The 1,073,616-nt window shown below is 40.7% G+C and overlaps 9 protein-coding genes, 8 long non-coding RNA genes and 1 other non-coding gene across 37 annotated transcripts; 4 read left to right on the top strand and 14 right to left on the bottom strand.

Annotated features, from left to right (window-relative positions):
- Nucleotides 1-12,351: 12,351 nt before the first annotated feature.
- LOC115337241 lies at nt 12,352-13,563 on the bottom strand. Its single transcript, XR_003922058.1, has 3 exons — nt 13,438-13,563; nt 12,984-13,073; nt 12,352-12,426 (listed from the first exon to the last, which is right to left on the bottom strand). It is a non-coding gene; the product is annotated as an uncharacterized LOC115337241 (long non-coding RNA).
- A 7,555-nt stretch (nt 13,564-21,118) lies between these two features.
- On the top strand, nt 21,119-45,944 carry LOC121232714. Its single transcript, XM_041121084.1, has 6 exons — nt 21,119-22,043; nt 38,563-38,620; nt 41,275-41,312; nt 42,172-42,371; nt 44,615-44,846; nt 45,553-45,944. The coding sequence occupies exons 1-6, from the start codon at nt 21,119-21,121 to the stop codon at nt 45,942-45,944; spliced, it is 1,845 nt and encodes a 614-aa protein (XP_040977018.1).
- Nucleotides 28,932-30,141, bottom strand: LOC115337312. The gene is made up of 3 exons (XR_003922084.1): nt 30,016-30,141; nt 29,562-29,651; nt 28,932-29,006 (listed from the first exon to the last, which is right to left on the bottom strand). It is a non-coding gene; the product is annotated as an uncharacterized LOC115337312 (long non-coding RNA).
- A 6,687-nt stretch (nt 45,945-52,631) lies between the features above and the next one.
- On the bottom strand, nt 52,632-53,843 carry LOC115336645. Its single transcript, XR_003921856.1, has 3 exons — nt 53,718-53,843; nt 53,264-53,353; nt 52,632-52,706 (listed from the first exon to the last, which is right to left on the bottom strand). It is a non-coding gene; the product is annotated as an uncharacterized LOC115336645 (long non-coding RNA).
- Nucleotides 53,844-59,729: 5,886 nt separating this feature from the next.
- On the bottom strand, nt 59,730-60,942 carry LOC115336639. Its single transcript, XR_003921852.1, has 3 exons — nt 60,817-60,942; nt 60,363-60,452; nt 59,730-59,804 (listed from the first exon to the last, which is right to left on the bottom strand). It is a non-coding gene; the product is annotated as an uncharacterized LOC115336639 (long non-coding RNA).
- A 41,434-nt stretch (nt 60,943-102,376) lies between these two features.
- Nucleotides 102,377-591,907, top strand: ADAMTSL1 (ADAMTS like 1). Of its 4 annotated transcripts, none has more exons than XM_030004255.2 (30): nt 102,377-102,481; nt 227,456-227,575; nt 414,269-414,396; nt 429,069-429,114; nt 439,913-440,149; nt 458,795-458,921; nt 464,965-465,039; nt 468,048-468,205; nt 480,059-480,170; nt 480,788-480,926; nt 491,769-491,819; nt 495,892-496,096; nt 497,363-497,510; nt 501,506-501,590; nt 513,352-513,653; nt 518,586-518,715; nt 535,843-536,053; nt 542,533-542,712; nt 544,663-544,816; nt 546,133-547,270; nt 552,970-553,097; nt 556,565-556,693; nt 563,616-563,795; nt 565,635-565,769; nt 577,578-577,778; nt 578,833-579,013; nt 581,724-581,931; nt 584,993-585,102; nt 586,083-586,303; nt 587,898-591,907. In XM_030004255.2, the coding sequence occupies exons 1-30, from the start codon at nt 102,401-102,403 to the stop codon at nt 587,999-588,001; spliced, it is 5,424 nt and encodes a 1,807-aa protein (XP_029860115.1). In that variant the 5' UTR covers nt 102,377-102,400; the 3' UTR covers nt 588,002-591,907. The 4 variants fall into 4 exon arrangements, with proteins under 4 accessions (XP_029860115.1, XP_029860114.1, XP_029860117.1 ...); XM_030004254.2 differs by having other exon boundaries at nt 587,895-591,907; XM_030004257.2 differs by lacking the exons at nt 102,377-102,481; nt 227,456-227,575 and adding an exon at nt 396,713-397,192 and having other exon boundaries at nt 587,895-591,907.
- LOC121232680 lies at nt 274,325-278,523 on the bottom strand. The gene is made up of 3 exons (XR_005931581.1): nt 278,512-278,523; nt 277,611-277,612; nt 274,325-274,443 (listed from the first exon to the last, which is right to left on the bottom strand). It is a non-coding gene; the product is annotated as an uncharacterized LOC121232680 (long non-coding RNA).
- LOC115336754 lies at nt 514,835-553,825 on the bottom strand. 2 transcript variants are annotated; one of them, XR_003921901.2, is made up of 5 exons: nt 553,729-553,825; nt 526,017-526,092; nt 523,672-523,753; nt 522,043-522,112; nt 514,835-515,613 (listed from the first exon to the last, which is right to left on the bottom strand). It is a non-coding gene; the product is annotated as an uncharacterized LOC115336754 (long non-coding RNA). The 2 variants fall into 2 exon arrangements; XR_003921900.1 differs by lacking the exon at nt 514,835-515,613 and having other exon boundaries at nt 521,842-522,112.
- Nucleotides 591,908-601,232: 9,325 nt separating the features above from the next.
- Nucleotides 601,233-610,008, bottom strand: SAXO1 (stabilizer of axonemal microtubules 1). The gene is made up of 3 exons (XM_030004779.2): nt 609,841-610,008; nt 606,513-606,715; nt 601,233-602,321 (listed from the first exon to the last, which is right to left on the bottom strand). Exons 1-3 carry the CDS (start codon nt 609,960-609,962, stop codon nt 601,369-601,371), a joined length of 1,278 nt encoding a protein of 425 aa, XP_029860639.1. The 5' UTR covers nt 609,963-610,008; the 3' UTR covers nt 601,233-601,368.
- A 30,061-nt stretch (nt 610,009-640,069) lies between these two features.
- On the bottom strand, nt 640,070-659,687 carry HAUS6 (HAUS augmin like complex subunit 6). Of its 4 annotated transcripts, none has more exons than XM_030004858.2 (17): nt 659,520-659,687; nt 658,890-658,985; nt 658,046-658,124; nt 656,902-657,031; nt 656,178-656,325; nt 652,648-652,713; nt 652,477-652,528; nt 652,097-652,270; nt 651,284-651,465; nt 649,999-650,128; nt 649,303-649,405; nt 647,403-647,493; nt 645,360-645,423; nt 644,517-644,702; nt 643,492-643,627; nt 641,558-642,571; nt 640,070-640,891 (listed from the first exon to the last, which is right to left on the bottom strand). In XM_030004858.2, the coding sequence occupies exons 1-17, from the start codon at nt 659,612-659,614 to the stop codon at nt 640,839-640,841; spliced, it is 2,799 nt and encodes a 932-aa protein (XP_029860718.1). In that variant the 5' UTR covers nt 659,615-659,687; the 3' UTR covers nt 640,070-640,838. The 4 variants fall into 4 exon arrangements, with proteins under 4 accessions (XP_029860718.1, XP_029860717.1, XP_029860719.1 ...); XM_030004857.2 differs by having other exon boundaries at nt 658,890-659,330; nt 659,520-659,632; XM_030004859.2 differs by lacking the exon at nt 659,520-659,687 and adding an exon at nt 659,156-659,471.
- LOC115337534 lies at nt 645,520-645,649 on the bottom strand. Its single transcript, XR_003922186.1, has one exon.
- A 545-nt stretch (nt 659,688-660,232) lies between the features above and the next one.
- On the bottom strand, nt 660,233-674,650 carry PLIN2 (perilipin 2). Of its 2 annotated transcripts, XM_030005709.1 has the most exons (9): nt 674,509-674,649; nt 672,187-672,242; nt 671,911-672,106; nt 671,167-671,249; nt 670,354-670,639; nt 669,903-670,087; nt 669,014-669,148; nt 668,017-668,307; nt 660,233-661,566 (listed from the first exon to the last, which is right to left on the bottom strand). In XM_030005709.1, exons 2-9 carry the CDS (start codon nt 672,214-672,216, stop codon nt 661,432-661,434), a joined length of 1,341 nt encoding a protein of 446 aa, XP_029861569.1. In that variant the 5' UTR covers nt 672,217-672,242; nt 674,509-674,649; the 3' UTR covers nt 660,233-661,431. The 2 variants fall into 2 exon arrangements, with proteins under 2 accessions (XP_029861569.1, XP_029861570.1); XM_030005710.2 differs by lacking the exon at nt 660,233-661,566 and having other exon boundaries at nt 666,960-668,307; nt 674,509-674,650.
- A 1,356-nt stretch (nt 674,651-676,006) lies between these two features.
- LOC115337435 lies at nt 676,007-678,363 on the bottom strand. Its single transcript, XR_003922146.2, has 3 exons — nt 678,052-678,363; nt 677,270-677,343; nt 676,007-677,088 (listed from the first exon to the last, which is right to left on the bottom strand). It is a non-coding gene; the product is annotated as an uncharacterized LOC115337435 (long non-coding RNA).
- A 23,203-nt stretch (nt 678,364-701,566) lies between these two features.
- Nucleotides 701,567-706,217, bottom strand: LOC115337434. 2 transcript variants are annotated; one of them, XR_003922144.2, is made up of 3 exons: nt 706,107-706,217; nt 702,862-702,987; nt 701,567-701,671 (listed from the first exon to the last, which is right to left on the bottom strand). It is a non-coding gene; the product is annotated as an uncharacterized LOC115337434 (long non-coding RNA). The 2 variants fall into 2 exon arrangements; XR_003922145.2 differs by having other exon boundaries at nt 702,862-702,984.
- DENND4C (DENN domain containing 4C) lies at nt 705,754-784,629 on the top strand. 5 transcript variants are annotated; one of them, XM_041120648.1, is made up of 33 exons: nt 705,754-705,935; nt 730,669-730,996; nt 738,252-738,504; nt 739,503-739,572; nt 740,838-741,007; nt 742,577-742,818; nt 743,706-743,772; nt 744,441-744,499; nt 745,872-746,016; nt 746,373-746,548; nt 749,800-749,900; nt 751,373-751,591; nt 752,599-752,744; nt 753,950-753,985; nt 754,225-754,355; nt 755,186-755,318; nt 755,789-755,995; nt 756,678-756,806; nt 757,560-757,704; nt 758,037-758,183; nt 760,437-760,562; nt 761,372-761,509; nt 762,638-763,785; nt 765,321-765,501; nt 767,144-767,253; nt 770,120-770,295; nt 771,352-771,534; nt 773,102-773,291; nt 774,198-774,443; nt 775,780-775,897; nt 777,563-777,716; nt 778,815-778,879; nt 779,564-784,629. In XM_041120648.1, exons 2-33 carry the CDS (start codon nt 730,686-730,688, stop codon nt 779,698-779,700), a joined length of 5,859 nt encoding a protein of 1,952 aa, XP_040976582.1. In that variant the 5' UTR covers nt 705,754-705,935; nt 730,669-730,685; the 3' UTR covers nt 779,701-784,629. The 5 variants fall into 5 exon arrangements, with proteins under 5 accessions (XP_040976582.1, XP_029861561.1, XP_029861562.1 ...); XM_030005701.2 differs by having other exon boundaries at nt 761,372-761,512; XM_030005702.2 differs by lacking the exon at nt 758,037-758,183 and having other exon boundaries at nt 761,372-761,512.
- An 11,953-nt stretch (nt 784,630-796,582) lies between these two features.
- RPS6 (ribosomal protein S6) lies at nt 796,583-802,806 on the bottom strand. 2 transcript variants are annotated; one of them, XM_041120649.1, is made up of 7 exons: nt 802,682-802,806; nt 801,733-801,864; nt 800,588-800,798; nt 800,058-800,204; nt 798,695-798,852; nt 797,761-797,896; nt 796,583-797,581 (listed from the first exon to the last, which is right to left on the bottom strand). In XM_041120649.1, exons 1-6 carry the CDS (start codon nt 802,685-802,687, stop codon nt 797,801-797,803), a joined length of 750 nt encoding a protein of 249 aa, XP_040976583.1. In that variant the 5' UTR covers nt 802,688-802,806; the 3' UTR covers nt 796,583-797,581; nt 797,761-797,800. The 2 variants fall into 2 exon arrangements, with proteins under 2 accessions (XP_040976583.1, XP_029861575.1); XM_030005715.2 differs by lacking the exon at nt 796,583-797,581 and having other exon boundaries at nt 797,754-797,896.
- A 107-nt stretch (nt 802,807-802,913) lies between these two features.
- Nucleotides 802,914-823,099, top strand: ACER2 (alkaline ceramidase 2). Of its 4 annotated transcripts, none has more exons than XM_030005714.2 (6): nt 802,914-803,158; nt 806,566-806,680; nt 807,583-807,724; nt 810,313-810,450; nt 818,975-819,112; nt 819,796-823,099. In XM_030005714.2, exons 2-6 carry the CDS (start codon nt 806,605-806,607, stop codon nt 819,980-819,982), a joined length of 681 nt encoding a protein of 226 aa, XP_029861574.1. In that variant the 5' UTR covers nt 802,914-803,158; nt 806,566-806,604; the 3' UTR covers nt 819,983-823,099. The 4 variants fall into 4 exon arrangements, with proteins under 4 accessions (XP_029861574.1, XP_029861572.1, XP_029861571.1 ...); XM_030005712.2 differs by having other exon boundaries at nt 802,914-803,211; XM_030005711.2 differs by lacking the exon at nt 802,914-803,158 and adding an exon at nt 803,913-804,089.
- A 27,988-nt stretch (nt 823,100-851,087) lies between these two features.
- On the bottom strand, nt 851,088-964,177 carry SLC24A2 (solute carrier family 24 member 2). 3 transcript variants are annotated; one of them, XM_030005705.2, is made up of 11 exons: nt 964,066-964,176; nt 961,069-962,146; nt 904,088-904,126; nt 902,905-903,013; nt 885,281-885,331; nt 879,065-879,160; nt 877,291-877,379; nt 860,764-860,892; nt 854,092-854,181; nt 853,486-853,652; nt 851,088-851,418 (listed from the first exon to the last, which is right to left on the bottom strand). In XM_030005705.2, exons 2-11 carry the CDS (start codon nt 962,002-962,004, stop codon nt 851,169-851,171), a joined length of 1,956 nt encoding a protein of 651 aa, XP_029861565.1. In that variant the 5' UTR covers nt 962,005-962,146; nt 964,066-964,176; the 3' UTR covers nt 851,088-851,168. The 3 variants fall into 3 exon arrangements, with proteins under 3 accessions (XP_029861565.1, XP_029861566.1, XP_029861568.1); XM_030005706.2 differs by lacking the exon at nt 904,088-904,126 and having other exon boundaries at nt 964,066-964,177; XM_030005708.2 differs by lacking the exon at nt 885,281-885,331 and having other exon boundaries at nt 964,066-964,173.
- Between the last annotated feature and the right edge of the window lie 109,439 nt (nt 964,178-1,073,616).

The following is a 1,073,616-nucleotide window of genomic DNA, read 5'->3' as shown; positions in this document are numbered from 1 at the left end:
CAGGACCGAAATCCTGTAGTGACTGAATAGATGACCTCTTCCACCTCGAGAAGCTTTAACAGGAGGAATTGTGTACTGGTAGTGAAGTGCTTGAAACACACTTAAAAACATCTGAAAAATAATCTTCCAGAATTTGCCAGTCAAAATCCTCTTTAATCTGCTTATAGTCTTTCATCCCGGTTAGGCACAAGCTCAAAGAAGTGAAATAAAATTCCACATGCTTCAGCAAACATAATGAGGAAAAAACTTTTTACTTCCTGTGTTTCTTTTCCGACCTGATAGAAAAACTCTTCCCAGTTGTTGTATTTCAGGAGATAATAGATTATGAAATTCTTCTAATATTTATTTTTGCTGCTTATCTTCAGCCTAAGATTTTGCAACCCTATGCAAATAGTTTAGCTTGCAGATACTCTTCACTTCATTTTTGGCAAATTTGTCCTACCGTGTGTTGGGTTAAGAGTTTGCAGGAGCACATGTGCCAAACAGAGAGGGAGGGGCAAAACTAGGCAATTTATCTAATGTCAGAACTACAGACTAGAAATCTATCTGATTAGGTTAACAGACATTTGCCATGTGAAAATGCCTTGAAATACTGCAGAATGAAATCCTGGGTTCTTGCAGTTCTCTTCTTACCAAGGGACCAGTATTTTTCCCCTGTTTTTTTTTTTCCCCCTTCTCATCGTTTCAAATTGCCTTTCAGCAAAGTTGTATAATAGTAGATAAATACATGGGTTGAGAGTCTTTTTTTTTCCCTTCCTTTTCCTTTGGCCTGGGACGTACATATGCATAGGTCACTCCTGTTCAGCTTTAGCATAAGATTACTGATAAAATTGCTCATCCATAAAATGCTTCAAGATGGAAAACTGCCACTTCACCAACCTCAGCAAACGTGCTTGTTCCTAGGCAATAATCAGTGTGTACTGCACCTAGTGAATAGGGTCACTTAATAATAATCCCATTTTTGTGCTTCCCATGTCTCCACCAATACAAATGAAAATATCACATGAAAAATCCTTATTTTTGGAGGATCGTGGGATGTACAGACCATTTGAAAGAAGCTAGGCAGGAGCTATACTTCAGATATTGCTCTGAAAAAGAAACTTCATTTACAGGGCTTTCCTGGAGTGAGAAGCAACAAGGTAAACACAGGAAAGATGAGATAAACTAGACTGATACTAACAGTCTCAGTGCTCTGGTATGCCACTTCCTTTGGAAAAAAAAGAGGTCAGTTCATTCCAAAGACTTTCAGAAAAGCCCCTGAAATCAATGGAGAGTGTTTCAATGAGGAATATTGCATCTAGTGATGCAATGTCTTGCAAAATATTTAAGGCAAATCTCACACTTGTATAGGTACTTCCCATGCTTTATATGTATGTCTGTGTAAATGTATCTGGTGAATTTGTTTTTCACAAATCATTAGGATATAACTGATTAATGTTGGTATGACTTTGCACACTTAGCTAACGATAATGCAATGTTTCAGATCCTTTTAACCCACATCTAATATCAGGTCATCACCAAGTAAGAATTAGAGCATTTCAAATTAACACACATTTTGGCAAACAGGAAATGCTCTTGGTATGAATTCCTAGATGTAAACAACTTTGACTAACCCTGGCTAGTAACAGTTAGAAAAATATCTCAACATGCTATAATTATTTCAGAAGTGATTAGGGACTGCAGAGCACATGATAGGGTACAACTTTCTTTCGGAAATTCCGTAGCATGTTTACCAGACATTTTGTTGGCAATGGGATATAGATTTTAACACACGGTTCAATGAAAAGATCTCCCCAATTTGTTCCATACTATAGTGCTACAAGCAAAACACAAACAGATTTTATTTTATTCATAGAAAACTCTGTGTTGCTTATACTCATGCTGAAAATGCCCTGCCTTTCAAATTTTCTTGCAGATTTGGATAGAACTATTCAGAAAATAATATGCCACTTATCACTGTAAAGTCAGCAAACTTCAGTCCCTAATAAGATCTATTTCTATTTTCCCTTTATATCCCCTGCAAATAAAGTGTTTTATTCTGCCCCTCTATTTTTTGGTTCCTAAGTTCTTCCTTCAAATCTAGGAAAATGTAAATGTTTTCAACTCTAGTACTCTTTCAGTCTGACTATTTTACATTTTTCACTTTGGCTTTCTTTCACTCATCTAACAGCTGCATAGTCGTGCTATCTCCCTAGGAGTCCCACATTCGTTCAGGTGCATACCCCGCACCCCACCAGACAATACATGGCTAAATGTGGTAGAATTTCTGGATCCCTGGGCTCCAAGAACCCACTGTTGTCTGGATTCTGCCTTTTTAAAATCATGAAGAGTTTGTGCCATGGGATGAAGTCTGTAAAACAGGAGGAATAGGGCCTAACTTACAAATTTTTGAAGTTCAAGGACAAATATATGTACAACCTTGCCAAACGTTTCTTGGAAGAGTTCTTGCCCTATTCACCTATTACTGCACTTAAAAAGCTTTCCTCTTTTCCAGTTTATAACATCCTCCAATTTGATGCACCACCGTAAGTCATAATAATGCTACATTTGTGACACTGTGTTCGTTTCTACGGCAACATAATGCCAAATCACAAATATAGGATTATGGCTGTCACCAAATTATTCTTATCCAAGCACAAATATGCCATATAATAAATAGCAAAGGAAATATAGAAAATGGTGGGCCTGCTAAGTTGTTCTGCATAGAAATATAAAAGAATCAGTCTTAAGAGACTACTCAAGAGACCAGCAAAAATTGGTTGCCTAGTGTTGATTTTCATTAGAGGTCAAATAAAATTACATTAGAAAATTTAGGGATGCTCTCAAGTGTCACTAAAGGCAGGAAGTTTCCTGCTGGAAATGGGATCCTTGGTACCAACGTTATTATATTCTATTAAGGGGTCTTGGTGTGGAATAGGCTTTAATAGGAAGACTTCCAGTAGGAATTTTCTGACTGTTCTTGACAAACAATTTACCTCTTGATAGGATCATAGAATCATAGAATGGTTTGGGTTGAAAGGGACCTTTAAAGGTCATCTAGTCCAACCCCCCTGCAATGAGCAGGGACACCTTCCACTAGACCAGGTTGCTCAGAGCCCCGTCCAACTTGACCTTGAATGTTTCCAGGGATGGGACATCTACAACCTCTCTGGGCAACCTGTTCCAGTGTCTCACCACCCTCATCATAAAAAATTTCTTCCTTGTATCTAGTCTGAAACTACCTTCTTTTAGTTTAAAACCATTACACCTTGTCCTGTCACAACAGGCCCTGCTAAAAAGTCTTTAGTCCCCATCTTTCTTATTTTAAGTATTTTAAGCCCCTTTTAAGTATTGAAAAACTGGAGCCTTCTCTTCTCCAGGCTGAACAACCCTGACTCTCTCAGCCTTTCCTCATACGAGAGGTGTTCCAGCCCGCTGATCATCTTCATGGCCCTCGTCTGGACCCACTCCAACAGGTCCATGTCTTTCCTGTGCTGAGGACTCCAGAGCTGGACACATGTCCTGGTTTCAGCTGGGGTAGAGTTAATTTTCTTCTTAATAGCTGGTACAGTGTGTTTTGGATTTAGTGGTAACACACTGATGTTTTAGTTGTGGCTAGGTAGCGCTTATCCTAAGTTTTTTGTTTCCCATGATCTGCCAGCAAGAAGGTGTACAAGAAGCTGGGAGGGAGCATAGCCAGGACAGCCAACCTGAACTAGCTGAGGGGAAGAACTTAGAACTGACCATAGAACTTCATGGTCAGTATATAAACTGGGGGGAGTTGGTCAGGAAGGGCGGATCACTGCTCAGGCTTCAGTCAGCAGGTGGTAAGCAAATGCATTGTGCATCACTTGTCTTTTCTTGGTTTGGTTTTTTTTTATTATATTCCTTTTTCATTACAATTATTATATTTTTTATTATTATTGTATTACATTTTATTTTACTTTAGTTATTAAATTGTTCTTATCTCAACCCACAAGTTTTACTTTTTTTTCCGATTCTCCTCCCCATCCCACTGGGAGCAGGGGCAGTGAGTGAGCAGCTGTGTGGTGCCTAGCTGCAGGCTGAGCTTAAACCATAACAATGCAGTATGACAGCTGGGGTTTCACCAGAGCGGAGTAGAGGGGCAGAATCACCTCCCTTGACCTGCTGGCCATGCTTCGCTTGATGCAGCCCAAGATACGGTTGGCTTTCTGGGCTGCGAGTGCACATTGCCAGCTCATGTCCAGCTTTTCATCCACCAGTACCCCCAAGTCCTTCTCTGTAGGGCTGCTCTCAATCTCTTCATCCCCCAGCTGATATTGATAATAGGGGTTGACCTGACCCAGGTGCAGGACCTTACACTTGGTCTTGTTGAACCTCATGAGGTTTACATGGGCCCACTTCTTGAGCTTGTCCAGGTCCCTCTGGAGGGCATCCTGTCCCTCAGGCATGTAAATCACACCACTCAGGGTCATCTGCAAATTTGCTGAGGGTGCACTCAATCCCATTGTCTATGTCACTGATGAAGACATTAAAGAGTACTGGTCCCAGTACAGACCCCTGAGGGACACCGCTTGTCACTGATCTCTGTCTGGACATTGAGCTGTTGGTCACTACTCTCTCGATGCGACCATCCAGCCAAGTCCTTATCCACCAAAAAGTCCATCCATCAAATCCATATCTCTCCAATTAAAGAGAAGGATGTTATGGGGGAATGTGTCAAAGGCCTTACAGAAGTCCAGAGAGATGACATCTGTAGCTCTTCCCTTGTCCTCTGATGTAGTCACTACATCATAGAAGGCCACTAAGTTGGTGAGGCAAGACTTGCCCTTAGTGAAATCATGCTGGCGGTCTCGAATCACCTCCCTGTCCTCCATCAGTCAGCGGCGAGGCCAGCAGAGGCAACGGTAAGTCAGCGGCTAAGCGCTAGATTGAGGCAGACTGGGAGGTTCCCGAGGCCCAGGAGCGCCGGGGAAGAGCGGAGGGACCCGGCTGGAGCCGGCGGCTCTCGCGAGAAAGGCTGACGCGGCGTGGGCATTGCCAGGGGCAACCGCAGGAGATTTGAACGGCCCTGAGGAGCGCCCGCGACCAGGAGCGCGGCGACAGGCAGTTTGCGCAGCCCCCATCTTCCTCTTCCCAGCTCGAGAAGGCTACTCAAGCGGTGGGTGTCGGCCCGGAGGGAGACCCAGCTATGGCTGCCACTCAGGTGAAAGCCATTGTTAGGAAAAATGTGGCAACGCAGATGGAGCTCCCATGTAAACATGCAGCTGTCCAGGTCTCTGGCTGCAGGGAGTGCCTGAGTCTATGACTGATGACGGAGGGCAGCGGGGACACCTCTTACGTGAGGTGTGACCAGATGAATGATCTGCTCAGCCTGGTGGTAGAGCTGAAGGAGGCAGTGGAAAGGTTGAGGAGTATCAGGGAGTGTGAGAGGGAGATAGATTGGTGGGCCCACACACTACCATCCCTGAGGCAGAGGCAGCAGATGGAGGCTCCGCAAGAAGCCGAGGTTCCCCTGCCCTCCTGCCACCAGGCAGGAGGGGACCTACGAGATAGAGGGGAATGGATACAGGTCCCTGCTTGGGGAGGCAGGTGAGTCCCCTCCCGGTCTCCCTCACCTTCCCAGTTGCCCCTACGCAACAGGTATGGGGCTCTGGAACTTGAGGACCAGGCCAGTGAAGGTCAGGGTGTAGATGAAGTCCTATCTAGGGAGGTGCCTAGGCCCAGTCGGGCAGCCCCACGCATTCTCACATCCTCTGGAAAAAGAAAAAGGAGGGTAATTGTCGTAGGCGACTCCCTTCTGAGGGGGACAGAGGGCCCAATATGCAGACCTGACCCATCGCACAGGGAAGTCTGCTGCCTCCCTGGGGCCCGGGTAAAAGACATTACCGGGAAACTCCCTGGTCTGGTTCGGACCTCTGATTATTACCCATTGCTGGTTGTGCAGGTTGGCAGTGATGAGATTGCAGGGAGAAATCCAAAGGCAATCAAAAGGGACTTCAGGGCACTGGGATGATTAGTGGAAGGATTGGGAGCACAAGTAGTATTTTCCTCAATCCCTTCAGTGGCAGGGAAATACACTGAAAGGAACAGGAAAACACACCTGGTTAATACGTGGCTCAGAGGCTGGTGCCATCGGTGGAATTTTGGTTTTTTTGATCATGGGGAGGTTTACACTGCACCGGGCTTGCTAGCGACAGATGGTTTCCAGCTGTCTCAAAAGGGTAAAAGAATCCTCGCTCATGAGATGGCAGGGCTCAGAGAAAGGGCTTTAAACTAGGCTTGAAGGGGGTAAAGGATAAAACTAGGTGCACCAGAGATGAGCCTGAGGGCAGCATGCCAATGTTAGGGGTGGATTCGATAGCCCAGCTCAAATGCATCTATGCCAATGCACGCAGCATGGGCAATAAACAGGAGGAGCTGGAAGCCATCGTGCACCAGGATAGATATGACTTAGTCGCCATCACGGAAACATGGTGGGATGACTCCCATGACTGGAGTGCTGCAATGGATGGCTACAAGCTCTTCAGAAGGGATAGGCAAGGTAGAAGAGGTGGTGGGGTGGCTGTCTATGTTAGTGTATTGGCTTTGTGTGGCAAGGTTTTGGTAGCGGGGGGGGGGTGTTACAGGGGTGGCTTCTGTAAGAAGTTGCTGGAAGCTTCCCCTGTGTTCGAGAGAGAGCCAATACCAGCCGGCTCTAAGACAGACCCGCCGCTGGCCAAGGCTGAGCCAATCAGTGATAGTGGTAACGCCTCTGTGATAACATTTTTAAGAAGGAAAAAGTTGGGACAGGCAGTAAACGGCAGCCGGAGAGAGGAGTGAGAACATGTAAGAGAAACAACCCTGCAGACACCAAGGTCAGTGAAGAAGGTGGGGGAGGAGGTGCTCCAGGCGCCGGAGCAGAGATTCCCCTGCAGCCCGTGGGGAAGACCATGGTGAGGCAGGCTGACCCCCTGCAGTCCATGGAGGTCCACGGTGGAGCAGATATCCACCTGTAGCCCATGGAGGACCCCACACCGGAGCAGGTGGGTGCCCGAAGGAGGCTGTGACCCTGTGGGAACCCTGCGCTGGAGCAGGTTCCTGGCAGGACCTGCAGATCTGTGGAGAGAGGAGCCCACGGAGCAGGTTTTCTGGCAGGACTTGTGACCCCGTGGGGGACCCACGCTGGAGCAGTGTGCTCCTGAAGGACTGCACACCATGGAAAGGACCCATGCTGGAGCAGTTCGTGAAGAACTGCAGCCCTTGGGAAGGACCCACGTTGGAGAAGTTCGTGGAGGACTGTCTCCCGTGGGTGGGACCCCACGCTGGAGCAGGGGAAGAGTGTGATGAGTCCTCCCCCTGAGGAGGATGAAGTGGCAGAAAATAACATGTGATGAACTGACCGTAAACCCCATTCCCCCTCCCCCTGTGCCACTGCGGGGGTTGGTAGAGAAGCCGGGAGTGAAGTTGTGCCTGGGAAGAAGGGAGGGGTGGAGGGAAGGTGTTCTGAGATTTGGTTTTATTTCTCATTACTCTGCTCTGGTTGACTTGTAATAAAGTGAGTTAGTTTTCCCCAAGTTGAGTCTGTTTTGCCCGTGACGGTAATTGGTGAGTGATCTCTCTCCTGTCCTTATCTCGACCCACAAGCTCTTTGTTATATTTTCTCTCCCCTGTCCAGCTGAGGAGGGGGAGTGATAGAATGGCTTTGGTGGGCACCTGGCAACCAGCCAGGGTCAACCCATCACAGTTAGGGAATGTTTTGACTGTACAGAGCTACACGATTCTGATGACAAGGTGGAGTGCTTATGGGTGAGGATGAGAGGGAAAGCCAATAAGGCAGATATTGTGTTGGGAGTCTGTTATAGACCACCTGACCAGGTTGAAGAGATGGATGAATCATTCTACAAGTGGCTGGCAGTAGTCTCAGAATCGTGTGCCCTTGTCCTCGTGGGGGACTTTAACTTTCCAGACATCTGCTGGAAATACAACACAGCAGTGAGTAAACAATCTAGGAGGTTCCTGGAGTGTGTGGAAGATAACTTCCTGACACAGCTGGTAGGTGAGCCAACCAGGGGAGGAGCCTTGCTAGATCTATGTTTACGAATAGGGAAGGACTGGTGGGAGGTGTGATGGTTGGAGGCCGTCTTGGGCTTAGCGACCACGAAATGATAGAATTTTCAATTCTTGGTGAGGCAAGGAAGGTGGTCAGCAAAACCACCGCTATGGACTTCTGGAGGGCAAACTTTGGCCTCTTCAAGGCACTGGTTGAAGGAGTCCCTTGGGAGACAGTCCTGCAGGGCAAAGGGGTCCAGGAGGGATGGACATTCTTTAAGAAGGAAATCTTAATGGCTCAGGACCAGGCTATTCCCATGTGCTGTAAGTCGAACTGCTGAGGAAAACGACCGGCCTGGATGAATGGGGAGCTTTTGCTGGGAGTCAAAAAAAAAAGGACAGTTTATCATCTCTGGAGGAAAGGGTGGCCAACTTGGGAGGAGTACAGGGATCTTGTTAGATCATACAGAGAGAAAATTAGAAAGGCAAAAGCTCAGCTAGAACTTAATCTGGCCACTATTGTAAGGGACAACAAAAAATTTTTTACAAATATGTTAACAGTAAAAAGAATCCCAAGGAGAATATCTATCCTTTAATGGATACAGAAGGGAATGTAGCAACCAGAGATGATGAAAAGGCCGAGGTACTTAATGCCTTCTTTGCCTCAGTCTTTAACAGGGAGACCAGTTATCCTCAGGGCACTCCACCCCTTGAGCTGGAAGGTAAGGATGAAGAACAGAACATACCCCCCTTAATCCAGGAGGAAACAGTTAGTGACCTACTACGCCATCTGGACACTCACAAATCTATGGGACCTGATGGGATCCATCCAAGAGTACTGAGGGAACTGGCAGACGTCCTTGCCAAGCCACTCTCTATCATGTACCAGCGATCCTGGTCAACAGGGGAGGTCCCAGAGGACTGGAGGCTTGTCAATGTGCCTCCCATTTACAAGAAGGGTCGGAGGAAGGATCCGGGGAACTACAGGCCTGTCAGCCTGACCTCGGTACCGGGGAAGATTATGGAACGGTTTGTCTTGAGACCATTCACATGGCAAGTCCAGGATGAAAAGGGGCTCAGGCCCAGTCAGCATGGGTTTACGAAAGGCAGGTCCTGCTTGACCAACCTGATCTCCTTCTATGACCAGATGACCCACCTAGTGGATGAGGGAAAGGCTGTAGGTTATCCTCCTTGACTTCAGCAAGGCCTTTGACACTGTCTCTCATGGCATACTCCTTGAGAAGCTGGCGTCTCATGGCTTGGATAAGTTTACTCTTCACTGGGTGAAAAACTGGTTGGATGGACAAGGGTAGTGGTGAATGGGGTGAAATCCAGTTGGCAGCAGGTCACAAGTGGTGTTCCTCAGGGCTCGGTGTTGGGCCCTGTTCTGTTTAATATCTTTATCAATGATTTGGATGAGGGGATTGAGTGCACCCCCAGCAAGTTTGCAGATGACACCAAGTTGAGAGGCAGGGTCGATCTGCTTGAGGGTAGGGAGGCTCTACAAAGAGATCTGGACAGGCTGGATCGATGGGCTGAGGCCAATCGTATGAAGTTCAACAAGGCCAAGTGCCGGGTCCTGCACTTTGGTCACGGCAACCCCGTGCAGCGCTACAGGCTTGGGGAAGAGTGGCTGGAAAGCTGCCCGGCAGAGAAAGACCTGGGCGTGCTGGTTGACAGCCGGCTGAATATGAGCCAGCAGTGTGCCCAGGTGGCCAAGAAGGCCAACAGCATCCTAGCCTGTATCAGAAATGGAGTGGCCAGCAGGAGCAGGGAGGTGATTGTTCCCCTGCACTCGGCACTGGTGAGGCCGCGCCTCGAGTACCGTGTTCAGTTTTGGGCCCCTCACTACAAGAAAGACATTGAGGTGCTGGAGCGTGTTCAGAGAAGGGCAAACAAGTTGGTGAGGGGCCTGGAGCATAAGTCTTATGAAGAGCGGCTGAGGCAGCTGGGGCTGTTTAGTCTAGAGAAGAAGAGGCTGAGAGGACCTTATAGCTCTCTACAACTACCTGAAGGGGGGTTGTAGTGAGGTGGGTGCTGGTCTCTTCTGTCAGGTGGCTGGAGATAGGACAAGAGGAAATGGCCTCAAGTTGAGGCAAGGGAGATTTAGGTTAGATATTAGGAAAAATTTTTTTACTGAGAGGGTTGTCAGACATTGGAATAGGCTGCCCAGGGAAGTGGTTGAGTCACCATCCCCAGAGGTATTCAAAAAGCAAGTAGACACGGTGCTTCAGGACATGGTTTAGTGGGCATGGTTGATGGTTGGACTCGATGATCTTGAAGGTCTTTTCCAACCTAAATGATTCTATGATTCTATGATTCTATGTGCAAAGTCTGTTTAGAGGCCTGTAACTAGCAGTGTACCCCAGGGGTCAATACTGGGTCCAGTCCTGTTTAACATCTTCATTAATGATCTGGATGATGGGGCAGAGTGTAACCTTAGCAAGGGTACACAAAACTAGGAAGAGTGGCAGATACACCGGAGAGTCATGCTGCCATCCAGATGGACCTTGACAGGCTGGAGGAATGGGCTGACGGGAACCTTATGAAGTTCAACAATGAGAAGTGCACAGTCCTGCACCTTGGCAGGAGAAGCCCGAAGCACCAATATATGCTGTGGGTTACCCAGCTGGAAAGCAGCTTGGCAGAAAAGGACTTAGGGGTCCTAGTGGACACCAACTTGACCATGAGCCACCAATGTGCCCTTGTGGTAAAGGAAACAAATGGCATCCTGGGCTGCATTTAAAAAAGGATTGCCAGCAGGTTGAGGGAGGTGATCCTTCCCCTCTACTCAGCACTAGTGAAGACACGCCTGGAGTCCTGTGTCCAGTTCTGGGATTCTTGGTACAAGAAAGAAATGGATATACTACAGAGAGTTCAAAAAGGGCCACAAAGATGATGAGGGGACTGGATCATCTCTCTTATGAGGAAAGACTGAGAGGGACTGTTCAGCCTGGAGAAAAGCAGGCTCAGGGGGATCTTACTAATGTATATAAATATCTGAACGGAGGGTGCAAAGAGTACAAAGCCAGGCTCTTCTCAGTGGTGCCCAGTGACAGGACCAGAGGCAAAGGGCAGACTGGTACCCTCTGAACATTAGGAAACACTTTTTTACTGTGAGAGTGACTGAGCCCTGGCACAGGTTGCCCAGGGAGGTTGTAGAGTGTCCCACCTTGGAGATACTAAAAAGCTGTCTGGACATGGTCCTGAGCAACCAGCTTTGGGTGGCCCTGCTGGAGCAGGGGCATTGGACTGGATGACCTGCAGAGGTCCCTTCCAACCTCAGTCACTGTGTGATTCTAAGCTTACAGCTGTCCTTTTGCAGACAGTTGAACAAATGGTTTTCTGCCAAGCATTTCTGACAGAGCATTCCACGGAAAATTAAGCTCACACCAATGTGGTCTAATTTCCCTGCCAACAGAGGACAGTAGCAGTGGAACTCTTGGGCAGCACCCCACTAAACACTCCCACCCTGACCTGCGAATTACCTTGATGACAATGTAATTGGCCACCTGAATTTGCCTATTCCCACATTAAACTCAAAGTCAAATGAGTAAAGCAATATGGAATGAGAGCGCACGTGCCAAGCTTTCCCTGCAAAGCTGCACCCACTGGAGTGAGATGGAGAATACACTTTTTCAGGCCTCTTACACTTAGCAGAGTAGCTGGGATGACAGTAGAAATGTTGGCTTTAAGCTTTGGAGTTTACATCAGTCTGAGATGAATGAGTGGGTGTAGGTCCATACCATTGTGTTCATACATGTGTGTACTTGCTATTCAAAATGTAGAGCTGAACTGGGCATTGTCCCCATGACAAAGACAGACGTTAGTGTTACAGCTGGAAACTGACTATGTTTTAGTGTTTCAGGGTGGTGGAATGGTGGCTTAATTAAAGACAAGCAGAAGGCAGAAGCGGAGGGCTGTGCCTAGGAGAGAACATAGGCATGGGGGAGCTGAGGAAGGATTGCGTCCCTCCGCCAATGTGGTCAGGCTGCTCAGGCGTCGTCACATATCTCAGACACCACTCATGGGTACCACACATGGCAGCACCCCATGTACGCCCACACTAGACCAGGTACTTAAAAGGAGTGTTGTCTCCTTTTTGCTCGGTTAGGCAACATCCCCGTGGCGGAGGGAAAGCGGAAAGCCCGAGGAAGGCCTCAGCCCGCGAAAGGCAGAAGTTGGCAGCTTTGAGAGGGGCTCCGAAACGACATTGCTCTACGCCAGACTAAGCGACATCCCTCTGGTCCGTTTCTTCTCCATTTTCCTCTTTAATTCCTATTGAGGGAAGCTCTCCGCAAGCATCTGGCTGATGGCAGTTGTTCCCACGGTCTTCCCGTACACCTGCACTCGATAAATGCAGGTGTATCCTGGTTTTCCCCAGTTGCTCTCTATGACAAGCTTCAAAAACCGGAAGGCTCTGGAGTCGCCATTCTGCAAAGAAACGGTAGCAAAAAGCAGCGTCACTCCTGGGGTGTAAAGAGTGCCAGCAGGCTCCGCGCATCTTCCTCCGCCAGCCCGGCCCCTGCTCCGGGACCAGCTCCCGGCCTGGCTGAGGCGGCAGCTTCTCCCTCCTTCCCTTCTCCCACCCAGGCGGCAAAGGACCCCTGCGGCCCCGCAGACCAAACGCCCGGCCTCGGAGAGGGTGGTGGGCAGCTGTGGAAACCTGAGGCTCGCTGGTCCCAGGGAAATGGGGCCTGGGGAAAGTCCTGCTGCTGGGGCAAGGTGCTGGGCATCCTCCCCGCCACCGCCTGCCTGGCGGGTACAGCCAGGTAGCTCTGGGGACCCAGAGGGCTGTGGGGCCAACGTGGCCTTTGTTCTGCTCTTGCCACCCTGCCGGATGCCACTCTCCCTCCCGATGCCGCCAGCGTTTCTCTCGGCCAGGGTCGGCCCCCTGCCCTGGCAGGGACCATCCACACTCCCTCTGCAAGCAACTTGCTGGCAAACTGGCATTTCTGCCCGGGCCTCTTGCCCACACGCACTCACTCTACCTGCAGAGGGAAGGTCTGGGTCGACTCTTTCTGCACGGCATAGGTGAATGTCCCGAGCAGAGTTTCGTCCTCGCCTTCCTCATCCAGTCCCTTGGAGATAAAGCACAGGGGAGCAGGTCAGGCTCGACGCGACCACAGGGAAACGCTCATGCCAGATCCGGGCCCGTGACCCCCACCCAGCTGCTGCAGCTGCAGCCCAGTCTGGCGCAGGAAGCGGTGGGGCCGAGTCTCGTCCTTGTGTGTTGCTCAAGGGCCCAGAGGTGCTGGGCCAAAATGTGCTAAGCAAGTCTGAGGAGGGGTGACGCCACCCCACGTGTCCCTTGAAGCGTCCCCTCGGGGAGCAGCAGTGCTTGGGAGCACACACATCTCGGCAGATGCGCAGAGAGCAGCAAGTCCCTGTTAGAGCTTTCCCCCGCGGCCAGGTCCCAGCCCCCAGTGCCCGGCAGAGACTTACGGAGACAGTGAAGTCTCTGGGGGCACTACTGACAGTCCCCGGCGGAGAGGCTATCTTTGAGGCGTGCTGTATGGTGACGGCCGTCGGTCGTATTTGTGTGGGCAACCGGATTAGCACCTCGCTCCGAGACCCTTGGAAAGGCCAGCAGTATCCTGGGGAGGCATCCGGCTGAAAGCAGAGGGCAAGAGCAATGAACGCGAGGGTGTGATGGGGCCTGCTGCGCTGCCCAGCAGCCAGGAGCACAGGCGGCACTGCGCCTGTGGGCTGCACTTGCGCTCAAAATGAATGGCGTGCTGGGAAGCGGGCAGAAGCGCCCAGCCATCTTCCCGGCCCGGGAAAGAGCAGGAGAACAGCCAGCCGGTGGGAAACATCCGATACCCTGCACCTGAGTCAGGGCTTTCAGGAAACCTCCCTTTTTGCCCAGCAGCTCTGCAGCCTCCCTGCACCCTCCACTGCCCCACTGGGAGAGGCACAGCCAGAGCTGTGGCAGGGAAATGGTGTCCCTACGGAGAAGCTCCTTCACCCAGCAGCGACCAGGGATGGCGGGCAGGAAGCTCGGCTCAGCTCAGCCCCGTTCTGAGGGCAACTGGCGTTTCGCAGGGAGCCAAGCCCTGCGCGGGACCTCAGGTGTCAGGCACCGGGCCGCTGCCGTGGCCTTGAGCAGTACCACTGGCCTGAGGGGAGATGCCCCAGGGCTTGCCCCCAACTTTGCAAGAGGCAAGAGAAGCAGCACTGACACTTTCTGCTGCTCTACCTGCGCAAAGGTATCCAGAAGGGGTGGAGCACACAGGAACCAAAACAGCCTGCAGGGCCACGCAGAGCTGCTGGACGATCTCTGCAGGTCGATGGCAGCCCCTGAAGGGAGACGAGAGCAGCTGAGTGCAAGAGGCCCCAGGCTCGGAGGACCTGGTGGCTGCAGGCTATTTCTAAGGCTGCCCGCCAGCCCCGCACGCAGCACCGCACCCTCGGAGGTGCCCCAGGAAAAGGAGGGGATCCCCGTGCCCGGCGACTGCGTTTCTCTCCCAGCCACACAAAGGGAAGGTCTGCGGGTGCTGGGAGACAGCAAGCTCCCACGGGAAGGGCAGCAGAGCCAGGCCAAGGCCCCGCTGCCTGGACAGCAAAGGAGGACCCGGCCACTCCTTTGTGCTCCCCAGGAAAGCTCCGTGGAGCGGGAGAGGGCGGAAATGCTGTCGCGGCGTGCCAGCGGCACCAGCGAGGGGTCTGACGGCAGCGCTGGGGTGAGCCCAAGGCAGCCGCTCAGCCACAGTCATGCTCTTGGGCCCCATGGTTTTGCCCCGTGTCCCGATGCCTCGGCGAGCAGTCTGCCGCGCAGCCTCCTTTTGGGAGTGCTAAGCGGGAGCCCAGTGCAATGACAGCCCTGCCTGCCGGTGTCCGCCCGTACCCGTGCTTTTCAGAGCCCAGTCAGACGTCCACGTGGTTGCAGACATTGCCTCTCTCATTTGACGAATTTCCTGGGAAAGAAAGACACAAATGAACAGGAGAAACAACCACCTCAGACCTGGCCAGGAGAAGGGGCTTTACAGCGGAGAAGCTCAACGAGCAGCCCCTGGCAAGGGACGGGTGCGTGGGCTGAGCAGGAAAAGCCCACCAGCTGGCCCAGGAAGTGCCTTGTGCGGGGCCCTGCTCGTCCCAGCCCTCTTTCCCAGAGTGCAGGATCACCTTCGTCACCGTGCCCATCTCTGCAGCCAGGCTCGCCACCTCATCTCTTAGCTCTTGCATCTCTTGCGATTGCTTCCTCAACAGAGTGAGCGTGTTCCTGCAGTCACCGGGAAAGCAGGTCTTGTCGGAGAGCTGCCCAGCCCCTCCCGGGGCCTCCAGGCTCGGGAGGAGCCGAGACACGGGTGCTCGAGCCCCCTTTTCTTTCCCTGGTTTGCGAGCGCTTCCCTTCCCCTCCAAGTTTCGCAAAAGGCCCAGGCAGGAGGGAAAGGCAGGAGCCCTGGGCGCCGTGCGAGGAAGGGAGTGCAAATAGCACGGGCTCGTCTGCCGCTACCCCACCAAATGTGCTGCAGGTCGGGAGAGAGGAGAGGGCTCTTACCTCAGGGACCTCAGGTTGGCTGCGGGCTGCCCCGGCCGCACCTGAAAGCGAAAGGCTCTGCGTTTGAGTCCCAGAGCTGCCGGGGCTTTCCAGAGCCGGCAGCTCTAGGAAGGCACGGCAGCAGCTGCCGCTGCTGATTCTCTGGGTCATTGCCTGGAACTGGAGGGGCTGGGCGATTTACCCACCCACCTCCAGCAGTGCTCCTTTGTGGGACTTTCCTGTCCCACAACAGCAGTCACTGACCTGTGGCACATCCTGTGTCCTCAGCATCCGCTTCAGCATGAAGGTCCCGCAGCAGGCACCAGCTGTAATTCCCGGCACCGAGAGAGAGAGTTAATTTGGGGGGGTTTCTAATGACCCCCGTAGTCGCGTGGTCTCCGCTCACATCAGGGTGGCAAGAGGTTGGCTGAGGACACGGCGAAGGGGTGCAGAGAGAGGCTGCAGCTCCCTCCAAGCGGGGACCCTCTCCCTGAGCCTCGGGGCTCTGCACAGCCCCCGTTTCCGTGCACGCTTGGCGCCCCACAGCTACGCCCCATTTCCCCTCCCTGCTGCAGTGAGCACCAACACCAGGCTCCACGGGGCTGCGCACGCCTTTCCTCTGTTGGCTCTGGGGCCGGGTGGGCTCTGCAGAGAGCGAGCATCTTGGGAGCTCCCTGAGCTGCAGACGCGGGAGGTCGGAAGGGCCCCACCAGCGCCACTCCCTCGCGCGGAAGCTCGCACTCCGTGCCTCCGTGCCTCTGCTGGCAGCGGGCAAATACTCACCGAGAGCAGCTAGGCTCATCAGGAAGAGCATCGTGAAGAGCCTCTTCTTCTTCAAGGTGATGACCTCTTTCCTGAAAAAGAGGGAGTCCCGGTGTTAGCAGTGCTCAAGGGCAGAGCCAGCCTCCCCATGCTCCCCGTCGGCCACCGGCACGCCTCGTCTCCGTGTCCGCGCTGGACACGTGTTGTACTTACACAGTGGAGATGTCTAGGCTGAGGCATCTCGGAAGGGAGTCGGTGGCTACTGCCACGCTGAAGACCGATCCTGGGCAAAGAAACCAGAGAAGAGCCTGAGGACCCATCCTGAGGACACCGGTGCAGTGCGTGCCAGATGCCTGCAGGGAGGTGGGCGCTGGTCCTACACGCTCCCTCCCTGGGGCAGGGGCAGGGGCAGGGGCAGGGGCAGGGGCAGGGGCAGAGCCGTGGTTATGCCCTATAGAGGGGGGCAGCTGGGAGCGGGAGGCGGAGAGCTGGGCAGGATCCCCTGGCAGGCAGGGCACTGACGGCGTGCCTGGGGAAGGAGGGTGGCACGAGTCCTGGGGTAGCCCACAAAGACATGGACATGGTAGCCAGCTCTGCCATCGGCACGTAGCCGAGGTGGCCCCAGGCCTCCCTTGCGGCACGACGACGCTGGTTCTGCAGGGCTGTCGGGCCCGGCCAAGGCAGGCAGGCTTGGTGCCAACACGGGGTGAAAGGCAGCCCTGAACTAACCTTCATTTCCTGCAGCACTGCAGCGTGCAGGCCGTTGCCGGCTGGTGCCCTTGGCCTCCCGAGATCTTGCCGGGCTGCTCCTGGCTCCTCTCCTTGGCAGGGCAGCCTCTGGTGCTCTTGGAGAAGCCCTTCTCCTCCTCATCCTGGTGAGAAATGAAGCTCTCCTGAAAGCTTATGTGCCTGCCTTTGGCCGCAGGAGTGTTGCCTGTCTGGGCAGATCTCCTCCTGGCGATACCCGGCAGGAGAGCGCCTGCCCCAGGCACACAGCCACCAGCGCTCGCCACCAGCAAGCACACTGCGAGCTCCTTCCAGGCCCACAGCTTATGGCCCACAGCGCCTGACCTCACAGAGGCCTGGCCCCGCACGGTGTGAGGGGTGTGTCACGTGGCTGTGACATCACAGGCGGAGGGGAGCTCCGGGGGGGGCGTGGAGAGAGACCCCGCAGCCCATGTGGGGCTGTGTTTTGCGCTTGTGACGAGACCGTCTTGAAGGCACGCTGGTGTTTTAGCTGCTGCTGAGCAGTGCTTGCAGAGCGCCAAGGCTTCCTCTGCTTCTCTCGCCTGTGTGTCCCCAGGCGAGCAGGCTGAGGCTGGGCGAGAGGCTGGGAGGGGACACAGCTGGGACGGCCAGCCCAAACGGGAGTACCGAAGGGGTACTCCATGCCACGTAACGTCACGCCCCGCTCCGCCCCGCTCCGCTCTGCTCCGCAGTAAAGCCTGGGCCTTCTCTCTTTCCAAAGCAGCCGTTGCTTGGGGACTGGCTGGGCTCGGTCCCTCTGGCTCCACATCGTCATGGGGAGCTTCAGCCACTAGAGTGGCCCCAGGCAAGTGCCAAGGGGCTGCTGCGTGCCTCCGTCCTCAGCAAGACGCACGAGCGCCCGGGACACCGCAACGGCTCCTTCTGGGGCGAGCCAGCTTGCAGGGCCTTGCTGGGTGGTGATGAGAGTGAGCACCTGCAAGAGGACAAAGACGGAGCCCTGCGCTGCACTGTCTCCATGCCGTGCGAGCAAAGAGAGGGGGGAGCCGCTGACGCGGAGGCCCCGGCCAGAAGGCAGGCCTTGGAAAGCCTCTCGGCAGATGTCGCTGCCGCAGCTCCTCTGCCGGCCACAGAGCCTCCACCTAGTCTGCTGCCTGTCCTTGCCCAGGCACCCGCGCTGCTCCGGACACCCTCTCCCAGTGTATTGGTGTATTGGGTGTCCGTGTCCAGGTGTTAGCAGCGGGGGGATGTGACGGTCTGACAAACTATAGTTAATGTCTCAAACATTCGTTAAAGAACTTTGGTGGAGAAAACGGCCTCTGTAAAAATGCTGGAGTTTTGTGAATAGGACAATGTGGCCGGAGGAGAGGGCCCCCCGGAGGGTGGGACCGTGCTTCTCCAAAGCCGCAATTCCTTATCTTAAGTGACCAGGAGAAGGAGCACTGCATATGCGCCTGGAGGAGGAGGCCCCACGGAGGATGGGACTGTGCTTCTATCTTAAGCGGTCATGCCAGCAGAAACAGAGAGACAACTCTGCGATGAACCTCCCCCAAAGCTCTCCGACCGATTCCAGGGAACCCCGGGAATGGGACTGCGCATGTCGAGAGCATCGACTAACACGCTATAAAAGAAGGGAGAACGAGTTCTCAGCGCGCGCCCTCCGGAACTGGATCTCTAGGCTGGCTGGACCAACGCTGGACCCAGGACTGGTGAAACCCTTTCCTTCTCTCTCTCTCTCCACCCCACCCCCCCACCCCTTTTCCTTCTCTCTTTTCCACAGTCCCTACACCTCATCCTTTTAAACATAAACTGTTGACCAAGTCTGAGACTAGGAGTGGATCTAGCCGCCCCGGGCTCCTCTCTGAGAAGGAGTGCAGAAAGCAAGGGGGTCTGCTCTGAACCTCGTGACTCAACGGGAGGGCTCTCCTTCTGACACAGTTTCATGTTCCTTTTTCCATTTCATTTTTCTATACTTCCCTCCTCTTCTCAAACAGTGGCTTAACGACATGTTGCAAGGTTCATATTGATAAGTTCACTTGTACTTGGGCAAGGTTATCTAGGTTGAATAAATGTTGATTATTGTTTGAACTCCCCTGGTGTCGTTTCACCTTAGTTCTGACAAAGGAAATCCACAAACCTGAGTCGCTCCAACTTTGGAACACGCCATCTCAATTGGCGTCACGGACAGGATTTCCCTTGTTGGAACGGAGTTTCTAATGGGATACCAGACCTCCACTCAGAGAACGAGCGGGGAGGATCTGGGAAGGATCTCTCAACAATAAGTTGGGAGGGATCCGAGCAGTGGCAGACACAGGGGCCCGGGAAATATCTGTGTCTGACTGTTCCCCTGTTTTAGAGAGGCTAACTGCCTATAGGAGATTTCCCTTGTTGGAAGGGAGATTCTAACGGGATACCGGACCTCCACCCGGAGAACGGGCGGGGAGCATCTGGGAAGGATCTCTCAACAATAAGTCGGGAGAGATCCGAGCAGTGGCAGGCATGGTGACCCGGGAAATATCTGCGTCTGACTGTTCCCCTGTTTTAGAGAAGCTAATTGCACATAAAGCCCGCCCTTCCCCACAAGGAGTAGCCTGGGCACGAGACCACTGGCATGACTCAAAAGCCATTGTAGGAGGAATTGAGAAGCTAGCAAAAGAAGGCAGGTTTCGCCCGGGAAAAGGGAAGGCTGTCGTGTGTGCAGTTTTAGGGGCTGCACTCGTAGCAGCCCAGGAAGACAGACAGGAAACAATGAGAGCTGAGCAGGCAGATAAGGAGAAGATTCAGTCCCTGCAGGATTTAGTTAAAGTCCTGCAAGAGCAATTAACTGCGGAGCGTAATACAACACAGCGGCTTCACGCTGCCTTGTCTGATGCATTAGATCGGGAAAGAATTTTACGAGCCGAGGTGGATGAACAATCTGACCCGGACTTAGACCTGCAAGGTCTAGAGGTAGTTCAGGTGAAACAGCAAAAATCTTTATACCCAAATCAAGAGTTAGAAGGTACCAGAAAAGTTTTTTTACCCTGAGGATGAAGAGGTAGCAATGAGGCCATTAATTAAAACAGAAACCATAGACAATGGCCAAAATGGCGGAGCACCACACGTGACCATTAAGACGATACCATATTCCGCCACTGAATTATCTAAAATTCAGGAAAAGTATATCCGACTAGCAAAGGAGACCGAAACAGAATATGTGTGGAGGGTGTCATTAACCGGTGGCGACTGGATTTTATTGTCAGAAGATGAAGCCCAAGGATATTGGGGGCCTGGAGTGTTCCTAACTACCGATGATCCTAGGGAACCATGGTCTCTGACGCAGCAGGCAGCTTACTGGGCAGGGGGAATAGACCAAATGGAACGAGGAGAACCAACACGGATAGACACCCCTTCTATAAATCAGTTGACTGAGAGCTTACGGAAAACTGCTTGTCTCCAATTAATGCATGATAGGCGATTAGTGCCACAACAGCCCTCTCCGATGTTGTTAAATGCCAATCCTGATAGAATGACTCCTCTAATCCGAGGTTTACCAGATTCTTTGAAATTATATGCTGTCCAGCTGCAGGATAGATTACGTGATGCGATAGCACCTAGAGGAGGCAGGCGGAATGCAGGAGGGGCCCTGACCTGGGGAGAAGTGGCATGGGGATTGATTAACTACGGCCGGAGAATGGGTCTCACAAGGGAAGAAAGCAGGGCTAAGCCTGCTATCCGCCGAATAGAAGGACCTGGCCGACCTCCCCCATCTAAGGCTGTGAACACCAAAAAGCCGTATGGGGGTCAGCGGAACTTGTTGTGGGCAGAAGGGATAGAAAATGGAATTCCCTGGGATGTGATGGATGGCTTGCCCACCTCTGTCCTAGAAAAGTTGGTCCTAGGGTGGAAAGACAAGAACAAGGAGCCTCCCCATACTGAGTTAGACATCCGAGGCTATAAAGGGGCGAATCCACAGTTGCTGGCAACTCCCACTCCCCAAACGCCTACTGCCCCAGAGGAAGGTATTACTGTCCGCAGGACGGGAAACTAGACAGGCCGTCCCCAGTAAGTGAGCCGGGGGACGGCCAGTGGGTTTATTTAAGGAGGCTCACTGAAAATAAGACAGGAGACCTGTTGATTACTTTTCCCCTTGGTCCCTTTAAGACCCCAGTAACTTTTTTAGTTGACACGGGTGCTCAGATGTCAGCACTCCGGGCGGATGTTGCTAACCGCCATGGAATAATTGCAGATAAGAAGCAGATATGGGTCACAGACGTTTTCGGAAGCTCCCAACCGCAGCCGACAGCTAAAGTTAAATGCTGGCTGCCAGGGGATTCGTCCCCTGTTGAGGTTACCATGATACTAGGTCCTCTACCCACCAATATTCTAGGACTCGACCTCTTAAAGGGCCGGTCATGGGTAGACTCTAAGGGAAGAGAATGGAAATTTGGGTGTCCCGCAATCTCTGTGAGGCTTTTGCAGTCTGCACCAACTCTCCCCTCTTCAAAGATAGTTAATGTCAAACCTTATGCTTTGCCTTTGGGAGCAAGGGAAGGGATCACTTCAGTGATAACTGAGTCACGGGAACAGGGGATAGTTATTCCTACGCACTCACCCTATAATTCCCCAGTATGGCCGGTCCGCAAGCCAAATGGGAAGTGGCGACCGACAATTGACTATCGACGCTTGAACGCCAATACTGGCCCATTAACAGCTGCAGTCCCCAATATAGCAGAATTAATTGCAACCATACAAGAACAGGGTCACCAGATTTTAGCAACCATTGATGTGAAAGACATGTTCTTTATGGTTCCCTTGCAAGAAGCAGATAGGGACCGCTTCGCCTTTACCTGGGAAGGTGTACAATATACATTTACACGGCTTCCCCAAGGCTATTGCCACTCACCAACCATTGCTCACTATGCATTAGCCCAGGAACTAAATCAGATCACTCCTAAAGACGGAGTAAAAGTATATCAGTATATTGATGATGTGCTAATTGGAGGACCAGATACCACTGTGGTGGGGCAAACCCAGAGAGGAATCATTAGTCACTTAGAGAATTTAGGGCTCCAAATTCCTGCCGAAAAGGTGCAACTCCCATCACCTGAAGTAAAATTTTTAGGTAACTGGTGGAAAGGAGGGACTGTGTGTATACCTTCCGAAACCTTGTCCGCCCTTGAACAAGTAAAAATGCCTGAAAATAAGAAAGAATTGCAGCATGCCCTAGGCTTGCTAGTGTTTTGGAGAAAACACATCCCTGACTTTTCTATCATAGCTCGCCCTTTACATGATTTAACCCGTAAAAGAACTGCTTGCGACTGGACACCTGTCCATGAAGAGGCTCTGAAATTATTACTTTTTGAAGCAGGGATTTACCAGGCCTTAGGGCCGATACATCCAACAGACCCACTCCACATAGAATGGGGTTTTGCAATTTACGGGTTATCTATACATATGTGGCAACGTGGACCTGAAGGTCCTACTCGTCCTATAGGGTTTTTCTCATGTAGCTTTAAGGATGCTGAAAAACGGTATTCAGTTTGGGAGAAAGGACTCTTTGTGGTTAACCTAGCCTTACAGGAAGCCGAGAGAATTATACGACAGCAGCCCATCCTCTTACGAGGACCCTTTAAGACCCTGAAACCAATATTGGCTGGAACTCCTCCCCCTGTAGGAGTAGCTCAACGAGAAACAGTAAGGAAGTGGTATGCCCAGTTAGACCACTACCGTCACACTAGACAGATAGAGGAGGGAATACCCAAAATGCTCCAAATACAGGATCCCCCTTCTGATCACCCAGATACAGAACCCCCTCCATCGTACATCAAAGTGGCTCCTCATTTTAAACCCCATTTAACAAATGTGTGGTTCACTGATGCTTCCGCAGAAAGGGAAGGAAAGACGTGGAAGTATCGAGCAGTAGCATTACATACTGATTCAGGGGAGCATATGATAACTGAGGGAGAGGGTAGTGCCCAAGTAGGGGAGTTAGTTGCTGTGTGGAGCGTAGTCATTAAGGAAGCTGAGACAACAGAACCAGTATACATTTATACTGACTCTTATGCGGTGTTTAAGGGATGTACTGAATGGTTACCGTTTTGGGAACGAAACCAATGGGAAGTAAATCAAATGCCAGTGTGGCAACGAGACAAATGGGAAGAAATACTGAACATCGCCAAGCAGAGATCTTTCTTGGTAGGCTGGGCTGCTGCACACCAGGCAGGAGATAACCCGGCTCACCTCCTAAATAACCAAGTAGATTCCTTAACACGTCTAGCCAGTCTTGCCATCGATGGTGAAGCAGAGAAATGGGAACACCTTCTGGAGTGGCTGCACGTGAAGCGTGGCCATTCAGGAAGTAAAGACCTGTACAAAGAGGCTACTAGTAGAGGATGGGCCGTTACACGAGAATTATGTAATACTGTTATTTCTGCATGCGGTCAATGTCGAGTTCGTTTGGAAAAATATAACCCTTTAAAAGAGCAACCCCTACATTTAAGGACAAGCAAAGGTTTATGGCAAACGTGGCCAATTGACTATATTGGCCCCTTTCGGGTATCAGAGGGAAAACGACATGTGTTAGTAGGAGTAGAGGTGGTATCAGGACTAACACAAGCTGAAGCTGTATCCAGAGCCACAGGAGAAAATACAGTGAAAAGTCTCAAAGTATGGTTTAGCTGCTTACCCAAGCCTCAATCAATTCAATCTGATAATGGGAGCCATTTCACTGCTGGAGTGGTGCAAGAATGGCCTAAGGGTGAGGAAATCCAGTGGGTTTTTCACACCCCTTACTACCCTCAAGCTAATGGTATTGTGGAGAGAACAAACGGACTTCTAAAACGAGCTCTGAGGCCCCATGACCCAGGGTGGGCCTTGCGAGTACCAGAAGCAGTATACCGAATCAATAGCCGGTGGGGGGCAAGTGGCTGCCCCCGACTCCTAGCGTTCTGTCCCTCACCTCCTCCTATTGTTCCAGGGACGAAAGGTGGCAAAGACCCTGCACGCTTGCTCCACTATGCTGGACAACCAGTATTAGTGGAACTGCCCACTGTGGGGCAAGTGCCCCTAACCCTAAAGACGCCCCTTAACCTTTATTCCTGGGTGGCCACAGATGCCCATGGGAAAGAGCATCGTATCAATACCCGATGGATTGTCCCATCCTTCTAAGTGGACCTTCATGTTCTGAATTAAAGTTCTTCCGATGTTAAATGGCTGATAAGAATATGTTTTTTCTGTATCCCACTGGCTGGATTCTAACACGCATATCAGTTAAGATGCACAATATAACCCCAGCCCTCTGCTATAGTACTAAAACCATAGCTGCTTGATGGCCTGCTTATGTTTTTGTTACTCTGACTAGTGACGCCGTGTTGACTTCTCAGAATTCCTGAGTTGGGGGGAGGACACAGAGAGCTTGGCAGCAGACCATGTTGGAGTTCTTGCAGCGGCCACCTACGCCACGTAAACCTATTAGCCTTTTTACGCACAATGAACACATTCTGCTGATCTGCGGATACTTTAATCAGAGCAATTCCAGTCAAGAGAGCTTGAAGTTTAAGGCTAGTTTGTATGGATCTATAATAAGTAACAGATCCTGCACATGGCCTGTATGAGGTTGTTTTACAGAAGCCGCATGAGCGCCTTGGAGAGTGCACCTCAGCCTCTCGGATGGATCCCAACAACTAGCAACACTGCTTGACATCTCCTCCAATCCTATCCCTCTAATGATTGTTTATTTTTGTATATATTTTGCAGGTTATCAGAAGCCCACGGCAGGACTTATGTTTGCACTTGGTGAGTGGGCCATTACCTGTATTGTTTGTTTGATTTTGGTTGTGATATTCTTATGGTACAACAGGGAAAGATGGTTTGGAACTCCTTCCTCCTTGCCTTTCTTTTCTTACCTTTGGTGCATCCGGACAAGGAGAAAGGGCCTCCAATTTGGCTTGGGAAGTGATACAAGGATTCATACATGTCTGGAATAGAACAGATCAGGGGATCTGTATTCAGATTCCTACCTCTGCCGAGCAGGGGATTAGATTCGGTTTGATACCCATGAGGCTCAATATTGGAAAATATAATATGAGCAATGGCATTATAGGGTTAGTAGATGCTCCGTTTGAGTATCAACATCGAAGTGATTATACCTCCTCTGGCAGATGGTGGCGAGATGAAGCAGCCTTCTATGAGATCCCTCGGGACACGGGGTGGCCTGACTTAATAAACAAAATTGTAAGCGATGGAGATTGGAGGTCAGTCGTGAAATTGGTATTAGTCATAGCCCGCCGTGTCCTCCAGGATTCAAGGAAGCCTATTCCAGATGATTCCCACCTTCTCCATCCTGGTGGAGAATAACAGGATGCCCTTCCTATCATAATATATCTTGTAATTTAGTGCCCTTTTGGCCTGCTTCCCCGGAAATTACCCCTTTTGAATTACAATATAATGTAAGATGGGATTCAGCTTGGTGTGTTCACATACCTGACAGGAAGGGACAATATCCTTCAATGAATAGCGCCCACACTGCTTGGGGATGGTCAGTGAAACACATGTTAAAAAACCAACCTCTTCACTTATTAAAGAAAGAATTTGTGGGCACGCCCAACCCCAGTGATGCCCATTTGTTAAACTGTACCCACATTATAGATTGTACCACAGGCGCTGGCAATCCCATCGAAACATGGATCAGTTTGGAAGTTAGAACCTTAATGCGAGACATGTGCACCTGTTGGGGATATCCTAATTTTGGATACCGAAACCGGGACAACCAATGTAATCAGATCACCAATAATGTTAATATCTGGCTAAAATGTGGAATTCCCATTAACCACTTCCCAAGACATAAGGTGGGAGAGGATAATCAAATACCTCGGGGAGACGCAGCTACTTGTCAAGACGCTTTGTATGCCGCCCCTGAGGGGACCGTCTGGGGGTGTTCAGATCGGAAAATGTACTCGCACTTGAATGTTATCAAACAGGCTGGATTGCGGTGTGGTTTGGGAATTCCTACTACGTGTCCCAGGCGAATCTTTGAATATACCACACCACCTATTCACAGGAAAAAACGAGAACTTGATGACCCAAGTAGCACCCAGAAGTGGATTCAAAGCATTCTAAAACCTGATTATTATACCTGGGGACAGAAAGTATCGTTAGAGCTAGAAGCATTCTTTGCACCGTCTGGGTATATTGTTCGGCACCAATGGGTGCTAGAAAACCTAACTTGGCAAGTACATGTATTAAGTAATTGGACTCGATATGCCTTTGGGGAACTAAATCTGCAAGTGCAACAAGTATCAAAAATGGCGTTACAGAATCGTTTAGCCTTAGATATGTTGTTGTTAGAAGAACAAGGTGTGTGTGGTATGTTAAACTTGACTGAATCCGAATGTTGTATTACCATTCATAATGCCACGACCTCAATTGAAGAAGCCCGGGCAAAGATGAAGGAGATTGCCGACCAGACGGGGGAACTCTTCCTTGCAATGCAACCAGCTGACTGGTTTGGTGGCTGGAGTCCAAATTCATGGCTACATGCCATTTTGGGATCCTTGGGACTGACGGGATGGGGAAAATGGCTTGTAAATATTGGACTTATGATATTAATTGGATTTACATGTTTAATAGCAGGCCTTGCCATAGCAAGATGTATGATTAGCCGCTTGCTATCCTCAGCTGCCTCTCTCTCTTCTACTGTCCGCTATATTAAAATCACCACAGAAGAAGATGATATGAATGAGAATCGAAGTCCAGCGACTGTTTGAGCCACGGGGTGGTGTGACGGTCTGACAAATTATAGTTAATGTCTCAAACATTCGTTAAAGAACTTTGGTGGAGAAAACGGCCTCTGTAAAAATGCTGGAGTTTTGTGAATAGGACAATGTGGCCGGAGGAGAGGGCCCCCCGGAGGGTGGGACCGTGCTTCTCCAAAGCCGCAATTCCTTATCTTAAGTGACCAGGAGAAGGAGCACTGCATATGCGCCTGGAGGAGGAGGCCCCACGGAGGATGGGACTGTGCTTCTATCTTAAGCGGTCATGCCAGCAGAAACAGAGAGACAACTCTGCGATGAACCTCCCCCAAAGCTCTCCGACCGATTCCAGGGAACCCCGGGAATGGGACTGCGCATGTCGAGAGCATCGACTAACACGCTATAAAAGAAGGGAGAACGAGTTCTCAGCGCGCGCCCTCCGGAACTGGATCTCTAGGCTGGCTGGACCAACGCTGGACCCAGGACTGGTGAAACCCTTTCCTTCTCTCTCTCTCTCTTTCTCTCTTTCTTTCTCTCTTTCTCTCTCTCTCCTTCTTTTCCTTCTCTCTTTTCCACAGTCCCTACACCTCATCCTTTTAAACATAAACTGTTGACCAAGTCTGAGACTAGGAGTGGATCTAGCCGCCCCGGGCTCCTCTCTGAGAAGGAGTGCAGAAAGCAAGGGGGTCTGCTCTGAACCTCGTGACTCAACGGGAGGGCTCTCCTTCTGACACAGTTTCATGTTCCTTTTTCCATTTCATTTTTCTATACTTCCCTCCTCTTCTCAAACAGCGGCTTAACGACATGTTGCAAGGTTCATATTGATAAGTTCACTTGTACTTGGGCAAGGTTATCTAGGCTGAATAAATGTTGATTCATGTTTGAACTCCCCTGGTGTTGTTTCACCTTAATTCTGACAAAGGAAATCCACGAACCTGAGTCGCTCCAACTTTGGGACGCGACAGGGGACTGCCGAGGGAGCCTCTGTGAGGAGAGGCCACGGCTGCCCCGCGCCGGGCAGACAGGGCCGGTCCCAGCCGGCTCCAACGGACCCACCACAGGACACAGCTGAGCACATCCTACGCCTTCCTGGGGCGAGACGAGTCGTGGGCCCAGCCTTGTTCGACAGGATTCCTGCCGCACCTGGAGTACTGTGTCCAGTTCTGGGCTCCCCAGTACAAGAGAGATGCGGAGCTACTGGAAAGAGCCCAGTGACGGGCCGGTAGGATGGTGAAGGGACTGGAGCACCTCCCACATGAGGAAAGGCTGAGAGAGCTGGGAAAGGCTGAAAGGCCTGGAGAAGAGAAGGCGCAGGGGGCATCTTACTAATGCTTGTGAATACCTGAAGGGAGAATGCAAGGAGCACAGAGCCAGGCTCCTTTCAGTAGTGCCCGCTGACTGGGCCAGAGGCAAGGGGCGCAAACTGCGACACAGGGGGCTCCGTCTGAACATCAGGAAACACTTGTTGACTGTGAGGGTGACTGAGCACTGGCACAGGTTGCCCGGGGATGTTGTGGAGCCTGCGTCCCTGGAGATCTTCAAAAGCCTGGACGTGGACCTGGGCAACCAGGTAGCTCTAGGTGACGCTGCTTGACCAGGGTGTTGGACCAGATGACCTCCAGAGGTCCTTTCCAACCTCAACCAGTCTGTGATTGCATGGATTATTTCAAAGACAGTTTTCCACCAGGAACTGCCTGTCAACATCTTCCTTTGTTTTCAACTTACAGTGTAGGAGCTAAGGTCGCTATTTTAAAACACTGCAAAGTTTCACACCCAATCTGTAGGTCGCCCAAGTTTCCAGTCTGCTGGGTTGGTGTGGTAAAAAAGAGATTTTAATTAGCATCCGTGAATGGAATGGGCCAGTGCCGTGGGGATCATGACCCCGAAGCACTGCCAGGCTCTGATGACGCCTTCCTGGGGCGAGGTGGGGCGGGGGGCGCCCCTCATGCCAAAGGGTTTTGTCAAGGAACTTAGGCAAGGAACGGCTACAGGAGCGTCGTCTCCTTTTTGCTCGGTTAGGCAACATCCCCGTGGCGGAGGGAAAGCGGAAAGCCCGAGGAAGGCCTCAGCCCGCGAAAGGCAGAAGTTGGCAGCTTTGAGAGGGGCTCCGAAACGACATTGCTCTACGCCAGACTAAGCGACATCCCTCTGGTCCGTTTCTCCATTTTCCTCTTTAATTCTTATTGAGGGAAGCTCTCCGCAGGCATCTGGCTGATGGCAGTTGTTCCCACGGTCTTCCCGTACACCTGCACTCGATAAATGCAGGTGTATCCTGGTTTTCCCCAGTTGCTCTCTATGACAAGCTTCAAAAACCGGAAGGCTCTGGAGTCGCCATTCTGCAAAGAAACGGTAGCAAAAGCAGCGTCACTCCTGGGGTGTAAAGAGTGCCAGCAGGCTCCGCGCATCTTCCTCCGCCAGCCCGGCCCCTGCTCCGGGACCAGCTCCCGGCCTGGCTGAGGCGGCAAGCTTCTCCCTCCTTCCCTTCTCCCACCCAGGCGGCAAGGACCCCTGCGGCCCCGCAGACCAACGCCCGGCCTCGGAGAGGGTGGTGGGCAGCTGTGGAAACCTGAGGCTCGCTGGTCCCAGGGAAATGGGGCCTGGGGAAAGTCCTGCTGCTGGGGCAAGGTGCTGGGCATCCTCCCCGCCACCGCCTGCCTGGCGGGTACAGCCAGGTAGCTCTGGGGACCCAGAGGGCTGTGGGGCCAACGTGGCCTTTGTTCTGCTCTTGCCACCCTGCCGGATGCCACTCTCCCTCCCGATGCCGCCAGCGTTTCTCTCGGCCAGGGTCGGCCCCCTGCCCTGGCAGGGACCATCCACACTCCCTCTGCAAGCAACTTGCTGGCAAACTGGCATTTCTGCCCGGGCCTCTTGCCCACACGCACTCACTCTACCTGCAGAGGGAAGGTCTGGGTCGACTCTTTCTGCACGGCATAGGTGAATGTCCCGAGCAGAGTTTCGTCCTCGCCTTCCTCATCCAGTCCCTTGGAGATAAAGCACAGGGGAGCAGGTCAGGCTCGACGCGACCACAGGGAAACGCTCATGCCAGATCCGGGCCCGTGACCCCCACCCAGCTGCTGCAGCTGCAGCCCAGTCTGGCGCAGGAAGCGGTGGGGCCGAGTCTCGTCCTTGTGTGTTGCTCAAAGGCCCAGAGGTGCTGGGCCAAAATGTGCTAAGCAAGTCTGAGGAGGGGTGACGCCACCCCACGTGTCCCTTGAAGCGTCCCCTCGGGGAGCAGCAGTGCTTGGGAGCACACAGATCTCGGCAGATGCGCAGAGAGCAGCAAGTCCCTGTTAGAGCTTTCCCCCGCGGCCAGGTCCCAGCCCCCAGTGCCCGGCAGAGACTTACGGAGACAGTGAAGTCTCTGGGGGCACTACTGACAGTCCCCGGCGGAGAGGCTATCTTTGAGGCGTGCTGTATGGTGACGGCCGTCGGTCGTATTTGTGTGGGCAACCGGATTAGCACCTCGCTCCGAGACCCTTGGAAAGGCCAGCAGTATCCTGGGGAGGCATCCGGCTGAAAGCAGAGGGCAAGAGCAATGAACGCGAGGGTGTGATGGGGCCTGCTGCGCTGCCCTGCAGCCAGGAGCACAGGCGGCACTGCGCCTGTGGGCTGCACTTGCGCTCAAAATGAATGGCGTGCTGGGAAGCGGGCAGAAGCGCCCAGCCATCTTCCCGGCCCGGGAAAGAGCAGGAGAACAGCCAGCCGGTGGGAAACATCCGATACCCTGCACCTGAGTCAGGGCTTTCAGGAAACCTCCCTTTTTTGCCCAGCAGCTCTGCAGCCTCCCCGCACCCTCCACTGCCCCACTGGGAGAGGCACAGCCAGAGCTGTGGCAGGGAAATGGTGTCCCTACGGAGAAGCTCCTTCACCCAGCAGCGACCAGGGATGGCGGGCAGGAAGCTCGGCTCAGCTCAGCCCCGTTCTGAGGGCAACTGGCGTTTCGCAGGGAGCCAAGCCCTGCGCGGGACCTCAGGTGTCAGGCACCGGGCCGCTGCCGTGGCCTTGAGCAGTACCACTGGCCTGAGGGGAGATGCCCCAGGGCTTGCCCCAACTTTGCAAGAGGCAAGAGAAGCAGCACTGACACTTTCTGCTGCTCTACCTGCGCAAAGGTATCCAGAAGGGGTGGAGCACACAGGAACCAAAACAGCCTGCAGGGCCACGCAGAGCTGCTGGACGATCTCTGCAGGTCGATGGCAGCCCCTGAAGGGAGACGAGAGCAGCTGAGTGCAAGAGGCCCCAGGCTCGGAGGACCTGGTGGCTGCAGGCTATTTCTAAGGCTGCCCGCCAGCCCCGCACGCAGCACCGCACCCTCGGAGGTGCCCCAGGAAAAGGAGGGGATCCCCGTGCCCGGCGACTGCGTTTCTCTCCCAGCCACACAAAGGGAAGGTCTGCGGGTGCTGGGAGACCGCAAGATCCCACGGGAAGGGCAGCAGAGCCAGGCCAAGGCCCCGCTGCCTGGACAGCAAAGGAGGACCCGGCCACTCCTTTGTGCTCCCCAGGAAAGCTCCGTGGAGCGGGAGAGGGCGGAAATGCTGTCGCGGCGTGCCAGCGGCACCAGCGAGGGGTCTGACGGCAGCGCTGGGGTGAGCCCAAGGCAGCCGCTCAGCCACAGTCATGCTCTTGGGCCCCATGGTTTTGCCCCCGTGTCCCGATGCCTCGGCGAGCAGTCTGCCGCGCAGCCTCCTTTTGGGAGTGCTAAGCGGGAGCCCAGTGCAATGACAGCCCTGCCTGCCGGTGTCCGCCCGTACCCGTGCTTTTCAGAGCCCAGTCAGACGTCCACGTGGTTGCAGACATTGCCTCTCTCATTTGACGAATTTCCTGGGAAAGAAAGACACAAATGAACAGGAGAAACAACCACCTCAGACCTGGCCAGGAGAAGGGGCTTTACAGCGGAGAAGCTCAACGAGCAGCCCCTGGCAAGGGACGGGTGCGTGGGCTGAGCAGGAAAAGCCCACCAGCTGGCCCAGGAAGTGCCTTGTGCGGGGCCCTGCTCATCCCAGCCCTCTTTCCCAGAGTGCAGGATCACCTTCGTCACCGTGCCCATCTCTGCAGCCAGGCTCGCCACCTCATCTCTTAGCTCTTGCATCTCTTGCGATTGCTTCCTCAACAGAGTGAGCGTGTTCCTGCAGTCACCGGGAAAGCAGGTCTTGTCGGAGAGCTGCCCAGCCCCTCCCGGGGCCTCCAGGCTCGGGAGGAGCCGAGACACGGGTGCTCGAGCCCCCTTTTCTTTCCCTGGTTTGCGAGCGCTTCCCTTCCCCTCCAAGTTTCGCAAAAGGCCCAGGCAGGAGGGAAAGGCAGGAGCGCTGGGCGCCGTGCGAGGAAGGGAGTGCAAATAGCACGGGCTCGTCTGCCGCTACCCCCACCAAATGTGCTGCAGGTCGGGAGAGAGGAGAGGGCTCTTACCTCAGGGACCTCAGGTTGGCTGCGGGCTGCCCCGGCCGCACCTGAAAGCGAAAGGCTCTGCGTTTGAGTCCCAGAGCTGCCGGGGCTTTCCAGAGCCGGCAGCTCTAGGAAGGCACGGCAGCAGCTGCCGCTGCTGATTCTCTGGGTCATTGCCTGGAACTGGAGGGGCTGGGCGATTTACCCACCCACCTCCAGCAGTGCTCCTTTGTGGGACTTTCCTGTCCCACAACAGCAGTCACTGACCTGTGGCACATCCTGTGTCCTCAGCATCCGCTTCAGCATGAAGGTCCCGCAGCAGGCACCAGCTGTAATTCCCGGCACCGAGAGAGAGAGTTAATTTGGGGGGGTTTCTAATGACCCCCGTAGTCGCATGGTCTCCGCTCACATCAGGGTGGCAAGAGGTTGGCTGAGGACACGGCGAAGGGGTGCAGAGAGAGGCTGCAGCTCCCTCCAAGCGGGGACCCTCTCCCTGAGCCTCGGGGCTCTGCACAGCCCCCGTTTCCGTGCACGCTTGGCGCCCCACAGCTACGCCCCATTTCCCCTCCCTGCTGCAGTGAGCACCAACACCAGGCTCCACGGGGCTGCGCAACGCCTTTCCTCTGTTGGCTCTGGGGCCGGGTGGGCTCTGCAGAGAGCGAGCATCTTGGGAGCTCCCTGAGCTGCAGACGCGGGAGGTCGGAAGGGCCCCACCAGCGCCACTCCCTCGCGCGGAAGCTCGCACTCCGTGCCTCCCTGCCTCTGCTGGCAGCGGGCAAATACTCACCGAGAGCAGCTAGGCTCATCAGGAAGAGCATCGTGAAGAGCCTCTTCTTCTTCAAGGTGATGACCTCTTTCCTGAAAAAGAGGGAGTCCCGGTGTTAGCAGTGCTCAAGGGCAGAGCCAGCCTCCCCATGCTCCCCGTCGGCCACCGGCATGCCTCGTCTCCGTGTCCGCGCTGGACACGTGTTGTACTTACACAGTGGAGATGTCTAGGCTGAGGCATCTCGGAAGGGAGTCGGTGGCTACTGCCACGCTGAAGACCGATCCTGGGCAAAGAAACCAGAGAAGAGCCTGAGGACCCATCCTGAGGACACCGGTGCAGTGCGTGCCAGATGCCTGCAGGGAGGTGGGCGCTGGTCCTACACGCTCCCTCCCTGGGGCAGGGGCAGGGGCAGGGGCAGGGGCAGGGGCAGAGCCGTGGTTGTGCCCTATAGAGGGGGGCAGCTGGGAGCGGGAGGCAGAGAGCTGGGCAGGATCCCCTGGCAGGCAGGGCACTGACGGCGTGCCTGGGGGGAAGGAGGGTGGCACGAGTCCTGGGGTAGCCCACAAAGACATGGACATGGTAGCCAGCTCTGCCATCGGCACGTAGCCGAGGTGGCCCCAGGCCTCCCTTGCGGCACGACGACGCTGGTTCTGCAGGGCTGTCGGGCCCGGCCAAGGCAGGCAGGCTTGGTGCCAACACGGGGTGAAAGGCAGCCCTGAACTAACCTTCATTTCCTGCAGCACTGCAGCGTGCAGGCCGTTGCCGGCTGGTGCCCTTGGCCTCCCGAGATCTTGCCGGGCTGCTCCTGGCTCCTCTCCTTGGCAGGGCAGCCTCTGGTGCTCTTGGAGAAGCCCTTCTCCTCCTCATCCTGGTGAGAAATGAAGCTCTCCTGAAAGCTTATGTGCCTGCCTTTGGCCGCAGGAGTGTTGCCTGTCTGGGCAGATCTCCTCCTGGCGATACCCGGCAGGAGAGCGCCTGCCCCAGGCACACAGCCACCAGCGCTCGCCACCAGCAAGCACACTGCGAGCTCCTTCCAGGCCCACAGCTTATGGCCCACAGCGCCTGACCTCACAGAGGCCTGGCCCCGCACGGTGTGAGGGGTGTGTCACGTGGCTGTGACATCACAGGCGGAGGGGAGCTCCGGGGGGGGCGTGGAGAGAGACCCCGCAGCCCATGTGGGGCTGTGTTTTGCGCTTGTGACGAGACCGTCTTGAAGGCACGCTGGTGTTTTAGCTGCTGCTGAGCAGTGCTTGCAGAGCGCCAAGGCTTCCTCTGCTTCTCTCGCCTGTGTGTCCCCAGGCGAGCAGGCTGAGGCTGGGCGAGAGGCTGGGAGGGGACACAGCTGGGACGGCCAGCCCAAACGGGAGTACCGAAGGGGTACTCCATGCCACGTAACGTCACGCCCCGCTCCGCCCCGCTCCGCTCTGCTCCGCAGTAAAGCCTGGGCCTTCTCTCTTTCCAAAGCAGCCGTTGCTTGGGGACTGGCTGGGCTCGGTCCCTCTGGCTCCACATCGTCATGGGGAGCTTCAGCCACTAGAGTGGCCCCAGGCAAGTGCCAAGGGGCTGCTGCGTGCCTCCGTCCTCAGCAAGACGCACGAGCGCCCGGGACACCGCAACGGCTCCTTCTGGGGCGAGCCAGCTTGCAGGGCCTTGCTGGGTGGTGATGAGAGTGAGCACCTGCAAGAGGACAAAGACGGAGCCCTGCGCTGCACTGTCTCCATGCCGCGCGAGCAAAGAGAGGGGGGAGCCGCTGACGCGGAGGCCCCGGCCAGAAGGCAGGCCTTGGAAAGCCTCTCGGCAGATGTCCCTGCCGCAGCTCCTCCGCCGGCCACAGAGCCTCCACCTAGTCTGCTGCCTGTCCTTGCCCAGGCACCCGCGCTGCTCCGGACACCCTCTCCCGGTGTATTGGTGTATTGGGTGTCCGTGTCCAGGTGTTAGCAGCGGGGGGATGTGACGGTCTGACAAACTATAGTTAATGTCTCAAACATTCGTTAAAGAACTTTGGTGGAGAAAACGGCCTCTGTAAAAATGCTGGAGTTTTGTGAATAGGACAATGTGGCCGGAGGAGAGGGCCCCCCGGAGGGTGGGACCGTGCTTCTCCAAAGCCGCAATTCCTTATCTTAAGTGACCAGGAGAAGGAGCACTGCATATGCGCCTGGAGGAGGAGGCCCCACGGAGGATGGGACTGTGCTTCTATCTTAAGCGGTCATGCCAGCAGAAAAAGAGAGGCAACTCTGCGATGAACCCCCCCCAAAGCTCTCCGACCGATTCCAGGGAACCCCGGGAATGGGACTGCGCATGTCGAGAGCATCGACTAACACGCTATAAAAGAAGGGAGAACGAGTTCTCAGCGCGCGCCCTCCGGAACTGGATCTCTAGGCTGGCTGGACCAACGCTGGACCCAGGACTGGTGAAACCCTTTCCTTCTCTCTCTCTCCCCCCCCCCCCCCCCCCCCCCCTCTTTTCCTTCTCTCTTTTCCACAGTCCCTACACCTCATCCTTTTAAACATAAACTGTTGACCAAGTCTGAGACTAGGAGTGGATCTAGCCGCCCCGGGCTCCTCTCTGAGAAGGAGTGCAGAAAGCAAGGGGGTCTGCTCTGAACCTCGTGACTCAACGGGAGGGCTCTCCTTCTGACACAGTTTCATGTTCCTTTTTCCATTTCATTTTTCTATACTTCCCTCCTCTTCTCAAACAGTGGCTTAACGACATGTTGCAAGGTTCATATTGATAAGTTCACTTGTACTTGGGCAAGGTTATCTAGGTTGAATAAATGTTGATTATTGTTTGAACTCCCCTGGTGTCGTTTCACCTTAGTTCTGACAAAGGAAATCCACAAACCTGAGTCACTCCAACTTTGGAACACGCCATCTCAATTGGCGTCACGGACAGGATTTCCCTTGTTGGAACGGAGTTTCTAATGGGATACCAGACCTCCACTCAGAGAACGAGCGGGGAGGATCTGGGAAGGATCTCTCAACAATAAGTTGGGAGGGATCCGAGCAGTGGCAGACACAGGGGCCCGGGAAATATCTGTGTCTGACTGTTCCCCTGTTTTAGAGAGGCTAACTGCCTATAGGAGATTTCCCTTGTTGGAAGGGAGATTCTAACGGGATACCGGACCTCCACCCGGAGAACGGGCGGGGAGCATCTGGGAAGGATCTCTCAACAATAAGTCGGGAGAGATCCGAGCAGTGGCAGGCATGGTGACCCGGGAAATATCTGCGTCTGACTGTTCCCCTGTTTTAGAGAAGCTAATTGCACATAAAGCCCGCCCTTCCCCACAAGGAGTAGCCTGGGCACGAGACCACTGGCATGACTCAAAGCCATTGTAGGAGGAATTGAGAAGCTAGCAAAAGAAGGCAGGTTTCGCCCGGGAAAAGGGAAGGCTGTCGTGTGTGCAGTTTTAGGGGCTGCACTCGTAGCAGCCCAGGAAGACAGACAGGAAACAATGAGAGCTGAGCAGGCAGATAAGGAGAAGATTCAGTCCCTGCAGGATTTAGTTAAAGTCCTGCAAGAGCAATTAACTGCGGAGCGTAATACAACACAGCGGCTTCACGCTGCCTTGTCTGATGCATTAGATCGGGAAAGAATTTTACGAGCCGAGGTGGATGAACAATCTGACCCGGACTTAGACCTGCAAGGTCTAGAGGTAGTTTCAGGTGAAACAGCAAAAATCTTTATACCCAAATCAAGAGTTAGAAGGTACCAGAAAAGTTTTTTTACCCTGAGGATGAAGAGGTAGCAATGAGGCCATTAATTAAAACAGAAACCATAGACAATGGCCAAAATGGCGGAGCACCACACGTGACCATTAAGACGATACCATATTCCGCCACTGAATTATCTAAAATTCAGGAAAAGTATATCCGACTAGCAAAGGAGACCGAAACAGAATATGTGTGGAGGGTGTCATTAACCGGTGGCGACTGGATTTTATTGTCAGAAGATGAAGCCCAAGGATATTGGGGGCCTGGAGTGTTCCTAACTACCGATGATCCTAGGGAACCATGGTCTCTGACGCAGCAGGCAGCTTACTGGGCAGGGGAATAGACCAAATGGAACGAGGAGAACCAACACGGATAGACACCCCTTCTATAAATCAGTTGACTGAGAGCTTACGGAAAACTGCTTGTCTCCAATTAATGCATGATAGGCGATTAGTGCCACAACAGCCCTCTCCGATGTTGTTAAATGCCAATCCTGATAGAATGACTCCTCTAATCCGAGGTTTACCAGATTCTTTGAAATTATATGCTGTCCAGCTGCAGGATAGATTACGTGATGCGATAGCACCTAGAGGAGGCAGGCGGAATGCAGGAGGGGCCCTGACCTGGGGAGAAGTGGCATGGGGATTGATTAACTACGGCCGGAGAATGGGTCTCACAAGGGAGAAAGCAGGGCTAAGCCTGCTATCCGCCGAATAGAAGGACCTGGCCGACCTCCCCCATCTAAGGCTGTGAACACCAAAAAGCCGTATGGGGGTCAGCGGAACTTGTTGTGGGCAGAAGGGATAGAAAATGGAATTCCCTGGGATGTGATGGATGGCTTGCCCACCTCTGTCCTAGAAAAGTTGGTCCTAGGGTGGAAAGACAAGAACAAGGAGCCTCCCCATACTGAGTTAGACATCCGAGGCTATAAAGGGGCGAATCCACAGTTGCTGGCAACTCCCACTCCCCAAACGCCTACTGCCCCAGAGGAAGGTATTACTGTCCGCAGGACGGGAAACTAGACAGGCCGTCCCCAGTAAGTGAGCCGGGGGACGGCCAGTGGGTTTATTTAAGGAGGCTCACTGAAATAAGACAGGAGACCTGTTGATTACTTTTCCCCTTGGTCCCTTTAAGACCCCAGTAACTTTTTTAGTTGACACGGGTGCTCAGATGTCAGCACTCCGGGCGGATGTTGCTAACCGCCATGGAATAATTGCAGATAAGAAGCAGATATGGGTCACAGACGTTTTTCGGAAGCTCCCAACCGCAGCCGACAGCTAAAGTTAATGCTGGCTGCCAGGGGATTCGTCCCCTGTTGAGGTTACCATGATACTAGGTCCTCTACCCACCAATATTCTAGGACTCGACCTCTTAAAGGGCCGGTCATGGGTAGACTCTAAGGGAAGAGAATGGAAATTTGGGTGTCCCGCAATCTCTGTGAGGCTTTTGCAGTCTGCACCAACTCTCCCCCTCTTCAAAGATAGTTAATGTCAAACCTTATGCTTGCCTTTGGGAGCAAGGGAAGGGATCACTTCAGTGATAACTGAGTCACGGGAACAGGGGATAGTTACTCCTACGCACTCATCCTATAATTCCCCGGTATGGCCGTTCCGGAAGCCAAATAGAAAGTGGCGACTGACAATTGACTATCGACACTTGAATGCCAATAGTGGCCCATTAACATCTGCAGTGCCAATATAGCAGAATTAATTGCAACCATACAAGAACAGGGTCACCAAATTTTAGCAACCATTGATGTGAAAGACATGTTCTTTATGGTTCCCTTGCAAGAAGCAAATAGGGACCGCTTTGCCTTTACCTGGGAAGGTGTACAATATACATTTACACGGCTTCCCCAAGGCTATTGCCACTCACCAACCATTGCTCACTATGCATTAGCCCAGGAACTAAATCAGATCACTCCTAAAGACGGAGTAAAAGTATATCAGTATATTGATGATGTGCTAATTGGAGGACCAGATACCACTGTGGTGGGGCAAACCCAGAGAGGAATCATTAGTCACTTAGAGAATTTAGGGCTCCAAATTCCTGCCGAAAAGGTGCAACTCCCATCACCTGAAGTAAAAATTTTTAGGTAACTGGTGGAAAGGAGGGACTGTGTGTATACCTCCCGAAACCTTGGTCCACCCTCGAACAAGTAAAAATGCCTGAAAATAAGAAAGAATTGCAGCATGCCCTAGGCTTGCTAGTGTTTTGGAGAAAACACAATCCCTGACTTTTCTATCATAGCTCGCCCTTTACATGATTTAACCCGTAAAAGAACTGCTTGCGACTGGACAACCTGTCCATGAAGAGGCTCTGAAATTATTACTTTTTGAAGCAGGGATTTACCAGGCCTTAGGCCGATACATCCAACAGACCCACTCCACATAGAATGGGGTTTTGCAATTCATGGGTTATCTATACATATGTGGCAGCGTGGACCTGAAAGGTCCTACTCGTCCTATAGGGTTTTTCTCGCGTAGCTTTAAGGATGCTGAAAAACGTATTCAGTTTGGAGAAAAGGACTCTTTGTGGTTAACCTAGCCTTACAGGAAGCCGAGAGAATTATACGACAGCAGCCATCCTCTTACGAGGACCCTTTAAGACCCTGAAACCAATATTGGCTGGAACTCCTCCCCCTGTAGGAGTAGCTCAACGAGAACAGTAAGGAAGTGGTATGCCCAGTTAGACCACTACCGTCACACTAGACAGATAGAGGAGGGAATACCCAAAATGCTCCAAATACAGGAATCCCCCTTCTGATCACCCAGATACAGAACCCCCTCCATCGTACATCAAAGTGGCTCCTCATTTTAAACCCCATTTAACAAATGTGTGGTTCACTGATGCTTCCGCAGAAAGGGAAGGAAAGACGTGGAAGTATCGAGCAGTAGCATTACATACTGATTCAGGGGAGCATATGATAACTGAGGGAGAGGGTAGTGCCCAAGTAGGGGAGGTAGTTGCCTGTGTGGAGCGTAGTCATTAAGAAGCTGAGACAACAGAACCAGTATACATTTATACTGACTCTTATGCGGTGTTTAAGGGATGTACTGAATGGTTACCGTTTTGGGAACGAAACCAATGGGAAGTAAATCAAATGCCAGTGTGGCAACGAGACAAATGGGAAGAAATACTGAACATCGCCAAGCAGAGATCTTTCTTGGTAGGCTGGGCTGCTGCACACCAGGCAGGAGATAACCCGGCTCACCTCCTAAATAACCAAGTAGATTCCTTAACACGTCTAGCCAGTCTTGCCATCGATGGTGAAGCAGAGAAATGGGAACACCTTCTGGAGTGGCTGCACGTGAAGCGTGGCCATTCAGGAAGTAAAGACCTGTACAAAGAGGCTATTAGTAGAGGATGGGCTGTTACACGAGAATTATGTAATACTGTTATTTCTGCATGCGGTCAATGTCGAGTTCGTTTGGAAAAATATAACCCTTTAAAAGAGCAACCCCTACATTTAAGGACAAGCAAGGTTTATGGCAAACGTGGCCAATTGACTATATTGGGCCCCTTTCGGGTATCAGAGGGAAAACGACATGTGTTAGTAGGAGTAGAGGTGGTATCAGGACTAACACAAGCTGAAGCTGTATCCAGGAGCCACAGGAGAAAATACAGTGAAAAGTCTCAAAGTATGGTTTAGCTGCTTACCCAAGCCTCAATCAATTCAAATCTGATAATGGGAGCCATTTCACTGCTGGAGTGGTGCAAGAATGGCCTAAGGGTGAGGAAATCCAGTGGGTTTTCACACCCCCTTACTACCCTCAAGCTAATGGTATTGTGGATGAGAACAAACGGACTTCTAAAACGAGCTCTGAGGACCCATGACCCAGGGTGGGCCTTGCGAGTACCAGAAGCAGTATACCGAATCAATAGCCGGTGGGGGGCAAGTGGCTGCCCCCGACTCCTAGCGTTCTGTCCCTCACCTCCTCCTATTGTTCCAGGGACGAAAGGTGGCAAAAGACCCTGCACGCTTGCTCCACTATGCTGGACAACCAGTATTAGTGGAACTGCCCACTGTGGGGCAAGTGCCCCTAACCCTAAAGACGCCCCTTAACCTTTATTCCTGGGTGGCCACAGATGCCCATGGGAAAGAGCATCGTATCAATACCCGATGGATTGTCCCATCCTTCTAAGTGGACCTTCATGTTCTGAATTAAAGTTCTTCCGATGTTAAATGGCTGATAAGAATATGTTTTTTCTGTATCCCACTGGCTGGATTCAACACGCATATCAGTTAAGATGCACAATATAACCCCAGCCCTCTGCTATAGTACTAAAACCATAGCTGTTGATGGCCTGCTTATGTTTTTGTTACTCGACTAGTGACGCCGTGTTGACTTCTCAGAATTCCTGAGTTGGGGGGAGGACACAGAGAGCTTGGCAGCAGACCATGTTGGAGTTCTTGCAGCGGCCACCTACGCCACGTAAGAGCAAGAGGTCGCTATAAACCTATTAGCCTTTTTACGCACAATGAACACATTCTGCTGATCTGCGGATACTTTAATCAGAGCAATTCCAGTCAAGAGAGCTTGAAGTTTAAGGCTAGTTTGTATGGATCTATAATAAGTAACAGATCCTGCACATGGCCTGTATGAGGTTGTTTTACAGAAGCCGCATGAGCGCCTTGGAGAGTGCACCTCAGCCTCTCGGATGGATCCCAACAACTAGCAACACTGCTTGACATCTCCTCCAATCCTATCCCTCTAATGATTGTTTATTTTTGTATATATTTTGCAGGTTATCAGAAAGCCCACGGCAGACTTATGTTTGCACTGGTGAGTGGGCCATTACCTGTATTGTTTGTTTGATTTGGTCTGTGATATTCTTATGGTACAACAGGGAAAGATGGTTTGGAACTCCTTCCTCCTTGCCTTTCTTTTCTTACCTTTGGTGCATCCGGACAAGGAGGAAAGGGCCTCCAATTTGGCTTGGGAAGTGATACAAGGATTCATTACATGTCTGGAATAGAAACAGATCAGGGGATCTGTATTCAGATTCCTAACCTCTGCCGAGCAGGGATTAGATTCGGTTTGATACCCATGAGCTCAATATTGGAAAATATAATATGAGCAATGGCATTATAGGGTTAGTAGATGCCTCCGTTTGAGTATCAACATCGAAAGTGATTATACCTCCTCTGGCAGATGGTGGCGAGATGAAGCAGCCTTCTATGAGATCCCTCGGGACACGGGGTGGCCTGACTTAATAACCAAAATTGTAAGCGATGGAGATTGGAGGTCAGTCGTGAAATTGGTATTAGTCATAGCCCGCCGTGTCCTCCAGGATTCAAGGAAGCCTATTCCAGACGATTCCCACCTTCTCCATCCTGGTGGAGAATAACAGGATGCCCTTCCTATCACAATATATCTTGTAATTTAGTGCCCTTTTTGGCCTGCTTCCCCGGAAATTACCCCTTTTGAATTACAAGTATAATGTAAGATGGGATTCAGCTTGGTGTGTTCACATACCTGACAGGAAGGGACAATATCCTTCAGTGAATAGCGCCCACACTGCTTGGGGATGGTCAGTGAAACACATGTTAAAAAAACCAACCTCTTCACTTATTAAAGAAAGAATTTGTGGGCACGCCCAACCCCAATGATGCCCATTTGTTAAACTGTACCCACATTATAGATTGTACCACAGGCGCTGGCAATCCCATCGAAACATGGATCAGTTTGGAAGTTAGAACCTTAATTCGAGATATGTGCACCTGTTGGGGATATCCTAATTTTGGATACCGAAACCGGGACAACCAATGTAATCAGATCACCAATAATGTTAATATCTGGCTAAAATGTGGAATTCCCATTAACCACTTCCCAAGACATAAGGTGGGAGAGGATAATCAAATACCCTCGGGGAGACGCAGCTACTTGTCAAAACGCTTTGTATGCCGCCCCTGAGGGGACCGTCTGGGGGTGCTCAGATGGGAAAATGTACTCGCACTTGAATGTTATCAAACAGGCTGGATTGCGGTGTGGTTTGGGAATTCCTACTACGTGTCCCAGGCGAATCTTTGAATATACCACACCACCTATTCACAGGAAAAAAACGAGAACTTGATGACCCAAGTAGCACCCAGAAGTGGATTCAAAGCATTCTAAAACCTGATTATTATACCTGGGGACAGAAAGTATCGTTAGAGCTAGAAGCATTCTTTGCACCATCTGGGTATATTGTTCGGCACCAATGGGTGCTAGAAAACCTAACTTGGCAAGTACATGTATTAAGTAATTGGACTCGATATGCCTTTGGGGAACTAAATCTGCAAGTGCAACAAGTATCAAAAATGGCGTTACAGAATCGTTTAGCCTTAGATATGTTATTGTTAAAAGAACAAGGTGTGTGTGGTATGTTAAACTTGACTGAATCCGAATGTTGTATTACCATTCATAATGCCACGACCTCAATTGAAGAAGCCGGGCAAAGATGAAGGAGATTGCCGACCAGACGGGGGAACTCTTCCTTGCAATGCAACCAGCTGACTGGTTTGGTGGCTGGAGTCCAAATTCATGGCTACATGCCATTTTGGGATCCTTGGGACTGACGGGATGGGGAAAATGGCTTGTAAATATTGGACTTATGATATAATTGGATTTACATGTTTAATAGCAGGCCTTGCCATAGCAAGATGTATGATTAGCCGCTTGCTATCCTCAGCTGCCTCTCTCTCTTCTACTGTCCGCTATATTAAAATCACCACAGAAGAAGATGATATGAATGAGAATCGAAGTCCAGCGACTGTTTGAGCCACGGGGTGGTGTGACGGTCTGACAAATTATAGTTAATGTCTCAAACATTCGTTAAAGAACTTTGGTGGAGAAAACGGCCTCTGTAAAAATGCTGGAGTTTTGTGAATAGGACAATGTGGCCGGAGGAGAGGGCCCCCCGGAGGGTGGGACTGCGCTTCTCCAAAGCCGCAATTCCTTATCTTAAGTGACCAGGAGAAGGAGCACTGCATATGCGCCTGGAGGAGGAGGCCCCACGGAGGATGGGACTGTGCTTCTATCTTAAGCGGTCATGCCAGCAGAAAAAGAGAGGCAACTCTGCGATGAACCCCCCCCAAAGCTCTCCGACCGATTCCAGGGAACCCCGGGAATGGGACTGCGCATGTCGAGAGCATCGACTAACACGCTATAAAAGAAGGGAGAACGAGTTCTCAGCGTGCGCCCTCCGGAACTGGATCTCTAGGCTGGCTGGACCAACGCTGGACCCAGGACTGGTGAAACCCTTTCCTTCTCTCTCTCTCTCTTTCTCTCTTTCTTTCTCTCTTTCTCTCTCTCCCTCTTTTCCTTCTCTCTTTTCCACAGTCCCTACACCTCATCCTTTTAAACATAAACTGTTGACCAAGTCTGAGACTAGGAGTGGATCTAGCCACCCCTGGGCTCCTCTCTGAGAAGGAGTGCAGAAAGCAAGGGGGTCTGCTCTGAACCTCGTGACTCAACGGGAGGGCTCTCCTTCTGACACAGTTTCATGTTCCTTTTTCCATTTCATTTTTCTATACTTCCCTTCTCTTCTCAAACAGCGGCTTAACGACATGTTGCAAGGTTCATATTGATAAGTTCACTTGTACTTGGGCAAGGTTATCTAGGCTGAATAAATGTTGATTGATGTTTGAACTCCCCTGGTGTCGTTTCACCTTAATTCTGACAAAGGAAATCCACGAACCTGAGTCGCTCCAACTTTGGGACGCGACAGGGGACTGCCGAGGGAGCCTCTGTGAGGAGAGGCCACGGCTGCCCCGCGCCGGGCAGACAGGGCCGGTCCCAGCCGGCTCCAACGGACCCACCACAGGACACAGCTGAGCACATCCTACGCCTTCCTTGGGGCGAGACGAGTCGTGGGCCCAGCCTTGTTCGACAGGATTCCTGCCGCACCTGGAGTACTGTGTCCAGTTCTGGGCTCCCCAGTACAAGAGAGATGCGGAGCTACTGGAAAGAGCCCAGTGACGGGCCGGTAGGATGGTGAAGGGACTGGAGCACCTCCCACATGAGGAAAGGCTGAGAGAGCTGGGAAAGGCCTGGAGAAGAGAAGGCGCAGGGGGCATCTTACTAATGCTTGTGAATACCTGAAGGGAGAATGCAAGGAGCACAGAGCCAGGCTCCTTTCAGTAGTGCCCGCTGACTGGGCCAGAGGCAAGGGGCGCAAACTGCGACACAGGGGGCTCCGTCTGAACATCAGGAAACACTTGTCGACGGTGAGGGTGACTGAGCACTGGCACAGGTTGCCCGGGGATGTTGTGGAGCCTGCGTCCCTGGAGATCTTCAAAAGCCTGGACGTGGTCCGGGGCAACCAGGTAGCTCTAGGTGACGCTGCTTGACCAGGGTGTTGGACCAGATGACCTCCAGAGGTCCTTTCCAACCTCAACCAGTCTGAGATTGCATGGATTATTTCAAAGACAGTTTTCCACCAGGAACTGCCTGTCAACATCTTCCTTTGTTTTCAACTTACAGTGTAGGAGCTAAGGTCGCTATTTTAAAACACTGCAAAGTTTCACACCCAATCTGTAGGTCACCCAAGTTTCCAGTCTGCTGGGTTGGTGTGGTAAAAAAGAGATTTTAATTAGCATCCGTGAATGGAATGGGCCAGTGCCGTGGGGATCATGACCCCGAAGCACTGCCAGGCTCTGATGACGCCTTCCTGGGGCGAGGTGGGGCGGGGGGCGCCCCTCATGCCAAAGGGTTTTGTCAAGGAACTTAGGCAAGGAACGGCTACAGGAGCGTCGTCTCCTTTTTGCTCGGTTAGGCAACATCCCCGTGGCGGAGGGAAAGCGGAAAGCCCGAGGAAGGCCTCAGCCCGCGAAAGGCAGAAGTTGGCAGCTTTGAGAGGGGCTCCGAAACGACATTGCTCTACGCCAGACTAAGCGACATCCCTCTGGTCCGTTTCTCCATTTTCCTCTTTAATTCTTATTGAGGGAAGCTCTCCGCAGGCATCTGGCTGATGGCAGTTGTTCCCACGGTCTTCCCGTACACCTGCACTCGATAAATGCAGGTGTATCCTGGTTTTCCCCAGTTGCTCTCTATGACAAGCTTCAAAAACCAGAAGGCTCTGGAGTCGCCATTCTGCAAAGAAACGGTAGCAAAAAGCAGCGTCACTCCTGGGGTGTAAAGAGTGCCAGCAGGCTCTGCGCGTCTTCCTCCGCCAGCCCGGCCCCTGCTCCGGGACCAGCTCCCGCCCTGGCTGAGGCGGCAGCTTCTCCCTCCTTCCCTTCTCCCACCCAGGCGGCAAAGGACCCCTGCGGCCCCGCAGACCAAACGCCCGGCCTCGGAGAGGGTGGTGGGCAGCTGTGGAAACCTGAGGCTCGCTGGTCCCAGGGAAATGGGGCCTGGGGAAAGTCCTGCTGCTGGGGCAAGGTGCTGGGCACCCTCCCCGCCACCGCCTGCCTGGCGGGTACAGCCAGGTAGCTCTGGGGACCCAGAGGGCTGTGGGGCCAACGTGGCCTTTGTTCTGCTCTTGCCACCCTGCCGGATGCCACTCTCCCTCCCGATGCCGCCAGCGTTTCTCTCGGCCAGGGTCGGCCCCCTGCCCTGGCAGGGACCATCCACACTCCCTCTGCAAGCAACTTGCTGGCAGCCCGGGCCTCTTGCCCACACGCACTCACTCTACCTGCAGAGGGAAGGTCTGGGTCGACTCTTTCTGCACGGCATAGGTGAATGTCCCGAGCAGAGTTTCGTCCTCGCCTTCCTCATCCAGTCCCTTGGAGATAAAGCACAGGGGAGCAGGTCAGGCTCGACGCGACCACAGGGAAACGCTCATGCCAGATCCGGGCCCGTGACCCCCACCCAGCTGCTGCAGCTGCAGCCCAGTCTGGCGCAGGAAGCGGTGGGGCCGAGTCTCGTCCTTGTGTGTTGCTCAAGGGCCCAGAGGTGCTGGGCCAAAATGTGCTAAGCAAGTCTGAGGAGGGGTGACGCCACCCCACGTGTCCCTTGAAGCGTCCCCTCGGGGAGCAGCAGTGCTTGGGAGCACACACATCTCGGCAGATGCGCAGAGAGCAGCAAGTCCCTGTTAGAGCTTTCCCCCGCGGCCAGGTCCCAGCCCCCAGTGCCCGGCAGAGACTTACGGAGACAGTGAAGTCTCTGGGGGCACTACTGACAGTCCCCGGCGGAGAGGCTATCTTTGAGGCGTGCTGTATGGTGACGGCCGTCGGTCGTATTTGTGTGGGCAACCGGATTAGCACCTCGCTCCGAGACCCTTGGAAAGGCCAGCAGTATCCTGGGGAGGCATCCGGCTGAAAGCAGAGGGCAAGAGCAATGAACGCGAGGGTGTGATGGGGCCTGCTGCGCTGCCCTGCAGCCAGGAGCACAGGCGGCACTGCGCCTGTGGGCTGCACTTGCGCTCAAAATGAATGGCGTGCTGGGAAGCGGGCAGAAGCGCCCAGCCATCTTCCCGGCCCGGGAAAGAGCAGGAGAACAGCCAGCCGGTGGGAAACATCCGATACCCTGCACCTGAGTCAGGGCTTTCAGGAAACCTCCCTTTTTGCCCAGCAGCTCTGCAGCCTCCCCGCACCCTCCACTGCCCCACTGGGAGAGGCACAGCCAGAGCTGTGGCAGGGAATGGTGTCCCTACGGAGAAGCTCCTTCACCCAGCAGCGACCAGGGATGGCGGGCAGGAAGCTCGGCTCAGCTCAGCCCCGTTCTGAGGGCAACTGGCGTTTCGCAGGGAGCCAAGCCCTGCGCGGGACCTCAGGTGTCAGGCACCGGGCCGCTGCCGTGGCCTTGAGCAGTACCACTGGCCTGAGGGGAGATGCCCCAGGGCTTGCCCCCAACTTTGCAAGAGGCAAGAGAAGCAGCACTGACACTTTCTGCTGCTCTACCTGCGCAAAGGTATCCAGAAGGGGTGGAGCACACAGGAACCAAAACAGCCTGCAGGGCCACGCAGAGCTGCTGGACGATCTCTGCAGGTCGATGGCAGCCCCTGAAGGGAGACGAGAGCAGCTGAGTGCAAGAGGCCCCAGGCTCGGAGGACCTGGTGGCTGCAGGCTATTTCTAAGGCTGCCCGCCAGCCCCGCACGCAGCACCGCACCCTCGGAGGTGCCCCAGGAAAAGGAGGGGATCCCCGTGCCCGGCGACTGCGTTTCTCTCCCAGCCACACAAAGGGAAGGTCTGCGGGTGCTGGGAGACCGCAAGATCCCACGGGAAGGGCAGCAGAGCCAGGCCAAGGCCCCGCTGCCTGGACAGCAAAGGAGGACCCGGCCACTCCTTTGTGCTCCCCAGGAAAGCTCCGTGGAGCGGGAGAGGGCGGAAATGCTGTCGCGGCGTGCCAGCGGCACCAGCGAGGGGTCTGACGGCAGCGCTGGGGTGAGCCCAAGGCAGCCGCTCAGCCACAGTCATGCTCTTGGGCCCCATGGTTTTGCCCCGTGTCCCGATGCCTCGGCGAGCAGTCTGCCGCGCAGCCTCCTTTTGGGAGTGCTAAGCGGGAGCCCAGTGCAATGACAGCCCTGCCTGCCGGTGTCCGCCCGTACCCGTGCTTTTCAGAGCCCAGTCAGACGTCCACGTGGTTGCAGACATTGCCTCTCTCATTTGACGAATTTCCTGGGAAAGAAAGACACAAATGAACAGGAGAAACAACCACCTCAGACCTGGCCAGGAGAAGGGGCTTTACAGCGGAGAAGCTCAACGAGCAGCCCCTGGCAAGGGACGGGTGCGTGGGCTGAGCAGGAAAAGCCCACCAGCTGGCCCAGGAAGTGCCTTGTGCGGGGCCCTGCTCGTCCCAGCCCTCTTTCCCAGAGTGCAGGATCACCTTCGTCACCGTGCCCATCTCTGCAGCCAGGCTCGCCACCTCATCTCTTAGCTCTTGCATCTCTTGCGATTGCTTCCTCAACAGAGTGAGCGTGTTCCTGCAGTCACCGGGAAAGCAGGTCTTGTCGGAGAGCTGCCCAGCCCCTCCCGGGGCCTCCAGGCTCGGGAGGAGCCGAGACACGGGTGCTCGAGCCCCCTTTTCTTTCCCTGGTTTGCGAGCGCTTCCCTTCCCCTCCAAGTTTCGCAAAAGGCCCAGGCAGGAGGGAAAGGCAGGAGCCCTGGGCGCCGTGCGAGGAAGGGAGTGCAAATAGCACGGGCTCGTCTGCCGCTACCCCACCAAATGTGCTGCAGGTCGGGAGAGAGGAGAGGGCTCTTACCTCAGGGACCTCAGGTTGGCTGCGGGCTGCCCCGGCCGCACCTGAAAGCGAAAGGCTCTGCGTTTGAGTCCCAGAGCTGCCGGGGCTTTCCAGAGCCGGCAGCTCTAGGAAGGCACGGCAGCAGCTGCCGCTGCTGATTCTCTGGGTCATTGCCTGGAACTGGAGGGGCTGGGCGATTTACCCACCCACCTCCAGCAGTGCTCCTTTGTGGGACTTTCCTGTCCCACAACAGCAGTCACTGACCTGTGGCACATCCTGTGTCCTCAGCATCCGCTTCAGCATGAAGGTCCCGCAGCAGGCACCAGCTGTAATTCCCGGCACCGAGAGAGAGAGTTAATTTGGGGGGGTTTCTAATGACCCCCGTAGTCGCGTGGTCTCCGCTCACATCAGGGTGGCAAGAGGTTGGCTGAGGACACGGCGAAGGGGTGCAGAGAGAGGCTGCAGCTCCCTCCAAGCGGGGACCCTCTCCCTGAGCCTCGGGGCTCTGCACAGCCCCCGTTTCCGTGCACGCTTGGCGCCCCACAGCTACGCCCCATTTCCCCTCCCTGCTGCAGTGAGCACCAACACCAGGCTCCACGGGGCTGCGCACGCCTTTCCTCTGTTGGCTCTGGGGCCGGGTGGGCTCTGCAGAGAGCGAGCATCTTGGGAGCTCCCTGAGCTGCAGACGCGGGAGGTCGGAAGGGCCCCACCAGCGCCACTCCCTCGCGCGGAAGCTCGCACTCCGTGCCTCCGTGCCTCTGCTGGCAGCGGGCAAATACTCACCGAGAGCAGCTAGGCTCATCAGGAAGAGCATCGTGAAGAGCCTCTTCTTCTTCAAGGTGATGACCTCTTTCCTGAAAAAGAGGGAGTCCCGGTGTTAGCAGTGCTCAAGGGCAGAGCCAGCCTCCCCATGCTCCCCGTCGGCCACCGGCACGCCTCGTCTCCGTGTCCGCGCTGGACACGTGTTGTACTTACACAGTGGAGATGTCTAGGCTGAGGCATCTCGGAAGGGAGACGGCTACTGCCACGCTGAAGACCGATCCTGGGCAAAGAAACCAGAGAAGAGCCTGAGGACCCATCCTGAGGACACCGGTGCAGTGCGTGCCAGATGCCTGCAGGGAGGTGGGCGCTGGTCCTACACGCTCCCTCCCTGGGGCAGGGGCAGGGGCAGGGGCAGGGGCAGAGCCGTGGTTATGCCCTATAGAGGGGGGCAGCTGGGAGCGGGAGGCGGAGAGCTGGGCAGGATCCCCTGGCAGGCAGGGCACTGACGGCGTGCCTGGGGGGAAGGAGGGTGGCACGAGTCCTGGGGTAGCCCACAAAGACATGGACATGGTAGCCAGCTCTGCCATCGGCACGTAGCCGAGGTGGCCCCAGGCCTCCCTTGCGGCACGACGACGCTGGTTCTGCAGGGCTGTCGGGCCCGGCCAAGGCAGGCAGGCTTGGTGCCAACACGGGGTGAAAGGCAGCCCTGAACTAACCTTCATTTCCTGCAGCACTGCAGCGTGCAGGCCGTTGCCGGCTGGTGCCCTTGGCCTCCCGAGATCTTGCCGGGCTGCTCCTGGCTCCTCTCCTTGGCAGGGCAGCCTCTGGTGCTCTTGGAGAAGCCCTTCTCCTCCTCATCCTGGTGAGAAATGAAGCTCTCCTGAAAGCTTATGTGCCTGCCTTTGGCCGCAGGAGTGTTGCCTGTCTGGGCAGATCTCCTCCTGGCGATACCCGGCAGGAGAGCGCCTGCCCCAGGCACACAGCCACCAGCGCTCGCCACCAGCAAGCACACTGCGAGCTCCTTCCAGGCCCACAGCTTATGGCCCACAGCGCCTGACCTCACAGAGGCCTGGCCCCGCACGGTGTGAGGGGTGTGTCACGTGGCTGTGACATCACAGGCGGAGGGGAGCTCCGGGGGGGGCGTGGAGAGAGACCCCGCAGCCCATGTGGGGCTGTGTTTTGCGCTTGTGACGAGACCGTCTTGAAGGCACGCTGGTGTTTTAGCTGCTGCTGAGCAGTGCTTGCAGAGCGCCAAGGCTTCCTCTGCTTCTCTCGCCTGTGTGTCCCCAGGCGAGCAGGCTGAGGCTGGGCGAGAGGCTGGGAGGGGACACAGCTGGGACGGCCAGCCCAAACGGGAGTACCGAAGGGGTACTCCATGCCACGTAACGTCACGCCCCGCTCCGCCCCGCTCCGCCCCGCTCCGCTCTGCTCCGCAGTAAAGCCTGGGCCTTCTCTCTTTCCAAAGCAGCCGTTGCTTGGGGACTGGCTGGGCTCGGTCCCTCTGGCTCCACATCGTCATGGGGAGCTTCAGCCACTAGAGTGGCCCCAGGCAAGTGCCAAGGGGCTGCTGCGTGCCTCCGTCCTCAGCAAGACGCACGAGCGCCCGGGACACCGCAACGGCTCCTTCTGGGGCGAGCCAGCTTGCAGGGCCTTGCTGGGTGGTGATGAGAGTGAGCACCTGCAAGAGGACAAAGACGGAGCCCTGCGCTGCACTGTCTCCATGCCGCGCGAGCAAAGAGAGGGGGGAGCCGCTGACGCGGAGGCCCCGGCCAGAAGGCAGGCCTTGGAAAGCCTCTCGGCAGATGTCCCTGCCGCAGCTCCTCCGCCGGCCACAGAGCCTCCACCTAGTCTGCTGCCTGTCCTTGCCCAGGCACCCGCGCTGCTCCGGACACCCTCTCCCGGTGTATTGGTGTATTGGGTGTCCGTGTCCAGGTGTTAGCAGCGGGGGGACTGCCGAGGGAGCCTCTGTGAGGAGAGGCCACGGCTGCCCCGCGCCGGGCAGACAGGGCCGGTCCCAGCCGGCTCCAACGGACCCACCACAGGACACAGCTGAGCACATCCTACGCCTTCCTTGGGGCGAGACGAGTCGTGGGCCCAGCCTTGTTCGACAGGATTCCTGCCGCACCTGGAGTACTGTGTCCAGTTCTGGGCTCCCCAGTACAAGAGAGATGCGGAGCTACTGGAAAGAGCCCAGTGACGGGCCGGTAGGATGGTGAAGGGACTGGAGCACCTCCCACATGAGGAAAGGCTGAGAGAGCTGGGAAAGGCCTGGAGAAGAGAAGGCGCAGGGGGCATCTTACTAATGCTTGTGAATACCTGAAGGGAGAATGCAAGGAGCACAGAGCCAGGCTCCTTTCAGTAGTGCCCGCTGACTGGGCCAGAGGCAAGGGGCGCAAACTGCGACACAGGGGGCTCCGTCTGAACATCAGGAAACACTTGTCGACGGTGAGGGTGACTGAGCACTGGCACAGGTTGCCCGGGGATGTTGTGGAGCCTGCGTCCCTGGAGATCTTCAAAAGCCTGGACGTGGTCCGGGGCAACCAGGTAGCTCTAGGTGACGCTGCTTGACCAGGGTGTTGGACCAGATGACCTCCAGAGGTCCTTTCCAACCTCAACCAGTCTGAGATTGCATGGATTATTTCAAAGACAGTTTTCCACCAGGAACTGCCTGTCAACATCTTCCTTTGTTTTCAACTTACAGTGTAGGAGCTAAGGTCGCTATTTTAAAACACTGCAAAGTTTCACACCCAATCTGTAGGTCACCCAAGTTTCCAGTCTGCTGGGTTGGTGTGGTAAAAAAGAGATTTTAATTAGCATCCGTGAATGGAATGGGCCAGTGCCGTGGGGATCATGACCCCGAAGCACTGCCAGGCTCTGATGACGCCTTCCTGGGGCGAGGTGGGGCGGGGGGCGCCCCTCATGCCAAAGGGTTTTGTCAAGGAACTTAGGCAAGGAACGGCTACAGGAGCGTCGTCTCCTTTTTGCTCGGTTAGGCAACATCCCCGTGGCGGAGGGAAAGCGGAAAGCCCGAGGAAGGCCTCAGCCCGCGAAAGGCAGAAGTTGGCAGCTTTGAGAGGGGCTCCGAAACGACATTGCTCTACGCCAGACTAAGCGACATCCCTCTGGTCCGTTTCTCCATTTTCCTCTTTAATTCTTATTGAGGGAAGCTCTCCGCAGGCATCTGGCTGATGGCAGTTGTTCCCACGGTCTTCCCGTACACCTGCACTCGATAAATGCAGGTGTATCCTGGTTTTCCCCAGTTGCTCTCTATGACAAGCTTCAAAAACCGGAAGGCTCTGGAGTCGCCATTCTGCAAAGAAACGGTAGCAAAAAGCAGCGTCACTCCTGGGGTGTAAAGAGTGCCAGCAGGCTCCGCGCATCTTCCTCTGCCAGCCCGGCCCCTGCTCCGGGACCAGCTCCCGCCCTGGCTGAGGCGGCAGCTTCTCCCTCCTTCCCTTCTCCCAGCCAGGCGGCAAAGGACCCCTGCGGCCCCGCAGACCAAACGCCCGGCCTCGGAGAGGGTGGTGGGCAGCTGTGGAAACCTGAGGCTCGCTGGTCCCAGGGAAATGGGGCCTGGGGAAAGTCCTGCTGCTGGGGCAAGGTGCTGGGCATCCTCCCCGCCACCGCCTGCCTGGCGGGTACAGCCAGGTAGCTCTGGGGACCCAGAGGGCTGTGGGGCCAACGTGGCCTTTGTTCTGCTCTTGCCACCCTGCCGGATGCCACTCTCCCTCCCGATGCCGCCAGCGTTTCTCTCGGCCAGGGTCGGCCCCCTGCCCTGGCAGGGACCATCCACACTCCCTCTGCAAGCAACTTGCTGGCAAACTGGCACTTCTGCCCGGGCCTCTTGCCCACACGCACTCACTCTACCTGCAGAGGGAAGGTCTGGGTCGACTCTTTCTGCACGGCATAGGTGAATGTCCCGAGCAGAGTTTCGTCCTCGCCTTCCTCATCCAGTCCCTTGGAGATAAAGCACAGGGGAGCAGGTCAGGCTCGACGCGACCACAGGGAAACGCTCATGCCAGATCCGGGCCCGTGACCCCCACCCAGCTGCTGCAGCTGCAGCCCAGTCTGGCGCAGGAAGCGGTGGGGCCGAGTCTCGTCCTTGTGTGTTGCTCAAGGGCCCAGAGGTGCTGGGCCAAAATGTGCTAAGCAAGTCTGAGGAGGGGTGACGCCACCCCACGTGTCCCTTGAAGCGTCCCCTCGGGGAGCAGCAGTGCTTGGGAGCACACACATCTCGGCAGATGCGCAGAGAGCAGCAAGTCCCTGTTAGAGCTTTCCCCCGCGGCCAGGTCCCAGCCCCCAGTGCCCGGCAGAGACTTACGGAGACAGTGAAGTCTCTGGGGGCACTACTGACAGTCCCCGGCGGAGAGGCTATCTTTGAGGCGTGCTGTATGGTGACGGCCGTCGGTCGTATTTGTGTGGGCAACCGGATTAGCACCTCGCTCCGAGACCCTTGGAAAGGCCAGCAGTATCCTGGGGAGGCATCCGGCTGAAAGCAGAGGGCAAGAGCAATGAACGCGAGGGTGTGATGGGGCCTGCTGCGCTGCCCTGCAGCCAGGAGCACAGGCGGCACTGCGCCTGTGGGCTGCACTTGCGCTCAAAATGAATGGCGTGCTGGGAAGCGGGCAGAAGCGCCCAGCCATCTTCCCGGCCCGGGAAAGAGCAGGAGAACAGCCAGCCGGTGGGAAACATCCGATACCCTGCACCTGAGTCAGGGCTTTCAGGAAACCTCCCTTTTTGCCCAGCAGCTCTGCAGCCTCCCCGCACCCTCCACTGCCCCACTGGGAGAGGCACAGCCAGAGCTGTGGCAGGGAAATGGTGTCCCTACGGAGAAGCTCCTTCACCCAGCAGCGACCAGGGATGGCGGGCAGGAAGCTCGGCTCAGCTCAGCCCCGTTCTGAGGGCAACTGGCGTTTCGCAGGGAGCCAAGCCCTGCGCGGGACCTCAGGTGTCAGGCACCGGGCCGCTGCCGTGGCCTTGAGCAGTACCACTGGCCTGAGGGGAGATGCCCCAGGGCTTGCCCCCAACTTTGCAAGAGGCAAGAGAAGCAGCACTGACACTTTCTGCTGCTCTACCTGCGCAAAGGTATCCAGAAGGGGTGGAGCACACAGGAACCAAAACAGCCTGCAGGGCCACGCAGAGCTGCTGGACGATCTCTGCAGGTCGATGGCAGCCCCTGAAGGGAGACGAGAGCAGCTGAGTGCAAGAGGCCCCAGGCTCGGAGGACCTGGTGGCTGCAGGCTATTTCTAAGGCTGCCCGCCAGCCCCGCACGCAGCACCGCACCCTCGGAGGTGCCCCAGGAAAAGGAGGGGATCCCCGTGCCCGGCGACTGCGTTTCTCTCCCAGCCACACAAAGGGAAGGTCTGCGGGTGCTGGGAGACCGCAAGATCCCACGGGAAGGGCAGCAGAGCCAGGCCAAGGCCCGGACCCGGCCACTCCTTTGCGCTCCCCAGGAAAGCTCCGTGGAGCGGGAGAGGGCGGAAATGCTGTCGCGGCGTGCCAGCGGCACCAGCGAGGGGTCTGACGGCAGCGCTGGGGTGAGCCCAAGGCAGCCGCTCAGCCACAGTCATGCTCTTGGGCCCCATGGTTTTGCCCCGTGTCCCGATGCCTCGGCGAGCAGTCTGCCGCGCAGCCTCCTTTTGGGAGTGCTAAGCGGGAGCCCAGTGCAATGACAGCCCTGCCTGCCGGTGTCCGCCCGTACCCGTGCTTTTCAGAGCCCAGTCAGACGTCCACGTGGTTGCAGACATTGCCTCTCTCATTTGACGAATTTCCTGGGAAAGAAAGACACAAATGAACAGGAGAAACAACCACCTCAGACCTGGCCAGGAGAAGGGGCTTTACAGCGGAGAAGCTCAACGAGCAGCCCCTGGCAAGGGACGGGTGCGTGGGCTGAGCAGGAAAAGCCCACCAGCTGGCCCAGGAAGTGCCTTGTGCGGGGCCCTGCTCGTCCCAGCCCTCTTTCCCAGAGTGCAGGATCACCTTCGTCACCGTGCCCATCTCTGCAGCCAGGCTCGCCACCTCATCTCTTAGCTCTTGCATCTCTTGCGATTGCTTTCCTCAACAGAGTGAGCGTGTTCCTGCAGTCACCGGGAAAGCAGGTCTTGTCGGAGAGCTGCCCAGCCCCTCCCGGGGCCTCCAGGCTCGGGAGGAGCCGAGACACGGGTGCTCGAGCCCCCTTTTCTTTCCCTGGTTTGCGAGCGCTTCCCTTCCCCTCCAAGTTTCGCAAAAGGCCCAGGCAGGAGGGAAAGGCAGGAGCCCTGGGCGCCGTGCGAGGAAGGGAGTGCAAATAGCACGGGCTCGTCTGCCGCTACCCCACCAAATGTGCTGCAGGTCGGGAGAGAGGAGAGGGCTCTTACCTCAGGGACCTCAGGTTGGCTGCGGGCTGCCCCGGCCGCACCTGAAAGCGAAAGGCTCTGCGTTTGAGTCCCAGAGCTGCCGGGGCTTTCCAGAGCCGGCAGCTCTAGGAAGGCACGGCAGCAGCTGCCGCTGCTGATTCTCTGGGTCATTGCCTGGAACTGGAGGGGCTGGGCGATTTACCCACCCACCTCCAGCAGTGCTCCTTTGTGGGACTTTCCTGTCCCACAACAGCAGTCACTGACCTGTGGCACATCCTGTGTCCTCAGCATCCGCTTCAGCATGAAGGTCCCGCAGCAGGCACCAGCTGTAATTCCCGGCACCGAGAGAGAGAGTTAATTTGGGGGGGTTTCTAATGACCCCCGTAGTCGCGTGGTCTCCGCTCACATCAGGGTGGCAAGAGGTTGGCTGAGGACACGGCGAAGGGGTGCAGAGAGAGGCTGCAGCTCCCTCCAAGCGGGGACCCTCTCCCTGAGCCTCGGGGCTCTGCACAGCCCCCGTTTCCGTGCACGCTTGGCGCCCCACAGCTACGCCCCATTTCCCCTCCCTGCTGCAGTGAGCACCAACACCAGGCTCCACGGGGCTGCGCACGCCTTTCCTCTGTTGGCTCTGGGGCCGGGTGGGCTCTGCAGAGAGCGAGCATCTTGGGAGCTCCCTGAGCTGCAGACGCGGGAGGTCGGAAGGGCCCCACCAGCGCCACTCCCTCGCGCGGAAGCTCGCACTCCGTGCCTCCGTGCCTCTGCTGGCAGCGGGCAAATACTCACCGAGAGCAGCTAGGCTCATCAGGAAGAGCATCGTGAAGAGCCTCTTCTTCTTCAAGGTGATGACCTCTTTCCTGAAAAAGAGGGAGTCCCGGTGTTAGCAGTGCTCAAGGGCAGAGCCAGCCTCCCCATGCTCCCCGTCGGCCACCGGCACGCCTCGTCTCCGTGTCCGCGCTGGACACGTGTTGTACTTACACAGTGGAGATGTCTAGGCTGAGGCATCTCGGAAGGGAGACGGCTACTGCCACGCTGAAGACCGATCCTGGGCAAAGAAACCAGAGAAGAGCCTGAGGACCCATCCTGAGGACACCGGTGCAGTGCGTGCCAGATGCCTGCAGGGAGGTGGGCGCTGGTCCTACACGCTCCCTCCCTGGGGCAGGGGCAGGGGCAGGGGCAGGGGCAGAGCCGTGGTTATGCCCTATAGAGGGGGGCAGCTGGGAGCGGGAGGCGGAGAGCTGGGCAGGATCCCCTGGCAGGCAGGGCACTGACGGCGTGCCTGGGGGGAAGGAGGGTGGCACGAGTCCTGGGGTAGCCCACAAAGACATGGACATGGTAGCCAGCTCTGCCATCGGCACGTAGCCGAGGTGGCCCCAGGCCTCCCTTGCGGCACGACGACGCTGGTTCTGCAGGGCTGTCGGGCCCGGCCAAGGCAGGCAGGCTTGGTGCCAACACGGGGTGAAAGGCAGCCCTGAACTAACCTTCATTTCCTGCAGCACTGCAGCGTGCAGGCCGTTGCCGGCTGGTGCCCTTGGCCTCCCGAGATCTTGCCGGGCTGCTCCTGGCTCCTCTCCTTGGCAGGGCAGCCTCTGGTGCTCTTGGAGAAGCCCTTCTCCTCCTCATCCTGGTGAGAAATGAAGCTCTCCTGAAAGCTTATGTGCCTGCCTTTGGCCGCAGGAGTGTTGCCTGTCTGGGCAGATCTCCTCCTGGCGATACCCGGCAGGAGAGCGCCTGCCCCAGGCACACAGCCACCAGCGCTCGCCACCAGCAAGCACACTGCGAGCTCCTTCCAGGCCCACAGCTTATGGCCCACAGCGCCTGACCTCACAGAGGCCTGGCCCCGCACGGTGTGAGGGGTGTGTCACGTGGCTGTGACATCACAGGCGGAGGGGAGCTCCGGGGGGGGCGTGGAGAGAGACCCCGCAGCCCATGTGGGGCTGTGTTTTGCGCTTGTGACGAGACCGTCTTGAAGGCACGCTGGTGTTTTAGCTGCTGCTGAGCAGTGCTTGCAGAGCGCCAAGGCTTCCTCTGCTTCTCTCGCCTGTGTGTCCCCAGGCGAGCAGGCTGAGGCTGGGCGAGAGGCTGGGAGGGGACACAGCTGGGACGGCCAGCCCAAACGGGAGTACCGAAGGGGTACTCCATGCCACGTAACGTCACGCCCCGCTCCGCCCCGCTCCGCCCCGCTCCGCTCTGCTCCGCAGTAAAGCCTGGGCCTTCTCTCTTTCCAAAGCAGCCGTTGCTTGGGGACTGGCTGGGCTCGGTCCCTCTGGCTCCACATCGTCATGGGGAGCTTCAGCCACTAGAGTGGCCCCAGGCAAGTGCCAAGGGGCTGCTGCGTGCCTCCGTCCTCAGCAAGACGCACGAGCGCCCGGGACACCGCAACGGCTCCTTCTGGGGCGAGCCAGCTTGCAGGGCCTTGCTGGGTGGTGATGAGAGTGAGCACCTGCAAGAGGACAAAGACGGAGCCCTGCGCTGCACTGTCTCCATGCCGCGCGAGCAAAGAGAGGGGGGAGCCGCTGACGCGGAGGCCCCGGCCAGAAGGCAGGCCTTGGAAAGCCTCTCGGCAGATGTCCCTGCCGCAGCTCCTCCGCCGGCCACAGAGCCTCCACCTAGTCTGCTGCCTGTCCTTGCCCAGGCACCCGCGCTGCTCCGGACACCCTCTCCCGGTGTATTGGTGTATTGGGTGTCCGTGTCCAGGTGTTAGCAGCGGGGGGACTGCCGAGGGAGCCTCTGTGAGGAGAGGCCACGGCTGCCCCGCGCCGGGCAGACAGGGCCGGTCCCAGCCGGCTCCAACGGACCCACCACAGGACACAGCTGAGCACATCCTACGCCTTCCTTGGGGCGAGACGAGTCGTGGGCCCAGCCTTGTTCGACAGGATTCCTGCCGCACCTGGAGTACTGTGTCCAGTTCTGGGCTCCCCAGTACAAGAGAGATGCGGAGCTACTGGAAAGAGCCCAGTGACGGGCCGGTAGGATGGTGAAGGGACTGGAGCACCTCCCACATGAGGAAAGGCTGAGAGAGCTGGGAAAGGCCTGGAGAAGAGAAGGCGCAGGGGGCATCTTACTAATGCTTGTGAATACCTGAAGGGAGAATGCAAGGAGCACAGAGCCAGGCTCCTTTCAGTAGTGCCCGCTGACTGGGCCAGAGGCAAGGGGCGCAAACTGCGACACAGGGGGCTCCGTCTGAACATCAGGAAACACTTGTCGACGGTGAGGGTGACTGAGCACTGGCACAGGTTGCCCGGGGATGTTGTGGAGCCTGCGTCCCTGGAGATCTTCAAAAGCCTGGACGTGGTCCGGGGCAACCAGGTAGCTCTAGGTGACGCTGCTTGACCAGGGTGTTGGACCAGATGACCTCCAGAGGTCCTTTCCAACCTCAACCAGTCTGAGATTGCATGGATTATTTCAAAGACAGTTTTCCACCAGGAACTGCCTGTCAACATCTTCCTTTGTTTTCAACTTACAGTGTAGGAGCTAAGGTCGCTATTTTAAAACACTGCAAAGTTTCACACCCAATCTGTAGGTCACCCAAGTTTCCAGTCTGCTGGGTTGGTGTGGTAAAAAAGAGATTTTAATTAGCATCCGTGAATGGAATGGGCCAGTGCCGTGGGGATCATGACCCCGAAGCACTGCCAGGCTCTGATGACGCCTTCCTGGGGCGAGGTGGGGTGGGGGGCGCCCCTCATGCCAAAGGGTTTTGTCAAGGAACTTAGGCAAGGAACGGCTACAGGAGCGTCGTCTCCTTTTTGCTCGGTTAGGCAACATCCCCGTGGCGGAGGGAAAGCGGAAAGCCCGAGGAAGGCCTCAGCCCGCGAAAGGCAGAAGTTGGCAGCTTTGAGAGGGGCTCCGAAACGACATTGCTCTACGCCAGACTAAGCGACATCCCTCTGGTCCGTTTCTCCATTTTCCTCTTTAATTCTTATTGAGGGAAGCTCTCCGCAGGCATCTGGCTGATGGCAGTTGTTCCCACGGTCTTCCCGTACACCTGCACTCGATAAATGCAGGTGTATCCTGGTTTTCCCCAGTTGCTCTCTATGACAAGCTTCAAAAACCGGAAGGCTCTGGAGTCGCCATTCTGCAAAGAAACGGTAGCAAAAAGCAGCGTCACTCCTGGGGTGTAAAGAGTGCCAGCAGGCTCCGCGCATCTTCCTCCGCCAGCCCGGCCCCTGCTCCGGGACCAGCTCCCGCCCTGGCTGAGGCGGCAGCTTCTCCCTCCTTCCCTTCTCCCAGCCAGGCGGCAAAGGACCCCTGCGGCCCCGCAGACCAAACGCCCGGCCTCGGAGAGGGTGGTGGGCAGCTGTGGAAACCTGAGGCTCGCTGGTCCCAGGGAAATGGGGCCTGGGGAAAGTCCTGCTGCTGGGGCAAGGTGCTGGGCATCCTCCCCGCCACCGCCTGCCTGGCGGGTACAGCCAGGTAGCTCTGGGGACCCAGAGGGCTGTGGGGCCAACGTGGCCTTTGTTCTGCTCTTGCCACCCTGCCGGATGCCACTCTCCCTCCCGATGCCGCCAGCGTTTCTCTCGGCCAGGGTCGGCCCCCTGCCCTGGCAGGGACCATCCACACTCCCTCTGCAAGCAACTTGCTGGCAAACTGGCAATTTCTGCCCGGGCCTCTTGCCCACACGCACTCACTCTACCTGCAGAGGGAAGGTCTGGGTCGACTCTTTCTGCACGGCATAGGTGAATGTCCCGAGCAGAGTTTCGTCCTCGCCTTCCTCATCCAGTCCCTTGGAGATAAAGCACAGGGGAGCAGGTCAGGCTCGACGCGACCACAGGGAAACGCTCATGCCAGATCCGGGCCCGTGACCCCCACCCAGCTGCTGCAGCTGCAGCCCAGTCTGGCGCAGGAAGCGGTGGGGCCGAGTCTCGTCCTTGTGTGTTGCTCAAGGGCCCAGAGGTGCTGGGCCAAAATGTGCTAAGCAAGTCTGAGGAGGGGTGACGCCACCCCACGTGTCCCTTGAAGCGTCCCCTCGGGGAGCAGCAGTGCTTGGGAGCACACACATCTCGGCAGATGCGCAGAGAGCAGCAAGTCCCTGTTAGAGCTTTCCCCCGCGGCCAGGTCCCAGCCCCCAGTGCCCGGCAGAGACTTACGGAGACAGTGAAGTCTCTGGGGGCACTACTGACAGTCCCCGGCGGAGAGGCTATCTTTGAGGCGTGCTGTATGGTGACGGCCGTCGGTCGTATTTGTGTGGGCAACCGGATTAGCACCTCGCTCCGAGACCCTTGGAAAGGCCAGCAGTATCCTGGGGAGGCATCCGGCTGAAAGCAGAGGGCAAGAGCAATGAACGCGAGGGTGTGATGGGGCCTGCTGCGCTGCCCTGCAGCCAGGAGCACAGGCGGCACTGCGCCTGTGGGCTGCACTTGCGCTCAAAATGAATGGCGTGCTGGGAAGCGGGCAGAAGCGCCCAGCCATCTTCCCGGCCCGGGAAAGAGCAGGAGAACAGCCAGCCGGTGGGAAACATCCGATACCCTGCACCTGAGTCAGGGCTTTCAGGAAACCTCCCTTTTTGCCCAGCAGCTCTGCAGCCTCCCCGCACCCTCCACTGCCCCACTGGGAGAGGCACAGCCAGAGCTGTGGCAGGGAAATGGTGTCCCTACGGAGAAGCTCCTTCACCCAGCAGCGACCAGGGATGGCGGGCAGGAAGCTCGGCTCAGCTCAGCCCCGTTCTGAGGGCAACTGGCGTTTCGCAGGGAGCCAAGCCCTGCGCGGGACCTCAGGTGTCAGGCACCGGGCCGCTGCCGTGGCCTTGAGCAGTACCACTGGCCTGAGGGGAGATGCCCCAGGGCTTGCCCCCAACTTTGCAAGAGGCAAGAGAAGCAGCACTGACACTTTCTGCTGCTCTACCTGCGCAAAGGTATCCAGAAGGGGTGGAGCACACAGGAACCAAAACAGCCTGCAGGGCCACGCAGAGCTGCTGGACGATCTCTGCAGGTCGATGGCAGCCCCTGAAGGGAGACGAGAGCAGCTGAGTGCAAGAGGCCCCAGGCTCGGAGGACCTGGTGGCTGCAGGCTATTTCTAAGGCTGCCCGCCAGCCCCGCACGCAGCACCGCACCCTCGGAGGTGCCCCAGGAAAAGGAGGGGATCCCCGTGCCCGGCGACTGCGTTTCTCTCCCAGCCACACAAAGGGAAGGTCTGCGGGTGCTGGGAGACCGCAAGATCCCACGGGAAGGGCAGCAGAGCCAGGCCAAGGCCCCGCTGCCTGGACAGCAAAGGAGGACCCGGCCACTCCTTTGTGCTCCCCAGGAAAGCTCCGTGGAGCGGGAGAGGGCGGAAATGCTGTCGCGGCGTGCCAGCGGCACCAGCGAGGGGTCTGACGGCAGCGCTGGGGTGAGCCCAAGGCAGCCGCTCAGCCACAGTCATGCTCTTGGGCCCCATGGTTTTGCCCCGTGTCCCGATGCCTCGGCGAGCAGTCTGCCGCGCAGCCTCCTTTTGGGAGTGCTAAGCGGGGAGCCCAGTGCAATGACAGCCCTGCCTGCCGGTGTCCGCCCGTACCCGTGCTTTTCAGAGCCCAGTCAGACGTCCACGTGGTTGCAGACATTGCCTCTCTCATTTGACGAATTTCCTGGGAAAGAAAGACACAAATGAACAGGAGAAACAACCACCTCAGACCTGGCCAGGAGAAGGGGCTTTACAGCGGAGAAGCTCAACGAGCAGCCCCTGGCAAGGGACGGGTGCGTGGGCTGAGCAGGAAAAGCCCACCAGCTGGCCCAGGAAGTGCCTTGTGCGGGGCCCTGCTCGTCCCAGCCCTCTTTCCCAGAGTGCAGGATCACCTTCGTCACCGTGCCCATCTCTGCAGCCAGGCTCGCCACCTCATCTCTTAGCTCTTGCATCTCTTGCGATTGCTTCCTCAACAGAGTGAGCGTGTTCCTGCAGTCACCGGGAAAGCGGGTCTTGTCGGAGAGCTGCCCAGCCCCTCCCGGGGCCTCCAGGCTCGGGAGGAGCCGAGACACGGGTGCTCGAGCCCCCTTTTCTTTCCCTGGTTTGCGAGCGCTTCCCTTCCCCTCCAAGTTTCGCAAAAGGCCCAGGCAGGAGGGAAAGGCAGGAGCGCTGGGCGCCGTGCGAGGAAGGGAGTGCAAATAGCACGGGCTCGTCTGCCGCTACCCCACCAAATGTGCTGCAGGTCGGGAGAGAGGAGAGGGCTCTTACCTCAGGGACCTCAGGTTGGCTGCGGGCTGCCCCGGCCGCACCTGAAAGCGAAAGGCTCTGCGTTTGAGTCCCAGAGCTGCCGGGGCTTTCCAGAGCCGGCAGCTCTAGGAAGGCACGGCAGCAGCTGCCGCTGCTGATTCTCTGGGTCATTGCCTGGAACTGGAGGGGCTGGGCGATTTACCCACCCACCTCCAGCAGTGCTCCTTTGTGGGACTTTCCTGTCCCACAACAGCAGTCACTGACCTGTGGCACATCCTGTGTCCTCAGCATCCGCTTCAGCATGAAGGTCCCGCAGCAGGCACCAGCTGTAATTCCCGGCACCGAGAGAGAGAGTTAATTTGGGGGGGTTTCTAATGACCCCCGTAGTCGCGTGGTCTCCGCTCACATCAGGGTGGCAAGAGGTTGGCTGAGGACACGGCGAAGGGGTGCAGAGAGAGGCTGCAGCTCCCTCCAAGCGGGGACCCTCTCCCTGAGCCTCGGGGCTCTGCACAGCCCCCGTTTCCGTGCACGCTTGGCGCCCCACAGCTACGCCCCATTTCCCCTCCCTGCTGCAGTGAGCACCAACACCAGGCTCCACGGGGCTGCGCACGCCTTTCCTCTGTTGGCTCTGGGGCCGGGTGGGCTCTGCAGAGAGCGAGCATCTTGGGAGCTCCCTGAGCTGCAGACGCGGGAGGTCGGAAGGGCCCCACCAGCGCCACTCCCTCGCGCGGAAGCTCGCACTCCGTGCCTCCGTGCCTCTGCTGGCAGCGGGCAAATACTCACCGAGAGCAGCTAGGCTCATCAGGAAGAGCATCGTGAAGAGCCTCTTCTTCTTCAAGGTGATGACCTCTTTCCTGAAAAAGAGGGAGTCCCGGTGTTAGCAGTGCTCAAGGGCAGAGCCAGCCTCCCCATGCTCCCCGTCGGCCACCGGCACGCCTCGTCTCCGTGTCCGCGCTGGACACGTGTTGTACTTACACAGTGGAGATGTCTAGGCTGAGGCATCTCGGAAGGGAGACGGCTACTGCCACGCTGAAGACCGATCCTGGGCAAAGAAACCAGAGAAGAGCCTGAGGACCCATCCTGAGGACACCGGTGCAGTGCGTGCCAGATGCCTGCAGGGAGGTGGGCGCTGGTCCTACACGCTCCCTCCCTGGGGCAGGGGCAGGGGCAGGGGCAGGGGCAGGGGCAGAGCCGTGGTTATGCCCTATAGAGGGGGGCAGCTGGGAGCGGGAGGCAGAGAGCTGGGCAGGATCCCCTGGCAGGCAGGGCACTGACGGCGTGCCTGGGGGGGAAGGAGGGTGGCACGAGTCCTGGGGTAGCCCACAAAGACATGGACATGGTAGCCAGCTCTGCCATCGGCACGTAGCCGAGGTGGCCCCAGGCCTCCCTTGCGGCACGACGACGCTGGTTCTGCAGGGCTGTCGGGCCCGGCCAAGGCAGGCAGGCTTGGTGCCAACACGGGGTGAAAGGCAGCCCTGAACTAACCTTCATTTCCTGCAGCACTGCAGCGTGCAGGCCGTTGCCGGCTGGTGCCCTTGGCCTCCCGAGATCTTGCCGGGCTGCTCCTGGCTCCTCTCCTTGGCAGGGCAGCCTCTGGTGCTCTTGGAGAAGCCCTTCTCCTCCTCATCCTGGTGAGAAATGAAGCTCTCCTGAAAGCTTATGTGCCTGCCTTTGGCCGCAGGAGTGTTGCCTGTCTGGGCAGATCTCCTCCTGGCGATACCCGGCAGGAGAGCGCCTGCCCCAGGCACACAGCCACCAGCGCTCGCCACCAGCAAGCACACTGCGAGCTCCTTCCAGGCCCACAGCTTATGGCCCACAGCGCCTGACCTCACAGAGGCCTGGCCCCGCACGGTGTGAGGGGTGTGTCACGTGGCTGTGACATCACAGGCGGAGGGGAGCTCCGGGGGGGGCGTGGAGAGAGACCCCGCAGCCCATGTGGGGCTGTGTTTTGCGCTTGTGACGAGACCGTCTTGAAGGCACGCTGGTGTTTTAGCTGCTGCTGAGCAGTGCTTGCAGAGCGCCAAGGCTTCCTCTGCTTCTCTCGCCTGTGTGTCCCCAGGCGAGCAGGCTGAGGCTGGGCGAGAGGCTGGGAGGGGACACAGCTGGGACGGCCAGCCCAAACGGGAGTACCGAAGGGGTACTCCATGCCACGTAACGTCACGCCCCGCTCCGCCCCGCTCCGCCCCGCTCCGCTCTGCTCCGCAGTAAAGCCTGGGCCTTCTCTCTTTCCAAAGCAGCCGTTGCTTGGGGACTGGCTGGGCTCGGTCCCTCTGGCTCCACATCGTCATGGGGAGCTTCAGCCACTAGAGTGGCCCCAGGCAAGTGCCAAGGGGCTGCTGCGTGCCTCCGTCCTCAGCAAGACGCACGAGCGCCCGGGACACCGCAACGGCTCCTTCTGGGGCGAGCCAGCTTGCAGGGCCTTGCTGGGTGGTGATGAGAGTGAGCACCTGCAAGAGGACAAAGACGGAGCCCTGCGCTGCACTGTCTCCATGCCGCGCGAGCAAAGAGAGGGGGGAGCCGCTGACGCGGAGGCCCCGGCCAGAAGGCAGGCCTTGGAAAGCCTCTCGGCAGATGTCCCTGCCGCAGCTCCTCCGCCGGCCACAGAGCCTCCACCTAGTCTGCTGCCTGTCCTTGCCCAGGCACCCGCGCTGCTCCGGACACCCTCTCCCGGTGTATTGGTGTATTGGGTGTCCGTGTCCAGGTGTTAGCAGCGGGGGGACTGCCGAGGGAGCCTCTGTGAGGAGAGGCCACGGCTGCCCCGCGCCGGGCAGACAGGGCCGGTCCCAGCCGGCTCCAACGGACCCACCACAGGACACAGCTGAGCACATCCTACGCCTTCCTTGGGGCGAGACGAGTCGTGGGCCCAGCCTTGTTCGACAGGATTCCTGCCGCACCTGGAGTACTGTGTCCAGTTCTGGGCTCCCCAGTACAAGAGAGATGCGGAGCTACTGGAAAGAGCCCAGTGACGGGCCGGTAGGATGGTGAAGGGACTGGAGCACCTCCCACATGAGGAAAGGCTGAGAGAGCTGGGAAAGGCCTGGAGAAGAGAAGGCGCAGGGGGCATCTTACTAATGCTTGTGAATACCTGAAGGGAGAATGCAAGGAGCACAGAGCCAGGCTCTTTTCAGTAGTGCCCGCTGACTGGGCCAGAGGCAAGGGGCGCAAACTGCGACACAGGGGGCTCCGTCTGAACATCAGGAAACACTTGTCGACGGTGAGGGTGACTGAGCACTGGCACAGGTTGCCCGGGGATGTTGTGGAGCCTGCGTCCCTGGAGATCTTCAAAAGCCTGGACGTGGTCCGGGGCAACCAGGTAGCTCTAGGTGACGCTGCTTGACCAGGGTGTTGGACCAGATGACCTCCAGAGGTCCTTTCCAACCTCAACCAGTCTGAGATTGCATGGATTATTTCAAAGACAGTTTTCCACCAGGAACTGCCTGTCAACATCTTCCTTTGTTTTCAACTTACAGTGTAGGAGCTAAGGTCGCTATTTTAAAACACTGCAAAGTTTCACACCCAATCTGTAGGTCACCCAAGTTTCCAGTCTGCTGGGTTGGTGTGGTAAAAAAGAGATTTCAGGTAGTATACATGGGAATTTCTCTATCATTAACTCCATCGTGTTCCTTCTCAGTCAGTTAGAAATGTTTACTGACTTGTGCAAGGTCTGTGTATTTCTAACATTCCTTTTCACAGCAGGTATCATAGGTATATCATACAGATTTTTATAATCTTGAGTCTGGCACATTGCTGATCTGTCCCTTCAAGTGTTAAACAACCTGAGACAAAACCTGTACTTGTCTTTACTATCTGAGGAAGTTGGAAAATCTCTTGGGGGCACCTAGCTCTGGAATCCACACAGGCTTCATAAAGCCACTTTTTAGATTTTCTTGTACAATTTGGGTAGTGCTTTAGAAGTGTTTTAACCCAGTAATAAATATTAAACATTATAATAAATGTGGTACCCGCTTTGAACAACCTCACATGTAGCATGCTAGTTACGTGCTACTGGGGGACCATGAACGTCTAAGAGACTTTTTCATGTTGGTCATACAGTTGCTTCTCCAGTAATGAAACTCCAGTGACTTCCCAGAGAGAGAGCAGAGCTTCAGATGGGGAACTGGAAGTTTGTTGTGGGGTTTGACTCACCAAAAGTGTTCAGCACTGTGGTGGATGTGCAGAGACCAGAACCTGACCTCCAAGCCCTACTCAGCCAAGCTCTATCATGAATCTGACTGAAATATCTGAATGAGAGCTGACCTTGGGTTTCCATCTGGAATTGCATTTTTATTGTTTTGTCTCATTCCTTTATGTTTGCTAGGGCAAATGTCTAACAACCAAGGGAGTGTTCGTGGTATTTGTCCCCAAGCATAGATTAGAAGATGTTAATTGCTTCTGTTGACAGTGATGAGAGTGGTATAAAATAAGAGTTAATAGTATAACTATGGAATCCTATGCTAGAAATAATGATGTGGTGCAAGTGGGAAACCCAATAACTCTAGACACACGAAGAAGAAAGTGATCATGGTGTTCTGGTCAATAGGATCTTGCTTTTGAGAGGCCTATGTATCATAGCTGCAAAAAAACCTTACAATTGTATCGAAAGATATTTTTAGAAAATCAGGGAAGAACCAGTAGTATTTTATATCATACAGTTGTCATCATGTATGTTGAAGAAAGATGAACTGAAATTGGAACAGGTACACAGAAAGGCTACTATGAAGATTTTCAAAATAGAGTATCTAAGGAAGATGAAATGCTTTTTAAGTTAAAGGATAACAAGAGTGCATATTCAAATGGTTATACATTAGTTATGGAGAAATTAATTGTAACTGAACACTAAAATACTAACCCAAATACTGTTACAATAGTACTTCCAACCATCTAAGGAGAAGTCCTGTAATATTCTTGGAAATAAGATAGAAGGTCAATAAATTTGAATTGTTTTAATATGAAGCTTGAAAAACTTAGAAGTGGGGGTTTATGTTTAAAATATCATTCCTAGGAGATCAGGAATGAAGTTTTTGATATATGAGTTCATCATATTCCAAAAGGAGTTTGAAAAGAGCCAGGATTACTGTTTGTTTGCAGTCTGGCTTTGCTATATTAATATGCGATTTGAGTCTTCTTCTAGTTGCTACGGAGGCTTATTTCCTTGCCAAGAAAAGAAGACTCTCTTCTCCTTCTCACTCTTCCTCCCTCCCTTGCCCCCCTCGGTGAGCACTTAAAAAATTGGCTGCTGGGCATTGTCATCTTTCTCTGAAGCACTGGGCTGAAGCTAAAGTAAATATAGATAAAGTGTGATTACTGATATTTATTTTTATCTGGTATTTGCCTGACCAATTAATATGCTCAGCATTTAACCAACTACCAGATTTGGCATAAAGAAGGAATTTTCTTTTAGATCAAATTGGAAAAAAAATTAGAAAGTTTTTCTTTCTCTTCAGTAATGTAAGGTATGGTTTCCTGTTAAGGATCAGCTGGGAGATTCATCAAAGGGGGTTCCTGCTAGATCAGGTAGCTAGAAGATTTGTGAGACCTTTTGTCCTTTCTCCTCACTTCCTATGTTTCTTTATAGTTGTGGATTTTCTTCCTTTGGGTTTAACTTTTCTGTAGGCTATTGAGAAGTGCTGTGGATTCTGTGATGACACAGAGAATAGAAATCCTATAGACAGTTATCTAAGCTGAGCCTTTTTTACAGTGCTTTTTTTCATTGCAGGAAATGGACCTGGCTATCCTCTGATGCTCTCCAATCTTCCTTTTCTAAAACAGCCTTATTATTGTCTTACTGACTTGCTGCAACCACGGACTCTAGGGTTATACCTAAGAGTATCATAAAATCCTCAGTTACTCGTCTTAAATTTCCAGTAAGAGTGTTGATTAATTTTGATTGTTATAATAGCTTCAGAACAGCACTTTTGTTTAGCTAGAGAAAGCACTGTATCTTATTACCAGGCCTATGAGATTTGAGTCTTTCATTTGACGTGAATTGTAGAATTTATTTCTGCTTTCTTAAAGGTTTCCTGTGATTCCCTTTAACAGCATTTATTCCTCTTGTAAATTAAATGCCTGCAGAAATGACAGACATTCACCCCCTCACCATCCTTTTTCTTCCTGTGTCTCCCATGAAGCAAAGTTAGGTAGAATTGTAGAGCAATTTAATGGCTGGTTATAGCATGGTAGCTATCTGTTTTACCTACTGCTTCAGTCGGTAAATGAGAGGTGATCTCTGCCAGTGTAGATGCCTGATGTCCTCTTACTTTGATCATGATCACTGATGATCTGGATTTCACTTATCTAACTAACACTTCAGAGCAATAAGTACAAGGGATGTCCCATTTCCATTTCAGTGTGGATATCACTCAGTCTCTTTGTGCCGACTGACTGAAAATCCTTGGAAGCTAAATAGCTGGTTCATTGCTCTTTCTTAAGTCCCAGGACTGTGATTTCATTTACTCACCTTGGCTCACACCAAAACTTCAGTCTATATAAGAAGTCTGTGTTTATACAGAACTCCTTAGTGGTGTTAAATATAATTCACAAATGGGTAAGGAAGGATGTATAAACATAGAGAAGGTAGTAGTGTGTTTAGGATCTGATTTTGAATTGCTGGTCAAGACTTGATCTCTGTGTAATTACTCTGATAGTAGACACAGAAGAGTGAAAACAAGAAATGAATTATATTCATGGCTCATTACATGGCATTGTTTTAGCTCTCTTGACAAGTGCAGTCAAAAAGCAAAGTTCATTATAAGTATTTCTTTCAATATCTCCAGTTTTATTTAAAAAGCTGTAACATGTAGACATGACTGGATACCTGAGAAACATTTTGTTTCTTGCTCCCATGGAAGTAAAAATACTTATAAAATTTCCAAATACTTTCTAGAGTCTCAAAAAAATAAAAAGAATAAAAAAATACAATAATGGGGACAGCTAAAAAGGGCATTTACAATAACTTGAATCTAATGATTTTTAAGAACCATCTATTTTTGAATGGTAGTTTTGACTGTAATCTTCATGGTATTAGAAGTGCAGTTTGATACATGTCTCTGAAAAGTCAGGAAAGACAAAAGTATATCTTGAAAGAAAAGGAAATTCTACTTCCCCAAATTTTCCACTGAGAGAAAAATTTTGTTTCAAAGGTGGTTTTGTTATCCTGCTACTGTTTTAACCTTCTGGGTGCAGAACTCTGTAACAGGCACTCCGGGCTTTTAACTGCAGCTGACTAGGCTTTGCAATTGATCTCCTCAGTGAAGGTGTAATTCAGTCCCCTGCAGAGCAGCAGATAAAGGCACAGTTTCACTTCTATTTCTGCTAGGCTTTCAAGCATATTACTTCTGAAACCAAACTTCTGGCTGAGGTGAGGTGCTTATACAATGTGAGCAGTATCTAAGGAAAGAGGACAGGGCCCCTGCAGCCCAGGGGAATACCAAGCATCTTCCAGACACCAGAAGTACTTGGCAGATCTCCAGGTTTTGAGAGACTTTTTTTTCTTTACAGAGAGACTGAAGCAGGGAATGGATAACTCAGGCAGATTTCTTGGTGGTAGGGGTGGACATGGATGGGAAAAAAGAGAGAAACATCAAGTATTAGTATCAGCAGATGCTGAGCCACAGTTTTGTGGCAGAAGCTTAAGCTTTTCAAACAGTCATTTTCCTGGCCAGGTATTTAGGTCAACTCTCTTAACTGTGTGTATCTACAAGTACCACATTTACTGCAGTGGGGGTCAGACTTTGTATATCTCTGGTTCGCAGTAGTTATTTTCTGAAAAACTGCTGTCAGGTGCTTTTCATCTAAGTCTTTCTATCTCACACGATTTATATGAAATAAATAAAATAACTATCTTTAAAAGCAATAGCATTTGAAGAAGAGAATTCATCTCTCTATGGTACAAAATGAATTAATCTGTGTGATGGCAAACAAGGAAATAAAGAAGTGTTATTTACTCATATTTCTATTCAAACAAAAAAAGCTTCTTATCTTGCAAGTGAAAATATTCTGATGAATATCAAAGATCTTCAAGATTTCTACATGACCTATGAAAAATGTTAAGAATTTTGACTGATATGTGAGAAACCATGCTATAAAGAAGTGAGCAATTCAATAGATGGTGCTTTGTGCTTACCAAGCTAAGTAATACTGTATGCAAACAAAACCGATAAAAAGCATTTAGTTGCCTCTTAAATGTCCAGTACTTCTTTGAAATGTAAAAGGTGGAACTTACGGACATATAATGCATGTACATTCCGTGGGACTAGTAGGGTGTGCACAGTTAAAATTTTATCTAAGTGAATATGTGAATAAGTTCTAAATAAGAAAAAAATAAAATTAATTTATCCAGTTTCTTAATACCGTAAAGCATCTCAACATGTATTTCAAAATGTTTTGGGTTTTACAAAGCTTAATCATTTTAGTAGTTCAGAAATATCTAAAATGCTTGTATTGTAACTGGGCCAGAGCTGCAAACTAAGGTCCAAATCCAAACATCTTTAAAACTCAGATATGATCAGATCCAAGGTTTTGGTTCAGCTCGTTACAAGACAGCTGCAAAATCTGGATTCTGATGCAGTAACTTCCTCAGAGTTTGCAGTGTCCAGATGTTTGGTGGGGAGTGTTGCTTGCTTGGGCCATTCTATCTGTTTGGGTTTTGTCTTACTTTTTTTTTTTATATTCTTACATTTTTATTGTCATCTTATATCTGACATATATCTTTTGAGACAGTAAGTTTTATGCTGACTGTATTTGAAACCCTGAAATTCCTTTAATACTGCTTTTTTTAATGCAGTAGAAACAGAGGATAAGCATGATACCGTACAGAGACTATTCTGCATGAATTCATTGTGGGATTCTACTACTGGCCACTATCTTCAATTCAGTTTTGGAGTGATCCAATGTATCAGTTCAGGGGCTGGTAATCTTCAAGACATTCCTACTGCCTTGTAAGACCAGTTAAGCTAACCATTGCAAATTTAAAAAATGGAGCAAAAATATTTTTCAAATGTGAGTTTTAAATTAAAAAGTTTATCTCACTAACACAACTGTGTCATGTTCATACTCAGTTAAAAAGGTATCATTTGGATTAAAAAGGCAAAATAAGTTGTTTTCAAAACCAGAACCATATAGATAATGAAGACCACACAGTTTGTAATATGCTGGCAGATCTAGCATTTTCATTTATTGTTACGAAGTTTCTGTTCCTCTGTTTGGAATTGCTTAACTCCAACATGTCAGCTCCACTCCCCATTTGTTACTGATTTGTTGCTTCCTTTACACATGACAATTATTCCAATGAGTTGAAAAGTGCCATTGTTCTTGAATGACCATACCTTCTCCAAACTGTTCGTAGAAATTAACCTGGCAGAGTAATTATGCTTTAAGCTAATGATATCACTGAAGTAAGTACCTTAACCATAGCAGACTACACTTCGAGAAATTTTGGTTTGCTTTCTTATTAAATTAAGCCCAGAGGCCAAAACCAGGGATGGACTTCTAGGTCAATTTACCCAATTTAGAAAACAAGTACACTGTGACGGTATGTACCTTCCATGAAAAACAGTGAATATTTTACTGACTGTATTGTAGGCTGTGCAGGGTGCAAACAAAACCTTCATCTAGGAAGGGCTGTATTTGAAAATAATTTGTTCTGTGGCATCTAGACAAAAAGAGAAAATGAATTCCCTGCCTCATAAACATACTTCTGTTCTGCAGAATTGGACTGCAGGTGGTGACCATCCGGAGGCAAAGCTGGGAGCACTTCTCAGCAGAGAGCTGGAAGATGTGACACTTCTGCATTCTCTCCCTGCTAGAAAGCCATGGGCTGTAAAATGGTGCGTGTTGGGGTGGGGCAGGGCCATTCTTTGTGTGTCTCCCGTGCCCTACGATCAGTGTTCACTTGGACGATACTACGTTCAGTCAGTATGACTTCATTAACAGGGGACAGTTTCCACATGTGAGGCAAGGAGGAGCAGTGCCTTCTAAGTCACAGGGATGTTGACAAAGCTGAGCCTGAGCTGCACAGGAACAGTGTGCAGACAAATGTTTGGCATCAGAAATACACTTGGGCTCCAGCAGTTTAGCTGCTCAAGTCCGGTGAGGCTCCACAGCCAAAATCACAATCCTCTGACTTCTCACTTCATAGAGACCAGTTTTATATTAGGCATCAATCTCTCCTCAGTTTAACCTACTTCACAGTGTACTAGGAGCAACTACTTGCAGCACCTGCAAAGGTGTAAATATTGACTTACAAAGACAGCATGAGTTGTGTATTTTTGTTTGAAAAGGAATGACAAAATTACTGTATCAGGAGCTGAGCAGGACTTTCAGCTTCTGCAACTCAGGATAGTCTGAAAGTATGTATACTGGCTAAACTCCTACTGAGCTGTCTAATAACAAGAATTTTAAAAGGAGGGCTCAGGGGGTATTTTGTGCACCATCTTTACTAGCAATGGAATATTATTTTATTTCATAAGTAGCCTTATTGATCTCTGAGTGAATACTTGGATGGTAAATTACTGTTTAAAATGTATAAGAAAGGCAAAATTAGACCACAAAGCAGAGCTACCTTTACAATATTGGGGAATCCAAAGCAAGTGGCCTTACAGTGGGCCAAGGAATTGCTGGCCTTTTTTTAGAGCTCTGCTCATCTAATCCATCTCAACAAGCAGGGCTCAATCTGGCATTTAGCAGCAGTGTCAAGGAGTGTACAGAGTGTACTTCCAGCACCAGAGGATAAGTAGGAGGCTCCTCATTTGCTTTCTTTATGGTTCCCCTTTAAAGAGTGCCTCTGGTGCATCTGGCAATCTCCATTCACCTACATGTAGAGGCAGAAGCATGTTGTACTTCTTCACGTACTTTTTCCTGGCAACCTGCTCAATAAGAATTTTTGTACTTTTAGCACATAAGCAAGATCAACATTTTGCTTATTTCTTAATTTTTAACTCTTGTAATAGTAAATGTTGAACAATTTGCAGAACAATTGGATATCCTTAAGTTAGTGCTGTGAAAAGAGGATCCTTTTCCTGAAACACGATAGTTACACACAAAGAAAGGATGGAGAATTGCTTTGGGTGGTACCATGGAGTAGAGCTGGGAGTACTGGAGTCAGAGGGTAATAAAGAGAAATCAGCATAGACTGAGCAATCAGAAAAAGTTCTTAATGAGTTAGCATCCCAAAAGGCATAGGGAAAATCCTGTCATCGGGAATGCTTAACATTTCATGTTTAACCTTAGACTGCAAAATGCATTGAATGAGGGAATAATCCTGCTCTGGCAGAGAAAGGTACTTATAATGCAACTAATAATTTCAGGGCCAAATTCTCTGCTAGCATAAATAAGCCAAACTCTGCTGAAGTCAAAGGAGACCCACCCTTTCATGCCAACAAAGGATATAGTCTTCTCCGCTACTCTGAATGTAGCACAGTTTTGAATGGGGATCATTAATCCCCATGAAGCAGAGGTCTGTGTGAGTACTTGGCTCTCCAGGAGGGTTTCTTTTTTTTTTTTTTTTCCTTTCTTTCTTTTTTTCTTTCTTTTTTTTTCCCCCACTATGATGAAAGCCTGAATAAGAAAAAGTGAACTGTGGCATGCTTTCTTTAACCACCAATGTGTGGTGTTGACCCTCATAGCAGTCTTTGTCCTAGATGTGTCTCATGAGGCTTCTCATAATTTTTTCAAATCAGGTACTGCCAAGAAGAATTGCATTGAACTAAATCTTTAATTTTTTAATGACTATGCTTGACGCAGCTAAGGGCATAAAACCAAAAAAACAGAATTCTAACTGCATGCATGCTACTAAAATCCCTTTGGGGTTTTTTTGTGGTCCTTCTCCCTTACTACCTACACTTAGTTTAAACAGCTAAATCTCTCTTCCCTCTCTCTTCCCTCTGCTTCCACCAGCTTCATTCCAAAAAATAATAGGCTCAAATGTGGGCTTAAGATGTATCCTGGGAGATCATCTAACCTTGCACTTTCAGACCTCCAAGTTTCACATGCCTAGCAGCAATTCACAATTTACTTGTTCTTCTTGCTAGCTCCTTTGCAAGGCTTGAGGGAATTATCAAGACTTACTAGCAATTGCAGTGGAGAACTTTTCAGCCAGGAATGAAAGTTGCTGTCATCAGGTAAACAAAATCTGATGAGATTTAGTCAAAAATAAAAATTAAGCCAGCATAAACCTGCTGGACTCTGACCCCCATCTATTCACAACATCCATAAGAATTTGGTTGAGTAGGCCCAGGCAGAACATTGCTTGAAACCCCAAAGGGAAAGAGCTAAGTGTGATTCAGTGCATTATGCAGGCAGAGGCAGCACACAATTTTTACAAGCATATTAGAATATCTTTAACTCCAGGTTTGGGATCTGAATGGGCTTTACTCTTCTGTCTGTTTCCCTGCACTTTGGGCGGGATCACTGCATTTAAGAAATTAAGAGAAATCTTGCCACCGATACCAGTAGAAACAGGTGGAAGTGCCCTGCAGAGATAGCATCCCAGTTGATCTGGTCTGATCCTTATCCTGACTGATTGTATGCCTATGCCACTTTGACATGACTAGTATTTATTGATTGATTGATTATAGGAAAAAGTGTTTTGCTGGCTCTTCAGCAGGTTTACGAAAAAACTTTTGCTTCTAGGGAGTGTGGGGAAGAAAGACAAATTGTAAGTAAGTCCATAGTGCTTTCTATCTACCTTATATACCAAAACGATGCAATAATGCCAAAATAGCAATATATTGAAAGGATGCTTTGCTACAAAGCACTTTGCATCCATTCAACCTACCCGGAACCCACCCATCCTACTAAACTAAAGCTTCCTTTCTGATTTCAGCTTGAGGTTTGATAGACTGTAGGTTTTACTCCAAATTGGATCAGGGTGGAAATGCTTTATCCAGTGCTGTCTTTTCAGTAGGCACTGTTGTGATGTGTAGGCTTGAATGGAAACATGCCTATGGTAGCCTTGCAGGAAACAGGAGTGTTCCCTGGACACGCTTTTACTACTCAGACTTTTAATGAATCTGCAAACCTTTTTCAGCATGTGTATCTCTTGGGGTGTTAATGCAATGCTCCCCTTCAACAAATCCTGGGCAATTTCAGAAATGGCCTTTATCAGGCCATCAGAAGCAGTGTAGAATATTGTTTTCCTCTGCCAGGGGGAGGACTGATCAACAGCTCCAGGAGCGACAGACATTGAGACATTGTGTTTCTGAGTCTGCACTGATAGTAATGCAATATGTCCGTCCAGATCCTCTCTCTTTAGTGTTGAACACCAGTCTTTTTTATTTTCAATGTGTAAAGAGCCACTCTTGCTGGAAAAGACCAGTTCTTAGCCTAAAAGCCTCTGCAGTAGAAGCATTTAAATGAGCAACTAGACACCCATGTGGTACTTAGGAACATCTTTTAAAGGTCCTAAAAACAACAGGGCCTTGCAGGATACATCTGCCTGGCTAGGGATACAACCTGGAGGTTGTCTCTGGCATTCTCTAATAACACCATATATTTTGTGTTGAGAGTGACTGTGCAGCTCTTTTTGCACATACTTAGTAAAAGCTTCCTCAGTTTTGTTGCTGTCACAAGCAGAGTTCATCAAATCATTGATCATGACCATATTTACTTTATTTGAAGGAAATAAATGGCTATGACTACGACTTTCAGATGAGTCCCCCACAAATTTGATAAAAGAATATTTACAGAGCAGTTCCTGCCAACAACAGTCAGACCACATATTATTCTCAGGCATAACAGAGAGGTAGTGGTTGGCATTCTCCAAAAGACCTTTTACAAAATAAACTTTCCCACAGTTGCTAGGCCATGCCAGAATAGCAGAAGAGGGGTGCTTCCAGCACATGCCCATAATCAAAAGCTGTACAGGAGGCTTTTAAAATTTTGGTCAGTACTCTTTGTCATAGACTACCTTCTACATCTTCTGAAGGGTCTTGGTTTCTATTGCCCACTTCTCCTCACTCCTGATGATAGAGCACTGCTCTGTCACACTCTTAAGGTCATCACTGGCTAGATTTATGATACAGTCCAACACGAGACCCCTCAGTGCCTCAAAATTGATATTTTTGTCTGTTTGTTGCATTCAAAGTGATACCTTTAACCTTTAAACACTTGCCTCCATACTGCAAGTAGCCATAGGATTTGGGGCCTGATGACGCAAACTCCATAATGTGCTCATCTGGCAGCAAATTGCCTGTCAACTCACCTAAATAGTCCCCAAACAGCGGCATCCAGTCCCCTGGATGACTCACAAATATCACAGAGTCTGTATCATGATAAAGGCAATGGTCTTGCAGGGCATGTAAAAGATTGTAAAGTTCGAGGCCTGCGTATGCCATGGTGAAGCACACTATGAAAATGTTAGTGTTACACTCCAGGGCCACAAATCATTTAGCATGCTTCCATGAGACAGTGGCCGCATCCTTATCAATACAATCACAGGAGGGCACATCGTAAGCCAGAGAAAAGAGGTAACCCTACAACTCATCTGGTTCTCTTACAATGGCAGTGTTGGGTAGGTTGGATCTCTGTTTCAATTTTCCCCATGGGGAGTTTAAAAACGATTTTGTAATTTGGCATTTGACAAGGTTTTTCTTAATATGTTCAGGCCACAAAATGACATCTGTCTGTAATCTTCAACATGTCAGCTTTTCTGTCATCATCTGTGTACCAGGCTGGGTAGCCTGAATCTTCCTGCTTCTGGCAGAGCTGAAGTTTTGTATAATCTGGGAAAAGACTGCTAACCCCTGTTCAAAACGTCAAACCTCATAAGATTCACAGACCCTGTAACCCTTCTCCAGAGCCTTGTTCGGTTCCAGGGAATACCAGGAACCCACAAGGGCTCCTTCTTCATTGCTCTGGATGCAGAGGGCCTGGCAGCTTTCTGCAGAAGTGTGGCACAAGGGAAACAGTAGCTTGCCATTTACCCTCATGGGAAGCACAGGGAGAAGGAGCCCATGAGGTGCGTAGACCTATACTTTGAACAACCCAAAGTAGGCTGTCAGGGTGTAAAAACTCTCAAAAATAACTCCAGGGGTGTCCAAGAGGGTAATGTTCTGTTGATGAAAGGATAGAGGCTAGCAAAATCATACTAATGTATTTTTCTGTGAGTGGCTGGTTTGTAATACTCACCAATAGCATTTGTCCTGCCACATGTCTAGGGACCAGCAGCGTGAGCCATTTTGTCTGCAAGTTCCATGTCTGATTTTGTCAGAGTAACGCACTCATGCACCTGTTTAGATCTGATGTTAAAACCTGCTGTCTTCAGGTGGTCCATCTTTTGTTGTGTTGTGTAATACACATATCCAAAGCTAGGCCCTGCCAGAGGGTTCCAGTGATTTTCATGGTAGCATTCAATACAGCCATGGAAAAAGCACCCATTAAATTAAAAAGCTGTTGGCACCCTATCAATGACTGCATGGCCGTCTAGGAAGTAGGATCCTACTTGATATTCACCATCTCGTAACACATGACAGATTTGATTATTTTCATTTTTGGCCACATACATAAGCCATTGAATAGAAAAGGTTGAATATCTCTTTTTCCTCTGATGATAGCTGTCTGGAAGGAGGATAGTGTAACTGTGCTAAGTTTAAGGAACATAAACTGGTACATGGACATGGAAGTAGAGGCCAGCGTAATGCTGGGGATCTCTGCAGCAATAAACCTTCACCTTTCACTGTCCTTCTTCTCAGAACCTGTGATGGGTCATCGCTATAATCTCATTCTTGTATGATCTGCAGGCCTCCCTCAACTTTTTTACATCTTGTTGGCAATAGTAACTCTGTTCATTTTGCAAGTCAAAAGTCTCCTGATTAGTTTTGTGCCATGCCAAGACCTTGATTTTTTTATTCAAGCATCATGCTGTCCACCCCATAATATTCCTGTGCTGGAAGAGTGCCCAACTAACTTTGATTTTCAGCAGTGCTGGAAAAAAATGGGGGAAATAAATAACTTTTGCAGATTTTGATATTCAAAGCTTGGGGAAGGCTGCTTAGTTTCATGTGTAAAAAATTTAAAGAGTCTATGAAATGTATACTCAGGCTGGGTACTTCTATGCATATGAGTTTACCACCTTGGGTGATTAATTGCACACGCATTTTTTCATTTAGAAGCTGACTAACAATGAAGTAGCCATCATAGCCTTCGGCATTATGTGCTAGGAAAGTGTAGCCCCAAAACTTTGTGTCCATAAACAACTGAATGAAGTCCATGAGACATGTGTCCCCTTTAAACTCCCATTCTCCTTCAGTTTTCCTTTCTGCTCCTTCTTCTTCATCCCAAGGGGCATCCAGTGATAACTCCATGGCAAAAATGTGGTTTGGGATATGTGTAGCAGTCTCCTGCATACATTCCATGTGACAGACAATACAGTTTTGACCTTCTTCTGGATTTTTGGTCATGGGCATGAAACATTGGTGCTGGTTTATGTTACAGACCTGTGTATAGCACATTCAGCACTTCCAGCTTTTACATTCATGCTGTTTCTCTACATAGACATCACACTTTTCACAAAAAATCACAGCCAAACAATCAATTATTTTTTTTTAATAGCCAGAGTTTTGTGCCTCTCTGTAAGCATTCCCCAGAACTGCACAAGAGGTTGCAGCTGGGGCACCTTATACTTTTCCCCAAGGTAAATGCATGGTCATGAGACAAGCAGAGCTGGCAGTAATAATAAGAGCTCTGGCCACGGTTATACAGTGTATGACAAAGCTTACAAAAGTTTCTCACCCCAAATATCTTCCTGACCTCCTTAACACCATAATAACGTTCATCTCATAAAAGAAAGAAACGGGTCTTGGGGTATTTAAGACTGTTGTTTGGCTTAAAAATCCCCCAACCTGTTAACCGTTCAGATAGGAGGATTATATGTAAATCAACATGTAGCAGATTCTCATGCAAGGCTATGTCACTCAACATGACCTTTCCATGCACAGACAACCACACTTTGTCATGTAGCTCTTTTGCTCTGCTTAACAGTTCTACATCTGTCAAGTGTCTCTTGGCTGTGAGTGCTGCAAGACTTACAGCAAAACAAAGATTATTGTCACTGTTACTTAAAGCAAATAAATAGTTCTGCTTTTTGTCTATAATTTTGGATTAGGGGATAGGGTGCAGGGTTCTGCAAACCCTGCACCCTATGGCTTTCACAATAATGACAGCTAGAATGAAAATTTGATGAAAACATAGCGTGCTCTTACATTGCAGGAGAGTATCAACCCAATCTAAAAATTCTGTTGCATTCACATTGTTAAATGAATAGAGGGAGAATATAAGAAGTCATGCAAGCTGACAGCTTCAAGGTGGAGCTGAGCATAATCACCAGCTTCAAACAGCTGGCATAAATGAACAAAAATTTGCTCTATACCCTGATCAAATGTTTCATAAACTTCAAGCAAGGATACTGGACCTAAAGTAACAAATCTGTATTCTTCTACATATCACCCAGCTCTGAACCTCTGCACTGGCCAGTCCCACTGCCTAGCATGCTCCATGGCAGCCATGGGGAGGAGTGCTGCCTCCTCCACCTCTGCTGCAATAACTGGTAAGTCTTTTCCAGGGGGTCATCTTCTACCCTATTGGGAGACTTGTTCACTGGCCCGCATGTTCAGAAAAGCAGTTTGCACCTAAGGGCTCTGGCTGTTCCCCCTTGCCAATAAGACACTTGCAGTGATGCAAAATCTGTTTGGCTTTCCTGATTAGCAGTCTTAGTTCTGACATTTTTTTCTGTTTTGCTGGCCTGTAAGCCAAGACCCCAGAACTAGCAGCCCCACCAGCCCTTTTATCACCACCAAACTGCTTGCTGTTCCTCTGTGCATGAAAATAAATAATCATGGTTTGTGAGTGCTAAAACCTTTCTTACTGTTTATTGTTGGACCCCCAAAAACTGGCTTAGCTGTACTAATTAATGGCCTTGTTCATAACACTGTGTTTTGCTTTGATGTCCTGTGAACAATAGCCACAGCCTTATAAGAACAGCTAGCACTTGTACGACCATCCTCTTGACTTCTTCAGCCTCTGTCATAGCACCACTGCCTGCCCTTTTATCAGCAGCATCCTGCTGATGTTCTCCAAGAGCATGGGGCTGCAGTCTGTGTCCCAAAGTCTGGGTCTTGCTGCTTTTGCAGTTATCAGGATGCTCTAACAGGACAGTCTTGATGGCATGCTCAGTCGTCCACCTCTTATTTGCAGCTTCAACCTAAGGATATGGAGACACACATAGCACCAACCTGCACCCCGTAATGGTGTTACAGGTAGCTAGCTGTAAGATCCCCCACAACCACAGAAGAAGGGAGCTTCTCATCACTACCCATCCTCTTTGTATGATGCTGACCTTGAAATCCAGTTTGCAGTTCATGGGCCCATTGGCCAGTTCTTCTGGCTCACCTGGTCTTTTTCGGGATCTGCTTTGGGTCTTTTCCTTATTGCCCCCACGTGCATGTTCTTCTGAAGTTGGCATTTTGCTCTGGTTTTGCACTTTTGCAGACAGCATTGCCTGTGTCTTGCAGCACTAAGCAAAGCCCCAAGCCTGTCCCAGTTTCCCTGGGTGGCCATCCTGCTGGGCTGACTGCAGGCGTGGAGGCCTCTTCGTCCGGCTCACGGGATCAGTCTCTTCTTTGCACACAGCAGGGTCTGCATCACAGGCCCCTTGGTGGGCCTCCTAGGAGGAGTCCATAGCCCTTGGGCATGTTCCCCCACCCTTTTGGCACCCCTCAGCCCTCTTAAAGTCATCTTCCTTCAACATGTTGGGCTTGTTCTGTAGCCTGGTGAAGTGGGGGACCTCAACCTGGCCCCAACTTCTGTTTAATTGTTTTCTATTCACATTTAAACATTAATTACTCATCCAATTAGCTCTTATTAAATAATGCTTTATCCATTTTATACCTATGCTTTCATGGATTATATAGATTTAATTTCTATATTTTTATAAATGCACATATATAATTTTCATATATATAATACTGTATCTATGTATATATAAATATATATGTATATATACATATTTTACCCTCCTTTTTATATATATTCTATATATGTATATATTAGTTACAAATATATATATTTTTATATCTGAGCTTTTCCTGGCCCAAAGGACACAGGTACCCAGTCGCAGGGCTTTCTGAAAACATATGGGTATGACGGTGTCAAGGAATGGCCATTAGCCAATCCTAGTACAGTATGAAAACATGCAGGTTACTGTGTTTAACTAAAGGTGCCATAAAATGTATGAAAAAACCACGATTTTCCTTTAACTGTTTGAGTACTGTCAGGTCCCTTTATGCTATGTGGTGTCCATATCCCAGCTCCCTGAACTAGGTGTTGATTTTGTGGAATTTGCCAGACACACAGATGTCCTCACCTTTTTTTTTTTTTTAAATAATTTCTCTTTTCATTTGTTTTTTTTATGTTTGGAACAAGCAAAAAAAAAAGGAGAGGAGTTGACACAAACAAGCAAGTAACATCTCTCTCAAATGTTCTACAGCCTTAGAAAAAATGAGGTGTAGAGGTTGAAACTGCCTTCAGGCAGCTTCAAGTTTTAGGACTGGTACTTACATAACTGATCATACTAGGCCTTACTGAATTTGGCAGCCAAGTAGCAGTTATGTTTTTCACATGGATGAACTGTTTTTGAACAATTTCTCCAATGTATTGAGCACAAACAGGCTTTTCTTCAACATCAAGCACGCAGGTGTCCCCTCTCTCCTTCTCACCCTTTCTTTGTCCCTCCCCTCCTCCTAACAACAAATGAAGTTATTGTGGTCATGGTGGTGGCGGAGTGGATTCTGTCTAACAAAAAAAAATATATCTGATAGCATGCTGCTATTAAGAATGGGGAAATAGAAAGAAGTAAAATCACTTTGGGCTGGGTCGCAACCCACACAATTGTGCCAGAGAGGGAGCATACAAGGATATTGCCTCTGTGGTCACACACTCTGCAGATCAGCAATAACCACAGTCCCTGAGGATTAGCAATGCTCCAGCACAAACAGCTGAAATCCCTGACAGGTTGGAGGGAATACTGCAGGGCCCCCGCCTGCTGTGCATGGCCCCTGCCAGCAGAAACTGCTGCTCCGTGTCTGGGAGCAGGGGGACATGCGGCTCTGACCTCCCTGCACAGCGGTATGGTTCAAGCCTTCAGACCAGGATGGAAAACCTTTCCTTTTCCTTACATCCCAGCGTCCAACAGCCACAGAGAGGTGGGGGTAAAATACCCATGATGTGTGGTGACTGGCTGTGTACACTCAACTCACCTGTTGTCCACCTTTTGGGTTGTTTTCTAAGTAGTTTCTGTAGTGCTTACTATATGAGCAGTCCAGGAATAAACAAGGGCTTTCTGAAATTCTGAGAAAACAGAAACCATAATTACTGTTACAGTTTGAGAGAGAAAACTTTTGCTAAAAATTATGCTATATAGCTATTGTAGGAGGAATAGGGAAACTGGTACATTCATTTTCCAAAACAATGGCATCCAAACGAATATTCCAATATACATTTCCATCTTTTTTTTTAATTTGAGATACTATCAGGAATAGGGAGAGCAATCATATGTAAGTTAGTCACTCTTTCAGAATTAGTCTGTGAGCTAATAAAAGCTAACAAAACCCATATATTATATGAAAGTTAACACAAACTGTGAAAACCTCATAGACCCATGTTGAATCTTCTCTCAGATTTTTTGATTCTATTGTTTCACTACCCAAGCGTGCATGAATGAAATTTTGGACCTATGGATGTTTAATTTTGATTATAGTCAATCTGATTTTTCTCATTTATTAAATTTTTATATTCCCTGCTAGATTTCTCATGGCTGCTTTTGTTAACCTCATAGTTAAATATAACATCTGTTTAAATGTGATGATTTTACTTCATGCATTCATGCTAACAGCAGTATTTACTTTGAAGGCACATGTTGCCCATGTTTTCTGATTCTGGGAGATTAAGGCATCAAACTACTTTTTAACATATGGAGAATCTATTTTACTAAATATTGCAATCATTTTACATGACTCTGGTTTCTCAGCTTCCCTAAAATGCTGGAGAATGGAGACTGCAACTGTTTATTAATTACAGATGAACTAGGGACTATCTGTGAGGAGGAACATAAATAATGGGACAAGTCTTACACTGTGCCATCTGCTATTCTAAAATCAGTCTCCAAACAGACCTTAAAGTGCTATAGGACCTGGCACATTCAAACCCCAGCCTTGCCTGCCTTCAAACCCCCAACTTAGCTTGTGTGCTACCACAATGATAGCCCTGTAGTAAACTGTGTCTTCCAGGAAATCAATATTGTGCTTTAACTCTGTACCGAAGTAATGAGAGAGATTCAAAAAGTAACAGCAGTGAAACAGTGGTGAATTAATTAGTTGATTATCAGAGATGTTAGGCTAGCCAAGCTACTTACAACAAGAGCAGCAGGTGTTTCTGTATATTTGAAAATCAGACTATAAATGGGGAAGAAATGAAGCAGAGCAGCTTTAAAGAACATCTGAATGCAAAACGAATGCAGGGAGACACTTCCTAAAAAAGCCCCGTGCAGTTGTGCTTAAATAAAATTGTTCCTTGTTGAATAGTGGATATTCCCCATAGGACATTCTAGCAGGATGATGTAAAGTAGTTCGGGTGTGGGAGGCCATACCATGAAGCACAGGAAATAGTTGAAATCTTTTGATATGTTTATAATGCTAAGTAAATGGGAAATGGCTACAGCTGAGGCTGTCAACCACTTCACAGTCATTTTTTCTGGCAGATGGTCACTTTTCACTGTCAACATTTCTCTGAAATTGCATACACAAGCAAGGTATAAGGGCACTTTCTGCAGCTAGCACTCAGGATATGCTCTTAAAGCAAGTTGCTTTCAATTTAAAAGTTTTGCTTTGTTATTCCTCATCTCCTCTGTGAGGCTTCTGAATACTCCACGCGCACATCAAATGTTTAAATAGGGTGGCCATTTCTTTTTACTGGTGGGGTTTGAATGCTCTTTACTGTACAGCACATGCTTTTAAAACAGCCTGCAACACCAGCCATTACAATCTTGGAGGGCACTTCTGTCCCTTTTTCTGCTGTTGTAAAGCTGATTTCCAAACCACTGAAAACATAGCAGAAGATTTTTTTCTTTTCATCCCGTTCTCTGTCCCTCTCTCCTTCCCTCCCTCTCTCCCTCTTCCTTCCTTCCTTCCTTAGAATCATAGAATCATTTAGGTTGGAAAAGACCTTTAAGATCATCAAGTCCAACCTAAAGTAAACCTAACACTGCCAAGTCCACCACTAAACCATGTCCCTAAGTGCCACATCTACACAGCTTTTAAATACCTCCAGGGATGGTGACTCAACCTGTTCCCTGGGCAGCCTGTTCCAATGCTTGACAACCCTTTCGGTGAAGACATTTTTCTTCATATCCAATCTAAACCTCCCCTGGCACAACTTGAAGTTATTTCTTCTCATCCTATCACTTGCTACTCGGGAGAAGAGACCGACGCCCACCTCACTACAACCTCCTTTCAGGCAGCTGTAGACAGCGATAAGGTCTCCCCTCAGCATCCCCTTCTCCAGACTAAACAACTCCAGTTCCCTCAGCTGCTCCTCATAAGACTTTTTCTCTAGACCCTTCATCAGCTTCGTTGCTCTTCTTTGGACGTGCTCCAGCACCCCAATGTCTTTCTTGTAGTGAGGGGCCCAAAACTGAACACAGTACTCGAGGTACGGCCTCACCAGTGCCGAGTGCAGGGGAAAAATCACTTCCCAAGACTTGCTGGCCACACTATTTCTGATACAAGCCAGGATGCTGTTGGCCTCCTTGGCCACCTGGACATGCTGCCAGCTCATATTCAGGCAGCTATTGACTAACACCTCCAGGTCCTTTCCTTCCTTCCTTCCCTCCTGCCTTCCTTCCTGTCTCCCCTTCTCTCCTTCTTTCTTTCTCTCTGTCTCTTCCTTTTTTATTTTTCCTATAAAAAGATAGCATTCCCTTTTAGGATGCCTCAGTGCAGGTAGGTTTGTGCCTACCTCTCCTGTATGCTTAATAATTTGGTTGCCAAAGAGGCTCTGGAGCTTTTAGTAGGGAGAGTATTTTAGAGCTGTTTAGAAAGGCTCAGTATGAGGGGACACTACAACAGAAAATTAAAAGTATTGAGACCCTGATCCAGGACAATGTATTCATTCAGTGCACTTTTATCTACTCCTGAAACCTCTAAGCCTGAATCCAAAGCTTAAAGTTAGGGGTTTAGAATTCATACTTCAAACTGAAGCAAGTTTGGTTTGTTGGGGATTTTTTTTTTTCAAACATCGCATAATACCACCTCATTTTTGACTGATCATAAAGAGGAAAAAAAATTAAAATCAAAAAGCGCTGACCAAAAGGAAAGCCTGACCAAAAAGGAAGGTTTTTAGCACAGTTATGTTTTTTTCAATTTCACTGTTAACATGTACTGTTTTCATATAGGGGACTGACAATTCCTATTCCTATTCCTGTACTGAATGGGTGGTGTGCTCCACAGTTCTGTTCCCCTGAGTCTCTGAAAGTGCAAAACAGCCTGTCTCCGCCCGCCTCTGCAGCCTTCTTTCTAAGGGAAATGAAGGCAAGGAGGGGGATAATACACATGCTGGTCTTAGCAGCAGCTGGGAAATGGGCCCAGTATGTATGTGGATCTAGGAGCCTTATTCCTTGGTTTAGCTGAAAATGTATTGAGTGCTCTTCAATCACTAGCCAGAACCCAGAACTACATCTGTCCTAAGAGAATAAATACATAATGGGCATTAAGGCAACTGCATATAAAACTGTAAATACTAATAACCTATTTGATAAATGTTAGTTTGAGAGATCGTGCAACACACAGTTTAAGCTTAAAGCTGGTGTTGAATACACAGGAAGAGTTCTTAGGCTGAATGACATATAATGTCTTTTATATCAAACCAGTGTTTTGATATCCCAAATCATCCATATCTGTAAAGGTCTCTGCTACCTGTAGTTTATCATCTTCCTTGTCCCTTCCTAAACTTAACTTCGAAGCAAGCCACTCCTCATTGCTTCCAACAAATATGATTGTGGTGGCTGGGAAATCAAAATAAGAATGTTTTGTGAACAAGAGAAAGAAGTAGTCTATTCCATGAGATTTTGTTCTTTAAACTTCAGGGACTTTAGACGTTGCTTAATCCTACAGGTACAATACAAAAAGCAGCACTGCAAGGTTCAGTGTAAGTGTATTTAAGCCCTGAACTGCACGGGTTATCCTCTATGTCCCTTCTGTATAAATGAACTAAGTGGTTTATTCTCGTTTTGCTGTAGTTTTCATCCCGTCAAAATTGAACACCCACTTAGCTTGGAACAAATTATTGGAATTGGTAAGAATACGTTCAGCATAATCAGAGCCTTGGCACTGAAATTATGCCTGAAATTTTTATCTGTAATACAACACTTGCTTGTAAGATAGAATGCGGAGAAAGGGTCCTACCTCGGGACTTTAAAATCCAGGAAAAGAGGTGGTTATTCAAAAATTCTCATAGAAAACTGTAAAATTATATATATATATATCTTTAAATCTGTGGTGGGTCTTTTTCAAGGCATTAAGGGAACACTACTTACTGCCCACAAAATATACATTCTTTGGCCCAAAAGCTAGACATGAAAATGTTCACTGTTTACTAGAAAAAGTAAACAACAAAACCTGCTTTTCTCCATTCAAGTAGTTTAATATACATGAATCTATAATCCCACCTAAGGTAGGGTAAATGCCATATATATAATAGAAAAATCTCATACAGAGCCTCTTATATCAAGAACATCTTTCTTGTCATAGAGTTCATAAAATGGCTGTAAGCTTGCCCATAACACATAGCAGCCTTCAGTATGAGTGTAGCAGGCAGTCACCTATTTAGGCAATGAAATTAATACTTCATTCTGACCTCTATGGATTACTTACTACCAATGACACTATAAGGAAGAGGGATAATTCATATCTGAATGATCATTATGTATCACAGGTCTTCATTTTGACTAGGTTCTGGTTTTCTGTATCACATGCAGAGGTGCGCCTTAGATGAAGGTAGTTCCAGTCCCACTTGACTACACATTATAGAAGAATTATTTCTCTGAGAAAATGTATGTGTGCTTTGGAAGAATGCATATCACAGCTGAAACAATGTGACATAAAAGTAATTTTTTTTTTAATAATTAGATCTGACTTGCTGAAAACAAAACAAAATAAGAATTTTAACTAGTTTACTATATTCTAAAACCACTGTTCCAAACTTTTAAAAATAGAATCCAGGCCCTCCAGAGGTAAAACTATTGTAGAGTTACTGGAATGAAAGCTTTGCAACAGACAGGATCTGGTCTTACAAGTAGCAGCACTCCATTTTACACTGGCTGGTGTTTAACTCCCCTAACCCTATTATTTGTGACAGTTTCCACCTTATAAGCAAATTACCGTATCTCTGTGTTCATTTCTTTCCCAATCTGTGAAACAGAAATCTTTATACTTTGGTTTGAAAGGCATGTTGAAAATTACTAATGGAAGAACAGTGTCTAAAACAATATTTTGGTTTTGGTCCATATGAATGTATTTTTCACACTTTTTTTTTACAGCATCTGATTATTGCCAAATCACTATTAACAAATGCTTATCTTATTACCTGCTCTTTTTTCTGCTTATTTTTGAAGAAAGGTTATGAATTTATTGGGTCAAGTTATTTTCCTCATCATAATATGAACAGCCAGACTAATATTGGGAATACTAAACACTGTTCATGGCAGATGCCATTTCAACAGCACTGGAAGATACCACATCCACAGAGGAATGGGTAGAAGCAGTGCCTACAACTGTACAGTTCTTGAACCAAACCCAATCTACATGCACCAGCATCCTCAAAACAACACATCTTAGCTTCTGTTCTTACTTAGTCTCTTCTAAGACTATCAAAGAGAGATGGTTCATATTAAACTTTTTTGTAATAGTAGACACTATTTTCTTAAAACTGTCCCAAACTGTTTAAAAAATTACCTACTGTGCAGCTGTGAATTGCTAATGTATTCCATGCTGGACAGATTCAAACATGGTCTTCTGATGTTTCGGAAGTAGAGTCTGAAGTCAGATTAGTGTATTAGAATAGTTTAGATTCCTGGTATTATATCAGTGGTGAAGTATTTCTATACTTTTCTGGAGTGAAACTGTTGAATAATAAATGACCAAAAAAATGTTAATATTTAACTATTACATCTATAGTCTTTTTTCTTACCCCAAAAGCCTAGCATTGAATGAAAATTAACTGAAACTGACTATTGCTGTGATAGTTTGAAATCTTGTGTTCTGCGTTTGAGTTGTGTCTGGAAAACACTTTAGGAATAAACAGGTTTGACTGCATTTTTTCCCTTTTTTTCCCATTCTTTACTATTGGAAAAATCTTCTTAAGATTTTTTTCTGTAACAAATGCAAATTCCTAGGGATATCAAATTAATATTGGTGAATATGTAATACCCAATACAGCCCAAACACATAACACTCTCTTTGTTCCCTTACATGTAAAAGATACAATTTCTGGCAAATAAGTTAGCCATAATTGATAAAACCCAAAGAGAAAAAGGCAGTTGAGGCTTTCAAATTGTTTTCTTTTAGACTGATGGGCTGTAGGCTTTTAATATATTTTGAAGTTAATATTGCTTGGCAATATAATTAAACATGTCTGTCTTTATTCACTCAGTCTGAATGCTAATTTTGATTTAGCCCTGAAGGGATCAGTTCAGGAAGAATTTATGCACCTTTTGCAATATTCGTAGCCTTTTTTAGGAAAGTGTGGAATGCTGCACAAACAAGTAGAGTCACAGAGACTCCTTATCTATTTATATTAACCCTCCAAGCAAACTCTGCTCTCATCAACCCACCAATAAAATATGGAATTCACTTAAGGTGGATAGTAGTTCCATTGTAGTGAAGTGTGAAATGCTTGTTTTAAGCATATGTTAGCTTTTGTGGATACATGTAAATTCCCTGGGGTAAATTTTCTATGAAACAATTTTAATTTTCAAAGCTAACAGAATTTTGCAAATAAGGTTCAGTGTCCAGTTTCATTACCTACCAATATATTCACATGCAAAGATTTATATCTTGTGCTGATGCACAGAGTTTTACAGGGTAACTTTTGCAGATCCATTACATGTGTCAATAATTTGTCCATGGTTTTTACATATATCTTTGTACATGAAGTTGCAGTTTTCTATGTGGCATATTTGTGGTTAGGTAACTGCAAAGCATTGGCCAATTCCAGCTCTAGAAAGAGCTTGCTTTCCAAACGCAACTCTCATTGATCCTCTTCGGCAATTCTTGTTAGATAGCAGCAGTTAGATGGCAGCATTGTAGGTTGGAAGTGATGTCACTGAGAGCGGAGGAAAGTAAAAAAGACCAAATTATTCCTTGTGCTATTGGTCCACTGTCTGAAAGCACCCTAAATTTAATAAATAACATCTCTACTTGTCATCCAAAAGTTTGAACTGGGGTGGGTGGGGGGGTGTGTGTAGTTATTGAAAGTGTGTGATTTTTTAATTTCTGCTTAAAAAAGGCAGAATTCCTATTTTCCCTGTATAAGGTCCATGTTCACTCTTGCTTCACAAAGGAAGTCTGACGTGGGCATTCTGGAAGTCCACAGTTTGTTTGTAAAGGCAAAGGAGCTAATTTATAATTGTGGTTAAGGTTGAAATGTTCATGTGCCTTCAGTTATTCACATTAACCTTAATGCTGTTATGATGTGGTTTCCTGGTGCAAATCTTGTTCCAAATGGGCAAATGTCCACAAGAAAGAGACTGGCACTATGAACAAATGATCTTAATCAAGAGGCAAAAGGCTACTTTCTTCTTCCAGCAGAAGGTATTTCTTAAGTAAAACTGAATACTAGCAGTATCCATGCTTTACTTTATGGTTCTTATCAGAAAGCAGTTTGCTGCTATATAAACAAAACAAAACCAACAAAAAAACTCATATGTAGAAATCAGCATTATAGTATGTAACAGCTTTTTAATGTTTGATAACACTTTCTGTTATTACTTAAAAGAATTAATGTCATGTAGAATGCAAGGATGATGACACTTCTCTAACATCTAGTGAAGAACTGATTAAAACTCTCCTTTAAGAAACTGGTAATGGCCCTACGATGCAGCCTAACTCTACCTGTCCTTCTGTCCTCCAGACAGGCATGATAAAGGAGTAGATAGCTGCGTAGATACTACCTCAAAGGAAGGTGATAGGTTTTAATTATTGGATTTCTTTAAACACTAATCAAATCAATTTATTTTTATTTGAAATTTTGAACAGCTTTTAAGACAGTTTTTAATTCTTCTGTGAAGCAGTATTCAAAACATATATACAGATCATTAAGTAAAGATTTTTATGTAACAAAATCAGGGATTTGCATTTTGGAATCTGATTTTCTGCAGTGTCAGATCTTTGAGTATTTGCTTCAGTGAAACCGAGAATCTTTCTTCATTTGAGTGTTCTTTACAGCATTGTTCTTCATATTTTTTTCAGCAGGCAACATAGTTGGCATAAACCAGACCTATGCTTTTATGATATGAACAGCTATTTTAAATGGTGTTCAGATGTCTGTGTTTATGGAATGTGCTATATCACAATCTGCAGACTCAGAATAGACGGTACCATGGTGCCCCACAACATATTTTCACCTTGGCCTGGAAGGGAATGAAAGAGTACACTACTGGTGCTTAGTGTACTGATTCCTTGGCATTTTTTGTGGAGACTCTTAAACAGTGGCAGAGACAGCTTCTGTAATGTGAATCCTTTTAGGCTCAAAACAGCTCAAAATAGAGCTCTGAAAACTGGCAGCAATTTTATTTTATTTTATTAGTGATGTGTGAAGATTTTTTAAGTTAGTTATTCTTTCTCTCATTTTTTAACTGCAAGCTGGAAAAAAGGATAGAACCTGCAAAATGCAGATCTAAAGCCACACCTTCCCTAAACTGGGTGATTTGGCTTTATATTTTGATAAAGAATGCAACAGACACTAGCACCTATGTTCAGGTCCACTAAAACTGAACGCAAATCACTAAAATCTGGGAGTTCTTGGAAGCATGATTTTAGTCTGTAGTCAGCTGTGATTTGCGCCAAGGTAACCAAGATATATTTACCATAAACACTGGAGGTTCTTTTCTTTTTTTTTTCTTCTTTTTTTATTTTTAACCAAATGTTTAACTTCTCATAAACTTTTGATGCACTGCATTTCCCAAAGCTTGAAGGGTTTTATTAAAAGATGTAAAATTTAGTTAGACATTAGTACAAGATCATAAATCAGTAATCAGATTTGACTACTAGTAGCTCTTCATCTTATCCGGTTTGATAGCATGTATTAGCGAAAAAGCTATATTGGATTGTGTATTCCTCATGTTCTGCCCTTCACTTTTCTTCTCCTCTTTGTTACACATGGATGAACAAAAATCGGCTGCAGAGCAATTTTGGAGTAAGTGTTGATGCTCCTATTTGCATAACATCAAAGATATCTTGAGAAATTCTAAGGCAAAAGGCAAAATTCAAGGTAGTATGTAATTGAAGTGCCTGGAAATGATTGTTAGGGCAGAGTATAGTTTGTAAAGTGGAAGTCTTAAAAGGAACTTATATTCTAGAAATATCTTTTCTTTTTCTTTTTTTTTTCTTTTTTTTTTTTTTTTTTTTTTCTGGTAAAGAAAGGAAAAAAGTTTGTGAAGCATTTATACATGCAGGTAGCAGTCTAGTTCTGTAGTGCCCATGAAAGCAGCGGGCTCTTCAGACTGGAGAGCAGCTATTGATCCCTTAGGGTGTCCCTGGTGAGTTATGGAGCAGGCTGCAGAGTGTTAAAATCAGTGCCAACTGTCTAGATGCTCTGCACGGGCATCTTCTACTCTATTTCAAAAAAGGCATAAGTAGAACTAGAAGGTGAGTTCTTACCTTCCTTCATACTGTGAGATCTTATCCTGACTGATGGGACTCCTGTAGCAGAGGAGGAGGAAGCCTGGTCCACTGTATACCTTCTCCAGGGCAGGAGTTAGTCTCCAGAGTTACTGGAATATAAATCTGTGGAGCCCTGGGAAAAGCCACTGCTGAGCTCATCTTTCCTGCTCCTTGTTTTTAACTATTTATGCAGGAGCTGCCATATTAGGGGAAATCAGTAGCCTCCTTGGCTGAGGTTGTGCCTGACAGTGTTGGACAGACATCAACTGTGCCATGCATGCTAGAATTTAGTCAACTGTGTGCCAGGACAGTGCACGTTTGTGCCTAGTCATCATCAGATAGCTGGAGACTGACAATGTAACCTGTTCCTGATACTTTCTGTACACCATGTTTTAGAACTAGTTATTTTCCTTGCAATAGATCTAGCCCACTTTGCCTTATAGTGATTTTTTAGCCTCAGTGACATCTTGTGGCTGTAACATGCTCATCTTTCAATTTTCAAAAAATTAATTTTTTCATCTTGTAAGGGTTCCACTTTGAAAACTTTGTGAGAGAAGGTGAAGAAGATGTGATATGGAGTTGTAGACTTGCTCTCTGAGTATCAACAAGTTGATTAAAAGTCTTTAAATAAAAACATTATCTGGGGTTTTATAATGAGTTTTAGCCTGTGGTAAAATGGAATGAAACGTGGTAAGAGCTTTACACAGGTATACACAAAAAAATGAACACAAGCTAGGACTTAACACAGCTGGGCATGACTTTTTACATCACAGATAAGAAGGTATCACTGGCTTTCTTGTCAGGCACCAATTACTTCCCCACCAGTAGGACTGAACTTTTCTGACTTCTGAAATGGTATTTCAGAAGACTGCATCTGATCCACAGCTTATCAATAGGCTTCAAGGGCCACGGGATTAACCTGTTAACATTTGTCTTACTTCTTCTTTGCTTTCCATCTGAAATACATCTCTATTCAGTTCTACCAGTTGCTGGCTTTCCTGTCCTCATTTACGTCAATGTTGTACAGAAGCTGTTGTAACAGCAGTGATATTCTGTTCAAATGCCATCTGACTAGTATTTGCTGACTCTTCCAAGGTAGGAGGACCCTTGCTTTAGGCTAGATAGGGAAGGAGAATGCAATCCAAAAGAAACAGCTGTCCTAAATGCAAAGAAAGGTGAGCTTTTAAACTACGACGTTTTAAAATACTTAACACTTCAATTACTTGTTCATGAAACAAAATTTCAGATAAATGAATATCAGTCAGTAGAAAGGGAGATAAATTTGCTTTATGGCTAAGCTGCTGACCAAATGCCTGGTTCAGAGCTTGTTCTTCACTGAATCATCTCCAGATCACTGGTGCGGAGTTACTGCTGTTACTCTAAAAAGGAAAGAACATTTTTTTCCACGCATGGGTCCAGCAAGTCCAGTGTGCACCTGCCAAATTTCATAATGTTCTGCTTCAAACTGTCAGGATATAATGTGCATTATTGTTGGCTACTGTTTCCGTTTGGTGCAGAACATGAACAGGATTTCTATTTTATTTTACAGTTGCACTTTAACACTGAGATGTGACGTTTCTTGATGCTAAAGGAGAAGATAAGACTGCCTAAACTTTTCAGGTTGCTTTTGTCTTCATGAGCACATGGGCTGTTCTCTCTTCATTACTAGGAAGGAGAAAAGTAGTTTGGTTATGTGTGCATGCCACTGGTGAATGTAAATGTTTTTACTATGCATACACTGTATATGTTAGGTTAAAAGAAGATATTCTATGTTGGCAATTTTTCCACGGAACAGTTGCCTCCCTTTCACACAGACAGCCTAGGCTCATCAAAGATTTTGGGCCTAATTCTGCTTTCACCCAACTGCTTGATCAGATGTAACTCTGCAAAAATTGGTCAAAGTGTTCTGGCAGGAGAGAATATTTGGGCTCATGAGTAGTTCTCATGGGCCCAATTTTCAAAAAAGTGGATTGTTTATGTGGCCTTTTAACTTGAGGAATTGTGGGTGATCTGCTCCCCTATACCTCAGACTGATATATGAAAGTGAATTCACTGCTGGGAGAGAGCGAGTTGGAATAAAATGAAAAAGAAAAAAAAAATGCTGCAACTGGATGGCTTATGTCACTAAAACATTTTGGTTTTCAATAACTCTTTCAAAAGACAATGGTGCACAGAATACCTTAGAGCTTAGATTTTTGGAGGATGCAAGAGAAAAAAGATTAAGTCATCCTCTTGAAAAAATCTTCCTGTGCTGTAAGCAAATGAAGCCAGATTATGGCTATAAAGAGCTGACAAGGAATAAAGTAAATAGTTCTGCTTTTGTGGAAAGTTGATCCATCTTCTGCGGAGAAAGAAGGAATACACAATGAAAAGAGGAACAACCCTTCCAAAATGGCTGCTACTCTATGCACCTGAAGTCAACACGTCAGGAAGGAACTTGATCATTCAATAAAAACATGCAAATAACCCCCAAATGCTGGGAATTACATTGACTTGATTTATATAATAATAGGCTCTGAGTAATAGAGAATGATTTGGACTTTTTGTGAAGTGGGTTAGGTAGAAATGGACTATGTATATTTTGTTAAATCAAATGTGTTCCTACCTGTGCCTCCAAAGAAACACAACTAGTATTATAGGACAGAAGACTCTACCTAGGAAACAGACACTCTGGAAAAGATTTGTAGGTTATAGTTGATACTATGAGCCAGTGATACAGTGGCCAAAAGGTTTTATGCAACCATTGGATGCGTAAAAAATGAAAACTAACTAGTGGTGAATAGCTGATATTACCAGCGTATCTAGCACAGATGCAAGTATTGCTGATCATTTTCTTACATCCATAACTCATGCAGGATGCTAAACTAGAGAAGGCTCTGAGAAGAGCCAAATGAATGATTAAGAAAAGACTCAGGGAATCAAACCTACCTAAGTTTGTCAAAGGATAAAATTGATAAGGCCATAGTTCACATTAGTTCAGGAAGTCCTATGGCCTGTCTTATAGAGTAAGTCAGCATATGTTATCAAAATGGTGCCTTTTGCTTTTCAGTCTGGAAAAATGAAGTCTTGGAACAGACCTTTAAATATAGAATTGCTTCAGGTTGCTAGCTTTCAGGCTGACACAGTAAAAGTGGCATGTGGCTCCAATCTTCAGTTTATCATCTTATGTAAATAAGTACTGTTTCATGCTGAGAAATGCAGTGACAATGTTGTCCAGTCAACTTCTTGACTATGACATTTGGTGCTCTGTACCAAACACTGAATGATATTAGCTCAGAAATATTTTTACCCTGGAGAGTTAAGTGTTTGAAGTGATGCAGGAGCAAGGGATCAAGTTTAGATTCAAGTAAAACAATAGATACTGACCTAAAATTTCAGTAACATAGTGCTTTGGAAAGATAATCTGATGGCGATTTGCCAGTATCTGAACAGTGCAAATGAAACAATTGTATGAAATTGCTTATGGATTTATTTTTTTTTAATCAAACCTTTGGAATTCAAAGGGCTTGGATGTTTACTTCTTGCATTTTCATTCTCTGCTGTTATAAATCTTTCCATTAGATTGTATGTCCCAAAAGACTGGATTTTGCTCCAAAACAGGGCCAAAGCAACAGGTTAATAGAAGCCATTGTTATGTTTGGTACTTCAGAAGCGGTCTGCGGATGACAATCTAATTTAGAGGGAGAAAGCCTATTTTTATTTTTATTACAATTAATATCACTAAGGATGAGAGCATCATGAGCAAAAGCTCATACTAATGAAAAGTTCCTTAGGAGGCAAATAAGACTGCTTATTTTTATTATCAGATAAGACAAATAAGAAATACTTAATAAACTCCAAAAGTCATATTGCTAAAGCATTATGACAGAATGTAGGAATTGCCATTATTTGTTTTGGAATAAATACCAAACCTCAGGAAAGAGTTTTCCAGGTATGCTGTAAGTACACAAAAGTAACAGAAAAATGCCCTGGTTCTATGCTAGCATGATGTTTTAATGAGGAAAAAAAAGCACCAAAATATGCAAACAAATACTTAAGCCATGTCAGAGATTGCCATTCTACTGCAGCAGAGAATGGTTTCTGGGGATGGAACATGTAACTGCCTGACAGCTCCTATATCAACAGAGCATTTGCTATGCCACTTCATCTTCCCTGAGGGGGTAAATACACCGTGCTGAAATACTGAAGTCTACACCACAAATGGTCATTTACAGGTCAACAAAAAGGTGAATCTCTTTCTCCACAGCTCCTTACATAGCATATTCAAATGCTGATGACTGTATTCTACTCCCATCCCCTTTTCTGAGTGATTAAATCACTTGAAAAGAGTTGAGGAAGAGGAAGGAGGGGACAGAGTTTAGCTACTACCTGTCTCTTCCTCTACCACTTGAGAAGAGACCAAGGATTGCAGGTGCAGGATGAAGAACAGGATTCATCTTAACAGATAAGAGATTTTAAACAGATCTGGGAGAGGCTTTCTTCCTTGAGATGTTGCAGCACTTTTCCTGGGACGGATCTACCTTGCCCTGTGTAAAAGGATACTAGCAAGTAACTTTGAGACCTGCTGGATTCTGTCCACCAATTTGGGTTTATACACTGTTTGACATCACTAACTGCATCCACAAGTCAAGAAAGTTGCTTTTTTTTTTTTTGCTATTGTCATCCCTTTTCCCTAAATGACGATGGAGAACTGCTAGAGGAGGCTGTCTCAGAACCGCCCTGCACTGATGCACTTCTTACTGTAGACATGACCACATATTTTGGCAGCATTGTTGACTTCCAATTCTGGGGCTTCCTTATTTGGATAAAGGAAATATCTTAAAAACCCTGTACATTCTTGAAAAATCATGGTCCTACTAAATGGAGTTCGAAACTAAATTCAGTACATTATATGTGACTGTTTCCTGATTACATCCTAAGTATAGAGACTTCTAAGCTACAGGTGAGGTGCTAAGGGAATCAGAAATAACTTCTGCATCAGTCTGCCTCTTCCACAAATGTTACGTATCTTAGTGTTTTATCCTTGGGGAACAGCAGATGGTAAGTGCTTTGGGAAGGTTTTAAACACTCTATGACAATTTCAACAACTTTTTATTGTTATTAATCCTAGATCTTGTATAGCTAGTTAAGCCTCACCCAGAAAGCCTCACCCAACAGAGTTTATATGTGTTATTATACTTTGGAATGTTAAGTGTTTTAGATGCGGTCTCTGCTGGGAGCTCTTATATTAAATAACAGGTTTTCTTCCATGAAACAAGCAAGTATTCAAAACACACACACCAAAAAAAAAAAAAAATAATCCTGAAATTGTGCTGTATTGTTTAACTTCTTAAGAGTTTGTGATGTCATTTTTTATAAGTTAAGAAAAAAAAATGCTGCCACATTCTGAGTTTTGAATAAGCCAAAATAAAGAGATTAAGTGTTCCAAACACGTAAACATTTCATCCAATTAGTTAGTTCAGTCTGGCTTCTCTATCTCTGAACTGCTTCCAATAAACTTTAAATATAGAAAGATAAACCCATTGATAAGTTTCTACTACTGTACAGAAATAATGTTGCTTTTCATAAAAAGTAGTTTTAGTATTGAAATTTGTGTATGAATTATTTGTTCTTTTTCTGTGGTGATTCCTGAATTTCTGTGACTTTTTTACTAATTCACTATATTCTGTTGCTCTGAAACAATTCTGAAGGGGTCTGATTCTGAATACTCTGAAAGACCATCTCTGGAATAATCAGATGTTTGCTGGCTGAGTGTCTCCAAAGACAGATGACAGTAGACAAAGATCACAGAGAAGTAGAGCAGCTAAAGTTAAAAAGTGATTGCTCAGATGCCAACAGATGAAATCTGATTGGTGCAAGCATATAGCCAGCAAAATGCTAGATTTTTTTGGTTTAGGAAATGGAAAATGGCAAAGGAAAAATGGAAAGGAGAGGAGAGGAGAGGAGAGGAGCTGTAGATAGTCTGCTTCACTGTTTTTAGCATTGGTAGTAAGGCATATTTCTAGAGGTTGAATCCCTTTCAGTTTCACCATCTGGGGTGGAACTACACTATCAAAACTGCATGCTCTAAGGAAAATGATTAACTTTTCAAGAATAAAAACTTTAGCTCACTAAGAAATTTAGTATTTCAAACATTGCTGTTTTCTGCATAAAATGCTTCCGCCACTGGTTATCATTTATTTAACTTCTAAGATTCAAGTCAAAGTCATGCCAGATATTAACTATAAAGAAAAATCACGTTTGGTACTTCTAACTGATTTTGAATAATGTGTAGTTAAAAATGCAGAAGAAAAGGAATCTGAAGATACTTATACAATGTACTTCATCCACCCCGTACCTGAGCGAACTCTACCTATGGAATGGAAACTGCCAAACAAGCTGAAAATCATTGTATCACTGGCAAGCAGTGGAGGAAAAGAAAGGAAAACTTATACACACATATGGTATATTCTTTGAAAAGTGCTGGGGCTCTTCACTGCCTACACTGAGCAGCAGGTGACATACAAGAATGAAGGGCCTACCCACCCTGTGAGACACCTGAGGGCTCCCACATTCAGAATCCCCCAACCATTGAAGCAGGACCAAAGTATCACAACAACTTTCTACATTTACAAAAGGATTGTGTATTTACTCCTGCTCACTGATGCAAGTTCTATTCATGCAAGCACCTAAGTGGGAACTGTGAATATCTAAATGGAAATGCATCTCCCATTGTAGCTTCTGAGCTGCTGGAAAACCTGGGCCCCTGGAATTAATCCTGCAGAAATACTGAGAGCGATGGGACATCACTATTGTAGTGCAGAGGGGGCATTTCGCCCAAACATGCTGTGTAATTCTGAGAATGATGTAGGAAAATGCCTAAAGCCTCAGATATTTAATTTAACATTGACCTACCATGTATTATGCCTGCTTGGAGGCTCTACCTGAATTTAGAGCTGCAAGTCTGTGTTTAAAAATGCATTGCATTTTCTGCAGGATATAATGAAGTTGTATAGGAAACAGAAAGAGACACAGAACAATCCTATCTTGTAATACCAAGGCAATGTTGCTGGGAGGAAAAGATTAAGAAAAGGTTAGATTTTCTAAGAGCGTACCCTGCCTGCATTCTAAATGTGGAGAAAAGCATATTCTTGCTAAGCATATTATTTGCCTTCTTCCGGCTAATGCTAAAACCTACTGCAAAGTTGTTAACCTGTCTCTTTTTCTGAACAAGGACAGTCATTCCTTAGGAAATCTCCTTACATACAGTCACTCCCTACACATAAAGCCTTGATCTTTTCTTAGATCTTAAAAGATCTTAAATCTTCCTAAGTCTTCTCAGATCCTTGGGCTGAAGACTGTATAACTTTGATATCTTGTGCCTGGCAATATTGTTGTGAGTCTCACAAAAGAATAAGAAGCATACTTCTGTAAGTTCTGTTAAGTTCTTCTCTGGTTAAAAATAGCATTGTCAAATGTCTTCATGTCCATTTAATTGGGAAGACACTTTCAGAAAGCTCTTTTTTTCTCGGAATCATTAATGCATAACTCTACTGTTCTTCTAGACACAACTGCAAGAAAAATAACTTTTTTTTTTTTGTTATATCACTGTTAGACAACAATAGTACACTTTCAATACCAAAGGAGTGTAAAATCACCTGCAGCTAGAAAGTCGGTGTGAGAATAGAGGAATCTTACATTTTATACGCTAATAACACAGAATTCATAACGTAAATAGTAACAATTGTCAATAAAACATTTCCTGACAATTAACAGATAGCTTGGTTTTACACTGAACCCTCAGGCCCTTCAAACTGTTGTAAATGCCAGGAAATGTCCTCCTTATTTCTTAAAAGATAAGCATAGTTTGCAACATGAAACTTGTAAACAGCTCATTCCTGACAAATTGGATGTCATGTTTTCTTCAGCCAAATTGTGTTTCTTGGATTATGCAGCATTTATGACATATTTTAGACCACACTACTCCATGCATACAGGAGCCTTAACCTCTATAATTACATGCTTATAAAACCAAGAACCACAGAATGTTTACATCTTTGCCCAACCAAATGTCTTTAGAAAGAAACAAAAATTCCAGAAGTTCATCTGTCATGCATATTCATAGATTATTACTGGGTGTACTTGAGTAAGCAAGCATTTTTTAATTTAAGCTACTGTGCTTTACGTAGCTGTACTTGAAAGAACATTTCTAAAATGTTAACCATGGCACTTCTGTTTGTTGTATAAATACTAGGTTGTAGAGAGTTATCAGATGAAATACATTGTAAATCTCAATGTAGAAGAGCTGTTATGATTTCATGTGCAGATCTGAGCCTTAAACCCAACATGCCTTCTCTGCACAGGGCAAAGACTTTCTCAACAATGGCTGACATAACGCATAAAAGATGAAGAGAAATGTGGCAGTCTTTAGTCCATGCACATGCTGCTTCATCAACATATAGTTTTATTTAGGATTCCCATATGATTTATTTGGCTCTTCAATGAGGTGTGCATTTTCCAGGGATAATCCAAGTATGTAAACACATGTGCCCAGACGCTATGGGAGCATTCGAATAGGATCATGGTGGGAGCTTTAGAAATGTGTGTAATAACAATACATTTTCTTGTGGTTTTGCAAGAGACTTATAGGAGCTGCCACGAACCTTTCACAAGCGGCCAACACAAATTTGGCCAGGTTGATGTTCTCATCTGATTGCCACAGCTTGCATTTTGACTGTTCTATTAGCAGACACTGGAGTTGCAGATACTAGCCAACAAGTTTAAGTGAAGGCTTGAAGGCAGCTAAGAGAGGCGTATGAAGGGGCTTTGCTCCCCAGGCCAAGCACCTGCAGCCTTTACCTCCAGACAGACGGGAGCAGCAAGCGTTACAGGCAACAGCATTTCAGCTTATGTGTCCTAGAAACGCTCAAAGCTTTACTAGGCAAGCACATCAAAGGAAGCAGACCAGTGCACCAGGGCAGGAGGGAGCCCATCCCTGGATCTGCACACCCTGCGCCTGCACGACTGGCTGCGCCTGCCTGCCTTGCGCTGGCCACCGCCTCCCACCCTTGCCCATGTGCCCTGTTCCTGCTTCAGCCATCCCTCCCCGCGTGCCCCATCCTGACGGGCCCTCACCCCACGGGGCCCACCGCTGCCCGCACGCCCTCTGCCTGCCTGCGCGCCCCATCCCTCCCCACACACCCGACCCTCGCCCGCACCCCGTCCCTCTCTGTGCGCCCCACCGCTGCCCGCACGCTCCGTCCCTGCCCGTGCGCTTTGCCCTCGCTCGGGCGCCCCGTCCCCGCGCACCCCGAGCCTGCCCGTGCGCCCGTCCGCGCACGCCCCACGCCCGCCTGCGCGCCGCGCACCCTCCCCGGTGTCCGCTCCGTCCGAGCCCCGGGGGATCCCCGGGGGAGGCGGGGGAGGCGGCGGCGGGGCGGACCGGCGGCGGCGGCGGCTCTCCGCCTCCCTCCCCGCCGCCCGGCAGCGGGGGGCCGCGCCCCCGCGCACCTCCCTGCCCTGCGGGGCCCGGAGGCGCCGCGCACCCCGCGCCGCTCGCAGAGGCGCGCAGGGGCGGCCGCGAGGCGGGCGCGGAGCGGCGGAGCGAGCGGCCGCCGGTGCGCCACGCCGGAGCGCCGCGGGAGCAGGATGGCCGCGGCGGCGGGGCAGCGCCGGGGCACTGCCGCCTCCCTGCTCGCCCTCGCCCTGGGGCTCCTCGCCGCCGCGCAGGTAAGGGGGTCCGGCGGCTCGCCCCGGGGGAAGGGGGGGTGGGCAGCGCCGGGCCGGGGCTCCCCTGCTCCGGGGGAAGGGCGGGGGGGCGCGGCGGCGGGACCTCCGCGGGGCGCGGCGGCGCGCTCCGCACCTGCGGGCGCCGGGATGCTCCCGTCCCCGGGCTGGGGGAGCGCTGCCCCGGCCGGCGGCGGGGCTCCTCCTCAGCCGACAGGTAGCTGCCGCGGCTGCCCGCAGCCCCTGCCCTGCACGGGGGGCTGGCGGGAGGCTCTGCCTGCAGCTGTGTTTGCCGAGCGGACGTCGGCGGGAGTCTGCGCCAGGCTGGTTTTACAGCTCTCTGGAAGGGAGGATGGGAGGGTCGTTATTACAAGAGTTACGATACTGCCGAGCTTTGCCGGGTGTTGGGGGGGTGGTGGTGGTGGTGAGGTTCTCAGCCTCCTTCGGTGGGGGAAGATACTCTCCAACATGCAGAGCAAGTTTGGGAGTCCCCCGCCTGCGTTTCTCGGACGGATATGTCGTTTTGAAAGCAGAGCGCAGAGCTGGGCCATGTCACTGCATTTCCCTTGGGTGTAATTTACATCCTCGAACATGCTCTACAGGTAGTTTGCTTTGCTTAGTCATCAATTTGCCATTGCCCAGCTTTTATTTCAGACTCTAGCAAAGGCAAGAAAAAGAAAAAAAGAAGGAAAGAAAAAAAGAAAAAAAGAAAAATAGCCTCTCTGATGATGCCCCAGCCAGCCCTCTGGAGACAATAAATGAACTCACTTTCAGCTTTGTATGTGCCCTAAAGAAAAGCAAGTGTGAACATGGCTCTCCTAAATCATTCCCATTTGTTTTTGTTCTTAAATTTTGAAGCTGAGTTTTAAATAAGTAATAGCACATTTGCAGTAAAGATGACGATCTTTTTGTGTTTAGGGCATTAGCTTAACTTAACCCTCTCAAGGAAAAAAAGCCCAACTTAATTAAAAAAAAGTACAGGGTCACTTGAAGTAAACTTAGAAACATTATTCTCCGTATAACTTCAAGCTGCTGCTGAATGGGACATTTCACGTCTCCTCCTGTGCTCCTGACCATGTATTTTCTCCTCCCTTGAACCTCAGTGGTAACTGTACATCCATGAGCAGGTTAGCCTAGTGATCTGACTAAAGTTCTTAATTTTGATAGAGAAACTTTGCCTTCTGTTGCACTACCACTGGATCCCATGCGAAGGAGATGATTCAAAAGCACAGTGGGGGGCTGTGGACGATGAGGTGTGATGCCAACCTACGGCTGCAGGCTTGTGGTCAGGACTGGATCATGACTGCGTCACCGGAAAAGTTGCTGACGAAACGCGACAGGGTGCATTGGTAGCACTGATGTGCCTCAGGAATGCACAGATTGTCCCATAGAGGCCAATGTATAATGGGATCTGGTATCTGTTTCTGATAAAGGCCACTAGAGCCATAATAGCAGTGGTCTGCAGTGGAAACCTCATCTGCCACATCCTTTAACCCTGACACCAACTCTGTTCCCAAAACAGAGATTGAGCTGATCTCCCCTGGCACTCAGCTCCGTCCCTGCTTATCCTGTCCCTGTGCACCTGCTTGCCCTCTTTCTTGCAAGCAGCTCCTCTTTGTGGGGAATTAAAATAGCTCCTTACTTCTTTTTTACATGCAAATACAGAATATTCAGGCTTACTTTGAAAAAGTGTGGAGTGAATGAGATGCAGTGCAGTGGCCTGGGAGCTGGAACAGACAGGCAGTTTAGTTTCCTTTGGGTAGTTAGTTACATGAATTTCATTTTACAGTTACTGAGATAGTGTTACTCTTGAAATAGCAGTTTGGCGCTGCCTCCTGCCTCTAGTCTCAAATTTACACAGTGATATTGTGAATAAAATCAGTTGTCCTCAGGGACAGCATTTCCTAGGGCCAAGAACATAATCAGCCCGGGAAGCCTGCTGTTGTTTTTCTAGCATTTGTAATGCGAGATAGTGGAATAAGTGGGGATTAAAGTTATGCTTTACTAAGCAGTCACAGGTATGTGCATGCATCACAAAGAAGATATTAAAAATGACTGTAATTCTGTGATGCTGCATTGTATTAATCTAAATTTTAGATTAAATTAAGATGAAAAATGATTGTTCTCATGTAGTAAGTATGACCATGAATTTAGGATTTGGATGATATTGCCATACCATATTATGATAAAAAGGAGCATACAAAACATTTGTATTTTTTTGGAAGGAGAAGTAAACTGAATCTTCAAATTGGGTGTTGTTATTATTATTTTATAAGTCCTTCAGGAACTAGGCCTTGGGTCTTTTAATTAGTAGTTAATAGGATCTATTAATAATTATAGGTCCGAACTCTATTTTCAAGCTGTATTTTGGAATTAAGTACTAGTGTGCTGGGGATGACATGCATTCCTACTGCATCCTCAGTTCGGTGTTCCTGTGGAATTTCAATTTCCTATTCTTTTTGCATATTTTTGACAAAGAATGGCTATCACGATTTTTTATAGTTTTGTCCTCCTTTAGGTCTATAAACCAATAGATATTGAGTTTTAGTGGAACTTCTCTTCTTTAGAGTGATTCTTCTCACAGTGATTTTTTTTTTTTTATATACTTGCTGTGGCAAATTTTAAAAATGTGGAAGAGATTACAGTAGATATCCCAACGAAAAAAAACTAAATTGGCTTTTTTAATTTCATTGTGACACAATAGTTATTGTAGTAGACTAAGCTTTTAGCTCTGCTGAAGACCTCATGTGTGAGCTTCATGGGTAAGTGCAGGCATTTTCAAATGTGTTTTATGGGCTGACTGGATATGAGCAGGTTTTGGTCTGGAAGGGGTATAGGGAAATGTAGACCATTGGTAAATTGAATTTTCATTGTACTCCTAGACTTTTTGTGCCTCATGTTTGTTTTTATGTTTAAATAGTGTGGTTGTTACAATGTTCCCTTTTTTATATCCATGACATGTATTACAGGGTGGGAGGGAGTGAAGTGGGTGTATTTTGTGTGTTAAGAAATAGTTCTTATGGAGAAGAAGGCATCCTTCTAAAATACTTGCATGTAGTGACATAATAGTAAATTATATTAAGCATCTACCTTTATCTTTTCTCCAACAAAATACTTACCAAGTAAAAATCCACCGAGTTTTGTTCCACTGTCCAGAGAAGACTATAACTTTCTCTTCTATTGAATGAAGTCAGAAACAAGGCCGGTCAAAGCTACTGAAAACAGGAATACACTCACAATCCCTACATTTGAAAAACAGGCCATGTTACAGTTAGAAGGTCAAAATACTTAAGTCTGGAAGCAGCTTAGATGAGACTGTAGGAAAAAAATGAGATGAGGACAAAATATTAGAATACAAATAGTAAATTTATATAGTTCAACTAGTCAAGCCAGCACTGAAATATCAGCATGCCCCTGCTTGTTCCATATAGAATCATTGAAAGCAGTTTGTACACATCAAAATAATTTTGTAGTGTGTTTCTTGTGGATATTGGTAGTATTACGACCAAAATTACATCAATGAACATAATTATGGCTGGTAATGTTAAAGTTGAGCAGACTCAAAGAAATTCACCTTGTCGTAGAAGGCTTACATAAACTTCTGTTACTTTAATGACTGGAGCTGTCTTTTGAGCTTTGTAGTACATAAAATGGGTTCTTGTTTATATTGTCAGCTGAAGGCATGAAGACACAGGAAGGTATATTCTTTTTACATCACCATCTGTCATATCATTGAAGTTCCCATTGTTTCAAATAATAAGACTCCCTCTCCCCTTCTAATTAGAAACACAGGATCACAGACTGGTTGAGGTTGGCAGGGACCTCTGGAGATCATCTTGTCCAATCCCCCTGCTCAGTCAGGGTCACCCAGAGCCAGTGGCCCATGACTATGTCCAGATGGCTTTTGAATATCTTCAGGGATGGAGACTCCACCATTTCTCTGGGCAACCTGTGCCAGTGCTCAGTCACCCCCACAGTAAAAGAGTGTTTCCTGATGTTCAGAGGGAACCTCCCGTGTGTCAGTCTACAGCCTTTGCCTCTTGTCCTGTTGCTGGGCACCACTGAAAAGAGCCTGGCTCCATCTTCACTGTGCTCTCACTTCAGATATTTCTGTACAGTAGTAAGATCCCCCTAAGCCTGCTTTTCTCCAGGCTGAACAGTCCTTCTCAGCCTTTCCTCATAAGAGAGATGATCCAGTCTCCTCATCATCTTTGTGGCCCTTTGTTGGACTCTCTATGGTATGTCCATCTCTCCCTTGTACTTGGGAGCCCAGAGCTGGACACAGGACTCCAGGTGTGGCTTCATCAGTGCTGAGTAGAGCAGAAGGATCAGCTCCCTCGACCTCCGGGCAGTACTATGTCTACTGTAGCCCAGGATACCATTTGCCTTCTTTACCACAAGGCAACACTGCTGGCTCATGGTCAACTTTTTGTCTACCAGCCCTGCCCCTGCCCCATCCTTTTCTGCAGAGCTGCTGTTTACTTAAAAATTTGATGAGGGGAAGACTTTGGGCTAGCTTTTTCCTGTGGTGGGCACCTGACTTTAACCAAATGTTTTTAGGAAAGTTTCATGCAAAATCGTAGAGCCATTTCTGAGAATTCAGGTGGATGGGGAAAAATGTAACTTAAAGCAGTTCTAATGACCTTTCTTTCATGAAAGCCTTAAGACCCCTTAGTTTCTTTGTGAAGAAGTGTTGAAAATTTAGCAAGAGGAAGGCTTTGCACTGGAGATGTCTGTTGCTAAAATTGTGAATGTGAGACTAAATTTGCTTAAGTTACAGGTTTCTGAGCATTCATAGCCTGCAGCTCACTAAAGATCTAGGCCGTCAGCATTTTCACATGTTTTCACAGGCCATATGTGAATATGTGCATATGTCAGTGAAGAAGCTGTACTTCCTTTTCTCTTGTTGCACCAGGCAAAGTCAGATTATTCACAAACTGATATTACATCTGGATCCTACAGTCATGTTTTCATCTGGACATACTGTGCAAAGGTGGGGTGGATGAAGGATTTGTGACATCCAAATGCAGACGAAACAAGAGCTACAACAGGTCAAGAGATAAACACAGGGAATGGGAATATTTTAGCACTGGCCTGATTGTACAGCTTCTGTTATATGACATCTGACAATATTAGTTGTTGCTCTCTTGTGTGACTCCAATACACAACTCTTCTGTAATAGCTTTTGCCTCCTTAAGCTCAAGAGAAAAGAGTGAATCAAACTATACTTTCATGACATCTATCTGATTTAAAATTTTATCTCATTCCTCTTTTACATCTATATGCCAAATGTCACAGAGTTAAAAATATTGCCCTGTTTGTGGGTATTTCAAGCAATAATTGGGTTGATAATGCAACCAAATGTACAGTTAGGTACAGATATGAAATACTCTGTTATCTTATCATTAATGAGTGATGGCAGGATTGATTGATGAACATATCCTTCAAACAGTGGAGGTATAATTTTTGATAATCTAGATTAGATTACTAGTATCATGTTCCAGTCTCATGTCCCTGTAAATTACTTCTCTTAACAAAAACGTAACCTGTGCAGTAAAATGCATCTCTGTTCTTGGTGTAGAAGTTCATATGGGGTGCATGAAGTGGGCACTGCTACAGCTTTATGGAAACATCAGAGGATGTAAATCATTGCTGCTAGGTGTCCCAAGGATTAAGGAATTTTGTGTGTCTCTTGGATAAGTATGTGTTTTGTACTAGGAGTTTTGAAAATCTTGGTTAGAAATTGAATCTTTTCCTTAGATTTTGAGGTCACTTAACATGAGGGAAAAAAAAAAAAAAAAAAAAAAAAAAGAGCCCTGGTATGCTTTTAGTCCTCTTTCACTGCAATCCATACTTCAATACTTTTACTCTCCGATGTCTTCTAAATCTTTTTTTCCTACAAAATGTAATACAGTATGCCTTGCCTGTGATCAAAAAGATGATCAAACATGATGAAGTCTGCTAATGGGATGATGTATGGTGAGTAGACTAGCAAGTCATTAGCTGGATTTAGCAACCACAGTATTCCCTGTATGCTTCTGTTCCTGGATTTTAAATCTTCCCATAACAGCTCAATGTTACCATTGTGGACCTTAAGGCCCTTTGCACCCTAAAAATGCAGTTGTGTCTCAGCTGCAAACAAGGCATTTCTGTTTTAGTAAGCAATGTAATAGCAGTGTAACATGTCATTTACAAGACTTGGTGAATAATGCCATGTGCATCTGAGTCACGCCCCTATTAAATTTAATTAAACTCTTTAGACCCTTCTCAGTCTTAAGGGTATGTCTTTTGTATGCCTTTTGAGAGAAATGTGCAGTCAGCATAATTGTTGAATATGTATTTGCAAGGAAACTTACCAAGAGGGGGAGAAATGGAAAGAAAAAAGACAATTCAAGGCCTTTGGGAAATACATTAAGTGGAGCTGCAGTAGGTACCTTGGAATAAATTATGGGATGAATAGATCACTAGTGTTGTTTGACACGCAGTTATATTTTCTACAAATAGGAGAAAAAAACAAAGGAAAGAAAAAAAGAAATTGCATAATTTGGAATGAACATATAGAGGAAATGAGATTACAACAATGAGTTCTGCTGGATAACAGAAAGCCTGGTTCTTTAAGCACGTTGTTCTACTGAGTGGACAAGAGCAGTATTGTATGTGCTGCTTACACGCCAGTTCGGGACTGGTGTGGGAATGGAGTGAGTGATCTAGCAGAATTGTCCCATCTCAGCCAATAATATCCATCAGAGGAATTAAACAAACCCTATTCTTGCATCCGTGCTTCAGTTTGTTCATAGTCCTATGTGGCTAGGTGCCATAAATAATGACTGCATTACATCAGTCCCAGATATGGCTTGTGGAGTGTTGTTTGATACTGTTACTTTTGACTTAACCAAGTGTTTCCAGAATTTTCATCTGTACAAATATATTTTTTTAAACTGACCCTATATATGTTAGTTCTTTCAATGAGGCATTTAATAATGGAAGAGTGGATTTATACAAAACTGCCAGTAATTGTTTCATTTAGTTTTGTTTTGACGGATTAAACAGACATATGTATTGCATTGAAAGGAGAGACCTGCCTGTGGATTTTGACATAGTTGTAATAATACTGCGACTCTCTGTGTAGCTCAGGTGGGCTGCAGAAACCAGTTTATCTTTGGGCTGCACATGTTTTTTGATTCTGTGAAGAGTTGATATGAAGGAAAGACTTCATATATGAGTGACACTACTATGTAAGATAATAGCCAAAAACTAGTCCTGTGTGGCTGCGTGTTTTCTTTTCTTTTCTTTTCTTTGTCTCAGTGTTTTTTAGAGGAAATAGAGGGTACCTAGGTTCATCCTGACTTATGCTAACTCCCAAAGAAATGACTGACCAACTGCTGCACTGGAAAACACTCCTTCCTTTTTGCCATGGGCTTGGCTGAGCTATGTCGTGGTAGGGACAGGGAAATGAAGAACGGAAGATTTTTTTAACAGATGAATGACATTTCAAGCTTTCTTTTCAATTTCAGAAAATTTGATATTTAAGTGTTTGAAATTTTTCAGTTGGCTGGAGAATTAAGAAGGCAGAAAAGATTGGAGCTGAATGTCTCAGTGATCATTTTGCTTAACTAATGTTTGGAAAAATGGTACATTTGTAAAACTTTTTTCAAGAAAGAATAACTGCTTAATTGTAATAGGCAGTGTCAGTAATTTCATGGCAATGTACTATGGTAGACTGGTGCAGAGAGTGGTACATGGGACCATTTTGAAGTGAAAACAGTTTAATTTTTCTCTGAAGTTTAATTAGAAAATTCTCTTTTTGATATCTGACATTTTAAACATCTGTATGTTTCAATGAGAAAAAGCTCCCTTTGCAAAATCTCTCAAAGAAGTAAAGGTGTGCCAATGTAAAAGACAGAAATTAATTTCCAAATATTTTTGTCTTCCCCCCTTACTTCTCCCTGGCTTTCTGAATCCTCTTGCTACAGCCGTGCTCCTGCTAAAATGTGTGTATGTTTTGTGTTTGTAACTGCAGTTGTAAGTGATCCCAGTGAACCTAGGAAATCAGTCATATGAATCAACTTAGGTGTTTGCAGATTTGGAGGCTGTGTCTGAACAGACCTTAGAAAGGCAACAAGACCTCTACGTTTGGTATGTTCTCCCCCATTGCCTTTTACTTCTAACCTTTAACTCACAAATAATGGCACTGGATATTGCATCCAAAGGCTTATTATGAGCACTGTCACTGAAGCATAATGCTTCACCTGCAATTTGTGCAGTGGCTTTTCAAATTCTGTTTAGTGGAAGACTGCTGTCAAGAGGTAAACTCTTGAAATCCACTTGGAGTTTAACTGAAGTACCTACAAGCTTCTGTGCTGTACTGCAATGATTAATTGAAGGTGGTGTTTATCCTGGAGGTGAGTCATCTTCAAACTTTAAATATAACCTTTTTTCCTTTTTTTTAAAAGATGCTCTTCAGCTATGAGTCAGCATTATATTTAATGACCTGTCTACAAACATGTTTTTGTAGAAATTGTCCTGTTTAGGGTTAAATTCTATGATATACTAACCAACCTTTGCTTAGTCTTTATGAAGGAGTATTTCAGAAGATTAAAGAGCAGTTGCTAGATAGGTCAGAACCTTTGGCTTTCATTGGAATATTTATGTTGGTATTTAGGTTCCTACTGAAGTTCATTTTATGACTAAGCAAGCTCTCTCTTTGTTTTTTAAATTCCATATTTTCATATTGCATAGTTGATAAACGCTTAAGCATTTTCATTTACTAAGAAAATGTACACTTATCCTGTAGTCCCTTACAAGAATAAGCTGTTATTACAGTCTAGCACCTATACACCTGTATATGCATATGTGGGGCAAAGGTAGAAGTCATTAAAAAAAGATCCCTTCTACATTTGAAAGCTACTTGCCCTCATTACCTTAGCATTCAATTACAGAGGGTAGAGAGAAGATCTTTTAATGGGTGATTTTGAATATGAATTATGCCCTACATAAACTGTGCTTAATTTATAGTAAGCAAAACTAAGATACAGAACAAATAGACGTTGCACGCAGACAGGAAAGAACTCTGTTTTTCTTTTAACCTAAAAGCTTGTGCTGTATTCATATTTTTATTAGAAAAGTGTTTCTTTCCTCTCCCTTCCGTATTCAGTCTCTGATACTTTTGGCGACAGTGTCATAACATTGTTATGATGTTTTGCATTTAAAAGTAAATGAGCATACTGAAATGAGGACTATGTAGTTTTGGGGTTTGAACCAAAGACCAGGAAATGGCTTTATCTTTGCATTGTTTTATTTATTCAATTTTCCTGATTTAAAACAGTTTGAAGCAGTGTGGTTGTAGAACGTATGCATCTTCAGTGGCAAATTTTAAACATATCTGGCCTGCGTTAATCACAGTGAGGTTGTAGTGTAGAAAGGATTTATTATCTGGTGGCTGGCTTTTTCAAGGAGGTTGAGTGTAGGGGTTACTTGACTGCCATTAACTTTTAATACAATTTGGAAGCCTAACTTAATCTTCTTATTACGACAACTGAGGAATCTACTACACACTGAACAGCCACACAGTGAAGAATGTTTTTACCTGCTAGAAAAGACACATAGGGGAAAGAAGCAGGAACAGCTTGGTTGCTGTTCGGAGGGAGAAATACAACAGAATTCATCTGACAGGCGGTAGTTTCTGCACTTCCCTTGACTGACTGACCTGCGGCAGTCAGTGGATAGCAAGCTGAAAAGTGATGTGCTTAACATTTCAGGTAGATAATATAAAAGCGATTGCACCCAGTGGGAAAATGACCTTACTAGTTGCGTATGTGAATATGAACTGCACAAAATTATTAGACATGTTGCTAAAAGACAATTTTGGGAAAGGATTTTAAAGCTATAGCTGAACATTTTTTAAAGAAATGTCTCCTCATCAGAAGAAAATTCTTCTTAGGAAAAGCTTACTTCTAGACCTTTCAGAAATTTTAGAAACTATTCTTATTTTTTCTAAAAGCTTTATTTGAATTATATTTAAAGTAAAAAAAATTTGACTCTGTCAGGCTCAAATTTTTTTTTTTCTGTAATTATCTGAAACTTCATACCTGGTCAAAGTGGACCATTCTGAAATTAGTTTAACTAGTGAAACCTGCAAGCTGTTAAGAGGGTTTTGGCAGGGGTAGGTGGTGTTTGACTGTTTGTTTTCTCTCCAGATTTTTAAGATTTCTTGGGGTGTAGGGGTCTGCTTGTGATTTTTTTTTCTTCTTTTGTTCTTAAAGTGTAGCAAGGACATTTCTGATATATCAAATTTCTGTAAGAGAGGCACATGGATTTCCGCTCAGGTTTAAAATACTAAAATTAGCTTGCACCATGTCCTTATTTCCCTCCCTCCTGAAATTTAGGTGATGGAGCAGTATTTGAACATGTTGATGTAAATTAAATTTTTGCATTGAATCTGGGATATTTTTCAAAAAATTGTAACAGGGTTCTTCTCTTTTTTTTGTGGCAGTGCTTTTTATTTTAATTTTAATTTCCTTAAACTTAAACCTCAACTTTCAGAAGAAATTTTTACCTAGAACAACTTTTGTTCAGTATGGCAATTGTAAAGCAGTGGTCTGGGGAAAATGAAGAGAGGCCTATATAGCATCAAAACTACCTTCACCTGTAATGAATAACTGTAATTCCAGAGTCTTGCCATATGTCTAGCACTGGCATACTGCTATTAATTGGTTGCTGATGAAAAGGAAGGAGAACTGATATTTTAACAGGATCCCTGAAACATTCTGGGTTGTGGAACAACCCTTTTCCTGGTCTTGGAGACTGCATGTTTTCATGTCAGATCACACATAAAGAATTCTGGATGTTGGAGTGCAGTTAAAATGAGTATTTACTGGGTCCCTTTCAAACTGGTTTACTACCAAGAAAAATATTACAGCTATAAGTTATGCCATTTATGTAACATCAAACCTCCAACAAGGTGAAAATACAGAGGAAAGCCCAAGAGTTCATTAAAATAATTTGAAATGTTTATATGAGAATGATGAAGGAAAGAACCTGTGCAGTAAAGGACGGGCTAGTTTTGTTTTAAAGGGAATATTCCTCTGTAGCTGATTCTATCCTTGATATAATTTGACACTGTATTGAGACTATGTCAATACTAGGAGGAAAACAGGTGTATTTTTAAAAATATGCTAAACACCTTATATGTACTTTATGCTAGTGGTTTGAAATTAACTGCTGCCTATGTTGGATTTTACTGCTGATGTGATGTATTTTTGAAAGCTTACCTCTCTTCTATCTATACAAAGCCAAAGTGTCTGTTTTCATATGAAACATCAGTTTGACTTAGATGATAGTTACATGCAGAGTTTCAGTGCTGGTCTGTGTTTACTTCTGTGCAGAACAGATTCTGGCTTTGTGAACCCGAGAGCTTGGATCATGAAAACATGGAAGAGGGCTAAGTATGTAGCTCCTCCCCAGGCTTTTTATAAGAGTATATTTAGAGCCTTGTCAGGCTCCTGTAATATCCTTACAGGATTTTAACTATAATAGAACATGTTCTGAAATAGTGACCATAGCTACAGAAGAAAGCTGACACATCACAGGGTCACTGTGGGCACATAATATGATTAAATGCAATAGTTCATCAACCTACTTAGAAAAAAAGCCATAGTTTTGTAGATTGTTAGTCAGCATTCCATATGATCCAAAATATTTCATCATGTAATGACCATTTTAAGATTGCAGCAGGTATGATTATCTGACTGCAGTGGTTAATAAAAGTACAAGTACAAAGGTACTACTGGCATAGCTACTTACTGGCATAGCTACTGTTGTATTTTTGTTTGTTTGTTGGGGTTTTTTTGGTATTGGATTTGGGTTGGGTTTTTTTTTTTTTTTTTGGAAAAGAGCTCTTGGGATTAATGTGGGAGTCAAAATATTTTTGCATATTGTGAAACCAACCTTAGGATGCTTTTCGTGTTCCTGTGGTCAAATTGTATCCAACACTCAGTGAATGAATTTCAGTTAAAGAAGAGGGGATGGAAAGGTATATTTTTGCATTTATTTTGTTATCTTTTACTCTCTGCAAGGCTTTAATCCATCCCACACAATAAAATAGGGATCTATTACAAGTGGGGAAGCAATTTTGCAGAAATATAATTTTCAAAATACTTATATTTAATACTCTGTTATTAAGGTGTCCTTGTGATCATGCAGCTGAAAGTTGAGGTTTGTTTCATTCCTCTTGTAAGTTTTGCAGTCATGGCCTTCTCTGATGGGGTTACAGCATTGATGGATAAGGGAAGAGTGACTGACGTCATCTACTTGGACTTGTGCAAAGCATTTGATACTGTCCCGCACAACATTTTTGTCTCTAAAATGGAGAAAGATGGATTTGACAGGTGGAACACTTGGTGGATAAGGAATTGACTGGATGGTTGCACTCAAAGAGTTGCGGTCAATGGCTCAATGTCTGCGTGGAGACCAGTGACAAGTGGCATGCCTCAGGGGTTGGTATTGGGACCAGTGTTATTTAGCCTCTTTGTCAGGGACATAGTGGGATTGAGTGCACCCTCAGCAAGTTTGTGGATGACACCAAGTTGAGTGCTGTGGGCTTGTATCCCCTGGTGAGTCTTGACTTCGGCAGCTTCGAAAAGAGACCTAGCTCCTTCCAGTGTAGGGGGAAGAGGAGTGGCTGTTTTTCACCTGCTTGATAACTCCAGTATAACTGACTCGTATAGAGTACCAGGTGCTATTACAATTTTTGCTTATGGATTTGCTTATGGATTTGCTAAACAGATTTTTAAGTATCTAAAATACATTGAAAAAGTTTGAGTTGAAAAATTTTAAGTGTTTGGCAAAATGTATATGAGTATATAAATACTATTTATTGCATCAGGCTTATATGTGCATGAATAGATATTTTCCAAATGTCCATAGGTTCTTGGATGGAAATCAGTTTCCTGCAGTTCAGAGAAAGGGACAATTGTACATTTAAATGGTAAAAATATCCAGGATTTTCAAATATTCATGAAAAACAGGAAACAGCAAAGCAGGTAAGCAAAGATATTACTTTAAATTTTTTCGCCAGGATGGAGGAAGCCTGTTCTTAGAATCAGATGTTTGAATGCTTTTTTTCAGATTGTGATACAGGAGGGCAATTATGTTTTCAGTCAGTGAGTTTTACCCAGCTATAAACCCCCAAATTTACTATTTTGAAAGTCCTCCACACAGTTACCTGATTTTCTTTACCTTTTATTGTGATATAGCCTAGATTTTGAGGGAGAGAAGATCATTTAATATAACTTAGCATTGCATCCTGTCAAATGTAACTTTGTTCAAGTTTTTATGTGTATTTTGTGTTGTAAGAGTGGTGTTGACTGGCAGTCATACTCCCACTACTTTAAAAAAATACACCTGTGAAAATCAAATTGTTTTTTGGACTTGAAAAATGATCAAACAATTTAGAATTAAATATCCAAAAGAAAAAAAATCATTCATATGGATGAATGGATTTTGAACATGCAAAGTCAGATGCTCTGGGCCACATACATGCATTTAACACTGTTAAATATCATGTACATGCAGCAATCTATAAATATAGCTGATGAATTGCTGTATGCTGTGAGCACAAGAAAAACAAGTGGGTTTTTCAGGGGTCCTTACAGTTGTTGTCATTACAGAAAGAAAAAATTAACCTCTGGAGGACACAGATATGAAACCTTCAATTTGAGAGAGAAACAAATGCTAAACAAAAGAAAAAATATCCAAATTTTAATCAAAGACTCGTGGGGGGGGGGTGTGTGTGTTTTGTTTTGTTTTGTTTTTTAAGGGTCCATAGGTAAAATGAAAGGTAAAATGGTAAAGCTCCATGTGGAAGTTTGTACAACATTTGTGGCCTGCGGTTGAGCAATTGCAATTCTTGAAAACTGAACAGATGTGTAAGAGTTCCTGGCTGCGAGGAGACTGCATCACAATACTAAGTGGGCAATTATTGCCAATAGAGGCTTTGTAATGAATCACTGCTTTAGTTTGTTGTAGTTTTTCTTCTGTAAAGTGTAGAATAAAAATGTGTCTTTGAAATTATAAGTTAAATAATACTGAAAATTGCCCAAGAACTCTAGTTAACTCCACGTGGTTAACTAAGTCAGTTTTGAAGGACTGGATTTAAAAACAAAGGTCCAAGTGAGAAGAAACTGAATGCAACTAATGAGCTGACCTAGACTGCCTCGCCAAGGCTAAGTCTAGGCTGGGTATCTAGTTTGGGAAGTGGGGCAGGAAAAGCTGATTTAATCAGTTGATCTCTACAATTGAGAGTTCAGGCAAGAGCTGGTTTGAGACCACATTGCCTTTTTCTTTACTGCTCTGTTGCCCAAGTCTCTGGTCATGCCAGAGATCAAGCTGCAATTAGGTTTAGGGAAAATGGTGGTAACTGAGCTAATCTGATTCATAGGCTTTTTCAAGATAAAGTGGAGACAAGGGGATGGGGGCTGCACTGGATGGAAGGTATTGGTGTGGGGTTTAGCAGCAGATAGAACTGACCAGATATCACTGGGTCTAGGATTTGTGTTTCAGAATGGCTCGAGAACAGGGAGAATTAAAAAGCTGATTTTGTGTGTGCTGTAACAGTCTAGAGTGATTAATTCAGTATGTTGTTTAAATGAATTTTTTTTGTTAGAAAGAAAGCAATATATGTTGAAACAAGTAGAATCAGCCACTAAGAGAAGCATGCTACTGCTGACACATCTTACTGCAGCTCAATTCTGCACATCAGACATGAACAGTATTTCTGAAAATATCACTGCAAGCGGTTCATCATCAGTGATACTGCAAAAGTAGAAGAAAGAAACATTTTTCGTTATTTCACCTGTGTGAACGCAATAGTGCAGTATATATAGATTTTGCTATAAGTTGGTTTTTGTCATTTTGTTTCAAGACGTTTTTAAAGAAGCTGAGAGAACTGTAGTTGAGATCTTTGAATTTCTGAACTGACTTTTAATGGTTTGACATGTTCCTTTCATCTACCATTTGGTTTGTACAAGATATCTGCTTTTCTTTTTCAAGTTACTTTCTGAAGATAGGTAATGGTGTAACATGAGAGCCTTATGAAACCAGTTTGCTTCATGATTAAGCGTCCATAGGTTTTGCCAAGTCAGATACAATAAGATGTAAATTGAAATCAGCTGTGGATAGATCAGGTATGCGTAAATAGATTACTTATAAAGTGATGTCTCCTGTAGATTGTCCTGTTACAGGTTTGTTCTCTGAACTGTTTGGGTGTATAAAGGTATAGGAGTATAGAATGTATAAAAGTGCATTTCAATATATGCTACTTCTTTCCATCTGTTCTTTACAAGGCATGTTTGTGTTTCTATACATAGTGGATTCTAATTCAGTCTTCGGGACTCAAAGGTTTACAGATGGCATATCTATTTGTGATAGCATCTATTACTTACTACAACTGTATTTTATAGTAGGTATATTTATTGCTGATTTTGTCTTCATTGCAGTCAAGACCAGTGTTTATTCAAAGGATGTTAATCCACCATAGGTTACCACTTTGCTTTGAAGTCTATATGCCCTGTTGTATAAGGTAAGTAATTTATTAGTATAAATTTACATGTCTCTGACTGGTTCGCAATTACCCCAGGAAAGAGTCCAAGAAAATAAAACAGTAGTTCTATCAAACCTATCAAAAAAACCCAGTAGTTCTATAAAAAAAAATGACAATGTGTGATCTGAGAAGGAAGGAATGACATTTATATGAAATTAAAATGCTGAATGCAATCTGCAGGCTAATATAGAGAGGAAGAGATAAAGTCCTGGTATTTACCATTAAATGACAGATGATAGAGGCTTGAATTCACTGCCAGCTACACCACAAAGCCTCCTTGGCCTTTGGCTAAGCCATCTTAGGACTGTGCTTGTCTTACGGTGATTATACTTCCCCTACCTGAGGAAGAAGAGGGTTAGGAGAAGGAACAAATTTGTAAAGTGTATTGAAAATGAAATGTCCTTTCTTTTTAAATTCTTATTGTTAGAAATAAAAGACATTTTTGAAGGGCACACTGGCATTTGAAAGATTATTTTATCACAGAAATGTCAGTGATTGAGCAGTGTTATGGAGATGAAGAGTTGGAGAGACCTGGGAGGATGCTACTGCCAGTGTTTCAAACAAAGCTGCTTCCTTCAGGTGGTGTACAGTTTCTCAGCCATTATTTCCCCCTTAATAAAGAAGATGTAATGAAAGGATGCTTATGCAGGCAGTTACTGGGGAGGCAGGAATCCCAAACTGTTGGTGTAATTTGGGTGTTTTTTCCTCTAATCAAATGTGAGGGAACTGATTAAATTCTTATTTTTCGTCCTAGAAAAAAGGTCGTCCTAGAGCACAGAGGTGCCTAGTTATTTTTAAACTAAATTTAAGAGTTAACCACAAAGACAGCACCAAGTTTTTAAATTACTATACTTACTGGCAATGTTGCTGAAGTATAGGCAAAATATTTTGAATAACAGTAAGACAAGTATGTAGTAAAAATGGACTAAAAAAATTTTGATATAGCTCTTGCACAGTCAAATTACAGAATAGACCTACTGGATGCTACACCAGAAACAAACAGGTTTGTAAGTTTCCAATTTAAGGGAAAATTTAGCTCGTATTGTATAGTTATATTAGTTAATTGTCTATTTAAAGTTGTTCTTGAAGAGCCAGAGTTCAATGTTTTGCGTGTGTGCCGGTGTTCAATAATGAGAATGGAGTGAGACACACCATTATGTATCATGTGTAGTAGGGGAAAGCTGAATTTTCCATTTGAACTGGTTCTTTGATTTTTGGGGGGTTGAGAAGAGAGAGTCACTTGCAGAAAAATCTCACTGTGTTGTTTTTAGGCCAGTGGGATAGGAGGCAAAGGTTCACCTCTTTGAGTGCTATATCCTGCAACAAGGAGACAGGGTTGAGATGGACTATTTAGAAAAGAATACAAGCAACAAAACAAGTTGACTGTAGTTAAAAAGAAGAAATGGATTAGTGTTAACCTCAAAGAAGAAAATAATGTAAGTGAAAAGGAATACAGTACATGTATTTACATCTCAAAGAAAAGAGGCAGATTTTTTTTTGGTTTGTTTTCATAAACTTAAACTCTGGTATCACATTTAAGATTTTATCCTCAAATTCAAATGTTTATCTGTCTGTCTGATGAACAAGACATCATTCTGTATATTGCCCAGTTCTGTGTCAGGAGGGAGAAACCCTTTCGACAGCAAGACAGGAAGAAAGATTGCTGCTTGTCTTTTGCATACCCCTTAAACACTGGTGAATGGAGAAATGTGAGAATGCAAGGAGGGTGTTGGACCTGCATCTTACTAGTGTTTTCCTTTGGGCTGTGAACTGGAGCCTCCTAAAAACCTTTTACCTCCAGACTTTTCTTTCTGCCCCCATACAACTCTACATTCAGAGCATGATATTTTGTTCATAGATCCTGCCACAGGATCAAGCTGAGGTCTTGAATTCCTAACATCTCTTAAGTACCCTATATTTTACACTCTTTATACAACTTTCCCAGTTGTAAAACAGAATTTATATTTTCTTGTGTCTTTTATATTTTTGGTTGGTTTCAAAGCAGGGATTTGTATATTCTTTAGGCAGTGCACAGCACAACACAACCTAGTTCTTTGCAAAGTTCTTCAGAAAACCTTGCAATTTAAATAACAACTCTGAAAACCACAAGCTTTAATGGCAGAACCTTTGCTAGCTGCGTTCTTGCCAGCTGAATGTTTTTGGATTACAGGATTAACACCTGAAAATGGTGTTTAAAATAGTTAAAGTTAGATTTTTGCACGTCAGCTCTGAAATTCAGCTTAGGATCTGCTGGGAGCATTTTTCTTACTTGTAATAACAAGATTACATGTCTCCTCCCCGAAGTCTGCATTGTGTAAAGAATAAGTTATGAGCACATATCCTTCAAACTCCTTCTCAGTGCTCTTTCCATCACTATCCCTGCTTTAGTCAAGATATCCAGCTTTTTCCAGGATTACAGCTGCTGATAAATTTGTCTGTAATACTGGGTAAAATCATGGTCTGGAAAGCAATTTGTAAAACAGAATTAGGAAGAAACTTCCACTTTTTTAATGCTGTGCTTTAATGCTTTTGTCAACATTTTGTAGCATAGCTGAAATACAGGAGACAGAAGCCAAAGAACTGACAATACATCTTTTCCTCTGGAGACACCACCTTCATGAAAAATTCCATCTACAGTTCTGCATATTGGTGTATGTGTCTAGCTGGTTGTCTTTGTAATACAGAAACCTTATAGTAAGCAAAATTGGCAGTGGGGATATTGAACTTGACAGCTCTACTTCATTTCTTGAACATGAGTTTTTGGCACATTTACAATTCTTGCAGTAGGCAGTGTTTGTCTGAACAGTGGCATCTATTATGAACTCAGAATATAGAATAGATTCTTGATTGCATAAAAAGCACAAAATGTCAAATATCCTAAGGCCAAAATAATGTTTACAGCAATTACTTTTTTCTACTACATCCTATTTTAACAAAGTAGGAGGATTTTTTTTTTTTTTTTAACTTTTTAGGAGTACTTTGGAAGCACTTCATGCTGTTCATTTAGTTTGGTTTCTAGAGCTTCTAACTCTTTACTTTTTCTAAATATTTCAAAATGTCCAGACGAAAGACTGGATTTGTAAAATGGCCTGAGTTAGAAAGATGTAGGTGGTTCTATGAGATGAAGACAACATGGAACTTAATTCAACCTGATAGAAGTTTTCCCACTTAATCTGAAATCTAAAGCCTATGGATCCAAAGATTCCTAGTTTCTTAAAAGCTCTGGAATGTATACTTGTAACTCTGAGAGGGACAAATAATTTATACTGGATTTTAAAAGTTAAGAAATTTTAAATCACTTTCAGTGTGTGCTAGAATGACTAGGAGTATATGGTCATGTGGCAACTTGGGTATACTTTCCACGTCATTGGTAAGACCTGGTTTTCTGTGCCTTTAGTCTAAAAGGCTGGATTCTAGAATTGTCAAATTTTGAAGATTTTTTTTGGTTCATGTTAAACAGCAGCTTCTTCACTTGATGCTAAATTTTCAAAGTTGTGAAAGAGTTAGCAAGAGAGATCTGAAGAACTCTTTTGAAGCTAGGAACCTAACTAGAGCTTTTTTTCAGTGTTTCAGAGGTAAGCCTTGCCCTTTGCAGTATGACTTGTTTCTTAGGAATCACAGATCAGTAGGTTCAGAAATTGTAAGGATTCTCCCCTATAGCAATGGGGAGAGAATGAGATTACTGGGATTATAGCTTCAAATCACTTCAGCTGGTTTCATGTCACTGAGGACTGCAGCAAGAGATGTGTTCATGTCAGGGTTGTTTTTTGGTTTTCCTTTTTTTAAATAGAGGGGAGCAAACCATCTATGGAGCCTCGAACAGTAGTGTTTGGAACTGGTCCTTTCCGGTTGTGTCTGATTGGTTTAGATGAACATGTCACTGATCTTACTGAGGTCAAGAACACGTAGAACATCTTTAACTTTCTAATAGTTGAGCTGAAGGAACATGTCTTCCGTCTTTAACACAATCTGACAGTAGGAAATCACTGCAGGGCATTGAAAGCTGAGGACTTACAGTGTTTGCTGTGGGTTATTGGATGCCAGAATAAAAGTGATTGAGTTACAGAAGAAGGAAGAATGAATTTTTAGGCAGAATTAATTTGAAAGTATTTTTAAATAATTAAGTACAATATAGTCAAACAATATGAAATTTGAGATTGTGTTTGTCTTTAGTAGCAACAAGTAGCTTGACTTCTCAGGTTATAATGATTAACCATACAGTTACTATTTTTAAGTAGTTGGTCAGAAAGAATAGATTTACCCTTGGAAAGCTTGTTTACATAATTCAAAGGATTAAATGAACACAGATAGTATGTGTTTATTATTCTTAACTGCAGTGGTAAACTACTTAACAGAACCAAACCAGCATTGTTCTTTTGTGTTTGAGCACTATGAGAACAAAGAAAGCAAAGAAAATAAAAGTTATTCTATGCCATTTCCTGATTAGAGTGTGTAGGTACTGCTTGAAACAGTTTCCTTAAATATGGTGTCTTCTTCACATTACGCCATGATTTTTGTTATACCACTACCAATTATAAATGCTTGTAAAACCAGGCATCTAGCAAGGATATCTTCAGACCAGAGTAGTTTGGGAAAATACTGTTTAATTTCCAAGAAAGAGAAAATTCTAAAAATGAGAAAAAAGATGGTTCACAGGATGTTAAGAAAACAGAATAGAGGATGACCCTGGATTTTCACTTAATGAATTCCTCTAGCAACATTCACTAGCAGGCACAGGAATCTCACTGGAAATGTTTTGAATAGTTATATGCAGTAATACACTGCACAGTGGTAAATGGTTTAGAGGAAAGTATGGACAGAAACAATTAAACAGTTAACTCCTCATGTTCGTTACTCTTTTGGGGTAGGTATTTGCTTTTTTAAGAAGCCTTTAACTAATCATTTATTTGTTCTTTAGAGTTGGACTTCTCTTGGCTAACAGTTCGTCCATTAAATTTAAAAAGTAAGAAAGAAGGAAGGGAAGGAAGGAAGAAAGAAAGAAAGAAAGAAAAAGAAAGAAAGAGATAAGAAAGAAAAGAAAGAAAGAAAGAAGTGATTGGTTTAAAGTTGGCAGTAGCTTATTTTAACATAATTGCTATAACCATTGCATTCTGTATGGACACACGGCTTTTCTCACGTTTATCTCTCTTCTTCCTCTCCTACCTCTTCAAGTCTTCCAGCAAAAGTAAACAGTTTTCCCCACAATAACATACCATGTCTTGTTGAAAGCAAAGTTTAATACAAAGATTTAATGATACTAATTACACAAAACCAGTGATCATAGAAACAGGACTTTGTTCCTTCTTAATCTTGAATAACAGGATGACATGCTAGTTATCTCCAGAATCTTGGAAGAATTATTTACATCCTCTCCTGATGCAGATTATTTGTTTCACCCTCCCCCTCTTCCCCCACCCACATTCCTCTGAAGCTCTGGATGTTTGCCATGGCTCGAAGGATGTTGAGCTGCATGTGCAAGTGTTGCTGTTTACTTGAGAAACTTCCCTAGTGCTTGGTTGTGTTATTTTGCTCACTCTTAATCCACTTGCCAGATTTTTAGGTCAGCATCCCTACGCTTTTCTCAAGATCATCTGGGAAGTTTAATTTAACAAATTCTTTGTTGTAGGGGTGCCAATGATGTGTTCAATTTTTCCCTTCCTCGTGAAGTGCACCGATTTGTGACCTTAGGTACTTTGTACAAAAGAGATGTGTCTAACTGTCATTCCCGGGGGTGGTTGGTTGTATGTGTGTGGTAAGCATGCTATGGAGCTTTCTGAAGTTGGCTTCTTATGTGAAATTAGTGACCCACGTGATTCTATCTAGCCCTGTTCTCATAACTTTACAAAAAAGAAGTACTGCCAATTGGGTCTCTTCTCTCTGTCAGGTAACTGCTTTTTGTAAATAATTCATTATCAGCTTTTGTATTATGCATTGTCACGGGCTCTCCAAACTGCCTGTCTTGATTAGTATGGTAATAAAATTTCACAACGTGATGAATCCTGTTAATCAGTCTTTTTCATTTTCTTTAGGATGGTTTGGATAATTAAATCTGTGTTCTCTGTAGCTGTATTTTGTTTAATGGAAAAAACTATGACAAAACCAGAAAATTAATCCTTTTCAAGTCTTCCATTAAACTTTTGTTTTCTAATCAAAGCAAATTGCCAGTGCATGCATTTATGTTTGAAAACATATTTTTGTTCTCTTCATCAGGAACTGTGATAGTACTGTTCAAGGATTTCAGTGTTTTCTTACTATATTAGAAGCTAGAAAATACAAATTATCTAAAGACAACTGGATTAATAATCATAAGCTGGAATTAATTAATTGGTACTGAAGAACTAAGAACCACATTTATCCTTGATTTATCTAGGTATGAATGCAGTGCCATTTTAATGCAATAATGCTTAGGCACTGTTGAATTAAAAACTCAAACTCTGTAATGCTGACATTATTTTTTCTGCTGATGGTTTTTCCTATTACCATCCCCACTCTCACCCCAAATCCTGCACGTGCACTAGCACATTTTCACAGAAAAGTTTAGAGGGGGTTGTTTTGATTTTTTTTTAGTGTCCTGCCCTGGAGACCTAAATATTAGGAGGTAGTGTCTTGTCTATCTTTGAAGTCCTGTCACTAGAAGAGGAAAAAGAAGCATGTTGTGGATCAAAGTCACCAGCATGCAAGCAATAGCGAGGGAAACATAGATATATGTCTGTATACGAAAGGAGCAGTGATGAGCAAATGTGATAGTAGAGCAGAGTAGATACAGTAGAATGGCATGTAAGTGAGCCACAAACACAGAAAATCTAGAGGGACACAAAACAAGAGAAGCAAAAACTTATAAGCAAAATGATACTATGTGACCAGTGGGTATTTTTATGCGCTTTTTTTTGCATGTCTGAGGCAAAATAAATGAAAATTATATTAATACCAGTCAGATCTTTTGTAGACTTGCTACATATACATGTAGATTTGTAACATGCTTTTGTAGACAATTGCTACATATAATGAAAATGGGACTCTGTAATTAGGAACCACACTGTTTTATTATCTTAATCTCACCTTCTGCTTTATCTACACTGTAGAATTTTACCCAAAGAATCTGTAGCTAGACAGTGACTTGTGTTGAAATTTGTTAGCTACGCAAGATACTGATATATTGACTCAAAATTATTTATTTTTAATTACATAGTAATAGCATTGTTGCGCAAAACCAATACTATCTACGCCTTACAGAAGGCACATTTTGCATGGTACAAGAGATGGGTTTTGTTGTGCAATAAGGCTGTTTGAACTGGGAGATGGAAGTGGCAGCCTCACTAACTCGGGGTTCTATGATAAACTCTTGATGTAACTATGAGCCACAAACAGATCCCAGACACCTTGGTGAGCAGAGCTCAGAGGCAAGGGAGTGTGTGGCTCCTCAGGGACCCTGTCCTGGGGACAGTTGCTGGGACTGGGAGCCTGCTGGGTCCTGCGGTTTCTTTGCAGCTCCTTCCACCCTATCTGGGAATTTGAATTATATATTAGCCCCCATGTTAGCAGAGGTCTTCAGCTGCTCATGTGAATTAGCTGGTAGCACTGCAAGAGGGTTGTTCATAAGCCACATATTGGTTGCCCATACATTAAGTATATGAGCATATAAGGAATTCTGTACTGCCATTTGTATGATGGTCTGTATCAGCAGGAGATAAATATAACCACAAAGGGATAAATTCGATAGAACTAATGAAGCACACATTCCAGAATGTGGGCAATTAGCCAAAGATGCATATTTTGACTCTGTAAGGTATGTGATGCCATTTTAAGTAGGTGGGAAAGCAGAAAAGCAGGTTTGCACATGTTACTTCTGCTTGGGAACCATCCTGTATTGTATAGGAACACTGTTTAGATCAGATAATCTAGGAGATAACAATATTTAGTAAGATCAACACTTCATTCAAGGAAATTGAGACTTTTGAATCCAGTGCTGCAGAATATTTTTCTGTTTTTCCTGACACTGTGCTGCAAGAAATTGAAGAGCACTGAATGATTTGAACAGTAGTAGGCTAGATTAGACCTGCGGTGAATATAACCACTATAAGAATTTATTATTTGGATTTGTTAGTTTTTCCTTAACGCTTTGAGAATGCTTCATTTAATTTTTTGTGAAAAGGTTTTCTATTTATTGGAATGTTAGCTGGGAGCAACAACCATTAGCCTTTGCTTTTCTAAGAGTTGACTGAGCCAACATGCCAAAATCACCATGTATGGTATGGCGGGTACGTTCAGGTCCTGAGCAGCACGTACTGCATGTCTTGTGATCTTACTGGTTCAGGATTTAGCACAGATGCCTTTTTCAAGTAAAATAAATAAGTCAAACTGCACACCCTTCATAACAACACACTTTAAAGGAATGTGCATCTATATATCTCTATATGTAAATTTATATTTATATCTATATACATACAAAAATTCAGATAAGCACAGAGTGAGTCTTAAGAATCTTTTTTATATAAATTTATATATGTGGTATGCAAACTTAGACAGAACAAACTATTTTATTTCTATCACAAATAGCATGATACTGAAGGATATGCAAAATAAAGCTTGGTTATAACAGGAAATAAGCATTTTTCTTAATAAATTTTAGATACAACTTTTGTTTTCCTGCCTCTAGCTGGGAGAAAAAATGATGTAATTAACTGACCATTTAAAAATGTTAAACTAAGTCATGATTTCAAAGTGTCAAAGTTATCTAACACTGTATAAGTACTCATTTTAATACTAGTTAATAATATGGTGGCCAGCAGTCACTTTTTTGGAAGACTTATGGGATTAAGGAAATACAGTTTTATTTGAAAACTGGTAAGCAGTGCTTTTAATTGGTCTGGCAGTAACAATATGTGATTCTGGTATTTTCTTCTTTGGGACATTATAGAGACAATCTATAAAAAGGTATATCAAGGCTATTTAATTTTCATATATCCTATATTCCCAAAAGGATAGGGCTGCAAAAAATGGTGGATAGGATAGTTCTTGTAATACTAGATTTTCCTGAATTTGTTCTACATGTGCTCTGGATTGCTTCTTTTGAAGACTTCAAAGGGCCCTCCTGATCCTCATGTGAACTAAATGCTGTCTGGGGGTTGAAGGGATTGAGAGCAGCCCTGCAGGGAAGGACTTGGTACTGGTGGGTGAAAAGCTGGATGTGAGCCAGCAATGTGTGCTCACAGCCCAGAATGCCAGCCGTATCCTGGGCTGCATCAAAAGAAGCGTGGCCAGCAGGTTCAGGGAGATGATTCTTCCCCTCTACTCTGCTCTGGTGAGATCCCACCTGGAGTACTGTGTCCAGCTCTGGAGTCCTCAGCACAGGAAAGACATGGACCTGTTGGAGCGGGTCCAGAGGAGAGCCACAAAAATCATCAGAGGGATGGACCACCTTTCCTGTGAGGAAAGGCTGAGAGAGTTGGGGTTGTTCAGCCCAGAGAAGAGAAGGTTCCAGGTAGACCTTATTCCAGCCTTTCAATACTTAACGGGAGCTTATAAGAAAGACTTTTTAGTAGGGCCTGTAGTGATAGGACAAGGGGTAATGGTTTTAAACTAAAAGAGGATAGATTCAGACTAGATATCAGGAAGAAATTTTTTATGATGAAGGTGATGAAACAGTGGAACAGGTTGCCCAGAGAGGTTGTAGATGGCCCATCCTTGGAAGCATTCAAGGTCAGGTTGGATGGGGCTCTGAGCAACCTGGTCTAGTTGAAGATGTCCCTGGTCAATCCAGGGGGCTGGACTAGATGACCTTTAAAGGTCCCTTCCAACCCAAACTATTCTATGATTCTAAATACAAAATAGAAGGAAAACAGAATTATTTGTCCAATGCAAATAGATAGAGGACATGTGACTGGAGTTAGCAGAAGGAAGGAATAATGGTTAAAAACTGCCAGACATCAGTTGAAAGTCACTATCCAACTGAACATAAGGAGTGGTGAGAGAGGGGTGGTGTTGTCAACTGACCACATGTAAATCCTTTCCATGTATTTGTGGAGAGTTCAGTGAACCATAAGGTAACTTAATGAGGAATGCCTTTTGGTTTAGATAAAATGGTGAAGAAGAGCTATTTTAATATCATCAGATTTGTGTGGTGAAGAAGAGCTATTAAAAATATCAGGTTTGTGTTCAAGTCTGTCTGTTGACAAAGATGAGTGGAAGGCTTTTCAGTGAGATTTCCTCCATTACTTTTCCAATGCAAGCAAATGATAATTAATTCGTAGGTTGTCATAAAGATACAGTACAATGGATTTGTTCAAGGACCAGGTGTGGAAGCAGCACTGCTATTTGACTTTTTCCTTTGACAGATGACTGGAATTGAAGATTTGTCTGGGGCAAACATTACCTCATAACATATTTGGCACCAGCACAACTAGAAAGATTATAAAAGAAAATAGTAAAGTGCTAAAATATGAAAAAAAAAAGAGTGTCTTTTCCTCCATGCAAAATTCACAATTTGTCCATTAATACAGCATAGATTGTCTGAGAGTATCTTATTTCGCTATTTTGTGTATGGAAACAGGTGATGCTTGCTGGGTAAGGTATGTCTGGACATCTCTAACCATTTGAATGAACAATTTCTTCTTACATGGTGATAGGCAGACAGTCTTATTTATCATGCTTGAGGAAGGTTAACAAGGTGGTCATGCTGTTATTTTGTGTACTAGCATACCAAGCTGCCAGTTTCTCCCTATTTCGTCAGGCCTAATTACCTGTGAGCTACTAGCGAGCTAGTAGCAAGCTATGTTTAGAGTCATTTCTGTAGTAACACCTGGTAAGAGGGGGGCCTACCAGCTCCAAGATCCCTGGCAGTTGAGTCCACCCAGCAATCTGCTTTCAATTTTCTCACAAGCATTCCTGGTTTTGCTTTTCAGCCTTTGGGAACTTTATGGACCAGTTTTCCTTTTCCTCTCTGAAACAAATGTCAGCAGAGTCAAGATCCATAAACTCACTGTTGAAAAGTGAAAACAAAGTGCTGACTCAGCCACAGGGAGTTGGAACCAGGTTGCTCCCATAACAGGTTTGCATAGAAATGGCTGCTATGATAGTTGGGAGGGTCTTGTAAGTTTGTTTTTTATTGATATTTCCATATGGGCATCTGGCATTGTGCTTTTGCATCATTGTTTGAATTACATGGGCTGCACAAACTGTTTTGGGACACTGGGCCAGTAACTCTTGTTGAGACTGTTCACTTATTTGTGTGGGTTTGAATTGGTATTGTCTGGTGTTAATCAATGTCTCCCTCTGCTCTGAAATGTGGTGGTGTTCACCTCTGGGAACTGTGCTGATATAACTACGAACTGGCAGGTGCAGGCAAAGTGTGAGCGCTTTCTGGCTTGTATTTTATTTCTCCTGATTACATTCTGAAGGTGAAATCAAAACTATTCTTTGCTTTTAGAGAGTTGTATCTCTGAATTAGGTAGGGTTTGCTCCCTTGAAGACTTGCCATGTGCTGCTATCCATTTACATCATCTCTGCAGTGAGAAATAAATCTGGCAAACAAAACTGGTTTCATTAGCCTTAACTTTATAAATTTTCCACACTAGGCAGTTATCTAGTTAACATATGGATTGTACAATAGATGATCCCAGTGTGACTATGCTGTAAGCCACTCAAGGGGTTCTGCTGCTGTGATCGATCACAAGAGCATTTGCTCTAGGGCCATGTGTTATTATTTATAATATATACTGTTTATACTTCATAAAACTCCCTTATCACTCCTTATTTCATAAAATCAATTTATTGAAATAAAGAGCCAGAAGATTCATCATTTTTACAATAAAATATCTGACTTCACCTGCCAGAAGTAGCCAAATTGATTTTTAACGTCTGTTAATGATTCAACTTTCCCTTTTTACTGACGTCAATAAAAGGGTGTTACCACTCCCAGTCCTCAGTGAAAGGGTATTTTCAGTTTACAGAAGAATATACTGCTTGTCTCTGCATTTATATATGCGTAATGTACACTACGCTTTCATTGCTTACCTGTAAAATGTTGAAAATTTAATTAGAGCCTAGATAATCAGAAATGTAGAGACTCTGAATGTGGTGCTGGGCAGGAGGGCATAGAGGAGGGTTTCTTGATGATTCATATCTTACATTTACTCTTCTTCTATTTATTATGAATACATAAAGTAAGACATCACTTTGATTTGCTTATTTATCAATACCCCTGGTTAGCATTCAGAGATCTTCAGATCAAGTATTGATTAAGTTAAGTCCTGAGGAGTGTGTGTGCACATGCGTTTTTAGAAAGAAAATCCATTTCAAAAGGAACTGAAGTCATTAATTCAATCAATGCTGTCTTATGCTTCATGGTATATAACATAAACACAGATACTATTTTCCTCATTTCACAGTAAAAAACATCTTAAAGCTATCATTAACATCATGTGCTGTGTAAGGCTAGGGTGAATTTCAGCCTTCATTGTGCTTGTGTGATAGGTTTTCTTTCTTCAAATGGATCTTCCACTCTTATTAAAAGGTTGATATAAATGCCTAACTTGATCATAAAGGGATGTGATTACTTTGTATGTAAGATCTTACCAGTTAAACAAAATACATCTTTGTTTACATGTTCTTCCTAAAAACGAGTTAGTCAGAGGTTCCTATCTAACATATTTTCAACTGTTGCCTGATGTTTGTCAAAACATTTTGTAGAAATTTAACAATTTCAATTTACCAAGACTTCTCTTCTGAGGGTTTTGCACATCCAGGATGGTTTTCTTGTTTCACAGTACAAAAAAGAAAAAGAAGAGCACCCATTACAGAGTAGCCAGAAAGATGAGAAACATGCCTGCGCAGTGAGGAGTTTGAGTCTGTTTCTGCTGCACTTCATTTGTAAGTTGTCACTGGTAATTATTATTACAAAGTCTTATGATATGGCTCCTCTTTGTTGAAGAAGGAAGCTGGGATGGAAGGGTCATTCACTCTGCTTAATTCTCAAACAGGGGAAGAATATTTTAGGCTCCCTGTTCTGTCAAAAGCAGGCAGGTTTTTGCACCTTCTGGAAGATGTGATTTTTTTTTTTTTTTCTGAAAGTGCCAGTGTTTCTCTATTCAGTATACAGTAAGCTTAGGAGGACTGCCTTCCTAATTCGGCACATGTAGGTTAACTTCTGGTATCTCGGTGATTAACCACTCTAAATCTGTGGCCCAGTGACAGCCTGGAAGGCCACAGCCTGATGGAGAGGGCACTGAGCTGCTTTGCAAAAGTCACTGGAATCTGAATCCGAGTACTGAGTCCCATGTGCTTTGTCTGAACTTGCTGCGCTTAAATTTCAAATGATCATGGTTTGGTTTTTTTTTTTTCCCTGATAGAAAAAAAAAAGATTCTGAAATTTTTGAAATAACGGTTGGCATGAGCTATAATCATGAATACATTTTACCTGTTGTCTTAATTCCTTAGAAGTGAAAGGTTCTTAACTCTCACTGCTTTTGAAGTCTCAAATCAGATCCAGTCAGTAAAAAAGAAAAAAATTACTATGTCTATATTCTGAATAATAATCAGTTCTCACTAACACTTATTTAAGATCGTATTTTTACCTGTTAAAATTGTATTATCAGAATTATTAATTTTTAAAGGTCTGTCTGAAGAGCCCAGTCTTGGCTACTTTGCTTTGAGCAACAGTGAAATGTTGCATTTTTCTTAAAATCCACTTGCTATGGCTTGAACAGTGGGTAAGCAGAACTGGGTCAAGACAATCATGATATTTCAAAATTATTTTAAGTTATATTCAAATGAAGTACAGACCTCTTTCTTTTCTTTCCCCTCTCCACCCTCTGAGAAGACCACTCTCCAAACAGAAGGAATCAGTTTTGAGATTATCATCAGGAGACTGACCATTTCAGTAGTCCATTTACGCAGATGGATGTCTGTGTTAATGGTGATACTAATTTTTCAGCCTCAAGAGGAGAAGATTATTCTTATTTTCGAAAAGTCTTGCTTACACTCAGGTTAGTAATAGCAGAAGTAGTTTGTTGCCTACTCTAACAAGAGCATGGATATTTATAGCTATACAATTGCATTTTACTCTGATAGAAACTTCATTCCGTGGGCTGAGCTATTTTGGACAACAGAGTATATGACTGAGCTTGTGTGTGCCGAGATTACTGACCATGGCAGGAGCTTAATTATACCAGAGGGAAAGAAATTCCAAGGACAGTAGCAGTTCATAAAAACATGGTGTGTAGACCATGTCTAAGAGATTTCAAACCTGGTGGGAAGCACCAAAAGGTAATCGGGAGCCTTTACATGTGGGAATAGGTATGACAGATGCATGAAGATATTTTTCTCCTCATTAGCAAGTCAGCTAACTCTGGCAGGAATTACAGGACAAGGGAAGCTTGGCAAAGACAGGTCACAGGCAGTTAAATAATTATCAGGCTTTTCCAGTGCTTTGCAGGACACAATAAATTGCAGCAACTTCAGCTACTGGGTAGTCCAGTGTTACTGACTGAAACGCCATTTCTTCAGTGAGACACCCAGGAGCCAGTTAACTGTTACCTGATATGAGTGAAAATGTAGTTCCCTGAGTTTTGTTACTGGTTTCCCGAGAGTAGGGAAGGTCTGTTAAATCTCTTCTTTGAAAGGCCTGGCTATAGCTGGGGACTGTGTTTTGGCTTTATGTGGAGAAGCAACTTCAAACTGGCAGGACAAATATCTCTTACAGTGATGAATGTATGGTTCAGTCAATTAAATGCTAAAGTTTCCTTATCCCTTGGGATCCGTACAGCTACTTTTTGATTACATAGCTAACATATGCCATTTTTCATCAAGAAGCGTGATTGCCCATATGGTGAGCAAATCCATGCAATGTAACTATATCACTCCAGAAAATTAATTTAAAAGCTGTCTATAGATGGGAGAAACACTTTGAAATTATGTTTGGGGGCCCACTGATGTACTGTTGTGAGTCTAGGCTAGCAATGTAGCAGCTTCTCCATTTGTTTGCCTAATTGGATAAATATTCTTTCAGGGAGGTAACACAACTGACAACAGGAAGCTTAGCATCATGGGAAAAATTGCAGAGAAAAAGGACTTGGTTTAATCATTGACACGGGATTGAAAATGTATGGTTCACGTTAGATCATAGTACAAAGAATGCACTGCAACAAGTTATCTGTGAAATAGTTGTATTCTGCTTACAATAAGTTCTGTACATAAAATGGCTTTCATAAAAGACAACTAAAATTTAATAATGGATGTGAGGAACTTAAGATGAGGTTATCTAAAAAAGGGTTTTGGGGGTTGGGGCAAAAGAAAACAAAAGCGAAGGACTGTTAATACAAGTTAACAAAATTCATGATTCAAATCAGAACTGTGCCCTCAGGTTTCTGCTAGCAATTAGCTATTAGGTAAAATGTGAATGGAGCATCTGTGTAATCCACTGCAAGTGCAAAAACTGGACCTATAAAGACTGACTTGTCAGTCTCATATATAGACTGACTTGTTGTGTTACTCTTTGTTTAATCTGGTACTTGATTGAAATTTCTTGCTATATAAACCACAAATAGTACTTATCACTGATAGTGGAAAAACAATTCACATGCCTTAGCCTTCTCTGGCATGTAAGGTGTACTGTGTGTTATACTTCAAATGAACAGAGCATGTAATCTCCATTGGCAAAAGAGAGACAAGCCAGTACAAGCAGGAGTCAGAAAGTTAAGAATGCAGTGATCTTTTAACACAGAGTAGTAATAATACATACTGTGTTTTCTTACCTGAGGTAATTAACCATTTGTTGCAATATTTTGACAGGGGTTCCAGTTGCTTTCACCGCATGCGTGTCTTATAGTTGAAAATGGAAGCAAAAGTTAAATTAAGCACAGATCTTTTATTTTTTTATGTAGAACTTTTTAACATCCATGTACACAGTGAAATCACAAAAATAGCAATATAAATGTTTTTTACTCAGAGATTTGATCCAAGGTCTGAAGAAGCCTGACTGTTTTGAAGACCTAAATAGAATTTGACCTCCAAGGTAAGTTCTGTAACAACCTACGTTGCAAACTGCAATTAATAACCCCACACAAACAATTGGATAAGCCAGAATAGGCTTGGGATACATGGACAAGACAAAAACTTTGAAAAAAATTAAAAATTTGCAAAATATCAAAATTTTATTTTCAGAGGTGAAAATTTATTACTAAGAATCAATGAGATCTGGGAGCATAGGTGTAAGTGAGCATTTTACAAAACAACTTTTTTGTTAGGTTAAGGACTTTAAAGCTATATGGATAGGACTCTGAAATGTTTATATAGTGGAAATATTTTTTTCAGGCTAATCTCACTTTTTTATTTTTTCTTTAGAAACTTATCAGTTATTTCATTGAATCATGCCAAAGTCCTCAATCCAGCATTTCCTTAACTTTTCCTCATATTACACTCACCTTGTCCCATTCAGTTCAGTAGCTAACCAAAAATAGCTTGGCAAAGTGTGGCATTGCTTAATGGCAATGATACGGTGTGACTGTTTTGTTTTTTCTAACATAATCTACTAGAGTCAGGAATGCCGCACCGTAAAATTAAAAGTATTTCCTTTTCACCGGAGGTAACTGCATTCTTAATTAAACTTCTTTGCCTTTCAGATGCAAAGGAAAACGACTTCCATTTACACAGGCAGTTTGCTTAACTTTGAGCTATTGATAGAGAAGTTCCTAGCCCACTGCTGCATTCCACAAGTGTCTTTAGTTCCTAGTGAGTATTAAAGGGTATGGTGTGGCACTGGGTTTGTCCCAATCAGATTAGAGTATAACTCAAACTCAAATAGACATTGAAACAGGAATACATATTTAAAAGATACTATCCTGCCAAAAGCAAGCTCTTAATTAATTTATCTTAACTGGCTGCATCTTATAGAAGTCTGATCTCTATTCTGTGTGACCTGAGTACTCTGCTTCAGTTCTTAAGCTCTATACCTCACTGTGAGCTTGTCAAACCCTGGTACTTATTCAAAAGGAAAGATGCTGTAGTTAATTTAGGGCAGTGGACAGGACATGTCCCAGGTTGACGCCTTGTTGTTTTGATGCATGTACATCTTGTTGTTTTGAAGTATGTGTTGTCCTTTCCCTTTTTTTTTAATGCACCTTTTAATTTTCGTCAAGATCTGTCTCCAGCTATAGAGTGAATACAGTATTAAGGTTGTTGTTCAGAAACATTCTAGGCTTTGCAGACTTAAATGTTTCTAGGTAAAACTGCTACCAACCGTGGTAAAAAACGACTTTGATTCCTGTCTCCCTGTTCTGTAGATGAGGATCCTTATATTTTGCAAAATAATTTATAGGAATGGAATAAGCAGAAGGAAAAGTACTTGGGGACTGGGAAGGCATTACTGAGAGCAAATTCTTCAATAGTCACATGGGACAGGATTGTTTGGCGGTATGTCCTCTCTCACTGCCTTTGTCCGCCTTCCTCTTGGGACACAGATCAGTGGGATGTGCTATCTGTCAAATGCTGTAGGACAGAACATGCATCCTATGAATTCAGCATTCTTTCAGACCTTTACTTTGATAACATATGCAGAAAACTCTCCAGAATGAGATAGTTTGGAACAAAGTCAGATAGTTTGTGGAAGCATTACAAACTCCATAAATTAGCTGTTTTGTGTTTGGGTTTTTTTTGTAAGTGGTGACAGTGACAGGTTACATGCTACGTCTGATAAATTCCATTGACTAATTCCCTTCACAAGACTTGAAAAAGACTGTGACTGAAGTATCAGCTTCAGGGACTTTCCTTGATTACCCATGTGGATCATGAAAATTGCAAAGAATGACTAATATAGAAATTAGGAAATGTAGTATGAAAGAGAGGATCCAGCAAAGATTTTTATTTAAAAAGCTGAGTAATATTAACTATTATTTTTAAAATGAGAGTTGTAGATTTTCAGGGTTTTTTAAAAAAAAACTTTGTTTCGGTAGCTTTGTGATTTATTCTTTGTCAGTGTTGTGACTGGTAACATTAGTGCCAAGATCTAGTCGTTAGGTGCTAATAAAGGGGCAATATTCACAGCTTAAAATACCATTGATCCATTGTGAAATAGGTCTAAAAAAGGAAACCTATGGCAAACAGAAAATATAATTTGATGACAAACAAAAAAAGCAGGTTCTGTTTCTTACTCTTTTCCCCGTTCTCTTACAATTTTAAACTGTATCACATGCCCTCTTGGTTAATTAAGATACGATATTCCCATGCTTCAAGAATAAGCTTTCAGCTTTCTCTATCACCAAGAGAATCACACGTGCTAGAGTTTTAAATAAGTTAGTTCTCATCTGGTAACAGAATACATTGCAGATTGGTCTGCATCTTTGCTCCTGGATGAAGGGAGCTGGTGGGCACTCAAACAATCACCTTGATTTTGTCAGTTCTGAACCCGTTCTGTACCAGTGGAGTTTGCAGTATAAGTCACAGCAAGCTGCTGTGAAGCTGGCTGGCTGCCATTTGCTCCAGAGACCTAGTAAGGAATTTGGGGATTATTAAAACATATGAAAGCCCTACCTGTGCCACTTCTTCCCTAGTTATACTCACTAGACCAGGAAGTAGTAGGACTATATTGTGTTTGACATTACATCGTTTTTGTACCATTTGAAAGCTTTACTTTCATGTTCCATCTTAAAACCAATCTGTACATGTTTTAGCAAGATGGATAAAAATTATGGAGGAAAAGAGTAAAACTGAATAGACCGTAGTAGGTATGGTGCCAGAGAACTGTTATTTATACATGTCCTGGTGATATATTCCTCAATAACTGGATTACACTCAAAATTAAAAAATCGTGTAGGACATATTAAAAAGTGGTTCATTTCACTAGCTGCAACAAATGCAGTCAATCTTTGATGAAGCATTTAGTTTTAGATGTAGAGCACAGTTCTGATCAGCTCCATAATTTACTGTGTACAGCTAGTTCTCAATAAGTAATAACAACAGGGCATTTTAAATTGAATTACACTTTTCAGCCAAATAGTAACTGATAGTCATCTGGTAGTAAGAAATGGATTCTCCAGCTTCTAAATCAGTGTGTCCAAAATGTTTGCATTTATTATGTCCTTCTAGTTAGCTGAACATAAATTTTAAATTATATACAACGAGATTTCAGCTATTTTTGAGAAGATTAATGTAAAAGTAGGTAAGGAAAATAATAACAGATTATTGAAAATGAAAATTTATTCCTTTTTGGAATTTTTAAGATTAGCTTAAAATTTGCTTTTAGAAAGAGTATACTAAGAATCTAAATGAGTTATTTAAGATTTAGCTTCAGAGTAATTTATAACACAGGCTGTCATTAAAAAAGGAATATGGAGAAATGCTAGTTCTAGCACTAGCATTTTAAAAAAAATGCTGTGACTATACATAAGGGATCCTGTCCCAACATTATTATGGACTTATTTTAGCCTGCTCAGCAGAATGTTTAATACTTCCATTACCTCTGACCAGCTGCTGTTTAGTGATTCCTCATCTGCAGAGAGATCCCAGTGATGCAGAGGAAAGTGTATTAATTCAAGAACTGAGATGAAGTCCCCTAATTCATAATCTGTTAAACTCAATTTGAGACCATTTTTTCCTTCCAGCTGAACCCATTTTAGAAATGACCTCTTGTTTCTGCATCCTTTAATGGCTCCTGTATCCAAATATAAATAAGGCCCTATAATGTCTACAGTATGTTCTTATATTTATACATATAAAATAAGTAAGAAAAAGTAATGAATTTATATTACATAAATATACAAACCAATACTGTAATTTTTTATATTTTCAGTCTCCAGTAAAGCAGCCATGTAAATATAAATATACTATCTTATATTAAATTATCTACCTTCTATGCACTATTACTAGTGTTACTTTGAAATTATATAAGCAGAGATGAGAGTAAAAGAAATACCCTTTTCAGTTAATTGCCTTTGCTACACATGTCTTAGCGTGTCCATTTAAAGCATCCAAATTCACATGTAATAATTTCATGGAGTTTCCTTTGAACTGAGCCATACTTGTGCTTGAACAGCGCTAGTAGTTTGGGAACAAGTTGCCATCTGAAAATACCTTTTTTATTTTCTGATCATAAGTGTTTAAGAAAAGTAATAAAACACCTGGCATTATCCTTATTATAACTTACTGCGAGAAAATAATATATTTATGATCTATCATTATATATACTGTGGTAGTGCTCAGGTGACACTTTATGCTTGACCTTTTTTAAAGAAAAAAACCTTCAAGTCTGACAAGTATAGCAAAGGTTAATAGCTTTTTTCCCCTACCGTTTTTGCTTTACTAGGCAGTGACTTCATGTTCATATTCCAGAATTTTTCCCTCGGGTAAATACAGAGGCCTGAAATTATCAAGTGCTTCAGTAAGGTGGCTGTATAAAGCTTCAGAGGTGGCCATTTTTGCCTACCACAGCAGCACCTCTCAGCAGAAGTTTTGAGGAAGCATTTACCTGAGAAACAAGCAGTCCTTCAGTAAGACAAGCAGGGCCAGAAGGAACAACAGCTGAAGCAGGCTGTAGAGGTGTGGATTTGGACAGTGCTATGCTGAGAGGAGCAACCTAACCCAGGCCGAAGGCATGGATGCCCAACCTCATTGAAACCAGAGGTCTTGTAATCTCTAGTCTTTGAAATAAGATGCAAATATGGTGGTGTAACCATGTTGGAAGCAGTCTGGTACCTGCTTTTTAGGAATGGGTCTTACCTTAAAACTGCTAAAAGGCTGAAGAAGTTGCACCTCTGTCTGCAGACCTGCCTGACCTTTGAAAATACCTCTCTTGAGTAGGACGTGGCCCCTACCCAGTGCCACTGGGTCCACCACCCAATGCTGCAGGGACCTTCTCCTCGTACTCTTGGGAATGGGTGACGGGGGGTAGAAAGGTCGGGCTGTAAGTGCCCAGGAAAGGCTAGGCTAAAGTAGTCTCCTGGTAACTCTGTTACTGGCAAAATTGTAGGAATCAGTGATACAGGAGGACAAACTAAATGGATGGTAAAATTTGGCAACAAGAAGTAGGTGTTTCACAGTAAACACTGGAGTAGGTGGGCTTCTAAACTGTGAACGTACCATTAGAGGACACTACCCAGATTGCAGGATCGTGATCACTAGGGGGACTCAGTAAAAACACTCTGCCTGCAATACACTACACTACCACATGAAGTGTGCTACAGGTCCCTTTCTACTTGTAAGAAATTCTGTATTTTCTTACTGTACTGCAACAGGCTTTGTCAGTCTGTTATGTAAATTAAACCTGTAAATATTTCTGTTTGTTTAAGCCTTTAAACTACAAGAACATATTTTCAGTAGAACTTGTTTTCTTTTGTTTGATGGGGATTTTTCTATTAGCTCCCTGTGAGTTTCTGTGATATTAATACTTTGAGACTTTTGGATGACTGTCTCTGGCTTCTTTTCACTTTTTCACTAATCTACAAGTTTGAGTTTATTTTCTCAGTCCCGTGACTGGACAAATGAAGCTAAGACTTAATTAAAAAAGGAAGCTCTGAGCAAAGAGAAATCAAATTGATATAAAAATTTTTCTACTTTCAGTTTTACTTGTGCTACCACTGCAGTGTCTAGTGAGGCTGACACTGGTGCTGCTCAGGAGGCGCAGAATTTTGTCCTAACAGCCCCCTGTAGCCTCAAGGGGGTTCACTTACCTCTTTTTCACTTTTTTTTGCAAAGTTGAGTCTTACAGAAGACCCTTCTTCTGCCCTGTAATCCTATCATGAAAGGCAAGATTAATCTGAAATATTCTGAATGTCAGTGCTGAAATACATCTCTCAGACATGCCATGAGACATCAAAGAAAGGTCACAATGTGATACAACATTTGAAGGAGTCCCATCAGATCTGCTACCAGATCCCTATTAAAACTTTTATTTTCAAGGAACTAACTACACTAACCTCCAATCTACATTCCCTGTGGTCAGCTTTTCAGTTACCTCCAGAAGTGCTGAATTATAATCCAGACATAACTGAGATGTTGATGAGGGAGAGTGATGGTGTGAACAAATAGGCTATGCACAGATGTGAAGCATTTTTCAAGTCAGCTGATGTAGCTCACCCTTGCAACACAAAGCAAAACATATTTAGATGCTTCATATTCCCTTTACATATATAATGACCTCTTTAAGGTAGAGGAATCTTATGGGGCTTTCATCATGGCAATCCATGTTAAAATTTTTGAAGTCAGATGGACAGAGAAGCCAGAAGGTGTCTGCCACCCTGAAATTCCCCTGTGAAAAGTAACGCTGAGCTTAGTAGCTCTGAAGAATATATACCTGTTATGCTCTACTTATCTTTCAGAAAGTAGTTGACCATAGTCTAGCTTCCTGGTTTAGTTATGTCATCCAAGCATACTTCTCAAAAGGTTCTGTTAAGTATAAAACATAGAACTCTTCCCTCTTCAAGCAAAGATATTGAAAGCTGAATTTAAAAATTCTATATCTAATTCTGAAAAGTTTTAATATTATTTTAGATCTATTCCACTGTAAATAGTTACTGGTTTTGAGAAAACTGATTCTAGAGTGAAGACAAGAGTATGAGCAGCTATGTGATAATGGATAGCACATGTGGCAATTAAAACCAGACTCAGTAACTAACATGCTGGAATGCATTTCAGTATTAGCTCCACTGTTTTGATACCCAGAATCGGGTCTCCACCAGATTCACTGAGTAGGAAAACCTAGTTCCTTACTGAAGGCAAATAAGCTGTGAGGGTTTGAACTTCTCTGTGAATCAATGGGTTCTTGTCTCCTCTCTTTTTCCCAAGCTGTGCCTTTCACTTTAATATCTTGCCTCTGTAAGGTCCTCTTCTTTTTATAGCACAAGGCAGTGGTCTAGAAAGACTACATTTTAATAGTTTTTTATTGTTGTCCAGAGTTATTCTAATCATATTCAGCGCTTTTCTGTGAGGAGAGAATTTATATGCTCCTGTATGTTTATCAATAGCAATCCACCTCCTAAAGTTGCTCCACCATTTTTGTGATAGCCTTGTTGACAACAGTATGAGAGTAAGGCAGATTGTTTTAAATCATGCTGACAGTGACTTTTTATGTAAGGTCCACATATTGCTTTACATTTATTGAAAGTTTGAGGAAAGTTAGTGATCGGCGATATTAGCAGATCTGAATCTTAATTTTTTAGAGATATAGCTCCCCTGGTAATGCCCACAGTCTTCTAAGCCCACTGTGGTGTTCTCATTTGGTCATATAGGTGTAAAGGCTAGTTACAGACAAAGTTACTTCTGGGGTTGTTTGTCAGTGTAGTGAATGAAGCAGGTTATCCTGCGGATAAGCACATAGTCTGACTAAAGACTGCATCTTAATGAATTCTCAAAAGGTCACAGGTTAAGAATGCATCAACAATTCTAAGTTTTGAGTGACCTGATTTCTGGATTGATGAGACTGTGGCCAGATACAGTCAGTGCTGGGTCTTACCTCAGGACCAGAGACTTTCCTAGGCTAAGTACAGAGTGTGGCCCTTTGGTTTTGCAAAGTTTTCAGGAGAACATTAGCCAAAATATATCCTACAAATGTAAAATATTTCTGTCTTGATATATTTCAGCTTTGCAGTCCATCACAATTTAAACATCTTGTTTTTATTTTTGAATAATTACCACCAAGGTAGAGGCTTGCTGTCAAATCCCAATGTAAATACCAATACCATCTAAAAATAACATTTATGGGGAGTGCACAAAAGATGAAAAAAAGTAAGCTGTCATTTTCAAGTGCTAATGCAGAGTTGAGCTAATCCTTTTATGCTGTGGTGATGCGATGGTAAATAATGTGTGACAGCATCTGCCAATAAATTGATAGTATCTTTGACTAATTCAACCGTAATTCTCCTTGTTTCACTACATGCAATGTCATGACATGGTTGAAGTCCCACTTTGCTTATTTTATGTGTATACCATCCCTGCATTTCACATGTCACCATGCAAAGTGTGGAGGGCAGTCCCAGGCTGGTGGTGTTACATGGATAGGTGTCACTTTGTCTGTATAACCGGTAGATTAAAAACACCTGTTGGCTGATAATGTGTTGAGGTTTAATTGCAGCAGATATTAATGAACAAAGTGGTCGTATTAATGGCTACAGTTAGCCTGCTAAGCTGTGGGCTTTCATGCTTGCGGGCCAGGAGGGTATAAAAGCAGAAAGAAGCATTCAGGTTCTTGAGAAGCAGGCTTTTTGAGAACACCAGCAATAGGATCTTTTGATCTTAGAGCCTTGCTTTGCATTTTCCTCAATTTAGCAACCATTAGTAAGATGAACTGAAGTAATTTCTGAGGTCAAATTGTAGATCCCATTGTGTTGATTTTGTTTTTTCAACATCCTCATTCTGGAACATGTTTGTTAAGTTTGGGGTACTTTTAATTACTATTTTATTTTATTCTTATTTTAATACAATTTTTGTCCAAGTAGCTGAAATATTTAAACAGTGAGAAATACCCCAATATCTAGGATTATTGTTACAGCTGTCCTTCCTTTCAGTCCTGCACCCCTTCACCCCATGCCAATTCAAAATATGTCTAGAATGAATTGAAAGCATTCAGCTTCAGTGAGAAGTGTTAGAAAGTTGGCTTATTGTAATATTTGTGTGTCCATGGTATGACACTTAAGTTTTCAAAGCTAGATAGCCTAAATAGAAATGTTGTGGTAGTCTTCTAAGCTATTGAGGTGTCTCACCTTTCGTGGTTAGGACAGTGGAATTATAAAAGTAACATGACGGAATAGAGCATATTAACAAGCATCTTGATTTTCAAAAATAGTAGTGACAGTTAGAATAATGACCTTCCCAACTGTAAAGCTGGTAAATTTGATGTGGTCCTTGAGGTAAACACTTTGTGATGCCATTTTCACTGCCACTTGAACAAATTCAGTGTTGTGTACTTTTAAAATACCAAAAGTATTCTAGAGTTCCTCATGTATGTGGTCACCAGCCACACATATTTTAAATGATCTGTTTTGGAAGAAAAAAAAATCATATAGTTTGAGATGAAGTACAATTTCAGGGGAATATAAAAACCTACTAAAATACATGAGCTGATAATAAAGGAAAATATATAGGTGGAGAGAGTGGTTTTATTGTTTAAAATCCTGGGATTAGATTGGAAATGAGAGTCCATTCTTATCTCTAACAGAGACTTTCCATGCAGCTTAGGCTTCTTTGTCTTCCCCTTTGTTCTGCCATTTATCCATCTGTAAAATCAGGTTGGTACTTAAAAAAGAGCTTGGCTTTCTGACCTCTACTGTGTGTATGTATAGTGGAAAGCACAACAGAATCCTGACCGTATGAGAAGGTCACCATCTTGATGTAGTCATTCTCAAACTTGGAAATAACCATGAAAGAAAAAACCCCATTACAACTCAGAAGAATTTGTGCTGAGAGAAAGAGCAGCCAATGACTTCATCAGTTATGAATCACCTTTAAAACTGAATTATCTTAACAAAAAATTGTAAATTGTGTATATATTTTGCAACAACACATTTGAGATTTTAATTTTTCCTTTTTTTGTGTGTTGTTTTTGGCTGATTAGTTTGTGTGACAGCCTGATCCTGTGAATATTTATGGCAAAATCCTTGACCATTTGAGTGAGAGTAGACTTTCAGTCAGGGTCCCATCTCACTAGGACATAAGAATCTAAAGACTGGTGAAAACAACAATCCATAAACCCCAGAGTTTTGATCTTTGACATTATGCAATAATGAGTGCCAAGATATCTGAGGCATGCAATGCAAGTATACAATGATATTTTTCACTACAAGGCTTCTAGCACTTTGTGTCTGTGGTTCTCCCTGTCCCTTACTGGCAAATTATCTTATGAATATGACTAACAATTCTTTGAATCTGTCTGTGTGTCTGACATCCATAGCATCTCTGCAGTGGTGGTAGCAGCATTTTTAGTTAAGAGTAAAGTAAAAGTGAAATACATGTGCATGTGTATAGGTATATTTGTTTCTTGAGAATAGATGATCGTTGTAGTCAGTCTTCAGCAGTGTGTAGTTCCCTTGCAAGCTTCCAAGATGTGTTAGAAACTCTTAAAAGCATTCCTAGAAGCTTCAGCTGGTCTGTAGTCAGCCTCCCCACCTCACCCTCCAGAACAACCAGCAAAGGAAGGGCTCCCCAAAACTTGAACTCACAGAGCAACTTATACATTGCTCACACAAACACAGGAACAAGCAATCACACCAAAGCTGTGGAGGGCCATTTATTTTAAGTAATGCATTGGTCATTTATGGTTTGTTCCACATAAGGTCTTTAAAGAAAATCGGGGACATTTACAGGAATTAAAGGCTAAAGAAAAGAAGCAAACTATGTTCTCTTCCTACACAGCTACACAGGGAGCAGAATTTGATCTCTTACTGAAACTCATTACCTTAGGGCTTCTTGCTTGCTCTGCCTGCAGTGTTGGTGTGTGGCAATTTTATGCGACAATACTGCCAGAGGTGGAGGAGACCTGTGAAATGAGCAGATTGAGTGATGGTGAAGTAATTGTCAACCCAAGCCATTAAGGGTTTTTAATTCTACCCAAGCACCACGGATCCTTGGTTGTATGACTAACATACAGGAATTTGACACTTAAACCAGAAAAGTAATTTAAAAAATTACCTTTTCTTAAATCTTCATGCAGTTTTATGGCTGCTGCCTTATATATTATTATGTTATTTCCTTGTTATAATGTTATAGTTAAACTTCAGTTGTAAGCATACCCACACAAATTTGCACCTAATCAACAGGGATAGTATCAAAGGTATGTTAACACATTTTTATCTGCACAGGTCAGAGTAAAGTTAAGTGCTGGCAAGATGCCTGGTGTGGCAGTTTTGCTGTCATTGACAATATATACCTATGCTGGGCTGGGCTGGCTGTAAATTCAAAATAGGAAGTTTTACAATAGAACCGGTGATTCTAGTTGGGTCTGGGCACAGAGATGCAGAAATTGAATTTACATATATCTTTGTCAGCTTTTTTTGAAGTGCTTTGAAGTTCCAGAAAGTGAAACCACAGTTTACATAGCATCTTCTGTATAAATAGCACATCCTGTTTATAGAAGTGCAGTCTGTGGGCTCCTGTTACTTAATGTGTATGGGACTATGCGTGGTCATACATGATGGATTTTACGAAAGCGCAAGTTAAATGCATAAAGCTAACGACTGTAGTGTGGTCTTTTATACATGAATATGTGTATATTAGGAAGCATAATTAAGATTGTAGGAGTCTTAGCTTTGGTACATATCTGACTCTAGAAGCTTGATAGCATAATTCTAATGTTTGTTTTATGTAGTTTGTTTCACGTGGGATAGATGGATCACGGGTAGTCTCCATGCAGTCCTCTCAGGAAGGAAAATAAAATGAGGTTATGGTTTAAAAAAATTATAATGACTTCAATGCAAGGCATTTGGAGAGGAAGGAAGAATTAATGATTACATCATCTGCTAGTGATAATGCAGCGTTAGTGAAAAGATTTATTAATGTTTATGGCATTGTAACAGAATATCTTAGAAAATATCTCTGATAACTCTCTGTCTGAAGCTGTGAATTTTGGTTTGTTTTTAGTTTATATGGGTATGTTCCTTTAATGACCTCAAGGGCAGGATAGATGCAAACATTCAAAGCTTTGAAATTTTTCTTCTGCTTTTTATGTAAGAAAAACAGCATCTATCTGCTCTGTGGATAGCGATATCTGTTTAACAGTATGTAGTCATGATACTGCAAACAATAAGGAGGTAATCTTTCTTCCTGAAAATACAGCAGTATTGTCAGTTATCATGATTTTTGTCACAATTCTCTTGGGATTTGGTGGTGTTCTTTTCCCTTTTTTTTTTTTTTTTTTAAGCCCCCCTTGTGGAAGTGTGAGAATGTGAGATTCTCACCTTCCCCTTGGAAAAAAGCAGTTTCCAGTTGTATTGATTATGGAGAAAATATAAAATATATGAATTCCAGTGATTTCAATGAAGGTGAGCAAATAAAAAAAAATCTCATAATAATTTTACATCATCACTCCTGGAGACCTGGCATGTAATTTTGGAAGACTTGGGGTGACCGATACTGAGATCTGGTTTGTTGCATCTGTCTACATTGGAAATTAAACAGGATGCTGCTGCTAACATTGACTTTTGTGTGAAGCATTACAGGCCTTTCTATGTGTAAAATGTGTGGGCAGATCTCTGCTACATTTCCTAGGAAGGGTGGACAGCAGTCATAAGAAAGATATGATACTGTTGAGAGTTTCTTGAATGAAATAGAAATTGACGTAGAATACCCAGAATGTCTGGTTGACATCTAGAGACTGTGTTTAAGTCTTTCTGAAAACTTTATGGCTATTCCAACTTGGTTGGCTAGACTAAAGCTTTAATGACTGACCATCAATCCATGGAACCATGCTTTCTTCAGGTGGAGGCACAGCGAGTTACCTCTTCCTGTTAAACGTATAGGTCACCCAAGGCAATTCCTTCTCATCAGGCACTAATTCTTCTTTTTCCATCAATTCTATAGCAATTGTGAGAGATAAAACCAGACTACTGTAACAGATTTCTAACACATTTGGATAAAACACTACAGAAGCCTGTCATTCAGAGTTACTCACAGTTATGCTCCCATGGAGCACTCCTCTGGAGTGCAGTCATGAGGTTATATTGGTATAAAGCATGCTTGAATATGCACCAATGTTTCTGTCAATGGAGAATTTTCTTCCATATTGTAGGTACCATAGAGTTCAGTGGTGTGGCCCAGCCAGGGGAGTCTTTGCTGAGCTGATGCTTTCATCTTGTTTCTGCCTGGTTTGCAGCAAAGAAGACAGAACCTTTGCTTCTGAATGTTTTTTTCAGATGCTCATCACGAGAAAACACCACGTTTTCTCATTTTGAGTTGTCGTGGTTATAAGTGTTTGGGAATTTTTGAACATTATATATGGTGTGCTTTTTTTTCTTGTGAGAAAATGTAGATTCATCAAAACTGAAGCAAGAAAAAAATCAGTTTCTATAAACTTTTGATCAAGTTCTAAGCATATTTCAAAATTTTCAGAACAAATGTGATTGTTCTGTTTTACAACAGCCTTTTGGTTTGAAACGTCAGTTACTTAAAAAAATGTAACAAAATAAAAATTAAAATTAAAATTTTTGAGGTTATACTAATGAAAAGTGATAACCTCAACCTTATTTTTAAAAGTTATTCACTATGTTACATATTTAGGTAATAAATTATAATAATCAATTAGATTTATAAAATAATAATGAATATTCTCTGGTAATTTCCAGTGCACAGTGGCCAGGCTTCTGTTTATGGGTATTAGATATTGTTATGACTTTGTCAGTTTAGAGAGCTACCTACTGTTGAAACTTTGGCAGACATTTATAATTGAATTTAAACAGTATATTTTGATTTCACTTATTAAACTAAGTTCCTGAAAGCATTTGTCATGAGGCAAAATGTTTCCTTAATTCTTCACATTATTTTTGTAATTCGGTCAGAATTTTTTCAAACTTTCCATAACTATTTTGAAGTACAGATGCCAAAACTGAGTTAAGTGGTCTCATCAGTGCTCTAAATGTATGATATTACAACAAACACCTTTAAACTGTTATCCTGGTTTTGGCTGGGGTAAAGTTAATTTTCTTCCTAGTAGCTGGTATAATGCTATGTTTTGGGTTCAGTATGAGAATAATGTTAATAACACTGATGTTTTCAGTTGTTGCTGAGCAGTGTTTATACTAAGTCAAGGATTTTTCAGCTTCTGATGCCCAGCCCGCAAGAAGGCTGGAGGGGCACAAGAAGTTGGGAGGGGACACAGCCAGGGCAGCTGACGCAAACTGGCCAGTGGGGTATTCCATACCATGTGACACCATGCCCAGTATAGAAACTGGAGGCAGTTGGATGGGGTGGGTGGATCGCTGCTAGGGAACTAACTGGGCATCGGTCAGCGAGTGATGAGCAATTGCATTGCACATCACTTGTTTTGTATATTCCAATTCTTTTACTATTATTGTAATTTTATTGTTGTTATTATTATTATTATTATTAGTTTCTTCCTTTCTGTTCTGTTAAACTGTTCTTATCTCAACCCACAAGTTTTACTTTTTTTTTTTTCCAATTCTCTCCTCCATCCCACTGCTGGGGGGGGTGGGGAGTGAGTGAGCAGCTGCGTGGTGCTTAGTTGCTGGCTGGGGTTAAACCACAACAACTGTTGAGACATCCTCTGCAGGGGAAGGTGTCTTTGGTATTTCTAGTACTTTTAAAATGGAAAGGAGCATGTATGTGTGCAAACATCTTGATTAACAAGTAACAAGTAACAGTGATAGTGACGAATTCACATATATAGGCTCTCCTACCTAGAGAACAAAATCCCTCCAACTGCTTATGAATGTGGAGAACTTATTCTGTCTGGTAGGTAAAATATGTGTAAGTCAGGTAGCATTTAAAAAATACATTAGCTTTTGTACTTGCAGACATTCACTATTGTGGGATACAGTCTAAATATCAATAGAGGTTCAAGCTAATACTAAGCTTGGGTGTTTCTTTAATTTGAATGATGCTGATTGCATGCATTAAATAGTGTTATTGCTTTAGATCACTGATGATGAGCTGTAAGGTATATCTGTACATACACAATGCAGTTCAAGTACAACTTAAGCTAATTACATTTGTTCAGCATTTGGAATTCTGCCAGGTGAGATCTATGGCAAATTTAATAAGCTAATGGCCATTCTCGCCCATCATAGGCCATTCTAGCCCATCATAGCTTGTGGCTACTGTTCTTCTGTTGGGGTATGTTTCATCTGCTATGTGCTTTTAACTACACTGTTTGGTATAAATATGATGGAGTATCTGCTAAAGAGTTTTACACAGTTCCCAGAAAATGCTGAGCCTAGTGAATTAATGGTGACTTTCTCAGTGCCAGATTAAGTTAAAGAAACTGCTGAATAAACTGCTTAATTATGAGGCTGATTCATCTCCTAGTTTTTCCTTTCCTGGTGTTCCTTCCTGGAGAACACCATAATTCAGCTCTCATGCAAGGATGGAATCTGGACCTGTGGAAATTTTCAGTTAAATGTGAGCAAAGATAGAATAAAATAATAAAATTACTTATTTTATTTAAATTGCAGTGCTAGTGGAGTGGGGTCATTAATTAATTTCACAGATTTTGTGACATCCTTTGGATTGTACCATAAATTCTTTGCAATATCAAAATTCTTCTATGGTCATGGGTCTTTTTTTAGTTAAAGGTGGCAAAAGTAATTTCTAGTCTGCTGTCCTTAAATAATGAGCTCTCAGTTCAGCTGACAGGACCTTTCTTGTCTTATGGTCTGCATGAAGTCAAAGTGTATGTTAGCAGATCTAAATGATGCTTAAAAAAAAGGAGGGGGGGGGGAATGCAGGAATATGTATAATAAGAAAAACACATATCTACTGGATGAAGTTTGAGCTTTGAGTGTTTTACTGGGTTGTGGCTAAATGCACCTTTGCTCTCCTGACTTGGCTGTACATAAGCAGTACTTCTCCCCAGTGAACTCTTTACCCGAAAAAATTAGAAACGTTCACAAAGTGCCTAGTGCTGTAAGAATTTGAGATTTTTCGGCATGTAACAGTAACTAACCTGCAAATGTTCACTGCATAATTTTGTTCGTGTGAACTGGGAAATATCTCTCCTTGTATATCCGTGCATATCCGTGTAACTTTTTTGTTGTGTAATTACCTCTGAGGTGGCAGTCAAAAATAACCCCAAGCCAATCAGATTGAATTTCCCTGAGCTTAAGCATGACAGTCAGGTTCGTAGCTGTGGAGAAACAAGAGCTTGGCACTGTTGCTGTTTCACCAAGCTTGAGGACAAAGATAAAAAGGAACACCAAGCCAGGAGACAACTGTCATCTCCTCTTCCCCTCCAAGCCTAAATAAGGGATGTGTTTGGCATCACTGAAAGCTGCTAGGGGGATTTTCTGCACAAAGGCAGAATTTGTGCTGCAAGCAGGATATTTTTACTTCAGCCAGGGAAGGGCCAAGGGGAATTTATAGAAGCTGGCATTAGAAGTTAAGGGCTGAAGAGAACACATGGATAGTGGCCGAATGGTCATTTTTATCCTTGGCTCAACTTGCTTTGTGCATTTACGGAAATTAAGACGTATGATTTATTTTTTGAGACTTTTTTTTTTATAGCGTGCTTTAATCAAAGGTCCCAGGAGTGAAAGCATAGGTGGGTGTCAAAAAATGTTGCTATTCTCAAATCAACATCAACGGTAAAGTCAGAGGTGGCCTTGCTGCCAATGGGCAGAAACCCAGTATGAACGGTGGAACCAACTGCCAACCCTGAGCAAAAATCAGAAGACTATATTGTGCCTGAAAGAGATTGAGAAAAACAAAGGTAGAGTTTCTCCTGCAGTGGTGCCAGTAGGCAAAGGTATCCATTTTAAAAGTTATCTTAAAAATTTCGATCTATCAGTTCATCCTGCTATCTTATTAGCCCATTTCTCAAAATCTTTTCATTGGTTTAGATGCTGAGAATTAGATAACTTAATGATTTTTTTTTGCTCTTTACCGGTATAGCAGTGATAAATCTATGGTGGACCAAGTTTTCTTGCACTTCTTAATGTTTTTTGCAGAGTGACATGCTTCACAGGAGATGCTTCTCAAGAGATGAGCCTTAGTAGCCTAATAGATAGGTCTACATGAATACATGAATAACACCCTGAATATTGTTTGTATTTCCTCCATGGTTCAGTTGAAAGTCTTTGATAGTTGTTTCAGAAGATGTTGATATTTGGTCAGCTCCCTCAAAACATCTTGATCCATTAATATTGTATCAAGGAATTGGAATTTTTCAGTTGCAATTCAGAATGGGTACATTCATAATTAAGCTGCCTAGTATTAGGATAAGGGCATACCTTATCATCAGAGAATTGAGTGCATAGCTTTGTTATTGTATGGATGTCACCACTTTGAATTGGCTGAACCATTATCTTATCACAGAATCACAGAGTCACAGAATGGTTGAAGTTGGAAGGTACCTCAGGAGGTCATCTTGTCCAACTCTGCCTGCTCAAGCAGGGTCACCTAGAGCCTGTTACTCTGGACCATGTCCAGATGGCTTTTGCATATCTCCAAGGATGGAGATTTGTGGTGGGTTGACCCTGGCTGAATGCCAGGTGCCCACCAAAGCCATTCTATTACTCCCCCCTCCTCAGCTGGACAGGGGAGAGAAAATATAACAAAGGGCTCATGGGTCGAGATAAGGACAGGAGAGATCACTCACCAATTACCATCACAGGCAAAACAGACTCAACATGGGATAAATTAATTCAATTTATTACCAATCAACCAGAGTAGGGTAATGAGAAACAAAACCAAATCTCAGAACACCTTCCCTCCACCCCTCACTTCTTCCTGGGCACAGCTTCACTCCTCTACTTACCCCCACAGTGGCACAGGGGGACGGGGAATGGGGTTTACGGTCAGTTCATCACATGTTATTTCTTCATCCTCTTCAGGGACAGGACTCATCACACTCTTCCCCTGCTCCAGCGTGGCATCCCTCCCACAGGAGACAGTCCTCCACAAACTTCTCCAATGTGAGTCCTTCCCACGGGCTGCAGTTCTTCACAAACTGGGTGGGTCCCCTCCATGGCGTGCAGTCCTTCAGGCACAGACTGCTCCAGTGTGGGTCCCCCACGGGGTCACAAGTCCTGCCAGAAAACCTGCTCCAGCGTGGGCTCCTCTCTCCACAGATCCGCAGGTCCTGCCAGGAGCCTGCTCCAGCACGGGCTTCCCACAGGGTCACAGCCTCCTTCGGGCACCCACCTGCTCTGGTGTGGGGTCCTCCACAGACTGCAGGTGGATACCTGCTCCACCGTGGACCTCCATGGGTGCAGGGGGACAGCCTGCCTCACCATGGTCTTCCCCACGGGCTGCAGGGGAATCTCTGCTCTGGCGCCTGGAGCATCTCCTCCCCCTCCTTCTTCACTGACCTGGGTGTCTGCAGGGTTGTTTCTCTTACATGTTCTCACTCCTCTCTCCGGCTGCTGTTTCTGTCTCAGCAACTTTTTCCCTTCTCAAATATGTTATCACAGAGGCACTACCACTATCGCTGATGGGCTTGGCCTTGGCTGGCGGTGGGTCGGTCTTGGAGCCGGCTGGCACTGGCTCTGTCAGACACAGGGGAAGCTTCCAGCAGCTTCTCACAGAAGCCAGCCCTGTAACACCCTGCCCGCCCCCCCCCCCCCCCCCCCAAACCTTGCAACACAAAGCCAATACAAGATTCCACAACCTCTCTGGGCAACCTGTGCCAGTGCTCAGTCACCCTCACAGTTGTCCTAGTTTCAGCTGGGATAGAGTTAACTGTCTTCCTAGTAGCTGGTACGGTGCTATGTTTTGAGTTCAGTATGAGAAGAATGTTGATAACACTGATGTTTTCAGTTGCTGCTAGTAGTGTTTAGACTAATGTCAAGGATTTTTCAGCTTCTCATGCCCAGCCAGCGAGAAAGCTGGAGGGGCACAAGAAGTTGGCACAGGACACAGCCAGGGCACCTGACCCAAACTGGCCAACAGGGTATTCCATACCATATGACGTCCCATCTAGTATAGGAACTGGGAAGTGGGGGCGGGGAATCGCCGCTCGGGGGACTAGCTGGGTGCCGGTCGGCGGGTGGTGAGCAATTGCACTGCGCATCATTTGTACATTCCAATCCTTTCATTATTGCTGTTGTCATTTTATTAGTGTTATCATTATCATTATCCGTTTCTTCTTTTCTGTTCTATTAAACTGTTCTTATCTCAACCCGTGGGTTTTGCTTCTTTTTCCCGATTTTCTCCCCCATCCCACTGGGTGGGGGGGGGAGTGAGTGAGCGGCTGCGTGGTGCTTAGTTGCTGGCTGGGGTTAAACCACGACAACAGTGAAAAAGTGTTTCCTGATGTTCACACAGAGCCTCTTCTGTTTCAGTTTTTGCCCATTGCCTCTAGTCCTGTCACTGGCCCCCATGGGAAAGAGCATCCCTTCAGGTATTTATATGCATTGATGAGATCCCCTATGAGCCTTTTCTGCTCTAGGCTGAGCAGTCCCAGCTGCCTCAGCCTTTCCTGCAGTCACTTCATGATCTCAGTGGCCCATCATTGAACTCTCTTCAGTATGTCCATATCTCTCTTGTACCCAGAACTGGACACAGTACTCCAGGTGTGGCCTGACGAGTGCTGAGTAGAGGGGAAGGATTGCCTCCATTGATTGCTGGCAACATTCCTCCTCATGCATCCTAGGACACCACTTGCCTTATGTGCCACATGGACACTTTACTGGCTTGTGTTTAACTTGGTGTCCACCAGGACCTCCATGTCCTTTTCTGCAAAGCTGGTTTCCAGCCAGTCATTCTCTGGCATACACTGATGCATGGGATTATTCCTCCCAAGATGCAGGACTTTGCACTTCCATTTGTTAAATTGTGTGAAGTTTCTGTCAGCCCATTTCTCCAGTCTGTTGTGGTCCCTCTCATGAGCCATGACTTAAGTATTGTATAAATCATTAACTCAGCTGACACTGCAATATATTGCTATTCATGTATTAACTGCAATTAAACACTTGCTTTACCACAAATGTTGCCTAACTGCTACAGCATTAATCAACCATACCTAAATATAGGACTTACTTATTTTCGCTAACTGTAAAATAAACAGTCAAAGCTCAGTTTACTTATTCTGGAATAGAATCCAAGTTTAATTTTGTTTGTTTGTTTGTTCTGGTGGTTTCTTGGGTGGTTTGTTTGCTTTGTTTTTGTTGTAGTTGTTGTTTTTTTAGTGCTATTTGGTTTTGGGGTTCATTTTGTAGGGAAGCTCCATGAACAGTATGATACAAATCGATAAGTAAGTCTTTTTTTGTCTGTCTCATAGCTTCTCTTCTTGACTTACCTGACCTTTCTTCAGATTTTCCTGTATCATTTGCATTAGGAAAAGAACTACGTTGTACAGTATTTCTTCCCCTTTCTTCTGTGATTTCATCTTTGACCAAAATTTCTTCTTGGTCTTCTTACTGTGGTCTACAAGGTATAGCACATAAACAACTAAGCATGCTGGCCGAGATTTCATAGCCTAAGAGTAGAATCACTGTCAGGACATAGTTACGGTGTGTGAATAAATGCCAAGTGAATAATACTATTGTAGGGATCACAGCTGTTGAATTTTACAGAAAATGAGTTTTTGGATTTAACTCTTTGTCGTGTTTTAACCCCAGCCAGGAACTAAGCACCATGCAGCCGCTCACTCACTTCCCCTCACCCACCCAGTGGGATGGGGGAGAGAATCAGGAAAAGAAGTAAAAGCTCATGGGTTGAGATAAGAACAGTTTAATAGAACAGAAAAGAAGAAACTAATAATGATAATGATAACACTAATAAAATTACAACAGTAATAATAAAAGGATTGGAATATACAAATGATGTGCAATGCAATTGCTCACCACCTGCCAACCAACGCCCAGTTAGCTCCCGAGCAGCGATCCTCCCCCTCCCACCCACCCCAGTTTATATACTAGACGTGACGTCACATGATACAGAATGCCCTGTTGGCCACGTTGGGTCAGGTGCCCTGGCTGTGTCCCCTCCCAACTTCTTGTGCCCCTCCAGCCTTCTTGCTGGCTGGGCATCAGAAGCTGAAAAATCCTTGAGTTCAGTCTAAACATTACTTAGCAACAACTGAAAACATCAGTGTGTTATCAACATTCTTCTCATACCGAACTCAAAAACATAGCACTGTACCAGCTACTAGGAAGACAATTACCTCTATCCCAGTCCACAGTGCTTGCAATCAGAGATAAGCTTGGGAGGGCTTTCCTACGCAGAAGACAGGGCTGCAGGCACCCTTCTGGGAAGTGTGTGCGTGTACATACAGAAGAACACTGTAGAAGGATGGGAGCTGCTGATATTGAACAATCTGGCCGAAAAAATATTTCTTACCTCAGCTGTTAGAGATGGCATTACAGCATGTGGCATAAACATATGCAGTTTATCTGAAACTTCTTCCATTAAAGACAACAGTCAGATTTCCACATATTTACTTGGTGTAAATTGTCCTCTGAGTAGTAAATTTCTGTTAATTTGTTGAAGAAGAAATATTTATTCTTACATATTTTTATGTTAAAGTTGATACAGTCATATCTCAGCAAATGGGTTAAATGGTGACAAATGGCTAAGCTGAAATATGGCTAGCCAATTCCAGATACGTGTCCTGGATAAAAAAAAGAACCGGAGACTGGATTCTTACCTTTTTGCAAAAACAAATTGAAAACTCTTACCTGATAATGTATTGGTTTGAGCCAAACTCAAACATCCAAAGAAATTGTAAGCATGTTCTGAAAAGCTTTACTTTAAAGTATTTTTCTTTTTCTTTGAAATTCCAATAGGCAGGTTTTGACCAATCCTACTTAGATACCTTAAAAGACACTATGGCTTTGCACACAAATATTTTAATGTTTTGTTCCAGTTCTGTTCTCTGAAAAATAGAAGCTATGTACTAAAATGGGTCATTTACTCTCACTTGAATTCTTTCTCATCTCGGGGAAGGAGCTGGGACTGGGGGGGAGAAATAAATAAATAATGAGTTGAAATAAAGACATTCATGATAGGGGAGATAACTTGAATTTGATACTATGCTACCAGCTGTGTCTGTGTCTTACTGCTGTCATTTTGATGATAATATTAAGAGTGATATGGTCACCAAGACTATTTAGAAGAACTGAGAAATACCAGAATTATGACAGCTACAGGAGGATCTCTCAAAGGAGGAAGCTGGAGGACCTTTCCTTGACTGTCTCTCTTGCCTCTCCGTCAGGAAAGGGAAACTCATCATTGTTTTCCCAGGTCCTACCAACTGATACTGTTGGAGCATATAATTTCCCACATTTTTCTATCTATATCACTCCATTATGGAAAATGCATTATTGTAGGATAGGGTATGTGACTGACAGAGAAAGACATTCCTCTGCACAATTTTATGTTCTGCTTGCAAGTATACATATGGCAGGGAATGGATGAAAAAAAAAAAAAATTAAGTGAAGTTTAAATCATGTGCCTTTTAGACCAATAAGCAGAGGAGCTAGATCTGTTGTGATGGCACTTAGACTTCAGGACTGAGTCTTCACATTGATTTGCAATATAGTCTGAGCAGTTCTATCATCTATTCAGTGTACCTAAGAAATGGAAATCAATGAGCTGATATTGTGATGTCTTAATGAGGAAAAATATTAAGCAAATGATCTCACATTCTTTAAGAAAAAAGTAAGAAATGAAATAGTGTGTAAGGGTCTTGTTTCTATTTCGTCTACAATTAAGATCAACAATTGAAGGCATGTCCCTCTTTCTTCTCTAGTTAGTCCTAAATCCTGCTGAAATGCCTGCTGGGATCTACATTTGTGTGTTCTCAAGCTGAGCTATATGTGTAAGTTAATTATATTTTTTTCCAAAAGTATATTAAAAAGTTATTAAAACCCTCTAAATCTGAGGGAGGCCCAAACATATGTGTATGGAAATGCAGAGAACAACATATTTCTTCTTCATGTGACTGGTAGCAAGTTAATTTAAACAAAAATACATAGTGCAAAGTGAGAGACTCTTGTTTTCGGAACTGCTTCTTGAACTATCTCTAGCACAGAGAAATCAGAGGAATTAAAGTCTCAGAGGGCATATAATTCTTAGTGAACCTGGAGAAGTATTTGTTGGCAAAGTATTTGTTTCACTATGGAAAACAGTATTCAGCCTCTGTGGCTGGATGATGAATGTTCTTCTCCAAATAAGTTAAAAGGACAAGATGGCATGCTCACTCATCAGCTTCAGTTCTTTTCTCAAGTAGTGAAATTTCCAGGCATGGGATAAGTCTTTTCATTAAAATGCTATGACTATCTCAATCAAAAATGTAAAAAATATGACAATGAATTTGTATTCTATGAGAGGGGAGAAAATTACCATTGATATGAAAAGATATTTTGAATGAGATCAAGGCAGTATGTGAAGCGATACACTACTCTCAAAAGGGGTCTACCACTGAATAATAATTACTATATAGGCATGGTCATTTTGGACCATATAGGCATCGTGGAAATCACCAGAGACTTTTACTCATGTTTGGATATAATGTGACTCTTACATAAATATATGGTTAATACACAATAGTAAAGAAAAAACATACAGCAGCATTTCATAGTCAGTCATTTACAAGTTCTTTGTTTTGAGTAATTTCTTCTGTTTTGCCATGTCCGTGTGCATTCTCTGCCTCTAAGTGTCCAGAAAGACTGAGATTTAAAACACTGATTTATGGAAGTTCTTTTATATATGAAAATCTACAGTGTTTTTTAAAAACCACTTCTTTCCATTGATGGTTCAAAGAATTTCAACTGCTTTGTCCAAAAGTTGCCTTCCTGCATGTGGAAGTATAAAATAACTTTAATGGGCAAAAATAAGCAATGCTAATACTTATCTTCATAAAGAAGAAACAAGTTTACTGTATGTTGCTTAACTGTTCACTTGAACAACTACCAAGTATAAAGCACCCACCTTTCCAGTGAAATTCTGCCCTTTGTGTCTTGACACCTTGTTCCCTACGTAGCAAAAAATTGCCCTGAAAAGATATTTGATTCTTGATAAAAAGTGTATTTTTTTACACTTACACTTAATAACTGCAAATTTAACTAAAATTTTGCATAAATGAAAGTGTTTAAGGCTATGGGTTAATACCATGTGATTTCCCAGGATAATGAGTTCAGCAAATGCTTGATGAGGAAATGAAGAGTTAGGTATACGAGCGCATAACTTTAACTCTGTTTTCTTGGAACTGGCAGAAGCCACTGGAAATTATCTGTAAGAGTTCCTGTTGCATGCATTATGTTCTTCTTGTGTCCTCCTACTGTAACTATGTTTTTCCAAAGTGAGGAACATGCTGTGGTGCAATTTGTAGTCCCAGCTTGGAAGCCACTTGTGCTTTCAGTTGGCCAACAGTTGCAAAGTATTCTTGTAGGGGATGCTTCTACATCCTCGTTCTGCCTGACCACTCTGCATGTCCAGGCAAACATATAGATTGTTCTCAATAAGTCTAAGGCATCTGCTAATGTTTATTGCTAATGCCTTAGCAGTATATTCTCTCAAAACAGTGTATAGCATTTTTATATATGTACCTTTCTCACATCAGGCATAAATAGGACTGGCACAAGCATACAACCTTGTGGCAACCCCTTATTTTTCTCTGTGTGTGCCTGCTTTTGCAGGTTTTTCTAAGGAATACTATTTGTATGAAGAATTTCTCTTGGACTGTGGTGTCATATCCTGCTGATAGATTTGGTTTGGAAGGCACGTGGAATAATGAAAGAGGAAAGCTTTTGTGGTGAAACAAGGTGATCTGACATACATTACTCTCCTCTTCCTCAAGATTGAGAATGATCAAAAGGTATGTGCAGCTTAAAATACATGGCATACTTGTCCTTAGTGCAACTGAAGATAATGTTTTATTTTATAAATAGAGGAGTCTTAAAATGAAGTAGAAAACATTTTCAGGGAGCTAGCTCATTGTCTTCGTTCTGATTTTTTTCAGCTGAGTCAGAAAGCACAATTTGAAAGGGAACCCCTGGGAAAGGTGCATGCCTTTATTCCTCACAGTGTCTATTCTCCTTCCTCTGACCTATCCCTTCTTATATCCCTGAAAGCTGTGATGTACATAAAGATGTCCCTTAACAATTCCTCAGCACTGTGTGCTTGAGGTGTGTGCCCACCCTAGTACTTCTTAGCTCTCCATTCAGAGGGCTGGCATTCCCTGTGTGTTCTCTCTGATGGCTGATGGGAAAAAAATTACATGCAGCTAAGTACATGTAGAGGGAAAAAGTGGAGGAGTTCAGGAAAGCTCAACTCCTTTTGTCTTTTCATCTAATAATTACAAGGAGTAAGGTGGGTTGAGTAAAAAGAAAGAAAGCGGGAGCAAGGAAGAGGTAAGAAGGACACATCTGGAGGGGTAGAAACCTTTCAAAACCTGGACTTCTGTGGTTTAAATTATGGATGCAGAAGAAAATGCATGAGGAGAAGGGCACCTCGGATGGTGGCAAATTGCTGCTGTAATTGTAAAATGGGATGAAACATGTTCATTAAATCATTCTGTGTTGGAAGATTTTGAGGGAGTATACCTTTTGGCCATTCTGTGTATATTTGGTTTGTGCACATATTTCATCTGCACAATTTGGTTTGTGATGCTGGCACCTGCCTGAAGAGGAATTTTGACTTTGTTGTTATAGCTTTTGGTTTTGTTCTTCCCAATGAGAAAGAAATGTCCTGCAGTATAAGATAATGGTCAAATGAGGCATGCAGATATAGCAAAATGACCAATCACTGTTTGTTCAATGAAAAAAACCTGTTAGAACCTATCAGCATATTTTGGGCTTTTTTTTTGGTGAGGAGGTGGGGACTTGCAGGCTGTATCTCTGCTCATTACTCTGAGAGGCTGATGAAGTTGATGAAATCATGAATGGAATGGAGAGCACATGAATAGAGAAGAGTTGGTTACTATCCCTTCCAATCCAAGAACTGGAGATCCTCAAATTACAGCAATAGATGTTAAATTAAAAGGAAAAAAATGGCCATATTTCTTCAAAATGTACATAATTAAGCTGTAGGAAGACACAGATTCAAAGAGCTGAGATCATAGCTGAGATGAAAATAGGCTTATACTTGCTCTGTTCTTATACTCCCCCTTAAGTGACTGCTTTGGCCATGGTAGAAGCAGGGAGCTGCTAGGGAATTTCACTGAAATCAATGCAAATTCTCTATCTGAAAAAGAAAAAATATTAATTTCTATTGAGAGGGAAAAATAAAAACCCAAACCCTGCAGGCAAACATCTCCTTTCCTGATGGATCAATTTTAAATTAGCATAATCATAACCAGAAAACATTTCCTATAGCAATACTGGTCTTGCCTGACTGAGCATGAATATTCTGACTTGTATGAATATTCTAAAATGATTATCTTAGATTGTGCACAGCACCTGTTTTTGAAAACAGTCTAGAATTACTAAAGAGAAAACTCATTTAACTGAAACATTAGTATTTACAAAAGTTGACTATATCATAATTTTTAAAGAGCAAATTTTGTACAGATGTTCATCTGTACACAAATAAATTTTTAAAAAACCCAACACGAGTAAACCCAAAACAGGTTTGCCTGGACATCTGTGGTATTTGTGTTGTTTTGTTTTTATGAATAAGTGAGGGAAGAATGTTTGTATCTCATAAATACTTTTGCAGCAGGAGAAATCACAGATGTAACTGCCAGTCTTAAGTTTCTGACAAATTACTCTGCCAGTCCCATGTGAGTTTTTAATTGAAAATCTCTGTTGCACTGAAATTTAATGTGTTAGTTGTTCGGATTATTTGCTTCTCTTGGAATCAAAAGGTTTTTTTCATTTTTATTTTGCATTTCTTTACTTCTTCCTTTCATTTTGAGAATCACAATTTAAAATATTTCCTTCAAATGGATTTTGTCCATGTCCTGCTCTTCTGTTACTCCAAATATAAAGTAGGCTTCACCCTTGCATTTCTATATTACTGTTAAATATAATTAAATGTAGCAAGAAACCTACCTGAAAGGATGTGGCTTGCAAGCTCTACACTACATTAACCTGAAGGAAACAGTAATCTAAACTGAATAATCCCAATGTTAACAAAGCTTATGCATTCTTGGCAGAAATAGAGGGAGGGGAAAGAAAGATAACTTGCTGCTCTACAGAATAATTTCAGCTGTCTGAATCTCTTGATATTCTAAATCTCTCTCCTATCCTGCCTGCACATTCCACCATGGAAATCTGTAGTAGCTAAATACCTAGATTAGGAGTTTGTGCAGTGGCTGCAGCCCTGCTTGTAAATCTCTGTCTGACATTTGAGCCCACTTAACACTGCTGTTTCAGTGCTGACTATTCATTTGCAATTTTATTCACTGCTATTAAAAAAGATAGAATGTGTCTGCTGCTGTTTCTGGAATACATGAAGGATTGAGCAGAAATACTGATTTCTTTGGGTTGTGCAGGCTTCCAGACTCCCTCACATACATGTAGAAAGAATGCCTGTCCCCCACACCTCTTTGTCATAAACGCCATGATCCCGATGTGGATCCTGAGTGGTTTCAACTGACCTTAAATAAATTATTAAAAGTGTAAATGTAAAAGATTAATATGGAAGTAAAATTTAGAGGAACAGTTAAAGCTGATACTTCAAATGTGCATAACTGAGACATACCACATAGAGAGACATACCACTGGCATTTTATCTGATCTCTCTGTAGATCTCTCCTTGCAGTTGAAAATAGTTTATATTAAAAGTTCACTAAACAGGAGCCGCTGCTCTGGTCCAAAAATGTTTTTTTGTGTGTCTTTGTAAGGTGAATTGCTCAGGTGCCTCTATAATCTTAAATGGTTAGATGTCCTGTATAAAATGTAAAAAATGCCATTTCTTATCACCATCTCTACTCTATTGAGTTTCAAAGTTAATCTCAATGACACTTAATCGCTAGCAATAAAGATTTTGTATGCCTGGCTGTTGCCTTCAGTAATATTAGTGCAGTGGTGTTACCCGGAATGTCTTTATTTGTCCTCTAAGGGAAAATTAGCAAATTGCTTTCTTTCAGAATATGAAAGAAGCAAAAGCCTATTTCCTCTCCACCTTTTCAAGGCTAATGGGAGTAAACGGTGGTAAACAGTATGTTAGCTCAGGGGCACTGACAATGTGAGGTATCAACTAAATGTTACTATAGCATTTGCCCAGAAAAGAGAAATATTGCACTTCTTTGCTGTACTGTACTGAAGTACAGGGTTAATGTCTGATGTGTGGTAGAGAATATTTTAATAGGAAGCTTTTCAATGGAGGTATTACTGTAGAACTGTTGGGCCAAATCCTCAAGGACTACTTGTTGTTTCCACTGTTTTAATACCATTGGAGAGCATGACAGGATGTCATGTCGGTATTAACTAGCTCTAAGGACTTCTTTTAGCATCAGTTGTATCTTAGTACTGCTTTACAATTACATTAAACAAATTTAGGAAGGTGAGTGATTTTAATTGGTCTCATCTTTTATATATCTAAAGTGAAATAAATTTTACTTTGGGAAATGCATGTTAATGTTTTTAATTAAAACTGGTTTAATATCTTTAAAAGTTGTTTAGCCTCTTAGAGAAAAGATACTTTGGAATCCTCTCCAGCATGTGCCCTTGGTTAAAAGCTATTTTGCTGAAAAGCTTGGCTGTCACATAACACAAACTCCTCTTTTACAACATGCCTCTTGCTGTTAGGCAGATTGTTTGGCTGTTGTAAACCTCTTTTGTCAAGTGGGTGTTCTGAGTACGAACCAGGCTGTACTCTAATTTCCATCCAGGTTCTGAAAGGCAAACCCAAACTATTCACATGCACTTCTGTTACAGTATCTCCTGGGCTTTGGCTTTTGTTTGGTTTTTTTTTTTTTTGTTTTGTTTTGTTTTTTAAAATTATTTTTATTTTACCATTTTATTTTGGCTTTTTAAAAATAAAATGAGATAGGTATTATGTACAAGCACCACATTTATGGTCAGTGTCTGGCAACATACCCTTTTCCATTGTATGCTAGGCAAACTGTACAAAAAATGAAAATAACTATATTGATCTCCATGTTCTTGGGACTGTGCAGCTGGATGCAAAACTTTGCTTTCTTAAAAGCAAAGAGAAATGAGGAGAAAAGTGAACTGGCTGCCACATTCTTTTCAAGAAACAGATCTGTGGATCCTCATTTCATTGCAGACAACCTAACTCATCAGAAGCCAATCTCAATAGTCTCCATGGGTTTACAAGTCTTTTGTGAATATGTTACTTTTAAGAAATTTCAGATGAGGTTTTGGATGATAACTGGGTCTGATTTGTTTGGTGATGCTGTTATGCTACCACGTATTATATCATTTTTATTGAAAAAAACCCTTTTCTTGGGGAATAATAATTTTGGTGCAATTCTAAAAATCTAACTGAAGGATTTACAATATTGTTCTTCGTCCATCCGTGGTGAAGACTTGCTCATGAATGCTCTTATTCAGCATAAGAAAATCAGGTAAATTAACTCAGTGATTCCTGATCACTACCAATACAGTAATATTTGTCCTCTAGGGACAATTACCATGTATAGACTACTTCCATCTGCCCTTTCCGTGCCTGTGAGTGGTCATACCACTTTCCTTGTTTCCTGTACTATTAGCCCTTCTCTCTCTTTAGCAGTTAAGCTGTGTGTTGCTCTAGGGACACTTATGTTAAGGGTTTGTGGCCTTTGGCTGAAATTAGCTTCTATAAGGTATAAAGGTTACTACTGGTTGATGTGGCAATCTTGTGGCTGTGCTGAGCTGACTTTGACTTTCATAACAAGAATTGTTGTTATGACTTTCGTAAGCAATTTCTGCAGCAAGCATTTGTGTGGGAGAAAAAATGAAATATTATTAAATGTATTTGGAGTGGCTCAATATTTTGGTGGTGGAGGGAGGAGTATTTCAAAACAGTGCTTTTCAACAGCTGGAAAAGCAACTACATGTAAAACTGACTTCCCAGTTTAACCCCCAAAAGGGAAGGTGCTGAATCATGCAGGCTGCTCTCATGCATCTATTTTCCCTTTGAGCATGTTTTCTCTGCAAAGCAGACCAGGAGCTTTGTCAGTTGTTATTTGAAGTATTATACTGCTTTGTAGAAAATATACCTTAATATTTATTGCCTTTGGAAAGAATCACATTCAGCTCATCTGGTTTTTCTGTAATAATCACCATGATAAAAAAAAAGGTCTTTATCCGTGAACTTGATGTAATCTGAAAGCACCTAAAGCCAGCTTTCTTGCTGATTTGCCTGTGTTTGAGATCATCTTCTAGTAGTGGTAGCCTGGTGCTTTTGTTTCTGGAGGTCAGTATCCCATTTTAGACTCTGTGACTTGTGCATTTAAAAGAGAGCAGGTTGAAGGAAAAGTTTGTCTTGTCTGCTACCTACTCTAGCTAAGCAGGCCTTTGAAAACAGCAGCCAAGGGTGTATTTTCCTCCTTTCTGTTTCTGTATCAGTCTGGAGGCAGAGGCAGCCTCCTTAGTGCTAATTTTCATCTGTGAAATGGGAGCTCCAATAGAACTGGAGTTTGCTGCAGAGAAATAATTTCCTACGGTATTGTTGAAATGACACAGTTGAACAAATAGTTCCCCCATGTTAATTTTATATGATGGGTAAATCCTTTGATGATAAGTTCTTTTGTAACAAACAAGGATGGGTTAATGTACTATAACACATTTTTAGTGCTCTCTGTACCACCAAAACAATAAGAGGACAGAGAGTCTAGTGCTGAAGTGCTCTAAGGGCTGGCTGATGCCACCTTTCGTGTTTTGAGCTTCAAGGCTGTAAGTTTAACCCAGATAATTGAAACATCCCCATATATGCCCTTACCATCCTAAGAGATGAGCAATGAAATTCAAATATCTCTGCATGTCCATAATCCCATTACAGTTTAGAAAAAATTCTGCAAGAATGGCTGAAACATTGTATTTGTTTGGAATAGGAGAAAAAAATGGAGTTTTGCCTTAGCTTACTCTAGTTTCCTAGAATATATTCTATTCCTTGACTGGTAAGCACATGCAAACCACACATCTGGACTAAAAAAATGAGTTTGGGGTATCTAACACAAATGTGGAGGTAGCACAACTGTCTGGTTATTGCTCATTAAACATTTCCTGCTCTTGTGATTACGTCAAATCTTTCTGCTTGAAATCCCTTTTTGTAACAGAAAGTTATCCCCAGCTGAGTAACAATTCTGTTGACACTTGGCAAGGCAGTTTGGCTCTTGACGCATGTTTCTGTGACCTTTGTTCATGTCCAATTTTACCTGAATGCTTTTTTTTTCCCCCCCAACTTTTTTTATTATTTTTATAAAGAGCTCAAAAGTTACTTTTAAACCAGCTCTCCTTTTCAATGTTGTTGCAGTGGTTGCCATTAAAAGGTAATCTTTCACTCCCAGTTAACATTTACAGTGTTTGAAATAGGATTATCCAGGTTTAGAATAGGAAGTTAGCTCAGTTTCGTACAGCGAATGCTCTAATATAGAAACTAATGCACAAAAAATTGGATCTGCAAGAAGGGACTTCTGTATTTCAGAGAAAAGAAGAGTAGAGAGCAGTGAATACTTTTGAGTAAATCAAAGATTGAATGCTTGTGGCATTAAAAAAAAAAAGGATTAGGGGATTAGGTGATATTTGGAAAGGGAATATTTGTCTAGGATACTCTGTTGCAAACAGCTATACTGCATTACCTGTCTAATGAATTGTCACTGAGACCGATTCAGCCTCTCCACTAACAGAGATTGACTTACTCTAGTTCAGCTTACTTTCGAGAGTCACGAATGTTTATGCCTTGATTAGAACATGCAACAAGTAAGAAATTATAAAGCCTCCTAAAGGTACAGCTACAGCCAAACTCCTTCACCTTTATTCATGTCGATTTTTTTTTTCCCCACAAGTAATCTCATCAATGGTACTGTTCAGTCTGAATAAATAAGGGAAAACAGCCCTTTGGAATCACTTTTTATCAGATATTGGTCTTCAAAAATGGATTTCTGTGCAGCATTGTAATTCTTACTGTGCTACTGATTTGGACTTTGTTCTCTTGATTTACTGGTAAAATACCCATAATCGCACTCATATCGTTGAAGAACAGCCACTGTGATCCATGTGATCCATGTTGTACAGCTGTAGCTGTTTGGGGCAGGGATTCCTTGAACAATTTTTATACAATGGCTTCCAAGTACTTTTCCATTTCATATTTCTATTTTCAAAATATGGTGGGAATGTGGGAGAGTATGACCTGTTGAATACAGGTAATGTTTTCTACAGACATTGCTGAATCCTTTGAACTGGAAGCCTCATCTAGTGGCTTGAACACTGGAGAGAGATGCAAAGGATAATGTTTCTGTCCACTGTTTTACCTAAGAATTCTTGAGTAAGGAGGGAAAAAGGCATAAATCTGGTGAGGCACTTGTGACATAACACGCTTGTGAAGTTGAAATGAACATTCAGTTAGCTAAAATTGGTCTGGTTCTTTGACATTTTTAATTGAATGCTTGCAGAGTTGACTCTATACACACATAATTTTCATGCCTTCGAATGTCTTAACTACCCTTCAGTGAGGACATAAGAATGTTTTTGCTGTATGAAATTTGGTAAGTTTGGCTGATATTGGTTGTAAACTTAAACATATGGTCAAGCCCATTTGCTTTTCCTCAGGGGAGTTAGTAATTCTGAGCTCATATGAAAACCAAAACAAACAAAATAAAATAACCCCTTTTGATTTTGGTGACTATCTACAAGCAAAGAGCAGTTTTTTATTCATCAGTAGCCAACAACCAGAGCTGCTGATTAACAGTCAGTTTTGCTGATGTACTGGAGCATGATATTGGGGAAGGCAGCTTTGAATGAAGAATGTGCATTTTCATATAAACTACTGTTACAGTTATTTAGTTTGTCTTCTCACATGACAGGTCTGGAAAGAAGTTGTCTATCCAAACTTTCTCTCATGGAGAAAGAAGGTGGTAGAAGTTGTACATCTGCAAAATCATCTTTAGGGAGATGACACAGGATGTCATAGAATAGGTTCAGAAGTCACAGACTGTAAGTCATAGACACATCTCCAAATGACAACAGACATTTAAGGGAGAGTTCCTGAAGCCCCTGGAAGAATTGTGCAGTCTTTGTGTCTTTCAGGTAGCGAAAATGCAGCCTAGGCAAACTACATGCAATTTTTAAAATAAGTTTCTCAGAGCTCTTTCTAGTATAGGCTATTTTTGCAACAGTTTGCAGATGTTCAGTTCAGGCTTCCTCTAGAGAATTGTTCATTTAGTACTCTGGAACTGATGCAAGGGAAACTGAGATCATTTTAAATTGTCCCAAGTTTGTATACATAATCTGTAATAAAAACTGAGAAAAAGGAGGAAAGAGGGATGTCAGCTGGCAAACTAAAAAGTGGTTTGTTTTCTAATCCATAATTTTAGGAGTGTATAGAGTTTGGTTTTCATTATTATTTTTATTTGGGTATTTTAAAATGAAGGACCATACTGTTTTGGGGGGGGGACAATTAAATCTTGTGTAACCAATTAACTTGGCTGTTTGCAGACCTCGTGGAATTCTTTTGGGAAAGCATTAACGTATGAAGTAGTTGCTTTCTAAAATGTGTTGTCATGGTTCTTTCAAAAGAGTTTTCTACAACTTTTAAGAACCATGGGTTCAAAATCAGTTTAAAAAATCTTTTCTTCATTGTAAAATAGCCTGAGATGAAGAAAATATAGTGTCTCTGAAACCTGTTGGAGTTCTTTGTGAGAACTCCACTTTCTACCCAAGCATGTAGATACAGAATGTTTGGTTGATATCACAGAATCACAGAGTGGCTGAGATTGGAAGGGACCTCTGGATGTCACCTCATCCAACACCCCTGTCACCTGGAGCTGGTTGCCCAGGACCATGTCCAGATGGCTTTTGAATATCTCCAGGGAAGGAGACTCCACAACAACTCTGGGCAACTTGTGCCAGTGCTCAGTCACCCTCACAGTAAAAAGTGTCTCCTTACATTCAGAGGGATCCTCCTGTGTTTCAGTTTGTGCCTATTGCCTCTTGTCCTGTAACTGGGCACCACTAAAAAGAGCCTGGCTCCATCCTCTTTGCACCCTTCCTTCAGGTACTTTCATATACTAATGAGATCACCCATGAGTCGAGTCTTCTCTGGGCTGAACAGTCCCAGCTCTCTCAGCCTTTACTCAGAGGAGAGATGCTCTAGTCCCTTCATCATCTTAGTGGCCCTTTGTTGGAATCTTTCCAGTACATCCATGTCTCTCTTGTACTGGACAGCCCAGAACTGGACACGGGACTCCAGGCATGGCCTTACCAGTGCTGAGTAGATATATATCCTCTTTCATTTCCACAGAAGTCATTTGACAAGATCCCTCACCACTAAGTATTTGAGTATTAAAGAAGATAGGTCCTTGTATAGCCAGGTAGTTGGCTGAAAAACAAATAAAAAAATGGCCAGATTAACTGGCCAGTTTTCACAGCATAGCAAGATCACCCATAGAGTTTTTCAGGGACTCTGCAACTCTGCAGGTGCAGGCAGCTCTGGACATTCATCAATGATCTTGGAAAGGAGTATGTATCATTAGGTAGGAAAGTAAGTTGGCTATACTAAGTTATTTCAGGTGGGAGCAGATATGAAGAACTGGAAAAACACTATGTGAAACTGAAAGACAGGACAATAAAATGGCAAATGAAGTTAAATATGGGTAAATGTGAAGTGACATTTTATGGGAGAAAGGAGGTACCTTAGGACAGAGCCTGTAATTTTGTAAGTGAAGGAACATCACCCAGGAATAATAACTGAAATATGAGGTTCTATGGAAATGATAATGCCTAGCAGTAGTCAAAAAATGCTGAAAATTATTAGGAAAAGAATAGAGGAAAAAAAAAAAAAAGAGAGCATTACTGTGTCCCTGTATAAATCTATGGGGCCTGTTATTTTGATTGATATGCAGAGTACTGATCCAAGCGATCTCAGAAAATAAAATAACCCAACAACTGAAAAAGCTGTAGAGAAGGGTGACAAGGATAATCAAAAGTATGGATGGCTTCTCTACCAGGAAGAATGAATAGCATAAATCTATATCTATAAAACCACCAGTTACAAAGGGAAGATATGTAGAAAATGGTTTCTTCTTTTTCCACCCAGTATAAGAACTAGGGGGCATCAGATAAAACTAGCCCATGGCAAAGCAAATCAAAGGAGGTTGTTCTTCAGTCAGGGTGTAGTGGAGCTACAGAGTTCATTGTTGCAAGCTGCTGTGGACACTAAAATTTTGTGTAGATAGTAAGATAACTGGATATTCTCATTGAAAAGGAAGTCCGGTAGAGGCTATCTTAAAAATCCTGTAAAAATGCCATTTTTGGCCAAGGATGTTCTTTCCAAATTGTTGGAATCAGTGACAGTATTGTAGGGAAAAGCTGTGTTTTTACATTCTTCTAGAGGCATACACTGTTGGAGACAAGGTAGGGCCTCAGTGGAAGTGTGATTTCACCGACTACAGTTGTCCTCATAATTTTATTGTCCTTTGTATATTGTATAAGCCAAAGTAACAGTGATATCTGCTCATCATTTTCCTGTGGACTATTGGGTAAAATTAATACTTGCTAAGATTTGAACTTCAAGGAAATTAACTTTAAGCTGGTGTCCCCACAGAAGCTAGTTCAAAGAGCTGGTATTTGCAGAGGAAGTTTATGTACAGCTAAGGTGTTCTGTAGCATCTAGGAAATTGGTCTTCACTGCTTTGCTTCTGCAAGATGAGACTGTCAGTAGCTGAAGCTCTATACTCACAGCTCCAAAGCTCCTGCAACTACATATGAGCTTATTTGGGTTGAGCATGGGAATGTTTGGAATAAGCAGAGTGAAAAAGAGGGAAATAAATGTATGGAGTTCAGAGTGGTGATAGAACTGAAGCAGTAATTCTCATGTCCTGGCACCAGCTTTCTGCATCAGGAATAATTTTCTTCTGTGATTAATTTGTCTCAAATTGTTGTGGCATTAATAATCTTAAATGTGAATTTAAAGTAAAGCAGTCAGGATCTGGGGAACGTGTATTGTTATTTTTAGTGCAGAATTTTAAAATTGATAATATATTTTTGTTATAAAGAAGACGAATCTTCCCAGACTGAGATATGAAGCCAATAGCAGGAAAAGTTTACTTCTAAATTTGAAACAAGAATTGATAATGGAAATGGAGCATCCTGCGTCTGTAGCTATAACTTTCCACAAAGGCCATCAAAATAAAAATGCTGTATGTTATACATAACTGATATTATAAATGTTGTATAACCACTATAACGACTCACCAATCCCCAAATATTCAAGAGGCCCTATGAAAACAAAAGTGGTTGGACACTATATTTTAGGCGGTAAAGGACTTTATCTTGAAAATACAGATATTGTTCCTTTCAGCATACTAGCTGCAAACAAATGTAAACAAAAGCATAAATTAAAAGTTTATTTCTGCAATATCCTAGCTGAAAGAAATGCATGATGTATAAGGAAAGAACACACAGACAACAACCTTTTAAGAAAAATTTTAAATTCAAAGTATTTCTAATTTTTGCTATCTAAGTAACAGTCATCAACATACTGGATAACATCATTTGTATCAAAATTATGACTTTGTAAGAAAAAGGGAAAGAAGAACAGAAAATCTGGAGAAACAAAGAATCTGTGCTTAAGAAAATAATAGTTGAACAGTCCTTTAGACTCAATAGTCTTCACTGGTCCTATCCCTTTACTAGGTGATCTGGTTGGTGGGAACATTCTCCAGCCTGTCAGTCACTGAGCCAAAACCTAAAAATATAGGAAATCTCCCAGCTATTTTTATTCTCCCAGATTGTGCATAATTCCTTTCAGGTCACTCCTCAAATACATCAATAACATCATGTGCTTATAACCAGTCTATGATCATGTTTTCCAACAAGTGTGTAGCGTATTGTTTCAAGTATGCTGGGCTTCTACAGAACAGTTTGTCATGTGGAGCCGGTGTAACCTATCCTCATCCTAGCTGTCATCTGGTCACTTTCATGAAGTGAAAGGGTTAAACCTGCCAGCTGAATGCCATGGCAAGAAAATATATGCTGTCAGCTCAGCAGAGGGTCACCTGTACTGGGCTGAGTGTGGCTCATTCCAACTAGTTATGATTGCTGGACATTGCTGCATACTCAGGGCAGGAATGATGAAAAATTGTAGTTGCGGGATGGCTGAATTTTACAGTGGCAATGAACTAGCTGAAGCATTTAGTATGAATAGTATTCACTGGGATAAAACTTTTGGCGCTAACCCTTTGCTCTAGAATATGTAATTTAAAAAAAACCCGGCAAGGTGTCATGTCAGTGCAGAGGCCTGCAGTTTTGAATTTGTTTAGCAGAGCTATACCGAACAAAGCAGAAAAGACTGCCTGTTTAAATGATGAGGAGACAAAAGCTAGAACAGTCGTTCACTGAAGACCTTGCCAATTGATCAGAATAACACCAGTTTTGATTGGCAACTAGTTATAATTTCACCTGCTTACATAAGGTTCTTGGAATACCTGGAGGAAACTAGAGTAACTAAAATAAAGGGTCAGCTCCTATTGTCTGGGGAAAAAAAAGTGATAAATATAGTAAAAGAAAGCAAAAATAGGATCTTATAAGATATACATAAAACTTAGAGGTGGGAAAGTTGTTCTGTTACTAAATGATAAAAAAAGCTAATTCACTGCCAGAAAGCACTGCTAAATCCTTGTGATTGTTTTCCCACCTTTTTATTAATCTTGCTGGAAATTTAGAAGTAGAAAAAACATTTTTTTCTACTTGGCTACTAGTTGCTTAGTAACAGATTTAAAGCCTATTGAAGTTCTTAAAGAGGTTCCCAGTGTCTACTGTGAGACTTTGGTCTGGGTTTTATTTCTCAGTTTCATTTGGTCAAAAGCTCCTTAAATGCCTTTCGAGTCATGTAAAAACACAGATCTGTCAGTGAGTTCCCTGCACATTCAGAGTTTAGTTTGTGTATGTCAAGGTTCATAGGGCTTTATGTCAGCAGTAGCAGTAGCAGAATTTCTGAACTTGCCTACGTGACTTAAAGTATATTTACACAAGCAGCTGATATGCAAAATGGGGGTGCCTGAAATAATTAAGATTGTAAATTGTTAGGCTGGATCACCATGCTGCCCTGGTTACCAGACCAGCTTGAGTGTGAATATAGCACTGGAATTGCCCTAAGGGTAATAGATCACAGGTCTGAATTTCCTTAGTCCTGTAAGCAGTTAAGAAACTTTTTCTTGCTCTTCAGCTTGGAATGCAGTAAGGAAAAGCTATTAAAAAAGTAATGTAGATTCTATACCTTTTCAGTTTCTCTGTCAGTTTTTGACACTTCTCATTAGTTTGCCTTATGTTAAAATAAGTATCCTTCAAATGAAAAGAAAAAATAATATGTTGGGGAACAAACATCCTCTGCAGTCTGCCCTCTCCCCTTTCATATTTTTTTAGGTAGATTTATTTTTTTCTTTCCCTGTGGGGAAGGAGCAACAAAATATCACTGCAAATTGCTGGGACATGTGAGGTTGCTTTTTGCTTTCCTATGGAGTAATTTATAAAAGTCCTGTTTAATTTTAAGGGTTGCATAACCTATTCTGGTTTAATTGTTTATGTGGTATTGTTATAAACCTTTTAAAATGGGGATTGAATATTTTACTTCATGTTAGTCTCGCATTTTATCTAGTGCACATAGGTATAAACACTGACTGAAATACTATGACCTGTTTTTCAGATGTCAGATTACCTGGTTACACTTTCTGGATTTATAATAAATTGATTTTTCTACTACCATTATAGTCAAGGACCTTCATTTGAAATACTTGCATCCTTTTCAACATGGAGAAAGATGAACCATGTTTATAGCCCTAAATTATACTGAACTCTTGCACAAGCAAGTCACATTGATAAATTGAACATGATATGTGCTCATCACTGGTCACCTGAATAAAAATTTGAACAGAGAATTGCACTTTAACAGCACTTTAATACCAGTCCCTGGTATCCAGTTACAGCATGCTTCAGAATGGTTCAAAGCTGCCTCAGGGAAGGTTCAGACTTGGCATTAGGAAGCATTTCTTTACTGAGAGGGTGGTCAAACAATGGAGCAGGCTTCCTAGAGAGGTGGTCGATGCCCCATGCCTGTTAGTGTTTAAGAGGCATTTGGACAATGCCCTTAATAACATGTTCTAAGTTTTGGTCAGCCCTGAAGTGGTCAGGCAGTTGAACTAGATTGTTGCAGGTTCCTTCCAGCTTAAACATCCTCTCCCCTCCCCTCCCCTCCCCTCCCCTCCCCTCCCCTCCCCTCCCCTCCCCTCCCCTCTCCTCTCCTCTCCTCTCTTTTTTAATGTGTATTTGCCTACATAACACTTGCCATCTGTGATTACTTGAAGAGCACATCAGCCATTTTTATCAATGTCACCAAACCACAAATGAATGCTGAGCTATACTTTTCCCATGGCTAATTATTTTCTGATCTTCCATTTGCAAAATGGTTGCTGCTCCTTGACCTGAAAAATGAAATTCCATGCTAGTCTGTAATTTTTAAGTAATGTTAGTATGTAAAGAATTTATATTAAACTTAACTATTGTAGCGTTGCTACATATCAAGGTGCCGTGATTAGATCACTGGTCGGCCCGGACCAGGGAAGAGACAGATAACACACACGGTGTGAGTGTCAACTTCCTCTTTTATTGAGCAGTTAATTCCTTTTATACTAACAACGGTAGGTGGGATCACTGATACGTCATAGGGAGGCGACGACTAGCCTTCTACCTTTCTGTGACATCGCGAGATCTTCCGAACGCCGTACCCTACATCTCCCCCTCCCCATGTCTAGCTAGCTTCTATTGGTTACACACATTATTCACACATTATTCATGCACTGTCCACGCATCCAGTTACACTTGATGATTGGTTATATCAACACTGTACACACGCATAAACATAAAACATAATTGGTTATACTAACTAAAACATACGAGACTTGTCTCAGTCTAATTGGTCAAGATAAACTGCCAAATTGAGGTTGTTTGTGCCAAGTTCTCTTTATCGTGGAATGTGCACCTGTGTTTTTCTAATTGGTATCTTTCTTATTTTTGTCTTCTTATTTATTCTGTTCAAGGCCTTCTAAAGGCGTCTGGAATGCTCTTGTGACCGTTAGCTAAATATGTTCCCACAACAATTCCCCCTCCCTTTTTCTTTAAAAAGAGCATTAACAGATCTAGTCACCACCATCCGCGAACTCAGCCCAGCAATCGGTAGGTGCCACCTTTACGTGGGCGTCCCCACAGAGCCAACGATGGCCTTACCGTACACCAGCCCGATGCTCTTCGGAAAATCCCGGTATTTGTACATTTGCAGAGGAATGGATTTCAGCACACGTGGCCAGTGGGTGCCAAAATTCGCCTCAGTTGAAACATGGGGAGCCTATGGCGCATGCGCTCGCTGGCCAGGCGCTCTGCACGAGTCATAGCCATCCTGTCTATTGGTTCATGGGCTTTGTGATGTGGTTGCAGTGCACAGAGAATCTTGACCTATTATGTCGGCTAAGGTGACCTATAAGATCTATGAACACAATTAATTAAACACAGTAAAAGCAACATTATACCTAATAAAATACACAAGAATAAAAGAAACCCCGATTTTTAACAAAGATACAAACCAACTCCTAAGTCCCCATCCCGCAGCTAAATGCTCTAAGCCGAAATGACAGCTCGGTTAATTGCGATAAAGCTCTTGCAGCTCCTTCTTGCCTCTGCAGTTCTGTTATCTTGTTTATTAATTGCTCCACTGTCAGAAATTCGTAGCAGATACCCAAGACGTCACAAGCCAGGAAAGGATGACAGCGATCTGTAAAGAAAAACACTCAAACACTACGAGGTTAGGGCAGGACAAACCATACGACTAGGGACCCATTTCAGTAGCCCTTTAGGCGTCTGTACACAGGCGTACCCCGCCCGAGGGAACGCAGCTCAAACAGTCCGTCCCATTGGCGTGTCTGGGGATCACGCACACGGACCAACGGGTAGGGGCCTTTCTCTTCCGTACTCGTAAAATGTCGTTGCGCCGCCGTCTGGTCCAGGTCCCCCCGAATTGTCTGATTTAATGAAGTTAACGCAGTTAACAGGAGACGCTGTGTACGGAGAACAGGTGAATTATCCCGTAACCAGGAGGGCTCCGCCTGCTCCCCCTCCCTAAGCCGATCTAGCAGGGTCTTTAAGGTTCGATGTGCTCGTTCTACAATGGCCTGGCCGGTGCTGTTATAAGGAATGCCATGTACAAGGGCAATACCCCAGGTTGCACAAAATCACTTCACCTTTTCCGCAGTATAAGCTGCACCATTATCCGTCTTGGTCTGTTGTGGAATCCCCAGTTGGGCTATGCAAGCACGCCAGTGTTGTACAACCGCCAAGCTATTCTGCTTCCTGTGCGCTGTAGCGAGAATATATTTACTATAGGTGTCTACGGTAACATGCAAATACTGTAGTGGCTTAAAGGGAGCGTACTCTGTAATATCTGTTTGCCAGATCTGATTTGGTCATAAGCCACGAGGGTTGACCCTGGCTTCCCAAAGAGGTCCTTGGGCACAATGGGGACAGGCCGCGACAATCTCTCTAGCTTCGGCACGGGAAATACCTGTTAGTACTGCCAAACCTCGGGGACCGCAATGCAAGAGGCGGTGTAACATTATCGCGCGTGCCCTCGCTGGCGTGCTGTTATCATTACCGACAGCAGCTAACAACGCTCGTGCCGCGTGGTCGGCACGGCTGTTCCCTTCGGCTAGCGGTCCAGGGAGACCAGAATGACTGGTGACATGAATAGGGAAAACAGGTTGCACTACGCAACTGTAAGGCATTCAACAGCATACCGGCTATCTCCGTAGAAGAAGCTAGGGTCCATTCCCCCGCAACTAAGAGTTTATACACATACAGTGAATCCATGACCACATTCAAGGGCTCAGTTGGCCAATGTAACAATGCCATGGTCACTGCTTTGGCCTCCAAAAACTGCACTAAGCGACTTGGCTCAGTATATACTATTTGATGCCATGCCCCATCTTCCGTCCAAACACAGACGGCCTTGCTAGTCTTGGAGGACGCGTCAGTAAAGATTGTGCGGCCGTCATTAGGGTGTTTAGCCAATTGCTGTGCTGGGAGGATGGGTAAGGCATGTAAGACCTCCCACAGGGATGGACCTCATGTCCTGCTACTGTCCCGGCAAACTCTGCCAACGCACCCTGCAAAATGGACACCTGCAGATAAACTAAATTCCATTGCGTTAGGGAGCAGGGCAAGACAATGCGGTCCGGGTCTTTGCTGATAAAATGTTGACAAGCCCTCCGGCAATGCATGATCATGGCGGCTACCAACAGCGGCCAACTAATGAAGGCTGTGTGCACTTTGCCCTGATGCAGCCATGCAAAGGGCCACTCCGGGCCCTCCGCGGTCTGCATCAACACACTGTGGCAACTTTGCTTGGCTGCAAAGAGTCGCGCAACAACTGGGCGTGTGGGTTGAAACCTCTGCAGGCCCCATTGCTGAGCCCGTTGGGCTATGTTTTCTAGCATCTCACGTTGTGCTGGTTGCAACACATGTGGCGCCTGCAAAGGTTCTCCTCCCCGGAGTAGTTGGTATAAGAGATTCAGTTCATCTTCAGCAATGGGAACGAAGTTCCTTAGCCACAATAGTTTGCCCACTAACTTTTGGGCATCATGTAAGGTATACACTTGGTCGAGGACTGTGAAACTCTGAGCGGTGATTGTGCGGGGGGTTAACTGAATGCCTAGATAACTAACAGAAGATCCTATTTGTGTTTTGTTGGGGGATATGTGTAGCCCATATTCACTTAGTTGCCGGACCGTCTGATCATAGAGGCGTTGCAACACAGACTCGTCCCGGTGGGACAGCAGAATGTCATCCATGTAATGTATAATGATGGCCTCTGGGTGGTCTTCTCGCAGAGACCGTAAGGCCTTACCTACCGCGATTTGACAGAGAGTCGGCGAATTTTTCATGCCTTGAGGGAGCACTTTCCACCGATACTGCTGCACGGGTGCTTGATGGTTTGGCTCCGGGATTGAAAAGGCAAACCTTTCACGATCTCCTGGGTACAAGGGAATACTGAAAAAACAGTCTTTTATATCAATCACAATGACACCGTGTCCTTTCGGCACGATGGCTGGAGAGGGCAGTCCTGGCTGTAAAGTCCCCATGTCCTGTAAGCAGGCATTGACTGCTCGCAAGTCATGGAGGAGCTGCCACGCCCCTGATTTCTTTTTTATGACAAATATAGGAGTGTTCCAGGGACTGGTGGAGGGTTCAAGATGGTCCATTTGCACTTCCCTTCGCACCAATTCTACTACTGCCGCCTGCTTCTCCTCAGTCATCAGCCACTGCTCCACCCACACCGGCCTGTCCGTAAGCCAGGTGAGCTTCAAGGGACAGCAGACGGCAGTGGCCTGCATTAAAAATCCGTGGAAAGGTGACATCCCCAAAGATGTAGGCAGCAGCGCCCAAGAATGGCTGTTGGGACTGTTGCCACCATCGGGTTGCACCACGCCACTCTGTCAGAGTCTGCAGCAGTTGTAGGCTGGGCAAGAGTGATTTTTACTGGGGCCTTACTCATCCTCGACTCCTGTGGTCCCCCCACTCCTATCAATTGACCGTGTACTGTGGTGGGCCACTCTGGGGGCCAGACATGAACTGGAATCATGGTAACATCTGCTCCGGTATCTAACAGGGCTAGCAGAGTAATGCGGGGTGGAAAAAGGGGTAGTCCCACCTCTAGAACGATCACCCTTTCCAGACGGGTTTTCATGCCCATGGTCAATGCTGTTTGGGCAGTAGGAGGAACTGTAGAAACCGTTGTCACATTGCCCTGTTCATGCCCCTCCTCTTCAGTGGTCAGTTCCACAGGAGCACTGTTTGATCCTGGGTTGTTGTCACTGGGCCCTGTACAAAAACCGAAGGGGAGGGCCCGGCCCCCATCCCTCCCCTCGTACCATTTCCCGACATCGGTCCCTGTTGTGTTGCATACCCCGGAGCCCCCTGCTGGGCCCCGGTGCGGCATTCTCGAGCTCTGTGCCCAAGCTTGCCACATTTCCAACAACGCAGTTTGCCCGCCCCCACCTCCTGGGCCGACCCTCCAGGTTTGGTTGCGCAATCCCTCGCTATATGGCCTCTACCCGCACATTGGTAACAAGCACCTGCACCCACCTGCAAAACTTGTTGCAAGGCCGCCACTACTGGATGTGCTTCCTGTTGTTGCTCTCTCTCCAGTACATGGCGTATCATGTTGCCTAGCGACGAACCCGCTGGCAAATGAGAGAGAAGCGCTGCAGTCTGTGGGTTAGCTTGAGCCTTAGCACATTCAACCACAATCACTTCTTTAGCCGCCTCCAGAAGGTTTGCCACTTGCACAGCAAGCTGAAGCTGATCTAAAAAGGCAGTAAACCTCTCGGCAATCCCCTGCCAAACTTTCACCCAAGGGGGGTCCGCTCTATCCATGGCTGCAACACGCCTAAGTGCGGCCAAGGCAGTTGTTGCGACTGCCGTAAAGTCACGTCCGCGCATGCCCTGTGCCTGTGCCTGAGGCATTGCGAACTGTCCCTCCCCCATAAGCTGCTCTATGGTCACCCCCACCAGGTGATGACCAGGAGCCTGAGCGTCGGCCACTATCTTAACGCATTGAGCCTGCCATTCCTCCTTGAACAACAACAGCAATGACGGGGGCAATACTCCCCTCATTAGCTGCATCACATCAAAAGGTGCAACAGGTGTTGAGAGCAGACATTCAAACAAAGTGAGCGCCTGCGAAGAATTCGCTCCATGTGCCTGCACAGTACTCGCGAGCTCCCGAATGGTTTTTATATCAAAAGGTGTCCACTCATACCCTCCCCTCGCTGCTGCCCGAATAGGGAGAACGACCGGTTGAAACTGAACCCCTGAGAGGCAACATTCTTTGGCCACCAGTTGCCAGTCTGTGCCCCTCTGGGTGTTCCCTTCCTGGCCATCCCCCGCCCCCGGCATCAGAGGCATCAACGGCACCGCACGCTCCGCATTCTGTATAGCCCCGTCAAGCCTCCGCAACAAGCCCTGTAGTCTCTGCAAGGCATCCTGCCCCGCTTCTGTCTGCACCGGTGGCGCAGGTTTCAGTGGCCTCCTTACTGCATTATCCGCCTTCCCTTTGTCAGAACTATCGGAACTGACCTGAGGTGGCACCTCGCGCCACCTCCGGAAGGACCCAGACGAGGGTTTAATCTGCTCCGGCAAGGGCGCAGGTGATGGCTCAGCAGGCGTAGGCTCGGGTAAAGGTTCAGGAGGCTCAGTCGGCTCTCCCGGCAAGGGCGTCTGATTTTCCCCCTGGGGAGGCGCCTTCCCCGCCCCCATAGCTTCCAGCCCCTGCAGCCTCGCAATTATCTCCTCTGCGGGTGGCCGTTCCTCCCACTCTCTCAATTGGCGGTATAAATCGCCCTTGACATCCATGCCTGGGACCCAGTCTAAAAGGCGTTCTTCCAAGTCCCTCCGAACCGCCCGCCGCAACTCCTCCCACGGATACTGGGGGGCGGGGGGCGCATCAGGTCCCGCTGGTGCCTCCTCTACAGGAAAAACCTCCATCTCCGCCGCACCCTCCGTGCCCATGTCCGCAATTAAGGATGGACCACTCTGTGAACCGCGCTCCACGGTCGTCCACTCCGTTTGAGTCTGACTCACCGTCCCCGAGGGCACTGTCTCCCGCTGTTCCGGAGGCGGCTCTTTATCCGCGGGCACAGCAGCTCGCGTCGCCAACAAGCACACCGTAGTCTGCTGTACTGCCGTGATCACCTTCTCTATCTTCCCCCAACTCTCCAATCGTTTAGCAGCTCCGTGCTCGCCTTGGAGCAAGGACTCCTGAATATCCCCCCATTTTGGGGGGCTCAAAGCTTCTCTAGGAGACCCAATGTCTCCCTGGCGCAGCAACCATTGGATGCATTCGCCCATGGGGCCCTTCTTAATTGAACCGCGGGCACCCACCTCATCGGCTAACGCCTTTAATACCTTAATCGCTTGCGCAAGCTCCATAGTCGCCCGTGCGACCGATCACGTCGGGGTCACCACTATGTAGCATTGCTACATATCAAGGTGCCGTGATTAGATCACTGGTCGGCCCAGACCAGGGAAGAGACAGATAACACACACGGTGTGAGCGTCAACTTCCTCTTTTATTGCGCAGTTAATTCCTTTTATAATAACAACGGTAGGTGGGATCACTGATATGTCATAGGGAGGTGACGACTAGCCTTCTACCTTTCCGTGACATCGCGAGATCTTCTGAACGCTGTACCCTACAACTATCACCTAAAACTGTGATAAATGTGTGGTTGATTTACTAGAGGCCAAGTTATATTTTCATTAGGAGTAGAATGAACCCAAATGACATTATGGAATCCCTTAAGCTAAACCTGGGTGATGAAGTCAAATCTGGCTTTAGTCTCCTGTTTATCAGCAGAAAAGAACATCAGTGTGGTGGGTTGACCTTGGCTGGCTGCCAGGTGCCCACCAAGATGCTCTATCACTCCCCCTCTATTAACAGGACAGGGGGAGAAGATATGACAAAAAAACTCATGGGCTGAGATAAGGACAGAGATTACTTACTAATTACCATCATGGGCAAAACAGACTCAACTTGGGGAAATTAATTTAATTTATTGCCAATTAATTGTAACAGAGTAGGAGAATGAGAAATAAGAACAAAACTAAAAACACTTTCCCCCAACTCCTCCTTTCTTTCCAGGCTCAACTTCATGCCTGACTTTTCTACATCCTCCTCCCAAGTGGTACAGGGGGATGGGGAATAGGTGTTAGGGTCAGTTCATAATCCTTTGTCTCTGCCAATCTTTCCCTGTCATGTTCTTCCCCTTCTCAAGCATGGGGTCCCTCCCACAGGATACAGTCCTTCACTACCTTCTACAATGTAGGTCCTTCCCACAGACTGCAGTTCTTCAAAAACTGTACCAGTATGGGTCCTTCCCACATGGTGCAGTCCCTCAGGAATGGACTGCTCCAGTGTGGCTTCCCCACGGGGTCAGGTCCTGTCAGAAAACATGCTCCTGCATGGTTTCCTCTCCAAAAAGCCTTGGACAGAGATGTGACTTTCTCAGAATCATGACTGCCTAAACTACAGTCTGATAATTGGCCATTTACTTTTCAGAAGAAGATAGCATGACATATTTGAGTTTCATGACCTCATTTTCCCACTTTCTTCAGACAGATTGGTCTACATTAATTTGTGAAATGCTATGAAAGTCAAAGGATGACGTGAAGGATTGATTTGTCCCAGGAATAAAAATGAATTGCATTGATATGTAGGAGTGACTCATCTGAGCTTTTGATGCAACAAATGATGGTTTTAGAGCATGATATCCACAGCCTTTCATGACATTAATGTCATCAAATTCCCCATCATTAGTGCATAAGTAAAATTACTAGATTCTCCTTAAAAACTCTTTTCCTATAACTTCCAAGTTGACAGTGGTCATGTTTTGGAAAAGAAGGTTTCTAACAAGTAATATAAGAAGCTTTTCTTGACTGCAGCTAAGGTATAGGTTTCACCGGGGAAAATGCTTAGTCATGCAGCCCTTGATAGGAAGTCTAAGGGGGTGGCACATGTAAAGGCATTCCAGGACATGTTTTATGAGGAGAAAAACGTGTTTCAAGTTCAAGTGAAACTTGAAATGTAGTTGTTGGAACTTGAAGATAATAGACCTGACAAAATTAAAACTTTTGGAGAATAAACCCAGGATGCTTTATGCATCCTGCTGCTCTGCTAGAGGTGTATGTTGTTAGACCAACCCTCTGTAAACATCTTGAACACAGTGAGCTAGATGCTTCTCTGAGCCCCTTTGCTATTTCTGAACTGCACCAATAAATTCAATTAAGTTTGACAGTTGCATAAGTGATTTAAAGTGTCAGGACCTAGCAAGCTCTGCTTTCAACATGTTCAGATGTCTCCTGGCAAACAGACAGAGCGGAGGCTTTTTCTTCATTCTTGACAGCAAATCTGTTGACTAATCCCGTGGATTTCAAAGGGAGTTGATTATTGTCCTGGAGCTGTTCAAGGTACTAACCCTCGCTGCCTTTGACCGCTGTGGCCTACCTGTGTTAATCCACCAGTTTTAAGTACTGATTATTCCTATCAACAGGCAAGTGATGTAGTAAAGATATAGAGAAACAGGATTTCAAAATTTTAAAAAAAAATATTACCTTTTGCTTAGCCATTGCCAGACAGAAATGTATATATATTGTGTTCACGTGCTGACTTAAGACCTACTTATTTTGACCAGATGTAGTCGGTGCTGCTGTAAAAGGTGAATGAATTAGACATATTTGGCACAAACATCTGTTTCCTTTTCTCTCAGGGCTAGACAGCCAGCTCCATACAGCAATGATCTTGTCTTCATGCTTTGCTTTGTGCTTAATACTGTGAGTTCCTGTTCTTTGAGTGCCCTAAAATAATACTGAAATCCATGGAAACAGGAGCTTTGAAAGCAAGGCTGAGGGAGAGATAGAAAGGAGAACTGACGGAAAGAATATCTATCAAAATGAGGCCAATATTCATCCTGGAGGAGAGTAATTAATAATTCTAAAAGGAATTATTTCAGGGCTGCTAAAATAAAGGTGGTGTTATTACAATGGAAATCACAAAAATCAGCAGTTACATGCAAACTTAGAAATATAGATATCATCTTTACTACAACATCGGAAGCATGCACTTTTTATTGTGTGTGATTTTGCTATGATCTTAGTTTCCAAAGTAGTCATGGAAGAGGAAATGCAAAGCTTTCAGTAGGTTATATAGTGCTGCTAGTGCTGGCCAATGTGGACCTCCATGAAAGGAAATAAAAACATCAGCTTCCTGTGAGGAAGGAAAGGTGGATGATTACTATCCAAGGGAGAGTCTGCATGCAGCTGATGTGCTTTCCCATAAGACTCCACAAGGGAAATGGAAGTTCATGCTGTGAGAGGATGTGGGAACAAAAGACGGTAAAAGGTGATGAACTGAAGTGATCACCTTCTGTCTGATTGGGTGAGGCATAGGAAAAGATGTTGAAAGAAGTGGAGAAGGGGCACACACCTGCTATAAAGCAAAGACCAGCCTGTTCAACAACACAGTAAGAGGAAGCAACAGCACTGACATATGGTGATAATCAGTGGACTGGTAACATTGATAAAAGCATGAGAAGGACAACGTGGAGAAAGGAGCAGTGCTTTAAAAATCTTCTCTGCTATAAGGACAAGCAACTTTCTTTAAGGTTCTGCATCTGGTGCCTCAAGAAAATGTGCTTTTTTTTCAGGTGCCTAACATAGCTTTCATTTTTTTCAGAGGTTCCAGATATAGAAAAGGAGTATCAAAACAGTTCATCTATTCACCAGCAAGGCACATCTGCCAATCCAGGAAAAAAAAACTACCTAGCATATATTTGCATATCTCATTACACTATAAATATATCATTCCAGATAAAGGTTGCATGTTTGGTGCAGTTTACTTCCATTGCCTTTATTTTAAATATTCTGGTTTTGTAGTTGACTATTTTCCAGCTGACATGTATTTGATGGGAATATTTGCATTTATAGAAATCTATGGGACAAATCTTCCCTGTCCCAACATATTGACAGTTTTAGAGAGAAGTTGGCCATAAGTCTCTAACTCTCAGGTTCTGATGAAGCCTTAGGGTAACTTAAAGTACACAGGAGACCTGATAAATTAAGAAAGCCATTCAGAGTCCGTAAGCACTCAGAAGTACTGGGAGCAGAGACGAGTTCCTCAGTGTCCTTGGTAATGGATTCCTGTGGGTTGAGTGCTGGGACAATATGAATGTCAGCTCCCTGGTCTGAGAATTTTTCAGATGTCTTAATGGAGAAGAACTGAAACCTGTTTGAAATTTCAAGATAATAAATAATACAGATATTGAAGCCTCACTCTCTGATATATTTTGAATCACAAGATTTAAAGACTACATAGGTTGTCCGGGTAGATGATAATTTTTTTTGTCTTCTTTTTTCTAACAACAAAAAAGTTGATTTATAAATGCAACCAATTTACAAATACATTTATAAATACAACCAATAAATTGGTTGTAGGTACTATCTTTATGCAGAATGAACACAGGGCTTGAATGAGGGTAAAATTTTCACGCAATACAGGGAGTCACAGCTTGTAACATTTGGACAATAAAATTACTTCATTGAACTGTTTTAATTGTAGGACAGGGTAAGTGTATTTATCCCGTGTATGGTGTCTTCAGGCAAAAGGATCATTCTTGCACCATACAGTTGAACAAGTGTTTCAAGGACATAATGTAGAAAGAGAAACCAATCTTAACTCCCAAGGAAGGAAAAGGCATGCCAGAGATTTAAGCAGATCAGTCAATACCTAAAGTATTTCTGGCAAAGGTTCCTGATTCAATCTGAACTAGAGACATTACAGACATTATCTTTGTACAAATTAACATTTTGCTCAATGGTAGTCCAATGAGTTATTGATCCTAAATTCCATATACAGACTGAATTTCCAAGATGTTACCCATTTGGTTTAGGAAATACCTCTCTACCTATGGCCTTTATGGAATATTCCCATTAAAGCTTTCACTACAGAATTACAGCGAATGTTTAAAGCACAACTTTATGATGTCTAACCTACTTTCCTCTTCCTAGCAGCAGGAATTGTATTTGCAGAGGCTGAAACACAAGTATGGCAATAGTCCTAATTTAATTCTAGATTGTTTGTAAACTACTTTAAAAGCCTTATTGGAAAATCCTTTGCAGCTGTTTTTTTGTCAAAGATTTCTACTGAAATGCATAATTGGGCTACCCCACCCCTGGAATGGTCACAGCAGCACGTGCATGCAATTAAGTAGAGTGGACAGGATCATCTTTTCCATACCTGCTGAAAATCATCTGAAAATGCTGGTGGTTCTTTGTGGATCAGTCAGACACAGAACATAAAATCATCATGTTTAATGTGGAGAACTAGTAAGGTGTGGCTTTTTGGATTTAAAATGTTATTCTTGCAAGGATGAGCAAAATATCAAGGGTATAAATATCAGTCAGACAGGGGTCTGCATACCAGTAAGATGTTCAGAGTTGTTGAGGGATTTGTATTTCAATTTTTAGCATTTATATCTTTGTTTGAGAGAAAGAGTGAATCAGGCCCAAACATGATGTTTAAGTAAGTCCTTCTCATTTTGTCCACTGCCTTCTGTTACTCTCCCTTTATAGAATGTTCTCAATCTTTAGAAGCAGCAAGCCTACATCTGACTTTATATATCATGGCGCTCCAAAGTCCTATTAAATATTTAACAAGGCTTACAAAAATTGCAGGCAGGTAGGTTATGGTGAAAGATCTTTAAAATACAGCGTATTTTATACTGCGATAAGTTGCACGCCATTCCTTCACGATCACTTGTAATAACTAGTGCAGAAGCTGTCTTTGAATCATTTTCTATTTATTCAGCTTTTCAAAATCCTTTACAGAGAACACATGGTAGTCTTTACAGTAAACTGTTTGTCATGCTTCTGATTGAGAAAAAAATTCTAACCTGTAAAACAAATGCTTATATTTTTTAAATATACAGATCCACCTTCTGAATTGTAAATGCTATGGTGTGTAACTCCTTACACAGTCAAATGTAAGAAAAAAAAAATTCTTTATTAGTCAAGGAAAACACTAAAACAGAAGCAACCAGGGCTAACTGCAGACTATGACACTAGTGCTGGCAAATCCTTCCAGCTGACTATTTGTTTTGGTTCTGTAGACTGCTAATCTGCTATTACTGTGTTAGCAATCCTTCCTTCTGGTTTTCAGAAAATGCTAATTATCTCCAGTAGACCAACTGCCGTTGCAGTGTGTTTGTAAAATTTGTGTTAGATAGGGTTTTTTTGTTTACAGCAGCAGCACAGCTATTCTAATACAGGTGAAGAGGGTGTGAGAATTGAAACTGGCTTTAGATACACCAAGGCTCCAGACAGGCTGAAGCATGATCCCCTCCCTGCTCCCACCCATACATTAGATGACGCGTAGTACTAATTAGCTTGGCTTCCTGGGGTGCTTTCTTCTGGTCCCTGAGGTCCCAGGCAATTGCCCTGCTGGTTCATCCGTAAAACTCTGTCTGAATCATGTTTGTGACGTGCATTACATCAATCTGGTAAAGCTATGAATAATGAAGACCTGCGTGTTGGCAAGTGTGTGTGATTTTAAGTACTAATGTGAACTTTTCATGCCCCCCCTCCCCAATATTACTATTCTTAATCTTTTAGTGTAAAAAGGTTTCCTTTTAAACAGACATGGTTTAGTTCTTACAGTACTTCAGTTGTTGGCCTTATGCCCAAGAAATAAGTGAGGCGTTTTTAAAAAGGGAGTTTGTGTCTCTTTTACGGGCAAGTTTGTGTGTGAATTCAGGCGAAACGAGTTCGCCTCACTGCAGTTAGCTCTCAGCTTCTCTGTGTAATGTGTGATGTGATGCTTCTCTGTGAAAAGTAGCCCTGTCTGATTCAAGCATCTAAAAATGAAAGTACCAGTAAGTAGCATGAAGACACTGAGTTTTAGCCTTGTGGTTCAAATTCTTCTGACAGAAGCCAAGGATGACAATGTGTTAGCCTCCTAGCCCTGAAACAGACAACTGCTTTTTGAGTTCCCTCAGCTGGAGATGAAACAAAGTGAAACAGCTATTTAGTATGTAGGATGGCCAGCATTAATTAAGCATAAAGTGCTTATATTATGGATGTAAATTTCTCTGTATCCAGTACAAAGATTTTTAGATTTTCCCAATTGCCCTAGAAATGTAAATATCACACCAATGAATTGAACTGAGTAATTGTAGCTTGGGAAGACGCTATTTAATATGTGGGAAAGGTCATTCTTCAGTGTGAATAATATGTGATTAGGAATGCCATATTAAATTTCAGGAAGGAATTGTCTTTCAAGGAGGAGTCTCAGAGAATTCCCCTCCATTTTCAGTCTCACTGTTTGCATCTTGTTCTTCAGTTTCCTGAAATGAATCTGTAGCGCAACTGGTCATGGACCTAGTGTGCCAGAAGCATAGTAGGTATAGTTAGTATCCTTCTTATAGTCTATCTTGACAGCGAAAAACATATGAGAACATTAATGCTCAACAGGATTAGACCAGCGCTGGGTACATCCACCAACAGTGGTCTGTTTCCAGCAGAGACAAAAGCAGATGCTGCTTCAGGAAAGTGCACAAACCTAACAGTTTCTTCAGTCCCATCCCCTTGTACTCCTCCAGCCTATGGAAGAGGAGAGCACAAGGTGGCAGCGGACATCCCTCCTTACTTCTTTTCAGTAGCTGCTTACAGATTTCCTGCCTGTGCATCCATCTGACCACTTTTTGCACCCATTGTCACTGCCTGCTTCCACAGCCTGGAAACAAATTCAAGAAGTTCACCACCCACCATATGACACCATACATGGCTTTATTTGTTTTCTGTATGACACTGTACACGGCTTTATTTGTTTTAACCTGATCTCCTGCTACTTTCATCAAGTGAACCTTATGCTCATACCATGGCATCTGCTGAGGCACAGTCTCCCATTCAGGTTACCTGCAGCCTTTAGCAGGTTACAAATCTCAGTCACAGTCCTCTTCAGCCTTTTCCTTTCCAAACTGAAGAACTACTCAGCCTTTTAAATCTCTGCTTGTAAGGCAGCCAGTCCACCTCCTGGACCATTTTAGCTGCTTTTCTTTTTATGTCCTCTAATTCTCCTACCTTCCCTTTGAGATGCAAAGACTGGAATGACATACAGCACTCAAGATGTGGGCATATCAATGTTTGTTACAGGAACAAACAGATGACCTTGTCTTCAGTGACCTTCCTGATGCAGCCAAACTTTTTCTTGGCTTCTCGGATGCCCTTGCACTCTGAGCTGATGATTTCAGAGAACTGCCAAGTTTGATCCCAAGATCTTGTTTCTGAGTTGAAACTGCCAGTTCTGCGTTGTTTTTCCTCAGCACGACCTTACACTGATGCTCACCTACCACATCCCTGAGGCCCTTCTACAGTTCCTGGCCATGGGCACAGCATTTGACTACCCATAAAGTATGGGTATCAGCTCAGTATCACCTGCAAGCTTGGAGGTTTCACAATTGCCTCTCCTTTCCAGGTCACGGAAAGGGAGGTGATATAAAGCTGTTCCCAGCACCAACTCATGAGGGAGGGACCCTGCTCTTGGCATTTTTCCATCCTGAAAGTGACACCTAAACACTACCTTTTGTTTCCCCTGCTTTAACTGGCTTCCTCTTGCTAAAAGGACCTCTTCTCCAATCCTGCAGCAATGGAATTTCTTTGTAACATTTCATGTGATGCTTTGTCAAAGGCCATTTGAAAATCCAGGTCAGATTTTATCCACATGGTTATTATTATCCTTCTGCAATTCCAACAGGTTAATGAAGCAGTATTTCCCTTTACAGAAGCCACACTGATGCTTCCCCAACAAGACGTGTGCATATTAAGTAATCTTTTTTTTCACTCTTTTTTTTTTTCCTTTTCTTTTTTCTTTTTTAAAGACAGATTGCCATCTTCCCATGGATGGGAGCAGTCAGGCTCACTGGTCTGTAGTTTGGAGGATTTGCTCTGGAGCCCTTTTTGTAGGTGTGAGTTATAATGGCAACCTGCCAGTCCACTGGCACAGTGGCTGTTTATAATGGTAGGTTACATACCTTGGCCAGTAGTTCTGTAATTTCATATTTGAGTGCTGAAGGAACTCTCCAAATTCATCTCAAAGAAGTAGGAAAGCTGTCTTTTCCTTCTCAATTTTAATGTAAAACCACTTAATCCTTTTGGTAGTATGGTGTTTTGCTACAGAGAAGGGAAGGAGTCATTGTATTTCACACTTTGCCAGATTGTTTTGTTTAGTCATGCTAACATTTGATCTGACTTAAATCAAAAGTCCCCAAAAACTCCAAAAATCCCCTTCAAATCATGTTTTTTAATTTTGATATTAGTGTATGTACTTACTTGGTTTGCAAAGGGCTACTTAAGAAGGATTGTAAGTAAAAATGTTTACAAATAAAGAATTGAAACTAAGAGCTTTGCATTATTATTTTTAGTGATTTTTTTCATGTAACACTCAGTAGACTGTTATAATTCATAGTGTATTTGAAGAATTTGGATACTTTACAGACAATAAATTGACATGTGAAATTCACAAGTGAGATGAGTATTTCTTTTTTTGGATGGAGTGCATAGGAAATCTCTGGCAGAACATGCGTATCTTGACAATCAGCTGAGTGCTTTATTGTTAAATATTTCTTCTCTGGATAAATAATGTTTTTGGAATTTATTGCATTTGTCTAAGAAAAAAAAATCTGTCTCAAATACAGTCATGCAGGAGATTCAAGGAGATTAGATTCACAAATCTTAGATTTCAGTTTTATGATAAAACCCTCTGAGTTTCATGGAGGTTAAGTCCTCCTTGAAAGAACATGGCTATGACAAGATACTGTAGTTGCTTTCCTTTTGCAGATCTCAAGAGGGATCTTTCAACCAGCAGACTTTTTTTCTCTATGCAGCCCTCCTGAGTTGTGTTGCAGGGGGCTCTGGAAACCTTCACAGTTGTAGGAATAGGATGAATCTCTGGAAATTTTGGAGGTGGGAGGTTGAGAGAGCGTAAGATGTTGATGACTCTGAGAAAATCTTCTCCCCATGGCGAGACTTCAAGGTTTGTAGTGGGGCTTCCAATGCCTTTCTTCCTCTATTTCATGGATTAGGGTGCACCACACATCCCCTTCCTTGCGCCCCTGCAAACACACATGATCTGCCCTATACACATCTACCTGTTTCCTCTTTGGAAAGCAGTCTGTGCGTCAAGTAATTGACTATGGCTTATGCCTTGAATATGCTCTTAAACTTTGAAATCATAGATTTTTGTGCACTGCAGGAGACTTAGTGAGACTAAAGATGGATACTAGCTAGGTCTGACAGGTAACTGAAGGATCTTAGTTAAAATGACCACACAACTTTTAAAAGGTTATGAAGACGTTGAAGGAAACCTATGAAGAGGTTGAAGGAACCCTGTCCCCAGTATGTGAGTTAACATCTATTCCCATTATTAGCATGAGAAAAAAGTCACCTCTCTTTGTGGGTTTTCTAAAGCTCTTTTTGATCCTTGGATAAATGAATACAAGTTTTCAACCTTTTACTTTTAAGTAACATCTGAATTTCTATTTCTGTCTGACCTTGCAGCTGCTTAGGTACTCGCACACTGCAAATTCATGCTCTAGGGTGATCCTTGTAGTTATTAGCTCATCTGCTACAGCTTCCTCACCGGAGCTGGTGCTGCCTCCCACCAGGATAGTCTAGTCAGGATACTTTTGGGCCACCAACAGAATAGGGAGTTGCCAAAATAAATGTTTTCCAGCAAGATTTCACACTCATGCCTAATGAAATAGACATTTTTCTAACTGTTGCTTTAGAGCTTAGATTTTCTTCAAGGTTTGTAATGAAAATATTTCATGACCTGTTGACATATTCATATGGTGATTTTCAAAAGAGAGATTTCGTTTACAAAATGGTCTTGGCAACAAACTGGAATATCTGGGAAGCTGAACAAGACTGTTGACAGGCAAAATTAGGGCTGAATCATAACTGACATTAGCTTTGCAGCTGAGCCATTTTTAAAACTGACCGATAGGATTTGCTTTAGTGTTTTTGAGAGTACAGAAGTGAGATGGGTAATCAGTGCATACTCACAGTGGTGACTGTGGTTGTGGAGATAGTTACATGAATGGCAGGTTTTGACAGAATTGGCTAGCTCTTACCTCCTGTGGCTGTGCACACTACAAGAATGGCACAAAGAAAATGCTTGACTTTTAAGAAATAACTAACAGTGAGAAAAACTTTTTTCATTGCCAGTAAAACAATAAAAAAACCCCCAAACTTCTAGGTTCCCCTCTTCTGTATGTTTTTCCTTTATATCCAACATTTATTTTCTCATCACAATGGAGAAATTCCAGGTTTTGTCTTACTGTCCAAATTCCCAAGTGCATCAGGAGTTGGCGATTCATTTCTGCTGGTTCTAAAGCTTGCAAGTACCCCAATAATTCTTTGTATTTGTTCAAGAAATGAGCACAATCGTTTATGTCAGATTGAACTGTGAATTCACTCCTGTTAGAGGGTCATGTTTTTGTGTGATGCAGAGGACCTTAGAAATTCTGAGGTTTTAATTACAGTTGCAGTCATTCAACATTATATAAATGCAGCCCTTATCTTTGAGGAGGCATATCATTCACTGCAAGAGGGTGAACAATGTTCTTTATAGTAGTGGAAACAATAGTTCAGCCTTTTAATAGTATCACTCTCAGGGAAACAATACATATTCCATGCAAGCAGTTGCAATGTAAAACTTAGGAATCTATTGATGAAAATTATGCTAATCACTGCAGTGATTACTTTTTTCTGTTGGAGTAGTTCACAGAAGTGTGATAACCTTAAGCGTACACTGTGATGTAAATTTGAAAACACAGATGACTTTTAGATGACAATTCAGGACAAAAATGTTGATCCAATACAGTATAATTGTGATTTTTCTAAAATTTAATATATCTTGTAAATTGATTTTACTGACTCAGTGCAAAATAGAGGCTCATATCTGTGCCAAACAGGGAGTTTACAAATTGTATCTAATGTACCTGAGCAACTGCTAGGCCTAAAATCTGAGTACTTCCTTCAGATAATATAATGACACTTTGATAGTACCCAGCAGGGTAACTGGGGATGTCTGTAAAGTAGACTTGATAGAAATGGTAGAATTTATAGAAATGAATAGCAGTTTCATGTACTAAGCATTTTAAATACATATGCTTACACAGGCATAGAAATTAAATTACAGCCATGCATTTTAATTTTCTGTTGAAGTTTTAAATGTGCAAAAGTAAACTTTTCTAACTGAAAATACAATGCTGTGCTCTAGCAAAGCTCATTTTACCTCGCTACATATAGTACCTCTAATAAATAAAAGCAAAAGTTTAGGGTTTGCATTTAATAAAGGGTAAAAATAGAAAATATTTGGCATAGTAAGTGTGATATGCTTATAAAAGAAATGCCAGCCATCTTTTACATCATCCACATTTATCAAAAAACAGAGTAGGCTATTTGTTTATAAGGTCTGGACCACCTCAAAAAAAATTTTTGGCAAATAAAGAAAGTCGTATTAATGGAGGACCTTGACTTTGCACAGATGTAGAGCTTCACTGCTTAACATTTTATTGCTGCGTTTTGTGGTACCAGCACTTGCGCAAACCTTCTAAGCAATAGGCTGTGAAGCAAAAAGTTGCAATTATATTTTCTGCTAGTGAAGCATGCTTATACATATAACTATTTGCTAAAAAAAAAAAAAAAAAAAAAAAAGTGGTGGGATGGATTAAAAAAACCCATAATGAATCATAAATCCATACTTTTCAACTTTCCTTCAAACACAGAGCACCAGTGGGAACAGAAGTGTGAAAGTATAGAAACTGCTGATTTTTTGGAGACTGTTGCTAGTCCCAGGTCTAGTATTATCAATGTTACAAGTGTAACAAGTTATAAACTTTGAGGACTAAAATATTTTGACAAATATAGTTCATGCTTCTTACTTCCACAGTGTATTTACAACCATATTTTGATACTTTCACAGATCACAAGTTTAAAAGTGTTAATTTCTTACTACATAAAGTCAGAAATTTCCTAAAAATTAATATGTTGCATAAAAAGCTGCATGTACTCATTCATCTGCATTCTTTCATCTGTTCTAGACTAAAGCAACTGAGGTTGGGTAGTAACCCAACTTTCGTTTTATAAGAATTTTATTCATGCTAAAAGGTAAAATTTCAGTCTTCACAAAACTTAGTAGTAAATCTGTCAAATTGCTTTGGATGTAAGTTGAAATATTTTGGATTTTGTTTCATTTTTTGTTTCATAAACAGAAATTTTGGAGGAAGAAAATTGTTTTGCACTGTTCCAAAGAACAACTAGTGAGGGGAAAGATTAATCTGGAGAGTTTTTCTGAACTGAGGTTTTTTTGCAGCTTTGGGTTTGACAAAGTTTTGCAACTTTGAATTTTCCAGTGTGAGACTATCTTAAAACAATATACAATATTAGCTCTAGTCATTACTCAGGGATGACATTAGGAGACATTGCAATATGTCTTGCCTCACCTTTAAAAAACAGGTTCTCACAGATGCTGGTCATATGGTATAATTTATTTAGCCTCATTTTAGCATTCTTTGAACAAGCAGAATGTCTTAATCAGGGTTATGTACTGCTGCAAAATAATTTAGAGTGATAGTACTTACGACCTGCCTTCACTGAACTTGGTAAGGTAAAACCAGAGGTAAAGATGGTTCATGAGCAATTTTTTGTATTTCTTAGACTGTGATGCCACAGACTATGGCTTGTCCAAAGTAAGAAAGCACTATGCTAAATAAAGGACATAGTGCAGTACCTAGCCTCTCAAGCTATGGTTTGAATCTTTCTATTGTTTAGATTAAGCACAGTAATAATTCTTGCAGTCACCTCTGTGGTGTTAAACGGAGGACCGTATGCTTTGGTTTGGTTAAAGCCATTCCGGTACAATAGAGAAATTACTTCAAGGAAATACTTCATTTTCAATTAGTTCAATATTCAGGTTAATTTAGCTAATAATGATGTATTCTCCCTTGCTTGAGTTTATTCCCTGTAATAAGCTGCAGTGTCTCATTCCTATAGAATAAGGAGGAGGAGAAATAGAAGTGTGTTGTGAACATTCTTGGTTTGTTTTTGGCAAGTCCACACAAAAAAGCATGAGTTACTCAAACTCAGCCTCACAGGATGCAATGATCTGAATTTTTCAGTTTGGGTCTTTTTTATACTTGTAAATTTCTTAGAGCAAGATCAGTCTCTTGGTTTTGGTTTGCATGCCATGTAATTGTTCAAAGACACTAAGGATTATCACAACATAAACAGTAAATTGCAAAAAAAAGTTTGAGATAAAAAAAATATTTATTTATAAATCATGGAGTAGAGGGAAATTTCCCTACTCAGTTTTGTATTTGATGGAAGAGGCACTCCTGGTCAAAATGACACAGCCACCTCCAACAAGTTTTTGAGTGCTCCAGGAAGAATGATGTGGTATTAACATGAATTATTTTTTTAACAAGAAAATTAAAAACAGTAAGTACTGAATAAATCAGCCTTCTCTTAAAAAAGCCCTGCACATTTTACCTGGTTGAAAAGAGAAAAGATCCCTCGGAAGCTCTAAAATAAATTTATATTGATAGAATCAGTGGCATTGTGAAGGGTTTTCTTTTATTGATTATTTTTTAAGTTTCAGTTGTTCAGTAACAAAGAAGATATCTAACAGTTGAAAAAAACTGAGTTTTGAATTGTTGGAAACTCCTGAACAGATTTCACTCCATTTAAAGACATTAGAACTTTTAATTTATGTATTTTTTTTACTTCAGCTGGAGTTCTGGTTATTCATGAAGCCTTATCTGATATATTTTTTGCATTATTTCAGTGGTATTTTAAAGTGATGTTAAGGTGATGAAATATACACTAAAGCTTACTTGGCTGTGTTTTGAAGTCCTGGAAAGCATCCAACTATTTTCCTTTAGGCAGTCTCTTGGCGTCAAAGCAAGAAGATGATATACCACTATAATATTGATATAGAATGAACTCAGAGAACACTGTTTTTCCTCATATTTACTGAACCCAAAGTATTTTCAAATAAATTCTCTTTGTTTTGTTTTGTTTTGTTTTGTTTTTTAAGCATATCATCAGTAAAGGATGATGGAAAGAGAAGAATTGTGACTACATGAGATTATCATGTAGCATATGTAAAATAGGTTGTTGGATTCAGCCCGTTTCAAGGCAAACAGGTGTGTCTATTACAAAAACAACATTGCTACATCTAATACTAATTGAAACTCATGTTGCTGGGTGTTTAAGAACAAATGCCAAGGATTAAGCTGGCATGAAGCCTAAACTAACCTTTCCCTCTGTAATAGGTGCTGTTCCAGTTTCATGAAAGAGCTGAATTTCTTTATAATAATACTTGTTGAAGTATTATATTTATGTGCACACAGAAAGCAAAACAAGAAGCCTAAGTAAATAATTACTTCTCATTGTTTTCTGTAAATTCATGTGTAGGACCTAAATGCAACTCAAGCTCAGCATTGCTTTTTAAAATTTAAGTGTAACTTGTTGTTTTAGAAAATAATTTTCATTTCACATATGGAAAATTATTTTAGCTGCATTAGATGATCATGAAGCTTTTATGTTGGCCCCTGCATACATACCTAAAGTTTTTTAAGTCATGTCTTTGGTAGATAATAAATGAAAATAATTTTCATTATATAAAATGCAGTGCAGAGAAAGTATTGTTTGAGGTGATTGAAGCTGTTCTTTTCCCTGATTAGAGAAAATAACAAACATCTATTTCCTTCATAAAAGTGAGAAAGAACAGCACTAATGAAGAAACAATTAAATGGCAGTAATGAGAGGTAGATTCAGTGAGAGCTTTCAAGTGGGTATGCTTAAATTTTCTCCTATAATGAATTCCCCAAAAGGCTTTTTAAACTTACAAAAAGCAATTAAAAATAAAACCAATAAATTCAGCTTTTTAAATTGAGAAAAAGTCATCTTAGTAGGAAATACTTCAGTAAGAGTAGAAATAAACAGAAGATTTATAATAGCAGTTCTTTCTCTGTTATTTCCATCCTTACAGAACTTAACTTGTTTCCAGCCAACTCAGTGGTAGCAAACTCATACATTTCTCCCTGGTTCCAAGGAAATGCTTCTTTCTACCACCTCAGAGATACCATGCCATCTCTCGAACTTTCTTCTCTTTCAGCATACTTAGCCTCTCTCCATGTGAAAGAGAAATAACCTTTTTTCCTCTGGGGGAATCTTTCTTACTTTTTCTTTTCAGAATAATGTAAGCTTAGAAAGAGCTTCCAGTGGACATGGATAAAACAGAGGTACTCAGTGCTGCCTTTGCCTCAGTCTTCTCCAACATGGTCTGCCTGATCCACCTGACTGCCTTTCATGAAGGATAAAAAGGCTGGATTTGTGAATTATGTGAGGGCACTGGATGTCATTTACATTGCCTCTAGCAAAGCTTTGGACATTGTCTACCACAATATTCTTGTATTCATTTTAGGACAATGAAGCTTGGGTAGGTGGATGAGCAGAACGTTGTTTGGATGGTCACGTTGCTGTTTGGATGCTCATGTTGAGAGGGTTGTACTCTGTCTGAGGGCCAGCAACAAGGGGGCATTCAACAGGGTCTGTCCTGGGACCTGTTCTGTTTCACATCTCTCTCAGTAATGGGGAGGAGGGGACGGAGAGGACACTTGTCAGATTTGCAGATGACTCCAAACTGTGGTGACCACCCCTCCATCAAATTTTGTGTGCTTTCCTACAATAGTTCTCATAATTTTTGAAACGCATATAAGCAAAGAATAGAAAATAGCAACGTTTGTGAGCTCAAAATGCCATAACATCTATTTCTTAACTGCTTCTAATTCAGGGATATAGGTTAGAATATCAAAATTAAAGTAAGTTGATTGTATAAAACACATAATGTTTAGCTTAGTGTGTTTACCTTGGCTTCATCCATTCAGTTTGTGAACTTGTGAGCTACAACCATGATGAGTGAAAATTTGGAAAAGCAAGATGTCTATTGGTTTTGCCCTGATTAATTTTTATGTGTTTTTTTTCTTTCTTTTTTTCCCCCTCAACTTCTTTTGCCAGGCTAGTGTAAAGCAGTGATGTGATTTTGCCAATGCTTCACATATTGATTAACTCATTCCTTGGGAAACTTTCTTGCCTGCCCCAGAGGAGTGTTTTGAGGAAAATTTAATATTCGTTAATCCTAAACTAGGATTAAATGCTAGGATTAAGTTGATTTTAAAGTTAATGCCTTATTGTTTCTGGTAATTTGAGAAATCTCATAAACTTGGAAAATCTTGGAACTTTGTTTTGGTGTTACAATGCTGCTATTTGCTGTTCTTGTTGAAGCTGGAATGAAACAGCAAGAGGGTTATCAGACCAGCTAGCAGTTATTATTGAGGACAACAAAGAAAGTGCAAAATGATTAAAACACTCTCTTTGGAGTTGTGTGTTAGAAATCTAGTACATAGTGTTAAGTATATTTCTATTTTTGCTTAAGAATGTTTTAGCAATAAACAGTCTCTTGTGCTAATAACTTTCCAGGGAGACTTGCCTAACATTAACCTACCTTGTTTTAACATTCAGTTAACAGACACATGGCAGTTGGACAGGGTCCCGTTGTTAGGAACACCCCTAAATGAAATGCCCCTCATTACTCATGATCCAAGTGGTATGTGCAAAAAGGCAAAGCAGCCAACTCTCAATCTGTGATCGCCTTTAATGGGGGCGAAGGGGGATACTCTGGAGCCACAGAAGTCGAAAACAGAGACAAACATAGAAACAGCATGGTCAGGGACTGTTTTAATCACATAATGGGGACATGATGATTTGATCCAGCTCCACTCAGCATTAGGGATAGATGGGGCTTCTGAAAGCTGAGTGTATTCCAAAGTGTAATAGTTTGAGGTTCAAATGAGTTGGACTGCTTTCAACTGAATAATCAAATATCTTTCTCTCATTCTTGTGTGTTTATTACTCAGATAAAAGAAAGCGTTGAACAGCAAATTATCACAGGCTGCCTTCTAACTATAGTACAAACTATGCTAATAGAGAGAGCTGCAGAAGTTGGCACTACTGTATTTTGGGGATAGAATCTGCATTGTTCTGCACAGTGATAATTAGATGGCATAGATTTAGCATTAGATGTTCCACAGCCTCGCAGAGAGGAGGCATAAATACTCCTCGTCTGCTGCTTAGCTACTGTTTTCAGAAAACAGAAACAAAATGTCTTCCAAAGTCTTGAACTCATTCTGCTCTTATTTTTGTGGTAGCACTAGGGCAGCCATATCTGGAGGGAGTCCTTTTAAAAGTAATTCTTTTTTTTTGGCAGTGTCTTTTCTGGTGGTGTATAGCTCATAATTCTAATGTGAGACTATTACAAGCAAAGTCATTGTTCCTATTCAATGCTACCTGCTTTTATTAAAAGAATGAGTAACTTCCATAAATTCCTTAGCTGTTACTAGAGATTCTGATCTGAATTTCTGATATAATCACCATGAATTTGTGAAATATTAAATTTATTGTGAATATAGGCATATGTTTATGCTGTCCTATTAAAGGTTGTACGCTCAGTGAAGAAGAATGCCTGTCCTATTGCTTCTCTTCCCTAAGTGGCTGCTAGTGGCCACTGTTCTAAATTACCAACTGGACCACATAAAGCTTTGGCCTGATGTAATATAGTTGTTTGTATGTGAATACCACTGTAAAGGAGAACATTTCAGGTTTTATATGCTGCATTGTTGTAGCTTGAATTGCTTATCTTCAATTCATATACTTTTAACTGACTTGAAGCTGAGGTGGTTTGAGCAAAATACTGTATTAGCAGTGAGCCTGGTCCAGATGTCAGCAGGGTCTCCACTAGGAGGTAGTACAGTTTGCTCAGTAAGCTAGGCTTCTGACCAAGTACAAGCATGAAAAGTCGGGGTGAAATGTGTACTTTTACACACTCTGAAACTGTGACTTTAAATCTCAGTTCTCATTAGTTTGAAGATAATCTTCATAATATGAACTGTGTTTAGGCAAGTCTGATTGCTTCTACATGAAGTCCTAAGAAGCAGTGTTAGGAACCTGGCAGCTATCCTAATTTCCTCCAAAGACTTACAAATTCTCTTCTGCTAGGTACCATAGTGTTTTCATTTGCCATATAACACTGAGTTTCCTACATGATTGTTTTCAGCATACTAAACACCTACGGCTTGAGCTGAGGGGCTTGAGAGTTGAGCTGAGATAGTGAAGAGAGTATCACCACACTTTAAAGTAACCTTAACCCTAAGGAGTGTATGAAGACAGTTTCCTGTGAAAGTAAAATTTCTTCTCACACTTGGCATTAAGTAGTATTTGAATAAACTGTTATTCTCAAGTACTGTTTTATCACTCTCATTCATTGTGAATATAAGTTTTAAAGGTGAGGAATGCTTCATTTTGCACTGTTTTTCCTGGTTTGACTTCAGTGCGCTAGAGACTCTCAGCCTTGACTCACAACATTTGAGTGGATGTTTTGGTCTCCCTCCTCATCCTCATGGGAATTACAAGACAAAACCAGAGATGGCCCTAGTTTTAAAACAAGTAAATAAATATGTATCACCGTAGGAAATAAGGAATGATAATTTTGATAACGGATTAATAAATGAATATAATGTTTTGTTGTTTGTTAATTACATATACCTAGCGTTTCTATGTTTCTCATATGTAGTGGAGCCAGTTATGTGCATGAATCACCAGGTTTGGAGCTTCTTTAATATTTACCCAACATGCTGCTGATTTTTACTGTTAAACAATGGAACCAGTAAAATTTATCTGTGGGAGAAGGAACTTGACAAAATGGAGTGCAGCTACTTTGAAATGCTACCATGACTGCTGAATTAAGCACACTGAAACTTTGCGCTAATAACATGTAGCTTCAGCGTACTGATGTTTTTCAAGTAGATGCTCCAAGCAATACATTTAATCTACAAAATGCATTGGTATTATGACAACTAAATATTTTGTATGGTTTTTAAAAGTGATTTTCCTGTAAAATCTGGGCCATTACCTCCTCTGTGGGATAATCTGAAGGTGCACTAGGGTATAAGCACATCCATGTAGCCAGTGGCAGATGTCCTGCACAACTGTCAGCTGATAATACTTGGGCTCAGCTGAAGTTGCTGCTCAGCGTTTCCCTTAGTTGGCCTGCAGTATATAAAGGATTTTAAGCAACCAAATAACATGTTAGTCTGACAAAACCAGCAAGAAATAGAGTGAAGGTTTGAGTAAATTTAAATCTTAAAAACCCAATTTTAACACACCACTGGTAGAAGAGGCCTGAAATACCAAGGAATACTATAACCTTTAGAAAAATAGTGTCTATATAAATGTTTTTCTTATTGGCACAATTTCAATAACCAAGTAGTTGAATCTACATGACTGCGTTTTGTGCTTGTAGTTCACAAGCCTGGCTTGGGGTGGGGGAGGAGTTGAGTGGGGAGGGGGAACCTGAGGCTAAAGGTCCTTAGTGCTTTGGAGTTTCTTATAGTCGTGTTTTGAAAAGATGTTGGGAGTTCCCAAACAAGAAGGTTGGTTTTTATTGTTCACTAATACCTCTGTTGCCAGACAAGGGGGCAGGGCTGGTCTCCCAAACTGTCTGTCATCCTTGTAGAATGTGGGGAGTGGAGACTTGGGGAGCGCAAAATGAAATTTCATCGTGTAACCAGGGACTCATTGTTAACACTGTCAAGCATATGGCACAGCTGTGAAATTTTTGTGCCAGGCCTGGTGAGCTAGTGGGAAAGCTCGCAAAGCCAAGCAAGCCATTTGGATCGATGGTGTTGTTAGTAGGAAGAAGCAGATGATAAAACAATTTTATTTAAAACCTTAGAAAAATAGTCCTGTGATTTATTACCTAAGCCACCAGATGTACTGTACTATACTGTACTACATCATTGAGACAGCATTCTCTGATGTAATAAAGATATAAAATGTGTGTGGGTGTGTGGAGGAGAAAGGAGTAGTGGAATTGAGGGTAAGTTGAATAAACTGTTGGAGATTTGTTGTTGGCTTTTTTTTCTCTCATTGCAGAGTGTAAAATCCTAATATGCCGCATAACCAGAAGGCTCTTAAAAATAATGGTAGGCTCAGAAGGGCTGATTTTTGCCACAGATCAAATCCCTGGCAAGCCATTCCCTGTGTATGGAAAGATGGTTCAGATTTTGTCATTCTTTTTCAGAGTCGCTGTTGTCAGCGCTGGGAAGGTTAGTGACCTAGGGATTGGGTGTGGAGAGGGGAGAGGTTCGAGCTACTTTGGCAGACTTCAGATTATTAGCAGGAAGCAGCCAGGAGGAAACGTGCTGTTTCTGGAGCCCCGTTCAATGCTCCTAGAGCAACGAGAAACACGCAGGGGTTTTGGTAGCACAAATGGCCATGCTGGACACAGAGTTTGTACTCTGCTCAGATGGTTCCCTCAGACTACAAGATTTTTATGTTGCCTCCAAGCCACAATTTGAGAAGTCCTCTGTAGCTGTATGTGAAAGGCATTGCCCAGATGGTGGAGCTGGGAATATAGGTCAGCTGTAGAGAAGGCAGGAAGTTAAGAGCCGTGGTCAGTGCTGGCAGATATCCACCATGTCAGAAATACATTTGAAACCTGCTAAATGTTAATCAGTACCTGTAGATGTCACCTGTTTTGCGTTATAATTGCACAAGAACCAAAAGCCTTGCAAGAACTCTGACAAAAGCAATTTAGTTTGTAAAACTGAAAAGCTGTTTGAGATACCAGTTTTAACAAAGAAATCAGAATACTTCACTGCTGTGCTAAATGTATTCTTTTCATAGCAGGGATTCAGGTAGTAGAGATAACTGCAAAAAGGAAAGGATGAGGGGAGAATCAATGTCTGTACAATTTCTGTGAACCTTCACCCAGACGAGTTTTTCTAGACCTAAATTCTGGATGTCATATGTCTCTTTATAACAGAGCTAGCAATGTACAGGTGCACAGTATTTTTTGTCTTCAAAGAAGAGAAACTGTGAGGTTTCAAATAAGACTCATTATTTATCAAAAGGGAAAGGGAAAAGGAAAAGAAAAAAGCACTGTTATATCAATAGATTTTTTTACTACTTGGATTTTGACTTTGTACAACAAAATTTCTAATGATTTTTTTCTGTTTCTAAAACAGTGCAGTTTTACTGTACCTGCTTAATGCAGAACCATCAAAAAAGGTAAAGTTATAAGTGAGTAGCAGTTCAGTAAAGGAAGAAATGAAGCCATTTCCCTACTCTCACCTCAACTCAGAAACTAAAAAGTATAAGAAATTGTAAGATACATCTGGGAAAATTTCTCACAAAAATGTGGTTTTGTCTGAAAACAAGCAAATTCCTGAACAGAGAAAGTGTTGATTTTGCTGGAAATTTTTATGTAAACACAAATTCAGACTTTATAGAAATCTGTTACATTCAAATATTTAATTCTGAATAAAGGAATAGTTTGATAAAGCAGAATTTGCTGATAAAAAATATATTTGTTCCAGCACATTTGTTTCATGATTTGGGGAAAAAGCTTGTAAGGGAAAAGTGCAGACCTGTCCACAAAGACAGATATAAGTCTGTCTTAAGGAATAGATAATGAAGCCTTTATCTGAGCAGCAAGGAGAAGACAAATATGAATGTGGGCATTTAAGACTGGAAGTTAGGTCTTGTAATATATCAGAGGCAAAAAGGCTAGTTTTTAGCCCTTAAAAGATATCCTGATCTATTGTACTCATATGTTATATTTCAGGTTCTGACTTGTGCAATTATTATAATTTATTGGATTCAAGTCAGTTTGACACTACCCCTTCCTAAAATAACACAACCTTTTTGATGTCTGATTTCTTCTGTAAATCAGAATTCCTTGATGGAACAAGTCTCAATAAGTGTCTGAAGTGTATGAGGCTATGTGGGTCATGTAGTCTGACAGTGACTCAATTATTATAGAAGAATGGAGGCTAGATATTGTTTTTAAGACATACAAATAATTTTAAAATACTAATTTTCCATTATATTTGTAATGGGAAATGTCAAAGTATTTTTTTTTTTTTCTGTTTGTTTGTTTCCCAGTACTTTGAATTTTTTTTTTTTTTACTGTTTTCTTAACATTAGACAAAAGGAAAGGTTGAAATTCGATTTTCCAGTCAGGCCTAACGTTATTAAAAACCATTATAAAGCCTGTGGAAGAAATTACTATTGGCATTTCCTGGTACTTGCAGAATTAAAATCCTTTTAAGTTTTATTTTCATTGTGTTAAATTTAGGCCATTATCACACATGATGCCTTCTTTAATTTTGCAAGGAAAAAGTACATACCGTGAAAAGAAGGTGGCTTATGATAGTGACTGATGAAGTAATAATTTTGTTCTGTTTATATTACAAAAGGCAGTTTTGTAAAAAAGGAGAAGTTTTACACAGTTTGCTCAAAAAAATCTTTTCAGAAAATGGGTTGTATACGAAATGTGTGTTTGTATTCTATAATATTTTTATCTTTTTGAAGTGATAGCATATTCTCATAAATAAAATTTGGCACAGCAAAAGATGCTTTCTTGCTTACATTATTAATCTTAATTAAATGATGTGAAATAATTTTCATCATGTCAGGGAGATGGGACATTCTGTCCATCAGCACATGACCTCTAATTTGTGACATCCTAAAGAGAAAGACTGTGTGATGTTGCTATGGATCTAACCTTTGAACAAATTTTCTAGAATATTTTGGCAAAGGAATTTTTGTGCAACTCAGCTACAGGAATTATACTTTTACTGTGAACCTTTCAATATTCTGGGGGCTGGCTTTTCTTTAAAATTCTCACATATTTCTGATTTATGCATTTTTAGGAAATGTTGCCCTAAATCAAAATAAGTACTACCTCCCTACCCTTTTCAGTAAAGACACCTTTTCAGTAAAGGCATCCAGGAGCTGTGCATGGACCTCCTCATCTACTTATCTTTACCAAAGCAACCACCTTCTGGCTTTGAAGAGTTATTATCTGACCTTTCTACAGAAAGGTTATTGTGTCAAAGGCCAAGAAGGAGACTGCACTGATTCCTGGAAAAGGACTATGTTACATGCCCAAAATTTTCAGTCAGCATGTTTTTCAGTCACCAAAAAGGGGTGCCATAACTTTTCTCTATCCTGAGACTTTACATGTTGCGCAGTAACGTTTGCCTTGTCTCCCAGGACCTGTGCTGAAGGTACTCCTGCATGTTGCAGCCTGTATTGCAGGCTTTCAGGTGGTGAGGGGTGGGAGCTTTGCATTTTTTTGTGTGAGATTTGTCAGGCCTGAAAAGTAGGGAAAACTCCTGGAGAGTAGGAGACCCATTTGTTTCTACTGACAAAAAAAGATGAGGTGATAGAATACTATGGGAGAGAAAAAAATGAGTACAGCATGAAGCAAGAGCATGAGCTGAAGGTGTTGCATATCTTGTGTAGGTAAGGTGTCAAATCAGACAAGAAAGGTTTTGGATCTAGGTCGTCTCTTTTCCACAGAGCTGTTTTATATACAGTGTCAGTTACTGTACTGAGTATAGGGTTAATCAGAAGTTGAATTCACTGCAAAGTACGTAAGAAGCCACAGTAAAGCTTATTTTTAAAGTTTTAATGAAATGGAATTCAGTTTTTTTTAGGCAGCCCTAGTTTTTTGACATAGGATGCTTGCAAAATGGACTGGGAGAGAGTAGTTGCCCCAGAGTAACAACATAAAAATATCTAAGTTAAATGAAAAAAACCCTTATGGGTTTTTATAGCACTTCTGTAGCTTATGATTTTTAAAGCAGTCATCAGTGTTTTAGGCCTGATTTAAAGCTCCTGGGCTATGAAGGTTTCTCAGGATAAGAAGTATCCAGTTTAAATATCCCTTTTCTACTATATCTATGAAGCCTAGGGTTCTGTATTAGCTCTTTTCTTTGTAGGGTCAGAAGTTCTCATTAATAGGATTCTACACTGTGAATTTTGTGGAATAGGGTACCTGTGTGTGATTTTCACTTCATATTACCCAATGTAATTTATTTTCTATCCCTTTGTTTCTCAAGGTCACATAATGGTTCTTTGTGTTGACAATATGTCATCATCATATTTTGTTTTTTGTGCCAAGATCATGAGTAAAGTATCATAAAATATTGAATATGAGGCCCTTAGAAGCCTTCTCAGATTCCTGTCCTCTCTCATTCGGTCTTAACTTGCTGTTTTTTCACCATTTACTGCAGAAGAACTATGAAATGCTAGACATTTGATGTGATAAATACCAACTTGTTCTTATCTTCACATAGAACTTATTCACTCTCTCTTGCCTTCCTTACCTTCCCCTTACAATATTGTAAGTTTTTGAATTACATTTCAACATTTGCTATGGCAGTTACCTTTACACATTCTCTACTTCATAATACTCATTCTGTGCCTTTGTCCATATGGTCAATGCAACTAATCCTGTTTAAGATTTGTAACAAAACTTCACTTGTGTTTCTAGGCTGAAATTCCCTATCTTCAACCTTGATTCCTGTTTCACCCAGTAGCATTTCTCCTTTTTTCCCATCTCGTGATCATTATTATTTTCTTCCCCAGGGTTATATCCAGTTTGGCTTTTAGTGAATGTTGGTTTATCCTCACAGTGCTAAAGCCCAGCTTCCTTTCAAGTTGAGTCTCTCTGGTTTTTTTTTCTTCATTTTTTGCAGGCACACATATATTACTGATAGCCCTTTATATACAACGATTCATTACATTGTTCTGGATGCTTTTCTTACTTGTGTGGGATTTGTGTTCCAAGTAGGGCTTTTATGTAGTTTTGACTTGGTAAAATTTAAACCCCTATATAGTTTGAGACTTTGAACTCTTTAGTTTAACTGAATTTGCTTACCAGAGGCCTTAATTCATCACAGACTGACACTTTTGCAATAAAAGCCTATTCAGCCAACTTATTTTTTATCTTTCCATCTGTTTATTTAAATAAATAAACATACAGCTACTTCATCCAAGTGTATTTTCCATTATTTCATTCCTGCTTACCAAAATTACGTCTAAAGTAGATAAGTAGTTCCTTTTTTTTTTTTTTTTTTGGTTAGTTGATTAAATGTTTTTCGTTCATTTTAAAGTTCTCCTAGCTACTGCATCTAGAAATTACTGGGCCTACAATTGTTTGTAGTCCTTTCTTTTCCAAAGTATGTTTGGGATATTAGTTTTCCATAACGACACAATTCTTCCAGTAGTTTCCTCTCCAATAATAATACTGAGATCTTTGCCTATATCCAAATGGGACTGTAGTTGTGATTGGCAGACTTATTCTACAGTCCCATTAGAACCTTTTTTTTTTAATAATTATTTCCCAAAATAATTTTCTTCCAGATAATTTTTAAATACATGAAAGCTTACCCAACAGTTTTATTTCCACTGTTATTGAACAATTCTTCCCGCACAGTACCTATATTCAGAAGTTTGGGGTTTTTATGTTACACTAAGCTTTACGTCTTATACATGTCAGTCTAGTTTGTTCAGTGTGTTGATCAGCCTTCTTGCATAATTCTACAAAAATCTTGCTTATTTCTCATTGATTTCATTCATTATCCAAGCCAAGTTTGATAGCTTTTTCACCCTCTGCATTTCCTATTTTATTTTTTTCTCTCCACTTCTTGATGTTTTCTCTCATTTTTGTGTTTTCTCTAACTTTTCTGTAGATCTTTAAAATCTATTTTTGTATTTTTTTTACCTGATTTTCTACATTCTCTAAGGTAGAGTTATGAAAACAAGCCTTTCCTCTCTCTGTGTTTAACTCTTTCCAGTCTCCCACTCACCCTGGCCTGAGAAAGCTATTATTTTACATTTTTGGACTATATACATTCAGACTCCTTTTTCCATTTCTGTCTTCTGACAGCTAAAGGCAGTCTAGTACACCAGTTCTTGCTTTTTGTCATTACATAATTCAGTTTTTCTAATAAGCAAAAGAATTCCACTACAAGTCACCTGAATGTCTGTTTCTGTGAAATCTCTTCCCCAACATGGCAGATTTATATTTTGCCTGGAAACATCCTTTCTCAAGGATGGCTTAGCTTGATCAATGACAATCTCCCACTACCACCACTTTAGGATACTTTTCAGGATTTAGAATGCATTTTGTAGCATTATTTGGGCAGATAGATTGATATTCTGATTTTGGTCTCTTTGGCGTCAAGCATAGACCCTCTTTGCAAAGGCCCTGAGTTATTTAGTTATTTAGGCGGTTGGACTAGATGATAATTGTAGGTCCCTTCCAACTATTCTATTCTATTTCTATTCTATTCTATTCTATTCTATTCTATTCTATTCTATTCTATCTACCTGTTCTTTTTTTTGTTACTGATCTGAAAGTATGAAATATATGTATTTGTGAAATACATTGCATGTATTTCTGTTCTCCAGAAGCTTGCTTCTTGTGTTGCCTCTGATTGTGGCTACATGCTTCACTGGTCACTTTCTTTAGCTAGTGGCCTGCTATTGCACAGACACTGATAGGCAGAAAATTTGTTTAAAAAAAGTGCCCCAATTTACTGGGATCCTGGCATAGGATAGAGCTCTCATAAATTCTTTCAAATGGGATGATTGGTTACTGTCCAAATAGTGATAGCAAGGGTCCTTGCTGACTTCAGCAGGATCAGGTGAAACTCTCTGAACCACTTTTTACGCTCACCTGGTCCTATGTCACTACTCCAGAACATGCATGATCCTTCATTATTGGTTGGCTTGGATTACATACAAAATATCTCCTAACCATATTAACCATGTGCAAAGGACTGTTGTACGTGACAATGTCTGCATCTGCAGGAAGAGTTTCTACTGACTATTTATAACTGTCCTATTTCTGCACTCTTTATTCAGTTCTGAAGAGGAATCTCCTAGGGAGTATCTGGAAGGAAGGGTGGGATTTCTCCACCCAGGATGTTAATCACCATGTCGAAACATACAAACTGGTCAATGAACTTTGACCATGTTTCAGGAGGCATCTTCAAGACAGTCCAAAATTCCCACCCAAAGCACTCCTGGACCAAGTAGTCAGGCACTTTGTTCTGAAGGTGGCTTGGATTTCAGTGAATCACCTTTGTTGTAGTCAACTCACTGTTTCAAATCAATCCATTTTCTCACCTATGCAGATGGCTGTCTGGGGAGTTCCTGGATTGTGCAGGGAATTCATGACTTGAGTTCACTGGATGCACACACAGGCACAGCTCTGATACTAGACTATATCACATTAATAGCTATAGGACAAACTTGAATTTCATCCTTATATCTTAGCTATTAGCTAAGTTGTGTAGCTCTTGGTACATTACCCTCGTGTTGTGCAGGTTTCTGAAATCTGATTTTCTGTGCAGCTTCCCTATCTTCAAATGCGTCTAGATTCCTACTGTATTTATTTCTTGTCAGTTGTCATTTTTTCCATGAATTCATTTTTTGAAATAATTCAGACGTAATTAACTTCTAGCAGATAACTATTCAAAGAAGAGAGAGCTTTGCATCTATTAAGGAAATTTTGCTGCGTGCTGAAGTTTACAAGTGAGCAAGAATTTGTTGAAGCCATATTACTATTATACCATTGAAGAAGAGGAAAAAATACCAGTTGCCAACTTTTGAAAGGTTTTTAGCAGTCCTGGGTTTCAGAATGTCTTGCCTTTTCATTTCCAGATGAACTGAAAGGACACGGAGAACATTAGAATTGAAGATGAGAATCTGCATAGATGAGAATCAGAGAAACAAGAGGCACGGGTGGTTGCATTGCGTAAAGAGTCATCACTCTGTTAACCTGCAGAGTAGGGATACAAAGGTGTATAAGAGGTACAGTCTTAAATTCAGAGGGAGAAAGGAACAAAAAGAAGTGACTAGGCCTAGGGTGAAAGAAAGCATGAGTTTGTATTTTCCTTTCAAATTTAATTGACTTTTCCTTAGTTTATTTTTGTTCTTGAAAAAAATCCTTGGTTTGATCTTCACTAGAATGTCCCTCAGGAGAGTGGGAGACAAAGGGCACACATTGAAATGAGAAATCCACTAGCTTTCTTATGAAATGAGGGGAGCTGGTCAGCAGTTTCCTGACATTATTTTTCCAGCATCTTTTCAACTTATTTGTTGTATCTTGTTTTTCTGAATTGCTAGCCCTTTCTTCTGAAGGACTAATGTTACCCCTTTTTGCAGACTTTATGCTTGATTTTACAGTGTAATCTGTTTGTATCACTGCTCAAAAAATTGATTGGTATCTGGAGGCTGGAGACTTTGAACAGCATTTTCAAATGTTTTGCTTGTTTTAGCACTTACATTCCTTAAGTTTTCACCTGCATGTCCTAATACTTCGGGATTACTTTGTTTAATGGCCCTTGTCTCATTGAGGCTGGATGTCAGCCATACCAGTGACCCATTGCGGTTCTCTGTAATCTCCTCCTTTCCTGTGTCTTTCTTTGGGGAAGACAGAAGTAACAGCTACAGGATGCTTTCATGCATGTGGCCAATCTTCTCCCGAGTAAAGGCTATAGATTGCACAGCTGCAATTCCTTAGTGGAAGCAGATGAACCGTGACCTACTGCCGACGGCCACTTTGGGTTACATCATCCCACTAGTCACCACCCACTGCTGCAGCCAGCCAGCCAGAGGGACGCAGCAAACAGGCGGCCTTTCATTGACACTTCATGAATTAACGACTAGGGGCTGCTCAAGAGGAGCACAGTTGGCATCTCTTCCTCCTCAGAGACCCAGTGTTTCAGATCCCTGTGGCAGAAATTCAGGGAAAAGAGGATAGATTACAAGTGTCTCCTTGCTGTTTTGGAATATGTTGTTCTTTTGGCAACAGTGCTTTTTTTGTTTTGGGTTTCTCCTTCTGTGCTACTAGGTTAGTATATTACCTAAAAAGATAACCCTCTTCATGCAGAATGCTTGAGGGAATGTGCTGAAGATGAATTCCCATTCTTCTCGCATGACATCCTTTTGGTTCTTATTAAAAGATGACTGCATGTCTCTGTTTCTTATCATCCATGTTTCATACTTTAGCTCTCAAAACTAGTGATGGGCACAGTGGTGAGCAAACAGTTCCTCTTTCTGAATTGCTGATTTGAGATCTGCTCCTGTGAAGTGATCTGTCAGGCTGCCTTCAGTTAGAGTGTGGTTTTACTTTCAGATTAGATATCGAATGAACAGATCAAACAAAAGGTAGCTAAACAATGGCTTGCTGTTGGATGTCAGACCAGCAAAAACTACTTGTTAATTCCCTGGAAATAAAGTAGTATTCAATATAGTGAGACAAAAGCTGTTGAAAAGTCAAGTCACTTCTGAGTGGCATTTATCCTCAATCACAGCTAATCTGATGTAATGACCTCTTAATACAGAAGCAAAGAAATTCTCCAGGGCAAAAGATTTTTTAACCTGAAGCAGGGTCTCTCAAAATTTTTCAGCATCAATGCACTATCTAGAGTGAAGGGTAAAGAAGAGGTGTTAGGCAGGCAGGATAAGTACATACAATTGGTAGCCTGATCCTAGTTACTAGTATATAGTTTTGCATAAATTACTTTATACAGATGATTTTTCATGTCAGTAAAACTGCATTTAATATTTGAATCTGACTTTGTGATTTTTTGTTCCACAGAGATACTTATGACTGTGAAAAGAAAATAGAGGCTTTGAAAATTCAAAATGTACTGAAAGGCATCAATCTTATTTGAAGGATAACTAATAGCAGCTGCATATCTGTTGTGTCTTTAAAAAGTGATGCAAGTACTTATTAATCTATGCTCATTTATTTTGAAGTGTAGTAGACGAAGATCTATCTACCTACTTTACTTTTGAAAATGGCTACCAAACTGGACATTTACAAGTTTTTATCCAGTAGTAACTATTTCCATGACTTCATTTCCTTATTTATTTTGATAGAATTGTATTTGCAAATAAAATAGGGAAAGGAAATCCATTGATCAGTAGAATTTTTTTCAAAATTCAAATGTGCTTCAAGTGAAGTAAAACATGAAAGATGACAGCTTGAAATAAAATAAGTGGTTTTAGTTTATATTGACTTCAGTTTATTTTTGTTCAACAACATTCATAGCAGTTTTCTGTATGATATTAGACAGTCTCAGACAGGAGTTAATTAAATAAGCTTATTTCTAAAAGAAAATTGAAGTAGCACTGAAGATAAAATTAATGCAGCCTCTGTCTGTATTTTATCTGGGAAGTTAATTCTACAAAGACCTGCATGCTCCCAATTCAGAGAGCCCTGGCTGGGTATGTTTATATGGATAAGGAGAAAATCTTGGAAGATACAGATTCTAGATTTAGTTTGCCTGAGTCCCTTAAAGTTTTCTGACATCTACCTCAAATTTTGTCTGAGCCACCAGAATCTGCAAGATTTAGCTGGCAATCGCTTGAAAATTTACAGTAAGGCTGCTAGTATTTCCTGCCCCTTCTTGATCTGGGATGGCTGTAAGAGCAGTTTGTCTGTCTTAATGGAGTTTTAGCACTTTTCTCTCCTGGGAGAAATTAAACTGATTGGAAAAACAGGAAACCAAATATCTGAGCAACTTCAAAACCATTTGTGGTTTTGGTTTTAGAAATATGAAGCTTTTTGTAGGTGGAGCCACACATTTATTTTTCTGAAGCAATTTACAAGCCCATAAAAAGTTCATCAAACCAATGACCGTTAGTTGCTCCCTTCTTATCCATACATTGTGGTGTTTAGATTATATAAGTGCTGCAGTAATATAGGTAAAAATGATTTGAATAAAACTGAAGTGATCCATTTTCTTGAGAACTAAACATTAAGCAACAGTTGAACAATCTTTAAAACTTTTCCTGCTGTCACTTGGATAAATATAACAGCTCTGGAACTGGGTCATTGTCAGGCAAGAGAGAAGTAGGGAAATCCATTTAATGGAACAGTGCGACTGGGAACTGAGTTCTTATTGGAAAACACCTGGTTCTTCCATTATTTCAATAATATGAATATACTCTAGTGATCAAATTTCCCATTTTGTAAAATTAAAGTTATAGGAAGAGAGCCCTCTTTACTTTTGCTGAATCCTGGAAGAGCACTCACAGATGGCTGAGAGTGTGTAAAAGCTGAGAAAATACGTACTGTAGAGAGGACTTATGATTATCTGAGATGAGTCAAGTGGTGATATCCGTGCTTCATGATATCCTGTAAATTCCTGCTATAGTTTAGATAAACTAGTTCATAGAAACACATTTTGGGGATTATAAGGAGGTACCATTAATATTCATGTGCTGGATAAGATGCCTGAAGCATGCCAAGATTTTTTTTTTTTTTAATTATCCTTAAATAATCCTTTTATAAAGTTTGCCAAAATGTTTTCTGAGTTTAGCCCTGTTCTTCAAAATACACAATAAAGGAAAGTAATATATAATAAACTGTACATTTGAAGTGATTTCTGCTTGTGTCTGATTAAAACTTTTACCTGAAGAAGAAAAAAGTTTGTCTGAACCAAGGCAAATTCAAGGCCTCGTGTCTAGTAAAAGATGGAGTGTTTTGCCCTTTTTTTTCTCAAATAAATGTGGCTCGTATGCTGAGTTACATTTATCAAAAGAAGGAAGTGCCCCAGAACAGGTGTTGAAAAAGAAATAATTTTTTTTTCTGCTGTGTGAATCAATTTTCCTGCATATGAAAATAGAACTAGGAGGTGTTTCCAGGACCGCCATCTAATACTAAAATAGGAGTGTGAAACATAATTTCATGTGTCAAGACAAGAACTGTTTTTTCAATTCCTTGATTTCCTACTGGAATGAAATTAGTTTCTATCTTTAATGTAACATACGCTCAAACGAGACAGAAGCAAATGTCAATAGGTTATGCATTGTGTTGCACAAAGTATGAACAACTTTGAGAAGTAAGAAAGATCCAAATACCTAATGTGTGTAATGAAAGGTGCTAATACATAGAAATAAAGGAGAAGAGGAGAGGGCAATTGAAATCTAGGGTACATATTAATTTCCATATCACGTCTGGATTTTCTGTTTGGGCAGATGTATTTATGTACTGAATAGACAGCTTTAAATGACTTATCATGACCACTCTTCTACTTAAGCTTATATTGGTGAAGTTTAAGTGTAAAACACAAACTCCTCATAATTTGCAATTCTAATAAGAATAACAAAGGTGGCTTTATTTTATACTAGTTAAAAATGCAAAATAATGAGGTCTAATACAACTATACTCATTAAAACATCTCATTTATCTGTGATTCAGAGAAGTATATAAACAAACGGGCTACATGATGAAGTACTGCTCCATCTCTAGTCCCACTTAGCTGTAGTCTTACTCACTAGTGAACCAAATAGGAAGGTAATTATTATGATCAGTACCCCTGTTTTTTAGAAAAAAAAAAAAGTGAGACAATTACTTCATTTTACACAAACTGCTTAACTGTATTTTAGAAACTGTCATTGCTGAGCAAGTTTTTGTTCACTAAATGATTTGTTAAATGCTTAGCTGTCTGTTTGCAGATTATCCATAAGCAGATCTGTTCAAGGGTGATTCTGTCTCTTGCTGTACTGATTTATAAGGTATTGAGGAGCAAACCAGAAATCAAGGTTTGACTAATCTATAATTAGAGATTGTTAAAGATCGCTAACAGATTGTTAAAACTAAGTTGAACTTACCTGGGAGAAGAAAGCAAAGGCTCATACATGACCACTGGAAGTTTATAGAAAGACTTTTCTTAATTAACTTTAAACAATAAAGCACTGCTGTGAATGCTAGTAGAGTTAGAATAAACAGGATTGTAAGGATATAAAATCAAATTGGCAGAATTTATTTTAGGGAATATATTATGAGTGTTTGCTCAGCTGCTATAATTACCAATCAACTGCATTTCAATAGTCAATGTAAAAATTAAATTTTTGTCAACCCTTTCAGCCAGTCAGTAACTTTCATATAAATGAAGTTTTGCACTGGGTTTCATTAAGGGGGGAAAAATGATTCTTCTATTAAATGAGCAGATGAGTAAAAACTGTGAGCAATTTTGAACTTAGTAAGTGGTCTCTTGTAAATTCTCTGCCTACTCTGTGCTTTATCTACAGCTTTTATGATAAGCATTTGTGCAGAATATTAATTAAAGATATTTTTAGCATAGCACCAGTTTGGGTGGGAGGCAGCTGTGTGTACCTCGTGGCAGATGACTTTGTTTTTTTTAAGTTTACTGACACAGAAGAAGCCATAAACATGTAAAAAAGTAAGAAGATTTCAAATTGGGAAATCAGCAACAGAGCATAGATACTTTTTTAAACAAATAATTTTGTGCGTAGCTTTCAGGCCAAATGGGAAAAACAGTGTGGTGTATTAGACTTTTAAAGGAATTTTTTCCTATGTCATCAAGTCAGTGAATCAAATTTTTGTTTAGCACTGCCTGTTATTCATTTTCTACCACTGAAATACACTGTTATGTCTAATTCAGTGTGATGCATGTTGTATTCTTCTTTTCCAAATCTATTGACTGTAACAATATCCTCTAATAATACTGTGTTTACTTCCTCTTACTGCCTTCCTGTCCCTCTTTTTCCTTATTCTCTCAATATATGGCACCTACATCATAAATTAAATACTGTTTTTCTTAGTACATAGATTCTATTTATCTTTCTTGTCTTTGAGAGGATTGTAGAACTATACTGGTCATTTCTTAGCTACTTGCAGTAACTTCATTTGAATTCATTGTTTTTACTGACTCCTGCTCTGTTTCAGAATTTCTGGATTCTGAGACCAGAAGAAGAGTAAGCTTCTCAGCTCCTGTGGGAATCACTTATCCATGTGTTCTCATCCATCATTTCCACTACCATTGTGTGAGAGTTCATTTTTCCTGCTTTCCTTGCTGCTGTGTGTTACCAAAGTGCCAAGGAGATGGATGATAGTGGCATTAGACTAAGGAAGTAGTGAGAACTCTTTGGCATCTATTATGTGTAACGTCTCAATTTGCTGCACTAAGATTTGGAGTATATTAGTTCTTACAAGATTTTTCATTGCCATTCATAACATCAGCTGCTTTTTTCTGGAGTGTAAACTTCTTTACCCCAGGAATTACTTACATGGAATTTAAAGTCCTTCATCAAGATGTGCCTGTGAATGAAATCACTACAGGAGATACTCCTAAACTTCCTTGGGAACCATTTCAGTTTTCTGTGGGCTGTAGACATTCAAGATGCCCATACTAGTTTTCTCCCTAGACTTGAAGACAATGAGAAGGGTGTAAGACACTGTCTTGTGGGAGCCAGAAAATACCACTCTGTTTCCATTCTTCAGATGTGAGAAGAATCGCAGGCTGTGTAGAAGAAAGTAAGCTCAGCTCAGAGGGTTTGCTTTGCTGCTAAAGGTATCAAGGCAGGTGAAAAATCATTTTTCAGCCTGTCTAAAGTTAGTTTTAAATAATCTTACTGATTGTTAACAAAAAATAGATTCCTACATTATTTCTTGGAAACCGTAGATTGCTGCTGTCTTCCAGGATCATGATGGCTTGGCAAGATTAAATCCAGTGGTGTAAAGCATGTGACATTTAAAGACATTTTTGTTCTTTTTATCATAGTGGCTGTTTCACAGCTGTTGAAACAACACCTCATTTTTTTTCCTAACCTTTCTTTGAATATACTGTGACTCAATGCATTCTGTTGGAAATTTGAGAGAAAGAATCTTTTCTTCATTCCTTATAATAGCCTGGATCTGGGCTTCTGGACAGGAGGCAATGTCATGTTTTGTATACTGTTATTTTTGCCAGATATTCTACTACAAATTGGCACTGAATGTTGATATGCATCTACAACATTTAAGTTCTTTGATAGCTATCTTCAGGGGGTCTACAGCTGAGTGTGAATAAACAAACATGGAAAAGAATGTACTCCACCTGTTAGTAGATGATGTTCTTCCAGTTTAAAACTCAAATTTGAAAATCCAGGAGCTTTTAACTGCGTAGCTTTATCCACTTCTGCTTAGTGATGGAGTCTTCCAGACCTTCATGATGAAGGTCATGAGTACATTACTTGATTGCATTCTTAAAGGAAGATGTTCTATATAAAAACTTATTTCTGAATAAAGTCAGTCTAGTTTCTGTTTCCTTGTTTTGCTAACATAACTGTAAAACTTGCAGATTAAGACCCCCAAAATTATCCACTTGATGTTTAGAACTTCTTGTTGATGTACCAGATGATTGTGGAAAGACTAGTCTGTTTCTTTTTAGGAATACCTCACTTTATGTGAAACAAGGTCCAGTCACTAGACCAAATTGGAAGTTCTAATTTAGAAAAGTATACAATAAATTCTGTAGAATGTATTGCAACATGAATATCAGATATCATCAAAAGCTTATTTTCTAGTGTGCCAGCACTGATATCCTGAATCAGACTGGTGTTCATCTGGTCCTGTGGTACATACCCAGCTTGTGAAATTAGAGACTTCAGTCAAAAGTACAAACACAGTGAGCAGATATAGTATAATCTTCCTTTTTCAAATGGAACGTATAGACGTCTCTGATTTTCTTGTTCCCTGAATCCTAATAGGTACTACACATTCCAGTGTATGTTATCATTCACTGTGGTAACCCTTCATACTCTTCATATCAATTTATATGTCTGATTCTGTTCTAATGTATTTCAATTTCAATCCTACTATATTGAGTTCATCCTTTGCTAGTAAGTTTCACAGCTCAGTTATCTTAGGTGAGTGTGATCACAATACCACCCTGTTTTCAGCTGTACAGCTTCTGGGCAGCTTGGACGATTGGACAGTGGCATCTGAATTTTGAGTTGATAGACCCATAGTATCAATAAAATGAGACACGACATTTGGCAGGATGCTCATTTACTTGTATATTAGTGGGATATTCCCTTAAACTAGTAAAAAATCCAGAATTAACTTATTAAGAAGGTAATTTGTCTAAAAAGTGCAGCAGTAAGGACTGCTAGTGAAAGTTGTCAAGAGGTTGAGATCAACTGGAAGATTCTTTCCACCTGGATTTTTGATGCATTGCACGCTTTTATTTGGAAACTCCTCTGCATCTTTTCTTTCTTTTAGAGTTCATCCATGCAAGGAGTGCTGCATTTTACTCTGGGTTGTGATAAACAGAAAAGAGCTGAAAGTAAAAATTATCTTTTAGAATTCTAGATCAAGGTATTTTACTCTCTTTACAAATGAAGACCTAAACAAACAGGATAAATTTTCCTGTTTTTCGTGGATGCCATACCAATGCCAGTATCTTCAGGCTGAGAAAGAGTCAATTTCAAATTCCTTGATGCCAAGGAGGCCCTCAGAGCAGCCTCATTGCAGGCATTTGGGAGCTTACTGAGAGGCTGTTTGATTCTCTGCTCTGTCTGCCTCTGTGCAGACGCTCTTGGCTGCTGGATTCTGCCTCTGTCTATGCCTCAACCTTAAATACATGCAGTAATCTTCTAGCAGCTCTGAGTAGCTGCTGGTTGCTATACATTCTATAGTTGGTATTTCTTTCACTCGCATATACCACAATTGGTTTTTAGTTACGCTGTACTGTGTTTTAAACAGAAAGATGTGACAAACTGCACTGAAAAGCATTTCAGGAGGGAATTCAGGTGTAATACAATGTACTTATGCTAGTACAGGATGTTATTTCATGCTCCCTAATCATCAAGCAATGAGATGCATTTTGAGACTGGGTGCTTTTTCTAAAAGATGTATTTTCCTTCATCCGAAAGTTATTGATGAGTAATGCAGAGTACATTGATGGCTTAATGCAGGAATTATATGTCTGAAACTGTATAACCTGATAATGGATGTGGCCTCTGGCCTTCAATACTATGAAACTCTGAAAATGCTGTGAAACACCATCTGGCGAGACTAAGAGGTGTATCTAACACAAAACAAGCTTCAGATAACTCTGCCACAAAAGGTATATGACTCATGTTCTAGGAAATTCTCTCATTACTGACTGTAGGAATACAGGACAGTGTAAAAGGGGTACTCTGTTGTATGTGCAGATAGGGAGACACCCTGTAGTACAGGTGGTGAAGGGGACCTTGGTTGTGCTCCGGAGAGGCAGTGGGATTTATCGGGAGCTGGGAAGGGTGCAGGGAAGGTGTTCTCCGGCTGGATGCATGAGCTCATAACATTGGGCAGCTGCTGTGTCACTGTCCACTGCACTCGGACAACAGGGACTCAAATATTCTGAAAAGTGAATTAGAAATAGCATCTTGCTAAACAGTACAGCCAGAAAGATGTATGGAAAGATGAATAAATAATTAGAAAGTCCTGCTGTGATGTAAAAAAAAAAGTATTTTTGTTAAAGCAGGTATAATTCTTCAGCTGGTATAAATCAATAGCTTAAATGAAGCTGTGCTAATTTACTCCAGCTGAATATCTGGTCTGTTACTTGCTAGTTTGTGTCAAATACCCAGCCCTGCTATCATCATCTCCAGAAATCATTCAGCTCCTTATTTAGAGCATAAAGATCTGAGAGAAGTTAGAAATTCTGATTGCAAGAGTCTGACCCAACTGACTTCATTGATAACACATGTGACAGAGGTTTGGTATACTAAATATGGAGAGATAAAAAAGGAAAACTACAACTCTATAAAGACAAAGCTGCTTTTTTTTTTTTTCCCCCAAGGGAAAAAAAAAAGCCCAACTCCTATATCCACATACTGTTCAGAATTAAAAGGACTCTAAAGTTATTAAAACCAGTCTTACCATTGGCAGAAAGCATTACAAATCTCATCAAACGTATTTTTAAACTAAAATACAGGATGTAAAATCCAATGTGAAGAAAAAGGTTCCTCAGAGTCTATGAATCAAGTCTTCTAATGCAAGGACAATCACAGTGGAAAGATTTACACAAAGTCTCATTCCATGAAGCTACTCATTCTGATACTTTTCTTACTGGATATTACTTAATATTTCACAAGCATGAGAAAATCCTGGCTTCTATTTCAGCATTGTGCAAGCTGTCACAACAGCTTATGAATCTGATCACAAAATACAAACAAAGCCAATCATTGCGTTGATGGAAACAAGGGCAGTTTAGCTACCCAGCCAAGAAAAACCATACTCACCTCAACTGAATAGAATTTGCAATGCTTCATTATAAAGAAATGAGGTAACTGAAACCTATCTGATTGAATTGCAGGTCATAAAGATAGCGTTACTACTGTTTTCTAATGTCTATGTCGGCTATTTGAAGTATCTAGCTTGCTGTAAATACTGTATGATTTGATGAGCAGAAAAAAGTATAAACGTAATAAATACCCATCAGCGGTCTGCCGGGACATTATTGTCTCTAATAAAGCAGAGAGATGGTCAGAGGCCCAACAATATGACAAGACTGTAATGAACAAACTATGGTTTGCATAAAGAACCCCACCTTGCAAAGAATTATGTTGCGATAATTGCCTTTTTTTGCATTAATATGGTAGAGATACAATAAACAGGACCTTCCACCACCAATACTTTAACTCCATGTAACTAGGGTTTGAGCCAAAGTCCATAATGTCAGCTCAGTGAATTTTCTAGACAGTTCATTATTCTGCAATATAATAAAGTTTAACAGTAGAAAAGAAGCAGAATCAGTAGTTTGATTACTTTGTTTAAAAGTTGTTTGGTGTCCACTGGTCTTGGGTCACAAAAGCCCAAGATTCAAGTACTGAAGAACATGTGAAGGTTATCATTATGAAATGTTATTTTCATGATGAAAATATTGTTCTCAGAGTGCCCAGGAAGTTTGATGAAGTGATTCTGGAGAACTTGCCAGTTTCCTCTTCCAAAACTCAGTCAAAATTGAAGAAGGAAGCCTAGACGATTCTGTAGTTCAGCTGAAATAAAAAACCTCTGAGCAATGGGATTCAATGAAGAGGAACACAATGACTTCTTTAAATTATGTGGTCTCTAGATTAAATCAGATTATCTAATTTAATTATTTTCCTGGGTGCACATTTGTCTTTTGTTATTTCTTTACTACAGGAAATTTGTCTTAGTAACATTTTTTCTAACATGCACAAAAATACCAAGTGCAATAAATTGTGATAGCCCAAGTACAGCTAATTATGGTGTATGTTGCAAAACAGTGGTAAATCTGATTTTCTGCTTTTTTTCATGCTAATAATAATTTGAAATCATGTATTGCTGATTAGATAATATTTGGAAATGGCTGATCTTGCTAATCCCAGATGATTTTTTGTCCATTCAATTTGGCATAGTTTGTTGTCTATTCTGGCCTCTAGGAGGGTATTGCAGGTCAGCGACAAGGTGCATTGGTAAATGAACATACTGAAGCTTGCAGAACGATTTCTAAGGCTGTTACTTGCTCCAGTTTCTCACATGGCACATACTGATTCTGACCATTTTAAAACTGATTTGTCTTTTGAAAAATGACAGTGGAGTTAACCATTCCTTACCTGTTGGTGGTCAACCAAGTGGGGTAATGAAACAAGTGGTAGAAAGTGAGTTCTCCAGACTGTATGTCTTGGTTTCCTTTAATTGTGTGTCACATAACAATTCATGTGTCTGCTTTCAAATATTTTGAACAACAGTATTTGTTTGGCATGTTTTGGAAGACAAATCTGCCTTGAACTTAGACACAATCTTGCTTAAACCACAGTAGTTTTTTGATTTTTTTAAAAAATAACTTGCTTGAGGAACAGAAGTCATACCCATCTAAATATCTCTTGTGTATCCAGTAAATGAGAAACTTGATAGTATTCTCAAATATAATTCTATCTCTTGTTCATGAAGCTTTGTAATGTCTGTGCATTTTGTGTTAAACTCAACTAGAAAGAAGGTTCTAATCAGCAGGATTTAAAAGGAATTGTATAACTTTGATTTGTTTGCTTCCATGTGACTTCACATTTTTCCCCACAGTCTGCTCTTCTTTTTTTTTTTTTTTCTTTTTTCCCTTGTTCTTTTTCCGCTTCCTCCCTCCTGCCTTCTTTTTTGGCTAAGGTTGCTTGGCAGCAGGAGAATTGCTGTGGTTTTGTGCATTCTGCATTTTTGCCACTCCATTTAATGGGCTCATATTGGCTTCCTCCCTTGTTGGTACACTGTGGGTCAAGTGTAGGCGTGTGCATGCTTTACAAATTTATCCCCATCATTGCTAATGTCTGTCCAAGATGTTAGTAGCTGGTAGTTTTGTTTGAGGGACACTTCATGCTGTAATTCTTGAGTGCAAATCACTTTTTGTTTCTTTTGTTCATTTATAATGAGAGACTGAAATGGAGCTTAAATAATTCCTTCAATGAATACATTAACCAGACCCTTCTATTGTGGCTGTTTAAGAACTGAAAACAATTAGCACAAAGCCACATTTCCTTCACAGAGCTTTAAAAGAAGTCAGGGCATTACCATTAAGATAATCATGAATTCAGTCTCTGTGGAAAGGCAGGGAGGAAAGAAAAAAAGATTAAATATATTTCAAGACAAGCAAAAAGATTTCTGGTGGGAACATTTCACCGTTGAATAAAACATTCCCTTGGGAAATAAATTGCTATTTGGGTTTGTATTTTGAAGCACTTTGTGAGTACCTTCAGCGAAGCCAAATAAGAACGTCCTTCTCTAAAAATTCTAAACCTACAAACCCACTACAAACAGTAGCCAGTTTCCCAAGAGACAGGCTGTTAATTTAGAAACAATAATATCATCACTGTTTGGAAAGACTGGAATCAGAAAGCAATGTTGTTGATATTCAGGTCTCAGGAAAAATTTGTTTTCCACAGGGCTAAAATTTTGTTTATTTGTTTCTGTCATATAACTTATCCTTCCCAGGACATGCAGTCCTATTTTGTGACATCAGAAGAAGATACACAGTAGTGAAAAATGCTAGCTTAGGATTGATTTAATTTGTAAACCTGGACAACCCTTCCTCCCATTTAGAAGAAAGTTAGTGAGCTGAGAATCAAAGCCATAAATTGTAAGGGTTGTAAGGCAAGAAATAGCTACTAACTATCCATGCCAAGGAAAGCTGGGAATCTAACCTCTAAAGGTTACCTTCAAAAAAAAATTCTGCATGAACAAAGAGAACTCCCCTTCAAAATATACTGACAGGAAAGCTAGGAAGAAATCCTGCTGATAGTAGTTAGCTTAGACCTGGAACAGTCTCTTCTACCTTCAGTAGAGATGCTGAACTTCTTCCAAGGGTAATAAAGAATTGAAGGTGAGAGGAAAACACAGAGAACATCCCGAGAATCTAACTACTTTCTTATAAGCTTTCTACTTGCTGTGACTGCATGAGAGTTGTGTGTACAATCCCCTGAATTTTCGTCTGCCTTCTGACGTGGTGTTAAATATTTTCTATATAGTGATACCACTCCAGTAGGTGGCTTTCCAGCATGCTAATAATGGAGATGCTCATGTGAAAGAAAGCTATCTACACCCCCATGAGCACATTTGTCATTGGCTATGGCGTCACTAGGAACCTAACCTCATCACCTGCGGAAGATTTATTACAATAGCCCACAGTTCCCTTTAATTTTGTTACAGTGGCCTAGAAATGAAACAAATCATCTTGTCTGACCTCACAAAAATTAAAGAAAAAAGAGCTTTTTTGTTTTGTTCTTGTTGTTGTTTTGGCAAGAAAACCATTTATTTGGACTGAATCCAAACAGAATTACATTTTATAGGTGGGAAGGGAGTTTTCATGAGGAGAACAGTCACCTTCACAGACCTAGTTCGATCTGTGGGAATGCAATGGTAAAAGAGGAAGAAAAATCTAAGCTGGAGGTATTACTACTTCTGCCTAAAAATCAGATTTTTTGGTTTGGAGTCTACTTTATTTCTTGATTCACATTAGACATGGATTCTTCTATTGTTTGGTTTAAAGCAAAAGCTGACTTCATGACAGTAAAGGTTTCAAGTTGTCAACCCTATTACAAATGCATTGACACAGCCTCTCTGATTACCTGGGCCTGCGTATTTCCCTACGGGGACCTAGAAAATCTGTTTGGAAAATCCTGAACATTTCTGAAGGACCAGAGTATAATGTGTAGCACAGAAACATAGCATTTGGAGAGTGATGTCCTTAATTAAATAGGGTAGTATTCCTTTTGTATGTATTCCTCTGAAAAACATAGCGTGCTCATACCCAAGAAATTCCCAGAAGGAAACATACAGAATAGAGTTTAAATTGTGCATAGCTTTCTGGCTCTCCATGGAGGAAAGAAAAGTGTTCAGAATGATTAACAGTGGCAGAATCAGGCTGTAAAATCTCTGCATATTTTCAGTTCTTACATGTTCTTACATGGACTTTGGTAAAGACAAACAGCTTTCAGAATTCAGATCTGGAGGCAGACTATAATTGCTTCTCAGTTTGGGACCTAGTGTTGTGCTTGTACCCCTCTCTACCCACCCTAATTCCATTTTGGAGAATAAAGAAAAAGAAAATTTGGATCAGGGCTGCAACACAAAACCATGGAAGATTAAAAGCAACAATAATTTTCTTATTTCAGAACTCCCTATGAGATTTTGTTAAACATTTGCTTGAGGCACCAATGGTACTACTCAAGTTCATTTGGCAGCTAGCAGCTGCTTGGACACACCTGTGAGTCCACTAGGATGCCTTTCCTTCTTACGTGATTGTGTCTTGCAGGGCTGAGGGATGCAGTAAAGCTCTTGTCACCCACATAAAAGTGTGGTGCTCTTTCTCTTGGAAGTGTGCAGGCAATAAAGTGGAATGTTGTTGTTAGCTTTTACGGAGAGTAATTCAGAGTTGAAATACATGTGCAAGTTGCTGTGCTGTTTAGAGTGGAGTTTAAACCAAACAGGGTGTTGCACGATAACTTGGCTTATTAAAAGCCTGCATTCCTCATCCCACACTATAAATGTCATTGCTACCTTTCTGGTATTTAATACCTTAATTTCTGTCATATGCTTCATGTTCTAATTTGTTTCTGTCATAAAATCCAAGAGATTCATGCCTGAGAATACTACTAATAAGGAAAAGTAACCCTTCTTATCATTGTCAAGACACTCAAAGCCTCTCAAAAACCCCAGTAAGCTTAAAGAAACTGATTTTTAAAATCATAATGTTAGAAGAAGCGTTTTTAATAAACCAGTACATATTTTTTTGCCTTAAATTTTGATGTTAGTAATAATTTTCCGGGTGCTTTGGGCTTTGAATATTCAAAATTAAAAAAGCTTCGACTGAGCAACCGTCACCTTGAAACTACTCCTGGGATGTCCCCAAATATTTAATTATAAATATTTGAGGCCACATTTGATATTTGTGCTTTGTGAGTGAGATACTTTGGCCTCTGTGCTGTAAAGGGTGCTGTCGAAGGTACCATGATTATTTGCGTCAGATTTTTGGCCTGTATTGTTATTTCTGTGCCTCCTGAATTCAGCAAAGTATCACTATTACACCTTGGTAACAAAGAATTAGTACTAGTTTATTTTTATTGCTGGTCACAGCAAAATTAACGAAGCTACTTCCACAGTGAGACAGTACTCAAGTGCAAGAAAACTTAGACTCTGTTGGCTGGGATGCATCCTTCCACCCTCTGGTTTATGTTAAGTTTTTTATTCCTAATTCTGTATTTGTCTGCCTGACTCCAAAGATTTCTGCCCCATGGACTCACACCACTGGATCTAATGGAACAACTCATGTTTTTGCACTGTTCTAAGAGATAGGAACTGAGCTAAAATGAGAAAAACATTATTGCTTAGATATTTTCTGGAATTTTCTCTCACCTCAGTTTCATAACAGTCTCCTTTGTAACATCAGTTGGGCATCTGAATACCCAGATAGCTTCCTTGTGCTGAGAAACTTCGGTGCTCTGCTGTTGACCTTCAGGTATGCATTAGTGAAACCTCCTTTCCAATGTTGTTTGTAGATTCTTGAAAAGCCACATATTGCTGCAGATGATTGCTGCTGCTAAGGGTCAGATTTCTGCCAGGCTGCTCTTTCTTCATATGGTTTGCTCACTGCTTAAGAAGGGCTCAGTTGCCTTATTTTTGGAGACTGTTTTCTAAGCTCATCTGATCATAAACTGAAGGAACAGAGATGAGAGATGTGGTGGCTGTGTTACAATGATAATAGGTTTCCTGAGAGAATGAAATGGTGATATATTTGTAGCCAAGACTTTAAGGGAACTTGAAAAATGGAAAACAGTCTTTCCGGATATTAATCCAATTTACTGACACTCATCTGAAATGGATTGATTCCAGCTCTCTCAGTAAGGATGGCCATACTCTACTAGGACTAAGTTTCATCAGCAGATGTATAAATTACAGTGAACCCAGGAGGAGCTACTACTCAAAGCAGAAAAGTGTACAATATAAATCAAGAGGAGAATAACCTTTTTTTAGATAACTGCATGCTTTTCAGTTCTTTCCTTTTTTTCAAGATTTTATCATTCAGGTTTGCTGAGTTAAAAGAAAAAAAAAAGCTTTCAATACTGCTTTTCTTGTTTTTTTATTTCTCATCTTCCTTCATCCTCAGTTTCCCAAAGTCTTTTTCAACTCTCTTGGACTGTCTGGTCTTCCTGAATAGTGCCTCTGGCATCTGCTTCTCTCCCATGTAATTATCAGCAGTTAGACCATTAATATTGATATGGTAAATAGTTAAGTTTTGAAAGGTAGCAATACTTTGTTAAGATTATTGATACTGCAAATGCATTCTTTATGAAGTCTTTATTTTAAGTATTGATAGCTTAGGAAGATGACACAATACTTTACTAGGTTTGGTTTCTTTTTGAAAACCAGTTAGAAATTGTAATAACAGGAAGCTGACTGCTCTTATAAAGAAAAGTTTTTGCAGAATCTGGGTATATTTGTATAGGAGCAGAATAAGCAAAGTAGGAAGGTGAATCATGGGTGAGGAAATTACTTTTTTACACTGTCTGTAATTTGACTTCTGAAATTAGAAGCACAAAATTGTAAGAAAACCTAATTAATCATAATTTTATCATTACATTTGCTGACCATAAGTGCTTAAAATCACAAGTAGAGAGTGTTACTTAAAAATAAAATAAAACTACAGATTTCCTTTCTTGAAATAAGTTTTATTGTTGAACATTTTTTGCCACTCCTGGGATGAAACATTTTTATGAAATATGAGCTATTTCAGGGACATTTTTATTTGTAAGGTAGTGATTTGTCCATAATTTTTATTAGAAAAAAGAATATGTGTTAGTAGCAGGGCTTCTTTTTCTTTTGGACATATGCATGCTTGGTCCTCTGACACCCCTGAGGATTCTTCATTGCCCTGACTCAATAATAGAAGAGTAGTATCAGTGGGTGTATCTCTCAATGTTATCCACAAGACAGAAAGCTAAGTATAAATTTTAAAATCCCACACTTGTAAAATTCTGTACCTTTTATGGAAAGTGTGAGGGTTTAGGCTTGTTTTTAAACTTAAATTTTACAGTAGAGGAGATCAAAGCAACCAAGAAAATTAGGTGCCCTGTATTTTACTACTAGAGACAAGAGTCTTACATCAAAGAAGAAGTCTGTTATGTTAACCAGCATAAAGATTGGATTCAGGGACTCTTACTTCTTCCCATTACCCACTTCATATTAAGATATTCCCATCCCCCACTTTAATTTTATCAGCTCATCTCCTTCTAGTCACCCCATTATTGCTGCACTAGCTTTGCAACAGCTCTGATCTCACTTCGCAGCTGGCAGGGAGAACTGCTCCTCCCAAACATCAATACCAACTCACTTGTAGGGAGTGGCAAGGCAAATCTATACTTCATCCTCCCCCTGGACACTACACATCATATTCATGGTACTCTCAGGCCCTTCTTTTTCTCTGAACTTCTCAGCTAGGATAAGTAGAGCCAGGATAACTATGGCATCTGGCTATGCAGAAGGATGAATGCAAGAAATAGTCATAATAAAAGCAGCAGAGCATTGACTTTCTTCTTAGTAAAATAAATTTAGTAATACAGCAGTTTTGAGTAGTAACAACAGTCCATTTATTAGTCCTGTGCTTATCTTAAACACATGAGAAATACTGTATTTACCATGCCTGATTATAGTATCTTGTCCTTCAGATGGAGAAACAGAAAAAGATAACCAGAAACTCCAAACTCCACAATTACCATGCATGTGTATCTCACATACGTTTATAGGAAGATAAACCTGTGTCTCATGGAAATAAGTTATTTACAATTGTTACACTTGCCTAATTCATACTAGAGTTACAGTCGCTGTTGTCAAATACTAAAGTACAAAATATTCTCGCTTAACCATTTTGATAAAACATACTTTTCTCTCAAACTGAGTCACCTTCAAAATATGTTGTTAAGTGCTGAAAACCAAAAAATCAACTAGATTTCCAGCTGATAATACACTCAAAATTTCTGGTTGTTAACCTTTATGGATATTTCACCTGCAGTGGAATTCTTTATAGTCAGTCTAATGAAAAGCAACATATTCCATTAATATGTAAAAAATCCTCCCTGATATTTCACTGCTTTCCAACATTTAAAATTTACTTTATATGTAAAAAAAAAAATCATTCTTTGGCTTGGATAACCAAAGAAAAAAAGGATGTGGGAGCATGAAGAATGATGTGGAATTGTTTTAATTATTTATTTCCAAAAACTGTAACAATGCCATATTAGTACCTAAGACATTTTGATAGGTATTGGTTAGACAGTTACTGAAGAAACAATCCCTTTCTCAAGTAGCTTATCTATCTTCCTAAACTTGAAACCAATAGGTGTAAATGATTTTGAATGCATGTGCATATTTAAGTTTGCTAGCTAAAGTACTTACATATAAATTTTTTCTGGTCCTCAGAAGTTTTAAGCTCTAACTTCTTGTGATAGACCAGTCAAAATACTGGACAAATATGATCTGTTCCAAAAAGTAAAAGCACACTCTAAATATTATTTCATTTCACAAAAGAGGTTATAACTGTTAACTGCCTTATAGACCATAGCTTTAAGTAACAGCACAGAAACTTATTTTACAACAGAATCTCATGTAAATGGCAGTTTTATTCATTAACTTACTGACTTTCTTTAAATGCATGTCTGTTTTCATTAATGGCAATGCTGAATGGTTAGAACAAGTTTAGTAATGGAAGACAAAGGACCATTAATGGACATTTTAATCTTCCAGTCTGATTTATCTGGATATTATGATTGTGTCTATGACAGAATTAAAATTTTGCTTTTCCTAATATCATGTTTTCCTCCTAGGTTTGTGGAGACCAAAATCAAGGAGCAGTTTTCCTACGTGAATTTACACTGATTCGGAGAGAAAGTCTTCATGATGATTTCCTATCTGATCTGCTGAATAACCACAAACCAGAAGATCTGGTAGGAATCTTCTATTATTCTAAAATATTTGATCAGAAATGTTTGCAGAAGTATAGATATTTGTGATAGGTCTTTCATTCTGCTTCATCAATTTGTGGAAAGTTACAAAATTAGATTTGCTACATAAAAATGTCACCCTAAAAATATTGGAAATTCCATGTAAATAAAGACTGTTCATAGGGTGGGTGTCAAATGCATACGAGGTTTCATTATTATTTTAAGGACAGACCTTTTCTTAAGCACCAAGAAACAGAGATTTGTCTTTTGCTTTCTAACGAATATTTTTCTCATTCAGAATTTTGGCATTCTAATTTGCTACCATTGTTTGATTAGCACATGCAAAGGGCATTTATTTTTTATTGAATAAGAATGAGTAAAGTTAAATTCACAGGTTATCTAAAAATAAATAATGCTTTGAAAAGAATAGTTTTATAAAATGTACCAAGGAATGTAACAAATGGGGAAAAAAGTTTTATGAAAAATATATTTTCACTCTCTTCTGTATGTGCCTGGCAAGGTATTTTTTTCAGGTTTGAAGGATTTCATGTCCTTCAGGCAGTTAATTGTCTGATGTTTTTGAAGAAAAGAATGTCAAAGTAAAGAACTTGGGAGTCATGCTTAATTGTGATTTAATATGAAATAAAGCAAGCCAACTGATTTTAAACTGCAGTAGATTTAGAGGTCTGATATTTTCAAGGGCTGATATATTACAATGTCCAACACATTGTGGTTTAACAGAAGTGGTGGTACATTAATGTCTGATATCACCATGAACTGGTGATGTATTTTAGGGATTAAAGTTCAAAATAAAGACTGTAGGATAGGAAAAGAAAAGGAAAGTGATTCTAGAATAATTAAGTGTTGGCACAGCCATGCTTACCACCTGTTTAATCAACTTTTTCTCATAGCCTCAGAGGGCAATGCCTGAAGTTACCTTTCTTAGTGCATGAGTGAATGTTAGCCAATTATCATTGGTGGGAGCATGTAGAGCTAGGACTTTGGAAGGATGGGGTGGATGTCTTTTGATAAGTCTTGTTGCTCAGGATAAAGAATCCAGTTAACGAAGGAGTGAAGGTATTAAACAATCCACTGTGTGTGTGCTAATCCATCTGCTCTCAGACAAGTTACCCTCAGTGCTTTACAACTGCTAAAAGAGATTTCAGATAGGCAAAACCAACACTTTATTCTACCACTGTGCGTAATTTTATGGCAGTTCATGATTGTATGAAGCAATGGCTTTACTGCCAGGACAATAAAGATTCATTGAACAGAGAATGCTGGTCTTCCGCTACCCCCATCCACTCATTGAGGAGATATGGCTGAAATTCTTATTCATTAAAACCATTTATTCTCTGTGGTCCAGAGAAGCAAGCAGCATTTTATTACCATTTTGTCAGTACTGATGAACTGATTTGTTGTTTTTCTGAGTTGTGCTGGTCTTATGCCTGTTTGTAAGTGTATCGTGATTGTGTTCACATAAGCAGAAAGTACTCTGCAAATTATTCATAGATTTGACTTCAAGGTAGTGTTCTTTTTTTATTATTATTTCACAAGGATGCTGTGTCATTCCTGTGATCTCCTTTCTGTGCAACTATGTGTGCATGAAAACACAGCTACACTAAAAGAATATCACACAGGAAATATGACTTCGAAATCTTCATTTAGATGACTTAAGGAACTTTTATTCCAACTTAATCTCTCTGTGATACCATCTTCAACTACAGAAGCACATACTCTTTTCTCTGCATGACTGGTTCAGTAGGGAACAGGTGGGATGGAAGAGCTTGAAGTAACTTTACTGTATGTAGCCTGAAATATTTAAATGTATATGTGGTGTCATGACTTGTTTACTGTGTGCTATGCAGACTCTATTTCAAATGCAAGCATTAATTGCAAAAAGGGCTTTTCTCTCGAATTTATTCTAAGTTTCTATTTCTTAAATATTAGTGAATTTGTTTTCCTAAATTTCTGTGGCACAGGATATTGTTCCTATTTTATGGATGTAGACTCAAAGGCTCACAGACATTAATGTCAAAAGCATCTACCTTTCTTGAGTGCTCTGAGACACAAGGATCTGTTTTTTTCAATTCACCTCGCATGACATAGCAATAAGTTCAGAGGGGAACTATTGACCTCAGGTGCAATCATGAGTGTTCAGCATCTTTGTCTATCAAGCTGAAGATAACGGGTAAGGCATCTACAAGAACAAAGAGTACATGGTTTCTAATGTATCAGAAAAAATGCTACGAGTGGCCTGGCTGGAGTGATACAAAAAGTGTTGCAGAGGCAGAGATTTAGATATAACTTTCCAGAATAGAAAGCACAAGCTATATTTCAGGACCAATCTTTCTCAATTCATCCTTTTTTTCCCTGTAATTTCCACTGTGAACATGGTGTATCTAATGGCAAAATCTGCTGCAAAGATGTTTTCCTAACAAATAAGACACAGACAAAACAGCCTCTTTTATCATACTTCCCCAGTAAATGTCCCACTTTGGTTCTTTTTAGGAGTCCTGTGACTAACATAGGGTAGGCTTATCTGTTTGCAACTTTTCAAAATCAGTGTGCAAACAAAGCCTCAAGGAAAGCTGTGCAGCTAGTGTCTTAATTATAATTTATAAAAATCTTTAACGTTTGTATTTTCCCCGGAAGATGACATGAGCTGATTTGATGCTTTCTGGGAAAATTCAGGCTGCTGATCCTGATTTAGAAGTTACTGTCTGAGGAATGTGTCTACACTCTTAAAAAAAAGACAATGTATGACTATTTCTGTGGGTAGCTGAGATCATCTAAAAAGGTTGATTCACTTCTGAAGTTGAAAAGTAATAGCCCTATAACTCCATAGCCATTTGGAGAAGAGATACATTTCCAGAGGTGCCAGATAAGTCTCTTATGGTATAAATGAGAGAACGGCCACAGTCAGCAAGTGGATATGTATAGCTTTCCGGTCCTATGCCTTAAAGCTGTTAGCAATGGTGCTATAATAATTCATTGCAATTCCCAGCAAAAGTTGGAGAGATCAAAAGAACTTGTGTTTTTTGTAACCAGTTACTACAGCACATATGCTTAAACGGGAAATACTCACACTACGTGCTTGTGAGGCAGTTTTAAGCAATTGTTTGCAAGCTTGTGTGTTAAAAAGTGTAAGTTAGCCCAATTATCTTAGCTTGCGATGGCCAGCGTCCAATGAAGATTACAGAACAGCGTGTCACCTTTTTTGCTGTACCATAGCGGATGTCCTGTTTCTACAATCTGTAGGCTTTATCTTGGTCATTGAAATGGCTCACAGAGATGCTTTTCTTATCTTTAAATTATATTTCCATCCTTGCAAATAGTGTGATTTAGCCTCTTAATACTGTAGCCATTAGGTCTTAGAGGTTCCATTTCAACATAAGCACTAAACCCCAAGTCTATTGGTGTAGCTCTACCATCATTAACTTCAGAGGGGAAAATACTAGAAGCCAGAGACTATTTATATTTTTATCATTTTCTGTCTTGTGCAAAGCCAATAGCTGAGATTACACTAACAAAATTATTCAAAGGAAGCCACTGAGGTATGAAACTCTCAATTCCTAAATTACAGTATTTTTCTTTCTTTTTTCTGGAGAAAATATTGAAAATAATTGAAGAACTAGGGCAAAATAATTAAAGTATAATGGAGCACATGGATTTAGAATGTTTAGTGGAAACAAAACTTAGGGTTAAAAAAATGCCTAAAGAACAGCCCAAAGATTATTCTCCTACAATTTTCTGAAAGTTCCTATTTGTGTGTTCATGAAAGTCAGGGATAATACTATTTCGGATTCATGAATCCTGAGGCAACTCTATAAGAAGTAACTGTTGTACCTAGAAATTATTTTTAAAACTTAGTTAAAAATCCAGAGTTTTCTGTGCTGAGGTCTTATTCTGAGATAAAGTTATTAAATAGAATTTCTCTACATCATTATGAAGTAAGAATGAAAGAAAGTCCTGTATACAGTGAAGAAAATCTAAGATGGGTGTCTAAACTTTGGGTTTTTTTTCCCGTGTAACAGTTGATTCTGGTATTTACAGTGTATTGCTTATGCATTTCAGATGGAGGGGATAATTTTCAGAATGTAAATATCATGAAAATTTTATTTATGCTGTTTTTTGAGCAGCACTTTTTTTTTCCTTTGTACTCCAAATTATTTGATGTATAACAGTAGAGGATGTTAAGCCCATTGACTAAGGAATTTCCAAGCTTCTTAGCTAAAGATCACATATTTCTAAATGGTTATAAAACGTTGCTGCAGTATCCAGCTATGAGCTCCTTAGGGATGGGAAATCACCAGACTGCAGGAATTACAGGGCCTGCCCCATGCAACTGCTGACATGACAGATAAAGAAAAATGCTTTGATGGTAGGAGGGACTCTTTTCTGACTAGCCTTACCTTGTATTTGCTCTTTGTGGAGAGCAGATCTCCCTAGTGCAAGTTAAGACAGTCCTATGTACATTGCTGCCAACCCAATTATTTGAAAATCAAGTCTGTTGTGCAAAACCACGAGATTGACCTCAATATTTTGGGGTGTAAAGCAGATCTGCCTGAATTTCTATTTGCACCCAGAGACCAGGAATCGTTTAAGAGTTCCCTGGAAAAGAATGCCCTCAGACTGATCCAAATCAAACTGGGGCTTTGTCTGGGTTGGTAAGGAAAGCAGTGGGAAACAATTAGGGCACAGACTTCTCACAGGCCACCTGTAGCAGCTGCATGGCATGGCAGAACATGGTTTGTGAAGCTCACTTTCATGCCATAACTGCTTGGTTTCTTTAGAACAACAGCATGCCTGTAGGCCACAGGTTAAACATCATTGCTGTAGGAGAATCTCATACTTTTACAGATGAGAGCAGTCTTCTCAGTTTTTCAGTGACATGGAAACTTGACTGCAGATAGTGGAATTCTCTTCTTCCATATAACCTGGCTCAGCTGTTCCATCAGTTCAGCAAAATCAGTTGGCCACTGGCTGATGAATTGTGTTCTGATTTTACTGAGTAACGTCATCCTTTGTGTTACTCTTCTCACAACTGATAATTGTCAAGTTCTTTAATATATTGTAGTAATCTTTAAAAAAATTATTTTGTTAAACTTCTGTCTCATGAGTCAACCCACATTCATGACTGCTCCTTATCCACTTGCTGTTTTGAGCATGGACTGTTTTCAGTGAAAATAATTTCCTGCCACTAATGTTCTGAAATGTTTTTCAGTCTATAATTTAAAAAATTGTTACTTGTTTCCTCCAGACTAAATTGCTCTAAGCTTATCAAGGTTTTTATCCTAAAGGTTCACCTGCTTTAAAAACAGAAAGTATTAAATATCTTTAGAGATCTGTGGATCATCGAAAACAAAAAATAGGATTGACCATTGGCATCTCCCACTTGCCTTAATTCTCAATGTCTACAAGGACTTAGATACCAAAAGGTTCTAATGCTTTCATGTCCATTTTTCTGATTGCTTTTTAATGATATTATTTACATCCCTTTAAAAATAGAAGTATGATGATTGAATGTTTTGGATCCCTAACTGTTCCTATATTTTTCTTCTTCTGTTAGAAAGCCAATCAAGACACTACTGCTCAGGGGAAAAAAAAAAAAAAAAAAGAGAGAGAGATTACATTCCAAAGCTTTGAATCCAGGTCCCACAGCTGCCAAAACTGTACCATGACTGTATCTAGTGCTAGAGTTGACACAGGAGGAAAGGAGACTGTTTTTACAAAGACTGAGTTATTACCCTTGCCCACATTAGGAAAATGAAAAACTGAAACTCAACTAAGCCATTGTTTGTGTAATGATATAGAACACTGTTTGGTCTACCACAGTACTTAAACAGAGTTAAATTTATTCATATCTGTTCCGGATAACTCTTCCCTACAGCTGAAAATTTCCCTAGTTTCTATGAGATTAAGCAGCTTTTCTGCTTTCTTCACTGAAATACTGGAAACTCTTTTTTCATCACAATTACCACTCTACATGAGCTTAATTCAAATAACTACTAGCTTATTTTGCACTAATATGATATGTGTGCAAGTCTTGCTTCTGTGCATTTTATTAAAGGTCTTTTAAAACTGTAAATTGCAACTGTAGTGTAAATAGTTCATGAAGGAAATCAGTTAAGAAGAGTTATTACACTTGAAATATGTATAGATCTAGCTTTTCAATGCAAACGCCTAATATCACCATTTTATAATGTCTTACCTCATTAAAATGAGCGATTCCTCTTTTTTATATCATTGGCAAAATTCATACAATAATTTTTATGGAATTTATTAATTAAGGTACAATGGGTGAAAGGTAAGCATGAAGTAGATGAAAGAATAATATAAAAAGTCCCTAGCAAGGAAGACAGGATACTGACCTGAGGTATTCCAGACTTCCTCCTCTACCTGAGGTCATGAATTTCACCTTGAATTGTTATATAGAAGGCAAAGCATGAATGAAAAGAGCCGTAATCTTTTAACAACTAGTGATGATGACATGAGTAGCTCATTTAAATGTTTTGGAGGAAAGTTCTCCTTTTTGTTGGACTTAGATTACCTCCTTGATTAAGAATACTTTTTTCTACTGCTAGGAAAATGTTTGCTGATTTTCTATTTTACAAATATTAACTGATCATGCTAGTGAAAAATGTGGTTGCATAGCTTTAACTGCTTGTAAGTTTACCATTCCTCATACCTTCATATTTCTGTGTTAGGCTGGTGTTTCTTTGAAGTTCTGTCAGTTTTCTTTCTTTCTTTGTATGTGTATATATAATACATATATGCCATATATAGCTAATTGCAGATATAGGTACACACACATACCCCTTTATAATGTGCATATGCCTATCTAGATGTCATGTATGCAGCATGAGTCTCAGAAGTCTGAAGTCATGTAGACATTTTAGCAAATGCTCATTACTAAGTTGTCTGAAACAGACTAGAGGAACAAGTCGCAGCTTATTCTTTCAGTTTTGCTTTTCTGGTAAAAAGACTTCTGAACTAAGGCCTGTGGTGCTTTAGCAACAGAGGCTTTTCAAGAACACTTGCTTCCCAGTTGTACAGAGCTTTCTTAGCTGCACTGAATACAGGCATAGAGACTTTGGGATTAACGCTGCCTCTTACAGTTAATAGAGACTCTGTCTGCTGTCCTCCACCCTTGGTCAATGCCTCTCAGCATCACTGCAAATGAGAGGGGGATTATTTTTTTCCATTCCCTGTTCACACAGGCCCAGGCTGCCTCCTGAGGATGAGGGCTGGAGAATCCAGCCTAGGGAGCTTTGGCTATCTAAGGAAGAGGTAGCACATTGGAGGGACTAGAGAATGTTAGAAGTGCTTAAACTTTTTCCTTTTTGGGGCACACTAAGCTATGCCAGGGCATTATTCCTAGAAAAATTACACTACTGAAAAATCACTGGCAGGGTTCAGAGTCTAAATTTAGTTTTCTGACCTAAAAGTAAGTCTGTATGCCTGCATATTTCCTAGCTGTCATGTGTGCCATCATATCCTGGCCTGATTTATTGAATTGCCTCTGGTCTAGGACACTGATGAAGGGTTTTGGAAACTCCTGCTCCTGAATTGCGTTAAGTAGGACACTGCCAATTTCAGTATAAGGAAAAAGCACCAGTGGATGAGCATATAATTTACACCAATGATCAGAAGTCTTGGATTCTAACATCTTCACTGTCAGTGCCAGAAAGTCTGTTTCCCTTTCCCTAGGTCTCTTTCCTTTCCTTTTTGTTTTGTTTGGGTTTTGTTTGGTTTTGTCTGGTTTTGGGTTTTTGTGTGTGTGTTGGTTTTTTGTTGTTGTTGTCTTTTAAGGATGTTAATGTGATCCTTATCTCATGGTTGCCACAAAGCTTACAGTGATGGTATTCAAGAGATAAACTTTTAGAAGTAACTTTGTAGAAGCATACCTATAGACAAAACTCATATGTTTCTATGTTCAGACAAAGAAATCAGCAAGTGGGTTTGTAGACCTGGCTAAAGCCCGTACATGGTCAGAATCAAGTGGCTGCTTGCAGAACAGTTTTGTAGCATTTACTCTGCTCCTAATATCTAGATTTAGAATGGTAATTACTTAAAAAGCTATGAATGGATGACCACAGAATCAGAATAAATCCTAAATTGCTCATCCTCAATTGCAGTACCATTATGCACAATGTGGTTTCAATAATCAGTTGCCACATACTGAATTGTTAAAGCATGATGAATGTGTTTAATCTGTTGGCATTTTTAATTAACATTCCATAATTGTCTTATTAAATCCTTATTTGAAGATTACATTCAAGTCAGCTTCAATTTTATTCTTGTATGCTTTCCATGGCTTCGCTTCTTTACTTGTAGCTTTCAGATTAGTAGTGCAAGCCTGTATCCAAATATGTTGGCAGCACTCCATTATTCCTTATAACAAGATGTTTGTCAGTCTGATCATACCAGATTTTTTGCAGACTTTTGGGAAAGCAAGCAGCAAAAGATTATTTGTAGAGTCTAAACAGTGGGTTTATCAGAAAAATTCTGCTACAAGATATAGGACATATAATATCTAGCCTTGAAATGACAATGCACTCTAATACTTTCTCTGCTACACAGAGACTTTACTGGAGTGTGCTTTCAAAATAAACATATTGAATTTTTGCATCATTTTGTACAACCTTTTGTGCCTAAAATATCTTATCCAAAGAGTATTAGTTATTTATCATTCTACAGACAGATTACTATTTGAGTGGGAAGCTTATTTGTGTTCCATGTACGTTTTTGCTCTGTGTCACTCCTACCTGATCTTCTTCAGTAACAACGATATTTGTTCTTCCCCCTTCCTCAGGTGGAATAGTGGGGGCACTGGAACAATCTTCTTTTTTGAATATGAATGTACTATGATAGGTATTTATTATCATTCCTATTTATGATGAAGGTAGGAATGAATCTGCATTAGGACCAGAAGATAGTGAGGTTTGGATGAGAAGGAAGGATGGAGTGTCATTACTCCAGGAATTCATTTTGCAGTATAGTACTCACCCCTAAAAAAGTTCTTTTTATGCAGAGGTTTCCCTATGCTATAATGGACCACAGAACTAAATCTGTTAACCACTCCCTGTATACTGAGTTCAGTTTTCAGATGCTGTATACCTTGCCCATCATGCAGCTTCTGGACTAAGACCTGGACCAAGAATTTTACTGAGAATTTATGGGGAGAAAAAGATGGGTTTCACGTGGTCTAAGGACTCAGAGCCAGTTCCTTCACTCATCACTGAAAATTCTACACACAATCCTCTACATGATGAGAATTTTAATTCTTTCGCATCCTGTGCAAAAAAATTCTGTGGCATTTTTGTGTTGCAAGAAAGGTATGATGTGACTTTTACTCCTGCATGCATTGCTGACCAGTTGTGTTATCTTCATTAGAGATAAACTTTTTTTGCCTTCAGTTTTCACCTTTTTACATTAATCTCGATGAAGCACTTTAGTTTCCATATATGAATCTAAAATAATCAAATAGATTATTTTTTAAATATATTAAGAAATGTGCCTAAGGACCTGCAGGTATATTGGATACTCTGTGTCTATTTAGAAACTACAGTGCTTGGTGTATAATGAAGTTGGATCCACAGAGTTTGGAATATGCGTGTATGAATTTTTCTCTCTTTGGATTTAACGTACAGAGAAGAAAATATGGGAGTGATTTATTCCAGAAGCAGCAATACAAGCTTTTTATTTCTCCATTCCCCTTCCTCCCCACCAAAAAAATTCAGCCTATTCCACCTCTTTGTCTTAAGCTGGTGGATTTGTTGGAAACCTGATATCCAAAATAGAACTTATGTATAGTATTGTCAGTAATAGAGGGTGAATTTTTAATGATTAATTCAAAACCACTTGCTTTTCTTGGTTTCAAAATCCAACAAGATGAATTAGTGGTCTGCTTTGATGAAATTGCCTGAAAAAGAGCAATGAAGGGAGAGGGAAAGAAAAACTGTAAGGACAAAATAATGTATGTTGGTCAACTATTTGCTCTGTCCCCTTGCTTCTGAACTGATAGTCTGCTAAGCTTAGTGCATAGCATAGGCTTTTTTGAGCTTCAGAAAACAGAGGTTCATTTTAATTTAAATTGCTACTTTAACAAAAATTATGAATTTACAGTATAGGAATATGTCTTAGCTGACTTATGCAGACATTTACTTCTTTTTTTCAAAAAACTGTTTTAAATATGTTAACAAATGTGCTTGCTTGGTGTTGTATTTAACCAAATCCACATTTCAACATATTGCTGGAAATTCCCACTATTATCATATGCAGATAGCTCAGTCATTTAGTTTCCTTCAGTATCTCTGCGTGCTTAAATGTTCATGAGAAGCTATGCAAAATAATGTTAGCAAAATTATTTTGTACTATATCCTTTGTATCAGCCTTGGCATACAGAATGGAAGAAAAATCACTTTAGCAAGCTCCACTGACTTTGCACAGTCTATAGCAGAGGGAAAATTGTGTGGTTAAATTCTTATAGACTGTTTCATGAGTGTAAAATGACCTTTATGGTAGTTTGTAGTCGCTCGATTTGCATTCACTTGGTGGTGGAGATATAAATAATGATATACTAGCAATTGACTTCATGTTCAGGTCTCTTCGGCAGCATTTTCTGGGTCTTCATTTTCTATGTTTTTCTCAGTCTTTGTGATGATATATGGGCATTATGAAATTAGGTAGTCACAGGAAACAGTAAAAAGAGATAGGAGATTCAGAAGGTGTAGGGAACAGACAATGTTCTTTGTAATAGAAAATAATAAACAAGGCATAAATTGATTGAACTGATGAACTGATGAGTGGAAATGCATTAAGGATTGAGTGGAAAGAGGCAGTGAGTCTGATGCCACAAAAAAAAAAATAGGTGAGCATGTGAGGATTTGGGGCAGACACTTGCATCAAGGCAAGTTCTGCTACATGAGGAAAGTGGACAAGTACCTCAGGAAAGATACAGAGGGGCAGGATCCCTCTAATTCTAGATGCTATAAACCATCCCAAAGCAAGCCCACTTACTGGTTGTTCTCAACAAGAATCACAGACCCATATACTCACATAGGCTGGCAGGGACCTGGTGAGGTCTCCAGTCCCAGCCCCTGCCCAGAGCAGCCTTAGCCAGAGGGTCAAACCAGGCTACTCAGGGCTTCACACAGTTGGGGCATGAAAGTCTGCAGGCAGGAGACATCCCAATTTCCCCAGGCCCCGGCTCCACCGGTGGGCTGTCCTCCTGGGGAAAAGGCTCCTCCTTATCTCCAGGCTGTACCTCTCCTGTTTCACCTTGCGCCGCTGCCTCTCACCCTCCCTCCTCCACACACTGCTATGAAGACCCTGGCTGCATCTCTCTCCTCCATCCCCTCCCATCAGTGCTGGCGATGCCGTTGGGTGGCCCTGAAGCCATCCCTCCTCCTGGCTGAACCAGCCCTGGCCCTGCAGCCTCTCCTCGCAGGGCAAGGGCTCCAGTCCCACTGCCTTGGTGGCTTCCTCTCACCTCGAGCCAGTTTGTTGATGTCTTTCCTGCATGCAGGGTGATATTCCTGATGAGGTCTGATGAACACAGTGTAGAGGGGACAATCCCTTCCCTGGTTCTTGGGGCTGTCTTGTGCTTACATCCCCAGGCAATGCTGTCCCTGGTTGCTGCCCAGCAGGGTGGCCTCTGGTCAGCTCACTGCCTGTCAGGGTCATCCCCCAGAGCTGCTCCATGGCCCTGCTGGCCCTGGACTGCACCCCACAGGGTTCTGCCTTCCCAGGGAAGATGTCCTTGTTGGCGAATTTCTGTCAAGGTCCCCCTAGATGGCAGCCATGCCCTCAAGAATATATGCTGTTCAAACAAAATAGTTTTGGAATGTAAATAACAGTGTCCAAGATAGTCACATGAACATAACTTTGCTGTCCACAGAAGGTCCAATAGGAACAGGTATGAAAGTATAGGGAGGAATAACAGATAATTAATTGTCTAGTTATAAATTGCTTAAAATCACAAGACTGCATCATGAGTTTAGTTAGTCTCACAGTCTGTCATTCTGTGTTCATCAGCAGCTACAAACCAAAGACTTCAGTATATTAGTATTTCAGGAGACCTGCAATACAAGCAAAAGGAATCACTGCCGGTGGTTCCATACTAACTTACTGGTTGCATGCGGAAATGACAAATACAAATAAGGTAGGGACTCCAGAATCGGGGACCATCTGATTTAGTTAAAGAAATATTTTAATCATGAATATGCATAAGCCCAGGGAACATTACAGTATCATTAACACGAAATATGTATCTTTTATATTAATGGATCATGAAAAGAACGGCTAATTAACAAATGTGTACAGAAACTGGACTTTCTTTTTCATTTCAGTTTCCTTGTTTAGGCCCCAGTGGTGGTACCTGTGTTTTGGGGGGTTTTTTGTCTTTTTTTTACTTGGTTTTACTTCAAAATTTGTTGTGAAAAGTAAGGCTAAGATTTCTGGGTTTACTTCTGGTATTGAGGTCTTTGACAGTAACTTTTCTACTGCAGAATGTAATCTGTAGGCTAAATCAGAGCATAATTATTCCAACAAATTGCCTTATAGAATTAATGCAAAGTACACATTGGGCTGCAAAGGATCGCAGAAGTACAGGCACATGCTGAAGCCTTTTATTGCTTTTAGCTTTGAGCATAAGGGATGTTGTTTCTTAGTGACAAGAACTACACACCACTAGGGAACATGTGCCATTGCTCTTAATTAGAAGATGTAGTGCTGACATCTGAAGTCACATCCCGAATATCAAATTTAAATGTAATTTGATAGTTAATGGTTCATACCTTTCTGTCTTCTGTTCCACACAGATAATCTCCTATATAGCTGTGTGGTCATAACCTTCTGTTTAAATGGACAGAGGTATGGGTTTGCTTCTTTTAATAGAAAAAGATGAAAGTTAGAAGAGGAATATTTCTATCTGCTCAGCTATGCATGTTTCTTTGAGATATGTAATATAAATACATGCTCTTAATTGTTCTTAGCTCTTTCATTGATTTTATGGCTCTTCATACAGTTAATGTTGGTTATATTACATTTACAAAGAACAGAGTAATTTTAAATTTCCTAAATGGTTAAACTAATAGTTTAAAAGCATAGATATAAATAATCATATTTATATTTGTTGATTTTAAGTATCTATATAGACATAAATTTATTTAGCAGTAAATATGTGTTTATACTGCTAGACACAAATGTAATATAAAGATAAATATTGCCATTATCTATCCCTAATCTGTGTTTTCAGATAAATTTTAAGTGTACTTAGCTACAGGAAAGAGAATAATATGGAGATAGAACATACTAGTGGCTTAGTGAAGCAAATTCCAAATTAAAAAACAATTCCAAAAGCACATGTCTATTACATTAACCAATGAGTAGATGTCCTGGAACTTACCATTATGGCTTTGTCAGTATCCCAATTATTTAAAAAAAAAAACAAACAAAACCCCAAAAATACCACAAAATCCAAACAACAAAAAAACCCCAAAAAACAAACCCACGAGATTTTTTTAAAACATGGATTAAAATCTGCAATGGAAAATGTCCTGATATATTAGATTAGCCACCTGCAATATTTTTTGCCCTCATTAACTGTGGTGGGTTGACCCTGGCTGGATGGCAGGTGCCCACCAAGCCACTCTATCACTCCCCCTCCTCAACTGGACAGGGGAGAGAAAATATAACAAAAAGCTCATGGGTCCAGATAAGGACAGTTTAATAAAGTAAAACCAAAGGTTGAGCGCAAAAGCAAAGGAAAACAAAAGATTTTATTCTCTACTTCCCATCAGCAGGCGATGTCTGGCCACTTCCTGGGAAGCAGGGCTTCAGTATGCGTAGTGGTTGCTCCAGAAGACAAATGTAAATAATGAATGCCCCCCCACTTCCTCCTCCTTTTACTTAGCTTTTATTACTGAGTAGATGTCGTATGGTATAGAATATCCTTTTGGTCACTTTGGGTCAGCTGTCCTGGTTATGTCCCCTCCCAAGATCTTGCCCACCCCCAGCCTACAGGTGAGGGGGGCAAATGTTGGAGAGACAGCCTTGATGCTGTGCAAGCACTGCTCAGCAGTAGCCAAAACACTGGTGTGTTATCACCTTTCTAGTTACCAATACAGAGCACAGCGCTATGAGGGCTGCTATGGGGAAAATTAACTCCACCTCAGCCAGATCCAATACATTACCATAATTAATACATTAACCAACTAAAAATCAGAAGATTACCATTAGCAATAATATTTATGGGCAATCTTTTGCTTTCTTTTTTTTGTAGTTTTTATAGATGTAGTTAAGCAGCTTGTGTATCTTTAATATTATTTTAGCTGAAACACATTGCTTATGGTAACAACAAGAGCGTCTGATACCATCCTCATTGAGGCCTGCAGTAAAATACGTTGCCCATTGGCTGGTAAAAGTTACAGAGCACCATCAGGTTGACATCATTCCAGTTAAGAGATGTGTTTGAGGAAGAGGAATTTGTCCTTGACTTTCACCTGAGTTCTGCAGAAAATAAAAGCTATCTTATTCTCTTGTGAAATTCTGTATAAATGTATGGTTATGAACCTATTGTTCCTAATCATTACATGAATCATAATACTAAAGTATTGTGAATACAGATAGAAATTATCCCCTCTTGATTTTTTAATGTTGATATTAGTTAGACATAGGTTGAAATAAATAAACAGTAAAGAAAACCAAGCAATTGTATTATTTACCTCTCTATCAATCATTTCTTCTTCCTTATTTTACACCAATTCTTAAGTCTTTCCTAAAAATTTCAGATTATTTTATCCTTTTTTTCCTCTGGATATGCCTGGACTCTCTTCGGCTGCTATTTCTTCCTTTTGCCTTCTTAAGATACCGTCTAGTTCTATGGGATATGAATAGGGTGGGATCTGTGTTAACCAAGTCTTGCCAGTTTCCACATCTGGTTTTTTTTCAACCATTTCTGTGTTAAATTTTATTTCCTAAATGCCAATCCTATAGTTCATCTCTGAAAACTCTGTATAAGACCCAAGTAAAGTTAAGGATATTTGAGTATAATCTTCTGTGAGGCTTTTGCATGCCAGAAGTACCTATCACTTCCTTTTGAACAAACTATCTTCAAATTTAATGCATGAAGATAACAAGGGAGAAAGACAAAAAGAAATATATGAATGGTATATACCCTCTGTGGCAGGAAACACCATCCTGTAATTCATTTTATAAACCTCTCAGGACTCATCAAAATTCTATTTAAGTTGTTTGCTCTGCTGGTTTTAGTGCAAGGTTATTCCAAAGCCCTATTACTTTGATAGTTAGAAATATTATTTCCAACTTTGCTTATGTTGTGTTTTACATTTATCTTACAGAAGAAATCTGATAAGACTATGCTGCCAGATTTTTTTTTATATATTCTTTAAACTTCTTGATGTTGTGTGATGGATGGATAGCTTTCTGCCTTCTGACTTGTGTGCCTTAAACTACTGACTTCTTCCTTACATGGTTGCTTTCCTTTCCATGTCATGAGCCCTGTTTCCAATTTTAACCTTGTCCTCATATTCTATATTATCTTTCTTCATGGGAGAAAAAAAATCTTTACGTGATTTCCCAGCTGTATATAAACATTCATTCACCACAGTTCCCTCCTCACTGCAGACAGGACTATCTTTTTTTTTTTTTTCTTTTTATGTTGCCTATTTCACTGTATTTAGTCACATTATATTTATTAGTTATAGGCTGAAGGACATCTTCAGATTTTGTTCACAAAGTCTAATGGGAAGGTCACAATTGTCTATTTTTTCATGAGACTATTTTCTATGACAAGTTCTATAATTTCTCTATCTAAATTACCAGATTTAAAATAGCACTTCCTCTTACAGGTTTAGTGACTCATTGGTGAAGAACTCTCTGAGCTGCTGCATCCAGAAATCTCAGTATCCTGTTGTTAGTAACTATCCATATTTGGAAAGCCAGCCTCCCATAGTGACACAATTCCTATTAATATCAATTCCTCCAGTAACATTGCAGAACGCCATATCCAAAGCGAATCCCTGATTGTCCCTACCTGAGAACATTTTGATCTGAGCTAAGTATGTTTTTTAAAACACTATGTCCCTTCATACTCTTTTACAGGCTATCATGACCAAGTGATGTTATGGGTGAATAATCTTAACCAATTTGAACAAATTTTAGCAAAAGGAAGTGTTCCAGGGTAAGATTTGTAGGTGACAGTGACCTGAAAGTGGGAGAAGGCAGTTGGATATCATTGATATATTGTGTATACACCTTTGCTTTTGTTCTTGTCTTTGCAGCATGTATAATACTTCTCAGCAGCTATATTCTAGTCATAATTGCAGGTCCCCAGGGTGGGAACCTGCAATTTTAGGGATTTCTCCACTGTTAAAATTCTGTTTTTCTTGTGCATCAGAAATTATCTCCTGTCTGTTGTGCAGCCTGGGATCCTTGCTCAAGTGCATGTTTCCTCTTTCCACATCCAGGCTACAGTCTTATGTGGTCATGTGACTTCTGCTCCCACCCATATTGGTACACTTTTATTCTTTGTTATTCTTTGTCCATTATTGTGTTGCCATTTGCCTATTTCCTTTATCCTCCTCTGTACCACAGTCAGGTGAGGAACATGTGTGTCAAATGTCCCACATCATGATAGAGTTTATCCCTAGACCTGATGGATGGTTTGCCTTGTGATGAGGACCAAAATAGTGTGACCAACACTATCTATCACTCCAGCACAGAGATTTTATCTCTACAGTGGAAATGCTTGGCTTAATGGAAGGAGCAGAAATCAGAAAGCGGGAAAAAATCATAAAGACTTATTTCAACCTCTAAAGTCATATTGCTAACACAAGATTATGTTGATCCAGTTCTACGTAACTATGGTTGTTTTTCCACGTGTGTCATCTTTAGGATAAACAGTGCAATAAAAATCAAACTGGTTCATGTCGTTCACAGTGTTTATTACAACAATTTGTCAGGTTCACAGTGTTTATTACAATAACATGTCAGGTGATTTTATAAACAAAAGAATGAACAGCACAACATTCATAACTGAAGTATCCATTCAAGTGCATAATTTCTTAAAGAATAACGCCTATCAATTGCCATCTGCAATGTTCAATAGGCTTTTTCAGAAAATACAAAACATGTCACAAGATCAAAAAGTACAGGTTATGTTGTCTAGAAGACATTGTCTTTACAACTTTATCAATAGTATATGCATTTTCCTAATGAGTATTGTTATAGATAAAATGATAGAAGATATTAAACATTAAAGAGTCAATGGAGAAGCAAGTTTGGGGGTTGTAGAAGCGTGCTTGAAAGAAGTTTTAGAGTAATCTTTAAAAGAAAAGAAAATTATAATTTTTTCAAAGTTTCAAAATTTAACATCAAGTATCTTTTAAAAAGATTATATGACACTGGTTTTGTTTTCAACTGTAATTTTATTATCTTCATTGGGGTTTTTTGTTTGTTTTATATAAAAAATATGCATTTGTGAATACAGTCTGTGCAAAGTCTGACTCCCAGATACCGGATTTACTGTCGGCTTGTTGCTGTTGCATATCCAGGAAGGACTACAAGTGAGAACTTCATAATCCACCTGCTTTTGTGGACCAGAATAATTGCAGGATAAGTAAAGAAAAAGGTGAGATGTATTCTACATATCCAACTGTATTGGGTTTGTGTGGCAAGCTTTTGGTAGCAGGGGGGTTACAGGGCTGGCTTCTGTGAGAAGCTGCTGGAAGCTTCCCCCATGTCCGACAGACCCAATGCCAGCCAACTCCAAGACGGACCCACCACCAGCCAGGGCCGAGCCCATCAGCGACAGCAGTAGCACCTCTGTGATAACATACTTACAAAGGGGAAAAAACTGCTGCACAACTGTAGCCGGAGAGAGGAGTGAGAACATGTGAGAGAAACAGGCCTGCAGACACCAAGGTTGGTGAAGAAGGAGGGGGAGGAGATGCTCCAGGCGCCGGAGCAGAGATTCCCCTGCAGCCCGTGGGGAAGACCATGGTGAGGCAGGCTGTCCCCCTGCACCCATGGAGGTCCACGGTGGAGCAGGTATCCACCTGCAGTCCATGGAGGACCCCACGCCAGAGCAGGTGGGTGCCCAAAGGAGGCTGTGACCCTGTGGGAAGCCCGCGCTGGAGCAGGCTCCTGGCAGGACCTGCGGACCCCTGGAGAGAGGAGCCCACGCTGGAGCAGGTTTTTTGACAGGACTTGTGACCACGCGGGGGACCCACACTGGAGCAGTCTGTGCCTGAAGGACTGCACTCCATGGAAGGGACCCACGCTGGAGCAGTTTGTGAAGACCTGTAGCCTGTGGGAAGGACTCACATTGGAGCAGTTCACGGAGGACTGTCTCCCGTGGGAAGGACCCCACGCTGGAGCAGGGGAAAAGTGAGGAGTCCTGCCCCTGATGAGGAAGGAACAGAAGAGACAACGTGTGATGAACTGACCCCAACCCCCATTCCCTGTCCCCCTGTGCCGCTGCGGGGGAGGAGATAGATAAAATCAGGAGTGAAGTTAAGCCCAGGAATAAGGGAGGAGCGGGGAGAAGGTGTTTTAAGATTTAGGTTTTATTTCTCATTTTCCTACTCTGATTTGATTGGTAATAAATTCAACTAATTTCCCCAAGTTGAGTCTGTTTTGCCCTTGACAGTAATTGGTGCATGATCTCTCCCTATCCTTATCTTGACCCACAAGCCTTTCATTATATTTTCTCCCCCTGTCCACCCAGTGAGGGGGAGTGATAGAGCAGCTTTGGTGGGCACCTGGCATCCAGCCAGGGTCAACCTACCACACCAATATATGATCTTGTATGGAAAGACCATATCAAAAACATTAGCAGTGCTTTTCTTTGTGCCCTGTCTCATTCTCTGTGAAAAGGACAAGAGGAATCTCTCCCATGGTGAGTTCTCACTAGAAGTGAATTTTCCATTTTCAGACCCTTAGAGAACAGTGATTCCAGTGGAGCCAGCTGGTGAGATTACGTCTAGCACAAATACATTGACCATCTAGCTATACTGTGGCCCTTCATTTACTAACAGATTTTCCAGAAGAATTGCTTGAAGATAACAGGAATGGGTCTAACTGTCTTGAGATCTAAAGGTTCCTTTAATTTAGCAGACCAAAGTAGCATGTCCCAAAACTTTCACATTCTGCATCATCTATAAATTTGTAATTCTTGAAAAGACCATTTATGTGTGCACAGAAATGATCTGCTTAACTCTTGTAAAATAAGTGTCATGAAAGTGTACCAGCATTTTTTGTTGGAATGGGACCATGACATTATCTGCAGCAAAGGTATTTTACATATTTATTTATTCAGTTTTAGACATCTTTTTTTTTTCCCCTTTACAATAAAGATAACCAGATACCATTTTTTTTTCTCCTGCATTTGCCTTTGCAGTCTTTTTTTGTGTAAGTACTCTTAGACAGGCTGATTTATTTTTTACTTGTACAAGACTAGCTGGTATGAAATGTCTTCAACATTTTTTTTGCCCCAAAATGCATGATAAGTGGAGGAGAAAGTAATTAAAAGTATATACAGTTGGGTCTTACCCAGAAGTATCATCATATATCATGACTGAGCCTAGCTACCAGGTTTCATACCAAATAGCTCACTGCTATTTCACCTAGAGTACTGGATGCTCATTGAACCTTTTTCTCCTACCATCTCAGTTCTTTTCTCAAGAAATACCTTTTGAATTTTCTTTTCCTATAACAGTGTCATAAAAGTCCCTTTTGCAACTTCTGGATGACATCTAGAAATAGCATTTTCCCCATAAGCTTCTTAATCACCATTCTTGAACTCTTAATTCTTTCTCCATAGTTGTTTTGACTATTATTTTTTCATCTGTTCTTCCAGAAAAGTCCATTTGATTCAGCTTGATGTAATCATCTGGAATCTAGAGGTAGTTTGAATAATATCCTTGTTCTTTAAAGACACAATACACCAAATTTCTCATTAACAAAATTACATTGGATTGTGGCATCTGTTGGTGTCGTTGTGTGTAGAAGTAAATTTTGATTACTTAAGTGTTGTGCTTAGGAATAAAAATACATAGATAAAATATTAGGTTTACTTACAGGTAGGAAAAGATGATATTATGAACCATTCAAGGATTTCTGCTCTGCAGCATTTGCAAGATATCTGATTTTAAATGGATTTCATAAATCAATTACGTGAACTATTCTTGCAAGATGTCTCTTACAGTGGAATTTAACAGTGATATAGGAAAAAAAGGAATCCATCATCTGGCTGAAATGAAATAAAAGATCAGGTTGAGTGTAGAAAGTACTTCACAGTTTTTTGAGGGATAAAATTATGTTTCTTCCAGGAATGTTGGCCCCATTTTTGATTTATCACATTTTTGTCCTTTACATATTAAACATGCTAGGCCAAATTTCTTCCTAATACAGTTCTGCTAACATAAGCTGAATTTACAGCAGTAGTTTAATGTTTTATTTCTTATAACTTTACCAAACTTAGTAAGTCTAAATTTTATGTGGTTATTTTGCTGTGTACTTATATGCAACAACCATCTCCCTTCTCCGGCATTACCTTACTTTCACTTAGAAAAGAACGTATAACAAAGGAAAATTTCCTATGAATCCATCCAAATGTATCTTTTTCAGGAACATCCCATTTCTCCCTGTTTTATCAGATCAGTTATCAGCTGACTTCCCAAAATAAACAACACCAAATATGACTCTCAAAATCTGAAAAGTTAGTCTTCATGTGCAGGGAGAGGATTTATGTAAAGGCCTTAGGAGGTGAAGATAAATCAGTCCTCCTTAAAAGCACACTCCTTTTTTATTTAACTGGAGTTCATCTGAGTTCCTTCTTCCATCAGGGTGCATTAGCTCAGACTCTTCATTTTGTTTTCCCATGTCTTCCTGTCATTAACATTCTGGGCATCTTAAGCACTGATTGCTGTTCAGTTTCATAAAGAACCCCTCAATTCCTACTTTTGTCCTTCAGATGAATTTCTCTGAATTGCAACCAATCAACCCTATTACTGAATAACTAAAGAATTTAGTTGTAATTTGTAAAAGTTCATTAATTATTTTTCTTTTGGCCACGTTTCCTTCCTCTTTTTACTGCATAATGTGAGTTTTGTAAACTTTAGAGAATGTTATCTTCTTTTCCATTCTCTTCTCTTTCTTTGATTTATTTTCTAACGTTAATTTTATTTGGATAAGCTATCTTGTCCTTCTAGCTTTGTTTCAGATTTGTTTTCGCTGTCCCCATCTACATAGTACAGAATACTTGTTAATAAAATTTTTGCAAGTGTTGTTGTAGGCTTTATTTGGAACTCATCCATAACTATGTGTTTTTACTGTTCACAAAAACACAGCTGATAAGCTATCAGTTGACCTATCCATTTTCTAATGAGTTAGCAAGAGTCTTGATTACTGCGTTAACTTACATGGTGAAGAAATAAAATGGCATGTAAGTAATACTCTCAGGAACTTTGCAAGGCTGATGTATTTCATATTTTTAATTTTATATAGCTATAAATAATTTGCAGGTTGTTTGCGGGAAGGTCATATCCGACTGATGGACGTGCTTAAAATGGAACTGTTGAAACAGATTATGATATATTGCAGGACTCAGTTTGAAATCCAACTCCAAGTAAGGAGAAATAATTGTCATAGTTTGAACACGACATGCTATGCTTAATATTTTATTGCATTTATATTCAAAATCCTGCTTAAATATATGCCAGTTTCCATGAAAACTGGTTATTTCATATGACTTTTTTTGGTATGTCTGCCTTCAAGCTTATCATCCTTGTTCTTCACCTAGCATATGCTGAAGATGGGAATATTCTTTCTGTACAAATAACAAATCAACAGCCTGTGATATAATGTAGCAGTTGAGCCACTCTGTCTGCTACTGAAACCCCAAGGATGTGATAGTTCCTTTTTGTGGGGTACCATTGCCTTTGGCCTTGGTCATGCATGAGTTCACTGGTTTTCCTACCACCCACATGTACTTCAGCCACCAATTCAGTTGCTGAAATTTCTGTGGCAGACAGAAATAGCAAGTGAGTTTTTCTTCATTTTCTGGCTTAATGGAGTCAGAACTATTTTTCTATGATAGCTAAGGCTACCTGTAGCTGTCACAGAAAGGCAAAACTTTATCTTTGTAGAGTTTTAAGCAGTTACACAGAGGTGGTGTAGGGTTTTTTACTTATTTCACAAGTTGCTTGTAAAAATGTATAAATGTACATTTTGGAATTAGTTTAAACAACTTTTTCTACATGTTGGCTTTGGCTTCTAAGCATGGTAAAACAAGTGTACATTTTTTCAGATTTTAAATCTCTATTTCCAAATGGATGTGTTCATTCTCAAAGTGGCATGGCAAGAAATTTCTCCAAGACAGACAACTTGACAACATGTTCCAAACTATTAAAAAATTATGGCACAGATTTGAAAAGGTACCTTTTTCTGCTTTCTTAGGTTACCTAATTACAGATGTATTGCTAAGACACAACTGAACAGTTTATAGTGGCTATTCCTAATTATGTTTTAGCTTGTCTTATTCTCTAGTGAGTTTCAATGTGTCATATTGATGTTAAATGTCATACCTCAGCGCAAACTTCTTTAAACCGTTAAATGCTTTAAATTTCTGTAAAAAAGTGGCTTTGCCTCAGGTGCATATGATATTGTCTACAGAGCCCACCCATGAGCCTGTGTTGATTTTTTCTGGTGGGCAGGAAGTAAAGAGTCAGGAAAAAGCAGCTTTTGAATCTTTTATTATGAAGGGTTATAAATAAATATATAAATAAACCAATAGCCCAAAACAATGAGTGGCTGGTGAAAAAAAGATGGTATGGGCTTTCTGTGAAATTATCAGTTGAATGCCAAATTGAATTCCTTTTCTGCGATGTGTGCTAAACATATATGGTGTGAGCTAAATACTTTCTGTAATGTATGGTTACCTATATGCTTTACTGCCAGGCACTTTAAACGTATTGCAGATTAATGTGAGTCTATTCCATTTTTTTGTGTGATACTGGACTTTCTTATAAGGTCTAGTGTGTCTGTCCATACAAATGAAGTCAAATAGTGTGTGGTTGAGTTGCAAGTTGTGGGAAGTGAATCTAGCCTTTATATCTAGACGGAGTGCATAGAAATTTTTTTTTGTAAATTATTAATCCTCTTATAAAAAATAATTACTATTGTTGGGATGGAAAAAAATTGAAGTAGCTTAATATGACTTGGGTTTGGGAAGTGTCAGAAAGCCTTGATGCATTCAAGCCCTGGCAATTCTTTGCATTCAACCCTCAGTTATTAAATTCACAGAATTTAAAGAAGGGAGTAGAAATTGTACCTAGTGTCTAAATTATTTTCCCCTGAATGCTGAATTGGATAGTTGGGCTGAGGTCAACTTTAATATATACTACATCAAGAAGCTTCATACTTCTTTGAGGACTCTTTACATGCTAAGTGGAAAAAACCTAACTTTTTCAATTTTTTGTTCCCTAAACTGACATAAGTTAAAAGTGGCTTGCATATATTAGTACAGGTATTAATGGTGTAGTATTTGTTAAAGGTATCCCTATGGTTACTCTGAGTAAAACTGTCTGTCATCTGCATATCAAGTGATTCTGAGACAAACAACGTTTTTTAATGTTGTTTGCCTAAAAAGCTCACAGGCCATATAACAGTGGGTGATTAGGCTTGTGATGAATTTATGAGATTAAGGAACACTATATACAAGCAATATCATTTGCCACACGCCTCATTTGTAACTAGTACAGCTGTTGTTGGTTATTCATGAAAAACTCTTTCAAGCTAGTTTGGTTTTTCCTCTGTATGTGAACTTTCTTTCACGAATTTCAAACCGTTTCCAACTTCTGGGCTTTTAAGAAGGTTGTATTTGGTTTCATGAGTTAAATGTGCATCTGCAGTGAGCCCTCTGTACCAAGATCCTCCAAGACTAAGTGAAAGGTCCTTGAGTTTTTGGATGGCATTTTTTCTGCTCACTTTCAACCACAGGTAACTACATGTATGTTTTTCTCATAATGTTTTCTCAGTTTGGCTTATTCAATAGTGGCAACAGCAGTACCATTAGTAGGAGGATTAGTAAAAAGTCTTTTAAAGTCTAATTCTTTGGTCATGAGATTTGGCAGTAGGCTTGCACGTGGTACAACCATGCTTGTGTACAAGTCACATATACTATGTGGCTGAAAAATGCACTTCTCTCTGCTCTCCCTTTCTACCTCATTTATCAGAATGAGACAGCTTTTCCATGTTTGGAAAGAGAGTTCGTGGAATAGGATTCCTCTGACTTTTTTTATAGGAGCCTTCTTACACTGGAGTGTTTTCCTGTTCAGTGTTGTGGTTCAGCACGTGTTCTGCACAATGATCTGTAGCTGGACCATTCTTGCAGGTCATTGTATACTGCTCAGTACACTAAACATCCAAACCTGAATGAAGTCCGAGAGAAAGTGGGAAAAAGTGAAAAAGCAATAACATGATACTGGTTTCACAGCACTGCCAACTGTCATGAGATTTTTTTAAAGTCTTAATCTTTTAACGCTTGGCTTTTACACTGTTCATGAAATACAGCTGACCCATTGCAAGTTAGTCTTGTGGCTTGTTTGTTTTGTTTGTTTGTTTGTTTTCCAAAGCCACAGATGTAGGAACACTGGATCACAGTCACAGAGTAGCAATGTTCCCTCTCCATGTTATGACGTCCCTGGCTTCTGAAGTTTCACTGGCAGATTGAACGATGTGTTAACATCAAAAAAAGCTGTGATAATTATAAGCCTTCTGTTGTGCTTTCTGTTTAAGTCCTTATAGGAGATTCTGCTCTGCTTATGATTAAAAAATACTTAGTGTGGTATTTACTTCACATTTTTCATCAAGGATGGCTTGAACACTGATATTACCTGAAACAACTCCCAGACATTTCAACACAGTCTACGTGATTTTGTATTTACCTGAAGTAACCATCAAATACATCTCTATAAATCTGTCATACCTGCTAATGCTTAGGCACAATTCTGTAACATTCACCTGAGACTAGACTTTTGCCTTGCCATCTTTTTCTCCAGACAATGTAGAATATTTGTGATTTATATCCAGCTGCAGATAGCATTTGAATTTTTGGAGAAAGAGGAAGAGTTGATATACTGCTTATGTTTTCAGGGAGAATGTGAAAAGGGATCTGGTGGTTGCTTCTTCAAAATTCCTAACCAAGATTTGGGACAGCAATCAAAAAAATGGCCAACAACTAGTGGAAATTAGGAGGACTTGCAAGTTTGTAAAAATGATGAGACTCATTAGAAATTGAATTAAGTTTTTGGTTACAGACACACCTGTAAATACATAGCATAACCCTAAACACTTCAACTGAGTTTGAAACTGCTCTGTGCTAGCAACTGTTTACATGCACAGAAATCAAAGACAGTTCTTGCCTCAGGGAGCTGACAATCCAAAGTAAATCAGGAAGAGGAATATTAATGCAGTGAATTGAAAGACACCTCTGGGTCAGACAGAGCTGAGAACAGAACTTCTGTTTTCCCACTGCTCATCTGAGCACATGAAGGAGCCTGAAGCCTAATGTGATCTAAATAATATATAAATGTAAATATAAATATAAATGCTCAAATAAATTTTGCTATACCTTATATTTTTCATCATTCATAGTGCTAGCATCCATCTACTGCTACCACTAGAGGCTGTTTCAGGCTTGTGAAGAGGAAACAAATGTACTTGTTAATTGCAGTGGTCATGAACTCCCTCAAATGGTCTCCCCATTATTTGCCAAATAATTGCGCTATCATCTCTCAAAAAGTACGCTGACTTCAGGTTTATTAGGATTAGTTTGCTGAGATGCTTCTTTATTTGTATGCTCTGACCTGTCTTCTCCCAGAATCTTAAGGAAGTCTTGTCTCTCCAAACAGGACCCCAAGGTCAAATAGAATATTTCAAGATAATATGAGATGAAGAAAGTGGTGGTATTCTCACTGGGTTTTTTTCCCCTTTGTGGTACTTTTTAGCATTGTGTTGAAGAGCATACTTGTGGTAACAACTACATTTAAATTTTTTTCTTCTAATACAAAATTCCCCAAATTTTCACTTTTCATTCTAAGCATAGATAGATATTTGTTTAATTTGACATCAAATTAAACTATTCGTGAGTTACAGTATACTGGACCAGTCTGATTTTAATTTGTGATTTCTAAACCTTGTTTCCTATAAATGAATAATGGCTATAATATGAAAACAAATCTTGGTTTCTTCAATCCAGCTTAGAATTTCATTTTGGATTGAACTGAATTTGAGCAACCTGCCAAAAGCAAAATAAAATGGTCTTCCTCCTCAAGTCCCTTCTGAATTTTATGCATGGGAAAAAGAATTTTTTAATGCTTCTGTGCTATGTCCTTGTTTCACTCTAATGTTATTGTCCCTTGGACTTCAGCAAAACACAGGTGAAATTTAACTGTAAAGAAAAGGATGTTTGCTTAAAAGGAAAATTAACTAAAAGGATTTCCAACAAAGAAGCATTATCCTGGTAGTTAACAAAAGCTAATGAAAGCTATGAAGTGCTTATAAGAAAGAACATACTACATGTCCAAAAGTTAGTGAGAAGAGTTCTAACCAGGCTGTAAATAGTGCAAAACCATTTGGTAAATCATACAGTTCTTGGCTCTGGTAACCTCCTCTAGGGCTAAAATCTCTACATACATCTACCTCTGAAAACCTTATCCACATTTAATCCCATCATTTAGGAGTACTGTGGATTATATTGTGAGTCATCTTAACTTCTTAATTAGAACATACTTTGACTTTTATTAGCTGTAGGGCAATGGGTATTTCTGCCTACTCTTTGGTATGCTTTACCTGCAGGGAACAAAAGTCAGCTTTTAAAAATCATGGGACATGTAAACTAAATAATAAGTAAAAGTGCTTACAAGTTGCAGGATGTGAAACAATTTTAAATTGATTGTTCAGATAAAATAATTTATTTATTCATGACTATCCTACAAAATGTTTTACTTTGATTCAAAGCCTGAAGCAAGCTGAGGCATAGTTAAAAGACTCTTGTGCCCTGAAGACTCTCCTTTTCCTTATTTATTTTTCTCTTCCTTTTCCCTTTAATTCTTGTGTAGGTGCTTCGCAACATGTTTTAAAAACAGATGGGTGTAGAGCTAGTATAATGAGATGCTGGATGCTGAAAAATACAGGCTTATCTTCTCCTTTTGTTATTTAAAGCTATCTACAGGTTGAAGTCTGGTATAGAACAGTATGAGATCACATTATTTCTATTTCATTTATGTATTTGTGTATCTTGGTCAAACTTTTCATTCCCGTAAGAGTAGTGTGCTGTTTGGAAATATTTTGGGGTTTGACCCCAGAAAACTCAGCAGTGTTAGTTATTGGAGTATTCTCAAAATATCCTTCTCTGTCTCAAAAAGTACAATTTAGAAAAGTTGTTCTGTATCTGAGATAAGAAATTTCTTCTGGTAGAAGTACAAAAAGGAAAATATCACATCTACTTTGCATAAGCAAATGTCTGGATCTAGTCATATTTGCATGGAAAATTGTTATCTGCAGAAAGGTAATTCTGGTAAAAGATTTAATTTATGGCTAAAAGTGATGTTCCATTAAAAAAAAGGACAGTCTTTAAGACGTGTCTTTCCTTTGCCTCCAAATACTTCTATAGCTGATATTGTCACTGAAGTTTTCTGCGTATTACTTGCTGAAGGAGGTCTGAGCCATTGAATATTTGCTTTTCTCTATTCCTTATGTTTTACATGTGAATACAAATGTTAACATAAAATAAGACTTTTTCTGATGAGAAGATTCTTTAAATATAAAACCAGTTTGATGACTGCCTTTTTAAAGAGTATAGAAAAATACCTAGGAGGTATTCCTGATTCCTAGCTGAAAAGACTTCTAAAAATTCAGATAGATGTCTACTGTTCAAGGTTTTTTTGAGTTTCTGCTTTTCTAACTTAATTCAGTTGCATCTTTGTTTTTTTCATTTCTCTCCACACTCTTATCTCTTTTTCCAATATAACATAAAAATTCAGGCAATTACAGTTTATTCATTCTCCTTTTTGAGGCAGCAAAATCATTAAGAAAGCCAACTAATCTTTCTTTCAGAGGGATATCCCCCATACCTCTGCCTTCAGAAAGCAGTGAGAAAGAGTGACTCTTTCATCAGCCCAAGCCTTTAAAACTTTTGAGGGATTGTCTGGACAAAGAGACTTCATTTAGAAATATCCATGGTTTTTTTAACCATATATTTTTCCACCCCAAAGGCAGAAAAGAAACTCAGAGTACCCCTTTGGTCAGTTTGGGTCAGCTGTCCCAGCCATGTCCCCTCCCAACCTTTGACCCACCCCCAGGCTACTGGCTTTTGGGGATGCAGGTGTTTGGAGAGAAATCCTTGATACTGTGGGAGGATTGCTCAGCCATAGCAAAAACCTTGGTGTGTTATCAACACTGTTCTGTCCACAAATGCAAAGCACACTACCATGTGAGGTGCTGTGAAGAAAGTTAACTCCATCCCAGCCAGACTCAGTACAATACGGAAATTGCTCAACCTGTCGGTGTACTGACTGTTTTATTAAAATGCTCATAGAGAGGCTATAGGTGCATCTGCAGGCTGAAAAGCATAAAGGCACAAGTCAACATCTTTGTCACAGAGAAAGAGAAAGAGATCATGTGTTTGCAACTGCACTGTAAAGAAATCTGAACCTATTTCACTCATTTAGTTAGAGAGTTAGCCATGTAAGGGCGATTATGTTATACTCACCCAAATTAATTTTCAGCTATGTGAAGCATTTACTTCTGCTTCCTGCCCTAAGCTCTTTCATTAAATTTCCAAGTGGTATTAAGCATGACCATGTATCAGTAGAAATGTTTGGTGTTACAGGAGGTAGCTGTGTGGGGAAAATTAAGTGACAGTATTCTGCTTAATTAACAATTGTGTATCTGAAGGGAATTCTGGAGTGCTTTATCCAATTAGACAGTTGCATTAATCCATTTAACCACAAATGTTGTTGCCAAGTATTAGACTGATCACAGGTCACCAGTCAGGATTCCCAGCATGTTATAAATAAATAAATAAACTTTTCTTTTTGCACTGTATGAACATGCTCCTGAGAGCTGAGAGCTGTTGTGAGTACCTCTTTGCCAGTCTGCAGGATCACAAAAAGATTGGACACAAAGGGAGAGCTCTTTTCTTCACCCTGGATCCACCTACCTGAAACATCTACTTGCTCCCGCATTTCAGAAGACTGACTAATAAGCAAGTTTTGTCATATCCCAGACTGAGTTTTTCATCTGTCTTCCTGAACTAGTTTCACCCTGTACAAAAAGTGTACAGTCACAGGAACAGAGAAATGCTACCTGACCTGCCCACATTTTACAGAGCTATCTTAATGCAGATTCAGTTTCCCTTTTCCTGGACGAAGAAATATTTATTTGCTTAAGGAGGAGCAACTTAAAAAAGGAAGACACGGAGAGAATTTTCTCTTCTCCAGTGACCTAATGGGCTATGGTGCCTTGCTGGGTTACGACAACCACAGTTCAGGTTCTTGCTGTTGATCAGGCAGAACAGAGATTCAATGGGCATCCAAAGTGGCCTTCCCCAAAACACCCTGTTCCCATGCTTGTTCTTCTCTCCCCAAAAAAGATTCTGGGAAAATGTCTGGCTTTAAGAATGCCACTGGTGTTTAATAGTAAGACCTTGGGATTATACATTTATTAGATTTACTTAAATTATTAAATTTTGATGAAATACCGTTTTAAAACACTGCTGTACATTCTGGTGGTGAGAAAAGCCTAAGAAATATGAGTGAAATCATGAGCCAGAGGTATTCATAAATCTGAATGTAGGTTTTAAATACATTGAGAATCTGTGTGTAACAATATGAGAAAGCAGTGACTCACCTTGAGATCAGCAGTGGGGCGCAAGGCCAGCTTTACTCAGCACCTGAGGCAAGCAGTTATCTTTTAATAACCTTTCATGTTGTTTCACAGATAGACCAGAGATTATTAAATTAAACTGAAACACAATTAAGCAATTGTTAGTTGTCAAATGTCTACCTCTTCCAGAGCACATTTTATCAGTAGATTCCAAAGGGATATAAAAGGAGTTGGAGTATATATTTAATTACATGACTTCATTTTAATCCATTCACAATTTAATTTTGGAAAATGTTATTGAGTTCTGGATCCTAAAATATCCAAAGTCAACTTCAGTCCCAGCCACTGCGTCTGCACTTTGAAGCCTTTTGAAGTAGCTTTGGATTGGACCAAAGCTGACAGATAAGTCAAAACTTGGCTGTGAGCAGAGGATTTTTTTCTCCTTCAAACCACTGGTTCCTCCCTTGAGTTGCTGAGGGCAGTGTCAGCTCAATCTGTAGATACATCAAAGGTTTCAGATAGCAGACACTGTGGCTGGGGCTGAAGCTGAAACAGACAGTTTGAGGGAACCAAATGATCATGGGGCCTCCCAGTGCTTTTCAGTGCATTTTAAAGTAGATTAAAATTGCTATAAAATGGAAAGAAAAACGTATAAATCTTTCTCCCATTTTCTTTGTGTGTGATCTGGATTTTACAAGGAAGAATGGCTGTCTACCTTCAGATCTAAGTGAAGCTCTTCCCCCGTAAAAAGAATGAAAAAAACTTTAGCCAATCAGCTTTACAAAGCCAAATGTCCAGTCCCACTGCTCACTTGGTTCTGCCAATTTTATTGGTTTACTATTCAAGTTTCTGGTGATGGTGGAAAGCAGTTCACTTAAAGGCTGAAAGCTTTAAATATAAGCAAAAGGAACTGAAAAATACTCTGCACGTGAAAGAAAAAATACAACAAAATAGTTATTATATTTATATCTTATATTTCATAACTTCCAACCAGAACCAATTAAAATATTTTAAACTTGTTTTCAATGTCTATTTCTGTTTCTCACTCAGACATGGGATGAAGTCAATGACAGCTGGAAATTAAACTAGGCCTTGAAAATGTGAATTTTAGTCATTGGGCTGTTATACCTGTACACTTTAGGCTTTATTTTAAAGTATTACTCCTTGCTTACACCTTATAGAGAAGATATGCTGCTTACTCCTATCTGTGTGGGTTTACCTACACTTTACTCATATATAGTAAAAGCTGATTTACAAGTTAGTGGCAAAGTTGCATGTTTATCATAATATAAACCTTGACTGAAAAATAACTAGATGGATATAAAAGAATAATAAGAAAGGTAGGATATTGATCTGCTCGGTATAGAGTCTTCTGTTTTAGCTGATTTCCGTAGACACCACAGCATCTTTCAAAGAGAATAACTTTTCACCTCCATTAAACTAGTCTATAATTACGTTGTTAAACTATAGGTGAAAATGTCAGCAAGTCATTAGCAATAGCAGGAATTATTTAGTTCTATGGTAAGTATTAGTGCAGTTCATTTGAAAATGAGTTTACTTTTTGGATAGATATGTTTATTAAACCTGGTTTTGGCCTTTCTTAAGCTTACCGCTGCAGGCCAGGTAAGTCATTCACACAGTGGGTGCAGAAGCGTGCTTTATTCAAGTGCTCTGTCCAAAATAGCCCCACTAACACAGGACCTCAAGTTGCAGACCTTTGCCAATAAGAACTTCCTTTATTTAAAATAAAAGTGTCCAGGATCAAGGCGGGGGAGTTTCACCTCAGTCCCTGGGAAATTTATATCTACATTTTTCAGCAATGACTTTCAGTCCCAGGGAGTCTGGAGCGCGGGTCTCATGGCATCCCTGCGGAGAGTCTGGAAGTGTGCTGGACCCTAGGCTCAGTGGCGTGAGAACCCAGGTCTGCCCTCCGTGGGAGGGTAGGTCCAGGAGGAAAACCTTCCCTCCAGGGAACAGGCATTGATGCAACTGTGCCTAGCCCAGAGGGAACAGCACACTAGGCTCTGGCCGGTGCTTCAGAGGTGCTGCGCTATTGTGAACTGAACGTCAGTGACAGAAGGTAAGACACTGAAACTCGCTGAGGAAACTGTAGCAACAGCAGCACTGATAGCCAGATGATTGCTCCATGTCTCACAGCAGGAATGCAGCCGAGGGAGCACTCAGTGCCCCCCCTGGGCAGCTCTACCTGTCCACTGCTGCTCCGGTGGTGGTTCCTGCAAGCAAAGCAGCACAAGCTCATTTCATTAGGCATCACAAAATGTCACCGAAAGGGTTGTATTTGTCTACCTGGAAATTGTACCGTTATTACCTTCCAAAGGCCTGATGCAAGGCACTTGGTATTCCATTAATGTCGGTCACCTCTACATTAAACTCTTGTTGCCTGCCAGGCACAGGGATTTGGTGCTTACTGATTGAACTCTTTGTGTGGTCATGAGTGGATTACCTCAGGTCTGAAAATGGTACAGTACACATTATAAAATACACCAGATTCATTGTACAGGAGGGAGTGTATGCAAAGGTGACTTTTCTCAGCTTTAAGTGTAGACAGCTGAACAGCTTGTGCTGTGGTCACAGTGCCCAAAACTCACATTGGTTGTCACTCCTATTCTGAACAAAAAGGACAGAGAGACCTTGTTCTTTATGAGCTCACAAAGCTAGAGGAAAAGATTACCTTTTTAGTTTAACGTGTACATTTGGGGCCTTACTAAATAAAACATGCCATATATTATTAAGCTTGTGTTTTTACTCACTCTTTTATTGCCAGGGACTAGACACATCATAGTGCAAAATTATCTCTTGCTGAATAATCCTAGCAATGGAAATAGACATTTGCTAGTCAAATAACCAAAACATAGGTTTTACCAAGTTACTTAATTTTAAAATACTGTTCATAAGAACAAGTGACTGTTAATTATCCAGAGTGCATGAATCAATACAAAACAAACATCTTGACAAATGAAAAGTTAAATTAATGTAATTAAATGATTCAGTACTGATAGTGCTGGAAGTAGCTCAAGTTTGTGGGAAAAAAACTATCTAAAAAAACCCTAAATCTATTAGCTAGATCTTCAGTGTGTTGAATTGTAGTATTATGATACCTTGATACCAAAGAAATTTAAAATGTTGTTAATTGCATGTATCAGATCTTTGGGCAGGCTTGACAACAGGCCAGGTAGAGTTGGAAGAATGAATAGAAAGAAATACATTCAGCATGTAAGCTTAGATAACGAATAGGCAGATTCAGACATCTGCAAATGATAATTTAGGTCTTTTACTGTTTATTTTTTATACCTTTTGTAAAAAAGTGTCTGCTCTGCATAGCAACCTGAATGTTGAGGTTTTATTATAGTGAAATCTTGATTCTTGATATTGAACAGCCTTTTGAAACATCAACTGAATGTGGCTTAGATGATAATGTAAAACTTCACCACTGAAAAGGTTTCCAGATGTAACTGGATGTCAGATGTACTGGCAAAGACTTTGCATTGGGGATAAATGCATTGAAAGGTATGACCAGAGGCAAAAATTCCACATTAAAGAGGCTTCTATCTACATGCTGTATTCTCTCATTTTTCTTAGCTTCTGGGTTGGATCAGCATTCAAGAAAGAAACATATTTTTGGGTGAGGAGAAAACAGCTACAGAAAATAATTTCTTAATAGGCTGTCATGGCATAGATACTGGATACATTTCACCGTTTGCTAAGATGGTCATATCGCCGGTCAGCAGGCTTGAATCATACTAACTTGGTGGTGTCACAGACAAGGCTGGTCAGAGCTGCTTGATACAAAGCTTTTGATGAAATCATCCTGTTTATATGGCTTCTAAGCTCCATGGACAAACAAAAATAGACAACAGGAGAGTCATGAGCATCATTTTACAGTTGAAAAAAGCAGATTACCTTCTTTCAGGTGTGTACCTGGTTGTTTATTTACAAAAACAAAACAAGAACAGGCCATACACATGTTCAGGTAGCACAAAAGAGGTTTACCCTAAATTTCCCTCTTACCTATTACCTATCTCTAATTCTACTTAGTTTCTTGATGTTTATCCCCCCCCGCCTTTTTTTTTAATAAATAAATGAGAATTTATTTTCAAAGAACAGTACTGCAAAATGATGCAGGTTATATGTGTTGATAGTCACATCGGTGAAGTTATAGTAAGAGACTTGCCCAAGGCCACCAGGTCCGTCTCACACATGAGGAGGAACTTAATTTCAGGCTTTGTTTTTGTCTGGGACTAAGCTAAAATGCCACATTTCTCATGCCCAAGTCACTCTCACATACTTCACAGATCACATTTATACCCAGCTGTGAGTTTCTCTGAGCTACAAGTAACTGAGGAAAAGCCAATGCAGTTGGTGTGACTCTCTTGGGAAGGACAGCAGGCTGAGGTGGCCTATAGCTGGAGGTAGCAGGGCTGTGTGTACATCCTCCTGGTGTGGTTGCTCCACCCTTGAGGAGCTGCAAGATGAGTCATTGCTATTTTCCCTGAGGTGCCAGGGACCACACACACCTCTGCTCAGTGTAACTATGCTAGGACTGAGCAACAGCATCCAGTGACCCATCTGTTGTGAAGTGGCAATGCAAGAGGAAATTATTCTGGTTTCAGTGAAGCTCAGGAGTAGTTTGCTTTGCTCTGGTTTGACTGGATTCAGTACCAGTGAATGGTGCTTGCAGTCGTTTTTGGGGACAGGCTTGGTTCCAGGTTACAAGCTCACCTCAGGACACAATCCTCTGTCTGGAACTAGTATAGGAAACAATGGATGGTGGCAATGTGGATTATGCTGACACTGCCAATTTAACCCTTTTCATTAGCCCAAGTAACCACCTTTTTCCTTTTCCTGAAACAAGAAATAGCTGAATTAGCAGGTGTGGTTCCTGTGTACTAATGTTTCCTGAGGACAAAATAAATATCTTTTTCTCTTCTCACTAGTTCTTACTAAGAATTTCCACAGATAAAGTTATTAAGTGGAAAAGCAATGATTATGAAAAATTACATAGCTGCACTGGTGGTGTGGAGAAAGGGTTTCAATAAGCAGAGATGATGGTGCAGAATTATGCGTGAAAAGACACAGAAATAACAAGGAGAAGGCAGGAATACTGCCACTGCGTGGGTGATGAGAGGTGAACTTTTCCCCACCTGACTATAGCAAAAAATATAAATATTTTAAAAAAAGAGAGAGCTCCCACTTCTACTACTTAGTAGACTCTAGAGAAAGAGCTGGGTTTTGGTGTCTCCCCTTTGCAGTGTGTTACAAGTTTGTTCCACAGTAAAGCCTGTAGTGAGCAGTGAGAATAAGTTTTAAAGATCAGGAACAGATAGAATAAAGAATGTTTAACCCAAGTGTTCTGAGTTTTCCTGTTCCCAGGTTGATTTTCTGAGAAAGCACATATGTAGCAGAAAAAGACCCGATTGCTGTCCTTACTCAAGGGAAGTCTACAGGTTGGGCTGAAATGTTACTATCACCAGAGAAACTACACAGGGAAGTTCTAGTATGAACTATCACTACCATGGGAAGAGGATGGGGTAATATACAGCCCTCATTCAATTCCAAGGGACTCACCAAGACACAAAAGGATACTAGACGCCAAGCTGCAATCAACTTCACCAAGAATTAATAGGGTGCTCCTTGGTCTGGGACCGAGATATCTGAAGGCCAGTATGTCTTCACGTTGTCTATATTCCTTTAGAAAAGTGAAGAAGCAGATGACAGCGTTAAGAGAGTTAGAACATATGTCAAGTATATGTGTTATTTTCTGCACAGTATGAGCATATCTGTTTGCACTGGACATTATTTCTGGTGTGGACGTGCACCATGTAGGTATTCATATGATTGCAACTTTAATAAGCACTAAACAAATTAAATAGTGTTTAAAAGTCCAGTCTGGGTGATGTGTTGATGCATGAAAGAGAACTGACTGCCCTTCTGCTAATCCATTTGCAGCCAGAAAAAGGGCAAACCTTTCCTCCTCTTGTTCCAGTGTTGCAGGCTGGATGGAAAGCATCAGTCCTCTGCTGAGGTGGGAGACTGATTTTATGTTCTTCCTCATCAAGTCCTTAACCTTGTTGAGACAAAAGCTGTAATGACAGCAAAGCATAATGTGGGTTTTTGTTGAAACTACAATTCCCCGCAGAAATAAGGTGGAAGTATAGTTAAACTCTCCACTCAGGGACCTTAGTATTTACAGTTATCAGATCAGAAGAATATTTTACTGAGTGTTACAAATATTATGGGAGAGCTCCATCAATGGCAGATGACTGCTAGGGTTAGTAAATAATGACTTGATTTGAATGTGATTCTTAAATAACAGCATTAAAATGTTCCAGTGTGTTTTACTTTCCTTATTTGGTCCTGAGGTTCTTTGCCTTCCTGATCAAACTGTCTGCTAGGCCTAATGCATGAGGTGTCTGGCTTTGCAGTGGACAGTCATGGTATGAGTTGCGTTTGTGGCTGATGTTTTATTTCTAGGCAGATACTTGGATGACTGGCACTTTCTGAATACCAGAGAGAGGAATTCTTCCTTTTCCACCGCATTGTACTGCTCGTGCTACTCATCCCTCCTGCCTTTCGAGGTCTGTCATCATTACTGCTAATAGTGGTTGCAGAGAAGAATTTTCAAAGCCTGTCCTTACTAATATGGCCATTGGCAGAGAGGTCAGAGCACTCCTTTGAAACAAATACAATACCCCTTAGCCCACTGACTCGTAAACATCTGGTGGTGAGAGGAGGGTTGAGATCTATAAGAGAAATCCAGTATACTACTGATTACCATCAAGTGTCCTAGATATTGTCAGGCAACACAATTATTGTCATAAATCTTGTACTGAATTTTTGCAGTGTGATACTGTAGGTCTTCTGAATAGTCTCGTCACATCCTGACAACTAAATTACCTGAAGTACAGTATTAATACAGTTATGATATTCTGTAAAAGCTACAGACTGACAGTTCTTTCAGTTATGCCTCAGTAATTTCGTACAAGTTAGAAATTAACACTCTGAGTATGACTGGCTCCAGCCAGTAGCACATTGCTTAACCCCATTTGTTTGACCTTGTTTTAGTTTCATTGCTGGCCACTATTGCTGTGGATTCTTGGTTGGGGGAACCAAATGCAGTTAACTCTTTTCTGATTTGAAGCAATCCTCAATTTTCTCTTTCACCTTTATACTAATTTTATTCACAAGGAATGAAGTTGTTAAGTATGTATTGTGGTAGCCTTGCCTTCCTCTCTCCCATTCACTGAGTTATTCCTAACAGCATTTGGTTTTCAGCAGAAATTAACTCTTTTCTGAATCAACTTATTTTCCTCAGATGAAATTTACTCTGTCCTGGCTGACAGCTGAAGGAATACTACCTGCCCACTTGGGCATGAACTCTTCCATGGAAGCACCACCTAAGGATAGGTTGCTGAGATCCTACTGTCCATGCTGCACTGGCAGCTGATGTCCCGCTCTCTCCCTGGCCAGCACAGGGCTCTCCTGAGCCCAGGGTAAGCTGATTCAGGCAGCTGTGCTGGACGGACACTTGTCGTTCCTGGAGTGTTATTGCAGGATCAGAAAAGTGCCAGCACCAGCACAAGGAAAGGCGGCATGCTTTCATAAAATGTGGTGCAAAGAACTTATTCATACTTCTCCAGTGAAAGTCCATTGGCCATTTGTTTGACAAGTTGATGAGACTTGACAAGTTGTGTTACTATGAAGGCAACTTAGAATTACATTTAAAGGAAAACAAAAAGAATACAGATACTTCTGCCCTAAGAAGAGGAGTTAGCTTTCTGCTAAATGAAATTACTCTTGCATGTATGCTAATTGTTTCCCAATAAATAATTTTTTTGCTGCCTTTCATCAGATAGTGCTAGACAAATTTGCATAAACTGGTGGCAAAGATCAGTAAATACTCATTTTCTTAAATATTTGTGCAGATAGCTATTGTTACATTTAAGAGTTTTTTGTTTTCTTTTTAAATTTAGTCTAGTATCTCAAGTATTAGTTTTGTATAAATATATGAGTTCTGAGGGGAATTTAATGTCTGTGCCATATGTTTCAAAACTGAAAATACAGTTTGCCAATTATATGCAGTACTTAAGGAGTTTTGTCAAATACGAGTGTATTCAAATCTCAAGGATAGCCTGGCCAATGACTGATACATCCTGATGGATAAATTAAATCTGGGCTAATTATGGTTTAAAACCCCTGTAATTACAGAGCACCAACTTAATGTGATTTTTGCAGAAGATACCTTAACTGTATTTGTAAAGCAGGAGAAATGTGTATTGTACACACATTGTATGTTGTTCATTTTATACTCTGTCCCTACAGCAAGATCCTACAGAAGAAACAGCTGTGTGTCTGATTACCTGTTCATTGTGAGAATGGTGTGAACCTCATTTCTACCTGTTTGTCTTTACTCCTGATCTCAGCTGACCAGATGATATTTGCAACTCAGTCAAACCCAACAAACAGTATTTTCATGCTTCAAAGAATGAAACAAAGCAGGCCAACATTAAATTCCCCATTAAAATGTGTAGTCTGTAACAAAGGCCACCTTGTTCACAGCATTAGTAGCATCCTCCATGAGGAAGAAGAGTGGGCCTGAGATGTGCCTGAGTCATAGAGCTGATTTTAACTGTTCTCTCACTCAGTAAAATACAACCATTAATACAGATTGCCAACCTACAACAAAAATCAAATGGTTGATACAATTAAAAAAAAAAAATTAAACAAATAGCACTTTGTAAACTCCATTCTTATGGGTACACTTTCATTAGTGCTCATGTCACGTTGGACTTTTCCAAAGCCTAGGTTAAGTGGATTTCATCATTCAGTTGTAGAATTTGGAGGTAGTTGTCCTGATTATGGGCTAAGTTAAGTTTTAGCACTTCAGAGATGAGGAGAGCTTTGGAGAAACAAGTGTATAATTTACCAGAGGGATTCACCCTGCAGGAGAGCAAGTGATGTTATTGCCACGTGGCCTTTCCTTGTTATTTTGATAGGGTTGGAAATTTCCCATTGTCACCAGAGTGTGTGAAGGAATGTGTGAGGGACCAAGAGACTGTGAGAGACTGGAGACAATTTTGTCTCAAACAACCAAGCAGGTAGCCATAAGCAGATGAAACAGGACTTGCCATGCGGAGGTGGGGTAGGGAACTGTTTCTGGGAGGCTTTCTAGCGGTTGTGCCTCGAAGAGGCTTCCTGGCAATTGTCTTTATGGGAATTTTTCTAGGAGTAGCACTTCAGATGTTTTGTCACAGATTCAGAGTTTTGCCACGAGCCCTTACCACGGCAGTTGTGCAAACAAGTTAAGTGGGATAAGGGGGCATCAGCGACACCCCCCCCTCCCTCCTCAAGAACTTTCAAGAAAACCCCACAACGCATGTGCGAAGGCCAGGCACGCGCCCACTGCATGAGGAATCCAGACAGTTACTACCGAGACTCTTTCCTCACTGGATCCAAGGGTGGTAATACTTACCTCTCCTTTTTTCTCTTTCTTCTCTGTCTCTGTCTTATCTCTTCTCTTCCTCCTACCTTGTTGTTAGGAATAGTTTGCTACGGCTGTTAGGCATCAAGCTTTTTATTCAAAATATCTGCTATGCCAAATTTAGCAACACTTGTGTTATAAGTCAATGTTAAATAAAACATATTTCAAGCATTTAAGAGCCATTGTCGTGACTCCTGCCCTGGGATTCACCAGGCGAAACAAGGTGTTGAAATTTTCCCTGTCCTTCCTCAGTCATTGTCATGACTCCTGTGTGCAGCAACAGACTATCTAAAAGATCATCTTCCCCAAGCCCACCAAGTGGAGTTCGACAGAATGTCTTCAGATATGTCTGCTGGATGGATTTGATGAATAATGATCATTAGAATACAGCCTTTCATCTGTACACCTCAGCGGACTTCACAGTGGTTGATGGAGTCATGAAGTGACTTACCCTTTATCACATGGTGAACTGGTCACAAATTTGGGAGAAAAAAACAGTTAGCATTATTTTCAGCTAGCTAGTCCATACTGTTTCCCTCACTGTCCAGTGTGTCTTAGTGGAATCCTTCCTCAAAACAATGTTGCACATTTTTGTAGTCTGTGCTAGCCTATAGGCCACTTTTATTTTTCTCTGCTGAAGACTCAATCAATAGAAATTGGGATAATGTCAGTGGTTAGTAGGAGAAAATTTCTTGTGTGTTCTTTGAGCAGTGAAGAACAGAAGCTTCACCTACTTACTGTAATTTATCTACCAGATTTTGTCAAGTGTAATCGTCTTACATTTGTAGTGATTTCTTCATGACAAAGAAAAAAGAGCATGAAATGTAAAGGGATTTGACAGAAATATGTCTGCAGCTAATATACATCAGGTTTTGAGCATTAGCAACGTCAACATATGCCTCTGACAAGTGAGGCCCTGGAGCTACTGGAAAGAAATCCCTCAATTTCTGCAGTTGCAGGTTACGGGTTATATAATTAATGCAGGCGTACAGCAGTAACATGCTGGCTTCCTCTTACTTTGGCAGTATAGCATGCCATTAGGTGTTTCTTTCTCTAAAAGCAAGCATTTTCCTCTTCTTCTCCATCTTTTCTCCCCTCCTTTTCTGTCTCCAGACACTGAGTAAATGTTGAACAATTTCCAAAACATTTTTCCCTCCCTCTTCTCCATTAGATCTGTCCCTTGTCACAGCCAGGAGTGAGATTTTTATTTTCTAATAGACAGATTTTTCTCATGACTGAGATTGTACATGTGCGCGTGAGAAATGCCTCAATTGCATTCCCCATCTATCAACAGTTCCCTTGATTTGTGACTGCGTCACCATTTTAAGCAGAGCTGAAAGCGTTGGAAGTTTAGACATCATGTGTCACAGTGATGATATGCTGCAATGGGGAATATAATTCATATGGTGTTGCATCCTGCTTTATTATTAGGTTTCACTCCTAATGCTACAGGCATTCGTTTGAATATTCCCTCATTGTTAATCAAGACTCCCAGCTAGAGGTTGCCATTGGGTTTTGTATTTTTCTACTAGATTTTTCACTTTCTGCTGAGATCATCATGGATTACTGTTACCCCAAGAACTAAGATTTGCACAGAGCATGATTTTATTTCAGTGCTACAACATACACTATGACTGTTGAATGCTGAAGAGAGTTTTACTTCCTATCATAAGTTATGGGAACTGAAGTGTACTCAACATGAGATCTGACCCTGCTCTTCAGTATGTGCAGTTCTGTTAAATCCATGGGTATCTGGGGGCATCCACCAAATTTTAGTGCCAGTTCTCTCTAGGTAGCCCTATAAACACTTGTCTGCTGTGATTTTTCCACTTCTTTCATAACATTTGCACCATACACTGCTATCTCTCTATTTGCAGAAGATGGAAGAGGACAGGAGAAGGTTTGTTGGCTACATTTATTTGCTGTTCTCATTCTGTGCAGTGTTTCAATGAGAAATGTGTATTGAAATGGGTACAGTTGGAATTTTTTTCTGGTCAGCAAGTCATTAGGCTTTTGACCCCCAGCTAGGAGCAGGACTGGTCTCAAAATGCACCACAGAGCTTGTGTAAGTTTTCATTAGTCATCTTAATAACTCTAGATTTAATTTAATTCAATGAAAGGGATTTAGAACAGAATCCTTCTCCTGCTGCTGTTAGGCAATTGGCAGAACATGGTGTTGTTACAGCATGACTCTCCTGTCTTGGCACCTTCCACTCACGATTAGCAGAGTGCCTGCATGACCTTTCAGATATTTTCACTAAGCAGTCTCACGGACGAGAAAGAATTAACACCTTACTGCTCACTTTTGCATTCTGCTACCATGCAACTGCTGCCATTCTCCATCTAAACAGCTGCTTGGAAATTTGTTTTTTGTTTGCTTTGACTATCCTTTACTGGGTTATTACCATTCCTGTCAGGATGCTTAATAACAGCTGGTCATTTAGAAAACTCTATGGCTTGTGGTAGCAGGAACAGAGATAAGACCTTTATTTCCTTACCTACCTGATATTTTTAGAAAGTCTTGAACATCAAGGGAGGAATTCAGCACTTGACAAATACTGCAGGAATCTTCCCAAAATCCCTTCTGAGTTCCCTGATGGAGGAAATGGGATGATCTGGATTACCTTTCTGGTATAGGAGCAGGGCCTCACTATCACATTTTTAGATCATGTTTGCAATTGGTCTAGACAGGATTAGATAGTCCAGACCTCGCTGAGACCTGTGTAGGTGTATTGGGTCTGGCTGAGATGGAGTTAATAGTCCCCATAGCAGCCCTCATAGAACTGTGCTCTGCATCAGTAGCTAGAAAGGTGTTGATAACACACCAGTGTTTTGGCTACTGCTGAGCAGCGCTGGCACAGCACCAAGGCTGTCTCTCCAACATTTTTGCCCCCCCTCAATGGCAGGCTGGGGCAGGGCAAGATCTTGGGAGGGGACATAACCAGGACAGCTGACCCAAAGTGACCAAAAGGATATTCTATACCATACGACATCTACTCAGTAATAAAAGCTAAGTAAAGGGAGATGGAAGAGGGGGCTTTTTTGTCTTCCAGAGCGACCACTACACGTACTGAAGCCCTGCTTCCCAGGAAGTGGCCAGACATCGCCTGCTGATGGGAAGTAGAGAATAACATCATTTGTTTTTCTTTGCTTTTGTGCGCGACCTTTGCTTTCACTTTATTAAACTGTCCTTATCTTGACCCACGAGCCTTTTGTTATATTTTCTCCCCCCTGTCCAGCTGAGAAGGGGGAGTGATAAAGCGGCTTTGGTGGGCACCTGGCACCCAGTCAGGGTCAACCCACCACAGTAGGTCACTCACCAAGCAGCCCTTAGTATGAGATAGGCCTCCATGGTCCAACTGCCTACAACCCTGTTCAAAGAGTGATTAGTTCCCACAGTTTTGCTCAGCTGATGCCTGTCTCTCCACATGGCACTCGCATTTTTTTTGTGTTATCTGATTGCCACAGACATCACAGAGCCATATTTTTGTGTGTGACAAAGTGCAGAACTGCAGTATTTTCTTGCAAATAGTAGTGAAACAAAGGGTCAGGAAAACTCTTTAAAGGAACTTCTTAAACAGCTGTTCTTTACTGGCAGACATAATATGAAAGAAAGATCTGTGGAATAGTTAAAAAATACTGTACAGAAAACTGTCTCTCCAAAAGTCCTTTTCTGCTCCCCAGTTACTTCCTTTTTTATCTTCTTACTTAGTCTTCCCTTCTTCTCTGCTTTCTTATGTCAAAAATATGGGAATAGAGTTTTCTTGACATAAATTCAAGCTTGCATCTATCAGTTGACTCCCCTCAATGACTTCAGAGACTAGTTTGCACTCATTGTAATTATGAAAAAAAATGAAATTGTGGTTGGATTCAGACATGTACCAGCATTTGTCTGACTCAGTAGGTCATTAGCAACATCATTTTTTTTCCTTGTGAGAAAGAAAGTAGAGTAATTGGACAGCTTTACATAGTATAACTGAATTGGTAAAATCTCATCAATGTAAGTTAGTTGTAATGGTGGCAGGAGCTGAATGTGATGTTTTCTAGGACTGTGGGAAAAAAACAACGATTCCACAGAGATCCTTTTCCCATTCAGAGCCTGCTGTTTGTCATCTCTCTTGTGTAATACTGGCATTTTAATGATATCCATCCTCCTCCAAGAGAGTAAAATTAATGGGACACATATATTACCCTAGTTATCTTGTAACAGTATTAGGTGGGATGACTCAGTCATAAGAGTTTCAAAAATGAAATGTAGTAGTAGCTGAATTAGCAAATATAATAAGAAAGCTGATCTTTGTTCTTATATTTAATTTCAAAATAAAACCTTAATTACAGCAAGCAAGTGGGAGATTATATTCTCTGTTAAGAAGACTTTCAAAGCATATCTGAGAAGGCAAATTTAATGAAAGAGCGAAACAAAAGAAATAAAACCATTTTATTCCCTTGCTCTTTCATCTTTTCCTCTATTTCTCAAGTGCTGCACTGAATAAAGGGAAGCACACAAATTTAAAAGTACTGTTATTGACTCAGAGAAACATTGTCCAACTATTTGATGGTGAGATAAACAGCCCTTTTTCTGTGTTGTCCCTTCAGATCCATCTCAGACAAATTCTTCACTGAGTTTAAGGAAAGTTTTGCTTTCAGTAGAGGTGCATTATACTGGCCTCCTTTTCTCCTTGTTTCACCACCACATCCCCCTCTTTTTCATTGCCAGAAAGAGGAAGAGAAAGTACTCCTGATGGGACACAGATTTGTTGGAACAGAATATGTTGCAATTAGAGCAGGACAGTACAGTTAGAATTAAAAAAACAGATATTACATAGAAAATTTCTGCTGTGCCCTCTGTCACTGACAGAGAGCACCATCCTGAAAACAGTGGCTCTCAGGCTGCAGGATAGAGGGCAGGTACAGAAATCTCTTTACTGGCCACCACTGGTAATTATGTCTGATTGATGCTTACAGTGTCTTTAAGCAAATCTCAGAATGTGTGTTTGTAAGAAGATAAAGGGAAGGGTACATGGTCCTCAAATTTGTAAACAAGTGATGAAGAAACAGGGAGGATAGTTTGTGGTCTGTGTCCATAAGACAAGAAGTAGTGGGTTTAAATTATATTAAGGAAGATTCAGGCTACATATCCAGGAAAAAATTCATTCCAGTAGGGACAGAGAAGTAGTTGACACGTCTGACGAGTCTGTGAATTCTGTATCACAGAATGTCTTTATGAGTATATATCATGGTTTAATCCCAGCTGGCAACTAAGCACCATGCAGCCACTCGCTCACTTCCCCCCTGCCAGCGGGATGGGGCAGAGAATCGGGAAAAAAGAAGCAAAACTTGTGGGTTGAGATAAAGACAGTTTAATAGGACAGAAAAGGAAGGGGAAAAAAATAATAGTTATAGAATATACAAAAGAAGTGATGCACAATACAATTGCTCACCACCCGCAGACTGACACCCAGCCAGTCCCCAAGCTGCAGTGCCCCCTGGCCAACTGCGCACAGTTTATATGCTGGGCATGGTATAATATGGTATGGAATACCCCTTTGGTTCATTTGGGTCAGCTGTCTTTGCTGTGTCCCCTCCCAGCTTCTTCTGCACTCTCAGCCTCCACTGGCAGGGCAGTATGAAAAGCTGAAAAGTCCTTGGCTTAGTATAAACAGTGCTTAGCAACAACTAAAACACCAGTGTGTTATCAACATTATTCTCATCCTAAATCCCAAACACAGCACTGTAACAGATACTAGAAAGAAAATTATATTTCTTCCAGCTGAAACCAGGGCAATATCCACCCCTTATTCTATACCATCTACATCATGTCCAGGTCCCAGACTTTCCAATACATTTTCAATTAATCACCACCACTTCTCCTGTCATTTGATATATATACACACAGATATCATTCCCACAGTCTATGAGCCTTTAAAAAGTCCATTGAGTTCATTTAGTCCCCAGCGTTGGGCTCCATCTGTCATACCAGTCTTTCTGGGCAGGAGGAATGGCACAAAGTCCGCTCGGTTGGCAGAACAGGATCGGGCTTTGGTGCAGTGTGGCAGGCGGCTGACATTGGACACAGCAGGAGGATGGTGTGTAAAGTTGGATTGTTGCACGCTGAAGTCAGTTCTGGTTCCATCACTACTGCGCTTTGCTTAGTTTTATCGAAGTTCATTCTTGCTTAATGTAAGTGATTCTTACTGTAATACCATTGATATAGCATATACCCGTTATAGTAATGATAACATACAGTGGCAGGGTTATATAGCAACTAACATCACACAATTTAATTCATTGGCTATTCTCACCTAAAATCAAATCCCCTTGAGGCACACATCAGACTTCCCCATCCTTTCACATGACCCACCAAGTGCACCGAGGTCCTTGAGCAAAAGCAATCCCATGGATGGGTCTGCCTTGCCTGAGGCGGGAGTAACCCAGACTGTCTTCCCTAACATATTTTTTATGTGCACTACAGGGAATTTATCCCCTCGTACAGTATGTAAAAGTTCTGACTGGGCAGCACCAGCCCGATTGGTAGATCCTCTGGTGTTGACTAACCAGGTGGCTTTTGCTAAACCTGTATCGCAGTGTTTGAAGGTTCCACCCCCCCATTGCTCTCAATGTAGTCTTTAACAGTCCATTGTATCATTCGATTTTGCCAGAGGCTGGTGCATGATAAGGGGTGTGATATACTCACTCAATGCCACGGTCTTTGGCCCAGGTGTCTATGAGGTCATTTCGGAAGTGAGTCCCGTTGTCTGACTCAATTCTTTTGGGGGTGACATGTCGCCATGAGACTTGCGTCTCAAGGCCCAGAATAGTGTTCCTGGCAGTGGCGTGGGGCACAGGATATGTTTCCAGCCAGCTGGTGGTTGCTTCCACCATAGTAAGCACATGGCACTTGTCTTGGCAGGTTCCTGGGAGTGTGATATAGTCGATCTGCCAGGCCTCCCCATATTAATATTTCAGCCATCGCCCTCCATACCACAGAGGCTTTAACCACTTGGCTTGCTTAATTGCAGCAGATGTTTCACGTGCATGGATAGCTTGTGCAACAGTGTTCATGGTCAAGTCCACCCCTCAATTGTGAGTCCATCTATATGTTGCATCTCTTCCCTGATGGCCTGAGGGGTCATGGGCCCACCAAGCCATAAATAGTTCACGCTTATGTTGCCAGCCCACATCCACCTAAGCCACTTCAACCTTGGCAGCCTGATCCAGCTGCTGGTTGTTTTGATGTTCTTCAGTGGCCCAGCTCTTGGGTACGTGAGCATCTACGTGACGTACTTTTACAACGGGTTCTCTAGCCGGGACGCAGTATCTTGACACAGTGCAGCAGCCCGAATGGGTTTACCTCTGCGCTGCCAGTTGCTCTGCTTCCATTGCTGTAACCACCCCCACAGGGCATTTGCCACCACCCATGAGTCACTATAGAGGTAGAGCACTGGCCGCTTTTCTCATTGTTACAGATGCACACACACTCAAATCCAACAGGTGTTAAAGCTCAGATTTATTCTTCAGTAAAAGTTACTTAGAACTCCAGTAACAGTAGTGAACTACAGGCTCAATGTTGTAAGGGGAATTAGTACTACACAGGCGACTTAAGAATCCTTGAGATTTAAAAGTGATGACTCAAAATGCACATATCACTCACCTAAAAGATGAGGGCTCTCTCCCTTGAGGAGTTACCTCGAGCGGTGCCCTGACCCAAGGGGGAGTCCCTGACTGCAGACCCGCTGCTCCGAGGAGGACTGATTCCAACGTGTCCTCCGGTGGGACCCCGTTTATACCCTTGTCGAATCTGATCTGTGGTCATTTTAATCCCTATTGGCCAAGAAGGTCACCTCGGTGTACCTGGCATGTCTCGATTGGCCAGTTCAATTTTCAACCTGCAGCCTCCAGGGTTAAGGGGTTTTTTTTTCCTTCCCCTTCTCCCTGCCTGGAGAAGTTTTGTTTCCTGCCAGTGGGATGGGGCGGGGGGGGGGGGGGGGGGCGCGGGAAGTGTACTGCCACACTCATTCAACAATTTCTTAAAGCCAGTTGGATGGCTTTCACCTCTGCAAACTGACTCGATTCCCCTTCTCCTTCAGGAGTTTCTGCAACATGTCATATAGGACTCCATACAGAAGCCTTCACCTCCAGTGTTTTCCCACAATGCAGCAGGACCCATCGGTAAACAGGGCATGTTGCCTCTCATTTTCTGACAGTTTATTATACAGTGGGGCCTCTTCAGCACACGTCACCTCCTCCTCTGGCAATAGTCCAGAACCTTTGGAAATCTTTGGGCCAGTCCGTGATCACTTCCAAAATTCCTGGGTGACTGGGGTTTCCCATTCGAGTTCGTTGTGTGATCAGTGCAACCACTTACTCCACGTAGCATTAGTTGCATGATGTGTAGAGGAGACCCTCCCTTTGAACATCCAGCTCAGCACCGGCAGTCAGGGTGCTAAGAAGAGCTGTGTTTCGGTACCAACCATTTCTGAGGCGGCTTGAACTCCTTTATATGCTGCCAATATCTCTTTTTCAGTTGGAGTATAGGAGGCCTCGGATCCTCAATATCCCTGACTCCAAAACCCCAGGGCTTGGCCTCTGGTCTCCCCTGGTGCTTTCTGCCAGAAACTCCTGGCTCCAAGTGGGGCCATTCTCCCCAGCTGTGGTATAGAGCACATTTTTAACATCTTGTCCTGCCTGCATTGGCCCAAGGGCTACTGCATGAACAATCTCCTGCTTAATTTCTTCAAAGGCTTGTTGTTGCCTAGGGCCCCACTTCAAATTGTTCTTCTTCCGAGTCACTTGATAGAGAGGGCTTACAATCAGACTATAATTTGGAACATGCATTCTCCAAAACCCCACAATACCTAAGAAAGCCTGTGTTTCCTTTTTATTAGTCAGTGAAGACACAGCTGCTACTTTGTTGATCGTCGACATCCGTCTTACCATTTTATTCCTAAAAACTGGATCTCCTGTGCAGGTCCCTGGACCTTACTTTGTTTTATGGCAAAACCAGCTTTCAGAAGAATTTGGATTATTTTCTTCCCTTTCTCAAAACCCTCTTCTGCTGTGTTGCCCCATACGACGATGTCATCAATGTACTGCGGGTGTTCTGGAGCTTCACCCTGTTCCAGTGCAGTCTGGATTAGTCCATGGCAAATGGTGGGGCTGTGTTTCCACCCCTGGGGCAGTCGATTCCAGGTTTACTGCATGCCCCTCCAAGTAAAAGCAAACCGTGGCCGGCACTCTGCGGCCTGAGGGATTGAGAAAAACGCATTAGTGATGTCAGTCGTGGCATACCACTCAGCTGCTTTTGACTCCAGTTCATGTTAAAAGTTCTAGCACGTCCAGCACGGAAGCATTCAGCAGCAACATGTCTTCGCTCAGGCCATGATAGTCAACTGGTAGTCTCCCCTATCCATTAGACATTCCCACTGGCCATACGGGACTATTAAAGGGTGAGCGAGATTTGCTGATGACTCCTTGCCTCTCCAGTCGATGAGTCAGCTTATCAGGGAGTCTCGGTTGGTGCGATATTGCCGCCAGTGCACCACTGTGGTAGCAATTGACACTTGTTGTTCTTCAACACTCAGCAACCCCACAATCGAAGGGTCTTGAGAGAGACCAGCCAGGGTAGATAGCTGTTTAATTGCCTCTGTCTCCAAGGCAGCTATACAAAAAGCCCACCGATACCCCTTTGGGTCCTTAAAATACCCTCTCCTGAGGTAGCCTATGCCAAGGATGCACGGAGACTCTGACCCTGTCTGTCTCATCTCATGTGGTGGGTTACGACGGGGGGGTGAATCTTGGGATTTCCCAAGAGCCTGCGTACTGTCAGAAAAGTTGGCCTCTGCTCAGCAGAGTTGTGGGGCGGGTCGACCCACGACAATGACTCAGAGGAACAATTTGCTGGTAACTTTATTAACTGACAACTTTAGTGAATGAACGAGGACAATTTGGCAATCATTAACTGATACATTTCAGCGAGTGATTAAGGGCACTTTGGCAAAGAGGCCACTTTCCTAACAACCCGTCACAATTGGTACAAAACTTATATACATGAATATATATGAGAAGGAGAGAGCAGGTAGAGAAAAAGAAAGAGAGAGAGAAGAGGAGGGGATAGAGAAAGGGGAAGTATCACCACCCTTGCATCCCGCATTTTCGTAGAGTAGCAAGCTTGGTCCATAAGTGATGGGTTGACAAAGACACAGGTGTGCTGTTGGCTTTATATACCCTTTCTTATGCCTGCGCAGTTTGTTGTTCCAGAAGGTTCTCAGCTTCTCTGGCTTGCCCTGCATAGTCAGGCAAGTTCTGTCTCCGGGCAACAACAGGAGGAAGTAAGAGAGAAGCATCCCACTGCCCCACCTCCACAGAGCTCGTTCTGTCTCTCTCCCAGTCTCACAAGGCATTCCACTTGAGTTGTTTGAGACATCCTTTTTAGAACAGTTTGTGACACAGTCACAATGGGGTGCTTTTGCTACTTGTTCCCCATTAGACTCACTTAGTCTTCCAATACAGTTAGCTGTTGGGATTCGTCTGCCACTGCAGAAATAACAGATGGGTTCTGCCCCTTTATAACTTGATGGCATTAGAGTACACTGTGCACCGGAGTCCACTAGAGCCTTGTACTCCTGTGGGTCTGACATGCCAGGCCTTCGAATCCACACAGTCCAATAGACCCAGTTGTCCCCTTCCTCTACATGGCTGGAGGCAGGGCCCCTCTAATCCTGCTCGGAGTATTCATTACTCACTTTTTGTAAAACTGACTTAGAAGTCCCTTCAAGAGGATTGGAAGTAAGATCAGCCCTTCTCTGTCTGGCGAATTGCCTGCTGGAAACTGGAGCTGCATTTTTCCTGGGAGAATCCCCTTTTGAGGTTGTTTTTCGTCACAACTCATGTACCATGCATCTAGGGTCAAGGTAGGTTTTCCCTCCCACTTCCTCATGTCCTCTCCATGGTCACACAGATAAAACTACAGGGTACCAGCCCTGGCCAGAGTCCAGGACATTGCAGTAAGTTGTGCATCTTTGGAATAGACACAGCATTTTGCTTTTAAATATTCTATCACTTTATCAGGGTCCTGTAGTTGTTCAGGAGTGAAGTTCCAAACCCTTGGAGGTGAGAAGTTCTCTAGACACCTGCCCATATTCTCCTACATGCCATGCCACCCTGATTATCCAGCCTCGGGGCAGATCTCTGGGTGATATTCTTAAACAGTTGTTTAACCTTAAACAAGACCTGGAACACTTTCAGGAGACATACCAATAGGAACATGCTGGTTTGAACATCCCAAGGATATTCAAAATTCTCAAGAGCTATTGTAATTTGCCTGGAGGAGAAGGGAAGAATGAAGGGAGGTGTCTCCCCCATGAATTGGCTCTCCAAGGAGAAAAGATAAAAGGTGTAATTATTAATATTTTCTGATAGATGGCTCCCAAAGTACAGAGGTGACAGCAGTGCTGAATACAAATACCAGATTAGTTTCATGACTAGCAATTCTATCATGTCTTAAGCCAGTGTTACAAAGTACAGCAATATATAATCAGCCCAGTTCCCACAGGTGATAAACAGCACAACAGGGAGCATGTACTGCAAGTAAAGTATTACATAACACAACTTTAAGAACAAGCGCACTGACTTTGAGAGCAAATAAATCAACACTCTGACTGTGACTGTTGAACTAATTTAATGAATCCTTATAACAAATTGATGGTAATTCATTTCAGTCAGATTTGTCCTTATCTCAACCCGCTGAGCCCCACGTTGGGCATCAAAAAGGACTGTTGTGGTTTAATTCCGGCTGGCAACTAAGCACCACACAGCTGCTTGCTCACTCCCCGCCTGCCAGTCAGATGGGGGAGAGAATCGGGGAAAAAACCCCAAAAACCCATGGGTTAAGATAAAGACAGTTTAATAGGACAGAAAAGGAAGGGATAATAATAATAATAATAATAATAATAATAATAATAATAATAACAGTAAGAATAGAATATACAAAAGAAGTGATGCACAATACAATTGCTCACCACCTGCAGACTGACACCCAGCCAATCCCCCAGCTGTGGTGTCCCCCCACCAACTGCGCACAGTTTATATACTGGGCATGGTATGATATGGTATGGAATACCCCTTTGGCTCATTTGGGTCAGCTGTCTTTGCTGTGTCCCCTCCCAGCTTCTTCTGCACTCTCAGCCTCCACTGGCAGGGCAGCATGAAAAGCTGAAAAGTCCTTGGCTTAGTATAAACAGTGCTTAGCAACAACTAAAACACCAGTGTGTTATCAACATTATTCTCATCCTAAATCCCAAACACAGCACTATACCAGCTACTAAGAAGAAAATTAAATTTATTCCAGCCAAAACTAGGACAAAATGTTAGACGAAGGTCTGTCAAAAATGTTAAAATTATAATTGTTCTATGGGAGAAAAGTGAAAAGACTGGAAGACATCTTTTAGTCTTTTCCAATTTATGATTCTACCATTTTGGCTACAGTTAATAGCATTCAGTTTTACAGGACTTAGTCAACTATTGAAGGTTGGAAATGTAGAAAGACAGAAAGAGCCACCAGGCTTCATTGGGGTGGCATTTTTTTAAATGTTGACTGAAAAATAGCTGAGAAAGCCAAGTGATGGGATACATTTTGGTCACATAATACCTGGAGAATTTTTCTGAAATAGAACTATTGATTTTTATACATAAATACTGAAGAATCAGATTTTTGCTATTATGTTTATTTATGTTGTAATACAAGTACCATAAAATCTTGGAAATTTTGTGTAGGTACTAATGCTTTTCATTGATTTTTTTAAAGTACTTTAGTTTTTTAAATATTCCATATGATTTCTGTAGTGGTTTTACATATTATGAAATATTTTTGTAGTAATCTAGTTCAGCTGTTTTTTACTTTGGTTAATGCTTTTATAAAGAGGACTTAAAAGGAAAAAGCTCTGGATTCTCTTTCACTGACAATTTAAGGAACTGATCTTTAAAAAACCCTGGAGAGTAAATGATACTTGTGCATCACTTGCTATTACAAAAATTTCAGTAGAGTCAGATTCTGGGTGATATATCTGTTGCTGGTAATTCTCTCAATTATGAACAGTCTTTATGAATTCTTTATTGGACTTTCATTAGATGAATTCTGATTAAGTGAAAAATACTGAGTTTTATGTATTGCTATTTGCTACTTTTTTGCCCTGATGACCAATATGTATCTAGGTTTCTCTGTAAAACTTGAAAAACATAATGAACAGATTAGATAATATTCTTTGAAAAAGAAAACAGCTTTCTGAATACTGTTTTGATCTTCTCCTTAAAAACACTGAAGATTTCAGAGAATGATTTTTTTCTCAAATTAATCTTTTTACTCAGTTGAAACTTTCAGTGAAATGAAAATTTACAATTATGGTCTGGCTGGGAAAGCTGGAGAGGGCTCTTTGCCCTCCATTTGCCCCTTTATACAATCACTTGCTGTGCCACTAGCAGGTCCTCACTCTTGGCTGTGGCTCTGAGCTACCCCTCTCCCAGTTCCTCCAAAACCAGCTAGCGACCTGTCTCATTCCCATACTGCAACAGCCATGCAAACTATGGTATGTATTCCTAGCCCTGACTTCCCATGGTGTCTGCATGTCAGGCTGCATTTGCTCCTCTTGCATTGCAAAAAGTGCTAAGCCCAGCAAAAACACAGCTCCAAAATTCTCTCATTCCTCACTTCCAACGGAAAAACTGAATTCATTCAAAAACCCCTGTTAAGCCCAAAAGCTTTTGTTAAGACTTGAGTACTGCCTGCCTTAAGAGGATAAACTGTGTACATAAGGCTGAAAATGAGGCATGAAGATTCCAAAAAATGCCTGTAATAGTGAGGAAATTTGATTAGCCATTTTCGGTTGTCCACAGATGATAGTCATTCTCATATAGTATAGTACGTAATTCAGGTTGAATTCACTTACAGGTTTGCAGCACCCAAGGCATAAGTCAAGAACCACATCTTAAAATCTGCTTACAACCTGTCCTGGGTATCCATTCTGGCCTATCTTGACTCAGGCTTATTTTGGTTTTGCTTTATAGTTAAAGTTCTAATTTCAAATTTTTCTCAGCCGCTCTCTCTGTCCTGCTCATGGTATCAAACCTAAGACATTAAAAGGTAAAGGCATTTAGCCAGAGTTTTAAAATAAATATTCCAGTTACGTTTGATGAAGGTATTATATATACTCTGAACATGTGATCGGCACTCTACCCCAGACAAACGTCACCATAGAGCCATCTGGTGCATTTTTCTTGCAACTGCACTGAAATGTACTGATGCTGCACAAAATAAAGAATCCATTACAAAAAAAAGGATTAATTTTTAACAGCAGTGAATAGCACAGAAAACAGCTACTTCATGTTGTAGTTAGACAATGAAAGAGAAAAAGGCAAAATTATTTACTAGCTTTTAGATGTTAAGAAACAAATATATGAGGAATCATTGCTCCAAAAAGTCTGACCTATGATTCTTCCCATACATTTCTCAGCTATTGCAGCTGTTGCTGTTCTTAGGAGTTTGGGAGCTAATTCAGCTAGTACCACATAATTTGTGAGAATTCATGACACAAGAGTTATATAATTCAGGCGGTGGTTGGTTGTTGTTTTTTTTTAAATAGAGCACCTGGTGATGAGTGGGAGTGCTCGTGTGTTGAGAAGGCAAGAAAAGACAACATGAGCACAGAGATTAATACAAAGTACTGGCATCAATGTCAGCAGTTCTTACTGCCTATTTGTTTCTTTTCTGGATTGTAATTTGTTGTAAATTAGGTCACTGTCTTGAGGAAAAGAGTAGTGCACAGAAACAAAACTACAAGGGTTAGAGATTCAGAAAACATAAATCATACAAGCAGTTGTGCAGATGATCCACGCAGTCATTGCAGAGGCAGTGTCACTTGTACTATTTCCCCAAATCCACAGAGAGAATGAAATGAGAAAAGAGTGGCAAAAAAAATACACTAGAGAAGACGGGCTGATGGGGGAAAGCTGAAAGAAAGATTTTTGTGTCATTAACAATGGTTTTTGATTAACGCTCTAGTTTAAGTGTAAAATTATGTGAAGAGTATGTTTCTTCTAATACCTCAGATACCAGCTCTGGACAATTTTGTTACTGTAACAAAACACGGGATGTTTCTCTTTAGTCTAATTGGAGTCAGCTGCTGCTGTGCTCAGCTTTAGGAAGTTCATGCCATTCGGTATGAACCTCTTTTGCCATCTGCTGAAAATACTAGAGAAGATCAGTTGCCTGCAGTTTATTTTTGGATAGGTCATGTTAGGCAAGTGGGCTGATGCTCCTTGTGTGCCAAGGAATAAGTGTAATGCAAAAAATAGGACAGGGGAATGGGAAGAATATACTAAAATAATGCAGTCCTCATTGTTTGAGCACTGTGCAATGAAACAGAGCCATTTGGGCAATGCCTTGTGCTAAGCTGCTTCACTGGCAGGGCTGCAGCAGCTGACATGCCATATCTGGATTTCAGGTTTCAGTGCATTTATTCTGATGTTAGCTGAAGGACGTATGTGACTTGTCTGTGACAAAAGTGATGTTACTGTACTTGAACAACATGGAATGGCAAGTGATGTCACTGCATATTTTTTTTCTTTAATTTTTAACAGAGGCTGGAAAGCAAATATGTTCTTTTTCCACTTACACTGTACATTCCTTGCCTTTCAAAGATGAATATAAACTCAATTCAGTTTGACCTTACATTTCATAACCATCTCAGGGACAGGTGAAGAATGAGCAATTTGGTATCTGAAGAAGTGGTTAGCACACTTATCTCTTTAAAATTTCCTGGATTTTCCACTGCTGAAAACTATTTCCTTGTCAGTTCTTCCAACACTGTCAATCTTAAGAGCTTCTGGAATCTAAAATCACGATTTAAGAAAGTAAGTAGGGTTATTTACATGTTTACAATAACAATTTTCAAATGCCCAGTTTTCAGAGGAAGATCAAATATCTTTATCAGTCACGTCTTTTTTCATTGCATTTAAGGTTAGACGCTCAAAGTCAATCATCACTTTTGAAAATCCAGAAAATTGTATGGAAAACTAGCTTGAAGCATAGAAGCTAGAAATAATCAGAAGGCTCTAAGTAACCTGGGAATCTAACTGTCATTTAAAAATTAGTCCAGGCACTTTAGAGAGAAGGATTCACCACTGGGGCTAAAGGCCCAAGTGTGACTGGGGGATATAGCTTCTAAATTGCTTTTCAGATGTGGGACTTGCACTTACTTCTGAGAGGTTTACTTAACTAGAAAAGTGGACTTTTTGTTACTTCCAGCTTCAGTTATTTGTCTCCTTAAGCACCATAAACATTATGATTATGATTATTTATTTTTCCTTTTTGAAAATTTCCATATAGCTTAAAAGCTCATGAATTAAAAGACATTAGAGAGCTAATAATAGACTGCAAACATGATTGTAGCAACACATTGGTAAAGATCAGCATGATTTATGTTGGCATATATTTTTTAAATAAGTTTAATATTTTTGCCAGATTAACAAACATAAAATGTGAAGTAGTCTTATTATCCATGAAACTGATGCAGTATGAACAGCAGCAGTGGAAGCATCTTCACAACCGCCTGCCAATGCTCCTCAGTCCTGAACTGGGCCCCCCTGCAGGAGGGGAGCACAGGTGGCCAATTCACTTATGATCATTTATAATATGGGCCATGCGTGTGGGGTGTAATATCTCCTGTGGTAGTGCTTTAGTTAGTTAGTTAGTGGCTAAGTAATGTGTGACAGCTGTGGAATGCTATTCCTCATATCTAGTTCTCTTTGGTTTCTGAAAAGGAGCAAGTGGCTGAGTAGAGGAAACTCACAGGTGAAGCATAATTATGAGACCTGCCCAACTTCATACAGGCATAAATTCTGCAAAGGTCTTATCCACTCTTCACAAAGGACAGGAAGACCAGAACAATATCGATAAATCCTTTTGATATTAGGTGTTGGAAATTCTGATGAAAAAAATAGTTTTGATCACTGCCGTGCTGGCCTAGATTTTAGTTGTCAGCTTCCAGTTGAAAGGCTAGCTAATCTTAAGGAGTATTCAAGTATAGAGAGTATTCATGTACACTGCAGGATGGACTTTCATTTTTTTTCCCTGTTTTAAAGGAGCTACTTGAAAGTTAACAGAATGATTAAATTTCTTGTTCTCATTGTGTTTGTGCAAGCAGAAATGCAAACTAGAGGTGTGCAGGAGCTTTCTGTAGGATTAATCCCTCTGGGAGAGCAAGCACAAGCACAGAGGGAAGGTTTAAGAATTGAAATCTTGATGCTGAGCAACCAAGAAGTAGAAAAATTTTTTCCACACCTTGTTTAAACAGAGACCTTAAGTATTGAATTTGACTCTTACTTGCCCATCCTTATCCAAGTTTATTTTGTGGGTGTTTGGGGTTTTTTTCTTTTTCCTTTTTCTTTTTCTTTCTCTTGTGCTTTTGCTTTTGCTTTTGCTTTTTGAGTTTGGATTAGGTGACTTACTCAGTTTGTGACTGAAAATCATCAGATGAATTCCATGTTGTATCTCTTATTTCTCCACTTCCCACTTTCCGTATTTCACTCCTCTTTGGAAATTGATTTTATTCAATTAAACAAGAGTCTTCTCTAGATGGATTGGTAATGCAGCAGATGAAGTACCAACCTACGTGCTTTCAGCTGGGAAATGAAAAATTATACTCGCTCCCACAGTGTTACTAAAGGACAAAACACCACCTCCTTTCAGTAAAAAAAACAACCCAAATATGTTAGAGAGAAGCACTGGCTAAACGGGCATGGAAGTCTATTTATCACGACCTCTCCTTAGCAATCTCAGAGAAATGACAAATTCTTCACATTTTCTTTCTTCATCTTTCTTGGAGAAGATTCATATTGCTAGAAAATATTACTCAAATCATTAAGCACCTGGAATAGTAAAGACCTGATAGAAAAAGAAGGGAAGGAGAAGGAGAACTTGTGGAAGACACATGCTGCCTGATCTTTTTATGTTATTGAGGGGATCATAAGTGTAGAATTGGAGACAAGCTTCATTTTTGTTGCAGGTTTATCATCCAAATGTATATATTCAACAACCTAGAGAAAGCCCTGTATTGTTCTCCAACTATAAAATGGAACAATTTCTCAAGTAAAAATTTCCAGGAGATATGGGGAAAAAATTGCTGCAGATAATACATACTCTCTAACAGCAGTGATTATGTGAGACTGTGAAAACATTCAGGCACAAAAAGGCAAGATTGCATGTCTTTTCTATCCTTCAGATGCCACTGACAACTCCAGTATCTTTCAATCTATTGTGATTTCCTTAATGGGACCTATTAGCAAAACAATACCTTTTGATAGGATCTGGAAAACACTCAATGAAGAATGCATTTTAAGAAAGTATGAAGTTATTCTTTTGTAAAAGCAGGAATGTGATCCAAGTCATACATTGTGTTGCAATAATTTCCTACAGGTATTGCAAAAAGGACTGATGTATTTTTGCAAGATTTGTGAAAACACATCAGTCGCTTCTTAGCATCTCAAGGCATGCTCATGCTAGTCCTCTTAAAGCCATTTACACCACTATTCCAAAATGGTGAGAGATCCAATAAGCTGAGGCACACAATACATAGTATTGGCCCCCCAGGCTTAAAAGAAGCTTGACTCCAGATACAAATTTGGCACCATCATCCTATCTCTAAACAGACCTCATTATGGCAAGACCTAGGAAGTGGATTTTGTGTCATCTAGTTATTAAGCACTTGCATTCAACTGGAGATGTTTATTCCTGCTAAAAGTTGTGTGAACTTGCTAACAAAAAGATGAAAGTCAGACAGTGGTTTGCTGTAGGTGTTTAGGCTGCTTCCTCAAGCATTTTCCAGATTTCATTTATCAACATGTAAGATTTATAAGATAGCAAACCCACTACACACAGTACTAAATTTATAGTTGTTTTGAAAACCTAATGAAATCTTTTTAAAAAAAAATTCAGATATTTATGATCTTTTTCCATGAACTTATGTGCTGAGAAATTCTGCCAGAAGAATTTGTACTCTGGCAAGTTCTTAGCTATAGTGCTGCAGATTACAAGGTCCACCATTAGAGGGTCCCATAACACCAGTTTAAGCAGAATATGGTACTGCTGGTAAAATTGCAAAAAAGACCATTAAAGTGCAGTATAAAGTTCATCTGGGATGAACATTGGTATTTTGATTGTAATATGTAAGAGCAGATGAGAAGAAACACGTACACATTAGAAAGCAATGTGGTGAAGTGACACAACACAGATCTAAATTCAAAGTAGTCATGGGTAATCATAAATGAGGAAATTTTGCTTTTGTTTTATTGTAGTTACTTCCTTCTAGCACAAGTTATTGTTCAGCATGCCTTTGAGACTGTAAACTTCACATCAGATCTCCATATTAATATCATATTTTTATGATCCTTTCTTTGAGTCTTATCATCTGTATTTCACCATTTGTTTCAGGCCCTGGAATGCCCTCCTCTTCATTATGTAATATAATCTTGAGTTTTTTGAAAACAGCACTTTTTACTCATCTGGTGATCTCTCATTCTTCATAACATATTTGTTTCCTTTGGGAATGCTAATATGGTATTATAAAATGTTTCTGCAGACTTAAAAATTGATTCCACTTTTTCAATCAAAGGACAGCATAATTTGTATAATGCAAGGTAAATTTATACAATATAGATAAATTTTGAATTTGTGCCATAGTTTCACTAGAAAGTAGACCATAGTCAAGGAATTCATAGTATTCAAGTTAGTTCTTGTCTTCTCTGTGTTTAGAAGAATTATAGTGCTTAAGAGAGGTTCAATAAGAATTAGTTGTTCATATAACTTATATGGTATCTAGATAATGATTTTATATATTGTTACTGAAACAAAACTCTTTTCTAAGAGTTACGCTCTAAAGACTGTAATGTCTATGTTTCAGCAGTGAAAATTTCAATCAGGATAAATATTTTATCCATAAAACTACTTCAATGAAAACTTTCACCTGGAAAGTGCCTTGGAAATAATCTGAGGATTAGAAGGTTATATTTTCTTTTAGCTTGATTCAAAGACTTCTGTGAATAGGATTCTGCTAGCTAACTGCAATAAGCTTTTGTTCAAGCTCTGTAAATCTTAAGGTAGTTAGAGCATTACATCACTTTTCCTGTGGAAAGGCAAAATTCCACTTTTATTACTTTGTACAGTCTCTAATGCAGCTCTAGGACTTATACTTGCTCAATTGTCCATATCTTTTAGAAATGCCATTGTAACTGAATATTGATTATATGAACAAAGGAATTTTTTTTGTTTGATTCATGAATTTAGTTCTTGTAAAGTAAGCCCTTATCACTTAGTTGCCAATACTTCCAGGCACTGGAGCAGGAGAGAGGATACTGTAAAGTCTGAAAGATTTAGAAACTGAATTTCTTGAAAGAAATAAAATTGGAAATTATTATCAATAACTTGAAATATTCGTTGGTCAGGATGCAATATTCCTACTGGACGACTTAGTAAGGATTTTTCACTGAAGGTTTTTCAGTAGAACTGGCTGAAAAATGAGAAAGCTGTTTCAAAATTTATACCGAAAAGCCGGTTGAAGAAACTCTCTAAGACTCGTTTTGGAGTTTTAGAAAGCAGGCATTCTTTATTGCAGCACTGGATGCATGGAGCATAATTCCACTTAGCGTGCATGCCACAGCTTCAGCACAAACAGGTTATATGGAGTAACAATTACATATTAATCAGATTAGTATACATACACATAAAAAATATTGTAACTGATTATCACAGTACTGCCTACATCCGATCGTGCACAATGAAGAATTCATTTGAGTTGAAGGGCTGCTTTTACAACCACCGATCCATTTGAGATTCTGTTGGCTGTCCTTGAAGTCTTTGTTCTTGTCCTTGCTCTTTGATCTTGAAGCTTAATGCAGTTTCAATCACATGTGGTCAGTTTCAACATTGTTCTCATCTACTGTAATGGAACATCTAGTTATAAGAGCAAAGAATTGCAAAACTTATGAGTAACTACCTCTACTAGTTAATTACTTGGCTATACTTTTGTCTATTGTTTCAATCATAGTGTTCTAATAATTATTTACCAAATCTCACTTTTACAGTCATCTAGCAGCAAACCAGTTTCCACGGCTGGTACAAAATATTAAAACCATCAAAATATTTAGACATACCCTACAGAATGTGTGGAAATATGCTATCAATCCCCCCCTTTCTGTTTGAGGCTACTAATTCTTTTAGTAGTCTCACTTGAACACAGATCGTGTCACAGCTCGTTTAAGACAGCTAAAATCGACGCAGATTGTAACAATGATAACTACTTCCTTTGCTTTGTTGGTGCGACAAGGGAAAGCCTCAGGCCACCCAGTAAAGGTATCAACTAGAACTAGGATATATCAATATCCTTCTTTTCAAGGCAATTCTGTAAAATCAATTTGCCAGTATTTTCCTGGAGAATTTCCTTGCTTAGTAGTTCAAAAAATGTTTTTATTATTGGTTTGGGGATTATTATGTATACAAATTTCATATCTACTTGTAATTGTTGGAATAATTTTTGTCATATCTCTATGCAAAATACATTTTTGTAAATGTTTAAGAAGGTTTTCTCTTCCCCGATGTACTTTGTTATGTTCAGCTCAGGCAATTTCTCTCATTATTGTGGGTGGGACTATTATTTGACCTGTCAGTGTTACAGCCCATCCTGTTTCATTTTTGTTAGCCTGCAATTTAATAATTAAGTCTTCATCTTTTTCATTATAATTTGGAGCTGCTTTAGGCAAATTTACACTTTTCTCTGGAACTAGTGCTAGGATGCCTTTTTCTGCAGCCTCTTTAGCAGCTCTATCAGCCAATCAGTTACTTGTTTCAGGCACAGTCTTACCTGACTGATGTGCTTTACAGTGCATTATCACGACAGATGTTTGCTTTTGAATGGCTTCTAACAATTTCAGTATTTGTTCTGCATGCTGAGTAGTGGTTCCTTGTGCAGATAACAGTCCTCTTTCTTTCCATATCATTCCATGTTCATGTACTACTCCAAACACATACTTTGAGTCTGTCCAGATGTTGACTCGCTTTCCTTGACTTAGTTCCAGTGCTCAAATAAGAGCTATCGATTCAGCCTTTTGGGCAGATACATTAGAAGGGAAAGCTCATGATTCAGTTACCTTCTCAGTAGTAGTTACTGCATATCCTGATAGATGTTTTCCTTCACAGATGAAACTGCTTCCATTGGTATATAGTTCCCAATCTGTTTCTTCTGGTGGCGCATCTCGGAGATCCAGTTGGCTGGAGTAAACTTCTTCGATTGTCTGCAAGCAGTCATGTTCCGGTTCTCCTTCAACTTGATCAGTTGTTGAAAACACAGCAGGGTTAGCGATGGTAGTAGTTTTTAAGTAAACATCATCTTGCTCCAGCAACACCACTTGGCATTTCAGCATTCTACTAGGGGATAACCAAATGCCCCCCTTTCTGTTCTAGCACAGTAATTACCATGTGGGGAACATACACAGTAATTCTTTGTCCTAAGGCGAACTTACAAGCTTCTAGGATCAGTAGCACAGTTGCAGTGACGGCTCTCAGACAACCAGGCTATCCCAGACTCACATTGTCTAAATGCTTTGAGAAGTAGGCCGCAGCTCACCAACTTGGTCCCAGATATTGGGCCAGGACACCCAGAGCTATACCTTTTCTTTCATGAGTAAAAAGTTCAAATGTCTTTGTGAGATCTGGCAGACCTAGGGCTGGTGCCCCCATTAAGCCTGTTTCAATTCTTTGAAAGCAGCTTTCCCGGCATCAGTTCAATCTATAAATCCATTGTTTGAGGTTTTGAACTGCTCGTATTAAAGGTCGGACCAGGAAGCCATAATTTGCAATCCACAGGCGACACCACCCAACCATTCCCAGAAAGGCTTGCAATTCTGTTAGAGTCTTAGGTTCAGGGAGAGGACAAATTGTCTCTTTTCTCTCAGTTCCTAATTGTCTCTGTCCTTTAGGATTTCAAAACTCAGATAAGTTACTTCTTTCTGGGTTACTTGGGCTCACTCCTTTGACACTCGATATCCACTGATTCCCAAAAAGTTCAAAAAGCTAATAGTTAACTTTGTGCATTGTTCTTCTGTCTCAGCTGCAATTAACAGATCATCCACATATTGTAACAAGATTCCTTGATTATTTTCTTTCTTCCAAATCTCTAATTCTCATGCCAATTGATTTCCAAAAATGGTAGGGCTGTTTTTAAAGCCTTGAGGCAAGACTGTCCATGTATATTGTGTTTTTCTCCCAGTCTCAGGATTTTCTGGACTCAATCCTGACTTTAAATCAATTCTCACAGGCTCTGCTCTTTTGGATTTACCGGGAACTTCCCCAGCCCAGACGATTGGAATTACAGCATTATTTACTTCAACTGGTATGATCCTCTGCTCTCAGTAACCGTCCTGTAACAACAAAGCCACTGCTTCGATATGTTTAGTTTCTGGAATTAAAATTCTAATCTTACCATTTAAAAATTCAATTTATGCCTCCAATTTTTCAAGTAGGTCTCTCCCTACCAGGGGTTTAGGAGAATTTGGCAAATACAGAAACTGATGAGTGACCCATTGCTTTCCTAATTTCATTGCCAAAAGGTTTAAAGAAGGGTCTAGTCTCTCGCACCAACAACACTAATTTCTTCAGAACTTAACTCCCCCTCTAAGGTGTTTAAAACTGAAAAGGTGGCTCCAGTGTCAACTAAAAATTTGATTTTCTGTTCTCCCAGGTTAGCTGTAACCACAGGTTCTGCTGGGAGACTCCCCTCCGGTTCCCGTCAGATACTTTCACTCAACTTTCCCAAGAAAGGGGGAACTTGCTGAGATTGTGTGGTCAAAATTGGGATCACTTGTGACCTTGTAGGTCTCAGGGGACACTCCCCTTTCCAGTGTCCTTCTTGTTTACAGTATGCACACTGATTTGGTCCCAGGGGCTGGTTTAATCCCACTGGTGACCCCAATCCAGTTCCTCTCCCTCATCCCATTCCTCGACCGTGTCCCCTTCCTTGGAGGATAACTCCTCTGCCTCATCCCATGCCAGCTCCTACTTCTAAAGCAGCCACTAACCTTGCATTCATTTTACTCTGTCATTCATCTCTATTTCTATATATCACCCAAGGAACTTCTAATAATTTTCCCCAATCTCAAGAACCTGCTCCTTGTAATTTTTGTAAGTTTCTTCTGATATCATCAGAGGATTGTCTTATAAATAAAGGAGCCAATTGAGCTTTTCCTTCTTCAGACTCAGGATCCAGATTAGTATCTTTCCTAGCAGCATCTTTTAATCTGCTTAGAAATTCAGTAGGAGATTCTTTTCTATCTTGTTTAATTTCATACAATTTAGACATGTTAATCGCCTTAGGCATAGCAGTTCTAATTCCAAATAGAACCCATTTTTGATACTGATCTAACAGTCTTCTCTGAGCCAAATTATTAGATTCCCATCTGGGATCAGTAGATGGAAAATTTTGTTCCACCATTCCCTGTAATACTCCAGAAGCTACTTGTGCTTCTGCCTGGGTTCTAGCAGCCCTCTGGATCATATCTCTTTCTGCATTATCAAAAAGTACATCCATTATTACTTGTATGTCTTTCCAATCAGGGTCCTGAGTCTGAATCATTGTTTCAAAAGCATGAAAATATGATATCAAAATACATAAGAACCCTAATGTTTTATACTAAATCTAAGTTTTACTTGGCAAAACCTTAGCTGCAGAACCTCAGCAGCAGAACCTCGAAGCCTCAAACCATCAAATTTGAGGGTTTAACTTATGATAAACTGTAAATTTTGTCTGCCCAGGTGTATAAGCATACTAATAGACTGTCTACAAGTGTTAAGGACAGACTTGTATTATCTAGTTCAATTTTCAGCATTCTTTCATCATCATTCTTTGTCTTCAGCAGTGCTTCCAATGTCAGGCTATGTATATAATACCGTTTTCCTATTATCTCTACGTTTGAGAAATAAACATTTGAAATAAACAGTTTTGCTTCCTCGAAACTTCTATAGCATCTGTTTGTTCATTACCATAGTACTGACCAGATGTTAATCTCTGAAAATACTGGTAAATGAAGCTTTTAAAATTACTATTGCACTATATTTTACAGATATTTTTTAAAAGATTAATTACATAGGATAATAGAGGGCTCTAAGGGTTCCGGCTTGCCAAATTTCCTACCCTGCATATTTTCAGCTGTAAAAAAGGCACACAGATGACAGTAAACTGCATCTATAAATCTTTATATCTAGTGTATAAGTAATTTAAGTACTGAAGTATCAATTAATAAGGTATGTTGCACTTCCTCATTTTAGCAATGTTACCTGCCTGAATTGCGAGGTAGGAAAGCAAGTCCATAATTATTTATAGTTTCAAATTGCAAATGGAAACATAGCAAATAGCCTGAAAGCTTGGTCCATGAAAGATTAAAAAAAAAAACACACAAGAGCAAAGAGAAGACAGTGGAGGATAATGGACAGTCAGCACTTCTGAAAATCTGGTCACAATTCTAGATGGTCCATCATACAGTTTTACAGGTATAAATTTATATATCCATCTTTGAAAGCCTTAGTTTAGAGGTACAAGTTATGACTGTTGCTTGAGGACCTTTAGCTACCAGCTGTAACCTGGTCTCCTCCCAATTAGTTTCATGGAAATTGTGGGCATGTGCTTGCAATGATTTGGTGATCACAGCTTTCATCATATTTTCTTTAGGTTTTTTACATCAATTAAAAATGAATTAATTTTTAAGGAATTAAATAAGTCAAATTGAAAAGGTTCAGTCTGAAGGTTTAGGACATCTGTTTATCTAATAGTTTGTCAAGTGAGGTGGGAAGATCAACACGTCAAAACACATTTGGCAAAGTCTAGCATTAGCAAAACTTGTGAAATTTTCTGCCAACAAATGCTGCCTTTGATTCTCATTAAATGAATTTTTAAGTCTGGGAGAAGGATCTTCTGCTGCTTTGACACAGGAAAAATAATTCTGCATGTTTTTCAGATTCTAATCTTTTTCTCTGGGCTTCAACATCTAACTGAGAGCTCAGAAATAAAAAGATTTTTTACAGGAACCACTTTCTTCTCTGTAATAGCTGGAGGCACAACGCAACCTTTCTACATGGGGGTATAACCATATCACCCTGACTTGTAGATTCTGGGGAGACAAAGCATGTTTGCATGTCTGATTGAAATATTGAGATAATTCTCTGAACTTGCAGTTTGGAGTCCATATCATATCAATTAGGTTCAGAGATGATCATAATATATACCTATCTGAGATTCAATAACAGCTCTCATATGTTTTCAGTAAGAGCTCTTTAACCTGCCCAGAGACCAGTTACAACATTAGCACTGTTTAGGAGGAGGAAAAAAAAGCTAAGTACAGTATAGCATTGCTTTGAAAGCAGAGCTGCTATGTATCCACAGCTTGAGTACATCTTTTGTTTTGCAGTATCTCATTCTGAGCTTGAGAGTACATGATACTGGTTTTTTCCTAAGCCAGGAAAAAAAAAAACTGATGCAGTTCATGGAGTAAAATTCTCATTACCTTAATTAGTTTTTGTAATTTAGGCAGTTACCTCCTTCATTTTATATTTTGTTGAGAATAAATTCTGAAAGAAATACACAAAAACTGATTTATATAACAATATTGTTGAAATATTTGTTAAAGCTTACCTTTCAAGACATACAGAATAGGGATGGGAATGAAGGGTCACACATACCACATAGATTCCAGAAACATGAGGGATTAAACTTGACCTGTTTTCTTCTCAGAACTGAAAAGCTTTTATGTAGATTTGTCTGTATATTCATTTTTGCATCCTGAATCAGATCAAAATTCTTAGGAAAAAAGCCTATTCATTATCATTTTATGAAGAAATACTTCAACATTTTTGATGAATACTTACAGAATTTGATGCAAAAGGTTAGTTCAGTAGTTTAGCAATCTCAGCAATTATGTTTTGAGGGGTATTGAAACTCTGAACTCTGCATGGTTCTAGGCCATCTGAAATAAGGGAATGACTATTCTCAGTATCTTGGGATATACATGGGCTTACATATGCTACAAGTCAGTATTGTATTACTTCCAAAGGCAGTGCACATTGCAGAACTGCATTGTGCTAGCTGGTGTTAAGAAAAAACCTGTATTTTTCAAATGTCACAGGTGATCGTGACAAATAGTAGAAGGGAGATGCTAAGTGTAGTAAGAGAATGTAATTTACCCCTGGTCTCAGTTACGTACTTCTGAGAACATTAAATATGGTCTTTCATAGAAAAAAAACCCCAAAACTAAACCCAAAACAAAACCCAGAACAAACCCTGGAAATATCAGCCAAGATGGACCGTTTCTGAGCTTGTCTATTATTATCTGGTGGTTTTCTGTATGCATTTTAGCTGAAAGCTATGGTAGAATAAAGGTTAGCTCTTAGAATTGGAAGCTCATGAAATTATTTCCTACATAACAAGGAGACCAGCATGCCTCCTTCTCAACATAATCATATGGGTTCTGGGAAAGTGTTTAATGGGATGATATATTCTCACCCTGATGTGTTCTTCTAGCCTCTCTGTTGCTTTTCCTAGCTGATGTGTTTCGTTCAGTTTGGACAAAGAGAAAGAAACTTTCACGTGCATCTGTGGGCTACTGTCATGCTTGGGCTGCAACTGCTTGCTGCTCTTCAGGCTGGGACCAATCTAAGTGGCATGATAGAAAAATCAGAACTTCTTCTTCAGGCCACGCAATACCTAGTCCTGTCCCTTCATTTCCTCCTAGTTCTGTTTCCACTCCCTACTGCACAAATTTTACCTTCAGTGGCCTAAAGAAGATGCTGAAGAAGTAAGTTTTAAGTGTTATATTTTTAAGATCTAGATTAACGGTTAATGTTAGCATATGGTTTGTGTATCTTAAGTGCTCTGTTCAAAAGGTATACCCTAGGAGGGTCAGAGGTCCAGTGGCCTTAGAGACACATTGTGGAGGAACCCATGGGAAGGGAACATTTGCCAATTGGTAGGCAACAAATTTCTATTTTGGATGGTTCTCAGTTTTAACAATTAAAAAATCAGATAACAATTCTGCTCAAAAACTCTGTTTTGTGTAAGTTATTCCTGCATTTATATGTTCCTTTGGCCTAGTTTTACAGCACTAATTCTAACACATTTCTCTTATTCTCATGAAAAAGCATTTGACTAGAATTTTGTATGCTTTAGGTTTGCAGCCTACATTTATGAAAAGATCTGGTTTAAAAAAATGACATTGTTTGTCAGCCCAAAATAACCAGAATTCATGAAAGGTCCTTGGAAAAGTTCTTTTTCATATTTTTAAACTTATTTTTAACACTTTGTTGCCTCTTATGCTCACTAACTATTAAATGAAATATTTTTCCTGAACATAAATTAGTCTGAAAACATCTAAATCTTGACATAGGTATCATACCAATCTGGTATCCTTGCTGAGGGCAGAGGAAGCTGATTTTATTCACCACATTGAGAATCCAGTTCATAGAATATAAAGTCATCTGCTAACTGAGCATTGCAGTCAGGAATGTACTTAAAACTGATGTTCCTGATGCTAAGATTTGGTCTTTCTAACATCCCGCTCTGGGAAGTAGTCCACAAATAGGTGGAGCTTCCCTGACAGAAGTTTTCTTTGATGTTAGCCTAAATTGTAAGAAAATAACTTTCACCAGCATCTATCTCCTTTGAGAAGCTTTCACATTTTCCTTTGACACTACCTCCCTTTGTATAGTCCCACCATATTTTTCTTAACATTTTATAGACAACAGCAGTATTCTGTTTGTATGTAGGTCCAGTAGGTATAGTTGAAAAGCTTGTGCTTTCTTACTGTTTTTTTGTATGATAGCATTGATTTTAAAAGAAGTTTGTTTTCAGAGGCTTTGATAAATTCAAATCTGCTTATTTTTTAATGTTTCTTTTTTTAACGGTTTTAACGGTGCAACTGATCCAACTGGACACTAAGGGGTGCTGTTTCATATTCTTTTTGTGCAATCTGCCTCTCACCTACACGTACACGTACACGCATTCGGCTGCGCTCTGCGCTAATTTAGTGTCTGTACAACTTTATCTCCAAGTTAAAAAAGACAACATGAAGTACAACCAGGTAAACTTTTTGGATCTGATATGTAAAACCTGATTAGCACAGAGTGAGGAAAATCATTGTTGCTTTCAGCTCTGCAACAGAGTCATGGTAGTAGTAAAGATATTCAGCAAGTAACAAAGGCTAAATAGAGCTCCGGTACAGCATGATGAAGGGGATGCGCTAACACTAGAAATCCAAAACTGCCTGTATATAATGACAGGGCAAAAGTATTTGAAATGAGGATCAGCGATCTAATTTCACTTTAAAAACAACCAACTAAACAGGCCATGGAGGAAAGCTTTGATCAACAATACCTAAAACCGGTGTAGAATCAGGACTGCAAAAATATATGTCAGCTTGTGATGGAGCATGTGATTGGTGTGGTTGTAACTAACATAACTTTAAAAACTTCAGCTAACTAAAAAAGATTATCCCATCGTGTGCATTAAGTACTTTTGTTAAACTGTGGAAGAAAAGTATATTGACAAATTTTTTCAGAAATAATATGACAATATCTTTTTCTTGAAAAATAGCATGGCCAAATTTTTTTTGTGTTTTGCACAGCTTCAACAGTAGTTAAGGTGAATGCATAAACCTATGATTCGTCAGGTGAGATAAACTACAGTACAGGAATTTAGTATGAAAGTTAGGTATTGGATACATTTTAGTAGAAGCAGCACATATTTTGTGTTTCCTATTTATGTGTTAAGGCTCACAAAGGCATGTGTTTTCCCTATTTTGATGTTCTTTACATTAATCACATTCCCTAGCTAACAATACATCATGGGGTTTTGGCTTCACCCAAAGTGAGTCAAGTTTTGTTCTGTAGAACCGTTCTAAGTTTTGAATTTACCACCTCTCTGAAAATGGAATGCTGGTGTACATGTGTGTAGTAATTGATCATCAGAGCATTCTTACTGCCTCCTCCTTTTCTAGCCCTTCAGGAAATCCTGGCCCTGATTCTAAAACTGACAGTGAATCACAAATTACATATAACTTTTCCAGCTTGCATCTGACTTGGAATTCTTTAACTAAAATAAATATGTCTTGCCACTCATTTGAACTTAAATAACCATTCATGTGATTAACAGAATTTCAAATTGACATCCACTTTCTATGCCAGTTTTAAAAAGGAAAAATTGTGCACTTGTACCAAGGAATGATTTAATAAGATACTGAGGCCCAGTCTGATGAACTCACAGCTCCAGTCTTCTTCTGCTCTTGTATTTTCTCTCTCCACGAAGTTTAGCAGTGATGAGCATGGGACTTCCAGCCAAAGGAAACAAAGCTTCTGAAGGCATTCTGTACTGCAGGTATGCTCATCAAATTGCCACATATGATAAGCTGGACAGTAAAGAAGAAAGTAGGTCTTACCAGCCAATAATTGTGGCCAGAGTGAAGAGTGATTTCACTGGCAGTTCCAGAGGTGACTAGTGCCTAACTAGATATTCAGGTTTTGGTTGCTCAACTTTAAGACAATGGTTTTTGTGTTAGGGCTTATGTTAAGTTTTCTCCTCAAGGAGTCTGGGTTTACTATCTTCAAATCAGGTTTCTTCAAGGCATCTTAAGTAATGCCCCTAAAAACATTAGTGAAATTAGAAAAACATTAGCAGAAAAGTGTGTATTTTAGTTGCTGTTCATCTTTTAAAGCCAACTGAAAATCCGTCTTTGAAGAAAGGAACGGAATATTGGGATAACAAAGATGACCCTGTGAAGGATGAATTGGAAAAAACAGTAAGCATATAATTTAGGATGAGGGCTTATTCATGAAGCTATCACATGAATAAAAATCTGCCCAGTAAAGTACAGACTGGAAACATGCATATAAATGCTACCTTTATAGGGCAGAAACAAATAAATAAACTATACAGCTTGCAGTCATCCTGGAGTTTACTTCCCCACCTATGGAGTATACTCCTGCAACTTTCTCTTGCAGCCTTGTTCACACTGATATTTCAGCTTTCTTTCAGAAAAGATTAAGAATGTCTTATGCTGCAGTAGTCATCATGGGACAAGACATCTTATATTCACCAGAATTCCATGCTCATTTAATGAAAGATGAAAACTATATTGAACCTGTATTAACAGCTCTGTACCTGAATGCACCTAGATGGTCCGTGCCCTGGTGGTAACTGGTGGTATCCAGAAAAGTTGCATGTACTAGCAAATAAGCATTGCACAATTCTTTCATTCAGCAGCACTCAGAAAGAATGACAGAATTATGTTTATTGATGGGTCTCCACCATGTTCACACAATCTCAGAACCACACAGTGGCTGAAGCTGGCAGGTACCTCTGGAGGTCTCCTAGTCCCACCTCTGCTCAAGCAGGTTGCAGCAGGTTGCTCAGGGCCATGACCAGACTGGTTTCAGTATCTCCAAGGAGGGAGACTCCACAGCCTCCTTGGGCAACCTGTGCCAGTGTTTGATCACACTCACAGTAGAAATGGTTTGGGGTTTTTTTCTCCCTTATGTTTAAATGGAATTTCCAGTATTTCAATCTGTGCCCATTGCCTGATATTCTGCAGCTGGGCACCACCAAGAAGAGTCTGCTGCTGTGGTCTTTCCACACCCCCACGTATGATATTAGCAAACACTTGCAAAGTCCCTCTGAGTCTTCTCTTCTTGAGGCCAAACACCCCCAGTACCTTCACCCCCTCCTTTTATGACAGGTGCTCCAAGACCATCATCTTCTTCATGGCCCTTCGCCCTTTGTCCAGTGGTGCTATCGAGTATGTCCATGCCTCTCCTGCACTGGGGAGCCCAGCAGCCAGGTGGGTCTCACCAGTGCTGAGTGGAGGGGAAGGATCACCTCTCTCAGCCTGCTGGCAATGCTCTGCCTAATGCAGCCCAGGAGGCTGTTGGCATTCTTTGCCACAGGGGCACTTTGCTGGTTCGTGGTCAGCTTGGATCCCCAGAACATTTTCTCACAAGGTGCTCTTCAACCAGTCAGCCTCCAGACTGTGCTGGTGCATGGGCTTATTGTTCCCCAGGAGAACAGCTTGCTGCTTCCCTTTTGTTGAACTTCTTCAAGTTGCTGTTGGCCCATTTCTCCAGCCTGTCCAGGTCCCTCTGGATGGCAGCAAATCTATCTGGTGTATCAACCACTTCTCCCAATTTTGTATCACCTGCAAACTTGCTGAGAGTGTACTCTGGCCCACTATCTGGGTCATTCAGGAAGATATGAAATACTGTTGGCCCCAGTATCCATCCCTGGGGTACGGCACTGCAGACTCCAGACTCTAGCTGGAGTTGATCACAACCCTTTGAGCCCAGCAATTTAGTAGTTTTCAGTTCACCTCACTGTCCACTTATCCAGCCGATAGTTCGTCATTTTTTTCTATGAGGATGTTCCAGAAGAAGAACGTGACTGAATTAAAGAGAGGCTTCATGCTGCTGGTAGTGATGTGTTTTGCTTTAGGCTTGATAAGATTGTGCTATATATCATCTATTTTAGCACCATCTTCTGAAACATGGAGGCTAGAAACAATTACTTTGTCATTTAAACTCTGAATCTGCTAATACAGGAATCCAATTTCTGTACTATCCAAGAAATTGACATTCCCATGTTCTTTGATATGGGAAATATGTAAAAGATGACCAGTTAAGTCTGGATAAATTTTCAGTTTCCAACAAAGTTAAGATATAAAAACTCTCGGTCCTTCTTAACCACTTGTTTCATCAACAGTTGTTAATTTTCTTTTCTTAAATTATTGGACTGAAACAGCAAGCCAACAGAAGAGTAAGAAAACTCACACTGAAAGGGGAAAAGCGGTATTTTAAAACAGATGTTTATGGAAGCCGCAGTGCCTGTAGGCTCCAGAGATATCCGCAACAAAAAAAATCCCGCCTACAGCGCAGTTTATCACATGGCACAAGGGAATATGCTTAAAATATGAGTTTTTTGGCAATCATTGAGATGAAAAGAGGATTCCACGTATGGCAAAATAGCTTCCAGGATACAGGCTGAATAGACATAACAATCCATACTCTGCCTTACTTTCACATGCAAAGATGTTTTGCACAGCTGTCTTAGGTTTCAATGAACACTGTAAAAATATTATTTTCAACATGTAGAAGTATATGTAAACCTCCTATCTTGTTTGTTATGTAGGTGCTAGAAGAGGAGGTCATCCATGCTTAAAATGCTTCCTTCTGTTATCTGATGGTTACTTTACTTTCTCCCATCTGTTGGTCACTGGGTCTGACTGTCCTGTGGACAGATGAGCCATTTCAGATGCCTGCCTTCATCTTCACCAAGGCCAAGCACTGGCATGGTCTAATTGCCAGTCTGGTTGCTTTCTTGTTGCCTTTGGAAGGCTGTGCTCTCACTGCGGCTTTTGTGGTTGTTTCCATCAGGCAGTGTGGTCCCTCTCAGAGGCACAAGCATGCCAGACCAGCCTTTCTGAATCAGTGCCAGCCCTCTTACTTGGGAGGTGAAGCCAAATATCATATATTTAAAACTGTTATGCTTTGCTTGTCCACCTAGCTCCTGTCTCCTAAAGTCATTAGTTGTGGTTTTACTTCACTGTTAAAATACTCTTCAGTTTTTTCCCTCTCAGGTCTAGCTATTTTCAACTCTGTTTAGCAAGCTGTGTGTCGGTAAAATGGAGACATTCTGCTGTTCTACTTAAGACCTTTTATTTTTTATTCTTTTTGTGTCCTAAGGAAGTAGAATGTGTTTCTTATTAAATGTGAAACTCTGTTTAAATAATATTTAGGATCTGCCTTAAATCAACTAAAGCCAGGCTACTTAAACTTATTTTTGACATTCTATCTCTAGCAAGTGACTGTACACCGTACTGGAAAATGAAGGCTAAACAGTGCTGGTTAAGATATTTCTTCATATGTTAAATTAATGTTGCTTTCAAGATTTTGATACTAATTTGCATACAGTGTCTCCCTAATAAGGTACACATCTCAACAATGGGTGATCCAGGAAGGCATGGCTTTCCCAACATCAAAACTGCTTGTGTGAGACCTGAGTCCTGACTCTCAGCACCCACACCCTAAATCCCTGCAAAGTGCAATTCTTACTTACATGGCTTGCTCTGTCAAGAGATACTCAGACTCATTGTTAAATACCTAGTCAGTTAAAGGTCTTGTTCTTGCTATTCAAGATTCACAGTCATAAAGGCTATGTTGTCTTCTCACACGACAGGTATAAAATACTCATGGTCCAGAGAGGACAACTCCAAGTCTTTCTCCATTTTCTCCTCAGTCTTTCTGCTCACCTTGCAGTAAATTGTCAGTCAGACTGCAGTGAGACACTTCTGTTATTTGACAGCAAGCCCCAGAAAGATAGATTTATACTGGTCTCATATAGCACACTAGATATCCAGCAGAAATATACTACTTCAGTTTAACTCCAAATATAGTTACTAAAGTAATCTTGATTGTCAAGACTGAAGTATTGAAACAGCTATAGCAGAAGAAATGCCTTCAATTACAATGAATCAACATTGTTTCTTGTAATACTGTGAAATTATTTTATTTCAGCAAGTCTGGTTGTAGGACAAGAAATGAAATCTCTTACAATCTTCTCAAATCTTCTGGTTATCTTAACAAGGAAATCTGAGATAAGCAAATAATTTATCATATTTATGTAATAGGTTAATCAGAATAATTTATTTCAGTTTGTCTTTTGAATGCTTATGTAATGGATATTTTCTTTTGGTTTGGGTTTCTTTTTCTCACAATTCACAGGTTGAATAAAAGGGAACAGGCTTTTCTGATGGTATACTAAGTGTGACACAGTTGGGTAATACCAAAGAGTGTCATGATTCATTATCTGAATTTGTTGGTCATAAAGAACTCTGGCAGAAAAATCTGTGTACCAGCAGCACTCTTAGATATTTCATAACATTTGGGCCTAGTTTAATTTCTTTTTTTAATTACCAATGTCTATCTTATTCTAACAACTAAAAAATATTCACCTGCAGTATCTAGATATTCTCATATATACCATGTACTCTTGTAGTAAACTACCACGATAAATGAAAAGTTACTGAGACACTCAATAGACACAGAAGCAAAGACTATTGAAGGGGTTAAGAAAAAGTTAGCATAGTGTGTTGATAAAATCCATTATATGGGATTTATGTTTCACCATTGGAGAATACACAGAGGTCTGGTATCAAGATAGTAAGGTCACCATTCCTGCACTTCTATCAGCATTGAATAACTTAAAATAAGAGAAATTGAAAGATTAGTCTGTGACTAGGACTGCTGTTAAACTAGTGGTGAAGAGAAAAGCAGAAAAGAAAGTACCAAATTCACCTCAAATAATTGTTATTGAAAAAAATAATGGTAGACAAATCTGGAGCACAGGGTGCCATCAGTGCTATATAATTAAAGACTTAGATGTAGTTTACTCTTTTCATCTTACATTTAATGATTGAAAAATTTCTGCTTAAAAGGAAGCTAGATTCTTGAATCCTTCTGGAATAGGGCCTGGAATTGCTTTTCTTGTTCTGAAATCTGGACAAAGAGAAAAATCATGGACATTTTAAAAGATAAATATTTTCCTAACTACTAGAATTACATGACTTTTGAAAACTCCAGAATAGTATTATTTATAAGGAGTTTATTTTAACTTGGAGGTTTGATTTATGCTGGGAATTTATTCTATTTTTCTCTTTCATAGCAAAATAAAAATAGTAAACTATTTGTAATAAAACACATTTTGTTATTGTTTAGCAAAGGTTTTGTTAGGAATCTGAGACATTACAACCTCAAGTCTGTAATTTCTGTCCTTTTTAGCTTCCTCCCTAAGTTCTTGGCCCTCACCTGTCTATAATTCAATTCAGAAACTTGAGAGATCTAGAAATTGTATAAGACTTCTAGGGTGGTTTTTATATAATGAAATCTCTCTAATTCAATGAGTTTGTGAGAGACTGACCCTTCCAATAATGTCAGAATTACACAGATAGCAAGGGAAAGCAAAACAGTAATAAGCTGTAAACTAAAAAGGTATGCTTTTTTTAACCTAGGAAAAGTAATAAGCTGTCAGGTTTGTGAAAAAAACTGCTGTGTTGGAAAATTTTACTACATTTAGTGTGATAATGGGATCCACTGTGAACTGAATACTGGCTAAGTGGTATGCCAGATGTATCACTGATGGCCAGTTTTGAACAATGGCAACAACAAATAGGTGATAGGAACTACGAGAGCAATACAGGTTAAGAAAAAGTGTCTACTAGACAAGTAAAAAATTAACAGTCTGGAAAAAGATGCCTCAGGCCATTCACATTTTACAGATTTACAGATTATGTAGTACAAGAAGAAAAATAAGAGCAAGACAGTTCCAGCAAGCAGTTGTGAGTCTGAACCAATGAAGGAAATAGAGTGCAAAGAGCTGATGTATGAAGTGCGGCTTTCTTATCAGCTCACATTTCCTCAGATTTGTTCTTTCCACAGCTACATATCCAAATCAATGAAGATTTGTTACTCCAACAAATTACTTTCTACTGCTTTTAGGCAGCAACAGGAGAGACAAATACAGGGCTGGGATGCAGTTTGCCTACCAATAACTCCTTAAAACAGAGCAAAGAAATGTGATAATGCGTAGCCCTACTCCTTAGTAACTTTAGCCCAGCTAATCCCTAGAGAACAACCATTATGAGTTGTCTAAGGGAACTGCAAGTTATCATCAAATTAATTTTACATGTATATAAAAAAGGCCATTATTCTTCCTACATTTCCTTTTGAGCAAGGGACTGGCTGGTTTCTTCTAAGTTAAATGCTTTTTCTGTACCTATGACCTAAACTATGAAGCTTGTAAATGACTTGGTTTAGGACAACATGCTGCTGTTAATGGCACTTTGAAATCATTAAGATAATAAGTTAAGAATGTTGAGATCAGAAAAAATTAATGATGCTATTTCAGCATGGTGTTATTTTATAGTGAACAGTTAAAACTGCAGGAGAATGCTTTGAACATACAAAATCTCACTTTGATTAATGGTGTCACATAACATTTGCTTATTCTCAAAGAAGAAAAAAAACCTGTGAAATGGCAGACAAAGGATAAAGGATAAAGATAAAGGATTTACCATTATATTTAGTTTTATTAAGGAAATTCTATTTCAAAGAGCTGAAGGGCTTACTTATATCGGTTACATTCCTTTTTGGAGGAAATGTATAACACTTCTCTAGTCAGTCTTCTACACTGTCTATTTGAGCAATCTGATTGTTTGATTTATTGATTTACTCTTCATTTTTCCTAGTTTTCATACAGTTGAATTGGTATTTTAAAAGAAAATATTCTTTTCAACTTCACAGTCTGGAACAAAGCTAACGAGTGTTTTCAACTTTATTAATTTTTCTCCTCCTGACATCTGGCTTGAAGGCCTTCCATTCAGTGAATCTTTACACTGTCCTCCCATTTTCTCTTCCTTCTCTCTTAGTATCAGAACTGTTTCTTACTGACCTTGTACATGAGGAAAAAAGAGAAGGTGGTAGCTGCGGAGCTGTATTACACTAATTCAAAAGCATTTTTTTAATTGTAATGGGTACTTTTGATTATCAAGCATCTGCACAGTGTTTAAATTGTTAGTCTGTATTAGTTTGTATTAAACTTTTAATGTGTGTATGGGAAATAAGTGAAAGCTAAAGTATGTCACTCTGCTTAGGTGATCTGGTGTACCTCTGAAAAGGCAAGGACTTTATTTTTAAACTCAGTGTAGCCTTGTAACCAGTGGAATATTTGTGCCCATTCCAACTTTAAGGAGTCCTCTTCGCTGTCTTACACTCTTATGAAACTAAATTCTGAGCACAGAGCACTCAGCTTAAGGACACTTGCTCATACATGCAAATTTACATCACTTTATATACTTACTATAAGGCAGTTGGATGTTAAGCACTTACATTGTGATGTTCAATGAAAAACCTTACAGAAGATTAGGAAAGTACTTCAATAATAAAAATAATATATGGTATATTAAACTCCATGGCAATATGCCCTATTCAAGTGGTTAGCATCCTTGTGGCTAAGATTTTTTTTTCCTGGGGCTACTTACCATCCTATTTGAATGTGTTTCTCATCTTGTCTTATCCATGTGGTGATGCTTTTGTAGATACATGACTTGCAAGAACATCAGTGCCAAATGTGTTCTTTATTGCATTCATATCAAAGGGCAACCACAAGTTTGAGAAGTCAGACTATCTGCACAACTCATTTGGGGATCTACTGTATAGTCTTTCATATGCAGTTTGGGTAAGATAGATAAGATTCTAAGAAAGAGAGGCTCTGGCACTGGGGGGTGATGTTTCAGTATTAGTCAGGTATATTTAAGTCTGTTGGATCCTCCTGGGTGTGAAAAGTAGATGGAAAATTATCAGAAGACAGTGATGCCTCTCTGAGGCCAATGTTTGGACAGTAAGTGTTGCAGTCTGTAAAGACAAAAGAGATGCATGAACACTTATGTCCTTCATTTATCAAATAGCCCCTCCAGGTTTGCAGTCCACCAGCCTTTATTCCTGATGAGAACTTACTTCATGGTCAGTTGTATTAGAGGCTTCTATGGATCACGAGGTGCCTTATTCCTCAAAGAGCCTGTATTTGCTCATTTATGTGGCCAGGAGGAAGGAAGGCAACACCCCTGTCTGTAATAAAGGCTAGTTTTGTCTGTAAACAGAATAACTTTTTGATGTCAGTAATCAGTATCTTCCAAACTACTATAATTTTTCATGGTGACCATACCGGACCACCTTGGCCTCTTCTGGATGGATGCAGAGCCCTCCATATTTCCCAATTTTTAGAAGCTCTATAATTTTAGCCACCCTACTAACCCTGTCCTCCTTTGACTTTGAGTTTACTTCTGTAGTTTCCGGCTTCCCTTAAGTGACTGGAAGCTCTGTCCTCTGCCTTCCAAGACTCAGCTCATGTGTTTTCCTGTCTTTCAGGTTTTCCATGCTTCTATACAGAGTAATTTCAAAGACCCAGGATAATGAGATGTCTAATGAGTCTTTGCCCTTCACATAGGGTTTGTAATTCAGCTGTATCTGTTTGGCTACTTAATTTGTAATAAGCACATTAATCAGTCTCCATGAGTGTTCTAATCATACTAATATTTATTATTTTGTATTATAAGAATGCGAAGGATATCAGGTTCCCATTGTCAAAGACCCTATAATATTTCAAAGTGACCACAGAAATATTTTCTTCCTTTAAATTGCAATATGAGATTTACCCTTGCAATTATAGTAATATATGGATTGAGTTAACCTAAATTACTTTTAGAATTGCAACATTTGCATATTAAAACACTATTTAAAGGTCTGTTAAGGAAGGGTTGGAATTCTTATATTTCAAGCCTTTTTGAGTAACATATTAGATTTGATATTAGAAACAGAGCAACATGCAAGATAATCTCACTCATTCTTACTTGATAAATTCTAAATTATGCCTGAATTGTTTTCCTGTATAACATGACTTGTAAAGAACAAGCGCATAAAGATTTTATTGTTTCTTCTTTGGGATCACCTGCACAGTCAGCTCATGACTTGACTCTTGGGAGTTCTTGTGGGCTTTTCCAACTCATGCTGTGCCACCATGTGCCTCTCTGTAATGTTTATTTTTGGTATTTTTTACTCTTGCATAAAGAACCTGCCAAAGAAAATCTGACCCACTGCCGTATGTGGTTGCCTAACTGCCATGAATTAGTGTCACTAGCTTCTCCAGGGAGAGCTATCTAACTCTGATGAACTTGAAACATTAGTTCAGAACATGCTTCTTATGTCATCCAGTGTGAACTTTCTGTTATCTCATGTCCAAGGTGCTCCTCAGTCTCTTGCATCCTGAGCTGAGCTGTAAGAATTTTGAGTGTAGCTCTCATGCAAGCCTTCCATCAGGTTTGTTTTCACAGCCTTCTGGGTAATCCTGGGTCTCAGGCATTCCTGCAGGACTTTGCTTTTCTTCAGTTTATTGTGTGCTGTAAACTGGCAGATCACTGAACACAGTGTAAAGCATGTCCTCTGGAAGGCAGCTCTTCATTGTCATTGATCCTTAGAGGACTCAAATGCTCAGAAGACAGGTTTGTAAAGTGAATGAATAAAATTCGTATTGCTATACGGCTAGCTTCTTATTAGAAATGCACATGACATCAGTGAAAGCAAGGCAAACATCAGGGAGTTTTAAAAGCATGGTTTTTCCATGCTTAAGTGCGTGACTTGCAAAATCTCAGTCTCTTTAAACCCAGAGGCATTCCTGTTTAGGAGCCAAATTTGCTTTCCAACCCCAAACCCAAACATTCAAGGCTGAAAATACTTTTCTCAAGGCATTGAAGGTCTCTATCTCATCTGAATGAATGTATTGCCTAATTAAAAAAACAGTGGAACTGTAGCAGGGCACTGGGGAAATAGTATTATGTAGACAGCATTATTTCAGTGTAGATGTAGTAATCTATTTTTTCCCTTTTCCAGAAGGCACAAAAACATTTTAAAATTTTGGTGAATTTTTCAGACCTTTTTCTGCCTAAAAGCTGAGGAATACTGGGAGGAAGATGGACAATTTTCTTTGAATAATTACATCTCTCTGTTAACTTTCTACTTTTCTTCCACCCTGCCTGAGTAACATAACTCAAGTTTGCAACTTTACTGCTATGATCTGCCCATGCTCCTGGGAAAGCCTGTCAGTTGCCTGGCGTCTTATGTGTGTTTCACAGAACAGCTTACCTGGGTAGGAGGGTGTGGGTAGCACAAAGCTGTCTAACCTGGTGCCTCAAGGCATGCACTGGTCCACGGGCAGCAGCCGTTTTCTAGGCAGTTCACGTGCAATTTGCAAAGTCAAGTCTCTTGCAACTGCTTACCAAGAACCAAGCGGGCCACAAGGTGACCTGCCTTTCTCTAGCATTTTATCCTTTTCCCTTGGTAAAGTCTTTTCTGCCTAGGAATATTAATTCTTGCATCTAGGCCAGAGTCCTGTCATCTGTAGAGTCAGACTGCTTGGAACAGGGTCACAGGGGCCTGTCAACAGCAGCTACATGCCAGGCAAGATATCATAACTAAAATCCTGCCTTGTAGGTGCAGATGACAGGAGCATAATTATGTTTGACATGCTACTAAAAGAGGAGGGAAGCAAGCCACAGAACACTACTTTTCCTTCTCTCAGTGCTTTATTCACCTCCTCACTGCTGCTAACGCGCTCTGTTAACTGATCATTTTAGGTTGCCGACATAATGGGAGCCCTGGGTAATTAGTCTACATCAGATGTAAGAAGCCGCTTCTTGGTAATGTATTAGTCATTTCAAAATGCTTTAATGAGGAAGCAGAAAAAAATGACAAGCTAATTCTCTGATATATTTCAGAGGTATTCAGGCCCCCGTGAGAACAATACCTCTATTCATGCCTTGGCACTGTTGGAAATTTGTTTTTCCTTCATTCAAGAGAGTGGCCTGACCAGAAGAAAAAGGAGAGAGGCAACGTGCTCTTCCCTAAGCCATGATTTCTGCAACTATCAGAGTGAATGACTGACAGTGTTCATTGACTATATTAGGAGACAAAGGCCGAATACTTTACAAAGTATTCTGCATGCAGTCTTTCCTCTGGAAATCTTCCTTGCCTTGATGTAGCGCACGCAGGAATCAGGCAAATCTGACAGCTTGCTTTCTTCTGATACCTACATTTTCATATGTAGGGCAGTAAGTTTATAAGGACTGTGTAACATTTGATTTATTGGGAAAGTGCATAAAACAGGATCATCTAGCTGCCCATTCTATGAAGGAAATGGCAGTCAAATGAAACAAGCTAAATAATATCATAGCATGCTATGGGGATAAGGGTTGGCTGTTTTCCCAGCTCTGTGTTAGCTTGTTCAACTCTAATGGATATAGGTAAAGGCAATCATCGCTTGATGGACTAGGGCATGATAAATAGAACTGTGAGTAGCTTGGCATTAATTAATTAGAATGATAGCCATTTTCAAAATTAGGTGTTGTGACTTACTGATAAAAATTCTGGGAGCGTTACAACACTTTGTTTCAGTGTATATGATTATTGAACAGTGGGAGTGCAATTTTCATCTTCAGCCAGTTGTACCCATGTACAGACCTATTTCAGTTTACAACCAATCAGCTTCAAAGAGTAGTAAGCTGTATAAACACCATCTTTCTCAATAAGGGTGTAGACAAGGCTCTCAAAATTTGGGTTGGGCTTCTTTCAAAACCCAGGCCTTCTAAACCTTTCCCAGAACTTGTTACCACAAACCAAAGTAGGAAACTCCACTGAGAGATAATTTCCTCTTTTTCTTTGTCTATTATTATGCAACTCAACTATATATTTACCTCATTCTATTTTCACATGCTCTATGTTACATCCCTATCTTGTGACTTGGGAAACTCTCTTGCGAGTGGCAAAGACATTGTAGAGTATGCTTTATTGCTTAGGGTTATGTCTCTTCTGGATGTTACTTCCCAGCTTTGCAAACCAGGGAAGTTAATGGAGTTATTAAAAGCTATAGCTATGTCTTCCCCAGAGTTTCGCCAAAATGATTCAACAAAGTATTTAAACAGTTATCACCAAAAATAAGTGTTCAAATGCTTTGGTAAGTGTGCATAAAAAATGTGCCTCTTCTTGAACTGAATATTCTCCTGGACATAGAAAACTTGCCTGAGAAAATAAGTGCTAATAAGAAAGCCTCTTAGAATGCACATATTCTCTAAACAGATTTGAATCAGCAGCTACAAATAACTAAAATTATATTTCTGAATACCAAATAATTCAGTGAGTTTTAATGAATTGTATGGAGAATACTAGAATCTTTTTCTAGTGACACAGCAAGCACAGCAGGAGCAACAGTATAAAACTTACTTGGTGTGAACCTGAATGTTCAATCCCCAGAGATGCTGACCAGCCTCAGCCACCCTGTGGTTCTGTGATTTCATGATTTGGTGAGAATACTGATATATTCCACTCAGTACACTGAAAACCTGTGGGATGTAAAACACCTTTGGTGGCCTTTAAGTTGGACTGATGTTGTATTGCAACAGGAAATAAGAAAGCCTTCAGTCATTTAATTGTAATGGATATAATGCTTCTGCATATGCAATGTTAAGTATTATTACTGTACAGAAACCATAGCAGAGCAAGCATTAAAACATTATGTAATTTTTACAAACCAAAATGCCATACTGGCAGGGTCTGCATGTATTGAATTAGATTTGCAGAGTGGTTTACTCACCCATTACAACACATGGTACAGAGCAGAACACATGTCTGTAGTGGCTTTGTTTCTGCAATTTCAAGGTGTCTACATGGTGCTGTGGTGGTGGAAGTTACAGCAGAATGAGAACTGACAGAGCCAATTTCCAGTTCTAGCACCAGAGCTGAAAAATAAGGAAAGGTAAGGGTTTTCTTAATAACAACAAAAGTGCAGAGGAATAGGCCAATTTCTATTTCAAATGGCATTTTTGTGATGAAGAATCAGAATTTATATATAATTTATCTTGCTCACTTTCTGTCACGGGACTCTGGAATTTTAAAAAGGCAAGTGTGAAAGCCTATGTATAAAGAAATAGTAAACATGCATTTAAATTCTCATTCAGAATTATTTCAGTAGAATCCAGTAGATTTCTGTAATGAATGGTACCTAGGGTGATCCTTTCCTTTTGATAGTCTTATCTCATGTGCAGTTTCACAGGTTTTTTTTTTAACTCGTCTTTTATGTTTTGGTATTTATTTAGGATCTGAAGCAATATTCACTTTGCTGTTATAACTAAAAGATATTAATATTTAACAGATTCTTGACTTTTTCCATGCATATCATTACTTTCTTACTGAAAAATACAAAAGATGTTGCTAGTTTCCTCAACAGTGCTTTCTGAGATGTGAAGCTTCCAAGCATCTTTTCCAGCACTGCACATTGAATCACTTCTTTCCTAGAGTATGTCTCTAACTATTTGGGTGTTGTATAGGACCTTGAATGTTAACATTTAAATTGCACTCTCTGAAGTATTTGCCACTATTTATTTAAAGCATTCTCACTTCAGCCTATGTGAGACATCCCATTCTGCAGATACCCAAAAGGCACAGAAAGACTGTAAACCAGATCCAAAAAAGGACATGGGATTCTCTTGCCTTAAACAGAGTCTTAAATTACAGAGCTGTACTGCCTACCCTCTACATGAAAGATCCATCTGGGATCCAAAATCATGAGTTTACCAACCAAGGGGGTAGGCATCCCCCTAGCCTAAAGGCTTAAAATTAAGGTGTTTGGAATATCTGTTACTGACCACATACAATGACAAAAGGGTATGTCTTCAATGTCATCTCAATGACAGGCTGCTATGAGAAACTCCCATCCATTCAAGACAGTTTATATATCCTATTCTTAAATGCAAGTGCCTATGGCCTTCTTTTAAGGAGCTGAGAAAAACTCTTTTTTTTTTTTTCTTTTCTTTTATAACTGGAAAACTCAAAGGAATTTGAGCCTCTGTTGCCTGCCACCTGAATGAACATTACAAATATTGAAGTGTCACTCTATTCAGAGTGGAGACACTTTCAACTTCTGTTGTGATTCAGTGCAAAAAAATGGGGATAGGACTCCTTAGCACTAATTTAGCATAGAGGGAGGCTGGAATCCTCCTCCAAGGAACACTTCAAATTTTTTTTTTTTAATTACTTTAGAATTTAAAAGTCTGGGTAGTTTAAGAGGAGTCACTGAGCTCCTAGGCTGCAAGGCTGTTGTGCTGTATGGTATGCTCAGTGCCTGCGTTCCCAGCAGCAATTTCTGTCTGCACACACAGTTGGCTTCAGACCCATTCCTTCTGTCCAGTGTGGGGAAGTCTTGCTGATACCAATATGGTCCTCGTGCAGCAGAGGTAATCATACTTGACTTCAGACAACCTTCTCATCTCATGACTCCACTGGCAGTTTTCATTTTAAAGCAGGAGAAGACACTGAGCACAGACAGGTAATTTTCATCCCTCCCTTTGTACTGAATCTGATGACATTCATACGGAACCCTTGTTTTTGCCAGTTTCTTTTAAATGAACACGCACTGATTCTCCAATGCAAGGAATTTTGCCCTTCTTGATGTTTCTTTTTCTCCTGTTCTTTAAGAAATATGGTTAGTGATGATGGCTTGCAGAGATGTAGGCGTTGCAAGAGGGAGAAATGAAAGAAGAAGCAAGGAAAGAGGGAGAGAGAGGGGACAGCAGTTCGTCTAGGATCACAGAGCAATTTTAATCCAAAGGTAAGAAGAAAAATGTGGCACCATTCCCATAAAACATTTCTTTTTAAAAAGCACCAAAGGGTTGAGTGCCTGTGCTTGAATAGATGAAATTCAGTTAATTTTGCCAGTTACCTGATCTGTGTGTCAAGATTTCATTTTCAGTCCTGTTTAATGAATTCATTTTCACAGTGGACAAGTCAGTGAAGTGCATATCAAAAAACTAAAACCTGAGACATTTTCTCCCATCTAACAGGGCTTTTCTGTTAAATAATATCATGGAATACTTAAGAGCATTTAAGTCCTGGAGCTAATAAGAAGTAATAATAAAAATCTTTTATTTGAATTATGTTAGTGACCTCATCCTTACAATAACAAAAAATAATACGCATGTCCTACTCAAAACATGTTCTGAAGTAAGCAGCACTGTACAGATATAAGGCCCCAGTGTGGGATGAACTGTGAAGTAAAATGTCAGAAAAGTGATGTAAAATTAGTGCAAGAGAAACCAGGGTCAGGTTTTGTCCAATACTGAGAGCAGCTAAGTGACTAGTTTGATATAGCAAAGATAGGGATTTTGAGTGTTTATCTGAATTCCTCTCTCTTTCACATTAATCCTGAGAAACTCTGGAAAAGTTAGAAATGGAGACTAGATGTTTAGTGGAATATTTTTTAAATAATGGAGAAAGATTAAAAGCGATTTCTAGTTCTTTGCAGATAATTTCTTTCAACCAGGAAAGTTTCCTGTAAATGTTCTGTGAAAACCCCACAAAATATTGGAGGGAGATTTTTCAAACAGAGGCATTCTACCATCAGGTCAAGTTATTGAGACCTAAAAAAAATTGATGTTTTCTACTGTCCTAAATAATTTTTAAATTTCATGTGCAGTCAGCAATTTTTTTTTGGAACAATGTGACTTCTTATATGAAGTTTGCTAAAAAAGACAATAAATGTTACCTATTCGAAGACCAGTGTTTGAAGAACTATATTGATGTCTATCAAACACTGTGGCTTTCTTTTAGGCCTGGACCATTTTATATGCTATACTAATATAGCATCAAACTGAAATTATCCATTTAAGCATACTATAACAAGGAGGAATAATAATTTTTGGATATTACACATATATATTTTTAGATGAAGGCAAGACATGCTGTGTTTGGACTAGAAAGTTAAATTGCTCTAACCATAGAGAATAAATAAATGTCTCTGTGTTACAACTCCCTGTCGACCTGAAAACTTCTTAAACATTTTGGAAACACATCACTGTAAATTCTGTGCTATGTCTGAGTAAAATGGTTGGCCAAAGGCTTTACTGATAGTAGGAAGTTTGCCTTTGCTTGCACTGCAATAAATACAGAACTGTATTTGTTTATTGCAAAGAGTGTAATTTCTCAACACCTATATTCTTTGACATTTTATCTTATACTCAGTAATGTTGTATTTACTAAATAATTAAATAAATAAATAAAATGTCATGGTTTAACCTCAGCTGGCAACTAAGCACCATGCAGCTGCTCACTCACTCCCACAGACACCGTGGGGTAGGGGAGAGAATCGGGAAAAAAAGTAAAGCTCATGGGTTGAGATAAGAACAGTTTAATAGAACAGAAAGGAAGAAACTAATAAGGATAATAATAACAATAATAAAATTACAATAATAATAATAATAGGATTGGAATATATAAAACAGGTGATGCACAATGCAGTTGCTCACCACTAGCCGACTGATGCGCAGTTAGTTCCCAAGCAGCGATCCCCCCAGGGCAGCTCCCCCCAGTTTATATACTGGGCATGACATCACATGTTATGGAATACCCCTTTGGCCAGTTTGGGTCAGCTGTCCCGGCTGTGTCGCCTCCGAACTTCTTGTGCTCCTCCAGCCTTCTTGCTGACTGGCCATGAGAAGCTGAAAAATCCTTGATTTTTCTAAACATTACTTGGCAAAAAGTGAAAACATCAATGTGTTATCAACATTCTTCTCATACTGAACCCAAACCATAACAGTATACCAGCAACTAGAAAGAAAATTAACTCTATCCTGGCTGAAACCAGGACATTATCCAGCCCTTATTCTATACCATTTATGTTATGCTGAGGTCCTATACTTTCCAATACTTCCTAATTAATCACATCAACCTTCCTGTCCTTTGAGATATAGATATATATAGGTGTATATATATACACACACACACACACACACAGAGATATCACTCCCTTAGTCTATGGACCACCCCTATAAAAAGTCCATTGAGTTCATTTAGTCCCCAGCATTGGGTATCTGTCATACCAGTCTTTCTGGGCAGGAGGAATGGCACAAAGTCCGCTCGGTTGGCAGAACAGGATCGGGCTTTGGTGCAGTGTGGCAGGCGGCTGACATTGGACACAGCAGGAGGATGGTGTGTAAAGTTGGATTGTTGCACGCTGAAGTCAGTTCTGGTTCCATCACTACTGCGCTTTGCTTAGTTTTATCGAAGTTCATTCTTGCTTAATGTAAGTGATTCTTACTGTAATACCATTGATATAGCATATACCCGTTATAGTAATGATAACATACAGTGGCAGGGTTATATAGCAACTAACATCACACAATTTAATTCATTGGCTATTCTCACCTAAAATCAAATCCCCTTGAGGCACACATCAGACTTCCCCATCCTTTCACATGACCCACCAAGTGCACCGAGGTCCTTGAGCAAAAGCAATCCCATGGATGGGTCTGCCTTGCCTGAGGCGGGAGTAACCCAGACTGTCTTCCCTAACATATTTTTATGTGCACTACAGGGAATTTATCCCCTCGTACAGTATGTAAAAGTTCTGACTGGGCAGCACCAGCCCGATTGGTAGATCCTCTGGTGTTGACTAACCAGGTGGCTTTTGCTAAACCTGTATCGCAGTGTTTGAAGGTTCCACCCCCCCATTGCTCTCAATGTAGTCTTTAACAGTCCATTGTATCATTCGATTTTGCCAGAGGCTGGTGCATGATAAGGGGTGTGATATACTCACTCAATGCCACGGTCTTTGGCCCAGGTGTCTATGAGGTCATTTCGGAAGTGAGTCCCGTTGTCTGACTCAATTCTTTTGGGGGTGACATGTCGCCATGAGACTTGCGTCTCAAGGCCCAGAATAGTGTTCCTGGCAGTGGCGTGGGGCACAGGATATGTTTCCAGCCAGCTGGTGGTTGCTTCCACCATAGTAAGCACATGGCACTTGTCTTGGCAGGTTCCTGGGAGTGTGATATAGTCGATCTGCCAGGCCTCCCCATATTAATATTTCAGCCATCGCCCTCCATACCACAGAGGCTTTAACCACTTGGCTTGCTTAATTGCAGCAGATGTTTCACGTGCATGGATAGCTTGTGCAACAGTGTTCATGGTCAAGTCCACCCCTCAATTGTGAGTCCATCTATATGTTGCATCTCTTCCCTGATGGCCTGAGGGGTCATGGGCCCACCAAGCCATAAATAGTTCACGCTTATGTTGCCAGCCCACATCCACCTAAGCCACTTCAACCTTGGCAGCCTGATCCAGCTGCTGGTTGTTTTGATGTTCTTCAGTGGCCCAGCTCTTGGGTACGTGAGCATCTACGTGACGTACTTTTACAACGGGTTCTCTAGCCGGGACGCAGTATCTTGACACAGTGCGGCAGCCCGAATGGGTTTACCTCTGCGCTGCCAGTTGCTCTGCTTCCATTGCTGTAACCACCCCCACAGGGCATTTGCCACCACCCATGAGTCACTATAGAGGTAGAGCACTGGCCGCTTTTCTCATTGTTACAGATGCACACACACTCAAATCCAACAGGTGTTAAAGCTCAGATTTATTCTTCAGTAAAAGTTACTTAGAACTCCAGTAACAGTAGTGAACTACAGGCTCAATGTTGTAAGGGGAATTAGGCGACTACACAGGCTACTTAAGAATCCTTGAGATTTAAAAGTGATGACTCAAAATGCACATATCACTCACCTAAAAGATGAGGGCTCTCTCCCTTGAGGAGTTACCTCGAGCGGTGCCCTGACCCAAGGGGGAGTCCCTGACTGCAGACCCGCTGCTCCGAGGAGGACTGATTCCAACGTGTCCTCCGGTGGGACCCCGTTTATACCCTTGTCGAATCTGATCTGTGGTCATTTTAATCCCTATTGGCCAAGAAGGTCACCTCGGTGTACCTGGCATGTCTCGATTGGCCAGTTCAATTTTCAACCTGCAGCCTCCAGGGTTAAGGGGTTTTTTTTTCCTTCCCCTTCTCCCTGCCTGGAGAAGTTTTGTTTCCTGCCAGTGGGATGGGGCGGGGGGGGGGGGGGGTGGCGCGGGAAGTGTACTGCCACACTCATTCAACAATTTCTTAAAGCCAGTTGGATGGCTTTCACCTCTGCAAACTGACTCGATTCCCCTTCTCCTTCAGGAGTTTTCTGCAACATGTCATATAGGACTCCATACAGAAGCCTTCACCTCCAGTGTTTTCCCACAATGCAGCAGGACCCATCGGTAAACAGGGCATGTTGCCTCTCATTTTCTGACAGTTTATTATACAGTGGGGCCTCTTCAGCACACGTCACCTCCTCCTCTGGCAATAGTCCAGAACCTTTGGAAATCTTTGGGCCAGTCCGTGATCACTTCCAAAATTCCTGGGTGACTGGGGTTTCCCATTCGAGTTCGTTGTGTGATCAGTGCAACCACTTACTCCACGTAGCATTAGTTGCATGATGTGTAGAGGAGACCCTCCCTTTGAACATCCAGCTCAGCACCGGCAGTCAGGGTGCTAAGAAGAGCTGTGTTTCGGTACCAACCATTTCTGAGGCGGCTTGAACTCCTTTATATGCTGCCAATATCTCTTTTTCAGTTGGAGTATAGGAGGCCTCGGATCCTCAATATCCCTGACTCCAAAACCCCAGGGCTTGGCCTCTGGTCTCCCCTGGTGCTTTCTGCCAGAAACTCCTGGCTCCAAGTGGGGCCATTCTCCCCAGCTGTGGTATAGAGCACATTTTTAACATCTTGTCCTGCCTGCATTGGCCCAAGGGCTACTGCATGAACAATCTCCTGCTTAATTTCTTCAAAGGCTTGTTGTTGCTCAGGGCCCCACTTCAAATTGTTCTTCTTCCGAGTCACTTGATAGAGAGGGCTTACAATCAGACTATAATTTGGAACATGCATTCTCCAAAACCCCACAATACCTAAGAAAGCCTGTGTTTCCTTTTTATTAGTCAGTGAAGACACAGCTGCTACTTTGTTGATCGTCGACGTCCGTCTTACCATTTTATTCCTAAAAACTGGATCTCCTGTGCAGGTCCCTGGACCTTACTTTGTTTTATGGCAAAACCAGCTTTCAGAAGAATTTGGATTATTTTCTTCCCTTTCTCAAAACCCTCTTCTGCTGTGTTGCCCCATACGACGATGTCATCAATGTACTGCGGGTGTTCTGGAGCTTCACCCTGTTCCAGTGCAGTCTGGATTAGTCCATGGCAAATGGTGGGGCTGTGTTTCCACCCCTGGGGCAGTCGATTCCAGGTTTACTGCATGCCCCTCCAAGTAAAAGCAAACCGTGGCCGGCACTCTGCGGCCTGAGGGATTGAGAAAAACGCATTAGTGATGTCAGTCGTGGCATACCACTCAGCTGCTTTTGACTCCAGTTCATGTTAAAAGTTCTAGCACGTCCAGCACGGAAGCATTCAGCAGCAACATGTCTTCGCTCAGGCCATGATAGTCAACTGGTAGTCTCCCCTATCCATTAGACATTCCCACTGGCCATACGGGACTATTAAAGGGTGAGCGAGATTTGCTGATGACTCCTTGCCTCTCCAGTCGATGAGTCAGCTTATCAGGGAGTCTCGGTTGGTGCGATATTGCCGCCAGTGCACCACTGTGGTAGCAATTGACACTTGTTGTTCTTCAACACTCAGCAACCCCACAATCGAAGGGTCTTGAGAGAGACCAGCCAGGGTAGATAGCTGTTTAATTGCCTCTGTCTCCAAGGCAGCTATACAAAAAGCCCACCGATACCCCTTTGGGTCCTTAAAATACCCTCTCCTGAGGTAGCCTATGCCAAGGATGCACGGAGACTCTGGGCCAATCACAATGGGGTGTTTCTGCTATTCATTCCCATTTAGGCTTACTTCAGCCTCTAATACAGTTAATTCTTGGGATCCCCCTGTCACAGCAGAAATACAGATGGGTTCTGCCCCTTTATGACTTGATGGCATTAGAGTACACTGTGCGCTGATGTCTGCTAGAGCCTTGTGCTCCTGTGGGTCTAACATGTCAGGCCATCAAATCCACACAGTCTAATAGACTCAGTTATCCCTTTCCTCCCCCTGGCTGGCTGCAGGGCCTCTCTAATTCTGGTCAGAGTATCCATTACCTACTTCTTGTAAAATTGACTTAGAAGTCACTTCAAGAGGATCAGAATAAGATCTAGCCCTTCTACTCTGTTTGGAAACTGGAGCAGCATTTTTTCCTGGAAGAATCCTCTTTTGTAGTTGTTTTTCCTCGTATCTCACGTACCCGTGCATCTAGGACCAAGGTAGGTTTTCCATCCCACTTCTTCATGTCCTCTCCGTGGCCACACAGGTAAAACCACAGGGTATCTCGTGGTGGGTAGCTTCTATATTCTCTTTCTTGGGCAGAGGAACACTCACTCCTAATAGCTGAGACACTGGTCCAAACATGTGGGGAGTGGGACATATCCTCTTTGAATTGCTGGAAGTCCCAGGACAGCTTCTCCACAGCTGAGATGCAGGCTTGTAGGGAGGAAGAGAGATTTTCTTTGTATTGCCAGAGTTTGTGAGCCATTTCACCCACCATTGGTGCCTCTTCATCTTTCCAGGTCAGTATTGCCAGTGGGTTAACATATGACAATGATGTGCTTCATACAAACTTCTGCCACACAGGTCGTGTGCATTGGACTTCATCTGGACCTTTGGGTAATTGTGCCTTGACTGGGTTGTAATAAATAATCTTTAGCACAGCTAATTCCCTCAGGTACTGGATATGTGTCTCCATGGTGGTCCACTTGCCTGATTGACATATAACATCTTCCTTGAAGGGGTACCTTTCCTTTCCCCTTGACAGGAGTCACCTCCAGAGGCTGAGGGCTTGTGTCCCTTTTCCAATTGCCTTGTCAATGCCACCTTCTCTACCTTCTAATTCCAGGCTACTAGCCCCATTGTCCCAGCATCAGAGCAGCCAGGTGATAATGTGCTCACCTGGACGATGACTGAAATCTTTTTGCATATCCCACAGCTCACTCAGGGATAGGGATCAGGTGATGACCTCTGGTTCTGCCTCTTCCTCCTGTTCCCATGATGACCCTCGTTCATCTTCATCCTTCGCTAAGCAAACTGATTTTTTTGTATATTTCTTCTGTATGGGGGCAACTGATACTGGTACGGGTTGGTTCACTGGTTCAGGTGCATTGCCTGTCGCTGGGGTTGGAGTGGCCACAGTGCCTGTTGCAGGGGTTGGAGTGGCCGCAGTACCTGTTGTCTTGTTGTTAGATCCAGAGACCTTCTCTTCCCCTTGCGGGTACTCAGTAGTGTTGAACAGGGCTCGATAGGCATGGGCCAGGCCCCAGCATGTTACGGTAATTTCTGTCTCCCTGGAATTGTGGGGTGACAGCATACTTCTTCCAAATGTTCTACTAGTTTTTCAGGATTCTGCACTTGTTCAAAGGTGAAGTTCCAAAAGCCTGGAGGTGCTCACCGCCCTAGGCATTTGCCCATACTACCCCACACATCTTGCCACTCATAATCATCCAGCTTTGGGGCAGATCTCTGGGTGATCTTCTTAAATAGTTGTTTAGCCCTAAACAAGACCTGAACCACATTCAGGAACATGCTACTTCCTAGCCATAGGACCATGCTGGTTTCAACATCCCAAGGATATTCAAATCTTTCAAAACTCTCAAACGCCATTGTAACTAGACTGGAGGAGAAGGGAAAGGTGTAGAAAGGTGTCTCGCCCATAGACTGGCTCTCCAAGGAGGAAAGGTAAAGGGTGTAATTATTAATAGTTTCCCACATATCGCTCCTGAAGTATAGAGGTGATGACAATGGCGAGTGCAAATACCGGATTAGTCCCACAACCGATAATTTTATCATACCATAAGCCACTATTACACAATACATCAAAGTGAAAACCTTTATCCACCTCCCACCAATGACAAGCAGCAGCACAGGGACTACACACACCAAGTGAGGTGATACATAACAGAACTCCAAAAATGAATGCCACAACTCTAAGACCTCATAAATCAACATTGTGACCAGCAACTATTAAATAAATATAATGAATGCTTATAACAAATTTGTTTTAACATGCTCTGGTCAGGTCTGTTGTTATCTCAACCCTTCATTCCCCACATTGGGTGAGTAAAATGGACTGTTGTGATTTAACCCTGTCACATCCCAAAGTTGGAGCGACTCAGGTTCCTGGATTTCCTTTGTCAGAATTAAGGTGAAACGACACCAGGGGAGTTCAAACAACAATCAACATTTATTCAACCTAGCTAACCTTGCCCAAGTACAAGTGAACTTATCAATATGAACCTTGCATTATGTCATTAGGCTGCTGTTTGAAAAGAGAAAGGAGGTGTAGAAAAAGAAGTGGAAAAAGGAACATGAAACTGTGTCAGAAGGAGAGCCCTCCTGTTGAGTCATGAGGTTCAGAGCAGACGCCCTTGCTTTCCAGACTCCTTCTCAAAGAGGAGCCCAGGGACAGCTGGACCCACTCCTAGTCTCAGACTTGGTCAACGGTTTATGATTAAAAGGATGAGGTGTAGGGACTGTGGAAAAGAGAGAAGAAAAAAGGGGGGGACGGGGAGAGAAAGAAAGAAAGAAAGAAAGAGGAGGAAAGACAGAAAGACAGAAAGAAAGAAAGGAAGAAAGGAAGAAAGGAAGAAAGGAAGAAAGAAAGAAGAAAAGGGTTTCACTAGTCCTGGGTCCAGCATTCGTCCAGCCAGTGTAGAGATCCAGTCCAGAGGGCATGCCCTGAGAACTTGTTCTCCCTTCTTTTATAGTGTGTTAGTCGGTGGTCTCAACATGACAGTTCATGTTCCTGGGGTTCTCTGGAATTGGTCGGTGAGCTTTTGGGGGGTGCACTGAGGAGTTGCCTCTCTTTACCTGCTGGCATGACCACTTAAAATAGAAGCACAGTCCCATCCTCCGTGAGGCCCCCTCCTCCAGGCACTTAAGCTGTGCTCCTTCTCCTGGTCACTTAAGATAAGGAATTGTGACTTTGGAGAAGCACAATACCACCCTCCATGGGGCCATCTCCTCCGGCCACATTATCCTGTTCACACAACCCCAGCGTTTTTACAGAGGCTGTCTTCTCCACCAGAGTTCTTTAATGAATGTTTGAGATATTGGCTATAATTTGTCAGACCATCACAAACCCCAGCTGGTAACTAAGCACCATGCAGTCACTCACTCACTCACACACACACAGTTGGATGGGGGAGAGAATCGGGAAGAAAAAAGTAAAACTCGTGGGTTGAGATAAGAACAGTTTAATAGAAAAGAATGGAAGAAACTAATAATGATAATAATAATAATAATAAAATGACAATAACAATAATAGGATTGGAATATACAAAACAAGTGATGCACAATGGAGTTCCTCACTGCTCGCCAACTGATGTCCAGCTAGTTCCCAAGCTGCAATCCCCCCAGTTTATGTACTAGGCATGATGTCACATGGTATGGAATACTCCTTTGGCCAGTTTGGGTCAGCTGCCCTGGCTGTGTCCCCTCTGAATTTCTTGTGCCCCTCCAGCCTTCTTGCTAGCTGGGCATGAGAAGCTGAAAAATCCTTGACTTATTCTAAACATTACTTGGCAACAAGTGAAAACATCAATGTGTTATCAATATTCTTCTTATACTGAACCCAAAACATAACACTATACCAGCAACTAGAAAGAAAATTAACTCTATCCTGGCTGAAGTCAGGACAAAATTTAATCCCCAGTTCTACTGATGTGCATAGGGGCTGGTTTTGCTCATTTCACTAGGATTAAATCAGACATTATCTGTCACAGAGGAAGAAAATTTGAAGTTTTATCTTAGTGAAAGATGTTGTTCTTTGAAGATCTTTAAACAGACTTTTACAAAACTAAAAAAATGAAAGCCCATGAATAATGCTATCATGAGACTACTAGTCTTATTATTCTAGGGAACTTGTCCTTTAAAGACAGATAAACCATCTCTTTTTAAATAGTAGAAGGATATTGAAAAGCCAAAATTGCTTTAATTAAGCAGATAAATTTTTGGAGTAATTTTAAAAAAATTACTAAAAAGATTAATTCAGTGAACCATTTCTTATGTAATGTGATGCACTGCATGAAAATAGCAATTACATAATTGTATTTAGAGTCTGTGGGATGTTCTGCATTTCAGAAACCCATGAAGCATGTGTATTCACACACTGGTGATGGGTTTTCTCCGAGTGAGTTGAAGGAGTATGAGAGAAAATAGCATTCTGAAGATTTAATGGTTTCAGAATTCCCATGGATTCACAATTTCCTCTGTGCTTACTTGACATTAATGCTTCATAATAGCTATGTATGCTGAATAAACCAACCAAGTTTAAATTGCTTGCTGTGACTTTCTTGGTGGAACAACAGTAGCTGCAAAATGCACTGAATCTGGTGAGATCTATAGCATAGATGTTGGGCAGAATCCTTATAGTCCTTCAGTAATGCTGTATGCTTTTCTACATTTGTCCAAGGACTGTTTCAGTGAATTATAAAATACTTGTTACCAGAAACAATCAGAAGGAGCTTGATTTTGTTACTTTGATAGTTACAAAATTATGCATTAAAAATGAAAAGATAAGTTAAAAGGCATCTGAAGATTTTCTTTCCAGTAACTTAGATTGTCTAGATGTATGTTGTGTGTGCACTTATTCTGTGAGGTACCAAACTCAGTTCCTGCTGAATTGTTTGAAATACAGAAAGCAATATAAACATTTTAAAATTTTAAAACAGAGGATTTGGTGTTTGTTAAGTATGTAAAATTCTACTTAAAATACTTCTGTTATTTAGGGAAAGTGGTGTTATTTCAAGAGCTGTATGCTGTCAATTATTATGCAAGGTTCTGCATACTCATATAATATAATTTTAAAATATTTATTTCCTGATAATGACTCAATGGCAAAACAGGGAGTAAAGAAAGCAATTTTAAAAAATAATCTTAATAAAGTTCTGCACAGCATTCTGCTTATAGCACGCCATGCTACTGTGTATATACACACATGCAATATCTGTTACTTTGTGCTTATTCACAAACACAGTCTAAGCAAACAATTATTTGCCTTTTTAAGGTGTTTTGCTCAAAACTGTAATAACTCAGAAATTAATCAGTAACAGTGGGTAGTGATATGACTCAACGTTGCTGCGAATCTGTGATCATAAAGTAAATAAATGCATCTAGTTTGTTTTTACAGTCCTATTAATTTATAATCATGCATGCAGAGTCATCTGTCTCTGTCAGCTGCTCTCTATGAGGCCTTCTTCTATCAATAAAAGCCCCTACATTTGTTAATACCATTCATGTCTGTACTAAATCAGGTTGTGTGAGGGATTTGGGCTTTCCATTTGAACCTCCTGAAAGTTGGCTCTAAGTTCTTTCAAATGAGAATGCAGTGTTCTCTTTTGGAAAATGCAAACCATAAGTGAAAATAAGCTGCATTTGGGGCTTTTTGGGGTTTTTGTTTTATCAGGTTTCAGATGTTAACTCCAGTATGAAGTCCTTTGATATGTTTTGATTCAAATAATTGTAATGTCCAATCAGATACAGTCTTTCCATTTTTTTTAAAACTACCTCTGTATATTACTGGTGTAGCAAGTTTGGCCAAATGCTTCATGAGAGGTTTTTTCACTGACATTTCTGTGGTATTCCCTGACAAAGGATTTGATGCTTTGCATTGCCCTGTTCAGAGAGAGTGCTGCACTACTGTTGCCTTTACATAAAGGTGAATACTGAGACAAAGTGAAATAAGTGATTTACCAAAGGTTGCATGGACAGGAAGAGAACAGAACCCCAATGTCAGGATTCTCAGCCCTGTTCTTTAAGTGTACACCCATGTTACTCCTATAAATGATCTATGCCTAACATAATAACAAGGAATCCTCTGTGCTTCGGTTTAGCTGAAGGAGAAAAGAAGAGAGACTGCTGGAAGACGGAAGCTGGTGTTGTCAAGAATTTGAAAAATGCAATTCTTTTTGATTAGGGTTATGAGTAATGATCAGCTCTTTTCTGAGTAAGAATATATCAAATGTCAAAAGGATATCAATCCTGTGTATGCAATTTTCTTCATAAACCAGGTTTTCAAAAAATAATTTTTATATGGTGTTCTTCAAAATTTAATCTGCAATTAGTTACCAATAGTGTTCCACACCTTAATTTTCATATACTTTTGACTCTGTTCTTTGTCATTTTTAACTAAGAAACTAAAAGGCTTAGAATAACTTTTTCAGAAGTTAACAGCCTCAAAGATTGTCTTGATAATTTACCACAGAACAGTATAAATAAGTGTCCTTTTGAAGACTGGGGAATCAAGTAACAGCTAAGTGAATTATAATAAAATGTAATTCTGTGGTACATTCCTTCCATGAAGCAGTCAATGTAAAATTTCTTATAAATAGACTCAAGATAGTATCAACATGGCTTTAAGTCTCAAGGAGGGTAAGAATTAAGAGTTGTGACAGTGTGTACAAAGAACTCTACTAGCCCATACATCTTTGTTATTTAGGAATTTGATTTTGGAGTAAGCTATTCTAAACAGCCCTATAAAGTGCAGTTCAGCCCAAATTAGCATATATCTGGATTACTGTGCTAATTTGTTTATGAGACCTAGAAGCCTAAACTGAGGCTGGACAACCAGGGCATTAAGGCTGTAAACAATGAGTTTGTACTCAGCTAGGTTTTTTGTATAATGGAACTGACACCCATATCAATTTAGAAATCAAGAAGAAATGATAAGATTTATTCCAACCAAGACATCTGTAGTAAGCTAGCAACTAGGAGTCACTGGGGAGTTAATGGTTAAAGGGAACAACTACAAATTAATGTAACTTTTTGTTACAAAAATTCTTTTCTTTGTTAGCTCTAGGCCTAAAGCAGTCATCTCTGGCTAGAGAGCTATGTTATGTTTGCAATGTGAGGGTATTTACTGCATAAGAAATAATTGCTTGCTCATGCTGTGAGGCACTTTTTGGTAATGTACCCCCTACTATCACAGAATAGGTGAGATGAATAGAGTACGTGTTTAGTTTTATGCTTATTCACAATGGTATAGCCTGTGAATTTTATTCATGGGACTCATTTTACCATTAAATTTCATAGCAACTTTAAATTTCCTAACCCCATATTTTAATAGCCAGGTTCAACCCAAGCGTACGGTATAAGGTGCTAGAAATGTTTCACAACATCAGTTGAGGAAGAAATCCAGGATGTCTTAACTCAGTTTTTCCTTTCATATATTTTTCTCTTACACTGTAGGTTATAGGGTAAGACAAATGGCTTGAATCTGGTACCCTTTGTCCGAGCTCTTGTTTTTCCTCCCCTTCTTTCCCTTATTTTGTGTTTTATTGTCCCCTGGGTAACTGAGAAAAGGGCAGGCTGTAATACTGAGAACAAGAAGGAGAAGAGAGAATGGGAAATGCTTGCTCCTGTAAGGGTGGAGTAAATATAGGGATGACAGTTATGAAAATTTAGAAGGGAAATATGATCTGGACTAGCTCTTTGGAAAATACTGCTGTAACTTTGAAGAAAGTCCCCTTTTCCTTAGACTCTTAAGTTTTGTTTTCTCTTCTCTTCCTATTGTTCTTAATTTCTAACCCATGAACCCTTCCTGAGAAATCCCAAGAGCAGCCCAATGTGCTCCCCTCACACTTTTGCTGTTCTAAACCACTTATTGCCCATCATAGTGGTATTTGAATGCCTGACAGAGTCACAGGCATCATTAATAATTGCCATCATCAAAATAGTTTCCTTTCCACACTTCGTCTGTTCAGTGTTTCCTCATCTTGTAGAGTGTACACTCAGGGGAAAGACTTGCTTTCCAACAGCTCCTCAGCTGTTCTGGATGGCTGAGCAGGCCCTGAGAACTTCCAATAAATTTTTAAGTAGTCAAGTAGCATTGAATACACAGTAAATTAAAAAGAAAACTTTGCAAAATGGTTTATTTCTGCCATTTTCTTTAATTTCTTTAATTATTTCCATATTTTCATCTGAAATCTGAATGATTATCAGTAGTGGTACAGAACACTGCAATTTCTATGATAAAAATGTCTTTTTCTATTCCAAATTCTTTCAAGTCTTTCCCTTCTTCAGCTTCCAAATCAGGAACTTTCACTTAGTACCTACAAAATGGAGCTGTCTGTCACTTTGTAAACAAAATATGGTCTTGTTCTTCCATCTTTTATTAAATATTATTATTTTCTTCTCTATTGAGCAAATCCCACTATGCTGAATATGTGGCACGGCACTGCTAGTCTGAAGTGAGCCCTGAAGGAAGAACTTTTGTGTAGAAGGAAAGAAGGAAATGTGAGATTCCTAGCATTTCCTACCACTGGAGAAAACAATAGAAGCACAATAGGAAAGGAAAGGTGGAAGAAAATTAACTTCCTCATATGCTTCCTCCTTGTTGCCGCTTCTGTTACGATACAGGAAAGACCGGTAGAAAAACAGAACACACACATATCATGCAAAGACCATTTAGGATTTTAAATCTGAGTAGTATGGGCTTGCATTATCATGAAGAGCACAAAAATAGATTAAGGATGAAAGAATAGAATAGAATGGCATTGTCCAACAGGCTTGGTTTAAAGAATGATCTTGGTAAGCCTCCAGTTTGGTCCTTCTTAGCACATTTGTCCCAGGGTTGAGTATGGCTCCAACAGAAAAATTCAGAATGGAGTGTTCATTCTCAGCTGACAGCAACACAGGGCAGAGTAGTGGCAATGTTAGGTTAAAAACCTGCTCATTAAAGGCAATTTCTGGTCATGCTCTACACCATAAACCATGCTCTACTCCCCGTTGCCAAGTTTATTACACAGTTAAATAATTTGGCTTCTGGAACTCAGGCTTCGTGATTATGAAACTGAAAAAGTACCCTTTTCACCTATCAAATTTGCACACATATGCTGCTGGAAAGGAAAATACTGGAGAAGCATTTGGGCATTACCCAAACTTATTTAGTAATAGGTGAGATGTAAAGATATTTTTTAAAAATTTAATTGTTTGGAAAAGTTAAAGAATTGAGGGAGGGGAAGCAGCAAGATAGTTGCAGCTTAAATTGAGCATAATAAATCCTGGACTGTACATTTCATGCTCTGAATAAAATAGAAGTCATTGAGCTGTGAGTCAGCGCTTTCATGTCAACATCCTGGTGCCTGTATAAACTGTTTGAACATGATTCTTGTGGGTTATGGAGGCATCAGAAACCTAAAATGATATTACAGCACTATAATTCATATTTGCTTTTTGTTCATTTTCTGTGCAGAGTTACATAATTTATTTCTTTTACCTAAACTGTGCCGTAAAATGTAAAGCAAACAGAAATCATTTGGCAATGTGATTTTTCTACTGCATTGGACACTACATGATTGCAAATGACAACCATTTAAAAATCTTCTAATGCAAGCATGACTATCATCAGCTTTAGATGTGAAGCAAGAAAAGTAGTATGTATACTTAACTTCAACACAGATGAGTTCTAATATAGGTGAAATAATAGATAGCACAGTAACTGTAATGCAGCTGTGAACCAACGTCAGATATCCAGTTCTTGCAGCAAACTAGTGAGACAACTCAGCCATATTATGGAAACATAGCACCACTGAGGTCTATTCTCTCCTTATTTTGTGCTTACAATTCCCATTGCAAGTAACTAGAGATGCATCTGTTGATGGGAGGATGCCATGCCATTACCTATGGCAGAGCAATTATTTCTGCAAGTTCCCCAGAAATGTTAATGAATATTTCCTTTGCATATTTGCTTATAGACTTCAGGAACATACAAGTGTGTTTATGGCAACACTGCATATCTTTTAATAGAGATGAAATATTTCTTTTTCATACTTGAATATGAAAGGACAAAGGCTTCTCCTTGCCTCTAGAAATACTGGGATGGAAGGCAGGAGCTGTGGTATCAAAGGGCTGTAATATTCCTACACTCCTTGGAAAGCCCTTGGTACATGACAATGCCAGCTTAGTGAGCTACAAGCAAGTATGCACAGAGAGACACATTCAGTTCTGCCATTATTTACAAGAAATGTGCCCAGTCATCCCCTTTGTAGAAATCATGTATTTCTGAGTGAGCACTTCACATTCAGAACCATTGATTAAAGTTTTAAGAGACATAGAGACAAATGCATATCTGCAGATGTTGAACAGTGAAACTAGGGAGGGAAATAGGGAAATATTCTTGCTCTACACAGTATTTCAAGACTAGCAGTAGTGTAATTGTTTTGACCATCTGCTTCATACCTGCAAAGAAAGGCTGTAAAAAATACTGTAGACTTTTTTGATTATTATAATTATAATTCTTTATAGTATCTTGCATCTAGAAGAAAGTTATTTTTTCTTTTACCTTAGAACAAAATCAGTACAAAACTATCAGCTAGCCTTGAAGTAGCCATGGGACCTGCTTTCAGTTGTACTTCTCTCCACTACAGTTCACAGTTGTCTCCCCATACAACTTCAACTGTTAGAATTGGACCTTTACACATGGTTGCACCTGAAATAATTTTACCAGTGCTATAGCAGGACAAAAAGCATAGTTAAATCACAGTAGCTGCTGGGTGTTTTCTTACATTACAGCTATTAAGAGTGGTATTTAATAACAGTATTGGGCTGTATCTGTGTGTCTTGTAGTAAAAGACAATAGACTCCAGCTACAAAAATACATCAAGTGCTAATGCCACTTTCTATGTGCATAATACAGATAATATATAATATAAAGCACAGAGAGCACAATGTATCTCTCCTGTGAGGAAAGGCTGAGAGAGCTGGGACTGTTCAGTCTGGAGAAAAGCGGGCTCAGGAGGATCTTATCAATGTATATAAACACCTGAAGGGAGGGTGCAAAGAAGACAAAGCCAGGCTCTTTTCAGTGGTGCCCAGTGACAGGACAAGAGGCAAAGGGTGCAGACTGAAACATGGGAGGCTCCATCTGAACATCAGGAAACACTTTTTCACTGTGAGGGTGACTGAGCACTGGCACAGGTTGCCCAAGGAGGTTGTGGAGTCTCCATCCTTGAAGCAACCAGCTCTAGGTGACCCTGCTTGAACAGGAGACTTGGACAAGATGACTTCCAGAGGTCCCTTGCAACACTAGCTATACTGTGAAATTGTTTATGATCAGTTATGTCTTTCATGGGAAATAGAATTAAAATCTTTTTATAGACATATTTTGAATTGATCACTACTAGGTGGAGGAAGAAGGAAATGCAAAGGTAAAATTAACTGCAGAGCCTCTGTAGCTGTCCTCTGTAACAGGTTTGTGACAAAAACAGCTTCCTTTACAGGACATTTTAGTTCATTAGCTGTATAAAATATGCAACTAAATAGTACTAAATCAGATGGCATTGTGCTAAAGCAGTTGAGTGTCAATAGCTCCAGCATCGCCTGGAGCCTTCAGGAAAGTTGAACTGAAATGAAAATAAGATTAAAGATTTCATATCTCATAACACTTTTCCTATATTAGTTGCCTAGACAGAAGGGGAGTGTATAGTAGCATCAACTTGCAATAGTATCACTTGTAGTTTTATTTTTTATAAGACATTGGCAAGCAGCCCAAGAAAATATTGATGTAAAATCTGATCTGCCAGCACTGTGGAATTTCTTCTGTGTTGGAATTGAGATGGGAGGTTTGAAAGTGTTTGGCAGCTGTTGTAAATTCAGGAGCTGGAGGCAAGGAACAATTCTTCTAGAGCAAACCAGAAGTTAATATATTGTATAGCTTTGGAAACTGTCCTATGTTCTGCATATGCATGCATGTATGACCAGTATCTTCTCCTCACTGGTTCAGACACACATTCATTTCATTCTGCTGCTTTAAGTCAATAAAGTTCACTTTTCTTCTGCTAATTTTTAATGAAACTTTGCAGGAATGACATTTTATATCCCAAAATAAAATGAACCAGTAAGAAACAAAATTGTACTGTTAAATCCAATTATTCACCACTTCTCCCAAAGAAGTGCACTAGCACAGGCAGATTTACCATATGTTGTAGTCATTAGCACCTTCAGTCTCTAGCAAATCACTTGAATACATAACTTACAAAGCATGAGATGCATCTCTGCAGTACTGTGCCAACACCTTCCTTTTCAGCAAGAGGGACAGTAGGCTGATATGGTTCATCTGAACTCAACTGTTATGTTGTCATGTGGAAGAATAACTTTTGAAGCAAAGAGTTCTCAAAATGTACAACTTCTGAAGTTATAAATCTTGTATCCTCACTTGCTGGAGGCAGTGCTTAGCCTTCAGAAGTGTATAGCGTGTTGTCTGCAAGAGCCACTCCATAAGACACAAGTTGCAAAAGCACTGAACTCTGCATTTATTTAAAAGGACCCTAAAAAAAAGATTGCATACAGAAGTTCAGTCATCCATCAGCAGTTGTAGAGACTTCCCCAAAATTTAAAAAAGTCACTTGATTCCATTAAATCCAATCCATACTGCCTGACAGCAGGTAGCATCTGTACAGGCTAATAGTGTTAATCATTATCTACATAACATACTAGACAGCAGAATCTAGTAGACCTGAGTGAAGTCCAGCACAACTGTCCTATAGCTTTTTCTAGTGTAAAGGGAGACTTGAGGTGGGGCAACACATGGTAATACTCTCCATGATCAGAATAAAAGCTTAGCAATCACTTCCTTATGGAAAACAGCAACATTGCTTTCCTAGAAAGGGACAGGAGATTTTCATCCAGGCACTGACAAGATACCAACTATCATGTATTCCTTCAGTCACCTAAAAAGCCTTGTTTTGTGATGCTACCTGGAGGGGTATTTAACTCTCTAGAAACTTGTCTAGTGCTAGCTGCTAAAAACTTGATTTAGCCTGAGCAGTTTTCAGGTCTATCGTTCAGAAAAAAACATCTGTTACTTGAAGGGTTTATCAGCAGACCCTTTATGTAGATGAGGTTTGCACTAAAACTCTGCTTTGATTTCTGAAGAAGCATCAATTAAAATTTCAATTATAATAATATAGGAGGGAAGCTACTAATGTTCAATAACCATCTGCTTAGTGGGATTGTATGCCTACAGTCAGTGAAACCATCACTAAACTGTGGAAATCTTTGCAGAAAAGAAGCAAAAGGATTCCTCTCTTTGTTGTGCTTCACCACCCCCCCTCCCCCCCCCCCCCCCCGCTCCATTTTTTCTGGAGTTCATTTACATTGGAAACACTACGACTGATCTGGGTGGCAATGAGTGATGTTTGTACATTCAGTAAAGTCTTATGATGTGCTATGAATTACCAGCAAGAATTGTGATATCTGGATAATGAATTCTTAAAGATACGCATTTCATTGCCTGGGGTTCTGTACAAAAAGTATGTTGATCAATAATTTCAGTGTAGAAAGGCAGTACTTTCATTTTTCTGATAATAGCTAAGTATATTCAGTTGTAAGCATAAAAAATCAAAGTTAAATGAATTGCATCATGTCACACTGATGAATTCATGTTAAAAGAAATCTGTCTGTATACTGTCTCCACTGTATCACCAATTAAAGGTAGACTCTGTCCTGCTTGTCTGAAATATCAGTAGTATATTCTCTTTCACTTTTGCTTAGGTTTTTTCTTTTGTACAAACTAGGTTTCCCATTTAGCTCCATCTGCCACAACTTGATCCCAAAATGGTTATTGTAAAAAACTGTGTGGACTCCCCAGCAAACTCACTATAAATGTCTGATGTCTAGAAGGGTATTTTATAGGATGTAACCAGAGTCTTTGACATACAGAAGATAGCTGGAGATCAGTGGGAAAATAGGAGATTTAAATAAAAGAGACAATGAAGCAGAAAACAAAAAAAGGAGGGATTTTTTTTCTGAGAGGTGGTCCATCTGTGCTTCATTTTATACACTTAATATATTTGCTTGCAGTTTTAGCTGCCTCTATAAATTGTTGTTCCTGAAATTGAAAAGATGATGCTCTATCTAAGAGACTGTGGGAAATTTTGCACTATGTTCTTGATTATGCTATCCACTTTTTATCCTGTGTAGTTCAAATAAGATGCAAGCCATGTGTTAGATTCTTCATTCAGCAAATCATTGATTGATTTTCAGAATTTTCTATGCAAATTTGAATTTAAAGGTATTTTATTGTACTAGCTAGACATTATTAATAGACTGGTTGGAAAATTTGTTTTGTTTTTAAATAATAGTACTTACTTTAGATAATACAGTAAAGCTACTAACTTTTTATCAGAATCTGTTTAAATTAGAAGTTTTAGTGACATCGTGGATATTGCTTTTAGCATCTTATTCAGTGATTTGCACCTGCAATTGAATAGAGTGCAAGTGCAGTTCTTGATTTGTTTGACTTCCTTTAAATGGCGGTACTGTCAAAGATGAAAGTATCTTAATATATCTGGAGGCCATAATAAAGTGATTGATGCAAACATTTGCTCTGGGCTGATGAGCTGCCTGCTTAGATCTACAGAATATGTCACAACAGTTCTACTCTCAAAGAAACGTGCTCTGTGTTAACAAAGTTGGCAAATACAGGAGGTTAGAGAAGTTGTCACTGCTGCCATAACATGAGATCTTCACTGTATGTTACTTTCAACCTTGTGGGTGATTTTAATGTCCAGTGTTGAAGAGGTCTGCCAACACTAAAAACTCTGCCTAAGATGGGACAACCTCTTACTAATTATGTTGATCATCCTGTAAGAACAGTAACTGTAGATAAAAAAATCTTATTTTGTTGCTAAAAGGTAGGTTATATGGTTCTGAATTTGTCAGCAGGTCTGTTTATTTTTGTTGCACTGTTGGGTTTGATTGATAGTTTCTTGGGATTGAAGTTTCAGAATACTGTGCTATTTTAAACTTCACCAAGATTGTGTTTCAGAAGGACATCATGAAACTTAGCAATTTAAATGAAAATATCTCCACAGGCTCCAATCTGACAGCCAAACACTTCACAAAGCCTAATAATTTGAGCCTCTTCTGGTTTTGACTGATTTCAAAGCATCAGGGAAGAAAAGTTTTCCGGTGGTATTTTGGTTTTAGCAGGAAGCCTAAGGAATACATTTAAAGACTTAACTTTTATTTTAAGGACTCATTTAATGCTATGTGTGAAAAGGTTGTGCTTTTTTCTAGATTTTTAATCAAGCAATGCACTCTTGCAGCAAGAAAGGCCAAGAGCCTCCTGGGCATCATTAGTGGAATGTTGCCAGCAGGGCGATGGAGATGATCCTTCCCCTGTACTCAGCCCTGGTGAGAGACATCAGTGTGCTGGATCTATTTCTGGGCTCCTCAGTGCAGGAGAGACATGGATATACTGGAGCAAATCCAGCAGATGGTGAGATGATAGCACATGGGCACAAACTGAAGCACATGAAATTCCATCTGAACATAGGAAAACATTTTTTTTGCCATGAGGGTTGTTGAACACTGGCACAGGCTGTCCAGAGAGGTTGTGGAGTCTCCACCTGTGGAGATTCTCAAACCCAACCAGACACAATCCTGATCAATCTGCTGTAGCTGACCCTGCTTGCGCAGAGGCTGCAGGGCTGCACTAGGTGATCTCAGGAGGTCCCTTCCAAACTCAACGATTCTGTGATTCTACGATTCTGTAATCTTCCCATGTGAATCCTATGGTCTAAACCATTATTACAACACATTTGCAAATTAGTGACTGAAGCTATGCACCTAAATCTTCATCTAAGTACTACAAGAAAGTTTAATGAATATTATGATTTTCAGAACTTCTGACATTTAGGCTATCTATTAAAATTTTCTTGATGCAGCTTGTCCTGCTTTAACATTCAGATTCAATCAGATGTGTAACCTAGCTCATTATTTTTATATGAAGGAGGGTATGTCGGTATGCATGTGCTATACTCCCATGTAGGCCACATGGTATAAGACATACGCAAACCTGCAGAATGGTGACCATGGTGGGGATTAGACTGGTATAACTACTTAAAAAAATCTCTTAACTGTAGGTCTAACAGCACTCCTGTTTTTAAAATAATTTTAAGAATCTGAGTATGCACATAGTGCTGGGCAGCTAAATGTGGATTTTATTTGCCAGACCAGAGTGCGTGAAAAGTTGCTTGCACTCACTGAGATTACCTTGTAATGTATGAATGTTTTGCTATTGGTTTTAGATGGGTTAAGCAACCAACTTCTCAGATGCCTGTCTCCAAACTGTTATCCAAACAATCAACAGATTTTTGATTAAACAGGTATAGAATGGCCACTACAGTTTTCACATTAGAGTCTTACCTGGCACGACATGCAGCACCAGAGCATTTTCAAGACTCTAGTAGAGTTTAGACACATTTCTACTATCTGTCTGTGGGAAGCCTGCACAGCAATACTCCAAGTTCTGTCTCACATGTATGTCAGGATGTTTTACTGTTGCAGCAGCATGCCACTTATTCCAAAGCTGTTCTGTAATATTAAATTTTTTTGCCTCTCACCCTATCCAAAACTAGGAACTCAAGATGTGTGTCAAAGTAATGAAACATGAACAAAGTGTTTAGAATTTTTGAAGAAGTTTGTTCAGCTTAATCTTTGAACCAAACTTTTGGATGTTATTTCCCTTTTACCCAAGATGGTTTGTGGGTGGTTGGCATGTTTTATAGGAAAGTACCAAAGCTTTCTATATGTTTCTATATGTTCTATATTCTATTTCTAACATAGCTAGTTGTGTATGAATATCCATTTGACTGATCTGTAGTTTCTTCAAGTTAAGCATCTTATAGCACAACTTTACAATTTCATGCACCATGGCCCAAACCAATTGGGATGATTGTTTAAATGTTAGGTAGCTCTTATCTTGAATCAGGAGTGAGATAACAATTTCCTTGCATCCCTTACTTCAAGTGCATCCTTTCCTTACCTACATTCACATCCTGTAGATGAGTTTATGGCTCTTAGCACATAAAGTAATATATACTATTGCACTGAATGACAGGGTCAATTGTTATTGGATAGGGGTAAGCAATTAGGCTATAGAAATTGTCCTTTGTTCACTGTTCCATGGGCAAGCCCATGGAGAAGCAGTTAGTTCAGTCACTTGCAGAATATGAATCTGAGTTTTGTTTTCCTTTGCATATCAAATGGTGCAGGATTTTCCCTGTTCTCTCTTCTGATTTCCCTTGTTATGTACCAACAGTTTGAATCAGTTTCATATACAGAGCTTAGAACCATATTTACAGGAAGCGTGCAAAGAAAATTAGTGTTACCAATGAGTAAATGTGTCAGTGATTTATGAATGCACATTTCTATCTGAATCTATCTGTGTATTCAATTTGCTTTTTTACTATTCAGATAAAATTTGCACTGTACATTAAAAAAAAAGTTATACGCTCATTCAGTTTCATACATAATTGCTTTATTGACTTTAATGACAGGAATATTACTTTCACTAACACCTGTATTCAAGTATCTTTGTCTAGGATGTGGTCATAGTAAGAATCTTTTAAACTGTTTTTCCATTTTATATCCAGTTCTGATTGGTTTGACGTATTTCACTGGATTGCTTCTATCATTAAATCTCTCACTGTGTCTGAGAGTTGAAGAAAAACACCTTGAAATATGAAAGAGAATCTGATATTTTTAATAAATATGCTTATTCTTAATTTTCAAGGTTTTCAAGGAGTGAAATATAAGCCAAGCTGAACATGATCTTTAAAAAAAAAAAAAAGGCCATGAAAAAACTGTTGCTGTGTTGAATATCTGCAGGAATTTGCACTTATCAGCTGATTCATCTACATGGAGGAAGACACCTATCACATCCTAGAAATTAAAAACTGAAAGATATTTTTGTTGTCCTGAGGATAATTAGGGAGTGGAAACAAAAGCATATAAGAACACAAATCTTTAGCATCAAATATGAAGCTAGTTCTGTTATAAAAAGTAGCAGCTGAGGAAACAGTATTATGAAAGGAATTCAGATCTTCATGAATTAGTGATAAACTCAGAGTTTAGCTGTCAAGTGACCTGAATGGATAACAACTGAGATGCTACAAAGTACTGCTGGATTAAAACTTATTTAAGGCAGTATTTCAGGAAATCAAATCAAAATGTAGCAAAAAAGCCCAAAGTGAAGCCTTGAAGGAATTGCAGGGGATAGGTGATCAAAAAAGTCTTGGCGAAGAAGTCATGAAGAAACGTCATATGATCTAAAGATCTATTAGCTACAGAAAGACGAATCCAAACATAAACCAAAGACAGCATTGAATACATTAACGTTATACTTTGAATTGTGGTAGTTATTAACATTCATTGTCTTCAATAGTTCGTACTAATGCTAGAAGGGTTAATCTGGTGCTGAAATTAGAAATTTGTTTTATGGAAAAGTAAGTCATAGCTATGCATAACCTCCAGCTTTTTTTTCCCTTATTATAAAGCAGCCTTGCTGTTGCAGAAAGGAGGAAAACATACAAGCAAGACTGTTTAATCGGGGAATGAATCATAAGTGGTGTAAGACAGAAATAAGCACAGTGACGAGAATAATATTCAAATTAGAGGATATAGAACCAAGTTTGAAGTTTCTCAGATAAAGTCTTTCAATTTGGCATACTGAGCAAGCAACAGGTTGGAACTGTGAACTGCTTTAGAGGGCTTAGGTTCAGCTTAATATCCAGCATGAATGCATCTTTTGGAGTCTTATTGCACTCCAATACCCATTCCCGAAGTTATTTTGTTAGATTTAAGAACCATTCTTCTCTCACTATCCTTAGTTCACTCTCTCCCCTGCCCCCAATTACATTACTTGAAATGATATTTCCTTTTCCCAGATCCTTGCCTCAGCAGTGATAAATGAAGTGACCGTTAATTGTAAGTTGTAGCCCAACAGGAGCCAGTTTGGCTTCAAGTCAACCTCCCTTGGCAAACCAGGGAAATATATAATTCTGACTGATTACTCCCAGAGAATATTTTTGTCATTTTCAGTGCATGTGTTTGAATTTCAGCTGTTCATTTTCCCCGAAGGTTTTCTCCCTTAACATTGCAAAAGGGAGGGAAAAAGAGGCAGAGATGAAAGCTTGGATTGTAGTCATGCACAGCAGTAGGAAAACACCACCATTCAGGCTGTGGATGGAGACGAGCCTAGCTTTTATTTTATATGGACTAGTAAGCTGTGATGGATGTCACATGGCAACTTGGCCCAAAGCATTTATACTTTGTATGCACCAGTTGTTTTGCTCTTTGGGAGGCAGATGCTGTTTACTAAATAACCAATGAGACAATGCTTCAGGTACTGGGAAAACTAGCGTTCATCAGGGTCACTGTTCTATCAGCAATGAATAGTGAATTTTCATTTTGAAAAGTGTTCCCTTTTATATAAATTCTATTAATTAATATAAAACTATATAGCAATTATATGAATCTTATAATATATTTTATATAATCCCATATATTTCTATAACCCTATGTAGCTAATAACATAACACAATGTAATATACTATAATACTATAATATAGTATAATATAATATAATAGCTATTAATTAATATAATTCTACCCAAAAGGCCAGACTAGCTGCTCTTCAACCTGGGGAGCCTGCCACAGCACAAGTGCATCACAAGCAGCAGTAGTGCCAGTGGTAATACCAGACTGCAGCCTTTGAATTTGACACACTGCTGCTGACATCTGGTATTTAGGTAAAGAACCATGCTAAAGGAGTCCTGTTACAATACGTCAGCTATAGCAAGAGCTAAACACAAGGGCTGGATCCGAGTATGATCTTCTTCAAAGCTGAGGACCGTGCTGCAAATTTCAGGTGAAGGCAATCCCTGTGCAATTTTAAAGTGTCATTAACCAATTTTTGTGCTGATCCCTCAATTAAAAATTAGAAAACCAAGAGCATGATGATAAGCAGAATTGGTCTGTGTTTCTTCATGAAATTAAGAAACTCCCATGCTTATTTTCTTCCAAATATGGATGGATATTAATGAAGTTGGTGAAGTTATTGAGAGGAAAGTTAATGCATGACTCTAGAAGTGCTGTTGCCTATGTATTCTTTTCCACAAAATCTTTCCCAGCTGCTTTCCCACTGTAGGACTTGAAGAAATCTGCCCAGATCCAGATATTTTCCTAAGTAGGAGATCCTTTCTTATATACTTCTCAGTTCTTTTACACAGTTCTAAGATAAAATGCTTCAGAAGATTAAATTAAATACTACAGAACTGACAATACAGTTAAATAACAAAAAAATGGAGCAAAAAGCTAGAAATATTTACAAATAGAGTTGATTTGTGGAAGGGGAAGGAAAGAAAACAGTACAAGAGAAGTACACCAGAATACCCTTTCTTTAAAATGAAAGTCACTTTTTTACCACTGTCCTGTGCAATATATATCTTCTACTTGATCCAGGTGACCATCATCTGCCTGCCCTGAGGCTAATGACATGCCTCAGAAGACCTCCACAGTTTTTCTCAACATGAAAGCATTTGACCTCATATAAGAGTTAATCATTCAGGTACTTTGTAAGTTCTACCAAAAAAACCCCGTGGCTGACTAGTAAATTAATCATTCTTTGCAAACCTCTTATGCTACTACCTGTGTTTAAAAGGGGGGGGGGGGGGAAGGTAAAAACAATATTTATTTTCTCTATTTCTGCCTCTTATTTAGTCATTATGACTGAACATAAGCAAGACACGTGACACATCGATGCTTTCTGACATTTTTAATATGGACATTTCAGCCATTTGATTCACTGTAGTCTGTTAAGTACTTTTGGGGGGGGGGGAGTAAAATATGCATTAAAATCTCAGAAAGTGTACTTCTGACTGTGAATTGCAGTTTAAGTAAGAAAATTATTTTTGTTATTATTGAAAACATACTTTTAGGGGAATGTGTGCTTGAAATAGTACCATACTATTCTGTTGTCACAGCATATTTTCGGTATTTTATATGCACCCTTCTTTTATGTCTTTGAGGAGATTTTCATATGTTTTGGGCTTTCCAAGTGTTTCTTTGACATGAGACATGGCAGGAATTCTTTCTGGGTTTTGTTTTGTTTGCCAAGACTACTCTATACAGTTTTATTTGGCAGTCATATTGCCCATCCATACAACTGAACATGGGCTCCTCCCTGTGCAGGTGGGCATGTGACCTCCAGACTGTCAAGCTGCCTTCCTTATAGAAAGGGAAAACTGTTAACTGTGTTAAAAACTTAACTCCTAACTTCTGTTACTGAAGTAACAGTACTGTTCTGTTTATGAACACTGGCAGGTGCTGACTACGAGGCAGTGCACCATTTTCTAAAAATAGGCAAACGAGTTGTTGGGAGCAGCTTCTGCATGCTACATTCACATTATGGTTTGCTGCCTAATAAAATCATACTGCAGACAAAACCCAGATCTGTCGGTGGTAGAATGACTTATTGTGTGAAAAAGTCATATATTGTCAGTGTCATGTGACTGTAGCACATGAAGACTTTATCTGTTTTCAGTGGAGTAATGGCTTGCATCAGCTTTTACTTTCCCCCCTTTCTTTTTTGTATAGAGAATTTCCATATCTCATGATTTGGAAAAAGGGTCAAAAGGCAAGGTGTGCTGACAGCCTCCTAAAGGGATGTATGTTGTTGGAGTTCATTGTCATGCTGTAAAGAGAACAGTGTACATTTCTTAGTGGTATCAGGGTGGTTGTTAACAGAAAATACTTTTCAGTATGGATGGACTTCACTGGACACACTTACAGAGTTCCACTGGCACTATCTTCTGCCACATCATGTTCCTTGTAGGCATTTTCATCTTGGTTTTAACATGTGTTCTAAAAACGTGAAAGTTCACTTGTTTGGGTTTTTTTTCTTGTGATGTATGAAAGACCACAGAAAGTGGGGCATCACTTTAAGAAGCCACTGTTCTTATTCAGGTCTTTCGTTACTTGTCATGTAAGCAGAATATGTGTAGTGGAAGTGCCAAAACAAGGGTTCAGGTGTGAAATTAATTGAGAGCCCAGGGAGAGTGCCTGCTTCCTACATTCTCACTGAGCACCAGATATCAAGAACAAAACTCTGGCCTGCTGGAAGCTGCTGGGAAACTCTTACTGACCTTGGCAGGGCTAAACTTTCACCTTTGGGAACTGCCTTGCCAATGTATAGACTCTATCCACTGAAAGCTGTAGTAGCTTTGCCTGAGCAGGCTGGTTTTTGCCTTGCCAATTTACCAGAAAGCCTAGGGCAATATTATCAAATGGTTTCCTTCTGCAGATCACAAAACAATTTCCAAAAATGGCTAAGTATTTTTTAGGCAGGGACCAGCTAAATGACTGTTCCATGTTCACTGTCGTGGTTTAACCCCAGCCAGCAACTAAGCACCACGCAGCCGCTCACTCACTCCCCCTCCACCCCGTGGGATGGGGAAGAAAATTGGGAAAAAGAAGCAAAACCCACGGGTTGAGATAAGAACGGTTTAATAGAACAGAAAAGAAGAAACTAATAATGATAATGATAACACTAATAAAATGACAACAGCAATAATGAAAGGATTGGAATGTACAAATGATGCGCAGTGCAATTGCTCACCACCCGCCAACCGACACCCAGCTAGTCCCTGAGCGGCAATTCCCCGCCCCCACTTCCCAGTTTCTGTACTAGATGTGACGTCCCATGGTATGGAATACCCTGTTGGCCAGTTTGGGTCAGGTGCCCTGGCTGTGTCCTGTGCCAACTTCTTGTGCCCCTCCAGCTTTCTCGCTGGCTGGGCATGAGAAGCTGAAAAATCCTTGACATTAGTCTAACCACTACTTAGCAACAACTGAAAACATCAGTGTTATCAACATTCTTCACATACTGAACTCAAAACATAGCACCGTACCAGCTACTAGGAAGACAGTTAACTCTATCCCAGCCGAAACTAAGACATTCACAAAGCAGGTAACCTGAAACAACCAGAAAAAGGTCTTCCACTACAACTACAGTTGTTCCAAGTGAAAAACCAAAACCAAACCAAACAAAACAAAAAAGCCCACCCCAACTTCCTGACTGAACCTGCATTTTGTTTCTGTTGAGTCATGCCATCAATACTGATATTTTGGGGTTGCCAACCTTTCATTATTCTTAAGTACTTTTAGTAAATATGTTTGGGAAGATGGGGGTACAAAAAGAAAAGAAGTATTAATAAAATTGAAATGAAGGACCTAAATCAGCATTAGAATTTTTAATTGTAACATATCTGGCATGACTGTAATTCCCTGGATATTGTTACCCAATTCACAAGGTGCTTCTGACTACAGAAAGGCTTGCTGCAGGAAAGATCAGTCATTGATACAGTACTATTTGCATTCATCTCATACACCACTTGGACTCCAAGACAGATCCATTATAGTATGAAATAAGGTGCCTGATGAAACTGACTTTTGTTCTTTGTGGAGCAAATGTGGTTGGAATCTGTCCCTGAAGTGACTTAGGAACAAGGTTTGCCAGTCTTTTCCTTAAGGATTAGCAAGGGGATGGGGGAATGAACAGGGGGAGAGGAAAGCGAACAGCCTTCCCAGCCTGTTTGCTGTCATCAGTGTGATTCTGTATTTTCCTGTCTAAAAGGATCCTGTATTTTCTTTTCTGTCTTTGCAGTTTTTAATTGACTGTACTTACAATTTTTAATTGCTTATGCTGCTGAATCAGCCTGAGGGAGGAAGCCTGGAAGTTCATATAAATGGATATTTTGAATCAACTTTATAACAGATACTGGAGAAACTCCCCAGTAAATACCACAAACGTAACATATATGATTCAAGGTTTTAGCAGTTTACACTGGAGTTACATATGGTTTCTGAAAGGACTTTTTTTCTCCTTTTCCATATTGTATTCTGCTTTGTGTCTTCTTTTATTCTTTAACTTACAAGAAGAACTTGGGAATCTTTAGTTTGTCAAAACCTTCTGGTTTGTTTTTTAAACCATAATCTCTCTTCCTTGGGTTCTTTTCTTTGGTTGGTTTGGTTTGGTTTTGTTTTGTTTTGTTTTGTTTTGTTTTGTTTTGTTTTCCCAGCCAGCTCCTGATTCATTTGCAGGCTGTTTTCAGGTGATCAGTTCACTGCTGTCAGCATCAGTTCTCTGTGTGGCTCAGGATGTGGGTGCAGGTCAGGATCAGACACTTGTGTACTATTCTCTGCAAAGTAAACTTAGTGTTCAGATTTAGACTTTTCTGCACTGAGAAGTATCAGCCATCTTTTTGTTTTGTTTAAAAATAAGAATTAGAATGTGGATACCGGTAATATTGGAAGTTCCAGTTTTCATTTTTAGAATTTGTCTGGGGAAAAAATATGTTAGGAGAAAGCTTAACAGAGTTGCTTCTGATTTAGTATCACTGCTATTTCTAGCACTGAAGTGGTCACAGAGGAAGTTACATGCCCCAGAGTTTATGCAGTTTAAGGATCCAGTTTTAGAGTTTGGTTTAAGCATTATACTGAGAGAATATATGACTGGGGGCTTTGTGCCCTTGCAGAGTGAAGAAAGGCATGGGACTTGTGCAAAAAGCAGATAGAGTGCTGACCAGCCACTCTCTCAGTAAGATTTAAAAAGCATGCTACTTTTCTCCCAGAACTGAGGTACAGGCGCTCAGCGCAGTACAAGGTTTTTGCCTGCATTCCACAGAGCCTCAGGTCAGCTGAGGTCATGTCTCAGTCCTGGTGGATCTAGGCTTCTTTGTCCCATTCTTGTGCCCTCTGAAGTGGCGTACCCTGCATTATTTACTGAGCCAAAAGGAGGGAGAAGGAAACAGCTGGTGCCAGGGCAGAGAGGGATCCTTTTTACCTGGTGTTGTGGTTTAAACCCAGCCAGACGCTCACTCACTTCCCTTCCCCCCGCCCCAGTGGGATGGGGGAGAAAATCAGGAAAAGAAGTAAAACTCGTGGGCTGAGATAAGAACAGTTTAATAGAACAGAAAAGAAGAAACTAATAATTATAATGATAACACTAATACAATGACAATAGTAATAATAAAAGGATTGGAATATACAAGTGATGCACAATGCAATTGCTCACCACCCGCTGATCGATGCCGAGTTAGTGCCCGAGCGGCGATTCTCCTGCCCCCAGTCCCCCCAGTATATATACTAGGCGTGACGTCACATGATATGGAATACCCCGTTGGCCATTTTGGGTCAGCTGTCCTGGCTGTGTCCTGTGCCAACTTCTTGTGCCCCTCCAGCCTTCTTGTTGGCTGGGCATGAGAAGCTGAAAAATCCTTGACTTTAGTCTAAACATTACTTACTAACAATTGAAAACATCAGTGTGTTATCAGCATTCTTCTCATACCTAACTCAAAAACATAGCACTGTACCAGCTACTAGGAAGACAATTAACTCTATCCCAGCTAAAGCCGGGACACTTGGCTTTGCCATCAGACCATGACAAGCATCAGACTCTGGCACTGAAACTTGAGTCCATGGCAAAGCAGTGTAAAGGCTTTCAGAAGATATACTAAGTCCCAGGAGGTCTGAGGAAATTCTATGTGTTAATCTAGATGTTTTACATGACTGCACCAGTGGAAATCCTTCTCTTACCTCCTCAACACCAATCAGTCCCTCAGAGTACAGGATGTGTTAGTCCTTTCTTAACAGATTGATATTTCTATTAAACATCTGACTAACATTTTCTCACCTGCCTTCGTACTCCTTGCTGCCCTTTTCACAGCCTCACTGGTTTTGTGATACTTAGTCATTCCTATTTCATGATCTCAGAAAGAGCTTTGCACCCTAGCTAATCTGGCTGTTGTATCTAATAACTTCAGAGAAAATTAAGGAGACTGCTAGTGCTCCAGAATGTGAATGTGACAGTGATATTAAAGAATTAAAGGCAGTAGCTAACCTTGCAGACTTGGGCAGTTACCCTACAAAACAAGCAGACAAAGAGAAACATACCATAAGGAGGCCAAATGGGTACTGGAAAATAATATTTTACATTTGAACAACCTTCAATCTGAAGCCTTGCAGCAACCTAGTTGAATCATCCTGTAGTTCTATTTTCTATGATGCAGTTTTCAGTATAAATGAAGAAAAAGTAAAAAGAGAATTAAAAATAAAGGTTTTTTTTTCCCCGGGATTCTTTCCTGAACAAAAATTTATCAATTACGTAGTTTGCTACTGTGGCATGAAGATAAAGGGGAAAAGAAACACAGGTCTGTTGTTATTTTTGAATTAAGTAATAGGTTATTTTGGTTTTCTTTCTTCTTCAAAACAATTTTAGAGCCATGTAGCAATTCATGTTACCCAGACAGATGATGGTGTGATTTCACGGCATATCACAAAGCCTTGTCCCACTGACTGCCCCAAATGGGAGGGACAAAGCAAGAAGCATAAAACTGATTCCATTCATTGTGTGGAAGGTTCTGGTTTGGGATTCAGATATTTTGAGAGTGGAAAAAACAAACAAACAAACAAAAAAACCCAAACAACAAAACCCCAAACTAAAATCTCCAAAGAGTTTGTAGTTTAGTGAGTAAAATACTGGACACAAGCCAAACCAAACTTAAATAAGTATGGTGGTCTCAGCTGAGTTCCTAGCAAACTCTAGCCTACAGGCAAATTCATCATGAACAATTATATGTAATTTGGTACAATTGCCAGCTCCTGCTTAGACGCCCTTTATATTGAGCTACAGAATAGACTGAATTACTTCCTATACCTAATGGGAGCATTACTCCTTGCTCAAGGGCCTATCATGAATACAGGCACTGCTGTCATATCCTCACTGAGCAAATACCAACCCTCATGCTGGACTGTGGGCAGAAAGTCTGTGCTGATATTCAAGAGCCAGAGTAGGTTCCTCACAGCAGGCACATTTTCTTGGCTTTGATGGCTGGCTGTAATGCCCAGATGCAGTCCTAAGAGCTTATGTTGAAGATGTATGCATATATATACACATTGTCCTGAAAATCTTTGACATTTCTAGATTGGAGTTTTCAGAGGAGTAAAGGGCAATTAGGTGTCTAAAAGTCAATGAAAATCCATTAGGGTCTTAGCCTTAATGTTTAAAACTACCCATGTAGCAGCCACAATAAAGTGAAGTTAAAGTTGGCATTGGTTGGCATTACCTGGGAAGACCAGGACTCAGGGAAATATAAGGCTTTGGAAAGATACAAGTATATAATTCTGTCTACAACGTAAATGTGGTATTATCTCAGGAAGGTGGGTGTACTCAGCTGAAACAGAATTTCAACTTTACTTCTTTGAACATTAAGTTCTTATTTTATGAATAGAGGGTGTCTTGTGAAGTTTGTCCTCTGAGGTCCTTCAATGCTGTATAAATGTAATAAGCTTTAAGAGATAAGACAATAGGCTAAGTTTCTGAGTGAAATAAGTCCACTGAATTTCGAATAATCCTTTTAGAGAAGATAAGGCCACAAATTTGAGGCTTATATGTAGCCTGCTTCTTGCTAATTCATTTTCTATGCCTTTTTAGCTGGATTGTTATTCCACGCAGATTCATTGTATTTTGTTCTATCTTTACATTGTTACTCCTTGAAATCCAGGGTACTCTTCTCTGGTTACCTGCAGGACTGCAGGTAGCAGCATGCTTGGAAAACTATACCTTGTTTACACATTTATGGTTATGCCCACAAAGAAAAGAGAGGATGGTAAACCTGCAATCAGATCTTCATGCTACTGTATGTTTCAAGAAGTTCCAGTCTCATGCATATATATGCAAAACATTAATATAAATATCAACAAGATACTCTTTAGAATTTATGATACATGTAGATATGAGGAAAATATGTTGAAACATATCATTAACTGTGAGTACATTTATTGACTTATAAAAGGACTAAAACATTCTGCATACTTTGGGAGCCAGACTGCCTCATTCCTCTTGTTTCTGCTTTGGTTTTTATTGCAACATTTCTAAGGATGAGAAGGATTTATACTGAGAAAGACAAAATGCATCTTTAAGGTGCCCTGGGCTGGCCATGCTGTCAACCCAAACATCCTGGCTGACAAAATGCTTCTGCATGCTCCCCATGGTATCTTTCACTGCACCAATAAAAACTGTCTTCATGTCATGAAATAACAGGCCAGATCACTGTAATAGGTTTTCCTTTGTATCCCACCTCTTTCTTTTCTGCAGCTTTACGTTATTGGCTGCTTCTCTGTTACTTAAAGAAATGTATATTGTTGTAGTGGCCTAATAGATGTGGTCATCAAAAGAACTAGGGATTCCTGTGTCACAAAACATTAAGATGTCTCAGAAGTTGATGTGTTTCTGCCCCAAATAGGCTTTTTGATATGGCATGCTTGTGTAATTTCTTTGTTTGTGCTCTGTGCTCCCACATGACCTGTACTTGTCTACCTTCTGTGTATGCAGTCCAGTGCACTCTTCTCTCCTGAATGTGTTAGGTCTGCTTAGTAGTTAGAAAGTGCACTGCTCTGCCCAACAGGATTAGGAGGTCTGAAAGCAGATAAATATAAGAGCATCAGAAACACATGATGACAAATCACAGAGGAGTAGCAAGACTTATATAAGGAGACCAAAGAAATTTGAACTGTTTAATGTTGTAGCAGAAAAACTACAGAGGAAGTTGGAAGAGGCTGTAAAGTGGCTGCCATAAAAATATGCTAAAGAAAGTAGATTAGGTTAATTTACTATTTCTTATTAGACTGTCACATAAAACTCTCTCAGTTGTAAATGTGTTTCAAGGCTCTAATAAATACTTCTTTTCCATGGTGTGTAATTAACAACAAAAGTGTGCTGTGATAAGACATAAATATGAATAGCCACTGTCAGAAAGCAGCAAGTGGTGCTCCCGTGAGGCAATCTGACCTGGGAGGTGATGGCGACTCCAGCACAGGCCATGCTTCACTGACAGGCACAGTCCTGCAGGGTCTGACCGCAGTGGGCAGCTGGGTGCTGATAACAGGGTCCATCAACATCCCAGGCCTACCAAGGGGATGAGTCAAGGCCAGGGTACAACCAGAGGCTCCTAGATGTAACACAGCTCAAATCTTAAATAGCAGATTTGATGTTGCTATACCACTAAGTTCAACTCCTGACAGGTAGTGGGAGAACTTGCAATAGCTTGTGGTAGGCTTACAAGTGTCAGTAGATGAGGGATTTATCATGTAAATATTCTTGAGTCCTGTAAAGATGTATGTAGCACATCTGTGCTGTAGTCAGTTCTGCATTGCCTTTTTGTAGTTCGAGAAACACAATTGAACTCATTTCATTGCTCCACTCAAGCTCCCTAAAGCTTGTTGTCATGTCAGCTGTAAAAGTTGAGCAACCATAAGAATTCATTTGGAGGAAATTTGAAAAAATAGTTGTTGGAACAGGACAGTCCATAACATGCCTGATCTACGAGAAGACAGGCTGCAGAGGCTTCAGTCATCAAGCCAACAAAAGGCAAGAGGCACTGTGCACCAGCTTATGGTGCAACAAGATCAAATAAACAATGCAAGGTTACCTCAAGTATAGCTGGAAGAATCAATGGAAGCTGTGGCAGAAGGGAGGAGGACTCCTGAGAGTAAGGCTCCTGTCTCCTAGCACTCCAGTGGCTTGTAAAGCAGCTACAAAATTATTGTTGGTGGGTTGGGAACCATCAGGTTAGTACAAGGGTTTGGCAGCATCCTGCCTCTGCCAGCTCCATTGTCATGAAGCATTGACACTGCTTTCCAGACTGTGACTGATGTCTGCACATCCATAAAAAAGTGGCAGTGATATTCTTTGTATATGATTAATGTTAATTTGCCATTGTCATTACAAATAAAAATTTCCCAATAGAAGAAGAAATGTATTCCAATAGTGAATCTGACCAGTTATGTGCAGTAAAAGCCAATAACTGCAGACTAAATATGGCTCTACCATGTTTCTACTCTAAGCCAAAACTGGACGTTCAAGTCAGAACTATTTGGCAACACCAGGCATAAGAGAGAGGCAAACTAAGCCCCTGTCATTTGGTTTCATTAACTAATACTGAAGATCATTGCAAACAATTATGTTTTATTTTGTGGTTACTGTTTGGGTTTTATTTTAAATCACAGTGGTAATTATTTAATACAAGATGGTGAAGTAAGGCAGAAAGCTGAACTATGTTCATTTAATATTCTATCAAGCAAATGCTTTAGATCTGCCCATTCAATCACTTTAGACACTTTTCTTACTATGAGGGTTTAATATTCTTTATTATATCTAGAGGATGTGCTTGTAATTCTAAACTTAACTATTGAAGGTCATTAAACATGCACTGCCCATTGAATCATAACCTTTATGAAGGAAATCAACACAACTTTGCAAATGCCTTGCACAGCAGGTCTGTTAGACAAGGCTTCTGGTAAAATCTCTGAGGAATGTGGTCTGCAATGAGATGAAGTATCTATTTTTAAACACAGGAAGAACATTAAAAGGTAGATGAGAATTGACAGGCTATGCATGAGCTGGAAACCTGAGCTGTCCAAAAAAAAAACCCAAAACCAACTTTGGTTATCTCAAGAGGTACAAAGAGATAGATGAAATTTACCAAATTATCCTTTACTTTGGGTTTGTTAAAGCCAGGGAGTTCAAATAACCACAGGGTAATAGAAAGTTGTGCAATGATCAGCAAGATGAATGTCAGAAAACATTTTGTGAGTAGTTTATTTTCTGCTTGTTGTTCCATTGGCTGAGCTATAATGACATCGTTTGGCCAAGTGTCCAGTTTTCGGGATGCAGCACCACACACCAGCATCCTATTGAAAGAAATTCCAATTTCAGATTATTTTTTTTTTCTGGTTTCTTTTTTTTTCTTCTCCTAATTTTGACTGTGCAGTTACTACTATGCCATGCAGAACTTTTTTGTTCAGTCTTGCCTTCTACTGAATAACAAGGCAAAACTCTCAAAATCCTTGACCAGGTTCCCATACCCAATTAGACTTTAAAAATAGTAAGTCAGATCCTTAGGTTCTTGTGGTGGGTTGACCCTGGCTGGGTGCCAGGTGCCCACCAAAGCCGCTCTATCACTCCCCCTTCTTAGCTGGACAGGGGGGAGAAAATATAACAAAAGGCTCGTGGGTCAAGATAAGGACAGTTTAATAAAGTGAAAGCAAAGGTCGCGCACGAAAGCAAAGAAAAACAAATGATGTTATTCTCTACTTCCCATCAGCAGGCGATGTCTGGCCACTTCCTGGGAAGCAGGGCTTCAGTACGCGTGGTGGTTGCTCCGGAAGACAAAAATGCCTTCCCTTCCGTCTCCCTTTACTTAGCTTTTATATCTGAGCTGATGTCATATGGTATGGAATATCTGTTTGGTTAGTTTAGGTCAGCTGTCCTGGTTATGTCCCCTCCCAAGATCTTGCCCTGCCCCAGCCTGCCATTGAGGGAGGGGGCAAAAATGTTGGGGAGACAGCCTTGATGCTGTTGCCAGCGCTGCTCAGCAGTAGCCAAAACACTGGTGTGTTATCAACACCTCTCTAGCTACTAATGCAGAGCACAGTTCTATGAGGGCTGCTATGGGGACTATTAACTCCATCTCAGCCAGACCCAATACAGTTCTGTTTTATTTTTTACGCTGACATTTATGTTTTATTTATCTTCATTGCTCAGGCTTATAGCATAGGATAAGTAAGAGAGTAAGGAAAGATGCAAGATTTGGTGTTGAAGTACTACGGCCACTCAGTTCCCCTAAATCATTTTGGTATCGGTTATTTGCGTAGCCACTAGCATTTCAGCTGGTGCCCTTTCGTCGAAGGGAGGGGAAAGTCTCTCCTGAACTGCTGAAGCATGGGACTTATGACCCAGTGTCAGGGAAGGTAAGGATGAGTTTAATGATTTTGTGCCTCCTGATTCTGGACCATGTGTGGAGTGATGAAACTTTGTTAGCTATGCGTGTTCTGCAGTGTCTCTCCCAGGATGATCTCCTCCAATTTATGTGGCACACCCCTTGTGTAAAAGATAATGAAAAACCTTTAGGCTATTCCTGATGTTTAAACCAGGAGTAATCTTTCCTGGCCCAACCCAGAGCTTTTCAATGCCCTTTATCTGGCTTTATCCTATGTGAAACATTGGTAAAAAGGGAGAGGACTTCATGAGTACCCATAATATATTGTGTTGAGAAACTGTATTGTAATCAGCATGCTGGACCTCATTATTTCCTTTTTGGGAACTGCAGCTACTACCCTGTGCTGTCTTCTGTAATAACACTGGCCCTTTGCTTCTTGTATATTTCATGGAGCTGTGATTTGGCATTACTTTGCCATCTCATCTCATACTTTCATGGTATATCCAGCACAGTAAAAAATGCAGGGTTTCTGCTTTAGTATGCTGTTTGTATACTAAAAGCAATAATTTTATTTTTTTTTTATTCAGGCAGGTTTTGATTTGACTGATACACTTGGCTCTTACCTTAATAAAAACATATTAATGTATAAAAATAAGCTCCTCATTTATGTAGTATGGTTTGTTGTTGACTTAAGCATATTTTAAGAGGTGTTTGCATTTTGGGGGTGAGTACTGTTGCTTCTTTGATCCATGACCAGGCCCAATTTAAGCCATGATGTTTTCCCACTTGCTTTGAAACTGATGCATTTTGGGAATGAAGAAAATAATTTTCTAGCACTTTGTTTTCTCCCCTTTAAATTTAGCCAGAGTTAATCTTGGCTCCAGAATTTAAATGAAATGTTTTAGATGTTGTTTTCTAAAGCAGGAGCAGCTTTGGTCCAAAGACACATCAGTTTCAAAGTGAACAGGGAAATATTACAGATTGAGGGGAGGATCAAAAGACCAAGTTTAACTGCACTTCTTCTGTATGCAATCTCTTCTTGAAAACAGAATGAATTCATTCTGATTACTGTAATTTGCTTCATTATTTACTGGTATTGCCAGCAATCAATTTACAGTACTATTCACAAATGATAAAATCAAAACAAAACAGAACAGCAGTTAATTCATTCACTGTGCATGAGACCAGAAGCAAGAAAATACTCTTCAAAAGCTTACAACTTTCCCATTCCACAGCTATCCTAAGGAACACCCAGTTTGGTACAAACCTGCCATCAAACTTAATGTACTGGGAGGTTGTAACAGCTTTTGGCTGACTTGTACCTCATTAGCACTGGAGATTTTCACTTCCCTTCCCCATGTTTTGGCCAGCTGGTGGAAAAATACACCTCTTGGTATATGCCAAGTCCTAAACCCAGCTATGTGTTCAGTGCAGTAAGTATTGCAATGTGTTTGGGCCATCAACAAGTTCATGTATTGCAGGACAAGAGTGAAAGGAGATTGCCAGATGCAAGGACAGGAGTTTCTCCAGGAGAATGCCATGCTGTCAACCTCTTTCCTCTCTACTGAAAAGAGCCATGAAAAGAGCATGAAAAGGCTGTGGGCTGCTGGGGAAGAGTTTATCACATGTAGCAGTATCAGAGAACTTAAATTTTAAATAAACATAATGAAGTACTAGAAAATATTCTCCCCCAAATTTACTTGCTAATAATCTGCTCTGCTACTTACAGAATTTGTTTTCTGAGTGGATGCAAACTGCATTGCTGCCCACTAGTCCTGATAGCTAAAATAGGGATGTTTCTGTCCAGAGAGAGATGATCACATGCTGTTGATGTAAAAAAATTGATTGATTTTCTTTGGTGGCTGACAATCTATCTAGTTTGAAATCTTTTCACAAATAACAGGTATGGGAAAACCGTGTCGGATATGAGGTTTTTGCAGATTCTGTCACACACTGTAATCACATCATCCTAGGCTTCAGCCATGTTGCTGTCATTTATGTCCCCATATTGCCCAATCTTTGGACTGGGCAAGTCTTTGATATGCAGTGAAGACATAAGAACCCAGAGCAAGTGAAACATAGCAGTTTTCCAGAACTACTTTTTGGCTCTTCACACAAAAAAAGACACAATCACATATCTCCTAGCATGTTGTTGTGGTTTAAACCCAGCTGATAACAAAGCACCACGAAGCCGCTCACTCACTGCCTATCCCCCAGCCCCAGTGGGATGAGGAGAAAATATAAAGAAAAGCTCATGGGTGAAGACAAGGACAGGGAGGGATCACTCACCACTTATGGTCATGGGCAAAAACCAGACTCAACTTGGGGAAAAAACAAAATCATTTTCATTTACTACAACTCAAATCAAAACAAGGATAATGAGAAGTAAAACCACATCTTAAAACACCTTCCCCCCACCCCTCCCTCCTTCCCGGCTCAACTCCACTCCCGGTTCTCTCTACCTCCTCCCCTCAGCAGCACAGGGGGACGGGGAATGGGGGCTGGGGTCAGTTCATCACACCTTGTCTCTGCTGCTCCTTCCTCCTCAGGGGGAGAACTCCTCACTCTTCTTCCAGCAGCTTCTCACAGAAGCCACCCCTGCAGCCCCCTCCCCCACTACCAAAATCCTACCACATAAACCCAAAGCACATGTGAAGCCACACTATGCATGACATCTGCCAAAACTCAGATTGGTGTTAAGACTCCTCTATCGAGTCCTCTCTTTTCCCGTGGCTTAGCTTGTCTTTAAACTCATCATAATAACTTGATTTTTTTACCTAACATATATCAACTGAAAACAGTTCGGGCATAATGGCCTGTCATTCTCTACCTGTCTCCAAGTTTCAAAACAGATTATCTATTTGCCTGGTTCACAGCTGATGGAAGAAATTTCTTTACTGATGTTTGCTACTTAGGAGTGTAAGACCACACACTGTCTTCCTTCTTGCTTCATCTGTTATGGGTTATTTTACGGCTTATCTGGATACTTCCTACCCTTTTAATAGTTTCTGGTTTGCACAGTATCTCCACCATGGCTGGACAAATCTAGGAAAAGGGTGAGTTGGTGCTACTCACAACTTTTCCTTTCTGTGTTGCATCATTTTGGTACATGCTAAATTCAGCTTTCTCTGGCTTTCTCTGCAATGCTTATTTATGCTCTGAGATACCTGATTCTGTGGTGACAGGCTGAAACAGAGCTTGTGAACAAAGTCAGACAAGATTGGATCTGTAGCTGAGCATGTTGTAATTTTCAGAAATTCATGTCTATTGTGACAAACTATGATTTTTATTTTTAATACTACTAAAGCTAAGGAAATAGAAGGATTGGGTAGTTTTGTTTAAAATTTTTCCTAAAAAGATGGAAAAATCCACATTCTGGAAGGGGGGGGTGTGTGTGTCTTTTTTTCTTTTTTTTATTTTTTTAAATAATAACATTTCCATCACTCTGTACTCAATTTTTTCAGATAAAGCTCATTTACAAGCTAATGGTTTGTATAATCTCTCACACATCCATGCTCTTCCTTCATGGTGAAGCAGTCTCTGTTGGAGTATGCTGCTTCTTGTAGAGCTCCAGTGCACCTATCATACATACCATCATTAGAAAAATATGGCTTAAAAATGCCTGTTTCCTGAAGCTGGTGTTTTAACAAGGGTGGCATGCATCTGTAATTTATATCACGCTGCAAACAACTTATTACATGAAACGTTAAATGCAAACTAGAGCTACTAGACAATTTATTTTGCAACATAAATGGGTAGTTTAGTTGTTCATGTGATCTTAGCTTTGTTTTGTATTTTTGTTCATTCAGATACACTTGTTAAAACAAAGCATTCTTGATGTGTTTCAACAAATCTGCAAATTAAAACTGTGCTTGGATACAAAACAATAAATAAGAACAGAGTACATATAACTTTTTATACATCATGGTCAAGATCCACAATCTGAAATGTATTATTCTTTACTATATGTCAGAATCAAGATTACAGAATTCCATGCTAATTTGTGATGAGAATTTGCTTATCACAGGTGAAGAAAACATCCTTTTGTGTTTGAGATACATTTGTGGAAACAGATTTGCTTAGCATCAAGACTGAATTTGCCAGGACAAAAATGTACATGCTCAGCTTCAGGTAAATGTTCATGGACTGGTTAACGTTAGAATACGTGGATAAAACGTAAAGACCGAGAACAGCAATCAAATTACTCCTGCACTTGAAAGGAAGTTTACCTGAGTATTTTTGGTGGTTTTTTTTCCATGAGGACCTGACAAAACACACTTCACTATTTAAAGCCAAAATTGCTCCTGACATGTTTAAGCGGAGTTGGTTTTTTAGCTACAATCCCACTTCTGTTTCAAAACAGCCGTGAAAGCACCACTGCTTTTTGAAATAGACATGGAGATAATTTCTAGGCATTTGGATGACAGCATATTAAGTGTACCTGGGTCTGAAAGTTGAAACTCTTTGTTTTTGTTGGGCTAGTTAGGAAGACTGAATGTTCATTAGCTTTCAGCCTGATCTGCAGACACAGAAATCACTCCTAACTAAATATGCAGTGATTTCGCTGTAAAGATTTGTAATAGGAAAAAAACATCCATTTCTTTAAAACTTCACTTATATTTTGCATCAGATTTGTCTCAGTGAAGATTCTCTCCTAATATCCTGGTTAATCAACAGAAACCTCAGTCTGAACAGACTGAGCTTCAGAAACTGCTCCAAGGTCTACTGAAATGCTACAAGTCCAGTCTCTGTTACAGACCAAATACCCTATTTGCACTAAAAAATTAGTATATTATCCTTAAAAGTATTACCATTTGTAGGTTAAAACATTCTGTTCCAAAAGTAACTTTCTCCTGAGGGACTAGTGCAGTAGTCTCAGTTTTATCCTGAGTTGGAAAAAAGCTGTGCTTTATAGAAGAGAAAAGAATGGTTTAGTTTTCATAATTTTTGACAGTAGCAGAAAAAGAGGTTTTTAGTGTAGGAAATATATCAACCTATACGCTTGCTCAAGATATCACACAGCTGTAACTTGATCTCAGGAAAGCTATCTCATTGTCACTGTTTTCTGAAGTGGATTATTAGAACTGAGCCAGCTGTAGGAAGTATACTTTCTATTTCTTTGAAAGCAGTATACCAGACTTGTGGTGTGCCTAGGGGATCAAGGGAACAGAGCCTGGGGATTCTGGGAGGATATGAGGGAAGAGGCAATGAAAAGGGTAGGGGAAGTTTTGGAGGGCAGATGAGGGGATATCTCTCCTTACCAAGCACTTCACTGTTGCTGATGCTTAAGGAGTGTGATACCTATGTCTTGTTCCCTCCTGATACTCTACTATCAGCTCAAGGTGCACTGCACATTTTCCTTTTTGCTGAGTGGTTGCTGATGGCTTCACATGCAAAGATTTCTGAGGGCTACAACGCCTGAACTTATACATGGATCATGTGTTTCAGAATATTACCTTTCCATTTCATTTTGTACAGGAAATTCCAAGGGTCTAAAGTGTTCTATTTTTCATGTGAGTTTGGGCTGAAATAAGTGTAGGGAAAACATCAGATGAGAATTTACTGCTCAACCAATTCCCCAAACCAGAAATATAACATAGGTTTATTTTAGTCAAAACATGTGCAACCTCCCATGCATGGAATCACACTCACTACAGTTGTGTTGTACCAGGGGTTGCACGGCAGAAATTACACTTCTTACAGTATTTATTATTCAGCTGCTGCTTTTCAGTGTAGGTTTGCTTCAGAGACAAGTTCCAGGTTTCTAGGTTTCTACCTCTTTTGTCCTTTACTCCATAAAAGAAGGAAAATCAAGTGAAACCAAGGATATAACATCAAATCAATTATAAGAAGTATGCAGCACAGGAGAGTAGTGAGAATTACATATTGTTTCTTCCCCAAGGTCTGTGTATATGTAGTCAAAGACAATGTTTTGCACACTGTTTGAAGCTGTGTAAAGATTTCCTTTCTATTTCAAGCAATTTTTAATGCATTGACAGTCCTGCTTTGCCACCCTTCGGGATGAATAGAAGTTGCCTGATAAGATTTTTGCAGGAGTTGTGATTAATCTGTAGAATGTTGTACCTTATGCCTGTGGTTGTGGTCTGAGTACCTCCAGCTTGGTAGGCTAACTTGCCTAGCGAAGACTGTGGAAGGTGATTTAATGGGACTTTGTGACAGAGGTAGAACAGGTGAAGTTTTGTAGCAAAAATAAGGGGACAGAAGAGAAATGATTTTTCACTCTACTTCTATAAATTTGGTAGTGACTGAAACAGAGCAAAGGTTTCACCTCACTGACAAAAGGGAATGTTCAAATGTCATGCATATAGTGTCCTGTTCTCTGAAGCATTTTCGCCTTTCAAACCAATACAGGAATAAGCTTTCTGGCTGATTTTTACCTATTTGTTCTTTTTGGAGCTGACTTCTCAGCTTTCTGAGAACTCTATGATGCCTTTGCAAATTGGAATGATGCTGTCATTATAGGATCTCTCCCCTCAGCTATTAGTTTTATGTTATATATGCTAATTAAGTGTTGCTTATTTTACTATTTTTTGGTAGCATGTGCACATCCTTTCTCCACCCCTTTCTTTTCTTTAAATCCTGATGTGGGTAATTGCTGACAGTGAGCTCCCAGCTTTCTTCACCGTTGGCAGGTGTTGAAGAGTTAGTTCTTCACCACAGGAGTGAGGGGGGTTATTGAAAAGTCTGGCATTTGGCAGCTCTGTTTGCTGCCAACACTCAAGAGCTGATCAGTGTTACCTTTAAAAGCCAGAGGATCTGTTGTGGCTATGGGAATATTTTCTGGGTTATCGTGGATGTAAAGAAGGGCCACTGGTTTAGAGGTATGAGAGTGCTTAAAGGCTGAATAAAGAAAACAATCACCCTGAACTATGAGGTATTAACATTGCCATTTGCCAAACCCATTGCTACACACTGCATGGAACACACACTCTCTTCATTACCCTCCCCTCCAATTCTTTTCAAAATTAGCATCAATTTGAGAATCTAAATTCCAGCTTGGGGGTAGAGGTGGAATGGGATCTGCACCCAAAATTCACACCAGATCTGAATTATTCTATCTTTACTTACCCCTGGGCACTTATAGCTCCACTGTCCCTTGACTAAAACAAATTCAGCTATTTCTACTTGTGGTTTTGTTTTTGTTGAAAGTGAACACAAACATATTAGGCAGGTGTTTCTGTGGGGTTTTTTTGCAGGAGGAGAAGGCTGACTTATGAATGCAAGCCTGACTCTTTGTTTCCACTCACACAGGGAAAAAAATGAATCAGAGTATGTATAAAAATAAGAGACAATCTAGAGCACATGGAGCCTTTACAGTACTGTAATCAATGACAACTGTTTCACTGACTTGAATGATACAACATGAAGTCCCAAGCAAATGAACCTTCTTTTATGTCAGAGGACCAGTAATCTTCATTGGTCAATATATCCTGTGGAACAAAAGTGTAATTTATGGCACTTCCAAATCAAAGTTTCAGTAAGAACAGTTTTGTTTCATATTTATGAAAATGTTTGGAGTCCAAACATTCTTGTACTGTAAGTATCTATTATGGAGTTAAGATCAAGAGGAGCAGTTTAAAATGGAAATTAGAACAAATGAATGTCCTCATATCAAGTTCAAATTTATGATATATTTTTAACAGATGAAGCACAGAAATAGTTTCAATAAACCAAAACAGAATTAGTAAACCTGGGTTGTTTTTAAATCTCTTTTTCTCCTTGTATGAGTTCCTCTTGCTCTTCTGCTTTTTTTTTTAACTTGCTTTTTTGTTTTGGCATGGATAACATAGGATCTCTTAAAAAAATCAGTGTCTGACATCATCTTAGTAGCAATGATTGGGAAGTATTTGAACCAATACCCAGGAGGAAGGACCTTACAGTGTAACAGAGCACATCTTGTTCTGTGGTTCCCATTATGCAAGAACAGTATCATGTTATGTTAGGCAAAAGCATAATTTCATTGATTGAATGGGATTATTGAAGCTGATTTTTTAATAAGTACGATAGGGAAATTTTTTAATTTGTTTTTATTTCTGTTTGTTTGGATGGCAATTTCAAGTGGTGTTTTGAAATGGTGTTTTGAGTAACTTTTATGCTGACCTGTATTTGTAAAGCATAGTACACTTCTGCATTTATTCTATGTGTTTGTAATTTTATACCCCATGCTTGTCAAGGTCCAGGTTTGTTTGCAACTTAGACACAACTTTTTTACCAGCTAAGATTTTCCTAGTGTAATTCATGCGTACTATACCATGTTTTAAATATTGCAGAAAACAGCAGGTGCAATTTTTAGAGGCCTTTAAGCTCATTTGGAGAGTTTGATTTTGTATTGTGTAAAGAACTTGATGTTTCCTTTGTTAAAGTTTTAACAGAATTAAGTAATTCAATCCTCTAAACCCAAGATCAGACTCCTAGTTGCCTTAATGAAATTAATAGGTGTTGCATAAGCCATACCCAGAAAATAAGTCTCTTGTGGGTGGCAAGAGCAATTTTGCCTGAGTAAAAGCCAGAAGATTAGCCCTTATAGACTTTGCTCCATTTTTAGTATAATAAAAGCAAGAAAGACATAATACCATTCGTATGTATAACAGCTTCTTTACTGAAGCACCTCAGGATACTTCAGAAGCAAAGATGAATTGCTAACAAATGATTGTAATGAAAATGGATCTAGGGTTGTCAGTCCTTTTAAAGAAACATAACTTCTTTAATCACTGACTGCAGTTCTTGCAGTAAGCAGAAAACTATTAATTACATTTAAAACAAGCAAACAAACAAAAAAAGGTTCCTAGCTTCTAAGAATGCCATTTTGGCTCTTGTTTTGACTTTACCACTATGCAGAACTTGGCTGACATTTTGCTTTTTCTCACACTTGCCACATGCAGAGCTGCTAACTAGCAACACATGGCATGAGAGAGGAGTCCTAAGAAAAGAGTGGCAGGGCTTTTGTCTTAATGATTTGGAAATGTCTGTCACTTCACTAACCTTTGATCTTAACATTTTCTGTTAGTCCTCCCACATCTTTCTCTCCCACAAATGTGCATACTCCTGTGCTGAAATAAAGGCACTCGCATTCTCTGAGTTACAAATAGGTGTACTTGCATAAAATACCAGAGCACTAATATAGTGCCTGATTCTTAATGAGGCAACCAGCCTGCTTCCTAGTCCAGCAGAGGACTGATACCTATATGAAGCCCCACCTTATATGGACATGGTGGATCTGAATCAATCTAATTGCAGTTCTGGGACTAATGAGAATGAACCCAGAATGAAGGACTGCAATATCAGACTGAAGAAATTAGCACTAATCTTACAGATTCAGATAATATTGGATGTGCCTTTGCTTGAAAAAAGTAGTTTCATCGGCATTTCAGTACTGCTGCCACCTCCATGCTGTAGTTCCATGCTCTTCTAAGTTTTGACAGGAGACACTGGAATTTATTATCAGCATGGTAAATATACCATACAGTTATTCTTAGACATCATTTTTCTTAGATGTGCTGGAGGGACACTGCACAAATTTGGGATGACTAATTTTTAGACAGGAGATGAGTGTGTAATTACTATGAGTTACTTTGGCTAAAGAAGGCATTCACCAAGTTCCTGTCCTTCAGATTCCTTCTGCAAGATGAAAAAGTAAATATTTTTCTGCAGTATGTCAGCTTTTCGGTGTCTACAAAAAAGCATTTTTGCAGTAAATGCTCTAAAGGCTTCTACTGTATTTCCCTCAGAGGCGTGTGTTGAACTGAGTTCCCAGCAACCTTGACTAGGTGATACCTGGTGTGGTATGAGTTAAGTCAGAAGACATCTCCCTGCTGGTGGGTCTGGAGTATAAAGATACATGTTCTATTTAAGACACTACATGTTTTCTTAGACATGGACTTATTACTTTAGGATGTGTTGCTACTAAGTATTAGTTTCTTCTGCTACAAGTTGGAGGCAAAGAAAGTGCAATCTTGAGGTGATCAAAATATATAAGGTACCAATTATTCCTACTCAGCCTGTTTTTTAAAACCAGACACTGAGTGAGGTAGCACCATTACAATGAAGAGCACCAACTCACTTTTAAAGTTATGTTCTCAGTGACACTAATGATTCTCAAACTGGTTTTTTCCTTGTTTTGTTTACACTAAGTTAGTATTGTTGAAATATAAAACAAAATATTATATTAAAAACCCTTTGAAATATAGCTTTAGTTACACACAAGTTCATGTTCTCAAAATGAGAATACATCGTGCCCTGTTTTGAAGTTGACATCATAGAAGTTAAGGAATAACAGCACCTGTGTACTAGTTATATAACTTTTTAACTTTATAGGCAAACTGATCTTCACTTCTGCCACTCAGAGCTTAGCCATGCTACCTATTTACTTGGATTCCAAACCCATAAACCTCTGTGTAAAAGTTCATTCAGTGAATGTACAGTTTACACAGAAGTTAGAAAAGAACTGAATCCTGCAAGATACCTAGTTTGTTAAATCAAGCAGAGAAGAGTGACCAGAGAATGGTCAGTAAATATTACTTTGTGTAAGGTGCTGTACTGCACTTCATCGTATTGTGTGTTTGGGCAGGATTCATAGTATGAGGATGAAGGAGAGGCAAGAAAATCTACGTGTCTGTGTACACGTGTGCATGTGTGTGCTTGCTGTGAGGCATGTGCAGAAGGTGGAGTGGAACAGGGAAATATTTCTGATTTACTTGTGCATTCACCACCCTCATCTCTGTCAGTAATTTACTAAGCTATTGTAAATGAATATAGAAAACTGACAAATTCATCCTCTTCCTAACTAATTCATGCTAATGATAGGTTCTCTTGCCTTATCCAGGAGGGAAGAAGGAACTGGAAGTAGAGGGAATATGAGAAGGAAAACTTCCCATGAAACATGAGAATTTGAGGATTTCCAGACTGAACAAACTTTCCATCAGATAGTCATGTTCCCTTTACTAGTAAAAGGCTCTGAAATTTGTGTAAACCTGAAATCAAGCACCTGCTTCTTCTTCTGTTCCCACCTGAGATTCTTTTATCTTGAACCTTCATGAATCTTTATTTCAGTGGTCAGTGAAGATACGGGAGCATTTTAAAAAAGTTATGCTGTCCCCAGTGTTAGAGGGTGGATGTAGAGTTTGATCTCTCCATTTTCTTCACATAGCTACTGCTGAGCATTCCTGGATGGAAAAATAACAGGCCTCTCCGAGCTCATTGACTTAGCAGTTCTCAATTGCTGGGCTGATGCCAAGGTACAGGCTTTTTGTGTGGTTATTCTGTAAATACAACTACCTTACTGTGATAATGCTAAGGCACAAACCCCGTTTAAATTCTTGGCTCAGAAACACCATCTTGTTTGTCTGAGGTCAATGTCCAAGTTTGAATGTTTCTGAGCCAATGTCTCCGTCTTTTTGGTTTGACACCAATGCACCTGCTCTACTTTACGAAGTTTTGGCTAAGTAATTCCTCACTGGGCCGATGTCACAATCCCTTCCACTTATTGGATCATCAATCCAATCGTAAAAATTCACATTTTTTGTGACTGCAACATAAAGTTCACTGTTCAAATGGATCTACATGCTCTGACGCTAGCTGTACCCACACTGCATCATATGAGGATGAAAATATGCATGGTATCTGGATGTTGATTCAGGTATCTCAGGCTCTCGGTCACCTTGGTCTTTGTTTCCTTGTCTACCTTCTGTGGAGGCAGACATGGGTTTCAGAAGAAATTTAATTTTAAACCATGTGATTACTGTTGCAGTGGTTTCTGGGAAATAGGGTACGGTAAAGCTGGCAGAAGACAGCAGGTAACATGTCTGGCTTTTACAATATTAATTACCGAAAGGCTTACCTCAGTGTAGTGTAATTACACTATTCAATTTGATTCAATACAGGTTGTACATGTACAAACAAAAGAGTTGACAGAATTCCATTTGGTCAGAAAACAAACAGGGGCCTTGTTTGAAGAAAGCATTCTTTGCATCATGCTATTAAATGGAACACTTAATCAGCTGCTTTGCCAAAAGAAAGCTTCCCATTATACTTGTTATAAAAACTACAATAAGAGAAAAACATAAAGGGAAACTGAAGTGTTGTAATGCTGAATATACTCTCTATGGTTCTTCTGTATGCTAGTCTAAGGTACAAAGAGCTGACTGAACGTTAATATTAGAAAATCTAGGTTTAGCTAGAGCTATGTGTTCTGGGAGGTTTGAGTTTCAGATTTTGTAAACAGCTCAAGCAATTCCCTGAACAGTTTTGTTAGTTGGCTTTCTCCCTTACTCTTTTTCTGAGCTTTTTCCAGGTTTAGTATTATTTCATCCAAAATAAATTACATCATGGAAAATAAGAAACTGTCTTGTGAAGCTGGTTTCAAAAGATAGTTCACATTAAGTCTGTATGAATTTACATGGGATTAATATAAATCTGTTCTAGATCTTACCATATAAGTTTGGTTGGACCTTCCCAAGTCTGCTGTGCTCCAAGGAGGCTGTATGAGTGGGAAAATTGTATATCAGTCTGATTAGAGCCAACATTTGCCTTCAGAGATTCACATAGAAAATGAAGTACTGCATGTTATCCTTTGTTTTACCCAAAAGTGCTTCTACTGTAGTACTATTTTGATATATTTATGCTGAGCAAAAAGTGTGCTTGATTTTCTATGGCAATCAAATGATAATAAGACAGACCTTCAGCACTATTAACTGGCATAATTTTGATAAGCTAGTGGAACTCACTACTGATTTACCCCAGCTGAGGATCTGACCTTTGGCATGTTGCTACAGACTTCATGCACTAAAGAGAAAATATTCAGGCCATGAGAGGTCTGGACCAAGATACCATCAAAAACAAATGGCTAAAGCTGTGAAGACTAACTTCTTTCTGACTTCTGTGGTATACATTTCTTTGCATAGTCTCTCTCCATTTTGTAAGTCATTTTTTTAAGAGAAGAACCATCCTCCTAAAAACACATCTATGAAGTTTATTGTAGCCTTGAAGTAGAAATGCACAAGAATTTGGAGTGAATTTGCTAAAATGATCAATGCTTCTACATAGATCAGAGAGTATATGATCATCCTAGGATGGCAAGCTGTAACAGAGGTGAGAGGAACCATAAATACAAACTTTGAAAAAGCTAAAGAAATTGTTTGTGCTGAAGCAGTGATATCACATCATTTGAGTATAGGTAAAAGAAGTATACTTGTAGTATTTATGTCTAACCTTTCAACTAAATATATGTTCTTAATGTTTACAAATTTTCAGATGTTACCTTTTAGACATTCTGTAAGCACAACATATTAGCATCTGGCACCAAAGGAAATTGTACAGCAATAGTCTACACGTGTAAAATACAATCTTCCCCTCCCTTTCCCACAGGAATTAAAGAAACCAATGTTATTCCTCACATATGCAAGCTATTAGTGTATTTATGGGTACCCTGTGGGCACACCTTTACCAGCATAAAATCAATCACACTGCTGTCACATTTGGGAGGTACAGTTTTTCTGTCATGTCAGAGATGGTGTGGTAAGCCAGTGAACTTGTACAGAGCTCAATCCTTGTGACATTGAATGAGTGTCTCTGCCTGCTGGGAATTCGTGACAGTTTGGTGCTTAGCACACGATAGGATCGGTTTGGTTTGACTGTTGAGAAAGGAACAAAGCAAGCAGAGAAAGCAAGCAGAGGAAGTAAGCATCTTGCAATTTAAAAGGAGCGGTTACAATTTGTGCCTAGTAAGACAGATATCTTGATGTAGAAGGAAAAGGACATTTGCCAAAATCCAGAAAATTCTTTTTCAGCAATAGATTGCTCAAAACTTTGCATAGTCTGCATAGATTTACATGTTAAGATGCTATAAAGTACCTGAATTCATGTATCCCCCCTTATATACATGCAGAACACACACATGCACAAATCTTTTTGTGTTTTGGAAAGCTCTTACAGGATCCCAGTCATAATGGGACTTTGTTCACATGTTTCAAATAAAAGCAATCACACTTCAAATCAAACACTCAAGGGCATGTAAAGAACTACTCCTGCATTGCTGTTACAACAGGTTTTTACTTTCTTTCCTGATTATTCGTTTTCCTAAAACCAGTAACCAGCATCTGTATATTTTAAGTGAGTAAAAAGAAAAGGAAGTCAGGAATAACTGAAAACTCGTAAGCAAGGCAATATCTGTTAAACATTATCTGATTCAACAGAAATAATCTTTCTAGTTTCCTTAAGGCCAGGCAATGTGGATGCTGGCTAAATACTTTTTTCCTGATCTTGGATATTCAAAACACAGTTAGTGTGCATTTGGAGACCAGAGTCTAGAATAATCACTGGAGTTGTCAGTCTCATCCCATATAATTGTAGGCAGCTGAACAGAAGATATCTAATGAAAAAATATCCACAGAACAGCCATGTGCTAGAAAACGTCAGGCAGAAGCACCCTTCCAGCAAACAGTGCTGGCCTCATTGCCTCTGCCATTATTTCTCACGATCTTAAATAACTTACATCTCTAGTTCCTTCACATGTCTACTGTTTCATCTTGCCTCATGTTATTCTTCTAATATATTGTGTTCTGTATGAGAATTCAAGTGCATTTGTATTTGTTGCTCAGGACACTTGAATTGATAGACAAATTTCATCTTCTCACAAAAGAAGACAGGTAACTTTATTACTATTTATAAAAAGAGAAACTGAAGAGGTTATTTGATGGAGAGATTATATGGTTTCATGTAATATATCAGCCAAAAAGCCAGGAATGCTACCCTTTTCTTCAGACTAGAGGCTCAGTGCCTTTCACACTGCTTATACTAATCTGCATGTTATATTTTATGTAATATTAAACTTGATCTATAATGATCCTTGAGGAAAATACCTTTTCATACTTGGAGAAAAGTCAAAGAACATAACAAGGCAAACAAGAGCACTCATGTGCTCCATTTCTGAGATTTAAGAGGATAATTATGTGCTCAAGACTGTTCAGTCCTTAGTCTTGCTGATAGTTGGAGGTATCATCATAGATTAACTACTAGCAACATCACACGTCATCAGATTTCAGCCAGCATAAGTCTCCTGACCTTCCAGTGGAGGAGTTACCACTGATTTTGATCATGTTCTTTAATGTTATCATCCAAAAGCTGGTTGTTAGCACATCTCTTTTTCTCATAAACTCCCTGCATTTTATGTAAGAGCTCTTGTTCCCTGTTCCTGAGACTGAAAGATGCATTTGTATTCCATTTGGCTGGCAACTTTTATGTAATACAGGAAGATTTTTGGACAAGTTGGAATTGCCTTGATTTCTTCCAGTGGTGGCCTTTTTTCGTCATGTTAACATTTAGAAGCAACTGTTACTTTTACCTAAGTTTCCTTCATTTTCTCCAAATTTAGACAAGGGCCACAATTGTTCAGATCCTGTATAAATCAAACCAGAGAATCTTATGTTACTCCCCCTACTCACAGAATTCATTTTGAATATATTCCAAAATTGGCATATTCTTAATACAACAAACTCAATGGGATGCATGCTAGAGCCTTTAAAAGGCATCCCATATCTTAAATACCAACTGAAAATGACTGAAAAATACTGAAAATTACATTATGATTTGCATCCATTTGGTCAGTTGGCTGTCTGCACCCTACATTTGTTCCCCAAAATCCTGGTGTGCCCTTCATTCTAAATATGGAATTAGTAAGGAAATGTGAGGATTATTCCTGTGCTATTGAGTGGAGTACTTTACCTCTCAGACACAAGGTGAAAACTGATCATAGAACCTTGGACTCACTAGAATGTGTATTGTTTAATTAAATGCAATAATTTACAGAGGATTATTAAAGGTTTACACAACTAATTATTGACTGATAGTGGTTAAAAATCATTATCATCTATAGTAGTTCAGTGGCTCATGAGAAGCGAGTTGATGATGGCCTTCCACTACAAAATGCTAAAAAGAAAGTTAAAACAACAAAATGAAAGGCATTACACTAGTGGGTTTCAACAGAATTTATATTAAGTATCTGAATTATTCAATAAGAAGTGAATTCAGTCTGTAATGTGACTAAGCTTTCATTTAGGATTCTTCCTCAAATATAGAACATAAATTTTTTTAAAAGATAGGAAAAAAAAATATTTTCCATGACATATTATGGATTTTTTCCACATATGCAAGTACTTCTTAGTGAAGTTAAAATAAGATTTGATATCAGTCAGCATCACTGAAGGTAGTCTACACAAAGAGGCAAAGAACCAGCAAGTTTGACTGCAGCCCAACGTGCAACAAAATCCTACATACAATAAAGTCAGTGGCACTTCTTATTTGGGATTAAGAAGGCAAGACTTGATCCATCCTCTCATCAGGTGAAAGCTATGTAGCAGAGAAGAACATCCTTATACTTGTGCCATATTTGTTTTACATTCAGAGAACTTTGGTGTCCTGGGTCGTGCATATGTTACTTTTCAGCAATACTAAATTCTCTTAAAAAATGGGGACAGAAACTCTGTAATACACAGATTTTGAGAGACAATGAAGCAATGATACTTCAAGAAATAGCAAATCTTTTGATTATTGAGAAGTATGTTTCTAATTGCTAACAAACCTTTAATTCAAGAAACTAACAGAAACCCTCCTACCTTCTATCTGTCTTTGAAAGTGGCTGCTACTCATTTTCTAACCACTGTATTTCATGCTTGAAATATGCAGCTCTGACTTGAAAAACATGAGAGTTTCTGCAGCTGCTGCCTGCCCACTGAATTTTGCAGGTGACTCTCAGTGTTTGTTCTTGGCATGCAAATTGTCATTGGTATGGACATCTTAACTAATTAAATCCTCAGTGGTTTCATTGGTAGGTAGGATTCATTGGCCACTAAACTATATTGAAGCACATTGTAGATCCACATGTCATACAAAAGCAGAAAAGGAGTTCAGAAAAGGGAGCATGAAATTGCTGCCACTGTAAATTGAACAATGCTGCTGCATACTTTGGGCTACCTGAAAGTCTCGAGTCACTTTGGTGCTTAATAGCATATCCCACTCAGAGCTGATGGACATTAATTACCCATGTTTTGAAAGGAAAATTTATGTGTTGGAGTAAGGTGAATTTAATATTAGTGTGGTGTGACTTGGCTAAGTGTTAAACTTGTTGCTTGCACTCTGTAATGATGTGCTTATGTCAGTGTAAGGAAAGACCAGTCGATCTGTGTACTCTTGTGGTTAATAAAAATGCTGTACTTTGTCTCCTAACAGGCCTGCTTCACATGTCTTTTGGAGCAGACAGTAATTAAGATCAAGAACGAGAGCCAATGTTCAGCTGGTGTAATCCTGTACCCCTTTGCAGAGCAACTACACTGATTTACATCAGCTGAGAGTTAGGCCTTGAAGTATTCTTTTACAGTTATGTTGTTTGAGCCCCAGGCCACTTAAAACCCAATCTATTAGTTTTCTCCTAAAACTTAGCTATACCTCAGCCCTTAGACAGACAGGTTGGCAGTTGCCATTTAGGAGTTGCTTCCCCTTATGAGTAAAGTTACATGGTGATTAGAAGGTTTCAACTCTTTGCTTTATGCTGAGAAATAAAATCATCATTTCTTTCTGTCATGGTTTAAGCCCAAACAGCAACAAAGCACCACAAAGCCACTGACTCACTCCTCCCCCCTCCTGGTGGTATGGGGATGAGAAAAAATAATGAAAAGCTCATGGGTCGAGACAAGGACAGGGAGGGATCACTCACCACTTATGGTCATGGGCAGAAAACAGACTCAACTTGGGGAAAAAAAACAAAATTGATTTGTTACCAGACTAATCAAAACAGGATAATGAGAAATAAAAACAAATCTTAAAACACCTTTCCCCACCCCTCCCTCCTTCCTGAGCTCAACTCCACTCCCAGTTTTCTCTACGCTCTACCCCCAGCAGAACAGGGGGACATGGAATAGGGGTTGGGGTCAGTTCATCACATCTTGTCTCTGCTGCTCCTTCCTCCTCAGGGGGAGAACTCCTCACTCTTCCCCTGCTCCAGCGTGGAGTCCCTCCCATGGGAAACAGTCCTCCACGAACTTCTCCAGCATGGGTCCCTTCTGCAGGCTGCAGTCCTTCAGGCACAGACTGCTCTAGCACAGGCTTTCCCGTGGAGTCACAGCCATCTTCAGGGGCATCCCCCTGCTCCAGCATGGGATCCTCCCCGGGCTGCAGGTGGGCATCTGCTCCCCCACTCCCCTCCATGGGCTGGGGGGGGACAGCCTGCCGTCTCACCACGGGCTGCAGGGGCATCCCCTCCTCCGGCGCTCCTCCTCCCCTCCTTCTGCACTGACCTCGGTGTCTGCAGAGGAGCTTCCCTCGCATTCCACTTCCCTCTCTGCTGCAGGTTACTCCTTCTTAAATATGTTATCCCAAAGGTGCTACCACCGTCACTGATGGGCTCAGCCTTGGCCAGAGGCGGGTGCCACTTGGAGCTAGGGAAGCTTCTAGCAGCTTCTCACAGGAGCCACCCCTGCAGCCCCTCCCTGTTACCAAAACCCCACAACACAAACCCAATACACTTTCATACACCATATCCATAGGAACTGTATTAAAATGGGATGGCACTGTCAAACATCTAACTAAATATGTAAGTTCCTTTTGTGTTTACTTCAGCTTTTGCATTTGTAAATGATTACCGACATTTGCATAGGCACTTTGAGAAGTCTTCTGGGTTCTAACATCTGGAGGAATAAAATAAAAATATAGAGAAGCAGAGAGCAGAATATCGGATCCAAAATCTCAGGAAATTCTGATTCAAAATCAAACTAAATTGAGTTGGTCATGTGTATAGTAGATGTGTTCAAACTGGAAAATATTCTAGTTTTTGCTGTCTCTTCAAAAAGTCACAAATCTGAGTCTTCCACCACGCTCTGTGTCTGTTCTTTATATCAGTTCTGGTCTGGAAAAGTGACTGCTTAAACACATTTTTAGTGTGTTTTATATTTGTGTTGCTGAGGGCAATAAGGAAAGTTAAATTATTGATGAAAAATTGAAATACTGATACTCATAATCTGTATTGATTATAAGTACTGATTATACTCATGTCATGCTTGGGTAAAGAATCCATACATTTGTTCCTGTGTTTATCTTCCTTCCTAGACATCAGCTATTGGCCATGTTTGGTGGCACATAGTGAAGACCTTTATTCTGACTGAGAACATCTTTTAATATGTTCCTACAGGAACATTAAATCTGCTGAGAAAATACTGTATGTCTAAGCAGACTTTTAAAAAAAAAAAAATGGCAATCATATTTTGAAAGTAAAGACAGGCAGACAAATGCACGTGCACATGTGTCTCTATTATTGTATTGCAAATGGACTGATAACTTGCTATTCTGCATGATTAAATGTACCTTCAGAAAAAATACCCTCAAGAGCTCGGGACTGTTTTAGAAGATAAACAGTGAATTGCAGCTTAGAGTTTGTAACTCTGCTAGGTTCATCTCTAACACACTGTAAGTGATGTTTTGTTTTTATATCCTAACTAAAGCACAACCTCTCAAAGCTCCTATGTGTTCATGCATGTCTTTTTTTTAGTCAAGGCAAAGATATCTTTTGACTTTTAATTTATAAACTATCTTAAACTAGTTAGTAGCTGAAAGTAATTTTGTCACAGTTGCTAGTGAGTAACTGGAAGAGTACAATAATTTCCTCATATTAAAAAGGAAAAAAAGTGTTATCCCATACTAGTCTGTGTAAACTGAAAGGGAACATCAACTGTGATACATGTAACACATACCCATGGCTAGTTTTCTGTGTATCACACTTCCCAGAAAGGGAAAATATTACTGGGAGACAAATAAATGTTTTGTAAATTTCTGTCCTTCTTTACTGAAAGGAAATGCTTTGGTAATATATATGTTATTATTACATGATTATTGATTTGCCTGCTCAAATATAGCATCTAATCTCTTTACGCACTGCTACTTTATATTTCAGTAACTAGAGGAAGACTATTCTTTACATAAAATAAACAGTTATAGGAAATAAGTAGCATCATTATATAATGTTGTTATAAATAAAATGTACATATAAAAACTAGTTTGAAATAAGTACCCTTTGTATTGGAGAAATATTTCGACCCTTAAATGTTTTGAAGTCTTGCCCATACAGAAGGGAAAAGAAGGCCTAGCAAAATCTAGTAGTATTGAATAGTTTCTTATTATGATCTGACTCACAGAAATTACAGTTATTTGCAAAAATGAGTGGCTTCATTTTTTTATTGTTGGTAAAGTAATTTTAATGTTTCCTTTGAGAAAAGACAGGAAATATTTTAGGGGAAGAAAGCTGTGCCGAAGGGTAGGTAGAAGTTACACTATTTGTCATCTGGTTACACTACTGCTTCTATGGTATATGGATTAATGAACTATTCAGCCTTCATGCCAGACTCTAGCATGTCATGCTTGTAAGATCCTTATACATGAAGTCTCTTATTTGGTGGTGGCTAACTGTGTCAGCTCTGAAGTTCTTCCTGGAACCCACTTCTACCAATTTTTCCAGAGTGTTTCACTGGTGTCTGGAAAGCCTACAGGGTTTCCATGTTCTGGAACAAACCTGGCCACATGCCCAATTCTCATGGTGTTTTTATTTCTTCATAGAGAGAAATTACTTGCTGCTCAATTTAAACAGGAATTCACATTTCTGCTTTGGTTCTGGAGAAGAAAGGTTAATAACAAAGGAAGAAAAGCTTTTAAATAAAAACTGAAGTAGAGTCAGTGACATGCTCCTCTGGTCTTATCCTCCCTTTTAGTCTGATCTGTTTCTTTAGCAGCCCTCAAGCTTGGGGATGCTCTTCTTCCCCTTCAGAGAAGGGTGATCACGATGTCAAGGCAAGATTACAGGCAAGGCAATAAGACAAAAGATTTTCAGATTGGACCATCTTGACCCTTTGGGGGTAATTTTGATTCACCTTCCTTCACATGCTGATCTGTCATTTCATGAGGCATGTTGTTGTGAAGTCAGAAAAATGCAGGGCTTTGCTTCCTTGTTCCAGCTCTCTCTCCATGCACCCCTATTAACTGTCCTGGTTTTAGCCACCTCTCTGAATAGAACAGTGATTTTCCCAGTAAAATGTGGATTGCAGTCTCCCTGTATAACCAGTACCACCTTAGCTGGCCTGTGTTAGTGTCAAGAGCCCTATGTTTCCACTGTCTTCAGCTTAATGACAGTGATAATCACAACTGAAGAGCTTCCTTAAAATAACATTTATTAAAAGCAGAAAGCTGTGCCAAAAGAAGTCACAGTCAAAAAAAAGAAAGAAAAAAATAGTAGTATGTGTGCATGCCTGACTTCCAGGAGAAAACCATCCTTTCCACAGGCAGCCTGAATATAATTCTGCAGGATCTCCAGGTGCAGTAAAGATGACCTGGTGGTGGGGATATGCTATGGACCTCCTGGTTGGGGTGTGGAAGTCAGCAAAATCTTCTTGAAGTAACCTGAGGAATTCTGCAGGTCACAGACTGTGGGTGAAGTGAGCCCATCAGGGTCAGAATTCGCTGCCCAGGAACCCAGCTGAAGATGTGCCGGGGTTCAGTGTGGCTTTGGTTGTAGCAGACATGAAGGAGTGGATCCCACGACAGGTGAGGAAGGTGAGTAGCAGGATACAGATGCTGCGCTCGAGGGGAGAAGATCTGGACTTACTCTGGAAGCAAGGTGGGTTCTCATGGAAAGCAGCTCTGAAGGGCAGGAATGCTCAGGAAAGCTGGCAGGGGTTTGACAGGCCCCTGCAAGCACAAGAACATTCTTTCACAGTACACAGATATATTGGGAGACCAGCTTGGCTAAGCAGGGAACTTGTGGCAGAGCTACACTGCCAAAATGCAGTGTAGAAGGTGGGGACATGGGGGAAAGCTACAGAAGAGGGGTAGAAAAGCATTACCTAGGCATGCAACTTACCAGCTGGCTTTGCTGGGAGAGACCAGCTCCACAGGAAAAGGCTTCAAAGCCTGTGAAGGGGCAACATTTGGGATCTCTGAAACAACTCAGTGCACTACCGTATTGTTTTATCTGTGTAACTATTAACATACCTGTAGAGTCATCATATCATTTGTGTCTTTCATCTTTCTACAGTTTCCTGCTACCTACCTCGCAGTTTAATAAAATTGTTATAACTCAGGGTTTAGGACACTCCTATAGCATCTTCTTGGGGAAGAGTGGCTGGAAAGCTGCCTGGAGGAAAATGACCTGGGGGTGTTGGTCAACAGCCAGCTGAATATGAGCCAGCAGGGTGTCCAGGTGGCCAAGAAGGCCAACAACTCCCTGGCTTGTATCAGAAATAGTGTGGCCAGCAGGACTAAGGAAGTGATCATGGCCCTGTATTTGGCACTGGCAAGGCCGCACCTCAAATACTCTGTTCAGTTTTGGGCCCCTCACTGCAAGAAAGACATTGAGGTGGTGGAGTGTGTCCAAGGCAGAGCAACGAAGCTTGTGGAGGGTCTACAGAACAAGTCTTATGAGGAGAAGCTGAGGGAACTGGGGTTGTTTAGTCTGGAAGCTGAGGGGACCTCATTGCTCTCTACAACTACCTGAAAGAAGGCTGTAGTGAGGTGGGTGTCCATCTCTTCTCCCAAGTAACAAGCGATAGGACAAGAGGAAATGGCCTCAAGTTGCACAGGGGAGGTTTAGACTAGATATTAGGAAAAATTTCTTCACTGAAAGGGTTATGAAGCATTGGAACAGGCTGCCCAGGGAAGTGGTGGAGTGACCATCCCTGGAGCTATTTAAAAGACATGTAGACGTGGTGCTTAGGGACATGGTTTAGCGCCAGAATTGGCAGTGTTAGGTTTATGGTTGGACTGGATGATCTTAAAGGTCTTTTCCAACCTTCTATGATTCTATGATTCTCTTCTCTTACAGGTAAATGTTTAGTTAAAATTTTGTAATTTTACTAAAACCTGTGGATACCCTGGCTGTTAAGGACTAATTCTTGTTGCCTTGTTTATTAAGTCTCCTTTACACTGCATGAAGCATTTGACTCTCCTCTGAGTATACCATTGAGGTTTTTAACTTTTTTCTTCTAGAATTGGTGAGAAATAGAGGGTAACAAGAAATCTACATCAGCCTAGCTGTTTCAGAAATTTTGGGCCCAGTTCAGAAGTTTTCAGTAGGATCATGTTTAACTGATGACAAGTGAAGTTCAGAATCACACAATACCTCTCTGTGAGTTGCTTTTTAGCATTTGGGGCTGTGGAAACTGTATGCATCTATAATACGTGAGCACAAACTTACTGTGCTTTTCAGTTACAGTATGCTCATTTTAAAATTGTTTTGCCTATGCAGCCAAGTTATTTTTAAATCTGCAGTGAACGAACATATCTTTAAGAAAAATGTTCAGGTACATAAGACTGACATTTTAAAGCAAACATTATAACTGTTACAGAATTGGGTAGGCATTTATGACTTCAGGCAACCACAAAACACAAAAGGACACTAACATTTGAATGCAGAGAAATTAAATTAATTTAATTTCTTCAAAAAGAAGTGGATAACAGTCCTTTGTCAGGTCAATATTTGCTTCTTTTTCTCCCTATAGGTAGATGATTGGATACACAATATCGCGCTTTTATGTGGTTTCCCACTATCCTGCATCTCAATGGTTTTTGATGCTAATATCAGTAGAGCTTCAGGTCAGGATAGACAAGGATTACTAAAGTAGATGGGACTAGTATGGAAGAAAGCACATCAAACTCCTTTACCGTATTTGCAAGAGAAAACATGATCTCAAATTAATGGCCAAACTAATACAAAGGCAAAAAAATGGCCTGAATTAATCAGCATGTGGGTGTGTGTAAGAGACAGTTGTTTGTCTTTTCGCGTCTGTGAGCAGAATCATGGGACCAAACATAAAGCACAGCCCACAGAAGCATTGTCTCAATTTGTGACACTCCTTGGGGGACTTTAGACCTATGAATGTGAATGGATTACCTGGAGACACGAATATAGCATTTTCCTCTGTGACAGATACAACTTGGCCTTATTATGTCAAAGAAAACCATACTAATTTTCCTCACAAGACAAGCACTTCTATATCTCAAGTGATAAAAGGCAATTCAAAGCAGACATAAACTAAGAAGTATTCATGATGCTTAATCTGTCATAATCTTTTAAAGCTTTCAGGAAGAGCAGAATGGGTGCTGTTTTCCATTTATGATTTTACAGCACCACGGGTAGGCAAAAAATGTAGGAAGGGATTTACTTATTGAAAGTAGGAGATGAATTTCCCAAATGTTACAGCATGTCTTGCATGTAACCTCCATACTAGAGATTATATGTCACAATGAAGCAAGTGGCATCCACAAAATTGTGCATCAAGGGAGACTAATTTGCCAAAGTTATTAGGCAATACTCTTTTCCCTTGGTACCACATGTCTGAGTTCACTGCTGTTCAGAATTAGATGATGAGGTAATTAGAACATCTTCAGGAAATTCTAACTTTTTCACCTAACTTTTTTGTTATCCTGGTCTGCTGGGGCTGCTGCACACAGGCAGTAGCCTGCAGGGCACTCTGGGGCAGGTGAGAAGTTCCCATCTAGGGGCAGTGTGTGTGCTAGGGCTGCCCTGGGACATCAGGTTTTAACAAACCTACAATCTTCAGTGCTCAGGTCTGGATGGCAGGATCCTCTCTAAGGCAAAATTTTAGTAGTCCAAGCTCCTGACCAGTCCATGAGATAAGCTGGCAGAACATAAGTTTCAGCTGGCCATTATTGAAATGACTGTGAACAACATTTCTGATGAAGATAATTTCATTGGTATATTCCTGTGTTTTCTTACTTATATATTTCCATATATCAGTATATGCATTTCTCCCCACCTCAGCATCATAGGGTCCTTTATAACAGCATGTTATTTTATATTATGTTATGCTGAATTATATTTAGATCTATTTTCTTGGACTTAGTAGTTGCATATAATATGTGAAATCTCACTGTGCCTGCTGTTAGTCCTCCAAATACAACTGAAAACATAGCTGCACTACTTCAAAGAATTCATAGTCCAGCTACTGCTTTTCTCTGTTAGCTCTGTAATATATATTTCTTTGAGTCTTAAAACTCTGTCACAATAAATCAAAAGCAATGTACTGATTTTAGTGGTTTGCAAATATTTTTTCCCTGGTATATGTTGCACACCGAGTTCTGATCTCGTAAAATTGCATAGAAGTTTACTGAAAGAAATTTTCTGTATGCATATAAGTAAATACATTTTGTGTCCATTCCTGCTAGAGTGCCGGAACTATTTTGGGCAATATTACACAACTGTGCTTGGAATTCACAAGTTTAGACTTTCTAAATTTGACTTAATGTCTTTTGCAGCTTCCACCACATATTGTATTACTTTTTGCAAAAACTTTGTTTTCCTTTCTTAATAAATGACTGCATTGTGGTATAATGGAAATCTCTACCATCTTCATAAAAGCACTTTACATTCTTCCTTGGGAGGAATTTTTATGTGGTGGGGGTAGGAAAAATGAATGTTAGATGGGGGGGGGGGGGGGGGGGAGGCGGCTGTATTTAAATTAAATGACATTTCTGCTTTCCTAGTTCTCTAGCCACTATTTTGATTAAAGTTGAATCACACTCACAGAAGCCTTCAGGGTACCTCTCTCTGTTCTGTGAAGTAAGCTAAATGCTTCAGGTTTCACATGAAAAAAAAAAAGTCTTTACTGGTTTTACATATCCTTTTGGATTTGCTTCTGCAAGCCTTTCATATACTGAACTCCAACTGATGTGGATGGAAATTCCACATATGGAGGGCCTGGAGAGTCGAACCCCTTGCTTTTCACATGTTTTTCCCTCTCTTTCAAATATGCAGGAATGCGTGCATTGTACTGGTGTTTTATAAATTTTATGACTATTTCCAGAGCCAGCTCCAAACTTCTTAGCAGTGAAAGCGAAACCTTATCTTCCCTCCCCCCATCCCTCATGGATAAATGCAGAATGACTTTATTCTCATTCTTAGGTCAGCAAAATTTGATTATCTCATGGCAGCTGAATGGTTTCTGGAAGAGGCAAGAGGAGGAGGAGAGCCAGCCTGGGTCAATCAGGGGGCAAGGGGCTGCAAAGGGTCACTGGGTTGGGTCATGCCTTCCTGTCTCCCTTTTTGTCTCTCCTCCTCACACTCTCCCCAGCTGCAACACTCATCCCTTCTCAAACCCTTTGATTCTGCTGTATTTGAAAAAAAATTGATAGGAAATCTCTATAACTTGAGACACAGTAAAAGGTGTAAGGAAAATAAAGTCATAAGGAAAGCCATCTGATGATAAATAGGTAAATTTGTTAAATAACAAATTTTTTTTCTTTTTTTTAAATTTTTTTTTCAGAAGACCAGTGAGGGAATCTGTGGAACTGTGTCAAAGGGAAAACAATATGGAGAATCTAGCTTTGGACATTTCTTCTGAATGGTCACAAGAGGGGAAAACCTGCAGGCATTTAGAAAGGATGTTCACCTTAAAATCTGTATTCAAACAAAAATATTGGCATTATGATTTCATAGTGCTGGTGTGTAGCAGTCATAAATTGATACTATTGTTGGCTTGCACGTTACTGAAGTCATGAACATTCTTTAATTTTTTAATGCTTTGTCTGGATGGTTTTTCCACATTTTTTCTCACATTGTTCAATGCCAAATTGTTTAGACAGTCAGTACACACATCACTTGTTTGCTTTTATTAAGATACATGTTTTGCAATAAAGCCTCTGTAACTGACATTTTGAGATGATTTGAGAATGAGGATTTTGAGATTACCACAAAATTTTCTCATAAGTATGCCATCAAGCAGAATTTTCCTTTAGAAGGGGATAGGCATTAGATTAAGAATATTTCTTGAGGTGCATATCATGCCAGTTCAACACGTTGATTGTCATTTAAAATAAATCTGAAACTATAGAATATGAGCAGTCATGAGATGGGAAAGTTCCCATTCATTTAAACAGGCGATGCATACACTAATTCCCACCAGATCTTCAGAGCAAGACTATAGTAAACTGGCTTCTGAACAGCACTGCCAACTTTTATCTCCATTGAAGGGGGCAATACATCACCAACAGACGTGCTTGAAACAGCTGGAAAGTACTAGGATTGAAAAGAATTGCATTCATGCAGGAGCATGAAAAAAATGGCTTACCTGTCTCTCCATTCTGAGTTTTAAATCTTTTCCTCCTTGTTCCTTTTCTTCTTTCTTTCCTTGGGCTCTGCAGGAAGACAAAATGAAAGTCTGGAGAAATATGACAATTGCTTAGGAGAAACCTGCTGCTTTGGTTAACACCTGAGTAATAATCTGTAAAATATTTTCAGCTAACTTGGAACCAGTAAACAGGAATTATAGTCTATAGACTATTAAATTAGTGTTAATTTAATAGAGGCATAATAATATCCCATTGTCCCTACCTGTTACCAACCACTCTGGTAAGGTTAACATTAATTCATCATGACAGATGATTAATTTAATTTTTGCGCTTTCCTCATAGTTGTAAAGAGCAGAAGAACTGCATAGATTATTTTATACAAGAGGTAGGTTTGGAGCCCCACTGTTGTGTGTTATACACTGAAAGCACAATAAAGGAGAGGCACATCCCATAAAACAATATTTTGTAGACTTTAAAATGAAGAATACACCCAGGAACTGCAGATCTGTGAGCAGCAAATATCTCATTTCTATTAAAACCAGTTGCATACTGTGAACAGGATCTCATTTCCTAAGCGCGTACTCTGAGAGCTCTGTGCTGCAGGCTGGTGAGCAGCACTGGCTCCCTGGGCTCCTGTTGGATTCTGCAGGAGCCGATGAATTTATGTCAATGTCAGCCCAGAGGAGAATCAGGCTCTTTCTTTGAGGGTCTCATGAGCTTAACAAAATATGTAGAAACGTAGAATAATATTTGCAGTAAGTTTACACTACTTATTTCTTTTTTTTAAATCTCTGCTTTGATCTAAGCAGCAACAGCAGGCAAACCATCTGTATCTAGCTATCCAGTTATCGAAAACTGAGGGATCTCCTGTCAGTCCCCCATATTATTGTGGTGATTTTTTAGTCATTAATTTTTCATTGCCAAGTATTGTTTTCTCTGGGACTTCAGCTGAGTTTGTCTGTAGCAGCATGACCAATAGAAATCATTAGAAACTAGGTAGGAGACCCTTGGTCTCTGATTGCTGCTTACAAAAATCATTGTAACCTTTGCCTTTAGACTCAAGCCTCAGGCCTCCTGCTTTGTGCTGTAATTCCCATTTTGCCTGCTGCTCAGTCTCTGGCTTTTAAAGTTTATCAGCTGTATTTTCTTTGATTGTGAGAGGCCAACTCTTTTCTGCAGGCTGTTTTGTCTTCTATGGAGAGGTCTTGCAGCAGAGACCTCTTTCTAGTCCCCTCCAGCCAGATGATGGTCTCTGGTGTTCACTGGGCCTCCTTGCTCCATCACTTCCACCTTGCATATCTGTCTAGAGGGCAGTGAGGAGGAGTGAAGAGCCAGTTTAAGTAGTAACAATTTGTTGAAACAGCCAGACTAGGCAAAGTCCTACCTTCTGAAAATTTTGCTTACCATCATTTGCTCACCAGCAGATGACCTACGTTTGCAAAGAGTTAAGATAATAGCAATGTCTTTGACCTCTCATTCTGAGGTCTGGGGTTTTGGGGTTTTGTTTTTCACTTTATTGCTTGTGTTATTTGGAAGCATGTGAGGTGGGTGTTCTGTGAATCTGCCTGTTTTGAACCTATGACAGGACTCCAGCTTTTATGCAACATTGGATTCTGGTGACTCGGATGATCCAATGTCATGCTCTTGTTTCTGTCTTGTATCCCTGGCTTTATTCTGTTCTGTGTCACTGTCTTTGGAGGAAAAGAAGGGGAAAAAAGCAGAAAAGAAGAGGAGAATTGCAAGAAAGACTGAAAAAGTTGAAGTGTGCAAAGAAAGACTCAAAGAAAAAGCAAGGCATAGGAAAGTGTATTTAGGGATGGAGAAAAGGGATATGACTCTTCAAAGAGTGCAAGCCATGTTCTCCTTCCTACCGGTAAAAGAAATAAGCAGTAGCTAATATGCTGTTTTGCGATAATAGCTTCACCTTCTAAAGATACTGGGAGCATGACAGCCACAAATGTCCTCCAATGTCTTTGACTGGCACTGCCCTTTGGATTTTATACATTAAAAAAGCAGTGTGAGCAGTGTGACATAGCCATTTTGCTGAACATGATATTACAGAGAAGCATGAGAATCTCCCACATGTAGATACTCCAGTACCCTGATAGCTGAAATCCCTTTAGTCAACTTTTTAGGCCAGAGACTCCAGCTTAGTTCCCAAAGCTAACACAGATCTATGTATTCAATAGCTAGAGACCAGGTATGTCTTCTACGGTCTCTGACACTGGTGAGGATCTTGTTTCTGTTTAGGGCCATTGAAAAAAGGTCAGCTTGCCATGTTATATTGAAATGATCCCACCGCAGAGGTGGTCTGAGATGATGACAGGAGATGGAGTTGTGCTGGGATGCTGAATCAAACTTTTCTGTGCTTATGAAAAAAAGCCATAAAATGTGAAACGTCCAGCATGGGTGCTATGGGAATATTGTGCAATGCAGTACTTGTAAGACATGGCAAACCAGTCCATAAAAACAATAAAGCCTGTAAAGCATGCACATGTGTTCTACTGCAAGCTAGCAAACAAAAAAGGGGAAATAAAAATAATAAATGGCAATTTGAACTTTATCTTAGTTTTCTTTTAGTTGTAATTGAATGTCATTGGCAACACCACAAAAGATGACCTTTGGAATTTTTTTTTCCTACCCCAAAAGGCATGATGTTCCTCTTCATTTAGAGATAGTAAGAAATAGTGGTATCATTGACTATATGTCATTATGGAAAATCTTGTGAGTTTGGACTATTGATTCCAGGATATTTTGATGAAATGGGAACCATTTTGTTTCTGCAAAACCACTACCTTGTATGAATTAATTTTAAAATTACTAATTCTTTAAGTAGTTTCTGATTTTCACCACATGACTACCACCTATTGAACAATTGTCAGTCACTTATGTACACAGCAAAAGTCCATTTTGGACCAGTTGCCTGTCTTGTAAGTTTAAAAGGCATTAAATTAAAATTATTTTTCTCATCTACCATTTTGATTTGAACTGAGATTATATTTTGAAAAAAATATATAAGACTAAAGGTATAGAAAGGATTTCTTCTTTCAGAAAAAGAATATACACAGCATTAATTTTCTGTTTACTACTACCATTTTGTCTATTGTTTCTATCTTGTCATTAGAGAATTAAAATGCAAGTGACCCTCCTCTCCTGCTTTTCCTCCTCCTTTCACACAAAAAACCAAAGGGCATTAGAGAATTTCTGATCTGGTCTGTGAGTAGAAAAAATTATAAGCCTTAAGCACAATAACAGAAATAACTAAGGAAGATTGAATAAGACCTAGTGACAAAAATTTTCATGGTTAAAAATGGGCACTTCCAGTAACTTTTTAAAATATTTTTGTCATTGTTTGCACACTTTCTGTACAGATACTATCAAATTAAATTTTCAATGAATTTATTTTCATAGTTCTGTTATGTCTAATTGATCATTTAGTACCACATGAAATTTTAATTTGTTCAAATTACAAAAAATATCTTATAAATAAAATATAAAAGTAGGTATTATAGAATTGGAGATGCAAAATGTATTTTCTCTCCAGATAATAAAGCAATCAAGCTGGTTCTTACTGTTCAAGTTTGATTTGGTCTCAGGAACTATTAGGATAAACACTAAAATGTATTTATAACAGGTATTGAAACAAGCATTGTACTCAACAGAAGAAGAGATTCTGGATGGCATCAGCTGTGGGATTTTGCAGATCTACATAAGGCATCTGATCCCGGTGGCTGAAAAATGCAGCAAAGAAGAATATCATTATGCTGGTGGAAACAGAGGAGCCTGGCAAAAGCCGTGGTTTTAGCAGTGCTCCCCTTGCCGGTGCTGTCCCTGTGCACCCAAGGGTGAGCTTTTTCTCAGTCCTCATCATTTTCTTCTACCTACCTGCCTGTCACCCACACGTGTACTTCATTGTCTTGAAGGCCATTAGAAACTAGTCATTAGTGAAAATTACTCTCTTTGCACTATCAGCACAAACATCACATGATAAGAATGGCTTATCTGCATCTGTTGTATGATAAAAGAAAAATAGTGTTATTTTAATTGATGACCATCACAAGACCTCTGTCTTCTGCTGTGCAGACGAACATCTCTGTCCTACTACAACACTAATCAAGCAGCAGGAAATCATTATCTTCTAACAAGATTCCTGCAGATTGGCTTTATTTCATAATTAGCTGTGAAGTTTTTTTCTTGAGCTGATAGGGTTGTACTAAATTTTCTCTGTTTATAAGTATGCTTTTTGTTTCTGTTCTTCTGAGCAAGGAAAAGAAAAAGCATAAGAGAAAGCAAAAGACTTTTCAGTTGAACTTTCAAACAAAACTATATCAGTATAATTATCGCTTGCAGTTAATGCCTACAATCTGTAAACTTGCAGTCTGTGCACTTGGCATCGCAGGCAGAAAACAAAACATGCTCTGCTCCAGAGAGCTTTTGATATGCAGTGCGCAGCTCTCAAGTGAATTGCAGTATGTAAGTCATCAAAGTTGACAAAATGTCTGTGAGAAAGGCTTTTCCTGCTTCTACAAGCATTTTCAAACCCTCTGGTCCTGGAGGGTGTCTAAGCAGGAAAACCACTTCTGTTCACTAGGACAAAATCTGTGTGTAGGGTCCCTATGCCTATTGACTTCATTTAGGTTCATCCAAAGGCAAAATCTGTCCCATTGCATATTACAGCATTAAATAGCATTATGTTGCTGAAGCATGGGTTTTAATATCTCTCCTATACAGACACTGAATTAATTTAAAGGGCACCAAAATAAGTTCTTTCACTTGTATTGATATGACTTTGTGTGAGCACCTTGCTTATTCAGTTCTTAAAAGAAACTGAATTCAAGTATCATCCAATTGAAGACACGTAATCAGTAGGGCTATACTGAGAATCTGACCCAGTCTTTTCCCTGGATACTGACAAGTTTTGTGAACAAAAGTGAATAGCCTAAATTGAAAGGTTAGTAAGGTGGCACATAGTACTATTTCTCATTGTTATTCAAAGAAGCAATCTTTTAATTAGAAACACAGCCACTGACCTAACAATGCAATGAGAGGCATGTTAATAAATACCAGAGGACCATGTGCCATTTCTGTTGCCCAGTGCTGCTTGGAAAGCAGCAGCCATGTGAAACATAGGCTACTCTGAGCACTGAAAATTGCCATTGAAAATTACATGCTCCCAGCTGTTATTTTTGCTACTGTCTGGGAGAAGGGGACAGATGTCATTTCCAGGGTACGTCACCACCTCCTCTGGATTCTTTAATTCTTTGAGAAAGGACAAGGATGGAAGAAAAGAGCTCATTAAGGAACCCACTATAGCAGTTTTACTGTCCACTTTGTAACTTGAGCAATTTTGCTGTTTTCATGTGGGGAAACGTGCTAACCTTAAAAAGAAAGCCACCTGGTCTAGCACAGCAGCTTGCTATTCATTTCAAACAGCTGGGGCCAACCCAGTTGAGTAAAATTAAATTAATACAGCTATTTTCACATTCTTGATGGTGAGGATACTTTCATCTACTGCCTGTTGTCTTTCTGCTCTCTAACCTGGAGGGGATCTTATTTTCATTCTAACAACCCTGGCCCTTCCTGGGGTACCAAGGGGACATTTCAGGGTGGTGGTGGGGCTTGACTGCCAACGTGCCTGTGGGTGCACCCCTTCACAGCGGTGAGTCTTTCTTTCTGTCCAGTAGGACTTTGGGGGTTCATCCTTGGCTGGTCCTTTAGTTTTTCTCCCTGTCATTGTCTGCAAGTTTTTTCCCGTCTTGCTGCTATTCTCTGCCTGGTCTTTTCGGCATACCCTAGAGGGGGCTGCTGCACCACTGGCCTCTGCAGCGGTCGGCTGCTAACCTGGGTTCTGAGCCAGTCCATCAGCATCGTCAGACTCTTGCTCTTCCCTCTGGCACACTCTTCATACACACACCTGCACGCAGAGGTGCAGTATTCATGCCTGGCTGGCTTCTAGTGGCCCGTTTTGGGACCATTTCGGGGATGAGGATGTGTAGGACAAAGCACAGCGACTTCATCATTCAAAATCTACACAGATGAGCTGCTCCTTATAAACCAGTAATCATGCCTAAAAGTGCGCGCAGTATGTATGAGAGAACATGCATTAACATTACATGGGGCTCCAACATGGTATTTCCTAGCTACGAAATGGAACAAATACTGTAAAAAGTATGAAAGCAATCGGCATGATGACTCCTTGCTACTCCAGGCCCCTCACTGTCAATGAAGAACATTGTTTCTTACAGGCATGCCATTTAATATCCTGGCTGTGTTTAAACAGTTCTGCCCACAGAACTTAATATGCAGACTTGATGGCACTAAAAATACTGGTGATTTAGTCTGCAGATTACTAGTTGTTGTGGTTGTAAATCTGTTGTCATGCAAATGCCTAGTTTTTCCTGTTTATGAAAGCAGCTACTTTTTCATTAATCTCTGGGGCTGTATTTTGAAGATAAGGCATTCTTTCTGAGGAAGCTTATAAATGGAAATACTTAGCAGGGGTATAGAAAGTATATAAAGCCTGATCCTATGCTGTTCAGTGGGTCTTGAGAAGAGTTCAGTGTCTCATATACAGGCTTTTAGGCAGACATGTCAGGTCAGTGCGAAGAATGAACTATGCAAACACAGCCCACCACTTCTTAAAAAATCCACTTTCCGCAGAAGCACTCCAATACTGATGAATATACCTTTGCAAATCCTCTGGGTCAGGCACCAACATGTGTCATTAGTTACGTGAGTGCCTGGTATCTTTGGCTCAGGACATTTTGGGGAATACGGCTTATTATGTTCCCTGAAACTATATTAGTTGCTCCAGACATGATACACAGGAAGGAAGCAGGATAAATCACAGCAAGTGATGACACACACACACATTGAGTGAGCATGTATTCATGTGCTTTCAAAAAAATCATGAAAAGTTTTCAGTCATACAAGGCACTTCAAAAATCTTGTGATGTAGAAGCCAGAAACTGCATGTCTAACTGGAAAACCTGGCATTATTTATTCTAAGATGCATTGTTCTATGGTTGCCAAGTAGATGCAACTGAATCCTCTCTATACTGCTCTACCTCCTGTGTTGTCTTCATGAGACTAGTGACACCAAGAACAGGTCAGTCAACATTACTCAAACTGCTGTTTTCAGTTGATTATCTTTGACATAGGGTCTTATGTCTTGTTCTTACTAAGGATCAAGAAATGATTCTCTGAAATGCAATCAACCATCCATGTTCCTGAACCACAGATTCAGTGAGAACCACTGTTTAGAAAATGCTCATTGTAATGGAAACTGAAAGAAATTTTAAGAGATGGGAAATGCAAGTATTAAAACTTTGTGCAAAATATTATTTGTAATCCAAATACATTCTGTTTAATTAAACTCAGAACTATTTCTCCCTAATGATGCTTCTCTTTAATTACTTTCCCTTCTGGCAATAACCTTGAATAACATGTAAGGTTTTCTCATGTCTGGTGCAGGAGTGTATAAACTGGGGAAATGGCAAGCTGGCTGTCTGTGCAGGTCCAGCCCAGTGTTTTGCGGAACAGTGCGAGTACAGTCTACATGTTACATGGTGATGACACAGTAAAACGTTCAGACTCAGTGTTTCCCAGAAGAATAAAAGAAAACATACAATGAGTGGAAGAAAAATATAGGTGGAAAAGGATGTCTTTTTCCTCAAGTACTGAATCTCAGCTGCAGTGTTTGACTCTGCCCTGACCAACACCCACTCCATTCTTACTGGAATCACTGGGCTATTTGTCAGGCCAGAGTGAGCTGCTACTTTTTATTATGTAGTAAAAAGTACTTCTTTTTGCTTTTTAACTCTTTTTAAAACATTAAAATGCAGAGGGGAGCCTTAACTCAGCTCTGTCTCTCCCACAGCTTAAGTGGTGAAGCTACTGCTATATTCATGCTTCAGGAGAATAAAATAAAGCCAAGGTTGAGAAAATCTGAACCAGTAATTTAACTAGTGTTTTATCAAACACTGTCCTTGGATGGGTGCACCAGCTTCCTAAAGGGAGCTCTGGATACCCGTTCAACAGGAAAAATTATATCTTGATGTTACACACATTGAAATCAATTTGTTTTATTTTATCACACCCCACCCAGTCACTGTAGAGGATGGAATGGTGTGTTTTACCTTCCTCAGTATCAGATAATAGATAATCAAAGCTGCTGTTTAATTAAAGTAGCCTTGCACAGCATTACTTCAAACACAAAGCACATGACATCTGGGCATATGCTTAAAAAAATTTTATTTACCAGTAAGCCAACTAGGCAGAGAGTGGTTTGGTGATCATTGACCAGGATCTTGACACTTCTAGACAATCTTCACGTGCTTTTAAGCATACCGTGCACTTCACTTGCCTGTATCTTATATTCTCACATCTGAATGTGGAAAATAAAAGATACTTCTGAATCACGTGCTGGTAACAATACTAATGAATAGGCGTTCCTATAAATTCCAAAACCTCAGTTTAACGTGACTCACACTGAAGAAACTGGCTAATTCTGTAGTTTGTCAGACACTTGGCACAGTGATCCTAAAATATGCATTATATTCACCAGGTGAGCCTCATTTATATGTGGAATGTTTTTCATTGAGGTGGATGTTTCTTTGGAAAGGCTGCCCCTAACCATGAGCATTAGTGGGACAGTGGTATTAATGGCATACAGCTTGCTTCTCAGCCTGCATTTTAAAGACTGCAAGAAAAGACTGCCTGTCAGTTAATGGACACAAAGCTCTATTGGACGAAAAGGCCTTAGAATTGTAAAGCCTAATGATTATAGATGGCACTGTAGATGTATTAAAGACATGTAAAACTCCTGGTGTTACAGCTTCTGTTGCTAAGTGATACCACAAAACTACAGTTCTTTAACCTTACCCATTGCTGTTGCACAGCATTCCTGAGCAGTTTTTCTCTCCCCAAAGGATAGAGGTTTTTAGTTGGCATATATCTTTCTGAATGTCCAGCTACATATAGCTTTTAGAAAGTTGAGCCTTTGATGTACTTCATACAGATAAGGAAATATGTGTTATAGTATACTCTATTAGGCATATAGTGCTGCATTGTTCTGTCAGTATGAAAGGTGCTATTTCATCTCTAGCTTCTTCCAGCTTACCTGCATTAGCTTTTCAACTGATGGTGGCATTGCAGGAAGTTATTGATGAGCTGACAGTATTTTATGATGCAATGACATGTCATTTACTCTGTCTGTGTAGTGAAGGTCTGTGCTCATAAATGTTAAAGAATTACCAACGAAAGACACCAACCCCCCCATCGCAATTCACACAGAAGATACAATGCAGACCTGCAATACAAACATGTCTGATCTGCACTTTATCTTTTACTCTGAACTTTAACAGACGAACAAGTCCATACATGTGCAGTCAAAGCCAGGAGGGGAGAGGGGAGAAGGGAGAAGGCAGAAGTAACACACAGTGGGGAAATGTAGATCTTTACATGGTGTAAACCACAGTAAGCAATTAGGATTGCCTAGGTAATCTGCTCCATAGTCTTTCATGATTTAGATACAGTTCTTTCTTATTACATCAAAGCTTTTTGCAGATGAATGACGTTTAGCCAGTAGTCCTGTTATACTCTTTTGCTGAACAAAGTCATACTCCAGCACAAGAATATTTCTTATCAACTTCAATGCTGTTGTGCAGGCAAATAAAATTACAAACCTAAGTGGTCAGAACAATTGTTAATGTCAAAGATACTTAAAAGCAAATTTTATAAATTAGGACTCAAATAAAAGAAAGAAGATAAGCCAAAAACTGCATTAAGATAGCTCCATAAAAATCTTTGTAAATTAAATGTAGAACAGATTATGCAATGCATCATGAAGAAAGTATTGGAAACAATAGTTTCATTGGAAACAAGTGTGCATGAAATACAATATACATTTCAGTGGATAAACTGGTTAAATAAAGCAAATGGCACCTGGAGACAGACAAATTGTAATGATGGTTCCAAGAGGGGTTTTTTATAAGATATATGAAGATATTATTATTATAGCTATGACTTCAGGCAAGATGCTAGATGTTGCAAAAATAAAGGCCAGTCTGTCAGAGACTGTAATATGAAGTAGCTAAAAAGACACTGTGAAAAGCTCTCAGAGAATCTGTGACATTGAAAGATGATGGGACTCTAAGCTTCTCTTGCATAGATAAAGGAAGTCCTTTTGTTTCTTACATTTCTCATAATTATTTTGTGCTTGGGATTAAGACATGCGTGATGCAACAAGATACCTGACCATAGTAGATTCTCATGAGAATTCATCTGGTAAATGGCCTTTGAGGTTAAAGCTTTGAATTATAGTAGGGTGCAGGACTCAACCTTATGTGCTTTTCCCATGAAAAAATGTTGACACAGCAGGCTTTGAACCATTGAGTATGTGAATAAATGACGTTTCTAAATAATCTAGTCCTGAAATTCAGTTAAAGAACAATTATTCCCTTATTTGCTTACAAAGTTAGTCAAAATCAGAAGTGCAATAGAACCAAATCATTTGGCTTCTGACTCTGAGTAACTCCAGCCAACCGAGTCCTGTGTGCTTATCCATGCAGCATTATCTGCTTGCCTCTCAACATGTCCTTGAATAAGTTTTGATAATATATATTGACCAGCTTGATCAAAACAGACTGTGCATGGAGTTTAGGGGCAGATATTAAGTTTTTGTATGACTAAGGGGTTTAGTTTTCACTGATTAAAGCTGGTGAAGTTTATTTGTGAATGCCCCTTATCTTCCATTTCTCAGAAATTTGTGTCTACTGCAGTAATTTATTTGATTGGAGAATCACATTATTCTCATTTGAATGGAAGGTTTAATGCTCTTAGTCAAAATAGTTTTCTTCAGTTCCTCCATGAGTATTTGTCACACATAGTGCCATGATCATCTTTATCTTTGATTGCCACTTGAAAGTCTTCCATTTTTGAAATTCAGATTATATGAGCATACATTGAATTACATGATAAAAAAAATTATAATGCAGACTAAATGTCATGCAGATTAAGATTTTGCTCCAATTTTCACCTGTTTTAGTTTGTAGAAGACCCTACTGAGCTCACTTTCATTATTCCTGATTTCTTCCAAGAATGAGGGAAGGATTAGGCTCCTTAAAATTATATCATCTAACCACATGTCTGGCTCAGTGCAAGCTAGTCATATATTTACCAGCCATAATCATTCTTCAAATGTTTTTAAAAAGATCCTTTTCTGTGAAGATTCAGTCCACATATGGATTTGAATTTTGAGTTGCCAGCCTTCATGAATTCAAACTAGAAGGTCAGTAGATCCCACCAGATGTAAACACATGTATTTTATTTTTTCACCTGTTTCTCTGATAGTAAGAATATTTTCTGCTTAGCTCAAAAGAAGAATACTATCTGTCCTGTTTCACTGCTTCCTGTATTTCTACCATTTTGAAGCTGTTTAATACATCAAGTAGAAACTGCTGCTCTTTGCATAGTGAGCTGCAGTCCTGAGAAATTTAATATGGAACACGATAGCCTCCTAGTTATTAACATTTTAATTTCTTCCAGTATTTTACTGTTTGCTTATAAATACATTTTTGTTACAACATAATAGTGCATTCATGGTCACGATTGTATACAGGTAGGAGTTGTTCACTTTTCTCAAATATTTGCAAGAAACATAAACAAAAACCATATGTTTCAAATATTTCACTGAATACCTTTTTCCACTTCTGTGCTTGAGTTGCAGCCATTTGAGCCCTGTGCTGTTTCAAAATCCTGCCACTTACCCTCATGTTTTATGACACATTCTTTATCTTTCTATATTTTTGAATGTGTTTTGTGCTCCAAACTGAAGATTTTTTTCCATAACACTGACCCTCAATTCTTCTCCAGCTCTGTGATTGTCACAAGAACAATATTGATTCCAGCTTTTAAACAGGTCATTAGGTACTTTTGTGCTATAATCCTTGCTGTTTGTCTGCATTGTTAATCTTTATTAACTTGGCCAACTTGGGGGTAAGTACTCTGTGTCTTTTGCATGGAGAACCCCATTGTGACTGAGTGGGTGTTCCATCCACGTGGTATCTTCACTAGTGTTTTGATATTCAAAACTCTATTGCTAAGAAAGAAGGGTTTCTCCACTGCTTAAATATCTTGCTGGCTTGACATTTCAAAGTATGCTTTGTGCTGTCCAGGCATTCTCATTAATTACTAGTACAAGAGATGGGCCAAAACCCAAAAACTTTGAATCCAAGTCCTCTCCTTCCTCCACACCCCTAGTCTTTTGGAAACTTTGGAAAACTGAATCCAGACACAGAGCCGAGTATCGCAAATTGGCCAAACCTCAATCCCACCTCCTCCACCTTAGGGGTTTTCCAAATCCTGATCCAAAATTTACTCCCTAGTCTTCTTTTCTTCCTCATTTCTTTGTAAGATTCTTAAAACTTGCATATTCTTTCCTTGATGATACTTTGGCAGTTTCACTTGATTAATTTTAGGTTTGCTCACAATGGTCTAAGCCCACCTGTAGAACCTGAATTTTGTTAAGAAAAGGAAAGTGGAATCAAATCTCATTTGCATTACAAAAGCTAAAAGCCATATAAAGAACTACCTATGCTTTACTGCTATAGAAGGAAAATAAGACAAGTCAAAAGCTTTGTAAATTAGAGGTCCGAAGAGGTTAAAAAGTGTCATACTTTTGGGGGGGGGGTTCTTCAGTGAAGTAATTTGTAATTCATGAAGCTCCAACTGACTTCCAGCTGGGATAGTTTACAAAAATATAGGCTCTATTCCTGAAATATTCAAAAGCAATGTCATCAACCCCAGTGTTGCTGTGTAATACCTCTAAAATCCCCAGCTTGATAGCTTGAATGATGAGACTTCTAATAATTGCATGCAAACCTGTTTGTATCTGCTGTCTGTATGCGAGCCTTTAAAGATCATGTTTTCCTGTTATTTTTTGCCAACCGTGAGCCTAGAAACAGTTATGACAAGTGAAACTCATATATTGACCTGACATCTGAAGCTGGCCTGTGAGTTAAAAACCCAGTAATCACTGTGAAACTGGTCATGGGCTTGCAAAAGTTGTCAGCATAGAACATATCTCTTACTTGCTTGAAGTTCATCGCAAGATCTGGATGTGTTCTGTAAGGTAATGGAAGTGCTCTGCAGTTAATGTCAATCTACTGACATACTGCTCACAGTGTATTTCTTATTGCCATACATGGTTAAATGAGATTTACTTTAATGTGATTTCTCATGGAATTAACCAACATATTGGTCCATGTAGCTAAGGCTGCTTAGATCTTCAGCAATCTTGTACAATTCCACGCTCTGTCAGTGACTTCATGTACAATCATGAGCAAGTTAGTTAATCTCCCTGTACCTACAGTGCCCTGTTTGTAAAACATAAAAACAGTACTTCCTGTGTTTTGTGGGCTGTTCAGAGAGTATGGCATGTAAACAACTGTCAGAGCAAGCTGAGATAGAGTGCTAGCTGGGAGGCAAGAGGCGTGGAAAGACTGGAGATGATAAATAAATTGCACAGGCTTCTGAAAGTATACTTGAAAAGGAGCATGCAGCAGTGCAACAATAGGAGAAACAGTGTTGTGTGAGTAAGAAAAATTGGAAGGCAGGGGCTCACTTTCCGGGAGAGTGCGAGTGGCCCAGAGTCGTGTGTAAGCCCACTCACAGACAGGCACTGGGATGACTCTAAAAACAGGAATCCATTTTAGTCTGCCCACAAGGAGCATGTCCAAAAGTTGAAGAGAGATATTAAGGGTATGTAAGTGGCACCCTGGGAAAGGAATAAGCCTGAGAGAGATAATGTCGGAAGAATGATGGGTACGTGCTTGTCTGTTTTACCTGGGATTCTCTGTCAAAACAGGAGGAGGAAGCAGCTTTGCATCTGCTGTTGCAGAATTCCCCTTTTTGCTGTTGTAATTCAGATCCCAAGCAAGTCAGTTCAAGATGTTTGGCTCATCCGCCAAATTACCACACCCTTCCAATGAAAATATGTGAATAGTGTTAAATTATTGTGAAAAACACTGCAAGACTCTATAAACATTTAGATATTTTGGTGAGATTTTGGGTTAGATTTTTCTGCTGCCAAATGTTAAGGGCTATTACTGAAACACAACAGGTGTCTTAATTCACAAGGTAAATGGTGACAGTCTAACATGGGAAGGGGGGAGATCTTTGTAGCTCCTCACTTCAATGACTGCAGTTAACATTTCTAGAAAGAAGCAGTCCTCACATATGAATTCACTCAATCTGTTGCCACAATTCCCGCAGAAGAAGCAACTGATCAGCTTCAATGTTGAAAGTGCAAAATGTTTCATGTGAAAGCATCTCATCAGTTTGATTTCTGCCCAGCTAAACAAAATGGATTAAGAAGCATTACGTATCATCTCTTTCTCGAGACTTCTCCTCATGTTAGATGTAGAGGTTCATGTGGGTGCCGAAGACAGAGAGGTCACAGCACACTGGTTCCGAGGTGACCTCACTGCACCCCAGTGCTCATGGCAACCAGTCTCTCATACAGGGCAAAGACTGGGTGAGTCTGAAGGCTGAACTGTCCATCTTTTGCCCTGCTAGGTGTGAATGAGGATGTTCGTAGTCCTCAGAGGTATATTGTTCCTGCTATTGTACCTTTGAATTTTATCTCAAGTCAGAGGTCTAGGTAAAGGTTTTGTATGCATCAGGTCATGTACACCTGGGTGAGCTTTACCCAGGCAGTCCAGAATATTGCAGTCCTTATAACTTTCATTCTAGTTTCTTTCATATCTACTGAAGGCACACACAAGCACACACACATGTAAATGCAAATCCTATCTAAAGCTCCTTATAAAGCACTGGCTCCATCTCTCTTCTCACTTTCCATACTTGCGCAGGCTTCCAGGTTCCTAGAAATCAATCCATGCTTATAAGAGAAAAAAATCTAAGAATAACTGTTAACTGAAAAAGTAAAAAAAAAAAAAAAAAAAAAAAAAAAAAAAAAAAAAAATCCTGGTTGCTACAGACCTGATGGCAAAAAAGAAGTCCAACCTCCAGGAAGAGACAGGTGGCTTCTGAGTGAAAACAGTAACATATTCTCCCCAGGGAGATCAGCTCCAAAGTTGAGTTCACTCCTTCCTGCTATAAAGCATATTAACAGTTTTCTTCTGCCTGCACGTGTGTTTTTCAAATTAAGTATTGTTAAATCTGTAGAGCTTTAAATACTACTTCAGACACCCTCCTTTTCTTCTGCTTCCATTTCATATAACCTGCCATAGGTGCGCAGTGCCAATAACTGGCTCTGCTTCTCACAAAGAGATGCACACTGATTTAATTTAAACACCTGCCAGAGATGAAGGAGAATTGGAACTAATGACCAGTTCAGAAAGTGGAAGGGATAATTTTCAGGACATGGAGTAGCATGTATTTGTGCATTCACTCTCCCTGAGATGGTGAAGGGCTGACGTTTGTAATATCAGGGTTTGGAGGTGACATATTTGCATATGTATACTAAGAAAGTGATACTGAATGCAATCCTTGACTCACCAATCTCCAATATCAATTTTGCAAATGATCTTAAAGGACTCAGGATTTTATCTGTAGCATTAAGGTTTTGCTGAGAACAACCTTTGTCTTACTGGTAAAACAAAGTACTGGGCACAGTAGCACCATCCACATTGGCTAACACACCCCTTGAGGTTTCAGCTATTAATTCTGTGGCAGGTGGAAGCCTTTCATTGCTCTGAATTCTTGCATTCATTTGGGGTGCATGACAGAGAGAGATTTGGGGGATGAACAGGCCCTGAGGCTTTGTACCTTTCAGGCAATGTTACCTCATTTATGGATATTTTCCTTCTTACTATAGGCTTTATTTTTTAGTATATAGGCAACCCAAAAAGAAATACCCCCACCACCAAACTAGTGTTCCATATCTAGAATGACCTTTCAGCAAGATAAATAAATGAACTCCACACAAAATGCATATATGCAGATAACAAAACCCTGGACCTGAACAGCAGGATATGGAGATGTTCAGCTCCAGAACACTTCCAGGTACTTCATGCCTTAAAGTCATTTTTCAGTAAATCTACACTTCTTTTTCAGTTCTTGGGGTTTTTTTTTTTCAGTTAGGAATAATTCAAATGAACCTTCAGGTAGATGCAACACTGCTCTGCAGAAATTGGCAGATATTGGGCATGACTCCTTATTAAATCTGTATGCAAGAATTTGAGTAGACCTTTCCTTTGGACTCGATTCATGTGAGTTTCCATTCCTTGAATTTCGCTTTGATTTCTAGGTTCAAATACGTGCAGAAAACTGAAAGCCAAACTGTTGAAAGTATGATCGTGTGGTTTCATGAAAAAATTATGGGGTTTGCATGAGTTTGTTGTGAAAACAAAATTCAAGCTGCATTTTAGAATCTGGTCTGAATTTTAAATGTGCAACAAAATATCAGGTCTAGTGAATTTCGTACAATTTACAATGCTATTATGAACATCTTGCTGCTCTGCTACTGATTAAACACATATCTTGAATAAACAAAGCTCTTCTTTACAGCTAAATCACCTTTTCAACATGTCTGAACATTGCAGGCCACATATTTGGTAACATTACTGCAAGATCTTCAACTCACTACAAGAAAGACACTGAGGTGCTGGAGCGCATCCAGAGAAGAGCAACAAAGCTGATGAAGGGTCTAGAGAACAAGTCCTATGAGGAGCAGCTGAGGGAACTGGGGTTGTTTAGTCTGTAGAAGGGGATGCTGAGGGGAGACCTTATTGCTCTCTACAACTGCCTGAAAGGAGGTTGTAATGAGGTGGGTGTCAGTCTCCTCTCCCAAGTAACAAGCAATAGGACAAGAGGACAAGCCTCAAGTTGCACAGGGGAGGTTTAGACTGGATATCAGGAAAAATTTCTTCACTGAAAGGGTTATGAAGCATTGGAACAGGCTGCCCAGGGAAGTGGTGGAGTCACCATCCCTGGAGCTATTTAAAAAAATGTGTAGACATGGTGCTTAGGGACATGGTTTAGTGGCGGACTTGGCAGTATTGGTTTACAGTTGGACTGGATGGTTTTAAAGGTCTTTTCCAATCTAAATGATTCTATGATTCTATTCTATGATTAACTTCCTTCTCTTGCCATCACTCTTTGTGCAAAATCCCCATAAGATTCAATGAGAGGTCCATGAGCAGAAAAATGGCAGGATACATGGAATCCAAGTATAATCCAGTTATTCCATCTTAGATGATTTAGTTGCCTATTGAGACTTCTGTACTGATAAGAAGAATCTCCAAAACTTTCTTTTAAAAACTCCACCTTCTCCAAAGTTGAACAAGAAATGTCCAAAATCAGAAATTCTGAAATGGGCTTATGTAGTGTTAGTGCAACAACTCCAGTTAAAAGTTGGGCTAAGAAAAAAAAAAAAAAGAAAGAAAAAGACAAGCATATGGTTATGAAAACATCCTTCTCAGTTGTTTCATTCATTGTAAGCCATGTAATCATAATTGCAGCAGTTTTGTTTTTAAAAATAAAGCAGTCATCATTTCATCTATTCAATATTACAAACCTTGCTGTTTACCGTAAAAATTTGGCCTTGAGAATCTTGTGTACAGGAATTCCAGTAGCTATCTTTAAGTACTTCTCCTGTGATGTTAATCTTCTTGGGGTAAAGAGTGTGGGAGAAACCAGACAGCTGTGGCCAGGAGATGTAAGAAAAAAATCCTTTTGTGCAACTCTTAGGTGTGTGTTGAGACTGCTGGTGAAGCAAAGGATTTGGGGGCTTTGTGTAGTGGTGGTAATATTTTTAAAAGGTACACTAGACTTTTAGTAAATTTATATGTTTAGTTTCCTGAGTTTTCAAGGGCAATAGGAGAAGTTGTAAATTCTGCCATGGTGTCATCCTATGATGGTTTCCCCACTTCTGAGCCACAGGGTGGTGCAAAGTGGTCCATCCCTCCCCCCTCCTCCTGGAAGTGGTTTCTGAAGTTGCTATGTGAGGGGATTTGGACACACAAAGGACTCACTGGTGGTAGAGGAATCTTAGTACCCGTTTTAGACCTTTTCTCACCCCTGCTATGTTCAGTCCACGTAGCTGGTTTTCCAATATAGCCCCTTCCCACTGAGCCTTTTCAGTCTTCCTGGCCCTGTTTCCTTGCCTGCCAAGTCCAAAGGTCCCCAACCAAGCTACTGCTGGCCAGTGCAAGCTGAAATCTGTTTCTCCCACTGTTCCTAATTACTTTTGTTTCTTGTTCCAAATTTCTCTCTTCAGCCTAATTTCCCAAGTCCAGCTCTGTCTAGTTTATCTCTTTTCTGTTTTGGCCTTCAGATGTCTTCAACATCTCTGTTCCTGTTCCTGTTACAGCAAGCCAGACGCTCTTCTTTCCTCCTGACTTCCTAATAGATGTAACTCTTCGTTTTCCCCCTCAGTTCTTTCCCTCTTGCAAACTCTGTATCACTCTCCGTCTGCTCGTCCAGCTTTTTCTCCAGCCTGTTTTTCTTTTCTACTGATGTGCAGTTCTCTTAACTGGTCTGTGGTCTACACGTGCTCCGTTTTCCTTTCTGTCCCCAGTCCTGGTGCCTTAGCAGAGTTTCCCTTTCTTCTGCTAGCTTCTGACTTCAGTCATTTTTCAGGCTTATTGCTAGCATACTGTTCTCTACCCCTAACACACATGGACCTTACTTTTCTCCTTCATTGTCTGAGCTTACTGAGGTACCACAGTTAAGAGCTTAGGGAAGACAGGGGTTTCTGCATGCCCATCTGGATGTAGCATGCCCTGCAGCACCATAATGTTGTGACTGCAAGAGACGTCCAGGTCAGCCCCATGTGGGAGAATGCCTACTGCGTTCAGAAAGAGTTCTTGGATCCAGTTTGCAATTTCTGCTTCAGAAAATAAAACAAACAGACAGACAGAAAAAAAAAAAAAAAAGAGCTGGAGACTTCAGGCAATGCAGGGGCATAGGCATGCAAACTGCATGAATCCTTAACACAGTGAGAGCAGTGATTTGAAACTCCTATCTGTCAATACTTAAAAGGCAGAGTTCCCAGCTTTCCTGAGTTGTGTGGATCTTTGCCTTTCTGTGCAAATTTCTTCCTCCCATAAGCTCACTTTCCTTCTAATGCAGAATAGGGTAGGTTTCAAATTTCCCCCAAAAGAAAGAAGTAGTGACAGAAAAACCGTCACTCCGTCCTGTTAGAAACATTCCTAGTTTACAGTTTGGGAGTGGAGTCAGACTCCTTTATTGCTGAACAAATGGTGTAAAAGGCTTCCAGAGAGCATTTTTCTGTAAAGAATGCAAGGCTTTAGTAAAACATACATTCTCCCTGGAGGATTTCAGCATTTTCCGATTGGTGCCTTTTATGGCATACGTTATGTATTGACACAGATTAAGTTTCCCTCCTGTCTGGAACAATGCATGCTCGGGAGGAGAGCTACTGACCTAGCAATAAGCGTGAACAGCTCATGGCAAGCGGTGGAGCAGAGCTCCTGGAGGACGGCTAGCTGAAGGCAGAACGCTCCCTTCAGCTGTGCCATTCTGACTATCTCCTCCTCCTTCTCCCCCTCCTCTCTCTCTCTTTTTCTTCCCCTCTGTCCTTCACTGTTACACTTTCCCTAGACCCCTTGGCTTTGTTGTGCTGCTTCTCTGACTAGCAAGAGGGGGATTGGCTGCTCGCCGGCTCAGGGAGCGCTTCCCCGCGGCTCACCCCAACCCACCCACCCACGCCTGGGTCAGGAAATGTGAGCAGAGCTGATGGAGGCGGAGAAGCGGGGCTGAAGCTTCGCACCGGCGCTGGATGTGACAGCAGGCAGCCGAGCGCTCCGCAGCCTGTGCAGCGTCCGACCCCAGGTCCGGCACGGACCTGACCATGGAGGGCTGCCGCTGGGCCACTGCTGGCACCCTGCTCCTGGCTTCCCTCATCCTGGTAAATGCCATTTCTTTCCCGCAAGTATGTGTCGATTGCAGCTGATAATGTGTCTGTGTGTATATATGCGGGTGGGTATGCTTTTAATCTTTAAGACTGCAGTTAGAGAGAGTTTGTTTTGAACACGTCGTGTAACTCCTGTCCTCTCTAAAGCATTGCAGGCGTGGAGCCTTGATATTGTGAGTTGCTGCAGGTAGAACCAAGAAGTTGATGTTGGCATCACTTTTATAAACTTGGAGAGCAATGACCTGTGAATGGTGATTTAACTGCTTGGGATTTAGAGAAGAGCTGTTTCTCCCCTCTTTAAATCAAACTTTATCATGCTGTAATGTTCCTGAAATTTTCTTCCTTCCTAAAAAAAAAATGAAGAGAAAAAGTATTTTTCAGTTGTGCACATGCAGAGAAACAAGGTACAGCATGTACTGAGCTTTTTCCTGCAGCCAGTTTAAATAAGCTTTCATTACTGCTGTAACTCATTACAGAGACAAGTTTATACCAACTTCTAGAAGATACATTATGTGATATCTGGTATACTTCAGGGCTGCAAAGCTGATCATTACTTTATGATTTTCTCACATACTTCCCCTCATTATCCTGATAGGATGCTCTACAGCTGAGCACTGTAGCTCTGCTGTTTGATTGAGATTAAATGTTCCATTTTGACTCATACTTAATTTTGTAAGTATAAGCTGTATGTTTGCTATCAGAAAATCTGCAGTAAGAATAGTAGTATGCACACACATTCTTGGCATACATATGTGTTGTCTTTTTCTGAAGATTTGACTGAATGTAGTCATTCAAATAGGAAAGAATCTTAAAGAAATGTATTAACTTCATAGCAGCTTGCATCTTCCTATTTATCTGTATAATACAATCTATGATAATCATTGTAAACTAATCTTAAGACATTTTTTTAGCAGCCAGATGGGGACTTAAACAACAGGATAACCCTATTCAAAATGCTTATTAAAAAATATTGTATGATTTAAAAAAAATGAATATAGAATCACTAAATAGTAATTAATCACAAGGAATAAGTGCTGTCTGGATTGATCTAAAAGTCTTATTTTGTTTAAAGGTCTATTCTCCATTTAAAATACTGAATTCACACAAAACAGCATAAAGTCAGCACAGATTCTCTTTCATTTATGAAAATGAGAAGTTTATAACCTGATGACTATAATATGTTATGAGTCAATCCTGCAGTACTAATTTAGGGAAGATCAACAGGAGATACGACTCAACAAGGCTGTGTAAGGACTGTAGGATTTGGCCCCATGTTAAGCTCATACTCATAACATTTGTGCTTCACTCTGCTGCTTGTGAATTAAGTTCTCAGTCCCTAATTCATGAAAATAAATAGTGCATTCTGCTGCCAACTATTATGCATTATGTTCCATACTATAGTAGTTTGTATGACTTACCCTGCCTCAAGAGATTTCCCCCCCACCTCCCACCAAATCTTTGTGCCTTAAGAATAGTGATGTGAAGCAAGCTTAACTTTCTTTTTTGAATCAGGCTATTCTTTTGCTCTTTCCATATTCAGGAAAATCTCTCACTTGCTTTCAGCAGGAGATTAGGTAAACATGCAAGAATTTGACTTATAGTTGGCTAGAGATAGACGTAAGTTGTAGGATACCTTGGTATACGTGTTACTACTGTAGTTCATTGCAGAATGAGGTCACACAGGGCATACTAGAAAGCTCATGGATGTTTTTGAGAAAAAAAGAGGCATTGGATCAGGTGTGTAACCTGGCTATTAGCCTCATAGGTATTAGCCTTTAGTCAAGTACGTGGAATTAGTTTGAAAACTATGACAATCAGCATTTGAATTTATGTGTTTCACCTTGTATCTTTCTAAAACTCCTGTCTTGCCCACACTGAGAAACATGAGCAGCTTCTAGTCATGTAGCACTCCAGTAACATCAGCAGTTCACAGCTGTAAGCACTAAGGCTAGGTAACAAATGCTTACAGGATTGGTCTTACAGTAATTTGTCACATGTTCCAATATTTTCTGTAAGGTGCTGTAGAGCAAAGTAGTGCCTAAACTCTTTGTTCCACACCCTTGCCTCAGTAATGAGGTTGCATAGGCCGGACGTGCACAGTGCGTGCTCATTGCGTGCTCACATGATGCTAAGGGGACAGACAAGCACACAGGCAGTATCAGCAATAACCTCTCCTCCTGTTACGCTCGTTAGCCAGCAGGTAGAGTCTACTTCAGGGCAGACGACCTGGAGCGGTGTAGTAGTGAGTGTAGCTCACTACCCCATCAGAGTTCTTAACCTTCTTCAGAAGAAATTGTATTCATTTTCAGTTGAGTGGTGTTTCGGTAAGGTCTGGGGGGGCTCAGCAGTCTGTTGTTTAACTGCCCTAGAACTTGCTTCATACTCAGACATCCAGTTTCCCTGGCATAAATGGGAGTTAGGTACTTCCATAGATACTTTTGAGAATCTGAGCCGTAACACTAGATGCCTGTTTTGAAAAAGTAATATCAGACTGCAAGTAACTTGAAAAGACAGTTTCTCTCTTTGCAGACTAAGACCAGGTATTTGGAGAATTTTGCTCATTGCTCTGTGAACTTTTGCATGCTAAGGAAATATTAGCACACCACTTTTACAAGAAACAAAAGAAAGCTGGCAATCTATTCTGAAGATTCCCTTTTCTATTGGTTTAAAAATAAAAGCCTAACACAAGCAAATCACAGTTGTCTAACTCAAAGGAAATGTGGCCAAAACCATAACCAGCCATGTGTTCATCTGAACTTGAAGTCAAATCACTTCATGTCAGAAGGGCATTTAATCACATTTGCATTTGTTGTTTGCATCTTTTCAGCAGCTTTTTTTAGCTCTCTTTGTTGCTGTTGTGCTACTTACAGAAGTAACACTAGGAACTGTAATAAAGTACATGTGTTTTTCTGCAGGATTTCTTTCTTTTGCTGTGCTAATTTGTACATGGAAAATAGTCAAATACAATAGTCCATTCCTTCCACGCTCTTTGGCATTACATTCCCCTATTATCTAACTGGGTCTGTCTTGGATGACCACAAGCACAATTAGCCAGTGGAATGAATATGATGTTTCTTGTTTACATCTGAATGTACAAAGCTTGACAGTTTTTCCTTTCATGTGTAGATAGGTCTACCTACTGTTGTATGTCTGCTCCTCTGTTTCTACAACTGTAGCTGTATAGAGTGGGATTTTTCCCAGTACAGAGTCCAAAGTGCGCACATACATTTTCATGCATAGTCATGCCTATGTAGAGACTGGCATTTGATCACATCAGTTGGGTAAAATGCACTGAAATACAGAGTACAGCTATACAAAGCTAAGATTTATTCATGTGAAGGAGTGCGAAATTTCTCACCCTTGTGGTTTGTGGCCAGTGCTGCTGTGCTCTGAATGTCTTGTCTATAAAACAAAACAATTTCTTATATGAAGGTCTAGATAATACTAAGTATGTATACTCATGACTTTCTTCTTACATTCCTCTAGAATTTTGTGTTCGGACTTATTTTATTGATCTCTTCCTTCAGATTTTTTTTTAAGTATATAATTTATTAGCTCTTTTTCTAGCAAGTGCAAAGGCTTTCATTAACTGAACTAAGGTTGTGTTACAGGTTTTTTTTCTTTTGGACTTCAGTGAATGGGAGTCAGTACTTTATGTAGGCTGTTGAGCTATTGGTCTGCCCCTCAAATGTCAGTAAAGTTAAAAATGTTTTGTTTTAATGACTTTTGCTAGATTCATGGGTTTGGCAAAGAATAGTAAAAGGAACTATGAAATTGAACACTGTGGAGAGTCTAAACGTTGGAGTATAGTCACCTGTAGTCATAGATCTGTCAGCTGGACAAACTTACATGCTTAGGAGGTTCATGAGTTAATGTAAAGCCTGAGTAGTCCACATGCCCAGACAAATAATTCTTCAGGAGAGGACTATCAATCTCTGCATAACTGATTTCACACTGAAGCAAACAAAAACTGAAACCCTTATAACTGTGTTGTTAGCCATCCAAATATAACCTCATGGTTTCTGTTATAGTGTTGTCGTCTTGTCAAATCTGCAGATGGCACTGTTGTTTCTATTGCTTTTCTTAGCTATTTTCTTAAGCTTGTAAGAAAAGTAAGAATTATTACTGTATGGGCAACAATTACATGGAAAAAAAAAGCGCAATTGCAGTCTGTTGCCACGGAGGCATGTATTCTCTCATATGAGGAAGGAAAGCAGAATAATAAGACCATCCTTATAGAAACAATCAGAAAGCTGAACATAGTGAAAAACCAGTGAAAACACATCAACCACCAGATGCCACGGTATCAGGATGGGGAGCAGGAAAAGGAGAAAGAAATTACTTGTTCCAGTCCAAGCCAAGGGCAGTTATGAAGGAAGTCTTCTCATGTGGTGGACAGCAACTAATCAGAAGCTGGCACGAAACATTGAATTCCATCAGAATATTGTACTCTGCTATGAACCACAACTTGTTCCTAACTGGTGTACAGGAATGGCTAACTTTTGCTTTTGGCACCTCCATCATTTCATATCACCCAGTGGGCATAGGCTTGTCTTAACAGATGGTTGACCAGCTTTGAATATTCAAGGTCTTATAACATCCCCTAGGCCTTAAATGTATGTTCAGGCAAAATTGGGGAAGTAACCAAGAGATATACATTTCATGGAGTGATGGAAAATCTTTTCTAGGTCCTTAATGCTGTGTAGTGTTGAACACAGACCAATAATAGTCAATGCTTAGTGCAACCTGATCATTTAGATGTCCTTCTATCTCAGGGAATGTAAAACATTTCATCACAGGTCTGAGATTTGCTATCATGAGTGCTAAGACTCACTGTACATGTTCAGACCTATTTTTTTAATCAGCCAAAATATTTCCATATGCAAAGTGGACACAGAGAGAGGGTTGTCTATTGGGGGTTATAGATACTAGAAAGATTTAAAGGTTGGTATCGTAGTTTTAAAGATGCCATTCTCAAATGTTTCATTTGTCTTTCAAGATAATTGTATGCAGTATCTTATCTGTCTCTCTTGAAGGCTCTCCCACAACCGGATAGGGTCATCAGCCTTTAAAGTTTTTGCCCTTCTTTTTGGAAGTGGCAAATACCATTCCTAGAATACTAACTCTTAATACAAATATAATGGTTCATAAGTATAATATTAGCTGAGATTTGAGAGCAAGCTTCTCATCTATACAAATTTATTTGCCTCTGTTAACTGCAGTAGAACTATATTAAATTCCACCTGCTCAGACTTTGTATTAAAGTCTTTTAATTTAATAACTTTTTATATTGAGCTTTTACATGTGGTATTTAGATGCCATGCACAGGAGCAATTAAAATACCTTCAAAAAGCATTGGTCATGAATATCTTCTTGTGAAACCTCTGAGTGGCCAATTTATCTTATTTTCAACAGGACACCTTTGCTGGGTGTTGTCAGTTTGTTACGGCCTGAATCTGAGTGTGCACATTGAAGACTACTGTAGGCCAGGACCTTCTCTCTGCTTCACTGACAGTGAGATGTTACCATATCAAAGATTACTAACTCCAGGTGCATTTCTAGGTTTTTTTTTTCTTTTTTTCTTCCTTTAAGTACCCTGATTAGAATTTCATTTCACATATGAGCACTTTTTTTCTTTTTGCTGCTAGAAACCAACTTTTCCAAATTTCTTATAAAAGTAGCTAAAGTTGTGGTGATATTGGAAGGCAATATGGACAGGTGACTGGGGGAGGAAAAGCAGTGTTTGTGCTTGTGAGTTTTAATTTGCTTCCAAGGCAATCCTATGTATAAATCCTAATAGTTTTCCCACCTGTGAATTATTTGGACTGCTTATAGGAGCAGTCCTTTTTCGAGTTGTGTACAGAAATAAGTGGTATGTTCACTGATTCTACAGTATATTAATTTTAACATTGTTTCCATTTTCATCTTCACTGACTTAATGGAATTTCTTCCAAAGCTTCAACCCATTAGAGGTTGTCCTGGGATTTCTGCCTTTCAGGGACTTCTTGTAGAGCAAGTCCAGCAGAGAGGGTGTCAGGGTGGAGGGAAGGGGGTGTGTGATAACGTAAGACATCCTGAAATAAATTCCAAGAGTGCTCACGAAATGAGACAGGAAATTATATGCAACTTATAATAAATTCAAACTGTCCCATAAAATAAATATTACTCATTTTGTTTCCATATGAATGTACTGTAGGGGTGTCAAATTTCCCCTTCTAGCTTTGTTGGATATAATCTCAGTCCCTGTTTGAAGTTTGCTAGTGTATTGTTCAGATCCTGTGCTATATCAACAGACCCAGAAATGAAAGGGAATAAAGGAAGCAATAAGTTCTCCTACCGTTCTGGTGCTTGCATCATATTGGTGGATTATTTATTTATTTACTTACTTAACTGGCTTATTTAAATCCCCATATTTCTTTCAGCCTGGACTGTTAAAAGCATCTGTTGTTGAGGGCAAATATAACTGCCCTTTACAAGCCCAGGGCTGTCTTTTCTTTTTTCATTTTGGTATATGGATGGATTATGATTATAAGTGTGTTTTGGATATGACATTTTCATAGTTCCTGTAACTTTTAAAAAAGAGAGGGGGGGGGTTCATGTTACTGTGGTATCGCCAATATGTTCCTTAAAGGTCTAGCCAAGGCCATGTTTTAAAGATGAAGATCTGAATCAGCTCAAGGAGAGAGGGAATTCTCTGAAACTAAAAACATGAGTTGTCACAGCTTGAATCGTAAGACTCTGCCTTGCTAATCCAAACTTTAGCAGTGTCATCATTTTCTGATGGGCTCAGCCACGCGTCAGTGCTGGTGAGCACCAGGGCAAGTGGGAGTGCGTTATCACATTTTACCAGAGCTGAAGACTGGCATAGAGAGGATTGCACATACCCTTTCTCTGCAGCATACTGGTTCCAAAGTGTGGCTATGTATTTTCTTTTATTTGGTGAGAGCAATGGAAACATAAATATTTTCACAATGTGTGATATTAGAGAGCAGCATGAGAGTAGCAGCAGTTTATATCCTGATAGTGTCTAGGTCCTTCCATCTTTGTAATTCAATGTAAAATCATGAAAAAAGAAAATCTGGTACTCCTAGAAAACTCCAGCTTGGTACTGCAAACTCTCAACAATTGAGTGTATTTTCCTTTAAAGAAACATTAATTTGAGATCAATTACTTGGTGATTAAGGGGGGGAATAAATATGTAAGATAAACTCTGAGGTTTATAGTTGATTCCTAAGGGTCCCATGAACATTTTTTTTTCTTGTCTTCCCTTTATTTTTTGTTACAACATGGGATCTTGAGCTTTCTCTGTGATTTATTTATTTATTTACTTATCCCTCTTCCCTTCCTCCCCCTTTCTTCCTTCCTTTCTTTTTTCCTTCCTCCCTCCCTTTCCCTCTTCCTCTCTTCCCCTCTTTCTCTTTCCCCCCTATTTTTTTACATAAATATTTCGCTTTCAGTTTTCCTGCCTCCACCAAGGCTTAAAGTTTCAACCCTTTATACGGCCCCTTGTTGTTAAAATAAACACATACACAGCTCCATGAGGTAACTGAGGGAGATGGCAGACCATCAGAAGAATGGGCGGCTTCATTTATTTTGAATAAACCTCATAATTACGGGTGTTTATCTGAAATTACACAAATCCCCTTCACTGAAATGCCTCCTGACCAGAGAGTGCCATCTTTCTGTTGCAACCTATGGCACCTTGTCTTAATGCTCTGACCTGCTCCAGAGGAGGCTGAACCATCCTAGGGCTGATGAGCCTGTTAAAATCTATGCTGATGTGACAAGGTCTTCTAGCTCAGACTTTCAGAACCAGAGTTTCTAAATCCAGTCCGCATGGGGTTTGGTGCACATAAGAGGACTCACTGTTGGATGTCATGACCTGTATGAAGAGTTAGGCTGGGTGAGTATCTGAAGCTTAAGGTCAGTTTACTGAAGCAAGGGAAAATGGCTAATACACATTCCCCTGGCTCTTTGGGGGAGACAGTGGTTCACCTGTGGGGCTGGAAGTGTCAGCCATATGTTGGCCATTTTTTCCTGAAGCTGATGGACACAGCCCAGCCCGCACATAGCTTTCACCTCTCACCACTTAGAAAACATTTGGCATGCAATACGCCTTGTGACAGATAAGAGTTTTACTTTTCTCTCTTTTCCTTTCTGTGCGCCTCTGTGGGCTCTTTCCCCGACTGCAGTTCTTGCTACGTGGAAGGCAAACCCGAAGTCCTTGAGTGCAAGATGCACTTTTGAACCTATGCTGTTGGGTGGGTTCCGAATTCTGGAAAGTGATTTCACCCATCCTGCATCTGAACCAGTCCTAGCCTCGAAAACCCTTCTGAGTCAATCAGGCGACAAGTCTGAAGCTGAGCCAGCTTGGACCTGCTCTGTATTGGATCACCCATGCCTGGTGTTTACACCAGCATGGCAGGATTTAAATACAACAGGGTGTTGTAACTTGGGTTTGTGAGAGCAAGAAAGCAAGCTCTTGTATTCACATCACTCTCCTGGTGTATATTTTCATATGGGTAAGTGGAGTGAGAGACAGGACTGATCTGAGTTTTATAAGGCACTGTTATAAAATGTTACAGGGAGCACAGCATGCAGCATGTTGAAGTGATATGGTGTCAGCTCCATCCTCTGCCAGCAACCCGCCCCCCCAGCTGGCTGCTGCCCTTTTGGGTGAAGAAATGAGCTCACGTTTGGCACATTTCTCCTGGGATGCAACTTCCAGTCCAGGTTTGGGGATGGCTGTTTAGCTCCTAAAGTCCTGAGATGGCTGTTTATCATTTCTTCCCTGTTTTGTTGCAGACTAGAAGCTGTGTACTCCCTATTATGTTTGAAGACACTGCGTATATACAGTTAGATGACTTGCTTCAGGACAGGAAAAATCCCATGGGACTATGGGTACAGCACTGACAATGTTTTTATTCTTCAGAGAGCTCTTGATGTGTGGAGCTAACAACTGTCAAAGGGTGCAAATGTGTTTTCAGGATGACAGACTTCAGTGTGACACTTCATCCTTATTATTTGTGCAATAACCATATCAGGTCATATATGGCTAGGAAGGGAGGAGGGGTTATTTCCCCCTCGGTTAACCTTTGCTTTCCTGTGCAAAAGGAAAAGATGCCATAATTTCCCTTTTTCTGTTCCCTTATTAATGAGCCTGCCTTCCATGACTGTGCTGTTAAGAGTAAAAGAAGACATAAAGGAATGCAGTGCTGAAAAGGACTAACACAGCAAATTTTTACTTATGTCCCTGGGAACTGAGCCAGCTGTATGTGTAATCAGGTGTCTTCCTTCATGGTAAAAAAAAATTGTCCACCTATTGCCCTTCCCCCGTCTGCGTTCACAGGAGCAGAATAAGTATTGAAAAGCTGCAAGAGGATCTCAGTGAGATTTCTTCTTCTCTCCTTCTCATCAAGGTGTCTTCCCCTGTTTCTTCTAAGTGATAGATGATGTTGATCCTGAAGAAAGAATAAATTAAAAACTACCCAGAAGGAGATTTGGACTTTTTTGTTTATTCCTTTTTAAGAGGCTGAAATATAAAAATAAATCCTGGCCTATTTATCTGCACTAGCAAAATCTGAACATAAAGTAATTACCCAAGTACAGTATATACCCTCACACATGTGTGCTCCTGTGCCAGTGCCTTCCTTGGGGTGTGGAGTCACTCAGATCAAGGGTTCCCTGTGCCAGGGGTTTTCCATAGGAAACACACTCTTGATACCCTCACAGGCCTTTTGCCTGGTCTTGCAAGTGCAAAGGAGGCAAAAATTCCTAAGTTAATTTCCAAGACTGTGGAAGCCTGGGGCAAGTAGGCTGGTAATGTTCAGTTCATAGCCCCACACCCAGTAGAAGGGAGCTGCTGCCCTGCAGAGAGCAGGGGAGCCAGTGTACAAGCCTGGCTTGTACACTTGAGCCTTCCACCTCAACATGCCTGATCCTCATTGCAGCTACTTTTCTTTCCAGGTGGTTTGCCAGAGAAAACAGTGTTTTAGCAGTAGTTTGGACAATTCTATAATCATCCTTTTGATTTGGCCATATGGAACAGCATGCAGTTAATCACGGGAGCAATTGTACCTGTGGTCACCCAGCATCTCAGGTGCAATAAACAGCTCTGGCAGCTTGGGTGCAAGGGCATTTTCTCTCTTCATCTTATTTTAACTTCTGTGAGAGTGGAACTCCCATTACTTTGGTAAGAATGCCAGGTAGGCAGGTTTTTCTGGCTTGTGTGGTCCTTTTGGAGGGCGGCTGGGTGGCAGGTCTAGTGGCTGACGTCCTCTCTTCGTCTTTACAAGGGATACACTCAGGGTAATGGGAAGAGAAGCTATCTACCACACCAGCTAAACAGTGTTCATCCATCCTGACCCTGAAGCAGACCCCTTGGGAAAAGAAAATAGGTTGGCGTTCATTCCCGGTAAGTCCTTGGACATATTGCTAAGGCTGGCTTGGGGACCTCTGCTTTCATGAGGTGCGTGAAATGGGCAGATATCTGCTTGGAGCTGGAGGACAGCTATTGTCATGGGGAATCCTAGTGGTTCCAGGGAATTATGCTCCTCACAAGGATAAGGCTTACTTTAATAAGCCCTTTCTTCAGTATGGTACAGTTATTCTGGAAGAGTGGATGTGCTTCAGTCATACAATACTGTTTAAAATGAAGTGCAACTCTTTGCCTAGATACATGAAACATGGTTTTTGTGCATTGCAAAGTGGATGTGTCAGAATATTTTACTTAAAATGTTTCTAAGTAATCACTCTGAAAAGTTTCAACAGCTAGTCAGGAATGTCTTGCATATTAACATTTTGTTTGACAGTAATTACGAATATTAATTCAGCTGGCTGTGATTTTATTGTGCCTTGCCTTCCTTCAAAAGCCAGAGATTTCCAAGCAATTTCCCATCTAAGCTGTAATCCAGCTGTTTCCTTGGATGGAATGCAACAAAGATACACAACATTGTGCAAATGAATTCTTATAAACCATATATTTGCATTGGTTGAAATTTTGAAAGATATGTTTCTTAAAAAGAGATGAGGTCACTGGCCTTGTCTCCTGCTGTTACACACCTAGGTAAGTGCTGAGACCAGTTTCTTCCTGGTTCACTACAGACAGCATTTCAGTACTGTGAGAAGTATGTATTTGACCTAAGTGACAACCATCAGAAGATGATCAAGGATTACTCAAAGAAGGAGAATGTATGGCTTGGCAAGAATTCATATAGGGATGCACTTGGACGTATCTGAAAAGGGAGGGCAGAAAGACCATATAATAGGGAAAAATACTGGTTTTCTGTCCCTAATGTCATTTTCACAGTAGCAAAAGACAAGTCTAGGCAGTGGCCTCAAAGGAGCCTTGCATATTGTCACTGACAGTTCATCATACCCCTAAACAATGGGGATATGATAAGAAACAGATGATTTAAATTTCTTAACCAAACCCAGAGGTGCATATCATCTGGGAAATAACTGTGGCTTAAAGTCTGTATCAGTGCCTTAGTCCAACAAGAGGTTAACTGCATTTTTCACTATCTTGCTGTTTAATCTAGGGAACACACTGGGTGCTTGAAAAATATGACTTTAGCAGTGTTTTACTGAATGAGGAGGAAGACTGGAACCCTTGGAAACTGAGGAGCAATTAAACAATGTGATCTGCATTTATACACACTCTTTTCTGTGTGACACTGACAAATAGTTGGATTCTGTAGGGATAGCACCATTCCAAACAAAATTTTAAATTCAATTCCAATATGTGACTAAGATTTATTTTCTTAAGGCTGAACTTCTTTTATAGGTCTCAGGATATGAACAGAGGTTTTGCTACTCTTCATGTTTCTCCCTCTGTGCACCCACACACATGTGTACACACATGCTCTTAGAAGAAACGTGGTTCTCTCATCAGGGATGGCAGCTCCTGGATGGCCAGGCAGCTGTTGTGATTTAAGGATGTGTGACACTTGTGGTTTTTACATATTATTCCAGATAGTTTAAATGATTTCTGTGTACTGTGTGTTAGTGGAGAGTGTAGGAAAGACCTGTTATTCATCTCATAGTCCATATATAAAATGAATGCCTGACAACTCTTTAATAAATTCAGAAATTACTGTTAAACACTTAAGCTGGATTTTTTTAAGAATAAAATTGGATACCTAGCTCTTTTAGTCTTACTTCTGTCAGATTATTTATATTATAAATGTCAGATTGTTTATATTATAAGAAGTCCTTTGTTCAGCTTGTAGTTCACAGACTTTTTTTTTTTTCTTGTAAGCATCTTCACCTGAGTGCCCTATCCACTGACAGTGATTTCATTTTGTACAAGTGATCCTTCTTGCTTTCTTGTCCAAAAGCACAGGGCTTTATTTCTCTTTCTCATTAGAGAACTCTTTGGGAGTTTATGCCCATTTCCTCTGGAGCTTCTGTGTTAGGTGGTAGCTACAGGATCACCCTCAGGTTAAATGTGTATTAGGGTAATGAGAGATAAAGAAAGAGCTGATTTTGATTAGTGCTAGCAGATTTACTTTTTTTATGTAGCTCATTGATAAGCAAATTGCTTTCAGGTGACATTTCTGCCATTGATGCTGTAGATCTGAGGACATCATGAGTTTTGTGTGGACAAAGCAGTGGGTGTTTCCTGGGAAGCTCAGGCTGAGATCCACCTAGAATGGACAGAAGGGGGAAGGAAGCTCTTCTGATAACAGCAGCAGGGCATAATGAGCCTTGATGACTGTCTACATTTTGCTTCTTTAGCATACACTGGCATTTCCGGAAGCACTAACCTAGGGTACTTCTGGCAGAGATAAAAGATTTTTTCTAAGGAAGCTTTACGTGGTGGCAGCTTTACTCCTTGCAGCTTTAAAGGCTTGTACCCCATGCCCCGCTGGGTTTTTTCTCCTTTTTTTTTTTCTTTCTTTTTTTTTTTTTTTTTTTTCCCCTGTTTACTCTTAGTGGCAGGAACGTTAGGGCTTTAAAGGAGTATTGTAGGAGTTCTTGTATTGCAGAATACTGCAATGTTCTTGACCGTTATCATGAGTATTTTAATGTAGGTTCTTCAGTTTATTTCACTTTGTTGAAAGAGGGTAGAAATCATTAATTAGCAGTATAAGCTACTTTTGAAAAATCTGTGCTAAACAGTGAATTCTTACCTAGTAATGGTATATATCCTTTGAAGCTGTAATAGATCTGCAATAGACAATCTTCAGATTTAAAATGGCTTTTCAGGCTAGAATTTCAGGCTCAATCTTAACTGTGTAGTTCACAGGAGGGGAAACGACTCTGCTTTCTTTAACATTAAACATGGATGGAGTTGAAATGAATTATGTTTATTCCACTTGTTAAAAGAAAACTTGGAGCCTGTTCCAGCTTGAGATCACGTGCTTTCTGGGAATATATAGGTCTTATAACAAATCTTGGAATGCAAATAACAGGCACATGGCTCTCCTCTGGGTGGGAGTACAATTTATTTCAGAAAAATTTGGACCCTTAGAATGTCTAGCTGTGCTGATGCTTATAATTTGCGATGAGGTAAGAGTACTTGGTTCACGTGACTTTACCTTGCAATCCTTTTTAATTATGTCTTTGGGCTTTCAACCAGTGGTGAATGGTCAGGACAAACATCCATTTGCAGTTTGAAGATATCTTTTTCCTTGTAAACTAACAGCACAGACACACATTTTATTTTTAGCAGACTAAAAGTGCAAACACACGTTTTCATTTTATAAAAAATACCCTTCAGAAAGCAGTCAGCTGAAATAACCTCAGTAAATTGGCATGTCGTTCCTCTTATCTCATGTCTAAATGTTAATGAGATTGCATCTAGAGGATGGATCACATCTGGCCATAGTCAGAATTTGACCACTTATGTTACTTTAATTTTTACACTTACCCTTGCAATTATTGTGTTGGAATTAAATCGTTTTGCATTTTTATAAAGGTAGGATAAACTGAGAGTGTCAAATAATTGTTATACACTCATTAAGCAAATCCAGTATCATGTCTCACAGACTAAGTTAATTTAGCTTTTTTTCCCCATCAGTAGATCCAAAACAAAATTACATCATACTAGTGTTACAGCAACAAAAAACCTGATTCAGTTACCCATCTAAACTATCTTCCAACAGCTGTTCTGCAGAAGAAAATGCTACATGTGTTTAAAATGCCATTACAAGCTGTGCACCATGAAGCAAAATGAAATTGGAGGTTGGCCACACCATAGAATAATCATTATATTTGGCATAGCTGGCAACCTCCACTTGGCAAAAGTGCTAAGATAGAGCAACAGGATCAGAGTGGAGGTGCTTCAGCAGAGCTGTTTGAAGAAAGCTTGCCTCCTGCCTGCTTGGTTTAGCTTCCTTCTCATTCACAAGATTTATTTGATTAATTAAAAAAAAATAATCTTTACAAAATGTGTTGGGTCCCCTTTTCAGCCTATCTTTTAATGTTCTGCTCCTGAACCCCTTTAATTTGATGGAGTTTTCATTTGACCTCAGCATGCTTTGGACCAGATCCTAAAGGTCTTTCAAAAGGGTTGGCTGCCTTTGTGTCAGAAGGCCAAACAGACTCAACTCTATTTAAGTGGCATTTGTGTATTTGCCCTTTAAAATACTCTGGTTTAAAAAAAGGAGCACTCATGCCCTTGAAGGGTCCATGAGCAGCAGCATGAGGAATGCAGCAGGCAACCATTGTGAAATGCTGGGGAGCCATGGCTGGGTGGACAGTCTGGTGTGTTGCTGTACACTGGTCCTGCACCTGACACTTGCCACTTATTGAGCTCTTCCTTTCAAAAAAAATAACTGTATTTGGTGTGTTTGCAGAGAGGAAAATTCTTTCTTTTTTAACCCATGCTGCCCAAACAGACTGATGCATTCTTTAAGATCGGGTTTGGACTGTACCTTGATAAAAGTAATAATGGGAAGAGAGGGAAAGAAGAAAAAAATGGCTGGACAGGTGTCCTGCAAATCTTTTTTTTTTTTTTCTCCTTCAAACAATATACCCATAGAAGTTTGCCAATTTGGCATACAGTCTGAGCTCACTTAAGCAGGTTTAACACAATCAACTTTCTATTTAGTTACCACTAATTTATTGTGCCAGTGTATGTCAGAGTAGTATCAGGCTTTGGGAAAGAATATAGCAATACAATTACTCTGTCAACCTGAGTAAGCTAAGTGCTGATCCATGAGCTAATGACTTGCTTCAGGGCAGGAAGACTCCCGTGGGACCATGGGAACAGCACTGGCAATGTTTTCATCCTTCAGATGCATGGAGCTAATGACTATGAGAGGGTGCAAATGTGCACAACACTGAGATTACGGGCTTTCTGTTTTCAGGAGAACAGAGTTCAGTGCGAGACTTTGGCCTTATTGCTGAGCTGAGTATAGAGACAGCTAATAAAAGACATGAGCTTTCACTTCAGCTAATCTTATGCCTGAGTGTTTATTCAGTGTCACAGACAACACTAGTGGGTGAACTGCAATCCCCTTGCAGAATTTTATAGGACTAAGAGGTTTCCATATTGGAAAATTCTTTCATTATTAATGGTTAACATGTATAATGCATTCCTGGCTCCTTAAAGTATACTGAATAGTTAACCTCTTACCTTGATAAATCCCAATTAACACACATTTCATATCTTAATATGCCAGACTTAGTCCTTTGCTCTACAGACACAGACTGTTCAGTTTAGGATCTCGGTTATGTGTGACAAATTCAGTATCTCCTTTAAACAGATGTATATTGACCCTGTTCAGAGCCCTACACCATCACCAACATTTTTGGGTTTTGCCTGTGAATTACAATATTCAAGACTGGTATATTTCACTAGGTTTCAGATTTCACGACAAAATTTTTACATAGCTTCACTGAAGATAATATGATTTCAGTGTTGAGCTATCTCGGTGGCTCAAAGAATCCCTCAGTGTTGAAAACCAAAGTTGATTCCTCTAACATGGGCTAGCAATGATGCTTGGTGATGTTTCTCTATTGAAGGTGTACCATCAAAGTCTCCCTCATATAGTTTGCTTGCCTCTTCATTTATTCCAAATACAGTTAGAACTGCTATGTACCAGGTGTTGGCCCACAGCACAAGCCAAGATTTGAAGGAGAACACTGTCTGCTCTCCATCAGACACAGGCATTTTCCATGCACCTCTGCATGCTTCTTTAGGTTATTCAGTTTCTTCCAACAAAACCACGTGATCCATGAGGGACAATACCTATCTAAATGATTAAATCATTTGTGTGCCTACAGATCTATGTTTCTGAGCTGTATTTGCATGAATGAAAATGAAATGCTGGATACATGCATGACTGCATTATTTGAGGCAGGTACTGCTGTATGTTTATGAGTTAATCCTAGAAGAGCTGAGCATTTCTGAGTCCACCAGTGCTGCTTCTCGACAAATAAATTTGTTTGTGCCCAACCACGGGCATTAATAATAGCACTGCCTGAGTCTGTGCCTCGCATTGGAGAACTCCAGCTCTTCAGGTAGTGTGCACTTTCTTTTTTAAGTTAGCAAATAGCAGGGATAAAACAGTTAAGGAAACTTTGTCCAGAAAGTTTTCTAGATCTTTGGACAGAGAAGTAATGGTAGTTCCAGTTCCCTATGGTGAGTGCATGAAAGTCGGTATGTTGAATGTCTTTGTATCATGTTGATTCACTATGTTGTGATTCCTTTTTCCTCAGGAGCAGCTTGGAAGGCACTTTTTAATATGCCCCTTCATAGTTTCTAACACAGTAACAAAACTTCAAAGCACAATTTCTAATGTCTACAATACTCCACCTCTTCCTTTTAATCAAGAAAAATCCCTTGTCTCACTGTTGTCCACTGTTGCTCTTTCATAATAGCCGTCAGCAGTCTCAAACTGAGGCAGAGTATGATGCTCAAAGTATGAAATCAGGTTAATACAGCAACCCCCACAACAAGAACCAGCTGCCAATTGGTAGGAATGTCAGAGAATAACAGATTTATTCATTACTTTCAATGACCAAGATGATATCCAATAAAAAGGAAGGTTAAAACCAGCAACAATAATTTTTGTCCTTTAAATGATTTTTTCTGATTTTTTTCCTTCTCCTTCTCCTCAGAGCTCCAGAACAGCTCGCTCAGAGGAAGACCGAGACTCACTGTGGGATGCCTGGGGCTCATGGAGCGAATGTTCACGCACTTGTGGAGGAGGGGCTTCGTATTCACTGAGACGCTGCCTTAGCAGCAAGTAAGTGGTTGAATGCTTTTTACTTTACTGATGGGAGAATTCAACCTACTTGTATGTGTCAGATGATAAGAAGTAATCAGTAGAGGTCTTGAACTATGCTGATATTTCCAACTCGATGTCAAAAAATCAAGGTGGTGTGTTTTTCAATTCAGGCAAGGAGCCAACACACTTGATAAGGCGACAGCCTTTTAAAATACAGTGAAAACCTATGGAGATGCAAAAGTTGCCTGGACAGCTTGCAAGGCTGCCAGCTACTGAAAAGTGAAACCTGCCTACCCTTTCACGGTTTAAGCAGTAAGACTTTTCACACACTTGTACCAGACTACAACTAATTCACTGGGTTTAGCGCCCCACAGTCTCAGCCACACTGAAACTATAAAAGCATCACATTGACCCAACATGGCATCCTGAGCTCTATAAGAAAGAATGATAATTCTGCAGAGGATATCTTATGAATTAAATTTCAGGTAGGCAGTCTTCCATACCAGCAAACCCTCCCAACAGACAGAAGTAGAATGGCCCAGTGCAAAGGTGAAGTCTGGGTACCCAGTCAGGCATCTGAGATTTTATTCCTCCCCAGTTACTAGCTTGCAATGGAACATAGACAAGTCATTTGACATCGTTTCCACTCTATAGCATGTGTAAGTTTTACCTGCAAAGTATTTCTAGCAAATATTTCTATCGACTTTAGGAAAAAGTTTACCTGTAGTAAACATGGTATATGTGATAACTATTAACAGATTTCTGATAAAGGATATGAAGGAAAACTCCAGACCAAAACTTCATGGCTTACTGCAGTCTCTGATACCTTATATATTGTAGTATAAAAAATGTAATACAATTTTCCATCCTGCATATGTTTCTTTTGTATTTTCTTTCATGTGCTTATAAAACTGCTGTTAATAAAACAAAGTGTGACAATACACTGGAGATTGTTACCTACATTTGACATTTTAATACATGAGGCTGTTTAGTGAGGACAAGAAACAGCACAAGGCATTGAACCATAAGATCAGAATAGAGTATTGTGTATCTTAGCTTTATCTGTGGACAGTTTGGTCTCCTAGTTCCAGCTAATATTGAGTTGACAGTGTGCAAAAGTCTGCTGGAAGGAGGAAAGATAGGCAAAAGCATCTACTGAAACCAGTGGAAAAAAGAAAAAACTTTTCTATTCCATTCCATGGAAAAACAATTAGAATAATTTGGTTTTTAAACATGGTGCCAAATTCTCCTCTCTTGTTAGTTCCATAGCAAATAGTCGTTCTGCAAAAACCTCGAAATTGGGAATTGCAGAGACAGGTACTTATTTTCAATAACAATGTATCCTTTTCACACTTAGGAAAATAAGTGATCTTCTATATGTTCCTTTAATGTAAACATGAATCCAGGCATGTCAGGAGATCTGGGGAATCTGAGTAATACAAGGGCTTGCTGACTACACTTCTGCTCCCTCACTGATAACTGCCTCAGTAGTTTCTAGAGGGGAAAAGTCTTGGAACTCCATGACAGTAGTAGTAGTCATAGTGCTCTGTAGTATGTGAGTATAAACCATTCCTTCTGGGCAGGCTCTCCCCATCTGCTTCTCTTTGATTCTTTTACTATTCAGGATGTCCCTGAAGCTACTCAGTGGAACAGGGAATAAACTCATAAATCACACAGTACTTGTTTTTCATACAATACCTTACTACTGCCCTGTCAGTACAACAGCAATGCTTCTTGCCTTAAGAAACCAATTGCAAACTTTGGCCCATTCAGATTGGGAAGCCCCCTATTCCAGGATAGGATACAGGGGTTTAACTAGGTGCACAACTTTTGCTAGGCAGTAGCAATAAATCATAAATAGTAAAATTTCACCTGGAATTAGCACAGTATCAAATATGTGATAGTTTTTCCTTTTTCCTGATCTGTGTGCAATTGCTAATTAAGTAAAGCATTTAAATGATTAAATTTTGTGCTAGGCAAGCATTTTAAGTCGCTAAGAAAAAGGCAGAGAGGGAGCAGGGGAAAGAAACTTATCCAGACTTCGAAGGTTTGGAAATAAGCCTGTGCACATGAATATTTTAAACCTGGCAAGTCTAGAACAAAATGTCTACCTCTCTGGGACAATTTCTTGGTTGGTACAGTTTCTGTCATGTATTTGCTGTGTATAATTTCATGGCAGCATGAAGGAAGATACTAGATACTTTTGGAAATGAAAACTGGCAATATATTTAGGTGTTTTGGAACAAATTACTCCTAGATGTTTCTCATCCTGGGAGGAATGTTCGTAGTGCCTTATGTCTTAGTTCTGTATGAGGTGACTTTCAGAGCATTGCATGAAAAGAGAGAACCCAGTGCATCTGCTATGAAGAAAAGCAAGGACTAATTGCCCACTCCTAAACACCATTAGTATATGCAGCTAAATAAAGGAAACCAGTTTTCTTTCCAACTTTTGTTTGCCAAAATTATGTTAGTGCTTGTGTTGTTTGTTTTGGGAACATGTTTTGTGTTAGGCCTTCACAGCTGTGATGAAAGAATGGAAAGTGTTAGTGAGAAATTCTATTTTCTAGTGTTTTAGATGGCAAACACTTCAGGGTAGGGGCTGTTTAACAGTACATTTCATTAGAACAACTGGTCCTGATTATGCTAAGGACATTTAGTATGATAGTAATATAAATAAATATGCCTGTCACACAAGCAGACAGGAGTTGTCAGCCCAAGTCAACCATGCGTCCTGGTATCCCACACTGACAGCGAGCAGCACTGGGTCACTCCGGTGGCAGAATAAGCAGAATAAGGAAAATAACATTTTGCTAATTAGTAGTTAAAGACTGGGCTAAACCTCAAAGCATGACATTTTTCATGCTCTTTGTTGACATTAACTCTTTATAACTTCAGATATTCTTGTTATTTACACAAAAGGACAGACCCCCTTTAAATGTTACAGTTGTTTGCCTCAACTCACTTGAAAGTGAACCTTCCAGCCTAATGATATATTGTGTGAAGAAGTATTTATTTTTATCATTCCAGAGTGTTTTACCAGAAGTGTTTTGTCTCAAAGAGAGGGAGTCTCTCTCTCTCTCTCTTTTTTAATACAAAGCTCAGGAAAGAGAAACTTCTCAGCTCCTCATCAGTCCCCTCTCCATCATAAACTGTCATGCAGCACTGCTGATCAAAACCTGTAGAGAGAAGAACCACAGACCATTTCTGTTTTTCTTGAGGGCCAAACTAACAACTGTTGTGCTTCTACAGAGAACCGAGTTTTATTAGCTGTTGGATACTTTGGCTACAGGGACATGGAAATACACAGGCAGAGCTGGTGGAGTGACACTGCAATATGGTCTTTGCCCTCTTCCTCAGAATCTGGCTATTATTTGTTGTGGTCTGTCTATTGCACAGCACATCTGGAGTTTGTCATCCAGCATAGTGATGGATAGTACTCACATACCTTCAATCCAGGTATTAATAATAAGTGTGCATGTTGATTCAAGCAAACTCAAACAAAGTAATAAATGGCTGAATATTTGTTAGATACCTGAAATTCATGTGCATCTATTTAATTTCCTTGTATTGGAATAGATTTTCAAACCTTAAAAGAAACTATAAATTCTCCTATGCTAAGTTCACCCATCCTGGTCCTAAAAATATTCTGTGTGTTTTGGAATTGTACTTTACATATTGACAAGTACTGCAGTAATGTCAATAGTGTTTTACTGTTTCTAGGCTTGGCAGGAAGATAATTGTGATTTTTTTTCCTATCATCTTCCAAATTCGTCATCACCTTCTAGTAAAGCAAGGTTGTAGGTAGCAGAAGAGCAAGATATCCTAGAGTTTTGGGAATTATTTTAGCAGATTATAGATAGGTAGTCTTTTTTTCAGTCTGCTTAGAAATCCTACCTGTTACTCTTGCTGCTGTTTCTGGCTAAAGCATGAAGCAAGGAACAGTTTGTGTGAGTGTATAGCAGACTGCTAAGCTGTCCCGTGGATCCCGTGGATACTGAATCTGGGTTAAGGTGTCAAAATTTGAGATCATCACTCTTACTTCTGGGAAATCATGTGTAAACTGCTGAATAGAGTGGAGGTTTTCCACCATTAGATGAGGGATGTATGTTTAGTAGCAAAAGAAAGTCAACATTAACATCGTCCTGACAGGTTTCCCTCAGTAATAAAAGTGACAGAGATCTAAAAAAAAGTTAAAAAAAAAAAAAGGAAATAAAAAAAAAGAGGGAATACACATGAGAGAATCACAATCCCAGCTTTGTTTAGAGGCCTCATACTGGATCTGTTACTTGCTAGAATATTTTTTTCCCCCTTTCAAATACCTCCCTCCATTCCTTCAGCTGATGGCTGCCTTTTGGTAATGCAAGTGAACCACCAGTATGAAATAACCTTTCCACCAGCTCTGCTTGCTAAATTAGCTGAAGTGAGTGATTCACTAGTTTGGTAATTCAGTCCACTGCCATTGCATTCTGCAGGATGAAAACAGTAGATCTGCATAAATGACTCTCAGTTTTATTGCAGTTTGACTCAGGTGATCAGTAAAACAGCCACCAAGACATACCTTTTGAGGTTAGGTTTAATGAACTAGCTAAATTAGCTAAAAGTAGGTCAGTATTATGCTGTGTGACATTTTTCATAAGACAGAAGCCCAGAATAAATTTGATTTATTTCATTAAGGAGTAATCTTTTCTCAGTTTGGTCACACAGAATATCAGTTCATAAATCAAGCATCAGATGGTCTCGTGCCTGTCAGATGATGATGGAATAGATGCATGTTATCCATGTTAGTTTAAAGTTAAATAATAGAATAAGAATCCATTACAACAACACTGACTAGCACTAGAAAAGGGGATACATCAAATACTACATATTTTAAAAACATTGTTTGAAGTTGCAATTGTATATACCTTTCATACCAAAACATTTTCTGGTATTCTGTTGCTGCTTCACAACCAAATTTAGAATTTAGTCCAAGCGTGTGGCTGTGGCCCCTAGTTTCGGGCTACAGTCACAGACTCATCTGTCTCAGGGGCTTAGATTGCAAAAGAATCTGAAGTTTTTCACATCTAACATTGATAAATGGTCCTTTAAACTTTCTGAGTGAAAATTACAATGGAACTGTTATTCTAGTTTTTGGGTTGCTTCTTTGTCAGATAGAGGCTAACAAATTTCTGCAACTATTGTGCAATGATATAAATGCAGTCTGCTCTAATCCTGGCATTACTAAATAAGGCAAATTATGCCACTTTATGAAATGTTCCTATGCCAGTCATAATGATAATTTTAAATACTGTGGAGTTTTATGACTTCTAGAATAAGACCTTTGCTATCTTAAGGTCTGTAGAATAAAGAGCAAAACATATTTGCAAAAATGCTGTCATAATTGCTGAATACGTCCACAAAAATAAATAACTTTCTGATGAAGCATTCCACATCACTGAATGGGAGTACAGTCAATGTCATAAAATTCTTAGGTGACCTGTGCTACCAAATGATTTTGGAGGATGGTTCTCATTACACTGATCAAAACTATATCTGTATGCTAGCTTAGTGTATTACTTCTTGCAAATGACCTTCAGGATACCTTTATAGCCGGCTTGTTTTCTGCTTCAGTTGATAACTGTAGCTGGTTTACTCTGTAAAGGACATCCTCCATGCTATACTGTGTGATTTTAAACATTTGGAATAAATTTTGAGTATATTTAGTTTGTAGATGCTTCTGGTTAAAGCTGTGTCATCTAGCAGCATTTTAAAAGGGAACTTTTTATTCTATTTACTCTGGGATTAGTCAAATGAGTAATTATGAGAACATTTCCTGCTTTCATTTGATTTTGATAGAGAAGCATTTCTATTTTTCGAGACAGACTACAATTCTAACTCCTCCTAATGGCAGAAGCAGCAAGCGACAATCTTAAATTTGAGTCAATAATATAAAAAGCTGCAAATTTCACACGATCTAGATCAACGTTGTAATCTGTGGAGTGATTGCTGACAGTCTTTGGAGAACCAGTTAGTCACTGTCCTAATTTCCTACTTCTAAGCCTCAGTGAAATAGCTGAAGATATATAAAATGCTTTCCTAGTATTGTTTGCCCATGTAATCCATTGCTAGGGTTGCCATAGGGATGTTATATGTTGGTGTTTTGAGTGAGAAACTGATCTACTGATCTGTTTTACAATGAATGGTAATCAGCATTGTACCTACAGATGAGTGATGGATATGGTCTCCATAAATCTGTCTTTCTGTTGAGAAGTAGCCTACCTAACAAAAATGTCTGTGAAGCCTTCACTTGGATTATAAACTGTTCATAAGTCCAGGTTCACTGGAAGAGCTCTTGTATGTTCATAATTTTTTCAATAAATCTGTTCTGGAATTTAAATGAAAAAGAATTAAATCAGCCAGGCCTTTGCATGATGTGGAGTTTTTGTAAGCCTTACTATCTATAAAAAAGAAGTTAAGATGTGATTCTCTAAAACCCTAAGCAATAGATCGTACATGAGAAAGCATAAGCATTTCAGCGGAGCTGGGCTAACACATGTGATTCAGACCCAGGTTCAAACTTCCTCAAAGCATGAACTAGGGTTCCTGCTCAGCACATTTGTTTTGTGAAGACCAGCTGCAAAACTTGGATCCAGATCCAAGCTCAGGCATGTTCAGATTTGGGGTGTTAGTACTTTGGGGCCTGCAGTATGTTCTAGATGTTATCTTTGTGACACAGCAGGCCAGGTGAGATTTAGTATTGTATTTTCTTTCCACTTGGACTGTGAAGAGACCTCTTGCTGTTGTTTTGCTGAAAGGCACTTCTTTAATTCTTGCTTTTTTTCTGCCTTTCTTGCCTAGTGAGCATCTGAAAAACATTTGCAACTGTAATTGCTTTCAATATATCTGCAATATGTTATATGTGCAAATGTAAAGCTAAAGACACTTTTTAAAAAATTCTTAAGAAAATAAAAAATACTGCAGTGACATACGTGAGAGACTAAATGGCTGAAAAAAAACAGTAGTCTGAAAGCACTCTGACAAATTTTTCTCCTTTTCCTTTATTTTTCTCAAATTTGATTTTTGTTATTTTAATTGGACTAGGCAATCATATTTTACTGAGAGTTTAGGCACTGTCATTTAATGCCAGCTGTTACTTAGAAAATAAAATTTCAGTGGCTCTGAATAATGCGAAGAAGAATTTGAAAGTAAAAATTAGAATAAATTATTCTGTTCAGCAATTTGTACAGCAAAAGTCCAAGGTCTGCCTTACTTCTGAGTAAATATGATGCCACCCTTAAACTCCAAGGGAAGCAGAAGCTACCCAGAGTAAGAGCTTTGTGTGGGTTGGAGCACTGTTGGAGGTGCAGCTGATCATAATATTTCCAACAAAATTCGCAAATCTGAACCATTCCCCTCATCAAACTTCCAGAGTTTAAAATGAAATTGTGACACAAGCCTAATTCTACTTTTAGAAGGAAAGGCTTATCTCTGCAAAACCAATAGATATATTAGCTTTCTCTGAGCTCTATGCTATCTTGGCTAGACTGCTAGAAATAGCCAACTTAGTATATCAGTAGGTGGGCTAGCTACATTACTTTGGTTATTTCTTGCACTATAGCCTACAGTATAAACAAAACTTTAGAAGAGATTGGATGGCATTCTGTAGGGAGCAAGATTGGATGGCATTCTGTAGGGAGCATTCAACACAACTTCAACAAGCATCAGGTAGCCAGAAACAAGTATTTGTTTTCTACTAATATCACGATGAAAGGGACATCGTCTTTGAGAAACACTGTTTACTTGTCCTTCAAATTCCTAAACAGCCAGTCAGGTTTTGGTTCAGGCTAAGTATTAAAGGCATTTTTTCCTTTCTTTTTTCTAACACCATCTCTTTGGTATAATGTGTAGTCATATTGCATATGTGTATAGCCATATTCCATTCTTTTGATTCCAGTGAATTTACTCTAGATATACAAGAGTTTCACAGAGTAAAGCCCAGCATGATGGCTTTTTTGTTGGTTCCATACTCATCCCCTTCACATACATGAGGGTCAATGTTTATTTAATCATAGAATGGGTTGGGTTGGAAAGGACCTTTACAGATCATGTAGTCCAACCCTCCTGCCATGGGCAGGGACATCTTTCACTAGATCAAGTTGCTGAAAGTCTTGTCCAACCTCACCTTGAACACTTCCAGTGATGGGGCATCCAGAACTTCTCTGGGCAACCTATTCCAGTGTCACACCACCTGCATTTTGAAAAAAATTCTTCCTTATATCCCATCTAAATCTATGCTCTTCCAGTTTAAAATCATTGCCCCTTGTCCTGTCAGTACAGGCCTTGGTAAAAAGTCTTTCTCCATATTCCATATAAGCTCCCTTTATATATTAAAAGTCTGCAGTAAGGTCCCCTGGCACCTTCTTTTCTCCAGCTGAACATAGAATCATAGAATCACAGAATACCTTGAGCTGGAAAGGACCCATAAGGATCATAGAGTCCAACTCCCTGCTCCTCGCAGGACTACTTGAAACTAAACCATATGACTAAGAGCATCATCCAAATGCTCCTCGAACTCTGACAGGCTTCATGCCGTGACCACTTCCTGGGGGAGCCTGTTCCAGTGACTGACCACCATCTCAGTGAAGAACCTTTTCCTAATGTCAAATTGAACTTCCACTTACACAGCTTTATTCTGTTTCCTCGTGTCCTATCGTTGGCCACCAGAGAGAGGAGATCAGCACCTCCTCCTCCGCTGCCCTCCTTGAGGAAGATGTAGACTGTGATAAGGTCACCCCTTAGCCTTCTCTTCTCCAAGCTGAACAAACCAAGTGACCTCAGCCAGTCCTTATTTCTTGCCCTTGACACCTTTCACCATCTTGGTTGTCCTCCTCTACACACATTTCACTTCAATAGTCTGATGTCCTTCTTACACTGAGGCGCCCACAACTGCCCACAGTACTCGAGGTGGGGCCACACCAGTGCAGTGTAGAGTGGGACAATCACCTCCCTCGACGGGCTAGTGATGCTGTGCTTGATGCACCCCAGCACACGGTTGGCCCTTTTGGCTGCCAGGGCACACTGTTGACTCATATTCAACTTGCCATGAACCCAAACCCCCAGATCTCTTTCCATGGGGCTGCTCTCCAGCCTCTCGTCCCCCAGTTTGTATGTATAATCAGGATTATGCCATCCCAGGTAGAGAATCCTGCACTTGCTCTTGCTAAATTTCATACAGTTGGTAATTGCCCAGCTCTCTAGTCCATCCAGATCTCTCTGTAAGGCCTCTCTACCCTCAAGGGAGAGCACAGCTCCTTCTAGTTTAGTATTGGCAAACTTACTTAATGTACATTTGATTCCTGCATCAAGATGATTTATAAAAACATTAAAGAGCACTGGCCCTAAAATTGAGCCCTGGGGTACCCCACTAGTGACTGACCACCAACCTGATGTGACTCCATTTACTAGAACTCTTTGAGCCTGACCCATCAGCCAATTACTTAGCCAACATATTATGGACTTGTCTAGCTGTATGCTGGACATTTTGTCCAGAAGGATGGTATGAGAGACAGTTTCAACAGCTTTGCTAAAATCCAGAAAACCCACATCTACTGGCTTCCCTTGGTCAACTAGATGGGTGATCTGGTCACAAAAGGGTATTAATTTGTTAAACTGGACTTTAACCTCATGAACCCACCTTCTACCCCAACTCTCTCAGCCTTTCTTCATAGGAGAGGTGTTCCAGCCCTGTGATCATTTTTGTGGCCCTCTGGATCTGCTCTAACAGGTCAATGCCTGTCTTGCACTGGGAACCCCAGAGCTGGATTCAGTACTCCAGGTGGGGCCTCATCAGAGTAGAATAGAGGGGGAGAATCACCTCCCTGGCCCTGGTGGCTATGCTTCTTTTTATGAAGCCCAGGATAAAATTGGCTTTCTGGTCTGCAAGCAGACATTGCCAGCTCACATCCAATTTTTCGTAGACCAGTATGCCCAAGTCCTTCTCTGCAGGGCTGCTCTCAGTCAATTCATCACTCAGTCTGTATTGATATTGGGGTTTGCCCCAGCCCAGGTGCAGGGCCTTGCACTTGGCCTTGTTGAACTTCATGAGGTTTGCATGGGTCCAGTCATGCTAAGTATGATACATTATTTACAACAGAATTATTGATTCCCTAATAACAAGATTGCAGAAAACATTATTTATGCAAGAAGTAGGCCTTTGGTGGCCACAGATCAGTACCCATGCTTTTATTTGCCTAGCCAGCTTCCTGCATGTAGTGACTCAAGTTGGTATTTTGCCTCCTGGTTGTTTATTTTTTTTACTCCTGCAGAAAGAATATTCATAAGAACTGTAACTAAATTTGCCAGGCAAAGTTGGCTTGTCTAGGGAAAGTTGGCTTGTCTATCCATGCCCACTTTTCTTGTCTCAAAGTTAACTATTCCTGTAACACTTCCGGTATTTCACTATTTCAACAAGGTGCAGAAGTCTGTAGGAGACAGTCTCCTAAACATAATGAAAGATTTTTACAGTTGCAATGCCAAGGTGCATGGCAAAACATACCAGTGCATCTACATTGTGGCGGGCAAGGTGCGTATTAACAAAAGGATATGGAAAAATTTTTTACACATCTTTTCAATATATTGTCAGTTGAATGATTTGGACATGAAGTTGGGCAGACCCAACCAGACATTTTGAAAAAGTGAACTCATAAAGTCAATGCAGTCCTGCTGTGTCTTCCTTTTTCGTAACAATTTGGTGTTCATGGCTTTCCCTCACATTTCCATTATGGTATGCTGAAAGAATAAAAGAGACTTTTTTTCCCCTGGATAAGGACAAACACAGAAGTTGTATTGAGGATGAGAGGGGATCATAACACTGTGCAACATTTGGGAAAGAGGTAAGAGCAACAGGGTGGGGAAAGAGAGATGCAAGATGGTGTTACTGTGTGTATAGCACGGTTCTCATGCCTGCTGGCACCACGGAAAGGGGAGGGCTAACACAGTCTGCCTAAGATCTTGTGGGAGCAGAATGGCCCACAGCATATTTTTCTCACAGGTGCAGTGCAGAAACCAGAATCTGTCCAGAAAAATGTTTATCAAGGGGTGTGAAAATAAAGGAGAGTGAAGATTGTCCAAAATTACATCATCTTTCAAACCCCTGTAGTGAACAGTTGCATCAAAATTCACATCCACAGAAATAACCCACCTCTAGCTCATAGTTGCTTGCTTATACGGAGGTTTGTTTCTTAAGAAAAGCATTTCAAACTTTGATGACTGCTGAGAGTGGCAGGAGTTGATGAGGTCCTCCTCTGCAAATCTCTTTCATCGTTTTTGGTAATTACAGATAAAGGCAACTTTGGCATGGAGTTGCTATTCTTTCTGGCATGGATTATTGCAAGGCTTCTAACTCTAGCTGAGCACAAATACACATCTACTTTAGACCTTTGGGGGGAGTGGGGAGGGACTTGAACTAAGTCCCTCTACAAACTGGAGCCTGGAGAAATAAATACTAGGGTTTTGGGTTGTTTACGTTAAAAGAAGTGAATATTTTAATATATTAAAAGTTGTTAACCTCTTTCAGAAACTTTACTGGAAACAAGTGACTAGGTTTGAAGAATGAAACATGATTCCCATTCGCTTGCTTTTCTTTCATATTCATTTGCTAATAATTGCCTGTCAAGCCAAACCCTCAGCTACCTTTTCCCTTCGCAAAATCCCCTGCAGTGTATAGATAACAGAGAAGACTAGAAGTACCTCTTACGGCTCCCAATCTTTGTGTGCTCTCCAAGATGAACTTGCCATTTTGGGTGACTTCTGACTTTTACAAATGGCTGTGTGTACTCCTTCTTCATATGAGTTCTCATGTGTACCCTATAGAGGTCAGAGGATGTGTGGTGACTGTATCTCATAACGTCGTCTCACTAATCTGCTGTGGTCCTTCCTTGCATGTTAAATGCTCTGTGCTGTGGCACTCTGCAAAGCATCCACGCTGAGATAAGGGACCTGTACCATTAATTCTGAACCCCTCCTAGAGGAAAAAAACTAGTCTGGCCTGGTGTCATGCAAGATGCTGTGTATTTCACTCTAGCAGGATTAAGTTCACTAGATGGTTTCAGCTTCCCTATTTTAAGCATAGACAGGATCAGAAACAGAATTTACTTTTTAAAATCAAAATTTATGCCCATCCCCCTGCTATTTAATTTTTTTTCCCCCAGAGTCTTTTTAACCATCTTTTTTTTTTTTTTCCTACAAATCCTATGATTTTGAATCCAAAAGTAGATACTTGAGTTTAAAAGAATCTGGAATACTGTCCTGAAGCAGCATAGCTCTGAAACACAAACTACTCTATTGTGAAAATGTTATCAGCTTAGGCTGAAAGCAGTTTACCTGCTTTTGGTTGATGGGTGATAACTGGGAAACTAATGAGCTTAAACAACAAAACCCCAAAGTTTACTCTTGGAGAGGGGACAAGGGAAGTTTTGCATGAGTGGTTCCTAGTGTTCATGAATCATTACGGCACTAGCTACACCCAGAATTGCACATTTTTTTCTGAAAAACCCTGGCCATTAACCAAAGGAGGGAAATTGGAAGAAAAATCTGAATAGTTCTGTGGCACATGTCTAATGAAAGTACCCATTATTTTCCCTAATGCAAAGAATTACTGAAAAATAATGGGGTTTTCATTTCAAAACAGACAATATGAAGAAACTGTGAAAAGAAGAAGAAACTGTGAGGCAGCTGATCGAAATGAAGTTTAAATTTCCCTTGCAGTTCAATGGTTCTGAGGTTAATAAATTACAGTAATTTGTGGTAACAGCAGGTCTATGTGAAGCAAAGGGATGTCTGATGGGTTTTATGGCATTTCTAAGAGATAGGTGGAGCATGTATCAAGTTTGGCAAACAAGCTATTCAGTGTGGTTTACAAGGCCTGCACGAGGACTGCCTGCATGCTGCATATACTTTTTTCTTTGCTACCTACCAGTGTAAACCAAGAGTACCTCTACTGAATGTAGTGGAGTGTAAACAGGTTTGGCCTGCACCACAGTATCTCTGCCAGCTTGTCTATATTGCTCAGGAATGACTGGGATGCTGGGGGAGTTGCTTGCAGTTATTTTCAGTTTTTTAGTTCATAGCCTATTGTGAATATAATTTTTATTGTTACACTGCTAAAACTGTTTTTTGTAGTGCTAGATACTTTGTAGACACTTTTCACTTCTGTGCATGCTTGTAATGATGAAAAATTGCTTCAGTTAATTATATAACATTACAAAAACATTGAATTAGTGGTACATCTATTGTGCTTTTAATAGCATCCTTTTTATGCTAAATGCTACACAACAGAGTATGTTATCTTTCTGCTTACATTTCTTCTGAAAAAGTGGTAAGTTTATTTACTTGTTTATCTTCTCTTGTGATAATTTACACCCCTGTGATACATTTGCAAAACTGTGTTTTGCCCTGATTTTGTACTGACATAGGTGTAAATGACTGCTGGAGGAATTTCACAATTAAGTTTTGTGGATAAAGGTAGGAGGATGGATGGCTTCAATAATTTAAAGTAAATCTGTTCAGATTATTTTAGAGTTAACTCAGTATGGAAAAAGTTCTTCTGTTTTCAAAAAAACAAAGGAAAAAGGAACGACACAAATGCATGCAGATGCTGTCCTCTCTCTTGGATAGTTCAAAATGGTTTGGATTTAAAAATTCACTCTTGGCAGGCATTTAGTCCTCAAGGAATGTGTACTTGTTAAACCCTGGCCAAAAAAAAAGGGGGGGTGGGGGAGGAAGTTGTGAAATTAAGAAATTAAAAATGTAAGGAATTCTATTCTTTTGAAGGATAATCTTTAAAAGCCAAACCCTGCATTCTGATTTGTACTGAGGACCTCCACAGAGTATGCTGTCTGAACTCATAAAACACATGAAACTTCACCTAAGGTCAAATACTCGGAATACACACTGCTGAGTGCTAAAAAGATACCTGGGTGTTGACCTTTCTTCTGGGAGCCCCGCCAGCATCAGGGCTGGTATGGGTCTGCTGTGGGGGAAAAGAAGGAGAGCCATGGAGAGCACATGTCAGGGCACATGCTCTCCTTGACCTCTGCTGGGCCCAGGTGCTCTTTGGATGCTGTTCTGCAGCATGGATCTGGGAGTAGTGAGGGGCTGGTGGGTCAGGGGGGAAGTTTTATGCTCTCCTTCTTCCCTCACATCAAATTGGGAAAAAGCCCTGTCCTGCTAGCCTGTCATTTCACACTGCTGCAGGCAGGTTTCCTTCCTCCCAGTGCACAGGTTGTTCCCCAGCAGATAAAGCCTGGCTGCTGAGACTGTGTCAGTACTAAGGTGTGTGCCTGGGTAGACGCAGAGCTGAGCCTTTGTGAAATCATTGTGGATAGCTGGGAGACACGGGGCTTTATTAATGTGATTCAGATGTTGATTTCCAGCTATGTTCTGTACTCTGAGCTCCAACCTCATTTTCAAACTGATCCCGCCTTCTAGAAACTCATTTTTAAAGCAAAGGTAGGAAACTGAGGAGTTGTAGAATTCATACCTCAATACCCATATGGGGACAGAGAGCCCTTTACTTTGGGGAAGAGGGTTGGTGGGGAATTAGGTGATTAGAGATCATTGTAGGAAAGATGCTGACAGAATAAACATCACGTGTTTGCTTTTTATATTCAGCTATTAATGTTTTTGGGTTTGTTTTTAATTTTTGGACACAGGACCTGTGAAGGGCGAAACATCCGGTACAGGACATGCAGCAATGTGGTAAGTGAAGTATAGCTTTGATATGATACAAATCATCACATACAACCGTTGTGTCCAAATTACATAAAATGACTTGGTAATGTGATAGTTAAACTACTATACCTATCTAAACTGCCTTCATACCTCAGGACTGTGGGCAAACTTTTGTCAGTTTCTTGAAAAACTGGAGAGATTATGGCATAGCATGATGCTACAACTCTTTGGAAGGGATCTCAGTCACAGCCTTTTCAAAGAGAGTGTCAGTGAAACTTCGGAGTTGCTCTTTACAGTCCCCCTGGCAGAATCAAGACCACTCGTGTTCCCAGTATTATTTTGATAACCAGCTGGTTCACACTGGGGAGTCTGTCAGGATGGAAGATTAACCTGCTAAGGATTGAAGACAAGTCAGTAAGAGATATATGTTTCTCCTTACCTGTGCCCTCCCAGCATTGCTATTCTGTTGCATGTCTTAGAAAAGCAGTTTTAGATAGCCTGCACCAGTGTTTTGGCCTTTCCAAAGGCTTTTGCTTGTTTTTTATATATGGTGGATACAGTTTTCAATACAATAAAATAAGAAGCTTCAACTTCTGTGCTCACCGAAGTGAAAGTGTGTTTTCACTGGTGAAAATGGAAATTAAGACTTTCATACGGAAAGTTTTATTGGGTGCCAAGAATAGTAAAAGCTCTCAAATTACATGGACAAATGTCAGTTTTACCAGTAAAGATGGAAAATGAAATCAAACGTGCACTGGGCCAAGCTTTCTCATGCCTGATAGGGACATACTCAGAAGCCTTTCAATAGGTGCTTTGTCTAAAAAAGTTTAAAAGTTTAAGTTAAAAAAATGAATATGTTCCCTCATATTTAGCTCATATTTTCTTCAATAGACTACAGTTCATAATGAAAGAAACTGCTTCTATCTGAGTTGTAGTCTCCCATGCATAAGATTTCTCACATTTCTTCCTCTGAAATTTGTTCTGGGTGTATCCTTTGGGTTTCTGAAATCTCTCATCAGTCTAGACATCTGCTTCACTAACTGGTAACAACCAGAGTAGTCAATAAATAGGTCTGCTGGCTGATTAACAGTCCAATTTCCATCTCTGAGGTACTTAGGCTACACCACGACCATGGTGGGGAATGGGAAGGTTGATTTGTGCCAGTCAAGTTGCATGCTGTAGCTCTGTGGAATCTCTCTCTCTCTCTCTCTCTCTCTCTCTCTCTCTCTCTCTCTCTCTCTCTCTCTCTCTCTCACACACACACACACACACACACACACACACACACACGAGATACTGTTAAAGGCTAATTGGACTACAATCAGACCCATCAGTTTTGGTTTGGTTTGTGATTGCATGCACCTTGTGACAGTCCTCTTCCCCTTCTGACCTGCCCTTGTGTATGCTAAGAGCAGTGAGGCAAACTAGCATCCTGCTCTGCTGCCATTAGCTGTTCCTGCATCACCATGGGGAGAGGCTGAGGTTTTACCTGTGTTGCAACCCTTATTTTGGAATCACTGAGCTTAAATTTCCAAGATAAGGAATAAAGTTTTTAAATGTTATTTTTAGCTTAGGTTCTGTTTTGGAAATGTGCACCTGAACAGTTTTCCTTCAAAATAAAACCTTGCATAGTTTTTTCAGGCAATTCCTTTACATACCTTGTATTTGGCAGTACTGGCTCCAGGCTTTTCAACATAGCAGTGAGGCATGCAGCTGCAGAACTCAGTTATTTCATACCAAATAATCCAAACTGAAACTTTCAAACTGAAATTTTCAGCTTTACTATGCTGAAATCATTGACAGTTTTGCCTCTGAATTATGAAGACCCAGGACTGCATTCATGTTTTTAACCCCTTTTTTCAGAGAGGGTAAAGAATGGATTGTGCTACATTGTTCTTTTCCTTAATAAAAGGATTAAGTGAGTTTTCATTTGTTTGGTTTTGGTAAACTTGCAAAACTAGCAATAAATCAAACTACTATTCTCAAGGTTCTGACTGCATCATACTTTGACCAGGCCCTCCAAATACGGCTTTATGTCGTAAGGAAAGTACTTGGCTGTATTCATTTCACAGACATTGATTTCAGGGGAAAGTATTTTTTATTTTTAAAGTATGTTGAGTCTTTGATTCAGATGTTATGCCCTTCCACTTACCATCTTTATTAATCTGAGATACTGTGCACCAGTATCCACAATATCAGTCATTGCAAGGGCACTGCCACCATGATCAGCATCAGAACTTGTGATAGGATCCTGCCACAGCCATGGTGGTCCTCAGCCCCTTGTTTCTGGAGCTAGGTACCATTTGAAATACCTTGTGCAGCACCACTGTACCACTGAAATACTGTTTTTCTCTTTCAGAATAGTAAAAAAAAATCATATACTTTCTCTTTAATGAAGTCTATTGCCTTTGTCTCCAAAAGCCAAAGCTACATACATACATACAAATTGGATCTTGGCAACAATTCATTAACCCCATGGCTTGTTATAGAATTCTGCAATGGAAAAGGCACACAATATTGAGTGTATTTTTGTAAACTCAGAGTTTGCCTTTTAAGATTTCATCCATAAATACACTGAAAATCAGGAGGACAGAACTTCCAGGCTCAATGAGACCTACAGTTTCATCTGTTAGATGACAGTCTGTTGCTTAAAGGAAAATTAGAGCAAATCCCCCCATTCCACCCTTGCACATGAAGCTAGCTATCATGCATTGTGGAAAATTCCTTTTTGATTCTTGTGGAAACCAGTGACTCTTGAAATAAAAGCTTTCATTACCATTAGCTTGTGCATAACTTGAGGACTGTTCTTATTGTTCACAAAATAACCGGTCTTTTTATTTTCTGCAAACTGACTTTCTGTGAACTGACATGTTTTTGTTTATATGACTGTCTTCTTACAGGAAAGGATGGGTAGTCACATATACTAAAAGCAAACTCTTTATTTCAGAGGGGAAATTGGAGAATGAGAAGAATACTTCTTGGTGTCTGGCAATGAGCACGTTTTCATAGGCACTATCATTTGCAAGATTTTGCTGCTGCTGGTTTTAATTCATCCTGAAATTAAATTACAGGGGAAAAAAACAGAATGAGATAAAGAAATAGAGAGGCAAGGGGAGAGAATGATGTGTCTGTTTCTTCAGTGACCTGTATTATTCTAGGGATGCTGAACCATTTTCATAGCATAGACTATAAGAGAGATTGATACTGCTGTCTATAAAGCTTCTGAGCTGTCCTTAAAAGAACAAATCCAGTCCAGTATGTTCACCACTTGCATTGCCTGGTGTTGATCAGAAACTGGAAAGATCATGGGTATAAAGCCACACGTATACATAGTAAAAGAAGGAAAGAGGGAATCTGAAGATGAATTAAGGTTAAATTGCATCTGCTTTTTTTCTTCTTACTATTCATATTGACTCCAGGTATGTTTCCAGCCATTTTAGAATACAAGCATGAGGTCAAGAGAGTGAGTCATTTGTTTTTCTTTAGAAAATTACTCTGAATGCAATGAAAACATGCTTTTGTATCTAGGTGAGTTGTTATACTAAACACTATGCAAAACAAGCAAAAATATTTCCAGACTGTGAGTAAGATTAATTTTTTTAGTAGGTTTTTTTTTTGTTGGTTTTTTTTTTCAAGCTAGCATGCTCTCATTCCTTCTTTTAGGCATGTTCTTAGCTGCCAGGTTCTCTCCAGCTTTTGTAGCAGGCTATCATGCCACCTCATTTGCCCTTTCTCTTTTTCAGTGCTTCTGCCACTATGCTGGTATTTGCTTTCTCTTCCCCCATTTACACAAAAATGTGTCTGGAATGTGAACTGTTTCCATGCCTCCTCTCTTCATTCTCCTCCATTACCAAACCCCTTTTTGTGATTGAAAACATTTTTGTTTTCCCTGATATCTTTCCTTTTATTGCACTGCATTCTGAATCAGACCAGAAAAAAAAATGAGAGGCATGAGACTGGCACTTCATTCCCAAAGGAGTTTGCTTTTCATATTTACTTGCTTATACCTGCCAACATGATGATGAACACTACATATAAAGCTGCTCTTGAGACTTTGCTTTTTGACATGAAAATAGACAATGCTAGAAGCTGCAAAATGTTACTATCTCTTTTAACAAGGTTTAGAGCAGTTCCGTTAAGCCTAAGATAAAATTTGTAGGTGGTAGATCCCATTAATCAGACCACCAAAACTTGTAAACACCAGTAAACACTACCTGCAGCTCTTTTTTATATATACCTCACTTTCTTCACTTGGCTGAAATACCAACTGTAATGACATCCCCCATTTTTTGGCTTGCATTCAGACAGTCTACTTCCATCCCTGTTTCTTATCAGCTCATGCTGCATTTTGTACACACCAGCACCGATACTGCCCATCTTACTTTCGACAAAATAACACTGTCTTCTTTCCATGCACCAAAGCCCAGCCTGTTGGAAAGTGTCAGACCTAAACTTCCATATAAGTGCGTAATTCTCAGAAGCATTGGCTTGTGTGTATGAGAAGCGTCATCACCAGGCAGAATTTTTTCACAGCTACAAAAATGATCAGCAGGATTTAATTTTTCTACCCTCTGGTGGCTAGAAATGCCATGTAAAGTCTTCTACGATCAAAACTCCCACTTTGCATTTTAAATAAAAAATAAATTGAAAAAAACCCCAACTACTACACATATCTCCCTGCTAAGACCAGATTTACTTAATGTCAGTTTACTTTTCAAGTCAAAATTCTTCCAAACTCAGATTATTTATTGTGACTACAGTCTGTTCTTCAAAATGCTGGATTTTAATAACTACCATCTTATTTCTGAATGGGTGCATTTTAAAACCTCAGTGTGTTGTCTAGGAATTATGTCTTTATACTTAGAAACAAGTGCTTTTATTATGTTGCTAATGGTAGAAGCTTTGACTTCTGGATTTGCTATTTTCTCAACAAGCAGACTTGTGAATCTTTGACTATTAAAAAATAGAACAACTCCCCCTCCCCCATTGCTGCCATTCTGTGTAAATGCATCAAGAATCTTTGTAGACCAAACAACCTGGATCACTTCCATTACAGTGGCATTTCAGGACTCTGTTCAGGACTTTTCAGGAGTCTGGATGATTCATAGATTTAAATTCAGTATTTCTGATAATATTAATTTTTTTTTAATTTAAATATCTCTTTTTGATCTGCCAGTGTGGCACCCATGGTGCTTTTAGGAAAGTGTATTCTAATAGTAGGTACTTGTATTAGTTTTTAACTGAAATATTTGGAAGTTTTTAAAGCTGAAATACAAGTTACTGTATCTAATTTAAACACTTCACTTTAATATTTAAAAGGTATGAACAAACAAAAATTTTTAAATAGCATGAAAAGCTGCATGTTGAATTATATGCCAAAAATGGGAACATACTTAAAAAAAAAGACCTTTTTTTGTAAATGATTTTATAAATATTTGTAATGACAAACCTTCATGGAGGTTTAGATTTATACTTCACTGACTGTTTTAGCCCTCATCTCTGTTCCATGTTTATTTAATACAGACTAGAAGCATCTGCTGATATTCCCCCATTTATTCATATTATTTCTCTTATGTTTCTCTCTGTCAGATACTGTAGTGTCTTGGGGTTGTCAGAGAAAGCTATAGTATGAGCCCCTCTCAATCTAAGCAGCTAAGCATGATCCTAATCTATTTAGAAGTTCACAGGAGTAGAGTAGTGAAAAAACTGGCTGCAAGAAATTTAATTCAAGCAGGCACTCAACAAGGCTTCAAGGCCGAGTAGAGTTTCTGTTAAATCCCTAGATCTCCTAAGTCTCTGTACTTTTATCTAAAGTTCTTATTTAGTCTTGGGCAAGCCCCTACTTGAGGACTTCATGCTTTCTTTCTCAGTAGGGAAATTGGTGCAGCTGAAACACTGCGTACTTCATGGAACTGGTTCAATAAGCTGTTCTGTCAGATGCTACACAGAGTAGTCCAGTTGTTAGTCATTTTTTGCACACAGGAAAAGCTCCAGGTATAGTAAATCTTTCTTGGCCTTTGGAAATATATAAGCACATATATTGTAAACTGTTTTAAGGTTCTTTGACTGTTTCCACCTATTGCAGCTTAGATATGATCTTCCACATTTCACCCACTAAGTAAACTTTAAAAAGCTTAACCCTCTTTTGTCGCATGAAATCTGATCTACCTATCACCATCAAGGGACATCTGGGATTCATCTTATCTTTTCCACTGGTGTGTTGATTAATAGAAATTGTTTTGAAAGGGATTCAAACATCGCAAAACTCCATGGACCTTATGAATTACAACAGGGTCAAATAGGAGGTCAAGTTAAAAAAAAAATTTTGGATGTGAGGAAGCAAATGAAGCCATAATAGTATGGCCAGCATTAGGTGCCTCAGAGGTGAAGATGAAACTCCTGTGTTTATTTTAAAATAGGTTTCATACATCAAAGGGGTTTCTGATCATCTTTAAAATTATATATATTTTCATTGCAGTGGAGGAAATCCTGACCTGATAAGATGAATGGAGATTACAGGTATCCAGCACAGGCTCTGTGTTTCAGGAATATCTCATGAGCCTTCACAAGCTCAAGGTCATGAAACAGCCATCTAGGACTCACAGAGTTAGAGGTGGAACAGTTGTTTCCTATTCACTGGAAATTTTCTTCCCTAAAAAGTCTTAATGAATAGGAAGCTTGAAGATAAATGGACTTAAACGAGACTTTCAAGTTTATTAGTTCTTTCTGATCCTTCAAGGAGTGCAATGGCAGCAGTTCCTCATGTCTTCAGGGCCCCACAGATAATTTCCAAAAGAAAACAAAACTGGTACAATTTGAATATAGCACCAAAGCTGGATTAACCTGAAGCAGGACTGTAGTGCTTTTGCAGCCAGATGCCAGTGCTGCTGCATGCTCCAAGCCAAACACAGGCCATGCGGATGTGGTTAGCAAAATACCTCGCAGAACTACATAACCTATGCAAAGATATGCTGCCTTGGGTTCACTGCTACACTGACTTGGCCCGTGACTTCTGGCTGTCTCAAAGTGTGGGCACACCTTTGTCTGTCAATCTGATGTGCAGGTAGACAAACTGCATACTGTTGAATAGCTTCCAGGATCAGACCCTTAGGTGGAGTAAAACGTAACTTCACTCAGGCCAATGAAGCTGTGCTAGCTGGCAGCTGTAGAGGATCCCCTTCCACTAAGCCCCTGTGCACATACTGAAAGCGGGCTGATTTTTTTTAAAAGGGGAAAAGACTTTGTGGAGTCAGAGTCTACAGTTTCTCCTGTCTAGGAGCCAGCACTGCAGAAATGAGGCACAGGAAGACTGCCTCAAAACAGCAAAGACTCTTATCTAAAGGTGTGTGAAGAGTTTAGAAGAAAATAGCAATTTACAGCTTGAACAAATATGCAACAAAACACTGGCTTTGCCTTATCTGTTATTTCAGCAACTAGAATACTCATTTATAGGCTGTAAGCTTGTATCTGTCTTTCATTATATGATTGCTTAAAGCCCAGCACAAAGAGGCTCTGATCCCCACTGACATAATACGAACAGTAAATAGCAAGTTTAGAAAGAAAAAAAAAGCCATGGACAAGAGATTAATAAGCAGTGCCGAGTTCTGTACAGTTCCTATTTTTTCAGTCTCAGTGACCTGTGTCTAATGATGGGTAATATTCGGACCACTACTTTCCTTAACATTGTCCATTTGGTATAAAAAAACATTACACAGGTTATGCAGGTGTTATGTGTGTAGGTACAAGTACATGTACTTTCTTAACTGGAAGGAAAGTTCCCCCCTGAGGGAAAGGGACCTTCAAGGCTGTCAGGTAGATTTTGGATTCAGGATTTCAGTAGGAGAAAAGTGGTGGGCCAGACTGTGACCCTTTTTATATCTGTGTGCCAAGATAAGTATGCATGTCTGCGTTTCTGACTGCTTGAATGTATTCTTTGAGTAGCTTCAAGTTTCACATGAAAACTTTTTGAAACACAAGCTCTACTATTTAAATCCATTGTTTTATTTTGATCATGATATCAAAGACTGGAAATATTTAACATCGGTCCTGGTCACCTGCCGTGTCCTGAAAGCTTGTTATGTTGACTGTACATTTTTTCTTCCTTTGATTTAAAAATAAAATCCAACACAACAAACATAGTATTGAATACTGTACAAAGCAGGATTATGAACTCTGTATGTCATGTGCTTTATTGGGCCTTTCTGTCTTTGTAAAAATAAAGCTATTGCAAGCCAGGAAGTTTCGAAGGTAGAGCCAAGCTTGAACCAAACAAGAGAGTTGGCTTGGATCTCTGCAACAAGCCTAAGCCAAGCCAATAGACCTGACTGTATTCACTTATAGACAGAAAAATTCAGAGAAGGGTATTCACCAGAAGATTTTGTGGTGGGAAATCTTTCCTTGTCTCTTCTCTATTTGAAGGTAGGGCTAAACCAGACCTTGGGTCAAGCTGTAACTGTCTTGTTCATCGTCTGTTTAAAAGCAGAACATAAAGACCACTTTTTCTCTAATTACGCAGCTATAGAGGAATAATGAATTTCCCACATATTTTTCTGCTATCTTCACTCTGTGCTGCTGTCCAAATTTTGTCCTGTATCAACAGTTTGCCCAGATCACAAAAAGGGCCTGATTGCCTCTAAGTTTTTCTGGAGATTTTAAAATCCAACTGAAATACGTCCAACATTTTACTTCTTTTTTTAATCTTCCATAACATATGAATAGAAAAACTGTCTGCTGTTTAAGTCCTCCAGCAGTAAAATTCCAGTTACAAGTTTGGACTTTCAACCTCCACTTTCAAAAAGGATGAATGAGCTCTGGATTATTGCTCTTTGGTACATATTCTTCTAGAGCAAGATTTAGCCCAAATCCTTTTTTTCTCTTACACCTTAAGCCATTTAACCTTTTGTACCAGGAATACTATTCCCTTGTACTTAGACAACAGAACTTTTGACTGAAGCTTGACCCCATTACTTTTGGGCTGCATCACACTCAAATACAAAGCAAATTAACAGAAAATTGCTCTCACAGTACAAAGCGAATTAGCTGAAGATCTGTGGCTTAAGACCATGGCTTGTATGTGTGTATAGTTCACTGTAAGAAATGTTTGGAGTGGTGTGGTCCTACATCATTCAACATTCAAACAAAATGGGCATAACCACATTGCCAGTCTACAGTGAATGAGAGGCCAGATTGGGCCTGGGTTTGGGCCAAGGGTATACAAATGACAAATTTATAGCCAAGATTCTGCCAATTTGCTTCAAGGGGAGATCTGAAAGCTTGATTTTTAAGACAGGTTTTATTTTAGACTTTAATACTAAACAATGATCCTTTAATGTCATAAAATGACATGCAGCCCCCATGCCATTCATTTGAAAGCTGTAACAATCTGCCCTGTTTAAAAGAAGCAGAAAAGCATTAGTGAATGAAGGTGTAGAAACAGAGTCGATTATTTAAACCTCAGAAGAGATATTTTGCCTCAATAGGAGCAAGATTTTCCTAGCTGGGAGGGTAAGTCTGTGAATAAGGTTGTCATTTTTGATAATTGAATTTCTACAGGATGAAGTAGTTTGAGGACAAAGAGAGAATACAGGCATCTTATAAGGATATTGTCTAGTTATGTGGTTGTATATGTATATCAAAATCCTTTCCTGTCAAGTTTATAATCAACATATATGATTCTCTGTAGAAAAATGTTACAGTCCTCAAGTAAAGGGTATAGCAGGTATTCATCTCACCTGGTATTTGACCAGGTATCATTGAGAAGCAGATTTCCTTACAGCAGCAAGGTGGAGGACTATGGGACCTTAATAATCTGCGGCAGCTATATTGCCAACATTTGGGTTTTTGTCACAGTTCTCATTATGTTTAATGTTTTTCCTAAAGCTTAGCTCCTGTATTCCCATAATTATGTGAGAAATTCAGGTTTCTTCTAAAAAAAACCAATGAATCTCTAGCCTTTGTGGTTGCTTGCACAGGAAAACTTGAAATATCATTCTTCAAGGATCAAAAACTGGAAAGGAAATGAAAAGAACTCATGTTTATTTTGCCTGAAATCTCTTGATTTTGAAGCCCTTCTTGCTTACTTGAGAACTTGACTCATGGTTTTCAGTGCTAAATGATGTCAAGAAAGTATATGTAAGAAAAGCATCACGTTCTCATCAACAAGGGACTTTGTTTTTTATATCAGGTGTATTGTGTTCAGAGTAGGGTTTATGTGTCTTACAGACCTCCTGAAGACTAACAGAGGGGCTTTTTAAAGGTCTTCTCAGTAAAATAATACTAAATCACTAATTAAGCAAGTTATGAAATCTTAGGTTAAAGAAATGCAAATATGTATCACATTTTTCTGGTTCTTCTTGCCCTGCCAACTGATTTAGGTCACTGGGGTGAAAAAAAGCTAGTGAGGAGAGCTTAAATAATCGAACAATTAAATCACATATTTCTTTCTTCTTTCTCTTCAAACAAAGAGGAAAATTTGGCTGGAAGAGAGTGGCTGTGCACACACACTTCTCCACATACATGCACAAGTGGAAAGAGATTCAGCAAGAGCATTTCAGGGCTGCGGTTAAGACACGTACAGTGCATTTCTTATGTCCCAAGAATATTTACACATGGTCTTGATGTTCTTTCAGTACTTTTGCAGAAAGAATAAAGCAAGCTATAATTATCCAGTTGAAATATATGTAGCTGTAGCTATTTCAATCAGTTGTCTTTGTCTAAACAGAAAAACTCTCCACATCTGGCAGCTGTGGAGCACAGCCGGCTGCATGATACTGTGACTGGCTGTCCCAAATAGACCTGCTGACCTTTTCCTCTTTCTTTTCTGCAGGACTGCCCGCCAGAAGCAGGTGATTTTCGTGCCCAGCAGTGCTCTGCTCACAATGACGTGAAGTACCAGGGACAGTTTTACGAGTGGCTTCCCATCTCTAACGACCCTGACAACCCGTGCTCGCTGAAGTGCCAGGCCAGAGGAGCGGCTCTAGTTGTGGAGCTGGCACCAAAGGTTCTGGATGGGACCCGGTGCTACACTGAATCCCTGGACATGTGCATCAGTGGCTTGTGCCAAGTAAGGAAAGCAGCCCTACCCTAATGCCTTTCCTCATGACTTGTCCCCTCAGATCTCTCTCACGTGCTCAATCTCTCTCCTCCTCCATACTTGTATCATTTTAGGGTCTTCATTTTAATTATCTGTTTTCATTCTCTTAAGTTGAGTTCTTCTACCTTGTTTGGAAGAGGTATACGAATTCAAAGGTTATTTTCTCACTTTATGCTGTTTCCTTGGGTTTTTTTGGAGGAATGTATTCTCAGTTTTGAACTCTTTTGTACAGTTAGCTGCAGTAGCAGATGTCATTTGAAAGCACCATAAGAAAATAATGGTTTAGCTTTTAATTTCGATATACCAAAGTTTTCCAAGTTGTCGTGGTTTAAGCCCAGCTGGCCACAAAGCACCATGAAGCTGCTCGATCACTTCTACCCCTGTGGTGGGATGAGGAGAAGAAAATAAAAAGAAAAGCTCGTGGATCGACACAAGGACAGGGAGGGATCACTTACCAATTATAGTCACGTGCAAAAGACAGACTCAACTTGGAGAAAAAACAAAATCAATTTAATTTACTACAAATCAAATCAAAACAAGGATAATGAGAAGTAAAACCAAACTTAAAACACCTTCCACCTGCCCCTTCTTCATTCCTGGCTCAACTCCACTCCCGGTTCTCTCTACCTCCTCCCCCCAGCAGCACAGGGGGATGGGGAATGGGGGCTGGGGTCAGTTCATCACACCTTGTCTCTGCTGCTCCTTCCTCCTCAGGGGGAGGACTCCTCACTCGTCCCCTGCTCCTGCAGGGGTCCCTCCCATGGGACGCAGTTCTCCACAAACTTCTCCCGCATGGGTCCTTCCCATGGGCTGCAGTTGTTGACGAACTGCTCCAGCATGGGTCCCTTCCACGGGCCAGTCTTCAGGCACAGACTGCTCCAGCACAGGCTTTCCCATGGAGTCACGGCCATCTTGGGGGGCATCCCCCTGCTCCAGTGTGGGCTCCTCCCCGAGCTGCAGGTGGGCATCTGCTCCCCCACTCCCCTCCATGGGCTGGGGGGGGGGACAGCCTGCCGTCTCACCACGGGCTGCAGGGGCATCCCCTCCTCCGGCACTCCTCCTCCCCTCCTTCTGCACTGACCTCGGTGTCTGCAGAGGGGTTCCTCTCACATTCCGATCCCCTACCCACTGCAGTTCCCCTTCTTAAATCTGTTCTCCCAGAGGTGTTACCACCGTCGCTGATGGGCTCAGCCTGGGCCAGAGGCGGGTCTGACTTGGAACTGGGGAAGCTTCTAGCAGCTTCTCACAGAAGCCATCCCTCTAGCCCCCTCCCCCGCTACCAAAACCCTGCCACACAAACCCAAAACACAAGTCTATGAAATTACATTATCTTTGAGGATTATTGCTCCCTGTAAGTCACAAACCACATAGCAGTAGATGAGGTACTAAACTGGAAAATCTCCCATTGGTTTGCTATGGGACTAAGCAAGCTGCTACATCTTCTTGGACCTCAGCTTCCCTGTTTGTTAAAAGTGAGATATGAGGACTTTTTAACCCTTCACTTCACAGTGCATGGAGATCTATTGATCATTCAACCAATTTATTGGCATCCTAATTTGTTTTTATATTACCTTTGTGCTTTTATTTATATATTGCTACTCTTTAGAACCTATCTACATCAGACTTAAGTCTTCTGAACTGCATGTAAGCTACAGGTTGATGGAGGGGATGACATTTGTGCCATCTCTGTTAAGTACTGAATACACCTGAATCTCAGAAAAGCTTGGGTCTACATTCATGCTTCAGTGCCCAGTCTCCTTCAAATCTATGTAGACTTGATGTGTTGTTGGCTTTCTAGTGTATTTTCAGCCACTTTATGAGCCTTTGGAAGGCTTCCTGCCTGTTTCCTTTCTCTTTGATTTTCTGTTCTGAGCTAGAAGCAGTCCTGCAGTAAATGAACAGAGTAGACAGTTACTGGGCTAATCTCATTTGTGATCTGAAGAAGGCAATCATCTAGACCTCTTCACTTCAGCCGAGTGCACAAGTTTCTCAAAATTTCAGATTGCCTAATGAGACAGACTGATTTCAGTCTTTTGTGGTTTTTAATCTTTTAAAAACTTAACTGGAGGCACAGAAATCTGGATGGGAATATGATTCAAAGTATTCTGCCTATAGTCGCCTGGAAATTAGAATCAGTGCACTCAGGCTCTATGTCAGTCTATGATTTCTGTTTTGGTCCAAATATGAAGCATACCTTTCCGAGAAAACCTTCCCTTAGGAGCAGAGCTCATAAGCATCCACTACTAAAACAAACTTATTTGCATTCTCATGACACTTCATACTCCTGGAAGACTGAATGTAGCTGCACTATTACAACTATGAAGACTGATGTTATTTCTTAATTGTCTCTGTGGATAGGGTAAGTATTTTAGAAATAGACAAGTACAGTAGCACTAGTATCCCCTTTCAGTTAAACTAACCCTTTCTTTGTATAACCTAGAATGGTAGAGTAATTTTTAATGCATAAACACAATGATTATGTTTTCCATGATCTTCAGCATTCAGTTTCTTTATCAGCATTTTCCATATACTTTACAATTACTGCATCATTTTTGAGGATGGCCAGAAAAAATATTAAAATACAAATGCTCATGCTGCATTCCTCACAGTGAATAATTTTGTATTTTGGGTTGCATTAAATTTAAAGCAACTCAAAGTATTCTTGTCACAGTGCATCCCTGCTAGCTAGTCATATCTTTATGACAGTAGAGGTACTGCATTAGACAGTTCATAACTAGATTTGCCCTAATTGTATGCTTTAGGACAGCAGCTGCTTCACTACCTATCACAGCAATAGCTAATACTACCTAAGCAGTCCAGAAAGGTAAACAGTATGAAATTCGCCAGAATTAATTTCTTTGAAAGCAACATTTTTCTATACCCTCTGTAAAGGGTCTTTTACAAGAATGGGAAACAGTAGGAGAACAAAGTGGAGCATTCTCGCTCTGTAATATTTTTGTGAATAAACTTTCTTCTGTAAGCATAGTGAGTGAATGCATGTACATTTCAGAGGAGACAAAACATGATCTTAGAAGTTATTTCTATGCATTTGCAGCAGTAGCTGCAGGCTACCACTTACCTAAAATGGTTAATGTGCTCTAAACATAACAATTAGATCTCAGTAGTTTGTGAGAGTTCATATGATCCTGGGCATTCAACAGCGTTCATAACGATCCTGGCCTCAAACAACATTTTCATGAGACGTCTCTGAAACTGCGTGATGTGGGGAAGTGCAGCAGACAGCTGTAACAATATGAAGGCATGGTTTGTCACAACTGCAGAAAATGCAGTCTCCTTAGATTTGTATTCAGTCTAAGGTCCTGAAGATTAAAAAGTAGAATTATGTTTGTTAACATATTCTTTGCAAGAAGTAATTACACTATCTCAGGGATGAAGAGGTATATTTTCTCGATTGCTCAGAGCAAAACTACTGAAAGCAACTTTAAGTTTGCCATTCTAGTGGGCTTGCATTGATCCAAGTAGTATTTGACTCTGTCTTTATTACAGAGAAGTGTAGGGACTTTCATCATATGTTCTGATTACACCCCTAGGTATGATTTTTTTACTTAGTAGTTGGCAACCAAGAAGGAATTGAATGTCGTTCAGCTAGAACACTTTTATAAGACGTATAAGCATGCCTATTCAATTACAGTCTGTACAAAAATCCTGAATTAGTAAGAGTGACATTAAGGTCAGTGTATGCTTACGTAGACATAGTGCATTTTTCCCAGTGGAGTGTCAGCTCTCTGAACTAGCCACAGGGATATTTCGTAGCATGGAGATTTGGGTCAGCCAGTGGCCTGTTGTGTGCTCACAAGCTGTTCCTGAGGTTATTAATGGCAGAAATGAAGAGTTAGTCGTATTGCCTTCTGTGTGCCTCAGTACTTTTTCCTGATTAAATGGTGCTGGTTTTCACTCTTATTGGCAAATACATGTTTGTTCACCAGATGCAATATTTGGACATAGGAAGATCCCTCTCTTATATATATGCCTTCATTTTTCGTGTTGTTTGGTGGTTTAGAATTATCAGTAGCTTAGTGGCATCTTTATGAGTCTTTCTTTAATTACTAGTTACTGAGCTGAAGTCTTTGTTTTACGTGCTTGCCACCTACCAGTTGAACTTAAAGTCAGAAGAGACTTCTAATTTTATTCAGGACAAGCAAAGCCACCTTTTTGTGTAGAACAAACTGTATCCCTGAATCTTTGATTCAATGAAGAGTATGGTTGGAGATTCTTAAAAAGATGTTTAAATTATTTTTATTTACAGAGGTAGGTTATGGGAGAGGTTATGCAGCTGCTGATTCAGACATGCTTCATGGCATAGGGCAGTACACATGACTGTGTCAATTCAGGAATCATGCAAGCTGTGTATGCCTTGCCTCTCCCCATATTACGTAAACATAAATGTATTTACCTTCCGTGAAGAGATGGGCTATACCTTGGCATCGTTCTTTGTATAAAACACCTAAGAAATTAATGGGAATTATTTTCTGAGCATTGTTTTTTTTCTTTCTGGAGTTTTACTTCTTAATCCATGAGTGACAGAGATTGAGCAACACTATTTTTCAGATTAAAACCTCTTTTTGTGATGCCTTTTGTTTCTTCCTAATTGTCGTGTTCCTTCTAGCCATTTTAAATTCCTTTCTACGTGGATATCTGTGATTTGGGTCCCTTTTTAATTCTCCTTTTTTAAAGAAATACAGATTTCTTCTCAGATGTAATATTTGTGTCTTATTTTGAGTTTACCTCAGGATACAGTATGCCCCATTGGTATAATGCAATTAGCTTGAACCACCATGCTGAAGTCAACAGAATGCTCATTAAGAGAAATAGGGCTTCAATGTTCCACATTATATGGATAGAATTAATGGGGATCCAGAGCACAATACATTTTAAAACTTCTAATTTCTAGTTTAATTTTCCCTGGTTTAAAAAAAATTCCTGTACTTTAAATCCATTATTTGGTTTTTGAGGGTATAAGCAATTTCTGCATATGGCAGTTGGAGTTAACAAAGTTGGAGTTACTGGTCTCACTTCGCCAGTGATACTCGATTCCACCTGTGAAGCTCAGAAGAAATTATCTATACTTTGTGGAAGCAGCATTTCAGACTCACTAATGACTGTTTGCTCTAAAGTACAAACAAGAGTTTCCTGCTCACCTTCACATTCACTAAGGACAAGAGCTTTAAAAAACTTAGGTCTCCATTCTTAGCAGTAAAAATTCATTGTTTCTAGTATTGCATACTGACTATCTTAATGATACATTTCTATGTCAGAAAAAATTGACAGTTCTATTTCTTTTAAAATTCTCATATTATGCTTTTATTTGAAATCAAGGTTGTCCTCATCACACTTCATCACGGCAACAGAAAGAGGGGATTGCTGCAGCGAGCGTGTGTGCTAGAAAACTGATTTCTCCACTCTGCTTCATGCAGCTCACACCTAACGTTTAATCTCTCTGAAAAGGAAACAACATGGATCCTTTCTGGATTTTTCCTTCATTCTTTCTTTTCTTTCTTTCTTTTCTTTCATTCTTTCTTTCTCTTTCTTTCTTTTCTCTCTCCTCCCCCTTTTTTCCTCCCCTTCTTACTCTATTTCTTTCTCTCTTTCTTCTTAGTTAGCTTGAAAGAGCTGAAGCTTTTGCACTTGTCCTATCCCTCTTCTCCATTTTTTGCAGGTTTGAAAAGTGTTGGGTTTTCCTGTTTTTTCCTTGTATAAGAATTGCACAAGCAGAAGGAAGAGTCTGGCTTTTCAGAAAGAATGAAGATTGCTGCTACATGCTGACAGGAACTAAAATGAGTAACAGTAGATTTTTTTCTCCTCTCCAATTTCTTTCTGTTCTAATAAACTCTACTAAAATTTCTAGCAAGTTTCAAATAAGGTGGATGTTTTCAGGCAAAAATGTGATAGATAAATTGAATGCCTTTGCTTCTAACAAGTATTTGGTCTAATTTCTGGAGCATCCCTTTCTCAATCATCTCAGGGGTCAGATACAGGCAGCTGCCACCACCCTCTGTTTTCCAAGGGGCTCCAGCTCCAGAGGGGTTATTCCAGACCACAGTACTATCAGTGGATTGTCTGAAATTCACATAAAGAAAATTTCTGTCATATTTCATCCATTTCATTACACAACATCCTGATGAAGAACCAGACTTACATGGTGCTCATCAAAATCATACTGTAGTTTGGTAAATGCATGGACTTCTCCATTTCTATGGTTGCCAATTCGTCTGTTTTGTTCTGTCACCACACATTTTTTATCTTCTCTCACATGATGACTTCACTTGGTTGTGGACTGTGACCTTTCCTGACATGTCCCCATCACTGCCTGCCATATGTTTAGCTGGGTGTTCTCCCTTGTTTGTTCACTCAAGCAGCTGCCTGTTAGTGCAGCTCTTTCTTCCTTCTCACTTTCACACTTGGGGTTCTAGTCAAATGCTGGCCAGGTTGCAGCACTGGGTAGAGTAACATGGGCCTTCATGCTCTGAAAGGCCTGTGCCCCAAACAACAGTAATCCGTGAAATCTACCGGGACTTTTGCTAATGAAAACAAAATCTCCTTCCTGTTACCTAGTTTCCCTGCCACAATCAAAAAATCTTGGATTTCCCTCTCTGTTTCTGCTGAAGGGGAAATATTCCATTTTCATTTTTGGCTTTTTCTGTTTTCCTTATCCCTTTTACTTATTATTCCTGTTATCATAGTCTTCATACTTGGTTCTCTCTCAATTTAATTTTTGTCTTCTGCTTGTGTAAATTCCACAAATGTTCCTTTTGTTATCTCTGGCAAGGAAGAACAAGAAAATCAGTCTTTGCTTTCTCATATGGGTGATCAAGGATTATCCAAGGCTTCTCTCTCCAGTACTAATGGCAGAATCTGCATGTTGCTGTATAGCACCAGATCAGGAATTTTTTTTAAATAACTATTATGTTTTTTAATAAATATGTGTCCAGACAGTAAGATGCAGTGCAGTGTTTCCAGAAAGTGGGTCCCATCAATATCATAGCCAAATCCTTACCTGATGTAAATGAGTATTGCTTCCCTGAAGTCACATTCATGGATGAGATGCTTGAAGTCTGGGCAATCTCTTTTACTCAAACATGTGGAATGGCCCTTCTCTTCTGCTATCCTTTCCTTTCCCCAGCCTGGGGATCCCAACTTCACAGGAACCAAGAAAGTGAAAATACGGCAGTTTCCCTGTCCATGCAGAATCACTGCCTCCCTTCTATTCTCACAGGCATTTACTCTTTTCAGACACTTTTCTTTTTTTTTTTTTTTTTTCCCCCTGCAATACATGCCACAGCAAAGTATGTAACTTGGGGTCTTGCTTTAAATGTTTCAGCCACAGGACAGGACAACAGGAGTCCTTCTCTCATTACAGCCTATGTCATTTTCATATTGAAAGGTTAGACATTGAAAATGTCCATAACCACAACAGTCCCTTTTAGCTAACTACTGAAAGGGTGCAACTGTGTAAGGTCTCCCATCAAAGACAAAAAGTGTAGCCACTGTCTCTCAAAGATAGTGTAAATTTTACTGCAAAAACCTGAAAAAAGAATGATGCTACAATTAATAGCAACATTTAGTTGAATGGTACCTATTAAAGAGTCAAATACAGTCTTACTAGCCCAAGAAATTAATGAGATGTATGTCTGGGATGTGTTAAACACGGACTGGTTTCTTATACATGTGGGTATATAAGACCTATTGACTCCTTTAAATTTCTCTGAAGAATCAAGGTAAAAGAGGTCTACTTTTGCTTTCTGTTATTTCAGCATAAACCTGGAATAATTTTACACCAGTCTCAGACTGTCCTGCTGTTGAAAAACCAACTCCGATCCTAATTGTATGAGTGTTATTAATATTATTATTACTACTAATATTATTGTTGTTGTTGTTTTTATTAAAGACCATTAAATTATTTCATATATATGGTGGAAAAACAGAATTAATCATATTATAGCTCTAACTGCAGGATTAGATCCAGTGATAAAAAAGCTGGTCATTTCTAAGAAGGCTATACAAAAAGGTTGTTCAGGATTGGAAAAGCACTTTTGTATCTTCTCCCCAAACTGCCTATCTTTCTCCATTACATTCTTTCAATTTTACAGGTTGTTAGTTAAAAAGAGCTGCATCCCAGAAATGCTTATCTTAATTTCTACTATTTGTGATAGTATTAAATTGTTCTTTACAGATCTACTACCAAATGCTATGGGAGGTAGTTTTCTAACTTCTCTGATTTATTGATTCCTAAGACATTTTCCTGCATGGTGAATTCAAGTCAGCTGGCCGCAAGCTTAGTTTCCTTAGTTACCTTTCACAGACAGTGAAAACTACCTGTAACAAAAGTGGTCAGTCTATGGACCCTAGTATACTATGGACACAGGCTGAAAACCACTGATTTTAAAAAACATTAGAAAAGATGATGTAATAAAGTACAATGGCTTGCTACGGCTTGTTTATTTTTGAAGTCAGTATTGCAATAGCTGTAGCCAACAAAACTCAGTTGAATTTCCAAATATATCATTCATCTTGAACTGAGGCAGTGAATACACTGGGTTAAGAATATTTTGCCAGAAGTGTATTCAGGATAGTTTCATACAGCTTCTTCACAAATAAAATGTATTTGTTTCCAATATTAGCATTAAGTACTGTTGCTTACGATTTTGATGTTACTTATTTGCTGTTACAAATCTGTGATAGGCAAAGAAATTGATTGTGAATTGAGATTCACCAATTCTAAAAATATTTTTAATGTAAGGGAAAAATTACCTTCTGGATGGTCATATGCTGCTTTGTTTGGTAGGGTTTGGGGATTTAATAGGTGAAATAATAACATAAAAGTACAAAAATGTGATAAATGGGAACATCTGTCATAATACAGCGGTTTAAAACTTAGACACCTGATCTTTTCCCATATCGTACTTTGCAGACTTTTTTGCAGACTTTTCTGCCGTGAAGATATATTTTGTGAAATAGTTTTTCCCACTGTATAGTTCCCAAATTATTATGTTCTCTATATACACATACTTAAATATCTATATATATACATGTATGTGCTTCTGATTTTTTCCATCAGAGACAGAGGCTACACTGGCTGGTGCATAATGTCAGAAGAGTGGAAAAATCTGCCCTTCTTTAAACAGATGACTGTGCTATATTGCCTGTCTATCATGATTTCAGGTTGGATAGTTTCTCTTTCTTCCTTCCATCTACAAAGTGTTGCATGGATCCTTTCCTGTTTCCAGCTCAGCCCAAAATACAGAGCTAATCAGGATAATAAGCATCACTTAACAGTGTGTTCAGTGTGTTTGGTGAGTGGATGTTGCACCCACTGGCACAGTAAACCTGCTTGATACAAGTAAAATACAGATTTTAAAGAACATAGATTAGGTGGTCACCTCAGCAGGCTCTCAAAAGCTCATGAAACTGCTTTGGACCACAACTGTCCCTGTGGGATGTGCCTAGGGCACTGCTGCAGAAATTGGTACCTAGGCCCATGGCCATTCCTAGTCATTCCTTAGCTTGGGACATGATTTCTCTGCATGCCCTCTTCAGACCCCTAAAGTCAACTCCAATTTTGAGGAAGGAGAGGGCCAGGAGTCTTTCCCACCCTTTTTGAACCCCTGGAAGAAAATGGCCTGCATTTTTCCACCCTCCTACACTCATTGCTCTAACTTTAGAAACTGTTGTCATCCATCCTTGCTACCAGTGACACTGGGGATCACATGCTTATTTTGACAAGATCCCATTTTTCTGCACTTTAATTTGGCATATTATCTCACTGTGAAAACTCTGAGACAATAATTTCCAGAAAGAGATTTTTACCTGTGCTGCTGTTTTACATTCACATGAGGACTGCAAGTGCCTGTCATTTGCCTGTTTGAGGGCAAAGTGGAGAAATGAATGGCTTTTGTTCCATTGATTCTCTACAAACAGGCATCATTTGTGTTTCTACCAGTGTGTATTCATTTTTAGAGGCATTCAGTCTCCCATGACAGCTTCCAGTAATGATCTTTTTCTTCTGCCAAGGCTATGACAGAAGTCAGGTTAAAACAAAGCAAAGCATTGGGGGAAAAAACATCTAGGTATTTACATGTTGCTGGGATTTCAGTCTCCTGTAGTTCAGCTATTTCTGGCTGCTTTTTGTAGCTGTCTTTTTTTTTTTTTTCTTTTCTGAGCTGTAAAACACCAGAAGAAAAATGCAAAAGGTGTAATAATAACTGTATTATTTAGGCAAGAGGGTGGCTATTTTTCCTCAGACATGTAGAAGGCATTGTAACAGGATCAGTTCTAAGTTGTCTTTCAATTTAGCCAAGCCTTTTGGCATGATGATTATAATGGCTTCAGATTCTGATTTCTGCACCAAGCTCCTGGGCCTAAATGCTCAAAACAAATCCATCTTCTTTTAGAGTGTATTAAAACCTAGATGCTTTCTGGGGAGATAACATTCCAGAAAGTACTGAATTCTTGATTTCTCATGGTCACGTGCTTTTGAACTGTGTCAGCCTGAAGAGCTGAACTGCTCTTTGAACTTTTTGTCTAATACTCGCCATCCTCATCTACCTCATGTTCTGTAGATAACAAATCTTAATTTTGTTTTCTTGTTGACAAGTATCATTGTTCTGCAACGAAAGAAGTAGCTTTTCCCCCAGCATGACATCTTTCCATCACACTGAAAGAAAGCAGTGGGGTGGAGAACATATGACTCATAAGTATAATAGTCAAATGCTTAAATTGCTATCATTGTGCCAGGTAACAACATTTTTGTGGCAGAGAATACCAAGGAAATGGGGATATGTTTATTGTGTGAAAGAATCTGCATTTGCATTATTAGAACTCCACGCCCCTGCCCTGAGCTATCAGTTTTCCACTTTATGGTCCAACAGAGATTGGCACCACTGCAAAGATATTTTGTTCTAGTCTTTCAGCAGAAACAGTACCTGCTGTTACTCCCAAGTAGACAAACTGTCTACTGTGGGCATGTCTTTGACCAGCAGCACACAGAGCACCTCCCTTTGCTGGGGTGGAAGCACATTGTAATTTGGGGGCATAGCAAAAAGAAGAAATTCAAAAGAGCAGTTTGGAGACTCCTGAGAGTTCTTTTACAGTTAGCAGGAAGTCATCTGTGTCCATGTTTTTCCTTAGCACACCTAAAAACCTGAGGTGTGTAGAGTGGCAGAGAGAGTTTAGTGCCATGTGAAGATGGCAAGATGTCCGCACTGGCTGGGCAGTTTGAGAGTCCCTACCAAACAGATGTGTGGTTCTCACTGAAGACTGTGGCAAGGCTTCCAGTTACTGTGAAGATCCAGGATAGGAGGGCTGCAGGCATTTTAGCTAGTTTCCTCTGTCATCCCAAGTGTCTTCTCATAGAGCCTGCATGCACTCCTCTTACACACTGAGCAGCAGGTTGCAATACCATATAGACTAAGCAGTTTCAGCAGTGGCTTGGGGACATGCAGTCTCTCTCAAGTATTTGAACTGTGGGTGAAGTCTCTTCCTTGATAGCACAGATTATGTGACTGCCTGAAGCACCAAAAAGTCTGTGCTGGCACTGTTAGTAGCAAAGCACTGCAGCTGGATTCCCATTGATCCAGCTGACAGAGCACGGGCTCCTGTAAACAAAAGAAGCCTGTCTGAGGGAAGGAAGTTTGTACACCCAACAGAAGAGAAATCAGAGTGGCAATATCAAGCATGTCATGAAGTCACCAGAGCTAACAAAGGATCACAATCAAATGTAATGTATCACAAGTGCCAATTAAATGATTCTACAGTTTAGTGCTTCATAGTGTAGGAGAAGAGAATGGGTCCAAAGGGCAGAGATCGTTGAATTTACTTTTGGTTTCTCAAGTACGTTGTTCTGAGGAAGCTGAAGGAGAGCTGCCTTGATGAGTTTTGACTTATAATGGCCTTTGCAGTCACCTTCTGTTGCAGTAGTTTCATCTTGTACAAAACCTGGCAAATCTTTCCCCTGAAAATGCTAAATTAGCTATCTGTCCAGAAAATACGTGCAATTCTTTTGGAGAAAATCAAGCATTTCAGTAACAACCTGCTATAGAGCACTGACTAAAAAAGGTTAGGGTTTTTTGTTCTCCTTCATCAATAAGAGCACAAGCATGCAAGAATAAAGCAGAATCCCATTCTTACTCTGGCAGAATATGGACATGTGAACCAAAATCCAGCCAAAACCAAAGAAAAGTGTGAATGAAATGGATATGTGAATATGAATAATCACAATAATCATAATCTTTTCTTCCTTTTGTCATCAGTTTATAAATTCTTGGAACTTAATTATGTTTAAATGTTGCTCCTTACAGAATGGCAGCCTCTGGACTCCTGTATCATCAGAGAATGAACTATGTATGGCTTCGTTTCCACATCTGTGGGCTCTCCTGTGTTGGCCTACAGAATCGATTGGTTGGTTATGTGTGACTGAACCTGAAAAATTCAATCTTTTTTATGTAGGAAGATCCCTTCTAATGACATTTGCATGTAAGGATAGGAGTTGTCTTTTTCTCACATCCAAGATTTTAATGCCTCTATAAACCCTCATATAGAAGTTGTAGCTTTTAAATTGATTTAATTGCTTCTTTTGAAATCAAAGGTGGTTTCAGAACAAGGTTACATTTATTCTTTTCCCTGAGGGAAACCTGAGAAGCAGGAATTTCTCTTCAGTTCCTTCTGCTGCTGGGTGTCTACCATTTGCTTCTAGAGCTTTGGCTGAACCACTGATTGTCAATATATTGTGTCTGACATGCTGGTTGGGTAAGGCTCCATGAGGGTATTGGTCTGCGTTTAAAAATAGTAATAGCAGAGAAACCTGGCTAGCTGGGAATGCTGGGCTGATACCAAGTAGGATCTGCAAATCACTTCTAGTGGATCAGTGGCAGATAAGGCAACAAACACCACCAAATCACTGAGCTGGCCAGCCAGACGCTTAGTGTGTTGGAAGGTGGATCTCAGTCACTCCACTGGTTATATTTAACAGTTTGGCTACTGATCAGTGACTGAAGTTTGTTTACGCTGCCTGAACAGTTGCAAGTTATGTTTGGCTCAAATGCCAAGCAAGTACATTGATTGCATCTGTCACTGGGCCTACTGTTACTAGCACAGTTACAAATTGCCTTGCCATTGTGAAAATCATCTTACAGCCTTCAATTATAGTTGCTGATTGTGGTGAGCTTGCATCTAAATTCCTTGGGACATAGGAGAATCGTGCCTGGTACTTGGTGCTGCACACGATTCCCTGTCACAGGATAATGTTGGCAGGCTGTGCCAGAAAAATGCTGAGGCTGCGAACTGTCATCATAAGGTATCAGTGAACTGAAGAGCAGATATCCCTTTGGCAGGGGTTGCAAGTCCCTGTATCACAGACACCAGTCCAGTTCCAGTTTGCTGTACAGCCTGGAGCTTGTTCTCTTCCACAATAATTTAAAGAGTACAACAACTCTTCATCTTGATTGTAAAACAGGATTTTGGACCCAGTTGAAACAGTGGCTCTGATCCAAAACTTTCTTCAGCTGAGTAGTGACAATCAACCCAAGTCTCAGATTGAGCCCCACATTAGTATCCATATGAAGGGCAACTTTGTTTTTCTCGGATTCTCAGAACTTCTTGTGTTTGAACTGCAGACATGCCCTTTGAAAAACAGAGAGATTTGTTTATAATTGGCTAGATTTGCAAGCTTGCTTTATTACATTATTTCCTGCCCAGAGTTTCTTAATACTAGATAGAAATTATTATGAAAACGTCTTACTTCAGGGCATTTCCAGGCTAGCAGGGCTGGAGCAGAACCTGTCAGTGCTGGTCCGGTTTTATTTCTGGAAAAATCTGCTAAACTGAGCCAGAGTTCAAGTCCACAAGGGGAACACATACACACATAACATTCGTGCACGCACTCAGTGAGTTAGTTCCAACTCCTGTTGTCGGACTTTCAGCCTGATGCCTTTAAACTATACATGAGCAGTTGCTCTGCTAACTTGATGAGCATCTTATTTCTTGCAGTGTCCTGTAAAACTTATTTTGCGAATGTATCTCAGAGTCAGGAATATCCCTGTTTTTCTGTTTTGCCAACTCACTGGCTGTCAGTGGAGTAAAAGTGGGAGTTGGAGAGAGAATCAAACTCAGCATGAAGTATGGGACTTCAGCCTAAAATGTAATATGGAATCTTTACCTCTGAGCAGAACTGTGGTATCTCATGCCAGAAAACAATACAGGCTCGGCCAGCTAGGGATTAGCTGTTATTATTCTGGGTTTTTGTTGCTAACTTCTTTATGCTAAACCCATAAGAAGATAAAAAATCAACTCACTTTAGAGGTGGTAAAGAACTGGGTAAGGAGTTGGTACTCACCTGTGATTTCCTCACTCTGGTACTCCATGGCTGACATCTTCCATATTCTGAGAGACCTCCAGAGCTCTGCATGATCTGCCTTTACTGCTATAAGGGCATTTAACCACAATAGCAATGAGCTTCATAGGAACACCTTTAGAAATATGCAAGAGCTTCATCCAAAGCCTATTGAACTTATAAGTGCATTTTCTTGATTTTAATGGGGTTTGGATTAGATTGTCAAGGAACTTAATGGAGCTGCTTCTGACATTTTGTGCGGTAACAATCTGCAGTTCAAGCCTCTGACCGCACTTCAGCAATTTGAAACTCAGAAGATTTCAGTGTGGAAAGTCTGTGCTTCATTACCCTGCTTTAAGGGGAGGAAGCCTAATATGTAATAGAAATGAGTATGAAAACTGCTTACTTCAGAACATTTCCAGGCATAACTTGTTGCAGTAATCCATTTTCATTCCTGGTGGGGGCTTCCTACCCAGCCCTTTATAGACTGAAAAAGGCTTCATCTCCCTAAACCCCCCAGGATATATTAAGTTCAGGACTAGAATGCATTGGAAAAGGAAGTTTCCATCCCACAGAAACTTCAGAATTTCAACATTGGTTCTAGTTTCAAACCAAGATGCGTTGACATTTCAAAGCTTTTCAGAGAGTGAAATATTCCCCAGACCTCTGATTCAAAAATGTCAGTATTTTGTTTTGAACTGTATCCACCAAACCATTACTCTGAGCTGTAGATTAGAGGTACAATATCCCTATTCACTCTTTTGCCTACCAAGCTGATCAAGCAGTATCATCTCCTGTGGTGCTTATTTTCATGACGAGTCCTCAACCACCCCTAGTCAGATGAATATGTCCATAGGTCAGTGTCTCGGCAGGCTTTTCTAGTTCTGCAGCCTAAGTGAATCTACTTCTCCTGGTAGTTGGGTCTCTCCTAGTGTGTTACATCTTTGGCATCCCTGATAACAGGCATTCCAAAACCTCCCCTCTGTGTTTTGTTCATGTTATGGGTAGATGCTGAAAGAAACAATTCTGCCTTCCTGTTCCTTGTTAACCATCTGCAGATTTCTGGGAGGATGGTGACATATTTTCACCCATACCTTCATCTTTTGCAGTGAGTTCTCTGCAGCCTTGATGGAGAGTGAAAATAATATTATGGAAATGACATATTCTCATCTCAACACAGCCAAACCTATGTTTCTTCTGCTCATAGAGACAAAAGCTATTATTCTCATGAACTGTGTATTTTTTCAGGAGCACTTTAATATTTCTTTGCCTGATCTTTTGCTTTGCCTGATCTTTTGCTTTCATAAGAGTCCAACCTATATAATGTTTTCATGTAAGAGCTACTAAAAAGTAATATAAGAGATCTGGAGTAGTGTTTTTCATTTTAAAGCATCAGTGACTCCATTGCAAACACTACCAACTTTTTACTGAATGTAATTACCTCCAAAAGATGGAAGAAGGTTTTCCCTAGGTAGTGAAGGGGGGGGGGGGGGGGGGGGGGGGGGGCAGAAAAAAGCAGTGAACTTGGAACATTTTTTATTTCAGGCATTAGTTAATTACTCATAAGGGTTTTTAATGAAAATTTCATACATATTCCCAGAGCTCTGGATATCTATTAAAACAGATAATCTAACGGAGTAAAGCAAAAAGCTCTGCAGAAACCTTGGGGAGAAATAGGAAATTAATTTAATTTCATCAAAATCTCTAATAATGTAAAATTATCTGAGAGACTACCAAGTACAGGAAGATTAAAACACATTTTGTACATACCATATAATTTTTGGTGTTCACAAGAGGTCTCTGTTTTGCTCCTACTTCTATCTGAAATACAGCATTTCAGGAAAAGAATTGGTTTTATGCTTTGCAATGGTGTCCATCTCAAAAAGAACAATGAACCTCAATATAAGTTCCTTTCACACCTGAGATTTTCCTGGCAGTTTCCTCTACATGTTGTGACCTAGCTCTAAATTGCTCAATTTATAAATTAACTTTAATCAGAGTACAGCCCATGGCAACGTGTGAGCTGATGATTCATAAAATTAAAAAGGCTTTAAAGTAGTACAGGCTGGTTTTGAAATTGGTTGCCTCCTACCTGGATTTAAGATCCAGCTCTTTTCACATCCAGGCAGTTCACATGTTCTTTTCAAAATAGGTGAAAGCATACAGATTTGGATACCACTCTAGGCTGAACCATTGAGTGAATATAAAATATGTTATGAGCAGATATGAAAGGGAATTCTGGCCTTTCCTCTGATATCTGGGTTCCTCAGCAGGACCGTTCTCACTGTGGGTGCTAGTGAGCTGTAATGCGCTTGAAGGAAATTCATCTGCTTTGTAGGCATTATGTCATACAGTTTTCAGATCATGCAAGTGATTTTTTCACATTTGTCTATACAGAGACGTTCAAGACAGTTAAAGCAAGTGAATCTGCATATATCAAAGGTGGTTCAGCTCCTGTAGGGATATTCTTATTCAGGAAAAAATAGACCTAAATCTTACATGGTATCACTGATATAATTTATATATCTGTCCTTGGAAGCTCTGTGTGGAGTAGTCACGGTCAAGATAATCTTAACTTTGCTTCAGCTATCTAACCATTATTTGTCATGGTGTTTCTAATGTGATAAAATGTTCCTTGCAGTCTTGGTATGACTAAGTTTTCAGGGAAAGGTATCATTTATGCATGACTGTTACTCCATTAGCCATCATTAATTCCCCTGGAGACATCATAATATAATGCAGAAGCACAGGAGACTGACCCAGTTCTGACCCAGTAGAAGTGGGTAAAGTCAAAGAAATTTGATGATAGCTTTCATCAAGCCTGAACCTAAACCTATAATGATTTAAATTAAATTATTTATACTATCAATATGACAGATAACTAAGAAAACTGCTATTGTGCAACTAGTAAAATAATGATGTTAGAAATGGGATTTGAATTGTTGAAAGTAAATAATGGTTATTAATCAAAGCCTGCATTTTCACAGGCAAGTGAAGAGAAAGTGTCAAACCCAGAAGTACATCTCACCCTAGCAGAGATCTGCAATTCTGCACACATAGATTTGCTTAAATAAGAAATATTAACCTGAATGCTTAAGTGGGCGAGTTACACATGTAGCTTTTATGAGCCTGGATGATAAGTGCCCTATTTGTTCTTACCAGCCTCTAGGACCCAGCTCTCTGATTTAAGTGAGACTCACAGATGCAGGAAAATTTAAAGCTGAAATAAGCACTTTATTTAAAATTCCTTGTGTTTATATATATTCTCTGTTTGGCTAAGAGTCTTAACACAAACTCTTCAGAAGTAGAATTTATACAGAAATATTTTTTCATTGCTTACTTTGCACGCCAGAATGCTAGAAGGCGTTTCATTTTCTAGTATGTATAAAGATAATTATAACACTGTATGGACTTGCTTAATTTCTTGGATTTCAATTATTTATGTGCAAAATTCATAACTTGAATGCAGAATTCAAAGTTCAAACAAAAAGCTTACATTAGCACTGTGCTAAATAAATTTATATTCCATTTATTTAATTTTAAATGTATTTAATTATACATTTATATGTGATTGTCCTGGGAGCTACGGGTTTTTTGCAAACGGAGAAGCCTAGTTTATCTATTAAACTTTTAGAATTTTGAACCAAACAATTTGCACGTAAGCATAAAGCCAGTTTCAGAGCAGGTGATTGCATTTCTGACTCTCAGTTCTTTTGTTTTAACCATTCCCTCCTTCTTTATCAGATCTTTAACAATGTCTGAACACAGGCATTGATAGTGTGGAACGGGATTATTGTTAAACATAATTAAAACCACATGGTTTTCCCAACTGCATAGCAGGTAAAATTTCACTGAGATCTCAAGCCATGTTATTATTTATCTGGGCTGCTCTTTTATCTATCTGTCTGCTTCCTAGCTGTCTTCTTATCTATTATTTCAGGCATTTTTCTTTGTGAAACTCTAGAAAGTGTAATTTCTGATAGGACTATGACCAAGAAATGCTCACAATGCCCTAAACAAACAACCTCCAACAATAGTCTTTTCTTTCTCTGGACTGCAAAAGCCATTGAGTACTAACCTGCTCACTATCTCACGTCTGAATTCAGTTCAAAATCCCAGCCAGATTTGCGCAGCCTCTCTCATTGTTAAGGTACTTTATGGCCCTCTAGAGATACTGAGAGAGAAATTTGGCAGTAATTAGTTGCAGAGATGGATCGAGCAGTCAGTCAGTAAGTGCTCACGTTGAACTGCACATCTTTTTTTCTTGCCAGATCGTTGGCTGTGACCGCCAGCTGGGAAGCGCTGTCAAGGAAGATAACTGTGGGGTCTGCAATGGCGACGGGTCCACCTGCCGGCTGGTTCGAGGCCAGTATAAGTCCCAGCTCTCAGCAAATAAACGTAAGCTGTCTCTTCTCGTAAAGTGCCATCTTCCACTCTTGGTGAAATACGTGGGTTTTGCAAGCTCGATTTCACCCCACTCAGGCAGTTGAATGATCGTGGTCAGTCTGGTTGTCCCCACAATTTCTCCCCTCGGGTTAAATCAGGCTTGCTCAAACTACAGCTCTCGCTGTGGGGGTGGACAAAGGATTGTGGAAAGGTGTCACCAGTACATTCCCCATCTCAGCTAGCTGGTTGCTTGGGAGAAGAGGGAGAACAAGAAGAGCTGGCTCTGCTAATACTGCTGTAGCTGTATTAGCTGGCTCGGCATAGGACACAGTCCGTGCTGCTCTGAACAGAGTGCTTTATGCTGCTCTACAGCAGGGGTGTCCCTTGGCGGGGGGGGGGGGGGGGGCAACCTGCCACAGTGCTTCCTCCCAGCCCTCCACCTGCAGCATGTCTGCCTGCAGGCTGAGTCCTAGGGTGGACTGAGGTGCCTAAGTCATCAGGAGGTGCCTACATGGATGGGTACGGACAGATGTGGGCTTTTCCACATACTGTCTGAGCCAGCTTCAGCTCACGAGTCGTAAAGTAGCTTTAGCATGCCCCAGTGACAGAGCTCATTTATCCTGGACCCCAGGCAGGCTTTCCAGCCTCGTTACAGCACCATAGATGGACCTATGAAAGCTTTGGGATGAGAGAGAGCACATGTCTGGTCAGTATGAAGGAAGGGTAAAAAGGTAGGTGTACTTTCATGCCTATGTAGACACACCTGAGGAATCATGTGTGCTAGCCTACAAACCTGCCCCCAGCCATACTCAGTGGCACTAGAGTTTAATCAGACCAGCTCTACCATTCTGGAGCACTTTTTCCAGTGTTGAATAGCACATGACCTAAAAGATTCAAATAGCAGTGTAACATCTGCTGAAGACTGTGTGTGTACACTTTGGGATTCCTGCATAGGTAACATTCGGTTTCTGTGAGGAGCAGTGAGAGGTGCTTTTTACAAAAGCTTCTCTCTGTCAGGGAATAACTGCTTGGGTGTGGAGCGCAGCAAACAGAGCAGTAGCTAGCACAGTGCACCTCTGGGTCTGTGTTTGCTAACTGAGAGGGAGAGAGTAGAAGAAAGAAAAAGAGAGAAGGAAGGAAGGAAGATGGAGAGAGAGAGGAGGAGGGAAGGAAGGAAGGAAGAAACAAATGAGGAACAAACCGAGGAACAAAGGGAGAAAGAAAGAAAGAAAATGAAGGAAAGGAAGAAAGAAAGAGAGAGAAAGAAAGAAAGGAAGAAAGAAAAACTGTTTTGTATGAAGGAAGGAAAGGAGTAATCCTCATAAGAGTTCCATTGCTGAGGCAGAACTGCACATTAGAGCACAAAAGACATAATTCACAAAGATTTAGGAATGGAATTTCACCTCATTGTTACTGTTTCTGCAATGTGCATGAACAAATTCAGAAATCTCCAGGCTACTTGAGACATGATAGTATTTATGAATTTTTTTGGCAAATGTCTTTTCCTGTAGGAATAATTCATTGTTTTTCAGTTGCTTTGTGGTAAAAAGGTGCTCATCTCTTTTCTACTGAGGATAAAGGCACTAATATATTATGCACAGTACAAAAATGTTAATAACATGAAGTCCCTACTCCCAATGGTTTGCTGTTAAATATAAAGAATGCTATACAGGTAGAAGAGCAGATGGCAGAGAGCATAGTCTTTGAGTGAGACAAATGTAAAAAAAAAAGTTAGAGAATGGATTGTTCAGGATGGACCATGGATGCAAATAATTGTTATACAGGACTGAAGTAGATAATCAGATTTTGTATGCATGCTGTATAAACCATGTGTGATTATTCTCTCCCCTGCTGTAGACATACATGTTGTTATGCAATACAGTATGAATTTCGAATGTATCAATAGTTAGTGCTCCTTTAAATTGGCTTTTTACAATTGTAAAGGCACACTTACGGATCTTCACATATGAATTAATATGAATTCTTTTTGAGGTTTGCTCCCAAGTGATTTATGTATGTGCTGTGAAAATTTGAGATTTTAAAAGTTGAAAAGCTTTAAAAAGTCTACTCTGTGTTTATTTTCTGCCTTTATTCTCCTCAGTGCTGTTTAAATACCTGTCACTTTGGCACTATGTTTGTGTCAGCATCTTGTTTATTTGTCACTGTAAACATATCTACATAAGCATATCAGGGATGAGGGCCTAATCTATTTGCTGGAATGACTGGATTACTTTTGGCTAGTCAATAGCTTAATTCCAATTTACCTCTAAAAAATAATCCTTGATTCTCAAGAATAGTGTTTATTTTGTCCACAGTATGAGCAAGGCATTAAAACCCTATGTGAGCCAGAGTGCCACACCATGTCAGAAAAAGAAGGGACATTGTGCAGCAGTGACCAGATATCAGCAGAGGTGTTCTGTGGGCTCACTTGGGATTTTTATTTGCCTAACAGAGCACAGCATTCAATTCTGAGGACTGTGCTAGGGAAATTGGTCAGTAACCTTTATTCCAGTGCTGTCCCAATAGTTTCTAAAGTTGTTTATATCTCAAAACCATGCCAGACACAGTCTTGAGCTCATCATCCTGAATTCATTTTCTCTTGGTGCTCATATCCAGTTCCCTTCTCCATGCTGTTTATATCAGGCAGAGGCATAGGAGAAGGATAGTACTAGGAAGAAATTCATAGAGCTTTTAAACACTTAGCTCTTGCTATGGGAACAGCTTCTTCAGTATTTATAGGGGTAGCATACATCTCCCAGTGGCCTCAGAAACAGAAGCATAGCAGGGCAAGAGGCAATGTGATGTCGAATTCTCTCCTACATTTTATGGAAAAGGAAGCACCTGTGTCTATGCTCTTGTTTCTATTTAAAAAAAAACAAAACCAAAAACAAACAAACAAACAAACAAAAAAACCCCAAAAAACAAACCTACAAGAAACGTTGTTCATTCCAGAAATATCCTTTTCTCCTAGTCCTAAACTTAAGTGGTTCAATCTTTCTAAGTCTGCAGAAACTGAATCTTTCTCTTTCTTATAATACCTCCTTTTGGAAAGAGTGTATGTACCTTCCTATAGAGATGAGCTGTATTTAAGCAGGCTTCTTTCTATTCACCAAGGAGCTGAAGAGTTGATCACACAAGTGGTGGGTGAATTCTGCCGATCGCCTTGTGCAAAGTTAGTATTTCTCTAAAGAAGGATTGACATCTACTAGTGAAGTAGGTTACTTTTAAAAGAGATTTGCAGAAATTGCTATGCTGAGGCAGGATAGATAGTTATCTGATTACTTTTGCCATGGCTGTCAAAAATAGATGCAGTTCCAGATTTCCATTGAATATCAATAGTAATAGGGAAATAGAAACAGCTCCATTTTTCATCATGAGAACTGTTAGACTATTTGGACAAAATCCAAATTCAAAATCCAAAACCAGAAGAAACTGATCTCTCACAGGAATCTGATGTATGTACCTGACGTATAACCTTTGCCTGAATCCTTGCACTTTCTTCACAGCCCTGGGCCACTGTCCTCTCAGTTATCTGGGACTCTCCCTTGCCTCCCTATGCATCTTCTCTGGAGAAAACCAACTGCCTGTTAACACACTTTGCGCCTTTTCTTCAGAGTACTCCACACAGCTGCTCCACAATCTTCATCTCTGCTTATTGTTGGAGGGACCTGTGACTAAATATTACCATGCTTACTTTCACATGTCTCTTCACAGGAAATGTCTCCTTCTTATCACTGTTAACCTCAGGAAATTATCCTTCAGTCCCTACTGCTTCTGCTTTGTGAAAGCAGGAAGCACTGTGATAAGCATAAAACCTACTGAGCTTTGCATTTCACATAAAGTGTGCTAGGATTTCAAATGGACAGCAACGACAAGATCAGGTGAAATATAGACCTAGCAATACCCTGGGGCAGAAGAGACATGCTAAGAATATGTGATATATAAGCTTGCATGATCTTTAAACTGTCCAATTTATCTGTGACATATCAGTGAGTTTTAGCTCTCCAGCACAGAACTCATAACTGAGAGACAGTCAAATATAATAATTACATGGGACTGTCTTTAAGTAAGACTTGTAAAAAGACCATTAATATTTTTTGAAAAATTGAAGGTATTGTTTTCCCAGACTCATTCCAATAAATGTGATATATATTCAGCAAAATGATAAGTCATACTCATGGATTTTCCTCCCCCACATGGATAAAATGTATTTATCCTACTGAGTATCTTGAATATGAGTACCAGAATGGTACCAATAAAATCAGCGTTAGAATACCAATATTTAATGAATTTTGTAAGACTTGAATTTTTGTCTTTTCATATAGAAAACTTTAATTCTGTGTAGAAATGAAAGCTGTCTATCTTTGCTAATTATTGTGATGTCAGAGATATGTATAAGCAGAATGTGTGTTGAATAGAGTTTAACCCCAGTGTTACAGAAGTCTTAGGAGACACTGAAATTTTTGGATAGGTTGAGGAAACATACCAAATCAGATTTTGAAAATGGAGACAACGTTCAGAAGAGCCTGGGCTCATAAATAGGCTTTATCTCCATGCAAGTCTCGTGATACTCAGAGATTTATCAGACCGCCTACATTTGCCTCCTTACTTCTGGGATATTAGGAGGCCACAAAAGTATGGATATTTCATTCCATAAATCTCTCCAATATAAGAGTGTCAGAAATTCCTATGATGCATGACTGAATTTAAAATTTAAAAGGTCTCTACTTCACATTTTTGAGATATTATAGGTTTGGATGAATATGTTATTTAAAAGAAGTCCCCATTTCTTGTAGCTTTCTGTCTTTCTGTTGCCTCTTTAATAACTATTTTGCTGGTAACTGAGAATCCTGATTTAGCTAGGCTGGAACAGTTTTCCCAGTTTAGTCTGGTCAGAAACTTAAGGACCCAGCTCATATGTTTGGATGAAAGATTATATGCTTTTATGGGCTGAGTTAGCCTTACCTGACAAAGTAACACATTGCTTTGAGACCAGAGCTATAATTCTTGCTAGCAGGCATTATATGACACAGATGTGAACAGTTCTAATGAACAGATAGTGAAAGGGGCTTCGTTCCTGTCATGTCTACCACCTCTCAAAAAAACCCCTCCTGTTAGACATGCATACTTCTTTCCTGACTTCTAGTTATAGGAGAAGGAGGCAGAAAGGACAGGGAAAGGTGAATGAAGAACCTAGGCTTGCTGGTTAGTCCAGCTCAGCATTCTCTGGGCACCCACTCCACGACCTTGGCATAGAGTTGGGAGCATTTTCTATCATCTTTCCACACTTTTCCTTCCTGTTTCCCTTCAGGACATTACTGAGGTTGCTGCCTCTTTAGACATGCTTACCTAACTAACTTTCACAGCAGCATGTAACCTACATGCTAATTCACACCTCAGTTTAAATCCAGTTGGCAAAGCTCCCAAGGACTGCATAGGTGCAAGATCCTGCTCTAAGACCTGTTTACATGACAGTCTAATGGGCTTCTCTTTTTCCAGGGCCTTTCTGTTAGTGGTGTGGAAAGGGAAGCAGAATTATAGCACTTCTAGTCATTGAAATAAAAGGTGTGAAAAGGAAGGCATGCCTGAGGGCAGTGGGAGATCATCACATAGCATGGGCAGGGTCATGGAGAAGCTGTAGGGTTCCACTGGGAAAGAGCCAAGTGAAGGAATGGGCTATTCTGGATAAACATCAGAATAAGCTTATGCTTGTCTACTTCACCACAAACACCAATTCAAAAGACTTGGAAGAGGTTTAAGTGGAGTCATGGTGAAATAGAAAGCTATTAGTTACTTCTGAAATCCAGAAATGGTTGTGAAGGAGTTGAGAATAAAGAATATCAACAGGTTTGGGTTCTTCTAAGTAGAAGGTTCTTACCACGTTCAACAAGTTCTTTTTTCAGATTTTTAATATTATCTCATAATTCATCGGCTTGTTTAATTGGTCCAAAAGCTTTTCTTTTTACTGTCTTGTAAGCACCTATTTCACTGCTTATTTGAAAACAGATTGGAATTTCTTTGCTTATTTACTTCATGCATTTTTGCCTTCCCACAGTGGATGATACAGTGGTTGCTGTTCCCTATGGAAGCAGGCAAGTTCGCCTCGTGCTGAAAGGACCAGATCATTTATGTAAGTAGAAAAAGTTAGTGTACATTTGTTTAAGAAAGCCTTGCTAACCCGCAGTGCTCTGTTTACACTGTGGTGTCTGGTTTCCCTCTCTCAGATCACTGATTTCAACACAGGGATGAGTCCTGCCCTCAGAAGCTCTCCTCAGACCCCATTACATGAGTGGTACATGCTCTTTTCAGGGCAGAGCTTGGCCAACATTCCAGAATCCTTTGCCTCTCCATAATTTTTCAGTCATTTCTGTTTGCTTATCCTTTAGCTGGCTCATTTGGTGCCAAGTGCTTTTGTTTAAAATTAATAAAATAAATCCCACTGAGTGAACAAATATTGAGGACAGTAAAGTATAAGCTTCCCGACAGCTGAGCTTAGCCATCAAGCTGCTCATGACTTTAACACATGTTTCTGTTATGATAATCTCTCTCACTCCCATAGATGCACATACAGATGCACAGGGGGACACACACAAAATCACAGTCTAAAGATCAGAAACAGCATGCACGAGTCAAAACAAGCTCCTTAGTAGTGATACTGCTCCAAGGAGTTAAGACCACTGAGTGCTGCTAGCCCATCACTTGGTGGCTATAACACTTCCTGCTTCATCTGACTGGGATCTGCATATCCCAGCAGCTGTGTATCCCTTCCCTGGGAGAAATGTCTCAGGATTTGAGAATACTCTGGGACACTTGAAGGCAAATCCATTTATTTCATGAATAGAAACTCCTTGCATCCTTCTCTCTTACGTTCCAGTGCAGTAGCCACTCACAAGATGCTCCTTTTTCATCAGCAGCAAATGAACACTACAGTGTTGGTAAATGGGATTTACTGTCATAAAAGACACAAACTGTACTTCATTACCTCTCAAAGCACAAATTATTGTAAGATAAGTAGGGCTCCCCTTCTGTTCCAAATGTAATAGGACTTCCCTGCAGCATGGACCAGTTAAGAGTCCTCTATGCTTGTCAGCGTAAATGCAAAGATTAGTGTCAACAAGGAGGTGAAACACCAAATCATTCCCACTCTCTCCAGATTTCTGTTGCCCAAAGAACTTGTACAGAGTGGCAAAGTAAGGGTGGTTTATCAGTCCTGTTCTGTAGCTCACTGCTTGTGTTGAGAAAGCAGTGGGCATGCCATAACCTTTTAATGGTTCTTTAGATTTAGAGCTGTGAATAAAGACCAGCAAATTACAGGTTATAAACTAAGAAAAAATATATTGTGTTTTTCTTAAAAATTCAAATGCTGCCTATACTTCAGTTTTAAGTGGCCCTTCGGGTATTCCTGAGCTGCTCCAGTATGGTTGTTATTACTCTCCCAGTAAATGATTTGCACTTTTCCTTTCTCTCCTGTCTTCTTTCCCAGTATAGATGTTCTCTTCCAAGGTAGAAAAATGTTATACTTCTATTATTTTTTCAGTGAAATTAAGCTATAAGACAGCTTAGAGCAAAATGAGATTTTAGCAGGAGAGATTGATCTAAAGCTGTCTTCATTCAGGCCATATCACATTTCAGGACAGAAAGATTTGAATCAGCGTGGTCTGCCTGAGTCACTGGTTGAGATTTAGATTAACTGCTCTGTGTAAACATGAATAAGTCCAAATACATCGCTTTCTTGTTTCAGATGTCTCCATGAATCTTTCTGTTCACCCATTAAAGGATTTTATGTATGTATGAGCTACAACCAGTTGGGGGGGGGAGGGACTATTTTGCCCTGTGAACTTTGGTAGTGGGAGAAGTCAATAGGAGGCTGATTATATACACACAAGTCTTAAAACCATATTTATCCCTGATGCATGCAGCCTTCTCCAGAAATAAATATATGGCTGAATGCATCACAAAGGAAGAGACTAGTCTCACTGAAAACCAAGGAATTCATTAATACAGAGCAAATTCTTAGTGTACTGCCTCAGCAACTGCCTTCATGAATTAATTCCCATGACCCATCTTGAAAAGCAGTCTAATTAGTGCAATTATCTTTTTTCCCCTAATTAACAACTTAATACTCGCTAATAAAAACATTTCTCCCATTTACTGTCTCTGAAAATATGATTCCATCACAGATTAATAGTATATCCCCATCTAATTCAGATACTGCCTTAGCTGCCTCTCTGTGTGGGAGATTTTGTGCATAATTTCACAAATACATGTGAAAGGACTACAGCTTTGCAATCCTTCATGATGAACTGTGTTGTCACTTTGAAGTAACCACAAGAAACAGTTTTCTGGTGAACGTGCTGTAAAGCATAATCTGGAGTTGTTGGGGAGGCTACTAGATGATGGAACAGATCTACTTTCTCATGGTTTATTTCCATTTAATAAATGATTTAATATATTTATTATGATTTAACAATCAGAAATACTGCTAACAAACAGTATCTGAATTAGTGCCCACTTTTGGGGAGATGTGAATGCAGAGGGAGACAGAGGGAGAGCTCGGGAGGGTTCAGCACTCACCTTCCCTTCCTACTCCACTGGGATGGATCAGACTACTTCTGGAGAGGAGGCAGGACTGCTATCATACTGATCTTTCTTTCCTGGATGTCTTGCTTTCAGTTAATTGTCTGCCACAGCAACATGTGGTTAGTGACCCACCTTTGAACTGAAAGAGTGAACAGCAACTTAACAAAGCCAGCACTCATGGCCGAAGGTCTGAGTCATGCTCCCCATACGAGCGTGACTTACTGAGAGTGAGTTAAGTGACAGCAAATATGCCTAACTAGGAATGGATTAATATGTCTGCAAGAGAGTAAAAACATGACCTGTGGGTGAGGAGGTGAATGCGGAGCTAGAAATCTAAGGGTTGAACAAAGCCAAAAAGCAGATGGAGGAGAAAAAAAGAAAAGGAAAGTATGGAAATGTGAATAAACTGTGGAAAAGAACAAAAAAGTTTTAATATCACTAACTTAGGAGGCAAATTTGCACCACCACTGTTTTGTGTTGGTTTTCTTTCTGCTCTCACTTACTCTTACTTTAAATTTTAATGCTCTAGTTTCCTGTTAATTTGCTTGTATTTGTCAGATTTGGAAACCAAGACTCTCCAAGGTGTGAAGAGTGAAAATAGCCTCAGCTCCACAGGCTCCTTCCTCGTGGAGAATTCTAGCATCGACTTCCAGAAGTTTCCTGACAAGGAGATATTAAGAATATCTGGGCCTCTCAATGCAGACTTCACTATCAAGGTGAGGGTCATTGGTCACTGACCTCTTAAAGCAACATAAAGTAAGACAAGATGCATTAGAGAGATGAGAGAGATTTTTCTAGATCTTAATTTTCCTGTAGACATTTACCACAAAGCCTAGTCCAGGCTAGCTCTTGAAGTCTACATGAAATTCTTTATAGTTAAATATCTGATGAAAGCCTCATTGGACACTCCTCGGAAAAGAGACTGAGTTTATGCCAAGAAAGGCATACCCAATGTGTGGCCTAAAGAGAAAAGATGAACTCATTACAAGAAAAGGCAGATTACTTTTTGTATGTGCTGCTGAGGTACCTATAAAACAAGGACATGCAGCTTGCTTCGTCTGTGACAAGCAAGAAAAAGAGTCTGTATCTTTGGCCCATAATTTGTGGGGTTTATGCTAGCATACTTGCACAGAAGACTGTAAGGGAGTGGAGAATGAGGTCCCCAAGCTCCAAAATAAATGGGATGACTTTGCTTAAGAAGTCATGGTGTCATTTTGAAGTTCTGCTTTGTGTTGCACTGGCAATAAGAATAAAATTGTTTCCTCCCATTAGAGCATTTCTATTCTTCCAGGTAATATAAAACACATTGCTGGAAGCAATGCACACATTCTGTGGGAAAACACACATACAAAAATGAACATTTGGGAATTACAGTAAAATAAATCCTTTTCCAGTAGGTCCAAGGAACTTGAAGGATTTCAGCTGTAAAACTGTAAAACCTGTATCATGTCCAGGACTACATAAATTTTTCACCATGGGCCCCAGGGGTAGGCCCCAGGGGTAGATGACATTTGCTTTAACCTAGAGCTGATGGCAGCTAGAAGTTTGAACAGTGAACTGGAAAATGTGATAAGTGATTGGGTTGGGTTAAGCTGGGCTGGGCTGGAATGGGTTAACTCAGGAAGTAGCAGAGCCCTGTAGACTGTCCCCTACCCATCTTGCTGTGTTAGCAGCACAAAAAGCAAGCTGCAATTATCAGGACTGGTTCACAAGGAGAAGCCTGACCTGAAGAATGCATTCCCTTCTCTTTGAAGGTCAGAAAGAAAAACCCTTAATAAAACAGATGCTGGTCAATTCAAAATGCCTAAAACATTACCTGTATTACAGATCATATCCAGATGATGAACATCAGTGCAATGTTAACAATATTGCTCACTTTGCATTATTTGTGCTGTCTATGGATTTAAGGCAGCCTGGTTAGTTAGAGCAAACCTGTTGGGGACAGGTGGTCATGTAGACCAGTTGCCCTGAAATGGTAACAGGAGGGTTGGACTGTGTTCCTGGTATTTCCACTGTTACCTTTTATGACAGGGGAAATACTTTTATCCCTTGGTGCCTGCATTTCCTTCTCTATCAAAGCAAGGTAAGAAGCGCCAGGTAAGAAGCGCTAGTTAAATTAAAGGCAGTACCCTCTTTGTATGATGACTGTCTGGCCAATATGAGTGTACAAGTTGGCTACACACAGGCAGAACAGACACTACTGAGTTGAGATTAAACTATTTTAATAGTTCTGCTATGTGTTTGCACTTTTTGAAAGTTAGAGTAGCATGGCTCAGCAGGTGTTAATTTATTGACATATCCATTGTCTTAAGTGGATATGGAAGAATGCCCAAACAAAACACCTCTTCACAGTTGTAGGATCTTTTCTAAGGTTAGCATTAGATTTTGCCTTGGATCAGGCACTTAAAAATTCCTTGCCTTTGAGTCACATTTAGTTTTTTAATAAACAGCTGTAGAAGATACTTTAGATATTACTTCATGCAACAAGGATATTATTCTATACTGTTTAATTATTTTTCTAACAAAATTTTTTAGCTTGTGGATATTTAATTGGTTAGGTTTTGTTGGATATGGGAGTGTACATACAAATAAGGCTAACACAGGAGTACCAAAATGTGTGCATGCCTCTCAGTTATGTCAGACTTGGCAACTGCTTTCCATACTTACTATAGCTGTGACTATTTTGCCTTCAGCTTGTGAAGGTACTTTTTTTTTTAAAATCACATGAAAGGTTTCTCTGTGGTATTAACAAGTTTTTCTTACAAAGTGGGATCTCTTTGGGTGTCAAGATTTACTTTCCCAGGACAAGGCAGTTTTTATGCAAACAGATCTAAATGAATTTGTAGATGTAGCAGAACTCTAGTTTTAGGATCATTGTCTCCAGAATGACTGTTATAATCCTTTTCAATTGACCCTGAATGGTCTTATTAAGAGAGGTCACGTTAGACACCTGGATATAATTCAGAAGTAGAAACTCAATGTCGGAGCTGATGTTTAAGTTTCTTTCTTGGTGACACGGAGTGCTTTAAAATTGCAAGAAGAAACCTCATGCTGTTCCTGTAGGAGCTGAATTGTGTAATTGCTAGATTTCTTGACTTTGTAATAGTCAGTGGTACATTCCTTGAGTGCTAAACTCTTGGCAGTCTTTTCACAAGATATGTTAATGTTAAAAATAATTCAGTAGAACAGCGCCCTCTTTAAAAAATAAAGGTGTTATCACAAAATAGAACTGGAGTTTTTCATGTTCTTATTTCTTACATTCATAGTTTGAGAATTAGAAATCTCCATTATAAACTTTTAATGTTTGAAAGGCAGAAGACCTGGAAAAGATGCCAGCAAACTTAAATTCCACTTGAATTTGGCTCCTAAATTCTGAGGATTTCCCTATTTTGTTTTTTTAACACAAAATTCTGATTCACATGAATAGAAATGCCTTTTTCATAAAAGAAAAAGTTGTCATGTTTGTTAAAATCCTGGTGAAATGAAGGTCAGTTTCCACTTGGAAATCTTTCTGGCTGGCACTGTGATCTATCTAGAGAACAGAGCAGTAATACCACAGAGGGGGACTTGTCCTTTATTGGCAGAGCTGCCACTGATCTGCTGTGTTGCCAAGGTCACATATTCACCTGTCTGTGCTAAAAAGTCTCCTCTGTCGATATTGTCCATTTCAGACACAAAGTAGAGAAACTTGGAGTGATCATTTCATGTCACACATCTGCACTCCTTTGAGCAGGAGGAATCAATATTGTCAGGTGGGGTCTACAGCTGGTAATGTAATGCTAACCGTCATCACTGGTTGACTAAAGCAATCAGCACTGCAAATATGAACCACCTGAGTTATAGGCTTAATGAAACAGCCAGTGGGGATTGCCAGGGAAGGGTTAGGGTTGGTAGAGCACAGCTTGTTAGGGTTTGTTTTTCAGACTGTGGTTTTTGCATAGCTAGGGCCCTAGCCCTGTGGCTGAGGTGTGAGGCAGCAAAGACCAGTGGGTTTAAAACAAGCTCTAATAAAGAGTGTGGTCCAGTCTTCAGCCTGGTTTGGAGAAGAAATTACTGTTGGCCTAGATCTCGATGTGGCTAGCTTTATGTTGATTTTCAATCCCTGGAATCAAGATGAAGGTTTGTTCAGAGGACCTGCACGGACCAACAGCTTTGCATCAGGGGTGTATAGGGTTGGATTGCATAAGTGTTTGCCTGGAGGCTGTCAGAGGTATTTGGATTAGGATTGGATTTGTATTGATGTTGTCTTTTGTAGTGTATGGCTGACAAGCTTTGTTTAAGGGCTGCTGCCAGAAGAGACTGCCTGGCTATTTTTTTGTGCTGGTGGCTGGGGGTACTGCTGGCTGATTTAGAAATGGTGCTGACTGGGTTCCATTGAGCAGAGTTACTGCTGAGATTAGGATTTTGGCCAACAATTGTCCAAAAAGTCATAAAATAGAGCTCAAAACTAGATGCTGAGTTATGCAGAGCACTAGAGCTAGCCAGACAATTCTTATCTCCATTGTGATCTAGCACTGGCAGAAACTGCAGGTGAGAGAAATGCATTTGATTAGAGTCCAGGTTAACAAAAGAAAGTAAGGTTGATTTCCTGGGACTTGCAAGGGCATGCAGGAGATAATGCATGTACAGGCAGCCAGCTGGCGGAGAGGCTGATGGGCCTTGTCAGGCTAGGGTCAGGATTGTATTAAATAATCACTTTTAAACCAGGAGCATACAGTGATTTACCTTGTGGAACGAAATAAGAAATTACTTCAATACTCGCTTTAGGGCAGAGGCCAAAAGATGGAATCTGCTCTAGCAGCGAGGACCTACTGTTTATGGCTGGCTTATTGTTGGATTTTAGAGATAGGAGAATTGGGGGTGATGACAGTAAGGGTCTTCTGTGTAATTTAGTTTTGATGTTGGCAAAGGTTTCCAGAGGAGATTATGCTTCATGTTTGGGAAAAGGCTGCAGGTCAGGCAGGAAGTGGTGAAGGATCTAGTCTTGGAAGCACTGGCAGATCAGGGTTAGGATGGTTCTCCTGGGGGTGGATGAGCTAGAATTAAGGCTGAGCACACAGAAATAGTAAGAGTTAAAGTTTTGTTATGACTGAATCAAGTTTTGTGTTATCAAGGTCAAATAACCAAAACATTTTGCCTAATTTAGAAGAGACCATTGGAATATAGTCCCTTCATCATAAAACAATACTACTTCTTGAGATATGTGTCTTCCTGAGGTCACTTCTGTGGAGTGCGGATTGGACTTAGGTTGAAGCACTTCTGTAACATGGTCTGCATCACTGACTTTTATCAACCTATGTTTGCATTCAATACTTTGTTTTTTAGCAATAGGTATAAAAATTATGCATTCTGATTTCCTAATTTCCAAAAAAAAAAAAAATACAATTATTGTAATAATTTCTAGGTCAAGCTCACAAGTAATGACCAGCCTGAAAAGAGACCTAATCATTATTTATCTTGACTAGATCTTGTGACAAATATAGAAAAATTCTACCCTTTTTCTCCTATTTTGGCAAATGTGGTAAAATTTATGGAAAGACATGTAGTAGTCTTTTTGAAAACAGTGTACAGATTCTATTTCATATCTACCTTTTTTTCCCTGGTCAATATAAATTATTTCAATTAATCATTCTTAGAACAAGATCATTCTCCTTATCAACATACTCCATCTCTAAGTACTTTAGAACTGCCATACTAGGTCAAGCAAAAAGTCTGCTTCAGTCAGGTTTTGGTTTCACGGAGGAACTGGTTTCAGACATTGAAAGAAAGAGTGCAAGAAACAGATCATGGTTACCCTCTGCTCGTAGACCCTCCTTCTTGACCCTCATGTTGTATTTGGACTATTGTGTCTAATGACTCAAATGAGCCAGTCTTCAGGAATTTCTGTAGGCCCTTTTGTGCTTTATTTACCCTTTTGACAACATTTAGCTTGTGGGATGAATTCCACAATGAACTATGCACTGTGTAAAATAAGGAATACATCTCATTTTTAAAACCTTGGTGCAATAGTTTCACTGATTCCTTCTGGTTTTCCCACTCTGAGAAACAGAAAATTATTACTGCTGTTTACCTCCTTTCTCCATTACTTCTATGAGTTCTCTGTCATTATCATTTGCCTCTTTCCTAGTGTCCTACTCTATTAATCTTTACTTTTATCAAAGATGGCCCATAAAAGGGTTATCCTTATTTCCCTTCTCTGTCCTTCTCCTGTTTCCACTGTGATTATATTTTCATAATTTTTTATAATATACATAAATATGTAATTTGTGATTAGTATTTAAATCTATAAATGTATATTTCGGAAATATCCATTTCCTATAAATAAATGTGTAGTTTAATAAAATTTAATAAAATTGTTTGATATTTATTTAATATAAGTAGATGAATTATATGAGATTAATTATATGTTGAGAAAGAGTGAACTACACATAATGATCAGGACACAAATGTATTCTACTTGGGTGTGTAATGTTCTCTGCTTTTTCCTTCCTCTCTGTAATAGTCCATTAATCTTTTTAACTGTTGCACACTGAGCTCATATTTTTCAGAGGAATGCCTGTAACAACCCTACCACCATTCTGAATAGTAGTAGCTAATGTGGAGGACATTTTAATGTATAATTAGTATATATAATTAATTGTTTTCTCCCATAGGCATTATTTCTTTTTTACTGAACTTTAATTTGGTCTGCCGAAACTTCGAGTGCTTTCACAGACAGTTTCATTTTTAGCTACCATTCATAATTTTTTTCTTAAGTAAACTTGATCCGCTCATGGTTGACCCTTTATTCTGTTCATCTGGGGGTCTGGCTAAAAAGTCATGCCCTAGCACAAATCCCCGAGGGATTCCACAGGTCCTTCATCCATTGCAGGAACAGGTTATAGGACCCTTCTCTGTTACCCAGTCATCAGTCCATGGGAGGATCTTAAGTCATGTGAACTTTGTCTAAGACCTTTAGTGAGGGACCTAGAAAACTGATACCTAAGCTGCCTTTATCAGTGTCCCTCGTGAATCTTTCGCAAAGCAAATCACAATGCTCAGAAAGCATCACCCTTCTCAGGGACCCATCTTTGAGTTCTGTTCTTTTTTTTCATTCTAGCTACTGAACCCGTAACAGAGATAGAGATTATTGGTCTGCAGTTACATGCATTACTCATGAAGCCCCTTCTAAAAAAATGTTGTTACAATTTTCTATCTATTTTCCTGTGGTTTAAACAATGGCTTGTTCATGAAAATAGGCTAAATGTGATCATATGTGATTTGCATTCCTGTGTTCTTCAAAGAGTACATGATTTGAAACTACTGGGAAGATGCTGTTTGGATCTGGAGATATATTATCACTAATCTTATACACTTCTTTAAAATAATGCTGTTCTGGAATCTACTGTCAAGTTTTAATTTGAAGCAATAGAGACAGTTTCTTAGACATGTTGTTTTCTCTTACTCTGACAAATTGTTCTTTGTAATTTTTCCTTTTCTTTTTCTGTAACTTTTTTCTGGTATCATGTGTAAATTCCCCAAATCTATCTATTTTAAAAATCAGTCTGTTTTAAGTACTATGAAGCTTTGGTGCCAACCTTGTTCAGTTTTCATCATTTTAACAAATTTTTTTTGTGGCAAACATTGTCTTTTTATTTTGTTCATTTTATTTTTATACAGTATCTATCACAATAGGTTCCTGTTTTTTTACATTAATTTCTTAGGTATTGCCGTGATTAAATTAAGGTTAATAAATATTCTGCAGTGGGGATTAAGGTGGCTTGCTCAAAGGTGAATTCTCTCACCCTGGGAGCATGTTGGTGGGGGTGAAATGGTCTTTCTATAGATGTGGGGTGTTATGGGCACTATCCTCAGAATAGCAGGGATGATTTTGGTGTATTTGGGGTGGCCCTTAGTCTGTGGAATAATTCTGATCTTCTCATTTGAGAAGCTTCTCCTTTTGTTGCACTTAGTAGTGGATTCTGTACAGATTATCACAGCTATTGCAGCTGATACAGCAGGCTCCATTGCTGCCAGCTATCCTAGTCAGTCCATTGCACTGATTTTCTATTATGTTCTTCCTTTGGGGAGAATAATTGAATTTCAGAAAAGATTTGAACCTTCTAGCTTTCTGTTTTGGCTTTGTGAGAGATTTAGTCTAAGGGCTTTTTAGCAGTCATACTAATCATCTAAAGGAACACAGCTTAATCCAAGATTGAGGCATGGTGAGCAAGTTCAATTCAGAGATGCTTTGTAAAGATGTAAATTGGTGATAATGTAATTTCACAGCAAATTCTCTGGCTGATTTAGAGGCTGAATTGAGAAGCAACAGACAGAGCTGCCTTCCATATAAAGACAACCCCAAAACCAAGCTGATCCAACACAGGGCTATCACCATCAAGGGACATGAATGCTGAAGTGGACAGTAGACATGTTCCCTGGAGCTTAGAGGCAGAGGTCCCTTCAGCTTTCCAAGGGAATTAAAAGGCAAGCTCAGAGGAGTCATGGTGTAGTCCTGTGCTAGACTATGCTTGAAAGCTTTCAGCATCTCTCATGACTTACATTTTTTTGTACTTTTTATGTTAGTTTAAACAAGCTTGTAAAATTATTTTCCCATGACAATGTCTGGCTTCTATTTCTGCTTCATGAACAAATTATGAACAGCAACAAATCTCTTGCACATCCTCCTTTTTCAGTGTAAGGTATCACTACATACAAACAGGAATATTAAAGCTCTGTAAGTAGAGAAAGGAAAACATCATACAAAAACTTTATTTTTACTAACATGAAAAGAACAAAATTACATATGCCACAGGATGACGGTTCTCCATAACCTCATCCCCAGTTTCTTTATATGTTACTTAGAAGACTTCAACATTGAACTTCTCATTAATAAATCAAACCTGATGATTTGGGATTTGGCACTTGCAGAAAGCATTTGTGATAATGATGTGGAAAAATCCATTAGAACTTTTTTAATAAGCATGGTGGCATGGAGCTAGATCATAATATACCAGATCAAATTTCATAAGACAAAAGATGGTATGCAATAATAATTCCGTCTCCCTGTCCCCAGTTTGGGACACACACATACACAAGAAAGAAATGGTGCCTTTCCTCTTACCCATAACAGACAATTTCATAAAATAAGAACAACTTATTGAATACATTTTTCATGGTTTAACCCTACAATTAACATTGATAATTGCTTGGCTATCACTGCTGGTTATAAACTGCTGATTAAATTTCACAACCACCCAAGTAAACTTACTGCAGTTTTGTAGGCCAGGCCATGTGTTCTTCAGTGAACATAAACAAATGGTTCAGGCATATGCTGCTAAAATCAAGCATGAAAGGGTTGGGCTTTGGGGGACTTTACTTGCCTTTTTTTTTTTCAAGTGAACTAATCAAATTTGGGGGATATAGGAATAACAACATGATACAAAGGTGAAGTCAGATAGTGCCATCTCTTAGTCACGGGACAGATCAGAATAATTCAAAAAGATTATGCTCCTTTCCTATTCAAATTATGAGGTCTGTTTTTTTCATTCAACTTTCTGTGGATATCCCCAAAATTAATACTTCATTTTATCAATCCCAAACTTCACCTAAGCAACAGCTTGTGCGTCTGTTGCACCATCCCAGACAGTCATTTACAAAATCAATTTAAAAAAGCAGGGTACAAGTGATGATTTTTTTCCAAGGTCTCTCTACAAGAAAAAATAGGTATCTCTATTGCTAGTGATTGTAGGCTAGACAGTTAATTTTTGGTGGATGGTCTGAGGACTCGAATTTTAACCAACTCTTTATAAGACTGGTGATATCCTCTTTGGTCTTACAAAGTGGTGAGGGCTGCTCTTGATGTTCAGAATACTCCAAATTCCCCTGAAACCTAACAGAAGTAAAGGATGATCTCTAGGGGGTTGCAATGCACAAATGCAGGGCTGAGTGCTCTGCAAGATCCGAGTACTTCTGCTGTCTGCTATTAAAAAATTTAGATGATAGGATTTTATTTGCAAACATAATGAACAATTGCCTTTGTTTTGGTTTGGTGACCTAAGGATGCAAAATTCACTGTTAGTTAGAGGACTAGCTAAAGATTCTCAAGAATTGACCATATCTTTTTGAAGCTCTCGTATTTCTCATAGCTAGCAGGGTGTTGCAAATACTGCAAGGGTAAAAAATTTCACCATACTCCAGAGCTGAGTATTTCAATGTGTGGAAGTTGGCCCTGTGCAGCAAACCCACGACATTTCTTAAAGCATTTAGCTATCAAGTCTCACTTTGAGTTTTGCAAGGCTCAAGCAGCCACTGACGTTTTCTCCTGGATCAAGATCTTAGCTTTAACAAACTGTCAAACAAAATCAGAAAGAAATTTTTGCTGTGTGGAATCACCATACATTGTTCCTCTTCTGCTCACAGTACTCCTTAAAAAAATAAATGATACTGTGCCTGCTTCTTTCATTTGCTTGTTTTGTATAATTTTAGCTCATGGCTGTGGCTCACTGTAATTCTTTCCCACCTATGTTGTTATCATGGCTGTATGAGTGACTTCCACATTAGGCTGGAAAAGATGTACATCTGTCTTTTCTCTGTGTCAAAACAGAGCGATAATTCTGCAGACATGCAGGAGTAGTCTGCAGGGAGAGGAACTCTTCTGTCTTCCTGATTTTTTTTTTTTTTTTTTTAATGTGAACTCTTTTTCCTCCCCTTCCTTTTATAGAAGGCACTGTGTGAGCTTTTGGTCTGTTCTTCATGATTCACTGAACACTGTATTGCTGAGCAGATCTTCTGAGTTTAAGAATCATTGATGATCCTTAAAAAACAAAGAGTAAGAGCAGAATTCTCCCCAATGAATGCTTTTTGTGCACATTCAGATCAGAGACCTCCCCGAATGGCTTCCAGCACAATAGAACATTTTTCCCAGGAGTGCATGAGGCTTTTATGAGCCCAGAAAGACCCTTCTGAAGTGTGTGATTAATGCACCATCCCAGCACAAGGAATTAGATATCCTGTTTCTGACACACAGACTCAAACGATACTAATCCGTGCAAAAGGCGTCCCATTTGCTGAAGAAGCTGTATTGCTACAGCTGTATTTTTTTTTCCTGTTGGGAATTTACGTCACTGTTTACTCTAATTAGAAAAGGGCAGCTTTAGTCTCAGTGGGCCAGATCGCTTACAGCCATCGACATGTTCTGCAGTATTTTTGCCTTCCTCATTCTCTTCAAGGTATAGTCTGATTTGTAATCATGTTTCTATCCATCTACAGGGGAAAACAAAACAAACAACCAAGATTACACTGTTCAGCTCAATTTGTCATATTTTTGCTTCTGTTTCACAGTCTACTCTTTGACAATGTCTCTTGGCATTTGGAAAGAGAGAAAAGGAAAGGCAGATCTAAAAATGGTGTTTCCAAAACAGGGCAACTTGTTCAAAACATGGGAAAAGAAAAAGGACAGGGAGGATTGTTCCTGAAAGCAGGAGTACTGACTTGGAGAAGGGTCCATCTTTTCTGGTTGTCATTTGGCAGTTTTCTCTCCTGAGATATCATCCTGCACTGGTGCAGAGGTGCCCAAGCAACACCAATACATTATGTTCTAGGACAAATAATCAACTAGGAGTGGCTTTTAATAGCAGCCTTTTTGTTCTTCCCTTGCTAGCTGCTCATGCAAAGGCTTAGAGGTAAGGACAAGGGATGCCCTGCAGAGGTTGTGAAGTCCCCATAACTGTATTAATCAGCACAGCTATCAAAGAGAAAGGATGTTTTCCTGGGCCAGGTGCAAGTGGTGCTGCCTTAGCAGTGCGAAGCTCTCTTTTCTTATTGCACTCCTTGTGCTACAAACTCTTGTTTACACCACACAAAGTACGGGGAGCATAGTGAAGCTCAGGTGGCTTAAAAGTTGGCAGTACTTGTAGGCTCTAAAGAGTGTTTTCCAAACATGCACTTAGCTCCAGCCAGGAGTTCACACCTACAACTGAAAGGAGCATTTTTTCAGCCAAAATAAAGTAAGCAGAAGGACAGCCTTATAATAATGACAGTACCACAAAGAAGAATGAAAAAGAGACCTCACATCAGAAACAAAAAAATCTTGAATTAGAATTTTTATACTTCTGTATTTCTTACAGCACAGGCTCCCATTTTTTACTCTGAACTATCTAATATAGTATACATGGTCTCAGAAGGTGTTTGGGAAATAGTAAAAATCTGAAATCCATGAAAATGGCAGGGACAGCAGGTAGTGGTAGGTGGCTTTCTGATGGAGTATAGATAAGTCCATATCCTCTGTGCCTATAAAATTATTCAGTAGCACTAATCATGCACTTACTGTGCATTCATTATTTCAGAACATGGTCTCAGAATGGTCAGAAATGCCGCTGATTATGCCTGGAAATTATTTGACTGTGTTTTGTGGCTAAGATTTTGCCACCAATCTATGCTCTATTTTGTGCATTTCATTTTCCTATTGCAAAGTATCTCTGGTACTTCATGTAGCTGCAAGATGTCTCAAAGCTGCAAGATGCATGTGACAGAATGCTTCTTCCTGATATTTTTGTCAGGTTCACTCTTTGGCATTACATCTTTTTCAGATCCGTTATGCTGGTGCTGCCGACAGTTCAGTTCAGTTTATCTTCTATCAGCCTATCATTCACCGATGGAGGGAAACGGATTTTTTTCCTTGTTCAGCATCCTGTGGAGGAGGTAATGAATTACCACTGTATTCCAGAAACAGTCGTCTACATACAGGATCTGTCCCAACTGCTGCACTGAGATTTGGACCATTAAAATGGGCAAAATCTGCAAATTCAATTAGTTACAACTAAATGAAGGGAGTGATGTAGCAACAGTGGTAGTAGTTTGTAGATTTTTTAGCATCATACCAGGCTGTGTACATAACGTACATTTTTATATCCACATGACTGCATTTAATGCTACAGCTGTCACACATAAGGGCTGAATGGATATGGGCCAGCTTTAGAGTCAAAAGATGTCCCCATTTGCCCCCATCCCCACCAGCAGCTTTACCCTCTGAACTAAAACTGAGTGTACGAGTCCTGGTGACCAAGAAATCTTGGCCTTTGTTTTTTCTGTTTGCTGTAGGCTTCTGAATTTTTATTTGACCATACTGGTTATCTTTTTTTCCTACTACATGTGATTTAAGCTGTTGTTTTCAATTTGGTCTGTAAAACAGCAGTTGTTATGTCCAAAAGCGCTGATATTTTCATTTCACTTTTTACCAAACCAGAACTTAGATGAAGTTCAGAGAGAGGCAAGAAGAACACCACTTCACATATTATTTCTTCCACTGTGTATTGCAGGTTATCAACTGACATCTGCTGAATGTTTTGATCTGAGAAGCAACCGGGTAGTAGCAGATCAATACTGTCACTATTATCCTGAAAATGTCAAGCCAAAGCCAAAACTTCAAGAGTGTAATCTGGACCCTTGTCCTGCAAGGTCAGTCAGCTCTAATTTTAAAAGAGACTGGGCTCTAAAGAAGTAAAATAAAGTAGGAAAATATTCTGTTGCTATTGCTTACAGTGTCATTTAGCCCATGTAATTAAACCTCTTTCTCATCGTGAGGATGTACCGTGTAGAAAAAGACCGCTGTTTAGCACCTCCACATTGCAAGGACTGATTTGAAATGGTTGTTTCTTCCCCTCAGATTATGTTTTGCCTCATTAAATGTTATAAAGTGTGAGAAAACAAATTGTCCCTTATACCATCCCATGATCAACACATGTCTCTTAAGTGTTAGTGAGATGGAAAAAATTCTCTTGGGGTAAAAATGTTGTTGGAAAATGGTTGTTATCATAATTAGAGGCATTATTTTCATGGCTTTTTACATTTTCTCCTTAATAAAAAGCTTACTTGCCGTTATGGCAGCTTTTAAGACTGTAACGTGGGAATTTCTTCTAATTATCAATACTTTTTGGCCCCATACAAAAGACTCCTCTCTGCTCCCCTGTCAAGCATTCTTCTCAGAGGACTAATAGTAAAAATAGTAAGATCACTGAGTCAGATTTCCCATGTATAAGAAAAGGAACAAAACCACAAAAAGGACCAGTCCTTTGTTGCACTGATTCCCCTGAACTTCAGTGGAAGTCAGTCTGCAGCCACTCATAAGCCGCAAGCATTTATTTGTGTAACCTAAACCGTTTGGTCCTCTTGTGTGGCTTTGCTAAAAGATGGTTAAGTGCAGCCCAGCAGACATGCATGCAAGGATGCCCTAAAGCCATTTATTTACCTTCTGCTTTCCCTCTAGACTAGTTTTGTGCCAAGTTTGATAAAGTGAGTTCAAGTAAGTGTCACCTAAAATGTTGCTATGGCCCTTCAGATTGCTGGAGGTTGCCATAGAAAAAAGATATCCTAGCCAGGAGAGGGATGCTTTACGGACCTACGGGACTATGTATCCACCTGACTGAAGATGATTGCATCCTAAACCAGGTATACCAGCTTTAGACTAGCTAGTCATTATCAGAGCAGAACAAATCACTCCAAGCCCAAGACAGCTTTTACCTCTTCTAGAAAGTTTTCATTAAAGTTTATTGACTTTTCATAGCTGGACTTAACACTCAGGTTTCTTCATCACTGAAGACACTTTTACCCAGAGTGTATGGCAGTTTATATTCCTTTGGTCTACTAAACACATTTTTAATGGTAATTCTGTTTGTGAATAATTAAAAGCCAGAAATGTTCTTATACAGTTTAAAATTTGAAGTTAAAATCTCCCAGAATTAAATAGTAGAAATATCAAATCTCAAAATCCAACATTTATCTCAGCTGTGTTGTACATTCTTTAAGTTACATACTTTATCATGTATTTCATTAGGACGTATTAAGGATATAATATTAAGAATGCAGCTTCACTAGGGCTTTGTGGAAAGTATTTCCTGTTGAGCACGTATTCAGAAGTGATTTTTCAACCTAAAGATTACTTTCCCACAATGCAGCAAGACCATTTTTTTTTCCTTTAGCAATATTCTGTCACGTTCAGTATCTGGCTTCTCTTGTCCTAGTACTTTCACAAAAAAAAAAAAAAAAAAATTAATTCCTCAGGTTACTTAAATATATTAACAGTTGCAACTAGAAACCTTACTGTAATAAAGATCTTGTATTTTTTCCTCAGTGATTTTCTCAGATCAAAAACTCTTTCTCTGAATTCTCCTTTGAATTGTTTGAGACAGATGTCAGTAAAGTAGAGGCCAGGTATGATCAGGTAAGAGACCTAAATGTGAACATCTCAGAAAAAGGATTGCAGAAAGGTGTGAATTGATATGGAACCTGTCTTTTAGATTCACCTCTCACAGTACCAATAAGAATGTAATTTTATGTAGCTGCTTTTTTTTTTTTTTTTAAAGCCTAAGCTGCTTTTTTTTAAAAATACAGTCCTGAGTCAAATATGTAATTTGCCTCTGGAATTTATACTATCGATATTTTCCACACTTTTCCAGATAATTTTAAATTACATTCTCAAGTGGTAAGACAGACTACTGCATGGTACATGGGAGGAAAGAGAGAAAAAAAATAACAGCTAGGCAGATGTCAGGAAGCAATTTTTGTTTTATATAAAACATAACAAGGCAAAGTTGTTGATACAAAAACCCTGAGGGGAGGGAGAGTCATTTAGAAGTACAGCTATGCCGTCCCAGGGTACAGGCAGTAACAGAGGAATTGGCTTTTTGGAAACATCCTCACGGAATGTCAAATTGAAAATGATTATTTTCAAAAGTGTCTTTGTAAAGAATTCAAGAATCAACAACCCAGACAGAAAACCAAAGGAAATCTGTGGTAACTTCTGGAATCCCGATGCTGTCTTACGGTCAGGAAGAGGGTAGGTGAAGCAGAACAACGGGGTCAGAAGCATGAGCGAGGAGGGCGTCTTGGCTCTGCAGTGTCTTTGCTGGGTGGCAGCCACTCTGCTCTGCCGATATAAAATGAAGATGTTAATTTTTCCTGGCAAACCCTGTTCCAGTGAGGCATAGCTGATTAGTGGTTGCTGACTGTTCCTATGGTGTGTCAATGAATGCCACAGAAAATAATGGTGGAAGACCACAGTGGCACTGAATAAAGCAACTGAGAGGGGTTACTGTAGGAGAGCTTACATTAAAATTTTCAGCAAAGGACAGGCTGAAAGAAAAGTTTCAATGAATACCAGGAGTATCATGTGGACCTGCAATTAGTTGCCTCTTTAGGCTTAGTGCATAGAAACATTTTACTTTATTGTGCTTATTATGGCAATAATTAGCAGTATTGCTGGCATCATAAGTCGCAAAAAAAGCTTAGACTGAACGGACATGGAAAATGAATCAACTTTTCTTTCTGTAAACCCAGTTTCTCACATACTCAGAGGAGAAGCAGTGTGGGGGAAGTTATTTATCAAACAGATATAATTTATACATGTTCCTTTTCTGGGTTAAGTAAAGGTGGCCCATCCACCTAAGTAAGACTGGTAATAAGTGTCTTCCAGGATAGATGGTGAAGTCCCTTTTTGTCCCTCCATGCTATCAATGCCCTATCCAGCCTCTCTGGCTGGTTCTTTGGGATCCAGCTCTCACCTTAGAAAGATAGAAAGAAAAGATCTGTTTATTTACGGTCCATTAAGATTTTACAACAGTCCGTACTTGACTGGCAAATATATGTATAATGTCTTCCGACGTAAATAGTACCCAGTTCGATCTAGTCCACTCCCCTTCTACGTGGCAAAATCCAACATTAAGATTTCACGTGTTTAATTAATTGCAAATCTTTTAACTATCCAAAACTTCACAGACTGGAGGGTTTAGAGGAGGTTTTTTAGCTGTCATCAGTATCCTCCTGTCTGGTATCCTCTAATAAAAGGTGAATGGAATTTTTTTCTGCTTTGAGAAAAAGTCTGTTTAGTTTTGACTTAATTGGGTGTGCTAAACACTTACTTAGGACAATTCTGAGGTGCCATAAGCTGAAGACACCGTTTCTTTCATAATTCAAAAGCATTCCTTCAAAAAGCAACTTTTACAAATATGAAAAAGGCTTTTGCCCCAGTCATCATTCACCTACTCACCAGGATACTCTCTGGAGCAACATCAGTGCTGCTTCTAGATTTCATCTTCAGCTTGTAAGTGGCATTCCCAGCTGCACTGTTCTGCATTTTTACCAATCATCTCCTCTATTTTTTGCCGATCTCTGCTACATGTTAATGTGGGGTTTTCTGAGTCACAAAAGCTTTTACTGGTGCTTTTACCAGGACATTTCAATGGTGTATAAAGATTTCTAAGGCCACTTCAGCAAAGATTCTAAATTCATGCATCAACTGTTTCAAAAATGTGATATTAGCAAGCCTCTAACATGTTGGCTTCTTTTTATCACTTTGCCTATCAATAATGCCAGTCTGATCTGCACAGGCAAAAATCCTGGAATTTGCCTAGAGCATTATCTGTAAGCCTGCCACCAGAAATACTGTTAGTACCTGTGGAAAGTTTGGGGAAATACCTCTAGTTCAAGCAAGAACACTCAAAGACCTGAAAGAATTCTCAACTATCCACAGTTTATGGAGTCCTCCAGCAAAATTGCAAACTCCTCTTCCTACTCATCAAAGTTTCTCTTTTGGCATTTGCACTTAACAATCCATACTGGGTGGTGGCAGAGGCAGGCATCAGCAAAAAGAAAATTTAAATAAAATTGTACTTTTTAGTTGTTAATTTTTAGCTAATCTGACAAGAGCAATGAAGTACAAGTAAAAGCACACAAAAGACTGCTAGGATATTATGGCCCTTCAGAGTAATGCCAAGTAGTGAGAAGTCCCCAAAATACTTGGTGATGTGAAAGTGTATACAAGTTCCTGGGCAACAGTGTAAGACGTGCATGATAACTTCAATATGTTTCCTTCAAAAGAAAAAGAGGTAGTAATGAGTAAATGTACAGTATTAAAAGGGCAACATAGAGTATTCTTTTAATCAGTAACAGAGGTCTCCTTGCTTCATTACAAATTGGCAGCTGAAGCAGGAAGAGGACAAACGCATACTTATTTGCTTGTTATCAGCTTCCCTAAAGGTATTACAGTAGATAGCAATTATAAGCCAAGTATCACAGCAGTGCAGTGTTCCCATTTTCATTACATTCCTTCTGGAAGATGAACAAAACTGGAGTGCCCATATGTTCCTGAAAAGGCAGGCTGCACTTTCTGATTTACACAGTAGCAGCCATAGATCTGCAGTGATGAGAGGGGTGTGAGACACAATGACTCATTTATTGTTATTGCCCTCGACTGGGACATATGATAGATTTAAACTTTGTTTTGAATACTCTTTCACATAAAATATCCCATAATTACCACAGACACTGGGCTTTTTGACAACACCCCAGCTTTTTGCATGGATGTGGGACACTGGTCATGACAATGCCCTTTCCTGATCTCTGCCTCAGGCAAATGGTCATTTCTGTGGATTTGCATTTTTACTTAAGTTCTTAATTTGTTACAGGGCGGGGTAAGAAAGCCTTTCTGCCTTGCAGTGCTCTCTGAACTTTGGTTGCCTCTGATTGCTGGGTCTGGTCTCAATTTCCACAGCCAATCATACGCATATGAATGATCCTAGAGACAGCAAGAGAGAGCCATTCCAGGGGAAGATGAGACATGAAGGTTTTAGCTGTCAAAGCAGAAGGGAGAACAAACCTCTTCCACCAGCATGGTTGAAGTTGCATGTGCTGGAAAAATGAGACCGGTAGTAGCAAAAAGACGCTGCCTGCAAATGAGGGAGTATGGTCAACAAACATCAGTCATTCCAACTATATATTTATGGAGGGTGATTTTTGTACAGTTCAGAATTTACTGAGGAACTACTGAGGTTGCTGGAGAAATGAGCAAAGTGATGCATTATGCCTGAAAAATGTGGGGAGAAGTTTAGGAGGCCAAAAACAATTCAGAGTAGCAGGAAAAGAACCACCAGATAAGTTTTCAGGAAGGCTGAACTGGAAATAGTGGTACATTTGAGCAGAAATGGCAGTACATATGCCTTCATATACAGGAGTTGTAAATGGAGAAGGAGCTGATAGCAACAGCAATGTTCTGGTAGTCGTAATCGGGGTCACCTGAGTTCAAGAGCAGGATAAAGATGAGCTGCAGATACTCCTAATGCCTAAAAAGGCAATTTACTTCTCAAGACTAATAGACAAAAACCTTGAATTTTGGGGCAGGGTAAAAGGCATTTAAATTAAGCTAGAAAATTATTTTGTCTGAACAGGCAGGGAGGGCAGGCCAGGAAGCATTCGTCAAATTGTTAAAAGATGTGAATAGCAGAGCAAATTCATCTCTAAGGAGATAGTTTATATTAAAGAAAGAGAAAGAAAGGCAGAAAGGAGCTGTCAGGATGCATCAGATAACAAACTATAAGGTGGGAGAGTAGTTCTTGTACAGCTATGAGCATCAAATGCAGATATCTGTCTGCCCAAGATGAAGTTACGGGAAATGTAGTCTATTTAAGTCCTAGAAGAGACCAAAACTGCAGCAAGTAGTAAGACGGTCATTTACAGAGATTTTCACTGGCTATTCAGTTGTTAACATTTAGTAGTAGAAAATAACAAATTTCCACCTTTGTATCAAAACACTGCTCATCCAAAACACCATAAAATATTTAACTGAATAAAAAAGGGAGGATTTTTAGAAGCACTACAGTTGTGCTACAGGAAGGAAGTACTTTTGCTGCTTCCAATTGATAACACCCATTTCAAGCCTGTAAAAAGATTAGTTTTTAGCAGTCTATGGCAATGATAAGTAAACCATATGAGTCTTAGAATTTGAAATCTGTACACCATGAACAAGTCATTTATTATAAAGGTGAGATACTGCTGTGTTGAACAGACATACTGTCTAAAGTGTGAGATTTTTCTGGAAGTTGACACAGAAGGATAGCTTTCTTGGCAGTCCTTTGCATTTTTAAGTGGGTTATTTGAGTATCCACTGACATTCCATTTAAAAATATTTAGGTAGGGGACATTGGTTTTTACCAATCTGTAAAGTATTAACACCATATAAAAGGATATGTAAACACAAACTACATGGTAGCTCTTCAAGTTCCACATTGTTAGAGTGCAATGTGATAAGACGATCACAATACTATCTATATCTGAGGATTAGGCATGGTGGTCCAGAAACCAGAAATGTAACTCATATTGGTAGTGTAACTGAGAATTACGACACTCACCACCTGCAAAAGTAGGCATTCAAAAGCCAATGTTGCCTGTACCTGTGGTGTAACCATAGATGTTAACTTCCCCAGCTCTGAATGGAAATAGTGATAGTTTTACAGAGTAACCCATGGGAAACATTAACAGATACCATCTATCTGATGGCCTCAATACCTGTTTCTCAAGGCAGAAAGTGTTCTTGTAGCACAAGGTGATAATGTCACACTGCAGCATCTTCACAGAGCACTCTAAGGGGAGGGTCAGTATCACACACCACCTTAGGGTCAGGACTTGTAGTGTTAAACTGGAGACTTTTTTGCAAGCCTGTTGTCTGTCCAGTGATAATCATGGCTCTCAGGGAGATGCTCAGATCCTAAACTCTTGTCTTTTGTGTTGAACTTTTTCAGGTCTTATTAGTATCTTAGGCCTGCTTCGGATCATTGCTTATATGGCATAGTACCTGCCATGCAGATCATTTACTCTCAAGTCTGACAGATTTCAGCGAAGTTCTAAACCTTCACTGGGCAAGTCCTCATTAGGAAAGAGGTGTAACAGCTCTAGCCATCCAGGAGTGTGGGCAGCCCTGGGGCTGCAGCACTGCACGTAGGAAACCCACAGGAAAAGAGAGCCCGCAGCAGAAGTGAGAGTTGTGAGCCCGAGGCATGCGAGTGTCCTGCAGAGGCTGGGCACTGGCACGGCAGGACGTGGGAGCACCAGCACAGGAGCGTCAGGCACCCCTCCCCACTCCCAGCCTTGGCACATCGTCCCCATGCAGGGTCACACCACCCTGAGGCATCTCCGGGGGAGATGTCCTTTCTCTCTGCTGGCTCTTCTCCCAGTTCTAGCCCCCGTGCCCCTGCTCAGCTCAGCAGGTGGCCAACCTGAGAGCCGTGGTCATGCAGGAGAGGGAGGCAGGAAGGGCTGGAACCTTGTTGGAGAGAGAGTCATCAGGGAGCTACAGGAGAGAGGCATTTGCGCCTGTCATTCATGCTAAGAGGGTAGCTTAAGGCGGAAAAGTAGCTACCAGGGAAGAAGACACCAAACATGACTTTCAAGGAACACAGCTGCGGGCACCCATCCCAGGGGAAGGCCGAATGTTTGCAGAGATGGCAGGCCTGGGTGCAGAACACCCACCTCTGGTATGTGCAGCTCCTGCTCCAGCTGGACATGTGCCTTGAAAGAGCAACTGTGCTGAAGCCGACAGAACTCAGGAGGAAAGCAAACCAACCTGCAAAGTATATGGCACAACTTGCTGGTCTGAAAGGCATGGGAGATTTCAGACATATGAGACACGACAGCTCTTCAAAATTATTTGCTTTGTGCTCCTGCTCCTGCCAAAGCAGGTTTGCTGTAGGTGTTGTGTGAATGAGTCCTGCTAGCTACTCCCACATCAGTCGGAAATCTCAGTGTAGTGGAGGAATTATTACTATTTTCTCTGTTCATTTAGCACACCATCTCCTTTGCTTTGAGTAATGTACAGTGAACAAAGCCCATAAACTAGATGTCTTCCATCTTTTTATAGGAGTATCATGGACTGACAGATTTATGGAATTTAAACCACTTTGTCCAGCCAAAAAGTACAGGATTCAGCAAAGTAATCTCTAAGATGCTTTTTAAATAGTTCATTTAGGCTTGGGCGTTTTTTGTGGAACACACACAAAAAACCCACACAAGACTAGCTAAGAAAGATGCAGTTGCCATTGATAGTAAAATGACCATCCGCTGTTTTGTTGTATCTTCAAGCTGATTTTTAAAGTCATAGATTAAGCCATTGTGTATTATTGGGGGGGTCTTTTTCCTCACTGTAACCATGGGACTTACGTTGCTGGGGATTATTATCTTGCAGTAACAGAATGAGAGCCTTTGGCAGCCCCTCACATATGCACAAGGACAGTGTCAATAATTCTGTGGAGCTTTATACCATTTACAGAAATGTAATTTATGTATGCAAAATTCTTTGAGGGTCAAACCTTTCCAATGACAATATTAATCTAGTGCTTTGTAAATGTTATATAGTCTTCATAACAGTGTTTGGATGTGGTACAGTTATTTCCATTGGAATAGCCTTGGATATCATGCATTCTAATGCATGTAGACCAGGATTATGCATACAGATCATGTTTATTAGAAAGAAAACATTTCTCACTGCAATGAGTGAGAAATGTTTTGAAATCTATTTCTTTCTTAGGCAGTAGATGCTTTTATAGCATAATTATTTCATTTATGAACTTGGTTTTTCCAAGTTTTTCCAACCGCTCCTCAGCAAGCTGATGAGCTGGAAAATGCAAAAGGCTTCAGAGTGGAACTTCAGCAGCAGTGGTAGAAGAGTCAAGAAAACAGCAGAGATTCCCAAAAGCATGAGCAAAAAACCTCAGAAAATGTCCCCTTCCATCTTCTTAAAATACTAGTACACAATTTCTCAAACTTCTCCAGGCATTTACCCATCAAGCTAAGTCTGAAAAGACTTGTTCATTGGCCATACTCTAAATGACCCATTTGTCTTTTCCAAAGTTTCCCAGTGGCAGAATTGCCTCTCCTAGATTTCTAGATTTTTGTGGAGACAGGCAGCTCTCTGAAGATGCAAATACGCACACTCATGGAGAGGACCCCTGAGACTGCAGAGGCTGCTAATCTTAGAGGGAGTTGTCTAGTCCCCATCACACATTCCGAGGGCTCCAGCATCTTTGCACGCTTTAGCTGGAAAATTCCAGCACGCTGACCTGGCGCTGACTCCTTGCTGTGAAAACACAATGGGATCCATTCTCCTATCACAGACAAGTTATGCACATAAAAACCCTGTTGACTGAATGGAGAAAAGACCCCTTTAGTCTTAGCATGACAAGGCTCCTTTGAATCCTTACAGCATTTTTCAGTGAACTGTGTTGAGGATGGAGAATACTTTCTCCCTTCTACCTCCATTGCTCCTTCCCCCTTGCAGAAATCCATAGCAGCATACCTAGCACTTCTCATCTGTATGGGGCTCTCAAAACCCACCTTCATTCTTTTCAGTCAGTTTCCTCTCTCTGTAACTTGTGTAGGGACACACTTTTTATTTTAATGCAATTGGCGTTCACTCTTTGATAGTTGTGCCCACCTGCCCCATCCAAGTCCCCTGTTGCACAGTGGCTTCGATTAAACTGATAGATGAGGTGCTGTGGGATCATCTATTTGACGTTAATAGATATGCCTGACAATTGGGAAACAACACGGGTAGAGTTACTCTGAGTCAGAATCCATAAAAAGTGCAGACAAAAGATGAAATTCCAGACTAGCAATTCAGTGAGATCCTGTAGTTGCCAACAAGTCAAGTGACATCCATCTCACACATAACTGGCATGATAATGGTTCAGATAATAACTAATTTTGACCTACACTATTGCCTTCTATAACCTTTAGATGTTATATTATTTAGACACTATACCAATAACACTACTGCAATCCAAGCCAACCAGTCACACCACCACCAAAAGCAACCAACCAAAAAAACCAACATGACATGTTACTCTTCTCTTCAGCTCCTTCTTTCTTCCAGAAAAACCCAAATAAAGAGACAGGTTCTGAAGATGAATGGTATTGGGCTGATTTCAGGTGGAGAGACAAGAATTACAGATTTTGAATTCTTGCACTGGGATTCCCCAAATTTCTAATCCCAACCCCTGTAAAAGCAGATGTTTTATCCGAAGGGCAGAAACAACCATATAACAGTTCATCTAGAGTTCTGTGAAGCAGATAGAGGTTCCCCTATTGTCTTCAGTGACTTTGGATCCAAGGTCCAAGAAAGTATTTAGTGTAGAATTATTTTTTTTAATGGCAGATAGTAACCTCATAATTTTAAATAATATTTGGACAACTCATGTGGGGAATTTGTGGTAATGGATTGCTTCTTAGTCAAACAGTAATATATTCATAAGAATAAAGTAGTAATCAGTGGTTTATTCTTTGAATGACTCAGAAACAGTAGAATGGGAGTGTAAGTTTTGTTTTAAGTGTGATAGCAACTTAGGTAAAATATCTTGTTTGTTTGGGGTTTTTTTGTAATATTGTGTAAAAAAAAAAAGTTGTATGATGTAATCATTTAGTGTTTATTTTATTATGTGTACCTTCTACTCAGAGGGTTGGCATTATTGTTCCTAACAGTGATGGATACAAGCAGATCATGCCCTATGACCTCTACCATCCCCTTCCTCGGTATGTAAAACAGTCAACCAGATGCTAGGATTAACAAACACATTTACTTCTTTTTTTCATGTCTCTGCATTTGTGCTTTGCTCTCAAACTAAGTTAACAGATGCTGCTTTTCTCTTGCTCTCAACTGCAGATTAACCTAGAGATGTTCAAGTGCTAACCTGTTGTTCTAAATTCTGTTCATGCAGAACTGAAACAATATTCTAGCTGAAGCAGCAATGCAGACTTATTAAGTGTGTGGTCCCTTTCTTTCCTCACCCCCCCCCACCCCACCTACCCTTTTCTCTCACACCTTTCTTTTTTCTTCCGTTTACTCATCTCTGAACAGGACTATAACCTGTGGTTTTGTAATGAACCATCAGACTTTCTCTCTCTCTCTGGCAGTGCTGCTTCTGGCATGCTTACAAATTGTGAGATTTTGGGTTTAGATAGTATTAGTGTTGTGTTCTGATCCTGCAAACCCATGCTAATGCCTTCCCCAGGGGCTTTAATCCATTGGCTTTTCTAAGGAATCAGAGATCAGGGACAGGAATAGGATCAAGGCCTGATTTGTATTATTAATTATCTCACAATTAAAACATCTTTAATGTAAGACTTGAGGGTGTCATGGAAATAATCACAAGTAATTACTCTTAAAGCAATGAATAAGACTGGTGCTGATAAAAATGTTTGTTAGCTGAAGGATAATAACCTTTTGGTTTTGAAATACTGCCTGGACATGCAATAGTATTGTGCTGTGTTTCCTTCATTAATTTATTGTGTCATGGAGTATGTAATCACAGAAAGAACCCCCTAGGCAACTTGTTAGTCTCATCCTGCTGAGGAAACGACCCCTTCAAACCATGGGGAGGCCTAATGCAGACAGCTTTCAGCATCAGTGTGCAAGCACAGCGCATTCACCTTCAACAGAGTCTCTGGCCAAATCATGGACCCACCCCAAACTGTGACTGAGAAGGCAAGGAGGAGAGCAGCTTACTTGCCAAGCATTGTGGCTGCCATTCATGCTGACAGCCTTTATCAAAGATCTGTGTCATTTGGATTTTCTCTTCCTAGCTAAGCACTTATGGTTATTTACACACAGTCGTTATCACCAAATATTTGTGAGATACACTTGTAAAATATATCTCTGCGTCTAACTCCTTTTTTCTGGAAAACACTTTTCTCTGTTCTTTATTTAAAAAAAAAACATACATACCTCCTAACCACAAAAATTAAACCTCTGTTAATAAGCAGTATAGAAGCTAGAATATTAATACAGGGTTTAACACTCTAGCTTTGAATAAAATGGATTTTATTTCAATTGTATACAAAGGGCGTGTACATTGACAAAAGATGGAGAACAATTTTAATCAGAGGATGATTCAGCAGTACTTAACAGTGGAGGGACTGCATTTAAGGAAAAAGCATCCTGAGCTGGCAGCTAGGCAGAGGCTTTTTTACTGCTGAAGAAAATCCAAAATAAAGGATCAAAATGCCCTGAGGTATTTGGCTTTCAGTAACACTGAAAGCAAAAAAAAAAAAAAAAAAAAGAAAAATCATTCCCTGAAAATGATCAAAAGGCTGAGACTGTTTCTCAAGCTGTTCTGGATTATGGTCTCACCCCATAACAGTCCCTTTACATTCACTCTCCCAGCCGCACTATTCTCCTTTAAACCCCCTCCCCCATCAATTGCTCAGGCTGCAACTGCTGGCTGGGACCTCTCCCCTCCTTTTTCTCTCTGCTGTTTTCCCTCTTCTCCGTCTCCCTCACTCCCATATGTGCTCCTATGAGCCCACAAACAGGGCTCAGGTCTTCCTCCCTCGCGCCGAGAGGAAGCACACAGCCACATATCTCTTTTCCAAACCTCAGAGGCAGCAGAAACTGAATAGACCACGAGGCTGGCATGAGACAGAGCCAAGGCAGGGAGATATAAAATGTCTTTCCTCTGAACCTGCAGAGTTTAGGCAAAAAAAACCCAAACAAAAAAAAGAAAAACAACCAAACCAGAGAGGCCCTGGTTGCATTACCTGTCTGAGACTGCTACCTAATACCTGGGACAGAGTAGAGCAACAAACACTCCGGCAGAAGTGGAGAGCAAATCTGGGAAGGCACCTTTGTAAGATTTCCCTACTGCAAACCCTCAGCCTTGAATTTTGTCACAAAGAGGGAAAGGAATGGTTTAGCAGATATAGTGCTCACTTTTAATGCACCACCAATTACTTTCATAAATTCTCTGTCAATGTTGCACCCTTTGTACCTCGAAAGGAGCTGTGACACCTGCTTTAAGAGCTGTGCAACAGAGAAACTTCACCTTACATCTTACACCCATACAAAACCTGAGGACCAAACTGCTTGCCTAGATTTAAGCTGCTTGGTATTACTGAGGTTGCCTAAGGCATCTGGAAACTTGTCCCAAAGACTCCAGGGAATTCCCTGGTGTCATCGCTTTTTATGCCTGGGAAAAGCTGGTTCAGGCTGGCTGCAGCAATTTCTGCTGTTCATGAGTTTCAGTCTGAGGCCTCTTCATTTAGATTTGTGGTGGTGAGATACCTAAGCTGTATGCTGGGAAACTTGTTCAGTAGCGACACAGGTAACACATTTGAACTAAAAACATTGCTAAAATTAACTGTTCGTGACATATGTGGCTTATGCTGAGCACACAGTGATGGATATGGCATGGTGTAAACATGGTTTCACCACTTCTCAGTGATAAGTCGTAGAATTAATCAGTGGCTTTACCATTCATAAACAGCTATTAACATAAGCCATTTCACATTGAGTTTTATGGCAGTTTCAGCTAGTAGCTAAGTGTGGGTAGTGTTTACATGTACTGGAGCTGATGAGAAAAAGATGGGTTGATGTGATGAAAAATCAGAAGGAAAGATAAGCATTTTTCATATTGTTTAACAATCTTGGTGATCCTGTAATTGTTACTCAATAAAAATAATTCTTTTGTTTTAAGTGGAAGAAAAAAATCTTCACCCTTCCCTTTCTTTCCTTCTTGCCTGAAAGAGGAAACAGGTGGAGGTTTTTTCCACAAAAATTATATTTTTAAGTAAAAAAAATGAAAATTTATGACCAAAATAATTGTTTCAAACATTATTTCTAATGTCCTTATCAAAAGGATATCAAAAGGATATCTATTCATATCAAAAGAACATTTGTCTTTGAAAAAAAAAAAGATTTTGTGAAGTGTTTCCAGGTAGATAGAACATGCACACTTTTATACCATCAGGCATGCACAGGAATAGCCACACTGGATCATGACAACAGTCCCGGGTCCTCTCCGTGACAATGGCTTGAATATAAGAGAGGAAATACCAGACTATTTTATGTATGTGGAGAGACAGGTACATATATAAAACAATGCCTACAGTACTGTATAAACTATGCCTACATTATTGTATATGCATCACTGTAAAAAAAGGATTATCCTTGTAAGTATGCATAGCTTTTCACATTGTTCTGTGGATTTGTCATTACATTCTTAAGTGGCACCTGTAGAGAAAAGATGGTTTCTCAGTTCCTCTCACTGCCTCAACTGTAAGGAAACAAGACCCATGTGGTTTATCCATCAGAGGCCACATATCCTATTAGTATAGTCACGTCTTCTTTCGGATAATTTCCTCCCATCTTTTTTTTCTTCAACTCAGTTGTTTCCCTGGAAAGAAACATTGCTGTTTCCCTGTATGTTCTTGCAAAAGGAGCATCAGCTTCAGAGCACACTAAGCTTCCAGTGATTTGTGACAAAGATTCCTCAGAACATGACAAATTGTGATGATATGATAATCCCATCAATTAAATAAAAGGAATTAAGTTAAAAGTATTTAGAGTTTCTGTAGTAGTAGTCACTAGGTTAGTGTGAGAGAGGAGATTTCATATTACTAACCTGTGATTTAGAGACGAGCCATGAGAGTGCTTTGCTGTTATGGCCACTTATGAAAATATATATGTGATTAATTTTTACTGACATTAATTGGAAAAAACCCCCTCCTTCAGATAGCAGTTTATGCATTTGGGGGGTGCAGGTGAGGGTGGGGGCAGCAGGGGTTCCTTTTCCTGATGCCTCTCTGTTCTGGGCTTTTTTTTCCCCAGATGGGAAAGTACACCTTGGACTGCCTGTTCCTCATCCTGTGGAGGGGGCATTCAAAGCCGCAGTGTCTCATGTGTGGAAGAAGACATTCAGGGGCATATCAGCCCCGTGGAAGAATGGAAATGCATGTATACTCCAAAGATGCCTGTTGTCCAGCCTTGCAATATATTTGACTGCCCAAAGTGGCTTGCTCAGGAATGGTCTCCGGTAATCAGCTTAGCTTTGTTGATTTTGTATTTACGGCACTAAGAATATATCTTATAGTTTAGTGAGCTTGTGGAAGTAGGAACATTCACTACTTTTCTTTCCTTATTACCATGACCTTGTTCTAAATTACATTATTTGTCTAACTGCAAAGTAAATACTCAGGAATAGTGTATTAATAAGATTAAAATGATTAAGGAGAATGATGGAAAAATAAATCAGATCTGTAATGTTAATTAGTGAACTTCTACTAATGATAGACTAGGAACAAAAATGAAATATACAAAAGAAAACCAGTAAGCATGTAATGGTATCTCTTTATTACAACTTTTCAGCCATAAATTGAATACAATGAATTGCTGAGAAATTTCCAGAAATACACAAAGCCATAAATGACTCTGCTCTTTGATGCTTGCAGTTGTCTGTTCCTGACTCACCGTTCCTTCTGTATGAAAGTAAATGTCTTTGAAATGTCTTTCTACAAAAGTAGAAAAGTATTTTGATTTTGTACATAAAGACTTAATCTTGAATGTAGTTTCTCACCATCCCAGTTTCTTAACAAGTAAAATGGGTTTTAGAAGCTAAGCTAGCTTACCCGCAATTGAGGTGTTCTTCACTGATTGCTGTTTAGTGATTTCCAGATGAAAGCTGCTATCCAAGAGCAAAGTAATATTGGTAGTGTCCATAGCCCTCCACACTGGTTGGTAGTTTTGATCCTCTCCTGTACAACCACTTCTGAAACAATCTGTACAGGGGGAAAAATTGATGTACCTTACCAAATATAAATGAAAAAAATACTTAAGAAACTGTCTGAGGGAAGAAAGCCCAAATAGTTTCTCATTCTGTTCGGTGCCATGTTCCAAAATAGCTGAGTGTCACCCCTGTTAACCCATAAGCCCCAGTACTTTGTGCAAGCAAATCAGAGTGGCTCCAGATGAAACTGACGGGGTGTTACTGAGCATATCCAATATGGGACAGATGGCCACAAGCCAAGTAGCCAACTCTGAGAGAGTGATACTGCAAGAGAAATCCAGCAGCAAAATGTCCAAACCAAGTAAATGTACAGAGAAAAAAGGCACAAATTTCTGTCAGTTTTATACCTTATCCATAACTACCAAATATTATGATGAATAACTTATGTTCAGGGCTCGGTGTTTCTGCATCATATTTTGCTCTCTGATATGCACATACTTGTATTGCATATTCCCCTTTTATTTATCACTTCTGTGACATATCACATGCACCTTTTTTTATCTTTTTTTCCCCCAGTGCACTGTGACCTGTGGACAAGGACTCAGGTACCGTGTGGTCCTTTGCATTGATCACAGGGGGATGCATACAGGAGGCTGTAGTCCTAAAACAAAGCCACACATAAAAGAAGAATGCATAGTACCCACTCCTTGCTACAAACCCAAAGGTAACGAGGCAGAAGGGTTCTCGTACATTTTTCAGAGCTCTTCCATGTTGAGCAGTTTTGTTTTGTTGCTGGTAGCACTGTTTCCACCTGCACTGAGTTGTGAATTTGCACCTTTAAGGCCTGCCATTCCTATTCCAGTCTGCCTGCTAACAGCCTGAAGTGAATGCTGGCCCCTTCCTCTTTCTTACAAGCTCCAGGGTTTCCACTGTTAACTTGTGGTACAGTAGACCAAGCAATATAACTGTAAATTTGACCATTGTGTAAGCAGGTTTGACCTCACTGATTGTGTCTGGGCTAAATTTGCCCTGTATTTTAAAATGAATTAAATAAATAAATAACATTTATGGTAGATAAATGTAACCATAATTTTAAAGTGCCCATTCATAATTTGGAGCTTGAAATAGGTCAGAAGCAAGCATTGTACATCCCAAAATGAAGTTCTTCTTGCCAGCAAGGCTGCAAAATTTGGCAGACTGTTAGACTTGAAGCGTCTTATAGCAAGGAGTACTCAAAGTTTGTATAGAAATGTTTCTTGACCTGGGCCTCAAACAGAGAGTAATACTGGCGTAAATGCCCCACATTTTGTTAAGAGAAGGATAAAACATTTCTGCAGCTGTTTGGACATTCTTTTGGGGTAGGAATATTAGGAAAAGTCCTGGAGACTGGATTGGATTAGTAGGCAGTGGCCTAGTGCAGCAGACACAGGTATTTGACCATTTCCACAGGTATATGAGTGTACATGTGTGTGTATACAGCTCTATCAATACAACCTGTGTGTCTGTATGCTGACTAACTTACAGACACTTTTGGGCTACAGCACTGCACATGAACTTAATTTCCCTAAGCTGGAGACTTAAACCCCACCATAAGAAGAAATCTATTTCTTTTTAAAAAATGAATTGCTATCCTGATACATATTAAGAGCACTTATTATGAAGCCCTGTGAAATAAGAGTGATCTGTGACCTTGTGCTGGTCCAAGATGGAACAGTGAAATTTGGAATTTTAATTTCTGCACTCAGTGGCCAGTGATGGGCACACTTGCCAAGTTTCAAGATTCCAGTTTATCTGGACCATGAGAAATCACTGTGTCTGCCAGCCACCAAAATGGCAAAACCCAGGCCACAGGGAGTCTGGAGCGTAGAGTATGTTTGCACTGTATTTTGTTGGCCGACATGAGCTCACTCCGCCTCATTTGCAAGATGAAAAAAAAAAGTCCTGTGGCAGTGTTAGCATGACTCTGAGCCTGATACAGAGATTCAGTGGGTTTGGGCTCAGTCAGCAAGCTGCTTTTATGGGGCTTTATCTGTTTATGGTGTTCAGAGCACAGGTTAAGCAAGATCCTGTCTGCCTGCAGTGTACGTGTAAGCAAAATGCACTAAGACACCAAAAAATCAGGTGTTGCAAACCACCCACAATTGACTTCTGCCTAGGGAACCTGAGAAGGCTGCAAGACCAGCTAGGAAAGCTTTCCTTGCCTACATCTCTTTAAGAAGTCTCTTCCAGTGGGACTTGTCTGGGAACAAAGTAAATTGCTGTTTGCTGGAAGACCACCCTTGCAACCTATTGGCATCTTTACCCTGGATAAACTCTTGTGCTGCCCTTTGCAGTACATACATAATTAATTTCTGATTGTAGGTGGCTATTTCTTTCTTCCATTTTTTCCCATGGGATGGAAAGTCCTACGCAAAGCATACTGTTTTGCTTGGGTTTAATTTTACTCCTCATCTTGATTCTACAACACTCTCACAGCTGTCCCTCCATAATGCAAGTGGTAATGTTTGAAGACCCATGGATCTGAAGGCTGAACCATGCTTTCAGAAGAGAGTTGGACCAGATGATATCCAGAGGTCTCTTCCAATCCAAATCTATTTATGTGCTGGAAGTCCGACGTTTTTATTTCACAAATCTAGAGTTTAGAAATTTAGAGCAGTAGAAGTAGAAAAGTACCTCTCCTCTACTGAATGTTTTAATCTCAGCCTGCTTTTTACTTTTGGAGCTGGATTAACATAAAGCAGAAAAACAATCTTCCTAGATGACTGAAGCAGCAAGACAAAAAATGTGGAATTCCCTCTTCTTTTGACACACTGTGCTAAACAGAAATAGAATGCAAATAGTTCATGTAATTTATTTCATTTTAGTTTATTCAAGCACTGAGGCACTTTATCTTACACAAATAATGGGAAAAAATAGGATATCCCTGGATTAAGTAATGATTTTCAGTTTTAATAAAGTAGGTGTATTCATCTAATACAACTCTCTGTAAAATATAGGATTTAAGTGTTTTTACTGGAACAGTTTTATAAAAGAAGAGATTTTACTTCAATCTCCAAAGGTAACAGTTCCTCCTTAGCTTATGTTAGGAGTGCTTTTTAGTCTTTCTTTTTTTTTTTTTTATGTCAAAGCACACTGTACAACATCAACATTTCTAATCCTCTAACAAATTTTACAGTGTAGATTATAATTAACTACACCTCTGAAAAGTTATTTTAAAAGTCACATAACAGGCAACGGTACACAAGAGCTTTTGCTTTTTATAAGCAGTTGCATCTAAGCAAAAAAGCACAGAAGTAAGATCTAGCTTTCCAAAACCCATAAAACAAGCTGCAGAACATATAAATAGAAATATCTCCTACATATTTTGGATAACAAATGCAGTAAAATATAGATTAAACTAAGAGCTGTGCTGGCAAATATTCATCCTTAAATAGCACTTATAAATATGTTAAAGTAAGAGCTTGGCCAGCTATTTCTAAGAGAGAGGCATAGTAACTCTATTACTGTTCCTTTTTTCTTCAGTTAATAACTTGCTCCAAGAAAATTTGCTTGACTAAAGTTGCAGTAGCTGTGTAATCAAGTTGTAAGTTGTTATTCCTCTATGATACAACTGACAGGTGGGAAATTTCATGTGCATATGTGAAAGGTTCACTGTTGTGCACAACAGAGTCACAGAAAATTCCTGACTATTCTGAATGACATTAATCTGCTCCCATTGGCGAGTACAAATCCAGGCATTATGTAAACCTGAAAGGCTTAGGTGATTTGTGAGGGGCAAATAGGTCTGGCCCTGGTTCTCCTCAGCAGTCTGAGTGTCACTCCCTTTTATTTGTGTTTTTTCCCCTGATCCTAGCCCAGAATGTTTTGTTGAAATGCAGAGCTCCTTCTCAAATTATAGTGCCAAATTTGTTCTTCCTTTATACCCCTGTGGAGCTGAAACAGCTCCACCACCTTCAGCTCAAATACTCCACTTTGACGCTGCATGAAAGCGGAGTTTGGCTTGTGAAGCAGCATGGCCCTGCACTCCCCAGAGCAGAGCAGCTCATTACGCTGTGTGCACATCCTGGAGGGGAAGAAAAGCAGCTCTACTGTTTTCCATCAGAAATGACAGAAAAAGTATCAAGCTCAGTTTTTTAAATCCACATAGCTGATGAACTGATAAACTTAAAGTTGAAAAGTATAGCTGGGCGATTTTATTACAGTTTCTCTGTTTTTCTGTGGTATCTCTCATCAAATGAGGATTTTCCTCCTTTTTGTAACCTATCAAAACCAAGCTTAATGTGTCTTCTGATGTTCTAAAATTTAAGGGTAAACACAGGGATTTTATACATTTTGCTTTTGCAATGTCAATGGAGGCCTGTTACACTTGCAAGACTCCCTCCAAAAAATACTTTCCAAAGGGCCAAATTTACAGCCCAATTGTATGGTCTGAAAAGTGATTTAATATTTCTTTCTGGCTTTAGAACACTGCAGCCCTTCTAGCTGCAACAGTGAACTATCTGGTCCCATAACCTTGTAAGCGTTATAGTCCAGGTGACAAAGGAGTTTTGTTCTCTCTCTCCTGCTCGTCTTTCTCTCTCTTTCTTCTTTGTGCTCAGCCTCTACGTGGATGAAGGCACACGTGAGTCACAGGCATGATCAACAAGAGAGGGGAGGCTGACACACGTAGCAGCATTGCTGCGTGCTTCCTATTTTCACATGCTTGTGCTTGTTCCATAGAGAAACTTCCCGTGGAAGCAAAGTTGCCGTGGTATAAGCAGGCTCAAGAGCTGGAGGAAGGAGCGGTGGTGTCTGAAGAACCATCGTAAGTCTTAAAAATTTGCTTACAACAGGTTCTCATGATGTGGGGATCTGGGGCTTGTGCTGAACTAACACTGTCTCTTGAAATTGTAATTTGCTTTCATTGGAGTGTAATGTAAAGGCTAAACCCAACCATGTGGAAATCAATGGGCTTAAGGCTGTATCACACTTAGGTACGAAGAGACAGAATTCAAGAGGGCAAATGCAGATTTAATTTGAGCAAATACGTACATGTTGTATTTAAGGTAATTTACAATAATATTATAGTGAGAGTCTATCTACCTACATAGTTACATGTTCCCCACTACCACTGTATCTCTGCAGCTTAGCACCTTTATCTAGTCTCACAATACCCCTGTGAAATAAAAGGTAAAATACAGGGCAGACAGTGATGATTCTCCCTTACCTCTCCCCCCCGGGAAGAGTGTAGTAACAGCAAATTAAATTAATTAATTTTAGCGGAAAATAAACTAGAAACCTCAGCCCTGTGGTTTGAATTGCCTTATCATCACTTACCTCATCATTTCAGGGATTTTCCCCTTCCTGCTTTTCTAGCCATTTCATGGTCTTTGCCCAGCCACTTTTGCAAGTTGGATCTCAGTCAGCACCTTGTACCCTATTAATAGCCCTTCCTCCTGCTGCAGGCCTTCTTGGATGGCAGGTTGGCCTGTGTGCATACATTGACAGTCCACTCACATTAGGGCTGCCTGAAATGATGGAAAATGTACATTTTCCTCCTAAATACATGAAATTAACTCATTATGTCCCTTAACTGTAACTTTTTGGTTTTTCTTTTCCGATTCATTTGTCTCTTGTTTTGTGAAAAAAATTTCTTTGAGTTAGAAAGAGGTAGAGGGCGTAAAATATTTCCAGGTAATGCTGAAGGAAAAAATATTACAATAAAAAGCTGGAAAAGAACACTTCCACTTAGGGTTGATACCTACCTTTTTAATATATCAGCAAGAAAATCTGATTGTATGAATCTGACCTGGTGTAGCCAGGTTCTTCACATGGTGCTATTGAAAATACAGTGTAGCAGTTTCTGCATGTGCTCAATTTCAGTAATAGCAGGACTGCAGAAAAAGTTAGAAAAATTTAGTGGTTTGAAAAAACCCTCAGAATTTCATTCAGAATTGAGTTTTATTGTCATTTATGGATAATTAATCTTCCTTAGCCTAATAAAATTGCAATGAAAAGGAAGCTGCAGTAAAACTGGTGTACCAAATAAACCTTTAGCAATGAGGTTGAGAAATTAAAAATACTGTTAAGGTTATGTTTTGGATTTTTTATTCTGGAACTGTGATAAACGCATGCTATAATTGTAACCTCTGTATACAGTTTTAATCAGTATCCAGTTCCTCATGGCTGAGCACATGGCACTTTTTATTGCAACTGCAGCTGTGTATTAGACCAAAAAACATTGTTCCTTATGCAGTATGATTGCAGTTTTTGCATGGTTAAACTGAATTGAAGTAATTTGAAAATGAAACATTGAAATAGAGCTAGAGACATACATAATAAAGCCGTTAAAATAAAAATTACTTTAATCCAGCTGCCATGTGTATACATAAATACATGTATATACACATATACATGTGTACACACACACATTTATACACACATATACAAACACACATACTTATATGTGTGTGTATATATATCAGTGGTAGCTATCATATGTAATATAATGAGTTGTTCAACTGTTTCCAGAGTTTTATAGACTTTGTAGGCTGATTCATTCAGAGTCAAAGTCTAGTAAATTCAATATTTGTGAATGTACTCATTCTTCATTTGTAAAGCGCAGTTTATTATCTTGTGACTTTTCTTGTGACTATACTAAACCACTTAGCTAAATGTGCTTTTATCAAACTGTAAATAACCCTTGGAAGCATACATAAAGAAGATGTATTATCAGGAATTTTATCAAAAGGAATCATACTGATACGTGGTCATATCTGGAAAAATTTTTTACACTAACAAATTTTTTGATAAATTTTGCGAACAATGTTGACAGTACTGTAGAAAAAGAGCATAATAATATATATATATATATATGAGTATACGTAGCTTTAAATATTAACAAGAAGGGGGTTGTAGAGAACAGGCGTAACCAACAGGGAAAGATGAAGAGGCTTTTATTTATCATGACCTGTATTTTAATAAAATATTCTAGAAAACCTTATGGGTATATTACTTGTGATATTAAAACAGACCTTGAGAGATATAAAGGGAAAGGGGTTTAAGAACTTTAAAATGTTTTAAGTGCAGCTAGGACACCTCCTTACTTTATAGTTCACTGCTCTGGGGCAATAAAGGTCCTGTTCTGCAAAGACATCATAATCTTTTTACCCCATCTCATGCAACACTTCAGTGATACCAGTGGGATACTAACATACCAATACAGTGGGGCACAGTCCAGACGAGGTTCATTCTGCTATGGGGTGCATTTTGTATAATTTTTTCTCCCTGCAAAGCACAGTTCTGGGAGGGTGTATAATCTTTATTTTAGGCTGATAAGAAATCAACCTGACATTAAATTAAATTCAAGTATAGATTTTTATATGTGTTGACTAACAGCTAAAATAAAGAGCTCAAAGTCAGGATCTTTATGCACAGTTTCCCAAAGCTCAGAGATCTCTATGCCTCATGTTTAGTTTGGAATGCTTTTTAGTGTTAAGGCATGAGACAGAAAGACCAAATAAAAACTTAGAAAACTTGTGCTGAAAGGGCCATCCATGCAATCCCCATCTGTAAACTCTAACACCCATCTGCATATCATTCCAGAATATCTAATCTGTTGACAGTGACCTTGAGCAGTGAACTTGCACATAAAATTGGTTTTGGTGCCTCACTATTAATAGTGTTTTTCATTAATGTCTAACTTTAAACAGTTATTCGTTTTAGGTCCTGGTTATTAGATCGAAAAACTGTATGTAATGACATAAAAAAGGAGACAAAACATTCAGAACTCACCAAGATACAACCAACAATCAACTCTGATGCCAGTTTTGTAGCATCACTTGTCCTCATTCAGCTGTGTGGGAATTTCAAATACACCAACTAGTTGAAAAGCAAGGCGTGTTACGTGATAATGCACTTTTTGGCCTGTGTTTCTGCAGCTATGCAGAGAAACAATATACTACTCCACGGCCTACCATGCTGACAGATGTCAGTCAATCACTCGCATATTTTGCCTGATGAGTGTAGGTGCATGCTAATTTCAGGGTTGGAATGGTCAAGAGTTTTTAAATGTTGCATCAAGCACTAGCTGGCATAAGACAGCATGTGATTGTGGCCAGCTATTTTGCTGACTGTGTATTTATGTAACTAGAACAAGACCATCAATTTCTTACTGTCTTACTCCTAAGCATGTTGTAGTGTGTTACTTTGCTGTAAATATTTTCAGAAAACATACAAGGGATTGTAAAAAACGATTTTAATTGCTTGCTTCCCCTTCTCTGAGGAAGCCCTTTTTTTTCTCTGATTCAATAGAGCAGAGCTGGCTGAGCAGGGTTTGAGGGTGGGAGTTGAGCAGGGTTTGAGGGTGGGAGTTGAGCTGGGCAGCCAGTATGGGTTTTCTTTGAGACCCCACTCCTTTGCTCAGCAGGGGGGAAACAATGGGCAGAGGAGAGGCAGCATGGAGGGGAAGGGGAACAGTTGCAGAGCAGGAGGAACAGCAAAAGGCATCCAGGGGGCACAGTAAGCCAGGTGCTGAAAAGGCAGTGTTGTGTTTCATGAGCATGTTTGATGAAAGTTGGAGTAATGGAAGTTTCTTCAGACAAGCTATGCTTATGTGATTTTACTATTCACTCTGTATTGGTGCAGTAATTACCAATTTCATGACTGCACTTAGGCAGATGTCAGTAAGGACATTGTTTGCCTACGCTTCATCTGAGGCTCTTCCCAAGCTTTCTTACACCACCAAGTCATTGCCACCATTCTCCTCTACAGATAGCGTTGCTCTTTGTAGCCAGCAGACCATTCTTCCCTGACCACTGTCACCCTTTCTTCCTTATCATTCTTCAGGCAGAGAAAGCAAACCCCATCTATAAGCAGCTATATTGTCCTTTTCAAAGTTTATTTTGACTGGAAGTTTAAAAACTAAAGCTGGTAATTTTCAGTGGGTTTCTTCTATGCATTGAGTTCTCATATTTGTGACTCTCTGTATTGCTGTCTTGTGACTTTTATGACTTTCTATTGAATACGATTTCTGTTATGAAATTGCATACTAGGAGTTATAAAGTTACACATTTTTTTTACATTGTCCTTCCGCCTGTGATTTGTGATCATTCTCTAATGTGTGCTGCTAGAGCAGCAGATGCCTCATTTTTATTCCATCTGTATGTAGTGCCTTCCATTATTTATTTCTTCAGGAATTTCTAAAGGAAGCAAGTCTTAGAGTTTAATTTTGTCTGTATATGTCTATCTGTCAGTTGCCTTCCTCTTCTCTCAGTAATGTCTGAATTTATTCCTATTAACTGAATTTGACAGAGGTATAAAGTCATCACAGAGAATTTTAACCCTCTGTCAAATTTGGTTGATATTCACCATGAAATTCAGTGGTAGTATTTTCCACATTTCACTGAACTAAATGACTAGGTAGAAAACTGACACCCTACAATTCCCCAGTTCAAGGAAAGGTTTCTAAAGGGATTCGATCCTTAAGAGATACCAGAGAATCCGCTTGGGCATTCAGTCTTCAAATATAAATCCATGTTAAATTGATCTTCATCAGTTCTGCTGCTCAAAGAATTAATCATAACTAGTTCAGCCACTTGAAGTCTCGAGGGGATAGTTATGTTTGTGCTGTCTGACCTGCTGCACCCCTAGATGGGGTCAATTAAATATTAATTGCTGACAGAACTACTATGAAATACTCTAGGTTTGTAAGAAAGTATTGTAATCTTTGTTAGGACAAATGTTTAAGGTGAGGAGTCCTTGCTGTCCTGTGTTGTCATACATATTGTTCTGCTATTGCTGTCCATCTCTGAAGGGACCATTCAGCAGGCTTTAGAAGTATGTTATCTGAGAGAGAAGCCACAGTATCTTTCTGTCTGACCTCTTTCACTGGAGCTCATTACACCAGCACAGCATGGCAACCAGGGCCAGAAAGAGCAGCAGTCATGATTAAAAAAGCATGGGTTTTTCTATGTATAATGAGATTGGTTTTATGGGTGGTGAAGGGTTGTTTAAAAGATTTCTGTCTCTAACTCTTGAAAAATGCTTTTGTATGTTAACACCATACCCAGCTTTTAACATACTGCCATAAATAACCCTGGTGCTAGCCATAAAAAGTGGGGGGGGCTGGGGGGGGAGGGGAGGAAGAGGGCAAACAATAATATCTGGATGCCAGATGGCACCATCATAGTGATGGGGCCAGTTCAGTAAAAAACAAAAGGAAATTCCTGACATGCATCGGTGGGGAGGGAGGGGGCCAAAGCCCTCAGGGAACTGGATATGGACAGAGAGGCCAGTGTGGCAGAGTCACCCAATATCTCTTTCTTTCTTTTCAGTAGGTATTTATGTTTCCAAAGACACATAAGCTATTTTATTTTGGTTTTGCCTATTAAATAGTTTCCATTATGATGTTTGTACCTGATTCACAGGTTAATAAGTAATTCTAAAACATCTTACAAATGTTTTACTTTAAAAATATGTTATATGATTATTGGATTGCCAAAAAAGGTAGTGAGGACATAGACAGATACTATCAACTGCTAGGCTGTTGCTTGTTCACTTTGGTGTCATGTAGTGAAGAGGAAGAAAGAAGTTTAGGGAAACTTGTCCATATTAAGAACTAATGGCAAAAAAATTAAACTATATATGTGGTTGGTCATAGGGAAGATCAGCAGTGCAGCAGCCTAACATTAGGTAATGATTTCTATCTATTCATTCAAGGACCCCTTTAGACAGTCACCACTACTTAGGATTTATGTTAATATCTATACAAGGCAGAAGCAGTTATCTTTCCCTGGGGAGAAAGGTAGCAGTGAATTTATGGAGAGCACCAATGGTATAGAATGATTTGACACAAAGCTGAAGGAAAAGATTATATTCAAACTAAACTGAGAAGAAACTATAGAGGGACAGATTATAATCACTCAGATTGGAATTGGACCTGTGCAGCTGGCTCTGGTGCCATTACTCTTACAGATGGAGCCCTGAGATTTTACTGACAAGTGGTCATGACCTCTGTTTCACTTCTCTGAACAATGGCACCAGCACCTACCCATGCTGTGTGTGAGCATCCTGTGGTGTTATTCACACCTTAAAACCTATGGAAAGGTGGCCTTTCCTGCAGAAAAAGGACAGATTTGCATTTCAGCTCAAGGCAAAGAGTCTGGAAGTCTGAGCTCAGTTCCCAGTTCTATCACATAAAATTTCTAAGCCTTTGAACAAGCCACGGAGCCTTTTATTTCACTGGTAGTATTAGATGCCTTAATAGACAGGTGTCTGTGCCTTTAAACACTAGTCTAACTGGTATGCGCCATTCTCAAAACCTCAGACTTTGTCTGAACCATGGATCTACCCAATGATGGATTAAAAAAAAAGCATTAAGCAATAAAAATTAAGGGCAATACATAATTAAGTGACAGTGAAGAAAATAAGCTATTTTTCTCCATAGCTCAATGGACATCAGACTGTATATACACTTTTTTTTTTTCTTCATAACACACATTGTAGGAACCCAAGTCCTAGACAGAAGAGCTGTGGCCATGTACATCAAGTGGTCTGGAGATCTTCACAAAACTAAGCAGGGCTCTCCATGGGTCTCACCCTGAACCCACTATGACTTGCTGTGGAAGGTCTCCCATTATTAACCATTGACTTTGTCTTTGTGTTTCTCTTCTTCTGACTTCCCCAGTTACGTATATGTTGCTATATGGAGGGGAATACATACCAGACCTTAGATGTGCCCAGAGTTTGAAAGAAAAAATATCATTATCCCAAGACTAAGTACTGCCATTGTCATCACTGTTCTCAACTTAAATTTTGACATCCCTTTTGCTGCCTTTATATGCAAGTGATCATTGCGTAGCACATTTTAGTCTGCAAAAGCCAGAGTTTAAAATACCTTCCCTTTATACAATTTAAAGAGAGGAAATTTTTTTTTAAAACACTAGACACAGTGTTGTCTGAAAGGGGCATTCTCATGTTTGAATGTGAATAATAATATCTACAAATGCAAATCATCCTTGCAAAATTGAGTTAGGCAAGTGGCATCTACCCAGTGTTCACGTGTGGATGAAATTCTGTGAACAGCTGCAGTTCACTTGTATTTGTAGGTCCATTGGATGTGCAGCCTGAAGGCTAGACTGCTGTGCATTTCACAGTTTGACCAATATTTTGTATTAAGTGCTTTACATACAAACACGGTAAGTTGGTTTTGCTGTCATATTAAAATTTCTTTAAAATATATTTTCAGTGATTGTAGTACACTACAAAAGCAATGAGCCAAAACCAGCTCAGTACCACATCTGAATGACTCCTGCAGAAGTCCATCGATGTCAATGGCATTGCATTTTTTTCCTCCATTTCTAGAACACATTATGCAGCCCAGTGTCAGCTAATGTGCACATGACAAATGGTGCAATAGTCCCTTCAGCTGAACACAATCTTGTGCAAATTGTGAAACCTCAACAGCTAACAAAAACCACTGAAAAATACAATGCCTTTTTTAAATCCAGAGCTCACTATTTTGCAAGAGTGTTTGTATAATGGGAAAAGGTTCCTGGTCCATCACCATAAAAGTGCCCACAGGTCAAGGAAACAAGTATAGACATTTGTGTATAAGGAACATCCATTTTTAACTCGCAGTTGTGTTTGGAGTTTTCCACCTTTCATTCCAACCTTTTCTCTTTTCCAGTTTGACAGCACTGCTGCTCATAGAGGTGCCCATTTAGCGGGGGGGGACAGGTGGAGGGAACCTTCAGCTGTCCCACAGCTGCATGCTGTAATGTAGTCAGCGCTTCAGCAGCTGAGTAGCAGCAGACACGGTTAAGTCAGTCATAACAAAGCAAGGTCATGATTTTCCCTTCTTCCAGCTTTCACTTCTCCACCTTATAGTGATCTCTCTAACATAGGAGCAAAAGACTCCTCTTTAAAATATTCATTAGAGCTCTCAGAACACACTTACTGCTGTATTTTTCCTTTGAGAAAGAAGCATTGTCACGTCTGTTGTGCAGAGGAATAAAAGAAGTTGAACTTTGATGCAATGGCAACATGCTAATCACTGAGAATTATGCTAAGAGCTATGAAATAATGTAATCTCTTCGAGGCAATAGGCAACTTATTTTTCATTTGTACAGCTATTAGCACAGTTGGGTTCCGGCTGACAGCTACTACTGCTGCATTACGAGAACTAGTTATTGCCATTGTCTTATGAGGGTTGTTACTATAAGGACTATTATTGCAGTGGGATATAATTAAACAACATGCAATGACAACTGAAACACCTCTATCATTTCCTGTTTTCTAAAAAATCCTACTTCTCAGGATTCTATTCCACTACTACCAAATCTATTCCACTACTTCCATTTTCAAAGAAGGCTCAGATGGTAGCATACAGAAAAGCACAACGCTGTGCAGTGGAAGGTACACTATATGCAGAACAAATAACTTTAAACCCATGTAACTGACTGCTTATTATTCACATACTTTTTGTGTTTTATGATCACAATTTGGCAACATTTATCATTAATGACCACACAAAGATATCTGAAAGCCTTTGTAATTTCCTGGGTTTAGGATGATGGAAAATTCAGAACCATTGTATATTTATATTATACGTTCACATTACATAAATGTTCAGTATCTAATAACAAGTCCTATAGGGAGATTTTGTTTGCAGGGTTTTCTTGGGTTTTCCCCCCCTTTCTTTCTGCTTTCAACTCTTTTCATTCTACCAACACCCTCTTTAGCAGCCAACAGTTATATTAGAATTAAATTACACTTCCAAATTTATCACTTAAAATGTAGAAATTGGGTCTAGAAAGCTGAATAAAATATAATTTCCTGAAGGTATTCCAGTGTTTTCATTATGAGTTGCTGACTAGGGTAAAATAATATAATATGTGGCATTTATAGATCAAGCCTCATTGCAGAAAGGATCCAGTCTGCTTTAATAATGTTCTTACTTCCCTTTTGTGTCCTCTCTCTCTTTTGTTCCTGTGTTTGTATGTGTAATATACATCATGCGCAAATATTCTGAGTATATGAACTATCTCTGTTTTTCTAAATGAGTAATTTTAATAACTAGCAAAATATCATCCCTTTTGGTTTGGAATACAGCAGCTCTTCAACAAAGCAAAGTTACACAACAATTCACAATGTTAAGGAAGACAGCTTCTGATGAAGACCAGTGCCTTTTTTTTGTAACCTAATTAGAATTTCTACCTTTCAGTTTGTCAGATCAAGAAGCTATACATTTAAACTAATCAAAATATCTAAGTCATATTGGCTGACATGGTCTGTTTAATCTGTGACAGGAGATTTTCCACATCAAAATAGTGTTGTAGCAGTGGCACAGTCTTAGAGAAAACAAGATGAGTGGCCCACCTGTACTATTGAAGACTATAATTCTTTGAAAATGAAGGATATAATCTTTGAAACTAGACTGATTTTTTAAGATAAAATGTCTCCGAATAGCGAATGGAATCACTTTGCATTGTTAGTTTCTCAAAGACTTTGCTCCAGGAAGAAATCTTGTGGTCTTTGTAACAGCATTATAAAATTGGAACATTCAAATGTTCCAATAATATATACAATCCATTTCTTTCCTTTCTATTACTTCAGGTGTATAGTGCTAGCAGTGGATATCAGGTTTATAACACAACGTTATAAATACCCAGAAAGAGTGGGTAAAGAGATGCACACTCTCTGCTTTAGGAGACGATGCTATTCCAGTCAGGGATCCTGGTACATACACAGTGGGGGTGCCCCATGTTCCCTTCTTGGTTTTGGATTCTTTTTTTAACTCCAGAGTGAAGGGAAAGTCTTTTTGTCAACTACAGAAAGGTGGTGGATGAAAGAGAGAAGGGCATAAAAATACTTTCAAAGATGCAGATCACAAAACTAAATTTCCTTTTTCTTCCTATCAGACTGTTCATGGGATTCTCAATGTGAGAAATGAGTTTCCTATAGCCCCAAGTAGCCCTAGACCATAGAAGAGACAGAAGTATGTATTGCCTTCAGTCCTGGGCAAAGCTGTCCAAGTTTGTTGTGGCCTATCTAAATAACGACCAAAAGGAGAGGAATACTGTCAGTGGCAGCCTGTTTTCATCAAAAATACATCCCGTAAACTCTGATTTATTTGACAAATTTTGCTAATGCCTATGATTAGGTGCTGAAAGACCTAAATTTCTCTCAGGCAGTTGACTCTATCACACAAAGCTTTCAGTTCATTAGATTAACACTCAAAAATATCAGTAAAGGAAAACGTGCTGAGTTTGAAGGAGCTGACAGATCCCAAACACTTATTGTTAATGGGAGAGTGTTATCAATAGGGATTGTTCCTGTGAGGTTCTTAAGGGATCAGTGCCAGATCCAGCTACTCACTCTTCTGTTCTAGCCCTTGAAGTATACCAAAACCACTGTCTTAGAATTTGCCCATGGCAGCAAGCTTGGCAGAATGGCCAATAGAGAAGACAAGACAGTCAGACAAAGCTATCTGAACCATACTGTAACCAGGATTCAATACCACCAACATCAGGTGTCTAACCATAAGTAACACAGGTCATGGAGTACCCTGGAACCATTGTTTCCAGAAAGATTTAGGAATGAGCATAGATCAACATGAACCCAGCAAAACAAGGTGTGTTACATTTAAACAAGGTGGTAATGATGTGGTATGGAGTTGAATGTGACCCTTCTGCTTGATGTTAGAGTAAAATGCTAGGCCAATTTCCAGCACTGATTTTTTTTTAAGATGTTGAAAAAGTGGCGACAGCACAGAAAAACTGAGAAATTATTCCATTGTTGAGGAAAACAAAAACAAACAAAAAAAAGAGGAATTCAGTCTGTTTTGGTTATTGTGATGATGGCTGCAAGGTGCTTTTATTAAAGTATGTATGGACTTTCAGAGGCAAAAATTTGGAGCATGTAAGGGTTCCTAATCAGTGAGACAAGAGCAACAGCCAGAGAAATCCAGAATAGCAATGGAACACTGTTTTTTTTTAATGAGAAGGGAAATTAAATGTACTGGGGGGGGGGGGGGGGGGGGCAGGCGGCAGGGGAGGGAGCTAAAGATATGGTGGGTTCTTTATCTTTTTTATGGCTTCAAATTATGGTGTAAAAATGGTTACTGCAATACAGCAACAATGATTGAAGTTATTTTCCCTGTAATACTGCAACTAGCTGATAACAGCAGCCTGTTCAATACTTACTAGTGACATAATTGTGGTATCAACTAAGGCAAAGGTGATCTAGGTGAAATACTAGCAAAAAGTAGCTAGTGGGATCATGATGCACATTGGGAGACTGTAGGATGGCTTGCACAGAGACGTTTTAGGATCAAGGCAGGTGCTCTAAGCGTGTGTCTGTCTTCCTGGATATAAAGAGACACTCCACATGAGTACTTGAGAGCCCTTCCACTGTTGCCATTAAGTTGTCAACAATATGTCATGGCTCTTATGGGTATTTCATAATAGCCCTATGATGAGGGGAAGCGTTTTTTTCTCATTAAACACAGTTTAGCCTGCACAGGACTATACTTGCTTGCCTGGCTGTTTGTGGACATAACATGCCTTGCTTTCTTCCTTTCACAGGTTTATTCCTGAGGCTTGGTCCACCTGTAGTGTCACCTGTGGAGTGGGCAGCCAGGTGCGGCTTGTGAAATGTCAAGTGCTCCTCTCTTTCTCTCAGTCTGTGGCTGACTTGCCCATCGATGAATGTGAAGGTCCCAAACCTGTGTCTCAGAGAGCTTGTTACAGTGGTCCCTGCAGTGGGGACACAGCCGAACATACCCCAGAGGAAACTGAGCTGCTGTATGGCAGCTTACAGGAGTTTGATGAGCTGTATGACTGGGAGTATGAGGGCTTTACGGAGTGTTCAGAGTCCTGTGGAGGAGGTAAGTGCAAAGTGTTTCTGTGATGGATTTGCTTTCGCTCTTGCAATGTGTGCTTTACAGTTAACACCCATGGACACACTGCTTTGCTACAGCCATTTAGAAACATGGAATCATTTAGGTTGGAAGATACCTTTAAGATTACAGAGTCCAACCATAAGATCATCAAGTCCAACTGTATTTGAAAAGGCATGGATGAAAACTGTGAAAAAAACCCATGCGCACAACATATTTTAGTCTAGGACTTTCAGGCTCCATGCTCAGGCTGTCACCAAGAGTGATCAATGGGTCACATATTTCTGTTTCCCTGTATCAGCTGATCAGTCAAAAGGCACTCACGCAAAGAGACTGAATGTTAAAGTGGTCTGGTGATACAGGCTAAGAATCATGTGTCATTTTTAGTTTTTCTCTCTTGATTTGTACTGTGCAAGTATAAACATGTGGAAGTAAATTGTCCTCCCATAGCAGATGCATTAAATTATTGATATTCTAAGGGCTCAGCCAGTTGCCTAACTCCTATCACTATGAGACATTAGCTCCGATCCCAGTGCAAAAGAAAACATATGGTAAAAAGGCATTAATGGTGTGATTGTCTGAAGCTAGCAGGCTTGGCACTTGGAGTTTCTCAAAGTTCATCAAGGTCTCAGGTTCCACATGTTATAGACTATTAATGCACAGTTCTCTGATACCCTTTTTTCCCATCATTTTGTCTAGCTAGTTCTGGGACATATGTCCACTGCAGTATTTTTTAAATTAAACCTAGACTTCTCCAGCTGCTGTCTTTTTACATTACAAGTTTCAGGCTATTTAAAAAAGGATTACTGTACATAAATACAGAATAGATACTGTAGAACTGGAAACCATTCAGCACTTTATGAATGGTTAATAGTGTGATCTGTACAGATTCACCAGTAATCAGTTACAAACTTAAAAAACACAGTTAGTAGAAAATAATGCAAAGGATTTCTATGCTTACTTTTAGCTTGCAGATGGTAGTCAGTCTTTAGAGCAGTTCACAGAAGGTTGTCAGACCATTGCCACTATTACTTTGTTTCCTACATAAAAATATGACACTAGTGTATGCTAAGTGGTGATGAACACTGACTTTACAGGACTATCTGTCATATATCGAGGCTGTTAGCAAGTAGTAACAATTTGTCACGCTGTGCATTCAGAAACCTGAACAGCTTCTAGAAATATCCTCTTGAAATGAAGGGATTCATATATTTCTTTGCATATAGTGACTGTGTTTGATTTTTCAAATATAACTCAGACTGATATGACAGAGACATTTTTCTTTATGAATTTAATCTCTTCCAATTGTCTGCAAAAATGTTAGCTAAGATTTCTTTTTGTCTGACATCAACTCCTAATTTCCCAGATTAGCAGATGCTAAGTCAGATGTTTTTGTAGCCATAGGTGCAAGACTGGTCAAACTAATTTTATTGTTTTTGGAGTCTCAAGAGAAGAAATTGGATAGATGCAGAAGTAACCTTTCACCTCCCAGAAGTAGCAGCCAGAAGGAATTAGTTAGTCATTTAGTCTGCTGTTAGTGGCTGTATTTCCCAGAGCTGTCATCAGATATCATGTAACAATTATTCTATTCTGGTAGATATAAACACAGAAAATCTCATTTGATGGTATTTTGAAAGTGTACTTAAACTGCCTAGATTCATGTCCCGCCCTTACACCCTTTTATACTGTGATTTCCTATTGAGAACTGATTTGGTTTTTTCAGGGGAAGCAATTTTAAAACAGACAGGTTTTTGTTCTGGTAATGTCGTGCAGTAAATAGTGTTTAGAATTCAGTTACTTGGCAAATAAACATCCTGAAGTTCATATACTTTTTTTTAATTATCTCTGTTCCGTGGAACTTCTGATGGATAACCAAAAGTCTCTATATTCTCTAAGCGTTCAATGATCCATCTTCAATTTAAAGCTTATAACCATTTGCCGAATTGACCTATCAAAAACAGAAAGACAGATGTTATCAGTATGCTGAGATGTACGCAGTGCGAGATTCTAGGATAAGCTGAAGAAAGTGATTCTGAGCGCATTTGTTTGCTGCTGGAACAAGCCAGAATTATTTTTTTTTTTTTCAAGTCAGTATTAGAGCCAGAAACTGTGTCAATACATAGTCTAGCAACCACAGACTTGTTAAATTGTAAATTCAGGCAGGAGCCTTTTACTTCAATACCCTGACAGCATGTCAGGCAAGATTACTGGTTCTAGCAGTACCTTTAAAAGGTAAAAAGTTGTAAGGACCTCTGTATGGAAATTATAATCAGCAGAGTAGAAGGCTGGTGGGATAGACTAAAATTATTGGAAATACAATCAGAGATTACTTAGGTGACAGGAATAAGCATGGGGAATGAACTTATTGGGAGGTTTGGGGCACGTTGAATACTGAAGAGTGAAGAGCAGCAGTATCAGAGCTTGGCTATATGAATTTGATAAAACAAAGCCATCAGTCTGAAAAATGGAGAAAAGCTGAATTCAAGACCTTGCAGTCAATCACTTTTGGATAGTCAGCACTGAAACAGGCAATGCAGAGGTGTTAAGGTAATTGATAACCATTAGTCAGTCAAGAGCTCATTAGTGACACACTTCAGAGCAGAGAAACTGATGCTGTGGAGCAGTTTACAAAATTTTGATCTGAGAAGAAAAACATCCAACATATACAGATGGTAAGTGAGCTGTATCCCTAGCAAACAGAATGATGTCACCAGCATGTGGGAGGACTCAGTGGTTTCTTTCCACAGACTTAAGAGTACTTTCCTGGTTTCCATTCCTATGGATTAGCAGTCCTTCTCTCCTGGCTTCATCAGATTGGTCTTGCTGTCAGGCCTGCATGAATGATCAATGCAAAGTAGACACCAGTAACTTGAACACAGTGACATTTCCCATCAGGTAGAGAGCCACCTCTGTTCTGCAGCCAGGAGCAGTCTGTCCTGGGGAATCCATGTGCCTCTGTTTGCTGTACACAATATGATAACATGCTGAACAGAAAAATGACTGAGCTGGAAAGATACTGAACATGACCGCGTAGAGAACATATTGTTTATGTATAAATATTTAATTGGTTTCCTTTCCTAGAAATAAATCACTACCATTTGTTTTATTCTTTCAATGGGCTATCCTTTTTACAACTTATTTTAAGTCTTTCGAGAGATTACTTGAATAGCAAAATGGCTTGAAAATACAGGGCGACCTTGTAAAGAAGGAAACCCACAACAATGTTGGCTGACTTCAGGGTCTTTGGTAATTTCGATGTTGATGTCCACATCCAAAAATGTCAAATTTCTTTCTTCTTTTCAACACCTTGAGTACAGTGGAGACACTGCCTATCCTTGAGTCATAGGTGTGCCCTGAACTGGCTTGCACACATAAGACCCAATAAATTGCTCAACATGCCACTTTGCTGTGGGCCTCTCCTCAGCCTTTACTGAGAATAAGGGGAATGAATCCATGAATAATTTCAGGAGTACAGGAACTATGATGAGTTGCAGCACTTTGGTCCTGTTGAATAATGATATTATTGTTTGCCTAACAACATGTGCTCTGGCATTAGAAACAGTAAAAGGTATTGTCAGTTCTGTTACACTGCTCTTGGAGCTGTTCAAGCTCTTCCAACACTATGTTTTTCTTTAAACATTGGTGTCTTCAAAACATTGTGAGATATTTTGGAAAACTAATTATTGGGTTTGAGAAGATGATGCAATTGTTATGAGTTCAGCTAATCTTTTCCTAACTCGGGAAGTAGGGATGAATGTAAAAAGCATACTTCCACTTTGTTTGAACCACTGTGGATTAGATTTTTAGGAAGTTCAGGCCAATTATTATCCTCAGACCCCCTGGGGAAGAAGTAGATCCTCTCTCACCAAGTACTCTTTCCTGTGGCATGTAGTGTTGCAATCCCTGATTTTCTAGCTTTCTAACCTTGTGACCCAAAAAACCTGTAATATTCCTACCTTACTCTTAGGAATAGCAAGACAAAGTAACTGGTATGCCTAAGAGTACATAAGGGATTTGGTATCACCAAGGATTTCCTGAGTTAAAACATAATCGCCAAATCTTCCGGCTTCTCTCTCAATCCCAACAGCTACCACCCTTGTTCTGTCCCAGCTCTCAGATACACCCTGCAGATTTGCATCTTCAGTTTAGGTGCAGGTCTGTGGATGCAGAAGAGTAACTGAGAGCAGCTGAATTGTCTGACCTTGTTTTGCAAGTATAGCAATCATACTGTTGCTTAAAATACAGCATGCTGAAGTCAAGGCCATTTTCACACCTTAGCCTGTTTGACTGGCAAATAAACAGCCTCATTGCACTCATAGTGAAAGGATGAGTCACTAGAGAGCATTGGACAATTTTCTGCCCAGGGAAGGTAAGTGGTGAATGAACCTACGAACTTTTCACTGCAGCTGAGACACATAGTGAGACTGAAAGCAAGGCCAAGTAAAAGCCCGGCATCCCACTCAGTGTTTTGATGAGGCCATCTCCCAGGTGCCTGGGGAAAAGAATACAAAAGGTGCAGTAAGCAATATATGACTGTGCCAGGACAATTGCAAGAGTTACAGATGAAGGCTTTTCCCAGTGGAAGGGAGAAAAGGAACAGCAATTTTCCCTACTCAGTCAGGTACACTGTGCCAAGAAACATCCCCCTTTGGTAGGCATTTGTGCCGTCCTCCTCAAAGACCGTCAGGCAGAGCACTTGGATGTGGACAGCAAACACCTCACTGCCGTGCGGGAAGCAACCTCCTCCCTCTCTGCAGCCAGGGTTGCGGCCCCTGAGGCGGCAGCCCTGGGTGTGAGGCTGTGCTTCCCCACACGCTGCTGCCCCAACACAGCCCCGCTGGCCCCGCCGGGCCTGTCTCTGCCCTCGGCTGCCCCTCCAGGTACGGAAAGCTGGCTGTGACCATGTGGTGTTGTGTGCAGGTGTCCAGGAGGCTGTGGTGACCTGCCTGAACAAACAAACCAGGGAGACTGCGGACGAGACACTGTGTGTAACCAGCCGCCGTCCTCCACAGCTGCTGAAAGCCTGTAGCCTGGACCCCTGCCCCCCAAGGTAGGCTTCTTATATCTTACCGCCAGACATGTGTTTCTTTCCAGATTTAAGAGAGATGTGATCACTGATGAAGTTGAGAAACTGATCTTCAAGCTGCCCATGAATCTGAGATGTTCAGAGCCAGGGATGCTTGGAACTGGGCGTGCTGAAATGACTGCTGAAGTACAGGAGTAAGACATGCAAACAAGAGTATGAGATGGCTCCCCAGGTTGCAGTACCACAGACTTAGCTGCCTGGGCGCAGCAGATCTGTGTCACTCCTCCTGGAACTCCTTTTAACTGATGTGAATTGAGCAGAGGTGATGTGCATGAGTAAAACTCTGCTGCTGCATAAGGTAGCGGATCGGCACAGCCAGGTCGGTGTTGTTATTGCAGGTGAGGATAACTGGGCCAGGGCTCTTTTGTCTTGTCCAGACATCGTTTAATGGATTTTGAGAAATCCATGGCAAAAGCAAAACAAATACACAAGTGTGCATGATTGTAGTCCAGTATGTTGCCCAGAGCCATTTAAACAAGACTAGCAGTATGAAGGAAAGGATTTTAAGTCGTGACTGCAGACTCAATGGCCTTTTGGTCTGGAGGCATGCACTGCCTCACACATGGTCTTTCTCAGACTGCAGGGGCTAACAGTCTCTTCACACCACATCACAGTCTTATTGACCAGGAAGTGCAAAGTGATGGTAAAACCAAAGGGCAAACTTCAGACCGCTTGTCCACTCAGGTCCTGGAGGCACACAGTCTATGGATTGGCTTAACTTTACCCAGAGTTCTGTAAAGTTTAAGGAGACTTCTCCAACCTCCCACAAAAGGCTTTGCAGAACCTGTTTCTCCCTGGGCTCAGGCAGCTTCCACAATCCTGACCCTAAAAATAGCAGGTATTTCTGTGCAGAAATTCACATCTGTACCCTCCACAACAGAAAATAGCTGTCATGAGGTTCCCATGGTTTATTTAAATAGACCTGGGCCTGTCAGGACTTCAAGATGTACTGCATACATATTGTCTTTATTCCCAGCACCAGAGGTGCATTTACTCTTTTCTGGTAGTGCAGCAGATTTGAAATACATTGATTTATAACTCTGGACTATTTAAAACACTCAGTGCTGTCCAGGTGGTAGATATTCCTTAGAGTGTATATTGGTAGGCAGAGGCATATGTTATACAGAGGCATATTGTTATGAATATTAGTAGATTTGGGGTACATGGAGAAGGTTCACATTAAAAATCAAATATGGCATCAAATATGGCCAGCACCCAAGAATCATGAAGACCGAAATAATGGTTTGATTGGATGATCAGGATTGTGAGTCTGTGAGAAGCAGAGCCAAATGACATGTTTCACCAAAGCGTTACAAGAATTGCTTATGAGGATATTGCAACCCTGATTTTGATAAATTGTCTGTATTACTGGCAATAACACACAAATATTATACTAATGCTTGAAAAGAAATTTGTATGTGGAAATCTCACTGTAATTGCTAGGTAGCAGCATCACTGGAGCTGAGAGTGCATGGTAGGAGATTGACCACCCATCAATTCTGAGATGGAAAATAAATATTCACTGGTAGAGAAAAAATAAGGCATGCTCATGTAGGCCAGTATTTATGTGAGTTCCGTTACAAAAGTAGTCTGAGAAATTGGGTGAATACTTTTTTAATTAGTCTGTGTGATAATCCATACCACTGTGGTAACTTTGCTACCGGAGCAGAGCTAGTTTAAAGCAAGCAAGTAGTTCACTCCATGGATTACAAGATGATTGTATTGGAGGTAAGAATCAGGCTGTGAAGCAAAGCTGAAAGGGGAATGAGGCAGCAAGGGGGGATTAAGAAGGTTTCATCCACCCCTAGGTCTGCAACTGAGAAAAGGGGAAATTACTCCCTTCCCTGTATATACCTCTGTCCCTCCAGTCCCTACAGTCTGGAGGAAATTGCCTGTCTGCAGAGATTTAAGTGGCACAAGATGAAGAACAGCACAAGTTCTGCAAAATGGCTCCTTTGGTAAGAGCAAGGAGGCCTAAAACTGAGGGCTGCAGACAGCAGGCAACATGGCTAATGGAAAGAGGGGCAGGAAGGAAAGTTGATGTGTCTCCCAGGCAGGCTGTGACAGGATAACTTCTTAATTCCTGCAAGCTTCTGAAGTGCTGCACCTACTAATGCCACTGTATTAAACACAATGGTTTATTAATTAAACTGATAGTATTTAGTGTATAAAAATTATTGCTTTATAATCATTAATTCCAACAGTCTTAAGACTTCCGAAGAGAACACATGACCAAAAAAAAAAAAAAAAAAGAAGAAGAGAAAAAAAAAGCTTTAGGGGTTTCTCTTTGTTTTAATCAGAAAATGCTTCAGAATTCTAATTCAAGATATCTTGATCCAGGAATCTGATGGAAATTTAGGCTAAAATCCTGTTCTTCTGAATGCTGATGAAGGTACTGCTATCGACTGACAAGTCCAAAACTTGTGATACACTGTGCCTGTGAACATACAGAAGTTCCCAAAATGCAATCTGTGAACCATTGATATTTCCCAGAGCTTTCACTGACAGCTTATAGAGAAAGCTGGCTGGTCTCACAGTGTTGGCTCTTCTCTCTGTTTTCCAGCTGCTAAAGTGCATTAAAAGAAGCTAAAAATATAAAAAACACTTTTCTAAAATGTCCTTGATGTGTAAGTGACTGTTGGAGCGTGCAGTTGTGGTGGGTAGAGGAGACAGTCTGCTGAAAAGGCAACTGAGACAGTGACGAATGTCTCAGTAGACAAGGGAATGTTGTCCACAGCATGAAGAAAAAGTTGAGAAGTCTTGCCCAAGAGAAGAAAATTCCCACCTAATATATTTAGAGAAATTATTCCAGTGATGTTTCGTGAACCAAAACAGCCCGGCATGCTTAGAATTTAATGTGTATGTCTAAATTTAATACAGTTCAAGATCTTGTTTAGCTTAAGAGGGAGAACATTTAAAAATTACAACTTCCAAGCTCAGTGTTGCTTCTGCTGCAGGCAGTTTTGGTTACATGTAGCATTCTCTGTAGCCTCTCAAAGGGCTAGTCATGTAAGCCTCTCTTGATCAATAATTGGTTTACCTGGTTTAATACAGATAAATAAAAGAATTGAACCACAGAATCTTGTCAGCTTTTCTGGAGGGTCAGAAGGCATACACCTCAAGAGAGATACCATAGAAGTAGTCAGTGAAGAGTAATTTCATTCTGGTTTTGTTTCATCATTCTTTTTGGACACTTAAGAAGAATGATGTTAAAGGGATCTTCACTGTTGCTGTTCTTTTTGCTCCCTGCTGAGAATAAATGTGGATAAACTGGAAGACTTCATTACTCACTTCATGCTTCACCTTGAAATTAGTCTGTGACATCCTCATCGTCTTCTATTCTTCATTGCTGTCGTCTCTCCTGGAACAAAATATAGTAAAAACTAGAATATACTGGCAATACTTCCGATTTATGAAAACACTGAAAGATTATGGTGTTTGTATAGCAACTGAGATCTTTATAATTTCCATTGAAATTCTGGCTTAATATCTTAGCACATTACTATTCTGAGTCCACTGAAGAGAGACAGAACTAAACCACAGAAATCTGTCTTCAAATATTCATAGCTCTATGTAGTCAGCAAAATCTCATGCTTAAAATTCTTACAGAATAAAGAAGAACCAGGAAGACTTGCACACAAAAATTGGAGGATTTCATCCATATTCAAATCCCAAAGCAGCTGAGTTTCCTGTGGTTTCAGACTTTGTTGAGAGTTTTTTGCTTATCACTTCAAGAACAATAGCAGAAAAAGAGCCCAGTCCCTTTTCTCCTGGAAAACAATATAACAAAAATTCCCATTTTGCACTGAACTAAGAATTAGTGAAATGCTGTGGAGCTGATTGCTAAGTTGGGAGCTAATAACTGATTTGCAGCACAGTAGGTACAGAGTAAAATTTCATATCATTAACTTGGTATGCCCTTGTTTGATATTTCTATGAAAAGGATATAGCCTGTTTTAATGTACTGGGAGACCCAACATGCTTTCTCCAGGGAAGAGAGGAATGAAGACTATGATAATTTTAATTCAGTCATTCAGTTACTTAATTTGTGTCAATCAAGCTATATCACGTCCAAAATTACATAGCAGTACTTGACCAGAGCACAGCCTTCCCAGAACTAAATGCAGAATGTTCAATGTCTAGAATTTTCTTCTCTAAGCTCAAAAAATGAAAGGGAAGATCACTCAGATTTGCTAATTGCTATGTTTGTATACTAAATTACTCCAGAAACAATCAGAAAAACTTTGTTTTAATGGTGGCTTTACTGTTTTCAACAACAAAATGACTTGCATCCAAAATGTGTCTTTTCCTCAGCCTCCCCAACCCAAAATACAGCGGCAGTCATCACCTAATCAGATATAATTGCTCTTGTTTATAACAGCAACAGCGTGAGCACCTCGTGGTGAGCCAACAGACTCTACCAAATGGGTGGAAGAGAATGTTGTAACTGTGTTATTAATTATAACTGCTCAATAGCTGGGTCAATGCATGTTGAAAAAATTTGGTAAACATGTATGGAGGACTGGAGAGAGACGCAAAGCAATGAAAGCCAGATGGCTGAAAATGGAGGAAATTCCAGGCAATTTCCAGCTTTGTTCTTGTGTATTTTCGAAACTGAACTTTTATTCCTGCAGAACAAAGAACAGCTGAATGCTACAAACCCTCAAAAAACAGTGAGGAAAAAGCAGATGGTTCTAGGAATAGCATAGGATTTCACCCTAACACTCTCCCTTTACTCCTTCAAGCCTCTGTTATTAGCAAGAAAAGATAGGAAACAGTCATCCCGATACCTGACTGAAGGGTCAAGATAGCCTGAGTTAGGCTAGGATCTAGCTCATTGCACAGTATCTTCTTTTTCTCATCCTTTTCTTCTTTTTTTTCTCCTGCATTTGCTTGGTTTGTGTTTATGCAATAAATTACCTGTTATTATTTTAATGTTAATTTGGTGAATGCAGTATTGTCCATCTGTTTTGCTCTGTTTCATTTCCCAGATGAAGTCAAACTATAAAGGAGAAAAAAAATCAATATGTTTTTCGAGGCATTTGGAGACGTGAGGCATTAGGTTGCTGGTAGGTCAGACTTAGTGTCTGATGTGCTCCCATTAGCAATCTGAAATGAATTGAATGTGTGTGGAAAGGCCAGAGCTTTCCCTAATCCATTAAAGGTGACCTCTGTGTGTGGGAGGGTGTCAATGCATATGTATTTTGCATTGCTCAGGTGAAATATTAGAGCATCTGTCTAGCTCATGAAAAAGGTTAAAAGATTTGCAAGTCTACAGATCCTGCCAGTAAGGCTGTACTGCAGTAGATACCAGTTCTTGATTTGTTGCAGTCTTTTCTCAGAGGTGTAAGTTAGAATTAGCATTAATGAGGCAATGATGGTGTTACTGTCTCTTTGTGCCACAGAAAGATTTTCAACACCTCACAAACCTCAGAATTTCTTTAAGTGGGATGTATTTCAGTCTATTTTGAACTGAAGTGCATTGAGAATATCTTTGACAGCCTCTTAAGATGTAGCCCACAGAGCCTCCTAGGATCACGGGCCACAGCTTGAACCATTAATGGAGTAGGTTGGAGAATCAGACATTAGGAGGAATATGCTGTCAGACAAGGTAAATTCACCCTTATTTGAAGCCTTTAGGTTGAGACACAGCTAAAACAGGAGTCATGGGCTCAGTGAGAGAATCATAATCCCATTTTTTGTCTAGGTTTACTTTGCTAATTTGGGACTGTACAAAGACATCTTAATAGGGTGCTGTCCCTAGGCAGCTCAGTTATGCCATACCTGCACTACCTGCATGCCTACCCTGCAGTACTGTAATAACACCCTGGCCTTAAAATGTATTAATCTGTGACCTAAAACATTTATCGTTCTCTCCCCCTTTTTATAATATAATCTCCCCCTTTGTACCCTCTCCAGTTGTTAACAGATTGTCCAAGATGTGTCTGACAGCCCACTCTTCCACTTTCTCGCTGGATGCATTGCCTGTGGTGGAGCAGTAACTGCATGCTCCTTGGTATCTCTTACTCAACAGCAGTTACAGTGAAGTCACCAAGGGGACCCACAGGGAGTGGTCCTTTTCAGCCATGTGTGTCACATCTAAATGTGAAGCAAAGCAACTTGCAAGTTACCAGGGTCAGTGGAGCAGCTCTGGAGTCTCCATCACATACTGCCTCCTGCTCTTCTAGTTTAAAATTTCAGACCTCTTCCCCAGCCATTTTGCTTTTTAAATAATATGATGGTTCCTTCATTAGATAGGATTTCACTCATAGACGTTTTCCTCCATTTCAGCTTATATTCTGTTGGGACTATTATGTTCATAAAATATTAGAGCACAATTACAAATACTGTTTTTGATAACGTATACCATATTTCCTTCTTACTTCAAAGAATGGTAGATCGCACTTCTTATACAGAATCCTATATACTTAGATACTTTATTTTCCTCTACACAAATCTCCAGGTCACAAGTTTCGCCAAGTTAGTACACCATGGTGTTGAAACAATCTCACTGTGCCCTACCACAGGTTTTTTATAGCTTGGCTTGTGATGAATATGAGCTTAAAGTCATGGTAGGGACTTAGTGAGTCCCTCTGCAGAGGGCAATTTCTCTTTTTTTTTTTTTTTTTTTTCCTGGCACTGTTAGTTTTCCAGTTTTAGTGACCTTAATACAGTCCACTTCTCTCCACCCTTCTCTAATGCCTGTGCTAACCAGAACTTTATATTCACTACCACTTGATATTTTTCAGTATTTTGAACAAATGTGCTCTCACTTCAGCATTTCTTATGTTAACTTCTAATTCTTTTTTTTTCTCTAAATTTATTCTCAATTTTCTTGAGTATTAATTTACTACATCAGCAGCAGGATTTCACTCCCAAAGGAGAGCTTTCCCAACAGTGACGATAAAGAGCATGTCTTTGCTCTTGTGCCAGCAATGAAGTTAAGTCAAATATTTTGTAGCATAATGGCCAGGATTAACATTTTCACTGCAGCATTAACCTGTGAAATAAGCTACAGGGTCTTATAAATGGTTGATTTTACTATGTGTCATCACTTCCTTTAAAAAGGGGTGAAACTAAGAGCACCATTATATCTTCCATTTACAGTACTGTTGAAGTAACTTATTATAGCAGTAGTCTGAGGAATACCCAATACTTTCAAACCAATAAACCTTTACAGATGAAAGGATAAGGTATGTAAAAGGAGAATAAAAATATGGCCCTAACTGCTGAAAACATACTGTACAGTTCTGTACCATACTTACACATGAGAAAGATTCACACATGAAATAAATGGAGGAGGCACCTTCCTTTCTATTCAATTTGGAGTGAATTAAGTACCTATAGAAGGAGACAGACTGATTAAACAAAGAGTTCTGTATCTGTCAATTTGGTCTGTCACATCTGTAGAAGCACAGCAAACCCTCCTGTTTTGTGTCCATGAAAGTTTCTATCTTCAATTATGTAATCTCCATTCCTCTGGCCTCTCTGCTAACACTGTTAACCATTGAAGGTCTCACTGATGGAGTAGAGTTTGTGCTGTGCAGTTACCCATTAGAAATATGACTAAGATGACGTATTCCACACTGTAACCAGCTGCTAGTAGATCTTAGTCATTCACAGCCTTGGGAAAGACTTTAACTACTCACACAGAGGTGAACAGCAATGCATTTAATTACGACCCAATGGATCCAGAGATTTGTATTGTTATAACTATATCGGATGGAGGTTTGGGGTTGGTTTGTGGAGGTTTTTTAATTATAATAGTTACATTGTTGTGGTTCCTGATCTCAACAAAGGTGTTCAGATACGTCAGGGAAGTTCATTCCCCTTCCCACAAGGAAGCAGTCTGTACTATCTAAAGTAATTTTCTCCAAGATCCAAGAAGCCAGTTTCTCGCTCAGGAAAAGTTAGAGGAGAAGTGTATTAAGTCACCATTCTGTAGTCTGTGGATTCTGCACGCAAACCTATATTGATATAACTATTAGGATGGAGATATGAAATGGTTTAGTACAAGTTTGCCTATATACATAGTAACTTTTCTGACATCATCACTTTGAATGTAATAACTTTTCCTTTTCTGAGTCAGAATCAGATCTTGGTTGATACTTCCATGAATCTGAATATTTTACCACGCTTGTTTTGGTTATTTATGGGTGTAACATGAGTTTAGAGCCTCCTCACTCTGTGTCAAGAGCCTCTGCATGTTTGGATCTCTGCATGTCAATGTGAGGAAAAACATCTTTTGTTGCAGAAGAGTGAATAAGTTACTAAATAGATTATCAGTCACAGTTTCAGCATCTCAAAGGGGAAAGTAAAAAGGAAATATTGGATCTGGATGTGCCCTTGGAACAAAATTCTTGCACTACCTTATTAACAGTATGTTGCAAGAAGGGCATTGAAGGGGACTCAAACATAAGCAGGCATTGGGAGTTTCCCAATTTCAGTCACAGCACCATATAGATGTATATAGCTAAGTTCAACTGCTCTCCCCTCACCCTACTTAAAAACTGGAGAGAAACCTTGTATGCCTGATTTTGAGAGACAAACTATTTGTACCTTCTGCACTGGCGAAATAGTTCAGGAACAGTTCATCCTAACGAAAATATTATCCCTGCAATGCTGCCAGCCAGGTCAGCAAGAAGCTCATGTTATCTGCTGGTTTTGTGGCAGTACTGCTCATAAAACTTGGACTTGCTAGAGAATTACTTAAGCCCACTCACTGTTATCTGAACACTGTTTCATTCATTATTCTGCTTTCTTTGTCCATTCAATCCAGTGACAACACCTTTACTTCTTTCCTGCACTGATCATTTCAGCAAAGGCATCCTTAAATTTTAGGGGAGTCTTGTTACTCTGTGGGACAAAACCACATGTTCATGAATATTGATCTTACAGGTTGTGAAGTCAGGTTTCTTATATATTCTTTCCATGCTATCTACATGCATTTTCAACTATCTCATTTTTTAAATGTTTCATTTTAGATGGTACTTCAGATTACAAATAGTCAGTTCATTGCACATCTTTCTCACCTGCTGAGCTTTTTTTGTTTGTTTGTCTTCTGGTGCCTGTAAGCTTGTTGATTTCTCCTTCAGGAACAGCTGTTTTTTAACTTTTTCCATATAGCATAAAGTTAGACCCAAGAAAAGGTGTTGGCTTATGAGCCAGTCCGGCATGGAGAGCACCAGTGTGAAAAGAGTCAGAGAGTATTCAACATAAAGCAGCTCTGTCACGGGCAGCAGGGAGTTAAACTGTCCCTCTGCTTCTTTGCAGAAGAACCGTATGAGAGTGCTTCATAGACTTATGTGCACAATTTATTTCATAAATTAGCGGTTCTTACGTTTTTGCATTACTTCGATGTAGGTTTAGGGCAAGGGGTATTATCCTGCTCTGCTGTAGCTCCCAATCTGTGAGTTCTTTCCTGCACTACTCATTCAGTTTCTGCCATCTGCCATTACAAGTGCAATTTGTGCAATTTCTGTCCTATTCCTCAAACTGCCCTATATTGCTTCTTCACCACCTTTCCACCTTTACATTAATTCACTCTGTTCCTCAACTGTTTCTTTTCTTCATTTTTGAAAGGGGCTACCAAGGACCTATTTTCATTGTATCTCACATAATATATTGTGCAACCTCCTTGTTAGAAGTGCTGCTTTAAGCATGAGCCCAAATCTAAACTTGGGACAAAAACTAGTACTCATTTGTCTATCAAGCCTAATCTGATCTGTGTAGCTATATCAAAGACAGCCATTCCTATCATTTATCTCAGTGCCACAGTTATCATACAGAGTAAAAGTCTCTTGTGAGGTACTTTTCAGTAGCCAGTATGTCTGCTAATCATTCAAACCAATTCTCTGCCAAACCAGTTCACTTACCTGAAGTTGTCTTTTCATGTTCCTCTATGGTTCAAGCATTCTGCATCTGCAGTAGTCCCCCAAAAGACCCACTAGACAACCTCACACTGTTCAAAGGGTTGGCAGAAAAACACAAAAGCTCTTTTCTGACCTGCCCTAATTGATGATGTCCACTGCCTTCAACTCAAGGGACATCAAGACTTTTTTACTGTAAGGAATCTTATATTTATTGCTTGAAGCATGTCAGAAGGTTACTCCAGCAACCAAAATTGCCATTTGTAGAGTTGTTGCATACTCTATTTACCCTCTGTTCTTCTCTGACTTTTGAGTTCCTCCTCTGTTTTCCTCTATTTGGCTCTGTTACATAAATATTGGCTCCCACCACATTCAGCTATAATGAGCTGCAATATTAATTGATACCGATAAGTCTACAGAGTGAATGCAGGCCACTTCTATCAGCTCCCGGAGCATTCTCATTGAGCCTTTGATCTGGTTGCATGTGTTGACTGCATAGACGTCTCTTTAATGGACTCCCTTCACTTGCAAGGAAGATGCTTTTTGAAGAAAAGTACATCACTCTCCCTTGTGCACAACAATGTGCTGAAACCTTCCCTGCCTGTTCAGCTCCCTTGTCACATTGGTGATACTGAACAACAGATTTTGACAGGCTGGCACTGAACAACAACTAAGCATGAATTATTTTTCCGTTGCTGCTGCTGCTAGTTTAGAAGTACTTTGCCTTTTCACTTTTATTTCTTAATCAAGTATTAACTTTTTCAAAGTTTAGTTAAATCTCAGCTTTCCTCTGAGGTGTGTGTGTACTGTATGTATATTTGTAATGTTCTCTCTAAGACGAACTGAACCCTAGCAGTAGGAAGATCACTTCCCAGAGACTCAGGTCCATGTTTAAACACCTAAGTGGAGGTCTTAGCTCTCACACTTCATTTCAAAGGAGCAGTCTGATTTTACTGTGAGTGATTTAACAGCTGAATGAAAAATCAGTTGTAGTTAAATTCTTAGATTTTATGCCCCTTTCTTTGAGACTAGTTTGACTATAAAGTCAGGAACTGACCTGGGAGTCCTCATCTCAACCCTGTAGCTTCACTGCAGGAAAGTATGCTACCCAAACAGGATTGATAGTAACTCTCTCTGCTGTCCAATGTTTAAGATCACATTCTGGATGGTATTTAAGACCTGACACTGGGGATACTGACTCAACCGAAGATAAATCTGCTAAAGGAGTCTCAAGAAAGCCTTTCACATCTATGAAACAGGAAGATTTGCCACAAACTTAGCTCCAGATCAGTAACACAAAATGAAGGGAGATGTATGGGCTCCAAGTAGACTTCTTAGTCTGCAGGGTCCAATGGAGGACACACAGGTTGACAGAGGACAAGAGGAAGCCAGTATTGACATAGTATGCGATTTACTTAGTCTGTTGCATGCACATATACACAGCTGCCACCCAGCCCTTGTGCATTGAGGGACGTCTCTATGCAGGCAGGTGTCAGATGTTATGTAAGATGATTCCAGGCAAACCTCTCTCCACACTGATGAATGTTTATTTTAGAAATAAGAAGAGTTCTTTTGTATCACTTTCATATGGTTTAACCACAGAAATATGACAATAATTTCATTTTTTTAGAAGTAGTTTGGGAGGTCTTTGTGTAGAAGGGTGTTTACTTTTCCTGTACAGTGTTCAATTTTCTTGGCAGTGCTTGAAGGGATTCTGTCAGGATGAAATCATATATCTCTAGAAAATATTCTTTACTTGTAACACCTAACAGCTTAGAAGGCTTCGGTTTTTACCATATATACTGTGCATATAGGGACTGATCCAAAGCTGTTGGCTCCATAGTGCTTTGGCTGAAGACTATACATTTTTCAAGTTCTACCTACATCATTTACTTTTTTCCAGACTGAGTATGGGGGTGCGAGAGTGCTTTGTTCTGAAGGGTGGGGGCTCCACTGGGGCAACAACTCTAATTCTAGAAACTTCTCCTGCCATGAGTAGCTGCTTACTAGCTGGTGCTACTATCTGGTCTGACTAGCTAGCAGAATTATTACATGGGCTCCAGTTCTTGTAGCAATAAGAGGGACATATCAAAACTGAGGCAACAGTGCATTGTTGTCCCTGTTGTTATTCATAACACGTTGATGCTTAGAGGCTCCTGTCAAGCTGAGAGTCCCATTGTGCTAGATAGTAGATAAAGACAAAGTAAGAGATCATCCCTGCTGTAGGACCACAACCTAAGCAGACAACATGGACGAAGCTCAAGAGGAAAAAAAAGTATTGTTACAATTTTGCAGAAATGAAGTTGAGACACACATGGGAGAAGAGTATGATCCAGCCCAGGTCTTGAGTCCTCCCATTGGACTCAAAGGGTGTATTCACGTACTCACAGGCTAGCCCATGTTTCAGCAGTTCTGGTCTCAGTCACCTCTGAATTTCAGCAAAGAGCCAGGAACAAGGTCCTGCTCACTTGATCCTTCAGTTCTTCACCTGAACTGCTTGGGCAAAATATGACATTGATACTTTTTGTTCTGTCACAAGAAACAAGGAAAGTTAATTTCTAATTAGAATTAAATGTATAGAACTATTTAGGCGTTCATGCTCATGTTAGAAGGTTTTTTCCTTTTCCTTTTAAACAGCTTGATCACAAACGTCCAGGCTATATTCTAATTAAGTATATGGGCACTCACAAAACTTAAAATTCATTAAAGTATAACATAATAAATTTTAATTTAGGTTTCACAGGCAAGATTTTTATTAACTGTGTCAAGATAATTTCCCGTATTAGAAATGGCATGGTTAAGCTGGTTTTTGAGGGCATCTGTAACATTTTTAGACTTATATTAATGATACAGAATAATTGTGCTGTGATAGAAATCAATATTTTCAGATTATTGGGCCTTTTTCGGCAACTGGAGCTTCACAATTGTTCTCTTTCTTTTATTCATGGGAGCTGCAAATATTCACATTTTAAAACATACTGACAATGATTAACTGTGGAAACTGCTTGTCTACCTGAAGTTAAGCACATGCATAAACACTGCTTAGTCAAGCCTAATTTATTTAATGAGAATGTTCCAGAAAATTGCAGTTTCTCATTGACCCTTTAGAAAATAGAATTTTAATTCCTAAAATTAATAGTATATTACAGATTATTAGTCTAATTCATAATATGAACTGACAGATTTCCTAACTGGTGTTTTTCTGTTCATAAAAATCTGTTCATTACTAATTCACTTTGTTAGTTTATAGTTCCTGGAAGTGCAAGAAATTTAGTGCTCTGATTGGTTGCGCTTTTCATGAATTTATGTCCAGTTTTAGACCACACCGTTAGCACTGTGTATAAGAAAACCTAAAGGAAAAGCATTGCCTTGAGCAGTCAGATCAGGTTCCCTACTTAGTTTGCCTATCTTCATGTGCATTGTATGTCTCCATATACTTCACCAACTCCAAAAAAACCTACTAAGGCATCACAACATTCCATTGGAAGCAAGAGATTGTTCATATGGAAAGTGAAAAGTTTCTGTGATCATTTTTGTATTTTGGATTTGTGATGATACTTGAAATAAGCTATATTTTGGAACCATCCTCTGCTCCCTATACATTTGCAGTGGAAACTTGTTTTCATTTATGTTCATTTGAAAAACATGCATATATGTGTATTCTAATACATGTATCACTAGTATACACATATCTATTTGAACACACCCAGCCCTATGAACTGCCTTTTTCCCATTACATTCCTCTCTGTTAGCCATCTCTAAATGTCTCTGTGGTTTTGTATTAATATAGTTTTCCTTCAATCAGTTCAAATATTCAATGTATTGTATGTATGTCAGCCTCTGCAGAGGATGAAAAGCTTTTGAATTCTGTTTTTTATGAAGTACAGTAGTTGAAATATTTTAAAAGTCTAGTTTGTGCTTAAATACATAACCACTACTTAGGTATTTAGGAGTCACAGACAGACAACTGATGAACTGATAGATCTAGAGTTAGGACAAGCCAGGGGTTTAGGGGCACAGATGTGCCAAAGCCCTGCTGTAAAAAAAGCTAAAAAGACATTGTTTCCTTGTTGCTACATATTAGTATAGCTTTGGGCACTAGTAGAGGAGGAAGAAGGAGGAATAAAAATGTTTCAGATGAAAACCATGCAATCTCTTCACTGGGCTCTGAGAAGCAATACAGGAAGTACCAAACCGATGACTTTCAGCTGGGCTATAAACTAGCAAGTATGCAGATTTTTCCTAAAGTCTGTACCTTACCAACAACCACAGTCAGCTCACAAAGATGCCAGTTCCACTTGCACAAGGTTCCCTTAGCTTGATCCTGTAACTACTGTATTCACTTTTTTAAGTATAGGATTATTTCCTACTTGAATTTTAATTCTGGTAGTGTCAGATGAATGCAGGACATGATGGCATTATTCTTTTTTGTATGCCATACACATTGGAAGAGTCAGTTCAGTATGGCCAAAACACCCAAAAGAAAAAAGAGACAGAGGAATGCACAGATAAGGACCATATGAAATAAGACAGGAATTATTTCAATTAGCATCACATAACTCTCTACAGTAAGGGTAAAACTGTGTTACTACAGAAAAGCCGTATTGTTTTTTAAAAAGGGATTATTATCTCCAACAGTACAAGTAGTTTAAAAACTAAATTGTAAATTTAGAAGGATAATATTAGTTCAAAGTTTTGCAAGCACCTTTAGCTATTATAAAATAATTCTACAGCCCGTGATTCTATTCTGTAAGATTATCATTGGTCTTCTCTGTGTTTTTTAGGACTTTGGAATTTGCCAATCATATGTATCATTTATGGTTTTGGTTACTTGCACATCCCTACTCCACTTTGCATGTCTCTGCTCCACTCTACATTCTTTACTTTGTATCTATGAAAGCCCATAAAAGTCACTGGGGACTATGAAAGTACAAGGGTAAGAGAGAATTTGACCTCATATTTCCTGAGCACCTCTAAGGAATCTCCTGTTTAAAGCAGCTGGAAAGAATCGTGAACAAACTGATGTTATGGGTAAGGCAACAGATGCAACCTGCAACAGAAATTTCAAACACTGGAAAAACTAATCCTTTCTCTTTACTGAAACACAGCATTTCTTTCTGGAAGAAGAAACAGACACCCTCTTCGGCAGAAGCCAAGATGTCCAAAGAGTTTATGTGGCCTGCTAGCCACCAAGATGTGAACTGCCAACAGAAACATTGTGCAGTTATACCAATAACAAACAATGAGTTGCTGGAGGCAACAGCTATTACCATCTCTTGAACAAAAGAAACTCTGGCAGCTAACCATGTATCAAAATAGATTCTGAAATAAGAAAATACCTTCTTTTCAGCACCTACTCAAATATCTTATTTTAGATTGTGCCAAAACTGAAGGGTGGCTGATATCCACATTAATTCTGACTGACAATTTTATGGGAAAATCTGGGAAGACCTCTCCCCCAAGATCATTCATATGGAGAACATACTCCAGATTAGTTTAACTGGCTGCCAGATGTCATTCCTACTCCACTGCTAAATACCTCCCGGTACATGTATTAGGCTTTAGTGGCCTTCAGTGTATTACAGCCTGGAAAGTGACCATGGCAACTTCTAGCTCAGTATGCAAGATGTGTTCCTTGTTAGAAAGGGTTAAACAGATTTTTGTCATTGCTACTAGCAGAACCAAGGCTGTTGTCTAAAAGCAAACTACAGTGTCATTAGTTCTTATGGTGATGGTCAGGACATATCCTGTTCTGTTATAAAATCAGAGAATGTCATCAGCAGATGAAGGACAGAAGGGGAGCAATGTGGCTTTTTGGTCCATCAGCATTATCATCTAGGGAGGAAAAAATATTTCTTACCTACTAGCTGTTTCAATTTGTTATGGGTGTTATGGTGAAAGAGAGGGAACAAATGCTCAGAACAACTTTATAAAATAAATAGAGAAGTTAGAATTGTTCTGTGACTGTAGGATGGCTCAACCTTGAATGATTATTTCCATAATGTGTTTACTAACATGATGCATTTTAAACGTGCTGAGCAGTTTCCATTGACTGCTGATCTCAGAATGTCAGTGTTTTTCCTCTGCTTCTTCCACAAATTCTGCTTCATGCTGCTGACATGTTTCATAACTTTTCTTCATTGTCTGCCTCCATCCTGCTTGGAGCCTGAGGGCGTCTTTCTTCATAATCAGTCTCTTTAGTTTCTGCCTGGCTTTGCTTTCTTCAAGGGCAGTTCTCTGAGCCTTCCTTGTCCTGAATGTTTAATTTACTCCCCCAGCAATCAGGTTCAATAACGACATGCAGGAAAGGAAGCTATTCTTCAGGATTAGAAAAAGTGGCAGTATCTGGCTCTCATACTTTCATTTTGGATGTGGAAGTATGTCCAGGTCAGTGTAGTGTTTTGCGTAAAGTTGATGGGGAGACTATTTTCTTATATTCTCATTCTGAATATAGGACTTTTTTGTGTACACAATTCTGCATATCTCTGAAGTGTCTCCTAGTAGATTAGTATTTTAACCAATTTTTTGTGTATGGCTGATAGAATTAGGGGTTTTATTCAGTACAGCTCAGACAGCAGAAATCTGTTTTTAATGTGAGAAACACTGAAATTCAGTCATCAACAATCTTGTTGATGCCGGATTTACACAGCTAGTGCAGAGAAGGGCTGGCTTAGTGACAGGTGTTCACCCAGGGGTTGAAGAGGATCTCCCTGCTCTCCCATTGGATCTCTCAAGGCCTTAGCACTTCCTACCTCCACAACAAGGAAAAGTCAGTCAGGAACACCACAACCGGAACTTCTGGAAGAAATTCCTGCTCAGCAATTCACTGATACATTCCTTTGATGGGCTTTGTTAATATCTTCATTTTTTTTGTTAAAGACGGAAAAAAACCCAGCTAATTAAATCCATTCAGTCTTGAAATACAGTGGTCAGGCTCCTGCACACCAAAACCTTTTAATTTAGGATGCAAAACTGTTCCTGTGATACTGCAGGACTCCCAAAGACTTGAAGTCCAAGAGCTTTTGGTAAGAACTGAAAATGCAGAGGAACAGTAAATATTCTTCTTAGCCTCATCCTGCGGCTACAAGAAGGGTGACAGTGATCAGAGAAGGAGAATTCCCTTTCATTTACCAATTCTTCACTCCATCTCTCATTATAAAAAGAGAAAAATGAAGGTGACTTTATTCTGTGCTTAAGGTTTTCTCTCCTGACCCCTTCACAGATGGGAGATTGGGAAATGGAGCACCTGCAGTCTTACCTGTGGGGTTGGACTGCAGACACGAGATGTCTTCTGTTCTCATCTACTATCAAGAGAGACTAACGAGACTGTGATTTTGGCAGATGAATTGTGCTATAAACCTAAGCCATCCCTCGTGCAAGCCTGTAATCGCTTTGACTGCCCACCTTCCTGGTATCCTACAGAATGGCAAGAGGTAAGAATGTATGTGTAATCTCATTTTATGACTGCTAAAACTACTCATTACATGCATTATTGATGCATCATTTTGCTTTAGCCCATCAAGAGGATTCATTAATAACTCTGACAAGCAATTAAAAAACTGGAAAAGTATGTCTTTTTGCTCTTTAAAAAAAATGCATCAACATTTTCAGAGGTAAATAATGACTATAGCTACTTCTAATACAAAGTTACTGGATACTCTTAACAGCTGGCTATAGATGCCAGACAAAAATATCTGGAATATGATGGTCCGCTGCAGTGAGTGGATTTGGGTTAGCGATGCCAAGGTTTCTAGGAATACAAAGGATCAAGGAGGAGAGAATCTCTAAAAGTTCTCTCTTTGCTCTAAAGCATGTTGGGTATTCCATATATTCTCAAATAATAATTTAGATTAGGACAAGAAACACTCCTCATTCTTCAGAGTCACAAATGAGTGTCAGGCACCTCCCTGTGGAAGATGGATGCCTTATTACATTAACACTAAAAACTGCTGTCTACACAATGGTTTTCTGTCTTTGGAAAGCAACCTGAAATAAGTTTCTTTGCTGCCATCTGGTTGCAAATTAAAACATTCGTGCAATTCAAAAGACTTAAAGATGCTTCTGTTGGATATAATACTGCACAGGAAGAAAGAATCCTGCCCTGTTGTCAAGAGTAAATGAAAAATTTGCAGTGTGGTAGAGGTGCAAGCAAAAGGTCTGTTTAAATCTTCACTTTTGCTGGGTGCAAGGATTCATTCCATCCTATGAGAAAATTGTGAGCATTTGGCATGGTGCTTACATATGCCTACCCTGTCTCCATCTATAAAATCTGCTCTTTACTTAACAGCCAGGGAGATTTTAATGTACTCACCTAATGAAGTTGATAAGTCTGTGAAGCTGTACCTCATGGGAGAGCTCTGGGTTTGGGCAGCCATCCCAGTAACAAAAATTTATGCCAGCCTGATGTTCCGTCAAAACTAGATTACTAGCCTATGGCATTAGTGCTATGTTTAAAGCAATTCAGTGATATTTCGTGCATTAATTTGTCTACTGATACTCACATACACCCATTTGCTTAGCTGTACTTTTAAATATTTCTAGGCTGTAGTCATACATAAATGCTATGTTTGTAAATAGCAAACAGTATTCTACTAGTACATAATGTAATAAAGTCAAGCATTTTGAAGTTAGGATATGCTAGAAGGAGTGCCTGTTCTTGTTAAAATCCTATAACTGGCCACAGTCCTTACAGGAAGCAATTTTCTTTAAGTTTGTTTGAACAGCCAGAAGAGACATACATTACAGCATGCTGAAAAATTTACTTTCTGCTAACAACAGCCATTAGCTATAGGCCACCCTAGAATGGTGCTAAATAGTTTCTGCCAGAGCAATTTCCAAACAGTTTTTTTTCAAGTTTTGAACATCTTCCTCAACAGTGTAAACAGTGTATTTCTCCCTGTCTAATATTTTAGCCATTTTTTTACCTGCTCAGGGGCTCTCAAATATGCTGTCTTTTTGAAAGGTGTGGCAGATCTCAGAGAGGAGGTAGCTCGAGTAAGTATAAAGGCTTTAACAAGCATATTAATCAGGAATGAAATCAAACTGCTCAGTTCACACCTTTTGTGTTAGCTGCTGCCTTCTCTGGGCTTGGTGGAGAGAGAGAACCTGTGCTGCAGTTCATTGCTGCGGCTTAATGAAGGTCATGTTATAGCTCTTCTGCGCTTACTTCCACAGGCTTTGCAGGCTGGCCAGCTGTGTGTGTAGCTCCTCACTACACAAATACTAAATATCGTCTGTGCTTACCTTCCACCAGGAGAAAACAGCACAAAATTGTACTTTTCTACCTACTGTCTTCTGCCTCTGTTTAGATGAGTATAGTGCAAGAAAAAAAAGGCTAATCCATCAAAATTAATTTCCATTCTCTCATTTTTTGAAGATATCTGTCTTCCTTCTTTGCACCACCAACCTCTGTATGGCTATTTACACCCTGTAGGAAAGTTAGGCCTCGCAGTTCAGTCTCACACATGTTTTCCATGGAAGACCTCCATGTGAGAACCTGCACCATCAGGCCTGTACACTGCTCTTAAGGACTATTACAGTTGTTGGCTCCTGGGATGTGTGAGGGAAAAGACCATGTGGACAGGACATGAGTGGCTGAGACTTCTGCGAGTGAGCTCCAGCCATGCAGCAGAGCTGCCATGGAGCCCTCCAGCAGAAGAAAACCTGCAAGAGGGTTTCTTTCCTTGCATTAAGGGAGCCACAACACCTCCCCTCCCCGCAAATCCCTGAGAGGGTTCCCGACATACGGGGAGATGGAGGGCCCTGCAGGAAGGTGCCTTCCTCACCCTAAGGAAGGTCCTTTAAAGCTTCACCAACACTAGAGGGTAACATCTGTTCTCCCCACAGCCTGGTTTGAAGCCATTTCTTTGGTCTCATCTGTGCAGTTCATCGTGCTTTCAGAGCACTCTCTCACAAAGTTTCAAGCAAACAAACAAAAGATTTAAACTGCAATGAGCAATGTTTTCTTTCCTAAGACCTTTTATGCTTGTTAAGGAAGGGTTGTCTGAATTAAATGCCGTTAGAAGCCCCAGTGTTCCTGGCAGATAAACACATGATAATTATCAGTGTTGCAACATTCCAAGAGATTTTTAAACTATCTCTTTACAGATTCATGACTATTTATTTTTAAATAGTTCTGTTTCTTAGCTAAATCCATTAGGATGTTTATTTTTTTTTCAGTAGTGTGCTTCTGGAGGAAAGTGGATATGAGCTTTCATTTTTACAAGGCCCTATAAATATCTACTCTGCAGACCTCAAGTGGGAGACATCCATTAGTAAATCTTCATTCTCCTTTGTTTTTTACTGAATAAGTGCTATAGTCTCAGTCCCAGCATTCTTTTTTAGCTGCTCAGTGCTATCCTTGCTCCAAAAATAATTAGAACAACGGCTTGACAACAGAATCAGCGTTGGAAAACTGGTAACATTTTCAGATATTTCCCTAGCTATTTTTTCACCGTATTGTGAAGAGTCCTTTCAAAATCTTCAAGTGCCAGGCCTTAGAAAGCAACTGAAAGACCTGCTGAGAGAAAAATGTTTGCTCCCTTTGCAGATGTTTTATCTTACTGTAGAGTCAGCAGAGAATTCATTTTTGAGAGTAAGGCCAAAACTTGTACTGCTGTAGTCTCACCACCCTGAGCAGAGGGCAGTGCAAAATTAAACCACCTGGGAGAGCTGAGGGGTAGGACAACCCCTTCCTCAATTGTCCCTGTAAGCAGGACTGACCATAAAATGGCATCCTTTCAAACACTCAGCTACCGCCTCAAACCGGTAACAGTTATGATGCTGAGCAACAATTTCCTAGCCCTTAATTTTTCATTAATAACTGCCTTTCTTCCACAAGTTTGAGAAAAGACCAGCTTCCCTGCCTCCCAAACAATGGAAATGGTGGTTTTGCCTGAATCCTGTGCATTGTGTGCATGTGCATAGATGCTCATAGGCATGTGCTAAGGCAGAGACACGGCCACTTTCCCTCTCTGCTTTCAATGGTGACCATCAATTCTTTGTGTTAATTATCATTTACAGATTGTTGTATGAGCAGAACTGATACCAAAGCAAGGACTGCTGTGAGAAAGGCCAAGACCACCGTTCCACCAGCAGTTTAGGATGACATATGCCAGCACTTCTACCAAAAGAGAAAATAGCTGCTGAGGGGATCTCTTTCTTGCACTTACAGCACCCCCTTCCTTGTATCTCCAGAACTGCTGTGCAATCACACAAAGGTCCTGGTTAAAGCTAGCCATAAATATCATTATCTTTAGCCTAGATTAATTTTCCAGTCTGGTTCACTATGCTTACACCACCAGCATATGGGGAAAGGCAGCACAAATCCAGGAATGACTGGCTGGCAGAATTGGGTATATAGGTTTTCTCCTTTGGTGTCAGCCTTGCCTCATGTTTGCTTAAGCTAATCATTAAATTAGGCATAATCAGGCAGCAATATGGGGCGATGCCACTTCAGAAGTTGGTACCTTGGCAAAGTCCCAGATCCCCTGTAAAGGAATGTCAGGGGATATTGGGCTTGGCTCTGCTCAGAAGCTGTGAGGAGCAGGAATATCAGGAGACATAGTTCAAATAGCTATGCTTTACCTACTTGGGTGGGTGAGGTGAAACCACCCTGTGATAAAAGCACCTTTATCTTTTGTAATTGTGCTGTGAGATCTTTCTGAACAGCAGAGAGAGATTGCACGTTATTCAGATGGGTTATGTCTGAATGAGGATCCTCTGAATACTACCGTTTCATATTGCCTGTAAATACAAGCAGATGTTGCTGTCATTGATTACCCCTTTTCTTGGAAAAATGTGAGGGCTGGAACCTTCCACTAGAGAAAAATCAGCAAAAACCCCAGGGTAGTGAAGGCTCCAGAGGTGAAATACAGGTACAGGCACAGCTCCAGTGCAGTAATCCAGGACTGTCCTAGGAGAGCATTCCTGTGGACAAGGACAAATCTCATTACTGTGTTTCTCTCTCTCTGGCACTTAGCAATAGAGTTTGGTGTTAAGTAGCAAGTTATTGTTCATGGAACAAAGCTATGTAAGTGACTGAAGGGCAAGAAGCAAGAGAAGATCTCTTTTGTCTTACTCTTTTATCTGGTAGTGATGGAAGGGCAGGGAGACTTCCTGGGATTTGACTGTTTGACAGAAGGGACATGCTTTTGTTGTATTCATACAGTGCCTAACCCATTTTGGCCCTGGTATATGATGACAGTCCTTAGGCAATCTTGAAATAATACTTTTAATCATATTTTTCTTGATTTACTCTCTCCTCAAGAATGAATTGTCCTTGGATGAAAGGTCGATAAATGTTTTCTTTTGTTGAAAACTAAAGTATTGTTTTAGTTGTTTAATTTTTTGGAAGCTTTTGAGCTTTGTAGCATTCTAAATAAGTAGGACAAGAGCTATTTTTACTCATCAGAGAGCAAACCAAACTGAATACAAATATGTCTTTCTGTACTTCCTTTCTGTCTTTCAGGGAAAATATATATCCTAAATAATCAGGCTAGCATTAAAGTTTATGCAGCTCTCTCTATCTAAGAGAGAAGGGCCTTTCACGACTACAAGCTTTTCTAAACCAGTCCCTCTTTAACTGCTTGAGTATAAGTTTTAATACTTCTTCATATGGTTTTCTGCTTCTCAGGCACAATTCCCATGTTGCAAGCTATAAGCAACTCCTGGTCATGTCAGCATAGTGCAAGCTCCCCCTTCTTCTCTGCTAGGAGGAGGGAGAAAAGGAGTTGAGCTGGCTTGACTGAGCAGAGAACTGGAAGCCTGTTACCAACCTCAGGAAAAAGATCCTCAGGAAAAAGGGCTTAGCAACCAAGTTTACAAAAAAGATTTAGGAAAGCTATTAAATCTGCTTGATCATAATTTCCTGCCCTGCTTGGGTAGAAAATGGATACAGAGAGGGATATTTACATTGAAGAGAGAGGGGAGGTGTGTTCTCTGGATATTAATCATCCCAATTTACTATGACTCAAATAAACCTTCCTCCTTACCTTCTAGAAAGAGTACACACTGCTGTCATGACAATCATAAATATAAAAGAGCTGCATGGATATTTAATGGTTTATTATATTAACCTTATAAACCAATTACTGAGACTAACAGCAGATTGCAGCTGATATACAGCTTTCACATGACTTAAAAATCGGAGAAATGCAATAATGCAAGAAGTCTTCAAGGACAGGAACTCTGGGCTAGACAGTTAAGTTTTGAGCTGCACTATCATTAGACCTCATGCAGGTCAGAAATGAGAAATGAGAAAATTACAAAAGGAAGAAAAAGCAAAGTGATAAACTGGGGAAATTTTTATCACGCTTTCAAATTTCCATTTGTTTTTTCTTGCTAATACAAAATTTTTTTAAACAAGTTAAATTTGAATATTTAATTCAAGCTAACTATTTAGTTCATAGCTACTGTTATCTATTATGTATAATCAAATCCTGGAAATGAAGGTCTTGAATCATCTACTACAGGAGAAGACTTTTCCACTCTTTCTGGCACTGTCATTAGCACAGTCAGAGCTCAGGCAGAGACATTAGGATGTTGATCCTCCACATCATGTCAAGTGCCTCATTTTCCAGCTGGTGGTTACAGGAAAGGACAACTTTTTCACCTCTATACTGCAATTCTGACCCATTTTTTCCTTGTATTTTGTAGAAATGCCTGAAAACAGAACATTTCAGGAATACTGAAGCAGTTTTTCTAAGTATTAGCAAAATAAGCTGCTTCCACTTTCCAAAATATTTTTGACATTTTTAAAAGAAGTCTGCTTTGACATCTCTGAATTTTTTTTTTATATTTTCTATGTGGCCAAAACTGAGTGTTAATTTCTACCCAAATTCACAAGTAATTTTTGCTGCAAGTTGCCATGGTGCAAGTGTGATGTGAGGTGGCTGACTTTCATCTCCCACAGTGTTCGCAGACATGTGGCAGTGGTTTCCAGAAGCGAGATACACTTTGTAAGCAGCGCCTGGCAGATGGAAGCTTGTTAGAGCTGCCAGAAACCTTCTGCTCCATGCCAAGGCCAGTTACCCAACAAGTCTGCAAAAATGAGGATTGTCCCAATGAGTGGCTTCTCTCTGACTGGACACAGGTATGCTTATTTGTATACATGAGTATTGTGCTGTTCTTGGTGATAAAGTTCCTCAGTCACTTGGGATAGAGGACCCAAATGAGCTCAGACTGCACAAAGCGTGTTATGCCCAGTTTTGTCCTGTAATCTGTCCTTATCACCCTGGTAGGGGATGTGATCACTAGCTCAATGTTCCTCTTTGGAGATTGCCTCCACAGACGTGGTTTAGCCATCCAGCCAAACCATTAAGACCTCCCTTCTGGCATAAACACAAGCCATGCTCAAAACAATAAATCCCTGCCTCTCTCCATGCCTATGCTTATGTTCACTGAAGGTCTCAATGAAGAGTAATCTTTATTCCCCCAAACTAAAGGCTTTTCCTTCCCAAAACCTGGCTGTTGTGGTGTCAATAGTCTTTTCCTCTTGAGGCCACTCCAACCTTTCCCTATGATGCAGAGAAGAGAAGGGAGGAATTTCTGCAGTCTGCTATAGGCACATTATGACAGACACCAAGCCTCTTTTGTTCTAGGACACTGTTTTTGCAATGTTAGCTAGCTACTTCCTTCCTTCCATTTAGGGATAGCAAAACAAACTCATTCTACTAAAGTCTCTTGCACATCCCCAGGCTCCTTTTCTGGCACCATATGGCTTAAGAAAAATTCCCTTTATATTTATGACAGCATAACTGAAAATACAATTTGACCTTTTAATGCTAGTAAGCATCAAAATTATTCCCCATCTTGCAATCTCTGCCACCACTCTCCCAATTTCCTTTCCTGGAAGGCGGAAATTGGCTTAATTGTGAAAGAAACACTGGTCACCACACAGAGCTGTCCCACCTGTACCCTTCATATGTTGATCTATCTTGATGTTTCACTCAAATAAGTGCATGTTCTCATGAAATCTGCTGCCAGAAGACACATAGCTGTTCTGTCAGTGAAGATGGTGATTCTATTCCCAATCTGTCCTACTTCACCGGAAGTTACTACATGGTTTATGTTGACATCCATACAACTCACATTTCTGCGATTGGTGCTTACTAAAATCAAATCTGACTTCACTCACTCCTTCCCATTTCACTTGAAGGCTGCTATGGTTTTGCTTTTCTTACCCTTAGTGGGTTTTCTCCCCCTCACTTCATCTCCAATTCCCATTACCACATGTGTGCACCTACATGTAAAAGAAGTGCATGTGTATCTTTGTGCTACCAACTTTACAGCACTCAACCCACTTTCCAGCACCTTTACAGACTGCTGCATGGGTCCCTGTGCAATGGCACTGCCTGTATTCTCACTTTCTGTGTTGCTGTATACATAAATATGAAATAAAATAGTCACGCTGGATTTCATCGAACAATGCCCAGCTGTGCATCGAGCACCACAGTACAGTATTAGATGGTTTATACTCTTTTGTGTAAGCTATGTGTGATAACTACCAGGCTGAGGTTACTCACTGGTATCTGAAACACTCATCCATTTATTATTTCTAATAGAGCCGCAACAATAAAGCTCAATCATTAAGTTTAGGCCAGATTTTAGCAGGACAGGATTTATCTGTGAAGTACAACTCAATGTGGTCTGCTTATGGCTATGAGCAGGAATTTTTCCAGCCAGCAGACACAGACATATGGAAACAAAGTGCAAAGACTAGCTTTGTACTGTAGCACAGTATCATTAAAACAAGGGACACCATCTGAGAGAAAAATGTGCTAAAGGAAGCATGGGAAGATTCAAAGCCTCAAAGGACATAACATACCTGATACATCACCTCCCTACTGTGCCTGCACTGCTTGTAACTGAATGGCCAGGTGCTGCTCTGCTTTATTCCACTGCAATATTTTGAAAGCTGTAACTGATCTGTACCATGGTATGAGTATGCAATGTGGATATGGGAGGTGAGCGAGTGTGTGACAAGGAACACCCTTTTGCTTTTAAGACAACTTGTTCCTAATGTTTCTTACTCTGTTCCTAGTGTTCAGTGAGCTGTGGAGAGGGCACGCAGAGTCGAAATGCCATTTGCAGAAAGGTGCTGAAAACTGGTGGGTTTGTCATCATCAATTCCTCACTGTGCCCACCTTTGCCATTCTCATCCTTGATCAGGCCCTGTGCACTAGACACTTGTGCAAGTAAGTGGAAAAGATGCTTGGGAGTGTCTGGGGAAAGGGGGCTTGGATGTCCATCACTAAGAAAACCATGCTCTCACCTGCTCCATAACCTTCTCTTGTGCTGGTGTTACTCAGTCTTGCAGAGTGGCTGCTGCTGCTGAGTTTTTCTGTCTGTGAACAAGTATGCTTTGTTTAGCAATAAGGCAAGTCAGTGGATGAGACCTATAAATTTTACTGTTGGAGCTGTGTCTGAGCCAATGTGCTGGAAGGGAGCTACTGCTTTCTGGAAGAACTGGCTCAAAACTCTGACCTAAATCTAGGTCTAAATTTCACAACTGGAATATAGAGGCTCAGAGATACAGCACTGCAGTCTGAGGGCAGCTGCAAATAAACTCTCTGCTAGAACAGCTGCAAAGAAAATGGTTGGTAAGGGATTTTGTTGAAGATCATTTAAAAACATATTATTTCATTATGTCACCCAGAACCCTCTATAACCTGGGATTTCTAATGAACCATGCAACATAAGTTAGATGTATTTTATGTTGGTATTTCACGCATTTGTGGTTGCCCTTCACAAGAGCAGTAGTCTCCCTGTATGTCCTTCCCTGGCTTGCAGTAAGCCAACTGGATATGCGAAAGTTCAAAAGTCAGCCTAGCTTCAGCTTAAAGCTGACTGTGAACTCTGAAACTGCTAAATGTTGGGTATGTCAGGGAGAAAAGAAGATCTGATATTCAGAACCAAAGCTGGGACAAAATGTTACATGGTATTTACTAAAAATATAACTCTAGTGCTTTATTTAGTGCTTCATAACAAAGATCTCTGTGACAGAGATCTGGAAACTGGAAGGGAACACTGCTCTAGTGCACTTTAACAGTATTTACCATGTTTTTAAGCCTAGTCCAGACAGTTTAGTTCTGTTCAGCGTTACTTCCTAAGGTAGCAGCACTTTCACTCTTCCTTACCACTGTGAGTTGCAAGAGTATGTTGCCTTTGAGGGTTTGGATGGTAAACACTTGTCTTTTCAATGTATTTATTAAGCAACTATCTTAATTTAAATAATTTAACAAGAACTACATTTCCACGCAAGTTTTCTCCCTTCCATAAAGCTTTTGTCCCTGGCTCTTTGGTTTCTGCATGTGCCCAGGGCGGGACTACTTTTGCATTCCTAAAGTGCACCTCGTTATTCCTCTTATTTTGATTGCTCCAACTTAATGTTCAGCAGCTGGTGGCTGGTTTCTCCCATTACTGTCTAATGGGTTGAATGCTGCCAGCACCAAAGTAAACTGCTTGTTTTGTTTAATGGTATCACATACTAATAGTATTAATGATATTTCAGGGCACAACAGGCCAGCTCATAAGCAAAGCCCCCATATTATGGCTGTAAAGAAAGTTTACATCCAGACAAGGAAGCAGAAGAAGCTACACTTTATTGTGGGTGGGTATGCCTACCTGCTGCCCAAAACCTCTGTTATTCTCCGATGCCCCACAAGGAGGTTCCGGAAATCAATGATCACTTGGGAGAAGGACGACAAGAGGCTCGTCAGCTCAGCTCACATCACCATTGCACCCTACGGGTACATGAAAATCCACCGTTTGAAGCCTTCAGACACTGGGACATACACCTGCACAGCAGGCCCAGCTCTGGAGCATTTTGTGATTAAACTAATTGGAAACAAGAAGATCATTGCTGGGCAGCCAACTGGTATTAGGGAGGAAGAGGCCATGAGAAAGGTCAGCTTAAATCAAGCCTTGCGAACCGAGGAGAAACACATCAATGGGATTCTCTTCAATGGGAGCAAGGCTGAAAAGCGAGGGCACCTTGCTGACCCCAGCAGGTGGTATGACTATATTGTCTCAAGGGTGCTACAGCACAGGGGCTGGCCAGGGGAAAATCTGGAGTCCTGGGAAGCCCAGGAGTCCACGGAGAGAAACACATCCTCAGAGGAGGACCAGAGCCGGGAGTATAGCCTGCCATTTACTATGGTCACAGAGCAGGAACGCTTGGATGATATCATAAGGAATTTGTCTCAACAGCCTGAGGAGCTTAAAGATGTCTACACTGAGCAGCTTGTTGTGCAGCTGGCTCATGAGGTTTTCAAGAGCCACTGGGAGCACCAGGAATCTGACCTCAAAGCGTCAAGGCAAAGAGTAGATTCAACCTCAGTGGAGTACCCTCTCCACAGACACGTTTCTGGATTAACCAGCTCCCTGAGGACATCATCTGCTGAAGCATTTCTTCCCACCTCTGTAGACCTGGCAAATGGCTTGCGCAGACCTCATCAAAAGCCTGCCATCCTCCGAAAGATTTCAGCAGCACAACAGCTTTCTGCTTCAGAGGTTGTTACCCACTTAGGACAAACGGTGGTCCTAGCCAGTGGCACACTGAGCGTGCTGCTTCACTGTGAAGCGGTAGGAAACCCAAAGCCCACCATCAGCTGGGCTAAGAATGGAGAGGAGGTGAAATACAATGATAGGTAAAACATATGATTTAACTTTTAAGAAAATAATTGATATTTTGACTCTTCATTTTCTATGTTTTACTGCCTGTCAGTCCCATGGACAAAACCATATTTTGCTGTAGTTTGATTTCATAGCAGAAAGAAGGGCTAACACATGTGAAGTGGTAAACAGGGTACTGTAACTCTTCAGCAAGGTCTAGATGCTGGGTCAGTCTGGTGTGGCAAACAGGAGCTTTACTTCTGTTTCAGTAAGTAAAAAGAAGAGTTTGGAGAGTACTTAAGTAGGTAAGTGCATAATGCAGTCAACAGAGCACTCCATGCCTGGAGGCTGGGAAGCTTAGTGTATTTTCCCACTGAAGGTGGAGTCTTCTGCTATGAAGACTGGTTTTGAGATACAAAAATTGGTTATTGATTATTACTGTTACTATTGTCTTCTGTTGGAGATATGAATTGCATTTCTCACCGTGCTCCAGCAGGGTCTGTCTGACATGATTGTGGTAACAGAAGATGGAGGAAGTGAATCTTCTGCCTTCCACATATGTATCTGTGTGTAAAACTGCCTGGGGATAAACCTGAGGGGGCATTACAATCACCATTCCCTGTGTATGTTCTGATAGAGGCTGTAAACTATGGAACCTTACTTCATGGCTATTTGCAGCTATGCTGTCATCTCAACACACTGTTCCCTAAACGCTAGTATTCTGATGTGAGTTGGTGCATCCTCATCTGTTCAAACTCCAGGGTGCTGGTCCCAGGTGTAGCCTGAAAACTTGAATAGCAAAATGCTTTTATCAGCGTACCACAGAAATTATGCTGGTTTTCCTTCAGGTAGCCTTTACCTGCCTATCACTCCATGTTATTCATTTGTGTGCAAGAGCACACAAAAAGAGACTGTTTTCAATGTTAATTATATGCTTAACTGTGTTGATAGCACACATTTTTCTCATGTGTATACTTGAGATTTTATATTTTGGTTCTGTTCTGTGAGAAAGTGGTATATAAGGATAGGCAGTAAGAGCGTTAAGAGGCAGTTATATTAACCAACATGGTACAACAAAGCAGTCCAGAGATCTGCAAGCAGCTCTTCCTGCACAAGATACTGACCTCAGGTAAGACATCTGAATTTAGTCACAAGGTTAGGTTGGGAAAAAAAGAAAAGATGGAGTCAAGGCTAAAATAGATTTCCAGTGTGATGCCTGCGGATCATCCAGAAAAGTGTTGATTTAGGAACAACTGCTACTTCTGCATAGTTACACAATTAGTTTATTAGCTCCTTTCTCACTTTGACAACTGAATCACTCCAAAATTGTTGTTTTCTCTAATGTAGTGAATTTACTGGTTCTTGTCTCTGTTTCTGTGTCTGAAGGCTAGTAAGTATATTAGGTTTCACACAAAACATGGTAACGTTTGCAGGCGGAGGGGACACTAAGAGCAAAAATGTGGAAATCTCATGCACTCTTAATCAAGACTTGGGCCTATAGTATCCCTTTATTTGGCCATATTCCTCTGAAAATATCTTCATGGCCCCCCAAAAAGTTTCATATACAGATTTTCATTGCCAGTGGTTACATCCTGTTGGAATTATGCCATTAAGGGATTCTTTTTTCTCTACTTGAAGTGACTGTGATTTCTGTGGTATGCTTGAAAGGGAATAGAGGTTACGTAAAGTCCACGTGTGGTTAATGCTGGCCACTACACTCATGAGAAAATTACAAGTTTGTCTCACATTATATAAGCAGCCATGGTATAGCAACAGACAGATTCATTTAGCTGACAATAAAACAGTCTTGCAATTTCTGAAATTTTAGTTTGGATTTTTTTTTTGTTTTTTTAAATTTTACAATGCCTTTCTATGGTTTTTTTTTTTTTCCATTCAGTTTGGCTGAAATAGCATTAAATGCTGTGTTGTATTTCTGAATTATCAGGCAACTATATGTGCTCAAAATTTCTATCAGAAAGACTCAGGGAAGTACAGTTTATTTGCCAGTTAGTAGCATTATTCATTGACAACTCTTCTTTAAAGGTTGAGGCAGTTTCCATTTACGAAATTCATTCTGTACTCATCACTTACAGTTCCTTCAGGTTGGTGGGGAAGGAAATGAGCAGTGCTCTGGGCTTCAGAGATACTCAGCATCTGCAACTTTGGAGTTAATGGAAGTTTAGAAATCACGGTGCATATAAAAATTGGGTTGTGGATGTTTTGCTGGGTTCTTAACAGCAGTATTCTAGTTTTGGCTCAGAATGCTCTTGCTGGCTGCCAATCAGCTGTGTAAATGAAAGCCGCAGTTTAAGCAGTCTCACAGTGTACTGCTGTAAACTGCAAGGCCATCTGCATGCAGTAGTGTTTGGTATGCTTGAGCTGTCTTTCAGCTCTGCAGCTTGTCTTCTTCATACTTTGCCAGCCACTGAATGGAGAAGAGATTTTCCAGCCCACCTCTGTCTTAATGAGAATAAGAAAATTAATAGAGATGGGCCTTCCTGTAGCAGTATCAAAGAGAGATACTTCTGGTGAGGAAGGTCAGGAGGAGTTGTGCTGAAGTCCCTCATTTCATGCCCTGCCGACTATACTGAGATTCTGGTTGTATCTGGTTTGTATTGTGTTTTTTAGAGTGTAGGCTGCTGGTTTTAGGTTAGGTGAGCGCTATCTGTATTGTGTCTTACCAATTACTGAGATAAAGGCATTTACTTTTAGGCATTGTGGCCATGGATTTTGTCTGGACCAGTGATGTAGCAATGAATGGCTCTGTTCCTACTGCCTCCTTCCACGAGCTGTTCCATCTACCTAAAAGTATTTATGACTCCTACTACACAGCTCCACTTGCAAAAATTAATTTCTTTAGCTTTAGTCTAGGTACTGTCACAAAAAGATATAACACAGGCCCCCAAAATGTTTTGGTTTTCAGTTACTCAACAGAATGAAAACATATTACACAAAAAACTGCAGCAGTTGAAAATATCTGTGTGGTTCCAGTAAAAGATCCTTGACTTGAGTCTACATATTCAGCCTGAGTGCATATTTAACATGAGTGTCCATACTCTGTCCTAAGGTTAAAGTGTCAGGTTAACAGCAGCATGGCTTCTGAGTGCAGTTTCAGAACCTGCTAGTATCTATACCAAAGTCTGGAGACTTCTGTAAATGATGTAAAATGTTTTGTTTCAAAGAAAATTCAGATTAACTTCCTTAGGAATCAATTTTAAAAGTGAAAAATCTTCAAGGGATTTATGCATTGTTTAGTAAGCCTTCCAAGTATGCTGTAATTTCCATCACTGGGAACCCATTGGTACTTGATAATTCAACTTTTCTAAAACAGAAATGTATTTTATAAATGGACATGAAGCTGAATGTAAACAGTAGGTTATACAGAGTTAGGTGTTTGCGAGGTGCCATCTGAATTAGTCACTGATACAGGTCCTGTAAAATACATTTTTGTCTTGGAGACAATGCAGTGTGGACCAACCGAGATGAGACTGACTAAATATTAAGCTGTATTATTTTAAGTCCATAAACAAGATTCTGAAGACATACTGCTGACAGATAGAATTGCTACAGCTGGTATTTTTTTCACCACTGACAAGCAACTCAATACCTAACAAAAATAGCAATCTACGAGCAGATAGGGAATCCAGCCAAAATCATTCTATACAAAGAGGGATAATAAAAGATCTGCTTTCAAGAAAAGCAGCTATGCTAAATTGAGACACACAACTAACAGAATTATTGAAAAGAAGTGGACATTAGCTTTGTTTCTAGAGAAGGACATTAAAACTAGGTAGATGGAGGTGCATTAGGGTTTTTTTTTTAAAAGGCAGGTAGCTACATGGCCTATTTCTATTTCTAAAAATATTTGTGCTGGATCTTGAGATGACTTAAACTGACAAACAGACATTTACATCAGCAGAGTTGATTAACAACAAACAAATTATGATCCCTTGTGTTTTACAAGGTGCAATATTAAACAAGCTCTTTCCTCAACCTGAAGGTGACAGAAACTTTTATAAAAATTTTTTTAGGGTATTGTAGGTGTTAGTTTGATGGGGGACTGACTGATCAGCCTACATGCTATATTTGCACACATACAGGAAGAAGACACACAACTTTTAATTGTTACATGCTAGTATAATTTGGGACAAATTCTGAATCTGTAATGAATTCCATGTAGAGATTGAACCAGTCAGTGTTAAAAAATTTACATGTAAGATATTGATGCATGCTAACACTAGTTTTGTAAGTAAAGAAATTTGTTAGTTGCTGGCACTGTTAGTAGTGCCTAACTAGAAGTCTGCCCTGTTTATGACTTAAGTGGTAAGAAAGAAAAGATCCTTGAAAGCAGAAGTGGGGAGGGAATTTTTTCAACCACTGGGGTTTTTTTGCTGTTCAAGCGAAGATGCAATTTTAAATGATTAATGTTTGTTTTGCAAATGTACATTTTTCTAGGCACTTGCAAAACTTGGTTGACAAAAGGCAGCTCTTTCCTTTTATTAATAATAATTATTATTACTCAAAAAAGGGTCAAAAGATAATTTTAACTCTGGATTTTTTCCTGTGATAGATTTTGATGGGTGGCCCTAATCTGGTTTGGTTTAGAGATCTACCACCCACAGCGTTGTGCAAAATCAAGTATTTGCTGCTTTTTGGTCCATGAGAAAACAGTTTTCATTGCGGGGCTGGGAATGGCAAGAAACTCATCAATTCCAGGATCCGTGAGCAGACTTTTATTGCATGTGTTTTATACGTGTATCCCTCCCCCAGTTTCACCCTTGTCACTGTCAATCACAGCCTCAACTAAGAGTTTACGTACAACAGCTGCTGAAAGTTGCTGATGAGAAAAGTAATTTATCATTAGGTTTTATCCACAGTTTCACCTAAAATATTCAGAGAAACGAACAATAATCATGAGATACACTGTGCTGAAAATAAGAGTACATAAGCATTGACAAGAGCCCATGGACTGAATTCTTGCTTAAACGGGTATACATCAGGCCCTGAGGCAGTTACACCACTGCAAAACCAGAGTGTGAAAAGAAACAGTTCATAAGAGCTCTAAGGCCATATTCATCCCATTTAACCATTGGCAGTATGCTGAGATCATGGTAGGCTCCCCTTACTGGCAGAGGAAAGAAACAGTTGGTTGAGCCCAAGGAGGAGCTGAGTATTCCTCTCTGTCTTCACTGACTATTAGGGCAGCAACAAGACTGTTGAGTTTGTACAAACTGCCCAGCAATCAAAGAATTTGGAGCCTATTTCAGGCTTTGACACTGAGCCTGTGGTTCACTTCACTTCTTTCTGCCTAGCTTCAGCAGGTTTCATGATTTTTCCCAGTGCAATAATTTGGCTTTTTCTTTACTACTGCTACTCCTGTTTTGCAGGACTGGGAGACAGGGAGGCTAGGCAAGTCATTCAACATCATACAGGAAGTGATACAGCAGAGGAGGAGGTTTCACAAACCATGGGCAGATGTCCTCAGTACTCAGCAATTTTTCTCTAATACACGTTATTAGCAGTAGAAGAACTGGGAATGAGACCAAAATTTAATTTAAGTGATCACAGCTCACAGTCTCAATATAAGACTTCAAATTTCTTAATACATATTTAAACATAACCTAGAGGCCTGAACTGTAAAAAAATTACCAAAACCTGAAAAAAACCCCAGTAAATATATTCATGCTCACACAAATTACGAGACTATTATATCTTTCTTTCTGCTTTATTCCAGGATGCTGCTTCAGCCTGACGACTCCTTGCAGATTCTAGCGCCTGTGGAAGCTGATGTGGGTTTCTATGCTTGCAATGCGTCCAATGCCCTGGGATCTGACTCTGTCTCCATTGCTGTCACTTTAGCAGGTAGTAGTTCACTCTCTGTGATTGCAGGATAGTCCCTGCCACTTGTGTGATTCTGGACAGAAATTGTTTGGGGGGGAACAGATGGCTGTGAATGCTGGGTGGGCAAGGTGAGTCAACAGAGGTACACTGGTGAAAACATAGTGTGTGAACTCTGGAAAACCCTGAGGCATAGTCCAGCTTTCACAGACAGTTCATGAGATTTGTGGATTTCTGCAAGAGATCAATGCCTTTTCTACCTTGCTACATCTGACGTGCTCTCAAGACAGTGCTCATCCTGATTATTCACAGCCTATATGGGCAGAGCAGTCCAAACCTCCCAAATCATATGCTTCATTTTAAACCTAACACTGATCTCTTCAAGTCTAACAGACTGATTGAAGGACTTATTCAGATGTACATTAGGCAGGTCTGAAAAATACCAGAGCTGAAGAGCTAGCCTCTTGCAGGATCAAGCCCTGTATCATATTCAACCCATTGTGGCACAAGCATAGCTGACACTCTTTTAATTGCTGGCAAAGAGAGGCTCACAAAAAATTAACTTCTGTGTTTATATTTCTCTACCAACAGTTGAGTTCTAAAGCAGACTAAATATCCTTTGTTAGTTTAGATTTCAGTTTTAAAGAAAACTCACCCAAATAAAAGCCAAGGAAAATGGGAGGCAGTACACGAATCCAGCTTATTCAAGGTTTGTTGGCAGGCAGTGTCAGCAGGCTCACAACCGAGTCAGGACTAGTGGAAGGACAGAGCAGCAAACATGAATAAGTGACTGTGGGGTAAAATGAAGGGACAGAAAAGACAGATAAGGACTGTGATGAGGCTGAGAGGTCTTAGAGAACGAGGATCCTATTCATCGCAAAAGCAAAAGGAAACACATTAGGAATGCTGGAAAGCTTACTGACTTTTCAGACCTCTCCATTTCACTGCTCCAGAACGTGGAAGCATTTGGAGGCCTCCAGTGTGCGGGCAGTGACCATCAGCTGCCAATGTGTCCATGTATGATTAGAGGAAGGAATAGTTGTTGATGAGCTTAAGTTTTTTACACCAAACATGGAGAAAATTTCAAGTAAGAGGCGCATAAAGAAAACCTAAGAATGCAGCAATAGCCAGCAGTGAAGCTCTGATGATCAGTAAAGTAATGGGAAAGAGACCCTGTCTGTCTCTTAGAAGGAGAAGAGCTGAAGCCCCCAGAGTGGAAAAGGAAGATCTGCATCAGAGCTACATATTACATGTAGGCAAAAACACTGATCCTTTTTACACTGCTGTAGATCAGGAATATCTTTGCTGAATCCTGAGCCACATGACAGCGGTGCTGCTGCTGAGACAGTATATTGTTTTATAAGGAGCAACTCCACAGTAAACTTCTTGTGTTCCACCAGCAAGAAGCTGAACATGAGGTTAAAAAATCATCATTCAAAACTGCTATTCTGTCCATATTGCTCCAGTGAGTTTAAAAGCCATAGTCTTTGTAGAACATAATTTGTGGAGACAACTTTGTGTGAAGCTATAGAAAAATAAACTGATCATTAGGTATACATGTGGCACAGGAAGGCTATTAGGTTTTTTATTATAATTAATTGTCAAGGCTCTAGTTTAACCTTTGTAGATAAATTAACATTCATGAATCCCAGACTCAAGCTGAACTCTGCTTAGAAACTGGTATACATTTCCATCTCGCATACAAGGCAAAGAGCTGCACATCTTATGAAATGTGGAACAAAGCAACAACTTTTGGGCATAATGGAAGTACTTTCTCCAAAAAAAAAATGGAAGGATCAGACCATCTTTAGAGGGATCAGGAGTAGGGCTGAAAGCTTATTTCATTGAAGAATTTTCTGATTAGTATGCATGGAAACATATGCATGGAAAAAAAGGCAGTGGAATATGCTTCCATGTTTCTCAATGGTTTGCTACTCATTTATGGCTTGAACAGCAAACAGATTTTTGATCTTTTGATTAGATTGTGGAAACCAATCAGGAAAATAAAAGGCTGATGGATAGCTGAAGAACTTTTCTTTCTTTTCTTTAGGCTTTGCCACAAAGCTTGAAAACTTTTGGAGCTATTTCAACAATCAAATGTAATATTTTACTTTGCTATTATTAGGCATTAAAAGCACCAAAATAAAAATTAAAAAAATACCACCACCACCCCAAACTGATATGACAGGAATTCCAGATGAAAGGCATCTTTTAAAAGCCCTGAAATATAGCTATATGGAGCAATATTTAGTTAGGGCTGAATTAAATTTTCAGGACTCTCCGTGAGCTAAATGAAACCAAATTCTTCTTCTCACCTCTATCTCTTCTTCCTTGGTCACCTCCAGATTAACACACAAATGAAGCCAGTGGTAGGCATTAGCCTAAAACTGCAGCTTCTGGAGGCAATTGATGATGTTTGAACCTGTTTTGTATCTGACTATTTAAAGGGGAAAAAAATGTGTTTATAGATTTGGGGGTAAAGTTGAGTTTGAAAATACAATACTGAGTCAAAAGCACCTAAGTCCCATACCCTTTAAAGCAGTTTTGTCGTGTTCTGCCGCTCGTGCCAATATCCTCACTGCAGAGCGTTTTGGCTGAGACAGGGGCTGCCTTAACCCAGCTTTGTCAGCTCTGCTGCTTCACTCCCCTCTCTCAGAGCTAAGCCCGAGTACCTCTGAACTTTGTGGTGTCATGTAGGCATGCCTTTGCAGTGCCCGTACAAAAGGAGTTGCAGAAGGCTCCTCAAGCCCCCAAGGGTGGATAGCTCCATAGCTAATCCCACATAGACAGGCACAACAGCAGGGCAGCACCTTGACCCACTTGCTCGCTGTCACCAATGTTGGAAGCACACTGAAAACAATTTGAAAATTTTGTTGGAGGCAAAGCAGTTATCTTTGTTAGAGATAAACAGGGTTAATGCATAACACTGTTACTACAGGCTTTAGATAAAACAAAACAGTTTATCTGAACGAAAGGAGCTTGTTTATGTCCCTCATCTTCTTATACTAGCCATTACAAGAAAACTTTCTGGTTATGGTCTGGTCTTCCCAATCCCAGTGTTTCCACTATAGGTTAAAGAAAACCTGATTAATGTGTAGAAACAGCTTGTGTGTTCCTCTAAACCTCCTGCACTATTAATGTGCCTGTAGCCATCACTCAGGCTTTGGCAAAGGATGGTATTTTGGTTGCAGTACCAGGCAAACATCTTGCTGCAGCTGCAATTGTACTGGTAGTTACTGATTCAGCTGGTGCATGTGGCTTTAATGCTATTCTGCCTCTGCTCTAAGTATGCTTTTTCTTTTTTCCAAGACAGCTTTTCCCATGGAATTCCGCAACGCTGTAATATTATAAAGAACAGGTGGCCTTATACTCCAGCATTTTCCCTTGTCCACCTGTCCTGTGTAGGTACTTGCACAGAGTGTCCTAGGCCATCTGTCCCATGCAAGTCCAGTGTGCTTGGTCTGATAAACTGTGGTGCTTCTTTTATACAGGAAAGCCACTGATAAAGGCATCAAGAGCTACTGTGATCAATACTGAATCGCCTGGTGTCACTGTTGATATTGGAAGCACAGTGAAAACTATCCAGAGAACAAATGTTACCATTATCTGCCAGGTCGCAGGTGAGAAATTACTTAGTCTCCAATGGAGGTACCTTTGGCTATAAATTTATGTGGGGTTCTTTCCTAAATTGGTGTCTCCAGGTGCAGCTGAGTGAAACTGCAAGGATTCCTAGGACTCAGGCAAACTTCATAGCTTCCATTAATTCTTAGCATAGAAATTGTCTTCCTTTTATCAATAGCAACAAGAAAAGTGTAGTGGCTTAAGAAAATTGGTCTGGAACAATACAACAGGCATCTTTGTGAGAGATACACTGTATGATGTGGGTACAACAAAACTGATACACATTCCTACCTGTGGGGGATTCTTGGTGAGAATATACGAGCATGGACTGACTCATTTCCTCATTGATGGGGTTTTCAAAGTCCCCTCCGGTTAGTTCCTTCTCTTCCTGCCAAACTCTGTTCTTTCAAATTAAGAGCACGTTAGCACACTCTTTTTCTGATTTTTCTTTTTTCATCTTGGGAGTGCAGGAATTCAGAGGAATTCTGCTGAAACAGGGTTCTCCCTGAAACTGTTCTCCAGCCAGAGACTGAATGTCCCTCAGCCTTACAATGGCAGTTTGCCTCTTTCCATGCCAACCTCAAAAGAGGTTGACCTTATTTGCATGTTGCAGTCCTACAGCTGTTGATGGGAATGGTGTTGGTATGGGGAGGAGGGATGGGGGAAGAGAGCGAGCTTGGAAATCCCTAAAGACCCAGGGCCAGACCTTTGATTCATTACACTTCCATGCATACTATGAGGAGGAATTGGAGGGGAAGGGAGCAGCTTATAAAACACAAAGTGAGCCATGCTGAGTGTTACACAGATATCTCCGGTGGAGACTTGTATGAAGTCCCTTAGAGCCTTGCTTTAGCTTCTTGTCCCTAGCAGCTACTTCAGATGACTCTAAATAAGCATCTGCACTGCAAATATAAAAATGTCCTGCTTTTTTTACACTTCCTGCTCACTTTAAGCACTTAGCAGTTGTCAGTTTTCCTTCTTCAAGTGCTGCCAACCACACCCCTATGCAAATTCTTACATGAAAAGAGTATTTGGCTCAAGTTTCACTATTTGTTCATCTGTCCTTTAGCAAAGTATGCACAATAGCTGTGAAAACACTAGGCTGGGATCCCAATTTATTAATTATTCTCAGTGGGATTAATGAAAGAAAAATACAGCATCATTTTTCCTAGTGGTTCATGAAGGAGTAAATTCAGTAATTCTGTTGCCCTCTCAATATAGACATTAGACACTGTCTTGCAATCAGACTGATGTCCAATGTCTTTCAAGGAAGAAGGAGATGAAAGCTGTACTCTTTTTCCCCAAGCCCCTGCATGGCCACCTGCACTGACAGTGTGTGAATGAGACTAAAAATTATATGAACATAAATTACTTTGAATTTCTCTCTCTGGGTTCTCTCAGCTGCAGATGGGGAGGTCCCACAGGTGTAGACAGTGACTGCTGATTTAAGAAGTGTAGCCATTTCCCTTTATTATAAAGACATCATGAAAAGAACAGGACGTAGCTGAGCAAAGTCACCACAGTTCTTATGGCATCAGAAAAATAAAGGAGGGGAGCACAGCATGGCCAGGGACACAGACTCAGTGCCTTTTCTGAGAGTAAAATCATCTCTAGCAATTTTATGAAGCCTACCTACTATGACAATGTATGTCCACAATGGAAAATTTTAGCAGTGTCACTGCAGAATCACTGTCTTCTTTCCCAGAAGAAGCCTTTTTGCTATCTGGTAGAATTACTGTATATTGGATTCTTCTGTGATACAGAATAAATTCCCTTAAACCATAATTTTTCTTCATGGGTGTTTATCCTCTGCTACTGCCTCAGCAGAAAATGTCAGCTATGTTTGACACCAGAGATTAATACTGTTGAAATTATGATAAAGTCATAGACCACAAACTGTGATGTTACACAGGGAATAAGAGAGTGAGTAATGAGGGCAGAAATATTTTACAGGCACTAGAATCCTATTTTCATACAAGTAGTGTTAATAATTCAACAGCAATTAAAAAAAAGCTACATATGCAAAGAGATCCAGGAACAGAGTGATTTGTCAGCTATCTCACCAATGCCTGGAAAATATACCTGGTAAAGAACATGACAATAAATATAATTGTCCTTCCAATGTAAGCACTATTTTTTTGTTTTAGCATCAGGGTTGTGATTATCCAAACTTTTAATATATTTTTGATCATTCTACTTAGAACAATCAATTCTAAGGAGAAGAGTAACATGGCAGTATTGATTCAGTCAACAAACGTGGTGTATCCTAGTGACTTCTTCAGAGTAGATGAACTTTACAGCTATGTAGTTTGCCAAAGTTCTTCAGAAGGCATTAACAATGAAATGGCCACCAAATCATAGCAAGTTCATGAACATAATTAGAAAGCAAACAAACATATCCAGAAAATATGTGGAGACTTATCTAGATGAAAAAACTCTTCACACAGCTTTGAAAAGCTGTAGCCTTTTTCCTTCTAGTACTTTCTCACTGGTCATTTCAGGATGCCCTGAGCCAGCACAGCAACTGAGAGTTGTTCCAGATCAGAATTTGGTGTCTGTTAATCTCATCATGATAAGCTGTGTTGCATTCACTGTGCTGAATAGTCTGTAGTATAGGACCATGCATGTATTTGATCTTGATGTCTTGGCTCATGTAAGGATACATCTTTACTGAGAGTCAGCAGGACAGCAGAATAAATATTTATAAGAGAAATATTAAGTATAAGGATCAGTTCTGACATTTTCTAAAGCTGCTCTTGCTGTCAAGGGACAGAAGTATACACTTGCTGCTGACAGGTGTTGATAAGCCTGGAGAAGGTTTCTTATGAGATAATGAAAGAGAACATTACCAGAGCCTAGGGATTAATTTTATATTGCTCTTTAACTTCTTATGAAGGGCATAAGCACTGTCAAAATCTGTGTTCTGAGCTGGAATCTATAGATATTAGCCATAAAACAACGGAAAACAAAATAATTCTGGATGCATTAGAGTTTAATTGGCCCCTGACATGAATTATGTCAGGTTGAAACTCTGTTTTGGTCATACCACAAAGATGGTGGCGTAGTTTTGTTCAAACTTGAAGATCAGCCTTATTTCACTTGACATAACTTTGCCACTTTTTTTTGTAGAGGTGAAAGAATATTTTTTAAACATAGGTGATTGTGGTCAATCCCAGACATCTCCAAAACTAATCCTAAGGGAACTCCCACCCACAAGTCACTCAGAAATCTTGCAGATGCCTGTGACTTCCAGCTGGAGGATTTTCTCCAAGCTTCAGAAAGCCAGCAGCATTTCTGGTGTGGGAAATTTGATTGCTGTGGGCAATTTCACTTCCAAATGGAATATGGGAGTAATTTGGATCACATTGGTGTCACTAGGAAGCTTTCTGTTGACTTCAACACTTAAATTGTGCCAATACTTCTTCAGATACCAGAAGCCTCAATTGATCTGGACCAAGCTGTTACTGAAAATACAGTTGCATATGAAAGGAGGAACCAATTTTAAAAATCTAGTTCTTAGGGCATTTCTCTGTGGTATCCTTCAGGCCATAAGACTTCTAACAGAGGCACCCGCACCTGCCAAGTGTCATGTACAATTGGTCCCTGCTGAGTCAGATCAGATTTGGAAGAGTGACTTAAATATATTACCATCCTGCACTGTATATCCTTCTCTCTCTGATGTTTCAGCTTGCAGCTTTTTCAACTCTCCTAAACATTCCTTTCCTCTGTATTTCATCTATATGTTGGAGGTTATATTTTTCTAGTTCTTACCTTGCTTTATGACCCATGTTTGTTCATCAGCTATACCAGATTCTGACATGCAAGTCACTATTTCAGGAATATTATGTCATTGGAAACAAGTTACCATTGATAGATCCTTGTATTGTTATGCTTCCTTTCCCCAGAAGCGCCTGGTTTAGCAAAATTATCTTGATTGGCATGCATAGTTCTGCTTGCTACATATCCCAGGTAGCCTTTTTTGTGCTGGATACATGCACAGTGATGAACGGGAAAGCTGAAGAATAGGCTTACGTAACTATTCACCACCTAAAGTCCTGCCTGCCCAGCAAAGTGAGTTTTGTTTCCAGCTGGCACTTCTCAGACTTTCAGTCTCTGTGATTGTTTCTGCAAGGCAAACACACTCAGCCCTCTGTCATTCACCATTACCCAACAAGACTGATTTAAATGCTCTTGCTACACCTTGTGGCAATGCTGTGCAATGATGTGTTTGCTCATCCCTGTGCTGGCTGCCTCCGGTTCCTGTCTTGAGGCTTGTATATGTCACTAAAGGTGGAAGCGCAAAGGAAAATTAAGCTGCTATTCACTGACATATACTGCTTACCTGCCCTAAACCAAACGGTAGGAACAGCTGTACAGGTTACTTTCAAAAAATCTCCTGTTATTGTGGAAACTTCACATCAAAGACAGAGGAAGAACACACTTTGTAGAGTAGCAGTCAGAAAAAGGTTTTTGTAGAGCTGCTGGACATTTTGTAGGTACAGTGCACCTTTCCTAGACTCAACAGTAATACCTCAACAGTAAGGGGTCTCACCTTTAACCCCTTGTTGCTTCTTCTACTAGTGAAGTGTATACAAGAGGAATCTGCCTTTCTGGACTAAGACTACCTGAGCAGCTGTCTGCAAGAAGCTAATTAGTTCTGCATGACTTTATTTATTTATTTATTTTATTTGAGTCCCTGCCCTTGAGGACTGTGGTCATATGAAATCCTCATTGTCCCTTTCCCTTCTTCTTTACCCTTCACAGCACTCCTCATCCCTTCCTCTTCTCCCACTATTTGCACTTGTCTTCCTTTATTTTCAAGAAAAACTTGAAAGCTCTACCCAATTTTAATCTTCAAAGTTGGAATTGGAGAAAGCTTTATAATTTTATAATCTTGTGATTGTTTATTTCTGAGGTACATTTCTTGGTACTTTCATGCCTAAGTTCAGCAATAACCATAATGTGAAAACCTGTGCACTGTAAGTAGGTTAGACTGCAAGAGAGAGTGGATCATCCCTTCACTAGGGTGGCATTGGAAGGACAAGTGCTAGGATGTGAGTGTTTTTCCATTTCAGGGACTGCAGAACTGGAATAGTCTCCTTTGCTCTCCAGAGCTCACCTCTCAAACTTCCTTTCCCCGCAATGGAAATACAATAAACACAGAGGCTTGAATAAACTCAAGGGTTGGGGTTGTTTGCTATCCAGCGGTTGTCTGAACTCCCCTGAGGACTCTGCCTGGATGCTCTGGAAAAAATCAGAGTGAGGTTTTAAGTGGTGGTCGGCCCACCCATGCCACATAGGTCAAAGACTAGCAGCCAGATGGAGAGCTGTGTACTGGTCCTATCCCAGTTGTGGGGTGGGGGGTCAGAAACAGGCCAACAGCCCATCCTTTTAAAAAAACTGAGTTGTAGCAACACAAACAAGGGTAAGCCTTTGGAAAACAGTATCATAGACAAGAATGATTAGTTCTCTGGTATGCCATGAAGGATCCAGATTAGCATATGCTATTTACCCTCAGACAAAGGTGAGAAAAACCCTGCAGTCTCTTACAGCCTACTTCCTGCTGCTTTCTGAATGTGGATGAGACCCTCTGCCCTTACAGGGCTTCAGCTTTCCTTCCTGGCTGCCAAGTTCAGACATACTCATCCCAGATGTCTTGGCAAAATCACCAGGTGACTCTGGGAGAGGTGGAAAAAAGGCCACAATGCTTTGATGTGGAAGAACAGGGAAAATCTCCCTTTCCCACTTCCATCTGCATATGCTTAGTGAGGCACCTGTATTCAGGCAGCCACTATGAATACAAACAAATAGATGGTCGTGCTCAGTGAGCACAGCCCAAGTGAGGTATTTCTGATGCCAGGGCCACAGAATAGACAGAGTGGGTTTTGTTTTTTGACATGGAGGGACAACCAGAAAGGTACTGGCAATGGGCAGAGGAACATGCTGCTGTGACATAAGGCAAGGAAGGATTTAGGTGGGCAGCAGATACCTAAGAATAACTGCCTGTATGCATGCCCTTAATCTACAGTAGACACAAGGAAACTGCATGTTCATGTGAAAGAGATTAACCACCTCCCACATACAGAGGGTACCGCAAATGGGACAGCATGCACTCCAGCAGTTACCAGGATTACTGATCTGCTACTCCTTACAGCCATGGGTCCACACAGTACCATTTCCTCCCAGGCACAGCTCCATAGGTCTATCCCATCTATTGAGACTTCCAATACCAGTTCACATAAGGCAATTTTTTAGTAGTCAGTGACACTAAATTACCTCATCTGGTATGCATTTAAGTTGAGGTAGAAAACTCTATGCCAAGGAAATACTACCTAATGGAAAACCAGAGGTATTGCCAGCTACACATCAGAACACATTCCTACAAGGGGGTACCCAACAGAGATAGCTAGACCTTACATCCAAGCACACAAAAGGAGGCAATTCTTCCTATAGTGGGTTATGAATCTGTAACAATCTGTTGTCTGAAGACGCCTGGTGAGGCCAGGGAAACTGCTTTTCCGAAGATGTTAACAATGCTAATTGTTTGCATAATTTCAAAAAGAAAGATTGGATGAATTAATAAAACAGAAGTCCATGGAGGGCTCCTGACTGCACAAAAACTAATTCTGGCTCAGAAAGTTCCTGAGCTGAAACTAGTGGGAGGCTGGGAGAGGCTTATGGCTTCTTCCAGAGACAGGATACAAGGCTAGATTAACCTTTGTTCTGATCTAATTTCAAGAGTGATGAGTTCAGAGTTCACTTGTACAATTCTGGGACACTAAAAGGGAAGCCTTCAATTCTGTTTTAACTGTTCTGCTCTGTCTCATTGTTCTATCTTAATAATTTTGCCTGTAGCAACCATAGCACTGTTTAGCAACCACTATATCTTTCTTGTGTTATGTTTTGTCAATGTTTTTTCAGGTGTTCCTGAAGCAGAAGTTACTTGGTTTAAGAACAAGGTCAAGCTGTCCTCTGCTCACCATCTGCATGATGGTTTGCTGCTAATTGCAAATGTTTCTCTGTCAGATCAGGGGTTGTACTCCTGCAAGGCAGCCAATCTTCGTGGGGAGGTAACTGAAAGCTCCCAGCTGTTGGTTCTTGGTAAGTCCAGGGTATTTTGCATTTACAGCAATAGTAATGTGGCTGCTGGTATATCTAGCCTACAGATCTAGTCAGAGGATGTGGAAAGAGGGAAGGACATACAGGCAGCCATGTTCTAAGAAAAGAATCACTCTGCATTTGTTCTCTTGACAGCATTACCTGAAATAAGGTGGTGGTAAAAGGAAGATGGATAAGGAGAAAATGTCTCAGCACAATGACTGCACCTCCCAGTCCTGAGAGATTCAGTTTCACTTTTTCAGACTTGCTAGTTAAGAAAAGCATTTATTAACCATTTCTTAAAGTGACTCTCTTGAAATCAGAATGATGCCACTTTTTCCCTGTGAAGTGCTCTGCCTCTGCTGAGCAGCCTTTCTGTACATGGCTGTGTGATACTGACCCATTTCACCCCTAACAGGTGCATAAACCCAGTGCACTTTTAAAAAGCACTTCCCAAGTTCAGTGAAGGGCAAAGTTTACTTTTTCTTGGGTTTCTAAACAACAGAGAGAAAGCCCAGCTGGGTGATTTGAAGAGACAATGTCAGCTGTGAAGCATGGGTGGAAGTGTTACCTTGTGGTAATTGGATGTGTGGGAAAGGGTTTCCCTTTCCTAGTAACTCATCTTCTATCAGTTCTCCATGCCTGGCAGATGAATGATCCAGCCAGACTTTGTAAGTGCTTCTGTACATTTGATAGTGAAGTTTCAAATTTTGAAACCTAGTCCCTGCTATTGCTGCAACACCATTAAAGTATCCGTTACAGCTCTCATCTTTTACGGCTAGAGTGAACATGGGTCCCATGGATGTTGCAGCTTCCAAAGGAAGTTTTAAAGTGAGATTACTCAGTTTCACAGACAACACTAAAACCCCTTTATGAATGTTCACATGATTTCCCTGTGAATCCAGACTGGCTCTAGAAACTCAGTCTAAAAAACTCTGGGAAAAAAAAAAATCAGCTGGATTTCAGGCTATAAATAAAAACTCCTGCATGATCTTTAAGTCCTTTTCTGATCTTTATAAATGGCTTAGTTTTTAAAGATGCAACGTTACTGTGAGTTATGCAAGCTGCTTATGTTTTTAGGCAAATGACATTTTTAATTCCTTGATGGAAAGAAACAGTTCAAGCATGCATGACTCGTACTTCTGGTGCTGAATGTGATCAGCAATAGAAAATTGCTTAGTGTGTGCCGTGATCTATTTGGAAGGGGATGAAGCCACCATTCACTTAAATCAAATATCCCATCATTTCCATGACAAACAGAATTGGGAATGATGGGCAAGGCAATTGATTTTTAAAATAGCTTTATGGTTGGTAAAGAACTAAGTCCTGCAGTTCTCAGTGTAGACTGATCCTCTTGAGCTCTGAACTCTTAGTGCTTTGGAGCTCTGCCTAAGTATACCACAGGATTTGGCAGGGTTATAACCATATTTAGTCAGTGCTTGATCTGGGTTGTAGCAGACATTAAAAAGTTTTCCACTGACTGCCATGGACATTTGATTCAGCTTCTATGCTGTATAGATTTGCTCTTTCATATCTCCTGATATCATGTATCTTCATCACATATGCAGAGGGTCAACCAGAATGCCATGGTGGTCTTCAGAGAGAATTTCTTTCATTTTGTGGTCATAATGATACAGATGTTATTTTAATAACTTCTCTAGTGCCTTAACTAACATGAGGCAAAGCACACCTTTAGTAGTTTCCCAAAGTTGCTTTGACTGCCCCTGTAAAATGCAGCAAGGCAAATAATGCAGCAATAACTGGTGGTGGGTTTTTTGATGTCCGTAAGATGTTTTCTGCTATAATGTTGCTCATCACTTCAGTCTCCCAATCTGTTACCAGAGCCTCCACAACCTCTTCCTTACCTAGAAGAATTGACAGCCATGCTTTCCAGTTCTGGGACCAGCACTCATTCAGTGCTGACCTCTCCCTCAGGAACAAAAATGACCATCAGTCCAGGGAGTTCTGTTCTTATAGGTAAGTCAAGTGCTTTAAGATTTTTTTAGATTAAAAAGGGTTTAGGATTTAGATTATAGTTATGCATCCAGTTATCCATTACAGTTAAGCATTCAGTTATCTAGCCATGGAGCACTGGGACAAAAGACATCAAACCAACAGCACATTGTCAGTCATAATCACTGCCAAATTGTTCTCAGAACTCAGAAACTCATTTAAAAAGAGGAGGTCCTCTTATTAGTGTAGTGCCCCAAAGCTGCATGCAGTATAAGGGCTCCATTGTGCCACACTTTATAACACCCCGTAAGAAGCAGTACCTGCTCTGAGGGACTGGCAATCTCATTCAAAGCAAGACATGGCAAACTGGTGTGCCAGTTGATCTAAAAGAAGAAATGCTTGTGGTTCTGTTTTTCTTTTTCTTCTGCATTTGTGTACTAGTCTTTCCATATGTCTGCTATTCATATTGTATATCCTTCTTCTTCAGAGCCTTTTCTAGAGTTTTGCCTATCCCTTTAGACATGTTTTTCTCTTGCAAGCTCTCTGTTTCATTCTGTTCATTTTATTCCTCTCTGTTATATCACACAACTAATGTCTGTACAAAACCATATAAGTAAATAATCCCCAATGAAATGTTTTCTTTCTTTTCATCCTTTTCTGCCTTCCATATAGCTTTCTCCTCTTTACACTGCAAGTTCTGTTACATGCTGTAAACTCCTTTCAGATCTGTGGGCATGATTTGTTTGCAAAGAGAATCTCATCCTTTTCTAAAGTTCAGGGTATGTTTATTTTAAAATTACATTTCTCATGCTGATCTTGAGCCTCTACTAACTGTGAGGCTCAGATAGGTGAACAGCTTCTCTAATGCCTTGTTACTGCATACAATGAAATCTTGTCAAGTCCTGCAATTTTAGAACAATCTTTTGTCTTTTTAGGGGTAGGGATCTGAAACTTTTAGCAAAGAGTCTGTAGCTGGTTTGAGTGTTTATAGCTCTGGTCTCTGTACCTTCCAAAACATTCTTTTCTTACATTTAGTAGCAATTCTAAGATTTTATTTTCACAGTGGAGGCTTTTTATTTATGTTTTTAGTTTTGTATGGTTTACTTTTCCCCAGTGCTGACATCTGCATATATTTGCAAAGGCTTTTAGCGTGCAGCTCCGTATTACATTTCTGCTTGCACAAAAACTTCACTGCAATAGTCCTTGGTGGGGGAAATATCTGAAGGTATTTATTAGCATTGAATAAATCATTTTGAGTATAGTTTTATTGTACTCACTGTTGTAAGACTGGGTCACACTCCTGTTTCATCCATCTCCTCTCAGGTTTCCAAAAAGAGGTCTTTAGTAGTTGTAGGGATTTTTTATTGTTTGAAAGTAGTAATTGAACCACAAAGGGTGTTCTGCACTGCCTGTATATAACCACATCTAAATTAATTTCATTTGGCCTAGTTGCCCTGTACCCTGCCATTCCACTTCAGGGGCAAGGAAACTCCATGAATTTTAATAGCAAAATAACAAGCCAGTTTCATTCTTGAGGCAATTCCCTCAACTTCACTGGAGTTTTACCGACCTGGATTTGAGGCCTATTATTATTAAAATCTAAGGAAACCTCCTGAGAGATTTTTTACAATGAAAAATCAGCATGGAATGGGCTATCCAATCAATTAGAAAGCTACAGTCCAGTGTGCTGCATCATGTTGTATCACTGAAACAAACACACAAAGCATTCCGCTTCTATGTATGTTACTTAAATACGTTGTCTGTAGTCATACCAAAGAATTTGGATTCATCCACAGTGATGATAACCATTACTGCAAAAAAAAGGGACTCATCTCTTAGATTTTTTTTTAAAATCTACATCTACTTTACTCTGTACACTAATATCAGTATGGATTACAATCAAAGACTCTGTATTTACTCCCAAATTTAGTCTTCTCACAGTCTTCCAGTGCAGTGGCTAAATTTATCATGGTCTACTGTGATACCTTCATAGCCTCACTGTATCCTAATGAAATGTTCATATTTTGGCAAAAAAAAAATAGCAGCAATTTTTTTGATCAAAAGAGGAGATGCCATCATTATGCAAATTCTTGCCCTTTATTCTGTTTTTATTCTTTGGATGACATGAACGCAATGCAAATCCTGGAGCATAATGGTTATTCTAGGGAATCTGAAGATATGAGTGAACCTATGGGGAAAATCCTAGGCAATTATCTGGAATCTGGTTCCCACCCCTTTTATCTCTTGGATTACATATTCTCCAGTTTGTTCACTGGGAACCTGCTGTCACCCACAGCTTAGGACTCTGAATTTTCACTTTTCCAGGCTACACTACCTCTATCCAATTTTGTGTATTTAGCCAGAAAAAGTCCCTATTTGTAGGAGATACTGAAAATAACTGTAAAGTTAGATGGTAAAGTGAACTTTTTCATGACCAGAAAAGTACAGTCAATTGTAAAAAAAGGAAGTACTGCTGCTCCATATTTATTGTGCTCTCCCTGCAGACTTCCATATCAAATTTACTCACTTCACAAATCAGAACACGATTTTACTGACTGCCAGCACTGCAAACACAGTCCTAGAAAGCAGATTTCTTTCTGGTTTTATACATTATCCCCAATGACCACAGAGTTAGAGCAGCTTAGCTGCCAATTTCACTGCTGCTTCAGAAGATGAAGAGCTGGACTACAAATTCCTGTTCTGCAAACACCAATGTTATTTAGTGATGAAGCTGTTTTTAAAACAAAATAATAACAAAAACCTTTCACTTAAAAGATGCAAAGGATTGCCTTTACCAAAACTAGTATTTCCTCTCATTTTTCTTTTACTGGCAATAGTATATCCCCCTCATTTTCTAGTAAGAGTCACTTAGATGCTCAGAAGTCCCAGAAAGCAGAATGGAAAACTATAATTATGGTAGCCACCTTGCTTGCAATGGCCAGCCTTTTGAGTATCAATAAATTACTTATTTTGAGAGGGCCAACTGCATTAGAGCCAAGGCCCAAAGTTCAGGAGGGTTTTCAGTCTTTTCCCCACCCCCACCCCCCCCCCGCCCCCCAGAGGGGACCACTTCAAGTCTGTGGCTAGTAATTGCCTACCTGCAGATTTAAGGGTTATCTAGATGTGGCACTGAACAGAAAAATTAACCTAGAACTTTTTGAATGTTCTGCAGTGCATTTTAGTGAGTCAAATGCTGTGCCGCTGAGTACTTTAGGAGAAGAAACAGATCATACAGATAGACTGATGCCATGATCAGGGCCAAACTCTTTCAGCAGAGCCAGAGAAGATAGTGCTGCTATTCCTTGCTATGTATCTTGCTTTTGAGCCATAATGTCTGTAAACGTGGGTCTAATACTTGTTCAAAATCAGTGTAAAAAGCAATAAAAGATCCAGATGAATACAGCTGATCTTACCAGTACAAATTTCTTGCAAGGTTTGGTGATATACTCAAGAGCAAAAGTATATGTTCTTGAAACATAAGTTTTCCTTTACTCCCTTTTGCTCTTCCCCTCTCTACCATAAGCCGGCTCTACATTTTCCTAGGTTTTGGGAGTTCCTGCTGCATTAAAATGGAAGCAGAAATGCAAAATACAAAATAATTTACAATCTGCACAGAGTCAGCAAAGAGAAAACTCATGAGTAATTATGATTAAACCAGTGTCTGTGCTCCCCTAAGGAAAAAGACAGCTGCAGAAGTTGTGCAGTAGGAGTCTGGTAAAGTCATGACTGTCTGAGAAGTTATTTTGCACAACATCATTGTTTTCCTCTTCACTGTCTGTAATAAATTGACATCACATTTGAGAAGTAGTTCTAATGCTAAAGAATATTTTTTTAGCAATTTTATTTTACGCTAATAATACTTCCACTGTGATGAGGATAAAGCACCAGGTACATTCAGGGGATAATCTGTCCTGTTAATTGTGTTTTCCATTCCCTTCCATTTTTGCCTCAGTGAAAATTCTGCCTTGTCACACTATTTAGGAGAATTCCCAGGTAAGTGATATTTCTATAAAGATGAGAATTAAAATCGATATCAAGAGTATGCCATTATCATTGCAATTAATTCCCCGGACTCTATCACATTGATTACATTCTAAATATTATATAAAGTTCATACAGTGCTGCAGTATCTTCCTTCTACCTCAGACTACACGGTAGCATTTCATTGAAATGTGTGGCTTTTCATTTGCATATGCGTACTGTGTACATTTCAGTGTATACAGTACGTGATGATATCTCTGCTTGGTTGAACATTTTGACCACACTGATACGGTGTTTGTTTTTCAGACAATCAGACACTAGTCCTGCTGCTACCAGGCTCTGAAAGCAGAGTCAAAAGAGCAAGGTCCTCTAGGCAATCTGCTCCCTTGGGTTTTTTTCCTGCCTGCTGTTTGGTGCCATGAATTAGTTAATCTGAAACCCAGGGATCTGCAGCAGTGGGCCAGAATGCTGCCACATAAAATAGTATCACTGACCTCTGGGGCAACATCTGTTTAATTTGGGGTTTGTGGTAAGAGTTGCAGCCCTTGAACTTGCGTCTCTAAGCTTTTCCAGGATCACTGACCTAGATTCTGTTCTAACATAGATACAAATGATGCAGAGCTCCACCAAGGCAAGTTCTGGTAAAAAACTAGGGGTATCAGACTTGCCACAGGTATCCCAGTCTGGAGACCTGTCATTTGGCCAGCTCCTTCACATAAAAGATCTTTTAGCTTCTTGCACAACTTAAGCTTTGCTCTAGAGTAGCGTTAAGGGAGTTTTCAAACACTGTGGGATTTCTGACCTGTTCACTAAAGGACTTACCCATTCTAAATTTTGAAGCACCCTCTCCCTCCGTGTTGGTTCTCAAAACCTCTCCCAAAAGGCTAAAGCACATTGTTAATAGGACAGAAGTAACAGTCTCCCTGGAGCGAGCAGCACTGGCTTTCCTGCACCTATCTGCCCTCCACCTCCTCTGCTCTCTGCGTTTGTTCTTTTTCTTGTGCCACAGGAAGTTTCCTGAGCTGCTGATGTCTTAGGATGTAGCAAGTTTATATATATCAGCTTAAGAAATACAGAAAGGCTTCTACAGCAGCACCTGACCTTCACAGCTTGGGCAGGTCATTACATTATGTGCTAGCTCTTGCTCTGCCTTTTGTTGAACTCCTTGTGCTGTACTGTTGTTCAGTGCTTGCTCCACGTGCCTCTTTTGAGTGTTATTTTTCTCCTATAAATGTACTTGTACAGTTAACCTGGAGCTGTAGGAATGGTGGGGCAGAAGGGTATTCCTTTTCCATTTTTGTCATGCACTGAATAAACCCATCAGAGCTAGCTCAGGAAGTCATTTCTGCATACTGTATCCATTCTAATAGGCTTTGGTTTCATGATTTGCCATTGGTGATTGTTTTCAGCCCAGTCCTTATTAATACAAGATTCTCAGTGTGTAGGATTCTTGTTGTCAGAGTCATTTTTAGAAAACAGTATTACTGCCACAGCTTGAAAATCCCCTTGCTTTTTTACTGGCCCAACCATGTGGCATATATTTGGGAACTTCTTTTACAGCCTTTGTGGGGCAGGGAATGGGCCTAACTCAATTTTTGCTGAATATGGTGTAAATTTACAATGCTATGTAAATGATATCTAATAACAACAACATGTGTGGCATTGGGTAACCAGTTTAGGTGTTTTGAGAACTGTTTAAAAACCATGTCATATGTTTGGTATAATAAGTTTCAACTGCTCCTTTGGAGCCATAAATAGTAATTTAAAATACGTCCTTTTTTTAAAATGCTACTGTCATCAACTGAATTGGCCTATTTCAAGATTTCCTAAATACATGGCTTTTCTTGTCTAGCATATGTTTATGTTCATTTGACCTTCTTTAAACTATTAAAAATAAAGGTTATACTTACATTTATAACATTCTTTCTTTTGGGGATTTTCAGGATCACATTACCTTTTGTAAGTTTTATTTCATTCAGTGTATGAAAGCACTGAGAAGTGATTTGCATAACACCCTGAGTTAAGTGTCTGTTTAAATTTCCACTTTGTACTATATTGAAAAATCTTTCCCCATAAGACAAACTATAAAGACTTGTCTCTTAGTTTTGCCACTTCAGCAAAACAGGTTTTACATACATATGACTTTCCGACATGATCTTACTTATCTTCATTTGGTTTGATAGCATTTTTAAAAGTTGAATACATGCTGTGAAATTTTCTTCCTTATGTTAGATACAGGACTGAATTAAATTTACGTCAGTTAGGCTTAACATGCATTTCTCATTTCAGTCACTTAAGGAGAAAATCAGGTATGACAGAAAATTGGCTAAGTATTTCTCTTGCCAGTCTGATCTCACCTGCGTAGCGTGAACACAGTAGTACAGTGTGAACTACAACTTAGTAGCTCAGCATCAAGCTTGTATCTATTCACACTGATCTGTGACTTCTCTACATTTTGTTCCAAGCATTTTTTTTTCTTCATTTCATCCTTAATCTTGTTTCTATTTTGAAAGTATACTTTAATTCTTTGAATGTAGAGATTAGGGTGGAATGCTGTCATATTTCAAATCCTGTAGCTGCATTATATTTATCACTTTAACATAGTGTATTGTGCTCTACCACACTTTTCTGAGTTCAGTAAAATATATACAGAATCACAGATTTATTATTTTTTTTAGCTTGCTTTGTTTCAGTTTTAATATAGTTGATAATTCTGCTGCCAAATCCCTTCTTTCCTCCTTTGCCAGGCATTTCAGACAGTAGTTGGCAATCAACTTTCATCTCCCAATTTTATGTTTGGATAGGTACATATCTGTGACTTCCAGAGGCAGGGTCATAGGCCTTCTGGGTTTTAAGTCTAGCTGAAATTTTCTGTGGACTTTCTGTGCTACATTTATTGTACTTTGTGATGTCCTAAAACATGCAGTCCCTAACCAACTGGGTTGCTTACTTTTTTTTCAAATTCAGGCTTTTTTTTTGTTGTTGATTCAAAGTATTTTGAACTAACACAGCACAAACATTTGCCTACTTTGCAAGGAGTGTGATCACTGATGAATAGTGAGGGTGTAAAACTGAACTTTAAGGTACAAGAATGTAGTTGAATATTAATACCAATGGATCCAAACTGCATACTACAGTTTATATCCAGGCTATGCTATCCAGACCGATCTCTTAAATAGGAAATAATTTTCAAAGATGAAAGTGTTGGCCTGAGACTAAGAAAGCAAGAGTTTGATTTCCAGCTCCATTGCTGGCATATGGCTTGGCCTCAGGTAAGACAGCATGCACCTTCATGTGCCTTGGTTAGCTGCTGGGATAATGGAAAAGCTGAGCTTAACTCCCATGGCACAGCAGCTTCAGGGCTGCAGTTGGAAAGCTAAGTAGTTTGTTGAGTTCAGACTGCAGGACTATTTTGTTTAAAGACATTTCAAAGTAACTGCCTCATCTTGACCTGAAGTCTTAATTCAGATTCCGTCTTTACTAACTATTAGACATACTGCCTGGGATTAATCAGCAGGTCAATAGCAAATTACAGAGCTATTTGTTAGACAGATATGAATGCATGAAAATAATCTATATTTTAAGAATAGATATCTTTTTTAAAGGCAATGCTGTTTTGTTTTTTTTTATTTGTACTGCAAACTGTATTTAGTACTTGCAAAATTTGTTTGATGTTTTCACCATTGCTTTCCATACAGTTCTGCTGATTTAAGGTATCAGGCTACTAAAAAAAAAAATCTAAAATCAACAGCCTTTGCATTTGGTTTTTTCTGTCGTTCAAGTCTGCAAGTGAAAGAGTGATGCATGCTTCATATTTTGTTCTCTTAGCATTAGCACAGTAGCCCAAAGTCTTTCTGCAGCTACAGTCATACAGAAAGTGTTGCAGAGGTATAATGAGGAGCTGAATTTGGCCTGTGCTCTGCATTTATTCTTTTCTCTCAAGAAATTATTAGCATTGTTGTGAAACATTGGTCTTCCCTTTCCAAATACCTGCTTGTTACCCTTGAAATACTAACATTTTCCCTACTAGAAGATGTAATTTGTATTAGATTTTTGTTTGTATCTCCAGCTTTTGCCCATCTGTGACTCATCCTGGCTTTGAATGAATTCAGAGTCACAGTAGACTTTGGAAGGGAGGCTGAAGGCAATATTTTCTTTCTCTTCTTAAGGACTGAAGGAGAAGGGCCCTTTCATGCCAGAACTTTCACTGCTCAGAAACAGACCCCAGAAAATGTTCCCTCCTTGCCTTCCCAAGGGTTCTGATGCACTAAAGCTCTGCAATAGCTGTGCTGTCTGGAAACAAAGCCAGTTTTTCTTTCTCAGGTGTTAAAGGGACAGGTATTGAGCTTTAGAATGATAAAGCAGTCAATGTCCACTGGGATCGGAGGAAATAGAGAATAGGTGTTGGTAATCTGCATTAAATGGTATTAAAATTATTGCTGGGAGATGAGAAGGGGATATTAATGGAACATGTTTTTTTATTGTACTCAGGTTCTCACTGAATATGCATAAAACATTATCCCACAGCTTATGCATCCATACACATGGGAAACGTATAGGAAATATCACTTGTGAAATGTGATTGATGCTTGTTCTGCATACACAAATGAGGAGTATCCATTACATATGAGTCTCATAGGTGTTAGTAAAGTTTTATTGTTAAGTGTTTAAAAAAGTAATAATTAGTCAGTGGTAGAACATATCTAGGGAATAGAGTTTGGTTTTTTTCCCCCATATTATTGATTACTGGCTGTTCCTTTAGCTAATATTTTATATATACGTTTTGGAAGAAGAAATAATATACAAGGCAAGTAAAATAGTCAGTACTAGGAAGACTATATTGTTTGCCTGATAATAAAATTTTTAAAGAAAAACAGGCACAAACTAGGACCATTTGCACACTGAAGTCAATTTCAGTTTCTCTGTGTTTAACATCAAACTGAACTTTCTGCTTTGTTCATTTATCCTGTGCAGACTGTTTGCAAATGCAGACAGTAAAACTGAGCTCACAGCATGTCTTTGTCAGTTGTCATGGCTATATGCTGACCTGTGGAAACCCCTGCAATTATCTTAAAAGACAAGCAAACTATAAAAAATTAGAATACTGTAGGCAAAACTCATACAGCCACTTATTGTTAAGTTTGTCCATTTCCCGTACATTCCTTTGTTTTCCATTGGTTTTAACTTAGGCAGCCTTAAACCTATGAGGCTTAAATCTTTCATATCACTCATTGACTTGAGAATGAGTATCTTGGAAATTGAATGAGTTGTTTTTCAGCTCAAGAGTAGGAAAAGACATATTAGTACTTCAGGACTAAAGGAATAATGCAAAATGAAGCACAGCAGGAATAAATAGAGAGCTTACAGAAATAGGAAAAAGGACTGAGCAGCAAAGAAAGCTGTGCCTTTGTGGTCAGGAAGTGAGCGCTGGGGAGAGAACTGCCATGGGTAAAACTGCATTAGACCTTGCCAAGGAAATTAAAACAAACAGCAAAGACTCTTTACCCTTATAAATAAAAGTGGGGAAAGGGAAAAGGGGAGACCACTGTGAGGAGTGTGCACACTCTCATTCTGCCTTTTTCTTCCCTTTTTCCTTCTTTTTTAATACTTAGCTGCATTAACTAGCTCCTTGCCAGTGAAACATCGTCACTACAACTGCAGAGCCTACTGTGTGCGTCACTCGCCTTCTGCCAGGGAGCCCTTGCTGTCTGTAATACCTATTTCGTACAGAGTGAACCAGCCCCAAAGGGCAGCTTTATCCAGCCCACACCCTTCCCCACTGTGGATGCAGGCAGGGCTTGCCAGCAACAGGGGACACAGAAAGACCCATGTAGCCACTGCACTAGTGAGTGAGAGGCCCAGTATTTATCCTCCGGCACGGCAGATGGGGTCTTCCCAGTGCCTGGATCTACCTCTCAGCATGAAAATGGCTGGGATGTGCCACGGGTCACCACTGGCTTTTTCCATCTTGTATGAGGAGTTCTGCTCTGTATGAGCAAGAAAGCTTCAAATTTTGTGGGCAAGGCAGCATCTTCTGCCATAGGAATAATATAATTGGAGATATGGTTAGTGGCTAAAGGCAGATGAGTAAAGACTACAGCAGCCCAGTCCCTAGTGTTAGTTTAGGGGTGTGAGCAAGGTCAAAAGAAGGGTAGCAAGAGTTCCTAAACCAAGTAATGTGCTCCTCAAGTCTCAAGGCTTTGGTCTTGATGATGGTTGGAAATCAAACTGTTCAGCCTTCCTGGGCAGATTAATGAAAATGGTATTTTTATTCTTGCAGTGATAGGCACTTCAGTAAGGTGTAGATAAGTTCTTAAGGAAAAAATGTATATTTAAATAAAATCTTGATTGCAGCAACTATAAGTCATCTTACCTCTCTTGTAGGAACAGTACTTGCTCAGTATATGTTGGTTGAGGATCTCCTCAAGTGGACGGGCAAGAATGAAAGGAAGAACAGTAACAAAAATGTCACATTCCAGTGTCTCTTCACTGTGTAATACAGCTACAAAGGCATTATATTCAACATCCTTATTTGTTTCAGTGGATAATAAATAATAATCAAATAACATGGAGATGACAATACAGAAATATCAGCTGATAGAATTATTCCTTAATCTTAGAACAGTCTTCCATCTTCTAGTATTTTAAATTTGTACTCTTCCTTTTTTTACCCCATTCCTTTTGAACAGTGCTAGTGTGAATGTTCATGTATACATGTTATGTTTTTTTATATAGTACACTTCTTTCAGAAGGGATTTTGTATACGGTAAAGTCATTCATTACACATATCTACTAATATACACAAAACAGTGTAAAGTTGCAGTATAACAAACTAACAATCAGTATAGATTGCATTCACAGAAACTTAGCCAGACTTTTCATGTATCAGTGAGACTCATGGAAGTGCAGGACTAGCCTAATCCACAAGCAGTCCAAGTAATATATGCCACCCCTTGTGCTTGGCTTTTCTGGGTCCCCACCCCTGCAATTGGTGTGGATGGTTGCACCACAAAAATTGCCTAGTTCTTTCTTTTTCCCCAGGAAATATGTAAGGCAACTTAGCTATCTTTCCCAGGCTATGCAAGTCTCGCAAATCTTCTGCAATTCATCATGAGACTGGCAGTGTTCAGATGGTATGAGGACCACAGGAAATAGTATCTTACAGATACTCTCCCTCAGCTCAACAGGCAAAGAACTCACTGTGAACCTAAACCTCATCAGCTGTGATGATGATCCGTAGGCATACCTGTACAATGCTTCAGAACAGCAGGGGTTTTTCAATTGCTGGTTTTGGTTGGTTGTTGCTTGGAGAATTGTCCATTGCTGTGGCAAAAAAACCTCTAAAAGCTCGATTTTATCGCTTTGTTTTTTCAACAGTTTTTTGTGTAACAAAAATTTTGTGTAAACTTCTGTGTAACAAGAACTTCTGATTTTTAATGTAAAAAACAAAGAGAGGAAGGAGGCCCTGTGATATAAATAGGATGTTTGGAGACCAAGTTCTGTTTGTACTGCTTGTTCAAGCGTGCTCCTTGAGCTTATGCTAGGTGTGTAACGTTCCTATCCCACTTTCCTCAATACTAAAATTATGATGATCCAAAATAATGGGAACTTTAGAAGGCTTGATATAAATATTTCCAAGCTGATCTGAGATTTTCATGGCTGATTAACTGGCTTTTGGATAAATTTTTTTTCAGCTGATGAGAAGGTATTTATTACCACAGTATTCGTATTTTTCATTATGAGAAAATGGGATGGAATTGACTTTTTCCCATAATTTTGACCACTTCAGAGCATGTAATTTTGCAGCAAGTTCAGTACTCAGCAGGTTTCTTTCATGTACCTGGTTTTTAGGTTGTGCTGTGGATGGTCATCCAACCCCAAACATCACCTGGCTTTACTCTGGTGAGCCTCTCAGTGTGCGGCATCACCTCCTGGCAGCAGGCCGGATTCTTCAGATACTCAACATCAGTGATGCTCCTGATGGTGAATTCAGCTGCCTTGCTCAGAATGAGGCTGGCTCACTCACACAAAAAACATCCCTGAATATACAAGGTAACTTTCCAGTTTCAGTCCTGCTGCCCTGTGAAGCTCTTGCCATGGACTCCCCTGCACTGCCTTTCTCATCCTGGATTTCTCCTCTCTGAAGCCAGGACTGCCATGTGCAGCCAGAAATAGATGTTTTGATGGTTTACTGCCATGGATATAGATTTGCAGGACTACCAGGTACCTTATAGTGTCTTAGGTTTCACTTTACCAAAATGACACCTGATATTTCTGGCCTGCTGATCATAAAACACACCTTACTGATTCAAGCTACACTTATGCTTGTTGAGTCTAGACAATTTTCTTGTCCAGAAATTCAAGACAGTGTCACAGTTTGAACCCCTAAAATTAGAAGCCCCTCTGTTAATTTGCTAAAGTCAGTGTTTCACAGTCTCTTCTTGCTTGAAAACCTTTCACTTGTGAAAATGCCACAGCTGTTATATTTACCCTAGAAATAAGCTGAAGGTGATAAAGCCACAGAACAGAGCAGTGCAGATGGGTTGGAACAGAAAATGCAGCTTTCGTTGCTCCATTTGTCAGGGATGGAGTGGAGAAGAATTTGACTTTTCCTTAAATTTTGCCATAAAATTTTAAGTGTGTTGGAACTCCCCTATTCATCTTCAGGATTGGTGATCTGTGTGATCTACCCAGTGAGAAACACACTGTTGTAGATCAGAGAATCGTAGATACTGCTGGCAACTGCAGTTAACCACATCTTCACTAAATCACATCCCTTTAAAAATATAGATGAAATGTCCTTCAACACTGGCATCTGGCTTCACTTAACTGCTCTACCTGGTCATTCACTTTGCATGCCTGATGCTTCTAAGCACCAAAAAATGGGGTTTGTTACACCAAGGACGGTCAGTGGCTTACATCAGCTGGAATCGTGTTCCTTCTTTGTTCATTGCCTGGTGCCTTGTAGGAGTAGGCAGCTTACCTTCACATGAGACTCCGAGTCCAAGTATTTCATCCTGGAAAACATCTCTGACTCTTCCTTTTCTAAGGGTCTCTTGCTGGCAGGTTTTGTGTGTTAACATGTTTCTCCCATGCTTTTTGGCAGAATACCAGTGGTCAGTGGACAAGCTGGTGGCCTGTTCAGCTTCCTGTGGCCACAAAGGGGTGCAGCTGCCCCAGCTGAGGTGCTTACTGGATGGGGCTGAAGTCAACATATCCCACTGCAAAGAGAAGCCCAAGCCAGCCCTGCAGCCCATCGCATGCAACAGGAGAGACTGCCCTTCACGGTTTGTTTGTCTCATGTTTAAATGTCATACATGCTTTTAAAAGGTGCTTGAAGAGTTCTTTGCACTGGACATCATGCCATTGCAGCCTCTCTGGTGCCTATCTGAAGAAAAGTCATGGCTAAAAGGGAATTTATGAATGCTTAACCTAGACAGTTGGGAATTTGTAGCAAGATTTGTGGAAAACATTGACAGTACGTGGTAGAAAGACAGTTTATTACTTCAGTAATTAGGCTAGAAAATAATAGAGAGGCTATTGTCTACTCTTTATTAGCAAAGCTCACAGCTTGAGTTGTCTCAGGTGATTCCAGCCTCACCCTATGTTGGATGTAAATGTCATGCCTGTTCTGAGCTCTGTACTTATGGGAGTTCTATCACCCAGGAACTGTAGGGTCGTACCTTTTTTGTGTTCCACATAGTTTAATTCCAGTTTATCCCAACAATCTAATAGACAAGAAGCTAGGTTTAACAGCTATTTGGGGGTTTTATTCTGAGCTCCTGTGTATCCTGAATGAACATCAATACGGATAGGATGGTAGCTGCAGCTGTGAAGAACTCCCTTAGCAGAGTGGAAATGTCTTTTGTAAAATGGGCACATCCCATCAGTTCTAGTGGGTGTGAAGGGGGGTCAGACTGAGTTCTGCCTCCTTTTGCAGATTGCTGGTTTGTGGTTTCCTTGGGATTGTAACTCTGCTCCTGTAATCCCCTGTTTTTTACTTACTGTTAAACAAAATGGAACCAGGACAACTTGAAGGACTTCTGACTACACTTAGGTCTTCCTCTGCTGCTTCCTCCCCACACAAAATACTTTCCTTCTTTGACAACCTTTGGTGCAAAGAATATATCCTGAGTGCCTATCCAGAGAGTGGGTGTAGTGTTATACTTCCTCCATGTTAAAAATGTCCTACTTCTGTAATTCAGTGGCTCCTTAGCTGAGATGTGTAAATGTGTTTTTCCATATTTTTCTGGGGGTTTACTCCCTCCTCTCCCTTATTTCCACTGTGGACATGGTGTGTTTCAGTAAACAAGCACTTAAAAGTAGTCAGGATCTCAAGAGAGATTTAGTGCAACTTCTCTGATTCAACAGTCATTTGGGACTTGTATTAAAAAAGAGACTCTAAGCTGAGGCAATGAGAGGTGCTAAGCAACCCGATGAGAAGTAAGCGGCCAGAGTTACCACGCTTGCTGTGTCTTGGGTATATGGCAAGGTTCTGTTTAATTACCTTTTAAAATATATTCCTACCCCTCTTTGCAGGGAAATGTTTTCTGAGTTGCCAGCTGAGTCATAAGAAGGAAACCAAAAGAGATTTGGCGAAATATGAAACACGCTCATTAGCAGCAGTTTTCCTTGGTGATGGCAGTAAATTCCGTGGGAATGGTTTATGTCTTTTTATACCTTCCCTGAACTGTAACACAGCCCACAATCCTCCCTCAGCTCCCAAAAAGCTGCTGAGGTGTAAGCTTGGAAATAAAAGTTGATTGAAATGCAGAGCAGAGCTTTACGAGGGGTGTGGAAACTTCAGATTCAACCTCACCAAACTGCATGAAAAAAAGTAACAATGTTTTTGTTTTCCATGTTGGGACTGTGTTTGTCTATATACTTGTTTCTGTGACCACAGGAGTTAATCACCCGCAGAAGACTGAGTAATAACAATGGATGCCTCTCCATGGGACTGGAGAATGCCTATTGCCTATTTTGTAAAGTAATCATAAACACTGCTGGTGTGGGATGTGATAGGCACTATTTTCCTCCCAATAACACACAAATCCTGCCAAGTATCCTGAAAATTAATGAAGTAAACTGCTGACTTGACCATAAAACTCTTCAGGAAACTAGTAATCAGCCACATCCTTCCCGTTCCTACCTACCTCCCTACCAAAACCAACTGTACAAGTGTTTCACTTAATGATCCTTAAAGAGACAAAATGTATTGTCCATCTTGGTAAGAGTTTGGACCTGGACTATTATTTTCTGTTGCTACAGGCTTTTTAGTAGTTAGACTGGATTTCTTAAACCGTAGCCCATAGGGGTTCAGAGCCTCAGCCTCAGCTGGTGAATGAATGGTCTGAGCTCAGGAGGAAAGAAGAAAGGTGTCCTTTGTCCCTGGGCTGACTGTGCACCGGCCACATGCCTGAGCAACCTTCAGGCTTTTCTGGATTATCCCAGCTGTCAGGGGCATAACAAAGCAGGCAGACACCAGCAGGACCCAGCAGGCTTTTGGCTATTCTGTCAGTAGCAAGTTCAAAGTGGCCTGTGAGCTACTCCAGCAACTTTACAGAGATAGTTTTCCCTATTAAGGGGTGTAAATGGGCTAGTCATTGCTGGTGTTGTGACTGTAGTCTGTGACCAAGGCCTCCATGGCACAGTGGTGTAAGAGCAGCCATGCCCAACCCCTGTGCCTGACCTAGAAATATTTACTGAGCCTTTAAAAACAGCCTTAAGGGCTAGAAAATGAATTCTGGGCCCAAAGAGCCTTGAGAAAGATAATTTGATGAAAAATGTGCTCTTTTCTCATCTTTCATCCTCTGAGCAGTTTTCAGTGACTACTATGGGAGGCGGAGGCACTCAGCACCTTTTGGGATCACACCCTAAATGAACCAAGCCATTGTTGCCTTTCTTTGGTCCAATACGTAAAGACCTGTTGACACCAGTGATCCTGCAAATGTTGGTGGCACATACCTACTCCCTGACCTGTTCGTCTTTCTCTCACAGATGGATGGTAACATCATGGTCTCCTTGCACACGAAGCTGCGGTGGAGGCATCCAGATGCGGCGAGTGACGTGTCAGCGCCTGACAGCAAAAGGCAGCTCTGTCCCAATGTCAAATGAGGCTTGTGCCCAGGTGTCTAAGCACCCTGTGGACACACAGAACTGTAACAGACAGCCCTGTGTCGAGTGGGTGGCCTCCTCCTGGAGCCAGGTAAGGAAGAAGCCAGCAGTTCAAGGACAGCCTCATAGTGTGGGCTAGAAAAAAGTGGCAGAAAATGAGAGGAGTGATTTTGCACCCTGGTATCTTTAGGTTAGGGTCTGCCGGCTTTTGTGGAGGCAACTAAGTTACTCAGCTCTTTCAACTCCATATTTGATGCACTGCATGCTTGGATTTCTGTAGCTTCCCGCAATCCCTAGAAATGCTGCTTGTGAGCAGGACTTTTACTGCAGACCCCTGTATCATCCCCAGTGGAAAGTTCTGCAGCTCCTCTTTGTAGTGACAGGTAACACATTTGGGAAATAGCATTCTCCAAATCTTAATTCCCCTTACCACCCAGTGAGTGTGTTTCAGTTTTGGTTGGCAGGAGTCAGGACTGATGATTGTGATAGGTTTGGGGCAGTGGGGTTGTACAATAACCCAGTTTTACGAAGTTGCTGATGCTTCCTGAGAACACCAAGAAGTGGGAGCTTTCTTGATTTGCTTCATGTCGAAAAGCAGAATGGAGGTCTAAAAGCGTTTTCAGACTACTTCTGCTGTTTTGTAGATCTTCAAATTCTCTCCTTGCAGCTTCGTGCAATGATCGGATGTTAAAAAGCTTCACTCCATAGATACCCAACGTTCAAAGTATTTAGAGTTAAATCGCTTTATTGTGGGAATCCACAGAACAGTTTGTCTTTCTGTGAGCTATGAGATTTCCTGAAAAGACACTTGTCAATATGTAGTCAATTATAACCTGGGGCCAGTCATTACTATGTGCTTTCCTCCCTTTTCTCCCCATTCACCTTGACTGAGCCATATGTGAAGGTTGATGAGTCCACTACAGTCCAGACTTAGGGATAGAAATTCACAGACTTTAGCCCAAAGGTCTCCACAGTGGCAATTCACATGGGGATACAGCATTCCAGGGTGAATGAGAGACAGTGTTAAAACCACAAAAGGCAATTTTGCTTGAGGTTAAAGCCAGATACCGATACTACTTTAACATCACTTTTGGTGAAATGAACGTTTCAATGGGAAAAAGAAAAAGCAGTCTGATAAAATCAAAGTAGTCATACATCTAATTGAAATGATAAGTCAGGTAAAGGTATAGAAGTGAGGCTTCTTACCATGCAAAAAGAGGCTAAGAAAATAATTACCCAGAGTAATAACTGGGTATATTGACATATAGTGAGCTATCATGAAATATTTTGCCTCCTTTTCTAATTAGTGTGTGGTAAGTCAGTTTGAAAACAGTGGCAAATGCTATCTCATTGTATTAGAGGTTAGAGTAATGTGATAGTTTATTATTAATAACAACATGCATTCTGTATTTGCTTGGGGTAGTATGCACCACACATTGCGCTGCATCAGGTTTTATTATGGTGTTGGTAGTAAAAAGCATCTTCAGCTACTAGAACTTGTTCACTACTTGAAAACAACTTCATTTAACTCTTGCCTGTGTATTTTGGAAATCTCTCTCATGAAAGGTGATTGAGTTATTGTATTATGAGTAAAGCTTGGAATTATCCTTTGATATGAAAGAAGCAAATTTTCACTCCCTGTGGAATTCCAGGTAAAGACTGGATTATCCTTGCAAAAAACCAATTACCTCATCCTTATTTTGTAGATCTTTATGGGCTATATTGTTCCTCATGACATCATACTCAGCTGAGACAATCAAAGAGGTGTGAATTAATTTGTTAGACCTAACCTCTGTGCATTATAATATAATATTTCTTCTCTCTAAGTTTAAAAAAAAAAAATCAAGTCCCACATGATTCTATACAGCTCAGTCTCCAAGCCAGAAGACTGTTATCTAACTACAGTTAGAAACATACCACTGGCTCAGTGGCTTAATGGATCAATGACCTTCTTGGTAATATCATGGGGTGTCAGGTCCATGTTGCCCACATGTAGTAACCAACTTTCTGAACTCACAGAGAAAATAAACAGACTACCTACCCTGCCCTCACCTCTAGAATGAATTCCTTTCCTTCATTTAATGTTAGTGGCATTTTAAGCTCCACTGTGTAATCCCATAGTGTTTTAAAACTAGTGACTCAAACTTGCTGGACTGCTAGCCCCTGCAGATATCACAGAAGTGCTCCACATACTCCAACCAACAACATTTCCATCCACCTTGCTCAATGAAGGGGTTAACTGGGAGCAACTGGAAACCTGCCAGTCACTGCTTCTCTCTCCCAGTTGTCAGGGAGGGAAGAAATAGCAGTGGGAAGAGAGTATTATGTGAGGAGTGCATGGTAGTGTGGAATAGGACTTCTACTGATGACGGGGTGGAGGGGGCAGAGGGATCGGTCAGCAGCCCCTCCCTGGCAAAAATTCCTCCCTCACACTAAGGTCCCTTTCTTCAATCCTCAGTTTTTCTTGAATATAATTTCCAGATACTTAGAAAAACAAACTGTTTCCTAACAGTTGATATAATTTTAAAAGAACACAAATACATACTTCATACCTATAGCTAATTATGATTTAATTGCAGCAGAGGATTAGAAGGGTTAAACAGTAAACATATGATTGCTAACCTTGAATAGGTTAGGATAACCTCCATATTGGAGCAAGCTTGCAGATCTACTGTGTTCGTCATGTTTGCTGCATTTGTTTATTGTCCTGCAATGCTTTTAAATTATTAAATTGTGTGGAATATGTTCTTGGTTCAATGCATTCTTGGTTATTAACTATTTGCCCATAAATTGTGATAGTATAAGCTGCAAAATGCACAGTAAAAGAAATGTATTCCTGTATGGTTCACAGGCTCTTGGCTAATGACATGAGAGTACTTTATTTGCCCTAACAGATATATATTTAAGATTGAACTATTGAAGAGGAGAGGTAATGAATCTACAGAGCAGATATAGAAATGCAGTTTTAATGATGCTGGAGGGGAGTGAGGTAGGGCAGAAGGTGACTGCATGCTCAGCCTTCAAAGCCTGCAGAGCTGCAGGAAGTGCTCAAAAGCTCAACAGTCACTGCACAGCAGTATGCACTTTATTTCACCAGCAGTCTTATGGAAGGGGAACATGTCCTGCCTTAAGTGATTTTTCTGTGTTCACAGTGTAACGGGCCTTGCATTGGGCCACGACTGGCTGTACAGCACAGGCAGGTATTTTGCCAGACCAAAGATGGGACTTCTGTGTCATCTGATCAATGCAGTGCCTTACCAAGGTAGGACAGGAATCCCTTATGTCTGAAACCACTACCCTTTGCAGAGATGTTGAATGGACTAGTGACTTAACTGACAACTTTTGGGTTTCCCCTGTGTAACAAAGAGGTCATGCTGCAATCTATACATTTGCGTGGTACAAATCTCACCAAGCTTAAGCCCAGGCTACACTATTTGTTCCTGTGAGCCCCAGAAAAAAACACTAGTTGGCCAACAACTGGAAAGTCTTCTAGGCATGCCAAATTGTGACTGAAAGGCTGTGCTATATGTTCTTAAGCTGCCAGTCTCCTTTTCTCTTATTTAAACACAAGCTCTAACTGGGGAAAAAAAGGGACTCCGCAGCTTTTGTTTTCCTGCAGATAAACTCCACTGTCAACATTGTAAAGACATACTTACTTTACATGAGACTTAGGTATGTAAATCATGCCTGATCATGACTGAAAATTAATATAATTGGCTTTTTGGCTCCCACTTGTGTTTTCATTATCTGTGTGACAAATAGGTGGGAACCAAGTGTGCCGATGGATCTTGTGTTAGAATGCATTGAAGGGAAAAGGAGGGTTTCAAAGAATTGGTTTTGTTCCCACTGGCTGTAAACCCATAAAAACTTATAAAGCCCTGCTGGGTCACTACTTCACTCATTACATCTTTTCAGTGGACTTCTGGTTTGACACTTCATGGAGGGGCCATTTTGGCCAAATCCTCAAATACTTCAAATGGTCATTTAGCTCCTGTAGTGCTATACCAGTGTGTGCCCACTGAGGGTCTGGTCCTTGAGTGCAGTTACAAACTGCCTTTCAGTGCAGTGCAGTTTCCTCACCTTGCACCCATTGAAGACCTGACCCATATGGTGCTCTGATCGAACTATGTTTGGGATATGCAAGGCTTGCTGTCCCCGGAGCTTGCATGACACCCGGAGCAGTGTGCGGTGCTCGCTGGGCAACGTGATGACAGGTCATGCCTCCCTCCCTCCTGCCCACAGGCCACTGAGCACCCAGAACTGCTGGAGTGACATCTGCGGCGTGCACTGGAGGGTCAGCCTGTGGACCGTTTGCACGGCTACGTGCGGAAACTACGGCTTCCAGTCCCGGCGTGTGGACTGTGTGCACGTCCGCACCAACAAGCCTGTGCTGGAACATCACTGCTCCTGGAGGCCACGGCCAGCAAACTGGCAGCGCTGCAACATCACACCCTGTGAAAACGGTACTTTACTGAGAGGAGGGGCAGCAGTGCAGCGGCGGGGGGAGGGAAGAAGGCAGAGCCATCTCTCAGAAATGTAGCAGTGGACCTTGCTGCTGGGCATCCTGGGGAATCTCCAGCCCAAACGTGCAAAAACGCAATGTCCAAAACTCAGCGCCCCAGTGGGGAATGATGCCCATTGTGGTTTGGTGGCAACGGTGTTAGTGCTGGGATTGTGTCGCCTTGCTAATAGCATGTGAAAAGGCTGATGCAGTCTTAACTTTCCATTAATGGTACAGACAGAAAGAAAAACACGAACCATAGACTGCTGGCTATAGTTAAAATACAGTAAGTCTAAATCCAGTGGGTAGGTTGATGATGGGAATTCCTGGACTGGAGGCTGCTTCCTTTCAGGTGACAAGCAACTAATTTGGCCTGCCAAAGGACTAGAAAAGTTGCAAATATAAAAAAAAAAAAAGAAGATATTATGTGTCTCTTTGGAAAAAATGCCCTGCTATGGCAATGCCCACTTGGGAAACACGAGGCAGCACAAGTTTAAATCACTGTCTTTTCATTTGCCCCGGCTCCCACTTCACCTGCTGATTTTGATGGGCAGATCCCATCCTCTAGCATGCAAGCTGGTTGCTGTGCAATCGTCATAGAAGCAGCAGCAGAACCCACTTGCGCTTGCCTACAGCTGCGCCAACTCTGACGCTCCCTCCTAGTAGAGGCAAAGCAGACTCCATAGGTCCAAACCCATGAGCTGAGTTTGGGGTACCCTAATGGAAGTGGAAGGGTTGGGTGAGCTTACAGGTACCAAGCAAGACCTTTGCTGTCACTATAGCTTCTTCCTGCTGCATAGAAATGTCCCACATCTAGACAACCGTGGAGTTATCTGGCACAGACAGTACTGGAAGGGGTTGTACAACTGCCCTGTGATGAACCCCCTCTCCAGCCCTAGCATGGGAAGTGGGACTCGCTCGAGCAACAACACACCCCCAAGGTTTTGCAGGGATATGGGACAATTTTCCAATCTGGAGCTCAAAAGCAGGAGGCTGCAGGACTCAAAAACTGTCCAAATGATGCCAGGACCTAAGTCCTAGGGGAGTTCAAAAAGTGTCTTAACATCTTCACCCTGGGCTGTGTTTTGCAACACGTGCGAAAAACACAACACAACACTTGGTGAGCTGGGGTGACACTCCCACACACTGTCTTTTCAAATGCAGAAGGTTGGCCAAAGTGCCAAACTTATTCTGTTAAAATAAGTTCCCAGTTTTATTTGCTACTTCATCTTTGGTTTAACAACTGTTCTGAAACTCCTTGAGCCTCCCTAAAATGCTGGTAGATGACAAACTGACAGTGTTGGAGCAGCCTCAGAAGCCCTCTTTCCAGGCTCTGAAAGCAAAGGCTGCCCACCAAGTTCTCCCTTGAGCCTTTGGCTGATTGAAGTTCCCATTCAGTCTTTGCAGCCAGTCAAGCTCATGCTCATAGTGAGACCTCACAACACAAAGCTGTCTTGGTCCCCCTCTCGACCACTCCAGGAAATGTTCTCAGGTAAGAAATCCTTTTTTCATTGCTTCATCACCATTTCTCCTTTTTGTTTCCCCTTTGGCAGCAGAGTGCAGAGACACCACAAGGTACTGTGAGAAAGTGAAGCAGCTCAAACTCTGCCAGCTCACCCAGTTCAAGTCACGCTGCTGTGGGACTTGTGGAAAATCCTGAAGACAAAAGCAATGAAAACGGAGAAACAAGGGGATCATAGCCTTTGCTTCACTGGGGCAAGGACTGTTACAGAAAATATAAATGGAATGGAATTCTTTTTTTCATTTTATTTATTTATTTCCCTTTAAAAAAAAAGAAAACCTTTTACCAAATCATTGTTGTAAAGGGACTTGACAAGTTTTCTTTGCTATGAATATTGGAGACAGAATGCAGCAAAACACAGTCATGAGGGTAGACCACAAAGAGTCAGTGAGCCCCACACCACCAGCAATGGGCCTGAGAGGAGTGGGGCTGCCCCATAATCCATGTACATGTCTGAGGATACACCAACAGACAAATGGGTAAGCAGATCAGAGTAAAATCCTAGCATCGCATTGGATCACCACAATATGAAACAAATAATCAAACAGCTTGGCAGGTCATGGGGTACTGGAGGGAAAAAAAAAAAACCTAACCTAAACATTCAGCCATGCAATATACAGTTACTTCAGCTATCTTAGGCTACTTTGAGAATATAAGCATATGATTTTGCTTTATTCCTTTTTTTCTTTCTAAACCCCTCTCTTCTTCTCATGCCAGGCCTTCAGATGATTTCAGTGGGAGATCCTCATGATCCTTGAGGATCTGGTGTCTGGGGAAGTTGAACAATGGTGTGTAAAATTAGTGAGTCTAAGGCACACCTGAAAAAGTTCCCAGGTTGTGCTTGTGAGGGAGGATTGGGGATAGGAGCGTTGCCCTCAGCACAGAGGTGAGGTGATGATGTTAGTTATTATTCAGGAGAAGGAGAGACAGTATGAACTGCTGTTGACAGACTGTAGTACAAATGTGCAAATGCTGTCCTGTAGTGAGCCCATGCAGGAAAGATAGAAATTGTCTGTGGTAACAGGAGCTACTTTGCATACTGCATCCTACTAACGATTATCTGGAAAAGAGGAGTACAAGTTCCCAGAGTTCAGGTGCTTTCAGACCTGGGGTTTTGGAAAGGAACTTGAGGAAGTGGGTTTTCCTGTCCTGCTAATGTGAAATTTCTCTCTCCTGGCAGCCAAACCTTTTGGACAAGTTGTATAAAAGAGCTGTATTCTGGTTTCTTGTAGTTATTCCTACTCAGTAGAAACAGAATGGATTCAGCATCTATCCCAGAGGACTAATGCCAATAATTTTTAACAAACTTGCTCCTCTCCTGCTGCCTCCCACAACAAAACAGGTGCTATAAAGCAGCACATTTTTAAGCCCATGTATAACACCCTGAAGATGCAATCTAAAAAGTGAGGCTCAAACATCACACCCACAGCATGACTTTGCATGCTGTCTGTGAGTCTCTTCCCCTGGCCAGCTGCAGTGGTTATTCAGCCAGTGAGGTGCTTCATTGTTTTAGTTCCTGGGCACTCTCTCTGCTCTGCTCAGAATAGAACCCTAAAATTAGAGGAAATCTGCGAAGTAGGGTGTTTGAGCATCATGAAACTTTAAAGGAGAGCTATCTGGATCTGAGGCTTTGGCTCAAGACCATCTCTAAACTAAAGGCTTGGCTGCGCCTCTCCTGTCACCCCCAGTGGGGCTCATGCCTTGTGGTACGTTAATGAAATGCTGTTGAAGTACTGCAGTGTTACAGCTTCCATGACACGTGGGTTTTTCAGCAAAACTGGGAGTCCCCTTTTGAGGTCAGTGCCAGGTTCATGACATTAAACTGTCTCGAGCTGGCTTACTTCTAAACACATCTGGCAGTGAACCCTCCTACTACAAATGGGTCTTCAAGAAATAGTGTTGCTAAGCATCAATGTAACATTTATTTAAAAAAAAAAAGAAGAATGTCTTTCTATGTATGTAAATGTATATCTTTTCTGTATATTTATTAGGATTTCTTGTATAAAAAGTGCAATATTAATAATTGTACATTATTTTGTCCAGATAAAACTATTTGGGGTTTTTTTTTAAAATCTCCCCATAATTTTGTTCCTCTAAAATCATCGGTAATAGTGTATTTCTCTTAATTTTAATAGCACTTGCATTTAATTGGGGATCTGCTTCACTGTGCACAGAGTGCTTTATAAACTATGACATGAGGGAGGGATGACATTTTTAACTTGTGAAATGATAGTTATGCATGGAATGAAGGACAGTTCCTTAATAACAATAATGATGATGATGACGACGACGACGATGTGGTGGATATTTCTAGTACAGTAGTTAACAAAAAGCAGTATGGGGAAGTATTTTCATTTGTTTAATAGCAAAACATATTCAGACAATCACATGTTGAATAGTAGCTGTGTAACTGTGCACAGGATGAACATTAAAGATCAGATTTGGAGGGGCCACTATGTTGTCTCTGCACAGTGTGGATTTAATTTCACATGTCTGTCCTCTGAATTGTGACTTGGCAGCATCTCAGTAAGATAAGGATTGCTGGATATTTTATGAAAGGACGCTTTCCTTCTCTAAAGAGAAAACAAAACAGCAAACTTGTATTTATATAACTTTTTGTACAAGTAATGCAGGTTACTTATTTAACTACTGCTGTCTGATGTGTTGTTTATTAATCTTAAAAGCAAAAGCCAAACAAAGTAGCAAAGCTGTTGGAGTACTCTGTCCTTATTCTGTATTATGATAGCAGCACACAGCTGTTGTTACACAAAGTACACATGATCTACCTGCCTTGGGAAAAGAGGATGTCTTAACTTGTTTTTAAATGTTTCCAGCCATTAAGATTCTGCACCTTGTCTTGAAGATCCATTTTAATTCTTAATTTATCTTGCTTTATTCTTTTTTGCTAATGTCTTGCATCTATTGCTCTTGCAGAAGTATAAAGCCATCACTGCTGGTCCTAGGATCATGGAAATCAGTAAAAGTACTCCTTTTTTCCATGCAGCAATGATTAAAGACATCTTGTAACTCTCCTCAGCAACCTAGGGCATGAAGCAACCCCTATTACTTCAGTTTTTCCTTATAGGTTGCTGCTGCCTTCAGTAATGGAGCTTCCAACTCCTTGAAGTATCAAGTGTATACATAGAGGGAATCCTGGTAGTGGTCAGAATTACAAGGAGGAGAGGAAAGAAGAAAAAAAATTAACAAAGCAAAAGCATTTTCTCTTAACAAAGACAAAACCAAGTTTGGAAAACTAAGCTGGTTCTGCTGTTGCCCTTTTCAAACAAATGATACAATGTCTCTTCCAAAAGGGAACAGTGATTTTGCTCTGATTTACTGACAATTTCCCTAGTATGATGTTCCTGCATATGCTTTTTAGACACCTACACTGTAGGTAAATAACACCTCACACATACATAAACAGACACAGAGATGCAAGCCAAAGACCAGACCTAAGACTTCCAAGCAACACTGCCAAAGACAATGGGAATTTGGTCATTCATTTTGAGTAAAACAATTATAGAAGCTGGTGCTGATGTAAAATGAACAGCAGGCCAGCTTAGGTTCTCAAGAGAATAATTATTCTCTTTTTATGCATATGGCTCTAGTTACCAGTCAAGTCAAAAAGCCTTCAAAACCTTCAAAGCAAGCTTCCAGTTTTGTTCTCCATACTAATTTTCCTCAAGGAATTAAAACAGTTCTGCAACAAGAAGAAAAATGCAGTCCTGAAAGGTTTCCCACAGGAGACCCTCCCCCAAGGTGGGACAAGGTAAGAACAGCTAAACTACTCCAGGCATGTACATCTGCATACATACTCTTAAAACCATAGAAGCCATAGGCAGAGTTTTCCAAAGTAGCCTTTAGCTGGAAATTTTTTTTCTACTATCTCGCTGCAATCATATGGACTGCAATTGAAGATCTTTTTAAGTTATGTTGCTTTTTGCAAATTACCCTGTCAAACAGAAAACTAATGATCACCTTACTATCTGTTTGGTGCCCAAACACTGATTCATCAATAAATGTGATTATTCTCTATCAGCATAAGCTGACACCTCTATTTGTAGAAAAAAGTGAACAAAAAGCTTACTTTCTTCCAGATTTTCAGGACCACAGAAGTCCTCATAAGTTCTTAATGGCAGTTGCCAGTGAGTCACTGATCATTTCAGCTAGTAGTTGAATGAATTAACTTCATTCTTTCAGTTATCTGATTTTTAACACAGAAGCTTTCAAACTGTTTTAAATGCCAGATTTTCTTGGAGTCTGCCAGTGTAAACAGATGGGAAGCTCAGAACTGCTAATGCTAATTCTGGCTTTGCATATTAGCTGCAGACCACAGTTTGGGAATCACTGATTTAACCATTCCCTTCATCCTCTTGTTTAAAGATATACATATATTTGTCACTAATGTTATGTATTAACTGTCACACTCAGCTTTTATTTGTGGACACTAAACCAAAGAAGATGTCAAATACTTTAGTTTGCACAAAATTGAGGGAGAGGACAATCGGACACCTTTTTTCTACTGATCTTACACATTTCTTACACTAAAAGTATATTGATTAATCATCATTTTCACCTACATTGCTTTTCATCATTTCCACCCAACGTCTCCCCTCCAGTCAATCAGAATTAAATCTAAAATCTGATCATATATGTAAGTCATTTTAATAAAATTTTGATATAAAGTTCTCACTAAAGCATTTCAGTAATATGCAACCCAACAAGTTATTTATCCAGATTTATAAAGCAAAAAGCCATGTCTCAGCATCTCTTCTGATTAAAATACCTACTTCTATCCTCCCCTGCCTTTTCACTGAGTTACAATACTTGCTCCCATTCTCAACTTTGTATGTGAAGACATGAACACAATAACGCCTCTTATTCTCCATCTGTCCCTCTGAGAAGCAAGTACGGTGCTCAGCCTCATCTTTCCTTCAGTGATCACTGATGAAGACTGAGACTAGAAAGTCCATGAAATCATGGACTCCAGCCCTTCTTTTTTGCCAGAATGGTCACAAAACCTGGAGCAGCCTCTACTGAGCCATCCAATGCATTTTGGGTGGCTGAGGCAGCAAAGCTGAGACTACACAAGTGCCTTCAGATTACAGGAGTATCACAGAAGGGTCCATGTGGAAGAGTTTTTTCAATTTAAAAAAAAAAAAAAAGAAACTGACAAAACAGAGCACAAAGTAGTTTGTTTGTGAAATGTATTTAAAACAGGATCATCAGCAGTGGCTCCTCACTGATCTGAGCTTGCGTATCAGCTCATGCTCATATGAAGAAGGCTTTACACAGGAAGAAACAAAGTTAGCACAGCAAAAATGGCTTCTGACCAATAAAAAAACAAAGATGAAACAAAATCAGTTTGTAAGTACTATTGCTAGAATTACTGAGGGTAAAGCATATACCCTGTCACTGACATGGAAAGTAGCTGAGAGCATCAGGTGATAAATAAAAGTGTGAAAATTGAAATATTTGCTGCCAGTATCACCAGCTCTAACCACAATCAGATGCAATTAATTCTCATGAGAATCTTGCCAGTGGTTTTTGTTTTGCTTTTAATACAGGAAGCCCACTGGGTGTGCTTTGCCCTTTATGCATGCCAGCTTTACATTGGTGCCTGCTTTGCCACTGTGACTGATGAGCACACGTGTTGGGAGACCTGCACACGCTTACTTCACACAGAAACAGGGGCTTGCATGGGAATGTCTTTAACGCCCTTCTCTGAGTCTGCATCAATCTGTACCATGTGCAAGTTCTACTGCCTCAGGCTGCTCTGAATTGCACATGTTGAAGTGTGGCAGATGGGAAGGAGTGATGCAGCATTGCATCACCCATTGCACACCCATGTCTCCTTGGCACCTCACTATCCCAGTGACAAGAGCCCAGAGCCACTCCTCCACCCCTCACTTGCTTACATAGGTCCAAAGAGCTCTGTAGGTCTTTGATGCTGACAGCTAATGTAATTACTAAACATTACTTCTTTCCAACGAGAGACTCCATCCTACCATGCTCCTTCCACACTCCCTTCAAAACTACAGCTTCTGTCAGCCAGAGCATCGGCTTTTGACGAAGATGGGCACCAGGTTTCTAAAGGCCAGAGTCCTCTGCACAGCACCTTGGTGAAGCTACTACAGCATCATCACTAAGCTCACACAACAAAAGCAACCCTGGTACCACAAAATGCTCATCCTTCACCAGAGGCAGTTTTCTTGTCTTGCAGGGCACCTCCACACTTGCCCAGACACACAAATTTCCCAGGTACCGGCTGAAAGACCAGGCATTTGGCTAAGTCCCTGAGGCTACAGGAGGGCTGCAGTCCCCAGCTGAACAGAGCCTGGGCAAGAGACTCCTCTCTGCAGGCAGAGCAAGAGCTCTGCAACTAGGGACGAACAGGGTGGCACCTCAGCTGGCTTGAGCAAGGGATAGGGTTTCTGAAACTCTGATAACTAGGGCTTTTAAGCGAAAACAATGAACAAATAGTGTGCTGCTTGTTCGGGTTGCAGTTCTCCATCCTTCCTGCTAACACCCTGCTTACCTCTTAGAAAAGGGAAAAAAGGGGGAAAACAAGAGTATTGCCTAAGCCTTTAAGCCCTTTGCAAAGAAAAGCTTTATATTTGTGTAGATAAAATAAAAGTATGCAGCTTTACATGGCTAAAAGGGAAGGGGACACCAGAGGATTGTACTCTGGCTACATATAAATACTGTTTGTTTAAGCAGTGGCAGGATGTGATGTGTTTAATACTAAAATGTAGTCTGCTGCTTCTAGGTCTCGCATGAGGTCTGAGCCTACTTCATTTACAAACTCCCTAGGGCCAGTGGCAAAGCACAATAATAAAACCCAAACCAGAAAGATCACACCAGACAGGGTATCAACAGCTTGCTGTCAAAGTGATGAGCCAGGACTGGTTTCTTTTTTCTTAAGGAAGTGCTTAATGGTTGGGCTGAGGAGTAATTTGGTTTGGGCTGTATGGAGACTTCCCCCCACTCTTTTCAACATGCTGCTTTTTTTTAAAAGCATAAATTATTGGTTTAAATAAATAGCCCATGAGGTTGGTGGATGCTTGTTAAAACATTTCACCTACTGAAACACTGATGGAGTCAGTTTTCAACTAACAGCATACAACCTAGTGATTTTATTACCAAAAAAGAAGAATCTCACTGTTAACCCACTACACACAAATCACAGTAAATCAAATCCAGCTGTGCCAGGAGGATCCCACAGGCACTTTTCTTTTTTAGCAGAGAGCAAAGCAGAACAGGGGCTTGCTCACCCAGCAAAGCCGCACCCTCGAGCCCACGTGATGGCACTCAGCAGTGCCGCATGAGCCCTCCTGCCTATCTGGGGACAGTTCACATCAGCAAGCACAGCGCTAGTGAGCTGGTGGAAACAGGGAATATAGAGCCGAACACACCACTGCCTCTTTAAGAGTTACCCTATTCCTTCCCTGCTGAATGCAGCCTAAAACATCTGTGGGACAGACCCGCAGCCAGATGGAGAAGTGAAGATCAGGTTGCCCCAAAGAAGTATTTCCCCAGAAAAACAAGGAGAGAGGCACAACTCATCAAACTGCTTCCAATGTGGGAAAGAGGCAGAGACACACTAATACAGTAGGGGAAAGAGGGATTTGTAACAGTATCAGCCAAAAGCAAACTCTGCTCAGAAAATTAATTACGGAAGTTTCCCATCCCGGCGAACCCAGACTGCAGTTCTCTGCCCAAATGCCTCTTTCTGACTGAGATGACATGGCTCCCTCAGAGAGATCCTGTCCATGCCCCAGCAAAGTCCTTTTTTTGTCTTGCTGTCATGACCCAGACCGGACAGACCAGGGAGTCCTGTTTAATTTGAAATTCCCTCGGACTAAATTAAGGTGAAATGACACCAAACAATCAGTTAAAGATTTCATTCATGACAGAAGCAAACTGAACTGGGGCGGCGTGCTAGTAGGTGGCAGGGTTTCTCACAACAGGAATTGGCATAAGACTACTTCTGTAAACCGTGTAACCCCGGGTAACCATATACATCGATTCAGGGAATAAGGAGATCTCTCCCGTTGAGTCACGAGGTTCAGAGCAGACCCCCTTGCTTTCCAGACTCCTCCTCAGAGAAGGGCCCGGGGTGGCTGGATCTACTCTTAGTCTCAGACTTGGTCGATGGGTTTATGTCTTAAAGGGATGAGGTGTAGGGATTGTGGAAAAGGAAGAGGAAAGAGAGAAGAAGACACAGAGGGAAAAAGGAAGAGAGAAAGATTTCACCAGTCCTGGGTCCAGCGTTGGTCCAGTCAGCCGAGGAGTCCAGCTCCGGTGGGCTTGTGCGCCCGGGGCTTCAGTTTGTGTCCTTTTATCATCCTTGCCCCTCCTTCGGGCGGGCATCCAACTCGTCAGGTTAATGAACAGTTTGTGAGCCTTTTGTGGAGTAACTTCTCCTTCCCTGCAGACACGGCCATTGTTTGATCTTTGTATCGGAACAGCTTATCAGAACAGGGAGCTGCGCACCCTCCAGCACGCCCTCCCCCTCCTGTTGCTGCTGTCTGAGCTGATGGGCTTTTCACCTTGGTTCCCTGCTGTGCAGGGTTTGTCTTTAAGCAGAACTTGCCCCACCACAATGTTTGAGACATTAACTCTTTCAGTCTCTCACACTTGCAAAGAAAGGTTTCGCTTTTTTGTCCATTAAGTTCAGCTGCCTCCTGTCTCCAGAGTATCATGCTCAGGATCAATATTGCTTCCCTCTGTGACATGAACATGCACAGTCCTTACTGAAGTACACCACTTACAGTTCAACACCTTCTTCATAGCTCTGAAACACTCAAGGTGCTGACAGTTTGCTCTCTCTAGCAATCCATAGCATTGGGGAAGGCCTTTTTAAGGTTTGTAGCGGTAAACTTTTCACAAATTTGCTGCCAGTTCATATTTCTAGACCATAAGATCTAACTTACTGGGTTTTTTGACCTCTTGCATATTGCCAACTGCAAAACTTCTCCAGATGGAATAACTGTCTTCTGCAGATGTGAGGCACCAGGGGTTTGCAGTCTTTGCAGGAACAGGTGGTTGAAATGCTGATATCATGCAAGTCAAAACCGAACTGATTAGTTATCTATCTCCCCCATTATTCCATATAACTTGGTTTCTTTGGGGGTTGTTTTATTTTGTTTCCAGCCGAGGACAGGGGAATTAGGTAGTTTTGCTCAGCCTTTCCACTGGCAAGAACTGCCTGCCTCCTGGCTGAGCAGACATTCAGGACCTTCCAGAAAGATGCAACCCTTGTAACATTTAGTTTGGACATGTCTCCTTAATTCAGCTTTTGTGCTTAAGACTTGCCTAACAGATTGTGCTTTGCCCTGGAGATCAGTGACACGCGGAAAACAGACTCTACAATCAGTGAGATTGTAAAGTAGATATGTTCATTCAGCGCTGGGCAGCACGGGGGGGGTAGTCCCACCAAAGTCGTGCGCGCCTGACTCGGCAGTTCGCTTCAAATTTATACAGTCAAGTGTTACATATACATGGCGTTTTGCAATACGCCTATACATAGGCATGATCTATCCCCGCTTCATATTACAATTAGTTCCAAAAGTCACAAGGCCGGTCTTGGCTGGTTTTGGGGTCGACTGCTGCTTCTTATCAGGGACTACCTCCTGCCCCAGCCAGCCTCAACAATGCAAACATTAAGCATCACTTCTCATCCCCTTGGGCCAACAATGCAAACGTTAAGCACCACTTCTCATCCTCTTGGGCCATGTCTACCTCTATTGAAATTTCTTTAACTTCATTATAAGCTAGATAATTATTAAACAGTTCTTATCTACATCCATATATCTACTATATCTGCTAAGGTTCCTTTGACTCCCCGTTTCATCAGTAGTACTGGTGAGTTCTCCTCTTCTGTGTTTTCAGAGACGCAGGAAGAAGCTATGCTTTCACATAGGCTCTGCAGTGTATGTACAGGGGACTGTTCCTGTATACAGCTAACGTCTATTGGCAATTATTACAGTAATTGACACCAGTGTAGTAACCTGCTCTGACAGTGACAGCTTTCATCTACTATTGCTTAGCACAACTATCCTTGTTCTTTTTTTGCATGCTTCACAGTACAACTCTCCTGGATGCCGTTCTCAACCCTGCCAAGGAAAAAGCCCCTTGATTTCATCCTTGCATTTTGGCTTTGAAACACTTTTCAATAGTAGCCTTTGTACTTAGGTCAGTGTTTAGGTATTCATTACATTGTTCATTCTTCAAAAGTACCAATGAATGAAGTAAAAGGGGTTGATTACAGCTGAGTTCCCTCTTTCTACCCATTTGTTCACAGAGTGAGAAGTGTTGTCTTGTGCTGCATCATGAGTGCAAGTTTCATGAGCTCCTCAAGGCTGCTCCCAACACTGGAAGCTGGGCCAGAGGCAGGTAGTCTTTTTTTCACCCATTATTGTCCCACAAAACAGACAAGATCACTATAGAGCATCTGAGAGGTTTCCGAACAAGTGCTAGTTCATCTAGCACTAGCATCTAGTTCTGCCATGCACACAAGTATAGTTTCATTTTCCTCCTCCTGTAAGTAACTTCAAAAACAATTACACAAACCTGTGGTGCAGTTCAGTGACCTTTTAAGCTCTTTTTCAGGCTTCTAACTTGTACTTCCTTCTTTCTGAGATTGTGACCACTCTACGATGAAGTTAAATTTAATTGGCACAAACATAAGGTAAAATTAACTTCTGCTCATCCATAAATTCATTCTGCATTAAAACAGTAACCAAATCCTGTGTAATGCAGTACAGCCCATCTTTATTTTCTGTGTTAAACACCTCAATTCTCCCCCAAATTATAATTTTCTCTTATGCCGATTTTCTGATGACACTGCCATTTTAATCAAAATTAAACCGCAGGCTAGGAAGATGTTGCTTTAACTGCGTTACAGAGCAAAGGGAGGACTGCTGCCTGTGCAGGAGGCCAGGAGGATCAGAAGCACAGCCCTGTCCATGCAGTGGACAGGAGAAGAACAGGAGGCTGGCAGAGACAGGATTAAGCAAATGCCTCCTCCAGGGGAGGTCAGGCAGCACACAAAGGTTTTGCTTCAGAGCAACAACGAATTAGGAGGCATTCAACAACTTGTTTGCGAAGGGGAGATGCACTTCCACAGCAGTTCCAGACAAGCCACGTCTGGGCTATCTGAGTCATGTGTTTCTTTCTGCACTGACCTCCTGCACCTAAGTTGTCAACTGTGCAACTGAGTGGCACACTGATTCAGGGAAATGAAGTAAATGGGTCTTAACCTTACTAAAACACTGATTTGCCTTCAGCCGGGTCAGTGTCCGTCCACCACGCAGTCAGACAGCACTAATGTTGTTACCAGAAAGAGAAAGAATGGGCGAAATATGCAGCTGCAGGCAGACAGAAAGGTGAGACCACAGCAGCCCAAGCTTTAATCAGCTTTAATTTCTGTGGAACCACACCTTTAGTCACTCAAGTGAACTCACGTTGTTCCTTAGTGTTACTATATAATGATTTTAATAAGTTTTTTATATATTTAGGTGTAAGCCAGGAAAAAAAAACCCAAACCTGTGTCTCATGTGGTGAAAGTGTTGGCATTAAACCAGCCATGTCTGCTTGATGCTGCTGTGAGTTGATCCACTGTTTGCAAAATCAAGATTCCTGTTGTTTATGTTCAAAATCCAGCAATTACTAATGCTAAGCAGCATATTGCATTGCTATCCATTTTGATAAGCCTAACTTTCACCCAGCAAAAAACCCACAAACCTGTAATAAAGATAGATCTACACACTAGACTCTGGTGTCTAGATAGATTTACACCCTGGCTCTGCATTCATTGCCAGTCTTACATCAAAGAGTTGAAGGAACAGCCAGGGAGCTTTCCTTCATAAAAGAACAATCTCTTCTGCAGCCACAAGCCCCAGCTGTTTCTTTCAGATAAACACTGTTTCAAAATTGACAGAATTATGGGCTGATAAATAAAAATCAGAAAAATAAGTGAATAAAAGGAGATGGGGAAGAAAAAGTATTTTCCTGTCAAAGCTCAACATTAAAGACATCAAGGTTCAAGAAGGTTGGTAAGATAGCAGGAGCTGGCAAAAATGCCATACATACTCTAGGTCAATACCTCACTACAGGTGAGTGAATAGTTTACAGATTCCTGTATTTCTGAAGGCTGTGTGGAGCCATCAATGAGTACATAGTTTGGTCCTTTTTTTATAGTGTAGTCTGTAGAGATTTGCCTAGTTTTTCATGCTGCAAGCACATAATTTTTCATTGAACTAGAGCATATGTTTAGAAAAGGCCTCTAGGACTGATTTAAGGACTTCAAGTGATGCAGAGCCACTGTGCTTCTAGGGTGCATGTTCCATTAGCTTCCCACCCTCAGGGTTAGGCATTCATGTTTTCAGAAAGAATGTGTTCGGCTTTAGTTTGCAAGCACTTATGGAAGACTTCTATCCTAACAAGTTTAAAAGCTTTTCAAAAGTTTTAAAACACATTTATACCAAAAATTGTCTTCCACTTCCTCCTTAAATGCAGCCACTTTGATGGCGAGACCCAAGCCTTTCCTCCAGCATGCAACAGCTCTACCTAGCACTTGAGCTAAATACTCAGCAAACAGCCAGAGCCTCCAGGAGTAAGGGAGAGGAGGGTTTAGGAAAGTAGAATTCACTTAAGAAGCCAATAAGTTTCATAGTGTTAATTTAACACTCATAAACCTTCAGAAAAGCACCTTGGACACAGAAATGAACAGTTCTGATCAGGACCTTAATACTGGCCTTATCCAAAAGATAATACAAATACAGCTGCTGGCCGAACTGTAGCAACACAGGACAATTTCAACCCTTTGATGTTTCTGGTACCCTCACTGCATCCTGCAGTGAAAAGCTTTTACTGAAAAGCTTCCCTTGGAAGTTGTCAGCAAGGGTGGTATCTTTGGCATGACAACCTCACATCTGATAGCCCAGGTCTGAGCAGCACAGTAGCACAATGAAGGCGCAATCTTCAATAATATTTATCCAGTAATTGTACCTTTTGTATGTGTCTTTGATGGGAGTGACTAGTAAAGCCAGATCTCAGACTTTGCTATCCAGCCATGACTTTTAAGTGTGAATTCCAGCATGTAATTCATCTGAAGAGGCTGTTCTACTGCTGTCATCATGGATGCCGCTGACCCCATGTTACACTCATAATTATGTTACTACAAGATCTCTTTTTTAGTGTCTCAGGAGGAGGATATCGCTATTAATTAAAGAGCAAGAGTTAGGTGGGAAAAAAGAAAAAAAAATACAGAGAGACAAGGATTAGTGTGTCTTTTCCCTGGATTTTATGTTTTTCATTTGTGCAAATGATCCAGAAAAAGCCAATGCCTGGGAATTAAGTTTATTTCATGAGCTCTGCAAATATGAAATCAGTAATTGGTTTGAAAGGTTACAAACAAAATCAAGCTGTCATCTGTAGCTCACTGAGGCCCTGCTCTTTGAATCCATTTCCAAGAAGGCTGCATCCACTCTCTTTTTCTTTCAGTGTCCACCTTGCAGGCACTCACTCTTGGAAGCAGGCAGATAAAGTTTGTGACCATCGGCATCAGCTCCATCAAAGATGTAACCTGGTGGGTCTTTGTAAGATGCCAAGCATCTAACAAGGCCCTTTGGTGTGTAGCTGGTGGCATAGGTCGTTTTAGCATCTAGCAGAGTGTGATGATTTGGGCCTGACCAGCCAGGTTTATAGCTCTTCACAACTGTGAGTGGATGAGGCACATAATGGGTCTGAAAGGTAGTCAAGCAATCCATTGGTTTTGCTGGGAAGGTCAGCTCCGGAACATGAGTGATAGGTTTTAGCCTCTTGCACAGCCAAGGCTTATAGTCTTCCTTCATTATAGAAGAGCTATTGAATGGCTCAGTACTTTTTTTAAGGTGGGCCAAAGATTGACACATCTTGGCTGGCTTGCCATTTGGGTGCTTGTAATGTACCTGAGTAGTGGTGTGAAGGTTCATTTTCTCCAGAGGCGGAAGATATACGTCAGGTTTTTTGGTGAATACGGGAGGCCGTGGCCAAGCTTGGTATTTTTCTTGAAACTCAGTTGTAGAGGAAAATGGAAGTTCATGGAGAAGCTTCAGCTGGTATGGTTTTGCAAGCCTGGCTGGCTCACCAACCATCCCCTTGTAAGAAACTTTGTGGGTAGTGAGGCCATCAAATGGGACCTCATTGACCTTGTATTTCTCATTTTTATGGACATAACGTTTCTGCAGAGGATGTGGCACATAATTCATTCTATAATTGGTTATATTCTCAAAGGGACCCTTGATTTTCTGGACCAGATTCAGAGGTTTGCAGCTTTGAGTGGCAACTGGCCCCCTGTAGAGATAGTCATCCTGGACAATGGTTCTGTGGTCAAATTTTTCTTCTGATGGGTGAAATCTGTCATTTGGTCTGATTGGCTCTGTCTTTGGTTCATTCCATAGCACATAGTCATCTGAAACGTAAGAGGAATCCTTTCTAAGTGCTCAGCCGAAGTTCTTTGGTGAGTTTAGGCATATACCATATTATGTTTTGATTATTACTTTTTGTACTGTAATAAATATTTGTTGATGTTGTAATGATTGACAAACCCTGTTAGAAGAGCTGCTGTAGAACACATACACTAGTGTGCTAACCCCTGGAAATGCTTAACATTTACACAGCAAATAGAATGAAAATAGTCCAGTACCCACCCATACCTACAGAGATGATGAAATACAACGTGGGAAGATTAAATTACATTCTCAGTCTTGCAGAGACCTTTTCTGCAGGTGACTGAGTGGCTGCTGTCCTCATGCTCAGTCAACCAGAAATCATGAAAGTGGAGTATCATGGCACTGACTTCAACCCCCTTCATTTACCTTCCTACAGATATGTTGTGGCTGGCTCAGAGCACAGGCAGAGTATGCCTATGTCTGCAGAAGGTGGTTCAGGTGTCTCCCCCGGTAACTCTGTGGCAAGAAGAACCAGATGTCCATCATTCTACTCTAAAGGCCAAGTTGTAGAGCTATGCATCGTTTTTATACCTTCTCATTTGGGGACAACCTAATTTCTCAACTGCACAGATGTGATGCTGCCTACTGTTTGCTGAGTTCAGGGTTTTGCAGCTCATTTGGTGTCAGCAAGCTGTGCTGTGTGGCATCTCCTTGGCTCTTGGCTTTGCTTTCTGTGGTACTCTTGCTGTCAGTACAAGCAGGAACCGAGAAGGAGCTTGTAACTCTGTCTCCAATTCTTCCTTATTAGAAGAACTGTGTCAGAATTTACAGACTAAGCCTACACTGATCTGAAGCATTGAATCATACCACAGAGATGGTCCATACTCCAGAAATCTTGCTATCCAAATTAATGACTAAGAAAATATTTTACGTAGCATTTTGGAGACATTCATATCTTCCTTCCTCGGCAGGATACCAGGGAAAAAAAAGAGGCACTGAGACTTAAAAAGATTTGCACTCAGTCACACTACAAAACTATTGCAAACTGCCTAGCTCTCCAACCAGTGCTGCAGCCAGAAGACCATCACTTTTTCCCTTCCTAGCAATCTTGTGCAACTTCCCCTAGAGAGCATTATGGTTACTGGTAGGAAGTTGAAATGAAATAGTCTTGGAGCTAACCCAAGTCATTTTTTTATTTAACTTTCCCTCCTTTCAAACCACATTCAGAGTCATGAGGCAAATAAGCTTCCAGCTGACTCTGCACAGGAAGGAAGTCTAGATTTCAAAGTACTAGAAAATAAATGATGCAATTAGGTATCAGGATATTTGAACTCTCCAATCCAGAGTTATTCCTTTTGAATGGCAGTGGCTATGGTACTGCACAAACACAATTACACAAAGGATGTGTTCATTACAATGTGAAGTTGACCAAAAAAAAAGTAACTTTTTGTCCCAATTAGATGTCTATTTAAAGTCCTTCTGGTTCATAGCAAGTTGCTCTGCCCTGGCACAAGAGAGGAAGCAGCAGCCACAGGTGCCATGCTGCTCCCAGGAAGCACCCCAGCCCTTGGGTACAGAGCTGCCCTCATGCCACTAATTAGTGTAGTCAGTGGAGAATATGGCCCTGCCTGTGTGCACTGGCATAGACATTCATTTGCCACTGTCAGTGCCACTGAAGTGCAGGCTGCGTGCCCTGCTAGTGTCAGGGTGTTTAAATGCCCCAGGTACTCCTGTTTCTCTGGGGGAATAGGAGATGTCCAGGCACCACCACGCTCATGGGATGCTGACCTTGTACTCGTGCCTAGGGTACATCATTTTCCTGGAGAGATGGTCCAGCAGGGTGAACCATGAGCACATATGGACATGTGTCATTACAGGGGATGTATTAATAAAGTGTTAAAAAGTGAGAAGCTAATGAGCTTCAGCCCATCTCAAAGCAAGGGGTCATTCAGAGATCTGACATTTCAGACACCAACCAAGAGCTACCAAAAAACTTTTTATGTTCTCCCATCATCTTTGCTAGAAAACAGTCTGCGCACTTTGGATGTAACCACAGCTTTTGCAAAATATTCAAAATATGACAAGCAAGTCCATCTGTCTTCAATTTTAAAAATTTACAAGCTCTACACATTTGGAGACCTCATAGGCATTATGAATTTATTTTACTTAGTGTAAGCCAGCAGTGCTACTATTCCTTCAAAATATGTTACAATTTTATTGTAACTCTAATTCTTCCCCATAGATATTAATAGTTTCCCATGTAGCACAATCTTGAAAACATTAGTGGGTACAGGAGGGAACAGAGGATATGAACCATATGCTATTGGAGGGTTAGGCACATCTCACTGTAACAAAGCAAGACAAAACTAAAATTAGATTGTGTACCTGCAGATGGATAGAAACACCTCTGTGCGTATCTTGGAGGAGATGAGAATTTTGAAACCTTAAATTGCAAAGTAATCTGACATCAATTGTGATATGTAATAGCATCATCTTAAACCTACAGTGTCATTTGGGATATCGTGTGTTTAGTGGGAAGAAGTAGACACTACAGTAGGAAAGGTAATTTAATACCAATGCAGCAATACTGTTTTATATGCTGCTTAAATATTTGAATTATGATAATTAATTGAATAGCATGTTTCAAAATTTCACACTTGAGTAGTGATCAGTAAAACCTAGCAAAGCTTAGAGAATAGCCCAAAGAAAACTTGTATTTTTTGTGAACCTGGGCCTTTAAAAGGGAATTTATTCAGTATGCAACTTGATCTTTGAGGGGGTTTGGACAAAGATTTCCATTTGCAGTGTTTTGAAAAATACAGAAATTATAACCAAATGTAGCTGTGATACATTTTAGTAGAGCTCTAGAGTAACAGTTAAGGTGCTGACCTAAACACTGATAAAAGACAAAGATATACATCTGGTTCAGATACAGAGAAGTTAGGGATATCTAAACACAGAAGGAACGATCCTCCGCTTGTGCAAAGCAGCCTTTTTTTATTGGCTTCACTGAAGCTATTCCAATGAATACCATCTGGTGACATTGCCTATGCAAAACAAAGTGTTCAAAATTGTAAACATGGGTATTTTGCACCTGCGGGTCATGGTCTTCACGACTCAAGTCATTCTAAATGGACAGTATTTCCTGTGTGCTTAATGTAGAAATTTCAGTTTATGCCATTGCAAACATGCAGCTGCACTAAAGTCTGACTTTCAGTCATTTCAGCTGGGTAATCTTAACACTGCATTCACATAGCTTTTATTTGCTTACTTTATCATTTCAAATTTTAAGAAAAAAATTGTTTCTTTACATTGGGACAAATATCAATGCCAGCACCAATCATAAGCTTTTATATTTGCATAGCATAATAATAAAATAAATTAAAATAAAATAAAATAAAATAAAATAATTAAAAATTATTTTCAGAAATACACAAATGCTAGCTATCTGCCTAGCAATGTTAGCTAGCTGGAAGGTGTGCAGAGGGGAGGCAAAATCCTCTGATTTTCTACTTATGACTTACTACCAAAACTAGTACCATTGCTGTAAATATGTAACTGAAAGATTTTGCCCAGTGCATGCAGAAGAGATTTCATGCTGTTGGAGAGGAAGGAACAAACCCCACAAACACAAACCACCTACACCACGTTACTGCTACTGAGACACAAGGGCATAGTTAGATGCACAGTTCACCTGTTTTACCAGGAGTAGAACTTGAGTGCTTTGGAAATTTGTGTGGAACTTCTGTGTGTCCATAATTCCCATATATGCCTCTTGCACATTGATAGATTAACTCTGCAGCACACAGAAAAAGGGTCCCATGCTTCATGACCTGCTCAGATGCAGCAAACTCTATGTATTTTAGATGTGTCTGATTTACTGAATGTGTGGACCAGCGCTTCAGTATAGAATATGTTCAATATATCCTAAAGATGATGATGATGGACCCATTTGCAGGAGTTCACGTGGCCCTGCTTCTACCTAGGATGCATCTAGGCCTGTCAGACATGCAAAAGAGGTGAATTCAGAGAGATCCCAGTGCTACCATTAATGCAGGGCTGTATTCCCAACAATTTGTGTCTGTGTGGTTCCTGCACAGCTTGCTGGCAAACACAGACAGAAGAAATAACAACTGCACACTGTTTTGATCTGTCTTCTTCAAAAATGAAGCTACTGGTGAAGTCCTGAAAGAAGCTGCAAGAGCACATACCTTCATAAGTGGTTCTTGTATCCATCTTGGTGCTGGGGATGTGTCTCGTCACACAGGGGAGGCATGGAGGTACTTGAGAGATAGGGTAGGAGTTATAATCTTGTTTATAAGTGGAGGTCAAATCCATACTCTTATCACTCTTGTCATGCTTTTCAGGTGGTTTAAGTTTCTGTGGCAACACTTCATGAGCTATGTAATCTCTCCTGTGAAGAATAATTTCATTATGTCTTTTGTCCTAAGGAAAAAATTATGTTCATTTTTCTTGAGACACAAAGAAATTAATACTTTCCTCTACCTCCACAGCCTAGGAAAGTCTGGATAGGATACAAGTAGTTAATGAGACACACAAGCCTCTCACATTTGGAAACCTGGACTCTGAAAAAGGAACTGAGGCAGATCTGGACAACCTCAGGCAGGCCAGGTTCCCCCTTCTCTCCACCCAGTGAGGGTAATGGCCTTACACAAAGATATCTCTGTTCTACAGTGGAGTTACACCAGAAGACATAACTCCTTTTAAAAGCCCAATAATTATAGCAGGCTATCTAGTACGTATGGGAAACATATGAAAGGCAACAATAGCCTTCCCAGACAATACACTGTACAGCAGTCCAGCCCAGGATGGGGAGATAAAAACAAAACAGTTTTACAGTAAAACACCAGCTGAGGAAAGAAACATCAGCATGGTCAGACAGTCAGCTTTTTCTCAGGTACCACTGTAAAAGAGCTATTTTAAGATACTGGAGTAGTGTCACTTAACTCCAACAAAACATTACAGAAACAAGATGGAGAAGAAAATAATATCACCATCCAACATTCACTAACCTGAACCTATTTCACTGCCCACATCCTTTGGTACAGGGCAGAGAGCTGCTACTTGGCACCACTGAATTCAGTCTCTAATGTCAGAGTACTTTTCCACTGGTGTGCAGATCTGTTTACACCACAGGCAGCCAGCCAGAATAAATGATCAGTACAGGAGCTATTCTAATATTAATATTGTGCTTTGCATCTGGAGTGGTGCTGGGTGAGCAAGAGCCTGAGTCTCTGAATATACTGTATTTGTTAGCAAATAAACAAGATTCTCAAAATTCTGTGTGTAGCAGAAGGGAAGAGAATTCACATTGCAAATTATTAGGTATAGGGGTAAAAACAGAAATGCAGACGTAAGAAAAAAAAATTCAAGAGCATCAAGAGGTACTTATGTAAATGTTACACATGTTGTAGCCCCTTGGCATACTTCCATCAGCAATTTAAAGCTAATGTTTTTTAAAAGGAGCTAAGGAAAGACAAGCAGGAATACAACAGGCATGCAGCATCCTCAGAGGAAGGACGGCTCAGTAACAGAAAGGGTCTTTCTCAAGCCACTCACAGTACACTGCACAGTCCCATGTTTGAAACAGCTGAGCCTGTACAGAGGCAAGTAACAGACCACAGACAGGCAATTCTTCATGAGTGTCATTAAGGGTTTTCTGGCAGTGGGCGTATCTTTTCCCACTCTGACTATTGCAATACAACAGAACCTGCGGTGGAGATTACAGAGGAAGGATTGATCTGCTGATAAATCAGTGGCAACCTGCATCCAAGATGCCATGAAAAATGGTACTGCCTGCAACTCCCAGACTTTATCAAGGGGGCTTGCTGTTGCAATATGACACCTAACGCTCAGCGGAGTGTTATTAGAGAAGACTGGTGACAGCTCAGTGTTTGCTCGCTGGCCTCACAGTCCCTGCAGCTATTCTCATACACTCCATCCATTCGTTCTCTCTGACTTCAGCCACACAGAACCAGAGCTTTTAGCAGCCCTCTAATAGGTGGTGGCACTTTTCCACCAGGCTGTGGTACTTTCACGCTGGCTGTATTTTCTTACCAGTGTTGCCCAGAGGACAGCAAGTCTTGCAATCCGATGGCTAACTGTTCAGGTTCTGTGTTTTCTCCTCTCACAAGGGCGGGCAAGTTTTACGTATTTAGTAGAGTGCATGCTCTGAAGAAGCAAATGTAAGTAGTTTCTGCGCTTTCTTACTAGTCTGCTTTTCAGCAGTTGTACTAAACTCCAAGAGTAACAGTTACTGTGGGAATCACTAGCCTTGTCTGAGCAAGGATAGTTTTGCTGGTTGAACCAAAGTTTATAAGGACTCCTTGACAGACCCCACATGGTGGCTGCCCCTCCTCGCCTGCCTTAAGAGGACACCAGTGAGCCCAGGATTTAGTTATAGACAGACACAAAGATGTCTAGCTGCTTTGGCTCATGCTGGAGATGGAAGGCCTATACAGAAGTGAAGTCTGCTCTTTGAAACCCTCTGATCCTCTCTGTTGTTGCTGAAAACTCCCACGCAGACAGAGGCATCCCAAATCTGTCAGGCATTTCAGACTCCATCAGCCACATCTGTGATTTAAATTCACAACTCTTAAAAAGGCATAGTTAGGGGAAGGAGTTGGTAGAGCTTCTACATCAGGATAGGGAAAAATAGGTGGTGTTAGCTGTTAAGACTTCTATTAACCTTTAGCCTTTAGCATCTCCTAGGTGTCTAATTCAGTTCAGCAAAGGCAAGAGTGATGTTGCTTGTGACTGTGCCTGTGATGAGAAAGGAAGTAAACATCAAGATCAGGCAGCAGCCACTGTTTGAGGAAAGGGAAGCTCTCAGATTCATATTAAAGGATCAGATTCCTATTTTTTATGAGTTTCTTCTGTGGACACGTGCTCGGCACATCACTCTGCCAGCAGCAGGGAAGAGCCTCAGCAGTTACTTCCATCAGGGCACAGTGCAAGAGCAGGGGCTTCTGCCAAACACCAGCACTGAGCAACGACACACCTGAGGAGCAGAAGCAGCCCAGCAATCCACAGTGAGTGCCTTGAGGAGAACACCCAGACCCCCTTTCCAATCATCAAGCCCTACCGTATTCACACCTCCTTGGAAACCAGTCATTCATGTTACAGTGTACAAAGTGCCACACAACACATAGAACAAAAGACATATACTCCTCCAGTATCACCCATACTTTCCCAGACAACACTTCTGCTGGTTTCCCAGAAACCTTCCCAAAACAGAAAGCGAGCAAAAGCCAAGACCATGAGTGCGTTTCTATGGCCCATGTATTCTCTGATCAGATCACATCTCAGCCTCCAGGAAGTGCCAGAAGAATAGCGGCTTGCTTCTGCGACAACAACTGGCCTCTGACAGACCTTCGTCCCTCCTTCACAGAGCCCTCAACATTGTTCTGTTCAGGCTCCCCTTGTGAAAACCAATCATTTTTCTTTTCTCTGTTACCCATCTCTCACACACACATTATCTAAGTCACAGCCCTCACTCTTTTTCACTGTTTTTCATACTTTGTAGTCGAGATGCCTTCCATGGGTATCTGTGCCATCTTGTACACTTCCTTTGGCTTAAATGAGCCTCTGGGAACAGTGATGGGGTAAAGGGGATATCGCTCCATGTACTCTGACAGCATGCATGGTTTCTCATTCTTCTTATAGGGCCTCGTGGGCAGGTGTGGACAACGGTGACATCTGCAAGGGAAAAAAACCAGCACAGCAGTTAGTGACTCACAGGTAGCTGATTAACAATACCTCATTGTGTAAGTTGGCTGCAGGTTGCAACTACAAAATAGGGGATGAGTGACCATTGCAATGACTGCTGCAGCCTTGATTATTTAAAGTGCAAACCCATAACCTGCCCAAAGAAAGGGCTACTTCTGTTTGCTGCTATAGCCTGTGGTAAAAAAGTCTGTGAAGCCAACAAAAACAGCCTAAGAAACACCAGTTCACCTAGATGAACTAAAAAGCAAGTTAACCTGAGATACTACCAAGTGCGCCATATTGTGCTGGACTAGAAAGTCTATTTAATGTCCCTTTTGTTCCATTTCTCAACAGTTTCTTACCCTACTTTATCCACATATTGAGCTCACTGGTGTAGACAAGTGAGCAAAAGCTGCAAGACCGCTCCATAATGCGCACCAAAACGGGGGCAGTGAGAACAAACTGATTTTCTGAGGAAGCTCCCTCCTGACTGAAACTAAAACACCACCATGGATTGTCCATCACTGGTGGCCTCTTTCCTTCCACACTAGGACCAGGACAGAGCAGGGTGGGCAAGGCTCATCCTGTCAAAAAGAGGTTTGGGTTCCCACCCTCAGATTTCTTCACAGAGACATTAACAGTTTATGTCCCTTTCTGGTTTGAGGCAAACCCGCTACAGTCAATGCGAAGGTTGCTGATTAAGGACTTTCAGGAACCAACCTACAGGAATTACAGTGAGAAGAGGCAGCCTCTGGTTTTATGTCTCATGCATCATTCCTGCCAAAGACAGAATGTTCCCAGCTGGAAGTATGTTTTCCAGTGCTACGTCTAGTCCAGATATGAATTACTTGTTTGAAAGGGCTTCTATACTTAACAGAGTCCCTCTTTCATTAAACGTTGAGCAATCTAGGATCAGTAGACGTCTGATTACCTAAATTCATACAGATAACCTCTGGTCTACATTCAAGGGTACACCTTCATATACTGAATAACTTTCCAAACTAGCACAAGAGAGGGAGAAGGGCTCAGAGGGCTCAAATAAAATTCAGCATCTTTTTGACAAGTCGGTTTCTCACTTGGATTACAACTCCTTCTGTGAAGTGATAAATCAGGAGGAGTCCTAGTGGAGTCATTTTTGCCTTAGAGAGGTTTTGAGTTTGGACCCAAAGGGAGTCCTTACAACAAGTAAGGCAGACTATCCCTGTCAGTTAAAATATTGGAAGAAAAGACTTCAGGGTGGAAATCGGAAAAAAAAAAAAAAAAAAAAAAAGAGAGATGCCCCACTCTGAGGAACCTTATAAAATTGCAGCTTTCACATAACTGGTGGAGAGGCAAACAGGAAAATGAAAAAAAGACTAATATGCTCACTCTTGCTGGTCCATGTGACCTTGCTGGAATGGATTTTGTGACAAAAGCCTTCCAAACTCAGGCTGCATTGACACTTTCTGTATACACTTGTGGTCTTCCAGCATTCGTAGGAATTATTCCTCACTCTCCAAGGGAAGATGATCTGCCTATTCATTCTGCTTCAAATCTGCTGGCTTCACATCACCCCTAAGTGCACTTTCATCCTCCTACTCTCTTAAAGTCTATGACGCAACAAGCTGGTCCTCAGCTTGGCTCTGGAGTGTGTTGATGAGGCCTTTATGTTAACTTTTTATGGTAAAACTGCACTCAGACCTGGGTGGGGGAAATAGCTATATGACCTAGTTCATCGTGGCCTTGCATACAGTGGAGACACAGGCCAGGAGTAGCATTTTGCCAATGAAGAATGGCTATTCAGGAGCAAATTAATGATGCTTCAATACCATCAGTTAGTATCCCATTACAGATCAGCTGCACGCATAGGGTTTGGAGGGACTCGCTTGTGACACCGGGTTTCCCAAGTGGTCCAGAGAGGAGGCTTTGTGCAGCTCGCTGCCCATACCCAGGCAGGCTCTCTGCTGCAGACAGGTTATCCCGCACCCCGATGGACATTCGCAAGACAGAGCCCTGTACCTGCCTAGTAGCACTGCTGGTACTGGGTATGGTGAGGGGTCCTGCGGATCAGCAGGACAAGGGTGGGTAATGCAGGTACCCCTCTGAAGACCCCACAGGAGCAGGCAAGGACAACAGCTTACGAAATCTACATTTTTCCCCTTGCAGACATCACTAGCAGCGTGAATGCTGGGGGACTTCTCAACAGCCCAGCATGGGAAAAAGTCCAGCATCTCCTGCAGATGGCAGCAGCCCCAGGCTGCCAAGCTCTTTGCCCTAGGATGAAGTTAAGCTTCCAGCGTGATCTGGCAACACAGGTGGCTTTACACCGCAACTACTCACCCACTCTGTATGCATACAATTCTGCTTTCTTTGTTGAACTTCAGAGCGTGCAACAACAACAGAATGAGATATTTCAGAGTTAGCTCTTGGGAAAAGCACTTTCCCACAAATAAATCCTTCCTGACAGGGCACAGAAGTAAACCTGAATGTTTTGTCTTCTATTATTTTGCATTACATTGTGATGTATGCCCACGGATTTTACAGTAGCACTCTATTACAAACTATGAGCAGAAAATGATCATCAGTGATAATTCACCACCAATATATGATACTATAAAAGCTTTCTTCTGCATCCAGAGAGATATTCCTGAAAGTATTTTTTGCTGGAGTCTAATGTAAATAACAGAGCAAGACTCTTAACAACAAGGAGTGGAACAATGCTAGACTTCAAGGTTTGCTACACTTTACTACTCCTTCTGGCACGATAAATATTTATAAAATAAACTACATGATTCTTCAGTACTGAAGTCACTGCTATGTGACTGCAGCAAGTCAGCACATTAATGTCAGAGCCAAACAGGTGAAATATTACTGTATGAATGTTTTGATATTGCAGTTGTCAGACCATACCCTATTTTCTAAAAACTGATGAGAACTAAATTTTGACATTTGTTATGCTTGCCTGCTTAGATATTGGGGGGGGGGGGGTGGGGTTGGCTAATTCTACTCTGACTTTCACTTGTGCAAATTAAGCTTTACTTGACTGAGGTCTATCAAGTTAGTCTGGCCAATATTAGTAATAAAATATAACCACAAGGAAGCACATAGGGGTTTTTTTTTTATGAAGAATTATGGAAGAATATGCAGATTCTTTGAGGGTAAAAAGGAAGCAGGTCCCCTGCCTTCAAAGGAGTTGGGTTCATCTAGACAGAAGCTGAGGTGAAACACGTGGAAAATTTATCAGCTTACATTAAATACTTGTTTAAACCAGGAAGGACAACCTGGAGCCACAGCTCAAGACCAGAACTCAGGATGTTTGAATTCAATTTCTGTGTTCACCACAGTATCCCTGACCAGTACAACTCTCTGCCAACTAAAGATAAAATACAGCCTTCTCCAGAGGAGAAAGAGAAGGAATCCTGCAAGATTTATGGATTTCTCAAGATAAGGCTCTCAGATTTTTAAATGTGTATGATTAATAATAAAAGATTATCACAGTGGGCTTAAAATGCAGGTGGAATAGTGAGAAAGTTGTACTATTAGAATCCTAATTTATCCTGGTTATGTGGCTTACTACTGGTAATTACTGCCCATAGCGGTCACAGATGTCATGGTATTACTGCTTGAGAGAAAAAACATGAGGCTCAGAAATGGCTGAACTGTCATTCAGGAGAATTTAGCTTTCCCTTGTAAAAAACACTGGTCCTCAGACCAACCCTCACAGGGAAAAGCAACATCTCCTTGACCACATAATCTGCTTCTTGTACCATCTCTAATTTCCATGAGTGGTCAGATCAAGTCAGTATTATAGAAATCTCTAGTTCAGATGGAATGATGATGCTGTCCAAAGAAAGATAGGGATGTAAAAATGTGCCAAAGAACTGGGGCAGGCTCTAATAGCAGGAACTGATTGCCAACAGTCAGGCTGCAAAGAAAATCACTGAAGGTGAGCCTTTATTTGTGCAAATCTCTTCTCTTCCAAGCAATGGAGATGCAATCAGAGGCCCAGCTACCTGACTGAGTTACAAAAGGATGGATGACAAATTAGATGTTTGTGAAAGGAAAAAAGCATCCATGTGCAAAGTATCAAAGTGTATCACAAATAAATATTGAACATGGTAATAATATCAGGAAAATGAAAACACATTGTGAACAGGGGCATAGGGAAGTACAAGGTTCTGCTTTTAGATTCTGAATGGTTTTGAAACAAAAAGTGAATGCACAACAACATTAAGAGATCCCTTGAGAGAAGTTTGAATTCCTTGTGATCATAACAGTACAAAAAATATTAATCCAAAGCCTTTGGAAGATTAACTATAATTCCCACACAGCTCAGGAGCTTTTTTCTCTGTGTCATATCAAAACGCTGAACTCTGGATGCCAAACTTCACTTTTTCCCCAACATGCTCACCAAATGTTAGAACAGATGAATCAGTAATCACCTCAAAATGAGTAAAAGTGACAGTGGAGAAAGAGGTTTGACACATTTGCATGCACACAGTCTTCACTGTGATTTCGGGCAACAGTTTAACAAAAAAGAATGTTGTGGTTTAACCCCAGCCAGCAACTAAGCACCACGCAGCTGCTTACTCACTTCCTCCCCACCTAGTGGGACAGGGGAGAGAATTGGGGAAAAAAAAGTAAAACTCATGACTTGAGATAAGAACAGTTTAACAGGACAGAAAGGAAGAAAATCATAATAATAATAATAATAACAATAAAAACTAATAATAATAACTATTATTATTATTACTATTATTATTGTTATTATTATATTTGGAATAAACAAAACAAGTGATGCACAACGCAATTGCTCACCATTCACCGACTGATGCCCAGTTAGTTCCCGAGCAGCGATCCGCACCCCTCAGCCAACTCCCCCCAGTTTATATACTAGATGTGATGTCACGTGGTACGGAAAACCCCTTTGGCCAGTTTGGGTCAGCTGTCCTGGCTGTGTCCCCTCCCAACTTCTTGTGCCCCTCCAGCCTTCTTGCCGGCTGGGCATGAGAAGGTGAAAAATCCTTGACTTACTTAGTCTAAACACTACTTAGCAGCAACTGAAAACATCAGTGTGTTATCAACATTATTCTCATACTAAATCCAAAACATGACACTATACCAGCTACTAGAAAGAAAATTAACTCTATCCCAGCCAAAGACAGGACAGAGAAACACATATTTGTAGATGTACAGTGCTAATCAGTGCCAAAAGAATGAAATATATGATTGCTTGGTCTTCCAAATTCACCCTCATTAGAATGCTACCACTGGGAACGCAGGGCAGCTGGAAGGAGAACAGTACCCTGGAAGAGGATAAAACCCTGGGGTTCGCTATTACATGTTGTTGTGGTTGTGTCCTCCTCAAAAGCTGCAAGAAGTCATCATGATCATCCTTTTTAGTGTCCTAGTGAACTTTGAGCAAGGCTCTGTATTAAGCTCACTATACTCCTCATGGCTACCCTTGCCTTTATTCACACTTTTTATCTTGCTTTCCACATGTGCAATCAGGAAAAGATAATCTTGTATACAATCTTCCTACTAATCTCATCTCAAATAACCCTCAATGAACAAGAATTGTACTGTTTCTTTACATTGTCATTAATATGATTTTTAGGCGCTACCAACACAGTTTAGAGGGCTTTGTTGACTTATCTGTACTTCAGTACCTGAAGGTTCCCAAGAAATAATTTGCAGAAATAAATATATCTTCCCACCTCTTTCATACACGTTGTCTTTGAAATAATGTAAGCAAAGATTAATATTGACTTATTTAAAACAGAAAGTATAGCAAGTAGAAAGGGAGTCTTAAAGATCCCAACTGTCATTAACCCAAACAACAACTGTGCAACACCAGGCAATCATGTAGGTTGAGTAACTCTTTTATGTTGGCAGAGTTCACTCAACCTAGCTACATGCAGCAAACAATGGTGAAACCGATGCCAAAACTCAGTTTCAGGGCTCCCGGAGCAGTCGTGGCGAGAGCACACACTAAACGTTTGTAGTTGCATTACTTTTGGCAGCTGACCCAAGACATTAGCAAAATGAAGGTCCAAACAGTCTGATAACTTTAGTAGGTGATTTGTGGAAACAGTATCCTTTGAAATTGGAATATGCTCTTGACAGGAAACAGGTAGATACCTATGTCCACCACTAAATGTGGGTGGTAATGGGTTTAACTTTCACAAAATGAATACAGCAATTTATCTGTGCCCTCCAACTGAGACCAAAGTTTCATACTACTCTCCCTGAAGAGAGCGGTCGAAGTGTTATTAGACCTGTCATGAAATACTATAATGCCATCCTCACTGTAAGCCTGAGAGCTCTCAGATTTCAGCACATCAACACAATCACTGCAGATCACAATTTACACAAGCTCATTGTGATGGATTTTGTGACTTACTAAAGCAGGACCTAGTGAGGTCTGCCCTTTTGCGTGCATACCCACTGCGCCTAACCAGCAATGATGGAGCAAATACCAATTTCTTTTACGTCTTATCTTGTATAGCACTACCATCGAGTAGAGGTGCACACTTGATATTTAGCTGAGATGAGACAGGAAGCTAAGAAGGTATTTCAGGTAAAATATAAAAAAAGAAGAGATTTACATATCAGTCCTCAGAGAATTCATCTGCAAGCCACAAAGATTAATCAGTTTGAGCAGACAATGCTGTTTCTGTATGTGAAACAAGGAGTTTGAATGTTTAATGTCAATAATGTTACCACGGACAGATGCCAGCGAGGATGCAGACAAGGTCAGTAAACCCTGACTGGGATAAAGCGGGCAGAGACAACACAGTGACAACTTACCTGCTCTAGTGCTGAACAGCTCAACTGCATTCAAGGTTTGCAGGGCTATTAAGGACACGAAAACAACACCTTTAGAGGAATGATAATTCCATAGGGGGGCATCAAATGAACGCAACATCCCTTCTAGACTGATGACTATCAAGAGCTGATTGTACGGATGACAGGCACCACTAGATGTTATGTTTTCTGCTTGCACATTTACACTATACAGGAGCAAACTTCATGCAAATAACTACACTAGAAGCTTGGAGAGATTCAGAAAAACTTGTTTATTTAGACACTGCCTAGGCTGCCAGACTGGTGCCCAAAAGGAAGACTGCAATTACGGGCATCAGAGAAAGGAATGAGGGAATGAATGAGTCCTGAAGACATCATGGTACATCTGGTGTGCCTGCTGAAATGCAAGGGTATGGGTTACATAGATTAATCATGCCATCCTTCCTTACTCTGAAATATACTGACCACATAGTATGTCAGGTGTCAGTAATATAGTACATCTGGAGTAAAGAATGATTTAGTGTAAAACAATCATCAGGTTCTTCTGGACAGATGGCTACCAGTCAGAAAAATCAAGTACACCCACACACGTTGAAGTCAGGAATGGCAAATAGTTACACACATCTGAGCGAATTAATTGCCTTCTGGCTGCAGACAAGAAACAAAGGTAGGCACCCATTCCCCTACACTGCCCACTCCTTGTTTGTTCAAAAGTCCAGGATATGGCAGTGCTATGCCAAAAAATGGAAAACATGCATCCTCACAAAGGAGCTGTTAAACCAAAGTTTATTCTGTGTCAATACTCATAAACATGTGAGATTTTAAACGGAGAGACTGTTCTTTTACGAATGTGAAGCAAAAGCGAATCCCTCAATACAAGCTCCCCAGTTGTGAACTCCCCTGGACTTTCACTTTGGCTACAGATGTCACTTTCGGCCTCTATGTAATAGGGAGCTGAGGCAAACTCTGGGCTAGCTAAGCATCACAAAGACTTAAGAAAATTTAGATTTAATTCAAATGTTGATGACTTCAGTTCTAAATAGAAAAATCTGTTAGTCTTTTATTAATTGCTCCTATTCCAGCTAATAGTTTGCTATATATATTCAGATGAAGGAAACTACAGTCCAGCTGAGTGATGGGGAGAAAAAAGAAGTAGAGAAATAAAGGAGAGAGCTGAAACTTCCATGAAAACTGAAAGGAACCTAAGCTGTCTAACAAAGTGCACAAGTTTCTCAATAACGAGGTCCAAAGTTGCTCTCCTTCACACTGTTGCAAAGCGTGGGTAAGTCCAGAAAGCCAACTGAGGCATGACAGCAGCATAGAAACTATCATAAACTAGGTGTAAATTAGTCCAACTGAAATAGATATACAAGTACTCAGGAAAATGAAGAGGGAAGGGTTTGAGAGTAACACTGAATGCTTAAACAATCAGCTTTTTAATAACTTCTGAGACGTGAATTCATCAATTTCAAACAGAAAAATTTTCCCATGGTTTTGTGCTAAATTAACAGCTGTTGCCTTTACATCCACTGAGACAGAGCATGCTGGAAAATGAGGACAGAAGGTGTTACTCAGAGCTGCAATGGTATGCCTCCCATTTGATCTTGAGAAGCTCCCGTGTATCTAGTGCAAGCTGCTCAACAAGGTTCCTCTTGAGGAAAAAACTGAAAATACTGTATCACTGCTCACAGGTTTTCCACCAGTGAATCTCACTTAACTTACAACCCCACTCCCCCCCCCACCCCTCAAGAAAAGAAGAATTAGCACTGTCTTAGTTCTACAAGTGGAGGCAAAAACAACGACTAAGTGACTCCGCAGAGGCTGCCAAAGGAGACTATATTCAATCCAGTGGCTGCAGAATTCTGGCTCCATCGGTATCTGGGCCATATGCCCTGCAGGCTGTGTTTCCTGCCCAGGCACTACACCAGAAGAGCACAGCAATACAGACTTTTTACCCATAACAGAGTACAGTAAGAGGGACCCAAAAGAAGGAGCCAAGCTCAGTTACCATTTGTTCAGTAGGCAAAGGACACTGATATGAATGACAGCAAGCTCATGTTGTCTTAGCCTCTGCTGCCAAACTGGCTAAAGAAGTGCTGTGCTCTCCTTCCAGTTGGAAGGAGTGAGAGTCCAGTCATAAAAATGATGTGGCCATTGCTACTTGAAAGGCACACAGGTCTAAACAGAAATCAGGCTGTATAACCATGCTTTAATGGCAGGTATCTCCCTCAAAGGTTAGAGCAGGGAGAGAAACCTCAGTAAAATGAGAGGCAGGATTCTCAGACAGGATTTTCTATGAAAGCTTATGTCCTTGTGCTCACTTTGAATTGGGGCTACTTTACCTTGTTCCATGACACGGAGAAGGAAGAAAACTTTTCTGAGCAGAAGACTGAATTTCCCATGTCTGAAGTAATAGGATGTCTGCATTGGACTGTATCTTCAAGTGTTTCTTTACCACACATACAAGAAGAAAACTTGTGCTACACATGGACACTTCTTTGATACCTATATTAAAGCCTTTCAAGCTCAGTGTGGGAAACTACTGTTTTATAAAAGACTGTCGGCTGCTGCCACACCAAATAGGATATAACAGACAATCAACAGCCTTTGAAAACCTTTCATCTGAAGATATGTATTGATAGAAATCACTGTAAACTGCAGTCTTGGACTAGAACTGCCAGAACTGACCTCAGAATCTGTGCAGAAATTTATTTCTACATACCCAACACTTCCACTCCATTAAAAAAACCAAAAATTATGACCTGGATGCTGCAGAAAATCCCAGCACCAAAGCAAAAGCAAATGTCCAATTTTTCAAGATGGGTAGGAAGGAAGACCCTGGTAATTACAGGCCTGTCAGTCTTACTTCAGTGTCTGCTAAAATTATGGAGAAGGTTATTCTGGGAGTTATTGAAAAACGCTTGGGAGACAATGCAGTCATTGGTTGTAGCCAGCATGGGTTTACAAGGGGAAAGTCGTGTTTAACTAACTTAATTTCCTTTTATGACAAGGTCACCCAACTAGCTGAACAAGGCAAGCCAGCAGATATGGATTTTTTTGGCTCTTGGCAAAGCTTTTGATACTGTGTCTCACAGTATCCTTCCAGACAAAACGTCCAGCATACATCTAGAGAAGTCCATAACATGCTGGGTGAACAATTGGCTGATGGGTCGCATTCAAAGTGTTTAGTAAGTGGGCTTACATCAGGCTGGCAGCCCGTCACCAGCGGGGTATCCCAGGGCTCAATTTTAGGGCCAGTGCTCTTTAATGTTTTTATAAATCATCTGGACACAGGAATCAAATGTACGTTAAGTAAGTTCACCGGCAATACTAAATTAGGAGAAGCTGTGGACGACCTCAAGGGTAGAGAGGCCTTAAAGAGGCATCTAGAAAGACTAGAGAGCTGGGCAATCACCAACCATATGAAATTTAACAAGAGCAAGTGCCGGCTTCTCCACCTGGGACAGGGCGATCCTGGTTATACGTACAAACTGGGGGACAAGAGGCTGGAGAGCAGCCCTGCAGAAAGAGATCTGGGGGTTTTGGTTGATAGCAAGTTGAATATGAGTCAACAGTGTGCCCTGGCAGCCAAAAGGGCCAACCATGTCCTGAGGTGCATCAAGCACAGCATCACTAGCCCATCGAGGGAGGTGATTGTCCCACTCCACACTGCGCTGGTGCGGCCCCACCTCGAGTACTGTGGGCGGTTGTGGGCGCCTCAGTATAAGAAGGACATCAGACTACTACAGTGTGTGCAGAGGGGGGCAACCAAGATGGTGAAAGGCCTCGAGGGCAAGACTTGAGGAATGGCTGAGGACATCGGTTTGCCTAGCTTGGAGGAGAGAAAGCTGAGGGGTGACCTTCTCACAGCCTACAACTTCCTCACAAGGGGCAATGGAGGGGGAGCTGCTGATCTCCTCTCTCTGGTGGCCAGCGATAGAGCACGAGGGAATGGAATGAAGCTGCATCAGGGGAAGTCCAGGTTGGACATTAAGAAAAGGTTCTTCACTGAGAGGGTGGTCAGTCACTGGAACAGGCTCTCCAGGGAAGTGGTCATGGCACCAAGCCTGACAGAGTTCAAGGAGTGTCTGGACAATGCTCTGAGTTGTATGGTTTAATTTTAGGTAGTCCTGTGAGGAGCAGGGATTTGGACTCCACGATCCTCATGGGTCCCTTCCAACTTGAGATATTCTATAATCCTATGATTCCATGGAGTTCTTCTACATCATGGTGGTAGCCTGAGTCCCTTCCCTCTGCTCACACATGCCACTCTCTCCTCTCTCCCAGTGACATTGGTCTGTAGAAAGGAGAAATTCTCTGCCCAGCAATCTCTGATTCCTCCAAGAATCTCACCTGTTTTTTCAAGTCTTGCCTCAAAACCTGCAGGCCACGTGCACTTCCACAAACCTGGCCTGGAGCTGGTGGAAATCCCTAAGGCAGGTGGAGTGGAGATCCAACCCCACAGTTTGCTCACTTTGCCTATGCCCTTGTATTTCCTTCAGATTTGTTACTGTTCTGGCATATTCTGTAAGCTTGGATGATCCACCTGGCACAGCAGTGGGATGCTCTGCAATCTCTAAACATACAGACCACAGCCCAGTGTCCTCAAATTCAAGTCAGACTTAGAATATTTATTTTTTGTAAAATAAGACCACCAATTAATTTCTGTGTTATAAAAAAATGGGAATGGTTTTCCATTGATTTTAGGACAAAACAGTAATTTTGTTTGAGACAGCTGAAGAGGACTTTTAAAATGGCTATTCAGAGAACCTGGAGCAATACCTTCTACAGGTAATTTCGTTTTACAACAGGGAAAGGAGGAGCTGTTCCTCTGCAGCCAGTAGATTTAAACTAGTGTACAACAGGTGTACCTGAGAGGGAAACAAGGTGCTGTGTTCTTTGAACAGGACCTGAGCCTGGTGCCGTAGCAAAAATGAAGGCTTCTGCAAAACAATTTCCAAACCCATGTTTTCACCAACTGCTCCAGCTTTCAGGAAGCATAAGACAAGTGCTGGTAAAACTTTGCCAGAAGGTCTCCAACATCTGCTTCGTGTGGTCTATGTCATTGCTAACACACTCTGCATAATGTAAGCCAAGAAAGGAAAGGGCCGGGGAAGAGATTTACAAACAACTCCCTCACTCCTACACTAAATTTGTCCTTCCCCGTGCAAAAGGAAAGGCAGTTTTCCACTGCTTCTACTTTTGTATTAAATTTACAACCTGAAGTGCTATGGAAAAGCTGGTTAGCGACATGGCAATACAGTCTGACAATATAAACAGCATGGAAAGATCATAAGCTGCTCTAGGAGTCCATTCAGCTCAGAAAATTGCAGGCAAGTTTTGGCTGTTGCAAGAGAGTCACCTTGCTTTGCCAGGATGGAAGTCCTTAAGCCATAGAAAACCTTTTGATAGGAAAAAAAGTCAAATGGAGTAAGTTATACATCAGGAAAAATTTAAGTTTCCTGTTGAACTCTTCCCTGTATAAAAGAATTCCAGCCACGAGGAAGCTGCCAGAAATCCTGAAATTCTTAACAGCTTTCCATTTCTGGAAATGGAAAAATGGACAATCAGTCATTTTTCACTACTGATAGGTGATGGGCTTCCATATTTCCAGAGTTGTAAAATAAGAACACAACCAGCCCTTTTGGGGAGAGATTAATTTCCTAGTCCATCCCTCCCTGTGGTAAAATACCTTACTTATTTTCATCTCTGTTTACCAGACTTTCACACGTTTTAAGTTTGAACTGGATCCTGAGTAACCAGCAGCTTTTCTTGGTCAACATTGTCTGATCACAAGAACAATAACTAACAATAACTACCATGTCTATAACTTGGATGGGTTCTGTTAATTTAACTGTGGAAAAAGCACACATTTCTGGTGAAAACTTTGAGCAGGCTCACTTTCTGCAAGCAGATACACATATTGAACATCAAAGCGGACTTATTAATAGCAGGTTCATTGTAGGGCCCTCTAAGCAACAGCCAAAGAATACTGCAGCTACCATCTCCTTTTTTTTTCTTCATTGACTTGATTTTTTTTAAAAGTGTGTGAATGGCAAGAGAAAAAAAGAGACAGGTAAACTTTGCGTTTAAGTATATGACTTTGTTTCTACCACGATGCTCACAGTGGCTATCCATATTACTGTTGCATGTGCCTATTTACGCTCTAGTGGTAAAAACACACAACAGTGACAGTTGGTAGTCACTGTTGCTATGCTCTTTGTCATGAACATTTCTATAAACCTCCCTGAGATCTCTTTTTAAATATTAATCAACTGTTAGAATATATGTTTCATGAGACACAACGAACAACCAGAACTTTGGAAAGTTTTTTGCGTGTATCTCATGAAGCAAATATGGATATGGAATTCAAGAAAAATTATTTCTTTTGGTAAGATATTTAGCTAGCATACAAGCCACCATTTTATCCCTTCTTAGAAAAGGAGAGCAGCAAGTTTAGAACTCACAAAATACATTAAGACTATGAGTACTTCTTCAGTTACAAAACATTACTTTTAATGCAGGTTCCGCACAAAACTCCATACATTATGAAAGAGGTCACAGTAGGTAATTGTGTGTACTTCTAGGCTTGAAACTTATTTTGAAAGCCACTTAAGGGATGTAGATACATATCTTCCCTTTGAAACCTGTTACCACAGATTATTTGCCTTCAATATTTAGAAGCTTTTTAAAAAAGAGTGTATTTCTTGGAGACATGCCAGTGTCCTAACATTACAACCTAGTACTATTTTACAGCTGTTCATTCACAAGGGACACAGCCTCCAGAGTATGCTCCCTTCACCTTGTCTCAGCACTAGCAGTGCTATTCTTTCTGCCAACCTCTACTGGGCTGCAACATGTCAAACTATTCAGTCACAAACTGGTTGTTTGAGCATTTAAATAAAGATTAGTAAGAATTATGGAAGGATCAGTGACATTCCACACATAAAATTTGCTTGAAATACCTTCTCTTGTAGCCAAAATTTTACTAAAGAGCCATGTACTTAGTTAAAAGTTTCTGGTTCTGCCTTCGGCGAGCTCTGTCTGGGTATGGTGTGATGCCTAAATTTTGCAAACCTGGGTGCTGGAGTTTATTAAGGACTTTTGCTCATTTTGCTTTCCCAAAAACTTTAGAGAAACCTAAGATACTTCCGGATTACACAACTTCAAATGAGGGTACATTTGCACAGAGTGAATTTCAGATACTTATTGACAGCCATCTGTAACAATTTGAATGGTAGAGCCCTTTTGGCAGAAAGAAATTGAGGCCTTCAGGGTGTGTAAACTAGGAATTTGTAAGAATAAAGAATAGAATTCAACTCTCACAAGCTTTAGGTAGGTTTTTAAATACCAGTTTTTACTACAGTCAGATAACTAAATCAGCAAGCACTGTTAGCTTTTAGAGGGAAAAAATACATTCTTTTAATTAAAACTGCCACAGTTTTTTCTAGGTTTTCTTTCCTGAAACCTGCAACTTGTGTACTTCTTACAAGGCATTAACTTGTGAAGCTTTTTCTTTAGGAAACTAGGTACACATAAGCACAATACAGCTAGAACAGAAGTCAAAGCATGCAAGACAGAGCACCTGGCACCAAGTGGCTAAGTCAGAGCAGTCAGAGCATCACCTTGCACTGCATTCAGTTGTGGCCAGAATAGTTAGCAAACACCCCACTGCAGAGAAAGTTGAAAACAAAGGTGCAGCAGCAGCACCTATGAGAAAGTCACAGCTATTGGTGACTTGTGATTATCCACGGCCGCTGGCAGCATGCCAGACAATCCAATACAGAAGGTAACACATGGCGAAGAGAACAACCCCTCAAGAAGCAGTAAAACATCACATCCATGGATGTCCCATGTTGTGCACAAGGCCACCGTCTAGGGCTCAAATTCATCAGGAGATCAGAATGAGTGACCTCTGCCCTGAGGTCTGTGCTTGTCATTCTGCACTGGGCTGGAGGGATGGGCTCCTTGGATACAGTACAAAGCACGCCTGTGTCAGGCAAGAGAAATCTCAGAAACCAGTATCCACCTGCTATGCCTATCCTACATGGTAAAGAAGTTCTAGATGATGTATCGTTGAGCAGTGTGGTTCTGTCCTGGCAGCCAACCCACCCAATTCTCCTATGACCGCTGCCTTTACCAAAAATTACCAATGTGTTTTACTTAAAACTGGTGGGTTGGCTGGCTGGTGCCTACGAAGGTGGAGCCACACTCACCACCCTTTTTTTTTCTCTTGACAGCCAGATTGACTGGCTTTCTGAAATGCATGAGATCATGTTAAAATGGTCATACAGTTTTGTGTTCCTTCTTATTTCTACATGCATCTGTCAAACTTTGCAAATTGCTGGCGTACCCTACTGATGGGAATCTTAATTGCTCCATTTTCCTTTTCCCTAGTCTGTACAATTGCTTCCCATATGGTCACTTCCATGCAGAAAAATGCAAATTATTCTGGAAATTTAAATTCAGGAAGTCTAATATAATCACCGATGTCTTAGTGCAGTTTATACACATTCCTGATCAAATCCCTAGGCTGACTCCAGAGTGTAGGATAACACCTTTTTGTTGACACAATGCTTTATACACAGTGTTGCTAAACACTGTAATTGACAAAGCACACTGATATTTTCAAAGCAGTTTCTGCAAACGATAGGAAACATGAAGAGGGTCTTCTCCAGGATTTTTCCATTTTGAAGAAGCAGGCTGTGAACATGAAAATAATTTGTGAGCACAGTAAGGACTTCCTCCAGCCCTTCTGACAGCCAACTAGAATCTCAGAGGCTGTACCTTGTTCATTCACGTTGAAGACACAGCTCTTGCAGGTTTCCCATCAGAAAAGTCTCTGCAGTAGTCAGCTATGTGGAGGGAAACAAGATGTAAACTGAGAGCAGATGGTCTCAGATGTATAAAGAGATGTGAGAAAGACGCTGGGGGCCAGAAGCAGCAAAGAGGAACACCTGAAACTAGAAGGAGGAAATGTGCTTAGAGGGAGGCTGAGGAGAAACCATGCAGGAAGACAATAAAGGCGCTGTCTGGCCTTAGACAATAGGACAGACAGTGTAGAGGGATATCCGTGGATTGGAGGGAATTATGGAAAGCCTTCAGATGGAATAGGATATCCAGGGCTTAAGTGGGAAGGAAGAAGCATGGGAGAAAGGAGAAGTGGTGTCAAAGTGCCACGAAGAACAGCCCCTTTGGAAATCTGGATTTTGCTTTTAGCGATCAATTTAATTATATAACTACACAACTTGCACTAGTTCTAGAACAACCTGGCAAAATATACACTGTGTCTCTGCATGCTAAAGCCCCCTGATACTTCTGTATTAACTTGCAGGTACATGAATTCATAATAGCTCACTAGCCAGACGTACTCAGTCCCTTTAAAAACCAAATATAGCAGATTGAAAGTACGTCTGTGTGCAACCTTTTCACGCTAAGTAGTGTGGATAATAAGATTTATAATAAAAATATACGTGAATGTTTGAAATCTGGCATCCTTCATTCCTGGCTTTTGGCTTGTGCAAAGCTGGCCATCAGACAGAAGTGAAAGCTCGACCAGTGGTGTTTACTGGGAATGCAAGTGCAAATCTTAAGCCAGCCAAATGTCACAAATGAATGAATTTCTGCCATCTTGCATATTGAAAGAACTATTTTGCTAATGACCTTGTGATTACTTTTCCATAAATATGCCTGGAAAGGCTGCTCTCATATTGTGGAGTTTGAAGTTTTCTGATGTAATATTCCTCTCAAGCAGTACACATATACTTAGATCGTTTAACAGTGAATGGAACCAAAGGTGCAAAATGAAGCATTCAAAAGCAAGGAAACACTGGAATTATCATTGCCTGTAGCAGATCAGTCCAGCCCTGTTGTTGATGTTGAGTATGGTGTAGTTTAACTTACACAATCAAACACCAAATTTTCCACAGGTAAAGACTCACTTGAGAGCCACAGTTTCAAAGAATCCAGATCTTTTACTTTTCCTTGTTTGTTTTGGAACTGTTGGCAAGTTTTGCTGTAAACAGGTCATTAAAAACAGCTGCAGGTACATCATGGTTACGGATGTGGATAAGGAACCAGCATGTGGGAATAAGTGGCAATAGCACACAATATTTGGACTGCAGCATCCTGGACTCAGTCTGTAGTTTGTTTCTGTGAGCTGACAACTGGGTCTGGGCAAGCCCAAGTGACCTTAGGCCAGGTAACCTCTTCTTGTGTGTCTGCCCATATTGAACACCTCAAGTGAGCTGAGCCTCAGGCACATGGGGAAATCTGGAGGTTTAACATTAAGTTTTATCAAGCCATGGTGGAATGGATCACACTGGCTGGATTTGTTTTACTTCTCATCAAAGAAAACACCTGCATTTTCCTCTCCCTACATTCTTCAGAAAGAGGTTTTTGCCAATGGTGAAGTTACTCTGCAATATTTGAATGCACTGAAAATAGAAAATTCATAAACGTATCTAGCACTGACATTTTGTGCTTGTTAAAGTGCTAAACATTTACTATGGCGAAGATTAATTTATGGCTACAGGGTAAAAACCATCTTTGTTTCTCTGGCTAACACAGTTTATTTTCCACTAAAGATACCACAAAACATCTGCAAAAGCTGCTGAAATCCACATTTTTTGGTCAATATTTACATAGGCTTTTCACTGAAAACAAGAATTCTTTCTGCATTGTGCAGTATCAGTTCCAGTCCTTTCTCCGCTTTTACTGCCTCTGTCACAGAAAACATGCATTCACGTTTAACTGAAGTTTGCTGGCAGGAAAAGTAATTCTAGGAACAGAATGAAACATTTGCGTGAACTGAAAGGCAATATGTAACAAATGCAAACTCTTTAAGCAACAGCTCTACCTGTGTCGATTTTTCTTCCAAAACAAATGCTCTTGAAAGACTGTCAAAGGAAAGTACATCACTGAACAATGGCCAGGACTTGTAGAGGACATGCAGGCCAGCAGCCAGCCAGACCTACCAAGCCACAAAACTGCTTGACATGCAATGCTTTGCAATGCCTGCTTTCTCACTGTGAGCTGTGGTAAACTATTCCGTTCAAAGTATGGAGCACAGTATCTCCACATTTATCCAACAGTAAGCAGCAGAAGTATTGGTGACTGACATCGGCCTGCTGCCATCTTCTGGTGAAAAGTTCAGGACATTAAACAACCCCAAATACAATCAGTTCTGGCTTGCTCCCATTATCCTGGGCTTTTATCTCACAGTAAGGCAATGAGCTATTACCTGTGCAGTAATATTACTTAGAAAGAAACAATCAGGTTAGTGATCTCACAGGAGTAAGGAACCTTTCCACAAATCCCCTTTCACGGACCCTTTGCCACACCTGCAATAATCTGGATAGTGACTGTGAGAGGAACAAAGTGGCTTCAGCATTAAGTAGTAGCTATGATTTTACTTGGAAAAATACACCAGTCCAGCAACAGTAAAATATACTTCAGAAGCAATCTATTTGTAGGCACTGTAAATAGGCAAGACAACGCACAAATAAAGTCAGGAAAGGCAGAATTTGACACTAAACAGGCAAAAGAAGGTTACGTTAACCAAGCCAGAAATGTGAGAGTATAAAACAGATGCCACCCCACTCACTTCTTCTACCAGTTAGTCTGGACTCTCGCCTGTTCTTTGCACTAGGCATGCACAGCTGGGAAGTGTTCCTCACAGAGTGACACAACGTGGGACATGAGAAACCAGCACATGATGGTTCCAAGAGGAGATATAGGATTCACATGCCGAAGTCACTTCTTCCCATATTTGCAAAGAAGAGCGGCAAATCCTTCACCGCAATGTGTCCAAACTAATGGTGAGCATAAGGAACACAGATGAGAAAATTATCTTCAGTCCACTGTGGTATTAATGTTGATGCTTATAATACCCAGCAGAAAGATGACAGCAATTTGCAATCCTATAGTCCATTTAATCCAACCATAACTAGCTCTTGATGAACTGAGGCTGACTCACATAGAAAAATACTATTGAGAGAGCCACTATTTCAAACATTTAGATGAACATGCTCACAGTAAGATTACTTGAAAGGCAATGCTGCCATAGTTCAACTGAGTGTCAAACACTGCTAGGGGTACAACATGAACATGCAGGTCTGCAAATTACTCTGGCAGACCAAGCAACAAAAGGTCAGATGCACAATTTGCAGAATGCTTCACAAAGCTAAAAAAAAAAAAAAAAAAAAAAAAAAAAAAAAAAATACAGTACTCATATGCAGTACAGTCATTCCTTTACTTAGGGAACAGGAAATACAGACCTCTTAGTGCACTCAAAAATAAGCTTCCACACAGCCTGAAAAGCAAAGACTCTAGGAAGAAAACTGAAAATGGATTGAAGGTCACAAGTTCCCAGCCGACTTCAGAAACCCAACATCTCTACCAGTAGCTATCTTCAAAACCCTGCCAAGAGCAACTATTTGTGCCATCGTAACAACAACCCAAAGTTGTAATAGAAAGAGACAGTCATTTTGGATGGCTGTTTTTCATCAGAAGGTACTGATGGAAATAATCCATGAAAATAGGTTGATTTTTAGGTGTGCCTTCCTGTTAACCTGTCTTCAAATTTCCCCTTTTTAATAGTTTAAGGTTTTAATGTTTTATTTGATGTTCCAGCATTTTATGCTCCTACAATGCCATGTTAATACCTCTGAAAGAAGTAACACCAGAACATCTGGTATCACAAAAACTCCCTTCTCAATCCACTTGCATTACAATTCAGTTAATAGAAATTTTGAAATAACGTGTAAGAAAAGGTTGATTTTGCATTCCTACCTATGCAATAACAAAAGAAAATACTGCCAAAGCATTAAACTGTAAGTCCTTGATGAAGTCAGGCTTTTCTAACCGTTAACACTCCCCACTATTTGAGAAACAGTGGTTGCAAGAAATATTAACTGATGATTAATACTGATTTCCAAATCTAAACTTGCTAAGCAGCAGGGAGAGGCCTTAGAGGCAAACGCTGAGTAAAGCTTACTCTCCTGACCAGCATTACCACAGAGATTGTTCCTCCTACTGCAGAAAATCTTCCTGAAAAAGCCAGCCCAGCTGGTCAAGCCCCAGGAAATCATGGTTGGCTCACACCAATGGTTTGCCTCTTTCTTCAAGCTCAGTAGCTTTGATTTGCAAGAACCAGCTGTTCATGCTCCCTAAGCACCTAATTATATTGAAGAGTGAGGGTGTGACCTCTGAATCTCAGTCTCAGCCCTGGCATTTACTGGTGTGACCAGCTTTCAGCAATCCCAGGTCCCTGAGATCAGTAGGAAAGTGTGGGACAAGGCAGACTTACCCTTGGTGGAGGAGGAGCAGGTTAGGAAACAGAAATGGCATACTTGGGTCCATGGAGCACCCACAAGCCACAAGTTGGCCCATGTCACTGTGAGGCCATTCTCTTTATCACTGAGAGGTTATGACAATTGGGGGGAGGTTCCTTAGGGCTGGGAGGAAGTAAATATCACTCCTATTTTCAAGAAAGGCAAGAAGAAGGATCTGGGGAGCTACAGGCCAATCAGCCTCAGTCTCTGGAAGATGACAGAGCAAATAATCCTGGAAAACCAACTCCAAACACTGCCATCAAAAGGGCTGGAGGAAGTAATCTGGAGTCGTCAACATGGATTTATGAAGGGGAAATCATTCTTAAGCCAAACTGAAAGGCCCTCTACAATGAGAAGACCGGCTTGGCAGATGGGGGGAGAGCAGTACATGTTGCTTATCTTGACTTTGGTGAGGCTTTTGACACTATCTCCCATAACATCCTCATCGACAAACTGATAGAAGTATAGGCTAGAGAAGCAGACAGTGAGGTGGACTAAATAATGCATGAGCTGCTGGATTCAAAGGGTTGTGATCAGTGGCGCAAAGTCCAGCCAGAAGCCAGTCACCAGCGGTGTGCCCCAGGGCTGGATAATGGGGTAAATGCTATTAAATATCTTTATGAATGACCTGGATAATGGGGCAGATGGCACCACCAGCAGGTTTGCAAATGATACAAAACTGGGAGAAGCGGTTGACAGACCCACTGGGTGCGTTGCCATTCAGAGGGGCCTCAACAGCGTGAAGAAATGGGACAATGGGAACGTCACAAAATTCAACAAAGTGAAATGCAAAGTCCTGCATTTGGAGAGGAATAACCCCAGGCAGCAGACGGTCTGGTGTCCAAGCAGCTGGAGAGCAGTTTGTCAGAAAAGGCCGCGGTGGTCCTGGGAGACAAGTTGGCCAAGACCCAGCAATGTGCCCTTGTGGTAAAGGCCAGCGGCACTCTGGATTGCATTGAAGGGAGCATTGCCAAGGGAAGCGGTACCTCCTCTACTCCACACTGAGGAAGAGGCATCTGAATGCTGTGTCCAGGTCTGGACTCCCCAGTATGAGACGTGGACATACTGGAGCAAGGGGCCACAAAGACATTAAAGGACTGGAACATCTCACTTACAAGGAGAGACTGAGAAAGCTTGGAGGAGAGAAGGCCCAGAGAGATCTTGTCAAGATGTATAAATACCTGGTAGGGCTAGGCATAAAGAGGGAGTGAAGCTCTTCTTAGTGGTGCCCAGTGGCAGGACGGGTATGCCATCCACAGAAGCAGGTAAGAAGTAATCCAAAACAACCCTTGCCACACCACCACCCAACAAAAATATAGAAAGTATCTATGCCCCCATCCTCCACAGTGACTTCTTTCTTCTACATATTAATTCCTTTTACAGCACTTTTTTACCGTATTCATACAAAAACACGAGTTAAGCAGGACTGGGAAGTTACACATGCTTTTGCTGGGTTTATGCCTTTTCCAAATAAATTGTGTACTGTACTGAAGACAAGGACTCAGCACTCCAGGTCTGAGTTTTTAAGTAGTGCTTAGTGTCTGCATCTCCCATAGGTTTAAATGGGAGCTGTAGCTACCCTTCACTGGCCCATCCCTGCCCGACTTTTTCCTTCTTCAAGCCAAGGCCAGAAGAGTAATATCATATCTTTCCCAACACCATGAAGAATCAACTACTTGCCTTACAGTCTTTAAGCTGAAGGAAGATGTTCCTTAAAAGGAGGAGGCCCAATCTGCATGGACCCAGTGAGAGTTAAGTACATGAAGAGGATTTGGCTTTTGGTTTTTTTCCTTTTAAGCCTCTCCTTTGACTACTTAATATGAAGTATACTTTAAAACATTTCCTGTGTTCAGGAATATCACAGGAATCTACAGAATACTTCTAAACCTTGCTTTTGACTCCCCACTCACACCATACAATCATTTAAACATTATATAGACTGAATACCGGAGTCAACAGCATATAGCCAGTGGAGATACATCAACTTACACCAGTACTGTAAAGACCTAATGCAGTAATGCTATCTAATGACCTGATGCCATGGTCTCTTCCTGCATTTTGGATATGAGATCAGTCCAAATGCTACCTTTCCCCATCTGAAAGTATCTTATTAAAAAAATCCACATTTCCTATTAATTCTTCATGGAAAGAGAAGGGAACAAGAAAAGAAAGGTTAAAAAAATTTGTCTTGACAAAACAAAGGACCTCTGCTCTTGCAATGCTAAGACTGTGATGTCTAGAATAGGGGTTTAATTCTATTGCTCTTCACTCACACACAGGAACAATGGCTTGAACTGGTAATAGGTAATTGTAATAGGTAGCAGTGTGGGAAAGTAATAGGTAGGAAATTGCCAGTCACTGTCAGGAGGACTGACAGAACTGAAATCAAAGAATTTATCTAGCACAGGCTTTGCATTTACGTATTTATTTTTAGAATCAATTTGGTTCTTCTGTAGGAACAAAGAAGATTTTCTGTTAGGGGTGTAAGAACTGTTTTACTTGAATTAAAACCAACTCTGGCCTTTACAAAAGCTCTTTCTAGACATGCATTTGCCAGTTTGTTAACAAGCTATTTCCAATACAGCAAAAATGATGGAGCCTTAAGCATCTTTAGTATCTGCTAAAAGAAATCCCACTCAGTTTTTTTAAATTTGGTTTAGACAAAGCCAGAATTTCATTAAAACTAATAAAAGAAACAGAGCTCTATGGAAAGAATTTCACTCAGTTCTTGCTCAGTTTTTCCTGAGTTTTGCAATGTTTGGTCTGCATGAAAACGAACACTACCCTGTGAAAATTGCATAACAAACTGCTGAAAAGAAACGTGTACCTGGAAGTGCTGTGTAGGACTTCCCATCTCAGGAGACTTCCACAGTTTGACATTTCCAGGCTATTACATTTCCGCTCTCTGAGTGAACTTACTGAAATTTCAGTGCTTTCCATAGTGATGCACTTCATTTACAAAAGCTGTGTTTTGAAGATGGGACCCTTCTGACAGACACTCTTTCAAGTTCTTAAACCAGTTCTGAGGCAAAATAATCTTAGTAACTCCCACTGAAACAAGTTGTCACTGCAGCCACTCAGCACCTAAGTGTTACCACCGACAAATCTTCTCAAGAATTACAACAGGCAGTAACAAAATCCCTTGTCAAACATCTTCAGAGAGGGACTTGAGGATCTCAAGATGGAGATGAGCAGCACAACATGCTACAATGTTAACAGACCCACTTTATTAAAAAAAAAAAAAAAAAAAAAAAAAAGAATTAGAAAGTCACACTCCAGTGGCCAACTCACTTTCCAAACAAAAATTGCCAAGAGTAAAATGCAAAGCTCCCCTTGCACTGGCAGATGGCAGATGACATCACTCAGCAACATGACATCACCATCTCCATCAGTGAAAAGATGCACCCAAGCGTCCAGAATTGGTATAAAAAAGCATCAGGCAAAAAAAATACTCACAGTATAGCTGCACCTGGCATTCAGTGTTGAAAAAAGTTTGTTACAAATAGCTTGTTAAAAGAACCGGAATTTTCACCCTAGATGATTACATACTTTGCATAGTTAGACAAGTATGTGTTCAGTCTGTTCAGACTTTTTTTTTTTTTAACACTACCCTTGCTGATTAACAAAATTCCCTTGTTACAAGATGGAGGAAGCTTTTAAGCACTGCCTAAGCCTATGCTCCCAACTGTTTCTTATAAAATAGCTGATCTTTTAAAATGGTAATCAGCCACTGACAAAAATTTTGGCCCCAATGACATGAAATAAAAGAACTGCCCAAAAATTCAAAGATAGGACTATTGGGTATCAGAACCCTGGCTGTTAGGAATACAGACAACATTGGTGAATCCCATACCGAGTGAACCTTTCTCTAAGATGGTATGTAGTGCAAAATTCAGATCAAGCACCTTTGATAAAAATTACTGTCAAGAATCTTGGTTTGGTCATTTGGTCTTTCCATTGCCATGAACTGCCTGAGATTCAAACACAGCTTCCACCCTGTAGGACAGCATGGAATGTAAAACGAGCACCGTGTAAGAGGGAAGCAGAATAGCTACGGTAAACCTGTTCCTTGGACAAGAACATCAGACATTTCTCACACCATTTATTTCACGCTCTCTCATGATCTGTGCAGCACTATTTCTGCATACACATACTGTTTTCTCTTATATTCTGATGAACCACATTAGCAGCAGACATCTTACTTCCTGTCTTTCCCACAAGCTACATTACTTGCCATCTCCTTGACTTCCAACAGGTGCCAGTTGTGTCCTATTCTCCATTTCTCTTCATACACGTGTTTTCTACAGCAGCTACAGCATACACACCACCAGTCCTATTTTGATTAAAAACATCCATCTTCCACATCTCTAATTAGGCTTCTTGGCTAGATTTTTGTCTTTTAGTCTAAAAGCCTCTTGGGACAAGGACTGTTTCTACTTGTATTTGCCACTGCTCAATTACATAAAAAAAAAAACAAAACACAAACCCCAAAACCAAAAAAAAACCCCACCTGTGTAAATAAACTCCTTAAGCAACTAAAGATGTCCAGACCCAAACACAAGCAAAACGATTGTGCCCCTGGCTCCTGCAGTACTTTATGCTAACCATGAAAGAGCTTCTTGCAGCTTTCCCTGACTGGTATTCTGAAGTGCAAACTACTAAAATGCATGCAGCTAGAACAGATAAGTCAAGCTGCCAGAAAGTACATAAATGAGTGACGATGGACTAGATCCACCTCTTGGGATGACTCTGCCTACGTGTCAATGTGTCAGAAACCGCTGTCAATGCCACAGAGAAACACCATCCGACGCGATATACCATTTAGAACTGTTAAAATGCCCAGAATAGGGACAGAAAGATACTCAAACTCTGCAATTGTGCTTTATGCCAATTAAACAGAGTTCCCCAGCTGTAAGCCCACACACAGTCCATCAGACACACCTGAACAGCTCCACATAGACTGGAGCGTAGGTAGGTATCACCAGGCAGGATGGTCAGAAAAGTACTCATATGGAAGAGCTACCCCCAAATGGTGCCACACTTGACAAGTTAGCCCAGCTGAGGCTGTTAAGCACTGCAGAAGGTAAGATAGAGCTCTCATGCAAAGTTCTGCCATAGCTACCAACAGAGTAATTTCTGCCAAAGTTTTTCCAAATGATGCAACACAGAGGACTGAACCAGAACTATCAAGCCATGGGTGTAATTCAGGCTTGCTGAAGGACCCCGTGGCTGAACTCAGACTGGAGCACTCGTATCCTTTTAAGTCCCTCGTCATCCCATCTTCTCCAAATTGCCCCTACAAAAAAAAAAGAAGTTTAATGAGTAGCTACTAAGTTATCTTAGATCATTTACCAGTTCAGCTCTGAGAAAATTCTCTGTAGTTATACTGAAGATTAATATACACTCCTACATGCAAAACAATGAAAGCTGTAAGTTATTAGGCAAAAAGCATATGATCACTTCAACATATCTCTCAAATATTCCACAAAAATCTGCTTCCTTCTATTCAGTTGTCCCCATGACACTGTGGAAGACTGCTCATCCCTTGTGCAAGGCATTACAAGAGCCTCAGCTGTGTGCTTATGGAATTACTAAAGGTTCATAGTTACTTCCTTCTGCATAAATGGGTTTTGCACAAGATGCAGGAGCAAGAAAAGAAGTAACCCTTGCCTGCAGTTGCTCTTGCCTTCACACATTCCTACTTAAGAATTTATTCCAAGAATTTGTAGAAAGGGAAGCAAGAAAACATGGCTACGAACTCGCCAGTTATCGCAAACACCTTCTCACCGTACAGCTGCTGCTACAAAAAGCCAGTTTGCGTTGCTGCCCTAATACACCGGAAATCTTAACCTCATGCCTCTATCCATCACCTCACACACACACACCACCCACGAATGAAAGAAACCTGGTGTGAATTTGCCCCATAAGGAATGACAATACATGTACTTCTGTATCCCTCCATACAAGCATATATACTTACAGATCCATAAATGTCACTTACCAGTTAGCACTTGTGTGGTAAACATCCATACTGAGAATTACTGAGTACCGAGCATCCTGGAATCATTACAAAATTTGTGGCTCTCACATGGGACCCATAGGCTGGTGGCCTGGTCACTGTTGCTTGTAGTGTGTTAGCTAGAACAACTACGTCAGAAGAGTCTCTCCCTAACATCTCAAAGTTGTGATGGAACAGGTCATCTTAATTTCAAAAAATACATATTTCATAGCCTCTACTTCTTCTGCCTCTCGCAGCTGATGATAGTCTTTTCTCAATCCACACCATTATAGACCAAACAGAATGCATGAATGACACGTTAAAACTGTATCTTTCTGCCTTTATGGAGAAAAAACATATGTTTTCTATTCACGGTCATTCCTAGCACAAAGCAGAAATCTCTCTCAGCTAGTGCTACCACTGGCCACAATGAACAATTCTAAAAGCAGCAGTTACACAACTAACAAATGGGACTTGCTGTTCATTAAGTCTTGTAATTGAGATAATTTCTCCCATTATTTGCAGAAATCCACTGACAGAACTGTATTTGCATTTGTCAATGCTCAGTGAACTACTGACAGTCAATTGTATGTCGTTTAGCTTTACTTTTCAATAAAAATAGCCTGAAGTATGTTCAGTACAGACAGAACATATCCAGAGCAGACTGCAAAGTTACCTGTTATCCTGCAAAAGTTACAGCAATCTATATTTTGTTATAGCTACACATCATTTGATATGCTACTACCAAACATTGTACCACTTGATATTATACTTGGAGCAAAGATACTCCAGACACTTCATCATGCCTTTATAAGCAACGTGTATATGCTTTGGTAAGAAGAGAACGTTAGTATAATCTTCCAAAGTAGAAAAAAAAAAGACCAAGAAGTATAGTTTGTAAACCTGTCCTTTTGGAACTCACCTGGTAAGGATGGGCACACCTAAACTGTGAAATACTGACTGCTCTGCAGCGTTGCACTAAATTACGGCATATTGTCTTCTGGAGAGGAAAGTGAGGTATTTGCACTGTGTACTTCAGCTAATGATAATCCAGTTCACCTAACTTCAGAAGCCCAAATTCCTTATTCTTAGGAAGTTAAGTGGAGGAGTCTTCTGATTAGGAAGTTAAGGAGAAAATTAATTTCCCAAGCGTAATGGGCAAGTACTTCTGAAGGGTATTTCAGGACAGGTATCTTAGACACTTAATGCTGTACACTTTTTAATACTGTATTCTTCTTCAGCAAATACCATTTCAAAGAAGTCACAGAAACATATACAAAGTTCTATTCGTAACTGCTGATAATACCCTGCTGTTCTCCCAACTCCCCCTCACTAATCAGTAAATCACTGCTCTACAAGAGGATTTGATCCCAAAGTACAACACAATTATGATGTCTAACCAAAAATTCCTAAGTATCTGCCACAAACTACCTATAACACAAAACCCATAGTGTTGCACTTAACACGCAAGCAGTAAAGATCCCTAAGGTGCACAGGTACATCATTTCTGCTTTTATATTTATCACTCGCAATCTGAGGCCAGGTCTTCACAGGAAACTCAAAATTCTTGGCTGTCACTTCTTAATCCAGGACTGTCAATGTAGTAGCAACCCAAAATCCCGTTCAATTTTTCTTAAGACAGGCCATGATCAAGGTATTATCCACATCCTTACATCTAGCCACCATACTAGCTCATCCAGCATCTGAAACATTACTGCAAGCCTCAAAGACAGACCTATACTTCAATACATTACTTGGTTAGAACCAGAGGATCCTTCTCAATCCACATCTCCGTGCTACGCGTTTAGGTCCTTGATAGCACAGTCCTCTAACACAATAATCAAATCACTATTACTTCTCTCCATAACACATTTCCCAAAGTCAAACATAAATATTGATGAAAAAAAAAAGGAATGATACATACAGAATGAGGAATGGAGGGAGCAGAGTCACCTTACAAATAAGAGTTTGATAAAAGTCATCAAAAATACAGTTTATAATCTGTTTGGTATCAACATTTCTATTGGTTTTGGAGTACATGTGCTTGTTACTCATGACAAATACCAACAATGCATACCAGCCCAATACAAACTCTGGTGGGAATTTTGTACTTTTAAACCCTCTTCGTAATTATTTAGTACCTTTAAAACAAACTAAGGCATGTAACCTGAATGGGTCTATGATTTTTTTTTCCCCCCAATAATGACTTTATTCTTAACCTGCAAATATGGGAGAATGGACGTTAGGCCGAAGGGCCTAAAGCTAATCATTACTTTCAAGAAAAGAGTTTACGTGCGTTTGCAAGACGGACACTAACAAAACCGCTAATGAATTCTGGTACTTTCAGCTGTCTGTTCCATTTGTAAAGTTCTACCCCTGTACCTTTCCCAGAATTCACATGTTCACGAAGGAAGTATCACTTTGTATCACATTAAAACACAGATTCAAAGCCAGTGACATCCATTCGAAAGCAAGTTTGTGGCCAAAAAGTGGAAAGCTCTCCTCTTAGACATGTAATCCACTGTGGGAAAATAATGGAAGATTGGTGAGGAGGATTGTAAACATGCCCAAGTGACTTGCCGCTAGGGTGTTGAAAAGCACGTATATCATACTAATCATTCTTTAGTCTTGTGTGCTTGACAAGTAGAACATCCATTATAACATAGGCCTGTGATAGACTCCGAGGCACCCTAACTATCGTACATGCTCAAGATTCCTGCCCTGCTGTGGAAAAGAACAAAGCACAGTGGTAAACTACACCTGCACAAATCCCTGAAAAACAGGCAAAACCAGCAGGTTCAGAGATCCTCTAGCAAGGACTGAGCTCCACGGTGCCTGCATTCCTGCTTGCGTGCCGCTGCCGGGGTGCTGCTTTGGGGATGCCCCAGTTCACGAGGTAATGAAAATAAAGTTACTCTTTGCATTTCGTCTGTGGCTCTGTGGTTGTTCCTGCAGCCTACCGGTGTCAGCTCACACATCCACCTACACAAAAAAAATGGGAAGCCTCCCTGCCATTTGTTTACTCCTATGACAAAAACAAGAACTACGTGGTTCAAGAGACAGAATGGGGGAAAAATACTTCCTGTATAAAGCTTTAAAAAATGCTCTAAGATACCTTTATTTATAATTTGTCAGATGAAACTTACAGCAGTGAATAACAGTGCAGCCTGCCAGCCAAGTAACCACTACTCCAACCTCCTTCCCCCAGCCTCTTTTACATACCCACAGGTGCACAGCTGACAGATGCACTTCTTCAAGGATGGAACTACATGCAAAGGCACAGGCGATATAGGAGACATTTGGCAGACACCCCCCCCCCCCCCAAAAAAAAAACCCCAAACAAACAACCACCCCACTCTTCAGCAGCAGTCCTGGAAGACAGTTAGGTCAGAAGAAGACCTAGGAGCCTCCAAAAGCAGGGACAGAGCACACAAGACTAGTACAGACTGCACCACACATCCCAGCTGACTGGCTCCTTTCCTGAGGCAGCATGCCCAGGTTCCTCTGGTGGTGTCCCAACCAGAGCTCTGTGGTCCTGCTTTCAAGCCTCTTCTGACCAGGGCATGAAAGCCTTGACAGTCACTTGGGGAACCTTTGTGAAGTCACCAGCACCAAGCTCTACCGCCAAGTCTGCAAGGAACACTGCTGGGCCTGCTCCACACAGCAATAGCTAAGGGCAGAGCTTCCAATTCTCTAGCTGTTTGACCATGATTAGATCAACATCTAAATGGACTGTTAAGAAGCACTTCCCTCTTAGCTGTTAACGTGTCAGCAGCCACATTCCAGCTTCCACAACCAGCCACATAAAAGACCTTCCCTAAAGCTTGTCAAATTCTGCTTCATAAGGAAGATGTCAAATACAGGTGGAGATTCTTCTCAAAACCTATTCGCAACTGTTCGGTAAGAAAGAAGGAGAAAGACGTACCAGAACAGAGGAACAACTTTATTTAGCAATGCTTCAAAACTCTGTAAACACATCAGGTTAGGGGTCAGTACTTTTACAGTGAGATGTTCATCTGCTGGAACCTCAACTTTCACATTCCCACCCCATCAGTTACTTACGTCACAACGCCAGAAACGTGTATCAACTATTTGAAAATAAAGTGGTATTAACACTACCACAAGTCATAAATTTTTACAACTTTAGGCATATTACTGCACAAATGTTTTACACGAAAAAAATATGCACTTCAGTGGAAGTCTATAAAAAGAGAGCAGCCTCTATCAACAGGTAGAACTGATGGCAATATCAACCAGAATTCTCAATTAGAGTGAAGAATCTAATGAACGTAGAGCATCAAGTAAAATTTGGGGGCGGGGGGAGGCAGGGAATTAGGGGCAAGATAGAGACACCAAGGATTTCACTATTTCTCATTTGAGACACTGTTTTTCCAACACCTGCTATTTTTAAATCATCTACTCAACATCTATTTCAAAAAATATGCTTAAAAACAAATACATAGTTCTGTACATAAATGATGGGCTGTACATAGAATGCCACTATGGATGACATGAAAGTGGAAGAACCGGAGCAGGCAACTGACACTCTTAAACAAGGAGACTGAAATACAGTCTCCACAGAAAATAGAAAGGACTGCAACTTCGCCATCTAGGCAGTGCCTGGAGAAGATGCTACACGCCCAAGTGAACTGCAATTGCACTGTTATGGTTATGCTTCTGCTGCATAAATTCTATCCTGACGATGGTTCCTCTGTGCCCGACTTCTCATTCGACCCCTCTTTCTCTGGAAGAAAAAGTGTATTAGTCAGCACTCTATAACATTCAATTAATTGACAGAACTACTGCTCCAAAAGTGTTTGGCATGTTTTTAAAAAAGCATATACAAAATGGTACTTCCAATTTTGGTAAGTGTTCCAAGTAAGGTACAATCATCTGCTATCAGTACAGCCACAATTTTAAGCAAAATCTAAACTGCAGCAAGCCTTTGCACAAAGTGTAAATCTCACTACTCCTTGAGACTAGCTTGTTGTGTTAAATTCCTAGTACTCCATTAAATACCCTCTGTTTTGGTGAAAGTCTTCTGTATAACCGTTACCGCCTCATTTTTATTAATGCATTTCAAACTAGCTTTGTGAATTCTCAGAATTCAACTTCAGATTACTCCTTTGCTAATGCACCTTAAGGCTTTGTTTTTTTCTTTAGTAGCTGCAGATTACCTCAAAAAGTCAGATGAGCACCTTTCCTCCTACTTGCAAGATCTTAATACAACAAAGGAAGCATGTTTCCTTCGCTTTTATGTCTCATCTTCCATAAGGAATAAGCATGCAAATAATCCATATCCCTACACTTTCACAGCAGGGTTCAGCTACTTGGAGCAGGTTATTTATAGTAGTATATACCCAGTGGCAGAATGGACAAAAGCTTGTTGCTACAGTACATGGACACTTACGCTTCAATTTTTGCATTAGGTCTAATGGGATTTCATGTATCCTTGATGCCATCTCCTGCAGATGTTGACACGATGCCAGCAACAGGGAGTATTTTCTCTCATCAGGACACCTTGGCGTTGACATCTTGGTAAATTCTTCATCCAGTCTGAAGAGTTCTAGAGGACTGCACAATCCATCTCTTCCTCTTTTTTCTGGTGCAAGACTTTGGTCTGATCTACCACTTACAGTTTCATCTCCATTGTGTGTTTGATGCAGCTCCTCTTCACTTCCAGAGGCAGTCTTTTTCAGCTCTTTATGAATGTTTAACAGGGACTGTAGATCTAGCTTTGATTTTTGAATATCCTCCTTATTTTCTGAACCACCTGTTACACATGCGCTGTCTATTACATCAAAATCAGACTCTGAGCTTCCAGATTTGTCGGGATCGGTGAGATCAAGAAATTCTGGCAGTGTCTCATCCAATATCCCCACGTAACCAGTTTCAGAACTGATAGAACTTAAGAATGGAAATAAATTTGAGTGAAGCATCCCATCCACTAAGGAACCCTGAAAGTGGTCTGAAGGCAGAACATTTGTTACATTATTGTTTTCTGAACAAGTATCTGGAGCGTTCACGCTCTTATTTACATACTGAAAAGTCTCTTCTTCTGGATCTTCTACAGTACTTCTGTTCAAAACAATACATTTTAATTCCTGTGCTTCAGTTCTCTCACTCTTTTGCTTTCCAGATGTTTCCGAAACTGGAGATTCAATGATATGACCTATGCTCATCTGCTCTTGAGGTCTAAATTCTGTAGAACTTACTTGGGACTTCCTGTCTGACAAGGGAGGATCACAGTCGGGTACGGGAGATGCAGGGATGGAGCACATGAATCTAGAGTCTGCCGGCTTCTGCATTATAGGTCTAGCATCCATTGGAGCTTCTTCTAGCATTACTTCAGTTGGGGCCAGCTCTGTGTCTGATGAGCCCTCAGTCCGAACAGCTTTTGCCCGTGAGCTTGAAATTTCGGTAGCTAAATGGAACAAACCACAGTAAAATTTTAGTACTTTCATACTCTCAGTCAATCTGTTCTTCTTCTGTCCCTTCAGTAACAGAAGTGTCATGGTTTAACCCCAGCCAGCAACTAAGCACCATGTAGCTGCTCGCTCACTTCTCCTCCCCGCCACCGCAGTGGGATGGGGGAAAGAATTGGGGAAAAGAAAAGTAAAACTTGTGGGTTGAGATAGGAACAGTTTAATAGGACAGAAAGGAAGACAGTGACAAAGTGACAGTGACAAAAGAATTGGAATATACAACACAAGTGATGCACAGTGCAGTTGCTCACGACTGGCTGACCAATGCCCAGTCAGTTCCCAAGCAGCGATCCACCCCCACCATCTCTCCCTACTTTATATACTGGGCGTGACATCACATGTTATGGACTATCCTTTTGGCCAGTTTGGGTCAGCTGTCCTGGCTGTGTCCCCTGCCAACTTCTTGTGCTCCTCTAGCCTTCTTGCTGGCTAGGCACGAGAAGCTGAAAAATCCTTAACTTAGTATAATTATTCTCATACCGAAGCCAAAACATAACACTATACCAGCTACTGTCAAGAAAATTAACTCTATCCCAGCCAAAACCAGGAAAACAAGCAATCCAAGAAGGAAGATGTATAGCTGCTTCATATTGTTTACGCTTAGGTTTTTTCCTCAACACAAAGGGGATTCTACACAGGAAAAAAAAAAAAAAAAGTTTAATCAAATTCACAGTATTCACATTGTGTTAGGCCTACATCTTATTGGCTTACTATGCTGTATTACAGAGTGATCCATTACGGTAACTTGCAGCTGCACTGAAATAATTATCTTTTTCTTCCTGCGTGACGTGTGCAAGGTCAATGAACTAATCGCATTTTTCATCAATGAGTATTATAAAAACAAGCAGTTTAGACTTACGCAGATTTTCTGGAGTTCGGGGAATTTCTTTCCTTACTAAAAATGGGTTAAAACACAGTGAGCTTATGAGATCTTCTAATGACATGCCTTTTCCTTCACCACTCTGAGGCGACTCAGATACCACTGCCTTTGCAACCTGTAGGATGTCAGAGAAGGGCAAATCCTGAGAAAGCAAGGTTATAACCCCTTTATTTCCGACACTTACAGCTCAAAATAAATCCCATTCTCCAAACGATCGGAAGAGTTTGGAATCTCCTGACAACTCTTCTGCCATTTACTACATAGGCTCACAATGACCACAGTGTCCTACAAACACAAAATGAAGATAGGGGACTGAAATCAGAATTCAGTTCTAAGTTCCCTCATCGTCTAGGAATCCATCTTTAAAATAAGAAAATGTGCTCAGATAAATAAAATGTATTTAAGACACTAGTCAAGAACTGCATAAGCATGAAGACTAGAGCTATATTTACACAAGTAAAACAGTTTAGCAGACAAAAAGTAACTGTACCATTTCAGTGAAAGATTCAACCTACTTTCCAAATCAAGCTGTGGCACATTTTACAGTAACTCGTGAAGGAATTTCTCAGTTAAATCTTAAATAAAATACCCAGAAGAGGAAATACTTAAACTCCTGCTTAAAATTCTCAAGCCCCTCTTAAATATTTAACCTGCATAACTTCAGAAACAAAAAGCACTACTGACGTCTTCATATATGCAGTGGCTCATAGATTAAGGTATGAGAGGTGACAAAAATCATACCATGATTCTACTGAAAGTGCTATTCACTTCATCATCATTTTTAAGTATGACAGCTGCACAAGCCCCATACTTTCAGGGTGTACTTACTTGGGCAGTCACCCCTAAACCTCAGTGACACAGATTACTATCCAGCAGAAAAAAGTAATTTTTCACATATGCAGATTACAAGAGGCATTTAATGATATAATGAGTAATTTGTTCTCTGAACTTAATGACCATTTATTTAAAAACAAACAAAAAAATTAAAAATAATTTTTCCTAACCTCTTCTGCCAGTTCATCTCTGGCTTTCTGAAGAAGGTCTTCTTTTTTAACAGGAGACTCTGTCGGGAGAACACCATCACCTGCACTCTCCAACACTTCTGAAGTGGTGGACTCATCCTTTCCATTTTTTAAGATATTTGGAGGCTCAGGCTTTTCTTCCCCCTCGCACGTTTCACTATGCAAGTTCTAGAAGAACACACAGGAATTATTAGAAGTTTTAAACTCAAGTGTCAAAAAATTAGCATAAAGAAACTGCTGTACCAGTTCTGAACAGCAATGACCTTAGCGTTTACTCAATAAAAATATTTCAGTCTTCAAATTCTAAACACAAAATATTTTTACAATCATATTTAAAGTAGGACACAAGTAGTGGCTAGGATAGAGTGTTGCATAGAACACAGGTGACTCATCCACAACTACCTTAAACGCACTACAGTGAACAATTGTGCAATGGCCAACTGTACATCCAAGTTGCTTTTAGGCCACATTATAACCCTTAAGTTCACACACAACTTAAAGAAACATCAAAGTCTGACCACTGCTCACACCAAAAAAGACTGTTTCAGCAAGCAGGGTATCAGTGACACGCTGTATGTTGTGCTGGAAGTCAGGTGCAAGTGCACCTACTTCCTAGTGTCCTTGCCTAAAGCTTAATGAAGTCCCTGACAGATAGCTTTTACAGTTTTACAGGACTGACTCAGATTTGTAAAAACACCACTTTAAAAAACTAAAGCAACAACAAAACACCCCCCCTCCAACACTAAGTCTAGCTTTCAATCAATGTAAAAAGCAAATATCCTAAGTTTAACTTATTTGACAGGCAGGAAATTACTGAAGAATAACCTTTTCAATTAACACGTCTCTGTTTTCAGATGCTTTTGACAACTCCAAAGGCACTGAAGATATCCTTGGGGCAGTGGTGGAGATGAAGGGAGATAAAAAAAAAATAATTTAGAGACAAATAAAACAAGTGGCATGCAAATCTCAGTAGCAAGCCATTACATATTGTGTGCCCCGTATCTGTCCGTTACGATTTCCCTCAATTCGTCCCGGTCATCAGAAGGCAATTTTACTATAGGGAGAACCTGTGACAACTAGAGCAGATGTAGCCCTAGCTGTGTATCAGCCTCCCAAAATTAATAAATTACAAAACTTTTCTCTTGATTACCAAATAGAAAAAGAAGGGATTTTGTGACACATTTTGTAAACAAGTCTTCTGTATTCTGCAATCAAAGATAACTGGAAAGTCTCCTGTGGACTTGATAATGTTCTTTTCCCTAGATATTCTTCCTCTGAAGAGCCTCTGGCATCCACAGGTCTTTTCCTATATGAACTTACTGATATTTAACAATCACCTGGCTACCAAAAGCTTCAGTCTGACGAGTGTAGTGCTAATTGCATAGCTCTCTAAAGTGTAAGGTACAGTCCATGCTTCTTAGGGAGAACACGCCTGAAAACGTTAGTATTTGCTGTTATCTGTCTTCAGAATCAGAATCAGACAAAAATCCATGCTGCATGAAGTCACCGAGAGAAATCCACGCTTTAATTGTCAACTACTTGGACAACCTTTGAGACTTGCATGCAACTACATCTACTGACGTCTAAGTAAAGGGCAGCCTTCCTTTGCGAATTCCCTTTCTCTCCTAGTAGGCAACTTTCAAGTATCTGTAGGAGTCCTGTTACGAAATACCATGTTATTCAAAAGGTCATGAAGCCTTCCTGAACGAAGTAAATGACAAACAGGCCAAAACTTTTTGGAATACCATCGTTTTGTGTTCTATCCTTTGCTGGAACTGCAGTTAGAGAAGTTACAGAACAAAGTGATTTCAGAAGATTCAGGAGAAAAGCTGAGACAAGGGGAGTCAAAAGAATCTCAGTAGACATAATAAAGGGGGATGAAAGATGATGTTTAGCGCTTACATTGTTGAAATTAGCTGACATAGAGACAGTCCTTGATAAGAAGAGCTGGTCCTAAGAACCAGCCAATAAGGTAAAGACAGTTCCTGATAAGAAGCCGGAGCAGGCCCCAAGAGCCAGCTAAGACTGGTCTTGCGGCTTGGGTGAATACCAAGAAATCACTGAGCCTGCGCAAGAAGAAAGGTTACTAGCGGTGACGACGAGGAGTCATCTATCTTCATCTCTGCGACCACCAGACGACCACCATAAAGAGGCACTGCGCAAGCGCAGTTGAGAGGAGACTATGGAAATGACCTCTCGGAGCTAATTTTAATATGAAGCGGGGACAGGTCATGCATATGTATAGGCGTATTGTGAATATGTAACACTTGACTGTATAAACTTGAAACTAACTGCCGAGTCGGGCGCGCACGACTTTGGTGGGACTACCCCCCCGTGCTGCCCAGCACTGAATAAACATACCTACTTTACAATCTCACTGATTGTGGAGTCCGTTTCCGCACGTCAAAGCCTTGTCAGGAAGGTTTAGCTAGCACAGTAATTCTGCTTGGGAGTCAGGGGTTTTTGTTTTGGGTTTTTTTTTAAACACAAAAGAAGGGCTCCTGTGAACATCTGTTCTTTTATTCTCAGGCTATACTGAACATACATGCCCATCTCAACCCAGAATTCTCCATTTTCTCCACCTACCTCTTAAAGCTTGAAATAACGTAGTTAAAAAGCGAGATAAAAACCTTGCAGCTTGGCTGCTGCACATCCTATTCAGCAGCAACCAGCTGATCTATCAGTCACCAGCTGGAGAAAGTGGCAGTTACTTTAGGACTATCTTACTCAATCAGGTGGGTGTGACATGTAAGCAGTGGGCTACTGAAATATTCCACTAAGGATCAAGATATGCAATATAGTCAACTCCAATAAGTAAATTTCTATCTTTTCCACTGTTTTTTTATCAATTTCTCATTAACATCATACCATCCTGGTGGTGGTTCTGACTCATCCGTCATAGTTTCCAATGCCTCAGCATCTTCCTGGTAAGGTACTTCATGAATAGAGTCAAAAGCATCTAGAAAAGCAAGTCAAGAGTTTTACTATTGCTTCTGGTTTTTTTGCTTCAGCTTCCCAGGTGACACAAGATTCAGACCACTTCTGTAGACTATTCAGGGGATGGACTTTATGAACACTTGAAGAAAAGTAAATACATAAGCAGGACAGTGGAATCAATCCTTTTGGTCAGGTACCACCTGCAGCCACAGATGCCACTAGCAGCCAGCACCTATTTGTGTTGCTCCTGAACACGTCTGAGAGGCGTGATGCTACCTGCTGCCCTGCACATATCAATCATACGTTCCACCTTCGTCCAAACTGCAATCCCAGCCACTTGTCATCATTATCCCCTCCTCTCCACACACGCATCAATTGTGTGGCACGTCAGTTCCACAAAGCAGTTCCACAAAATGTCTCTGTGGACATACTCATCCCTCTGATCAACACTGTGTCAGTCCAAGCAAGGCAAGGCACACTATAAGGAAATGTTTTGCACATTATCAGAGGTCTGCATACCTCAGCTCAGGACTCTCTAGAACAAAAAAATACCAATTTTGGTACATCATTTGGATAAACAGCTGAAGTCTCTACATTAGTTCTCTACTAATGCTAAATTTCAGCTTCTGCAGCACAAATGGCACTTCCTTTTGTATTTAACGCAACACCACCTCCAAAATCCAAGCTCACTTCAAGAAGTTCAGTGACGATAACTTTTTTTTTAAACCTTACCATGTTAACAGGCAGAAAGTTAGTTTTCTTAGCGGCAGGATTCACAGATCAAGCATCTTAACCACAGAGCAGAGAGAATGCCACAGACACCAGTTTGTCTCAAGCTTTCTAGTATTACCAGAAGCTCAGAGCATTATTGCACAGTGCTTCAATCTTTGAAATTTTTAAGGCAAATGACCTTCCATTTGCAATTCTGTAGCCTTTCCTTTATGGCTTCTAGACTTAAACCCACATACCCTCAGACTGCTAGAGCAGTGCTTTCACCTTTGTAACCAAAAGGATCTTCTCCATGTTGCTTTGCACGTTGAAGTTCCTACACACTGCTGCTATGTCTTTCTTCCTAAAAGGGACTGCAAATGACATATGATTCAAGCTGTCTTCCCCCTCCTTTTCCACCCTTGCTTTGTAGCTTCTAATTTATAACTCTATACTAGGGACAGTCAACATCTGGCCAACAAGCACTACCCACTAAAATACAATCAGCTCACCAGCCGATTAGCATGTGCAACATACACGTCTGATCAGAGTGACCTCTGATCAGCCCTGTTAAGCTAATGACTGAAAGCAATCAACACAGAGATCAAGGAAGGTCCTGATCAAATAGCACAGTTACTGTAGAATAAGTATTTCAGAATGCACCAGGGAAAGATGTTTACCTGGGAGGACACGTTCAATTTCTTTTCCCAGCTGGCCAATGGGAAAAGTTTTACCTTCTTTCCCTCCTTTGTATTACACCTCCAACCTGAAGCAACTTTTACTGTTAGAATGAATGTATTCTCTACAACCCATGAGTGAACCTTTGTACACAGAAATCTGTCTCAACATGCTTCGTGCAACAACAACAAAATACCAAACAGCTCCAGCATTGGGTTTTTTGCCATATCAAAAGCTTCAGAGAATCTTTGAGATACCACAAGGTTGAAAAATGTAAGGCAATTGTGGCAAGGGGTCACGCAGAACCAGATTATCAGAGACTATCAAAGATACTTGCAAACTCAAGAAGGGAGTCTTTTCGACTCCAAGTAACTTTTAACAATTGGGGCTGGGGCGGGGGGGGGAAAGGCAGGGGAAGGGAAAGAAGCTTCTCCTGTTCACTGACCTGAAAGTGATCCTAGATATTGACAAAAGATGCTATCCTCATCATCTTCTTCTGCAACATTAGAAGAATGGGGTGACAAAGCCCCTAAAAAATCCTGAAGTTCCTTTCAAAAGAAAACAAACAGTTACAGAAGCAGGCTGAAAAAAAATCTGCATATCCACAGCAATTAACAGACATTATTTACAACAGCTGTTCTGCAAACCAGCTGTCAGACTCAACACAAAACTTCTCCTCTCTCTGCTGGGTAGCTAGGCAAGGGTATAACCTCAGCTCCCTGTACCAATGTGAGTGTCAGAATGGAAATGATTGTTCATTCATCAAGCAAATCACTTTAAAAGGGAAAAACAGAACTCAGCAGATGTCCAGACTGACGGCACACGAGAGCTCAGTTTCCACAAGGGGACAGACATAGACAAAACCAAAGCCAATCAGCTCGCTCTTATGCTGATTTACTGTCTCGACAAGATGGTTCCATCTCCCATCTCAAATGAAGACACCAGCTGTCATTAAGTCACACGTATCTTCTTTAAGACAGACTACTTCATAAAGCAATTTCTGCTATACTGTGCTATCTGATTCCCTAACCTTATACACAAAGCTTAAGTGTTGCAATAGAACACACTAGCATAGGTGTACATCCTCTCTCACCTTCCCCCTTTCTCTTTCCCAGAATCAGATAAATTGAACACTACTTACTGGATCCTGAGCCAAGGCTAAATCAAACGGACACAGGCCAAGAAAGCTTTTCCACTTCTCTTCCCAGCCTTCCTGTTCTTTAGAAATCAATCCACTCACTGACATACCACACTGTTGCTCTGCTTTTAGCCTGTAACATAAGAGCACGGAAAACAAACACAACACATCTGTTAGTGGAGACAATTCCGCATAAAGATGTATTACGTGTTCCCCTCATCCTGCAAAATCTTTGATATGTATCAACTTATTCATGCACCGAGAACTAACTGAAACAACCTAAAAAGCAGCTGCTAGGTAGTCTTCACGTTTCTTACACTAGAATTGGAGGAACTATACTAAAATACATAACACACAATGAGATACAGACTTAAACTTTCCCTAGGCCAGTTGCAGATAATGTTTTAAAATCCCAGAACTGATGAACATAAGAAAAAAAAATAAAAATCAGATCAGCTAGCAAACAAGGTCCCCACGAACAAAGCCTGAAGCGTTAATGAAGCAAGGGCTTCGTGGTTTAACCCCAGCCAGCAACTAAGCACCACACAGCCACTCACTCACTTCCCCCCCCACACCCAGTGGGATGGGGGAGAAAAATCAGGAAAAGTAAAACTCAAGGGTTGAGATAAGAACGGTTTAATAGAACAGAAAAGAAGAAACTAATAAAATGACAACAGCAATAATAAAAGGATTGGAATATACAAACAATGCACAGTGCAATTGCTCACCACCTGCTGACTGATGACACCCAGTTAGTCCCCGAGTGGCGATCCCCCCACCCCCCACTCCCCCCAGTTTATACACTAGATGTGATGTCACATGGTATGGAATACCCCTTTGGCCAGTTTGGGTCAGCTGTCCTGGCTGTGTCCCCTCCCAACTTCTTGTGCCCCTCCAGCCTTCTTGCTGGCTGGGCATGAGAAGCTGAAAAATCCTTGACTTAGTCTAAACATTACTTAGCAACAAACTGAAAACATCAGTGTGTTATCAACATTCTTCTCATACCTAGCTCAAAAACATAGCACTCTACCAGCTACCAGGAAGACAATTACCTCTATCCCAACTGAAACCAGGACAAAGGGCAAAAAGCTGAAGTTACCTAGAGAAGAATCTCAGTTAAAAGTTATATAGACAATCAAGACAAATGTGAATTTCCCAGAGGCAAAAGAAAGATTGAACCAACATGTTCTCACTATAAATTATATTAATTTAGAAAAGACTTCAAGGCAGGAAGACATGATCCTTAGACTGAAGAACAGGGAACCAGAGCAAATTTCCAGACAATTACCTTATTGCTGCCAAACGCTGTAGTGCTTTATTGCAGAGCACACTGTTATCCTCAATGACCTGAAGTTGTTTTAAATCACACTGACAATGTTCATCTCTCAGTGTCCTCAGGGCTTCATTTAATAACTGAATGACTGTTAAGAAATTCAGTTTTTCACCTTCATACACACTTCCCGTACAAAACTTGAAGTATAGCAAGCAAGAAAAAAAGAATTAGTGAACAGCATCAATATCAGAAAGTTTTGTCTTCTGTAGTCAGAGCAAGGATACAAAGTTCCACTTTTTTTTTTATTTTGATTTAGTTCCCAATTGTTTCATTTTTCAAAAAAAAATGCTCTCCAGATTTAAGCCTCAGGTTTGTTTCCTAGAATCAGCTGCTTGAAAACAGCCTATAAAGCAATACAAACTAAGAAAACTTCAACTAATGAGGTATTCTGTTGAACCACTGCCCCAAAAGATGTGGCAGGCCTGAACAGCACCATATGCTACACGCTGGAAACAAAAGCCCATTAGTTAAAGCAAGAGTTAAACTGGTCAACGTAGTTTTAAATGTCTAAACAACAAAAAAATCAGGCACTAATCAGGCAGACTTATGAATGCAGTTATCGAATTTAAAAATGGTTGAAACATAACCAATATAAAACAGCAGCATAATCACAACAAACTTTCACATACAAATTAGACATATTTTCTCTATCCTTGAGCAACCACCTCCTATCATCCGTCAAGTACTTTTTTTAAAGGTATCTAATTGCAAACCTGGGGACTGAAAAAAACAAACCAGAGTTTAGCAAGAGGGACAAAAATTACCTACTTGCTGTATGTCGCTTTCAACTCTATGAGCCAACAGCTGTGGAACACTGAAAGCAACATTAGTTCCATCTAAAACGCACTGACCAGCACAATCTTCAAGTACAGAATTCACAGCTTCCTTTTCCTTTTTCAGAGATGTAAGCATTTCCATTATAAGTGTCCACATACCGCGGACCTTAACAGGCAAGACAGACAAAAACGCTACGTTAAAATGTTTGCCATAACATCTATAATGAGGGAGTATCAAAACAGCATAAAGGCAGATGAAGGGACCTGCATAATCGCAGGCAGGCAAGTGGTAATAACAGTATCTGAGACTAAGTGTTGCAGAAATGTAAGAAGAAATACAGTACGCTGCCACAGCAGAAAAAAAATGCTCACCTTTTGAATTCTCTCAGTTCTGTCATTTTTAGTTTGGTCATTTTGTTTCATCCTATATGCACATGCAAAACAAAAGTTCAGGTGGACTACACTGAAATTCTAGTTCGTATTTCATAAAACTGAGTAAGAAATCAATTTCATATATGCTTAGTTACAAGGAGAAACACTTACTTCTGAGACTGTGTCTGCAGGACTGCATATTCAGACTTCATCTCTTCTATTTCTTTCATTAAAAGCCTAGCAAAAAAGTTAACAGTTAGCACAGATTTTTAAAAAATCCGTGTTTCTACTCTGCTGTTCTCAGAATTCCTTGCAATGACTAACCAATCACGCTCACTCTTTCCAAATCGGCATACTGAGGCAGTTTTGGAACAATGCAATAAAAACATGATCCTTGACTTCCTCGCCATGACTTTGTGCAGAAAGACAAGCCAGGAAAGCCACCAAGATATTTGTAAATTAAGCAATTAAGATTGTCGCTTATTCTACTGCAAGGGAACAGCTTTTATTAGACCCAAGAACAACAAGGAAGTTACTAGAAACGCACTTATCAATATACACTGCCAAATATATTCAGCAATTGTACAGTCCCCAAATCCTTCAGTTTCAAAAAAATACAGACCAGAATACTGAAGTACAAACAGCTGGGCCACCAAAGTCCTTTTCCCAAAGCCAAAGTGCTTTTATTAAATTTTTAAGGATGTAAAAACAGAGGCCCGATTTTCAGAAACACCGGGTGCCTGAATCTTGTTGAATGCATTGATCTTCTGATGCCTTGTTGAGAATGAAAAAACTAGAGAATTACGTTTTTGAAGAGTACCACTCACAAGGTAAGAGCCCTAACACTTCCCAAGCAGGGTGAGAGGGGATGCAGAATTATAGAAATCAGAGAAGCTTAGGAGATTTTGACCTCTGGAAATTATACTGTTAAGCGTTCCATTGAAAGCAGAGCCTTCAATTATATTACTCATGGCCCTGTCAAGCCAAGTCTTTAATGTTTCTAGCAAGGGAGATTCCACCACTTTCCTGGGCAACCTATTCCAGTGTTTAATTGTTCTCACATGAGATTTTTTCATTTTTTTAAATCCAGATGGAGTTTTCCTTTGGGCCTGTTGCCCCTTGTCCTGTCACCATACATCCTTGTGAAGAGAGTACCTCCATCTTCTCTACAACTACTTTTGAGATATTGGAAGACTGTGATTAAACCCCCTGAGCTTTGTCTTCCTCAGGCTAAACAAACCCAATTTCTACATCTTTTACTCGTATGTGTCAAGTTCTCCCATCTTCTAACCATTATGGTCCTCTGCTACAATCTCTCCTACCTTTCAATCTCTCTCCTCAACTGGGGGGACCAAAACTGAACACAGTATCCCAGGTGTGGCCTTAGAATTGCCAGGTAGAGTGAAACACATCTTGATCTGCTGGCTGTGCTCCTTTTCATGCAGCCTAGGAGGCTGTTGGTCTTCTTGGCTACCAGGGCACGCTGCTGACTCGTGCTCAGCCTGTGGCCCAACACTACTCTCACCTCCAGTTCTTCTTAGCAGAGCTGCTTCCCAGCCAATCATCCACAAGCCTGTGCTGCTGTTGGGGATTATTCCTCCCCAGGTGTAGGACTTCACACCGATCTTCATTAAACCTCACACAATTCTTGCTGGGCAAGTCTCCAAACCCAGCAAGGTCTCCTCATTCTGTGCAATAGCTCTTCATCCCAGTATATCTACCTTTCCTCATAGTTTGGCATAATCTGCAAGTTTGGTTCATTTGCATTCAATACTGTCATCCATATCCCTTATGAAGACAAGAAATAGTTTAAGACACACTATCAACCCCAGAAGAATTCCACTCATGATCACCTACCAGTTAAGACTTTGAGGCACTACCACGCTTTGGGCTCACCCCTTTAGCTGCCTTCTACCTTTCCAAAGGTGACACAGCAATTCTGAAAGGATGGCAGTTAAGTATCTCTGCACCCTTGGATGCATTCCATCAGGTAGCAAAGGTTTGTCTATGTCCAGTTTATACACGTGAACCACCGCTCTACCCTCTTCTGCTATCAGTAGTTTGTTGCTTCCTTCATCATTGCTTCTTGGCACAGAGACTGGGCTACTGACCTTACCCCTGAAGATGGAGGCAAAGGAGGCACTGGGTGTTTCAGCCTGTGACACTTGTAACTTAACTTACCATTTCATTCAGAAGCAGACCTAAATCCTCCATGTACTTCCACTTCCTAACAACATACCTATGGAAGCCTTTTCTCAGGCTCTTGCCACTCTCTTGGAGCTTTAGCTGAATTTGGCCTTCATAACTACATCACTGCACACCTGAGAAATATTTCTGTACTTACGTCTGGGAGTCAGTCCCCTCTTCTGTATTCCATATGCTGCTGCTTTGGTTTCTGAGCTCTATCACTAGCTCACTGTTTTAACCAGGTTGGTTTCTTGTTATGCCTGTTTCTTTTCCCACTTAAGGGGAAGGACCATGCTTGAGCTTCAGCAAGGATCTCTGAAAATATCCTAGCACTCCTGAGCCCTTCTGCTTTCCACAAGATACCTCCTGGCAGTTCCCTGGGCAAGTGGAAATCTGCCCTTTTAAGTCCAGTGTCACTACTCTTCCACTTAAGATCCTAAGGAACATGAGGAAGACAAGTTCCACAGTCTTGGCTGCAGTGACCATAAGGCTCCTGTTGGCAGTTATATCTCCAGAAAAGGTTCTCTTACTTGTAAGCAGCGAGTTCAAAAGAGTGCCACTCCTACTCAGCCAACCCAGCGATTGCATTGCAAAATCATCCTCAGTGCACTCCAGTTCCCCAGATTGCTAATGCACCACCATGCTGCTTTCCCAGCAAATACCAGGGTAAGCTGAAATCCTGTGTAAGAATCAAGGCCTGCAGGTCAGAGGTGTGTTTGATTGGTCTGAAGAAGGCCTCATATACCTTCCCTTGTATAGAGGGAGAGGTGTAGAGCAGACCTCCACCATGAGGTCTCCCTTGATGCTAAACCCTCTGATCTTGATCCAAAGGCATGAAACACATCGGTCCTCTCACGCAGAGCTATGCTACATGCACCGAAACCGCTCTTTTACCTACAGTGCAATCCCCCTCTTCTGCCATTTACTGAACAGCTTGCAACTGTCCATGACAGTGATCCAGTCATGTAAACTATCCCTCCCCAACTCTGTAAATTCCACTAATACATAACTCTGTGCCTGCACAGAAAGTTCCAGTTACTCTTGTTTCTCAAACGGGGAATGTCTTCCATACACACGAATAAAGAATAGCATAATTCTGGTGAAGTAATTAAGGATTATGTAAATAAAATGTGTCCCACGGTAATTAACCAAAGACCAAATCTTCATCCTGAGACAGTTATATTCTAAGATATGGCCCTTCAAAAGTTAAGAAATCATAGTGCTGTACATGCAGAATTCCCTGATCATTTTTAATGCCCGAGCAACCTTACCTTCCAAACTATAGCATCTCCTAACTGAAGAACTCATTTCTTTAGACTGCTATGCTTCACAAAAGACCCAACAAACAGTAGAACTTTCAATTAAAGGAGGTAAAGGGGGAAAAAATGGGGAGAAGCTCAACAGAACTCATGATGTAAGGCAGATGCAGCCTCCTCAAATCCTTTTAATAACACGCACACACACAAAAGCCAGCTTTTATGGAAAGACTCCAGTTCTTTAAAAGCATTACTTACTGTGCTTTTTTCTCATATTCTTCAATAACAAAAGCTTCCTTTTGAAAAATTTGCAGAAGTTTATTGTATGCAACTCTACACCTTGCATCTGCCAGGTACACATCCTCAGGTCTGAACTTCACAGCTTCAGCAAAAGGTATACCAGTGCCTAAATGGAAGTTAATGTTTGGATTACATCATTCACTTTTAGCAAATAGGCAGCTTCCTAATCTACATAGTTTGAATTGAAAGAATCACAAATCACAATGCCCATTTTACCCGGGCTGAAACAGAGTATGCAGTATGCTGTCTTTTTTTGCCAGTTCTTTCTGTCGTATATTTTCATTCCCTCACTCTCACTCCCTTTCCCTACTCTTTAGGTCACCAGAACAATACAAGATGCCTGGAATAGACAGTTCTGATCCTTCAGAATTCCTCACGTTGTGAGAAAGAATATAGTATAGTGGTCCAATACTTGTGGACCAAACCATTGCTTGTGTGGGTAATGGTGTACAGCATTACACAAATGAACCTTGGAGCAAAACTCATAAAGCAATACAAAGCAAAACAATCTGTATTCTTCTATCAGCAGTGGCTCTATGCAAGAGCCCAGAACCCTATGAAAGATTTTGAAGTGAGCAGCCAGCTCAGAGATGCTTAAAGCTCTTGGCATATATTAAAGACTTGACAGATTCACTGTCAAGCACGACAAATGAAGCATTTTTATTGTTCCATTACAGCTTACCTACAGAGTTCCTTTTCAGGTCCTCAACCAGTACATATCTTGCAAACTGATAAACCAGGTGAATAAATTTAGGACCAGTAACAGTAAGTGAAGAAGGTGTAACTTGAGGAAGACAGCTTCGGTTTTCCTTCTAGAAAAGTTAAATTGGTTTTAAACACAAAACTAATCTAAGAAATAAAGCTGAAACAACAGCCATCAAACATTTAGCCGAGTACCAAAACACTGCAGCCTACTCGCTAGCAAGCCTGATGCAGAGCTAAACTACTTTGCCACCACAGTTGACAGCTACTCTAGTCAGCAGAAGAGACTAAAACTGTTTGAATGTTCTGCCCCACCATCCCTATTTCCGTACACAAAAGACAGTTTCAATGCAAAGACTGAAATCAGTGTTGGGGCAATGTTAGAAATCTCTGCCCTTCTCAGTCCTAACTGGTAATCCCTACCTTTGAAAAAACAGTCGTCTTTCATAGTTTCTACTTAAGTCCTTAACCAGTGTACTCTGTCCTGCTTTTACCTTACTCAAAGATATTGCGTTGTTGGCTTTCACCTTGCCCATTACTACTAAAGAAATAATAGCGTTCCAGTACATACAGACCTGATTTATAGAACTGTCGTTAAAAGAAAGGCAGCGTGAGAACTTAATAACCAAAGACTGCTGAAGGAATTGACTTTGGTTTGTCTCTTCCGTCAGAAAGCTCACCTTAAACTTTAGTCCCTCCCTCCACACATAAAGAAAGACTAATGTTGAAAAAGTTTTTCAAGCATCTGAAACCACTTTCACAATAATAAATACCTTCCCAGGCAACGTAAGCAAACACCTCTCGAGTTGAAGAAAATTATTCTCACTCAGAGCTGAGGAACCCTCTAGACTTCTGTTTAAGCAAATACCATTACCCAGAAGAAAGCCTCAGCAGTTTTAAGACCTAAGATTAAGCTTCTGGCATTTAAATTCCACCATGCCACAATTTTTCCTCAAGCAAGTCTAAGATAAACTATATGAAGTAAGACACAAGGTAAAACTGAATTTTTTGGTAAAGCAACCTTACTTAAAACTCTTGTTTAAAAGCACTACATATTCTCTCAAAAAAAGAGTGAGGCCACAGAAACCAGTAGAACATCGATTTCCACTCTTCATAATACTCACTGCAATCTCTTGTAGCCACAAAAAGCACTGCCTCCTAAATTGATGGTCTGCAATCTTTCCTGATGGAAGGTGATAGTGTCTTTCCGTTTAAAAAGGATGGGGGAAAAAGAAGGAAAAAAAAAAAAAAAAGAAAAAAACAATTTCAAAACATGTTTGAATATTCAGTTACCTCATTAACCATTATAAGAACAAGACTAAGACAAAGATTTCTTAGTGATGCCTCCTAGAGGAGCCAGAAAATGAAGGGATATAGCCTAGACCAAGAATAGCTAAAAGTTTGTTGAATGACAAGGTTTTCTTGCCATAATAAGTTAATTACAGACCATTTCAGAGACACAGTCATCTGCAGCTCTTTTTAACTCAGGAGAAGGGAAGAAGATAAAAAAAAAAGGGAGGTCAAAATGCTGACAATTTTCATGCCACTGGTCTTCCTCCAGCCATTTCTTTAATGTGTAAGCTAAAATAGCTCAGCTATACGAGGAAAAACATTAAAGAAGATGAGGTTCTTGCCACGTTGAAGATCCTGGCAGCAATTTGTAACTGGGAAATGTTACTCGCTGTTTGGTCAGGGAAATGAATGGGAAAAGTAGATTACTTTGCAACCATGGAAGTTTTTACCAAACTTGTCAAGTGACAGATACTGTAAGAAACAACTTAAGGCAAGGTTTCTGATACATTACAGAGTTGTGACCAAAAGGAAACAAATTCTCTGACCGCATGTTCTTCTTCCACAGCGTTCCCCAACAGGCCACTTCCCCCACCCCCCCCCCCCCCCCCTCAGCAACTGCATAAACCATATTCTTGATTACGTGCACAGCAGTAACCTCACAAGGCAAACACTTACGTGAAAACTTCTTCTGTGCGGGACCAGTCCAGCTTATGAAACAAGAAGTAGGCAATGCGATGAAACATAAGGCTCCTTGGGTTATCAAAGGCATTCCTAATACACAGATAAACAGCTACATCAGAATTAGTTAGGAAGCTGACTGACCTCTGCATTTTAACTGGCAGCTTAAAATTACACAATACGACTTTATTGTAAAGCATCACAAGCAATACCCTGCACGCATTATTTTCTGCACAGTGAAAAATACACATCTTCCAGCCTACCTGACGAAGCTGAAGTAATTTCGGTGACAGCGTTTTCTCTCAAAGTTTTAAAACCAAGAGGTAAGGAGCCAGTCAGCTCACTCCCTCCAGCTGACCGCCCGGGATGCATCAGTCGGCGAGCAAGAGCACTACTCTTTCTGGGTTTCATTTCTTCAGACACAGGCAACACCGGCCACTACAGCAATTCGGACATCTCCTCTGCGTCACGTATCGCCAAGGGCACCAGGCCCCCTCGGCGGCGGCGGTGACCCTCCCCTTGCGGCGTGCGCTCCTGGGTGAATCCCGCACTGCACAAGGCCCCCCCCTTCCTCTCCCCCCCTCGCTCTTCCTCTTCCTTGCCCCCCCGCCTCTCCCCCGCACTTACCCTTGCGGTAACACAACGTTGTCCTGAGACGTCGGGTCGAAGCCCAGGGCCAGCACGTAGAGCCAGAAATAGTCGCTCTCCCGGCTGCCGCTCATAGTGCCAAGCAGCTGACGGAACACCCGCCGACGACACCAGGAGGACACCGGCCGCCCCACCGCCGCCCTGCCCGGCCCGCCAAAAGAAGAGCGAGCCCGCTCCCGCCCGCCCCTCACACCGCGAGATCTCCCGCCCGCCCCTCACACCGCGAGATCTCCCGCCCGCCCCCTCGGGCCAGTCAACGGAGGCGCGCAAGGCGAGCCGGGGCTTGGCGCCAGCGGGGCGCGCTGCCTCCCGGGAGGCGTAGTCCGAGAAGGCCTGGCGCCTGCGCGCTGCGGGGGCCGCCGAGCGCAAGGGCCGCCCGCCGCGGGCAAGGGCCGCCCGCCGCTTGGGTGCAGGCCGCGGGGTGGCGGCGGCTGGCGCCTCGCTGCCGCCGCCACGCCGAGGGGCCCCCGAAGAGGCCGAGCGGCGGCGGCGCGACCGGCCCGGGCAGGCGCTCGAAACCCCGCCCCGAGGCGGCCCGGAGCAGCGTGAGGTGATGGTAGAGGGCATCGCGCTTTGGGCAGCGCTTGGGGCAGGCGACCTCCAGGGGGCCCTTGCAGTGCAGCTAGCTTCCTTGGTAATCGGATTACAAAACTGAACACGAAAACCCAGTAACACTCGCACCGGCAGCAGGCTGAGAGGTTCAGACTTTTATTCCAAGGCATTTCAGTGACTAGACTTCAAAGTTTTCACAACAACCGAGTGTGACGTGACGAGAGAGCAGGGGGGCCCACCTCGCAGCTGTCCCCGCTGCCGAGTGATGTTTCCGCGGCTGGGCAGAAGTAGCACCGGGCAACAGCTCCAGACTTGCTGCGGTCACCCCGGCGACACCGAGGCGATCTCTGCGGGAGGAGTTCCGTCTGACCCTCGGCCAGAAATGCGACACGCCTGCCTCCAGTCCCGTTCCCACTCACCCCTGCACCTACAGAAGCCGCTGTCTGCAAGCAAATGCGGGTTCGGCATGCCTTAGCAAATACTTGATTGAGGTTTAAACACAGAAAGATCACCGCTGTCACCGGAAGCATCCCTACCTTCAATTCCCTTTCTTTTTTTTTTTCCCGCAATTTTCTTTTGTCCCACATCTGTTTGTGTCTCTTTGCCCTCCATTTTTCCTTACTTTTTACACTCTCTTCCCCTTTCCTTTTTTAACTGTCATCCATATTCCTGGAAAACTCCTTTTTAAGCATTTATTCTCTTCTAGTCTCAGGCCTCACAACTGATAGCATCAGGATGGCCGAAATTTTTGCACAGTGAAGGCATGTAGAGAGAAAGGGAGTCTCTTTCTTTGTGCATAAAGCACTCTTGCCAAAAGGAAGCTCTAAGCTTCAAAGCTCTGTAGGTACAGAGCCTAACAAAAAGAACCTGAGAGAGTCTGAGACAAAGTCTCTTACCCCTTCCAGCAGCACAGAGGTAGATGCAGAAGTGCTTTCCGTGTGGACTGAAAGGGGAAATTTTGTGGGCAAATCCTCATCAACTCCTTATGTTGGCAGCCCTTTATGCAAAGCACTGGAGTGTTCTCATGGCTGCTGCCAGCAGGAGAACGAATCATTAACAAAGATTAGAGCAGTTGGATACCCTGGTTAGGCTATACCTGGCTTGTAGAATGGGAGCTTGACACCCATGCTAATGAATCAAGGTAGCATGCATTCCTTAGGTAGAAAAAAAAACAACAACAACAAAACCAGAATTTTGATGCAGCTAAGTGAAAGAATAGTGATTAAAAAAAAATATCCCCAAAATCCCTAAACTAGGCAGGTTCATCTTCAAAAAGGAGAAATCTAAGTTAAACATGGCAAAAGTACATTGTATCAAGAAGACATTTTTACGCTTCTCTTCATTCAGCTCTTTGCCCTGTAGTATAAGGGCCATTTGTGCGTGAAAAGTCTTGTTGGTCATCTTCATCCAAATCCAAAATGTCTGGGATATCATCTGACTCTGAAGACAGGTCTGTAATAGTGAAATCTGGAACCTGCATAGGAATGAAATTTCAATCAATTTAAAACTAAATAAATTTGTGCAGTACTCCTCACTGAAGTCAGGAAACAAAGATGCTCAGCATCTCTAGAAATCAGACCCAAAATACTGAATACAGAGTGCAGTATGCTCAGTCGCATATGAAACACAGCATTAAGACAGACCAAATACTATGCAAGATGTAGATCAGTTGCTTGGGAGACAGGATTTTATAGTAGAGATAGAACAGAGCTGAAGTTACTGGAGTGTATTTAGTGAAACTGGTGAGTGGAAAATTAAGAAAGGAAGTTTTTAAACTTACTTTGCCTTTCTTCTTTCCTTGGGAGCAATGGGCTATATACAAAGGAACCTGCCCTGAGGAGCTTGGTATGGATTGCTCTGTACTGCTCTGCCTGCCTACCACATCAGAACTTTCCTGAGAAAACAAATATCTGGAATTTGGCCTCTGTTTTAGCTGCATGTATAATATTCTGTACTGTTAGGCAGCGCCAGAGACATTAGTGGATACATGGACATTACTTCTAAAAATGTTGGCTAAGACACTTAGGAGCTTAAGTCCCAACCCTTAAGTCCCCTTAGTAGGACTTAGATTACTTAGGCACATCTGAAAAATGGGATATACTTGAGCAATTTACTCATAACCAGAAGTTTTTTGCCCCAAGTGAAAATTACTTATATCTATAGTTTGACTCATGGTTAGCTTAAATGTTGGCGATGTGACATACTTGGAGCCATGCACAGTACCAGCACATAACGCTGGCTGCATGCTGACAGGACTTTGGTTCTGCACGTACAAAGAAGCAACAACTTGAAGACACTTCTAGGAATTTGTGTCACTTAAGCTCAGTGCTCGCTGGAGAAGCAGTTTTAATCCATTCCCTAACTGCAAAACACTTTGCTTATTACTTACTTTTATGAAAGATAGTATGCAAGACAAATCTATGCTTTACCTGCTATGAAGACATGTCAGAAGAACAGAGAACACATCAAAGGATAAAGGGATTACTGTTTCAGCTACCGGGTTGTAGACAGCACTGAAGCACTGAACATGAATCACTCAGTTCCTTAGACAGTAGGTAGTCATAGGGCACCAGGAACTTAGAAATATTAATTAAAATATTAATTAAAACTGAGCTTCAGAAGAATTTAAGCAGCATTTCACCTATCAGGCATGACCACTTTTGAGAAGCTAAGCTTGATCAACATGAGATCAGTAATCTTTGTCTCCTAAAAAATCAAAAGACACTAGGAATGGGCGAAACACATCTTTCTACCAGCAACAACTATCTTGCGTCTTTCTGTTTATGGCAGTTTACCTAAAAATTTAATTACCACACTTAGAGAAATCAACAAGTTTTCCCATTATCAGCACATGACCCTGTATTTCATACTGCAGTACAAATGGGGATGTCTTAACAAGACCAAGGCCAAGTAGTCCATATGCAAATTCATTTAAAAATGTGCTCAGACAGATGGTTTAAACAAGTTGCTTTACTCCATTTTTACACTGAGCAGGACACTTGCCCATGTTCAGTAACCGTGTCTGACCAGTGATAATTTTCACTATATCCTAGGTTTAAGACACTTTCATTACTTATATCCATGTTGTTCTTACCAACAACAGGATAATCACTTTAAGTTTGTGGCTTCTTCATCTCCCTCATGCACACATTATAAGCAGCTGACTCCTTTAATGTACTAGTAAGATGTTCATAGCCATGAAAGAATTTCAAATTCGAGCATATCTGTCAGCATCAAACAGGGTTGATGTCAATATGATTTATCTCAGTTTTGAACATGCTAAATTTTATTAGAACAGCATATTCTGACATCTGCACCAGTCTTACTAAAACAATGCAAAACTCTTGGTGTTATGGGCTTACTTAGGTAAAGGACCTTCACTTCCATATCACTTTTCACAGTTGATAGGAAGTTGAAACAAAGCAGCAAGTCCATTCTTGCAACAAAGAATGAGGCCAGATAGGACTCTTCTTCCTGCCGTTTCTCTGCAAGATGCAATTAGATCATTTATACAAACTACTGCAAAACTTGCAGAATCCTTGCATGGAATAGTGCAAGACATACTTCAGTGTTTTGCTGTCTTCATATACAATATACAGGGTCATATACATATACAAACATTAATGTCAATACTAGCTTGACTTTAAATTTATCCATTTTTTTCTTGCTTCATATATTTTCAGAACTGAGCCACTAGCAATTTGAGAGATCGTTCTTATTTTGTGCACTTTCAGAACAAGCACTTACTTTTAGTCATTGAGACTGTATTATCCAAAAGAAATAAAATTTCCATCTTAATATGGAAAGAAATATTTGACAAAACACTGTGCACAATACCTCTAGCAAGCTGTTGCATGTAAGACTTTCTGATCACGCAAATGACCAACAGATCATGCTTAAAAAAATAAGTTAGATTCCATTTTCTCTTTTTAATTAGATGGCTTGGGTAAGTTTTTGGGTGGGTTTTGGTTGTTTGGTTTGGGGTTTTTTAATAAAAATAATTAATCAGTTGTTTGCAAATCTTTTCACCTATTTTACTAGCTATATAGTATTACTGCTAAGTTGCAGTTTGGAAAAGATTATTGCAAAAAAGTCAATCTTAAGGAATGGGAGAGATTCCAAAAGCTTTCCACCTTTCTTTTGTTTGAGGCAAACCAGCTATATCCCTGCAACTCCAGTCCTTATACAAAGCTTGTAATTTGGATTTGACCAATGTCTATGCTGCTATATGATGTTTGTGAAACTTTTGTACCACATGGAACTATTTACAAATGCTTATATTTAAAACTTTTGTAGCAAAGGATTATCAGCAATGATAGAATAATAGTTCTCTGTTAAATGAGCCTGGAAAGGGAAATTTCAACCAGCATGAATGATTTTTGAGTGACGTCTTAAAGAGAAACAGTAATTTTCTGAATTCTAAATAGAACCTAAATAAGCTTACCAGTGATAATTACATTAGTATTCTAACCTTTACCATCCCAATTTTTGTGTGACTAGCAGCCTTTGACACTTTGTTCCATTTCATCTACTTTATCTGTCTTGCTGCAAATAGGATCAACTATTGCCTATAATTTTCAACATACCTGGTCTCACCTTTTTTAAAAAGTTCCAGAGAGACTTCACAGCTTTCTAGCCCAAGCTACATCCTCAAAAGTGGTTTTGGACTAAGAACAAGCAAGTTTCTGTGCAGTATAGCTGAGCTGTTTGTTACAGGCAATTATAGAGAAACAGGTAAGATAGCAGGGAAAATTTATGAGCAGGCTCTGCTCTGTTCATATCTTAGCTTTTCCTCCTTCTATTTGAGAGTTTTTAGCAGTTATTAGAATGCCCTTCAGCTTCAGTCCACTGTGCCAAAAAAACCCAATGATGGCTTTGGAAGGTGTCCACATCATTCTTGCCTCCAACGGGCATTTTAATAGTCACTCTAACCGCGCTAGAGAAAAATACGAAGTTTTGTCTGTAGACCTGTAATTAAAATAGAGTCTAGGGATATACTGTACTAAATTACCAGCCAGAAGATACCCATGCAAGCTACAGTTGCAATTCAGTTTAAACATTCAGTTTAAAACAAACCAGGAACATACTGATTTGCTCTTATTCAGCCCTCTTTTCCTCCAAGGGAGGGTTCCTAATTCTATTGGGGGGGGGGGGGTAGAAACTTACACACTTTCAGGGAGGGGGCAGGATCCAAAGAAATGACGACACACAATAGCTTGATACAGGAACCCACATACAGCATTTTGGTACAACAGGCTATTAGCCCAACCATTAGGTAAGCATTTAACCAGATATTCCTCTGTCTCCAGCCACCAGTTGTAGGTCAGCTGTCAGAAGCCAAAGTAACTTTTACACAGAAGTCACCCAATAGTCCATGGTGAGGGGGAAACGATTTGAAGGTCTATGCTGATAACATTTTTCCTTGCTTTCTACTTCATCTGCTTGCTGACATTTTGTAAAGCTATCTAAGAGAGTACAAAACAGTAGTGCAGCTTAAGAAGAGAGATGTATTCTCTTGCATTAATACTAAATGGTGCTGTTTATTTCTCAGTCCTCAAAAGACAATGGACAGTTTGAGTATCTTATTTAATTGATCACCTCAGAATGAAGGCCCACAGCCTTCAGATCTTAAAATACACAAGGATAGGAGTTCCCTTCTTTCAACTGCCAGCTGCTCCCAGAGCCAATTAGTCCCACTCTGTTCCTGAGCACCTCTACAACAGTGAATGCACTCTACAACTTTGATTACAAATGGAGATAAAAAAGGATATTCTCTGGCTAGACTCATTCAATACTTAAAGTAAACAGAATTAATTGCTGAAAGAATTCCAGAAGTCTTAACTCAGCTCCTAGCTGGAAAGGAGTATCTCACCATCTCATGTTAATTTCATGTTAAACAGCCCCCTTACAAAAAGCAAGTATTTAAAGCTGGAAGTTACAGAATCTGTCTCTGTAATCCTCATTACAATTGTGTTTAATATTGTGCTTAAAACAGTCTTCCTAACACTTCTGGACCAACCCTGACTTAACAGCTAAGCAAGCCCCGTCACATTAGAAGGATAGATTACATGTAATTTGCTTTTATGCCCACATTGTACCAAGTGGAAGTATTGTTCCACGTAGCAACATGTCACTAGGTGACAAGCTTCCCCTGAACTCTATTTTTGCTTCACGCTATTTGGTGGCCTCTTTGAAAATGGTGGCCAGCATTGCTACACTAAATGATTGCAACTCAAAGATGCACAGGGTATGCATTAACACCACGGACACAACTTAGCTGGACAGCCTTAAACCAAGAAAGCTTATTTCTTAGTGACTGCAATTCTCTTCCAGGGGAGGGGTTCACAAGATTTATTGAGGAACAATTCCACCCAAGTAGCTGAGTGTTAATGTACATTAGTCACTCAAGTTCAAAAGAAGGTAAATAAACAGGTTTAAAACTGGTGTTTGGAGCTGAGGAGTGCATACTGTTTATAGGCAGCCAGCAGCCAAAGCAGGTAGCCAGCAGTCTCATGCACAGAACACCTACTGCAAAGGCAGGACAGGATTTTTTTTGTCCATAGCCTTCTCTTCTCAATATTAGAACATCCATCAGGTCACAGCTTAGGTCATCATTTAAGGTAGGCAACAGCAAGCACCAAAAAAGCAGCAATAAAGCTAAGACTGAATGGAATGATGCACAGGAACCCAAAGGGAGGAAGGAAATGCTGCAGCCATACCTTACCTATCTATACATACACACAAATACATTATCAATGCAGTCTACTTCATTTGCATTTTAAGCTTGCTTTCTGCTGGACCCAGTTTGAAGGAGTCACAGAACAGCAAGTTACATTTGTTTTAAACAGCACTGAAATGGAGACAGACTTTGGCTACTGAAGCATTTATTACTAACATACAAAATGAATTACAAAAAGATGGCTACAAAAACAACACCACCACACACAACAGCAGGCACCTGGGTACAAACAGCATGAATCTTGTATTTATACTGCATATTAAAAACAAGTATTGATAACGATTTGGTCGGTAACTGGAACAGGCTCTCCAGGGAAGTGGTCACAGCCCCAAGCCTGTCAGAGTTCAAGGAGCATCCGGACGATGCTCTTAGTCATATGGTTTAGTTTTAGGTAGTCCTGCGAGGAGCAGGGAGTGGGACTCGATGATCCTTATGGGTCCCTTCCAACTTGAGACATTCTATGATTCTCTGGTCAGGTTACTATATTATACAATAGTAAAGTTTATATAGTTAACACTGTCACAGCATTTAAGTAACTCCAACTGACTTGTTCAGAAACCCCACTTTCAGCTTCGGAATTCTGCACTTGCAGAACTTTTGTCATGAATTGTGTAGCAGTAGAATTTGAGACAGTCAGATCCATAATAATCAAACACGTGATTTGCACCAAACAAGGAATTTAGCATACTTAGCTAGACTGCAGAGCTTTTAAAGGCATTTCATAGTAGGTAAGGCTTTTATGTCATTCTGGTACAGATTGAGCAACAAATCAGATGATTTTAGCTATGGTAGGTTTCATTTAGACTATAATAAGCATGGTGAGGTTTCTTAACTTGACAGACAAACAAGGCATCTTGACAACAGTAAGCTGCCAATATTTAGGCACTCAAGACAGTTTGAGTTTTTGGAGTGTCTTAACTACACAGGACAATACAGCCCATGTGTAAGCATGTCCTCTCTGTATCATTCCCCTACTCATATGTTTATGGATTCTTCTCCAAGGCTGTTTTGACAGTTACACTTGGTAAGGCCACTTGTTTGGTCAGTCAGCAGAGTACACGCATGCTATGCAGTTTATTCAATAGTGTGTTCAGGCTGTTTGTCTTTCTGGCTGGAAATTTTCTCCCCTTCACCTTTGCTCTCAGCTTGCTGAATGCCAGGCAGTTGTGGGTAAAAGGGACCTACCAGCCAGTTGAGCGGCGTGTTGTTAACAAGATAATCCATCACATCATCCAGAGACTCCTTCATTTTCTTCAGCTGCCCTTTGCTAGTGGTAAGAAAGCTGTCTGATAATTCTTGGAGGGAGGATGCTGACCAAAAGCTCTGGTAGACATCACCAGCCATTGACCCAACACTGTAAACCTGATCCTGCACATTCTGTGGCAGCCCCTGTAGGCTTGAGACCAGTGTGAGGCAGGTGGTCTGAAGCTGCTGAGTGAGGCTCCGTGCAATAGCTAGAGTTCTTGACTCAATATGCTGGAAACAAAAAGCATAACAGCACATTAGTACCTCTTTATGACTGTAGCAGCTTTATGTTGCTTAAGATACATAAAGCAGCAAAGTACAGAGGGTGTAAGCAAAATAAAGCTATAGAAGATAGTAAAACAGGTCTTAAGTCTGAAGAGTCAGAGACTTGAAAGTACTCGCTATTTCTTCAATGCTCAAGTACTTTGTGGAATAGAAACATTGGTAGCTTCTACCCAGCGACAGATAAACAAGCTCTTGTTTCAACTCTGGATAACAAATCACAGCAGGTAAGTATATTCTAATCAATGAATCACTGTTTAAAGCTACGTATAAGACTCAGTGAGTCTGTGTCTAAGACTGCTTTATGCTGACAAACTGTTATTTCTGGTCTGGCCACATAATGTAAGCGAGTCCTAGCTGATCCAGATATGGATACCCCAACACAGGTTCACACGCCAAACAGGATAAGCACTCTCTTGAAGGGAGAACAAACCCCAGAGTGTTTGCAGGAAGTAGCCTCTTTTAACAGTTTGGGTGTCCCCTACTTTTCATAGCAGTCACTAATCAGCTGCCCTGAGCTTTAGCATTCAGATTTCACATTGGCACATAAGCTTCTGTGCTGTTAGGATGCTGCATGCTTTGGGGACTGTTAGTTTGCCATTACCTTGGCAGTATACAATCCATTTATTTCTGGTTTACGTTTACATCTATTTACCTCAGCGCTATGCAGTTCATCACCATCATTTTGGCCTGAATTTTTCTTCCATTCTACCCAGGATTGATAAAGCTTTTCCTGAGCATCAAGAAGTTTCTGATTGGCACTATTCATGTTCTTTCTGGCATACTCGATCTGAAATAACAGCCAAATAAGGAAGTAAAGCAAAGAGTCCAAACAGTTCCATTAGAGCTACGCTACCTTACCTGCTCTGTAATTTCCTTTTTAAATACTTTTAAAGTTCAGTATAAAAGACTTTCGGGAATATAAGAGTGTGTTCCTTCTCCTCAAAGAGGAGAAAACTGGAAGCAGTTTTGAGATGTTGTGTAGTGTATCCCTCTGCCTCAGCTTTTTCCCCCGCCCCCACTAGCAGCCTACACAAGGATTTGAAAGTGTATAGAAGGCCATGACTCTATGCACAGTTTGTCCTGTACATAGACATACATTGTTAGGATAAGACTACTGAAGTACCCAGGAACACTCAGAGATACCCACAGCAAGAAGAGCAAGCCCATAAAGAATCTGACATTTTATTAACAAAAAGGACTTAAAGGACTGAAGTGTTTCTACATTGCAAGACACTTTCTTCACTGAATGAAGTCTGTATCAAACCCAGCACTCTAAAACAGGAATAGCATTTTAAACATGTCACTTCTGTTTCTGCAGTGCTTAAAATTACAAGCAATTGCTGGTTAGTTTACAAAGCCTGATTTAGGACCTTTCCTGAATGGTGGTGAAAAGCTCTGAATGGGAAGTGCTTTATATCTAGAAAATGCATTTAGTCCAAGAGCACAATTCCAGTTTTCCTATTCCTCTTTTGGCTGTTTTCTGCACTCTAAAACTATGCCAATATTTGCTTTTTGTACCTCAAGTGAAAGCTTAAACTTACCAGACTAACAGTGTGGTGGAGCTGCAAGATTGTCTCCTGGCTTTTCTGTTTAGCATCTCTAACTTTGTTTAAGGCTTGTTGGTAGGCACGTGTGCGGACCTTTGAAGACAGGGATCCTAGTCTGACGTAGTAGCTTAGCTTCTGAACTCCAACTTCAAAACCTTCAACTTTTGCAGCTTCTTTCTCTAGGTATGTAGAAAGGAAGCAAATTGACCACTGGAAGAAAACTTAAGAGGTCTGAGGCAGTTTTATTTGCTTCATAACTGCTGAATAGTAGCCCTTACTTTCAGTCTGCTTCCCCACAAAGAAGATGCTATTACAACCAGCAAGGCAAAAGGCAGTTTGGGAAGCATGTGCTCCCTCCCCAGTATGAGTAAGTAATAAATAGATGTTTGCCTGTTTCTCTCCAATACGAGCATTCCAACAAAATCAAACCTTGAATTGGTCTTACCTAGTTCTGCTTCTGTAAGTGGGAGATACTGGTCTACAAGGGTCTCCGATTTAGTGAGAGCACTGTCCACTCCACTGCTCACCATTTGCACCACACGACTTCCCAGGACAGTGTTAATGCTGCCATTGACAACTGACTTGGTCATTTCTACGCTGTCTTGCATTGCTTCTTTAGTCTTGCCCACAACTCCAGTGATCGTGTGAGCAACAGTTTCCTTGGCACCAGTCACAGTGGTTGTTACAGCTTCTCTGGCTCCAACAACTACATCCTTGGCATTGGCAACAACCTGCCATAGGAAACATGTTGATTCGCTAAATATTTTCTAGTGAGAGCTGCATAATCCAGAAAATATAAATTTATGCTAAAGTTTGTACAACTATCAGTTACCTAGGAGAAATTCTGCCCTGAAAACATATGTACAAGACAAAACATAATATGACTGCCATGCAGCCTTCAGCTCAAAAACACTTCAGTGAATGTAATCCAGGCACTATTTGCTTCACACTGAGCAGGAAAGAGACAAGAAAAAAAAAGAAAAAAATGCCACCAGTGAACAGCAGCTATAGATAGATGTGTCAAATGGCGGGCAAATTAAAAAAAAAAAAAAAAAACTAAGAAAAAGAAAGAGAGGCTTAATGGCCTCCCAAAGGCAACAAACAATTCTACAGAAATACCTTTCACATCCTTATTGCTTCTGAGCTGTGCTTTAGACATGGCTTATTGAAATCTGTCTCCCTGTATTTTTAGTGGTAATAGAGAAGAGGAAGGGTGTATAGTTCTTCTGCTTAGTCTATGTACATGGAAGGAACTTACCTTGTCAGTGGGTTGATTCAGTATAGGCAGTCTCTCTTCAATTTTGTCTAGACCTATACACGCATAGTTGTTGGCAACTACAACTATAAAAGAAATTACAATAGTTCATTTTAATTTGTTTGGGTTTTTTTTTCCTTAGTATAACTCCTGTTGAGAATTTCTCTTGTAACAGAGCTCATGCAACAATGCTCTTGAAGTAGTTTCCTCCACTTTTCAGGAGATTTGAGCCAGCAAAGCCCAAGAACAACGCAGGTTTACAGTGCCAAAAAAAAAGCTCACTTGCAGGCAGAGAAAATCCATTCGATACTTTACAAGTAACTGTTAGAACAAGCTGAAGCACCTGGCCTTCTGCCACTTCATGAAACCAGGCTTCTGGTTACAACAGCCTTGTGACACTGCTGCCAAATTTAACCGCAAGTTGTTCTCAGCAAGAGAAAGTAAAAAAGTAGCATTTTAAACCAGGTGAAAGGTGAGGAAGGTGTTGAGCAAGAGACTACGCAACATCTCGCATATCAAGAGGAGTCAGTTTAGTATTACGAAAGCTGGAAACTACTTTGGCTCTGGATTTTTTTTGTTGTTGTTAAATCATACCCATCTGTAATGAGTTATTCAACAAGCCAGGCAACAGGTTCAGTCAGCTACCTGAAACAGCACTCCAGACCAGCACAACCATGCTAAACTGTAAGCGCATCTGGATAGACAAAGCAATCGGTTGAATTAAAGTTAACTCCATCTTTGCCTTACTTTGTGGTTCCAGTTTCTGGATGATAGGCATAGCACTTGTCATGGCTACTGAAGTAATCGTCTTCACTCCTTTCTCTGCTATCTCACATACTGACTTCAGATAAGGATGGTTATCCTTTGTGGTAATGTAAGCTGTGGACACCATGTCATAGGTGGAGCTCACCAAGGGAAGGTTGACAACCCTTGATACAATGTTCTGTTTAAAAGAGAAACAGGTTAGTTGACTCCTATTTTTCTGAAGTAGACATGAAAACTCTGGGGCTAACTCAGATGTACCTGCTGTGGATCAATTGCTGCCAATGCCATTTTTCAGGTCTTGAATCTTACACAGCCTGTGAAAGAAACATATCTGAGTTACGGCATCCTCATATCCACTCCACCTAATCAGACTTTGAAACCAACAACCCTTTTGTAATCAACCCCATTGATCAAGGGGATTAGGATGTTCATTCTTGCATACAGGAATTACATTTTATTGTAACAATTTATAAATCCAAAACTTAGTTTCCCAATTACTTTGTTTGGTTTAGGCAACACAAGTAAGGCACATACAAGAAACAGGCTCTGAGGTACAGCAGTTCACTGCAGAATTACCAAAGAGTTACCAACTGATGGATTAATTTGTTTTTCTAGAGGAAAGAAACACACTTGGGCTTATCTGTTGAGCCAGGACAAAAAAACACTAGCCAACAAGTCACAAAAATTCTAGTTTAGGATGTCTAAGTCAGATGAAGAATCCACCACCAATATCTTTAATCAGATTAGATCTTCTGTTAGCATAAGGGAATGAAGTTTGAAATTTGAGTCATCACTGCTGTCCAAATCTCGAAAACACATAGCAGATTGAAGTGACCTCAGCTCAATTCTCGCAAGTCATTCCACTAAACTCACAGAGTTTATTATCTCTAATGCCATGCCTGATGCCCATGCAAGGCATTTAGCATTCCTCTAACACAGAGCACAGGACTTTTCCACTGCAGAAAGTAACTCTCCTTTAAGCTAATTTAGACTTACTTATTACCCATCCCATGCTGAAACAGGCTGCAGACACCAGTCATTCAACAAGCCTACGCTACACAATTATTTTCCAACATGTATTCCCATGGAGAAAAAGGTAGCAGCTCTCCCCATATGAACCCTGTAAAAGGAGTGGGGCATTGCAATACCACATAAGGAGAACGCACAGAAGTGCACTGTCATCCTATGCATGCATGCAGGCGGAACTAGATCTGCAAGAAGCACTTTTTGCATTGATGGTTTCATGTGACCCTTAAGTTCCAGAAAAACCTGCATAAATGAAAGCAACAGAAAGGCAAGCCAGAAGTCAGCCCTCAAAAGGACTGTGGTTTTCAAGGCTTTCTGCTATGTTTCTTAAAAAGCCAACAGCTGCTTTCTTTCTCATATGTATGACAGTATCAGGAGTGTGTTAATATTCTGCCTGGGGTCAAGTAAAACCTTTCCCCATTACATAATGGGGAACAAGGACAAAGGCATGCTGTTAACATTTTACAGGCATATTTGCACATATTAACACACACGTGCCATAAGGTAATGCCTGTAATGAGATTAACCACTGTACATGGAACATACAAGCAGGTAATAGACAAGGGTTACAACAGTAACAGAGAAGTTTTCCTTCCACCTATCAAGTATTGAAATACACCCAGAAACATGTTATGTTTCTCACATAGCATTACAAGTCAGATTACTTAAGAGTACAACTTAATTTCACTTTGAACCTCAAAGCATACTGTAGAACAGGAGAAGAGGCTAACCCTGCAGAATCTGGCCTCTGAAGGAAGAAGGGCCCTTTATAAGGTTTATTCACTATTTGCAATGTGTCCCAAAAGATCCAGCCACACATTGCACGGATTTGAATTTTAGTCACTAAAATAAGAGAGTTAAGTCTGTGAAGTTATTCCTGCTCGTCAAGACAGGGAAGATCGCATGGATCTTGTGGAGTTTAAGAGATCCCTTGAATAGTTTCAGCTCTGGCGAAAGCGAGATCCACTTCAGTGGAGCAAGTAAGCGAGATGCCCGAATCAAAGCCCACGGTACAAAAGCGTTTCGGAGACAGCAAAAGATCCTCAAGAGGAAAGTGAATAAACTAAGCCACGAATTTCTTTTCTACTTTCCCCCCTCGCTACGGAAAGAAGTTAAAGACCAACAAGCAGCACCAAGAGCCACGCAGAGGACTCAAGGAGCTTGCCCCGGCTAACCGCGGTGCCCAAGGGAGGAAGCCGTCCCAGTTTTCAGGTGCCACGACGGACCTCGCCAGCGATGGGGCAGACCAGTGCCTCTCCCGGGGCCGGACAAGCATCTCGGGACTCTCTGCTCCCGGGAGTGCCCCGAGCGGCCTACCGAAACACACCGGGATTTGGGCCGGGGGGACCGCAGGGGCGATGACGGAGGCAGCGGGGGCGGCCCCGCGGCGAGCTGCAGACGGAGCCGGAGCCCCCGCCCGCTCCGCCGGCAGGCTCCACCATATTGCGGAGTCAGCCCCGCGGGGCGAGCGGGCGGCGAGCGCTCCCTCCGCCGCCGCCGCCCACCGCGGCCGGCGAGAGCCGGCTCGGAGCGCCGCGGAGCGGCCGTACTCACCCGGGGAGGAAGGGAGGGGGGGAGAGAGAGAGAGAGAGAGAACGCGAACCGGAACCGCCGCCGCCGACTGGCGAGGCCCGGCCTCGCCCCGCTATTTATAAGGAGCGCCCGCCGCCGGCCGCCAGCTCTCTCGCGAGAGGAGGGAGCGTCACCGCCGCCGCACGTCACCGCCGGGCGCGGGCGCGGCGGAGCGTGACTGGGCGGGCGGCGAGGAACATGGTGTCTGCCATTCCCGTCCAGCAGCTGAGCAGGCGGGGGAGCGTCATCCAAGAAAAGAAATATTCGTAAAGGGAACTCTTGTTCCACTGATCCTTCAGAAGACCAGTTCTAAGTACGTTAATGCAAACACAAAGGCCAGAAAGAGTGGTTGATGCAGGCTTTCAGATGAGGCATGTAGGCCCACCAGTGGCCTAGCCAGGAACAGACAGGTTACAAACAAAATGCTGCCTCCCTTCTCTCATTAAATTCTTTCAGCTCATCTAGTTGGGAAGAAAACGAGGCAAGAGATTTGTCTATGTTGGTCTTAAATTAATCACCTCTCTTCCTTCGCCCAGCACCTCCTAACCAGGACTTGTCCCACGTGGGGCTGGAACACGGGATGAACTGAAACTGGGGCCAGCCGCCTCTGAGACTGCCACACAGCCGCCCATCCCAAAGTGAGCTTCGCACTCGGACAGGCAGATGAGCCTCCAGTCTTCTCCAGTGCTACAGGTTCAGTTCAGTATGCTCCCAGATAATTGTCTCAGCACATTTAAACATGCATTTGGTATGCTGTAACTTTCATAATTCCAAAGGTGCACTTCACTTTTAACCTATAAACAAATGAGATGCACGTCACAGTTAAGGATATCAAAATGGCAGAGAAAAATAGTTGTGGACAAAGGTCCTGTCATGGTTTAACCCCAGCCAGCAACTAAGCACCACGCAGCCGCTCACTTACTCCCCTCCACCCAGTGGGATGGGGGAGAGAATTGGGGGGGGGGGGGGAAGAAAACTCATGGGTTGAGATAAGAACAGTTTAATAGGACAGAAAGGAAGAAAATAATAATAACAACAATAATAAAATGACAATAATAATAATAAAAGAATTATAATATACAAAACAAGTGATGCACAATGCAACTGCTCACCATTTGCCAACCGATGCCCAGTTAGTTCCTGAGCAGCAAACCCCTCCCAGGCCAGCTCCCCCCAGTTTATATACTGGGCATGACATCACATGTTATGGACTATCCTTTTGGCCAGTTTGGGTCAGCTGTCCTGGCTGTGTCCCCTGCCAACTTCTTGTGCCCCTCCAGCCTTCTCTGCCGGCTGGGCATGAGAAGCTGAAAAATCCTTGACTTTACAGTAAACACTACTTAGCAGCAACTGAAAACATCACTGTGTTATCAACATTATTCTCGCCCTAAATCCAAAACATAACTCTATAACAGCTACTAGAAAGAAAATAACTCTATCCCAGCTGAAACCAGGACACAACCTATCTATCCTTAACTTAAGAAAAAAAAATTAAAAGGTGTGAAATTATGGATCCTCTCGTGCGTCTCTTTTAAACTCATTATAATATCCTCCATGACAGGGCATAGCTCAGGTTTCAGCCTCACAAGCTTTGTAACATATCTCTGCGAGAGATAGCAGCAATAGATAGAATTCAGGTCCTCCAGCTTTTCTTACGGCCTCAGTACAGCAAAGAGGAACAGCTGCGCTCCTCTTGCTACAGTGTCAGGGCCCAGTGTGGGCTGATGGCTTCCTGGCAGCTGGGAGCTATGGGGGCTACCTGTGGGGGCAGCAGGGCTGGGCCGGGGTCCCATCGCCCCAGCCAGGAGCAGGGCAGCCGGAATGGGGGGTGGGCAGCTGGGGGCAGCCCCAGACCTGGGGATCAGGAACCTGGTGGGGACCAGGATGGGCCGAGGCCAGGCTCGGACATCAGCCTGGAGCCCAGCAGGGCTGAAGGGAGCTGGAAACTGGCCCTGCTGCGGCGTCACTGGGGCAGGGGCTGACAGCCCAGCGGGGCTGATATGGCAGGATGGGGGAGGCCCTGGCGGATGCTGGGCAGGGCTGGTAAACCCTGTCAGTGCCATCAGGGCCCTGACAGACAGTTCCAGCTGGTTGCAGGTACTTTCACTTCAGCTATGAACCTCATGAGACTGGGGTATCAGCTGTTCACTAACAAGGTGACAGAAAGGCCAAAGGGGAGAGCAGTGAAAGGCGAAAGAGGAGAGCAGTGACAACGTCTGTAAGGACCTGCCTGGGCTGATACTATTCCTTTAGGAACAGGTATAGTCTAATACGCTGAGCCAGAGCCAACTGACAGCTAGAGCACTAGTGTATTGGCAAGATCTGATACAAGGATCTTCAGCTGGCCTCACAGCCAGTGGATGGAGGGATATCCTGGGAACTCAAAGTGGGGGAGTAAAAGCTACAGAGAAAGAATAAAGCTACTTTTATTTAAAAGTAGGCATGCTTCCACAACAAGATGGCTAACCAGAGTCTTTACTTAGTCTTTAGGATGACTGTTCAAAGCAGTGAAATAGTGAGATACTCTTAACCACGTCAGGAGAAACTATCCGTGCTCTTGTCCTGCAAAACAGGGAGCACAAAAGGGTGGCCCTTTGGAGTTGTCAAGAAAGCACATCCAGTCACAGCCTTAGGAAGCTGGCAGGCTTTAAAGGACTGCCTCCAACCACAGGTTGAGGCTGTCTGGAGTGAGCTAGAAGCACAAGAAGACTCATGACATGCCTTCTGTGCCTCAAGTTCTTACCAGTAGCACCAGCGCTGCAGTAGTTCTCAGCAGTCAGGATTGCCATAGGGACACAAAGAAAAAGGTGATCAGAGCTGTGAAAGATAGATGGTTCAGGGTCCATGACATAAATAATCAAGTCAATTGATTATAATGGCTCCTATGGCCTTAAAGATTTCTAATATTCAAAGCACATTTTTCTTTTCCGTGTTTATAAAAGTTGCTTTTTCATGTGAGATGCAAGTGATTCTTTTGAACTGGGAATCAACGTGCTTGTGTTGGACACCGAGACTGTTACCTGTGAAATAACACAACTGTCAAGGCTATCTGCCCTCAGCTCTCTCACTTTACCCCTTTCTTTCCAATCCCACAGTAATCCATTTCTAGGCTTTGTAATCCTGCCTTGCACCGTTCTGTCTTCAGACTTGCAACTAACTCCTTATCCACTTAAGCTGTCTATCTATCTACCTTGCTCCTTGGTTTGGGGGTTAAGCCTTTTGTATGTTTCCCCTGATCTTGGTTAATCGTGTCAATAGTTTCCCTGCTGTGACTCACTTGGTCTTTCCCTCTCCAGGAGAGGATATCAGATTTGTGAGGCATGATCCTCATTTTGTGAGTCCACACTAATTGTCTTCACAAAGAATAGCATTCTTATTCTGCTCTGCCCAAAAGTAAAGCACTCCCACCTTTTGTTTCTGAGCAGCATGATCTGCAGGTTTTCTCTATAACCTGCTCCATTTCCTCTGGAATGTACTTATCTTCTGAAGTGTCTTATCTTTTGTTAGCTGTCCAAAGATCATTACCTCTGACCTCTTCAGCTGTAACTGAGTTAATCCGACATCTGATTCAAAAGAGATGAATTGGGTAAAAGGTAGTTGTCCTCCGAACACTTGAAGAAAGGCAAAGACAAGCAAAAGTACTATCAGTTACAGGCAGACAGGTACTATTGCCCATCTAGTGAGTATGAACCACCCCCACAACAGATGTGATGTTTAATTAAGACAGAAGAAGAGGGAAAGGGACAGACTCATGCTGGCTTGAGAGGGACAGGGAGTCAATTACACATATCTACATACTGTACAGGAAATTTTTATTCATTTGGCTACTGTTGTCTGTAACCCTGCCAGATGTCCTCAGAAGGCTAGGCAGCAATGTATTGTTATGATAACATGCAGCACCTTCAGAAAGATCACAGCAGGCCTTCGTGTCTCATGTAACATACTATGTTATTACTCCCACCAGCCCACATATAGATCTGTAGTTTTCAGGCTTTACATAGTCAAACACACTAGATGAGGCCAGGACTGAAGTTATCAATAAGGCAGTCTGTTTTAAAACACATAATGACATACCAGCTGTGACAGATGCACTCAACCCCTTAACCAAACTAGCAGTAGTTCAGTACAGGCTCCAAAGGAGGTAAAGGCCTGAGTTGTAGCTGGGCCAAGAACTCCTCTAGAAAATCCACAGAGGAGCAGAGTGACACAGTGAGCATCGATGCATATGAGCTTGGATCACCAATCATGCGATTAACACATGAATAGCGGGTGGGTTTTCCAAGACTTATTTATCAAGGAACAAAGAAAATTGTGGGTACAAGGAGTCTCGTGCATACCACTACCATTGTATGCAATTTGACTACGAGCCAACCTCTTTATTCCACAAACATGACAGCCTAAGTGAGCCTTCTCTGAGCTCTCCCTGCTAGGCAGTGTGGCTGCATGGCTGTGATCTCCCCTTGAGCTGGGACGTCTCTCAAGTTGCTCCTCAAGGCTGAGAGACCTTTTACCAACAACAGATCGTTGGATGAGCCTAATTTGAGTTCTCCCGAATTGCAACTGGATTGCATGCCAGGAAACTCTCCTCTCAAGCAGGTACACCTCTCAAGGTTTGAGATTCCTTACCAGAGACTAAGAGATCCTGCCTCACCCAGGGCAGAGAGACCCCTTATTCGCAACAGATCCTCGTTAACTGACTGATAGCATGCTGAATTAATACTAATGAAATCCATGTGTCTAATGCCATTAGACATAAACCATTGACCAAGTCTGAGACTAAGTTTGGACCTAGCCATGCCTAAGCTCCATCAGGGATTTAAGAAAGCAAGGGTGTCCACTCTGAATCTCATGACTCAACAGGAGGGTCTCCCTTAGCCTTTTGTGTCTCCGGTCTCTGTGTGAGTCATTCTAACTCAATTCTAACTCAATTTTCCTTTGTATGTTTCTTCCAAGCAGTAATTAAGAGTGAAACTTGCCATCGAACCTTGTTAAGTCACACTTTTACAACATCATATTAAAATCACTTTTGCTAATACCTTTGATGGTCATTCTAAATCACTCATCTGCAACACCAGCAGAAAGAAAAATGAATATCCTAGGTTATTTGGCAATTATCTAGGTACCATCAGTTAAACAACACAGCAAGTTTTGTACTGATGTTAACGTGATTCTGTAATTGTTTAATTGTATTGCATTAACACCCAGGAGATGCACTTATGCGTGAGGATTTTGTTATGGTAGACACAACACAAACACAGGACAAAAATATCCAGGCCCTGTTCTAGAACTAAGGAATAGATCTATTACTGCTAGGGGATAAAGGACAGCAAATTACAAGGATTTAAAATATGGCAATATCATATTCAATGCAACCGAGAGCAGAGACATGTAACCATAAGCCACCAACTAAAGTGTCTGTGGGGACATATCTGAAGTCATAATTTATAGCTGCCTAAAAGCTGCAAGAGAAACTGTTCTTCTAACCAGAGGCCAGAGAATTTTGTTCTTAAGCACTTCTGACAAGGACATGCCTTCTTCACATGCAGCACATGTAAGGTGATCTTCTCAGTAAACTTTGTAACATAACCAGAGAACACTCTATTGGTTGTTTTCAAGGTATTCTAATGCAGACATTATTTTTAAGAGTGCACTGCCATTTCAGTAGACATCTGTGAGTTTGGGAAGGATAAGGGGTTGAAGAATAATATTGGCAATTGCTCTGCTAGAGATGTATTCTTATACTAAAGATTAGTACCTTCTAGATAACAGATAAGAAAAATCTGTTTCAGTGGTTTACTTGTCAACTGTTGGTCTGACAAAACACTGGTATAATAGCAGAACACAAGTAACATTCAAAAACTTTCACATTTGCTCAAGAAGTTGCACAAAACCCCTCATGTTGGTGAAGTCTGTATTATCTAAAAGCAACACTGAGAAATTTTAATAAATCAGAACAAGATTTTATTAAGTGTGGTTGCTCATCTATTGAATTTCATTTTGGTATTGGTAGGAATTAGTCTGGTGGAGAATTAGGGTATGTCTGAAGGCAATGGCTTTAAGTGTCAGGGATCAAAAAGAGTCAGACTGCTCTTTAAGGGAAAAAAAGCCATGAGTCAAAGGTGATCCTAGCACAGGCCATGCCCTCCATGACAGGGTACAGTCCCACAGGGTCTGTCTGAACAGGGTACCCAAGCAGGGTCAGGTTCAGGTTGGTGATAATAACAGGTCCCATCAACAGTCTAGTAATCATCAGATAAGGCAAAGTAATGAATCAGGTTCTAGGTGAAGTCAGGAAATCCAAACAACTCAGGAGCAACAGAAGACAGGAATGGAGAAAGGTACACGTACAACACAGCTCAGGCCAGGACAGGATGCTCAGGTCTGGACTTAAATGGGACTCCTGGGCCATGGGCAGAGGGTGCATGCGTGATGGCCCCTGGTGAGACCAGTTAAGGCAATTAAAGCTTATAAGTGCACTCACGGCCCTGCCATAAAGTTGCAGTTTGCACCCGTAAGAAGTCCTGTGGATGCGGAGTTTTGTATATTTTCCTCCACACACTTTCTAGATGATGATAATGACTCTAGATCAGCTGATGGGATGACAGCTATCCTAGAAAGAGAGAGTTAGAAGACAAATTCATAGATCATTATTTCACTCCCCTGAAAGGAATTTCACTCCTTCTGAAAGGAAGAGCAGTAGTATCTGTCATTTCTGACAGAAATCTGCTCAACCTGTTTTTAAGACCCTCTGACAATGAAAGTTTCACATCACACACAGGCAATCTGTGTCCTACCATTTATAAGGTTTCCCTAATGTTTATGTTGAGTCTTTCCCAATGCATTTCAAGCACATTGGTGGCTCTTCTGTCCTCTGCAAAGATAGAGACCAAGTACCCTCTTCTCTTCTTTAGGTTGAAGAACTTAGTTCATCCCACCCTTCTTTGGTCACATTTGTTAGCCTGATGATACTCATTCTCATCAATTATCTCAGCTCTTTCTCAAGTAGAAGCACTGTGCTCAAACTGAAACCCTCCTGGTCAATCCATATTACCAGGATCTCACTGCAGTATTGGCCTCTATCCTAGTATTAAAGCAATGCTGATGCCATACAGCTAGCCTGCAATCTGTTATAATTCTCAGTCTTCCTTGAAGAAAACCTGCCTGACAAATTGTTCACTGTCCAGTGCCTGTGCAGATATTTCAACATCAGACAACATCCTGCATTCAACTTTAGTAAATTTCATGCCATCTTTTTATTTGGACCGTATCTTCAATATATCCAATAAGCCAAGTTCATTTTGAAATCTGATGCTTTCCTTCTTATTTCAAGTTATTTATAGTGCAGTATATTTCCTTGTTTCAAGAGGACAACTGTCAATGTAACATAATACTTCCGACAGACAGAGTAACATTCAGGTGCCCTTCATAAGTGTGCAATGAGTTACTGGGGTTTTCCATAAGACCTGTTACTATTAATCATATAACTCCTGACCTTTGCAACATGACAAGGTGAGACTGAGATTACTCATTACATTATCTAATCTATTTCTTAAAAGAAAATAAAACTTTTTTGTTGTTTAGTAGCACTGCAAGTACCTAACTATTCTCTAGGACCACAGTGCTTAAACAAGGTGCAAAGCTATGTAACGCACATACAGTTGGGCAGGATGCAGGAATGAAAGAGGTTATTATTTACAAGAAATATGGAGAGTAGAAGTTACTTATTTGAACTCATACAGCAGGCCACTAGAAAGGAGAACTGAATTCCACCAAAACCCACATTGCTTCACTGAGCAGTAAAACATTTAATAGTGTCAAATTGACAAGCAGTACCCAAGCCTTCACTAATGGAAACACTTCCATAGTTTGAAATCATACCAATGAGTCAGCTACCTTGAAATTGAAAAATAATAGGAGGGTCTTTGTTTCTGTGCCTTCTGTGCCTTTTTCTGCAACCTCCGCAAGTTCAACAAAAGACTGAACACATTCAAGGAGAATCTCTTCACTGATTTAATCACCTCTACTGCCCGTAGGAGTTTATATTACATGCTACTAGAAATTTTCACTTTCAGAGAGCATTTCAGATCACCTTTTTTTAAAAAAATACTAAAATTCACCACAAAAATTACTCTGTATGAGTGCTGCATATTTACTTAGCTTTCTACAAAACATATACCATGCAGCACACGGGAATAAGCTTCTCACAGGCAATCCTAAAAAAGTTAAATCAATCTCTCTGGCTGTAGCATAGGAGACCCTATCCTTTTAGTTTGATTTTCCTTATTTATCACCACTGTACAGTCTGGGTTTTAAGTTATGATGAAAAGCTTTTGTTATAGTCATATCCAGGTCCCATTATTGCTATGCTGAATCCTGACTGTGGATTCCAAAGCAAATGATGAAGCAAGATTGGGTACTCTGTCTGGATATTGACATAGATGGGATTCAGCCACTTCGGTCACATTCACTTGCAAGCCTCAGGCAGTTGTAAAGGAAAGACCTGTAAGGAAGGATGGATTGATTGTTGGCTGATACCATATGTGAAAAGTATTTTCTTTTCTCAGCTTTTTGTTTTCCCTCAATAACGAAGAATACTATTCTGTCCTGTTTTCCTTATGACAGAAGAAAATTGCCAGAGGTCTGTAATACATAAAGGATTAAATCCTAAATAAAACATTAACTGGCTGAAGATGGTAATTTTAAGAAAAGGCTTAAACAATCTCTCAAGATCCTAAGAGAAAGGTGTTCCACAGAAACCCAATCAGCCACTTTTCCTCAAAGATAAAGGTAGCTTCTTTACCAGAGCATCCCATTTAGAGCAGTACTTTTCCCTCTTCTCTCATAGGCTCTCATATAAGACTTTCCCACCACAAAAGCCAAGATACCTCCTGTAATTCTCCACCTAAACAACATCCTTTTTTTTTTCTTTTAGAAACCAGCTACTTGTTAGCAACTAACTACTCCTTTTTCATCTGGGTCAGAGAATTTCCTTTATTAAGCTCAAAGAGGTTCCTTACTGGCAGGGTATTTATTCTTACATGTTACATAGAAATCTAAGAGGTGTGCACTACAAAATACTCAAGCTTTCTCTATTTACATTTCCTTTTACTTGACAGAGAAAGAGAAAACAAGGCCAGACGGTGAGCTACCGTAAATCATTTTAGCATTACTGACTTCAGGGGTTCTATGCTGACTTAGCTGCAAAAGACCTCACTGCAAAAGCCTTTGGAGACAGAATCAAGTCTCAGGTCTGACAATGTAGGAAATGTTCTTTTGGATCCCAAGGAGACTTCCACTGCAGCCTTGCTCTTGCTCCTTCACATATGTCCTTCCTTGCTACTCTGAGGTTTCCACAAGCTCCCCACCTCTGTGGCTTCTTTCTTAAAGAAGGCTAAAGGGGTTTCTCTTAGAAGCATGTTAATCTCCCTGGGGAGCACTGGACAGTGTCCTTTTCACAAGATACTGGCTGTGAAGATGAGCTACTGGTGTGCCACTAGTGCATGGAAATGTTAACAAACATGGGTTAAACTCCACTTGGCTGCTTTGCCACAATCTATAAAAATGACTCATCTTTTACTGTAGTACAGAGTTCACCAACCTGCTAAATTAAACACTACTGTTAAAACGGGCTATTAGGTGCTTGCTGAACTGTACTGTGCAGAGCTGGCATAAGATGCCCACATTATTCCCCAAGTACACAAGATGATGTATTCTGGTCAGTGATGCAGGGGAGTGAGAATCAGCAGATCAAAGTTTGAAATCCACTGGTAATGCAGAGGGCCTCCCCTAGACTTCATACTAGCTAAACACAAAACGGTGATCCAGAAGTTTTTATCACTATGTTAGCATGCCATTCCTCTCAAACTCATCAGCTCCACTGAGAGGTAGAGCACTGAGAGGCAGAGCTTAGGCATCTCATTTCATTAACAGTGTTAAATGGCTTCCAGACTGCAGATGCTTGTCTCCCAGTCAGACTGGAGCATAAGGCTGTGGCACTGGAGTCCATCTATGTTGACCTACTCTAACTTAGAGAATTTGAAACTAGTTACTTCATTTCTCCATATCGTCTCTAAAAATGCTTCACAGGGATGCTATGAGGTTTAATTGGTTGTTTACTTCTGAATGCTTTTCTCATATTCAGAAACAGAGCCCTCACCCAGAGTGCTCAAAACCAGCAGTAAAGTCAACTTAATAAACCAATAATGCTAATGTAACTGGTTTTAGATTAATATCCTACTGTGCTTTATAATGTAGTGTTGTCCTTTTTCAAATCGTAACGTCTGGGCAGGTAGCTAACATGACTGCACAAGGGCAAACTTTTCATCAGTTCTAACTGGAGTTCCCAGATACTCAATGCCTCAGAAAGGCATGCCCAAGTCAGACATTCAGTATCAGGCTGCCTTAGAAGCTGAGTTCTAGCTCTTAGTGCTTTAATTTTCCCAACTGTAAAATATAAATGTTGAGTTCACTTTGTTATTAATATGAGATACACTTAGTGACCTTCAGTCTCTGGGGAAGTTTTGATCTATACAGTCCTACATAGATATGTCTGTCCAACAAATTTGTAGCAGAGGCTCAGGAACATCAAGAAGCCAAAGAAGAAAAGACTTTATAAACCAGATTCTTATCTTTGATAGCATCTCAGATGGAAGAGGAGTGACTGAAAAGAGGAGGGGGAGTAAGGGATAACTGGACTACTGAGAGCCAGGAGGGCTGAACCTTAGGCTTACCAACCACAGGCAACTTGTCAATGAGTTCTCCTGACTGGAGAAACAAGATTCATCCAAGAGTGACTCACACTTATTGTAAACTGATCTGTTTAAGCACTGTGAGGTTCATCCATGTTGACTCCTTTTTCTCCCATGGAATGTCCTGGCTATAGGCATTAGGAGTAATAGGTTTGCGTAAAGAACAGAGCACACAGGCTGCCAAGGGATAGAACAGTGCAGCTGGAGTACAAACTTACAGCTGCATGAGGTATCTGTCACAGGAATGCTGGACTTCCTGTAATCGGCTTGTTAAAAAATGTTTTTCTCAAGTCATCTGGTTTGTTAAGGGACAGTAAACAACAGCTGTTTTGGCAATGATTTTAAATTCCACTTCGATATTTTAATCCAGGATTTAATAGTCCCCAAGTCCTAAATTTCTCTTTGATTGAAGTCATACCCACAGAATACAATCCAAACATCTGCTGTGCTCTTGTGGGGTTGAAAAGGGCTAGTGAATTGCAGAAGAACTACTTCAGAGTGCCTGTTCAAGTACTTCAAAATGCTTGTGAATGATGCTGCCACAGTCATTGTATCACACACAAAGCTTCCATGTGCGAAGACATCCATGGATAGCCTTCAGGGAGACTTAACAGTACCTGTGTATGCTCTGAAATCTTGCTATTCTAGGCATTAGAACTGTATTGATTCTGTCATTAAGGACTTCTGTATTGGTGGGTGGTGAGTTACAGAGCTTTGCACATAAAATTGATTTTTGACCTATTGGTCATTCCTGAGTTTACATTTTTGTTTCTTAACATTTCACAAGAGGCCTTATTTCATCCACAGCAAACATCTGAATAACTCTGTGCTTAGGAGGTGAATCAATGCCTACTGAAATCAGTGGAAAAGCTTCTACTAGTTTAGAGGCATCTGTATCTAACTCTTAATAGCTTTGTCTCTGCTACAGGAGGGGGAAAACTTTTCTTAATCTGAGCAAGAAAGTATTCTTCATCTGAACTAACTAACTAAAAATGATTCCTAATGAAGGAGAAGAGTTTGTAAGTTTCATATCAGTGGGAGAGTATGGGAAGCCTGGTACTTAATCTGTCAGCTTGTATGAAACCTATACCTTCACTGATTGTACATGCAGTAGGCTAATTTAAGAATACTCCTTTTTTTTTTTTTTTTTTAAGAGAAGACTAAGAGACTTTAGCCAGCATCTTCTCTTCCAGATCCACCTTTGCAAATGGAAGAGGTTATTTTCCCAAGATACTTGCCTTACTTTTGCTGTATGAAGTTACTTTTTCCTTAGATTTATTGGCAAATGACTTCCTGGGAGTGTTCCTTAATTTACTTCTGTCAAGATCAGCTAAGCTCGCTTAAACAGGTTCAAGGCAGACAACAACCAGTTTCCATTAGGCTGTGGGAGGATGCTTCTCCATGTTCTGTCCCCTGAAGTTCAAGGAAAGCTAGTAAAACAAGACACTGAAGGTTGTTCCTTGCCACATCCTGTTTCCACTTAAAGCAACAGGAGTACAGACATCAGCAAGTCTGTGACGGTCCAAGCCTGTAACAGCAACTGAAATGGAGCCCAGAAGGAGAAGAAAATGCACTTACAACAGAATAAAAAGTAGTATCTCCATAACCTTAGTTGAATTTCTGCAAGTGGAAGAAGTTCAGCTCTTATGCTATATTTTAAGTGTATTCTGAAGGTTTGAAGAAACTGGTCTTCTTTCCCACATGCCTCACTATTATTCCATCATCTAGGCAGTTTATACCGCCAGGGCAGGATTCCATCAATCATGAACCTTCACAATTTTTTTTGATAGCTCAGTAATTACCCATCTTAATGCATCCACTTGTATTAAGTTCACACATAACTAATGGATCAACTATATTAATTCTTCATTTGTTATGGAGGGGAGCAACCATGTTTGTTTCAGGATATTATGACCCAGTATTCTGAAACCTGTACAAAATTTACTGAAGAGGAGCTGAAAGGCATTTTAGTCAATGAAACTATCAAGGTCATATTTCTCTGATGCCCCTGCAAACAGATTAAATGCAAAGACAAAATGATACAAAGAAATGGAGAAGCAATTGCTACCCTAACCTGTTTGCAGCTCTCTACTGTTCCGTGCCATGTCAGATGTCAATGCCCTCTCAGATCTGCCAAATGAGACAATTGTTTAATACCCCCCAATCTTCGTCCATCAAAATAAACTTGACTATTTCAGATAGTTTAAATAGCACTGTTATCTCACGTTGCCTCACATGGGTTAATGTATGAGTAATTCACACAGGCAGCTCAACTGCTAGATCTGATACTCTAGTAACCCTTAGTAAGGGATAACAATCTGTTCCAATCCATCTGCATTGGTGAAATGAAAAGAAGTTGTGTCTCCCCTGTACAACACTGTAATCATGCAGTAAGATCATCACAGAACAAAACTGGTAGAATTACATTCTTGCCAAAGTAAATTTTCATATGCAAGTAGTCTTTCCTAAGATTTCACTTTGAAATAGTTTGAATGAGGGCCTGGCATAGTACCCTGATATTCTATTTGTAAAGCCCTGTTCTGCAACCAAATGAACAATAGGTGTTGAGCCCATGAAAAACTCTACAGTAAGCCAGTGAAACTCTGCTCATGAGAGGTTTCAGGTCAAAGGTAAAACCAAGCTGAATGACATGTACAGAACAAGAACAAAGCTCATTTGTTGGAACTGCATATTCCAGTCATACAACAGATCACAGAAGGAACAGAGCAACTTGACTAAAAAAGGGAAACATGTAATGGAATCCTCAAGTTTCTGTTGGGGAATGCATCAACACCAGCTGAAGCTGCAATGGGATTTTGTTTGTAGATTTTCTTCAGATATACTCCTGGAAGGCATATGCATCGTGTGTACCTGTTACAGACTGGTGTAGTTCCCCTTTCTGGTCAGCAGTTTTCTATAAGCAGACTTAATTCTGGCTTGTAAGCTCCTAATTTCCTGGGTCTGGACAGTCACTGTTCATTCTTCTGACTCTGTTAGGCATGTACACAGGTGTAATTTTCTCCCAGGACACCTAGCACTATGACTGCTTCAAACACCAAAATAAATGCCAAACCTTTATGCATGTATGTATACTAATATATACAAAATAAGTGAGAACTCTGTTTAATCCTTTATCCTGTAAAGCGACATAGCAGAAAAGTATTATCCCTTAGTAAATGTAAGTACTGTGAGTTCATCCCTCCTCCCAGATTTGGCTGTCTGGGCTGAGGACTCAAGTAGGCCTGAACTGTCACTGTGCAGCACAGGCTGGCTACTCCCTAAGGGAGGGGAGCTGGGAGCTGAGGGAGACCCCAAAATCCTGCCAGCCACAGACTTGCCTTACAGCTTCTGAGCAAGATGAATAGGACCTGCTCAGGTGTACTGGCTTTGGCTGGGATAGAATTAATTTTCTTCATAGCAGCTCTATGGTGCTATGTCTTGGATTTGTGACCAAAACAGCATTGATAGCACACCAAGTTTTAGTTATCGCTGAGCAGTGCTTATACAGCATCAAGGCCTTTTCTGTTTCTCACACTGCCCCACCAGCAACTACACTGGCAGTGGGCAAGAAGTTGGGAGGGGACACAGCTGGGACAGCTGACCCCAACTGACCAAAAGGATATTCCATACCATATGACATCACAATCAGCAATAAAAGCTGGGGAAAGAGGGGGAAAAGGGGGAACTTCTGGAGTTAGGGTGTTTGTCTTCCCACATAACCATTACGTGTGATGAAGCCCTGCTTTCCTGGAAATGGCTGCCGGCCCACAAGAAGTAATGAATTAATTCCTTATTTTTTCTTTGGTTTCATGCGCAGCTTTTGCTTTAAACTGCCTTTATCTCAACCCACAGGTTTCCTCACTTTTACCCTTCTAATTCTTTCCCTCATGCCACTGGAGGGGAGTAAGCAAACAGCTGTGTGGGGCTGAGATGCTTGATGGGATTAAACCACAACACCAGAAACAGCAGCCAGAGTCAGCCCAGAGCCCAGGACATCAGGCAAGCTCAAGATGATGACACAGGGTCAAGGTGAATCCAGGAACGCAAGTCAGCAATTCAGTGTTAGCATCAGGCCCTGTGAGGGTAACAAGTCATCACCAGGCAGGCCCGTAGTGATAAGGAAGGTCCAAGGTCAGGCTGGGATGTCATCCTGTGGGTCAGGGTCTGGGCTCAGATTAGCAGGCCAATGGCCAGACATAGGCAGGGTTGCGATGCAGTGGCAGCTGTAGCTCAGGTGGAATCCAAGCACTAGAGCAGCACCTTAGATCAGTTCCCACAGAAAGCTGAGGACTTCCTGCAGTGCTGTCTGGGAGGGATGTCTCTGGGAGGGACCTCTCCAAGGTCACTGGAAGGAGGGGACAGTCCTCAGCTATACTAAATTGGCCCTGAGCACAAGCAGCCAAACCTCCAGGAGGAAGGATGGTCTCAGGACCCTTAAAGCAAGTGTATTTCATAACCCCAGTAACCAACAGCTGCTGAGAGGAGAATAAAACTCATGCAAGACCTGTGAACCCTTCTCATGCACTGCCAAACCAATTTATTGCTCCTTCCAGCCTTCTTTGGCTCTTTCCTTCTTCTGCCAGATACTTAAGGTTTCTATACTTGAGCTTAAAAGCAGAAGGATGATTCAAAAGGGAAACAGAAGGGAATGCTCTAAGTTACCACATGATAGGTGAAAAGAGGTAGCAGTATGTGTCTTCTTTTCCTTAAAGAAGTTAGGGCAATAGATTCAGAAATTTAAGCATTTTAGCTGCTTGGTAAGTAAATAGCATTAAGATTGTGACCGGTCTTTCAAACAAGAATTAAGGTAGATGTCCAGTAACAATTACTTAATTAATGAAATTGCTGATAACATCACGTAAGAATGAACACCCAGAATCTTCTGCAAGTGAATTTTCACCCAAATCCTAGCAAGCAGGCACTGAGCCCACAGGTGCACACAGATCCATTCAAATATCCATGTCCTTCCTACGCCAGTAAGGGAAGGATGCAGAAGGCTTACTTTCTGAAGACCTGTTTTCTGAACATCTGCAAAGTACTATCTGGGAGGCATCTCCCCTTAGTATCTTAAGCAGGTGGAACCTAACTTCACCATTACTTCTATCACGAGTCTTTCTTCCTGACCCCTAACAAAAGCCTGGGCTTCCTCAGCTTTTCTTATTTTTGTCACAAACAGGTTTGCTTTTAGCTCAGTCAATATTCCTGGTCTACCTAAACTGACATTAAAAAAAAAAAAAAAAATTGCATATCATGTAAAGTTAAAACCCATTCCTTTACTACTGCTTACACTTAAAAACTCGGATTTTTTTCCTTGACTTTCCTCAGAATTATGCAGCTAATTCTGAAGCCTCTTCTCCTGTGGAACCACTTTTTCTGGATGTGAAGTGATAGTGAGTCAGTGAGTCAGGAGACAACAAGCTTCCTGAGTGAAGTCAGCAGACTCTATTTCCCCCCTATTCTGTAATATGGTAGGATGTGTCAGACAAACATTGCCAGACTGCTACATATATTTACCAGCACTGCTTCAGACTTCATCTTTGACCTTTCCCCTAGTTTCTCTTTTTCTTTTTGTACTTTCCTAGTATTTTGTATCAAAATCAACACCCTTGATTTAAAAAATTAGGAAAGGAAACATTCAAAAATTAGGGTATCTTCTCCCTCATCCTTTTTTAGTTGATCTTAATCAACTCTCTGAACAATAACTACATTTACACAAATATTAAGGGCAGAACTAGTCAGGCAGCAAATACAGTAATTTATTCCACTAAATAATTAATGTCAGTACCTCATTTTTTGCTAAATCCCTGCAGTGGGGCCTACTTATAAAGCTCTCTTTCTGATAAAGCTGCAAGATTATGGAGCTTCTGGCAGCAAACAAACATCGTGGCTTCCTTTACAGGCATGCAATGTTTCTCAGAACAGCTGCAACTAAGAAAAGCAAAGCAAAAAAACCCAGCTCTGTGCTATTGTTTTGTAAGAACTTTCCCATTTTGGAACCACTAACAGTGACATCTGTGAATGTCATTCCTGCGAAAAAAGAGTAACTTTCCAAAACCACAAGGGTCTTCTCAAAACGTAGTATACACTGTTTGGAGCACCAAAAATCCTCATGGAAGTTATGCTAATAACACTAAGTAATAACTATATTCAGAATGATTTTGCACCAATAGTTGATAAAGGATGTAAGTACCTAATTGGGAGTGGAAGATCATTTTTTCTTAAACAGCCACTCCAATTCTGACAGTCCTAATTCTCAAACTTAAAAAGTACATTTAAAACTTGTTCTTGTCAAAATTCTTAACTTCACTTAATTTTGGATTATACTCCAAGTATAATCCAAGTATCTGTCTAACATCCCTCAAGGAGCAGGCAGAGGCGCTGACAGGTATTGCATTAATCTCTCAGGATTTGGAGGCCACTTTTCTATGACAGTTATTCTGAGCAAAAAGGTTGTATTTTCTTAGGTTATTGGCAGCTAATGGTTCATTTAGATCTGAATCAAAACATAAAAATAAAGCATTGTGCTGTAAAATGGCTGGTGTTCGTAAGCTGAGACACCATATTAAACCATGAAAGTACATACAATTTAATACTTTTGATGCAAAGGCTCTGTTCCCCCAGGTGAAACAGCCTCACAGTCTTGTATCTGCTTTTGTAGAATGACTTAACTTTCATGCTCACTTTCACATCCCTCTTTCAAAAGCCAACCCTTATGAACGTAAATTGCTCGAGTCTGTTGGCTTCCAGGCAAATTCTAGTGTAGCCTGTATTGAAATAATCATCCCAATGATTTCAGTATGCTGCAATTATTTGTTGATTAATGGCAAGACTCATATATATGTTTATGAAACATGTTTATACATCAGGAACCTGAGTACAATAACAGACTTTAATTGTACTGACCAGCCCTGTAACCACTGTTCTCTGTGTTTTTCTTCTGAAACTCTTTCCCAAGTGAACTAGGGGTTTAGCTGTCTTTGTTCAAGATCTGGTCTAACTGATGCAACTGTGCAACCTTGGATGAAACTATTGTGACAACAGCTGTTGGGAGAAAGAGCTGTATGAAGCATCATCTGGGGCCTCCACCCATTCACCATCTGTCCATTGGCTCAGGAACTGGATTTAAACTCAAACTCTTGCTTTTGATCCTTACCTAATCAAGGCATGATATAAGTGTGTTCTGCCTGGATTTGCACCTGGCTGATACTGAACCTGCCTTGCAAAATAAAATTCATAGAATCATAGAATCATTTAGGTTGGAAAAGACACTTAAGAAGATCATTGAGTCAAACTGTAAACCTAACACTGCCAAGTCCACCACTAAACCATGTCCCTAAGCACCACGTCTACACAGCTTTTAAACATCTCCAGGGATGGTAACTCCACCACTTCCCTGGGCAGCCTGTTCCAATGCTTGACAACCCTTTCAATGAAAAATTTTTTCCTAATATCCAATCTAAACCACCTCTGCTGCAACTTGAGGCCATTTCCTCTTGTCCTATCACCAGCCACCTGACAGAAGAGTCCAACACCCACCTCGCTACAACCTCCTTTCAGGTAGTTGTAGAGAGAGATAAGGTCTCCCCTCAGCCTCCCCTTCTCCAGACTAAACAACCCCAGTTCCGTCAGCCACTCCTCATAAGACTTGTTCTCTAGACCCTTCACCAGCTTCGTTGCTCCGCTTTGGACGTGCTCCAGCACCTCAACGTCTTTCTTGTAGTGAGGGGCCCAAAACTGAACACAGTATTCAAGATGTGACCTCACCAGTGCCGAGTACAGGGGGATGATCACTTTCCTAGTGCTGCTGGCCAGGGAATGTTTTCAGAAGCTGAGCAATAAAATCTTAACTGTGTATTTCTGATATAAGCCAGGATGCTATTGGCCTTCTTGGCCACCTGGGCACACTGCCAGCTCATATTCAGGCAGCTGTCATGTTTGTGTTCATTTAAGCTACTGTATTCAGAAATTATTGGGTAGGCCATCCAAGACTAATGACACAAACTAAAACTGAGGAGTCAACATTGCCTTCAAAATTCTAGAAAGAATGCTGTTGCAGACAGCAGTGCTTAAAAATTGCTTTGCAGACTGAGTAAATAATACAGAATCCACATGGTTGCAGTGGTATCCTTTACATTTTTCTAAGAATGGGTATATATTCCTATCTTTCTTTAATTGTAATTCTAAGGGAATTTTTCATTGAAAAATGCTTTCCTAGACCTCTCCTGGTGTTATGCTGTGACACAGCTGGCATTACCAGTAATTCTAGTACATTATCCTTTGGTTAAAGTCTACAGAAGATACACAGCATAAAACCTGTCACTACCACGAGTCTGATCAAAGTTTCATATGAAAGTCACAGTTCCGTTGTGCAATTCCACATACATCAGCATAAAAACTATCTGTACAAGAGTGAAACAATGGTTCAAGAAGAAATTATTCAGAAGTAAGCATACCATGTTGTGTTAAGACACATATGAAACCTCTAACCATGCTAGCGTGATAAAAGTGCTGCCCAGTTCAGCACACAAATAATGGTTGAAGGGAAAATTCCCATTACGTTAATATTGATATGGATGTGCTGAGCACTAAGATTAACTAACTATACTAATTCTAAAAAACTTCTGTCCCTCCCTGGGTACCTATTTGCTTGTTCTCCTCTAAGAATCTTTGTTATTCCTAGCCACATGGCTACTGTGACACCCCATTCTTAGAGGGCAAGCAACGTCAATCCAAATCACATTAAATTCCTCCTGACCTTTCAAGACTTCTCAAACAGACTAGATTTCACTGTGCCAAGGGGCAGGAAGAGACTCTTTTCTAGAGGGTAAGAGCCTTCAATGGACTGAGGCAACTAATCAGGACAGTTTCACTTCAGGAGAAAATACTCTTTGAATCAGACTCCAAAACAGTGACAACCAGTGGAGGTGGTAATTATCATCTCAGTGAAAACAGTATTAGGCTCTACTATAGCAAATTATGTTTACAATTTCTGTCACTCAAATACCACAGAATAACGAGTTATTTGAAAGGAATACTGTTTTTTCCTAAAGTACAGTTTTCTCCTCAATAAAACCAGTTAGAAGATTTGTTTCTGCCTTGCAGGTGTCATCTAGCCAATTCAACAGTATTTTATAGCTCACAGTTCACAGGCTTTTTTAAACAAAAGACATGAATTAAACATATTAAAAGAATGCTGGCTTCTACATTTGTATGTCACATATGAAACGAAGCATGTGTCACAACAGAAAGGAAAGTTTAGACAATTAAACACAATTTAAATACCTTATGAATGCTGCACACATCACTAAAAAAGTTGCAGAATCTTTACAAAAGGCTATAGTATGAAGGATGGTGGGAGGGAACAGCCAAGAACTCTTCAAATTATCTCCACGGAATACGAACTTAACAGAAACTTGAACAGCAGCTTTGTCTATGTATAATAACCACAAACATATTTAAGGAGTTTTAGAAGGAGTAGCTATAATTTGAAATATATTCAATTTTTCTACAAAAATCACACTATTGCTAACACATTTAGAACCTGTTGTGCTTCCTCCCACCACCACATGGAAGAATAAATCCTACAAACTGCAAATCATCCCCTTCCTCCCCTGCTTCAGTACAGTTGTATATTCTGTGAATTACAAATAAAACTAGGACATTCGCATTTCAAATTACAGCCTGCTGTTGTATCTGTATCTGTGTGCAATAACACTCTGCCTACGCAAAGCCAATGCAACATCAATGGGACAGAACACATTTAAACTCATCTGAAGTGTGAAGACCTCCTAGATCATCAATTTTAGCCTGTTTTCACAATTAAAAAATCTACATCAGATATGTAGATAGCTACTAAGGTCCATGTGACAAGCAGGTTTCTCAACAGATATTTTACTGCAGCAATCCAGACATAAGGAATACATAAGAGCCAATCCAGTAAAGTGCTTAAACATTCATTTAACTTAAATAATATAGATAAATACATTGATTTGGGGGATTTCACTACTGTACAAACATGCTTAAATCCTCTCTGCCCCTGTGTTACATTCCTTTTAGAAAACATGATGGTTGTAAGGATTCAGTAAGGATTAGCACAAAGTATTAAAACACTGTGATACACATTTCTTGTTCTGTAGAAAATACAGCTTGACAACATCCATAATTAAAGAAGCCTTCACACTTACGATTTTATTGCTCAGCTTCTGAAAACATTTTCAGCTTTTTCGGTAACACAGAAACCGATCTGCATCTGAAGTTTCCTGACAGCAGCTTATACAAAAAGGCAACACTCTATCAGGGAAAACTGAAAGCACATCAAAACCGAATAGAAGCCGGGATAACTTGATGGGAAGAAATGGAATCAACTTTTTAATTTACGGGATGTTTAGCTCCACCTAATGGTCAGAAAGGAAGAGATTTTCCTGTCAGCCTCCTATTTACTATTTGAAGACACAACTAGGGTGCATCAAAGCAATAGACATCATTATATCAAAATAACATTACAAGTCGGACTTACAGCAACAATAACCAAGAAACACCAGCAACTTTACCTCATACAATGAACAGCTAATGGACATTTGCTATGCTTGGAGCTATATCAACATTTAGCATTGCAGTTTCCAAAGAACAGGGCATGCTGACTGTTACTGCATTTGAACATTAAATAATAGGAAATTCCTTAACGGGCGAAGATTGATAGCACTTGAGGGAACTACATGAACTTACACTGGTGAAGATCCGGTCATTATGTTCTGCTTTATTTGCCAAAGCTTTGTTCCATATTATACCAGTTACTTGTGTAACATGCATTCTCTGAATAAAAACAAAGTCCTTCACGCATGCCACTCAGAGATCTATGTACTAATTCATTAGGTACTTGCAGGTGTTTTTTTTTCACCAGGCATGAACTTAGAGCATAGACCATCAAGCCAAGTCAGTGCCATGCTGTGCATCTTTTTTTATGTAGATATACATAAATTCTGTATATACTCCAATATGTGTAATGGAAAACATGTTTCTTCTAGGTTTTGAGAAAAAAAATGGGAAGGTACCAAGGGTTGCATAAGCTGGATTCTTATTGTAAGTAATTCAGTTTGAATATTCTTGTGAACACTGCAATATGTAAGCTAAAAATATTCTCTCAAAGTGCCATAAATTACTAAGGAAGGTTTGAAATACTTTGCCCTTTTCAAAAAAATAATGCTGTTCTCACATATATAATATCTGAGTCCATACGCACTGTATCTTTACTAAGATGTATAGAATACCTTCAGTAGTGGTATATCTGTATGGAAAACCTTTTAGTATTACAGTAGTTTCCATCTTGTAAAGTGGCTCTGGCTCTGGATACTAAGTCACCAAGAATGGGCAGATTTGGGCTTAGTTACAAATTTTCTATGAAGGACCTAAATACAGCTGAAATGTGATCAGACTTGTTTAGTCATTAGCTCCAGGGAGGGGTAATTCTGTCCCAAACTGTATGCAAAAGCAGATAACCTCTCCATGTTTCCCTACTTAGTAATTTGATGGCAGATGACTGTAGGTGACACTATTAGGAGTGCTCTTGCTCTGCTATCTAATAAGAGAATATCAAGAACAACTAATAACATAACATAACCATACCACAAGATACTTCAAAAAGCATTTTATACCCTATTAAATAGGATTATGGCTTAATGTTTGTTCTAGCTGCAAATACCACTACTTTCTTTCCTTGGAAATTTATATGCACCTTCTATTTAAAAACAGAAAAAAAAAAAAACCAAGAGGAGAAAACCAGCATTAGATAGGCAAGAGGAACGAGAAGACCCTAGAAACAGATTAACATGTGGTAACAGAAATACTTCTAATAAGCCAGAAAAATATAGAAAATAATGTTTTAAAAATTCTTAGTTTGGTGAGAATTGAGAAGAAAGCTTGCCATACCTAAATCATAGCTACTCCAACTAGATTTTTATTAGAATTCATTGTCGTTAATATTGCTTTAAAGATAGGCTGTTCAGCAAAATTTTTTAGGTGTTTAAAAGAAAACCAGTAAACTCATAATGGAAATATGTGAATGTATGGAATATACAATACCAGTTTCTCATTAAGATAGTTGGTGATCCAGATTCTAATCACACTAAAGCTTGTTCACATCTTTTTTAACAGTATAAGGAACCTTTCTATTTCTAGAGTTTTGCAAATAGGACAAATTATTACTTTGGAAATACACATATTTTAGTGTACGAATAAGTAAGTTTAGACTTCAAGCTACAGTACAGAGCTATTCTGAAATTAATATTACTCTACATGTATTAAACTGTACCTATATGCTTGTAATATAAACCACCAAAGGAACAGTTTCTGCTGGTGTACAACAGTATCCAATTATGAACCTATAAAGCTCTTTATAAATATTATTCACACCATCATTTTAAATATAATCAAAATAACAAAAATGAATGTACTATTAATGGTTTATATCTTTCATGTTTTGGAAGTGCCAAAGAATACTAGATTTATATAAAGTTTGAGCTCTCATCATAGATACATTAAAAAGAACACATGAGTATCACTGTACTGTAATAAGTACCTTAGAAGTTATATACCCACACAATGTCATAGAGCATGTGACATCAGTCCATGCTTTCAGTTAAATTTAGTTACTCTAAGCCTGTTGCGCTTGGGCGTGTGATGGTGCATTTCTTCCCCCTTTCTGGGCTGATCTACAGACTCGGGAAGTCTCACTAGGCCTTAACATTCGTGTAATGAGTTGGGCAGTTAAGTGTCCCTTGATCATACCAGGAACTCTTGCATGGAGCTGCACTGACCATAGCAAGGACTCCTGCTGCCTGATGGAGGCTGGGGACAGGAGTAGGGGTAATTAGTCATTTCCTGACAATCTTGGGACATATCTCAGTCCTCTCCTGACAGCCTTGGATCATCCCATATCTGAATCTTAAGTCATTCTCTGACAGCCTTGGAGCCTTCCTTATCTGAGTCGTAACTCCCGTGAAACAGTACCAGTGCTACCGGAATCCCAGTAATTTGCTGATGACTACAGACAATCATCTCCCGAACCCATAAAGAGCGGTACTAAGTGAGACCCTTTGGGGTCTCCTGGGCTGCAGCATGCTGCGACCAGTATTTCCCTCTGAGTGGGACGCCTCTCGAGTGGGACGCCTCTCAGAGCTCACAAACTTTTCATTTTGCGAAGATCGCACGTCTGTCGCCGAAAGCCAATGAGGAGACTTGGGCTGATACTCTTTGCTCCTTGAGGCTCAACCCTTTGCCCATTGAGAAAAATGCCGAAGTATTTGACATGAATAGTTTCACTGAACTCGAGGGGAATTTTTAACAGGTACACCTCTTTTACTTGCTTATATGTATATCCCTCAGTGTCTTTGTGCATGTGTGTGTGTACTAACCTGAATATTCTATAGCAACTATATTACAAATATTGCTTTTCAAATCTATACTCAGAGTCACTGTCGTGAACTTTATTCAACTGTGAATGAGTCTCAGGCTGCTATTATACTCATAATCCCTGTAGATATAAACCACTGACCAAGTCTGAGACGAGGAGTTGACCCAGCCGCACCTAAACTCTTAACAGGAGTTTAGAAAGCAAGGGGGTCTCCTCTGAACCTCGTGACTCAACACGAGGGTCTCCCCTACTTTTTTACATTCTGGATCTCTGTACAAAACACAAAATTCTAACTCAATTTTTCTTTTTATGTTTCTCTTTTACCCTATTGCATCTTTGGTCTCTGTATACATAATTTTCGTTTGATCCTGACTTAATTTTCCTGTATATGTTTCATCCATGTATTAAGTAATAGACTGAACCTTGCCATCAAATTCTGTGAAGTCGTGCTTTTATATAAACTCCTATTAAATCATTTTTTTACTAACACCATTGGAGGTGATTCTTTAAGCGGTCCAAACCACTCCTTTTCATGACAGGGCAACACATAAGCAAGGCTGACTACCTCACCAACAGCTATCACGCAACTATTTCTGAACTAATTCGTATCAGTGTATTTCACCCAGTGCTAACCATACATTTTTTTCTTGCTATTACTAATTTTATTTGTAAAATAACATTTGCTTTCGGACAATTCAAGGAAAATCTGTTGTTTTTATGTGTTTGGATTGTCTCAGATTGAAACAAAGTCTTCACAGAGGTTTGCAATGTTTCATGTGTAAACCCATACAACAGTTAAATGAAGTCTGAAGACACTGTTTTAGCAGGGATATATTTTTCTATTTCAGTCCTAAGTTTTCTAGTTAGACAATAGTAATGTAAAATTTTAACAATACTTTGCATTTTTGATGTGGTTTTATCTTGCTATCTCACAATGCTACAGAACATATTATTTATACAAGATTATGATTAGAATAGAGAGATTAAGGAATTTATACAAGCTAGTTTAAAAGCCCAGGAGAAGGAGTAGAAATACAGTGGCTGTGTGCATTTCTTGTGCCTTTGTGTTATGCTCTGCCTATTAGATTTTGCTGTTTCCTGAAAATGAACATTCCATGTAAATAAACAGCATGTATCTGGAACATATCTGCACATTTTGCCGCCAGATAGCACCAATATGATCATATACCTAGGCTGTCTCTTAGTTATGTGACATGTAACAAAATCAGGAAAGACGTGGAGAACTGTAGCAAAGATTCAGTGAAAAAGCACAATGAGCAGTTTCTCTTCTGAAAACAGCAAAGAAATGCATGGAGCAAAGAGAACACAACCTTCTAAGGTCATGACTGAAACCACCACCCATGGTAAACTGCAGAGAACTCTATTTATTTACCTCGGAAAGGTGAAAGGCTGAGTCACTCCTGAGCCAATGACATAAACCCTGGGTAGGGACATATCCTACCTCATTCCTCACTCATCTGATGCCAGAAATATGTTACAAGATCCTTCTCCCCAGCTTTTTTAAGCAGGTGATAAATAACTTGAACAGAGAGGCATCTGGGAATGCTGCAGTCTTTTATGTTCAAATGAAAACACCACTACCTGAGAAAACAAAAGGGCTAGGCAGCATTCATCTAGCTGTTTACCTGTGGAGCCCCGAAAGAGAATCACTTCTGTACTCTAGGACTCTCCAACAGAATCAAATATTCTTTCTACACACAAACCAGCCTCTGTACCCAGTCTATTCTGACTTCACACCCTTTTCCCTGTAAAGCACTTAGTAAATGAAAAAGGAACTATGAAAGGAAAAAAAAAACCCAAACACATACATACACATTTGCTGTATTTACATATGCTCTGGAACATGGGACCAAACTCCATTATTCACACTGAGTGATAATTTTTCCCCTTGAGGGAAGGGTCTCAGGTAGGTGCTTCAAGGATTAAAATCATAACAGTGGACTTAGCTTCTAAGTCCACTTACCCCAAATGTAAATCGTTAAGTTTTTTTGTAGAAACCTGAACTGTCTGGATGAGGCAGCTCTACCTGCTGTCCCACACCTCCAAGAGTACTTATCTGCTTCCACAGTAACGAGACCTGCTATGAGTAAGCAATTGCTTTTCAGAGGTACTTTCTGAAGGACTCCTTAAGCTGACTTACTAGCTTGGGAAAGGAATCCCTTTGCTGACACCTTTCTTTTGCTAGCAAAAGCATTTGGAAGCCACAAGAAAACTAAACCTGTGGGTTTTGTTTTTTTTTTTTTTTTATTACATTAGTTGCCTAGCTTTATTCACTCCACAGGAACATAAGCTGTCTTGCCAGTATCAAAGAGGTATGACGAGAACCAAGAACTAGGCACTGAGATGTGATGGAGGCATCCCCCATTGCCTTGAAGTGTTTGTGGAATCACAACCTGAGTTAACGGGTCTCAGATTGCATTAAGACGTCTGTCCCTGCAGACATACTAAACACAGTCTTCATTAGTATGTAGCCAAAGATCCTAGCATGAGAAATGCTTAATAGAAAGCTTTCCCCCTCATATGTATCCTCACACAGTAGGATGGCTGAGGACACGTGGCTGTCACTGAGATTAGATAATGGGCAGTAACAGAGAAGAAGTGTCTAGAGGAAAGGTAGAGTCAGACGACAGAAAAGTAGTGAGAAATCTGCAGTCAAGCAGCAGTGGACTGTGGTTAACTCTCAGGGAGAACCCCCCCTACTCCCAGTGAGGAGTAACTGATGCCACGCAGCTCCCAGACGCCTGGGTTCATACTCAAAGACTCTCACAATAGCTTTAGTCCCCACTCACCTCCCCGCTCCCTTCTCAGAAGGCATTTTGCACTTCCCTAGTGTAAGAATTGTTGCTCCTTTAATTCTTAAATGAAAACAGCAATATAATGATAATGTTTATGTTTACTTGCCTCCATTTCCTTTTCTGTTTTGTTCAGTTTTCTAGGAGCATGTCCATTTCCAACAGTATCTGTGAGACTTAACAAGGAACATACTATTAATATAGGCAAAGCTTTCCGCATCTACCTTTTATCTTTCTGTTAAGGACAGATAAAATAACAAATTAATTTTACTCAGTGTTAGGCACTTCCAATCAGTCCTCACAGGACCAACGGAAGGCTAGTTGGGTAGGCTCTATTTTTTTAAATAAATGACCTAAATGTTGTAGTTAATCATGGACGTTGAAGCCAAGAAAAATCATTACCTCATATCGTCTTCTTCAGACTACACAGGAGTAAACAATGCTTCCCAGAAAAGCAGCCAGAATTTAAGTATCTACCATCTATCAGTTATTATTACATGGTAAGGAACCATGTCTTATTTCACATCTGAGTTTGTATGGCATTACATTCCAGCTGTTATTTCTGTTGCTTTTCTCTAAATTAAGAAGTCCTATTTACCCTTTGTGAAGGTACCTATTTATTCTAATCAAGTCAACCCAAATCTTTTGATAAACTGAGCAAGTTAATGATCTTTTAGTCTCTTTGTAGAAGATCTCTTCCAGGTATTTTCAATATATTCAGCTGAAATCATAGCATCTCTAAACTAAACTATATATCTGTTTTCTCTAACACTGCCCTTTTCAGTGTAAAATACTAATAGATATCTTGGCAACACAGTATTCCCCAAGGACAGATAACCATTTCTGCCCCAGACTATCAACATCATCTCTTTAATGTGAATCACTTGGATATTCTCCTTACCTTGACTGTTATTTTATGTATCTGTTACACACATTATATAATGTGATTACAAGTGAAAGAGAAACCAAATCAAGTTCACAGTCACTTTGCTGTCCTCATTGTATTGCAAAAGTCTAAATGGAACAAAAGTAGTTATCCGTGATGACTATTATGATGAAAACAGTGAAGACTTAAGATAATGAGAATTTCAGGGTCTACAGTACTGAAGTGGTTACAAGAAATGCATTTTCTTGGAAAGTAAAAATGAGGTTATGTTACTAAAACAGCCAATAAGACCTAGCCAATATGACCTACAGGTCATAAGTCAGGTTAGATAGACGAGGGACAGAGTGAGTCAGCGTAAACTGACCTGAACTTTAAAACAAAATTCATGTTCAGAAATATTCATATTAGGATAGGATCAACTATCTCATCAATTACAGGTAGATCAAAAATCACACACATCACAAATCTGACTGTACTTACAAAACAACTGTCTTTGTGCATTTTCACTCGTGGGCTGGCTGGTCAGGTTCGACATGCAGCAGCATATAGAACATTCAGTTGAGTAGAGATAAGTGGCTGTTGCGTAACAGCAAACCCAGGAACCTGCTAAAAAATACAAAGCAAAAGCTAACAGCGAAGACCAGACAACGCAGAGCCCTAGCAGAAACAAACATTGGAAGAATCTTGTGCTTATTTATAACCCCATTTTCTATAGGTTGCCCAAACCAAGAGGTACCATGCTCAGTCCTTTTTAGCAGGAATAACCTCTTTTTCGACTGCTGGGGACTCATATAAGAAATAACACTCAAGGGAATCATAAGCATTTTGAAAACAATTCTAAGACCCGTTATCTTCCAAGATGGACAGAGACAGACTGTAACTGAAAGCTTTTAAAGGGAAACGGAACATGTTTCCAGAAAAATAAACATAGAAAGCCTTAAGAAGATAAAGATTTCAAAAAATCCTGCCACATTTTATGCAGAGAAGATTGAGATAACTTGATTTTTTAAATGAATAACTTCAAAGTATTCCTGAATTCAGGCCAGTATTTTAAGCAACATGTGTTAATTCGTCAAAGAAGACTGTATAAAGAAAGGGATCCCTCTGCTCACCTGCTGATGTTTACAAAGACCTTTCCAGCAAGAAGGGCCTAACCTGGGTTTTGATCTCATAACACAGTGACAACTAGAGAAAATTTCCAAGACTGGACTGAAATTCTAACACTTTCAGACAAAATGGTGTTTTTCAGATAAATGAGCCTGCTGAAATAGCATTGTCAATTACAATTACATTTTTAATTAAAGTGAATCAGATACACGTTTTAACCTGAAGCTCTGTATGAAAATGACTGTGTGTTTACCCTGTCTCTGTATGTCACTGATTAAATTATTAAAGCCAGAAAGAGCTTGTGAATCTTCAACTTCCAGCCCGTATCATACAGTCTGAGTGAATAAATTGTGAAATCATAACCAGCTGTACAGTAAGATGAAACACTTGGACTCAGAGCTTTCTATCTTATACAGCTATTCAAAAGTAAACAATGATCAGGACCTTCCACATACTACACTGACAGCATTACTTCAAGCAATTTTTAACAGACTGCGATTAGCAGAACTCCTTGGAACAGCAGGCAACCATCCCTTTGTTCATTTTCATTATCCCCTTTCTGGACAAAACTCCTACTCCGAATGTCAATTCCAGAAGCCAGAGAAGATGAAGTGGTCTCTGATGTCATGTCCCTAATTCATATGATTCTGGAGGCAACTACAGGATTAAGGAATGAAATCTTCCAGCAGTTATGAAGAAATTATCAAGTGCTCAGTCAGGAATCTGTAAAGGGAAGGTCTTTTTATTCCCAAGGACTCAAAGTAAGCTTATCACAGACTCAATCTGCATAAATCCTCACCTATGTGTGTCAGAGGCACCCAGAGTAAACAAATTATTTGCTCCAACAAGGCTAAAGGATCAGGCCTTCCTGGAGCTGTAGATCTGACAACTGGTGACAAATCAAAGTCAAGACAATTCTTGAAAACTCTCCGAACTTACCTTGAATAGGATTTTTTTGTGCTACTCAGATGGAAATGAAATGGAATGATTTGCTATAACGTAAAATTCTTAAATTATAGGTTTTCAGCATCAGTCACAAGCTGCCTGGCACATGCATGCTACTGAGTATTATTTTTTAACAACAGAAAAATTATTTTTAAATTATCTGCTCCTCTTAAAATATAATAAGGGCAGGATGGATCACGAAACTCACGATATTCCAGAAAAAAACTATTATTTTAGGTGCAAGGATCAGAGCTAACCTCTCTGGGCCAGAGAGGTACAAAAAGACATAAATTAGCTGCCTTTCTCTTAGCCTCATTCTCTCCTTCGGGTAGATGGAATTTAATGATGGCATGAGCAATGTAGTGACACATGTCTGGGGTTACAGCAACACCAGTGCCCGCTCCACCCTCCCATCTCTTGTCTTGTGCTTGACATTGGTGTTTCACGCCAGTCACCGAGGCCTCGGCTGTGTCTTCCCAGGGCCCCGCCAGGTTGCTCTGGCTGTGGCAGATGTCTCCAGGCACACAGAGCAAGGGGTCTTCCCTCACGCCCTTCTGGTAAACTGGAATAACGTTGGCTAGCTTCCAGTCAGCAGGGACCTCCCCAGACTCCCAAGACCTATGGTAGATGATTGAGAGGTGTCCTGCTGTAACATCTGCTCCCTCCTCCAGTACTCTGGGATGAATCCCCTCAGGCCCCATGGAGTTACAGACATTCAGCTGACACAACTGCTCCCTTACAACTTCAATGACATGCACTCCTGGCCTCCCCAGGGCCCAGGCGTGCCCCTCTGAACTTGTCTCTACTGCTACGGCTTGCCACCTTAACAGAAAATGCACCGAGCACCGATCGGGTAAGGAGAATCACCTACAAAGCGAGCAGCCTTGTCCGCGCTGACGGCTGAAACGACCCGCCGAAGTCCCTTTCTGACATTTTCTTTTCTGGTACAAACCAACACCTGAGAGAAGCCCCAGCCGGGGCGCAGCCCGGCGCCAACCGGGAACGGCACCCCACAGATCCTTAACCCTCCCCCCGCTGCCTGCCTAGCGGGGTCCCCCGGGCTGGCCCCCTCTCCCTCACGCACACCCTCTGCCTCCCCGCCGCGGGGCCCAGGCAGGCAGGCAGGCACGCAGGTGCCCGGGCCGAGGCGGCGAAGGCGGCCGAGCGCCGGGCTCTCCCTGTCGCAGCACGCCGGCTCCCGCCGTCCGCCGCCCGCGGGCGCCCCCAGGCCGCCGCAGCAGCGACTCCGGGCGCGCTGCGCGCCCGCTCGCCTGCCCCGCCACCGCCTCCTTTCGGGGCGGGCCCTGGACCCGCCTGTAGGCGTTTGCGGGGGAGAAAGTAACATGGTGGCCGCGTCGTCCCCAGACAGGAGCGGCGGCGGGTCCGGTGGCTCCTGAGGAGGCGGCGGGCGCGGAGAAAAGCTCCAGGCCGGGAGCGCCGCGACTCTTGGGGCGGACGAGGGGAGCCCGGTGGCGGCTGTCGGCGGGGCGAGCCGGCGGCAGGTGAGCGGCCGCGGGAAGGAAGGGAGGCAGGGAGGGCGCCTGACAGGCGGGGAGCGGGCGCTGGACCTGGCGCTCGTCCGCCTTCCACCGCCCCCTCCTCGGGCGCGGCAGGAAGCCGGCACTCCGGCGGCGGGGACCCCTCTCCTCCCCCCGGCCCGTTCCCTCTCCCACCTCTGGAGGAAACCTCCCTCCTCGCCGGAGAGGGAAGGACGCTCGGCGCGTTCCCCTGGCGCCGAGTCGGTCCCTGGGAAGGGCTCCTTCCTGCCCTGCCCTACCCCGGCAGAGCTTCCGCGCTAGGGCTAGCCCTTACCCGGCACCGCGCGGGGCCGGCAGGGCGGAGGCGGTTTCTGGGCTTTTTTAATTTTAGTTATTATCGTGATTGTTGTTAATTTCCCTGATCCTGTCCGCCGCGGCCGTTCCTCGGGGAGCGCTGGGCTCTCCGGGCGGCGCTCGGCCTGGCGCGGCCGCGGGCGGAGAGGGGCGGCGCAGGTGGCAGGCTCTGCAGGTGAGTCCCCGGGCAGCTCCCTCCTTGATTTCTCCATTTTTCTCTCCCTTTCTATGCCCCGGCTCCTCCCCTAGGCTGCGGCGTCAGCGGATTTAACCCTTGCGGGGGACGGAGGCGAGGCGAGGCGAGCTCCGGGGCAGTGCTCGGGCGGCGGCGAGGGCCCCGGGCGCTTAGTGCGCTGTGCCCGCAGTGAAGCGCTAGCGCTTCTGGGCTGTCGGGGCTTACTCTTCTCTGTGTCGAAACGGAGACGGTGGACGAGGGCGTCGTGGCTGTTAGAAGGATGTTTGAATAGCAGGGGTCGTCCCTCCCCTCCCTGCCCCGCAACCCAGTGATAAAGGCACCATTAGCAATAGTCATGCTACGTTTCGGAGGCTGATTGTATCAGTAGGATGTTATAAAACTTGAAGTTTAGTACTGCACGTCTTAAAAAAAAAGAGGAAAAAACTAGAGCCATAACTTTTAATCAATCTGCACTATCATCCAGGGATATCTCATGTGTCTTTGCTGCATGACTGGATAATCTGTGTAGCAACAGGGTCTGGTGATAGGCTGGGGCCTTCATATGTCAAATAGGGAAAAAATATTTACAGAAGCTGTCACAAGCTTTAAATGTGATGTAAGCTGATTAACTGTGCTGTTAATGCCAAAGACGATTGATCTTCTGAAGTGTCCAAGCACAATTTAACATATTGTTCACGGTGCAATCTCAGAAAGGATGCAAAAACTGAACAAGATTCTTTACATCTAAATTAAATGCCTATTCTATACCAGTCTTTTTAATGCAATTTTCTCTTTTGCTGTTAAGATCCAGCATGTTGCAAACACAGACTTGTGCTGATTTCAAACTTAATGCCTGTGGCTAAACTTTTAGACCTGCATGAGGGCTTAGCTTGTAAACAAACAGGACGTTTGATCTTCTTTCTTTTTTTCTGTAGGCTGTGTTAGTGTGAATTCTGGTGACTTCTGTAGTATTTTCTTGGCTTATTGCGATGTATTTAACAAAGCTAAATCTGAGCCTGTACGTGGACATGTTAGTAAAAAGAAAATTATTTGCTTTTAGTTGCCTTCGTTGGCTATTTTACTAACTTTGTCTTTAGTCCACACAAAAAAAGTTTTTGCATCACCCTTTTTAAGGTAGCATGTTAGAAGTTAAGGCAGTAAATGTTCTCTGTGTTCTTGGGGAAAAAAATAATGATAGACTGCAAATTACTTCATACCTGTTGGGAAAATGAAAGGATTTTTATTTGTATTTTTTTGTGAAAAGCAGTTATGACCAAACTTAAGTGACTAACCAGAGTAGCATATATATTTCAAATGCTTGGCACAAAGGACACAAGCTAAAAAAAATCAAACCTGTTAGATAGCTTGAGAATGCCTTTACTTTAAATGTGACTCTAAGTCTTTTTTGAGAATTTTTTTAAAATAATTGGCTGAAAGGCTGCTTTTTACAATTCCAGTGGATATAGAATGCTAATAATGCATTCTGTCTTGAGTGGTGCAATTAAAGAGTTCATTAGAAACCAGAAATGTAAGTATTGGCTTGCCTACATGACTTCGGACTTCTGTGTTAAAACGAGTACTAGCGCACGTAGAAACTTATTATTGATAAATTCTCAAAAATTGGATTAAAAAAAATTCTTATAAATTAAGGTGGGCATTTTCTTAAATACTTATGGATAAGTATGTCCTGATTCTGTCTGGTATATTGTTAATTTTCTTTCTAGTAGCTGGTATAGTCATGTTTTGGATTTAGGATGAGAAGAATGTTGGTAACACACTGATTTTTTCAGTTGTTGCAAGTAGTGTTTATACTAAGTCAAGGGTTTTTCAGCCTCTCATGCCCAGCCAGCAAGAAGGCTGGAGGGGCCCAAGAACTTGGGAGGGGACACAGCCAGGACAGCTGGCCCAAACTGGCCAAAGGGATATTCTGTACGATGTGATGTCATGCCCAGTATATAAACTGGAGGGACCTGGCCTGGGGGGCGGATCGCTGCTCAGGAACTGACTGGGCATTGGTCAGTGAGTGGCGAGCAATTGCATTGTGCATCACTTGTTTTGTATATTCCATTTCTATTATTATTATTGTTGTTGTTGTCATTTTATTATTGTTGTTATTACCATAATTATTATTATAATTATTATTTTCTTCATTTCTGTCCTATTAAACTGTTCTTATCTTAACCCATGAGTTTTACTTTTTTTTTCCCAATTCTTTCCCCCATCCCACTGGGTTGGGGGAAGTGAGCGATTGGCTGCATGGTGCTTAGTTGCTGGCTGGGGTTAAACCACGACAAAGTATAATGTTACATTTGGCTGTTCCTTCTTAGGTTAAGGTTGGGCTCTCTATTATAGCCCAAAGTAAACGTAATGAGAACTTCTTGGACCATGTCTTACATGTTTGTTTTCTTATTTGAAGATTGTGGGGGGGATTTCTTTCTGATCAACTTTTGTATTGTTTTGAATGAAAACCATCTAACTTAAGTAAATTTGGCATATCCAAGTGGCGGTATGGATAACATCCCTCTTACTCAACATGTATGAATTCTCATTTGGAGTAGCAGTGCTACATATTGTTGAAATGTAGTGCTTGAAATGGTATCTTTTTAAGCTTCGTTCTTTCTTAAGTCTGCCTTTGACCAGCAGAGAATTTAATTTGGAATTCAACCTCGATATGCTTTAAGGACAAATAAGTTCCAGTGTTAGCCTTGATGCATGTGTTTGGGTTTGTTTAAAAATATGGTAGGAAAAAAGTTTCGGCAGAATGAGGTAGGTAAGGTATATTGCCAAAGCTGTAAGAGGAAGGTAAGATAGTCTTTCGACTGTTATGTAAGATCAGCTGTCTTATTTGTTAAGCTTTCAGATAAATTTCAATGGCAGCCATAGGCATAGAGCAGTATGTGTAAAGACTAGCATGTTTGGTGGTCTTCTTACTGCTTTCATGTAGCAGTGTCTCCTTTTGTGACTGATTTCGCTTTCTGACTGAAATAACAACAAAAAGCACCTATAGCCTCTAAATCTGGCATCTTTTTTTTTTAAAGGCAGCTTGCACTGTAGAAATCAATGTGGTAGAACCTTTTTTTTCCTGTGCTTGCTAGTCGTGCCAAGGTATGGATTACCCACCTTCAGCATGCTGCTTTCTTGAGTAATATACAAGATACTGAAGATCTTGGTGTAGGTGACCTCTAAAATAGTTTGTGGCAATCATAGTCATAGTTATTAAATGGCTTCCCCTGTGACTTGCCATAGTTGTCCATTACCGCTTATTCAAACCTGTAAAATGAGAATCAGTTTGCTGTACTATGCAGCATGAGACCTGCTGTCCTCCTGGAGAGCTTCAGACTATAAACTGAAGTCTTTGGATTTTTTTATCTACTTTTGAGCTTCTTTCTGTCTTGCTACAAAAATCATCCCTCTGCCAAAATTGTTGCCCTCAGTTATGCAGAAATTCTGCTGTTTCTTTCCCACTGGATGCAAAAGTAGTGTTATTGGAAATACTCCACGCCCATGATGATAATGAGAGTGCTTTCTTTTTGCAGATTTGTGGAGATAAAGGCTCACAACTCCGTGCAAATGATCATTAGAAGCGACGTGAGTTAGTTCAAGACTGTTTCTGGACTACAACATAGATTCTGGTAGAGTGTGGCAGTTTCGTGTTCAGTTATTCTTGTGACAGCATCTGTCACAAAATGTGCGCGTAGAGACTTACTTATTCTAACATTTCAGGAATACAGTTACATTGTGCTATGCATTCCAAGCTGCAATAAAGCAGAAAGTTTTATCTTGGTTTATACCTCACTCTAGTCCTTTCTTTCTGCTTACAGGCTCTCCAAGGCTATAAATGTGGTCCTGATGCTTACTGTTTGCTTTGGCAGACAGAAAACTTGAAAACAGTTTTCAGAATAGCAAAGATTATAATGATGTTCTCTGTTTATGCATGTGACTCTTTGTTCTAACTTTTTTTTTTTTTAAAGAGCAGCAAACTCAAGACTGTTGATGCAGAGAACAGTAAAAATGTACCCATGACTTCTTGCCTAAAAGGTTGGCTTGCATGTCATTAAACATCCCATTTGCTTTGTTTCAGTTAAGTGCAGTGAGCCAGTTTTGCCTTATTCTGCTTTCATCTTCACATTTTGTGACACTTCAGTTCCTTTCCTTTACTCTCAAAAACCTCTCTAAAGAGACTTGATGCTTTTCATGCATCAACCAAGAGCCTGTGTTTTTCTGTCTAAAAGATGTTAAAAATAGTGTAAATCAGGGATTGACTTGCAAATTAACTTGTTCAGTTCTGGCAGCAAAAGCTAAGTTTACAATTACAAGTCTCCAAAGTAGTAGAAGCTTTCTTCCTGTTGAAATGAAAGTGTTTCCAGTGGTGAATGGTTGCAGCCACCATAAGCTACAAAACTTAGCCATTTTTCACCAGACTGGCAAAAAGCCCCATGTTTTTGCTTTCTCTCTGAACCTACACATTTCAGTGATAGATTTTGCCTTTATAATTAATTAATTACAGCCTTTGATCAGTAATGCTTAAAGTGAAGTCTAACCACTGATGCATTCTTCAGTGCTCCTCTTCCCCTTTGCAAGTCTTTCATGTTGAGGCATTGTGTGGCTGGTGAAAGCAAGACTTTTTTTTTTCTTTTTTTTTTTTTTTTTTCCTTCCCCCATTGGGCAACCCAGTGTTGCTATTCCTGGTGTCACATAACAGGGCTCCAGCCGCCTTTGTTATTCTCTGGGGAAGAAACTATACTCTCACCCAGATAAGAAACCTGACGTAGGTAGATGTCTTGTGAGTAAGATATCCTCCAGCCATGTCTATATAATGTGTAAACTATATCTTTCTGCTTTAAGAAGGGATAAAAGTGGGGCCGAAGTTGGGAGAAAGAGAACCACAACTAGAGAGCAGCTACCTAGGAGCAGCACATGAAGAAAAACAAGTTCAAGCACTTAATTAATATTTCAGGAAAAGCAAGAAATCAAGGCAGCTATAGCTATATAGTTAAGCCCTGAAGCTTCTACAGGATATCCATCTTGCTCTAAGAGAAAGTTATAGAAAGGAAAAATAAGGTAAACTGCTGCGTCACAGCGACAGGTTATTCAGTTGGTTACTGTAACCATTGAATGGGACTATTGCAAAATATGAAAACCGGTGTGGCCAGTTCTCAACAGTTAATCAGCCAGCCACCCTTGGAAGTAACAGAAGCAGCTCGCCTAGACAAGGGAGTCTTTTGTACCTATGCTTTCATTGTTTTCTTGACACTTGAGTTTTCCCAGTAACAGTTTAAGTAATGAATGAGCCGACCCTAATGAGAATGTAAACTGCTGGGTATCTAGATGTAAGTGGCAGAAAATTGTTGTGTTTGAAGGTAATATGAACTTAAGTACACTGAGGTTTGTTTTTTGTTGAAGGCATAGGCAATATTTTTTGCAGGTTGCCTTAAAACAAATCGTAAAAAATAAGCTGTGTGTTTGCCAGAGGAAGTACTTTCAAGGAGGTGGATAGCCTGAGAAATGTTTGTTGTATGTAAAATGTGTGTCTTGTACCTGTTAAGCTTCTGAAACCACCAAAGATGTGACTGAAGAGGGATGTTGACAGAAACTAAGTTTAGCCTGGGGAGACCCATCTTTCTCAGCTCCCTTCTTCCCCTGTTATCCACCACTTACTTTTTAGGGGGAATTCCCAATGAAAGCCTGACTTTAGGTGCTCTCAGTTATCATTTGAAGCTTCTCTTCCACTTCCTATAGAAGGAACCTGGGAAAGCTAAGCATGTGAGGTTAAGTTTAGTTTTCTGAATAGGTCCCACAAACATCTACGAGTAAAATGTGGATTTGGCAGGAGGAGGAAGAGTACAAGTCATTTTCTTATAGGCTAAGTCATGAACCACTGTGATGTATGGATGTGGTTTGTTAATGAATGGGAGCAGTATGCCTCTTATTGGTCACATCCAGGTTTGTTTTCAGTTCTGACTATTAAAGAGTAAGCAGGACATAAAAAACTTCCTAACTGCATAAACATGTTACTGTTTTCTCAAAGCTGTGATGAAACCAGAAAAAATCAAGTCTACATGTCTCCTGTACAATGTTTACTTGACTCAAAGTGAATTCTTGCAGTTAGAATCATCAGTGAAAGACTTGAGTTTCTTCTGACCTTAAATTCTTGCATAACCTTGGGGATGCATCCTTACTTAGCTTTTTTTTTTTTTTTAGTTATGCCTCAGGCTTTAAGTAGTAATTCTCCCTGTATAGGACTGTTTATGTTTTGTTACCTGGATAAAGTATAAGTGTATCGCTAAAGTTTTCCAATACTAATAAGCTATGTAGGCAAACTTGCAGTTGTACTGGTATAAGAAAATCATGAGTCATAAATAGAATAGACTTTGCAAATGAAAAATTGGTTTTGCTGGTGGTGGTATATTTATACAGTGGCGTATGCCAGAATACCTGTATGTCTCTGAAGAGCAGCATTCTTTTGTGCACTCCTGGCTGTGCTGGTAAAGTTCTAGGAATAAACCAAACCTACATTATGCATAATAAAAGAAGGAGTATGTCGTTCAAGATTGGGTAGAACACGTAGAAAGTTTGCCTTTGAAAAAAGGCACAGTATAGGACCCATGCTTTCTTAAAAAGGCAGTGTCATTTCAAACTCTGATGTATATACTTTGTTGCATTTCTGCTTTGAAATTTTTGTTTTGTAGGCATCTTCTTGTAAGATAATTATATGTGAAAGCCTTAAGTTCCTTTGGGTTATGATGACTCATTCACCATGAATGTAATGACTAATGTGACATTTCAGTTTATTTTAAAGAAAACAGAACAAATCCTGCACAAAGACATTTACAGCTTTTTCATCTTCGTTCTGTGAGATTCAGATGTACAGTGTATGCACTGTTAACCTCAAAACCTCTCCTTCTTAGTCTCTTTGATCTAACTGATTCTGCTAGGGAAAAAAAATCCTATTAAATAAGTCACTCCTCTAATTTTAAACTGTTTTCCTAGCTGTATTAATAGCCAGATGATGCACAAATCTGAGAAGGGAAACTGCTTTGAGCCTCAAGTGCGTAATTGTCTCTTGCACCTTTTTAAAAATCTTATCCTTAACTGGTATGCTTGCTGGATTGAACATCTGCGTTGAAATACTTTGCATTTGAGTTATCCAGGTTGGTAAGTGCAAAGCTATCTTATATCGCTCCGTTTGTATCCTTACTCTTTTTGTCTCTATGGAGTATTGATGCTGCCCTAGACCTGTTAAAAATGACAGAGGATGAAGAAAAAAAAACGTAAAGATTTAAAACTGTGTGGTAGAGGGCTGTGTGATGCCCTTTCTTTTGAGCAGGGGCTGAAATGCTGGTAGCCCACCTCTCAGATAAATCCTCTGACTATGTAATTGTGGTCCCACCTGCCTCTTCCCAGAGCCAGTAATATGTTAAAAGATCACAGTGGAGCAGTATCAGTAGAGGAGAATGAGTATGTTCCACTACTGTATACTTTGGAGCAGATTGTGAGGGCTGGCATGCATTTTTTTTTTTTTTTTTTTTTTTTGCAAAGGAAGAATTGTGAATTCCACTCCACCCTGTGCAGAGAAATGAACGTAGGGGTCTCAAATGTAGAAACTGAGCATTGGGTAGAGTGATGGGACTGTGCTGTTGTGTAAGGCGTATGGGAACAAATCTTGGGAAAGGATGTCTGAATTTCCAAACAGTTTGGAAAAAGCTGAGATCAGCCCTCTAAGGAAAATTGAATTAATCTGTTCCTAGACAGTTAAATTAGAAATAGAAATGCTAACAGTTGTGAATTATATCCATGAAAGTCATAGCCTGCTTTAGGAAACCAGATTTTTCATTTCTACTGTTATTACTAAATGAATAAAAACATTATGTATCAAAATATTTTTATCAAAAAATACATAAAAACAGGCATGAAGAGTATTTTAAATAGGAAAACAACTGCATGTGTTAAATTATGACAGAAACAGATGTTGCAAATAATAAAGGGTAATAACAATAACATGAAGGGCAAAACAATATGAAACAGTAAATAAACATTGCTTTTAGCATTGCTTTCTCTTTGCACAAGAGAAAATATAACTGAATACTTAAATTTGCTTTCAGAATCTGTCCTGGTTTCGGCAGGGATAGAGTTAATTTTCTTTCTAGTAGCTGATATAGTGTTATATTTTAGGTTCAGTATGAGAAAAATGTTGATAACACACTGATGTTTTCAGTTGTTGCTAAGTAGTGTTTATACTAAGTCAAGGATTTTTCAGCTTCTCATGCCTAGCCAGCGAGAAAGCTGGAGGGGCACAAGAAGTTGGGAGGGGACACAGCCAGGACAGCTGACCCAAACTGGCCAAAGGGGTATTCCATACCATGGGACACCATGTCCAGTATAGAAACTTGGGGAGTTGGCCTGGGGGGGCGGATCGCTGCTCGGGAGCTAACTGGACATCGTTTGGTGAGTGGTGAGCAATTGCATTGTGCATGATTTTTTTCTGTATTCCAATTCTTTTATTACTATTATTGTAATTTTATTATTGTTGGTATTATTTTCTTCCTTTCTGTCCTATTAACTCAACCCATGTGTTTTACCTTTTTTTTTTTCCCCCAATTCCCTCCCCTATCCCACTGAGCCGGGGGGGGGAGTGATCAAGCAGCTACATGGTGCTTAGTTGCTGGCTGGGGTTAAACCATGACAGAATCCTACCATAGCTAAGTTTTAGGCTCTCTGAAGGGATATTTCTCCAGGTTTTTAGGCAAGTGTGTTGGAGGCTGCTAGTAATATTGGCTGAAATTTTACAAAACATAACCTTTTCTTCCCTTCTCTCTTTTTTTATTTTAAGGAAGCAGGTATGCTCTTGGCAATGATCTGGCTTAAGCACTTCTTTTACTGTTTAAAATCTGTATAGTTCATCCCAGAAAATCAAGTTTCCTGTAAGAGTTTTGTCTGAGAACTCCACCAGTGTGTTGAGTAATACAGTATAGATATTTTGAGTGTTAGATGATAGTATTATGAGAAGGATCAAAGTATGTGTAATGTCAGACTTCACATTTACTTGCCATCTGATGAGTGATAAGGCTTCATGACAGAGAATCTCAGGCTTGCTATCCTTTGACAGCTTTTTTTAGTGTTGGGGGAAAGTATTTATTGATACATTTGTCTGTGTAAGTAGTACCTTTCTAATATGTTATCTTTTGTGATTATTTGCTTCAGAAGTTCATATAATACACACGATTTTAATATTGTAATGATCTCATATTTGACGTACATTCAGAAGACTGAAATACGGGCTTAGATGGATGCAGATACTCAGTTCTCCTGAATATGTATATTCGGGAATACAAGTGAGCACAGCAGGAAGCAAAGGTTGATAACCAAGGGCTTTTAAGGGGTGCAAACATAAGTTTCTTTACACTTATTGCAGAATTCAGAGGTGTCATGGCTTAACCCAAGCCTGCAGCTGAGCCCCATGCAGCTGCTCGCTCCCTTCCCCCCAGTGGGATGGGGAGAGAATCAGAGGAGTAAAAATGAGAAAACTGGTGGGCTGAGATACAAGACAGGGTTGAATCTGTGTAAGCACTGCTCAGCAGTAACAAAAACATCCCTGAATTATGAACACTGTTGCCAGCACAAATCCAAAACATATCCTTATACCAGCTACTGTGAAGAAAATTAACTCTATCCCAGCCAAAACCAGCACAAGAGGGAAGAAAGATTTCTTGGTTTTGTGATGAGTTTCTGTGTAAAAATCAGATGTTCTGGTTGTCTTAGAAGTGATTGAAAATTTTAACAGAAAAGAAACAAGAAAATACAAGTTAGATTTCCACAGAATGACAACATTTTCTTGTCTGTGGATAAAAATTAACTTTGTCAGTACAAACTCAAGCAATATTTTAATGTTTATTCTGGAGCAAGAGTTGTAGTCATAATGAAGAGTTTGAATCACTTTACCTGTATGCTTTCGCAGATACACAGTCCACTTGATGACTTTTATTTGTGAATGCTTTTTGATTTCTGTACTTTAAATATTGAGATAGCTTTGCTATCCTTTAGGTGGCTTTGGTCCATTTTGTCCTGGCTTTTGGAGTTGTGACTGGACTGGAGTGTGGTTGCATGGGTCCTCTTGTGAATATTCTTTACAATAAATTAGAAGAGACATGGGAGGCAATCATTGACAGTTACTGCACTTTCTTAGATTGCTATGATCCATTTCTCTATTAGCCTTTATCTAGGATTTAGATCCTAAGCAAAGAGGTTGTCTTTAGAAAGTTTTGCTAAAACATTTGACAATACAGAAAACCCTTAGGAAAGTCAAGGGCATAAATTTTCAGGAACCATACTCCTGCTTAAGCTTAAGCTTATTACACATGATTTATGTTTGTGGTAACTTCATTGCGAGGTGACCTGCAAAGTGAGTAGTGTAGAGGGGCTACTTGGAGCCCCTATGGGTTAGCCTACACTCTTTCTGCATTTGCTGCAGATGTGCTAATGCAAACCCTCACTGCAAAAATGTGCTGCAAATCAAGATCATGGTATGCCTGGTGCAGCATAAAGAGCAAAAAGACAGTTCTTCCTGTAAGATTCTCACTGCCGCAGCATAAGACCAAAAGCATGAATATTCTAACCGCTGTCAAGCGTGTGGTTTGGACTTTTTTAAGCCATCTTGGCAAAAGAGAGTTTCTTAATGAGGAGTTGGCAAGAGGATTAAAAGACAGACTTCTGAAGTGTTAATAAGCTCCTTCCAAGCTTGAAAAACAGCCGAGAAGGAATGAAAATGCTGACATGAAACCAAGTGATTTGAGGCTGGTGTCATAGGCCAACCAGAAATGGGAGTCATCCTCTTGATAGCCAGGAAAGGTGTTCAGTGGGGTGGGGACAGGCTGTGAGGCTCTGAAAGTGTCGATAGAGTAGCCTGTGTTTGATGTGATAAAGCTGTCAATGGAGAGACCTACAGAGAAGAAAGACATCATCCTGCAGCATTTTTTTTTCCCTGAAAGATTAAAATGAGTAAAATCATGTTCCTCAAAACCAGTGAATGTGTTTTCCACTCTGGATTTGTGGAGCCCTTAGGAGATGTTTTCAAGTGGCATATGGCAAATTGTATTGTAGGCAGCTAAGAAGAATGAAATCAAAGCATGATTGTGTGATCTGGCAAATCTCTGTCCCTGGGGATTCTGGCAAAATAATTTCAAAGCTAATACTTAACTATTTCAATGCTTTGTAGAGAGAGCAACAAGAAAGAGAATATCTCAAACTCTTACAGCTTGCTTTGAGTAACCTCTCAGGTGGATTTGAAACAGAACATCTTTTCTTCTCTCCTTTGACCTCTCAAAACCAAAACATAGTCTGGCCTTACCCCAACCAAGAATGGGCACCAAAAAAACTACAAAAAGCAATCTAGGAGAGTTGGGCTCCCAGAAGGCACTTAACCACTAGACTATTGTCTCCTGACTTTTTCTTCACTGTTTTATTTTTGTTTCAGGCTACTATATTTGGTTCTGTTCCAACAGAGTTTCCAATTACAGAAAGAGTTCTCTAACAAAGAATGTTTCCAGGGCTGCAGATGTTTCACTCATTACATAATACTGAGCATGGCTAACCTTTAAAGCTTGCAACTGGGGCAGTAAGTGCGTTTTATAAAGTACTTCCCGTGCTTTGAGAACTATTATTATTATTATTACTATTATTTTAATTTTCTCTCTTGGACTGTTTTGTTTGCAGCATCTGGAGTAGTTGCCATCTTCTGTTATGTGAAAAAACAATTTGGGTACAACACTGATAAAACAAGATTAAACTGGCTTAATAAATGAGTATAGCTGGACTGCTTGCTGATTATCATTCTTCCCATCTCACATCTTTTCCATTTCTGTTTTCTGTCCTTGGCAATAGAACTTAATTTACTGGTACCAAACTTGCGTTCATTGATTCCAGCTGCTTCTCCTCTAGACTCTGGAGGTCACTTCAGAATTTGTTTTTTGGCCTCAGATGTCTGTAACCGCTCCAATTTTTATACCATTGAACAACTTGAAATTACTGTACAAAAGGAAAACTTGAACTGGTGAATATGGCAGAGATAGTCTGGATAGTCTAGAGTTGGGTTTTTTTTCTCTTTTTTTTTTCTTTTTCTTTTTTTCTTCACTTAGGATTTTTCTGAGGGGCATTTTCATACTCCTGAGCATCCTGGATTACAGGGCCCATTAACCTAGTGATATTTTCAGTCATTTATAATTTGTAAGTAGCTGTTCAAATTGCTGTCACAAAACTTTGCTTCTGAAAGCTTTGTTATGTTTGATACAAGCATTTATATCATAACATCATTGCCCCACTGTTTTGTAGCAATGGTAACTGGTTTTGCTGAGAATCAGAAAAAAATCAGACTAAAAGCACAGTTCTGCTTCCTAAGACAAAATCTTAAATTGTTAGTAGTTTGCTTTTGTGTCTTCTCTGAATAATTCCAATTTATAAAATATAAAGCTGTAAATTTGTTACTAGCTTCCTCCCTTCCTTTGATAATTTTTGCTCCAGCAATCCAAGGCATCGAATGGAGGACAGGAAAACATAGAAAATGCAAGGAAAATTCAGGGTAATGGAGAATAATAATATATTTTGTTTAAGGGCAAAATTATTTTAAAATGTTCTCCATTTGTTTCTAAAACAGGTCTGAAAAGCTGTAAGACTTGTCAGTAACAAAATTGATGCTGAAGTGGCAAACTGTATATGCCTTACAAAACCAGAGAATTATTGCTATGTAATTATCACTTATTATGATATTAGATTTGCAAAAGTCAGTTCATTTCCTCACCATCCCTTCTTCATATGAAGCACACTATTGCATTGTTTGAAAGCCCACAGTTTGAAATTGAAAAGGAAAACTAAGTTGGAAGAATATAGACACCTGTTTCCCATTATATCAATGATGTATTTGTTAGTGGCTCTCATGAAAATGTCAGTTACACATCCCCAAAGAGAGATACCAAGTATCTATCTTAGTCAAGTTTTAAAGAATTATGGATGTCTTTAGCCATCATAGAAGTTCTAGTTAAAATTGTGAAAAAGATCTTTTCATTTCCCATCTGTGGTGTTTTAGTCCTTGGTCTTTGATTTTTAAGTATGACTGCTAATGTGATGTTGAGATTTTTTTTTTATTTACTCAATTTATAAAATACAGTTTGTTTTTCAGCATTAACTGTAGAGCTGTGTTTGATATTTCAGGAGCTTAAAGCAGAAGTGATTTTGTTCTCAAAACATTCATAGTTTGCAGAACTCTGGTGCTCTGAAAACTGTTTTTTGTATAGGTGGGGGAAAAAAAAGCAACTGTTTCATCAAATTGTTTCCAGGCTTGGTGCCTTTGCTTCTGTAGGAGTTTCTTACCTGAGGTGATTTGATGAGATATTTCTTCTCCTTTCCTACTGTAGTGCCCTGATCTGTTTGGAAGGCTTTAGGAAACTTTCCCACCAAGCTGATTACATTCATTTTATGCATGATTTTTGTGTTCGGGTGCTGTCAGAAAACAATCTGGTACGCAAACAGCTAGTATAGAGTCAATGTATTTTTCTTTGAGTATGTGCAAATTTGCAACAATTTAGCTATATGACACAAAAAGCCAGTTTAGATTATTTGCAGTACTGGACCTTGATACAACTTGTTTTCTGGATGAAGTTCAATTAACTGATAAAAGCCATCCTATAGGAATACTTCATTAAGTGTAATTGGCAAGCCTTTTATCTTTCACCTCGTCCTTATTTTTCACAATGTTACAGACCTCTACACGATAATCAGCTTGTAGCTTGTAACCTATTTCAGTTGTGCAACCATTACATTCTCAAATGTTTGCTTGAAAACTGCTGTGAAGGAATGGCCCTGTATTTGCATAGGTGCATGTTCAGACCCAGGCGTGGGTGACATCCAACCATTCTTGTTCCACAGCTAGTTGTGTTAAGACAGGTAGAAGGTGGGCATTGCGTGTCTGCAAAGTTATTTTTGCAACTCTACTTTTTCTAATATTTGTGTGATTTAGTCAAGTGACTGTAACTGTTATTTCATGTCATAATTTATGACAATGTGATATGCATTCCGAAAAAGAAAGCCTTTAAACGCACGTCTAGGGATTCTTTTCCTCTTGTTACTGACTGACTGTGACTAATAATCTGTGGACTACTTTTTTTTTCTGTTTTAATGTTGTTCAGTGCTAATGGTATGCTTGAAGTAATATTGCCTTACCTTGTCTTTTGTTGTGGTGTGTGTATATATATGTGTATGTATGCATTCATAGTACATTCTTACACATAGTAAAATGTGCTTTGTAGAACTCATATATAGACACATCCATGTAACTTCCCTGACATCTTAAGTGTTTGACAACCTCCTTGGTTCATCTGAACTTGTTTAACATTGTTGAATAGTCTAGTTTATAATGTTCCATTCTGTAATAATTTTAAATCATCTGTGATGCATATGCAAGATCTGATTTCTGTTGTCCCGCATGCACTGAACTGAAATGCATAAACTGGAGTTGCACGCTTAACTGAGTAGAAATGGGCTTGCTTAAAAGTGACTATGGTACAGACAGGCAGACTGCTGTGAGTAATTAATAGTGAAGATATGCTAGAATGGACAAGCAAGTGGAGTGCAAGCTGTTTGGGAACCCTGTGTGTGTACTCCAGTATGTTCTGGTTATTAAATGGTAACATTGGTGACTGTGTATGCTGCTTACATTTAAGCCCATGTGGGTATGTATGTGTGCTAGAATCATATCTGTATTTTGTGTTTAAAAAGAACAGTCTAAAGTTTCAGTTGCCAAGTATAGTCCATGATTGCATGGATTGCATTGCTCATTGCTTTTCAAAGTGTTAGCTTCCATGTCTTGAAATTCAGTTAAACAAAGACAAAATTTGAGACAATTAGAACAATTTGAGGCAATTAGAACAAAAGCAATCATTCTGATTTATTGAATACAGTTAACATTGAGAACCACCTTCACTGTGTTCTTTCTGTTGGTATGGAATACAACTAGGAAATAGTTAAAAAAAAAAAAAAGCCAAAGAAAGCACTGTTGTTGATGCATTTCCACTAATGTGAAGTTTGAAAAAACAATATTAATAGTATTAGTACTAACCATTATATCCAACAGTAGTTTCAATCATTTAGCATTTGTATTTAGATTTGGTTTTTACAAACAGTACTAGAGACAAAACTCTTGAGCGTCCAGATCCTCACTGCTGGTCAAACTTGCTAAGTTGAGGCCTTCAGGTTCTACCTTCTCCTGTCCCAAGTGACTAAACTTTATTGTTCTGATTTAAGATCACCTGTTTCTGAAAAAAAATGTCTTTTTTAATCAGTGTCATCAGTTTCTTCACACCAACTTTGCCATGCCTTTATCTTCACCGCTGTTGCAAAATACTGTGTAAAGATTTTTTTACCAAGGCCTGTAGTGACAGGATAAGGGGCAACAGTTTTAAGCTGAAAGAGGGTAGGTTTAGATTGAACATAAATAAGGAAGACATTATGATGAAGGTGGTGGGGCACTGGGACAGGTTGCCCAGGGAAGTTGTGGGTGTCCCATCCCTGAAAGTGTTCAAGGCCAGGTGGGACAGGGCTTGGAGCAACCTGATTTAGTGGAAGATGGCCCTACCCATGGCAGGGGGGTTGGACTAAATGATCTTTAAAAGTCTCTTCCAACCCAAACCCTTCTGTGATTCTGGTATTTGAAATGTGTGCAGAAAGAAGGGGGGCAAGCTGAAGGCTTAATGCAACCTAGCTGTATCTCTTTGCTGTGTATGACAGTGAGTTAGCTTCTTCAAACGTGTCTTTAAAGGCATTTACAAATTTGTTATAATTTCTTTCCATTTTCAGTTTTAAGGAATAGCTGATACTGCTTTACCTGAAGAAGTATGCTGTCTTGCTGGTTACATTTTAACTATCTAGCATGTGTGCTTGTTAGGTAATGCTTTTAACGTGAATTGGGGACATTTCCAAAGTCACTCATTGAAAGACATTCTGCACTAGTTGCTGTGGTATAAAATCAAGATATAACAAGCATCAGTGAAGATTCTTTTATACAAGGGGGAAACAAATTGTTCTTCCCATCCTTTCACCAATAAAGTTATTTAATCTCAGCAGAAGATAAAAGAATGGTCTGTGTGAATAAAGAATCAGATCTCTCCCTTCTCTACCACAGCAAGGAATGTTTCTTTCTGAATTTTCAGAAAGGTAGACAAACCTTGCCTACACTTTCTCTCTTCTCATTAGTTCATGGGAAATAATACAGAAGTTGCATGTATAAAGACTTGGTCACATAGCTTGTAAGTTCAGTACTGGGGATTGAGGTGCCTGTGGTAGTCCTTGTGTTGTCTGTGAAGTTTTGCCTAGTCCAGTGGTTGAAAAACATAGTAATACTTCTCTCAGACTGTAGCCAGTAAATTTTCCAAGTGTTGCAGATGACCTCCTGACACGCTGTCTTGTATCCATCCAGTAGAGTCTTTGTCTTTTAAATTAGTTTAACAAATCCAGTGTCTTCCTCTATCGTTAGGCCAGTTTAGTTTAGGAATACATTTCAGAGCAGAACGCATATACATTTTTTTTTTAACTCCTTTACTGCCAATAGCCAGGTATAATTCACTTGCAAAACTAAGCATTTGTGTACAAGTCCTGAGTTGTATTTGACACCTACCTTGCTTAAAAATCTTAACTGTGCAGGCTGTTTACAAAATAGATGTTTCAACCACAGCGCACAGGAACTACTCAAGTTATTCTTCAGTCTGGAATAAAACTTATTTCCTATGCAGTCTGGTTACAAAAACATTTTCAGTTATGAGGAAAGTATCCCATCTTGTCTAAGTTCTTCAGTCATCTGTGTATGCGTGCTGTAGGCGTCACACACCAAGTACTTTGTAAATAGTAGTTTCCACACGTAGTTTTTGGGCACTGTCAGTATCTGGAAGAAGATGCAAGTGACTTGAATAAATTGCAAAGTTGTGTGTTAGCCATTAATGACTTGCAAAAATACCTTTATAATTTCCATTCTTTGACCATGAGTTAACCAATATTTTCAGTTAAATAGATTTCTGGACTATGATTATATTGAAAATAGGCTAAAAAAGCTTTTTATGGCTTTATTTGTGATTCTGGGTCAAGAATATCTCAGTTCTGAGTCTTCATGTGGGTAGTAAAGGAAAAGGTCACTGATTGTAAGAAAGAGTTGGTCTTTCTTATGAAGTCTTGTTAAAAAGCCATCTGCTTTTTCAAGTGAGCATTGTATAAGGTAATACAGTTACTTCACTGCTACTTACTGGAGTATACGTTTCTTCAGTTGCAGGAAGGTTGTGTTTTGTCTATAAAACTGACTGCCATCTCTCTGATGTTAGGCTTTTACTGATCTGATTTCATTTCTTTCTAATGGACACTTGCTTAGAGCAGAATTTTGAAACTAGTGAGATTTTTGTAAACAAAGTTCAAGTCTATTTCATAGACTTTTGCTATGTAAAAAAAACTTGAGAAGAACTTTTTACATTCAATTTGTGTATAGTATGTAGTGAGTTTTCTTTGCAGGTAGTAGAGTGCTCAGTGATGAGGAAAGAAGATGCTTTTAAGACTTTACCGGGTAAAGTTCTCCTGAGCTTTATGCTGATTTTTTCTTGAGAAGAGGTAAGATCAGCACTCCAATTAGGAGTGAACCAAAAAAACCGTTGATATCCACACACACTCTTGACATAAATTTATTTTATTCTTTGTGTGCATTGAGATACCAGTACTTGTACCACTTCTTTCCAGAAGTTGAAAGGAACAAGCAATTACTCAAGGATTTGCCTGCACATAAGCCTTAAAAACAACTACCTCTGAACCCATTCTGTGGGTGGTTATTCTTCCTCTGGAGTCAGCGCGTACTCATGGGTTTCCAAGAATACCTTCTCCTTAGTAGTGTCAGGTGTAAGTATGGCATTTGTATGTAAATTATCAGATTGGCATTTGTGACAAACCCTTTCCCTTGGTTGCTGCTGTATGCAGGTTTTATGTTTTCTTTTCTTCAAGTCCCCTTGTGAAAAGCTGCATTTACCTGTACCATTTGTTTCTAGATTTAGGCTGGCTTTCCAATCTAATTTTAGAGGATAATTCAACACTTGATATATTTTTAAGATTTGGACAGACCTGTACTTAGAATTCTAGACTTGCATAATTTTATCACAGGTTCAAAGGGAGATAGCATAAATTATGCCATGACTTTTTAGGAGTAAAAGACTTTAATTAAAAGCTCTTCTGTGAAAATGGTCTTTTGTCTCTACTAGGATGAAAGTTCCTGGAAAGTGGAGGACAATGTTTTATTTTCTCCACTACTATTTTTTGAGCAGGTCTAAACTGTGCCTTAGAGGTTGGTTCAGAAGTGTCCCAGTTTCTTTGATTCAACATGGTAGGCCCATGTGGTATTGGGATAGCATTGTATAGTGATGTCAGTTTGGTCCAGAAAAAAAGATGGCTGCAAAAGTTCTGTTGATAGGCCAGAAAGGGGACCGTAGTTGGAATAGCGTGTTAGACTTAAATGGCTATGTTGCTTGTGGTGTGTGACTTGGTGCTGTATCTGCTCTGCACAACATTATTTGGCAAATTAGTTATGCTGATGTCCAAAGTGTGTTTAAAATGCTTTCTGAAATACTTGAAAACTTTTAAGACTATATACGCTGCCTGCCAGATCATCTTCCTAGTGTCCTTTCCAAGAGCCTTTTTCAGAAATGAAGGAGGTGGCCTAAATATTTGACCAGGTTAATGGATCTTGCATCTCAGATGCTATTTTCAGAACAGATTTTTCTTTCAGTGAATACTATCTTCAACTAAAACACTGAAATGAAAGGCTGAAATCATACTCTCTGACTTTCTAAAAAGAAAAAAAAAATTGCACATCATGCATGTTTTCTCCTAGCAACTTTCTAACGTTTAGTAGTATTAGAAAATAAATGAAAATTCCTAGGATATTAAAGTTTTAGCATACTAATTGTGCTGGTATTCCTTTTTGCTGCATCTATGTCTTTACTTTAGATGAGCAGACAAGCACTTTCCTGTAATTCCACCGTTGAGAAATGAAGTAGTGCTCACCGTACTTACATTGTGCAGAATTCTAAGCAAATGTTATTTTCACTACAAACAACCGGTGCAGTGGTAAAGCAAATGATGTCATTAATGAATTTAAATGGAGGAGTCTTAGGAAAAGAGTTGTGGATCTAACAATGTTAAGATAAGTATTTGCTATTACTCAGAGTATGACAGGTAGCTGAAGCAGATTTCCACAAATGAGTATGTGTTAGAGAAGTCTTCTTTTTCTGTGTTTTGCAGGTAATGCAGGAGAAGACTTTTTTATATCTAAAGAATAGGAGTTCTCAGCTGTGGCAATCTCTGTAAATGAAGACTGAGAACTTTAAATTAGTGATTGCCATTTTGGAATTTAAAAGCTTGTAACTGTTATAAAAGTAACATAGCTATGAAATAAAATACAAATACTTATTTACATTGTCATTTTTACTTCGTTGTGCCTGTTTGTAACTTGCTCACAGATTTTTATATCTTTGCAAGAACAACTCTTTGTTGTGGTTCAGCTAACTGTAAATAGAGGAAATAGCAGTCTAGCTATATTGAAAGAAAAATCTAACTGGTGTTTTAGACAGCAGCCAATAAACTGAAGTGATTTCTAATAACGTATTTTTTTAATAATTGTTCAAAATTCATAGAAGAGATCTTTAGAATGGAAACCTTTTCCTCAAGGCACTTTCACTATAAAATCTCCCTTTAAGAAAGGGCTATGGCCTAATAGGAAGCTAATAGTTGAGTTGCTGTGTTTTTGATAGAACATTATGGAAGCATTGTAAAATTACATTTTGGTTGTGAGAAAGGCTGTTGTCTTTTTAGAGAGGTCAACCTTAAATGGACTGTGGGAGGGGAGAATACTTTGCCGTATTTCTGGCACTTAGCAGTGAAAAGAATTTATTTCGTTTGCTCCTGCGTATTTTTGCTAAATGGATCTCTTGACTTAGACTAGTCGTACTAAGTGTGTTTAAGTGTTGTCTGTGCAGGCTGGTTTTGTTTTTCATCTACAAAGCTAATTGCTTCTAGTGGGAATTCCTTTTAGAAAAGCATGGGGATTTTAAAAGTACATCTTTTATTCTGAAGACTTTTTTTTCTTTTTTTTTAATTTAAAAAATAATTTTGGTCCTAAACTGCTCATAGCAAACTTTCCTATTGTGGCCTGTGAGTGAATTGGAAAACTAACTTCACTTAAGTAATTTCTCCATAGCCCTCAATGGATCTATATGGTCTTGGAGGTTTGTAATTCCTCAAACAGTATTGCTCATGTTCTTAAAACAGAATTCCCAATTTTTGTTTTCAGTTTGACTGTAACTGAAGTATCTTTGTAGACTTTAAAAAAAAATCTTTCATGAGACTTGTATGTTGGGGTTTTTTTCAATATATCCTGCATTTTCATCATCCAACACCAAGGTGACAGTTTTTATTTTTAGAATTTTTTTTGTATTTGGGTTTTGTCCTGCAAGGGAATAGGGTGTTACAATAAAAATCCCAATGTTGAGTTTTCCTATTAGTCTTGTGAAGTACAGAAGCCTACTGATAGGAAACTGACAGAGGAGGGTATCTCTTGAAATTATGGTGGGGAAAACTTGCCATGATAAAACTTACAATAGAAGGTCTCTTAGAAGAATGTTTGTTCCCTTTTCTATTAAGAGCAGCGGTGTGCATACTTATTTCTGTGTAAGGTATCACAAAAATAGTGGGAAATGGCAGTGGATTCATCTTGTTCCTCCACAAATCATATCTTTATTTTTTTCCTGCAGTTCAGAAGGCAAAGTATCCTTGGCCTAACTGAATTTGCTGTTTCCATTGGTTTTCATGTCTATCTGCAAATTTATAGTTTAGTGTCTATTTGTATTTATAAAGCTATTGCATTAAAGAAGATAACCATGGCTTAATTAAGAGCTATTACTTTAAGGTCTCTTTTGAGAGATCATGTTGCTTTAAATCTTTCTGAAATTGGAGAATAAATTCTTGAAGAGCTGAGTTGTAGTGCTTAGTTGAAACCTTACTTCTCTTATCCTTGTGGAAAAGGAAGGGAACTGTTTTGAGAGGCTCGGAACATTTTGAAAAACTCGCTAAACGTTGTGCTGACATAGGAGGCTTGTGTGCCAAGTTTCTCAGCTGAATTGTCTGGTGACTCTGACTTTTGCCTGCCACATATTACAGGGTTTCTGTGAAATAAAACATAGCCATGGCTAAGAGAAAAATATAAAAGCATAGATATAAGTGTATGCTCCTTAGCAACCAATTGCTAAAGTTTTATTGATCCCTACTTGTAAAAATTTGGGAATGGATTCTCTTCCTTTGTATTCTAACCTTCAAAATCTTACTATTCAAGTTTTCAGGTCCTTTTAATTTTTTCTCCTTCCGTTTACCCAGGAAACCTAAATTTTCACTTTAAAACACATTCAAGGATAACATTAGCGGAATTCCAGGAACTACAGCTGTGATTAAAAGTACAAACTGTTGTGAGGTTTCTGATGTTGTATGCTGTTATTGTTACTATTTTATTTCCTGCTCAGTGTGCTAAAACTAAATGTGGGGAACAATTTTAATGTTACATTGAGAGAACATGGTATTGAGCTGTATGAACATGTAGCAGGTAATAAAAGGCTGGATCATTTAAGAAAGGTTTTGTTTTTTTAAAAAAAATCTATATGATGCCAACCGTTTTGCTGTTTTCAGCAGCTTGTTCCAGTAATTTGGTTTCATGTATGTGAAGTGCAAACAGCACTTCCCAGATTACACGATGTTCTGGCTCAGGACTTTTCCTTTCCTTTAAGGGGAGCAGGGAGAGGTTTGTTTATTTGTTTATTTATTTATTTATTTTTATAATTCTGTGAACAAGTCCAAGCATCTACAAGGCAAACTGAAACATCTTAGACTTAACAATTTTATGATTAATCCAGTCCAAGTCAGTGCTGCTGCTGAAAGGGGTGTACTGCTGCTGCTTTTATGCTGACACAGTGAATCATTGGAGAACTGCTCCGGTTGAACACTCAACAGTCTCTGCCAGGTTAGCGTTCAGCCAGAGCAATTCCTTGTTCTAGTTCACTACATGGTTGCACAAACTATAGTTCTGGACAAAAGTGAAGGTGGGAATGAGCAGTGGCAGTATGAGGAGCGACCTTTTAACGGAAGCACCGATTTATATGAGATTAAGTTGAAGCCATTACTCCTGCATTTCATGTTGACTTGCTTATCTGTAAAGTGCTTTATGACTAATTTCATGTTGTTTATGACAGTAAGAAAGGTAAACTGCTGCAAGTTCTGTAGCTGAAAGTGATTCAGAAGCTTCACAAGTAGCTATGGCTTTGGAGTAATTTTCTTACTCTTCAGGAGACCTAGGCACCGAACACCTTACAAATTGAATAAACCTTTTATTGTTCCTGTTGATACAGCATCCATATATTTTAGGCCTGAAAGCTCAGTCATGTGAGTAGCTGTCCCATGGCTTTTGCCTTTTCAGGGGAGCCAAACACTTCTCTGTCTCTTCCCAGGATCTCTGTTTATGGATTGCCCTACAAGAGCTGTTAGCCAAAGTGTTTAGAGAACCCTGAAGTGATGTTGTGAAAAGCATTGTGGAAAAATATTGCAGAAGAGTCTTTTACAGGGTATAGGCACTCTTCTTTCAGGTTTGAAAGGATTTGAAAAGTTGTCATTTCAGTGTTAGAAAATAAAAATTGAGTTAGTTGGAGTGTAGAGGTACTACAAATTTGCATGAAGTTACCTCCCTTCCCGTCCCTACTTTCATCTCCTGCTGCAGTACCTTGCAATACAGTGGTTGGCGCCTAAGTTGCATAAAGTTATGCTAAGATTTCTTAGTAAGCATGTAGCATGAACAACCGATTTTTCCTTCAGCTGAGTACTCAGAACACTTTTGATGACAAGTTTTAGAAGTTTTTGTGAAGTGTGAAGATGAAAAATACCTTTTCAGTGTAATTTCAGTAAGAAAGAGCAGGATAAGAACAGGAGGAGAAACTAGGTTGCAGGGAACGGGATTATACTGTCTCCGCCAAACCACCTTTCTGTTAGCAGAGGCCAATATTTCTGCAGTTATCAGACTAGGACATTCTAAATGCAAGAAACTTTTCAATTTTGGTGCACTTACTATTTGGTAATACCTGTGGATCACTACTCCTTGGTAGGTGGGACCTTAGCAATTGTAGCAGTCTTGTTTTCAAAGATGGGAACCAGACTTCCATTCTTGGTTAGCTTTCTAGATGGGATCCCCAGAAATCTGGTGATGGAAACACAGGGATCTAAAAGAAGGTGGTCCCTAGGTCCCTGAGGCGGTATAACAGTATTCAGGTTTATTGCTTGGCAACTAATGTTTAAATATCACTAAACTTTTAAAAAGATTGGTATTTCATGAGATCACGTACTTGAAATTGTACTTGTGATATTTGAGCATAGTCTGTCAGCTAGTTTTGTTCTTAATAGAACCTTGGGTTTCACGGCTTTAAAATCATACACTTAGTGAACATCGCTGGTGTTGGAAGAATAACTCTTTCCAGATCTGGAATGTGCAGCTAAGCAGTGATGTGTACTGCCTGATCAGCTGATGAAATGTGGGTTTGGATGTGTGATTTTTGTAAATGACTTCCAGATGTTACAGTTGCCAGCTGAATGTCTCAAGACTGCACTGTTAGGTCTTGATTATGAAACAAAATGGATGAAATGTGCAGAAGATAAACTAGTGAGCCTATACTTCGAATTGTTCTCTCTCAAAAAAAACCCCAAAAATGCAGCACAATTCTGCAGTCAAGTTACTCACTAAGCAATGGCAGAAAAATACAGATGCTTTTAGTGCATTAATTTATAGCCTGTGAAGAGCTTCAGTGGTCTGATAGCTAATGCTAAGCAATTTTCTGTGTAGCTGCTGTGTTAAGAGCTCTGAGTTCTTATTTCTCACTTAAACTTCCTTGTGCTAAAACATGACTGTTATGGTGCTAGAACTGAAATCCAATTACTGACAATACTACCTTTTTGAGCCGCAGAAATCAAAGTTTGTTTTGCAGTTTCCCTAGAATTTTCATGAAATCTCTATATAGGAGATATATTTTTTATTTGCAAAAATTTCTTTAAAGGTTTTAAATCCTCATACTTGTTGAGGGAAGGGGTTTAGCTTGAAAGCAGAGTGTTTGATTTCTCTCTCTTTATTTTCCCCAGGAAGTACTGACATAACCATGATAGAAGACAAAGGTCCACGAGTGGCTGACTATTTTGTAGTGGCAGGGCTCACTGATACAGATACTGCAACCCTCCTGGACCAAGAAATAAGCCGACATGAAACAAAGTCAACTGGTCCAAAGGCTCCAATTACTGATATTGCTGTGATAATTAAATCAGCTGGTGAAACTGTCCCAGAGGGATACACCTGTGTTGAAGCCACCCCTACAGCCCTTCAAGCCAACTTAAACTATGGAAGTCTAAAGAGTCCTGAACTTTTTCTCTGCTACAAGAGAGGCCGGGACAAACCACCTCTTACTGACATCGGGTGAGATTTCTATGGCAGTTCAGTTCCTCCTCCAAAAATGATCAAATCTTACTCTTCATAGATGATGATGAAAACAGATGTGAGAAAACTTCTGAAAGCATATTGTCTTTGAATCTATATTGCTTATTGTGTGTGTCTGTATAGTATTTTCTTTCCAAAATAAGTTGAAAAAAGTGTCAGTCTTCAGTGAACTTGTCTTTTTAAAATGAATGATAATGTTTTACTTAAAAAGATATGATATATAGAGAGATGGAGCAAATAAAATATGAGAAATGGAAGTTCTCTGCTGCAATTTTATGAATGGTGAGAGAATAGTACAAAATTAATATACAGAAATGGTATAGTACAAATCCAAAAATGCTTACTCTGAAAGTGATGATTTCAGAAGACAAAAATTATCACTTTGTGGAATTCACTGCAATGCTTAAGGTAAAAGATACCACTTAAAAATGGTAGGACACTGAAACAAAGGTCTTAAAATTATCCACCCACCTAGAATCTTGTAGCTTACCTTACTGTCAGATCAGAGTATTTCTGAGGTTGCTTACAAGTTCTGAAATGATTGGCTGCAAACACTGGATTATGTAGTCTCTTGGTAACTAATCACGCTTGTATTTCAAAAACCATGCTTTTTGATGTCTGAGGCGTAACAGTTATTAGTACTGTGTTTGAAAACCTTAGATATAGTCAATGCTATAAGTTCAGTGCTTAATAAATGCAGGGGGCAACCTGGCAGGGAAGCTCTGAAGCAATTTTGTTACTTACAGGATACTGAGTTTAATGTTAGTATTCAGGACCAAGATCACAAAATCCCCCAAGATCTTGAGGTGGTGAATATTATAGTCTGTGCTACTAGCATATTGAGGTAATGCTGAATCTGTAATAACTCATGCAGCACTACAGTATTGTCTAAATTGCTCTATATAGCACTTCTACTTCTCTGGTTTGGGTAAGGACATTGTAGTGTTACTGGGGTTGTAATGAGAAAGACAAAATGGAGCGGCGGCAGGGTGGAACTGTTAATGATGGCAAAATAAGGAATGTGTGTGTTTTTTCCCCGTTTAGTTATTAAATAAATAGTATAAAGCAAAAAAGTAAAAAATGTGTCTATATGTAAGCTATAATAAATTTTGTTAATTTCATTTGCAAGTTTAAGCACATCAGGCGCAATGCCTACATAGCCTGCTTTTGACCTACAGTTTGAGTGCCAATTGACAAGTAGAGTCCAGTCAGGAGGAAACGGATAGTGTGTCATGGTTTAAGCCCAGCTGGCAGCAAAGCACCAGGAAGCCACTCGCTCACTCCTCCCCCCTGCCGGTGGGATGGGGAGGATCAAAAATAACGAAAAGCTCATCGGTTGAGACCAGGACAGGGAGGGATCACTCACCACTTATGGTCACGGGCAAAAGACAGACTCAACTTGGGGAAGAAGCAAAATCGATTTAATTTACTACAAATCAGATCAAAACAAGGATAATGAGAGGTAAACCCAAACCTTAGAACACCTTCCCCCACCCCCTCCCTCCTTCCTGGCTCAACTCCACTCCCGGTTCTCTCTACAGGGGGACGGGGAATGGGGGCTGGGGTCAGTTCATCACACCTTGTCTCTGCTGCTCCTTCCTCCTCAGGGGGAGGACTCCTCACTCGTCCCCTGCTCCACCGTGGGGTCCCTCCCACGGGAGACAGCCCTCCATGAACTGCTCGTGGGCTCCTCTCTCCCCGGGCTGCAGGTGGGCATCTGCTCCCCTCCACGGGCTGGGGGGGGACAGCCTGCCGTCTCACCACGGGCTGCAGGGGCATCCCCTCCTCCGGCGCTCCTCCTCCCCTCCTTCTGCACTGGCCTCGGTGTCTGCAGAGGGGTTCCTCTCACATTCCGATCCCCTACTCACTGCAGTTCCCCTTCTCAAATCTGTTCTCCCGGAGGTGCTGCCACCGTCGCTGATGGTCTCGGCCTGGGCCAGAGGTGGGTCTGACTTGGAGCCGGGGAAGCTTCTAGCAGCTTCTCACAGGAGCCACCCCTGCGGCCCCTTCCCTGCTACCAAAATCCCACCACACAAACCCAAAACATAGTGAAATCTTAGTAATGAAATTAGTTACATTTTAAGATCTCTGCTTTAAGGATTATAATTCAAGTTGTATAATTAACCTGGTAGATTCTAATTTCAGTTCATCTCAATCATCTAAACTATGTTCTAATCTTCAGTGAAACTGTGATTTTTAAAATAGTCTTTTCACATGTGTGTGACTGACGCTGCAAGATGAGATAACTGGTACAAAGGAATTTGTGTAGAATTCAGTATGAGGTTATTCTTTGAATGATATGTCAAACTTCAGTAGGTTTTAGCAGAAGGAAGAATTTTTAGGGGGAGTGATTCCTCAAAGGGATTCTTAAACCATTGGTCTTCAGCGTGTGCCTTTATGGAAGCAACTCTGCTAGCACAGTTTATTTTGATGTCTCCCACAACTTCAGGAACTTGAATGCTTGAGTAGATTTCATAGGGAATATCTGATAAGCAAAACAGGCAAATAGTTGGCTGACTAAGGGCTTCCCTAACAGAGACACTTTTTAAAACTATTGGTGGAAAACTGTGGTATTTGGCAAGTAGCATTTATTCTGGTTTTTGTTTTTTTTTTTTACACAGATCTAGTTCGGGTGTCACACGTAACAAATCATGGCAGGCTTTTCTCTCTGACCAATGATGCATATGAATGTTTTCTCCCTGCTGTTCCTGCTGTTTTGCAACTACGTGCAAGAGATAGTTAGAGCAAGCTTGCTTTTTTTTTTTTTCATTTCAGTGCATTCAAATGAAAGTGGAGTTTGCACATGAGATGTATGTACAGTCTGAAGGCTAATGTATGCTGTTCTCTACTCTTTTAATTAACGAAACAAGTGTGAAAGAATATTTTATCTTTGAGCCTTAAATATCAATTAAGTCAGCTGACGTGCTGAGTGGACTTAGTAGGTAGAGTATATCCCTTGAAAGGGTCAAATACATAGTCTGGTGTCAAGGTAGTTAATATATATATAAAGTTGAGTTATCTTGTAGTCAAAGCATTCGGATGATTCTTGATAAATATGTGTGTGTGTATTTCTTTCAGGGCTATTTTTAGGGAAACTAATTAAACAAATGCTGTTTAGAAGAAGGAGGAGATAGGGGTACGCTCTACTGATTCTCTGCCATTGTCCTTGTGTTCTGTATTTCTCTGCCCTCCATTCTCTTTCCTTCCTATTCTTCCACTGGTTCTTAAGCTGAAGTGTCTGTAAGCTGCTAGAGTGACGTCCTGCTGCAGGTGTTCACTTGCATATAGTTAGGCCATGTGCCATGCCTCTAGATGTTGCATTTGCTGTGGCTGTTTTTAGTTGGAAGAATAAAGGTTTGATCCTAGGACAAGAGATCTCTAAGGTCCTTTTCCTACATACAGCTGTAAAATTTAGTATCTTAAGCTTATACTTCTATAAGTAATTCAGCTACTAGTCATTCTGTTGCTTTCCTAACCAGTATTTTTGCTGATGTTCCAGAAGTAGACAAGAAACAAGATTTGAGATTTGTTTGGGTTTAGGTGCAGTGAGACTTTGAAACAAGATCTCAACTCTCTTTGTTTTACACTTGATTTAGGAATATGGGAGAGCTCCAGCACTTCTTTTTTAAATGGAAGAAAAGATGTCAGAAAAATGCTTTTTAAGTGTAAGTGGTAATTTGTAACACTTAACTGTAGAAAGGACCAAAGAAAGAATATCAGACTTCTTGTCTGAAGCAGAGGTTCTTGTATTACTGAGTAATGCAAAGGTAACTTGCATTGTGTAAGTAAAGGAATACTGTTTGGTTTTGTTTTTTTTTTTAAACTAGTGGGGGAAGCTTTAATTTGGTTAGTGATTCTGTGTGAAGGGCCCATTTCATTCTGCATACCTGGTTTCTGAAAATATCTGCAAGAGTATCAATTGAACAAACGTTTTTCTTCACTTAGAGATGTATTTAAAAAGTGAAAGTGAACTCAAATTTGAAGAAGCATAATAGAAATTGGAAGAGTTTGTAACAGCCAGCATCTTCCATTGTTTTGTATATCCCACTAGTGTGACAACTGCAGTTGGGTGTTTGGAACAACTTAGGGTAATAATGATGAAACTAATCACTTGTATGTTTAGACAAATAATAATAGTGGTGCAGTAGAAATAAAAGATAAGTCAGTCTTTTCCCTCTGCTTCACTCAACGCTTCTCTGACCCTCCTACTGCCTAGTATATTTATTTTAGTGCCTTTATTATTCAATACTTGCATGCTGCCTTCTCTTAAATGAGACAGGAAGAGTTACTGTAAAAAGTTATTTTGCATAAGGACTGTGAGAGGCAGAAATGTGGTTGGACCTAGAGGAGAAGTCAAGCTGGAGGGCAGCCCCACACAATGCAATTTGTAACAGCCTGCCTATTTTGAAATGGTTTTCCAGAAGCAAAATTTTCAGTGGTTTAAGGTTTTTAACTCAACAGCTGCAAGAAGGTAGTATTTATCTTTTCTAAACTCTTTTAACTGATGTATTGAAGTATACCTTTGAATCAGTAAAACTGGTCATGAGAGAACTTCCATGTGCAACGTGAAACAGCCTTATGAGTAGATAACAAGATTTTTTTGCTTTTCTTACGAAGACAGGACCTAACATCTAGAGGAAACTGTAGGTTACATTTTGCTTGAAATGAAACTTTATTGAAGTTGATAGAATGATGTAGCAAATAAGGTATACTTAGCATCCAGGCCAAAGTATAAGCTCACAGAAGCAGGAAACAAGTCTTAACCCTGATCAGTACTAATAATCGAAGGCAGACACTGGAAGTTGGAATAAGTAGGAGTAAACTTACTCTCTCAGGGAGGACTTTGTATATACAGGGTGTCATGTTAAATATTTCATGCATCACTTCTGAATGTTTTTGTCTGAATCATTAAAATAATTGTTTAATTTGAGTGATCCATGGGTGGTGGTTTTCTTCTGTTTGCTTGTTTTCTTAAATTCAGTACTATGCATGAGGTCAGGAAATGGTGTTTTTTTAATAATACTTCTGCTGTTATATATGTGAAAGGGTAAGAGTTGCTTTCATTTTCTTTTTGCTTTTGATGGGAGGTGACCCCACTGTTACAATCTTGAGCAATGGTCAGCCCCTTACCTCTTAGAAGTATTTGCACAACTGAGAAATTGTTCAGTCTTTAAGTACCTTTCTGAGAAGCCTTGTAGACCTATTAAATTGAACTGCTGGAATTGTCTGATTAATATGGTTTTCCTTCTCAAAAGCTGTCAGCTGACAAATGTTTCTGGAATAGCTTTATATTAGTGGATTTTATTTAAAATACATTAAATTGAAATAAAACTAAACTGAAACTTCCATTGGAGACTGCTCTGTAAATATTCTCTCCTGATTAATGTAAGGCAGTGATGTGAAGAGTTCATGTAAACTTTTTATGCACAATGAAGGTGGCCTGAGACCTGCTGCCATTGTGGTTGTTGGTTTTGTTTGGGTTTTTTTCAACTTCATGAAGTAGGTAACCCAATAAAAAGAGCAAAATACATGTTCTTCCAGAAGATTATTTAGTTTAGAAGTAATTGGAATAGCATGTACTTTCTCTATATGTATCTTGAACCAGTAGGTAGTATATTAAAACTAAAGTTGCAACTTGGAAATACTGGTATTAGGCTGGTTTTGAATATGAGATTACACATTGTTTTAAATGTAGCAAAAGTGTGATGATCAGACTCTTTACAACTGAAACCATTATTGAAAGCAAGTATATTGTCCTCCATGAACTAGCTGAATAAATTTATATGGCAGCCTGGTAGTTACATCAATATACTCCCAACTCATGTGATTTCTTTGCTTTATTAAAGTATTCTAGGACTGTAGTTCACATATATCCTCAATACTGCGACAAGATACGCATTTGTTCTGTGGAATCAGTATAAACAGTAATATTTGAATATTCCAGTTTAAAGATGGACAGTAGTATTTAAGTAATTTGGGAAGTTTAATGGTATGTGATTTTTTGAAAGTTCTGAGAATTGTTGGATCTGGAAAAAGTTGGGTTTTTTTTCCTAGATTATTCACATGACCTTTTAAAGTTTTCAAATATACACTTACTAGTAGTCTGTCAAACATTTAACCAAGGGTATTTTGGGACAGTAAAAGATACACTGCCTGGTTATTTTTTATTTTACAGTTGTGATGGACTACATGTGGGAAGCTGCAGGTCACAAAATACAAAGCTTTAATGTGTTACCTTTATCTTAAATCTTGCCAAGTATTATAAAGATGAAAACTCATTTGAAGGTGGCAAGTACTCTGTATATACTGCAGAGAATCAAGCAAATGGAACCATCGCTTATTTGGTTGTGGAATGGGAGATAAAGCATGCCCTATCATAGAATCCATGCATTAAATATATGGCAGTGATATATGGTTTGCCTTCCACATTTCTTCTCACGGTCACTTCCTACTAGCTTTATGTTTGGGAAAGATCAGAATGTAAAGTTTTAGTTCATTGAGCTGCTGTGAAGCTGTGAAGGATCTTTTTTTTTGCTAAGAATGTGGTGATCTATGAGTGAACTGGCTATGTGAGTGTTGCTGTATGGCCTTGTAAGATATATTCCGCTTTCTAGGAGTACAGCCAATTGTAGTTATTATTTCTTCCTTTTCTGTGGAATAGAGTATTAGTTTGTCTTTCCCCCCAGCTTCCATTAAGGAATGTTATTCAAACTATGAATGTAAATCATTACTGGGTTTGGGTTTTTTTTCCTGTAAAAAATTCATCTAGGAAGCAGACTTCTGTCTTCTGTTGTTCTTTTCCAATAACATTCCTTAAAAGGAAAAAAAAAGGCAAGCTTGAAATGACTTTCCAGACATTTTAGTGATGGAAATATTTCTAAGAAGTTATCAGGTATCATGTGTGCAAACAAATTAAAGCTTCCTTTATATTTAATTTTCATTGATAGTGCAGCATTCCTACTAATTCTTTAACTAAATCTTTTTCAGTGTGACTTGATTTTATTTTTCCATAACTATGATATGTTCCCACAGAGATTTCTTATAATAATTAAAAATTTCTGAACAGTTTCTTTGCCTCAAATTGTGCACAACGAGAGACAATATATAAAATGCATATTAGAATGTTGCAATGGTGACATAGGGTGCTAACTGATGGGCGGTTTCTGTGAATTTGCCCAAGTAACTTCATATATATTTGAATGCGCGTAATATTTTGTTTCTTTCCTGTCTGCAGAGTTCTATATGAAGGGAAGGAACGCATCATTTCAGGCTGCGAGGTGATTCAAGCTACTCCTTATGGTCGTTGTGCTAATGTTAACAACAGTTCAGCTTCTTCTCAACGGATCTTTATCACATATCGAAGGGCTCCTCTAGTACGACCTCAAAATTCATTGGCAGTGACCGATATCTGTGTTATTGTTACCAGCAAAGGAGAAACTCCTCCTCATACATTCTGCAAAGTAGATAAGAATTTAAATTGTGGTATGGTGAGTATTTAAAAGCTTGAGTGTCTCTTTTTTTTTTTTTTTTTTTTTTTTTTGAAACCCAACGAACCAACCCAAAGGAGTAGCTCTTTGAACTTTTCTTAGCACTGTTATAATTGTGTTCTATCACTACATCATAATTCTTTCATTCTATATACCATGTGTGAGACTTCACTTTTGTAGGTTTTGTTGCTCTGATTTCCTTTTGTGTTAGGAATTACTTCTTCATACTGATTACTCACTACTTCAGTTTGCATATTCATGTCTAGGTGCTATTTAGGAATAGTGTGATGGATTTTTTTTTTTTTTTTTTTTTTTAAATCTTGTTCCTGCCCCCCTTTGGTGATGCTGACACTCTGGATGAATCACAAACACTTTTTTTTAGTTATTAATAATGCCTATGTTACTAAGACACGCAAGAATGATAATTACTGCTTACTGTAATGAGAATTACAGTTCTTCATGTACTTTTTTTTTCAGTCAGTTCGCTTTTATTTCGTCTGTTTTGCATTTAGTTTACTCAGACTGAAATAAGTGATTTTTTTCAAATGGCAAAGTGTATTTAGACAAACTGCAAAACCACTATGTAAATAACCAGTTTATGGAAGTACGATAAATCTTCAACTGATGATGTTTAGAATTTCACTTCCACGGATGAGGTTCCCATAAAAATCTCCTTCTAAATAACCAAAAAAATGTGAAGCTGCAAATGATCTGCTTCCACTTTTCCCTGTTCTTCTGTTGGAATAAGTCAGAGTAGTGTGGTGGTGTGATTATTTTACGTAAATCCTGTAATCTCCAAAAAATATGAGAAGGGTGAATTCCTGATTTCACAATTAACATGCACTCAGCAGCCAACCAGTCATTTTATTCTGTAACGCTTTTTATTTAAATGTCTGCTCTGTTTGTAATATTGGGAGTATATTCAAATGCTTATACTTGATTCCTCTGCTGCCTGTTGTCATCTTTGCTGGTTCTAAGATGAAACTTGTGTCTTCCAGTGGGGTTCCAGTGTGTACCTTTGTTACAAGAAGTCTGTGCCAGCTTCTAACTCTTTAGCATATAAAGCTGGTAAGTAATGTTAGAAGCACTGTCTAAACATGCTAACAGAAGGATTTGAATGCCTTGCTGAAATTGAATAATAATTTTCAAAGCTTAAGTGCTGTCTGTCAGTATTCTGTTCCTAGAGCATGTCAGTTGAAATCAACTCCTATAATGCCTCTTTGCAAGCCTCACTTTTTCCCAGGGGAAAAAAAAAAAAAAGCCTAAATAGGAATAGCATTGCTCTTTATTAATTTAGTTCTTATCACAGCAGGTTTGGTAGCTTAGGACCTTTAGCGGAAAGCTTAGCAAGCATTTCAGATGTAACAAAAGACTTCATATTTCTTGTGTTGGTGATGATGGAGAAGGAGTAATTAAAAATTCTATTCAACCTTACTCATATCTCTTTTTATGTCTCACAGCTAATGCAACATCTTTCATTTAATTTGAAAATTAAATGTGTTTCTTCCCTTCAGTTCCACAACTATTCACTTGTTTCTTGTTTGAGGAGAGTGGAAAATATAATGAACAATAAATGACAAAAAGTATTTTCTTTTAAGTCTGGCTTTTATAAGTTTTTTAATGCATTGCTACAGATTATTATTTTTTTTCTGAAGTCAAAACTTTCAGAAGAGTTTCTACTGAGCACTACGTGCACCAAATTCCTTTGAAAGGAATAAACTACCAAGTAGAAGTGGTAAGCATAGATAATTAAGTCAGTGTACCATAATATAAGCTAGATGAACAGCAATAATAAACCAATGCTTGTGTGCCTATTTTCTACCAGCAAGAGTTAGATATATTTATGAAAACTGAACAAACTATTTGTTTAAATTGAACATAATGAGTGATTAGCAGAAAATGTGGACAGTTAGCTAGTTCATCCTATTTTCAGTGGAGGTATTGCTGCTGTTTTTACAGTAGATAAATAACCACTTTCTTCATAGGAATTTCTTTGTAATAAAATCCATTCCAAAGGCACATTTAAATAGTACAGGTAATTCCCAACTGGTTTAAGGTAAAAATCTTCACTAATTAGTTTTTACTAAGTACTGTTTTTCGAGCACTTACCAAAAGAGAGTGCTTCAGTATTCGTACACAATTTCTAGATGTTTATTACTTGGATGACTTAGTCTTACTGTCAAATGTGAGAGTTTCTTCTCCTGCCAATGTAATATTCGGTTAGAAAGTCCAGATGACCAACAGACTTTGCTGTATGTTGTGGAAAATAATTGCTTACATTGTTTAGAGCTTGCAGAGCAAATGTGCTTACTTTTCCTTCTCCCATTCTGAAGGCTTAATTTTCAGATATCCTCAAGAGAACTATGAGTCATTCCCACTGTCAGAATCTGTACCTCTCTTCTGCCTTCCTATGGGAGCTACTATTGAGTGCTGGGACCCACAAACCAAATATCCACTACCAGTGTTCTCAACATTTGTACTGACCTGCTCTTCTGCAGAAAAGGTATGGCTCCACACTGTGACTAGTTTTTGCTTTTAGTTCAAATGGCTGCTGTGGAGATAAATTGGCATTTTTTCTTCTGTATTTGAGAAATACTACAAAATAAATTGTTAAATACTTCCCTTATAAAATTGTATTTCTTAAGCCTTCATGTAAGACGGAAGTAAAGCAAAACAGGAAGTAGCTGGAAGAGTATGTGCTGTTCAGTCCCATGTAAGCTGAACCGTACACTTAACAAAACCAAAACTCACAGCACGTGGATTTCCCTGTTCTTTCAAGTAAGAAGTTTCTGGGAAATGTAGCCTACATATTAAAGAGATGTTCACTTACCACATGTGTTAGCAATGTTTAAGTTGTTATGGTTTTCCTATGGTTACCTTAAAAGCCACTTCTGTGTGAATTTGTGTAATTTGGCTCTGTAGGTATCTATATACTTGAATAGGAAGATAGTTACCAGAAAACAGCAGGGCAGGGAGAGGAAAAGTATGTGCTGAGAGGTAGCATGTGAGAGGCTCTGACGAACTGATGAGCTCTTGAGACCAGTGATCCTGTTGAATTTACATGAAGTGATGCATTTGGAACACCAGCCATCTGCCAAATCCGTATAAGGCCACCAGCACACATGGGCACCAAAAATGTGTTGCATGACTCAGCCCACATGTGATAAGGCAGTGTCTGCTATACACAGAGACTACAGGGTTATAGGTACACCTGATGAAGGAGGGGAGCCCTTGTTTGGGGTTGGTCTCCCAGGTGTTGATTCAGCTTGCCAGCTGTGTCTGTGTGTGTGTGAACTGCATGAGGGAATAAGTGATTGTAATGTGTGATTAGCTCTCTGACTAATAAACAGCAGTTTGGCTCTATTAGTGTTAACAGGTCAACTTCCACTCTGACTGAGTCCCCTGTCAGGAAAATTTATATACTTCTACATTTCCAAACAACAAAAAAAGTCTTTCTCCAATATATTAATACTTCTTTTGCAAGGAGGAATGCAGTACCTGCCAGTATTTTTCTCAGAGAGAATATATACTGTGGTATCCATCTTTCCCTGTTCTCTTTTTGCAAAGCTTGCCAGAACAATTCAGTAAATTATGAAGCTGTGACAAAGAGGGAAGGAATATTAGAAAAGGTTGGTAGCTGTTTAGCTTGATAAAATGAGTGAAGTCAAAGCTAAAATTATTTTATTGTTTAGTGTGCTAAAGATAGGGGAATTTACTGAGCACAAGCATTTCATGAGAGGGTTTTGTTTTGTTTTTTTTTACCATAATGGTTAATGGATAGGGTTTTGTCACAGCATGCAGTTTGGTTCCTTCCCTTTCAATTTACTGAGTATGAATACTTTGTTCAGTAAAGTGCAATGAAAAAGAAGGAGAGAGGCACAAGCGTCCAAAGCATTTCATTTATAAGGATACTTTGTGTATGTTTACATAAATGAAAAGGCATTTCACAAGCTACCCGCAAAAGCACTGTAGTGTGTGTGCAAACACCAAAGACTTAAGGATACTTCGAAAGTTCTAATCCAATCTCCTGTTAAATACTGGGTCTGCTCAGCTGTTTTTCTTCACCTTTTAGGTTTATGGTGCTGCTATTCAGTTTTATGAGCCTTATCCCCGGGAGCTGCTAACAGAAAAACAGCAATTGCAGCTGGGTCTCCTGACAGCTGTAGAGAGGAAAGTGGTTACTTCCAAGTCCATCAATTCCAACAAATGCATCTGCCTTCTCTCACACTGGCCTTTCTTTGAAGCATTTCGAAAATTTCTTATGTTCATCTACAAACTCTCTGTCTCTGGACCTCATCCTCTTCCCATTGAAAAGTATGTAAAATATTTTTCAAGTTTATGTGGGAAGGTAGTTATATTGGCTCAAGGAGTCATGTGATTTATACATGTCACACTTACTTAGTTGGTATATTTGCTCCATCCTCTTGCTTGAACTGTGTAACATATGTTATACTGATAGAAATTACTGCTGCTTCTGTTTAATAGTAGTGGCTTTTGCAGTGCCAGGAAGGTGAACTGGATTTTACTGTGGCTTTCTGTTAGAATGTGTCAAGCCTGTTTACCTTTCTCTTAATGACATCAAACACAGAAAATGGCTGAGCTATAAGATACATGCTAACGTTTGCAGTCCTGCATTTTAGGTTAATAAATACAAGCTCAGGGACTGTGCGCACTAGCAATGAATATCTGTGTCTGTTTCCAAGCACTGCAACTAATGCATAGCATGGGGGGAGAGAGACAGAGAGAACGCGCGTGCCTGCGTGTGTGTGTGCATAAACTCTGTAGAGGATGCTTTTCATGGTCCTAAAAGTTGCTGAAATACGATGCTACCTTCAAAATTGTATTGGATATCTGGCAGTGAAGTATATAGTTTCTCTTAGCGAAGCCTCATTAGAAACTCTGTAGAATGAGGTTAGGCTGCCTGGGATTTTAAATGGCTTGCCTAAATGCCAGTGTGTTTTTATCTTTTGCATATGTATCTGAAGATGCCAGTATTAATTTTCATGCATTAAATGTGAGTGAACGGAGCTTCTTTGTTTCTGTTTGCGTAAATAGGCTCTTAAACTTATCAAACCAGTAAATAAATCTTAACGGCCTTTCTAAAACTTGGTACCATAGTAATTCCGAAATGTGATTAACATTGTTTTTCCCCCCTGATGAGTCCCTGGTGCTGGTTTTCTAACAGCTTGACTTCTTTCCAGGCACATATCCCATTTTATGCACAATATACCTTTCCCTTCACCACAAAGGCCAAGAATTCTGGTGCAGGTAAGTAAAACATTTGCTTCCATTTTTAGTTACAATAATTGCAAACCCTCTTTCTTGCTTTTGAAAGCCTGGTTTCTTCCTTTAGGCTTTTTACTCAGCTTTGAATACCCATCTGCTGGAAGGGAGAGAGGAGGAGATGGATGGGTTGGCCTTCTCTTTCATTGGTATAAACCTGGGGTAACTTAGCAAAGGAGACTATTTCAGACTTCAGGTGGTGTGGGTGGCAGCAGCTTCCTACTTGCGCTTTTGAAATTTCTGGCATATATTATCCTTTCATTTTATAGGCACCATTTGCATTACCTCAGTGGGGGGGGGTAGTTTGTTTTCTGTCTTTCTCTCACTCGTCCACCCACGACTATGGGTCAAAGGTTAGTCCCCTGGGGCACTGTCTCTTGTGCTTCTCTGTTTAATCACCTAGCAGCAGTCACATATTCAACACTGAGTCACAGGCAATTTCCTGTAACTTCTGAGAATCGTTTCAGTGACTAATACAAGCTCTGTTGACCTAGTGAACACAAGTTGCAAATGATTTGTGTCTCTTACATGACATTGTGACTCTGTCTGCCAGGCAGTTTATGAGACTATGGATATACATTTATATTGGAATATTATAGTGTATTAACTTTGGAGTTGTCCATATCAATCACATACTACTTTATGTGTTTCAGCTTTCTGCCCATGATGCATTAATATTGTCTCAGCCAGTTTCTACACCATTGCCATTAAGGTATCATTATTAATGCTTTAAATGTATGCTACTTGAAAAATTCAGATGCAAATGGGAATGAGTCATAGAAGGAAGCCAAACATTACTGCAATATTATTAGATCTTATAAAGAGAAAACTCAATACACATTTATGATATTATACAGTTTTGTCTTTTTGACATAGACCTGTCCCTTGTGGAAGAATAATATCACTCATTATCCTGAAGTAAAGATGAATTGCCAGATTATTGTAGGAACTCGAAAGAAAGAAGAAGCAGGCTGTGATGAAAAAAATGCATGTATTTAAATATCTTGTATTTTCAGAACCTGTGTAGTAAGCAAAACTTTTTTCTAATAGCATATATAGACTGTTGGGTTTTTTTCCGTTTTCGGATCCCAGAGAGACATTTACGTCAAGCAGTTATGTGAAATCAGTCAATGCACGAGTGTGCAAACATTTCAGAAATTCAGAAGCATACCTAAAAATTGATATTTGTGCTTGAAGGTTGATGCAGTCTCTGTGGATACTGCCTGCATCTTCTGGGCTGGACGTCCGTATGATTTTGACATGGGGTTTTGTTTGGATGGCTTTGTTGATTTTTGGTTTGTTTTTAAGTTAAAAACCAAAATATTCTTCCTTTTTTTTTATTTCTCCTCGCCCCTTAAACATTATCATGTAATATTCTGTATGCAGAAGAATCCCATGTTTAATCATATCTGTTACACCGCCTCTTAAGTGAAAAATTGCAGCCAGCCACCAAACTGCAAAGTAACATGTAAGCACTTTTCTAAGGACAGATTTTACACCCCTGTGCTCTTACAGATGTCATTACAATTCCTAAATGTGTACAGTCCAAACAAATAAAATGGAGTCTAAACTGTAGAAACTACATGCATGTTGATATCAGAATGATGGATTGATTTTGCTTGACTAGTATTAGAATTTGATACTGTGATTCTAAGATCAAATGGATACTCTAGTTCACAATTTTTGCCTGAGGTAATCCATCCTGTGAAACTACTGGTGTTATATGTGCTCAGATTAGTTGTTAACCAGTTAGATCTGTTTTACTGTTATGAAGAAAAGATGCCTGTGCATACGAGAGAGATGGCCATAAACAATGCAAACTCAGCAGTAGCATGATATAGCATATATTTCTTTAGCAATAGAGTTTGAATTTAGGTTTCTTTGTGGCAGTACAAGTCTCATATTGAGGTGATAGCCATTAAATAGATAGGTAGATACTTGATGTGTGGTATTATTAGCAGCACTCAACTAGTTAATCCCAAACAGTTGTCGGAAGTTTGATAGCAGTGACTTTTTTTTTTTTTTTTTTTTTTTAACATCCTGTAACATTCTTATTCTATTCCCCGTTCCCACCCACCCCTTAGTGGAGCAAACTTTAGCACTCTGCTCATGAATCTTGGACCGGAAAACTGTGCCACTCTGTTGCTCTTTGTATTACTAGAAGGCAAGATCCTCCTCCATTCTCTTAGACCAGCTGTGTTGACAGGAGTTGCTGAAGCTGTAGTAGCTGTAAGTACAAAGTGTTCTGTACAGCAGAGAGAGAAATCGGTTCAAACTCCACAGTTGTTGCAAGGCTTTTTTAGGTTAAAATGATTGATGCACTAAATGATCATTTTTCCCAGCAATAGCATTTAGTTAAAGTGCCCTAGCATGTCTTAATATTATAACTATTAGAATGATCAACATTTTTGCATAGGTAACTAAGAGATGTGCCATAAATAAGTGGTCAAACTTGAAGACTCTTTTCAGACAGTGTTACAAGGCTTCTAGCAATTTCAATTTGCTGCATGTAACTTCTTAGGTTTTATTGTACAGTGTCTGTTGTCTTGTTTTAATGCATTGATTTCATTTAATTTTTCCTTCAGATGATATTTCCATTTCAGTGGCAATGTCCATATATCCCTCTCTGTCCTTTGTCTCTGGCCACCGTACTCAGTGCACCTGTTCCATTTATTGTTGGAGTTGATTCACGATACTTTGATCTGTATGATCCACCACAGGATATTGTGTGCATTGACTTAGACACAAACATGGTGTACATGTAAGTTCTACGGAGTTTTTACATTTATCTGTAGATAGAGAGATTGCTGAAATGCTCGGGAGATAAATATGGTTCATTTCTTACTGTCCTCTGTTCTTTTCTCATTTCTGATGCTTCATAGCAAATTAAAACTTACTAAGTCAAGGGTCAACACTTGCCGCTGCTTATAAAAATGTGATGCAGATGTTACTATAAATTTATTAACAATGGTAATGTGTTCTGGTTTATTCTTCCACTTTGAGTACTGCTGATTAGGGAAATGGGATAAAAGCTAGAAAAGAGGAAGAAAAATTATTTTGGTTTTTTTTTAATGCCCCACCATTTCTTTCATTTTCACCTTGACCTGCCACTTTTGAATTTGGTTTGCCTGTGTTCAGTGACTATTGGTATGAACATGAGTTCTTCAGGACCCTTCATGACAGCTTTTGACGCTGTCTTGCACTCAGGGCACTTTATGTTTGTGTAATAAAGAAATTTTTCTGAAGTTACAAGAGCCAAATTTCTGGTGAGATCAGTCAAGCAAAATTTGGTGTCTCGACTACATTCAATCTCAAATATTGTCACTTAATTACTACGTTTCTAATGCTTTTCTTAAAGTGTAGGTGTTGCAGGAACAGTTTCTTCACACCTTGAGGAGACCCTAATTCAGAGTAACTCTTCTGTTTTTCTGTAATGTATCTAAATGAGAGTACAAATAACTGAATTGAAAATTCAGTTGTTTCAGGTGTTTAATTTAGTAACTTTATGAATAACCTTTCCATTTTAAATTAATTAGATCATAAATAGAAAGAGGCATCTAAGCTAATTCAGGATGAGGCTGAACATCACTAAATAAAGTGCACATCTTTTCTCTGTGAAAATATACTTTTACTTCATCTCATGTCACTTTTTAACTCTTGACTTTTGTTTTTACTAACTTCAGTTAGAATTAGTCATTTGATTTATGGGTCAGTTGAATGCTTTCTTGATTTTCATTGTGTCAAAAGGACCCTTCCTCTACTGAAGCAAATGTTTCCTTTACATTACTGAAATGCTTTGTTTTATTAGTAGCATCAAAGGAAATAGTAAACAATGGAGCAGACTGTGTTTATTTTTTATTTGGTTTTTTTCTCTGTCCCCTAGGTCCCCATTAAAAACACTGCAAAATGCATTTTCGTCACTGTATATCAAAGTATTATGCCACCAAAAGAATAATTATAATAGGTGTTGTGAAAGAAGAATGTATTGAAGAAACTCAAGGAAGATAACTTGTTTATATGAAGATATTTGCAGTGAGAAATACCTGAATATTTTTGTTCATAAGTAGAATGGAAGTTGAAGACTGGGTTGCACAAAAATGAAGGAGATAGAAACAGGGGATTTAGTAAGGTGATAAGGATGTCAAGATTCTGTTGGGATGACTGCTAGAAAGACGAAGTACCAACTTTGCTCGGATTGGTTACTGAATGAAAAACCTACCAGTGGCTGACCTTTTATGAGGCACTCAACTGGAAAGATTTTTGCGCCTTCTCTTTTACTGTTTTATAAGTCCATTTCTCTTCCAATAGACAACTGATCTTTTTTGCTGCCCATTTTACATGTATCTCATCTGTACCACTTATTTGACGTCGGTAAATGTGAGGTGTTGGTACCTACATTACAAAACTTTTTAAACCTGGAAATGAGGATATTTTTCAGTCTTGGAGATGTGTAGATAAAATGAAATAAAGCCCTTTGTGTTGAAGATCATACTCACTAATAACGCGGTATTTTAGAATTCTGTAAAGATTGATGTTCCATTTTATTTTATCCACATCTGTTTCTGCCTCTCTTTATTTCTGTGGCAGTGCTGCTTTTTTAAAAGCATTTAACAGCACTGTTGCTTACTTAAACTGTGTACTAGAAGCATAACATCTGAAAAATTAAGTATTTTCTAGTATATCAGTCTGGCTGTCTAGTGTCTTTTTAGAGCAAGTTTGCTGCTATCTTCCTTATGATAGACTGGAGATTTATTTACTGCCAAAAAATACTGAAGGCCTTTTATTCATTCAGCAGCTTCTTTAATGCCTTTTTTTGGATGTTTTCAACTGTCTCTGTGAAAGTAACACTGAAAGCTGGTTAAGGAAAGTAGCCTTTTTAGGGCAAAGATTTGAAAGTTTGTTTTATTTTTATAGCAAGATTTTTTTCCTTGCATTTTTGGAACAGTACTGCTTATATTGTTTATAGGCATGCCATTATGGTGGGGAAAAAAATGGGCAAAGGCATTTGTAAGAGTGCATCTTTTCATTAACTCCTAAAACTTTGGCTTCCTTTCTAAGATAGTTCTGTGTTGGTGCCAGTTGAGCAAATAATAATTGAACAAACATTTCACTGATGCAAAGTGCAAAACAGGCATTGACAGCATCAACTTGGATGGTAATAACTGATTAGGTCTTTTGGCCACAAGGTTTGCTGTACTCTCTGTTACGGCAATTGTCCCCCACCTTCTGCCTTCCAGAAAGAGGCGTAGGAGTTCTCAGGATTTACTCCCTACTCTCTCTTTTTATATCCAACTGCTTAAACAAGGTCTGGCATTGTACCCGTTGTCCTTCTAACAAAGATGAGCATCCCTTTAGGCCAATTTACCCCATTGCTTAATCAACCACGTAATTTTCAAACTGTGAACTGAATTGCTGGTCTTCCTAGTCCCTGCTAGCCTGTGGTTGAAGCTGGAACTGTGTCACCATAGACATGTTACAGCGTACCAAATGACCATAAAGCTACCAGACTGGTCTTCCAGCATTTTGCTGGAAAAAGTTCATGTTGTATTCCGAACTGCCTTTATTTGTATCAGTAGCAGTATGGCAGGTTTAAGGTAGTGTAGACTTTGCATAGTAATCACATACAGATTAGTGTGCTTAAATTATATTAGCAAGACTGATAAAATTCTGAAGGGGACATCAGCTAAGTGAAACTTCAACTAAAAGTGAAACCTCAACTAAAAAGTCTAAATCAAATCTTAATGCAGATCCTTCTTACAGACTGGAGAAAATTCTACTCGTAACTCAATTTATAGTGTTCTCTATCTGAAGAAATGAAATTCTGAGTTATGTCACTCCCATTTTTTTATTTTGACAAATATGGACAGTAACAAGATTTCTCTCTTTTCAAAACAATTTCTTTTTTTTTTAGTTACTACGTTCTGAAAATGAAGCAACTTAGGGCTGTGGAAGCTATTCTTTTTTATATGGTCTGTATTTTATATATCCTTTTTCCCCTCCCTTGTGTTTTAGATCAGATGATAAGAAGACCACCAACTGGAAGCAGTTTCCTAAGAAGCCTTGTAAAAGTTTGCTCAGCACCTTAAAGAAACTGCACCCACAGCTGGCAGCAGGTGAAATATATAAAATAAAATGGGAAGGGGTAAGAACAGAAACTGCCTAAAGCAGGGAAAGTAAATATTCAAAGAAAACTACTAAATTTTCTGATACACACCTAAGAGTCTTAAATTATAGTTAGTATATAAATGTAAGGACTTCATTCTATCATATGTAGTGTGAATTATTTTTTTAGACTTTTATTTTCTTTGGTGTGACTTCTTAAAATTTAGGCTTTTTTTTTGGCGTTTACTCATGATTAAATTATATTTAAACAAAGATTCAGCTAAAACACATTTGGATCTCAACCTAGAACAATATTCACAGTTCTGATCAAAAATAATAGAGGAAATGGGGGTATGAGTAAAATAACGTTGAATATCTCAGCTATTGTGCCGATACTGCGGAATATCTCAGATAATGACTATTCTACAAAAATAATCAAGTAACTATATTTTGACAAAGTATTTTGTCAAAAGAAAAAGAAAAACTGACCATCTTCAGCCTAATGACTTAGGTAAGAGCAAAGTTGTAGCTGACCTAACAGTTCTCAGGTATTGCTTCTTTCTGACTGTAGACGGTCTCTTTAAGGTAAGCTGTTTCAGAGTATGTTAGGTTGCATCATTATGGAGAAGACAATGATAGCCTCATAGGTATACAAGATACATAAAATTTGTAAGTTACCGGAACAGAAAAGTGCATTAATTAACAGGTAGGTGTTCTTGCCTCAATTTTCTATAATTTGTTTGCAGATAGCCTTTACTTCATCTGTTAGAAAACTTCAACTTTTCTTTTGGTTTTATCAGCAGGGAATGTCATGCAATCTGCCTGATATAGAACTACTGCCTAGTTTTAACTTGACCAGAACTAGTGATCTTTGATAGGTAGATAGTTTTTCTATTTTGGCAATACTATAATAGATATGTTAGTTATTTATAGGTATATATAAATATTTATATTACCATAATTGATATTTTTGTTATAATGAAAAGTGTGGAACTATAATTTCCAGCAGTACCTGCTACTGTTTTTTCAAGAGTGCAAGAGTAAACTCTGAATGTCATCTACTTGTTTCTACCCTTTGGTGCACTAAAATATTAGAATTTTTATTAGAAAAGTAGTTTTAGGCCCTTTCTTTCTAGATGTGCAATCTTCAGAACAGGGAAAACATGCTCCTTTGTGTTGATATATTACTGAAAGACTACATTCAGTTGGGTGTGTGGTAACATTAACTCAACTGAGATCCTCCTCATTGGTTCATGTCCCAGAGGGCTGGATGAGTTAGAAAAACACATAATCAACTCCTGAGGTAACCTGTCTTTTATATGGGCCACATCAATTGGAAAACAATCATAGGATTTCTAGTGTTTGTCACTTCTGAATATGGGCAAGTAGAAAAAAGAAAAATCCATCGTCAGCATCTTGCAAAAGTTACCTGTTTGAATGCACTGAATTTTAATACAGGATTGTATATGTTGCTCATTGCTAGTTCACAGGAAAACTCAAGAAGGCTCTGCAGTGGAGATGACTCCTATTGAGGCAGATTTTTCCTGGCAGAAGAAGATGATAGAACTTGAGATGGAGATCCAGGAAGCTTTTCTCCGTTTCATGGCATCTATTTTAAAGGGTTACAGAACATTCCTCAAGCCAATCACGCAGGCACCTTCAAATAAAGCAACTGCTGCTGATTCCTTGTTTGATCATCAAGGTGAGGGTGAGGCAAACCAGCTGCTGATAGCATTGGCAGTGTTACAACTTTAAGGTTGAGGAGCTGCTTAACTTTAAAAAGTCAAAGTTCCCTTTGGTTGTACAATTCTTGGCAATATTTAAAATTGGAATTGTATGAAGTTAAACTATTCAAAGTTGATTAGAACACTGATATATGCACAAAGAACTGCAATTTTGCAATAGCTCTGGTATTAGAAAAGCTGTCTTTCAGTAGCATGATGTAGTCTCTGCATGGCGTATTCCATAAGGGCAGCTCTTGGGAATGAAAGAATATTTCTCAATTTGTACAGAGCAAAAATGCCAGAAGCCCAGTAATGAAGAACAAAGTAATGTTCTTGATATAAATGGGAAGATAATGGAGAACAGGGCAGAGATTAGAAACAACAAAACAATAGTCTGCAAAGGTCATTTTGTTTTCCTCATGTTATCACCTTAACTTTTCAGATCTGTTCATGGGCTGAATGCTAGATAAAATAAAATGTCACAGGTATTTTGTTTTGTATCTGGTGGTGATGTTTTGGGGTGGTTTTTTTTTGGTTGGGGTTGGGTTTTTTTAGTCACTGGCAGAGAGATTTGATTAGAGATTTTTTAGTCAAAGGTTTGGAAAGTCTTAAATATTTTCAGGCCCATCACCTCTTAGGATAACAAACATATTTTTTACTTTAGTATTGTTTTAACTGTTAGATACTTCTGCTTTTATATGAGGTCATCATCTTTTTCTTGCACAAAAAGTCAACAAACACAGTGAGCAGATTACATAGGGATGATTGCTTGCCAAGCATTGTTAACTATGGTGAAAAATAATTATTTAAAAAAAAGCTGTCATTTTAATCTTCCGAAAGCAAGTAGTGATAAATAGTTGTTTTTATTGATGAAGCCAATACTTTATGTAATAGCACTTTAAATATTTTATGTTGACACTTCATCTTGTAACTTCTTATGGAAATCATAACTGGTATTTAGTTGTGTGTTCCTTTTTATAACCAGGATTTTTAAAAAGCAGAGACCGTGCCTATACAAAGTTCTACACACATCTCACCAAAACGCAGATATTCAGCCGCTTTATTGAAGAGTGCAGTTTTGTGAGTGACAAGGATACTGGCTTGGCATTTTTTGATGACTGCATAGAAAAGGTGAAAAATATGTAGCAGTACTATTAAATTATATGTTTGTGTTCATTTTGTGTTATTGTCCTGGTTTTTAGTTGTAAAGGTAGGTACCCTCTGCAGGAAGTGTTTTGAGGGATTGGCATTCTTGGTGGTTATTTCTGAGTCATTTTCTTCCTTCATCTTCTTGCATGGTCATCATTTTCTGTGTTGATGGAGGAAACTTTCATTAAAGCCCTGTAGGATGTCAAGCTATAAGATAATGTGAGAAATACCAGTAGCTGACACTTTAGCACAATGCCATCCATGTCTTCCCTTTAAATGTTAATCACCCTCCCTGTAATGTGGAATTACCTACCAGTGCTCATCAGCATTGTTGCTCTTTTTCACACAATTTAAACTTAAAACACAAAAACATGCCTAGTGCTCCACTTGTGGTCAAATCTGATTTATGTAGATAAGATCCCCTTTCATTGCATGTATTTTATATGAGAAAGATTGCTGTAACCCCTTCTTGTTTTTTTTGAAACAAAGTCTCTTCAGCATGGTTGTAGTCTAGATGGGTTATTGAGCTTATAGCTTCATCTGTAAAATGCCAAGTTCACAATATAAAAACTAGGAGCTAGAGAATCATATGGGGGTTTTTTGAGGTGTATATATATGATTTGTTCTGGACAGAACCTTCATTTTCATACCAAGTTTTTATAGACTGAGTCTTTGATTCAATATTGATTCCAATCAAATTAACACTTGTAAACAGACCACAAAAAAAGTGTTTAAAAGTTTTTTTGCCATTATTTTTCTTTCTGCTGAGGCTGGGGGGTATGCATCTACAGTATGTATGTAGAGTATTCTTTGTTTAATATTGTTAATAATTTGATATTATTGCAGGTTGTTAATGTGTTGCATACTTAAATTGTCAGAATTTTGCAGAAAATATCTGCAAAACAGCAATTTCTTTCAATTAAACTAAATGAAAGCACTTTCCTTTGATAGATTTAGGATTTTGTATTTAGTAGCTAATGTCAACAGGTTGAAAGCATGCCGATTACTGCATTTTCTTACTTTCAGCAAAGGAAGTATTTGAAAAAAAGATTAATTGCTTCTACAGTAATATGAAAATTTAGTGTTTCTTATTTAATATTGCAGTAAATGACACAGCTTTAATATAATTATTTAGGATTTTTTTTGAGTTGAGAAAGAACTAATTTTTTTTTTTTCTCTTTTCCCAGCTTTTTCCAGATAAAGGAACAGAAAAAGGAGAAAAGGTACTTTGTCCTTCAAAATATTTAGGGATATCTGATTGTGAAATAAAAATGGAAAGACAAGGCTAAGGGCTTGATATTTGAGTGATTAGAACAAAGTTAATTTCTTTTATATATTATATATATAATCAAATACAGTATATAATGAGTATATTTTTACATATACTAAAATAATTAATGTTAAAAAGGACATTTTATCACAAAGCCAAACTCTGTACTTAGAGTACAAACTCTGTTTTCAGGTTGATGTAGATTCTGTTGAAGATGCACGGTTGATTGAGCTTGATGAGTCACAAAAAAGTGAACACACAGTGTTCATAATGCCACCAGAACCTCCCGCTGATGACGGACAGGAGCGAGTGCCAAAATACAGGTACAAGTTGAACAGCCACATGTAGTGAAACTAGAAAGCTTATGATGTTAAGCAGGGCAGATGTTCCATCTTGGTGCAAGACTTGCCTTAATATAATGTTCAGAAGAATCTTTATAAAGATATGAACTGCCTGGATTCTGGTAAGTTTCTGAAGCTCTAGAAGTCAGTGGTTTTTGTGTGTGTATGTTTGAGGGCATGAGGATTTTGGTTTTAATTTTTCAGTAACTTCTTGCCAACTTTATAGTAATACTTTTTTCTTCATGTATTCAGTTTCTTTCTTCCTGTTTGAGCCACTTACGTGTATTTTGTTTCATAGTGGGAATGACAGGGGGTGGGTAATGGATCTGCCCAGTACTATTGATCTGCAGCTGATGAACCAAAAGAACAAAACACCCACTCCACTTTTCAGACTTCTTTCATTCAGTGTTTTTCAACCCTGTGCAGGAAGAGTGGAGTTTCAGACACTCTGGGTATGATTTTTTTTTTCCTGTCTCTCTTGGAGGTCACAAAGGTTCTGTTTCCAACTGTTGTCCTTGTTAATCATCATCTGTGCTTCCCTGACCTTCATGACATGGATGGCAGTCTGGTTCTTGTTTTCATTGTCTATGGAGATTTAATGTCCAAGACATCTTCTTGTGTTACCTGTGTGAATAAGACTAAAAGGATCTCGCTATCTTGTTTCCTTTTTTTTTTTAATTTTTTTTTTCCCCTGGTTCTTTATTCTCCTGTTTGTCAGTTCCTTGCACGCAAGTTGTCTTTGTATGGCTTTCCTGCTATGAGCAGGTATGTGAAATCTTTTATTTTCTGTTTTTTTTTAATCATCTATATAGCTATAAAAACTTTCCACGACTAGATTTCAAGCTCTTTGACAGGCCACAGGAGCTCAAGCTCTCCTTCAGCAGACACCCAGCTGGAAGCAGCATTTCAAATAGTCCAGCACTCATGGCAAAGAGGACAAAACAGGTCAGATGAGTCTTACATAATCACTGTGTGAACACTGAAAGATATGAAGTTTTTTGGTAAAATTGCCACTACCTATCTATTCTGTAAGTTAATGTTGTTAGAGGTTCAGTCTTTGTAACTACTGAGGTCAACACTTGCAAAAGAAAGTAGGCAACAAATAAACAAAGTAGCATCTGAGATTACAGTTTACTGGCAAACCCATTTTTAAGCTTTAGAGTGTAATATAGAACAAAAGGAAATTAAAATTAATACTTGAATGGGGGAGAAAAAAGAAGAGAATTAATTATGATGCTAGTTTTTGCTTGCAGAGAGCCTTAATAAGAGAGTGGTAAGAAGGGAGCTTCAGCTGAATGTTGTCCATTATTATTAAATGCTTACTTTTAAGAAGACAGTATCTGAGTTAGTAATGGCTTCTAGATTCAGGATGTTACATCTTTTGTCTGCTTTTTTGTTTTTTTTCACCCTTACAGGAGATAAAAACAGCTCATAAATTAGCCAAGAAGTATTATGTAAGCCCCCCACAATGGGCTAAGTGTCTCTTCAGTCATAGTTACAGCCTATGGTTTATTTGTCTGCCAGCCTACATCAGAGTTGCACATCCCAAGGTCAAAGCACTGCAACAGGCATATGATGTTCTAATTAAAATGAGGAAAACTGATGTGGAACCACTAGATGAGGCAAGTGCAAATAAAAAAACATTACCATGAACATGGAATAGAAGACAAGGTCCAAATATACTGTGTTTCACCGCCACCACCAGGTTAAGCATACTTACAGTTTCACCTGTTTTGAAGCCACCTTGAAATGATCTTAAAGAAGTCTGCTTAACTAGGGCAACTGGAAATTAATTTCCTTTTTTGTCACCAATGTAGTGTCAGCTGGGTCAAGTACTACAACTTAGTGTTGCTAGTCTTCTCCCAGACTTCTTCAAGCAGGAAGTTCTTGAATATCCCTATTTTTTAAATGCACTTTGAATTAATGCTTTGCAGTTACTGAACAGAACGGATAATGGGTTTGTGTGCAGCATGCCATTCTTTCAGTAGTGTCCACAGGCACACAGCAGCAAGTTATCCTGCTTTTTGTGTGGGCGTTTCCTTCCCTCGTTTATTTCGCAAACAGAAGAGCCAAGTGGAAAAAAATTCAGCATTCTCAACAATGTCACTGCTGATGTTATTTCAGCTCGTGTGATTTCCTGTTTAATTTTTGCTCCCTCTTCTGGCTGTTGAGTGTTAGGTACTGAGTAGCTGCTCTCACATGGCTTTCCCTTTTACATGTGTAAAAGTTGAAAATCGGGGAAGAGCTGAAGCTGTTTCAAAATCCTTGTCATCAGTCCATTTATGCATTTCTGTATCTTGTCAGGTCTGCTACAGAGTTGTAATGCAGCTCTGTGGACTGTGGGGTCAGCCTGTTCAGGCCGTGAGAGTCCTCTTTGAAATGAAAAATGCTGGAATACAGCCAAATGCCATCACCTATGGTTATTACAATAAGGTAAGAGAAGTGTTGACGAGGGGTACTGGACCAATGTCTGTCTTGCTGTTGTCACTCCTGTTGTCCTGTAGCATGTTTTGAAGATAGTTTCTTCCAGCTCTTCACTTGGATTTGCTGATTCTGTTGGGCAAGCAATCATTTTGGACATGCTTACGGTTCACTGGATCTACACTGTATGGTTGTACACTGTTAAGTGTACATTCCTGTGCTGTTTGGCTAACCAAAAATTCTGTTGAAATACACATTTATAGTGTTTCCATTTCCAGGTTTTGGAACCTGTCTAGTGCTTCCACGTCAAAACCGTCTGTTCCTAGGTGTATCCTTTAAGGTAGCAGGATCCTTTGGATGGGTGAAGACTGGAATTAGGCTAGTTGAAGTAGCCTCCCCCTCTTTTCCTTGCTTCCAAGTTCCTGTAATATGTTGATGAAACTTCTTAGTAAAGTAAACTATGTAATGTAATAGGAAAAGAGGTGCTACTATGGTCTTTTGTTGCTACGGAAGTATATAAATAAGAATAAAACCCACCTTGTTTACTTAAAGAAATCTTGATCCAGTGTTTGTTGTTACTCAGCTGTTGTATCCAGAGCTCTGGGATAAAAGGGAACAGCTCATAAAAACTCAAATATTTGTCCTTCTTCCCATGGTTGACAGGAAATGCCTTTTTTGAGTATGGAAACAAAAGCTCCTCACTGTACTGTGTTTCTTAGTGTAACTTTCTTACTGTTTTTATTATTGCAATGTCTCTTTCTGTAGGCGGTATTAGAGTCTCCTTGGCCTAGCAGTAACCGCAGTGGCATATTCCTGTGGACAAAGGTACGAAATGTAGTTCGTGGCACAGCACAATTTAGGCAGTGCTTAAAGAAATCGACGCAGAGCCTACAAGTACCTGTGATATCAGGTAATAAGTTAGTTGAAATGGATTTATTTCTGCTGAAGAAGAGCATGACATGCTTTCTGAGGGATTGCAGCTAACATTGTGGCTTTTACAAGTGGAAAATCTTTCCTTAAGTGTATAAAAATTGATAATTGCCAACTTGATGCTTGAAACAGTCTTAGAATGTCTTTCGCACACTGAAGAATTAATTGTCTGAATTCTTCTGCTAGAAGTTCATATCCTTATTTTATATGTGCAAGCAAAAGTATTTACTGTTGTCTGAAGACGTTACATTTGATTAAAAACCTGAAAAGTTAAATCCTCTCTTACTAACCAGCTCTCGTTCATGTCTTTAGCTCTGCGGAGTACCACGGGTGGAAGTGATGGGGACATGGTGAGCCATGGTAGCGTGGATAGTTCTAATGATGCTAACAGTGGGGAGCACACTGTCTTCGTCAGTGACTTAGTCAGGCTTGATTCCATTGATAATCACTCTAGCACAGGTACTAGATTCTGCTGGGTTTCACTACTAACAGTCCCCCAAAAGGCTAAATTTTCTAGTCTCCTGTTGATTTCTCCTTCACGACCACCACCTTCCCCTCTTGAGGCTGTAGAGAATGAAGCATGGAGTTAAACTACATAAAGACAAAGAAATACACTGTTGTTGAATATTACTCCTTCACCGCAGATCATGCTACTTTAGTTTAGAGTGAACTGTAGCAGAAGTACTGTTATGTTAAAATAAATGTCTTGCTGTGGTCTCATGAACCTTGCTTTTTGTGCTAATCTTCAGAAAGGTATGACGCCTCTGACATATGAATCTGTTCAATTTTTGCATATTGTCATTTATTTATAGAAATGATTGTGTGAGTAAAACCTTTCTCTGCATTAAAGGAAAGGAGTGAAATTTGCTGAGGTGATTAGAAGCTAACACTTTAAAATGTTGCTCCTTGACGGTAATCCAGAAAGGCCTAATCAGCATTCCTGGAATTAATATGTTATGTTTGGTTATAGTAAACTATGCTTTTAAAGGCCATATTGAAGCTTCTTAATAGTAGTTGCTAAACTTGGAAATAAATATAGAAATTATCAGAACCTTGTTGTAGCCTTTATGAGACACCCTGGGAATGGAAAGACAGATGAAAAGCTGGAGAAAAACTCTGCTTTAAACTTGGTGTGCACTCTTCCAGACAAACTGGAGTTAAAAGAGTGCACAGGAAGTTAATCAGTTGAGGTGGCAAGACAAAATTCATGGTTCTTCATATCTGCTATAGTACTGATTACATCCTACCTTTGCACAGCCTCAACTAAACTTCGTTTCTGTGTGTACTTCAAAACTTAATGTACAGATGGTTCTTGCACACTCTTCATGTTTTTAATGTCTTGAGGCCTTCTGTAAAGAGAACTTTGAGTCTGATTCCTTTGCTTCATCTGATATGCCTGCCTAGATTACTGAACTTCCCTTCTCTCTGCTCTTTGTTGCTCTGCTTTTTGCTCTTTGCTGTCTCTTGGGTGCCGCATTTGTCCTTGGCTATCATGGTGTGGGGTGCAGACTTATATGGTGTGAAGCCTTGGATGCACGTGTGCATTATTTCTACCCTTGAATGTTACTTCTGCAGGTAATTCACCCATTTATTGACAGGGTGTTTTCACTTCTGTGCAAAGCAGGGATACTAACATTGTTGAAATGATGATAGGGAGAAAATAAGGGCTGAAGAATGTCAGAACTTACTTTTCTGTATAAAAGGTTTTTCATATAGTAGGCAAATGTAATAATTGATGGCTGCTCAAACTTCTAAATTTAAATCTTTTTTACATGTTTCCTCTTTGTTGGTAAAATAAACAGCAGTCATATATATATGACATTGTAGATAAATTATGTCTGTCACTCAAGTTTTATGGAGCTTCCTAAAACCTTTCACACTCAGTAACTTACTTACACTTTGATCTTTTTAAATACTGTCATGTATTCTAACAGGTACTATGAGGCATATAAATAATCCTGTTTAACATGTCACTGTGGGATGTGTCCCATATAGTATTTTTGTACTTTTGCATATGCAGCAGCACTTCAGGTAAAAATAACAAAGAAAAAGAGTGTCTTTCTGGATTGTTTCCCATAGCAGACTTTTTGGACTACTGTAAACTGTTTAGTTTGGGTTTTGGTTTGGGTTTTTTTGTTTGGTTTTTTTTTTTTAAGAATGAGTTACAGCTGTCAAGTTTAACTGGTATCGTGGAGGAACAAGACTTTTTAAAAATGTTCAGATTTTTACTTTTTTTCTATTAAATTTTATACTTTGCACTATAGCACGAAGATGTAGCACAGTTTATGGTACAGTTCTTTTCAGGGATGTATTCATTGTTAGAAGCTTGCTCAATTACTGTTGTGCTTGTCTAAATTTCTTTTGTAGATGCATTTGAGAATTTAACTTGCCCAGCAATGAAATATTTCATGCTAATGAGAAGGGAAAGGAATGAAAGGAGATACAGTGCGTTAAAAGTAGTTAATCACTGTAGTGTTCCTGGGGGAATAATTTGTATTTAATATAATAATTAGAAAAGTAAATTTGGATTGTACAGCCTAATTGTCTCACCAAGTAGATCTGTTCACAGATTAGGCATTTTGGTGATCTTACTATAAACTTCACAAACAAAATGTGAAACAAATTAATTTCAGTTCTTTTATTTTCTTATTGAAAAACTAATTTAGGAAAGAAAACCAAATCTGAGGCATGTGTTTATATTCCTTCAAACAGGTGGTCAGTCAGACCAGGGCTACGGGTCAAAGGATGAACTTTTAAGAGATGATGGAGATAGTCTTCATGCAACTGAAACACAAGTAGAGAAAGATATTTCTTCTAAAGCTGAAGACCTAATAGGAGGTTAAGTATGCGTGTTTACATGGATGAAGGTTTCTTGTAATAAATCTGCTTCATGCATTAGACTACTACAAATAACTTGATGTATTGAACTCATAATGTTGCCAAGGTCAAAATATGACTGTGTGAAATCTGGTGGACTACTTCTGTGCCCTAATAATAATAACAGCAGTGGAATACGTGTAGGTAGAAATAGCACTTTATTAGACTAATTAATATAGATGGAAAAATTGGACAAGTGCTGGGGCACACAGTATTTTGTATTCTGTTCCTCTAATTTGTTTATTTGAAAGTGTGGCCATTTTTTTAGCTGTACCAGTTGACGTAATAAAAGGCACTACTTTTTCCTACAAACTCTTCCCAGCTGTAGAAAATGTGGTCATGTCCTGTATTCTGTCCAGATTTTGCCCTTAGTTTCTCTGTATTTTGTCCTTCTCACTACTGAATCTGTTTCATATCTGTGTTACTAGATCCTTAATGGGAGTTAGGGCTTCTAAAACTGTCATTAGACAAATAGCCCTGCATGAAAATCTTAGAACTGCTGTTCCTGCTCTACTTTTGTTAGTTGAAGAAATAGCCAGGGAAGAAGTTGGCATATGCTCTAAACTTGTGAACAGCTAAGTGCTCTGCATAATATTGTCTACTGTCATCTGTCTGGGTATTATTTCCAGGAAATGCTCAGTACCTAGTAAGGACTGATCCTTTAGGTTGTAATTACCTAAGGGAACAGTATTTGAGTTTATATTTTCCATAACAGTGCAAATGAAATTATTTAAATAAATTAACTAAAGTTCACATTATTTTTCTTGTAGAGGTTTGTACCGAGAAATCTGATGAAAAGCAACAGCTGAATATAGAAACTCATAGTCCAACAGAGCCACCTTCTTGGGGTAACAGCATTGTGAAAGTTCCATCTGGCATTTTTGATAGCAGTGGAAGGAAAAGCAGTGGTGGTGAGTCACTGGGTGAAGCAGAGCTTGCTAAAGTCCTGATCTTATTGTGCTATAGTGTTTTGCAATCTTTTTCATGCTATGAAAAGAAACAAAACTTCTATCTGAGGTGCAGATAATCTCACACTTTGCTTTCTACCATTATCCTTTGCAGGTGACTTAGAAGGAACCTGTGGATTCTAAGGTTGACAATCAGTGTTGAGTAGATTGAAATGAAGATTTTCCCTTTCCAGCACTGAGAGTCTTTCAGTAATGTATTAGAAACTCAAGAAAATTAGGGTCTCTAGTCTTGATTTTGTCACCTAAACCCTGCTGACCTTGGACAAGTCTCTATTCCTGTGGCTTACATTGCCAATGTATAACCTGGGAACAATGCATGTTGTCTTTGTGCCACACAAAATTTGTTTACATATCTGGAGCTTGAGGAAGACTTATGGCTATATAAAAGCCAAATCTTGGGGCTCATTGTCTTTTCTGCCTTCGTGCCTGTCCTTGGCTGTCCTCTGTTGGGATCTTAATATAGTAGAATTCTCATACTTATGGAGGCTTTTGCCTCGCTAACAAAGCTTTATAGGCAATAAATATTCCCAATGCCCCCAAAGAATGGGAATATTTGTAAGATTAGTTTATATCTTCCACATGCTAAATTTAATTAGCTTTCTCTAAATATGACTGTGTCATAAACAAAGTAATGCTTCTGTGTTGTTCAGACACACATGGTAGGTTTTTTTCAGAACCAGAATGAATTACAGAGTTTGCTGTATAGATCTGTGAATATAGCTCTGGAAAAAAAAAAAAAAAAGAGCAATCTTTACTTATAATTCTACTTTCCTTTAGTTCGTGGATGTAGTACCTACTCTCTGCTGGTGTTAGCACAGGGAAAGGAGGTAGAAGCCATAAAAGGCTTTGACTTCAAGGAGTCAAAGGGTAGATGACTTTTGATCTGCAGGATGCCTTTGCAGCCAGTAAAATAACTTTTTAATACTAGTGTAATTCTTAATGGATAACTTGAGACTGTGGTGCTCCCAGTCTTCTCACCGACAAGGAGATAAGGAGATTTCACATGATTTCAGGAAATAAACGTTTTTGGTGTTTATGGTTACCATATTAATGCCTTTTCTCTTTTAGAAACAGGTTCCAGCCCGCTGTTCCTAACTCAAGATTTAGTTGAAGATGTAGTCTTCGGTGATGTTTCTCCTAAGAAAACAAGTGAAAAAGGACAGAAGAGGCAGAAACTGTTTTCAGAGAGAAGCTGCAGTTTCAGCAGTGAAAGCAGAGCAGGAATGCTGCTGAAAAAAGGCAGCTTGGACTTGCATTCTAAAGAAATAGCAATAATGATGGGAGCAGATGCCAAGATTCTAACAGCAGCTTTATCTGGGGCCAAAACTTCACCCTGTCATTTGAATAAATCCCACAGCTTTGAAAGTATTGTTGACCAGCAGGTTTCTGGTGTAAGTGGCACTTGGAGTTGTGTGACTGAGAGTGATTGGGAATTGGAGCACAGGTCTTCACCGGTGCTGGAAGAACCTGGGGAAGGGCAGGAACATCTTGAGAATGGAAGAGATGAAAACATGACCACAGTGGAAGACATGAACCTTGAACAGTCAACTGAGTCAAAAAACCGGAAACCGGAATCCAAAGATGCAACTACTAAAAGGAATAGCTTTTATGGAGTGGTTAAGCCTATTGAAAGGGAAGATGTTGAAGTAGGCTTGGATCCTTTATCTTTGCTGGCTACTGACAGCATGCAACCAAGGCATCCAGAACCTGAGGAAAAGTTGGTGTCACCAGCTGCAGCACGTAATTTGGCAGATGAAATAGAGAGCTATATGAATCTGAAGAACCCATTGGGTAGTAAGTTTCCCAGCATGGAACTGCACAAGCCAGAGAGGGAAACAGAAGCCTCTGGTACACTTGGTCACTCCCAAGAAAGGAGGTCAAGCCTGCCTTTGGATCCCGTCCTGCCATCCCCCAAGTCTTACGAAAATCGGAGAAGTCCATCTGTCTCCAGATCCAAAACATTCACTGGACGACCAAAGCAACAAACCCATCCACGAGTTCAAAAGGAGCGGTCTTCATCTTTGACAGGACTGGGTCGTTCTTCTCCACATGGCTCATTAGGATCTGTTGTAACAACTTTATCCAATCTGAAGTTAGACAATATACTGTCTGGACCAAAAATGGATGTTCTGAAATCAGGCATGAAGCAGGCTGCCAATGTAGCCAGTAAGATGTGGGGAGTTGTAACTTCAGCGTATAGTTATTCAGATGATGAGGCAAGTGTTTTTCAATATGAAAAATTTTGGGAGACAAACTCAGAGGGGTAACTTCTGTGTTCAGAAGATTGTATTTTATGTGTGGTGGAGTTTTCCTCTGTCATTAAAAGCCACTTTTCAGACAAAAGCAAATTAAATGGTCTTGGTGCAGTAAATTTAATCTTTGACTTTGTGTTCTCAACATTCCCTCCCATTTATTTATTTATCTATTCATCTTTTTATTTATGTTTAAAGAAACTGCACCAAGAAACTCTAGTAAACAAAATTATGTCAGCTTAAATGATATCATGCTGCCTGTCCTATTTTAAAAAATTAAGAAAAGGTTGTGAAAACAGATCACAAACCTAAGAAGTTGGGCAGGTGAGGATTAAAGTTGAAAGTAGTAAAGGACAGCCTGAGGTCTAGTAAATTCACTCGTCAGGAATTCGGAAACTAAATGTTATGGTTCTAGTGTGAACACACTTGATTAACGGAGTCTTTTTCAGAGTAAAACATTTCAGAGTATAATGGCATGAATGAACGAGGAGATGGAGGGATGAATATTATAACTTCCCCCTTTCCATATATGTTTTCTCTCTTAGAAAGGCCTCTGCTTGATCCAGTTAACCCCTCGATCTGGTGTGTGGCTTTAAGGATCTTTTGTCTCCTCTCTTCAGGCTGTTAAGATAGCTTCTTGTTTCCTTTTTCAAATTATCCCTCCTTTCCCCAACCTCCATAAAAGGTGGGAAAGGGGAAGATAGCTGTCTGGCTTTATTTCTACATGAAACAAATTTAACTGATGTTACTAATAGGGTCCTTTCTATTAAATAAAAAAAAAAAGTTTTTCTTATTTTTTTTTAAACAAGATTTTGCCTATGACAATGAAAACTCACTGATTTACTTTCTTTCCTGAGTTTTTTTGCTGTGACCTAGGTTTTCCTGTGTGCCTTTCAATTATACTGATCTATTCTATAGAATTTTGTTTAATGGCACATCATAATCTCCTTAATGGGACTTATTTTCATTTCCTTCAAGGATCTTTTCATTCTCTCCTCTTTAATTTCTGCAACTTCCCTTTTTTAATATCCTAATAATTATACTTTGTCACATCCTGTGTCTTAGTGACTGTGTTATTGCTACATTATTTCAGCTGGTATGTTTCATTCCTGTCTTCAATTCTGAAAATATGACTTCAACTCAGTCCTTTTTTCTGATAATTCCTTCATTTTGTGTAATGACTGCCAAATCACAATTACTTGCATCATTTTTCCTCTTTCTCCTGTAGTGAAGAAGTTTACATCCCTGTTGCTTTGTCACTCAGTTTGATCCTCAGCTAAGTATTTTCACTGCTAAAGCCTTTCATTTTTCCCTTATCCTTCCAGTTTGTCTAATAGCTGCTCTTTTTGGGGTTGCGTAGATTTATCTTGTGTCTAATAATTTTTACACCAGGATTTCATCTTAATCTGCTACTATTTATTTATTAGGATAAAGATGGAGGTCAAGTAATGAATCTGGGAGTACTCAAACATACTAATTTTCTTCTTCTTGTATTAAAGGAAGAAAACAATCGAGCCGACTTTAACTTCCCTGCTGGTTTTGAAGATAATATTTTAGGAGATAATCTGTCATCAAGAACTGGTGTCCCGGGGCTAATTACGAATGAGCTTGCACAAAGCACTACTAGTCTAGGCAGTAGCAGTAGCAGTGGAGATGCAGGAAGACAACATTACAGTGCAGGTGAGATTTTTTTGTTTGTTTCCCCCTCATAACTTGTTTATAATATAAAAACCAAACAATTATATGTGAAATAATACGCAACACTGGAAGCTATGGTAATCGAAAATTATTTCAAGCCCTTAAGATAAGTACAAGCAAATTTGTACTTGCATTCTATACTCTTCTTTTGCAGTAGCAAATAGCTAATTCTCTTCTCTGTTGAATATATAAAAAGTTGATACAAAATACAGGGATTTAATTGTAAAAATACTTCCTCTGTGTATGTGATAGGAAGGTTCCTAACTAGTTATAGCCAGGAACACCTGCTCATTCATGTAAAGTCATAATACCCTAAAAGTTCTTGAAATATTAGTACAGAAAAGCAGAGCAGTGTTCAAAAACTGCAAATAGTTGCATAACTAACAGAGGCAGATCTTTTGGGGCGGGGGCGGACACCAAACTGAAAACAAACAAATGAAACCAACCCCCCAGCCCCAAACCCACAAAAAACCCAAAGCAACACACACAAAAAATGCATCAGCTTTACTGTGGAATAGGAGGTATTGGATGCATACTTGATTTGAAGCTGTGGAGGTAAATGATTGATGAATATATGCCTATTGCTAAATTGTCCTTTTCCCCCCACCCCAGTTCTAAAACTAAATGAAGTAAATCTAATCATTTTCAGTTCAGATTTGATTCAGTTAGATTTGATTCTTATTTTGAGAAAAGGATGTGTTGCTGAACCAGCTGGGGGTTTGGTTTAGCTTTCTTTGCAGTACTTTAATGATGCAAATATCATAAAGCCATCTGGATCAAGAGAGGAAGAGCTATCTTGCAGACTGGACATAAGCTGGCCCTGTCTAGCAAATCTTGATGAGATACCTCCTAGTTCCAGTTAGGAGGGTTATAAGAACTAACTATAAAGAGTGGCAGCCATTAACAGGATAGGTAAAATTTGTTCACAAACATAAACTTTAGCTGAAGAAGCAGAGGAGCCTTCTTTATGATGAGGGGACTGTGGTAGTGATTTTTTGCGTAGGGAAGTTTGACTGGGCTTGTCAGAGAAAGTAACGCTGATAGTTTTGCTTCCTAAAACTAATTCCAAACATTTCCTTCTGAAAAATACATTCCAAGTCCTTTCCCCTTCTTCTGGGCAAAGCTTATAACCCTAAAACCCAGCCTTACCAAAGAAAGATTATTTGTTTTACTCCAATATTAGCCAGGGAAAACTTAAGCACTGTAATGGCATATTTGGTATCATGTGTCTCGCATGGTACTATCCTTCTGTTTACTATTTACATATGGATGTATCATTCAAGAAATCTTGAACAACTTTTTAGAATATATATATTGGCAATCTTACTGTTGTTTGCCATTCTTTATTCTTTCTTTGTATCTTCAGATTTTATTCACTGATGCTTTTTTTCTTTTACCAGTCTGTGATATATTGGGCTAGACAAAAATAGCTTTGAAATGTTAATCACAAAAATGCTATTTATCTATATTTTAATTATAATATCAGTGAAGTTACAGAGCTACACATATCTTTAGCGATCTCCTGGTACAATTCTTGTCTTGGTCGAACAGAAATTACTTTCTTTGGGAATGGATTAATTGCTCTCTCCTTGAATACAAGACCCAAACAACTCTTTCTGTACAGGTGAAGTTTCATTCCCAAGAAGTATGAAAGTTCTAGATTCTGAGAAGTCAGAGCACAGCTCTTCACATAATACTAGTTTATCCAGCATTTTCCAGAACTATGCAATGGAGGTAAGATTAATAAACTCATAGATGAAAGATACAATTATTCAATATTACTGTATGCATTTAATTACCTTTAGTTGGATTGTGGTTGGATTTTTCAAAACAATTTTTTTCCATGTTTCTACTGCAAAGATGCTTGATACTTTTAGCCCAGAGTGTGACAGTAGCTTAAAAAAAAGAAGTGTGTTAAATTCTTTAATGTATCTCTCATGTATAGAGAGAAGAGACAATTGAGGGAAGAGTCAAAACTTGAAGTGAGACAGAAATTAGAGAGGAAACAAGTTGGGTTTTTTTTTTTCCTTTCAAGCTTTTCTTTTTTTTCCCCCTTTATGAAAATTATGTGTTGTCACTAAGTAATTGTGGTGGGTTGACCACAGCCAGCAGCTAAGCCTTCACCCAGGCACTTGCTTACTCCCCCCTCATCAGGATGGGGAAGAGAATCAGAAGGGCAGAAGTGAGAAAAAAGCTTTAAGGTCAAGATGAAGACAGTTTAAGTGAATTGGGGGGAAAAAAAAAAAACAGGAGGGGCGACAACAAAAAACAAGTGATGCAAGGGCAATCAGTCAGCACCATGACATGCCAAGCAACAGCTACCTTGCAAAAAACTCCTCCCCACACACCTAGTTTTATTGCTGAGCATGACATTATATAGTATCTCTTTGGTCAGCTGAGGTCAGCTGTCCTGGCTGTGTCCCCTCCCAAACTCTTGTGCACCCCCAGCCTCCTTGCTGGGTTGGGGACAGAATGGGAAAGAAAAGGCCATGATCATGTGTGTAAGGCGTGTTCAGGAATAGTTAGAACATTGGTGTGTTACCAACACGGAGTTGGTCACCATTCTAAAACACACCACCATAAAGACCGCTATGAAGAAAACTAACTCTATCCCACCCAAACCCAGAACAATAATGATTTAGTACGCCTCTCTGTTTCAGTTATCACTTGTAGATTCTTTCAGACTTCAGATACGTAGGCAATGGTCACTGTGTTTGCCTTAGTTGCTTTTCTTTCAGCTGTAGTGTTATTTTGCTAGGTCCCATGTAATTTTCTTTTACATTTTATCTTCTGGAGAGCTGTGCTTGTCAAACTTCTGCACTCCGTTATATAAAGGGCATAGCATAGTAAAAGAAAAATGTTGCCGTTGGGCAAATATCTAAAATACATTAAAGCTAAAATATATTATATGCTGTGTTGATCTAAAATATATTATATGCTGTGTTTGGTGGTGGTTTTTTGGTTTTGTTTCCTGTGAGAGTGAACCAATGAAGAAAGAGGAAGTGTAAGAAGTAAGGATTGTAGACCATTCTTCAGCTGGTACAGGATTATCTTTTACCATCTTTTCTCCAGTTCTCAATTTAGTTTAGTGATGACACTGTCACTAGGTAAAAACCAACTTTCTGGTTTTTCCACTTGTATTGAGTTTGCATGGAAAGCTTTTGGTAGCAGGGGGGATTGCAGGGGTGGCTTCTGTGAGAAGCTGCTAGAAGCTTCCCCCATGTCCAACAGAGCCAATGCCAGCTGGCTCCAAGACAGACTCATCGCTGACCAAGGCCGAGCCCATCAGTGACGGCAGTAGCACCTCTGTGATAACATATTTATGAAGGGGAAAAAAACAGCTGCACAACAGCAGCCAGAGAGAGGAATGAGAACATGTGAAAGAAACAGCCCTGCAGACACCAAGGTCGGTGAAGAAGGAGGGGGAGGAGATGCTCCAGATGCCAGAGGAGAGATTCCCCTGCAGCCCATGGGGAAGACCATGGTGAGGCAGGCTGTCCCCCTGCAGCCCATGGAGGTCCGCGGTGGAGCAGATATCCACCTGCAGCCTGTGGAGGACCCATGCTGGAGCAAGTGGATGCTCCCAAAGGAAGCTGTGACCCTATGGAGAGGAGACCACACTGGAGCAGGTTTGCTGGCAGGACTTGTGACCCTGTGGGGGACCCGTGCTGGAGCAGTCTGTTCCTGAAGGACTGCACCCCATGGAAAGGACCCACTCTGGAGCAGTTTGTGAAGAACTGCAGCCTGTGGGAAGGTCTCACATTTGAGAAGTTCATGGAGGACTCTCTCCTGTGGGTGGAACCCCACACTGGAGCAGGGAAAGAGAGTGAGGAGGAAGGAATGGCAGAGACAACGTGTGATGAACTGACTGCAACCCCAATTCCCCATCTCCCTGCACCACTTGGGGGGATGATGTAGAAAAGTTGGGAGTGAAGTTGAGCCCAGGAAGAAGGGAGGCATTGGGGGGAAGGTGTTTTAAGATTTAGTTTTATTTCTCATTACCCTACTTTAACTTTTTATTGGCAATAAATTAAGTTAATTTCCCCTAATCAAGTCTGTTCTGCCCTTGACAGTAATTGCTGAGTGATCTCCCTTATCTTGACAAACATGCCTTTTGTCGTATTTTTCTCCCCCTGTCCAGCTGAGGAGAGGGAGTGATAGAGCAGCTTGGTGGGCATCTGGTATCCAGCCAAGGTCAACCCACCACACCACTATAATAGTTGCTTTTGTGTTTGACTGGTTTTGGTTGGTTTTTTTTTCCTTTTTGGAGAAGTAGACATGTACTTATTTATACAATTCAAAACAATTCGTATATGCTGAAGGCTTCATAGTAGCAAGCAATTGCAAATGCTAAATTAGTAGCATTTCAGGGTACTGCTTCTTCCAGGTCTCAAAATACCTAAGAAAAATACATTATTAGTATTTGCATTTCATAGGTAAATGTTATGTGGACAAGATAACTCTAGGTATAGTGATGAACTCACGCCTCCCACCTGGCATTCTGATACCTGTTAAAACTCCTGCGGATACTAACCCTATAAAGCCAATTATAGAAGAACCCTGAAACAAGACTGGTAATACTCATTCTTTGCTGTTCTAGGTATTGATGTCAAGCTGCTCTCAATGTAGAGCTTGTGATGCTTTGGTTTATGATGAAGAAATTATGGCTGGATGGACAGCAGATGATTCAAACTTGAACACCACCTGTCCTTTCTGTAAAAGTACCTTCCTGCCTTTACTTAATGTTGAATTTAAAGACCTACGTGGCTCTGCAAGGTTAGTGGGTTTTATAGATACTCTCTTTCTGCCTTTGCATTTGTACATGGTTATATTTTTTCATGGAAGGATCTTAGTTATATCTCCCAGTATTTTTGTCTAGATGTTTGCAAGAATGTCACTGCCTGTTTGACAGTCGTGATTGTACTGAAGGAAATTTTAAGTCATGTAAACTATTGACTTTCATTGTAAAACAGCCAAAAAGCAAAGAACTGGTTGCCTTTTTACCACTTTTTCTTTTCATATTTTCTTTGCAAGCATAACTGTACAGAAGGTATAAGTCTGTTTTCATTTTGTTTAGCTTTTGAAACAAAGCTAATGGATCATGAACTTTCTAAAAGCATATGAAGCAGTTTTTAAATCTGTCAGCAAAGAATTTCTCCCAAATTAGATTTACTAACAACTTGTAGTTACAGATGCTCCAGCTTATTGTTTCTCCAGTAGTTCTCCAGTTTAAGTGTCTCCGCTGACTATTTTTACTGCTTACTATTTTTACCTGTTTTAATTGCACTGTGAAGGCTGGAACTTATTTTAAGGTAATTTGAAATGGATTCCCACTGTAGCAGTTATTGCTGTGAAACAGAGCTTCCATTAGTGTTCTCTAATGCTGAAACTGAACATCTGTAGAGTGTGCACTTTAAAAAGCTTAGCAAAGCAAGACACGTTCCTGTTATCTTGTGCCTATAATGGTGTATGGTCTTCTAGTCTGTAATGTCACATTACAAAAACAACCAGTTTCAGGGATATGTCAGCTATTGCTATATTGTTGCTGACTGGGAACCATGACAAACTAAGGTCACTTGTAATAACTTATGTCCAGCATAGAGTTTCTTATTTTGCAGATCAAATCTCTGTATATGTTCATTTACTCTGCCTATATAAGTTACAGCAAAGAGAGTAGGATGAAGTTTGTGTCTGTTGTCAAGGGTTTTAATTTTGTGTTTCCTCATTTTTGCTACTTTTTGAAAGTAAATGTAGAAAATAACTTTTTAATGATTTTATTCTTACATCTTAACCTTTATATTTCTCTCCCCTCCCATTCATGTTGTAACTTAGCTTTTTCCTGAAGCAAAGTACCTCAGGAGATAGTTTACAGAGTGGTACCCTTCCATTAACCATGGATACCCTGGAGCAGAAACTGTCATCCAGCCCAGCTGTTGCTGACTTGATCGGTTTTTCAGATCACGCACAGTCCAGCCACACCATAGCTGAAGAAACTAGCCCTGCAGCTGAGCAGAGGTAGGTAAAACAGGGTTGTTAGTTCTGTCAGAAATGTATCAACACTTACTGTACTTCTCCTCCACTTCTAAAGTGAAGGTTGGCTTATGTACCAAATATGGTGGAGAAGCACAACTGTAACTTGACGATCACCTGTTTCCTCTCATTCTTTTTGCATGTTTTAAGTGTGCTTTTATCAATTTGAAGTAAGCTGGTTCCACTAAATGAGTGAGTTTTAGAGATAAAATTATAGAAATAAATCTTCAGGTCCATTGGCTATTCAGCAATTGGTAAAAATTCTACTCTGTATTGTTAGAACACACTCACCTTTTAATGACAGTCAGAAATTTAAGCATTACTTCTCTTTTCCATGTGTTTAGAATTTAACAAGAAGGACACTGCATTATGGGGGAAAAAAGGTCAATTTGCTGGAACACTTGTTTTTTGAAAGAAAGCTCTCAGAGCACTCAACGCTTGTACTGAGCATCCATTCTATGACCAATAATACTGATGTAAAACTGAAACTTAGATAAACAATACCACTTTTGAAACAGTTTGAGAAAAGGAAGCATTAAGGAGAAGGTGTCCTGTTGAAAGAGAGAAGAACTGAAATAGTGCTGCTCTGAATTGTGACTTTTTTACTGGGATTTTTTGACAATTTGATGTAAAAAAGGGGGGTTTTTTTAAATCCTTATTCAGTTTGGAATTCTTCAGTATCAATGCCTGTGAGCTAATGAGTTAATGCCTGTGTCAGAGTATTAAAACTTAAATCAATGTGATAGTAGTTAGTCTTAAAACTTTAAAAATGTGAGGTGGTATTGCTTGTGTTATTCTCTTAACCTTGATGTTATATATTTTTAACTAAAGACAAAGTTAGGAGGGAGAGTCACCCCTAAATTAATCTCTCTCTTAGCAGATTATTTGGAAGCAGACACTTTCTGTTTCACTAGGTGTTTTTTCTTGTGTATTGTAGTTGAATTGTTTTTATCCATTGTTTCAGTTATAAGGGGCACAAAATGAATATTGCCAGATCTGCAAGTGCCTTGATTGTATGGGTTAAATTTGACAAGCCTGTAACAGAAGTTTGCTTAAATTATCTTGTTGGATAAGTTTGACACAATTTTATTTTTTCAATTATTTTGGCGTGCAACTTATAAATTGTTTTCTATAATGTTTTTTCTCTGCTTATGACATTTAGAGAAAGTAAACATAAAGGGAAGAGGAAGTACAAATGAGCATAGTCAGAACAAGATAATCTTTGTGTGTTGACAAAACTGCACATGGCTGTTTTTCTACGCAAGATAAAGATGTACCAGAGCAATGGTACCTATATAGACCTGCAATGCTTTCAGATTCATGTCTTAGTTTTTACTTAGCTGCTTTTCTGGGGGGATGGTTATACTGTTCTGAGAGGCATTTTATTTTGTTTTCCCTGAACTGTGGAGCTAACTGGGTAAATATGATTCCTTATTAATAGAGAAACTTGCTTTGGGATACTTACTTGGCAGCCTTTCTCTGCTTTCTTCTTATTGCCGTAGGAATGCTGAATAGTTTTATATTAGCATATTCTCTTCTAAAATCCAAACAGTGATGTGGCAGAAGATCAGAGTAAAGATCCCAGAACCATGAAGACATCTGCCAATAATCCACCAAAAAGGGGAGTGTCCTTGACTCGGAGCCACAGTGTTGGAGGTCCACTGCAAAACATTGATCTTTCCCAGAGACCATCTCATGGCATTTCAACAGTTAGTCTTCCAAATAGTTTGCAAGAAGTTGTGGTAAGTCTAGAAGCTGCACGTTCAGTTGACAGCAAAATATTGAATGCAATGAACTTACAATCAATAATGTTCTACTACTAGCATTCTTGTCCATTTGGGGAATGGGAATGGCCAAGCATATTTTCATGTTCTTATGACAAAAAAAATCTTGGTTCAGTTAATCTAAAATTGTTTTTCAGTACATTGTACAAATGGTGCTGCTTGATTTGAAATGTTGTCTCTAGCAGAATGAAGCTAGTCTTTGTCTTTCTAAGACTGGAAGTTTGATTTAAAAATAACCCACCTTCTACAGCAGACTAAACACAATAGCGCAAGCAACACACTGTTACAAGAGGGAAAGTTTGTTCCTTTTCCACACATTTACTTGCACTCCTCCTTTATGTTCTGTTAGGCTTACCTGTTGAGTGGATGGGAGAAGGTAAGAGGCAGTATTGAGGCTATTACATGATTCTTGCATGTGAAACAAAGTGTTTCTCCTCTCTCCTGGTGCTTTTTATTGGCAAGAAGCTGTCTTAATGTGAACTCATGGTTCAGTTCTACAGCTGATGTAATTACTGACATTTTTCTGCAATCTCCATCACCTCTGGCTTAGTACCAGCTTAGATAGCTTGAAACTGCATAATGAAGAACAAGTTACAACAAATTAGCATTTTCTCTTTTTCACGTAATAAAGAGAGCTTAAGTGATTGTTCTTTAAAGTTAAGAAACACCTCAACAGTCAAAACTGCTGATGCTATTAAAGTTATTGTGTGTTCAGTACTTCTAGAGGCTTCTTCCAAATATCAAAAGAAACTGTACAGTGGGGGATTTTCGGGGCAAGTAATCCTGAAGACTGTTTCTGCAAGAAAAATCTTTGACTTTGTAAAAAGACCAATTTTTCTTTTGTGTGTATTATTTTGTTTTTAGGATCCTTTAAGAAAAAGACCTAACCCTCTTGCTGTATCTGTACCCTACTTGAGTCCTTTGGTACTGCGTAAGGAGCTTGAATCACTGTTGGAAAATGAGGGAGAGCAAGTAATTCATACACCCAAATTCATCAATCAGCACCCCATAATTTTCTGGAACCTAGTTTGGTATTTCCGACGGTTGGATCTACCTAGCAACTTACCTGGACTCATTCTAACATCTGAACACTGTAATGATGGAGTGCAGGTAAGTGCCTTCATCATATTAGAACTGCAGATACTAGAGTAAGCTAAACTTGAGAGTTTGGTTCAAAAAAAGTAGCTAAATAAAAGTAGCTTGGATCAACGTTCCTGGTTTTTATAATACAAGTAGATAGGTTTGTTTTCCTCAAGGAATATTGAAGGAAGATGAGTGAAAACAGCATTCAAATTTTAGTCAATCTGTTCACTTTTAAAAAGCCAGAGAGTAAGATTCATTAAAGAGAAGGCTGATATACAGAAGGAAACAAGATGTGTCTGTGGAGAACTCACAACTTGCAATACATTTTAATCCACAAAGTGTGGGTTACATAGTTTAGTATATAGACCTTTTAAGTTATTGGTCCGTATTTTTTGTTCTTTTCACAAATAGTTTTTGCCATTCAAACTCCACTGAGTTTCATTACTATACAAATAGAACAAAAGAACGCAGAGTGAATGCTATCTTTTGAATATTTTGCTTTTCCCATTTTAAGGAGCAAATGTTTTTCTGAAGCTGATACAATTTGTGTATGTAAGTATCAAATTCAATAGTATTTTTATATGATGCATGTGAAAAGGTAGTATTTTCCTATCTACTTGTATGCACTTTAATTTTAAAATTCTCTCCCTCGATTTTCCAAAAAGCCCCCATGTAGAACTAAGAACAATTTTCTGAGTAATGTAGTTGAAGACCAATGCTAACAAAATCTGAAGCATACTGGGGAAAATACAATGCATTAGGAGGGAAAACCACAATATGGGACATATCTCATAATTACTACTTTAAATTGACACACTAGTGGTAAACTTTTCTTGCCCACTAATTCTTATTGTATTAGTGATTCCAGAGGCACTTAATTTTATAAAATAATTATGGAACAATTGTTTTGAGTGCCATATATTTTTAATGGAAAGGTATGTTTCATATCTGTATGCAAATACAGATTCTTTCTGCTTGTTGGGAGGACCAATACATAAACATGCATACCAAATCTTAATCAGATCAGAAAATACTAAGGTATGGCATGATAAGTAGTACAAATCAAGTAACGTGTTTGGTGCAGAAAAAATATTTTCAGACACATACTCACACATACTTGAAAACTGAATGGTCTTCACATATTAAGTGAAACTAGAAAAGGCAATTAAATGTTGCAGTGCTTATGACTTTGCTCTGGTTGAGTGAAGTTTCCTCTAGAAGACATCAACTGTTCCTGTTTGTTGGATTCAAGATAAATGAAGTAAACCTTTTTTTGTTTGCAAAATGAGTAAAAGAGCAGTTTTTTAAATAATAAGACTGTACTGATGTTTGTAAAACTCCTTCCCTTTCTCATGTTTTTTAGCTTCCTTTGACATCTCTTGCTCAAGACAGCAAGCTAGTATACATCCATCTTCTGTGGGACAATATCAACCTCCACCAAGAGCCAGGGGAGCCCCTGTACATATCTTGGAGGAATCTCAGTAAGTAAAACCAATGTTACAGAAAGCAGAGGGAGCAGAGGCTATGGAAAGAAGCAGTTGTTCTGTAGGGTCTGAAGTGTACACAGCCCATCAAGTTGGAAAGCTTTTTTAGTGTGTGAAGCATCTGCAATCCCTTAGGTACTTAACATAGTCTCGGTGTCAAATTATTTGTGAAAATATCTTACTGATCTGTGTGAAAAGGTATGTTACCTGTTCTTTATATGTCATACACTTATAAACAGGGTGGGAGGATTTGCTCTAGATGTTGTGCTAAATAAGCTTCACCTCATCTGAATGTTTCACTGCATTATCTGGTTATATCTATGCAGGGATGAAAAAGAAGACTGTATTACAAAGAAGTATTTTGTGTTTCTGTAGATGAATGAAAGGTCACAAGTCCCATTAATATGTACATTTGGCAGCCTACTTGACTGTCAAAAAGTAAGATCCAAGAAAACCTTTGTCTACCGTAACTTGATTTGGAAGGACTAAAAACCAGGCAGACTGGTTATGAGAACTTTGGGATTTTATTACTTCTGATCAGCAGAAAACCTGTCATTGACCTGAACTTCTCAGTCTGTGTTTTAACTTTTAAAAACTATGCTAAAAACTGTGTAGTATGCATGCTAATTCTGGTTCTAAGGAAGAAAAAAGGGTTTGTGGAGAAGTGTCCTAAAAATAAACAGACTGATCAGAAAATTACAGTCAAGAGCACAGAATAAGATGTGGTGTTTCCCTCAGCTTCTACAAAAGCATATTGATGTGAGCGTAATATATGAAGCGCATTCAGACATGAATGAAGATGCATAAATATATGTATTTATGTAAATAAAGGAGCAAAAAGCCTGTTTTAAATGTGAAACAAAAGTAGTAGTATTGTAGATAAGCTCTACAGCAGTGTCAGAAAGTATTTGGAAAACAGGAAATTAAATTTGTAAACCATCAGATATGTCAATTTTATGAAAACATTAAGTTGGTGTGATTGTTATTATTAGCCTTGGTCTACATTTCATTTACATGCAATGTACTTGCTGCCTAATCTATAGCCTTATATTTTTGCCCATAAATGGACTTACTATTCCCTCACGAGTTACTGTTTTCCAACAAATAATAGTTTAGTGTATTCTGGAAGTGGCAATGGAAGCAACAAATCATGATGGTAAATGTCTTGATAATTTTCTGTCTTGTTTGACACAACTGTGTATTATCTATTTAAATATGTAGCCCAAAGTTATCAATGAATTGTACGTGGCTTTTAAGAAGGGCTTTGGTAAGAAAAGTTTCTTTGATAAGAAACACGACAGTGTTTTCTTTTGGTTTATTTCTTTTCCTTTGTGTAAAAATAACCTTCTTGGAGTCAACTTAAGTACAGCAATAAATCTGAGCTAACAAACCATACAGGCAACATCTGATGCTGGATACTCTTCAGTCTCTTGTATTTCTCTGTCATGTGGGAGTTCTTGCACATGGATATTTGTTGCATCCTGTCACTTTAATGGTGGAGTAAAGACTATAAGCAGACAAAGCCTTTCCATTGTCACAAGTTTGTGTAGATTGAGTAGAGGTTCTGTATATGTATATCTCACTTTCTGAAATATCTTCTGCTTATTAAAGTGAAGGAAAAATCTTTACAGTTTTAATAATCTATACTGTTGCATTTCCCAGATTCTTCTGAAAAGACACCCGCCACAGTGGCAGAAGATCAGCAGGCAACAAGGACTTTGTTGGAGAACATCAAACTAAGTATTCAACACAATAACGTTGTTAAACCAATCAACCTCCTTCTACAGAAAGTTAAGCCAGATGTGAAACGACAGAGGTAAGGGGGTAATCTCTTCTTACTTTCTCCCCACTCAAAGTTAAACAAGATCAGACTGTATACACTTCATAATGATAGTTCCATAAGGACCTCTCGGGAATATTCAGTTTCATTTGTGTCCACCAAACACTTAATTTGTTTATGCCCATGTTTACAAACAGATGCATTCTGTAGCCAGATGCATTAATTCATGCAAATCAAATGGATAAATGTAATTCTTTAATCAAAACGGACATTTTACAGATGAATAAGAAAAACACTATGCAGATTTTGGTGTTGTTCCAGATGTAACAAATTGATAAATACAGGTGTGCAGCGTCCTGTTGCAGTGTCTGGAATAGTCTCCAAACTACCTAGTTATACCTATCGAAATTCTGCCAAACTCAAGTACTGGCTAAGAAAAGTGGATACAGCATGATCCACAAAGTGAGACATGTAAATAACATTTGTACGGTACATTTTGCCATCTGCACTACAGTTCAAAGGGGGCTTCGTACAAAAGCACAGCCTCTGAAGTAAATGACAGCAGATACAAGATGTGTTTGAAGTCTATCATGCTAAGTCATCTTTGCTTTTGTGGTTTCTAGTTACTAAAAAGAAACAAGAACTAATCTGCCTAGAGAAGAATCTTTATGAGTTCCACAAGGGAAAAAGAATAAGTATCTAACTGTTTAGTGATATCGAGTTCTGAGATAGATCATGACATTCTGAAACAAGAAACAAAGTATTGGTGATCTGAAATAAGCCTGCTCCCTGTACTTCACCCTCAGGAAAGAATGAGTTAATAAATAAGTGGTGCTTAATTTTATATTTCTTGTTTTCATGGAGTTTTTATGGCACGTTTGGCAGAGGGATTTTTCATAGAAAATGTAACTGCTGGGATTTGGCGATAATATGACTTCATGCATTAAGGAAGAATATTCAGGCATGAGAAAACCTTAAGCTAGTGATCATGTAGATTCGTCACTTTCCTCACAAGCAAGATTAACAGAACAGTTGCAGAAACTACATAATGCAAGATTAGCATCTTCAACATTGACTTTCTAAGCTTAGGATAGTTGGTGCTTTCATTAACTTGCCCTTCAAATTATTTCCTAGGAGTTTTTACAGAGAAATTCTTTTCCTGTCACTGGTGTCTCTTGGAAGAGAGAACATTGACATTGGTAAGTAAAAAATCCTGTGAAATGAATAGTGCCTGTGTATGAAATATATGAATGCTTTATATGAAAACTAGTGTATAAAATCAACTTTTCATCCATGAGTTTCTAAGTAACTTTTCAATTGGTGTGTTTTAGTGAAAAGTACTGTGCTGTCACTCTTCAAGTAGATGTTGCTTTTGTGAACGTGTAATTCAAATGGGGCCGTTAGTTTTGACTTTGTTTGAAACCAGTAATCAGTTATTTTAAACAAAGTTTATTAGCTTGAAGCTTTAATTCCTCATGTCTGAAAACTTGTTCTCAGTCTTGTCCATCTTTCTCCAATCCACATATTAGACCTTTGTCATCTAGCCACCTGATTGCCCACCCCTTCCTGGTCTCCTCTGCCCTGACTTCTGTTTGGTACTATGCAAGCAAAGGGACTCCCTTATGGGATGTGACAGGGGAATTACCCTGGGAACAGGCAAACTGAACTGTGATAGAAGTAACAGGCATCCACTGTGATGCATTGTGATGCTCCAGCGCGAAGATGATTTTCAGGTTCTCTGAGAGGATGCATTTTAAAAACACAGTGGCTAGTTAAGTTAATTATTTTGTTATATAAAAATCACCAAAAGTATTTTATAGAAACAGTGGTGTGCACTGTACAGGGTTTCTTAAATAACTTCAACTATGCTTTTTCTATTTCAGAGGTCTTTGATAGTGAATACAGGCTTGCACATAAAAATCTACCAAAGGATGTTCTTGAAAAGATGCAAAAGATAGATGCTCCACCAAGCAGCAGGGTTGAGTGCTGTCGGAAGTGCTTTGGAGCACCTTTAATATAAAAAAGAGAAAGACACACACTAAACTTCAGTGAGACAAAAGCAGAGGTGAACGAACCAGGAGCATCGTGAGATATACACTTTGAATCCCAAAAGGTGATAATTAAGCAATTTGTCAAAGCAATTTCATTGAGCTACAACATATATTCTTGTCTTTCGTCTTATGAGACACAGTGTAAAGCACGTTAAAATATTTTAAAACTATATTAATAGGGTGAGTTGGTTTCAGTGATTGATCTGCTTTTTTTCCTTGTATATACTTCTCCTTTTTCTTCCTCAAATCCTTCCCCCGCAATATCAAGTTGTTCAAAAAGGCTGATCAACAGCAGCCTGTAGTTGGTGACTTTCTTAAGGGCCACCAATATTGGTGTATTTTAATGAACTCACTTTCTTGCCACAGAATACGTAAGATCCTTCACTACTTCTTTAAAATGACCTTTACCTAAAGAGGAATCTTTTTACTCGTGTGCGGTATGTATGCAAGAATGTAAATATTTGAGTCCTTGGATTGGAAGTTGCAACAATGCAGTTGCTTTTGTCAGATCACAGTACCTAAAATTGCTACCCTTCACCTTGTCCCAATCAGTATTCTAAATTATCTTTGGCTGACCTTTTCATAATGTATGTCTACAGTTGTAAAAACCAGAAACTTACACTCAGTTTTCCTGTATTCTTTGACAAATTAAAGATCTTATGAATGTTGCCACTTTCTCCAGAAGAATGATAGGCTTCTACAGTAAGCAGTTCAGAAATGGCTGGCTTTCTAAGAATGAGATAAGAAGATTAAATGGCATTAGGATACATAAAACATTTGTCAAACAGATACTGTCTGAAAAAATCATGCTCTATACTGCATGCATGTGTGCTTAAAAAGCGTCTTTTCCTTGAATTCTTTATCACCTTTTCCCATGGTTTCATGCTAGCCTGTGGGTTAATTATTTTGCACTGATAGTTCAAATTCAATATTTCAATTAAAATGTATTTATAAATGTGGTCTTCAAGGTGTATATTAGCACAAATGAAGTGCTTGAGTGTATGATCTGAAAAGATGAATCCATCTTTTGGATTGCTTCTAGTAGATAAGACACTTCCTCACCTTACATATCTCATTGACTACAGTAGTCATAGTCTTTGCAAGAAGAGCCTGGATACTGGTCAACAGGTTAAATGTTTCTGTTACTTGAGGAATATGATAAGATTGATTCCAGGTTTTTTGCTGAAATTTAGTGGTGTGGCTTTTCTGATGGAATTATTCTTAGAGAAAAAAAAAGTTAAGATTTGTAGCATGTTAAAGGAGCATAGCTAAAACTATAATCACATTTGAGTATGAATGTATTTACTTCGTACTACTCTCTTTCTTAAAAATTTTCGTTCTTGAAAATGATGAGGGATGAAGATCTGTCTGGAACAGCTTCTACATGAAACAACAAAACCAACTTTTGTTTTTTCATGAGGCTAAAGCAAAGGATTTGCACTATTTGTGAGAAAATACATTTGCATCATAGACTGATTCCTTGTATTTTGTCTAAAAGTGCTGATCCTAAGTTAATATGGGGATATTGCCTGGACAGATTCTCTCCTGATGAAAATATTGTGCTTGCTCAACACTTAAAAGCAAGAAAGCACACACTGGCTTTTTTTTTCATTCTTTATTCTTTGAGTTTATGCATGGTTGGTTGCAGATATCTGACCTACATCACAATGGAAGAGTAGAGCTTGATTCTTCACATTTTCCTCTCTTCTCCTATTACATAATTGACATGCGCCGTTCCATCCTTTTGAAGTAAAAGTCTTGCTGAAGCATTTGTCCAAACAACTTAATACTTATACAAATCAAGATGGCAAAATTTTCTGTATAAAGCTATACTGATCTTATTAACACTCAAAAATTATCTTTGTATAGCTGTATGTTTAAATGGACAAACATATGATTATGTGATGCAACTTGCAAGGAATCAAGTTTTCGTTACCTGTAAATTCTCCCAGCTCATTAAATTACAGAGAAAATCTATCCAGCGAGTGCTGTTTTAGAGAACTGATGACATCCAAATTGTTTTAAAACATTGTAAATGATATTATTATGAACTAAATTCTGTAAGCAGATCACCTTCTTTTCAAAACAACCTTCCCATCTGTTGCTTAAAATACAGATTAATCAGGCAGTAGTGTTGTAGAAACAGCAAAGCAGATTGTGTCACAGCATCTAGTGCTAAATGTTAGACTTTCCCCAGGTATATACACTAAACAAAAAAACCCCTAAAGCCTGGAGGGAAAAGGACAGCTACAGGATTGAACTTGCTTTGATTTGCTCCTGTATATTGGCATTTCTGTACACTACAAATTAACTTCTATTCCTGTTGTATGTAGCTGGACTTCAGAGTGGTAGAAGTTCTGCATGCAATTACTTGAAATCTTGAATCTGCCTATTGAAATTAATTCTTTAATATAGAATTACAAAAGTAAGCGCTCACTCCTTTTAATTTTGGGCTTTTTTTAATGCCTAGTTTTTAATGGCTAACTAATCAGCTGGTTCTTGAATGAAATCCATAGTTAAACGCAAAGAGAGATCTCTGAAAGTGATTTGTTTATTAAGGTTTCATCTAAGATGATGCTTTTTGGGGGAAAAAAAAGAGTTCACAAAAATTGGAAAGGAATTAAGAACTGAGTGGTTTTTTCCTGGTTGCTTTCTCTCCTTTCAAACACATGATGGCACTTCCTGTTCTTCCTTTGACTTTTAGGTCTCCTCCTACAAACAGGTAGAGACTGCAGTTTTTCCTACACAAACTTTCTGAGATGCAGGCTTCCCTAATTTGAATGCTGAAAGAACTGGTGAGCATGCCTAAGAGAAGGGCACGGCATAAAACAGTTCAGCATGGCTCAATACTCATATGGTTGAATATCTGGCCAAAAATAAACAGGGAAAAGTCTTCAAAAATTTTTTGTGAGTGCATTGCAAACACTTTTGTCTTTCTGAAAATTGGGCACTAAAGGGGTAATAAGTTCTTCTCTGCAAGTTAGTAGTAACAGCATGAAGTTTTTAGGCTGCATGGCAATGACTTAATTACCTACAAATGCTTCTAATTTGTTTGACACCCCACTCCGAGTAATTCAAATTTACCTGAATCCATAATGCATGAATGAGCTGGACAAAGAGTTGTGAAGGAGGAGTGTGGATAAGCTTGATCTTTGTTCTGTTTTCCTTTCAGTGTAAGCAGAAAAAGTATTATTTTGCTCAGTTGCAAAACTCTTCCCTCCAAATACTCCTTTTAGTAGCTCAACAGCCAGTGTTCAGGAGGAGACGGCTCTTCTGTGTGTATTTTGGAATTCTCACGTATAAACGTGAAGAAAATGGCTGCAGGTCAGTATTAACTTCAAAACCTGACGTGTGTGCACAAAGTGAGGGTATAAACCAAACTGATTACATACGTGGATGCAAACTGTTAATGAATTTCTGGTAAGCCCAAGAACTTTGAAAGTTTGTGTTGGAATAATAATTATCACACAGAAGCTTCCTTGAATTGTTGTCCTAAGGATGTTGAACTGCAGTCAGTTATGCTGAGGAGATACTATCTTGCACCTTTCACCAGCTATAAAACAGTTACATACAGCTTGTGTGCTTACATCAAAATAGCTATTTTTTGTAGAATTAAAACAACAAATGGGGTCTTAAAGGTTTAAAATCAGGATTCTTAAGTGGCAAAGTTTTTCTTTATGAATTATAAATATATTCTGGCACACAACAACTTCCAAAACCCCATAGATATAGGAGACTGTTGTGGCTGCAGCATTGGCACAGTAATAGGTACCAGCTTTTACATGTTACTAGATGCATCTGTATGTTACACATAGTCATATCCTATCTTCACATTTTATATAACTCAAGTTTAGACAATACAATTTTAATGGAAAATATTTTATTTGGTATATATGTTTCAAACTAAATTCATTTTTTTGCAAGTAACTTAGTCTTGTTCCTAGTGAAATTTCACAGTGGTTAAGCTCAAGCTACATTGCACTTGTGAATGAGTAATTTTATTCCATTTTAACTGTGAATTAATGGCTTTTGTATTGCTGCAGCTAGAAGAATACACCTTTCATTGAGTTTACTGCTTTCCTTGAATAACTGCAACATAGGGGATATTTTCAAAATGTATATTAAATTAGATCATAGAAATTATATTTTTAAAACAAATTGTTAAAATGTAAGTAACTGAAGAATTCACTCAGTAGTTTTCTCTTTTTAAAACTCTTAATTCAACAATTGTTTCAATGCAGATAACTTTATTTCACTAAATAAAGGTCGTCTTGTACATTTTCAACAAAGGTTTTTTTCTTTCAACTAATAAAAGCCTTAAGGTGCCTTCTGTATATCAGCTTTTCATTATGGACCTTTTTAAAAAACAAAACACACACCCTTGTGACTTTTAAGTCTTGAAACTAATTGGTTGAATTGGACTCTAGTTCTATATTCTACTGTGCTGTATATTGTGATGCATATGAGGAGAGAAACGGATGGGATTTTTATTTGTTCTTTCAGTCTGCATCAATCAATGGTGCAAATAAAAGGGATTGTTTGCTGGTTTTAGAAGCACATTAAACTCCTTTTAGGAGCTTAAAATAAACTATTGTAATGAGCATGAAAGGATGTAGTGTGAATAAATTATGAATTTATTAAGTGAGCTGGGAAGTTTTCTTTAATGCAGTAAAATTTGCACTGGTTTAGAGACTGTTTTGAACTGTTGAAAAATGGCATCCATTTACTGTGCTTTGATTAACAAGTGTTTCTCTGTAATGTTTTTGTACATTTGACAAATGTTTCTTGAGTTTAAAAGGGCACTCTGCATATTCTGAATTATGTATAGATATCCTAGACGAGGAAACAATTTTTAATGTATTTCCCAAAATAAAACATGTATGCATTCTGTGTAAAAATTTCAAATGTTCAGCTTTTTTGCCATTGGAACTTACCTGCTTGATAGAATTTAATCTTAAATGCAAATTCAGCCTATAGTTGGGCAAAAGCAGAGACTTTTGATTGCCTTTTTCTGGAATTGTTTCATAGTACCTCAGTGACTTCTGAATGGTGGGAAACAGTGGGAGCAGTTGAGGCAGGGGGAGAGGAAGAGAAAAGATGGGATTCGGTTGTGGAGATTGGTTCATGAGAGGATGGCTCCATGGCAGCTTAAGCATGCCATGGGTTGGTGGCTGTACTTGGCAGAATACTTCCTAGGAGTTCTGGTTTCTCAGTGGCTATGTAATGGGGGCACAGAGTGATGCTTTCAGTGATGCATCCTAGCTTGCAAGAGACACTGGTGGACCTCCTGCCTCATAACATACTTGCAGGTTTACATGCAGTTTCCAGACATTTTTTTTTTATTTTTTTTTTTTTTTCAAAGGGCTGGGGAGAGGGGAGTGGAGTGAGGCTGGAGTGAAATTTAAGCAGTAGAAACCACCAGTTACTGTCAAGTGCTTCAGGCCTTCACAACAGAGTGTCTTTCAAATCCCTTACATTTGGCAGTCAGTTCATTAATCTGTTAGCAAAAATAAGAATACCAGACCCTAAAGACCTTTTTCTCTGAAGAAACTGATATGCATAGCATAAACTGGTAGCTCGTGGAGAAGATTCATAATAAACTCATCTTTTCAGGCCTGTTTTTAGGTAGGGTGCTCAGGAACAGTCTTTTGGACTTTCCTTTTATAATCTTGTCAGCATCACAATGACTGCGCTTGTTTTGCTCTGACTGCTTTTGTCACTGCTGTCTTTTTAATAATGCTGCCTGCTAAAAATTTTACAACTGTCTTCCTAATATGCTACCTTTAATGTGGCCTGTTGAGAGACAAGGCTGAAGCAGGGAGGGCGTAACAGACAGGAACAAAAACTTGCATTTGAGGAATCCCCAAAGAAGCAGGAACACAGGATTTGGGTTTGAAGCTGTAGGGAAGAGGGAACTGCTGCCTCCTGTGCCAAAATCAGGTGGGAAGCTTGAGGCAGTGTGATGGTAGAAGGTGATCAATAGCGGAAGGACCTGGCTTAAGGAAGCTCTGATCCTTCATGTGTTTAGAGCTACCATCAGAACACTCATTAGTGGTAGTTCCCCCCAGCTCTGTAGAGACAAACTTCAACTGTCTGCAGAGAGGAGTAAAGGAAGAGTCACTAACTTGCCAAGCTGGAGAAAATCTGATGGGGTCCAAAACGGAACACAAAGTGTTAAAGAATTTTCAAACGTGGGTTTCTCTAGGTTTGTTTTATTAACAACTCAGAGTTGGGCCACCACCGCAGTGAATGGCAACCTTCCAAAAATTTCCCAATCTTACATACCTTTTTACCACCCATTGTCCCAGTCCAAAGACTTTGTAATTTTCCAGTCGATCTCCGTTCCCATGTCGCTATCATTTGTCAATTTAGCTCATCAATTCTTGTGTCACGGTTCTTCTGAAGTTAGTCGTCGAAGGCAGAAGGTCTTGGGTCACCACGATCACTTATCTTCTTGCGCACCAAAGATTACCTTTGAATTTCTGAAAATCACTCAGGCTATTCTATTAATTTATCTTGTTCTAAAGTTAATCACTTACTCCCATGGCTTAGCTCCTAAGCTGTATGATCCTTCTTCTATTGATTCAGCTTGACTGGGTTTCAAGCCAGCCATGGAGGGGGAGACACATAGGACAAATAAGCAGCTTATATATATTGTTTTATAAACACCTGCATTCTATTAATCATATCTAAACCAATTTCTAATCATTAGTTATATGTCTAATATGAATAGTCTTAAAAACAATAAGGCTTAAGGCCCAGTTCCTTTTACAATTCCCCCCTTTTGTTTTTTATCGTACTCCTGCAATCCTATTGATAACTCCACATTTGTCTTTCTATCTTCTGTATTATCCTAGAGCTATAACCTACACAGCATTGAAACAAAACAATCACACATATTACTATGATTATAACAACAAAGACTATTACAATTAGTTTTTTCACCCAAGTAGTCAAATTTGGAAACCAAGACGTTAACCAAGAGAATGTGTCAGAAAAATCCCTAAGGTGTGTCATCTCTTTGAAATTGTTGCATTGTGGCACTAACTTCCCCAATTTTCGGGACATCTGTCATTAATTCTCCCGATCGATCAGTATACATACAGCAGCTGGTATTTAGGACAGTACAAACTCCACCTTGTGAAGCCAGAATCATGTCTAAGGCCATTCAGTTTTGAATAGTCATTTCTAAAAGTTCAGTTACCTCTTTCTGGAGAGTGGACAGTCCATGAGCAGCTGAATTTGCTAATTTTTCAATTTCTCCAGAGACATTTAAGACTGCTTTCTCCAATTCACTTACTCCTAGAGCCAGAATCAACAATCTAACAAATGAATGGAATCTTGTTGGTCTTTCAATCAAGGGATTCAAAGTTCTTCGAATTCAAGTTAAAAAGGTTCTATGCCATGTTGCACTTGAGACAGTTTTTGGGTGAATTTCCAAATCTGTAGACATTGCTCCTAAGGTATAAATACCTCCCCAATCTGGAGGCAAAGCTTTATGAGCTTTGCTCCCACATCACCAAAAAATACTTAAGTCCTCAGGTGCTCGCCAACTTAAATGCAATCCTGAGTTGATAGAAGTTATGTTTTGGCATTGAGTCCAATTTCCTACAAATGAATGATTTTTGCATAAATATTGATTATCAGCACTTGGGGGATAACATCTTTGTACACAGTGGACTTGAGAATAGTCTCCTGAATTTGATAGTTTAATTTCCCAAATTTGTTCTTCATAAGATTCAGAAAAAGTAGTATTAAACCAGTATTTTTTCCAATTTGCATTTTTAGGAATTGGTATTCCTACTAATTGAAATCCTTGATTTACTGTCTTTGGTAGAGCAACACAAATTCAACATTCACTTAGATTTAGATTATCAGTAAAAGATTTCATTAATGACACATGCATATTGTTGGTCCAGGTATTTTCTACTTGGTGAACATCTCTAGGTTTCCATATCAATTGTTTTAACACATTCAGAGGTGGCATGTTATGATATAAGTGAGGATAATCTGTATGATGGTGCCAAAAATTTCAGTCAAGATTAGGTCCCCATTTGATTACTATAATCCTAAATTTGAAAGTAAAACGATTGCTCGATAGATAGAATCTATGACAGCACCAGTCTCCATTTCCATAAATTCCTCACATTTGATGGTCAAAGCACCATGTCTCAATTCCCCATGTTGGTTCTTGAAGGTGAATATGATATACAGGATGAGTGCTTGGAATGCTATATCCCCATTACCGTTTAGAAAAGCCATGACCGTCGGGCCACGTTTCCCACAAATTGTCAAGTCTACTTCTAACATTAGCACAGAATTCGAGAAAATTAAAAAGCGGGTAAGTAGGATCTCTCTGTCTGGTCTTCGGATAACTAGCCGAAAAAATGACCTCTCCAGGCTTTTCCTGTAGGCCTGTAATTTGGCCCGAAAGTTGAAAAGAACAATCACTGTATATAGTAAGAGTTCTATTGGTACAGGCATCTCGATAGCGCAATGCAAATTTTGTTCACAAGGTGTCACTCCAGGGCAAAATACAAACAAGTACAAAAAGGAATAATACTTTACAGTTGTCCATTACGCTTCAGATTCTTTGCGGGTATGCGAATGATGAATGCAATTTTCTTTCCCAGATACCTTAATGGCATAAAAAGAAGTTAGTAAAACAGTATAAGGTCTTTCCCATTTTGGTTTAAATCTGTTCTTGCTTTTGAAATTCTTTATATAAACTTTGTCCTCTGGCTGTATATCATGAACTTGGATTTCAGGGCTTATTCCCTGATACCAATAGGTATGGTTATGTATTTGGAAAAAAGAATTTTGTAGATACAAAAGGTATTGCGTTACCTGTTTATCTCCATCCGGGAGGCTAGTCTTTGTTGGCACAAACGTACCTGGAACAGTAAGTATTCTCCCAAAAAGGCTTTCAGCCAGAGAAACTCCAATTGGTTGCCTCGGAATATTCCTGATATTCCACAAAACTAAATTTAGAGCCTCAGGCCATTTCAAACCAGTCTGTTTACAAACTTTTACTAATTTCTCCTTTAATGTCCTATTAATTCGTTCTACCTGACCAGATGATTCACGGTGATGTGGAGTATAAAATTTATTAAAAATCCCCAAAGAATTATAAATCTGAATTAGGATAGCAGCTGTGAAATGACTCCCTCGATCTGAGTCAATTACTTCGGGAACCCCATACCTTGGAATGATTTCTTTCAATAAGGCTTTTCCTACTGCCTTAGAATCATTTTTCCTAGTCGGGAAAGCTTCCACCCATCCTGATAACTGATCAACAATCACTAACATGTAAGAGTACCCCATTGTTTTTGGCATGTCTGTATAATTGATTTGGAGTTTTTGAAAAGGAAAGGTAGCTGGAGGTCTTTTCCCACCAGGAGGTTTAATTCACACTGAGGCGTATTGTCTGCAAAGCTTACATCCTTCACAAATTCCTTTTCCTGCTGCATAAATTCTCGGGGCTGCCCAGAGTCTCTGGATTCGGAGTGCTAGGCTCTCCAGTTCCCCATGGGTCTTCTCATGGTGTCACTGCGTTATCGGCAATAAATACCATTTTGGAAGGAGAGGTTTGTTATTCAGAATCCACTGCCCTTCTTGCTGCTGGGCTCCCAACTGAGCCCATTGTTGTTTTTCTTCTTCAGGGAGGTCTTCATACAGCTTATTCACATCCGGGAGCTCAAATGTTATTTCATGTTGTAACAGAGACATAACCGACGCAACCTGTCATGCTGTTGCTCTAGTGGCTTGGTCGGCTAGAGAATTTTCCTTTGTGGTCATGTCTTGTCTCTGTGTGTGTGTCTTTATATAGATCACAGATATTTCAGAGGGCAATTGGATCACTTCTAAGAGGTCTTTGATCTGCTGTCCATGGGCAACAGTTTTTCCCGTCAAAGTCAGAAAACTTTCCTTCCATAAAGTTCCTGTAGCATGACATACACTAAAGGCATATTTAGAGTCTGTATAAATGTTAACTCTGGCTCCAATTGCATATTTAGCAGCTTCAGTAAGAGCAACTATTTCTGCTCCTTGTGCACCTAAAAGTGTAGGCAAAGGTCCAGCCAACAGTACCTGTATTTCTGTGGTGACTGCAAAACTGGTACATCTTCGACCTTCTTCGTAGTAAGATGAGCCATCTGTGAAGAGGTTCAAATCAGGGTTATCTAAAGGTTGATCTCTCAGGTCATCGAGATAAACACAGTTGTGGTTATCTTATTCTCCATCAGAGGGTAAAGGTATGAAAGTTACAGGGTTTAAAGTGTTGCACCTTTCCAGTTTCAAATTATTAGCCAATAAAAGAATTCTTTCATATCTGTGTGTTTGTTGTGGAGATAAAGCTTTCTCCGCATATTGCTTTAACAAAATTTCTACCTCGTGCGGTACACAAACAGTTAGTGGATGACCTAAAACAATTGTTCTGGTTTTCTCAACCATTTCAGCTGCAGCTGCTATTGCTCTGATACCAAAAGTAATTCCTTTAGTCACTGGATCCAATGTAGAAGAAAAATAAGCAACAGGTTTCTCATGCAGTCCTAAAGTTTGTACTAACACTCCCTTTGCAACCCTTTTTGCTTCATCACAATATAATTTTAAAGGTTTTGAATAATCAGGAAGTCCTAACGCTGGGGCAGATAAGAGTGCAGCCTTTAAAGTACGAAAGGCTTTCTCCTTCTCAGTGCCCCAAGCGATTGGTTCTATTTCCTCATTTCGGGTTGCTTCATGGAGAGGTTTAGCTATTTCACTGAATCCTGGGATCCAAGGACAGCAAAATCCTACCTGTCCTAAAAATCCTCTCAACTGTTTTTTTCTCACTGGTCTCGGTATTTCTTGAATTGCTTGAAATCTTTCAGAATCTACTTCCTGTACTCTGGGTTTTAATATAAATCCCAAATATTTTACTTGCTGTTTGCAAAACTGCAATTTAGATGGAGATGTATGGTGTCCCTTCTTAACAAGCTGGATACAGAGATATTCAGTATCTTGAATACAATAATTCTCAGTTTTACTTGCCAATAATAAATCATCAACATATTGTACCAGGACAGATTTGCTTGAAAAAACTAAATCTTGTAAATCATTCTTCAAAATCTGAGGAAAAATTGTTGGTGAGCTGGTAAAACCTTGTGGTAGCCTGGTCCAAGTAAGTTGTTTCCCTTGCCAAGTAAAGGCAAAAATCAATTGGCTTTCTTCAGCAATTGGAATAGTAAAGAAAGCTCCGGTAAGGTCAAGCACTGTGAAATATTGTGCCCAGAGTGGAATCTGGTTTAAAATCAGACTAGGATCTGGCACCACAGCGTGTGGAGCAATTACATGCTCCTTCACTGCTCGTAAATCTTGAACAAATCTATATTCAGGATCTCCATCCTTATCTGTCCTATGTTTACTCACTGGCAAAATTGGGGTATTATAGGGACTACGGCATTCTTTCAAAATCCCCTTTTCTAAAAAATGTACAATTTGTTTTTCAATGCTAGGAATGATTTCATTTATAATTGGATATTGCTGAATTGAAGGAGGAGTCCCTCCTTTTGTTTTTATCACAACTGGTTCAGCAGATTTTAAGAATCCTACTTCATCTCCAGATGTACTCCAAAGTTCTCTGGGAAGTCCAGCTAATTCAGGTGGTATTTTTGAATCACTATGTTTTTGTTCCTTAAGTTGGATTACTTCAGAACCCATTACAATTAATCGGATCCCTGTAGGTATCAGAGATAAACATGCCAAATTTTTGTAAGAGGTCTTGTCCCAGAAGGGAAACGGGAGAGTCTGGAGAAATTACAAATGTTCTCCAGAATAATTTTCCATTCAAAACTACTGGCAGAGGAGTAGACAAATATTTTATCTCTTCTCTTACCACCCCCATATTATCACAGTTTCATTTGACATCTGGGGGACTTCAAACTTTAACAAAGACAATGTCGCTCCCGTATCTACTAGGAAAGTAGCAAGAACACCGTTTACCTTTGCAGAAATCTGACTGCGCTCATCTACCTTAATTCCAACAGGTTCCATTGCTCTTTTAGCTTCCAGAGAAGAGGAGTACCATTCTTTACTGCGAATGAGGTCGTGGGGGTCGGGCAGGTAGAAGTCCTCCTTGGGTTGTGACAGGTCTCAGTGGGCACTCTCTTTGCACATGTCCTAAATTTCCACAATAAAAACACTTTAAAGAGTTAGCATGTTGGGAAACAGGAGGCACTCTATTTTGCCCCCCTCTTCCCCTAAATCTCTTCCGAGAAAATCCCCGACCTCTCATTCTTGGGTTAAAATTCTGAGTAATTGCTGCAGCTAACAGTCCAATTTCTCTCTCCTTCTCTTTCTGCTCTCACTTTCTTTTGATTTTTCTCTTCTTCCTGTTTTTGTCTTTCTTCAGCTCTTCCATCAAAAACTAAGGCAGCAATACTTAGAATTTTAGATAATGTCTCACCCTGCCAGCCTTGTGTATGTTTCTTAAAATATTTACTTATGTCTGGAGCTGATTGATCTACAAAAACACTGATAGCTAAAGGCTCCTGGAAATTTTCACAGGTCATGCCTCTATATTTCAATAAAGTTGCCTTTAATCGTCCCCAGTAATCACTCGCATGTTCATCAGTCTCTGCCTACATTCTAAAACCTTTGTTCAATTAGTTACTCTCTCACCAGCTTGGCGAACTGCTTCTATTAATTGTTGAATGGCAACTCGGTGAGCTCTTGTTCCTTCTGTGGTTGCGGGATTCCATTCCAGATCTTCTTCAGGTCATGGGTTTAACCCCTGGCCTCTCTGAGCAATTTCTCTATCCTTTTGAAAAAATCTTTTCTCTTTCCTCTGACTGAAATAATTCTCGCAGCAGAGTCCTCATATCATTCCAATTAGGGGTATAATCAGTGACAATTCCTGATAACAACTGAGCACACTTTTCAGTATCATCATGCAGCCGAGGCATTTTTGACTGCCAGGCTACTAAATCACCTTGCTTTCAAGGTTCATGCTTCATTATTGCAGTTACTGCAGGAACTTCAGTAGGTGCACCCGGTTCTGTTTTCGGGTTTGGGATGTAGTCCAAAGCATTGGGTACTTGCCAACACCCTTAGAGAAAAGCTCAGTTTCCTCAGCCTCAGGAGCTGAGGGAAGTAAACTTTTCCTCATTTTTAACAAGGGAGTTTTTCTCCTTTGTTGTGCCCAATTATATCAAATATACCAATAATCAATATCTTGTCTTCTGGAGTCTTCCAAAATCATTCTCAAAAATTTTTGCTAATGGGGTTTAAGTGTTCCCTTAGGAGGCCACTCATCCATTGGCCCTCCTCCTCTATTTCTCATCAGGAATGGCTGTCGTGGTTTAACCCCAGCCAGCAACTAAGCACCACGCAGCCGCTCACTCACTCCCCCCCCCACCCAGTGGGATGGGGGAGAAAATCGGGAAAAAGAAGCAAAACCCACGGGTTGAGGTAAGAACAGTTTAATAGAACAGAAAAGAAGAAACTAATAATGATAATGATAACACTAATAAAATGACAACAGCAATAATGAAAGGATTGGAATGTACAAATGATGCGCAGTGCAATTGCTCACCACCCACCGACCGGCACCCAGCTAGTCCCTGAGCGGCGATTCCCCACCCCCACTTCCCAGTTCCTGTACTAGATGGGACATCCCAAGGTATGGAATGTTGGGTTGGCCAGTTTGGGTCAGCTGCCCTGGCTGTGTCCCCTCCCAACTTCTTGTGCCCCTCCAGCTTTCTCGCTGGCTGGGCATGAGAAGCTGAAAAATCCTTGACTTTAGTCTAAACACTACTTAGCAACAACTGAAAACATCAGTGTTATCACCATTCTTCTCATACTGAACTCAAAACATAGCACTGTACCAGCTACTAGGAAGACAGTTAACTCTATCCCAGCTGAAACTAGGACAATGGCCATTCCTCTTGGCACAATATTATCAATTTCCTTGTTTGCGGTGCCTGTGCCAAGGGTATCTTTTTCCCATTTTCTAAAACCTCAGCAAGGGGCGTCCCCCTTTCAACACTGGGTACTGACCCCATCTTTCTTAAGATTTTTTTGCAAGTCTAAACGCAAGAGTTTCCCAGGATAATTTTGTCTGGAATTACCCGTGCCTAAGTCTCTTAGGTGAACTCACTTGATTATTTCTGCCCGCAGTTGAGCGTTGGTAATGGGTTTGTCCAGAGAAATATTCAGTTGCTCTCTTTCTCTCTTGTGTCATAGGGTCCCACCTGGGTCGCCAATTCTGTTAAAGAATTTTCAAACGTGGGTTTCTCTAGGTTTGTTTTATTAACAACTCAGAGTTGGGCCACCACCGCAGTGAATGGCAACCTTCCAAAAATTTCCCAATCTTACATACCTTTTTACCACCCATTGTCCCAGTCCAAAGACTTTGTAATTTTCCAGTCGATCTCCGTTCCCATGTCGCTATCATTTGTCAATTTAGCTCATCAATTCTTGTGTCACGGTTCTTCTGAAGTTAGTGGTCGTAGGCAGAAGGTCTTGGGTCACCACGATCACTTATCTTCTTGCGCACCAAAGATTACCTTTGAATTTCTGAAAATCACTCAGGCTATTCTATTAATTTATCTTGTTCTAAAGTTAATCACTTACTCCCATGGCTTAGCTCCTAAGCTGTATGATCCTTCTTCTATTGATTCAGCTTGACTGGGTTTCAAGCCAGCCATGGAGGGGGAGACACATAGGACAAATAAGCAGCTTATATATATTGTTTTATAAACACCTGCATTCTATTAATCATATCTAAACCAATTTCTAATCATTAGTTATATGTCTAATATGAATAGTCTTAAAAACAATAAGGCTTAAGGCCTAGTTCCTCTTACACAAAGATCCTGCCTCTGGGTAGGAATAACCTCATGCACCAGTGCAGGCTGGGGGCAGACCAGCTGGAGAGCAGCTGGGCAGGAAAAGACTGAGGGTTCCTGGTGGACCCCAAGCTGACCATGAGCCAGCAGAGTGCCCTCACAGCAAAGCAAGCCAACAGTGTCCTGGGATGAACTAGGCGGAGCATTGCCAGCAAGTGGAGGGAGGTGATCTTTCCTCGCTACTCAGCACTGGTGAGACACGTCTGGGTGCTATGGCCAAGTCCGGGCTGACTAGTACGAAGAGAGACTTGGACTTCCTGGAATGACTCCAGTGAAGGGCAACAAAGGTGATGAAGAGCTTGGAGCATGTTACACAAGGGGAGGTTGACAGAGCTGGCACTGTTCAACCTGGAGAAAGCTTGGGGGGCAGGGAGGAGGGAGAATGTCATCCAGGTGTCTAAATACCTGATGGGGTGGGTGGGGAATAGAGAAGACAGAGCCAGACTCTTCTCAGCGACATCCTGTGCCAGAAGAGGCCACGGGCACAAACTTGAGCTACAGGAAGTTCAACTTAGATGTTTTAACTCTGAGGGTGGTGAAACACCGAACAGGTTGCCTGGAAGGTTGTGGAGTCTCCATCCTTTAAGAAACGCTCAGACCTGACTGGACACCACCCTGCTTCAGCAGGGGTTTGCACTACAGGCTTCCAGAATTGCCTACCAGTCTCAGTGGCTCTGTGGGGATGGGTGGCAGCCAGAAACTGCTGGGAGGAGCAGATGCTAGCTTTGCCTGGTCACTAGAGTAGTTTAGAGGGATGTTCCACCATTTTTGTTCAGGTTTCCTCAAGGTGTTTTCCTTTGGCATTTTTCCCCATTTTTTTTCTGTAGTGTCATACTGTCCGAATTCAAACCTTGCCAGTTAAAACTGATTAAGTATGTCAATGTAATGTGTTCCGTTTCCTTGGGTTGTGGAGTGATGAAACAGCAACCTATCAGGTTGTGACCAAAGTCCCTGTTACTTGCCCTGAAGCTTAAGGTGTCTCCAAGTTTGCAGCTGAGCTTCAGGCTGGCCGAAAAACATTGCCATTGAAGAGCAGAAATCCTGCTGAAACTGCTGTTAAATTCAAAGAAAAGCTGCTGCTCCCAGATAGCACTTCCTGTTTGTCATTGTATTTCGTATCACAGGTTTTGAACTGCTGTTAAGGCACTAAGAGACTTCTGCAGCTGCTGGCCTTGCAACATTTTATTGCAGATCCTACTGTAGTAAAGTTGGAAAGAGCACAGGGGGCACAGCGGCAGACAGCCAGCACTACATCATTAACCTCTTCCACACCCTCATGAAGTTTGCTGATGACACTGAACTGGGTGGTGAGGTGGACACATCACAACGGAGAGCCGTATTTCAGAGACCTGGGCAGGCTGGGTAATAAAACTAATACAACTGGGTGTTAGTTGCACTGCTTCAGACTTATTAGAAGCTTATACAGTAGGACATCCTTGTTAAGAACACAGGTCTCTTCCAGGACACACGGATCTTGATGCCTGGTGACCCTGACACAGTAAATGCCTCTTACCTGTTACTAGGATCCAAAAGAGAAGGATAGACTGTGTTAAGAAATTAGTCATGTGTATTTTCCTTCCGCAGATTATTGTAAAATTCTCAGCACTGTGAATGCACTTTTGCTTGACAGTGCCTCTTGATATGACTTCTTTACAGTAAACATTTGTAATGTGTGCGTGCAAGTTGTTTTTTAGTAAGCAGGTTAAGGATGTTATATGAAGCATATTTGACTGCCAGATGATATAGATTTATCTGCATTTTCTCCATATCAGTTTGGGAGCTGAGAGACTAACATTAAATTCTAACTGGATTTGTGAAAGGTACACTTTCTATTTTAGTGAAGCTCAGGCTTAACAGAGCCTACATGGCTATCTTCACTAGTAAGAGAAAAGAACCTCTTGGCTGAAGTTAAACTGTAGGTCTGGAACATGGCCTCCATTAAAAAAAAAAACAAAAAACAAACCAAAAGAAATACAGTGATATATTTAGTTCACCTTATGTATGTTTTGCAACTCTCATTTTCTGGACTCCAGATTCCACGTTCAGGGTATTAAAAAAACTGCTTCTAGACAGTCATGGGGCCCTGACTTAAAGAGCCTTTCCATGCACACAGGAAGGAAAAAAAGAAAAGCTTCGTAACCTCTAAGGCTGCAGTAAAGCTTAATGTATTGCAGTTTTTTATACTAGAAACAGAAGCACCTATCTCAACAAAAACTGAGGTGGATCCTAATTACTATTTTAAGAACCAAGACAATCTATTTAGCCACAGACCATTCTAACATCAAACACTTAACATGTATTCTTAAGTCAGAGCAGAATTCCCATCACCCTTACCTGGTACGAGGTCTGCACAAAGTACAGTCTGAATACATAAAGGCTACTGTAAAGTTTGTTACCCTTCAGTGAAATTTCTAAGTCAAACCTTTTAAAGGCTGGCTTACTCATGCTCAGTATTCAGTACCAATTTCAAGAGCAGAATACTGAAATACTTACAGAATTATACAGTATCTTGAGCTGGATGGGATCCATAAGGATCAAGTCCAACTCCCTCACAGGACTACCTAACACTAAACCATGACTCAGAGCCTCATCCAGACGCTCCTTGAACTCTGACAGGCTTGGTGCCCTGACCACTTCACCCTGGAGAGCCTGTTCCAGTGGCTGACTCAATTGAACTAAATTCTGCCAAGAATCAGCTGAAGGTTTACGTTTTACCAATGTTACACTCAGTATCAAAAGCAAGTGCCACAATTCCTCAACTGGAAACACTATCTTGTACTTAAGATTAAAAAACCCACAAACAACAAACCAACCGCTGAACAGCACCAAGTGACTTCTACCCACAGCTCCTAAAGATCAGCTTAAGTTTAGTTCCTGTGGACACTGCTGCACCATCACACAGGACTTTGCCATTACAGGTAAATCCTGCCTACAGAAAAATCAACATGCATGCTCAGGTTTATAATAAAGTGGAACTTCTCACTAAAAACATGAATATGTATTACAAGTTCTCAGAAGAGAACTGAATCAAGACCAAGGTTTGTAGTTCCAGTTTGGTCTGCATGATGCAGTTAAGTCTAGACTACTATTTCTTTTAAGAGATGGCCAGTAACAATACACACTGGGAAGTCTCCCACTGAAAGTTAACCACAAAAAGGGTTTATTTTTAGCTTCATGTGCATCTCTACTTCTGACTGGACTCAGACTTGGATGTAGAAGCTCTCAATGAAGAAAGCCGGCGTCTCTTTGCAATCTGCTCCTGGCGTTTCTCCTTGGCTTCCTGAAAAGCGAAACAGCATGAAGTGAGTAATAAGACGTTACACATGATCAAGCACTTCAAAACATCTACAAGGGAACAAACTAGGGAAAATGCAACTTGAGGGAAGCTACCAGAAAGAATGGATTCCTTAAATGAATAAAGGAAAATACAGTTTCACTTCTTCACTGATCGGAAGAATTTTACAAGTATCCAAACCTGTTCAGACCCATGTCTTTAAACAATATGGACTATCGTCCAAAATTACAGTAAAAATGCTAATGCAGAGTTCACAACATACTAGAGGTCTATCTACTCTCAGTTTCTGTCTGGAAGTCATGAAACACTCAAATACTGTTCCAAATATTCCAACAGTATTGCTTTGGCAGTCACTGCTGCTTTAGGTGCAAGAGCGAACTCATCCAAACATACAGCTTCTTGCCAAGTTATCTTCCAATCCAGATCCTATTTCTCCACACAATCACTCAAATGCTTGGGCATCTGAGTTAAACTAGAATTTTGCAGTAGCAATTTTAGTTCAAATGAATCTTCACAGGCCATAACCGTTCATTGTTTTCTTCAAAATCAGCTCTCAGTTAAATTAACTGGTCTGGTTAATTTCTACTATTCTAGGACTGGGAAAAATGGATAGAAATGCTCACAAAAACACCTGACCAGCAATGTTTATACTCACATTCAGATGTTCCTATTCAAAATGAGCTAGGTACAGAGCACCTCTAAGTGTACAGTCAAGTTTATCAAATCCCTTGATTCTGGGGTATGAGGTATTCCATACAGCTGAGTTATAAGGGCAAAACGCACCTTCATTCTCTTGGCCAAGAGCTTTGCATATTCTGCTGCTTCCTCCTTATTCTTTTGAGTGCGCTGCTTCTTCAGAGCAATACGTCTGCGCTTATGTTGCAGAACTCGAGGAGTCACTAGTCGCTGGATCTTAGGGGCCTTGGTTCGGGGTTTCTTGCCTAAAAAAGCATTACAAATCAGCAGAAGTGGTAGATTATTTTCCGAAGAGGCCTCAGGCCTCATCTAGCAAACTTTAGAGTAAGTTCCATTTACCCTTACAGTAACATTTAGTGTATACGTATTATAGCAACTTACACAGAGTTCAATCTCTTGACAGATTTTGCAGGAAAAATATCAATTACTGTCAGATGCAGCATTAACAAAATATAGTCTTAATGCTCATGATTTATTATCAGCAATGAAGTGTAAGTAATGCATCTCTTTACTCCGTGCATTTTTATGAAAATTCATAGCTTCTCAGCAGGCCTGTCTTAAGTAATTCCCCCTAGACTTAAAACATCCAAAGAATATGGAAACTCATCATGGAGCTTTCAGAACAAGCCATTATGGTTTCAGTGTTAAAAAGCTCTCTACAATTCTACATGGACTTGACATGCGTATCTAAAAAAACCCCCCAGATCTACAGAGCCCATAATGAGCAAATAAAACACAACACTACACACATCTGTAAAATTTCACTACTCAATCCTGCCTGACTTCAGAAGTCACAAGCAACAGCCTGATGTCCACCAGGATCACATTCTTTAATGGACAGAATAGTTCCTATGATGCAGAAAATAGCAGTCTTTTTACCCAGCAAACTTTCACAGTGCCCAAGCTTTATCATACCCTTTCTGCTAAAAATCCTCACCCTTTCTGTTCCCTGATCAAACACGAAAGAACCTCAGATTAAAACTTTACACTGCAAAAGACAGGTGGTAAGCAAAACAGTGCCCTTCCAAGAAAAGCTCATTTCAGAGACTGCTATAAGCAACGGGGAAAAAATCTTAATATGTTCTCTACTGCTTTTTTCCTCCACCTCATAAAAATGTCTCAAAAACATTTCACCTCATATTTAACCTTCTTTTACTAACAATTATTTTTGGATTATTCTTAGAACCACTATTAAGTATTACTCCAGATTCTAGCAAACATTTAAGAACAAATTATGCCAAAGTAGATGGAAAGGGAAGAGAGGGGTAAAAGAAATGGGGCAACCAAGAAACTCCACTTCTTACCCATAAGTTACAGCTGACAAAGCTTAAATACTGTGACAGTCAACTCCTGGATCTACTACTATAGTGAGCTTCATTCACTGCACTAGGCTGGACACCTCCTTGCTGATAACAACATGAAACCAAAGTTCGAAAATTTGAGTTCTTACCCTCTTTGTTCAGAGGCTTCCTCACAACATACTGGCGAACATCATCCTCCTTAGACAGGTTGAACAGTTTGCGGATTCTGCTAGCCCTCTTGGGACCAAGACGACGAGGCACAGTTGTGTCTGTCAGCCCAGGAATATCCTTTTCACCTTGAAGAATGTTAAGTTTAAACATGCCAATTAATCCTGCACCTACTGAACACCTGCTTCGTTAGTGAATTTCAATTTTAAGTTTAAAATGCATAAAAATTCCACGATAATACTAGGTAATACTTGGGGTTCACCTGCCAATAGCACCACACCCCCAGCTACACTTTGCTGGTTTAATGTGATCAGATTATTGGCAGCAATAAAAGTGTTTCAGTGACCAGTTTTAAAGTTATGAGAACATTAATGCTCAGTGGGAATTTCAAGACACATTCACACTCTGAAGTTCAGATTGCATATGCAGTCCACAGAAATTCTCAGCCACCAGCAAGCAGGGTCCTTCCAGGAACTTACTTTTACATATTTTTTGCTTCATTCAGTCTTACCCTTTTTCACTATGACCAAGTTCAGAACACTCAAGTTGGCATCAACGATGCAACCACGAACAGATTTGCGTTTTCTCTCTCCAGTTCTTCTGGGGCGGTAGCAGGAATGGCCCTTGCTGAGCAGAAGGCGGACACGTCCATGAGTCAGGACACCTTGCTTCATGGGGAAGCCTTGTTTGTCATTGCCACCACTGATGCGGACAACATAGCCCTACGAAAACACAGAAATACACTTCTTAGTTGCTCACACACCTCTTACTTCAAGGCGAAGTGGTGGATATCACAACACACTGTTCAAAACAACAGGGCACTGTGCTCATGAGTCAGGAAAAGTCACTGTTACTGCTGATGCAGACATTATTTAACCAACACCACTCCAATGGTTTAGGAATTTTACTTAGCAGATGTGAAAAATAGCTCTGCGTAGCAGAATCTGCATTTATTCTACTGATCTTCAAATATATATTCAAAAATTAAATTCCTATCCATTCAAAGTTTTGTTTAAGCTACACCAAACCGAATTTTCTCCATTATTGTCTAGTTTTTCTTTAATCCTAAACCTACCCAAAGCCCATTTTCATCACAAACTGGAAACCTGCGTACAACATGAGTGTCTGGAGTAGGGACACATGGGTAAAAAGGAAAAGCAAGGCTTTTATTGCCTTCCCAGTGGAGGTGGCAGCAGAAAGATCAGCTTAACCCAAATTCAGCTGGACCGTCCATATTAATACTCAACTATTCCAAGCCCGTCCAACAGACCCACATGCTTTTTCCCATGCACCAGCAGCAGTTTAAAACACAATGATGGCAATTTTGAACTCATTTGGTAAAGAGGAGATCAGCAGTTTTAGGGTACAGATTTAGTTGTCCTGAATACCAAGACACCAGTTAAATGAAGAATAAAAAAGCTACTGCAGAGAGCAGCAAGAAACTCTAAACACAAAGGTTAAAAACAAAAAGCACTTAGACAAATCAAAGTAGCAGAACAGGCTAACCGTATCACCAAATTCAGTATACATAGCAAGAGAAACTTTCAACACACCTGCCACATGTACACCACACAAGCACTCTAGCTTGACAACTACATACTGAAGAAATTTTGTAGTTTAAGCTCCTCGAATACAGCTCTGACACATACTTCTTACCTTCCACTCCTCACCAAGAGAATCAGCTGCAACCTCCGTGGCCATCCGTTTCTCATAGAATGTTCTCAGCTTGCGCTCATCATCCACTTCAATGAGTTTCTGGCAGCCAGTGGCCGGGAAAGAGATGTTCAGCTAATAGGAAAAAAAAAAAAAAAATTAGATTTGGTTAAAACGTCTTGTGAGACATTTTAACTGAAAATCAGCATTTATCTGCTGGCTTCATTTTTGCATCTCAAAGCTGGAATTCCCCACATGCTTACATGAACGCTTACTAGCCCTAACCTGTTACTACCATGCTCGAGAGAGCCAAGCAGGTCTGTCCTTGGCCACGCTGGGCCGTGTTACCCGTTCAGTTATACCCAAAACTGTCTTTACCACAGCCGGAGCTCGATCACCTTCGAACAGACTAGAAACAATGACGTCAAGGCGACGGCAGCAGAAACCCGTTCCCTCTCCTTCCGCAAGCCCTTAGCCCGTCGCGACATACGCCGCGGTAGAAAATCGCGTTAGCAGGCCAAGCCCGTGCGACAAGGGCCGTCGGCGACGACTCGTGCTTCCCGCGTGCCGGCGCCATGCCCAGAGCGTCGGCGACGCCGCCCGGGACCTCCCCCACCAGCCCCGGCCCGGCCCTCGCGCACACGGGGCCTCACCGCCAGCCCCCCCCCCCCCCCCCACCGGGGGCGCAGGCCTCACGCCGGCAGGCGGCCTCCTCAGAGGAGGTACGGCCGCTGCCGTAACCCGCTGTTCCACGGGCAGGTGAGGGCCCAGCTGAGAAACCGCGTTCCGCGCGGCCGCCATGTCGCGCCGCCCAACAATCCGCTCCCATCCGCCCCGCAGGGCCGCTCCAGCCCCGCCGCCCAGCGACCATCGCTCCCCGCCAGCAGCCCCGCACGCAGTGCCGGGCCCATTGGCGGCACGGGAACCCCAATCCCGCCGGGCGCGAACCCACCTTCATCCTCGCCGCGCCGCGCCGCTGCAGGAAAAGGACCCACTTCCGCTCGCGGCCCGCACATACACGCCCCCAAGTCTCGCGAGAGCGGCGCCGCCCGTGCCTGGCGTGGCGGGCCTACCCAATGACGAGCGGCGCTTCGCCAGCCGGGGGGCGTGGCGGGGGCTCTCTGGGCGGAGCAGCGGTTTGCCGCGTGGCGGGTGGCTCGCGGCGGGCTACCCCCCCTCCACCCCGCCCCCGCCTGTGCCGCGGCCCGCGACAAGAGCTGTGGCCCGCCACTCGCTGCCGTGGCAGGCGGCCGCCGGCAGCGCCGGGCGCCTTGCGCGCCCGTGCGGGCCAGTCCGGCCGGGCGTCAGTGGCCGCGGGCGGCCGCGCTGAGGGGCTGGCGTGGGGGGGGTGGGCGGCCAATTTCCCTGACGACGGGAAAGCGCTCCTTGAGTTCCGGAGCAACGGCGGAGCCGTAGCGACGGGGCTGAGGTAGCCAGCCTAGAGCTGAGAACATCAGCAGCGTACAGCAGGACGCGTCATCGGTACGTGCTGTACGCCCGCTGGCGGCGAGGGGGAGAGCCGCTGTTCCTCCAGCTGGGGCAGCTCCCACGCCCGCGGGACGTGCTGCCCGTGACGGCAGCGCGGGGCCGGAGCCGTGCCAGCTGTCCGTGCCGCGCGCCGGCCCGGCGGGAGAAGGCTGCGGCGGAACGGCGGGCGCCCGCTGGCGGGCGAGAGAGCCCCCGGCACCTGGGCGGACTGAAAGCGCGGTCCGCATCGGCCTCTTGCGCTTCACAGGGCGTGAGGCGCGCCGCCGGCCGGCTGCCGCCTTCGCCGGTGCAGCTCTTCAGCGCCTGCAAAAAAAAAAAAAGCACCGGCGCAGGGGCGGTGATGGCGGCGCTCCCCCGCCCGTGTCGCCCGCCACGCGGGACAATGCGGGAAGCTGCCGCTTGTTTCTGTCAGGCTGTCTGAGCCAGTATTTCCAAGGCGTGCGAGGGAGGGAGCGCCCGGTTTGGGGAAGCTGGCTCCTCAAAGCTGCCGGGAGAAGAGGCAAGAAGCGCCTCAGCCGGCCCGGCTGGCGGGGCTCCCCCCCCCCCCGCGGGCTGACGCCCCGGCCCCCGCGGAAACCCTGTGGCGGCCATTTGCCGCCGCGACTGGCGGGCAGTCAGCGGAGCGAGCCCTGCCAAGCCCGGGGCTGCCGCGGCCGCCCCTCAGGCAGGCCCGAGGCGCGGCGGGAGGCGGGCGGGAAGGGGAGGGGGAGGGAGGCTGGGACGGGCACCCCGCGGCGTTGCCGCCGCCGGGCCGGGCCGGCGCCATGGGCGCGCTGCTGTGGTGGGACCAGCTGCGGGCCGGCAGCTCGGAGGTGGACTGGTGCGAGGACAACTACACCATCGTGCCCGCCATCGCCGAGTTCTACAACACGGTGCGTGGAGGCGGCGGCCGCCTCGGCGCCGGGGGTCGGAGACAAGGCGCCAGCGCGGGGAGGAGGTGGCGGGGGGGGGGCCGGCGCCGGCGGTGCTCGGCGGCAGCCCCGGTTGCGGAGCGGCGGGTGGGCGGGCGTGCGGTGGCGGGCCGGCGGGCGGGTGGTCCCGCTGGAGCCCTGGGGGCTCCTGCTGCCTACAGAGTCCGTCTCCTACAGGTCTTCATGGGACTGGAGATTGCCCTTTTGTCGCTGCCTACTTCTTCCTTCTCCAGTCCCTGGTACGCCTGAAATTAAAGAAAAATGAGCAGTTTGGTGGTGTAGGTGTAACATCGGGAGGTTTAGAGAGGGCTCATGACAAGGTGTTCGGTAAATCGTGTGCAGCAGGCCGCCTCCTCGTCTGCGTCCAGCCTTGCAGCAGCTGACTGCACAACTTTGGGCGGTGGATTGCCTGCGTCCAGGTACCCCTTTGCACAGGTGTCAGCTGCTTGATCCTGTGCAAGGCGGTGATGGATCAAGCAAAAAACCACCTTAGTGTTTGGAGGCAAAATGGGCCTTCATCCAGGTAGGTTTGGCTCCAAGAAGGCCAAAGCTTTCGAGAACAATTTGACTTGAGGTTGCAGGATGAAGTCAGCAATGTACTTTCTGGAGAAGAAAAGATGTCTGTTTAAGAAAGTAGCTTCAGAAAGGAAGGAGAGGGAAGAGGACTACTAATGTAATTATTGCTTCCTTCCACTAAGCCGTGGTTCACCTTTGAGTTCTCTCACACCATCCCAATACTTCTCAGCTGCTGGAGAGAATTTGGGAAAACATAGCCCCAGCAACGGAGCCAGGCTGCCCTATACTACGCATCTTGGAAGGGGAGCAACGCTCCTGACATCCTGTTGATGTAAAGAATTGCAATGACAGATAGATCCACGAGAGTGAGATAATGCGTTGGGCTTTCTGGTAGTTTGCCTTTCCATGGAGGACACATGTCCAGGAGCGAATCCTACAAAGGCCCTATGTATTTTCTGTTCTGTAGCAGGTGGTGTGTGCACGAATAAGGAGCTGGTGCTTCTGCCTTCCCTCTTTTTTTACTTTAAAATGGTCTCTTAGGTTTTTTCTACCAATTTCCATCTTTATCTGAGCTGTCTTTCCCTTTCAAGCTGTTTCTTTGACTGCTAACATCCAGTGGAAGAAAGAAGCAGGTGTCTGGCTTCACTCAGTGCAGTGTGTATCGTGGGGGGGGTGCTGCACATATAGAGCAAGTAACTCCACAGTGCATGGTGTATATTGCTAACCTGTTGTTTTTTCTTGTAATTTGCTGCCAAAGTCATCTGGGTGATGGATGGCCTGTGCCATTGGGGAACTCTGAGGGTGTGTGGGGGAAACTGTCTGCTTTTCTTTGTGTGTGATGTCACTGTGCAAGAACCAAAAACAAAGGGAGGAAAAGGTCCGGGTAAATAAGTTTCTTGAAGACAGCAAGTGTGTCTTGGAGCCAGCTATGCGGGGGGGGGTGGGTATCCTTCTGACTGTACTGTGCTGATTAGCAGCGTTACAGAAGTTTGCAAAATGCTAGGAGCTGCAGGTATGTCCAGAGGAATAACTCAGCGTCCAGACAGGTTAACAGACGCAGCAAAAAGTTTGCCCCAAAGCCCACTGTATTGCGGCAGCTGTGTACAAATCGGCGAACTGTACACTGAAAGGGGAGAAAAAAAGAGGCTGCATTGAGGGTAGTTGTGATTAGTCTCTCTTCTTTCTAGCAGCTGGCATAGTGTTATGTTTTGGATTCAGTCTGAGGATAACGTTGATAACACACTGATATTTTCAGTTGTTGCTAAGTTGCGTTTATACTAAGTCAAGGATTTTTCAGCTTCTCACACCCAGCCAGCAAGAAAGCAGGAGGGAACACAGCCAGGACAGCTGAGCCCAACTGGCCAAAGGGATATTCCGTACCATGGGACGTCATGCCTAGTATATAAACTTGGGGAGTTGGCCTGGGGGGCAGATCGCTGCTTGGGAGCTAACTGGGCATCGGTCAGCAAGTGGTGAGCAGTTGCATTGTGCATCACTTGTTTTGTACATTCCAAATCTTTTGTTATTGTTACTATTATCATTATTCTTTTCTTCCTTTCTGTCTTAATAAACTGTTCTTATCTCAACCCGCGAGTTTTACTTTTTTTCCCAATTCTCTCCCCCATCCCACTGGGTGGGGGGGAAGTGAGCGAGCGGCTACATGGTGCTTAGTTGCTGGCTGGGGTTAAACCATGACAGTTGCTTAAAGTTTTTATGCTGTTACTGGTTTAATAATGTTAAAAAAAGCAAGTTGATGCTTTGCAAAAAAAGCTCAGCTTTGGCAGAAACTGAGGGCCATAATTGGTTGAGTTGAGGCTTCACTGGATGACACAACGTCTTTATAGGTGTCTTAGGCAGCCCAAGAATATTTAAGTTTTGTTTATTTTCTGTCCTTGTGATACTGTTGTTTTTTTTTCTCTAGATAAGCAACGTCTTGTTTTTTGTTTTACCACCTATATGTATGTGCTTGTTCCGTCAATACGCAACCTGCTTCAACAGTGGAATATATTTAATATGGACTCTGCTAGTTGTGGTTGGTAAGTTGGTTAGTCTCTGTTTGCCTGCTCATGCATGAACTGAGAGAGGAAATCAGTTTTTCGTGCTTGCACTTGATTGTTTTGCAAAACAAAGCAATCCTGACGTCTAAGGAGGAGTTTGCTTGTAGTTGCTTGAAGCTGAAGCAGTCATAGTTTCTGAAAGGAAGATACCTTTTGCAATCTGAGGTTGATGGGAGCTTTGGCCTTAGTTCTGTTCCTTAGTTCTGTTCCCTTCCTATCCTTCCTTTGCATAACTTCTTTGTTTATGTCTGGGCTTACTGTACAGGAGTGCTGACCCTCCTTCCTCTGTTCTTGCTTAAATGAGAGCTGAAAGTGCCCAGCACAACTGAAGAGGCTAGCAGGTTTTGCATTGTAGTGAGAAGGCCCAAAGGCTTAGCTATTTTGTGGATATGAGATTCTTAAGCTTTTTTATTCCTGGAGGCACTGGGAACTTTTAAAGGGATAATCAGAGCCCTGTGGGGCAGGGTGACACTTTCTACTTATAAACCTGTATCACGGAGCAGATGCTGCTTTTTATCTTTGCCTTACCCATTCTTGTGCTATTGAGAAAATTCAAAAGCAGCATTTGGCTTTTATTTCTTAATTGGTTTTGCATTTAACTTTACCACCTGATATTTTTTCACATGCATCTACCTTTCTAGTAGGAGCTGGCATCTTTAGCTGCTGCTTTTGTAATGTGTTTGCTTTGTAATTAATGAGGTGCTGATGATTTGGATTGCCTTCTTAGGAAAGTTGGTGTTTGTTTTCCAGTTTTCTTTTTTTCTAACCTTTTCTAGACCAAATGGTATCCACCATTTGCTATGAAGTTCTGAACGTGAGCAATGTGTTCTGGTCTGTGCAGTACTGCAGCTATTCATATTGCCTTCTGATTGACTCTTCAGGAATTGGATCTGTTTACTTTCATGCCACCCTCAGTTTCCTGGGCCAGATGCTGGATGAGCTGGCTATTCTCTGGGTTCTGATGTGTGCTCTGGCCATGTGGTTCCCTAGGAGATACCTGCCCAGAGTTTTTCGGAATGACAGGTAATCATATACATACACTTTCCTGTTTCTTGAAACTTCTTATGCTAACACCTAAACCTGCACGTAATGGCACTGAGTTATGATCCAATGTTACCACTGTTGCCGCTGTCTTTTCTCACTCCATTCTCTTCCTGTTGCTTGTATCTCAGCCCATTTTGTTCAGAATTTCTGAGTCTGCAGTTGCTGATGGTGGGGTTTATGCCCTGTAACTTCAGATCTTGGGCTGACGTGACTTGCCTCTGGAAGTGCCTGTTCTTGTTGATTCTAGGGAGACATTTACATGAGTAGTTTATATAAGTTGTGGCTAAAGTAAGAGAAACCCTCTTTCCTTCTTTTGTATATCCTAAAGTGTACGTACAAGTGGACCTATGGAAGTCAGCTGAATTTTCATCTAAATATTTAAGGCAGTGGTTAAGGATGGTGTTTAAGTATTCAAAGGCTAAGTGTTTGTTCAGAAGCCTGTTGTTGTTGTAAAAGGATTTTTCTTCTTTTTCTTGCAGGATTAAAAAAAAAGAGCATTGTAGCCAGTTTAAAGAATCTGGTTGTGGTTTGTCCCCCACTAAAGAAATTGTGCTATAATCTTTGTACATACTGCTCTTTTATGCAGTAAAGAAGTTGAGGTAATGGAGAGGTTTGAATTGCAGCACCAATGTTCTTCTCAGAAAATTACTAAGGCTGCTGCCTCTTGCCTTCTTAAACTGTTACTGTCTGGGGTTTTTTTGTGTTTTTTTTTTTCCTTGACCTGTGCCTGATTAGAAGTTGGGAGTGGAGTGAAGAGAAGCTTGGTGCCTCAATTGACCGTTCCTCAAAATAGCTTGCACTGAGAAAAGTGTATCTTGAATTACTGTGTACAGTCTATGCAGTCTAATGGCTTTGTCATGTTGGTGTGAATTTAGTACTTCTACAAACTGCAACCCAGTGCTATTACAGGACACCATCAGCTTAACAATCAAACAAGTTTTACTGGGGTGTTTTGGTCGATGGCATGACTTTTAGACATTTAGTTCAAGTGAAGAATAGTTCAGAGTCTGAAGAATTTCTGTGACTGCATGTAAATTATTCCTCAGAAGCCTAAGGAGATCGTTTTATGTCATCTATCACTACCTTCTAATAGGGTGCTGGATAGGTTCATAGTATGGGCCAAGAGGTTAAACTATCCTTTTTAAAAGGAATAGTAATGCTTTCTGGGTGAAATCCTGTTTCTATTGAATTTAGTGTTAAAACTGTAAATAATAAATCTCCCAGTTGTAACTGATTCATAAAAACACTGAGATGAGGTGAAGGATGTCCGCTATCCTAAATTGCTCAGAACATGTCTTCCTGAGAATTTGTCAAGGCAGTTACTTGTTAAGGTCATGATTGCTTTCTTAAGTGTACAGAGAGACATACTGGGCAACAACCCCTAACCCAGAAGAGATTTGGTTTATATTTTGGGTTTTTTTGCTTTGCCTAGATAATCCTCTAACATTATATCTATCCTGTGCTCACTGCTGTGGTCTTCACTTTCTTTATCCTCATCAGAGTCTGGATTTTCAGTGCTGCAAATGTTATTATCCACCATGACCACTTTGTGGTGTCTTTAGTCATTAAGGCATTCACATCAGGTCAAAACTTCCTACTTCAGTAACTTGTTGCCTTCCAGCAGAAAGAAAAACGTTAAAGCAAAAGGCGGATGGAATGAGCTAGGTGAAGGTGATGACACTTGTGGCCACGGAATGGTGCTGCACAAGTATACTGAGAGCCTACTTCAGACATAGAATTAAGGACAGAAGAGCCATTCTTGGACAGCAATTAACCTTATAAAGCTGTGGGCCAGTAGTTGAAGGGCAACATGACAATTTTCTGTCTGCCATAGTGCTGCCACAGACTGGAAATGGGTTGTTTGAAGTCCAAACTTGAAATGTAAACAACAGTTAACATATATTTAATTTAAAAGTTGTCAGGCTGCCTATATAGGCCCAAATTGTAATTTTATTTATGCTAAGAATATACGAAACTGTGATCTTCAAAAAGCATGGGAATCCCTCACCTACTGTTGAATTTGGTTAAAATAAATGTTCTTACTTACCTTGTAGTTTTCAGTATCTTTAAGGCTTAAAAGAGAGAAAGGAAAATAAACCAGACTGTAACATAGCTCTAGAATTTGGGGCACTGACAGTAACAAAATATCCTAAAAATCCATGTTAAAAGCATGAAGAATGATGATACAACACTGCTTTGGGGAAGTAGAGTGCTGTCTGCAGAGATGGACTTGTTCCTGACTTCCTGTGGGAGGAGGAAGATTAGAGTATGGCCTTTGGATTTTGAAACCAGCGATGAGTGTGTGTGTGCATGCGGATGTATACATGCACATGGCTGCTTCAGGAGACCACAGTCCAGCAAAGATTTGTGTACATGATTAACTCTGCATGCACGTGCAAATCTGTGCAAGATCCACATCCATTTTATGTACATTGTCATTGCACCTCTTGAATAATCACCTAGAGAAACCTAAATTTTGTTACATTATTAAAAATAAGATTTCTGGTTTTAGTAATTAAAAGTTTGCAATTAAAAGCAGTTTTTCTTCCCCCCAAAACCCTATTCAGGAGCCGATTTAAAGCTGCCGTAGGTGTCCTGTCTGGAGTTACTACCTGCCTCGCCTTCATTAAGCCTGCCATCAACAACATCTCGCTAATGACTCTGGGTGTTCCCTGCACAGCTTTGCTCATTGCTGAGTTGAAGAGGTGAGTACATTTCTCCTGAATGCAGCATTGCCTTCTGAGATCCTTAGGCCACTGTGTGACGATACACTAGATCTGGCTTCAGTGCTTGTGGTAGCAGAAACGCTTCTCTCACATGCAAGTGCAGATCTGGTATAAACATGTTCTGCCAGTTCAGAAATTTTTGGCAAGCGTTTTTTTTTCTTCTCCTAGGCCATTATACTAGGACAGATATTATCTGTCCCCTTGCGACATATCTCTTGCTGCAACGTGATCTAACTCAGATTTGTTTGTTTATTGTGGGATCAGGGCAAGGGTTTCACTCTACTGACAGCGTTTCTGCTGTATAGTCTGCATAAGGGTGAGGTGATCGCATGATCACAGTCTGGGTACTAGAGGGAATGTAGGGCAAGGCCCAAGCATGTGTGGAAGATGTTCCAGCTCTCAAAGTTGTACTGTGAGTCTTATACCACTTTGTCTTCCAACATGGATAATATGATGGACTCAGACTGACAAAGATAAGGTTGATCACTAGGTTGTAGAGGATACCTGTCAGGGTCTTAGAAACTATAAAAGCAGAATGTAAACAGAAGAACCTGAGACTGATCTTGACATTTTAAAGAGCCCTACCATGAGAGTGATACCAGCAGCTGTCCGGAGACTTTGTTTTTTGCATCTCTTCACGCCCTGCAAAAAGGACCAGATGAGTACCAGCATACGAACTTGTCCTTTCTCCCTCTTCTCCAGTGTCTGAGAAGAATTTTACAACTTACGTTGGCTCTCTTATATTGCATATGTAAATGTCCATGAAAAGAAACAAAAGTAGGACCAGATGTCTGCGTTCTGACTGCTCCTGTTAGAACAGAGATTCTCCTGTTGCTATGTTACCCTGTTCTGCCACTGCTTCTCCATACAGTGGAAGCCTCTGCTAGCATGTTTTGTAAAGGTGTTCATGAGTCTTTCCTCATTAGACATCGTGCTAAGCAGCATCTTTTTCTGTGGTCAAAGAAACTCAAGAAATATCACATTAGTTAGTTGTAGATGAGAAGGTCAGTAGTTGAAGAATGTTGGTGGAGGTGTCTCATTTTGATGAAAGCACCAAGGAGCTACTGACAGGGCAAATGGAGATCTGGTTGTGTCACTGAATAATTTATGTGAACTCTTTACATATCAGTTTTCCAGGCATGAGCTCCTGAGAAGCTTAAAAGGATGAACAGATAGTGTCTCCTAAGTTTGAATATTATTGCATCAAATCTAGGAATTGGTATGCCTACAGATACTTGCTTTTTAAAACTCCTTCTGAAAGGTCATATCTTACTAGAATGTGGGGAGTTTCCCTTCTGTTTTCTGAGAGAGAATTACTGACAGAGATAAACCTTCTTCTGAATTGGTGATTAAAAAGGGACCTAAAGTGACATACGGCCCTCTTAATTGTGCATTGGGATGATGTAATACCTATCATATTTTTTGATGGCTTCCTAAGTGTAAAAGACAAACAATTAAAGATTTCATTTTCAGCTAGGCTGATCCCTAGGAGATTTAAATGAGGTATATTCTTGTAAACCCAGAGGAGAGGAGTCATCTCATCCCTTTTTGCAGAAGAAAAAAATAATCTAAGCATTATTTAAAATGTCTGCGATTCTCCCATTCTTTACTACCACAGTAGGGGGCTACACATCCAAGTCCTGGCAGTCTGCAGCAGAAATTTTTCTGTGAAACAGGTATTTGGGGAAGGAAGGAAGGAGAAAAACCTCCGGAGTAGTTTCTTCTGTTCCGTGATGAGGCTTGTGATGTGTTAGACCAAACTCCCTGTTGGTATTCCTGTTCTAGGCTGGTGGCAATCTTGTATAGAATTCTGGTGAATCAGAACCACTCTGTTCTCAAATGAGAATTTTCTGCCTCGTTTGTGCTTGATGAGGAGATACTATTGTCACAAAAGAGCATTATGTTCTTAAATGTCCGCATTTAAGTGTTCTTAATTTAAGAATTTAATTTTAAATTCTTTAAGAAATTTAATTTTAAATTAATCTTAATTTAAGTGTTCAATTTATTATGTTCTTAAATGTCCTACTGCTGGTAGGGTAGAGTATGCTAGAAAGTATTGTGGGTGGGAGGTGATCAAAAGAGCAAAAGGTAGTTAGGTGCATACTTCTTTTTGAAAGACAAAGAAATTGTAAAACTTTATTCTTATTTCTGTCCAAATACCTTCATGTGTTTCATTAAAAGAAAAAAGAAGAGAAAAAAGAAGCTCTGCCAGGGGATAGTATCGGGGAGAAAGTGGGTGTGGATGCTTTGGTTTGCTGGTCCAAGCCAAATAACCATTGAGATTATAACATCAGCAAATTAGTATGATTTAGTGAGTCATCATCAGGCATGTAACTATCTCCATGTGCAGATAGATGCTAGAATATTGTTGCTCAGCTGACATCTGAGCCCTAAGCAGTGAAGGTTTACCCTAGCTTCAGGTCTGTCCATTTGTATTTGATTCTCGTAACTAGAAATCTGGCTGTGGGGGAGTCCTGCTTCATTGCCGCAGGTTGCTCACAGTTCCCTTATTCCCGTGACTAAAAGGTTAAGCTAGTTAAAAGTTTAACGTATTCCTCAGAGTATGAAGGGAGATACCTGTGCCAAAATGAATCAGGCAGGTAACTGAAATCCAGCAGCTTGCACCGGTTTGAAGAAAAGCTAGTACGTTTTGTTGGGGGATGCCGTGACATTGGAAGATAAAGCTGCTGAAGTGTGTACCAGCCCAGTCCCTTGGATAGCAAATGGCTGGGGAACACAAGTGTTTGCAGAAATTTTGGTATTTAAATAACTGCTGTTTGTGTTAAACTGAGAACACCGTGCATTGTATAGGCAAAAGGTGCAAGTGGAAACGCAGGCTTGGTGGGGTCCAATTTCTTTCAGACTAGATTAGGGTAGGAGCATGTCACAGATCTGTGCACAGCAGCATGAATGGCTTTTGTAGAGACCCTCAGCTGACAGGTCTGTTTCAGCGGTAGTTTGAATGATCGGTGTCCGTGTCTGTTGAGAAATAAAAGAAATGCGTTGGGTCCATGTCTCTTGCCAGTGTCCAGGTGGTATCTGCGTTACATCTCCTTATTGTGGTAAAAGCAGTGGTGGGTAGGAAGCTTTGCAGTCCCCTGTCTCCTCAGCAAGCCCATCCTCAGCCGATCCAAAGCACAGTCACTGCAGGAACTGAAGACTCTATGATGGGTGATCACAGAAAATGTGGGTGTGTTGCACAGATCAGCAGGCTGTGCTCTCCTCATTGTGCTTGGCTCTTTCTGCCTTGGAGTAGTCTTTTGCAGTACACCCTGCATCATCTAGTCTTAAATTTATAAAAATAAATTGCAGTACCTGATGGTGGTACCTAGCAAACCTGTCATTACAATCTGTACCATTTCTGTTCCTGATCTTGCATTGACACAGTTTCTTCAAGTAAGCTTTCAGTTTTCCTTTGCAGCCTTGAAGTCTTTGAACCATGCAGGTTATTTTTCCTCTCCTCTTGGTATTCAAACTAGTCAGATATTGACATGCATGGTTACTGACTGAAGGAGCTGGATGTTTGAGGCCAAGCCTCTTATCTTAAATGGGATGCGGTTGCATGTGTTTGTTTATGTCCTCTGGACAAGTCCAGGAAAGCCTCTGTGTTCTCAATACACACACCCTTTCTTCTGTCAGAATGCACAAGTACCCACTGGAACCGTCTAGTTTTATCTGTCAAATGTATGAAATTGATTCATGCATGTATCCACTTAGGTACATGGTTTAGCATCCGGCTCTTACAAACAGTCATGTGTCTCACTGAAGACTGTAAATCTGCCTGGGCATTAATGGGAGAGAATTAAGCCTGGTATGCTTAATACAGCGGTGGTTTTTGACCAATGACTGTTTTCCCTCTTCTTTTATGAAGGGGTCCATGCTGTCTAGCCATTTGGTAGAAGCATGAGTCCTCGAAAATGAGGAGGATTTATCAGTAAAGTTTTACTGATAAAACTGTGCCAAATCTTGGATGTTGTTCTTACTGGGGTGTCTCATGAAAGAGTGTAAGGAAGAATTTGTGTAGCTGCACTCTAGAACTTGATAGGCAGCTCAAAAATCTCCTTACCTTTTCTTCGTGTTCCTTGTAGCCTTTTTAAACATCAATGAAACTATTTCAGAGAAACAAGCCTTTTTTACAGTTTGCAGCACAGTCAGCCCTGAAGCCATCTTGGGCAAGCCCTGTCTCCTCTGACTGTGTCTTGGTAGTTTGCCAAATGGATTGGAAAATTCCAGCCTAAGAAAAAAGCCATTTTGGTTTATATGCTAGGTGAAGTATTAATTTTTGTAGCAGTCATGTAGGTGTTTTTGTTCTGAAAACAACTATTGTGATACCTTTCTTGTGAAGGAGATTACAGTTTAGCTGGTAGTTGAAGCACTTTTTTGAATAATAAAGATAGGTGTAATGATATTGAATGCAGCATTATTTATAGATGGCTTAAAAAAGAAATGCCAGATCCTAAAACCTACTTGTGCTAAGGACACTGGAGAAAATCCTCTGTCAACAAGATTAGGCAGTTGGTAGCTTTTCTGTCATTAATCCAGTAGCTATAAAGGTGCCTTCTGCTCAGCCTTAGGAGTTTCTTAATACCAAATGCCTGTTAAAATATCAACTGAAATAGCATTTCAAGAGTGAAAAAAATACCCTACAGGGAAAACTGTACAAATTCTTTAGCTTGCAGTACACCAGAGCCAGGTGTACTGCTGCTCCTGCAATACGTTCATAAAAGTGTTCCTGGACAGAGCACTCTGTGTATGTTTTTAATTTTTCTGAATGCTTAGCTCGGCTCCCTTAGCAAAGCTCTGGTACCAGTGGCAGTTCTGCTTTTCCAGCACAGAGAGGCAGGAGTCATTCTCTGCCCCTGCCCTCCTCCAACTGAGTAGTTGGAGATGATTATCTCATACGTGCAGGAGGGTGTAGTGACAAATCTTAGCTTGGGGACAGAGCTGGCATTACTACTTCCCTGACAGTGAATGCAGGGTAGCCTGTGGCTTGTAGGCTGTGTGTGAGCATGGAGACAATTAGCAGTAAATGTTGGAAAAATTAGAACTCTGTAAATGTATCAGATGAGAACAGCAGGTTTCAGGCTGACAAGTATTTTGTGTGGAAGACAGAAAGACCTAAGAGCTTTTTCGTCTGTGCTGCACTGTGTTACCCAGTTGTCAAGGTCAGTGGTGTATAAAGGGACCATAAACCATACTGCGGTGCACACCATAAAAATGTGTTTGCCTAGTCTAGCTCCCTCATCCAGGGATACATATTTTAATTGCTTCTGAGTGTCACAAGGTGAAATGTCTCTTTAAAGGACCTGTTTGCAAGGCATTGCTCACCTTCCATGTGCAGTGAATGAGCCCAAGAATTGTGTGGAAGAAGACTGGTGATTCAGTGTCAAGTGTACAGGGGTGACTGGATTGGAGCAGAGAGAAAGGTTGGCTGGTGACCTGCTGGAGAGGGAGTCTTGATTTTCTTTCTAGCAGCTGGTATAGTGTTATGTTTTGGGTTCAGTATGAGAATAACGTTGATAACACACTGATGTTTTCCGTTGTTGCTAAGTAGTGTTTATACTCAGTCAAGGATTTTTCAGCTTCTCACGCCCAGCCAGCAAGAAGTCAGGAGGGGACACAGCCAGGACAGCTGAACCAAACTGGCCAAAGGGATATTCCGTACCATGGGACGTCATGCCCAGTATATAAACTTGGGGAGTTGGCCTGGGGGGCAGATCGCTGCCTGGGAACTAGCTGGGCATCGGTCGGTGAGTGGTGAGCAATTGCACTGTGCGTCACTTGTTTTGTACATTCCAATTATTTAGTATTATTATTACTATTGTCATTTTATTATTGTTATTATTATCATTTTCTTCCTTTGTGTCCTATTAAACCTTTCTTATCTCAACCCATGCATTTTATCTTTTTTTTTGCTGATTCCCTCCCCCATCCCACTGGGTGGGGGGGAAGTGAGTGAGGGGCTGCATGGTGCTTAGTTGCTGGCTGGGTTTAAACCATGACAGCCCTTTTTGGTGCCTATTATGGGGCATGAAGGTCGAGATAACAACAGATCTGACCAGAGCGTGTTAAAATTAATTCGTTACAATCATTCATTATATTACTTTAGTAGTCGCTGGTCATGATGTTGATTTATTGGCTCTTAGAGTTGTGGTGCTCGTTCTTAGAGTTGTGTTATGTTATCACCTTACTTGCTGTATATAGTTCCTGTGCTGCTGCTTATCATCTGTAGGAGGTGGATTAAGGTTTTTGCTTTGATGTACTGTGTGACACTGGCTTATGGTATGACGAAATTATTGGTCATGAGACTAATGTGGTATTTGTACTCCGTATTGTCTTCACCTCTATACTTTGGGAGCTGTCTGTGGGAAACTATTAATAATTACACTCTTTACCTTTTCTCCTCGGAGAGCCCAGTCTATGGGCGAGACACCTTTCTTCACCTTCCCCTTCTCCTCCAGGCAATTACAATAGCATTCGAGAATTCTGGAGATTTTGAATATCCTTCGGATGTTGAAACCAGCATGGTCGTACTGCTAGGAAGTAGCATGTTCCTGAATGCGGTTCAGGTCTTGTTAGGGTTAAACAACTATTTAGAATATCACCCAGAGATCTGCCCCGAGGCTGGATAATAATGAGTGTCAGGGTGCATGGATAATACGGGCAAGTACCAAGGACAGTGGGCACCTCCAGCATTTTGGAACTTTACCCCTGAACAAGTGCAGAATCCGGAAAAAACTAGTAAAATATTTGAAAGAAGTATGCTGTCACCCTGGCAATTGCAGAGACACGCAAATCACTGCAATGTGCTGGGACCTGACCCATGCCTATCAAGCCCTGTTAAACACTATTCGGTACCCTCCAGGGGAAGAGAAGGTCTCTGGATCTGACAACAAAACGACAGGCACTTTAGTCACTCCATCCACTGCGACAGGCACTGTAGTTACTCCAGCTCCCGTGACAGGAGTTAAAAACACAACAAAGTTTAAGACACAGAAGATGAGTGTGGATTAGAGGAGTCCCCCTTGAAGACCTTGGGACAAGGAAGAGATTGTGGGGCGCTTGGCATTGACTTGTTTTCCTTCTAGGATGTAGAAGGAGAAGACGGGGGCCTGTAACCCTGATGAAGGCTGAGTATTCCTTGTAATACTGGCTAGAGATTTGGTTTACTCTTGTGCTGTAGCTCAAACAAGTCACTTTAAACAAATTACTCTGTTCTCTGATTAGTAGGTTTGGGAATGCTTTGGAAGGTCATATCAGTGACCTGAGAAGAGCTGTTCATTGAAGCAAGAATTGTCCAAGGGCACTGAATGGTTCTCAGATCCCTGGGAAATTCACCAAGAATTTAACGACAACAAGAACAAAAAAAGGCAGGGGGGAAGATCCCAAATCATAGCTTCGCTCTTGCAGAAGGCAGGAGAGCTCAGCCATGCTCTGCCGTGGCCACATAGGGCAGGTCACGTCCCCGTCTAGGTTTACTTTGTAGGTATTAGTGTAAGAGCAGAGCTCCGTCTACTGGCAGTAAGAGGCCTAACCCCAAAATAGAAAGTGTAGGTAGTCAGCAAATGGTTGACTTTAATGGTGGGTTTGGACCTGAAGTTTATATTGATGTCTCCTTTTTCCTGATTTTACTCTTTTGAGCAAAGCTGCACGGTTGTTAGGATAGTTCCAAGATATAGAAAAAAACAAAGCATCATATAGGGAAATAAAATTGTGAGTTTTTGAGTAGACCTGCAACACAGCTAATGCTATGCAAGTATCCTGGCATCCGCTGTTGTATTCAGTGATAGTCAACTGCAGACCACACTGCATGTGACCACAGCAAATGTTTTGTGCTGTCTTTCTCTCTGGTGTACCTCTGTATGAACAAGTCGGGTTTCGTGTGGAGGGAGAGAACTGCAGCTTAGTCAATATGAGGAATTCTGTCTGAGATGTGGATGCCTGCACCATCTACTAAAACATGTTTCTTTGGGCCCTCTGGGTAGAGGCTCCTACCTTAGAAGTTCTGTTGAACTGTTACATTGTACAATACTAACTTATAAGGGGAAAAAAATTAACCAATTAAAAAAACCCTCATCCAGTTCCTTTTTTACTAATCTTTATATAGTGACAAATATGAACAAATCTGAGCACTTGCTGTGTGGCTGGTTGTTACTAGACAGCATGTGTAACTAATCAGTAGCTGTCCTAGATAGCCCTCCCTAGATATGGGAATGCTTTGATGTTTGCCCACCACTTGCACATTGGTATTTAAGACAATACCCAAAACACAGCTACTGATTAAAAGGTTTGTTTTGTCACCTCACCACTGGCTTGCATCAGAGCCATATTTACTGTAAGTAAAGTCTCTGTTAAGGACATTTATGGTGGAGCCATTTTAAAGATATGTGCCTGGCACTATGAATCCTACCCTAAAATACATACAGCCAAAAAGCATCAAGCTGCCATTACAAAGCAAACTTTGTTTTGTTTTATAACAACTTCCTTGTGTTTTTCTCCTCAGATGTGAAAACCTGCGTGTGTACAAACTGGGTCTCTTTTCAGGTCTTTGGTGGATGTTAGCACTTTTCTGCTGGATCAGTGACAAAGTGTTTTGTGAGATCTGGTCCTCATTTAACTTCCCCTATTTGCACTGTGTATGGTAAGTGTTGTGTATAAACTCCACAATTTGATTCAAATGTGATATGTCCTCACCACATTACCCTCCTGTGCTGCCTGGTAGCTATTTCTGATTAGTGCTTGATAGAACTACTGGTACGATTATATGCCCAGAGCAAGTTTTATGCTCTCCAAGGTGGCAGATTAGGAGTCTCTTTGGCCTGGTCAGATTTTTCAGACACTAAGTTCATTAACTCTAGCTGAATTCCTTGCCCTACTGGTTACTAAAAATCCCCCAGCACTGCTTAACTGAAGCAGTGTCTGTCTGTGAAAGCTTAAACTTCCACTGGTAACAACTGAGGGTGAAGTGGAGCAGTGAAGGGCTTTGATGCCTTTTCTCTTCTAACACCCAGAAAATTGTGCTCTCTTATTCAAGGTGCTATATCTCAGCATTTCTACACAAATCTGTCAGGTGCAGAGAGGCCAAAAAGCTGCAGCCAGTTTAGGCCAAGGATAAGCTACAGTTTTGTAGTTTTCCTTATTCTCTGTATTGTTTGCCCGTATGCAGAGGGCAGACAGCAACCCTCTGGGGGACTCGGGCGAAGAAGGTGAAGGACAGACTGATTTTAATACACAGTGATATATTTGATTGCTTTACTGAAGTCATGTTACTGATTTTTTTTCTCTTTTTTTGGGGGGGGGGGCTGTGTGTTTGTCTATTATCAGGCACATTTTGATTTGCCTTGCGGCGTACCTGGGCTGTGTCTGCTTTGCTTACTTCGATGCTGCCTCTGAGATCCCTGAGCAGGGCCCTGTCATAAAGTTCTGGCCCAGTGACAGATGGGCATTCATTGGGGTTCCCTACGTCACCCTCCTCTGCGCACACAAGAAATCACCTGTGAAGATCACATGAAGTTGGCCATGGAATGGGGATGGAGTTTCATCTTACATTCCAGCACAGACAGTATTTAAATAATGATAAATGAATAGGGTTGTATTTTATCTTCTTCCTAAGATATGCAGCACTTCAGGTGTCATAGAAAGAGGAGGTGAGTGTGTTCCTTCCTCTCTCTGGAGAGGAGAGAGGAAGCGGGAAGCAGGAGGCCCTTGAACACTAAAGTAACCACTAGCTTCTTTGGTTGGCTCTGTTTTGCACTGTGTTTTCAGTGTAGCATTTCTCTTGCTAAAAGCTCTTTCCAAATACCAGGGTCAAGGAATTATGTTTCTGCAGGAGGCCACCTCTGGTGCTTGCTTCAATTCTTTTCTAACTTCTGGCTTAAGGCCTTCTTTGCGAAAGAAGCCGGTCCAAGGTGCCTACATGCCATCTTGTGTCCTTCTTAGCTCTGATTTTGATGTGGTTGCACATGGCCACAAGAGTGTGCTCAAAGCACGTGCTCCTCCCAGCCCAGCGTCTAACACAGGGAGCCTGGCTGTGCATCACATCGGATCACAGAGCATGTGGTTGCTTCCCCAAGTACCACAGGAGACCAGTGCAAAGTGTTTGCAGCTGGGTAACTGGTTCAGTGTAGTTAGGCAGTGTAAATGCGGGACTAGCTGACAGAACATTCAGTCCCTAAAACTAAATAGGAGTTCAAGGGTTTTGAATTTTTCTGTATTTCCACTGACCTGTGGACATCTGTATGCTGCATATTTCCCTCTTACAGAAATGTCATGGAAATCCCTCTCTACCTCTACAGACATGTTTGGTCTGAATTTGGCATTGAAGCTCACACAGAAGTGTGAACATTAACTTCAGTGAGAGCTCAGGTCAGCATGGATTGACAGCGTCATTAAACTATAAAAGCTCGCAGGTGCCTAGCTGTATGTCTGATTTGAGAGTTAACTTCTCACAAATGTATTGCAAAGTAACATGAACAATAGTCCAGTGCTCTTCTAGTTATACTTAGGAAAAAAGTAGATAACAGCTTAAAAACCAAGCTGAAGACTTAGATTTCAGTGAGCAATGAAATGTGACCTTGCATTCATACAAAAGACTGGTAGATTCAAGTTTTCTGTTTATTTTCAGCCTGTTTTGTAAAGATAAGGGGTGTCTAGATCAATTTAGTTTTAAGGTTGTACTTTGGGGTTGAGGTTCAGGAATGGCTATGGTCCTTGCTGTGCAATTTATGCTACGTCTGTTTAAAAAAAATGATGCAAAGTGCAGGCATGTTTTTCAAATATTAGCAATTGTAGCTGCTAATAGCTGCAGTGTTGGAGAAAATAGGATCTGCTTACATTCCACCTAATATCAGAACTGTAAGTGGATTAAGGCTTTGGATGTACACTTTTGTTAATAAGTGGTATTTCCTTTTTGAATATTAGACCAAGAAATACCATTTCCTCTGTGCTTTGCTAAGAAGTCTCATGTTGTACTTGTTCTTTGTCAATGTGAAAATGTAGTCTATACAGTATCATCTTTAGGAATGTGGCTTTTAACAAGAACTTCGGGGTGAATTAACTTTCAAGCATTGTAAAACCTTTCAGATAACTTTTGTATTCAAATTTATGCCTAGAAAACAAGAGCTAAGGTGTATGCTGTTACACTTAAAGCAAAGTTATTAGTGGAAGATATGACTGTCTTTTTGAGAACTTCAAAGCGATTGACTGACAGATCATAAAAGCAGCAAAACCTGTCTGGTGGAACTATGCAGATTTGTACCACTTGCTAGTAGATCTGTCTGAGAGAAATGTGTTTTTTGGACACACAGTCATATAATTCTTATAAGAAACTTGTTTGTAAAAATTCACACAGTAATCTTTGTTACTCTTTGAAACACAGCTGTGTTTTCCTTCCTCTCTCTCTAATTATGAAATGCTCAGTTTTAAACACTTCTCAGGTATTAAAAGTCATATGATTAGATCGTTGTACAGATAGGCTTGCTGGCTGGAACTCGGCTAAGGTTGCTGATGCCTGACATGGCCCTACTTTGAGTAAGATTTTTCAATATTGTTTTCTAAATTATTATGTTATGGTAAATAAGTTATTTTCAGTATTGCTTGGGAAATTAGTAACTGCAGACATAATGTACTATTCAAAATGACTGGAGCCTTCCTACTTAATATTTTGTTTGAAAGCAACCTCTGAATCAAAGGGCTCTAATCAGCCTGCTGTCAACTACTGTTTTCTGCTCTGCAGAGTCTGACTGCTCACAAAGAAGTAATTTTATAATTTAAAAAATGGCAGTAGTGCATTCAGCTATTGCAGAGGTGATTGAATGCAGGTACAGGCCAAGAATCATCTCCTGTATTTTTATTAACTAACCTCTAACCTTTGTACTCTTCATAGGAGATTCTGTGAACAAAAGTCACTCACTATCTGATACTCAAAGCTCTGCTGTAGAACTGGTTGGGGGTATTCCACTGCAACAGCAGCCCACCACTTTTAGATATAGCTACTGCACTTTACATTAAATTAATATTGACTTACATGTTCTGACAAAAGCTATGTTTATTTCAAAAAAGAAAAAACATGCAGTTTTCACCCAATTCACAGCTTTACAAGTTGCACTTTGGACTAAGGCTCCATTTCATGATTAACTTTAGTACCCAAAGAAGTATGTGACTGGCATACAGAGTGGTTTGTGCACTGCCCTGATCATGCAGATGAATAGACATGCACACAAGTAGCTGTATTATGTTGGAGTATAAAGTGATATATATGCACCCTTTAAAGCCCCAGAATGCTTTCTTCTCTTGCTGGCAGGAAGCAAGTGGGCTCCTAGTCCTTGGGTTCAATTAGTATTTTAGCTTAATTAGTGGGATGCAATAGTGTGTTGAGCATAATGTAGATTCTGTATATTGGCGTGTGGTATCCATCATTCCTTGAATGTTAAACTTTAGGTTATTTAGGAAAGGACATTTAGCTCTCAGTGATGGCAAACACTTGCCCAATACACAGTCACTAAAAACTCAATAAATAGTATGTAAGAGTGGTGTTGGGGTTTTTTTTCCATCTCCATTGAAGTCTGTATACTGAATGTTTGTGGAATGCCTGTAGTACTTCACAACATTAAATTGCATTCAGAATAAATATTGTTTGCCTTTTCATACATCATGTTTGTGGAGAAGAATGCAGCTGCCAGTATAATGCCTTGAAGTATAGTAAGGATAACTTCTCCCTCACCCAGGTAACAGCAGTTCTCATTCTTAGAGGAGGAGGGAGGCTGCATTAGGTAGAAGACCATTAATTAATGAGATAGAGATTACTTTGCTGAGCAAACTGATTTTTTGCAAGTAGAGTAAATACTTGGAAAACTGCAAGCTCATGAATCAACAGGGACAAGTAGCAAGAAATGGCTAAAAATGAGTGGCCTCTATTTCCACAAATCCAGAAAACTGGATCAGAGTGAGTATATCTAGGAGAACAAAGTGTGAATCTTCATTATTCATTACCTAAGACCATGCTCCCAACTTAGGGAGGGGGATAATTGCTGTATAGTAGTCTTGCACCTGCCCCTCCCCTCCTACTTTCCTTTTACCACAGTTCCTCTTGCTCCATATAAAAGACCTTGGTTGAGACATTTGCAGATACCCATAAGCCAGTGTTACTGGGCTTGAAATAACTGATGTGGAAGCGTAGCTGTAGTTCAAGAATGTTACTGACTTGGAGTTAATGTCTGTAGTTGGCAAGATGGCAAAAACAGCTGGTGGATTGGCTCATATGTCGTCCTGTCGCTTGGCCTGCTCTATCTGGAGATTATTGACAGGGTTTCCCATGGAAACAAGGACCATCATCATGACGAATTCAGAGCTCCTGGCTTGTTTTGACCAAATCTGACAGAGGCAAGAGCCTTAGAGATAATTTCCTACAAGCTGTGCAAGACAGATGGTCAGGTAGAGAAGCCAGGCCTCTGAGACAAGCTGTATCAAGAACCATGTTAAAATAACAGAGAACTTACCCAGGAAGGAAACCAAAGCAGTGCTGAAGTTCTGGATGGGTTCTTTGATTGCAGCTTATACCAGCTGCAGCATCAGTAGCCAGTTACACATGGAAGAAGGTTCACATCCTTCTGTTCCAGAGACGGAGGAATTACTTCACTGTAACACACACAAACCTGCCTTTTTCTCCAAACTTACGAGGCAGAAACTTCCCCAGGAGGGGCAGTTGGAAATCTCGTATCACTGTATACCTGGCTGTTAGTTAAACACAGTGCAAGCTGAGAAAGTCTGAAGTTTGATGGAGGTGACTTCTGGGGCCCCAAACTCAGGAACCATAAAAAACTGTTTGTAAACTCACAGCATATAATGAAAAGGTGAGTAGGAGTTTGTCAAGAGCAAGTTGTGTCTACCTAATTTAGTTTTCTACAGTAGAGTATTTGCTGTCCCTGTGGCTATGGAATAAACAGTATACTGTTAGATTTTGACAGTGATAAGATTTATAGCAGTGTCTGACAGGACATTATTATAAAAGTGCTAGAAAATCTGGGTTTAATAAAAATTCTGTGGATTAGTGTGAAATTGTTTGGATAGCTGCTTCTGAGCTGTTCTAGACAGCCCATTATAAAACCAGAGGAAGGTGTTGAGTGGAGTTCAGCAGGGAGTCTCTCCTGGGTCACCTTCTGTTTAATTGCTCAGCGGTAGCGACCTGGAAGGTATTGATAAACTAAAGTCTGAGAATGTTCACAAATACCTTGAAAAACAGGTCTAAAATTCAAAAGTAGCTTGCTGAATTGTAGATGGAGTAACAGCAAGGTGTTACACATTTATAGGCATCATTGACAACACTGAATGCAGAATAACTAGGAAAGGAGCAGTTCTTTGTACAAGAAACTGAAAGGTTAGTGTGGATCAGGAGCCAAATATACTACAATAAGGTATCACCACATTAAAATGAAAAAGACAACATCATACTAAAAAAAAAAAATCTGTAAGACAGGAAGAAATCCTTTCCTTCAGAGAAGGATAGCAATGAGGATTACCAGCATCTGGAAAAAAAATGACCTGTGTGGAGAAATAGGCTTAGTCAGCCATAAAAAGCAGTGTGAGGTGGGCATTAAAAGGATGTAAGTGTATAGAAGGAAGTGTGTGAAGGTTCAGACAGGGCATTAGGGGAAGTGAGGTGCAGGAGGCACAGGAGTAGACTGGAGGCTCAGAACATTATGTCTTCATGGAGGCAGATTTTTAAGGAGCAGTTGGAGAAGCTATAGGCATTTATATAGGCCATGGGCATAGCTGATCCTGTCTTGGGACAGGGACACGGAGTAGCTGGTGGCAGTCTGGTGACTTAGACACTGAATTTTTTTCCTGTCATTTCTATGCTTACGGACATGGGCTGGACACAAAATGGATTGTGGACAGAGCTGGAAATGAGAACTTGGCCTGATTGCCCTGGCAGGGAAATACCAGAGAGCATCTGTGCTCTCTAAAGAGACTGGGCTTTGTAAATTGTCAGTGTCCCAGCTTATTTCCCATAAGCAGGATCGTGGCTAGACCTTTGTGTTCCTGGACTTTCCTAACTTCAGAGTCCACACAAATCACAATGGAAGTCAGTTTTTAGTAATGCCCACAATGCTGACCGTTGGGAGGGGAGAAAGGTGGAACCCAGAGAAAATTCAGTGGTGTGTATACTGGGATGCACACTATTTAATCACCTTCCCAACGCATATTCTGACTGGCTCACTCTCTCCTTGCTGCTTTTATTACCCTCAGAATGCAGAAGGTTGTCTAGAGAGACACTGCCTGCTCTGTGTCTAGCTTTCTCCAACGTAAGTACCTTTCTTTTAGAATGTATGTCTTCCTTGTCTTCTGGAAAGATTACCATTTAATTCCTGATGCAATAATTAGTTCAAACAAAGCAAAGGCCTTCATAGAGGCAGCTCAAAGCTTGGCTTTCTCAAAGCACAGGCAGAAAAAAACTTGCATCTTCTAGCCTATGCTCACCCTCAAGCACACTGTGTCTTTTAAGTTTTCAACAGCTGATTTGTCAGGTGTAGGGCTGACATAGGATGTACTTCTCTTAAGAAGCCCAAGAGGGATATGACTGGCATAGTGTCAGACCCTGTAGTATCTGGATGCTGTCTGAACCTTAGCTTTGGCAAGAAGTTGGTCCATGGTCACCATTTTTATTAACTGTCAAGACTTGCTCATACTGAGGGGCTTTCTCCTACTGAGGAGACCTGACAGTCCTTCGTTTATTATTCTAATCATTTCAGGGGTCTCAAAGGTTCCCAGGCCCCTGGATCACAATTTAATTTGTGAGAATTTGCCCCAGGAGACTCAGGAGTAAGAGAAATTATGCTATATGACATAGCCTGTCATTGACCACAATGTAGTTGACTGCCAATTTAGAAACCAGATTGCATGTGTCGTGTCATACATTAATTGGTTCAGTCTGTGACTTCCCAGAGTTAACAGGATCTATCTTTCCGAAGCACTCAGTGTCAGCTTTTAAAGTGTCAAAAACGCAGACTCCTTTTTAAAGCATCTACGTTACTTCCCTGCATTGTTTCTGGAATTCAAAAAGGAGCTCTGAATTTGCAATTTCTCTTCATCACTATTAACCATTCACATTTCTGCTTCATATGCTTGACCAGAAAAAAAAAAAGAGAACCAGTGAGCAGAAAGTCCACACAGCGTTCTTTGAGTTTGTTGGTTTTTACACCTACTTCTGCCAGAGTCTGGAATGGTCTACTGAAATAGTCCCAATTATCTTTGAAAAGTTACCAGAGGAGTTAATCTACTTGTTCTCCATAGTTTCTTATAAAACATTGAGAAGTACTGTGGTTCTGTCTCTATTCCTTTTATCCTAAATATCTTTGTTTATGTCAGGGTTCCTACCTCAATGCCAAAGTAAGTATAACACCTTTATTTTGTTGCATGGATTCTGTTAAGGTCCTGTAAAATTTATTTTTAATATATCTTGTAGACTATATGAAACATTCATACAATTACAAAGCGATCAGCTTTGTAAAAGAAGAAGGAAAATATCTGCAACTCAAAACGAAGAAAAAAATTCTAAGCAAGTTGTTCTGATGCTCATGTTCTGTATAACCTTGGTATCAGCAGGGAACATGGAGAGTGCAAGGAATCTGAAGAGTCTGGAATTTTTTTTTTTTTTACTTTCATGGGACTGGATAAAATGTAAAACATATTTTGGTCAAGAAAGAACAGTGCAATACAGTCAGGGCATGGAAAATAGAAGTGTTAAAAGACACATAATCAGTAACTATATAAGTACAAAATGAAAGCAAAACCAAACGGATTAAAAAAGTAGAGGTTTAATGTAAAAAGATAAAGGTTATTCTAAAACACTAGATACACTCAGTATTTACATTATTGGCTGTAGGATCTCACTATGGTTGAAATGTATCATTTGTATCCACATTGTGTTGGGTGCTCTTTCTCCACAAAAAGGAAGCTACGAGCCATTGCAGATGCTAGTTGACAGTGACAAGTGAGTCATGGCCTGGAAGAAACTGTTTTCTGAGAGAAAAAAAAAAAACGTGCATATTTAAACTACAAACATGAGGGTAAAAATCTGCACAAGACTGCATATTGTGTTTGCACAGAAGTGATGCCCATTATTGACATTAATGACTACTTGGAGAAATTACTTAAAAGCTGGGTTGCAAAACAAGTGCCTTGCTAGACATCTGGGGGAAAAAAAAGGGCTGTGGAGGAGGTGACTATCAGTTTAGGGAAGATGTTCCACTGACAAGAGGAAACTGCTAAGTTGCCCATGAGAGAACTAGGAAACAGGCTGTGAATGATAGCCTTACTGGTAGGTAAGAGGGAAAAAGTTATAAGCAGACAGCTGCCTAGGGAGAGACTGTGAAGCGAAAAACCTCAAAGAAAAAGTGGGAATTGTAAGAGAACTGCAGAGAAGGGAGAAAGACCTACTTTGTTGTAGAAACCCAACCAGCACTGCAATGTGATTCTCCATATGAACATTTTGGAGTGATGCACGCACTCCTTATACTTCTGTCTACAGGGATGTTGTCTGCTTCTCAGCTGACAGCGCACAGAGCAATGTTTGCAGTGTCCCAGACAAACAGATAACTCTGTTTCAGTAATGTACCATCACAGCTGCACACAGTATCTGCACAGAGGTGTGATGTGGTCTATCTTGCTGACCACAGTGCCTGGACTACCATTGTTAATTGCTAATCTCCTTTGCTAAAAGGAGAGAAGTTGATTATGACAGCAAAAGCAATGTATTATACAGTCTGCTCTCGAGGAGTCATAGTAAAATAGGGCTAGAAAGGTTCTCAGAAAGTCATCTAAACAACTAGCAGCTCAAAAGCAGGCTCAGCCCTTCAAAAATATCCCAGGAAGATTTTTGTCTAGCCTGTTCTTCAGAAATTCCAGTGCTCCAATACCCACATTCTCCCTTGGTTCCAATTACACAAGCAGAAGGGACTGGTGGACAAACAGGCTGGAAGTGTTTTACTATCATCAGCACACTTTTATGGTACAAGGAAGAAAGATGCAGTGGGGGAAGGCCTCCCTGCTGGTCCTGCATTCATGTCTGGCTGGGCCAGAGCTTTAGCAGAGCAGAAGCACTGAGTAATGTGCCAGCTAATTTGCCACTTTTGCAAACTGTAGTGAAAGGGATGAGTCAGGCAAAGGGTGAGAAGGTTCAAACTCAGCCTTACCTTCTGAACTAAGTCATCAAAAAAAAGCCCCCCCCCAAAAAGACAACAAGAAACCCCAAAGCAAAACAAAGCACATGGCAGAAGGGACACACTAAATAGTTAGTGATGCCTATTACCTCTTCCTGTAAAAACAGATAGATGCAATCACAACATGACTTTTACTAATCCACTTCTGTAATATGAATAAACCCTGGTCCAGAAAAAGGGAGGGCATAATGGCAACTATCTTTGAAGTCCCACTGTGGTATTTGGAATGAATCAAGAAGTAGTGATGTAAAGAGTAGATTAATTCAAAACTTAGATTGAAGCAATCTGTTTCCAGAACCTGCCCTTGACAGTTTTATAAAATGGGATGTTTTGTCTTGATTTCTGTAAATTCTTGTCAGTTATTAGGGCCACTGGAAGAATGAAATATTAAACCTATGAGTAGGATCATAACCTGCCCTGACCTGCTCTTTGCCCCTCAGCATATGCTCTGGATTTAATACTTAGGAATTCTTTCAGAAATCTTTAGCATTGTAACTTGTGATGCTAGTACACTATGTCCCAAGCTCTCTTATCTCCAGATGTGCTGAACTGATTTTTGTGCCTGTGTTAAAGTACTGTCCCACCTTGGAAAGTCAATGTAAATCCTGCTTCTGGTGGCATGTAATGAGGCAGAGGGCTCCAATGCCTTTAAAAGCATACCACCAATAGAACTGCTCTGGCATATTTATGTATGTGTTTGTGTGAATCCCCCCAAAATGCCACTGTAACCATATGCCATACCTGCAGTGTCTTGCTGACAATGCTACCCTCAAATAAGGCTCTGGCTCACTGCTCACAGGTGATTAGGGAAATCCCCATCAAATTCAGTGATACTCTCCTGTGCGTTAGAAATCTGAAGACCGGGTATGAAGGCAAGACAGGCAGGCTCTAGGTAAGTTATTGTGAGTCTTTCCACAAGATAGTGAAAAAGTTTGTGTCAAAATACTACACTATTTTAAACTACGGAAGTGAGACTTCATTCTGATGTTAGCTCACGCACACATGCAGTGTCTCCATTCCTTGCTTTGAGATAACAGCTGTGCCTTTGAGCCAAAAGTCAACAGTCCATGTTATTTTTATGGAACCAGATGCCACAATCCATACACAGAACTGAGGTAGATCATCAAGAAGTTCAAGTGACCTGTCCTTCATCCATTCAGGAGAATGAATTCCTCTGTGGCTCGGGTCTCCTGGTCTCTGAACTGCAGCATGATGTCAGTTCCCAGACAGTTCATGTTTCTTTTCATGCTGTAGGGTTGTGCCCTTGTCAAAATAAGGTGCATTTAGAAAATGTTTAAAGATCTATAGAGGTCCTTGTGGCAGGTTTCCATCACAGGAAGTCTTTGCTCAGCTGCGATCATGAGGAGCAGACTAGGTCAGTGGCACATGTCTTCTCCACAGGCACAAGGGAGAGGAAGAGGGTTAATGACACAGAGCAATGCCTCGTAGAGCACAATGTGAAGCAACCAGCAAAGGGGAGGCTACATCTGCTGTCTAACAAATGCTTGCTTCTTAGTTCATGCTCTCTGTTCATTTTGTGTCACTTCTGGAACTGTGATGGACAGCACCACGTATTTCCACTGAGGGAAAGGGGTAGTTAGCCTGGGCATGGAAGAAGCCTAGCACACCAGAGAAGAGCTGTGATGTGTGTTGACAGTACCAGTTTTGGCTTGTCTGCAGAAAGGGAGAAGTGCTGCAAAAAGAAAAATATATAGGAAAGGAAAAAACCCCGCAGTATCATAACTGATGTTGGTGAGAGCGCTTGTGGTGTCTGCAGTCAGAGACCATGTGGCCCAACACCCTTGTCCTTTGGCCTCGTTGCTCTGTGCTTTTTCCTCAAATCTTCACATGCTGGTCATCTGTTTTGCTTGCTACCCTGATGTGTGGTTGTCCAATTCGACATTTCTTTGAATTTCCCCTCTTTTCCTCTCTCTCTTGCTCTCTGCAGTAAATAAAACTGCTGTGTCATGGCTTTCAAGCGAGTACCTATGGTAGCAGTTATTCAGCAGTCTTTAATTCTCTGTCTGTGCAACCACTGCCAGTGATTGCAGCACTGAAAACTAATACAGACAGCAGAGCTACATGTTATCTTCTAACCTGCTAATACTGGTGGCAGTTTGTAGCCACAGTGTTCAACAGCATAGAAATGCCTATATACACTTAACATACATTGGATCTGAGTATACAAAGGATAAGAAATTTTACTGTAAGCCATAATATAAAGACATACCCACAAGGAGTTCTCTTCTTATGCCTGAAGTGAAAGGTGTTAGATCTTGCAAGAGGGATCAGCTTCTGCTGATCTGTTATCTTAATGCTGCGCATTGCTGTAATTTATACGAAGTGCCAGTCCTCCACTGAACTGTGATGAATACCTGGCTTCAAATATACCTTGTAGCTATGAGCATCAGAGTTTAACTGTAAAGTGTGAGGTTTTGTTCCTTTTTACAAGTGTTAAATCTTTTGATTCATTTTTTTATACTGGGGGAAAAATGAGGAATACACTTGAGCTCTGTCTATCCTCAGACTGTAACGTGCTGTTTTATAGCTGATAATTATCTACAGTAATGAAGAATAATTAAGATAACTTAAAAATTTATGTTTTATCCTGGTCAGTAATTAGATGCAAGGATTAGGTTTTACTGTAAGGCTCTTTTTCTAATAAAGCTGAGCATTTAGATAAGCAAATAATTCTTACAATTTTAATTAATCACAACCACAGCTTATTTCTTGCTTATTTACCACTAGAGAAGCGTATTAGCTGTTAATACTACTACTTCCTTTTGGCAAGCTTACATATGGCATTTGTAATATAATTCGTTGTGTATCTCGCTGGTCACTGCAGCAATCAAAGCTGTAGCACAGGCAGGACAATGACAAATGTAAGATAGTGTGGAAGACAGACTGGGAAAAAAATCACAAAAATCTTTTTGCCTGCCAGCCCTGACTGGCATTTGTGGCAGATAAAAGTATTATATCATAGAAAAGCCCCCCTATGCCACGTTAGTGATGCTATTTATTGGACCAAAACAACCTTTAAAGTACTTGCAATCTTGGGAAACAACAGCTTTGAAATCATTGACGGAAGTTTGCAGCTGAATGCCAGCTTAGGTGCTCCATGAGAGCTCATGTCAGGCTCTTTCTGTGAGGAACCATCTCTTTGTGACTTTTTTATACAGAACCACCATAATGGAATATGTGATTGACCCTTAAACTGTAACTAGCAATGACCACACTGTCAGGAAAGAACGGATATCCTAATGGAAAAAAACTTCAAAATATTCTGCAGTGATCTCATGGTTTGCTCTGTTCTATTGCTCCTCCCTTCTCTGACCCCAAATGTTTGTTCTATGAAAAGGATGACTCACACAACAGAAAACTGTCTGAGGTGAATGCGGGCATATATGGCATTATTTGTGACTCTGTAAATGTGCATCTTAAAAGGTTGTACAGTCCTGGACCTTGCTTTAACAGCAGAAAGGTCTTATAAGGTCAAAGCATTCAGAAAAATGGGTGAGACATTGCTTTCTGTACATAACACAGTATCTGCGTACCAAAATGTGTGCTAGTTGATAGAGAAGATGAAATTGATATTTGTATCATCTAACATAGATACTTCCTTGTTTCTCATAGCAGAGGTTTGGGGTTTATTTTAGAGAACTGGAGGATTTTACACTCCTGTTAAATACAGGAGTACTTGGTGCCTCTCATCATTCAGCTAGGAAAGCCAGTGATAGGGACCCTGCTATGGTGTATAGGATGCAGACATTCAAAAGTGTTTCTTTCAACATCTCACCTTACAGACCCCAGAGGAAGCAGGGGGTGCTGTTCATTTTGGATTAGCTGTATGGTGAGGGAAAGGATGGGACTGATAGCTGTTAGCTGCTGTTGGGTCTGAGCACTTTACGAATAGGCTAGTCACTTCATCTCCCCTTCCAAAACTCTTGGTGTGAAGTGTTCCCCTCCATGGTTGCAGGGGAAGTTGCTCTCTGAGGTTGTGATCTTGCAGGGGTGTCTCCCATCCCGTGAAATGTCACTGAAGAGAACAGACAAACCTGCAAACTTGACTTTGTATGTGATAGAGACAGGCTGTGGAAGCTGTAACGGTTTGGGTTCCTGACTAAATGGCAGATGATAAGTGGAGGGTTAAATCCAAGCAGTGAGGAGTTCATTATGGCACTTTTGCCTCTTCTTTAGCACCGTCTGTGAGTTTACCTGCACTAGATTTAACATCAACCATATGACTGTCATCTGGATGCTACTGTTCTTCAGAGAGTAATAAGAACAGGGAATGGTGCAGTCTGACAGACATTTCAGTTCTGTCCAAATCATCCAAATGTTCTGCCATTTGAGTCTCTGTTCTCTTCACATGAACCTCACCAGCACCAAATAGGTCTGCAAAAAGAATCTCTTTTCTTTATGCCTCCATCAGACCGGCTTTTTAAATGAAGCAATAGTTCACAACAATGTTTTTTCTCTCATGGTCTGGTTAGTTGTGAGAGACTGAAAGAGTTAATGTCTCAAACATTGTGGTGGGGCAAGTTCTGCTTAAAGACAAACCCTGCACAGCAGGGAACCAAGGTGAAAAGCCCATCAGCTCAGACAGCAGCAACAGGAGGGGGAGGGCGTGCTGGAGGGTGCGCAGCTCCCTGTTCTGATAAGCTGTTCCGATACAAAGATCAAACAATGGCCGTGTCTGCAGGGAAGGAGAAGTTACTCCACAAAAGGCTCACAAACTGTTCATTAACCTGACGAGTTGGATGCCCGCCCGAAGGAGGGGCAAGGATGATAAAAGGACACAAACTGAAGCCCCGGGCGCACAAGCCCACCGGAGCTGGACTCCTCGGCTGACTGGACCAACGCTGGACCCAGGACTGGTGAAATCTTTCTCTCTTCCTTTTTCCCTCTGTGTCTTCTTCTCTCTTTCCTCTTCCTTTTCCACAATCCCTACACCTCATCCCTTTAAGACATAAACCCATCGACCAAGTCTGAGACTAAGAGTAGATCCAGCCACCCCGGGCCCTTCTCTGAGGAGGAGTCTGGAAAGCAAGGGGGTCTGCTCTGAACCTCGTGACTCAACGGGAGAGATCTCCTTATTCCCTGAATCGATGTATATGGTTACCCGGGGTTACACGGTTTACAGAAGTAGTCTTATGCCAATTCCTGTTGTGAGAAACCCTGCCACCTACTAGCACGCCGCCCCAGTTCAGTTTGCTTCTGTCATGAATGAAATCTTTAACTGATTGTTTGGTGTCATTTCACCTTAATTTAGTCCGAGGGAATTTCAAATTAAAAAATGAGTCCCTGGTCTGTCAAGTCTGGGTGGTGACATTGGTACAGCGTGCAAGTGACTCAGCTGTATTTTGTGATCCAGGACAGTAATATTTGACAGTATTTCCTGAAAAACATAAATGGACCTAGAAGTATGATTATCTCTAACTGGCTGAATGGGATACTTAGAAAGATTTCAGTGGGCTTGCTTCTAGAAAAAGAGTGGTGGTCTACTAAGATATAGTTTGTGTGGTTAGCTGGGTCTAGCAATGATTTCCTGAACAACACTGAGACTATTTTGTTCTTTTAGATGGTGGTAATTTTTACCTTAAATTGTTGAGGATGTCTGGTTTTAAGTGTTACTGGTGTTCTCACCTTTCCTCTATTGCCAGGATGTACCCATGACATCAAATTAACAATTAGCAGAATTGTGGGGAAGAATCTGAAAATTCTGTTAGGCCCTGCAGGGGCAAGTTAGGAAACAGAAAGTCTGTTTATTTGGGCTACATTTGGCATGTTGCCACTGTTGTCAAAATCAGTCTTGTTGATGGCATGCAGGATAGTTTCTCTGTGAGCTACGTTACACGTTCCTTGCTGCAAGACGTGCTGGGCTTTAAAAAGAAAATAAAAACTCAGTGAGTGAGGATTTATGATGCAAATTCATCAGGCCATTGCTCAGTGAATGCTAGGGAAGGACCTGTTGCAAGGATTCTCCTGCTTTCAGTCAGTGCTGGGATGGGACCTCAGGCTGTGATAAATGTCTTTTGAGTCTAATTCTTTTGCTGCTAGAAACCTGTAAGAAAACCAAAGGTACTGGCAGATTACCACACATTTCTGTTGAAGTTAATCACTAGAGAGAGAGAATTCATCTCTTTTCTCCTTCAAAACATGCTCAGCTGTACTTTAATCAGGCTAGGAGTTAATCCAATAGACAACCTTCAAAGAAAGAAGATTTCACAAAAATTTCATCATCCATTAGTATTAGGCCTGCAATTCAGATACAAAGGTCACCTTTCTTTCTGCGTGTTTCCTTTCAGATATCCTTAACAGGAGAAATCAGACATCAGATTTCCTTCTTAATATAACCTCTATAGCCTTTTTAATAAAGAATGTGGAAGTACTTCCTAAAATATAAGAAGTTGCTTAGTCCACTCAGATGAAGAAACTTGTCGTGTTAAGCAAATAAAGGTCTCTGACAAATGTTAGCCTTTGATGGTGTTTAACATTCCCCCCCCCCCCCCCCCCCCCCCCCCCCCCCCCCAATATTCAGCCAGTATACACCTCAGAGATGTATGTAGTGTAATACACATAGAGGAATGGCCTGAATGTTGCCCCATTGCAATGGAGCATGACATGCAGGTCGGGTTTTTTCTTGTTGTTCAGAAATTCTTACATTTCTTCCTCTCAGGAGACTGATTTTATACTCGGCACTGCCAAACTGTTAGCCCTGCTGGGGAACGATCACCTGGGACAACTAGCAGTCCTCCTCCCTGTGCTGCCTGCATGTGCCTGGCACTGCCAGCAGGGTGGCATCTACCTCAGCCCCAGACTGAGGACTCTGGGCAGGACCTTGTAGCAGGCAACCTGTGTCTTCAGACCCATACCCTCCAATGCTCTACAGTTTTCCTAAGCCCACACATTACTTGCAGGACTGCTGCTACAGAAGAGGCGTTAGTCACTATAAAAGCCAGGCAGCCAGGGAAAGCAAAGGACGCGTGGCGCTCCATAAGCTGCTGAAGTCGGCCTCACTACAGTTCTCTGCCTTACACACAAATTGAGATACTTCATGTCATTGGGGTATTTATAAGGTCTCTGGCTCTCCCTCCCATGACTTCTCTATGTCTAATAGTGTAGAAGGTCACTCACCTCTTTTTAATCAGAGGCACTTGATAGCAACTATTCAATCCTCACAAGTTGGCTGCTTCCATGAAGCTCATGGGAACTGGATTGCTTTGAGATCTTCACCTTTCTGTCAAATCTGAGTGAAACTAGCCAATGAGTAAAATACAAGAAAAAGTCCTCACTGGGAGAGGCATAGGGTTAGGCATCCTGCTGTGTTTCCTAAGGAAATCATATAAAATTTTTAAAGGAAACAGGGACAACTGAGATATTTGGGTAATGTGTTTGCTATTGATCCCCTATTATTTTGTCTGCAGTAGACTTCATACTTTCAGGATATTTCATTACACCTTGCAAGACTGAGGTAATGGTGTAAAATCAGCAATTACTGTTCCACAGGATCCATTTTATAATTTTTTTTGCCTACCACAGTATAATGAATTTGAACTCAATGTACTATCTCACCAGCCCTTTGGTTCATGAAGAAGTACTACACAAATTGTACTCACCTGTGTGTGTTTTTAATCTTTCGTCTTCACTAACGGATTTATCTTGCTTTCAGTTCTCTTGATACAATCTCTGAAAGCAGTAGTCCAGCAACTAAGACACAAAGTTACTCCTTTAGACTAACTCTTCCTGCATCTACTGGATCTCCCACTGTGAAGTCAATGGAGATTTTTCTACTACTGAGTGCAAGACCAGGCCTGTAGAGGCTGTTTAGACTGTGAAACAAGATAGCTTGATAGTTAACTCAGGCTGCACTACAAAATTAAAGAGCATACAGAGTCCAGTGGGAGTAAGGCAGACCAGTTAAAGGGGATAAAGAAATATAGACTTAATGGAAACAAGACATGGGACTGTGTCATGCAGAAATGGAAATGCCCCCCCCCATCTCTCCTTTCTTTCCTGTCATGCATCTTTCTCCCTTTGGTATTCTCTCCCTGCCTCTTCCATCTGTAACTGTGGGATAATCATCACTCAAGCAGCAGAGCTGTGCTGTTTGTGGCTTTGATCTGAGGGCTTTAAAGAACCTCATCATCGAGGTCTCCTGCCTGAACTTTTCCCCATTGTCCTCCAGACAAAGGCACTGAAGGTAAAGTGAATAGATTGTTCTCCAGAGCTACTCAAGGGGCATTCCCCCCCCCCCCCCCGCCGTGAATCCTATGATTCCCAGTATTGCCCTTAACCCAGATAATGTCCCACAGTTAGGGGAACTCACAGCCCTTTTTCAGCCTCAAGGTCTGAATACTGTATCCACTACAGAAATACCTTCCTTCAGACACAGTCATGTAAAAACTGGGTGATTATGGAAATGCACAATGTATTGCATTGGGTAGGTGTGTCAGGGATGAGAGATCATCATTCCTCATGGGTTCTCACCCATGCTGCTGTGAATAGAAAGCTGAAATGCATGCTAGAGTGTGTCGTATCAAAGAGAAGTAGCAGGAATGCTATAGTCAAGAGATATCATCTACCTTAAACCTATTTTAGCAGAGGGAGCTCTGTTATTTAGCATGTATTGTACAGAAAAATGAAATATGCACTGGTTTCCAGCAGCATTTGATTTTTAAGGTGTGAAAACTATCTCAGTCTATAATGCACATGGAAAACACATGTGTTTGTTCTGCTAGATTTTCATGCTGTGTTAGTTACTGCACACCAATTAGTAGGGTGTAAGGGCAGGAGGATGTTAACAGGGCCTACCAATGCAAGGGAATCAAGTTTTCCTCTCCCATAGCTTTCTGTATCTGTTCTTGTCATAGTCCAGAGGGACTGGATACCTTATGCCAGAAAACGGTTTTGCCCAAAACAAATGCTCACAACTCATAAAGATGAGCATCTCTGCAAGATAACTTTCAGTAGAACAAAAGTGATTAACCATTTCACAGGCTGGAGGACAGAAGCAGATGAGGAGCTGTAACCTCAGGAACTCACTGCGCTACTATGCACAGGTTAAAGAAAGTAGGTAAGCAAGACAGTTACACTAGGAAAACATTTAGGTCTACAGCAGTCTGAAGGTAATACATGGGAAGCAATGCATAAATACTGAATGCCTGAAAATGGCAGCATAAGCTATATTCCAACAGTGTATGTGAAACAAGCTGTTGGACATCCTGTAACTACAGCATGTTCTATTTCATTTATATCATGGGAGACAGGGGTAGAGGAAGAAGTAAATTAAAGGAACAATGTTACATGAGGGCAAGGCTTACTCCAAGTGAAGGACACTAAATACAATTAAGCACAGAAATATTTTCAATACCTATTTTGTAATTCTGGTGGAAACAAACATATATATATATATGTATATATATATATTCACTATTTAAAATATTCCAAATAGTTGAGATCCTTGGCAAATGCCTGCACATTAGCATGCAAAGCGTACCTTCCTAGCAACAAACTCACATGCCCAGATGGTGTCTCCCAATTTCACAGAAATTCCAGTTCAAATACACTCACTTGATTTCTCCTAGTTCTGGCCTTTTCCAGAGCCATAAAAAGGTATTATCTTCTCAGACGAACTCTGCCCACAGTAAACAAGAAGTCCAGTAAGAAGTGAAGTTTTGGCTAGAAAACTGACCTGTCCTATGTGAATTTGACTTTTCTCATTGCTAGTTCATTCAAATTAGCTGCATATTAACTGAGATTAAAACAAGACTCCAACCTGGGGGAAAGACAGAGGTTCATTGAGCCTCCTCCCTTTGCTGTTTCTAGCTCTGTGTAGGCTGACATAATCCCTTCCCAGCTTCTCAAAGACAATGAAGCCTTTTTCACTCTGCTGCTGACTCATTGGTGGTCCACAGAGAAAAAAATCTGCATGGCCTATGCCTTCAGATGTAACCAGTCTGGACAAATCACTCCCTGCAGCCTGCTGGCAGGTTGTGGGCTGCATGGTGCGTTTGTGTAGCTAGCTCTGGATGCTGAGCAGATGCATGCTTTCACCCAGAGCCCTCCTGCAGTTGCATAGAGACCTTCACTGTCCCTTCCTCAGGGAATGATGAGATATGCTCCATTACTTGGCATGCAATTGGGACACATAGTGAACGGGAGAAGAAAATCTGTTGAATTCTCAGTGTAGAAGGAAAACACCATCCGCAGGTCTTCACAAGCACGTGGCGGGGCTGGGGAAATTCACCCTGCTTGAGAAACCACTCCCTACATGGTTGATGAAGAAAGGCAATGATCCATGTAAGCCCAGCTGCTGTCTGACTTACCTGGGACCAGTGCAGGAGCCTAGAGAAACCTAGAGCTTTGTTTACGCACCTACACTGTATTGGCAGATGTAGTCAGTATTTATTTACTGTACTCATTATGTTCTCTGTCACTGCCTTTATTCTGCAACATTCAGAATTGAAACCAGCCCAGTGGATGATGATTTTGTCACAAGGAAGGCCAGCACGGATTTTGACTGGGGAGGAGAACAGCTGCCACAATGTTAAGAGAAGTACATATTTGGAACGAGGACATGAGGAGATGTACCACCCTGCTTACTGTGCTTGCCTTGGGTGCAGGTTACTCTCTCCTGCATTAGGGGTTTTATTATTATCTCCTTGTTGTCAGCAGGGATGATTGCATGCAAATATCCACAGACCTGCTGCCGAACACTTCAGTATCAATGTAATTCCAAGAAAATGAGAGCTTCAGCAACAATGCCGGCACCAGTTAATCCAGATAAGCCACATTCTGTGCACTGAGGACACGACCTGTTTGTGTTGCAGTCTGCCTACCTCCCTTAGCACTTCCCAAGACTAGTGCCTCTCTGGGAGATCGCTGTGCCCACCTCTTCCTGATGCAGTTTGTGGCAGAGGTGGTGGCCGGCAGATTTCATTTTTTTTGCCCTTTCCCAGAAGTGTCTGCTCACAAGGCCTGCATCTTGCGGTCTGTGACTTTAGCTGCTCTAGACAAGCTGGAGCAGGTGCCGAAGCACCATTATGCAAATAAATTGTTTCTATTTCCCTTCTGTAAGCTGGGAGTGGTAGAGTTTGCCAGGGCAGGTGAAGCAGCGGGTGCATGTACATAGTGTCACCTTTCTGTTGATGTCCAGACTTTGACACAAACCCACTGTGAAATGACTGAGGATGCCCTGCTTATGCCAGTTGCTCTCTGCTCCTTCCGTGATGCCTGGTGGTGCCTGCAGAGCTGACCCTTGCCACTGTACTTTCAGCTGCCAAGCGATACCAAAGACAAGTCAAAGTAGCATCAGTTGTGCTGCCAGCTGGGGCAAACTGGCCTCACCTGGAGGACAGAAGTGCCTGCAACATACCTGAAGGAGTACTGTGTTGGCATCAGCCCCTTACGCTGCTCTTTTCTGTAAGCAAAACCCACACTTCTCTCAGGGGTGTGATAGATTACAAAAGCACAAGTGGCCTACTGAGATACTAATTAAGATGAAGGAGAGTGAAAATCCCAGGTATAAATAAAAGAAAACTTCAAGGAGAGAACCTGAGTAATGCCAAGACTGTTTCATGCCCGTTTAGGCAGGGCTGGGGATTTACTTCTACATGGGGTCCTTTCCCTGCCCAAGCCTTATGAGGGGTAAAAAAGGCCTGAACCCTTCACGTTCTGAGCATTGCCTGCCTCCACTTGCTGGGGCACCCTTTGTGACACCATTTATTTTGGATGCTGGGCAGTGTGGGGAGCAGAGAGGACAGCAGTATGGAGGGGCCCAGGGCAGGTTTGGCTCCACCATGCTTGCCCCTGCCCTTCTCAGGCTAACACCCTGGCAGGTTTTAATCAGGTTTTTAGCAGAACAGGTGGTGGTGGGGAGAGGTTGTACAGGAAACTTCTTCTGGGGTGGAACTTGTTTATTAACAATAATGAACATTAAGGAATTTCTGCTTTTCAGTCAGTTTCCAGTAAGAGATTTGCTGAAAATCATTGTTCTGAGTGGGGAGTAAACTGGATTTTAGGAAATAATTTTTTAAAAATAGGCTATAAAATATAACAGAAAATGGCTTTACTGATGCTTCTGACAGAGGCACAAACGCTGAACAATACAGCACATTAGCCTGGAAGGAGCTAATGTTTCCAATACCCAAACTAATTTTTCTTGAATAGTCTTGCGTGTTGTGCGATTCATAAGTCAAGCTCTTTAGAGCTAGTTTTGGCTAGCAGTGTTGCATAGCTACAAAGGATCAGGCTACAAGCCCTTAGTCAAAAAATGCAGATACCAAGTTAGCCAGAGTTGGTCATTGCCATGGGAGGCAAATTCTGACCAGCAATATGGCATGGTATCAAGGCAGGCAGGCAGTACATGATGACAAGGTCTAGATCTTCACAGCAGCTTAGAAAATTCTGGGAGTCGTTTCCTCTTCCTTCATCCTGGTTAGCAACCAAGAACAGGAAATAAGCAGGGGCAAGAGGGGAGGCAGGGGCAGTGTTTTTTTCACTGTCACCAAATTGAACAGTGCACAAAACCATTCCTTCATTTTACAATTGTTGTGGTTTAACCCCAGCCAGCAACTAAGCACCATGCAGCCACTCATTCACTTCCCCCCCCCCCCCCCACGGTGGAATGGGGAGGAGAGAATCAGGGAAAAAAAGTAAAACTTGTGGGTTGAAATAAGAACAATTTAATAATTTAATAATAATAATAATAATAGTAATGAAAGGGAGATAACAAAAAAAAGGAGAGAAATAGAACCCCAGAAAAGACAAGTGATGCACAATGCAATTGCTCACCGTGCGCTGACTGATGCCCAAGTAGCGATCCGCCCCTCCCAGCCAACTCCTCCCAGTTTATATACTGAGCATGACACCCTATGGTATGGAATATCCCTTTGACTAGTTCGAGTCACCAGTCCTGGCTGTCCTCCCTCCCAGCTTCCTCTGCACCTCCTCACTGGCAGAGCATGGGAAACCGAAAAATCCTTGACTTGGGATAAGCACTACTTAGCAACAACTAAAACATCAGTGTATTGTCAACGTTATTCTCATACTACATCTGAAACACAGCACTGTACCAGCTACTAAGAGGAAAATTAACTCTAGCCCAGCCAAAACCAGGACCACAATACAATTAAACTGGCCTGCAGAGAGACAGGAAGGAAAGCAGTCTATTAAGTGTCCTTTTAAGCATAAATTGGAACTGATAACTTTCTTATCAGTTTTCCTCATAGTCTTCCCCTCCTGCCCTGCTCTCTGCAATACAGTATCAAACTCAATGTCCAGTGAAGTGGTGTATTTTCCCTAGCAAGACAGTACACACAAACATACCCTTACACCCACCTCCTCTTCTTCCTCAGACAGCAAGCCAGACCTCCTCTTTGGCTCTGACCCAGCCCCGCTGCAGGGAATCCTCCATTACAGAGGAACCAGTACATGCAGCTTCACACAATTATGGCAGCAGTTGGGGAAAGTGGTAGTGGAGGGCTGGTATTTACTCATCATTGCTGGTGGACAGTTGAAAAGTGGTTGCTGGTAACTCAAAGCTTTATGGGACACCTCTTGTACATTCAAAGATCCTAGTCAATCTGTTGCTTAAACATCCACTTTGGTGCTCTTTAACTTAGGGGATGCTGGTAACTTCTCTGCCTATGACCCTCCTATTTAGCATGCAAGAAATGGTTTGGTTTGGGTTTGAGGTTTGAGGCCTCAGAGGCAATGCTGTAGATTCACAGACTAATCACCGGTACCTCATCACCCTGCCCAAAACAGTCCTTGCCCACAACAAATGTATGTTATCCAAACTGTGATGAGGAAATTGCATAAATGCATAAATAAGAGATGAAGGGATGATTAAAACATCTCTTTAAGGCTATAATCTGTAGTCTATCTCTTTGTATTCTTTGCAAGTATCTGGCACAAATATTTATTTCTCTGAGAGATATGTTGACAGGAAGGGAATTCCCTATTTTAAAGGGAACCTCTGAAGTCTTTCCAGGGGGAGGCATCAAATACTCAGTTTTAACAACACACATTGCTTTTCTCCTTGTCAATAAACACTCCAAATATAACTACTTGTAAATGAAAGAAAAAGCAATAGTGAATGAGCAGAGATTTGTTTTTTTTTTAGGCACTACAGATAAGGCAGTGAAGTACTTGCTTGTGGAATGGGAAACACGTGGCAAGTAAACTTGCCAGCAGTCCCCCAGGCAGGACTGCAGAGGATATTTAATATATTTTTCTCCTTCTCCTCCTCGCACCAGTCATATACCATCATATACCATGCTATGGTAATGAAGGATTTTAAATCCTCTACTTCCTTTCAAAGGGGCTGAAGTTGAGGCAGGGATCAAATGTTACCAAGCAGTGGGGTAAGACAACACACACCCACAGAGCACAGCTGTGAACACCTGTGTGTGTGTATGTGTGTGTATATGCATATTCACTGCTCAGATAAAGCCTAACACAGTCTTTCTTTTAAACTCTCGATCTCCAACCTAAATTTCAAAGCACCCCACATGTGCCTCTCTGACTTGCAGCATACACCAACTTTGCTTTTCTTCGGATGTGCTTGACCTTGTTGTTTTTCCCATTTGGCAGCATGAATGTCTCAGGACAATCACCATTCTCAGGTCTTAGTCTATTTGCAAATTTCTTCTGTTGCTTCCAATCTAAAATTTTAAAGCTGTAATACGGTTAAAGATGAATGAAAAATCTCTGTCCTGAGCTCAAACCTTTAGGGTTGGCACAATGCCTCATAAAAAATGTCTTGACTCACCATGGAGGATGTCTTCCAGGGGCTCCCGTGGGAGAAACAGTAAGTAATAACATCTATTGCAACTTTTTATATCTTGTGAAGATGGAAAGTTTGGTTGATTAGGGGAAATTTTTAACATTACTGATTTTCTTTTGCTGTTATTTATTGAAGATCACTGTTTTGCTTAAAAGTATCATTCATCCAACGACAGACTGAAAAAAAGCCAAACATCCTAGCTAGCAAGGACAACAGACTGTGCAGCCTGAAGATTAAACGAGAAGGTGTCAAACTGAAGAATGACATTCAAAACAACCTATGAGCAAACATTGTCAGTAAAGAAGTGTAGGGGAACTTGGCCCAAATGGGACCACAGGGCTCCAGACATACACAGCTCCAGGAAGTTGTCATGTAGTGGATTCACATTGGGCTGTAGATGAAAAATCCTTGTTTAACTACCTTTTAAGCTCACCGGAACACAGATGTTTTCCTTATTCTGTGTATGCACAGCAGGTAGCACAGTGACATGGCAACAGGCAGTCAGTGCTGCTTAAACACTTATGATGTAGAGTAGCATTGCAGATCATTCAACCCAGAGCAGGTAGTTAAAATACTATTTTCAGAGCCATAGTCCAAGACAATTAAGACAGAAGATACTGAACAAAATGACACACTGTTAAGTCTTTTTATTAGTATTTATTGTTGTTAATCTTATTCACACTTAGACAACTCAATTACATAAAGTGATTTACATGAAGAGCTCTGTATTGATATCACAAGGTGAGAAAGTGTACACGCCACAGCGAAACATTCTGTAGATACAGTGAAGTAGGACCTCTGATAGAAGGGATTATTTCCGAGAGCCTATGTATAAATAATGGTAACTTTCACACTATATACAAACTTATATTCACAGAGAATATACTGATTCAGAGATAGAAGAGTTTCATCTAGTGAATAATAATCCATACACATAAACACATGAGAAAAACTGGAATTTTCAGGGGGTTGCCTGGACTGGCTTCCATGGCAATGTACTTGTTTTTAAGTTTGAAATGAGTACGATGGGGGACTTCTTCAGATTTTTCTTACAATAAGTTGAAAATGAGAGATGAAAGAGTATGAAAACTACAAAGTGAAACAAACAAGCTAAAAAAGCTTTATTACAAAAATAGCATCTGATTGTCAATTATAACATGCTACTATTAGTTTCAAATGACAATACAGTGGCCTGATCTTGCCATCTTAAGTGACAGAAATAATTTCTACTCATGTGAGTCAACTCCCCAGAGTCAGGATTGCAAAATTATAACTGTGTTAACAGAGATCTTGATAATGGAAATGAACACAAACCCAAGCGAAAATCCCTTTGGCATTACTTAATTTTGATGGGGGATTGAAAGAAATGGTTGATTTCTATTGGATAGCCTGACCCTGAAAACTTTAACACTTTTGTAAAACAGATGTGACAGAAGTAACTCATCTCTTATAAACTTACTAAAATATGAGGAGCTTCCTTTACTGTGATCTCAGTGGGAGAAAGCATTAGAGTAACAGGATGATTTAATTGCTTCACTGGGCCTGACTCTGCAAGCATTGTATTCCTTCTTCTGGGGTGAACAAGGATGGCAGGATTGAGCCCCTGCTGCAAAGGCAGTGTGCAGCATTTTGTACAGTCTCACAGGGAAGCTCAAGAGTATGAGCAAACTCTCTCTGACTTACTCACAGCTTACTAAGGCAAAACCAGATCCTGCTTTACTGTACATTTATTTGACAGTATTTTACATTATACCTTAAACAGAGACATGTAATGGATTCTTTACTTTAAAATTAAAGATCCCCTTATTTAGAAACCCCATACTAGTCTTCTGGGTTTTTATGGCTTCTTTTTGCATTAAGACAACTATGTGACATAAAATAAAAGTAAAAAAAATAGTAAAGTGCAAGATCTTTACAAACGCATATAAATTTCATTGTTTGGATTGTTTTTGTGTTTGATGAGCGGTGAATTTACAATAATTCTACATGAATGTACAGTTCATTTACCAATCTCAAATTACACTATTTCTTACTCAGTCTTGTCCTGGGCCACTTATGGCTCATGTAGGAACAATATGGCCAGTTGTGTGTCTGGTCTACCCATGCTCCAAGTGGTTACATGGCTTCTAGGCTGGGGCTGACCTGCGTCTGGCTGGCTGGGAGCATGGGCTCAGTGCCACACTAATGTGATTACATGGCTTCTGGAGAAGACATGGCTTACATCCAGCCAGGCAGGAGCATGGGCAGGGGAACGCACAAACTAGCTGCACCCATCCAGACAGACAAGTCCTGCAATGGCGATGCCATACACTGACAACTAGCAACACACAGCAGATCTACAGAATGACTTGTCTCGACTACGGGGCTGTGATCCATGTATGACTTCTGTATCAGATGGGTGCACTGAATTGCATAACTTCAACCTGGAAGATACTCTCCCCAGTCCCAATGGAAATGACCGATATCTCAATACTGATATTCCTGTAACTGATGGCAACAGATTCAAGAAGGATCATTTTAACATCAACCAGGAGTGAAACCCACATCTGTTGGAGGACTGGAGCAGGACTCTTCTCCACACTGTTGAGTGCAAACTATCCCCATTTGCTAATCTCAAAATCACTTTCTGCAGATATGTTTCCAGCTGCAAGTTCTTGCATCAAACTTTCCAGGAATAGCAGGAAAACAAGAATCACCTGCTCAAAGGAACTAACCATGCCTCTTTCTCAGTTAGTTGTGTCATTGTTATTTACAAGAGGTAAAATAGTTTCCAAGAATACAAGTGAATGCAATTTTTGTCTTTGTACATAGCTCCCAGGACAATTATGTTTGTTATGCAAGTGCATTTATGAAATACGGGATCCTAAGATAAAAATCTGTATCTTGCCCAAGTTAATGGCAGAAATCTTCTGGATTTCAGTGGGCCAGTTGTTGGAGAAGGGATTATTTCTTTATTCTAAGTTAAATAAATCTATCTGATACAGACTCATATTTGATTCAGAACATAAGTTACATGGACCACAAGATGCTATTTTAAGGAATTACTGCTGAAAGAATAATAATTAAAAAACATTGTATATCCCCTTTTTTGCAAAATATGTAATGAAGTAAAAGACAACCAGAGAAATAATCCCTTAAAAAACACCCAAACATTAAGAATATTTCTAAGCATCTATTTTTTACAGTACTTGGATTAACCACGTTTAACCTACAGCTTTGTGGACCTTCATATCCACACACAACAGTACCATGAGTGACAGTGACCATAAACTACTTCAGAGTAGCATGTGTGGAAATTATATGGTAGGTTCATTGCCATTACAAACATCAAATGACATCTAGATAAGTTTTTTTGTCATCCACTGTGCTTTATGCTTCATGAAGATTATGCAGACAGCCACATCAATTGAATAAATAAGCAGAGGCATACGGACACAGAGAGCCTGTCTGCACTACAAGAAAGCACTAGCTTTCAGTAAAATAGTTCATTTAAAATACACAGAGCTTTGCTGAAAGATTTTTCCATGTCTACATGTAGTTCTTGAGGAGATCATCCTCATGTCATGCTTTTTATCACACTTTTATAGCATTTACCCTACAGATTCAACTATGGTGGTTCCTGCAGAGGGAAGCCAGCTTTTTTTTTTTTTTTTTTTTTTTTAAAACTGGAAAACAGCAAATACTTGTAGGAGTCCAATGGTATTTTGTACTGATGGGGCCCACTCACTTCTTTAATTCCAAGTTAGTTACTGCAGAAAATCTTTAAAACAGGTTACAATCTGACCCATGATCCTACTCACATGCTACTGGAAATCCCTTCCAAAAATCATGTCCAACGTGGGTTCTGTTCAGGTGTGATGGTGCCACAGAAAGTTGGCTATTTAATCTGAAGTTGCATTCTTATCTTACTTACTGTGTTGCCAACCTGGTGTTGTCCTGAAAACACTAAGCTAGAACAGGATCTTGATTGTAACACCAATTTCTGTATTAATTATTCATTTATGCTTCATAAGGATTATGCAGACAGCAGCGTCAATTGAATGAATGAGTACAGGCATACAGGCAAGCGGAAGAGGTTTCAGCGTGGATTAACTCACTGTAGAATTCGGGCAGTTTGTGGGCTCAGATCCCTAGTGAAATCATTTAGAACTTTGACTGAAGAAAATAGAAATCTAGTTTTGACTTCTAGGTGTACAGTGTTGAGAAATGTTCATGGATCCCACACTGAAACAGTTATGAACAACGAGAAACACTTCATGATGTGAAATTTGCTGTCATTGTAAAATAGGAGTGTTCTAACAAGTGGTATGCTTTTTTGGCAGTGTTGAGCCTGGACAGCTTATGGCCATCCAGTCACTGGGTTGGAGCAGCTCTCGTCTGTTCCCTCACCACTCCAGTTTAAGATTTTCAAACTCCTCCCACATGGGATAAGGGGCCATACTTCTCCCTCTATCACATTCCTCTCTTTTCTCTACCAGCACAGCTGTTGCTATATATATCTGGTTATATATCTATATATGCTGATTATAATCAAAGAGCACATCAGCGTGCAAGTATCCTGAAACAGTTTACCCCAGCACTTATGTAGAAAGCTGCCTTGATAAGTATAACCAGCTTTCACAGCCAGCCTCCACAGAAAGCACCCCACAACCGAAATCTCTGTTACCTCTGGAGCTGAGCTGCCACTGACTGCACAGTTATTCAGCCATTTGAATAATGATTTGCCCAGCAGACACAAGGCAGTGGGAGCTGTGAGGTGTCTCACTGCTGAGGGGAAAAAATTACTTTTAATACCTTCCAAGATAAATAGGTTGATAAGGGCAAGCAGACACAGGGATGAAATTAATCAGATATATTTTAAGACAGTATACAAATGCCATTACAGGATATCAGCACTTAGCCCTACACAAAATATTCTTCATTCAAGCTGTTCATGCCAGCTTTGGACTGAAACATTCCTTGTGTCTACGGCGTTCAATCTTGGACTGAAATATTCCTCATGTCTACGGTGTTCAATCAGTTACTCTTTTCTCCCTACCTGCCCTCAGTGGGGCAGTAGTCTCTGCTGCTGCTACCCTCACTTTGCAAAATGCACCAGAGTGCTCCTAAAGCTCTCAAGGTCAGGCAGGGCTTTTTTCTTTCCAGTGTGGGAGTTACACCATGCTGGCCATGAAGTCATTAAAAAAAAAAAAGAAAAAGAAAAAGGACTAATGTACTGAACAGGGATCAGACTCTTGCCCTTCCTTGGTTTCTTGATTTGAAATGTCAGACCAGTGAATCTGGGCATCTTTGTATATTCTAAGTGCCCATATACGCAGACCTATCATGATCCTGCACACGCTCATTTAGATCACTCTGTCTTATTCTGCTCAATTGGGAAAGGATCGCTTGTTTTGAGCTAGTCATCAGAAATAAAAGCATTTGGTGACTCCTCTGGGACAGATTATACTGTGGAGTCAGCTCTGTAATTTGGGACATCCGTTTCATTTGAGCTCAGAATTTGGGTTATAGATTTCCTTTTGCAAGATTGCTGTTCTTGTCAGTAGAGGGCACTGTAGGTATGTTTATACCTATCTTTCCATTGTGTACACCCGTTGAAACAAAGGTTAAGAGGTGGGCAGCACTACAGTTAAGACAGGTAAGGATTCTGGAGCAATGAAGGATCTTAAATACATAGGCAAATTTTTGCTCACAACGAGAGAAGCTCACACCAAAAAGCACTAAGAAGCAAGAGATGTTGCAAATGTATGGTTAAGATCAAATACTGATTCTGAATGTAGCTAGGACTTAATACCTTAGAACAGGACATGAGTAGTAGACATTGTAACTCACAGGTTTTTTTGCTTTTGTTCATGAGTATCTCACTTTTTTTCTTCATGACATCACATAGTATTAACAGTTTAGCAATTTTTAATATGTGTTTTTTACTGTTTTCTCTACCATTGTTTTCTGTCAAGTCCTTACTCTCTAACCAGACACTGTTACATACAAACACATATAACAGGAAAACAGTAAAGGACAAAGGGGATGAATGAGAAGCAAACAGCATGGAACACAGAAAAATGGACAAGACAAAATGTGCTGAGCCTTCTGTTACACAGCTGTGAGCATGGTATTGCCATTGTGAGCACAATACGAATACAAAACAATGCTGAAACAGGTCACAGAAATGCACTGAAATTTCATGAATTCTAACTGCACAAAAGACTTGAACAAACAAATGACAATTATCTGTAATAATTTCTTAACACCCATTCCAGTCCTCTCATTATTTTTTTTTTTTGATCATCCAAACTACAGGAAAGATGAAAACTTCGTTGCTTTCTCCCTCCTTATTTTTTTGTTCTAGGTTTGGACCTTCTTCTTCCCTCAGGATTTCAGTAAAAGAATATTGCATTTTCACTCCTTCCTGGGCTTCTTTAGACACTCACACTTCCAGCAATACTGAAAAATTTTCAGGTAGGTTTCCTGCAGCTCCACTATATTTAAATTGTTAGTTTCTCCTACCTAGTTTCAAGATTTGTAAGAGCAAATATGAACTGCCCCAGCTTTGTACATCAGCTGGGGATCTCTTCCAGCAATGGCTATATGTAGCTGTGAAGGTCCTTACACTCCAAGTAATAGTGAAAGATACCCACTTCAGCAATTAGGCTGCCACTTTACAACTACTTCTATTTTCTGTATGAAATACTATGCATAAGCAAATTAGCCTTTTTCTTCTGGCATGAAAAGGCAAACTCATAATGATAACAGCATCTGAAAGCCATTGGTACTGTTGTTGGTATTGCTGCATTAGAAAAAATGGTGTGTTCACATAGTAGTTGTATAATCTCTCTGCATGCTGCATTGCTGTTAGAGAAGAAAGAGTATCCCCATTTTGGTCTTTGCATGTGAATGCAATGAAAATCTGCACAGTTACAAAATGGCCAGGCAGTGTGGCCCCTTCAGTGCCAGAGCCAGAGTTTCTGGAATCTGAAGAGTTTTGCAAGATGTAATAAACCACCATTAATGTCCTGCTGATTGCCTTTACAGACCTGTGATGCAGAGGATCAAAACACTGATGAAGTCCCTGGCTTTGCTGAAATCACATCATATAAATACACTTATATGAAGAGACGAGCAAGCTCTTCCCTGTCTGTGATTCATGCGCTCCATGTATGCTTTCCACTCAGGAGTTTCAGCAGATTATCAGAAAAATCCCATACCAGGATGTGTGGGGGGTGGTGCCTCCACAAAGTTAATATTAACATTCCCCTTAGAAAATGAGAGCCTTAAGAACTGAGCATGCTGTGTGTCTGTGTATACTACTACAGAGAATGAGAAGTCTGCGGATATGTACCATAGGCATAGGAGAAGCAGCAGCTTTCACCATTTCCATGCGTGCGCAGCATCTCCAGTACTGAGCAACGAGGATGTCCTGCAGCAGACGAAGAAAACCTCAGTGCAGCTGGACTCAGCCCTTCAGGTGTGACTGTGCTGTCCAGCAGCGGTCATTCTTCATCTCTGGGATCCACCCTTTGTATCCTTTTCTTTCTTTCTCTCTTTTAAAATTGAGGGAGAGGAAATTTACAAATCCGTATGTTATTCTCATAGAAGCTTTCCATTGCGGTTTTTCACTGTTTCATTTTAATATATGTATTTTTTTAAATAATTTTTTTTTTTTTTTCCTTGAGAAATAGCACTTTCCACTAGATGGAGACAGGACATTGGATCACTTTGTCCTCCAGGAGGACACTGACAATCAGGAACACAAAATAAAGCCCAAACATGAGAAAGCCAAGGATTTTATTCATCCTCCACTTGCAGAAAGCGATGGAGAGGATGACAAAGAGCAGCATGATGAAGAGGAGGACAATCGCACAGAACAGACCATTGCTGCTGACTGTCACCGGGGCAAAGCTGTTAATCACAGCATACAGGAGCCACGGAAGAGGAAGGCTGTTAAGAAACAGAAAAATAAATTGGAAAAATTGCAGAGGTGCAGAAAGGGACACTAGAAAGTTTCTGGAGGCACTTCAAAATACAATCAGAAGCTTCCTGCATAAAGTGAGGCAGGAAGAGTTTCAACTCTTTTAATATGTACATAAATCTAATTTGTCAGCTTGCTCATGGTTCCTGGGGAGAGCACAGGCAATTTAGGCTCCCCACTCTTCTACCAGTTACATTGGTGAATTATATTTCCCTTGGCTGACAAATCACCAGGCATCCTGTCTGTGAGCAGGAAGACCCCTTTCTTTTGTTTCTGGATTTCAGACCATCTGTGGAAGAATCTACTTCCAAGAGTCTGCATGACAGGAGGGTGGGTTGCATAAAGACATGTCCTTGCCATGAAGAACCAGCATTTTGCAAGGCACAGCTCCCAAAATTTGGCCCTTAAATCTTCATCCACATTTACTGTATAAACCTGTGTTAAAATGTGAACTTCAACTGAACTCCAGTTTAATTTCTGTTTCTGTATTTGCTGTCATTACATTTCTCATCTCCAATGCCACAGAATGAGGCAACATCCCTCTGGAAGATGTCAAGCTGAAATAAATATTTAAGCCACTGATTGGAGCTTAGCAGGCTTAGAAAGCATGAAGAGAGTTGTCAGAAGCTTACAACATTCAAACTTTGAATAAGCAGCTCAAGAGAGAATAATTTATTACAGCCTCAGTACTAACTACACCAGCCTATAGCTCCACTGTGCCATTTCTGTTGTAAATATACCAGGCCTAGCAGACTGGTAGAGGACATTTCCATTGGCAGGAAGACTAAAAATTTTAAGAAAAGTAAGAAAGCACTTCAAAAGGGAAAGGTTTTGTAATGCACCCTATGTGCTCTAAGTTGAAGCACATGTTACGGAATAATATTTTCATGTATTTTGCAGATCTGCTGCTTATAGATGTTATTTCAAACACTTCATGCTTCTGGACTAATAGAAAAAAGTGGCCCAGTTTTTCTGCTGTGTCCAAAGATACTGCCACTAGCTAACAGATGGAGTAAAAAAGCCATTTACTATCCACTCTAACTTCAGGATTCCTTTTTGTATCTGTGCAGTTGCTGGTATATTTTCAGCAGTGAAAACCATGATCTATTCTACGACTAGGCTGTCCGGGACTACAGCTATGACTAGACCTGTTCTTCTGCTTATGTGACAGCAAGAAATAATCAAGGATGGAGAAACTGAGAGTATGGACATGATTCTCTGTGCCTCTATCCTGTGCTGAAGATGGGAATGGGGGTATAAAGACAGAGTTTGTCTGTATATTTCCTGCACATTTTTGAAACACTGAGACATAGATTACAACATTTCTGGACCTGATCTAGCTTGGTCTCAAAAGGTAAAAAAGGCATTTGATTTCCAACCACATGCCACACATCATTACCCTAGAGCTGCCGTGAAGCAGTAAAGTGTAAATAGCACATTTCTGCACCATCTTATGTTGCTTCACATTGTCAGAACTATACAAAGGGTCCTTTGTGTTAATAGAGAATTGGTTTGTAATTTGGGACTTGCCAGGTATATAAGAAAATCACATATCAAGAACAGCCTACATGAGCTACACAAAACAATGACATTCTGTTTTTATTACAGGTAACATGCTGAATACGGCAGAGGCAATGAATCGTTCCTGATCATCATTTATAAAGAAAGCTCTAGTATAACCACAATGAGTGGTAACATAAGCAAACTACAGCAACCTGACAAAATGAAAAAAAGCTTCAGAAATTCTTTCTTGGAACAATGCTCTTGCATACTTTTTAAAGTGCAATTCAGTTGCCTAGGCAGCTCTGCAATATATCAGAGAATTAGGCAACAAATTTGTAACAGTTCTGTCACGCAAATATCTATAAACTTCTGAGCACTTGAAAAGTAACATCCATTGCATATTTGCACCACTCTCCTTTTTAAGCACCAATGGCAGAAAATTGTTGTAGACGGCACCTTGGCAAAACCACGGCAACATGCTAAGAACAAAAGACTTTTTAAAATAGACACAATTTTCTTGCTGTAGGACTTACCCCACTGTGATGTCAAATATGTTGCTTCCAACAGAACTGGATACAGCCATGTCCCCCAGACCTTTGCGTGCTACAATAACACTGGTAATAAGGTCAGGAATGGATGTGCCAGCAGCTAGAATAGTCAATCCCATGATTTCTTCACTAATACCAATGGTCTCTCCAACCTAAAAGCAAAAAAAGAAAAAAAATGTCCTGCAGTGAAGAAATGCTTTCTGCTGTAAACCTGTTTAACCAGGAATATTATCCTGGAGCTTGCTGACTAGCTTAGAGAATACAGGGAAGATTGGAGAATTACTCATTTTCACAGATTTCCACAAGTTTCAGGAGAAAGATAAGATTGTCAAATAGAACCAGTAGGTATTGACAAGCATTTGCTGATGGCTCTAATGTTACCAGAATTATGAAGTCCTGTGGTCAGGACAACCACAGCTCTCTGAACTACTTTCCATTTACTGAGTAGTGATTTACTTCATCCATGGTCACAGCTCCTAAAATAAAGCACTACTCAGCATGATATAGATGATGGACTCTGATACTAAATGATCTCTCAGAGTGCAAAACACAATGCAGGGCTTGTATTTTGTACCAGTATCACCTCCTTACCTGATGTGCCCACCAGACCATTAAGTAAGAAAAAAATGCAATCCAGCTGATAGAGCCAAAAAATGTGATAGGAAAAAATTTTCTTGAGCTCTGAAACAGAAACAGAGAGAAACAGTGAATACCTATGTTGAAGGCTGACATGCTGTACTCTTATTTGCTTCTCAAAATGACAGTGGCTTCCCCTTTTTTCTGATCACCTGTTCTGACCAACTATTCTGATCATCATTAGGTGATCAAAAAAAATGTCAAGAATGGTAAGAAACTGACTCCCTACACGGCTATATACTTCCCTGTGCCTCATTCTTCCGACCTCTTCAGTTGTAAAATAACACCTCCTAACAAATTGTATGATGAATGGCAAGTTTGGCGTTGTCATTTGTATCATATTCTGTTATGCTACAGTTTGGATATGTGTTTAGCTGAATGGTGGTTTGACTTCTAAATTTATTAATAACTTCATGCTTATTCAGAAAGAATGTTTTCAAATTGCTAAAACAGGTTCCCATACCTTTCATTCATACATCAATAACTTTGTGCAACACCTTTCACAGTCAGTATAACAAGGGCTGCCACGCGACAGAGCTAAAAAAATACACATTTAAAATTTATTAGGGCATTTACTTTTCATCAGAAAACAATGACTTTCTCAATTAGAACAGAAGATACACTAAGCACATACTTGCCATGCTTTGTTTTGTAGAGAAGTTTGTTATAAAAACATGTAAAACACATTTCAAGGCCCTTCAATGAGTTAAAAAATCCATATAACACCAAAGTAACTTCATTTTCATTTTTAGTGTCTCCCTTACTAATGTCAAACTTGGAATAGAAAGCATTCTTGCAGCCAGTGAATGGGTTATTTACAGATTAATTATTTATTTTGGTTTCTGTTCTTTCCAGTCTTTTGCATCATCCATATTTCCTATTGGCTAGCTAGATCTATGTAACAAAAAGAGATCAAGTTAACTACTAAAGGACGGAAACATGACTGCAGTACTGTACCAGGCAATCACTGTCTAAATCAAATTAGTGTTTAAAATGAAATTTGTACTGTGAATGAATGCTACCAGTCTTGAATGAAACCACAATCTTTATGGGCATCGACCTTCTGAACACAGATCCTCACCCCAGATGACTTCTGACATGCCACTAGAAGAGTCCTACAATTTTTCATGAATAACCAGTAAGACTGCTTGTGGAAGTTATACCACTTTGAATACTTGTTCCAGGACTACCTTTTCCTGTTAAATCCTCCCTAAATCCACTTTTTGCTCTGCAGGGTCCTCCAAAATTTTTGGGCAGTGCACCTTGCCTGTACCCCTCTCCACTGCAGGACATGACCCTGCTGCACCAGGAGACTCATTAGCCTGTGGGTCATTCCTAGGTGTTGTGGGAGAAGACAGGACTGCAGGGCTTTCCCTGAACATGACTTTTGGAGAGAAAATACTATTTGGATTTTGCCAATTCAGCTTGCTTAAGCCATAACAAAGACCTCTTTTTTAGGGAGTTTATGGAGCTGCACAGCCAGCTTTTCTTGTATAACAGACACAATAGGCATTTATATGGGATAGCCTCACATTTAGAAACTGATCAGCACGGGTGGCTGTGGACTAAGAGGTGCTTAGTGAATTGGGCTAGCCATTAGAACTGGTCATGTGGGGATGACACTGTCTTTTGTCAGCTGAACCAGAAAAGAGCGAGGCTGGTCCGCAGCTCATTGAAGTTGTGTAGACTCTTTCTGCTGATGTAAGTGGAATGAGATCAGGTCATTACTGATAGGGAAAAGGTAAAGTCAGCAATGGCAATTGTGCACACTCATCTACAAGATGCGACAATTTAAAAGGTCCATATCTGCTCTAGCAGCAGTTGCAGCTGTAGGGTGTGCTACAGAACACTTACTCACTCCCTGTGGGCACTCTGCATAATGCTAAAGGCCCTCCTGAAAACTGAGCTCATAAACATTGACTAACACAACCTGTACAATTCCACAATTGAATATACACAGGAACACATATTAAAGGTGGTACAGATTTAACAACACTCTCAAACCCCCTCATACATAAATAACTGAACTTCTGTTGGAGTTAGAAAATCATTCCAGTAGGTGTTTTAAAGGCATTATCTTTAAATACAGGCGTAAATAGCCACAATGGCACCTGGAAACATCCTTTTTCATAGAAATTCCATTACTGTCACAAGCCCTGTTTCTAGAACTGTCCAGGGTACTTTGGCTGATCTGCTTCTTAACTGCTTAATTCTTTACAGAGCAGTTAGTTTTTCAAAACAGAGTTCTAAATTTTTGTCAAATCAGAAAATCTGATAAGCTTCCAATATTTAAACCTACTCAGATGGACTTTAGATTTTAAAACCAAAACTTTACACGCATTGGGGGATGGAAGACCTTAGTCTGAATAGGAACACGATTTGAAAGGAACACAAAGATGGCTGTTAAAATAGTGATCTGACACCAGTGGGAATAGAATGGAGTCTGGGAGGGACAAATGAATCTAAACAGCAATTTCCTTTTTTTAAACTTAATAGCTAGCACTTCTTTTTCACCATTCTTAGTAGCCAACTCTCTCAACTGTCAAGATTTTTTGTCTTCCTGTAAATACTGGGATTTTCTGGCAACAGAAACATATGGTGAATGAGATGATGAAATCATAAGCTAGTTGCAGCTGGTCACAAATTCTACACTGAGCACCTCATAGCAAAGCAATTTGAATAATCACTACACAACACTCAAGATATAAGCATACATTGGCTTATACAAAACTAATACAGCAAAAGCTGTACTGGCCAGTAATAGCTCTCTGTCAGCATGATTATATATACCAAATGGTTCTTGCAAAACAAGGAGACGTTGCCTATCTGAGTCAGACACCCACAGAATTCGGATGGCTAAGAATTACAAGTCAGTAACTTTGCAGCATGTGTATTCCTAGCCTGTCTTAGCCAATCCTGTCCCAGTAAAATTAACTGATAAGCAGCAGTTCATGACTAAGAGTACTTTAATAGGCGGAACAGTTTAATGACCTATCTTAAAAGGGGGAACATTTAAACTCCAAAAGGGCAAAATTTAAAGCTTGTACATATTACAGGTGATGAAATCAAGAAGGGACTCCATAGATGCTGCTATGTAATTTGCATATAGATGAAATTTTTAAAAAAGCAGTAATGAGAGTGCTGATTCTTTTTCAGATGCTGGATTTTATTTCCAGAGTGTAACAATAATCATGCTTATTTTGTAACTAATGACAGCATTTTTTAGAGATTGATCTCATTGCAGCTCCCTAGCTATTGGAAATCTAGAGAGCTGCCAATTCCAAGCATTTTCCTAGAAGAATTAGTCAGAGATGGCAGACAGCAATACTTCTGTCCACCTTTTCTTGTAGCTGTTGTGATGGTTGCCTTGTAAAGACAGAGAACCCCATTTATTACCAATCGGTTCTGTTGTGGTCATGGTAACAGACAAATGAGAAAAGTCATGGCTCATTCAGTTCATTTACAATTTTCTTTTAACAAAAGAGAAAGAATTTTGTAGTTTCACTGTAGGTTGGTTGTATTGGTACTGTTCCTGTCTATTAGCAATCTTAAGGACATTTTTCTTGGTACATTTCTGCATTGATTTCATGCCAGCGTCTGAAAAACAGGAGTTTGAGTAGCAAGAATATTCCAAGTACGAAGATTTTTCTTCTAAGAGCCTGATCCTGAAAGATAGTGAGTGTTTAGTAATTTGCAAAGTAACTGTCCTAATTTTAGCCAGTATTATTATCAACATCTTTACTATACCTTTAACCTGAATGAATCATGTGTTTGTCTCATCCATAAATTTATCTGCATTGCAAGCTTTGATTTTCCTTTCATACTTGACAGTGCTTAAATCTGATTACTCAGAACCTCCTCCTGTAACTGGATCTGTGCAGGAACATCTTGTCATTGTCCCCTTGGTAACAGTGCATCTCTGTATGGCAACAAGAGTTCATGTAAGTTGTACCTCTTCATTGGTAATGGGAATTTGCAGAGATACAAGGAACTGCCCCATATGGGTCCAGTGACAGCAGGACTGGAGCCCCAATAGCCATTTGTCTGGCCTGTGAGACAAAGGGATGGACAGTGCAGTATGGCTATAACAAGAGAGATGTTGTTCAATGTCTGCCACTGACCCACTGGGCCACCTTGGTCATGTCATTTTCCTTTCAATCTGTCAATATCCCTTACTGCAGGAGGTGGACAGTTAGGTTTGTGGCCTTTACAGAGCCACTGGGGAAATAAGCTATTAGTACAGGAAAAATACCTGTTATTGAACAAAAAGTCAGGTACAAAATTCCCCAAGGGCACACCTACCTCTGGTGTACTGCCAGCAACATTATTGATGTTATAGTAAGGATTTTAATATATACTGGCTTAATGTGAGCAGGTATTATTAAGGCACTAAACACACATTAAAACATGTCAGCTATTGAAACAGCTGAGAGTTAGTTGAACTAATGCATAATCTACTCTAAGTATATAAAAATCTGCATATCTGTACACCAGAGTATAATAAAGCAGCAAGGATTTTGCTAACTTTATAACCAGAGACCTTGTATAAGAAATAAATTTTCTAGAGCTTCTGGGTCTCATGGAGCTAAATATAGCTTGGTATAGTACAAGTAAATGCAGTCAAACCATCTCCATTATGTGGAGATAAAATATACTGTAGAAAAGAGACTCCAGGAGGAAAGGAGAACTCATTTTTGATAAGTGGACACCCACAGAGGATGTCAAAGGCTCCATATGGTCTCTCAAATCAGTATATAGCACACAAGTGTTCATTTTATATATCCACATGCTAATCTGAGCATCCTGATGCAGAATTTGGCTTTCTGACTAAAATTACCACACTGGCAAATCAAGCCCCTGAGGGTAGGCCTACCTACAAAATCTACTTAAGTATTATTTTAGGTTTGTTTTAACTTTTGCCTCATGGATTTCATGGAAAGTTATTTTCTGATGCACATGCTGAGCTGTGATATTGGGTTTTGTTGTTGTTAGGAAGGGAATAGCAGGGATGGCACCTGGGCATAAGTGAAAATATTTGAGAGTCAAACACACCAATGAAGTGTCCTTGAAAAGTTAAGACAGTTTATGCAACCATCTGGTTAATTCTTTGACAGCAATGTTCAAAGCAAGCAGCTTGACATACTGATACAGCCCATTACCTCTTCTGTTATTACTACATGTAATAAAAAACTATATTTCTTTTACTTCTGTATAAAAAGCTACTCCTTTCAGTGAACGAAATTTAAAAACTCTGTTGCCCATTGACGTATCTGGCGTATACAACTGTGCTTATATTTTGTGTTACGGGAGGGTATTTTAGCTGTAGGATGTCAGCATGCCAGTTCTGTTGTGAGTAATACTGGTGTTAATAATCACACCCATCACACAGTTGCACACAACTTCTTGACATATTTGCCTTCCAAAACCATTATTGTAACAACTGTTCTCATTTGTACAGTACAGAATATTGGATAAGGCTAAATGTCTATTGATGTTAACTCCAGATTTTCAAATTTCAGATTTCTTAGCAGTACTTTCTTATTTGGGGCCAAACTATGAAAAAAATTTACAGGGATGGTTCTGAATGATAAAAGGAGGGCATAAATAAAGAAATAAACAATCTTGAAATTCATGTAGTATGTTCTCTGTGTTACCAAACAAAACATGTTTACCAGAGTTGTTTGAAAACTTCAAGAAAGAAAGCTTAAAGATTGGAAGGGAAAATGTCAGTTTATATCTTCTGAGAAATCTTTATCTAAAAACAAAGCAGAGGTCTTATTTTAGCTTGTTTCTTGCACTGAACTGCAGTTTTTCAGTGTGTGTGAGGAGGAAAAAAGAATTCAGGGTGTTGATTTATAACCTTATAAGCTGTGCATCCCCCTCTTGCAGCAGTTTTAAATCTATTTTTGATCCAGAAAGGAGAAGAGATTAAAAAAGGATTCTTTCAGCTCTTGACTTTTTTCCTTTTAGCTTCCATGAACCTCCCCAGTCAGGTCTATTTGTATATGTGAATATAAAAGTGATAAGACCTGATAACTTGTCACAAAAAGTCATTTGTATTAATAATCAGTCTTACATTACTTCAAGCTGTGTTTGGGACAAAACCAGCAAGTATTTTACACATGGATGGACTTATGGATCTTGTTCTAGTATGAAAATTAAAAGATGACAAGTAGAAGACAAAGGTCTAGTAGAACATGCATTTAAGAGAAATGCATATCATTATTTTTGAAACACAGAGAAAATTTAGACAGTCTAAAATCTTTCCAGTCATACCCTTTAGGGCACTGCAGATGACAGACTTCCTCAGCACTTATGTGATATTCAGTGGAGATCTAGAAATGCAGATTTGAAGGCCCCGAAGAAGTTTTAAGAGCTTTCGCTTTGTGTCATAAAATATTAGTGAATACAAAGAGCAATCTTTATAGAGCTGTTACCAACCAGTTGCCCGTAAACACAGAACTGAAGATTTGAAGACTGATGTGTGACCTCTTCTTAAAAAAGAAAATATTTTAAAAAATCATTAGCCCTATTTTTACATAAATCCATTACAGTCCTTTTTTGGCATTTAGCTAGAGACCCACCCTGTTGTGCAGAACACACTGACTTACAACAACAGTTACTTACAGGTTTTCTGACATCCGGGAGAGAAGCCCACAGTGGAAAAACAATGGGTAGTACAAGAAGGTAGGTGAGCTGCTTGCGTGGGGTGTCAGGCCAGGCCAGGCTGAGAGGCTGGTCCTCATCCTCTTCATTCTGTAAGAAAAGCCGCAGTGAGCAGAATACTGAAATGTGTGAATGAGGTTATGGATTCTTTAAAGAGGAGTCCTGAGGACTGTGCTGTGTTTCAGTGAGAACCCATGGGGCCTGAAAACATTCCATTAACACCACACCTACCTAACAACATTAGCTACTACAGAGTAAAAAGATTTTGGCCAGACTATGAGATACCCCTGCAGCACAGGCTGCCTGAGGACATTCATCTGCAGCTATGCTGACAGTGATGCTGGTCCCTTGGGATGCATGGAGCAGAGTTGTGCCTTCTCCCTGGAGGGGAACCTTGTGCCTCTGATATGTCTTCCCACAGGCTCTCCTTTGGGATGTGGCCTAGTCTAGTCAGGGGTCAAAACTGGTCTGGACTGCCTCAAGCCTGGCCACATACAGACAGAGATAGAGATAGAGATAGAGACAGAGATAGAGACAGAGATAATGTATGTGCGTGTGTGTGTACACAAATATATGCACATAAATACATATATATGTGCATATATATGTAAACATATATCTAACTTTTTAAGTAACTTTTTAACTAACTTTTGTGAGTAACTTTAAAAGTTATTATTATTAGAGAGAGAGAGAGAGAGAGAGAGAGATTTATTTTCTTGTCCATAGGACCACAGGGTACTTCAGGCTGGCAGGGACCTCGGGAGCTCCACTGCTCAGCTGAGGGGGTCAGACCAGGCTGGCTCAGCGCTCTGCCCAGTCAAGCTGTGGAACCATCAAGGATGGAGATGATCCAACCTCCTTGGGCCCCAGCTCCACTGCCAGGCTGTCCTCATGGGGAATCTCTTATTTCCAGCTTGAGCCTCTCATGTTTAGCCCAGCCACAACACAGCAGCTTTCTTAACAACTTGGTACTAAAGCTAAAGGGAAGACATTCCTCTCTTATTTGTGTAGCTGATTTTCACATCAATCTCTAGTCTCCTTTTATGTGTATGCTGTTCAGCTCTCATCTCCATTACAGAGTAGGTGTAGAGGGACCTTCTACCATGACAGAAAACCTTTTGGCTGCCACACACTTCTCTTTCCTTAGACTGCTTCTGCTAACAAAATGGAGCCCTCTTAGACTGCCACAGAAAGAAAGCAAAGCGAGCATGATTCAGTCTTTTGGGTGTATGTATTAAAATAACTTTTAAACTTTTATCATAGGTAGGCAATCACTCCAGAATTGCACATGGATCTAACTTATACCACAGAATAAGGCAACAGAAAAAAATGGCCTAAACAGTTCTTTCACATAGATGTGTGTAATGCAAACCCTGTTAAGCTTGTGGAAAAATTTCTAGAGAGATCAGTGAAAGCTAAAGAAGTCCAAAAAAGGGTACATGGTGAAAACTGTGTTTGAGAGCATGAGAGGTATACAACTACTTCTTCATGTAGTATTCTTTTCTTCTTTTGCAAAAAGATAATAATTGAGCATTCAGTCTTCTCTGCAGTTTTCAAGTTACTCCTCCCATAGATTTATAATACAGGTTTCTTGTTAGTTATTGCCCTGTCTTAAGATCACTTACATACACCTTATGACAATGCTATAAGAAGCAGTCATTTGAATGACCACATCAGTTATTTTTTTCTAAGCAAAAGAGTTACTGATGAAATGTCAGCATATGTTGGTATTGTTCAAAATATTTTCTACTTACTGCTAATTTCAACTGAATAACTGGTCTTAATTATTCTACTATTATGAACTCCTGAATTGTTCAGCTACTCAGTTACCTGAACTGATCAGTACCTACACAAGCAAGTCCAACTATTAGCTCAGGCTCTTCCATCATGACAGTATCACCTGACACCAATGGACAGGAAGCAAATCCCTATTTACCTCTTGACACACTGACAGGCTGCAGCTACTTTGACAGTTATGTCAGAAGACAGTATTTTGTTAATCCCTACACTTCGTGAAACTCCCAAGTTGCATGATTGTAGGACAACAGTAAAGTGAACAGGTTATATAATAGGTTAAGATTTTAAAACGTACATAGGCACAATTTGCCACACTCCACACAGTACTTAAGGGGCTCCTAAGCAACGTAAGAGGCTAGCTTTTGCCTTTAGCTTTCAGCTCTTCACCAAAGTGGGCAGATGATCTGTACTTCACTGCTGCAATCTATTGAAGTCTGACTTTTGGGGGACTGGACTGGTGCAGGAGTTTGTGGGGCTACTTCCTAAAAAACAAATCCATCCCTTTTCCATTCTGGTACATACTCTTGGGGTGGGAAAATCAATCTGAGATGGACACTCAGCTTTGAAACATGATGACTGAGGTAAAATTTGAGCACAAAAGGACCAATTGAAGGGTTGCCTAGGTAACTTTTTCTGAGTGGCCTGTGTATAATTCAAGCAGCGGACTCAGCTGGAATAAAGCTCCATAAATGACTGCTTCATAAACAGCACTGAGTGACAAAGTACTTCCTGAATTGCCATCTTTAGAGATTAGGCATGATTAACAACTGTATTTAATCACAACAAAAGCTTTACATTAGTCTGAGTTTGCACATGAGTACGCAAAATGTATGGAAATTAATACTTAAGTTGGTTCATGCAGTACTGTACCAGCATGCACCGTACTTCAACACTGGGCCTTATTCTGGTCTCGTGGCTGTGTCAAACAGCATTGGGCTAGCATGAGCACACAGGCAACATGAGTGGCTCTAGCAAAGGACCACAAAGAATTACATATGGAGATTGCCAGGTGCCTCCTGGGAAACCTTGATCCATCCGTTTGAGATCTTTTCACCTTCAGGTTGTACTGCCTCATCCTTCTCACCAAGAAAACTACTCCCAAATTGTAATGCCAAACTCGAGCTCGCAGTGCAGTGGGACAAAACCTTTTTTCTCACTTGTTTAACTCCAGGATGCATTACAGATGCTACAGACTAGATCTCCATTTCCTATTTTGTAAACTGGAGTCAGCATCTGATTTTCAAATGCTGACCTTTCAAAAATCAGTGGAAGTAAGGAAGTTCAACGTATTTGTAAATCTAGCTTCCAGGAATTTCAAAGCAATGCTGAACTATCCTCTGAGGTTGAAGACATGAAAGGGAAATAACTTTGGCAGCTATAAAACCATGCAAATGTGAGCGTCATGCTCTGGACTAAGCGGCAGTGATATAAAATGACTCAGCACAGATTTATGGCAGAGATTGCGTGCACTGTCTGTGGCTCCAGCCTATCTGCAATGTACATACTGAATATGCATTCTCACAGTTTGTACAAACTAATACTGAAACCACAGTTTTGATTTATTTTAGTCTGCATAATGAAAACTCAGTACGTGCAATGTTCAGTATGATTCTCTTCTGCAATGCTAAGAAAAACACAATGATAACATGACATACACACTGGAATTCAGTTTCCTAAACACACATATGGTGGTGACATTTTAGTTACCTGCTGTTGTCTCACTTGACCTCCACATGCTGCATCAGAAGTGGAGAATATTCTGCTCGTTTATGACATACCTGCCACCACTATGCAAAAATCTCCATTCCTCTAGGCCAGCTCAGGTGGTACTACATACCCATCTATATGCAAATGAGTACCACCCTAAAACTGATTCCCTGCTATAACTCTGTAGCTAATTAGTATTAAAGATACTAGAGTGAACATATGGGAAACCTGCATTAGTTGACATTATGAACTCTGATGATGATCCAGTATCTACTCAGTTTCATGTGAACCTAAATTTAACTGTTGTCACAAAAACACAGGTCATACTATAGTCAAGTAAAACCTGAAGCTGTACAGACAATCATGGTTCTTCTTCATTTCCAAGTCCATTTTGGTGACTTTTCTGAAAGGATTGTCCAGAATATGCTAATGAACATAGAAATGAACAGTTTATTTATATTATTACAAATAACATTAATTCTAAGTGTTCTAGTCATTAAACACATTAATACTGTTCCTGGCAGAAATGACTGGCACCAATATCACTTTCTCTTATGATCATGATCATCTGAAGACCTTTTCCCTGGCTGCATTTAAAAGTTGATGTCTGGTAGGTAATATGTGATTTGGAGGTGGGAGAGGATAAAGTAGTGTAAAATCTCTACAGTTTTTTTATAATATGGTAAGACTGACTGGACTAAGAAGATAGAAACAGCCATATTAAGCAAGACCAAAGGCCCATTTACACTAGTATGTTGCTTCTGGCAATGGTCAGACATGGGCACTCAGGGAAGAAGTATTGGAATGTGGCATATTTTTTAATCTTCCACAAATTCATACAATCATAGAATCATTTAGGTTGGAAAAGACCCTTAAGATCATCAAGTTCAACCGTAAACCTAACATTGCCAAATCCACCACTAAACTATGTCCCTACGTGCCACGTCTACACGTCTTTTAAACATCTCCAGGGATGGTCACTCCACCACTTCCCTCGGCAGCCTGTTCCAATGCTTGATAACCCTTTCAGTGAAGACATTTTTCCTAATATCCAATCTAAACCTCCTCTGCTGCATCTTGAGGCCATTTCCTCTCGTCCTATCGCTTGTTCCTTGGGAGAAGAGACCGACACCCACCTCGCTACAACCTCCTTTCAGGTAGCTGTAGAGAGCAATAAGGTCTCCCCTCAGCCCCCTTTTCTCCAGACTAAACAACCCCATTTCCCTCAGGTGCTCCTCATAAGACTTGATCTCTAGACCCTTCACCAGCTTCATTGCTCTTCTTTGGATATGCTCCAGCACCTCAATGTCTTTCTTGTAGTGAGGGGCCCAAAACTGAACACAGTGCCTCACCAGTGCCAAGTACAGGGCAATCATCACTTGCCTAGTCCTGCTGGCCACACTACTTCTGATATAGGCCAGGATGACATTGGCCTTCTTGGCCACCTGGGCGCACTGCTGGCTCATATTCAGTCAGCTGTCAACCAACACCCCCATGTCCTTTTCCTCCAGGCAGCTTTCCAGCCACTCTTCCCCAAGCCTATAGTGTTGCATGGGGGTGTTATGACCCAAGTGCAGGACCCAGCATGTAGCTTTTTTGAACTTCCTACAACTGGCCTTGGCCCATCAATCCAGCCTGTTCAGATCCCTCTGTAGAGCCTTCCTACCCTCAAGCAGATCAACGCTCCCACCCAACTTGGTGTCATCCGCAACTTTACTGAGGGTGCACTCGATCCCCTCATCCAGATCATTGATAAAGATACTGAACAGAACTGGCCCCAGTACTGAGCCCTGGTGAACATGACTTGTGACTGGCTGCCAACTGGATTTAACTCCATTCACCACAACTCTTTGGGCCCAGCCATGCAGCCAGTTTTTTACTCAGCGAAGAGTTCACCCATCCAAGCCATGAGCAGCCAGTTTCTCCGGTGAACGGTGTAGGAAACAGTATCAAAGACTTTACTAACGTCCAGGTAAACAACATCCACAGCCTTTCCCTCATCCACTAAACAGATCACCTTGTCACAGAAGGAGATCAGGTTAGTCAAGCAGGACCTGCCTTTCATACACCAATGGTGACTAGGCCTGATCCCCTGGTTGTCCTGTACGTGCCATGCGATGGCACTCAAGATAATCTGCTCCATAACCTTCCCTGGCACCGAGGTCAGGCTGGCAGGCCTGTAGTTCCCCAGATCCTCCTCCCGGCCCTTCTTGTAAATGGGCGTCACATTTGCTAAACTCCAGTCAACTGGGACCTCCCTGGTTAGCCAGGACTGCTGATAAATGATGGAAAGTGGCTTGGTGAGCCCTTCTGCCAGCTCCCTCAGTACCCTTGGGTGGATCCCATCTGGCCCCATAGACTTGTGTGTGTCTAAGTGGTGTAGCAGGTTGCTAACCACTTCACATTGGACTGTGGGGACTTCATTCTCCTTCCCATCCCTGTCTTCCAGCTCAGGGGGCTGGGTGCCCTGAGAACTGGTCTTACTATTAAAGACTGAGGCAAAGAAGGCATTAAGTACCTCAGCCTTTTCCTCATCCTTTGTCACTATGTTTTCCCCCAAATCCAATAAAGGATGGAGATTCTCCTTAGCCCTCCCTTTGTAGGGAATGTATTTATAGAAACATTTTTTATTGCCTTTTACTGCAGTAGACAAATTAAATTCTAGTTAGGCTTTGGCCCTTCTAATTTTCTGCCTGCATAACATCATGACATTCTTGTAGTCCTCCTGAGTGGCCTGCCTCTTCTTCCAAAGGTCATAAACTCTTTTTTTTCCTGAGTTCCAGCCAAAGCTCTATGCTCGTCCAGGCTGGTGGTCTTCCCTGCTGGCTCGTCTTTTGGCACACGGGGACAGCTTGCTCCTGCACCTTTAAGATTTCCTTCTTGAAGAATGTCCTGCCTTCCTGGACTCCTTTGCCCTTCAGGACTGCCTCCCAAGGGACTCTGTCAACCAGACCCCTAAAGAGGCCAAAGTCTGCCCTCTGGACATCCAAGGTAGCAGTTCTGCTGACCCCCCTCCTTACTTCTCCAAGAATTGAAAACTCGTATAATTTTGTGGTCACTAGGCCCAAGACAGCCTCCAAACTCCAACCACTGCATCACCCACAAGTCCTCCTCTGTTCACAAACAGCAGGTCCAGCAGGATGTCTGCCCTAGTTGGTTACTGACCCACTGTATCAGGGAGTTATCTTCTACACACTCCAGGAACCTCCTAGACTGTTTCCTCTTTGCTGCATTGTATTTCCAGCTGACATCTGGTAAGTTGAAGTTGCCCATGAGAACAAGGGCTAGCAATTGTAAGACTTCTCCCAGCTGCTTATAGAATATTTCATCTGTCTCTTCATCCTGGTTGGGTGGTCTGTAACAGACTCTCACCATGATCTCTGCCTTATTGGCTTTTCCCTTGATTCTTACCCATAAACACTCGACCCTTTCATCACCATCATCAAGCTCTAGACAGTCAAAACACTTCCTAACATACAGGGCCACTCTACAGCCTCTTCTTCCTTGCCTATCCCTTCTGAAGAGTTTATAGCCATCCATTGCAGCACTCCAGTTGTCATCCCACCATTTTTCCATGATTGCAATCACATCATAGTTCTCCTGCTGCACAATTGCTTCCAACTACTGTTTGTTGCCCATGCTGCATGCACTGGTGTAGACGTACTTCAGTTGGGCTATTGATCCTGCCACCTTTCTGGGAGGAGAAGCCCTAATTCCTATGTGACTGTTCCCAGGTGCTTCAGTGGTTTCTAATGAATTGACAACCCTTACTTACATCTTTGCTGCTGTGTGGATCTCCATCCCCCACCTCCACTGACATGGCTGTGGTGCTGTGTGCATTAGTACAGGGACATTTCAAATGTCCTCCAGTGTACTCAGCATATCATGGAGTAGACTGAAGGACCTTGCTAGCACACTGTCCGTCCCTCAAATGTTGGTGTGCCACCCCCAGGCTTATCTCTAGTGAGCCTGGTTTTATCCCTTTCCCCCTTCAAATCTGGTTTAAAGCTCTTTCAATGAGCCCAGCTAACTCCTGCGCAAAGATCCTTTTCCCCCTTTGAGACTGGTATACCGTGTCTATTGACAGCAGGCCTGGTGTCATGTAGACCAATCCATGATCAAAACCCACAACATTCTGCCAGTGACACCAGTCTCAGAGCCAGTTATTGATCTGCTGGGTCTTCCTGTTTCTTCCCTCATCATTTCTTGAAGTGGAAGGATAAAGGAGAAAACTACTTTTGCTACTGATCCCTTAATCGGTCATTAAAGGTTTAGACGTAAGCTGCATTAGATCTTCATATATAATAGTCATTAATGTGTTTCTATGAAATTCTCATTAGCTGTCATAATTCTTTCCAGTCTTTTATTTATTGTATCCTCATTTTTTCTTGCTTAGGACTGTCTTTTTGTTACATATACATTTGCAGTGCTGAATATCATATGTATACTCATGCCTAGTACCCTAGTGCATATTAATCAATAATTATAACCAAATTAATTCTCTAATAGGAAAATGCTCCCTTTGCATATTCTACCAGGGTTAATGAGGTACATCTTTAAACTACAAAAAATACAGTTATGATACCATATTTTCAAAAAATAAGATTAGAAATGTTGTTTCACTCTGTGTTCTCTTTTATACATCTGTAACAAATATTCTTTTCTTGTAAACCAATCTATGCATATTCATAACCCTCTTCTTGCTACTTCAATTCTTCTATGTAACTCACTACAAACAATGAAAAAGGTACCAAATCTCTGGATGCTCCATCCTTCACAGGTTCTTCATCCAAGAACTTCTATCTAATATTTGTCTGTAATCCACAGAAACCTCTTAGTGGTTTGCTCAGGACTGGTCAGACAACTTTTCCCAGTCTCCCAAGAAAATTATTCCAAACGGAGGAAACGATGGTGTGTTTCACATTATATAAACAATATAAACATATGGTGACATTTTGTCAATAACTGTTTTGTTTATAAACAACAGCTTATAGCAAACTCCATCTGCCAAAGTCACAATGTAGTCACTACTTCTAGCAAACATCAAAAAATCATCTCAATGGATGCTTATGCTCATATTATCTTAGGAAAAACAGTTGCTTTTCTGGCACAACATCAAACTACATTTTTATACCTGTTTCCTGACAGTAGGACAAAATGGAAAACAAGTACAATGAGCCACCTCAAACTTAGCTGAAATACTGAATCTGCCACTATTTACCAACTAGTCTGTATTGTGTAACAGCTATAGCATATGAATTATATTCTGAGGGTTATTCTGTTAGCCCAACTAAGCTGAAGAGCTGAGCTATAAATTCTCATGGTTGTACATTTCTTGTGCATTTTGACTTCTGATATCATTAATCAATACAGAATTAGCATTAGGACTCCAGAAGAAAGAAAACTGCAGATAGGAACTATCTGCAGCTCAATTTGCTTATGCTAAAGTACAGATATTGTACCATCTATAAAAAGGCAATTTATTTCTTTGCCTGATAGTGCTGCAAAAGACTGCTGAACTTTTTTTTTTCTCAGAAATGAAGAGCTCTGTACAACCCAACTTCTCACAGTGAGTGAATCAAGAAAAAATTATGATGTCTGAAAATGTTGCCTGTCTCAGAGGTAAGGACTGATTTTCAGAACTGAGATGGATTTTCTTTTTTAGAATAGCAAATCTCACATTAATTCATTTCACTAGAAAGGCAGAGGACAAAGGCAATTGGAGCCCTACTGTGAACAGCCTGAAGACTCTGCTTTCTGTTTCTTGTCTGTAATTTGAATCATGCATTTATATTCTCCTACCTCTCATCTGGAAAAAAAGTATGTGAAAGAAGGTGAGCTAGTAAGCCAGTACAGTAGTATGCAATTTCTATGGGTAGTTAAGACAGAACGCAACGTCTTTCCTCATGAATTCTTGAGTAAAATTCAAGCAGGGAGTAAAATTAAAACCCTGAGCTTTCAGAATGCATTCTGTATATATGGATACTCTTCTTAGAACAGCTAATTTGTATTAATCCTCTCTGCACTGCGAACTCACTGGGAAGAGCTACCTTTGTGGTGGAGCCTATGTGAAGGAGCAAGGCTCAAGTAGGTATTTGCTCCAGATTCTTCTATTACTGCTTGTATCATCTTGGGCTTTTACACAAATACCTGAAAGCAGAGCTCCTGGAGCTTATATGCAGTTTTTTATGCCCATGTTACTGCCAGCATTCTTCAGGCAATTTGAAAAGAAATACTCAGAATGTAATAGCCAAAACTGCAGTCAGCCCACCAGGAGAAGTAACTGCTATGGTGTGATGGAGATACATCTGAAGAATAAGCCTTTGTCTTCATGCTGTTTTTCACTGTCCTAGTTTTCAAGTAAGGCAAACTGGTATACAGCAGAAGAAAGTGTGGAATAGGCAACTGAGAAGCCTTGGGAAAATAAAGATCAATCCCTTTTGATGGCAGCGCCATTCTCATTAATATACAAAGAGCTATACAGGCAAACAAGATGCAGGCATTTACTTTAGACTGAGTGTGGCAACTGAAAAAAAGGTTTGGGCTTTGGAAAATTTATTTTTAATGATCAAACAAATACCAGGGATGCTGGAATATATAATGGCCTTACAACAAAGGCTGCTCTAATCACCTCTACCCTCTTGCTATGAAACAGAAATGTTTAATATAGCCCACAATCATAGCCTGAGACAGAGAACACAATGCTACTCAGATTCACATCATGCTAATTTGATGCAAACAGAGTGAGTACTCCAGAGCAGGGGAGATCTGTCCCCACCAGGGGCTCTGTCCTGAAACACAGCACACCGTGCTGCCGCTTTTTGGTGCGGAAGGCAAAACATGCTTTACCAAGCTGTTGCCCAGGTACGCGGGTTACATCCAATGAAAACAATAAAGCATTTGTGGCATTTTCCTACAACATACAAGTTGCTGTATATTTTCATGGAAAAGTTATCTCTGACATGGTTGGCATGTAAACATTTTCCAGTGGGGTTTCCATGGAAACAGGTAAAAGTGTGTGCATGGGTATGTGTGCGCGTGTGTATATGCGTGTGTGTATATGCGTGTGTGTAGGTGGGAGGAAAAGGTGTTATCTTCAGATTGGAAGCTATTTTTAAGAAAGCCACAGGTTAAAACGGCTATGACTGAACACACTTAATCAAATGATTGTTAAGAAGGTGGGGGGGGGCAGGGACGACAATTCGACTTCTCAGAAGGATCATTTCTCTGAAGGGCACCCTATAAAACATTTAATGAGATAGTCAGTGTCCTTTTAGTCTTCCTTCATTTTCTCATACACGCTTGGTACCACTCTATGAAGTTTTATGTAACAGTCTTCTCCTTTGTGGCAACCTGCTAAAGGTTAAGAGACAGAATGCCGTAAGTAGAACAAAATCCCCAAGGAAGATGCAATATCCAGCAGGAGGGAAAGCAATTTCTGGCTGCAAATGAAGCAGGAATGTCTTACAGACTGTATGGTGGGAGGAGGTATTGTTCCCTGCTGTGCTGGTTAGGGGCTGGGAAGGAGACCATAGCCATCTGTCCTTCTCAGCTGAGGATCCTAGTTTTATCAAAGTGTAGGAGATCTGCTGCTCCTTACAGTGGGAGTGGGATTACATGAGTCTTAACTATCTGGGACAAATGACTGGGTTGCTGGGGACATTTTCTGGAAAGCCTTTTTGAATTTCTGCAAGAAGCATCAGGACAGAGCTTATCTTGTTGCTGAAAAGCTTGGGCTAGCAAGAGGACAGATGAGGTTCCCTGCAGGAGAATAGAGTACGAAGAACGGAGATAAGGGCCTGGGAAAAAGGGAAAAGCAAGACAGTGGAGTTTGGATGAGACAAATGAAGAAATTAAAAGGAAAAAAAAAGAAAAGGAAATAAAGTGAAATTCACCTAGTTCATGAAATCTTGTGAAAAGTCATTGACTGACAGTGTCTTTGACTCTGTCATGTGTAGAGTTTCAGCCTTGTGCAATTGAAAAAGGAAAAGAGGAAAGAATAAGAGTCTGGAAAAAAATATAAAGATGACCAAAAAAACCCTAAAGAAACTGGGAGAGATATAAGCAAAACTAAATCATGGCATTTGGAGTATTATGCTCTTTTAAAAAGAAGTTTAATTTACAAATATATGAAAATTAAATTACAACATAAAAGCTATTTTTTTCCCCTCTTCTTGCAGTCTAGCCTGAGACCTTCCTTTCACAGGGGTACTTTGCTCAACATCATACTTTTAAAAGAATAGGGGTTTTATAAGATGGATTTTTTTGCATATTCTCTTTGTGCTAGTGGAACATACAAATTTTAATGTACTTACTTTCAGACAATTCTAATTCCAATACAGAACTTCATATTACTAAAATGCTTGTGTATAGGGATTTAGACCCAGGCACCATAATCTGCACCAGTGAAAAGTAAGAAAAAACACAAATATGACTATGCTTGTTTTGCAAGAGGGAAAAGCATGAAGACCATAATGGAACTTGACAATGGAGGAGAAAGAATTAGATCCCTATGCATGTCTTCCGTATCCTCACTGTAAACACGTTTAAGGAATACTTGATGACCTGTGTCATGGTTTAACCCCAGCCGGCAACCAAGCACCACGCAGCTGCTCACTCACCTCCCTCACAGTGAGATGGGGGAGAGAATCAGAAGGGTAAAAGTGAGAAAACTCGTGGGCTGAGATAAAGACAATTTAATAGGTAAAGCAAAAGCTGCGCACACAAGCAAAGCAAAACAAGGAATTCATTCACCACATCCCATGGGCAGGCAGGTGTTCAGCCATCTCCAGGAAAGCAGGGCTCCATCACATGTAATCGTTACTTGGGAAGACAAATGCCATAGCTCTGAACATCCCCCCCTTCCTTCTTCTTCCACCAGCTTTATATACTGAGCATGACGTCATATGGTATGGAATATCCCTTTGGTCAGTTGGGGTCAGCTGTCCTGGCTGTGTCCCCTCCCAAATTCTTGTGCCCCCCCAGCCTTCTCGCTGGGTGGGGTGACAAGCAGAAAAGGCCTTGACTCTGTGTGAATGCTGCTCAGCAATAGCTAAAACATACCTGTATTATCAACACTCTTTTGGTCACAAATCCAAAACATAGCCCCATACAGGCTACTATGAATAAAATTAACTCTAACCCTGCCAGAACTAGCACACCTGCTATGTGAGTACACCCATTTCCCAGCCCACAGTTTTTAGGACAACATTTTTCCTCCAAAGGCATATTTGCAGCTTGGTTCCTCAGGATGGATGGTGTCTTTTAATTTTCTGAGTTCTAAATGACCATCACTGGGACATAGAGGCACTAATGGTAAGTTTTCTTAAGACATTTTCTAAACAGCACTTATGGATCACAAAACTGTATCTTTGGTCATTTACATGAGGAAAATTGGAGAGAAGCAACTTTATACTATATTTCCGAATTCTGACACTACAGCACTTCTTTTTGAATCGGAGTAAGGAAAAATAATGAAAAATTCAAGCCACCAGATTGAATGCTACTCACAGAACAGCAGAAAATTATGCTCTCAGTGAAAAATGGAGAATATTTGTTCACAAAAAGATCAAAATTCAAGACCATTTGTAGGTCAAGACTGAGCTGTAATGAGTTTGTTCTTGTCGCTCAGCTTTAATGAGCGAGTTTTTGAACGAGAAGGAGAAACGGTTGATGAGGACTGGATGGCATACTATCCTGTGCCTTCAGTATTACTTCCCTGAACAGAGCTGCTCTTAGAACTGATACCATTGTCTCTGAAGATACGCTATTTCCTAGGGGTACATAGTGTCTGCATAAAGTTTAGAAAAGCTAGAAAGAAAGCTTGGGAGGGCAGTGACCTATTTCCCTTCCTCAAATTATAGTCTTCACCAAAGAAAAAGGTCATGTGAATGCTATGAGTGTGATTTTGTCATTGCCTACACTTCTATAAATGAGGAGTAATCCTGTAAGTGTCCATGAAGTCAATATACAAAGCAGAAGGAAACTGAATAGCCCGGTCTTAGCTTCAGAGTGACGCCACAGCTTGGGTACGTGTATCAGGAAGCTGTGAACAAAAAGCTAGGCAATACATTGAGGAAGGGGCCCTGTACAGTACAGAGTAGGCAGTGAACCTCACAGCAAAGTAGGGTCCTAAGTATCACAGAGACCTATTTATTTGTTACATGGATGAGTAGACTATTTTTATTACAACTTTTCAAAAATTCCAACATATACTTTTAAATTACAAAATAGGTTCCAGTATATCAGTAACTGAAGCAGGCTGATATAGCAGCAGCTGTCAGGTTATCATGGGAAGATGACAAAATTAGAAACGCCCCTGGGGAGGAACCCAGTATGGGAATATCCAAAATGTTATTAGGAGATCGCTATTTTTTATTGTGACAGCAGACACCTAAAATCTTTTCTTTCAGACTTATGGAGCTAAATCTGCAGAATCACTCCTCCATCAGTTACAAACCTCCCTGCTTGCTCCATCTTGGCATTTGGATAAGAATAAATAATGTATCCCACCTCTGATACAGCACAATATTTTTCAGAATGTCCAAACCCTGCCTCACTGAAAGTTTAAAATGTCTAAAGGGAGATGAGAGGAAGACATTGCTGAGTAATGTACTCTTGCAATAATTTTCCCTCCTTATACTGCAGTTGCTTGAAATTGAAACCATCATCTTGAATGATGAGGCTGCTTGACCTTGCAGATTTCTGAACAAGCTTAGAAGCTGCTTCATTACAATGCAAAATGATAGCATATGGACATTGCTGTGGGATGTGATTGCTTAAGATTGCTTTTCTTTCATTGTTTTGACTGAACAATCTCAGTGGAAAAAATCTTACAAAGCAAGACCAGTTTCCTTCTTAAGCTACTGAACTCTGTTGGAGTCTATTAGAGTTTTCACACATCCCACAGACTGATTTACATACACCTTAACAGGTGTAACACCTTACACCAGGCTATGTCATCCCTTATTGACCTTTGAGAACAGAAGTCTAAAAGCCACTCTGCTTTGGATTTTGGTTTTGTTTGTTTTTTTTTTTTCTGAAGTAAAAAATAGTCTAAAGACCTATTTCACTGCAGCGATAAGGTTGGACTGTCAGAACAGAATCCAAATGGATCTGAAAATTGATTTTTCCTTACCTTAAAATGTTGAGTGTTGAAGTGCCGTGCTGAGATTTTTTATTACATAGATTTTACTCATGTCATTTATGTAAGAGTAATGCTTGTTGGGCTGACAAGGATCTTTAAGTAGCATGTCAGTCTGAACAACTTACATTAACAGAAAATGGAATTTAATGTTCTCCTTTCCATGGGAGACTCATTATCATTACTGATCATTCAGGATATCAAAAACTACCCATCTCTTAGATCCTTGATTCGGATTCTCAATTTCTATTCCCAGAGACAAAATTATCTGCAGACACTGAAGAATTAAAGCTATCTGCCAATATTTGGTGCACTAACAAACCAGCTGGCCAGAATCATCTTGTCATTTCTCCACCTCCAGCTGTGTAAAGCAAACAGAATCTTCTCCAAAACACTCACCCTACTATACATCGCAGTGTTTTTTCCCAGTCTTGCAGAAAAAATTTGATACCCTCTCCCTGTTATAAGTATGTTTCAGTATAAATTATGCTCCTTGTGAGAGATAATTGTGTTTAGGAAGCAGCCAACAGACATAAACACATTCTGTTACTTCTACACCACTTCTAATTTTTCTTGTGGCTTGCAGAACCTCTCAAGGAAATAATTTCACCTACAGTGATAGTGCTCAGGTCATGAAAAAGGCAAGATGATCTCTGACTTGGACTAACTATTTTGTTAAATGATAAATAAGTGAAAGCAACTAAAATATCAAAATCTAAACCTGGGATGAATCAAAACAAAACATGGCCATTGCCTTTTGTGCACGATTTTGCTGTATGTAAATGCGACACAGCTCATGCAATTTTAATAAGGGGAAGCTCATGTTATGGTATAGACCACTGCTCAGCCATCTCTTGCCTTTCTTGTGCAAGTACCTTTCTTCTGTCGCTATAGCCTAAGGACAAAGCTAAGAAGTAAACTGTACAAACAAAACCATTATAAAAGCTTCTGTGTCAAGGATTACTTTTAACAAGACTTTCTATGCAGGTTTTGCTGTTTCAGTCTAAAAAAGCAGTGCGCAATTTTAGCAAAATCTATTCACCAGCATTTCTCCCCTTGTTTGCTTGCTTGGGATGCAGGTGGTATTAACAAAATATAAAAAAAATTAAAAGATATTTAAAAAGGGCCTGGCAGGGCCAATTTTTTCAGTCAGCTACTCTTGAGAATTACAACTTATTTAAGAAAGAAGCTAGCTCAACTGTACAGCTATTTCAGTAGCCACTGTGCAAGTTACACACAGTTATGCACTTATTAATTATTTACAAAAGGCATATGTTAAAATAAATACATTTAAGTGTTTAATTACTTCTTTTTCAAATTTTAACCATATGCAATAAGAGTCATAGAAACACTAGTATACTATATCTCCTTCAGCTTAATTTGTTATTTGTATCAAGATAACAGAAGGCAGGAAGGGGAAGAAGTTTGTGTACAGCTCCTCTTTTAGAACTACTTTTAACTATCCCATGAAGCACAACATGACAGGCTACCCTCTTAAGAGAACAGGTTTTGTGCAATGTGATGATCAGACAAGCAACTTCCATTAGCTATATTTAGGGCTGTGAACATCTTATCTGGTAAGTAAAAATACATTTCCTAAAAGAATACATTCCAGACTACCATCTTACCTTACACTGAAGGGCAGGGGCACAAAAGTAGGGCTTTTATATATGGCAAACCACACACTGGGTTCAGTTGTAAATTAAGATTAAATATATTGTAGACAGTTCATATTAACAGCTTCTTGCTATTAAGATATATACTATCATTGAAAAGCACAATCAAGCATGCAATATATTTACCAATATAAAAATAAAAAGAAGAATAAAAAAGACATTAACCTCTTCTTCAACGTTATGGGCGATTCCATTCTGCACTGGTCCTGAATCACTTGGTGGTGTTACCGCAACTTCCACTTTTGCACTTTTTTCTGTGGCACCATCCATAAATAAGAGTGTGAAAACAACAGAACAGTATATTAAGTAACAAATCTGTTAGTGAAACTGCTGTCATATATTCAGTCTGAGTAAATCATCAAATACTGAAGGTGGACCAACATCTGCCTTTAAGAGAGAGACAAAAATTCTGTCTTCCATTTGACTAGTACACATTTCGAATAAAATTCTTATGAGTGAGCTTGCATTTGAATAAACTATTCTACTGGTACTCATGTCCTAGAAAAATTTACATTCTTTGCAATATTCAGTGCTTTTTGTTTAAACTAAACTCACTGAGCCTAATACTTCAAGTAAAAAATGACATATAGCATTCTTCCCAGACATTAAAGAATGCAACATGTTGCATTTACAGGTGAGGGGTTATATTCAACAAGATATAACTTTTATAACACAGAAACCGCTGCAATTAGTAAAGTTACTTACAAGCTGTAATCATGCTGTTCCTCATGAAAAAATGTGGGAAAAGAGTAAATGGATGGTCTAATAACATCCAATAACAGAGGATGATCTTTAAAACAGAATCCCATAGTCCTTGTGCTAAACTTTTACAGGAATTAAAGGGATAAAATTGTTCCTGTGGTTTCTGATGCCAAATTTATTCAAATTTATTCTTACTTTGACTATCTTGAAATTCTCTAAACAGTAATTATCTCTTTAAGTATGTACTAGATAAAAATGTCAATGACCAAAAATCCCTTGGACAATATAAAGTTATGGGGAATAGCAATACGAAATGTCTAACTCAAGTTCAACATGCCTTATGGTATGCTCTTATGCACAGAAGTAAATATAGCTGTCTAGTTACATTACTGCTATCCTGAGATTCTTCTAAATTAAAAATCTGAGATCACAGCCACTATGTGTGAGTGCCAGACTATCTGTAATTATTTTAGTGCATGTGTGTTGTCTCTTAACCCCACAGCCAGCATTATGGTTTATTAACAGACTGTCCCATCCAACTGCTTGATGCTGGAAGCAAATAGTATCTAAACATAGCACAAGGTCAGAAACAGTATCAGCTAATAAAATGATTCAGCTTTTATCAGACACATTTGCATCTGGTTTTCTAATGCAGACAACATGCTGAGGTAAAGGAAACAGGACATAGTACAGATTTTCTTTTAGTATAGGAACTTTTGAACTAAAATACAAATTCTTACTCTTGATTGAGAACCACAGTAAGCTAATTTTGCACAGTTAGCATAGATGGGCCTAAATGACTCTCAGCAAGTAGCAGATAGACAAATCAAATCTTAAATATGAAGGTTATTTCTTTTTGTGACAAGGGTGATACCACATAAAACACGTGTTCTCCCAGAGCAGCTCAATAAATTCATTAAATATGCACATATAAACTGTGAGTAAGTTTTGTCTCTCTATTTCTGTCACTTCAACACATATCCAAAATCAGCACTGCTTTTTCTTTTCAACCCTGCCGGGAGGCTTTCCAGATGCCTTAACTGACTTTGTCTTCTTGCACTTAACTCCTGTCCTGTCCGTAATTTTCATACTATTTTGTACAGGGAATGAGAATATTTTTACTAAGATAGCATAAATGAAGTAGAATGAGAAATTAATCCCTAAGGACTTTCAAGCAAAATAAAACAGTGAAAAAGGCCCTCAGGAACAGGTGGTAAATCTGTACTGCTGCACTCACCATGATTAGCAGCTCCATTCTGCCTTTCACTGTCTTCCACCTGGCACTTCTTTTTGGCAATCTTATGCAGAATTGAGGCCCTTTCCTTGAACTTTCCTAAAAGAAAGCATTGTCATTATTAAAATGCAGCCATTTTGAGAAGCAAAATTTCTTTGCCATAGCTTAGGCTCCATAAATCAGTGCCGGTAATCCATTTCCATCCCTCCTCAAACAGCAAACATATTATTAAACACTATCTGATGTTTTCAGATATACTTTTTTTCTTTTTTAGTGGAAATAAAAATATAATTTTTTTCTATTCTCAGAACTCAGCAATAAATTGAACAAGAAATTGAAAACAAAAGCTATTATTTTTCTTCAGAAGCAGTCAGTAAAGTTCCACCTATAAAAGAGCTGGTGTAGGATTTCAGCCTAAACAGAAGATGAATACAGATGAATAAAGATACTGTAAACAAACACAAACAGTTTCAGGTCTCAATTATTAATACAGTAACACAGAATTTCAGATAAACTTATATATTGCATCACGGTGACTGGTCGACTTTGTCATGTTGGACTCAGCTGTGTGCCTGTGACTTCTATAGATACTTCAGAAGCAGAAGCAAACATTTCCAGAATACATGATTTCCATACCAGCTTCTCAAAGGCAAATTTTCTTCTCAACCTGCCAGGTGTTTTTTGTTTCCAATGAGTTTAACCATGCATCTGATCATCTAGACTGTCTCCAGAGCAACTCATCCTGTCCCAAGATAGGTCCAAGGTTCTGTCACACTTTATTGACCACTGAGTCCAAATGACACATTAAAACTAGGCAATGTCAAAGATGGCAAATTTTAAGTGAAATTCATTTACTCCTTCCTCTACATTGGTTGATCTTAATATGTAAGGACTCTTTGGGCAGCTTATGACAGTCTATGTTGTGTAGAAAGATGATGTATCTGCCTTTCTTTATTGTTACCCTTACTGCTATTGCTCTTTAAGTCCTTTTTTATCTTTTTTAAAAGTATAACTGGTGGCTATAGTACAGTACATTTCTAATTAAGAACACTATTACCATACAGGGCCCAAGACTGTTTTAATTCTTCATCTCCAGTTAAAAAAATCCATTGAAAACTGTTGGTGTCCCTGTAGCAAAAACAGTGCAGGCTTAAGACAAAAGATATTTCAATGGAATCATATAATTGATTAACAGCGGGAAGTCACAGTGAGAAGTCATGAATGAACTCAGTTAGTTGGATAACAGTCACTGTTTCCAAGCTAAAATAAAGACACACAATAATAAATCATTAGTCAAGAAAGAAATCCTCTCCTCCCTTCTCACGAACGGAAGCTTCAAACCCCTGTACCAACACTTTTGTATATGAAGAAGCATAAGCACAGTCCACCGGGAAGAGCAGCTATCATGTGCTGGGAACTGGAAGTAATTCATCAACAGCAAATAACTTGGAAAGTAATAAAAATACCACAAAGATTTAATAAGCAGTACTGTCCTTTCAGCAGCCCCTATCTTTTCACAAACAGATCATGCTCCAAAAAAATAATTAGCCATTCACAATACATTGCAAAGATTATCTTTTTTGGTACATGGTACCTAGAGTAAAATTGCCTGCAGAACAGTATCTAAGCATAGAACACAATCATAAATAGCAAGCCATCTCATTATTTCAGTGCATAGGGTCAGTGGCAGAGACTTCAGTTAGAAGAGGAAGAAGAAAGAAAGAGTTAAAGAAAGAAAGAAAAAGAGAGAGAGACAAAGGGAATTGCTTGGGATATCAGATAAGAGAAAGAAAAAACAAGGAAAAATGCAAATCATATTTCCAAATATTTTAAGCTGAAATGCTATAAGTCAAGTCTGTTCCTAACTTCTTTTGAAACACTTGGGGCATTTAAGAAGTGCTTATCCAGAAGCATGTGTAGATACTGAAAGGTGCCTGCATAATTTTCATACAATATGTATGCCAGTTTGCTAAAGGATTGCTTTACATTTCAGACTCCAACTCAGCTTCATACGTTTCAGAATTTGGCTTGTGATACCCCAAATACACAAATGCATTTTTTGTAAGTGATGCAAATGATGCAGCTGAGACATTTTCTGAAAAATATCTGTGGAACCATCCATGTCGCCACCTACTTCAGGATGGTGTAGGACCTTTTAATTTAAGGTTCAATTTAAAAAGTTTAATTAAAGTGATGCAGAATTCTATAAGGATATTCTAGTCTTCTGGTTTGAATTTGTTTGAAATGGTTTAGGTTTTTTAATAGAGAAACTTGAGCCATTATCGAACTGAAAATAAAATGTCTCCACAGAGATTCACACTGTTTTAGATTAGCTTAATTGAAGTTGTCTTCAATTTTTATTCACATTTCCAAAAGCCTCCTGCCATCTTTAGGAAGTATTTCTTACACTGACTTTTAACATTGTAAGTTATATCGCTTCATTCAGGAGACCGTTCCACACTTATAAGTCACTGTCATGGAAATTAACCTCAACATTTGAAATGGGAACTGTATTTTGCTTTATTTTTATTTCTCAGTACATGCATGGTTCAGCTTACATTGTTTTACATCATTACCTTCCATTTGGTTCACTCAGTGTAGGTAACAAATAGTGTGAGGAAATGATTAAAAGACAAAATATCAACTATCAAAAGCATGAAACTAAGGAAAGCAGTAGTACTAGCCTGCATGAAGACAGTGAGATGTAAAAAGGCAGCAGAGTTATGCCTCCTCTCTCCCTTTCCCTGCCATTTTCCTCCTTCAAACCAAATCAAAACTTGTTCAGCGAAGGGGAAGCACAGGGCCACCAGGAAAAAGGACCAGCTCAGGATATTTCTAAGTCATTGAAATACACAGAAAGCCCCATCTTAGGCTTAGATCTTCTCTCATGCCTTTTTTTCTCATCCTTAGGTGGGGTATTAAATAATCCATAGGAATTTTATGTTACTGTTCTTATTTCTAGGAGTAGGCAGCAGCTTATGTTTCCTCTTTAACACTCCCATGTACTATGGGTTTGACTACCTAAGAGTAATTTTCACACCATCTGGCACCATGAGAGTTTAGGTGAATGAAAATGCTTGATTCCCTGGACCCAAAATAGGATAGATTGTTACGGAAAATTCTTAATTAATCTAGATTTGCTGAACTCAGACAGATTTTGCAGCTCATTCTAATTTACAAAGGATGGGGTAGAAGAAACAGATCAAGGCCAGGTGATTAGCAAAGAAGGTAGCCTAAAACTAAATTGGTTTTAGTTGAATATATGCAAACAAATCAGTATTGTATAACATAGATATGCCTTGATCTGCATGAGTAACTCCAGCTGGCATCAGCTGGCAGAGATTCTCCTCCTGATCAAGGATATATTAAAAACCCAATCCTTTGACCACAATCTAAATTGCAGACTACAGATTCCCTAAGTCAGATAAGCCTTTGATTTGGCAGGAAAATAATTTATCTTCAGAAGTTCACTAGTTTAAAAAATTCAACCATTTGTCTAGTTTTCAGTCTCTGATCAAATGCCGATTACTACATCTATGCAGCTATAGCCAAGCTTTCATGAACCTGAAGATATTAAATCTGTGGCTGTTGAGCAATCTGAACTGTACCTACCAGTCCTGTCCATGGCCAGCTGTGGAACGCAACTAGTGGGTCACAATTGATCAATTCCAGAAATCCCCCTCATGTGCTTTCTCCTTTAACTTTAAAATCCCGCAGAAGCATCAAATAAAAACACGCATTTTGTCATGTTATAGGCTGTTGGTGGAGGTTACTTGACAGCACAAGATTACTGTGAAGGTCTCTTCCCAACTGGTAGGGTATATTTTCTCTCCCAGTTGGGCCTGACTAATCTGCAATTAATTTAAAGTCACTTTCAGACCAAATAGGAGCAAACAAAACAATAGACATCAGTTTCTAAGACCTGGAGCACAATGGCCCTCTGGCCATGAGGCTATATTTGAATCTGTATTGCAACTTAACCGTTACTTTTTGTCTCTGATTGTTCTGATGTAGCAGCAAGAATAGATATGCCTGTGCTTCTCCACCAGAGGACTGAAAGATGTGCTACCTCTCTCCACTCGGGGTTTGAGGACCTGGAGATAACAATGTACTATATTAGAAAAAAATCCATGGATTTGTAACTGGGGTTACATGTTCCTGTGACTAACTTTCTGCACAAAAGGTATAAAAAGCTCAGTCAAAAAAGGAAGAGAAAGAGGAAAACGGATAATGCAAATAAGTGTGATGCAGAGTGATAGTGATTATACTTTTGAAAATCCAAACAGAAAGTTCAAAATATACCACACTTTGATCTAAATACAGCTTCTGAGATACACTATTCATTACTTGCTTTGTGAAAGACATGTGAAAACAATGAGGACAGTTGTATCTGACAAGGTAAACTATCATAGACTCTTGTCAGTGTTAATATTCCTAAAGACAAAGAGTTTTCTTTCTTATTTTTGCTACTGGAAGATTTTTGCTACTGGATTTTTGCTATTGCTACAGTATGGTCCTGGATTATTTATTCATGAGGAGTGCTTTCTGAGATGACATTGAATATCAACAGCATTACTTAAGCGTAGGCACAGTATTAATATATACATATATTGTATGTATCATACTTGCATGAGTATTTTCCCACAAATAGCTACATTTAACTGTCAATAGAGTATTTATGAATATCAGAAGTGACTACTTTTGAAGTGGTAGGTTTAATACTTCAGCATAAAAAATTAAAAACTTTAACATACCCAACTCTGAGGCTACAATGAGAAATGACCTTTGCATCTTGATTGTAATGAAGACTGAGATGAGACATACTGCAAAGCTTTAGCTCTGGTAGCCATATCTGAATGGCTTGTGTTAACTACTCATTTCAGGTGCTTGAGAGGCGTATTTAAACAACATAGACACCATTGTTTGCCCAGTAAAATTTCCTGTCAGACATCTTTTCTTATATTGGTGCCATCCCTGTGAATCAGACGGTGAATCGGGGCAACGGAGGGCAGTGCAGCAAGACTGCCCTATGAGCTCATGCCTGCTACAGAAGAAAACAGCATCTTGTAACATCAGGCACAAAGGCAGAAGGAACTCTGTCCTACAGCCAGCCCCAGAATAGTACAGTTATATTTGAATATCAACAGCAGATACCGAAAGTGGGAAATAGTGAGAACTTATGACTTTTTTTTCCCCTGGAGAAAGATCATGAGTAAGTCATATAATGAAGGTTTTCTTAAAACCTTCTTAACGTCAAGATTAATCTAAACTAGAAAATAACTGTGTTTTTAAAAACAGAGAATTAAGCTATTTGACTTATATTCCCAACATCAAAACCAAGTACGAATAGGCAGCTAAGTTTTCTACAGGCCTCAAGCTTATCTCCATCCTTGAACACGCCACCACTAATTATTAAACTGAACATTCATGAAACAATCTGTCTGGCATTGTAATCAGAGAGCTGGACAAGAGGTCTTGATCCTACAGACATTCAGGTGTCAGTTCAGGGAAACTTCCAAGTTACAGAAATGCTGACCACACTAGGACCGAAAGCATGTGCTGGAAAATTAGTACATAGCTAACTGCTTTCCTGAATCAGTACAATAAACTGCAACGCTTTTGAATCAGCAGAAAAATTATCGAAGATTTCATTGAGTCCTGATTCAGGCCCTAATTACTTCCTTCTTGTATTGCTAGAATCAGGATTTTAAATTGCATAATTTTTGCATTGCAATTAAGCATACAATTAATACTGCAGGAATAGTCATGCCTAGTTTTTAAACTTTATTCATTACTTTTGAATAATACAGTAAAGTGAAGTCACTTAATAATTGTTCTCAAACTGAGTGATTTGAACATCCATAAATCAATTCATCTTCTTGAATGCATTGTAAAACGTGGTATAAAATAAGCACCTACAATCTGTGTTATACTGTGCCTTATAATTTGCAAGTGTGGTTTTGCATGTATGTACTTTAATAAAAGCATTCCATTGTATTTCCTTATCTGAAATAGCAAAACCAAAATGCTGAAGAAAAAAAACCTGAAAAAAGAGCTATAACTGATAGCGCCATCAATGAAGACATGCAAAAAGGAGTTATTAAAAAATGGAGAAACTGAAAATAGGACTAAGAAAAATGAAGGAAAAAATAAACACATAAAAGGCGCTTAAAGGGCTTCAAAAAAAGCTGATACAAACAATTCTAAAATATTTCTTACCTTCTTCAGTCATTGTGTCATAATATTTTAGGTTTCCATATGATCCAAGCTCTACAACATCACAGTAAAAGACACAAAGATAAGGAACCAGCAGACATTCAAGAAACGTACACGTTTTTGCATGTGCTTCATAAACTTGAACAGTGATTATGCAAAAAATTCTGCAGGACAGCAAAACATGGATTACAGAAATGGTAGTGCCTTCCCCCCAGAAATATGACAATTCACTGGCTTTAGATGAGTAAGTTGCTAAAGTGAGATGTAGAAGAAGCACTGAAATCTAAAATTCAGCCTTTTCAAGGTGATTGCCATCTGGTGCCTCTACTTTTGGGAAAACACAATAAACCTTGACAGTACATAATCAGCAGGACCTTTGGAAACTAAGCTCTTTTAACATTCTCCAGGTCAGACATTCAAATAGTTAGGCATCCAAATTAATCAAAAAATCTCAAAACATATAATCTAAGGAACTGTTCATAAAGCTGTCCCACAAAAATTATTTTGATACCAGTGCTGATGTTGACTTGCTTTAGAGGGGTTACTTAATTTAACCACTCTCTTGTCACTTGTGAAATCAGAAAAGAATTATTTACTCACTTCATCAGGTGGTAGGAGACCTAAATTAATTAAATTATTAAATAGATTAAATTAAATAAATTGAATATATTGCATTACTATATTCTAGCATGGCAGAGAAAATGGAATGAAGAGATTTCCAGATCTGTAGGGCTACAATTATTTTTCTGTGATGCAATCTTGTATGAATTCCACTTTCGTCTCCATATGTTGCTTTACACTTCATTTCTTAAAGTGCTTTTTTCTTAAAGTTTGGCATATATGTAAATATATATATATAAATACAATAATTAATTGTTGTGGTTTAAGCCCAGCCAGCAACTAGGCACCACACAGCCGCTTGCTCACTCCCTGGCCTCCCAGTGGGATGGGGAGAAGAATTGGAAAAAAGTAAAACTCGTGGGTTGAGATAAGAACGATTTAATAACTAAAGTAAAATAAAATGTAATATAGTAAAATATAGTAATAATAACAACAACAATAATAGTAATGAAAAGGAATATAATAATAATAATAACATAAATAATAATAAATTAATAATAAAATGAAATAAAAATAACAACAACAATAATAATAATAAAAGTAAAACCCAAGAAAAGACAAGTGATGCACAATGCAATTGCTCACCACCCACTGACCAATGCCCAAGTAGCGATCCACCCCTCCCAGCCAACTCCCCCCAGTTTATATACTGAGCATGACGCCCTATGGTGGAATATGCCCTTGGCTAGTGCAGGTCACTAGTCCTGGCTGTGCTCCCTCCCAGCTTCTTGTACACCTCCTCACTGACAGAGCATGGGAAACTGAAAAATCCTTAACTTAGGGTGAGCGCTACTTAGCAACAACTGAAACATCACTGTGTTATTAACATTATTCTAACACTAAATCCAAAACACACTGCACCAGCTACTAAGAAGAAAATTAACTCTATTCCAGCCAAAACCAGGACATCAATGTAGGTCTACAAAACAGGACAGAGAAAAATTAAGCACAAGGAGGAATTTGTAAATTAATAGTCTGGGGAATTTGTGGATGATTTCACTCATCATTTTTATGTAAAGTTTTACAACTGAGCTTCTGAGCATCCAACCTTTGACAGAATGTAATCATTAAAAAATGGATACTTAACAGTTTGGTAGTGTTGTTTTCTTTAGAAATATTCTCTCTTCATGTTTATGAAACAGCTTAAGCAATTAAATGTACAAATGCTGTCCAATTATTTTGGTTTTAGCTGATGCATCTCATGATCTTTCAATATTTTTCCACACAAGTAAATTTCAATTGAGGTCTGGCTACTAGTTTTCAACTGTAAAATACTGTGATGATATGCAAATCTGACACTTTGAAAGATCCCCTTTTTTTAATCTATTTGAAGATACCTGAATCTGCCAAATGAACATTCTTTACATCATTTGCAGAGACAGAGAACGCTTTATGCCATATAACTAAAAAGCACATGATATTATCACAGTTAATTTTTAAAAATACTTATGATTGGATTGTAAAGATTTTTTCATAGACATACTTTATCAAAACCAGTTACAAATACTGACATACTCTTGCTCGTACAATGCAGTGTCTTTCTTGAACATAAGTATGCTCAATAGAATATGATGTTACTCTAAGTCTCTCTTGAAGCAAAGAAAGACATCATTTAAAGATAGAATTTAATATATTATTTTATAATTATATACATATACTGTTTTGCAAATATGTTCTTACTGTTGCAACATAATCTTTGTAGCTGCTTTTACATAAAAGCATCTATTGTTCTACCATCTTGATTTTAGTCCTAAAGATTTGAATTCCTTACCTGAGAAGAGCTCCCAATAACTTCAATATGGACTTCCCTGCATACAGCATTTGGGACCATATGTGCTGTTTAATTAGGGCTCAGTATCTGCTGACTATGGCCAGCAGCTTTGCTTAAACTTATTCTCACGGATCTCTGCCTTGATGTGTCTGGGGTGTGTTTTGCTAGAACCTGGGGTGAGGCATCCACTGGAGGATGAGGACAGGAGTGCAAAACAGATGCCAAAAGGAGTCCAAGAGTAATCAGAGAAATGGAAGTACATGCAGGAGACAACACTGCCAGAGAGGGACTTTATAAACTCATGGAGAAAAAAGACTAAGGATGGGGTTGCAGAAGGACAAAGTTGAGAAGAAGAAGGTTGTATCATAGCAACAAATTTAAGAATTAACAGAATGATAGCATGAGGCCTCTGACTTAATGGATGAAGCAGAAGAGGTTTCAGAGGAAGCCAACAACAATGGTGAATTATGCTAAATCTCCAGAAGAAATAAAAGCAGTAGCAGAAAGGCAGGGCACTTTACATACTGGCAACCCAGTTTAGGTCTATTTGGTTCCCATCTGAAGTGAGACACAAGACAAACAGGAAAGAAAAAAGGAGACTCTGACCTTACAGAAACTGAAGAGAAAAGAAACAAGGAGATACATGAGAGTGCATGATGCTGATGATGATCATGTTCTGGGCACTTCAGCAATTCAATATGCCATGGTTTAAACTGGGTTAATTCTTGCTGTTAGCAAAATTATTTCCAAGAAAACTCTAATCTTGCTGTTGAGATTACATTCCTCAAAGCTTTTATAGTCCTATACTCAGAGCAGAACATTTTATACAATCACCAGCCTCCTGACTGCAATGCACAATGATGATGATGCTAGAAAACGTCAGCTGCACATATTCACATGAATTATTTTGTGGATTTCAAGATTACTCGGTTCAGTGCTGCTCAGCAACACAAAAGGTCTGCCACAATACAGTCTGCCTCTAATATATTGCACTGGCTTTTGCTGTAAAATTTGGACTAAATCTGCTCTTTGGTATTTATTTTTGAATTTTCCTGTTATAATAAGATTCTATTCAATATGACTCTATGTAAACTCAAACTGAATTGAAGTACTTTTAGAAAAAAATATTGTATTGGAAAAAGTTATCAGCTTTTAAAATAAACTTATTTTAAATGGAATTGGAAATCTGAAACACTGTGATAAAGTGTACTTGAAAAAATACCCCCAAATCCAACACTATTAAAATTTGATAATTCCAGTTTCATGAAAATGCTATGCAGTTCCCAAAGGGAGGTCATAGCAGACAGACTGGCTGACAGCCAGTACCTGCATCCCTGCTGATCACATGAAACAAAGAGGATGCAGAGATGCAGCTTAACAGCTGATCCTCGACAGTGGCAGAATCATTGAATTAATTTGTTTTCTTCCACATATTTTTACACCAGAAGAGAACAGAGGGTTCCTGGTAATCCTGTCTGACGTTCCTGAAAGATTACAACAACATTTGCGTTATTACCTATTGTTCTCTACTGTGTATGTGGGTGCCACACCATATCAAAGTAAACAGAAAGAATAATGTTGTTAGTCAACAGTGCTACATTATTTGTAATTTCAAATTACACTTGAGACAGCCAGCACGGCTTCACCACGGGCAAGTCTTGCCTGACCAACCTAGTGGCCTTCTATGAGGGAGTGGAGAAGGGAAGAGGAGAAGGGAAGAGCTACAGATGTCATCTATCTGGACTTATGTAAGACCTTTGACACAGTCCCCCACAACATCCCTCTCTCTAAATTGGAGACATGTGGATTTGATGGCTGGACCATTCAGTGGATGAGGAATTGGTTGGATGGTCACATCCAGAGGGTAGAGGTCAACAGCTCAATGTCCATATGGAGATCAGTGACAAGTGGTGTCCCTCAGGGGTCCGTATTGGGACCAGTACTGTTTAATGTCTTCATCAATGACATAGACAGTGGGATCAAGTGCACCCTCAGCAAGTTTGCAGACAACACCAAGCTGAGTGGCGTGGCTGACACGCCTGAGGGATGGGATGCCATCCAGAAGGACCTGGACAAGCTCGAGAAGTGGGCCCATGTGAACCTCAGGAGGTTCAACAAGGCCACGTGCAAGGTCCTGCACCTGGGTCGGGGCAAACCACAGTATCAACAGAGGCTGGGGGATGAAGAGATTGAGAGCAGCCCTGCAGGAAGGACTTGGGGATACTGGTGGATGAAAAGCTGGACATGAGCCAGCAATGTGTGCTCACAGCCCAGAAAGCCAACCATATCCTGGGCTGCATCAAAAGAAGTGTGGCCAGCAGGTCGAGGGAGGTGATTCTGCCCCTCTACTCCGCTCTGGTGAGACCCCACCTGGAGTACTGCATCCAGCTCTGGAGTCCTCAGCACAGGAAAGACATGGACCTGTTGGAGCGGGTCCAGAGGAGAGCCACAAAAATCATCAGAAGGATGGAACACCTCTCCTATGAGGACAGGCTGTGAGACTTGGGGTTGTTCAGCCTGGAGAAGAGAAGACTCCGGGAAGACCTTATTGTAACTTTTCAATACTTAAAGGGGGACTATAAGAAAGACAGGGACAAACTTTTTAGTAGGGCCTGTAGCGGTTAATGATTTTGAACTAGAAGAGGGTAGATTCAGACTAGATATAAGGAAGATATTTTTTACAACAAGGGTGGTGAGACACAGGAACAGGCTGCCCAGAGAGGTGGTAGATGCCCCATCCCTGGAAACATGCAAGATCAGATTGGACGGGCCTCTGAGCAACCTGATCTAGTTACAGATGTCCCTGCTCCTTGCAGGGGGTGTTGGACTAGATGACCTTTAAAGGTTCCTTCCAACCCAAACTACTCTATGATTCTACAAAATAATATACCTAATTACTCAATTTATTTTCAATGTTCACTCATTTAAGTATTGAAGATACAGTCTGTGGTGAAATACCCATTTCTGCCTTTTAAGTATAGTGCCCCAAGCTGCCATAGAAGGTAAGTGTAGCCAGTACTTCTCTGCTCTCCTGCTATGAAGATCTCAGATGCAGATTGCACTTGTCCCTATTTATGTTAGAAATGAGTCTGGCTCAGAGTTTCTCAAAATACTCATAAGACATACAGATATTTTAGAGATAGTAACCTGTATTGCTAAAGGTATGTATGCCTTCATGAAAAATGTGAACTCAGACTCTCAAAACAAAGTAATGCATTGTGGGTTTCTTCACCAAGCATAAGACTTTCACTCCGCATAAAAAAACATATTTGTATGACAATTCATGTCACACTTCTCCAAGGCAATTAAACAGCTTAAAAGTTGACATATCTTTTACTCAAAACAAAATTGCTAAAGAGAAATCACTGAAGGCAATCCCTGAATTTTTACTGCAATTCCACCATTGCATTTACTTGACCTTCCTTGTGTTTGAATTCCACAGTCATGATGGTGTCAAGGCATAATCCTTTATCAGCATCAGTGGGAGCTTGACTTAGAAGGAATTGTGAGGCATTCCAGAACCAGCAGATGGAGACCATATATTTTTCCTGAGTTTTCATGCCCATAAATTCAACCTACCAAAAGGTTGAATGAATAAGACATAAGGGAGAAGTGAAATGAGAGAGTAAGGGCTCAAAACTGATAATGAAATTGAGAATGAGCACGCAGCCAAGAACTGCAACTTAAAAGCAAGCAAATAATTATTAAAAAGATTGTAAACATGAAGCCTAACCAAGTATTGGAGACAGAAGTGAATTTTTGTGCGAGAGGTTGCGCACATAATTCTGAAAGTCAGCAAGTGTCTGATAGTCAAAGACATTAATTTGGTAATCCACTCTTCCCCTTTTCATCTGTCTGATGTGACCTTTGATTTGCACTTACTGTTGTCATCATGCTTAACAGGATCTCCTTTTTTTATTTGTATTTTTTTAGAAGAAGGCTGAGGAGTTAGGCCAAAGGACTTAGAGAAATTCATCATCAAGGATGACTGGGTTGTTTATCCTTAATATTTACTGTAATTTCTTCTAGCTTTCACGGTCTTGAGAAAATTCAATTAGGTAATCAGAGACTCAACCATAAACAAAAAAAGGAGGCCACTTCAAAAGTCTTGCTAGGTAAATTGTGGCAGCTATCCAATCTAAATTGGAATCAAGGCTTGATTGGGTTTCATCAATGATGTTAGATTAGGAACAAAGAACTCTCAATGCTAAAAACTTGTGAAAGATCTCACAGAGCTTAACATTACAGGTGTAAAATGAGAGTCCTAACCTCTAGCAGATCTTTAACAAAAGATAATGCCTTTGTACATAGACTATTCGGGGCAAAACTCAAAAAATCCCACCAACTGAAGGATAACAGGCATTGTGAAATTTAAAAAGGAAGAATTCTTTTGAAATCATTTTCTTTCAGTAAATCTCATCTTAATATTGACTCCTACCTTTTATGAACTTCATAAACCTCTTAACTTTCTCATAGAGTACTTATATCCCATCTGGGATAGACTGGGACTGCTGTAGCAGTTTGTATGTATTATCACTGCAGAGTGCAGAGGAGACAAAACAAATGTTTTAAAAAGCAAAACACTTTTTCTCCTACTATCTCCAGATCATCCAAACTATGCAAGTTATAATTAAATGCTGTAGCCTACATTTTTACTTGTGGACCATCAAGCTGCTGGTTCTTGCAAAATGGAGGCTTTGCCACTGAGCTGGTGTAGTGGAAAATACAAAGGGACCTCTTTTGGATCTGAGTAATACAGTAGGTAATAATAGTTGCATGCATTTTAGAATTACATCTTTTTGGATTATGCTACTACCAGTGCTGCTTTATTAACACTTCTAAGCAAATACAGAAAATCATATAAATGAAGACTTTCAGGTACTTGAACAGTAGGCAGTACATTGGGAATAACCAAATTATGTAATACTCTGTGCATCTGAGCTCTTAAAACACATGTGGTCACCTTTCATCTGTCTTTAAATTACAAGCCTTCTATTCCTGTTTTCTCTCCTCATGTGTCCTTACTCTGTTTTTTATTGTAGGTGGTTTTGTCCTGATAATAATCTTATTAAAGTTGTCTGCTTTTGTTATAATTAGTTTATTGCAATTTTATCAAATTGGAGTGTGAATAGAAATACAATTAAAAATTTATACAATCATATCAGTAGAGTTCTGGACAGCTCAGGACAGTCACAGCACTCAAAAGCAAGATCTGCCTATTACTTTGCTCTTAGTGCAGCATTTAAAATTGGGGGGGGGGGGGTTTTAAGTGATTTTTTTTTTTTATTTAACAAAAGTATGAAGTTGCTTGTTCCTGAGGGTTTTGCTTCCTTTTCCAACTTCTTTCACTCATAAGTTACCTTTGAGCCATCTGTGACCAAACTCTTGAAGACAGGTGCCATACATTCTCCAGAATGTAATAACATCAAAAGACAACCATTATATAACAGTATTGACCTTGCCTGGATCTAACACAATTCCCACTGGCTTTGAATGGGGTATTTATCTTTGCAGAATTTTCAAATATTCATGAAAATGGGAATTCCAAGATATAGAAGTGAAAACCTCATCTTACTGATGATATTGGGAGCTTTTCCACTGATTCTGATGGGGTCAGGATTTCACTGAGTGTATGTAGGATCAGGCACTGGCGGGTACTGGACACATACAACTCCAGCTGCAATAAATTCCAGCTGTTCTGGTTTTCAGCATGTCCAAGGAGAATAATGTAAGGACAGCATATGTTCCATTCACTCTTCAGTCACAAAATCCAACCAGCCTGTGGAAGATGAAGCCATCTGCCATGTGCAAACTGTACTAAAAGAAATCTTCCTCTTTCAGCTTCAATAGAACATCCCTCAGAGCTACTATTACTCCCTGATCTGTACAGGTTTATAAATTATTTATGTTCTTTGTTGTTCATATGTTTAACAAGCAAATTCAGAATTAGGAAGAAACTTAAAATGAAGCTAAAGCCATTAAGCATGGAAATGCACAGTCAGGACAGCTGTACCCTGCTCTGGGATCACACTTGCATTTAAATATTCATGTCTTCCTTGCACACTCTGTAGGGAATCCCAAGAAGAATATGCTGTCTGAAGAACAGGGTATCACTGGAAAATATCATGGAGATGAGAGACAAGAATTTTGCCTGCAGTGAGCAGCTTGAGTAGATTCTAGTTAAAAGAATAAAGCACGACATACGGAAATAAATTGTTGCGAAAACTAACATTTACCACAAAAAAATCCCACAAGGATTAAATTTCAGATTTTCAAAAATAAATTAAAAAAAGGCATCAGAAAACTTCCATTATTTAAAATTTGCTACCTACAAAGAGCAATACTGCTTTTAAAGGGAGACCTGTTCTTCAATTTTTAAGTAGCTAGAAATTCTATCAGTGAAACTAGCAATGAGTCCGTCCTTCTCTTTGTACCTTGGGTCCCTCTGAAATTAAGCAGACCTGACATTTATTGCTGCAGAGTTTGAGAACATCACAACAAACAGCTACATTTTGCCACTGAACTGCCCATTCTGAGAGAAATTTGTAAGGGTTTCTCTGCACCCCAAGTTATGTATAACAAAAACATACCCAATTTTTGATAGATATCACTAACTATAGACAAATTCTGTGGATAGGATAAAAGTTGCAAGCCCACTCACCCTACAGTCATGGAAGTGCAGCCACTGTCTTTACAAAAAGCAAGACTTACATCCCCAAAATATGACAAGAATGAAGTGGTCCCTGCAGGTATGCTAACTAAACCCACTCAGTAAAATAATTCAGACTTCAAAAGTCTACTTCTTTGTTTGAAGATATAAATTTGTGACTGACATTTAGATAAATCAGCTGAACAAAAACTTCATAGTAAAATTCTCTTCATTAGTCTAAGATACTATTTTCTCTATGCGAAAGGCACACATCTTTGTAGACAGCTCAGGTTCCACAGCTGTTAACAAGTGACACTTACATCTTATGTGCGCTACATGGAAGTTTGTAAATTCAACTGCTATCCATTTTTAGCTTTGAAATCTTAAGTAATACTGGGAGAAACAGCTACTTAATTTCTCTGACTCTCAACTTTCTGACAGATCTTTATAGGGCTATCTAAAACACCACCTCTGCCTATTTAAATAGATCTGCCCTTAGCTGCACATAACCCACAGTTTCTATTCTACCTATGCTGTTGCTCACTCTGGCAGCGTGGGGATATCTACCTACAGTTTCTGAATTCAGTTTGATGCTGGCGATATCTGTAAAAATACTCGTCTCATCTACATTAACCATGCAATCTCAGGCACCTAAATAGGGAACACAATTTCTGTGGTCTCTACCATAATTGAAAGGTAAAGGAAAGGGAAAGGAGGCCTCACTGGAGAGTGACGTGCCTCATCGCTTCACCAATCTCATTTAGCTGTTTAAAATCTTCCCCGGAAGAAAGCTTTCTTCTTGCTAATGACTGTGCAGAGAACCACGTCACTGAAAGCTGAGCTAGCAATGTGCCCTTACACCAAAGGCAGCCAACAGCATCTTTGGTTCCATTAGGCAAAGCATTGCCAGCAGGTTGAGGGAGGTGATTTCCCTCCACCCAGTGCTGATGAGACATATCCAGATGCTCTGTCCAGTCCTGGGCTCACCAGTACAGGACAACTGGACATACTGGAGCAAGTCCAGCACTGGGCCACAAAGATCATGAAAGGAGTAGAGCATCTCTCATATGAAGAGAGGCTGAGAGAGCTGGGACTCTTCAGCCTGGAGGAGAGAAGACTCGGGGAGTTCTTATCTATGTGTTTGAATACCTGATTGAAGGGAAAGAAGAAGAGGGAACAAGACTCTTCTCAGAAGTGCCCATTGGCAGGGGAGAGTCAATGGGCACAAATTAAAAATGAGTAAATTCTATCTGGACAGAAGAAAACACATTTTACGGTGATGATGGTCAAACACTGGTATGGGTTTCCCACAAAGACTGTGGAGTCTCTATTTGTGGAGATATTCAAAAGATGACTGGACACAGTCCTGGGCAACCTGCTCTAGCTGATCCTGCTTGAGTAGGAAGTTGGACTAGCTGAATTCTGTAATTTAAGAGGTCACTTCCAAACTACATGCAAAAAAAAAATAATTCTGTGAAAGCTAGCTGCATAAAGAGGGCATGAGTATCTGCCTTTGTAAGACATGACACTCCATTCTGAAGATCAGCCTAATTGCCCTTTTTATTGGTTTCCTATCTTCATATCAGACTGAGATACCGTGGGATGGAGATAAAGGGAAGACACTAGATTGTAACTAATAGCTATTAATTTGTATATGAGCCTGGCAGGAAGCCCCCATCTTCTCTGGCAGAAGTCCCTTGCAAACATTTCAGCCTTCAGCAGAGGAGAAAGCCAAAATGCTCTGAGTGCCCTGCTCAGAGGGCTGTTTTTCCCTAGTGGGCCAGAAGAGGAAGCAAGAACTGTTACAAGCTGGGTAAGAATAAGTGTGCAAGAAGAAGGATGCTGACCGCCTTTGTAAGCCCACACCCTTTAGGTGTGCCTAAAGGACACTCAAGAATGATGAAGGATCTAGAGCAGAGATAGTTAACATACATAATTATTTTTATTAATCTTGTCTAGATTTGCATATTTCCTCATTTTAGATAAAATGCTGTGGTGCTCATAAGCCACTGAAGAATTATTTCTTTAATCTCTGGCATGGTGCTAGGAAGTGCACTGAAGTCCTGCAGCATCCACACACTGGAACTGAGGAAAGTGGAAGTGCTCAGGTTACTTCAGCAATGCAGGAGCTGAGCATTACCCATGAGTTGGTGTAAGCTGAGCTGTCTGGCCTTACTTCTCTGAGGATATAACAAATAAACAGCTTCAGCCAAAAAAAGGCTCCCAATGGGAGTGAGCACAGACATGACGGTGCAGCTTACCTAGGTCAAGGGAAGAACAAGAGCACAAAGTTTGCAAAATGAGACCAAAGCTGGGAGTCTGCTGAGTGACCAGGCAGGCGAAGGTTACCCAACCTTTGTCAGCTGTCTTTGGGGTAAGCTGGCATTTTTCATGACATCTCAGAAAAGAACACAAGTAGCAGCAGCAAATCAAGCAAAATAGTTTGAGGTGAACGGAAAAGCTGGGAAATTCTTAAGATCAGCATCTAGGAACACAACAGGATCTAGTGAGTAATTATAAATAATTCACTACTATGTCAAAAACTTTGAGGGTCACATCATTCTTTATTTTACTGAGAGGCATGAATGCAGGTTTCTGGTTTTTCTATGTCAGAGCAGACAGTGACAGTACCATATTTTTCTGCATTCAGTGAAGGGACAGAATTGTCAGCTCAGCTTTATGTAACAGAAGGTTACTTCTCTCACCACTAACATGCACCATATTTATGTTTTAAAAAAAGTAAAGCATAAAAGATAAACAACAACTTTTCTGCAGAAGTACATCCTGTAGTTTTCCACTTTGGAAATAGGAGTAGAGATGGGAATAGGAGAGAATTGCCAAAGATACCTACTTCTGACTGGGGACTGAGCCATGACAGAGATTTAGATCACACTCATTTTCATGCAGAGGATGCCATTTGCATATGAGTTATATCCTTGTCACACAGGAGCAAGGGAGTCAGCATCTAGCTAAATCTGCCCTTGTGGAAGATGTTTTGTTGGCCCGTGGCACCTTAGCAGCAGACAGAAAAGGGGTGGCATGATAAGGAAAAGATCTCATTCTTCCTATACCCTTCTAAATCTGTGCAAGAAAAGCAAGGTAGCCTCAGGTTGCACTGGTGCTCTGAATCATCACTTCACCACTGGTATCTTCTCTTTTCAAAAGAGTACACATAGGAGCCTCCAGAGAGGAAAACCTCCCTCCACAATCCTGAATGAATCAGTCTTTAAAGTAATCTACAGCTCGTAGGGAGAAGGTAGGCTTACTATTCATGGCAGACACCTCCATACAAAATACTTTCCATGCTTTTTCTTCCCTGCTCCCACTGCAAAACAACAGCCCTCTTCTATTAAAAAATGTAAAGAGATCTTTGTAAATCCTACACTTTCATAACCCAGGAATGTCTGTTTCAAAACCAGGACAAAGGTATCTGAGGTACAGGACTCAGAAGAAAAAAAGCCACAAATGATCAACAATTGCCATGATTTATGTTCAAGTTGCCTGGATTTTGGATTGGGGCCTGACCAACCCAGCAGGTCTGATGATGCCATCCTTATTCATATGGGTAATGCTGTTATGAACAGTCCAGCTCACTACTCAGTGAATAAAGGATTGCCAGACCAGCACTTAAGCAGAAGCAAATATGGCACAGGATTTCCTGGGGATTAATGACTGGCTGGGAGCTGATGATAGCCTGATGCACAGGCAGTCATTAATCTTAATCCTCAGGAAATGATCTATACCAAGGTCATTTTTTCTGTAATAAGATAAAAGCAAACAAAAACCTAATGTCATACGGATATTTATATTTTTAATGTACTGTGAGGCTTCAACTGTAATGCAAAGTTCATGTCCCATTAATGAATACCCTACACATTTGCCTGTTAGAGTGGCTGAACTCTTTTCTTCTTATAAGCTTTATGCTGAGACCAAGATTTTGAAGAGGAGAAGCCTTCCTTGTCTTAGACTGTTAATCCACACCATGGCAGCATACCTGCCTAAATGCAAAGTGCCAAACATCCAGCAACTCTCACTGATCTCAGATGTTACTCATCTGTCAGAGGTGGGCTGTACACTTCGCAAGCCCACTAATTCCAGAGAGTTTACAAGCTGGCTTTCACAAGATGGGCACAAACCATGGCAAAAACACATTTGTGTGGAAAGGGAGAGAGAAGGACAGGTTCAAAAGTGTGTAATCGTATATCAGGATCTCTCTGTTTACATTTTGTGGAAAGTAAAAATTTCTTAAGGTCATTTCTTTCTCATCTCATATTTTCATATTTTCCTACTTACAATCAAGTGCATTTTTAAAAGGCTGTCAAAGTAGAGGTTGGTTCTGACTTCACAAATGAATTATTCAGGAGTAAATATGATGAGCTGGTTTTCTATAAATACATTGCATGTCAATGTAACAATAACACTGTGTAGGTCAAGCTGACCTTTAATAGTCACATGGCCTGTTTATACATTCTATACGGCTTATGCTAGCAAGAGGACTTAGATATGACTTCTTTTCTGTCAGGCTTGCAAAGCCCACACAGTCCAAATGACAAAGCAGTGTGCCTTTTCATGCTTCCATTTTCCTTGCAATTATTCAAGAGAATAATTATTGATGTAAAGAGAAAGAAAACCTGGATCTTCTAGCAGCAGTTCAACAACTAGAAATTTTACTTCTAATGGCAACACTTGATCTGGAAGCTGTGAAGAGTCAAGCACAAAGCTCCCAGACTTTACGAGTGCTTTTCCAGAGACTGAAAACCCAGTTCACTTGGCTGTGCCAGCTGCAGGGATACTGGCACCTGCTTGGCAAGTGTTTTGACTGATGGACCCAGCAGTCCAGAAGGAGAGCAAGCGCTGAAGAAGCCATCCTATGGGAAGAGGCTGAAAGAAGGTGGTGCAGATGAGTGAGATGCAGTATGAGGAAAGGCAAAGTAAAAGGTAGCAAAATGGGGAAAGAGGAAATGAGGCTGGGAGGAGGACAGAAGGAGTATGCCCAAGTGCAGGGGGTGCCAGAGTACCTGTGTATGTGTCAACTTTGATATACACCTTTTCACACTTTTTTCCTTTGAAAGTGGCACTTTGTAATGTTCTTGTATACTGTTCTTTTGCTGCAAATCCAACAAATATGGCTAATGACACAATGGTTTTGACCTATTGATCTAAGTAATCATCTGGCAGAAATACTGAGGGGGTCTAAATTGACTAATATGGGACAGAAAAATGTTTAGAACCTCTTTCTGCTATTCCTTTAAGTCTGATCCATACTCGCATTAAATGATTAGGAAGAAATTCTTTGACCTCGCAGGTCATGCACCAGGTCCATCATTCTTCAACACGTGAGTACAACAGAGCTAATTTCCTTTGCTTACACAAAACTCAAAACTAACATGAATCACTTGTTTATTTCTTCATTATGTCTGGTTTTTTTGTAGTAGGAAAGGGCGTGTGAAGTGGAGAAAGCCTCGTGGGCCAGAGAAGGCACCAGGTAATCCTCTACATTTCTACATCCCCTCAAATGATGGGTTTATAGAGCAACAGACTGCACTTCTCAGACGCTTCTGAAAAATACTACCCCTTCCTTTAATTCTTAACAATGAAATGCTATCAGCTTAAAAAATTACTTAGCTAGCATGGTAAAGGTCTAGGTAAACATGATGCACCAGTTGATTGTTCGATGTTCATTATACACAGGAAGATTAAAACAGAAGAACATGGTAAGACTTTAGTAGGTAAAATTCATACAGAGCCAAACAGGTAATCAATATTGTATACAGCAGGTACCCATATCCATTATCACACATATTTTTAAATCGAATGTAAGATTCAAGTACAATGACATCCAAATTTGTTAACTAGTATTACCTACCTTGGCCAGCCACAATATTTTCATCAAACTAAATTACCTTTTATTTTATGGAGGTTTGCAGAATTATCTGAATACAGAATAATGAATGTGGACACTTAAAAGCTCAAAATCTCAGGAAACAATATTAGTGCTCAGTGGAAATATCCAGTACTCCCTCTGTCTGCCTTCCAAACTGCCTGCAGTGCAAAAGATCTTGAAAGCAAAGTGCCTACAAATTAAGTGGTGCCTCAGAAAAGGTTAATGACCATAACGTGTGACAGAAAGTGGGTGGATTTTCTCACATTTCTTGTATACATCTGGGCATATTTGTAAAAAACTAAAAACAGAGTTCCACATGCAAAAATACTTACTGAATTGCACTCCTATATTGGCACTTTTGTGCTCTCATTAGTTAAAATTTGAATTTTGTGAAGTCAGTGGAAATTTGAAATATTAGCTCCTTTGATATTAACACCAACTTAGATGTCTGCACATACATAGGCTATTTGCCAGTGTCTTCTTGGCCATCTCTTCATGAAAGCTGTGCATTAAAATACAATATTTACTGCAAATGTAGGTAGATTTTTTTTTTCCCTTTGTAAATTTTAACTCAGTCAGTTTTAATGAAACATACAGGTGGTTACTGCCTTTCACTTATTTAAAGGCCACAAGACCTTTATATTCCATTTTTTGAAGAATATTAATTCCACAACAAATATAAGAGTTTGGAGAGGAAAATAACCAAACAAACAGTGAAGTATTATGAACAAAGAAAGCCTGAAGAAAATTTTACTGGAGTAATTTAAGTAAGATTTATCCATTTCAACCATCTCTATCAATCCACATTGATCTCAAGTGTTTTAATGACATAATGAAGAACAGCATTGAGTTACCTGATAAACTTAAATTATAATACCTAATTTTCAAAAGTGCTGAGCCCCTGTGTCTCCCAAGATGGATTTCAGATTTCAAAACCCCTTTTTCCTGCGCTGTTGTGAAGGGAGAAGCCTCTGGATCACACTACATGGTGCAAGCTTGCTACAGGGGAAAAGCAGTGACAAAAGGTCTGCATGCTGAGCAAGCTATGTCTAGGAAACAGGTGAAATAAGTTTGAGCAGTGGAGAAATACCTGAGAGCTGATCTTATTTCTGAATCTTCGTTAAGGCCAAATTGAATTCCAGTCAACATACCTAGCTTTCCTGTGGTCTTCAAGCTGTCATAAAGGTTCTATCCCTGCTACTGAGCTCTTCCCAACCTGCTTCTGTTTTCTCTTATTTTTAAAAAATATCTGATGAAGTCTATTTACTGCTTCAGATTATTGTTATTTTTGTTTGTGTTAGCACTATTTGAGACACCACTGATGCATCTGCAGCTCAGGAGCTTTGCTTTAAAGGAAAAGAGGAGTGAGTGCAAAGGAATGTAATAAAAAATTATGATTTTTCATTAAAAAGTGAAAAATTGAGATTGGAAGTCTTTTCTTCTTCTAGCAGAGCAAAAAGCTTGGCTACCAGGTGGGTAAAGATGAGACTTACTTGGTGCAGCAGTTAGAAAGCCTGCTCACCTGCTGTAGTGATGCAAGTAAAGGAAGCCAAACGTTTAACTGCAAAAAATCTCTTATGTCCTTTTTCAGCATTGAATGGGAATAGATTGAGCACAGTCTCTTGATGACTCCACTTTAACAGGCAACAGACTTTGGCAGTGAATAGTGCAGCATTAACCAAAGACAGAAGTGATGTTAATCATGATCACAGTAGCAGTAATGGTGTGGAGGCTGCAAGGGCTAAAATTGCCCTTGTGTTGGCAAAATGAGTGTCAGCTTCAGCTTTTGAAGAGGGAAATGGAAAAGTAGATTTGCCTGGTCCAAGAGATACGGACCAATGTAGAAAGCTGTACACAACGTTGCAATGAGAAACATAAAGGAATTTAAATACAAGGAAGTGCTACATATACTTTTTGATTGGTGAAGTTTGGAAGGTCTCCCTGTCAGTAATATTGAGGTCTCTTTAGTACCTCACAATTCCTTCATAGGTGCTATTTCTCAAGACATTTATTACTACAGCAACAAAAGTCCTACAGACACACATTCACCAAATAAACACCTGGCTTTGAAATTTTTTGGAAGTCTACCAGAAGCTGAGTTTCAGATCACTCCACAATGGAAAAGCAAGCATGGTCTTCCTGCTAACTTCTCAAAGAAAAAAAAAAATTACACCACACTTGGATAGTAAGCAGACTGTTAACATACATGTAACGGAGGGATGTTTGTTGCATTTTTTCTAATGTCAGCATTAAACCATCTGAAGTCAAACCAGCAGAGTCTCATTCTTTTCTATATTCCATATAACAAATTACCCATCATTTTGGCTTTTTTTTTTTGATGTACTAAAATCAAAACCAGGAAAGAAAACAAAAAAACCCTCTACAAAAGTACAAGAGAATAGAGTTTTTGTAACTTTTAAATTGCTGCTGAAGCCAGAGGTGAAGTGAAATAGTAGTTACGATACGCATCAACCAAGTGATCAGTTTTACTTAGCACCACAATGAACACATTTCCTAAGTTGCAAGTCTTGGTGGGAGTATGTATACCATGCCATAAGAGTGCAAAACTCTCTCAGAAAATTCAGACACATTCGGAAAAGACTGGTGAGAGCAATAGAAATTAATAGTTTCATGGGGAGAAAGGAAAAGGAAAGTATTTGTTTGCTTTTGCAACAGAAAACAAAAAAAATTAATAGGAATACCTTCAGCAAGTGGGTCAAGTGTGTGAATCATGAGCTGGAAGATGCTGTTCCTCATTAGACTGTTGTGGAGAGATGCAGAGCTTCCTCCCCGCTGGAGCCGTGGCTTGGTCTAAGTGGAAAAATAAGGGAAAGAATTTAGGGTCTTTTCATTGCTTGTGTGGAAACAGGTCTGAAACACTACGAATTAATCTCACATCTCACTACACAGTGAAACATTTTCAACCACCACCTATATCAGATTATATTAAACTACACACTGCATTAAACATTGTCATATATACAGACAATTTCTCTGGAGGGAATGGATCATCAGATTAGTCATTAGTCTCCAGGGCTCAGGCAAAGAGCAGGGAAAAAAGAACCCTTCCCTGTGAAAACTCTTAAAATGTTAAGAAAATAAAAACCTCATACTTGCGTCAGGAAGAATTCATAATTTGTTTCTTTGTAGAACCTTGTGGTTGAATCCCTGAAGTAAGTTCTAATTTTTATTGCCTTGGTACATTGAAAATATGCATATTATCAAAATTATGGAGAAAAAGGGCAGAGAGTACCCTTTTTTAATGGCAAAATCCTAAAGCTCAGAGTGAAACATACTCCTCGCTTTGGTTCAATCCATTAAATACTGATTGCAAAACCAGATTGTGAATGTGATATGGCAGTGCAGACACCTACAGCAATGGAGCTAACATACAAGCATCTTTTACGTGCTTTTAAAGAAATTTAAAAGATATTCTGAGGTTCTTTTCCCCATGGCATTGTCTAGCACAATAATTGATGGACTTAATATATCCCATAGAGTAAGACTGCTTTGTAGATGGACAGCTGGTTGTTTCGATAAAAAGGATAATCAGAGCCACCAGACTGCTGACTAATAAGACCCTGAAATCCAATTATAGGGAAAAAACAACACTGAAGAAAATAGTATTTTGCAATAATACATGGTACATGGATTAATCTTTGGTGTCATATAAATACTAAATGAAAAATGATAGAAACTGAACACAAAAATTAATTCACTGCTTTATCTTTGGAAATAAACTATTTAAATTCTATAGCAGCATAGGAGGGGGGGAAGAAATCCCAGTAATTTAGAAAAATGCTGATGTGTGCCAAACCTAAGTAAGGCTTGTCTCACCACCCTCCTGAGAAATTAATGCTCAGACACATACTAATTGCTGCCTACCGTCAACGTTTGGTCATCCTTGTCGCCAGCATTAGGTGACTGCATGAATGGGAAAAAGAACAAAAAGAACTGTCAGATGGAGCATGCATAGAATGGAAAGGCAGTAAAACACCACAGATGTCTGATCCTATGAATGCTGTTGTGATAGGTTTTTGAACCACTCAAATTAAAGCATCCTAGTGATCAAGTAAATCAGAACAAATTCACACTGCAATGTTGCAGGAGTCTTTTATTCTTGTCAGTTTATTGGACAGGAACTGTTGTCATTTCAAGGCCTGGCACACAGCAGCTGGGATGCAGATCACGATGTTCACTCCATACAAATTATGCAGGGAAGCAAACTCCCTGTACGTCAACCAGTTTGAGACAGTGAGGACTGAAAAACCAAAAGCGATAAGAAACTCAGGATTAACCAACTGTTCAATGAAAAGACTAGAAAGGAGTAACACTATCTTGGTATTTGGCAGGAATGGACTAGGCAAGGAAATGAAACAAAGGTGTTTCAGTTTAACCACTCCCAGCAAATGGTCATTTAGCCCAAACTGGCAGCTCCGGTTAAGGGCAGGCAGCATGGCACATACTGCTCTGCCATGAAGAAAAATGAGACTCTGGATGAATTTTAGAGGCAATTAATGCTTCCAAGTAAGCAATGTATCCTAGAGATGATTTGTGATTCCTACGTCCTATCCCTAGGACAACAGCAGCGGAACATATCACCAGGAGACACTTCTGATGGAGAACAGAATTTGCACTGAAAACAAGCAAATGCAAAATTTTGTATCTGATTTGTAGTCCCGAGTTTTGCTTGTTTCTTTAATAGAATTAACACTTATGTTAAACATGAACCCAGAACTTTTGCCATGGAATATGTTTCCATGACATCTTGAAAGTTGTGTGATAAAGTCGTGTTATTTTTTTAGTCATTCTGCTTATCCTGAGAAAGGAAAGTTAACACCAGAATACATGAAATATGAAACTCCAGTCATCAAGTACTAATTAAAATAGGACACAGTGCAAACCCCAGCTGCCACATTCATTCTTATTTGATCATAACCCCTTTCCCACAAGCTGGCATATGAATAATTTCCTCCATCTCAGTTCAAGGCTCTTGTTTGGTGCATTACATAGAAAACAAATTATGTCACAACTGTTCTATGGAACAAACTCCCCTGTGCAGTGAAACCCAGGTTTTGCACACACGTCAACACTAACTTTCAGGACATGCCTTTTGAGTTAGTGAATTAACTCGAAGGTTAAGTGGAAGGCAAGCAGTTATGAGCAAACACTAGTAATAGAGCAGATCCCTTCTGTTCCATAATAAGTGAAAGAATAACCAAAACTGAACTCTTTGTCAAAAATGTACCCCCCAGCCATGAATATTAACTTGAAGAAGAGATAATGAGGCAAAGAAAAGATCTTTGTTCTGATAAAGGAACTACCTGTCACCTCTGAAATTAGACTGCCCTCATGCAAGAAATGGTTAGACAAAAAACGTTTTACGCCTGTATTGAAGACAACCATCATGGAAAGAACTTTTAACAGAGTGGAAAGAAAAGGAAAGAAAAAGAAAATACAAAATCTGTGTTCCAAAATGTCATTAAAACAGTGGATGCATCTTAGAATTTTTTGCATAATGTGTATGTATATACATGTAGTATACATACACATGCTCTTTCAGATACAAATCCACACACACACTTGCAAATCCATGATTTATTTGTGCATACTTTGAGGGACCTTCATGGGAGGGAAAATTTATCTTCTAGCAAAATTTGCAAGAAGGCAAAAAGGACAAGCAGGAAAAGTTCTTCTTGTCTCCAAAGAGGCGACTTAGGACAGTCAAGTCCTAAAGATCGTGGGTATAGTTACAGAAATAAAGTTTGTGAGATGTGGATGAGTGTTCAGAACTGGAACTTTAATAAAAGTTTAAAAAATTATTATTTGGGACTTTGAACTTTTGAAGATATGAAATTTGTTTCTTAATTTTAATATTGAAAGACATAAGAACATATACTTGATAAATCTGAATAATTTGTCATTTCTAGCTGACAAAGGGCTGAAGAATGTCACTTTTCTTATGGCCAAGAGGAGTTGAGAGCATTCAGCATGCCTCAAAAATACTAAGCATGCTCTAGGCTTAATATAAGGGCACTCCTAAAAAAAAAAAAATCATGTTGAAGGAATCCCTGTCATTTACTTGAAAGGGAATGGGATGAAGTTGCATGAATGTATGAAAACAACTAGATGATAATTTGTACCATATAATTTAATTTGTAGAAGATAACTATGTTATAAAGAGAAAGAATAATGAAATACATTTTGCATATATGTTAAGGAAATAAAAGAACAGTGAAAAACACATCTGAAATAATTTAATTCTTCCTCTGTACAGAATGGGATATAACACCATGAAACAGATTTTTTAAATTGTTTTTTCCACACTTGATTAGTAACACAATTGCTTCTGAGCTTAACTTGCCAGTCAAGTTACATCCTAGAAGAAATGTTCAAGACTGGAATACAAATAAAATTTTAAGGCAGAAATGCCTCCACAGTTTTAAAACCAGGAATGTAAACAATAGTTAGACATCTTGGTGATACCAAATACCTATAATGCCTGGATTACCTCCTGGATTAACAAGAATAACACCTTAAAATAGTGTTTTAAACTATCGCAGTGAAAAATTCAGTTGTGGTGTTGCTGTTTACATCATGTATTTGATGGCATTTTGTCCCCACTATTATGGCAAATTAAACTACTTTCCTATTGTTTACAGTGAGTTTTGCATTTACATGTTCATTGCTATGTAATCTGGGTATCACATGCTGCATGGCAAAGTACTCTAACATATCATTTTTCCCTTGTAGAAACATCTAGTATTCAGACATTTTATACAACCTTTTAATTTAAGACGACACTTAAAAACTGGTCCAACATTAAAATGGTTGTGCTTCTTTGCACTAGGATTGAATACTGTATTTTTGGACATACTCAACAGTGATTTCTTTAAAGAAAAGACACATTTTCTGTAAAGATAAGTTTGCTCTTAAATCATGGCAACTGTTGCATATCAGTTCCCTCAGAATCAGAAAGAGAAAGAAATTCCATGTAATCTGTGCATTACATCTATTTCTGAAGGAACTACTAGTAAAAAAATTATCTTTTGCAATTACATGTTATAATTTCTTTAAAACCATGAATTTATTATAGTTCTGCAAAATGAAAACAATGCATTCTAAGTATACTCTCTTATTCAAAAGTATCTGGGGCACAATCCCTTATTATGTTTTTATCAGAATTATTAAAAGATTAATCATGAGACAGTTCACTGAAGTTTTTTAGAGAATTCACAAAAACATTTGTTGGTTCTCCTGTATGCCATAGCAGTACGTAAGAGTTTGTCCATCCTCCTGCCTGTGTTGGTGATCACGTATTCAAGTTTGCTCCAGCTGTGCTAAAAGTCTTAAAACATTTTATTTCAGGAAGAATAAAAAAACCCCCTCTACTTCCTATGAAGAAATGGTTGGTGGTACCCTTTTCACACATCTCTTTTTCTCAGTGATGTTAAGTCCATCAGTTATTAAGCCTGACATGTTCCTTGCCTTGTTTGGAAATGTGTGTACTTGAGAAACCGGCTCCTGAAGTAATTCATGCAAGAGATGATGTCTCACTAACTACGTGGCGAAATTCCTCATGCTTTCCTTTAAAATAAAGGGCATCATGACAGTCAAATGAGAGCAGAATCTATAAAAAGCTCTAGGTATTTGATACAGAATATCCTTGTTAATAAAGATGGCTAGTAGCTTGAATCATCTATTAGATTGTGTATTCCAAAACCAGAATCGGAGAGCTGACTGCCTGCAGCTCTAGGAATTGCTGCTCTGGTTGAAGTTTGCATGTTACAGGTTCAATAGCCTGAAGCAATTAGTGAATTGGACTGCCCACCCCCTTCTCCTAACTTGAGAAAAGCAGGCTGTCACACAACAGCAGGTAACAACGTAACTGGATTTCAACAGGCTTTCTACAGTGTGGGTTCACATCTCTTTCCTGCTTGCTAAACCTTTTCCAACTATAAAAACTAAAAAGCTACTTTGTTTTTAATCAGCTTTTATGGGAATAATGAAATTTCATCATGTTTGGTGGCTGGCAGTGTGGTGCTGAATGCTGAATGGTGTCTCTAATTACTGTAGCATATGAGCCCAGATAGGGTTTTGCTAAACTGTCTCAAGATGTTTTATAGTGAAGGACTTTGGCTACTCTCTCTTAGCCTTGTTTTCAAAAGTGGCACCTGGACTCTGCAATTTTATACCTATCAGTAAGTCACTGCTTGTCAGTTCTGAAGTAAATTACAGATGATAGTTTTCTTGGTGTACAGGGCTCTCTAATTTTAGCAAGACACTTACACTTAAGGTCTGTGGTTTTTTTGTTAGGCTGAACTGCAGAAAAAACAAGATGCATTTCAAAGGCAGACACTGAAATCAATCTAGTTAACTTAAGAGGGTCTAGATAATTTCTAAAAATCAGTATCCTAAGGCATGCTAGTACTTGGAATAGAACTGTTCTGCATTTATTTGAAATTATATGATAAATTAGGTTAATGCGTAACTAAAATCCAAAGCAGCAAACTCAACTAGACAGATTTCAGAAATAAGCCTAATGAGCTCAGTAAAGAAACAAAAAAAATGAAGTAAGGTATTATTTTATCTAGTTCTCTTAATATGTGTATCTTTGGATTTTACCAAATCAGAATCCCTTAGACCTCCTTTCTGTGAATATCCCAAAACAATCCCATATTATAACCCTTGCATACTAAATGGATAGGCTTTATATGGTTGACAGGAAGCTGAAAAGTGTAAGTCCTAGTGGTCTCAATATACTTAAAACTAAAATTCTTGTAGATATCCATGGAAATAAAAGTTGACCATCACTGCCACAGTCTATGGAAGCTCTGTCAGGTGCTGCAATGGGGCCAGTACACACTACTAACTGAAGGTGATGCCATTACCCCACTCTCTAGATTCATTATGTAGAAAGGCTGCAAGTGGCTGTAGGGGAATATTTCTGCATTTAAGCTATAGCAAGCTGATGGTAAGGATTGTAACTTGCATATTACTGCTTAGTAGATGATTACTTGAATCCAGACTGTGATCTAACACTTAGTACAGAACCTTGGATCTTATTTAAAACAGAGGAGGAAAAGCCTTTAGTAAGCATGCTGTAGAAAAAGAAACTAAAATTCCCTTTCACTTTGTCTGCCTTCTTCCTTCCTTTCGCCCTTATCTTTCCTAAAAGTAAAGTAAAACAGAGAGTTCTATTTAAAGAAGCAGACTTCTCTATTGTTGAAGGAAAAAAGCATGATTCACAAGAACCATATCCAAAATTAAATTGAGGTTGTAAGTTTGCTTTACTCATCAAAATGAAGAATTTATAAAATTAAGCTTGAACTTTCAAAGACATTGAGCTGGACCATCAAATTGGGATACCCGGCTGTATTTACAACTGCTTGTTTACAAGCACCTAGTGTGAAAGTTGTAGCCCTGGGCAAAGCAGAATGGCTTTGTTCATTCAGATCAGTTGTCTCTTTTATGCCAGTCTGTTCATGCAATTACCCAATGTGCATACACATAGTGAATCCTCATGAATGTTCAGCAGAGACGCATCTTATCTGATTCGAGCAGTGACAAACGGATGGTTTAAGGTATCAGTTGCTAAATCACATGCTAATGTTAAGTCAACTGATTTAATTCCAGATTTTTATGCATATCATTGTATGAAATAGGATTCTTCCAGTCAGCCTGTAGGACCAGTCATATGACATTTAGTTATTCGACATATGTAAGAAAGTCAGAGCCTGCCCCATGCCTCTTACCTTCTCTGAACTTGCTTAAAGTCAGGTATCTTTGGCTTAGGATGGCAATGTAATAGCTCAAGCTTAAAGACTTGATGAGTTCTTAATCACCTTAGTGTCAGGAGTAATTATGCAGTTTTAAGTTGTCCTCTTATCCCCATTTCAAGACTTGTCAATGAAGTCACCTTTTGCTATTTTTTAAATTATATAAATTAGCACCATAGCTCTGTATGTCTATGTAACTTTCAGGGGGACAAACAAATCTTAAATCAAAAACAAAAACAAAAACTAAAGCTAGGTACTTCCAGTGGACATTAGATACTCATGCACAAAAAACATTTGTTTGTAAGTGACAGTTTAAGTACTTCAGTATGGATTTAGGTAGCTAGCTTTAAAATACCTGGATTTAAAGTTTTTAATATGCTGTTACTGCATGAACAATATTATATGGGAAAGCATTTAGTGAGTGTTCCAAGATTAAGTTCTCAAATTTAAAAAATATCTGAATTAAAATCACCCAAGAAAGAAGCTGCAAATTCTGGTTGGGGGGCTGGGAAGTTTTTCAGCTGAACTCCCACTACACCATAGAGACTACTGACAGATGTAAAGGAGATGCCGGCTCTTCATTTCTTACATCTCAAACATGAACGGCTTAGCAAGAAGCCAGCAAAAAAGCACTTCCTAGGACTTCTGCTTACCTAAATGCACAAAGGATCTGCTACAGATTATGGAGGTTTTAGAGTTTGCCTTAAAAGTAGTCACAGTAATTCCCAGAGAGGAAAGTGTTCAACAAATCTTAGTGCTTGCTGATGCTATGCCCATTTGCAACTACCAAATAAATCTCATTGCAGTAAGTTGGCTGTACATCGCAGAAGATTCATCACGAGGGTGAAAAGGCTGCAGTTTCACTGCCTTTCCCCCTCCAACACCCTGGAGATCCTGAAGGACATGGGCAGCTCCATCTGCAGAGAAGAACCTAGCCTGCACAGCCTGTAGGGAGGAAATGCTGAATCAGTGCATCCTCAGATGCCCTGGTCACATCCCCTTTCCACCAAGCTCTGCTCACTTCTCTGTCTTATTTCACAGCTGCCTTCCACCTTCAGGTGACTTTTTGTCACCAGGACCTCTGCCGACTTTATTGTCAGGTGGCAGAAACTCGCGCTGGATCTAGCTCTCAGGATAGCGACTGCAAGGATGTAATCAAATGTGAGAGGGGCATATAAAGTAATGAATGATATCGAGAAAGCTAGCTGAGCATTGCTAATAGTTGATGTTTCCCACAACGTCAGAAGGGGACAGACAATAGAAGGTAGAATGCTGGCCCTCAAATGAGACAAAGGGAAAGCCTTGGTATGCTGTATCTATCCTGTAGGACTACCTTTTCCATGAAACAGTAGTAACATTTAAAGTGGTCTACCTCACACATTTTAAAAAAGAGGGAGCAGGGAGAAAGGAAAGCGTCACCAAAACAGATAGGATGATGCTTAAGGTACAAATGTGGGAGCAGGGAGAAAGGAAAGCGTCACCAAAACAGATAGGATGATGCTTAAGATACAAATGTTTCAAATAACTATGCCTCAAAACGTAAAATCCTCATTCACTGGGAGCACACTGCCAGCTCTAGGCTGCAGGACTCTGGGTGTCAGTTTTACACCAGCCTAACAGGCAAAATGTAGCAGTTGGTTTCCGTTCCTCCACTTCCCCATCTGTAAACTTGGAATAGAGACATTGTTTGTAGAGAACTTTGTTCTGATGAAGAGGGCTGATTGCTTTATGGGCAAGTTACTGGTTAAACTGCCTTCTTTTCAGCAATTAACTGTGCTCTTTGGGTTTTGCAGCTTCTACTGAGCACAACATACATGTTCATTGCAATAAGCTACAAAGCAGAACTTCTCTAAGAGCAGCATCTCCAATAGCTATAGGTAAAGGATCAAAATGTACCTCTTGCAGTGTTTCTCAGCTAACAAACATCAAAGATTTTTTTTTCTATTTTTGGACTATTTATGTCTCTAACAGGTCTGCGACTGGCTTGACAAGATTATATGAGAATCAATGCAATCAAAGCACACAAAAGACTTGTACTTTTTAGATCCAATAGCATGTTAGACTGATTCTTCAGCATTGTTGTCATGGTTTAACCCCAGCCAGCAACTAAGCACCACGCAGCCGCTCACTCACTCGCCCCGCATCCAGTGGGATGGTGGAGAAAATTGGGAAAAAGAAGCAAATCCACGGGTTGAGATAAGAACAGTTTAATAGAACAGAAAAGAAGAAACTAATAATGATAATGATAACACTAATAAAATGACAACAGCAATAATGAAAGGATTGGAATGTACAAATGATGCGCAGTGCAATTGTTCACCACCCGCCGACCGGCACCCAGCTAGTCCCCGAGCGGCGATTCCCCGGCCCCACTTCCCAGTTTATACACTAGATGGGACGTCCCATGGTATGGAATACCCCTTTGGCCAGTTTGGGTCAGGTGCCCTGGCTGTGTCCTGTGCCAACTTCTTGTGCCCCTCCAGCTTTCTCGCTGGCTGGGCATGAGAAGCTGAAAAATCCTTGACATTAGTCTAAACACTACTAGCAGCAACTGAAAACATCGGTGTTATCAACATTCTTCACATACTGAACTCAAAACATAGCACCGTACCAGCTACTAGGAAGACAGTTAACTCTATTCCAGCTGAAACTAGGACAATTGTAAAAGGAAAACCAATGAAAATATGTTGGGTTTATTTTTTTATTCACCCACTAACTGGATTATATTACACTTTCTCCGTTTTAAAATGGGAAACCAGACATTAAGTCTGAGGCAAAACAAAGTACTACTAAAAGCAAATGCTTTAATTTTGCATATTTGACTCAACAGTATTTCAGGCTCACTGTCTTTATAACTGACATCGAATACCATCTGCCTGCATATTCATCCTTCAGATAATCATTTTCAGCTATCTTCACCACTGCCTCCTAGGTCTTTCTGATCACCTGAAACATGCAAATGCCATCTAAGGGTTTGTAAGAAACGGTAGGGAGAAAAACTGTTAAGAAGAAATAGAAAAGAGATTTTACAGAACAACCTGCAGGTAAGACACCAGCACTGTACTGCCAGTGAGCCTGATGGAGCTGTGGACAGAAAAGCAAGTCTGAATTTCCAGATTTCATCTACAACCATAAAACAAACCAAATTGTTTTCTTGACATTAGGTGAAGGAAAAAAGGACCACATCAGCTTTTGTCTTTACTCTCATTCCTCCTGCCTTTTAGCTATTTTTCTACAACATTCTGCTTTGCATTAAGATGGAAGAGAAGATCTGTGCTTCTGAAATCAAGAGCATCCCTGTATGCTGGGATTCTGGAGACCACCAGGCATGTGTTCTGGAGAATATGCAGCATGCACATGCCAGGCTACTTTTGACTCCTTTGGAGCCAAGAGATGAAACTCAGGCAGAAAGACCTGAACAGCACTGTTTCTAAATGCAGAGTTACAACATTAAGAACTTAAATCAGACCTCACCCATTTTGGCTCTCAGTGTTTGGACACCTAATTTGGGGAATTATGTCTTACATGGCATAGCAAAGGATAGACAGAAAATCTTTGTGCTCACCTTCCTTCATCAGTCTGCTATTTCACACTGCCTTTCACACTATTGATTTGTCTCTGCAGCTATGAACCAGATGCCTGCAGGTAACTCATTGCCCCACATAACGCAGAAGCAGTGGCTCTGTTGCTATCCTCTGCAAAGCCCTGTTCTCCCAGAACAGCCTCCTAATATTTAAGGTAAACCTACAGCTCCAAGGAGAATTCCCACCGTGATCAAAGAGAATAAGGCATTAGGGGAAACAGATATTCTGGAGTTAGGGAGGTCTGAATCATGGAAGGGTGTAGTAGGAGACCATAGCTACAAGAAAGCATGAGTTTGTGGTGAAGTACTGAGTGTGGCAGCCTAAGCAGCTAGCAGCCCTAGCTCAGGCTCATATCTACCTTTCATTTCTGCCTTTCTCCTTTACAGCCTAGGACAAAAGCATTCCTTTACCTCCAAGCTGCCAGGTGAGCTTCATTGCAAATCATGAGATTTCTCAGAGACTTTTTCTGAGATATGTTATTTTGGACACCAGCCAAAATCACAGTCTGCAAGGTCTTTCAAATAGAAAGAGAAGCTCACAGTTGTAACTCCATCCATGTTTTACTTAATCCCATACCACAAAAAAACCCTTAAAGTTTGGTTTCTCTAAGCACTGTAGGAGTCACAAGCAGGAGACCATGCCATTACCCCCAGCTGTAAACTGTAAGCTGTAAGCCAACTGTTGTTCCCCAAAATCAGTCTGCCTGTATCTTTTCCTCTCATGACTTTTCTCCCAGAACTTGTGCTTCTTTCATCAAATCTTGGACCCCCTTGCTGCCTTTTTTCCTCCCATCTGTTTGGCAGGCATATCACACAATGCCCATGGAAACCCAGTCCACCATGAACACCTCTGTTCCAGGGACGGCGATACCTCTTTATCTGAGATGGATGCTCCTAGTGTTTCAGCTATCTGCTTTCCTCAAGAAGTGCAATCATAACTATCTGCATTTACCAAGGAGAGAGCTGTTACACCCCACTGGTTTCAATAATGCGCAGCTCTACTAGACATTCTTCAGTGTAAAGGGTACAAGAAATGCAAAGATCAGGGGAAGCCTTCAAAAAAACTACACCCTTGTATTAAGTGAAGTCACCATGACAGAGGAGATATGAAAACAAGACTTGGACTTGCATAGTAAAGCTGGGCCCTCATAATGAAATATACTGGGTGTGAATTCCATTTAAAAAAATAAGAATACTTTCAGAGCCTCAGTATGAATACTTGCTGATTATTTAATAGCCAAACTCCAGTTCCTGTGTCTATGTTCTAGACTGGCATGTTTCTGGCTTTAATTACATCCCAATGTAAATCCCTGTTTTCATGTAATGCACATACTGCCCAATTTACAAAAAACTGGTTGTTCCAAGAGGGAGCAACCTAGTTCCCTAGGATAAACATTTGTTACAACTAAATTAGTCATATAAAGAAAACTGTAAGGTAAGGTAAGCCAGAAATCATTATGCATGTTGCAGTCTTAAGCTGTCTGGAAGTAATCCATAAACTAGTTTTTGGTTCTATAGAAAATCCCCATTGCTATGAATCTACACGTTTCTATTTCTGCATGACTCTGGAATCATTCTGCAAGCATGTAAAAGCCTCAGTAAACGATGCACACATCATTCTTTTTACAATATTCACTTGAACTTTGGGAAACTGCGGTCTCTATCAAGATAAATTGTCAGTAAACATGGTTCTCTCATGGGAGTTTGTGAGGCTCCAGCCAGGATTTTATGAATTTAAGCCACTTTTTATTACATTGTTTTCTATACATGATCTTTTATGTTAACCAGCTTTTGTGCTCACAATGCTGACCAAGGGAGTCAGAGAGAACAAATGGATTTGATTCTTGACATATCATCTTTCCATTCATAAAACACTGCGTGGCCAGAATGAGAAGAAACCTGGATTAAAACTCCCTTAGTCTCTCTGCCTCATGTTTGTTTTACTGGAAATTGTACTGTAGATATCTCTGTGCATATACATTTTTGACATGCTTCATAAATATTATTCCTGCAGTCCTGCTGTGGATGTCTATGGCAATATCTGAAGAGTGCTTGTTATATATATATATATGTTTTAATTCAAAACTGTGCTGATTGAATGGGAAAGAATCATTAGGACTGTTACTGCCCAATTCCTGTCAACTCCATTTCCAAACTGAACTCCCTTATATACAATCATAGAAATCTCATCTCAAACCATTCACGTTTTTCAACATTCTAGTTAAATCTGAATTATCAAAACCTTTTCATTCTGGTTCATAGATATTTAGCAATTACACGACAAAAATTAAGAACATCGGGTAAAATCACGATCTTAACATAAATAAAGAAACAAGAAGTACAGCGGACACTGGCATGGAAAACCTCCAACAGATCAAAGGAACAGAAAAAAACTGTCTCAAAGTCTGATTTTGCACCACTGCGAATTAATTCCATGGAATCAGCATAAAACTAAATGCATTGAGAGCAGGATCCCGTCGAGCATGCAGGAAGAGATGTGCTATTTATTCCACAGTACAGTGAAGCAAGGTGTCAGTCTCACAATTTTTTACATATAAAGCAAAATAAAGTGAAAATAAAAGATGCATTTTGCAATACAAAAATTTTCCACCTTCAGGGGACTACTGGCTAACAGATCCCTCTGCATTTGCAGCTATAAGAATCACTAAAGCACTAGCTATCACACACCACTAAATACAAAGTCTCTCTCTCTCTGGATGTTACTGCCTGCTTATTAATCTGTGGTTTTATCTAAGCTGATCTGTAGGACGTGCTCCTATGTCACACCTTCTCCCAGACCTTGCCTCACAAGGGCTTTTTCAGTCACACAGTCAGGCTCTTCCTCCACCCTGCAGATTGTGAGGACTTTGCCAGCTCAGGTTGGAGACTCACTCTGTACCTAGCCAGATGCAAAAATTTTGAGAACCTGGTGTAGTTTAAAGTCACATATCCTTGCCACGCAACACTGCAACGACCAGAGCTGAGAAGATTGCGGGCTTTAAATCCAGTTGCTTACTCTGACAAGCAAGATCACACTGTGTTGGGGATCTAGAGAGTTCAACTGCTCCAACAATATCAATTGCCAGAATCTTTTTGGAAAAAGCATTTAGGTAACTTCATGTCCCACCTATGTTGGTCAGCTCTCACACCAGTAAACATTAAAAAAAAACCCAACACATTTAAAATTGCTTTCTTAATGCTATGGCCAACTATGGCGAGTTGTGCCACTGTTTCTCCCTGCTAAAAGACTGCCTGGCCCCTCTCATTAGCAGCATCCATAGCAGCTTTATACAACACCAGAGCAGTCGTACTGTGGCTCAGCCACCCTCTACACCCCTCACTGCTTTGACTCCTAGCCTCCACCACATTCAGAGTCACAGGCAAGTAAGGACAACATCATAAACTACTCACTGAGCTCATTAAAGGATGGCAAAGCAGAAACTATAACAGGATGCAAACCCTTTTCTGTCGCATTTCTAGCTGGAAGCTCATTCAGGTTGGGAATAAACAAGAGCTGCTCCTGCCTGCTGGATTAATAGTGCCATCTGTGAAACAAGGACTCCAGAATAGACCTGGGTGATAGCAGATTTTGGTGTACGAACAAACAGAATCTACTGCAACATTGCCAATGCCTAGCAATCTTCTGTGCACAGCCAGAGAAAAAGAAAGTACAGATTTGCATGGGGACAGACTGGTCATTTCACCAAACACCTTGGACCTAAAAGCCAGCACAGAGTCAAAATTTTTTGCACAGCCTTTGGAAAAACTGCTCTCCAGAATCTTATCTGTCCTCTGATGGAAATAATTTAGTTAACACAACTTTACAAGCCTTAGTTACAATTGTATTAATACAGAAAAGGCTAATCCCTTGGTTTAGACCACAGAGAATGATGAGATATCTTGCATGAAAACAAGTCAAGAGACATAAAACTAAAAAACACAAAAATGCTGCCAAAACACAGAAAGTACAAATTTTTGTGAGCATGAAGAAAGTGTTCTACGCACAGAAGCAGGGGTGATTTTCTGTCATCTATCCTCTTATTAAATAAGGACATATACTGACAGCTTGAAAATTCTATCTTACAAAGCCTTTCTTTTCTGCCCAAGAAACAGCCACGGACCCAGGGGCAGATGAATTCTAATCATTGATTTTTTGGGGGGAAGGCGCTGAATTTATGTTATTTAGCTCTTGGAAACATGGGACAGAAATCTTCCAGAGAATGTAGACCTGTTGGCTAAATTTTTCCAACCATGACTTGGCATGGAAAATTAATCCTGAGATCTAAGACTACATCTTTTTGTATGAGAATCATAGTGATCATGATACATTTGTGGAGCAAGTCAACTATGCCTTCCTGGACCATGAAAGAATACCCAACAGAAGGACATTCCTATGTCTCTGATGAAAGTACTGTGAAAAAGCTAATAATAGAAAGACACTGCATCTCTTATAGCTAAAGACAATTAAATAAATCAGAGCAACAAAGAACTATAAGTAGCAATGTCCCAAATAAACAAAACCTTATCACTTGCATCACAACTTATGCAAAAAGAAGTTGGGCTACACACAGTGTTGTGAAACTCGGATGTGGCAATTTCGATTCTACTCACATAAAATTTATTTAGAAAGACAAATTTCTTCACTGTCGTCACTGCACTATGAATTTCCTACAATGATACCCTGCTTGCTATTGAATTGAAACAGAGTGATTTGAAGCCTTTGCAGCAAATCTTTCATTATCAATTTTCATGTAATTCCCCCTACTGGAAGCTGGAGCACTATTTTGTTTAATTATTTCAGGCATTTTATCTCACGTAATGTGAACTCGTATACAGAAAGGAGAATTAGAATCACCTCTGCACTTTGTTTTCTGTCATTTAGGACCTCAGAGTTTATTGTGATGTGTGTGTGCCTGATTTCTTTAGAAAAAAAATACATTAATTTTTTCTTAACTTATTTGCTCCCTTCTTTCATTAGTTGAAAAGAAATCTGGCTGTGTGATCTAAATTCTACAAGTTGCTTTTTGCTGATGACAAAAAATATTTCATCTGCCAGGTCATTTATCTCCTCTAAGTGTGCATAATTTATCACTTATGCAAACTAATGCCTAGTGTTTAATACCTGCAAATTCTTCTGATTTCAGGAGGAAACTAAACCATGAAGATGAATCTCAGTTTCATTTATAAAATGATATTTTTACTGCTTGATCCTTGTGAAGATAACCTTCTAAATGTAGATTGACATAAGCCACTTACTAGGATTAAACAAGTTAAAGCAAGCAAGTTTCATTTCTGCATTAAAAGGCTGAGAGTGGTGGTGTGGTCACACGCAAGAGCAAGTCTAGCATACAGTGAAAAGCAAATGTTCTTCTTATATATTCAATCCCTTATTTTTTGTATTTATCTTCCCCAAGATATCAGCAAAAATTTTCAGCAATGACTGCACCAAGAATAAGGGTTCCTTAAAAAAGTAACGGGTAGAAGGTAGCGGCTTCTCGATAGGTGCTGTTTCTTACATTTATCTTAGTGAAACTTCAGCCTTAAGTAATACCTGACTCATTCTTGCAAATGAACCAAAAATGAACTTTTCCTATGCCTTTTTAAAGTCCTTTAAAGATAATTACAATTTTAGGATGTTAAACAGAAATAATCCCATTCCACACACTTAATGAACAAGGTGTCAGGATCTCCCGCAGAAAAAGGTTGATTCAGGACTCTTAGACTGGTTCCAGTCTGGTCTTCAGTCTGATATTCTCAGAAGAAGGACCATTTGATTGTGGATTTTTTTTTTTCTCAATACTTTCTGAATCAGTCTTGCTTTCTTTTTTTTTTTTTTTTTTTCTTTTGATAAGGTCCTTACCATTAACATATTCACTGTCTTGTCTTACATTTTTCTTTAAAACTGCTAATTTTTCTGTAAGGTCTGTCAAGGACCTCTGGACTAAAAGTTACATATGATCTTTGTTGTGGTCAGAAATATCTGACAGAACTTTTAAATACCAGAGTGGAAAATGCCATGCAGTCCAAATCTCACTTCTTCGCAATAGATCAACAGAACTATTCAAAAAACTACTGATAGCAGTGAATTTGTCTGCTGCAGATGAAACAAGCTTAGTTTTGAGTAAGTGTCATGGAGAGATGCAATTATGACTCCTGTCTGTTCACTCCAAGTGTACACATTTATGCTACTTGAGCCAGAAAATCTCGCAGCAATTGTTGGTCATTATCTCTTCCCTGAACTACACCACTGAAGACAAGAAACATCTGGAGGAAAAGCCTATAGAAATATCCAAATGACAGACAGTTGTCAGTGTTAAAGAAAAACAATGCAGCCTGTCAACTAGGGAGCCCTGGATGCTGAGGAATCATCAGGTTGTGCACAGTTTTCATAAGTAACTCCACAGATGTTTTCAGGGCTATAGCTGTAGTAGCTCCAACTAGAAATGTAGTCATACGGCAAAACTCCCATGAGCAACAATTTTGGATCATGGATGACAGTATAAAGACAGACTTAATGTCAGCTTAATGGTCAAGGAGACTTGGTCTAATATGAAAAGATCCAACATCACAAGGCAAAACAAGAAGCATGGCTAGAAAACCTTTGATACCAAAAGGGATGGGCACCCGGCAGTTTAGGGGACAGAGGCAGTGTAACTTAATCCCTGGGAAGGCCATAGCAAACTAGGGGAGATTTATCTTTGAATAGATTCGTGCCTGCTTGTGAGGGGCTGGTTTTTTGAATTCAAATGCAGCTGAACAGACTTTGTAGCCTGATACTCCTACAAGAGAACTAACTCCTGTGCTGTGCCTACTCTAGGTGAGAACTCCTCTTTATTGTCAATGTCACCCAAGCCCACAGTTTTTAAATAAATATGGTTTCAATTAACATGTACTACATACAATCCATTTGCTTTTTGGTTAGCTACAGCATGAATGCAGATGGGGCAAAAATCCTTGGGAAGGGACCGAGTGGAGTGGAACATGATAGTTTTATAGAGTAATTGGCTCCCCTTGAGAATTTCTTGCACTTTCCTGTCTTCTACAGTATTTTTGTAAGTGTAGGATGGCACTCGTGCAGACTCTTAAAGATCAATGGCACTAAATCAGGCAACTCACCGAGTTGCTCATGCAAGTAAGAGTTTTTGGGACCGAGCTCATAATTTCTAAGAGCAAATACATTAGGATTTTATAAGCTCAAAAAGGCTTGTGAGAGTAATAATCTGTAAAGCCTATTAAGCTATTAAGGTAACCAAATAAAGCATCTGCATTTTGATCTGTCTCCAATCTAAGTGCTCAGCACGAAGCTTTCTTAGTGATATAAAGAAGGCTGAAGAAATCATTCTCCATAAGACAATTTTATGTTTCAGCTTCTGTTAGAAAGGAATATAAATCCCAGAAACATCTTCCACTTTTACAACATCTTGTATCAGTGTTATGCTTTCAATATTTGAAAATGTCTTCTCTGTTAAGAGGATTTTTCGTTCCTTAAGACAAAGGATAAAATACACTGGTTCCTCTAGCCTCTTTATATTTTTACATGTTTGCACTGTTTCACCTGCTGCAAGATCCATCAGCCACACTACTCCCATGGCCATCTCTGCTCCACTTCCTACTTGTTACTACTGCTCCACTCTATTGGCTGGATGTTCTTCACAAGCATTTGTTTCTTTTTCATTCTTTACACTTTCATTCAGAATCTGCTTAAAGACAAATTTCTGTGCTGATCATAACAGGCAAGTTCATGACCTAACAAAACTAAATTAAATGGAACTTTTTAGCTAATGTTCTTTGGAGGTTGCCATTTTGCATCATAACTATTTTGGTTTTAACTCAGTGAAGTGGTAAGGTCCTTAGAATTTATATTCTTTGGGTACATCAAGTAGGGCCAAACACACAAATAGAGCTAGCTTACAATATATTTCTTAAAACTTTTTATTGAGTGTGATGTGCTAACATCACAAGCAATAATCCTAGCTTTTCTGCCATAAGCAAATAGGTGCACATTCGCTACCCTCAGCTGCAGTCTATTTAATTTATGTTGTAAAACAAGCTTTCATCCTTCAGAATGAAAATGGTTTACAGTCTTGGTTTTATAAGTGTGAAATTGTATTCTCAGACATGAGATTTCATACACGTATCTTGAAATAATCATAATCAAATGACAGGAAAAATGGTAATGCATTCATCACACTCTGCAACAGCATTCACCAATTCATCCAATATTAGTTGCATAAATATGTTTGGTATTTCTCATCTCCAAAACTTTACTATTTCAGAGTCACAGAAATGCCATTCTTCTGTCTTTCTAGTAAATGTGGTTAACTGAAGCCATTCAATAAGATAATGTACTGTTTCTCTCTTAATTACAAAGGCCCCATTTGGGCAAACTATTTCTTTACATTTTCTTTAATTTTAATTTTCCTTCCTTTTCCAGGCCTGGAAAGTTTTACTTCCAAGACTATGTGCAATTATAATCCAAAAATAAAGACTAGAATGGCTTTACAGATAAGCCAACCAAACAATACTGATTATGATAGGAAATAAAACGATGAGTCTGTTTCCATGGTAAAATGTAACTACTATATTAGACACGGGCACTGCAGCAATAAACAGAACCTGCAGTGAAGACATCTTCTGCCTTAGTCCAACAACAGGTCAGAATCGGTCATCTTAAGTAGTGATGATTTTATTGTTTTTCCCCTTTACTTTTTTCATGCCAGGTGATATTTAATTACCACGCACCTAGTCAAATGAAGATATGTGTGAGAAAGTCTTGGATGACAAAAACTGGTGGTTCAGAAAGTTTATTTGGAGGATGAATTGAGAGGACACAGAAATATTCCCTTCATGATGTTTACCACTTTTACTCTCACCACATAGTGCTCACTATCTGAATGACTGAACACTATTCAGAGGGAGTGGGCATGGTGAGCTTGGATTTCTAAAGAATATATTATAAGCACTTGTTAAGGGTACAATTGTATGATTTTTACATTTTTCTCCACTATATTCAGATACAGGTACTCCAGGTTTAGTCTTAATGACACAAAATTAATAAAAATATTTTTACATTGTAAGCTAAAATAAAGTACCCTTATCCCAACACCAAGCCTTTGCTTTGTTCAGTCAGATGGCTTGCAGGAGGAAAGATTAAAACGTTGAAATTTCAGTCATTTCATTTATTCTAAGCCTTATGTAAATAACTGTAATGACTGGGTAGTTATTTTTCAAAAAGTGGACTGAAACCCACTAGGCCTGGTCCTGAAGTGTTAAAAAAAACTTCTACTGATTTTAATTCCTGTAGTTCTCTCTGTCCATCAAAGAAAATTACTTTATTTACCACTGAAATATCTCTGGCTGAAAGGCAGCTACAGTTCACTGTAAAACAACACAGGAAGACAGGAAAAGGCTAAGAAACTGCTTGGGAAAACTGGGTGATAGGGGCTATTTGGTCTATATTAAACATTTATTGAACAGCATAATAATTTTCTTCATTTTTATTTACATTGCCACACACTGTTGTAGTACATTGCCACATGGCTGCTGTGTTCCACCTGCATTTCGCACATCTGTCACGTCAAGTGGCTTGTGAAGTACTCTACACCTATTTTATACTATTCCTTATTCAGAATCTTTTTCTGGATAACATGTAACAGCCGCTGCTCCTTCCAATGTTTTAGTACTAAAAGACTTTTTATATAAATTCCAGAAAGGCTAAGCCAAATCTCAACGGAAGCCCAGCACTTCCACGCTGTGATTAGAGAGGTTTCTTTCCCTGCTGTGTACTGCTTCTCGTAGCAAACCTGGTACAGGTACCCATGACCAAAGGCAGGAGTCCCACCATTCCTGGGGACTTCTCGTTGTCGTCTCCTGTCCTATATCATCATATGATGAATGCTTATATAAATCAGCAGATTAGACTAACATATCAGAAATCTTGCTTAGGCACTGATACTGCAGTTGACTACAAACCACTGAAGTGAGAACAATGGCAGTCCCCAGTGGACTACCCTGGAATTTGGGGCAAACACTGATCTGCTGTTTCTCCCACACAGATAATAAGCACCGAAAGGGAATAGCAGGGTTAGTGGGGAAGACTGCAAGCTGTCCCTACAGTCCCTTGAAGGATCCACAGAAACACTGACGATATTTCACTTCCATCTGTATCTGGAATTTGCTGTGTCTGACAAGTTAGATAAGTAAGTTCTAAGTAATTTTGCATAAATATCTTTGCTTCAAATGTAATAAAATTAGTGGCGGACATAAGTCACATTTAAATATAAGATCATTGGGCTATCCAAATCACTCTTACCAGAGATGCTTTACAGTCAGGTTAGATCAGCTGTGCTATCCCTTATGCAAATGGAAAGGATAAGCAGGATCTGGCATTTGATCAGACAAATTTGTGACATCTCATTCCTCCCTGTGAGCTGTTGGGACACAGCTGGGACGTAACTTTCCCTGGCAGGAGAGAGGGTACAAGACCTTGCTTGCATTTCTTCTATAACAAGCACTTTATTTACCCTCGGACACTTCCTGCTTGCACTAATGCAGCTCTCTGGGTACTCCAGCATTTTTTCTCTTAAAAGCCTCAGAACTCTTTCACATACTTTTTTAAGAGGAAAAGCTATTCCCACACAAAGTGTGAGAATATCCATTTCTTACAGCCTTATGGATCTAGGTTTCTGCTCTGCTGGAAGACAGGGGAGCCTAATCCTAGCTCCATAATAAGGAAGGTCTCTTCCCCTCCACACATCCACATTTTTATTTAAACAATGTTAATTTCAAAGTTCACTTAGATGTCAGAAAATTGGGCACCAGGGGAACTCAATTCACTTCTGTAAAGCAGCTTCAGATTTCTCATGTGATAGTTACAGAATTTGGCTCACTACACTATATCTTATTAATACTTTCTTTAAAGAGGGGGTACTTACCTGCACAATCTATTTATTCTGGTCAGAGCTGCTTCTGAGTGAAGGCTGAGTCCTAGATTTATCACCTAGGGGAGTGCCCAGACAAAGCCTTAAGGAGGCTGCAAGGGGTACAGCAAGTAACACTTCATACCAGTGCTTTATAGGATAAAATAGCTCTAATGGATGTGACACAGTCTTTGAAAGTTTTAGCATTTGCTCCGTTTTTGACAGGTCTCTCAGTTATGCATTATAAGGAAGAGCTAGAAAGAAATGGGAGTCCTAACAAAGAAGGTGTCAACTTCTTGAGCTAGATTTAAGTCCAGTTTTCCTGTTCCCAGACAGAAAACAGAATCGCATTCTTTATACTGCTGCTGAATTCTTGGTTTAAATGCTGGCACAGACCCACATGACACCAACTAGTGCTGCTGAATCCTATACATCCTATCACTTCTCAACCTCAGTGACCAAAAGGAGGGACAGAACTTCTCCTACAAGGCTGAGGGCAGAAAATGATCCTACAAGCTACTGAAAGCTCCCATGTTTCAGTTTGGAAGTAGCTAAGCAGACACCTATGTAGAATTTGTATATGAGGTTATTTAATTTTTTAGAATACAAAAGGAAAAATATTATTGATCCAATGATGAGCATTACTATGTGAGCAATGTTTATATTCCTGTAAGGCAGGAGCTGATCTAAACTCTTATTTGCCAATAAATGGCCGGTTTAAAAATGTTTTCAAGCCACTGGTTCTAGTCCTGCCAGGATAATGGTGACCTCAAGTAGAAGGATCTCCAATTTATTGAGAGCTTTATTGCTTATTAAGACAGGTAAGACTTGGATGACCTTGCAGTCCTAGCAGAGGTGGAGGAGGAAAGACTACAGAGACGCTTACAAGCATTTGTTGTGATATATCCAGCAAAAGACGGTAAACCATTAGGATTGAGGTAATACTGGTAATGTGAGTTGAAGCTAAGAACAAATCCACTTTCTGCCTGCAACTGGCATATTCCTTTCCCCCTGTGCAGGCTGTGCAGCCATGCAGAATGCTTGCATTTCTCCAGATGCTGAAAACTGCAGGGTCTATTCTGAAATGGAAAATCTGATTAAGTGTATCTTTGATCCCACTAAAATGTGTGCTTAAGAACCTTCGTGAAGCAGGTCCTCAGTGAATACTGTGGCTTTTTGATTAGCTACAGAAAATATGAAAAAAGTGAGAGCAACCTGCCAAGACATAAATTCATCTTTTCCGTGATGATCTCCCTTCTAGAGAGGGCTGCACCATCGCTGTACATTTAGGACAAACTACAAAGTTTTAAGTTCCTACAAATAAGCACTACTACACCAAACAGTCAAAAGATTAGGAAGTATTCTTGGTTCCCCCTTGATGTACTGTATTGCTGTTTGTTTCCCCATCTGCATAATTAAGATAATAATACGGACTTTTTGTGAAGTGCTTTGCCAGTCACACATGGAAAATTCAATGAATGAGCTAAACATTTGGTTCAAATCATCCAGTACCTTCACTATTCCCTTGTCAACTGATATTTCTATTTCCATCTGCTTCTAGTTAAATCCTATGCATCTTGGGCAAAGTTTTTTCATTGGTGATGAAAACAAACATTTGAAGAGCTACTCTTTCTGGCTGATGTTCAGAATGCTTTTTATTGTTGAATTGTATATATAAATTCCAAAAAGAGATTCAAAATACATCTTAGTCTAACCCTAATTCCTACATAACAGAATTTTGATTTTATGAAATTTACAAAACAAAATATCCTTTCAACACTGTACTGAAAGTCTGCCTAGGACTAAGCACGTACTAACATGTTAACCTGTTATAAGCAGCAACCGAATCAATGTAAGCAGAATCATCAGCAGAGTGGTGAAATAAATGTGTAAAACCTTCCTTTCATATTATCTAGGGTTCTGCAGCTACGCCCAATAAACTTTTCAGTTAATTCTCTAAGAGGCAGGATTCTGAGAGGAGCAAAAGGGAAGCCTCCTGATGAGCTGGATCAGGTCCGCCTGAAAACTGTTTTCTGGTGTACTTTGTTCAACTGATCTAGATGGGTGCTTGTGTCAGCAAGGCTCTGTCAGTCACCCAGGCCAGGCACTTTATGCTGTTTACGAGAGCCCTTAGCTCCTACACTTTCTTATTCAGTCCTTGGCCAGAACACTGTTATTTGGATAATGGCAAAACCTATCAAGAAATGAGCAAGCCCTTCCAGTCAAAATGAAGGTCTGAACTTGTTTTGTCTGGAAACAACAGTAAAATATCTACTGGTTGCAAAAGGGACACACCCCTATAGTTGATATTGCTCTGTACCCTTTTGAGAATCCTGCAGAAGAGCAGGAGCCTGTCCTTTGGGTGTGCACTTGCTGGTGCTGCTTCTGAAGTCTTGGAATGAAACAAGAATAAATTCCAAATTAAATGTTGCTGACAGACTACAAGGGGTTCTGACATTCCACAGCCTAAGAGGGCCAAAATAGCATTTTTGAAGTTCGTAAATCTCAGATTTAGTAGAAGTCACATATCAATTTCCTTTAGAAGTCTTGGTCTTTGTTGCTTATGCAGTTAATGATCATCAGGGAAATGAAGTGACAGTAAATATCCTGGTTCAACTTAGCTACCACAGTTTTCACGGTGGCAATCATTGAAACTGTGTGATGTCATCAGAGTTCTAAAAATGCACTGCTTCAAGGTACCTCTAGTCATTACAAAAATAGCATTATCAACACATGAGCAATTCTTGTACAGACCTAACTTTTCACAGAGGTTGCAGGCATTATGAGATATGAGGGAGGGATGTTGACATTGCATTAACCTTGGCATGGATAGCTTAAATTTTCTTAGTTGTTGTACACATTAGGCCAGGCTGTTAAAATAGCAGGTTCTATCAATCTCAGTACAAGATCTGTTCTGCTTTAGTTAAATCTTTCTTCTAGATCTGATGTTGCTGTACCAGTATTTTTTATGTTTACCGTTCAATGACTAAAATGCATGTGCATTATCACAGCTGTTTCTTACTCTACAGAAAATGGCTATACTTACAGGTGCAAGCATAGCACATCTTCCAATTGTTTGAGTGGTTCTTGGCTTTATTTACCGATTTCAAGTCAAGGAGGATCAAAGCATGGTGCAAGGGAAAACGAAGCCTTAAGGTACACATTCCATGAATTTTCTTTTTTCTATCAAACCTACAGAGAAAGGTTTGTTCCAAAGAGTCATTTTCTTGTCATTTTTACACAGCCTTCCCATCCACTGTTTTTCTCCTTGATTCCAGTCCCACTTTGTCAATTTTAATTGATGCAATGTCTTCCATTGCAACAATTGCAGGGGAATGGAGGGTTGTTTATTTTTATTTTTGTTTGTGTACATATTTTCTGCATTCTCCAGAAATAGTGTAAGGGAGGCTGGTTTTCAGCTTTTTTCACCTGTCTTTTATCATCTTGTGATTTGCTGGACTTCACAAAGAATGTTGAGGCTTAAATATTGTGTTTGGCAGTATCAGGCATTTGACTGAAGAGTTCTTTGTACTAACGAGGCACTGGAAATCAGTCCACGTCCTTCTCTGCATGTGTCATAATATGGCTCTTACTGTGCAGATAAGGCAGCCAGGTTGACAACACTGACTGCAGTCTGTTCTTGTTTGATGAAAACAGTGCAGATGTTCCCCATCAGATATGAAAAGGTCAAAGAAAGTGACTAAATGTTGCCTTAAAAGAGACATACTCAAGGCATTAGTATTTTTCACTTGTTTTGTGACTCAATGAAAAAGGGAGCAGATGAATTAACAGGTCAGTTCAGCTTTTTTTTAACCATTTGTAAAGCTTTCAAAGCATTTCATAGAACCTAATTTACAACCTCATAGAAAGTATATGTTGGTTAAGAAATACACATCAGCAACAACAGCCTATGAGAAGACAGTGGAAAAAAATCTATGATTCTGTGCATGCCATCTGCCCTTAGACAATTACTGGGGCAGAAAGCTGCAAATCAAGGTATATTGTCCCTATCTCCCTCCCTAAGCATTTTCACTTCCTTCAGTACTGATGAAGCCAAACATGATGGCTAATCAAATCAGTAAACTCAGTGTTCTTGTTTTATTAAAGCATTGTTCAAATTTAACAGAATGATAATGGAATTCTTTAGCATGATTTCTAATGAGTTTTTGGTCCATGGATGAACTTCATTGCTTTCACCAGCTTGCTGTTAAAACAAGGATATCCATCTGCTTTCAGAAGTCACCTACCATAACTGAACAGTGAAAATCACCGAAATTACATTGCTAAGTAATAGCTTGCATATTTTGAATAGGTCTGTACAATTATGTCCATATACAGAAAGGTGTTTTATAAAGAGACGATGATATTCTATCTTACCATGGTAGGTATTCCATTACCTCCATTACATGGAACTGGTCAAAACCTAGAGGATCACAGTTCAGTAAGTAATAACATAACTGTTCCATAGTTTCTTCTATCAGCAAGGAGCTTATCAGTAAGAAATAATGGAAAAAGAGAAAGGTCATATTCTGTCACAGGATGATGATGAGCCATGTACACGTTTTCACTGTGGAAAAGCTAAATGCTAGGATGTGTCAAGAAAAGTATTTCCAGTAGACACTGGCAACACTTCAAAAAGGCACTGACAAAGGCTCAGCTGCAACATGGTGAACAGCTCTAGTCATATGCCAAGAGGAAACATGGGTTCTGACTAGGGCAGGTGCTGGGAAGGACACACAGGTGAACAGGAGACAAGAGGAGACCTCAGAGCTTGATTTCTCTATATAGGAAAAATGGCAAAATGGTAACACAAAGGCATTTTAAAAATTTATTAGTGAAACAAGGACAAAACAAAAGGATATAAACTGGCCACGGAAACAATGACTCTAGAAATGAGAAGGATTTCCATATGTGGGAATGGTGAAATTCTAAGCACCAGTACTTCTATCTGCCTTTTCTTGGGGCTTTGACAAGTGCATACAAAGGAAAGCATAACATAATTGCCTCTGATTGCAAGCAACAGGACACAGAAGTCCATCCCAGTGCTATGTTGTCAGGTTTTGCAACAAGTACTTAGAGATTATGTGCAAGGAACTAAATTCTCCTTCATTATAAAATGGAAACTGCTGATATTCATAGTAGCAAATTCAACACACACACATACATGCCCCACCCCCCAAAATACTCCACTTTAGAATGAAGCAGAATTTGTTTTTTATTTATTTAGGCATTTTATTTTAATAAGCAAAACCTCCTATTTTTTCTGAATTGAATTCTAGCCAACACGATTCATTGGTCATTCATGACTTCAACAGTTGCTGATAGACTTCTGCAGAGGCATGGTAGGATGGAATCTCATCATCTCTGTTGCCCACTTAAAACATGGAAGTGGGGAAGAGGAGATTGACAAACTGGGGTAAATGGTTTCCCAGGAAGGAACTCTAGGCAGAAAGCATACTTTGGGAAGCTTTATAGTCATCTGCAAAAATCAATGTCAACTACAGAAAGTGAGCAAATTTTTGCACCTCAGTGACATGTGTCACTTTGAGAAATCTGCTTATTTTCAGGATGGAAAAGCAAGAAGGTTCATATAATTGCTGTCTCTGGGTAAACTAAATGAAAATTTTGAAACAAACACCTCTGCCCTGAAGCAGGTTTTGACTATAGTCAGAACTACTACAAATGAACTAGAACTGCACATGAAGTGACAATCTGAGTTAATTCAAGTTTACATGCTATTTCATGGCTATATAAAATTCTTTTTCATTCTACTAGTACCTAGATGGGATATTTTGTGCTTAAGCCACAGAACATAGCAACTAACTTCAAGGACTCAGCAGGGGACTATATTTACATCACTGCCTTTTAAAACCTCCCATCGTAGCAATTGTAAAAAGCCATCTTTACTGTGCTATAATAGCACTTAAAACTGAGGACAGTATATATGTTGCTAGATGCAACAGCATTAATTCCCTCGGAAATCATGTGGTTGACTAAGTCTGGCATGTAAATGTAATAGTATATTTAATTTATCAGAACCTATGTCCATTAAAATACTTAGCCATATTAATAGAATATTACAAAATCACATGAAAAATTAAAAGAGAAATCTGATTTACTTAAAAAAATTCTACTTTGTCAACATAGCACTGAATCATTGTGTTCACATAATAAACCCACTTAGCACACTTTGTGAAATAATCCCACATGGCAGAACTAAAAATTATATGACAGGAAGTCTGAATAAATATTACTCTAATGCTTCCATTTAAAGCCAGACTATTTACATTGGATTTTATAAAGGAATTTAGTTCCTGTAATGCTTAATAAGAAAGCAGCTATTAATTTGGATGCAAAATGACCGTAGTGATATGATATGAAATAATGACCTTCAAATGCAAATAAAAAATAAAACGTTTTAGTAAAACAACAGGAGAGGACACTGCCTTGAATACCCATATTTGAACATGGGAATATTTAGGTAACCCTTCTAGGAGCTGGAAGTCTGACATAGCAGCCCCTTACTCCTCCCCTGGTGTAACACACATGCACGTGCACAGACGCATGTGTGCACACTGCTGTCCATGGTTTTGAAAAGAGATCGCAAAGCCAGGAAAAACAACCCATAAAACCCCATTTAGTTCTAATGAGTTAATTTTACCTAATTCTACGAAATATCCTTCAAAACCAGTAATGCTAAAGTATGCAAGGATGTCCTTATGCTTAACTAAACATAAGGCGCTTAGATTTAAGTCAGAGTGACACTGAGAAAGTGTACCTTAAAACAGTACTAAAAGATAAGATATGTCGTCATTTCTGTAACTCTCCCTTCATTAAAAAAAATCCACTACCATCCCCCAACCTGGATTTCCTATTTCAAAGCAAGCATTCAACACATCATCCTGAGTCATACCACTGGGGTCTGGCAAGCATCAAGCTGTGGAAACCAGATGACATTTTAAACTTCAAACATAGCTCAGGTTCCTTAAGTAGTCTGGGTGGCTAAAGACACCTTAAACCCATTGTACCTTGGCATTTTGCCTTGCATAGCAGATTACCTTAAACTCCTCCACAGCCATTTATGCAGTCTAATCCAAGGGAGTTCATGATTTAAGATGCAGACAGGCCAGGAAACTGACTTAGAAACCTTCACATCTCCCCAAAACCCCTCATTCAATTTCCCCTCAAACTTCTGCTAAGGCAGAGGTTTAAACCTTTAGAAGTGACATCTATGAAAGTTCAAGCAGACGTAGCTTTGGGAAGTACTGCACATGTGATATTAAATTGCAGAAGGGAATACACCTTCCTCCACTGGTCAAATGTTCTTGTCTCCTGTTTTCCCTGGTCCTCTTCTTCAGAGGCTGTTCTCTTAGGTCTTACCTCTCGAACAAAAAAATTAAGGGTGAAGTTCTATCAGAAAAAACTTTAACTAGGACTAAAATTTTCCTTTTTTTTTTTTCTCTTCTTCCTCCCCTGCTCCAGAAGGGAGCAAAAGCTAAGCTCCCCTAGCTCAAAGATTAGATGTTGCAAGGCTTCACTGTGTAGCATTGTCCACCCCTTTTCTTCCAGTTTTGGATTGGGTTTTTTTGAAGGAGTTTGCTTGCTAGTGAAAAAGCTTTTTTGGTGATGGAATATACACATTTGTTCATAGCATTCCAATGGAGTTATTTCAATGCATAATTCGTTTCTTTTTAATCTTTGACTGAAAATTACTTTAAACAAGAATAGCAGCTAAATCTCTGCTTAAAATTTACATATATAGTCTTGGGAAAAAAAGCATAGCCAATTTACTTCTTTCACTACTTCTGCCTCTGGATTCTTTTGCCAGCAATAGCATTGCAATGTGATAATGTGACATGGTGCTATGATGACTTAAGTAAATTTTTGGCTAAGCCAGAGACATGGACTTCAAGAAAACTGTGACCTCCACTTTCTTCTTTCAAAATGCCAAAAGCCCATGTATCAAAGCTATTATAGAGATGGAAAAAAAGCTAGAATAGCTTGTAGCAGTGAATAGTCCTGTCTCTAGAGCAAGGGGAAGGAAGGAATTAAATCCCCAAGGCAGAAATCATGGCCCATGAATGTTTCTTTATGAAAATAATCGGTTAGAATGTCTATTATTCTTTTTCAAGGACTGGAGAAGGAGATCCTGATTTTGTATTTCATGACTTTTACAATGGGCTTCAGGTACAACTACATTAGCCATTGTGCAATGGCTTTCTGATCACGCCTGCTCTGCTCCTTTCCTTTAGGACCTTCCATGGGATCAGGCAAGGAGACATTTTGCTGACTCAGTCCCATCTGTAGTGACTTCCTAATACTGTTATTCCACAGAAACTACTAGAATGTTGCATCACTGGAACAAATTGTTCATTAGTGTTATTTCACAAAAGGGATATAAAATGCACTGATGAATACTGTCGCATATTGATGAATCTCAATGTAAGAAAGCATGAATTGAGTTAAAATATGATCATTTCCAAGCACTACCTGACACTGCACAGACCCAGCATAGTCACATAGGAAATAATTTCCATTCCTGTGGTCGTAACATGAATGGCATCAATATTTTGCTGCAAAGCCTAAGGCTTCAAGTAATCCTCAGCATGAATGCCTGGGTGCTGAAAAGATATGCAAAGTGAGCAGAAAGGGGAGAGGTCCTTTCATGTGGATACTCAAAAATTATTTCAGGTGTTGGCAAAAATGGCATTTCACATTTCTAGAAGAAAAAGTGAAGCAGTGCATCAGCAGAGCTGTTAACAGAGAGCTCTGTAGTGAATGGCAACAGCTCACTACATCCACCAGGTGCCCTGTGGTGCCACAGAGAGCACTGATACAAGGGACTACATGCTGCTAGGAAATCCTGTCCCTGTGGGATGGTATCACTTCATTTGCCAAGTGGACCTCTGCAGCTGCAGAGAATTATTTGTTTGATAGTACTAATATGTAAGTTAAAAGCATGCACTCAGAGGAATAAAGCACTTCAAAATGTACTTTGCTCACTTCACAATTGCAGCAGAATGTTAATTATTTATGATAACATCTCAGAATGCACTAACTGCATGCAACAGACATTGTAAAAAATAATGGCTTAGGAATTCTGGCTACAGCAACCTGCTGTTAAGTCTTTCCTGAGAAGAGGGGAGACACTGTCAATTTTTGTGTGGATTAGAAATATGTGGATTATTGTGGGTCTGCTGTATTGTCATTTTTAAGTAATCAATTTTAATTATTTTTAAATTAATCCCCTTGGTAAACAGGTCCCAAAGAGCACTTAATTTAAAAAAATAATGAATTCATCTTCAAAAATTACATGGCTTACACAATTGGAGCTGCTGACTCATTTAGAATCGGTTTTCCATAATGATATTAAAATATTTAATTAAGAATGTTTTTTATAAAAGAAGCCAAACACTAATCAGCTCTATTGTTGCAGCCTATTGTCTAATATAATAGATTGTAATCTTATTAATAGAAGAATATTTTATGGCAAGTGTTTCAGTAGCAGGACCAAATTCATTACTTGCATAAATCTACTACAGACAATGAATATAAATTGGGAAATCACATGAAGCATTCTGTGTCTTATTATGGCAAAATGATTTTACCTTGAATACATCATTTTACTGAACACCTACAATATTCTGTAGATAAAAAGTGAGTATGCACACAGTAACATTAGATAACTGAAAACTTTTCACTTGCAATTTTGAGCTCATGAATTACAAGTGACAACTTAAAGGAAATAAAATAAACATCATAAAATTAGATAAATTATAACAATAAATGCAATACAGGGATAGCTTTTTTCCCATCTTACAAAGAATTCTGCTTATACTTTGGACATATAGAAATTACTCATAAATACGTATACTGATAATGCTTTTTGGAATTTGGAAAATCCTCAGTTAAAAACATAGCCCACAAGTGAGCCAAGAACTTCTGGAGTTAAACATGTCATACTGTTCTTTTTCTTGGAACAAGTATTAATTTAAACTATCCTGCACAGATCTAATTTGCCAGCAGCTGGGTAGCAGAAGATGCCATTGTGAGCTATCTGAGGCCTGATTTAACCATCCTATTTGAAATTAATGAGGAATCAAAAAAATTCTGTTAGTTTGGCTCTTCCTCTGCAGGTTTATCAGTCACCAAAAGTAATGTCACCCTCACTAACCCCTGTTTCTACATCCTCATTTACCATCATGTCAATAGTTCTTGCTTAGCAGGATGCTGTTTGCATAGCAAAGGAGCTGTATTCCAATATACACTGAGCAAAAACATAGCAGAGACTACATAGACTTGGAGACAGCTCCAAGAAAAGTTTTCAGGCCAGTGAACACATTTTAGGTACATGAACCCAGAACCAAATTCCTAAGAGAGGCCCATAGGCTTCCCATTCAGTGCATCAAACAAGTGCCTCAAAACAGGGTCCTGCTCATCCCAGGACCCTGAGCAGGGAACCTCCCAAGACAGACAGGAGGACATGGTGAGGCTGGGGACAAAGACAGAGGGAGGTTTTGATACCTCACCCCAGGTGGCAGGAAGGTGCACCTTTTTGCTTATGTGCCCCAGCTCATGGCTGGCTCCTGAATGTCAGCACTTGCTCTGAGATAGCTGGGCAGGCATTGTTCCTGCCTGCTGGAAGGTCACTTCTATTGCTGCTGCCCACATTTCAGTGCAGAAGTGCCCACACTGTGGTGCAGTAAGCCTCTTTAGTGCTTACAGGCACCACACAACCACCACTGCCACTGCTGTTGAGGTCCCCGGGAAAAATATATGTTTAGCCCCTTGACCTTGTCTTCACGTCACTGGTTCTTCCCCTTCTCTGCCTCTCCCTTGCCCAGAAACAGAGCAATCCAGGTCCATGAAAATGAAGAATTGAAAATTCATTTAAATACTCTTCTCAGAAACGTGTAAGACATCTGTCATGCTGGAGCCCTCTCTAGCAAGCAGGGGAGTCCTGGCTGCAAGCCCAGAGTCACATTGCCCCATGCTTCATCCCTGGATCAGCAAATCAACGGCAGACCTTCCCCCAAAGAAGCAGAATTATGCCCCCCATTGTTTCAGCCTACAGCCTGATGGTTAAAATACTCACCTGGGAGCCAAGAGAGACAGAACTGATCTCCCACAGGCCAAATTGAAGTTAGATCTCCAACTTGCTGTTGCAGACACTGAATTTCAAGGGTGTTACAGAGTCATTGGAAGGGGCCTGGGGAGGTCTCTAGGTCAAGCCCATGATCGAAGCAAGCACAACACTGAATTCAGCCCAGGTGCTTAGGCTGCGTCCAGTCAGATCTCGAAAACCTCTGAGGTACTTCACTTTGTGAGAAGCCCAGTCCTCTTGTGTCTGTGCTGGCTGACCCATAAAAGTCTTCTATAAGGAGATGCCTCAGGCACTATGTCAGAGGATGGCTGAGTTTTTCTGCACCGTGTTTAGGCTGATGTACAAGCTAGCTGCTCAGCTATCGAACACTACCGACAGAGAAGAGTTACATACGTGTGCAGATTCACAGCTCAGGAACACTGGTGTTAGGTCCTTCCAAGATTAGCAAACATTTTCAAAATCATCAAAATTCTACACTTATGCACCTAATCCCCATTTGATCGGATGCAGCCACTTCTACCTAAATAACTCTCCTAACAACAGACACTATAATTCAGAAATTCACTCTTGGCTAACATCACTTACCTAAGAATGACCAAATGATACTAAAGTTTTCAGAAAAATCAACTCATGAATATAAAGGAATCATAGTGCTGTTGTTGGCTTACCTGATGTCTAAAATCAGCACAGCACACAAATGAGATGACAGATACTGTAATGCAGCAATGTAATAATTAAAATCTTAATTGTTTCTATTGAGAGACTCAGTAGTTACTCAACAGCTGGTTGAATTTGTCAAAGAATCACCCTTGCCAATTAACAGTGCTGCCAAATATATACTTTCATTTAAAAACCAAGTAACCACTCCTCATGGTGGCAAAAATTCCATTCTGAGCTAAACCTACACAATGCTGTCCTTTTTCAGATATCAGGAACTCTGTCTGCGAGCTGTGTAATTAAGCCCCACTCAACAAAATGGGGTATAGCACAGTTTACGTAACAGTGCTGCTGAATGCGAAGTCTGTGTAAGGTGAACAGTGGTGCCTAAAGTAGGAAAAAAGTAAAATGATACTACATCAAGTATTTCTGCTTCCTGCTGGATGGCTGGAAGAAACGGTGTTTCTACAGAAAGACAAGGGCATGTCTGTTAAAAGACAGCTTTGCTTTGAATCACCAGGCCTCACTGACTTCCTCGGAATTGAACGTTATGTGAAATGTGATTTTCTCTCCCTTCACAGTGCTGAACTGTTTTATTAACCAGCAGGTACCTGATAGATATGTGGATACCTGCTGGTTAATAAAACAGTTCAGCACTGAATTTCTAGCTGTCATGTAGATACTCGAAGTAATTACTAGGCTTTTTAAGCTTTTAATATGACAGAGGAAGCATTATCCTTGGTGGCTAGCTTCCTCAAAATTAATTGCCCATTATTCACCATTGTTTCACAAATTTTTGCATAGAGTAAGATGATGCAGGGTCTGAGGACTGATTAAAACATCTGGGACTGGGCTGTGTACGCAGACTTTGAGCAACAGCACTGTGGAAGAACTACACACCACTCAGTAAAACCTGTTGATCAAAAAAGTACCTCAGAAAAAGGTTTACTCCATTTCTTCCTTGCTCCAAAGGATGTATACAATATAATTTGTTTGGTTTGTTCCCACGGCAATTTGCAGACTGTTCACATGAGCTCAGAGGTTCCAGCTCCCTTGTCTAACTTTGCTTCTCTAAACACATAGCCTTAGTGACCTGCTTTTCAGAACAACTTCTGCAAACATTAACCATTCATGCTCCCACACATTAATTGGCATCCCAGGAAATCTTTTATTTCGTTAATATGTAAAGGAAGTCCTGCTTCATTTATCACCTTGTTTACTAGACAATGTGACTCTGAGGAAGTGCATGGGCTCGAGGCCCTGGCTGTTTATCTACTCTTGATTTCAGGATTCAAACATCTTCTCCATGGAAAACTGTTTTCTTGTACCAAGACAGGAGGATTCTCTATGGACCTTTAAAATAAAGTTGTCTTCACTGTTATATTTCTCTTCATTCTATGCCTGAGCTATCATACACAAGTCTTAATAGCCTCCTATAAGAACGTAAAAAGATTAAAGTCTAGGAGGGATTGTAATAGGGTCACAAATGGAAGGTTTTATAGTATTGCTTTGAATGTCTCTGTTTTCTTATCACCTTTCTGTATACAGGATGAAAGATCACTCTCTGCCTGTGAGGACAGAAAGATTATCTTCTACCCAGAGAACCATCAAATAGCCAGCTGGATTTATAAGAATCTTCTCCCCAGGTATTTTGAGTGCTTCCATGAAAGAAGAAATAAACACATGACCCAGCAATATTTAGGTCTTACCCAAGAACGAATTTTCCCAAAACATTTCCAGTCAGGTATCACATAGTCTTAGTTCACCATTACCATCATCTGTTGCCTTTATCTTATAGTGAGACACAGACACAAAATGCCAAAGCATCCTCAGATGCACACTACTTTTGGGCATGCTTCTACAGCAAGAAGCCTGTTTACAGCAAGTAACGGAATGACTTTACACTGCCTATCAGCATGAAGCAACCTGCCTTTGGCTGTACAAGCTGCCAGAGTAGAAGGGACTGGACTTACAAACAGCAAGTATGCCTAGTTGCAAAGTGCTCCTGCTTCACAGTCCATATTATGACAGTGCGTGGTAGAACAGATATGTTTCTGCCGCTCTTGTTGAGTAACAACCCCGCACAGCCCTACTTAGTCCCAGAGTGCCTAGTTAATTGCGATTCAGTGAGGACTCCTACACAGATAAATCTCCTTGCAAGAAAAATTTATATCTTATCACATTTGAACTAGAGAACTGCTTTAAAATTGCCCCTTTACTACTGAATGCCAAGAACACTGCAATGCCACAGCAGCTCCTGCAGATAACTGAAACCACTACACTGCACTGAATACTGGTGCGGCAGAAATTAGCAAACCACAGCTTTCACTGCCCTCTGCACCGTGTCCTAGCAGTGAGTGTGCTGTGATTCCTATGGAAGTTTAAGCGTTGGTGTATCTTAAGAGGATTTATTATAAATACTTCTATGTTTAGGACATGGACATAAAGCTATGAGTAGAAAAACCTGAAATAAATAAACTGTTGTGTGTGTCTATTTCAGTCAAGCCCACAGCAGCCACTGCCTGTTCCTGCCTATTCCTAAGCAACTCATTAAAAACTGCAATTAACCCTTTTGCTTGACAGCTGCCATTCATCCTGTTTAACTCTTCAGTAAAGTAGTTCTATTTTTATAAAGATTCAGGATATTCTTCTATCATTGGTGCATGGCAGATAGAAAATGGCAATGCTACAATGCCTGCCAGCTGATTTTTCTACTCCCTCTCCCTCCTCTTGATCATTTACAGTGCATTTGGCAGTCACTCATTACAATTCAATTGTTTTAATCCTTTCTACTCCTCCTGATGTGGTGACGTGCTTTCTGCTGGGGAACGAAGGGGGTGGTAATTGAAATCCTTATGACTCTGTGATTTGGATACTGAAGGTATTCACCAGCTTCTTGCAATAACTGAAATTCAGTCTCATTTAAGCCTTCATGGCAGTGCCCTCCTAATAACTCCCACGCATTAGGCAGAAAACCATGTCCTACCTATCCATCATGGTTGGTAGCTGAAGGCTCCCAGACAGAGGTCAATCCCGTATTAGTAACCTTGGTCAGTCTTCTAAGGACTGTTTGTGCTGCCATATGTGGAGTGTCTTGCTGGGATAGTGAACAAAGCAGACCTCAGAAAGGTGGGTTGCAGCACCCCACTGCACCTCAGCTCATGTTCACATATCTGCCCAGTTCTTTGTCTCTTTTAGAAACATCTTCATGTTTAGGGACTGTCAGACATGGTCCAATAACTGGAAGGAAAGCAGCTGATGCTAGGGCTGTTTAATTAATTGACTATTTCGGTTTAGCCACAAAATCTAACAGAAAAAAAAAATTAAATAGAAATGTTTTCTTAGCAAATTTGCTTTGAAATTAGCCGTAAAATTGACTGAAACCTCATTCTTTACAGTGAGTAAAGAATTTAAAAAAGAAAAATTGTTCAGGTGACTGAGATGGGGTGCCTCTGTCTAAATACAGCAGTTTACCTCTGATCAAGTTCTATACTTTCCCCCTGCACGTAACAGGGGAAGAAGGCATTTCCTGGGTGCAATGCAGGAATTTTTGACTTAGATATCCACTGTAGATGCATCTATAAAGACAGATCACAATACCCATACTGCATGTGTCTTATGCCACACAAATCACACCTTGTTATAAGTGCAAGCAAGCAGATATGACCTTCTGTGCATTTTTACTGCCTTCCAAAATGAAAATTTACAATTTACATTTACAATTGAAAATGTTGCTGTAACTGTAGGCAAATATAAGGGTGTGTTTTTTTCATTCTAAGAGGAAAAACATCAAACCTCTGTGAGGCACACAGGATAAATGTGTTGAGGAAGAAACAGTTGGTAAAACAAAGGTGAAAATAAACTTATTTTCATTTAATGAGAAAAAAAATCAGTTGCTCTGTTACTAGTAATTTCAGAAAAAATCAGGGAGATGACTGAATTTTAATGGTGTTGAGAGTTGCTGGGAAGTCCAAGTTCTCGATGAGATGTCACTGCTATGGTAAACAGATCCATTCAGTTAGTCCTAGTTAATACTTTAGAGATTGCTCACACAGAAGGTGTTTGGCTTCCACTGTGGCAAGTTAGTGTTGCCAGCTCATAATGGCAATCTAAAGCAATTAAACCACTCACTTTGATCTTCTTTATGTTGTGCCTGAAAAAAAGTTCAGCAGAGATTGGTATATTTCTCTAGATGACTTTAGAGTGGGGAAAAAAATTGCTTAAAGTAATTCCTAAAACGTAGTCACATCACTGTTTCATCTGTTTTCTGCTATAGCTGGCCAGGTACTAAGGTACATTTCTACAAGCAAAGTATTAACTGTTTGCACTGGGTAGAAATATTTTTCACATGGTTTGGAGTTTATTATCATTAAAACTGTATTTCCTTATGTCTCATTGGAATAATTCATTTACTTACACACAAATCTTATGTGCTTTGTCTTTATCTTGCACAGAAGAGGCTTCATAGGAATCAAGCAACAACAAAAACAATATGCCAAAACTACATGTGTCTACTGCAAAAAGCAAGTTGTTAGCATAAAACAGGTGACTGAGTATAGCTGCCTGTTTCTGCTGGCAGATCACAAAGCTCCTACTGTGATGGACAACGCACCTGCCCTGCTAATGGCTACCAAAACTTCTCAAAAACTTTCCCTTTGTGTCAATATTATTTAAAAACTAAGTCTACAATTAAGAAAGCAAAATTTCAGAAATGTTGACACTAGGCTGCCTGGTTTTAGATATAATGACACATAAAATAAAAGTAGGTTTTGTCCCCATCAACCTTGTTTCTTCAGAATCTCAAGGATACTTCACACCAGGCTCATGCACCAACAGAAATCAGAGATTAAAGGATTTATATAATGTACACCAACTCTCCAGAACTTGGCATTAGTGGTGCTTTAGGACACTTTGCTTTTTGTTTTCCTGGACTGAACCTTTTCTGGCAGCTCTGCGCTACTCAGAGTTTCTCCAACAAGAGGAAGCCATGGGGCTGTGCTGTGCAAGAGAGCCAAACTGATCTGTAGGAACAGGTTCATGCTATTAAAAAGTGGCATAACTCAAGCATTTTCAACAGACATCGTTTACTTTGTAGCCCCGTAAGAAAAGTGCCCCATTCCCCACTCGTTCTCATTCCATCTGCACCAGAAGGACAGGTTGTTCTCCTTTGGCTTATATCATGCTCTTCATGGACATCAGTTAATGAATTCTTTTATCTCCTCTCCATATACCCATTTTTTGGTATGTTTTCTTTAATGTATCTTAAATAGGCAGGCAGGGAGTCCAGGAGACCAATGTTAAAGCATCTCCCGATATCATTCCCTCAAACCTAGTGCTGCACAGAGCAAGATTTCCCTTTCTGAACAGTTGTTTAAGCTGAAATATATCAGAAATAACTTAATCTGCAAAATATAGAACATTGATCTGGGACAACAGTATCTATAACACCTAATATACAGCATACAAATGCACATTGCCGATTCTTCCTGTGAAGTGGCTAAAAACTGGACTCTGAGGTTACTAACAAGAATTTTGCCTGATACACAAATAGCTACCTTGATGCAGGGACTGTGTATGTGACTCAGCTTAATTTAATTTCTTGCTTCCTTTTCACTTCATGTTGCATTGGGTTTGTGTGGCAAGGTTTTGGTAGCCGGAGGCAGCAGGGGGATGGGGGGTACAGGGGTGGCTTCTGTGAGAAGCTGCTAGAAGCTTCCCCCATGTCCGACAAAGCCAATGCCAGGCAGCTCCAAGACGGACCTGCTGCTGGCCAAGGCAATCAGCAACAGTGGTAGTGCTTCTGGGATAACATATTTAAGAAGGGAAAAAAAGTTGCTGGGGGCACAGAAACTGCACCTGGAGAGAATGTACGAAAGAAATATGAGGAGGGTCTGTATAAAATTAACGGCAATCTCAGATAACCCACAGAAAATTAATAATCAGATATGAAAACAACGATGCAAAATATTGACAGTTTTCAGTCTTGGGAAAGAAGCTGAATTCCTGAATTTCCCCACAGGAAACCAGGACAGAAAGAAAAATAATTGCCCAATTACTATTCCAGGTGTTCAGGGTAGTATGCAGACCAGAGCATGCCACAGAAGGAGAGGCTGAGAGAGCTGGGGCTAGTCAGTCTAGAGGAGGGAAGGCTCAGGAGGAGCTTATGCATGTGTGTAAATACCTGACAGGAGGGTGTAAAGGGGCCAGACCCTTGTCAGTGGTGCCCAGGGAAAGGACAGGAAGCAATGGCACAGACTGAAATACAAGACATTACTTAACCTTTGGAAGAAAATCTTTTTTTACTGTGAGGGTGGTCAAACAGTGGAACAGGTTTCCCAGGAGCAGTGTGGAGTCTTCCTCCTTGGAGATATCCAAATCCAACCAGGCATGGCCCTGAGCAACCTGTGGTAGCTGAGCCTGCCTGAGGTGGGGTGGGACTGGACAATCTCCAGATGTAGCATCAGCCTCAGCCCTGGTGTGATTCTAAATGCAGGACCTCATTAGAGGTACTTTAATGAAAGCTGTTTATTTCAATAAGCTTGCTTACATTCTCTGTGCTCAGAAGAGCAATGTATACAATCAAGTTCCTTCAATAAAAAAAGAAAGCTAAAAACTGAAATTATAATAGTCTTGTCTTTCAAGCTCGCAAAAGGTAACATAGGCATCTGACTTCCAGAATTTAAGGTCTTCACGTGCAAAATACTTTTGCAGGTATGTGTCTTGCAATATATGTGTCTTGCCAGAAACTAAAATCCTACTATTTGTGAGTATAGTCTGCCTGTTAAAAGTATTTATTTATTTGTATATTTATTTTTATATCTGCAACTTTGGTACCTTACTGAAAATCATCCCACACAGATCTGGGCCTCTACATCAACTTATTTGTTGTACATGATGTACATGATGACTGATCTGTGCCAGCATTTATTACCTCCTGGCCTAAAATCTGGATAACTAATTATCTGCATAGTCAAGTGAAGGGTGTTTCTTATTCCAAGTGACTATAATTACTGTGAAGGAAATGTGACACCATATTTTATTATAACTACAACGTACATGGACTAGTTTTTTTTTTACTTAGTTCTCAAACCAAAACAACCATATCTCCTTCCGCACACCCCCCCCAAAAAAAACAAGGTAGAAAAAAATGGGAAACATACCTAGAAAAAAAATGTTTAAGATGATCTTTCATTATCTCAACTGCTATTGAGCAAGACACACTATCAGGCTTCTTGTCTTTCCTCTGAGTAGACCCAGCCGGGACACAAAGACAGACTTCTAAGCCATTCACCTGCAAAGCTAGGAGCCTGTTTTTATATTTTATTGTTGCTCTTTTCAGCTGAGAAGTTGAACAGCATCTTAAGCCCCATTAGCTAAGGATTAAGCAAGTGACTGCGTGCCACAGCTTGCAGCAGTGCAGAGAATCTGCTGTTCCCACAGGAGATCAAATCCTATGACAAACGCTGTGACGAAACAGCTCTAATAAACAACAGCAAGGCTGGCCTGTTACAGGAGCTGTCATACCACTTGCTGGAGAAAACAGTGTTTTAATAATATTCTGATTTCATCATCAAACTTTCTGGGTACCACAGTTCTCAGCTGAAATGAGAAGCCGCATATGCCTATCAGGATATGTAAAAATTGTTCTATTTTTTTCAATGTCAGTATCACTAAAGAAACAAACACCCTCCAGCATTTTATACCAATGCTGAAACAGCATACCCTCAGCTTTCTCTAATGGGCTGAAACAATACCCTCTCTTGATAACTCTGAACTTTGAGGGAGTTTGAACCTAAAAAATTAAGTTTAAAGGCTTTTTGTGTTACTAAGTGAAATGTCTTATGTTAGATCACATATTTTCACTCTACAATCCGAAAGAAGGTCACCAGATGGCACTATTACACATTGTCTTTCTGATTTCAGTGTCTTAATACATACAAAAAGTTTTTAATTGTGGAAGAACTGGTAGTACTGTTATTCTAGCACTGCATTTATCTGGGGGCAAGTGTGATGAGTAGCATCTCTGCAACCTTAACAAACTCTTCCAGAGGAGCTGTCCTCTGAGAACCAGATGCACTTTCACAGATTTAAATACAGACATAAAAAAAGGGAAGGAACTGTTTTGTTATTTATGTCTCTCTGCTCAAGGAGTAGCATGTATCTGTAATGGAAACACACCACAGCAGGAATGCACACACATTTGGCTATGCTGATTTCTCCTCTTTGATAAGCAGAAATGCTCTGCTGTCATTATACAGAGATTAAATGCCCTAGGCATACTGTAAATATGTACTTTTCGCAATTATACTGACAGAGAGCAAGCATATCCAAGCTGCATCTTGGACTCAATTAAAATGCATCTGCACACCTATCAGCAAAACACTGCATGTATGACAGTGAAAGCTGACATTTGAACCTCTCTTGATTGTCCTCAGCTCTTCTTTTAAAAACATGAGCAGAAATATTAACCTCAAGGCTCTTAATTGACATGACACTTACAAATGGCCTGAGCAAATCTTGATATGTATCTTTTATAATAGCAAACCATTGCTTATTTCTGTGGCTACTAATTTGTGATCCACTGATACGCAAGTCATGATTAATTCCATAGCATGTTAGAAGAGTAATTTAGAATAGTAATTTAGACTTGCTAATGCTTTAAGGTTGTAGGGTTCTTTTAGCTTTTTTCAGATACGGTTTTGTTGAAACCTTATATAAGCTGCATTATCAGTTTTTTCCTGACTCACAGGACAAAGAAATAGACTCAGAAAATTATTATTTTGCTTTCCACATATCCCATTATATGCATTTTTTGTGAAGTATATCTTATACTCCAATAAACTCGTAACTAGTGAAACAGTGAAAAAAAAAAATCAGGCCATGAACTTTAAAGTATGTGATGCAAATGGTCGACTGTCACAAAATGTCCCAAACCACACATGGTTGACTGGATCTGCCTCTGACAAAATGCGCTTCCTGTATCTTGACTGGGATTTATGTGATAGCAGCCTTAATAAGTTTACTTCATGACAAGTGTATCATCAGCATACATGCTGCATTGGAGATGCTAGAAACCTTGCTAAAGAAAAACAGTGGAAAACATCAGAAACATAACTGTTTCTGCTAACAAGGAGCCTTCGGTATTGTGTCTGACCTTACCTTCTGATCTCAATTAAATTTTTTCTTCTAAATTCCAGTTTGGAGTGTTCATGCTGGCCTGGACATACAATACCCAAGTGGAACTAACCAAAACCAACAGAACTGCCACCACAGGCCTAGGGGAGCACTGCCAGCAGTCAACACACACAGTTCAGTCACATGAAAAATAATTCTCCTATATTTCTTTTTTATGCTTTTATGCATTTTATGAGGAATAAATTCACCCAGTGGACATAAAACTTTGTCTATAGTAGCACCATATTTTGGAATTACACTGAAAAAGGCAGCAGAATTTTTCACAGGAAATGATGCTGCATTTTACTAAAAGTAAAATTCATAAAACACAGATATATTCTCTGTATATTTCTGCTCACAGAAGTGAGCAGTTCTGCTCAACACAGCTTTACATTTATCCCATGTAGCTTCATGAACTTGAGTAAGCTTCTTACATTAGGAGTGTAGCACACATCCTATTGTAATAGTTCTGTTTTTCTCAAGCGTAGAAAAACTAGATTTCCAGCAATGTTCTCCTTGCTAGGGGGGGTAATATTGGGCAATATAGCTCCCTTCCAATAAAAAAAAGTCAGCAAGGTACAAAATGTCATCAAGACTTAGAAAATCCTGCTTCTCTTTTCCACAATGTTTGCTGCCAAGCAGCAACTTAATGGTCATTGCTTTCTGCACGGTGTGCTACAATTACATAAACTTCTTCTAGCACACTGCATCTATCCAAAACCCATGAAACAATGGTGACATCCATCAACTGCAAACAGAAAGCTAGCCCCATGCAGCTGGTCAGCTCTTTGAAATGTGCAACCCCTGGCTAACGTTTGGAGCTGAAAGAACAGATTCTTCTCCTGGTCTTGGTGCCAGGAAGCACTTTGCTATGTGGTCTTTCACAGGCTGCCAGAAAGAGTTTCTTGGCCTGCGCTGTGGGAAACGGTGACACAACAATCTGAGCCCTGAGAGCACCTGGCAAACCTGACACATCAGAACAGAAATGTCGAGATATTAGGAAAACCAGTAAGTTACGGCTCCTTGCCCAAAACCTGCTGGTCTTCCTTATTCTTCCTTTGCTGTAAGAGGCTTGGTGAACAAATTGCAACCAGTGTTGGCCCTAGAAGAGGTCAGGGAGCGCTGGCTGAGTCTTGGCATTGGCCAGTCCTCCGCACCCCATCCCCTACACTTGGGAAGAATGTACTCACGTCTCAGGGGGGTACCTAGCAAAGAGAAGACAGTAAATTTCAAGTTTTCCATGGCAAATGGACAGTGGTATGTATGGTACAAAATCTCTGGTTAATATGAAATAACGCAGGCATAAGAATGCGGTATGGCATCAAATCCTTAACGTAATGGGAGGAATTTTGCCTTTTAAAAAATACCTGTTTCTCATTACCAATTTCCTACCCTCATGCCTTACTCTCTTATCCTTATCCTGATACAAGATGATGCTATAATCACTACTTTGACTACTCCTTCAGGATGTTAAAAAAGGGTGGTGGTCAGAACACACTGCAACAGGAAGTGAAACACACTGTCTTCTTGCTACACGCAGACATTGTAGCACTGATTATTTTAATGGGGTGACATCCAAGCACATCTAGGTTTTTTTCACAAATTAATAAGGCAGGCATACGATTTTACAAGTCTAAGGGGATCTGAGACAGAGTGAAAGAAATTACTTGCCCAAACTCAACCAACAAGTCTGAATGAGCCGTGACTGCAACCCGATTTCCTTTTGTTAAGGGACCGTGTGCCCATATGCTTCCCCATGGCAGGCTCTATTCACTCCCTATATTGTAAAATATTTGAAAACAACAATTAGCATTTAATTGTGAAGAACAAACTTTCAAAGGCAGTGAAAAGCAGATGGAGCAATAACAATGTAATCTGAATTTTCATAATTAACCCTCATTTTTCCTTTGGAAGCTGGAGTTGCAGAGTCCTAACAAGGGCTTCCTCATTATTTTAGAAGCCGTATACAATTTAATTCATTCATTGTAAATGTTCATTCACATTGAAGGCTAATGAAAATTTAATGAATTAATTAAAGAATGGTTTAATTAGTTAACCAATACTGTAATTCTCTGAAAGTCAAAATTATACCTCATCTTATCAAAAAGATAATCCAGAAAAATCCACTATGAATCATATATGCTAACAATCTCTGTGGCTGCAGTGCCAGTGACTTTTCTATAAATAACAGTAAGACTCACTCAATAGCTTATTTGCCACACGCACCTCTTTGGAACCACATGTGATATCTACATACTGACCTGAATACCAAGGGAGCAAATGAAATGTTTACAGACTTGATTAACACCTCAATAAGCATTTTATTTTGCTTAGTGGCAGAGAAAAATGGTAATTTTGAATCACCCCTATCTCGAATGTGACTCTGTGCAAAATGACGTCAGGTTGTCATACTCACCACAACCTGATGCAATTTCAGGTGCTAGAAGAGGCAACACCATGATATGTATTCGGGCTATTGCAACAAAAGCACAGGAGATGGCTTTCAGATTTTACCGGACTATTGCTGTAGGTAATTGCCCAGATTGATTTTGCCCAATTTCAGGTCAAAAGAGGATTAATCCTTGTAATAAAGATCCACATCATGCTATAAAAATGCCCATTTCTCTGGACTGATCACAGAAGTAACCTGAGGAGACTACATTCACAGGTCAGGCAGCACAGCTAAGCCAGATGAATCTGGAGCCAAGAGCTGGATTCTGCAATTGTCTAAGTCTTCAACTTCTCATTGCCAATTTTGAATGCAGATCAACTAAATCTGAAAATTAGTTAATCTGCCTTTTTATTTTTGTATACTATTTTTCCATACGAAGACCAGGTCATTTTCAGAGAAGATTTCTCTTCCACTGTATCACTCGCAAAAATGTGCCTGTATGTGTACTAACTAGTTGTAGAGCAGTAGCTTTTCCTACATTTCAGAAAGTTATTAACTGACTTTACCCATACCCAGTATTCCCCTTAAAGAGATGGGCCCTTAAAAATGATGAAGGCAACAATGGTTTCTAGGGATGAAGTGTCCAAGAAAAGACTATTATGGGCCCACCATAAAATAATTGCTTTGAGATTTATCAGTAATCCAAAAACTACCCACATGACAGGACAGATCAGGCTGTGAAGCACTGAGTGCCCTTTTCCAGTTTAAGTCCAAGGGCACAGAAAGCTGATAAAGCCTGTTTTGCTTGCTCTGAGTCCAAAAGAAATTGCTTGCTTTGTTTGCTAGAGGTGATTTAATACGGAAAGAGACCAGCTCAGAAGCTTGGAATTATACAGTGGCAGAGAGAGACCAGAGAAGCAGCAAGATCATCATTCTCTATGTCCCGACTTTTGGGCTTAATTTCACTTTCATCAAAATCAACAGTAAAACTTGCCATTGACTTCAAACCTACTTTATATTCAGTGTAGACCTTTCCCTCACAAAAAAAAAAAGAAAAAAAAAAAGAAAAAAAAAGAAAATAATTCTTGGAATGAGAAAAATCTACACCTACAGGTTTGTTCAAGTCCAATTTCATTTTTTTTCCTACTATTTCTCCTAATATTTTTAAGGAGGGACAATAATGTTAATGATGGGAAGAACTCTTAAGCAAGAAATCTAGTAACATTTAAAACTTTGGCAAAAATGGCTGCTAACAAGATTATGCATATGAAGATGCTTCAAAAATAGCATGCCACTAAATAAATGCCTCATATATGGTATCTGGTTTGTTTGCCAGTTTCCACCAAGCCTCACCACTGCTGTATCTACCACGTTTCCCTCAAATGCCACATGTTCTACTTGGCTACATGACCTTCATGAGCCTTCTACATGGCTTCAAGACCATTTTGCCATCAATATGCTGACCATTGTTTTTCTTGCACACAGTAATCCAATCAACCAAGCAGAAATAAACCTTCCTACAGCACACTGTAAAACGTTCTACGAGACTTGAAAGCCAAAGGTTTCTAAGAAGATTAAATGAAAGAGAGAACCATATCTCAACCCTAAATCCAAAACTAAGGCATGAGTTTGCAATTCAGGCCACGCCTGTTACTGAGCCTATTGCTGTTACTTTAAGATGACAGTCTGTATTTCTTTATGCATGTCCACGTGTGAGACTATAAATCAACATTTATTTCCCATGGCCCTTAATATGAAAGAAGAGGTTGCATGTTTTTTGGATGCTAAATATATATATTATATATTACATTCTAAATACCCTTATGGAACTGCTTGCAAGCAAACAATGGACAAAGGAAGTAATCCAAATAACTCAGTAAGTAATTTCAATACTAATATATTTTAAAATACTGATTTTTCAATATTGATATTTGCAAATAATTACTAATATATTTGCAAATGTATATATTAATATATTTACAAATAATTACGGAATGGGTCTGCTGACTTTTCTATTCCTTTGCTTAAGAAGACTTATGCTTTCTGTGTAGATACTTAAAGTGAAGAAAGTAATACTTTAAATTCACGTCCCAACTTACTTCATAGTTTCTTGCTTATATGACAAATTTTAGTTACTGTAATTCCAGCTGTTGGCCTTTCCTCTGAATAAGAAGTGGCCTTTTCTCTGCATGAAATGTCATATAGTAAAGAATAGTGCCCTTGGCCATTCCCATGATAGAATCAAGTCCTGATTACCTCACTGGAAAGCAAGAAATCATCCCTCTCCAGTGATGCAGTCCTCCTGTTTCTATCCTTGTAGTGGCACAGGATAGCAGGAATTACTAATATGATATATTAAGGTATAATAAAATATGTCAATAGCTCAGTATGTTATGTCCTCAGCCTCATGCAGGAATGATTTATTGTTTGGAAGGAATCCAAATTTAAGGAGAAAACACAGCCATGTTTCTCTGAACAGCTAATGTGGACAAAAAAAATATGAGAAATGTGCTGCTCAGAAATTTTAAATATTTGAGTAAGTCTTATGGAAATGGGTTACTAGGCAAAGGACAGGTGAAATGATGTAGGAAGCATGCAAATTACCATCCCATGGACCTTTTATATGGCCTGCATGGCACCTTTCAGACTCTCGATCATGTGTGCATGTGTATATAGGTGTGCCTATACACACACACACAAATGGGATGGTTCCAGTACAGACTGAGAACGAGACAATTAAAAGTTTACAAAATCACTTCATTGTAACATGTAGAGTAGGATTCTGAGTGGCAGCAAGTAGCAATTTTATCTCAGAAACTGAATACAAGAAACAAAGGCAATATTACTCCAAAATTTCATCCAGGATCATTCTCTGACTAAATTTTAGAGGAATTTTGCCATTGGTTTTGAGTGAGAAGAGACTCAGGTACTCTGTGACTTCTGGAGAGCAACTAGCATTGCTGTGCCTGCTTCAAAGATACATATGGGTCAAAAACTCATTCTGAACTTGAGAACTTAACCGTTTTTCATGGTTTTCAATAGAGAGAGGAAATAATAACCACTTATTAATCCAAACTTTGCAGACTATTTCATGACTATTTATATCACTGCAGCATTTAAAAATGCAGCTAAGATGAAGTCTTCAAACAGGATGTCCCTTCACCCAGAAACATTTTAAATTAAAACAAAGTGTAGCAAATAAATACTATTAAGAATAAAGCAGAAAAATAGGAATATTTAAATAGCAATAAAATTACACAGAAACAAAAAATAGCTGCTAGACAGCATGATGCTTTCAAATTACTTCAGATGACTGCTTTAAAAATATATAAGTAACTTAATAATATGAACTATTTTTAACTGCTCCTGGACAAAGCAATTTCTGGAGTTCCAAAATCTGGTTATTTTTCCACTCAAACATATGATTGTTATAAATTTTAACTAAGTGATAACGTAGTGATTGTGCCTGCTAGCAATAAAGGGGTTTTAATCAGTAATTTGATAAAAGCTTGCACAACAAATTAAACAACAAAATTAACATCAGATTAATCCCAAAAGATGTGCCCCTCCTCTAGTGTTACAAACCCAGCAAATTTCAACCTTTTCCCTTGGGCAAAAGCCTACATAACTGGACAGGTCTCAGACAATGCCCTGAAGGTCACCAAACACAGGCTGTGACAGCAGATGTGCCTATTCCTTAGTGCTCTATATCCGCTAGAGCTGTTTTACAGCAATGTAAGAGGGTGAAAAGTTTACACTAGCTGGTTATGCAATAAATGTCAGTGGTATTACCACTGACTTTAGACTAGACTCCCAGCAGTAAGCAGTTAAGAGGTGATAAAGCAGGATTAATTCCTAAGGAAAATTTATGATTAATTTGTTAGTGTAGCATGCAGTACAAATTCCCTGCTACCTTCATTCTTCCTCAAAAAGAAATTATTTTGCACCAATCTATTCATCCCTTAAGTACAGTACTTCATGGTGGCATTAATATTGCACACACACCTTTAAGACTATTCTCACATACTCACCTTAAAAGAAGTCATCCAAGATCATTGCTATTTATGGCTATTCATGTAAATGAATACAACTTCAATGATACGGACGACAGTGGAATAGCAATGGAATAGTGCAAAACACAGTAACTGAGCAGTAACTATTCTTTGAACTGCCCTGATGAAATTGTATCTGACAGGGACAGTAAAATTACCCAAAGTGAGCCGCTGTTGACTAAGGCATGGCAGTAGTTACACCACTAGATAAAGCTGCTTTGGAGGCAACGTGAGCTCTGAAGCCTCCACCTGCTGTAGAAACACGAACAACCCTTGAGACTCTCATTGCCCTCCAAAGCAATAAGGCTCAATTCCACTGTCAGTAAGGCAATGGCTGGTTTTCCAAAAGTGCATTTTTTTCATTTCCTCTTTTCAGATAGGAACACATGTAAGCCAACAAACCACCAATGACAGCAAATAGCAACTGTATTTCCTCAAAGTTACAGGTGTTGCCTGCAAAATAATGAAATATGTGGTAGTGTACTACAATGTATTTTCTGTCAGATGCAATTCGTTTGCCAAAAGTATGCCCTAAGGCTGTGCTAACTTAGAATTTTCAGCTTGCCTGCAACACTGACCGGTGCTTAACAATGCAATTGCAAGAATTTCACACACAGATTTACAATAAAACCAAACTAAACTCAAACCATCTGATCTGCCTGTTTTCCCCAAAAGCAAAACAAAGCACCAACACTATTATTTTGACTTAGGTCCTATTATACAAAAGATGCTGCCTTCTACTAGATGCATCTTTGACTGATACTTGCAAAGATCTATTGAGAGATCATAGAGAGAAATAAACTCTCTCTTCAAATTACCTCCTGGACATCCATGCATAATAAATAATCAGCAACTCAGTGACAGCTCGAATGAAGAGGAAAAGACTGATGGTATGCTAACTATATAGAAGACTAAGCATATATAAATGTACACAAAATTATACATATGATGAATCATATTCTTCTTAACAGGTACTCTGAATGGCATTTATTTTTTCCCACCATGAGCTACTGAGGAGAGGAACTGTGATTTCATACAGTTGTCTAAGCACCTAGTGTGATGAAGACTGGATTACCATCTTGGTACTTTGGTATGAATATTAATAACAGTTAAAACATGTGTGTTTAAACAGAACAATTGTTAAAACAATTGTTAAAACAGAACAATAAGGAGTCAAGAGCATTCTATAAGAAGGAGTTCTGACTGACAGCCCAAATTTCCAGAATTTTGAAATCCACAGCTAAGTATTACTAAGGTATTTGGTTTGTACTGATAAAGGAAGATAGTGATTTTTCAAGAGAAGTACTTAATGAGGGGTTTGAATTAAAATCACAAAAATAGTCACCTCTCTTTCTCTAAACCACCTGTATCTCACCTTACGATGCATAACAACTGATCTGTGCATAATAAATTCATTATAATTATCTGACTTTGCTCTATCTTGACATTTTAGGTTCTAAAAAAGCTGCCAGTGTCAAGAAAGAATTTGAATCTCTAGTTTGTGCCAATAGCACACTTACTGCTGCACAGATTAATGGAACCAGTCATTAACATAAATAACAAAAAGTGGTATTCAAATAAGAGCTGGCTGAAATACAGTTGAATAAGGCTAATCTAGGTTAAGGTGAAGGAAACACCATTCTTTATTCTACAGAATTAGTACCACACTAGTCATAGTTTAGTCATAGTTTGCAGGTTAGGCAAAACATTGTAGGTGACTGGGGAGAAATTAAGAAATCTTATTCTTTACATTAAAGTTTATTTTATAAATAGCAAAAAAGGTTGCTAAACAGACAAGAGATGTCTTAATTTTTATAGGTATTACAGCTGTTTACGTATACTCATCTCTAATACATCCTCCCATCTGTTGAATACCTCATGTGTAAAACATTTTTAACATGCATTCATCCCACATAGATCTTTTGAAGTGTAAGCTTTCAGACTTCCTTTGTCTCCATATTTCTTTGCTTTGCTGACTAAAGTAAGATTTTGAATTTTGGTCAAAAGGACCGAGGGAAGCTATTTTAATTTTGAAATACTGGTACTGTATTCATTGCTGTTTACCAGAAAGCATTCACTGGTTTTGTATGTTTGCTGTCTGTACCTAAGGGGTAATGTTCATAAATGTCCAAATCTCACATTGCCTTACACCATCTTTATAAAATATACAAATGTCCAACCACAAGTGACAGAGAATAGGAACCCAGACCATCCACTTTAGGTTCAGTCCTTTCAGAAGCTTTCTGCATAGAAGGTCTCTATTTCTGTGGTTAAAAAGCCTGACTTTCAACAAACGCCAGACAAGCGGAGGCACGTACCTTATTTTTAAGAACTGTCCTGACCATTACACTTTTCCACTTCGGCATCACTTTTGTTATAGGACTTTCTTCAGTATGAACCTACTATCCATTATGCAGTAACGAATTCAGATTGGTTATAATCTTATTCTACAGTTACAAAAGCAATTGGTTATACTCTTATTCTACAGTTACAAAAGCAAAATGCCTGAATTCTTGGAAACAATTTCAGAAGGACAAAGGACCCAAAAGGAGCTGTTTTCTCACCTCTACAGTTGGCAGTGGAAAACTGACTCCTGCTAACAAAACCAACACAAACCCAGATCATTAACAGGGCAGAAGCACTTCATCAAATCTAATTTTTTGGCAAGTGGCCCTGGCGGTGTAGTGCTGGCTGCCTAGGGAGTGTCACCACCCAGAAAGGCCAAAGCCACCCTAAAGTCAGCAGTGCCCAAAACATCACTGTACTGTAGCACACTCAACACTGCAACAAGCACTGCCCTAGGGCAGCTTCTACCGCGCACATCCCACACTTCAGAAAAGATAGGTACCAACACCCACCCTTTAAAAACATGGTGTGGAGGCCTCACTATTGCCTTTTAAAACAAGGCCAAAAAAAATAGGGGAGCCAGCTGTGCCTTGCCACCCTAAACTTTTATATGAGTGGAGCACCACATAAAGTGAGCAGTGAATGTGGGAGACCTGTATATAATTGCATAAAATTTGAGCACTCTCACCACCAGAATCTGAAAAGTTTGTAAAGCCACTCGATTTTGTTAAATATTAGTCTGGGAGGTAAATTTGGAGAACTAGCTTGGGGAAAAAAGTAGAGGAATGAGGGTTAGAAGATGGAAAAGCAGTATGATGCTGCTCCACCTGGGTCTGGCATTTCTGAGCAAGCCTCAAAGCAAAACTATGACACCTGAAGATCTCTGTTTGAAAGTGAAGCTCCTTCAGAGTTCAAGTCCTTCAAGTACCCCCATGCAGGCAGACATATTGAGGTCTGGTATACCGATTTGGGGATTTAAATTCCACCTATGGTCTCCCGTAGCTCCCACATCCTGTTGAGGATCCAGACCAAAGTACCCAAGACTGAGATGACAGAAGGAAAAACATTTATAAAGTCTCTGGGCTTTGGGACTGCATATTCCTCTCTTCATACAGCTTCTAGCACAATGAATTTAATCATGTCTGGAGTTCTGAAATACAGCATGGTGAACATTTGCCAACGCAGCTGGTTTTGTGCAGTCTCTAAGTATCATCTGACTTCTTTTTAATTACATATGCTTTTTATTTTTAAATATATTGATGGATATGTTGTCCCCTTGTTGTTCACCAAAAGTGGCAGTTTTAGCCTTCATTTTCCTAGCACAATTAGCAAGCATGGCCTAATGAACCTTAGTGGATGGCCATGATTTAAGAGCATTTAATCTATACTGCATTTCCATGCTGTCACTTTCTGCTCATTACCAGGGTACATACATACAAAACCAAGAGACTCCAGTGGTGAAAACCACTACAATAATTTCTTTGTAGTCAATAAATTACTGAGAGGCACTTAAATAAACTGAGAACAGTATCAATTTCACTGTACTAATGGTTGCACGTATAAAGTATCAGCCTGTGGGTATGTCAGTAATAGGCCTAAATTAAAACAATGCTAAACACTTGAGGCAAATTAACTAACAGTTATTGCTATTGGAGTAACATTAGGTTAACACAGAAGTTAACTTGAAAGTTTTTGAGGTAATAAAAGCAGATAGAACACACAAACCCAGGCTTTTATCAAAATAAAACATGGTACAAGGACAGTGATGATGCTCACGTTCCAAAAATGTACTTAAAACAATGCAACCTTCTTGCATATGTTCATATGCAAGATCCAGATACTCATAGCTCTATAGTCACACACATGCTTGCACAAGTAGGCCAACTGTGCAATGTCTGTAGAGTAAGACTCTCATCTCCCTATGAACTATGAAACACTGCTTTAAAATATTTGGTGGTGGTGGGGAGAGAAGAAAGGCTATTCTATAGATAGAATTACAGTTACTGGGTCTGCAGATGCAACATTAAGAAGCCCTGAAAAAGAACTGTTCAGCAGTTCAAAACAACAACAAACTCAGACCTTTTGCAGATTCCAATTTTCCCTGTATGCATGCAGGTAACTTGTGTTTTTCCTTAAACAAACACATAATAGATCATATATTATAACAGTGACTGTGCATATGCAGTGTTAATACAGCCACCAAGTAGAGAAGTACCTAAAAATACTGTTAAAAACCTTTCCTTTAGGATGTAAATACTGCCATTAAAATACAATGTGGCAACACTTGAGATCAGTATAGATCTTAAAATATCACACACAAGCTATTAAAGTTTCTTAAGACAACAAAATTGGCAATAAAATAATGTCAAACTATGTCTTGTTGGTAAAAATAGCTCATTTTCCAAAGGCAGTTCTCTGTAAATGTAGATAAACTGTAACTGTCTTGTATATACCATAAGCTATCTATCTAAAATGGTACTGTCAGTGAAACAGATGTCATTGCACAATATTCCTGTGCCACCCACATTCTGTTCTCCTAGTTGCCAAACAGAACTGTTTTGAGTTATTTACTGAGCAATCAGATTCAAGTATTTGTGCAATGATCTCCATCCTACATTAGAGAAAAAAAGTACTTAAAAACTGAAATGTAATTTCACATGATGTTTTACCATGATGTAATATATTCAGCATGCCTTCACCAGTACAGACTATGAAAAAAAGACTGAAACCTTAACAGAAGGTCAAAAAAATCTTATTTTTAAGAACTTTGTCCATCAGCTTTTTCCATTTTCCTCTTCCTGTCCATTATACTCCATTTCAAGCTTCTGTTTTTAAACATCTTCACTCAAATGAGGAAGATGTAGAAATAATACCAAAGTTTCCTCTTCAGTCCCCTAAAAGAATCTGTTCTTTGCAGGATAACTACATAAAACATAAAAATCACACCACAGAATAAGTTAGGCTGGAAGGGACTTTTGGAGGTATCTGGTAGTGGGACCACACTACCTATTGTAGGGCCCATTCAGGGCAGCCCACACCTTGTGGTGTCACTTGTCAGGGACCCATCTTGGGCTGCATATGCCATATGCCACCCTACATTGTAGAACTTAGGCATCTGGGTTTTATGCTGTCTTTTCATGCTGGCTTGATTTTTCATCTTTCCTCCTTTTTTCCCATCCTTGTCACAGTGATCTCTGGGGTTCATCAGTATCAGACTGCCATCAGGCTTCCTTGAGGGTGAGACGGGGCACGAGACTATCCGCAGTTCAAACAGGACCTTGCCAATGCATCCCAGGAACTCTAATTGCAAAAAGCTTGTAGTCTGTTCTAAGTGTCACCAAATTGTTGCCAAAATACCAGATTTTCTCAACCTGTACCCTTTAAGAACCCAGACTGCATTTGTTTGAAAGTTTGTGAAGGATGACCACAATGAAATTTGTATCAAGTACTCTGCTGCATTCACATTTGTACAAGTAACTGACACACAAAAGAACATAAGATCAGAAAAAGTAGTTAAGTTCGAATAGCCAAAGTTTTCTAGTACAAAAAAAGTGCTTTAATTCTTAAAAACAGGGAAGAGAGGAATCTAAAAGACATCTAGAGATACATATGCATTCTAGCAATGAATACATCTAGAGCAAATGACAGCTATGCAGAAAAATCACTTTGTATCTAAGACCTTTTTCTCATGGGAAATACTGTTCTTGAGAACGTAAAACTTTCTTCAACCTTTCAAGATGATTGATAATAAAAGCACTGAAATTAAGATTAAAATACATTTTAGTATCTCAAGAGGTTTTTTCATCTGATCAGATTTTTACTCTTTGATACTTGTTTGCTAGTAAGCCACCTAACCCTTCAAGTATCCAGCTTTATGATGCCTTATTTAGATCTCCTAACTTCGTTGAGCTGCTTTCAGATTACAACACAAAGTCTTAAAGATAAATAAGGCAGGCACGTTTTATTAGCAGAACACTTGCCAGTTTGGCAACAGCAGAATCAACAACAGATCGGCAGAAGGAGTATTGGTTAGAGGAAAGAAGAGAATTTTCTATATACACTCCTGAAATAAAGTTCTTTCAAGACACTCTAACCCACCCATTCCAAGGAGCTGCCTAGGAATTCTCTGTCCTAATGGGGAAAAAAAGAGTAGAAAAACTTTCCATTAGAAACAACTGAGATTGCAAATTCTGCATTTGATATACTGATTTGATTATATACACTTTTATTTTGCATTGACATAGTACACCTTTGATGACTGGAAGCAATCTAGGCTAACAGCTAATACTGTAGAAATGAAGCATCCCTTGCCACCAAAAGCCAAGACTATCACTTCTGCAATACTTATAATCCCCACCGGTTAGGAAATAAGCACCCATGCGCATTGCATTCACTACTAGGCACCGGATCTCAGACTACAAAAACATTTCATCCTTTGCTTCAGGCAATAACTTTCAAGCTGAAAATCTTAGGCATTTCTATCAGGCTTAGGACTACATGTCATAGTTTTTCTTTTCTCTCTCTCTTTTTTTTTTTTTTTTTCAATTTAAAAAGCAACAAAACCAATTATCTAATAACAGTAAACAAAGGAACACATAACTTCAGTGAGATTCCTTCCAAAGAACATAATCTGTGAGATCCTTGCTATCAGAAAATCAGTTCATTCATCCTGCTAAACGCTGTTCAACTAAGTAGTAAAATAATTCATAATGAGCTATAATTTCAAAGTGTTAGCTGAATATTCAAAAATCTGTCCTTACAGCATGGGTCATAGAAGAAATACATGGTCTGATACCTTCAGAAGCTGTTTTCCCCAGGAACCGGGAAATACGTATTAGCTAAATTGCAACAAAATTAGAGCATCTCTTTCATTGACCTCTGCCCCTCAATGATTTACAAATACATTATTTTATCATTTTAATTAACTTCAAGTGAATTCATGAAAAATATCTTCATGAAACACATGATGTAAAGCTTGTGTTTTTAGGAAAAGTAGCTAGATTTCTGATTTTTTCATCCCTATCTGAATTCTGTGCACCTATAATGTGAATAAACTCTAAGAAAAAGTAATTAATATATCAAACAATAAATGAGTGCTCCTAAAGGTATTTTTTTTAAATCAAGTCCTCCCAGAGTACTTTAAACATTTATTATGTTCAGTATGGCTCGCAAATGATTTATTCTTCTACCCAGTTGAGAATAATTGAGTGCTTACCATGGTATACAGCTACTCCACACCACCCTATAGCCTGGACAACCCAAGGCAGTTGCTTTTCATATTGACATCGTTTAAGACCAGTTATAGATTCACATCTCCTTCAAATCCAGTTTATGGACAGATGAAGGTGCACTAAACGGTTACTTGATATACCATAGTCTCTTCCTATCATTACACACATTTAGCACAAGCTGTCAAAGTACTTACAATGCACTGTGAAATATTACATTGTTCAGAAACAGCTAATGTAGTTAAAGAAGCCCTTCATTCATTAGGGCAAATACTTTGTTGGTGTTGACCCTTCTTTTCATTTACTTACAAAATCCCAGTTATGCGTTTTGAGAAAGATGAAGATGAGCATGCTGATTTAGGAAAAGGAACAGAACAAAAAGGAAAATATAAAATCACAAGTTAAGTGTATAGGTGTTAAAATGGGTTAGAAAATAAAAAAATTGAGAATTTTCTGGTTTCATTTTTGGTGGACTTTTCTGTGGCTTGTCCTAAAACTGAAAGCACCTGTCTGTACTGCTAAAATATCAATCTCTCACTTCAAAGTTAGGCATATAGGCAGAATTATCAGTTTTCTGTGAGTCACAGGCAGGTAGGCCCTCTCTACAGTTATACGTGCTCCGTCTCTCTATCCTCCTGTTTATATGCCTGTACACTTTTATCAGTGGATTGTGCCTCTTCTGAACCACTCATACCGGGCTGTTAAACAAAAGAAACAAAACAGTGAATAGCTCCCTGATACTCTGAATAATTACTGGATAATAAAAACTTACCTGATGAATAACCCTATTGTCATATAAAAGCAGACATTTCAATTTCAGCATTAAACATCCAGTTAACATATTGCTACATATGCAAGTATTTATGGGTTCAGTTTCACAAATCCTTAAACATAGCCTGCTTTAAGAAGAGAGCTGTTTAAAAGATGATAGTAATTGCTGAAGACCCACCAAGCCCTCCATGCTTAAATTCCCTTCACTACTTGTGGCCAGGTATTAAGCCAAAAATCAGTTTGCTTAGTTGCAAATACCATGAATGGGAAACCATCCTGCTTAAACAGAGGACCTCTGCCTTTTACCATTGTTGTCAATGTTTTTCCAGAGATTTTTCTCATGTAATTGCCACTAATTACAGCTGGAAGTTAATACCGTATATCAGCATCAGTAGATGAAAAACATGTATAAAAATACCTTTGTATACTGTTCCAAGTGATTTACTTTTTTGAGGAAGAAAGTGCATTAAAAGTCTTTAAAAAGCCAACTTTTGTCACAAGACCCTCCCCAGATATTGTTACAGCTTAATCCAAAAGCTTAGGGAAAAAATAGTAGCTATATCTCAGACCTCATGAATGTGCCAAAATGCTGAGTAAAGGATTATATCTTTTTGCTGGCATTTTTTCTTGCTTTCTGTGTGATTAGGAACATTCTGGAGTTAAAAGCTATTGATTTACTAGAAGGCTACCTCATGTTTTATTTTTTCAATCCTATTGGACTGATTAAACAAAAAGACCTTTTAGCAAAACATGGAACATTTTTATATTGCTTACTGTACTATATTAGAATCCTTATGATATAGAAGGGCTCAGCACTTACAAGGACATTATTACATATATGCTAATTAAAAATTGACCAACCTTTCCTTCAGCGTCTGCTGCTGTTACCTTCTCAACCTTGTTTCTGTTTAAAAATTTCTTCACCCATTCTTCTACTTGAACATTGAACTTCATGAAAGTCACATAGAAAAAATATGCTATCAGGAGCGTTAAGCTTTCCCACCACATGATCAAGTTATCCAGAAAAAAGATGATTAGCAAGATCAAGTCAATGATGTAAAAGGACACATCTCGAAAGAGTGGCCACCAAGTAAGGTTCAAGATCTCTCTAGAAAATAAAGCACACATTCCAATAACAAACAGGATATTGAACACGGCAGATCCCACTATTGTACCAATGCCGACATTGCTGTGGGATATAAACACTCCTATTAAAGAGGTGAAGAGTTCTGGGGCTGATCCACCAGCAGCCATGAAGGTTGCACCTGCCACATCATCAGATATGGTCAGTTTTTCAGTGATGACAGTCAAGGAAGGTACAAAGAACTCATCACAGACTATGGCTAAGGCTATAAACATGTAAATCATTCCAATTACATGGAGGATCACTGCTCCCTTTCTTCTCTCCTCAAGAGAGAAAAGGTCCTCGGGATACTCTCCCTTGGCATGATCATCTGTTGCGTTGTCGTGCTCAGCTTCGTATCTCATAGAAGTGTGTGGGTCTGGAGTGCCATCTTCATTCTGTTCCGTGAAATCCAACAGAGTTCTTTGGTGTCCACGCACCAGCTTTTGGCTATCTAGGCTGCTGGCCAACGCCATGCTATGTGGCTCCATCTTGAAAAAGGCACTAACTGAAAGAGAGAAAGTACTAATGGCCACTACAGTGACAAGAAGAACTATAATTCGTATCAGTCTCAGTTTTTTCCTAACATTCTGGTGCCATCTGCAACCAAACAGCAGTTCCTCCAAACACAACTCCTCCAAGACACCAGCAACAGTTTTTTTCTGAAGAGCCATTTTGTGTTCTGTGTGAGATGCTGAGGGAGTCAGATGGACTGTTCCTTCATAGTTTCCTCCAGCTTTGAAGTTAGAAGTGCTTTAAGAGTCTTCCCAGAATCAAGTACTTTTACTCTTCATAGGAAGTATTTTCTTCATGCGTCTTAAAGGGACAAACAGGTATTACTAATATTAGTGAAACAGTATGTGATTAAAAGCTTCTAAAAAGCATTTTACAGACTGGGTTAAATTTAGAATTTAAAGCAGAACATTACCAACTGTAACATAAAACCCTGTCACATCCCATCAGACACAGCAACGATATGTTTGTTTCAGCAGTAACCCTGCAGATAACAGTCTATCAATACTCAGATCATTTTATGCCTCTCGTATGCTTCTGAGACACTGCTCTCCTCAGTTGCTGACAAAAAATCCTAGTGGAAAGTAAAAACTGTGTGCAAATGTTACGTAAAAATGCAGAAATGACTATTTTAATGGATACACCGAAGATGATTACCTTCTGTAATTACTTTCCACCATGATCATGTAACGTCCCAATCCCAAATGCAGGGGCAATAATGTATGAAAAAGCAATCAAAGTGCTAACAAGCATCTCATCAGACCTTTAGGCAGCTGAGGCGGTGTTAATTGAAATGTTATGCATGCATGGAGCGACAGTCATGGAAATGTAGGTAAAACACTACACCATTGGAACAGGATCAAAATGAAGACCTAACACATCCACAATTTCTTTAATCCCTGTGCAAAATTGGCTCGAGTTTACACAGAGAACTCGGCTTGCTTCTGATCAGACCTAGGACGCTAGCTTGGACTAGCTAAGACAAAATTTTCATTCACCTCTGGTTTTGTTTTGATATATGGGAAACATAGGAAGTTACTAAGAATACCTATGTGGTAAGTATCTTTTAAAAGTGGTCCTCTTACAGATCCTTAAGAATATAGTTTAAATTTACACAAGAGTTGATCCCGAAACAAACGAATCGGTGAGAAATTAAACTACATGAGAAGGACTATTCACGTATGCCAGAGCTGAGCATATTAGACCAACAGCACTTGGAAACAGGAAAAAACTCACTATATAATAAAAGGTGCTTTGGTTACTGGATCTGAAGAATAAATGTAATGTAGAAATTAGTTACATATGCATTATGCATAGTAAGTTGCACTTTATATGACACAAAATATAAAATACTTTCTAAATAAAATTATTAGTCCTTACTCTTACAGTCAAAAAATACTTTGTTACACCACTTATTCAAGTCATTTGTAGCAATAGCTGAACACTGAACAATCTATTAATCAACAGAATATTGATTTTGTATTCTCAATACAGAATTACAACTGCTATTACTTGCAGTTATTTACATAAAAGTTATTAAGTCACGTGCAGTTTCTCCTGATTGTTACGAACAGCTTCCACACTAAGAAGATGTCATAGAGACATAGTCCATCTGCAAGATGCAGCACCACAGCAGAGATGTTTTATTTTCCACCTTAGAGTTACTGCTCACCGGACTGCCATAAAAACATTAAGCGGGAAAGATACCGGAACGGCACTACCGCTACCGCGCGCAATTTGCGGCGGATGGGCCGATGACCCCACACCGTTATAAATCACCCGAACGGGAAATGGAAAAGCGCCCGGGGTGTCCTCTGCCCCGAAACTCACACGGCTGCGCCCAGCCGGACCGCTCCCGACACCGCCTCCGTCCCCGTCCCCCGGCAGAGCGCAGCCCCCCCGGCGCCCCGCCGCCCCATCTTCCCCGTCCCCCCCGCGGAGATGCCGCAGAGCCTCGCCTGAAACTCATCCCGAGTTCGCAGGGCTCCGCTCCGCACCCCTCCGCGCCGCACAAACTTTTTTCCTCTCCGAAAGGGGAGCGGCTCCAGCCCCGCAGAGTCCCCCAGCCCCAACCGCGGAAAGCCCGCGGAGGCACTCATCGGCTGGCTCGGGGCACGGGGCACCCCTCAGCAGCCGGGTACCACCCACGGCGGGTATTCGGGGAGGTGAGACCCCGCACCGCCGCAGCCCAACCCCCGCCCGCGCAAACCGGCGACGCTCACCCGGAGCTGCGCTGCGCTGCGCGCCGGCCTGCGGGCGCTCGGCAGGGGCACGGCCACGGCCACCGCCACCGCCACGGCCACCGGCAGCCACCGCCACGGCCCCTCGCCGCGCTGTCTGCGGCGGGCGGCGGCCGCGGGATCCGCCCCGCCCCGCCCCGCGCAGGCGGGGCAGGCGGCGGCCCGCCCCCGCCCGGGGCCGCCGGGGGTGTCACTGCGCACGGCGGCAGCACCTCCTTCCCTGGCTCACTCCGCGCTCGCACAGGTAGTTTGGCCAGCGGCGAAACGAGGGTGGTGAGGGATTTTTTGTTTGCCTGCTTGTTTGTTTGTTTGTTCCCCATTATCTTGGGTTAGCTGCTGCAGATTAATTGAGGTAAAATTCGGCGCTTCTGGCAAAGATAATAAGCCTCGAGGAGCGGGGTCATTTTAAAAAGGAGAGGTATCCTGGTCAAAATATCCTTTATTCCAAATGTTTTCTGAAGGGAAATCAGGAAAGGAAGGAAGAGGACATTGTATTTTGGTTTTGATTTTAAGGAAGGCGACATGTCCACTGTAAAGTTATTAACCGTCATTAATTCACGCATGAACAGAAATTTCCTCAAACTGCGCTTCAGAGTTGTCATGGAGAACAATAAAGGCGCACTGAACACCCTAGAAAATAGGGTAAATTCGTAGCCAGAACTGTCCCTTTCTATTTTGGTCTCCATCTTTCGATACAGGTATTGCCCCAATAAATTGTGCTTCGTTAAGTAATTGCATCAAGATTCAAATACAATGGAACTGTTAAGATGCAGCTCTATCATAGCTAATTCCTGGTGCCACATGCGGTAGATCCACTGGAGTATAAAGAGCTGCTCTTTTGAAATACCACTTGTACTACTACTCTACGCCATGGTTAGAAAAACCCATATGGCAATCCATGGATAAACCAAAGTCATCTAGTGTAGGTGGGCCAACACCCCAGGAAGACCCTCATCAGGTCAGGGCAGCTGGGAAAAACCTCCATGCGGAAATCCTTGAAAAATGCAGAGCCCAGGCGAGAGCAGGGAGATTCAGATGGGTTGGATGGGACGGTGGTTAATATCTGAGAAGAGTTTGGTAAACAGCTCACTGGCGCTATTCTGCTTCTAGTGATATCCTTTTCACATTCTGAAAAAAGTTTAATGTAAACAGTGAACGCCCAGTCTCTTTGGGCAAAAGAACAACTTTCATTTTTACAACTCCTACCCTCTTCGTTTTGAACTCCGATTCTATCACATGGCAAATGGAAAATAAGCGTTACTCCGTGCTTCCTGAAGAATACAAAAATGTAAGAGTTTTTATTAAGCAATAAACCATGGACATTGTAAGTATCTTCAAAGTAATTATTAGGATATCACATGAAAAATAAGGATTGTCTAAGTAGGCCTGGGGTGCATAGTCCGTTTGTGTCTCCACAGTGGCATTTTGCAGCACCTGTTCCATTTGGGTTGCCTTGGCATTGATTGGAAACCCATGAGTTCTAAAGAGTTATGAGATGGCAAAACTAGATGCACCAAAACACAACAGGCATCTTAGAGACTATGTGGACATGCAAGAGATTCAAAAGGTTCAGAAGATACTTCCAAAATTTCAACAATTTGCAGTGAGAGCTGTGGCTGACTCACACATACAAAGTGCCCTTCAAAGTCAGAGTTTGCACAGGTGGTTTACATTTATTTCACATTACATATTGGGAGGTTCTCATCAGTGGCTGACAGCTGATAAATGGTGCCTGTTGATTATCCAGCCTTGCATTGTTCAGGCTCAGGCTGATGCAGACAGACACATGGAGACTGTGTTAACCATCCTTCTAGAGCCACCACATAGATAAAAATTAGTTAAAATGAAGATTTACTGTCTCTATCCACATATGGAAGACACAGATGAAGTGGCTATATCTCAAATATTCAACCTGTGCCTGCTATACAGTGATGACAGCGATTAAAGGTAAGCATGCTTATATGACTTCTTGCGGCTGCTGTATTGTTGCCTTGCAGTCTGTGAGAAGTGGCCACTTGAAAAAGATACCTACAATATGTTTTTGCAGCTTTGCAGACGGCCAGAGACATGCTGGGTTATGTGTGTAGTATCCCAACTTCTATCAATTTCTGAAATAAAGCTGGAAGCAAGTGAGTTTTATGTTACCTACTAACCAAAAGTCCATGTATCTGAATTGTAATACTCATCTGTTTCTCTGTACTTGTAATGATTTTTCTCCCACCAATAAATATGTATTGTAAGCTAAGGACAATAAAATCTCTAACAAGAATGACGTGGCTCACAGATGGGTACCACTACCAATAACTTAAGCACTTTGAATCAGCTGACCTGTTCTCACATAAAAGCTGCATAATAATGATGACAGAAACAAAAGAGCACAGTTAAATTAGTATAAGGAGGATAACTAACAATAAAATAAATTCCATATTTTTCTCACAAAATTAAACATCAGAGCATATCCTGGCTAAATACAGAATAATTAGATTATTGGAATGAAACAGTCTTTGGCTTACATCTGGTTCAATGTTTCTCTTCTTAAGTGAGGAGGGAAGAGACATCTGCTAAGTACTTGGATTCTGTATCTACACATTTGTATATATGACTAGGCTATCATTTTTACATACACTGAATATGTAGTTTTTAATAGCTTATATGTAGTTTACTGCACCATGTGTGATGAGCCCTCTGAAATCATAAGCCACTCTTCACCACTTCCTGTTTACAGAAAGCTCCATGAAGTAGAACTTTTTTTTTTTTTTTTTTTTTTTTTTTTTTTTTTTTACAGTATTTCTGTTTTGGCTGTTCTCTTGCTGTTGTAAACCTCTGACTTGGTAAAAGCAAGTGCAGAAGCATCTTTTGTGCAGGAGAGGGAAGGAGGAGGGAGCCAAATGAAAAATCCTGAATGGCAACATCTTTAAGTACCACAGCAGTATCTTCTAAACTGGAAGATAAAACTGACGAGGAGGTTACCATGACTACAGAGGCGGCATATTTGAATGAAAATTGATGTTAAGCTTTTAAATGCTAATAGCAGCTGGGAACAGGTGACATGTGAAATATCAAAATTATTTCAACACTTTGCAATGTGTAACAAGTGAAAAAGGGTGAAAAAGATGACAGCATAGAGTTAAATTAAACGCTGATGTAGTCTTTATCATCCAAATATGTTACATCATTTACTTGTTTGTAGTAATAAGCAAACATATTGCATATAAATCACAGTGCCTGAGGAGCAGAAACTGTTTATATTACCTGAGTAACACATTCTTCAGGAATATATTGAGCAAAATTAAACAGGCTTCTTTTAAATTAACTACAGTAACAAGTTTCCAGCAGCCCACATTAAAGAGGCTATTTAAACTTAATATTCAGAAGCTACTTTAAATTCTCAGTGGTGAGTATATCTTAGAAGTGCCTGCAGTTAGGAATGTTTCTCATCTCTACTCCATATATTGGGAAATAAAAGGTGAACATATACACAATGGTACAGAGTCCTCACTAGAGTCAAAACTCTGTAAGCTAAAATGGCATGTAGACCACCATCATTGTGTAACTACCGCAATTTGCTGTTGTACCAACATCTAACCAGACTTAGGGCTTTAGCTGTAAAAGATGCAAAAGGTGTGCTTTACCTTCAACCATAAGCATTGGCTTACAATTAAGCCTCAAAGACCATCTGATATTTCTGTTTCACTTGCAGTGGGTTAAATTCTACTTGCTAACACATGCCTTTTGAAGCAGTCTTAATACCATTACTATACGTCATGATCAGTTGTAATGCAAATTTACATTTTGTAACAAACGATAGATTTGAAAAGCTTTGAGAGTTTTTGAGGGGTTTTTTTTGTTTTTAATATGTAAGATGAAAAATCTGGGGCCTTTACCTGTGTTCTCCATAGTTACAATGAGCATTGTAAACACCTTTGTTAAGGAGGCTAAAGCTGACTGCTTTTTTGATTCCAGTTTCTGCTAGTGAACACAGTGATAGGAAAATATAAATTTAGCATACCTTTAAAAGACAAAAGCTTTTTTGGCCATGTTTGCAGAACACTAAATAATATGTTTTTCTAATATAATGTTTAAAATGCTAACTAGACATATAGCAATTGTAAATGTTGTCATCATAGCATGCCAGCCTCTTTAAAGGACAGTCTCCATCAATGAAGGTACAAATCTTCCTCCTCTTTATCTAGGCTTGAGAAGTCCATATTAGAGTAGAACCACCACAGCCTAACATCTAGTGACATGACAGAAAAGAATACTGTATGGGATATCATTACCGAAATCCACTTTAAAATCTGCATATATTATACCCAGCTGATTATTTTTACTTACAGGGTAATTGCACTTTCCAAAAAACAGCAGGACGGAGCAACATGACCTTCTCTTTCAGATGACTTTCTCTTTCAGACATGATAATTTGCTCCTCTGAAGCTCCTTGTATTTAAGTGCTGTAATGTAACCCCGGTGAGCTGCCCTGAAGTCAATGGGAGTGCTTATTTTGCTATAAAATGTGGCCTACCTGCCTCATTTATAAGAACACCTGCAAGCGGGCAAGTCAGCAGCCTTAGGAACAATTGTTGGTTTGGTGGATGAGTTCCAACATCCTTGCCTATTTCACAGCAGTTTCACATCTTGCGTTGCTTGGAGCCTCAGCTTGAAATCCTGTGCTCCCTGTGACTTGCAACACTTAGGAGTGCCTCAGGCATAGAGGTCAAACTTGGTATTAGCTACAACTCAGTTTTCTTACACAATTTATTTCTGATTAGGCCATTGTCCAGGCAGAGCTGGAGGGAAATGTCTCCCACTGACCATAGTCCTCTCACAAATTAAATTATTTCGTTGCTATACCATCACACGGTAATTACATTTTTCTTCCTTTTGTCTATCCTTATGGTCAGCTTTCTCATATTCCTTGCACTTGATGAATTACAAGCTATTTGTCTTCATTTCTGCAGTAATCTAGTTTTCAAGTAATCTCCTCTACCCTCATGGAATGTTTCAGGGAAATAAATATAAGGTAAAAATTGTCCTCAAATAGCAAGATGTGAAATGGTGAGAATTTATGAAATAAACATAATCTGGTGATTAACTGTGCACAGAGCTGGTGTGCAGGGAAGATAGAATGAAAGAGAAAAAGATGACAAAAACATTTTAGGACTGAAGTCAATGTTAACCCCTTGACATTTCCAACGAAAGGAAAGTCATGGAGTCATTTCCCTTTTACATTGCTAGGTCCTTGGGTGCATAGTACCAGTTAGCATGGTTTAGTTAAAGAGTCCTGCACATGTGCACGGAAAGTGCTTATACCATGGACTAAAATACACCTTGGTCAATAGACCAGAGACCCCACCTATCAGCAGAGTTTCAAAAATTTCAGCGGTTGCAATGGAAATAAAAATCTTTCAAAAAATAGATGACATATTGGGATTTGTATTTGGTAGTGGTCATAGCACTGAGTCATGCTATATTGAATTTTAGAGTGAGATCGAAAGAGTGTTTTAAAGCAGCACCACAAAATTAGTCCCATCAACTGAAAAAACCCAGACCTTTCAAACTAATAAGAGAATCTGGAATCAGGACATAAAAGAAAATCTGGAAACAAAAAAAATGGATGTTTTGAGAAGCTTTCAGAAGACAAGATACCCAGTTTTTTTAAGTGGAAGACTCTTTATCACAGACTAAATAATTCAAGTATGTGTAATCTTCCTGCATTCATTAAGAGCTTTTTACAGAACTTCATCCCAAAACCTAGCCAAATTTCCTAAGCTTACAGACTTGTCTTCTGTAGGATAATTCTGATCACAGATGAAGTGCAACAATCTTTTTGGTGTGCTGCAGTAGCTTTTTTAAGAAGCACACAAACAAAACAGACCAACATAGCAGTTCAAGAGAAGCAGCAAAGAATTATTTCTACAGTTGCAATTTAAGAGAAAATACAATAATGGGATCTGGAATTAACCGTATGAGTTTGTTGGGTTTTTTTAAATCCATCTTGATTATGATGCAGTTTAATGCGCAGGCTAAGATAGGAATAAACAAATGAGATATGATTTGGAAGGTGGCTTAAATATTCAAAAAGCTCAAATGCATCACCCATTAGACATTCTAAGGGTCACTGTAATGTGTTCATCACATTAAGAACAATTTGAGAAGACAGATGCAATTACTTGTTCTGGATTTTTTTCCAGATATGAGATCCTTTATGCTGAGAACCTCTGCTCTATGTCAGATGTAAAAGATGTTGACTTTTGCAGCTCTCTCCAGCTGGACCACCAGCATCAGTTCCTGCACAATCTGAAAGTCTCCATCCAAATACCAAATCCACAGTGCCACCTTGAATGCAATCTCCAGTGATCAGTATCTGATGTCAAAAGAACTGGAAAGGTGTGCTTAAACTTGTTTTTCCCTGGCTTTCAGACAAATTTGGACTGTCTCATTGACTGTTACTGACTTGTGACAGCTTTCTTTATCTGTGTTTAAGAGACATGAAATTACATATAATTACAAATAATATTTTAAAATATTTAGTGTGTGACAAATTATATTCCATTTAGGTCTATTTTAATGCTAAGAATGAATAAAGACCTTCACTGATTTCTGTAATCACTGGAAAAGAGTAGCCCTTTTATGATTTCTTTGTATATAATAGTAAATGGTATGCACCATGCCCCAGGTCAGAGAAGATTTAACATGTACACAGAGTTAAAATTAAACCAACCATTATAATTATGGTATAAAATACAGGTTAGTTCCCTTTTAAACTTGGTACTCAAGATCTGTATTTTTCAGCACTAGCAAGGGAAAGAAAACTAAGGACATTCTTGCAGCTTATGCAGTCTTTATCACATACATCCATGATCATTTCTACAAGTGGAAGCCCAATTTGTAAGGAAGAGGTATGACATCAATCATCAACAGGTATGACATTGACTGTGCAATGTTTCTTCAGGTGAGTGAACAGCTTTAAGCTTGATATTGGACCTTAGATCCATCATTTTAGCTAAACTTGTAAAAACTCTGAGGAGGTGAAAGTGGGACTAATCAATGCTATCACTGGAACTAAGGTTCAAGCCAGGACTACACCACGCTGGGAGAAAGGAGAGTGCCTTTACCAGCTTTTTGACAGTGGTGATATTGGAGCTGATGCTCCAAGGGCAAGCTTTCAACAAAGTAAGAGAAAGGTGATACCCTTCACAAAACCAACAGACAACTTTTTGCACACAAGCTCTGGTTCAGGTTTGAAACAGAAGCTTTTCTTGATATGGGCTGTATAATGAGTCTGAGCCACAAATGCTCAGGGTTAAGAGCATCTCTTTGCTTGCACAAGGAGAAAGGAGTCTGCCTCTGCAGACTGTGCCTGTGGGGCAACAGGGAGGCAAGAAAGGGAAGTGATGCCTTGTGGTACTCTTCACCTACCCGGAGGCCCCTGCAGCATACAACTTGTCTGCTCTCCCTGAACATGCAGAGCAAATGATTGCCAACCCTCTGCTGGCCTGAAGGTGGTTCTAGTCATCTTGCTGGCATAACGCAAGAAAAGAACAACCTAAAATCTGAAAGAACTTGTTCAGATCTACTGCAGGATGTTTTGAGATGAAAGCTGTACCTCTTTCTTGAAGTTTTCTTACCTTTTATAATGCACACAGTTTTGGCATTTCTTTAAGAAGAACGGGCCTGCAAATCAGCATGGTGACACACAACTATTTAAGAGCAGTGATGCTGATTGTTATGCATCTACTGGGCAGATATCAAGCAGGCCAGCCTATGACAGTATGATTTTTTTTCAGCAATTAGTTTATTGTCAGACCTTCTTGGAAGAACAGTGAATGAAGACAATACCATGTTAAGTGTCAATTTTGCATTATTTAGGTAAATGGCTGTTTGCATGCTGAGATTTTGTGTGTCTAAGCTCAGGTGAAAGACTGCAAACCCCTCCTAGCAAAAAAAAGGGCAAATTGCAAATCTACTTCTTTGGACAAATTCCTTCTTTTTGTCCTTTAAGGGAACATCTTGATTCACTCATGCACAGCAAGAACTTGTAGGGTCAAGCACTTCAACACTGGTATTCAGGCATAAAGCACTGGGCCTGTCATTACTTGTAGCTGCCCAGCATGTGCATAAGAGATTTGCATGGCCTTTGCTAGCATGAGCATTGATGCTTCATGGTTTGCATGGAAATTTACTTCTTCAAACACTATCCTCTGCATACAGGCTGTTTGTTGTGTTGTACCAATGTACAATGTTGTCGTGGTTTAACCCCAGCCGGCGACTAAGCACCACGCAGCCACTTGCTCACTTCCCCCCCTACCCAGTGGGATGGGGAGAGAACCAGGGGAAAAAAAAGTAAATCTCATGGGTTGAGATAAGAACAGTTTAGTAGTACAGAAATGAAGAAACTAATAATGATAGTAATAACAATACTAAAATGATGATAATAATACTAAAAGTATTGGAATATACAAAACAAGTGATGCACAATGCAGTTGCTCACCACTCGCTGACTGATGCTCAGCTAGTTCCTGAGCAGCGATCCCCCCTGGCCATCTCCCCCCAGTTTATATACTGGACATGATGTCACATGGTATGGAATACCCCTTTGGCCAGTTTGGGCCAGCTGTCCTGGCTGTGTCCCCTCCCAACTTCTTGTGCCCCTCCAGCCTTCTTGCTGGCTGGGCATGAGAAGCTGAAAAATCCTTGACTTAGCAACAACTAAAACCATCAGTGTGTTACCAACATTATTCTCATACTAAATCCAGCTATACTATACCAGCTACTGAGAAGAAAATTAACTCTATCCAAGCTGAAACCAGAACAAATGTGCAGATGCACCAATGCTAAAAGATTTTGGACCAGCAGAAACATTGTTTAGCAAAGGCTGTACCTTACTAAAGGGACATTTTGGGGAGGAATGCTAGGTGTGGGAAGTAAGCTTGTGCTGGATACATGCAGGGTTGAAAGCCACTTGGGTCACTGTTGTTTGTACAGTAAATAAAGAATTTGAATTTTAGGTGTCTTCAGCACAGAGCCAGCTCCACTGAAGTGGCATGTTGGGCTTGTTTGCAAAACATAAAAGCCAAATCTACTTTGGCAAAATTTTTCCCCCTGGGAGTGATTTCTACCACCTCCTAGAAAGCCCAAGAGATATGTTTTGTTTTATTTAATCTTTGGCCTAGATAGTCCAAGAGTTCAAATTTGATGACTCAGTCACGGGATTTAGCTGAATTGGCGGGGTTTTGTGTGGTGTCTGGAATCCTGCCAATCTAGTTGTAACTCAGTTTTATCCCAGCTTGATATTTTATTTTGGGGGAGTGAGAGGGAGAGGTTGGCTGCTTGCGATGTGACTTTCAAAACAAAGGACTTTGCTGGCAATAGAAACTGGAAGTGTAATTATTTATTGGATTTGTTTTCACATCAGACCCATTCTGTCAGTAATTTTGTTAAACTGCTGATTAATACATCTTAAGAACCAAAATTAAATATGCAGACATGTTACACTGTTCGTCATGTAGGCATGCTACACTCATCTTTAAAGTTCATTTTCTGAAACTTCATTTGGAACAGAACTTAATGCTTCCTCTTGATAAAACAACACACTTTAGTGCTAAACAGTCTCTCTCTGCTCTCCAGCAAACTTAGATTTCCCATAAATAGGCAGAGCACATGTGCCATGAGTGTCAGTGGGGAGTAAAATCCGCAAATGTGCTAGTGGGACTGCAAGGAGAGGGATAATGACCAGGGTGCTTCCCCTTTCACAGCAGTACCACATGTTCTGTGGCACATACAAAGAATGAAATGGAGACCGAAGGAGGAAATGTCCCATAGAAACTGCAGCTGAGCAGCTAGGCAGTGTTGCACACCTGGTCTTGCATGGCTGGTCTTGGGGCAGCCTTGTCAGACTAGGGCAGCTTCTGAGGCAGTCATGAGGATCCATGGGAGGTTGAGCAGCCATGACATGGTGCAGCCTGCAGGCGCGTGCCCTTGCAGAGGGGAGGCAAGAGGCAGGGAAAAGCCCTGCTCTCCAGTTGCTCCTTACAGGCGTGGAGGAGCCACCTGGCCCATGGTTGCTGTGCGGCATGTTGGAGGCCACCGTATGCAGAGGGACCCGGCTCTCACCACCCATCCCGGTACTATGAAGTCCCAGAGGGGGGCTGCATGTTGTCAAACACCAGTGATCACAAATTTTGCAGGTCCCAAAGCTCTGGAAGAACATATGCTTTTCTAAGCAATAGTTCAACCACTACCTCCATGAGATATCCTAATTTTCTTAATGCTTCAGCTCCCAGTATCATATCTGTTTTTTCCAAAGCATATCACTACTTAAAGATTTTATAACATGCACTTTCAAATACATATAGTTAGTCAACAATTAAGCTTTTTAACACTTTTCATTTGATCTTTAAGTATCTCATTCAGTTGCTGGGATTTTCAGGAGGTGGTATGTTTGTTTTTTCTTATAGCAGGTAATATCCTGGCCTACGTTGACGTGGGTGTTGCTGAATTTGGGCTCTCCAGTGTGCTATAGCATGTCTCTTCATGTCTCTTCTCCGTCTTCCTTCTGAAAGCAAAGGTATCAGCTATTCTTTTGGTCAGTCTACGTGACACTCCCATAGTTTCCAACCATTAATTGTGACAGCTCCTGTAACTCCAAATACCTTGTTTTTTCTTGGGTGCAGCTTTGCCCATTTTTTCATAGTTCTGCAAATCATGAAATTCTAGCGCTCAGTTTAACAACATATTCCCATTTTCAAATTGCTGTCGCCAAAAACCTCTGTAGCGGCAAACCATGATTTAGTGTTATCTTACCATTCAACAGTGCTAACTATCCTCAAAGTCTTACATCAAATACCATTTTAGGTGGCTGCTTTATTATTTTTATATAATTTTCTGCCAACCTGTTGAATTAGTTTCTGCAGGCTCTTTCAATTACAAAATCCACCTTCTGTGGCAATTACCTAAACTGATGACTATTATACAACATCCCACTGTCAGACATCATCAGTTGTATAGTATATGGCAAGAAAATGATAAACAATCATGTAGCGGTCTGTGATCTGTTTTCTAGCAAAGCAGTCTCTGAGATGTTAGAATAATAATGCAATTCCCAGTCAACAAAACCTAAGTTCTGTAAAGGGGCCACATTTTTCCTGATATTCAATGTAAATATTTTTAGTGTTGGCTTGGCCTGTACCTCTGACACCCAGGACAAATTTTAACATTTTTGTTGAAAACAGAGTTGTTGGATGAGACCTTTCACTTTAGTAGTAGTTATGCAACATCAGCTGGGTGTCACCTCTTGCTTTTACAGAATAAACCTTTCTTTCTGTGAGAATGAAAAGAAAAAAAGGACTGTATTTGCTAACTTAGAAGAGCAGGAAGTTTATTTTTTCCTCCTAACCAACAACACTGCATAGCTTTACATAGCATGCAAGAAGGAATCAAGAAAGGGATATGACATTTAGGAAATAATTTCAAAGACAATATTCAACACAAAAGATATCTTCAACTCCTGATTATAAAGGTGATTACTGCTTTGGCCCTTTTAAAAAGTTTTTCCCCTACATGCATATGCAGGTCCAACACTTATGTGCTCTTGTGGCTTCATGGTTAAGAAAGCAAGCTTATGCCTCCATGAGAGTCACAGACAACAGGAAGAAGGTGAGTCTGGGTTTTCCTACCATTCACAATGTCATACGCATTTAAAGGGAAAAAACAGATAGACTATTTGTCAAGAATTCCATGGAATTCCAAGAATTCTAAGCAACAAAATTACCTTAACAAGTTACAGCTCCATTTTCAGCCATTAAGATAAATCAAGAACCAAACATTTGGCTAAGCAACTTAGGACTCAAAATAATGTATTATTACATTAAATTACAGTCAGGCAGAAATTGGAATATTTTAGCTATGTAGCCTGCAAATTATGTTTTACAAAATGAGCATAGCAGGTCACCAAGACATCAAAATGTTTGTTATTCAGTAACTATACTTTCCATTATCACACTAACCACAGTAGTTGTTTGATTCAATCTAATGGAGTAAGTGAATACTTCTGAGTAGTAGAAAATTTTTTCTATAATGACATGGTGAATAAAGTAACTTTGCAGGTTCTTATGACCTCTCAAAACCAGTGCAAAATAAATGTCTACATTTTTTACCATGCCAAAATTACTGAATAATTGCAAGTGACACAAGCAATCTTCAAGGAAAACATTTTATGCAATATAGCCAGAAAAAAAATAATTAATTGTGCTTTCTGATAAGGTGGGAATGCAAGGTAACTTCTCAGAGAGACATGGGAAATTATTATAATGTGCTGATGACTGCAGTAATGCTGCTTTTTTATCTTCATGTATTCACACAGTTGTATACTCTAAGATTATAGATAATGAACTTGATGATAAAATTAAAAATCTTAAATTTTATGGACTGATACTGATATCCTCACACATTCTCATTTAGTGAGATACTTGATACTTTCAATGGATGCATTGTCTCTTCAAGTAAAAAGCATGTGGGAGCTCATCCCATATGGTAAAGAAAATGTAATTACACATATCACTAAAAGTACCTTCTGTTGCTTCCACTGAAAATTTTTGAAGAAGTCAATCAACCCTTTAACATGCACTTTTGTCTTTTAAGAGGGTTTTATTTTGCTGTGATACCCAAACAGGACCAAAGACAAACCTTAATTACTAGAGAAGGTAAGGATCTAACCGTGGTTGTTAAATGATTCTCAGACCGCTGTTAGGAAGTAACATCACCCAAAAGATAACCCCCTGCATCAGTGGAGTGAAGGTGCCAAGGTTCATCCCAAAGCTGAGAAGTCCTGAAATCTACTGCAGCATAACCCAGTATAATTGCTAGCATGGGCAGTACTGCAACCCAGGACAAAATCCCAGGTTTTCTTCTCAGTTATTCTAGTTCTACACTTCAGTAGAGTTATTCCAGGTTTATAATGACCTGGTGAGATTGACCTTGTTAATTACTTTAGCCACAGTGTGACCTCACCTAGAGCAGGCTGAGATCCAGGACAGCAGCCAAGCAGCCTCTCTGTGTAAAAATAGCATTTTCAGAACTCTCTCCCTGTAGACCTTTTTCACTGCATGCTACCAGTGCTATCATTGACAATTATATTATTTTTGCATTTCATAGAATCTGGATAATGAGAACACACTGACCAAATAATTTTGCTCTTTTACTTCCACTTTTAGGCTCACATCACAATCTTATATTTTAAGATAAAAATACTAAGTTGAGATTGAAAATACTATAGAATAGCTTTACTGAAAATAGTAGGAAAAAAACCACAGAAGAGTACTATTAATTTAATTTGGTTTTCGGCAATCCTTATGCTTGGCTTCACCACAAATCAAGTTTGAGGCATATCATTTGAACCATGTAAACATGCTTGTTTCTGTGATATCTATGATGTAGATGTTAAACCAAGATGAACTGAAAACATCTTAGTGCTGCACAATTAGCACTTGCATGTGTTTAAAGAAAAGAAAACATTTTAAAAGAAACCTTAGTAATAAAACAGGTGAGATTTTAAATACTTTATTAAATGTACAGCTTGACAGGTTCCAGTTATTTAAATTCACCTTAGTTTTACTGCTGTAGAAAACTGAAAATACATAGAGATGAATGAGAAAAAGCCCACCCATTTTGATATCTGTATTCATGTGTTCCAGATGTAGAGTAACAATTTAGATCTGGTTCCAGGAAATAATATACTCAAAGTCTGGTTTCAAAACTGCCTCAGGGATGAAAAAAAATCAACAAATACCTTATGTACATTGATGTATAGGACTCATGGCCACTGCAAAACACCATTTCTACCTAGCGATTTTTGCAAAAGAACAGTAGAAGAGTTCATCTGCAGAGGTTATTCTCCCGATCAGATGAGCTCTAATCCCAGTTTAATCTCAGTGGGCTATATTAAACAAAAGCAGAAGGTCTGGATTTTAGAACAGATTAGCCTTGACCTCACAGAGATCAGACTTACTAAGTAATCAGGTGTACATAGATTGCCACCAACCAGGGCTTCTAATTATGCATTGTGGGCAGCAACACAGGAACAAAGTAAAACTTTCTTGTACTACAAAGCAAGAGAGAAAAGTACAGCAATCACTGCACTGCTAAATTGTACTGAAGTCCAAACTGTTTACAATAAACTCCTGTCTCCCTATCAAATATTTTACTGCTCCTTAAGGAAGAAAATTTACTTTCTGTAGGTATTAAGAAAGGATGAGGAAAAAACCTCTAAGTGGGATATACAGAGGACTAAGTGTTCAGAGTTTGTGGAAAATTTACAATACAATCAGTAAAAGACCCAATTGCATAAGGGATAATACTTTTTTAAAACTTGCTAGACTGATGATGAATTTCAGCATAAACACTCCAAAGCAGCTACTCATCATCTGGTTATCATTTATATTTTTACTGCTGCAAAACCTGTTACATACAACTGGGGATAATGTCCAGGGTTACATAGCCCAATACCCTGCTATATCACCTATTTTTGCATGTGGCAATACATCAAAATTTGCTCTGAAAACTTATGTTATATTAAGGTTATGTTAGGCAGTGGTCATGTTATGGTAAATCCAGTTTCAAAGGACTGGTTCAAAACCTTACCCATGTAAAGCAAAGCACTGAAATGATCTTAGTATCTCTGCCAGGTCAAAACTGTTCTAAGCTTTTTTTTTAGAGGGAGCTTAGCAGATTTTATTCTAGATCAAGTATTATCTGTCTTCCTACAGACAGTGTAAAGTTGACATAAACACAGTATCATATATGTTGCCTAATTCAACAGAAACGGGAATCATGCATTCCCTCTGGTCCAGCTCAGCTTCCTCTGCCAGATGATCTGCTAGTGTGCAAATGTGACCTTAACCATCATACAACCACAGCCTAGTGGCTGGATCCGCATTTTCCTTTTTTTAAATACAGGTACTATTGATACTATTTTCTAGTTGCATGGTACCAACCTCAAAAGTCTTATTTTGTAAATAAATAATAAATACCTTCAAAAACGTATCTATTGAATATTCTGTATTTAGCCCTAATCTTGCTACTAGGGCTATAATTTCCCTTTCCATATCTTTATTCACATTTTCTGTTTCCATGTTCAACAGCATCACCTTTATTAAAAAATCAAGCCAAAATACTCATTTTATTTTGGAACATGTGTAGATTCGCCTTAATCTTTACTGCAGCCTTGCAGAAAGCTCTCTCTGTTTTGTTGTTATTTTCTTCCTGTATGTAGCACTGGTGACTACAAAGTTTAATTTCCTTTAAAAGTTCAAATTTATGTTGAATTTTGGCAATCCTAATTTTATTCCTAACAGCACAGGTATAACTTTCTTGGCTGGCAGATTTCTTTTCCTTTTTTTTCTTCCCTTTTGCCCTTTGCCCTTTCCCTTTCCCTTTCCCTTTCCATTTCCATTTCCCTGCATGTTCTCTGTTACTCTTAAACACTTTTCCATGTGTTTATCTTTTCAGTAAGATCCTGAGCCCTTTCCTAGAAGCTTAGGCATAAGAAAATGTCAGGCCTGCTCTGTGTTCAAGTCCTTCAGTGCTACTAATTTCACTAATGAGTCCCTTTCACTTACTTTATTGAGTGTGTCTCTGCACATGGACATGCAAATTTATTAGCCAGTGATTACAGCTTTGAGAGATGTATTACTACTGAAAAAGCAACACAGATAGACAGAGAAATGTGACTAAACTGACTTGAAAAAAAATTAACTTTGATACCTGTGAACCAGAATATGATTTCCCATTTGTCCTATCAGCCTAGTATGTTAAAAGAATTTTCTCATCCTCCTATCTCTGAAGACACTCTACCCAAGACAGATAGTATTTTTCATCTCATCTACCTGTCTGCTCACATACTTGTCTGACCTCTTATTCAGCGGACTGTAGCCATACTGCCTCGCAATTTTATATCGGTGATCTCCTGCTTAACTACTAGCAGCTGTCCCAGCCTCAGCATGTCTGCTCTGGAGTGATGGGGTATAAGCTACAGCTTATGGTTACAATCCAAAGCTTCTTGTCAGAAGCTCAGAGCTTATAATGGGTTTCTGGTTATTACAGATGCCCTCTTCAGAATGGTATTTTATCATTGAGAGCTGCGGGTTTTTTTGTTGAGCAGTGCCTTGGGTACTCAGCCTTGTGCCTACCCCAGGGGGCACCCCTTCTCTGGGGGTGCGCAGCACAAGCCCCTTGCTCTGCAAGCATTAACTCTATTATTGTTGGGAATGGCTCTGCTGACTGTCTATCAGCAGTGCAACGGGCAGGGAGGCTTTGCAGGTTAGGATTCTCTGGGACAATGACTGCAGGGTAAAGGTGAGGAGAAAAAGGAGCATCACACAGAGAGGTGTTTCTCTGCCCTCCAGAGTGTTTAAGAAATATGAAAAACAACCCATAAAGCTCCTATTAGTGGTTGGATACTTATTGCTCCCCGTGAAGTTAGGTTCTTACTGGTTTTTTGTATTCTTGTCATAGCGATTGTCAAGTTAATAAGACAAATATAAAAAAGGAACAAAGAATTCAAGACAGAAACAGAAGCCTAATCCAGAGGTAATTTTTCACATTTTTTTTTTCTTAATAGGACTCTGGTCCATACTAGGATACTTCTATTACTATTATTGTTGTTGTTGTCTCTTTCTAACCTACAAACACATAGGAAGAAAGCTGCATCTTCCCAGCCATGAAATATGAATAGAGTGCTTCACAATCCACATGTGCTCCTGCTCCACCGGGTTCTGATCAGTGGTTGGAGTCAATCTGCAACAAGACACAGGCAGCTGAGATGTCTCTAGTGAATCTCTTATTTTTAAATAGCACTGGAAATAAACACTGAAGTCTGGTTTCTTGCCAGCTTGATTGAGAAAACGGTAGAAGAGTTACAGCAGGTTTCACCAGGCATTCAGCTATAGAAAGGGGTCAGAACAAAGATTCAGATTCAGAGAACAGCAGTGGCAGTCACAGAGGTTTTGTGTCAGAAACTTCTAGTTAGTACCTGGAACATTCTTGGGTCATGTTTTCTCTTGTCACACAGGTATCACAAGAAGTGTATATATATAGACACATGCACACATGTATATATAAAAAGAAAGTACTTTTTAACTGCAGATTAGCTTCTGAAAACACAAAGTGATTTTCTAAATCAAGCCACCACAAGTAGCTGAGTTATGGTAATTGTCCATGTTGGTACTCTTAACCCTCTGCAGAGGTGAGGGAAAAAAATGTCTTCCACTGGGCTAGCATGCTTTATTGTGGGTTTTCTGCTAATAAACAGCATGTAGTTATTGCAGTTCAGTGTGTGAATAGGCATTTCTTTAGCTATTCTTCTTTACACAGAGGTCAACCTGTTCCAGCTGGCATCTCTGGGAATGGCGTCTTCCCCCTCTCCTCCAAATATTAAGCAGAAGTCTCAGGAGAGGACTCCCAGTTCTCTGTCCATCTGTTCCTAGCTTCTTAAAGCAACTGGAAAAAGTGTCTGTCCCCACTACTAGCCGTGAGGTATCAGCAACTGCTCTGTCAAGTGTGCACTGTGAAGTAGTCACTGAAATACTCCTTACACTGGAGGTGCTTTTGTGTGCTTACTGTCCTGTGTCTACAAGCCATCAGCCAGATTTTGTTTCATTTGTGAATGCAGGAAGCTCTGTGGGCAGCAGTACAGAAATGGTTCTCCTGAAGGGTGTTTAACATACAAGCTGAGGGTCACCACTCCTGCATGACAGAGAGGGTCATAAGATACCTGCCAGAGTGGAAATGGGAATGTACTATGGGAATAGGGATCTGTAAGTACGCATGTCTATTTTTTAGGCAAAAGGGAGCAATGACTGCACAACCTGCAGGAGACCTGCAGCCGCAATCCTTTTGAAGGCTCTCCTGTGCCCGCTGACATCTTTTACCTAAAAGCTTTTTTGCTCAAACTTGATGCAGTATCTAAGATTTAGCCGTTGTGAGAAATTTTTGAGAATTGCAGAGAAAACCGTCACCGTATTTTCTATGTCTTTTACAAGGGAGCCTGTCAGTGCTCTCCTGCGTGGAACCTGTCCCTGGGTGAACTGTGCTGAAGAAAGACCAACACTTTCCCCTTTGTCAGGAAGAGGAGCCTTATATAACTCCTCCTCACTGATTGCACAGATGCATTCAAAAAGCCTTGTATAATTCATTCATCCTCCCATATGCATAGCTCAGCACTGACGTGACACAGCATTTTTCCAAGTGGTGTGGAAGTTACTGTGGGTTAATTGTCTTGGTGGTCAGGCTGAATTTTGAGCTGCCAGCAACCTTCACCCGGTTTCAGATCAGCACAGCGAGCAGTGGCGTGAAGTAGCGGTGCTATTCAACGTCCTACTCCGCTGTTTCATTGCTCTTTTTACTGCTGTTAGCTGATTGTTAGCCACTTGGAAAGATGTCCACTGCATGCGCTTGGATCTCTTATAAAGCAGCCTAATCCTTCGTGTTTCAATCTTTACTGTTTACCCTCCAGTGGAGGTACCTCTCTCTCCCCATGCCCCACCACTTCCTGCCATTCTCCTTGGAGCTCCAGGGGCCCTTCAGGGAATCATGGAGTGGGCAGAGTGGGAAGGAGGGAGGGCAGAGCAAATGCCAGGCTGTAGTTACTGTGGCCCTGTGGGTACATTTGTGCCAGCTGTGCCATGCTGTGCTATGGAATGGCTAGCACACCCCTGGGCACAGGTTTTGGTCTGTTTTCCCTTTTCTTAGCCCAATATGACTTAAGATCACTAGTTCACTAATACCGCAAGTGATAGTATATGCAGAGATGTTTTTGCAGTTTGTATAGATGTACATTTACTAAATGCTTTGTAGACCACTAGCAGCAGAGTTATGGTACCACATGTTTTAGCTTCTGAGTACTTACTGAATGCATCTTGCTCTGCTGTAGTTTTACTGCTTTCCAAGTGAGACAGATACTTCTGTGCACAGCAGTCACGCCTTGGATCTGCAGTGCAGATGTCCCTCTAGCGTGAGAGGCATTAGAGTTGTTAACATTTCCATGCACTGCATGAATTAACATTACATTCTAGAAGAGCCTCTTAGGATAAAGAGAGAGAGCTTATAAAAAGGAAATTGACTTTCATGGCATTTGCCATCCCCATAATGATTCTTCCCATATTCAGAGCTGAATCCTCATAAGTTAAAAAAGCTTTTATTTTTAAAATAACAATGTAACTGTCTTAAACACACACAAAAAATAGAAAGTACTTCCTCCTTTTTCTAAAAAATATTCTGTTCTTTTATACGCACAAGTCTTTTTCTTAACCACTTTTTTTGTTGGTTAATGGCCTGGTATATAGTATGTTCAATAATTTAAGACTGAGCTAAAAATGGGGTTGATCTACTTTCTTGGAATACCCTCTGGGAATACGCAGAAGAGAATTGGAGAAGCAATTATTTCATGCCACAGCTGTATATTAAACTGCTTGCTTTCTCACTCAAGTGGCATCTTGCATTCTCACAGCTGATGTAATGGAGGAAGTTGGGACTCTTAAGTGCATCAGTGAGTCCTGGGAGTTGATTAGCACAGCAGCCCGGAACTTATCTCCTTCATGCCAGGCAGTTCTTTGTGTGGGCCATTTCCAACAAAAGGACTCAGCCTTCAACACATGCCCTCATCTGTTTACTCAGTTCTTGATTAAAAAGTTAATTAATTAATCAATTGGTGATGGCCCTGTCCATATGTCCTCTTTTGACTCAGTGTGCATGAAGATGAATCAGACTGAAACCATGCCCATTTTTATTCTGAGGGAACCGAGGCTGCTATGATTTGCCTCATTTCTGTAGCACATCTGTTCTTCAGCACAGGCTGAAGATAGCACAGGCATTGTCACAAGAGGCTGCTTCCAGCTGATCAGTTCTCCAGTGGTAATACTTACACTCCATATCTCATATGTGGAAACAATAAATGAATTACATCATTTTTTGCCTCCTTGGCACCAGTCTTTTCCTCCAACTTGCTATGGACTGGCTCAGTGGAAATGACAGAGCAAAACACCCCTAGTAGTACAAACAAGGTGCAAGATGCGGGATGCAAAAGCCAATGAAGGTCAAGAAGACTCTGGGTCTAGCCCGATGTGTACCCCGTGTGTGAAAGAGCATCCTACTTCCTTGACAAGGCCTGGGCTGGCATTTCAGCCACTCGCCTCTGAACACTGGGACAAGAGGAAATGAAGCTCTGCTCTCTGACACAGCCATGCAAAGTTGCAGGAGAACACTTAGTCAGTAGATGGGTCAGTTACTGAAAGCAAAATTGTGGGGCACTGGAGCCCCTGACAGACTACACTGAGGTTCTGACTCCTGTAGGACCTGTATATTGAGTGCAGAACGAACTCATGTCAGTGCCATCTAAAGAATAATGTCAGACCAGCTCAACTCTCTTGAAGCCTCTACAGCTAAGAGCATGTACATATACACCATTTTTATAAGGCAGGCAGCCTTGCACTATGCAGGAAATAGGTAGAACAGATGCAGTGCAGGGGGGTGGCAGCTGGCAATGTGACCACTGTGCACGGTTTCAAGGTAGCAAATCCAAAATACACAAAGGGCTTCCAAAATCCTAAAGGTTGAAGAAATGCAGGAAAATGCAGAGACTTTTTAGTATATTTTCTCCCCCCATTGACTCACAAACTCCTTGTAGAAATGCAAGTGGGTAAAATATTTGCAGGTGGAAGGTTGATGTTTACAGCACGTGCCTCTTCTAATTTTGCCAGTAGAGTACTGGCAGGAAAAGCATTTTGCAGTGCTAAGCAGCTGAACTCAGAAGGCCTAGTTCTCTTCCACTAGTAGGTAACGTGATGGTTTAAATTTTGACAATTACTTTTTTATGATCATTGTTAATAAGTAATACTGCAAAGACATGATTGCAGGTGGCACACACTGCATCTAAGCTTTTAAACTATTATGAATGCTACAGAGACTCCATCTCCTATATCTTATTCAGCACCTTAGGTTTGCCTGATGAAGCATCATTCTATTTTATCTCAGTCTTCTCATACTCTTTCAAGCTTCAGAAACCTTACAGAGCACTCCTGCATTTGACTGATGGCAATAAATGTAAGAAGGTTGTTCACAGAATACAGTAAGATTAATAATCACATGAATTTGCCAGAGAGGCAACTGAGAAGTCTCCAAAGATGGTCCAAATTCCCTCATGACACAGGAGGAAAACAACCACCACAGCATGAACGACCAGAGGTTCGTTGAGCTCAGCAGCTGAAAGGGGCTGCCCGAGGAAGAGTCAGCTCACAGCATCATTTCCCCAGTACTCTCTCCCAGACTGCAATGTTTTCATGCTCAAGGACTTAACCAGAGGTGCTTTTTTTTCCTTCCCATTTAAGGGCCTCACTGGGTCTGTCTTCCATGAGCTTCTGCAGTCTCCCCTTAAGCCCATTAAAAAGCATCCCATGGCTGTGAGCTCCACAGCTTTACTCATGAGACAGGTAAAAAAACTGCCAAGTGAGGTTTCTGGTTTATGCCTGCTTTTTCACAGCTTCTTTTGACAGAAAAGAAGTAGATACCTGCCTTTCACATCACCCACAATGATGCTGGCTCTGTTATAGTGTCCCCTCTCATCTCTTTTTCAGGCTGAAGCACAGGATATGTCCTAGTCCTTCAACAACCTACCAGAAGGAAAGTTTCTCCTTATCAGTGAGAGGATAAAATTCAAAATGCTAGACAAACTTGTCCTCAGTATTTCCGCAGTCTTGTTTCAAAAGGACAAACTCCAGAAGGCAGTTTCTTTCCTGTAAAGCTTTAGCTAAACAGTGCCAGATGGGATTGCACTTCCTGAGGTGTTAACAAGGACATGGCCTGTCCTCTCCAACAGCACAGGCCCTACTGCTTTCAGACGGCAATGATTCAGTCTGTGCTATTGATCTGGAAGTGTCAGTTACCACACGGGGACAAGCCATTTTATCCCAGGGATATAAATAACCTGAACATACGGGGAAGAGAGTGTTCTTGGTCTAGAACCAGCTTCTTCTTTACATGCTTAATCTTTAACATCTGGTCCAGCTCACAGGGACCTGCAGTGTGTCCTGACACTTAGATATTGTTCCTTCTTATGTTATTCTTCAGTCTTCTGATACTTAGCTGTTGTAGGGCTCAGCTTTGACCTTGTACTCTCACTCAAGGTGGTGGCCAGTCTTTCACTGATGTAGCTTTGACAAAACATACACCTGAGTTAACTTACTGAGTACTAAGTTACCTTGGCTAAAGGTAGAACAAATCTGACCTCTGGGCCCAACTGAATTCATAAATGTGGTCATTTAAAAGTGCTTCTTTGTCAAATAAATTGTCAGCTACAAGCCAGGAAACAAACCAGGCTGCTGACATAAATTGCCATCAGCTTTCAGCTATCCTGCATCTTGGGAGAGGAAATAAACTGGGGCCTTGTGAAAGTCTACAGCTAAAATGGTAAAAATTTCAGGGACAAAATCCATAGTGCATTCCCCAGAAACTTTAGTAAAAGTAATTTGTGTCTCATAAGAAAATACAGCTGTAACGTAAATGTTGACCACACATTCACTGTACTTTCTTGCTGGGTCTGTACATCTACATGTTTCAAGTTTCTAACATTCCTTTGGACAAATGGTAACCTTTAGAGAGAGAGGCAGTATTGCTGTTGGTGTGCTTTTTTGGCTTGGTGCATTTGCACAGGGATGTGTGCATCTGTTGTAAGCATGGTATTTATACTCCAGCTCCTACTGAACAACCCTTTTCTTGGCATAGTATGAAAGCTTACATTCCCAGTGAGATCTGAAGAATCCAGGATGATGAAAATTTGGCAAACAGGTGAGGAAGGAGAAAGTAAAAGTATGTTTTACACGTCTTTAATACTTAGGGGTTTGGTTAATATTGCTGAGGAATTCCCATTGTATCAAGAGAAGTACAAGTTAAATCATCTTTGCACAGTCTCAGCTAGATCTAGATAATTCTCCATCTGACCTTCTCAAACTTCAGGGAAACTTTTGTTCGTATCTCCATTTTTAGGCCTGAGAGCTGTAAAGACTAAACCTGTGCATTTGAATAATTTGTTGGTATATACCCCACAATATACTTCAGCTAACCCTTTAACTATAGAGATGGGAGACAGCACACTCCTCTGCCAGGCAGCATTTCAAACGCTGCACCATTTCTGCATGTGTACAGACTGCCCGGATGTGTCTGTCTCCTTTGACGTCGGGATGGCAGTGTCTATAGCCCTTAGCACGACCAAAGGGCCATTTCTTCCCCCACGAAGGGCCAGCATACCCACCACATGGCTGCTTTGGGGTAGAGCATGGGGATGAAGGCCACGCCAAGCTGGAAATCCCTTCGTTTTCTAGCCTCGCTTTGTCGAAGGCGGCCGCAGCAGGTGTGGACGTGTCCAGAAAGCATCCGCCGCGGGGGGTTTCGCCGGGTACGGCACGGCCAGCTCTTGTAGACATCGAGGTCCTTCAGTCACCAGGGAGACAAGCCGATTAAGGGTGTTACCGCAGGCTGGAAAGATGCACCGACCCTTTCGGGTTTAAAAAAGCCTGGAAGGTTTTCTCCTCGCGAGCTGCTTGCTGCAGCGAGAGGCCGGCGCCCCGCGGTCTCGGCGGCGCTTCACCGCCACCTAGCGGGGAGCGCGGGGAAAGCCCCGGCTCCGAGGCCGCCAGCCGCGTCCCCGCCAGACCCGGCGGCTCGTTCACCCCGCCGGGGCCGCGCATCGCGCCCGGTAATGCTGACCGGGCATGCGCGCTGGCACTCAGAGAGCAACTGGGCTCGTATTTAGGAGTGAGTTTCCCATGCATCTCTTCCGCGTGCAGCAGCTGATGATGGGAGTTTTGATTGTACTTTCTTCTTGATGTACTTATTCGTAGAAAGTGTAGCTGGCCTTTGGAACTTCACACGGTGAAGTGGCCTGCAGATAGATCTCTGAAATTTTCGGTTGCTCAGCACTGAATTCCGTTACCAGTTGTTCATTCTCTAGCCTCTTGTTGGCTTAAATGGTAAAAATGGGAACCTACTTCAGCAGGCTCACCTGGGGGACGTGTACTGAACGCAAACACAGAAGCATATGTTCTCAGTGGTTGCAATCTTTCTCTGGTGGTTAAGGCACTCACAACGGCTAGGTGGTTGCTCATTTGCCCTAGTAATCAGTAAAAATCCGTGATGAGATTGGGGCATCCTGCACACAGGTCCCACAATACTAAGTCTGCACAAAACACTGCCCCTTCACTGAAACACCTCTATTCTGAAAGCGAGAGATGCACTGCCTTGCAGTAGGCTGGAAGTGCACCAAAGGCATTGCACTGGTTTATATGTAAAGCCTGGTAGCCGCAATAATAAAAACGATGTATTGGCCAGATTTCTCTTCACTTCTTAAGATGAAGCTAACAGATATCTAACTGGCCAGATGTTCTAACAGCATATGGGGACCATGAGGAAAATAAGAATGGTCATATCACAGCAGATCAAAGGTCTATCCGGTTTAGTGGTTCTGTTTCCAAGTGTAACCAATAGCAGATGCCTTGGGAAGACTATAATAAAGCAAGCATGTATTGCTACTTCCCCGGATTGTTCACTCAGACTCCACAGATTTGGGGCTTACTGATCTCTGAACTTCATAGGATGTGTTGGCATTTTGTAGCCCTCTGTACTTTAGCTTCTCTTCCCTGCCATGAGTAAACTTTTAACATCCATTGCAGCCTGAGTCAAGGAGTTCCAATCTGATTGTATCCTGTTCGCTTTGAAGCCCTTAGTTCCTGTTTTCATTTGATGCTCCTTCTGCTGTGTTATTGGAAGAGACATTAAACAAGATCCTTCTCCAGCTGCAGATGATGTTATAGATTGCTTTTATACTCCCCTTTTCCTTTCCTTTATGGAGTGAAGCACAGAAGCAAAGAGTTTTCCACATGTGGAAACCATCATACCTAGGATCACCCTTGCTACACTTTGTTTTACTTTTCGTAGATCTTCTGTACCCTTTTCTGAGCTGGGGGACCAGACCAGACCAGACCAGAAATTTCATTAGGATTGTGACTGAATGAATGAACTGCATGGAACAAATGGAATCCGTTCCTTTATGGAGGGGTGTGCTGGGCTAAGAACAAAAAAAGAGTTGTGTGGGGGGCAATCCAATACTCCAGATATTAAACCACAGCCTAAGGAAAGTTAAAATGCAGAAGGTGAGAAAGTGGCTTAAAGACTCCAATTCACAAGTAAGTGTAGGAGAAACACAGAATACAGGTGGGCTTTTTACAATTATCTATATGCTGAAATATAAATATATAAAACTCAAGAAAAGTATTTTCTGGGATGCTATCTTTATGTCTCAAGCCTGCATTGTGGCACCACATCAGGTGTGGCAGGTTAGCACATCTATAAAGCTACTTTATACACACAGGCCCAGCACATCCAACAGAAGATGATAACACACAGTGAAGCACACAGGAGTTACTTATTTGTTATACAGCTGAGTCCAAAGCTTTTTTCTTGTCATGGCATATTTTTGGCCTTAAATAGAATATCATGGTTCTGAGGTAAGTTCTTCTGTGCACAGATTGAAACTGTTTCCCTGGAAGTGCTGGCTTTTTCCAAAGATGGTTCTTTGTCTTCTTGGCAAGTACCAAGGCATGTAGCAATATCACACTTTAAAAATTGAAACTACTGGGGTAGTTTCACTTACATTTACTCATTTGATTCCTTTTATTTAATAAAAGAAACATCAGCTAAAACAACAATACTCTGTTCTGAAGAAGTAGACCTCTACCATGTAGGGAAAAAAGTAATTCCCTTGGACTGTAACTCAAGAGAGGCACCTTGTACATCTTACTTTTGACTTCAGGAACCTGCTTAATATTGTCAACATGTAAGCACTGTACTATATAATTGAGCCTTTTGGAAGCAATGTGCCATCCCTGCCCTGTTGCCACCTGCAAGGGAAGGACTTCATTCCTACAGTCATATGTGCAAAGTTGGGGACTTTAAGGAAGGTTGTTATAAAAACATCCAAATAGCAAGACACCCCCCCACACACACTTGAAAAACATTTGATACTAGAAAATACTAGCTTCCTCTCTTAAGTCCTGTTGAACTATTCCCTGCAGGATTATGCAAAACATTCCACCAAGAGCTGCCACTCAGAAAGGAAATATTTGAGCTCAGAGAGTTAATAAGGGGATGTATTTGAAGTAAGGCATTAAAGGCTTGAAGAAGCAGACATGACCCTCCTAACTATGGGATGTGAGGCACTGTGGAAGAAAACAGGCACATAACATCACTGGAAAAACCGATAAAAACTAGACAACAGATAAAAACTGCATCAGACAAGAAACATGGTACCTTCCAGAAAAAGCTATTTCATAGAACTAGATTGGAGAGATGAGTTAGACAATAAAATGACCTTAAGATCACATGCAAGGTCAAGACTCGCTCACATCTAATATCCAGGGTCATAATTTCAAGTACCAGCAATTTCACAATGAGGATAATAAATTCTTAGTATTCTCATCTTGCAAAAAAGTCAATGTAGTGTAAGATGAAATAAAAAAAGGGGGTAGAGGAGTGGGAGGAAGGTGGTTTTTCTTTGCCAAAGAAATACAGTATCAAAAAGAACAGAGATATGAATGGAAAAGTGATATTCCTGTGTATGTTTGGCTCACAGTCTTTTCACTGAATTCCCTTGAATGAAATAAATAAGTTTATTTGAAGGAGACCGTGCTGCCAAAGAGCTGTGAGCGCTAGTATGGCCAAGGGAACACAAGCAGAGAACAGAAGGCACATACTGTGTGGGGAGAATTGGAAGGTGGTAATTCTGCCAGTGTTTGTAACATTTGTGATCGGCTGCTGGCCTAGGAATGGAAAGATTTATTTTGCAAGCTCTGTGGGTGCAGGGCAAAATTAGGGAGTTGAAACTGATCTCTTCTGAAACTATAAATTAATCTCCAATGCCCAGGATCAAACTTCCTAACTCCAAAATGCATTTGTCTTAGTCAAACAGAAAGGTAGGAGAATTAATAAAGTAAAAATGATGTAATGCTTATACAACAATAAAATACACAAAGGTAGTCAAGCCTGCAAGGTGTGAGAACTCTGACCCTCATTCCATTACCTATGTAAATGTATATGGTCCAACTGATAAATAAGTTAAATGTATTTAGGGTAATATCACTTGCATGCTTAACTCAGTTACTGTCTGTGTTGAACAGTGATTTTTAAAGAATATATATATATGTGTATAATACTGAAATGGACCATTCTGTGTAAAGGTACTATCAGTACAGGCAAGGCATACACTTTTTTTTTTTTTATTCATAATGGATGGTGTTAAGAGACTTATTTCTCAAGCTCTGGATAAAAGGAATGTCAAAACAAGCCCAGGTATCAGTGCAATTTTGCTATGTGACTTTCCTGTTCCATTTCTTATCCGATGTTTAGAGAAGACTCAGTGCATTTGAGGGGGGAGAAGGAAGGAGGGGGAAAGAGCATTTATGTTGTCTGAGAGTCTACGGCCAAACAAATGTACATCCTGACTGATTTAGAAGGTAATTTAGTTTGGAGCTTTTCACTCAGCACCTGGCAAAAGATAAACCAGAATAGGACATTAAAGAAACTTTATTACGAGCACTTCAAAACTCTCCTCCCTTCTCCGTGCTGTCTTCCTCTAGTACTTTTTGTATAATAAATCTCATCTTTGTCTTCAAGGGGCTTCTGAAATGTGATTCTGCTTGTCTAAGACACAAACAAAATCTCCAGGGGTCTGTGAATGGCAGGCTGAACTTTCAGAGTTGCTAACTGGGGGTTAAGAAGTGAACTCCACTGTAAAATAAGGACTCACCCCTCGAGATTTGTTAAAGCTGCTGTTTCACCAGGACTGAAGCTAACATGTAGCATACATGCATAGTGATCATTGGAGGGCAGGTGAACCCTGGTTGTTCAGTACCACTGACTGCTCTGAGATTATGTAGATTGTTACTGAGTTCCTCTCCCAGTGCAAGATGTTTGTCAACCTTGATCTTGATAGCACAGAAGCAGCACATGAGAGAAAAAAGGCATGTTATGTGTGTTATTCATGTTTCTCAGTGCACCCTACCAGGAAGCACTGTGTAGCACAGTGAAGACATAAGAAGTGATAGAGGAGTCCCATACTGCTGTTACTGGCTCTGCAAGACAGTCAACACCAGAGCAGGCTATTCTAGACAAGAGGAAAAGGCAGGATAACAAGCTGAGCTGTTAATGCCAGCTAAGACGCTCCAGCATTACGTTTGCTGTGTGAGAACTGAGCAAGGCAGAGGTATCTGCCTCAAACACGCCTGTCACCAGAATAGCTGGGTGCCGAGACACAGAGCTGCCATTAACACAACTGTGCTATCGCCTCCCACACAGCGTGGGGGATGTAAGCACACTGATTACAACGTGCCGCTTTTGGAAAGCCTCATAAAGCAGGTCTGCTCTGCCCAGAGGTATGCAGACCAGGCTAGACTAAAGTGCAAAGGTTAACGGTTTTGCTGATTAGAGCAGCTGTAATCGAGTTAAGGACCATGCTTGTTATGCACTTAAGGCTGTGCTTGACTTAAATCACATGCTAGACAGTGTGTGGCTCTCCCCTTATCTCTGCCAGAGGAAGGGTAAAAATCTTCTCTTACCTTACGAGCACTTGTGAGCATCTTCCTGTTGCAAGCCATCTGAATGTCATAAGGCCACCAGACCCTGTCTGCCAGAGCACCTTCAGATAACTCTCTTCAGACGTCTGCAGGAAAAGTGTCAAGGCTAACACAGATGTACATAAAATGGGCTTTCACAGGAGATATGTGAGCCAGCAGTGTGGAGCCGTAAGGGCAGCTGGAGAGAGGGCTGTTAAAAATCTCTAACGAGCAATGGCTTCTCCGGGGAAGAGGAAAGGGACAGGACAAAAGTCGCAGGTAGCTCCACAGTCCCTTGATACAATTACAGCCATGAACCCCAAACTAAGAGTTCATTTCTTCCATGGAAGTAACAAAAGAAGGAGATACAACACATTGCATCCACTGTGCCTACCAATGTCAGTTCCTGAATATCTCACTGTTCATGCAACCGGGACCAAAACACCAGATTTTCTTTATTGCTCATATGATTACTAATAATGCTTGCAATTTTGAAATTTTAAAAAAAGAACAAAAATCTGCTCATTTGCTTTGAAATTTCCCATCTTGCTATCAACTGGATTTTGTCAGTAGTCGAAAATTCATGTTTTTAAAATAAAAGTAGTTTTTTTAAAATGGTGATTTCACCACTTTCTCATGCATCAGTTTTCATTCTGTGTGTGCCTATGTTTTACACATAAGGAAAGAGAGAGAATTAAGCTTCCTCTATCTATACTTAAACACAGATATCGCTGAAGATACTGAAAGACAGGATCTGACTCTCTCCCACCAGTTTTAAGGTGTTCTAAAACCAGACATTAAAGAGAGATTTTGGATTTAAATGAAAACGGAAACAGACATTGATATATATACACACAGGTACAGCAATACATGTACACAGATCTCTGCCCACAAATACATATGTGTTAATAAGACATAAAATATGTAAATTTCACATTGCTTGAAAACTATTGCCATGATAATAATGATTCAGCAGCTCCACTCTTAACAGTTCTTGCCTTCAGCCTTTATAATTTGATATGACAGTACAAACCTTTGCGCGATTTCAGTGGTACAATATTATTTTTTTGCTTTTATATATTTTTAAATTATTATTCTCACTCTTTCAAATTTTGCTTTGGCATCAAGGCACTCATCATCTAACCAGCTTTCTGTTATGCTAGCGAATGAATTCTTAGAAGCCATTTTTTCCCACAATAGCTTATGAATAGTCTATTCATGGCTAATTTATCTCCATTCTTTCATGCCGATTGCTTAGAACACCTAACGTGTATTTCTCTACGCTTATCTATGTTGTCTTTTGTTCTCAGTGATACTGATTTCCTGAATGACAGCTGAACCTGACTGAGAGCTGCTCCTTCTTGAAGACACCAGGCAATGACAGCTCTGAAGGATGTGCACGAATCCTTGGGAAAGGGAAGATGGAAGCTGTCAGGTAACATTTTAGCTGGTGGTTCTGAAAAGGTAGTAGCACATGTAGGACTCTATCTATTTCAAACTTGTTTTAGAAAACCTCCACAGCAGATCTTACCTTGCAAAGGACTGCACATTACTACTACCTACAATGGTTTTATGATACAGCTTATTCTTCAAGAGCACTGTTCCCTGTTGTAATAGGCAAGTAGCCTACACTGCCAGTGGTGTTATTATTTAAGCAGATCATCAGGAAAGTAATGACTGTCTAATCAGGGAGTTCAAAGCGCTCCTTTATAAGCATGTTGATCCCTTATGTTATCTTCTTGCAAAGCCCAGCAATGCACGGAAACTGGGAAACTAGCTCCAGGTTTTATTGTGGTCCTGGTCATTCTAAGAGTCATTTCCTTCTCTTTCAGGGATATAAAGAGGCGTATATTATGTGGCCAGAAGATTCTGTGTTCTGGTCAATAACATAGGCCACAGAGGTCAATGGCATTCAGGCAAGCCCGCCTGAAAGCCTCCATAAATTTTCAAAGGTGAGTGAGGAAGATTTAGAGACTGGATGTGTTCTGCCTGTGCAGGAGGAAAGATAAAATGCCACTCTGTAAAGGGGAATAGAATATTAAGTCCCATAAAAACCTTAAGAGGCTATACTGTCTCCTCAATGGGGGAAGAATTTTGCCCACCCAGGTTTTATTTTACTGCAGGGACACATAAAAGGGCACTTGAAATTAATGCTTAGAACACAACTGATCCACCAAGGCAAAAGCTAAAGCTTTCTTTCAGCCTCCTCTTCTGCCCCCATTCCTCTTTTGTCACCACCTATTTTGATGCAACACCTTCAGAAGAGGCAGTTTGTCACTGACACAGTGACAAAAACTCCCACCATCCCTCCTTTCCAGATGTTTCTTACTTTCTGCTTCCAAGTCAAAGTTGGCAGAGGCCCAAAGAAATATGCATATTCTTACTCTGCTTAGGAATAGAAGTACTATTTTATGAGCTATGAATCTAGCTTAGGTTATTCCCTATGTTTCATAAAAACTATTCCTGTCAGAAAACTCTTTGGGACTCTCTTGTGTAGCAATACAGTAAGGCAGGCCATGAAACATCTTGACTAACTCAGCTTGATATGTAAGGAATAAAATATCCCTCTCTTTTTCCTATGTATGGAATAATACTGGATATTTAAAAGCAATTTATATACATATATGTAATAATATATACATTGAAGCAGTGCAATGAAAACAGAAATATTTTGCATGCAAGGAGATGGAGAGACTCTTTTTCACTTTACTGTGCTTTGGAGCTTGCCCATTCCACTTTTCATCCATATATCCTGAAGTACCACCCACTAGAATAGTTTTGTTGCCATTTTTCATGGTGAAACTGAGTCCGAGAGAGAATTATGAGACGCTGCAAAAACTGACTCAAGCAATACACAGAATAGGAAATTGAACTCACCTTTTCAGATACTCAGACAACTTAATCCTACCAGACCTTGCCCCGTATTTTGATAATTTTGATTTTCCTGTGATGCCTGTGACCTCCTTAAAAAACATTTAAGTCAGTACCAGCTCGTAAGCCAGTCCTGCAATCTTATGTAAAAGCCTCTTCATAACCAATAACAGTTCAAGAAGCATCCAATAAAGCCTGGGACCTGCTCAGTATCTTTTCTAGGATCCAGCCTTAGCATTACAAGAAAATGCACAGCATTGATCTGTATTTTCTGTGTTTTTGTAGGGAGCTGGTAAGTGGAAAGTTTCCATCATCTTCAGTAATAACAGGAACATGTTCCTACAAGTGAGCGTCCAAGCCTTTTTATATTTGCTACATTATTGACTTGTCATTTTTTCTTTGCTTCTTTTGTTTATTTCACAACACATACAAGGACCAATGCTTTGTTGCTTCCTGATCAGCTGCATAACATTTTAAAATGTTTGGGATTGCTCTCTGACAAGGTAAAGCATGGGCTGCAGATATGTGGCAAGAGTGAGGGAATGATGAGTGAGAAAGGGTAAACCACAGAATGACAGATGGAAAATCTGGGACACGCTTTAAAAAAATCCATATTTTCCAGGACTTTGCTGGGAGACATCTGAGCAAAAGGGAAGTGCATATGCACATGGTACTCATCTGCTGTAAGTTAAGACAGTTCTTGCAGACTTTTTGCTGGAAAAATGAGGACTATTTGGAGGTGGTCAATGGGGTTTTTTTGTCCTCTGGCTCTGTGGCTGTGCACAGAGCACAGGGTGAGACTATCTGGATATCACTGACTCCCAGTACAACTTTGAGCCTACTTTTGAGCACTGATGGAAGGAAGCTATGTCAAAACTGAAAGTATTTGCTATCCTATCAAACTTTCTCATTTTAAATGGAGAGAAAACTAGGGATGCAGAACAAGAGAAGGCTTCTTTTTCCCAAGCTGAGGAATAATGTTTGATGTACATACTAAATATACATTAGCTGGAGTAAATAATCAGAGGATCACTTTCTGTTGGCAGACAATTATGTGTTTGACATGTCAGTAGGGCGTTGGAACCAAGAGGAAAAACAAGAAGTAGAGAATCAGGGCTGGAGGGAACAGTAGTATAAGCAATAGACATACAGATCTTCATGTTTGTCACATCTTATAAATAAATTATTTTAGAATGATGTGTCCTACACACAAAAACATGTATCAGAGAGAAAATACAGACAGAATGACACAGCATATCTTGGTTCAGTTTCCGCTGAGCTTTTGCAATATCATTTACAGAAGTCAATGTGAGATCAATATTTAAGTTGTAAAAAATAACCACATTTTGGAGAAAGGGAGACATACAGCTGAATGCCCTTTCCCCCAGCTATTTTTCTTTGAGCTAAAGAATCAGAACACCACCAGAGAAACATTTTGTTCAGTAGAGTATGCATTTGTCAGAAACAAGCAGGAGGGACAGCAAATTGCAAAGCAAGGTCAGAAAAATTTTGCTTCCAGTTTCTCTGAATAGGTGACAATAGTTTTTATTTTGTAAAAGGAAGGAAGGAAGGAAACCTTTTCTTCAAAAATAAAAATACAGAGAGTGAGGTATAGCAGAATTTCTGTAAGGGTGAGTTGTCAGAAAATAAGAAGAATGATCCATTCATATTGCTCTTTGAAAAGCCAAAATATCTGCATGCATTTAAAAAAGTGTTTGTATTCTGGGAGGATTCTTAGTTCTCTTCAAGACACTTACACTTTTCTTCTGTTCCCTTCAACTTGTAGGTAATAGTAACCTAGTTTCCCTAGGTTGGATTAACCCAACCGAACATGCATGGCACACATCTCCACTTGAAACAGTTCAGGCTGCCTGATTTGAAAAGGTAGACAGAAAGGTAGATGGAAAGAAACAGTCTTGCAGACAATGCATTATTTTATTATTTATTATTTTGCATTAACTATTCTGGTAGGTGATAAATTATGCCCTAATAGCATCTGTTTCTCTCATGTCTTTGAAGTGAGTATAGAGTGACATACTAGAAAGCAGGTATCCAAGGCTGGACAAGATGGATCTGAGCTCTATGGAATGAAATTTGTTGTCTCCAGTCTTGGACCCTTGTACAGTGCCAAGGTGGCCTTAAGCAATTTTAGAACACATTTGTTTGCATAGCATGACTGGATAATTTGTAATGTCCAAGCTTCATGAATGTTAAGTTCTTCCAGGATCCTATCACCTGTTTATGAAATTTCTCATGTAAAGGATTATGCCTCTGTAAAAGGAATAGGAGCTTATGTTAAGAGAATCTGTAGTGTTGGTGAGTTATTTTAGCTTGTGCCATCCCTTACATAGAATCTATTTGCTAATCTAAAATCTAAATTCTAAAATTAACCTAAACTCTAGAATGAATCTAAATTAACCCCATTAACAACTTCTGGTGATCTATCCAGCCTACCTGTAAAAAAATGTTTTGTCACACCTCCTCAGCTCTAAATTTTTTCTGAACCTAATATGAATAATCTGGACATTGAATAATAAAATGCAAAAAGGGCTTTTTGCTTCAACATGTATCTTTCCAATGTTGCTGTATAACAAACTAAAAAATGCAGTTTTCCAGAGCACAGTACAATTATGTCGAGATTTGAGGTTGTTATTTGGGACATCTTTTTAGAAAATAACTTTTGAGCACTGGAAAAATCATCAAGAAGTGAACAGTTTGCCCACTCTATGGGAAACATGACAGTAAAGTGTGTAACCAGACAGAATGCAGTTTATTGATCTACTGTAGCATACACATACTTAAAGTGTACCCACATTGCTTTTTTGTTTGCTTGTTTCTCTTTCACTATAACTCAGCATACCATTAATTTCAAATCAGTGTTTCAAATTCAGGGAAAGAAACAACTAAGTATAATTTCCAGTGCAAGCCTGGAAGCAAGGTGAAAGGCAGTCAACAGTGTCAAAGTCTGTCTATCTACCCATAACTGTGGCCCAAGACCTCTAAAAAGCATGGACATTTTTCCACAACTAGTGAAGCTTCATATGTTATAAGATTACATCAGTGATGGATTTTTTTCAGCCTGAACTATACCAACATTGGGATTCATGGCTGCAAACATAAAGGACACCATAAAAATCCCGCACCTCTACAGAGTACTGAACTGACACATACAATGATTGTTCAGGCACATCATGCCACTTCACAAAATTTGAATGCTCCATTATTTGTCTTTGAAATATTATCTCCTGAAGTTGGGGGCTGAAATTGTTTTCATATAATAGTGCTTGTTCTGCGTACTGCAAGCATGGTTATTAGAAATAACATTAAGCAGTGCTACAGCCTCATGTTTTTGACAAAGTATTTTGTATTCTCTGCTAGAAAAAGCCCATGAGGCTACACTTCCAAATACTTCACTGTGATGACTGTATGCACGCGATAAAACCATGCAGTTACATGTGACAGCTACTTTGTTGATAAACATATGAAGTCTAACAGAGTCAGGATATTTTCTGCCAAAATAAGCCCAAGCAAATACTTGTCTCTTGCCGAATTTTTAACAGATGAGAAACTCCAGCCAGGGTGACTTAACAGTTGAGCAAATATAAACAAAATGTGGGGGCCTGAGAGACTGATTCATGATTTTGGACAGAAAACAGCAAAAAGCAGTACCTGGTGCAAAAAGTGCACCAGGATGCACTACCAGGGCTAAATTCCAGATCTCCACTTGGCCAGCTGATTTCCACAGTGGTTTGGTTTGATGTGGCACAGTAACAAAGCAAAGCCTAGTACAAGCCCTTCCATGTCAAGGCAGTAGGTGTTAGATATCTCAAACCCCCATGTACCACTCTGACTTTAAACAATGCAAGCACACAGGCAAAACAAACTAGCGATGGCAAGCTGCACAGAGATAACTCTATCACTGATCTCAGTCCTACTTCCAGTGGACAAATAAGTTTGTCACAAAAAAAACCTCCAAACAAACCACTACAATTCTCACTAATTTGTGCCTTTGTTGCTAGTTTCTGAAGACTGAACAGACTCTGAATGAACTTAGATGTTCTCCCCAGACCAGCACTGAAGTGAATTAAAATGGTGGAAACCATTACATTCTCCTGTATACTTGCATCAGGACTTCTCTTTTGTCCTCCAAACCACTGTGGTTTGCATTTTCTTTCAAAAATTAACTATGCAAAACTATTCCTTTCAGTGACCTCAGCATGAGATTATGTATATGTAGAATCAGAAATGGGGGATATAAGGTTCCTACTGTTTCCAGTAACTTCATCGCATTGTGTTGTGTAAAAAGCCAAGCAAATACTGCCTCTTTTTACCAGCAGAGGACGGTACCTCATCTGCTTAAATGAGACCCTCTGCCGTGGCAGTCACTAAGGTTTTCCTTGCAAACTAGCGATACTTGCTCTGCTTTCTAGAGGCTCAGGAGAAAGAAGTGCAGCAAGATTATCTTGTATCCGTTCTGCTGCATTCAGTCATATACAATGTGGATGTAAGACAGCTGCTGGACTGCCCATCACCCCAATACCTAGAGCCCCCAAAACTCCCCCTGTGCAACTATGGGACCCTGTGTGGTGACACAGGGAACTTGGCCCATAAACTTACTTACCTACTTACTTTATTTATTTTTAGAGGGTTTTATTTATTTCATGGAAGGTTTTCCTTTGCAAATTTAGTGCAGGAAGGTGTACTAGGCAATATGGAGTGTGATCTCTCTCTCTGCAGAAGTGCAGTGACATGGACCATGAAGTCTGTGGTTTAGAGTCCAGTTCTGAGGAAGCACTTGCATGCACTGCCATAGCAGCTGGGATCTCAACAGCAACAGTACCAATTACATACTATGATCAGTTATTGGACAGTGTTTTGTATTATGCATGTATACATCACTTTGTCCAGCCATTTTGCACTCAGACGATCATTCTCAGCCTGCCATACCTATATGGTTTGTATTTATGTATTTGACATGCTTCTTAGCACACACATGTAACCAATGTACTCTTATTCTCATCTTGGAGCTGACTCAGGCAGAACTAAAAGTAGGATTCACCTCACATCAGCTGTCCAAAAATTAGGGTTGTCCTACTTTGGTGAAAGTGACACCGGCATTTTCAGGTGGCAATTCATCCTAATGATAGGAAACATTTGTATTGTAGAAGTAATTCCCCTCTGAAGCTGCTTCTCACTCTCTCTCCATTGAAAATCAAACCAAGAAAGCTCACTCAGACCAGACATGTCACTTTCAAACACATAAAATAGGCAGCATTAATCCTACCTTCTTCACTGCCTTGTCCAGCATCTCACAGGAAGTCTGTCATGCCGCAAACAGCCTGGGGTTTCTTGAGTCCCAGCCCAGAGGGTTAACCACTGAGCTATCCCAAACCTTTCGTTAATAATTGCCTGGTACATACAAGTCACCTTAGACAATCAAGCCAAATGATATAGTATGGGAATATATTACAAATCATGTGCAAGGAAAGCTACTGAAATACATGCATTTAAAATAATTTTACAAACTTGGAGCTCCTTGGAATTCTTTCTTTCCTCATTACTCCTATCGATGGCACTAAGACTTATTTCTGAATAAAGACTGCAGATTGGACCTCAGCAATAGCATAAAATGAAAATCACATTTTCTTCCCATTTGCATGTACTTTCAGTGTGTTTATAAAAGCTACTGAATTTATAGGCCCAGACTTTCACTTTACCTATGCATCACATACAAACAGAAATAACGGCTTTGTTTCCACAGTTTTAATTCACTTTAGTGCTGGTCTGGGGAGAACATTTAAGTCCATTCAGGGCCTGTTCAGTCTCCTGAAACTAGCAACAAAGGCACCAATTAGTAAGACTTGTAGTGCTTTTTTGTGACAAACATATTTTTCCACTGGGAATGGGACTGAGATCAAACAGCTTTCACGTAGGGAATTTTATAGGCATCAAAACACAGCAACTTTTCTGGAGTTGATTCAAACCTAGAAATAAAAAGGTGCATGCCACTATTGCCAGTCTCCTTAATTTGCAATTTCCTTCTAAAACACAGTTCTTCACAATACCGCATCACAATTTGTTGTGGTTTTTTTATTTTTATAATATAATTGAAAAAAAACAGAGCTGTAAAATGCGTGAGTTTTGACAACTAGCATTGCAATTATTAAACATGGAAACTATTTTAATGAGCACAGTTTAAATAATATTAAGTTAGACAGTCACCAGTTTCTTTCTAAAACTCTATGTCATGATGGTTTGGTGGCTGAGTATTACCAGAATCCTTTCTATGAGGTGTCTGATACCCTCACTGTAAGACCATAAAAGGACATGTTAGAATTGCTCCCTTCTCTGTAATCAAAACAAATTAAACCAGCCATGGATAGATTCTAAGGATGAATAATCATATCAGAAACTCAGGAAAAACTGAAGGATGGTGGTGAGAACAAGTAAAAGTCCAGATCCTCACACACTCTGGAACTGAAGTGCCCCACAGACAGTGATATAATGAGAGATGTGGCACCTTACTGGTCACTATTGTTTGAAATTGGGATGGAGAGACTTCAATATTTCTCACGCTGGCAATTTTAAAATAAATTTGTAGATTAAAAAAAACCCCTTCCAGCCCTGACTGAACTGTCTGTGTTAGCTGAGCTGTATTTGTGAAACACAAAGTTTTCTTACTTGAATTCAAGTTAGTGTTGCTGAGGGAGGTACAGTATGAGCTGTGTTCAGCTTGACTAATAGAGGCCAACTAGAAGGTGAAGGGGACATTTATAAGGGTTGATTAAAAAAATAAAGATACCATGTCCTCTTTAAAACTAACAGAAATACTACCTTTGGGTAGTAGAAAATAAGGCCATTTAAGGGATCAGGACACTCCAGGCTTCTTAGCAGTATAGGAAATACTGGAATTTCTTGGTCCCAGAAAGAAAGGCTGGGGCATTTCTGCCATGTGAAAGGGAAGGTAAGAGTAGGGGAAAGGAGCAGGAGAGAGATAAGAGCTTTGGAGGCTGGGATTACTGTCCTGGTTCTTGGGGGAAGCCTAAGCCTGTAAGGCAGAGACAGCTATGCATCAAACAGTTTCTTGCTACAGACAGCATCCCTATTACTGTCCTGTCCTGAGGGATGAACATTACCTAAGGCAAATCTAGAAATATCTATCACATTTAGAATCCCTGTAAAGTCTTGCCATTTTGGTTATCACTCTGTTTCAATGAGCCCAGACATCTAGCATTAACTGGGATGTTTGACCACCTCATGAAAAGCAAAACTCATGAACCTGTATGTTTTACACATCTGAAGTGCTTCCAAGCCCAGTAAGTAGCAGTGGTTTTTGCTGTTAACCTTGAGGAACAAAGATGCCCTTTGGTGAGTTCATTTTGTTTTTCTTAAAAATCCAATAGCTGTTGTTAAGAGGACCTTTTCTGCTTCAGGGCTCTCATGTCAGGTTCATCCATCTGCAGTTTCGTAACAGGACAAGTCCATCATTCCTGTAGGTATTCAGAAGGTAAGATAAACAGGTAAGGGCTGTGAAATACTCAGAAATAAACGAGCATTGAGCTTCTCTAGCCTGATTCAGCAAGGCATTTATATTCATGTTCTATGCGGGAAAGTTGCATGCTCATAAGAACACCCATCCTTGTACTGTAGTCTTAAGTGCTTTTTAGTTTCCTTAATAATGTTACCAAAAGGAAAAATGCTGGCCAAAGTTGTATTTTGTTTTGAAGTATATTGCAGCATTTCCTCTTTATCAGCAAAGATTCTTGTTCCAAATGAAATTTCTGAGGAAGGTTGCCATCAGCAAACAGATGACATTTAGATTTTTTTAAAAAAGGATGCAACAATTCTAATTATTTTCATCATTTTCAAGGAGTGAGGATGAAGTTTCCTGTCCTCAGTTGGAAGAAGTCAATATGGGCAACAAGCTAAAATGATGAAAAGTCATTTGGGAAAACAAAATTAGCACAACCTGAAACAAAACTTTTAAAACATCAAGGACAGATATATCTATCATTTGTCTGTAGGCAAAGTTTTTCACTCAGTGAGACATTTAGCTCTGAATTTTCCCAGATAATTAGGCATTAGAAATGCTAGCTACATGAGTCAAAATTCTAAGGTTCTTTGTGTTTTTACCAAGATTACCTTTCTGACAAAATCTAGCGAGGAGCATTGGTCAGCTTATTGACATGACAGTAATGTCACAAAAAAGGATGCTGAAAGTCGAACAAGAGCCTCAAAAACTGCATAGTCTACCCCTTAATGCACAAACTCATAATAATTTTATTTTGCTACAGGTCAGCACTTTCCTGATATCCAGGTACGCAGGTAAAGCACCTGTCTGTGGGGCAGCTTGCCAACCAGCTGGCTTACCTGATGTGATCTGGCCTGCCCTCTACACCTGGGAAGTGCTGGTGGGATACACATTGGTGGAGCTGGGGAGGAAGCAAGCTGTCTCTTCTCTGACTGAGCTTTCTATCAGCTTTCTATAAGATCAGTTCCTCTACTCAGAGATGGCACTCTTTCCCCTCAGGCCATTTCTTCTCCACTCCATTCTCTGCAACATGGCTGTACCCTCAGCCTGACACAAAAAGCCCATGAGCTTGCTTTGCTGTTTACCTAATAATTTGTGGGAACACTTTTCTTTCAAACCCTGCAGGCACATTGCTGATGCCAACTGTTTATGAAAATTGGTCTGATTATTCTGGCTGGTAATTGTACTTGAGGATAGATGAGTTTGCTTTGTCTAATTTTGAAAAGCTTCTTACACATCAGGCATTTGAAAGTTGGACTTAGGTTGAAACGTTTCTGAGTTCCTCTGCTTGGGATCAATTGCAGTAAAAAGGGATAGAGAGAGGGAAGAAAACTTAGGATGAAAGAGAGCAGGCCGGGTGAAAAATACAGAAGGGTACTGTGAAAGCTGGAAGAGAGATGGAGAGAGGGACAGGTTTTTAATATTAAGCATGGATGGTATAGGCAGGGAGGGATTCTCCATCAACACTGAGTGGGTGAAACCCAGACCTAAGCAGTACTGTTGTTACTAGTACCACCATACGCCTCCCTGCCATGAGGCATACATCACCTCTGTTGATACAAAACAGTGTAAGAGAGTGGGAGGGAAAAGGTGGGGGCAAAGAAGGGCAATGCAAAGGCTTCTACTATAGAACATGCTTTACAAACTTACTTATATCTAAAGTGACAACCATAATCCTAAGCAAAGACAAATATCGACAAGGAAATTGACATTTTGCGGCCCCTGAGCCCACACCTATTTTACACAAGGTAAGTCTATCCTTGAAGTATTAAAAAAAAAGAGCTACACCAGCTGCTGGCACCTCCTGCTCTCACCAGACTAGCCTGTCCTCCTGCTCCTGCATTCAGAGGCTCTGTCTGCGCGCTGAGCCTCCAGAATGCATTGCTTCATTGCATGCCAACGACCCCTTAGTCATCCAGCATTCACCACTTGCTTCTGTAACAAAATACCTTGCTCCTTGGTGTGTTTGCTGTGTTGCAGCACATGTTGTTCATGAGACATAGTTTACAGTGGTAAGCATCGATAAAACCTTATCTAGAATTTTGCACACAAGCTGGGTCTGCTGAGGGTAACTCACACTGGAAGAGATTCAGAGAAGAGGGCTCTAACAGAGCTAGGCAAGAATATCAGAGCAAGGCTGAGAGGAATGTAGCTAGTCTATACATAATCTGAAGGAGAGCAGAAGAGTTGTTTCTAGAGAATAACTTTAGATCAGGGAAAAAAAAACTCTATGAGCCAGTAATTTCCCGCATGTTGTCTGGGAATTACAATAGTCCTAATAATCAGAGTAACAAGCCTCTGGGAACAGCCTTCCCTTTAGAGCTGTGGAGACCAGAAGCCTAACTAATCTACATCTGAAGCTTTATATATTTATTCAAAAGAAAGGAGTAAGAAACAATAGTTGCAGGGAATTGACTTAATCATAGCAAGCTTTATGTTTGTGTGATCTTCAAAATTTAAAATTGACACTTTTTGCATTTTCTTCCATGAGAAGAATGACAAATTACAACAAATTTGCAAATAATTTTTGAAATTTTTCAATAGATGTTTTCTTAAATCTATGTAATATACTACATTCATTTGGATAGTTCTTCTATTTTGATAAATCTCATGTAAAATGACATGATCTTGTGCATGCATTAGAGCAAGCTTATTTTTGCAACCAAGAAAGCACTCTCATCCAAAATTTCAGTTTGCCAGACAATACCTACTTCCCATAAAATCATTTTATTGCCCTCAGTAATTGCACAAAATGGAAATCAATTACTTACAGAGTCCTGTCTGAGGTTTTTCATCATTTTATGCAAGACTATAAAACCTATTTTACATACTGGTACAACATTGGCTTTTTTCCCCCACACTCTCTGAATCTTCCCTAATGACTGAAGATGTATTACATTGCACCTTCAGTAGATTAGACAGCTCCTCAGCAACATTCCTTTGAAACTCATGGGAGTAAACCAAATAGTTCCTGCACACATACAGTGTTTAACTTCAGAAGTTGCTGTTGAATATCCTCTTGGATTAGTGCTGGAAATGGAAGGATTTTATTGTCACTTGAAGAAGCAAATACATCATCCAGCTGGTTTCCAAATGCAGAACCCAGAATTCCACTTGGATTGAAACCTGAGCATCTCAGCCAACCTATCCTGTGAGTCTGCCATTACACTCACAGCCATGATAAACACCAGACCAGAAAATCCTGATGTTCTTAAATGACTACCCAGCACATCCCAAGTCTTAGGGTTTGCCAGGAGTTCAGGAAGAGCTATTGAACCCAGTGCATTTCCACTACTTCCTGTGTTTGTAGGCATATTTCTTCTTCTTGACATCATGGCCATTGAGAAGTGCTTAAAATAGAGCAGTAATTAGAAAGGAAAGAAGAGGTGCATTCACCATTAAAAGGATATTTGTTTACTGATGGGAGTGGAGTTCTGTTAGTGTGCTCAGTTTTCATTATCCTGAAACCTATACACACCACTTTCTCTCTTTGATGAAGTTCGCTGGACAGCAGCTCCTGGAAAAGTTTTCCTTTTTCTGATTTAATTACTTTCCCCTGTTTCCCTTTTTGTCTTTGTAGTTGATTTAGTGCCACGTGGTGTCCCAGATGGTCAGTCTGGGAAGCAGACATGGACGTTTTCAAAGAGACAATGTTGATTCCCTTTGGACCCAGAATGACCTCCTCCTCCCACTGCCCCCATCCCCACTCATTCACAGATTTTAATCCCCAAAAAACACAGTATTTAAATGTGGGAAGAAAGGTAGGCCACAACTTGAAACCAACTAAGGACACAGGGAGTCATGGCTGGCATTGGCAGAATATCATTTAGCAGAGCCCAGTACCATTGTTTGCAGCATGGATAAAACCAGCTGGCTGTGTTATGCTTGACTGAGAACTAGACAAGGGAGGGAGAATCACATGTGAATAGGAAGTGATATGAGAGGATATGAAGAAAGCAAGCTGACATGCCCAAGACAAGGTCTGAGAAACAGAAAAATGATGAAAGCCTTCCTGGATATTTTAATCTATACTAATAACAGCAAAATTCACTACCCCTTTCTCCCCTTGCGTGAAATATAGAAACAAAAGAAACATTTTGGTATAAACTTGCCACAGAGGAAATACAGGTACTGTATACTGTGAAGTACCAATTTGCCTGACTGCGCACAACTCTGTCTTACAGATGTTTCTTTTAAAACCAGATACACCAGTAGAAAGTCCACCTGCATTATTTTGTCACTCATTCTGACTTAATAACTTTAGTACTACATAAAAAAATAGGTATCTGCATTTAATTTATGCTCTTGAAGTTGAGAAAAGTGAAAGGAAGGGAGAATTGAGATCAAAACCAGGTATTTTGCAGCAATATTAAAACTGAAGTGTCGTTAGTTCTGAAAGTGTAGTTACTTTTCCATAACTTCTAGTGACTTCTTCCCACCACTGAACAAAAGGAAAATATTGTGTACTATGTGAAATTCTTTGATCGCTTATGGAAGAGAATTACTAAATAACTGCACCCAAGGGCTGCAATTACAGGAATACGAAATGATACTACACAAGTAGAGATAGGATTTTTTTTTTCTAGTATCTTATTGAAAAGTTTTATGCTGTGCTTTTAATTACAAGCAGGAGATTTTCACTGTATAGGTAGTGCCAAACAATAATTTCTTCTCATTAGCTACTTGTCAGTATTTATTTTCTTTACTACAGGGGGCCAGGGTGGGAGGGATCACAAATTAAAATGGTGAAGAAACAAAAAGGGCAACATGTATTCCTTTGTTTCAGGAATGGAGCATTTTTGCAGCACCCTGCTTCAAATTAAAACAGGAGATATAATGGTAAGTGTTTAGGAATAATAGAATGCACCAAAAGTATCTGGTGAGCAATTAAGGTATAGTACCAAGAAATCTTCCGAAGGCTTCGTCTACAATTCAACATTTTGTTGCTATGAAGTATGGTTTTTCAACCAGATTTCCTTAGAAAATGAGGTATGTACAGTTATGTTTTCTCCTTCTTATGAGTCCATTGGCCAACAGCATAGGGGGATACTAGGCTCAGGAACAGGAAATATTTACAAATACTATGAAGATCAGGATGGTAAAATGAGAAAGAGTCTACTAAATGCCTCCACTGAGGGGGGAAAGGCTGCAGTGCTGTCACACTGGCCCAGCCTGTCAGTGCACTTACTCAGCATTCAACACAGAGAACACAAGCAAAGGAGTAGGAGAGGTGGCTGTAGGTGGCTGTAGTGGGAGAAGCAGGACCTGTGAGGTCCAAGGAAACCTGCAAGGGAATTAAACTTGTTGTGGCGAGCGTGGTGTAGGGGGGTAGGATATCAACTCATTGAAAATCAGGGTTCATTAACTCCAGCATTTACAGAACAAGTTTCTTTGATTAGTGTAGTTGGGTCAAGACAATCCCTACTGAGAATTTGGTTATACTACAAAAATGATCACTTACAGTGCAACAATTAAGCCTTTTCCTTTTTCAGATACACTGTATCAGTCTAGGCTCTTTTCTATTGCTAGCACAATGTTAGTACATGAAGAGTGACAGTCAAATAGTGCTGCTCTATATGCCAAAAAGCCTTGAGGAATTTCCTGCTGTCAGTGAGATATCTGTTGTTTTAATACATACCACAAAAAGTTACTATGCCTCAATATGAGTTAGTATGGTCCTTAACAAAGGCATTTGGGAGTTTTTCTGGTCTGGCGAACTCCCTTGAAATCCAAGCATGTCTGCTTTTTCTTTAGTGTGTCACCCTGTTTGAACGGGACCACAACTGCTCCACCAAATTCTGCTCACAGCAGATGTTAGGCACATAGCATGCATACACGTCAATTGTACATACACATCAGTCAACCCTATTTCAGCATCTTCCTCCTCAGATATCAAACCTGCCTTTTCCAAATTTAGTGATCTCATCTGAAACGTTCTAAAACAATTTGCAGAACTTTAAGCTGCATAGTGGAAACAAACACTTAAACAAGGTAACTGCCTTCTACAGACCCTGTGTAAGCAGGATCAGAGAAAAGGTCTCTGCCTGGGTGCAGCAGAAGCAGAGGCAACTGCTAGCAAATTGCTAGCAAAATGCTCCTGTTTTCTGATGGAGGGGCCAACTTGCATGAACTTGAAAATGTTGCTGCAGCAATTGCAGAGGAGAGTCAATTAGCAGCACAAAAACCCCAATACCCCTCCTCAGCATGCTCCATGGTGGAGCTGGAACTCCTCTCTTTCTCCCCATAACTCTTGGCCAGGTTGAACTTTTGCTGCTTTCTCTACAATCCAATGACAGTTTGTTTTCATTTTAATTTTAAGTTCTTCAGTTCTTGTTCAGTCCCCCGCAGCAATCAGTAATGGGCTTTTAATTGTTCATTTAGTGAATGAGGAGTAAGGGATGGACTGAAGAAGGCTTTGATGATACTTGAAAGGTCTTCAGTTTTCTCTGAAGAAGAGCCCAACCTGAATTCCTAGAGTAACTGCTCACCCCCTGAACTCTGGCAAGGTTTCAAAACTTTGACCATCTTTCCTAATCCACATTTTCAGAAAGCTCTGGTTGGCATTGCAGGCAAAAATTAAAAACCCAGCTTCCCTGCACTCCAAACTCCAAATTATACCAGGCATGGAGCTGGTGTGGGCCACCTTTTACTAAAGACTGGTAGCTGGGATGGGGAAGAGAGTGGTTTAAAGAAGGATGTAATCGTAGTAGCTACCATGAATTTTCCTGAGAACAACTTTTTGCAGGACTCAGGATAATCTTTTTAAAGCCAGTAAGGTTCTGTGGTAAAATATGGGGGAAATGGGAATGAAATAACCTATGCTGTTGTAATTCTCTGGCCAAATGTATTCACATTTTACTAAGACATCCAAAGACATTTAAATAGGCACTTGGCTGAGCAAATCAAGGCATTTGGTTCCCCACAGGCTCATTCAAAGGTGAAATTTGGGTATTTCAATAAAGACTGAAATTTTCTATATTTTGAAGGAAAAGGAGCTAAGACACTGATTGGGCTAAATCATAAAACACAGCAGAAGGATTTTCTTCTATTAGTACTTACAGCTGTGCCTGTACTGAAACAAAATTGTCAGAGACCATATTCTCTGCTACTAGGACTTAAGCACTTTTGCCAGAGTTCTCTGAATTCAGCCATTTGTACCTCATCTTAATGTCCAGAAATCTCTCTTGAAGCGAAGCGCTTAAGCAGAGTCACAGCAAAACCCCGCACCAGCTTGTGTTACGCAAGAGAACTGGAGAGGCTAGGGCTGAGATCTGAGGAACTGGGCCTGTTACACACACTGAAATCCAGAGCTGGGCTCTGGTGACATTTTCTGCATGTAAGGTTTCGACCAAGCAGAAAGCAGGTGTAGAGCCCTCACCAATGCCCTAGTCACCTGGACCATCCTTCTCTGCTCCTAGGGAGCTCTGAGTATACAGTTAGCCAGAACACCACCTCCGTTTGCCACCTCCAGGTCACAGCTACTGTCAGCCTTGCACCTGAGGAAAGCCAAGTGGAAATAGTTAGTGTCAGTAAAGCCGCTGGGACCAGGAATAGTTTTCCAATCAGTCAAGTTGCCATGGTTTTCTGGTCTAAGTTTAAAACTCTGCACCCCAAATTTCCCACTGAAAGAATGTTTAGCAAAGGTCTACATTTCCATGCAGCTGTGAAATACACATCTGGTTTCCAAGGCAGCAGATAATCATTAGGGGAAGCTGATATGAATGTAAATGAAATGATGTTTTCTAATTGCTCTCAGTGCTCATCTTAACTCTCAAAGGCACTGAAGAGATACATGTTAAGCTTATAATGAGTGGCATTTTCTCTTTCCCTTGAACTTAGGGCAAAAATCCTATCAGCAGGTGGGTGCAGGCTAACATGTGGCATTTTTACATTCTATCTCCATCCAGCTTTTGGGTCGATGTTCACAATATCCTACCTAGCTGGGGCCTTGTGGGGTCAATATTCCACTGATCTGCTTAGCTGGTAGCCCAAAACTGGCATGGATTAGGTTATTTTTAAACTACCTAATCATGTATCATCTTTCCTGTGTCTTGAAAATTACATAGCAAGATGTATCATGCCAGACCAGTTGTTATAAATCAGATTATACAGCCTATATTATAAACACAGGATTAAAAACATTTGTGCTTTATTTAAAAGTTAATTTACACTTATTTCCTCATTTCCACTCTTAATTTTCTGGCAGAATAAAAAGTCCCCTGAGCCCCCCAGATCTCTTCCAGTTACTTTCTGACTGTGAATTCGTATTTCATGTTCTTGATCTTTTTGGAGACAAGCTGAAAAAATTTGCTTTTAAACAGTGATTCAATTAACTGCAACAGGGAGCCCACTGTGGTTAGAGGTAGTTCTTCACAACAGCTGAAGGTAAAAGAGAAATAAACAAAAATAAAAAAATAAATAAGAACAAAAATACCCCACCCATTGTCCCAAATCAAACTGCCCTTACCATCTCTAGATGTTCAGCCACCCTTAGGTACATGTCACTGATAACTATACACCCAGAGCTTTTAGGAAACACTCTAACATGGGGATATCTGTAACGTGAAAATCAGCCCATATCAGTTTGTGACTTTCATGTGAAATGGCATGATCAATCTTTGATATGTTGACTGGTTGGCTGTGGTCTTCTTACAGACGAGTTTTTTTATACATTAAAAACACAGGCAAGAGAATTCGGTAGTAATTACATTCTGAGGCAATTGGTATGCCTTTTCAGTACAGCCCAGAGAATTATGTTAGCTCTGAGAGCTGTGTAGTAATGATTTGATATCTAGAGAGTAAACCTCAGTGTCCAATGCTTTATAATAAATACTTCAGAGAATAAAAGTCAGGGTAAACTACATAGTTCATTTCACTGGCAGCAAGCTACAAAAGGCTACATCAACTGGTGGTTGTGTATGAGAAGGATGTGGTCTAAATAGATTTTTTATGTCTAGGCAATTCCTCCTAACAGGAAGGTTCTCAGCTGTCATTGGATTTTACATGCAAAGTTAAATCAGCAGTAATATTGACTGATCCATGTCTGCTCCATAACAGCTTCCAAACTAAGAAAGGGTGAGCATGAATTCCTGCAGAAACTTTATCCTGACTACTAGAGATCAATTACGAGATGCTTTCCTGAGAGTTTTTAAAATAGGAACAAAGCTTTGTCCCACCTTGACGAGCAGAGGATCTATCAGCATGCAGCTGTCCCTAACAGACCTCTCTGTTGATCCAGTTACACTGGCAGACATCTTCATGGTACAGGCCTGATGTATCCAGGACATCTTTATGTCCCATACTTGACAAGAGGAAATAAAAACCTCTAACCATACTTTTGGCATGTTTGTCTTGTCTTGTTTATGCCATCTGAGGCAAAGGGGTTTCTCCTTCAAAGGTTTAATCCTGAAGACATTAGTCATGTATAGCTCCACAGACTGAGTAAAGCTCACAGGAGTCAGTGATAAGCCACTCCCAGCTGGAGCCTCTGAACTCCAGAATGATAAATTGAAGTGAATAAAACTAAGCCAAAACAGACCATGTACAGAGAATATGGCTATTTCCACATATTTGCAGAACTATATCCCTACGTAAAGGCCGTGATTTAAAAGGAAGAAAGAGGAGGGAGAAAGTCTGAGCTGCCAACAGCTATTGTTTCAGAAGCAATGAAAGTGAGTGAGAAGTCTGTATGAGTACAGCCTTGTGTCTGGCACTCAGGTATTGCAGTGGCAGAGGTAGCCCAACAATACAATTACAGGGGCTGTGAAGGGAAAGAAGGGGTGCTGGAAAAGAATCTTCATAACTTTGACCTGAGGCTCAATGTTTAGCAGTCAGGAGCAACCCAGCTCTCAATTTCACCCTTGCTTGGATCATCACACATCCTCTTGCCCTCTGCCTCCATGCACGCATTCATTATAAGCTATTCTTGTCATGGTGACACCCGCACCATCTTCACCTCTTTTCCATTTTATATTCCTCTCCTTCTTCAGTCTCCTCTGCCTCAACTTCTTCTTTAGCTATATCAGTCTGTGGAACTGCATGTCACTTACCCTCATACTGCATGCAAAGCAATCTCCTGTAACTGTATCTTCGCTCTAGGGACTTGGGTTGATTGGGCTGTGATTCTATCATCTCAGTTGTCATATCTGCTTTGTTATTTTCTGTAAGAAGCTTATCTGAGTCAACTGCAAGCTAAGTCTGTTTAATTTAGCCTACTATTAGCATAGTTACAGTGCTAAATAATAAAGTATTCATAGCACTTTTTTTCCTGGACATATTTTATTAGGACCACAGTTTTTTTCTTATGTCACATTTTAAGCATAATACAGGAGACTACAGCATGTGTTCATTCTCCTATATACTATTTTTGATTGTAGGTGGCAGTTGCTATCCTGGAGGCAGACAGAAATCACTTTGCAGCATAACCTGCTCATGGGTAACATTTTCTCCTAAATTTTATCAGTGAAAGCAGGGGGATTTCTCTGTCTCTCTTAATACATATATACACACGCATGCATTTTCTATCTTCTGAAACTGGAGACTTTCTCATTATCCACCAAAACCTTTAATCCTTCTGGGATCCTTCTAAAGTGCCTACTCTTAGTGATATCTTGCTGCAGTGAGAAACACAGGCTAATTATACCTTATCAGTGGGGTGGGAAAAAAGCCCTCCTTTTTCAAGGATTAAATTGTGCTATCAGCACAGACATTGCACAGATACCTGCCTCTTTCACAAGCACAGAAAAAGCAATAGAAGATGTTTTACTGTCTGGTTTGTCTCTGCTACTGTCTTGTATGCACACAGGTGTAACAGGAATACTGGAACAGTCTAATAACAGCCAGGAATTCTCTCACACTTAGACAGATGTAGTCAGGCCATTAGCTACAGTGAAAACGCATTTGGTTTTAATTAAACCCAGTGGCAATCTGTCACCATCGAACAAGAGCACTGGACGTTTTTTCTCGAGATGGAATGTCCCACAAAGATGAGTTATTTTGTGTCTGTAAGCCCCGGAGAAAGACTTCAAGACAAGGCTTAACTCAACTGCTTGTTTTAAGCAGGCCCTGTGGGGAGATGTAATATAATCTGCTCACCCCTGTCCTCATGCAATGTAAAAGCAATGGAAAACTGTAGGGTTTGAATCAGCCATCAGGCAGTGCCCACTTCATTCTCTAAATGGAGCAATAACATTTATACTGACATAGAAAAATAAACATTGCTGCAGTGTTGACACTATCTGTCAGAGACAAACTCCACATGGGCCAGAGCCAACATGTAGCTAGAACCATGGTTCATACCTATACATGGAATCACAGGAAGGGCAGAAGACCAGGAGACTAGAGAGTACAAAAACATAACCTAGACTAACATCTTGACATACTCATCACACCTCCCCTAATCTGGCTTTTCGTACCTCCTAGCCTTTGTACTTCCCCTTGCTTCTCATGCCCTAGTGCATCACCTCCCCAAGAGTCATTTTGGATCACCTTTGGCTGCAGCTGCCCTGCAGTGTGTCCCTTAGGCAAGGCACTGATCACAGAGATGGCAAAAGGAGCACAATCAGCCAGAAGATGACTTCTCCAGTGCTGAGAGATTCCTGGAGCAAAAAGGCAGAGTATCAGCAGTTGTCTGGCCCTGGATTGATAAAGCTGTCCATGAACAATCCTGGGGGACCTGCCTTGGGAGGTCTGTTGTTGAGCCATGCTTTGTATTGCTCAGACACAGCTCCAGATCTTGTCTAGTAACCTCCTAAGAGGCCAATACAAACTATTTCTTTTGAGACTGACACACTTAATTTGTCAATTTATTTTTAAAAACACTCAGTTTAATTTTCTTCTTGAAAAGCTGGTTTTCCGTCACCTTAATTTCTGCCAAGAACAACTTAACAGAAATTCTAGGCATCCCAAGAAACACCTGCAAAGTATATGCTGGAGATTCTTGGCAAGGTCTTCCTCTGAGTGAAGTCAGTGGTAAACAGCTCTGGTACAATGACTGCTCTGGTGATGATGTTCTAACTATGTTCCCTCTTGATTGCATCAAAACCAGGATTGAGTTCAATGCTTGTCTGAGCTATCATGGGTTGCAAGTAAAGAGGTTCTTTACAGAAAACAGAAAGAGAAAACAGTATTATAGATGGTACAACAGCGACCACAACAAAAATTGGATGAAAGCAGCTTCTCACTGAAGAGAAAACACTCATCTTACACTCTTAAGCAGGGGAAATATGCATCAGATGGAGCAAAGTCAGTTGACTGGCATTTATACTTGATGCAACTCCAAACGCCACAGTGTTATGTGATTTTCAAACTGAGAAGAAAGGCATACCAATGTAAGGCAGAGATTAGGGGCTCAGAAATCAATCCATTTGGTAACTTCAGTGGTGCTATAGAAAAAAGAAATCAAATACAGCATCACTGGATAGCAGAGATAAAGGTATTAAGCATAATCTTGTCTGGTTTTACTTTTTTGCCCCTTTTCGTTTTCTTGGAATTCTATTACATCTCTAGAGGATGTCTCTATGGGAACAGAAGGAGTACAATGAAAATGAGGTGGGCTGGTAGTAAGTAATAATAATCACAAAGGGTAAAAATTAGCAGCTTTCATTATTTCAAATTATAATTACCTGGTTACTCTTCAGTAATTGTGTCTGTTACTTAAGACAGGACAGAATGAGGCTATTCTGGTACACTATTTAAAATCATTAGAGGGATTACACATCATAAAGACTTCCAAAACCAGAAACACCAAGACAATACAGTTAGTTTAATCTGTAAGCAAAGTAAAATATTAATAACTGGAAATATTGTAACTACAAACAATGCTGAACAACACTATTCTTCATGAAGAGCCACAGATGATGGTACACAGATAAACAAGAGAGACACATTTTACAGTTAGATTCAAATGAGGCATGGAGAGGACATCAATAGAGAAATAGTATGACTAATTGAAGAAGACCTGAAGGTAATATAATTCAAGTGACAGGATTACCACCGGTTATTTGATACTGCATATCTGCCTGGTTTTCTTTTTTTTTTAATTGAAAAATTTTTTTTTATTGCTTTTCTGCTTCTATTTGCATTGATTTATCATAGTAACACTGTAATACCTCCAGGTACACATTGGAGGAAAGATTCATTATGTGAAGCTACTGTCTTTCAGTCATAGTGACCAAAGGATAACACTGCATGAGTTAGTTTTACAGAGAAAGAAACTCAGGCTAAGGTAAATCAAGTGACTTGCCCATACTCCACTAGGCAAAGAATTCAGGAACTTTGTTCTATGCAGGGCTGCAATTCCTGGTGATGATGGCGAAGCTGAACTTACACCTTCTGAAAGCGCCATCAGGGGTAGAAATTATTTCAGTTTTTGTGATTTACCTCCCTAAACTGCTTTCAGACTCTGTTCTTTTTATCAGAAAAGCACTTCATATTTGCACTTCATACAGAGCTGCATGGAGGACAAAGGCTATGTGTATTTCTCTAAGTTGCTGGAGGCTGTGGAAGGGGAGCAGAAAGCACAGAGGCAGAAGCTGAAAAAGCAAAGTAGCAATGGCAGGTATCGCACACAAACATATCAGTGGTGAACGCTCCGTGTTTCTTTACGGTGTAAGTTTGCCTCTTGTTTCCCACAATCAGTGTAGATGTTCTACACAAGAACAAAGAGCAGCAAACGGACAGGCCACTTTAGTTCCAACAAATGGCATTACTAACATAACACAATGTTACCCTATTTGTGCTTGCAATCCAGTCATTGATTAATTGTCTCAATGGTATTTGCTGTAACGTGCACTGGGAAACTGGGAGTTTCCCTGCAACCTTGGCAAACCTCACTGTGCAATTAGCATTGCTTGCTTTTACTGCCAGTTTTTAAACATTCCCATCTCAAATACATTTCAGACTGCTCCAATACATAAGGTAGACACTTTTCTTTCAGCAGTTCAGGACATGTGCCAATAGGATTCACTTCTAATGACTTGGGAACACAGACCCTGTTAACAGCAAGAGTTGCAATGCCACACCTCCTTGTATTTCACTCTTCACTAATGAATTCAGGCATCTGCAAAGACAAAACTTGTATTTAGTTCTTGATTTTGACTACCTGCATGATGAGAACAACCACCAAGTCTGAACTCTTCTATATTCTTAAAAAGTGTGAAGTAGTGCAGAGAGTCTCTAAAGACACTGCCTTCCTGCAATATGCTGGTCACCCAGGTGCTAGACACTTGACTTTCTTGGACAGTCATTAAAAAGGTGTTTGCTAAAACACATCACCACATTCAAATTTCATCATTGTCCTGGATACCCTGGGGACAGACTTTAGAGCAACTCATGGAACACATAGTGTATTGATCAGTGATATTTTTGCAACCATGTAAATCAGCAATATTCTTACTAATTTTACTAAGTTAATCAGCTGCCACTATCACAGTTACCCAGAAAAAGCTGTGATCCAGTATGTCTCTCCAACAAAGGATAAGTGGGACAGTGATGCAAATAATTTGTTTCTGTGGTATATATTTTATTTACCAAAAGCATTTCAATGCAGGGATCCACAGCATACAATCCTCTCCTGTTCAACATTTCCACTAAAACACTGGTCTAAGGTCATGGTGAGCTGTTTGCAGAAGTATATTAAACTGTTGTCAATTAAAAATTTGAAAAAAAGCGTATTGGAAACCAGAAAAACACTGTGGTCTGGCAGCAGCCCAGTGGTTTAAAACACTTTGCAACAGCTGTTCTAGAGACACAAAGAAAGTCTATGGTCTCAAGTCTGAACAAAGCTGTTAGTGTATTGTGTTTCACTCTCAGGAAAAGATAGCACTGCCACTACCAAAGACATATGGAAATAAACAAGAATCTGTATGAAGATCTTCTAGCTACTTCCATTGTAGCTATTTGTTCATGGTCTCGTGCTAGAAATCATTGTGTCAGTCTTCTTTTAAGAGCAGTTTTCTATGCTCCCAGGCCCTCAGTAGCCCACCTGGTAGGCTACGTCTGAGGAGAGGTTGGCAGGACTTTTGGTATTACTGAATCCAAGCACCCTGCAAGAAGGAAAACTGGGGTTGCAGGCTCTAGCTTTCTAATTACCTCTGTAGGTTGCTGAGAACCACAGGAAAGTTGTAACAGCAAATCAACAAGGAATCCCAATACGGCTCTTCTGAGGGGGGGAAGGCTTTTCTTTAAGAATATCCTCTACATGGGAAAGATTCACGTATCTGAATTTTCACTGAACCAACTCGGAATACCAGTAAAAAAAAGGAATGAACAAGCCTAGGAAAATGCAAAGATTTCCTCATTCCTTGACAAGTTCCCTGCACAGCCTGATTTTCTGTCACATGTTAAGAGCCAGCTTTCTACCTGCAAAGCACGTGCTTCATTAAACACAGTTCTACCACATTTTACTCTGTGCTTCATCTGGGAAATTTAGCCCCTGTGCCACCTGCGTGCCATTTGCCATTACCTGGCATATTACATGGCAGCACACAGCCGGTAATTGCCCCTGTGTGGTAAGAGGAAGTTGCTGACTCTAGCTATGCTACCACAACTTGCTCCTGCACTGGGGCCAAGTACAGGTAGTGGGATTAGGATAAAATCTCCCCAGATGATGACTGGCTCTTTTCCAGACACCTTGCACCGCTTGACTGGCAGAACACAATAGAAAACCTGGCTTTCCATAAAGGAAGGTAAATAGAAACAGAAAAACTTGATGTGAGAACAATGTGGCTCAATTAAATTCTGTCATGAATTGGAGCCTTGGATTGCATTAACTGCTGGACACTGGACAGAAGTTTAAGGACATGGATTGTTTTTCATTTCTTACTGTGGGAGAAAGTTTGCCATTATTTTCTCACCTCTTAAACATCAAGAGTTGAAGGAGACATACACCTTTTTTGACTGCAGTGAACTTGCATCTCTGAAGTGAAACCCGATTTGTGTATTGAATGAAGCAAATGAACACGTAACCAATCCTTCCTTCTTTTGTTCAGGATCAGCAGGAAATAAACACCAGTTTCAGGAGAAGAAAAATCTATGTCTAAAATAAACAATTATAAACACTGAAATCTAGAAGAATCATGTGCAAGAGAAGATAAAGCAAACCAGATTTTTTTTTTCTTCCTATTTTAGCACCTACAGAAGTGATATCCAGTTGCTGAATATTGACAGAATTGTTTGTTTAATGAAAAACTGACAGTAAAATAGCTGTTTAGCTTTACAGAGTTCCCTTTGCAATTTCTCAACCCACGTTATTTGAAATTTTCAGCCCAAGCATTAGCTCAAAAAACCCCCAAAACACTGAAGCAAAAATGAAGAGTGGGATTTACTAGATTGCTCTTCAGAAGAATGTTGAATGCTTAAAGGAAAACCAAAAGAGAAATGGTTTGCTGATTAGGCGAGACTGGAGGAGGAAGATGAGCCCCTTTCCCCCCAGGTTTGCCAACGCAGCTCCAAGAGGTGGGAGCTAGCCTTCCTGCACTTGGCCATGGGAGTGCAGCTCACCCAAACTTAAGCCAAGGTCGATCTCACAGTTTTTTTGCAGGTAGGCACAGGCTCAGTTGCTTCCAAGATACACAATGTACAAACACCAAGAGTGAAGGCAAGAGAGCAAACGTAAATGGTGGTTTTGAGTGATTAAATTGCTTTTTGAGTGATTGTTTTTCCCGAAAAGAAAGTTGGGGGTTTTTTTGCTTTTACTCTCCTCACATTCATTCTTCTAAGCTCTTTAAGCCCATTTTTGTGTATTTCAGACATTGGGTCCAGACATGCAAAAAATAAAGGCTGTTGCTCTGGGTGCTGTCCTTTGCCCCTCACTCACCACTATTATGAAAAGCTGGATTTTAAAAAAAAGGAATGATACAGTTACAAAGAATGAATAAATGTTCATCCCCTCCTCTTCCTTTTACCATCATCACTTAGGCATGTAGAAAGCATGCAGTGCGTATTTGGAGACAGTTTTGAAGGTTGTCAGTGAATTCTCGATTTCTGTTTAAATCTGTAAAGTAGCCTGCAAACCTTCCCCCATTTTCCTCCAACCCAAAATGTTAGCAATCAATTACTGTCCTAGAAGCCATAAAGCAGACCCACTCAAGCCAGATGATGGTGTATAATCCATCATATATCCATGCAGCCAAAGTGAAAGGAAAAGAGACACAAAGTCAGAATTGGACTACGGTTTTAAAACCTATCAATGTTTAATTTTTTTCTTTTGACTTAACAACCAAGCATGATAGTACATTATTTCTTTCCTGCAATGGAGTTCTACCAAGTTCTATCAAAATGTTGAAACTTAAGAATTCCTCTTCATTTTTTCAACAACATGTGTGGCCCAGGGCAGGAAGGCAAGCAAGATAGCAAGAGCTTGTGGAGCTGCATTTTATTTTTTTATAAATCTAATTAAACGTATGAGTCTGGGAGATGTGAAGTGCTATCCTTGGTACTTTATATATTTAGTAATAACTATACTTAATTACAGTGTGCCAAGGCTGGAACAGTACTGTGGCAGGTGTTACAGAAACCAGGAGAAAAAAGACTTGATTTTACACTGTAGTTGTAGCTTTTCTGATTTCAGCACTGTTATTCCTGCATCCTCCATAGTCAGCAAGAGAGTAATCACATGCAGAGAGTTTCAGCTATTTTACCGTAAAATAACAAGAGGCGGAAAGAGTGTTTTTCCTGTCTAGCAGTAAAAACCCAGATCTTTTAGAAATATGTGAGATTGCCTAGTCTTGCCACAGGAAAGTTTAGCTTAAAGTTCAAATGCTCTGAGCCATGCATGTCTTCTCAATATCAGTATTAAATACATACTTATGTCCCTGGGCTCACTTTAAATAGGGGAAAATACCACATATGGAAGAACCAGTGCATACTATCAAATGCACTGAGAGAAGTCTTAATTACAAGCTCTTCTCAGACACAGAAAATACATCGCTATAGTCTTGAAAGAGCAGCCTCTGAAGCTGATACGAGCTTGCAGAGAAGACCCATGTCTAGCATAGTACTATGTCAGCATGAGTACTTGGGCAACTGGTATCCTGTGTGCTATAGCAGGATGTTTTTGTGCTGTTCCAACAAACACACTCCTGTCAGGTCTTGAAAGCATATGCAGGGTGTCCCAACATGTGTGGTACGGATATGCCCAGAACTGTTTGCGCATGTGTGATGGTATGAGCTTGTATGTATATAAATGTGCATTCACATACACTTCACTAGGATACTTCTTGTCCCTAATACAAGGCGTAACCATTCAACACAATTGCCTAAAAGGGACTGTGAACCTTCCAAGGAAATGATTATAGAAAACTTGAAGAGGTAACAGTTTGCACTCTTCTAAAATAGCAAGAGCTTCATACATAGGAGCACTGTAGAAAAAAAACCAACTGTTAAAACAGGCTGTATGACAAGTTGTAGTGCCACAGACTGTTTAGACATCTTTGCTTCCTGCCCTGTTCAATTTGTTTCATGTGCAATGCATACTGAAGACTAGAAAACCAATGCAAATGCAACTAAATCCCTGAATAATATGTCTCAGTGATTTACTTTTCCATCAGGGTGTGTCTCAGCACCTATCTTACCTACATCATGTTTTGAGGCCAGTTTGTCCCTGAGTTCATCCAGGTTCAGAACTCCTTGGGGATTCTTCCCTAAGAAGATTCTTCCTGAAAAGAGAATACATAAAATATTCCCATACTGTAAAACCATTGAGAACATCAGGTTCATCTTTCCAAAGAAATGATGGAAACACCTTTTTTCATTGCTTTAAAGGCCACACAAAGCCCACCAGGCCTGCGTAGCTCAGCCTTTAGGTAAAAGCCACAGTGAGCTCTCATCACTGTAAGATCACGCTGCACTGCATCTCAAAGGTACCAGGAGAGCCATGACCAAAAATACAGGCATCTAAAACTCTAACCAGATTTGGGGTGGATTCATCCAACCAAACCATAAATTTACACAAAATTCTCTCTGCGTGCATCACTTTGCTCTCACCTGACCTGTGTGATATTTATGACACATTGGAGCACCTCCTCAATACCTGGGAGAGGCAGAGACAGTAGAATTAGGGAGCAGGGACTAGCCTGCACACTGTGACATCCAGCCCCCTCCTCTCTCACGTGACAGAAACACAGCACATGTGTGACAGCTCATCTCAGCTATCTGCTGTAAACTGGTTGATAAATATACACAGGGCAGAAATCCTTCTGCATATTAACTAATGCATTACCCCCAGGAGACCAGGAGGAGAAGGAATACAATGCCTTAGCACAGGTAGTCTTGACAACAATGACTGCTTTGGTGCTAACAAGCGAGCAAGTAAAGGAGGCTGTAGTGTTCCCAGCTGGGTGGAACTGCAGGTGAAGGTGAGGGAGGAAGAAACATGGGGTATGTATCCATGAAGAAAAGGGAATTAAATAAACCTGTGTACAGTGAGAAATACAGCATCAATCACAGTTGGAAACACAGTGCTGTCCTGGGGGGGGGTGGGGTGGGGGGTGTTTTCAACTTTGCTCAACTAAGTTTTAAAGAAACAAGATAATTTAAGATTAAATTGTTTCTAGGGTTCCAGTAGTTTCCATTGCTGTTTCCCTTGTATCTCTGAACTCTGTATTTGGAGCTGCAGGTGCTGACAGCTCTAAGGGCTACCTGCTTTCCAGTGCGTCATTATAAGAAAGGTTTTTTCTAGGGACTGAATAGGGAGTTTTGCAAGACAAGAAGGAAAGACTACATAAAAGGAGGAAAAAAGCAAATCAAGAGGTTTGTTTAAAGTGCATGCATATTTCTTCTGAAGTATTCAACTGCTAAACAGCTGACAGACTTGCTGTGACACTTGACCTTCCAACTATTCTTTACTCTACAACCCTATACTTTAGAAAAGCACAGTTTGAGGGAATTCTGTCACCCTATGTATATTTTCCTTTCTTCTTAGAGAAAGAGGTATCATTGGTGCCTTTAATGATATTTCAAAAACAGGTAGGTCTTGGCTTTTGAACAAATATTTTTGAGAGTGCCAGGGATCCTTACCCCACAAAGGAAGGTTAAATAAAATTCATAAAAGTCTTTGTGCTCTGTCAAAACCACACACACACACACACACTTTACAGAAATGCATAGCACGGGACTGAAAAGCAAAAAGAAAAAGGATAGTTGTATTCAATTCAGAAATAAACTTTAACTATAGAACAAGAAAGCCTGTTGGATTTATTCCAACAAAGCTGAGTCTAGTATAACAATATAACTTAAGTTCCAGGGAAGTACATCTCTGGTTAGTATAAGTTGTCAGAATCCAGCATATTAGCCTATACCTGAGTGATACAGGATGCAATAGGGCAAAAATGTAAATCTTAGAGGTATAGTAACAGAAGGGGCACAAACATTTTTCTACACACCTCAGACCTGGATTTGACCCCAAGGAAAGGATATCCCACTAAATAAATATTTAAGAAAGAAGAGAAGCACAGGGCACAAAGGCTGTACTTTCTTCAAAATACCATCACTGTAATTAGTTCAAAATAGCATAGGAGACTTGTAGAAATTATTTACAAATGCCATCCCCATATTGAAGACCCAGGCCCATACCACTCGTGTGGGTAGCTTACGTTCACTAACGGTGTACTTCCGAAGTCAATAGGGGTGCTCACATGATGCCTCATAACATAAGGGAGGCCAGGTTTGTAGGGAGAGATACTGTTTTTCCTTAGCCAGCTGATGAATCTGGCATTCCAAGTTTTTCATGTACATGCCCCTTTTTATATCTATCCAAGCAAATAAGCATTTGCAAGGCAAGATTCTAATAATGTGTCAGATAACTTCAACAGCGTTAAAAGACATTGACAATAATTGCGCTAAGAATTCACAATGTCCAGATGTGAGTTTAAAAATGACATGAAACAAATTCATTAAGGAACATATGACCTGAACAAAAACAGAATGAAGAGTGACAAGTATGTAATGTCAGTATGTAATGTAACTACAAAGGCATATTAAGATACCTGGCAAGTACATAGGCAGAACACTGGAAGGGAGATGGTTGTTATTTGAATGGGACAATTGCTGATGACATTCCCCAAGAGGCAGACTTTCAGGTCACTGAAAAATGTTAGCATTTCATTTTGGTTTACCTGTGTGGACACTGCTAAACTGAAGGATGTTCTAAGTTAAACTGGTTCTATGGAGCAGCTCTATGGGAGGTTTGGACACAGTTTTCCCTTCTAAATCACTTCAGAAATTTAAGAACCATAGATTACTTCTGTGCCTGCATCTGTAGAGTAGACATTTGATTTTTTTCTTTGGTGAGCAAGTTTCTTGGAGAAATAGAGAAGGGTTTTTGGATCCAGACACAGCATATGAGAACAAAGGGAAAAATGGGTTGCAAATTTTGTTCTTTCTCTTGAGGTATATAAGGTTACACTGATGCAATTTTGAGCTGTCTTGTCTTGGTTAATCTGAGTAGACTCTGAATAAAGAGATCATATTTACATGCCAAAAATAGTAGAATGATTTTGCGCCTTTTCTTTTGGCAACGAGTCCCTAACTAAGCGATCTCACAAAACAAGTTTTGAGTATTTTTGAAAATTATCTAATTGAATTAACTTTGGCTCACATCCCACATAAAAATACTGAAAGAGACCAATATGATTGCAAAATCTCCAGATGGATAGAACAGTGAAAAGGGAGCTACAAATTTTAGTGGGGAAGGAGAAAATTTCTGTGTGGAGCCCAACTAATACGAACTTTTCTGTTTATTCACCGCAGCGAGAATTACATGATTTCATAGGCACATGGATAGCAATGTGGAAATATTCAGCACAGTAGTGATGTCCAGATAAAACAGATTTGACAGACAAAGACATCACTCAAATGTAATTACTTATTTTGGAGATCAGATGACAGCAACATTTCAGTATGTACATGCTGTACCTCACAAGCACAGTTGTGTGCTGATGCTGTACTAAGACTTAACATTCTTCTTGATAATGTTCTAGAAAAACACTCACAGTGTGCCTTTAAAGGGTGCTTTCTCCACTCTACAGCTGCTGGTAGAAATAACCTCTTCAGAAGACTCTAAACCCAGAGGCTTTTCACCACCCTCAGAGGAGTTTTATTTTATATAAATGAAAAAGCATACATCATCCTGCCAAACAATATACATTTTTCTTTATCTGTATCCATAGGCAGACTGGCACAATGTCCAACTCCTACACCTGTCTTGCTTTCTTCCAGGGGAACTGGTGTCAGCTGCTTAAAAACCGTAATATAAAATTAATTGCTAAGTGGGAATGCTAACTTAGACAAAGTATTAAGGAGGTAGGCAGATAAGGAATCAAAGAAGCGCAATAAAACATCAAAGAAACACACACAGGCATATAATTTTATTATTATATTGTACAACCTTTGATGTGGAGACTTTATGTTTTACCCTACTCTTTCAATAGAAAAAATATAAATAAGTCGATCTTGTTACTACTTTCATAAAAGAATCTTCTCATGTCAGATAATGACAGCACTTGAGATGATCATGCCTGAGCTGAAATCGGTTTACAACCTCCTGTGCTTAGTTTTTGTGACCTTTGACTTGCCAGCTTTTCTTTTGTTTAAGCTGGCCTCTGCAATGGGAGGCACTTTCCACCCTGAAAGGACAGACTTATGTTCAAAAGAGTGTGCAGCCGTTCAGACTCTGCCCCAGTTACTTTGTCCTGAAAGAATCCATGCCACTGAAGGATTGCTGCTCCCTCAGCAGTCTGCTGCATTATGTTTCAAGTGACTCATGCTTTAAGTAGTACCTCCAACAGTCCAGGTCAGGGCAGGTGGGTTATTCCAGTTCGGTATTTTCTTAAAGAAACCCCCAAATGCTATTGAATGCAGAGCAGTATAGCATTATTAACAAGCCTCTTTCTTACAGTAGGTGGTTACCTGTTGCACCTACCACAATTGCTCACTACAGCACACATAACCAAGTCATGGCAATTAAGAGTGACTAACTCAATCCCTATGGTTTAACCAGTAATGAGAATAAACCTCAGTGGTAGCTGTGCTGTAGTCTAATGATCTAAAGAAACATGCAAAACAAGGTTTTTAGGTAAGTATTTTCTTAGGCTAACTGGTATCACTGAAAAAAAGTCCTTCTCCAGCTTGTGGGCCTCAAAATCTTCCTTCAGACTGTGGCTCTAAGGCTGCCTATTTTTTTTGTCTAATAACCATGGATGTTATTCATTCTAATAAAACACATCCCTACCACCCACAAAGTTTGTCTTGTAAAAAGGTTCTGTGCAATATTCTTGCTTATGAAACTCCCTTGATTCTTCCAAGCACTCTAACACCACAAAGATCACTGGAGCCCTTTTTGACTTTCTGCTAAAATAACATACTCCATCATAGCAAGGCACGGTTTACAGACAAAAGGTAGCATCTTTTCTTGGACTGACCAGTATGGCTGAGGAAGAATACCAACTACAGAGAAGTTCTTTGGCACATAAAGGTTGTTTAGGGTGCCTAACTTGATAAATCAGATACAACATGATCCTTCCTCTTAGGAAAATGATTCTGAATGCACAATCATAACCAGTGTCACTTTTATTCAGCTGTCAGCTTCCCTCAGTAGTGCTTGGACTGACTACAGCAACGCGTCATTGTTCCTTTGGCTCTTACTCTCAAAGAGAATTCTGTTTGCAATCCTCATTTCCATACTATTGTACTGGCACATAATTTGTATTTTATCTATATGCACCCTCAAACTTTTTTCTGAGCATCTCACAAGCATTTACCTTACAGCACTTCAAAGAATTAGGAAAGTAGTTTTAGTATTCCCCTAATCACAGAAGTAAAGACAGAGAGATTCAGTAATATGCCCCAAGTCACAACATAAACCCATGACAAAGCTGAAAAAACCTGTGTTCTCCTGGCTGGGTCTCCAAGTCCCTAGAGGCATCTCATTAAGGCTGCTTTGTAATCAAAGGTATGATTGCAGCAGAAACAGAAACACACAGATTCACTTTAATCTGGTTAAGAGGTCTAGGAACACAGATGAACTTTAGCAAAGGCAATGCAAGTCAGCTACGGTATATGAGTGGTTATTTACATTGCTAGCTTGCACTGATGTCTCTGGTGCTGTACAATCCATGCTGAAAAACAAGGAAAGCTAGGCCTGTAAGGGCTGAAATTATCCTTCTGACTGTGGTTATACACAGCTGCAGTCCACTCCTACATGTTTGATGTGTACCTTACAAAGAGAGCTTGAGCCTAGCTCTCCCCCAAGACTAATACTTATTTTCCAGCCACCTCTCACAGGAAGACGAATGAATCCATAAAGTAGCTTTTTCAAGTACTGTTGTTTTTTCAAGCACACTGTTCCTGTCACATCCTAATCAGCATTACAGCAACTAACTAGTTCATTACGTGTGAGCTGTGAATGGCTGTTGTTTAGTATCAGAGGGACTCTGTGGCAAATCCAAGCAGTGAACAACAATCTGTCATATGGGCTGAGAATGCACTAATTGCTTTGCAGTTTCTTTTGGTAGCATTGCATGTAAAAGCAGTTGTAAAGGACACAACTGCTTGGAAGGACCATCAGGCAGGAAATTCCTGTATGGAGAAAGCCCTGGACAGAAAATAAAGTCACACTCAGTAGTTGCAAGAAGGAAAGAGTCAGACTGTCCAGAACTGAATGAATTGGGCTTGCTCACCTCTCTGTCTGTGTTCATTCATATTTACACCATGCATTTTCTCAGTGAGGTTTCTCTGGAGCTGCAGCTGAGTGCTGGAGCCAGGAACACATTCCAGGCGAGAGGCTGCAGGCTTCTTTCTGTCAGCATTGAAAGCATCACTGACAACATAATTCAAGTTTCAGTGCATATCCTTCTGTTACCTTGCACTTCACTCTTCATCAGGAAGCATAACTCAAGAAATGGCATGGGTGTTGCAGATATTTTCCTTTCACGTATTCATCCATCTACAACATCAAACCCTTTAATGGATAGCTATTCAGAGCTGGATGGCTTTGCCTTTGAACTAACTGCTGGCATGCCAAAGGATTTGTTAGATGTTCAGGTGATTTAGAGTCTTTCCTCCAGAGATCCTGTGTGCAGCTCCTAATTGGAATACAAATGTTTGACCTCTGTCGCTTCTCAAGGGTTCCTGGCACATAGAGATGGGGAAGGAAAGAAGAAAGAATGGAAGAAGGGTTGTGGTGGTGGCAGAAGGAGGCTGATATCAACAGTTAAACCTCTTTTCATTTTATCCCCCGGTCATATTGCACATTTTTATCTGTTCTGGCAGTGCGAAGGGTGGAAGTCACCATTAGTATGTATAGTCTAAAGGAAACTCTGAAGTCAGATCAGGCTTGCTAATGTTAGCGAAACTTTGTCTGCATATTTTGAGTACAGGGGAAAAATGTCCTAAAAAGCAGTTTCTTCCTGATTTCAAAGCTTTCAACCAATGGCACCTACTAACTCCTTCATGTAGCACCCTCAGCAACAACCTAGGCAGGCCCAGAAAACATGGTATGACCATTCAGAATGGTGCTAATGACTTGTAAGCAAAAGAGGACTCTATAGAGGGAATAAGCCAGAGGCTGCCACCAACTAGTTACTGTCAATTTACTTACAGATAAGAGTTTCAGTTGGGAGACACAGAGCATAAATCATGACCCTTCTAGGAAATGACAGCTGAAAGACTTTGCTTAGGCTGCTTTTGATATTATTCCTTCTTTAATGTAGGATTATAGATGCATTAACAGCAAAATTGTAGTTCATTCAAGTCTCCCAATGTCTAGGAATCATTTTAAGTGTAATTTGGGAATATGTTGATGGCTTTAAGATAGCACGGTACTCATCCAAATTATTATTAAACTCATACTTGCAGAGACTTCTGAAGAAAGAAGAGTAATCTTCTGCAAAAGATGATGCTTGGGATTGTTCCTTTAGCAATTATTCATTTAGGAGCATCTCGCTGTGCAGTAAGGCATCAAATAAATTGGTGCTCACTAATTTAGACTCTACTGAGAACTGAACATTGAGTAGCCTAGACTATCGTTATGTCCCCTTTGATTGGGAAGGTTTTTGTTCACACGTGGTAATGGGTGGTTGTATCCCTTAAAGAAAGTGACACTATTCAAATATTTTCTGTGATGCAGAAGTAATTTCCTTTCCTTCTCAGTTACCTGTTAACCCTGTTAAAATGAATCTCCAGTCTGATATTCCTGATAATGAGCAAATGCATCCAATCACCCTTCTGGCAGAAATCGTGTTACAATGGGAATCAAAACCTTAGCTTTATTAAAATATATGGGTTATATAAAAGCAACTCCCATGGTGTATTGGCTCCCAGATCTGTTTGTATAAATGGCACTGCCAAGCCCCCCACTGTAGGACCTCAGGTTTGACTATAGCAATTCCCCATTGCACCACAAAGGATTTTTACCATGTGGGTTTTTTCTGCTCACCAGCCAGTGGAGAGGATGTGAGACCAGGTTTCAGCAGTTGTGGGCATCCCCCAGACACTGCCAGCAGATGTGCTGGGGGTGCACGCTGATCGCTCACGAGGATGGCACTTATGCCCAGACACCTGAGGTCTTTAAGGGAGAGCTTCATCCACATGGATCCCTTTGGTTAAGGAGGAGATGTGCTACGTCTGCTACTCTTTCAAGGGAGGTTTTCTCTGAACCTCTGACATCATGATCTTTTGGGAGAATGGGGAGGAAAAGAGATTTCTGCTCGGAAGCAGTGGTCTGGCCATCAGCCCTTCTTTTCACGCCTATGTCCCCTTGAAGGCAAAAGCAGGGGAGGAGGCTGCATAAGCCTCGGAGCCGCATTCAGCTGAGGCTGGCTTGTGCCAGTCCCTGGCATGGGGCATGGTGCTCAGCACTGCCTGCTTCCCTGTCACCTCACACAGCCGCCTTTCTGTCTATCTCAACCCAGCCTCTAAGTCTGATACACCCTTCCTGAGACAAAGCAGAAGGTCCTTCCCTCTCATCCCCAAGATTTGCCACCAAAATCCTCTGCCCACACAGCCTGGAAGTCAGCTGAGCTCACAAACATGTGTCATGGCTGTCTGTTACTGCTAGCATTTGTCTTCCCCACCTCTGTCTTCACATCCCTCCTTTGAAAGCAAGCTCCTTGGGGCACTTACAGCCTGCCCTCCCTGTTTGAAATGTGTTGCTCACTTGCTCACTATGTAGCATCATGAACAGCTTATGCAAGTAGGCTGAGGGAGAGCATGGACTTACTATCCTATTTTTCTATGTTTATTTTTATTTTTTTTTTTTTTTTTTTTTTTTTTTTTCCCACTGAAGTTTTATAGCTGCCAGCTGGCTCCCAGATTGAGAGCCCGCAAAAATCCTTGGGGAGCTTCCAGCCTCACTTCTTCGAGCATGTCTCCTGCACTGTATATCAGGAATTTTTTGAACAAGGTTTCTTCCAGCGCATAGGCCACAGATAGACTGGGTGAGTGTTATAGTTTAACCCCAGCCAGCAGCTAAGCACCACGCAGCCGCTCACTCACTCCCCCCCCCACCCAGTGGGATGGGGGAGAAAATCGGGAAAAAGAAGCAAAACCCACAGGTTGAGGTAAGAACACTTTAATAGAACAGAAAAGAAGAAACTAATAATGATAATGATAACATTAATAAAATGACAACAGCAATAATGAAAGGATTGGAATGTACAAATGATGCGCAGTGCAATTGCTCACCACCCGCCGACCGGCACCCAGCTAGTCCCTGAGCGGCGATTCCCTGCCCCCACTCCCCAGTTCCTATACTAGATGGGACGTCCCACGGTATGGAATACCCTGTTGGCCAGTTTGGGTCAGGTGCCCTGGCTGTGTCCTGTGCCAGCTTCTTGTGCCCCTCCAGCTTTCTCGCTGGCTGGGCATGAGAAGCTGAAAAATCCTTGACATTAGTCTAAACACTACTTAGCAACAACTGAAAACATCAGTGTGTTATCAACATTCTTCACATACTGAACTCAAAACATAGCACCGTACCAGCTACTAGGAAGACAGTTAACTCTATCCCAGCTGAAACTAGGACAGTGAGGCACATGGGAAACAAATCTTTCTCTCCCAATACACCTGGTAACAGATCTGAGTTTGTTCCAAACAGTAGCTCATCCTTGCATATTACTTTTAAGGTCCCTCCCTTCATATAGAACTTGTGAACACAGTGATAGCACTTCTCAGTGCAGGCTGCCTCAATGGCAAATGAGAATCATCTTTCTATTTCTATGCAAATTGATTTAATTACATTATTATAATCTGTTATTAGTAAAATACCTCAGCAGAAAAGCCTGACACTTCCTTCAGCTCCACTCCAACAGCAAAGCTGCTCTTCTAAGCCTACGTTACAGAGGATAGGAATTTCATATGTCTAGACTGCACTGTGCAAGAATTTCACAAGTGGAGAGCGCATAATTCAAATATCCATCAGCAGTGCAATAAACTAGATTTGAAGTGTGGTTCTGACCAAGTAACATTATACAGTAATTTTTGTCCAAAAATAGAGACTGGAAATGCAATCATTTTCCCACTGAAACTGATCACAGAGAAAACACTTACGTGTTAATAGGACAATTTGGTCAGGAACGCATCACTAATATTGTCACCCATATTGTGTGCTCAGCAAAATCACACTGTGAGGGTTCTTGGTAGGAGCTATGCTGTATAAAGCACCATCTTCACTGGCAGAATAATGTATGTGATCCGAGCTCTATTTATGATTTTAAACAATTGGGAAAGTTTGTGAAAACACAGGTGCCCCAGCCATCCAAGGTTATATTTAGACGTCAAAAAAAGTGATCTGACTTTTAAAGGTGCTAAGCAAAGCACCTCAAACTGCAGTCAATTAGTAGGGTATATAATTTAAAAGCGCATCCTGACCACACACAAACATAAAAATGCAGTTGGTCGGATTGTGAGCTACACATAAGCTTTATAACAGTTGACAGCCCACCCTGATATTTCAAGAGATTTTGCTGCAACTATGTATGTTTTTAAGCGGATCTCAAGGCCTGCTTGCATTTTTGCATGCCCTCTTTCAAGCACAGGACAACTCCATCATCCACAGGAGCTGCTTGTCCATTTTTTCAGCCCTGGTTTTGGTTTTAGGCAGTTTAAATGTTACAGGCCTTCAGCACCCCTGAACATAGACTGGAAGTAGTGTTTTCACGCACACAGTGTAAGCATTGTCATTCAGTGAGCTGAAAACATTATCATTAAGAAGAAAAAGAAAGGATTTTTGTGTGATCTAAAAGCACCATAGCATGCACAGAACCTGCACTGGATATTCCAGAAACACAGGTAAATAGGACCCTTCAGAGAAATTACTTCACCAGTCATCAGAGAAACAGGAACACCACAGATCTCTTCCTGAAACAAATCTCTGTCTGCGTGCCCCTTTATTGTTTATCTGCAGAACAGAGACATCAGTAAACTTCAGAGACATTGTTTCAGTAGCCACCTTTGGAAAACAGTTTCTAAAAATACAATGAAACATATAGTTCTGAAAATACATTTAAATATGGATGGTCAAGGTGGGCAAATTCTTCTTTTTCTTTCCCACAAGAAACTTCTGAGAAAAAAAGGCTTTACTACGCAAATCATGTTTCACAACTCATAGCTTCTCCTATATTTCAAAATTCTTTTCAACTAAGTGAACAGGCTATAAAAGCAAGGAACTATTTCACTTACACTGCTTCTGCATCCTCATGTAGACATCCACCTGCACCACTTCAAGCAAAGAGGATGTAGAGAACGTCCATCTACCCTGCAGAGCCTCTTAGCTGAAAACTACTAGTAGTTCATCTCTCATAGCATTCTAATAAAAAATCAGAAGGAAAGGGCACTATCTATCTCACAACACCATCTTTTCTTCAAATTCCAAACATAAACCATATGTGGCTTCTCTTGCTTCCTTTTCCTTTGCATTCTTTACGGATGTTGCATTTCTAGAAAGACTCCTCTCAAAATAGTCACTCTGTTTTGATATCTTTTTTTTCCAGAAATGTGTTTTTAATTTTTATCGCATTTTTCCTGGAGTTTAAAGGGAAGCATTAGAGATGACCTAACGTAATGACTGTGTGTTTTGTAAACATACACAGAGAGAGGAAGAAGTGTTGGCAAATAACAATGCAGGCTGGAACACATATAAAAGTAATTCTAAAACCAGTATGAAAATACAGTTACCAGCTTCAAAGAAAAGCAATCAGGTTTGAAACCAAATTCTGTTCAAACTGTTAAAAATTTATGACTTTTATTATAATACTGTCCTCAGACTGACATGCTCCATATGCACAGCAGAAGTGTATTTCCAAACATTTTCAGTCACGTTAAACAATCTGACTCCAAAAGTAAGAAGAAAGTTGAAGGAAATGGGATTACTGGAAGAGATGTGGAAATGGTCATGCTGACTATCAGAATCTGGACTATGGTAAAAGACAGGGACTGTTTTAGGGAGAAGAGCTCCCACTCCAGATTATCAAGACAGACTAAAAGGGAAAAAATACCATATTAAGAATGGTTTAGAGGATGACAATTTTGTTCTGTGTAATTCATGAAGTTTCAATAGCTGTTTTTCTTAATTGGCACAAAAGTAAAACCTTTCAAAAGCTTCTGTGAAATACAATGGTAAAGAAAACTGCATTTTCAGATAGAAAATATCAAGTGTTTGATTCAGGTCCCTCTGCCTCTTTTTCTCTCATCCAAAAGAATCAACAAGACCAGCACCTCAAAACTTTCTGTTGAACATTTGATCGTAAATGATAGGTGTAAATATTTGTGCTTTAAAAAATTAGCTTTTTAGAAAAAGAGTAATACACTGTTGAGAATACAGTCTGCAACCCATTTACAGAATGGAAGTGAGGAACAGAGAAGGCAAATGGCTGCTCAAGGTCACACAGAAAGTCTTCTGAACCCAAACCTTCAAACAATACAGTGCTTCAGTTACAAGAACAAACATCCTCCCACTGTCCCCAAAACTGATGAAGGTGCTGGAAGCACACATCATTTTTCTCAAAAGCTGCCAACTAATATAGGAATTATCACTTACTGTTAAAGTGTTTCAGATCTGTCTTTAAGAAATGTATTATTTATGCCTCACAAGAGAATTTATTGCTAACAAGAGGGTCAGCACCGAAACTGTGCACCATCAAAATGCCTCTGTGACTGTGAGGAAAGATTTCACCGTACACATTTCTTGAGGGTACAAGGACATAAAGGGTGAACTTGACCTCAGCAGTGGCAATAGATGGGAAACTTGAAACACAGATGTTTTCTTACCAGGCTGTGTAATGATAGATACCTTGCTGAGACAGTCTGATTTTAAAGTATGCTGACTTCTTAGGATGAGAAGCACAAAGTGTCCCAGATACAGGTATCTTTAACTCATCATCTGCCTGCTCTTGAGGCAAAGTCTAGTAAGATTTTTCCTAAGAATAAGCAGGAACTTTTTCAGCCAGCTAACCTGGAGTAACAAACGATTTTCTTCTGTCCCGCATGAACACTGTGGACCTCACCCAGTACAAAGGTCAGGGTACAGAAGGGCTGCACACTCAGTAGTGTATGGGACTGCACTATGATATCCCTGCCTGTCAACACCTGAGCGACGGCAATGGGCTTGTCAGGCAGCAGCCCTTACAGCTGGGCCTGCATTGTAAGAGGTGGAGAGGTGAAGCGGCCATCTGTGGGCAGAAAGGCCTCTTCTCCGCAGGAAACAATAGCTGTGGCAATCCCAGCACCACAGGCCAGACCCACAGCACTGCACCTGCCATTGCCAGCTCACTGAATGGAGTCTGGCCCAGTCACTCATGGAAACTTGCACTCAGACTGAGGATTTGTTAATTGACAGAACTTCCCAAACTAACAGACGTCCCAAATTCTAAGTGCTAATCCTCTCCTCTCTGCTCCACAGCCACGGTCACTCTCCCTTACCCTTTTCAAGCGATGTAGGTCTAGCCACCACCGGTTTTCAAGAGCAAAGGACTAACATTGCTAATCAAAGTTCCTTCCTAGAAGTTTGTTTGCTGTGGCAAAGCCTCCTTCCTTGCTCCTAAGAGACCACCTTTGTTTCAAAGGGCAAACAAGTTAAGAGATTCCCCACTTGTCCACAGTAAACATGTTAAATCCTGTCAGCACAGATTAGGGCCAATACTGTTGAAATATTGGCAGCACATCAGTCCCTGATACTAATGGAATCTCTGTTTTCCCTCTTAACCATGTATCTGGTCAACTCGTTACGAAGTAAGTCTAATTTTGACAGCTTTAGGCTTACTATATTACATTAATTTTAACTGCCTACCAGATGTAAGAGATATAACTACATCTACTCTTTCTGTGTCTTGTAACTTACCTGCATATAATTCTAGCCAGTGCAGGTTTGTGAAAAGACATGTAATTCACTGTAACAGTTCCATCCACTATGCTTTCCCTGACCAGGCCACCATGAGAGCAGTCCACAACTATTCTTCCTAATTTATGGAAGTCCTCTTCCATCCCAAATCTTGCAGTTCAAACTCAATCACATCTCCCACTGAAATCATGGTTGTTTTTACTGAAAAAATGTTATGGAGTTTGGCCCAGGTTTACAAATTCATTAATGGTTTATATCTGAAATAATTAGGGAGAGGGGAGGGTGTTTTAAATTCCCCCTTATGTTGCCATCTCCTCCAAAATGTTTACCTGTTTGAAACACATGTGCCTTTTATGTTTCTGTGCACTAAAGAATCTGATCAGCTGCTGGGACTACTGCCATTTTGTGAAATAGGGTTAATGCAGTCTGCTACAAAAAGAAGATACTAAACTGGTTCATGGGAACTTATTTTAGCTTAAGAGAAAACAAAGAAATAGCCTCTAAAAGACCATTCAGGGGGAAAAAAGCAGATTGTTTTTTGTGTGCAGGAAAATCTGATGCTATTTTCTTTAATTTCCATGAACAACACATCATTTAAGCTTTTTTATCTCCTGTCAGTTCTGTGGAAGACCAGACCTAGGAAAGAAATCCAGGCCAGCAGGCAGAACATCATTTTGATTGCACAAACCTGATTAAAAGCAGAAAAAGACTTTAAAAGCAGAGAGAACCACAAAAAACCAAAGCAAAAGAGAAAAATGTTTTGCTAAGTCTTGGCAATGAATAAAGTTGAGATTCTTAGTTCAGGTGGGCAAACCAATAGAATTTGATCTTTGTTGGAGATGAGGACAAGATGTACGGAAAGACGAGGAACAATGTTTGAACCTGGCCGATGTGAGTTTCTCTCATGAGAAAGTGGCACAAAACAGAAGTGTCATGAGATCAGATTAAATTTTGGGTTGAAATAACAGAACAACTGCCATTCTTTACTGATCTTTACTGGTTTGGGAATCTGAAAACGCAGGGGGACACTGAGCAAGCAGGGCTCAGACAGGAATATCAGAGTTGGGATTCCCTCAGTCTCAGGTCAAGGCTCCAAGGATGTAAGAGGCTCTGGTTACAAGACAGCGGCAGCCCTGGCAGATCAGGGGCAGTTGGAGACTTCATTTTTAAGCCTTGCTTGTCTTTCCTGGCCCAGTGGCACTTGCTGATTATCATCAATTCACATGGGCTCATTTTTGTGCCCGTGAAATAGTATATCACAAACTTCCCTAGATTAGAAAGAAATGGCTGAGTTGAAGCAGTAGAGAGGACAGCTGTAGGCCATCTTTCTGCACTGATTTTCTCTCATGGCAATTCCAGACAGCCACTCTCAGCTCTCAAAGTGCTTTCCAAAATAGGTAGTCTACCATTGCTATAGCAAAAATCATGTTGCTGGGAGCATTATTATTAATTTCAGCCATGAAGCAACAGTCACTGTAAGGCACAGATTCTTCCTCATCCTACTTGCAGCTCAGAGCAACACTGAGCAAAAAGCAAAGGTGTGTGAGCCAAAGGAATTCACTCATAACTGCAGAGTGACGTGAAATGTCCTCTGAAATTCATGATGGAAATTGCTCTGAGTTTGCAAGCCAGTTTGTCAAAATCAGAAAGAAACCACTGTGACTGCGGTCACCAGAGAAGGGTGTGTGTGTATATCTGACATGCACACGTGTGTGTGTACAGTGGAAGATGCCTGGCATGGTGCCACCATATGCTGTTTACATTCACAGGGGCTCACTCTGGATAATAGGCAGCAGAAAAGGAAACAACGAGTTTCTAAAAAACCAAATTGGTTGGTGAAGATGAACAGATGCACACAGCAGATTTCACTAACTCTGATAATCAAGTTCATAATGCTGAGTTGTCAGCTGCGCTACAGAAGTTACTCTCCCTTGGCCTGTACCCAGGAGAAAAGAGCAGATATTTCTCGACCCACGCTCATTAAAACAATTGCTTGCAAGTTCAAGGCAGCTCATGTGACTAAGCTGTTGTTGCAAAAGCACTGCCTACAGCTAAGGTCCCCAGAGTTTACGGCATTAAAATTAATCTGAACCTTTAAACACACAGCAGATATTGACATTAATGCAAGCCTGGAGCTTGTTGATTTGCTTCTGTGCAGTGACCAGCAGTTCTGATGCAGACCACCAGTACTGCTGTTTGAAGAAACTGGAGTAAGGCAAGAGATGACCTAACAACTCTGACACACATGCCTGTTGACAAGTAATAGATTAAGCTTCTTTGATGTCAACCAAGGTTTGATAGAGCCCAATTTAGCTGGTCAGACAAATACTCACCATGTGTATACAAGATAAAAATGTACATTTGGCAGGGGGAGGGTGTCTGGTCTCTTGCAAATTTCTGAGTGAGTTTTCCTGAAAAAGGAAATTTACTTTTTCTCCCTCAGGTAAATATTACAGTTTGTCTGTCCTTTGTAATACAATATCAATACTGCATTATGCTATCCTTCATGTATCACATGAAATAAGTCCTAACATAAGGCTTTCTGCAGAGAAGTTTAATTTTTCATTATTACTGAAATGCACTTTACAAGTGTTGGACTTCCCCCCACACCCCAAAACTTGCATTGCACTTTCTCACGACTAGTGAAGTGGTTTTTTTCCCACCCAAATTGCATGTAATAAAAGAGAGGCAATTGAGTTCTCACAAGAAACTGTAAACACACTCTTAATTCAAGCACCTACTCCTTTGAAATGCCTGCTTCTTGGTAGAAAGACTCTGCTATTTTTGCTGGGCGTTATGTCAATACAGAGAATCTGAAGTATCTCCAAGAGGTGGTCCAGAAGAGGCACTAATGCACAGGAATGAGCACTAAGATACTTTTCCCACATTTTACACCATCAAGAGAGCCCCAGTAACTCCAAACCTGTAGTGGACAGCAATTGACATATTGTGGTTAAGGAACCAGTTCCAGGTTTTGATGCCGACTGTTGTTTACCCAGACATTGCTTCTTTAGCAATGCGGGTTTGTTTTTTAAGGTTGCAGGGGTCATTATTGCCTCCAGCATCAGCCTATAGCAGCCATGTACATTGCAAAAACCACACAGGCAACACTCTGTATCAAGATGCCCATCTCTAGAAGGGATTCCAAGCCACTGGGCTTTTATGATGGCTAGGCAGCCCTGTATGATGTTGTTACAACTAAACAAAGTGCAGTTTGCCATAGATGACATGCAGTTAGCATGACATTTTGCTAATGTCACAACTATTTTAAGGTCTGGTGTTGCCAGTAACTAACATATGAAGTGACAAATGCTCATTCAGCAACCTGAAATTAATAAAGTCTATTATTGCTTGCCAATATGTAAAAAGGACCTGACGACACTAGTTGGGCAAAGGAAGAAACTGAGAGGTGAGATTTTGTAAAAGTGATTTTTAGCTAGTTAAGTAACGTTGAAATTTAATGACGCTGTTAAAACTGTCTGGACTTAAGGGTGTCGTAAGGTATTTGTATCACTGTAATCTTGCTTTTGTTTTGATAGCCAGAAAATGGTGAAGTGTAATCCAGTTATATTTATCATTTTCATTTTATTTCAAATGTGATGTTGTTTACATTTTAATATTGTGACAGGTACATATGTAAGGTGCTGCTTGTACTGTTTCTTTTCAGTGAAATGACATCAAGGTGGGTTTTTCTTCACCAAAACAATCAAAATGATAACTACCTCCCTTTAAATTATTTTAATTAAGGATTACTTTCCATTTCACACCTGAACTTAAAGATTTACCTGATAATATGAATTAATACTTTTGTAGTAAAGATTTGTTGGATACTTCAGTTGAAAAGGTTCATTAAGTTGAAAAGGTAACACACAATTTTCCTTTGCACTTAAAGGATAAAATTGTGCTGGTTTCATTCATTGGGTGAGAATGGACTTTAACTGATCACGGTTAATGCCTAGGTCTGTCTTTATTTATGAAACAGATTGGCTTTATTCAGGAAAGACCAGTCATAACAGTATGGCTACCCACCCTCTTGATTATAGTCAGGACACTGATTTCATCTATTCATGCCACACCAGCAGAATCAGACCCAATGTTTTGGAATTGTTTTGTGTCCCACCAACCACATTTTTCTCCAGCTCACAAGTAACTTTTCAGGACAGCTACAAGGCAGATTTCATTTTTTTAAGCTGTCCTTCTTCTAATTAAATTTGGCCTTAATGGAGGAGAAAAAAGCAAAGGGAGAAAAATAATCTCTCTTGGTGCTTCTGCCCACAAGGTACAACATGTTTTTAGAATTTAGGATAAGGAAAAGCGTGCTGGATTGATTCCAGTTACTTGAATTAGAGAAAGAATATCCATTCCCAAAATAGTTTTCATGGTTGTTACTTGCCAATTGACACAAATTAAGAGCAGATTGTTCGTCATTCGATTTCTTCTTTTCTCAGTTCTCTAATTTCATATTCCTGCTACAGCTTCCCCATCTTATTCCCCACCTTGCTCACTTCCTTGCACACTGCTGTAAAAAGGAGTATTTTCTTCCTTCTTCAGTGCTCAGAAGCTTGATTCAGAGCTTGAGTATGACTAATGGAAAATAATGCTTACAAATTTAATTGAATGAAGAAAGGTTTCGAACGGATTTTTGGTGTGCGTACTTATGTTTGTTCTGATGTGGCTTTGTGTGATTATTAGGGAATATTTAGTTAATTGTACAGAAAAGAAAAAAAAATCTGGTTTTACATAGCTTTCTGTTTACTAAGAAAAAAAAAGGAGTTTAATCTCATAAAATATTCACCTTCCACAACTAACAGCAAGTATGAAAAAGGAAAATACTGGGTAGATCTACAAAAACCAGGGTTTTTAAGCCAGAGCTAGGTGAAATTAACATAACTCTGAGTAAGAGGATTTGTTTTTAAAATCAGGCTCCAGGTCTGGAATTAAAACTGGTTTTGTTCCATCTTCCCTGCTATATAAAATTAATAAAAATTCACCTCATCACTTTAATGGCTACTTGATCTCACAGACCAGGAAGCCTTCCTCTTCAATGCTCTAGTCCAGGCAATCAGAGAGGTATGTGGACTGTAAGAGGGCGTAGATTTACACAGGAAGTAACACATGATGGAAAATTCAGGACGGTTGATGTGAGAGGATAAAGAGGCTATTGTAATCACTCACGTGTTACTTAATATTTTTTAACAGCAACTGCTATGCTCTGTACTCAAGCACCTTTCACTGTAAGTTAACCAGGTTTTCAACATGGGGCTAGAACAAAGAACACACATACTAGAACTTGTAGTACAGGATCTCTAAAAGCCTCACATGCATTGCTGAACCTCATCTTGTAAAGGAACAACCCAACTAATTTATTTCTCTGTCACTTGACAGTTTAAACAAAACATATAAATAAGATTGTTAATGTTAAGTGGTGGTGAACAGCCCAAGCTTGCTCTAGGACAAAGGAACACTGCAAGCCTATTTCTGTTGATGGGCAACTTAAAAAGTCATTCTGAAATCACATCTACATAATAAAACAAATGCATTGAGGTAATGATGAGCTATTTTCTAAAGTGTTGTTAGAACTATGGAATGAGAGGGGGAACTTTGTGGGCTTGGATTAAACAACAGCAGAAAGAAATTCAAACTGAATTTCAGTAGATTTAGCAAATCATTGAGGAACGGCTTAGAATGGTTTGGAACCATTTAGGAATTAATACTACGGATCTTTGCAGGCCATTATGTTAGCATAAACCACAACTTCAAGAACTTGCTGTAAAGGAGCCTACAGCAGTTTCATAACCATGACCAGACATAACTTGTATTTAATAGGCAATTAGTTACAGCTTAGTGTGACAAGTATACTTTTGTCTCTACATCAAGCCACCAACTTCTTTAATTTTATTTTCCTCATTACAATTGATGAAGAAATAAGAGAAGAAATAAGAGAAGAATTAAAATGCAAAGGGACAAACTAGGTACAATTGCCATGTCTGTGCCATGCTGGGTTGAAGGTATTTGCATGCCCCTGGAGTGTCATTTATTCCTTATTCCTTTATGTAAATTAATGCAGTTGTTTGGCTTGTGAACAGCATGCTGTTAGTTTTTGCAGTTGTTTGCAGCATGAAAGAGTATTATGTTTAGAAATACATTATCACAACAGGGGTATTCTCCAGAGTGGTGTCCACAACTAAAATACTGATATGAGAAAGAAGGGGCCTGAAAAAGCCAGCCCTTTATGACAATGTGTAGGGAAGGGACAATCTTGTTCCAGAAAAGACCCTAGTTGTGGCTATTTATATTAGTATTCAGTCTTTGTTGAACACCTCTCTCATAAAACTGACCTATCTCTGCATATTAATAAAGTGGTTTTTTTCTCTGGACTCCTCATTAAAGGAGAAGCAACTGATCATGCCCGAGAGTTGCATTACTGCTATTCGGTTCCCACCTCTCCTATTAAGTATTCCCAGGCCACTAGGTCTGTGGTTAAGCAACATTACCATAAATTTTCCAGGGGAAAGACTATAGGACAAACAGACTCCTGGAGAGAAAGAGAGGTGCCCTAGCTAATGGTTAGGCTTACACACTGGGTCCTACAACTCCTTCCACATTCAGGGGACTTCACCAGCTGCTGAAAACCCATTCGCACAAGAGGTGGTCATGGGGTCAGGGAGGAATCTGCAAAGCAAGTGTCTTGCACCTTTTGGCAGAGCTAGTGCTGGGGGAAGAAGAAACAATGTAAGACTAATACAAATCAATAGATTTAAAAGTAGTGAACAGCACTGGCGAAAAGCCTCACAACCATTTTCTCAGATATTTGTGCAACCTGCTGAGGGAACTGTATGCTAAAAGTCTCACAAAACGCAGGTTTAACAGCACAGTCTATCTTGTCTGCCTCTTTTACTTGTGTGGCTCCTTTCTCAGACAAAAATTGAGAAATCTTTAATTGTACCTGGAGATGCTTTCAGCAATGACTTTCCATGTACTACTAATACATGGTGTTGAACAGACACTGTCCCTCCTCAGAAACAGAAAGCGTATAAACTTAGCAAGGTGCTGCTGCACCTGAGCTAGTCAGTGGCAGTCCTAACAAGCCCAGGAAAAAACCACATTAATTCAGTTTTCATGCTGTTAGGACCCAGGCAAGCATGTCTGCAGCATGCAGCTGCACCAGCTCCCTTTGAGCCCTGCTGCGCTCTGCTCCACCGTGGGTACATAGATGTCCTCTGTGGACATTCTCCATCTCACCTATGTGTTGTAGGCTGTTGGGGTGGCTGAGGGGTAGGGGGGGGCTTCTCCCTTTGTGTCCTTGTGGAATTGAGTTTAGAACCCTTAAAATCTTTGATGAATTGTGTCTTAGAGGACCTCAGTAAATAACTGCATAATGGCATAATAGGGAACACATTTATGTCATAGAGGCAATTTTTTCTAGTTGTATAAAGTATTTGGAAAGCACACTATGAAAATGAAAGGGTGCATTTGTACTAAAAACCTAACTTGAAAGTTATAGCTATCCAGTCTACCAAATAATAGATAAAAATATGCAATTAATGTGACCAATAAAAAATATGGTACTTCCCCCTCCCCCTCATTCAAGGGTAATAATTCTTTAAATAGTTTCAAACGAATGTTGAGGCTCACTTGTGGGAGGAAAGGAGAGAACAAGGGGAATAGCAGTTATTTCCTTTCTCCAAACTTTGTCACGCAAAGAATTGAGCTCCAAAATTCCCAGATGGGTTCCCACTGTGAGAGTTTGTGCATGCCTGGTAGTCCTCCTGAGGCAGCTCTCCCGGTAAGCCAGACCTTCTCACAGCAGAGCACAGGGGCGGCTGCTTCTGCTACAGCCACAGCCGGGGCAGTGAATGGACTCATGTAAAAATTCTGTCATATTCAGGCTTTGCTCTACTTCTTCTGGGTTGTCACTGCTCAAGTTAGTTGCTGGCCTTGGATTGACCGAAATAGGTGCTGCTCACCTATAATGAGTCCCCAAAGGACCCACAACCCAGGTAAATACAGGCTGATGGACAGAGAGTAGTTATTGTTGTTTTATGAAGGGAAAGGAGGGGGCTGAGGTCTGGAGCAGAGCTGGAAGGTGAAGGCAGGCCTCCAGGCACCGAGCCCTGACGGAGGTCTCCACCTCTGCCTCCCAGCACAGCCGCAAGCCTCCAGCTCAAACCAAAGCTGTGGGTGTACTCTGTGCTGCCAGTTTTTTGGAAGCCAGAGCATCTGACTGCTATCAGCAGAGAAACCACAAACCCCACCACCTTTTTTTAGCTGTTCTGTGACCTGTCCAAGTTAGGTATTTCCTCTCATGAGCATGAAAACATAGAAATGTAGTTTGAGAGCGTTCACTCCCTCTCCCTAACGCCACTGTTCAAGGCGGGGATGTTGAGACAGAAGAGAGAGAAACTGAATTCTCTGAAGAAGTGTGGGCTGGGAGTGAAGCTGGCAACTCCAGACTAGTTAAGGTGTATGATGTTCACAAACTCCTTGGTGGTGAGGGCCAGACATGTGGCAGACAGCAAACCATACTGGAAGTGGCAGGGAAAAAAAAAAGAATGACAGGTTTAGATTTGTGGAGAGTCCTTGACCTTCTTGAGGCAACATGCAGTTTTGCAGCTTAACTAAACTACCTGTAGAAACGTGTATCTTTCTATAGTTATCTACTTATCAAGAATAAAGCTTAAGACTCCCTAAATTTCAGCTTATCAATGCATCAAACACACAGTTTTCTTGGGCTCATAAGCAACAAAATAGTCTGCCAAGAGTAGAAAAGCAGGCAAGCTCATACGGTAATGTTCCTGATGTGAACAGTATATGGAGGTAACTGAGAAGTTGCCCATATTCAACACAGGCAAATTCTGTTTACCTGTGCTTGTCCTGCATCATACTAGCGACTCCATACCAGAAACCTATTATATTCAAAAAAATTTTGAGCGGAAGGAAAAAATGTCAAAGCAACCACACTGGATGAATGCCAATACACCAATACAGAGTTATAGACATGCAAAGCCAGTTTATTCAGAGTTTCTTTCTTTCCCTTCAATATGGAGGCCCCATGGCACTGCTGGGAACTCTGTTCAGTAGCATACTTTGTACTTCACTGACTGGGATTTTCTGTGTCTATGTTATTAATGGTAAGTAGTTGGTAAATGTGTAAATCATTGCACATCGAGATAATACAGAACAGTACCCACTGTGGTATTATAAATCTCTAAAATTGATTCTTAAACTAGCTGAGATGCAGTCTAGGGTTGCTTGTTCAGGCTTAATTTGACTTATCAGCTATGATACCATCTGTATTTGAAGAGAAACAGCTGCATTTTCAGCTACTAAAGCTGACTTGAGCACTTTATAAAAGAGACCAGTTGAATCAACACAGATACAATCTCTTTCATATTCATTAACTGTCCCAGCTGAAAAATGTTCCAAAGCAAATAAATGAAGCAAAACCAAGCAATAATACAAATGTAGCATTTCAGTGAATCGAAAATGTTTGCTTTCTGAAGCCAGTGAGACCCTTCCCTACCCCAGTGACAGGAAAAATTTTATCCAGGCATGCAAATGACAAATGGGCTCCTACAGGTCTTCTAAAGAAAAATGCTATTCCCTGTGTCTGCGCACTGCTCCCTGTTGCCCAGACCTCCCAGGGCACAGGCTGTGAGCCCATCAAAGCACACACTGGCTCCCTGTGCTCGGTCCCCTCAGAGGAGGCTGGGACATGCAGGAGGCAGGCGATGACACCCCATGCACCACCATGCCCGCCAGAGCCCATCGTGCTGCTGGGGAGTGACTGCTTCCAGCTTGGCTGTCCCGCCATGAGAGCAGGAGCAGGTAGCACCCAGGTGCTTTGCCCTGCCACAGCATTCCTGCAGCAGGCTCAGGACTCCCAGTCCAGGGACTCCGCTCTCACCATTAGACTCTCTTGAATGCAGCTTGGTTTATTTCAGACTGGGGGTTTTCAGGGAAAAGCTATTAGTTTTGAGACTTCCAGAAAGAACTGCTCTTTCAACTGGTTGCATTTGACTGAAGGTTACGTACCAGTACTCCTCAGAGACGGCAATAAAAATCCAGGCCCAGAACAGGCAATTTTGCATGCTGCTGTTTTGTTCTTTTGCCCACTGGAGACAGGGAGTCCCTGAGGTGGAGTATCATACATGGCTGAGGCTAGCTCCACTCCTGGGGTCTGTGCTGTGCATCTCAGGGGGTAGCTTGCAGGATAACTGCAGCAGAGGGAGACAAGAAGGGACTGGCCTTGCAGTTAAAACCCCTCTGATGTTCAGGAGGCTGGAAGTGTGACCACCCTGGAGACTCCAATGTGTGTTTCCTCTGAGGAAGAGATCTGTCACAAGCTTAATTTAAGAATTATTAAATCAATTATTTTTATTGTTGTCTCCAGTCTAGTGCACATTGGCCAAAACTAATCATAGTATCAAAAAGAGAAGCAAGTTTAAAATGATGAATCAATGCAGGCTTGGAAATCACAGCCAGCCCCACACGATTATCTACCAAGTGAAATGCAGGCACTTGGAAAGTGCTGAGGAAAGAAATCCTCTTTATTGCTGTACTCCACTTTCATTATTACTACTTTTGCCTGTGCTGAAGGGAGGTGAGGGAGATGATTAACTCCCTGTGAATAGCTGAGATCCCTGGGCAAAGCCCTCCAGGTAACTAGCCAGCAGCTTCTCAAAGCTTTGCATTGTGGCAAAAATGACCTGAATCATCTTTCCATAAAACATGCTGGACCCTCCATGGGCCTTTTCCAAATCTGGATGATGCTTCAGTACTGCCATCTGCATCAGTCCACCTCACCACGGGACGGACCCCAAACAGAGGGGATGAGGGGCGTTTTTGTTTGTCTTCTAAAGACACCTTTCATCAAACACTGAACACAACCGACATGCTGCCAAAGCTCCTTCCTCCAAACAGCTTTATAGAATAAGCACATCCAGTTCCCCAGGGAATTAAAACTTTCAGTAATATTTTTATGTCTTTCATTATGCGGAACAGAAATCCTAAACAATGAAGTGTCAAACAAGACAAATAAGGCAATCTATTTGCTCAAGCAGGGACAGGCAGAACAGAGCCTCCCATGCCATGAATGTCATGAAACTAACTAAGTGTAACAGCATAGCCTGAAACCTTGTTCCTCTGCACATCTTTCCTCTCATAGTGATTACCTGGCCTACTTAAAAAGCTTCCTAAGTTTCAATTTTTATTTTTTTTTTCTGTTTTCCTTTTTAAATACAATAGGCAGAATTCTTTCTCCAAGGATAATGTAGATAATATAGCAGGAAGGTGCCACAAACAGCAGTGTGTGTTGGCAGGTTGGAGACCTTAGAGGGTGTAGTTTCCACTTCCAGTCACAGGGCCCAACAGGAATTACATGACGCATATTAGCAAAGCCAGGCGATGTCTTTACTGAGCATTTTAATTCAGTATCCTCATTTTAATGAGGCACAGGGGAGAATCCTTATTTTGCAAACATGATGCGTTATTCAGCTTACAATACAAGATACACACCCAGCCTTTAAACTCAGCTAAGCAGCAGACACTGACTGGAGAAGAGCATGTAAATACTCTGCTCAGCTGGAAATCCAGAATTTTCAATAAAGAAAAATAAACATTGTTTCTGCATATATTTTATCTGTTTCATATAATACACAGCAGAGCATTATAAAGGAAATGAGAACAATCAATTGTAATTTTGTTTATACAATCAATGTAAGACAGAAATCTACTTTCCATGCAGACACTACAATTGGGCGTCCACTAGAAACTTACTTCTAGCAACAACTGTGGCAGCTACTACATAGAAATTAAAAAGAGGTGAATTTAAGTTCACAGGTAATTGGAAAATATACACAAGGTTACAAGAAATGGATTTGAATTGAAAAGGGATGCTTCTCTGCTTTTGACTAAAGCATTTTTTGAATCTGTGTTACTACAGAGGAAGCATAAGGAAGACTGATGAAGAGAAATTGCAGTGGCTCATTGCACAGCTACTTCTCTTCCCTGCTACTTCTGGAAGAGTAGAAGTGAGATGTCACTCCACTCCTGACAGACCTGAGATGACACCAGTCATCATCTCAGCAGGGAACTCATCATGGGCAGTGGAGAACTCCAGCTACCTAGAAAGCCAATGTCATAAGATGGCACCTTAACTGATGAGGTAAACTGCCATCTGCTCTGGGTAAGAGGATGTGGAACAGGAAGAAAATATGAGTGGCTGCAAAGGAAAGACTGTCAAGAAATTATTTTGTGTGTGTTGTAGCTGTGGCACTTAGTGTCACCATGCCACAAAGTGTGTTCTCAGGTAAAATCTAATACTTGGACACTGATGTCCCTAGCACTCCTTGATCACCTGTGAAGAAGTTATCATCAATGCACTCCAGAGACTTCCTGGATTGCTTGTGCCCTGTAGGGTTGTCCCTCCAGCAGTTACCAGGGTGGCTGAAGTCCTCTGTGAGGACCAGGAATGTGCGAATGTGAGGCTTCTTGCAGGTGTCTCAGAAGGCCTCATCTACTTAAACTTCCTGGTCAGGCAATCTGCAATAGACACCCACTACAACATCGCTCATATGTTCGTGTGCTCACTTACCACGACCCACCCACGAGCTCTCAGCTGGCTCACTGCCCATCCCAAGGCAGATCTCCATCCATTCCCACCGCTCTCTCACAGAAAGGGCTCACATAAACTCATCCTCCTCATCTTCCTGGCTTGTCCCTCTAAAAAGTCTGTATTCACCCTTGGCAGCGCTCCTGTCGTGTGGACTATCCCACCACATCTCTGTGATCCCAGTGAGACTATAAACCTGCAGGTGCAGACAGACCTCTAATTCCACCTGTGTGTCCGCCAGGCTGCAGGGGGACAGGCACTTCTGATAGGCACACAGTCGTGCTGGTTTCCCAGAAGGGATATGGTAGCTTTCCTCACAGTGCTATGGTATTTAGACTGAAAGCCCTAACATGCAAGGGTTTTGTTGACACACCACAGGCTGTACAGAGTCATTCCAATCAGACCATTAACATTTTCCATCTTAGTAATGTAATATTACTATGGACCTCTCTAGCAAACACACATATATATGCACACACCTATAAAAACAAAAAAATCACACATTAGCCAGAAATCCCAATTCATAATAATGACAGGCAGCATGCTAAGGAAGAGCTAAGTTAGCTGCCTCTAGTAAGATTCAGTATGTCTGCCTGAACAATAAATTATTGTTGCTTTAGTGGGTGTTTGTGAGAAACGCAATGCCATTTATTCCCCACATGTAATAATTTTGGGTATTTGTTATGGTTTCATGTTATGAGAATGACTGCTCTGAAATACCCAACTGATGTATCTTACAAATCCCCAATGAAACTAATGGTGCATACAAGAAATAAATCTACTTCTGTGTTTGAACCAGGAATCATTTAATTTGATTTGTTGGTTTTTTTCTTTCCTGGAGATGGCTGAACACCTGCCTACCAATGGGAAGTAGTGAATGAATTCCTTATTTTGCTTTGCTTCCGCACACGGCTTTTGCTTTATCTGTGAAACTGTCTTTATCTCAACACATGAGTTTTGTCACTTTTACCCTTCCGATTCTCTCCCCCATCCCACTGGAGGGGAGTAAGCAAGCAGCTGTGTGGGACTCAGCTGCCATCCAAGGTTAAACCATGACAGAACCATTCCCTGTAATGGGTATTCCCTTCCCTGACCCAGCAAGGGCTGATGTATCTGGACATAGTTAAGAGAACATGGTGATTTAATTGCCTGACTCCACCTTCAGATCAGGTACATAGACATCTGGGGCCTGGTGATGCAATCGCACTGCACCTGCACCTATTTGCTTTGGCAGCTTTCTAGCACACACACAAAACAATAATAATCTATTTTCTAAAGTCTGTCTGTAAAACAAACACAAACCAATTAGAGAGTCACAGAAGACTTTTTCTGTTGGACCTCCTGAACAAGAATAACAGACTTTTCATTCACCAGCCAATTACACTAAATTCAAAAAGTGGGAAACAGAAAAAATCCAGACTTCTGTAATTTGCAGTTATGCTCAGGAAGGGTATTTGTTACAAAACCTAGAACTCAGCAGGTTTAAATGACCGTGGATTAAAACAACAATGTCCACTGCTGTTCTGTCTAGCTTAACACATCTTACAAATAGATCCCATCCCTCGCTAGGGCTACATTAAGTCTTAGTGATTGTTAGAAACTTCAGCAAATGTGTCAACTGCACATAGAATCTGACAAATAAGAAATCTGGAGAATAAGAAATTGTCTAAAGGATAGAAAAACATTTCCCTTACATTTTCTGGGTTCCACTTTCAGAATATAGAAAACTTTCCACTTCTAAACAATGTTATCAAACATTTTCATATTGAAAATGAAATTTGGATTAGGCTGAAGACATGGCTGCACATTTCAGGAAATGCTTCAATAACACTTTTGTTGTTATAGTCAGTAAATAGTTTGGTGAAAACACCACAAAGTTGGTGAAAAGAAAGGAGAAATACCAAAACACTATTAATTTGTAGTTTGCAAAAAAAAGGAAATCCCCACAATCTCTGTTGCTAGCTGAATACAAATGGACATGTTAGAAGTAGGTGCATTAGCTGCATTAAAAAAACCTTTTGACAGTTTATGTCATGAAAACAAAAAGGATACTCAGATTGCTGTGGTTGTCCAAAAAAAAGAACAAAAGCACAAAGTATGTTATCAATCACGTTCACTCTTTATTAGTCTCCTACTAGTCTCATTACCTGAATGTTCTTTTACGTTTCTGTTGTTTTTCAGGGCCATCACCAAGTGAGACTAGCTACACTTAGCTAATGCAAGGACTATTTGGTCCTGAAATAACACAGTAGGAAATATGTAGACTGAAAAAGCTGTATTTGCAAGAGGAAATAAAAAAGATAAAAATTCTGGAAAATAAGAGATCATTAGTAAGTTATCAGTAAGTTAAAAGACTTTGACCCCACATTGCTGACACCAGCTATAACGTGACATCAGTCTGTAAGACAATGAAAGGCAGTGCAGCTGGCACAATTCAAATCGTAAAATATGTCCAGTTATTCAAAACTCCTATATGAGATATTTAAGATTATGGCATAACTACATTCTAGAAAACTGACTGAAGAGATGAAGTTCTTACTGTTTTTTTCCTGTCATATAACAGTGTTTGGTTCTTATGTGTATACAAAGAAGGGAAAGAGCACAACAGATAAGCTATTCAATCAAAAGCATGGAGCATAGGATTAGGATTCCCCAAATCCTATATTCTCTGTTTCAGTTTCATTTCTTTTCATGGCAAATTTAACAAAAGATTTCTCCCTCACCCTTTCATTGCCTTTCCTTCCTTGTCTACTAACCTTATCCTTCACTTACCACACTTCAATTATGCCAGTAGAAATGTTTGAGGAAGTTCAGTGTGAACTGGTTTTGCTGCCTCCACATAAAGATCCAAGGCAGGTAGCAGAAGTCAGATTTAGGTGCTTACAGAAGTCCAAGCACAGGCACCTAAAAAGCATCCTGTCTTGAAGAGACAATGTGTTCTTTGGGGAAGTCAATTCTTCCATTTGAGACTGAAAAACAATTGGAAGAAAAGCAATAGGTAAGTGTTATTGACACTACCTGATAAAGCTGAGACTATATAATCATCCTCTTATTTACACAGATAAAGAGGCCAGAGAATTTAGCTCAAATGCCTTCTGAAAACAGGTTATGGAACAAGTTAAAGCACCATGCAGAAAATTTACTTTGAATTTGAGGTCCTGCCCAGTGACCACTGACACATTAAAACACAACAAAGAGGTCCCCAACACATGCTCCCTGCTGAATTTACATGTGGTAGACCCAATGTGCAAAAGGTAAGTTGTGAGGTGACACTATTATCTTTACAGGAATTTCATTCAGAGGATAAAATTGACTTATCTGGCAACCTGGAAATCTTTGTCTCTGTATAATCTTCCACCTCACAGAAAGACAAGTAGTTATTTTCCTGATTATTTTTGGTAGAGGGAAGAATCCTACTGCCTTTCTCTCCAGCATGGTATCTGGAAGAGGACTACAGAGTAAAACTTGAGGATAGTGTTGTAATAAAATATCGGTACCCCTGTACACTTTCACTAATTTTTATAAAGGTAACTAATTTTTTTCAGCTTCTATCATCAGCAAGTGTTTTCATGGACTGGCTTTCTGTACAATTCTCTGATCTCTCAGCTGCTTCCTGTAATCCCTGAGTACTGAAGTTCTTTCTGTTTTCCTCTCTAGTGTCTCCATTGCACTGAGACATCTGCAGACTTATGCTTCTTATTGCCAGAAAGGCATAAGAATGCCTTTCTTATCTTCTGCCCACTGTCTGAATGTTTCAGTCAAAACTTTTTTATATCCAGCTGAAATTTTCCACTTCACTGAAAACTTGAAAATATGTCAAATACTTTTAAATAATCCATGTATGTGTTTGTATCATTGAAAAGACTTTTGCTTTTGCAAGTACCCAGGCAAAAATTTCAGCAAATTATTGAGGACATCTTGGTAACCAGTGAACACAGAGGGGAGACATGAAAAATATTTACTATGCAGAAACTTCTCTGCTTAGCCCTAGCTAATTATTGCTTGTACAACATAAATTGTCCTCTTTCGCCATTTGTCCATTCCTGTGTCCTTGGGATCCCAATGATTTAGTGAAGCTGTGCAAGGCTTCACCTTACTGTGAAGAGCATGATTATCTAGGTGACTGGGAGAGATCACAGTTAGTTAACCATGTTCTCTTTCCAGTGAGCTCATAGAAAGGCTCCCAGCATCACTTGTGACTGACTCCCAGCACCCAGAAAGAGCTTAAAGAAACAAAAAATCACAAGTTGTAACCTCCATGCAACACTTTAGTACTTAGTCTCACAGATTTGCCAATGCAAACTTATCTATGTGGCTTGCCCTGGACAGGACTGTCTTTCTTTCTGAGAGTTAGTTAAGTGGCCCACAGTCCCGTGAAAGTCTGAAGACTTATGGCATTGAAGGAAGACCTCTCATTACTAGTAGACCAATAAACCATCTCTTTCACTGTGCATGAACAACAGTTTATTTTCTAAGTGATACTTGAAGGTAAAATCAGAAAGTGTTTCAAGAGCGTACAGATCTCAGGACTCATGCCACTGAAAAATGGCTGTGCTTACCTTACCGAGGCAACTATTCTCCTGTTTTGGGAATTATGTGACAAAAAAACTTGTCACTGAGTCTGGATTTAATCCTGCAGTCTGGATTATTGCAGTGAAAAACAGCAGCTTGTTAGTAGCAGGTGTCCAAATTTAGGCATCATTTGCAGTGAGCCAGGCTGTGGAAATATCGGTAATCCACCACTTCAGAAAACAGGCTGCTGACTTCAGATCCACTACAGAGAGCACTAATGTTTGCATTAAGACTGCTTCATATGCCTACTTTACCACCAAAAAAAAGGAGCATAAATTGCTACCTGTTCAAATGTGTGCAGCTACTCAATGATCTCTGAGATGACAATCAAAATAAATAATCAGACCCCAATGAGCATCTGACCACCTCATGAAGAAAAAAATTGAGCTTTCCTGGTGATAACAGTGATGTAACTGTGCTTACACACAACAGAGATCTACTCAGAGCAGAGATGTCCTATGGCAAGCTATTTGTCAAACCAGCCAGCATTCAGCTGAATGTAGGCTTGGCACGCTGACACTGTTGGCACTGCAGCCTTCCTATTTCCTTACACATTTTACCCTTTGTATTTGAATATTGCAGAGCATGAACCAAATCTTTGAGTGCTCAGAAAAATTTCTACTGCACAGACAGAAGTAGAAGAAGTCTCAGGGATCTATTCTTTCATTAAAAGCAGCAAATAGAGCTGCTTGCCACCACATTTTTTAAGAGTCATCTCTAGAACCTGCAGTAATTTTGATGTTTCCAAGTACATTCAGAATGTTTAGCAGCCTAGCACTGAGGTGGTATTGTGACATATAGTTTTATATGGATTTGCTGGACAAAAATTCAAAAACATAATCATTAGAAAGAAAAGTTCTGTTCAGCCATGTTTTTTGAGTTATCAGTAATTACACTGCATGGATAGTTTCAGAAGAGAAGTACCTCCACCTGCCATATCAGGCTCTTTTTCGCCTTTATCTGAAATTTCTGACCTTTAGTTACCTAAATAAATGAGGAGGACTCAGAGAGAGTAGGAAAGAAAATGTCTGGATTACAAAAATGATTCCTATTGATCAACCTTTTGAGACTCAAGAATACCTGAGAGGTATGATGAGACAGGAAAACCTGAGTATTTCGTCCGTAAAGTTCTTAAACTAGAAGATTTTGCAATGCATGGCCTGCTTATTCTGAACTTTAAGGTTAATTTCTTTTTTAAAACACATTGTTATTTGGGACTTGCTTGTGCTTTTCAATGCAATCTTTATACTCTCAGACCCTGGTTATTCTGTGAAGGCCAAAACTCCCATACAAACAATGAAGATGTCATCTATTGTAACGAAGTAGATCAACAGTTTCAGGCTTCTGGATCTTTGCAACAAGACTAATCATTCATAGTAATCCAGGGGAAAAAAAAAAATCCTAGGGCAAAAATGTTTGAAAAAATAGTGCTTTCAATGAAAAAAAAAGATAAAAATACAGAAGTCAGTGCCCTCCCATGAGAACTTCAGAACTTTTCATTAGCGGTGTTTTATGGGGAAGCCTTAAAAAGTGATGTTAGATCTATCCCTACCATGAAATTAATTTGACATTATGAATCTTATGGATTGTTTGAGTTATTCATTTTGAAAGATCTCATCAAAAGGAAAGCTTTTAAAGGATTTACATTTAGCATAGCATGGTACTTCCTTTGGATAGCTAACAATGAGCTTTACGAGAGTCCTAAAGCATTTGAATACTATATAGTATCCTTAGCACCCAAAGCTAAAACCTCTTTTATCTTCCCAAGTAAAGCTGCTACAGAATTCAGCTTTTGATACAAGAGATGTACTCCTAAAAATTCCTCTTTAGTTTTTGATGCAAGTCCTGTGCTCAGTTTTCCCCTAAATTTGTGCCCCAAGAAGAATTGATTGACCAGGAAAAGGAGAAAGTGTCGAGTTCTTTAAAATACTATCAGAATGAGCAGTCTTATTCAGTTGAGTCTCTGTGGGTTTGGAGACGGTTAAGGTCAGAAGAGCTACGGTTTAGAATTAGTGATGGTTGCAAAAGGAGAACTATGAAACTAGCTGGCAGGAATTACAGCTTAATCACAAGCCCTGCTGTGCAGTACTGATACAGGTTAATTCATTTCACAGCCACACAACTTCCCGTGAGATCTTCTGATGGCTCACAGCTGCACTAAACCACAGTATATCCAGCACCACATCTCATGGAGGGAATGAAATTAACTTATGTGTCACTAGTCATCACTGTGGGCATATCATCTTATGCCGCTTTAACTGTCATTTTTTGAGTGTGATTACTCCAATTTACACTAAGGGAGATCGGAATCAGGCCCCACCTTTCTCAGAGTCAGTGTCACCCATGCACATGAACATGATAACATGAAGGAAAAGCAAGATTAGGAGGAACTCCTGGAGCAACCTCTCTTGAATCACAGATTGGCTGCCACAGTGTGGCATTTAGTCTACAAAGACTTACGGGAAATCCATTCTTTCTCCTTTGGTGCATGACACTGGTCAACAGCTTTCATCATCCTAATGATACCCTTCAGAGCTCACACACAGAGAAGCAGAAAGAGCTTTGCTCACCACACAGTGCTCATAAATAATTTACCTCACCCTTGTTTTTATAACTTGGTTACAGTACTTAAATATGTACCCAGATTGAACTTTTGCGTCTTGCAAGTTCTGCAATTGTTATGACTAGGTTATACAGCTAGAAAGAGAAGGGTTGGACTATACTTTTACTGCTCCAGAAGAATGATCACACAAACCGTCTTCCAGCAGTGTATGTACTTGACGCTGCTTGTCCAGAGGGGCAGTGTTGACTGCAGTGTCCAAATGCAGTGTGCTACCATACTCTGTCTCCCTAATCTGCTGAGCATCTCCACTGAAGGAAGAAATGCAATTAACTGGTAGCACACAACAACCAATAAGCTTGTGAGAGAATGAAGAAAAACTGAATTTTGTTTCCTGATAAACAGAAGAATAAATAAAAACAAATAAATATGGCAATAAATAATATCCAGGCAGGAACTCAAAGATGTTTTCAGAAAGAAAAAGCTATTTGTTCTCTTGTGATTTAAGGAATTTGTATAAGACTACACTCCATTACATTGCCTACTAGACTCTCAGTTTGTTTTGCTATGAACCAAAAATACATTTCAAGGAAGACTGTAGCACAGTCTAGTGCACAAGTCAGCCCTAAATCTGTTGACTTGGCTTGTAAATTCACATGGGAGAAAATAATATTTATAGAACATTTGTGTCAAGATATTGTCTATATCAAGACAGCACTGAGGCATGACACACCTTGGGGAAACAGTAGTACTTCAGTCTTTGGACCAAATCAGCATCATTAAAATTATTTTTACATTTCACATTTCAATGAAGTTCCCTTTCTTTCTAAAGCATTCTTGAAATAGAAAAGCCTGGCACTTGAAACTAAACTATGTTATATCACTACCTGGTCATATGCAGTTATGCATATATATTTCTAGCTCCTCTTTGCAGAATGCTTTCTTCTTGGCAGGGGTGGTATTGAGGGACTTTTCCCATATAGTTGATTAACACTATTTTCTCTATCAGGCTGGGATAGCATGTAGACAAATTTCCCAGAGATGCCAGTAAAAAATTCACTGTTTGTTCACATCTGAACTTTCTGTTCATTTTAGAAGATAAAACAATTTCTATACCAATTCCCATCTAAGGAAAAAAAAATCTGGGTTTCGCATTTCCCCTCTCACCTCAGATCATAACTTGCTCACAGCTGTCTCAATTTGTGACAAGGCACGCATCTTCAGATGGTCTTTGAATATCACCTCTTCCTCCTAGAAAACACAGCTCCTATGTTATATGTTTCCAATACCGGATCTAAAGTCGAAGCTGGAAATCTACAGACACACCACAAAGCAGGTTCTTTGTGGCAATGCTATGAGTAGAAAGGGATAGCAGGGGCAGAATGACATTTAAACTGAGGCACTGTAGGCAAGCATGAAGATTTGGACAAAAGCAATTCCCATCATTCTTGATAAACACATTAACATGTCTATTGTTTGTATGTTCTAAACACAAATCTCTATGATAAGCACACAATTCTAGTGGAAGCTAGTCATTTTCACCTGAAAAAGACTTAAGCTGAGCTCTTGGCCCTAGATTTAACAGAAAAATTAAAATTTCCTCTTTGGCAAAGCTATGAGAGTTTTTTGGCAAAGCTGTGAGAGCAAATGGTAACTGTCATTAGTCTAAATTTCACAATATCACTCCACATTTTCCCAAGGTGTACCATATAGACAACAGTAAAAGCATGGAACTTGCATTTGTATATAAAAAGCAGATCATACTCACTGATTATGTGTGTTTGTGTATGAATTTCTGACACTGCAAACATATACAGGCACCTTATTTAGATTTAATTTAGCCAGGCAGGATTTACACAGAATAGCAAGAATATATACAAGTACTGAACAACTTCAAAGCTAAGTAGTTCTTACATTGCTTAAAAAAACAATCAGTGGAGTGTTTTACCTATGTCACAAAAGGCATACTTAACATGTTGCTTATTAGCATAAGTAGCAACTGTGACCTTACCTCTGCTTCTAGAATGTCCAGAAAATCCTAGAAATTTAAGACAAAATAGGAAAATTTTCTACAGAAGTTCCTATAAATTAGACACTTCTAGGGTCAGTTCTGTTCTGCTGAATCCAGCTGGAACATTATACCACAGATATTTGTCATGTAGACTAACATCTCACAAAATTTCAGACCAGATACATAATTTATAAGTAGTTCACAAACAGATATTGGTGCTCTTGGCATTGAATTTTTCGTTATATGAGGCACCTACTTTTCTTCTTGTAGTTGTAATATCTAAAAATGGGCAAGATTAAGAGAAATTGATTCCAGACTTAAATTTTTGGCCTTTGGGCCAAATTTTGCCTTCAGCTACATTCATGAATTCTGTTCACCCCCCAACCTCAATGCATTGGAACTATTTGTGGAGAGCAGTGAAATAGTCTCATAGACAATAGAAAGCCCTTCAACTGTACCCACTGAAATCTGTTGATGTCCAAGTGCAGGGCTGTCAGCAAAAATGAAGCCCAGAATCTCCAAGATGATCTGTGCTCACATTTCAGTTTCATTCTTTGTAACTTATTAAAGATTTTGGGATTGTATCTATTCCTGTTTCTGCATTTTTCAGAGGTATAACAGATGGTCCACAATACAGTACAAATGATAGAGAAGAACTTCTTCCATGAGCAAAACTTGATGTGACCATTTTCAGCCATTCTGCTTTCACCATTTGAAACAAATCCCATCCTCACAAATTGAAGGCCCCTTTCTCCACTTAAACTGACAGATTTTTAAGACTAAGGAGCCACAAAGTTACCAGGTATCCTCCCTTCACTTTGCACTATTGTTTATCTATCTATCATCTCACTTATTTTTAGTGCTAATTATTCATTCACCTGAAATGCATGAAATCCAGGACTTTGATAAGACAAGAGCAGGGAAATAGGGCGGCATTCACAACTAAATAGACTAACTAATGTGATAATGTTTACAAGCTCATTTGCAAAGAGTCTTCCAATGGCTGGAAAGTGGCATCACATTTTCTAAAACAAATGGAGAGACAAAACCAAGTGTTTTTCATTTCTAAGCTTCTTCCACAGCTCTCTGTGTGCCTTTTTTATCCACTTCTGTATTTTCAGGAGTGAATTTCTACTCCTCCACTTTGCAGCAGTCTCAGCTGTGAGCTTGTTAGCTTCTCCCAAAAGGAGCATTTTTCCAGAACTATCCACATCTCCACAACTATCTGTTCCTCAAATCCTGCCACTGAATACATTTTCAAATACTATAAAAACCAAGCACCTAGCAGGTAGCTGTCATGAATTGTGCTTTCTAGCTGCAAGTTAGTAAGAAACAGCACACAAGCAGCTTTTAAATTCGCAACATGGCTTTTCACTTTCCCTCTCTTGTTCCCTTTCCTTGTCTCCCAGTCAGCTTTGATTCCGCAAAGCACTGAAGCTTGCCATTGACTTTAAACTGTGGTTTTAATTCTCACTCACGTGGCCTCCTCCCCACCACAGACACACAAGTGTGTGAGTGCACAGCAAAACATGTTCTGCTGAATTAGGGCCTTGCACTGTAAGTTTTCTGGGCAGGCACCACTCTTCCCATGCATTTGAGAAGTACTTACACCAAGACTTAAGACTGTATGGACACTTTCAGGTGCTACTCAGTGAACAACAATCAAAGTGACAGCAGCTGCCAACTTTCACGATTTGGCAGCCACATGGAACTAAGTGGAAATCCAATGAAGTCTTTATACATTGAAGAGATTTCCTGGGGAATCATGAAGACTAATATGACACATTTGGATATAGATTGGTATATGGTAGAGAGAAGGCCCCCTGAAGTCTACCATATTCCCAGCACCAGAGGTAGAATCATAGAATCCTTTAGGTTGGAAAAGACCTTTAAGATCATCCAGTCCAACCATCAACCATGCCCACTAAACCATGTCCTGAAGTGCCTTGTCTACATGCTTTTTGAATACCTCCAGGGATGGTGACTCAACCACTTCCCTGGGCAGCATTGTTCCAATGTCTGACAACCCTTTCAGTAAAGAAATTTTTCCTAATATCCAATCTAAACCTCCCCTGCCGCAACTTGAGGCCATTTCCTCTCATCCTATCACCAGCCACCTGGCAGAAGAGACCAGCACCCACCTCACTACAACCTCCTTTCAGGTAGTTGTAGGGAGTGATAAGGTCTCCCCTGAGCCTCCTTTTCTCCACACTAAACAACCCCAGTTCCCTCAGCCACTCCTCATAAGACTTGTGCTCCAGGCCCCTCACCAGCTTGCTTGCCCTTCTCTGGACACGATCCAGCACGTCAATGTCTTTCCTGTAGTGAGGGGCCCAAAACTGAACACATTATTTGAAGTGCAGCCTCACCAGTGCCGAGTACAGGGGAACAATCACTTCTGTGCTCCTGCTGGCCACACTATTTCTGATACAGGCCAGGATGCTGTTGGTCTTCTTGGCCACCTGGGCACACTGCTGGCTCATATTCAGCCAGCTGTCAACCAGCACCCCCAGGTCTTTTTCTGCTGGGCAGCTTTCCAGCCACTCTTCCCCAAAAGAGTACTGGTACTATGGTCCCAGCTCATTCCAAGCATCTGCATCTTCCTGTCTGGGGAGTAAGATACGTTGCAAACTGGAGTACATTGTTGGATTTTAAAATTTGCCTCCAAAGTAAGTCAAGGATCACACTTCTGAGGTGCACAGGATAGCAGTGGCATGAAAATATCTAGATGCACTACCAAGACCCCTCAGCCTTCTTTAGAGTATAGATGAGTCCAGTAGAGATGGCAAGCTTGCCTTGCTAATTGAGAGACTCCTTATCACTGTGGCTATGTGTAGGGATCATACAAGTACTTAAAGCTGAGATGGTCACAGCTACTTATTGGTAAAATTTGCCTAATGAGCCAATAGTTCCTGAATTATCTATGTCAATGTCCCCCTCTGTATGTAGGTCCCACTAAGTTAACGGATTTGCACGTGCTTGCCGATGTGAGCAAAAGCTGAGATTTGTGTGTAAGGCCCTCACTACATATTTTTGAGGCAGCATGTTCCACATGTTTCCCATGCTAGGTACAAATACACAGAGAGTACCAGATGTTGTCCATTGGACAGAAAGAAGCTAAGCTCCAAGTTGACAGCTGTAGCTGATGAGGTCATCAATACAGTTTAGAGATGGAAAGAGCTCACTGGAAAAAATCATGTCACTTTTTCTCTTGTTTGAAGTCACTGAGCTTCAGGGTTCAGGGGAATTGTTGCTTTGACTTTATTCTTCTGTAGGCGGGTGGCTGTCTGCCAGTGGCAGCTGCATATGGGATCATTTGCATTGCATGCGGAGTCTCTTGTTTAAAGGGAAGCTCTTCCTTCCCTTAGATCATCTGCTTCTTTAGAGTCAGGGCCACTGTTTCACACAGATTGTATTCTTCCTTTAATCTTTTCTCCCTGCTTACTCTGTACTCTTTAACAAGAATCCCAAAGCCAGGTCTAGCAGACTCATCTGGGATAGCTGAAAAAGGCAGTGTACGGACAAAGAGGGAATTACTGTATATTCTTGTGGTTACATACTTATATGAGAGGATTTTTGCAGTGCACATATGCTCTCTTACATCACCATGCTACAAGCAGGAGTCTAAAAATTGTCATTTGCTGCACACAGGACACAAGATGTATATTAAACTTGTCTTGGGAAGAGTGTTCTGTATCTGCACCTCATGCAGACAGTGGGGTACCCCTCCCAGAGCCCCACATCAAACAACTGAGCAACTTTCATCTCCAGGAGCAATGCAATTCTTTTCTTTTGCACCTGACAAATTAGGGACAATCAACTATTTTAATGGATTTTGTGGGGGGAGTGAAGAGTGAGGGAGAGAGAAAAGAATTTCCCCTAATATGACCTTATAAAAGCTGTGACTAACATATTAGCAATTTGGCTTCATACCCTTCACACAGGAGAGTGCCTAGAAGTAAAATAAGATGAGGTGACTATGATATAGCTCAGGCGCTCAAGTGCAACCTTGCTGGATGGTTGCCTTTTCCAGAGCTAAGGCACACACTGTAAACTCACTCCTTTCCATATTTAGGATATCAGTTGTCTTTCTATTCCCTTTTGTTTCCTTCACCTCCTCTTAATTCTGTCCCAGAACTTTCAGTATGCAAAAGTAGGTGCTTTCCTGTTGTCTGACGTAGGTTTAAGACTTGCTGTGCATGGCCTCTCTAGTTAAAGACAGCTGGCAAGACCCATGCACAAGTAATGGCTGCCTCTGAATCCCAGTCTGTAAAGTAATTTTGCCTTCAAAAGGGAAGAATCTTATAAACTACAAAAAAAGCCACAAGTGGACAGACCTAATTAAAGTGCAATGGCATTTTAATACACAGCATCTCATAAAGCAGAGAAGACTTGGTTCTAATAAGATCTTTCTTACTGTAATCTGCTGAGCTGATGAGCAAAAGAAGGGGAAAAAATAGACTTTTAAAAAGTCTTGTTAACCTCTCCTCTGTTTTGAAACTCCTTTGCACCCTCCACCCTCCCAAAAGAAAGGAAAAAAAAAGAAACAAGGGGGACAAGCATGAGAACATTCTAGACAGTTTGCGGGTTCATTGTGTCTTTGCTAGATATACACACATCAGTGAGTGACTAGAAAGGGGAAAGAAAAAAAAACAAACAGCAAGAGGAAGCACGTCTAGGCGTCTAATCTTTGGGAAGCTAGCCAGATTTCATTTATAGCCAGCCAATTCAGATTTGCCAGCTGAGACTCTCTCCCTGTCTGTGTCCATAAGCTGGTTCAGACATGGTGAGTCAGGGAGTCACACTGAATTGCTGTGGAACACCATGAAGAACAAAGTGCTGTTAGCAGTGGTTGCAACCCAAATACATATCAAAGACCTACTTTTTGACTGTAGTTTGTTCTAAAAGCAATTCCTATGTAACACAGAAAGAAAGAAGAGAGGGTCTGATTACTGCTTGTTTTGTAGGTGGTTTCTCTTTTTTTGTTAACACGGGCTCTGTTAAACCCCTGGTGTATAGTAACTGTAGATTCCACTTGCTTCATTCCCTTTGAAGTCAGTTTGCTTTTGTTCTTTACCTCGCTTGATGCCATTTTCCAAAAGCTAATTTGTATGCAACGCTGGTCAGAACCTGCCACCCAGAATTCTGTATGGGAGTTTACCGGCAGGGAGAATGAATTTACTGTAGGGATGGAGATGGATTTTGTGAGCTTGTGTGGTGTTTGGGTAGAAGGAACACAGAAAAGCACACAAGAAGAAAGAAAAAGAAAGGAAGAAAGGAAGGAAGGAGGGAAGGAAGAAAGAAAGAAAGAAAGAAAGAAAACAAAACAACAAAAAACCCCAAGCTGTCAGCTTCACCATGTTATTACAGACACAAATATGGGAGGGCTGAACATGTTTGGGGAAAGCCTGACAATAGCATACCACTAACATGGTGGCAGAACAAAGGGAGGAGAGAAGCCACAAAGACAAAGAACAATTAATAATCACACTTCCCTTAAATGCTCTGTACTTTTCAAAATATTCTGTACTTTTCACACTATGGTATCCACCAACAGGAAACCAAAAAGCCCCACAGAACCCTGAAACACTCAGGGATTCGGAAAAGCAAAACAACAAAAAAGTAAGCTATGACTTGAGAGTAGAAACAAAATGTGACGTAGAAGTCTATCTGCATTACAGAGTTAGTAAGACTTGTGTTTCCTCTGCTTTGCTGTTACATTTTTGTATTATTTGCAGTCCATAATTTGGATTCAAAACTAATTTGGTGGGGACAGTAGAAGGGTTTTCATGAATAATAGCTATTGCTCCTATGCTAAGGTCATCTATGGGATTTTGCTAAAAAGCTACAAAAAAATTAAAAAGAAATTGCTTCTAGGATGATCACTGTGAATTTTGTTTTGAAATCACGTAGAAGAATCTAACTGAGCTTTAAACAGAAGAGTGGACTTTTATAAAGAAATACTGAAACCAGCCAGAGTTATGATCAGTGGAAAATATTTTGGAAGGGATTTTAAAACTCATACTTTAGGGCTTAAGCCAATATTTATTATGGTCCAAAATGAGACCTAATACAGTGGCAGGGAAGGAACAGGGCAGCTTAGTCCACATCTGCTTGCTGTTATTTTCCACCACTGTCTTTGAAAGGTCTCATCAATGTGAGAAAGAGGAGTCTGGAATAGATGGACCTGAAGTCTGATCTGTTCAGACAATGCTGGTGTTTTATTAGGTTTATTTTGTTTAGCAGCAGCACTGTTTCTGGCATTGTACCATTCCCAAATACAGAGCCCTGACTAAGCTGAATCATCATGAGATTGAACTGACGCTGATGGGAAAGCACAGCACTCTGCAGAGCTCATCATTTCTCACATAACACTGCCATGAAAGTTTCTGCCCTCAGCTGGCCCGGTGCTCAGGATTCACATAGCATCCTCACAGCTTCTCTGAGCGAGAAGCACATTTCCCAAGACCGCTCTTGAGAACACACCACCCCTTCTTGTCGGATATAGTGGTTTATCCCTGGCAACAGGGATGTTAGGCAATTTCAGAGTTGGTTGCTGCATTTCCCCGTAAGTAGGTAGGAAATTCCCGTAAGGGTTTAAATGATGGTAAGGTTTCCGCTCTGCAGTATGGCCATGCAGAGACCTTCCCCACAGTTCTCGCCTTCCCCCACCAACTCAAGTTCAACACTCAGAGACTCACATGGAAACAGCCCAGTTTACCAGCAGCCCTCCTCAGCCTGCACCACCCTTCGTGTCTGCACTGCATATGCAGCCAAAACACATGTCCAACCTAATTGAGGTGGACACCTCTCCCCAGAAAATCCGTCAGGGAGGAGCCGCTGTGCTCAGGGCTCACCCATGGTGCACGGGATGGCCACAGAGAAAGCAGTGCCAGCTGCCCAGCAGCCTGGTTCTCAGCACTGCTGGCACTTGCGGGCACCCAGCTTGCCCTTGCCTACTGGTAGGACAGGGTCATGCGGCTTTTGTGGAGGAGGCAGGAGTTAATGGCAGGCATCTGTCCGTCCCCATGGAGACCTTCTTGAAGCTAAGCTGTTGGGATCCAGGCTGAGGTGTTTTGGCTGACAGGGTCAGCTTCCCCTGGGTGGAGGGGGCAGTCATGCCTTTGTTCGCATACTCCAGCTAGAGATGGTGGTGGTCCTCCTTCTGCCTTGCATCAGCCTCCACTGTGTAAGGTCTGGCTTCAGGCATAATTTTGGCTTAGTTCTGTGCTTTAAAGAAAAGCAACAGTGGCAGAGAGAATTCCTTCAATTCATGTTGTGAAAAAAGCAGATGAAGATAGTATTTGCAATGGTTATGTGTATCTTTTCTTCAAACAGACAATGTTGAGTTCTGTAGTCGTCCAGCTGCCCCAAGACCAGAAGATGCCTCTCTCCTCCCTTCATTTTTCTCATAGAGTGATTTCACTAAACCATGAATCCAGAACCACGGGTATAATACTTTGCTGGAAATATGGTGCTTACCACTAGCTTCACAGTGAATTTTAATGCTATTACTGGAGGGAATAGCTTATTTATTACTCATTAAAGAGAATGTTTGCTCAATTACAATTTTCACATGCTTCTCAGCAAACCGTCTGACTGACCTGCTACTGTTACTTAGGCCAGCATATAAACTTCAGCCTCTTTGGTTAAAATGAGGTGTGAGAACCAATGGGTAGTCAGTCTCAAAACTTAAACTAGTAAACAACAAATATGAGCCACATTTTTTTGCGTTAAAGATCATGATTTTGTCATTTCATACTTTATCTCAAAGTAGTGGCTTGCTTTACGGGCCAGACTTTGCTCACTCAAAGAAGAAATTTAGCTTTTAATTTGTTTAAACTGGGAAGGAACAGTCCCTAAATTGTCACAAGTGTTCTTCCAGCCCTTGGTAGTGTTTCAGAACTTCTCTTTCAGCAATTGAGTGACAAGTATTTCTGCTGATGAACAAATTTCTTTCACCTAGCTCTACAATTTTTTTCAAACTAATTTTCCTTATTCCAGCATCATAAAAACCATTAAAAGCTCAAGTGAGAAGAGATTTTTTTTCTGCAACTGGCTTTATTTATTTCAACTCTAAGTATCACAAGACACAACCCCAAATTTCTTGTTGAATCCTGTTATTTATCAGATATTAAACCACTGAAGATAGATAGCACTAATGAGTTCCCAATGTTGTTACTGTTGATAGAGCTTTTCAGACCTTACTGAGGGGAAGAACTATTTTAAAACGGTATTTATTGCCCAGGTCAGTAGGCACTATGGGTCATGTTGCATGCTCAGAATGTCTCATTATATCTTCTATATACTAGTAGCATCTCTAAAGTTAGCATGCTTCTCCAGAATTCATGCCCCCCCCCCCCCCCCATCTACTCAAGGGTATTTTTGAAAAGAGACAACTTTGTCACTATTCATGACATTCTCTCCCACAGATGCTGCCAAGTAGGAAAGTTTCAGATTCAGCCTCTGCAGGGATCTCGTGGCAGGGCCCAGGCTGCAGTGAGAACACAACACTCTGTAAGATTAGTGCTTTGTCTTTAGGTCAGGCATTCCCCCTGTGCTGGCTTTGGCTGGGTTAGAGTTAATTTTCTTCATAGTAGCTAGTATGGGGATATGTTTTGGGTTTGTGCTTAAAACAGTGTTGATAGTACAGGGATGATTTTGTTATTGCTGAGCAGTGCTTATACAGAGTCAAGGCCTTTTCTGCTTCTTACCCCACCCCACCAACAAGCAGGCTGGGGGTGCACAAGAAGTTGGGAGGGGACACAGCTGGGACAGCTGACCCCAACTGACCAAAGGGATATTCCAGACCATATGACGTCATGCTCAGCATGTAAAGTGTGGGAAAAATAAGGAAGGGGGAGGAGGTTCAGAGTTACAGCGTTTGTCTTCCCAAGTAACCATTACTCATGATGGAGCCCTGCTTTGCTGGAGATGGCTGAACACCTGCCTGCCGACGGGAAGGCGTGAATGAATTCCTTGTTTTGCTTTGCTTGTGTGCACGGCTTTTGCTTTACCTATTAAACTGTCTTTTTCTCAGCCCATGAGTTTTGTCATTTTTACTCTTCTGATTCTCTTTCCCATCCCACCATGGGGAGTGAGAGAGTGGCTGCATGGGGCTTAGTTGCCAGCTGGGGTTAAACCGTGACACCCCACAAACAAGCAAAAAAATGCTGTGCACTGACTCAGTGCAGCAGGAGAGGGCACAGAAGTGTTTGCTTGCGCTGCATTTCAGGTCATCTCTCTGCTGTTATGTAAGGCTCCGAAAAGGTTGCTGATATGCTAACACATGAAGCTGACATGCAGGGCACTTGGAAGTATCCCTATAAGTCATCCCCATTTTCTTAAATTAAAGCCATGAAGAATGTTTGTAAACCTGTAAATCGTGATGAAATTACTTTTGCTGCCCACAGTACTTACTAGAATTGTGTTGCGTAGCTTACATAAACTAGGTCATGCACTGCCCAGTATTTTTGGAAATGAGCTGGAGTTAAGTTTCACATTGGCAGCATCAAAGCTAAAACGTTATTCTGAGTGTTATTTCAAGATACTGTTTTGTGTGTGCAGGCGCACAGTCTCTTCTATTTCTAGCCACTATATGTATCTGCATAAACCAAAGTGATTAATGCTTAACAATATTCATTCAGTCTCTCCCTGTTTTGAACTGTCATCTAGAAGACAACACTTTACCTATTGTAATTGTTATGTGAAGTTGTTTCAATAAGTTACATGTATTTACACAAAGTTTTGAATTGCAGCCTATTTGCAAGTGGTTTGTTTCACATATTTAAAGATCTTTTTTGAAATTGGACTTGCAGGCCACACAACACACATTCCAGTCTGAACAAAACAGCTCTTGGTATCACACAGCGTACTCACACAAAGCATGTTACACGGCTGAATTCAGCAGAATGGCCAGTGTTGATGGTGAGTTCAGCCACTTGCCTCATGCAAGATGCCAGGAAGGGTGGTCCTGCAGCAGCACGTGCCCAGCCGAGATGGGTTCATGTGAAAGACTGAACTTGTTTGCAGTTTCTTGACCTGGTCCAGCAGCAGAGATGTAACTTTGCTCAGCTGATTTACACATTGGCTCCTGCTGTTTACAAGCCCATGCTGAACAGTGCAGCTTGAGATATACCACAGGCCCACTGCATGAGCTTTGGAGCAGTGATGCGGTAGTGCTCATGGTTGTTGCTCTCCCTTGTGCTTCCTCCTGCCCTAGCAGCATCCTCCAGTCTCAGTATTGTAAGCTAGATCATGCAAGGGATGGCTTGAAATACAACCTTAACCAAAAGATTTCTTAATTTCAAATCCAGGGCAGGTGCCCTACTGCACTGGTGGAGCTGAGGGGGAAGTGACTAGTAGGAGGGAGGAAATCTTTATGTTAATATCACCTCTCTCTACCATCAAACTACAGCCTCAGTCACTTTCAACACTATGTGCAACTCCCTGGTCATGTGGTCGGCACGGTTTTGTCAGTAAATCTTTTTTCAGCTGCTCGGTTGCTAGCAAAATACAGCCTGTCTCCAGCTTCTCATTGCAAGTGACTGCATTTGATAGTGAAGTTGTGCTTCACGTTCAAGCTTTCAAACAACTGTGCTCCTGCACTGGGAAGCATGCAGGTATCCTGTAATGTGGAGGGCACCAGCGTCTAGGCAGGTCCTGAGCACGACTATAATCATTGGAAAGCTTCGCTGCTTGCAGATGTCTGGGCAGAAAACCAAATACAAGAGGTCAAAGCTCGAAGAAATTCTGTCTTGGAATCAGTTCAGCTGGTTTATAAAGATCTGCCAAATGCAATCTACCTGACCTCTGTTTGCTCTTTGGAAGACCACTGTTACTATCAAGGATCTGATGATGATGAAATAGTGAAAGACTGTGAGGAACATTTGTTAGTCTCCTTCAGCTTTTATTCCTCTATAGCAAGGCTAATGCCAGAGGTAGCTCACAGCAATAGCTGATGGATTATCTGACAAATTGTTCAAGAGATTTGGAAAGGATCTATTAGTCCAAAGCCAGTGTACATTAGAACTAGACAAATGTTCCCATATGCCTCTTCCCTTCTAGAAGCAAACGAGTTTGTTATGGAGGTGAGCCGAGAAGTATCCTGAACAGTGCCAAATATTTTTCCAGAGTAAGAAACTGCTGAAAATAAAGCTCCTTTCTACTGCTGAATATCTGAGGCCAAAAGGGAACATGGGTAAATTTAACCATAATAGAAGAAAAATCCAGCAGATGTGGAGAGAGACATTTGGGCCAGAGTTGCCTGATGGGTACATGATGCCATGTAGAACTGGAGTACGTGCTTCTTTAGGCAAAGTATGGTAAGAAACTACAAGAAAAGAAATAGATTGCAACTCCTGATCGTCACCTCATTAGCCAACACTCAGGGAGAGGGGTGAGGAAGAAAGAGATGCTGGGAAGTTAGAGTTCCTCCAGATTTCAGCTGGCACAAGGAGGACATACATTATCCAAATTGCTAGATTCCAACACATGTGAGCACTATTTATCTGAAACTGTGAGGGGATCACACAATAAATCATTCACAGCACTAATTGGCTTCTCTCTTGGTGGTCTCGCTGCAAAAGTCAAGGTCTCAGTAGAAGTCCTTTTGCCTCCTCCCCAATGACAGGCTGCTTGTTTCACCACCACCGGAGTTCCCAAGCACCCCTTACAACCAGTTTTGGTCACCTCAGCCTTCCCTCTCCTGAAGTTTGGATTCATTAGTGCAGCCCATTATGCCGTGCCTCTTGATTCCCGTGAACCTGGGCTGCTGTCAGGCCAGATGCTTGGAAATGCCACCATTGCTCCCCTCTCTCCAGAGGCCATGAGGAAACAGTGTTTCCTGTATCTTTCACCCCAGCATTCACACTTCCCTGGGCATTCCTCCTTCCAGCTGGCCACAGCATTACAGCCCCAGTGTGCCAGCTTCATGCATGCCCCTAAGATGCATGGTCAGCTGGTGACCCAGCCTGATGCCAAAGGTGCTGTCACACATTGCCTGCATAAGGCTGCTCAGTAAAATGCTCTGCCTTTTCATTAAAAATACCTGGATTAGAAGTTGCATTTTAAGTTTAATAGCTCATTCATTCTCTTAGAAAGGGAAATGCTTGTACACATTTTTTATGGTCCATCTGATGACACAAAGCCTGTTATTGTGAGGACACCCAGAGTCCCTTTGGACACTTAATAAAGAAGTGAAGCTGCAGATGATTATGGGTGTGTCAGCCCCAGGTCTTCCCACCAGGTTAGTCATGGCTCTTTGTAGTGAATATTGCATTTGTCCTCTTGATAACTAATAAACAATAATTCATGGCAACAGAAAGATAATTACAAGTCAAAGTAATTATATTGTGTAGGTAAATATATCTAAACCGAATAAAAGCACTGTCATCAATGCAAGAGCAGTAAGTACAATTCAGCCATCATTAACTTTCTGGTTATATCCTTTAGGGATGACTAGTTACAGGACAAGATAACAGCTCTCTGTGTAAGTCAGTCACAGACCTGAGTCAGACCTGCAACTGAACTGAGTATCAGTTAACGGGGAGCAGATTTTTAAGTACAGAGGCATGACCTTGCAAGAATTCTGGAAACATCTAGGCATATACATGAAGACGTTATTTGCTTGGACAATAGGGAAGTATGTACTTAGGCACCCTAGTCTAGCACAAAATAGATATTTAAGCCATATACTAGTGTGCTATTCTGATGTCCTCAGACATCTCCTGGTGAAGGTCACTGTTCCATGCAACATAATGAGTTTTAGAGTTAAATCCAGTCTCACTTTACTCATGCCCTGACTTTAGAGGTCCTTTTAGATAAATGATCAGTTGTAAAACACCTTGAAGCAGCATGAACTCATGGGGACAGGGCTGGTCTGGTACTCAGAAAGCTCTTGTGGTACTCTTGATGCTCTGCCATTGGCCTGGCAGGAGGCCTTGAACAGAACATTTTCTCTTGTGTATGCCTACTCTTCTGTAGTGATAGCTCCAGACCAAAAGCACTGCACAAAACCAGAAAGGTACTCTTTCCAACAATTTCTTTTGGAGCAGGTTTTCCCAATCCTGTGTTGCTCTGTCAGCTTAGAAAAATAAGGCAACTTTTTTAAATGGAAAAGATTGACAGCCAAAAGCATCTGCAACAAATAATGATGCCAGAAGTTGCTTTTCTCTGAAGAACAAACAGGAGCAATAGAAATTTAGTACTAAAGTGGGAGCTTCCAGCAAACAGGCAAAAGAGCAGAGAAAGCACAGGTTTTCTCCCCACACAGGACATGGAAAAAAAAAAGAAAAAAAGAAGCAGATGTAACTCATAGTGACAAGAACTTTTGCTTAGGGTGGCTATTGTTGGAACTTAGCACTGCCCAGGCAGAATGGCAGCAATCTCGAGTGAAGGAGACTTAGGGTTGCTCTGACGCATTAGGAAGATACACACCTTGCTTTTACATAGCGCAAGTAGAGATATTGCCCCTGAAGAGTCCTTGTAGTCACTCATTCACTGAACACTTTGCTGGGATGTGTAAACTATGTCCTAAAATGTTCTGGGCAACCTGCAGTCTGGATCTTTGGGTCTGTTTGGCTCCAGAAACCTGGGTTGAGCTTTCTCCCCTAACATTTTCTTTTGAATACAGATATGACAAATACCTTTTAAAAAAACAAAAACAAAAACAAAAACAAAAAAACTTAAGCCCTTAAGCAGGTACACAGGAAGGAAATTTTTTTAAAGGCACAACAGAAGGGTCTCACATTTTCCTTATTCATATTGCTCACCTTACCTCCATCTTCTGAAGACCCAACAGAGATGCCACGACGAAGGTAACCTGTCTTCCTTCCCCTGTCCCTTCTTCTCCTGTCTGGGAGCACCTTCTCTCACTGGCCCTTTCAGTGCTGGCTCAACGGGGCACAAGAAGAGCAGGAAAAAAGGACGTCAAAAAGAGTCAACAGATGGCCCTGGAGAGCCGTGGAGTTGGAGGAAAAATTCCTCTGACTCACAGTAAGGCAGTCTGAGCAAGGTCGGGGTGTGAAGAAACATGGGCAGCCAAGGAAAAAGCAGCTGCAGCAAGGAGGAGAGCAAACATGCACTCACCAGTCTTCTGTTTCCTACCAGATGGAAAGGCTGGGCAGCTATTTGTCTCTCTTTCCCCTGTCTCTACCACCACCCCTTTCATTTATTTCTTGTTGCTCCAGCTAATGTTTAATCTTCTGCTTCAGTCATTCTAAACTGCCTGACAAGAACATTTGGGCTGTTGATCTTAGAATTGGGATGTTTTCAGGTCCTTCTGAGGCTTATGCGCTAACAAAGAGTGCTTCAGAAAAAAATGACAAAACAGAACAAACCAAGCAAGGTTGTTTCACATGAAAAATATTAGGCCTCAGAAATGGAAATATTTTTTGGACATGCCTTGGTTTTTAAAAACTTTCCTGTTGAAGACTTTCCCAGTCCAAAACAGATTTTTGGATAGAAGCTTGTGGAATAGATTTAAGAGGAGAGTCTGACTCTATAAAGTCCTGTCTGTAGTTAGCACATTGAATACATGGCTATACACTGCAAACATGTCCTTTGCCCTTTAGCCTTCTCTCTTTCATTTCCTCCAGAAAAGTTTCATTATGATTCTGGTTGGCATTTTTGAAGAAAGGGAATTGCAGTTCTCTTACGAGTGCTTGATCTGGTTTCAGCAGATCAGTTTCAGCATCAATGACACTGGACTTACTTGCAAATTCTCATCTGCACATGCGAGTTGCCCACCAGATAGGCATGTCATTGTTGATTGTTGTGAGGAAAAGGAGGCCATATACAGGGAGTACTGGTCTGATCAGAAGAAAGTGCAGGCATTAGAAGTCCACTAGCTTAGCCTAAAGATCACTGGGAGAAAAACATGGCTTGTTCCGCAATCTCCTGTCCATTCTCACATGTTGGTCGACAAGGAGACTAAAGTTGTCATGCTGACTCCAGGCAAGACTGTGGATTGCCTCCTTTCCTTTGTCTGACTACCTGCAGCCCCATAGGCTTGCTTAGCTGAAGCTACAGTAATCTATGGTGGCCTCTGCACCTAACCTTGTCCTGAAGTCCTGAATACAGGGGAAGTTGAAGTAGACAAGAATGGCCATCAGTGTTTGGTGTGAACAGATTTGGTTGGCAGCTATGGACGTTTTGCAAGGAAGGCTGCATCCAGCCACCTTAAGCAACAGGTGCAAGAGTCAATGGTGTTTGACTGTAATTAGACACCATCAGTTCCTGTACAGTTTTAAGCACACATGCTGTACGGCCTATTTTGGAGACACTCCATGATCCATCTTTCCATATTCACAGCACTGAAGGTTAAAAAGTTGCTGTAGGAAACACCTTATGTCATTGTACCTAGAGGTAAATGCCTACAGTCAGGTCTCTTTGCTGTTGATCCTCAGAGATCTGCTGATGCAACACAAAGGAACTGAACTGTATTTTGAAGTGACTGGCTCTGTAAACATCGAATAATATGTGAGCACAATGATGTGTGCTGCAACACCATCACTTATAGACTCTGAGTGTTGTAAGCCCCACCTCCCCTGACCACAGGTTAACCCTTGCCCACCAAACCCAGCTTTTTCCAAAAGGAATTGCTTGCTTTGTGCAACAGCTGAACAGTCTGGCTGAACTTTCTGCCAAAGAGGTTGTGAAAAACAAAACTGATGAACACATAAAAGGATTCCACTTAAGAGGCAAGGCTAAACGCCATCAATGTGTGAGTGTAAACCATTCCTGGTGGTATATGTTACTAGGTAGCCCCTGTAAATGCACTGATTTTATAACCAGAAATTTATTTAGAAGGATCTGAAATCTAGTCCTGCAAACCCTTTTGGACGTACATGTGTTAAGGAATGCTGCACTCAACTATGAAACTCAACCTGAAGGTGGTTTTTGGGTGCCCAGTTGCAAGCCCTGTGTTCATATCTCTTCTGGGAGACTTGGATGACTCCTTAAAAGCCAGTCGTGGACCAGACTTTGAGAAGCACTGCTCTCCCGCTACAGCTCAATTCTATAGGTTCGGTAGGACTGTAACATTTTGGAAAGCATGTGTTCTGTAAGAACACCTGTCTGCAAGAAATACCACATCTCTGCTTCCTACACAAACTGATGTCCAAATGACACACACGCATATTCCTTTTAAATGGCAATGGCTTCAATTCTCCCTTATTTTGATGACGAAGCATGTTACAACATCCAGAAACAATTAAAAATACAAAAATGGCAGAAACAATTAAAAATACACAAAATGGCTACAAGCAGCAGGAGACCAGTTGGAAAGTTTGCAGTGAAGGTAACAAGGGGAGCTCTTTAAATCCCCAGCTGCTGTGACTCACAGAGTGACACCACTTACTGCCCGAAAGCCACAGGTGTATAGCACACCAGCAGGT

Source organism: Aquila chrysaetos, chromosome Z (assembly GCF_900496995.4).
Source record: "Aquila chrysaetos chrysaetos chromosome Z, bAquChr1.4, whole genome shotgun sequence".
NCBI lineage: Eukaryota > Metazoa > Chordata > Aves > Accipitriformes > Accipitridae > Aquila > Aquila chrysaetos.
The sequence above is the reverse complement of the archived record's forward strand: the minus strand, read 5'-3'. Positions and strand labels throughout refer to the sequence as shown.

Excerpts from the sequence above, each read along its gene's own strand:
- LOC121232714 (XM_041121084.1), top strand. The coding sequence starts at position 21,119 with ATGTCAGCACTCCGGGCGGATGTTGCTAACCGCCATGGAATAATTGCA. Across the intron at positions 38,621-41,274 it reads CCTGAAGTAAAAATTTTTAG|GTTATCAGAAAGCCCACGGC; the intron begins GTAACTGGTGGA and ends TATATTTTGCAG. Across the intron at positions 44,847-45,552 it reads GGGCAACCAGGTAGCTCTAG|TTGCTCTCTATGACAAGCTT; the intron begins GTGACGCTGCTT and ends GGTTTTCCCCAG.
- ADAMTSL1 (XM_030004254.2), top strand. The coding sequence starts at position 102,401 with ATGGCCGCGGCGGCGGGGCAGCGCCGGGGCACTGCCGCCTCCCTGCTC. Across the intron at positions 542,713-544,662 it reads TTCTCTCTGACTGGACACAG|TGTTCAGTGAGCTGTGGAGA; the intron begins GTATGCTTATTT and ends CTCTGTTCCTAG. Across the intron at positions 547,271-552,969 it reads GAGGTGAAATACAATGATAG|GATGCTGCTTCAGCCTGACG; the intron begins GTAAAACATATG and ends GCTTTATTCCAG.
- SAXO1 (XM_030004779.2), bottom strand. The coding sequence starts at position 609,962 with ATGCTGTCAGAGTACATGGAGCGATATCCCCTTTACCCCATCACTGTT. Across the intron at positions 606,716-609,840 it reads GAAGGCATCTCGACTACAAA|GAGAGATTACATAGCTCATG; the intron begins GTATGAAAAACA and ends TATTCTTCACAG. Across the intron at positions 602,322-606,512 it reads TACAAGAACCACTTATGAAG|ATGACTATGTGCTATGGAAT; the intron begins GTATGTGCTCTT and ends CTTACGTTTCAG.
- HAUS6 (XM_030004857.2), bottom strand. The coding sequence starts at position 659,143 with ATGTGTATTTTTCACTGTGCAGAAAATAATGCGTGCAGGGTATTGCTT. Across the intron at positions 645,424-647,402 it reads TCAGAACCACCACCAGGATG|GATATCTTCAGTGCCTTTGG; the intron begins GTATGATGTTAA and ends CACTGCCCCAAG. Across the intron at positions 640,892-641,557 it reads CCTAATGCAAAAATTGAAGC|AGAAAGAGGGGTCGAATGAG; the intron begins GTAAGTGTCCAT and ends TTTTTCTTCCAG.
- PLIN2 (XM_030005709.1), bottom strand. The coding sequence starts at position 672,216 with ATGGCATTGGCAGCAATTGATCCACAGCAG. Across the intron at positions 670,088-670,353 it reads ACTTACAGAAGCAGAACTAG|AGAAAGAAGCTGCAAAAGTT; the intron begins GTAAGACCAATT and ends CTACATACCTAG. Across the intron at positions 668,308-669,013 it reads ATGAACTGCATAGCGCTGAG|CATATTGAGTCAAGAACTCT; the intron begins GTAAATAGATGT and ends TTTTGTTTCCAG.
- DENND4C (XM_030005701.2), top strand. The coding sequence starts at position 730,686 with ATGATAGAAGACAAAGGTCCACGAGTGGCTGACTATTTTGTAGTGGCA. Across the intron at positions 738,505-739,502 it reads AGAATTTAAATTGTGGTATG|TGGGGTTCCAGTGTGTACCT; the intron begins GTGAGTATTTAA and ends TGTGTCTTCCAG. Across the intron at positions 757,705-758,036 it reads ACAAGTACCTGTGATATCAG|CTCTGCGGAGTACCACGGGT; the intron begins GTAATAAGTTAG and ends TCATGTCTTTAG.
- RPS6 (XM_041120649.1), bottom strand. Across the intron at positions 800,799-801,732 it reads CTCTTGGTGAGGAGTGGAAG|GGCTATGTTGTCCGCATCAG; the intron begins GTAAGAAGTATG and ends GTGTTTTCGTAG. Across the intron at positions 798,853-800,057 it reads GAAGCCTCTGAACAAAGAGG|GCAAGAAACCCCGAACCAAG; the intron begins GTAAGAACTCAA and ends ATGCTTTTTTAG.
- ACER2 (XM_030005711.2), top strand. The coding sequence starts at position 803,982 with ATGGGCGCGCTGCTGTGGTGGGACCAGCTGCGGGCCGGCAGCTCGGAG. Across the intron at positions 804,090-806,565 it reads TCGCCGAGTTCTACAACACG|ATAAGCAACGTCTTGTTTTT; the intron begins GTGCGTGGAGGC and ends TTTTTTCTCTAG. Across the intron at positions 810,451-818,974 it reads CTCATTGCTGAGTTGAAGAG|ATGTGAAAACCTGCGTGTGT; the intron begins GTGAGTACATTT and ends TTTTCTCCTCAG.
- SLC24A2 (XM_030005705.2), bottom strand. The coding sequence starts at position 962,004 with ATGGCTCTTCAGAAAAAAACTGTTGCTGGTGTCTTGGAGGAGTTGTGT. Across the intron at positions 904,127-961,068 it reads CAGCAGACGCTGAAGGAAAG|TCACCTAATGCTGGCGACAA; the intron begins GTTGGTCAATTT and ends CCATTCATGCAG. Across the intron at positions 879,161-885,280 it reads TGACACAATGACTGAAGAAG|GAAAGTTCAAGGAAAGGGCC; the intron begins GTAAGAAATATT and ends GCTTTCTTTTAG.